Below are 1,058,453 nucleotides of genomic sequence, written 5' to 3'. Positions count from 1 at the left end.
TACAATGATTTAGGGGTTTGAAGCAGTATTTTTAAATACAAATAATCTCAAAATTAGTAATATATAAAGTATATTACTTACTGTGTTAACTAACCAAAATAGTTAAATTTATCTTTCCTCCATTTATGAGGATGCACCCATTATATAGACTCTATACAAAATTGCAAAGATCACTTTTTTCCATTTCAAAATTTACTTTAATTTTTAATAGTGAGAACCTTAGTGTTGGGTAAACTGCTGCACAATTACTGGAAATGCTGAGAGGCTTTTGGAAAAGTGTAGAAGTCTAAAGAGAATGTAAACTACATTTCTCCAATGTCAAGTCCTTTGAGCTTCTGTCTAGTTGTACCTTGAAGAGATGGAGGATTAAGTACCAACAAAGGACACAAGAGAACAGGCTGCCAACTTGAGGGCTTCCCGCTGACCACAGAGTGCCTGGCAGACGCTTGGAAATTAAATCTGGGCTTTGTCCATGGCTGGGCCCTGAGAGGAGGATTTTGCTTAAATGACCAGAGAATAGACAACCATTTTTCTTGATAATAAGTAATATTTACCATGTAAATTTCTTTATAAATCTCTGAATAAAATAAAAAAATGTAACCCGTATAGAAATCAACTCTTACTGACAAGCCCCACAGCCTTCTCTAGAGAGCTCAACAGAAAATGTCTCAGCTGACTGTGAATTGGTCTTCTCTGAAAGCCAGCCAGCCCTTCACTGATAGCCCTGGATAAGGAAGGCCAGATACAATTCTTTGAAGATGTTTAGCTGAATTCAGAACCAAAAATCCTACCTCCAGTTGGCTCCTCTGTGAGAATGGATGGCCGGCCTTATTTCACAGGCTGGGCAGTTGAGGTTTCAGATGAGCTTAATTGCTCTGTTCCCCAGGGATGGAAAAGGAGGATTGTGACATTGATTCAGGGCTGAGATTTTGCAGGTAAAGATAGGGTCATAGAGGGGAATAAAGATTTCAGCAAATTGGTTTTTTGTTCTCTACAGTGGGAGTAATTTAAGAAGCAGATAGTCTCTCACTCCAACTTCTCTTCCCTGTTCTCTATCTGTAATATCGCTGTAAAAATTCTCTCTATAAAAATTTCAGTCTTTTTTCTTTACAGTCCGTTTATTATCATCTGTACTAATTCTTTGACTTCACCACCTTCTTGGCACTACAACACTAGCCACTGTGATATTATTATAGATTCAGTTTTGCAATTTCATCCTCTTATCTCTATTTCCTCTGCCATTTCTTAGTTTTAGTTCTTATTGTATCTTATGCTTGAAAACATTTGAAGCTTACAGAGTATATCAGTTCCTTATTTTCTCAACTTTTTATTATCTAAGTGCCCTCAACTATCACTTTTTTAAAAAAGAAGTGAAATACATAACAGAACAATACACTGTAATAAATTGACCACTTATAAAATTAAGTTCAACCTGAAATCCCTCCCCACTTAACAGAGACCATCTTTTATAATTCACCATGCTTTAGTTTGGGCAGGGTCAGTTTATCAATGATTTTTGGATGTTTTAAACCACATGAGATAAATACAGTGTAAGGTAAAATTGTTAATCTTGCAGAAGTTGTAGAATTTCCTGATGGTTAGGGAAGTTGATGGCGGAGAACCTGAATCATATGAAAAGTAGTTGATTAATTAGCACCTGACAGAGTTTGTTAATTTGGTAAGGATGATGATAAGACATACATGTTGAAAAGATAACTTTGCATATCAGAGTATTGTCAGAGGCCACTGGGAAAATTCATAATGTTCTCAAATACTACAAAAAATGACCATTTTTTCATAAAAGATGTCATACATGATGGCATCATATCCTTCTGTCAGAAAATTTGTAATGAAGAAAACGAAGACTTGAGTCATTTTAATTCTAACTATTTGTTCATGCCTATTATTACGTTAAAAAATCTTTTTAGAAATAAAGTGATAAGGGATATACTTGCTTAATTTTTAATTTTTTTAGGAAAAACTTTTTCACATTTAAAAAATATATTTATTTGTATTTATTTTATGCTGAATTTATTCCAGGTCCCAAAACCTTTTTTTAAATTAATTAACACCAATCTTTTCAAACTCTTTCAAAAAGCTGAAGAGGAGAGAATACTTCTAAAGTCATCCTATGGGCTTAGCACTACCCTGATATCAAAGCTAAAGACACTAAGAGAAAACTACAGGTCAATATCTTTGATGAATAGTGATACAAAAATCCTCAATAAAATAGTAACAAACCAAATGAAGCAGCATATTAAAAGGATTATACATCATTTTTTAAAAATAATTTTATTTATTTACTTAATTTTTTACCCCAAAGCTACAGTAGATAGTTGTATGTCATAGCTGCACATCCTTCTAGTTGTTGTATGTGGGATGTGGCCTCAGCATGGCCAGAGAAGTGGTGCATTGGTGCGTGCCCGGGATCCACACCCGAGCCACCAGCAGCGGAGCGTGCGCACTTAACCACTAAGCCATGGGGCTGGCCCATTTTTAAGTGGGATTTATTCCTGGAATACAAGGATGTTTCAATATATGAAAATCAATCAATGTAATAAAGCACATTAACAGAATGAAGGAAAAAAACACATGATCATCTCAATGGATGCAGAAAAAGTGTTTGACAAAAATAAAAATGCTTTCATGTTAAAAACACTAAAAAACCCTCAGAGTAAAAGGAAGCTACTTCAACATAATAAAAGCCATATATAGAAATCCACAGAGAACATCGTACTCATGGGTGAAAGACTGAAAGCTTTTCCTCTAAGATCAGGAACAAAGCAAGAAGCCCCACTTTCACCACTTCTATTCAACATGGTATTAGAAGTTCTAGCTAAAGCAATTAGGCAAGAAAAAGAAAGAAGTAACATCCAAATTGGAAAGGAAGAAGTAATATTATATTTGTTTACACATAATATCTTATATGTTGAAACCCCTAAAAATTCCACAAAAAATTTGTTAGAACTAATAAATTCTGCAGAGTAGTGGGACACAAAATCAACATGCAAAAATTAGTTGTTCTTCTATACATTAATAATAAGTAATCTGAAAAAGAAATTTACAAACTTTACATTTTTACTTACAATAGCATCAAAAAGAGTAAAGTACTTAAGAATCAACTTACTCAAGGAGGTAAAAGTTCCAATGATGTTTTTTGCGAAAATAGAAAAATCTATCCTAAAATTCATATGGACTCTCAAGGGACCTTGAATAGCCAAAACAATCTAGAAAAAGAAGAACAAAGTTCGAGAACTCACCCTTTCTGATTCCGAAACTTACTACAAAGTAATCAAAACAGTGTGGTACTGGCATAAATAAACACAATATACTAACGAAGTAGTATAGAGATCCCAGAAATAAACCTTTGCATATATGGTCAAATGATTTTTGACAAGGGTGCAAAGACCATTCATTGGAGAAAGGATAAGTTTTTCCAAAAGTGGTGCTGAGAAAACTGGATACCCACATGCAAAAGTACGAAGTTGGACTCTTACCCTACACCATATACAAAAATTAACTCAAAATGGATCAAAGATCTAAATGTTAGAGTTTAAGCTATAAAATCCTTAGAAGAAAACACAGGGAAAAAGCTGCATGTCATTGGGTCCAAATGCCATTGCCAACAATGATTTCTTTCATATGACACCAAAGCCATAAGCAACAACAACAACAAAACAACAAATTGGACTTCATAAAAATGCAAAAGTTTTCTGTATCAAAAGACACTATCCACAGAGTAAAACGGCAACTGACAGAATGGTTGAAAATATTTGCAAATCACATATCTGATAAGGGATTAATATCTAGACTATATAAAGAACTCCTACAACCCAACAATCAAAAAGCAACCCAATTTAAAAATGCACAAAGGACTTGAATATACATTTCTCCAAAGATATAAAATGACCAGTAAACACATGAAAAGATGTTCAACCTCACTAAGTATCAGGGAAATGCGAAATAAAACCACAATGAGATAGCTCTTCACGCCCATTAGGATAGTTACTATCACAAAATCAGAAAATAACAAGGGTTGCCAAGGATGTTGAGAAATTGGATCCTTTGTGCTCTGATGGTGAGAATATAAAACTGTGGAAAACAGTATGGCAGTTCCTTCAAAAATTAAAAATAGAATTACCATATGATCTAGAAATTCCACTTATGGGTTCTGAAATAATAGAAAATATATTTATGGATCTCTGCCTCCAGTTCCTGGCACAGAACTCCTAAAACCCTTGTAATTTCCTAAATGATAAGAACACTAGGAGCATCTCTTGTTCTAATATTTGTCTTTGACCCCATCCCTGACACAGAGCTCCTAAAACCCTTGTAATTTCCTAAGTGATAAGAACACTAGGAGAATCTTTTGTTCTATTGAGGCAACTCTGGGTGGGCTCCTGGATGGCTCCTGGATGGGGGCTGGTCACCAGAAAGACCAAGCCTTGATTAGAAGCTTGGAATTTTTAGCCCTACCTCTTATCCTCCAGAGAGGGGAGAGGAGCCGGAAACTGAGTTAATAATTGATCATGCCTACGTGAGGGAGCCTCCATAAAAATCCCAAGAGAAGTTTCAGAGAGCTTCCAGGTTGGCAATGACAAGGAGTGCTTGGAGAGTGGTGCACCTGGAGATGGCATGAAAGCTTTGTGCTCCTTCTCACATACCTTTCCCTATGCACCACTTCCATCAGGCTGTTCTTGAGTTATATCCTTTTATAATAAACTGGTGATCTAGTAAATGTTTCTCTGAGTTTTGTGAGCCACTCTAGCAAATTAATCAAACCCAAGGAGGAGGTTGTGGGAACCTCTGGTTTATAGCCAGTCAGTCAGAAGTACAGGTAACAGCCTGGGCTTGTAACTGGCATCTGAAGTTGAGGTGAGGTTGGGTGGGTGTGCAGTCTTATAGGACTGAGCCCTCAACCTGTGGAATCTGATGTATCTCTGGGTTGACAGCATCAAATTGAGTTGAATTATCTGATGACCAGCTGGCATTCCAAGAATTGCTTGTTGGAGGTGTGGGGAACCCTCCCACATGTGAAAAAATGAATCTCAGAACACCATTTATGGGTATACACCCAAAAGAACTGAACACAGAGGTATAAAGACATATATGTACACCCGTGTTCTTAACAGCATTATTCAAAATAGCCAGAAGCTGGAAGCAAGCCAGGTGTCCATCAACGGATGAATTGACAAAAAAAATGTGGTGTATACACACAGTGGAATACCATTCACCCTTAAAAAGGAAGGAATTCTGACACATGCTATGACATGGATGAACCTTGAGGACTTTATGCTAAGTGAAATAAAGCCAGCCACAAAAGGAAAAATACTGTATGATTCCACTCATATAAGGTACTTAGAGTAGTCAAATTCATAGGAATAGAAAGGAGAATGGTGGTTCCCAGGGGCAAGAGGGAGGGACAACAGGGAGTTGTTGCTTAATGGGCACAGAGTTTCAGTGCAAGGTGAAAATAGTTCTGTGGATGGTTGGAGGTTATGGCTACACAATAATGTGAATGTACTGAATGTCACTGAACTGTACACTTAAAAATGGTTAAAATGGTCAATTTTATGTTATGCATATTTTATGACCATTTAAAAAAATTAATTATTTTCAACAAATGAACAAACACTAGCTACATGCAATAGCATGGATGAATATCACAACCATAATGCTGCATAAAAGAAATTATATTCAAAAGGCTATATATTTTATAATTCCATTTATATAAAATCCAAAAAAGAAACAAAACCGAGGTCTGGCTTCCAGTAATGGTGGAGTAGCTTGTTGAACTAACACTCTCACAGATAACAATGATAAAATCTGCATAAAATATTATATATATTTATATAGAATCATGTATCTATATGTAATACACATATAATAAATGTGTATATGTGTGTATGTATAAATCTCTTCCAAAAGCAAGCAGAACTGAGAGGGAGTCTTCCCTTAAATGATGGGAATTGCACCAGGAGATATTTGCAAGCTTGAGTCTTTTGCCTCAAAGCATTCCAAAATCTGTACATGGCCCAGACAGGGGAAAAACTACAGTCTTACTTGTAATGTTAGAGGATGTATTTTGGGGCTGGCAGAGTAGCTGGAAAGTTAGGGGAGAAATTCTGGAAGGGAGGGAGCCACAAAGAGGAAAATCTCAAAATATGTATGAAAGTCTCCCCCCCACACACACCAAATTGGCAGATCTTTGAACAACACACATGCAGGGTAGGCCCCAGAGGGCCTAGTGTAAAAACAGCAGTTGGAAGATGAAAGAACTGAATGAGGATTTCAGCTATGCCCACTGTAAAGGAGATAGGATTGGAGTTTCAGTCCAGCCAAGTTAACTCCCTGCTAGAAAAATAACAACACTCTTCAAAGGAATACAATAGAATCCAGAGTCTCTATAACTATCATTCATGGTTTCCAGTACACAATTTAAAAAATCATGAGATTTGAAGAAACAGGAAAATATAATCCATATATGACCAAAAGCAGGCAGTAGAAACTATCCCCAAGGTGCTGCAATTAGCAGACAAGGATAAGAAAGCAGCTATTATAAAGATGATCATGGTGGTAAAGAAAAATATTCTCATAATGAATGAACAGATTTGGAAACTCAGCAGAGAAATGGAATTTACAAAAAAGAACCAAATAGGAAGATGAAATAAAAAAATACTTTTGAATTTACCGGTAGATTAGAAACAGTAGAAGAAACATGAAGATAGAGCAATAGAAATTATCCAGTCTGAAGAAAAGAATGTAAAAATTTTGAAGAAAAATGAAGAGATATTTACGACCTGTGAGATGATTGAGGGCCCAGCAGAGAGGAGAGAGACAGAAAAATTAAATGAGGCAGAAAGGCAAATCAATAAGTAATAGCATAAAACTTCCAAAATTTGGTGGAAAATCTAAAATTTTAGATCCAAGAAAGTCAGCAAACCCACAAAATAAAATACAAAATAAAACCATACCTAGGCACATGATAGTCAAGCTGCTAAAATCCAAAGATAAAAAGAAAATCTTGAAAGCAGTCAGGGAAATACATATATACAGGGGAAGACATTACATACAGGGAGAAATAATGTGAATGATGGATGATATATTATCAAAAACAAAAGAGACAAATCAACAACAAAATGACATCTTTCAAGTGCAGAAAGAAAACCCAAAAGTCAACACAGGATTCTATATTTAGCAGAACTCACTTTCAAAAAGGAAGCAGAAGCCACAATAAGATACCGCACACCTATTAGATGGCTAAAATAAAAAATAAAATTGCAAATACCAATAAAATTGCAAATACCAAGTGCTGGTGAGGACTAGGAGCAACTAGAACTGGGAATGCAACATGATAGTTGCATTCGGAAAACAGTTTAGCAGGTTCTTATAAAGTTAAACATACACTTATTATATGACTCAGATATCCCACTCCTAGGTATTTACTGAAGCAAATTGAAAACTAATGTTTAAACAAAAATCTTTGTGTGAATCTTCATAGCCATTTTATTCATAATTGCCAAAAGCTGGAAATAAACTAAATGTCCTTCATCAGGTGAATGGAGAAAGAAACTGTGGTGCATCAGTACATTAGAATACTACTTGGCAATAAAAAGGATAAACTCTTGATTCACACAACAACATGGATGAATCTTGGATGCATTTCTCTAAGTGAAGGAAGCCAGATTCAAAAGGCTATATAGTATATGATTCCATTTATATGACTTTCTAGAAAAGGCAGAATTACAGGGATGGAAAATGATCAGTGGTTGCCAAGGGATGGAGTGGGAGAATGGGTTGACTACAAAGAGACAGTATGAGAGAATTTTGGGGGTGAAAAAAACAGCTCTGTATGGTACTGTGGAGGTGGATACATGACCATAAAGTTGTCAAAACCCATAGAACTGTACACCGCAAAGAGTGAATTTTACTCTGCAAATTTTAAAAATCAATCAGGATGCTGGGGAACTCAGATGGAATGCAGTGACAAATGAATCTCACTGTATTACAAGCATGTGACATAACCACACAGAAGGGGTGGGGATGAAAGGTCCTGACCTAAGTAACTTTGGAAGACAGTGTTTTGATGGGATACTGTAAAACTAAAGTACTGGACACAAACACTGTACTCTAGGTGGTAAATTTGTTTTTCATAAGGGTATGGATTAGCAATTCTGAAACTAGTTGACACATTAGTAAATATATTGTAGATAATTGGAGTTAAGTTTCTCACTGTTGGTGAAAGAAGTTACAAATAAACAAAAGGAGAATGCTGGAATAAACTCTGTGGTGCTGGATTGGAGTTGGAAGTATCAGTATAAATCCGTGTCTCTTTTAATATATCTATCCAGATAGATAGATAGATTGATAGATAGATTGATAGATCGATAGATAGATGTGTATACCTGAGTTTATATTCATACATACATTTCCAAGCTCTGCTGAGAGGGTCTAGAAGCAGTGACACCCTAGTATCAATGGGCACACCTAGCTCCCAGATCTTGGTTACTAAATATCATTCTCCAATAAAAAGAACCAGGTTTTCTTGGAGAAATGGCTAATTCCAGGGCTGGAGATGGAAAATACAAGATAAGCATGGATCATCTTGTAGGGCCAGAAAGTAGGAAAGTGCTTAAAGAAAAAACACAGATAATGATGAGATGTTTCAAAAGGAATCAATCTTAAAGACTTCCCAACGGCTCAAGCTGGAAAACTGGGAGCAACAAAATAAATAATGGTAGCCTTGGATTATTACCCAGAGAATAAAATAAATATCCATGAGTCTATACTGATATAAAAAGATTAAATAAGAAAGGAAGAAAAAAGGGGGGAAAAGAATGAGAGAAAGAGAGAAAGAAAGGAAGAAGGAAGGGAGAGGGAGGGGGGGAATCTTCCTCACAGAATTCCAAATAATAAATGTGGCTGGATAGCATGAAATAGAAAATCGCCACTAGAACACCACAGTAATAATTACTGTGGGCAAGACTGACTGATGAATGCAAAAACTGTGGGTGAAACTTAAAGAAGAAACAGTACATTTGCAGAGCCTCAAAGCATCTCCCTCCAAATACTTAACTTTTTTCTCTTAATTTCTTTAAAAGACCTATGACTATTTAAAGCAAAAATTATAACACTGTATTGTGGGATTTATAACATGGGTAGATGTAAAATTTATGACAACAATAGCACAAAGGACAGACAGAGGTAAATGGAACTGTTCTGTAGCAAGGCTTCCATATTTTACATTGATTAAACTGGTGCACTATTAAGTCTAGGTAGGCTGTGATATGTTAAAGATGCATATTGTAATCTGGACCAACCACTAAAAATGCAAAGGTGTGTCACTTAAATGCTAATAAAGGAATTAAACAGCATACAAAAAGCGTTTGCATAAGAATGTTCACAGGAGATGACCTGCATGTCCCCAGGAGAAAGATGAGCGCACTGCGGGGCATCCACAGAGCAGAACGCCCTCAGCTGTGTCAAGGAGCAAATGCTGACACACACATGCTGGGTGAGTCTCATCAACCTCGTGCCGAGAGAGGCAAGCTGGACAGAAAACAATACACGTGGGATGATTTCAGCCAAGATGAACCTATGGTGAAAAAACCAGAAGAGTGATTGCCTTGGGGGAAGGAAAAAATTGCCTGGTAAGGATCAGAAAGGAGTTTTCTGGGGGTGATGGAAATATTCTATTCTTAAGGAGGTGAAGGTTATGTGGGCCTGCTTATTTGACAAAACTGTACGGTTGAGAGGTGTGTCTTTCAGTGTCCATACATCTTACCCCACCACACACACAGAGGACTAAAAGAATAATAAAGTGAGGTGGGAATGGGATGGAGTGTGGATGAAACAAAAATGGCAGATGATTAGCAGTTGTTGAAGCTGGCTGACGGGCCTACTATGCTATTTTGTTTATTTTGTATATTGTTTAAGTTGTTCTGTAATAAAACACTTGTATAAGAAGACAAACTCGATATACAGTGTTCGCTGGTAAGATATGGGTTACATTTGGGGAGGAAGGAGGGAGAAAGGGATTGTCGGGGCCTGAGTGAAGCTGGTGCTAGTTCTTGGTCACACAAGTGTGTTCACTTTGTAATAATTCTTTGAGGTTTACATGGATGACTTCTGCATATATTTCTGTACGCATGTTATACATCAATAAACATTTTAAATCCTGCATATTTGCACAAAGATACTAACTCATTATCTCAGAATAACAGCAGTGTTTTGTTTTAAAGTGGAACACGTTCACTCATGACACCATCAGATGGATTTTCCTACTCCCAAGTATCTATTAATGCCCTCACCCTTGTGTGGCCCTATGGGTCTTTCCATTTTTGCCTCAGTTTGGCAAGTGGCATGGCTTTGAGTTTTTATGATGCAATCTTTTTCCAGCAAAGCCCACCCCCATGATGATACTCACCAAGGCCTCGACACCTAGCACAGTGCCGTGTTCACAGCATGCACTCAAGACCTGTGGGACTGGGTTGAATGAGGAACAAAACGAGGAGCACATGATGTTCATAACTTATGTCTAGGTGCCATATCGTGACTTAGGAAATTGATAGCGTTTTTCTATAGATTTGCTATGACTTCTAATTTTTCCTATTTAAAACAATGGGAAATAGGGTCTCAGAGTTCTTTCTCAGAGAAAGTCTGACATTTCAGGCACAGATTACTGACAATTATTAATGGCATATGACTTTCCCACCTCATCTTAGTTTTAAGTTTTTAATTCCTTACCTTGGAAATGACCTAACTTTGCTTCTTCCAAATCTTGTAGTAATACTGATGCTCCAGAAAGTCGGGCCACGGATATTCTGCTGTTGTGCATCCTCCCTGCAAAGAAGTGGAGCTGTGCATCCACCAGTCTGAGAAGCGTGTGGTGCTGTAGTATTTGGAGTCAATCAGAGAAGCTAAATGGAAAAATGACTTCAGAGAGTTATCACCATAACCTCTCACAGCAACAAATTATTTTGCTTCATTATTTTGTGATTCTCAGGGTATATTTAAAAAGCTATATTAAAACTGGTTCCCAGGAGCCAGCCCTATAGTAGAGCAGAAATTGCATATTACATTCCTAGACAAACTTGCCTAACATTGTGAGAAGGACGAACAGGAAGTTTCAGTGCTGTTGCCTGTGTTAACGAGGCCAAGAGGTCCACACTGGGATAAGGAAGTCCAGTGAACAAGCCTGTGTGCAGCGTTGGAGAAGGGGAGAGCATGTGGTCCCCTGAAGTGGCTTAGGGGTCACTTACCAGTGCACCTGAGTTTCCCGTCTGTATATGTAGGAATTGGGGCTGTCGACTGTGATGTTTTCTCCTTTTTATGACATGGCTCAGGGCAGTCCTTCTAAGATGCCTGACCAAGGTATGGGCCCTTCAGGCAGGCGGGGTCCAAAGGGATGATCTCTGCAGTGACCCTGACCACAGGGTCCAGAGGGAGGATCATGGCAGCCTGGAGGGATGGAGGGGATGGTAGGACAGGTGGCCTTGAAAAGGCAAATTCCAGGATCCCAGGCACCCGGTATTTCCATTTTATATATTGAATTTACATTTGAAATGCTGGCCAGGGTGTTTCCACGAGGGCTGCAAGCATCCTCAGCAACAGCCAGGCTGGTGAGCCCCACCCCTACCTGAGTACCGGCCTCAAGGGATGCAGCCCAACATCACTGCGCATACTCTGGGGAGTGTGCAGGGCATGGAGGGTGGGTGTGGTATAGAGAATAGGCAGGGTAGTGGGTGGGGTCAAGAAGAAGAGGACTGGGGCCCAGGGGTGGAGGGACAAGGCAGGAGTTGGGGCCCCTAGCCGTGCATGCTGGGAGCTTTTGTCTCTTAACCGCTGCCAGCCGTCAGCCTGCAGGGCTACAGTACTACAACTCCCAGGATGCTCTGGGCATGGGGGCTGTGCCTAGCCTTGGGGGGAGGAGCAGGGCGGTGTGCTCTTGGCCAAGGGCCAAACCACCCTTGGCTGCAACTCTGGTCCTGCACCTGCTCCACATGGACTGAGTCTCAGAGGGATGTGATGAGACAAGAGGGACCAGGGAGTTAGGAAGGTGTGGCGGCTGCACGAGCAGCCATTGGCCTGCAGCGTGCAACTGCTTTTGTCCAAAATTGAAGCCAGACTCGTGCCTCTTCCCCACCGCCTCCCTCCGTTGCTTGATTCCTCCTCCCAGCTGCATGCCTGTGGGTCTTTCCACAGCCTCCTACCTAGTCCAGGGCCAGGTGCTTCTCTAAACTGCTTATGGGAACTGGTTTGACATCCCAGAAACTTTCCACTTTGCCTGCTGCCCTCTGCCTTCTCCAGCCAAAGTGCCATCATTTCATCAGCTTTTGGGAGACATTCGCCCTTGTGGCCCCTCTTGCAAGCACAACTTAAGAGCTTTGCAGGGTGGTAACATTGGCTGTTGCTTGCCTTTTTCGCAGATATGGAAGTTGCATCTGTGAGGTTAATCATTGGTTTCCCCAGGATCCGCTAAGAGAAGAGGAGAACAACCCCATTCCCAGGCAAATATCTAGTAGGCCGTTTTCACCAACACATTCCAGTGCAGAGGCCTCTGAAACAGCATCCTTAAGATGAGAATAGCTTAAGCATTTTGCCCTTTAGATTGATCACCTAATCTCAGCTCAGGCCTGAGTGGCCAGTCTCTCAGGGACACAGGTGACGACTCTGATCCCTCAGGAAGAAACCGGTGGTCCAGCTTTGGGAGAGGGATGTGTAAGGTAGACAGCACTTGGGCAGCATTTGAAACCCATCAGCTTTAACATCTCTGCTTTGGATTCCGGCAACGTTCCAGGATAAACAGGCCTAGGGATAGTCAGATGTACCATATTCTTTAAAAATCGATTAGAGTAGTGAAAGGAACAGAGCATAAAATATCCTGCTTATTTGCAAAAGATGAAGTGCAGCCAAGACCTTCTTGTTAATTTTTTTCTGCTCATTCTCTTGGCTGTACTGTACCCTTGAATGCAGAAACAAAAAACTTGAATTGCCAAATTCTCTTTTCCTGAGATTGGTAAATTAATTTAAAAGTTTTATTGAAACCTGTGGAGGAATGGTTAGCAGCTTTCATGATTTATGTCCTCCCTAAAAATCTGGGTGTTGATCTACATGAAAAAAGTCCTTATTTATACTACACATCCCAATAGGTTACATTTCCCATTCCTGAATGTGGGATATTATCAAAACAACTGAAAAAGCTGGTCATGGAAACTGGACCCTGTCACTCTGTGAAGAATTTGTCTCTTTATGAATTAATGACATGAATTCTTTAACATTTTTTGTAAAAAATGGATGAGAAACTCTGTAGTGTCTCTGAATGTGGCAAGACAGAATTCCCGTTAGACCACATCCTCGGGTTTTTCTCTCGTGTCTATAAGCCCCGGTGATAGACCGTGTGGTCAGGTGCAGCGCTGCTCCCCCAGCGCCCAGTGTTCCATCCTACTCTGGCCTGTGCCTTCTTCAGGGGGTTCTGATGACACTCGTCCACAAGGGTTGGAAGGAGACATTGTAACATGAGGATAGTCATCATCTTAAAACAAGAATTAGTGGAGAGGAAAGTTTCAGGGTCTGTGTGCTCTGATGCACTGCTGTTGGGGTGTGGCTGCAGTGACCACTGTGCTCCCAGCAGTCCCCACAATGGCTTTCTCAGATGTTTGATCTCCTGGCACAATCACAGCAGCTGTTGACAGAGCTGGGCTCTCGTCGTGGTTCAATGTCTTCCATCAGATTTTGTGGCTCTGACCCTCCTCTGCTCGCCCCTTTCCCATTCCTATCTGCTGTGTTGATTGCTTTGTAGTTGTTTCCTAGGAGCCACTGTGTGTAACTGTATTTCACAGTGTCTTTAGGGAGCCACCCTCACTACACAAGTCACTGTACAACAGCCACTTATCCTGGGGTATCCTGTGTTCGTCCTCTCCAGTGGAGCTGTGAAGAACCCTGCTTAGTCGGAGCTCCTCTCATTCTCATGCTGATGGGGCTGCTTACGAAGGTGGGCATCTCGTCTTTGGTCTCGTCAACATTATTCTTTTCATCGATTATTCTGAAGTCGGATACGACTTTGTTAATAATGTGGACACTGGCTGTCACAGGCACTTTTATGTATCTTCCCCAACAGCTCTGTGAAGTAGGCCTGTGCTCCCCATTTTACAGGGGAGGGGGACACTGAGGCTCAGATAGGTCGAGTAGCTTCCTTCACTTCACAAAATTTCTCGGTACATTTTGAGTCTCCACCTGGAACTCCGCCTCTCAGATGTGTGCACTTAGTTGGTGTTCCACTTTGTGCCTCTCTGCCAGCCTCCCCAAAGGCACACGCCCCATCCTGAGTCCATTATCTGCTTGATGGCAGTCACCCTGCACAAACAGACCTCCGGCAGGGAGTGGACTAGTGGGGCTTGGTCCTCCGGCTTACCCTGGGCATGTTCTAGGTTTATTGTGAGAGCTGGAGCAGTGGAAGATACTGACCGTCACTCACCTGGAAGGTTTGTTATGTAGAAATACTCCACTGACTTTTTGCAGGTGTCATGTCTTCTTTGTCTTCATTGCTCCTCTGGGCTTTCTCCTACAGTCCATGCTGTGCAGTAACATACAGTACAGAGACTGGTGAACATAATACTGTTGCCCTGCACCAAACGGTCACATCACTCATTTTTCTAATTATGAAAGAAATACATAGTGTAAAAAAAGTCACAGTACACAGATCTGTATAAACTGAAACCCTTTCCTTTCATCCCCTTCCCTGAAAACTCACTCCCCTACCCAGAAGAAACTATTGTAACAGGGTGGGGTTTATTCTTCTGGAAATTTTCTATGAATTTATAAATACATATAAAGTTTTTTAACATAAATTACGTAACTACATCATTTTGCAACTTGCTGTTTCCCAAACCATATGTCATAGACGTCTCTCCTTATCAGTGCACATCATTCTCACCTACCATTTTAGATGTTTTAGAGGTATACCAAAGAACAGGAATATCATAATCTGTTTACTTCTTCTTTGATAGAAATGGGATTACATCCAGTTTCACTATTATACATAATGCTGCAGTAAGATCCTTGTATGGAATTTATTACACTGCTATTCAACTGCTCAGTTTGCTTTGTTTCCATTTACTCAGAGATTATGATATATTTTTAACATTTTTATGGGAATTATTTTATAGGGAAATTAATTTTATCACTGAATAAAGACATTTATGGGGAAACTGGACTTCAAGGTCATCCATCTCAGTATTCTGGAGAAAAATCATGAAACTTAGAAGGTATTATGCTTGCTCCATCACATTCTAACAAGTCATGTTAACAATTTAAAGTTGAATGTTTGAATAGCCTCTACTCTCTCTGTTCAGAAGGATGACTTTTTCTTGTCTTGAAAACTTCTGACTCCAGGGGCTCTCAGTTGGGCTTCAGAGAGGATAAGATATTGGTGTCGTATCTGTTTCTCTTCAGCTGTAGGCTGAATCTTCCAAAGATCATAGAATTGAACATGGTCCAATCGATATATATGATTTGGGTCAAAAATTCAAAGTAATGAACACAAGATAGGAATCTATGACTTTGGTTCTTAATAAAGAATTTCCTTTGAGTGCCTGCTCGGTAGCACAAGTGGTTAAGTGCGCGCGCTCCGCTGCAGCGGCACAGGGTTTGCCGGTCCGGATCCCAGGCACTCACCGACGCACTGCATACTGTGGCAGCGTCCCATATAAAGTAGAGGAGGATGGGCACGGAAGTTAGCCCAGAGCCGGTCTTCCTCAGTAAAAAAGCGGGGGATTGACATTGGATGTTAGCTCTGGGCTGGTCCTCCTCACAAAAACAAACAAAAAAAAAAACAAACAGAATTTCCTTTGATATTCTTAAGTCTCTGTGATTACTAGTAAAAACTCACCTATGGGTGAAGAGATTTGGTTCTGCTGGCAATGTCTGGCTTGAACATCCATAGTTAAGCCTGCCACATCCATAGGTAGATTAGACTTGACCTCTTGATGACCTCTGCCCTTGGTCTTTGACCTGGGAAAAATAAGAATTTTAAAAAGCTGCTGTTATTAGCACTCAATGCTAGAAATGCCCATTAAAGAGTGAGTTTGATTTGGTAAACCAAAGGGAGTATAAGCAGAACAAAGTCTGTAATATCTATAAAATTTCAAAAAATTCTAATTTTTTAAAATATAACTCTATTTTTGCCACAGTGCAAACTGTGTATATATGAATGAAATATCCCTCTGTCCATTTCTTAAGTTGTTTCCATTGACTTGATGGATTTATCCTCTAATCCGGATTCCAAGTGTGAAAGAACATCTTGGTCCTTCAAAGAAAAGCAGCCATTGAAATTTGATTTTCTTTTAGCTCGGCATCCTACAGGTTTGAGGAATAAATGATCATGTAATGATACAATGATTTTGAAATCTAATTGTTAATTAGAGGGGTGTAAGGGATGATTGAATGGTGGTTCATCCCCATGGTCAGGGGTATTGTACACATGGATGTGTAAACACGATTCAGGAAGCTGCTTCAGCCCCGTGACATCCCTGAGAACCACAGTTCAGGGAGGATCTAGGCACACAGCCATCTGCCTCGATCTCCTGGGTTACATGTAGATCCAGCTGTCTTGAGAGTGGCTTCAGAGCAGCTATCTATTTCTCCCCTTCCTTCTCTCCAGCTTATCTCAAACAGTCTTGACTATCATATTTTAAAGTAAGACCAATTATAGTTATTTACATGAGTTTCTTGTTCATTATTGCAGAGTAATAATCAGGCATACCACTAAATATCATTTAATTAACCTAATTAAATTTGTTGTACTTTATAATTGATTAGAACACTAAGTTTAGTTTAGAGTTTGATATTCGCCAAATGTGTTAATCTGCTTACAACTGCCATGTGTCTCACTTCTCTTAGAAGTGTATCTTTGGCCCATCACAAGATTTTAATGAGTCAAATCATCATAAATTAAGATAATGTACTGTCTTTTGGATGATAGGGAGGCATATGAGTCCATTTTGGAAATATGCCCATCTGTCTTTTCTCTCCATGGGAAGTTTCTGGTCACTAGGACTCCAGGTGACTTGAACAAGCCCTAGGTCTGTAATAGCTTGGTGCCTCTCCTTATACTTGGGGTAGAAATAAAAGAGGTCAGAGAGACTTATGAAAGTTTTGGTTGCATGAAGTTTTCTATGAAGATCATCCATGCATATTCTTATGGGTAGCTCTCTGTTCCTAAGACTACTAGTTACTTAAAGGGCTTGTCAGGAACTGTGAAAGGTCTGATATTTATCTTACCTGCAAGCTAATAAGTCAGCCTACCATGGTCTTATAGATGTTGGCAAAAGACATGAGACCCATGGGTCAGAGACAAAGGACTTAATGACACAGCAATAGCAGTGGCCAGAGTATCAGCATTTGCACCAGTTCACTAAATCCCACTTCCTACAGGGTGATACACAGTGGGCCAGGTGACATGCAGGGGGTTGCAAGAACACAGAGCTTAAGGAACTCAAATCTTTGATAATGAGCAGGAAGTCTGCTGACATTTGCCCCAGGGAGGGGTGTTATTTTTATTATACTGGGCAGTAAGCAAGCCTGCCCTTTGCACCAGAGGAGGCCACTATTTCTATCTTCCAAGGCTGAGAGCTCTACACACATCCTTAAAAAGATAACCTGGTTTTACTGGCTTTCAAAGATAAGCTTGAATGAGAATCGATCATCATACAGTTCTTCTGTTTCCTTTATTGAGATTGTGCAAATATGCTCTTTTCTCTGTAAAGTTCACTAACTTTATTCATACATAAGGGATGCTTTTGGTTTTATTTATTAAGTTGAAATTTTCTTATTAGAGCAAATGATGAAACTATTATGGGTTGGATCTGAAAGTATGCTTTTCCAGGAAAAATGTGAAAGAAGATCAGTGCTCACAGAACTTTGCCACAAGGAGCTGATAGCAACTTAAATGATTTTAATTTGAATACTGTTTTGTACAACTTTCTTCCATCTTACTTCATCCTCTCTGCTTCCTGTAACTCCCATATGGGAATGGGGCAGTCTCAGGGATTCACTGAACTCATTTACAATATTCAAGTGGTTTTGTCTGTTGTGTTTTTTTTATTGAGGTAAAGTTGACATACAACATTATATTAGTTTCAGCAGTACACTGTAATGATTCAATGTTTGTATATATGTTGAAATGATCACCACAATAAGTCCAGTTAACATCCGTCCCCAGACTTGGTTACAAATTTTTTTATCTTGTGATGAGGACAAGGTGTATTTCAAGATGCAGAAGAATCAATGATTATATCATACTTTTCCATATACAGCTTGATGAATTTGGACATAAGTATACACCCTTGAGACTGTCACCACCATCAAGGCCACAAACATATCCATCACCTCCCAAAGTTTTCTCTCACCTCCTTTATTACTATCATTCTGTGGTAAGAACTCTTAATATCTACTCTAGTAGCAAATGTGACATATGCAATACAATCTTGTTAGCTGTAGGCACTATGCCGTATCCTACATCTCCAGAACTTATTTATCTTGATAACTGAAACTTTGTATCCTTTGACCATCAGCTCCCCATTTCTCCATCCCCCCAGCCCCTGGCAACCACCATTCTAACCTCTGCTTGTATGAGTTTGACTATTTTAGATTCCACATATAAGTGAGTATTTGCCTTTCTCTGTCTGCCTTATTTCACTTAGCATAATGTCTTCTAGGTCCATCCATGTTGTCAAAAATGGCAGGAATTCCTTCTTTTTTCAAGGTTGACTAATATTCCATTTCTTTATCCATTCATCCATCAGTGACATTTAGATACTGTTACTTCCGTATCTTGGCTATTGTGAATTAGCTGCAATGAACATTAGAGTGCAGGTATCTCTTCGAGACCCTGATTTCAATTCCTGTGGGTAGATACCAGAAATGGGATTGCTGGATCATATGCAAGTTTTAATTTTTGAAGAAAGCTCCATACTGTTTTCCATAATGGCTGTACTAGTTTACATTCCCACAAGGGTTCCTTTTCTCCACATCCTCACCAACATTTGCCATCTTTAGTTTTTTTGATAATCGCCATCTTAACAGGTGTGAAGTGATAGCTCATTGTGGTTTTGATTTGCATTCCCTGATTAGTGATGCCGAACACATTTTCATACATCTATTGGCCACTTGTATGTCCTCATTGGAAAAAATCTATTCTGGTCCCTTGCCCATTTTTTAAATTGATTTGTCTTTTTGTTATTGAGCCGACCAAAAAAAAGAGAACAAAATTTCCAGGCATTATGGGTGCTTCCCAGTTGATGCAGATGGTTTTGTATTTACAGTGGTACCAAAAGATCATGTTTCGTGCTTTTTCTTCAGCTTGTTATAAGACCATCAGTAACTATGGCATGGCAGATAATTAGGATCCTCTTGGTTTGGAGGTTTACAACATAAATGAGTGGTAGGGAATTTTTTATTATTCCAAGGAAATTATTGAGATCATATTTCATGGAATCCAGGATTGATAGGTGTAGGAGGAAATTAAGGTGAGGATCAGTGATCTGGCATTACTTCTGAACTTGAGGGACAGGTATCTCCTGTATAAGTGTTTGAATAAAAATATTAGAGATCAGGAATTTGTGTGGGTGAATGTTTTCTGAATTATTTACTTTTAATATCACCATTTGGATTATGTGAACATCTGAGATATGGGAGTAAGTCGCTAAGAGGGGCTGGTTGATAATGTCACTATTGATTTAACTTCTAAAGGAGCTATGGACACCAAGTGGTCAATGGATTAAGCAAATGAGTAGTCAGAAAACACAGAAATGGTAAGATATTGAATTTAGTAAAAGACTGGGGACCGACTGTCCTGAGAGGGAGTGCCAGGACTTGTGCGATTGAGAGTGACAAGGACAAGAAGAGAATAGAATCACACTCAAACAAGGAGGGGGTGTTAACAGGATGGAGGGGGAGAAATGATCTGGAGTAGCCTTGAGTTTTGACCTTGAGCTTTCTGTTCTTGATGCAAATCTGCCTGATGACATCCCAGGACACAGGTCAGATCTATCCCCAGAGGATAGAGGGAGGGTGGAAGTACAAAACAGCCAGGATAATTGTCCTAAAAAGGCAGGCTTCCTTTATCATTTGACACAATTTCATGATTTATTTTTGTAGAGTAAGAGGAAAAGAAGGATGTCAGTCACGTCTTCACAGAGGAAGCAGCGTGACTGTGGGAACCAGTCCAAACCAAAGCCTGATTTAAGCATCTTCATCCCTTTAAGGATGTCCAGTGACATATTCAAGAGGCTGGTTACTAGAATTCCATCCCATCCTGGCAATGACGGGTCTCTGGGAGGACACCTTGGACCAGCCCCACCAGGTCTGCTGGCCCGAGAGACCACAAGGACTCCAGGCCTGCAGCAGTGCAGGACAACTGGTAAGTCCTTTCAATCTTGCCAAAGCGTTGCAAAAACTTGCACCTAGTCACACAGGTGAATCCCTGCCAGGTGTGCTCGCAGGTGGTCTGCACTCCAGGTCCCATGCCCACTCCTGCCGGTCTTCAGATTTGGCAGAGATGATTCCAGGAGCTGATCTGGGCATTCCACAGCTCCACTGCCAACAATTTCTGGCGACTGAGGAAGGTATCAGGAAGGAGGAAAGGGCAGTGAAGAGCACAGGAGAGAGACTGGTGGTAGCACTGATGGCGGACAGACTTGCTAGCGAGGCAGAGAAAGTGAGGGGCCAAGAAGGCCGTCTTGACAGCAGACGAAATGGAGCAGGCACCTCAGTGAGGTCTCTTGGCAGCGTCCCTAATGTTTCCTTGCTTTGAGCTCTTGAAACTTTAAAACATACAAATACTTTTCTTTTATTAAATTCTGCTGCGTGACATGGAAAATATAGACAGCTGTTTCTTTCTGAGGTGAGAGGTTGAGTTTCAGGTGAGGAGAGAAAGATCTTCCTTTTTCATGCTCTTCTCTCATTTTCTTTTACTACGTACAGAATTTATTTGTACTTTCAAGTCAGCAGCGAGTTATCAACATCACGGGATGATTCAGTTTTTCCCCTCACAGTCACAGTAAAACCTACTTAAAGTGGATTATTCTTTTTGTGTAATATTCCAATAGATTCCAAAATATTATTTCAAAAGCATTTTGATGTCTATGTTCTCAAATTAGATATTTACTTCTAAGTCTCCATTTTTATGTTCTTTGTTGCATGCTAATTCAGAGTTGCATCTAAGGAAATACCAGATTTCCCTCAGTTTTTTAGATCCATATGTGTTGGAAATTTGATTCATGAAGATGGACATGGCAGTTGGGGGATCGTGCTATTATCAAAAGAGGCCTTTTCAGCATCAGTAATCTGACAAGAACCCACTGCTTGTTGGGATTTAATTGTCTATTTGAGGGATCAAGCTTTCACTGTTGGCACTTCTCTTTCTCTTTGGAGGGAAAGTACGGCCTTCCCAGTCTTTCCATTACCAAATCACTTTCCTGGGTGGCTCTGCCATGTCAGGAAGTGCCTGGGATGCCGGGAACCAGGATTCATCCTCAGCTTCTGGCTGTCCTGAGAAGGCTTCCAGTGTGTCTGGGTGACACTTGCAGCCATCAGAAAGGAGGCGATAACTCACAAGTGCCAAGCAATTCCTCTGGCCCTTGTCTTACAGGGTGTTCTCGAGGGATGAGCTTCAAAATGCGACTTGGTAACCCTTGGAAAGCTCCTAGTCATGGGGTGGGTTCTTGGTGTGAGCTCAGAGCAGTGTCTGTTCACAACCAGATGGGAAGCATTTCAGCATTTTAATTGGTAAGGCTGTGTTCATGCACGTCCATGGATCATCAGTTCCGTGGCATTCCCTGCTGGACACCCCCACACCCCTGTCATGACTCATCTTTCAAAGCTCCAAACAGGGTTCACACCCCAGCAGGTGGTTGTAATGTAACCACAGCACAAGACTGGGGAAAAAATCACAACCACTCAGGGGCGACACACTTTAAAGTTTTGGGCCAAATTGCCCAATTTGGAGGAGTTGGTAACACCAACACTGAACGTGTAAACTGGTGGATGGTCCAAGACCATGGACCTCAGAATGACACGGGCTCAGAAGTCACCCTAGACAGCAAGGGACAGTGTGGGGTCACTCACTGGCCAGGATTATGGTCCCTTATCCTGGCAAAGTAGAGCTCACCCGGGATCCATCAGGCCAAGCCAGGGAGGAGGCTGGGGGCATTCTAGGGAATTTCTGCCCTAAAGGGAATTGCATAAGGAAGGCAGGGGTGCTGAAAATCCTAGTTCACAGGGAGCAGTCATGTTTATGGAACGAGGCCCAGCAGTAGCCTTAAAGCTGCATCACAAAACTTTCCCCTTGGATACAAAACAAGCAGGAAAAGGAATTCAGAGTCCTGGACAAGGATCCCAGCAGGATTCAAATCTAGGTCAGGGGTGAACACGGAGCCCCTAGAGGGGCCTCAGGAGGGAAAATCTTGCCTGCCTTTAGTCCATTTGCAAATGACCTTCCTTGGGCCTTGTCCTCTCCACGTGCACGTTTTGATCTTTTTACATTGTTTTCCTCACTTACAGCTGATGCAATTCCAGAGATTGAACTAGAAAACTACAAGTTCCTAAAATTTGGTCAGAAGAAACCTCAACAAGAGAAGTAGGATACATTCCCTGTTCCTCCAGAACATAGAAAGGCAGCCCCTGCCTGTGGCACGACACGGTCCTGGGTAGTGCTGTTTTAAAAACACCCACATTTCAGTGGTTGTTGCTCTGCCTGTGAAAGTACCTTCAACCTTTAAATCCCAAGAGAATGGGTGGGGGGCCGTGTCTGCTCCTGGAGGAGCTGAATGATACTGAAATGAACTTGTCCTCTGACTTAGGGGGACTTGGGAGTGTCCCGACTAGTCAGGGAAGGGGCTGGCCCTTCTCCCTTCTCCCACATACAATAAGCTGATGACCCAGAAGAGTTCTTGATTCAAGGAGAAATGTGAGATTCTGTCTCTCTCACATGCCTACAGAAAGCGACAGAACCACACCACAACTCCCAGGCTGTAAAGGGAACAGGACTTGAATATAATATTCAAATATGACATTTATTATTTACAACAAATAACTACTGTCCCTCCTCAATGGGTGAATAGGTGCTAGGGTAGAGATGTCAGGGAGCTGGGGTGGCGTCGTCCCCTCTCTCTTGTGCTCCAGGAGGCCCCAGGAATCTGCTTACAATGCTCCCCTTCCCATCATGTGGGAACAGCTGGCCCTCTGCATCGCAAGCATCCCAGCTGTGTCCCTGCTGCTGAGGATGGGGCTGTGATCGGCCACTAGTATGGGGCTTGGTGTTGGGGCCTGGGGTCTGAGTAGAAGAGTCAGGTCATCTTGGGGGGCCTCCCTCAGAATCATGGTCCCCCACCTTGTCCCCACTGCACTGGGGGCTCCAGACCCTGTGCTCAGTGCTGTCAGCCACCAGTAGCCCATTTGTCCCTGCCATGAGAGTGATCATTTAGTATCACCTATTTCGCAGAGGAGGAAATGGAGTCTCAGGAAACTGAAGCGAGTCACCCCAGTCACAGGACTGCTCAGTAGTGGAGCTGGGATCCCAGTGCCAGCTATCTGACTCCCCAAGGCTATGCTTAGCCCGAAGTCTTACTGAACCCCTAGGAGTCAGTCACCCCGGCCCAGACACTCACTCACCCCTGACCTTGATGACGGCCATTTCTTCTTGGCCTTGAGTATTCTGCTGGCCAACTAGGTCTGGGGCTCCAGCTGGCAGGACAGGCTGTAGCTCCAGGACAGAGAGGCACCTGTGAGCCTACCAGGATTCACACCTCTGATGTCCCCCCACTGACTGCCCAGCTCTGGATTAGGGATGTCCCAGAGGTTGCCATGCAATAAGGTCTAGGGTTGACTGGGGGGCCACTAGAACAGGCTCTCTGGACTGGCCAACAGGGAGAGTCCACTCCTGCCCTCACCCAACTCCTGCCCCGCCTCACCTATCATTCTCGTTGAGCAACTCCATGTCCTGGAACCAGGACCCAAATCGCTCCTCGGGCTCTGGTTGTAATTCTTTGCGGCCACCTGGAGCAGCAGGATTTCCCTCATGACTGGGTATTCTTGGGAACAGAGGGAAGGAGAGCATGCAGATAGGGCCTGAGTAGGGGATGCTGCATGGACCTTGTGGGGGGTGAGGAGTGGGGCAGGGGACCAGTCCCGGGAACCCACCTTCCCTCCAGTTCCATCCAGGCTCTACCTGTTCGCAGAATGGGAATAATCAGCCCCTCCTCCAGGAAATTTTCCTTGATGCCATCCTCCCCTCAACCCACCCGCCAATTGGATGGGTCTCCCACTTCTCTGTTATCAAACTCTTCCACTCAATGTAAGATACAGGGGGTGGAGCCAGGGACTGTTCTGCCCAGAAGGTCTCTGATTTCCACCTCCTTCCCCTCCCCTGCAGGGAGTGCCACAGCTGCTCCTCAGTCCTCTTCTCAAGGTTGATCTCATTCCCCTGGAAGGTAGACAGCCAGAGTCCATCAGACAAAGCCCTCTAGCCTGACTAGCCCCCTATGCCCACCCCTTCTCATGTTGCACTACTGCCAGGTCCCCAGAGGGGGCCGGGCATGCAGAGAAAATAGGACTTGGACCTAGGCTGGGCTCCAGAGTAGGAGGACATGGGGGTGAGACTGAGGGACCTGGCAGCACAACTCTCTCTGATGACAGACTTGGAGGCTGAGGCCTCAGGCAGAGGGGACTGCTCAGCAACTTATGTGCTGCCTGACTTGGGGGGACCCGACTTCTCTCTCCCCCATGGGCAGCATGGGATGGAGAGGCTGAGTCCAGCTCAGATAAAACCTCACGCAGCTCTGCCATCAGGCAGCTCTGAGCTTCCCCAGCCTGGGGAACCAGAATGGGTGTCTCAAGCAGAACCTCTGTTCACTCATTCCTAAGATGGGCCTGATGCACCAGCTCCCAGGGGTGGCTGGGAGGCTCTCATGACAGGAGATGTGCCAAGTGCTGAGATCTCAGAGCTCAGTGTGGGGGCTCCCGCATCCCAAGACTCAGGACCCTAGTCCCCTGCCTGGTCCTCAGGTTCACCCACCTCGAGATAATCACCCATCGCTAGACACAACATCAGCAGGTCACCGAGGAAAGTGCCAAGATAGGGGACGACACCCTGTGACACCGGGGTGCACGTGGGATGAGCCTTTGCTCTCAAGTCAGCTCCCTGCAGACCCTCCCCTGAAAAGTCCTCACCCTCAGCCTCCTGGCCCACCCCAGGGTTCCCACGGGGAGCAGCCTAGGACCCTTAGCAGCCTCCCCTCAATTCCTCCTCCCTTCACACCCCAAGAACACCACACTCCTCCTCCTCACCTCCCAGGGCCGGCTTCTGGCAAATCACAGGGTGTGCGGTCCCTGGCCCTCCCCACAACAAACCCATCCTGCACCAGCTCTTCCAGGCCCTCCTGGTCACTTCTACTGGGGGATTCAGACACTGTGGCACCAAGAGGAAGGGCCCTCCTCTCTTGATTTGAGGCCTCCAGCTGGGAGGGCAGAGCCCCTCCCCCACAGGCACACTCACCTGCTGCTGCTGCTGCTTCTCCTGCACTCTCTGGGGGATGATCTCCGGGGGGGCAAATGTGGAGGGCCCCTCCTGCCAGGGTCATAGTCCCCTTGCCCCATTTCACTCCAGCACCACTGGCCTCCGACACTGGACATCTGACTCGAGTCAACTGGTACCAATGCTACTCCGTCTTCCAAGGTGTTATGATTCTAGAACAAGCCCAGCTCCAACTCTCACTCTGGGTGTGAGCTTGGGCTTTTGGTCTGGCCTCCCCGAGCCTGTTTCCTCATCTGGAAAGTGTGAGAACTCCAGCTACCTCACAGGATCTCCGGAGGACTCAATGTCACATGACTGTCATCATTGTTCTAGCCCTCACCCCTCCAGGTGGAGCAGGCAGAAAGCTCCCACATTCCTTTCCTCCCTCTTACCTCATTACCACCCTGTGAGGCCAGCACCACACAATCACCATCCCTCCACTTCCGTGATGAGGAGGCAGAGGCCCAAACAGGGGCAGTGAGTTGCTCAGGGGCCCACAGAGGAGAGGCCGCTTGCCCCTCCCAGCCAGAGACCTTGTTCCAACATCCTCACCTAACCCCCAACCTCACCACTGACAAAAGTCCTGTCCCCTGAGCTCTCAAATCTTGGTCCTGGACTGAGCCGTGGATGGAGAGGATGGGGTGCTTTTGGAGTGAGGTTGAGTGGCTCTTGCCTGCCCCAGTCCTGTGGAGTGTCTGGCCCCCAGGCTGGGACAGAGGCCGTGCCAAAGCCTTCTCCTCCCCAAGGAACCCCTCAGGACATTCCCCTGCACTGAACTCTTTCTTTATCCACTCAGGAACTGGACCCCCAAGGTGCCACCTCTGATCAACAGGGAAGGGCGTGACAGGATGCTTTGCTCCCTCGTTTACATGAAGCTCTTAACGTCCTTTCAGCAGGATCCACTAAGAATCCATCAGTTGCCTAGACACTTCTCATAAGCCACCTGGGGCATATGTCATTGCCAACCAGGCACTCAGGTGAGACTCCTGTGGTTGACTCGATTGACTGCTCTAGGGGTCCAGTGGGGAGTCCCAGAATGCACACACATCTGTCTCTGGTGCAGCCTTTCAGACCCAAGGATGAGCAGCCTGTTTGTCCACCTGGGCCATTGGAATCCCCTGCTGTGCCCGTCCCTGGGGCAGGCAGGGTGCCCCCGCTTGGAGACGTGGTGAAGATAGAAGGAGCAGCAGTGCCCTGGGTTCCTGAGGACAGGTTTAGGCTGAGGGCTAAACCCACCCCAACCACCCAACAGCCTGGAAGAAGCTACATCCATCAAGATGGATGTGCATGGAAGCCAGAGACCTGCTGATGGCACCAGCTTGGCAACTCATCCTGGAACAGTCCAGCCAATACTACTGTGTCCCGTGACCAGGGCCTCCTGCCCAAAAACAGCACCCCCCGGCCCATGGACCAAACAGATCCCTCTGCTTGTTAACCTGGACAAGATAGACGGGAATGTTTCATAGAAAGTTCAAGTCAGAAACTATCAAAACCACAGCCTGCCCAGTCCCACTCCCCCTACTCCTCCTCTCTTTCCAGTCCCCTAGCCTCCGCTTTACCTTGGTCATCAGTTCTCTGCTCAAGGACTCGTCTTGGCTATAGTGCTCCTTAAGTTTTTCAGAGCTCTCCCTGAGGGGAGGGGAAAGAGGGAAAGATAAATTTAGGGATAATGTGAGGGGTCTGAGTGCAAATCCCTTTTCTTTGACAACCCGAGAGATTCAACCTCCCTGGAGGAGTGTTCTCACTGGGCTCCACTGAGCGCTAAGGTCTCGTGGGACTGGGCAGGGGCTCTCCTGTCGGTCACTGGGGTCTCCACTCCCCAGCTCTACAGAGCAGCTCTCTTTTGACCACTTTGAGTTTCAAGTGGGCATAGATTTCTGTTGCTATAAACACTTGAAAATCTCCAATGTGGCTCAACCCAGTACCTGACATTTAGGGAAACCGAGTCCTGAAGCAGAACTGGTGCACTAAGGACACCAGGAGGCTTAGAGACTGCCCGCCGAGGCCCAGGCCTTGTCCCCAGCATTTGCTGCCTCCCAGGAGTTCCTAGCTGACTGAGGGGCCAATGGCAGACATACAGGAGATCCCCCATCCACCCTGGTCCTCCTATGGAGAGAGGCCTACCCACCAGGAAACTTCCCCCGTGTGTTCTTCAGGTGGTTTGTGGAGGTTTTCTGCAGAGCAGAGATGACAGTGCAGGGCGAGGAGAAGTTCTTCAGGATCTTGCACTCCTGGGGAAGGGAAGAGAATGAGCTGTGAGGTGGGGCGCTGGAGTCCCGCTTGCTCTAGCTTCAGTCCCCTTCTATTTAAATCTCCCCTCCTGGATGAGACAGATGCTCAGGGAGCCCCAGAAGGGCACATTTAGGACCCAAAGAGTAACACTCACAGGGAGGAGGAGTTTAGCTCAACCCAGGGAAGGAGCCAGGTAGGAAGTGAACATCCTCCCACTGGGACCTGGAGTCAAGATCAGCGGGCCACTGGCAGGAAGGGCCGAGAGACTGTGCAGGGGCTTAGACCACACACTTCAATCCTGGGAGCTGATAAAGGTGGAGAGGCCGTTCCCAAGGCTCCAGAGAGGGGCTCCACTGGGCCTCCCACAGCACACCTGGGCCACCTGGATCCAGTGCTCCACCACCCTCGCCCTGTCCTGGGCCGTCATGCTCAGGTCCCCGAGGCAGGGGGTGATGACGAGGCTGGCCACCCTTCTGAAGTGGTCGACTGTGGCCTGTAGAGTACGTGCCAGGTGCTCATTGCCGGGCTTGTTCCTCTTGCCCCAGGTGGAGCCCAGGCACTGAGAGGGCAACACCTTCCGGAAGAGCTCCTGGGGAACAGGGGGAGTGTCACCCAGCCCTGCCACACCCCAGGTCTGTGTCCACAGCCCCCAAAGTCCCACACAGGGGTCACAGTTTAGAGCTGGAGCTCAGGAAGCTCAGGATGTGGCCTGAGCCTTGTGAGATTCCCTGGGTTTTCTTCCCTGTCCACCGAGGACACCCAGCACAGGATGACCCAGGACCCAGTACTGGCAGGGAAGGGAGAAAGGTATTTGCACCCACTCTGTCCTGGCTAACTCCAAGCTCCAGACGGTGGCTCAACTTGGCTCATACCAAGGGGGCATCTTCCACCACCCTGATACCCGCTCTGGTCCCACTCCCCATTCTGATGCACATTCCCCCATGGCAGCTACAACCATGGTCTTTGTCTGTCTCCCTTGTAGTGAAGTACACATCAGGTGTCTAATAAGTCCTGAGGCTCTTGAGCCTCCTGAGCAGACGGTTGGGCCAGCAGGGATCTGGCTGCACATAGTGAGTTGCCCTCCTTACTGACAGACCAGGCCCTGCCCAGCTTTCCATCTCTTCTACCTCATGGAGTTGGGCACAGCCACTCCTTGCAACAGGTCCTCTTAATGTCCACCTCTACGGTCTGCAGGTGGACAGGAATATCTTAGGGGTTCAGAAAGTTGCCAAGGTAGTACGCTTGGTAAGCAGTGGAGCCGGGATTTGGGCCCAGGTCATAGGAGTCTAGATCAGGTCTGGGGCACTGATGGCAGAGGGAAGGCCTGCCCCTCCGCCCTGAGAGCCCAGCTGCTCACCACATCCATCATGGTCAACTGTTCCACCACCAGCTTAGGAGGGAAGGCTGTGAGGTTAGGCTTCCTCTCACCCTCCTTAACAAGCACAGGTGGAGATGGACTTCCCACTAGAAATGATGGTCCAGGTGACTCCAGCTCAGCAGCTCCCACTCCTGCTGCAGCCGATGTTGGCCCTTGCTCCAGCTCCAACACTGCTGAGGGAGGGGGCGCCGACTCCAGCACTAGAGGGGGTGATGTCAACAGAGCTGGAGCCAGCTCTACCTCCACCACTGCCCACTGCTCTGCTTCTGCCGCTGGCTGGAGCTCTGTAGCTGGCGCTGGAGCAGGATAAAGAGAAAGATTCACCCATCTAGCTAACTTTCCATATGTCCTTCTAAACACAGAAATGATCCCACTTCCCTTCCAGGAGTACCGAGGCTGTGGTCCCCTTTACACTCTGGCTCTGCCTCAGTGGCCTCCAGAAGCTCACACTGGGCAAGGCTAAGAGGGTCATGGCAGCTCAGCTCTGAATCAGGCAAGGTTACCTGCATGTACATCCCCTTTAGCTTGAAAAAGGGACAGCCCCAGTCTGGTCCCACCCAAGTTCTGGTCCAACCCCATCATCTCAAGGTCCTGAGTGTGGAGACCCTCAGCTCCTGCTCTCACCTCAGAGCAGCACTGGATGGTGTTTGTGGCCTCATGCACCTGCCCCTTGTCTAGTGAGTTGGTGGAGCTGAAACCATTGGGCATCTCCTCGACGACCTCCTGAGAGGAGTTCTGCAAACACTGCCTGGGAGCTGGGCCAGAAGGAATCAGGGGCTGGCTGCACACTGCCACTGGGGTCAACCCCCAAGAGAAAGTCTGCTCCTCTGTTCAGGCACAGAGGGACATCCCTGCAAAGAACTGTGGTCAGGAAGGGAAGGAGACGAAACCTCTATGGCTCGGTAACACATGAGTAGAGGCGCTCACATTCTCATGCTGCCAGCCATGACCTGGGGTATGGAAATGACAGACCCACCAGGCTTCCGACACCTAACCACAAGCTCCTGCCCAGGAATGACCTGCCCCTCATGCCCTGCCTTCCCCCCTCCTCACAGACACACACAGACACACACACATGATGAGGGGCAAGGGGTGCAGGGCTGCTCAGGTGGGATCACAATTGTGTCCTGGCCGGCACTGCCTCCTGCCAGACGCCCAGAGGCGTCGGGGATGAAGGCTGAGCCAACGTCGGCAACGCCAAAAAGATTCTCTTTCTGGGCTTTTTTGAGTCCAGATTCTCCAAAAGTTGGGATACAACAACGAAACATTTTTGCCTGTTGACTGTCTCCAATCAAGTAAGCTGGATGGGGGCCTGTGGGTGCCTCGTTACCAGAGTTCTAAGATCTGTCGAGATCTATGACCAAGGAAGTAGATTATTTTTCAATATTCCTTTACCTGGGCCCCTTCCCTCAATCAGACTTGTCCAGAGCTGCCCCCTGGGCCCAGGCCGCTCAGCCTCCTCACCCTTATCATCTCCTGAACTGTACACAAGGAGCATACACAGCCATAGCCACAAGTCCCTGGAAACCTAAGTTGGGTCCTAACATTGAGGAGACAGAGATGAATGCATACCTTCTTTTTCTTACCAGTTCTGCATCCTGGGAAAGTCCTTGTGCCACGCAGGTCCTCCCCAGTCTCCAAACCTGCACCATGAGGATCAAGCCAGAATCTACTTCCTGGGGATGTAACCCGGTGTATATGACATAATATCTATTAACCCTGTGGGCTAGTGTCACATGTACCTAAACTTAGAGATGGAAGAATAATAAGAAGGGGTGATATGTAGCACAGAACACCACTCAAAACAGGCCTAGGTGCTAGCAATATGATATTGGAACAGTCACTTCCAACTTGGCCTCATTTTCAGGTCAGCATCATGAGGGGGTTGAAACTAATGGAAATTTAAATATTGCCATCCTGTGGCATAAAACCATTCAATTGTTTACTGTTTGATGGAGAATGAGACCCAAGTGCCTCATCTTGGCCTATGAGGTGGGCAGCCTCCACAGTGGTACCCAGTGAGCCCCACCCATGGTATAGCCATCCCCGTGGAACCACTAAGTAGTTAGTAACTGGCTTCTGAACATAATAACAGCCAAAGTGATGGGATATCTTGTCTAAATTTTAACTAAAAAAGTGTCTCACTTCCTCTTACTTCCTCTTTCATGTTCCATCTCTCTCTCTCTCACTCTGTCGAATCCCTGTAACTGAGGAATCAAATACCAGTGTGTGGGGCTGCCCAGTGCGGAGGCCCATCAAGGAGAGAAGCATGGGGGTGCCCAGGCCAACAGACAGACAGAAACACAGGCTCTCAGTCCAAACTGAACCCTGAAGGCTGAGAGTGAACTTGGGGGCCAGTCCTCCCCCAGTCAAGCCTCAGTTGAGGCCACAGTCCCAATCTGTTAAACTCACTGAGGCAGAGGCACCCAGCTAAAACATGCCGGATTGCTGATCCACACAAATTGTGAGATAGTCAACATTTGTAGTTTTGAAATGCAAGGTTAGGGGCAATGAAGTCAGAGAGGGAAAGGTAACTGACACAGCCCACCAGGTCCTGGCCCTACCTTCCACCCCAGCTCCTGTTCTCTCCTCCCAGCCTCCCTCCAGCTGCACTGGCCACCTTTCTAACCTCCTCTGGCCAAACTCACTTCTGCCTGTGAGACTCAGGACCAGTGTTGCCATCTCCCTGACACACTGCTCCCAGACCCTTGAAGGGCTGGCTCCCTCTTGTCATTCTGGTCCCAGCAAATGTCACCCTAGTGAGGCCTTTCAGACCCTCCTACTCAGTGACGCCCAGCCCTCCCTCACAGCCCACTGCTGTGTTTCTCTACAGCACTTTTTCTTTTCTTGCTCATGTCTTTGCTTTTGTCCATTTCCCCTCTAGACTGTGAGCTCCTGACCACTTGGTCATTTTCATCCTGCACTTCTGCCCACCAGGGCACCTGGCACAGGTTGAGTGCTCAGTGCACAGCTGCTGAGTGAGTACATGGGAAGATCTTGCACCCCTCCCCCTGCTTTTGACCAACTTTCATTGTAGAGACGAACACTAGTAATAGGAGGTACAAGTTGTTTCTGAGTCAGGGGGACAGCCAGAAAGACCTCTGGTTGACTCTTCGCTGCTCCAGGAATCAAGTAAAGTTCAGTGGACACCATGTAAATTCCAGGTTTACAACAGCAGGACTCGATGTATATATATATTATGTAATATGTATGTAATATGTAATATATATTATGTAATAACCATGTGATGGTTACCAAAATAAGTTTACTTAACATCAATCACTAAACAAAAATAAAAGGTTTTTTCATGGTGATGAGAAGTTTTAGGATCCACTCTCTTAGCAACTTTCAAATATACCACACAGCAATGTTAACTTGCAGAGTGCTGTATATCAAGTATATCTCAATACAACGGAAAAAAATAAAAACAAAAACTCACTGGCCACCCCTGACACAAGTGGCTGCTCGTCCCCTGGTGGCAAGTACTAGCACTGCAGCCCTCGCCAAAAGGCCACCAAACAGAAAAGAACCTTTCTTCAGGTGTCCTCAAGACAGAGGCTCCCCAGACTCCTAGGGGTAAAAGAGCAGGACCCGTCACCTTCGAGGGAGTGGGAGGAATCTCAGGAGCCTACCTTTTCCCCCATCTTGTTTTCCTCCACCAGGTGTCCTCTTCATTCCTGAGGCATCCAACCTCAACCAGGACAATGACCCTGCCTCCAGATGAGGACCTCTGGACCTCCAGATGAGAACAAGGACTGGTCTTCTCTCTCGTCTCTAGGCTTGGTGTCTAGTGCTCTGGCATCTTCTTCCTTATCCCAACTTCTCATCCACCCAAGCCCCCAAGCCTCCTTAGTTCTAAATGACCTCAAGTGGGTGGAAAGCATTTTCTCAGTGTTTCGGAGTACAGTAGGTCATCAACAGAGAACCTAGTCCAACAGACACGTTGCGAGTGCATGGAACCCTTGGAATCTTCTCTTCTGTTCCCAATGCCTACACAAGAGGAGGATGCGCTCATCACAGTTCTGGGTGCCCAGAGAGTTGGACTGCAGGACTCCAGTCCTGTGCTCCCCAGGCTGGGCCAGGGATGGGTCTGGAACAGGTAGAAACTTAGGAACCATAGGGATTCCTCTGCCCATCTCTGGGCCCCCGGGGCACGTATCTAGGAGAACGGATGTTACGGCCCCATGGGAGAGCTGCCTCCAACCTCTCTCCCTCCTGCCTCTTGTCACTTCCCGGGTGTCCGCTCTTTCTTGACTGCACCTCCACGGCCCCGACATGAAAAATCAGTGTGACTGGGTGTGCCTGTGCACATGCGATGATGAGGAGAGGAATATGTCCCCATATGGACAGGGGTGGGCAGCAACCCCCTAGGATTTTAATGCCTCTCATTACCAAAGGAAACCTGAGGGGAGGGGTGGAGCCTTGGCCAAGGAAGCTGGAGCTTTGTCTAGTCTTCGGGACCCTGACTACCTCCTGTGGTCTGGGCCAGTACTTGTCTTTTTCTGGGCCAGTTTCCCAACTGTACAGTGAGGGGTAAGATGTGCAACAGCACAAGCATGTGCTCGGCCAGGACAAGTCATCAGGCCCCATAGATACATTAAGTACACTTTAAGTGTATTGAATACATTAATATTGCTGTGCAATCATCATCACGATCCATCTTCAGAACTTTTCTCATCCTGCAAAACTGAAACTCTATACCCATTCATGAATAACCCCCCATTCCTCCTCCTCCCAGATCCTGGCAAACACCGTTCTACTTTCTGTCTCTCTGAATCTGGTGATTTCAGGAACCTCACAGAAGGGAAATCACACAAGGTTGTATTTTTGTGACTGGCTTATTTCATTTAGAGTAATATCCTGAAGGTTCATCCATGGTGTGCCATATCTTAGAATTTCCTTCCTTTGTTAAGGATGAATAATATGTATATTCCACATTTTGCATATGCATACATCCCTGGACAGATACCATAGCCAGGGCCAAAACCAAGCCCAAAATCAAATGGGGCCCCAACCAGATTTTTATCAACGGTCCCTTGGAGACTACTTTCTTAAGCCACGTTCCGTATGATATTTACTAAGGATCTAGTCTTGGGCCATGAGTTGTTTTTCAGAAACTCCATTTTTTCTCCTTGAGCAAGTTTCAACTGGTTTGAGCCAGTGAGACCACAAGACGGCTGGCAAGACTCAAACTGTGGCTGCACAAGTGACTGGAGGATGACCTGGGTGACCAAGAACTCCCCTGCCGATCATGTTAAGGACACTGCCTTTTGAATGTAGGATGTATTATAGACCATGAAAATCTTCTTGTGCAAAATGCCTAGGACTGCCCCCAACCTTCCCGCACCCACTCTTTTGCCCTTAAAAAGCCTTTTTCAACAGCCCATCAGGGAGAAGGATTTAATCTTTGTCTCCTGTCTCCCTGCTGTTTTCTTCTAAGAGTATTATAGTTTTAGCTCTTACATTTAGGTCTTTGATCCACTGGGAATTAAGCTTTGTATGTGGTGTTAGGTAAAGGTCCAAGTTGATTCTTTTGCATGTAGATATCCACTTTTTCCAACACAACTTGTCAAGAAGACTTTTCCTCATTGAATAATCTTGGCACCCTTATCAAACATCATTTGATCACACGGGTAAGGGTTAATTTCTGGGCTCTCAATTCTGTTTCCATTGGTCAATATGGTTGTCTTTATGCCATTTCAATGTTGTTTTGGTACTGTAGATTTGTAGTAAGTTTTCAATCAGGAAGAATCAGTCCTCCAACTTAGTATCTCCATTCAAGATTATTTTTGGTATCTGGGCTTACTTGAGATACCATAAGAATTTTAGGATGGGTTTTTTTCTATTTCAGCACAAAACGTCCTTGGGATTGTGATAAGGACTGCACTGGATTTGTTGATCTCTTTGGATAATGCTGACTTCGTCACAATAAGGAGTCTTCCAATCCATGGTAATGGGATGTCTTTCATTTCTAGTAGTGCTGAGTGGCTGTTCAGGTTGAGGGGGCGGCACTCCTTGAGGTAGTCATGCAGATAGCCACAATTCACCCTCACTGTGCCTTCACCGTTTCGTTAGAACCCATAGACAGTCAACAGAGGGCAAAATGCATGTAAAATGCACGTGGGAGGTTTTCAAGGATTGGGTGTGCATGGAGCACACATTTCTTCCACTCCTCTCCATTAGCAAAAACTACGGACTGAACCAGCAGACCCTAACACATGGAGCTTGCAGACTCAACCAGCAGACTCCAACAAATAGGGACTGTTGACTAAGCAAGGGCCAGGGACTCAGGATCCGGGTAGAATCATCTGCCAGCTCAAGCTGACCCACTAAGCCTTTGCCTGGCACTGCAGACTAGCCAAGGGCTAAGACTGATGCTCTGATAGAGCATCCTGTCAATCTAGACGGACCCATTGACCCTGGACTGGAAAGCCAGTTAGATCGGGAGCTCAACGCAAAGACAGTGGATCTCAGATCCAAGAGGAACTTACCCACGGCCCTCAAAAACACCAAAAAGAATGGAGAACTCACAGGTTTTGCGGGTACCAATGCCTGTGTTTCTCAACCCCTAAGCCATCAGATGTCTCCTTTGGATCCCACTGCTGCCACCAAACTGGTACAAAACAAAATAAAAGTGAGTAAATTTTAAACATCTTGTTGGCTTTATTCAACAGTTCATGAATCAGGCAGCATCCAGTCTAGCAGAGAGAAAGGAGCTCCAAGAAGCTGTACAAAATGAAAGACTTTTATAGGCAGAAGGGAGCAAGAAGAAGGAAGTTACACTAGACAAAAAAGATGGTTAGTTACTGCAAGGTTACCCTCCTTTAGGGGATGGCAGGGCTCTATCAGGAAGATGACCTACCTGCTGCTCATCAGGCAATTCCCCATTGACTGGTTTAAGATTCCATTCCTGGGAGGGCCAAAAGTCTAATTAAGTCTCAGCTTGTTGACATGGGGCTTAGCCTAAGCAGCTCCATTTGGGCCTGGTGTCTTGTTTTAAACACATGACTTCTGCTGGTCCCTGCTTTCCCCAGTTACTCCCCGGCTGTCCCTTCCCTGACCATTGTTGGTCACACACCCACTGCACCTGCCTCCAGTCCTTCCCTTTCAACACCGTAATCTCACACACAGCTCCTCCCGACAGTATCATGACGTCTCCCACCACACGTCCCCTATACCTTCCACACTGTCAGCAAGATGCTTCAGAAACACCACCACCATTTATGTCTAATGGGCTGAGAGGGCTGCGCGTGCACTGGGAATCAGGAGTTGCAGGGTCTGTCACTTGGCCTCCAACCACCTATTGTACCCCAGCTGAAGGGCTCACCCTGCGGAGAGACTCAGTTGTAGCCAACTCCATCGAACAACACCATCTTTGCCTCAGGCTTCCTTCAAAATGCTCTCCCCACTTTCTGCCCCAACTATTCCTTGAGGGGTCATTTTGGGGTAGCCTTCGAGGCCACCTTGGTGATTTTGTGCCCAGGCCCAAACATCTCTTGGCCCACAAACACTTTAACCATACCCCCTGAAATCATATAGCACAGGTAACCAGTGAATGGGTGCAAATTACTGATTTTACCTCCAAGACCCTTAATGAATATCTTACACTAGGAGCATCCACTTTTGGGTTTTACTGTGGGCTGATATCACAAGGCTCTCACCCAGTGAGCTTCTCTCTTCCCCAGCCCTCTGAGCAGCTTTCTCCAGACTATATTCTGCAATGCATCATTGTCTCTCTTTCAGCCTGCTTCCCTCAGGTAGCAGGTCCTCTGAGTTTCCTGCCCTGACTGGCTACCACCAACCCATAGAGACACTGTCAGTCCTATAGCACTGAGTGTTCAGTTCTACTAGGATTGACTAAGTGGACTGGGCACAGGGGCGTTGGCCCTAACTACTCAAAATCAGCAAACTGAGGCAACCAAGAAGTATCGACAACCTTAACACACCATGGACAACAACTCCGTAGGAACCTATCCTAGCCCTTGTAAAACAGTCTCATGAGTCTCTTGCCTAAATGGTTTTAGAAAATGGCCTGGCCCTAGACTGTCTATACCGGCCAAGGAAGGAGGGCTTTGTGCCTTTCCTAGAACCACTTGCTTAATGTACATCAACACACAAGTTCAAACCTACCTCCACCAGATGGCCCAAGAGGTTAAAATATTGCATAATATTACCCAAATCTTTGAACAGATACCCAAGGCCCCCGAGATCACTGACCTATTTTCAGGGCTGGTCTCTCCAAGTTGGGAACAATGGCAATGGACTGGATTTTAGACTGTTGCTTGTATAGTCATAGGATTTGTTACTGTAGCCCTCATCAGATGTTTATTCTCTTGGCTACAACCTGCCCTATCCCTAATAACTCCATTAATTACCCTTATTAAATATCCCAACCAACTTAAAATTAACCAATACTTTGATTAATTTAAAAAATTCAAAATTTTAATGGGAGAAAATCTGCTTAATGTAGACTACTCCGTTGTAAGCATTTTAAAGTATACAGTTCAGTGGCTTTTAGTACAATGATTAAGTTGTGTGGCTATCACCACTATCTAATTCCAGAACATTTTCAACACCCCCAAACAAACCCATACTCATTCACACTCTATTTTCTCCTAACCCAAGCCCATGGAAACAACTCATCTGTTTTCTCCCCCTATGGATTTGCCTATTCTGGACAGTTCATTCAAATGGCATTATGCTATCTGTGGCCTTTGTGGATGGCTTCAATGAGCACACATGTTTCAAGGTTCATCCATGGCCTAGCATGTAGCAGTACCTTATTCCTTTTCATGGCTCTATAATATCCTATATTATGAACAGGCCACATTTTGTTTATGAAGTCATAACTGGATAGAAATTTGGGTTTGTTCCACTTTTCAACCATTGTGAACAATGCCGCTTTGAATGTCCATGGGCAAGTTTGCTCTTTTGGACATATACCATGGGCCCGTCCAGGTCAATGGTTATTCTAGCTTAAAGATTTTTAAAATGCCAAGCTGTTTTCTCCAGTGGCTGCATCGTTTTACTTTCCTACCAGTAATGTATGTAGGTTTCCCTTTCTCCATATCTTTACAAATGCTTGTCATTTTCCATTATGTTGAATATAGCCTTCATTTTGAGCATGAAATAGTATCACACTGTGCTTTGAATTTGCATTTTCCTAATTATTAATGATACTGAGCATCTATCTTGCACTTATTGGCCATCTATGTATTTTTTGGACACATGTCTATCCCAGTTGGTTTTCATTGACTTGTCTTTTATAACTGAATTCTAAGAGACCTTTATAATATTCTCAATATTAGAGTCTTCTCAGTTATCTAAGTTGCAAATAGTAGGAGACTTCAATACCTCACTTTTAACAATGGATGGAATATCCAGACAGAAAATCAGGAAATAGCAGACATGAAAACATTAAATACTAAATGGACCTATCAGACATACACAGAATATTTTACTGGACAGCAACAAAATGCACACCCTTCTCAAGGGCACATGGACTATTTTAAAGAACAGATCACGTGTTAGGTCACAAAACAAGTCTTAACAAGAAAGATTAAGAAAACTGAAATAATACCAAGTATCTTTTCCAAACACAATGGCATGAAACCAGAAGTCAATACCACAAGGAAAACTGGAACATTCATATTACATGGAAGTTCAACAAGAAACTCTTAAACTTAAAAGTATATCAAAGAAGAAATCAAAAAGGAAATTAGAAAATAGCTCAAGACATACAAAAAGAAACAATAAACACACCAAAACTTATAGGATGCAGCAAAAGTAGTACTAAGAGGAAAGTTTATAGTGATAAACTTGTACACTATAAAAGAAAAAGATGTCCAAGAAACAACCTGACTTAGAACACACAGCATTAGAAAAAGAAAAAATGAAATCCAAAGTGAGCAGAAGGATGGAAGTCACCAAGAGGAGAGTGGAAAAAAATGAAAGTATGAAAGATCAATAAAAGAAAAAGTTGATTTTTTGAAACAATAAAATTGATAAAACCTTAGATAAAATATTTAGAATAAAAGAGAGATGACTCAAATAAACTAAATCAGAAATGAAAGAAGAGGCATTACAACTGACGCTTCAGAAAAAAAAAATCAGAAGAGACTATTCTGAACTAGTGTACACTCATAAATTGGATAACCTAGACAAAATAGATAAACTCCTAGAAACAACTTATGAAAGCTAAATCATGAAGAAACAGAAATCTTGAACAGACCCATAACAAATAATCACACTGAATCAGTAATCAAATACCTCCCAACAAGAAGGGACTTCTCCACTCTGCCTGACTTCACCATCGACCCCTGAGCCAGCCTGCCCCAGCCCCAGGCTGACTCCTGTGGACCTAGCTGGCTCCCTGTAGGCTTCTGCAAATCCAGGTCCCTGACAAACCCTGGAGCATGCCAGCTCAGGTGGCCCCAAGCAGCATCCTTGACACTAGGCTCCCACCAGCTCCTGGGAACCCAGGTCCCCATCTCAGCATAGGGAATGCTATCATCAGCAGCCCCATGTGGCCCCTGTGACCCCAAGTGGCATCCTTGGCACCAGGATCCTAGTGGGCTCTGGTGAATCCAGACTCTGGCTCACCCAAGTTCCTGCCTACTCCAGACAGCCACAGGCAGCACCCACAGCCACAGGCAGCTTCTGTACCAGGGCACCCAGTGGGCTCCCACAAACCCAGGACCCAAGGTCACTCCAGCACTTGCTGACTCCAGCAACCCCAGGTAGATTCCATGGCACCAGGCTCCCCAGGGGCTGCTGGGAACTCAGGCCCCTGGCTCACCACACCACCTGCCACTTCCAGCAGCCATAGACAGCTCTCATGGAACCATGCTCCAGGCAGGATCCCACAAAACCAGGCCCTCAGCTCACCCAGGTGCTTGCTGACTCAGGTGGCCACAGACATCTCCCATTGCACCAGGCATCGGCAGGTTCCCATGAACCCAGGCTTCCATCTTGACCCAGTGCCTGCTGGATCCTGCAGCCTCAGGCAGCTCTTGTGACCCCAGGCTCCCAGCAGGCTCCCAGGAATCCAGACTTCTGGCCTACCCCAGCACAAGCTGTCTCTCATGGCATCAGGCTCCTGGCAGGCTCCCGTGAACCAAGGCTCTCAGCTCATCCCAGCACTGGCCAACTCCCATGGCCCTGGATGACTCCTGTGGCTGCAGGCTCTCAATCAGGACCTGCCAAACCAGGCTCCAGTGGGGCTACTCATGAACTCAGGGTCCCAGCTGTGCCCAGGGCCAGACACAATACTGTGGACCCAAGCTTTCCACTCACCCCTGTACCAGGCTGCCCAAGGACTCCAGCAGCAAGCCTGCCCCTGGACACCACCAGATGGCCTAGCCAGGACCCCTAGATGGGCTACTGTGAAGGCTTTGGTTTGCTAAAGCCAGTCTGTAAAGAGTGGAAGAGGTGCCTACTTCCTCAAATTTGCAGACACCAATGGAAGTCCACAAGGACCATGAATAATCAAAGACCCATGACACCACCTAAGAAAAAGAATAAAACTCCAATGACTGATGGAGTTATAGGAGACAATGGAGATATAGGAACTATGTGACAAAGATTTCAGAACAATCCTCTTTGAGAAATTCATAAAACTCTAAGGAAACACAGATAGACTACTAAATGAAATAAGGAAAGAGTGCATGAACAAGTAAGAAGTTCATCATAGAAACAGAAATCATTAAGGAAAAACAAACAGAAATCCTAGAGTTAAAGAACACAATGACTGAACTGAAGAATTCAATAGAGAGCATCTAAATCGGATTCAACCATGTACAAGAAATAATTAGTGAACTAGAAGATGTGTCATTTGAAATCATCCAAAGGAGCAAAAAGAAAAAAAGGAATGGATTGGAACAGGGAAAGGCAGTGTGAATTATGGGATACCATGAAAAGAAATAGATAAGCATTTAAAGTACCAGAGGAGAAAACAGGGAGAAAGTTGACTTAAAAAAAGTTGCAGCTGACACCTTCCCAAATCTGGGGAGAGATTTAGACATCCAAGGTCCTGAAGCCGATCTATCAACCTAAAACTTCAAACTAAAACTTTCTTCTCCAGGACACATTATAGCAAAGCTACCTAAGCTCAAAAAAAGGATCAAACAACATGATCAAGTTCAACATGATGCAAATCAATGAATGTGAGAAACTGCATAGATAGAATGAAAGATAAAAATCATATATGATCTCAATCGATGCAGAAAAAGCAGTTTGACAAAATTCAACACGCCTTCATGATAAAAACCCTCAATAAAGGGTTACAAAATGAACATACCTGAATATAATAAAAGGTTTACACGACAAAACCCACAGCTAACATCATATTGAACAGTGAAAGGTTGAAAGCTTTCTTGGCAAGACAAAGAACAAGACAAGGGTGCCCAGTCTCAACACCACTCTTCAACACACTGCTGCAAGTCTTAACCAGAGACATTTGGCCAGAGAAAGAAATATAAAGCATCTAAATTGGAAATGAAGAAACAAAGTAGTCTCTGTTTGCAGATATGATTTTATGTAGAGAAATACTTAAAGACTCCTCCCCAAACTGTTAGGACTAATAAACAAATTCCCTCAAGCTGCAGGAGACAAAATCAACATATAGAAATCTCTTGCCTTTCTCTACACTCAAAATGAACTATCTAAAAAAGATATAAAGAAAAAAATCCCATTTACAAAAGCATCAAAAACAGTAAAATACTCATAAATAAATTTAACCAAGAAGGTGAAAGATCTAGACACTGACAACTATAAGACATTGATGAAAGAAATCAAAGACACAAAGAAATGAAAAGACATCTTATGTTCATGGATCAGAAGAATTAATATTGTTAAAATGTCCATGCTACCCAATGCCATCTCAAGATTCAATGCAATTCCTATCAAAATTCCCATCACATTTTTCACAGAAACAGGACAAGCAATCCTAATATTCACATGGATCCACAAAAGACCTCCAATAACCAACCAAAGCAACCCTGAGAAAGAAAAAGCTGAAGGCATCACAATTGCTGATTTCAAACTTTATTACAAATCTATAGTAATAAAAACGGTTTGATACACGTATAAAAAGAGACACATAGACCAATAGAACAGAATCGAGGGCCCAGAAATAAAACCACACACATACACTTTGCTAACGGTTGATGAGTCAGCCAAGAAAACTCCACGGGGAACGGACAGTTTCTACAATAAATGGTGTTGGGAAAACTGGATAACCACATGCAAAAAACTGAAATTGGACCCCTATTTTACACCACTCTAAAAATGATCCCAAATTGAATTAAAGACTTAAATGTAAGACACCAAATATAAAACAACTATAAGAAAATATAGAGAAAAAAGCCCCATGAAACTGGTTCTGATAACGATTTTTTTGGATATAACATCAAAAGTGCAAGCAACAAATGTAAAACTTAACAAGTGAGATGACATCAATCTAAAAAGCTTCTGCACAGCAGATGAACAATCGACAAAGTAAAGGGGTTCACATCCACAATATATAAGAAACTCTTACAACTCAACAGCAAAGAAACCAACAAAACAATATGAAAATGGTCAAAGGACCTGAATAGATACTTTTCCAAAGAAGACATAAAAATGGTCAACACGTACATGAGAAGATGCTTGTAATCACTCACCAACAGGGAAATGAAATCAAAACTACAATGAGATATCACCTCACACCTGTTAGAATGGTTATTTTCAAAGAGACAACACACAACAATTGTTGGCGAGGCTGGGTAGAAAAGAGAATCCTGTGCACTGTTGGTATGAATGTAAATTACTACAGTCACTATGGAAAAAATATGGAATTTTCTCAAAAACATAAAAATAGAAATACTATATAAATGAGCAATTCCACTTCTGGTTGTATATGCAAAGGAAATGAAGTCACTATTCTGAAGAGATATCTGCACCCCTATGTTCATTTCAGCATTAATCACAAACTGAGGACATGGACACAATCCATGTGTCCATCAATGGATAAATAGAAAAAGAAAATGTCAGACATATGTATACATACATGAAATATATAATGGAATATTATTTAGCCATGCAAGAGAATGAAATCCTGAATTTTGTAACAGCACAGATGGACCTTGAGGCATTACGCTAAGTGATATAAGTCAGACAGACAAAGACAAATACTATATATTCTCACTCATATGTGAAATCTAAAAAAGCCCAACTCAAAGGAATAGAGACTAGAATGGTGTTTGCCAGGACCTTGGGGGTGGGGGAAAGGAGAGATGTGAGTCAAAGTGCACAAATTTCTAGCTATAAAATGAATAAGTTTTGGGGATCTAATGCACAGCCTGGTAACCATAATTAACAATACTATATTATAGACTTGAAAGTTGTTAAGACAGTAGATCTTAAAAGTGATCGCTAGAAAAAACAAGTTAATTATGTGAGGGAATGGAGGTGTTAACCCACCGTATTGTGGTAATCCTTTCACAAATCATCATCTTGAACACCTAAAACTTACATACGTTATATGTCACTAATATTTTAAGAAATCTAAAAAAAAAATCTCTCAACAAAGTAAAACCCAGGACCAGATGACTGCACTGGTGAATTCTATCAACCATATAAAGAAGTTTTAAAAACAAGCCTTCTTACACTCTGTCAAATATTGAAAAAGAGGGAACACTTCCAAACACATTTTACGACACCAGCATTACCCTGATACCAACACTAGACAAGGACACTAAAAGAAAATAAAATTACAGACCATCACCCCTGATGAACATAGATGCAAAACTCCTCAACAAAACACTAGCAAACTGAATTCAACAGCGTATTAAAAGAATTATACACTATCACCAAGTGAAATTTATTCCTGATATACAAGGGTAGTTCAACATACAAAAATCGAACAATGTAATATGCAACATGCACTGCCGATGGGAATGTAAACTAGTACAGCCACTATGGAAAACAATATGGAGATTCCTCAAAAAATTAAAAATAGAACCACCATATTATCCAGCTATTCCACTACTGGGTATTTATCCAAAGAACATGAAAACATGAATGTGAAAAAATATTTGCACCCCTGTGTTCATTGCAGCATTATTCACAATAGCCAAGACTTGGAAACAACCAAAGTACGAATCAATGGACGAATGGATAAAGAAGATGTGGTATATATTACAATGGAATACTTCTCAGCCATAAAGAAAGATGAAGTCATGCCATTTGCAACAACATGGATGGACCTTGAGGGTATTACGCTAAATGAAATAAGTCAGATGGAAAAAGTCCATATGATTTAACTCATAAGTGGAAGAAAACAACAACAACAAACAAACACATAGATACAGAGATTAGATGGGTGGTTACCAGAGGGGAAGGGGGGAGGGAGGATGGTAAAAGGGGTAATAGGGCACATGTGTACAGTGATGGATGGCAACTAGAATTTTGGTGGAGAACATGACATAGTCTATACAGAAGTAGAAATATAATAACGTACACCTGAAATTTATATAATGTTATAAACCATGTGACCTCAATCAAAAAAAGGAACAACCCTTTCCTATCCACCTATGCAGGATGCCCCTAAGAAGAGGCTCTCATCACATTCACGTTCACACATTTATCCCCCACATATCCATCCACCCCACCATCTGCCTCTCCACCCTCCCTCCAATCTATCCCTCCATCCACTTGATATTTACTGAGAGCTTACAATGTTCCAGGTTCCATTTACATTTGGGGAATATATCACTGGCCAAAGCAGTCTCTGCCCCATTGGAGCTTACATTAGGACAGGTTGTGCGCGTAGCCTGTCTGTCCCTGTGCCAAGGACAAGGTACCACTTATAGTAGATGCTTGATAAATGCTGAATGAGTACACAAAATGAAAATATAAGTTGTGCAGTTTACACTGGGAAAATCCTAAACTGGCCCGTGCAGTGGCAGAGGTGATGGGAACAGAGGTGGACTCAGAATATCAAGACCCAGACTGACCACAAACCTCTGTGGATGTGGGCATGTCCCTTCCATTCTCTGTACCTCCATCTCCCTCTCTGCTAGGATGGGTCACAAGGACCAGGATGTCTCCCTGCCACCTGATGGGTCAATGGAGATAAGACAGCGTGAGTGGACAAACACCATCCCCAGGTTGGGGACACACAGGAGGGAAGCTGAGTTATTCCAGTCAACCTCCCCATGGCCATGCTCTGCCTCTCAGAGCCATAAACACTGTCCCTTCCCGGATCCTAGGCTGATACCCAGTGTGTCCAAAGCTTGGACCTCTTTAGATGTTCAGAGTGTCCGCCTTCCTTCCTGGTATAGGGGCCCACTCAGGGGAGAAGCCCATCCCTGGTCAAGGGTGAGAAGAAAGCAGGGAGCGGGGAGAGATTGGGGTTTTCTTACCCAGGTTCCCCACAGAAAGACTCTCCTATGAGTGAAGTGTGTTGGGTGGAGCACCGCGTGGGATGCTGACAACTGGGGCTCAGGCCCTGGCTCCACCACTCCCCAGCTACACCCACTGGGCAAATTACTTAACCTTCCCGAGCCCCAGTGTCTTCATGTGTAAAGTGAGTTTAATCAAGGACCAGCCTTGCAGGGTGGCTGTGTGGGGTCAGGGTGGAGTCGAGATTCACACCTGAGTTTGTCCCAAGTTTTCCCCTAGAGAACTGATTGGTAAATGGAGACCCTTCTGGGTTTAGGGGGTGGCCCCAGTGAGGTGGGCTGAGAACCACTCACTATTGAGGTAGAGGCTGTCCTTGTCCAGAGAATGGGGGCCCAGCTGGTGACACCACAGGTCTGCCAGTTCAGCTCAGGGAACACCTGCTTGGCAGGCAGGCCTGGGCCACTGGGGGGCTGCCGGTAGGTGCAGAGGACGTCCACCCGTCTTGGCGCTATTCTTCACAGACCTGGGGAGGGAGAGGATGACCTTTGGGGGAATGCAGCCCACTCAGCACCTCTCCACCTGGTCACTGCACACCTCATATCATGTGTTCCAGCCTTGTTGAACTACTCACAGACTTTCCCCCTGGCCATGCTCTCTCACGCCAGGACCTTTGCACATGCAGTGATTTCTGTATGGAAGTCTCTCCCTTCTCTCCTTATCTGGGTAATTTCCCACTCATCCTTCAGGTCTCAGCTTAGATACCTCCTCCTCCTCCAAGAACTCTCCCAGCCCGGGTCGGGGACCTCTTCTGGTTCCCACAATACCCCCTGCTTCCTCCATCACAGCCCTGTCACCTCTGTGTGAGCACGTATTGTTTGACCCTGTTCCCTTCAGACAGTGACCTCCAGGAGGTCAGAGCATGGGACAGTCTAGTTCACTATTGTCGCATCAAACCACCAGCCCTCAGCATATTGCCTGCTCCATGTAAAAACCAAAATCCTGATGAATGGATAACCAAAATGTGGTATATAAATACAATGGAATATTATTCAGCCTTCATAAGGAAAGAAACTCGGACACATGCTGCAACATGGGTGAACCTTGAGGACATTATGCTAAGTGAAATAAGCCAGTCACAAAAAGACAAATACCATATCATTTCACTTAAATGAGGTCCCCAGAGGAATCAGATTCATAGAGACAGAAAGTAGAATGGTGGTTGCCAAGATCTGGGGGTAGAGGGAACAGGGGTGTTGTTGTTTAATGAGTACAGAGTTTCGATTCTGCAAGTTCTGGAGACTGTTAGCACAACAATGTGAATATACCTACCACCACCAAACTGGGCACTTAAAAATGGTTCAGATGGCAAATTTTACCTTTTGTGTATTTTACCACAATGAAAAAAAATCAGTTTCCTCCAAGACGCTACATGGTATAGAACCTGCTGATATCTTGGCTCTCCTCTCCTCCTTCTCTCTCCCTTGCTCTCTCTCTGCTCCAGCCACACTGCCAAGCTTGTTCCTTTGCACATGCCTCAGGACCTTTGCACAGGTTTTCCCCCCCTGCCTGGAACAATTATCATGGCTGAATCCTTCTTGCCAATTGTGACACAGCTCAGAAGTCACCTTCACAGGGAGGGTACCCTGTCCCCTGGGTACAGCTGCTTTCTCATCACTCTCTATTTATTTATGCTCCTCACCACCATACCCAATTAAAATCACTTTACTTAGATATTTATTGTCCTGCTTAGTATCTGTTTTCTCCATTAGATGAGGGCAGGAGCAGTGCCCGTCTTGTCACCATAGGACCCACCATTTGCCTCAGAGGAGCTGTACCACTGGCATCAGTTGAATGAAAATACGAATGGTGAAGCACTTCGGAAATACCAACAGAACACAAACTGACCAAGAGACAGGAGAGTAATTTCCCAGTGAGTACAGAGTGTCTGCCTGAGGTGATGGAAAAGCTTTGGAACTAGATAGCAGTGATGGGTGCACAACATTGTGCCTGTCATTGATGCCACTGAATTGTACACTTAAAATGGTTAAAATGGCTAATTTTATGTCTTTTATAATAATTTTAAAAGTTAATAACATAATATAAAAAATGGGTGCAGAAAAGGACCTCCTGAGAATAGCCCTCTACAACGGGGAGTGGCTCCAGAGTCAGGAGTCCGTGTCCTTCAGTGGTGGGCCATGGGGGGTGGCAGTGTTCCCACCTTAGCAAGATGTCCTTGCAGTCTACATATTGGGGCCCCAGGCTGCTCCTCCAGAACAACAGGCTGAGCTGGAGAGCAAGGAGAGTGCAGCGGTGGTCAGAGGTGGGCAACAGCCCCTAGGATGGGTCCCAGAGGGGAGGGAGGGGACGCAGGCCTCTCACCAGGTGCTGCAGGACGGTGTCCATGATGTTGAACTTGAGGGCGCTGGGGCAGCCCATGTGTCGAGTAGAGCAGGCTGTGGATGGCGAAGTTCACTGTGAATGGCTCCTCACTGACCTCCCCAGTTCAGTGCAGAGAGAGCTGAGGCTCGCAGGGAGGTCAGGGGGACCACTGTCCACCCCAGGGTGGGGCTTCACAGGACCTGTGCCCTCCTCCTGACAAGCCTTAGGGTCACTTGTTAATGGAGACACTCCAGCAGCAAGTAAGGGCAGGCTTAATGATTCGGGGGTGGAGATGGGCATATCTACCCAGGTCCAGGAGGGCTCTGTGAAAACACTGCAGGCTTTGTCCTTTCCCAGAAGGAAAGGCTGCAACTCGCCATGCTGATGCAGAACTGGTGACCCCAGATATTTTCACCCACACACTCTGCTCCCATCTCTATCTCTTTGTTTCTGTGCCTCTGTCTCTCTCCCTTTCCTCTAGATAGATAGATAGATAGATAGATAGATAGATAGATAGATAGAGATCGATCTCGATTTCTATCCAAATCTATGTCTATATCTACATCTGCTAGGATTGTTGTCTTTTTAATCCACTGCATAGAAAATTGGTATACCTGCTGGTAAGGGCAGGAGATTGATCTATCTATCTATCGATCTATCGATCTATCTATCTACCTATCTATTATCATCATCATCATCACCGTCATCATCATCACCATCATCATCATCACCATCATCATCATCACCATCATCATCATCACCATCATCATCATCATCATCATCATCATCTATCTCCCCTGTCCTTATAACCAGCCATGCCAATCTTCTATGCATTGGATTAAAAAAGCCTAAACATTTAGCCAATGCATTGCTTATCTATTTTAGAACCAGGACATGGGGCCCCTGGGTCTCACCTGCATCACATGTTCATTTATTCTCCTGGGGTCTACACAGGTCAGCCCAACTACAAAGGTCATCCCAACAATCCTAGCAGCTATAACCAACCTCTCTGCACCTCGATTTCCTCATCTGTAAGTTAATAATGATTCCTACTTCAAAGATTGTTATGAGGTTTAAACAAGGTAATTTTTGTAAAGTGCTAAGCACAGTGCTGGACACAGAGTAAATACTACATAAGGATTTATTACATAAAATAAGTAAGCAAATGTTTTCTGATCACTTACTATGTGCAGAGCTTTTTACATGGATAAATATATGCTGGGTACTGGAATTACCCCCATGAAACAAAGGAGGAAACCAAAGTACGGAAATGGTCAGCTGCCCAGGGTCACATAGCTGGAGGGAGGGACAGTCTGGTTGGACCCAGGTTCTCTGACCACTGGGTCCTTGCTTGTGACCTTCTCTGCTATGCTCTTGTTCAGACTCATGCTTCTGGTGTAGTGCTTAATAGTTGGGGTGACCTGTGTAGACCCCAACTATTCTGTGTAGAGAATATTGTAGTTCTCTATGTATAGAACTATTCTATTCGATGTAGAGAAATAGAATAAATGGTGCAGGTGAGACCAGAGGCCCTGTGGCCTGACTCTAGAATAGACAAGTGATGGAGGGGCTAAATACTTAAGACAAAACTCAGGAAGAAAAGCTTACCTCCTGTCTTCCCTTCCTCTCTCTGTTCAGCACTCCTTCTAAGCTTCCTTCTGTCCATCATTCCTTCCACCTTTCTTTTCTTTCTCCTTCCTTCTTTCTTTCCATCCATCCATCTTTTCTTCTTCCTCCCTCCATGCCTTCCTTCTTTGATTCCACCATCTATCTATCCATTCATCCATCTATCCATCCATCCATCCACCCACCCATCATTCCTTCCTACCCCACTCCTTCCCTTCTTTCCTTCTTCCCATTCATACTTCCTTCTATGCACCCTTCTGACCATCCTTCCTTCCATCCCCTTCTTCCACCTATCCATCTCTCCTTGCATCCTCCCTCCATCCTTTCTTCTCTTCCATCCCTCCATCCATCTTTGCTTCCTCCCATCCTTCTTTTCTTCCTTCCATATATTTATATATCTTTCCTCCCTCTCACCTCTTTTTTTCTTCCACTCATCTTTCCTTCTTTCCATCTGCTCATCCATCTTCTCTCCCTCCTCCCATTCATCACTTCTTTCTTCCATCCATCCATCCATCCATCTTCCCTTCCCTCCATAGACACTGAATTTGTCCTATTATGCTCCAGGAACTATTCCAAAGACTGGATAGTGATAAGCAAGACACAGTCAATGGAGCTGACTTTAACTTATTTTTCCTCCTTTGGCCCATGAACTTGAATATAATAGGTGTACACAAAAAATCAGTATGTCTTTTGGAATAAATTAACTAATGATGAACAGCATTGAGAGCAGGACCATGAGTTTTGGAGTGATAGGAACTCCGGGTTCTATTATTTATTTGCTGTGTCACATGGTAGCCTCTCGAGTCTGAATTTCCTCATCTGTAAAATGGAGCTAAGTCATACGGTTGTAGTGAGAATTAAAGGATAGAGTGTACGTGTTTTGGGATGGATTGTGTCCCCCCCAAAAGTCATATGCTGAGGTCCTCATCCCCAGTACCTCATAATGTGAATTTCTCTGGAGATAGGGCCTTTAAAGAGATAAGTAAGTTACAATGAGCCCATGGAGTGGGCACTAATCCAATCTGACTGATGTCCTTCTGAGAAGAGGAGACTAGGACACACAGACACCAGGAATGCGTGTGCAGATGGACAACCATCTGAAGAGGCAGCAAGAGGGCGGTCATCTGCAAGCCAAGGAGAGAGGCCTCAGAGTAAATCAACCGTGCCTGCACCTTGATCCTGGACTTCCAGCCTCCAGACTTCGAGAAAATAAATTTCTGTTGTTTGAGCCACCCAGTCTATGGTATTTTGTTATGACAGCCCTAACAAACTAATACAGTATGTAACTTAGCATGGCACCTGGAAGGTAGTCAGTTTCAATAAATGTTCACTGAAAATCCAACAACTGGTGCAACGCTGATGTTGAGAGAGGGCTTGAATCCCGGCTCCACCACTAGGCAGCTATTGACTCTGGGAAAGCCCCTTCATGTCTCTGCGCCTTGATGTTTCATGGTAAAATGAGGATATTAATGGTGATGACGAAAGAGTTTAGGGAGGTGAGGTATGGGAATCATTTATCTGTCTCCTTGGATTTGCACTCCCAGGGCACATTTGGCAATGTCTGGAGATAGTTTTGGTTGTCACAGCTTTGGGGGGTTGGGGTACTGCAGGCACCTAGTGGGTACAGGCCAAGATGCTGATCAATAGAGGGCAGAGGACCACCACTCACAGCTAGATTTATCCAGCCCAGAATGTCAACAGTGACCATGTGTCGAGCACCCCAATGTCTGACAAAGACTAAGTGCTGGCTGTATGTGAGCCTTCAGAAATGTTGACATGCAGTGTGGAGTTGGAGGCATGGGAGGCTGTGGGTGTATCCTTTGTGAAGGAAATTAGTGCATACTTTCGAGTTGCTATGTTTTGTCATTTTGCTGCTAGTAAATATTGTGTGGGAGATTTGAGGCTCAGGATGATGGGAAGGTCCAGATCAGGGCCTGTGGGGACAACAGTGGTTGTTCCAGGTGGGGAGCTGGAAATGGCTGAGCTGAAAGGGAGGACCTAGCCATAGAGGACTGTGGGTAAGAAAGTCCATTATGCCTTACTGGGCCATCTTCTCTGGAGGTCTCACCTGAGCGAGGTCAGTCTGAGACAGGCCAACACTGGTGTTCCTGAACAAGGGTCTGAGCTGTTGAAGAAGGAGAGGGAGGTAAGTAGAAGGACTGAGCAGGACAGGGGGAGGGCTGGGATGAGGTGGGCAGGGTGGGCATCAGTTGGGAGGCAGGGAGAGATGAGGTGGGCAGGGGAGAGCTGGGAAGGGCTGGCATCATGGTGGTGCAGGAATGAGGTGGGTGGGGCTCTCACAAGGCACTGCAAGACCTTCTCTATTTTGTTGAACTTCTCTGAGCCCAGAGGCTGCATGTCCTCCATGTAGCGCAAGTTGTGATGGTGAAGTTAAGAGTGAAGGGACAGGGCAGGGCCAGAGACTGCAGTGAGGCTGGGAGAGAAGTCACACCCTGAGTCCCTGCCTGAGCTAGATTTAGAGATTGTGGGGGAGAGTCTGGACCCACAACCCTGTTGCTCAGTGTATTCACATCACTTGCAAGAGCTCAGAATTTCTCCTCCCAGAATGGGAAACTTGATTGTGTTATTTTATTAATAGTAATGTTAATAATCACGACAATAAAAATGGCAGCAATAATAACAGCTGATGTTGGGTAGGAGCTTACTCCATGCTTCACTCTGTGCTAAGCACTTCCCATCCAGGATCTCATGTAGTCCCCACACAACCCCTGGAGGGGAGTTCTGTTACTTACCCCCAACTGACAGAGGATGAAAATGAGTCTCAGAGAGGTTAAGTCTCTTCTCCAAGGCCACACAGCTATTTTAGGGCAGAAGCTCAGATTCTAGAGTTTGAATGACTTAGAGTTGAGTCCTGTGCTTCTACAGGCTGTGTGACCTCAGAAAATCACTGAGGCCCCCAAGAACCAGTCTATGTCTTTCTTAAAAGGAGAAATAGCAGTGTCTACCTGCAGGGGCTGAAGGTCACACGTGCAAAGCAGTGTCCCCATTATGCGGCAATCAATGAAGGCTGCTGTCATTGCTTCATCATCACTGTTGTTATTATTGTGTCTGATTTCTCTGCTGACCCCTTTATTCTCTGACCCTTGGGAATTAGTCCTGGATTTGCCCTTGACTATTTCCATTCCACTCTAGCAGAAGGTGAAGCTTTGGGAATTATTCCATAATGTACCACTGGATCTGGTCTCACTTACTGGCCCCTCTCGGTCCCCGAAGGCCAACATGATCACAATTGGTCTCTGGAAGGTCACCTGGGATAGATTGTAAAAATGGCCGCAACTTCTTCACCTCCCTGCATCTACACCCTTACAATGTGTTGTTGCAGGCCCTTTCACCAAGAGCGGGGAGTATATTTCTCCACCTCTTGACTCTGGCTTGGCCATTACTTGCTTTGGCCAAAGGGAAAAGAGAAACATGATGCAAGAAGAGGCCATAAAAGAGCTTTGCACTGGGGGTTGCCCTTTCTGGGTGCTACGAGCTCTGTGACCACCATATGAACAAGCTGAGGCTAGCTGTTGGATGATGAGAGGTCATGTGAAGGAGAACTGAGGCACCCACCCATCAGTCAGGCATCCTCCAGAAGCAGAGTCACCTAGCAACCCACAAGTGACTGCAGAAGCATAAGGAAGCCGAGACAGAGGAACTGCCCGGCTCATCTCTGTACTAGTGAGCAGTAATCAGTGATTGTTGTTTTAATCCAGTAAATTTGGGGGTTGCTTGCTATGCAGTAAAACTAACTGATACAAAACTTTAACAAAAGGCAAAGGATGTATTAAAAGGAACCACTCCTTCTTGGAGTCAGAGAGCTCTCCAAATCCAGGGATGGATCTGTACTGGTCTGTGATGAGGGCATGGTGCCAAAAATTCATCCTCCCCACACTGTCCCCTTGCCTTGATCTGTGTGTACTCTCTTGTCCTTTTCATTGCTAAGCATGGAGGCATGTAGGTGGGAAGAAAGGAGACATGGAGAAAAGGCTCTTACCTGCAGAGGTGGAGAAGGAGATTGGAGCCACTGAGGTTCTCAGAGAGGGTGTAGAAGTCACAGAGACTGATGAGGAAGCATCAGAAATGAGAACAGTGCAGGCTTATCACCTTGGAGATGCCAGAGATGGGGGTCTTGATGCCCAGCCTGAGTCACAGAAGGTAGAGGTGGCAATAGGTGGGTAACAAGGGCCCTAAGGTTTCCTTCCTCCATGAGGCCCTGGACTTCAGGAGGAGGAACCAGCTGCCTCCTCAAGACTTTGTAGGGTCATGGGGCCATCTAGGGTTTGAACACTTACCACTGGGGATGGAGGTCAAGGCCGGTCTGGTGTAATCTGTAGAGAGTGGGTAAGAGTGAGGTGGGATGTTTGAAAGGGTTAAGGAAGGGATGAAGGGGCTGGGCCATTGGTGGAAGAATAGATCGCATCACGAGGTTGTGCTCCTTCCAGACAGTGGGTGGTGCCTCCTATAACCTTTCTCTAACTTTCTATCTCTCTCTCTTTGTGTATGATGCAGCCCTTGATGGTGAAGAGGAACCTCACAGGAAGAGAAGAGTGAGGAGAGAAAACTCTAGAAGCAGACATGGATGCATACTCTGGACAGAGCTCAGAGCATCAAGAGAAGAATCCACCTGGGGTACAGGAGGAGACCCCTGTCACCACCAGATGCTCACCATAGACAGTCCCTGTCCAGGATATAGAAACAGCCAGGTGACACCATGGGTCTAGTGGCTCAGCTCCCAGTAGAGCCCCTCTGTGTCCAGCATGAGGCCCTCAGGGTCAGGACGGTGGATGCAGATGGTGTCAACTCCAGTGGCTGCTCCCCCTTTTCAGGCGTGGGGCAAGAAGGACACGTATATAGGGACAGGACAGAGGGGCATCTCTGGTAGGACATCCTTATATCAGCCCACTTGTATGTGGATGAGCTACTCAGACGAGAATGGGCATCTTCAAGCCACAAAGGACCAGAGTGGATGTTTAGAGTCAGGCAACCATTGGTTTACACCTTAGCATTGTCACTTGTTGAATAATCCACATAAGCTCCTATGACTCAGTTCTACCATCTTTGCAGCATGAACGTGTAACCACTTTGCTGGAATGTGATGGGATTCAGAAATGGTTGATATAAAATACCCAGCCTGGTGCCAGGTACATTCTAAGAGTTCATTAATTATTTAATTGCCTAATTAAACAAATGTTTACAGAGCACCCAGAGTCCTTAGTAAGACTGAACAGCAGCTCTGAACAGAGACTTATCAGCTTTCAGAAAGCTGATCCAACCCCATTTGGACTAGAGCATCTGAGAATGAGACACTGTATAGCTGAGACCCCCACCCACTGCCTCCTGCCTCTTGCATAACCAGCTCTCTGGGGCAGCAGGAGAAACTAGGCCTGAAGGGATAACCTGGGGATTCAGCAGGTTGCACTGCCAGAGAGCATTATTGGGGAGAAACAGGGTGTCCTTTGTACCTCAGCAGGATGGAAGCGACCTTGAGCTAAGCTGCTTCTAGCTCTGGTCTCCTAGAGACTTGATAAAGGTACAACATCAGTTGTGTTGCCTGGTCATGCTGCTTATGGTGAAAATGACCGCTGGTTGATGACCTGCATCTTTTCTAGGAGGACCATAAGTGGACATCAATACCCGGCAGGAAGCTATAGCTTTGGGCTCCCTTGGGTGTTTGGTGACCCTGTTAGCCGGGCAAGACTGCTACAAGAGATTGGTTTCCCTTTGGGACATGGGACATCTAATCCAGGGTAGTTCCCATTTGGGACATGGGACATCTACACAGGGTGGCTTTGGCACCTATCCATTGAGGTGTCATTTCCTGGCACATGGACAGTCACATGAAAGGCCAAAAGAATAGCCCTTGGACTGTTGAGAGGGTTCTTGCAAAAATGAAAGTCCCGGTGCCGCCCTGCTGGCACGCCATTTCCTGCCCACATCCTTCTAGGTGAACTGAAGTCACATCTGGCCTATTCAGATCTTATAAGTCTGATTGTCTGATTGGATTTAGGATAACCTAGAGAGGGCAGTGCACAGGACTGGCACCAGGGCTGGGGATAGCACGAGGCAAACAAGGACCAAGAAACAACATTTAATGAGTGCTCCCTCTCAGCGTTGTTCAAGTAGAGGGTTAGCACCTGGGGATGAACACCTCCTTCAATAAATTTTGTGCACTCAGCACTTCGAGTGCCCACCCTGGTCTGGGCCAGGCCAGCCCAACCAGCTCACACCTTACTACACCTCCTAGGGCCAGACAAAGAGGAGGTCCCACCTAGTGCAGTCGGTCTGTAGCCAGTGCAGAGGGAGTCAGGGCTGCTGGAGTGAACAAGGGCTGGAGCTGAGGAGAGGGGAGCAGGCGAACAAAAAAGAAACGTACAAGTCATCCTCATAAGTATGAACTTATTTGAACTTTCCACACCTTTTGACAAGGGCCATATCAAAAATGTTTTGCTCTGGGTGGAAAGCAGCCCTGCTGTGGGACATGGCATTTCCTGTGCTCATAAGAAAGGAAGGGATAAGGATTTTCTGCAAGAACTGGGGTAGGTTGTGGGTGGGGGTGGGAGGCAGGCAGGTAATACAGCTATTATTGGAGTGAATGTGGACACAGACAATAGATTGAGATGATGCTTTGACATTATTCATTCTATCTCCCTGATCCTAGCAGTCATTGCTCATAGAGGAGTAAAAAGCTCTAAGCTCACAGAGAAAATATTTCTCAGCCCTTAATATGTTAACATGATCATTTGTTGATGTCTAAAGTACTTATTGAACATTAGGTTATCGTGTCCTTTTAAAATATGTCCACACATACTTGGCACTCCTACCTTCAAGAGATGGAAACTTCTCCCCTTCCCTTGGGTGTGGGCTGGACTCCATGGCTGGCTTCAAGTGAATAAAGTGCAGTGGTGCTTGTGGCTTTAGAGGCTAGGTCATAAAAAGACCCTGCAACTTCTGTGTTGGTGGCTTCCTTCTTGGATCACTTGTTTTGGGAGAAGTCAGCTGTCACATCCTGAGGAGAGTCCCACATGACAAGGGACTGAGGCCTCTAGCTAGTAGCCATGTGAGGGAACCTCCTTGGAAGCAGTTCCTCCAGTCCCAGTCACGTCTTCAGATGACTGCAGGCCCAGCTGACATCTCAAATTTAACCTCAGGAGAGACCCTGAGCCAGAGCCTCCCAGCTCAACTAAGCTCCCCATTTCCTAACTGACAGAAACTGAGTTTACATTTGCAGGTAATTTTGCATCACAAAATCTCATTTATCCCTAATTATACTATTAGAAGAGCTTGTCCTTCTGGGTATATTTTATATAAAATGAACAAAGAGAGCAGAGGCAATACAAACATTTAAATTTAAATTGCTATGGGGAGATTACTGACTTGTTAGAAAGTGATGGAGCAAGCATAACGCCTACTAAGTTTCACGGTTTTTCTGCCAGAATGCTGAGATGGATGACCACGAAGTCCAGTTTTCACGAGAGTGACTCCTTCCAGTGATAAAATTAATTTCCCTATAAACAAATAATAATTCTCATTCAAGAAATCTTAAAAATATGACCCCCTGGGCCGGCTCTGTGGCTTAGCGGTTAAGTGCGCGCGCTCTGATGCTGGCGGCCTGGGTTCGGATCCCGGGCGCGCCCCAAGGCACCACTTCTCCGTCCAGCGCGAGGCCGAGTCCCACGTACAGCAACTAGAAGGATGTGAACCTATGACATACAACTATCTGCTGGGGCTTTGGGGGGAAAAAAATGAATAAATAAAATCTAAAAAAAAAAAAAAAAAAAAAATATGACCCCTGCTCTCTGGCTAAAAGAAAGCAAGGCAAACTGAGCAAATATCAGTGGAATAAATTCTGTACACAGACCTTATGGCAGCATTGTTTATAATAGTGGAACTAGAAATAGTCTCAGAGTCTACCCAAGAAGGAATAGTTAAACCATGGTATGCCCATTCTTTGGAATACTTTTAAGACATTAAAAATAGCAAGTTAGAATTATGTGCACTGATATGGCAAGACATCCATGGTCTATAATATGGGAAATAGCCAATTGCAAAACAATTGTATGATGAAATTTATGTTAAAAAAAGACTTTATGTGTATATATTAATTCATAGAAAATGTCCAGAATAATAAACCCCAACCTGTTAACAATAGTTTCTTCTAAGAAGGGGAGTGAGCCCGGAGGGAAGGACATAAAAGGGGAGACTTTCACTTTACTCTACATAGATCTGTATAACTTGACTTGTTTTTACAGTAGGTATTTCTTTTACAGTTAGAGAAAGAAGAAATAATGAGTGTTATTGCCATCTGGCAGCAGGGCACAGCATTACCTTCATCGTTATCTGTACTGTATGTTACTGCACAGCACGGATCTGTAGCAGAAAGCCCGGGAGAAATGAAGACAAAGAAGAGATGATACCTGCAAAAAGTTAGTGGAATATTTTTACCTAACAAACTTTCCAGGTGAGTAATGGTCAGTATTAGCCACTGCTCCAGCTTACTCAATAAACCTAAAACCCACCCAGAGTAAGCCAGGGGACACGGAAGGCCACGACCCACTAGTCCACTCCCCGCCCAGGGCCTATTTGTGCAGGGTGATTACCATCAAGCAGACAATGGACTCAGGACAGGGTGTGTGCCTTTGGGGATGCTGGCAGAGAGGCACAACATGGAACACTAGGTAAGTGTACACACCCGAGAGGCAGAGCTCCAGGTGGAGATTCAAAATGTACCAAGAAATCATGTGAAGCAAAGGAAGCTACTCAAACTCTCTGAGCCTCGGTTTCCTCCCCTACAAAATGGGGATCATAGTTCTACTTCACAGAGCTGTTGGATAAGATACATAAAAGTGCCTGCAACAGCCAGTGTCCATGTTATTAAGAAGGTAGTATCATACTTCCAAATCAATGAAAACAATAATGTTGATGAGACCACAGATGAGATGCCCAGCTTCGTAAGCAGCCCCAGCAGCATGAGAATGAGAGGAGCTCCAAGTACCCAGCGTTCTTCACAGCGCCACTGCAGAGGATGAACCTGGGGCTACGAGAAGATCAGGAAGAGCCTGTTGTGCAGTGACTTGTGTAGTGGGGGTGGATCCCTAAAGACACCACAAACACAGTTACACACAAATGGCTCCTAGGAAATCACGTTGATTGGAACAAAGCAATCGACCTAGCAGATAGGAACAGGAATGGGGTGAGCAGGAGAGGGTTGGGGCCACAAAATCTAACAAAAAACACAGAACCACAACAAGCACCCGGCTCTGTGAACAGCTGCTGTGGTTGCACCAGGAGACAAACCTTTTGAGATAGCCACTGTGGGGACTGCCGGGAGCACAGTGGTCACTGCCGCCACTCCCCAACAGCAATGTATGTGAACACACAGATCCTAACGCCTCCCTCTCTATCAATCCTTGTTTCAGGATGACAGATACCCTCATGTTACAACAGCCCCATCCAACACTTGTGGACTAGTATAATCCGAAACCCCCCAAAGAGGGCACAGGACAGAGGAGGATGAGAACACTGAGGGATGGGGGAGTGGAGCAGCACTTGACCACACAGACTATCACCCAGACACTATTTAACACAAGAGAAGAACCCTAGGACTGTGATGTGGTCTGACTACCTCATCTTGCCACATTCATAGATACCACACATTTTTTCCTTCCTTTATTTACAAAGGTGTGATGAATTTGCGCATAATTAGTTCATGAAGAGGGAAATTCTTCACGAAGTAATAGGGTCCAGGTTCCAAGACCAGGTTTCTCAGTCCCTTTGATAGTACACTACACTCAGGAATCAGAAATGCAACCTCTTAGAATGTGTAATATAAACTAGTCTTATTTTCATGTATATCAACACTTAGGTTTTTAAAGATAAGATAAATCACAACAGCTGCTAACTATTCCTCTACAGGTTTCAACAAGTCACTTAAAACTCTTTAGTTAACTTACCAATTTCAGGAAAAAGAAAAATTTGACAATTCAGGTTTTTTTGCTTTTGCATTCAAACGCACAGTACAGGGAAGAGAATGAGCAAAAAAATTTCACTGGGAAGGTCTTGCTTGCCTTTTATCTTTTGCAAATGAGCAGCATATCTTATGTCCTGTTCCTGTCACTATTCTAATTAATTTTTAAGGATATATGGTACAATTGACTATCCATAGATGTGTTTATCTTGGTACCACCCTGCAATCAAAGGAACTGTTCTTTGAATGAAGGAACTGTCCTTCATCCATTTCATGAATCAAAGACTGTCCTAATGAATTTAGGGACATCAATTATTAAGAAGATAAGTGGAAGCAGAAGTGCTCCTGGATATTTACATTTCCAAACAGAAAACTTCAACAGATCAGACCAGGCAAGTTAAGGTCTACACCACTGACTGCTGTCTGTGATGAGCTTTCCATTCAAAGCAGAGATGTTCAACATGACAGGTTTCAAATGCTGCCCAGGTGCTCCACACCTCGAACAAGGCTCTCCCAAAGCTCTAACACTGTTCCTGAGGCATCAGAGTCACAACTTGTGTCTCTAAGAAACTGGCCAGTCAGGCCTGAGCTGAGATCAAGCTCATCAACGTAAAGTGTAAACCATCCTAAGGTTAAGTTGTTCTCGGAGGCCTCTACACTTGAGTAAGTTGGTGAAAATGGCCCACTAGGTACTTGGCTGGGAATTGGGGTTGTTCTCCTCTGCTCTCAGCAGATCCTGGGGAAACCAATGGTTAGCCTCACCAATGCCTCAACTCCCACATCCATGAAAAAGGCGCCCCTGAATGTGACATTTTCAGGAAGCAACAGGCAATGTTACCACCCCTGTAAACTCCGTTCAGGGCCACAAGGGCGAATTTCTCCCCAAAGCTGCTGAAATAGCCCACTTTGGCTGGCAACAGCAGAGGACAGCAGGCAAAGTGGAAAGTTCTTGGGATGTCAAACCACTTCCCATAAGCAGTTTAGAGAAGCAAGTAGCTTCCCGGGCCTGGACTAGGCATGATGCTGCAGAAAGAGCCACAGGCACGCTGGTGGGAGGAGCAATCAAACCAGGGAGGTTAGCGGTCGGGTGATGGGGGAGGAGGTCGGACTTCCCACTTGATTCAGGGCAAAAGAGAATTGCACGCAGCAGGCCAGCCGCTGCACATCGCAGCCGTCACACCCCACTAACTCCCTAGTCCGGGTCCTCCCCTCACATCCCTCTCCGTAACTCAGTCCACGTGGGACAGGCGCAACACCACGGTCAGCAGCCAGAGGGCTTTGGACCTCAGCCAGGCCCCCACCGCCCTGCCCCTCCCTCCGAGGGCTGAGCCGCCACGAGCCCAGCGCATCCTGGGAGTTGTAGTCCTGGACCCCCGCAGACTGCCACAGGCAGTGGTTAAGAGACTACAGCTCCCAGCATGCGCAGTGAGGGGCCCCGCCTCCCGCCCTGTCCCTCCACTCCACACGCCGAGGGTGGTCCTAGCATGGCCAGTGGAGCATGGACCTCCCCAAACCCCCCACTCCCCCAAGAAATTGGACTTCCTGCAGACTTGCGAGTGTTGTGGCGCCTCTCGCAGCTTCCGTGAGGAGCCATGGATACAACCGGTCCTCCACGAGCTCGGCACGCCTGCTTCGCACCCCGCCCCAACGTGCCCCCACCCCTCCTCGCCTGCCCCTCCGCCACGCCCACTCTCCACCACGTGCCCCGGCAGGCATGCGCAATGCTGCCAGCCTAGCACGTTGAGGCCAGCACCTAGTTGGGCATGCGGCCAACCTCCCAGGCCGTTACAAAGGCTGCTCGGAGCCCAACAGAAGCGCTCTGGCCAGTATTTGAAACCATAAGTTCACTGGCTAAAATGGAAATACTAGGTACGTGGGAACCTGGAACTTGCCTTCATGAAGCCACCTTTCTTGGCAACCCCTCCACGCCTCTAGGCTGCCGTGATTCTCCCTCTGGACCCCTCGGTCAGGCTCACTACAGAGTGCCCCTTGGACCCTGCCCAGCTAAAGGGCCCATACCTTGGTCACGCCTGTTAGAAGGACTGCCCCAAGCCTTGTTTATAAAAAGAAGAAAACATCCCCGTGAACAGCCCCCATTCCTGCATTGTACAGACAGGGAACTCAGACGAACAGGTAAGTGACCCCCCAAGCCCCTTCTCTGACGCCCCACACGGCTGGTTCACTGGGCTTCGTTATCCCAGTGTGGGCCTCTTGGCCTAAGTAACACAGGCACCAGGACCAGAAGTCCCCAGTGGTCCCTTTCAAAATGTTGGGGAAGTTTGTGTAGGAAGGTAATATGCAATTTCAGCATTTCTGCCTTACAGTACAGCTCCTTTGGAACCACTTTTAATATCCTTTTTAAATATCCCTTTGGAACCACTTTTAATAATTTGTTGCTGTTGAGGGTTACACTGATAGTTCTCTTAAGTAATCTTCCTGTTTAGTTTCTCTGAAAATTCCAAATTCTACATTACTACCTGCTTCTCAAATGAGTATTGACAGTCCCAATTCTGTACAGGGAGGATGCAAAACAGCAGAGTATCTGTGGCACAACTTTCTGTAGCATCTGTTTTACAACAAGATTTGGAAGAAATGACGTTAAGTAATTTCCAAGGTAAGTAAATAAATTTTTAAAACTAAAACAAGACTGGGAAGTCATATGACATTAATAACTGCCTGTAATTTGTGACTGAAATGTCATACTTTCTCTGAGATAAAACTACAGAGAACCTATTTCCCATTATTTTAAATAGCAAAAATTATAAGACATAGCAAGTCCTGGAAAAACCCTAACCATTTCCTCAGTCACAATACGACACCTAGATATAAGTTTCAAATAACAGGTTAGGATGTAAAATGCTTAAAACATGGCTTCTTGGTCACCTCTCATTTAATGTGGTTGCTAACACAGTTGCTTTGTGCAGTAGCAGTTGCTTCTCTTAGACCAGCAACATCAGATATTGTCCATCTTGTCCACACTGCAAAGCTTTGCAAAGTGACTAGCATGATTGATGGTCTACCAATTGTGTTTGGAAGCAACATGAAGCTTTTCTAGCAAACCATTTAGTTTAAAATGTATTTTTTGAAAACTGAGTGTAAAGTTTATATAAATATCCCCCTGAAAAATGTATTGAGTGATGAATAGCTACTGTGCAGTTTGGGTATTAAAAACAAATGGGTTCTTCCAGGCAAATGTTAATTGGGGTTATGTTCTGTGAAGTATACCTGTTTTAGGAGATAGATGGCAAAAATCCCATTAATTTTAAAGATTAAAGTTGTCACTGAGTAAACTTGGGCTGAGAAGTCCTTTCAGGCTCCGTACCCAAGTTCTGGAGTCCTGGGTCTGAAGTGATTCCTGCCCAGCACCCACTTACAAACCTGCCCTAATGCTGTGTGTTAAACAAACAGACCCCTGTAACCCCAGATTCCTCTCCATTCTGCTGCTCTGCTCCATTCAAGCTGCCTCTCCTCATGTTTTCTCCTGAACTGATTCCATTCCAGTTTTCTCTTTACCACATTGCTGGAATGGCTTTTATCCAGGTCACCAGTGATTTCCATTTTGCTAAATTCAAGGTTAACTTTTTGTTCTTATGTCACTCAACCTTTTAATGCACTCAACCTTGCATTTGACACAGATGATAAAATTGAGCACTTCCACCATCTTGAAACACTTTCCTCTGGATTTCCAACCCCCACTTTCTGGAATCCCTCCCCCTTCACTCTATTTCCTCCTCCTGTTCCTTCTCCTCCACCAGATCTCTGGTAATCCTCACCTTCTTCTCTTTGCTGTGTGCCCTCTCTTCTCAGAGATGCCACCCAGTCTCCCAGCTTTGAATACCATCTGCTGATCACCCCCAGGTGTGGGTCCTCTTCCCTGAGGGGAACACCCAGGAGTCATCCTTGACTCTTCCCTTCTGACCCCACATGCAATCTCACAGCACGTCCTGGTGGCTCCCTCTGCAGCAGGCATCCTGATGGAAGCTTCTTCTCACTGTTTCCATTTCTACAACCAGGTTCAGCTGCCTTCCTCTCTTACTGGTCTACTGCCAAAGAAAGCCTCCTAACCACCTCCCTGCTTCCTGTCTTGCCCTCTTACAGTCCATTCTTCACTCAGCATCCAGAGTGATCTCTTGAAAATGTGAAGAACATAATATATGCCACCCACCTCCCGCATTTAAATTCTGCCATTGCTTCTCATTGCAATAGAAGAAGAGCTTGGATAACCTGGACCCTGCCTCCCCCTTCAGCCTCCTGTCCTACCTTGCGTGTTCAGACTATTGTGTGTCAGATTTTCTGGTATCTAGAACTGAAAGTAATCTTAACTCACAAACAGATATTAAATCATAGAATCTAGAGCCTAGGGCATGAAAGGAAAAGTCTAAGAGAGAATGAAGGGCCAAAAATGTTTTTTTAAAGCATGAAAATATAAATGAACTGTGTGAATGTTCCAAAAAGAATGTAGTAACTAATTTTAAAAAAAGTGAGCCAACAGACTTGCAAAGAAATAGAAATACCTTTGACCATAATCTGAAAACAAAAAGATATACTTAGTAAATATAAAAGGACAAAAATTTCACTCTTTACATTTCTGGGCCATAATGGAATAAAATTAGAAATAACAGAAATAAAGAATTTAAAGGTGTTCATGCCCTTGAAAATGTTAAAACATTGTTTTAAATAAATTCATGCCTGAGTCAGGGTTCATATACAATATGCAGTTACGATACCTATAAACACACATGCTTGCTAATATATCACATCGAGATGTGTGCAGTGGTGGTGAAAGGAGAGAGCTCTCTGACCCAGAAACTCCTGGAGTGACACGTTATGTTCTCAGAACCCTGGCACCACCCTGGAGTCATTTCACATCTCATGACAGGTGGGAGCAGCAGTGGAGGCTGTGCTGGGATCTGTAACTGCTGCAGACACTGGTAATAAACCCGAGGCACCCCTCCTGCTGAGCCTGAGCTGGACCTGAGGGTCCTTTCCAGCCCAGGGCTCTAGGCAGCCACCACGAGTGGATCTGTGCTGCCACACAGGGTCACAACTGCCCTCTGATGGCAGCAGGGTGGAAACTGGCACCAGCAGCTGACATGGAAAGAATTGATGGCCTCAGGAGACTATATGGTCCATCCTTGGGAGGGCTCGGGACCCCAGCACTTCTGGTCAGGACTCAGAGCCAGGCCGCTTCAGCTCCTCTCCCCTCAGCTGCTCTCCCTCTGGCTGCCGTGGACATCGGGGAAGCACACATCGTGAAAAATGGCAGCTGTGTAGCTGTGTCAGCACATGGAAGTGTACAAATGAAGGAAGATTTAAAAAGCAGAACACAAAACAGTTTGTGCGGTCTGATTAAAGTGCGGTCACATACGTTCATAAACAAGTTTAGGAGAGAATTTGGAAGTGGCTGAAATTTTTATAAAGTTCATTCTTTCAGTTTAAATTTAAAAACATATGTTTAGAAATAAACTTGGCATATAAAAAATTTAAATCTTAGCCATCCAGAAACTTAAGATATCTAGAATGAGGCACTTCCCAAAGGTCTGTGTAATTCAGATTTTACTGTAGCTTGAAAACTGTTAATGAATAACGCAGCTGATGAAATAATATACATTCACAGAGAAAGAAACAATTGCTATAATATATGTATATATATTATATATAGTAATACAATATATAATAATACATAGCAATTGCAATAATATATAACAATAATATATATATAAAATATTGAACACGTATAATGAGTCAGGCACTGCCATAAGCACTTTATATTCATTACCTCACAAGAATTCTTTCTGAGGTAGCTTTTACTATCTTCAATTTAGAAGCTAATTAGTAAACAATACATAGAGTTGAATAAGAAACTACTTGGAACATGCGAGGCTGTCAGAAATACAATATTGAATGAAAAATGCAAGTTACAGAGTATATATAGCACATTTATAGAAAGTTTAAAACTTAAAAAGTTGAACAATGTTTACAGACACATATCTAGTAAAACTATAATGAAAGTCAAAGGAACAATGTATTTGTTTTTAATAATCAGATGAATGATTTTCCTGGGTGAGGAGGCAGAGGGTAATATTTCATAAGGGCCATGCAGACAGCGTCAAAGGTAGAGATAAAGTTTTATTTATTAAGCAGGTGATAGGTACAGGGTGTTTATGTTTCTTCATGTCACATATATATATATATAATTTTGTATATATAAATTGTTCAGAATAATTTTCTTATTTTAAATAACTTTATTGAGATAAAATTCACATACGTTACCATTTGTTCATTTAAAGTGTACAATTCAGTAGATGTACGTTTACTCGTGTGTATGTGCAGCCACACGACAGTGAGTCTTGGAACATTATTATCACCTCGGAAAGGAACCTCGTCCCCTTTAGCTATCACCTTCCCATCACCCCCCCTCCCCCAGCCCTAAGCAACCACTAATCTACTGTCTGTCTCTATAGATTCTCCTGTACTGGACATTTTATATAAATGGAATCATATAATACATGGGCTTTTGTGATTGGCTTCTTTCACTCAGCATAGTGTCTTCAAGGTCCATCCAAGTTGTAGCATGTCAGTACTTCATTCCTTTTTATGACCATCAACAATTTAAAAAAAAATTTATCATGAATGCTGATGCTTGAGGAGAAATAGTTTAATTAGAAGGAAATGAGAAAGAAAGATTTCTCTGGAGATCCTCAAGAATCTTCAACTACTTCCAAGTTCTCTGCAGGTGGGTGGTAGGTTTCCCATTCCAGAATGTGACTGAATTTTTCCAAAGCTGGGAATACTAAACTGTGGGGTGAATTTTTGGTTCCCAAGTTAATGTGTATGAAGCAGAGAGTGGAAGAAGAGTTATTTTACTGAGGAAAAGGGACAAAAACTGGTGAAGGAAAGAGCCACAGCAGGAGAGAGGGAGGAGGTCTGCATGGAGCAGGGTTAACAGAGCTGGGAGCAGTGAAGGCAGAATAAGAAGGGCAAGCACAGCTTGGGGACAGACTCAGGGGAAGAAAGAAAAGGAAGAGGTAAGAACATCAGGTCATAAATCTCCGAATTCTCCAACCACCAGAGTAACTGGCCCCGGGGGCCTGGTTATCACCTCCCTGAAGGGAGCTGGGGCTGGGGGGGTGCAAAGGAAGGAAGTCCATGTACAGGCAGCATCTCTGTATTTGTGGAAGTCCACAGTGTGAGGTGTGGAAATTTAGGGAGAACCTATATTTGGTATTCATACCAATTTAAGCACCAATCATATGTATACATGTCTCTGTGCATTTCTCTGTAACTCAAGAGATGAAACTTTAGACAAGGGGAAGAGGAAATCAGTACCCGTGGGTTGCCCACTGTTTGCTGGGTAACTTGTAATTAGCGTGTCATTTAATCCTGGCATCCCAACAGCTGTTAGTTAGCTGTTGCTGGATAACAAGCCATCCCAAAACTTTTTTAGCTCATGATTGAGCTGGTCAGCAGTTCCGGCCGGGCTCAGCTGGGCTCCCTCATGTGTGTGGTCAGCTGCTGGCTGACGGGGGGGCTCTGCTGCTGGGATAAGCTGACCGTTCACTGGGCACCTTGGTTCTCCTCCCCAGGGTTTCTGATTCTTCAGCAGGCTCACATGGGCTTGTTCTCATGGAGATGGCAGGGTATTGAAAGAAAAAGCAGAAGCATTCAAGACCTTATGAGCCTAGGCCTGAAACTGGCACACTGTCATACCCACTGTATTCTATTGGCCAGGGCAAATAAGGCTGGCCCCGAAGCAAGGTTTGGGGAGCAGATTCTGTCTCTCAATGGGAGCAGCTGTAAAACCACATTGCAAAGAGCATGGATACAGGGAGGGATGGAGAATCACTGCCATTTTTGCGATCAGCGTCATATGCCTTTTCTTGCAGATGAGGTTTATATAATTGTTCCAAGTCAAGGAACTTGTCCAAAGCCCCACAGCTACTAAGTGGCCGGACTGGGCCACAGTGTCAACTTCACCTGACTCCAGAGCCACCCACAGCCACCAGACCCGGCTCCTCCTGCAGCTTCTCTAGTCACCCAAGGTTCTGGAGAGGAACAGTTCTGCAACAGAAGCAGGGTTCGTTTGAGATTCACATCCATCTAGTACTCTTCGCCGTTAGGAATTTTCCCCTTGAAAGAATGCTGAAGCATTTTGGAAAGATTTGGGATAATTTAGGGAAATGGCTGAGGGCTGAGTTTAGGATCTCAAAGTCCAACGTTATGTATATTTTACTTATAATCATTGGAGAAATTTGACATCACATTTGTTACACTCCAAGTATTTACAAATTCTTTTCATGCTTTTTTAGTATTTTTAGGATATTCATGATTTTCAACACAGACTAAATCAAACTACCGTGCCTGAAATAAGCTCTTACTCTGAGAGCAAGAGCCATAAAGATAGATCTGCTGAGGAGACGCGTTTCCTCCTGCTACAGTTTAGCCAGACAGCTGAGTAAGTTCTGAAGCAGTCCTTTGATTTCAACAAGGCAAAGCTGGTTTCTAAGACCGCAAACTGAGGCACTGTGATGGGGCAAGTCCCATAGCACTCACAGAAATACTTACAGCTAATGCCCCCCCAACCCTAAGTCAGTGGTCCTCGCCCCTGACTGCACATTAGAATCACCTGGAGGGCTTTTAAAGTTTCCCCAAACCCACAGTTTGGATCAATTAAGTCAGAATCCCTGGAGTGGGGCCCCAGTATCACTATTTTCAAAGCTCTCCAGGTGATACAGTGTGCCGCCAAGGCTGGAGAGCACTGCCTTAAGCCTACAAGGTTTTGGTTTGGTGAACTTGTTACAAATGGTTCCTCAAATAAATGTAAGAACATTTGTCGTTGAGCTGTAGCCTTTCAGTCTCACCTGCATTACCTACTTACTACTCTTTGCACGAACCAACCCTTGCATTTCAACCCAGTCTCACAGGTCTTGAGTGCATGCTGTGCACACAGCACTTTGCTAAGTGTCAAGGCCTTGGTGAGCATCGTCCTCGGGATGGACTTTGCTGGAAAAAGATTGCATCATAAAAACTCAAAACCATGCCACTTACCAAATTGAGGCAAAAATGGAAAGACATAGGGAGTCGCCCAAGGGTAAGGACATTAATAGATACTTTGGAATATTAAAATCCGTCTGATGATGCCGTGAGTGAATGTGTTCCACTTTAAAACAAAACACTGTTAGTCTGAAATGTTGAGCTTAGGATCTTTGTGCAAATATGTAGGATTTAAAGTTTTTATTGATATATATTTTGCATACAGAAATATATGCAGAAATCGTTTATGTAAAGCTAGATGAATTATTGGAGTGAACACTTGTGTAACCTAGAACTAGAACCAGCTTTGCTCATGCCCCCCACAATCACTTTCTCTCTGCCTCCTCCCCAAAGGTAACCAATATCTTACCAGCTAACTGTAGATCAGTTTTCTTTTTATTATAAGTGTTTTATTACAGCAGATTTTGAACATATACATAATAAACGAAATAGCACAGTAGACCTGTCACTCACCTTCAACAACTGAGTTCCATTCCCCATCACTCACGTTACTGTGCATTTAGGGTTTTTTTGTGGGATAAGATGTACATACATTGAAAGGCACAAATTTCAACCATACAGTTTTGACAAACGTTTAAATATACCATATAACCTTCACCCCTTTTAAGAATAAAATATTTCCATTATCCCAGAAAATTCCCTCATGTTTCTTCCCAGGCAATTTTTCCCTCCCCCAGAGGCAACCACTGCTCTGACTTTTTTCACCATGTGTTCATTTAGGCTGAAGTCATACAGTGTGTATTATTTTCTGTCCAGCTTGCCTCCCTCGGCATCACGTTTATGAGACTCGCCCACTGTGTGTGTGTCAGCGTTCACTCCTCGGCACAGCTGAGGGCCCTTCTGCTGTGTGAAGGCCCCACGACTCTCCTGTGGATGGACACGTGGGTTTTTCCCTTTATGAACAGTCTCGTACAAATACTTTTTTGTATTCTATTTAATTCCTTTATTAGCATTTAAGTGACACTCCTTTGCATGTTTTCACTGGTTGTTCCAGGAATTACAATATGCATTTTTAACATAGCACAATCTACTTAGAGCTAATAGTGTACTAGTTTCATCAATGTTAAAATGAAAAGCCCTGCTACAGAAAAGGTGCATTTACCTCCATCCACCCTTTGTCCTATTGTTGGCATAAATTTTACATCTACCCATGTTATAGACCCCACACTACAGTGTTCAGATTTTGCTTTAAATAGTCATAGGTCTTTTAAAGAAATTAAGAGAAAAAAGTTTTTTAATAAATACTTGGAGGGAGATACTTTGAGGTCCTGCAAATATACTGTTTCTCCTTTAAATTTCACCATTTTTGCATTCTTAAACGAATCTTGCCTAAGATGGGGCACATGACTTATTTTAAAAATGAGTATACTACAGTCATTTAAAAATATTGTACCAGGTGGTCTACTCCGAATTATAAAAGAGTTACCTTTTGTCAACCTGTTTATGAGTTGGTTGGCAGCCACACATTTTTTTTTGATGGAAACGATGTTTAGCAGAGTATCTGGAAATAGATGAGGCCACAGTGTAACTGAAACAGTACTGTTCCCCCAGAACCTGCCCACCACATAGAACAGGACCATTCTGGAAAGATAGGTTCAGACCTTGCAGCCCTGATGGCAGCACTAGGGACTTCCCCTCCCTCTAACTTCTCAGCCAGGGCACTCTTTCTGAATTTCACTATGGCTGCTCTCCACAGCAAGAGTTGGCTGGGGAAGTTTTACAAAGTCCTATCTGGGGAAACAGTAGGGAAAGAAGACCTCTTGAGAACAGAATGGGGTTCATCTGCAGGAAGTAAACTTCTCCATGATTGGTTCACGGCAGAAGGTTCTAGGCCATAGTGTTGCAGTGGAAAGATGTTCACCAGGAGAATGGTTCACAAGTCGTCATTGGTACTACAAAAAGATTCCTAATTCATTATGTGCCATAATATCTTGAAAGCCAACAGGGATAAAATAGGAGGCAACAGGAGGCCATAAGTACACTGCCATCAGTTATGGTTCAAAATTAAAGTAACTCTGATGAAAAGATGTAGACTTTAGAGTATATTTCATAGGAGTGATGGACCAGAGGGACCAACTTAGGACACTGAGGCAAAGGTTGCCCATTGTTATATGGGAGCTCTCAGAACAGAGGTCACCCAGAACCTGGGTCTCTTGGCTCTCCAGCTGTTAATCTTTCATGACATGATATTGCCAATGAAGAGGCTGATTCAAGGCCCCTACTATGTTAAAAAAAAAAAAGGAAGAAAGAAAAAAAAGCCTCCTTCCTTTATATTATTCACTTATTGTTTTATGTCCATCTTGCATCCCGCAGCATCTCGTCTGTGAAATTCAACCATAATGTGTGTGTCAGCATTTGCTCCTCAGCACAACTGAGGAGTGTTCTGCTGGGTGAATGCCCGACAACTTTCCTATAGATAGCATGTGGGTTATTTCCTTTATGAACATTGGTTCACTTTAGGCCAGAGCAATGGGATCACAGAATGCTAACATCATTGCCAAAGGTCCACTCCTGTGTGTGAGTGAGCAGGGGCGGTTCTCAAAGACAAGAGATTTGGGTTAAATAGACTTGCACTTCCTAAATACTTGTCAGTGCTTTACTCCTTATTGAGGCTCTGTTTTCTAGAGGATCTAGGCTAAGAAAATTGATACTAGAAATGGTTATATAAAACTGAACCTTGGGAGAGTATTTTGGAATTGGGTTGCTCACTTGTGTGAAAACAATTGCTTATGATAAATCAGCTGTGCCAAGAGCTGTGTATATACTGCCGCCTTAACTCATAGAGCACCCACCTCCACCTGATTCTGTTCAATCAACTTTGTCATGTAGTGTTGAGGCTTTCCAGTCTCACCAAAACACACCATGTCCATGGAGCTTACCTTGACCACATCATTGGATAAGATGTGGTCCACAAATCGTGTCACTCAGGAATGGAAGAAGATGACTAGACAGATGCTGTGTAGCCATGGGTGGTTGGTAGTCTTCACTGACTGACAGCTCAGTGCTGAGGCAGCTTCTACTGTCTCTCTGGCCCTAGAAATAAAAGGTCCATCTTTCCACTCTTCACTTAATTGACATCTATTGGGGACTGCTTCTGGCCTTGTCTCTTCTATCATGATTATCTTTTTTTCTCTTTTCTGAGAAGAGTGTAAGTATGCTGCTTATTATGAGTATACATAGAACCTGAATTCCCTTTGCAACCAGTGAGACAAAATGGCATATGAATCTTGTTTGCTAAGACATGACCTGTAATGAATATTGAAATTAAAGTTGCTTTTATGGCCATTCATCACTGAATCTTAGCAACTGAATTGACACAGATTTTATATATAAGTGAATTAAGTTCATAAGTTCATTCCTCAAAAGGTATCCCAATTCATAAAATCTAAAATCTGTCTAAAATGGTCCACATTAGGGTCAAGAATGCTGATTTGCCAGTAAAGAACTGAATCTCAATCTCAGACTGCTCATAATTAGCAAAATCTAATGGAATCCATTTCCCAGCTTTATCCTGATGGAGATTAACTTCTCTACATTCTCAAAACTGCCATCTGTAATAATAGAGAGTTAGCAAGATCCAGGAAAGCTAAACCCGGAGCATTCAAAAGACCATTTTCCAGTACTTTAAATGCACGTCAGCATCTCCTCCTGTCCATTCCCAAGTTTCAAAAAGATCTGCAGGTCTTGAATGCAGTATCTTCTTTCTTAGATGCAGCTGGGCCGCCTTTTCACAATTGTGAGGTAAGTCACTGAATCATTTAATTTTTAAATTATAATCCTCAAAGCTCCCTTAGTAGTTCACTACCCCCCAAAATGTTTGTGATTTCTGTAATTAATAGGTCAAATGCAATCAGTGATGGTGGATATTATTCAAGGTTGATGCTCAGCAAATGTTTAGATACCGTCAACCCTGTATTTCATAGAAGTGTGGAATAATCAATACTTCTCTAGAGACCTCTTAAACCTGTACACCATGAGGAAGCTAGCATCTCTAACAGCTTTGCTGTGCCTTTTTTTGTTGTTGTTGAGGAAGAGTCTCCCTGAGCTAACATCTGTTCTAGTCTTCCTCTATTTTGTTTGGAGGATGCCTCCACAGCATGGCTGATGAGTGTTGTAGGTCCGTGTCTGGGATCTAAACCCATGAACCCGGGCTGCCAAAGCAGAGCATGCCAAACTTAACCACTATGCCACAGGGCCAGCCCCTGCTGTGCCTTTTTAGTATCCTATGAAAACATCATGTTATTTAAATAAAATAATAATACTTCAAGGAAATTCATATCTCCAAATTAAAATTAAGAAGATGAGTAAATTGCCGGAGGCAGTGGTGTAGGCAGCGGTGGTCAGAGTTTTGTTTGCTTGTTGTTTGTCCTCACTAGCCATTGGGCATCTGATAAAATCACTTACATACAGCATTGGCCACTGGTTCCCAAGTAAAGAGTCCAAGGCAGCTTGCATTCAGGGTGTGATGTGTTCATTCACTTTAAAGATTTTATTTATTTATTTTTCCCCCAAAGCCCCAGTACATAGTTGTCTGTCATAGCTGCACATCCTTCTAGTTGCTGTATGTGGGATGCGGCCTCAGCATGGCTGGAGGAGTGGTGCCTCGGTGCGCACCCGGGATCCGAACCCGGGCCGCCGGCAGCGGAGAGCACGCACTCAACCGCTAAGCCACGGGGCCGGCCCCTGTTCATTCACTTTAATGCAACCTTACTGTTCCTGGTTCCTTTTCCTGAACCACCGTCAATAGGGAATATATATATATGTATATATATATATATAGCATATGTATGTAGTATGCATACATGCTATAGGATATGGAGATTCTACTGCTAAATTGCAAATTTTCAGTGTGCTTCTTCAACTTCTTGGCTTCAGATAATGCAGTATTCTTAGAGTTCTCTCAAAATTTCCAAAGTTCATTCAACCCTATCCTATATTTTCCCATGGAAAGACAAGCCATTTCTTCTGGCTTGGAGTTTTTTCTGTAGATTTTTCCTTCCACTGGGAACACATTGAGGAGGATCCCAAATCAGTTTTTAGGCTTTGATGTAGGGAATATTCTAGGTACCATCCATGATGAGAGAAAATTAGAGATAATGACTAGCTTATCTGTTCTATCTCTTTTGCATTAGTACACATAATGTGAAAAGGAAGGGCATCTAGTTATTGGATGCCTCCCTGCTGCTGAAAGTGTTAAGCCAGCACTTGAAAAATAATGTTGGAATTCATTGCAATCAGAAATGTGTATACTTCTGAACTGTTTCCAAGTCTGGGCATATAAGTGTGGCAGTATCTACCTACTGGACACTGCTCTTATTCATTAAGGAAATTCAAATTAAATGGTACCATTACCTAGATATGGATAGGTTCCAGAACCTTAGCAGAAAGAAAGAGAGAGAGAGAAGGAGAAAGAGAGAAAGAGAGGGAGAGGAGAAGAGAGAAGAGAAAAGAAGATCAAGCCAAAGTCTAAATCTGGAGATACCGCTCATGTTTTTCAAAGAACTAATCTGCTCTCTGAGGCCACAGTTTTTTCTCTGGCACCATACTGCTTCACTGCCTGGGTCCTTGATAACTGATCCAGGTGGGTGCCTCTTAAGTATCTTCCCTGGGCCACCTGAAGACACGTGACACTACTGTTGAAACTTACACCTGTTTTTATATATTCTCATTGCGGGCAGGTTTGGACCTTGACCACCGTCATTTCCCTTCTAGGGAGTATTTTTTTACCCTCTCTCAGCTTGCCTTCAGCTTCTGCCTCCTCTCCTTCCTTGATCAGCCTTAATAACTAAAAGAAGTTGTGGGGAGACGGGGAGCAATCATAGTCTAATTACACTTGGATGAAGCAATTTACTTGGAAAAGCTTGAGTCTGAAACTGATCCAAAAAACATTTGAACTCATTTCCAAATTACATAGATTTTCAGGTTGTAAAGACATTTTTCTCCCTAGAACTGCCCTCCAACTCTCTACTCACAAAATGCCATTTGAAATCATTTACACATCCTGCCACAGTCCCTAACTTGTTTGTTTTGGTTTGGCCTAGAGTGCTCAAGTACAGAGTTGTCTGACTCTGATACTTCTGTATCTAGCAAGAACTCTATAAGACAGCTGGGTCACTGACCTGATGCTGGAGTAGGGTTTTCATTATGGTTTCCAGTAAAAGGGGAAATAAGTATCCTGATGCTGAGATGCACTCATCAGGCCAACTGGAAGTATTTTCCGACTCCTCCAGGTTACCTGCCATCAGACTCACTTCTTTTTTAAAGGATGCATCAGGAATAAAAACTGATCACTTTTATTGGACCCCAGACTACTTCCCAGCAAACACTCTGTCAATAGGCTAGCACACAAAGTAGATCATCCACTGCAAAGAAACCACTCCCTTTGGTGCAGCCTTCCTAACAGGATTTTAATGAAGTTTTCCACATCCTGTAGACTCTATTCACAGCTGGTCATTATTCCTGTCACCAGAAATATGAGTATCAAGTCGATCTTTATCCCTATGCACTATTCCTCTACTAACCTGGTGCTAAAGGAGCAGGAGAGAGATATTTAATTCTAGCTTAGAGGTCCTGTTATGCCTGTGAAGTAACTCAGGTGTCACTCAGGATTTACCACATTGAAAGGTGGGCAGATATGTAAATCACTGATGGAGAAGATGGAAAAAGAGACCAAAAGAGACAGAGCTGACAGCTTTTATATGAGTAATGGCAAGGTTATATGTGTATTATGGAAAGGCCCCCAAAATTAATGGATGATGCTGACTCAGCTTCTAGAAGATTTCCCAGCCAACCCTGCAGTTAGGACAAGGCTTTCTGTTCACGTACCTTGTGCAGCTGGGTTTACTTTCTCCCACATTTTCTAAACAGCACATAAGGTAGAATTTAGTACCAAATCATCATTCCTCTGGGAGAATGGACTAGCACAAGCTCTGAGACCCCTGTGGAGTCTGCCCATGTGGATTACCCTGTACTCTGCCTCTACACTGTGGGACTCCATCCTGACAATGGGGTTCTGCAGTCCTCCCTCCCCAGTTGTTAGATGAGATTGTCTCCTACTGTACTGCCTGGTAGTTCTCATGCTTATAGCCCGCTAGCTGAGACTGACATGCTTTTGTCAGGCCCAGCTCTGCTATCAGCAAGTCCAGGGGCGAACAGTGTCACCTGGGAAAAACCTTCTCAGATGATCATGTTAGCCCACCTGGATTACAGGCACCACTGTGATGTGCAGGTGTGACAGTTAATTTTGTGTGGCAATTTGACTGGGCTAAGGGATGCCCAGATAGCCGGTAAAACATTATTTCTAGGTGTGTCTTTGAGGTGTTTCCAGAAGAGATTGTATTTGAATCGGTCATCTGAGTCAAGAGGACTACCCTCACCAATGTGGATGGGCATCATCCAATCTGTGGAGGGCCTGAATAGAACAGAAGGGAAGAGGAAGGGCAAATTGTTCTCTGCGTGAGCTGGGAACATCGTCTTCTCCTGTCCTTGGACATTGGCGCTCCTGGTTCTTGGGCCTTCGAATTTAGACTAGAATTATATCACAGGCTTTCCCGGGGACTTCACAGCCTGCATAACCACGGGAGCCAATTCCTCATAAGTTTCTTTATATTTATGTATGATATTGGTTCTGTTTCTCTGGAGAAGCCTGACTAATACAGCGTGTACATGTTTAACAATCAGCTCTGGAAGCGGGGCTAGGAGAGGGGAACATCGTGACGTGTAGTATATACCAGTTTCTGTAAATATGCCTGCTATGGCATCGTTACTGAATGCAGAGTCACAAGAGACATACGCTATTGGCTGGCGTGAGCAGGCAGAACCAGCTGCGGCACACCTGTCTAGATTAGCCATGATTCTTTTCTTCCTACTCCATTTCTTCATCTTGGAAACCTCTTTGCCAGTTATTGTACCTGAACTATAAACGTGGATAACTTGTAATTGTGGGATCCACCCCACCCACCCCCAACAGAATGTGTGTGTAAGTAAACTTCCCTGTTCAAGCAGAACATCCACATTGCCACACCTATTCTTACTATCTGCTCAACCGAACCCCCTTACCTACAGGTTTAGTGCCAGACCCTGATCCTCATTATCCCGCCAATATATCACCAAAGAACCCTGAAAAATGACAGGGCAAAAATCAAGATTGCTAGAATATGTTCAGAGTCTTTTTTTATTTTAGGCGAATTAATTTCAAATTAAGTTGATTACCTGCTACTGCTTAATTGTTTCCCATTAATAGAGTGGAAACAAATAACTTAATGCCATTAAACTATCAGAAGTACTCATATGAAAGAGGTTACAGGGTTTCAATTTTTTGGCTACCATTAGTCATTAAATAGCAGATCATTTCTGAGCTTTGCAGTGAGGAGGCTAAATGAGGCCTCAGCTGTTCTTGTGTAATTTTTCCCTGAACCTCTCTGAGTATATACTGAGTGCTGAGTTTCTTTTCTCTGATACTATCTAAATTAGAAGTAAATCAAGGGGGCCGGCCCTGTGGCTTGGTGGTTAAGTGCGCGTGCTGCAATGCTGGTGGCCCGGGTTCGGATCCCGGGTGCGCATCGAGGCACCACTTCTCCGGCCATCCTGAGGCCGAGTCCCACATACAGCAACTAGAAGGATGTGCAGCTATGACATACAACTATCTACTGGGGCTTTGGGGGGAAAAAATAAAATAAATAAAATCTTTAAAAAAAAAAAAAAAAAAAAAAAAAAAAAAAAAAAAAAGAAGTAAATCAAGGAAAGAACATGTGACTGGTTAGCTAACAGGTTTAGTGGAATTTTAAATCAACCAATAAAACAGATGGAAGCCACCTGGTAAAACAAAAATTTAGTCAAGTGGTTCAGATCTAGATTTCTTGAGTTGGAGACCCATATTTTGGTCCCCACCTTTGTGAATATCAGCTGCATGATATTGAACAAGTCTCTGAACATCTGTTGGCAGAGGCTGCTAGCTGATGGTCATAACTACTTTTACTTTTCCCAGGTTCCTGGCTAGACTGTCTCTTCCAACCTTTCTTGCAGTTAATTGTGGCCGTCTGACCCGTTCTTGCCATTGGAACATGAATAGAAAAGCAATGGATGCTAGTTTAGGGCTAAGGATTTTAAGAAGCCAATATTCATCATCCAGTCTCCTTTTTTAATACAGACGGGATTCAGATGACAACAAAGACTCTAAGGGATGATAGGGCAACAAACTGAAAGAAGCCTGGTTCCTTGAATCACCACAAGAAGAGTCTCCTGCTGACTAAGGCCATCTCTTTGATTTTACTTGTGTGCATTGTCCTGGAAGTTCAGCCAGCCTGTTACATCAGTTTAGCCTACTCTAATGAATACAACGTGGCTTTAAATGAAAGTATAATCATAACACTATAGCAGCCTTAATTAACATTCTCTTGGTTGGGAGTAGCAAATCTCCACTCAAGCTAGTCTAAGCTAAATGGAGAAATTTTCCATAATGAAGTGATGGCCCAGGAATACACCTGGGCCTCAGGAAGCAATAGAGACAACAGGAAAGCCGTCTAAAACCTAAGAAGCCGCTTTTTAAATCTCTCCCTCTCTGGCCCAATAATGTCTGGCCACTATTTTTTCTCTGTACATCCTCCTTATTTTATCTGTCTTTCCATATAAATGCCACTCCACAATTTCTGATTTTACATACTCCATGTTCAAGAAAGTAACATCTCTCAATTGCACTTCCAAATCAAGGGCATAGAATCTATTTGACCAGCCTTAGGCCGAGTGTTCACCATTGGACCTCTTTAGGCCAGAGCAATGGGCTCACAAAACACTAACATCGTTGCAAAGGCCCTTGTGTCTATGAGTGAGGAGCGGTGGTTCTCAAAGACAAGAGGTTAGGTTAGACTTCTCAGAATGGGTCAAGTACACTACCTCATGAATTATCATGAAAATTAAATGAAGTGCTCATAAAATCCTTAACAAAGTTCCTAACACACAGTAAGAATTCCATGTTACCTGTTATTCTTATGATTATTATTATTAGACATTTTATTAGTTTTCTGTTGCCGTAACAAATTATCACAATCTTAGCAGCCTAAACATTTATTATGTCACAGTTTCCATGGGTCAGAAGTCTGGGCACAGTGTGGCTGAGCTGGTTCCTCTGGTCCAGGTCTCACAAGAACCAAATCAAGATGTTGGCAGGGCTGTGTTCCTTTCTAGAGGCAGATTCTTACAGGCACTTCAGAGTTCATTTAGGTTGTTGCAGAGTTCAGTTCCTTGCGCTTGTAGGAAGAAAGTCTCTGTTTCCTTGCTGACTGCCAGCTGTGGGCTGTCTGTGTCTCCTAGAGGCCTCTCTCTGGTCCTTGTGGCTGGCCCCCTGTGTCTCAGAACCAGCAATGGGGTGTCGAATCCCTCTCGCTCAGAATCACTCTGCTTCCCCTCTGCAGCATCTTTCCTGCCTGCTCTTCCACCACCTCTCTGACTCCAGCCAGAGAAAATCACCTGCTTTTAAGGCTCATGTGATTAATTTGGACACACCCAGATAATCCAGAATAATATCCCTATTTTAAGGTTTGTAACCGTAATTACATTGGCAAACTCCCTTCTGACATGAAACATAGCGTATTAGTAGGTTCCAGTGATTAGGGCATGGACATTTTCAGGGTGTCATTCTGCCTACCTCACACAATGTTAAATATGACTACTCCAGGCTTCTCTAATTTAGAAAACATGACAAACATACATGACTTAACTATCACTTTTAATAGTTCTGAAGGAATTTTGAAGCAAGTCATGGTATAAACATGATTGTAGTGATTATACATACAATTTGTGTTTGCCTTTACATATAAATACTTTCTATACATATATTTTGAAATTTATAATTATTCTCTTTATTAATATATATCTTCTGATTTATTTATTCATTTCACAAATACTTATTATATGTCTTCGCAATTTCGGGTGCTGGAGATAGTCCTACACAGCAGAGTTGAGGGTCATACACCATAAAGGAGCCTACATACTAGTACTGGGAGACATGCAATAAGCAAATTAACACATAAAAAATCAAGGTCATTTCAGATGGTGACAAAGCAGGGTCATGTGATCGAGAGAGCCCAAATGGCTAGGTGGGCAGAAGGTCACTCTATTTTAGATTGGCTGGTCAGGGGAGGTCTCTCTAAAGAGTTAAGATTTGAGCTTTCCAGGTAGAAGGTACAGTAGAAGAATGTATCCATGGGGGTGGGAACCAGTTTGGAGTGCCGTGGCAACCAGCTTGTAAAAAAAGTGACCAATGAGAAGAAAGTTATTAGATGAGTTCAGAGAGGGAGGCAGAAGCCAGATCATTTGCCTAACACTTTTAAAGTCTAATTTTCAATATAGGTACTTAAAAATCACATTTTGATTTTAAAACTATAAAGCATACAAATGATCAGTTCAAACTGAACTTCACCAGATTGGTCTCTTGGGCACAACATTTTTCATCAAATATAAAATTGTAGTTAAATAAAAAAGAAACTTACAATGAGTAATTTCACCCAGATGTTCCCAAGTCCGCCAGTCCTATAAAATCACTCTTCTCCTTTGAGTGAAAATAGAACATGTATTCTTTTATTAAAAAATGTCCATGTCCCATCTGTGATGGGAAAACCTCGAATCCTTCCTTTTCCTCATGCTCTTTCCTGAGAATCATTGGTTTACGTTTCTTCAAGTCAGTTTGCCCTAATTTACTGCTTCTGCTAATTTTGATCTCACTTATATCTGTCCTCTGACTGCTTTTACTTTATTTCCTTCGCAATGAGGAAAAAAAGCCCCTTTCCTTAATTTTTTCAAATGCAGTCCCACCGCTGCCCAACAGGTCTGTGTAATTGTAATAGGCTGGTTATTGGTGGGAAAGAGACAGGAGGTATATTGCAGCTACTTCTAACTTATTAACGGTCATCCCTGTTCCAAACGACGTTGGCCCTGCCCGCCTGGGGGCGAGGTGTTCATGCTGTCCTCTGAGCCTTCAACAGCACTGCACGCTCTCTGACTCCTTCACTCCTCCTCTGCCACCTTAGCCCCTCTCTCAGGATCGTCGTAGGCGACGCCAAATCAGCCATCCCCATAGCTGCCATGGCACAAGAGTACCTCCAGGCTTTTCCTCAAATGCTATTTTTGTCCTGACAGGAATTCTGCTGTTGGATTAAATTTTTTTTCCTTGACTTATAAACTCTGAAGACTTTTAAAAGACATAGCTAATTTATTTTTCCTTTAGGCACTAACTCTGCATTATGTGTCACACACACGCTTTCAGAGAAAATATATTCTGTAAGTGCAAAATGACAATGATTATTAGTCATGATTTCTTGTGCTGTACTAGAATTCATCTGTGAAATGATCTGTTGCTGAGAGAGAGAATGAAAGATATTTAAAACCTTAGGAGGGGCCGGCCCCGTGGCTTGGTGGTTAAGTGCGCGCACTCCGATGCTGGTGACCCGGGTTCGGATCCCGGGCGCGCACCGAGGCACCACTTCTCCGTCCATCCTGAGGCCGAGTCCCACATACAGCAACTAGAAGGATGTGCAGCTATGACATACAACTATCTACTGGGGCTTTGGGGGGGAAAAAATAAATAAATAAAATCTTTAAAAAAAAAAAAAAAAACCTTAGCATGAAAAAAAGATCAAGTTGAAATATGTAGAAGTCTTATTTTATTCAGCAACTCAAAAATGACCTTGTTAAAAAGGCTGTATTCAAATTTTTAGTGAATAGAGATCTAAATTTAATTAATCTTTTGGCTTGAAAACTTTTGGAACCTTTTGTCATTCTAACAGAGTTCTACAATATTGTCTATAAGCAGCCCTTGACTTTTTTGTACATTAGAATCATATGTCTCTCGTTCAGACTCTCACTTTTTAACATTATATATTCTTATGCCATAAATACCTTGAAAAAACTCCCAGAGTTCTGACTCTTATAAGTCAGATGATAAACATCTCAAGTTGTTAAATGATGGTTCTGTTTGCCAATCAACATTTGAATATAAGTGCAGTGACCATTCTTCAGAGAAATGTATGTGTATTTAAATAATTGATGGAATTTCGGCATCATTTTGACAAGAGACAGTATAAGTTCAGGCCTGGCTCTGGCTGGGTGTCAATTCCAGCTTGTAACTTACTAGCGAGTTACCGCACTTTTCTGTGCTTCAGTCTCCTCATCTGTAACATGAGCAACGACTCATCCTGTTGTGTCAGAATTAACGGAATGAATACAGGTAAGGTTCTTAGATCAATACCTGGCATGTCATGAGTATTTAAAAAGGATTAGCTATGAAGATATAAGACTATATTATTAAGATATAAAGTTATTATAGTAAACAACAGAGATGGAGAAGTGAAAGTACTGCTACTCTTCAGAAAACATTAGAACCAGTGGGTTATCCAAAACTTTGTCCTCACTAATCTCAACTGAATGATCAATTTTGAAGAAAAAAAATGTACAAAATGCTGAGAAAAGTACATTCTGTCTAAATTATTTTGTGCCACTGTTAGCTCTCAGGAGACAGACTCAAACCACCACTCATTCATGTAAATTTCTTAACAATACTAAATGAAAAGAATTTGTAAGTTCTTTAATTCACTGACTTTTCTTTCCTTATGCTTATTTCATCATCAATGTATTCTCTAAAATAAAATGAAGAATTTTTTGCATGCTCAAATCCAAGTGCATTAGTAAGATACTCACGTAATTCACAATTTTTAGGCCATTTAGAGATTTTTCGCCTCCAGAGATTCCCAAGTGTCAGCGATATCTTTTTCTTTCTTCAGGTATAAAATAAATTTCATTATTTTTACTTACGGGTGAATTGGCCTGCCTTTCACAAGTTAAAATCTATAATACAACTCTGTTTTAAAGGTGTGCTACAATTTAGGAAATTCTGATGGTTGATTTTTTTTGCGACGTTATTTTAGTTTTTAAATACACTGGCCTTTTTTCTCAGATTGTCCGTGATTGTCAGTGGAGATTTAGAGAGATTAAAATTGTAAAAGGATGAAAGCCATCCAATGAGCTAAAGGGCTGTGGCCCTAGAGCTACAAGGTGAAGAGTGATGGGACCTATGCCAGTTATCTGTTCTCTCCCCACAGCCCCCGCCCCACAGCAGAGCCTGAGGCGAGAGTGAACCTCAGGGACTGTTAGAACAGGGGAGGACTTGCTCACCCCCGTGCTTTCTGCACAGGCGAGGGTCCCCTGCTGAAAGAGAAAGTGTGACTAGTTCAAGTGTGTAAGTGAGTCTCAGGCTTTTCCCATCTGGAGATCCCTTCACAAAACAGGAGATCCTTTACTGTTCTCCCTCGCCACCATAAAGAGAAAACCTATGTGAGCATCTCCTGGGCAAAGAAGTGTTGCTGAATCATGGTTTTGTTTCTCCTTTCTTCTTTCCTTCGTGCCTGCCTTTCCTCTGTGTCTGTTCACATATGTCTCACATATATGTAACTCTAAATAGACACTTGCCATGAAAAGTCACATCACTTTTAAATGCCGTGTTATCTTTTCCTCCCTTTGTTTGGCACTGGTTTTATCACTATCTGAAATTACCTTGCTCTTTTATGTGTTAAGGTGTTTAAATTTTCTCTTCTCCCTCTTCCTGTCACACAGTCTCCCTCCAAAGAGTTTACTAGCATGAGTCATTCCATGTTTTTCTCTTGTGAGAATAAGCGTACACAGCATGAACACAAAGTACAGACATGGGTGTGTGTAAGCGCATGTGATTTCTCTGTCATTTAAAGTTCAGTAAAATTCAGCGGTGAGCCTGCCTAGTCATGCTGTTGGTTGATCTTGCATCACCTTTCCATTTCTTTCCAGGTTAATTTATTCCCTGAAGTATTCTACGTCTTCTTGGTCAACTTTGGCATTTTTTACTTTGCTGGGCAATCATCCATTTCTTCTAGTTTATAAAATAGATTTGTCTATAGTAGCCTCTTCTAATTCTTTTCATCTTCTCTGTGTTTGGGGTTTATGTTTTTCTTCTCATTCTTAAGGTTTCTCATTTCTTTCATATTTGATTAATCAAATAAACAAGCAGTTTGTTTTCATCATGGGTCTTTTAAAATAATCAGATTTGCATTATTTACTATCTCGCTGTTTGTAAGATTTTTTTAAATTCATGTTGGCTTCTATCCAAGTTAGTTAAAAATAATCACTATTTTAGAAAAAAGCCACATATATATATAATAAGTTAGCCACTTCAGAATCCATTAAGAAAGCTTTAGCAGGATATGTAATGTATGATTGCATTTTACCAAAACATAGATATGTATTTGTGCAAATTATTAAGCAACAAATCTCTGAGAATAAACATGTTTGTGTCTTTTACAATTATTATTTTGTTTTATCATAAAATTATGCTTTGTCAATCATTTTAGATTAAGAGAAACATAAACTTAAAACAATTAAATCCAAATATTTCAGAAGAATTTTATATCCAAGAGAAAGTAATTTACCATATTCAAGACTTTTTCAAGATCGGTCATGCTTTAGATGGTTTTTATTTATTAGTTTTGAATTATAAGCAAGTAGGAGTCATTTTCTGTCTTTTCTACATAAGGATATGGCATAAAATGGCGTATTTAAAAAGCCGTCAGTTTTCTTTAGGATAAAATTATGGTAACTGTTGTAGTTAATAATATTGGGTTTTACATATATATCTGTTGTTTATATAAGATCTGTTGTCATTTAATCTTTATGATAATTCAAAAGAGCAAGTAAATGGCAAGACAGTTTTATATTCTCAATATATAGGAGGTCACTTGATTAAAAGATGAATAAATAAATTCAGGGAATACCAATAAACCATGAAGATAGTATAACAATTCAAAAAATAGATTAAAAATTCACTATGAAGTGAGAAATTAAACATATTCAAGACTTATCACTTACCTACAAACTCTGAGAATCACAATGAACTTTGATATGAGAGACAAAATGGAGAAAATAACCAGTAACTCTTAAAATAAGCATTGAACTTGTACAATTTTCCAAAAAATAAAACTTGGATTTTCTAAAAACCCTAAGATTACATACTTTTATTAGGTGTAAACTTGAAATACTGTTATTCTTGACTGTATTTGGATTCACCTTTATGATGCAATGACTTCCTGAACAGCTCTTAGGTTTTGAACCGTAGGCCCTTCACAAAGAGGGTAAGATGATCCACCTAGAGTTCTGTGTCTTGGTCAATAGGCCGATGATGTCACCTCTCGTGAAAGGTCTCCCATGTCAGCAATTTATGAGAGCAGTTGCAGAAGAAATGTATTTAAGAAATGCTAGGAGCGAAAGAGATTAGTTTATCTTTTAGGGAAAGAAAATTAATTCGTGACCCCCCTTTTTTTTTAACAAGAATAAACACAAGCCAATCCTGCCAGTCTTCTAAGGCAATTAATGTGTATTTTAATACTTAATTTCTTTTTTAAAAGATCTAATCTGCCTTTGTTATTAATGTGTAATTAGAAACACTTAAGTATCTGCTCATAAGCCAGTTCTGATGTCTGCTATGGGTTCTCTTCTCCATTTAAAACAGAAGGAAGGAAGGGAGGAAAGAAGGAGCAAGGAAGAGGAACAGGAAGGGACAGAGGAAGAGAATTAAAAAGGCACAAGTGACTTTGAACCTTCAATTGTGACTTAATCGTCTGTAGCAAAGGCCAAGTCATCAGGACATTAAGGTGACTCTCCTCAGAAGCAGAATTAAAGCTTCAGAAATCAGCATGGTGTGAATCATCTTGGATTGAGGAAAAGCATTCTTAAATAGAAAGATTATAAGGAATTTATAGCACTTCAGTCTCAAAAGATTGAGCAAGAAAAGATCAAAGGGTGATTTTTACTGACAGCATTTGAAACTGATACAGGCTCAAGACAAGGTTGACATGAGGGAAGCCATGTTGTAGAAAAGAAACCCTATTGTCACTTTGAATGACCTCTGACAAACTAACCCAGCTGGATGTGCACCCTCCAGGAGATCTAACTGCTATGTTGATTTTACAACCCCTGCCTGTGCATATCCCTCCCAGCTGCGATAAGATGATAACTTTGTTCTTTTGAGTTCCTTAGGAATGTGATGACCCCTGAACAGAGAGTCTATGCTGATAGCCATCATCAGTGAAAACTGAGAGATCTGCTGTGGCGCTCCCAGTCTCTAACACCAGAAGGTCAACATTCCTAACCCCCTCCCCTATAACCCGCCGGCCCATATAACTGCTGTAAGATTTCGTGCCCCCTTAAGATGGTTCTCTTGGACATTAGTTGGCCATCTTCCCTCTTGCCAGCAAGCTGTAATAAATAAGTCCTTTTTCTCCTACCACCTTGCCTCTTGACTATTGGCATGTCTTGCGGCGGGCAGATGAACCTCCTTTTTGGGCAGTAACAAAACCTCAGTTTTGGTAAATCTTTGGAGGGCAAACTGGGAACAAGAAATCTGAAGCAGCTCTTTTTAAAATTTTACTACAGCTCCTATGGAAACAATAGGACTTTTCATCAGAATGATTTCTTCTCAGAACCTAAGTCCTTATTTTTTTTATGGTAGCCACTAGCCATGTGTGACTCTGAGCACTTGAAAGGTGGCTGGTGAAACTGAGGAACTGAATTGTTAATTGTGTTTCATTTTAATTATTTCAAAGTTAAATAGTCCCATGAGTTTAGTGGCTACTGTATTGGGCCGTGCAGGTGTAGAGGGTAAGAATGCAGTCTCTGGGGTAGACCACCGGGTTCCCCCCCCACTTCCTAGCTGTAAGACCTTGGGCCAGTTACTCAACCGCTGTGGGCCTCAGCTTCCTCATCTGTGAAATAGGGATATTGTAGTACTGACTTCCTAGGGTGGCTGTGAGGATGAAATTGGTCAATCTATATAAAGTGCCCAATTTTAGAAGCACTTAAGAAACATTAGCTATTATTACTGCTCTCTTTAGCATGACTGTCTCCTATCTTGAGGGCCTCTGTCTGCTCCTGCTCTGAATTTCTTATGGGCCCCAGCCCAGGGCGGAGAAAACCAGTGTCCATTGACCAGAGAGTGAAGGAGACTCGGACCCCCTCAAGGAGGATAGGGATGGGCGATGCCCACGTTGACAGTCCAAGATGCCTCCTCGCGATGGCTTGGGCCTTTCACCCTTTTCCAGAAGGGGTGGGCTGCAAGAGGCAGGCTCATTCTCTGGTCCTGGGGCATTTGGGACATGGCAGCCTGAAAGAGGGGGTTTGGACGGGATCAGGGGCTTTCTCCATTCCAGTCTCCCAGCCAGGGATCCGTAGGAGCCATGTTGTGTCTGCTCTACCCTGTTTCCAAATGTTTCCAAACTTGGAGACGATCTGATCCACCTGCAGAACTCAGCCACGAAGCCAGAGGAGGCCAGAAGCCAGGAGGGCTCTCCCAAAAAGCGGCGGGCTCCTAAGAAATGGAAGATCTGGGTCCAGTGCCAGGGCCCTGGAGCCCGGGCTTTGGAATTCCCCCTTCTTACCCGGATGAGGAACGAAATTCCTCCATTTCAGGGAGTGACTGCAAACCTGTGTCCTTTCCTCTCGGCTTCCTCCCAGGGATGCGAGGGCCATGTGGGGATTTCCAGATCCCAGGACTTCTTGGTGCCCCTGAGGCACAGGCTCAAAGTTACCCAAAGAATTCATCAGCATCAGAATCCAAGGCTCCTCCAAGGGTCTGACCATCCATCCTTCATCCTGGCTCACTCCTCACCTGTCCTGGACTCAGTGGGAAATAGAAGGGTTCACAGGCAGGGTCCAAGTCTTCTCTGAGAGGTGGCCTGAGAGAACACCTTCTTCTCTCAGCCAGAGTCCCCTCCTCCCCCAGTGTCTGGGCCTCCTGCTTCTGCAGCCAGGAGAAACCCACCCTTCAGAGCCACAGACGAATGCCCGAGTCCCACGGTACACAGTCTCCAAAGACAGGGCATGGGGCAGGGACCATCTTTGCTCCACTTTCCCTGATTTCAGGGAAAGACGTCGGGAGGCACCAAGGTTAGACTCCAGGGAGGACTTCCTGGTGTGAGAAATACGAGATAGTGGGTTGTAGGAGCCAGTTCTATTCAACCCTCTGATCAGGCTGACGATGGAGGGCTCTGATAGAGTAGAATGATGAGAAATCTGGGATTTAAAATACACAGGATACATGGCCAATATGCTCTCTCAGTTAGCTGGATTTGGAGTCAGAAGGACTTAGGTTTAAATCCTAGCCAGGCCACTGACTAGCAGTTATGACCTTGGGTTAATTGTTTAATGATGCTTCTATTCAGTTGCCTCATCTGTAAAATGGGGATAAAAAGACTCACCACCCAGGTTGTACTGGGGAGTAAGGGAAACCTGTAAGTGAATGGCCCCAGCCCAGTGCCTGGCACATCCTGGGGAATAAAGAGGTGGCCGAGTCTGAGTAGGCTGGGGGTTTAGGGTGCCGTGGGAGGGGGGACCTGCAGTAAGGTAGGCTGCGGCTGCGGAGCTCAGTCCCCAGTGGGAAAGACCGATGATCACAGCTGGAGATGGCCTTGGAGCCCTGCTGCAGACCAAGGAATGGGCCCCCCTCCCTGGTCCCCGCCCAACTCCTACACACCAGTTCAAGGCCATTGTAGGGGGACAGCGAGAGCACTGGGACCCCCTCCCTGGAGATCTCTGCTCTTCTGGCAGGCCCCCTATTCCTCCTTGATCTGAGGACCATCATTTGCTAATCCCAGGAGCCCTTCATGGGGCCACCCAGAGATAACTGGTTTGCCCCAGACAGTCTTACTCCTTGCCTGGAAGACCTGTAGACAGCCCCGAGAAAGACCCTGGGCTGGGGGCCTGCCTGCCTGGCCTGCTTCAGACCAGTGTTGGTGAACATTGGGGCAGGGAGACCGTTGATGATTTGGGGGGCCAGCTGGTGGGCAGGTTTGTCTGAGACCCGCTTCCCACCAGACTCAAGTGCAAATTGAAAACCCCTCTGGACTTCGAGGTGGGAACAGCAAGGAAGCTGGCTTTGCTCAACTGGCACTGTGGCATCAGCTGGCCCTAGGCTGAGCAGCCTTCAGGGGCCTCCCTCCCCCACACCCTGGGCAGAGATGAGAAGGACTTTGTGGCTGCTGGGCTATAAACAGCCTCATAAAGTCAGCTCAGGCCAGACTCCGTGCTGTCAAGGAGGAAAACAGAGCAAGTGAGGGCTTGGGAAGCCCAGAGCTACATGACCCGGTGTGTTACCGAACCAAGTGGGCTCACCTCCTGGTGAGTTAAACAAGACTCTACACCAGTGGAAGTTGTCTCACAAAGTAAAGTGTATTTGCAGCAAATAGGAGACCATGAGGAATCATTTCCAAAGTCATGGCGTCTTCAAACAAAGGGAAGCAGGAACTTTTATTTTGATGGGAAATGAATATTCAAAGGGGAGAGGTGGGTATTTGCTTGCACAGGCTCATTTGGAGAACATGCTTCCACATAATGAGGCCGAAGCTCCTCCTGGAGAGATCTTAACATTAAAGGTAAGGCAAAGGTTCTGGGCATAGCTCTTGTGGTGAGGCTTGGTCAGTTTCAGGATGGCTGGTGGTTACACCTCCTTAACATACAAAAGGAAAAAACAACCTGGAAAAACAGTTAATTTCTTCCAAACCCACTCTTGAATTTCTCAAGGTGCCTAGTTGGTGACAAATCCCCCCTCTAGTTTTATCCTGCTCCTCATTCTTGAGGGGCCCAGGTCGAAGGTCCATCTTCTATAACTGCTTCCTGCTGAGCATGGGCATTGTCATAGGGACCAGTAGAGGAGCAGAATTCCCAGCTAATCTCAGACAGGTTTGTGGGTCACCAGAGGGAGGCATAGCCCCGAGTTTTTTGTAACAACCATCTGTAATTTTATAGTGTCGGGGGAAGAGGGAGAATCTCCCTCTGCCCTTTCCCTTAAGGTTCTTCTGGCTGGCCAAATAATCAACAAGACAGGTTAGCAGGAGAAAATAATACCAAGTTTAATAACATGTATACATGGGAGAAACTCAGAAATGAGCAACTCTTCCCTCTGTCTAAGCTGCTTGCTTAAGTATTGCAGCTAAAGGCGAGGGGCGTGTTGGGGGTGGGTAGTGGCCTGGGACTTCAGAGGGCAGGAGAACAATTCTTTTCGGGGTCATCTATAGATAATGTGGTCAGGGAGAGACAGAGTTTTTGATAAAAGGGGCTTGGTGCCCCTCCCATTGTAACATCTATTTTACATTATCTTTATAGCCATCATGATAGAAGATCTGTTCCAGGAAGGAGCCACCATGTCAAATTCTTTAGGCCGTTAGTGGAGGAGGTCAAATGTCCTTCAGAGAAAACAATCAAGGTAAAGGGATAGATTTCAGGGTGGCCAAATCTTGATCTCCCACAATAGCCTCAATGTGTTTAGGATCTGAGCATACTTGTCATTCCCCTTCCAATTCCATTAGCTCTTTATAGTCTAGTGAAGGGGAGAGAGACTATCCTTTACCCACTCTGGGTCCTTTCTGGCTGGGCTACAAATTAAACTGACATTAGACTAAATAGCAGGAGAAAATCAAGCAAAGCTTTATAACATGTATACGTGAGAGACCGCGGCAAAGCTGGGATACTCAACAAATGGCGGAGGTTTTCACCTTAAATAGCATATTCAGGTGGACAAAGGAGGGTGTTGGGGGTGGGGGGAGTCAGCTATGGGAGACTACCAGAAAAGCACAGTAAACAAGGGTAAAGTTATTATGCAGATTTAAGGCCTTGCCTTCCACATTGACAAGTTTCTAGAGATGAGGTCATCCACCCTCTTCTCAGTACAGATAGGGATATACCTTTGCAAATGGAGATTTCCCTTAAACCGAACTTTGATAAGAAAGGGCTTAGCAAGGACCCTCCCAGTCTACCTATTTTAGGCAGTTTGGGGAAAGGTCAAATGTCCTTCAGAGAAAATAATCAAGGTAAAGAACATATTTTGAGGTGGCCAATTCTGATCCCTCACACTAGATATTGGGTTGCCTATTTTTCTGATGTACCTAGTCTTGCTGTCCAGGAACATGCAACCTCCTTGGAAGCATACCATGCCTAAATGGTATGGGGTTGGTTAGGATCTAGAGCAGAGCCTGGTGTGGATAGCTGGTCATTACTTATCTGCATGGTGTCACCAAAACAAGAGTTTCAAGTCAGAGAGTAGTTTGCAGGAAAACTCGGAGTCATCAATTGTCTGTGATGATCTCTCTTGATGTTCAGGCGTGGGTGCCTTTTTTACCCATATGTGGCAGATCCAAGGGGTAACTCCTTCTAATTTTAGGGAAGAGTGTGTGGTTAGCAACACCAAGTGAGGTCCTACCCAAATAGGATTTAGCTGATCTTGGGATGAGCTGCTTTTCCAAGTTTTAAGATAGATGCAATCTCCTGGTTCATATGGGTGGAGTTTGACCTCCGTAGGCAAGGGAATACAGAAGTTTCCATACTTATTGAATGCATCTACCACCTGCTTCAGATGGATTATGTGTTTGATTGCCATGGAAAACTCCGGTTGTGGGTTTGTGAGCAAATCTGAGTCTTTAGGGAACAGCATCCCATGGGTCATTTCAAACAGGCTAAGATTCAGTTTGCCTTTTGGAGCTGCCCTTATCCGAGTGAGGGCTATTGGCAGTAACTTTAGCCAATTTTTTTCTGTGTCTCTTGGCACAATTTAGCCAGGGTTTTCTTTAAAGTTTGATTTGCCTGCCCAGGTTTTCCAGACGACTGTGGTCTCCATGTGGCATGTAGCCTCCATTTAATTTTTATTTTTTCTTTCTTTTTTTTTTTTCTTTTGTGAGGAAGGTCAGCCCTGAGCTAACACCCATGCCAATCCTCCTCTTTTTTGCTGAGGAAGACTGGTCCTGGACTAACACCCATGCCCATCTTCCTCCACTTTATGTGGGACGCCACCACAGCATGGCCTGGCAAGCGGTGCCTTGGTGAGCGCCCAGGATCTGAACCCGGCTGCCAGCAGCAGAGCGCATGCACTTAACTGCTACACCACGGGGCCAGCCCCCCATTTAATTTTTAAAACTCTGGCTACTTCAGAGGTTATTTTTGGTATAAAAGCTGGCCCATTGTCACTCTGAATTGATCTAGGCAACCCAAAATGGGGAATTATTTCTTTTAACAACACTTTTGTTACTTCATTCGCCCTTTCCAACCTATAAGGAAAGGCTTTAATCCATCCAGTAAATGTATCCACAAACACCAAGAGGCATTTGTACCCTCTGGGGGCCACAGGCATAACAGTAAATCAACTTGCCAGTCTTCCCCCGTAAAGTTCCCCGAATTTGAGTTGCTTTGGCCACTGGAGGTACAGGAGGTCTGGTTTGTACATTATTCTTCAGGCAATAAATGCATTGTCCAGTTATTTCTTTTCAATAAGTTATTTTACACCTGGGCTGCCTATGACCTTTGTCAGTCATAGGTGTAAGGTTTCTTTTCCATAATGGGTCTTCCCTTACTTCATCAGGGGAATACACTGGTGTAAATTCATAGACAGGTAGAGGGGGAATTAATGGCAGCCTCTTTTAGCAGCTGCATCTGCCAAGTTATTCCCTTTTATAGCCTCTGATTCCTCACTCTGGTGGCCTCTGCAATGGGCCACAGCTACTTCCTTGGGGCCCTGTACTGCTTCCAGCAGTTTAAGGATCTCTGGCCCAGGTTTATTTCTTTACTGCTGCTATTAAGGAGTCCTCTTTCTTTCCAAATGGCTCCATGAACGTGTATTACGGAGAAAGCATATTTAGAGTCTGTGTATAGTGTTATTTTGTCTTTTCCCAATTCCAAAGATCTGGTTAATGGAATTATCTCTGCCTTTTGGGCCGAGGTGCCTGGTGTCAGCCGCTTGGCCTCTATGGTTGTGTCGGGGGAGAGGGAGAATCCCCCTCTGCCCTTTTCCTTAGGGTTCTTATGGCTGGCCAAATAATTAACAAGACAGGTAAACAGGAGAAAATAATACCAAGTTTAATAACATGTATACATGGGAGAAACTCAGAAATGAGCAACGCGTCCCTCTGTCTAAGTTGCCTGCTTAAGTATTGTAGCTAAAGGCGAGGAAGGTGTAGGGGGTGGGTAGTGGCCTGGGACTTCAGAGGGCAGGAGAACAATTCTTTTCAGGGTCATCTATAGATAATGTGGTAAGGGAGAGAGAGAGTTTTTGATAAAAGGGGCTTAGTTCCTTTCCTATTGTAACCTCTATTCTACATTATCTTTATAGCCATCATGATAGAAGATCTGTTCCAGGAAGGAGCCACCATGTCAAATTCTTTAGGCAGTTAGTGGGGGAGGTCACATGTCCCTCAGAGAAAACAATCAAGGTAAAGAGATATATTTTAGGATAGCCAAATCTTGATCTCCCACAGTCCCGCCTTTGAAACTAGAAGTTTCACAGTCCTTTTGAAACTTGAAGAAGTTTCATAGTCCAGAAGCTGAGTTGGTAGATTGTGTCATCTCACTGAACACATTTCTTAGTCCTGATAATAGATCAGTTCAATTAAGGTCCTTTTGGAAGGTGGTGATGCAGGTGGGCTCTCAAGGTTACGCCTATATTGTGGAAGCAAGCAATCAAGTATTTAATAGAAGCATTTCTATGTAAACGAAAGAAAAACAAGGTTAATGGTTGGAGGAAGTTGTAAAGCAGTTTCTGAGTTAGAGGACAGCCAGTTAAGAAGATTTTTAGATGTCAGCGTCAAAGCATCTGTTGCAGTTTAAAATGTCTCTGATGATGTCATCGGGTAACCTCTTAAGTTTATATCAAGTCCATCAGCTTCGGTTTGTAAGGCTTCAGGAAAAAGGGCAGGTTCAGTTTTCAGTGATTCCAAATGAAAATGATGGAAAAAAATGAAAAACGTTAGTTTGGAGATCTGTAGCCAGATATTTTAGGAGACTAGAAGAAATCAGGATCCAGTCCAGTCAATAGATATAAAACAAAAAACCTCAAAAGACAATTAACAAAACTAGGACCTAATATCTGCAAATTTATACTATAGTTTTTACTGAAATATAATTTTTCTCTCTAAAGTCACCCTCATTTTTATTAAGATAGCCAAATTAAAACTAACTAGTTTGAAAAATAAGTCTAGTTCCAATAGAGTTGGCCCAATTATTTACATAGGTACAGCAAGAATAGCAATTGATCACATAGGCTCTTTTAAATCTGCTTTGCTGGAACTTTTTATAAGGAATCTCACATTGAACTTCAAAGGCCTCTCGAGGCCAGGAAAGCCAAGCCAAGGATTTTGTCATCAGACTTTGCCTGCAATACCTACAGATTTGGGTGAATTCCTCTCTTCCAAGGTTCCCCCCAAATATTTCGAGGTTCCTTGTACCTGCCAGATAAGTGACATTCTTTACTTATCCTGGTAAGTGCTGCTTGGAACATAAGGTACTAGGCCAATATTTCCACATGGCTTTATTCCATAAAGTCCAATCTTCATTCCTCAAAAGCTGTATGGTTATATTGCAAATATGATGTTCCAGTCACAACCTTGGTAATATAACCAGTGTTTCCAATTGTGTCCTGTTATAAGGAGAACAGGTTATTGAACTTATGCAAATAACTATATTGCCATGAAAACAACAATACTCACTAAGAGTTTCCAAATTTGAGGGATCAGATAGAGAGAAAAAGATAAATATTTCAATTTTACTTACAAAAGTATCATTTACCAAATTGTTATAAGTCATAGCTAGCTCAGGAGAAAAGAGAAAGTTTTCCTTAAATCTGAAAAAACAAAACATTAAAAATTCAGCAATACTTCAAATGAAAAATAATAAAAATTATAATCATCCTTATCAGTTCATTTAGTACTGTGTAATCCATTCAGGATCCCAATCTTTTTGTTAGCAGCTTCATGAAGTCATCAGTTTCTCCATCAGATTTCTGTAATATTTTACCAAGTTCAGTTTTATGATCAGAAAGTTTGTCAAAAACCTGTACTCCAGTGTAAATGTTAGAGTCTTTTCCATGAATTTTTTGACGTTGAAACGTATTACAAAGCATTAGAGCAAAGAAATAAGTCTGTAAACAACAAGACCTCAAAATGGCAATTGACAGAGAAATCTGGTTAATTTTGTGACATACATTTTAAAATTATAATAACCAGAATTATGACTGATAACCAGGACAGATCAGAATTTCAGTAATGTTATACAATTTTACAACACCTATGTCGATAACATTTGCCCACATAATGGCACCTAAGCAGACTTATCATCACATGTCTGACAATGCTTTTCATGTAATTTAACATACTGAATAAGCCTAACAAGTTTAGTATCTTTCTCTTTATAGGAAGAGAGCAAATTTCTTTGAGAAGTTCCAGGGCCCTTTGAAAATTCTCAAAGAAAAAAAGTGAAAGGCTTTATTTAAGATATGAATTTTGGGGAGCTTGTCAAAAATATAAAAAGTCAAAGCAAACAAAGCATTAACAGTCCAAAAAACCTTAGTAGAGAGACCTCAGTCTTTTGAACATAGGAAATTATTTTAACAGGTGTTTTTTTTTTTTTTTTAGGTAAACTTACTCAAAGGTAAAGAAAAATCTTTTATAACCTCTTTATCAAGTTTAAGCAAATTATCCTCTTAAGAGACAGAAGACCAAATTTTAATTTTGCACCAGCTTACTTCTGCTATTAAAACTCATTTACTTAATTAAATTCATTTTAATCTTAGCCAACTTGACCATGCATAAAACTCTTTTTCCAGAATTCCTCTTCCACAAACTTTCTATAACTTCCTTTTTACATTCAGAATTTTTCCGGTGTCTTTCTTTTCCCTCCCAGTACTTGAGGACAAATTTATCTTTCTTAATCAATCAAACAGAATATTTTCATTATTTGTATCTTTTTTTATATATCTTATTTTCCCTGTACAGATATATTTTTCTTAATTTTTAGTAGCTTCAATCACATATATTAATTAGAAAATTTAACCTTTAGAAACCTTAATTTGTAAGTAAAAACTAAGTAAACAATTATAAACTTTCTTTTACCTTAGTATCTTGTGGCTTGGAAAATTTATAAACACTTCATAACTTCTAGAAATATGTTACTTTATAGTACAATCTTTTAATAAAACACATGTTTATCAATAGACTCAAAACACCTTTTAGTTTTCCTGTAATAAAAAACCAAAAGTAGAGAAACGTACATTTAGCAATCAATGTCTAATATCTTATGTTATTTGGAAATGATCTAGATACTCAATTGAATTTTTATCATAAAATTTAGCAAAACTCTAAAGTTTTAAGTTACCAAAAAGAGTTTGGAAGCTGTAACCACCATAACACATAATTATTGTTTAAAGTTCATCCAACATTCATCTTTTTCACAACTATTTAGTTACTTATTGCCAATAATTATTTAGATTGCCTACAAGGCTTCATAAGACTTCAGATAAAATTAGCCATCATTTAAATTACTATTTTTGTTAACCAGTTCTGTAATAGAAATAACATCAGTTTTTTCCTACAAAATTTCATGTAAATTTCATCACCTTTTATACCTTTAAACATAGTTATCATTAAGATTTTTATCAATAGGTCTTGGTCTTCTAATTTTGGACAAGGGAAGCATTCCCAGTCAGACATTTGAACACATACTCAGGCAAAGTTGATGTAACCTCTTTATATAAAATTAGCTCAAACATTCCAACCTTTATAATCTTATCAACACTTACACTTTTACATGTTCTTCATTCAATTGTAACCTGAGTCAAGGTCTTAAGGCGAGTCAAATTTTTCCCTTCCTTTTTCTGGCCTTTTCTTAGGTACCAAATAAATAACTATGTGAGAGCACTCAAAACATTTTTTTCCCCAATTTAGAAGTTTTTCCAATTCAAAGGATCTGTTGTCTGGCCATTGACGAGTAGGATCTTCATTTGTATATTTATTCCAATAGTGACTCAATCCAATAAGCCTTTTTAAGGAAAGACCCGGAGGTAACTTTCCATGCTTAGTATAAATCTTTACCGTGGACGCAAGAGGCGTCCCTAGTGAGGGCGCAGATGATGTAGCCCCCATGATCCACAGAATTCACTCCCAGAGATATTCAGAGAAAGTAAAGACCTTCGTTGCACAGGCGGTAAGGATGGTGTAGTGAAAACGGTGTCTCCGGTCTCCCACAATAGTGTGGGACGCCTCCAGTCACAGACCCGCTAATCTGTGACACTGGGCAGGTGATACTGGAATGGGATTTTTCCAGCACTAACAAGCAACGAAGGTAAAGACGACAAAAGCCCTTATGGACTGGGCCCTTTATGACAAACTCCCCTGAGAGCTTGGCACAGCCGGACAAAGAGACGGTTCAGAACCCCAGTCTACTTGACTGGCCACCAAGGTGCACTCCGGTAAATGCACCTTCCATATGGTGGAGACCAAGGAGAATATTGTCACTGGTCACAAAGCCAAGTTTTCTCAGGACACAGAACAAGACAGAAGGAAAAACCTCATCCGGTTTTTTTTCTTATGTGCACAATGACAGCTTTAGCCACGCCTTAGGTCTCTTGGAGCCAGAATAATACCTAGCGGGGGGAGGGGCTGCGGGGTTGGGGACTGTGTGCTTTACAGAGTACCTTGTCCTTGCATGGACATTTTCTTGCAGTTGGCGGGGGACCTGTGTCATCTACCCCGTTCCGTGACCCAACTTATCCTGTCACGGGAGTCTTCTGAAAGTGGCAAGCGCCCTAACGGCTCTTAACTGCTCGACCCGTGCCCACCAAATTTGCGGCCTTTTTGGCTTCCAAGATGCCCTTGGCAATGGCCTTCACTTAATGTGCACATTAACCCACAACAAAGTTTGTCTAAATAGACGCCGGTCTGGTGAGACCTGCAAACTCACCAGTCTGTGGGGCCGGCCCGGACAGCAGGCTTATAGGGCCTATGCCTGTGTCCTAACCTATGGTATTTCCTTCTTATGATACACGACACAAAGACAGAGACAAAAGAGAAAAATGGAGACTATCTCTGGGAGGAAAAGGGATCAAGATCAAAACCAAGAGTACTCTACCAAATTTAAACCAAGAGTCACTAAAAGCACAAGAAACTAGTTTCCCAAATATTTTCTGCTGCCAATCTACATTTAGAAAGAGAAAAAATTCTCACCACTTCCTTCTGCCGGAACCCACAGATAGAGAGTCCAGGAGGCTGACATGGTAAGAAGTCTTACATTTTGCCAGCTTTCATCAGGCGTTCCCGTATCTCATCATCTGCAGTAGTCCAGGGAGAAGGCAGGTCTTCCAGCCAGAGAAGGCAACTTGCCAGCCAGTGTGGCTCCTGGTGACTACGCCAAAACTGTTGGGGAAGAGGGAGAATCCCTCTGCCCTTTCCTTAAGGTTCGTATGGCTGGCCAAATAATCAACAAGACAGGTTAGCAGGAGAAAATATTACCAAGTTTAATAACATGTATACATGGGAGAAACTCAGAAATGAGCAACTTGTCCCTCTGTCTAAGCTGCTTGCTTAAGTATTGCAGCTAAAGGCAGGGAGCGTGTTGGGGGTAGGTAGTGGCCTGGGACTTCAGAGGGCAGGAAGACAATTCTTTTCAGGGTCATCTATAGATAATGTGGTCAGGGAGAGACAGAGTTTTTGATAAAAGAGGCTTGGTGACTTTCCTATTGTAACCTCTATCCTACATTATCTTTACAGCCATCATGATAATAACTCCTTCTTGAAACAGATCTTTTGTTTTAAATTCTTTAGGCAGTTTGGGAGGGGAAACTCAAATATTCCTCCTGAGTTCTCTGAGTCCTTATTGTCTTCAGCTCGAAATAATCTGCATACCAGAGTGGTGCCTCCTGGGGTAGCTTGCCCTGAGCACCATCAGCATCAACAAGCCCATCTTATGTCTCTCTGGCCACATTCTCTGGATGGCCCTGCAAGGAGTTGCCAGACAAACATTTACATTTATAAGGGAAATCTCCATTTGTAAAGGTATCTCCCTCTCTGTTTTGGGAAGATGGGGGATGACCTCATTTCTAGAAACTTATCAATGTAGAAGGTGAGGCCTTAAATCTGCATAATAACCTTACTCTTGTTACTGTGCTTTAGTGGTAATCTCCTGTAACTGACTCCCCACCCCCAACATCCTCCTTTGTCATTGGCTGAACATGGTATTTAAGACGAGAATTTCTGCTATTGTGTTGAGAAACGCAGTGTCCCTGTTTTCTCCCATGTATACATGTTATTAAACTTGGTACTATTTTCTCCTACTAACCTGTCTTGTTAATTATTTGGCCAGCCATAAGAACCTTAAGGAAAAGGGCAGAGGGAGATTCTCCCTCTCTCCCAACATATCCTTTATTGTCTAAGAAGTTGAACATATTTAACTCAATTGTGACACAGTCTGCCTGGAGACAACATGAGATCCCACAGATTAATGATTTAGTCCCACAGGATTCTCCTTTGCCTCCCATTTTAGATGCCAATTTAAGTCCAAGTTGTCACCTCTGCTTCTGATCAACCAGCCACAGACTGGAGGTTCCCACAACCCCTGCCTTGGGTTTGATTAATTTGATAGAGTGGCTCACAGAATTCAGGAAAACATTTTACTTAATAGCCGGGTGGAAGAGATGCATAGAGAAAAATATGCAGGATTGGGACGTGGAGATCTCAGACCCTCTCTGGGGGCTCCACTCTCCCCAAATCTCAACGTGTTCACCAACCTGGAAGCCCTCCGAACCCCATCCTTTTGGGCTTTAATGGGAACTTTATTACATAGGCACAGTTGATTAGATCATTGGCTCATGGCAATTGAACTCAATCTTCAGCCTCTCTCCCCGCCCTGGAGGTATGGGGAGGGGGATAGGGTTTAAAGTTCCAACCCCCAAATCACATAATTGGTTTCCCTGACAATAAGCCCCTACCCTTAGGGGCTTTCCAAAGGTAGGACTAAAGTAATTATCATAACAAAGGATGCCCCTATGGCTCTCGTGTAGGAAATTACAAGAGTTTTAGGAGCTCCCTGCCAGAAACATAATGAAGATATCTACTATTATAACTCCAGTACTGTTTAGCATTGACAGCACTAAGTTCTTGACCAAATCTATATTCCTCTGTTCCCAGCCTTTTAATGAGTAACATGGGAGTGTTCCACGGGAATCTCCATGGCCTGATCAATCCCTGTTCTAAAAGCCCATTGATTACAGGAAAGATTCTTCTTTATGGCTTCTGGCTTCAAGGGACATTGTTTTACCTGGGCCAATGATCTATCTGCTTCAATTTTATCTTTTCTGTTGTGGCACTGGCTGCTCGCCCCATCTGCCCCTGTGTTACTGGCACCGGTCAGATCGGTGCGGTGAGGTCCCAGGTTCTTGGTCCACAGACACAGAAGAATTTGAGAGTGGACACACAGCAGAAGTTTTGACAGAGCAGGATTTATTAGCAAAGCAAAAGTACACCCCCAAGGGGAGGGGCAGGCAGGCTCAGGGTGAGCAACTGCCCTGAAGTTGTGGTTGGTGGCTTTGGAAGATGGGATCCCCCGGTGGTGGGTGAGGGTCTTGGACTGTGGACCAGTCAGGGCATTGTCTCCACCCCTCATGTCAGGAGGGGGAGATTTTTTCCTGACATAGGCATCTTGGGAACTGTCATGGTGGTGATCCCCCACAACAGAGTTCAAAACCGCAATGCAAATGAGAGTATAAGGCTTGGGGCTACTCTTGGTCAGAGTTGGGGGGAGTGCTGCAGGCCTGAAGAGCCACTGCCTGGCAATTAGGACATTGCACCTGGTGGAGTGACCTTGCTCCAAGCTCATATCTAGCTTCCTGCCTATCTCATTCCTCCCTCAAGAGGTCTCGAGACTCTGAAGTCCTTCAGGGGAAAGGGACATGGAGCCTCTTTTTTAGCTACTTCCTGCTGAAAGGGGGTGACATGTCAGGGTCTCAAGTATCCTCTTGCTTTCTGTCTGGGAGTAGGGAGGACCAAGAATTGGGTCTCCACCATAGATGGGGCTCTGTCCTGGGTATCCTCGTGAAATCTTTGAGCAGCTGCATCCAGAGGTGAATAGAGGTCACCTGGAGAGGCATGTTGTTGGAGAGAGGCGTATTTCACTGTAGGGAAAGTAGCTGGCTGAACCAGCTCATAAGTAAATGGCAAGTAATAGGATATATTGGAGCATATGAGGAAGCCATTTGGGGTAAAACTAATTTGGCCAGAGTTTGTTTTTCCAACAGGGGCTGTTGCCTTCAAACATGCATTGTGTATCTGCTTTGCTATGTCCCAAAGAGAAGAGTAAATGCTCTTAAGATAAGGATGCAACTTCCCCCACATTGGCATTTCCTCAAGGATAAGCATTTCTCCCTAGCTAGGATTTGATTGCTGCACTCATCCTGTGACCACCCAGCTCAAGACCTGACACCAGCCACGCCCATCGAGACAGCAGACCTGCTCCCCACTGTGTCCATCGATAGCTATTCTGGCAGGGTAATCTGGCAGGGCAATCTTGTGGCTATTGTAAAAGGGACATTGCAATCATATGTGATACATGATCTTTGACGGTATATGACCACTCTGTACACCCCACTTCTTTGGTATCCTTCCTTCCTTAGGAAGGCCCTGGGCTATGGTCCTCAAAAGTTGGCTCATAATAAACTTACCCTAATTTTGATTTATAGATTGATTATGGATTATTTACGTCGACAAAGCATTTGGAACTTTATGGCCTTTATGTGGGAAGAAATAAACCTAGTTAGGACATTTAAAAGACAAGGTCCAAAGATAGGCAGGTGTAGAATGTAAACTAATGGGCCTATGAGAGGGAGAAACCAGGTGAGGGAGAGAAGGGCACACTTGATTGTTGACCATATCTGATTGGGGTCTGGTCCCTGATTATAACAATGGAGCCAGGATGCTTCTTCACAGATTGCTTGGATGTTGGTTTCAACCTGTCCTGAGTTATTGATATAAGTGCAGCAGGTTTTGTTAATCACTGCACAGATGCCTCCCTGCTCAGCAAGGAGGTAATCTAACGCCTGTCTATTATCCATGACAACATTTATTAAGGAGTCTAGGGAAGCCTGGATGTTTTGTAGGGTTTGTCCTGTCTTTATAACCAGGTTTTCAAAGGCCTGTGTGAGAATTTTTATAGTTGACTCACCATATATAAACCTGCCCCAGGGAGCTGCCAAACCCAGGGCAGCTACAACTCCTGCCGGAAGTAGTCCAATTGCTCCTCTGGGTCGGGGTTTAGTATTGTTGTGGATAGTTATACCCAGTCCCTGAGGACTCAGCCGGCCCATGGTGCACTGTCCCCTGAATCAGGCATTGTCTATGCAGGCATATGCCAGTGCTTGGCCCGGGAGCTGGAAAGTAGGGGTGGGGCTGTCAGCATGGGGCAACATGTTTTGACGGGGGCCACAGAGGGACAGATATCCGGGAGGGGCACAAGCCTGGCGCAGAGTCGAGGAATCAAAGTACTCATGGAGGATGCCAAAGGAGGGGTGTCCTGACATTGGGGTGAGAGAAGTCCTCCCATGTAACCTGGGTTTAGGGCTGTGAAGGTGAAGCTGCCCATGAGGCCTTTCCCGTCACATAGTAGACTCGCCACTGATCTGGGAAGCTTCCCTGCCAGAGGGTACATCTGTCCTGGGGCGGCTTATGTTGCTTTTCATTTTTATATAGATGGGAGGCAGGACAACAATGGGTGGTATTTGGTCGGCAGGGCTTAGAGGTGTAGAAGGTTAGCGGAAAGATAGTGGGCGGGGCCCAGAAGCCATAGAGGTCAAAAGTGAGATTGTAGCAATGGCTTGACCCCTGGCAGGTACAACAAGGAGATGAAGTGTTTCGGCAGACGAGCTGAAGGGCCGCACCTTTGGATGAGTAATTGTATTGGGGGGTAAGGTCAGTACATGGGAAGTTCTGGGATGTTTCATCGAACTGCACGGCTAGTGGGGGTGGATTGGCAAGGCCAGAGGTCAGCTTATGCATTAGATTAGACCCAAAGGAGGTAAATAGGGGTCCTGGTCCACCAACCTGTGGATGTGGGTGACAGATCCAGTAGTTGGAAAGGCCATTTCCTGAGGCAATGATTTTGGAGAAGCTTACAAGCGAATTTTTTTTCCCATAACCCCAAACAATAGGAGCCAGAACCAGTAGAATTATTAGGGGCTTCATCCTGTCAGAAGTATGTTTAATTAGCCAGACTAAAGCATCCAGTTACAGAGGTGCCAGGGAAAGCGCAGGAAGAGGTTCGGTTTAGAGCGGCTCAAGTGCATTCCCCGGGAGGGACTTTGCTAAGGAGGTTTGGTCCCGGGTCACTGGCAGCACAAATGTAGAAAGAGTCCTACTGAGAGCATGAGAAGAATACCCAAGAGGAAGAGGCCCCCAATTAGTAAGTCTCCCATTGAATATTCATCTGGTAGGTGGTTTTCTGGTGAAGAGCAGTTTGAGTCCATCAGTTGGTTCATAGCAGTAGGAGGTGGAGTTGTGATCTGGTGGGTGAGAGTCCAGGGCAGTTCTCATTGGTCTTCTGGAGGGAGAGGTTTGATTCTGGACAGGTGGGCCTAGCTGGGGATTCCCTGAAGTTTAACTGCGGTGGGGGTCACCAGCAATACCTGGTATGGCCCCTTCCACCTTGGCTGGAGTTGTTCCCCAGGGGAGCCTTCCCTCCAAGTTTTGAGAAGTACCCAATCCCCGGGGAGTACCTGAGGGGTGTCTGAGGTTGGGTCAGGGCCAGGGAGCACTTGGTTGACATACTGAGTGATGGCGTTTTGTACTTCTCCTAAGCTGATGATGTGTTTGAGGGCCAACTGGATTTCCTCATCAAATCAGAGGTCTGTTCGTAAGAAAGGCCTGTCATAGAGCATCTCAAAGGGGCTCAGCCAGAGCTTTGTTTTGGGAGCCATCCAGACGTGCAGGAGGGCAATAGGGAGGAGGGAGAGCCAGGATTTTGAGGTTTCTAAGCACAGTTTGCCTAGGGTCCTTTTGAGGGTCTAGTTAGCCCTCTCGACCTTACCTGAAGGCTGAGGTCTCCAAGCCGCATGGAAATGGTATTCTATGCCTAGAGCGGCTGCTGTCTGTTGGGTAATTTGGGCAGTGAAAGAGGGGCCCTTATCACTTTGGGGCGTCCAGGGTAGGCCAAATCGGGGAATGATCTCCTTGAGGAGTACCTTGTTGACCTCTGATGTCCTCTCTGTTCGAGTGGGGAAGGCCTCAACCCAACCTGTGAAGTTATCTCTCAGTACTAGAAGGTATTTGAAGCCCCGGCAGGGAGGAAGGTGGGTAAAGTCTAGTTGCCAGTCTTCCCCTGGGTAGGTTCCCCGACGTTGTATAGGCTGAAGTCAGGGTGGTGGTTTAAGATGTCCTCTTGAGTTATACGTGTGACACACTGTACACCCCTGGGTTCCCCCTGACTGTCTGGGGTATCCCATTTCCCGTGAAAACACCTTGAGCCAAGGCAAGGAGCAAGTCCCTCACTAAATGGGAGGAATCATGTAAACCCTTGAGGAGTTTCCATCGTAGGCTCCCCGGGAGATAGAGTCTTCCCTCCTTTTCCCACCCTCCTACGGGACCGAGTGGAATCTCTCATGTTGGGCCTTTTGGGCTTCCTGGGGTGTGTACTGAGGCTTGGGGAGTAGGGTGACCCCGGCAAATAAGGCTACCTGAGTAGCCAGAATCCAGGAGGCAGCTTGTTTTGTGGTCTGATCTGCACACCGGTTGCCCCGTGTAATCTGAGTCATCTCGTTGGTGCCCGTGGCAGTGGATGGTGGCTACTTTGTTGGGTAGCTGTACTGCCTCTAAGAGCTTTAGAATCTGTGGGGCATGCTTTATCCCTGAGCCCTGGGTTGTGAGAAGGCCCCGTTCCTTCCAGATGGCGACATACGCGTGAACTACAAGGAATCTGTATAGATGTTGAGGTGCATCCCGGTCCCCAACTGGAGGGCACAAGTTAAAGCAATGAGCTCCGCTTTCTGGGCTGAGGTGCTGAGTGGAAGAGCCTCGGCTTCTCTCGTGCAGTCTAGAGTGACCACAATATATCTGGCCCTTCATGCCCCTTGCTCTACAAAACTGCTCCCATCTGTAAAGAACTTGGCATCCGAGTCCTTTAGGGGGGTGTCCTTAAGGTCCGGCCTGGTAGAGACCTGTGCGCAGACTTCTTCACAGGAGTGAGAAAGGTCCCCTCCATTGGGACTGGGCAGGAGGGTTGCCCAGTGTAAGTGTGGAACAGGTGTTAGGGGTCACCTCTGGGGTTTCTAGGAGCACAGCCTGGTAGTGGAGTCACCTGGCCCGGTCAACCGTTTGTTTCCTTGGGCTGCCGATAACTGACTGAGCCGGTGGGGGTGAGGACCTCGAGGGCACGGCCCAGAGTGAGATTTGTTGCTTCCCCCACCAGTACAGCCATGGCCAGAAGAGCCCTAAGGCACTCCTGCCAGCCCTTGGCCACCGGGTCTAACAGTTTTGACAAATTTGCCATGGGCCACTGCTCAGGCCCAGGGATTGAGTGAGGACGCCCAATGTGACCCCTGTCTCTCGGCCATGGAAAGGTGGAAAGGTTTTTCTAAGTTAGGCAATCCCAAGGCTGGTGCTGAGGTCAGCAAATTTTGTAGTTTGCTGCAGGCCTGTTGATGTAACCTAGTCCAGTCTAACGGCTCAGAGTCGGGGCCACCTTGGGCATCATATAATGGTATAGCTATGGGCCCAAAGTTGGGGATCCAGATTCTGCAGAAGCTGGCCATCCCAAGGAAAGTCTTGAGCTCCTGCTTGGTCTTAGGAGGCACCAGGCTGCAGATGGCCTGTTTCTGGGCGAAAGTCAGCCTCCATTCCCCAGGCCTAATTACGAATCCCAGATATTGGACTTCCTGTTTTGAGATTTGGGCCTTGGCGGGGGATATGCGGTACTCCTTTTGCCCCAGCTGTTTGAGGGTCTGGATGGCATTACAGTCAGAGTCCTCCTAGTTTGGGCTACAGATGAGGTCATCCACATACTATATGAAAGTTTCCCTTTCTAGGCGGAGGCCCCTAATGTCCCACTGGAGGCCTCTCCAAACAGGGCGGGACTATCCCTGAATCCCTGTGGGAGCCGGGTCCAGGTAAGTTGGGTGGTTTCCTGGGTGTGGGCATCAGTCCATTCAAAGGCAAACAAATAGTGAGACTCTGGGTCTAAGGGAATGCAAAAGAAAGTGTCCTTGAGATCCAGAATGGTGAACCATTCAGAGTTTCTGGGGATCGAACCCAGCAAGGTGTATGGGTTTGGGACAGTTGGGGACCACTCTCTCATTTATTGCTCTTAGATCCTGTACCATCTGCCACCTTCCATCAGGTTTGGGGACTCCCATCATCAGGGTGTTACAGGGGGAGTGGCATGGGATTAGAATTTTTGCTTTTAGGACTTGGTCTATGATTGGTTAGAGTCCTTCCCAGGCTCTGGCCATTGAAGGATAAGGTTGCCTATGGGGAAAACTGATAGGGTCTTTGAGGGAGATTTAGACCAGGGCGGCATTGATGGCCAACTCTGGGGTCCCAGTCTCCCAAACATCTGGATGTACCCTTTGGTAGATGGGGGAGGGCACATTACCCAGAGGAGATTCCCCTCTCGGGCACAAACTAGCCAAAAAGATCCCTTGGGTCCCTAACAGGCACACAGTTGCTCCAAGGCTATTTCGGAAGTCCTGGCCCAATAAGGGGCTCAGTGACTCAGCAATAACTAGGAAGCTGTGGCTAAGAAGGTGGTCACCCAAAGCACAAAGCAGGGTCTCGGTAAAGAATCAAGACATTCTTGTCAATCCTGAAGATGGCACAGATTTTTTTAGGCAGGGGGCCCAGCGAATGTTGCAACACCGAGTATGAGGCTCCCATATCTAGCAGAAAATCAACGACCCAGTTGGCCACTCTCATCTTGACCCGTGGCTCTGCTGTGGTGATAGGAAATGTGGCCATGGGAGCCTGATGGAGCCCCGGGCACCCTCATTGGAGTGGCATCACCATGGAGGGCCCGTCTCCCCTCCCCCTCCGAGAATGGGGACAGTCCCCCCTCCAGTGGCCCATTTCTCAATAGTTGGGGCATGGGCTTCATGGCGGTTGATCATCTTAGCTGCCCCATTGCTCAGGGCACCCGCGTGTCAAATGGCCAGGTTTACCACACCAAAAGCAGAGGCCTCTTTCCAGGTTGGGTGGTCCACCAGGGGTTATGACCGTGGAGCCTGGAGCCTGCATTGTGGTGGCCAAAAGTTTGGCCTGACATTGGGTTTTTGCCTCTTGCGCCACGTCCCTTGAGTTAAAAACCTGGAATGTTGTATCCAATAACTGATTAATGGGAGTCTGAGGCCCCAACCCCAGCTTGAGGAATTTCTCCGTATGTCTGGGGCAGCCTGGTTGAGAAAATGAGTAGCCAGGACAATGGTGCCTGCCTGGGAGCTGGGTCTAGGTTGGTGTATTCGTGGAGCGTTTCTAGAGCTGCTCCAGGTATAAGGTTGGATTTTCCTTAGGGTCCTGAGTTATTGTTCCTAACTTATTGAAATTGGCTGGCCGTTGGATGGCAGGGACCATGCTCTCTTCGAGGTAGTGTCGGGGGAAGAGGGAGAATCTCCTTCTGCCCTTTCCCTTAAGGTTCTTATGGCTGGCCAAATAATCAACGAGACAGGTTAGCAGGAGAAAATAATACCAAGTGTAATAACATGTATACATGGGAGAAAGCAGGGACACTGCGTTTCTCAACACAATAGCAGAAATTTTCGTCTTAAATATCATTTTCAGCCAATGACAAAGGAGGATTTTGGGGGTGGGGGGAGTCAGTTACAGGAGATTACCACTAAAGCACAGTAAACAAGAGTAAGGTTTATTATGTAGCTCAAGGCCTCACCTTCCACATTGATAAGTCACTAGAAATGATCTCATCCCCCTCTCTTCTCTAAACAGAGAGGGAGATACCTTTACAAATGCAGATTTTCCTTATAAATGTAAATGATTGTCTGGCAACTCTTCGCAGGGTCATCCAGAGAATGTGGCCAGAGAGACAGAACTTCTGATAAGAGGGGCTTGTTGGTGCCTTTCCTATTGTAACATTTACCCTACGTTATCTTTACAGCCATCATGATAGATCTGTTCCAGGAAGGTTCTACCATGTCAAATTCTTTAGGCAGTTAGTGGGAGAGGTCAAATGTCCCTAGAGAAAACAACCAAGGTAAAGAGATAGATTTCAGGGTGGCCAAATCTTGATCTCCCACAGTAGGCAATCATGAGTCTTATGTGGTTTGGCCCTGGCTGGCTTATTCGTTAGGTCCAGCTGGGGTTGATTAGGGGGCATGCGGCTGCTCCGAGTGGGAGAGCAGGATTTAGGGCATTTTCTTGGTCCCTGCCGGCCTGGGCTGCCCTGAAAATGATGTTTTTCTCCTCCAGCCTGGCCAAGCGGGTGAAAAGAATTGTGATGTCCCTCCAAGTCAAATCCACTGAGAAGGCTAGGTTCTGGAACCCTTCCCTAAACTGTTCAGGGTCCTCTGAGTATTTGCCCAACTTTTCTCACCAGGCACTCAGCTCGGACAGGGAGAAGGGTAAATATACCCATGTAATCCCCCCCGACATTGAGGATGTCCTGCAGGGGGTATATGGCACTTGGGTCATCAGGGGCTGTAGGAGTGGCAGAGGTAGCCTGGGGTGGTTTGTACTCCAGAGGGCCCATCAGAGGCCAGGGCGGTGTCCTGGTGGTTTGAGCGAGGATGATCTTGATGGGCTCAGGGTTGGGGTCCTCCCTCAAGGCCATAAAGGCCTGTACATAAGGGACCTTGGATCATTTACCCTCATGTCTACAGAACAAGTCTAGCTGGAGGAGGGTGTTGTAGTTTAGGCTGCCACTGAGGGACCAGAAGTCTTCATCTCCCAACGAGTACTGTGGCCTAGCCGTGTTACAGAAGAAAATGTACTTTTTTTTCTAAGGCTGTTTGTGGAAAGAGACTTCCATTTTGTCAGGAGGCAACCCAGGGGTGACCCAGCTAGGATAGAGGGTTGGTTCCCCATCGAGTGGTGGGTCCTTTACCTGTGGGAGAAGGAGGGGAGTAATCTGTTTGAATACCTCTGGAATCGGGCGTCTGAGTTTTCCCAGCTGCCCAGAGTCTAGCCTCCTAGCCTCCTTGCCTAAGGCTATTGCTCTGCCAGGCATCCGGAGTGTCTCCTAGTGCCTGTGCAGTAATCCTGAGACTCAAACCCAGGGCACATTGGTCTGACCAAGGTGTTGGGGTGCGTGGCCATTAAGAATAGCCTCCCTGGGGGGGCCGGCCCAGTGGCGTAGTGGTTAAGTTCACACGCTCTGCTTCGGCGGCCCGGGGTTCGCAGGTTCGGATCCCAGGCATGGACAGACACATCACTTGTCAAGCCATGCTGTGGCAGTGTCCCATATAAAGTAGAGGAAGATGGGCACGGATGTTAGCCCAGGGCCAATCTTCCTCAGCAAAAAGAGGAGGATTGGCAATGGATGTTAGCTCAGGGCTGATCTTCCTTGCAAAAAAAAAAAAAAAAGGATATCCTCCCCAGGACACCTGACATCTCTGGGTCCCCCTTATCTGACCCTCCACTGGACCCCAGGAAGGTGCGGAGCACTGTCCCACAGTCCAGAGCCTGTGGCCCCTGAGATACCTTGGGACCTCATTTCCTCGTGGTTTAAGTCCCAGCCCATGTGCCAGTCAGCATCCTCTGTTGCCCTTGTGAGGATCTGGCAGACACAAAGGGCAGCTAGACTTGGGGGTCCCAGGTCCTCCTCTGTCAGGGCAGATCTACGTGTCCATAAATATCATCTGACAAGAAGAGTTTTGGTAGACAGCCAACTCGGGGGAGTTACAAACGACTGGCCACTGGTGGTGTATACAACATAGCACTGGGAAAGATATCTGACTAGAATCGTCAAGAGGGTGAATTCCCCAACTGTGGGGTCTTTGACCTGCTGGAGCCAGGGGCATCCCCTGGGCCCTGTCAGATACCCTTGACACACAATGCAACCCTTGTTCCCTCAGACAAACAGGCTCTGCAAGACAAGGCACAGAGTAGATTAGGGCCCAAGAGTCCCCAGAAATAGACACCAAAGAAAGCATGATTCCAGATGTAAAACTTGGAATCAAGGGGCTGGTGACCAGACATGGTTTTTTAGCAGACAGAAGCAGAAGAGGCCTGACGATGGGCGATCTGTGCACCTACAGGGAAGTTGCTGCGGGGGTGGGGAGGTGTGATGACTTTCCTGTGTACCTATAGGTTGCAAGGACGTTTTCCTGTGGCTAACGGGGACTGATGTCTAACCTCGTTCCATGCCCAGCTCATCCTGTCACAGGTGATTTCTTTTAGGTGGCAAGCACCCTAAGTGCTGTTATGTGCTTGACCTGTGCCCACCAGAAGGATGTGGCATTGTTCTTGCCTCAAGTTAAGACGACCAACAGAGAAAGACAATATAACCACGTGGACCAACAGGACATTAGGTTTAGAAAAAGGACATCAGACTGTTGATGAGGCACAATTTCCCTCAAGGCTAAGAGGGCTGAGGGAAGACACTCACTTGACAGATGTAGAAAAGGTCACCTGTCAATGTCCACGATGTCCTGGTGTTCGTCAAGTCCTCTGTCTCCTGGTTGGCTCACCAAGAAAGTATGTCACTGACACAAGTCTGATCGGTGCAGTGAGGTCCCAGGTTCTTGGTCTACAGACACAAAAGAGTTTGAAAGTGGACACACAGCAGAAGTTTTGACAGAGGAGGATTTATTAGCAAAGCAAAAGTACACCCCCAAGGGAGGGGCGGGCAGGCTCAGAGTAAGCAACTGCCCTGAAGTTGTTGTGGTCGGCGGCTTTGGAAGATCGGATCCCCGGGGGCGGGTGAGGGTCTTGGAATGTGGACCAGTCAGGGCATTGTCTCCACCTGCATGTCGGGAGGGGGAGATTTTTTCCTGACATAGGCATCTCCAGAACTGTCATGGCTGTGATCCCCCACAACGGGGGGTCAAAACTGCAATATAATGAGGCTTGGGGCTACTCTCGGTCAGCATAGGGGGGAGTGTTGCAGGCCCAAAGAGCCGCTGCCTGGCAATTAGGACATTGCACCTGGTAGAGTGACCTTGCTCCCAGCTCATATACAGTTTCCTGCCTATCTCTGTTGTGCCCATACTTCCAAGTTAGTTTGGCTTAAAACATTTAGGGGAATCGCTTCCTTCTCAGATGCTGGTGCATTCAGGTAATAGGGTAATAAGGTAATAGGGCCATAAGCTCAACTCCCTGACTTTTGGGAACTTGGATCTCTATTTTATCTTGTTCCCAGCTTATGGAGGGCCCTAACTTTAGATAGCATGTCCCTCCCTAGAAGGGGAACAGGGCATTGTGGTACATACAGAAAAGAACGCTCCAGCATATTTTTATCCTATTTGACAAGTCAGGGGCTCCAGAAACCTTTTGGTCTCTCCTTTTCCTGATACCACTTTTATCTCACACTTTCTTGCTGAAAGGTTTCCATTTTGGGCATTCAACACTGAGAATATAGCTCCAGTATTGAGCAAGAATTTTTATTATGTTCTCTTCCTACTGCCAAGGTCACTCAGGACTCCTAGAGTTCACTGGGAGCCCCATGGCCCCATCACATCTCATCTGTAGTCAAGGGAAGTTGCCACGGCTCGGTCGTGTTCAATCCCTTCCCTCTATGGGGACGGTTTGGACAATCCTGCCGCCAATGCCCTTCCTGTTTGTAGTACATGCACCGATTAGCCCCCAACTCTGTTGGAGGCTTTTTAGTCTCACAGTGGGGCCGGGGTCACTCACCCATGTGTCTTCCTTCTCTCCCTCGGGTCACCTTGAGTGGACTGGAGGGCCACAGCTAACGGGGCGGCTTGCCTTTCATCTTCTTGTCTTCCTTCTCATCCTCGGCTTCATCCCGGTGATTGACCACCCTAGATGCAGCCTGTGCTAGTTGTGCAGGGTTAGTATCAGGACCTATGGCCGACTTCTGGAGTTTTCTACGGATGTCTGGAGCACTTTGAGATGTGAAACAGGTGTTAAGAACCACTGTACTGCCCTGGGCCTCTGGGTTCCAATTTGTATATGGCCTGAGGCAGTCCCGCAGCCTCTGAGAAATGGGCGGAGGGGTTTTCCTTGGGGTCTTGTTGGACCTCTCTCAGTTTACACCAGTTAATGGGTGGCTGGCTTACTACTTTCAAGGCTTTCAAGAGCAAACCCCAAAATATCCTAGCTTTCCTTGATCATCAGGATCATTGGGATTCCACCCAGGGTCAGTCCCTGGTACAGCCTGTTCACTAGGCTTGTGAATGTCTGATCGTGGGTCATATTCATTATCTGCTTGTTCCAGAGCTTTTAACAGAACAGATGACTTTTATTCAGCTGTGAGTAGTGTAGCTAACAGGTTTTGAATACCGGCAGAGGTTGGATTATGAGTGGAGGATTCCCTTTGTCAGGTTTATGAGTTCCTCTGGGTCAGCCCTCAATCCTTTAGTGTGTGCCTTTCTAATTATACAGATCAGAGGTGGACAAGGGGACATAACACATTAATAAATAGCTCCCCTCAACATCCGGCACCTGTCTTAGGGGATATATCCCAGGTTTGTAACTGGTTTCTAACCTAGTTGTACTATCTGGAAGAGGAGGGTGAAGGGTCTTTGGCTGTTGGAGAGGCCAATTCCCTGTAGGGGGATTGCTCGGTGGGAACAGTAAAGGGTTTGGCCCGGTTGCAGCCTCCAGAGTCTCTCGGGGCTCACCAGCTGGTCCGAAGCTGGAGTATCTGAGTGAGGTGGACTCTGTGGTGGGCTTCCCTCAGTCCCGTGGTTCCTCATTTGGAGAAGCAAGTCCTCCTCGTCAGAGACATAGTGTCGTGAAGCGCTGGACATAAGGGATTTCTTCCCGTTTAACATTTAGGGTCCCCTTTTCTGGCCATTTGTCCCCACCTTGCAGTGAATATTGCAGCCAGGCTGTCATCTGTTCTCGGGTCAATGGCAAATACCCGAAGACCTTCCAATTCTGGAGGATGCAGCCCAGTGGGCTCTCCTCCAGGATGGAGCCTGTTCCCCCATATTCCAGCACCTTCTCTTATGGTCTGTTTCCAACCTCCTGGGAGCAACCTGTAATGGTTAGTGGTGATGCAGATGCCGCAAGGCTGTGCCCAGAGGTTTAGCACCCTTATAGCCTGACACTAGACCCAGGCCGCGTAACTAAATCCTTAAGAAAAAAAGAAAACAGGTGGACGCTGGGTTTCACCACTGATAGGGATGGCAAGGAAAAAAAGCCTAGGAGTACGGAAAAGCCAGGCTGTGGAAAATGCTGAGCGTTGTTGACAAAAATGCTATGTCGAGCGTCCTCGACAAACACACACACACACACAAACAAACAAAGAAAAACCAGTTCAGCAACTCCAGTAGGGTTTAAGGGCATCCAAGGGGACCCCCTCCTCAGATTCCAGGCACAACACAAAGACAGACTGAGTGACCTCAGGGGGCCTCCAACCCCCACCTCATCACTCCAGATGAGATTCAACCTCCAGAGGGGATCTGACCCCTAGACAGCCTCAGTGCACTCCAGGTGAGACTCACTCTCCAGCTGGGGTCTGACCCCTGACTAGTCACCAGGGATGGCTCCCGTTTCACCAGAACCGAGCACCAGCCCTCCCGGAGTGGCCGGGTCATGCAGTCCTTCCCGATAGAGAGGACTCTTACTGCCCTGAGCCAGGCTACCTCCGGGTGGGGACTCAAACCCCGAAGCCAGGCCCCAACAGACAGGCTTTGTGAGACAACTTAAGAAAATAATTCTTATAGCCGTGCCGTGGGGTTGGCGCCACTCACCTCCACTGAGAGATCCTCTGAGCAAAGTGCTCAGTGCCGCTGCTGGGTCTCCCGATGGGGATTGAAGTCAAGCCGGCGGCACAGGCACCACCAAGGGGTTTGTCCCATCTGGGACGCCAATTCTATTAATGAACCAAGTGTGTTCACCTCCTGGTGAGTTAAATAAGACTCTACACCAGTGGAAGGTGTTAAGGCAATGGTGATGGGCGTAGCTCTTGTGGTGAGGCTTGGTCAGTTTCAGCATGGCTGGTGTCTGCATCTCCTTAACACACAAAAGGAAAGAACAACTTGGAGAAACAGTTAATTGCTTCCAAACCCAGCCTAGGGTTTCTTGAGGTGCCTATTCCGTGACAAGTGGGTACGTTTAATTCAATGTTAATCTTCTTGGATGCAAAGGAACAAAGCTCTTGTCATAAGTGAAGACACAGCCCCACTCCCTTAGACTGGGGGTTCGCTGTAGCAGGGCTGTGTTCCCCCATCAGAGTGGCCTGGGAGGTAGGGGTAGAGGATGTCCTCAATCAACTTTGACTTACTCCCACCATCTGAATAAGACCACAGTGTCTCCAGAAGGGAGAAATCTCTAACTTCTTGTGTCTAGAATCTGACAGTGATTCATTACCAATGAGGCTAACATAGGGGGTACATTTTTAATTTTCCTGAAAAGCCGTGGACACCTGTAAGGCTCTCTTGGTCATCCCCCATATCTCTTTCTTCCCTTTAGCTCTGCCAGTCCTTCCAGGGACGAGAGGTAGGGGCTGCAGTGGCCCCAGAGTAGGGCCAGGGATATGGCTGAGGTGTACTGAGCTGCCTCACTCTAGGCCCCTCCTGTTCCCTCTCCCTGCTGCCTCTCACCAAACTCTGGCCTCTCTATAGCCTTGCCTTGCCCAGAGCAACCCCAGCTGGGCACCCCACTCCCTCCCTCCTTTGCCCACAGAGTTGGGCACCCAACTGCCTAGTGCCAGGTACAGAGGATAAAAATATCCAGTGGAAAAACACGTGGCTCCAGGTCAAATATTAACATGCAGGACCTGGCATGCCAGCCACAGTGTCCCTTCCCAGGCTACCGGGCCCACCGACATGCAGCTGGTGACGGTGTCCTCTCCCTCTGACCATTACTGTAATTCTCAGACATTTACTCACATGCTTCCAGCAGAAAGCACCCACCTGAGAACCCCAAAGGTGCACGTCGGGCCAGCCTGTCCAGACTGGTGGCTGCAGTGATGAGCCTCCCTCCACTCAGCCTGGGGTCTTCCCTGGAGCAATCTGGGGTCCCAGGGCAGCCCAGCTCCCTGGTAAGAACAGTGCCTCTGACCCACTAGGGGATGATCTCCTGGGTTCCTCAGCTTTCTCCATCAGTCTGCTGCAAAGTCAACTCACTTAGAATCTGGAAGGAAACAGGACAGGAAAGGGAAAGGAGTGGGGATGTCACCGACTAGGTGCCTTCAGAAACTCAACCTCCAGAAACTCAACAGTGAGTTTGGAAGCAATTAACTGTTTTTCCAAGTTGTTTCTTTTCCTTTTGTGTGTTAAGGAGATGTAACCACCAGCCATCCTGAAACTGACCAAGTGAGAAACTCAAGGGAGATGTAACCAGCAGCCATCCTGAAACTGACCAAGCCTCACCACATGAGCTATGCCCATGGCCTTTGCCTTATCTTTAATGCAAAGATCTCTCCAGGAGGAGTTTAGGCCTCATTATGTGGAAGCATGTTCTCCAACTGAGCCTGTGCAAGCTGTTACCCGCCTCTCCCTTTTGAATGTTCATTCCCCAACCAAATAAAAGTTCCTGCCTGCCTTTGTTTGGGGACGCCATGACTTTGGAAATGAGTCCTCATGGCCTCGTATTTGTTGCAAATACACTTTACTTTGTGAGACAACTTCCATTGGTGTAGAGTCTTGTTTAACTCACCAGAAGGTGAGCCCACTTGGTTCGGTATCAGGGAAAGGAGAGAGTCCAGCCAGTGCTGGCATTCACCCCTCAGCATGCTGGGAGGCCACCTGGAGGAGGTGTTGGGAGAGACAGGCAGGTGAGAACTTCCAGCCCCATGCCTTGCGTGTCCAGCTCTGGTGTTGTCTGGGGCTGGGGAGACCACAGGGACAAGTGTGCCTCCCGTGGGCCCAGATGACTGCCAATGCACCTCAGGCCCACCCCAGGGTTACCAGGCAGGTCCTAGTTGGCACAGCCCCACAGCTACCTGAGGCTCAGTGAGGCAACAACCTGACCCCTGGCTCTCGTTCCTCACACCTCTGAGGTCCCATGCCCAGTGGTTCTGGGAAATGCCTGCATGGCAGACTGGGCCGAACATCCCATTTTCTGTCAAGGACGCTTGACTGTGCACAAGGAAACAGAGGAAAGTCCAACCACGGACCCATCATCCTGGCCGGCTGGAGTCTGACAGGCCCCACTTGGAGCCCAAAAGGGATTTAGGGGACCCTGGGACCAGGGAAGCCCTCCAGGCAACTTTGATGTGTCCAGCTGCATTGCAGTGGCACAGGGAGAGTGTGTAAATATTAACTTTTAAGGGGAAGCAGAGGGTTTGAGTGGAGATCAGCAAGGGCCCTAAGGAACAGTCAGACTCCCCAAGGCACAGGAATTCCTACCCAGGACTGTCCCCCAGGATCCTGGAGATGTTTCCCACCAGGGTGGCTGTCACAGTGCCAGATTAGGGCCCTGGAGACAGTGCCTGAAGGCCTGGCCCTGCTGCTGACACAGCCAGGCCACAGAGGAGGCCCCAGGCACTTTGGAAGCCTTTGGTTTAGAGGCAAGTTCTGCCACTGCAGGAGCCACATGGCCTTGTAAGAGTTAGTAAGCCTCTCTGAGCCTCAGGTGCCTCATCAATTATAGCCAGCTCTCAAGGTGTCCCAAAGATTAAGATGCCTGATCTCTCTGTAGCGCCTGGCACAGAGAAGTTATTCTCTAGATGGTTGCTCTGGTTTTTCTCTCCATTCTGGGCCTCAGTTTTCTCATCTGTGAAATGGGAACACTCATGCCCAGCTCACAGGACTATATGAGCTGATCTTTATATTGTTGCTGCACATGAACATTGGTCCATAACTGTCAGCACGATTGTTATCTGTCCCCCTCTGCACCTCAGTTTTCTCATCTGGACTTGGTCATCTTTAAGGACTGTGGTGCTCACCACCTGCTCCCTGAACACAAGCACGCACCCGACTCTTGCCCCTCCTGCCGGGGCCAGAACTGCATCACATCGCCCTCCTTTTTGTGCTGACCCTTGCTTGGCTCACAGAGCAATTACCTGTGAAATTGAACAAAGGCCAAGGGGAGAGGCAGATAATGGGACAGCCACAGGCCCTGGCTCTGGAGAGAGAAGCAGGCAAAGGTGTTAGTCCATGCCCTGACCTCAGGCCACTCAAAGCCAGTGATGCGATGCGGGGAGGTAGGTGTGAGGTGGGGGTCAGGATTACTTTCCCCCAGTGAGGAGCCAGAGCTGGGGGAAGGAGGGACGTTTGCATTTGGATGCCATCTGGACGAGGGCAAACACCAAGGGGCCACTTGAGAGAATGCCTGAGCAGCAAACCACATCCTGCAAAGAAATTGTGAGCCCTTGAACTGAAGGTCTGAGAAAGAGAAATGGGTCTGGGGAGTGCAGGTGGTGGTGGGCAGAGAAGGCTGGGGAAGGAGGCCAAGGGGGAGAGGAAGGGACCAAGCCTGGGAGTCTCTGGGGGGGGTGGCCTCCCTGGGCTAGTGGCCACCAGCAGACACTGAGCCTGGACCCCTGGTCTGGGGGTGATGAAGGCAGGGTCCCCAGACATACAGAAGATCAACATTGCCTCAGAATTCTGGGTCCCTTGTCAGACCCCAGGCCCTAAAATGCTGCTATCCTTCAGATCAATGACCTTGTCTACTCCACATTTATCGATATAGCACCTACTGTGTGCATAGCCCCAGGGATGCAAAGCCTAGACTCTCAGAGGTGTGGATCATGGTGTGGGGTTCTGATAGACTCAAGCTCAAATCCCCTCTCCCTTAAACTGGCTTTCACAAAATTTAACTCTCTTGGCCAAGCCTCCATTTTCTCATTTGTAAAAGAGCATTGCAGCTTCCTGGGCCTCCCTAGGAGTGTGGCCAGTGCTAACCCTAGGTGGTAACCCAGAGCAAGGCAGGAGGGCTGGGGACTGTATGCTCCCTTGGCCACCCCACTGATGTAACAAGGCAGGTGCTGCTGCTGCCGTGTCCAAGGGAGATGCACCAAATGCAACCCCAAAGGGGAGGTCAGGAAACACCCTCCCCAGAAGTCAGCTGACGGCTGCAGGACCCGGACACATTGGCCTTCTCCCATTGCTCCTCCTCTAAACCAGGCCAGGCAGACACACATGAGTATGTGTCCATGCATGCACGTGTGTGCATTTGTGCATGCACGTAAGTGTGGACGTGTTGGTTCAAGTTTTTGCATCTGTGGATGTGCACATATACTTGTATATGTTTGCACATATATGTTTTGTGTGTGTTTGTTTTGTGTGTTATATGTTTTAACGTGAAAAATATGTGCACGTTTGTGTGACTCTGTGAGCATGTGTTATGCAAATGTGGGCTGTATGTTTATGTGTGTGTGCATATATGTACATATTTATGTGTGTGTTTTTGTCTGTACAATATGTGTATATGCTGTGTGTGTCTATGTCTGTGTGAATATAGAAGGTAGATGGGTTTGTGTTTTTAAATAAGGTATGTATGTGTTTGTATAATATGTTTCCGTGTTAATACGTTTGTGGATATGATGCACGTGTGTATAATTAGCATGCCTGTGTATTCTGTGTGTGCCTGTGTGTATGGGTGTGTATATGAAATGCAACTGTGTATGCATGTGTATATAACACACTCATGTGGAAATGTGTTTGCATAATTAGCATATGTGAAGGTGTATGTATTTGCATGTTTGTTTGTGTAATGTGTGGTATGTATGTGCCTGTGCCTGTCCGAGGCAGCCTCGCAGGTTAGGAACAGTCCTGGACTTGCAACCAGAGGAGGGGTTCAAACCACAGCCCCCAACCATGAGGCCTTGAGGCCCTTATTTGGCCTTTCTGAGCTCTGTAGGCCTGGCTGTGACCAAACCATGTGTTCTTCCTGCCCTGCCTCCTACCTGCAGGGCTGGGGGTGGAGGATCATGTGGACAAGCAGGCAGCCCAGGGCAGGACCGTCCTGGCAAGCACCAGAAGGTCTGAGGGGCCAGCCTGGCTTCCAGGATTGCAGAGGAGCAGGACACTGCTTGCCCTCACTCAGCTTACAGTCCGGCTGTGGAGACAGAAAACAGCGAGAGGACAAGGAAGGGCCTGGAGGAGATTGGCATGCAGATGGGCTCCCAGGGGCCAGCAGGGGTCAGGTGGGCGCAGACACTGCAGCAGTAAGAGCCTGGGTTCAAATCCTGCCTCTGCCACTTACTTGCTCTGGGACTGTGGGCAAGTCACTTAACCTCTCTGTTCCTCAATTTCTTCATCTGTAAAATGAGATCATAGTAGTGTACACTGCAGAGAGCTGTTGTGAGGACTAAGTGAGTTACTACACGGAAAGTACTTAGAGTGCCCGGAACCTAGAAAAGTGCTCAACAGGTGTTAGCTGTTATTGTTATTATAAAGTGAGCAGCCACTGACTTAGTTCTAAGTACGTAGAAAATTAAGTGAACAACAAGGACCATCGTCAATTCCTGGAAGAATAAAATGTTGTGCAAAGGGAAAAAAAATCACAATTTACTAAATGGCTCAACCCTGGATGTCAGTACTTTTGTAAGGTCACGTTCCCTTCCCATCTAACCAGAATGACATGCGGATCACGGTAGGGAGGGCCAGAAGGCTGTGCAGATGAGTTGTGGCCAGAGGCAACAGAAGACTCTATCACAGCAGATGAACGTGGTCACCTCTGCTGAGTGGACTGCTGTTTGTAAGGAACGTTAAAGAGCTGAGTGGCTCCTATGTGCATGAACAACTTTGATAAAGATTTTTAAAAATCCACTTAAATACATCAGGTAGAATCCTGTGCCTGAACTCCAAGTGTTGACTGGGGCGATGAGAGAGCACCAGCACAGGGTCTCCAGGAGCCAGGGTGTGGGGAGGGGGCCTCTCCCACCCCTGCCCCAACCAAGGTTACTTTAAGGGAGAGCAAAGGGGGTGCCAGGCAGCTCAGCTCTGGTTTTTCAATGAAGCTGACTATGGACCATTATCACTTAGATGCCCTGTGACCCCCGCCCCCTCTCTGTACTAGCTGTTTAGTCATCAATCTAAATGCATGGGTAGGAATAAATATAATATTCACAAAAATTTATATGCTCTGAGATGTACCACTATTCTAAGCATTTTACATGTTTTAACTCATTGAATCCTCACACCCATCCTTACAACAATCTGTTTAGATTTCTGTTTTAAAGATGAGGAAATGAGGTACAGAGAGGTTAAGTAGCATGCCCAAGGCCACACAGCAGAGCCAGGATTGGAACTCAGGCAGTCTGACCCTGGAGTCCATGTTCTCAACCACTAATTATTCAAGAAGGCCTGAAGAAGCAGGGTGGGGAAAGAGACGGAACACTCGGCCCAGCACCTTGGGAGCAGCTGGCAGCCAGGCCACACTGGGTGACCTTGATGGTGTCGGGGGAAGAAGGAGAATCTCCCTCTGTCTTTTCTCTTAATGTTTTTATGGCTGGCCAAATAATTAATAAGACAGGTTAGCAGGAGAAAATAATATTAAGTTTAATAACATGTATACATGGGAGAAAGCAGGGACACTGCGTTTCTCAACACAATAGCAGAAATTTTCGTCTTAAATACCATGTTTAGCCAATGACAAAGGAGGATTTTGGGGGTGGGGGGAGTCAGTTACAGGAGATTACCACTAAAGCACAGTAAACAAGAGTAAGGTTATTATGTAGCTTTAAGGCCTCAACTTTTATATTGATAAGCCTCTAGAAATGAGGCCATCCCCCTCTCTTCTCATAACAGAGAGGGAGATACCTTTATAAATGGAGTTTTTTTTATAAATGTAAATGATTGTTTGGCAACTCCTCGCAGGGCCATCCAGAGAATGTGGCCAGAGAGACAGAACTTTTGATAAGAGGGGCTTGTTTGTGTCTTTCTTATTGTAACCTCTATCTTACATTATCTTTATAGCCATCATGATAGATCTGTTTCAGGAAGGAGCCACCATGTCAAATTTTTTAGGCAGTTAGTGGGGGAGGTCAAATGTCCCTCAGAGAAAACAACCAAGGTAAAGAGATAGATTTCAGGGTGGCCAAATCTTGATCTCCCACAGTCCTGCCTTTGAAACTACAAGTTTTATAGTCTTTTTGAAACTTAAAGAAGTTTCATAGTACAGAAGTTGAGTTGGTAGATTGTTTTATCTCACTGAACACATTTTTTTAGTCTTGATAATAGATCAGTTCAATTAAGTTCATTTTGGAAGGTGGTAATGCACGTGGGCTCTCAAGGTTACCCCTATATTATGGAAGCAAGCAATCAAGTATTTAATGGAAGCATTTTTATGTAAACAAAAAGAAAAACAAGGTTAATGGTTGGAGCAAATTAGAAACGAGTTTGAGATAAGAGGACAGCCAGTTAAGAAGATTTTAGATGTCAGTGGCAAAGTATCTTTTGTAGTTTAAAATGTCTCTGATGGTGTCGTCAGGTCATTTTTTAAGTTTATATCAAGTCCATCAGCTTCAGTTTGTAAGGCTTTAGGGAAAAAGAGCAGGTTCAGTTTTTAGTGATTTTAAATGAAAATGATGGAAAAAATCAAAAACGTTAGTTTGGACATCTGTAGCCAGATATTTCAGGAGACTAGAAGAAATCAGGATCCAGTCCAGTCAACAGATATAAAACAAAAACCTTAAAAGACAATTAACAAAACTAGGATCTAATATCTGCAAATTTATACTATAGTTTTTATTGAAATATAATTTTTTTCTCTAAAATCACTCTCATGTTTATCAAAGATAGCCAAATTAAAACTAACTAGTTTGCAAAATAAGTCTAGTTCCAATAGAGTTGGCCCAATTACTTATATAAGTACAGCAAGAATAGCAATTGATCACATAGGCTCTTTTAAATCTGCTTTGCTGGAACTTTTTATAAGGAATCTCAGATTTAACTTTAAAGGCCTCTCTAGGCCAGGAAAGGCAAGCCAAGGATTTTGTCATCAGACTTCGCCTGTAATACCTATAGATTTGGGTGAATTTTTTTCTTCTGAGGTTCTCCCAAATATTTTGAGGTTCTTTGTACCTGCCAGATAAGTGACATTTTTTATTTATTTTGGTAAGTGTTGCTTGGAACATAAGGTACTAGGCCAATATTTTTACGTGGCTTTATTCCATACAGTCCAATCTTCATTCTTTAAAAGCTGTATGGTTATATTGCAAATATGGTGTTCCAGTCACAACCTTGGTAATATAACCAGTGTTTTTAATTGTGTCTTGTTATAAGGAGAACAGATTTTTATTGAACTTATGTAAATAACTATATTGCCATGAAAACAACAATATTTACTTACCAAGAGTTTTCAAATACTGGAGGGATCAGGTAGAGAGAAAAAGATAAATATTTTTATTTTATTTACAAAAGTATCATTTACCAAATTGTTATAAGTCATAGCTATCTCGGGAGAAAAGAGAAAAAGTTTTCTTTAAATCTGAAAAAACAAAACATTAAAAATTCAGCAATACTTTAAATGAAAAATCATAAAAATTATAATCAACCTTATCAGTTTATTTAGTCTTGTGTAATCTATTCTTGATCTCAATCTTTTTGTTAGCAGCTTCATGAAGTTATCAGTCTCTCTATCAGATTTTTGTAATTTTTTACCCAGTTCAGTTTTATGATCAGAAAGTTTATCAGAAGTCTGTACTTCAGTGTAAATGTCAGAGTCTTTTCTATGAATTTTTTTGAAGTTGAAACATTTTGTAAAAGCATTAGAGCAAAGAAATAAGTCTGTAAACAACAAGACCTCAAAATGGCAATTGACAAAGAAATTTGGTTAATTTTGTGACATACAATATTTTAAAATAATGATAACCAGAATTATGACTGATAACCAGGACAGATCAGAATTTTAGTAATGTTATACAATTTTAAAACACCTATATCAATAACATTTGCCCACATAATACCACCTAAGAAGGTTTATCATCACTTGTCTGACAATGTTTTCCATGTAGTTTAACATATTGAATAAGCCTAATAAGTTTAGTATCTTTTTTTTATAGGCAGAGAGCAAATTTTTTTGAGAAGTTTTAGGGCCCTTTGAAAATTTTCAAAGAAAAAAAGTAAAAAAAAACACTTTATTTAAGATATGAATTTTGGGGAGCTTGTCAAAAATATAAAAAGTCAAAGTAAACAGAGCGTTAACAGTCTAAAAAGCCTTAATAGAGAGACCTCAGTCTTTTGAACACAGGAAATTATTTTAACAAAACATAGATTTTCTGTCTTTTAGGTAGATTTACTCAAAGGTAAAGAAAAATCTTTTATAACCTCTTTATCAAGTTTAAGAAAATTATCCTTTTAAGAGACAGAAGACCAAATTTTAATTTTGCACCAACTTATTTCTGCTATTAAAACTCATTTACTTAATTTAATTTATTTTAATCTTAGCCAACTTGACCATACAAAAACTCCTTTTCTAGAATTTTTTTTCTACAAACCTATAACTTTCTTTTTACATTTAGAATTTGTCCCATGTCTTTCTTTTCCCTCCTAGTGCTTGAGGACAAATTTATCTTTTTTAAATCAAACAAAATATTTTTATTTTTTGTATCTTTTTTATACATCTTACTTTCCCTGTACACAGACATATTTTTTTTAATTTTTAGTAGCTTCAATCACATATATTAATTAGAAATTTTAACTCTTAGAAACCTTAATTTCTAAGTAAAAACTAAGTAAACAATTATAAACTTTTTTTACATTAGTATCTTGTGGCTTGGAAAATTTATAAACACTTCATAACTTCTGGAAACACGTTACTTTATAGTACAATCTTTTAATAAAACACATGTTTACCAATAGACCCAAAACACCTTTTAGTTTTCCTGTAATGAAAAGCTAAAAGTAGACAAACGTATATTTAGCAATCAATGTCTAATATCTTATCTTATTTGGGAACGATCTAGATACTCAATTGAATTTTTATTATAAAATTTAGCAAAAGTCTAAAGTTTTAAGTCACTAAAAAGAGTTTGGAAGCTCTAATCACCATAACACATAGTTATTGTTTAAAGTTCACCCAACATTTATCTTTTTCACCACTATTTAGTTACTTATTTCTAATAACTATTTAGATTGTCTATAAGACTTTATAAGACATTAGATAAAATTAGCCATCATTTAAATTACTATTTTTGTTAACCCGTTCTGTAATAGAAATAACATCAGTTTTTTTCTACAAAATTTCATGTAAATTTCATCACCTCTTATACCTTTAGACATAGTTATCATTAAGATTTTTACCAATAGGTCTTGGTCTTTTAATTTTGGACAAGGGAAGCATTCCCAGTCAGACATTTTAAAACATACTCAGGCAAAGTTGATGTAACCTTTTTATATAAAATTAGTTCAAACATTCTAACCTTTATAATCTTATCAACACTTATACTTTTACATGTTCTCAATTCAATTGTAACCTGAGTCAAGGTCTTAAGGCTAGTCAAGTTTTTCTCTTCCTTTTTCTGGCCTTTTCTTAGGTACCAAATAAACAATTATGTGAGAGCTCTCAAAACATTTTTTTCCCCCAATTTAGAAGTTTTCCCAATTTAAAGGATCCGTCGTCTGACCATTGACGAGTAGGATCTTCATTTGTATATTTATTCTAATAGTTACTCGAACCAATAAGCCTTTTTAAGGAAAGACCCAGAGGTAACTTTCCACACTTAGAATAAATCTACCACGGACGCAAGAGGCGTCCCTGGTGAGGGAGCAGATGATGTAGCCCCCGTGATCCACAGAATTCACTCCCAAAGATATTCAGAGAAAGTAAAGACCTTCGTTGCACAGGCGGTAAGGATGGTGTAGTGAAAACGGTGTCTCCGGTCTCCCACAATAGTGTGGGACGCCTCCAGTCACAGACCCGCTAATCTGTGACACCAGGCAGGCGATACTGGAATGGGATTTTTCCAGCACTAACAAGCAACGAAGGTAAAGACGACAAAAGCCCTTATGGACTGGGCCTTTTATGACAAACTCCCCTGAGAGCTTGGCACAGCCAGACAAAGAGACAGTTCGGAACCCCAGTCTACTCGACTGGCCACCAAGGTGCACTCCAGTAAATACACCTTCCGTATGGTGGAGACCAAGGAGAATATTCTCACTGGTCACAAAGCCAAGTTCTCAGGACACAGAACAAGACAGAAGGAAAAACCTCATCCGGTTTTTTTTTTCTTTCTTATGTGCACAATGACAGCTCTAGCAAAGCCTTAGGTCTCTTGGAGCCAGAATAATACCTAGTGGGGGAGGTGCCACGGGGTTGGGGACTGTGCACTTTACAGAGTACCTCGTCGTTGTACGGACATTTTCTTGCAGTTGGCGGGGGACATGTGTCATCTACCCCGTTCCGTGACCCAACTTATCCTGTCACGGGAGTCTTCTGAAAGTGGCGAGCACCCTAATGGCTCTTAACTGCTCGACCCGCGCCCACCAAATTTGTGGCCTTTTTGGCTTCCAAGATGCCCTTGGCAATGACCTTCACTTCATGTGTATATTAACCCACAGCAAAGTTTGTAGACGCCGGTCTGGTGAGACCGGCAAACTCACCAGTCTGTGGGGCTGGCCTGGACAGCAGGCTTATAGAGCCTATGCCTGTGTCCTACCCTATGGTATTTCCTTCTTATGACAAAAGACACAGACAAAAGAGAAAAACAGAGACTATCTCTGGGAGGAAAAGGGATCAAGATCAAAACCAAGAGTACTCTACCAAATTTAAACCAAGAGTCACTAAAAGCACAAGAAACTAGTTTCCCAAATATTTTCTGCTGCCAATCTAAATTTAGAAAGAGAAAAAATTTTCACCATTTCCTTCCGCCGGACTCTGCAGATAGAGATTCAGGGAGGCTGACGTGGTAAGAAGTCTTACCTTTTGCCGGCTTTCGTCAGGGTTCCCGTATCTCACCATCTGCAGTAGTCCAGGGAGAAGGCAGGTCTTCCAGCCAGAGAAGGCAACTTACCAGCCAGTGTGGCTCCTGGCGACTACGCCAAAACTGTCGGGGGAAGAGGGAGAATCTCCCTCTGTCCTTTCCCTTAAGGTTCTTAAAGCTGGCCAAATAATTAACAAGACAGGTTAGCAGGAGAAAATAATACCAAGTTTAATAACATGTATACGTGGGAGAAAGCAGGGACACTGCGTTTCTCAACACAATAGCAGAAATTCTCGTCTTAAATACCATGTTTAGCCAATGACAAAGGAGGATGTTGGGGGTGGGGGGAGTCAGTTACAGGAGATTACCACTAAAGCACAGTAAACAAGAGTAAGGTTATTATGCAGATTTAAGGCCTCAACTTTTATATTGATAAGCCTCTAGAAATGAGGCCATGCCCCCCTCTTCTCAAAACAGAGAGGGAGATACCTTTACAAATGGAGATTTCTCTTATAAATGTAAATGTTTGTCTGGCAACTCCTCGCAGGGCCATCCAGAGAATGTGGCCAGAGAGACAGAACTTCCAATAAGAGGGGCTTGTTGGTGCCTTTCCTATTGTAACCTCCAACTTACATTATCTTATAGCCATCATGATAGATCTGTTCCAGGAAGGAGCCACCATGTCAAATTCTTTAGGCAGTTAGTGGGGGAGGTCAAATGTCCCTAGAGAAAACAACCAAGGTAAAGAGATAGATTTCAGGGTGGCCAAATCTTGATCTCCCACAATGGACATGGCAGGGAGAGGTCGGGTTCCCAAGGGGAGCAGGGATGATCAGGCAAGGTAGCCTTGCCAGGGCCCTAGCAATGGAGTCCTGTTTGGGTGGCCTGTCCGGGGTCAGGTGGGTGGTAGGACAAGGAGGAGTCAGAGCTGAGAGGCCTTCAGATGCCAAGCTGCTGACTTCAGCCCCAAATCAGTCCAGAAACCCAGGCCTGGTCCCCTTGGCCCTCCCCCACGGTGTGCCTACATGTCCACATGTTGGACACCCAGTTACTCCACAAACGCCCCCCAAGTGCTCATGGTGTGGTTGAAAGCAAGTTCAGGATGGAGGACGCTGGGGTTTGAATCCTGTCACCTCCTAGTTGTGTGACCTTGGACAAGTCACTCAAGTGCTCTGTGCCTCAGTTTCCTCTCTATATATGAAGATCGTAATAGCATTGATCTCAGAGTTGTCATGAGGATTAAATGACTTAATACCCGTGAAGTGCTTAGCGTGGTTCCTAGCCCATAACATGTACTCAATTTATCTAGCTACTGTTTTGTCCCTTGACCTTTGGGGATATTAATAACAACAGCATTACACTTGAGCTTCACTTAATCTTTAGGAATGATAATAAGACAAGCAAGAGTTTGCCTCTTGGCCTCATGGGATTTTCAGTCTATTAAGGGGAGCTTGGACAGATAAATAACTACTACACTAAGGCGTAATGGAGTTAGCTGTGCCTGGAAGCAGGCACCTAACAATCTCTGGGAAGTCCTGGAAAACTAGCCCGTGGGCAATGGGCTCGGGGCTCAGAGACCTTGTTCCTCCTCCTCTAGCCTTAGTCAGCAGAGCAAAGCAGATGGGCCACAGAGGGGCTGCAGCCTCAGAAGGGGGCTCAGCTGGCCATGGCAGGAGGCACCCTGGAGGCGTGGGTGGCAGCTCCTCCAAGGTCAGCGAGCAGGGCTGGGAGGAGCCCAGGCCCACAGGGACAACCACACAGGCTATACTTTTGCTTCTTCTGTTCTCTTTTAGGCTAAGTCCAGATGTTCTCAAATCCAGTTGCTCGGAGAGCCCTCGCCCACCACATGGCCAACGAACCTTTCAGGACCCCGAGGTGAGGTTTTCTCCTGGATGTGAATGATGTGGCTTCTGACTGTGGTTGGCTTCCTGTGGTCCAGCTTCTCGGCAGGAGGGGTGTGCCGATGGCGCGGCAGGTGCACACCTGGTTTGGCACATCCATTTCTCACCCCTAATGAATACTTGGCAGTCTAGGGTCTCCCTCAGGCTGTGATCACCCTGGGCCCTGTGGAGGAGGAGGGCCAGGACCAGCCAGTCCCCCTGGCCCCCCGCCAGATGTACCAACAGACCGTCCCAGCAGCCCAAGGCTCAAGTGGAGGCCTCACTCCCCTGCCCATCTGGCTTCCTTCTGCCCCACTTTCACTCCGTTGTTCGGCCTATGAATGCTTGTTTGGCATCTGCTTGGTACCAGACACCATCCTTGACCTTCAAATGAGGCTTTGAGAGGTTAGTAAGAGAGCTCGCAAGATGCAGAGCAGGGGGCCGGCTCCGTGGCTTAGCGGTTAAGTGCGCGCGCTCTGATGCTGGCGGCCCGGGTTCGGATCCCGGGCGCGCCCCGAGGCACCACTTCTCCATCCAATGCGAGGCCGAGTCCCACGTACAGCAACTAGAAGGATGTGAACCTATGACATGCAACTATCTACTGGGGCTTTGGGGGGAAAAAAATGAATAAATAAAATCTTTAAAAAAAAAAAAAAAAAAAAAGATGCAGAGCAGGGATTGGATGCCAAGCTGTCTAACTCCAGAGCCCAGACATGAAATACCACCCCATATTCATCTTCCCTCTAGATTCAAATGATAGGAATGGTCACAAGAGCATTCGTTGTGCACTTCCTATGTCCAGGCATTACCTTGAGAGCACTACACGTCTCAACTCCTTCCGTCCTCACAGCACAGAGCAGAAGAACTTGCTCCAGGTCACACAGCTAGTGTGGAAGAGCTGGGCTTTGAACTCAGGACATCTCACTCCAGAGTTGCTCATGCTCCCACCACTCTCGGACAGATGCCAACACCTCGACACAGGGAAATGCTATGTGGCTCTCCGTGCCCTGCTGTGGAATGCCAACAGACCTCCCAGAGAGATTATGAAGGGAAAAAGCCAAGTAGCAGAACAGTGGGGTTAGGAGGCCACCGTTTATAGGAGGGAAACAAAATAACATAGATCTGGCTGACCTTGCAGGCTGAGGGCTCTGGGGCTGGAGGTGGCAGGCCTAGGTGTGTGTGGTGGCAAGACTTGAGAGTGGGTGTGACCTTTGGCCTTTAGCAGGGCCACAGGACACAGGGGCTATGTCCTCAGGTGGCACTGGCTTATTGGCAGGTCTGGGGTTCATTACATCTGGCTGGAAAAGACATCTGGGGAGACATTGAGGAGAGGACTCCCAGACAGCTAAGGCAGCCTTCAGTCCTGCACTGGCTGCCTGGAGCCCTGGACTCAGGATCAGGGGAAGAGGGGACATGCCGGGCAAGACGAGGCTACTTCAGGCCTCTAGGAGGCTAGGATCAGACGGCTCCAGGGCCCGCCTAAGATGCTTGTTAAACTACAGCTTCCCAAGACCCAACCCTGGGGACCCTGTTTTATAGGAGGTCTGGCAATGAGAGCCTGGAATCTATAGTTTTGTTTGACTTAAAAATTATTTTCATACATTTTTGTAAAGGTGAAAAGAACAGAGAAAGGAAGGAGGGTGGGAGGGAGAAAGGGAGGGAAAAAGGATCAACCAGTGCTGAAGAGAAGACAGTGACAAGGAAGTCTCTGTCCCATGCTCCTTCCTGGGGACCGTCCCCAGAGCCAGTGATGGCTAGCCACTTGCCTTCTTTCTGGAGGTGTTCTAGGCACACACAGCACCACATTGATGCTAGGCATCTGCCTCATTCTTTTTCATGGCTTTGTTTTAAAGATGTACTTTTAAAAACCTTTTCAGGGCCTGCCCCTTGGCTTAGCGGTTAAGTGCGCGTGCTTTGCTACTGGCGGCCCAGGTTCGGATCCCGGGCACACACCGACACACCACTTCTCCGGCCATGCTGAGGCCGCGTCCCACATACAGCAACTAGAAGGATGTGCAACTATGACATACAACTATCTACCCGGGCTTTGGGGCGGAGGGAAAGGAGGAGGATTGGCAATAGATGTTAGCTCAGAGCCAGTCTTCCTCAGCAAAAAGAGGAGGATTAGCACGGATGTTAGCTCAGGGCCGATCTTCCTCACAAAAAAAATAAAATAAAATAAACATAAAAACCTTTTCAGCAAGTTTTGATAAGTGGCTCACTTGGTGAACAGCTAGCTCAGAGGACTTCTTTGGAGTTGATAGCTCTAAATTCAAATCTGGGTTTTGACCTTTAGAGTTTAAGTGACCTTGGGCAGGATCCGTGACCTCTCCAAGCTCAAAGCCTTAGCTTCCCTACACACTGAAAAGGGGTAATAATGGTGGTGGAGCTTTAGTGAAGATGAGGATAATTTATGGCCCGTGCCTGGTGTGTACAAGGACATAATTAAAATGGGGGCTGAGACTTCTGTACACAGACACAGGAATGGGAACAATCACAAAGAAAGTTTCAGCAAATACAGATGGTTCCGAGATGGGCATCCTTCAGGATGAGTCCTTCCAGCTCAGCCGGAGCAAGAATCCGGGGAAGAACCAGGTGGAAGAGTGAGCCCTCCATCCCCACCAGCAGTCCACTAGCAGCACGGGGGCCAGGAGGGGACAGCCCCATGAGTTGCCTTTCCAGCTCTGGCCAGTGACTGAACGCTGAGGCCACATTCCGGGAAGAACAGGCAAGTCTGGCACGTGTTCTGCTTTGGAGGGTACTCCGTCGGTCTGGATGGCAGGGCTCACTAAGTCAGGGCTGGCAGGGCCAGAGTTTGCTGGGAACCGCAGCCACAGGGAGACTGGGTCAACTGTCACAAGAGCGTCCATCAGGTCCAGTGCTCTGCTGTCTCTTGGCCTGGTGGCTCTATGGACTGGGAATTTTTGGGCACCCTGTCCAGCCTTGGGAACACACGGGAGCTAAACAAATCTTTGTGGAACTACCTTTTGGAGCACAAAACTAATTGGAAAAAAAAAATTCCATAGAATTCAGAAGAAAAGCTGGGGGAAGGGTTGAATCAGGAGTAGATTCAAATCTCAGCTCTGCAATTTCCTAGACGTGTACATTTAGGTGCACTGTGTAATTTTCCCAAGCCTCAGTTTCCTTGTTTGTAAAACAGGGCCTTCCTTCAAAGATTAGGTGATATAATGTTTGTAAAGCAACTAGCATAGGGCTTGCTACACAACAATAATAATCTAAATTCATCATTTTTCCCTTTCAGAACAGCCAGTTGTTGGAATTCAATTGATTATGTTTGCAAATGACTTTGATATTCACTGCTGTGGAGTGGTTGTCACTGAAGTTGGGAAAGCTTTATCAAGGAGATTTTTTGGTAGGAGGTGAATTCTGAATAAGTGTGGAAAAGGAAAATGGACTCTAATTAATAAACAATTTTTTATCAAGCACATATCATGTGCCAGGAATAGTCTTAGGCCATGGGGATGAAACAGTGTACAAGGCAGACCAAAACCCCTGCCCTCATGGAGCGCACATTCTAGTGAATCGTCCTAGGACTAAACCTCTCAGCCTGGGAAGGGGATTTTTCCAGACCCAACAATCCCCTTTCCTAGTCTTTCTCTACTGAGAGGGTCAGGCAAGGCTGCTTCTCCACCCAGGACAAAGTGACCTGGCTAGTACCATAGGGACATTTGCTGACTCTTGTAGGTAACCACTCTGGGTATGACCTGTAAGACTCACAAGGAGTGAGGGGCTGGCAAGTGGCCTAGCAAGTGGCTCTAGGCAATAGCAGCCCCACCCCATTCTGGTCTCTGTCCAGGCCCAGAATGGCTCCCTCCAGATGGCTATCCCAGGAGCCCTTGGCCTTCTCTGGGTACGTAATGAGGTGGATGTGGAAGGACAGACACTGCTTCCCACTGACCCTGCCTGTTTGGTGGCCCTGACTCTTGAGTCTCTGGGCTATATCTTCTCCTTCCTCCCATTGGGGATCGCTGAGGACAGGGCTGTGTTTCCCCCCTGAGACTGGGGCTCCCTGAGGACAGGGCTGTGTCTCCCACCTCAGACTGGTCTCCCTGAGGACAGGACTGTGTCTCCCCCTCAGACTGGGGACTCTTCCCCTCTCCTCCTTTTCCAGACTCTAGCTTCTGGGGAGAAGGGATGCCCCTCCCAATTTCTGAGGTGATGCCCCACAAATTAAGGACTGAGCTGACTCAAACCCAGTTCTCCTGATGCCAAGCCGGGACTCTGTCCCCTACACAGGACATCCTCAAACTCCCAATCTGCCCCACAGTCATTTCTGCCCCGTCTGTAACAAAGCCGTCAGGAGACCAGGCCACCAGGCCAGCTGCTCTCCAACTTCAGGAAAAGGGCAGTCCATGGCCTGATACTCTATATCTTGCCCCGTCCTGGGAGCTATTAGGCAAGTGAGGTGTGTACTTTTCTGAAGCTCTCACTGTTCAGCTACGGGATTAGTTCTACTCTATTTACTCGCCAAGTCCGCTGGCCAAGCGCTGCGACCAGGAAGGCACATCTTCCTTGCGTAATAAATGGTTGATAACGATGGTCGGGATTGACCAGAAAATGCCCCTGCTGGCAGGGCTGGCACCACCCTGGCTCCAGGGAGCAATTACAGTTCAGCTCCATTGCCCCCACCTACGTACTCCGCCTGCCTCCAGGCTCTGGGAGCACCAGGCAGCCTTCCTATCTGCCTCCCTCAGCCACCTGCCCACCCTGTGACAGCAGGGCAAGCAGAGGGAAGCCCTCCCCAGCTGTTCCAAGGTCCTCTGCTGGGTTTTTGTATGGGTCTTGCCTCCTTCTTCAGCCTGGGGGCTTCCTCAGGCAGGGGCTCCCCCTCAGACTGAGCTCCCTGAGAGCAGGGTTGTCTCCCCCCTCAGACTAGGGCTCCCCCAGGGCAGGGCTGTGTCTCTCCCTCAGCCTGGGGCTCCCCAAGGGCAAGGCTTTCTCCCCCCTCATACTGGGGCTCCTGAGGGCAGGGATTTGTCTTCCCCTCAGACTGGGGCTCCCTGTGTCACCGACTAGGTGCCTCGAGAAACTCAAAGGTGGGTTTGGAAGCAATTAACTGTTTCTCCAAGTTGTTTTTTCCTTTTGCAAGTTAAGGAGATGTAACCACCAGCCATCCTGAAATAGACCAAGCCTCACCACAAGAGCTATGCCCAGGACCTTTGCTTTATTTTTAATGCAAAGATCTCTCCAGGAGTTTAGGCCTCACTATGTGGAAGCATGTTCTCCCAATGAGCCTGTGCAAGCGAATACCCGCCTCTCCCTTTTGAATGTTCATTCCCCACCAAAATAAAAGTTCCTGCTTCCCTTTGTTCGGGGATGCCATGACTTTGAAAATGAATCCTCATGGCCTCCTATTTGCTGCAAATGCACTTTACTTTGTGAGACAACTTCCACTGGTGTAGAGTCTTATTTAACTCACCAGGAGGTGAACACACTTGGTTCATTAATAGAATTGGCGTCCCAGATGGGACAAACCCCTTGGTGGTGCCTGTGCCGCCGGCTTGACTTCAATCCCCATCGGGAGACCCAGCGGCGGCACTGAGCGCTTTGCTCAGAGGATCTCTCAGTGGAGGTGAGTGGCGCCAACCCCACGGCACGGCTATAAGAATTATTTTCTTAAGTTGTCTCACAAAGCCTGTCTGTTGGGGCCTGGCTTCGGGGTTTGAGTCCCCACCCGGAGGTAGCCTGGCTCAGGGCAGTAAGAGTCCTCTCTATCGGGAAGGACTGCATGACCCGGCCACTCCGGGAGGGCTGGTGCTCGGTTCTGGTGAAACGGGAGCCATCCCTGGTGACTAGTCAGGGGTCAGACCCCAGCTGGAGAGTGAGTCTCACCTGGAGTGCACTGAGGCTGTCTAGGGGTCAGATCCCCTCTGGAGGTTGAATCTCATCTGGAGTGATGAGGTGGGGGTTGGAGGCCCCCTGAGGTCACTCAGTCTGTCTTTGTGTTGTGCCTGGAATCTGAGGAGGGGGTCCCCTTGGATGCCCTTAAACCCTACTGGAGTTGCTGAACTGGTTTTTCTTTGTTTGTTTGTGTGTGTGTGTGTGTTTGTCGAGGACGCTCGACATAGCATTTTTGTCAACAACGCTCAGCATTTTCCACAGCCTGGCTTTTCCGTACTCCTAGGCTTTTTTTCCTTGCCATCCCTATCAGTGGTGAAACCCAGCGTCCACCTGTTTTCTTTTTTTCTTAAGGATTTAGTTACGCGGCCTGGGTCTAGTGTCAGGCTATAAGGGTGTTAAACCTCTGGGCACAGCCTTGCGGCATCTGCATCACCACTAACCATTACAGGTTGCTCCCAGGAGGTTGGAAACAGACCATAAGAGAAGGTGCTGGAATATGGGGGAACAGGCTCCATCCTGGAGGAGAGCCCACTGGGCTGCATCCTCCAGAATTGGAAGGTCTTCGGGTATTTGCCATTGACCCGAGAACAGATGACAGCCTGGCTGCAATATTCACTGGAAGGTGGGGACAAATGGCCAGAAAAGGGGACCCTAAATGTTAAACGGGAAGAAATCCCTTATGTCCAGCGCTTCACGACACTATGTCTCTGACGAGGAGGACTTGCTTCTCCAAATGAGGAACCACGGGACTGAGGGAAGCCCACCACAGAGTCCACCTCACTCAGATACTCCAGCTTCGGACCAGCTGGTGAGCCCCGAGAGACTCTGGAGGCTGCAACCGGGCCAAACCCTTTACTGTTCCCACCGAGCAATCCCCCTACAGGGAATTGGCCTCTCCAACAGCCAAAGACCCTTCACCCTCCTCTTCCAGATAGTACAACTAGGTTAGAAACCAGTTACAAACCTGGGATATATCCCCTAAGACAGGTGCCGGATGTTGAGGGGAGCTATTTATTAATGTGTTATGTCCCCTTGTCCACCTCTGATCTGTATAATTAGAAAGGCACACACTAAAGGATTGAGGGCTGACCCAGAGGAACTCATAAACCTGACAAAGGGAATCCTCCACTCATAATCCAACCTCTGCCGGTATTCAAAACCTGTTAGCTACACTACTCACAGCTGAATAAAAGTCATCTGTTCTGTTAAAAGCTCTGGAACAAGCAGATAATGAATATGACCCACGATCAGACATTCACAAGCCTAGTGAACAGGCTGTACCAGGGACTGACCCTGGGTGGAATCCCAATGATCCTGATGATCAAGGAAAGCTAGGATATTTTGGGGGTTTGCTCTTGAAAGCCTTGAAAGTAGTAAGCCAGCCACCCATTAACTGGTGTAAACTGAGAGAGGTCCAACAAGACCCCAAGGAAAACCCCTCCGCCCATTTCTCAGAGGCTGCGGGACTGCCTCAGGCCATATACAAATTGGAACCCAGAGGCCCAGGGCAGTACAGTGGTTCTTAACACCTGTTTCACATCTCAAAGTGCTCCAGACATCCGTAGAAAACTCCAGAAGTCGGCCATAGGTCCTGATACTAACCCTGCACAACTAGCACAGGCTGCATCTAGGGTGGTCAATCACCGGGATGAAGCCGAGGATGAGAAGGAAGACAAGAAGATGAAAGGCAAGCCGCCCCGTTAGCTGTGGCCCTCCAGTCCACTCAAGGTGACCCGAGGGAGAGAAGGAAGACACATGGGTGAGTGACCCCGGCCCCACTGTGAGACTAAAAAGCCTCCAACAGAGTTGGGGGCTAATCGGTGCATGTACTACAAACAGGAAGGGCATTGGCGGCAGGATTGTCCAAACCGTCCCCATAGAGGGAAGGGATTGAACACGACCGAGCCGTGGCAACTTCCCTTGACTACAGATGAGATGTGATGGGGCCATGGGGCTCCCCAGTGAACTCTAGGAGTCCTGAGTGACCTTGGCAGTAGGAAGAGAACATAATAAAAATTCTTGCTCAATACTGGAGCTATATTCTCAGTGTTGAATGCCCAAAATGGAAACCTTTCAGCAAGAAAGTGTGAGATAAAAGTGGTATCAGGAAAAGGAGAGACCAAAAGGTTTCTGGAGCCCCTGACTTGTCAAATAGGATAAAAATATGCTGGAGCGTTCTTTTCTGTATGTACCACAATGCCCTGTTCCCCTTCTAGGGAGGGACATGCTATCTAAAGTTAGGGCCCTCCATAAGCTGGGAACAAGATAAAATAGAGATCCAAGTTCCCAAAAGTCAGGGAGTTGAGCTTATGGCCCTATTACCTTATTACCCTATTACCTGAATGCACCAGCATCTGAGAAGGAAGCGATTCCCCTAAATGTTTTAAGCCAAACTAACTTGAAACTATGGGCACAAGGATAGGTGGGGCGAGCAGCTGGTGCCATACCAGTAAAGGTAACATTGAAGGAGATGGATCACTGGCTCTGGGTAAAACAGTACCCCTTGAAACCAAAAGCTGTAAAGAGAAATCTTTCCCGTAATCAATGGGCTTTTAGAACAGGGGAATATAAATTTTGTTCAAGAACTTACTGATGTCAATGCTGTACAGTTCTGGGTTTATGACAGTAGATATCTTCATTTTGTTTCTAACACAGAGCTCCTAAAACCCTTGTAATTTCCCACATAAGAGCCATAGGGGCATCCTTTGTTATGATAAGTACTTTAGTCCTACCTTTGGAAATCCCCTAACGGTGGAGGCTGAATTGTCAGGGAAACAAATTGTGTGACTTGGAGGTTGGAACTTTAAGCCCTATCCCCCTCCCCATACCCCCAAGGTGGGGAGAGGAGCTAAAGATTAAATTCAATTACCAAAGTCAATGATCTAATTAACTATGCCTGTGTAATGAAGTTCCCATTAAAGCCCAAAAGGATGAAGTTGGGAGGGCTTCTGGGTTGATGAGCACATGGAAATTCAGGGAGAGTGGTGCTCCCGGAGAAGGTCTGGGAGCTTCACATCCCTTTTCTACATGCTTTGCTCTATGCATCACTTCTGTCAGTCTATTAAGTAAAATGTTTTTCTGAATTCTGTGAGCCGCTCTATCAAATGAATCAAACCCAAGGAGGGGATTATGAAACCTGGTCTGTGGCTGGTTGGTCAGAAGCACAGGTAACAATCTGGACTTCCAATTAGCATCTAAAATGGGAGGGAAAGGGTAATCCTGTGGTACTGAATCCTTACTTGTGGGATCTGATGCTGTCTCCAGGTAGACTGTGTCACAATTGAGTTAAATATGTTAAACTTCTTAGTCAGTAAGAGATATAAAGTGTCTAAGGGAAAGGAACTGTGGGAGATCAAGATTTGGCCACCCTGAAATATATCTCTTTATCTTGATTGTTTTCTCTGAGGGACATTTGACCTCCCCCACTAACTGCCTAAAGAATTTGACATGGTGGCACCTTCCTGGAACAGATCTTCTATCATGATGGCTGTAAAGATAATGTAGGATAAATGTTACAATAGGAAAGTCACCAACAAGCCCATCTTATCCGAAGTTCTGTCTTTCTGGCCACATTCTCTGGATGGCCCTGCAAGGAGTTGCCAGACAGACATTTACATTTATAAGGGAAATCTCCATTTGTAAAGGTATCTCCCTCTCTGTTTTGGGAAGAAGGGGGGATGGCCTCATTTCTAGAAGATTATCAATGTGGAAAGTGAGGCCTTAAATCTGCATAATAACCTTACTCTTGTTTACTGTGCTTTAGTGGTAATCTCCTGTAACTGACTCCCCCCACCCCCAACATCCTCCTTTGTCATTGGCTGAACATGGTATTTAAGATGAGAATTTCTGTTATTGTGTTGAGAAACGCAGTGTCCCTGCTTTCTCCCATGTATACATGTTATTAAACTTGGTATTATTTTCTCCTGCTAACCTGTCTTGTTGATTATTTGGCCAGCCATAAGAACCTTAAGGAAAAGGGCAGAGGGAGATTCTCCCTCTTCCCCAACAGTTTTGGCGTAGTCGGCAGGATCCACACTGGCTGGCAAGTTGCCTTCTCTGGCTGGAAGACCTGCCTTCTCCCTGGACTACTGCAGATGATGAGATACGGGAACCCTGACGAAAGCCGGCAAAAAGGTAAGACTTCTTACCACGTCAGCCTCCTGGAATCTCTATCTGCGGAGTCCGGTGGAAGGAAATGGTGAGAATTTTTTCTCTTTCTAAATTTAGATTGGCAGGAGAAAATATTTGGGAAACTAGTTTCTTGTGCTTTTAGTGACTCTTGGTTTAAATTTGGTAGAGAACTCTTGGTTTTGATCTTGATCACTTTTCCTCCCAGAGTAGTCTCTGTCTTGTTCTGTGTCCTGAGAAAACTTGGCTTTGTGACCAGTGAGAATATTCTCCTTGGTCTCCACCATACAGAAGGTGCATTTACCGGGGTGCACCTTGGTGGCCAGTCGAGTAGACTGGGGTTCCGAACTGTCTCTTTGTCTGGCTGTGCCAAGCTCTCAGGGGAGTTTGTCGTAAAGGGCCCAGTCCATAAGGGCTTTTGTCGTCTTAACCTTCGTTGCTTGTTAGTGCTGGAAAAATCCCATTCCAGTATCGCCTGCCCGGTGTCACAGATTAGCGGGTCTGTGACTGGAGGTGTCCCACACTATTGTGGGAGACCGGAGACACCGTTTTCACTACACCATCCTTACCGCCTGTGCAACGAAGGTCTTTACTTTCTCTGAATATCTCTGGGAGTGAATTCTGTGGATCATGGGGGCTACGTCATCTGCGCCCTCACCAGGGACGCCTCTTGCGTCCATGGTAAAGATTTATTCTAAGCGTGGAAAGTTACCTCTGGGTCTTTCCTTAAAAAGGCTTATTGGATTGAGTCACTATTGGAATAAATATACAAATGAAGATCCTACTCGTCAGTGGCCAGACGATGGATCCTTTGAATTGGAAAAACTTCTACATTGGGGAAAAAAAAAATGTTTTTGAGAGCTCTCACATAATTGCTTAATTGGTACCTAAGAATTAAGGCCAGAAAAAGGAAGGGAAAAATTTGACTAGCCTTAAGACCTTGACTCAGGTTACCAGGTTACAATTGAATTGAGAACATGTAAAAGTGTAAGTGTTGATAAGGTTATAAAGGTTGAAATGTTTGAGCTAATTTTATATAAAGAGGTTACATCAACTTTGCCTGAGTATGTTTTAAAATGTCTGACTGGGAATGCTTCCCTTGTCCAAAATTAGAAGACCAAGACCTATTGATAAAAGTCTTAATGAAAACTATGTCTAAAGGTATAAGAGGTAATGAAATTTACATGAAATTTTGTAGAAAAAAACTGATGTTATTTGTATTACAGAACTAGTTAAAAAAAATAGTAACTTAAATGACGACTAATTTTATCTAATGTCTTAAGAAGTCTTATAGGCAATGTAAATAATTATTGGGAACAAGTAAATAATTGTGAAAAAGATGAATGTTGGATGCACTTTAAACAATAATTATATGTTATGGTGGTTACAGCTTCCAAACTCTTTTTGGTGACTTAAAACTTTAGAGTTTTGCTAAATTTTATGATAAAAATTCTCTGAGTATCATCATTTCCAAATAAGATAAGGTATTATACATTGATTGCTAAATGTACGTTTGTCTACTTTTGGCTTTTCATTACAGGAAAACTAAAAGGTGTTTTGGGTCTATTGGTAAACCTGTGTTTTATTAAAGGATTGTACTATAAAGTAACATATTTCTAGAAGTTATGAAGTGTTTATAAATTTTCCAAGCCACAAGATACTAATGTAAAAGAAAGTTTATATTTGTTTACTTAGTTTTTACTTACAAATTAAGGTTTCTAAAGGTTTAAATTTCTAATTAGTATATGTGATTGAAGCTACTAAATATTAAGAAAAATATGTCTGTGTACAAGGAAAGTAAGATGTATAAAGAAGGAACAAAGAATGGAAATATTTTGTTTGATTGATTAAGAAAGATAAATTTGTCCTCAAGTACTAGGAGGGAAAAAAATGACATGGGACAAATTCTGAATGTAAAAAGAAAGTTATACAAGGTTTGTGGAAGGAATTCTGGAAAAGGAGTTTTATGCATGGTCAACTTGGCTAAGATTGAAATGAATTTAATTAAGTAAATGAGTTTTTAATAGCAGAAGTAAGCTGGTGCAAAATTAAAATTTGGTCTTCTGTCTCTTAAAAGGATAATTTGCTTAAACTTGATAAAGAGGTTATAAAAGATTTTTCTTTACCTTTGGGTAAGTCTACCTAAAAGACAGAAAAAAAAAAACTGTTAAAATAATTTCCTGTGTTCAAAAGACTGAGGTCTCTCTATTAAGGCTTTTTAGACTGTTAATGATCTGTTTGCTTTGACTTTTTATATTTTTGACAAGCTCCCCAAAATTCATATCTTAAATAAAGTCTTTTTTTTTACTTTTTTTCTTTGAGAATTTTCAAAGGGCCCTGAAACTTCTCAAAGAAATTGGCTCTCCTATAAGGAGAAAGATACTTAACTTATTAGGCTTATTCAGTCTGTTAAATTACATGGAAAGCATTGTCAGACAAGTGATGATAAGTCCGCTTAGGTGCTGTTATGTGGGCAAATGTTATCGACATAGGTGTTGTAAAATTGTATAACATCACTGAAATTCTGATCTGTCCTGGTTATCAGTCATAATTCTGGTTATTATTATTTTAAAGTGTTGTATGTCACAAAATTAACCAAATTTCTCTGTCAATTGACATTTTGAGGTCTTGTTGTTTACAGACATTTCTTTGTTCTAATGCTTTTGCAAAATGTTTCAACTTCAGAAAAATTCATGGAAAGGACTCTGACATTTACACTGGAGTACAGGTTTTTGGCAAACTTTCTGATCATAAAACTGAACTGGGTAAGAAATTATAGAAATCTGATGGAGAGACTGATAACTTCATGAAGCTGCTAACAAAAAGATTGGGATCAAGAATAGATTACACAGGACTGAATGAACTGATAAGGATAATTATAATTTTTATGACTTTTCATTAGAAGTATTGCTGAATTTTTAATGTTTTGTTTTTTCAGATTTAAGGAAAACTTTTTCTCTTTTCTCCCGAGATAGCTATGACTTATAGCAATTTGGTAAATGATACTTTTGTAAGTAAAATTGAAATATTTATCTTTTTCTCTCTATCTGATCCCTCGAATTTGGAAACTCTTAGTGAGTGAGTATTGTTGTTTTCATGGCAATATAGTTATCTGCATAAGTTCAATAAGAATCTGTTCTCCTTATAACAGGACACAATTAGAAACACTGGTTAAATTCCAAGGTTGTGACTGGAACATCATATTTGCGATATAACCATACAGCTTTTGAAGAATGAAGATTGGACTTTATGGAATAAAGCCGCATGGAAATATTGGCCTGGTACCTTATTTTCCAAGCAGCACTTACCAGGATAAGTAAAGAATGTCACTTATCTGGCAGGTACAAGGAACCTCGAAATATTTTGGGGGAACCTTGGAAGAGAGGAATTCACCCAAATCTGTAGGTATTGCAGGAAAAGTCTGATGACAAAATCCTTGGCTTGGCTTTCCTGGCCTCGAGAGGCCTTTGAAGTTCAATGTGAGATTCCTTATAAAAAGTTCCAGCAAAGCAGATTTAAAAGAGTTTATATGATCAATTGCTATTCTTGCTGTACTTATGTAAATAATTGGGCCAACTTTATTGGAACTAGACTTATTTTACAAACTAGTTAGTTTTAATTTGGCTATCTTAATAAAAATGAGGGTGATTTTAGAGAGAAAAATTATATTTCAGTAAAAACTATAGTATAAATTTGCAGATATTAGATCCTAGTTTTGTTAATTGTCTTTTGAGGTTTTTGTTTTATATCTGTTGACTGGACTGGATCCTGATTTCTTCTAGTCTCCTGAAATATCTGGCTACAGATGTCCAAACTAACGTTTTTGATTTTTTCCATCATTTTCATTTCGAATCACTGAAAACTGAACCTGCCCTTTTCCCTGAAGCCTTACAAACTGAAGCTTATGGACTTGATATAAACTTAAGAGATTACCCAATGACATCATCAGAGACATTTTAAACTGCAAAAGCTGCTTTGACGCTGACATCTAAAAATCTTATCTGGCTGTCCTCTAAACTCAGAAACTGCTTTACAACTTGCTCCAACCAGTAACCTTGTTTTTCTTTTGTTTACATAGAAATGCTTCTATTAAATACTTGATTGCTTGCTTCCACAATATAGGCGTAACCTTGAGAGCCCACCTGCATCACCACCTTCCAAAAGGAACTTAATTGAACTGATCTATTATCAGGACTAAGAAATGTGTTCAGTGAGATGACACAATCTACCAACTCAGCTTCTGGACTATGAAACTTCTTTAAGTTTCAAAAGGACTGTGAAGTTTTTCATTTCAAAGGCGGGTCTGTGGGAGATCAAGATTTGGCCACCCTGAAACATATCTCTTTACCTTGATTGTTTTCTCTGAGGGACATGTGACCTCCCCCACTAACTGCCTAAAGAATTTGACATGGTGGCTCCTTCCTGGAACAGATCTTCTATCATGATGGCTGTAAAGATAAATGTTACAATAGGAAATGCACCAACAAGCCCATCTTATGGGAAGTTCTGTCTCTCTGGCCACATTCTCTGGATGGCCCTGCAAGGAGTTGCCAGACAAACATTTACATTTATAAGGGAAATCTCCATTTGTAAAGGTATCTCCCTCTCTGTTTTGGGAAGAGGGGGGGATGGCCTCATTTATAGAGGCTTATCAATGTGGAAGGTGAGGCCTTAAATCTGCATAATAACCTTACTCTTATTTATTGTGCTTTAGCGGTAATCTCCTGTAACTGACTCCCCCCCACCCCCAACATCCTCCTTTGTTGTTGGTTGAACATGGTATTTAAGACGAGAATTTCTGCTATTGTGTTGAGAAACGCAGTGTCCCTGCTTTCTCCCATGTATATGTGTTATTAAACTTGGTATTATTTTCTCCTGCTAACCTGTCTTGTTGATTATTTGGCCAGCCATAAGAACCTTAAGGAAAAGGGCAGAGGGAGATTCTCCCTCTTCCCCAACAGCACAAATATCTAAAAATAGACTGTAAAGTCTTTGGGGTTCATGAAAGACAGGGAATAACTAAAGAGTACTAACTCAAATGTTGGGACCCCTAAAAAGAGTGGTAGCCCATTTCTCAAAGCAGCTAGACACCAGGGCGAAAGGATGGCCCCCATGCTTGAGAGCTGTAGCTGCCACCTGCCTCTTAATCAAGAAAGCAAAAAACTGACTATGGGCCAACCTATGACAATGTGGACCCCCCATCAAGTCTCTAGCCAGCTAGAGACTAAAGGACATCTATGGCTATCCCAGAATAGAATCAGATTTCCCTAAAGCCCTGTCATACCTTAAACCTAGCTACCCTACTCCCTCTTTCCAATGGGCCTATTACCCATGCTTGCCCAGAGGTGATTGATCAGGTTTTCTCTAGCTGCAGAGATCTCCAGAGTGAACCACTGCCTAATGCAGAGGAAATATGGTTTGTAGATGGGAGCAGATTCATGATTAATGGACAAAGAAGAGCAGGTCATACAGCAGTGTCTCTGCATGCAACCATAGAGGCCAAGAGGCTGACAACAGGCACCGTGGCCCAAAAGGCAGAGATAATTGCATTAACCAGATCTTTGGAATTGGGAAAAGAAAAAATAACACTATACACAGACTCTAAATATGCTTTCTCCGTAATACACGTTCATGGAGTCATTTGGAAAGAAAGAGGACTCCTTAATAGCAGCAGTAAAGAAATAAACCTGGGCCAGAGATCCTTAAACTGCTGGAAGCAGTACAGGGCCCCAAGGAAGTAGCTGTGGCCCATTGCAGAGGCCACCAGAGTGAGGAATCAGAGGCTATAAAACTACAGATGGTTGTTGCAAACAACTTGGGACTATGCTTCTGGTGACCCACAAACCTATTGGAGATTAGCTGGAAATTCTGGTCCTTTACTAGTCCCTATGATGATGCCCATGCTCAGCAGGAAGCAGTTACAGAAGATGGATCTTTGACCTGTGCCCCTCAAGAATGAGGAGCAGGATAAAACCAGAGGGGGGATTTGTCACAGACTAGGTGCCTCAAGAAACTCAAAGGTGGGTTTGGAAGCAATTAACTGTTTTTCCAAGTTGTTTCTTTTCCTTTTGTGTGTTAAGGAGATGTAACCACCAGCCATCCTGAAACTGACCAAGTGAGAAACTCAAGGGAGATGTAACCAGCAGCCATTCTGAAACTGACCAAGCCTCACCACATGAGCTATGCCCAGGACCTTTGCCTGATTGTTAATGCAAAGATCTCTCCAGGAGGAGCTTAGGCCTCATTATGTGGAAGCATGTTCTCCAACTGAGCCTGTGCAAGCTATTACCCGCCTCTCCCTTTTGAATGTTCATTCCCCAACCAAATAAAAGTTCCTGCCTTCCTTTGTTCGGGGACGCCATGACTTCGGAAATGAATCCTCATGGCCTCGTATTTGTTGCAAATACACTTTACTTTGTGAGACAACTTCCATTGGTGTAGAGTCTTGTTTAACTCACCAGAAGGTGAGCCCACTTGGTTCGGTATCACCTGAGCACAGGGCTGTGTCTCCTCTCAAGACTGAGGCTCCCCGAGGGCAGGGCTGTGTCTCCCCCTCAGACTGGGCCTCCCTGATGGCAGGGCTGTCTCCCCTCTCAGACTGAGCTTCCTGAGGGCAGGGCTGTGTCTCCTCCCCACCTCCAATACCATCCAAGCCTGGAATCTCCCTTCCTTATGTCTTCCCATGCAGCACAGCACAGAGCTCCTTCCACCTGAGACTGCCATGTGCCCAAGTTCCAGGCTCGTTTGCAAACAAAGACCAGATCTGTGTTAGCACTGGCAGATGTTCAACACAACCCCTCTCAGCCCTTTAGGAATTAATCTAAAGTATACAATTGTATTTCAGGAGGCTCAAGGGTGTTTCTGAATTCTTGGGGCCCAAGACAGTTATAACATGTGTCCATTTTAGACTTTGGAAAATAGGACGCTATAATTGGAAAAGTCAGTGAAAGGCTAAGTACAGGGAGCTGGTCTCTTTACATCTCAAATACCGGGTATTTAGGTGGCTTTCTTGGAACCTGGCATTAGGGACATGTGTGAATGGGCCAGGCTCCTTTCTGAGAAGTGAGTGGGAGCAGCCAGTGGGGGTGCCTGGGCAGGATGGGAAGCGCCATCTCTGGGCCCCAATGCTAGTGCCTGGCACATGGACCCCAGACTCACCTCCCTTCTCCTTCCTCTTCTCTTCTGACCTGGGCGGTCCGAGGTCCCCAGGAGCACTTGGTAGACTCTGGGTGCTTGTGCCCTAGAGCATGCCAAGTCCTGGCCTTTTCTCCAGGCTGGAATATGGGGCTCCTGTTGTTTGTCAGAACGTGGTGGCTGTGCCCTTGGGTGCTGGCGCCAGACTGAGTTCAAGTCCTCCCATCCCCACTCAGGCAAGTTACCTAACTTCTCTGGGCCTCAATTTCCTCATCTATAAAATGGGGTGAAAGTTATACTACTTACCTCCCAGGGTTGTTGAGATGATTAATGCAATACCTTACATAAGGTGTTTCGCACAGTGCCTGGCACATGGTAAGAACTCAATGATGTTAACTACTATAATTATATTTTAAAAGGGTTAAAAATATTTCCAAAGGAAGCTTTCATTAGACCTGGACTCTACTGACCCTGTCCTCCCTGTAGAGCCCTCTATACCTCTCTCAGCTTGACCTCCTGTTCTGATCCAGATGAGTTACTTTTTGTTCACAATTCATTCATTCATTCAATCATTTGTTCCTCCAACACTTACTCATGTGGGCACTGGGGAGTGCATTGTTGACACAGGTAGCCCTTGCCTGCCTAATATAGCCCCCAAATTCTTATCTAAGAGACATGGCACTCCAGCAGCTTTATGAGAAAGCAAGGGTCGTCCATGGAACCCATCCCCATTCCCAGAGCTACAAATCCAAGCATGAAGCCAAGCAGTAACCACGTGGCAGGGGCTGAGGGAAGGGCATGGTGCTCTGGAGGGAAGGGTAGCCACCCCGATGTGTTTCCAGAGCATCAGCAACTTCCTGTGTTGTGTTCTAGTTTCAAAGTGTGAGGAAGACACATTTGGCATTTTGGTGTAGAAGGAGGCACAGGGGATGTAGAGGTTTTCAGATAGTACAAAGGGCCCTGGACCATCCCCATGTGTTTCAGTTACCTAGTGCTGCATAATAAGCTATCCCAAAAGTCAATGGCTTAAGATAGCAATTATTTGTTTGATCTCTATTCTGTAGTTTCGACAGGGTGTGGCAGGGACAGCTCATCTCTGTTCCATGCCTCAGACTGCAGGATCCACTTCTAGGATGGCTTCACTCACATGCTGGTGACTTGGTGTAAAGTTGGCTGGGGCTGAGGGCAGGGCCTCAGTTCTCCATCACATGGTCTCTGCTTATGGCTGTGTTGGGCTTCTCGAGATTGGCAGCTGGGTTTGGAGAAGGAGCATCCCAAGAGCCATTGCCCAAGAGGACAAGCCCCACGGTGCAAGTGCTTACCAAGTCTCTGCCTGCATCACACTTGCTAATGTCCCATTAGCCAAAGAAAGTCACATGGCGGAGTCTAGAGTCATTGTGAGTGGAGACCACAGAAGGGTGTGAATACTGGGAGGGATGATCTATTGGGGACCACCAAAGTAATAGTCTACCAAAACATGGGGTCCCCAGCCTCATCAGTGACCAGACACATCCATGTAGGCCCAGATGTGGTCGTTCCACTGAGAGACAACAATAATGAGTATAGGTTCAGCTATGGGGACAAATAAACCGCAAAATACAGAGGCTTAAACAGGATAGAAGTTGATCTCTCTCATTCATACACATCCAAGTGGGTAATCCACAGAGGATGTGGTGGCTTAATGGTGTCAGGTATCCAGCTTTCTTCAATTATTCAGTCTTGTTGCTCTGCCTTCCTCAATGTGCAGCTTTCATTGTGTGGTCCAAAATGACTGCTCCAACTCCTGCCACTGCATTTGCATTCCAGCCAGTGGGAAAGGGAAGATGAAAGGTAGTGCTCCTTCCTTGCCATCCCATTGGCCAGAACATAGTCATAAGCTGCATCTAACTGCAAGGGAAGCAAGAAAATGTAGTCCTTGGTGGAGAGCTTTGTACCCAACTAAAACTTCTATTATCATAGAAGAGGAGAACAGATATAAAAGAACAATTTGTGGTCTCAGCCACAGGAAACAAATGACCAGCCCCAGGACATTCTGTCTGCCAATCTTGTGAGTTAGGAGGGATCATATTCCTGACATCAGGAGCAGAGATTTTAAAACAACCCTGAACTGTGGCTCATGACATAAGAAGAAGGGTCACCCATGGGTGATAGTCATCCTGGTCTTTGCACGATCAGGATCTAGCTGACTTCCTAGGGAGCCAGCAGAGAGGAGCACCATTTCCTACCAGTTCTATCAACTTCACTGCCCATGGGCAGCTCCTGAGCATCTCTAAGGCGTGGCAGAGGAGAGTCTGCTGAGAGACCCCCACATTCCAAAGAGTAGGCTATGAAGCATCCACTGCAGCCCAAAGCACTGGGCGTGTGCTGGCTCCCAGGGGTTGGGATGGAACTCTGAACTGCAGAGGCCAAGGTCACAGGCGCGATCCCATGGGTAAACCTGAATCCCTGGCTTCAGAGAGCACCTCTTGTGTCACACCCCTCTCCAGGTATTCCACAGCTGGTAACAGAGTGGGTACCTCAGCACAAAGCCCTCTGGCTGCTGATTAAAGGCTGACCTGATGGTTGTTTTCTCTCCCTGCCCACAGGGGCTTCTCCTGCCTCAACACCACTGTGCCTTAGACATGTGTTTGTCACGGGGCCTGGGGCCCTTCACTGTCTGTGTCAGCAGCATAGTCTACTTTGTAGTATGCCACCTCCCAGGCCTTACCCCCCTTGATGGAAGGCTCTGTGCCTCACAGCTACAGCAGTGAGCACTTTGTCATCCACAGGGTCTGGGGACGGAGGGCGGGAGAGGGCCCTCAGCTTCTTAGAAGAATTATGGCACATTTCCACAAAGACAGGTGCAGATACAGGAGCTCCCTCCCTAGGGGCATGGAAGCAAAAGTGTGCACAGTCAGCCCAGAATCGGAACAAGATAAATAGCCAGATAAGAGCAGACACGGGATGCAACTCGAGGATGAGTCCCACAGTATGAGCAGCAAATTGAGGCCCCTGAAAACTCCAAGAGGAAGGGGCCAAACAGGAGAAGGCAAACGCAGAGATCCTCCTGGCTGGAGAGGTCCCCGTTAAAGTTTGTGTCGTCTAGGTAAACATGCCATGTTGGGAGGCAGAATGTGGTTTCTCAGAAACAGAGATTAAGAAGCCAATCAAAACCCCAGGCCTGCAGGACAAAGGAGAAGCCCTTTGGTGAGAAATCACCCTGGCTCCACCTGCAGCCCCTCTCAGCACATCGATGTTCAGGGTGGCATTCATATCTGTAAGATACAAAGCATGACCAAGGTAGACAGAGAAGGAAAGGAACATAGGGAAATGTGTTCAGCCTCACAAACAAGCAAAGAAGGGCAAATGCAAACGAGTTAGCATTTACACCAATTATACTACTTTAAAATTTTTTTTTTAAAGATTTTATTTATTTATTTTCCCCCCCTCCTAAAGCCCCAGTAGATAGTTGTATGCCATAGTTGCACATCCTTCTAGTTGCTGTATGTGGGACGTGGCCTCAGCATGGCCAGAGAAGCTGTGCGCTGGTGCGCGCCCGGGATCCAAACCCGGGCCACCAGCAGCAGAGCACGCACACTTAACCGCTAAGCCACGGGGCCGGCCCCCTTAAATATTTTTTAGCAAAGTCCAATGCTGGGACATAGGGATGGTCTGTGCACCTGCCGTCATGGCCCCGCCTCCTCCTGCCTCACCCCACCCCCATCACAGATGATTGGATCTGACTTATAGGGTTCTAGTCCATAGGCTGACCTGAGCCAATCGGAGTCTCTCTCTTCAGAATTTGAATTTAGAGACACAGAAATGATAGGTCATTGGTGGTGGACTGGGGGCCTCTGTCTTCTCAGGGAGACTGGTATAGTGGCCTTGAGTACATGTTTGAAGTGAAGTAGGCCAGTGAGGTGGGACTGGGTCCCACCAGTTGCTGACTGCATCTTTGAACAAGTTACTTCATCTTTCCATGCCTCAGTTTCTTCATCTGTAAAATGCAAATAATTATAATTCCTACCCCAGAGGGTGGTTGTAAAAATGAAGATAACCAATTCAGGCAATTGGTCAGTGCCTGGGACCAAGCAAGTCCTCAGAACATGTGAGCAATTAGTTATAAGATGATATGTGCTCAGAGCTGATAGCTCTGCTGGGTCAAAAAAAAAAAAAAATCCAAGGGAAGAGAGAGAGATGGAGCAGGGAAAGCAGAGAGGCTGCAACAAGGCGGCCCCTGGGAGCTGGAGGCAGCTGTCAGAGCTCCTGTTGGCTCCCGGCCCCAATTACCCTGAAGCCTGACTGTACTGGGCTTCCAGTGTGGGGTGTATCCTTACATTAAACTGCCTTCATTTAGTTTTGGAAAGCAGTTTGGCAGGCCACATCAAATGGCACAAAAACAGCCTTGCCCACTGACCTGGGCACTTATCTTACAGAAATAATTAATGAGAAGGAAAAAGCCACATGCACAGAGATGTCCAAGGCAGCTTTATTTATAATAATGGGAAACCGGAAGTCATCAAATGCCCAACGACCAGGGAATAGAAAAGTCCCTGGGATGGAATATTATGCAGACATTAATAATGACAAATATGAGGACCACATAGCAACATAAAATTGTTTATGAATGCACAAGTGAAAAAGAGCAGTATATGAAATCGTAGCAGACTGATTACACTGGGTTTAAAACAGAAGGTATATATGTGTGGACAGGACTGACTGGGATTGCCGAAAATGACAAAAGCAAGCTTATTCTTGGGCTTTCTAGAGGGAAGGGCTCTCTGAAGGGAGGGGTCTCCTTCCCAGTCTCCCCCAACGCACCGCAGCCCCGGGAAGAAAGATGGATGCCCTTCAAACTCCTGGTCCCCACATCCCACTCCTTGCCAGCCCTCGCCCTGCCTTTCTGGGGAAAGGATGCTCAGGGCTTGGGCTGCTGGTATTTTTAGCCACACCTCTTGCAGTCCAGTGTTCTAGGGTAAAAATAGCTGGGGTGTAGGAGACAGCACTAATTTTGCTGCTTTCTGCCCCCCTCCCCAGGACCAGGCGCCTCCTGGTCTTGGAGCCATGGCTTTCCACTGCTTCACTCTGGCTCCTTCCCATATCTTGAGGTCTCAGTGGCCAGGAAGGAATGTTGTGGCCTGGTACATCTTGGGGCCTTGGAGCTCATGAAGGACAAATAGTTCCATTTTATAGATAAGGAGAAGGAACACACCAGGAAGTAGTTGGCCAAAGTTTCCCCATCCTCACCCACACCCTTCCTTTTCTGCCTTGACCCCATCACTGCTCTCACTTACAGGAGGGGAGAAGATCCACGCAGTAGCCGCAGTAGCTTCAGCATGGGATGGTGGAGGGCCCTGGACTGGGAATCGTGAGATATGCATTCGACTCCCGGCTCTATGGTTTGTCAGCTGTGGGATTGGGGTAGGTCACTTTCTACACTGGAATGCAATATCTACGTCTATAGAATGAAGAAATTGGAAAAGACCAGCTCCAACGGCTTTTTGAATCCATGAGCTGCATCTTCCATCCCAGGCTGGAGGCCAGACCAGCCAGCTTTTTCCTCCTTTATCTACCATCTTCCCAGGACCCACTGGGTGCTGTGAATTCTCAGTTACCCAGGTGGATGGCACACCTCAGGGATTATCTGTGGCTGTCACTGCCTCTCAGGGGAGCTTCCCCAGCTCCAGGCACATAGTTGAGCCGCCTCCATCTGTTGTATGCCTTCTGAAGAACAGCACACTAATTGTAACACCAGCTGAAGCCAAATCTATCTGCCAGCAAAAATAACTCCTCCAAGTGCAGTTTAAGGCAAAATACACGAGACATGAAGATAGTCAACTGCTAGAAGCTCAGTATTTGCTGCCACTCCTACAGAGCATGAAGAGTTTATCCTGGCAAGAAAGTACCCAAATGTACCCACCACACCAGAGACCATCCCAATGTGCGGTGCCTTCCCGGCGGCCCCCAATTCTGCTTCCCTCCTGGACCTCGCCCCTGCCCAAAGCACATGCACTGCCTGGACCTGCGGTTTTGGTCCCCAGGTCTTATCTCCCGACAAGATCGTACGTCCCTGTGCATCACCCAGCTCGCACCTCACATGGGAAGGGCTTCAAGTGAACAGCCCCAAGTGAGAAGCCACAAGGCCTGGGGCCAGGAGACAAGCTGAGCCAAGCAAGCAAGTCATGTCACCCCAGGCCCAGCCTGCTGGTTCTTCTGGGGCATGTGTGTTAATGTGTGTGCGTGTGCGCGTGCACGTGCATGCCTGTGTGTGTGTGTGCCATAGGAGAGTCCCATGACTACTCTAAGTGTCCCCAGCGTGGGGGCCCAAACCCTCAGGAGTCTGTGATGAGGTAAGGTTGGCCCCTGAACTCTTTCCACTATTTCACACATTTACCTGGAAATCCTACAGGTTCTCTTGTCTGGTTGCAGCCTCTAACTCAAATGTCACATCTCTGCCCTTAGCTGGCACTTTATCGGGGCAGTCACACTGGAAACCCTGATTACCTCAGGAACAGGCGTCCCTCGTTAATAAAATGGGGAAATGGATCAGGGCTTAGTAAATGCAGGGTATTCAGTAGACAAAACACGGAACCCAAGCGGGGACATGAATTCTGAAGTCCTGGGGCTGAGGAGGTAGATCCCCAGATCAAAGAGTCTGGAGAATTCTGAGTCAGAACTCGAAGGTCTTGAGAGCTGAGGTGGCTGGAGAGAGCTCTGCACGTTGCAGTGAGTCCTCAGACCACACGTGAGATAGTCTTCGTTGTCTATAAGGTGAGTGGAGTCGGGCCCAGGGGGCCTGTGGGAAGCCCCTGTGGGACCAGCCCACTGTGCTTGTTGCCCTCGATCTGGCATGCAAAAGAGGGAGAGAAATGGAGAGGGGTGTCTCATCAGTCCGTCTGTCTGCCTCCTGTCTCCTGTGGGCAAGGCCATGAGGGTACATCTGGGACCCCACAGCACTGAGGTCTAGCCCAGCAAGTCACTTGTCAGGCCCCCATGGCATAGTCGGGGGACTTCTGAGCCCTCTCTGAAAGCCAGGTGTCCTCCAAATATGTGTGTTCTATGTGGAGGTCAGGAGGGCGGTTCAGTCGTTATGGTTTGGAAGAAAGAGCCTGGAGCTCAGGTTTTAATCTGGACCCTGCCGTTATTAAGCTCTGTTTCCAGTGTTCTTTGCCTCGGTTTCCCTCTCTGTAAAATGTGAATTGCAGACAGGCTCTGGGTTTCTTACTAGTCCCACTTGCCAACTGACCTTGAGCAAGTTACTTGACCTCTTTGAACCTCAATTTCTTTGCCTGTAAAATGGGGACGCTAATCCATGCCCTGCCTTCCTCACTAGGCTGGGTGAGGATCAATGCTAGAGCGTCTGCCAGAGTACTTTGACAATCAGAAGCTTCTCACAAGCATGGAGGAGCACTATAATGACCAAGGACATCTGGTGCCCCCCCGGGCCAGGCCCTGGAGCCACAAGGGCAAGGGAAGACATGGCCCTGCTTTTAGCTCCCCTCAGATTTGCTGGGGAGATGGAAATGACCAGCACCCATCCTGACATGGAGGGTGAGCAAGGTCCCTAAGAGCTGAAGGGGTTCACTGGCCAGCAGGGACCGAAAGGGCTAATCTTGGAGGCTTCCCGGAGAAGCTGAGTCACCTCGAGGAAATGAAGGCTTTTAAAGTAAGCCCTGGGAGTCACAGAGAGGGCATGGCTCTGCTCCCGGCTCACACCAAACCCCTTGAAGCCCCTTTACTGGGTTTTTTAGTTACAATACATCATCTTATTTGATCCTGAAAACAGCCCAGTTAGTCAGCTATTAAATATGCCCACTGACAGAGAGGTCCCACAGCCAAAAAGGCACAGAAGTGGGCTCAAATGCGGGGCTCAAGAGGCCAAGCACGGCCCCTCTCCGCATCCCCCAGAAGTCTGCTGCCCTACCCCTTTCTCTCCTGTCCCTCCCCCTCCACTACCTGTAGGAAACACAAATGCAGATGGCTCCTTTTATGTCTACAGGGATCAAAGGGTTGGCTTTGGAAGAGAGACGTGCTTCTTGAAAGCCAACCAGAGCCCGGTCTGCACAAAGGCCTTTCCTGCTTCCCTGCCACAGCTCAGGCGTGGAGCCCCCCTGGGCTGGCAGCGAGCGCCCACACCTGACCGGCTCCGGGCCTCCCCTACCCCGCCCAACAACTCACACAGTGGAGCCACGCGCCTAACGGTCCCTGGAAGCACGTTCTCTTCGCCTTTGTTGGGTAATTTGTATGTGGAGCGTGTTGTCCCTGCTGGGCCGGGCACTGTCACGTCTCAGAATAATGGGAGAGAGAGAACGACAAAGAGAAACATAGAACGACAGAGAGACAGACGGTGCGCGGGGTGGGGAAGCACTCAGAGACAGGAGGAAGAGAGACAGGTGGGCAGAGCGAGAGAGGAAAGGCAGACAGCAAAAATGTAACAGACACGCCGAGGAGAGGCAGATGGGACAGAATAGAGAGGCAGGAGGAGGAGAAAGAAGCAGGGAGAGGGGTAGGGCAAAGCCAAGGGGGCGAGGGAGAGACTGACGAGGCGGAAAAGAGATGGATGTTTACACAGGCCAGAAGTGAAGAGGGAAGAGCCAAGCGGAAAAGAGAGAGAAACAACCGTAGAGCCATAGAAGCGGGCCAGCAGGGCGGAGGAGGGCGTCCCCAGCTGGGGGCGGGGCCCTTGGACAGTGCCTGGAGCACCCCCACCCCGTCACTGACCAGGATTCCATCATACCTGACCCCCACTCTGCGGTCCTCACCCTCCACCCCAAGGGGTTGTCTCCTGCCCTCAGGCTCCCACGATCCAGCCCCAGTGAGACTCCCGGCAGCTTCTGGGACAAGGTGGCTGGAGGGGCAGAGACGAGGGTCTGGAAGCTGGCAGATCTGGAGTGGGGAGGGGTGGGGGGCACCTCCGTCAGGAATCCCTGCACCCCCTCTCCACCATGGAATCAAGTCACCACCCCCATCCCAGTGCCGAGAGCCCCCAGGGTTGGAAGCCAGAGGGGAGGTGGCACAGGAAAGCACCTTCTGACCTGCCTGGAGACGTCAGGACTAGTCTCTGCTGACCCTGACCTACGCTTCGCCTGGCCCTTCATTCCGTCTGGAGTGGAACGACCTAGATTTTCTGAAGCGAGGACCTCTGGGTCCTCAATTCTCACCCTGTCACCGACTGGCTGGGTAACCTTGAACCTGTCACTTCTTCCCTCAGAGCCTCATTTATCTTATCTGTGAAATGGGAAATAATCACAGTGCCTGCCTCACAGAACGGCTGTGAGGATTAGATAAAACGAAGATGACCGTGTGCTCAGCACAGCGCCTGGCACCGAGCTGTGCATGGTCGAGGGGTCCCCATCGTGGCTGCTGCCAGTAGCAGTAGCCGTGGTGATGCTGATGGGATGGGACAGGAATTCTGACAGGAATCCCCTGCCTGACTCACGGGGACTTTATGAGACTTCTGAGAGACAAAGGATGGGAAAGGCTTCCCAGCCTGCGATGGCCAGGCTCCGTGCTCTCTCCCTTGCCCAGGCCCAGCCAAGGTCCTGGCTGGCAAGGCTGGATTATCCTCTAGGCGCAGTGGGCACAGTGCAAGCCCATGAGACATTTAGCGGCCTATGACAATGTTTTGATTTGTTTTAAAATCAGAAGGAAAAAATGATCTTCTAAGTCAAAGAAAATGTTTCCATATATATGAATATATTTGTCTTTATTCCAATGCAGTCATAAAATGTAACTACTGGTGTTTGTTTATGGAGGAAGGGGCCCACAAAGGTGAAGGTGCCTATGGCACACAGAGGTCCTAATGCGGTCCTGCCGGCCGGTGCCACCAGTCACTGAGGAGCAGGACAAACGCACTCTTGATGGCCCCAACGGACACCCTAACCAGAGGGAGTACAGTGGGGCGAAAGTCCTCTTGGGAATGTGGGCCCTGGTGAATGGCAGGAAGAGGAGAGATGGGAGAAAGGAGCAGAGACCCCATATAGGAGATCCTCAGCCTCTGCCATTGGGGAGGCCACGGGCGAAGGGGCAATAGCCCCATTAGGCCCCAAATCTGAGGGAAAAGCACATTCTCTGCCCTGAGGGAGCCCCAGTCTGAGGGGGGAGACACAGCTCTGTCTTGAAAGAGCCCACAATCTCTAAGAAAACATAAAATACAAAAATTTAAAACAGAGCAAGTAACTAGGGGGAAAAATCCTCCAGTGCCACCCCATAATTAGCCGTATGGCCATCAGAGAAGCCTGGAGAGAGCTCCCAGATGGCTGGAGGAGGGGCAAAGGAGCAGCGCCGTGGAGGATGGGTGGTAGAGAAGGGAGAGGCTGGCACTGCTCACAGGGGAAGATGCTGACTGGAGAGGGGAGGACTGTGGGTCTGGGTACAGAGGGGTCTCTGTCCAACCAGGTCTCTCCAAGCTGTGCCCGTACCTGGGGCCTCCACAGACCATGGCTGTCCCTGCAGCATCTGTGTCCAGAGCTGCACAGGGACACAGGAGTCACTCCTGGTGCGGTCAGGTAACCACACGCCCCAGGTCCCCCGCCCCCAGCCAGGTGCCAGGTTCCCTGCAGAATTAAATTACCATATTGGAACTAGCAAAGTAAACACCAATAGGTAAAGTTCAAATTGAAGCTGTTCCTCTCAGATACCTTATTTATAGACCTCAGTTCAGTGGCTGCGCCCTCCTGGGCAGGAGCCGCAGGAGCAGAGCAGGACACCTGACGGTGCCAGCCTGTTCCCAGGACACTGGGCTTCTTTCTGGCAGGGGAGGGGGCAGGGACCTGCGTGAGGCCTGGCCATCCCCAGCACCTGGGCTCCTGGGGGGGTGAGGTGGGGGCCATCCATGTGACCTGGGCTTCAACAGCACAAAGGCCTTGGGGCCAGTGAAGGCTTGGCTTGATATGAGGGAAGGTGCCAGTAAGGAGTGGGGATGGGGGGATGCAGGGCTAGAGATGAGGGGTACAGGGTCCATGGAACAGGTGTTGGGGATTGAGATAGTACGATGATAACAAGAGCTAACACTAGCACAGCAGGTACTGTTCTAAGTGCTTCCTTCAGGCCTTAGCTCACCTGATCCTCACGAGAGGCCTGTGATCATCCCCATTTTACAGATGGGGACGTGAGACACAGAATGGTTATAGAACTACACTGCCACTAAGTGTCCTGTCAGGGATTTGAACCCCACAGTCTGTTCTCTTAACCACCACTCTATGCTGCCTCTCCAGAGGCCAACTCAGCAGCTGTGTGCCCACCTGCCTGGCACTTTCTCCATCTCCAGTGTTTTCCTACTGGCACATGTGCCAGCCTTTGCGTAGGAGAGCACCTGGCCCCATGCCTTGCCCAGCAGCTGGCAGGTGGGTCAGTTCAGTTAGGTCCTCTCAGGGGCTGGGGGCACAGAGACGCCCACACTCTCACTGGCTCACAGCCCTCCCCAGGCGCCACGCACCAGTCCTGGCTGCATAGGCGAGGGCTGCAGGCTGAGGCATTGCGACAGAGCGCACCTGCCTGTGATGCCGCCCGGCTGGGGCAGAGCCTGACCTTGGCCTCGTTGGTGTGGTGTTCTAACCACGGAGCATGAGGCCACGGATGGTTAGCCACAGGTTTATTAGTGGAGGGAAGATGCCGGGCCAGGGCCAGGAAACCACACTTTGCCCAATTTGCTCATCCCACTAGACCTGGGAAGGCTGTCACCCTCTTGGCGGCGTGGAGCCAGCAACAGAAGCTGTGGGTTTGGCAGGAGGGCGGACGAGAAGGAGAAACAGCCACATTTTGTAAAGAGGGGGAAAGGCTCGCCAAAGCCTCATGCTGTCAGCCAATCGACTGCACATCCAAGACCTGTTTCCATTTGGAAGCCAAGGGACACCATGAGACTGACCCTTCGCAAATATCCCCTGCTGCTGGGCAAACACCACACACTAAAAGTAGCTCCCATCCTGAGTGGGCTGGCTGGAGGCACCGGCCAAGGGGCAGGCAGGCCCAGGGGACGCCTCAGCCTGGCTCCTGCTAGATATACACCGGTCAGGGTCCCCACCTTCTCTTGCTTGGATTGGCCAGCAGAGCTCCTTTTCTTTTTTTTTTTTTTTTAAATTTATTTATTTTATTTCCCCCCAAAGCCCCAGTACATAATTGTATGTCATAGCTGCACATCCTTTTAGTTGCTGCATGTGGGACGCGGCCCCAGCATGACGGGAGAAGCGGTGCATCAGTGCGCGCCCGGGATCCGAACCCGGGCTGCCAGCAGCGGAGCGCGCGCACTTAACCGCTAAGCCACGGGGCCGGCCCAGAGCTCCTTTTCTATTTGGTGAGAGGTAGGGAGAGGACTCTAGCAGTTGAAGATCGAGAGGGAGCATGTGTGTTGGGAGGAGCCCCAAGAGGGCCTGGGTTCTGCCTTGCCCCCGTGCAAGCTTGGAGAGGTCACTTCCCCCCGGGGGGGCTCAGCTTCTCCATCTGCACAGAGGGCACAGTGATCCTGCATAGTCAGAGAATAAGAGCCAGGTGAAGAAGGCCAGGGCTGCCATCCCGCCCCAGACCCTGCAGGGATAAGAACACCGACTTCCTATGTGCCCAGCTAAGTGCTAAGCCCTTTCCCTGTATCAATTCCTTTAACCGGCATGATGACACTGTGAGGCAGGCACTAGCACCAGTTCCATCTTACAGGTGAGGAAACGGAGGCACAAAGGGGTTCAGGCACTAGCCCCAGGTCATACCTAACGAGGTCCCAACGTGGGACTTGAGCTCAGGCAGTCTGGCTCCAGAGCCCGTGTCTTAACCACACTAGGCACCACGCGAGGCATGTGTCATTTCAAGGGTGGAAATGGAAAGGGGTGTGTGTGTATCATGTCCAGTGTCCCCAAGAACCCATCTCTCCTCAAAGAGACCTTCTAGAAGCCAGAGGCCAGGATGAAGAGGTAGGCGACCCATCAAGTCCCCTCCATCTCTTCTCCCCGGGGGGCCAGACATAGCTGAGAAAGCCATTGCCAAGCCAGCAGGGTAACCAGCGTGTGAAACGTTTTCTGGTCAGAGTGCCTGGGTCGGGTGGGGGTAGTGGGCTGCCAGCCATGTGGTCCCCAGTCCACGCACTGTCCGGCCAGGTAGGATGGGGGACCCATAAATAGCAGGCCTTTCACTGGTGTTGGGAATAGAAACTCAATCCAAACAGTGTGGTGAGTCGGGGCTTTCCAGAATGGCCACAACACCCGGGGCCTGGAGGCAGCTGTGAGGGCCACCTTTTCCTCTTGAGTATCCTAAAAGATCAGGTCATTTTGGGGAGGAAGCTTAGCTGGCCCCAACCCCAGAATCCTTCATAGCTTGGGAAGGAACACCAGGAGGTGAGAGAAATACAGCAGGTGACATTTACTGAGCACCTACCGAGTGCCGGGCACTGTTCTAAGTGCTGTACATGGATTATCCCAGTGAATTTCATGACAAGCCTGTGAAATAGGCCACTATTCTCCCCATTTTACAGAGGAGGCAACTGAGGCACAGAGGGGCAAAGTCAGGTGACTGAAGTCACACAGCTAGAAAGTGGTGGAGGTAAGATTTGAACTCAGGCCACTGGCTGCTGAGTGTGCCTCCTGCTCCTGGGCCTGAGGGCACAGACCAGTCACACTGGGTCCTGCCCTTGAGGTCATCTTGGTCTGAGGGGCCCCAACATTCAAGAAGAAGACAGTAATGGTTCAAGGTGTGTGCACTGAAGGCTACCTGGCAGGGCTTCTGAAGTTCTTGGGCCAGTCCGCCATGTGGAACTTGAACGCATCCTCCCACAGAGCCGAGCCTGAGGAGCAGGGAGTCCCCAGCAGGGCTGACCTGCTGAATGCCAGCTCAGCCTCGAAGGTGAGACCGCCGGTCCTAGGCCCACTCGGTTCTGCAGGGAGAGAAGAGGAGGTGTGGGGGGATCCCCAAGGCCATTGAGAAGGGTACATGGAACCCCAAGGAGATGAGTCCTGAGGGTCCCACCCTACTGCCAGCCACTCAGGGGCCCTTCTAGGATTCTGAGGCCCAGAGAGGAAGTTCACTGTCAGCTGTTGATGTCAGGCGCAGATCCCACCTCCTGCCATATGGACCCACCAGACTTGGGACTGTTTGTGTGTTTGCCTGTTCCTAGTAAGGCCCTTCCCTCAGGGTCTCTCCTCATGACACTCCTGACACTGATTTGCTGGCCTGGGGAAGGCTTCATTTCTCTTCTCCTTCTAGGATGCATTGCTAGCAGCCAGTGAAGACATGGCAGAAGCTGGGCAGAAGCCTGAAGTCGCTGAGTTCTTAGAATGGGGAGCCTGTGTACACGTGGGCCAGCTGCAGGTGGCAGCTAGTGGCGTGGATTCTGAGAGCACAGGTAAAGGTCACCCACCTCTTGCCTGGGGGCACACAGGTATGTTGGGGGGAACCAGACCCCTGCTGTGGCCCCTGGGCGTTCCCAGAGGAGGGCCCCTGTGCAGGCAGGGGCATTTCCGGGGCAGCAGGTCAGCAGCTGGGGGGTGGACAGGAGAGGGAAGGCTTTCTCAGAACTGGTTCAAGGAAGAGGACAGGACACAGGCTGGAGGCCCCCCTCAAACCGAGCGCCTGGCTTGCTCTTCCTCCTCCAAAAGGCGGGCTCTCCACCCTGCTGCCCCAAGAAATTGCCTCTCTCCCCCAACGGAGTAGGGTGGAAGATGCTGCCTCTTGGGGCTCCCTCTCTTGCTCCCAAATTCTCAACAGGAGTGTGGGGTGAAGAGAGGGGAGGTCTGCGCCCTGCCTCAGCATCCCGAGGCCCTCCTGCCTCAGCTGCCCATAATATGGCCTCCTGGGCCAGGTTGGGCCAGCAGTGGCACACAGAGCTAGAAATTAGGTCCCTCTCTCCATCCTCTGTGTGCCTGGCATGTAGAAGATGCTCGGGAAGTATCATTTTGAGTGAATCAGTGTTCAGAGTATCTAGGAGGCCTTGTGCAGGAAACTCTAGACGTGGAGTTCAGAGTCTGCTGAGTTACTCTGGACTTGAAGCTCAAGGAGAATCCAAGGCTGAGAGAGAAAGAGCAGCCTCAGACTCAAGAGGAAGGGAGACAGGGAGAGCCGGCCAAGGAGAGGAGGGAGCCACCCAGAGAAGGAGGCTGCTTGTGGTCACACTGAACTGAACCTGCACGGGAGGGGGTGCCTGGGGCCAAACTCTCCTAAAGATCACTGGCCTTCTCTGTTCCCTCCCTCTGTTTCCCCTGTGAGGAAAAGAAAGCAAGTTCAGAGCCACAGACCCCAGGGCTCAGCAGCCGTCCTCTGCCCACCCCAGGATGCCTGATGGTTAGGGCTTTTGAGTTCAAGTGTTGGCACCCCTCAATCATTCACATGTGTTTATCCAGCACTGACTACGTAACACTGATCGAGGACCTGATCCAGCAGAGAACCAAAGGCAAAATTGCTGCCATCGTGGGCTTACAGTTTAGTGAAGGGAGACAGGCAATACACAGATCAATAGATAAGAGCTACTACAAAGTAATAATCATAAAGCGGAGTAAAGGGAATAGAGAACACCGGGGGTTCAGGAGGTGACACTGGAGCAGAGACCTGAAGCAAGAGACGGGGAGCCACACGGTGGCTGGGGAAGAGCCTGCCAGGCAGAGGGAGCAGCCAGTGCAAGGGACCTGAGGCAAGAGCTAGTGGGTCCAATTGTAGAACATCAAAGAGGCAGCTGGGGAGCTGGAGTGGGGCTAGTGAGGGGAGGACAGTAGGAGGAAAGGTTGGGGGCACTGGGAAGCCAGATCAGGCAAAGGCATGGAGGCCGATGTGAGGCCTTGGGCCTTTACCCTGAGTGACCAGGAGCCACTGCAGGGTCCAGAGGGAGGATAGCCGTGGGCCGTGTCCACAAGTCTGAAACTCCACATCTCCAAGCTTTAGTCCTCCCCTGTAGAAAGAGGACCCAGCAGCACTGACATCTCAGAGGTGTGCGAGTTTCAAACAAAATGGTTCCTATAAAGGGATCCACCTGAACCACAGTGAGGACTCAACACACAGCAGGCGATACCAGGTTATTCTTGTTATCCTTAGCGTGGAGTCCCCTCTAGAATCACCCCAGCAGGTGGCCTTCCTGCCTCTGCTTGAATCCCCCTGGCCATGGGAGCTTTTCAGGAGGGTCTGGGCTTTTCCCAAAGCCAGTTGTACAGGGCCTGCAGTGTTCTCTAATATTCCCTCTGATACCCAGGCAGGCGTCTCCCAGGGGAACGCTATAGGGCTGTGACTTTGGCAGCTGCTGCCAGGCCCTGGTCAGAGCTGACCTGGGCTGTGGGGCCCAGGGCCACCTGGGGCAGGACTACCCTCATGAGAAGGATGGACAGCAGAGCCGGGCAGGGGGCAGGGGAGAGGTGGCAGGTGCAGACTGTCTAGGAGAGGTCAGGGGAGTGCACGTGGTCACATTGTCACGGCTTCTCCCTTCTTCCCAGCACCAGCATCCTGGGGCAGATCCAGGCAAGCCCGTGCTGCCTGTCAGGCTGCCCATCTACCACTGTGCTCAGGCAGCCCGGGGAGGCAGGCTCTTCTCACTGATTCCTTGGTCATGGATGGAGTCACTGTCCTACACAAATATATGAGGTTCTGGACCTGCCTGTGACCTCTCAGACCCCAGGGTAACCCTGGCCTTGGACCAGAAGCTGCCTGTGGCTGGTGAGGTGGAAAGACTGGGGCTCCCATTGACCAAGCACCTGCCATGGACAGGCCCTCCTCATTTGTTCCTCATAGTAGCTCTCAGTGAAGGAGATGTTGGTCTACCCTCAGATCCGCCAGGCTCCCCCAGATCTCTTTATCAGGCCTGGACATCACCCTGCCTTCTATGGCTCTCCCCTTTGCTCACTCTTCCTCTGCCCCAGGCTATAGGAGCTGCTTTGCCTGCAGAGCTGGAAGTACCTGGAATTTTACATCCCCCTAAAGTGGCCCTTAGCCAATGACTAGGGTGTAGGAGAGCAAGGTCCCAGCTCTCTTACCACCAACGGGGACAACTCTGAGGTGCAACTTACACTCTAGAGTCCCTGTGGGACAGGAGGAAGCGATCTTCTGTACCTTGGTTGGCTTCCTCCTCTCCCATCTGCTTCTCCCAGTCCCCTTCATGTCCCCTGGGAGCACTTAGCTGGGAATCCCCATCTCAAGATCTGCTTCTGGGGAACTGGACCTAAGACCACTTCTGAGGCAATAACAGTAGTAGGAACAGCTAACATTTATTGAGTGCCTACTCTGTGCAGAATATTGTCCTAAGTGTTTTACCGTATTAACCTCACAACCCAGTGAAGTAGTTGCTCCCATTATCCTCATTTCACAGATGGGGACCCCAAGGTGTGGGGAGGATAAGTCAGTTGCCATGGAGATACTATTGTTCTCCTCCTATGAGTGAGTTGCACAGTCAGGATTCTTACTTGATACCCCTTCTGGTAAGGCAGGAGTACACAATGTGCACACACAGACAGGCACACACAGACACACAGACATGCACACACAGACAGACATGCACGCACACACAGACATGCACGCACACACAGACATGCACGCACACACAGACAGACATGCACGCACAGATGTGAACACACACACAGACATGCACATATTTTGATGATGTGGCCTGCAGGGCTCATGGGCCAAGTCACAGCAGATGCTGTGCCTGGCACTGGGTAGGCATTTGGAGAATGTCCCATGACAGGACATGGCTGCAGGCCCAGGCAGGCCACCCCACCAAGCCATGATTTGCTTGTCTTTATGGGTTTGTGAAAGAGCAACCTCAGGATGTATCTCGTCCAACCCGTCACGTTCAAGGGGACTGGGCACGGCTGGCCCATCAAGTGAGGGTCTCCAGAGGCCTGGCCACTGCTGGTCACATCCCATGCTCATAGAAAGTCTGCTGAGTAAATCCCCAAATGACTTCAGGCCTAAAGGTGGGGCCACAAGCCAGTCAGGCTACACGAAGCCAGATTCTTGGCAGAGAAAACCAAATGCACACACACACACATGCCGTTAAATTGAATCAACAGAAATACTGTTCCCAATAATTTCTGAGCAAACAAAATCATAATCAAATCCAGAACCGTGAGCACTGGGCCCCCACCAGAGGCTGCTCACTGTGTCAGAAGCTTTGGGGCCCCAGACATGCAGGGTGGAGGCCCTGACCTCTCGAAATGCACAGTCTGCCTGAGCTGGGGTCTCGAGGAGGCCTGGGGAGTGTCCTGACATCAGGATCCCAGGAGAAGGGAGTGTCCAGCAAAGGGCCGCTGTGCTTTACGTTCTTCACTAAGCAGCCACGTGCCCCGTGTGAGCCAGCTCTGCTCCACCCCCTCCCTGGCCCCCACCCCAGCTCAGCTGGTCACTTGGGGCCCCAGATGCAGCCATCTCATACACCCCAGGGCAGAGCCCTTTCAGGCTCAGAATCAGACAGAGGGAGGAAAACACAGCTACACCCACCAGGCGGGTGCAGTGTGAGCGTCGCTCCCTGTCTGCATCCATATTGCTGCTCCTACCATCTCCTAAAGCGGCTTCCCCTGTGCCTGCTTACGGGTGACCCTCTTTGTCTGGGGGAGGATGTCAATATACCCCTTGTCACAAGCCCCTTTCAGAAGCGAAGCTATTCAGATGGGGCAGCAAACGTGGGGACAATTCATTACCAGGCGAGGCAGCCGCTGGCTGGCTGACTCCTTCCTCTCCCTGTCTCCACTCTTCCCCTGGGGTGTAGGTGGCATGTGGGAAGCCAGCATGGGTGGGAACCTCCTCCCAGAGTGTCTTGCAGGGGCAAGACCCAAGCAGGGCAAGACTGACAGGGCCTCATGGCTTCTACTGGCCTCCCTGCTGTGCAGTGTCCTCTGAGAAGTGTGCCAGCCAAGGCACCAGGCAGAGAGGACAAGTGGACACCCGCTGTCCAGATACGGGCAGATCCGTGTCCTCAGGGCTGCAGACAGCTGCCAGAGCCCTGCTCCCCATCACTCTGATCCCCTTCCTAGGGCGGCCGGCACAGAAGATGGGCCCTGTGCCCAGCACAGTGCCAGGCCCAAAATGAGCTATCAAAAAGTGCTACTGAATAATGGGCAGGTGGCCTCTACCCACTTATGACACGGGCCCCCCAGGAGAGTGACTTGGACCACAGCCTCCGGGATGGGAGAACCCACTTGTGCTCCTGGCCCCAGCCCCTCCCCCCTCCTGGCACGCCCTCACTGAGCCATCCACCACCCCACACCCCGCCCCTGGCCTGTGATGCCTGTGATTGCTCTTCTTTTCTCTATCGCCACCCCTTCCTGTTCTCTTCTCCTCATTTTTCTTCCTCGTTCCCCATTCCTTCTGTCTCGTCTCCCTTGTGTCCACTCAACAGACATGGACATTCTCTGCACTCATACACTGTGCTGGGCCCTGGGGGAACAGAACGAACAAGCCATGGTCCCTGCCCCCAGGCAAGCAAGTGGCAGGCAGTCACCATATACTGAAGTTGAAGTGCCACGCAGAGGTGTCTGCCAGGGGCTCCAGAGGCCCTGGCCCACCAGTGAAAGGGAGAAGGCTTCCTAGAGGAGGGGCCGTGGAGATAAGTCTTGAAAAACATATGGGGGTTTATGAAATGGAGAAGGTGAGGGGTGGGAGGAGGGTATTGCTGCTGGAAGGAACAGCATGTGCAAAGGTCTAGAGACAAGACAGAGCACGGCATGGCGGGGAGGGGCTCCGGGAGCCAGCGTGGCTGAAGCGGAGTCACACCGGGGTCCTCTTCACCTCCTGCAGCCCGTGACCCACCCGCCCTCCCTTTGCCCTGACCTGTAGCAGAACAGCTCTCAGGTCAGTGTCAGGAGGACGGCGTGGGAGGGGGTGTCTGGAGTCAGTGCCTGGCTCCTCCACCTGTAGGGGGTGCTGCCAGTCTCTCTGCCCAGCCTTTTCAGCCCTTCTCTGGCACCACCTGGTGGGAGCACCCCATTCCCCCACTACTTCTAGTTCTGGCACAACTGCCAAGCCCTGTCCCCATGTTCCCGGCCACAGGGAGTGCCTGGGATCAGAGATGGCCAATCCCAGAATCCCATTCCCTCGGCCAAAATGATTGGTCCCAAGATGGGATTGTGATCCAAGACCTTCCTTGGATTTTACACACAGCCACTAGGGATGAGAGACGCTCTGTAGCCTCTGTGAGGGCAGTAAGAGGGTTGTGGTGAAGATTAAGTGAGACAATAATACATGAGATGTAAAGTGTTTCATTCAATGTCTCCCTGAGTGCTCAGTTAATGTTACCTTTCTTTTCTATTTTCTTCTTCCTCGCCGACCACACACCCTAGAGAGCCCAGGCTTGTCCAGACCCCTCGTGGTACACAGGGGACACAGGCCTGGAGAGAGGCCGTGACTCATTCCCTCCCTACGTATCCTGACTCCTGACCTGCTTCCCACCCCACTGTGCTGCTCCACAGTGAGAGGTGGCTTCCACATAGTGAGGGGTTGTGGGACTTTCCTGTGCAAACTGCAGCTCGGAAGACCCCTAAACCCTTTGCATATGCTTGCTTTGTTGTGGCCAAGCAGAGAGGCAGTAATGCCTCAGCCGCCTGGTGCTCTGCCTGCGTCGACAGCAACTGAGTCAAGACCCTGAGGTGCCTCCCAGCTCGCAGTCCTCCCCTGCAGGTCTCCTCCTGTTCCTGCTGCTCAGGCCCTGGCTTCTGCAGGATCATTCTGTGTTCCTGACCTGCCACAGCCTGGCACAAGAGCCACTACAGGCCATGCCAGGCCTCTGGGGTCACCCTGCCCAAACCACCACATGTCTCAGAGTGACCTCTGCTGTGCCCGTGGGAGTGGGACAACCAGGAAAAGGCCTCGAAAATCAATCTGGAAGATTTTTCAAATAAAAGAGTGTGATTTCCATCAGGGGTGGGAAGGAAAGGGGAAAAAATAACCTCCTCATCTGCTTCAAGCGCCTCAGTCACTGTCTTCAGTGCATTTAGTGGTTTAGCAACTGTGGGCATATTTTAAAACCTGCTGTCCAGGCAGAGAGACAAAGGAGGCTGGTGTGGGGCCAAGGGCGACCTCAGAGGACAGGGGTATTCATCTTGTTAAAAATAGCCCACCCGTTGCTATTTCTATTGAGCTCAGCAAACAGAGCCCTATGATTTTTCCCTTTTTTCAGCCAGGCTTTGCTTGGACCATCTGATAAAAATAGTAGATAAGTTCAAAAAAAGCTGGGATAGTTTTACACCTAAGCCCCACTTGGAATGGGCCCAAAGTGGGGTGGCCGGGGAGCAGGGGGGTGGACAAGGGGAGAAGCCTGGGTGGTTGGGCGGGGGTGGACCACAGAGGATGGGGGACGGGAGAGCTCAGCCCAGGGAGGAGACACGGGCAGCAATGTGATGCCTTCTCCTGTGTCCACAGCGCAGGGTCAACAAACAGAAGCTGGGCCCTCCTGACTGGCCATGGACTTTGCCGCTTTCCAGGCCCTGCTGGCCCCAGCCCCGACCTTCAGCACTGTGCCCAACATCCTCCCCAGGGGCCAGAGACTTGGCTGGACATGAAGCGGATGCTGGGCACATCTCCGGGCTGGGTTACAACACCAGTGCTGACAGAGGGAGAACAGCCTTCTGCAGGGACACCTGAGGGCCGAGGCTGCAGGCAGGCAGGTGCTGAGATGGAGGAGTTAGGATCAGGCTGCCCAGGCAGGACAACTGGCCCACTCAGGTGGTGTCAGTCAGTGCATGGTTTCACGCGGCTGGATACAGAACTCTGAGTGTGGTGACAACATGGAGACTTGAGAGAGCCCCAGCATGTTTGTGTGAGCAGTGGCCAAGCACACGGCTGTCTATGGTGCACTTCCCAAGGGCAGTGGCCTCGAGTGAGTCACCACTGGCTCCCACCATGCCCTCTACCCTGTCTACAGAATTGGTGTCCAGGGACCAGGACCTGACAGAGCTGCATGGGGACCAGAGGTGTGCAGATATAGGCAGGGGCCGCTGACACTGTGGGAGGCTCCAGGGCAGAGGAGGCTTGTTGCCAGCAGGGAGGGGCTGGGAGAACCATGTGGGTCAGCCAGAGGCAGAGGCCTCCTTCTCTTCTGAACTAGAGATTAGGGCAGCGGCCAGCTCACACACCAACTTCTGGAGCACTCGTGCCTGCAGGACCACTGGAGAAACTCTTCCTGACTTGAGCCCTTGGGCTGATGTCTGGGGACTCCTCACAGGCAGAATTGTGTTTCCCCAGCAGACCCTCCCGGGCAGAGTGGGTCTCCCCACAGCCCCATATCCACAGCCATACACCTGTGGGAAGTGACAAGCGTACTGGCTGACAAGCAGGAGGCCCAGCACAGAAACGGGGGAATCTGGCACTCTCCTGCCTGCCCTCACCCCCACTTTCACCACCGCGTGACCTCACGCTGCCCCAGTCCCCATGGCAGGGCGTTTAGAAAAGCACAGCGATCTTGACAGGTTGGCAGGGCAGCCAATTCCCATTTAAAAGATGGTGAAACTGACCCAGGGAGATGACCCTGAGTGGGCCGAAGCCACACAGCATGCCAGAGGCACCTCCTCCCCGCTGGTCCAGGGCTCCCCGCAGCCTGGCCAGCCTGGAGCCCTGTCCAGCTCCTCCTCCAGCTCCTGCAGCCTGAATCGGACACAGCCTGGGTCTGCTCCCAGGGAACCAGGCACCTGGATGCACTAAGGAGGGAGCTCTCGGGCACTGGCACAGGCTGAAGAGGTGGCCAGAGCAGCCAGGGCACTTGTTGGTCAGAGCACTGGACGGGGAGTCAAGAGTCCTGAGCAGGCTTTGCAGCAACTCAGTGTGTGACCTTGCGAAAGTCACTCCCTCTCTCTGGCTCTCATTTTCTCTAAGAAATGCTCCTTGTGGGCGGAACATTTCTAACCCCAGGTCGTGGCACACTTCTTTAGACCCCAGAGCCCAGCAAAAGACCAAGTACTTGTCGAGTACTCAGATGCGTTTATGGAATGAATGAATGAACGAACAAATGAAGGAATTAAGGAATGAGGCAAGGAGAAACAAAGGAGGTGTTGGGAGAGAGGGAGAATCTCTCTCTGCCCCTTCACTTAAGGTTCTTATGGCTGGCCAAATAATTAACAAGACAGGTTAGCAGGAGAAAATAATACCAAGTTTAATAACATGTATACATGGGAGAAAGCAGGGACACTGCGTTTCTCAACACAATAGCAGAAATTCTCGTCTTAAATACCATGTTCAGCCAACGACAAAGGAGGATGCTGGGGGTGGGGGGAGTCAGTTACAGGAGATTACCACTAAAGCACAGTAAACAAGAGTAAGGTTATTATGCAGATTTAAGGCCTCACCTTCCACATTGATAAGCCTCTAGAAATGAGGTCATCCCCACTTTTCCCAATACAGAGAGGGAGATACCTTTACAAATGGAGATTTCCCTTATAAATGTAAATGTTTGTCTGGCAACTCCTTGGAGGGCCATCCAGAGAATGTGGCCAGAGAGACATAAGATGGGCTTGTTGATGCCTTTTCTATTGTAACATCTATTTTACATTATATTACAGCCATCAGATAGAAGATCTGTTCCAGGAAGGAGTTACTATGTCAAATTCTTTAGGCAGGTAGTGGGGGAGGTCAAATGTCCTCAGAGAAAACAATCAAGGTAAAGAGAGAGATTTATCTATTTATCAAGGGTGGCCAAATCTTGATCTCCCACAGAGGCAAATGCTGAGGGAGGGAGGGACTGAATCAGTAAGTGAATCCTCGCCTGGATTCCCTGTATTGCTCTGGAAGGAAACCGCCAGTGGGAGGTGGACCCCTCACTGCAGGGGCCCGTGGGGGAGGGTAGGAGGGAGCTCTGTTTTCCTGCACACTCCTCACCCCCTGGGGCCCACTCCTCCACACCTGGCCCCTCTCTGAGGAGGCCCCTCTCTGCATCACCGGAACAGGCTAAGGGCCCCTTTTCCCCAGGTGCTTACCCTCAGGCCTGGAAGGGTTGGGGGAGGGCTGGGACAGAGGCCTGAGAGGAGCTGTTGAGGTGTTTTTGGCCTCTTCTTTGCCATGACCTCGGAGGGCCAGCAGGAGCCTGTCACACAGTAGGTGCTTGGTAGATGGCTAGGAATGGAAGGAGGCTCAGCCCAGCTTTCAGCCCCACTGGGCCCTGAGGGGCCCCAAGCACCAGGCCCATGGAGGAGCTCCTCTCTGTGCCCCATCACGGTCTGCCAGCTGCTCTGCCTCTAGAAGTCCCGGTCAGCATGGGCTTTTCCCAGGCCCTGAGCCCACGCCCATAAACGTCCTCCTGGGGGTCACTCCCCCCAGTCCTGGAAGCTCTGGTTCTCCCAGCAAGGGCGCCAAGGAGATAATGACCAGTGGGGTAGGGGGCAGAGGCCAGAGCCTCTGCATGTGGCTTGCATTCTGTGGGGTGCCAGCTGACGGGGGCACCACCCTCTTCCCCACACAGAGCTGGCAGGACAGCTGGTTCATCCTTGTTCAGCCACAGCTTGCAGAAAGCATGATCCTATCAGAGCTGTGGGCCACTGGCCACTCCACAGGGGACATCCCTCAGAGAAGGGAGGGGCGGGAGTGTCACGGACTAGGCACCTCGAGAAACCCAAGGGTGGATTTGGAAGCAATTAACTGTTTCTCCAAGGTGTTTTTCCCTTTTGTATGTTAAGGAGATGTAAACACCAACTGCCTTGAAACTGACCAAGCCTCACCACAAGAGCTATGCGCATGACCTTTGCCTTACCTTTAATGCTAAGATCTCTCCAGGTGGAGTTTAGGCCTCATTACCATACCCTGCTGTGTGTGTGGAAGCATGTTTTCCAACTGAGCCTGCATAAGCAAATACTCGCCTCTCCCTTTTGAATATTCATTCCCCATCAAAATTAAAGTGCCTGCTTCCCTTTGTTCAGGGACGCCATGACTTTGGATATGATTACTCATGGCCTCCTATTTGCTGCAAATACACTTTACTTTCTGAGACAACTTCCACTGATGTGGAGTCTTATTTAACTCACCAGGAAGCGAGCCCACTTGGTTCAGTAACAGGAGGGGCAGGGCGGGCACGTTGGCTGGCGCACTGTGGCCAGCCACCCTGCTCCGCTGACTGGCGGTTTTCATGTCTGGCGCCCTGTGGCCCAGACAGCCCCAACATGTCACTGGGGTGTGAGCAAGCTCCTGCCCAAACTAGAACTCACAGCTCGAGCTCCCAGAGGCTCCGAGCCAGGGCCCGAAGAGGAGGGACGGGGAAGAGAACAGAGGGCTCCTGTGTATGGCTCACAGTCGGGGTGGAGGGAGAAGGCACTAGACATGCTGGTGCTGAGCCAGAGTACAGTAATACCGAGAGGGGCATATCAATCTGGAGGACTCCTGGAGGAGGTGGGCGGAAATGGGAGGAGAAGCTGAGGGAGAGAGAGGGAAAGACTACACAGGGCAAAGGCCAGGAAACCGGGTGGCTGCAAGACCACTGCCCGCTCTTCCACTTATCTGCTGACCATCCCCATCACCATCAGGATCCCCAGAGAGGCCCAGCACTCCAGCCTCCACGCCTTTGCTTATGCCGTTCCCCAGCAGAAGGGCACTTCCCAACCCCTCCTCATGACTCCACCCTTCAAGGCCAGCTCCCAAGTTAGTCTTCTGTCGTCTTCCCTGGTTCTCCCTAGCTGGAAGCAATGCCTCCTGAAGTCTCAGAGCACAGCCACTGTATCAGGTGCTAAAGGGGATACTGAGCAGAGTTAGACTTGGCTCCTGCTTTCAAGGAGATGGTGACAATTGAGGAGAGAGAAACATAAGTAAACAACACTTCCACAGGAGCAAAAATGCTAGAATTGAGTTCAACAAGGATTTAAAAGAGCACCAACTTTGCCCTGGGCAGGAGGTATGCACATTTGAAACAGAGACCTGACCCTCGGGGTGAGTGAAGAGACCAGGACAATGAGGAGAGATAGCAGCCTGAGAGAGGTGAGCCTAGGGGTCCTTGTGGGCACAGAAATCACTTGAGGGGGGCCAGCCCCGTGGCTTAGCGGTTAAGTGTGCGCGCTCCGCTGCTGGTGGCCCGGGTTTGGATCCCGGGCGCACACCGATGCACCACTTCTCCGGCCATGCTGAGGCCATGTCCCACATACAGCAACTAGAAGGCTGTGCAGCTATGACGTACAACTATCTACTGGAGCTTTGGGGAAAAAAATAAATCAATAAAATTAAAAAAAAAAACATTTCTAAAGAAGAAAAAATAAAATAAAAAAAAGAAATCAGTTGAGGGGGCCTTGTGGGCACAGAAATCACTTCGTACAGAGAAACTCTTCCTTCTGGCTCTTAAGAATCAGCTTCCTAAAGCACTGTTGGAACATAGCAGTACAGGGACATCAGAAAGCCTCTTACTCACATCCCTTAAAGAACACTCTTTCTGAACCCAGCCTGTAATTAGATGTTTAGGAATATCTTTGACATGACTTCCAAACTTTTCAATACACCTGAGCTAGACTATCTATAACACCCATTCCAGGTAATAACTTTGTGCACACTCTTGCAACTAGCTCTAAAGGATCATTATCCTACAGCACTTTTGGAAGATTGCAGCACAGGGCCATCAAAAGGCCTCTCACTCACATTCCTAGAAAAACCCCGTATCTGAACACAACTTGTAAGCAGCTGTTTAGGAAGATCTTTGTAGATGAGTTCCCAGCATTACACTACAGGTAAGCTAGAATATCTGTAATACCCATTCCAGGAAATAACTTTGTACACAAACACTCTTGCTTCCAGCTCATAAGGATCAGCTTCCTAAAGCACTTTTGGAAGATTGCAGTATAGAACCTTCAGAAAACACATCACTCACACTCCTTAAGAATGCACTTTCTGAACCTGGTTTTCTGAAGGCCCTGTAGTGAAATGTTCAGAAGTGCTTTAGTAAGGTGATCCTTAGGAGCGAATGGCAAGAGCTTTTGGGTACAAAGTTATCTTCTAGAATGGGTGTTATAAATAGATTAGATCAGCTGTGGGGAAAACCTTGAAACATATTTCCAAAGATGTTCCAAAACAGCTACTTATAAGACAGGTTCAAAGAAAGTATTCTTTAAGGTGCGTGAGTGAGAGACTTTCCCAAGGCCCTGTACTGCAATGTTCCAAAAGTACTTTAGGAAGATGATCCTTAAGAGCTAGAGGCAAGAGTGTTTGGATATGAAGTTATCTCCTGGAAAGGGCATTTTAGATAGTTTAGCTCAGCTGTAGGGAAAAGTTTGGAATACATATCCAAGATATTCCTAAACAGTTACTTATAAACCGGGTTCACAGAAAGCAATTTTTTTTTGTGTGTGTGAGGAAGATCAGCCCTGAGCTAACATCCGTGCTAATCCTCCTCTTTTTGCTGAGGAAGACCGGCCCTGAGCTAACATCTATTGCCAATCCTCCTCCTTTTTTTTTCCCCAAAGCCCCAGTAGATGATTGTATAAGAAAGCATTCTTTAAGGCATGTGAGTGAGAGGATATCCAAGGGCAGTGTACTGCAATGTTCAAGTTCTTTAGGAAGATAAACATTAAGAGCTAGAGGCAAGAGTGTTTAGGTACAAAGTTGTGACCAAGAATGGGTGTTATAGATAGGTTAGCTCAGCTGTAGTGAAAAGCTTGCTACACATATCCCAAGATGTACATAAACAGTTACTTACATGCCTGGTTCAGGAAGAGCATCCATTAAGTCATGTGAGTGAGAGGCTTTCTGAGGGATATGGACTGCAGTGTTCAAAAAGTGCTTTATGAATAGGATCTTTAAGAGCTAAAAGCAAGAGTGTTTGGGTAGGAAGTTATATCCTGGAATGGGTTTTACAGATAGTTTGGTTCAGCAGTAGTAAAAAGCTTAGAACACATATTCAAAGAGGTCCTAGAATGCTAAGTACAAGCCATGTTCACAGAGAGCACTCTTTGAAGCCTGTGAGTCAGAGGCTTTCTGAAGGCACTGAAGTGCAAAGTTCCAAAGTGCTTTGAAAGAAGATCCTTAAGAACTAGAGGCAAGAGTGAGCACAACATATCTCCTGGAATGGGTGTGACGGATAGTTTAGCTCAGCTGTAGTGAACAGCATGGAACACATATCCAAAGAGGTTCCTTGAATGCTACATACAAGCTGGTTTCAGAGAAAGCGTTCTGTGAGGCGTGTGAGTGAGAGGCTTTCTGAAGGGCCTGTACTGCAGTGTTCAAAAATGCTTTAGGAAGAACATTCTTAAGAGCTAGAGACAAGAATGATTTGGTAGGAAGTTATCTCCTGCAATGGGTGTTTCAGATAGTTCAGCTCAGCTATAGTCAACAGCTTGGAACACATAGTCAAAGAGGTTCCCAGAATGCTATGTACAAGCTGGGTTCTGAGAGAGCATTCTTTGAGGCATGTGAGTGAGAGGCCTTAGAAAGGCCCTGTACTGCAATGCTCCAAAGTGCTTTAGGAAGAAGATCCTTAGAGCTAGAAGCAAAAGTTTTTTGGTATGAAGATATTTCCTGGAATGGGTATTACACATAGTCTAGCTCAGCTGTAGTGAACAGCTAGGAACACGTATTCCAAGAGGTTCCTAGAATACCACATACAAGCCGAGTTCAGAGAAAGCGTTCTGTGATTCATGTGAGTGAGAGGATTTAGCATGGCCTGTACTGCAATGTTTAAAAGTGCTTTAGGAAGAAGATCCTTGAGATTTAGGGGCAAGAGTGTTTATTTACAAAGTTATTTCATGGAATGGGTGCTACAGATAGATTAGCTCTGCTGTAGTGAACAGATGCAACATATGTTCAAGCAGGTTCCTAGAATGCTACGTACAAGCGAGGTTCAGAGAGAGCGTTCTGTGAGGCATGTGAGTAAGAGGCTTTCTGAAGGGTCTGTACCGCAACGTTCCAAAATGCTTTAGGAAGAACATTCTTAAAGGATAGAGGCAAGAGTGTTTGGGGACAAAGTTATCTCCTGGAATGGTTGTCACAGGTAGTTTAGCTCAGCTGTAATGAACAGCTTGGAACACATATTCAAAGAGTTTCTTAGAATGCAACGCACAAGCCAGGTTCTTTGAGGCATGTGAGTGAGAGTCTTTCTCAGGCCCTGTACTGCAATGTTCCCAAGTTCTTTATGCAGAAGATCCTTAGAGCTAGAGGCAAGAGTGTTTTGGGACGAAGTTATCTCCCAGAAGGGGTGTCACAGATAGTTTAGCTCAGCTGTAGTGAATAGCTTGCAACACATATCCACAGAGGTTCCTAGAATGCTACATTCTCTAGTTTCAGAGAGAACCTTCTGTGAGACATGTGAGTGAGAGGCTTTATGAAGGGCTTGTAATGCAATGTTCCAAAATGCTTGAGGAAGAAGATACTTAACGGCTAGAGACAAGAGTGTTTCCAGACGAAGTTATCTCTTGGAATGGGTGTTACAGATAGTTTAGCTCAGCTGTAGTGAAGAGCTTGGAACACATATTCAAAGAGGTTCCTAGAAGGCTACGTACCAGACAGGTTCAGAGAGAGTGTTCTTTGAGGCATGTGAGTGAGAGGCTCGCAGAAGGCTGTGTACTCCAATGTTCTCAAAAGGTTTAGGCAGATCATCCTTAAGAGCCACAGGCAAGAGTGTTTTGGTAAGAAGTTATCTCCTGGAAGGGTTGTTACAGATAGTTTAGCTCAGCTATAGTTAACAGCTTAGAACTCATATCCAAAGAGGTTCCTAGAATGCTAAGTACAAGCCAAGTTCATAGCAAGCATTCTGTGAGGTATGAGAGTGAGTGGCTCTCTGAAGGGCCTTTAATGCAATATTCCACTGTGCTTTAGAAATCACTTCCATAAGACCTAGAGGCAAGAGTGTTTTGGTACAAAATTATCTCCTGGAATGGGTGTTCCAGATAGTTTAGCTCAGCTGTAGTGAATAGCTTGGAACACATATCCAAAGAGATTCCTTGAATGCTACGTACAAGCTGGTTTCAGAGAGAGCATTCTTTGAGGCATGTGAGGGAGAGGCTTTCTGAAGGGCCCGTACTGCAATGTTCAAAAGTGCTTTAGGAGGAACATTCTTTAGAGCTAGAGAGAAGAGTGATTGGGTAGGAAGTTATCTCCTGCAATGGGTGTTTCAGATAGTTTAGCTCAGCTGTAAACAGCTTGGAACACATATTCAAAGTGGCTCCTATAATGCTCTGTACAAGACTGGGTTAGAGAGAGCATTCTTTGAGGCTTGTGAATGAGAGTCTTTCTGAGGCCCCCTACTGCAATGTTCCAAAGTGCTTTAGGAAGAAGATCCTTAGAGCTAGAGGCAAGAGTGTTTCCAGGCGAAGTTCTCTCCCAAAATGGGTGTTGTAGATAGTTGAGCTCAGCTGTAATAATGATTGCCAGGCAGATACAAACATGTTCCTAGACATCCACTTACAATCCTGGATCAGAAAGCGCCTTCTCTAAGGCATGTGAGTTTGATTATGTCTCAAGGCATGAAACGTCAATGTGTTCCAAACCTGCTTTAGGAAGATGGTCCTTACAAGCTGGAAGGAAGAGAGGTTGGCCAAGAAGTTATTTCCAGGAATGGGTGTTATACATAGTTTAGCTTAGCTCTAGTAGTGATTGCCACTCAGATACAAAGATGTTCCTAGACATCTACTTACAAGCCAGGATCAGAAAGTGTGTTCTATAAGGAATGTCAGTGAGATTCTTTCTCAAGGCCTGAAATAGCCATGTTCCAAACCTGCTTTAGGAAGGTGATCCTTTTGAGCTGGAAGGAAGAACGATTGGGCATGAAGTTATTTCCAGGAATGGGTGTTATACATAGTTTTGCTCAGCTGTAGTCATGATTGCAACTCATATTCTAAGATGTTCCTCAACAGCTACTTACAAGCCAGGTTCAGAAAGAGTGTTCTCTATGGGATGTTAGTGAGAAACTTTCTGAAGGTGCTGAACTGCAATGTTTCAACACTGCTTTAGGAAGATGATCCTTAACACCTACAAGCAATAGTGATGGTGCCCAAAGTTATTTCCAGGAATGGGTGTTATAATACTTTAGCTCAGCTGCAGTAATGGTTGCAACTTATATAAAAAATGTTAGTAAACGTCTACTTACAAGCCAGATCACACAGTGCTTTCTCTAAGGAATGTGAGTGAAATTCTTTCTGACGGCCCTGAACTGCAATGTTTCAAAACTGCTTTAGGAAGATGATCCTGAAGAGCTAGAAGAAAGAGTGATTGTGCATGAAGACATTTCCAGGAATGGGTGTTGTACATAGTTTAGCTCAGCTGTATTTAATATTGGAACTCATATACAAAGTTGTTGCTAAACATCTACTTACAAGCTGGGTTCAGAAAGTGCCTTCTCTAAGGTATGTGTGTAAGATTCTTTGTGAAGGCCCTAAACTGCAATGTTTCAAAACTTTGGTTCACTTAGCTGGGCTCTGTCCAGTGCTGTTTTTTGTTTTATTGATGTCTTAATAGTTTATAACATTGTGAAATTTTGGTTGTACATTATTGTTTGCCAATCACCATATACATGTCTCCCTTCACCCCTTGTGCCCACCCACCAACCCTCTTGCCCCTGGTGACCACAATACAGTTTTCTCTGTCTGTGTGTTCGTTTATATACCACATATGAGTGAGATCATGCGGTGTTTGTCTTCATCTCTCTGGCTTATTTCACTTAACATAATAGCCTCAAGGTCCATCCATGTTGTTGCAAATGGGACGATTTTGTCTTTTTTATGGCTGAGTAGTATTCCATTGTATATACATATACTACATCTTCTTTATCTAATCATCAGTTGAGGGTCGTTTGGGTTGCTTCCACATCTTGGCTATGGTGAATAATGCTGCAATGAACATAGGGATGCATAAGCCTCTTTGGATTGTTGATTTCAGGTTCGCTGGATAGATTTCTAGTAGTGGAATAGCTGGATCATAAGGTATTTCTATTTTTAATTTTTTGAGGCATCTCCATATTGTTTTCCACAGGTGCTGCACCAATTTGCATTCCCACCAGCAGTGGATTAGGGTTCCCATTTCTCCATATCCTCTCCAAGATTTGTTGTTTTTTGTCTTGGTGATTATAGCCATTCTAACAGGTGTGAGGTGATATCTTAGTGTTGTTTTGATTTGCATTTCTCTGATGATTAGTGATGTTGAACATCTTTTCATATGCCTATGGCCATCTGTATATCTTCTTTGGAGAAGTGTCTGTTGATTTCCTCTGCCCATTTTTTAATCAGGTTGTTTGTTTTTTGGTTGTTAAGTTATGTGTGTTCTTTATATATTATGGAGATTAATCCCTACTCAGATATATGTTTTTGCAAATATTTTCTCCCAGCTGGTAGGTTGTCTATTAATTTTGATCCTGGTTTCATTTGTCTTGTAGAAGCTCTTTAGTCTGATGAAGTCCCACTTGCTTATTTTTTCTTTAGTTTCCCTAGTCCAAGCAGACATGGCATCTGAAAAGATTCCTTTATGATCAATGTTAAATAGTGTATTGCCTATATTTTCTTCTAGGAGTATTATAGATTCAGGTCTCACCTTCAGGTCTTTGATCCATTTTGAGTTAATTTTTGTGAATGGCGATAGCAGATGGTTTACTTTCATTCTTGCTTGTGGCTGTCCAGTTTTCCCAGCACCTTTTATTGAAGAGACTTTCCTTTCTCCACTGTATGTTCTTAGCTCCTTTGTCTAAGATTAGTTGTCCATAGATGTGTGGTTTTATTTCTGGGCTTTCAATTCTGTTCCATTGATCTGTGTGTCTGTTTTTGCACCAGTACCATGCTGTTTTGATTACTGTAGCTTTCTAGTATATTTTGAAGTCAGGGATTGTGATGTCTCCAGCTTTGTTCCTTTTTCTCAGGATTGCTTTAGCTATTTGGGGTCTTTTGTTGCCCCATATGAATTTTAGCATTCTTTGTTCTATTTCCGTGAGGAATGTCATTGGGATTCTGATTAGGACTGCATTGAATCTGTAGGTTGCTTTAGGTAGTATGGACATTTTAACTATTTTATTCTTCTGATCCATGTACATGGGATACCTTTCCATTTCTTTATGTCATCATTGATTTATTTCAATAATGTCTTTTGGTTTTCATTGTATAGGTCTTTCACCTCCTTGGTAAGATTTATTCCTAGATATTTTATTCTTTTTCTTGCAGTTGTAAATGGTATTATATTTTTGAGCTCTCTTTCTGTTAGTTCATTATTAGCATACAGAAATGCAACTGATTTTTGTAGGTTGATTTTGTACCCTGTAATATTGATTATTTCTACCAGTTTTGCAATGGATTCGTTAGGGTTTCCTATATATAAAATCATTTCATCTGCAAATAGTGAGAGTTTCACTTCTTAATTGCCTATTTTGAGTCCTTGTATTCTTTTTTCTTGCCTAATTGCTCTGGCCAAAACCTCCAGTACTATGTTAAATAAGAGTGGTGAGAGTGGGCACCCTTGTCTTGTTCCTGTTCTCAGAGGAATGGCTTTCAGACTTTCCACCTTGAGTATGATGCTGGCTGTGTGTTTGTCATAAATGGCCTTTATTATGTTGAGGTACTTTCCTTCTATACCCATTTTGTTGAGATTTTTTTATCATAAATTGATGTTGGATGTTGTCAAATGCCTTCTCTGCATCTATTGAGATGATCGTGTGGTTTTTATTCCTCATTTTGTTAATGTGGTGTATCACATTGATTGATTTGCAGATGTTGAACCATCCCTGTGTCCCTGGTATAAATCCTACTTGGTCATGGTGTATGATCTTTTTAATATATTGCTGTATTCAGTTTGCCGATGTTTTGTTGAGGAGTTTTGCATCTATGTTCATCTGCGATACTGGCCTATAGTTTTCCTTCTTTGTATTGTCCTTGTCTGGCTTTGGTATCGGGGTGATGTTGGCCTCTGAGAATGTGTTAGGAAGTGTTCTATCTTCCTCTATTTTTTGGAATAGTTTGAGAAGGATTGGTATGAAATCTTTGAATGTTTGGTAAAATTCACCAGAGAAGCCATCTGGTCCTGGACTTTTATTTTTTGGGAGGTTTTTGATTACTATTTCAATCTCTTTAGTTGTGATTGGACTATTCAGATTCTCTATTTCTTCTTGGTTCAGTTTTGGGAGGTTGTATGAGTCTAAGAATTTATCCATGTCTTCTAGATTATCCAATTTGTTGGCATATAGTTTTTCATAATATTCTCTTATAATCCTTTGTATTTCCAGGATATCTGTTGTAATTTCTCCACTTTCATTTCTAATTTTATTTATCTGAGCCTTTTCTCTTTTTTTTCTTAGTGTGTCTGGTTAAGTGTTTGTCAATTTTGTTTATCTTCTCAAAGAACCAGCTCTTTGTTTCATTAATCCTTTCTACTATTTTTTTTTTTGGTCTCAATTTTATTTATTTCTGCTCTAATTTTTATTATTTCTCTCCTTCTGCTCACCTTGGGCTTTGTTTGTTCTTCTTTTTCGAGTTCTGTTAGGTGTAATTTAAGGTTGCTTATTTGGCGTTTTCCTTGTTTGTTAAGGTGGGCCTGTATTGCTATGAGTTCCCCTCTCAGGACTGCTTTTGCTGCATCCCATATGAGTTGGTATGGTGTATTTTCATTTTCATGTGTCTCCAGATATTTTTTGATTTCCCCTTTAATTTCATCAATGATCCATTGGTTGTTCAGTAGCATGTTGTTTAATCTCTACATCTTTGTCACTTGCCCAGTTATTTTCTTGTAGTTGATTTCTAGTTTCATAGCATTATGGTGTGAAAAGATGCTTGTTATGATTTCAATCTTCTTAAATTTATTGAGGCTTGCCTTGTTTCCCAACATATGGTGTATCCTTGAGAATGTTCCATGCGCACTTGAGAAGAATGTGTAGTCAGTTTTTTCTGGGTGGAGTGCTCTGTGTATGTCTATTAAGTCCATCTCACCTAGTTTTTCATTTAAGTCCCTTGTTTCCTTATTGACTTTCTGTCTGGATGATCTATCCATTGATGTAAGTGGGGTATTAAGATCCCCTACTATTATTGTGTTGTTGGTAATATCTCCTTTTAGGTTTGTTCATAGTTGCTTTATGTACTTTGGTGCTCCTGTGTTGGGTGCATATATGTTTATAAGTGATATGTCTTCTTGGTGGAGTGTCCTTTTTATCATTATCTATTGCCTCTCTTTGTCTCTCATTACCTGTTTTATCTTGAAGTCTACTTTGTCTGATATAAGTATGGCAACACCTGCTTTCTTTTGTTTGCCATTAGCTTGGAGTGTTGTCTTCCATCCTTTCACTCTGAGCCTGTGCTTGTCTTTAGAGCTGAGATGTGTTTCCTGGAGGCAGCATATTGTTGGGTCTTGCTTTTTAATCCATCCTGACACTCTGTGTCTTTTGACTGGGGAGTTCAATCCATTTACATTTAGAGTGATTATTGATATATGAGGGCTTAATGTTACTGTTTTATCGCTTATTTTCTGGTTCTTTTGCATTTCCTTTGTTTCTCATCTCATGTGTTTCAGACTATCAATTCACTTTGGTAGTTCTCTTATGACTCTTTTAGTTTTCTCTTTATTTATCATATGTGATTCTGTTCTTATTATATGTTTAGTGGTTACCTTGGAGTTTGTATAAAAAATCTTATAGGTGAGATAGTCCATTATCTGATGTCCTCTTATTTCCTTAGACTAAGTCAATTCGATCTCTTTCTTCTTCCCCTTCTAAGTTATTATTGTCACAACTTATTCCATCTTCTGTTTAAAGTGATGAGGTTATATTTATTTTTGGTGTTTTCCTTACTTTCATCTTTGATTTTGGTATTTAAGTGGTTGCTAACCTATTCTGGTAAAGATCTACTATTTTTCTGGTTTTGTGTACCTATTTTTCTCCTTGCTCCAAGATTTGGGTTCCCTTTCTCTTCTTTTTTTCAGGCATGAAGGCCTTTTTGAGCATTTCTTGTAGTGGGGGTCTTGTGGCCATAAACTCCCTTAGCTTTTGTTTGTCTTGGAAGTTATTATTTCTCCATCATATTTGAAGGATATTTTCGCTGGATAGAGTATTCGTGGATGAAAATTTTTGTCTTTCAGGATGTTGAATATATAATTCCAGTCTCTCCTAGCCTGTAAAGTTTCTGTTGAGAAATCCGCTGAGAGCCTGATGGGAGTTCCTTTGTACATTATTTTTTGTTTTTGTCTAGCTGCCCTTAATACTGTTTCTTTGTCATTGACTTTTGCCAGCTTCACTACTATATCCCTTGGAGGGGACCTTTTCCCATCGATATATTTAGGAGACCTATTGGCTTCACATACTGGTATTTCCTGTTCCTTCCCCAGATTTGGGAAGTTCTCAGCTATTATTTCCTTGAATAGGCTCTCTGTTCCTTTTTCCCCCTCTTCTCCCTCAGGAATACCTATAATTCTTATGTTACATTTCCTAATAGAGTCAAATATTTCTTGGAGACTTTCTTCATTTCTTTTTAGTCTTAGTTCTCTCTCCTCTTCCATCTGGAGCATATCTGTATTCCTATCCTCTATAATGCTAATTCGTTCCTCCATATTGTCAGCTCTGTTCTTTAAAGATTCCAGATTCTTCTTTATCTCCTCCATTGTGTTCTTCATCTCCATCAGCACTGATTGGTTTTTCTTTATGATTTCAATCTCTTTTGTGAAGAAACTCCTTATCTTGTTGAATTGTTTATCTGTGTTTTCTTGTAAATCGTTGAGCTTTATTATGATAGCTATTTTGAATTCTCTGTCGTTTAGGTTATGAATTTCTGTGCCTTCAGGGTTGACTTCTGGGTGCTTGTCATTTTCCTTCTGGTCTGGCGATTTAATGTACTTTTGCATTGTGCTTGCTGTATTTTCTTTGTTTTTCCTCATCCTGGAAATATCTGGTTGCAGTTTCCACCTGCCACCACTGGGTGGGGGTCAAGGGCTGTGTAATCAGAGCTCCCTGCAATCCAAGACTGCTCCGCTACTGCTCTGACTGATGGCTGACCTGCAGTGCTGGGTGTGTGGTGAGTGGGGGAGGGGTCTCCCTTTTGCCTGCCCAATCCTGGGGCGTTTCTGGCTCTTCCCTCACTGTCTGCTCTCCTGGGGTGCTCAGAAGTTGACGGCACCCCTGCAGCAGTTCTGACTCCTCCGTGTGGGAAATTCTCACAGGCTGAGAGAACTTGGAGAGCTACGGTTTTCCCCTGAGGGCTGCCCCTCCCCTCTCTCTGGGAGCTGCGCAGACCCGAGTCACTGATCCAATGGGGAGGGGGAGGATTTCTCATTACCTCTCCCCACTTCCTCTGGGGCCAAGCATGTCCACTCTCAGATGTGTGGCTGTGTGGGTCTCTCCAATGTCCTTTTGTGCTGTGTGAGTGTCCTTTGTTGGTATGTGAATGTCCTTTTTGTTGTATCTTATTGGGGGAGTTTACGAGAAAGCTCACTCCACCATGATGCTGATGTCACTCTGTGCAGTGCTGTTTTTATTTGTTTTGTTTTTGTGTGAGGAAGATCAACACTGAGCTAACATCCATGCCAATCCATGTCTTTTTGCTGAGGAAGACTGGCCCTGAGCTAACATCCCTGCCAATCTTCCTCCACTTTATGTGGGACGCCGCCACAGCATGGCCTGACAAGCAGTGCATCAGTGCATGCCTGGGATCCAAACCTGGGCCACCAGCAACAGACTGCACACGCTTAACCACTACGCCACGGGGCTGGCCCCAGTGCTATTTTTAAAGGGGACATCCATGTCATTTAGCTGGCACTGCCCAGTGCGGTGTGAAAGGGTGACATCAGGTGTCTTTGCTTAGCGGTATCCAGGGGAGTGTGAAAAATTGACATCCTGATCATTTAGCTGGGCGCTGACCAGTGCATTGTGAAAAGGCAACCTCCATGTCATTACCCTGGGCACTCTCCAGTGTGGTGTAAAAAGGTGACGTTGGATCATTTAGCTGTACTGTCCAGCGCATTGTGAAAGTTTATGTCTTGGTCATTTAGCTGGGAACCCACTTTTGTGGTGTAAAATGTGAAGTCTGGGTCATTTAGTTCAACACTGTTAAGTTCAGTGTGAAAATGTGACATAGAGTAATTTAACTGGGCACTATCCATTGTGGTGTGAAAAGGTGACATCTGGGTCATTTAGCTGGGCACTGTCCAGTGTGGTGTAAAAAGGTGATGTCAGGGTTATTTAGCTGGGCACTCTCCATTGTGGTGTGAATAGATGATGTCCAAGTTACTTAGCTGGGCACTGTCAGGTGTGGTGTGAACAGGTGACATCTGAGTCATTTAGCTGGGCACTGTCCAGTGTATTGTGAAAAGGTGACATCAGGTCCTTTAGCTGGGTGCTATCCAGTGCAGTGTGAAAAGGTGATCTCAGGGTCATTTAGCTGGACACTGCCCAGTGCTATCTGAAAAGGTGACATGGGATAACTTAGCCAGGCACTATCCCATGTGGTGTCACCTTTTCACACCACCCTGTGATGTGCCCAGCTAAATGACCCCATGTCACCTTTCACACTGCACTTGACAGTGCCCAGGTAAATGACCCAGACCTCACCTTTTCACAATGAACTGGACAGTGTCCAGCTAAATGACCCAGATGTCACCTTTTCCCACTCCCTTGGACACCACTGAGCAAAGTGACATGATGCCACCTTTTCACACTGCACTGGACAGTGCCAGCTAAATGACATGGATGTCCCCGTTTCACACTACACTGGGTAGTGCCCAGTTAAATGACCCGAGGTCATCTTTTCACATTGCATTGTAGAGTGCCCAGGTAAATGATCCAGACACCACCTTTTCACGCCACACTGGACAGTGCCCAGCTAAATGATGTGGACATCACCTTTTCACACTGCTCTGGACAGTGCCTGGCTAAGTGACCCGATGTCACCTTTTTACACGGAAGTGGACTTTTCCAAGCCAGGAACACTGGACATCTTGGTTAAACATGAGGTGCCAGCCTTGCCAGAAACTCTTTACACACCTTGCAGTCTTATCTCAGGCTTGGCCGTGGCACGTCTAGGCTGTGCTGTCTGTGTCTGACTCTTCGTGTTCTCTCCAAAGCGCAGAATCCTTTCTAACAGAGGCCCATTCCCCTGTAGGATCTCTGTGCAGGCTGGGGAAGGTGGGCCTTGGGTGTGGCATTCAACTGGCTGATGTTTGTGCTCATGCAAAGGTAATGCATTTATCTTACAGCTTGACCAGGAAATGAATGATCATTTCGACATCGCAGGCCTGAGGGCCTCTTCCAAGTCAGGATGCACTTCCAATGTCCCCTACGGCCAGGGGAAACCAGAAGTGCCGGAGAGCAAGGCAGGAGGCCCCAGCCCGCTGCCTCTGCCTCCCCAGACCTGCTCCTGGGTCTCCTGTGCCCCCAGATGCAGAGCTTCCTTAGCCAAGGTATTGGCTCCAAGGCCTGCAGGAAGTCCTCAGGAAAAACCCAGCACATCTGGGGCCCCAACCCCGGGTGGCGACCGTGCTTCTAAGAAGCACGGAGCTGGAGCACCCTTCAGCATAGCTGCTTCTTGCCTTGTTTGTAGGGGCTAATCCTGGGGTTTCCCTGGAGAGGGAAGCCGGGGGGTGGGTGTCTGCAATGCAGCAGGTAGATGTGAGAAGCAAAGAAGGCAGAGGATGGCCTATGACCCACGCTTCATTAACTCCTTCCTCTACTTTAAGGAGGGGAGACTGAGGCTTAGTATAAAAGACTTGTCCAAGGTCATCCAGTCTGCAGCAGAGCCAGGATTGTTACCCAAGACATTAAGCTTCCCATGGAGGGGGTCAGGACCCCTGGAAGGGCCCCTAACCATGGACAGCTCCCTGTGAACTGTTCTTCCAGAAGACTCTTTTGGTCTCAGATGGGCCCATTATAGAGAAGAAATAATCAGTCTGCCCTGAGGTAGTATGTGCTCTAGAGAAAGCAGAGGCTTTGGAGTCAGATGGACCTGATTTATACTGTGTGATATTGGGCAAGTCACTTAACCTCTCTGAGCCTTTCCTTCATTGTAGCTGGGTACCAATACCAACCTTACAGGGTTAGTTTGTAGCAGAGGAGCTTTCTTTATGAAAGAGAAATGGAAATCATATAATAAATCATTAAAAGTCTTCCTTGTATTCTCCTACCAGGCCTATGGGGTCCACTTTATTAGTGAGGAAGCTGAGGCTAAGAGAGTGGAAATGACTTACCCAATATCACCAGGTACTAAGTAGCAAAGCTTGGATGTGAACTGAGTCCTGTTAGCTCCAGGGTCTCTGAGGGCCACAGCCTCTGCAAGAGAGAGAAGACAAGAACGGGAGCTGGCCCGGCTCTGCCCCTGACCTCGGGCTTCCAAGAGCCCTCACTTGCTGGGTCACAGTTTACCTTACCTGCGGCAGTAATGGGGCCTTGTGAGGTGGAGCACTGGACTTGGCCCGGGGAGGGGTCACCCAGTGTTAATCCTGGGACAGGCAGCGCCTGGCTCCACCAGGCTGTGGGCAGCAGGAAGTGCCCCCTGCCTGAGTTTGGAGGGTAGGACAAGTGTGTCTTCTTCCCTGAAGCCTCTGTGCCTGACACAGAGCCTGCCATGAGACAAATACTTGAAAAATGCTTGATAAGTTGAGCAAACGAAGTGAACCCAGCAAGTGGCTGAGGTCCTAGCCCATCCCTGGTGCTTTGCCTGGCTCTCTGGCCCTGCAGCCCTTCTCCTCCTGCACTGGAAGCCCCCTCCTGCTCTGAAGGCTCAGTGCTGGCCTCAGCTGGGTACCTACCCTAACCTGTGTGGGAAGATAAAGGCCCCTGGGTCAGTGGCTTAGGGGGACGTGGACATCCACCAAGCTGGCCCCGATGTCTGAACACGTCCTTTGTTCCTAAGGAAAGACTCTGTCCATTTCTCAAGCACTTCCTGTGCACCAGGTGCCGTGCCTCGCCTGCATCCTCCTTTTTATGCTTCACGACAACCCCGCGGGCGAAGTGTTCTGAGCATCTTCATTTCATAGAGGTGGAATCTGAAGGTCAGAGGGGAAAAGACTTGCCCAAGGTCACATGGAGAGCAGCAATCAGGATTCCAACTCAAGCCTGTCCTCGGGGATTCTGAAGCCTGTGCTTTACGGCTTCGTGACACCATACTGGGTCCTTCGTGCCAGGGTCGCGCCTCCACAGCCGGGTCTGATGGGCAAGGCCCTTTTCTTTTCTTCCCTGCTCCAGGGTCATGTTCCAGCCTTGGGAACCTCCAGACCCCTCTCAGGGTGGGCAGGCTCCCTGCAAGCCACCTGGCTGGATCTCTGCTGTGCCAGTGCCCGCTGCTGGCCAGGACCACTTCTGCTTTGTCCCTGCCCCCTAGCCCCAATGTGGTCCTCCAAGCCCTGCCTTCTCCCTGCCATCCTTTGGGGTCTGCCATCCTTCAGGGCAGTAGCTGCCTCTGAACAGCAGGATTTTCCCACCACACCCCCAAATCCAAGGATTCACAGGAAGGGGTTGGCCTTCTCCCGGGCTTGGCTTCTCCAGGCTGGGGCCAGCACTCACCCTTCCATGGACCACAGGGTTCCTGTCTCCTGCCTACCTGATGCAGGCCGCTTTGCCCAGGTCTCTTCTGAGGAAAAGGACTAGAGGATCCAGCACTGGCTGGACTGTCCCTAATGAGGCCTGACAGAAGAACTGAGAAGACAGCCCTGATGGGGTGGGAGGTCTCTGTTAGCCTCCTTCCTTTCACAGCATGGGCACAGGAGGCTGCCCTGGGCTCTGGGGGGCAGGCCAGAGATGAAGAGATGCCAATGTGGATGCTCAGGAGGCCACAAAGGCTCTCAGAAGCTTCCTAGGTGACCCACCTCCCCTCCTTTCTCACCCTCCCCTGGGGCCCACTGAGGAGGCGATGGGAGATAGATAGAAGGGAAGAGGGCCCCACTGAAGAAGATGGAGGATAGAAGGAGGGGCCCACTGAGGGGGTGATGGGGGATAGAAGGAGGGGCCCACTGAGGGGGTGATGGCGGATAGAAGGAGGGGCCCACTGAGGGGGTGATGGGGGATACAAGGAGGGGCCCACTGAGGGGGTGATGGGGGATACAAGGAGGGATTGGGTGGCCCTTGAGCCCAGGGCTTCTCCCTGGCTGCCTCCACCAGCTGCTCACTGAAGAGGGTGAGCTAGAATTCTGGAGCCAGACATTCCCGGGTCCTTTCTGTGCTCTGCCACTAACTGACCTTGTGACCGTCCTCTCTCTGGGCCTCTTTTTCCTCAACTGTAAAATGGGGCAGTAGTACCCCTGCTTGCGTGTGAAGGGCCTAGCAGAGGGCTTAGCACAAAGTTGGTGTCATACCTATCTGTGCAATGCACAGAAGGGCCATGAGGTTGGCAGCCTTGACTGGGAGGGGCAGGGCCCCTGCTCACCTCCAAGCTGTCTTCCATGTCCTTTTCTCCTCTGCAGGGGTAACTCTGCGGGGAACACTTCCCATCCACTGCCCATCAGATGCTAACAAGCTTTCTGCAGCCCCACGTGCATATGAGGGGGGGCCCTGCTTTCTCCTCTGGGCCAGGCTCTAGCTATGGAGGCCTCCTGGGGGCAGCCTGAAGTGGGAAAAACCCAGGGAGGGCAGATCTGGTTCCAATCTTGGTTCTGTCATTCCCTCATTGTGGAACTCTGGGCAAACTGTTTTTCTAGTCTGAGCCTCAGTTTCCTCTTCTGGAAAACGGGAGCAGTGACGCCTGCCACGTTAAGGAGACGCAGAGCAGGACAGCTCACAGCAGGTGCCTCATGCCTACAGTCCCACACAGTCAGGGTTGCGCCTCACAACCGCTCGTTTCGGTCTCTAGCTCCTCCGAGCGGCAGTATCTCACAAACGTCTCAAGCTCAGCCCCCTGGCCACCCTGCTGACACAGAGTACCCGCGTCTCAGTGGCTGCCCAGCCCCCTCCTCGCACAAACCAGAAACCTGGAGGGGCTTCCTTCACTCTTTCCTCTCCCTTGACCCCTTTCCCAGCCTGTCCCCACCATCCTGGCCCTGCCCAGGAGACTCCACCCTCACACGTCCCTTTCTCGACACTCCTCCCTTGACTGCCCACTGGCACTACGCTGGTCCATGCCACCATCACCTGGACTGGTACAGGAGCCTCCTGGCAGTTCCCACATTCACCTGGCTCCCTTCCAACCCTTTCCTCACACTGCAGCCAGTGACATGTGCCAGCCACACATGCTGTTCCCTTGATGAAAATCTTGCAGAGCCTCCCTAGTGCTTTTAGGATACAGATCAGATGGCTCAGCTGGGCGTCCTGCAGCGTCTGGGCCCTGTGACCTCCCTGCAGGATCTCAGGCCACCTTCCCCTCACTCTGAGCTCCAGCCATGCTGGAATTCCTCTGCTGGCCTTTGCACATGCCATTCCGCACTCTAGGATGCTCTTCCCCACCCCACCTCATCACCTAGTTGCTGCCTTTCTGCTCTCCAGATCACAGCCCAGGCACAGCATCTTGAGAGAAGCCTGTCCTGGGCCCCAGGCCATGTTAAATGCCTTTGCCACAGGCTCCCGCCAGCCTGAGGCCTCTTCTTTGGGCCCTTTTCTTGGTTTGTCATTGGACGTACCTCTGGGTGATCCTGTGGAGTGTCCTCTGCCCTAATAGACTGCCAGTTCTCTGAGGGCAGGGCCGTGTCTGTGTCTGCTTGCCACAGCATCCTGGCACAGAATCCTGAATGCGGTAGATGCTGGGTCAGTACTATTGTGGATCTTTGAACCCTCAGTGGCCCTCAGACTGTGTACTGGGTTTTGCATACGATGATGAGCAGGCTGATTGTGGGTTAATGAGCTCATGATGTGATGGAAAGAACCTAGTCTGAGATTCAGGAGTCTCAAGTTCTAGTCCCGGTTCTGCTGCATGACCCTTGGCAATGTTGCCCTCTCTGAATCTGTTTCCTCACCATAACAGGGAGGGGCTGTGTCAGAGCAGTTCTTCCCACAGGACTGGTCCAGGAAGACTTCTTGGAGGAGGTAGGACTTGTGCAGGGTCTGATGGAAGGGCAGGACTGAGTGAAATGGAGTGAGTGAAAAGGCATTCCAGGAGCAAAAACAGGAACAAGCAGAGCGCGTGAATCCCATGTGGGACGTCCTAGACAGCGGGTGGAGGATGGCACCCGGGGGAGACAGGAGCATAGAGAGAAGGAAAGGTGGGGAGCAGGGACTGATTCCCCCTCCCAAAGTCGATCTGAGTAGGATCTTTGGTCCTTTTCCCAAGAACACTGTCACAGCTTGAAGGCGCCTTCATTTCAGGGTCCCTTCCCTCCCCACCGCCCAGCACCGCCTGCCTCTGGCCCGGTGGTTAATTTCTCGCTCCCCGGAGCTGTCCTGTCAATAGGCCGGCCCTCCTGTAACTGACAGCCCTCGTCAGACAGCAGCGAGGGTGAGTCCTCTGGGGAGTCAGGGGCTCCTGCCTGCTGCCCTCCGTTGCCAGGAAGACGGTATCACCATCCAGGAACGTGGAGCCCAGACCCCTCCCCATTCCTGCCAGCTCTAGCTAGTCTGGGATCTTGTGTCTGGCTCTGCCATCTCCTGCCCTGTGCCACTCCCTTCCAACCCCAGCCCCACACACTATTCCCCAGAGCTGGCTCCTCGGATGGTTTGAGTCTAAAGGGCTGTCAGGCTTGGTGACTGGAGCCCCTCTGGGCCATGGCTTGAACTCTGGCTCCTGGGTTGAGGTTGGGTGGGCGCTGGGACCTTGGCTGAGGGATGGGCTGAGAGGCTGGGGTGCATGTGCGGGACGCAGCAGGCGGAGTTTGCAGAGCTAAGACTGAGTTGGGCTGGAACTTGTTGCCAGAAACAACCAGCATCACTAAAGCAGTGGGGACCAGGGAGCTGGGAGTAAGGGTCTTACCTTGAACACTCAGCCTGCCCAGGAGGCCCAGTGTCCAAGCAGAGGGGAGAGAATGGGGTAGGTGAGACCAGCTGAGTACGGGGTGTTCTCCCCCTTCCTCCATACACTTCAGCCACATTGGCCTCCTTTTGGTTTCTCCATAATTCCAAGTTCATTCCTGCCTCAGGGCCTTTGCACTTGCTGTTCCTTCTACCTGGAACCCTCTTCACACTGTTCTTTGCATGACTGGATTCTTTGCTTCTTTCAGATCTCAGCTCACACATCATTTCCTCAGAGAGGCTTTCCCTGACCACCCACCCTCGGTCATTCTCCGCTGTCTCATCAGTTTCATTTTTTTATAGCATGTGTCTGAAGTGATCGTCCTCACTTATTTGTTTATCTCTCTCTTATCTGTCTCCCCCACTAGATTACAAATTCCATGAGAGCAGAGAATGTGTGTGTCTCATTTGCAGTGTCTCCCTGGGTGCTAGCCCGGTGCCTGGCACCTAGTCTGCGTTCAGTAAATGTTGGGGCCCCACGTTCTGGCCTTAAAAGTCAAGACAATTTGTCTTTTTTCAGATATGTAGGGTGTTCCTGTCTCTATGCCTTTGTGTATGCCATTTCTTCTGCCTGGAATGCCCTCCCCTCAGCTTTTACCTGGGAAAATGGCTTCAACACCCAGCTCAAATGGATAGGGCAGAAGGTTCCCCTAAGAGTCCTCCCATAAGTGCAGTTGTATTATAAAGACAAACCTCTTGTCCAGTCTGTGCATATTTCTGCTGTCAAGACGTGTATTACCTATTGAGTTACCTGATCCCTTACTAGACAACTGCCATAAGAAAGCTCTTTCTTCTTTTGTGAATGGTGGCATGCTTCCTGACTGCCAGCTCTGCAGAGCCACAGCCTCTCAAGAGAGGGGAAGATGGAAGAGGTGAGGGGTGGGGATCAGAGACACAAGAGCTGAGTGGACTCCAGTTGATACAGGAAGTTGGTAACAGAGGAGGCCAGCCCATCAGGGAATGAGCTCCCTGTCAGTAGAGGTATGCTTCCTCAATGGTCTCACTTCCCCTACCTAGGCTCTGCCTTCTCTCTAGGAAGAAGGAAAAGATGTCTCCTCCCTAGGTCCCTCCCCTACAGGTTTTAGTAAATAACACTGTAGGGATGTTTCTGTTTGGGTCTAACTTTAACGCATCTTTCTGCAGGTTTAGCTCATTTCTTCAGACTCTGTCCTCAAATAGACAAAAGACATAGATCGGCTTTATAGTTTTGAGAGCAGTCATTCACCCATTCACTGCCTAAGCGCCTGCGGTGTGCTGGACCTTGGGTTGGGGCCTGAGGTTCTACACGAGAAGGCACAGCTCCAGCCTTGGAGGAGCTGGAGGTGGGGACAGGGCAGGCAACTCGCAGACAGCTGCAGTGCAGTTGGCCAGTCCTGAGACTGCTGCACTGGGGGCAGTGGGGGCCCAAAAGGGACACTGGGTGGCTTTCCCTGAGTTGAGTCCAGAAGGAGGAGAGGACATTGAACACACAAGTGGGGCAGAGAGAAAGGGAAAGAGTATCTCAGGCAGAGGCAGACAGAGAGAGGAGAATGCCATATACATTGCACTAAAGGATAGTTCAGCTTGTCTGAATATTTGTAACTCAGGGGCTCCAGTAACAAGAATGACAGTTAACAGTCGTAGTTAATATTTCCTGAGTGTACACTATACACACAGTGCTTTACGTGTCTTATTTAATCCCCAACAGTCTTAACTGTCCAGGTGGGGAAACTGAGGCCCAGAGAGGGTCCGCCCTGGGTCACAAGCCCATTAGGGCCCCTGCCTGCCCCAGCTCTACACAGGCTGGGCCTTCCCGTGTGGCTGTCGGATGTGAGGCTGGGGTCCAACCCCAGGCCTTGCTATCTGTGTCCTTGCACACCAGCATCCACGAGAGCCTCCTGTTTGTAGGATGCCCACTGGTGACATCTAAGAGACCCCGAGTGTCTGTCCTGGGAGGGACCTCATGGTCACTGGCCACACCCTCCCTGCCCAGAGAAGAGAGGACAGAGCTGGGGCTGGAACCCAGCCTCCTAGCTGCCCACCATGCCGGCTCCATGCTGGCCCAGGGCTGGTCCCTCACACACTCTCCCCTCGCAGTCTCACCACAGCCTTGCAGAGACAGCAGCACCCTATGTACAGTTGCAGACCCCAAGGCCCAAGCCGAGCTCACTCAGGTAGACCCTGGAGTACTAAGACAGTGAGACTGAATTGAGCTCTGTCTGGCTCCAAAGCAGCAGCACTTACAAGTGCACAGCCCTTGACAGTTTACAAAGCCATTCCTAACCCCTTAGCTTATTCATTCTTTCGTTCAACAAATATTTGTTGGGCCCATAGTACATTTCATGCACTTTTCTAAGTATTAGAGAAACAGCCCTGAGCAGGTAGATGAAGTCCTTGACCTCACAGAGCTTACGGTCTACTGGAGGAACAGATGTTATTGGTATAATTCACAAATAAATGTCTCACTACACATCGAGCTAAGTCCTATCCACAAAAGAAAGGGTGCTAAGGGAGCACAACACTTCAGTGAGGCTGGAAGAATGGCTATTGTCCCCATTTTGCAGATGACAAAACTGAGACCCACCCAGAGAAGTTCAGTGATTTGCTCAAGGTCACACAGCTGGATCCCGTCACATGGTGGAGCTGGGACCCCAGCTTGGGGCAGGTCACCTCTGATTTGTGCTGGTTCCACTACCCCACAACACCCATAAGAGAGAGCAGCTCACCAGACTTCCCCTGCTTCCTACCTGCACACACACACATGCAGGTGTGACTCCGTGACACAAAGAGCGACCTGAGGTGCAGGGTCAGCGAGGACCACTGCTGCGTAACAGGGCGGCTGGTGGTGACGGCACCAGAGCAGCTCCTGGGTCTGCAGTTCCTGCGGCAGGTGCTCCTCTCTCTCTCCCCGTTTCTGTCTGGTCCTCCTGCTTCCACACAGAGTCCGTGAACTCCCTGATGCCTGTCTGAGACAACTATTTTCAGCATAAATCAACCAGAGTTTCTTTCTCTTGTTTGCAGACAGGAACCCTGATTAGTACAGATACTGGTGCCATAACTGGGGTGCAGGCAGAGACCCCAAGGGAATCATGGGAATCTGGGATTGGTTACTGCCCTGGTAGGGCTGAAGGCAGAGAAACAGCAGCGAGTGTAAGGGGTGGGCCCCAGAAGCTCATGGTACCTAGTGCAGAAACAGCTAATTAAAGTGTCCCTTGTGGTCATCTAAAATGAAGGACCCATTGAAAGCAAGACGTTCGAGGCCTGAACGAGTGGTGCCATAGGGCAGGAGGAATTCAAGGACTGTGGGATGGAATGTCTGTTTTATGGCACTGGATAGCTTAAAGAAAGAAAATAATGACCCCAAATCCCTAAAGCTTTAGCTCAAGGCATGGACCAAAATTCAGGAACTTTCTATGACGGGGAACAAGAACCTCATCTTTTGTCAAGACAGGGCTAAAACAACCAAAAACCAGACGCCTGGCTTGTTGTGGTAGATTGCTAAATTATATTAGTTGAATTCTCAACCTTTGCAGGGTTCTTACAATCCAGAAAGGGTGAGAATTGAGAATCAAAATGGGGGTACACATTAGGATGATAGACTCAGCAATCCAGACTCCCAAACCCAATCGAGTCTGCCCTGTTGGCCAAACTGGCCCTGCTTCCCTGTTACACGAGGCTGTCCTCCCTTAAAGCCTCTGGCCTGAGGGTATTATGTTGCAAAGGGAAATCAGCGTTCCTCATTGTCCTTCAGGCTTATGACAGGATCAGATTCCAGCATGTTCCTGGGGACCAATTATAAAGTCAAACCTTGGAGGAGAACGTTTACTCACTGACAGAATTACAAGACTTTGCTAATTTACCTTGGCAAAATTCTAGGGAATCCATGTGGGGACGAATTCTCAGAAGGAATATCGTTTTAAATCTGGATGAACGTCCTCATGTTGAGGAGCCTGCCCAAGCTCTGGACTCAATGCTCTCATTGGAGGAGCTGAAAGAAATTTCTTGATGTAAGAAATTCAGAAGAAAGAAGTGCCCCCTCACCTCAAACTCTGAGCCCTAAGAGAGTCCAGAAGAGACTCTCCTCACCAAGACCTTGGAAAAAAAGTCACTGATGAGGGAAGTGCCAACCTCTTTGAAAAACCCCTCCAATGGCTGCTTTCTGTGGGCCAGGCATTCTGCTGGAAGGTGCCGTAGTTGAATGGGCCCCTGATTTCCATGGAAATGGGAGCAGCCTGGTGCGACAGAGGCCGTGTGGTAACACTTAAAGGTCAGAGGTTGGGAGCATGTGCTGACCGTTATGGGGAGCAGAACCTCACAGTAATCAGAACGGTCCAAACTACAGGATATTTTTTGCGGGGGGGCATGGTTAATGATCATGGATATAAGGCCAAAAGAGACGAGGAGCCCACTAAGGTCCTACATTGACTCGTGATAAAACAGACATGCGTCTCATGACTAGAAAATGACTTGAGCCATTATAATAAAAACTTTTCAGAACCTCATCCAGTCAATGTGCAGAACCAAAGTCTGTTGAATGCAGGAGCGGGCCCCCTTGAAGAAACACTGGACTATTAATAAATTAGAGAGTTAATTCCTTAAAGCTCCCCTTATCCTTCCCCAAAGGGATCCATGGCCATATTTCAGGGTCACAGAGTACTTGCAAAGATCCTAGATCGTCTGAGAATTATTAGACACTAGCTGTGAACTAATGCTAATTCCTAAAGACCCAGATTACTCCTGAGATTTACCAGTTAGAGTGGGGGGTTATAGGGATCAGATGATACGTGGAGTGTTGATCTGAGTCTGCTCTGTGGCAGATAGCAATACTATCTGCGGTTAGTTAAACTACCCAGGTTCTAAGTGTATTATTAGACTAGACACTCTCAGGATTGGCAGATTTACTACACTGGCTCCCTGATCCATGGAGCATGGACTGGCCACGAAAGCCACCATAGGTTCCCACACCACATCAAAATAGTAAGTCAGAGCAACAACACTTCTTCAGTGGAACCATAAAGATTAAAGCTACCGTCAAAGAAAGATGCAGGGGTGGTGATTCCATTTAACTTTATGGTTTGGCTAGTGCATAAGATGGATCTTAAAAAACGAAAATGGTGATTATTATAATCAATCAGGTGGTGATTCCAATCACAGATCCACTATGTTCCAAATGTGATCTCATGACTTGAACAAATTAATATATATATCTGGCACCCAGAGAATATTTTCCCCCCTCCATCCTAATAATCAGAGAACATCAGATGTGCTTAGGTGTTGCCTGGCAGGGACAGCAGTCCACCTTCCATCCTTCCTCCGTGCTGTGTCAACTCTCCAACCGTGCATCTCCCTCTCTAGCAGGTTAGCTCACGGGGACCTTGATCATTTCATCCTTCCACAGGAGATCACCCTAGTCTCGTACATTGGTGACGCCATGCTGATAGGACCTAGAGATCAGAAAATGGCAAGTATCTTGAAATACAATTGTATTTTGGGAGGTGGGGAGGCAGGGGGCAGAATAGCCTGAGAAAATACAGGGAACCCAGTTAAACTTCCAGGAAAACAGTAACCTGAGAAATTCATAATATCTCCTTCAAATTGATGAGCAGGTTGTTAAACTTTTGTCCCTGATCGCTAAGAAAGGGGCATATCACTTGGTGGGCTGCTTTGGATGTTAGAGGCAACGTACGCCACATTTGTGGATGCGACTTCAGAACATTTACTGGGTGATCGAAAAAGCTGCTGGCTATCAATGGGATCAGAGCCGGTGAAGATTCCAAGCCAAGTTCTCATGATACACTAGATTCAACGCTGCTGGAAGTGTCTGCTGCAGATTGCGTGACGTGTGGAGTCTTCGGCAAGACCAGATAGGAGAATCACAGAGACCCTTTGTTTTTGGAACAAGGCCATGCCTTCTCTGGCAAATAACTATTCACTCTTTGAGAAACAGTTCTTTGCTTGCCCCTTGGCAAGCTAAACACCTGACCACAGACTATGAGGTAACTATTTAGTCCAAGATACCTGCCATGTTATCTGGTCCACATAGCCATTAAATTGAGCATGCCCAACAATACTCCTTCATCTGACGGAGATACTATAAATGTGTCTGGACTCAGGCATGCCCTGAAAGCACAAGGATGTTGCATAAGCAGGTGGCTCACTATATCTTTCTCAGCCTACACTTATGCTCTTGTAGGAATTCCCTATAGCCAACTTATTGAGGAGAAAACATTCTGAGCCTGGTTAACAAATGGCTCTGCATAGTATGCTGGCATCAGCATCTAAGTGGGATGCTGTGATATTACAGCCCCACTTAGAGGTATCCCTGAAAGACAGAATAGATACATCCTCCCAGTGAGCAGCATTTTGATGTATCTCACTTGGTCTGGAAGAACAGAAGGCCTAAGTTTTACAATGATTCCTAGTAAGTGGCTAATGATTTGGCCAGGTGGACAGGGACTTGGAAGAGACAAGATTGCAGGATTGGTGAAAGGGGAGCTTAGGGAAGAGGCTTGTGATCAGGCTCTCAGAATGGACCCAGCATCATACGGATACTATGTTTTATGGGAGCACTCGCCAAAAGTTCCTGAAGACCCTGGGAGGGATGGCCTTAGTAAACAGGTGGACTGGATGGCCTCCTTGTGGATGCCGATTACTCTCTTTCCCTGGCCAACCCCAGTGCCTGCTCCATGGGCTCAGTGACAAAGCAGCCATGGATGTCACCTGGTGGTAGATGGATGACATTCGATTCCTTCCTTCATGGAAGGGAATAGCAAATTTTCCTCATTGGTATAGCCATTTATTCTGGATTTGGATTTGCTATCCCTGCCTGCCATAATTCAGCAGGACCACCTGCAGACTCACTGAACACCATCATGGTATCCAATATGGCATTGCTGTAGACCAAATAATTCATTGTACAGAGAGAGGAGTAAGCCAATGGACTGAAACTGATTGGATCTATTGGTCATCCCAGGTAGCCCATTGCCCAGAAGCAGATAGACCTATAGAATTATGGAGTGACCTAATGAAGAACTTAGTTCTACAGCCAAATGGAATTAAAAAACACTATGATGCCAGGGGACCATCCTATAGGATGGCATATACACTCTTAACCAGCTAGCTATACATGGTGCTATTTCTCCCAAAGCTAGAATGCGTGGCTAGGGGAAGGGGCAGAAGCAGGGGTGGCACCGCTCATGATTCCATGCCGTGACCCTCTCCCCACACTTGGGGTTTAGAAGTGTTAGTATCCAAGGAAGGAATGCTTCCACCAAAGGATGTCAGAATATTTGCATTCAAGTGGAATTTGAGAATGCCAGCTGGCCATTGAAAACTCCTTACATCACTGGGCAAACAAGCAGGAAAGGGGTTACAATTTGACTGGGGCTAGAGATTCTGACTATCAGGAGGAAATCAGCTTTCTGATTCTCAGGGGAGCAGGGAGTAATAGGGATGGAAATTGTCTTAGGCTAAAACTTAACTGAAGACCACCATAGCCCTAGATAGGCAGGACCTTCAAGGTCTCAGACCCATAGGAATGACTGTTTGGGTGACCTTAGTGGGTAAAGAATCTGCCCAGGGAAGGAGGAAATTGATAAACACCAACTATTATCTCAAGGAGAGTAGCAGAAGAAGATCTGTAGCATTTACCTATATTTCCTTTTTTTCTCCACATCATGTATACGTTAATATATTTTAACCAGTGAAATATATTTTAACCAGTGATTCTTAACCTCTAATGTGCCTATAAATCACCTGGAGAACCTTGTTAAAAGGCAGATTCTGAATTAGGTCTGGGCTGAGGCCTGAGAATGAACATTTCTAAGAGGTCCTTCCTGTCCTCTTTATATAGAAGTAATCCTTCCCAAGTCACTCTCTTTCTCATTACTCTGCTTCTTTTCCTTTGTAGCAGTGATCACTATCCGAGATTATTTATTCACTAATTTAGTGCCTGTCTCTTACACTACATGTAAATTGCACTAGGAAAGAGACCTTGAATTTCCTACTCATCTCTGTATTCCCAGCACCTAGGACAACACGTGACATGTAGTAGGCACTCTATAAATATTCGTGGAATGAATGAATGTGTGTAACTCGTGCAATCGCCTGCACTCCCATGTATACCTAGAAACACACACACAGATGTAAGGGCACGCGCATGTCTAGGCAAATATGAGATGGCATTAGTTAGAAACATACACACACCAGCGAGTGTAGAGATTCACATGCACAAACACACAAATGGGTGATCCACATAAATATATACACACAGATACACAAGAGCATAACAGATGCATATAAATGCACACTTCCTCCAGGAAACCCAGGTATCAAAGTCCCAGCTGCCACTGGCCAGTCACGCAGCACCTCAGGCTTGGCCCTTCTGGATGCCTTCCGATCCCGTCTAGGTGGTCAGAGTTTCCCCAACCATGGAAGAGAAAGAGCTCAGAGCTTGGACCCCTCCACCTTCTTCCCGAAGCACCTGCTGATCTCTGGCTACCACCCTGACCCCTGCCCAGGTCTGAGCTAGTATGTGTCAGTCAGTGCCACTGGACACAGAGCATGTCCTCACTCCTGGCTCCGTGTCGATGGCTCCCTCTCCCCTGTGCTGGCCGGGCACAGTGTGGATGCCCAGCGGGTTCAGTCTGCAGATGAGAAGCCTGAGGCCAGAGGGAGGTGAGGCCTTGCCTGCCATCACACAGAAAGATTCCAAGACCCAAATCTTAGCTGTCTCAATGTGACTGCCTCCCTCTATGACTCAGGGCCCTGGTGTCTGCTCTTGCATGCCCCATCCCAGGCCCCTCTTTATAGACAGGGGTTGTAGCTGCTGCCCTGACACCGGTCTATTTTGTTTTCAATTATCTGGCCAGGAAGTTGGGAAGCTGCTATGAGCAAGTTTTGGCAGACAGACCCATGTCTCTGCCTAAAGATTCCTGCTCCTGATAATCTCCCGGGGAAACCCTGCAACCTCACCTCCTCCTTGGAGCCCCCTCAGCTGCTTTGCTTTGAGTCCTCGAGCAGCCACGACCCAGGCCTGACAGGCCTCCTCCACCCATAACTAGAGTCTTCTCTGAACATGCCCAGGTAGGGGCAGGGAGTGGTAGTCAGGGCCTGCTTGTACCCACAGGGGCAGGGAGCTCACCACCTCCAAGGAGCCCAGTTCCCCAACCACGGAGAGTCCTGCTTCTAAGTGACTCCAAGTTTGGGCCTCCCGTGCCACCTGCACCTGTGGCTCCAGGACGGCCCATTAGAATTTGGAGACAGGGCCTGTGTCTTCCCTGAATCTTCTCGTCTCCTTGTGACCATCTCTAGACTGTTCCCCCCATTCAAAGAAGACATGCTTCAAGTTCTCATTACTCATTTATTCAATCATTCATTCAACAAATATTTATTGGGTTCCCACTATGTGTTCAGCACTGCGCTGAGCCCTGGGCCTTAGTGGTGGGCCTTACACACAGTGTGGTGCTCATGGGGCCTCTGTTCTCCTCAGAGACCATAGGGAATTTTAAAAATATGAATAAAAATGATGTTACGATCATGATGATATTCTAAGAAAGAAAGAAATATTGTCCTGATGTATAGAAAATAATGGGGTGAAACCCACTCTGGGTTCTGTGGCTCAGAGGCCTCTTTGAGGAAGGGGTGTTTAAGTTGTGACCTGAAGGATAAGAAAGAGCTGCTAGGAGAAGAGCTGACCCTTGCGTGGCCTCAGGTTACTGCTCTTACCTCGTGGAGCACTGAAAAGAGATAATCCCAATCCCAGGTCCAACACTTACCAGCTGTGTGAACTTGCACACGTTTTTGACTTCTTGGATCCTCAATTTCTTCATATGTTTAACGTGCATAATTATGCCTACTGGAAGAGCTGTTAGAAGGAGCAGTGACGTAGGCAATTTCTATGTTGTAACGGGAATCACTCACCTCACTCGAGTGGGAGTATTGGTCACAAGTCTCTTCATTTTCCAGGTAACTGCTCAACACCCACCTGTTCAACTTCATGGGAGTCCAGTATCTCCTGATTGGAGCCACTGCCTGACCTTGTCCAAATGGACCCAGGAGGTTTCTCTGCCCAGAGGGAGAATCCTGCTTCCAACGCTAGGAAGAGAGAAACTAGTTCTCCTCAAGCCATCAGTGTTACTGCTTCTGCTGTTACCAGATGGGGGAACTGTTGAAGACATGTTCTGCACAGCCTCATGGACCCTTGTCCTCCCTGGTGATGGAGCCTGTACTCCCGTGATCTCCATGGGTTGGCTCCAAGGTTATAGCTTTCTTAAGACTCGCATTCACGTGCGTGGCCATTGGCCCCAAAGCAAACCACCATGCCAGACCGAGAAGGGCTTCTAGCCATAGCCACACAGGAAACCAGAGCCAGCTCTCCTACCAGTATCTCAGGCACTGTGCTAAGCCAGGTCATCATTTCAGGCCCTCCCTTCACTCATGGAGAGTGGGGCAGTACTTGGTGTCTTTCCTGGGCGATGGGTTATCCCAACCTTTAAGACATAGCACTGAGCATGAAAGATTCTTGGTCCCTTGCAGATTTGCCTACCAACATCTCAGAGACCAGCTCTGCAAGCCAAGTGGAGTGACAGAAGCCTTTGTCAGGCCACAGTGAGTCCTGTCACACCCTTCCCCAAGACCACAGGGCCTCCTGGCTTTGTGTTTGGAGAGCTGAGAAGGACATGCTTCCTCCACCCTTGCCAAGTGACGCTCACCTGAACAAGGAAGGGCTGTTGAAGGGGCACCTCTGTTTGTACTTCAGCAGAGAACTAACGGGCAGCTTCTCTCACCCCTAACCCTAATGTAAACTCCTCCTTCCCAGGCACTCCGGTACAATGCGTCTCCCCATTTCATCCTCACAAACCACCCAGTAAAGAAGGAGCTGTTGCAAGCTTGACTGGAATAATGTATGATTTGGACCAAGAAGAGAGTGGCTGCTTAACGAATGACAGGTGTTACCATTGCTGTTATTCTCTGAATGCAATTTGGGTTCCCTTTCAGCACTGAAAACACATCTTAGGCCTCTCGCTTAAAGACTGCTTGGGATCTGTTTTTTGACTCAATGCAGCCCCTCCCCAGTGTGAGAAAAGATCAGCCTTTAAGGTTTCCCTGAGCTGTGGTTGAGAGGCCCTGCACCTGCCCCCTGCCCTGTGATTCCCTGGAACATCCACATGGACCATCCAGGTCTTTCTCAGCATCAGGGAGAGGGAAGGGCAGCAGGGAAGATGCATCTGGGGCCAGTAGAAGCAGCCATTCCATCTGGCAGGCAGGTGGGCGGGCGGAGCCCCTGGGCTAGGCTAAAGAGAGGCCAGATTGCTGAGCCCAGCTGGAGACGGGGAGCAGGCAGTGCCTTGCCTACTTGGCACCAAGGTCCTCATCCCTGCAGGATCCAGGCTGTGTCCACAGTGAACCCAGCCACAGTCCCTGCCTCCCGGGATAGACGACAAGCAGAGGCTATGATCCGCCCTGTGGCCATGGCATCACCAGCGGGCAGTGCCACCCCCAACTGAGGAGGCCCACTCATGAACAAATGGCCTCCTGATAATAAGTCTGATGTTGGCATGGACACCCCTGCACATTCCCTTTCAAGATCCCCAAATCTGAGCTCTTCTAATCAAGGTGGATGACCTTCTCTGAGCCCAGGGTTAAGTGAGCAAACACCTTTTGGTTCTCTGAAAGATGTCATGAGAAGGGGTAGAGAGAAAAGCATCAATTTGCAGTATGTCCTAGCCAAGTCAGGCCACCTCTGCAGGCTGCAGTGGCCTCTCCTCCCAAATGACCTTTGAGGTTCCTTCTGGATCTGATATTCAGTGGTATAAGAATAATAAAAACAATAACAGCCAACCTTTGGAGCAGTCATCTAATTGAATCTCCTGAGCGAGTACTAACATTATCCCCACTTTACAGACAAGGAAACTGAGCTCAGAAACGATAAGTAAATTGCCCAAGGTCACCCAGTGGGTTAGGGACAAAGCCTGGATTCAAACCCAAGACTTTCTGAGTGCAGAGTCCAACATGCTTAACTCTTCTACTATGCCACCTGGGTCTGCCTTTTGGACCCTGTTGAGATGATCTAGCCAATACTAGGCCATTGCTGGTCTTTTGCTGATGAGAAGTGATCCATCCTTATTTTGGTTTTGTGCTCTGTGACTTTAAGAAAACTTTTCCTCTCTTTCTGCTGTAGTTTCCGAAGAAACTGGCCAAGCTGGCCTGGAACCACCAGCCAAAAGAACTTCATGTGAGTAAGTCAAGCAGGCTCTTGCCTAAGAAAGCAGATGTGTGTGTGGAGGCGAGGGCCCAGGGAGTAATTAGGGCTATATCTCACAGGGGGAAACTTGACTCCTTGGAGGAAGATGGCAGCCCATCTGTCAACAAGGCCTCCTTGACTGCCTTCTCCAGGCTGGGCACCGTGGGGGGTAGAGGGATGTCAGGAGCTCAGAGATCCCTCCCAGGTCTGAGTGATCTGACGTGAAGATGCCCAGCTCTCTTCCTCCTGCAACACCTCCCCCACACCCCAGAGCTCAAATCCTGTTAGGAGAGATAAGATTTATACACACAAAAGTGAAGGAACAATAAGACGGTTTGTGCCAAGTGTGTGGTCTCTCTACTCATTAATATGCACCTATTGATTCTTCTTGGGACAAGGCACTGGACTAGGCAAGGGGAACACTGAGACGAAAGGGACCCAGCCCCCTCTCTTAAGACAGGAACAGTAAGAAGGACAGGCTCCTTAACCAATCAGGGCCACGGTGGAGGACAGAAGCTCGGAGGCCTGTGGTAGCACACAATCATGCCAAGCAGGGGGCTGAATACTTCTTGTGGATTTCCTTATTTAATCTCTACGAAATTCAATGAGGTGGGACTGTCACTGCTCCCATTTTACATGTGAGGGAATTGAGGCGTAGCAAAGGTTCTAGCTCGCCCTAGATCCTGAAGTTTGTTAGAGATAGAGGCAGGACACTGATCCGGGAAACACAGCTTTAAAAGGCCAAGTCCTCTCGTGCCAGAGTCCAGGGTGTTTGGTGTGGCTGGTGGGGAGCTGAGGGTGTAGGCTGGGGCTGGATTGTGAAGCACCCCAAGGGCCTTGCGATTTCATCCTGGAGCTCATGAGGGATGCTGGAAACGGTGGCCAGTAGGTGTCCCATCAATCCAGAGGAAGATGTGGTCCTGGAACAGAAGCACCATTCAGGACGGGGGGGCTTGAGCTGGCTATTGTTGGATGAATTGCATTAGAGAAAGAGAGAGGAAGGGGAGATGGTGGGAGCCAAGAGGAGGATGGAGGAGGCTCCCCAGTGTGGATGGGGGAAAGCTATGTGGAGGGTTAAGTACAGGGAGCATTGGAAAGGTAAGTCCCTGAATTCCAGGCCAGAATTTGTCCTTGGGGCAGTCAGCGCAGGCTGTGTGGACAGGGCGATGGCCCAGGCAGGTGGGGCTCTGGGATGCTATGTGCCAGGCGCAGTGTGGCTGCAGGATGAGCTAGACCGACATGGCCCCTGGCCCTCATGGAATTTACAGTCCAGGAGCCGAGACAGACATGAATCAAGCAACCACAGGCACCCATGGGTAAGTGCAAACAACCTGGCAGCTGATGAAAGCCCAGGGGCCCTGGGGGAAACGCGGGCTGGTGGGAAATGTGGGAAGCAATGCTTGGCTTGATTTCTTGGGGATGGGTCGCAGGGAGAAGGAAAAGCGTTCCAGGCAGAGAACACAGCAAGAGCAAAGCCTTGAAGGCAGGAAGAAATACGGTGAATTGAAAGAAAACCTGAAAGGTCAGGTGGCTGGTGCTCAGAGAGCTAGGGGGAGGGTGGCACAAGACCCCAAACATTTGGGGGTTTTACCAGAGAACAATTGGAAGATGGTGATGAGCTTTAGGCAGGGAAATGACGTAAAAAGATCTGTGTTCTAGAAAGATCTGGCTGCTGTAAGGAGAATGGAATGCAGGGTAAGTGTGGCTCTGAGAGACCAGTTAGGAGCCAGGGGAGGGTGGCAAGTCCTGGACTGAGGTCATGGTTCTGGAATCAGGAAGCTTGGATGGATTGTTCAGGCATTTGGAGGGTAGACTCAACAGGACTTGATGATCGACTGGGTGTGGGGATGAGAAAGAGGAAGGGCCAGAGGCTCCCAGGTCTTTCACTTGAATGACAAAGTGGGTGGTGGGGCTATTTACAGAGATGGGGACTCTGGAGGGGAAGTGGGTTTTGAGAGATAGAATCATGAGATGGTTCTAGACATGTTCAGTTTGAGTCTCTTCGTGACACTCAGTGGAGGCAGTTGGATGCCTAGGCCCGGGGCTCAGGAGGCAGGTCTGGGCTAGAGATGTGGGTCTAGGAATCATTGGCTAGAGATGGAAATTCAACCCACGGGAATGCCAAGGGAAAGAGCATGGGAAGAGGAAAGGGCCCAAGACAGAAGGTCAATGCTTGGTTAAAGGAGGAGCTGACAAAGGAGGCTGAGACGTTGCTGGCAGAATAGTGGGGGGAAAAGAAGAGGGGTATCAGAAAGTCCCTAGGAAAGAGTAGTCCACAGGGGAACTGATGCAGAAAGATCAGGCAGGTTGAAGGCTACTCAGTGCCTGTTAGATTTAAGGAGATGGAGTCACCAGTGCCTTGAGCAGAAGCGGTTTGAGTGGGAGGTGGAGAGGGAGCAGAGGCACCCCGTGGGTGGGGGAGTAGGAGGTGAAGCCGAGGAGATGACAGGACCTGGAGACAACAGGTCACCGCCGAGAACTGGGGCTGAAGGAGAAGAAATGGGGCTAGGTTGAAGAAGAGGGTAGAATGTTTGTATTGTCTGCTTGGTGGTTGGTTTTTAGGGTGGTAGGATCTAGGAATGTTTTAGGCCTGGAGAGAGGGAGGTTCTGGTTTTCTTTCACAGAGAAGACCCTTGAGGCTAAGAACAGCAACAACAAAAGTCCAGGAGGGCCCTGGGAGAAAAGGAATCTGACTTTTCAGCTGAGTAGCAAAAAGGTAAGCCAGCAATTGCCCTTTGGCTCCCCCAGGGAAGGTCAGAGAAAGGCCACCCCAGGGATGGAGAGGGAAAGGAAGTGAGGGGGAGAGGGTGAGCTCCTGGGAGGACAAGAGAGAAGCATTCTCTACAGGCATATAGCGGTATTAAAGGGGGGAACGTGAAAAGTGAGAACAAATAATAAAAATTCTTATGTGCAGCTAAGGTTTTCTCCCCATATACTTTGAGGATATCCTATTTAAAGTTTGGTGTTTGAACTTTACTCTTAGCCATGACAGCTTGTAGAGGAAGAGTTCTGGCTTGGAAAAGAGGAGATCTGGCTCCTGGTCTAGCTGGTCCATTAACTGGCTTTGTGGCCCTGGGCCTCAGTTTCCCATATTCAAGTTGGTTGGAGATGAGTGTTTCTAATATTTTCATGTGAAGTAGTTTGATAACCTTGCTACCTGCAGGTGGCTTGATATGTTTGCCGCATGGGACTGCACGAAGTAATGATAGCACTGATCGTGATAACAACAGGTAAAGTGGATTGAGGGCCATCTCTGCGATCTGCACTGTGCCAAGAGCTTTGAAACTAAGGCTCACTTCCCCAAAGTTAGACTTCCAGGAAGTGGCAGTGTTGGGATTCCCCTATGCTATGGCTCCTGTGACTGGGACGGACACATGGACCACCTGTTCTTCAGAGGAAGGCATGCCCACTAGCTGGGATCCCTCTTTTGACCACAAGGCTGTGCATGGCTATGGGCCAAACTAGACCTGACAGGCCAAATCCAGGGTGGGGTGAGCAGGCCAGATGGGGAGAACATCCCAAGATGGAGAGTTATTGCTGGGGCCGAGGGGCAGCAGTGGGGCTTGAGGTCAGAGACCAGATCATGGAGATGTTGAATGCCGAGTCACGGGCTCTGAACTGGACTCTGTAGACAAGGGGAGCTGCGGAAGAATCGGGAGGAAGACCCAGCAGAACTGATGGCAGGATCCACATCCAACAGGTGGGGATGAGCATGGAGTCCAGCAAGGAAGAGGCAAGCAATAAACCAAGGAGGGATTGGTTGATGAGTTTGGATGAGGAAGGGCAGAAGGACTGGTCTGAGGGAGGCACTGACCTCTCCAGGACCAAGGCTAGGCTGCCCGTTTCCTTGGAAGGGGCGGGGAATCTGAGCAGGCCAGCTCCAGCTCTGAGCCCGTCAGAGAGATAAGCTCGGCCATGTCTGAGGGTGTTTGTGGGATTTTGTTGTCTGTTTACAAACTGATCTCCTGCCTTTGGCTGCAGCTGAGAGCTTGCAAAAGTCCTTACCTGCAGCTGGCTCGGCCTCATGTGTCTCCCGGTCTCACTCCCTCTGGGGCACCTTGGTGGGCCACCTGGCCTCCCCTCCATCTGTGGCTGAGCCTCAGCTCCAGGGCCACTCCCTGCCTCCCTGGACCCACCCTCCAGGGCCTGGGGCTGCTCGGACCCCAGTGGAGGCTTGTCCTGGGCTCAGGACCCCCAGACTCCTCTCCCCCGAGGCCACATCAGTGTGCTCCCTGCCACCACCCTCACCTACTCCGGAGTCAAAGCTGTGCACCACTGAGGACCCCCTCACCGCACGTCTACACTGCTTTTCTTTCCAAGCGCTTTCGCACTGTTATTACCCTACTTAATCCTCCTCCAACCTGGGCATGTCAGGAGCTGGGCCATAGGCCCCGACCCAGCTCTCGTGGCTGGTTGCCAAGCCGGAACCAGAGGTTCCTCCTGCTGCTGCTCAGGGCTGGGGGGCCCTGCAGTGCTGAGCTGGAAACAAGCCTGAGACATAGGAACGCGGGTTCCAGTTCTGGCTCTGATGTCCCTCACTGTGTGACCCTGAGCAAGTCCTTCCTCCCCTCAGGAGGGATGAGGAGATGGCAGACTAGGTGCTCTTTACATTCTTGTCAACTCTGAGAGCCCGTGGAAGACTGAGCCAAGTCCTTTATTCAGCAAAAGCCCTTGGCCCTCTGTGTGGCCGGCTGTGCTGGGGGCTCGGGCCTCTATGGCAGACGTCCTTAGGGCCAGTGTGACTTGTATAAAAGGCCTGGCCCACAGGGTCCAGTCACTGGACACAAACAGCCAGCATCTAAAAGGCCACTAGGGTTAATAAGGGGATTGCACCTGTCAGCCTGGCCTCTGAAAAATGTCACAGAGACCTCAAGGCCCCTCTCATGGCCTCTGTTCCTTTCTCCTCAATTCTCACCTGTCCCAAGTCCCTCTTTCACCCCCTCTCCCCTCCCTCTGCACCCTCACCTCACCCCCTCCCTTCACCCTTGCGTGGCCTGGCGTCTTCTTTCACTCACCCCTGGCCCTTCTAGCTGTCGTTGTGCACGTCGCTCAGTCACAGTCCTTGCCCTTCCAGGCTTTCTTTCTTTGCCTTCTTCTGCTTCCTTTTCACTGAGGCTCGGGATCTCCTCAGAGGGCCGGTGGGGAGGGGAGAGAGCGAGGCCAAAGGCAGAGGCACACCCCGTCCACTGCGGGTGTGAATGGCCCCAGAGCAGACACTGTCTCTGAGGTGACCCTCAGCCGGGAGCCAGGCGCTGTGTGGGGGTGTATCAGGTAGGTGCCTTCTTCTTTCATCCTCGTGCCCCTGTGTCCCCCCTCAGCGCATGTCTCCAAGTGTCCTTAGGCCCAGACCCACCGCATCCCCCCACACCAGCTGTGATGAGGGCCCGGCAGGCAGAGCCCAAGGCTGCCTCCTGCATGGGGACAACCTGTGACAACAGGGTCCCCTGCCTCAGAGACTGTCAGAGCAGGAAGCGTCCCCGAGTCTGCGCTTCTCCCATTTTATAGATGAGGAAACTGAGGCCCAGAGAGGGGAAGGTGTATCTGAGCTGAGACTTGAAGCCAGTCCTTCTAACTCCAGGCAAGGCTTCCCTTTACAGCATGGTGCTGTCTCATAGGTATCAACAAATATTACTATTATCGTTACTATTACTGGTATTGCCACTATTATTATTGCTCTCACTGCTCATGTGGTGACACGACTTTTGGCCGGATCTCATGTAATCCTCCCTACAACCACCATATGCAACAAACATTCTTATTCCTGTTTTACAGACGAGGAACTGAGGAGGCTTGCAGAGGCTAAATGACTCCCCTGCAGGCTCCTGGTCGAGAGGTGGCAGTGTGGGGAAAGGGTCCCAGAGCCTGGAGTACCTGAGCTCAAGCTCCAGGTCTCTGCTCATCAGCTGTGTGGCATTGGGGGGGTCGCTTGCCCTCTCTGAGTCTTAGGTTTCTTCCATAGAACAGAGCTGCCCATTCCCACCTTGGGAGTGGCTGTGAACAGCTCTCGCAGCAGCACCAGTGCCCATGCTGTCCCTAGCTGTGTGCCCTCAGCAAATCCCTCACCCTCTCTGAACTTCGAGGCCTTGTCTAGGAATGGGGACAGCAACACCCACTTCACAGGGTTGGTGCGGGCATTACAGGAGAGAGTGTACTGGCAGGGAGCTGGTGCCCAACAAACCACAAGTTACCTGAAGCTGCCTAATTTCTACAGTGAGCAGGGCCCCTGGTTGGCACGCAGGCTGCTTCCAGTTACCCACCGCATTGTAACTAGCGCTGAGGGGATACCCTTTTCGCTCTCTTGGCTCACGTCCTACAGGTAGAGTCCGGGGCCTGACGGTTTCCCGGCCAAAGTGCGCAGACGCCGATGTACACTAGAAGCTCCTTGTTGGGGGCAGGCCTCTGCAGTCGGGCGGACTGTGCGTGAGTCCCCGTGGGGCCATCTCCTCCTGTGTGGCCTTGGGCAAGTGGCTTCCCCTCTGTCCGCCTCACATCTCTTGTCTGTCCACCAGGGACAGTAGTGTCACCTGTGTCCACGGGTCGCTGCTGACAGGAGGAAAGTGCTCAGAGACCTGCCTTTTATTGTGCTGCTGACATGCTCTGATGCCCTGCCTCAGTCTGTTGATAGGAAGACCCAGCTGGGCAAGGGCAGGAGCTGCCTGACCACGGTCACACGGTCTGGGTACAGTTGGTGGCCCAGATATATTTGGGGCCTGTTTCCGCCCCTCCTCTGGGAGACTCTCCTGGATGCCCGCCCGGGTGGGAATTGAGAAGGGGTGGAAGCCATGGTGGCCTCAGACCTCACGCAGCCAGCAGGGCTTGGGGATACGGGAAGAGAGGGCACCACTGGACGAAAGTTCCAGATGGCTCCCCTCGTCTTAAATGAGGCCTGCTGACCCCTCGCCATTTCCTTTCCACCTCCACACTTCTGCTCTGCGGTTTACTCCACCCAGAATGCTCTCCCCCGCCCACCTGCCTTGAGTCACGTGGCCTTCTCTCCCACTGGATGGTGATGGTGCCGAGCCTCCCTCACCTGTGTCTCCCAGGACACAGCACTCCTCCACGAATGTTGATGGAATAGAGTGAAGCTGGGCATTTCAGAGCTGGTCTGGACCAATTCGTATTTTTTAAGGGAGAAACGGAAGCCCCAGAGGGAGATGAACTTTGTCCATGGCCACACAGTCTGTCCATTAATCCATTTCTACACAGTGCTTAGCACGGGCTGCATGCCTGGCCAGGAAGGGTCAAGGTGGCAGAGGGAACACAAGTTTGGGGATCAAAAGACTCGGGCTCCAGCCCCCTCTCTATCACTCCTTTGCTGGGACCTTGGGCTTCTTCTGGCCCCTCCCTGGGCCTTGTTCCCCACTTGTAAAGTTGAGGTGATAAGCCCACCTACTTCTTGAGGCTGGTGTGAAGAAGGATTGCAGACACTGCACCAGTGTTACCCACGAGTGTGACGGTGGTGATGGGCCCAGCAGGAGGGGCTTCCAGGAGACGGTGGCCAGGTCAGGTCTGGAGTCAGGCAGGCCTGGGCCAAGTCCCAGCTCCTCCATGTAGCAGCTGTGTGACCTTGGACAAGTCACCTCTCGTCTCTGAGACTCAGTTCCTCCCCTGTGAATTGTCATCTCCTCAAAGAGGCATTCCCTGACCACTTTAAGCAAAGTGGCCCTCCCCAGCCTCCCTACCATCTGCCCCTTCGTTTCTTCCGTAGCACTGGTCACAAATTGCAGTTACTTTGTTCCTGTTCTGTTGTCTGTCTCCCCCTTCCAGGATGTGTGCTCCATGAGAGCAGGGATTTATCTCCAGGCCCCAGCCCAGTGCTGGCACACAGTAGGCACTCAGCAAATAATTATTGAATGAATGAAGAGCTGAATAAGTGGATGCAATGGAGTTAATAATTCCAGTCCCCAAGGGTGTTTAGAGATGCAAGGAGACAAGATGTGTAATATGCCCAGCCCAGCACGTAGTAGGTTCACGCAGTGCAGAGGGAGCTGCCATTGTCATCCTGAAGACAAACGCTGCAGCCACCCCCAGGAAGCTGGGCCTGTGGCGGGCAGAGGGCAGGCCAGCTCAGCAGCTCCCACTGTGTGGCTTCCATATCCTGGCTTGAACTTGGCCTTCTAATTGCTCCCTTCTATTTGGCAGCCTCAGCAGCTGTCTAATGAGTTTGCACCTGACTGGCCTCCGGGCCAGGCCGCACGGCCCAGGCCTGCCAACCCATCCACAGGCGGACAAAGACCCTCTGTCCCTGGAGTCTGCTTCCTGCCTGCCCAATGCATCCCTGACAAACTGAGGTCCCGGCTGCCAAGCTCAGTTCTTCAGTGGAGGAGCCCAAGACCCCCGTAGGGACCAGGCACACAGAGCGGAGTGGAAGGAGAATTTGTCCTGGAGAGTGGGGTCCCAGGTCCAAATCCCAGCCCTGCTCCCACTCCTGGGTGTTGTGGGAAGCCAGGAGATGTCATGACCCAGAGCAGGGCCCCTGGAGCCAGACTGCCTGGGCTGGGGTCCTGCCTCTACCACCCACAAGCCTGTGACCATGGGCAAATCCCACACCTCCTTAATCCTCAGTTTCCTCATCCTTAAATCAGGACTAGACTACACGAGCGAATGGGGGTGATGCTCAGCACAACTCCGGACACATGTGAAGAGCTCCTGTAATTGAGGCAGACCCCCTTTTGATCATGATGCTCAGTCCTCTATCATCTGTTCAAGTGGATTGCTTACCTTCGGCACCATTGACACTTTGGGCTGCCTAATTCTTTGTGGAGGGCCATCCTGTGCATTGCAGAATGTTCAGCAGCTTCCCTGGCCACCACTGACCCAATTTTGAGATTTCCTGTCAAACTCCGAAATTCCCTGATTTGCTTCAGGAACCCCTGAGGCTCCGCCATGATCTGAATCATTGTAAAACAACCCTGACTTATAAACACCCACTTATAAGTGTCCCTCCCCCGCCAAAATAACCTCCCCAGTCTGGGGGCCCCAAATACCTCAGGATGCCGGTGGTGAGGGTTAGGGCTGGAAGGATGATGGCAACTTCATGGAGAGAAACCAGAAGCTAAATTATGCAAAAGCTACAGCAGGACCAGCCCTGAGCACCATGGAAACTCCTTAGACTATTCCCTGCAGCATTTCCCTGGAGCCTACCATCTTCCTCCTGGAACACACAGGGCTGCCAGCCCATAACCCTGCTCTACATCCTGCTGTGTCCGCATCCCAGGCTTGGCCAAGCCCAGCTCCTCAGCCCAGGCCCAGCATTCACCAAGGTCATCTCCCACTGTGCCCTCTCCTGCACTTCCTGAGCGAACGAGGGCTCTGCATCCTCAAGCCTCTGTCCCTCTGCTGGCCCTGTCCCTCCTGCCGTGAGTGCCCTTTCCCGGCCCTCCCCTCCTCCCAGGCCCAGCTCTGAAGTCCCTCCTCCTGAGGCTCTCCCAGATCCCTCCATCAGGCTCTGCCCTGCCCCAGGCTCCAGAGCCAGCCCTGAGCTCACCGCTCTGCGAGAACACATGCCTGCCTAGCATGGCATCGAGTTTACTTATATGAGGCTGCCTGTCTGCCCCCGGTCCCTGGAGCCCCAGGGCAGGGCCCTGTCTGATTCATGGCCAGGTGCAGGGTCTGGCCAGCATCAGGGAGCGTGTACAGAGCAGCCCTGACCTGAGCTGGCTCTGGGAGGAGGCATCGTGAGGTCTGGGTGGGACAGAGCACAGGCCCAGGGTTGGCGGGGACTTACTGATGCCAGGGCCACTGGAGGAGAGTGGGAGCCCTTCTTGGCTCTCCTTCCTTCACAGGCTTACTCACCATTCCTTCCTTTCCGCCTTCTCCCTCAGTCCCGGATTCATTCAATCGGTAACTCCTCTCTCTCCTTCCTGCACCTGCTGCTCCTTCACATACCCGTTCACTGACAGGGGAGCTCATTCATTCGTTTCTTTACTCACTCCTTTATTCATCCAACAAACGATTCCTGAGCCCTGATATTACACCCAGTCCTGCCTTCTGTAGAAGCCCCGGACATGCAGAGAGAAACTGGCCTCAGCCAAGCTCCGAAGACCTTCTATTCAGGAGTGGTGGCAGCTGGGGTGATGGGGTGGGGGACACTGACATACAAACAAATGACTGCTATAATCAAGTAATTTGCAATGTGACTGTGGAGGAATCTGGGCTGGCTTCACAGAGGAGGTGACATTTGAACTGAGCCTTGGCAATTAAGAAATACCAAGTAAGGGCTGGAGGATGGGCCTGGAGCTTGGGGAGGGGGAGGAGGAAAGATGACAGAGCAGGGGAAGTGACACTTTCTATAGGATGGTGGTGCTGCTTGGCTAGATGGCTGGTGAGGGAGAAGGAGGGACAAGAATTGGGTTCAACCCCCATCCTTCACCCTCAATCCACAAATACATAGTCAGTGCCTGCTGTGCGCCAGACAGTGTCCCATGGGCTGGGGATGCAAGGACAACACAGACACCCTGCCCTCAAAGAGCTTACCTTCCAGTGTGTGGAGACAGATAACCAAAAACACAAATCAAACATGTAAAGCTAGATGGCGATCTGTGCTGTAAAGACCTGTGGAGCGGGGTGCTCATTAGACAGCGCGTGCAGGGAGGACCTCTCTGAGAAGGCCACGCTGCAAGCCACGCCGCACCCGGTGAGGGCGTCCATGCTGAGCCCTGCCGGGAACTCGACCTACTGGTCGAGGGCCGGGGCTGGCATGGATTCACTGTCACAGCCCGGCCAGCACTGGGCTGAGCAGCTGTGCAGCCTGTGGCAGCCCCTGTGGATGCTCTCATCTGGGCATCCCTCCACCCACGGCACCAGGCTGCCCTGCACAGGGATGGGGCCCTCATCTCTGTACCCGGTGCCCAGCACAAGGCCTGAAACACGTGGCTCCCTGGGGACCAGGAAGCCACACAGGAGTCAGAACGGGCAGCAGACTCTGGGGCAGCTGCTGCCCAACCAGGCAGGCTCAGCGGGGAGGAGGAGGCTCAAGGGCTCCAGAGTGTCTGGGTACCCATGGGGGGTGGGGTGTCTTTCAGTGGGAGCTTAGCCCCTCATGGGAGAGGTGAGCATGTGGGATGTCCAGACTCACCCCCACTTCTAGGCAGGAGTGGCAGGGGCGTGTTGAGGTCCCAAACACAAGCCTTTCTGAGAGTGCAGATTCTAGAAGTGGGCCCATGTGGTGCCACAATGTCCACACTGAGGCTCTTTCTGATCCTGGAGCCAGAGGCTCTGGAGAGGGACAGAGTGCAGGGACCAAGCGTAGGGATGAGGTCCAGGGAGGAAAGGGCGGTGGGCAGGGGTGAGCAAGTCCTGGGGAACTTGTCTCTTCTTCAGCTCTTCATCTTTCTTCCTCCTTCCCCAAGCTCTGAGCCTGGAGCACAGCCTCTCCAGCCTTACTGGTGGGTATGGGGTCAGCCTTGGGATTTCTCCTGGCCCAAGCAAAGGCTCCTTGCATGCACTCTGGGGCTTCTGGCTTCACCAGCCTGGAGGAATGTCAGAGACAGGCCTGCTGGGCTTGAACACTGCATGAGGACTAAGCTAGGAGGAGAACACTGAAGCCAGGGCTCTAGGGAGTTACAGGGACCCTGGGGCAAAGCAGGGTACACCAAGGGCTCTGGGGTCTGGGCGGTGGCTTCTGGTCCCCGGAGCCTGGAGATTCCTCTGGAGATGCTGAGGAGGACACGGCATCACCCCTGCAGAAGGAGTGTGAGCCGAAGCTGGAAGTCCGCAAGGAGGACACACAGACTTCAGATGGGTGTGGGCACCTTCTGCCCTGAGGCTCCGGAGTGGGGGGCGGGGGGGGCCAGGCCTTCAACGATAGAGCCACAGACCCACTCTCTACCCCCAGGAGATGCCAAAGTTCTGGAAATCACCATCTGCAAAGCTTTGGCTGAGGTCTTCCTGTGGCAGGGAACATTTGCTCAGCTAGGATCAGGGCATTGCAAGTTGTCAAAAATCTAACTCTGAATTTTAAAGAAATGTTGTTACTACCCTCTTGAGTCATTGCTCTGTCCAGCAGACACAATTCTTGCATAATTGACAGTTGAGCCACAACAGGCATCCAAGGGAATGCTGGATGTCTTCATTACTATTTAATCCTCAGGATTTTAAATACAAATGTAATTTATGCTTACTCTAAAAGTCCAAACATCACAGTAATACCAACCTAGAAAGGGAGATCCATTTCCCCAAAATTCTCTTCCCCAGAGGCGATTACTTTGAACAGTTCAGAAGTTCTTCCCCTAGATTTTTGTGTGAATGTTAGTGTAATGTGGATGATGTCTTTGAAATATAGTAATGTGTATTTTTTCTCATACCTCCTCTGCGAGATTTTCCTCCTACTTAGCCAGAGGCATCCATTTGCCTCAGGGAGGATTAAAATAATTAGAACAGTAATATAAAGAGGAATAAAGAACAATGCTTAGTTACCTTTTGACTCCTAAAGTAGGATCTCAAAGCCCAAAACAAGACAATAGTCTTAAAAACTGGCTTTGGTGAGTGACACATTGGTTAGGATGCTTTGGGCTGCAGGTAACAGAAAGTCCAAGACAAACTGGCTTCAACAATGAGATGTGTGGGCTCAGGTAAACAGACTCAGAGATAGAGTGGGCTTCAGGGCTGTTTTAATCCAGCAACTCCAGCCCATTGCTCTGCAGTCCCTTGGCTGTTCCCTCCTCTGTCTGATGGCTTCATCCAGGGGCTGGCTTCCCTCAACAAGCTGAACGGCTGGCTGCACACTGGCCACACAATGCTCAGAGGCAGGGAGAGTGTGTCTCTTCCCGCGAGTCCTTCTTAAGACCGAGGAAACACCTTTCCCAGAGGCTCCCAGCAAGTCTCCTCTTGTATCTCAGCTGGTTCCTGTGGCCAGAGGTGTGCCCTGCACTGGCACGTAAGCCAGGGTTTCTGGACTATCACCTCTGCAAGTGGGACGGCATTCCATGACACCAGTCAGAACTGCCCCTGGAGCTGAAGTCGGGCTCATCTCCCCTGAAGCACGTGAGTGAAGGGAGAGCAAGGGAGATTCCAGAATGGAAATTTCCAGAATGAAAATTTTCAAGAAGAGGAGCAGACAAATAGAAGATGGGTAGAGAGTCGACACTGTCTACGATGAGAGAGAAAGCAGACTTCTCTGTGCCCAGAACTTTCCTGCAGGTATCAAGAGCAAATCTTGGCAGACTGAGCATGGAGTTTTCCTCTAAGGCACAGGTAGAGAGAATTTACGGAGTGATGTAAGGGAAACTCCTGCCCAGCTTGGGAGGAAGTGGGCAGTGCTTCCATTTCTCAGCAGATCCACTGGAGAGCTGGAAAAACAGATTTGGAGGAGAGGCAAGAGTGAAGAGGCTGCCGGAGCCACCCAGGGCCCCACCTTCCTCCCTGAACCCCAGTCTGGAGATGGGTTATAGAAAAGGTAGAAACCCCAGATGGGGGTTTATGCCCACTTCTAGAACTCTGTAGGATGCTGTCTTGAAGGATGTTTGGGCCATGCCCACAGTGGAACAGAAAGGGCAACAGGTGTTTATTAGTTTCTTGGGCTACTGTAACAAATTACCACAAACTTGGTGGTTTAAAACAACAGAAATTTATTTTTTGGCAGTTCTGGAGGCCAGAAGTCTGAAATCATGGTGTTGGCAGAGCTGTGCCCCCTCTGCAGGTTCTAAGAGACAATCTGTTCCCTGCCTCTTCCAGCTTCTGGTGGCTGTCAGCATTCATGTGGTGGCATCACTCCAGTCTCTGCCTCTGTCTTCACATGGCCTTCTCCTCTCTTTCTGAATCACCTCCTCTTCTGGATCAAATCTCCTTCTGATTGTCTCTTATAAGAAAACTTGTCATTGGCTTCAGGGCCCACCTAGATATCCAGGATGATCTCACCCTGAGACCCTTAACTTATGGCTGCAAACACCCTTTTGCCAAATCACATTCACAAGTTCTGGGGGTTAGAATATGGGCCTCTCTTTTGGGAGCCAGTGTTCAACCCACTACAAGGTGTTCAGGCAGAGAGAAGACCAGGGAGAGCGCCCCTGGTCACACTTGTTTCCTGTGTGGTGTGGACGAGATGGCCCAATTTCCCAGCGCCCTGGCAATGGGAGGACACAGAAGGCCACTGAGAGCTCTGGTGGGTCACTTGCCAGTTAGGGCCCTGGGCAGGGACACAACGACTCTGAAGTCCCAGCCAGACCCCCGGGAATTCACCCTTATGGATCCTGGTCAGTCCAGCTCCTCTGGAGCTTGCACCAGTCTTTGCCCGAGTTAGAACAGACCCTGGTTCCATCTGCTGCACGGGTAGTGGCAGCTGGGACAGAAACCAGGGCTTGGAACCATTAGGAGGAGATCTTCCAACTAGAAGGTGACATGAGGCCAGGGAGGGGCCATTCGCTGATGCCGTGAGGACACCCAAGCTTCCAGCTCTTAGACCCCATCTTGGGAGGGAGACCTCCTTGTGAGGGGGAGACAGCTCTGATAGGGAACTGAAGTTTGCATCAACTGAATCCCCCAAAGGGAATGAGTTACCTTTAATTGCCAACAGTTTATTTTACTTTCTTCCCCACATCTGAGTGTATAAATGATAAGCCTCCTGCAAATGACAGGACCGCCAGGTTTAATTTTTTTTTAATGGGCATATACTCTACCTATTATTCTGTAGACTGATTTTTTTTAAATGCCACTTTATTGAGGTATGATTGTGCAAATTTCTTTTAACACTTCACACATTACAGACATATTTCTACGACAGCATATTTTAGAGCTACCTTACTGCTTTTAAAATCCACATACTATAATTTATTTCACCAGATCCCAATGGATGGACATTCAGGTGGTTTGTTGAACTTAGTTGAATGAACAAATGAATCAGTTGAGCGCAACAACGCCCATTCGTGCTGGGTTGCAAAGATGCAATGTTCTCTCTCCGTTCTCCTCAATCTATGTAGCTCTGACCCCGCTTCTCAGCAGATGAAAATGTAATTACATGGCCCCAGGACTGTTGGTCAGAATCAGGCACCACAGTCACCCTCCATTGCCACCTTCCAGAGCACTCTGGGAAGTCACGTGGAGGGCAGCCTGCCAAGAAACATTCTGATTTCTTGAACATAAACTGCTGGCAGCATTGGCTCTGCTTCATGTTAGTCAATTGTCACTTCTCAAAGAAGGGCATGGATCTTTGCCTCATTGAACATCCCAGCTGCTGTGGCCATTTTAAAAGAAACTCCCTGCATATCTGTGTATCCCTGGGATATGAAGGTGCAGAGAGGGCTTGGCTGTGTTCTCACCTAGTGCTTTAATCAGAACCCTTTAGACTGCATGTGACAGAAACCCTGATGAAATGTAAGCAGAGCAGGAAATATATTGTCCCATGTAAATGAGAAGTTCGAGGAGCTTCAGACAAGCTGCATCCAGGTGCTTAGTTGACGCCATAAAGACTCTTTCTCTTTCCATTGCTCAGCTGGGCCTGCCTGTCTTTGATTTTTTTTTTTCCTCTGGGCAGATTGTCTCCATGTGATGCAAGATGTCCACCAGCTGCTACAATCTCATATTTATAGCTCACAATCTCAGAAGAGAGAGTTTCCGGAGAGCTCTAGCAAAAGTCACAGGGAAGACTCCTATTGGCCCGGCTTGGGTCATGTTTTTATCCTGGAGCTAATCATAGTGCCTGGGGGGTGGGTGCTCTGGTTGGCCAAGGATGGTTCATGAATCCCCCTGCCTGGGTGTGTGGGAGGCTGCCCCCCTGAGCCACACAGACAGAGCAGGATTAATGGGGGACATGTGGCTAGCTAAAGAAAGGCTGGACTGAGACTAAGTGTCCACAATACCTGGCCTGCATCAGGGTTATGCCTCTGTCTGCAGAGAAGATGCTTGTTATTTGGATACAGAATTAAATATGACTGGACTCCAAGCTGACAGCTATGCAGAACAGTCAGACCCTGCTCAGGCCTGTCTCAGCTCCTCACTTCCCAGTACCCCTCAGGCCAAAATGGTGCAGGGCGAGGTGCCCATCCAAACCCACACCCTTGGGCCCAGGCTTTCCTTGACTCTCATGTGGGCTCTGCACACAGTGCAAACACACACAGCTTTTCTGACTCACGAGAAAACCCCAGAGGAGCAGCACAGTCTGAATTCAGGTGGCGTGAGGTTAAATACTAAGTGGACCCCTCTTGGTGTTTCAGGACACCCTCTACCTTACTTAGCTCAAGGCCTTTTGTTCAGGGCCAACCTGGATGTCAGACATTGAGGCCTCTGATTCCCACGTAGTGGCCAGGGCCTCTGCCACCCTGAAGCCTGGCCCCATCATCCGCACTCTCTAACCAGGGCCCAGGCCTGGCTTGCAGCCTCTCTGCTGGGAGTGGTATCTGTGTTTCCCAGCTAGGGGAGGCATTCTTGGATTTGGGTGTACTTGCTGTGCCAGGGGGCTGGACTGGGCACAGTCAGACGACTGGTGGCCACTGGAAAACAGCATTCTGAGATGGTCTTAGGAACATAGGCCAGCTTGGGTTTCTGAGCAGATAGGCATACAGATGGGGTACCTGCCTTTCCCAGAGCCTCCAAGGGGCAACCCTCCTATTTGACCTTTGTGGTAGGGTCTTTGCTGGCCTCCCCCTCAGTCTCATATCCCTCCCCTTCCCTACAAAGCCCCAGGCAGGACAATATGGTTCCTCCCTCTAGGCCTTTGTCCATGCTGTTCCCCCTACTAGAATGCCCTCTCCTGCCCTGTCAATCAATACGTATCCTTCAAAATCCAGCTTGCTCAAGTAGCCACTTGACTCAAGTGGGAATTTGGCAGTTACCAGCATATGAAGACGTACTGTATGTGTGCCCCTTCCATGGGCCAGTGCCTACAGCTCTGAGCCTTGGGGCTTCTGTGGAGCCTGGGAAGCCTGTGCTGCGACAAGAGCCAAGGAGCTCACACCCTCCCGCACCTTGAAATTGCCCAGCCAATGACTGACAGGAGCCGGTGTATAAAAATCCAGCTCCCTTGCTCCTGAGTGGGATAACTCAGAGGTGTGTGGTTTATACAGTTTCCTGGAGTCTCCCTGTGGGATTAAACTCCAGATGCCCAAGGTGGTCACTTGCTTGTCAACACACACTTCAGTAGCCTCCCCTCTCCTCTCACTGCTTCACTCCTTTATGAGTTTTCCTAGGATCACCTGCTGTTAAGGACTGAATTGTGTCCCCCTAACCTTCAATGTGACTGTATTTGGAGATGGGGCCTTTAGGGAAGTGATTAAGGTTAAATGAGGTCATAAGGGCGAGGCCCTAATGTGATGGAAGTGATGTCCTTATAGGAAGAGGAAGAGACACCAGAGGTCTCTCTCTCCACGCACACACAGAGAAGAGGCCGTGTGCAGACACAGCAAGAAGGCAGCTGTCTACAAGGCAGGAGGAGAGGCCTCGCCAGAAACGAACCCTCATGGCACCTTGATCTTGGACTTCCAGCCTCCAGAACTGTCAGAAAACACATGTCTGTTGTTTTGTCCACCCAGTCTGTGGTATCGATGCCCCTTCATGAGGCATCAGGGAAATGCAAATTAAAACCACAATGTGATATCATTTCACACCCACTGGAATGACTCAAAGGAAAAAGTCTGACCACCCTGGTGCCCGTGAGGATGTGAGGCTGTCATATACAGCTAATGTGAGTGTGAATTGGTAAACTGTTTTGGAAAACTGTTTGTCAGTGTTTAATAAAGCTGAAATATCTCGATGTTGTGACCCAGCAACCCCGTCATCAGTCATACATGCAGCAGAAATACATGTACACGTTCGCCAAAAGTGAGGTGTGAAAACTGTCAAAACAGCGCTATTTGTAATAGCTTCCAAACTGGAGACAGCCCAACTTGCATTCATCAACAGTAGAATGGATAAACAAATGGTGGTCTGTTCATGCCATGGAATACTATACAGCAATAAAAAAGAAGAAATTACTGTTACATGTAACAATATGGATGAATGTCAAAAACATAATGTTGTACAAAAGAGGCCAGACACAGAGTGCAAACCATAAGATTCAACTTAACATAAAGTTCAAGAGCATAATATTCATACAGAAAAGTACACAAATCATAAATGTACAACATGACACATTTTCACAAACTGAGGACACCCATGAAGCCTGCAGCTAGATCAAGAAATGGAACATGACTGCTATCCCAGAAGCCCCCCTTCTGTTCCCTTTCAGTCACTTCCCTCCACCCAGGGAAACCACCCTGCTGACTTCTAGCACCATTAAATCTGTAGATAAATGGAATCTGACAAGATGTACTCTTTTGTGCATTTTGTTTATGAGATTGTCCATATTGTTTTGTGCATTGTAGTTCAATATATGTATTCATCCTACTATTGCTGGATTTTTGGGTGGTCTCCAGCCTGGGACTATCATAAATAGTGCTGTATGAACATTCTAGGACACACCTCTTGGTGACCATATCCAGGCATTCCTTTGGGGTATATACCTAGAAGTGGAATTGTGGGTCCATTGCTTGTTTTGATTTCGTTTTTCATCTTCTACTGTCTAGATTCCTGCTTAGGATAATCAAGGAGGCCTCTGGTTTCCCCTCCTGGTTGGAGTTGGCAGACCTCAGCTTTCCCTGTGGCTGGGGCATGCTTGCCTACCCCAGTGCTGGGAGGGTCTAAGATCTTCTTGAAAGAGTAGATCAGGTCATGGAGCCTTTGACCTCCTGGCCCAGCTCCCAGCATTCCTGAGGCCAAAGGTATCCCAGAGGAGGGCAGATACCACAGGCCCAGTCCCAGCTACGTCACCGGCCAGGTGCGGGAATCGGGTAGTGGGTGAGTCTCGGGTCAGGGCCGAGCCAGGCCAGACAAGGGAAGGCTAGAATGGACAGGGCACAGCCCAGGCCTAGGGCGGCAGGCAGGTCCTGGACCACTCTGTGCCCACTTGAGCAGAGACTGGCCTCCTTAGCACCTGCCTGCTCTTCTCTGGGCCTCTATTACCTCTTTTGTCAACGAGGGATCAGAGTTGCTTTCTCACCGAGTCACTAGGTTGAGGATTAAAGGAGATTGAAGATGCTTACCCGGGGCCAGTGGGGCATTGTCAGCCCATCTCACAGCCCAGGCAGCTGAAGCTCAGAGAGGTTAAGAGGCTTCTCTGAGTGACACAGGACTTCATCCCAAGTATGTCTGGTTCTAAAACCTGTGCTCTTTTGATTTTATGGGGCTGCCTGCCTGGGGGCTGACATGGTGTGATTTGAGGGGTGTAAGGGAGGCCAACCCCCAAAACCAAGCTATGTCTCTTCCAATGCTTGAGTTTCCACCATTAGAACTTTATTCCTCTGGGTCAAGAGGTCACACCCTCTTCTAAGAGCATGTCGGGACAAGGGGCAAGATACGTCACATCTAATGTTTTGTGTGCAAATGATTGCCTGGCAGAACTAGAGAACAGGAGCCCTCGAAGGGGTGCTAAGAGCGCTTCATTCACTTCCGCACCTCCACCCTGGCCCTGGACCATTTGATGAGGCCCAGAGCAGGACACTGAGTTGCTCAGACTCACTTCTAGGGCCCTACCCCAGGCAGCCTCCCTGCTCTGCGGGAAGGGCCTAGAGGAGGCTGAGCAGGAGAGGGCAGCCGGGGTCTGCCTTGGGGCCTGCAGGGCACAGGTGACTGAGGCCCACTTCTGCAGAAGGGAGGGAAGCGTGGGTGCAGTCTGGAGCCCTGAGATAAGCTGCACCTCCTGTCTACTGCCGTGCTCTCACCCTTGCCCTCCCCTCAATTCCGCGTGCAAGCAGCGCCGCCCCCCCCCACCGCCCCCCGCCTTGGCCTGACGCTGTGCACAGCCCTGGGGCTGCAGCGGGGCTGGCCTCCTACCTGCCCGGGCTCCTCCAGTTGTCCCGGACCTCCTCTGTGTACTTCTGACCCTACACAAGTCTCAGGGCCTCTCAGACAGGCCCCTGTGGAGCCAGGTTCTCTTGGCTGCCCAGGCACTCAGGGCCCCCACAGCTGCTGCCCCTCTGTCTTGGGTTGGGGCCTCCAGAATCAGACCTGAACTAGGATTCAAGGGCATGGAGTTTACGTGGGAGGAGATTCCAGGAAGCCATAAAGGATGTGGGAAGTGAAACAAGGAGGGAAGCCAATGCAGACAAGTTAAGGAGCGGCAGGTGGGTGATTTGGGCTCAGCGCTCTGGGATCTCCCAGTGTTGGTGGAGAACCAGCCTCAGAGTAGTCCTACCCAAAATGCGAGGCAGCTGGGGCATCTGTCCACCAACCCTGTTCTTCAGGATCAAGGGCTGCTCCTGAGGGCTTGAGCAGTGGGCACCTTCCACAGCCTCTGGGACAGAGGCACAGACACCTGCTAAGTGCCCAGGGACCGTGGGCGTGGCTTGTAAAGGAGAGAAGGAACCTGCAGGGAGAGAGCCTGGAGAAGGCCTTGGAGTCAGGAGGGCTTGAGTCCCATCTCTGCTGCTGACTCATCTTCTCCAAGGGTGAGTTTCTGCGTCTGTCAAATGGGAATGAAGATACTGCTTACCTTGGAGGTGTGAGGTAGGGTGGAAAGCCGTAAGGCTTGTGAACGGCGGGGGTGGTGCCGGCACCGCGGCGGCTGATAACTGGTGCTTTCCTGTCCCGCCTGGGCAAGGGTCAGGCTGACTTGCTGTCTGGGGTGCCGAGTGCCCTGCTGTCCGTACCAGATGGTGCTGCTCCCAGAGCCCCTCCCCACCTTCCCCGTCCCTCTTTATCTTCAGTTTCTAAAATCAAATAGTGACTGACATCTACACCACGCCAGGTCAAGGTGGGCTCTGGGGACCCAGTACTGCCCGGGCCTGTCCCTGCCCTGGGAGCTCACAGTCCACTTGGGAAGACCAACAAACGTGTGGCCAGGTGGAGACATGGGTGTGGGCTTTGACAGGTGAGTAGAACTTTCTGGGTCTGGCCTGGGGCAAGGAGGAGGTGCAGGCAGAGGGAGGAGGTGGGGGAGCTGGAAGGGAGTGAAGAAGGGGATAGACATTCTTATGGGTGCAGGAGCGAGGAGATCGAAGACAGCGGGGCAGGTAGTGGAGCTGGTATTTTGAGGTTCCTTGCAATGGAAGTCCAAGGGATGATTATCGCCGGGTTACAGATGACGAAATGGAGGCTGAGAGGGGATGTGCGTTGCCCAGTTGCTGTCAGAGCAGGCTCTGGCCAGTGCTCTGTCTGATTACCCCCTGCCCCGCCCCCACATAAGCCAGTTCTGGGGGCCCCTGGGTCCAGGACGATAATCTCCCAGGGTGTGGGGTAGGGATGGAGCTCAGGGGTGGACAGCCTTGGAAACTGAGGCAGGGGATCTCTTCTCTGGCTCCTCCCCCGCCTTCCCTTCCTGAGCCCTGTATGCACCTATCCGACACTGACCCCTAACAGGGGATGGAGGTTGGGGGTGGGAGATCCTCCACTTTCATGCTTTTTGTTCAAAATTCATATGAATTTTGTACCGATTATATATCCATGTTTGTTCTTAAAATCAATAAGGTTTATAATGACCTATTAACTACTAAAATAATTAATTTGCCTGTAAATGAAACAAGATGTTCAGAGTTCATAAAATGTGCCTTTGTTTGTTCCTCAGTGTGAGTAGGGGTGAGAGGTCCAGGCAAGGTGTAGGTGGGCCCCAGAGGAGAGGTCACGATTCACAGACCCGAAGTGGCACCTCTGGGGGTGCAAGTGCACACTTCAGAGTCATAGGACAATATTTCCATGCATAGCTCTGCCCGCAGGCACCCTGAAGCACCTCTAGATCCACGCGTGTGCAGTGCACACCAACGCATACACTCAGTCTACACTTCTATATGCTTCCTGCACGTGTTCTTACACACACTCAGACACAAATACACACATGTGTGCTCATGTCACTCGTGCAGCCACTCACCCATAATCCATAATCACGGATACAGGCACACTGGCATCCTCATACATGCACACATATGGAGGCACATGTATGCACACACATCTATGCACCCACAACCAGGCAAAGACTTATACACTCAGGGGCACTCACAGTCACACATGCTTGTACATGTCAACGTGCACAGGAATGTGCACACATGTGGATTGTGCATGAATGCCCGACACACAAAGCACTAACCTGAATGCCATTAGACATGCAGAAGTATCCCTGGTTGCACATACAAGAATATATTTTACACGTAGGTGTACCCTTGGGTGCATGTGTGCTCACACGGTCTCATATCAATCAGGTGGGACTCCAGTGTACCAAGTTCACTATGCTGCATCAAATTCATGGGGAGGGAGCCTCAGAGGCCTGGCCTGGAGTAGGCGTGGCTATGCTCCCCTCCTCTGCCATCCCTGTCCCTTCCTTGCCCCCAGTCTGCCACCTCCCAGGAGGAGCCCTCCTTCCACCTTGGGAGTAATTAATGAGCACGGCAAGTGTGCAGGCTCTGGAGAGAGCAGATTCTTCACCTACTCTGTGGGAAGGATCTCCCCAGCCTGGCATCTGGGATCCTGGAGCCCAGCAGCCTGCCTGGGTCTACGGAGTGAGGCCTGGGCAGAGGGAAGACCAGGGTCCAGTTTTCTCCAAAAGGCAAGTTTGAATCACAGGCTGAGAGGGAACAAGGACGCTCCAGGCTCCCTCTCTTCAAGAAAACCTGCAGGTTTAGGTACCTAAAGTCTCCCATTGCACATGCTTTTCAATGAAGATGCTGTCCCAGAAGGGCCCTACTCAAAGGCACAGTTATTAGGGGACTGTGGGGTCAGCTGAGGAGGAAGATTTGACAGCCCCTCCTCCATCCCCGAGCTCCCTGCGGGACCAAGTGAGAGGCTGGGGGCTAATGCCAGCCACAGAGGGACAGGCCTGCAGCTGACTAGGACCCTAGATCCCAGCACTGGAAGACTGGGAGGGACCCTCTGTACCAGCTGCAGAGGGGCGGGACATTGGGGCGTCTCCAGGCCCTTACCCTACTCAACCCAGGCCTCATCAGTTGTATCTCTTGTGCACATCAGATTCCTTATGAAGAAACAGTTTTTCCATCAGAGCAGCCAGTGCTGGAAGGTATGTGAAGGAAAGGGCACTCACACCCAGCAGGGGCAGGAATGCAAATTGGAACCTCATTTTTGGCAGAATATTTAAAATATTCACGTCCTTTGGCCTAGAAATTACGTGTCTAAAAATCTGTTCTTTGAGGACAAAGATGTATAAACAAGATATTTACTGCAGTGCGTTTATGAAAACAATAAATGGAGGCCGTCCAAAAGGAGTCAGCAGGCAAACGGTTAAATAAGCAACATTCTGTCCACACCAGGGAGCACAGTGGAGCTGTTACAGTTAAGACTGGGGTGGGTCCATGGCGCTGGTCTGGAAAGATGCCCAGGGAGTGAGGAAAGCAGGTTGCAGAATAGGGAGACTTATGTCTCCATTTCTTATTTTAAATACTCCTAAAAAGTTAGACATAAAACATATATCTGAATCCGTAGAAAAAGGCTACATCCCCCTCTTGGAGTGGTTACCCTGGGGTGGGAGGCAGGGAGCAGACTGACTCTTTATTCTAGATGCTCCTATATTCTTCTCAATTTTTGTTTGTTTGGGTTTCTTTAGCCACAAGCTTCTGTGTATAGATTGTCTTACCTTTGTAACTAAAAAAAGGAAGAGTTAAGATTTCTGGTCCCATTGTTTAATAGATGGAGGCCCCAAAGAGGCAGAGACCCACCCAAGGTCACACGTGGCCTTGACTGCAGCTCTGACTTTGACCCCACCCAAGGATCCTTCCTCTGCTGCCCAGCGGCAGGGCCCTGGGGGCAGGGCCCTGGGGCAAGGAGAGGAGTCGTGGCTTCCCAGGTGGAGATGGATGGAGAAATGGGCTCTGGGTTGCAGGCCAATAATGCTCAGCAGAGGAAGCAGGCCCAGAGGATGTGGGGAGATGTCCCTGTTCCGGGAGGAATCACCGTTGTGCTGATATAGTGATTCTTTATCATTGGGTGTCCTGACTTGGGCCCTACCTGGCAGATCCTGGCTCTACCGCCTTCAGAAATGCTGGTGAGAAATGCCACTGCTTGCTAAGGGCCCATTGGGTGCCACCTCGGGTGCAGTTTGCTGTGGGTGCTGGCCTACGCTATCTTACTTTGACTGGGGAGGCAGTATGGTCCAATGGTTAAGGCCATCATCTCCACAACCAAACTCCTGGGGCAAAGTCCCCATTGCCCCTCGCTAGCTAAGTGACCTGAAGTGAGCTATTTACCTTCTCTGGACTTCAGTCTCTTTGTCTATATGGTGATATAACAGCACATCCCCATGGGGCTGTTGAGGGCTAAAATGAAGTGCTTCAGTCAAAAAGTGGAAACAACCCAAATGTCCATCAGTGGATGAACGGATAAACAAAATGTGGCCTATCCCTACAGGGAATGTTATTCAGTCATGGGAGAGAATGGAGTACTGACACGCGCTCCAGCGTGGATGAACCTCGAAAACATTACGCTAAGTGAAAGGAGCCAGACACAAAAGGCCACATACTGTATGATTCCATTTATATGAAATGTACAGGATAGGTAAATCCACAGAGACAGAAAGTAGATTAGTAATTTGCAGGGCCTGGGGGGAGCAGGATATGGCGAGGGACTGCTAGAGGGTACAGTATTTCTTTTTGGGGTGATGAAATTGTTCTGGGATTAGATAGTGATGATGGTTGTGTAACTTTGTGAATATACTAAAAACCACTGAACTGTACACTTTAAAAGAGTGAATTTTATGATGTGTGAATTATGTCTCAATAAAAAATTATGTAGCAAAAAATAATTAGGAATGAATATAAAATTTATGCACAAACGTAGCACACAGTGTTATTTTATCAGTGGGAAACTGGACAAATTTAAATATACACCTATAGGGTAACAAATGCATTAAGATACAGCCTTATGATGATATATTATGTAGCCGTGTATAAAATCTTTGTTTTGGAAAATTTTTAAAAATTAAATAAAGTGCTTAGGATGGTGCCTGAGACGCTCAGTACCATTAGCTTGGGCTGATGTTAATGAACTGCAGGACAACCCTATGAGCTCAGCCTCTCATCCTCATGGCAGATGAGGAAACTGAGGCCCAGAGAGGGGATGTGACGTGGCTGCTCTGCCCTCCTCTGTCTGTTCTCAGGAAGGGCAGAGTCTTCTTCAGGCCAGTCTGGGTGCCCGTCCTGGCTCTGCCACTTTCTAGCTGTAAGGCCCTGGTGCAGCCCCTCCCTGCACCACCCTGAGCCTCCCTTGACCTCCGTGTCCCCTTGTGGAGGGGGTATAGGGTCGCAGGGAGGAGTCTCTGAGAGTATGCAGCCCCGCTGGCCGTGCTGTCATGGGACCTCTGGGACAGAGCCCAGGTGGCAGAACACAGACCAAGTGGGTGGAGACCCCAGGGAGTCAGGATCGCCTCCTCCAGCCCCAACTGCTTGGAGCAGTGAGCCACGCGTCCCTGAGGGTGACCTGCAGGCCAGGGGACGGAGAGCCCCATGGGAACCTTGGGAGGGGGATATTTAGGCAGATGCCAGGGGCGTGGCCTGTGCCGCTGTGGACCTTACTCCGTTCAGTCTCCAGGGGACCCTTTGCAGTCGACTGTCCTTGGGAAAGGCAGCCTGCCTCCCCGCTGAGCCGTCCCAGCCTGGTGGTTATGACAACGTGGTCCCGGGGCCCAGGCTGCCTGGGTCCAAACCCCGGCTTCCCTGCCTGTGCTTTCCAATTGCACAATCCTGGGCAGGCCAGTTCCCCTCTCCAAGCCGCAGCTTCCTCATCTGCAAATGGGGACAGTGACAGTCCCCGTCTCCTTGGTCCTCACAGTGACTGGATGAGGAGTGAGTACAGCAGGCCTAGCCCAGAGTCGGGCACACTGTGCGCCCTCCAGGCCTGTTAGCTGGTACTATTACCATTACTGTTTTATTAGCTGTGAAGCGCCGGGACACGGGTGTGCCTGGAGGCAAGGGGCTGGCCCCCTAAGTCCCTGTCTCCCAGCTCCCAGTCTGCTGTCCCCCACACTCTCTACAACACCGAGTGATCGACAGGCTGGGCTGGTGGCGTCCTGGCAGGCCTATCCTGGCAGCTGCTCCCACAAGGTGAGGCCCTCTGAGCTTCAGAGAATTAATTAGACCACATTCCTCTTCCAGGGCCCCCTGTGGGCCCACACACGGCCCCCTTCCGAGCTCCTGAGGGCTCTTGGCGCAGGTCCCTGGCAGGCCGAGGCAAGGCCCACACTCTGCTCTCCCCTGACAGGGCCTGGGAGGGCCTTGGTGAGCTGGAAGCACTGGCTGGCTGGGGAGGGGCCAACAATAAGCCAGTAGCCCAAAGCCAGCTCTCGTCCTGGCTCTCCCCTGCCTAGCCACCATCGCTGGCTCCCCATCACTCAAGTTCCAATTCCTGGTGTTGGATGCCCTTCCCGGCCTGGCCCCTGCTGATCAGGCCCACTGCCTCTCTCCAGATTCTTCCATGCTCCGGCCAGACATGCCTCACGCTGTCCCCCAGCTGTGATGCCCTTTCCCCCATCCCAGCATGTGCACACTCTACCCATTCTCCAAACTTCCCTCCCTGCCCGTCCACCAGCTGGAAGGGCAGCCCATAACATATCCTACCTCCTGTCCCCTCACTTTGCCCTTGTCTGTCTTCCCTGCCAGCCTGTGAGGGCCTCGAGGGCAGTAAGTGTGGTTTGGTCCTAAGGCATGAAGCAGGAGTGGAGGGCGTTTCCGTCATGGTAACGTTCTCCTGGGAGACACTGTCTGAGGCCCCGGTGGAAGGGTGACCGCTGCTGTGGATCTCCCTGCTTGGAGCCCCTTTCCCCTTGCCAGGTGCTCAGGAGGGCACTGCCCGCTCCCGCCTGCCCCCTCCAGCCTTCCCCAGGCCCCCTCCTTAGTTTGCCCCCAGAAAGGGGCTGAGACTAGTTCCCTCCCCACAGAGCCTTCACCTTTGCTGTTCCCTCTACCTGGAGCACTCTTCTCCACCTTCCTGCTCCGCCTCACTGATTCCCATGAGCTTGGCCTGGATGTCATGTCCTCCAGGAAGCCACCCTGGGTTCTCCTACCTCAGAGGCGCCATCACAGTGTGGATGTCCCCTATCAGAGAGGCAGGACAGCATAGACGCTTAGAGCCTAACGATTAAATCCCAGCTCAGCCACATACTAGCTGTGTGACTTTGAGCAAGTTACTTAACCTCTCAGTTACCTCTGCTATGAAATGGGAACAATCACGGGAACCTGCTGTGTAAGGCTGCTGTGAGGAGCCAGGGGCTTCACACACGGACAGCACCGAGGGAGCGCTAGGTAACGTTCGCTCTTGTTTTCATCCCCACAGGTCACAGTGTTTCCTTGACGCGCTCTCCTCTGGGCCTAGGAGGGCGGGGCTGTGTCTGTCCTGCTCAGAGTCTCCCGGGAGGTGAGTGTTCATATATGTTGAATGAATGGATGGCCACATTCCAACAATTTATTGTCCTGTTAGGCAAATGACTTTTCTGAACTAAAAACCCAGCAACCTGGTCTCTATTTTTAACCAGAGAGAAAAAGACTAATTCCTGGGAGTTCTTTCCTGAGTGGGGTGGCTGAGGGGAGAGGCGGCCTGGGGAGAGAAAGGGCCCGTCAGCTGCCTGGATGTGTATCAGACCGCAGAGCCCCGGACACAAGACCCCACTCTCCCCACCTCAGCTTCCGCCTGTGCCCGGACCCCGAATAAATCTGGGTCACCCTGTGCCCCCTTCTGGCCTGTCTCTGCCTGGTGTTCCAGTCAACAGGAACACAAATCTGACTCAAAAACCCTTGACAAAACCTAAGTATTTATGGAAAAGGCAGAAAAAGGCAGGGAAAGGGGGGATTGTGTCCCACAAAATCCAGACAAACTTCCTAAAATGTTGACACCTTTCTCCCCAGGGTTCTCATTGACTTGGCAGCTACTCCTCAGAAGTTTTCCTCTGCTTCTTTCCAACCTCTACCCCACCTTCCCCCGTACTTCTGGGGCCCCGGTCACCTGGAATGTGGTCTGGAAGTAGGCACAGACTCTGGGGACACGTGACCCCTTGGCCCTACAAACTTCTTGTCCCGTAGAGAGCGATAACTGGAGGAGGGCAGGAGCAGGACCCTCCGAAGTGCAAGGCCCAAGCCAGAGGTCCCCATTTCCCAGGAATAAAGATCTTCTTGTGGCGTCACCTTGCTTTTCCCTGCCTCCTGGCCTCCTCTCCACCCTTTAATCATCTTTGTTACTTAATCATTTGGGTGGCTGGTCTCTGAACTCTGGCCAGGGTCACTGGGGCCTGCGCCAAGGGCAGTGAATGCCTGCCTCCTCGGGGCCTCTGCCACACCCTCAACTAGCATCTCATCACCCTCCTGCCAGGCCTCCATGGCACCCGCCCTCCTGGGGTTGTCCTACCTGGCTGCCCGGCCTGGCCTTTGACTGTTGCTTTTGGGTTTCCAAGGGGGTAGGGTCCTTTAGAATGGGACGCTGGGCCACCAGGGAGTGAGATTACACTGACCTCAGGCTCAGCCAAGGTTTGAGAGGTGGCTCTGGCCCCGGGCTGCGGTAGGAGGTAAGTGACTGGACTGGCCCCATGACACCACCCCTCACCTCCGGGTTGCAGGGTGGACCCCTACGGACAGGTGGTGATTGGCTTCTTTGCCTCCAGTCCCTCCTTCACTCTCACCCCGTGCAGCCCTCCAATGGCATATCTCCCAAGGCCAGTTCTGACCAGCCCCTCTGCTGCTCACAGAACTTGCGTGGCCCCGTGGCCCGGGAGAGAAAGGCTGGGCTCCTTACTTGGGCCTCGAGGCCCCTCTGGCTTGTCTCCTGCTCTTCTCCTTTATCACACCCCAGCCGCACGGGGGCCCCTGTGGGAACCTCCTTTGTCACTCCCACCGCCATACCCTCACCCTCCCTGCTCCCTCTGTCTGGAGTTCCCTCCCAATGTTCTTTCTGTTTATTTGAGTCTTATTCATCTTCTGAGGCTACAGGAGGAGCACCTCCGTCAGGAGTCTTTCTCCGACCACCTCTCTCCACCACAGACGGCCCCAAGCTCTCCGTCCCCTCAGGTCCTTGCGTTGCGCCTGTCCCACTCATTACAGAACCACTACCGACAGCCTGACAAGCAGCCTCCACCTCTTGTCAGGCCCAGGGCTGAGCCCAGCACCACAACTGACCCATTCAGTGTTCACACCAGCCCTAGGAGGTAGGGGCTATTGTTTCCCATTTTAAAGATAAAAAACTGAGGCTCCAAAAGAGAAAGAGATTTGCTTAAGGTCACACTGCAGTGGTGAGCTGTGAATTCAATCAACAAATGTTTCTTAAATACATATTTTAAATAAGTACGTATGTACTATAGACTCTGGGTTCAAATCCTGATGCCACCACTTACTCACTGTGTGACCTTAGGCAAGTCAATTGCCTTCTCTGTGCATCAGTTTCTTCATCTTTAAAAAGGGGATAATAAAGTACCTACGTCATAGGGTTGTTGTGAGGATGAAACGAGTTAATTTGGGTAAAGTGCCAGTATATAGTAGGAGTTCAATGTGTCCACATGTTATTCCCCCATGAGGGGTCAGGGCTCGCTTCACAGACAGGGCAGGACGGGAGCAGTGTGTAGATAATGACTCTGCAATAGCTAGCTCAGACCACAACCTGCCACTCCCAGCACAGGCTGGCTGGGGGGAAAGGGAACAGGTTGCTCGTAAGGGGATTTGGCGGCAATGGAGGCTGGGGGTCCAGGCGGCTGCCGGGAGGGGTGGTCCTGGCTGCTGGCTGCCCCTGGGGCTCAGCTGGGCTGCTTCTTGGGCCTTGGCAAGATTGGCCAACACAGTCTGCAGCCCCGGGCTTCTTCAGTCAGAGATGGTGAAGCCCCTCTAGCAGGGCCCTGCCCAAGGCCCCAGATGAGGGACAAGGCCAGGGCCAGGCTGTGGCTCCACCACAGCACCCATCACCAGCCCCTGGGGCTGCACACAGCACTGGAATCCATCCGGCCCAGCCCTCACTGCACAGATCTGCTCTGCGCCTTGAGGCAGCCCCTGGCAACACAGGGCAGCTGGAGTGGAAGTGGGCCTTGGCATCCTTACCGTCTTGGCTCCTTCCAAACCTGCTCTTGGGAAAGGCCTTGGCTATCAGTGACTGGCCTGATGGGAACGTGGGTCCTGAAATCCTGGACGTCAAAGCTACAAATGGCTGTCCAGGCACATGATGGGCAGAAGCCCGGGGAGGGTGGGCGAGCAGCCGGAGATGCCTAGCAAAGGCGCAGGGAGCGGGACTCAGGGCTCCAGCAACCTGCCCAGGCCCTTTCCTCCCCCTTCCTGTGTTGCCCTAACTTCCAAGCAGCCCCTTCCTGAGAGGTGCCTCCCACCCCTGCTTCAGCCAAGACAAAATCCCAGAGTGTCATTTCCTTATTTATTACAAACACAAGTTTGCAGGTAAATAATTGAGAGTCTAAAAAAATACACAAAAATAAATAACTGGAATTCTCCAAGTTCTCAGAGCAAATAAGTTATATACAGACAGGTGAAACAGAGCAGGCCCTTTTCACCGGGAGTGTCCCAAGGGTATGAGGGGACAAGGATTCTGGGGAGGGAGAACCGGAGGGCACAGACGGGGACCGGCCAGGACACCAGCCCTTGGGCAGCCCCGTCTGGCCTCCAGGGCTGGGTTAGGCGTGAGCATCCGCTACTGCACATCACTCCTGGTTTGCAGCCGACAGGACTCCTCTCGGGACGCGGCCCCCAGGCGAGCGCACTCCGCCCCTGGTCCCTTTCAGCAGGGCTGTGGGGCCTGAGCCAGTGTGGGAGGCCGCTCCGCAACCTGGGGCTGAGGGCTTTCCCAGGCAGTGCCAGGGCATGAAGCTGCCTCGAGGGCGGCCCCCTTGCCAGGACCGGGGGGCCAGGGCTTGTGCCAATCCCAGCAGATGGGTCTCCTGGCCTAGAAAACAGGTGGAGGGTCCCCCAGGCCTGGGCCGCCCCTCGCCTCCTGTCTCCACACACGCTTCCTTCGCAATGTTCCCCCAGCTCCTGGTGCTATCTCTTCCCCTGCCTGGAGTGTGCAGGCCTGGGCACTCTCGTGGCCTCCTGCTGTCGCCTAGCAAAGCGGATCTTGGCTGCAGAAATGTCCCTGGAATGGAGAAGGGTCAATTTAGCATCTCAGGAGACGTGCACCACGCAAGAGTTCCCTGTGGGAGGCAGCAGTCATAGGGACTGGACCCTTCATCGTGGCTGCCCTGGGGTCAGAGGGTGGCCACAGCTGACCCTGAAAACAATGTCTGCACCTCAAGGACAGGCCAGACCAGGCCCGGAAGCTTCTCTGCCCACAGGGGCTTTGACAACGCTGATGTTTAGCATCAGATGTCACCAGAATGACCTGACGGCCAAGAACCGCCCAGTGTATCTCCCGTGACCTGCTTCCCACGTCCACGTATTCGCTCACGCCATTTCTTCCAGGCCGTTTACCTTCCCCTCACTCAAACTCCACCTACGAAAATCCCCACTCTTCAAGCTCCAGCTCAAGGTGGTCCAACGCAGACAAACATGGGTTCTAGCTGCCCTTTGAACCTGGCTGAGACCTTGGCGGGGACGCTGGCATCATCTGGGTGGCCTTGTCCTGGCTCAAAGCATTCTGGCCTGGGAATTAGGAGGCCGGCTTCAGTTCCCAGCTATTGGAACTTGGGCAAGTGTCTCCACCTCTCTGAGCCCCTTTCTTGATCTGTCAAATGAAAACAGGCCTGACCTGGCGTGAGGAGAAGCACAGGTCAGCACAGCAAGCCCTCTGCCCACCATGCAGTGCCATGCATGCGCAGCCTTATTTTGATTTTTATCCCAAGACAGGTTCTGAGTACACACTGGGTCCTGCCCATCCCACTGCCCTGTCTTCTCCTGTGTTTCTGCCTCCTCACAAAGATGGGAACCCCTCAGGGGCCATGCTGGGCCCCGGCACTGGCCGGTCCCAAGAAGCCAGCAGGGACAGAGGTAGGAATGTCTGACCCCCCAGAGCTCCCGCGGGGCCAGGCCCCGCCTGAGGTGCTTCACGTCTGTCAACTCATGTAACCTCACGACAGCCCCAGAAGACAGACAGCACTGTTGTCCCTGCTTCAAAAATAGGAACTTGAAGCACAGAGAAGTTAAATGACAAGCCCAAGGTCACAAAGCTTGTTTGTGGCAGGCAGTCCTGGCTCAAAAGCTACCCCTTTAGCCTCTCGGCTGCACGGCCAGGTGTGGGGTTTCTGTTCTCAAGTCGGTTTGGTTAGACAGACATTCATGGGAACCTCCTGTGTGCCAAGCCCTGAGCTGAGCCATGCAGAGGCCGCCAGGCAGCAGTCTGGTCTGGGGCACAGGGGTGGGGGCAGGCTGGGGAGTCAGCCCCCCGGACCCCAGCGTGTGGCAGATGCTCGATTCAGACACAACCCGAATGAACACCTGTAGTCCTTCCATAGTCACAAGCCATCAAAGCCTCTAAAGAAGTCCACTTCCAGCCCGGTGGGAACAAAGAGTGTAGTGGTTAAGACCAGAGGTTCTGGAGTCAGCCAAATGCCACCGACTGCTGTGTGACCTTGGGCAAGTGCCTTCACCACTCTGAGCCTCTTGGCTACCCAGTGGGGATCCAGTCCTGTCTTGCATGGAGAACAAGCGGAATGTGCCCAGCCTCTAGGAGGCGCTCGGTCAGGGCAGGCGCCCTCACCTCAGCTGCTGGAGGAGATCTCCTGCAATGGTCCATGTCTCACCAGCCTGGAGCACCTCTGTAGGGACCTCACTGTGTGGGACTGCCACGGCTTCAGCCCTGAATGAACAGCATTGGGGTCCAAGTGAGGCGCTGTTCAGGGACCAAGGACACCTGGCAGCAGGCCCGGCCCAGCCCCCACCCATCTGCCCTCAGGAGCAGATCCATTTCCAGCCCTGTGCACCTGGCATCTTTCCTTTCCCAGGCAGGGTGGGGACCGAGGAAAACTGAGCTACCGGGAATGTGTTCTTAGCCTCAGAAAGAGGCAGCTGGGTGGCCGGCCCTCCCAGAATCCGGCCACCTGCAGCTGAGCACAGCCCTTTGCAGGAGAAACTGAGGCAGGAGTGGAGCCACAGCCTGAGGCTCAGAGGAGGAGTTTCTCCTAGACCATCATGGGAACAGGAGGCTTGGAATTGAGAAGCCAGTTTCTGCTTTCCCTAGATGCTCCAAGTCGGGGAGAGAAGGAACAAAGTCTCCCACCCCTTTTACAGATGGGAAAACTGAGGCCAGAGAGTTAAGAGACTTGGCAAAGGCCCCCAAGCAACTCTGTGACAACCTTGGGATGGTGCCATGGCCTCCCAACTCCAGAGGCTACTTTGCCGCCAAGAAATCTCCAAAGTTCTCTGAGCCTTAGGTCTGAATCCAAAGCCCAGTGGACTTGGTCAGGCAGACCACGGATGAAGGCCCAGTTCTCCCTCTGACTAGCTGTGTGGCCTGACAGGACAAGTCCTGTCCCCTCTCTGGGCCTGAGTGGCCTCAGCTGTCACCTGGGAGAATCCCTCCTGCCCAGGAGTGGGGACGTGATGCTTTCAGAAGCCCCCAGAGCTGGGTAGTGGGAGGGGCTCAGGAGTGACTGGCTCCTCACAGGAAGGGACGCTGCCCACAGACCCAGGACAGCCTCTGGGCCCCTAGGACCCTGCTCCCCGCTGTTAGCCACTCTGCTCCTCTGCTGGTCTCCCATACACCCTGCGTTCCAGGGCAGGTCCAAGCTAGCAGCCACCCCTGGCCCCTGCAGGCTGGGTGCCCACTTACCAGGGCCTTCGATGGCAGAAGGTGGCACAGGTGGGGTCCCTGGCACTGGAGCATTCACAGCGCCTTGGCAGGGAGCGGCGCCGACGTCTTGGCGGGTTTCCCAGGCCGTAAGGAGCTGTCTGTCTGTGGGCGGGCAGCCAGCAAGGTAGTGGTGTAGGGTGGAGAGAGAGAGAGAGGGAGAGGGAGAGGAAGAGAGAATTAAATAAACCACGACCACCATTGTCCATACTGCACACTGAGATGGCCACCCATGCCACCAGGGTGGCAGCGAAAGGTGACCAGCCCCTGACCTCAAGAAATCCCACCGCGGGCTCCTCCCTAGGTTCCAGGTAGCCCTGGACAAGACCCCTTCCCTCTCCCCTCTCTCCTCACCCACACTTCCCTGGCCCTGCTCAGTAAGACCTCCAGCATGGGAAGGAGGGGGTGGAAACTGTGCTCCCTCCCTAAGTCCAGAAACGAAGAGTCCTCCCAGTGCCCCTGCCCTCCAGTCCCAGACAGGAACTCGAGCTGATGGAGCCAGGCTGGTCCCCCTATTCTCAGCTTGCCCTGGAGGAGGGGAGGAAGCGCGTCTCAGAGAAGTAAACACACAGGCTCACAGCTAAGCTGTCCCCACGTGGTCACCACTCACCTGGAGGGGTGACAAATGTGTCTTAGAGCTCTGACTTACAAATGAAGGGTGTGCGTGTGTGTGCATGCATGTGTGTGCACGCACATGTGTGTGAGATCAGAGAGGACTGACTTCGGATCCAGAGTCTGGCCACGGCAGGCCAGGGGCAGGGCAGAGGCCCTGTGGCCGGCTGGACCAGCAGCTCTGGGTGCCAGAGCTAATTTTAGACTATGTGGTTGGAGCTACACTGACTGCAGGTAGAGCGGCACGCAGGGGCTGGCAGGGTCCCGCCCTGAGCGAGGGTTTGGACGCGGATTAGCTCCACACACGCTACGTGCTGGGCTTCTCTTGCCTTTTGCAATTTGGGAAAGGGAAAAAAAACGCACAAACACACAGAGAAACTTCAACTTGAAGTACGCAGTGGCCCGGAGGCAGTGCGGGTGCAGATAGAACAGACAGCACAGGGCCCCCACCCCCGGCTCTGCCGGTGACGCAGGTCAGGGTTCTCCTCTGTCACTTGGGGACAACGGCAGTACCTGCCTCATGGGGAGGACGGGGTGCACAAGATGATAATGCACGAGCAGCGCCTGGCACAGGGCCTGGCACAGTCGAGATATGGGCACTGTCATTCGTCGTGTTATTCTTGGCAGGTCGCACGGAGACAGCATGGCAGAGCGAGTGTGAGCACTGGCGTCCAGGGACCTAGGATGGAGCCTCCATCTACCACTTACTCCTTCCTGTGCGATCTTGGGGAAGGCACCTAACCTCTCTGAGCCTCAGTAGCCCATTCTGGAAAATGGAGCCAACACTTTCTTACCGGGCTGTAGTGAGAATTCTCTTGAGACAGCCCTCTATATTGCTCAGGCAGCCCCCACGTGAGAGTTGAACCAATAACTGGTAACTATTGCCATTAGCCCAATGCTCCCATCTGGAGACCCAGAGAGAGCTGTACTGTGCCAGAGGTTCACAGCATGTCAGTAGCCCCCAACTCCCGCTTCCCGCCCAGGCTCCTAGCAGCCCTCCTGGATCCCAGGGTAGCTCACCCGGGAGTGTTCACCCAGATGATGTCCAGGTGGCAGAAGTAGACGCACTCCTTGTCGAGCCAGGAGCTGCAGGAGCAACGCCGAGATCGCAGGTGGGAGCCTCGGGCACGCGGCGAAGGCGCCGGCTGCTCTGGGGTAGCAGTGGCCTGGCCCTTGCCTGCATGCACAGGAGGGAAGAGAGAGGTGGAGAGGTGGGTCAGGGCGGCTGGCACAGCTGGGATAGGGGGACCTGCTGGGCTCCTCCTCTTGCATAATTGAGGAAGTTGGCACTCTCACTGCTCAGGAGCTCCGGGCCAGCCCAGGAAAGCCCCAGCAGCCCCCGTGGGAAGGGCCAGGGCTGCCCCGTGCCTGCGGCGCCTCTGTCCTTGCAGAGCCCCTGCAGCTGCCGCTGCCGCCGGGCTCCCACCCCTGTAGTCCCCCAGTGGCCCTGGAGGGAGACACCCATGAGCAGACCCGGGAGCTGCTGCAGCAGGCAAGGCCAGGGCAGCTCACCTTCATGCAAGGCCACGAGCAGGGCTAGAGCAACGGAGCACCAGGCGGTGGGCATGGCGACCACAGCGGCGGCAGAGCACACGGAGCGCACAGAGCGCAGGGGCTGGACTGGAACAGGGAGCGCGCCTGTTGCCAGCGTCCTGCTGCCAATCCGAGCCAATAGCTCATTGCCTCGGTGCCCTGGCTGCCTCTTATAATACCAGGCACCGCCCCGCCCCTGGGCGTCCAGCCCTGCCCCACACCGGCGGGCCTGGAGCCAGGGACACCGCCTCCTCCCGGGGCGCCTGGCCCGCCCCAGCCTCCGCAGTGGAGGGGATAGGGGGAGGGCAGAGGAGGGAAGGAAGGGCCCACTTCTCCCTCCCCGCCTGGAGCACCTCCCTGAGTCCTGAGGCTCCCCTGCAGTCCCCAGGGACCCCTCCCAGTCCTGCTGGACTGCCTCAGGTCATCCCAGAAGTGCCCTGAGCCCCTCCTGCACTCTCCGAGACTGTTCCACAGGTTTGCCCAGAGCTCAGAGTTTGGAGGGGGAGTTCCCATGAGCAAAACCCTCCCTCTCCTTGGAGGAGACCCCACCGTCCTGCTTGCCTACTGTAACCAGGCTGAGGATGCCCCTTCTACTGTGAGGGAGGTGAAAGGCCTGTTTAAGGCTATGTGGCATCCAGCAAGTCAGCTCCCTCTCTGGGCCTGCTTCCCTCAGTGAAGGACACAGTTCACCCCTGACCTCTGACCAGCCTGGAGCTGCCTCATCTCTACCTTACCCAGGAAGTTGCTCTCTTCCCTCCCTCCCCGCTTCCCCCTTGGAGGCCTGGGGATAGGAATTCTGGTTTCTTCTAGAACCTATTCAGCTGTGCAGCCCTGGCCAAGGATATCCCTTCTGGGCCTCAGTTTCCTTGTTTGCGAAACAAAGCCAAAATGGGAGGTTCTTAATCTGTTTGGCTCACAGGCTCCCTTGACACTAAGAAGGGAGCTTCATAGCCCTGTCCAGAAAGATGCCCCTGTGGGCACACATACAAAGCACGCCTTGGAAGGTCTCCCATGTTGGACATGACAGGATGTCTCGGCTCACCTTAGTGGCTACTTTCTGCAAACAAGGCAAGGTGTTTGGGGGTCCTCCCTGGGGGCTAGCAATCTGCTCCTGCCCCTCTGCTGGCTCAGAAACCGGGCCTTCCTGGAGATAAGAATAAGGATGCTCTGGTGCTGAGCCGAGCAGCTCCTGGAACTGGCAGTGGCCCTCTGTTCCTACCCAGGCCTGGCTCAGAGTCCACCTCCTGGGTCGTCTTCTCAGAGACCCTGTCTCCAGGCAGGACAGGAAAGGCCCTCTCATTTCTCAGAACTCCCAGCCTGCCTGACTCATGACCTTGGGCTTATCTCCCCAGTAATCTTGAGGTCCAGAACTCCAGAGAAGGCAGGGCCTGGAGCCTGCCTGGCGCACAGTAGGAGCCCTCTGAGTGAGTGCTCTCTGAGGGAGGGGGGAATGAATGAATATAGATGCCTGGCTTTAGACTGTGGAAATTAGGTGCTCAGGAACCCAGGCTGCCCAATTTTTGGTTCTTGTGTTCAGCAGTTCTTTTGTCATTAGACATTTATGAAGGGGGAAAGAGATGACCACAAAGAAACAGGCAATTTTGCTTCTTCCTAGGGCACGTCCAGAGCATGCATGTGTGTGTGGATGTGTGTGCGATCCTGGGAAAACAAGGCAGAACCAAAGGAGGGAGATGCCTGTCACTGTTCTCTTCCTTCTCCCAGGCTGGGTCATGCGGCAGTGGAAGCAGGAACAAACATTTCTGAGCACCTACTGTGTGCTCAGAGCACTTTCAGCTCCTCTCTATCACAGCCCCGGGAGACAGGTGGTAGCATCTGGGTATCTGCCCTACTACTGCCCAGGAGAAAGTTGAAACTCAGAGAGGAGCCCAGCCTGGCCAAGGTCACACAGCTGGTCATGCGGAGCTGGCTTTGGAACCCAGATCTTGGTTTCTCCAGCAAAGCACAGTGACTCCCTGTGCAGTGCTCCCTGCCCCCTGCACGGCACCTCTCTAAGAATTTAAAAGAGTATTTCTGGAATGAGGTGAGCGATACTCCCAGTCATTTCTGTTAACCTCCAAGAGAATATAAATACGGAATTAAGCAGGGCCAAGGTGGAGGTAGGGGTGGAGAGAGAATTCAAGCTACTGAAGCGTGAAGAGAAGAAAGAAGAAAAAGCAGGTCAGCGGGAGGAGGAGGGGCTCAGGGAGGAGAGGCAAACAAACAGCGAGGCAGATAGCCACAGGCAGGGAGAGACGGAGCACGGAGCACAAGGAAGCAGAGTGTAGTGAGAAAGAGAGAACTCGCGCTTGAGAAAGTCGAAGAGAAAGACCACGGGGAGCAAGAACGAAGGAGCTAACGTGTCTAATCTTTACACAAATGCAAGGTGCCCGCTCGGGACAATAGGGAACCAGAGGCTCCGAGTCTGGAAACATGATAGGAGAATTAAATGGACCAGGAGACAGGATCCCTCCGTGGCGTGAAAGGAGGATGTCGACAGGGCAGGGCCACCACCCGGCCCCGCAGGGTCAGCGCAAGGAACTGTGCCCACTCCGGTTTCCCTCCTTCCCTGCCCTCGGCTCGAGCTGGGCAAACAGGGCTCCTGTGAAATGGAGAGGCCTGGCTGGGGAACCTGAGCGAGCCCAGGTCTTAGGGGGTGAAAGCATTCCGGGAACAGCGCTACCCCACTGGCAAGAGTTGGGTTCCAGGTAGAGAAAATTACGCCGAGCTAAAAATAGCCAGCCCCAGACCCCTAGGGCTCTTAGCCTGGGCCCTGACAGTCACCTCTGCCCCTCCTGGCTGGCCTGGCTGCGTGGCCCCCCAACCCCACTGCTCTGGCCCCCACCAACTGCCCCAGCCAGCTGCCCTGCTGCACTGCCTCAGCCTGACTCGGCCCTGCTACCTGCCTGGGCTGGTAAAGGCTGCAGGTAGAGGGGCAGGAATTCATTGAAGGTCACCCTGTCGGGATTTGGAAGGAATTATTTTGCACACAAATGCTTGGCACCAAGCCCAATCCAAGAAGGAGAGATTTGTGGGGAGGGCAGGCTGGCAGAAGAGGGCAGTTGAGGTGTATTTCTGGGTGAGATGCTGTGCTAAAAACTACCTCTAGAAATCGTCTCCAGTCTCCACTCCTGTCCGCTGGATGTGATAACTGAGGTCCAAGAGGAGGGGCAACTTGCTCAAGACAGTGACGGGGCCAGACATGTTCTCTTGGTTACTAATTCAGTTCCACCCTTTCCTGTACACCAGTGAAGCTCCCAGGGGTCCAAGCTGAGCCCAAGCCTCTGGGTCTGTTTGGCAAGGGCTGCCAGGAAGGATCCCACTGGCAGGAAGGCCAGGGCACTGGGACAAGGCTAGGTCATCTTCCTGTGCACCCCAAAGCTCCCTCTATATCTCCTGCACTAAGTAAATATGGTCCCATCGAGCAGCTGTTCAGCAGCCATGGATACTGTGTGGGATGAAGGATGCACAGGAGTGAGGATGAAATGCCCTGGGGATGTTGTCTGGTAGGGCAGGCATGGGCTGCAACAGGTGCCTGGTGTTGTTGCAGGAGCAATGAGCTTTGGTCCCAGCTCTGCTATTCCTACTGTGTGGCCTTGGACAAGTCCTGTCCCTTCTGGCTTCCCTGGAAAGCTTTTCTGCCTTCCTGCTGACCGCGAAGGGTGCTCTCAGTTCCCCAAATGTAACCTCTGCAGACTCTGACTGCATCGCTCTTGCTCCCAGCTTGGGACCCTCTGCTCTGCCACCTCTGCAAAACCAGTCACTTCCCCCTTGCCACCTGGCCCCACCAGGTTTCAGGAAGTTCTGTTTGCAGCCCCAATGGAAAGGACGCAGTGTCTTGATTGCCAGCACACACCATGCAGGCGACTTAGCAGAGCGAGCAGCTGGGAAGATGGGGCTGGCCAGGGGGAGATGTCTGGAGCCCCAGGGAATGGGGGCTGGGGAGGGTTTGGCCCTGAAGCCGCCTGGGTTGAGGATCTAGGGACTCAGGGGGTTCAGACATTCCCATCACCGTTTGTCCCCAAGTGATGTCTCCGAGGCTGCAGCTCAGGGCTGCCGCTACTCGGGCCTGGGGCCACTCGGCCTCAGGGCCTCTTTCTGGTGGGTGGTCTGGGCCTCCTGCCATGGGCCACAGCTCACCCTGAGCCAGCAGGGCCTGCCACCGCCCACGCCACTGTCTACATGCTGAGTCTCCACGAGGGCAGCCTCAGCCTATGGGACCAGCTCCTCTGGTCTCCACGGCTTCCCTCAGAGGACACCCTTTGTTAGGTCTCCTCCCTCCAGCTCGGCCCATTGGGGAAGATTTATATCTCCCACGTCAGCTGTACTTGTAAAGGAATAACTCATGTGCCCTGTTTGTTTTTAATCTAAGGATAATCAGAACAGGGTCAGCAAGGCCCACAGAACTGCTGGAATTTCAGCCGAAAGCAGATATTGTTCAGTCAAGGCGCCCTTGTCAAGAGGCCACGTGAGTCCTGCTGGCCAGGGACCCAGCATCCAGGATGGAAATCTCTGGACTCAAAGTTTTTGAGTTACCTCCAAAGTGCTAAGGGCCCAGTTCCCCACTTAGCCTCTTAAGGGTGTGGGGTAAACATGCATTTAGTGAGGATTTAATATATCCCAAGTGCTGTGCTAAGGGATTTACATACATTACCTCCACTAACTGTCACAACATACCTAAGGGGTGGGTACTGTAATTAGTCTCTATCTTATAAACGAGGAAACTGAGGCTCATGACTTGCCCAATGTCAGACAGCTAGAAAGTGGCAGAGCCAAGATTGGAAAGCAGATCTGTGTAACCTCAAAGCACTAATCCTGAGCCCTGAGTACCCTCAATGTGCTTTTCCAGCTCCCCAGCCTTTGGGGAGCCCTCCTGCAGCAACTCCTTTCCAGGGGTCACCTCTCTGCTCTTACCACGCAGAGAGCCCTATACAGGTGGGGCAAGTGGGGAGCCCAGGAGCAGAGGTAGCCTCCGGCCTTCACCCATGGGGTGGGTGAGGGGGGCTCACTCCCACAGCAAGAACACAGCATGTAGCCCATGCCTACAAGGCCAGTGGCTAGGGCTGGTCACAGCCATTAGGTAGCCATGGGCAGTCCATTCCTAATTCACAGGATCCCACAATGGATCTGGGAGGCAGGCTGGGCTCCTGATTCTCACTTTAAAGATGAGGTCTTTCCAGATAAGATTCTCATTTTACATAAGGAAGTGACTTACTCAGGGTCACACAATGAACAAGAGGCAGGGCTGGAACTTTTCCCCTTCTATTCATCTGCTATGGGACCAACAGCCTATGTCACATTTATCCCATGATCCTCCCATCTATCCACCTACCTACCTGTCTATCCATCTGTCCATCGTCCATCCATCCATCCATCCATCCATCCAACCATCCATCCAGCAATTCAACCTCCTGTGTTCACATCCATCTATCCATCCACCCATCTATCCATCCATCCTTCCTTCTATCTATCTATCCATCTATTCATCCATTATCTAACCTTTTATCCATCCTTCCATCCATACGTCTACATAACCAGTCTCCCATGCATCCATCCTCCTTCACGACAGATATGTTAGAGAGATTAGAAGAGTCAAAGCTTGAAGAGCTTTGAATGGCATATTACACTTGTCCTGGAAACATCTGGTTATTTCCTGGGGAGAAGTGTGTCTCGCCACTGAGAGGGATGAACACATTGAGCCACGGTCTTCTCTGAAATCCCTACCCTAGGGCCTAGCACAGGCCGGAGCACATGGTCTGTGCCCAATGCTGGAGTGAAATGGATTGCACAAGATGGCTTTGTCTCATCAGACATAGCCTGTCTTTGCATAGATAGCCCTCCTGATGAGGGAGGTTTAGGCCCCTTTTCTTGCCTGATACCATCTTTAAAATGCTCTAATCATGAAGACTTGACATAATCATTAAGAAAAAAATCACATAGGTAGCCAGAGAGGGAAGGACCCTCGGCCTCTACCTAGATGAGGAAACCAAAGTCCAGGAAGGAGGAAGAGCCCACCACAGGTCACCCTGCCTGGCCTGGATCCTAGAAACCCAGAATGCCTGGACGCTTTCCTCTCTGAGGCCCCTACACTTGGAGAGGCTGGAACCCCAGCATTCTCCTCCATCCCACCACCACCACCAGCCAAGACACGCAGCTGGTCATTTTTCAGAGTCACACCCACTGTGTTGCCCAGAACCCATGTTTTCCAAGGCGCACCCAGCTCCCCACCAGGAGGCCGTCTTTCCCCTCTGGGAAGAGGTGAGCCACCAGGAGGCCGGGCCATGCAGAAGTACAGTACTTCATTCTAGAATTAAACGTCAGCTAAAAATAAGTGCCTGGTGCCTATATCATCAGGGTAACTTGGTGCCCAGCAGGCAGGCAAAGCCGGGGTTCCCGCTGTGGTTCCAGGCCGACATTCCTGAGCAGAGACATGCCTGGGAAACCTCCTGGCCTAAAAGCCTTGGCCTTCCCGCCCAGCGCCTGGGAATCCTGAGCCGTGAATGACCCAGGAGGGGCACAGCTGGGCTCTGGCAGGCAGGAGGGTGGTCAGGAGCTGAAGCTGCTGCCCGAGGCTGGCTGGGGGTGTGGGGGTGAGTCAGGGGCCAGCCCACTCTGGAACCTTTGACGGATCTGGCCGCCAGCTTCAAAGCCCTGTGACTCAGGCTCACATCCCCTCATCCCCCATGGACAAGTGCCCAGCACTGTGTCAGACCAGAGGTGGTGCAGGGCAGGGCTTGGCCAGTCTAGGGAATGGTTCTGTTGCTCAGGAGCCATGTGACCAAGGGCACACGACAATTTAACCCTTCTGAGTGTCAGAGGCCACATCCATCAAAGGCGTCTAAAAAGAAAAATCCCAACTCACAGCTGCTGGAAGGTTTTGTGGCAGAGCCAATGGAAGGCTTGGCCCATCGCCTGGCATAGGAGAGCTCTGTTGGCTAGCCTTTGTCTTCGCTTACTCACCCTGGGCTGCGGGGTGGGTATGGGCCTCTCCATGTGGACATGCTCCTGGAAAGGAGTGGTATATGTGTATGTGTGGGGGGGGTGGTACTAGAAATTCTGCCACCTGCATGCCATGTGCCAGGTCCCCCATGTGTGGCCCCTCCACTGCTCTGGGTACCGTAGCCTTTCCAGGGCACACGGCCACCCTGGCTTGCCCCTCTCACCCACATTTGCTTTGGCACAACACGCAATGCCACACCAGACAAAAAGTATGTGGAGATTTGGGCCAAAGCTGCCTTCCTATGACAACCAGGCTTCAGCTGGAAGTCTGCAGCCGGGACCCGGCCCGGCCTCGGGGTGTAGCGTCTGGCCAAGCCCAAATACGCTCCCTGACATTGGGCCTGCTTGGGGTCTGACCCTGAGCTATCTCTCCTTCCTTAAGCCACCAGTGCTGATCTAAATGCCCAAGGCTTTGGCCCACCAGACCACACGGCTTGCCATTCCCTGGATACACTGCAGACTTTGCCTCCATGCCTCTGTGCAAGCTGGGGCCTCCTAGCCTCCTTCCATTCTTACTTGATTTATTCTGCCCATCCTTCAAGGCCCATCACAAATGGTACCTCCCCCAGGAAGCCTTCCTAACTCCATCTAAAACATGAGATCTAACCCTCCTCTGAACATCCAGATGGTTCTCATTTACAGCCACCTCTGGCTAGGCCTGATCTTGTGTCTCCGAGGGCAGGCAGGTGGCTAAGGGCTCTGATTCTGGTGGCAGGCTGAGCCAGGTTTGTATCCGAGGCCCACTTCTCATTACATGTGCCCCCTCCTCCTTCTTTGAGCCCATTTCCTCATCTATAAAATGGGCATAATCATGGTAACATGGCTGTGGTTAGGATTAAACGAGAAAGAGCACTGTCAGTGGTAGCCACTACTATTACTTATGACAGATAATTACAGACCCCCACCACATTATTGCTCTCACTTAAGCCTTACAGCATAAGCCTTCAAGGTATGTCTGTGCATCCATTTTCAGATGAGCCTTCAGACTCTGAGAGGTTGGATGTCTTGACCTGTAATGGTCGAGGTTCAAACCCAGGTCTGTCATACCCCAGGGTCAGTGCTATTTCTACTCCAGCTGCCCTTCTTTCCCCATGTGACCTCCCCTAGCCTCTGTCCCCTCGTCCAGATCATATGCTCAGCAAATACCTGTTGACTTGGAAATGGTGAAGTCAGAGTTTTTTCTTGGGTCCGCTCTTCCTCTACTGGCCCAGCCCAGCCTCACGGGGTCCCTGCAGCCCAGGGAGCTGCCTCTGGAGCATCGTGGGGTGAGATAAAGACAACACGGGCTGAGGCAGCACAGCCTGGCGGTTCCTGTGGTACGCTCCGAGGAAAACACTGGCAGCAGGTGGGACTCTGTTGCCAAATGAGTTTGGGAAACTGGGTTTCCAGTGGGGCTTCTAAGAGCCTCCAGTGAGCAGAAGAGCTTGGTGAGTCTCCCAGAGGGCCATCTCTGAGACTGGGAGGTGAGGGGGTCCTGATTCCAGGGAGGCAGCTCCCAGGCCGGGAAGAGGGGGACATGGAGTTACAGGCTTGGGTTCAGCTGCCAGCTGGGTGGCTGCAGGCAAGTGCCTTCTGCTGCCTGAGCATCAGTTTTGTCCTCCGTGAAACGAGGCGGCTCTGTGGCGCCTGGGAGACCAGGAAATGTGAGGCTGTCTGCACCCAGACAGACCTCTTCCCAGAGCCTTCTGGACCCACCTAGGGAAGTTTAGTGCCCAGCCTGCAGAAGGTACCCTGGAGCTTCAGTCCCCAGGGAGCCCTTCACTGATGCTACTCCATCATCAAAAGAAGAGCCAGACCATCTCCTCTCCATCTCCCCTTCATTTCTTGAAACCATCCTGGGCTTACTATGTGCCTGGCACTCTAAGAATTAATCATAGCCACCATTTAGCCATGTAAACATTTACCCACGTCTGGTGCCAGCTGCCAGACTCTGCACAAACACTTGACATCTGTTGTCACATATAATCACCACAGCAGGAGGGCATTCTGCTTACTATTCTCACTTTAAAATCTAGGGGCCTGAGGCTGAGAGATGTGAAGTGGCTTGTGCAAGGTCACACAGCCATTTGAATCCAGATCTGCCTGCCTCATAGCCTGCGTTCTTAAGCACGATCCTGGCATATGTGATCTCAGATAGAATCCTTACGGATGCAGCTTATGATTACCCTCCTTTTTCAGATGAGGAACCTGAGGTATTTTGTCTGAGGTCACCCATGCAGCCAGCAAGGAGCTGGGATTTGAACCCAGGTCAGGCTGAACACTTGGCCTGAGCTCTCAACCACCTCAATTCTGGACTTTCCTGTCAGGGCCAAGAGTCCCCAAAAGCAGGTCATGGGTCTGAGTCTGAGGGCAGCAGGAAAGGTCCCCCATCGCTCAGCCTGGCTCCCAGACTGTGAGCCACAGAAACTCTGGGCGCTCAAGGAGAGGAGGAAGCTGTTTACGTAGTGAGCAGTGTGCGGGGTGAGGTGAGCCGTGACTCAGGGTGGGGGCAGCCCCGGCCAGGCCATCACCGGGGTCCCCGGGAGGAGGAGGTTGGGCAAAGCCCGGCTGAGTCACAGCAGCGAGATGGGACAGGGAGCTAGGAGGACCCAGTGACCTCACGCTTTCCTCTGAGCCTCAGGCCCAGGCGGGCCTGGGGGGCCTACCCTGTCAGGTTAGGCACACCCCTTCTTTGGCCATCCATAGTCAGGGGGTGTCTGTGACACCAGAGGGTCTCCCTGCAGGTTCCCTGAGGCCTGGTGTTGTTAGAACCCTGACGCCCTGCCAGCTGGTATAGGGCACAGAACAGGGGCATAGGGGACAGAATCTTGCTCTACCTCTGATACTTTGTGACCTAGGCCAAGCAATTGCAGCTCTCTGACCTTTGACTTCCTCCTCTGTCCTACGGATTCATGTGAGGATCTCATTAGCTGGTGACTCTTGTCCAAGCCCTGACATAGCTGATGTCCTGGGGGCGGGGAGGGAGGGAGGCAGCCATCACCAGCCAGGAGCCCCCAAGAGAACAGAGGGCTATAGCAGACAGGCCCTAACTACCATGGTTGCGGATCCACATTCCAGTGTCCTGGCTCTTGGCTGTGTGGCCTGGGGTGAGGGCCTTCTGGTCTTTGGGACTCAGTTTCCCCATGTGTCAAATAAAAATAATAACCGCAAACTCTCAGGAGGATGATGTCATGGGGTTCCTGAGAACACCCACCACCACCTTGGGCCAGATTTTGGGGAGGAAAAGACTAGGACCCATTCCTCCAGGGCCCAGAAGCAGTGGAAGAGTCCCCCCAAATTCCTGCCCAGAAGACACGCCTGGGACCCTTGTGAGGCCACTGCCTACTCCCCACCCAGCACTCCCCAAGGCTGGTCCAGAGAGGGTGAGGGTTGCCAAGGTCATACAGCAGCCAGCCTAATGGATCCGCCACCCAAGGGGAAGGGGCCTTATCTCCCCAGATAAGGCTCCTGAATGGGCCTGGAAGGCCTTGTGGCCTCCGATTTTGGTGAATCCTGGGGGTGGCTGGGGAGGGCCAGAGCTGGGCTGGCTCAGGCTGACCACAGAGCAACCACTTCTCCCAGCGCCTCCTCAGCCTGAGTCAGCCAGGGGCTGCGGCTGCTTCTGAGTTCATCGCCTGCCTGCCCGCCTGCCACCCAGCCTTGGAACCCAGGCCTCAGGCACAAGGTGGGTCTATAATACTGACCTGGTGCTAATGACAGCTGTGTGGGGACCTGTGCCCATGTGCCAAGTATTCTCTCTGCCTTCATTCATTTGTTCCTCCAAACAGGCCTGGGAAGCAGGCAGGGCAGCCCCTGGGAGTGAGTTTCAGAGAGCCTGCATAAGCTGCCCAAGGACACACAGCCAGGAGCAAAAGAGAAGGGTCTTCAGGCCCCAAGGTCATGTCCTCTGCCATCATGCAGCAAACATGCTATGCCTGCTCTGTGTCAGACCTGTGGCTGGGTCTGTGGATCTGTGGGCCAGCTAGGATTTGGGGAAAGGGGCCCCAAAGGCACTGGTATTTGCCTGGGATAGGGACCTGGGAGTGTGAAGGGCCTGTGATGAAGGCTCTGGACCTAAGGACCAATGTGTGCTCTGTGTTGGCTGAGAGGGAAGGATAGACAAGTTGCTGTAGGACCCCAGAGGAGTGAGTGCCCATTTCTGCCTGGAGTGTCAGGAGGGCTTTCCAGCAGAACAGACATCTGAGGGAAGTCGTGCAGGTGGAGAAAGGCAGAGGGAACAGCTTAGGTAGAGGCTGGTAGGGCTGAAAGAGCATGCACATCCTAGGACCTGAGTGAACAGGGTGAGGGACTCACTGATGAGGGAGGAGCTTGGAGGCTAGACCACAGGCCCCATGACCAGCTGGGCACTGACCTTTCCCTGAGGTCCAAGTGGAGTCAGCTGGCATCTGTGCTGTGGAGGCCCAGGCCGGGTTAGTGGGGGGGACTTCCTTCCAGGGCCTTCTCTGGGCTCTCAGACAAGTCCCAGGTTGGTGACACCACAGCCTGGGGAAGAGATGCCCAGTCTGTCTCGGCACCTGAGAGGAAGGCCACCTACTGGCCACTTCCTGCAAACTCAGGGCAGACCTCTGACCTCCACACCCCACGGCTCCAAAGAGCTCCACCTTTTCTGAGACCAGGTTGCAATGGGGAAAGAGGCCAGGTTGGCAGAGGGATCATGGCGGGGACCCTCCCTCTGCCTCATTTTCCCAAGGAGGGCAGGCAGCTCAAAGCTCCCCAGCCTCCTGGCTGCCCTAAGGAGGCCCATCCCAGCGTGGCCCAGCCTGGCTGGTGATCCTGGCTGAGCTCGACTGCGCTCTGTACTTTAGTGTTGGCCGAGATGACCACGTGGCGCGGAGGGGAAGGAAGGTTTGTTGAACCACATCTGCCTTTTCCTCTTCCTTCCACCAGTCATACTTGGAATCTCACTTGTAATTTCCCCGGCAACCCCCGGAGGGCGCCCTGCCACGGTCGGCCATTGCATAGGTGAGGGAATGGAGACGGAGAGAGGTGAAGCAGGGACCGGTCTCGACCACCGAGGGGCCGCGGAGCTGGGAGGACGCCACTGTGCGCCAGACGCTGCCTTGTGCGCTTGGGCACATAGGGGACGCGTGCAGATTCTGGAACCTTACAACCGGGGTCACAGCCCAGCTCTGCAGCTCGCCAGTGTGTGACCTCAAACAGACCAGTGTCCGTGTCTCAGGTTCCCTATCTGTAAAATGGTGACAATAATAGGACCTTCCTCATAGGGCTGGTGTAAGAATTAGGTGAGATAACTCAGACCAAGTGCTTACAACTGTGCCTGGCACATCCCCACTTGGCAGATGGGGAAACTGAGGCTCAGAGACAAGCAGTGCCCACGAGCAGGGATTCACGCCCCCGCCCACCACCTGCGTCCTGCTCACCCTCCCACCCCACGCGGTGGCCCCGCGGCCTGACACTCCCGGCCCTCGCGGGGCCGGCGGGGGCCACCACTGTCTCTCCTTCTCATGCCTGTTTTGGGCAATCCTTTGGCTGGGGGCCGAGCGCGAAGCAGCCGCGGCGAGCATGCGGCGGGTGAGCGAGCGGAGGCCCGGCTGGCGGCCGTACTTGGCCCGCCCTCGCCTCCCGACCAATTTTGGGCAAAGCGGTGGCGCGCTACGTGCCGGCCGTGAGTCAGCGCGCAGGAATGCGCAGGACGCTTTGTTCCCCGCGCCGCGGATGAACGTGCTGGGACCGGGGCGCGGCTGGCCTGACATCAGTGCTGCGGCAGCGCGGCCACGTGCGCCCCCGCGGCGGGCCCGGGACCCAGGTCTCAGGTCCCCCTCTGGGGACTCCAGGAGACCTCGGGAGGCCCGGCCCCCTCCCCAGGCCTCAGCGGCTCTGCCCCTAAATGGCTCTAGCAGCCCAAGACCCCTGCGCGGGTCACAGGGGAACAACGGCTGCCCAGGAGGAGCAAGGCAGCTGCTCTGGAAGGGCCGGGAGGTGGAACCCAGAGGTCGCACAGCCATAGCAAGACCCTGGGGCTGCCGTGGGGTTGCTGTTTGGGGCCCTGGGGCCCCGCCTCCACATCGAGGCTGGCGTGGGAGAAAGAGGCAGGGCCTGAGTCCTTCAAGCACTGCCACCAGCTTGCTGTGTGTGTCCCCCAAGTCAATCCCCCTCTCTGGGCTTGGGTCTGTCCAGCTGACAAGTGGGGTGACACTGGCTGTCTTGCTCTTCCCCAGAGTCCTGTGCTGGGTAATGAGGTCTCAAGCATGGCAGTGCCTTGGAAAGGAGTGCAGGAGCCTTGAGAAGTCTTTGGAAATGGCAGATGGCCAAGGCGAGGTCTTTTGTGTGCCAGGCTATGCTATGCCATCTAATGGTCAGAACAACCCTGGGGAGGGGGGTGGGCATTGCTGCTTGTGGAAACTGAGGCTCAGAGAGGTGAAGTCCTCCACCCCAGGCCACACTCTAGTACCAGCAGAGTGGGTGGGAACCCAGGGCAGTGTGACTGGGCCCCCCTTTTTCCTGAAGGGTGTGGTTCCTCCTCCTGGGCTGGAGGGGCAGGCTGGGCACCCCCAGCTGCGGGGTGCTGCTGACGTGGCCAGCCCTGGCCAGCCCTGGCCAGCCCTGAGGCTTCACTTCAGGCTGTCCTCAGAAGGAGCAGCGGTGGCTGGAGTCAGAATCCCTCCTACCGTGGGTGGCCTTGGGCAGATCACTTGCCCCCTGGGTCCTCCCATGACTGCACTGTCATGTTCCCACTCTAGCTTCCCCAGGGACTAAACGGCCAAGTCTGTGCATAGAACCTGCAGGGGGCACGCAGGGTGGCCAAAGGGTCTCAGGACACTCCTCTGGATGGGAATTTTTTCCTGTGCTCTCTCCCTGCCCTCTTCCCTCATCCACAAGGTCCCAGACACCAGGCCACAGTGCCCCTCAGTCCCACTCAGCACACAGACGGGGCTGGAGCACGGGGGTCCCAGTTGGTCTGGGACCTTTCATAGGAGACCACCAGCATCAGCCCTGGCCTCAGGAACTCTGCAGTTGGGCAGATCCTCATTGGGGTCCTTGCTAGCCCTCCCCCTGCTCAGTCTATTCTGGAACTCTGGCTTCTGTCCCTCCGAGACTGTAAGTAAGTTCTATCCCACGATGACCTCCCCCCACCCCAGGGCTGACCTTGCGGAGGCCATATTCCCACTTTGGTGCCTGTCCTCTCTTGGCACCCCGACATGGCCCCCACCCAGCCTCGGCTGGTCCCCAGTGATGAGTGCTGGCAGAAGAGGCCGAAACCCCCAGATGGCTCTCAGCCTGGCCCCTCCCTGTGTGGTGGTCTTACCCGGAGGTCGCACAGCTGCAACCTGGGGAAGGTGGATGCCGCAGGGGCCCAGGAAGCCCTGTCTGCCACCTGGGGCCAGAGATCCTGCATTTGGGACAGTGCCTTTCATGCTGCCAGCTGTGCTTAGGCCCCACCTGTAAACTGCTCACCAGGGGGTGAGATGTGGCCACTGGCAGAGGCCACACACACAGCGGTGAGATGCTCTGGAGTCAGCCAGCTCTGGGGCCTGGGCAGGTCACCCCACTCTGCAGCGCAGATTCCATCTGTGAATGGGAGCAGGGTCCCTTTTGTGAGCATTCAGGGAGTTGGTAGACACAAGCGACTCAGCACACAGTGCCTGTTGCGTCAGCTTGAGCCCCATCTGAAGAGTTCTGGTGACTTCCACATCGTCTCCATCGTCTTCATTGACTTGAGCCAATGACGACACTCCTCCTCCTGTAGATCTCTGTGGTCATAGGTTCCCCTGGTTCCCCAATGAGGAAGACCACCTGGTATGGCCCCTCACAGCTCAGACCAGGCCACTGCAGCCCAGAGAGAGACAGGGCCCTGCCACACAGCAAGGCTGGCAGGTAGAACCTGTTGCTGCCTCGGGTGGAGGATGATGGTCTGTGAGACCCTTTGGCCTCCAAGTCTCAGAGGCTCTGAGGACACGGGGTGATGGGACAGACTGGAGTGAGCAAGTGTCTGCACATGCCCCACCCCGCCGGCACAATTCCTGGCACCCGAGGGCCCCGCCTCAGCCTGGCACGCCTGCCTGGATTCCTGCCCGTGTGGTTTCCCCTGGGCCTCTCCCTCACGTCCGCTGGCAGAGCATCCCCAGCTGTCTGCATTCCTCTGCCATGAAGACGGCCACCTTAGGGCCGGACCTGGCTAGGACATCCCTGAATGTGGGAGTGTGCGTGCTGGTGAGGATGTGCAGGGACACACCTGCGGGCACCTGTCTCTCTGTCCCCTTGCATGGGTGTGCATACAGGTGCATGGCTGTGCCCTGTGTGTCCATGTGTGCATGGATGTGTATGTGTGTGCAGGTGGGCACTGGGCACGGGCACCTGTGTGCACATGCATGAGTGCATGAGAGATGCAGGGGGGCTATTGTGCAGGAGGGAACTTATGGATCCCTAGGGGTCCCACGGGCCTGTGGGCAGGGAGGGACCTCCGCTCAGGCACAGTGTGGGGGGTGGTGCATGTTTCCCATAGCCGAGAGCCCTTGCATGTGTGAGGGTCATGTACCTAGGCATGGCCCCTATCTCGGGCCGAGCTCACAGCCACTGGAGGAAGCTGGAGGAGGGAAGAGAAGGGGGTCAGGACGAGGACAAGTGTGGAGAGCCCAGCTGCCTGGCTGAGCTGGATGTTTCCCATGTGTTCCCGATTTCACCCTCATACCGGTCCCAGGAGGGATAACAGTGGACCTGACACTTGGAGAGGGCCGGCCACTTGCCCCAGGCCACACAGCCTGTGAGTGGTGGAGCCAGCGCTCACATCCTTATCTGCCTGACTCTAGGGGCTGCCAGGCAGACAGGGAGGGCAGGGGGCTGCTGCAGGGACCCAGCACAGCAGAGACCTGTGCACTATCCAGCCGGGGCCAGGCCGTTCCCTGGGAGGATGGGAGCCTCAGAGCCGCCCACCAGACCCCTTGTACCCGGCCCCCACCTGCCTCAGCTGGATAATCATAATAAACATGCGTAGAGCCATTGCCTGGCCCTGGTGTAACTGCTTTGCGTGGAATAACTATCTAATGCTCCCTAACCCTCTAGGAGGCCAGTGCCATTACTAGGCTATTATTATTATACTCTATGTATATATGTTATACTATGTCTAATATTTATATCATATAATAATAATTACTATTATTATTCGCATTTTAGAAATGAGGAAACTGAGGCACAAATATGTTAACTAACTTGCCCAAAGTCCCACAGCTGAAAAACGGCCCAGCCAGAACTTAAGCCCACGCATCTGGCTCCGGAGTCCGGGTGCCCAAGCCAAACACATGTGGCTGTGGCCAGTATTTCCTCATGCTCGAGACCCCAGCCTCGCCCCCTTTCTGCTGGCTGGTCTCCAACTTCATCGGACATGCAGGCCCAAGGAAATTGAGGGCTAGGTGCACCAGGCCCCCAGCTCACAGAAGGGGAAACTGAGTCTGGACTGATGTAGTGCCTGGGCCTGAAAAGACAGTTCCTAATGCCAGGTGCAGCCCTAGCTTTGCCTGCTCCTAACTTGCTGTGGGACTTGAAGCAAGCGCCCTGCTCTCTCTGGGCAGGGCCTTGGTTTATGCCCCGCCCTCAGAGAACAGGTGAGAAGGGCTATCCTGAAGTTTCCAGATGGGCAGTCCTGGGAGGAGGCGGAGCAGCCTGGCAGCAGGCGTGGAGTGGGCCGGCAGGTGAAGGTGAGACTGGGCCAGGGCTGAAGTCGAGGCTCGGAGCCGGTTTTCCCAGGTGTGTCTGAGTAATCCTGTGTCTATATTTATCTCCTCCTTTCTTGGGTGAGCAAACAGAGTCCAGTGCCAGCCCAGCCTGCCACCTCCCGTGCCGGCATGTTTCCCTCACCTGCCGGGTGGCCCTGGAGGGTGCCGCAGTCTTGGCCCCAAACTCAGCTTGGCCCACGTAGGACACACAAGGCTGCTCGAACCCAGTGGCTTCCATGATGAATCTAATTGTGGGTGGTGGCTAGGGAAGCTCCACGTGGGCCACTGCACATGTGGGCAGCCGTGGCCATGGCCTGAGCAATGATGGCACCTCAAGGGCCTGGGAAAGACCTCCCCCACTCAGGGACAAAGGGTCCTCTTATCTCAGACAGTGACTTTCGTTCCTCCGTTCACACTTTCGTCTAAATGGCAGCCCTCTGTCTCCCAGGGATCTGAAATTCCCAGAGGAGGAAGTTGGCATGGGACAGTGGTCTAGAGTCAGACTGCCCTGGGGTTGAATCCTGGCACCCTGGCCTTGGTCAAATAGCCTCTCTCTGACTCGGTTTCCTTGCTTGTCAAATGGGGCCAATACTTCCTGCTTTCCAGGGATCTTGTGAGCATTAAGTTAGAGGTACTATGAGCTGACAGATGGAGGGGCTCTGCTGGGGAGGGGCTGCCTGTCCCCACCTGCTTCCACCACCCGGGACTCAGATGCACAGCAGTGACAATGGGCACACACAAGGCCCACAAGGGTCACATATGTGCACGACTCTCACAACATGCACACACTAATGGGCACCCCTAATTGTGAGAGGTGCATGCAAGCCTTAGACCCAGGATGGATTAGATGAGTTGGGGCTTAGACCATGAGAAGACTCTAGAACCGATAGGGACCAAGCACTAACTTTGCTGAGACCCTTCCCAGTGGTGGGAAATGCAGGACAGGTGGCCAGTCAGGCCAAAGTGGTGATGGGAACAGCAGGGCATCTTGTTGAGAGATGGCTCAGCCAGGACCAAACTAGGCTCCAGTGCCCCAGATCCCCATTGCTGGCTAGGCCGCTGCCCTGATTCTGGCCTCTGCCCTGCGGTGCCACCTTCCTGACCTTGGGGAGCCCTGGGCCTGGTGCACGTGCACTGCAGCCCTGCCTGCTCCCAGGCTGGATTAGGCAGAGTCCGAGGACGTGCCAGGCTGGCAGGCTCACGGGCAGGGCGGGTGCCAGTGCTGGGGCTGCCCTATGCCGGCTCTGGACTGGGCTGCAGCAAGGCCTTGTATGGCTCTGGCAGGCTGGCTCGGCTGGCGGCACCCATTGGCTGGGCTGGCACTCCCAGCTGGGGCTGCCCAGGCCCCAAACCACGGTAACCAGAGCCGCTGCGAGCCAGTGGATTAGCATGGCCACCTGCCCGCCCGCCTGCCTGCCACTGAGGCTGCTCTTTTCCTTTCCTAAAAAGGCAGAGCTGGGCAGGGGAGATGGGAAGGGAATTCAGGTAGAGGAGAGGTGGGCGGGGTGGTGCAGGGGGCTCTGCTGAGGGTTCAGGAATCCTAGCCCTGGCCTTGGGCCAAGCTCTTCCCAGCTCTGGACATCAGTTTTCTCGTCTAGAAAAGGGGGCAGTTGGCAGCTGGGTCTCCCTGAAGTGGCTGAGGCTTTGACGGGATTGGAGATATGTATGTTGGGGTCCCCCAACTCCAACCTAGGTTGGAAGTCTGCTCGGTAGCAAAGAGGCCCAGACTCTCTTCCCCTGGGAAGTCAACCACTTCCCGAATATGGGGCCCGGTTTTAAATCCTAGCCCTGCCACCTACCACTATGGCCTTGGGAAGCAGCGTCACCTGTTGAGCCCCAGTCTTCCTCCTCTGTGAAGGTGATGAGACGATACCCTCCCTCCTCATGAGCCCACGGGGAGCCCTGTGCCGTGCAGCCCCAGGATGCTCCCTCCTCAGCCCTCTGTCCTCCCCGACTCTTCCTTCTTTCTGCTTCTCTCCACTCATGCCCATCTCAGGCTGGCCTGCCTTCTGAGGCTGTCCTGCCTGCAGTGGCCTGGCCCAGGGAGTCTCTAGGACAAAGCATGGTCTCCAGGTCCTGAGCCCAGAGAGGGTCCAGGCCTAGGGGTGAGGCCAGAATTGCGAGTCCTGCAGGGCCCGCCCAATCCTGGATTGGGAGCCAGGCAAAGCTCGGCTAAGGCTTCAGTGGCCACAGACACTCCTGAGGCCCTCCTGAGGCTCTGGGTCAGGTGGCGCTGGAGTGAGTGGCCCTGCCACTTGCCAGAGTGTGATCTTGGGGTCTATCCTTCGACTGTAAAATGGGGATGTGCGTCCTATCCTGCCTTACTCCAAAAGGGAAAATGCATCATGACCTCTAGAGAGCAGCCGTGGGAGACCTGGTGGCAGTGATGTATGAATGCCTGGGGACCTTGGGCCCCGCGGCAGGTGGGAGAGGACAGGTAGCTGGACCTTCAGAGAATTCACGTGAACGTTTGAACGTTTGTGCTCTCAAGTACGGGAACTTAAGCCCTGGAGTCTGCTAGTCAGTCCCTGCGCGTGCAGGCTCAGGCACGGGGCCCCCGTGTGGCTGCCAGATGGCACTGCTGAGAAGCCAGGCAGTCGCTGGGGAGAAGCCCCAGCCTGGCCTTCCTTGTCCCACTGGTCCTGGGCAGAAGGAGGCAAGTAGTCTGGGACTCAGGGCTCCCCTGGGGCCAGAATGTAGGGCAAAGAGGAGAAGGGAGGAACTCAGGGTTCCCTGAGGAGCCGCAGCGGAGTCCGACTAGGGTCAGTCCTCACACTGTCTCTGACTAGCTGTGTGCCTTTGGCTGCTGGGGGCCCTTTGGGATTTCTGTTTCCTCCTCTAAAAATAGGGACAGTAACTCTCATCTTCCTGGGTTGTTGTAAGGACTACAACAACTACGCTTCCTGGACTCTTCATCTCCAGTGGCGTTCTTTTTCACTTCACCTCAGGTTTGTAAAATGCTGGCCATGAGGCCTGGCACATACTATGCTCTTCTTCTTCTGGGGCTGTTTGGGCCACTTTCTGATGGGGCTAGACTGGCCTGGGCCCTCCTCAAGGACTTGCTCCGGGGCAGCTGCCCCTTTGGTGGCTCCTCATCCTTCCAAAGCCCGTGATTCTAGTGCTAGCTGCCATCGTTGCTCTCTGGGTCCTCTTCCAGACCATATTTTTTTTCCTGCCTGTAAAAACCCAGCACCTTTGAGGCTGACAGCATCAGGCCCTCCCCCATGGTTGACATCTCTTGGACACTTCTGACTCTGAAAGGTCCTAGCTTTGTGTAATTGTCGTTAGGGCTGTTTACAAATATCCCAGTCTCTTCTTAGGCCTGGCCACATGACTTGCATTGGCTGATGAAATGTGAATAGAGGGATGTTTGTGGTTTCCAGGTAGAAGCATTTAGTTGTCAGTGCAAGGTACCACAGCTCTCTCTTTTCATCTGCCTCTGAGGTCATGGGAGCAGAGATGCGGCCTCCGTCAGTCTGGGTCTCCAAGGGACATGGATGAGTGGAATCCCGCTGCTGACCTACATTGAACATATGGCCAGGGAAAAAATAAACTTATGTTGCATTCAGCCCCTGATTTCCTAGGTTGGGTGTTTCTGTGCCTTGACGGCACCTATCCTGACTGGTGCCCCTTGGCTCACAGGCTGGATCTCTACCCCAGCCCTGCAGTCATCAGAGAGGACTTCACTTGTCATCTGCACAACCCCCCAAGCACCCTGGACACTCGCTTCCTGGACTCTTCATCTCCAGTGGCATTCTTTTTCACATCATCTCAGCACCCATACCTGTGGTTGACACCGTCTTCATCCACAACTCTCTCGCTTCTGGAATAATGAGCTAAGACAACTCACAACTGTTTCTTCTCTGTTTTCATCCAAATCCCCTGTCACTTGACCACTGGCCTTTCTCTGTGTCAGTCACCCCTGTTTGCTTCCTTCCCAGCCCGTGGAGCCACTGGTCCGTAACCTCACTTCTTCACTGCCGATACTCACCTCTCATGCCCCACTGTCCTTCCGCCCCGTGGCTGGGCACAACCCCCATCCTGGATGACTCTACTGGCCACCTTCTCCGTGCCCACGGCATGGCTGCTGGAGAAGCCACACAGTGGAGCAGAAGTGGCACCCAGACACCAGTCCCACCAGGAGCCCCCTCACGTCATGACACCTTCTCGAATCTCCAACCTTTCCACCTGCCACTCCCTCCTCCCCCTCAGCAGGTGGCCTCACTCCCTCCCACAGGGAAAACTCCTCTGCAGGAATGCCCTCGACCTCCTGTCACCAGGCACACACACTGACCTCCTGCACCTCTTCCCTCGGGTCACAGTGGGAGGGGCATCTGCGTCTCCTCCTAACCAAGCCGCTGGACTCTCACCATCTCCTTCTCATCAGTCCCCCAACACACTCAAGTTGTTCTTCCCTGGACCCCATGCCCCCCTCAGCTGCTGCCCCAGCAACCCCCTGCCCTCCACCCCAGGCCTCTGGGAAGGTGTCCGGATCTGCTGTCCCCACTTCCCCACCTTCTCCCCACTCCCCAACCACCACCATCTGCCTCCACCATTTATTCAACACCCAGCAGTATCTACGAAGGGCCTACTGTGCGCCAGGCACTGTGCGAGGTCGGCTTCTTCCTAAGTCAGCAAAGATCCCCTCGTTGCTGTAATGAACACACCCTCTTGGGTTCTTAGTGCTAAACTTCCAGGGAGCATTTACCATGAGGACCCCCTGGACTGTGCCTCTGCCTCTTTGGCTGCTCTGTCTCAGGGCTCCCTCTTCCTCCGCACCCAGACCCTGGGAGAGTGTTCCAGGAGAGGTCTCCAGGATAACTCAGACTCACTCTGGACTAAAGCTTCTGTGCTCTCCGCCACAGCAATTATGGCCACTGCCGTTGAGTAATGAATGACATCGTTATTTGCTTAGGGACGGCCTCTCCTGTTAGACGGAAGCTCTTCATTCAAGGGTGGGAGTGTCTGTTTTGCTCACGAACGCTCAGCAAATTGTTGCTGGATGCAAAAGGTGGGGACCCAAGCCCGTCTTTTTCACCCTTCTAACCCCAGCACCCCATCACTGTCTGCTCAGAGGATATTTGTTGAAGGCTTACTATGTTCAAGGCTCCATCAGCCACCCTGTGTACCCGTCTCATTTAATCCTCACAACAACCTCTACTTTACAGATTAGGAAACGGAGGCCCAGAGAGGTTGTGTAACTCGTCCAAGGTCACACAGGCAGTAAGTGGCTGTATCATGATCTGATGACAGGTCTTACTCTGCAGTGCACTGAATGGTGGCCTTCCAAAATTAAGTCCATGTCCTGATCTCCAGAACCTGTGAGTGGGACCTTAATTTGGAAAAAGGATCTTGGCAGATGTAATTAAGTTAAGGATCTCGAGATGAGAGCATCCTGGATTAGGGTGGGCCCCAAACCAAGGACACGTGTCCTTAGAAGAGAGGAGAAGAGGCACACAGAGAGGGGCCCCATGAGGGCAGAGGCGGATACACCCCTAAGGCGGCCGAGGATCGCCCACAGCCACCAGACGCCAGGAGAGAGGACTAGAGCAGACTCTTCCTCAGAGCCTCCAGAAGGAACCAACCCTGCCAACACCTCCGTTTCAGACTTCCGGCCTCTAGAACTCTGAGAGAATAAATTTCTGTGGTTTCAAGCCACCTAGCTTGTGGTAATTTGTTACGGCAGCCCTAGGAAACAAATACAGACCCCAAACCACATGGCGATGTATCCGGTGCCTCCTCACTAGGCCTAGAAACGAGGGACCACAAGAGTCCCAGGCTGTGTGACTGCGGCCTGGTCACTTGCCTTCTCTGGGCCTGACTTCTCTGTAGTAAAACAAGTCCTTGGGACACCAAGTGTCCCTCCAACTCTGACATTCTACAACTTTCAAGCAAAACCATGAGCCAGGCAAGCAGAGCTGTGTTGGGATTTTCAAATTTATTCCAACGTACTGTTTTTTTTAAAAAATACCCTCAGGCTGAACACTCAGCCAGAGCTGTAATAAAGGCAATTCTTATACTTGTAAAAACTCCTCATTCACAGTACAGATGTAATTTACAGCAAGTCACACATATCAATACTGAGCACTTTTTCCTTTTGTACGTCAGACTCTGTGCTTTAGACCTCCATGGATTTTTTGTTGAGTTTTTTTCTTTTGCACTGATATATACCATACTGACATTGCAAGGTGCAAGTGTAGAAACTGGAATTTAAATAAAATTACAGGCAAAACTACCCCATCCAGTGTGGCGGCTGTACATATCTACAGTATGACTTTTGGAATGTATTGCCATGTAAAACATAGAACTCTCTACAGACAATTTCACGTATGGCATACATACACCTTTTAGAAAAAAGGCCAATAGTTATCTTACAGACAGCGTGTATCTTACATTTGCCTACACGTTTCTTTTTTCCGTTTCTTTTCTCTTCTTGCTTGAACACTGGGTTTAGTAAAGTGATCGTAAGTGGCGAAGTGGGTCGCCCATGGAAAGCGGACGGGGTTCACGACAGAGAAGCAGCATTTGTGGAACAGGCCTTCGGGGACCTTCTCACCTTGGTCGATGCTGCAGATCTGTCTCCAAGGATGGCTGCCCCGGCAGGACTTTGCTCTAAGAAGGATTTGTCTGGAGAAAGGACTAGAGAGCAATTCAGCTCAGCTATATTGCTTGTTCCTGTTCAGAAGGGCCAGGTGAGAATGGAGCCGGGGCTAGAAGGATCTGGAAGCGAATTCTTTGAGACCTGTTCCTGCAGAGGAGGCAGAAAGACTTCTGGGTCTGGAAGTTGGAAGTGGTGGAGGTGGGGGAGTGGGCCCTTCACTGCTGTCAGCCTCCTGAAGCGCCTCAGTGGTGGGGTCAGACTGTAAGCCCCGGGTGTCAGGTCGGGGTGGGGGGACAGGCCTGGGGAAAGGAGCCTCAGAAAGGAACAGGGTTAGTACCCAAAATGACTCTGAGCTTGCTGAGGGTGCGGGGCATCCTGGAGGGTAGGCCTGGGGGCCAAGTGGCTTGGAATCCCCAACAGAAGGCAAGGGGTGGCTCTGAAACCTCGTCAAGTTGCTTCCCCGCCACTGACAACCCCCAAGGACCAGAGCAGACCTGGACCAAGGAATGGCCATCCCGCACATTTCAACAGAGCATGTGACAGGCGTCCCTGCCAAGTCAGCTCTACTTTCTCCACCATGTCCCTTAACGGGGACAATAACATCATAGGTGAACTGGAAATGCGGAAGTAGCTGGGAACAGGGCAGGGGCCCCCAGGGAGAGCACGGAGTAAGAGTCTTTCCAAATTATGAAGGTGTGCATGTGGGCTGGGGCTCTGTGCTTGGGGGAGTGGGTATAAAGTCTGGCAGAGGGGGTTAGGACTGTGCCCAGTGACATATGACCCAGGCCGGTGGCATTGATTCCATCCCTCTGGGCACCTGTGTGTGGGGCGGTCTTTGGGCCAGATTCTGTTTGCGCATCATGTCCCTGTCATTGAGAAATGGGTCCCCTCTGCCTGTGCCTGTGGGCCCGAGTGGCCCCGAGGACTCTCCCTGCTGGCCACACCATCCATGACTAGGTCTCTCTGGGAGGAAACCTTGGTGGGTGGGCTGTCCGAGTACAGGGGGAAGGATGCACAGGAGAGCTGGGGGGACAGCGCGGGTGGAAGGGCGTGGCCACTTCCAGGGCAGGAGCTAGTCTGGCAGAGCCTCAGGCTGCTTCCTAGGTCTGGGGCTGGAAGATCTCCCCCGGAAAGATTTCAAACCTGGGTTGAAGCAATGCCCTTCATCCAGCTCCCAGGCCTCAGTGCTTAAAGTCTCCAGTCATTGGGCAGCCCGAGGGGTTAGGGCTGAAAAGTGAGGGGGAGGAAAGCCCTGGCCTCCGACCTGGGCTGTGACGGGGGCCTGGGCTCCTTCCCACTTCCTGCCAGGCCAAATCAGTGCTTGCCGGCCTTCTCCCAGAGTGGGCGAGACCCCCAGACTCTGGGTCAGACAGCTGGCAACCACTTGATAACCCCACCCCCAGCACTCGGGAGACCAGTGGACCCCCAGGGAGGCCTTTCCCTATTGTCCTCCTTTTGTCTTAGCTCTGAGAGAGGCCAAAGGGAAATGAACAAGTTGGTCTGGCTGGAGGCTGGACCTGTGTCTGGTTTGTCCACCCAGCAGGGGCCAAGCAGGGACAGCCCTGAACTGGTGGAAGAGGGAACTATGGTGGAGCGTGGGGCACTCGCGGAAGGGCCTCGACCCTCCCCACTTACCGTGTCCTGTCTAAGCAGCCTCAACAGCTCAGGAGCCCCTACAGGCACGGGACTCGTGCTGTCTGCTGAGGACCAGGGACAGGCCCGGGGCCCCTGCCCCATCAGCACCAGCCTGGGTGGGCCATGACCGTGGTCCCCTTCCTTTCTCCCCCTTGTAGAAACTGAAGGAACTATTTCTGGAGGGTGGGGAAACCTACCTCTCCCAGGGCAGCGAAAACACGCTGGAGTCAAGTGCATATTTCAACTGGGATTTTAATTTCTGGTCACATTATTGTTCTTACAAAGCAGCTTTGTGTCCCAGGAAATGCAGGGCAGCTTCTTGAAGAAGGAAATGGGGACGAGGAAGGAGACACTGGCTAGTACTGATTGCTTTGGGGAAGAATTCAAATGACTTAGGACAACTGAAAAATCTTCTAAGTCAAGAGAATCTGAGGAGGCTGGAAAAAGTATCAAACACAAGCCTGTCTTTCTAGATTTACATATATATATATTTTTTTTTAATTTAATTTTTTAAAAGAGATTTAAGTCAACAAACAGGCCTGGGCAGTTTCCACCAGTCACGGTTTTGGGTCCTTCCCGGGGGGAGTGGAGGCCTGACAGCGTGGGGTGGGGACGAGGGAACCGGTCCTGCTGTGAAAAGGTCCAGAAACGGGTCTCTGCGAACGTCCAGTGCAGAGCGCCGGAGGAGCCCAGCCCAAGAGGAAATAGGGCCCTTCGTACCCCAGGGACCATATGTGGCACGAAACCCAAGCCCTGGCCTCAGGAACGGCAAGGCTACACACCTTGGATCTTGACCCCTAAGGGCCAGGCCTTTCAGCCTTGTAGGTAGTTTCTAGAGCAAGGAAGGCAGCCTGTGGCCGGGGCCCTGAGAGCAACACCTAGGTGGGGGTGCTCAGGAGCTAGGAGATGGATGGTCAGGGCTCCTTTCCCAGCCCAGGGGCTAGCGGTGGGGACGTAGAGGAGAGATGCTGGGGGCCAGGAGGGCAAGGGGGATTTCCACGGGTCAGAGGCCAGGATGGGCCCATGACTCAGACCACCTGGGCATCTGGGAGCCCCGGGGGAACCAACCAGCTCCTACCTTCTACCTCCTCCTATTATTTTGTGTTGAAATCCTAGGAAAAGTAACATTTTCTTTTTCTTGGGGAAAAGAAAGTTGGAGTTTTCTGGGCCTGCCCGTGGAGGCTGAGTGGGGTCTCCCTGCCTGTGTCTATGTCCCTCTGCCTTGGGCTGCTGGCCCTTCTGCTGGCAGAGAGGGGTGGCCACTAGCTGGGGTGGAATAAGCAGCAATAAATAGGAACCATAAACATCTATACGTAGGAGTGCTTGCTTTTACATTTAATTATATGTCTTTTAAAAGTTTCTCGGTTTTTCTTCTCCCTCAGTGCATCCCCTTTCCCTCAGCAAATAGCCACCTCTTGCCAGCCTTGGGGTTTGGCTGCCGACTGCAGTGGCCCAGGGTAAGGCCTCACCTACACCCTTTCTCAAAAAAGCACAAAATATTCACAGCCTCAAACTCCTCGTGAGTTTGTATTTTTTTACGTGTGTGTTGTGTTTGTTTCTTTTCAAGCAACAAAAGATACATAAGAAGGCACAGGTAACTGCATATGTGGGAAGATATAACAGATGGGGGCTGGGCAGGAGCTGCTTAGACAGATGGACAGACGGAAAAGGGAGCTCATGACAGCAAGATGATTCGAGGAAGTTGGCCGGAAACGTCTGTTGCCGAACACTGGAAGCCAGATGCAGAAGCGGTTGGAGAGAGGCTAAGTGCTCGGGGGGGCCCTGTCCTTGGGCTGGTGTGGAGGTGCCCCAGGCCCCCCACTTCCTGAGGGCTCGGGGGAGCCCTGACTGGTCCTGGGTTCCCCAGAGAGGTTCCTCCTCCGGGCTGGGAAGCAAGCGGAGGCCTCCGCCAGGCAGCCCACAGAACTGCTGCGGTCCAGTGGCGGGGGGGTGGAGGCCGCGGGGTCGACCAACGTGCGCGGGGACTCTGCCCGGTGGCCCTGGGGTGGCTGGGGTGAGGCCTCGGGTGGGGTCCGGGGACTGTGCGTGGGCACAGGCTCTGGGGGCACCTTAGCCACACAGGGCTCCCAGTCGGGAGGTCTGCCCAGGCCCCCGCTCGTCCTCTCCCTCTCCTTGGGGTAGCCCCTGCCCTCCAGCTCCGAGGAGAGTGTGAACTTGCAGACCTTCGCCACAGGGGACACGGAGGCTGATGAGCTCTCAGTGGGACTCCAGCGGCCTTGCTCCTGGGCCTCCCGGGCCCCTGTCAGGTCGCTGCCACCCCCCAAGAAGCCGCTGACCCAGGGCGCCGTGGGCCCTGGCAGCAGGGCAGGGTGGGGCCCCGGCCGGGCCTGCACCATCTGGATCCCACCAATGGGAATCAGGGGGCACGGGGCACGGGTCAAGTGCTGGGAGTGCAGAGGGAGGTGGCTGAAGATGTTCTCCTCTGTCCGGGCCGGGATGTGGCCGTGGAAGTCATGGGAGGCAGAGAAGGGTCGGGAGAAGAGAGGATGAGCAGGGCCAGGTGAGCAGGAGGGACTTCGGGACTCGGCCTTCTGCTGGGGTCAGAAAACAAGACAGGGTAAGGCAAGGGTTTCGTGCTGGGCGCAGGGAGACCTCGAGGCCTAGAGGAGAGGAGGGGGACCACCTGAGATCACAGAGCAAGTCCCAGCTGAGCCAGAACCGAGTTCCAACTCCCTGCCCATGGTGACACCCTGTGCTGGTGCCCTCTCTGGAATGGGCCATCCCTAGCCCTATAGTGACCATGAGCACTCTCAGGCCCCCTGGTCTCCAGGCCTCTGGCCAGCATGCCTGTCTGCGGAGGACCGGGGTGGTCTGGTGAGGTGGGGCCCTCCTAGCCCCCACGCACCTGGCTCTCTATCTTGGTTCTGCTGCCTCTCCTGTTCCTAAAATGGTCTTGACCCAACTTCACCCTTGGACATGAGTTCCCACTCAATGCTCTTGGCCTTCTCCCGCCACCAGGAATTTTAACGTGATCCCAAAATTTAGAATCAAGGAAAGATTCTTAGATCATGCTCCTCCAGGAGCTTGAGTCTCTGGTGGCGATGCTGTTGGTGGTGAACGGTGGTGTTGGGTCATGACAATATGGTGACAGAAAAGGTGTTGGAAGGTGAAGGTAAGTTGTTGATGACGGCGATGTCAGTGCTGGGGGTCACGACGGTGGTGACAGGGAGGGTGTTGGATGTGATGGCGGTGACAGGGAGGGTGGTGACAATAGTGATGGTGACTGTGCTGATGATGTGACAACACTGATCAAGCTGACAGGGTGGCGGTAATGGTGTGCTGGAGTGTGGTGATGCAGAGATAGCATCGGCGCTGGCGACAGTGACGGTGCTGATGGTTTGGCAGGCATGGTGTTGGCTATGGTGTCTCTGAGGGCTCTGGTGACAGTAGTGTTGGAGATGTGATCATTTTGGTTAAGCTCTGCCATCTGCACAAAGAACACATGAGGATGGGGCGGGAGGAAATGGCAGACGTATTTACATGCACATCCAAGGCCACACCACTGGTGAGTGGTAGGACCTGGACTTAGTCCTGGGTAGTCCAGCTCCAGAGTCCATGCCCTGCTGCTTTTGAGGCTAAGTTAGCTGGTTTCGGGCACCCGTCATGCTGCCTGGCATAGAGGTGTCCAGTAAACGTCTGCTAAGTTAGCAGTGGCCCCTGAGCCGGCAGGGCTGTTAGCTCCAGGAGTGATGCCTCGGGGAGGAGGGGACTTGTAGCCCCCCACCCACCAGGGAGAAGTGGCCCAGCCACTTGGGGCAGGAACTCACCCACGTGGAGGCGCAGGTCTCGGGACTTCTGCCGAGAAGCATGTGAGGTAGAGGCACGGGTGGATGGAGAGCCCGTGGGGCCAGCCCCGAGCCTGGGCCATGCTTGCCCGTCGTGGGGCTGCCCGGCCCAGCCAAGGCCCACTTCCCGGGCAGCGCTGACCATGGTGGTGACTCGGCCTGGCCTGGAGACCATCTCCGGGTGGGCGAGTGTCTGCGGGAGCCTGGGTCTGCGGCACCCTCGCGTTCAGGGGGCAGATGTGCTTGAGGGGGCAGTTCCCGTCCGAGGGGGTGGGAGGTGAGAGGAGACAGCTCGAGTCTTCGAGACCCGCAAGGGAGAGGGCCCTTTGGGGGGCTGGGCGGGCTCAGGGCTGAGGCCTGTGGCTCTCGGGCCGGTGACCGTCGCTGGGGAGACGAGTCGCTTTTGGTCAGTGAGTGTTTGTGGGCGAGTGGCGGGTGGCTTCCCGCTTCTTTGCTCGGGGACCACAGCCTTCTTGGGGACATGGCCTTGGAGCTCAGGGCTGAGCCTGTGTCCTTCTCCATCGGGCCAGAAGGGGCTAGTCCCAGCCGGGGGAGGCACAGGATGCTTTGGCTGGATGTGGAGCAACCTCCGGCTGTCAAGTGCTCGGCTTCCGAGACTGAGCTGCCCCACGTGGCCTGGTTGCCAGAGGTGGCATCTGGGGGTGGAGGGCCCTGAACGGGCGAGGAGTCTGCCGGCAGTGTGGCCGGTGGGCCGGGTGGGGGTGCCTCTGAGGACGGTCCTGATGGCTCGTCCTGGCTCTCCTCCTCGTCCTCATCCTCATCTTCATCCAGGTCCGAGTCTGAGTCTGAGTCCTCCAGGTCTGAAAACTGGTGCTCTGCCACGGCCTCTGAGCCCTCTCGCCCTTCCGAGTCCTGGAACAGGTCGTCACTGGTTCCTGAGGGGCGAACACAGGAGAGCCAGGGTCACAGCCAGCCCCACGGCACTTCCTCTCTAAGCCCCAGTGTCCTCGTCTGCAAGCTGGGCCTGAGAGCCATGGCATCGGCACAAGATTGTCGAGAGGATGAGGGACGTGACAGACATGGGGACACTTTGTAAATAACCGCAGTGAACAATAATTACCTTGTCTCTACCATCACCAGGTTCAGTTCTAAGAGCTTCATGCGCATTAATTCATTCAGTCCTCAAACAATCTTGTGAGGTCAGCACTATTGTTACGGTCGTGTTCCAGAGGAGGACACTGAGGTGAGAGAGATTCAGTGACTTGCCCAAGTAAGGTAAGTGTAGGGCTGGGATTGAACCACAGCAAATAAGACAGGCCTTGTTGGTTTTTTTCACCAGTATTTCAGTGCTGGCCTAACTATGAGTAAGGTAAGGCACCTTGCTGTGCCTCAGTCTCCCCCTTTGTCAAATGAATGTGACCGTCTCACCTCATAAGGTTTGCAAAGAGGAGTAAATGCATGCCTGGCACAAAGCAAAGGCTCAAATAATTATGGTCACTCTTAACATATTCCTGAAGAAATCTATTATTCCAGGACCCAGGGGCCATGCTGGCTGGTCCAGCAGCACTGAGCTGTGGTCAGTCTAAACACACACCTGCCACTATGGCCAGGCTGCTGCAGACTGGTATGGCACCTGGCAGGCCCTGGCCTCCGTGGGGTTTGGCTAAGTGGCCTTGGCCGAGCAGGCCCCATCCCAGCCACTCTTGTCCAGAGGAGCTGCTGCCCTTTGCAGAACCCATGGGGGGTGGAGCTCTGAAATACCAGCCTCCTGGTCTGGCTTCTGGTGGGGCAGCCCCAACCAGCTGGGCCACCTCTATCATGATGTGGGTCTTGCCTGGCCGTCTCTGAAATGGGCAGCAATCGGGACTCTGGGGTGAGCTCTGCTAACATCTGGCCCACCTTCCAGACTCCTGAGGGTTTGGGGCCTACTGGCCCATTGCCAGGTTCATTGCCAGCCCCACCACCTCACTTGGACACACCAGTACTCACTCCACTACTGACCAAGAGGGCTAGACACACAAGCTGACTCAGGCCACTAGCACAACCAGGCGTCCGAACCCCACCATGCCGAGCTGCCCTGGGGCCAGAAAGCACCGCATTCGTGCTTCTAAATAGCTCAGCATGCGGCAGGAAGATGCACGAAATGGACAACAGTGGGCAATCAGGAGGATGCAGGTCCAAAACCATGGGGCGGAGCTGGGGCTGGCAGGTGAGGGGAGGGCCTGGTGCCAAGGGCGGGGTCTGCCGGCTGCTGGGAGAAGAGTGATGAGAAAGGAGAGGGACCAGGGCTTGGAAAGGGGTGGGATATGAATGTGGGGTGCAAAGCAGCCCCAGGCATTTACTTCATTGCCTATGACTCAAGGGGGGGCCGCTTCAGCCCCAGGAGTTCACTGCCTCACCCTTCATTTCCATATGGGGAAATCCAGGCCCAGAGGGGGCAAGTGCTGCCCCGAGATAATTCGGGGAGTAGTGGCTGAGTCAGGACTAAGGCCTACAACTCCCGCATTCTTACACTGCCAGTTTACAAATGATTTTACGCATGGAGAAGCAGGAAACGGCCTGGGCTTGAACCCCAGCTCCATCCCTTCCTTGCTCTATGATGTTGGATAACTTACTTTCTCTCTTCTGTGTTCAGTTTCCTCGGCTGTAAAACGGGGGTGAGAGTAATAAAAGCCACCACGTGAAGCTGTTGGGAGGACTATGAGGGTCTGACACAGTATTTACCCAATAAACCTTAGCTATTATCATCTCAAGTACCCCACAACCTCAGCCGACAGAAAGCATGGGGAGCATTTCACAGTTGAAGGTCAGAAGGTAGTGATACTAGCAGGGAGAGTCAGGCCCAGCGTCTCCTAATATCCAGCAGGGAAGGCTCCTAGAGACCCTCTGGGCCCTTTGAGGCCCAGAGAAGGGCAGTGGCCCGCCCAAGGCACCCAGGGCAGGAATGATGGAAGCTGTGGGTCCCCTGCCCAGCACAGGGGTTGCCAGGCCCCCACATCTGGGCTCCTGCAGGGCTCTATGAGATGCCCCTGCCCGGGTGGCCCATTCCCAACGCCCTCCTGGAGTTGCTGGCTACTGCCAGGATCACCGCCAAGGCTCCACCAAGCCCCGCCTGCCCCGGGTCTGGGACCGCGGAGGAGACGGAATGAGGGCGCCGAGGGGGTCTGGCCACACGGTGGCACTGGTGCCCAACCTCCTCACCGTCAGGGGCGAGGCTGCGGTGCTGGCCTGGCCACCAGGAGGCAGTCGCCCCTACTAGGCTGCGCTCCTGATGGCCACTTCATGTCTAACAGACATGCTCCTCCCGGAATCTGTATCATTGCGGGAAGTGGCGACTCCATCCTTCCAGTTTCTTAGGCTATAAACCTCGGAGTCACCCTTGGCTCCTTTTCTCTCATGCCTCGCCCCCCGCCCCCTCATGTGTCAGCAAAACCTGTCAGCTCTCCCTCTGGAATGTCCCCAGAATCCCAGCACTACTCCACCTCCTCTCAGCCCACCCGGCCCAGGCCAAGGTGCGCTCAGCCTGGATCTCTGCCTCCAGCCGCGCCCCTATGGGCCGTCCTCTGCACACAGCCAGATCCTGGAAAGGCAGACACGCCACTCCGTTCCTTGACCTCCAGGTCCCCAGGTCTCCCTGACCTCCTCTCTCTGACTCTGGCGCCCAGCGGCTCCGCTCTTCCTTCTTCGGGAGAGCCCCTCCCCAGCCCCCAGCTGATTTCCTGACCCCTGGCTTCACCCCCTCTGCTCACACACCCGAACAGAGAGGTCCCTCCCCACGCTTCCCAGCCCTCACACTCGCCCCTGCCCTCTTCCACATTGTGCACTGCCCCAATTCCCTCTAGAATGTGGGCTCCCTGACCACAGTTTTATTTGCTGCGGAATCTCCAGCACCTAGAACAGCCCGGAACAGGGCTGGTGCTCAGAAATTATTTCTGGAATGAATGCATTGATTTTATCCTCAAATAAGGTGGGGACGCTCATCCTTTTTTGCCTCATTGGGAAAATGAGGCTGGGAGAGGGGCAGGGACCAGCCTCGGGTCCCTCAGAGGACCTTGGTTGCTGCCAGTCACCACCTCCTGACGCCCACCCAGGGAGGGCTCAGCCTGCCCTGTCCAGCTCCCCAGGCATTGGGGTGGCATAGAGCCTGCATTTCTGTGTGATCTTGAGCACGTGCCTTTACCTGTCTGAGCTTTGCTTTCCTCGACTTAAAATGTTGTGACACAAGTTTCTATCACCAGCTATGAGGACTCAGGGAGACATCTGTAAATGGTCTGATGTACATTCTTGATAAGCATGGTAACCCCACATCCTCATTTTGGGGGGAATAGCCCCAAGTTTATTGTGTTCTGTTCAACAAAGGTGATTTATTTCGCCTAAAAGGAAATATGATCTAACTCTTTTGCAAGACTGCAAATACATCCCCAAATCAGAAAAACAAAAGCAGAACAAGATACACACACGTGCACGCGCGCACACACACACACCCTTCTTTGTCACACTCTAAGTCCTGATTCTGATTAGGGAGTCTTGTCAAAGGTGTGCCTGCTACAGGAGTTATGCCAGTCTGTCCACTTGCCAAAGCCCCTCCGGCCTCCTCCCTGCATGCTGAGGCTGGGTGGTACCCAGCTAGACCCACCTCCCCCTCTGCCTGTCTTCTCAGAAACTGGTTCTAATGTGCCTCCTGATGATGGAGGACTCCGGCCGAGGTGCAGTGCTGGGATGTGGAATGGGGCTGGCAGGTGACAAGGGGCTGTCAGGTCTTGGCTTTGGCTCTCTCGAAAGCCTCTAGCTCTAAAACGCCCAGATGTCAGGCCCATGCCCAGAGTGTGCAGGTGTGAGTGTGGGTGTGGACCCTCACAGTGTCATTGTGAGGAGTTGCCGAGATAATTCACGGCATGCGTTTAGAACATGCCTCACACACAGTGGTGCTCAGTCAGTGGTGACTGTAATTACTCATGTACTAATTTATTCAACATACATTCATTGAGCACCCATGGGGTGCCAGGAGCTCCACCTGCATAGTGGAGAGTGATGCACAACAGCTACGGCCGCACAGCATGTACTGTAAGTGTACGGAAAGTGGGGTGATCGTTCTGTGAATTTAACCTTTGTCTCCTAGCAGTTGGGAAAACTGGAGGAGAAGGCATGGCCAAGGGAGGGGAGGCAGGGGAGGAGGGAAGCAGGGGAGAGGAGGAGAGAAAGGAAGGGGAGGGCAAGGGGGAGGAGGAGGTGGAGGAGTGGGTGAAGGAGCAGGGGCCTGGGGAGGAGGGAGAAGGGGGAGGAGGGCGTTGGCAGCTCGGTACCTTCTTCTGCTCCCAGCTCCTCCAGCAACCCCGTCTCTTGGCACTTTTTGCTGTGGGCCTTCGACTTCATGTGCTTAGTCAGATTCCCTGGAAAGGAATGAGAACAGACTCAGGCTCGGCTAATGGCAAGGCCAGGGCCGGCCCGGGACTCACAGAGGCAGGGCCTAGCCGCTTTCTCAGACCAGTTGAGGCCCTGCAAGTGCTGGGCAGGGCCCAGACATCCCTCTGCCCAGGTGCTCAGGCTGGGATGTGCAGCTGCAGCTGCCGCTCGAGGCGGTACCAGGAGCTGGGTAGAGTGGGTGTGGGGCTGTGAGGGCACAGAGGGTATAATGAGGAAGTGAGATGCTGGTTAAAAAAACAAACAAAAAGGAAATTAAAAGACAACTCATGTGCAATAGATTTTTCCTGCTTTTGATTTAACTCTGGGCCCAGGAGCCGGTGACACTGATCAAACAGGATTATTGGTCATCTCAAATGCTGGGATGACAGCAGGGATCCCATTAACCAACATGGTGGGTGGGTACTGAGGATGCCCTTCTGGCTGAGGACACTTCTAGGGCAGACCACAGGGAAGAATCTTAGGGTTTGGGAAGAGAAACCAGGACAAAGTTGCTGCTAGAAATGGAGAGGACAGAAAGTGTAGGGAAGTCTGCTGGACAGGCACCTGCGAGCCACAAGCTGGGGCCCAAGCCTTGACTTCCTTAGAGAAGTCATGTCCTGGGCCTCAGTTTCCCCCAGTCACTGTGCATGCAGACACAGGTGGGGTGTGTGCAGGGAAGGCCAGGCAAAGGCCCTGCCCAGCAACATGCCTACAAAGCCCTCGGGGGGGTGGCTGGCTCTGCCCCAAGTGGTCAGTCCAGCCCCACAGGCTGAGGAGCAGGGGCAGGAGCTCTGTGGAATCAGGGGAAAGGCACCAACACCTTCAGTTCTCCCCAACATGTGCACAGTACTTCACAGGCACAAAGCTCTGAGGCAGGAGTACTCTGGGAGGGAGAGGCAGAGTATGCCCAGCCTGCCCCAGAGGACACAGCACAGATGTCTCAGGATGTTCCTCTGGGTCCAGGGGCCACCTCAAACTGTGACATGCTCACTGTTGCTCTGCAGATTGCTATATTTCCATATGGTCGTTCATATAATAAATCATAAGTTCCATGAATCGGGTACTCTGTCTCACTAATCTTAATTGGCAAGTTTGAATGGATGGATAAAAGAAAGAAGAATGGATTCCTACAACAGTCACATACAAAGATTGGTGGGTGGATGGATGGACGGATGGATGGATCAGTGGGTACGAGGAAATATGGAGTGAAGAAAGAACAGGAAGAAGATGGACAGGTGGATTGGACACTGGATGATTAGATAAGCAGATGGATAGACAGATGGGGGACAGATGATTAGATGGAAAAAAAATGGAAGGAGAGATGGTCAATAAACACATGGGAGGATGCAGCACTGGATGGGAGGAGACATGGATGAATGAGAGAATGGCTGGTTGGTTGGATGAATGGATGCATGCACATATATACGCCCGGAAGGGCAGACAGACAGGAAGATAAGAGAATGGGAAGGTAGATGGAAGGATGGATTGGTGGGAGGACAAATGGGAGGAACACAGAGATGAAAATAAATGGGAAGATAAATGGACAGGAAGACAAACTATTAGATGAAGGGATGGTAAAAATAGATAAATGGGAGGATGGATGGATGGAGGGATGGATGGATGGGTAGGTGAATAGGGAGAGAGCCCATGGATGAACCAAAGGGTGCTTCTTACTCATTCTGAGAATTGTAAGGAAACTTTAGGGTTTTGCTGAGAGGGTAATGGGAAACTTAAGCTGGGATTCCTTGAGGTATGTAGGTCAAGGGCGGCAGGGATGGAAGAGGAGACGTTTCTTTTCCTTGCCTTAGTCCTGGTCCATGCCTGTATCCTTCCCACCTCAAATTTTTCTCCTATAACTGGACAGAAATCTGGATCTTCACCTTCTGGCCAAAGGGGGAGCAGAGTCATAACTTCTAGAGTCATCCTGGGGCCAGAGGGTCCCCAGAGGTCCCAACCCAACATCATGGGCCTCCGCCACCACTGTCGTGAGCAGGCAAAGCCTGAGTAGGATGTCAAGGGGTGGTAAAGACAGCTGGGGTCTTCCACAGGCCAGAGATGCTAACTGTCCCCTGAGGTACTGGAACCAGCCCACTGTCCCTTGACTACCTCAGACATGGAGGACATGAATACTGTCCATTCTGGCCACGACATCATTGTTGCACATGGTCTGCCTGGAAGGTCTGGGTCTCTATTCAACCAAGTCAGGTGCGTAATAACCCCTGTGGGAAATGCTCTTCTCATCACAGAAGCAAAGTGTTGGAAGGAACCTCGCAGCCCATGAACCCAACACCCACCAGGCCCAGGGTTTTCCTGCTCTGCTCTAACTCTGGGCCCAGGTGCCACTGGACAAGAGGACTGGCTGTCCGAGGTGCTAGGATGCATGGGAGGGCTCCTGTTGACCAACATGGTGACCCAGCCGGCCAAGGCCACACTGCTCCTTAGCACAGAGCCCTGTGTGGAACCAGGTCTCAGGACTCCAACGGCCTTGCTCACTCCATACTAGCAGAATGGAACCAGGACGAGCTAGGAGCTTGAGGGTCGTGGGTGTGAACTTGGGCTCTACCACTTGCTAGCTTGCTCTTGGGCAAGTTTCCTAACTTTCTGAGCCCTACTTTCTGCGACTGTAAAGAAATACCTACCTCTCAGGGACACTGGGAGGAGGTGATGAGAAGACACATGTAAAATGGCAGCGGAGAGTGACGCCCACCACGTGGAATCTCCTTCCTTCCCACACCTGTGCAGCACCCCTCCCAAGACAGTCACTCGATGTCGAGCCCTGGGGAACTCTGCCACCTGCTGTGCTGTGTGTGGAGGAGAGGGGTGCTGAGATGATGCTTGTGATGCAGATGGCTTGACCATTCAGTCTTGGCTCAGGCTCCCAGGAGAAGGCACCAGGCAGCTCCCAACGCCTGCTTCGCCTCTGCCCCTGCCCCTGGAGGCTGCAGGGAGGAGCTGGGAGTCTGAGACAGCTTTGCCTGGACAGGCTGTGTGGGTCACAGGAGCTGGACGAGCAGCCCTGAGTGTTGCCCAGTGCCCTGCCGGACTTCCCCTCCCTGGGCCTGTCTCCTCTGTGAATTGAGGGAGTGTACCAAATGGCTGCAGGTGTCATTGTTGGCCTGGGCACTGTTTCCCTGTCAAGGGGCAGAGCCCCAGCTTGCCAAGCAGAGCCCATAGCTTCTCACAGTCATCCCAGGACCCCACCAAAAACCCCAAGAGTCTTGGAATGAAGGGGGAAAGGCAAGCGGATAGAAAATGACAGACGTCTGGAAGAGAGGCGGAACCTCCTCTGAGAACTTCAGCCAATGACCCTGTCTGCCTCGTTTGGCTTTGACCAACCGAACTCCCTCTGTCCCTGAGGCCTGATGGACGTGAGGCCTGCCCAAAACTGCCATCTGTGTCCCCTGAGGCGATCAGCACAAGGGCCTGAATATGGCACAGCCACCTCACTGGCCTCTAGGAACCATCTGAGAAGAGAAGCCCCAGATCTCCACAGGGACATCCTGGCGGGCCTTTCCCGGCCCCAACCGCTGAGACGCCCCTCAGCTAGTGTCCAGGGGCCCAAGTTGCCAGCACAACGTCTAACATGGAGACGGAGACACAGACAGGCAGACAGAGACGGACAGGAAGGACTCCTCGGGCCCAGGCGCAGCCAGGGGGTGGTGACGGAGAGCCCTGAGGACCACCAGGCTCAGCCTTAGCCCTCACACAGCCTGGCTGGGCCAGAGCCCAAGGGTTGGAGGGTTGGGAGGAGATGGAGGCAGCCTGATGGGGGCCAGGAGCCACGAGAGGAGGGGCCTGTGGTATGACTGATGGCTGACGGGCCCATTACTCCAGAAAGACACGTGGCCCACGGCCTGGAAGGTGCAAGAACCTCACTGTCCTGAGTGCAGAGAGAGCCAAGAGCCAGCTTTCTCTGCTTCAACTGCCGGCCCTCCCCCCACCCCACTGGCCCCTCTCTGCAGTCACAGAGTGTGAGATTCCAGTCTTTCAGATTCGCTCACTGCTTTGGCTCTGGAAGGTGTTGTCTTCCGGAAGCCTCTGTGAGCATCTGAGGAGAGCTCAGCACACCCCATGATGGCTGGTGGAGAGCAAGGCCTCCGGCTGGCCCAGGGCTCCATGCCCCAGGGCATGCGGAGGGTCTGCAGCCCCTCTACTCAGGTTAGGCACTCTGTCCTGGCTCAGAGGGACCCGGGAAGGGACTGCAGAGAGGCCTGGCATGGCTTCCAACGCAGGCATCTCCTGGAAAGGGGGTGTTCCTGCCAGGGACCCAGGCCTCTCTCAGACCCTGCAAAAAAGGACCAGGGCTTTTCTCTTCACAAAGGCAGAGGAACTTGAATAGAGACCTGCTGGGCTCTGACTGGGAACTCAGCCAGATGGGACGTGGCAGGGTGACGGCTCCCCGGGGCGCTGGGCAGCTCTGCACAGCCCTGGGCTGGGAGGCACTCTCAGGGCTGGGCTCCTCGTGCTGAGAGTGGCACCGTGTGGTCCCCTGGAACAGAGGCAGCATTCAGGATCCACTCTGGGAGCCTCCTGTTTGGCCACCTGATTTTACCACTCCTTCCAGAAAAGAGGGACACTGCTCACAGAGCAAGATGACAGGGGTGATGCCATGTGGCAGGGGTCTTGGGTTCTAGTTACAGCTCTAGCTTTAACAGTCAATTCCGTTTTTGGGGACCCACTTTCTTCGCCTTCAAGTGGGGCTTAGACAAGAGGTTTCTGGCGTTCAGAGTCAAAGACTCTGTTATTTAAACTGTCAGTCAATTATTCCCATCTCTCTCCTCCATAAAGTCACAACTGGCCACCTAAGGCCGAGGGAAGCGGGACTGTAGGGGACGTGTGGGAGACAGAGCCCACACCAGGACTGAGGCATGCTGGGCAAGCTGCCCCGGATATGGCAGGGCTCTGGGCCTATCTGCCCTCTCCAGGAGCCTCTGGGACACTGTTTATGAGACACCAAGAGAGAAGAGGGTCACAGCAAGAAAGTGGGAGGGTGGGCGCCTCCATTCAACCCAAAATCTTGGCGGGAAAGTTTGAGTTCCACTTGAGAATGATGGCGAGAGGACAGAGGAGGACAGGGGGTCAGTTAACCGGGTGAGGAGACCAGAGACGGGCACCCGTCTCTGAGGGTGGCCATGAGCCAGGGGATGTGATAAACTGCCCCCTGACCTAGCACAGACAGAACAGAAGGGGCCGGCAAGAGGAGGAGGAAGTGAGGAAGGCCACGACTCTGCGGGCCTCCTCAAAGCTGCTGCCCAACCCCTCTGGCTGGAAGCAGCTTTACCAACAGAAGGAAGGTCAACGCGTGGCAACGCTGAAGCTGCTGTCCAGGCCACGCACTGAAAACCACACGGCTCTAGTGGGGGCTGGCGTGGAGGCCCCCAACTTGCTCAAGGAGAAGGCAGGACCCTTATGCCCAAACCCCGGCCCCCAAATCTGCAGAAAACAAGAGGCTGAAGCCACCAGGGGCGTCGGGGGCCCCAGGCCTCCCTCTGAGGCACCTCGGTCTGCTCAGCTACCAGGAAGTAACGAGCACGCGGCAATGTCTTCCTTGCCTGTCCTGCTCCAACAGAATGAGCAGAAAAGAGCTTGGTCCAGGTCTCAGAGACTCAGCCCCATGCGTCCACACAAGGGCCCAGGGGGCTGCAAGCAGGCCAGGCCACCCCATCTCCCTTCACAGCTCTCGGGATGCACACCTCAACATCAGGCCTCCTTCCTTTCCCAGGTGACCACCAGAGCCTGAGCTGACCGTGCTGTGGAGTGTGGGTGGGGCAGGAAGGACAGGGCTGCCAGGCCGGGTCAGGGAGAGCCGGGCCCTGTGCTGAGCTGCAGAGAAGCTGGGCAGAGCGGGAACATGGTCTGAGTGGTGAGGCGGGTGGAGGCAGGGGCGAACCCTGGCACGAGAGGCAACCATGCAAGTGTGTTAAGTGGCTTGGAGTGGAATGGAATTCCAAACGCAAGAGTCGCGGTGACAAGCTTGGATGCTGGAGCTCATCAGATCCGTGGATAGAGGGCTAAGGAGACATGCACAAGGAAGGGGGGATGCGATCAAATTAAAACTGGGGACTGTGCGCAAGAGTGCCGCCTAGTGTCAACGTGGGGCAGTGCAGGCACAGCGGCTGGGTGCGATCTGAGATGGGCCAGGGCAGCCAGGGTGCCACTACCTGGTCTGGAGCCAGCTGCTCTGCCAGTGGGGAACCCAGGAAGTGGGGATACCCCAGGCCCCAGGCAGAGAGTTCTGGGCCCCTGGGCTCTGTGCTGGGGCTCCAGAGGGGAGCTCCCTGCCGTGGGCAGGGGCCGTGCCCCAGCTGACTGTCTCTTACCTTTGGTTTTAAAAGCAAAGTGACAGTGCTTGCACACATAGGGCCGGACGTCAGTGTGGGTGCGGATGTGTTTCTTCAGCATGCTGGGCTTCTTGCAGCGAATTCCACACTCCTCACAAACATATTTCCCTCGGCCGCGGCCTCGCACATAAACATACTCTTCGTTTGATTTGTACCTATGAGCAACAGGCGTCATGGTAAAGGACAAACAAAAGGAGGAGAAGAGGCAGGTTCCCACCTCAGGAGGTGCACGTGCTCCTAGCTGCATCCGGCCCGGTACAGACACTGGGAGAGGAGGACGCGGAACCAGAGCACGCCTCGGGTGGGGGTGCCAGTCGCCCTGGGGATCCACCATGGACCCCTGCACCTGCCCTGCCCCTCCTTTCCCTCCAGAGGCAGCAGACCCTGCGCTTCCTGCCAGGGAAGTGAAGCCACAGGTTTGCAGAGGGCCTTGGTTCCCGAGCCAGCCTCGGCACCAGCTTCTGCCCACAAAGAACAGCCACTCCGGGCCACCAGAGTCATAAAGAGAGAGAATAGATGACAACCACAGCTCTAGCAGCGGCCATTTACCAAGTGCTCACCGTGCGCTGGGCATTTCACCTGCTTTAAGTCATGGTCACCAGCAAGAGCCCTTGAGAGCCGAGGCTCCCACAGCCGGAAAGGGGGCAGAACAAGGATCTGAACCTGCCTGTCCGCCTCCCACAGGGGGCACCAAGTGTGCGGGGAGGTATGAGGGCCGGCCATCGTTTCCCCGTCCTCAGAGTCTGGAAACCAGGAGCCTTGCGCTCTCTCCCCTACCCCATCTCCAGCCGAGCTGGAAGCTCTCAGGACCCAGATTCCAGCTACCTCGCCTCTCCTGCGGCCCCCAGGGATCACTTTGGGTCATAGCAGGAAGTGCCAACAGTTTTCAGGAGCCTCCTGGGGTGGCCGGCCCACCTGCTGGGCCTCAGGGCCACTGACGCTCCTGGACCTGAATCAGAATGCTCTTATTTCCATTTAGAAGGAAACCCACGAGTCCCACAAGGCTTACTGGGTACAAACCTCATCAGAATGCCTTCTTGGTCTAATGCTATAGCTGTGCAAGTCTCCTGATGGGGGCAGGGAAGGCTGCCAAGGGCAATGGGCCCGGGGAAGGGATCCTGGCATAACTCCAGAAGAGCCTTCTGATTCATGAAGCCTGGAGGTCCAATGAGAGGGGTGCCTTGGGGGAGGTATGGCCTCTTGGCCTGCTGAGCATGCCTCCAACGCCCAGCAAGAAGCCTGCCTGTGCCCCACAACATGCCCCGCACAACACGCCCCTGCCCAGGGGGTCCACACTCAAACTCTGGGGGGCGGTGCAGAGGGGCAGGGAGATGGTTGGGAGTAGGTGAGGAAGAGACAGTAGCTGAGACTCAATCCTGCTCCGCCAGGGACAGCAGCTTACAGCTGAGAGGATGTCACAAGGATGGGCTTGAAAGAGGGGACTCTAAGGGAGGGGGCTGGCAGGCAGCAGCAGAGTGATCACCATCACACATACACACTCCACACACTCACACACACACACCACCTCCCCACTCTCATACTGAAATACACATTCTCTCACATGCACTCACACACTCACACTCACATACTGACACATTCACACACACACTCACCCAACCCCCACCCACACAGGAACACACCCACTCACATACTCTCTCTCTCACACACGCACTCACATACAGACTGCTGTCCACGAGTACAGGTGGAGCCTGGGTTGTTTTGTTCCCTCAGCTTTGGCCAACTGAGACCTCTCAGGTTGTCTAAAACCGCCCTTTCTTCCCTTTGCAGGCCCTGACCCGCCAGGTTTCGGGGCCCAGTCCTCAGGCAGAGAGGGCCAACTTCTCCCTTGATCTAGGGCAAAGCGCCATCTCGTGTTTGAGGGGAGGAACTTAAGGCCGTGGGGAGGGTGGGAGAAATGACTCATTTTGCTCTTATGAAGAACATCCTATGGACAAACACAGGGTGTCTGCCTCTCAGTGACAGCGGATCACCCCCATGCAGCAAGCTTCCTGGACCCGAACAAGCTACCCACACCTGGATTTTAATTCTTGTGCCCTCGGTTCCCCTGGGGCCCAGTCTGAGATGGGAAGCCCTTTTCCCAGCTGGAGAAGAAAGAGGTGAGAATGGCTGGGTCTCCTCTTTGCACTGGAGGCTCTGCCACCACCTGGACACCAACCTCCACTCGGCCCTGCTCAGCAGGTCCACGACATCCCCTCCTCTCCAACTTCCAACCACGATGGTGTCCTTCAGCGTGCCCCTCCCTGCACCCTCCTGCTGTGGGGGGCACTGTGTGGTCTCTCTCACATAGGCCCACAGCCACTCTGACTTCTACCATATTTGGGCTTTGCTCTATGCTCAAGGCAACTCAGAAGCAGGCACTAGAGTCCATCTACCGCAGCTGCTCTCAGACCCCTCATTTCTCCCTCCATAGCAGGCTTAAACTACATGTGGTCTTCCCAAAGGGAGACACACACACACACACACACAGAGGACTGTCTGAGCCTTCAAGCGTGGTGCCTTGACTTGGGGGCGGGGGGTTGGGGAGGCATATACGCAACTCTGTACAACACTTTGTCACACACCGGGGAAGGTGTGTACAACTTGCTGGGGAGCACAAGGCGGGTGCCTGGCTTGGGAGGGGCCAGGGAGGATGGTGAGCGGTGGAGGCAGGAGAGGAGGACAGCAGGAGCAAAGGCAGGAGTGTTCAAGGCCTGGAATGTTTGGTGGGTGAGAGCAGATGAGGCCAGACAGGCAGGAGAGGCTGGATCACCACTACCCTTGAATGCCACGCTAAGACGTCTAGACTTGATCACAGTTGTCTTAAAGACAAACATAAAGTCTCAAAGAGAAGATACTGCCCTGGTTCTGTGGGGAATAGTCTGGAAGAGGGAGGACTCAGAGTCTGAGCACGAAGCGCGTGCTCTAGGACAGGGATTCGAGAGGCCTTCTGGGCATAGAATCCACAGGCCTTGGCAGCTGTCTGGATGAGGCAGGGGTCACCGTGAGGGAAAAACAAAGATCCAAAGTTTTCAACTTGGCTAGCTCAAGCAGTACCATCCACAGGCTGGGAGGGAAGCAATGCAGGACCCTCATCCTTAACTGCTGAGTGTGAGATGCCCAAGAGAAAGACTTGAAGAAATGTCCAGCACACAGCTGGAAGTCTGTGGGCCTTAGATGGGATGCAGGTTTGTGAGGAGGAAGACGACCACTCAAGAGTCTGAGAACAAGAAGAGGACAGCGCGAGGGCCTGGGAGGCACCTAAATGTCAGGGTGGGCAGAAAGATGGCACCAAACCCACCCTCAGGCAGAGATCTCTTGGTTGAGAACCAGGAGAGAATGTGATGAGGAGGAGGCGGCAGCCAGCAGAGTCAATGTCATGGAGATCTGGAGGACGATGGCCACTGAGGGGTCCTAGAATTTGATGAGGGCAGTCCTGGTTGAAGGGCCTAGAGCCTGTGACTTCTCTGCTCCTTGAAGGCTGGTGCTCGGGTCTCTATAGCTTTGGGCCCAGTCCAGGGACAGACATGGGCAGTGGTCAGTGTGGGCTGGACCCTCCTCCCTCCTGAGGCCAACCCCCACCAGCTCAGGACCAGCCCCTCTCCCTGTGCTGAGGCCCCACTCAATAAGGCCCCACCTCTTCCCCAGCAGCTTCAAGGCCTCCCTCTTCTGGCGCACTCCACCACCTTGACGCAGCTCAGTTCTCTCTCTCATCACCAACCAACCAGCCCCAAAGCCTCCCCAGACCCCAACCCACTCCCTCTGCTGCCCTTCTCAGCCCAAGTCCCGAAAGAGCTGTTCCCGCCTCCTCACCACTCCCACTCCTGGGTCCACTGCAGCCCAGCTCTGCCAAGGTCACAAGTCGCTAAATCCAAAGGACAGCTGTGTCACCCTGCCTGCCCTCTTGCCTGCCTCTGGAGGCGCCTGCTTGGTCGGCTTGGCGACCCCACTCTCTCCTGCCCGGTCTCCTCTGCAGGCTCCTTCCTCACCCCCCTTTCCCATGCCAGCGCTCCCAGGCTCCGACCCGCACTCTTCTCCCTCACACTTCCCCCAGGGGTGATCCCCCTAACACGGCCTCACTTTCCACCTGGACATTGATGGCTCTCCCATCTCTCTCTCCAGCTCTGACCTCTCTGCTGTACATCAACTGCCCCCTCAGCATCTCCCCTGGTGGTCTTCAGGCACCTCACCCACCACGTGCCCAGAACCATGTGTCCGTGTCCCCCCTACCTATACCCCCTCCTCCTGGGTCCCCATCTCAGTAAACGGCACACACACTCCCAAGACTGGCCAGGCCAGCAACCTGGGCTCCATAACTCGGTGCCTCCATTTCCGTTCCCCTTCATATTCAATCCATCACCTCAACCCGTCAATGCTACAGCCAACGTGCGCTCCAAGGAGGTCTACCTCCCTCTCCCCACTAGCCCTGGCCGCCATCCTCCCTCCTACACCGCTGCACCCTTTCTTCACAAAACAGCCAGAGGGAGCCTTCCCAAGATACGTCTGGTCCTGCGGCTCCTCCCAGCCTAGGACCCCATTCAGAGCTCCTCTCCCTGCTCTCAGCACAAAGCCCTGCCCCTTCACTCAGAGGGCACAGGAGGCCCAGGGCACCTCTTGGCCCAGGCCCCCCTCCAGCTTGTGTCTCATCACTTCTCTCTGATCCCAGGCTCCCTGCCGCACTTCCTCACAACCGCACCAAAGGTCATCCGGTGCCTATGAGTCCCTTTCCTCCGGCCTTCTGCCTGCCCCAGCACCCGCCCCTTTCAGCTGACCAGCTCCTCTGCTCCTTTGCCAAACCACCCCCTCCTTCGGAGCCCTCTTCCACATCCCTGGGCCTGGACGTCCCACCCACTTCTCCTGCACTGCACTTGTCAAGCTGTGTGTACTGTACTGGCCTCTTCACAAGTCTCCCCGTTACCCCCATGAGGGAGGGACTGCGTCTACCTCATTTGCTGGTATATCCCCAGAACCTAACACAGCGCCTGCTCAGTAAATACTCATCAGACTCACATAAGAAAGCCAAGCCACGGCCTTCTTTCCTCCCGTCTGCTGTAATCAGACTCTTGGTCTTGACGTTCCCACTGTGAGTCCCTGAGCACAAAAGTTCACTAGTTCAGCCTGATGCTGTGGTCTCCCCAAGGATGCCGCACATAGCCAGGCCCTCCAAACCCTGATGGACTGACTGAACACTGCCCACTTTCTTTAGGAACGACTTTGCCTGTAGGGTAGAGGTATGCAGGAGACCTGCGTCTGAGTTCTGGATCCTGCTGGGTGACCTTGGGCAAGTCACTTCCCCTCCCTTGGAAAGGGTCCATCTTCATTGCCCTCAGATACACCAAAGCACCGTCACATGCCCGACCTTATTCAGTCCTCCCATCGCCCCTACCACTGTACCCATTTTACAGAAAAGGGAACCAAGGCCCAGACCGTTCGAGTCATGTGGCCAAGATCACCCAGTGAGCAATCTTTCCACTTAGCTCCCTGTCCCTGCACAGACTTGCTGCATAAATACTTTCAGACAATGCCGACCAAGGTTTCCTGAGCACCTTTCTTCTCCCGGATTCCCAGAGGCCTGTAACACAGCAGCAAACACGAACAGCATCGTTCTCCACCCAGCCCTTCCTGAAAAGCCGCCAGCCCTGGGTGGGACCCACAGGTGTTGACAGCTGCAGAAAAATGCCCTGCAAAGAGGCAGGGCAGGAAACCAGAAAACCATGGTGGGGTCCCTAGGGGCATGGTCTTGCCTCCAAGTTCTGCTGGCCCCTCTCCTCTCCGCAAAGCCTGCCCCTTACCCAGGGGCAGCAGTGACCGACCCCCTGCTTGTTCCGAGGCTGCAAGACAGTCCACCACTGACAGGCTTGGGTGCAGCTAATCCACGGCTCCCAGGACAGGGAGCTGTTTCTCTGAGCCCCACCACCTGCCTGTCTTCTGTTGCCCTGACAAGCCAGGAGTGTCGGCCAATCTGGAAAATGTTTAGTTTTGTTCTTAAAGAAAAAGAGCTATTTCTGTGGATTCCAGAATGTCTTAGTCAGAGGGACCTCAAGACCAGACAGCTTGACTGTCTGAGGCCCAGCGCTGTGACCACCTGAGGCCACACAGTAAGGGGACTCTGCAGAGCAGGGCTGGAGTTTGGGTCTTCTGACCATGGCTGCAGCACCAGGGGTCGCGGACCCCCACCTGGAAGCCCCTTTCTGTTCCGCTGCCTCGGGTCAAGAGACGAGCAAGGCTGCGAAGAGGGGTGTGGAGCTGCCGGGATCTTCTGGGTGTCTTCACTCTTATGCCGCAGCTCAAAGATGCATGGACAAAGGAAAAGAAAAAGGATCTCAAACAACCCCTTGATCAGGAGGGTCTGATGATCTTCATCTAATAGAGAAGGAAATAGCAACAGAGAGGTATGTAGTGTTTCGCCCAAACTTACAATTCAGCCAGAAAGTGGCAAAGCAGGGACTGGAACCCAAATCTGCCCCCGGTGGTCTCAGGCGTGACACAGCAGGACCTCCTCCCGTGGGCAGCCTCTCCTCCAGTCTCACACCTGCCTGACTCCTGCGTGAACATCCAGCACAGACACCGGGGGTCGTGGCTCCACACTCCTTGGAGGCATTTCTGAAACCTGCAGCTTCCACCAAGCACATGGGAGCCCAGTGCACAGCTCCCAAAGGAGAGACACGTCCCTCTCCTCCAGGATCAGAAGACAGGGTGCGGCGGAAAGTAAATGGCATGTCAAGCAAGGTCATGGGTGAGCTGATGTTCTTGGACTCTGCGTATGACAGAGACTCAGCAATGAAGCTGCTCTGTGAGAAGTGAGCTCCCTGTCACTGGTGCTGTTCACCCAGAGGCCAGATGAACAGGCTGGGAGAGCCTGGAGCAGGAGGGCATTTATGGCTCCTGCATGCCCAGGACACATCCAGCACAGTGACGGAAGGGGCTTTAGGTGGGTTAGCTTGTTTACTCCCATAACAATGCTGTAAAATGGATATATTTATCCATTAAATATTCCATATTTATCCCAATAAATATAAACAGATTATTCATTCCTGTCCAAATAGAGACTCAGGGCACTAGATGGTGATGGGCTGGCAACATGACTGAGCAAAGCAGAGTAGGCATAAAGAGGGGACATGGTGGGGACCAAAGTAAGCTGGAAGGCAGGGCACAGCCCCTCTCTAAAGGGACAGTGGCTACACCTTTCCAGCCAAGTGTTGCATGAGGTTGTCAGATCTTCCAGGTTTTCAACAAAACCACAAATCCAGATTTTTCTAAAACTAATAATGTTAGCATACCCTTATAGAGCTCTTACTGGGTGCCAAGCACTATTTTCAACGCTTTACATGTATTACCTCATCTAAACCTCATAGCAGCCCTATGAGACAGGGGCTCAAATCATCCCCATTTACACATGAGAAAACAGAGTCACAGAGAGGTTAAGTAACCTGGCCAAGGTCACACAGCCAGTAAGTTAACAAAGTCAGAATTTGAATCCAGGTTGCCTGTTACAAAGTTCAGATGCTTAATTGCTATGCAATTCTAAGGCTTGAAATTGCCTGTTTTAAAACATAGTTTAAGGCAAATAAAATATAAGGAGAGGCAGATCCAGCCCAGAGCTAAACTTCTGGCTCAAAGTAATTTCCCCACGGTCATGCAGCTAGTAGGGGCATGTCCGATCTTGAAGCCCATGACTTTTCTTTTCACCAAGCTGCATTTTTCTCTTGAACGAGGGGCCTCCAGGTTACGTTCCTCAGCTGAGATTCTATGAGGCTATTCTGCATGTACGGTATTGACTTTTCCATATATTATTGATATTTTATCATAAAACTCACCACTCCTCCAAATCCGGATATTTTAAAGGTTTGCCAAATTTCTAATTTTATTATGATCTTGTTGCCAAATATGCTTTTCCCCCGGGCATACAACTTGGGTATAATCATGCAAAGCAAGAGGAAGGTGTGATTATAAATGCACACGCTGTCGCTCTGAGGCCCACTGTCGCGGGCAGCCTGTGTCCTGTGAAGTGGGGCTCAGGGTCAGGTCCCAGCAGTCACTGTGCCCTGGGAGGTCTGGCCACAGCAAGCTGGCTGGCTTGCCTGCAGTGACTGCTGCTCTCCCAGTAAAGCTCACAAAGGAAGGGACGTCTGTGGGAAGAGGAGTAAGGGCCAGGTGGCACAGCCCACCGAGCGGTGTAGCTACTAAAAATATTCAGTTGCCAAGAGGTAGGAAACACACCCCTTGGTGAGAAATGAACTGGGGAGGCTGAGCTGTGGGTCATGAGGGAAGTACACGCTGGGTTCTGAGCAGTCCCAGATTCCCCTTGTGTCAGGGTTCTGCGGAAATCACATCACCTCCCAGTGTCCGGGGTGGGGCAGTTAACATGCCGTCCAGGCGCAGGCCTGCTGTGCCCGGAATCCCACCGCATGCATGTGCCACAGGCCCAGGCGCAGAGCTCACTGGGGAGAGTCTATTTTAAGCAGGATTCTGTACATTTACTCAACAACACTCACTAAGGCCTGGTCTGAGCCTGGGGCTGGGCCAGGGCCAGAAATACAAAGCGAAATAAGACTCTGACCTTGGTCTCAAGTGTGAATAACAGGTACTTAAAAGATCATAAAACAGAGATAGAAAGGGTAACACAGACAATGTGCAAGTGCTATGGATGATCAGAAGACCAGTGGGGTGGGTTTTGGGTGGCTTTTGCAGAAGAAATGCCTTTCATCTGGTCTCTGGGGGTGAGTCGGGTCTGACCCATGAGAGCCCTGTTTTGTGAGCCCCCTCTGGTGCAGGCAGAGGACAGTGCGGGCCAGGAGGCCTGGCAGCCGCGAGAGGTGCTATAACTGTATGGACCCCAAGCTGGGCAGAGGCGAGGTCAGGAGGAAACAGGACACAGAGTCAAGAGGTCGGGCGGCCCAACAGAGGCAGGAAGGGAGAGCAGGTTGAGGAGCCTGCTCTGACACCTTCCAGAAGGACACCCACCACCCAGGCCAGCCCGCATCCATTTTGCAGGCTTGCATTGGCGCCATCTGGCCTCTTCCTCAGTTTGACTGCTGTGCTTTTCATTCTAGGCAAACACCAGCACACAGCACCAGCTGCCTGGAAGACAGCAGCGGCTCAGGCCTCTGACGCCCAGCACAGCTCTGACAATAGAGGTGCCTTTTCTTCTCAAGAAATTGGTACCATAAGTCGAGATGCCAGGGAGTGAATGACCAAGTGCAGATGCCTAAGAACCACTACGCAGGCACCAAGCCTGGGCTGAAGCTGGCTCCGGGCCTGAAGAATGCAGCCAAGGCCCTGTTTCCGACCAGACAGCCAGATTAGAGAGGGAAGCAGGAAGCCGGAAGCTGGGCCTCTCCGGCTGGGAGAACTGGAACTGCCCGAGAGGAAGGGACTCTGAAATGCGCACATTCCTGGAGGTGCTCAGCCTTCAGCAGGCCCTGACCCCCAGGGATCCAGAACAATGGCTTCTACACTGTGCTCAGGATTCATGCAGGAGAGGCTGAGCAGCAGGGTCCTGGACCCCCTCTACTCCCACCACATCGAGCCGTTTTTCAGAGCAGGAATCTATGTAAAACGAACTTTATAAAAAGAGTTCTGTGAACTTAAAAATAATTTGAAAATTACTGTTAAAGAACATCCATGCTTAGAAGGAGCTCAAAACCTCCAGCTTCCGGGGTGGGAGGGACCTCGTGTGCATCCTCTGATGTGGTCATTTTCAGGCAGATCCCATCCACACCCTCCCACAGGTGTGTGCACCTCTGGCACCTGGGGTCTCACGGGTTCCCGCCAGTACCTTCCACTTCCTGGCACGTCTCCCTCTATTAAGCGCAAGTGGTCGACCTGTGCTCCCAGCACTGACTGAGCTCTGGCTGGGGCACGTCCTCTTCCACAGCACAGCCTCCGAAGGATGCCACTCTGCTCAAGACTCCTTTCCTCCAGGCCTAACATTTCCATACTCTCAAACAGTGCCACTCAGGATGGACTCCAGATTCCTCCCCAGACTGTCCCAGACCCCTCCAGGTCGTCCTTCTGAAGATGGAATGGCCCATAGCACACAGAGACCCTCAGGTGGGGTTGGATCCAGCCCAGCCTGAAGCAGGACTATGGTCTCCTAGTTGTTCCAACTTCACTTCCTTTTCCCAGGCGGGAAACAGGCCCAGAAGGGGAAGTGACCAGCTCCTGGAGACTGAACGCATATCTTGTTCTTTCTAAAAAGCAATCAAAAGAAAGCCAGCCAGGGTCAGAGGTGTAGCCTTTTATCACAGAAAAGGAACAGCTGTCACTGTCCAGCACTCACTCTGTGATCTGCATCTTCCGCAGGAACTGTCTCGTGGGAGCCTTAGCATAATTCAACACGGCAATTCTACATGACAAGCAGCAGGGACTGAGGCTGGAAGGTCATGTCGAGACTGGCTTAGAAAAGCCTCTGGTAGCCTTTGTCTTGCGGGCAGTGGGGGTGGAGGAGGTGTTCAGGAAGAGTGTGTTCTGGAAGCCCCCGTGGGCTGTGTGCAGCAGCAGCTGGAGAGGCACTGACCAACGCTGTCTAGACGGCAGCTGACGAGCTATGTGTATACACGGGGCACCTGAACAATGCCCACGGGCCAATGGTATGGGCCACTGTGCCGCCCTGACCCCTGAAGCCTCAGTGCCTCCCGCAGCACGGAGACGCACATAAGATGAGAAGAGGCTGTGAACCGTATCAAGATCCCACAACGAGCGCCAGCATCACTGCTGTGCCGGGAAACAGCTGTGATTTAGTGACTGTGCAAGGCTTTCCCACACATCTGGCGGCCCAGGGTGACCACTGCACGCAGACCAGGCTCTTTCTCACAATGGGGCTGGCTGGAATCACTTGCAGCTCAAACCTGAAGCACACACCAGGGGGCTGTGTGTTCAGGCCCCAGACATACAGACTCAAGTCGTAAATGGAGAAGGAGGGAGGGGCCGTTCTAACTGCCTCGCAATGGCAGGCACCTTCTTGGCCCACGCCCTGAGCAGATCTGCTCCCCACCAGCTGGGAGTAGAGGAAAAACCTGGTCCATGGAAAACCTCATGGATACCTCAGGTCACAGATGCCACCACTGCCAGCCTCCTGGGAGGTAGCTCAGTCCACAGCAGAACGAGGACATGGAGGAAGACCTGGGCTCCTTTACAAACAGGATTTTCCAATCCTAGAGCTACAAACTTGGAGAAAAGCAAGCCTGAGTGGTAGTGAGCTCCCCACCATGGACAATGTTTAAGCACAGGCTAAATGACCTTTCAGGTTTGGGGCAAAACAGATTCCTATGCTGGGAGAGAGGCTGGAGTCGAGGTCCAGGGGGTGCAGTTGGCATCTGAATGGACACAGCACCCACCCCGGTGCTCTGGCCACAGACAGCCTGCAGGTGAGAGGGTGAGAAAACAGGAAGGAAGGAAGGTGTGGTCATGGCTCAGAGGGGGAGAGGACCTGTCTGAGGAAACACAGCTACTGTGTGGTGACATTGGGACCCACCTGGTCTCACTGGGCCGCTGCAGAGTGCAGTAGCTAGGAAAGGGGGTGGGGGTGATGGGGTCAGACTGCCCAGGTTCAAATCCTGCCTCCTTCCTACCAGCTGTGTGACTCTGGGCACGCACCAGCCCCACGGTGGGGGTGCTGATGACTACCCGGAGCAGCTCGCTGGCGGCTGCAGCTGCAGCATGGTTTCATTATTACACCTCTGGCTATTACTCCCGGGCTGAGCCACCCCTTCCCATGAAAGCCCTATTCCTCTAAGCCTTTCGATGGCAGTGTGATTTTCCCACCTCAAAGCAGGTTTTCAGTGTGGCATGCTAGTTATGGATGTCTGTTGTGAGCTCTTTTGTGGGAGGAAGAATCCTTTTGAGAGCCCAGTGGCTGCCCCTCAAGTGACCGGGGAGACTGTCCCCAGCAGGTGTTTGCCCACATCTCTTCTCTCCTGAACCCCTCAGAGTGGCTGGATATTCTTTGATCAAGTCTGATGCTTTTCCAGGGCTCAGATCCAATCCCAGGTCCCCCAAAGCTTTCCCTGATCCTGAGATGAGTCATGTCGCCTAGTTATACCTTTCCTAGGGGCAGCAGAGTGCAGCAATAAAGAGAATTATGCTTAGGAGCCAGAATTCCCAAGGCTGAAACTGGGTTCTGTCCGTTATTAGCTGTGTGACCTTGGGCAGGTTACTTAACCTCTCTGTGCCTCAGTTTCTTCATCTGTAAAATGGACATAATGTCCTACTTCTTGACTTGTGGATAACTGAGCATAGTTACAAGGGTGTATTCATTCTGTAATAGCTCATGGACTGTCTATTGATGACTTGGATTGTTTTTCGTATGTATGGAACATTTCAATTTAAAAATTACTGAAAAATAATAGTATTACTCACAGGGTTATTGTGAGGTTAACTTCATTAATATAGGTGATGTGCCTAGCACAGAGCCTAGCCGCAGCAGGGGCTCAATGTTCACTCTCTAGTACTTGGCCCTCACAGCATGCGTCACAGTTAGATTTATTCTTTGACAATGTAAGGAAAACCAAGTGCCACAGTTTTTGAGAGACTGAGAAGCCTAGAGATATCCCCCTCGCCCAGTTCAAAAGAGAAGTCAATGGTTTGGTGCTAAATTGCTAGTAGAACTGTCCATCCCTGGCCGTACACAGGCCAGCCGATAGAATAACGAGTCATGATGGAGACGCCACCATTTCCTCCTCCTCCCCAGCCATGGCAGGTTTGCAAAGGAATCCAAAACGTGCTGATGGTGAGGCTGCCACCCTCAGAAGCCCTCCAAGACCACAGCCAAGGGGACAATAGCGAGGAACAAACCCAGTGATGAACACGGAATTGTGGCTCGGAACGTGAAGCGTTCCAGCGTCCAAACGTGGATGCTGAACACGTGGGTGCAGGCGGCGTGAGCTCCTGCGACGACGTGCGACCTGCAGGACGGGAAGCTGCACGGTCCTGTGCTTCAGCGGCCCACGCGAGGCGACTTGTGAAACGGACACCAGTAAGATGCAGGTCAGGGTCCAGATACAGAAAGTGCAGAGCCAATACAAGCCTCGGCGAGGTTAACCAAACCGTTAGGTTTACACTGAAACGGGAGCGGTGTGGGGAAAAGCTGGAGAAGAAATGCCAAGTTTAAGAATAAAAGGATTTGGTTATCTGCATTTGAAAACACAAGACAGGACTCCTCTGGTGGGCTGGTAGACTGGACCATACAAGCCTTAAATTTACAAGCAGCCTTTCACGGACCTATCCCCTTAAATGTCTGATCACTCAAAGCTGCGGCCTCCCAGCGCCCTCACTAGTGGAGATGGGTGGCGGGGTCGTGGCACAGCTGCCAGAGGGAGAGGCCACGGCCACGTGGCTCTGGCTGCTGCCACGCCTCCTCTTCCCTTCAGTTAAAGGCTCTGAAGGCTCGGGACAGTTCTTAGCGTGACACAAGGAATGGACCCTTGGCACAGAGGGTGAGAGATGTGACTATCGGAAGCTTCTAGAACTCAGACCCCCGTGGCGTGGCTAACCTCCAGAAACGCCATTTCTATGAAATCTTGTCAGAGACTAAAAGGCGCACTGACCGGTCAGCAGAGAACACTGCATCTGTTCCCACGGTCACTCGACCGTGAGCAGGTGCTGGGAGAGAGCCAAACCCAGAACACGAAGCGAGGTGGCGGCCGCTGTGGACAGAGCCCTCCTGGGATCCTCAGATGCGGGTGGAGGGGAGGTGGTGGCTGATGTGGACACGGCCCTCCTGGGATCCTCAGATGCAGGTGGAGGGGAGGTGGTGGCTGATGTGGACACGGCCCTCCTGGGATCCTCAGATGCGGGAGGAGGGGGAGGGGAAGCTTCGTAATCTTGAAGAAATGTTTCATCAACTGGGAACTGCGACTCATGCAGCGGTCCGTCTGCGGCCCAGCCTCTTCTGCTCCATTCTCCTCGGACACCTCACAGCCTTGATCTCTGGGAGATGGTTACTTTGCTGCTGTTAATTCCAGTGCTCACCCTGGGGCGGCAAGCCTCAAAAGATGACGGCTGCTGACACAGCCTCACAGGGTCGTCTTTATTTTCTGCAGAAGTATGAAGCAACACCTTTGCTGATCAGAGCTCCTGTCACCTCTGTGGTCAGGCTGCAGAGGGAGGTCTCCAGTCTGACAGAGTCGCCAATGACGCCTTTGCCTGTGGCTACTGGACTCAACACAACTGTTCAGCCATTTTCTACACTAGACAGGCAACAGCAGCAATAATAACACAAACCAAACACATGTGATCCTTTAGGACTTATGAGACATCTTCCTAACTAAGGGAGCTCATTTATCCCTTACTAGAGATCAGTAAGGTGGGTAATGTCATTCCTCTTCTTCAGAGGAGGAAATGGAGGCTCAGAGAGGTAAGGTAACTTTCCCAAGGTCACACAGCCAGTGAGCAGCAGAGGAAGGGCACCAATCCCCCAGTGCTCCTCTCTGGATTACACATCCTTCTGGCTGTGTAAGGTGCTGCTGATAGGAGGAATGTTCTCCAGAGCATGGAAAGATAGTGGGAAAGGGGAAAGGATGCCTCCCCACTGCAAACTCCATCCCTTACCAGGGCCCTAGGGAAGCACCATCATCATCAGCATCTCTATCCACAAGCATTCGGTGGGGTCCACTCGGGGCGTGGACACGTGGAGGGCAGGAACAGTTCTCACCAGGAGCTTGCCATGCAGGTGGCTAAGAGTCAGAGGATGCAGAAAGCAGGGCGCCCGTTATCGGCAGTGGGCTGGGAAGGAAAGAACACGCCATCTGAAGCTGAATGGGCTGGGTTTGAATCCCAGCTCTGCTTCTCATCACCTGAGCAACCACAGACAAGCTCCTCCACCGCTCTGAGCCTCACCCCTGGTCTGTAGGTTGGCTATGTGTGGGTGCATGGTTGTACACACACATGTATACAAGTATGCATGTATCAGCAGGTGGGGATGAGGATTAGAAATTACAGCTGTGAAGTGCTTCCAGCTTACTTCTGCACCCGAGGCCCAGCAGGCCCTCCATACACAATGGCGGCTGTTACTGCAGACGGGGGTGGAGGGTGGGCAGCAGGGCCAGGCGACTGCCAGATGGAACAGGGCTCAGTCCAGGGGCCCTGCACCGCCCCTCAATCAGTGTCACCAGAAGTTCAGTTGCCTGAGGTCCCTCCTGAGTGAGCAGAGCGACAGCTGCCGGGGAGAAGGCGGGCGGCTGAAGCCCCCCTCAAACCAGGGTGAGCGTGGAGCCACCTCCCTCCACTTTCTGTGCGAGAACAAAGCTCCCTCCGGGCCTGAAAGTGGCAAATCAGGGCACAGAAAAGCAAGCACGCAGAGAGCCGAGGGAGAAGTGTGGCTGAGCCAGAACAGGTCTGGCTACCTTCTCAGGACAGACCCACCAGAGAGGCGGTGAGTAAGGAGACCCCCGGTGTTGCAGGACCTGTGCTCGCCCTCTGAAGCCCCGAGGCCTTGCAGGGCCAACAAGGTGGCTGAAGCCCAGAGAGGCCAAGAGCCTTACTCAAGGTCACACAGACACCGACAGCACAGCCGGGGCTATGGCCCAAGACTCCTGCCTCCGTGAGTGGGCTGACACGACTGGCGTGACCTGGTAACAGATGACTACCTCCTCCCCACACACTTCCCTGCATGGCCCGGTGCCCGGCAGAGAACTGAGGCAGCGCACGGTGTCCCCGGAGGGCCCGTGGCAGCCCTCCAGCAGCAGGGGCCCCGCCTGGATGGAGCGCCACTGGCAGCTGCTGCTGACGGCGTGTGTAGCGCCTTTCAGAGCAACTGGCAGCAAGAAGGCAACCCTACAGCTGGAAGTAAGTCCAGATGGGATGCGGCATCGGCCTAAATGGCCAAAAGAGAACAGACCCTGCTAACGCGTCTTGCAGATCTACACGGGGTTTGCTGAGAGTGGTGGCAGACGCCACAGCGTCCTGCAGCCTCCCGACTTCACAGCAGCCTGTGAGGAGACACAGTCACGTCTGCTCCAGAGATGAGAAACTGAGCCCCAAGAGGCACAGTGACCTGCCCTCAGCCACACAGCCAGTAAGTGGCACCGTATCACGCCAAAGATCATTCTGATCGGGCCAACTGGCTACATTTTTTAACTTATATGTTTTTAGTCATACATGGATTTTATTAAATGGCTTTCCCCTGCCTGTGGGCTCTAAGGCTGACCATCAGGGGAAGCATCCATTTGCCCAAACCAAAGAGAAAACAGTAAACGTCAATGGGCCAGCGTGATGGTGCAGTGGTTAAGTTCGCACGCTCTGCTTCTGTGCCCTGGGGTTCACAGGTTTGGATCCCGGGCGCAGACCTATGCACCACTCATCAAGCCACGCTGTGGCAGCGCCCCATATAAAGTAGAGGAAGATGGGCACGGATGTTAGCCCAGGGCCAATCTTCCTCAGCAAAAAGAGGACGACTGGCAATGGATGTTAGCTCAGGGCTAATGTTCCTCACCAAAAAAAAAAAAAAAAAAAAAAAGTCAAGATAAGGTAAGATAGGTCCTGGGGGTTCAGAAGGAGAGATGAGGTCAAGCAGGCAGTGTCAGGTGGGGAAGTCACGGAGGCTCGGGGGCATCTGCCCTGGGCTCTGAAGGGCAGGTCGACTGTGGGATTTGGAGATGAAGAGGAGGCAAGGGCCCTCCAGGTGGAGGGAACAGCACGGGCAAAGGCACGGGGGCAGGAAAGCATGGGACTGACAGAGAGGACAGTTCTGATGGAGCAGAGAGGAGCCTGAGGAGGTGGTCTGGGCCTGATCAACCATGGGGTGCTCTGGAGGGAACTGGGGAGCCAGCAAAGGCTCTTTCTGAGCCAGGCTTTAGGGCCACCTATGTGGTAGAGTTATAGGAATCCCAGACTTTGGGGATTTAAACACAGCCTAAGTGCATGGACTGTTTACCACGTACAGTGATCTTGATTCGTTCACTCCCACGCTCCCCTCACGAAAATGGGATGAAAGCTGTGGCCCCTGCCACTGGGTGGAGAAGGGACAGATGTCCTTCCCCACCCACAACCGACTCCTGTGACACGGCCACCGCCCCCGGCCCACCCGCCTCTCTCCGTCCTCAGAGGCTCCCCACCCACGGCCCCTGCCTCCCGCGGCATCCTCTCCAGCACCCTGCTGCTCCAGCCTCAGGCTTGGCCTTCGCCAGGTGATCCATCTAGAACAATCCTCCCCCACTCCCCTCCCCATGCCTTTGCTAACTGCCCCTCATCCTCAGACTCAGCTCACACGCGCTGTCCTCAGAGGTGCTCTCTGAGCACTGCCTGGTGTCCTGTTCAGTGGTTGCATGTGCAAAGCCATTCGGGAGGTGCTGGAAGTGGAGCTGTGGGACACACATGAGCTAACGTGTGTGGTACATACGTGGGTAGCAGGTGTGTGCTGAGCACAGTGCCTGCAGCGGCTCATTCATCCTCAGTGGCCCCTCCCCAGGGTCACTACACTCTCCCTACTTTGTGGAAGAGAAAGGGAGGCACAGAGGGGTCAAGTAACCCGCCCAAGGTCACACCCAGCAGGTGATGGGGCAAGGACTCAGACCCAGGTGGGCCAGCCCCAGAGGCCACGCTCTTGGCCCCCATCCCTCTGCCTCCATCCTGCCTGCCGGCTTCCTCCCAGGCGCTCTATGACTCCATCCCCGGCTACATGCAAGTTCCACGCTGCTGGGGCTGCGCACTCAAGGCTGTCTCATTTCACCGTCACTTCAACCCTGGGAGGCAGCATTGCTCTGTCACCCTCCAGATGAGGAGCGCCTGGCACAGATGGGCTAACAGCTTGCCCTAAATCACACAGCCCTTCAGGGCAGAGACAAGGCCACTCCCAGGTCTCAGACTCCAAAGGCAGTGAACTTCCCTGAGACCACAGAAGACGATCCGGGTCAGAGTGCCCAGTCTCCAGTCACTCGGTGCCTCCCTCTGATCAATGCCACACCCTGCCCGACCCACCAGAAGCAATTTTCCCAGGAACTGCACAAAGGCCCTCCGTGGCGCTCCTGGGAGCCGTGTTTCAGAATCCACAGCAGGGACGCACATCTCGGGCTCACCGGCGTCTGAGCTCAGAGACAGGCCTGCCTGAGCATGTGCCTGTGGTGCCCACCTCACCGCAGCCTCATCCTAAGGACTCACAGTCACGAAATCACGGGTTTCAGGTGTTGGTAACAGTTTTCTCACACATATTAAAATAAAATGTGACAAATGAAATAACGAGCATTTGTCCAGGTGCCGCCTAAAATCACCGGGCAGTTTGCATCACAGCCTGTGGGGGCTCTCACCCAGACAGCCGCAGACACGAAGAATCTGCTCTGAAGCAGGCCGAGGTGGGTGGAAGCCCAGCGCCCAGGAGTCTAGGGAGGGAACGAGACATGTGAGGGATTTCCGGAAGGCCAGGAGCAATATTCTGAGCATGGAGCGTGCACACGCAGCATGATCCCACGAGAGGAGAGGGACAGTGTCCTCAGGCCCAGCTGGCAGGTGGGGTGTTGAGAGCGTGCCCGGGCCCCACCTTGGACAACCAGGCCTGTCCATAGAGCCTGCTGGGACCCCAACTGCCTCCTCACTCCTTCCTGCAGAGACCCAGCACTGGACTCCGTCCAGGCGTCTCACTGTTGTACTAGAGAGAAAAGTGAGCGGCCCGGCTCCTCCTGCCAGTGCCCGCTGGAGGCCAGGGAGCCTGGGCAAGCCGGCCTGTTCCTGCAGTGTGTTGTCCCCAGCAGGAGGGCCCTTCCTGACGTGCTGGGTAGAGGAGGCCCAGGGAAGGGTGGGGAAGGGCACCTCCCTTTGGTGAGGCCTTGAGCCAGCCCTGTCATTACTGAAGCCCCAGTATGTCTGCAGCAGCCTCTCCCCAACCTCAGGTAAGGGCTGACCTTCAGAGGTCCATCAGGAGGTGGAGCAGACTGAAGGCACACTGGCCTCTAGAAGAGGAAGGAAGAGAGCCTGGATCAGCAGGGGGGCAACCAGTGGTCACTGCTCTGCTTTTTCCTGCAGCAAGCAGATCCCACGGTCACTCTGCTGGGCTTTCAGTGGGAGACGCCCTCCTGTCCGGTCGGGGCCGCAGCTGGCCCAGGTCCACGCCACTGCTGCCCCCTTCTAGCCCCAGTGGGAGCATCTAGTCACTGCACAGCCTGTGCTGGTGCCCCAGGGGAGACTTTGTTCCCCTGGTCCAGACCCGTTTGAGCCCCCACCTCCCACCCTGCCCCATGGGGCTCCTTCCTGCCCACTGCTGACCACAGAGGAGGAGGCAAGTACCCAGCTGGCCTCGCCACCGCAAGGGTTTCCCCACTCACTGCGCTGGTGAAAAACCAGAGTCAACAGAATGCCTCCACCAGGAGGTGACAAACCTCAGGAAAATCACAGTTCTCAGAGTCTGGTCCTGAGCTCACAAGTTAAGCAGTCCCAGAAACTTCCGAGAGACGGATTTGAGGCAGCCCAGCTGCTAGATTTGCTGATGTTTTGAGTCTGCGGGGAACTGGTCTCCTCCTCTTTGCCAAGGGATGGCTCCCCTCCTTCTGAATCAGCCTGTGCCAATCTGGCTCACTGGGTGAAGGCACTCTCCTCCCCGGCCTCTAGAGGCCCTGCCCCAGACTGAACAGCACAGCCCACGGACAAGCCTCCTTTGCCCTCCAGGCCCCTGCCAGCTGCCTCCACTCCTTTCCACCTTCTCTGGGGAGGTGCCCTGTCTGCTCCTGGCTCCAGTCCCTGGAAGCCCTGACTGGCCTCTGGCTGGCCGCCTTCTGGCCCCAGTCTGCCAGCCACACTCGCCAGCGGGTCATAAGGCCTCGCTCACAGCCTGGCTTCTCCCTGGCTGCCCTGGGCTCGTTTGGTGCTTGTGTCCGTCCCTGCGTGCTGTCACCATGTTCTTGGGAGCCTGCCTGCTCAGCATACCCTCCCCCTGCTGCCCTGCTCCCAGCCCAATCTGTCTTCTGCTGGCTGCTATGGCCCAGGACACACCTCCCTCAACTCTCCCGCCAGCTAGGCCCCTCCCTATTTGGTCTGCAAGCCACCATGGTGACAGATGACAGCCATCCACAGCACAGATCCAGAATCCTGCTTGGAGTTCAGCCCTACTCCTCCTCTGGTCTGAGGCCTTTAGCTCTCTCTCTTGGCTCTGCTGACTCCACTGGTCCAGGAATCTACCCAGTGGCCCCTGACAGCCTCTGTCCCTTTTAAACTCTTTCCTCGATTCCTGGCTTCCTTGGTCTCCTTTCTTCTGAGCCAAACTGGTTTTCTCTCTTTTTTATTTTAAGTTTTTATTTTGAAGCAATCACAAACATACAGAAAAGATGAAAGGATAGTGAAAAAAATTTCTTTTTTCCTGAACTATTTAAGAGCAAGTTGCCAACCCCATGCCCCATTGCCTCTGAATTCCTCAGTGTGTGCTTCTCCCATCCAAGGATACGCCAGGCCTCTGCCTGGTCAGCTCTGACCCCCCATGCATGGTCCACCCCTGTGGGGGTGCCCTCCTCAGCCTGCTTGGGGTGTGGCCCCCCAACCAGGCCACCCTATGTTACCTCTTGAACCAGAGGAATCCTCTGGGTTGAACATCTCTCTTCACGGGAACTGAAGGCTCCATTTTAGGTTTCCAATCTGATCTTACCACCATACATCTCCCTGCCATCAACACAGCCACAGCAAGATGGCGCATGTCCTTGAACACTCATACACACTTTCCTACCTCCCCTCCTGTGGGCATGTTGTGAGTGGGGTCAAGAGGCTGGCTGCTGTCATTAACATGCTGTGTTCACGCCTCTCTGGGCCATGGTCTCCTCACTGGCAAAGTGAGGAATTTGGATGAAATGATTTCCAGGGACCCTTTCATGATAATAACCAGGGACTTTGATCAAGCACTTATTATGGGCCAAGCACCATAAGCTCTTTACACATAGCATCTTAGTTAATCCTCACACAAACCCTTCGAGATGGAATCACCGTTATCATCTCCATCTCACAGATGAGGAAATTGAGGCACAGAGCACTTACGTAACTTATTTAAGATCAGATGGTCACTCTGACAGATCCAGGATTCCCACGTGGGCGGTTGGCTTCAGAGTTGACACTCTACCACAAAGTGCTTGTAGAAATGGGGGAGATAGCAGGGATCTACCCTTTACTTGGAGAGGCAATCATATAACTAAATATTGAAAATTCATGGCCGAATAAGAGGTCAACTTACTATATGCCAGGCACTGTGTCAGGTACATTACATACAAATATCATTTCCTTTAATTCTCAACAACTTTGATGAATAGGTACTATTATTATTCTCATCTTCCAGGTGAGAAGACTGAGCCATAGGGAGGTTAAGTGACTTTCTAATCAGTGGCAGAGCCAGGATTTGAACCCAGCCTGGCTGATGCCAAAGCTGTATTCTTGTCACCACGCTCTACTACTAAACTGAGATTAGGAGTCTGCTCGGAGGGCAGGGAGTGAAGGATGCCACTCATTCTCTCTGACTGGCAACAGAGTGGGATGGAGCGTGCCAGCTCTGGGCAAGTGTTTCACGTGTCTGATTCTACTCAACATTCACAAGAGCCCCGAGAGGCACCTCCATCTCCAGAGCATGAGTGATGGGGCCGAGGCAGGCATGTGCAGGGAGGCAGGACACGGCCAACTGGAGGCTGTCATGGTCTCTTGGGGCTGGCCCTTTACCCTGAGGATGGCAAGGAGCCCTGATGCTTGGGGGAACAGACCACAGCTGAGACCCTTCCTCCAGGAGATTCCAGACCACGGAGAGAGAGCAACTTTTGTCTCACTTTTCTAAGCTGTGGGGCAGGGAACCCTCTAGAGACTCAGCCTCTCTTCTGCCTCCTCATCCCCTCCCCTGTGTGTGTTCAGGCAAGCCAACACTCAAGACTCAGCTCTGACTCTGAAAGGAAATTCTTCCCAACAGATGTCTCATCTCAGGCTGGGGCACGCTGCCAAGGCTCCTGCCCAAGAAGGATGAGATTCTCTGACCTTTAGAGAAGGCCAGCTTCTTCTTGGGGAGAGACAAGGGCTTGCAGCAGCCTGCACAGCCCCTTGCCCAGGCCTCTCCTTGCAGACTGGCTCTGAGCAACACCCCTCTCAGGATTGAGTGCAGAGCTGAGACAGCTCATTGGCCAATAAGAGCTGGAAAGATCCTACATGTCACATCGTGATAGCCAGAGATGGTTCACCCAAACCACATGGAAGCATTCATTCTTCAGATGAGAATGAGTGATGGCACTGCCCAAGATCTCAGCGCTAATAACGGCAGAGTCAGGACTCAGACTCCAAACCTGGACTCCAAGACCCACGCCCTTTCCTACATCCTCCAATTACAGACGAGGAAACTGAGCCCCAGAAAGGAAATGCAACTTGCCCCAGTCTCTGGCTCCAGGGCCCACACCACGTGACCTCCCTCCTGGGAGGAGGCCTCAGTTCACACAATGCCCAAAGATGGAAAAGGTCAAAGTTTCCTGTGATTTGCAGTTAATAAAATTCAGGTGGACCCATGCTCAACCCCAGTGTCAGACACTCCACCTGCTCAACAACCCATGTGCCATCAAAGTCACAGCCTGGCTTACCGCCTTCAGCAGCTCTCTCCTGCTTGGGCAGAAGATCAGAATCATACTGGTGGAGGAAGGTGGGAAGGAAGAAAGGAAGATGGAAGGAAGGAAAGAACACTGAAGGAGGCAGGAAGCAAGGAAGGAAGCAGCATCTTTGTTGAGCAATTCCTGTATGCCAGGCCTGGGATAAGCAGCCTATGTTATCTTATTATTCAGCTCTCACAAGGAACCTGTAAAGTAGATACCATCATCCCTATTCTTAGGGACTGGCCAGTAATTGCTGGAGGCAGGGTTAGAAACTGACTCTGCTCAGTCCAAAACCAAAGACTTTCTAGACTTTCTGGAACACTGGCACTTTCCCCTGTGCTCCTCTGAGTCCTAAAAGTTCAGGGAGGTGCCACAGAGGCCCCCGGGGCCTATGGGGGACGATGAGAGGGTGAGCCTCCTTGAAGAGTTCTTTGGAAGAATGAGTTCCATGGCTAAAACATATTTAAAAACCACCCTACTAGTAGTCTGTTATTAAAGATGGTGGGGGGCTGGCCCAGTGGTGTAGTGGCTAAGTTCGCATGCTCCATTTCCGTGGCCCGGGGTTCGCGGGTTCAGATGCTGGGTGTGGACCTACACACCACTCATCAAGCCACGCTGTGATGGTGTCCCATATACAAAATAGAGGAAGATTGGCATAGATGTTAACTAAGCAACAATCTTCTTCAAGCAAAAAGAGGAAGATTGGCAACAGATGTTCGCTTAGGGCCAATCTTCCTCACCAAAAAAAGAAAGATGGTGGGGAAGACATTCTTTCTTTTCTTTCCCTTCTTTTCTTCCTTCCTTCCTTTTCGTCCCTTCCTTTCTTCTTTCTTTCTCTCTCTCTTTCTTTCTTTCCTTCTTTTTCTATTTTTTCTTTTTTGGCATAATAAACCCACAAAGAAGAGAAGAGTAGGAGAGGAGACTGACAATAAAATTTTGGAAGCTGGAAAGAGACAGGTAAGTGAAAAAGACTTTTCAGACTCTAGAATATGGAATCCTAAGTTGACAGTAGGGAAAACTGAGGACCAACCCGACCTGCACCACAGGATCCCTCAAGGATTCTGGAGGTGGGGATGGGGGAACCAAGATAAGGGCGGTTGGTCAGAAGTCTTGTTAGAAGCAGTCAGACTCTTGTCTCTTCATCATTTCCCGCAGCCAGGAGACCACTCCCCACCCCCAGAGAAGGCCCGGAGGTCTAGTCTCTGCAGAGGGTGAAATGAAAGGCCTCTGACAGTGATGTCAGGCAAGCTGAGGGCAGGGCAGGGGTACCAAAGAGAAATGAGGGATGAAGTGAACGCATGACTGGATGCTAGACTCCTCCCCACAACCCCTCCCACCTTCTTCCCTTCTGGGGCTCCCAGAATATGGGAAATGAACTTGCACCCTCCAGGGGGGAGACTGGAGCTCCACAGGGATTCCACCCAAGAAGAAAGACCTAACAACACTGCCATTGCAGCTTCCCTGAGGAAACAGCCCCAGTGGGCAGCTACAGGAAGCTCACTGCCAGCGAGCCTCACTCTCACACCTAGAGCTCCCGTCATCTTCCGGCCTCCCTCCCGGAAACATTGGAAGACACCAGAGGTTATCAGACCCCTGAGAAAAGAGACCAAAACAAACACATGGATAAAAGGGAACCTGAGGGGAACAGAAACCATGCAGAAAAAGAAAACTAAAACCAAAAACAACTAACATTAATACGCTCCAAGAGATGAGAGAAGATATTAGAATCTATCAAATAAGAACAGGATACTATTATAAGAACATTCTGGGGGAAAAAAAGAGCTCTTGAAAATTAAAAATGTGATAACAGAAATGAAAAACTCGATAAAATGGTTGGATGACAAAATGGAGAGAAATACCCAAAAGGTAGAGCAAAAATATGAAGAGATGGAAAATCTGACAGAGAGGTAAGAAAATTAGAGAAACAAGCGAGGAGGTCCAACTCCTGAAAAACAGGAGTTCAAAAGAGAGAGGAGATAGAAAAACGGAGGAGAGGAAACCATCACAAAACAATTCAAGAAAGTTCCCCAAAGCAGAAGTCTCTTAGGGACTGGCCAGTAATTGCTGGAGACATGGCTAGAACCTGACTGTCTCAGTCCAAAACTCAAAGACTTTCTAGACTTTTTGGAACACTAGCACTTTCTAGACTTTTTGGAACACTAGTTGCCAGATCAGAAGAGCCCCAGAGTGATGGAAACTGCCCCACACCAAGATCCATGCCTGTGAAATGTCACAGCTCTCAGGATGCAGAGATGCTCCTAAGACAGTCGCAGAGAACAGAACAGGAATCAGAATGGATTAGGAACTCTCGAGAGCAACCTGGAAGCTCGCAAACAAGAGAGCAACGCCTTCAAAACTCAAGGGAAATGATTTCCCACCTGGAATTCTACACTTCAATCAACTAAGAAACAGAATAAAGACATTCCCAACATTTTCGGTCATGTGAAGAGTCAAGAAACTGACCTCTCATGGACTGTTTCTCAAGAAGACCATATGGAAGGATGGACTCTCTGAAAATGAGAAAGTAAACTGAGGAGAAGGAAGACATACATTTCCAGAAAGAGCAGATCCTATAGAGGACGCAGGAGAACCTGCAGGTGGGGGTGAAGGGAGACCCCGGGCTGGCAGCTGTGCCCCAGGCAGATGGAGCAGGTTGGATGACTCAGGGAGGGACCTTGGAATGTCTTGAGAGGAGATTTGGTGAGGGGAGAATCTGGGGGTTGAACTAGTCATAAATATATAGAAAACTAAGTGAAGTTAGCGCACACACACACACAGGCACACACAATTTTTATCCACAGAGAAAATAGAAAAGTTGTACAAGAAAGAAAAAGTAACCCCACTTCATGATATGATTTAGTTGTGAATTATATATGGTACAACCCTAATGAAAGGCTGGGGCAACAGGGGACACATATATGGAGTGTGGAAAGGCTCTTGAGTCACTAGTTGTAATGCCTAAAGTTGAAAAATCCAGTAGCAGCAACCCAGGCCCATTATTTAGAGATATGGAGGTAAACCAAGATAATGAGCAAAGAGATGAAAGTTATTGCTTCTGAGGGTGTGTCCGGGGGAGAAAACGTAGGGGCTCAAGGAAGGGTATTGCTGCTTTCCATAACAAAATTTAGGGAACTATTTGGCTCTTTAAACTGTGCACGTGTAACTTTGATGAAAATAAAAACTGCAAGACAGAGAGCGAGAGAGAGAAAGCATGTACCACCGTTCCCTAAGAGGCTGCTCCTCCCACAGCAGAGACAGGGAGAAGCTTCCTCCTGGGAAGAAGGGAGGCAAGGCCTGAGCCCCTAGGACAGGACAGAGGCCGGGGCTCAGGCAGACGCTGTGCAGGCCCAGAGGATGCTGAGTCCTGGCTGCGCCTGCAGCTCACAGAGCCACCACCAGGTGCCGGGGTGAGGACTCTGCCTCCAGCACCCCTCCCCCTCAGGCTGAGCCGCTGCTGCCTCAGACCCCTACTGGACCAGAGGTAGCCTGCTTGAGAAATAGAGTCTCTTTTAAACTTCAGTAGGATGCATTCAGGTCTTCCCTGACAGTCCTCAGGGCTCTGGGGGGCTCTGGGGGGCTCTGGCCCCAGCACACTCAGACACTCAGTCTGCCCCACAATCAATATGTCTTTTTTCTTTTCCATTTCGCTTTTCACATCTTTTTTCACTGTCCGTGACTTGGGTTTTGTAGTGACATAATGAGTTTTCTCTAATGCCTGGAGGGAGTGTTCCATGGGAAGTCCTTTGAGTACTCAGGAGAAAGATGCTAGGCCAGTACAGAGAGTCGACCTAACTAGCCTATGTAACAGCTGATATTTTTATTCGGGGGCTAATCTTTACAAAGGAATAACTTTTCCAAGAATCTAAATGCTTTCCTGGGGTCAGAAATTTCCCAGTCTTGTTTTCAAAATAGCCATTCACAAATCTATTGTTGGTGAAGACCTTGAGCCCATAGGTGGCCTGGAACCATGAAAAGAGGCCTGGATTGGGGCTCAGAGAACCCTCCCCATTTCCCACCCCCAAACCATCAATTCTGCTTACATGGCAACCAGCATCTTTCTCTCCTCCTACTACTACAGGAGAAGTGCTCCCTTCTCATCACTGCTCTGGCCCCACCCCTGGCACCTTCTCTAGGACCCTGCCCTGCACTCTGCCCCTCCTCTCCCGTATCATCATCTGCCCCTGGCTGTAAGTCATTCCTAGCAGCATTTGCACACACACGAGGATCTCTCAGTTGAAACACCCACCTGCTCGACCTCATGGTCCCTCCAGGTCTCACCCCTCACTCCCTATCTTACCTGCTTCCCTCCACAGCCAGCCTCTTAGGACAGAGGTTCACACACACATCTCGTTTCCACGCATGGCCTTGGGATTCCATCTCCACCCAAACAGCTCCCGTCAAGGTGACCAGTGAGCCCCTCTGGCCACATCCCATGGACACTTGCCTGTGCTCACCTTCCTGGGCCTCTGAGCAGCACTCAGCACAGGTGACCATTCCCTCCTTCTAGAACACCCTCTGCTCTTGGCTCCTGGGACTCTCACTCTGCTGGCCCTCCTAGTCCTCGGGCTGTTCTTCCTCAACTCTTCCGCGGCTTCGTCTCTACCTGCCCTCTAACTGCAGGCGTATCCCGGGCTCAGTCCTGGATGCCCTTTTCTTTTCTCTCTTCTCCATCTCCTCAAGTGACCCCACCCAGTCCCATCCCATTAAATAGCATCTCTGCACTGACACATGCATATTCCAAATGTGTATTTCCACCCAGGCCTGGGCTCTGAATGCCAGGCTCATATCCCCAGTTGCCAAATGCCTCCCTGAGCATTTGGATGTATGAATGGCACCTCAAAATTATCATGTCCACCAAGTTTTGATCTCCCCTTTCCCAAACCTCTATCTTACTCTCCTCTCTCGTCCCTGTCCATCTCAGTAAATGGCACCACCATCCATCCAGCTGTGACTCGAGCCAGGAACATGGTAGTCATTCTTGATTCCCAGCTTCTCTTTCTCAGCCTCCATATTCAGTCCACCAGCAGTCCCACAGCTCCATGCCCCACCTTCCCTGCCCTCCCCTTCATCTAAGCCACTAGATGACTCAGCTGGACTCTGTCATACCTCGCCCTTCCACTGCCCCCACAACCACCACCCCGTTCCCTAAGTCCCAGTCGTATTCCCCAGAGAAGATGGAGCACCAGGATTTGGGGGATAAATAAAGAGGACAAAACCCAGTGTGGGCGCACGTGATGGGGGTTGGACAATTCACTCCCCAGCCACCAGGGCCACAGTCAGAGCTGCACGTCTACACTCCTGGGGAGCAGTCTGAGAGTCAGAGAGAGATCAAGGCATTGGGTCTTTCTCAGGAAGAAGACAGCACTCCAGCAGCCTGGACTCACCCAGGAAGAAGAGCAGCCCCCATCCAGAGCTGGGCACCCGGGACCACTTCCCTCTGGGCCCTAGAACACAAGGGCTCTGCTCAGAGCAGGCACTGGCCTGGGAGTTGGCAGCCCATGAGCCAGCCTTTTCTGGCATCTCATGTTTCATTTTTACCTTTAACACTCGCAGGGCAGGTCAGCAAGCAAACGACCTTGGTTCCCAACCCCAGACTGAGGCCATGTGACTTCACCGTCCCCGGACCAAGCCTGACTGCAGGCTGGTGGGTTGGTCCTGCCCAGCCTGGGAAGGACCAACCCACCAGCCTGCTCAGCCCTGACTCTGTCCTTGCTCCTTCCTGAGACCCAGAGCTTCGATCCTGCTCACAGATTCCAAGAGCTGCTGAGTTCAGGGACCTGCCCCATCACCTGAGGTCTCAGTTAATCCTGACCATTTAGGGGGAGATTCTTTCAGTTAATAAACATTCTCCAGCACTGCCCATGTGCCAGGCACTATTCCTAGCACTGGGGATACAGCAGTGAACAAGAAACAATTCCTGCCCTCTCACAGCACTTATGTTCTGGTGGAGGGAACAGAAACAAACTAGTAAATGTATGGAGAAAAATAAAGCAGGGAAGAGGAGGGGGACCAGAAATGCCAGAGGAGGGGACAGCCAGGGGTGGTCTGGGAAGGCTTCACTGAAGGAAGTGAGGGAGCCATGGCACTCTCTGGAAGAAGTGTTCCAGCAGAGGGCACAGCAAGTGCAAAGGCCCTGAGGCAGAAGCATATCTGACAAAGAGCAAGGAGACCACTGGCTGGAGTGCAGGGAGTGAGGAGTAGAATGGCAGGTAGAGGGCAGGAAGGAGCAGGAACCAGCACATGCAGGACACTCGAGGGCTTTGGAGGGTGCAGAGCAGGAGTGACACGTCTGCTGACATTTAACAGGATCACTCTGGTTGCTGGGTTGAGACTACACTGTACTGGGAAAGGGCAGAAGCCAGAGATTACAGGAGAACACTGTGAAAATCCAGATGAGAGATGGCAGTGGCTTGACCCAGGAGGTGGGAAAAAATGGGCAGATTCTGGATACAGCTTCAAAGGTTGAGATGGCAGGATTTGCTAATGGAAGTGAGACAGGGCGGTTTTAGGTCTGAATATTTGGAAAAATGAGCTGCTGGTACAGAATTTGAACAAGTGATTTTGCTTTTTTCCTTCAAAAGACACTACAAGACTTTCAGAGACAGCGAGTGTGTGGAGGCGAACACAGTTTCTCTGCCTATGTAATACATTTCATAACCTTCCATGACCAACCTTCAGTAGTCTTCACTTTTTGTTCCAGTTTGGATTTTTATAGTGGTTTTGCTGAGGAGTTTATTCTTTATACCTACACCAAAAGCTCCAATTAATCACTACTTATTTAATTCATAATTTAATCAATTTGTTCCCCAAGAAGCATACAGAGGTAATGAAGCCACCAAAGGCATCACTCAACATCCTCCTTAATCTGGAGCTCATAGTAGGATGGGGCTTGACAGAGTGGAAATTCAGAAATTTAGGATGAAAAATATGCTACACCTCTAGGTTTTAAAGTCCAAGAAGAAATGGGTTTGTGAAACACTATTAGAAAAGAAAATAACCTTTAAATTAAAAAAATTAAAACTATTCTCTCCACGCTACTATTTCATGAATACACACATGCACACATACCCACACACATACACGCTTTTAAAAATATAGGTACACCATAAACCGCATGTGTTGGGTATACTTCATAAACTCTTAGACATGAATAAAAAGAAATTTAGTTATTAGAAATAAAAATACATGAGAAAGAAAAGCACACCTGTTAAAAATATAACTCCTTCAAGGGGAACAATACTGAATTAGGTAAACTGTTAAAATATTTCCTTTAACAAATGTACCAAGATCCCTGTGAGTCACAGCGGTTCTTCAGCATCTGTTGTGCTGGGTTCTAAGGGTGAGTTCACTGGATGTCCAGGTGGACCATCACACAGATGGCTGGAGACCTGGCACGGAGCTCTGGGGAGAAGTCCAGCTGGAGATACGAGTCCAGGAGTCATCAGCCTACAGATGGTACATAGAGTCACCATGGGAGAGAGTTTAGACAGAGAAAAGGCGAGGCCCAGGTGCTGAGCCCTGGGGGCCCTAATGTTTAAAGACCAGGAGATGATGGAAATCACCAAAGACAACAAGAAAGTGCCACTCCAAACGAACATGGAGATCAAGAAAGACAGTGCCCTGGAAGCCAGTGGACAAAGTGCTCAAGGAGGCAGGAGGGTTGACTGTGTCAAATGCTGCTGCTGGCTCAGGAAAGAACAGAAGAGAGAACTGACCATGGAATTCTGCACGGTGGAGGTCACTGTTGACCTTGATGAGAGCAGCTTCTGAGGTGTGATGAGTCCAAAGGCCCAAGTGGAATGGGTCTGAGAGAGGATGGGAGGAAAGACATGGACGTGTGCAAGTATAGTCAACTCCTTTTGAAGTTTTTCCCTAAAGGGAAGCAGAAAAATATGGTGATATAGACCCTTCAGTCAAAGGAGTGTTTTTAAGGTGGGAAACTTGAAGTCTGGATATGCTGAATTGGATAGGCCAGGAGAGAGGCAATAGCTGGAGTCATATATCAGGGTGTATCGGGGTAGGTGAGAAGAGACAGGATCCAGCGCCCTCGGACAGGAGCACAGATGGTCTTCCCTCAGCTCAGCAGCTAAGTCCCACCGTTGGCAGGGTCTGGCATGGACTCCTTCTGCTCAAGGCCTGAAGGGCTAGGGCCAGCCCTGTGCAACCCCATGCCTGTGAGTCACCCGACCCCACCCTCATTGGCCTAGCACACGGCTGGGCTTCTGTTCCCCTGCCCTGTATTCCAGAGACAAGTCGAGGATGGGCTGCCCTTCTAAATTCAACCCACCTCCTGCCCCCTGCCCATGGCCACCTTTCTGAGTACCCCCTACCCCAGCTGGGCCTGGCCTCCCTGGCTCTCACCATCTGAGCTCATCATCCCCTTGAGACCTAAGCAGTGACCCCCTGCCTTCCCAACTGGGCTTGGATAACCACTTTCAGCAGACGAGCAGCTCCTATCAATTCCAGTCTCTTCCTTTTCCACACCAGCCCTCTGGACTGAGCTCCTAGCTTTCCCTGCAACAAGCGAACTTGAGTTAGGACAATGTCGGCATTACCCTCAGTGAACAATGTAACTTTGTATGTGTGAAAACAACATTCTTTAACAAAGCAGCCCTTCTAAAACCACCCACGGAAAACGCATAGGTGCTGAGTGAGAGAGCCAACGCATTCCTGATGGGCACTCCCAGACTGGAAAATGCAGGCTTTGTTCAGTGTGGAGGTGATGGGGAATGCAGAGAGGGGACCACGTGCCAGGAAGTTAACACAATACATAGGGATTGATGCATCGTGTGTGCAAAGCCTGGCCCTAGGGCCCAAGTCAGGAAGGGACCTGGGGGTAGACATGAATGGACTGCAAAACCAGTGCTATTCCAGAAGCAACACAAAGAACTAGGGAGTATGGAGGCATCCGAGAGGTTATCTAGAGTAGAGGGTTGAGTACTGCCCTTTAAAGGTTGGTTGGACTTGGCAATGGGCAAAGCCCAGCAGGTACTGAAGGCAAAGCCCAGCAGGGGCAGGTCAGGCTGTGGGTGGGGCCAAGAAGATCCAGAATTTTAACTGGATCCGGTAGGTAAGGCAGCCACGCAAGGCTCTGGAGCAGAGGTGTGACACAGGCAGAACCATAATCAAGGACACTCAATGGCACCAGTGGGGGCCTAGAGAGAGCGAGACCAGAGCCGTGGCACAGGGAATGAAGAAAGGCCACACCTCAGTCACGGACCACTTTGTGTGGACACCAGCATTTGGGGACTAATTGAAAAGGGAAGGACCAGAGCAGAAGAAGGCGTCCAAGATGACACTTAGGTTTTGAGTGTGATGAGCTGGGTGCACCATCTGAGATCTGGGTGTGGAAGGAGACACTGTTGGTGGCAATTGGAGGGACTGGCTGGCATGTGCTTAGTTTGAGGAGCCCTGGGTCTCCCAGGCAAAGGTGCCCAGGAGGCATCAGAAGCAAGGGCCTAGAGTTCACAAGTAAGTTCCCAGCTGGAGACCCAGATTTAGTGTCCTTGGCACAGTGACAAGATTTGAAGCCAAGGAGATGGATGAAGTCGACAAGGGAGAACATTCGAGGCCATAAGAAATCAGTCTGACTGACCAGGTACATGAGATGCCATTACACCCTGACTGCTGACCAACCTACCTTTCCTCCCCACGTGTCCCAGTCTCATCCAGCCTTCCAGGCCTAGCCTCACCTCCTCCAGGAAGCCCTTCTGGCTACTCCAGCCCCAGGGGTCCCTGCCTGCTGTGAGCATCTCCACATTGGCAGTCCACACCTCAGCACTGGGCCTTGTGCTGCCACCTGAACCAGTCCCCAAGTGCTGTGAGGACAGAACCACAGTCTATCCCCTTGGCTTATGGTATCTTCTGGTACAGAGCACCTACAAGGCACTGAATACATAGTCCTCCTTGATGGATTGATTAATTGATCGACTGCTAGGTTGGAAGTCAAGAAGGAGAGTAAGGACACTAAGAGAGTAGCGTGACTAGTGATAAAAGGATGCACGAAGGGTAGACTCACACAGTATCTACTCTCTGTGACTTGCTCATTGACTCATTGTTGTGAATTAGATGTACATGGATCAACACGGACACACCACAAAAACATTGTTGAGTAAAAAATAACAAGTTGCAGGTGTATGTTAGACCCACTGGAGTAGTCAGTACTGTCCACCAAATATCCCTGGTTCTCCCATGCACATGGTAGGATTGCACTTCCCCACTCTCTCGGAGGTAGGTGAGGCCATGTGGCTTGTTCTGGGTAACGAAATGGAAGCAGAAGGTTCTGGGTGGAAGCTTTAAGAGCCAGTGCATAATTCACCATTTTTCCCTTCTTTCTCTCTCGGTCTCTGTCGGCCTAGATCTCTTAGCGTCTCCTAGGAACAGAACCCCATCGCAGACCCTTGTCAAACACACACTGGAGTGAAATATAAAGGCTTGCTGTGTTAAAAAAAAAAAAAAGAAAAAGAGAGGAGTGACATCAGCAACATGGCAGAGTGAGCTGTTCCCTGTGTCCCTCTCCCTTAGAACCACAACTAAAAGGACATTCATCTATTGGCGAAGGATACTCACACAGCACACCAGGATGCCTGAGAGACCCGAGCAGCTGTATCTCTGAAGGTGGATGGACTACCCCCACCCTGAGGAGGTGGCAGAGATAGGTGAGCACCCTCTGGACCCCAGGCAGCCCAGTGCACGTGTGTGACTACTTTCCCGGCTGGAGCGATCACAGCATCACTGTGGTCCCCAGGGTGGGAGCGTGCCTCAGTACAACTGTGGAAACAGGTGGCGGCAGCCCTGAGCCTTCCATGTGATCACTTCCCCATCTAGTGGGGGAGCCCTCAGGGCCACGCAGCCCACAGAGAGCAGCACAGACTTGGGCCCAGTGGGAAAGCCCCTCCTGCCAAGCACAAAGGCTGGTGCTACCTAGGAGTAGAGGGTGGCTGAGCTGCCGCTCAGGCGAGCAAGCTGCCAGCTGCTGTGAACACCCATGGTACCGCTGCGGTGCCTAAGAGGGGAAGCATGTCTCAGCGGGACTGTGAGAGCGGGCAGCAGTGGCCTTGAGCCCCCCTGTGACCACTCTTTCATCTAGTGGGAGAAACCACAACCCCACCACAGTCCCAGGGAGTGGCTTTGGCTTGGTCCCAGAGGGGAAGTCCCGCCCACCAAGCACAATGGCTGCTGCGACCTAGGAGCAGAGGGCGGCTGAGATCCCAGTCCAGGTGAACAAGCTCCTGGCTGCTGTGAACACCCATAGTACTGCTGCGGCCCCAAAGAGGGGAAGTGTGTCTCGGTGGGACTGTGAGAGCAGGTGGCAGTGGCCCCAAGTCCCCGTGTGACCACACTCTCGTCTGGTGGGAGAATCCACAATCCCACTCAGTCCCAGGGAGTGGCTTTGGCTAGATCCTGGAGGGGAAGTCCCGCCCACCAAGCACAACAGCTGGTGCGACCTAGGAGCAGAGGGCGGCTGAGATCCCAGTCCAGGCAAACAAGCTCCTGGCTGCTGTGAACACCCATAGTACCGCCACGGCCCAGAAGCAGGGAACAACCCCCGGAGTCTGTGGGAGCAGGTGGCAGTGGCCCTGAGCCCCCCACGTGACTACTTTCCCATTCGGTGGGAGACCCCACGGGGCCACTGCAATCCCAAGAAGTGACCCAGGCTTGGACAGGCACAGCTGACTGGGATCGCAGCAGTGGGCTCAGATTACACAGCTCCTGCCCCTCCCCGAAGCAGCAGCAGGCAGAACCTGCATCCAGAAACCATCACCAGGCGCTGGCACAGAACCACACCAGCAAATGGCATAAAGAAATGTATTAATACTCCAGACCAGAAGGAAAGAGACAAACACCCAGAAACCAATGCTGAAGGCATGGAAATCTACCATCTAAATGACAAAGAATTCAAGACAGCCATCATAAGAAAACTCAATGAGCTACAAGAGAATTCTGAAAGACAGTTCAAAGAAATCAGGAATCAAATTACTGAACAGAGGGAATTCTTCACAAAAGAGATCAAAACTATAAAGAAAAACAAACAGAATTGTTAGAGATGAAAAACACAATGGATGAGATAAAGAAAAATCTGGAGTCCTTAAACAACAGGGCTGATAACATGGAGGACAGAATTAGCAATCTGGAGGATAGGAACACAGAAGTGCTTTAGATGGAGGAGAGAGAACTTAGACTAAAAAGAAATGAAGAAATTCTCCGAGAAATATCTGACTCAATTAGGAAATGCAACATAGGTATAGGTATTCCAGAGGGAGAAGAGAGGGAAAAAGGAGCAGAGAGCTTGTTCAAAGAAATAATAACTGAGAATTTCCCAAACCTGGAGATGGAGCTGGAATTACATGTAAAAGAAGCCAACAGAACTCCTAATTACATCAACGTAAAAAGACCTTCTCCAAGGCATATATTAGTAAAGCTTGCAAAAGTCAACGATAAAGAAAAAATATTAAGGGCAGCAAGGCAGAAGAGAATAACCTATAAAGGAACCCCTATCAGGCTTTGAGTGTATTTTTCAGCAGAAACCTTACAGGCTAGGAGAGAGTGGAATGATATATTCAAAAATTTGAAAGACAAAAACTTTCAGCCAAGAATACTATATCCAGTGAAAATATCCTTCAGATATGATGGAGAAATAAAAACTTTCCCAGATAAACAAAAGCTGAGGGATTTCATTGCCACAAGACCCTCCCACCTACAAGATTTGATCAAGAAAGCCCTCATACCTGAAAAAAAAAGAAAGAAAGGATTTACAAAGCCTTGAGCAAGCAGATAAATAGGCAGACAAAATCAGAAATTGCAACTCTCTATCAGAACAGATTAGCAAACACTTAATTATAAGTCTAAAGATAAATCTAAAGATAAAGGAAAACATCAAAAATAAATATTATCACTTCATTTTAACCACAAATTCACAACACATAACGGAATAAGTTGTGACAACAACTTAGAAGAGGAAGAGGAAAGGGATGAAACCTGCTTAGACTAAGGGAAGAAGAGGCTATCAGGGAATGGACTATCTCATCTATGAGATCTTTTATACAAACCGCACGGTAACCACTAAACAAAAAATCAGAACAAAGACACAAATGAAAAATAAAGAGAAAACTGAGAAAACCATGATAGAGAGCCACCAAACTGAATTAGCAGTCCAAAATACATGGGACAAGAAACAAGGGAAATACATAACAACTGAAAAACAAGAGATAAAATGGCAGCATTAAGCCCTCATATATCAATAATCACTCTAAATGTAAATGGATTGAATTCCCCAATCAAAAGACACAGAGTGGCTGGATGGATTAAAAAACAAGACCCAACAATTTGCTGCCTCCAGGAAACACATCTCAGCTCTAAAGACAAACACAGGCTCAGAGTGAAGGGACGGAAGACGATACTCCAAGCTAATGGCAAACAAAAGAAAGCAGGTGTCACCACCATGCTTATATCAGACAAAGCAGACTTCAAGATAAAACAGGTAATGAGAGACAAAGAGGAGCAATATAGAATGATAAAAGGGACACCCCACCAAGAAGACATAACATTTATAAATATATACGCACCCAACACAGGAGCACCAAAGTACATAAAGCAAGTATTAACAAACCTAAAAGGAGATATCAACAGCAACACAATAATAGGAGAGGACCTTAACACCCCACTTACATCAATGGATAGATCATCTAGACAGAAAGTCCATAAGGAAATAGTGGACTTAAATGAAAAACTAGACCAGATGGACTTAATAGATATATATAGAGCACTCAATCCAAAAAGAACAGATTACACATTCTTCTCAAGTGCGCATGGAACATTCTCAAGGATAGACCATACACTGGGAAACAAGGCAAACCTCTATAAATTTAAGAAGATTGAAATCATAACAAGCATCTTTTCAGACCATAATGCTATGAAACTAGAAATCAACTACAAGAAAAAAACTGGGAAAGTGACAAAGATGTGGAGACTAAACAACATGCTACTGAACAACCAACGGATCATTGAAGAAATTAAAGGAGAAATCAAAGAATATCTGGCAACAAATGAAAATGAAAATACACCATACCAACTCATATGGGATGCAGCAAAAGCAGTCCTGAGAGGGAAATTTATAGCAATACAGGCCCACCTTAACAAACAAGAAAAATCCCAAATAAGCAATCTTAAACTACACCTAACAGAATTAGAAAAAGAAGAACAAACAAAGCCCAAAGGCAGCAGAAGGAGGGAAATAATAAAAATTAGAGCAGAAATAAATGAAATTAAAACCAAAAAAACACTAGAAAGGATCAATGAAACAAAAAGCTGGTTCTTTGAGAAGATAAACAAAATTGATAAACCTTTTAGCCACACTCACCAAGAAAAAAAGAGAGAAGGCTCAAATAAATAAAATTAGAACTGAAAGAGGAGAAATTACAACAGATACCACAGAAATACAAGGGATTATAAGAGAATACTATGAAAAACTATATTCCAACAAATTGGACAATCTAGAAGAAATGGATAAATTCTTAGACTCATACAACCTCGCAAAACTGAATCAAGAAGAAATAGAGAACCTGAATAGACCAATCACAAGTAAAGATATTGAAACAGTAATCAAAAACTCCCCAAAAATAAAAGTCCAGGACCAGATGGCTTCTCTGGTGAATTTTACCAAACATTCAAAGAATATTTAATATCCATCCTTCTCACACTATTCCAAAAAATATAGGAAGATGGAACACTTCTTAAAACATTCTATGAGGCCAACATCATCCTGATACCAAAGCCAGACAAGGACAATACAAAGAAGGAAAATTACAGGCCAATATTGTTGATGAATATAGATGCAAACATCCTCAACTAAATATTGGCAAACTGAATACTGCAATATATTAGAAAGATCATACACCACGATCAAGTGGGATTTATACCAAGGACACAGGGGTGGTTCAACATCCACAAATGAATCAATGTGATACACCACATTTACAAAACGAGGAATAAAAGCCACATGATGATCTCAATAGATGCAGAGAAAGAATTTGATAAGATCCAACATCCATTTATGATAAGAACTCACAACAAAATGGGTATAGAAGGAAAGTACCTCAACATGAAAAAGGCCATATATGACAAACCCACAGCCAACATCATACCCGACGGGGAAAAACTGAAAGCCATTCCTCTGAGAACAGGAACAAGACAAGGGTGGCCACTCTCGCCACTGTTATTCAACATAGCGTTGGAAGCTCTGGCCAGAGTAATTAGGCATGAAAAAGGAATAAAAGGAATCCACATAGGCAATGAAGAAGTGAAACTCTCGCTGTTTGCAGCGACATGATGTTATATATAGAAAACCCTAAAGAATCCATTAGAAAACTATTAGAAATAATCAACAACTACAGCAAAGTTGCAGGATACAAAATCAACTTACAAAAATCAGTTGCATTTCTATACTCTTAACGATGAACTAACAGAAAGAGGACTCAAGGATACAATCCCATTTACAATCGCAACAAAAAGAATAAAATATCTAGGAATAAATTTAACCAAGGAGGTGAAAGACCTATATAATGAAAACTATAAGACATTATTGAAAGAAATAAATGATGACATAAAGAAATGGAAAGATATCCCACGTACATGGATTGGAAGAATAAACATAATTAAAATGTCCATACTACCTAAAGCAACCTACAGATTCAATGCAGTCCCAATCAGAATCCCAATGACATTCTTCTCAGAAACAGAACAAAGAATCCTAAAATTCATATGGGGCAACAAAAGATCCTGAATAGCCAAAGCAATCCTGAGAAAAAAGAACAAAGCTGGAGGTATCCCTGACTTCAAAACATACTACAAAGCGATAGTAATCAAAACAGCATGGTACTGGTACAAAAACAGACACACAGATCAATGGAACAGAATTGAAACCCTAGAAATAAAACCTCACATCTACGGGCAGCTAATCTTCGACAAAAGAGCAAAGAACGTACAATGGAGAAAGGAAAGTCTCTTCAATAAATGGTGCTGGGAAAACTGGACAGCCACTTGCAAAAGAATCAAAATAGACCATCTGCTTTTGCCATACACAAAAATTAACTCAAAATGGATCAAAGACCTGAAGGTGAGACCTGAAACTATAAAACTCCTGGAAGAAAATGTAGGCAGTACACTATTTGTCATTGGTCATAAAGGAATCTTCTCGAATTCCAGGTCTACTTGGACAAGGGAAACAAAAGAAAAAATAAACAAGTGGGACTTCATCAGACTAAAGAGCTTCTGCAAGGCAAAGGAAACCAGGATCAAAATGAAAAGACAATCCACCAGCTGGGAGAAAATATTTGCAAACCATATATCCAACAAGGGGTTAATCTCCATAATATATAAAGAACTCACACATCTGAACAACAAAAAAACAAATCACCCAATCAAAAAATGGGCAGAGGATATGAACAGACATCTTTCCAAGGAAGATATACAGATGGCCAATAGGCACATGAAAAGATGTTCAGCGTCACTAATCATCAGGGAAATGCAAATCAAAACAACACTAAGATATCACCTTACACCTGTGAGAATGGCTATAATCACCAAGACAAATAATAACAAATGTTGGAGAGGATGTGGAGAAAAGGGAACCCTCATTCACTGCTGGTGGGAATGCAAACTGGCACAGCCTCTATGGAAAACAGTACAGAGATTCCTCAAAAAATTAAAAATAGAAATACCTTATGATCCAGCTATCCTACTACTGGGAATCTATCCAAAGAACCTGAAATCAACAATCCAAAGAGGCTTACACACCCCTATGTTCATTGCAGCATTATTCACTATAGCCAAGACGTGGAAGCAACCCAAGTGTCCATCAACAGATGATTGGATAAAGAAGATGTGGTATATGTATGCAATGGAATACTACTCAGCTATAAAAAAGACAAAATCGTCCCATTTCCAACAACATGGATGGACCTGGAGGGTATTATGTTAAGTGAAATAAGCCAGAGAGAGAAAGACAAACACTGTATGACCTCTCTCATATGTGGAATATAAACCAACACACGGACAGAGAGAACAGTTTGATGGTTACCAGGGGTAAGGGAGTTGGGGGGTGGGCACAGGTGTGAAGGGGTGCATTTATATGGTGACTGACAAATAATAATGTACAACTGGAATCTCACAATGTTATAAACTATTATGAAACCAAAAAAAAAAAAAATAGAAAGAAAAAAGGAAGAAATGAGTCTCAGGCAAAACCTTGGTGACCTCAGATGGGTGTGCCTGAAGGATATATTCAGTGTCTCTGGTGGGGGCACCCTTGGCTTTTTTGGGTGGGACTAGTGGTTCTGTGGTTGGTCATATGGACGGTTACATCCCTGGCCCCATCCATGAAACGCCAGAGGTGCCCCCAGGTATGTGACAACCAAAAACACACTCACTCCCACATTTCCCAACACTCCTGGGGGATGACACCAGCCCCAAGAGAACCATGAATGTAGAGGGGTGCCCAGAAGTGGAGGTGGGAGGCACAGCGGGGTCCCAGATGGGACAGCTGGGCTGTGGGAGAAGAGGATCTGATCGGTGACACTACACGACCCCCCAAAGTGCTCAAATTGGACGTGACAGAGTGAGTGAGGGTGGTATTTTTCAGAGCCAACAGAACAGGGTGAGATTACCCTGGAGGGAGATAAAAGAGATGGCTACAGTAGTGATAAGGTACTCCAATGCCCATTGGTCACTACCATGAACTTTGGGCCTTACAAACGGGGCTGCACAGGATCCTCTGACAATCCACAAAGTACGTAATCATTCCCTTTTACGGACGAGGAAACAGAGCTGGGGTGGTGAAGTGGTGGTCTCAGTGGAACAGAGGTAAAGGGGACAGCGGCTCTGGGGCAAGGATGAGGGACCTTGAAAGAGGGCTATTCTGAAACAAGAGCAGGTAGGACGAAGTAACAGTCCGGATGGGAGGGTGGGGTGGGGGAGGAGTGGGAACTGATGACCGAGCTGTTGGAAGAGGAGGAGGGGACTCAGGTGTGCCCTTTCCCTTTCAGCCGAGGGCAGACCAAGTGGCAGAGACTCCAGCAGGCAGCTGGAGCTACGAACCGACTGGGATGGAGACAGGCTCCCGGCAGCTGCCCTTCCGGAGCTCATGCTCCCCAGGGGCACGAGAACAGCAAGGAGCCTCCTCGGGGAGCCAGATCTCCATTCTGGAGGCGGATGCCTCTTGGACATCCGAAGCAAACCTCTTCATGCACAGCAGCGAAGACTCAGCAGCTCCCTAGGGCCCCACAGACAGTCCTTGAAGCAAGAGGCAAGAAGGCAAGTCACTGTGACCAGATGCGCAATCCTTGGATGAAGTCTTATGTGGCCTTTAAAGGACTCAATGATATGAGAACAGAGACACACGAGGGCGCTCTAACCAAATAGCAGGCGAGGAAACTGGTCAGTCTCACAAATGGCAAGAGGGTCAGTATTTTGGAAAACCTTTGGTTTAGTGTTTCTCAGGGGAGTCACCACTGGAACTCTGGGCAGGATGCTTCTCCTCTGGGGAGAGGTGTCCCCACCATGGCAGGATGTTTGCCATCCCTGACCCCTCCCCATCACTGTGACAACCCAACTCCCCAAGTTTTGTTTCCAAACAGCCCCTCTCCTGAGAGCCCCTGCTGGTCAGTGCCACCCACCAGTGGCCTTGGGGAGCTCGGCAGTCTCTGTTCTCCCCAGCTTCACAGAGGAATCCGGCACCTCCCACTTTGACCCTGGGAGCCAGGCACCTGCAGGGGCTGGAGAATCGCAGGCCCCCAGTGACATCCCGGGGTGGCTGGAGCTCGTGGGGATTGTCCTCTGTGGCAGGTAGGTTTTCCTCCATGCTATCATCCTTCAGGACTGGGTAGGACAAGGGCTGCATGGATAAAACTGGGGACACAGACACAGGACCCTGGGACAGACATCACGGGACCTGCTTACAGACACCACATCCCAGGGAGCAAACAAGTGGTCACATAGAACACAGCTCGCATGCAACTTCCACAGAGCAAGTCTGAAACCAGGCCCCCTTCTGGAGCCCAAAGGGCCCCACCGTCGTGAGTTCTGAGATGCTCAGATCATCAGGTTTCCAAAGACAAGCACCAAAGGTAGAAAACCAGGGGTGATATTCTAAATATTTACCAACCAATGAGTCCTGGACCCCGGACAGTCAGAATGGAGACCAGTGTAGACAGCTGGTGCAAGCAGTGCGCCATCAGCCCTGCAAACAGCCCAGTCAGCCGAGCCCGGGTCCCCCGTGGGACGCCAGGCATGCCAAGGTGGCTGCTTAGGCAGGACGGAGGTGGCTTTTTGCAAACATACACCAAGGTAAATGGCAGGCCGGACAGGACTTGGGAGACTCGCTATCAACCCAATGCAGGGACTAGAAACCCAGCCAGCATCTGAGGAAAGATGGGCTGGAGAAAGACCCAGATGGCTCCAGTCCTCAGCACATACCCAGCGTCCCACGTCCCCCACCAAGGAGCCAGGCATTCTTAAACAGAGGTGGCCTGGAGTCCCACAAAGGTGTCGCCTGCTGGAAGCCCAGGGCACCTGTGGACATGGCCCTGCGGTTGAGACTTCACTGCCTCTGAACACAGACGGCACCATCCCCAGCCTGCTGGCAGGGCGCAAGAAGCAAACATGGCCAACCCAACGTGATTCTTACCCTCCTTCAAAGATCTTGATCCTCGCCGGCTCCCCTCTCTTGGAGGCAGGAGCGTCCTCCTCCGGCTTCCCTCGCTTCTCTTCTTCCTTCTCCACTCTAGCTATGTCTTTCTGGCCTTCCGGGGAAACCAGCGAAGGGAGGTGAACCTGGCCCACCGCAGAATGACAAAATCATTGCCGGTTAAATGGTAATAAGGGAATGCTGCCCTCGATGGCATTGCACACGTATACTTAATCATGGCTCACTTAATCTTCACTGTACCCCGTGAAGAGGTGCTATTAGCCCCATTTCACAGAAAGAAGGAAACTGATCCCCAGAGAGATGAAGTCTCTTATTCAAGGCCACGAAGTCATAGGGTGTCAAACTGGGACTCTGACCAGGTCTTTCTCACTGGAAGACCAGGCCCTCATACGAGAGCTGTGTCTGCTGCTTCTTTCACACTAGTCTAGGAGCTTCTGGGGACAGGTCCTTATCTGGGTATCCTCGGTCACACCAGCACCCAAAACAGGGCCTGCCTCAGAGAGGGCACCTAAGGAATGCTGAACAAATAAATGAGGACTCCACCTTTGGAGATGAACTTGTCCAATTCTCTGTTACAGATCAGGGAGTCAAGGTCCTCCAGCAGGTCAAGAAGGGCATTGCTGGGAGCAGAGGGCAGGTCTCCTGAGGTCCTGACCTAGAGTCCCCCAGAGCTAGGCACAGAGAGGCTGTGCCAGCCCACTGATGCGCATGCCCCTGCGGGGTGGGTGCAGGCTCTAAGGGAACCATTCTGTTCACAGAGCGATGGGCTTCCGTGGTGCGCTCTGGCTCAATGAGGAGAACATGTCCTCTACACCCCCTGAGGGCAGCAGGGGGTGAGCACACCCTTGAACAGGGAGCAGCTGGGGGCCAGGGCCAGCAGTGTTGGGAATGAGATTCTCATCCTACTTCATGTCAGTGTCATTACGGTCATGAGAAACTGCACTGTTTACTGCCAGCAGGACAAACAACTGTGTCTCCTGGTGCTGGGACAATCTAAGAACTGAGTCCCCTGTGCAAGCCACCACACCTGCCTGCTACCAGAACAGATTGGGGCTGAGCAGAAAGGTAGCCAGTTGGGAATCAAGGAATCTGAGTTCTAGCAACACATAGGCCACTGCATACTGAGCCACGCTTTGGCGGATTACTTCACCTCTCTGGTCCTCAGAGTCTGAGAGGATTTAGACCATCTTGAAGATTCTTTCCAGGACCAACTTCTATGGCTTAGTGACCTCCAAACGATCTCTTCAGAATTGGAGATGCGGAGTGAAAACCAAGTGTGGGTATGGACCACTGCTTTGCAGAAGGCAGCTGATTTTGAGCAATACGCATGGATTTCCAGAGCATGCTGTTTTCACTCCCATCTTGGCCTGCCATCTGGGCCATCTGTGGAGTGACCACGGGGCCTCGCCCAGGCTGATGCATGACTTCTCTGTCACAACCAGCTGTGACGTCTGGGCCAAGCTGGAGGAGGCTGGTTTTGGTGGCAATGAGCCACTCCACCAGGAAACACTGCTGGAACTGAGCAGGCGGACCAGGGATCCACTTTGACTTTTAATGACAATAGTATGAATAACTATAGGTAAAAACAGTCATTGAGTGCCAATGTGCCAAGCACTGTTCTAAACACACTTTGATACTGTAACTCATTTACGCATCTCCACAGTCCTATGAGCTAAGTGTTATTATTATTTCTATTTTACAAATGAGGAAACCAAAGCACAAAGAGGTTAAGTTACTGGCCCAAGGTCACACAGCTAGTGATGTAGAGGGATTCAAATCTGGACCCCCTGGCACTGGAGTCCTCATTCTTAATCTCTCTGCAATAGTGCATGTGGTTGTCAAAATGATCCACCAGGAGAAAAAAGGAAGGAGAAACCCAGGGAACAGAACGTGGCTGCAAAGTGAATTCCTGTATAGCTTGGGTTTCTCCATGGCTTACGCATGGCAAAAAATATCTGTGACCAAACTCAAACCTGATGGGGTGGCCTAGACTTGCATGAAGATGGTTAGGAAGAGCTTTAAAGAGAATGAAAGCTATAGGATGACAAATGTCAGCACAGTATAAAAAAGAATTTTCTTAAAGCTCTGTCCAAACATGGGTTGGGCTGTACCAAGAGGTGGTGAGCTCTCCATCACTGGAGATATGCAGAGACCAGAGACAGATGTAATTGTAGCAAGGCATCAAGCAGTGGACCATGCAGCTACATTAATGCACCAGACTGGTGCACTTCTGGTAGAAAACATGCCAGTGAATCAAATGGAATATTCCAAGAAAAAGTTTGCAGATTTCAGCTCATTTTAGGAAAACAGCATTTTAAACAAATAATTGCTAAACCCAATTAAGCCAAATTAACTCTTCCTTTTTCCTAAATGACCTTTTAGTGTTCAGTATTAAAAGAGGAAGGCAGTCCACATCATCCAAATGGGCTCTGAGTGAGAAGCAGTTTTGAATCCAGGCTCTGCCATTTACTGTGCAGCCTTGGGCAAGTTACCTAACTTCTCTGTGCTTTGGTCTCTTCATCCATAAAACAGCAATATAGTACCCTGTATTTCAAGGTGGTTGTGAGGATAAAAGTAAAGTTTAGCACAGTACCTGGCACACAGTAGGTGCACAAGGAGTTATAAGGATGAAGGTAATTACGACAGCATCTTGGGAGTAGCCATGGCCAGTAAGAGACACTGGAGAGCAAATCAGTCATGATGTTTATGGCCAAAGTGGAAATCTCGTTTAGGAATGTCTGCAGACGGATGAGGACATTTAAAGAATAAATTTGGGAAACAGTTCTGTGAAGAATATCCAGCTGAGCTAAGGACGAATTCAATGCACAAGATTCACTCAGTGATTAAAGAGGAGGATATGAGTATAGGAGAAGTTACAGAACACACTTCTGTTCATTCTTCTACAATATGAATTTAGTTTAGGGGATTTATGCTTGATTTGGTCAAAGGAGCAGGTCTGAAGACACACTAATGAATATCTTTAAATTTGCCATCAACTTTTAAGGTTTCTTTTCCTCAAATAATTGAAAAAAGAAACAGACTCTCTGGAGTCAGATAGGTCTGCGTTCAAACTCTCAGTTGGCCAAATATTTGCCAAATGGCCTTGACCTCTCTCACCCTCTGACCCTCAGTTCCCTCTTCTATACAATGGAGATGGTACTGCCGCCTCCCAGGTAGAGAGGAGCATTGACTGGACTCGAGGACCCAGCACAGTGCCTGGTACAGTGAGGCTGCTCCATCAACAAGAGAACTGCTATTCGACAAATGCCATGTCAGCAGACCACATCACGGCCTGGACCCTTAGGCTGGCCTGGTCAGGGTATGGAGGTGTCATTTGTCTGAAGCAAACTTGGAATTATCAAATTTCAAACTCCCTGAACTTGCAGGGATCAGTTCATTTTATGGCTCCTGAAGCAGCCTCAGGTCAGAGGCAATGGAGGGTAAATAGGAGTCCTTCTTCAGGGCCGGGTGCTACTCCACAGCACAGAAGGGTCGAGCTGTGAGTGATACTGTCACCTACTGGCAAAGAGGGTTACTGCAGCCAGGCTCTGTTTGCTACGCTACTGACAGAAAAGAAGGAAGGAATATTTCAGGAGTAGTTTGTGTTAAATTCTAGAATCTCTGGAAATGTAAGATTTCAAGTGGTACCAGAGAACGGAAACAGCAGATGTAGAGAATAATAAAAGCAAGAAAAGACTAACAGGACAAGGGAGAAACATATGATGCAGTGGCATAAAGTTCTAAAATTGCTGCAGGCTTTCCCATCAGCCAAGTTTCCCAAGTCAGTCTTTTGGGAAATTGGTTTTTTCCTGGTTGAGACTGTGTCTTTGATCTTACAATAGAAGCTAATGGGAAAGCAGCCTCACTTTCAAGTTCACTTTATTGAAATGTATCTAGTCCAATGACGTGTGGACACACTGACAAGAAACCCATTCAACGTGCTTCTCAGTAAGGTGACCAGTCACAGCCGACAGAGAGGAAATCTTCCCACTCATCTGCTCTAGTTTTGCACATAGAACCTGAGGAAAGTGCGGCTTTAAAAGCTCAGCAAAGGTTTTTAAAATCAGCAGGGAGAAGAAAAACAAGGCTGAACTTACCTCTGTCATGCGGGGCTTGCGGGAGCTGGATGGCACAAGCCTTCCTGTCTCAGGATGCAGAGCTGTGGCCATGGTGTATGTCTCTTTGCTCACCTTCTGCTTAGACCTCAGGAGGGACAAAGCAGCTTTAGTGGAAACCCCTGGAAGGTTGGGGTTGTACAAACTTATGCACCAACCAGCGTAAACAGAGGACCTCCTATCTGCATGCTGGATGTGATTTGGCTTAATGTAGTTTAAATAGCACCAACTGACATTAGTGGTCGTGTGGAGGCTGGGGAACTGCAGTACCTTCTTTGAGTCCGTACCTTCTTGCGACTGGGCTGGTCTGGGAGACACTTCTGACAGAGGCAGCGAGCTGGGAGGGGCCAGTGGAGGAAGGTCGGGTTGTTCCTTGGAATTTTCTTTCTTTACACTCAGTGCAGGCAACCCTCTTCGGTGAGGTTTACCAGACGGCTGGGCATACTCCTTCAAAGCCTCTGAGCCTGGGGCTGTCACATGGGGTAACGAGGGGCGAGGAAGGGGAGGAATTTCCTTGGGGTCAGAGGGATCTGAGGACACGCTGGACAGCGTTTCTAGTTCCCTCCTGCCCTGGCCCTGGCTGCCCAAGTGGGCCTTTTCCGGCCTGTTGCTGTCCTCGGTGCTGGTGAGCACCATGCTGCACGGTTTTACCAGCTCTAGTTTTTCATCTGCCTTGGAAGCCTCCTCTTCCTTCACCCTTTTTTGCTGCTGGGTTTCCATGGTAAGTTCAAGGCTGCCAGCTGGTGAAAGGACACGTTTGCTTCCCCCTACTGTTGATGAACTCCCCTCCAGGCTCAAGACACTCTCTGATAACAGGGAAGTTCCTTTTCTTCCGGGTAATGCCACAGGCACTCTCAGATGCAGAGTCTGGAAACCTCTGCTCTGCTCTCCACTTACCGCAGCTGTGCTGGGCCTGACCTCAGGCACGCCTGCCCCACACACAGTCGTCTCTTTGCATGTGGGGTCCTCAAGCTCGGGAAGAGCTACAGTTGCTGAGCTGCCTTGGGACTGAGTGACCAGGCTCTGGGAGAGGGTGGTGTACATGGCGCTCCCGTAGGATGGCATATTAGTCTGAATGCGGACGGGCACAACCAGGGACACCATGGTGTCTGGACAGGCAGGCAGAGCCAGCGGAGGGGCTGACACAGGTGCCGAGGAGCTGGCCAGGGGAGCCACAGGGGGCAGCTGGATGTCACTGCTGTTCTCTGTGCTGGGGGAGAGGCCAGTGGTTCCTGTTGCCAGCGGGGCCAGGCTGGTTTTGATCTGGGGCAGATGGCTTTCCACATTGCCAGGGAGCTGAAGGGTGAACTGGGATTGCAGAGGCAGGAAAAACCCAGAAGAGAGTGCTGAGGTGGCCGGGTATGGCATGGGGAGAAATGCAGGGGCCTGGCGGAAGGGAATGTCAGCTGGGTGCGGCAGGAGCTGGGGGAGGTGGAGTTGGCCTGGGTGCAAAACAGCAGGTTGGAGAGGAAGTGGCGGGGCTTGAAATAAGGCAGGAGGAAGCGGGGGCATGGAGTACGGTGGAGAGAGGAGGCTGGACATGGCCTGGGTGGAGAAGAATTCTGAAGACTGTCCTGGCTCACGCTGCAGGAGGTGCTGGAAGGAGAAAAGGGAGACTGGTGGGGGCAGGTATGGTTTCTCATGCAGGGCAAGCTGGGCAGTGGGGTGGTGGAACACCTGCAGTGCTTCTGTATAGGGTGGAGTGGACCCCAGTGGAGGTCTGTCCTGCACCTGGCTCTTGTCTCCTGGGTGCCGGCTGGGCGAGGTGGCCGCTGAGGAAATCTGGGGCAATGAGCTTTTGGCCGGAGGTTTGCAGGATGAAGGCTTTGGGTCCTCGTTCTCCTGTCTTCCCTTGGGGGTGGCCTCTGGCTCCGTTTCTGGAGGCCTGCTCAAAGAGACCTGTCTCACCAAAAAGCATTTTCTTCTCTCTGGCGGGGCTGCTGGGGCCGCTGGGGCCGGCACAGAAGGGCCTGTCAAGGACAAGCTGCCGTAGTCGAACGATTTGCTGCGTGTCTCGGTCATATGTGCAGAATGGGAAACGTTAGGGCTCTGTTCCGAGGCTGACCTGCGCATCTCTCGGGCATGTGGGTGGTGGCTGGGGACAGTCAGCATGTGGGTGCCCAAGGGTTTGGAGCGCATGTCGGATGAGGGCCCTGGGGCCTCAGCTTTGCCATGGTCATCCCTCTCGAAGGAGGCGGAGCGGCTGGACCCGCTCAGAGAGACACTGCTCTCCTGGCTTGGGCTGCGAGACAGCGGCAGGGAGGACTCGAAGCTGGACTCCCCCGATGACTGTGCCATCTCCGCCAGGCGCAGTCTCTTCTTCTTGGGTGGCAGCTTCTCTGCCGGGAGCTGGGCGAGCGTCTGGCTGCGCTGGGGCCACTGGAACTCCTCCGTCTTCTCCGGGTCCTTAGGGGTCGGCTCAGGCTCTGTATCCAGCCGGTCGGGCTCCTCAGTCACCAGGATCTCGGGGACCTGAATGTTGGGCTGGCGGACCAACCGGGGCTGCAGGGAGTGCGCTGGGCGTCCATGAGGGGCGGGTGGGGGCGATGGGAATGGCACAGGAGACTTGTCTTCCCCTTCCAAGCCGCTGGGCTGCTCCAGGGGGTCGGACTTCTCGAAGGAGCTGGTGTGCTGGATGACAGAAATTTCTTTGGACGTTGTTCTCCTCTCCTTCCCTGACTCTGAACTGGACCCTGGCTTGGGAGTCCTCGGCTGGAAGCCCATGGGTCCCTCCAGGGAGGGCGCTGACTTACTTGGTTCTGCTGGTGACTTGGTGGACTCCAGGGGAAGGTTCCAAGCAGCATCTGATGGCCCAGGGCTGCCAAACTGACTTTTTGTTGACTCCAAGGCAGGTGGCTCCTCCTCGTCCCCGAGGCTCTTCTCTTTCCTCCTCTTCCTCAGTGGAGTGAGCTCCAGCGTGGCTCCCAGCTTGTAATGCATCACGTGGGACCAGGGCTCATGCTCAGCCTGGCTCTTCTCAGCTCCTGGAGGCGCGTGGGCGCCCGCAGAGACGGGCTTTGCGATCTGAAGCTCTGAGCAGTAGTACTTTTTATGGGCTTCATAGTTGTCCCTTTTCTTGTACCGAGCACCACATATGTTACATTCATAGATCGCCCCTTTCGTTTTCAAACCCTTCTTGGTCTTTTTGGTGAGTTCACTTTCCTTGGGTTCCGGTTCATCTGCGGGTTTGGCGGCTGTGTCTTTGCTACTCGGCCCCGCCTCCTCGGCGCTATACTCCCCTCCCAAGGGAAGTTCGATGGCCGGCTGGCGCTTGAGCATCCGGGGGTGGGAGGTAAACACTTGACTGCTGCGGCTCAGGGCTTCAGGGTCAGCGATGTGGTCGTCAAAGGAGTAGCTGCCTCGGAAGGGGTGGTGGGGCGTGCCGAGGCTGCAGGCGGCCGAAGGCATTGAGTGGCTTCTCAGCAGAGGCACAGGCGGGGCGGAGCTGGGCGGGTGCTGGAGGCTCAGCAGTGACGGTTCAGGCTTCGTTTTCTCACCGTGGAACGCCAGAGGCTCCCGGTAGAGGCTGGACTTGGGGGACTCCACACTGCTGCGCCGCGTCAGCGAGCTCCTCCTGGGCTTCACGCTGTCTATCTCACTGGTGTCCACCACTGCCTCGTTGATGGTGATGAGCTTGGTGATGTGCTCAATCACCTGCGTCCGGGGCACAGACAAGGGCACCAGGCTGGGCTTGTCTTCGGTTGACAGGGGCAGGAGGGGCTGGGTGGAGGGGGCCGTCAGCATGGTGGTCCGCTGCCCAATCCTCCCGCACTTGCCGAAGATGATCTCAGCATAGGATCTGGCGTTGGTGTTGGGGGGACTGGCCTGCTGCTCGGCGCTCTCGGAGCGGGAGAAATACCCAGATTCCGTGCTCCCTTTGCTGCCTGGGCTCAGAAACGCCTGCTCGTCGATGACCTTTTTCCTCTCGCTTAAGCGAAGAGCCAGCTTCTGCTTTATCGTGTGGGTGTCTTCGTGTTTATGGCTCAGGGGGAGTTCAGATGTGGGCTCCGCGAATTGAGTGGGGTCCTCGAGTGACTGGGCTGAGCTGGACTGGGACAAGGAACAGCGCTCGTGGCTGGAACCCTGGCTCCCAGAGCTGTACAAACTGCTGGACAGGAGGGGCTGCTTAGGTCTAGGGGAGAGCTCTGCAGGGTGAGTGGATGTGGTGCCTGTCTCCTCTTCTGAATCTGTGCTCTCTCCCTCAGTGTGCTCCTCAAACTCCTCCCCTGGGATCCTCTCCATCTCCAGCCCCGGGGAGTACGTCTCGCTGCCCATTCCCGAGGCCAGGCCAGCTTTGATGCGGTGGGCATGGGACTTCCTGTGCTTGTAGAGGTTACTCTTGGTCTTGAAGGAGAAGCCACAAGGGCCGCAGGGGTAAGGCCTCTCACCCGTGTGCGAGCGGATGTGCTTCTGGAGCACGCTGGGCTTGGCACAGGGCCGGCTGCAGTACTGGCAGATGTATTTGCCCGGCTTTTGCGGCTTCCTCTCCTTCCTGTGTGCCTCTTCTGCAGGCTTCAAGGACACCTGGGAGGGATGGGGCACGTAGACTTTGGGAATGCCAGGCAGGTCCTCGGGGGGAACGATGGAAGCGTGGGAAGGGAGGAGCTGGCTCTGAGGATGGAGCCCAGGGGTCACGAAGGAGCCTGAGGGTCCGGGTCTCATGGAGTCAACCAGCTGCCACGTGGAGCCCTCCAGGAGATGCTCAGGTTTGCCAGGTGACATGAATGCTGGCGTCAGAGGGCGCTGTGGGAGCTGCGCAATGTGGACAGAGGCTTCCATGGAGGACCTCTTGGGGGGCTTCTGCAGCTGGCCCGTTTTCTCCTGAGAGCCTTCCCTAAGAACTGATGAGGGGCCCAGGAAGGGCTGCGGGGCGAGGAGCTCTTGGAGGGGGCCCTCTTGGGTGGTGGCTGTGCTGCTGCCTGGGTACGAGGCGCTGGATGAAACACTGGTCTGGACGGCCTCTCCTTTGGTCAGCCGCTTCCGGGGACTTCCCTCAGCCTTCTTGGTGCTCTTGACACTTTGTTCAGGATCCATGACCTCCAGGGAGACTTCAGATGCTATTCAGGGAGGGTCAGGGCAGGCTGCATTTACGAAGAATCCAAGTGTCCCAAGGAGGCATCTGGTTTTGGCCACATTGGTCAAGAGCTGAGGAAGCCCAACCAAGGACGGCTTTGGGAGTTTTTTTGCAAGTGTTGCTGGCTGTGAGTGGACTCGGAGCAGGTCATCAGGGCCCAAACCATTCACGTCGGTGAGGCATGGCCCTCTACTTGGCAGACAGAAAACGCGCCAGCACTTTCTGCCTGAATGTCTGTTGCAGAAATGTCATGAAGGACGTCAAGGTTGCCATCGTATTGTTTCAGTTGGCAGTGGCAAGTGGCCCCCTACGAGTCTCCTTTGTGCTCTGTGAACTGCTGAAGGCTGGAGACGTCTGGGTGCATGGCCCGGTCATCCCTGGTCCCGGCAAGAGAGAAGCCACGCTGGACGCCACAGACGGCTCTGTTGGCCTCTTCTGCCCTTTAGCCCCGTGCTGGAGACTGACGGCCGTGGAGGGGAATTCACGCTCTTCTACTTGACAAAGCACACACACAGAAATACACACACAAAAGAGAAGAGAGAGTTACTGTGACTTGTCCACAGCCTGAGCAGTCAGACAGTGAGACTGAGGAGACCTCTAAAAGGGTAACCGTGGGGACTCAGCCGGGACCCACAGACCCCGCTCCGTGCTCCCGAGTGCTGCCCAGCCCGCCCTCACTCGCACTCAACAGTGCTGCGGGTGACTCGAATGCCAGCCGTGCTTCTGAGGACTGCGGCTGTGTGGGGCATTGGGAGCAGAGAGCAGGGCAGTTAGGGAGAGGGGGCCTGTGCAGGAGACTCCGAGCGGGTTTCAGCTCCCTGAAGCTCAGCTGCCTAATCTATAAAATGTGATAACAGCAATTCCTGCCTCAACCGCGCCTCAGGGCTGCAGTGGGGTCCAACACGACAACGGACGCGGATGCCGCTGGACGAAGGCTGACCAGTGCTGAGGCTGGTGCAGGAGGAGGTGCTGGTGGGTTATTCAGGGATGAGCTTTCCAAGGGGTGGACTATTGTCAGGTTAGTATCACTTCCTCTGGCCCGGGGTTCTGAAGGTCCGTGAGGGGCATCATTCACGGCTTTCACTCCCTTGCTAACCCACCTCCCGAGCCCATGTTTCACGGTGAAGCTAAAGCCACTGCAGCAGCCTGTGGGAGCTCAAGGCTGACACAGCCGTGGCTCGGAGGATCATTTTGGCAGGTGTTTCCAGCTTTGTAGCCTCTCCTTGTCCAGTCAGTGCCCCAGAGATACCCTGGAAGTGGTTCAGAATGGGGCTCCTGTCAAGCTGAGAGGCAAAGTGGGTCTGAGTGGAGCCCCGAGTGTGCGCGTCCTCTAAGGGCCAGCCGAAAGTGGGGCCGTCTAGGCTTCCTGGGCTCCGAGGGCATCTCAGGGCCACTCTCCCCAGGAGCACAGTCAGAATTTCAAAGCTGGAAGTCACTGTGGACTTCCTCTCAGCCAGCCACCCTACCTTCCAGTGGAAGACACAGGCCCACGGAGGGAAGGTGGCCTGCTAGGGCCCCATGTTGCTGGGTGGCAGGGCCAGCACCTGACCCCAGGCTCCCTGTGGCCGGAGCTCATTCCCCGGCCGCTTCGCAGGTGTCCATCCCCCGGGTGAGAGCATGGGCGAGTGACCCCTGTCTCCGTGGCCTTCCTGCCTCTCCTTTAAGCCTGCCCTGCCGCTGGCACCCTGACCTCAGGTCCCCTGCACGCCCTCGCTCTCACTCTGCTCTCACCAGGTGCTCACTGATGCAGACGTGAAGAGGGCGCTCCTTCCACTGTCATAGGGTGCTCAGAAAGCTAGCAAGTCTGAACTCATAATTTGTCTCAAATGGCAGGACCTTGGACATAGTGACGTGCCATGGAGGGGGCTAAAAATTACATCCTATAAGTTCACTACTTTTGTGTTTCCTTTCCATGTCAGTTCTACAAAGAATTTGAGGTAACCATAAGAAAATTTTATAAATATTTATAAAAGAATGACAAACTATAAATAAATATAAGAAAACTAAATAAGAACAACAAATCAGAACAAAGGAAAATGTAAATAAGGCAGGAAGTCAGGATTGGTGGGATGGAAAGAACACGAGTATAAGGGCTTACAGTATTTCTATAGTTCAGCTATACACATATATCTGAGCTTCCTGGCAGCCAAGGAGAAAAAAGAGAGAGCAAGAGAGAGAGAGATGTTCCATTATAGAGTCTTATAGCCAGAGAGGAAGAAATATCTAAGTTCCTTACAGGAAGCAAAGAGTTGCTTGAAAAGAACTTTTTCATGTGGTACTTCAGACAGGGGCAGCGAATGATACATGAGATCACCTATATCTTCAGATGACATCCCTTCAGCAAATGCAGTGGTGGATTTTTGTCAATGGAAGGCCACAACTCAGAAAAGGTTATTCTTTGAGCAGTTAAAGGCTTCCTTTGACTTAGGCAGAGAAGGCACCCCGCCAAAGCAGTGTGAATGTGAGGAAGGCAGGAGACTCTCATTTCATCATATTACCGTCAACAGGGTGACCATGTAAGATATCATCCAAATTGCGGCACTTTTGAGAGTGAGAGAGGCACTACCGATAATTACAGAGGAGCAACAGGAAGAAACCAGGGCTGTCCCAGGCAAATTGGGACAAGTGGCTTCCCTTACAACCAATATACACCTTGTGACCCAAACCTGGCACAGGTGCTGTCTCTGGGTGTCTGGCATAAACTTTTGATTTTCGCTATGAGGACTGAAACTACACCATGGTCTCCTAATGGATTCTTAGAGATTGGTTGTCTAGTCCAGTCCTCTCACTTGATGAATGAGGAGACTGAGGCCTAGAAGGATGATATGATTTCCCTAAAATTACACAGTGATGGTGGCAGAGCTAGACTGTTCTGTGCCTCCCGACCCCTGGTCAGGGCTCACCCCCACCGCGATGGATCAATGCCCTCTGTGACTTCTGTGGCAGAGTGGGCATTGCAGGCTATGCTCCCTGCCCTGTGGACACCCTGGCTTGGCCCAGGGACACGGCTATACCTCCAGGGAGGGGCATCAGTGGGTGTCTAGAGGCTTAACAGCAAAGGCGGCCTTTCAACTAATGTCCTGACCTCTCTGCGGCTGCCGGCCAGGAGAAAGGGGAAGCCTGGCTAAGGCTAGGGAGTCCGTCCTGGTGGCACTACCCCAGGCCTCACTTATCCAAGCTGAGGTGGGCAGAAGTGAGAGTCACTGAAAAGTCACACAAGGCAGACGCCACCTGCAGTGGAGACAGAGACTTGTTCCCCAGCTGGTCTGGGCCTCCTGGGCTGGGCTGCATCTGTGGGCAGAGGCCCTGTGGTAATAAAGCATGGACTAAGGGCTGACTGTACTTACTATTTCCCCTGACCCTGTCCTGCAAGGATCTCAAAGCAACACCAAAGTACTGGCTAGTGGTAAGCCGTTCTTCTTCCAACGGATGGATGGGACCCTGCGGCACGACGGGGTGGTGAATTGTCAGTCTGAGTGGGGGTCAGCTGGCCAAGGAGGACTCTACATTGTCAAGTCCTGCGGTTCTCCCTTGACTGAGCCACAGGTTGCCCAGGGGCAGGTGGGGAAGCCCCCAGCGGCTGGGGTTGGGTAGCCCCCAGGCTGGGCGGGAGGGCGTCGGCTTCCTTTTGCGTCACCAGGGACTCACTGGGCCAGCACCCCCTACACCTGTGAGCTGGCCGGGTGCCCATTGGGGAGGGCCCTCCTCCCTGCATCCCCTGAGGGAGAAGCAGCCAGGACACGTCAGCGCCATCGGCTGCCCGGATCATGGAGTCAGTGAGGCCTGGGGCCGGAAGCCCACCCTCCGTTCTGCACCAACAGCACCTGAGCCACGGCAGACCGTGGCTAGCCCAGGGCCACACTGCTCTCTGCTGCCCTGCTCCACACCTCACCGCAGGTCTGAGGTCCTCACTACAAGGGGCGGTGTGCGGGGGCAGCCGGGACCGTGGGTGCAGACATGGGGTTAACCTACGAGAAGAAGGCCTCCACCTTGAAGTGAATTACAATTCAGAGCAGTGTAAACACTTCTTCACTTAACTCTTTAACTCCTTCAGAAGGACCATTTCTAATCACCGTGACCAAGTGATACTAAGAAAATGGCCCTTTTCTATCTTCTGTGCTTCTGAGAGTATGTGTAAAATTTTAATATAAACGTGAAGTAACAGAGAAAAAAGCTGCTTTTCCAGAGAATTGGTGAGGGCACCTGTAAAAGTCACCAGTGACATGAGGTCAGAGGTAGAGGGTTTCCCTGACAGGGCCCAGGAGCTGGGCCAACACGGTCCCGAGCCTCAGGCCAGAGGGAAGATGGATGTCCTCTGCTGATGGTGGCAGAATGGCCATGGGTCCATGTTGTCTGCCACTGAGGCCACAGCCCTCAGAGGTCTCTGGCTTAGAAACCAGCTTAGAACCACAAGGAGAGCCTGAGCTTCAACAGCCAGTTAGTTAACATATCAGACAACTCAGCTCCTACTTCTGGAAGCTTCCATTGGTCTAGCTGTTAGGACAGCCCAACAGGGAAGAAAGCAGTGTGCCGGGGCTGGAGCCATGAAGGCTCAGGGGAGTGAGAAGTGATGGAGGAGACAACAGGACCAAGGCAAGGTGGCCCGAAGCCCCAAAACCAAACTGGAAAGCACCTTCTATACGCAAGGCATTGGGACAACATGGCCGTAGCCCAGAGTGGACAACCCAGAGGGCTTTACCAGAGGGAGATGGGAGGTGGGCTCCATCAGGTGGACAATTCCACCAGTCTTGGCAGGAAGCCAGCTTGATTCTGCCTTGGGCTCTAGACTAGGGAGCTTGGGTCACCAGCTGAGTTGATAAGACTGAGCAAGATAGGGACAAGGGCCTGGTGCCCAGGGGTATATTAGATCAATCTGACCCCGGACTAGTGAGGCTTGATAAAGTTCTTTGCTTCTAATTTAGTTTCACACACGTGCATGCATGGACCCCAATATGCTAAAATCTGGTCAAAATTTTTCTGATAGTAATAAAACATACTGATCTTAAAAACACCAGGAGAGTAAGCCTTCTTCCTCACTTCAAAAGCTGAAACCCAGCACAGAAGGCCCCAGGCTGGACAGGAGGCTAGCAATAAGTATTTTCATTTAACAACCCAACAGCCAACCAGTGCCCCTTCTAAGAATCTTTGAGTGTGACACTGTGTGTGTGTGTGTGTGTGTGTGTGTGTGTGCGCAAGATGGGGCAGAATTCTTCACCTGCAAAGAAAAGTAAAATTGGCTGTGGGCTCAGATGGTGGTGAGAGGCTAGAGGTGAGGATGTGGGTCTGGAGACTAATGGGGAGAGGTCGTGAGAGAGCCACAGAAGGAAGTCTGGACAAAGAGAGCAGCCAAGGCCAAGCGTGGGGCTCTGGCTGGGAACAGCGAATGAAGCCAAGACCGAAAATGTCTCCCACCAGCCGCTCCCCCTTCTTTTAGCAATAGAAGCCCCTGAGCTTCAGCAGGCTCTATGGTCACCCAGCTACACTGTATTTACCAGCCTCCTTTGCAGCTAGTTCTGGCCAACATAATGAATGCAGGTTGCAGGTCAGAGCCCGAAAGAAAAGCGCCTGCCCAGCACATCCGCATGTCTCAGGAAGGAACCCAGAGGCAATGGTGGTGGTGAGCCAACTCTGACCACATGACCCCAGAGATGGTAGGACGAGAAGACTGGACGGCGGTATAAAGCAAAGCCACCTGCTCCCAAGAGAGAAATACACCTTCTACCCTGTCTTCAGCCACAGCTACTTGGTCCCTTTGGAGAGTCAAACACACTAAGTCACACAGGCAATTGTGTGCAATGTCGACCCCAGGGAGTCTAAAAAGAGCTTGACAGAGCCCAGGCCTGGCGATCCTGGGGTACAAGGGGAGGCAGCAACACAGACTGGGGTTTAGGCCCGAAGGACAAGATGAGCACCTGCCATGTGGCAAGTGCCCCGTCACCAATCCCACACTCGCAGCAACACAGCACAGCGATTCCCAAGGCAGCTTCGGGACTCAAGACAGCTTGTGTTTGAATTCCGGCTCCTCCACCTCCTAACTGGAAATTCTTGGAAACTCACCAAGCCCCAGTCTCTGAACCTGTAAAATGGGGACAATGAAAGTACCAAGTGTGGTTTAAACTGAGTGAATTCATATAAAGTGCTTAGCATGGTACCTGGCATATAGTACGCATTCAAGAAATAATGGCCGTCATTGTGATTGGGGAAAGTCTTTCTGTTTGAGGGGCTGCCATGGCCTTGTAGAAACAGCCCCGGCCTGGATTCCAATCCTGGCTCTGCTGCTTTTAGGCTGCAGAAGGTTGTGAGTACTGCCTGTGGTTGTCACGTGTGGAAAGTACCCGGAACACAACAGGTGCTCAAGAAATGAGAGCAGACGTTGAATCTGGAAGTCAAAGCAGGGCCTCCCAAGAAGGCAGCAGGAGGCCGAACCACCCAGCTCTTGGTATAGGTTTTCTTAATTCCCCCAGACAAGGGCTGCCTTGGTTCCCAAACTGGGCAGAGCCACGTAGTCCCAGCAGTGGGGACAGGATCAGCTGGGGACAGGTCTGATGGATCTGCCTTTCTGGGACACTTTTCAGATTGCATGCTTCATACCAACCCAGGGCTCAAGCTAGAACTAAAGACACTCATGAATTAACACCATTGCAATCTCGGCACTTGGCTCTCCCAGGTCAGCTGGTCCTGCCCCCTGCCTCCACGGAAGCCACACTAGATGGTTCTCCTACTGAGGCTGGAGATTTTGGAGCCTCACTGTGCTTCTTGGTTGCTGGGTTCCTGTGAAATAATGACAGGTCAGTGAGGCCCAAGGCAGAGCTGCCCTTGGCAGGGTCCTGAACTCTGGCCTCCATCAGGGCTGAATGGATGAGACGTACAGGCACAACCCTGTCCTCAAACTCACAGCACTTTGTACCCATCACCCTCACTCGCTTCTGGGCGAAACTGAGGCCAGAGGCGTGACCTGCCCAGCTAGGAGGGGTTCAAACCAAACTGAAGAAAATTCCTGAGTCCTTCGACGCTCTGTTTGGGGCCATTTCTCATGAATGGTACTGCTTGACCCTGACTCAGCCCCTCTGGGAGCTCCCGGGTGACAGACCCAGGCTACAGGGAGGATGGTGAGTAGGGCACCTCATGAGAGCAAGGGGGCCGAGCACCTGGGCTCCTCATCCAGACCGTGCTGCCTCTCAGGACCCTCCCACCTTTCTCAGGGCCTGGGAGTTTCCTCCAGCAAGGGCAAAGGAAGAGTCTGGAGTCACTTGGGTTGCTCTGGGGCCCAATCCCCTATAGCAGGAAACCCTTAACATGGCTCTGCTGTGTGACCCTTGGTAAGGCACTTCCCCCCCTGGGCCTGGGTTTTCCCTTCTGTAACATGAGGAGGCTGGGCTAAATGACCTCAAGGGTCACTTCCATTATGACAATTCTGGAGTTAGGGTTCTAAGGCCAGGTGGAAGTGTGGCCAACTGTGAGAAATGCTGGCCAAGTTTCCTAGTTCGCTCAGGCTGGCTGTAATATTGACCTAGAGCCAGGAAAGAATTCTACAGGGCAAATGAAACCTCAAACCCCCATCAGACCTTGGTCAGGGTGAGTGTGTAGCCAGGGATACATGCTGATCTTTGTAGAAGGCAACCCTCCCAGTGGGACTGGTGGAGAGGGGGACTGGCAAGGTCAGGCCTGCCCAGCCCCCACCAACAGTCCTGTTGGCTACTCTGGGGGAGGGCTGGGGAAGGATACCATGCCATTTGCAGCCATGGTTGCTGACACCCACCCACACGGCAGAGGTCAGCCAAAGTCATGCCTGTCCCTCAGCCAGATGCTGGACTCACCTGTAGGATTCAGACTGCACTCAAGTCAGGGTCTCCCACAGCCGCTGACCTCCAGCAACCAGGGGCTTCAAGGCAGAGCAAACGGCCCCTGCTTGGGGATCAGCATGCATCCCTGCTCTCCAGAGCTGCCACTTGTTGCCCAGGCCTCCTAGACACTGGCCCCCACTGTCCAGATGCTGGCCTGGTCCTGACCTGCTGACCCCCACCCCGACTTTAACCCCTCGCCCCAACCACGCCATCATATCCAAGTCTGGCTGGTTCTGCTTCCTACATCTCTCTGTGCTCATCCATGGGCTTCGGTCCACACCAGTAGTTTGGTCCAGACCAGAAGTTCCAAAGACTGGCTACAGTACAGAAATGCTAGGGAGCTGTTTCCTTCTTTAAAATTAAAAAAAAAAAAATTAAGACATACTTGAAGATGTTTAAACCCTTGTATAATTGTACTGTCTGCTGCATCCCACTGTCCCCACATCTCTGCCTCAGAGCAGCTGAGGTAATTTAATATGTTCTTCTTGACGCCCTAAGGCATTTATATAAAGATGTGTGTGTGTATACCAGATTTTTTTATATAAATGAGGAAAACGTATCACACATCCTAATCTGTGACTTGCTTTTTTTAAAAACCTATGCATGTATATCTAGGTTCACCTCACTCTTTCTGGGGGCAGCAGAGTATTCCATTTGGGGCTGTACTCAAATCCAGCCAGTCCTTTATTGATGAATATGAAGGTTGTTTCCAGCTTCTTGTATTCCAAGAAATGCTACAAAGAACATCCTCTGCATAATTATGTGAGTATATTTCCAGGATAACTTCCTAGAAGGGGAAATATTTGGCCAAAGGGAATGTACATTGAAGCTTTTGATGGGTACTGACAAATAGATCTCCAAAAAGCACAAATTTAAACTCCCACCAATTGTGTGTGAGGATCGTTTCTCTAAGCTCCTTCCTACCCGGTACATAACGAATCTCTTTAATATTTACTAATATGAAAGGCAAAATGGCTGTATTAGTTTCCTATTGCCGCTGTAACAAATTACCACAAACTCAGTGGTTTAAAACAAAACAATTTGTTACTTACAGCTCTAGAGGCCAGAAGTCTGAAATGGGTCTCACTGAGCTAACATTAAGATAGGAATATTTTTCTTTCTGGAGGCTCTAGGGGAGAATCCATTTTCTTGCCTTTTCCAACTTCTAGAGGCTGCCTGCACTCCTTGGCTCACGGCTCCTTCCATCTTCAAAGCCAGCAATGGCCAGCTGCATCTTTCTCACACTGAATCACTCCAACACTGATGCCCTGCCACCCTCTCTCGCTTCTAAGGACTCTTGTGATTATGTTGGGCCCACCTGGATAATCCAGGATCATCTCCCCACCTCCATATCCTTAATTTAATCTGCACAGGTCACTTTGCCATGAAAGGTGACATGTTCACAGGTTCCAGGGATTAGGATGTGGACATCTTGGGGGATCATGATTCTGCCCACCACAATGGTATCTTATTTTTTTAAATTTGTATTTCTTGATCTCTAGTGAGTCTTAGAACTTTGCATAAGCTTATTAACCAATTATTTCATTCAGGGAATTATTTTTCACATCCTTTATTTATGTTTCTAATGAATTATACTTTTCTTATTGGTTTAAATAAACTCTGATATTGGGGATATTAATCCTCCAAATATGACCTGCAAATATTTCTCCCTATTTATCATTATTAGTCTTTACCTTTGCTGAACAGAAACACTTAGTCTCTATGTGGTCAAACGCATCATCAGTCTTTCCCATTACGACTTTGAGGTTTCATGTCCAAGATTTGTTTTTTAAGAATGTCACCAAATTTTCTTCTAGTTCTTTTATGATTTTTTTTCCTTCCCTCCCTCTGTGCCTCTATTCCTCACTCCCTCCATCCTTCCCTTCCTCCCTCTCCATTGCCATCTTGGCTCCCTCTGGCATTTATTTTTGTGTCAGGAGTGAGGTAGAGAGAAAAGCTTAATTTCTTTCCAATATAGCCAGCCAGTCGTCCTAACACCATTATTGAATAGTCCACCCCCAGCCCACCGAAATGTCCTGGGGCGTCTTCTAAAAGCACGGATTCTAGCCCTATTCCAGATCCATTGAAACAGAATCTCTGAGAAAAGTGCCCCAAATCTATATTTTCACAAACTTCTCCACGTAAATCTGACATACACTTGTCTTTTCTACAGCCTGGCATTTGGGGAAACTGCTCAAACTCCTCTAACTGCCTCCTGTAACTAATCACCCTGCCTCCAGGTTGCCAACCTTCCTCGACCCCACCCCACCACTCACGTGGGAAGTGAGATCTCTTCAACTGCCAGCTTTACCAGGCCTCTCGCTTTGTCATGGACTCTCACTAACTCCCCTCTGCAGGGAGACTCAGCCACTGGCATCTCAGCCCATCGTAATCAGGCCCCAGCTGGCCCTCCCAGCCCTGCTCTGCACCCTGCACTTTCACTGTGCATCAACTTGAGTCAACAGGCTCTTGACCTCTCTGCATTGACACAGTGCTGTCCCCAGGGGAACAGGGGACAAAAGAGTCTGGAGGCTGTTTGCTCAGAGGAGTCAGGGAATACTGCCCAGAAGATGTGGCTGAGCTGAGCCTTGAAAGACAGGATAAATGTTGATGATGTGGCTGGCCCCGTGGCCTAGTGGTTAAGTTCGGCGCACTCTGCTTCGGCGGCCCGGGTTCGCAGGTTCAGATCCCGGGCATGGACCTACACCACTCATCAGCCATGCTGTGGCGGCATCCCACATATAAAGTAGGGGAAGACTGGCACAGATGTTAGCTCAGGGCTCATCTTCCTCAAGCAAAAAAAGAGGAAGACTGGCAACAGATGTTAGCTCAGGGCTAATCTTCCTCAGCAAAAAAAAAAAAAAAAGTTGATGATTGTTAGATCTGGAAGAAAGGGATTCTAGTCTAGATGTGAGGTACAACATATGCAGAGCACAGGAGGCTGGAACACAACCACAGGGAATGTTAAGTTTGCTGCCTCTGCCCCAGCCAGGGCTTTGGGACTCCCAAGCCCAGAGTTTCTGGGCAGGGGTCCCACACTGTGCTGGGCTGGGTTCAGGGAATGGGCAGGAGTTTCCACACATTCCCTCCTAGGCTCTAGAATGACAAGAAAAAGCCTCAAACTGTGACGGCTCAGCTGTCCAAATAGATCTTCTAACAGAGCTGGGGTCAGTACTGACCCTCAGAAAGCAGGTGGGAGTCCCAATCCATCCCACAGGGTGTCCACGGGCATGTTCCTGGGCTGGACCAGGCTTCGGGGGTGACCAGCCCCTCACGGCCTCCAGCCTGGATTCACTATGGAAAACAGGACTACCTGCGGTGTGACGGATGCCCATGTTGGGAAGAAGTTTTCCACTAATCCAACAGGTCAAATAGTGCTGCTTCCCTGAGAAGCCTGAGGTCTGCCTTGGCTCAGGTCTGTGGCTTAACCAGTTCCTCAGCATCTTCCTGGCACACCTGTCTCCCCCTGGACCAGGCAGAGACCGGGCCTTATTCATCTTTGTATTTCCAGTGCCTGGCACTGGACCCAGCACTGAGTAAAATATAGAAAATATTTTAAGAATACTTAAATACCACCATGTGCCCAAACTATACTAAACATTACCGTATTGATCCTCACACATGTCCCCTTTTTACAGATGAGAAGACTGAGGCTCAAAGAGGTGAAGCTAATGACTTCAGATGATAGAAAAAAAGGCAGAGGTGGGATCTGAACCCCGAGTTCAGGCCACTGCCTGGAAAACCCCCAAGAGTGCTGACCTTGGTCAGAGGGACCCAGATGGATTCTGCCTTCCTTCCCAGCACCCCAGCTCCTCCAGGAAGTCTTCCTGGTTGACTACAGCCATCTCTACTTGTACCCAAGTCTCCTCCCCCATGCAAATCACCCTGCAGGACTCTGTTAACCTCAGGGCTGAGTTTCCTGATAAAGGCTTTTTCCCCAACAATGAGTGGGGGATTATTCAGTGCCTGGGAGGCTCCCAAATGGCTCCCTTGGATGATTGTGGTCTCTGCATTCCTACTTTTCCTTCTTTTCCTCCCTCCCAACCCCAAGACCCCAACAGGGCTTGGAATGTCTACACACTGGTTGAAAAGCAAATTCTATTCATAGCAAAGAGAAACCTAGGCAATCCTGGTGAGTCACAGCTGGCTGGTGTTTGTCTTGCTGTCAGCCCAGGGACCAAGGTGGAACTGACGTCACTGGGGAGGATGAAGTCTCCAGCAACATCCCCGAGGAAAGCAGGAACACGTGTCATAGTCCAGACCAAGCAATCAAGCAGCCAGAACTCCACTCTGCCAGGCCAGCGGAAGCCCAGACTTAGCCCCGATCACGTGTGGTTGTGATAACTCAGGTGAAGATGGTCCTGCCCAATGCCCTGTGTCCAGACCACAACTGAACTCAGTATGTGTCAGGGCTGTTCTCAGTGCTTTACACAATCACGCTATCAGGTAGGGACTATTACCATCCTCATTCTACAGCTGAGGAAACTGAGCCACAAAATCACAAAGCTGGTAATGGTAGACCTGGAACCTGGACCTGGGCCATTAGGTGACCCCTGCACTGGAGACCCTCAAGGCAGCTGGGGCCACGCCAGCCTCACCGACAGGACTCAGATTTTAATCACAGTCCTAACACTTTGAGTAACCAAACACTGTTCCTAGCAGCCTTCCTTCCCATCACATGGGCTGGCCTTGTTAACAGCTTTTTTTCCCCCCTTTCACCTAGAAAAGTATTGCAGTGTTTAAATCTTGTTTCCATTGAGACTGAAAATGAACTGAGATCAGGGACTGTAGTCTCGACTCAACAAGTGCCTGGTGAAACCCAGAGGCTTGTAGTGTATTAATCTACTAAGTTATCTATTGTATAAATCTAGTTACGTATCTATCCAACTATCTATTTTGTCATTTATTTATATTCGCCTTGTTGTTCTAGCAAAGATGAAAAGAGGCTTCTGGACACTGTGAGAACTTGGTGAGCATCTGAACTCAACTCAACCTGCTTATCTTAAATGTCCAGGAAGTACTTGTGGATGAAAGAACTTAAGGAAGAATAAAGCCTGAAGTGAGAGTCGGGCAGGGTCGGCGGACTTGTCTTCTGGCCATGTGAATTCTGCCAGTCTCTCATCAACACCGCCTAAGAAAGACCTGCACTCCACGTTTGTGGCAGTGGCTTGCGCTCTCATCAGTTTCCAGCAGGTCTTTATCTGTTCCTTTGTTGACATTTTGTTTCTACACAAATGCCCATGGTATAAAAGGCACACCTGCCTACAAGCTGCCTACAAGTTAAGGTTCTTCAGTCTACTATGAAGGGCAACACATAGAACCGACTATAACGCACACACACGCATTACAGAATAAACTATATAAGGATAAATGACCAGGGAGACTAGGTGACAGATATAATGTATTCTAAAAGTGGACAGTGACAAAAGTAGAAATTACCTGTGGTCTCCACCCTTCTTGCCCACATAACAAGAGGGATGCAACTGTACTGGTAATGATACAGCAGTTACAGTGACTGCTTTGCAACTCATTTCTTCATTTATTCACTCAGTCTGCAAGCATTACATGGACTTTTTCAATGCCAGGCCAGTAATATGAAAACAGACATAAATTATAGACTTTACTATAAAGCTGACAGTGTGGTATCAAGGCTGTGCTATCAACACAAGGAGAGAAAAAAAAAAAAATCAATGGAAACAATAGAGTAAGGAAACAGACTCCTATATATACAGTCATCTGATTTATAACTAAGGTGCTATTGCATTTGGTGGGAGAAATGACAATCTTTTCAATAAATAGTGCTGAAGCAATTGGATATCCATATGGAAAAAAATGAACCTGGCCCCTACCTCACACCATACCATACACAAATATTAATATGAAATCGATGATTGGCCTGAATACAAAAGATTAAACAATAAAGCTTGCAGAAGAAAACACAAGAACATATCTTCATGAACTTGGGGCCACCAAAGATTTCTTACACAGTTAACAAAAAGCATAATCACATAATCATAAAGAAAGGATTGATAAATTGGTCTTGATTAAAATGAAAAAATCCTGCTCATCAGAAGATACCAATAATAGAGGAAAAAGACAAACCACAGATTGGGAGAAGATATTTGTGATATATATTTGACAAAGGAGTCATCCAGAATATAAAAGATTTCTAAAAATAAATTTTAAAAAAGCAGACAACTCAATTACCTTTTGGCCAAACTCAAAATGGATCAAAGACCTAAACATATGAACTAAAACTATAAAACTCTTCGAAGAAAACCTATGGGGAAAGCTTCATGATATTGGATTCAGCAATGATTTCTTGAATATGACACTAAAAGCACAGGCAAGCCAAGTAAAAATAGATAAACTGGATGTCATCAAAATTTAAAACTTCTGTGCACCAAAGGACAAAATCAACAGAGTAAAAAGGCAACTACAGAATGGGAGAAAATATTTGCAAATCCTATATGTAAAAAGAGGTTAATATCCAGAGTATATAAAGAACTCCTACAACTCAAGAACAAAACCCGAACAACTAGATTAAAAAATGAGCAAAGCACTTAATTTCCAGACATTTCTCCAAAGAAGATATACAAATGGCCAACAAGCACATGAAAAGCTGCTCAACATCACTAATCATTAGAGAAATGCAAATCAAAATCACAAGATACCACTTCACACGCATTAGCATGGCTATTACCAAAAACAAAAAACAGGAAATAACAAGCGTTTGTGAAGATGTGGAGAAATTGGAATCATTGTATACTACTGGAGGGAATGCAAAATGGTGTAGTCTCTATGGAAAACAGTATGGTGGCTCCTCAAAAAAATTAAAAATAGAATTATCATATCATCCAGCAATTCTGCTACTGGGTATATTCTCCAAAGAATTGAAAGCAGAGTCTCAAAGAGATATTTGCACACCCATGTTCATAGTAGCATTATTCACAACAGCCAAAAGGTGGAAGGACCCAAGAGTTCACCGACAGATGAATGGATAAACAAAATGTGGTATACTCATGCAACGGCATATTACCCAGCCTTAAAAAGGAAGGAAATTCTGACACATTCTACAACATGGATGAACCCTGAGGACATTATACTAAGTGAAATTCATGAGTCACATAAAGACAAACACTGTACAATCCCACTTACATGAGATACCTAGAATAGTCAAATTCATCGAGACAGAAACAATAGTGGTTGCCAGGGGCTGGGGTGTGGGGAGGGAAATGGGGAGTTGTTAGTTAACGACTATAGAGTTTCAGTTTTGCAAGATGTAAAGAGTTCTGCAGATTCATTCACACTGCACAACAGTGTGAAATACTTAACGCTACTGAACTTAAAAATGGTTAAGATGGTCAATTTTATGCGTATTTTACCACAATTTTTAAAAATGCAAAAGATTTGAATATGCACTTTAAAAAGAGGTTATCTAAATGGTCAATAAGCATATGAAAAGGTGCTCGACACCATTACTCATTAGGGAAATATAAATTAAATCCACCACACATTCACCAGAATGGCTAACATGAAACAAACAACATGATACCAAATGTTTGCAAGGACGTGGAGACACTGGAACTCTTCTTGTACATTGTTGGTGCAAAGGTAAATAGATGCAACATTTGGACAACTGATTGGCAAAATCTTCAAAGACAAACACACACCTACTGTATGACCCAAAAATTCCACTCCTAAGACTATATCCTACAGAAATGCATATATATATCCGCCAAAAAACACAAACAAGAGTGTTCACAGTAGCTTTATTCATAACAGCAAAAAACAAGAAACAACCCAAATGTCAACAGCAAATGGAATGGATAAATAAATTGTGATATTTTCACACAAGAATTATTACATGGTAATAAAAAAGAATAAAGTATTGCTACAGACAAAAATATAGATGGATCTCACAGATATAGTAATAAGCAAATGAATTCAGACACAATAAACTGTATACTGTATGGTTCCATTTAATTGACGTTTAAGAACAGGTAAAACTAATTTTATGGTATTAGAAATCAGAATAGTGTTTAGCTCTGGTGGGACAGGTGGATATTGAGTAGGAAGGGGCAGGCAGGAGCCTTCTGGGGTGATAGAAATGTTCTACAATTTGATCTGGTTACGTGTATATTTCATGGGTGTATGTATGGAAAGACTATTTGAGTAGTACACTTATGTGTACATAATTGTATTTGTGTTATGCCTCAATTTAAAAAAAGACATGGACTTTGCATTCGAAAAATTACAAAGCCTATAAGGAGAAAGACACAAACAGAAAAAGGTAATAAGGTAACAAGGTATGGTAGGTGCTATGATGGAAACAGGTTCCCAGTATAGATTGGGGTGGGGAGGGAGGGCTCACGAGGGTAGGCTTTAGAGAAGGCACACTGGGCTCTGAGGGACACACCAAGCAGAATAGGGGATCAGTATGGGCAAAGGCAGAATGGTGCTGGGGGAAACCCTGAGTGTGTGAGGAGGTGGGTAGCGCAGTGTGGTTAGAGGTCGGGCGTGCAGAGCACAGTGGGTGGAGGGGAGGCTGCGGACAGGAATCACATCAGGCTTCAGATTTGTTTATTTAAATAAGATCCCCATAAACATTTGTTGAGTAAATGAATAAGCCTTCCATAGTCATGACACATCTAGAGTCGAAGGACAGGGTGTTTGCATGGGAGCAAGTACTGACGAAATAAGGTCCTGGAGTCCATTTCTTCTAAAACTGCTGATTTTCCCAAAGTCTGATGTCTTCCAGGCCCCAGAATTTGAAAGCTTCTTCACTCGGTTACAGTACTGACTCGCTGCTATGAAAGCTGGTGAATTTTTTGTATTTGCCCTCTCCTCCAACTTCCTTCTGCTCCATTTCACCATTTTTTTTTTCAAGACATAGTTTGTTTTGTTTTTTTGAGGAAGATTGGCCCTGAGCTAACATCTGTTGCCAATCTTCCACCTTTTTCCCCTTTTTGCTCCAAAGCCCCAGTAGATGGTTGTATGTCATAGTTGTACACCCTTCTAGTTGCTCTATGTGGGACGCCACCTCAGCACGGCCGGACAAGTGGTGCGTAGGTCTGTGCCCGGGATCCGAACTGGCGAACCCCAGGCCGCCGAAGCGGAGCACGCGCACTTAACCGCTACACCACTGGGCCGGCCCCTGACCATTTCTGATAGTTATATATTTTTGGTTGTTCTGGCAGTTGCCTTTAACATCGTCAAATAATATACTTAAATTGCTGTGCCCTGGTCTGTTCACTTCCTCCTTATGAACGAACAGTGAAGAAATGTGTGCACATTGCTGTCTTCCCGCCCCCTTTCCTCCGTCTACCACCGAATATTTGTTCATCATATATTATTACCCTTAAACAGTCAAGTTTCATAACATTTACATTCTCTTCTGTCTTATAATTAAGTCTAGTCTATAGGTTAATTCCAAAAATTGAAGGTAATAAACAATATGATTGTGACGATACCATTTTCTGGGGAACCTCTTAGTATAAATGGACCCAAGAGAAAGAGACACAATCAATCAGAGAAAAGAACCAATCAATCTTCCTACAGAATATTTATGGCTTCCTTCACTTCTTGAATCCCATGTCATCATCTTTTTGGATTCCTTTTTTGATTCACAGAAATAAATCTAGGAGGTTTTTTTTTTTTTTTTCCCTCCAGAAAATACAGATGACTGAGTGACAAACTTTCTGAACTTCTACACATAAACAAGTCTTTATTTTGCTTTTGAAGTTTGAGGAAATAGAATTCTTAGTTCAAAATCATCATCCTCTAGAATTTTGAAAGCACTGCTCCACTATCCTTGAGCATCTTGTTGTTACTAATGAGAAATTCTGATTAAGTTTTGATTCTCCTGGAAGCCTTTTGGCTTTTATCCTTGATTTTCTGAAATTTCAACAAGATGGATCTATATGTTCCTTTTCACTAATTCCTGTCCAGAATTCAGTGTGCTCTTTCAATTTTAAAATCTGTTCATGTTTCTTTAACCCAGGGAAAATTGCTTGTTACATCTGTGACTATTTCTACCCCTCCCTCTGCCTCTGCCATTGTCTGTCTATCTGCTTCTAGATCTCCCATCTGGTGGATACTGAGCCTCCTGGGTCGATCCTCCCTAGGTCTAAATTTTTTCTCCTTGATGTTTTGCTCTACATTCTGGGATATTTTCTTAGTTTTATCTTCTAGATCACCAATCTGGTCTTCCTCCATATCCACTGTGTCATTCAGTTCATCCACTGAATTTTTTTTCAGGAGTCATATTTTTAATTTTCAATAATTATTTCCTTTTTTCTGATTGCTCCATCTTTGTAGCAACTGGTTCCTTTACATTAAATGAAATAATCTCTCAATTACTGCTGATGTTAATTGTAGGGCCGTAGCCTACATGCCCTATTACAACCATGTATCCTCCTGACCCTCTTCTGGGCAGGACACCAACCCTCTGGGATTTGTGATGATGCAGGGCCTGGCCAATCCGGATCTTAACTTATCTCACTCAAAGAACATCACATCTTGAAGAAACACAGAGCCCTTCCACATGATCTGCTGCTCCTGGGAATGCTGGGCGAACCAAGGACAGTCCCTCTTGGCAAGCACATGGTCTTTAGTCCCCTCCCTATATAAGAAACCCCCTCTCTGCCTGTGGTAACAGGTGCACAACTCCGTACAGCCAGCCACTCCTGGACACTGCCTGTAAGTAAGACCCAATAAACCCTTATGTCTTGTATGCCGTCTCTGGGTCTTTTCTTCGGTCTCCAACCTGTCTCGCCCTGCTTGCACAAATGGGCACGCGGCCAGACACTAATGATAACTTATTTTAGAGTTCTCTTATATTTGAACTATCTGTTTCCTTTGGAGTGAGCTCTTCTTTTTTCTTTTTTCCATTTTCAGCCTTTTCTTCCTGCTATTGGTTTCTTCTAATGCTTGGTGATCCTGGTTGTCCATACGTATTTGTGAGTGAAGGAGCCTATTGTTAAGCTATTACACGTGTTAGGATACAAGTTCTAGCTCCTGTAACAAGGACCCAACTGTAAGGGTGCCTAGATAAGACAGAAGTCTATTTCTGTCTTGTGTAACAGTCTGTGTGTAAGTGGCTGTGGGGTATTTTTGATCTTGCTCTTCTGTCATCCACAGCATTTGCCTTCTATCTCCCTCCATCATGTCCACATCCTAGTCAGTGGGAAAGTAAAGCAGGGGCAAGACCGGGAGTTGTACATATGATTTTGGTTCACCCCAGCCACAGGGCCACAGGGTTGCCAGAAAGCCTAGGCAATGTAGTCTTTAGCTGGGTGGCCATGTGCCCTGCTAAAATTTCCATCACTACAGAAGAAGAGAAAAAGGATATTGGTGAGACAATGAACTGGATAGGGCTTCTTGTGAGGTCTGTGGTCTATTTTTCTGACAGGTTTGCCCTTGAACGTGATGGTGGAATCACGAGTCCATATGGGTCAGTTCTATGCAAGAGGTGACACATCACGATGGCCGTCTCTCTGTAAGCACTGTGAGGAGGAAGCCAGCCAGGGGAGTCCCGCACTTGACAAAACAGGGCTTTGCTCCGTGGAGGGCACAGTGGTGTACTTCACCCCGACACAGAACTGCCACACTTCCCTGCCGCCCCCGGCCCCCACACCGAGTTGGCTGGGGAGGTCTGGAACTCCCTCAGCGTGGCTGCTCTCTCAGACCCTGGCCCTGTTACTTTCCTTAGAGAGCATTTCTTGGGCTTCGGCCTGCCACTGGCTGCCTGCCTCTACATGCAGAAAGTGAGAGGGTTAAACTATACTTGTTCTTCTGAAAAGTTCTTTAAGGGACTCTGTCACCCTGGCAGCCCATTCCTGCTCTTTGTTTTGTTGGCTCTTGGCTTGAACTATGCTTGGCTTTTCTGGGATAAAAATCACTCAGGCCTCTGGGGTCTTGGCTGCAGTGTCTTCTGCTCTGATTCCTCTGTTTGTGCAATCTCGTGCACTTCCGATCTTCCTAAGGCTAATCAACATTTTTGGTTCATGGATGGCATCCTATCTTGTTTTCCAATATTATGACGTCATCCTTTTAAAAATGGCTTTCTCTGTCATCTAACAATTCCTAGGGAAGACGTGGAGGCGGACGCTTGTGCTCTGGAAGTTAGGAAATCACTGTGTGGTAACTCACTGGCAGAGAAGCCAATGGCCTTTCCAGGATACGAACACACCAGGAGGGAAGACAGGCCCTTCCAGCTGAGGGCCATCATCTTAGAGCCCCAGAGTGTCCACCCTTATGGAGAGTGCACTCGATGCTCCTGACTCCAGCCCTGTGCTGAGGTGGCAAAGCCACCCAGCTCCATGAACAGCAGGAATAGCTGGTTCTGCCTGCCTGGGCAGCCTGGTGGTCCACCAAGGCAGTAGTCAATGACCGGACTGCTCGAGCTGCCGGCAAGCCACTGTGTGGGCACCTGGCTGCTTTTGCCCTCTCTTCGCTTCTGGGGAGAGCCTTTGAAGGTAGCTGATGAACCAATCCTCTGAACCCTACCACCCACACTCACACAGGAGCCGAGAGTCATGGAGCTGTCTACACCAAGTGTGCCGGGAGAAACAGACCCCATCTCACCCCCCGGCAGCCGCCCAGAGGCTGTTTCTAGCCCATCATTACTCCCCTTCCTGAGACCCTTCTGGCTCCCCATACAGTTCAGGCTCTGTGTGTGGCTCCAAAGGTCTCGTCAGTGCGCTCCCACCTGCATCTCCAGCCTCATCTCTCCCTTCTCCCTCCAGTCGGTGTGTGCTAGCCACAGGGAGCTGAAGAATTCTCAAAACACATGCCATTCCCATCACCCCAAATGCCCTGTCCCTCCTAGACATGTGGCAAACTCCTCAATGTCCTTCAAACCCACCTGTGATGATTAATTTTGTGTGCCAACTTGGCTGGGCCATGCTACCTAGACATTTGGCCAAACATTATTCTAGATGTTTCTGTGTAGGTATTTTTCAGATAAGATGAACATTTAAAGCAGTAGACTTTGAGTAAAGCAGATTACCCTCCATAATGTGGGTAGGCCTCATCCAATCAGCTGAAGGCCTTAACAGAACAAAGACTGACCTCCCCTGGGCAAGAAGGAGTTCTGCCAGCAGACGGCCTTTGGACTAGAACTGCAGCTCTCCTGGGTCTGCAGCCTACTAGCCTACCCTGCAGATTTTGGACTTGCCAAGCCTCCACAATCATGTGAGCCAATTCCTTAAAATCAATCTCTCTCTCTTTATATACATACATATATATATATATATATTTTAAATCCTACTGGTTCTGTCTCTCTGGAGAGCCCTGACTAATACACCACCCCACACACGAAATTCTCCAGCAAGCTTTCCACGACCCTCTTACATTCAGTCAAATACTTCTGTATGTCTCACACTGTGTTGTAATTGATTTGTTTACAGGCTTTTCTCCGCCTAGGAGATAGACTTCTTTTAGGCCAAGGAGCGTCTCCGATTCATCATTATATCCCTAGCACCTGGCACAGCGGCAGGCACACAAGTAAAGGGTGTTTAATAATGAAGGTTTGCCGAAGGGTGGGTGACTTACTGACACCACGAGAGGATCAGGCAGGCGGCCTCACGGAGTCTTACTGGGTGGAAGGAGTCAGATAAAACTCTTGAAAGGGACCCTGGAGGATGGGCCAGAGAGGGACAAGATAACTAGTTGCCAAAACCCAGCCTCACAGCACCCCTCCTAAACACAGGTCACTGAGGGGCCTCTGATATTTCAGGTGAGGTCAGAACCCCATGGGCCAGTGTACAACCAGTCCAGCTGCTCCAGCCCCGCCCAGCGAGCTCGGTTTTATTCAATATTTACTGAATTCTGACCACAGTTTCTCATCAAGAATTCTCACTTTGGGTCCTGATCTGGGTCTTCCCTTTATTTTTGTTTTTTTTTTTTTGATGAGGAAGATTAGCTCTCAGCTAACATCTGTCCCCATCTTTCTCCATTTTGTATGTGGGACGCCGCCACAGCATCATTGATGAGTGGTGCATTGGTCCACGCCCAGGATCCGATCCTGCAAACCCCGGGCTGCCAAAGCACAGCACAGGAACTTAACCACTATGCCATCGGGTCAGCCCCCGGATCTTCCCTTTTGGATGACACCTGAGCTCTAGAAGCACTTGGGGACGCACCGCTGTGTCCTCGAGGGTAGCAGTTCTCAGCCTTCTGCACTCAGGCCATCCCCCCTCTGCTCTCTTGCGCCGTCCTCACCAAGCAAGGAGATGTTGTCAAGTATGATTTTCTGAAGCTGCATTACAAAAAAAACAGGCTCTGGCAATCCACACATTTTTTTTCTCCATCCCAACCAGGTGATTTTGAAAATTCCACCCAGGCAGAGGGCCATGGGCTGGGGGTGTGGGGCAGGAGGAGGACCCTTTGGGAATCACTGCTCCGTGTTTCCCAAAGCTCCAAACACAGGTCGCTGGTTGCCCAGTGCATTACGAACAAACAAATGAGTGAACGAACAGAATAGACGAATGCTAAACTGAATGGATTATAGCGTGCTCAAAGTTCCTCCTTATAGAACAAGCTCAGGCCAACTGTGTTGAATTCAGGGATAAAGAAAAGAGCCAGAAGAAAAGATAAGCTATAGATTGACAAAGGGACTGGTGGTTTAAGAAAGATGAGTTGCATCTTGTGACGAAGAGACAAACTGAGAATCAACCGGGATAACGACAACGACACTGACATTACTGGGTGCTGACTATATACCAGGCACTCTGCTAAGCACTTGTAACACATTGAGTCCTCGATCCCGGGAGGTAGGTAATGTCTTTAGGTCCATTTTACAGAGGAGGCAAGTAGGGCACAGAAGGTCACGTGACTTTCCCAGGGGCACACATTCAATAAATGTGGGGCTGGGAGTCAGGGCAGGCATGTGGCTCCAGAGTACGTGCTCCTAACCCTCCTAACCACCTCCCGTGTAACCTCCCCGGGCAGCACCCTCACATTTAATCAAGGCAACAAGGAAAACTTTTGCTCCAGGTGTAGCGGGTGGACCCAGGCCTGGGGATCCGGAGACTCGGCTTTGCTGCCCCTCACTGGGCTACCTGGGCAAGTCGTCCCCCATCTGAGCTGCCTGTTTCCATATTTGAAAAAGAGGATGTTGACCACAGTTGGGCTCTGGAGACCTTACCCACCCTGATATTCAAGACACTTCTGCTCCCCAGTCTGGGTCCACCAGCTTCCCCAAGGCCCGCTCACCCCAGAAGGCCTAATGCTGGCCCTCACGGAGCCTTCTGACTTGGTGCACGTGGATATGGACACCCCCTTCTTGACAGTCCAGGCTTCTTCTCCAGGACCTGACATCACCTCACCCTCCTGCCTGGCTGTGATCGTCCACCCTGTGCCCTCCCAACCTCTCCAGCCTCCCAACCTCCCTCTCCCACTCCCTTCCACCTGCGCCCTGACTCCTCCTCACCCTTTCTGCCTCCTGGCCATGATTCAAGCCCCTCCCTTGGCCCTGCGACCTGGCCCCCCTTCTTCCCTTCTTTTTTCTTTCTTTTTTTTTTTTCTGTGTGTGTGACGAAGATCAGCCCTGTGCTAACATCTGCCAATCCTCCTCTTTTTGCTGAGGAAGACTGGCCCTGGGCTAACATCCGTGCCCATCTTCCGCCACTTTATATGGGATGCCACCACAGCATGGCCTGCCAAGCGGTGCGTCGGTGCGCGCCCGGGATCCGAACCAGCGAACCTCGGGCCGCCGCAGCCGAGCGCACGCACTTAACCGCTTGCGCCACCAGGCCGGCCCCAGCCCTTCTTCCCTTCTTTGTCCAGCTACATCCCACTTGTCACCACTGCCAACTTCTCCCTGGGCCTCCAGTGTCCCAGACAGAATCAATTCCCCCTTCCTCTGGGATATGCTTACACCTCTATTTCAGATAATAATAATACCAATAATACCACCTTGTATGGATGCCGAAATTACAGCTCACCAAAGGCTTTCACAGCCACCATCTCATCTAATTTTACCAGGTTCTTTCCTGCAGAGACAACCTACGTTTACACTCCATCTCCTCCCTTAGATTGTAAACACAATGTCTGAACATCGCTTCACGATGAAAAAGTTCCTCAAGACAGCCCCCTAGGAAGGGCCTTCTCACTTTATTTTGCAGATGAGGAGGCAGAGGTCCAGTGAGGTTCTGAGACTCGCCCGATCACCAGGCTGGAGAGTGGCTGGGCTGGATCCACAGCCCAGGCCTCTCATTCTCAGTCCCGTACTTCTCCAGGATACCTGGCTCCCTGAGTCTGAACCCACGATCTGATTCACTTTTGTATTCTCGCCCCATCCTTAGCTCCGACAAATACAGTGGCCCGAACCCAGGGAACCAGGAGGGGTTTGTTGACGTGAAAAAGAAATTCACCAAGGCCTAGAATCATCCTCCTAAGGGTGATGCTCTCACCAGAGCACTATGATGGCAGCCCCCACTCCTATCCTTCCTCTTTGCACTTGAGAAGATGGGCAAAGGTGGGACCCTCAGAGCCTAAAATCCTGGCATCTTTTTCCTTCACACAGAACCTCAGAAGACCCAATGCAATGGCGTTTCTTCTTTGTCTTGCAGAAATGGGCAGCCTTTGCTACTTGTTGTCTCTGCCATTCCAGCAGGGTTAATACAGCACCTCCTCCCAGGATGCAGCCCTGGGAGACTCTGGGGCACCTAGAAGGGGGAACCACGGGGATGCCCTGGAGAGGAAATGTGGAGGGCAGCCAGAGTGCTGAGCGCTGAGTCATCTCCCTGGATGCCAGACAAGGCAAAGCCCTGCTCACTCACCTGCAGGGACTCCCCACTCCCTCCCCAAGAATGCCAAACCCTTCTAACATGCTATAGTCTTCTCCACACAGGTTTCCCAAGAGGTTTGGGCCCAAGTGAGTGATTTCTCTTTCCCAACCAGGATCACACCCCTGCCTTCCTGTGTAGGTCACTCATAGCTCCCCTCTCTTGTGGCAATGACAGCTGCCAGTTCTTGATTGCTTACCACATGCACAGGGCTGGGCTCAAGACACTGCACTAATAGCTTCACACGTCCCATCTCCAGCTACAGATTTTAGAGAGCAGAGGCTGTGTTTTCATTGCCTTTATGTTCTCTGTGTCTACACCACTGTAGGCACTCATGGGTGTCTGTGAGTGAATGAATGAATGAATGAATGAAGTTATAATTGTGTAAACCCTTAGTCAATGGATAGTTGGCAGAAGTCACCTTAATTCCTTTCTGGAAAAACGGGGTATATTAATTTCCAAAACTAGAGAATATATTTATCTGTTAATGAATAGAATTTTCTAAATTTTGAGCATCTCTCTCATAATTTTTGGAACCTGCTATATTAGACGGTGTCTAGTATAATTCACATACTATAAAATTCACCCTTTAAAATGTACAATTAAGTGGTTTTTAGTATATTCACAAGGTTGTGCAACCATCATCATCTAATTCCAGACAGTTTTTATTACTCCAAAAAGAAACTCGTACCCAGTGGCTCCACATCCCCCCCACCCCCAATCCAATGACAACCGCTAATTTATCTACTTTTGGTCTCTATGAATTTTCCTCTTCTGGACATTTCATAGAAATGGAATCATACAATATGTGGTATTTTGTGTCTGGCTTCTTTCACTTAGCATAACGTTTTTAGTCATTTGCTTTAAAAATATCAGTATTTCATGGTGTTTCTCAGAGCACCTTAGCCCCACGGGATCTGAAGCCACAATGCCTGTGAGACCACGTAGATCAGAGCCAGATGCTATGAGCCATCAGGACAGCATGGGGGTCTGGCAGCAGATGTACGGGAGCAGGCAGCACGGGAGTCAGACGGGAGATCGTAGTCACAGCATGGTCAGTCTGGGTTGGCAGCAGAACCAGAGGTTAGGAACCAACTGCACATGGGGACTGCATTGGGAATGCTCCTTGGGAGCAGGGGGAGCCCAAGGGAACAGCTGCCTGCAGACCCGATTCTCTGGTCTCAAGGCCACCAGCCCTGGGACTGCCACTCTGAGTCTGAAAGGAGAGTCCCATTTCTGAGGTGGCTTCAAAGCTCAACAGGAGGTATGGGTCCCCAGCTGGTTCAGATTTGGGAGTGCAGAGCAGGCAATGGCCACCCCGGCTGCTCTGCCACCCTCTCTGTCTCACCCAGGCATCCTTGTAGCTGGGAAGCAGCTCCAGGCAAGAAAACCCAACTGGCTGAGCAGAGCCAAGAATGCGATGGTCTTAGGCAGTTTGTGCATGAGTTGATTAATTCATTAATCAGTTAATTCCCTTTCTGTTTTTTTGAAATTTTAACTTGCTTTATTCCACAGAGGATCTGAGGTGGTTTACAAAAACAAAAGAAGAGCATAAATTAAAAATGACAAATCAACCCAGGGGACATGGAAGACATAAGTTCTAGACCAGAAGAGATAGAAGAACACAAATACGCAGTTTAGAAAGCCCCACATGCTGGTGCTATTTGGGCCCTGGGATCAGGGCACAGCTTCCTGGCAGTCCACGGAGGAAGGGTAACACGGTTCGTCTCACATTCTCAGCATCCTCATGATAAACACTCCAGTTCCTCAGAAGAAGCAAAGCTCTTCTTGGCACTAAGATCTGAAGGGAATTTCTCTCCTGCTGTTCTAAATAGGGATCCATTCATTAAGTCTCCCCTCCAGCACTTCTTGGGCCCCGACTGCCAGCACTGGGCTCAGTGTTCGGCTCTGCCAGCGTCTAAGGATGCCAGGTGGGCCCCATCATTTCGATCATTAGTTCCTGTTTGGGAAACACTGTGCCATTTGGTGACCACCATTCCAAGTTTTGCCCGAAACACACAGCATCTGTACTGTTATTTACGTAATATTTTAACTTACATTGACTTGAATTTGACTTCTGAAAACACAGCCTCGTCCTAAGCGGTAGGGACCACAGGTGTAACTGCCAACTCTAGGTTTTACTGAATTAGATAAATAACTGTTAAAGAATTTCACCCATGTTCCTCTAAAATCACCTCATGTTCTACTAATGGTTTACTTTCTGCACTTGGGAAATAAGCCCCCATCCCTCAGCCCCGGATGCACTGGGGCACACCCCTCTTCACGGATGGCAAAGCCCTCCCTCACCTCCTGCACCTGACGGAGTGATGGGGACAGTCCCTGGGAGCCCTGGCTTAGGCTTCCCCATCACACTCCATAATCACAGGGCTCGAGGCATCTGAGCAGCATCCAGTTTAAACCCCACATGTGGCAGACAAAGACGCTGGGGCCCAGGGAGCAGAAGGGACTTGCCCCAAATCAGAAGGCTAGTGACAGGGCACGTGTCAGGACTTCCCAGCCTTGCCTTTGTCATGCCCCAGAAGGACAGGTGAACATTTGTATGACCAAAGACTGGAACTCACTGAAGCAGAGTAATAGGAAAAAAGCAGTTTCAGCGAGTAGCCAGGCTCTCGTTCGACTCCACGGCAAACCCCATGAGGGCAGGAACCGTGTCTGTTTCATTCACCAGGCTGAGTCCAGCGCCTAGCACTCTGCCTGGCCCAGGGTAGGCACTCAGAAAACAACTGTGGGATGTTGAGACCGAGTTCAGGACAAACGTCACCTCTGGGAGGGAGGGAGGACTATGTGGGGGCTTTTAAGCAGGGTGGTGGGTTTACTGCTGTTTGTTATATTTTTGTCTATTTTGTTGTTGTTTGATTGAAATATTTTTAAAAATTTAAATATATTTGTTAAATACATGAATGAATCTAGTATCCCTTTAACAAGTGTGTTTTCTCTTTGCTAATGTAGCACTCTGTGCCCCATCTCAAGTGGCTCTAACTCAAGTGGAAGAAATGGCTCTGACTTCCCATGGTGCGTACACTCCAGCGGGAGGTCTTCTCAGCTTGTCACCATTCCCTCCACTCCCAAAGCCTATGGCACTTGGGGGGTAAATCTGAGCCTGACTGAGGACAAGAGAGGCAGAGTCCATCTCAAGTGGGCCGTGGCATCATCGGCGTGGCTCCACAACCCGACCGAACCAGGTCTGGGGAGACACAGAGAATCCCAGCTGAATCCACGTGGGCTCCACTGATGAGCACCACATCGGGGCAATGAGCCTTTCTGTAAAACCAAGCTACCCACCACCGTCTTTGTTCTCCATCTGCAAAAGTAACAAGTCTTGGCATAAACATTTTGTAAACAACAGACTATTCTGTTGCGTCAAATGCCAAGCTAGAATGTACATTGAGATTGCCAAGGTGGGTCCACAGAGTCTCAGATTCTCAAGGCTGGAAGGGACCTTCAAGGTCACTGGTGCAAGCTCCCATACATGACTCAAGCTTCCCCTGGAAACTACTCTCAGGAGGCCACTCACAACCTGGGGCAGCAGCAATCACTCTTCTTTTTTTGGAAGGGAGGGGGCAGGGCTTTTTTTTTTTTTATAAAAATGGAATCACCCTATGTACATTTCTCTGCACCTTGCTTTTCTCATGGATCATCTTTCTAGGTCAAAGGCCAACAGTGTCTGAGCAGTTAGCATACACCAGGCACAGTTGTAAGCACCTCACATGTATCAAGCCTATAGGGCAGGCGCTATGATAATCCCTACTTTGCCAAAGAGGAGACTGATGGTCAGAGAGGTCATGTAACACAGTTTGTGGGATCTGGATCTGAACCCTGACAGTCTGTCTCCAGACCCTGTGTTCCTAACCACTGCACTTTACTGCTCTCCTAAATGGAGACTAGATCTGTCTCATTCTTTCTAATAGCTGAATGATGAGCCACAGTTTGAATTTAAAACCTTCAAACTTTCCCTACTGCTGAGTTTTCATATTTTTTCTAATTTTTTTGCCACTAGAATTTTGCAATAAACACCACTGTACACATATGTCTACAGACTGGCACTATTGTTCCATAGGCCGGATTCTCAGAAGTGGGGCCATGGGTCAAAGGGTATGTGTGTTTTGGGCTGGAATAGCTATGGGGCCTCTTGTGTGAGGCATCTTCCCAAGGTTGAGCCATGAAATTTTCACTCACTGGTTTTGATTCTGTCCCGAGAACCACACAGAACACATCTGACCCCTCTTCTCCAGGACTACCCCTGGGATGGCTGAGGACAGTCTGCTCTTTCCCAGTTTCTTCAAATGTTCCTCTGACAACATGGCTGGGTGTCCCCTATGGCTGGTCCAGACACCTCTTAAAGTGCTGCCCGCTCTGGGGTGACCTCCTACCCACTGGAAGACACAAACAGAGGGACAGTATCTCTTCTGATGTGCACGGTGTAGGAGAGACCCAAGTCGGTAGGATTCAGAGTCCTTATCTTCTGCACTCCCCAAATCACTCACATGACTTCCTGAGAAAGAGGCCCCTTGTGACATATGAAAGACCAACCAAATGCTACCCCCAACACAACAAGAAAATAGAGCTCACTCTTCATGTAGGCAAGATGCCAATGATTTTGGAGCCAGAGAGACCTTCACGCATCCTCTAGCTCAATGCCTCATTTTACAGGAGTCCTGGAGGGCAGCGACCAACCCAGGTTCACGTGCTGGGTGGCCGGCAGCATTGACCCAAGCTGGGAGCACAGGGTCGCCGGGGCACTTTTCCCCGCTCTCTCCGCCTGCTGACTCCTAGGAGCTGTCTTACTAGAAAGGCATAGTGTAAATATTTTGCTAAGCAGCCAAGAGAGGAAACGTACCCAGGCTGAGCTGCCCTGTGCTGGGCGCTGGCCGTGGACACAATGCTCAATGAGGGCCATTATCCAGGAGGGACGGCTGTTTGTTCCGCTGCGGGACGGTGCCAGAGCCTGGAGTCACCAGGCTGGCCACTCCGGCTGCCACACAGAAGAGGCTCCTTGCGCTCAGCAGACTCTGTGGTTATGAAAGGCTGGGCCAGGAGGTTAACTCTCCCCGGACAGGAGCCAAACCTTGTTCCTTCCTGCCTGAGCATGTCCATCTGAAAATGCTCAAAATTGAGGGCCTCAGCGTTTGCAAAAATGCTCGGGCCCTGAACCTGCTGGTCTCAGTGTGCCCACCCCATGTAGCTCCTGGCACCCTCCTACCGAGGCCCTGGGCCGCAGCCCCAGTGTCTGCCTGCTGCTCTCCAGGCATCGCTCATGGGCCTCACAACGCTGCCTCCCAGACTGTGCTCCTGCCCCTCCCTCTCCTGCTTCTTTCTCTGTCAGTTGCGTCTAGTCTAAGACCCCCTTTTTTTTTTGCTGAGGAAGATTGGCCCTGAGCCAACATCTGTGCCATTTTGTATGTGGGTCGGCGCCACAGCATGGCTGACAAGTGGTGTAAGTCTGTGCCCGGGATCCGAACCCATGAACCCAGGCTGCCAAAGCGGAGCGCGCAGAACTTAACCACTAGGCCACGGGGCCGGCCCTAAGGCCCCCTTTCTGAAGCACAAGTTCCACCCTACATCCTCAAAGCCTTCCCTGACCACCCCAGTCCCCAGGGACCTGAGCCAAAGTAGTGAGTTTTCATGCCAAAAGAGATCTTGGAAGTTATCTATCCAACTGCCCCATTTTCCAGATAAGGAAACTGAGGCTCACAGAGGTTGACTAGCCTGAGAGTAAAATGAGTAAATGTGAGTATCAGCAGGGCTCTCCTTTCCAAACTCTTTGTCTTACACCTCACACCCCATCTGTCAGCGGATCACGTCGGCTCTGTCTTCAGACCGCACCCAGAATCCGACCACTTCCTGCAATCTCCAGGCCGCCACCCTGGTCTGTAACACTACCCCTTCCTGATGACAGCACCGGCCTCCCAGCCTGCCTCAGGGCTGCGCTGGCCTCCTGCAGTGCGGGAGCCACACATAGCCAGGTGGGCCTTGCAGAACACTCGCAGACAGGCCATGCCTCTGCTGGGACAGCCAATGGCCTCTCGGTTGTCTGCAGGTCTCGCACCTGTCGCCTCTCCAGCCGCCTCTTCTGCTGCGCCCCCACACCCACCCTCCAGCCACAATGGCCTCCTTGCTGTTCTCGCCTGGCGTGACCCCCTCTGCCCAGAACACTCTTCCCCAGAGAGCCCAGCACTCACTCCCTCACCCCTCAGGCCTTAGCTCAAACATCACCTTCAATCAGGCCTCTCCTGGTCGCCTGATTCCTTTCCTTTCCCAATTGTCACTTCATTACACACTATACATTTTAGTTAAGTAAAGATAATATCTTTATATTTATTTTATCGATAATATAGTCATATCTTTAATATCTCACAAAATATACAGTATGTGGTAAGGTGACAATACGTTTGTCTATCTTCCCCTCTTAGAATGTAACTCCAAGAGCAGGAATTTTTGTGTTCCGTCACCTAGAACGGTGTGTGGGGCCTTCTGTCTAGTCAGTGCTCACTTTAAGGATGATCTACCTCTCTGAGGATGGACGATGGTGATGGTGGCCCTGGTGTCAGTGTGACATAGTGTGTATGTTAGGAGTTGGGGGAGGGGACGAGTTTGGTGGTGCACGCAGCATAATGGAAGGAGAGACTCTGAAGGCTCCAGAATGGCCAGCTGAGGCTGCCCAGATGCTACATTTTCAGGGTTTATGGGGGAAACACCCAGACACCCGAGCCTCGGTTCCCCCTGGGCCCCGACTCCCTGGCCCAGGCAGAACAGCACCTCCACAGAGGCGCCCAGAGTGGTTGCAGAGATGGGGCTGCTGTGAGGACCCAGGGATGGCTGGCCCCTCCCTGCTTTTAGGCACCTTGAATCGACAAGTCCAGAAGTCTCTCTCTATGTATACATTTTATAGCTCCCCAAGGGGTGCCTCATAGGGCCCACTGGGTTTGGGGACCTCAGCTGAGTTCCTTTGCAAAGAGCTTTATTCCTAATACCAACTATCTGTTGAATGAATAAAGAGAGAGGGACGAAGAAGAAGAAAGGCACAGCAGAGGAAGACGAAGCCTTCGAACAACAGAACGATCCCCAGGAAGCATGCCAACAGACCCGGAGCAGAGACAAAATGGCAGGGCCTGTCCCACAGGCGGGACCAGGTGGGACGGGCACCTCCAGCTTTCCCTCGCTCTCCCACACCTGCAGCTACGCTGGCCCGGAGCATAGGTCTCAAGCAAACAGAAACTCGTGATTTCAGCTTTACTTGGATTGACATTTTTATTTACCCATGGCACAATTTCTTTGAGGTTGGCTGGTTTTATTCTAAAGAGGGGCCAAAACTGAGTTACCTGGGTGACTGGCTGTTCAGCTGTCTTTCCTTGGTCTGCCCGGTCCACCCTGACTCGGTTCTCACCTCTCCGAGCACTTCTCTGACTCTCTCACCCTAGCCTTTCTTCCCAGATGCATGTGCTCATTCTTCAGGCTTTCGTCCTTAATCCCCTACATGTCTCTCTTTGCATTTCTCACCTCGTCTTATTAGCAGCTTCCACAGCTGCACACATCATCTGCTCTGCCCTGGAACTCCCCAGTCCTGCATTTCCAGCTGCCGACTTCTTGGCTTGGCCATCATGCTGGCCTGTCAAACTCAATATGCATAGCACCAAATTCATCCGTTTTCCTCCTCTGCCTCTGGTATCACCATTCTCTTAAACCTCCAGGCTTGCAACATCAGAACTAGCTTGGAATCCCACTCTCCTTTGCCCCCATATCATCCATCCATCCATCCATCCCCCCCAGCCATTCCCTCATTTGTTCAACACTTACTGACGAAGCACCGCCATGCACAAGGCTGTCCTGGGCACTGGGGACTTCACCATGCACGGCCCTCCTCCCTCTGCGGAACCTCCAGGACCACCCAGGCCCTGAGATTGGGAGAGGAAGCCTGTCCCAGAACTAGTGATCCCACAACTGCAAGTAATTCGCAGTGTGACCTTGGGCAAGTCACTGGCCATGTCTGAGCTTGGGTGTCCTTGTCTTTGGACAGGAGTATCCATTCCTGCCTCACCCCTCCCCAGCCCTGTGACAGACATAGGATACTTGTGATCATCACCCCTACCGGTGCTGCAGCCTTCTTCCTCCTGCAGACCATGGCCTTCACCCCCTGCAGCCTTCTAGCCTCCAGCCTGAGTCAGAGCCCCAGAATCTGCATTTTAAAGAAACACCCCAGGCAATTCTGTTGGGGCAGAGGGAGTGGTGGACCACATTTGGAGAAATTCTGGCTCACTGGATAGAGTCCAAATTCCCTCACCATGCCTGTGTCCCTGACCAGACCTGGCCCTGCTTTCTAGACATAGGTCCCATCAGTCTCCTGAAGCAGGCTCAGCGGTAGCCAGGCTGGTCTGTCCACTCACCACCCTGAACCCAGAATGGAGTTTGCTCTTCTGCCATTTTCCCAACACAGAAAGCTTCCTGACCTTCCTCTCTCTGAAAGTCTCCTTCCCGCCCTGTAAGGTCCAACTTGAAAACCTTTTCCTTCCTCCCTAAGGGTCAGAAATACCAATTGTCCTCGGTATCCCAACAAACACACGCACCGTTGGCTCCCACCTGGGCTGCTGGCTGGCTTTTCCCCGGCTCACATCCTAGCTTCCTAACCAGAAGCTGCCTGAGGGCACCATCTGTCTTGCAGATCTCTGTGTTCAACAACAACTGCTTATTGAGCAGCTATAACAACCCTAACATGCACTCCAGTAGTACACGAAGGACAAGGCAGAATTCTTGCCTGAGACGTGCTCTCCCTATTGCCAAGACAGAGGGCACTTGCACACTTGATCAGAGTAGAAATCAACACCCAGAGGATCCCAGAGCAAGGGTTCCTAATGCCGCAGGGGAGGGGCATACAGGGGGCAGAGAAGGAAAATGCAGAAAGAAGGAACTTTGCGCAAAGTATTGAAGGAGGAGTGAGGCATTGCGGGTGGGAGAGGAGAGAGAGGGATGGAGGTGATGGGAAGGGCTGGGCTGGGAATGCTGAGCTCAGGAGCTGGACGCGTCCTGCAGGTCAGGGGTTGGCAAATCCAGCGCGCTGCCTGTTTTTGCACCGACAGTTTTACTGGAGCGCAGACACCCCCTCTCTTACACATTGCCCGTGGCTGCTTCCAGGCAACAACAGCAGAGGTAAGTAGCTGCAAGAGAGGCTGTAGGGCTGGCAAAGCTTAAAATATTTATGATCTGGCCATTTTGAGAAAAAGTTTTGCCGATCCTTGCCACAGGCACTGGAAGCTACGGGTGCATTTTAAGCAGAGGACGGCATGGTCAGATTTGTGTTATATCTTTCTGTCACTCTGGGACAAGGTACGGATGGACCGGAGCAGACAAGCCGGCAGGAAAGAAGGTGCTTTGAGAGGCTGGTGTAACTGTCCAGGAGGGGGATGGAGATTGACAATATTGCTGTTGTTTATTAAGAGATTTATTAACAATTGCCATGTGCCGCACTGGGCTAAGCCCCTTACACACATTCCCTCATTCAGTCTGCACAGCAATTGCAGGTGCTGTTGTTCTCCCCATCTCACAGACGAGGCACAGAGAGGAAAGGAGCTTGCCCAAGGTCACACAGCTGGTGCGCAGCAGAGCCAGGACGCAAACCCCGTGCCGAGCGCAAGGGTCCCTCAGTGCCAAGCTTGACGTCTCTGGGGTTGACCACGTTTGCTTTTCCACAGATCCCTTCGAGATTCCCCGAGAACTCACAGAACATAGTCTTCTCCAAGAGAAAATCTACCCCGAGTCGAGTCGGGCAGGAAGTGGGAGGCAGGAGTGTGGCTATTTTGGAAAAGCGACACGAAAAACCACGAAACTTCCTACCTGTCCCGTTTTGCTCCCATCTGTCCTCAGAAAGAAGGCCACCCCTCTCTTAGATAAAAAGGTGTTTCTCCCCACACAGTGGCTCTGCCACTGGTGGTGGGAGAGAGCACTAAGCTTAGCACACATTCGCTATTTTTAAAGGACTATATAAACAAACAGGGCTATGTAAATATAAAAAAAAAAAAATGAGGTCATCCTTTTAAAATCTAAAAATGTTCTCTTTCTATGGGGTGAGCAGCAAAACCTCAGAAAGAACTGGTGCTTTTTTATCCCAGAGAGGCCTCCTCCAGCCCACAGCCTCCCGAAGCCGCCAGGCCTGCCCCTCCCTTCCTTGCACCCGCGGAGGGAAGGCAGGCGGCCTGGGAGCCGGGACCCCTGGGTTTTACTCCTGGCTCTGTGGGCTTTGCCTCGATGCCCAAAGCCACTGCCCAACCCCAGCCACTAGCTCCGTGGGGCCCTGACATCCGACCCCATCCAGGTCACTCACAAGCACTGCCCATGCTCTCGTGCCCTCCTCCCGCACAAACCTGGCTTGGCGTGCTGACCCAGCTGCCCCCTCTCCTCTGCCTCCCCCTTACCTTGATCTGCTGAGTGGCCTCAAAGGCCCTTTGCATGCTGATTAGAACTAACCTGTATGCTCCCTCCACACCCCCCACCCCCACTTCTCTGTGCATATTTTAATTTCTCCCTATGTTCTTCTGGACCTCTTCTTCCAAGCTGATGGCTGGAAGTCATTACAGCAGCCTTGGAGAGCTGTGTTTAGGTCACCAACAGTCCTTAGGAGACACCTCAAGCTTCTGCAGGAGCTCACGAGGCTTCTCTGAGTTTCTGACGTACCTTCTCCACTACCGACCCCCCCCTCACCTGTGACACCCTCCACCGTCAACAGCATCACCTCACTTCTCTCCTCCACCATCTTTCACTCCTTCTTCCTCTGCCTCCCAATCCCAACTCGCAGCATCCTTGGCTCCTCCGTTATCCTTCAGCACAGAAAGGAGAACTACCAATATTTGCCGAAGGAGCAGTTTTCAAATTGTGTTCTATGGAGGTGTTTCAGAGGTTCTTCAAATGTCAAGTGAGAATTTTATTCTAAAAATATCATTTGAGTCCTATTAAAACTGTTATAGGAAATGGACCAGCACATTCAAACATGTTCTACAGCACATTGTAACACACTGAGTACAGCCAATGGGTGTATCCAGCTTAACTTGGTTCGTGCAGACCCTAGACTAAGGCCTGGGTAGATCCTGAACTTCAGTATTGAAATGTGTCTTCAACTAGAAAGACGTAGCTCTTTACTGGGCATCTTTACGTTGTTTAAATTCAGGACTATACACATTTACTCAAGACCACACAAACAAGTAGACTCTACAGCTGTCAGTGATATGAGAATGCACGATGTGGATTATCATGAAAATGTCATAAATGATGTGTACTTCCTGTCTGAGTGTTGTAATAAGGAGTTTAAGCAGTTGTTTGACACTGTCAGGATGCAAACCAGAATTCCCTCCTACTCCTTCCCAAATGCCTACATCACATCCACCTGAAGACCATCCTGGGTGGCAAGGTAAGCTGTTAGAAATCTGTTACCATTCACATCCTCTTGTTAATATGATTTAGAATTTTCTTAATACTGTGCAACCAAGCCAAACAAAACAAAACAAAAAAGCAATATTGGATGTTCCTGCTGATATAGCAAATACAGAGATCATCTAGAACAGAGGCCAGCAAACTTCTCCTATAAAGGGCCAAATGGTAAATATTTTGGGCTTTGTGGGACAGATGGTCTCTGTCACAACCACTCAGCTCTGCCACTAGAGTGGGAAAGCAACCATAGATAACGTGGAAATGAATGGCATGGCTGTGTTCCAATAAAGTTTTGTTTACAAACATCAGGCAGCAGCCTGGGTGACAGGCTGTATAGTTTGCCGACCCGAATACAGATCCTGAGATTTCAATGTTTTTAAACATCTAAGCAGAGTCATTGCTTTGAGAGTCACTGCTGGACTTTTATAATGAACTTACAAAATAAATGTGTATTAATAAACCGCCACTTCAACCTGCTGTATATACTGACATTCAAAGTCAAGCAAGAATGGACTTTCAAAAATGGCTTCTAAGACGATAAAAGTTTGAAAACTACCAACAGAGAGCTTTGCTGCTAAGAAAATGCTTTCATATCCTTTTCAAATTAGGTTCACCCCACGGTCACGTTCAGAGATCACTTTTATTCTGGAGAAAGTCCCAGTCCAGGTCCCTACTAAAGGGGGGCCATGACTCCTACTCTCTCTGCCCTCAAATAATTCCAAACAGAGCTGTTCCCAGGCCTCAGATGGTGGTAATGGGACTCTCCAGCACAGGGGCTCTGCAATGCCGCCAAAGGCTGGCTCGTGGCTGGCACGCGTGCCGGCCTGGGCCTGAGCCCTCCACCTTGTTCACATCCCAGCCTCCTCCCTGGTGGCTGGGGGAAGCAATGCCAGCAGTGGGCCATGAGTGCCTGGACACTCCAGAAGCACTGAGTCAGCACCGCACTAATCACAGATGCTTTTATTCCCCAGGGAGAGCACGGGAAGGGGCGGGGACCAGAATTCTTGCTCCAGCTGACAGCTCACTTCCCTCTGGGCCAGTCCCATCCTCTGCAGATTCTTCCGTGCAGCTGGCAGAGCCCACATGGACAAAAAGAGAGTTTGGGAGTGAAGGAGGGGAGGGCAAATGCCAGGTCTGGGGTGGATTCCCCATCGGCACTCCCCATGGCAGTTCCCCCGTAGCTCTGCTTGCAGCCCTCAGAGGTTTCTACTTCCAGCCTGGTTCAAGTATCTACAGCACACCTGGATAAATCCAGACCCTGCTCTGAGACTGCCAGTGGAAGAGACCCAGAAACGGCCATCTGTGACATGTGCAGAAGGAAACAAATGCTAAATCGAGGCACCAGGTGTCCCAGGAGGCCAAGGAAGGGGGGCCCATTCATTACAGTGCTGTTGATTCCTATTAAAAAGGGTAAGGCTCACTCTTGAAGCTGCTACTGCCTTTCTTCAGGAAGTATCTTGGGGGGGGGGGTGCATCTTGCTGGGTCTTTTGTAACCAGAAGCTCTGTTCCTTACTAGCTGTGTGACTGTCTTTAAATTACTGAACCTCCCTGTGCTGCTTGCTTATCTTTACAAAGGGGGCACTAAAACCAGCCCCACTGGGGTTTCTGCAGGACTCAGTCTTGCCTGTAAAGTCCCAGGCCCCACGTGCAGTGTCCGTCCCCTCACTTCACCCTGACCCTTAGGAACTCACATGCTGGGACCCGATGGCAGAGCACAGCAGACACATCACATTGCTGTGCTGCCACTGGGAGGGCAGAGTGGCAGCCAACGGCCTGCCTGAGTTGGAAGGGCTGCTCACGGTTGGTGAGCCCTTGCTCTGTGCCCAGCAACACTCGAGGGGCCTTACCTGTATCTTCACAGCAGCCCTGGTAGGTAGGACCACTACTTCCCATCTTACAAATGAGAAAGAAAAGGCAGAGAGACTGAGCAACTTGCCTCCTAAGCCAGTAAATGCCTCACAAAACCAGTAAATGCTGGACCTGGGATTTGACCTTGGGAAGTGCCAGAGCCTCCACTACGAAGCACCACGTCAAACATCCCCCTCAAAATGAGGCCCAAATGCTCAGTCCTTCTTCCTCGGAGTCCAGGGGATGATTCCTCTACCTCCACTGGAGAGCCCTGGCCGTGGTCTGGGTCCAGTGGGCCCACGTAGTGCGGCCGCACTGTGGGCAGAGGCCTGGGCCCAGCCACCACAGCTCAGGCAGCTATAGTGATACCACCTCTGAGGGCTGCCTGAGGCGCGGTCCTCCTCCCTGTGTGTGAGAAAACGTCTGCGGGGAAGGAAGGGAACGAGGCACCACTAGCGGCACAGGCACACCAGGGTGGGAAGTGCCCCCTGGGACACACAGCTGAGCCCCCAGACGCAAACACAGGACAAGCATCACCAGAGCCCCAAGAAAGAGGCCCTGAGCCCCTAGACCCTGGCCGTATCAGAATCAGAACACAGATTCCTGTGTCCCCCTCCCCAAAGTCTGATTCAGAGAGCAGGGCCGGGCGGCAGGAATCTGCTTTTTTTTAACCAGGCACCCCCCCCCCCACGACTCCCCAAGAGATTCTGATGCACTCCACAGCCAGACAAAACATGCAAAGACACACTCCCCACCAAAGAGCTGCTCACAACACACACCTAGCCTGTACCACAACCTGAGCTTCTGACCTGCACCACAACGCACACCTGAAGGGCAACAGAAGACCCTATATATACAGTATACAGATATACACACATACATCAATGCCGGGGCCCCTCCCCAGGCCAATTCAGTCAGTATCTCTGGAAGTGGGGCCCTGCTATTGGAATTTTTAAAACCTTTCCAGGTGAGTCTAACATGCAGCCCAGTCTGAGAACCCCAAGTCCTTTCACTTCTTCACAACAGGTAGGGCCCTGGAGAGATGCCGGCCAGGCTCCTCTGACTAGCGGATGGATGGGCAGGGGCTCTTTAGGAAAGAGCCTCCAAGGGGGGAGGGCAGAGAAGAGGGTGGAGCTCTGGAAAGCAGTAGGGCACAGTGGGGCTGGCGGGTGGGGAGGCTGTGGTCCCTTGAGAGGAGTTACTGCCAGGGACAGAATGGAAACAGGAATTGGGGAGATAAGACTGCATTTCAGGGCAGACAGCGTGAGGGCAGAGTCTGGCACTCAAGGTCTCTACTCCTGGCCAAGGATGTCCCGAGGACTTCCAGCTCGGGACAGCTGGAAGTCCTCAAGGAAGGCAATAATGAGAATACATTTAAAGAGGAACAACACTAGCAAGCTCAGGCAAGAAAGACTAAACTGGCACCCCCAGCAAGCATATTCAATGACATCCCATTTCTTACCTGTGCTGAAGGCACCACTTTCGATGACCGAAACTAAAACGTTGTTCTCTTTGAAAACCAGTGTTCATGTCCACCCCTGCTGCAGCGCCCTTGTCTCACGCTCTGCTCTTTCCTCTGGAAGGGAGAGCTTGCCTGGCCAGTATCTCTCGAGGCTCCTCCATGAACTAGGTTGAGGCTGCTGGGTTTGTGCCTTGAACCCTGCAGGGGATGGTTGAAAAACACAGTCACAGGGTTTGCTTGGTCAACCTTTTTTAGACACAGAATAATCTCTGCCTGGTCCCAGGGGGCCCAGGCCCCGAACTCTTCCCAAGCTGCTTGTCGTGGTGAGGAGCCAGATCTCCATTCCTCTGGGAAGTCAGTGTGGCCTGGTGGCCCTGGCACCCACCATGTTCTACCTTGCACCTAGCATCTCACTTCTCTGAGGTTCTATTTCTTCACCAGGAAGAAGGCAGAATTCTAAGACAACTTTCAAGGTTTCCTGCCCCTCTGGCTTACACATCCTGCATAATGCCCAAGACCGCGGATATGAAGGATTTTAGGCACGTGATTAGGTTACGGTATAGGACACAGTTGACCTTAAAATAGGGAGGTTATTCTGTGGGCTTGACCTAATCCACAAAGCCCTTTAAAAGCAGAGTTTTTGCTGGCTGGTCACAGAAGAGGAAGTGCTGGAGACTAGAAACAGGAGAAACGTTTGACGTGTGCTTGCTGCCTTGAAGATGGAGAGGCTGTGTGAAAGGACCTGAGGGCAGCCTTGAGGAGCTGAGAACCCTGCTGACAACCAGCAAGAAACTAGGACCACAGTCCTACAACCACAGGACCTAGATTCTATTAACAACCTGAATGAACCTGGAAAGCAGAATTTTCCCCAGAGCCTCCAGACGAGAACTCAGCCTACGGATACCTCGATTTTAGCCCTGAGCAGAGAATCCAGCCACTCCGTACCAGACTTCTAACCCATAGAACTGGGAGCTAACAAATGAGTGTCGTTTTAAGCCACTAAGATCGAGGTAATTTGTTACACAGCAAGAGAAAACTAATACAACCTGCAAGAGTGACTCATATTTGGGCAGGAGTGAGAATTAAATATAGTAATAGACATAAGAGTGCATAGCATCCCCAAATCACTAAACAAAACAGAACATTCAGGGCCAAAAGAGGCGCGGCTCAGGCCAGGAGCTCAACAACGATCACCGATGATGGACGTTAAGTGAGCATCCATTTTTAACAATCAACTTGCCAGGCTGTTGTAAGGGTCCATGAGAAGATGGAGAGAAAACGGCTTTATGATCTAGAAAGCCCGGTCGTGCTAGTTGAGCACGGCGTGGTACGCCACATCCATGCTGCTCTCTTGGGACGGTACTCAGGTTTGTCTGCTAGAGGCAGTCTGGTGTGATGGCTGAGACGTGGCTCCTAGGGCCGGGACGCCTAGGTTCCAGGCCCGGCCTTCTATTCGTTACCTCGAAGGCTTTGGAAAGTTGCTTAGCCTTGCTGTGCCTGAAAAGCGTGCTAAGAATGGCAAGTACCTCCCAAGGTTAATGATCTGGTATATGTAAAGGGCCTCAACCAGTGCCTGGCATGAGGTATGGCCCATGTAATCACTATGGACATTATCACAGGGTGGACCCAGTAATCTAGGTCTGCAGTAACCTGCACACAGGCCTGAGGCATTGTCATCTTCCTTCTCTTGGGCGCCATGCTTTTTATTGACATAGCCTTGGAATAGTTAGCGTTTTGGCAACTACATCCCACCGCTGATTCCTACAGAACATACAGGCAAGCTGAGCCCCTCAACTGTCCCCTCCCCGCCACACTTGCTGCTATTAAATCCAGTCAGCCCTGTCCCACGCCCCAGGGCAGCGTCGCACCACCACAAAGTGGTGTGATTGAACTTGCTCAGTGCCTCCCATCTATCATTTCCTGATTCTGTTGTCCAAACCATCCAAACTTCACCACTCTGAGGTTTTCCATCATCCCCAGATCTGACCTCACATCCTCCAGTAGATCTCAATTATTAATAAAAACGGCCATGCTCACTGTGCACACAGACTCCAGGAGTCTTGAAGTCCGTGTAGACTGTACGTACTTTGGACGGGGTCAGTCTGACTCATTCCCCCACCCCTAAAGCTTGGTGTGGCGTCTCACACACAGTCAGTGTAGAACAATTCTCTGTGGAACCTAATTCAGTTGTCACTCATTTAACAGATGCATCTTCAGTACTTATTTTGGTTCAGGCCTGCTAGGACAAAAGATGGCAAAGATTCAGCCCCTACCTTCTAAGGGATCACAGATGGGGGCTGGAAGAGGGGCAAAGAATCAGAGGAGTGCATGGCAGTGTTGCTGGTTCTGAGCTACTCCATAGAGACAGCATAAAGAACAAAGTAGTCAATTCTGATGGTGTTTGAATGTGTGAGAAAGAGAGATGGGATATTTCAAACAAAGGGAGCAGTGTAAGTAGACAGGAGACCCCAAACTGGCCAAATGTTAAATAAATTGCATGCTGTCCATATGGTTGCACGTGAGGGGCAGTGATAGCTCATGAGGGAAGAGTTGGCCAGGGAAAGAGCTTGATATATGGAATAGCCTGGACTCGATCCTGCAGTGGAGTGAGGTCACCTAATCATTTTAATCAGTGAGGTAATGCAGTCAGGACGAGGGGTGTGGCTCAAGGAGATGATGAGGTCAGGTGGAAGGAGGGAGTCGATGCCCTCGCACCCCTCAGGGAGGCCAACATCATCTGAGTGCCACTCCCAGCCTCCAGCAGCAGGTGGGAGGGTGGGAGGACACGCCTGCATCCCGGTGACAGGAAAATGTTACACACACCTCAAGTTCCACATAGCAACCTGAGACCTCGTGTTGACCTCTCCCCCAAACACCACGGAAATAAAGAGAAATGTACAAATGAGAACAGATCCAGAGTACCACCAGCTGGCCGGCCAGTCTGAGGAAAAGCAGACAAGTGGGACGACAGAGAATCTAATCAGAGCTAAGCCAGCCTCACCCAACCGGGGTGAGGAAAGGCCCACCTGCCAAACCCCTGAGAACTCCCTCAGAGGCTGTGGAGGTGGGGCAGGGCAGGCTGGGTGGAATTCCTGAAATCCAAGAATAATGAGCGAGTCCTTCAGGTTTCCAAAGAGACCAAAGTAGGGGGACAGGAGAACGGACACCATCTACCCTGACACCTTACTGTCTTTATTAGCATGACTTTCTTCTTCCAGGAGACTCCAGCCCTGGCAAACGGCTTGACTGTTCATTACAGAAATGTCCTGAGGGACCACAATCTCTTCAATCAACAGTTTGTTCCCTAAGATTCTTTGAATCTCCTGCCTTGCCTCAAAATTCTTCCTGTTTCCACCAGTCCCAGACAGTCTTGTTTCTTACACAATCCTAACCAAGCCCAAGCTGACACCCATCTTAATGGAAACGTCCAATCCTCCGTGAACCCTGACCTTGCCTCCCTGCTCCAGACACGCCAAGGCTCCGAGGAGGTGATGGTTCCCCTTACCCAGGTGAGCAATAAACTCAGCTTATCTCTGAGAGTCTGTGTAAAAATTTTGAGAATCAAATTGACCTTGGACTTGACATCACATCATTAACTACTAGAGGGCAACAGAGCAAAGACCACAGAGCTCTGAGGAAAAAGGGTTACAACCCTGAGATCTGTTACTCATCTGAGTCTCAAAGCCAAAGAGAGAAGCACTAAAAATAGCAGGCCACCCACTTATCTTTTCTTAAAACAGTTACTCAAGGAATTACTCCAACAAAATAAAAACTGTCTCAGAATAAGTAATTCAAGAAAGGGCAAGACAGGAGACACAGGAAATAGTGACGGACAGCAAAAGTAGAAAAAGGTACAGTCAAATCTAACCAGATGTTGATAATAATGGTCTCCTCTGGTTGGGAATTAAATACCATTTAGTTCTTGACATTAGTGGAGAAGTATGGGCTTTCATTTTTCATTTAAGGGTAACCATTTCTCGGAGAAAAATAAGATACAGATCTTTAAACCACTGTGTGTGGAGGAGAGAAGAGCAAAGAAAATTCAATTAATTCAGCAAGAGTTAGGAAAGGGAAACTAAACAGGAAAGAAAAAGTATCACAAACAAAAGATGTAAAATAAGAAGACAAGAGTAAGACCAAACAAATCAATAAATACAAGAATGTGAACAAATTCAGTTACCCTATTTTAAGACAAGCGATTAGGTTGGGGGAAAAAAAACAACCCAGCCAGATGCTGTTTGGAAGTGACACACTTACAACAAATTAACAAAAAGAAAAGTTGAAATCAGAGAAATGGTAAAAAGCTATAACAGCAAAATGGTAACCAAAAGAATGCAGGAAAGTCAATAATAATATCAGACAAAAAGCAAAAATGCTAAATAGAATAAAATGGGGCATTTTTACTGCTAAACAGGTCTATTTCTCCAAGAAGACACAAAAATCATGAATCTTTACCTTCACTCTGAACAACAGAACCATAAAGTACATGAAATAATACATTCTTAGAACCACAAGGAGAAGGCAAAAAAATAGAGCAGTAAATATCTCGAGTACATTCCTCAAAATCTGACGGTACAAGCACCCTCCAAAGAAAACTACGGAGGATTTGAAGACAGTAAGCATCACTTCATACATACTCAAAAAACAGAAAAAACACCTTTTTCTTAAATGCCCTTGCACTAGACCACAAGAAAATCTCAAATTCCAACAAGCACACCACAGTCTCAGTTCTCAATGCAATAGAATTAGAAATTAACAAGTATCAAAAAATAAAAAAGTAAACTATGCACATGACAATTTAAAAATGCTTTTCTAAATAACCTTTGAGTCAAAGGGGACAGAAAAACTGAAATTGTAGGGTATTTCTAAATGTACAACATTGAGAACTGTACTTTTAAAAATCTGTGGAATGTAACCAAAGCTGCATGTAGAGGAAAATTTTAATCTTACATGCTTTTATGATAAAATAAGAAAGATTAAAACTAAATGAATTAACTGTCTAGCCCGAGAAGCTGAAAAAGAATAAAATGAACCCAAATAATCTAGAAAGAAGAAATGAATAAAATTTAAAACAAAAAACAAACGACTGAGAAAAGTACAGCAGTGACAATAAAAAAATATAAACCCTCAAACGGGTTCTCTGAGACCAACAAAATGCTGGCTAATCTGACCAGCAGGAAAGAGCAAGACCACAAATAAGGGATCAGAAAGGCAGTGTAAACACATATAAGAACATTTTTTTAAAATTTAAGAGACTTTGATACATAACTTGATGTCAATGAATTTGAAAATTGATGATTTTCTAGAAAATTATAAATTGTAAAACTGAAAAAGAGAGGGAAAACCTGTATAGACCAATAACAATAGAAGACACAGAAAAGACTGTCACAGATGGAATTCCAAATTAGTGGAGAAAGAATGGATTATTTACATAAGAGAGCTATGACAACTGGCTGGCTGTCTATTCATTCAACAAATATTTATTAAGTGCCTACGATGTGTCGGCACTGTTGTGGGCACTGGAGATTCAGCCCTGAGCAAAACAGACCAGGCCCCTGCCTCTGTGGAGCTGAGGGTCTAGCAGGGGAGATGAACAGTAAAACAACAAACAGGTAAAATAAACGATACGGCAACAAAAGGGACACGGAGTGAGGGAGAGTGGAGAATTCTATTTTAAATAGAGCGCCTGCACCACACTCACACAGAAATTTATTTGGATCAAAGCTATAAACAAAACACATATGCAAATCCATGAAAATACCAGCACTATTAAATATTTGTATAATTTAGTGTTGGAAAATAACTCTCAAAGTCTGAACTGGACCTCAGTGTTCCTAAAAGAAAAGATTAATAAATCTGACTACAGAAAATATTAAGCACTACATATAACAAAAGGCCCCATCAATGGTTAGAAAACAAATGACAAATTAGATAAAAATATTTGGAACATATATAAAAAAGGGTAGATATCTGTAATATGTAATAAGCACCCAAAAAACAATAAGAAAAGACACATAGCTAATGAAATGAAGACAGGAAAGTAACAGATCATTATTCAAGAAATGAAGATGTCTAATGAAGATGTGCAAAGATGCCTGGTCTCATTAATAATTAAAGGGTATATGCTAAAAGTCAATATCACCTTTCCTCCATTTGATTGGCAAAGAGGAAAATGATTGCTACTATCCAGTGCTGGAGAGAAGGAGTGGCCGAAATTTACACTGACTTAGCAGCTTCACAAGTGCACACGCACGTCACTTTACACAAACACACACACAGATGCACGTGTACATAGGATCATGGCAGCACCATTTTAAACAGTGAACACGGAAACAACCTTAATATCCATCAGCAGGGAACTGGTTTAAGAAGTAAATGATGATAAATCCACCCAATGGAATAGTAATGAGACAGTAACTTTTCTTGATTAAAAATAAATATATACTGCTACCAATAACAGAGATTCATTGTGACTTTATACATCGAACGGGAGTTCCACACTTCTCGGGGGTGATCTCCCCTACTCCTCACAGCCTGCAGGATGGAAGGCACCCCTGCTGACCCGATTTTCCACACGTGACTTAGTGAGGCCAGGAGACCTGACAGGTGGTGAATTTTGGTCTGTCTGACCCCGGAGCCTGTACACTTAGCTGTTATGCACACTTCCTCTCAAGAGGATGGTGTGAACAAGGGGAAAAGCAACGTCACAGACACACACGTATCTGGGCGGCTGTGATTGCTACAGAGGACCTGGAGGAGACACGCCCAGCTGTCAGCCTGTCCTAGGGGTGGACTACAGAGTGGCTGGGGTTTGGAGCATGTGCATTTTCTTCTTTCTATATATCTATACTGTTCATTTTTTTTTTTACAATAAGTATGTATCACTTTTATAATTTAAAAATTGTAATTTAAAAGTTCTATAAAAATGTCTTCTCTTTAGAAAACAGCTGAACAGGGAAGGCCGACTAGGGCAAGAGGGGCCCAACTGCAAGGTGGAGCCCAAAGGGGCAGGAAGGACCAGGGCCAGCTCCTCTGCAGGCCCCACCCAAAGCCACAGGAGGGAGGCCCATCCTCCCCCTCCCCACCCACCCCGTGGAACCAAAGCCTCACAGCAAGGCCTCTGCCGGCAGGTGGAGGGCGCCCCACATCCGGCCTGGGCACTGGGGGCTGGCACTGCTGCAGGGGAAGTTCAGCTGATGAAGAGTTAAAGGAAAACCCCAGATGCCCGCAGGGCCCAGCCTTGCTGGGTCACAGCACAGCTGCTTTCCGAGGGCAGGCAAGGAAGCCAGGGGGCTTTGGGCTGCAGCGTTTTGCCTCACACTTGGATGCCAGAGAAGGGGGATAAGGCTGGCTCTGAGGCCCCAGCCGCCCTCCTGATGCGCTGCTTGTCCTTCCGCCGTGAACAGGACATCTGCAGATAGCACCAGCACACGGACAGGCTGAGTCTGACCTGCTTGGGGCAGGGAATTGTGGGACAAATCTTTCTATCTTTATTGTTATTTCTGCTATTGTGGTCTGTGAATCAATAAGAAAACACAAAAATCCAAGACACTGGGACACACACATGGCAGAATCATATGGAATAATCTCGGTGGATCATGTTGGGCTACTCAGCAATTGGGAGGGGAAATGAGGAGAATTCCTGTCATGCCTCCTTTACCCAACACCGGGGAAGCAGTGTGGGACAGCACACAGAGTCAGCCCTGGCCTCAGAAGAACTTGGGTTCAGACCCTCGTTTCACCCATTAATAGCTGTGTGACCTCAGCTGAATTACTTCACTTCTCTGAGCCTCACTTTCCTCATGAGTTAAAAGTGAAGAACATCTCCCTTCCCTGGGTTTGCTGTGCAGATCAGATGAGACAACATGTGTGAGAGATCTAGCATGGAGCCAGCATACAGGAGGCACTCAATAAATGCATGTGTCTTCTTTAGTTATGGTGGGAGACCTTCCAACTCACCCTTTCTCTGTCAGTCTCTCCTCTTTCTGGCTCCTGTTTCAGTATTGGCTCTGTGAGGTTTCCTGCCTCCTTCCCTGTGGTCAGCCTTTGGGGTCTCCCTTTCCTGGGGTGCTCACCTTTGCTTCAAATGCCTGCACTTCAGGCTGAGAACACTGCCGCATGCATCGGGCAGCCCAGAGGCTGCTTCTGGACCCCTCCTGGTGCCTGGCAGTGTTCTCCAGACAAGAGGCTACTCCCTCCCAGACCAGGAGGGTGAGCAGAGAGAAAGGCAGCGGGCTCAGAGCCTTGGATATGGACAAGACATGCTTTGGGACTACCTGGGAAATGTTTCCCAGTACAGGCAGGGTTTTTAAAAATAGAGGATGGTGATACATTTCCAGCTGCATTGAGGATAGAAACAGAACTTCAAGGCGGGGTAATGGATTCCGTTTAGCGCCAGGCGGGAATATCCAGTCCCATAGACTCTACACTGGGATCAGGCAGAAGAAATGTTCCTGGTTTTCAGGCCCTGCAGGGAAGGCGGGGAGGTGCCGGGTGGCACATGGAGGTACCCAGCCCGGGAGTCCAGCAGAAAAGAGCAGCAGGGAGAGGAGGTGCAGGCGAAGCCCCAGGGCTGCAGGTGAGGCCCGGGCGCTGAGAGCTGCCAGGGCTCAGACAAGGGGCAGAGGAGCCGTTTCCTGCACACCAGGCCACACCTCGCGGCGGCCCTCTCTCCTCCGAAGTCTCTCCTCTCTGGGTACAACAGAAAGCCCACCAGGCTGGCCCACACTTGAGGTCCAGCTGCATCCAGCCGAGTGATCTTCAACAAGACACTCCCTGTCACTGGGCTAGACCCCAGGCTGCAAAGGTGAAGGAGACCTGGCCCCTGCCTTCGGGTGTTGCAGATCTCGTGGGGAGGAAGGGCCAGAAAATCGGTGATTACAGCTCTCTCTCCCAAGGACCCCCGAACTCGGGCTGCTTCCTCCCAAGAAAGCTCATAACATCTCCCCAGTTTGTGGAGACAGAAGGGAGGAAAGCAATATTTGCTGAGTGCCTACCACGTGCCAATGCTGTCCCTATATTATCTCACTGTCACACCAACGCTACAGGCTGGCTCCATCCGACAGCTGAGAAAACAGAGGCTTAGAAAGCAGAGAGACGCAGACAGCCTTACACAGCAGCAGGAGAGCCCCAGGCATTAGATAAAACCAGCACCACTAGTCTCTGCTGCTGTGTGGCCTCAGGCAAGTCATTTAACATTTCAAGTCTCAGTTTCTTCATCTCTAAAATGGGAGCAACTATGCAAGCCCTGGGTTGGTGTAAGAATTAAATAATACAGAGTTGACTTTCCAAAAAATGGCCTTCTCTCTCTTCGGCTTTGGGTTATTTCTGATCATTTAGCTTTACTTATACTTACAATGATATTGTCTTCTAAAATAAGAAGATTCCAGATCCCATAACAAGACCGCTGCAACTTATTCACAGGGAGGACATGGAAAAAGAAAAGCAGGTTGAGACCCCGGGAGACCCCAGGCACTGCAGGACTCTCCCACTGGCCCACAGTGGGGAAGGGTAGTAACGCCTACTGAGAAGATCGCGAAGTGGGGTGTGTGTTTGGAAGGAGAATTGCTTTCTTCCCTCAAAACGGTTGCCTCCTTAGCCAAGAGGGGAAGCCTGGTCACCAGGGCCCTCCAGGGGACCCAGCCAAGCTTCTGGTCTAGACTGCAACCTACCCCCACTCCTGCCCAGTGCTGCCCCCCATCCCTCCCCCACCAGTCTGGAGCCTCAACTGGGCAGAAAAGGCTGTGCCAAAGGAAATGGTTTGCTTCAGAGCCCTCTGGGTCTGCTCTGCTGTTCTTCCTTTTTTTGGACTTTGTGGCTGTTTGAGTGGGTACCTTTTTCCATAGAAAGTTTCCATTGCATCAGCTATTTACATTGTCACCACCTATACGTAGGCTGTTTCGAATCGGTGAACCGAATCAGGCCCTGAGGGGCCCTTCAAGACTTACAGAGGGTGAGAACAGAGCCAGACAGCCCCACCATTCTGGGCTGTCTGACAGTGGAGGCACGGCCCAGCCAGGGCAGGGCCACCTTTCGTCTGCTCAGTCCCTTTGGGAAGCCATTTTTAGAGTGGGATTTAAGAGCACAGGCTCCTGGGTTTGAATCCTGCCTCCTCCACTTCCTAGCTGTGTGGCCAGGGGCAGGTTATTTACCTAACATCCCTGGGCCTCAGTGAACTAACTGGCAAGACGGGAATCACAGTAGCGCCTACCTGGCTGGATTTAGGGGAGACTCAGTCAGTTCACCACACACAGCACTTTTCCCTCACCAATGCTAAGACTCCAATGCCCACCCCTCCTCTGGACCAACACTCGACAGCGTCTGACAGCCTCCCGGGCTCGCCCGCTCCGGAGGGCCAGATCAAGCGTCCTGACACCCAGCTCTCACCAGGCCCCTCTCTGCACCAAACCCTTCAGTGGCTCCTCCTGAAGAGTACGGTCCACACTTGGGGTCTCTTTCACAAATACTCCAGGCTGCCTCCAACATCAATGCTCCCCTGCAAAACCCCTGCTCTTGCCAAACCACCATGCTCAGAGTTTTCCCGCCTTCCTGCGGTTCTATCTGGGATGCTTTTCTCCATTTCACTGTGGCCAAATCCAACCACATCTACCCACGTGAGCCCAGCTCATATGCCACCTCCTCCACGAAGCCCTCCATGCCCTACCCTCTCTGGCCAGAAATGATCTCTCATTGACAGCATTTGGTCTCTTTATTGTGGCATTTACCTTTTCTACCCTACACGTGGAATATAACATCTACAAATGCTTGTTGGCATCACAGACAAACCGCACGATCTTTGAGGACAGGATTGGGATGTGTGTGATTCATCTCTGTATCACTCAGAGAGCCTTAAACATAACTGGTGACAATAAATGAGTGAAGAAACACTGAGTCCTCTCAATTTACTACCCCTTGGTGATAGGGGAAAATATCTGTAAGTGTGTTGGTGAAGATGAATCAACATCCTGACAGCATCCACACAGTCTTCTTGGTTCCTCTTGAGGGAATGGCAGACCAGGGTGTCAGCCAGGGACTGGGAGCTCAAGAGGCTCACAGCCCCACTCCAGCCCAGGCTCCACTGCTGAGTCCCAGGGGAGCAGCCCACAGCCCAGAGTCAGACTCGGAATCTCAGCATGGGGGTCCTGAAAGTCGTCCGAGGCATCCTGCTGACCTCTCCCTCTCCCTCATTCCTCACAATGCCATATGTCACCAGGTTCTCAGTGAATTGCTCTGTAAGTGTCTCTCAAGCCTATTAGCTCCTCTGCACCCCACTGCTACTGTCCACTCTCCCTGCTGCACAGAGTGGTGCTTCTGCATCAAAACAGCACGCACACGCCACGGCGCTCCTCGACCACTTCCTGTGCCTGCTGACCACCATCGCGCATCCAGATGCCTTAGCCTCTTCCCCAGACGGCCACGGTGACCTTCCAGCCTCACCCATCTCCTGACACTCTCCTTCACCCCTTGCCCTTCAACTACCTGGTAACACTGGACACACTGCCCTCTTCCCAGGCTCTAAACCCTTGTTCACACGGTCCCCACTCTCAGGAAGGTCCTCCCTCTCCTTCTCTGCCAGGTGACCTCCCGCCCACCCTTTGAAAGCTCAGCTCCGGCAATCTCTCTTTCTGCCCCAGCCCCACTGCTGCTGCAGGGACCCGGCTGGAACTCCCTTCTCTCGTGCCGCTGCCCCTCCTGACCATCCAGAGCTCTGCCGCGACACCGACCACACCACACTGTGGTCCTCCTCCTGCCCATGCGTCTTCCCCACAGACAGCGGGCGCCCTCAGGGCAAGAACAGCGTGTGCGGCCTGTGGACCTCCAGCGCTCAGCACAGTGCTGGCATGCGGAGTGAAGGAGTGCTGAGTAACAATGAATAAACGCCACCACCGGCCCGCCTTCCCGGGTGTGGCCCCTGGCGTCACCACATCAGGAACTCCCTTTCCAGGACAAGAAACAGGTGATTGTGCCAAACTGGCAGGTCCATGGTCCAGCTAGACCAAAGCGTTTTCCCAGGGAACCTGCCACCTCTCTGTGCGGTAGCCCCAGAACCCCAAACGGCCCGATGCTTGCCTCTGTGGCAGCTGCGTGGCCGGGGGACCCGGAGATCGGCTGATGCTTTGGGGGGCTCCAGGAGGAGGGGAATCGGAAGAGCATTCTACCTCTGGCCTCTTGGAACCAAGACCTTCCATGCTGCTGCCTTCCTCCTGCCCACCCTGCTCACCCCTGCCCAGACTGTGCCCACCCTCCTTATCCTCTTACTCCTCACTGGGGCCACCCTCCTATTTCTCTACGAGGCTACACTCCCAGAACTATGGGGCAGGATGGGGGGTGGTGGGAGGGGGGCAGGACCAGGGGCATGACCCCAGCTCTGCCATTATCCAGTCATGTGACCAAGAACAAATCATGTTCCTCTCTGGGCCTCAGTTTCCCCTTCTGTCAAACCAAAGAGCAAACAAGCTCATCTCTAATGACCCCTTCTGTTCTGTCCTTGTCGAGGAGGTGATTTATTTCCCAGCCAGAATAATTCTTTCCAATTTGAGGAAAACAAACAGAGAGAACCACGTGTCTTTCTCTGCTCCTCCTAAAAGCCAGTATGGGTCCCTAACTCTGGAACTATGTTAGATGCCCTTTTGATCCTTGAAGGAATGCCCTCATTGGGTGGCAATTGCTAGGTCCTTATAAGCCAGGAATTGAAACACCCTGGTATATCTGTTCTTTTCTTCTATTTTAATGACCTGGTGAAGCAGGTCTTTCTCACTCTCATTTGACAGAGGAAGCGAGGCTCAGAGAGGTGAGCGGCTTGTTCAAGGCCCCAGCCAGGGTTTGGGAGACATCACACCAGAGCCGCCTGGGCTTCAGCCCAGGAACTGGCCTCACCCGACACACAGGCAGGACACACATCTCTCTGTGCTTCTCCATGAGCTTTCTTCATGCATACAGAAACACCCAGGGAGGTTTAAGGGCACAAAGCCATACAGTCAGCTGGTGGGGGGGAGAGGCCTAATTCCTAGAAGCCAGGCTCTTTCCAGGCCCAACATTCCAGAGAATAGGCAACACCAACAGCTGGACTTTGCCCATGCAGAGAAGCCTTTATTTCTGAAGATTCCAGCCCCTTCTGCCATCACAGGCCTCCCAGCCTTTGAACCCAGTCCAGGACAACAGAAGTTCTGCCCCCAAGGCAGGGCAATGCCTCATTCTTCCTGGTCCTCCAGCCCTTCTGGCTCCTCCTCTGAGACTCCCAGTGAGGGCTGACTGCATGGGATCTGACCACCAGACGGGAGGGAGAGAAGGTGAGGGCCCAGAGTCCTAGAAGAGAAGGAGCTAGGGCTGCAATTCTGGGCCCTTCTTCCAGCCTGGCTCTCCCAGTTGTCACCCATGGTCTTGTACTGTTATTTTAAGGATATACTGGTCCTGTCTTCCAAATTATACTGTAAACTTTTTACTGGAGGCCCCACAGTTGGACCACATACACTGTGCAGTGCATTCACAGCCCACGAGCCCTGCCCCCCCCCCACAGCGTTCATCACCACTGTAATTAAGAACTCATGCACAATTACTTATTCTCTTCTTACAGAACAGAAATGCTCAGGGGAGCACCAGGCCCTGTCTGTCTTATTCCCAAGCTGTAGCTCAGCCCCTAGCACAGTATTAACATAGAATAGGCACTCAACAAATATGCGCTGGAGTAATGAACTCATCTAGCCACTCACTCATGCAGTTAATCAGAAGAAGAGTGGCCTCACCCTAGAGTTGAAGGTGAGAGACCTGTGTTCTGGTCCCAGCCCTCCCATTAGCTCCCATGTGCCCTTGAGCAAGGTATTTCCACTCTCTAGGCCTCAGTTTCCCCATCTGTGAAATGGAGTGTGGGGTTAGACATTCTGTGCCACATTTCCATGTAGCCGATGGCGTGTACCTCCTTAAATTTTGCACACCAGGCACCTCACTTGCCTCACTCACGTCCCTGCCTGGCTTCTCCGCATTTTCTCCAGGCATCACCCCGGTTGAGGCATAGGGAAGTGTCCAGGAAAGCAAGAGGAGAAGGCTCCCAGGAGGGTGGTGACGTACGTCACGGCCGGGAGAAGAGCTATTACTCCCGGACTGCATCTCTGGGAGAGAAAAGTGATGCTGACAGGGACGCCTGCCGTGGACAGCAGTGTTATCAGAGGCCTTCACACCAACCCCGTTTATCTCCCGCCTGTACCCCAGGAAGGAGACAAGAGATCTGCCCCAGGTCAGAGTTACCAGGCGCCACAGCCAGGACCCAGCCTTGGGCACCCTGGGTTCAAGTCCAGGCCCTGTTAGCACATGGCACAGAGTGTGGCTCCTGCAATTCACCCAGGTCCTGGCAGTTCCCTGGTGTGTGGCCCTGTCCCTCTTCTCATGGGGCTGGTAGGTGGGTGGGCATGGGGAGAGGGGCAGCAGCAAGCTGGTACTTAAAACACAGACGATGCAATGTTCGCAGAGCGACAGACACCCCAGGAGTGACACAAAGTGTCAGAAGAAGGAGGATTCACCTAGAGAGGATGAGATAGGGTGCCTTGAAGAACTGGAGGGCTCACAGAGGGAGACAGGGGTGGCAGTCCCGGCTGCGGAGACGGCATCTGCACAGCGTGCCTGCAGAAGAGCCTGTTCAGGGCTCTAAAGAGCTGGGGTTTCCTGAGGGCAAGGTCACTTTCCCACGTGGACAGCGAGGTCGCCAACAGCAACGATCAGACCTCAGGAAAGCAAAAGAACACGTCTGCAACCTGCCTCTCTGAGAGCCGCTCCCCGTCCTGCTCTCAGCCTCCCCGGTGTGCTGCCTCCTGCTGTCATGGCACACGACACCAAACTCAGGGCGTAAGCAGCACAGACATACTCTCAGAGGCCTGGAGGTCAGGAGTCTGAAATGGGTCTCATGGGCTATGATTACGGTGCCCACATGGCTCGATTCTTCTGGAAGCTAGAGTGAGAATCCATTTCCTCACCTTTTCCAGCTTCTAGAGGCTGCCTGCATTCCTTGGTACTCGGCCCCTTCCTCTATCTTCCAAGCCAGCAATGGCGGTGCAGCTTTCCTCACATGGCACTGCTGACAGCGACTCTCCTGCTTCCCCTTCCACATGTAAGGGCCCTGGGACTGCACTGGGCTCAAGAGCATAATCCAGGATAATCTCCCTATTTTAAAGTCAGCTGTTTAGCAACTATAATTCCATCTGCAACCTTAATTCCCCTTTGCCGGGTAAAGTAAAGTGTTCACAGGTTCTAGGAATGAGAATGTGGACATCTTTTAGAGGCCATTATTTGGCCTACCATGCTGCATGGAACACATCTCCCTCAGTACAGCTTCAGGAGAAAGGCACCCCAGGCAGAGAGACAGAAGAGGCAGGGGCGGTGGGGGCCGTGGGGAGAGGGGCGGGCCGACACACACCCCACCCCAGTGGCAGCGGTGGCGGCAGCTTCCTGGCTGCCTGCTCAGCGTGCGTGGTCCTTGACAAACTCGTCATGTTTCCACACTGAAATAGCACGTGCAGTTTCCACAGTGACTGCAGGAGCAGGAGCAGAGCCAGAAATACCCCTGCTGCAACGGAAAACATCCCTTCCTCGCCGCTCCACTCGCTCTCGCACAGTCACTCTCCCCATCACCGTGGCGCTGTGGGCACAGGAGTTTCCGGCGGGTTCTAAGTTGGAGGCCCTTCCAGGGCTTGGTGGTGACTGGGGGCGTGTGCCTCCTGCAGCCTGCCTCCAATGGGGGTACACAGGTGTGTGGATCTGCCCCCAGGGATCTGAGTGTGGGGCGGGGCTGGGCACCCTGGCCTCTATACCACTCGTGGTGAGCTGAGGTCTCCTCTCCCCTCAGCCTCACTGCCCCTGAGCTGCAGGTCCCTAGGCATCTCAATCTTTCCTTCTCTGACCTCTTGCCACCAAACACTGGTATCTGCTGGGCACCCCCTTTGGCCTGAAGCCCATGATGATCTGATCTTGCCCTCTCCTCGGGGGCCCCCAGAATGTGACTAGGCCCTGCCCTGTGACAGCCAGCTGGCCCACAGAGGGAAGCAGCCAGCAGCCACTCTCACAAGCCCAGCTGTTCCCCGCCCTGCCTTCCCTCTAGGCCAGCCCTGCCGGCCTGCTCTTCGTTCTGGTCCTGCACGTCCCATCGGGGAAGCTCAGTCTAAACCCTGCCTCCTCCCAGAGCCCCCTCACCCCTCAGGGAGTTTTCCTCTTAGAACAAGATCTCACTCCCTGTAGGAGCTAAAAAATTGGCTGAAATGTATAGACCAACAGATGGCCAGGCCTCACCATCCACACCACTTACTCATGTGACATGGTGTCTCTAGGCCCTGGGAAATCTCCGCTCTGACTGTTCAATTTGTCATGTTTTACGCCGTATTCTAGCAAAGCCAAACCAGAGTTAACACATCGACGTGCTAAGCACTAAGTATTTTGCATGCGCTAGTTCCTTCAATCCTCACCTCAACTCAACGATTACCATCCCCATTTTACACAGAAGAAACTGAGACTCGGGGAAGGGAAAGAGCATGCCCAAGGTGACACAGCAGCAACCGGTGGAGCCCAGATGAACCGCAGTATGCCCAACTCCGAAGCTGAGGCTGTGGCCGCCACGCTGCTCAGGGGGTGGAGGGAGGAGGCACAGACGACCCTGCTAAACGCTAAGGGAGATGTTTCCAGTTTGCCCTGAGCCTCTCCAGTTTTGTCTCTTTGTACATATTAGGATGCAGTGTAAGATTTTATTTGGGCCGAAAAGAAAAGTGAGGAGTGGGGGAGGATCCATTATCAGAAAAGTTTGGAAATCACTGGCTGTAGCCAACCCCATCCTTGTACTGATGACAAGCCCAAGGCTCAGAAACCACAGTGACTTTCTCAAGGCGAGGCCGCCGGTGCTGAAGCCAGAGAGCTCCACTTGCTTCTCCTGCTCCTTGAAGGAACGTGCGCGTTTCTCCACTCAGCCTTTTGCGCCACTTGGTGCAGAATTTAGAATGAGATGTGGCGTGGGTCCTGCCTCCTGCTTTCACAGTGCTGCATACTTGACAGCCTGGGAGTGAAAACACCGGAGTCTCCACTTCCTCGACTGTAAAGCAGGCCTGAGAAGATGAACGAGAGCAGGCTGAGTATCGGTCATGAGCAGTACATCGTGATCACGGACAACAGTGCTGGGCCCTGAGCCACTGCGACAGGAGATGGAAAGAGCCTATATTTAGATCCAAAAGCCTCAGCTTTGAAGCTCACCACCACGTGCCTTGAGCCACCCACTTGACTTCTTTGAGTTTTACTCCTGGAGATAAAAATGTCTCTGTCAGGAGTTGGTATGAGTTTGAAACGAGTAACACGTGGAAATGCTGGAGACATCAGCATCCCCTGGGTGGTGGAATCCCGGGCCCCACCCTGTCCCACTGTCTGATTCTATAGCTGTGGGGCAAGACCCAGGAATCTGCATTTTCCCCAACCCCCAGCCCCCACCATCATTCCATTGCAGGTAGACAACAGACTACACTCTGAGAAATCATTCTAGAAAGCGTTCAGTATGTGTTTGTCAGACGAATCCTTGAACATCTGTTGAGCTGCACGTGGCTGCTGGAAGACATGGGCCGGAGGAAGTAAGTAATTTTCTCCAAATACATTTCCTGTGAAGTCCAAATGATGGGAACTGGGTTGGGGCTTCTAGGACTGGGAGGATGATGCAATAACAGCTCCCTTCCCTGAGGAGCAGAGCACGAGCTCTTCCCATCAGATGGGGAGAGACCTGGCTGGAGGGTCATGCCCAGTGGCTCAGGGTCAAACCTAGGGAGGGACGTTCCAGGGAGCCCCCTGGGGACTAGCTCCAGACCCTGTTCTCTTCAGCATCTTCATGCAGACAAGAAAGAAAGAACTGAAAATATGCTCATTAAATCTGCATCTGGCACCCAGTTTGGCAGGGTTGCCAACATTCTGTAAGACTAGAATTAAATTAGCAAATTGGAAGTAAAATGATTTTAAGCAGACATGATGGAATTCATCAGGGCCAGGTGGAAGCTAGTGGGGGGAAGGGACCCAGGAAAACCCACACGCCCCGGGGTAGGAAAGCCTCGCAGTGGAAACAGAAGAGAAACAAATCGATGAGCAGACCTGACCCCAATGAGAAGACTCACCCTTGGAATGTGCTGGTGACAAAGACAGAGGGCCCCACACTGCGAGGTAGTGAGCTTCCTTCTGGGAGGCAAGAGGCGTGGCCGACAACAACCAGTGAAGGATGGCAGCCGGCAGCCGTTTAAAAGGGACCAAGAGGAAAGGCCCCGGGGAACTGCTGGGAAATGAGACAGGGCAGGCACTTGGGTGGTGTACCAGCGCCCAGGGAGGCTGACAGGCTGTAACCACACTGCATGTTCCCTGAGCTTGCAGTCCGGGCGAATCACTGGGATGGACACAGAGGGGCAGGGAGTAGCACTTCCAGTGTTCTACAGAGGGAGGAAGAAGCATTAATCGGGCACTTACTAAGCATCAGGACTGTATTAGATGCTTGTGAAGTATTATCTCATTTAATCTCAGCAATCCTGTACTGCAGAGATTATTATTCCTTGCTCTTCATTTTCTTGGGCTTTCCTTTTTTTTTTTTTTGTTTAAAAATAATCTTTTTTAAAAATACAGAAGTATTTAAAGTAAAATGTGGACAAGCCTCCTTCGCCCTACCAAAATTCTGCTCCCCAGATGAATTGACCATGCACAGCTCCCTGGGATGTTCCCGTGAGCACAGACACACAGCTACCTGTGTACACACATATAGAATTGCTTAACTTTTTCTGTATAAAAATGAGATCAGTTTAAACATATCACACAGAAAGCTTTTTCCAGTTAAGAATATGTTACAAATGTCCTCCCATGTCAGGACCTGTAAATTCACTTCTTTCTTTCTAAATGGCCACAAAGTATTCCACAGCACAAATGCACCTTATTTGTTTATTTATTTATTTTTTTGCTGAGGAAGATTTGCCCTGAGCTAACAACCGTGCCTCTATTTTTTAGTATGTGGGCCACCAGCACAGCATGGCTGCTAACAGAGCTGTATAGGTCCACGCCCTGGAACCAAACCCGGGCCACCAAAGCGGAGCATGCTGAACTTAACCATCAGGCCACCGGGGCTGTCCCCACCTTATTTTTTTTAAGCATTGCCACTGCTGGACATTGAGGTCATTTCCAATTTCTCTCTACTGCAAACAATGCTGCAAGGGAGCGCCCTTGTATTTACATATCTTTGTGTAGATGTGTTTTTCTAAAGCTGAGGAACCGCTGGATCAAAGCAGGCACGTGCATTTATAATTTTCACTGATACCAATTTAGACTTGCAAGTCCCCTTGACCCTGGCCAGCACTAGATCGTCTCTATTTTTTTACATTTTTGCCATCTATAAGCATTTTAATTTATAATCCTTTGTTTTTTAGTAGCTAGAGCATTAGGCATATGTTAATGGGCCATTTTATTTCTGTGAACTACCTGTTTATATCTTTTGCACATTTTTTTAAACTTGGCTTTTTTTTCAGTTAGTTGATGGAATTCTCATAAATAATAATAACTAATACATAGCTTTCTATGCACCAGACACTGTTGTAGGCTCCCCACAAGCTTCACAGCACTGAATCAAAACCCTAAGAGGGAGGTGGTAGCATCAGCCCAGGTTCACGGCCGAGGAAAGAGAGGCTCGAAGACCTCAAATGATGGCTGAGGTCACACACGCCAGAGTCTGAGGGAAGAGCTGAACCAACCAATTCATCCGCAAATGAGATGGTTGCAAAGCTTCCCCCCTCCTCCCATCTAACCCACAGAGAAAGAAAATTTCCTCCTTAAATTTTCCCTTTCTGTTATTTATCCTCTACTTTATCTGTGGAGTCTTTAAGAGCGTATTGTTCTCATATGCCAGGTAAGGAAACTGAAGTTCAGTTTCTGATGAGGCAACCACACAATGGAATTGGACTCTGTACTTTAGGGGGGACATCCACCGCTTGGGGTCCTGCCCGAGGGAGCAAGGAGCAGGATTTGGTGGGGGCGGGATGTATGCGTGGGGCAGTCAGGGAATGTGGAGGCTGAGCAGGGGTGAGGCTGTGAGGGGCTCTCAGGGCAGGCAGGCGGTTTACAGAACTCTCCCCTGGGGCAACATGGCAGGGACCAGGGAGTGGGGTGAAGACTGGCAGAGCTAGAAATCCTCATCAATCAAAGGGTGTTCTTACCTAACCGGGCATGTCCACCGACTGGGCGTCCGAATCCATAACGGTTCGCCTTTCCGGTGACAAACATACCTGTGTATATGGGAGTGCTGGGAGACCCCCTGTGCGAAAGCCACACTCGATAAAGGCAGGATTTTGGCCTTTAGTGGTATTTTTTAATGAGGTTCTCTTTTAGCTCCAAAACACCAATGTCACATGGAGGTTTCGGGTTAGGGACACCCCCACGGAGTTGTCACATGGCTACCTTCATTCAACACACGCACACAATACCTCTGTCTCCTGTGAACACACCACACGGGGAGGGGAGGATTATTTGCATGCCATTTGCCATTTTCTTCCGAAAAAAAAGAAATTAAGTTAACAAAAAAAGAAAAATGTGGGAAACTGACACGCTGAAACTAACATTCAGAAACAAATTTTAGTCACAATTTAGCATTCATTTTGTGGTTTTCAGCTTTGACCTCAGATAACTTGAATGTTTCCCAGAATGCTTTGCTATGGAACTCCAGTCAGCTCTTCCTTATACATACATACACATATATATTCCTTATGCATATAGTCCACATATATATATACATCTTACTCCTTATATGTACATATACATGAGTTCTCTGATCAACCAAGCTTGGAGAGCTGCGCACGATATCCACCTCTACACACACACACACACACACACACACTTTTTTGGATATTTCCAGTGCACTTTTGCATATTAAAGACCCAGAAGCCCTGCAGTGTAAGGACCTTATGTACTTGGCTATAGCACTGTTATTTTCTCCCTGTAACACATCTCTCCATCCAGCAGCACGTGTGTTCTACAGAACACACCATGGGAAATTCTAGACTTCTTTATTTCACAAGATCAGAGCCCACTTAAAACAAAGAGCCTATCTTGGAGTGGCTCTCCTACTCTTTTAAACATTAAATGCTTTCTAATAGACCCATGATGATGACGGGTTCCTGTCCATCTGAGCATCTTTCACCTGTCCTGTACTGCAGGGCGATGCCAAATGCCCACATGCCAAGGCGACATGTGGAGTGGCCACAAGCCCTGTGGAAACGGTTAGGGGACCCAGTCTCCCAGACAGGCTAAGCTGTGTCACTCGGCAGTCGCACGGTGAGCCTGGACCAGTCACTTGCTCTGGGCTCAGTGGTTTTCAGCTGGAGGGTCCCCAGAGACTCACCTAAGCCAGCCTACCAGTTTTGTGAATGGGGAATCATGGCCAGAAGGGACCAAACCTCAGAATCCCTTGACCCAGGTCTCTTTCCTTCATCCTAGGAGACACCCCTCCTTGGCCCTAAATGTTTTCTACCATAAAAGAAAACCAGATTACCAATAACGCCTTGCCAGTTCTCTGATTCTGTTCTCACAACCTCGCACCCCTCCTTCACAGCCGTTAGTCACTACGGTTCATATGGTCACAGGATACAGGTCTACAAACAAAACTAGGTTTCCATCTGTCTGCCATGGCATAAAGTGAAAATGAGTCGGTGAACTTTTATCACACCTAAAGGGCATACTTGGCATAGCCTAAAATATAGGTCTTATGGGGTATACTAGAAATTCACTTGGGGGAGACACCTCCCAGAGAACATTCTTCCTCCAGCATGGTTACAGCACTGGTTTACGATCTTGCTCCTTCGCACACGGGCAACCCTAGCAGCACGCTCGGGGTGACTAGAAGCAGCAGGGACTCAGTTACTTAATTGCCACTGTGGCTTTCCTAAGCAACCTTGAGGAGGCCAAGTAGTCAGAGTGTATGTGGATTGATTCATTTATGTTTAAATAAACTTTTCACTTTGGAATAATCTTATATCTACAGAGAAGTCTAAAGATAGAACAGAGTTCCCATATACCCTTCACCCAGCATCCTTTAATGTTAATATCTGACATAACCAACGTGTATTTGTCAAAACTATGAAACTGACATTGGTACATTACTATTAACTAAACTACAGACTTTATTTGTATTTCACCAGTTTTTCCACTAACGTCCATTTTCTGTTCCAGTATCCAATCCAGGATCCCTTATTGCATTTAGTCAGCATGCCTTCTTAGTCTATGGATTTATTTTTGTTTTCAAGAAATAGACACCGTCCTTTATTGCACACGAAGTGGCGTGCTGGGTGCCCAGCTGCCCTGTGAGGAAAACAGAGCATCTGATGAGCAGCTGAGTCTGGGCGTGAGCGTCCACTCTGCCCCTCACATGGGATAGGGTCCTGGGTTTGTCACTCCATACACAGAGTTCTCAGATTCCACATCTGCAACACGGAGATGAGCCCTCCTCAGTTAAAGGGCTGAACGAGACAGTCTACGTGGACAGGCGTTTTGAAGGCTTTAAGCCCAATTCACATAGAGCCCCATCCAGCTCACTGTTATTATTATTAACGTTGGTGTAATGATGATCATGAATTAGACTCAGTATCCTGTATGTAAAGCAGGACAGCCCAGAATCTGAGCTGCCTGGCTGCGCTGACCATTTCGGCTTCATATGACATCTTTCCATAGACCCCCCGCCCCCGCCATGTACCCCATAGAGAAAGAAAACTCTGCTTAAATTAGCCTGTTCAGTTCTATACTCCCTTCATGGCTCTGCTCAGATGTCAGCTTATCAGTGATGACTTCCCGACCACCTGAATACCAGAGCCCCCACGTCCCTCATCTGGTACGCCTCCCTGGCAGTCCATCAGCTCCTGGAGAGCACTGGCTGGTGTCTGTTTGGGTTGCTGCTGGATCACTGTGCCTAGAGCAGTGCCTGACCCGTGGTAAGTGTTCAACAGACGTTCGGTAAGTGAATGACTAGAGGCTCAGTTTTACTCTGCAATCTCTTGCCTCCATCCTGATAATGTGAAAACAAACTCTTCCCATCCAAACATACAGTTGAATTCAAACAAGAGAAAAGCTATTCGGGAAGCAGGTGGCTTTGAGCCTTCTGGGTCTTTCTTTAAGGGAAAAAAAAGGGAGGTAATGTCCTTCTTTGCATTTACTTTAATTCCATTAACGTCCCTTCACCTGCCTCCTCTCCCATGAGCAGCCATGCCAATTAGAAACCACAGTCTCTTCCTTGTCCAGAGTCTGTCTGCTGGCCTCTCTGCACAATCAATTTCAGCAGAGCCCAGGCTAGTAAAAGCCGGTGAAATACCCACACCCAGCCTGCCCACTCCATTATTGTGGCCACTCAGCACTTGTGCATCAAAGGCCCGCAGGCTTCTCAGAGCAGGAAGAAAGCCAGGGGATCCTGCAGACTGGCCTCAGTGAGGATATTGAGGTCCAGAGAGGAGACGGACCTGGCAAATGACACACAGTGCCCTAGTGGCAGGTCCAGGACAGAACCCAGGACTCCCGGCTCTGCACCCTGGTCCTGATTCCTCTTGGGCTGAAACCACTTCCCCATGCCCACCTTTCACCAGGCGACATGTGTTTATTTCCTTGAGCGCCAATCCAGCTGACTGCCCATCCCTGCCCATCCCTGGGTACTTGAGAGCTTGGGCGGCGATGGCTGGAGGTGACTCTCCAAAAGCAGCAACGCACAGGACAGTAGAGCTGAGAGCCAGACAGAAAGGAAATGGGGGTCACGTTTGTTGAAAGCCAGGTACTCTTTATCATCATCTCACCGAACACTCAGAGTGCCTGGCAACGAAGGTGTCATAACCGCATTATATGAGTGAGGAAAAGGAAACAGAGAGAAGTTAAAAAATGCAGCAAATCACAGAGCAAGTAGGTGGCAGAGCCAGCAGCAGAGTGGTTCTCCTGGTTCCAAAGCCCTTCCTCTCTGCTGGACCACTCTAGTAAAGACCCTAAAACCTAGACAGCACTTCAGAGAGGGGTGAGTCCTTAAAACAACAAAATATTCCTCTGGTGAAGTAGCCAGAATAATCCTGTTCTAGAGATGAGGAAACTGAGATCTGGAGAGGAAATGCAACTCGTCCACAGCCACGTGGCTGCTGAGTGGCTGGGTCACTAGACTCCAAGCTTCTTGAGGATGCAGGTGCTCTTCTAGTGCTTAGCCCAGAGCTGAGCCCACGGAAGGACTCAATCCCCTGTTGATGAATAAAGGAATGAATGACAGAGTAGGTTACAAGCACAACCTCCTGCAACTCTCACAAGCCAGGTATTTCCCCTGCAAATGCCCTACACATTAGCCTCAGGAACGGGAGACCAGGGTGCCATAGGTGAGCACATGCCTGAACTCCAAACCTCATGTCCCCCTCTCTGAGCCCACGGATCTGTCAGAGACACAGAAAGTGATGCTGGCCCTGGTCCCCATTCAGCCCTCAGCTCTCCACCAGAGCCGGAGCTAGGCAAGGAAGAGGTGTGGGAAGATGGGGGAGGTGGTAATTCTTTGGCCCAAGGACTGGTGTTTACAACATGGAGTGTACCCTCTTCTCAAAAGTCTGGTGTTTGGAGTAAACTGGTCCATTTTTATTGAACCCTTTAGTAGCAGCCAATTCACAAATCCTGCAGTTGTTTTTATTATCATGCATTTTTCATAATAACAACTGAAACTGTTATTTACTGCTCACCTACTACTTGCCAGGCACAGATATCTCCTAAGGTATCTGACACAGAGGGTCTCCTGTAACCCCTATAGCCACCCTGCAGGTAAGCAAGTGTGTGCATCCCACTAGAGACAAGGGAGCTGAGGCTTAGGAGAGGTACAGGAAGTAAAGGAACTTGGCCGAGGTCCATTCTAGAAAGCAGGAGATACAAACTCAGGTCTGTGGGCCTGCATAGCTCATGCACCTACCATGTGGCTGGTGTGGGCCCCAGACAAGGGGTGAGAGCCACCGCTAAGTATGCCTGGAAACTCGAGGCAGATGGAGGGCCTGCCAGACTTCCCAGGAATCCAGCTGGCTGGGCTTCTCAGCCCCAGGCTGAACTTCAAGCACCAAGGCACTTCTCCACGTGCCCAGATGCCATCCCCAGAGGCTCTGAACCAGACAGCTGGGGTGGAACTTGGAACTCTTCTGTAAAAGCTCTCAGATGACAGCAATGGACATCCCTGGTTAAAAACCACTGCTCTCAATTCTCAGAAGCTCATTTTCTCACACCTATACCCTCTTCCAGAAGGCTCCAAAATGTTTCTTAAGAGATTCATTTCCTGATTTATACAGAACACCATGCCTCAGAACCCAAGACTTTACCATTCTAGGATTCTCAACAAAGCAACAGTAATTCTGATCAGCCCCAAATGGGGTGTGAAGGTCTATCTTTATTAACCATTGTAATTATTCCCAAACAGTGTGATGTTTATGAAAAGGACTTTGGAGCCCAAAGTCCTGGGTTCAAGTCCTAGCTCTGCCCTTTACCAGCTGTGCAACCTTAGGCAAATCAATTCAAGCAAATAGTTATTCAAACCCTACTATGTACCCACAAGCCCTGGGCTGGAAAGACTGAAGACACAGGAGTGGACCAGAAAAGCTGCACTCTCTCTTAGTTCTGAGTTCCTCATCTGTAATATGGGAACAACAGCTACTAAGTGCCTATGACAACACGCTAGGCCCCTGACAGGCAAGTCCTCGCCTCACATGGCCTCGCCTCGCCCGCCTCGGGAGGCGGGTGCTACTGTGTCCTGCTTTGCAGCTGAGGAAGCAGGGGTTTGAGGGGTGAGGTGGCTGAGGTGAGCCTGCAGCGGTTCATGGCAGTGTCTGAGCTCTCCACCTCTACTGTCCTCCCTTCTTCTGCCCTCCCCCACTTGGCAGATTAGCCCACAGAGGAACGGGATAATAGGAGAGAGTGCTCCGCTGCCGATCAGGAGCCGCACAGACGTATGACATCATGTTATTAATAATGGAAGCAGCACGACTAATTCACGGTCCCTCCAGATGGACCACCTGAATCGTTGTGAACCTCGTGGTTCACAACAAACAGAGCATCAGTCTCTTATGGTAGAGCTGGGAGGGGCCTTCAGAGTCCAATCCTTTCCTCATTTATAGGTGTGGGGTGGGACAAGACGGGAGGGCAGCTCTCTTAGATAGCAGGGACAGCCCCGCCCCCCAAAGCCCCAGGATGCACCACGTTTGGCTTTAGTGATTGAACCACAAAGATAATTAAGTCCCGGGTCAGACACCAGCAGCTGCCCCCTCCAAAGGGTGCTGGTAAGGGAATCAGCAGTGAACTGCCAGTGTGGCCTCTCCACGGACACACAGCCCAGTTCCTTCACGCTGCAGCGCCTCTGTACCTGCTGTTCTTCTTCTTGGGTACCCTTTTCCCAAATCTTTGCACGGCCATCACGTTTTCCTTATTCAGGTCTCAGGACAAATGTTGGCTCCTCAGAGAAGACTCCCCAAACCCCATCCTTAGCTTCCCCAACTCCTCCCTAATACTCACACTGCCTTTTTTGAGTTTCTGCATAATGTCTATCACTATTTAGCAGTATCTTGTCCATTACTATTCATTCTCTCTCTTCCCACTGGAATGCAAGCTCCATGAACAGAGGATTACAGAGATTTCATTGCTGTAATCCCCAGAAAGGTGCCTAGGACCCAGCAGGCACTCAGCAAACATGCCCAGCGAGTACCCCTGGGTGTCGGCCTGGGTCAGAGCCATCCCAGCAGCCAGCAGCCACTCACTCATTCACCCATTCAATGATGCTTATGGAACCTCTCCTCCATGCCAGGCGTTCCGCTAGGGGCTGGGATTCCAATCAGACGGATGACACAAAGTCCTTGCCCGAACAGAGCTGATGGTTGATGGAGACAAACACCACAGGAGAAGCCAGAGCTGCTTCAGTCACATCAGATGTGACCAAACAATAGCTCACCAAAAAAAGGTGGGGGGATGAGTACAGAAAATGGTAGAAATGGGAAAAAACGAGGAAATGCAAACCTCAGACTGGCCCTGCAAGGACTTCTCACACGCTCAATACTCATCTTGGGGAGCTAGTCCCAGGCACCCCACCCAGCTCCGGAGACGTGGGGACACAGGGATCTGCCCACTGCCACCAGTGCCTCCTGGCTGCAGCCTGGAGCACAACAGGATGGATGTGTGTGAGAGAATGTGTACAGGAGCCGATGCGTGCGTGTACAGAAGCGAGTGAGTGAGTGTGTATGTGGATGTAGGAGCGTGTATGTGAATGAGCACACAGGACCGCGTGTGCGAGCATGGGTGAGAGTGTAGGGAGAGGGCATTTGTGCATGGAAGTGCTGTGTGAGTGTGCAGGAGTGCACGCGTGTATGTCTGCAATGACTCTGGCACCATTAGTCTGCACCACAGGTTCCACATCTGGTTGAACTTTATGTGCTAAAGTCCCCAAAACAAATGACACATAGTAGGTAGCTGGTCATCGTTTAATGCATTCAACAGTAAATCATGTAAATCCTTATGTGTGTCAAATAAGGACTGTCCACAAAAAAAAGGCAGCAAGCCTGGTTCCAGAAGAGAACTGTCAACTTCTGAATGTAATTGAATGGAGGCTGGGTTCTGCTCCCTGTTTTACTGCTAACTCCTGGGTAATTTGGGGCCACTGTTTAGCTGTGTGATCTCAGATGAGCCACTCAACTTTTCTGGGCTTCTGCTTACTCTTCACTCAATAAGACAATTAGAACTTAGCTCTCAAAGTTCGGTGGCAACTCTACCACACCACATCATCTCTACTGGTAGCCCTAGAAACACTGTTTCCTTGGAGAGCAAGCTTGTGTAACTTGAAAAGGGCTACATGGTCAACTAGGGAAAAGCTGGGTTTGACAAAGTTCAACTGGTTCTTTTGTTGCAGTACTTCTCAGAGCCTTTGATTTGCCAATATGGATTGTGATTGGCCAGAAGGGTGATAGAGAGCCTGCAGAATTTGCCAGACTCGCCAGAACAGAGAAATCTTAACTTGTGGCACAGCTTTCAGAACTAATGTTCTACAGGACACACTTTGGGGAACCTGGTAGCAGGCACACAGGACACTTATTAATGCCCCCTTTCTTGAGGATGAATGAACAGAAATGGAGTTCAGTCTCCCTAAATCACAGAGCAGAGCCATGGCAAATCCCAGCCCAGAATCATCCACACCACAGTGACTGGCACGTGCACAGGGCTTTGTATGATCTCAACTCTCCTTGACAACATTTCTCTGAAGACTCTCATCCCCATTTTTCAGATGACAAAATGCAGCCTGAAAGAGATTAAGGAATCTGCCCAGAGCCACTAAGCGATGATCCGTAACCTGGCTTTATCAGTTTCCCCTACGTCCTTGATCAAGCCATCAATGCAGTCTATATTTTATAGAAAAGCAATTGCAGCCACTGTGCGGAGCCCTCCGCAAGATGCCAGGGCTGACACCTGGCACCTGCTCTGCAGCCACCACCCCTCCTGTCTGGAACCCAGGCACACTGCTTGGGCTGAGGAGAGAGTAGGGAGGGTGCTCAGAGAAATGCCCATGGAGTAGGAGCTGCTCTGGAAACACCCAGGCTGTGAGGCTGGGGGTAGCTCCCTGCCAGTCCCCACACCCTCCTGACACGGCAGGTACAGACCCCCTAGGCTGTACCTCCAGTGCCAGGTGCCAATCCGCAAGGAGGGCGGGAAGAGCCAGAGCAATGCTCCTTCCCTCACTCCCAATAAGCCCGAGAAGCCCGAGGCTAGTCGGCTGTGACAGTCTGAAACCGCCACTGCCTCCAGGGGGAAGCGCCGCCAGGACTGCCAAAGCCATTCAGCAGTTCCCCGCTGTGTGCTGCGTCCCACCGTGCAGGGGAGCGGAGGCTTGAGAGGCGTGGCCGGTGAGGGTCTGCTCTAGGCACAGGGGGCTGTGCCAGGCGCGAGTGTGCGAGAGAAGTGTGAACGCGGGAACGGTTGTGTCACCCCAGGGCTGTGACAGAAGTAGTATCTGGGAAACGCAGGCGGAGAGCGCGTGCACCAGGCAACCCCAGGCTACGGAGGAGTCCCAGAGGTCGGGAGTTGGCACCGACGCGCTCCTGCACACGCGCCGGCGCCCGGCCCTCTCCCACCGCAGCGACTCCCGCCAGTCCCGCCGCTGCCGGCCGGGCCGGGGCTGCTCGCCCGCTCGGCGATGCCGGGCTCCCGGGGCTGCCAGGCCGCGGCGGGGGCGCGGCGCGCGGGGCGCTCCCTGCTTACCTGCCGGGCGGCTGCGGCTCCGCGGCTCCGGGCTGGCTGCGCCGGGCTGGACTGGGCTGCGCTCGGCAGCGCCCGCTCGCTGGGCTCCGCCCGGCGGTGCCCCGGGCGCTCGCTGGCGGCCCACGCGGCGCGGGGTGGGCGCGGGGCGGGCTGGCGGGCGGGCGCCGGCGGCGGGCGCGGCTCTGGGCCGCCCCGCGGCCGCTTGGAAGCTCCTTATTTGGGCAGTGATGTCAGGGGAAGTCGCAGGGGCCGGACCACCCACTTCTTTCCATTCACTCCCCAGAGTTTCCTGTCGCCGCGCCCGGGGGACCCCGGCGCCCGCCTGGGGAGCCTCTCCGGCCCGCTCGGCCTCGGCGTGCCCGGCCTCGCGGCCAGCGGCTCTGGGCTCCCCGCGGGCCGGGGTCCCGGGGGCCGGCGGGCGGCTGTCCTCCGAGGGTCTGCGTGTGGGGAATCCCCAGCTCCGGGCGGCCGCGGGAGGGTCTGCGCGGCGGCCTCCTCGGTGACAGGCCGTGTCACTCCGGGCGCCGCCCCGGCTCCCGCGCTGTCATTTCCTCCTGGGCGCTCCGGGGAGGGCAGTCAGGGAAGCCCCGGTCGCCGCCGCCGGGGCCCTGCCCCTCGGCCGCACCCGGCCCGGCGGGCGTCCATCGTCGTCCCCCAAGCGCGCGCTCCCCGCCTTGCTCCCCGGTGCCAGCCCCGCTCCGGGAAGCCTGCGCCTCCCCAGGCGGGAAGAAGCCTTAACGAGCGCGGGGCGGGGCGGGGCAGGGCGGGCTGGGCCTCCCTGGGCTCCAGGCTGCGGCTGGGGGTGAGGGGCACCCCGGGGCTTCCCAATCGCCTGACTTTACCAGAAGCTGCCGGTCCCAGGACTTGGGACCTGAGTCACAGGGGTTTACGCTTGGGCCAGCCCCCAGGGGCCTGCTTCCCCAGGGAGCAGAGGGGCCAAGCCCTGGAGACCTCACCAGGATCTATACTTGACAGAAGCGCACACTGAGGCTCAGATGTGTCAGGTGATTTGCCCAAAGTCAGCTCTGCAGAACCAGGGCTGACCCTGGGTTTGGCTGACTCCAGACTGGCCTCCCTGGCTCAGAATAGCCTCAGGAGGTTATGAAGACTGAGGCCAAAGTCAGGACTGGAGTGAGGCAAGCAAAGTGCCCAGGGTGCTAACTGAAGGAGGCACTCCCTCTGTGGGTCATGAAAGTTCCAGACCCCACAGGCTGACTGACCACTGCACTGACCAGGCCATCCAAGAAGGCTTCTTGGAGGCCCCAGGCCTCCTCTGGCTCCAAAGTGATGGCCTCAAATTCATGGCCTGCCCGTCACATGGAGCCGGTTCCCTCTGACCAGAGGCCATCTGGGCCCAGAGGGCAAGGCTAGTGGCCCTGGGCATTTCTGTGCCTTCTCCATACAACAGCTTCCAGCAGAGCCTCACCCTCCAAAGCCAGGTCAGAGCACACAAACCCCTCCCAGACCACCAGCTTTAATGGAGAGAACCCCGACTTCCAAAGGGGCACCATACTCCTATGTGCCTGAAGGAGGAAGCCATAGCTCCAGGACTTGCAGGAAGCAAAGGGAGGTGTGACTGCAGCTGGACACGGCCAGCACACTCACATACACAATTGCACACCTGCTGGCCAGTTGCCAAGCCTCCCAGCTGTTTTGTTGATCACCACCACCCCAGTCTCCCACATCTTCCATCAGCTCCCAGAGCCCAATCCCAGCTCTAAGTGGGTCATCCCCTTCCTGACAAAGCCACAAAGGGAAGGACTACACTCCCTGATCTGGCGTGCAAGGCCCTGTGACGAACGGCATCTCCTGCAGCTCAGCCTTCTGTGCCCTTTGCCCAGGCCCCCCTCAAACCTGCACCAGCCTTCAGTCCTTGGGGTCTTTGTGTAGACTCTTCCTCTGTCTGAAAAGCCCTCTCTACTCCTCCTGCTGTCCTTCACACCCTGAGTCAAGCCTGCCCTTGATACAGGGCCTTCCCTTCATTAAGGCAACCCGGACAGGGTGCCCTCTGGGACAGGTCCCTGCCCCTCACGCTATCCCTGCCCTGCCCTCACTGCCCTGCTTACTGTTCCTGGCTGGGAGCAGCTCCAGGGAGAAGGTGGGTGTCTTGACATAATTCATACGCCCCGAGGGGTGACCTTTTGTCATTTGCACAAAGGCTCAGATGACAGCCTTGTTCCTGCCCCAGGATGAGTGCCCTCCCCCAGCTCTGAGGGGTGGCCCTGCCCCACTGGATTGGTCACCTTCCTGTGCTGCTCAGTGGTTCCTGCCTCTAGAGATGCACTCATCACCCCAAACTGCAGTCAGATGGAGGAGACCTCCCCTCTCTCCACATCGGGAGCTGCAAGGAACTTTCCATTTTGGTTCTTCTCTCCTGCCAGGACTGATAAGTTTACAAATGTTTGTTAAGTTAATGAATGATCGGGGGCGGGGGGGAGGTGATAAATTGAAAGACAAACTAATCATAGGAGGGGCAGAGTGATTGGGTCAGAGCTGTGGCTGAGGTTCCGGAAGCCCCGGCTAGGGGCTGGGATGGAAGGCGGGGTCCTCAGCTAGACGGGATTGGATGCTCAAGAAGCTGAACCAAGGTGCCACCCCGGGAGTGGCTGCCCTGCCCAGGCTCTTTCCTTGGACTGCTCCTCTGTTCCAACTTTCTGTAGCTTGGGATTTGCCCCTTCCTTTCTCTCGGCAAACTCCTGTGCAGCCCCATCCAGGCAGCCTGGGACATCCCCATCCCAACCCCCAAACACACACAGTCCTGAACTGGCCATAGCAAGGTGGAAGGGAAGGGATGAAAGAAAGTACAATTTATCGAGCACCTTCATGTGCCAGACAGTCACACCGGATTCCCCTGAACCCTCCAAAGATCCTTCTTTACCCCTCAAGTCACACAGGGCCCATCCAGCTGTGGCCATCCTCCAGGTCACTAGTGTCAGCCCAAGAGCCATCACCCAGCTCCTCCTACAACCAAAGCTACCTGTCTTCACCTTGAGACTTAGCCCCTACCCTAATTCTGGTGCCAATTCTCAGCAGAGGTCAGAAGGTCTTCAGAACTCCAGCCTCAGAGCTCAGGGACACAGGATGGGGAGAGGCAGCCCTGCTTCAAGGCTAGCAGGCTGAGCCCAACTCTGCTCCATGAGCCATCACCCCCACCCTGGGGCCCACGACACCTCCCCCCCCCCCCCCCCGGTAGCTGATGGGCCCCAGGTGAGGAGGCAGGTGGTACCAGGTGCCAGTTCCTTTCTATCAGCCTATCCCCCTGCATATAACCGGGCCAGATCTTGAGAAATTCCCAGAGCTTGGCCCTGGGGGCCTTCCCACATTCCTTCATTCCTCAAACGTGAATCAGGCCCCTTCCTTGTTCTGGGAAGATGTAACACACAAACCTGTGTTCTAGGAGCTCCATCCAAGGATGCAGCTGGCAAGTAAATAGATCATCCCAGTGCAAGTTGCTAAATGCTACACTGCTGTTTGCCAAGGCTGGGGTGGGGCAGGGGGCACACAAGGTGGGAGATATTCATTCTACTTCTGGGGCTACAATTCAGGGAGATCGTGGTCCAGGTGTCCCAGGCTAGATTGCTGAACGCTTGTTTCCATGGAAATGCTACACACATACACACACACATGCACACACACACACTGAGCTTGGTTCCGCTGTAAAGCCAACGTCACGCTGTAGAGACTTCACAGGCTAGAAGAGATGGGAGCAGAGGGCAGGGCTGGCATCTGATCTGTCATCTAGGAGGCTGTCTCTCTGTGAAATTTTGTTTCCAGCTCCTAACAACCAAATTACAGATACAGTTTTGGAACACACTGTCGTTCCTAAGGAGCCAGGGACTGCCACGGCGTTCTTGGGAGAGCTTTCAGGATGGGGCTGAGCACCCCGCCCTGCAGCCCCTCCAGGTTATCTCTGTTCAGGTCTTGTATTTACTTACCAACCATCTCCCCTCCACCCCCCGTCCCCCATGGCTACGATTTCCTGGCCTCAGAGGCTTTATGTTATTTTACCATTTGTGTGTGTGTGTGTGTGTGTGTGTGTGCGCGCGCGCGCGCTTGGTGGGTGCCGTCCCAATAAATCTGTTATACACCGGAAACGGCGGTGCTTACTTCTCACAGAGACAGCCACCGCCTCCTGGGTCACAGACCTGGGAACTCCTACAGTTTATGGAAATCACCTCCTGGGGTTCCTGGGGCCTCAGCCCCACACTCTCGCCCCAGCCTTAGGTTTCCAGTGTGTTTCTGTGCCTGACTGAGTCAGGAACCCACTTCATCCTTAACCTGACGCTATAGGTGGGTAACAGCATGGGCCTTGGAGCCAGACAGACCTGGGTTCAGATCCCAGCCCCACACTTACTGTATGCCCCTGGGCATGTTACATGATGTCGCTGATCTTGACTTCCTCATCTCAGTGGGCTGCTGTGCAGATCTGACAAGATACTGCAGTAGAGCCCTTGATAGAGAACCTGCACTCAGTAAACGGTAGCAATTGTTACTCTGTTCCCATGTTGTGACCCAGAATCCTGCTCCTCCCATACTGTTTATCTTTATAATGGGGGCACCCATCACCCCAAGCCTGAAGCCAGAATGCCTTCTCCAACCCTGTTGCCCCCGTCTAGGCCACCATCACCTCCCAGTTACAACAGCCTTCTCCCTGGTCCCCCTGCCCACCTCCCCCTGCAATCCATTCTCCACATAGGTGGAACTCTCTAAGACAAATTCAAGTGGGTCGCTGCCCAGTTAAACTACCCTGTTTCCTAGTGCCTTTTATAACTGGGGCTCAGTTTACCTGTCCAAGCCTCCCTCTCTCCACACCATCCCTATCCTGGTCTGTGCTCCCACCGTACAGAATAGCTCAGTGTTTCTGAACCTGCCAACGGCATTTTGCACATGCAGTTGCCTGTGCTGTTCCCTCATTCATAGCTGCTTGGCTGGCTCCCGTTCAGCCTTGCAGGTGAGCTCAGAGGCCACTTCCCTTGTGAAGCTTCCCTGGTCCCCCAGGTGGCACTGGCTGTTTCCTTCTCCGTGAAACTCCAGCACTTGGGACAGACTGTCCTGGCTCGTGCCCACTGTGTGTGGTCACTGTCTTCACGTATCGTGTATCTTTAGATTCTGCAGCTCTGCACAACCACGTCTTACTCAGTGCTAGGAACGTCACAGGTATTCAGAGCATGCTCAGGACAGACTTCTGCCCCTCTGGCCACCCTGTTACAACTACAAGAGGCCAGTGGGTCAAGCCCACTGGCTCGTTTTCCCCAAATAACAAAAGCATTCTCTTTTCCTACACTTCAGACTGAGGCTTTGGCCCAGTCTGAGACCTGTGTCTGCCTCATTGTGGCTTTTCACCAGTGTTTCTGGGGACTCCCGCAGGGCCCAGGGGGCCCCAGGTGGGGAGGGCGGGGCCTTTGGTTCCAGGAAATCAGAAGATTAGTCAAGCTACACACTCCCCTGGCAGCTGTGAGAACAGGTTTTCCCCAAGCCAAGGGACCAACTTGCAAGATCATCAATAACAACAAATATTGACACTGTACATGGCTCCATGCTTGCCCAGGGGCGGTACAGTAGTACAGCATCAACTGCCATGGCCTGGGCTAAGACAGCCTGGGTGCATTTCCTGGCTGTGACACTTAACTAGCTGCTTAACTCCCTGAGCCTCAGTTTTCACAGCTGTAAAATGGGGAGGATAACACCTCTCAGTGAAGGATTGCAAAGATTAAACCAGAGCTGATGAAATGAAAGGAGAAAATGCATTTTAAGTACCAAGAACAGAAGCTGGCATGTAGTAGATGCTCAATAAAGGAAGCCCCCCACTTCCATTCAAGCTCTTTGGGGGATATTCTGATGCATAAGACTTAGTCTTTGACAATAGCTCATGAAGTGAGGGAGGAGGGGATGAGAATTTAATCATACTCCATAAACATTAAGACAAGGTAAACAGTAACAGGTACTACAAGAAAAAGAGTTCCAAGAGCAGCAAGAGAGAAAGGGAAATTCTGGATGGCTTTCAAACCTTCTCCCCTTCTGTGACTTTTATCAAGAGTGATTGCCACTGCCCATGTGGCCAGTCCAGGGCAAGGGGCTGGGGCTGGGCAGAGGCGGGTCAGGAGGGAGTCCCAAGGCGGGACCAATGAGGCTTGATGGAGCCTGTGCATCTGACAGTCTGGTTCCTGAGAAGCATGCACACGTGGAAAACAACCGTGATGACAGAGAATAAAAACAACACACGATGCAGGAGATCCTATGGGAAGGCATGGGGCCGGTTTGAAGGCCACTTTTTGGATCCTCCATCAAACAACAACAAAGAAATCTAGAAATGGTCTTGCTCCACCCCTGCTCAGGCTCGCTCCCACTGCGGCCTTTCTGACCTCTCGGGGTAGGAGGTGAGAGCTCCAACCCTCTGTCCTTCGGCCTTGGGAGTCTTCCGGCTAGGAGGACCTGGCCTGGGCAGGATCCCTCACTAGCTCCCTAAACACAGTGGGAATTTGCATATTCCATGCCTTTGCTGATTGCTGTTCCTTCTACCTGAATGGCCTTCCTTTCCTCCTCTCCTCCCATCCACCCTTCCCTTCAGCTCTCCCGTTAACTGGCCTTGATTATTTAGTGAACTCATCCTATAAGGTCTCCTTCAAATATCCCATTTCTCTTATTTTTTCCTGACCAACCTCCACCCTTAGTAGAATTAAAAGCCCCCTTCTCACTGTTCCTCTAAGTTGCTTTGCATACATTTTCAGAGTATTCATCACATTTATAGTAAAGGATTGGTGTCTGAGGCCCCACTGGGTTGGGAGAGCTCTGAGGCTCTATGCCTGGCACCTAGTAGGTGGTCAACAAACAGAGCACCTGGAAGGCTTTCTTCCACGCTTGCCACAGCTGTGGAATGCGGCAGTCCCTGTCACTCAGCCTGGGAGTGCAGGCGAAGCCCCGGGTGATCCCTGAGGAGCTCCAGGCACTCAACACAGTCAGCCATGCTCCTTCCAGCCTGAAACCAGCGCCCTGAGGGCTGTCTTCCCCAGGCCTTCCTGCCGATTTCCTGCAACCTGCCCCTCTACCCCACCCTGAATCTGACTGGATGAGAACCCCAGCAAGCATGCTGGGGCACCGAGTGGGTACCACTTGGCATCATAGGCAACGTCCCCAAGGGTGGCAGGCTGGAAGGGCCAGGACCTGGGGAGGGAAAGGTGAGCACGTGGATTTGGCGGCTGGGTCTGAGCTCAGAGGTAAAGGATCAACAGCAGTTTGGGAGTGAGGAGGGTGTGAGGGTTAATTTTATGTGTCAGATTGACTAGGCCATGGGGTGCCCAGGTATGTGGCCAAACATTATTCTGGGTGTGTCTGTGAGGATATTTCTGGATGAGATTAACATTCAAATCGGCAGACTGAGTAAAGCAGATTGCCCTCATGGTGGGCAATCATCCAGTCTGTGGTGGTGGGCCTCATCCAATCTGTTGAAGACCTGAACAGAACAAAAAGGCTGAGTAAGTACAGGGCAACTCTTCAGCCTGACTGATCAAGCTGGGACATTAGCTTTTTCCAGCCTTTGGACTCAGACTGAAACATCAACTCTTCTTGAGTCTCAAGCCTCCTGGCTTTCAGAGTGGAAATACACCAGCGGCTCTCCTGGTCCTCAGGCCCTTAGACTCAGACTGGAATTACACCAGCGGCTCTCCTGGGTCTCCAGCTTATCAGCTGCAGACCTGGGCCTTCTCAGCCTCCATAATCACATGAGCCAATTTCTTATAATCAGTCTATCAGTCTTTCTCTCTCTCTCGCACACGCATGTGCATGTGTGCACACGATATATATATATCTATCCTACTGGTTCTGTTTCTCTAGAGGACTAATACAGAAGGCTAGGGTGTGAATTCCCCAGATCTCAGGAGGGGCCCAGATTCCTTAGTTGGAGTCCCATTTGTCCAGTGACTCTCCAAAATGAGTGGGCATTTCCCTTTCCCTCACATCTGGCATTGGCCCCACTCAACTGAGAGAGCCTCTTTGCAGATGGGCACAAGCTGTCACTCCTCTGTGGACCCCGAACACTCAGTATGGGGCCTAGCACCCAGCAGGTGCTCAATGATGCAGACTGAAGGAATAGATACCTCACACTTATTTGGGTAGCCCTTTATAGTTTTGAGTACAATCACACCCATACCCTCAGGTCATTTCCACTACCCCTAGGTACCAGATGAGCAAACGGAGGCCTGAAGAGGACCTGGAGGCAGTCCTAACAGCAGGGACCTTCCTCTAGAGGGGCCAGGGAAGGACGCTGCCCTGGGTCCAGGCACCTGAATCCATGCATTCTGTGACAGCTGTTCAGTGCACACCTACTACAGGCAAGTCCCTATTCTGGGGACTCAAAGTAAGTACATCAGTGAACAAAATGGACAAAAATCCCTGCTCTCATGGAGCTTACATTCTCGAGGGAAGAAACAGACAATCAACAAGAAACAGAATAAATAAGTGAATTACATAACACATTAGCAGGAAGTATATACTGTGGAAATTATAAAGTAGAACAAAGTAAGGGAAATGCAGGGGTGGGAGGTGGGTCACATATTCAAATAGGCTAAGCCCCATTGAGAAGGTGGTATCTGAGCAATGACTTGAAGCAGGTGAAGAACTGAGTCACGTAGCTATTAGGGGAAGAACTTACAGGCAAAGAGAACAGCCAGTACAAAGGCCCTGAGGTGAGAGTGTGTCAGGCATATTACTTGGGGCCTGTAGGCCATTGTGAGAACTGCAGCTTTAGGGGAAATAAATGAAGGCCACGGCTGTGAGCTTGGCCCCCACAGCAGGCCTCCAATGGATACCACTCTTCCCAGAGAGCAGGGCCCAGCATGGGCAGGCAATGAGAGAGTCAGAGGATGCCTGAATGGAGGAGGGAACAGCAGATAAAGAAGAGGTGGAAAGAGATTTACCTTGATTACCATCCTCCTCAGCTTCAGCCAGATACCTACATCATTCCTATGGGCCTGTCTTCCGCTATCTGAATTTGGAGTTGGGCTCCAGACCTGCTTGGACCCTCACTGGTGGATGATTCTGGACAGGTTATTTAATCTCCTAAGGGAAGCCTTCAATGCCAAAGTCAGATAGACCCAGCTCCTGAGGGCTGGGTGGAGGAGGGGGTCTCTAAGGGATATGCTCCCTCTCAGGGGATTTATGAGGAGTCAGCCAGGTAAAGAGCAGGAAAGCACTACAGGTGGACTGGAGAGTGTTGGACCCCTGGCTGTCTGTCATGTCGCCACTCAGCCTCCACAGGGAGGCAGGGGCTCCGCTTTGCCTCCACCACACAATGACAGGTGTAAGAAGCAGCTCACTTCCCGCAGCCTAGATGCAGTCGCAGTCAGCAGCCTAATTTTAGATTGAGCATCTGCTCTTCCGTCCCAGAGACTCGCTCTGTCTGGGATTTGCTCCGTCTGGAATTGCCAGGGAAACAAACCCTGTTCTATGGTACAACCACTGGTGGTGTCCAGATCAGAGCTGGCCAATGGGCCCCTGCCATGGGAGGCCCCCAGGAGCTGTCACACCAGGACATCTGTGTCCTCCTTACTGGTCTCTCATCTCACACCCAACAGCCATGGATTCCTATGGGTGCCGTCTTTGATTTCCATTCTGCCTTCCCAGAAAGCTGACAGGTCAAATGTGGATCTGCCTCAGCCAGAACAGGAGGACCTTCTGAACAGGGATGACTCTAGCCATTCCCACACCCCAGCTCCCAAGAGCGGTTCTGAAGAGTTTATCCCAGATAAGGATAGCCCAGTGGACCAGCACTAGGCAAGCCCAGAGGCAGGGTCCACTGTTTGCAAATCTTCCCAGACGGGCTTCTCAGAGGAGGTGACTTTGAAGAGTGGGTAGGTGTTTGTTAGTGGAAAAGGCCACCAGGGCAGGGAAACAGGAGCAGAAACAAAAGCTTGAAAGGGCACTGAACGTTTGGGCATGGCCGCAGGGAGGGAGGGAGGAGGAGGCGGGGATTCTGTGTGTATGCTGGGGTCACTGGGCCCCAACTCCAGGCTAAGGGGTTGGGCTCGCGCCTGCAGGTGGGAAAGCCCACGGAGGGGCCTTTGGGGCGAGTGCGCTGACAGATGAGTGGCTGTCCTCCAGGTGGGAAACCCAGGCACCCTGAATCTGGGAGAGCTGCCTTCCTTGTCTTGTCCCCTGCCTCCGTGGCCTATCTGGGCCTGTAGGGTCCTCCTCACCTCCCTGGCACAGGAGGGGTGGGCACCAAATGCAGGGCGTGCTGGGGGTGCCCACAGCCTTCCCAGACTCCTACCTGCGCACTGGGCCATGCATCTCCACACATCAGGACATTCACCTCCCGCCCTCCTGGCCACTACGGTCACTGCTCTGTCCTTGCCCCAATCCCAAAGTCCCATGGGCAGGATCCCCTTTCGCTCTCCAGACTCAGTTTCTCCCCCTGGTGCTGCCGTCTGGAGATTCCTCAAGAAGGACCTTGCAGTCCGACACGGCCCCTTCCTGCCTCAGCCCTGCTCTGCAGCCCACAGGAAGGCTCTGTTTGTGGAAGGCAAACCGTGTTGCCTGGGCTACAGGCTTTCTACATTACCTTGTTTAATTCCTCGAACAACCCTTTAAGATGTTTGTTGTTTATCCCTTTTTACAGATGAGGTGAAAAGGGTTTGATGAGGTGAGCTGGAGGTTGACCACACAGCCGGGAAGTGCTGGGGCTGGGGTGCGGACCCCACTGTTGCCCTTCCTCCTCCACCGGGCTCCCCACAGCCCTGAGGGCAGCACCTGAGCAGCTGGTGCCCGGGCCAGAGGTGGCCAAGACCTCCCGTCAGTTGGGTGGGGAGGAGGGACCTGGAAGAAGAGAAGGAGGCCTTACCCCAGGACCCTTGATGTCCTTGAGAAAGAAGGAGTTAAAAGCTTATGTAAAGAGATTTGCAAATAGATTCTCCAAAACAACATTTGGATGATTTAAGTGTTAAGGAATCAGAACCATATGGATTAAATGTCCCTGATGTTACGTATGGTTTTAAAAATTAGAAGGAAATGTACTGGGAACACACACACATACGAAATATGTAAGGCCAGGCTACATTTTTAGCTTTGTGGACATGGAGTTATTTGAAAAACACGATGCAGCATTCACCCAGCTTCTCCGTGGCTGGCCCTCCCCCGCCCATCCCTGCCCAGCCCCTGTCTTCTCCCCACCAAATGGGGCTCAGCTCCCCACTAGGGACCCCGCCCGAGAAAGAGACTTCCCAGAACAGCAGGCATCATGCTCTAACCACAGGACAGTCAGAGCCAAACAGCTGGGTCAGGAACGGCTGGGGTCTCCAGAGGCCAGAAGGGCGGCTGCAGGTAGAAGGAGACAGTGGGATGCCAGCTTCCCAGGAGGGCCCGGAAGTACTAGAAGAGGAGATGTTGAGTAGCTTCAAGGAGGCAGACACTTTGAGGCACCACACTTTCCGTCCATCATTGCTTCTATACACACTCAATTCTCTCAGCAACCTTGGGAGGAAAGAGTTATTAAGCTGACTTCACAAGAGGGGAAACTGAGGCTCAGAAGGGCTGGGTGCTCTGGATTTCCTTGTTACACACCCAGGGCTGCTGCCACTCTGCCTCACTGCTTGAAGGAAACCAAAAACCTGACCCTGTGCCCAGTTTCACTCTGAGTTAAAAAAAAATGGATTGTATTAGCTCCTCAAAGTCAAAGGTTTATCTGGCAGGGTGTTTGGAGGACTCCCTAAATACAATAAATCAGGTTTGGCTCTGCCTCTACATTGCACTGGCGTTGAGCTGGGGGAGAGGGTATATAATGCTCAGTTTGGGGGCAATTAGACCATCACAAATTGCCTGGTCAAGTCCTGGTGGGGAAGAGAGAGGATGAGAATGGAAGCCACCGTGTGCAAGCTGTCATGCGGTTGCCAGGGGCGTGGTATCTCCTGGAACCCTCACCCCAGCCCACGCAGAGGGGCGAGTTGCCTCTCCTCTACAGAGAAGGAAGCACAGGCGCAGAGAGTCTAGGTCACATTTCCGAGAGCACCCAGCTACATTCCTAACCCAGGCCTCTGACACCGGCCAGTGCACTTCCCCTAAGCCCAGCTGGCCAGGCTCAACGCCCCCCAAGGGGGCTGAGGCTGAGCTAGAAGCAAGCTTGTCAGGAGAATTAAATGCCACATGGAAATATGCCCAGCCCAGCATTAGGATGGCGGGCACTGAGTCTGCCTCCTGTATGGCCAGGTCCCCCGTGTCCGGTCCAGTGCCTGACATCTGGTAAATGATCACTAAACAAATCAAAGGCTGGGGAGGAAGGGGGCATTCCCTCCCCTTCTCTTTCCTCCATTCCTCACTGGTGCCATGGTCTTGTGGAGACGAGTGGAGGCCTTCACACTGATGTATTTATCCTGTGACACTGTCCTGTTCCGTGGGAGGCCTGCTTACAACCTGTCCAGAGCACTCAGGGTGCTGATTTTGAGCCTAGAATACTCCGAGGACATGGCATTCTCGGGGCAGGAACCAGGGAGAAGAGGAAACAGGACACAGGACTAGGGTGAGATTCCCAGCTCTGGACCTTCAGCCCTGTCCTGTACCGGGCACCTCTCCTCTGCAGCAGATCTGACCGCTGATGGGCTTCTTGTAATGGCCTATTACCAGGCATCCTTATGTCTAGTCTCATCCCAGGATGACCTGCCCACAGGCCACCAGGATAGTGTCCTCCTATTGGGACAGATCCAGTCACTTTTCAAGTGAGCAGGGTGTCTCAATCCAGTCACCTCTTAGAAGTGCCTTGGCCTACAGACTTTCTCATGGTCAAATATGTTGGGAAAACGCTGATTATTACACAGACCTCTGGGAGATTCCCAATGGACACCCGCAGAGGAAAAGCCCTGAGGGGCTGGTAAAGAAAACAGCTCATCTTTCACCCACATTTACTAGAACAGCACAAAGACTCCCCTCCCCCACCTGTGGTCCCATCCTCTGCACCCAATTTTCAGACACACAGAATTCTTGCAATTCTGGGCACGAGGAGCCTAGAAGGTCCCTCTTGAGGCCTTCTGCTGGCTTCTCACTTACAGAACCCACCCTCCCATGGGCATTGCTTTTCCCCCATGAACACCCCAAATGATCTTGACTCTAGGCTTTAACCCATACCCCCATGGGCCCCAGGCCTGTCCTGCTTAAATCTTCTCAATGGCTTCCTTCTGCTCCTGAGAACAAGACCAATTTCCTTCGCATGGTCTCCAAGGCTTTCTTCAGGGGTCCCGCCTGCTTCTCCGGCCTCATCTCCCCCTCACTCCACCTGAGGCACAGGGCTATTCTTGCAGTCTCTTTTGCCTCAGGGCCTTTACATATGCTGTGTCCTTTGCCTGGAATGCTCTCCCTGTTCATTCCTTTCTTACCCATTAACTCCTCTCCCAACTTTCGATGTCACCTTGCATATCACCTCCTCAAGGAAGCTCTCCCTGACCCCCATTAATCCTGTATACACTCTCTCTGTATACTCTCTGTATACGTGTGTACTCTCATTCCCTGTATACACTCTCTCAGTACCACAGACTTCACCTTTAGAACCCAACAGGTATCAGCATTTGTTACTTCTTTTTGTAATTTTTTTTGTTTGATGACCAACTCCCTGGCTGAAATACAAGCTCCACAATTAGGGTGATGTGTATGTTTTGCTCAACACTGAACCCCAGAACCTGCGACAGTGCTGCTGGCCCACAGGTTTCCCAGCAGCCCCTGTGAGGCCTGCAGTGAGGTAGAAGATGGCAGGGAGGTCTCTGTGACCTCGATTTCCTCCCTGAGCAGGGTGAGGTAGAAGAAAGGGGACTCAGACTCCAGCTTTGGGTGTCTCAGAAATTCATTGTGAGAGCATGAAAAGTGACATAGTGCTTCTGAGCCAGAGTTTCCTGGCCTGTAAGATTGAAAGGACGTATCAACGAGAAGGACTTATGTTTCCGTACGACACGACCGACTCAGCTCCTCCTTCCCGTCCCGGGGTAATGGGCAATGCCCTCTCTTCCCTCTCTTCTGGTCAGAGTTCCTCAGGGAGCTGTCCTCCCCAACTCCAGTCATGGTTCTCGCGAGGCTTCCCTCACAGGACCCCACTACCCTGTCCATGGCAGCGGGCAGGCTGCCTGTTTGGCCAAACACTACAGTCCACTGGGCCAGGAGTCATCAGTGACCCAGATTGGGCCCATCAGAGCACCTACCTGGGATTCTTCTCACTGTAACAACTGAGAAGAAAGGCTACTTTTCTCTCTGGGGTCCTAACTGGGATGGTGGAGGCCAGGAGCCACCAGGGGCCCAGGCCCTTCTCCACTCCCTACAGCCACTGTGTCACGCTGTGTGGAAGAAGAAGCCCAAAGGCAGCAGATGAGACTGAGGTGAACACAAAAAAGAGTAAAGATGAGAGTGTAGGGAAAATAAAAGTCTGATGACCTGATGACATTGTATCACTCCCTGGATCTAGCCACGCCTGAGGTCCACCCCGCATCCATCCCAGTAAAATGAGACCATGACACAAAACTTAATCTCTCTCCTCCCCTCCCCCACTCTCTTTTTTCTTAAGCCAGGTGGATATCAGTTTCTGTCCCTCGCATCTGAAAGAATGCTGCCTAATACACCCAGGTCCAAAGTCATCCCACAGTACTAAATAAACAATCTCTGGAAGGAAAGTAGTAATGAAAATGAGCATGCAGTGAGAGCCCCGCCCCACTCCAACAGGCCTCACATGTGTCATCCTGTCTAATCCTCACGACAAGCCTACCCAACAACAGAGAGATACAATGGTGTGAGGGAAGATAAGAAACACTGCAATAGGGTGTTAAAGAGCTGAGTCTAATTTTGGCTCTGCTGCACACTAGCTGTTTGATGTTGAGCTGGTTTCTTAACTTCTCTGGGCTTAGCTTTCCTCCTCTATAAAACGGAGTAGTGATGCCTACCTCAAAGGCTGCCATGGGGAATGGTGAGACAAAACAAAAGAAAGAGCTTAGCCATGTTCCTGGCTAGGAGAGCCTTAATAAACATTGGCTGAGCCTGTCAAATGTAGAAGTCCTTTCTAGAAAGATAGTTCTATATGTCTTGTTTCTAAGAATTAGTGGTGGCCATGGGTAAAGGCAGAGAGGAACGTGTGAGAACCTCCCAGCTAGAGCTCATATCCGGTTAACGTCCGACATTGGCCGTTGGCTGCGGACTCTGCAGTGACATGGGGTTGGCTGATGGGTCTGCAGCCCCCCGTGCTGGGCAGACAGGTGTGTCCACAGGGATGGCAGCTCCAGCTGAGCAGTGATGGGTCACCAAGGCAGGGAGCCTAGTCATGGTTTCCAGACGGACCTAAGCTGCTTGCAGTCTCCCTGGACAGTGTTGAATGGATGGGTCAGGACTTTGCAAAGGCTGACCTCGACCCTGAGTCCCCACCTAATGTGTTGTTGGCTTTACTGGGGCGAGCGCAGGCTGTGCCCTTCTGGGCTGGGCTGTCTGGGAAGTCGGACAGCCTGTGCCGCCTTCCAAAGAACAGTTCTGAAAACTGCTGCTCAGGATAAGTATTTTGGCTGCATTTTGCGATGTAGCTGTGAGGGAGATTTCCACTGAGTGTGGTTTGCAAGACAATTCGTCTCTGCTGTTTATTCCCTGCGATCCCCACAGCCGCTTCCTGGCAGGCATCTGTGTCTGCTGCACTCCTGGGCCACTGGGACCTGGACATTCTGCTCCAGAGAGAGGCTGAGCCTGCCGGTCCTTCACGGGGGCCAGATTGCGACAATGCATTAGGCAGCTGGCCACCAGACTCTCCCCACTCCCCAGCTCAACCCTGTCCTCCTTAGCCAGTCCTAGCCCAGGCTGGCACTCTCTTAGGAGCCTCATTCCCACCAACTAGGCGAAACTGTAATTAGCTGAGCTGCTCTAGGCCAAGGGCTTGGAATTCCTGCAGGCCTAGAGATGTGGCCTTGTCCATTTCCTCTTCCCAGGGTGGCCTTCTGCTCTCGCTCCTCTCCACCTGCTCACCTCTTCCCTGGAGCCACAACCACATGGCAGGCACTATGCAGTCTGAGCAAGACCACTGTCTCCCACCCATCTCCTACCCATGCGGGCACCCTCTTGCGACAAACCCCATTCCCACGGGGCCCGAGCATACCAGGCCTCTTGGGTACGGTGACTGTGACTACTGCCCTACCCCCTTGAGGCCAGGTTCCTAGGGCTGCCAAGGCTCTGCAGTGACTCTGCCATGCATGCCCAGTGTCCGTGCCTGCTCAGATCGTGACAGCCCTCCAGCCAAGAGGCCATCCCTAATCTCAAAGAGGAGGTACGTAGAGGAGGAAGCATCAAGCACGCTTCTGAACCAGCTCATCCTAGAGTCTGCTGCCTACTCCCTACTGCCATGGCCGGGTTTCCAGGGAGAGATGGATTCGTGGGATCAGGGTCTGGCAACCAAGACAGAGAAACAACTGGGCGTGGAGTTAGGTGTTTGCTGTATGGAACCCACGTCCCAGGGAGAAGATGCTCCACTAGGGATGGACCACAAGGATCCTGGTCAGGGGAGCTCACACCATGACTAGGCACCCCTTGTCATGGAGGCACCCTTGAGAATAGGTGAATAGTGTTCTTTCTCCCATTGTTTTTTCACCTCCCCAAAGCCACTCCCCACTTCCTTTGACATGCATCTGATTCTGGTGGGTCCTAGAGTTACCAAATGTGGGCCTTCTGGAACTCCATGCCATTTTGTAGGTCAGGGAGCTGAAGCTTCCAGAGGCCAAGGTCCATGCCCATGGTCACAGAGCAGGGTGGGGAAGAACCTGAATTTGGACTCATTTGTCACAACCCAAGTCCAGGACTCATTCCCCGGCACCATGGCTGCTGTTGAACACAGAAAGAATAGAGCCTGTCTCCCCATCTGGGTGCCTGGGTACTCTTTTTCGCCTGTACCTGCAGTGCAAGCTGCTGGTCTCTCCCCACCCTCTTCTTGTCCAGAGACCAGCTGCACGCATTTGGGAAGGGGGCTGTGGCAGGGCTAGGAGGACAGTCTGCACCTCTGGGATGGAAGGCAGCTGATTAGCCCACAAGGCACTGACATCCCGCTGTGGCTCCACCGGCACCACGTGGACCAGGAGCGGCCTTCCCCCCAGCTCCACTCGGTCCCAGGCTCTGGGCTCAGCATCCCCGAAGGCTGAGCCCCCCCCACCGCTGAGTTCATTCCACCTAGGACTGGGAGGATGCGGGAACCTAGCTCCATCCTGGGCTAGAATTAATTTTCTCACCATAAGCCACATGCCCTGTGGGTGCCCTGGGCTTGCTTCTGCTCACCTGCCATGTCTTATTCTAGTGCCCTCAGAGGACAGGGTGTCTCTCTGGGGGTCTGACCTGAGGCTGGTCCTGCTGCCCTCATTGGAACTTCAGGTCCAGCTCACTTCACTGAGAGGCTGGCACATGACTGGCCTCACAGCTGCTCCTGCAGGGGGCTGGCCTGTGCCTCCTACTCATGGCACCATGTCCAGACTCTGACATGAAGGGAGATGGGCCAGACTGCTGAGCTCCCTTCTCAGAGACACTGGTTGTCACACAAAGGCCCAGACAGCCGTGGCTGTGACCATGCCGTTTCTCTGCGGGTCAGCTTGTGAGCATGCCTGAGACTGGGCCTCTCCTTTCAGGCCAAGCTGCTGAGATCCAGCCCCAGGTCCCCCCAGTGTTGAACATGTCCACAGTGACAAAGGGGTCACTCTGGTTTGGCCTCACATGCTGATCCCCTTCCTACAAACTCCCAACTCGGCAGGCGTCGCTCAGAGCGCCAACATGGCGGGAAGGATTTGGGGCACTAAGCCACACTCAGGCAAGGGATTTACAGGCTCTCGGCCTCGTCACAGAGCCCAGCTTGGCCTGGCTCAGCCGACAGACCTGAGGCCACATTCCACCCTGCTTCTCCCTGAGCTGACTGCCAGCTGCCTCACGTCCCAGCCTGGGGAGAAGGGTCGTCTTTCTGCTGGTGCTGGAGGTACAACTCGTCCTTCTGCTCAGAAACTGCTCTCGGCCACCCGACTCTCATGCTGGTTACTTAGCTCCCGAAGGGCACCTCAAATCTCTTAAAATGGTATGTGGAGTATAAGTCAAAAAGAACGAACCCCTTGTGGAAGTTCGCCTTTTATGGAAATTATCATGGCTACCAATTGTTTAGCACTAATTATGTGCCAAGCTCCGGGCTAAATATTTCACGTGTGTTTAATCCTCACCATAATAATCCTAGGAGGTAGTCCTAATATTATTCCCACTTTACAGATGAGGAAAATGAGGCTCAAAGTCTGTCTGACTCTAAAACCCTTCTCATCCCCAGAAGCTGAGAACTAATCTGTGTGTCTCATCAACGGGTTTCAAGACCTGCCTCTTGGAGGCGCGGGGGCGACTCACAGTGGAACTAAAACGTGACGTGTTGTCTCCGCAGCAGGCAGCACAGGTGGTCAGCTGGAGCTCACACGGCTTCAGGCCTCCTACTTGCCTGACCTTGGGTCAGTTTAGGAGCCACGGGAGACAGGGCGCCCGCACTGCTTTTCATTCACATCCTCCGGGCCAGCGCGGTGTAGAGCTGGCCTGTCCCCACCTGCCCATCCCCAGAGACCACGCTAACGGGATGGGCAGATGCTCCAGCTGGCTGGCAGGACCTGAGGGAGGGAGGAGCTGGGAGAGAGACCTTGTGTCTGGCTGCATGTGAATCCCATTGCCACAGCCTTCCCACTGATGTGTCCGCTCCGCCTAACACGGACTGGCTGCCTCGGCTGGAATGTCCTGTCTGACTATCTGCGAATCCAGTTCATTTACAAATCTGCTCCCATCTCACCTCTGGGAATGGTGGAGCCCTGCTCAGACGCATCCGTCCTCCCTCTAATGCTCTCCCAGACGACAATTCCCCAGCTATTACATAATCAAGGGAGCCCAGCCCCCACCAGCCAGGCCTTTAATTGGAAAGCTCTTTCTCAAGGGCTCTGGGGATATAACTCATGCCAGCTCAGGCCCTCCCACCTCTCAACCCCCTCTGTGGTCTCTCTCTCTCTTACACACACACAGACACTCCCAGGCACACATATTTACACACCCCAGCACACTGGAGCAGCTGAGGTCATATCTTCTGTCTGCGCCTTTTGCCACGCCCAGTGTCTGACATGCTTTGTGCTTACTGTGAAGTATGCTGCCTTGGGTCGTTCAGGCCCATCCCCACAAGGAAGTCCTCTGTGACTGCCACCACAGGCCGGCTTAGGGCTGGTCTCCTCCTGGCTCCCACAGCACTGTGTGCTCACTGTGTTGCTGTGGATGTGCTGTCTCCCGAACCAGGCTGTGACCTCTCAGGGGAAGGGGCCATGTCCGATTCCTCCCTTGCCCCCAGCACCTGCACCGGCCTGGCCCTGAGTGGAGTGGGCAATGGGAGGGCTGGCGAAATGGGCCGGTGAATTAAAGGAAGGATCCTACCGAACGCCTTACGGTTGGTGACTCGGGGAGCTCTGCAAAAGCAGCCTCAGACTTCCCAGAAACACCACAAAATGCCGGCTCTAGAAAGTCCTGAGAAATTACTCCATTTTTCCGAGGGGAAACTGAAGCCCAGTTGGGGACAGGTGGCACTTAAGGATGCATGATCTGTTAGTGGCAGGGCCAGGGACTCCACCGAGCTCCCCCAGGCCTCTTCTCATGATCATGCTGCCTCTGAACCTTGGTAACAGGCTCTGGGGTATTCATTTCTTCAGAGATAAATCCACCACCTTCCAGGCCCTGGGCACAGCCTGGGACACAAACATCACCAGGACTCTGTCCTGGTGCTCAAGGATCTGTGCCAACACATACCCAAAAAGCTGTAAACTGGAGCGAAAAGGAAAGAACAGAAACGAGCACAGAAGTGCCACCCAGGGAGACGGAGAGGTTGGGGGAGACCCCTTGGAAGAAGTGACATCTAAACTGAGTCTTGAGTGCGAGTTTACGTGGAAGACTAAGCTGGAGACGGGAGGGGAGAGGAGGGGAAGTGGTGGTCTGTGAAAGAGAACTGTACGAAGACACAGAAACATGAGATGATACAGCCAGATGGGGAACTGCACCAGCCACGCGGTGAGGCTGATCCTCAGCACAGGAGGCAATCTGCAGTGGCGCGGGGGCCAGGCCACATCAGGAGGGGCTTGAATGCCACACTAATCCAACTGGACTCCAGCTTGTAGGCAAAGGACCTCGTGTTTGAAGGCCCTATCCCTTACAACCCCTCCCTTTGTACTCCCCACATCTCCAGAGTGTAGGAAGCACAGAGAGATGTCATAACCCCACTCTATCATTTACCCAGACAATCCCCCAGGCCCTGGAACAAACTCTTCTCAACTCACTCTTAGCCTCCTCTTAGCCTCAGCTATCCTCGAATCTTAGAGCTGGAGCTGTGATGTGCTAGGAGTTGATACTTGCAGAAATGAGTTCACGTTGACTTCAGAAGACGGTGTCCTTCGGGATAAGTTTTATGAACAGGTTTGGAACTTGGTATAGACAAAGCAGCTTCCCTTGGGTCTGAGTGAATGAAGAGGTTGTTGCACAGCCCAGGGCTCAAAGTGGACACTGCTGGGAGCCGAGAGAAGGCCTACGTTGGCTGTGCGTTGTCCCGCAAGATTGCACCTGCACTGAGAGTCCTGGAGCATCTACTCAGACCCTCACTGGGGCCCAGGACTCAGTGAAAATTCACAAACATGAATCACAAGAGGCTGGCAGAGCACGGAGCTAAGTTAGAAGAGGCTCAAGAGCTGGGGGCAGGCCCTGAGTGGCTGCTGCCCCTTGCAGCCATGGCCATCCCAGTGCTTGGAGGCTCTGCCCTCCTGGTTGCACCAGCTGATGGTGACCCTAGGGCCCATGGAAGAGTCCAGCAAGTCATGCGGGAGCACAGGGGTGTTTCTATGGGAACACCAGCTGAGCGGTCCTTTGTCCTAACTGTCTTCTCGGAGGCACTGCCCTCTGACAAAGCCTTCTGCCTGACTTCAGAGATCTAGTCGGGCCCCTTGTGTGACACATGTGGAAACTGAGCCTCGGCAAGGGGAAGTGGTTGACCAAGGGTCACGCGGTGAGGCGACGGCAAGGGTGAGGGAGGGCTACAGCTCCTCACTCTCCACCTCGCCGCCCCAACTTCCTGGAGGTGACTCAGCGGGACAGTCAGCACAGGAAGGAAGTGGGAAAGGGAAGCCCAGCCCGCTGGATTCCAGGTCACCACTTTGTTAGTCCAAAGCCAGCAGCCACCTTGGCCATGCAGCTCTGCCTGGTGCCCATGACCTTCCAGCCCTTTCTTCCCAAGGCCACAGCTGCTGACCATTTCCTCCAAGGTCAGGCTCCCTTGGCCTCTCCAGAGTCTCCAGGGACTTCCTGCTGCCTAGTCCCATGGTGCTTCCCTCCTGCCGGGTCAGGGGGTCACTCCCATAGACTTGGCGAGGGGCCAAGCCCACACAGGCCAAAGGTTCATATGTGAAATGAGACGAGGCGTAACTATAGCCTCATGTTTAGCTGGCTCTGCAGCCAGCATTCAGTTTTCATCATCTGCTAGCTATGGTGCTTTGGTTAACTCAGTTGCTTTGTAAATCTGTAAAAGGAGATGATGGTATCTACTTTGTAGGTTGCTTTGAGGATGAGACGAGATGATACATGTAAAGCCTGCCACACAATAAGCTTTACATGATGGCTCTTGTCATGGCTTCCTTTGCAAGGTAGACGTACATGCCCCATCTCATTTAATTCTCACAACAAGCCTGCAAAGTAGATACGATTATTCTCGTTGAACTGATGAGACACCCAAAGCTCAGGGAGGTGAGGGCACACAGCTTACGGCTGGTGGAGGCTGGATTCGAACCTGGTTCTATCTGGTTCCAGAGCCCGAGCATGCTCCCATCAGTTCCAGCTTCTTCTCTTGCTGTTAGATGGCCCTCTGCCCGTGTTGTGTTTGCCCAACAGCTGCATCTTGTGTGGGCAGGGCCTCTGTCCCCTCCCCCTGGAGTCCAGTCCTGGCTCTGCCAGTTCCTGGGAGTGAGACCTGAGCCTCTGTGGTCCCATCCATACACTGGGAAATGGGCTTCTTCACAGAGGAACAAATGAGATGATGGATGCAGTGGAGCTCTGCATGCTGTACCGTGCTGTCTGGCTGCGAGGTCTTACTCCTGTGGCTGAAACGACCAGTGGGACTGGGATCAGCGCAGCCTGAAGTGGGGATTCAGGAGGACCACGCCTGTAGGAGGGTCTGCCTCAGGCACCCCAGGAAAAGCCACAGGCCCCTTTAGCCTGGGGCTTTCCATAGCTGAGAACAGGCCTCTGAGAGTGAGGAGGGAGGGGCTGTAGAGACATCACAAGTCTTTGCTTCACTGGACTAGAAGTTCCTCCAGGGGCAGGACCAGCTCACAACACACACCTTGGATGGATGGTCATCTGCCCCACAGTCCAGCCACACGGGTCTCCTGCTGGGCCATCAAGTGAACCAGGCTGCTTTCCCCGTGCCCAGCTCAGCACCACCACCACTGAGACCCCCTGACTTCCCGGGGAGAAGAGACCATCCTCTCCTTCGTGAGCCCACGTCCCCACCTCAATGGCAGCATGTTACTATATTTCCAATTTCTACCTTGAATCCTTGTTAGAACAAGGTGAGGGTTTGAACAAATAAATACACTTAATTGTTTTCCATCTGTTTCTCTTGCTGGATTGTAAGTTCCCTAAAGGCATGTTCTGTGTCCTCTTCATCTTTGTGATTCTCAGTAACCAGCATAGGGCACCCGTGGGGAGTCTGTGACGTGGTTCTCTCTCCATCTGTGCAGCCTGCGTCCTGTCCCACCGTCTTCCCAGACCCCCCACTCCCACAGGCTGGGCGTGTGTTAGAATTGTGTGTAACAGTGAAGAAAATGGGCACCAACAGATTCTACTGCAAGCAAATGCACTGGCTCGTGTATAGGAAAGTTGTCTCACATCATGGCTATCTTGATGCATTCTGGGGTTACTTTTGGTTTCTGGGCTATAACTTCAAAGAACAAAGTCTTCTTTTAAGTAATCTCTTTCAGAAAAGTGAGCTGAGGGTTAAGATACATTATGGGGTGGCAATGAGCAGTAGGAATCCATCCAAAGCCTCAGAAAGTTGTCTTCTTTTCTCCTTACTTTGCTTCTGATGAATGCCTGTGACTGGCCACTTCAGGACATATCAAATCCCGTCTGACCTGGATGCAGCCAGACCATGAAAGTTGGCTGTGGACCTATCACTACTGACTGTACCCGTGTACAAGCCCAGCCTCTCGTCTGGCTCAAGGGGCCCTGGGGAAGGCGGTATGAAAGCCTTCCAGGAGTGAGGGTGGGAACAAACAGATAGCAGGAATTTCTGAGACCCCAGAACCCAGGAAGTGGTTCCAGCAGCTACGAGTCTCTGGTTCTCATCTGTGAAAGGGAGAATAAAACTGGCCCTGCAGAGTTACTGCAGGATCAGTATGAGATCACAGTATGTTAAGACAGCTAGCCCAGAACACCGTAAGAATTGATTCATTCATTCCACGAATATTAATTTAGCATCTACTATGGGCCAGGCACTGTTTCAGGCACTGGGAATAATATGTAGACAATGGCATGTTAGGTAGTGGTGAGGGCTATCAAGAAAAGCAGGGAATGTGGTAGTGGCAGTAGGATGTTTTGGCCCCACTTTAAATAGGGGCCAGAAAAGGTTTCATCGAGAAGGGGATATTTTAAGTAAAGACCTGAAGGAAGTGAGAGAGTGAACCATGTGCATATTTTTCCCAGCAGAGGATACAGCTAGTGCAAAGGCCCTGAGGCCAGAGTTTGACGAACAGTACGGAGGCCAGGGCATATGGAGTGTGAGAAGTCATTAGCAGCCACATCATTGGGGCTGTGAAGGCATTTGTAAGACCTCTGGCTTTTACTCAGAGACAGGAAGCCACTAGATGCTTTCCAGATGACAGTTGACACAATCTGACTTTTACAACGATCTCAATAAACTTCAGCTGCCCCCCCTTTCCAAGCCTTGTTCAATACAGAGACCTCTGCAGTGCCAGCTCATATGCTTTCTCCTTTCTCAGGTTTCTTCCAGCTTCCTAAATCTACCTAAACCAGGAGGGCCTTCTCACTTTCTGCCAAGCACAGGCTGGAAAGGGGCCTTGTAGAGAGACTACGGTTGGGGAGAGAGAGAAACAGAAGAGTCTTAGGTTGGGGGCCTTGCCCTCCCCTAATGCTTGAAAGGCCTCTGGGCTGGCTCAGCTGTGGCGTGTGCACACAGTAGATGCACAGTGATGCTAGGGACACTGGCAGAGTCCCTGGCGCTGCTCCACCATCTGAGACAGGTCAGTGCAGAACTGGGAACTTCACTCGGCACTCCCTCATCCTGCTTGTCTACCAAAAGGTGCAATAACCTGTTTTAAAAAACAATTCCCATCTCTATCAGTGGTTCTTAACATTTTTTGGGTCACCTGCCCCTTTGAGAATCTGCTGAAAGCTGTGTGCTATCTCCCCAGCAAATGAACACAGGATATGCACTCATTCTCTTGTAATTTCAGGGATTTCACAGATGCCTGAAAATTCAGTGAAGAAACCATTATCAATGCCAACGATTTCCCAGTCTGCAGCTCCAAATGAATGAATGAATGAATGAACAAGCAAAGAATAAAGATGCTGCATGCAGATGGAGGAATGACAGGGCATGAACAGGACAGACAGATGCAGCCACCTCAGGGCACCAGAATTCTTGCTGGCGGTTCCTGAAGCCTTCTAAGAAGCCAACTGAAAAGTAACGTGTGGTCAGGGCTTGCTTGACGGGTGTCCCCCAGAAAGCTGAAGGTTCCCTCCTTAAGCTGCATCAACTGCATTACTGTCATCAACTCCTCGAAGTGACCATCTTTCTAAAAGGTATCACACGCTTTCCTGCCTTTCTCAGAGTGCCCTGAACAAAACAAAGCAGAACCTTTTCTGGGTGACTATGGGCAACAGTGTGGATGTAAATTCAGACAGGTAAAAGTAAGCCACCTCTTCCTCTCGACATACAGCTGAGCCGGCTGAGGGCCAAGGCTCCATGTCAGTCCCTCCCCATCACAGCCCTCCTGCTGGGAACCAGGCTTCCAGCCTCCCTGTTATTTTATTTTTCTGACCCATCTCCTGAAAAGCTGGAATGAACTTGAACTCATTCTTACAGTCATACCTCTCACTGTGAAGCTTTTAACATCATCTCTTTTTCTTCCAATCACTGTTCTGCGTTATGACACAGGGAGACCTTCCAGAAGTGACCGGGGCCGGCAGAGATCTCTACCCAAATGCACAACGGCCCTGGAGAGTTCTCCCGAGAGACCAGAGCCTCAAGGCCCCAGAGACATGGCTCCCCGGCGTCTCCTGCCTCTTCTCTGGTCACTCTCCCATCTCCTTGGTGCCAGGCTCTAGCCACCCTGAGCCAGGAGTTTCCCCAACAAACCTGCCGTTTCCCACCCCTGTTCCTTTGCACGTGCTGTGCCTGGAACAGAGGTCACCCCCTGCTCATCTTCAGCAAAGCTCTTTTCTCTCTGCCCAAGCCTCACCTTCCCAACCTCCTCAGAGAGACCTGTTTCCTTCCCCTGTGAATCCTGTGCCCTCACCTCAACCACAGCCCTTAGGACATTGTATTCCCAACATCAGCGCTTAGTATATCGTTAACATCGTTAACTAACACTTAGTACTTTTTCAAATCTTTTTTGGGGGAACAAAGTAGAGCTTGGATAAATACACTTACAATTGTTTATTTACATATTCACTGCATGACCTGCGTCTTATTTATCTTTTCTTCTGTAGCAAACAGCACAGGATACATATTGACATTTCAGTACATATTGGTCAATAAATGTTTCCTTTGTAGAGTCTGGACTGTCTGTTTTAACCTCCACCCCCTGCTAGCAGGGTCCCACCTCTCACAGCCCTCCCAGGGCATCCACTTCCAATCTGCCAGGAACCTGTTAGACTTGCGTGTACATCATGAGGAAAGGGGCATGGAGCGACTTTCAGGAGTAAACTGACTGACTACATTGTGGACTTTCGTTATTGTGCCTCAAGTCATGGCTGCCCTGGTGCACTTGTGCTTTCTGAGATCCGGGAGGGTGAGGTCACTGGATGGGAAAACTACTCCAGTGAGTTGTCATAGTAACCATGACTTTCAATTTCATGTAAGAGAGTCCCTGAGAGGAACACACCAAGGGGGAAGGGGTGGTGGGAAGCCATCAAAAGCCTCCCGACATTGTGCTCCAGCACCGTTTTCTCTGCTTCTCACTGGTTTACATGCTCAAGGTAGATGCCATTATGTGTGGGCATCTGAGTAGAAGCTGCTTAAAATAGCCACCCAACTATTTCAGGGAGCGGTTGAATATGCATGAAGCTATTTTAGAAAAGATGTCCCTGGCCCAGCCAATCCAAACCCCATCCTTTCCCTTGGAAATGCCAAGAGAAGCTGAATGGGACCTTTCTTAGTCTTTCCCACTGGGTTGGGGGTTTTTCAAAAGCCACAGAAACAACACCCTGACTAATGTTGGTCTTGCAGCCCTGTCAGCTCTGCCTCCTGATCCTGTGGTCACAGAGGCTCCTGGCCAGACAGCTCAGCCCTCCAGAGTGTTGGCAGCCTTCAACAACAACTGTGCTACAATCCAGCTTGCCTAGATCTTTGGGGGTCCCAGAATCTTAGGTATTTCCGTTTGTTTGTGCGTTTATTCATTCCACACACTTTTATTGATAGACAAAACGTGTGAGGAAGGTGTTGGGTGCTGGGGATTCAAAGATTTTGGAGACAAGTTCATTAGAGGGGAGTAGATGGAGAGGTGAGTACAGAGATAGTGGCTATGCAGTTCAAAAATAGAGGGGGGATCAGGAGAAGGAGCCCTCGCTTCTTCCTGATGGCTTGAGAAAGAAGATGACTTTTGAGCTGAGCCTTGGGGGATGAGCAGAAGGCCCCTAAGTATGAGAAGCATGGCAGGCTTAAGGAGAGGGGGGTGGTTGGGTGTGGCTGGAGGTGGGATGCCCTGGTGGGAAGGAGGGTGTGTCTGTGAGGAGGGGAGAAGGGAAAGGGAGCCAGACTGTGGGGGCCTGCAGTTCTGGGTTAATGCCACCTTCTCTGAGCCCTCAGGTTGGGCTGGGAAGGCCTCCCGCTCCACAAACCTGCAATGCCTGGTACACCCCATCACTGCCCCCAATCTAGACTGGAAGCACCTTGGGGTGAGGGTCTGGTCCAATTCCCCTGGGCATCTCTGCAAACCAGTGCCAGCCTAGGCACCGAGCAGGCACTCGCAGAATTTTGGTTGAAAGCCTTGATTCTGGAGCCAGATGGCCTGGGTTCAAGTCTGGACTCTGCCTCTCACTAGCTGGACCTTGGGCAAGTTATCTGACCTTGCTTTGTCTCAGTTTTCTCACCTGTAAGAGGAGAAGAATAATAGGACCCATCTGTTTTGGTGAGAGGTACATGAATTAATATACATGAAGGGTTTAGAAGTCTGTGCGGCCCATAGTAAGCACTATATAAAAGTATTAGCTGTTTTTATTATTCTAATGAGTGTGGTTCTTATCTTCACAAGAGAATGCCGTTAGGGATAAGTTTTTCTTTCCAAAATAAAAATAACTTTATTGCTGCGACTGATTGCTTACACACGGTTACTTACACACTCTGACTACTAACTCATGTCTACTATAAAAAGTTAAAGCATTATAAGTACAAGAAAGAGAGGGGAAAAAATTACCTTATATGCTGACCCTCAGATAACTATCATTAACATGACCATCTTTTTTAGATACAGTCGATTGTCATTATTCATGGATTCTGTATCTGCAAATTCACCTGTGCGCTGAAATTTACTTGTAACCCCAAAATCAATACTCAGGGGGTTTTGGCGGTAATTTGCAGACATGCACAGAGGGGGAAAAATTTGAGCCTCCCAATGCGCATATTCCCAGCTGAGGTCGAAAAGGCGATGACGCTGCCTTCTTTTTTCAGCTCTCAGATGTAAACAAGTGTCCTTTTTATAGTCTATTCAGTGCCATGTTTTTTGCATTTTTGTGCTTTTTGTTGCTGATTTCACTGCGACGTGCCTTACAGAGAAATTACGTGTGTTAGGTAAGCCTTCAGGCACAATTTACAGGGCTGTGAGTCATGAGTTCAATGTTAGTAAGTCAACAATATATATGAAGTAAGGTGTTTTTGACAGAGCACACATAAATCAAGGTTATGTATCAATTGGTGGACAACTATGCTGTAACCAGAGGCTCACAGGAACCTAATGCTGTATTTCCCATAGGAGCCAGTGTTCAGTCCTCACTAATCAGGGTTTCTGGGGACTTGATAGAGCTTAGCTACTGTGAATAACAAGAAGCAACTATATGTTTCTAGATACACAGATGTATACTTTTATGCCATTCGGAACACACCTTCCATACTCTTTTGACAACTTGTTTTTTAAAATCATATATTGTGACGTCAAAAGCATCCTTCCACGTCCATAAAGACAGATCTCCAAATGGCTGCATCTCTGTGAGCATTTTTAACATTATTAACCAGTAGTTCCCTACTGATGGACAATTCAGTTGTCTCCTATTATTGACTATTATAAACAATACTATGATGAATGTCTTTATTGGTAATAATAAAATAGCTAACATTTATTCAGTACTTACTATGAGCCCAGCCCTCTGCTAAAAGTTTTATAAGTATTATCTTATTTAAGCCTCATACTAAGCCTATGAAAGTGGCATTATTATGCCCACTTTACAGATGAAGACTCTGAGGCTTAGAGATGCTAAGTAACTTTTTCAGGGTCACACAGCTTAAAACCAGGTCTCTATGACCTCTGATGCCATACTCTTAACCAGTGTGCTCTGCTGCCTTCTTACCCACACAATTCCGGGCACTTTTTGATTGCTTATTTAGGATACCTTTTTAGAAATGGACTACTGAGTTGAAGGGTACATGCATTTGAAAATGTTCGTTCATACTGTTAAATCTCCCCTGCAGAAAACGGGTATCAACTCACAGCTCACTAACAGTGCTTGAGGGTCCTTGTTTTCTATTCCTCATCCACTCAAGTATTCCCTTTCTTTGAAATAGGCCAAAAAAAGTACATCTTGATTCTTTAATATGTATCCTTTGACTACTGTTGACCACTCTTCATAGCTCACTATGCTCTGTATTTCATCTATTGCAAATTGCTTGTTCAAATCCTCTGCCCATTTTTCTACTGACAATTTGTCTTTATTTCATTTATGAGTTTTCTAGATCAGTGCTATTAACCCTTTACCCACTATACATATGTTGAAATATTTTTCTTAGTTTGTTGTCATCTTTTAACCTTGATTATTGCGTTTTTCGCCCGTGAGGTTTTTAATCATTTTCTTTCATGATTTCTGAACTTGGTTTTATACTTAAGGAAGCATTCTCCATCCCAATATGATACAAATATTCCCTCATTGTTTTTCTTCTATACCTTTATGGTTTCATGCTTTTTCATCACCTAGAAATTTATTTTGGTGCCAGGACTGAGGTGTGAATCCAGTTTTATTCTTTTTCTTCTTCTACAAATAGCTAGCTGGTTGTCTTTATGACACGTTAGGAGTCACCAGCCCTTTTGTCTAATTCTAAACACCACATCTTCACGTGCTAAGCCCCTGTGCTCACTTACGTCTCCTTCTGGGCATTCTGTTACAGCTCATTGAGCCACAGGCCTATTCCTTTACCAACACTGAATTTTTCTAGGGCTATTCATGTTTATTTTTCAAGAGGTACTTTATAATAATTTTATGAAAAATTTTGTTGGGATTTTAATTGAGATTTCAATTAATTTATAGGTCAATTCACAATACATTCGTAAGTTTATTCTTGGATATTTTATACTTCTATTTCTTTGGAAACTGAGGTCTTTTCCCTCTATGCTTTCTAACTGCCTCATTTTGATGCCACCTTCTTCATGGAAGCTTTCCCAACAGCCCTGCAGGAAATGATCACTCCCTCCTCCAAAACCACACCTTTCCCACGTCACTCCTTATGTTTTCACCCTGAATTACCATCATTGGTTAGACAGTGGGCTCTGTGAAGGCAGGGTCCCTGCATGGCCTCTTTGTGCATCTCTTCCCACATCTGGCAGGTGGTTGAGGCCACGGAGATAGTTGTAGGATGAATGAATGAATGAAAGATGTCTTCCCAGAAAGCCGAAAGTGAAGTGAAGTCACTCTATTATAAAAATCTACTTTTCCACGGGCTTTCATTAAAAAACTAGAGGTCTGTCTTTGGTTAAACTCCAGAGAAAGGGAAGTGGTCTCTGCTAGACTGGCGTGCCCTGTGCAACATGCCCCAACACCTCTCCCCAGACACCACCACCCTCACCAAGCAGCCAGGCACATCTCAGCAATGCTCTTGAGGCCTTGAGAGTCCTCTAGAAGGAGGAACACAGGTGTTCACTGTGCGCCTGCTGCTCTGCTAGACTTTCTGAAAAGCACTTTCCCATAAGATACAGCAACCCTGAAAGGTTGGTAGCACTAGTCTCATTTTGCAGGTGAGGAAACTGAGGCTCAGAGACATGGAGCCCCTAGCTAGTAGGTGGCAGGACCAGTGGGAGCTGAGGCTATGGGACTCTAAAGGCCTTGCCTCTCCCATAATGACATCCAGAGCACCAGAGTCTGGGAGGCTGAGGGTCCGCGGCCCAGAGAGGAGTCCCACATGGAGTGGGAGAGTGAGGGTCCTGCCCTCACTGAGCTAATAGTCCCTCGAGAATGTTTCCTCCCTCAGATCAGCATGTGATGCCTATGGATTATTCCTGAAGAACATCAGACTTGGGTCAAAGCCACTGTCAGGGCTGGGGACATATTACACAGGCCATATTGTCACCATGAGACTGGGGAGGGGAGGGAGGTGGGGGAGGTGGAAGATTTGCCACAGGGGGAGGGGGTTGGTCTCCAGCACACATCTGGGGACGCCCTTCCGTTTTCCTCCTCCCAGCCTGCCCGGGGTCGGAGTTTCTTGACTTGGCCCTGCTGGCCCCTCCTGGGAGTCTACCCAAGCAGCCACTTCCTTATTGGGCTGACAGCTGCTGGCAGGCCTTGGCTTATTTCTACGTATATATTTCTAATTTCTTATTGCTGGATTAAAGCTCTGGTTTCTCATGAAGGACCGTGGGTTGGGGGCCAATACATTTACTGGTCTTGACTCTGTATCTCTCCCCATGCAGGCCCCGGAGACACGGAGATGAATAGCCCACGTGTCTCCCACCTTGTGGAGCTCCATTCTGCTCAAGAGGCAGATCATAAGGAAAGGTTCCCAACCCTACGCAGGTGCCATGAGAGAGATCCGAGTGCTGGGGAGCCTGGAGCAGGGGCGAGGGGTCAGTAGGTAGCAGTTGTGGAAACTGGATGAGAGGTTGAGGCATGTGGGCTTCATCCTATGGGCAGAAGGGGACTCCCTGCATTTTGAAGCAAGTCTCCCAGGACCAGATTTGTGCTCTAGAAACAGACGAACTAGGTATATTTATTTTCAATAAACATGTATGATTTTCTTTTTTTGAAGAGGAAGATTGGCCCTGAGCTAACATCCATGCCATCTTCCTCTACTTTATATGGGACGCCGCCACAGCATGGCTTGATGAGTGGCGCGTAGGTCCACGCCTGGTATCCGAACCCGCGAAACCTGGGGCCGCCAAAGCAGAGCGTGCAATCCCAACCACTACACCACCCGGCCAGCCCCAATAAACACGTACGATTTTTAAGATGAAAATTAAAGTATTCATTTTGGAAAAACAATACCAAACATAAAGAAACAAAGCAGATGGATACGAACCTGGTTGAATGGCTCATCTATACGGTGCCAGTAAAAGGAAAGAGCCCTGGATGTGGCGTGAGAGACCCACGTTCATGTTCAAGTCCCTGCCACTGACTTGCTGGGTGACCTTGAGCAGATTACTTCACCCCTTGCCTGTAAAATGGGAGTACTGTCCCCCAGTACACAGGGCTGTCATCAGGACAAAAGGGGATGTAAAGGACGTGGTCCGCTTATACACACTTGACAGAGGCGAAGCCTTATGTGAGGCTCCAGAAGGCTCTACACTCACCCAGGACGGTTCAGACTCTAGCTGCCCTGCTGCAAACGCACCACCCAGCAACTTCTTGGGAAGTCTCTTTCAGCTGTTCCAGCTCAAGTCACTGCCTGTCCTGTACAAACTTGGCCCCGTCCAGGGAAGCAATTGCCCATGTGTTTGGTGGGCCACCTGCCTGCCAGGTCCAGCCTGCTGGGCCATGAATGTCAACAACGGCCCCTTCCTGGTACAAGAAGGAACAGGGAGCCGGCTTGTTCTCCGAGAGCAGAAGACTGGCTGGCCATGAGGAACATTTTTAAGGTACGCTTCTTCTAGCACCGCTGGCAGCTGTCTACATAGGGTGTCCATTATGTGCGGGCCCCCAGGCCAGCAGGCTGGAGAAGCTAAGCTAAAATTAGTGTAAAACGTGCACCCGCCAGAGATACAGAACATCCAAAGGTCAGATGCCTCCAGCCAGCTGCCTGGGCAGGAGTGGGGGGCGCGCACAGGACAGCTGTGGCGGCAGCTGACCCTGCTTCTTCTCCGGCACAGGGACCACGGCCTGCCCAGAGACCTGGTTCAATAGCTCCGCTTGAGTTAAAAAATAGAATGCAGAGTATAACCCCAAACATGTTTTTAAGAAATCTGTGTACGTGCATAGAAAAAAGGTAGAGAGGAATTCACTACATATCTAAGAGGCTAGCTCAGTCTGAAATGTGGAATAGTGGGTGAATTTGTTTCTTTTCCTGTACCTTCCAAAATGTTCTCAATAATACCTATTACTTTTGTGATCAGAAGAAAACATAATAAAAGATGCTGTCAATTGTATATTTATATTAAATATAATTTAATATACATTCTAAATTTATAAAAATGATTAAACTGTATACACTTACAGGCATATAGCATATATATATGTGTAAAGATCTCTGTGTATCTAGTCCGTCAGTGTTGGCAGCTTCGAATTCTAGAATGTCAAGGCTGGCTGGCCTTGACATTTCATGAGGAAACTGAGGCCCCAGAAGCAAGGCAGAAAGCTGAGAAACTACTTTTCACTGAGCCTGACTCTGTACAAGAGTTTCCCCAAACTCTGGTCCCTTTGATTCTGTAGTTGTTGTTAAGCCTACTTTACAGAGGTGGAAAGTGAAGTACAGAGAAGTGAACGGCTCCCTAAGGGCGCCCAGCTAGGAAGCCACAGAGCTGAGCCGCATCCGTAGTTTTCCTCCACAGCCCATTGAGCTTGAAGAATGGAAGGGTCTTTGAAAACCACCTGCTCCCTGAAGTCTCAAACATTCGGAAAGCCACTCCTTACCGGAGCAAGCTTTGAGTTGTCTTTCCTGAGCCCCTCTTGGGGTGCATCCCTTCCCTGCCACTGGGGGCTCATGGTCCCGTTGCCAGATCAGCCCCTGGGAGCCTTTGAGGGAAGGGGTGACAAAGTAGTGGTGTGGGGACACAAGGGCATGGTGCACTCCCTTGCCCGCTGTGGGCCAGGGCGGGCGGGGAAGGCTTGCAGGGGAAGGCAGGCAGGTGCCAGGTCTTCAGGACAGGGGGGGTTGGCTGGAGAGGTGCCAGTCAAACTGTCCCTTGTCTGGTCCCCTCCAGCCTTCCATGCTCAGGACCTGGCAGGGCCTCAAGGCAGCCCCAGGCGCTCGGACCCCAGGGCTTTTCTCCGGCCGCTCTCTCTATCTGCAGTGCCTGTCCCCATCCCCACTTTCTGCCCCAACTCTTTCAGGGCCCAATTCATTCATGCATTTGTGCATTCTTTTAGTGAACACGTTTTTACTGAGTGCCTGCTACGTGCTAGAGCAAGACAGACAGTCTCCACCCTGCCGGTGCCTCCAGCTCTTAGAGAAGGCTTAGTGCTTAGGTGACCCTGGGTCACCCGAGTGTGGACTCAGGCCAGACTGCCTGGGTTCAACCTGGCTAAGCCACTTCTCAGCTGTGTGTGCTTGGGCCAGTTACTCAGTCTCTCTGTGCATCAGTTCTCCTCACCTGTAAAGGAGGATAATCGAGTTGTTGTGTAAGTGGACTGTAAATCCATATAAAGCTCTTAGGACACTGCCTGGTGGGTAGCAAGTGCTCAATAATCATTAGTTATTATAATTGTTCATATTATTACCATCAGGCTCAGATTCCTTCCTTATGATGGCTCCTCCTGCCTTGTGGTTGCCCCCTCCTCTGTGGTCCCAAAGCACTTTGAATGCCCCCATTAAAGCACCAATAGCTATGTAGCATGGGCATCTGAGGGCTGTCCACCTCCCTCCCTGTGCTCGAGGCGGGGCCCGGTTTCATTCACCACTACGCCAGCCCCCAGCACAGATGCAGCAACGGCGTCTCCAGGACCACTTCAATCTGTGGGTAAGTTGTGTCCCCGGCTCCAACCTAAGGAAAAGCCTTAGAAGCTCCCTGCTGCCTGGGCACTAGAGGTGGCACGTCTGGCCTCATCACAGAGCTCACCAATGTTCCTCTTCAGCCTGGTCCTGGATGCGACCCTCCCGAGCTGACAGGGGGCAGGGACCCAGGCTTCCTTGAATGCTTCTCTGTGACGGGGAGCTCTGCGGGGCAGGGCATCATGAACACCAACACTGATGCCCCACCACACCAGGATGCTGCCCACGGCTATGCCTTTGCAAGCGCCGGGCCCTCCGCCTGGCACGCCCTCATTCCTTTCCCGCCGTCCCGATCTCACAAACTCCTATGACCCCTCCAGCGCCAGCTCACACGCCCGCCCCCACAGTGCTTTTCGTGGTCACAGTCCCTGCAGAATCCAGGGCCCCTCCTCTCCTCCACTTCTCTTCTTGTGTCTTCATGTGCTGCTGGTGCTACTCACTCTCACAGCGCACTGCTGGTCGTTTGCACGTCCCTTCTGGAGAAGGGCCCATCTGACTCCCGTCTGGCCCCCAGCGTCCACCAGGGCCCGGGGGTGTCAGGAAAGTACTACTGAATGCACTTTCCAAAGAAAAATCAAGTCACTTGGCCTCTCCCTCCTGTTAAGGCACAGATGCTAACTGCTCATGCCACCTTTTGAACCAAAAAGCTCACAGGCCTTTCTGGGCCGCCACTGCCCATCAGTAGGCACCTGCCCCATCAGGGACGAGGACCGGCAGAGGAGCACGGCGTGTAAGTGCTGACAGTGTGACGGCACCGAGCCCTCCCTTCACACGAGCTCCTGCCTTTGATTCTGGAACCACCCAAGGAGGTAGGTATTTTAAGATGAAGACCCTGAGGAGGTTACACAGCTCCCCAAGGGAGCGACAGGGCCGCGCTGCAGTCCAGTGCTCTCGGGCCCCGGAACCTAGTCTTTCTGCTCCCCCATGAGACGACAGGTGTGAGAGCGTTTTGAGTTCTGCCAAGAGGGGAAACTGTAAAACTACAAAATTGCGAAGTATTACCCACCAGGCAGAAAATGACTCTAGGGCAGGAGCTGCCTTGTCATGATTTGGTGGAGAACAGGGGGCTGAAAAGGGCCCTAATAACAGCACTGAATCCTCACAGGAGTGCTGCCCTGGGGGCTGGCCTATTGTTCTTCAGGGACATGGGAGGAGGAAAGGCTGGGGGGCCAGAAGAGGGGTGCTGATGCCAAGCCCAGCAGCCCTCTACGGGAGGGCCCAGCACAGGATGGGGCCCCAGAGTGCCTGCGGATGCTCCGCACCGGGAGGCCTGAAGGGCCGCAGTGGGGCCACAGACACTTCAGTGAGGGGCGTTCTGCCCCGGGCCTCCTGTGGTTTAGTTCAGTAGCTTCCAGCATGCACATGGAGCTCTACCATGAGCACCTCCTCTTAGTGCTCAGCCTCTCCCCTGGGGCCAGAGGACACTCTTGGCACCACGGAGCTGACTATTTCCCTTCCTTGATCATACAGAGCCCAACTCGAGCTCCTTGGCATGGCAATCAAAGGCCTATCTGCTTCCCCCAGCCTCACTTCCCCCCACTCCTCCCCTGTGCCTACATTCTTGACCCTCCATCTTTGCACATGCTGTCTCCTCAGCCTAGAATGCCCTTCTTCCATTTTTTACCTGGCAAACTTCTATTCATCCTTCAAAGCCCAGTGCAGGTGTCACCTTCAAATGGTCTTCCCTGAACCACCCTCACAACCAAACCCAGACAGAATGGACCTCTCTTGCCTTCACAGGTTTCCTGTGGCTATCTGCACAACATCTCCTCCTTTGGATGGGAAGCTTCTTGAGGGCAATGATGCACTTTATTCCTCTCTGGGTCTCAGGGCCCTCTAGGTCTTGTCTCCTAGGCAGCTTCCCGGCCTGCCTTGCAGATCTGCCCGTGAGCTTTGGTCCTGTACTCACTGCCACTCAGAGGGCCTCACGTTGGGTTAACCTGGTCTCCCACCCTGTTTTGTCTCTCACCTAACTTGGTCTTCACACCCACATTCTGCTGCGGGCCTGCCCGTGCTCTCGGTGCAAGGGCAGCCTTTGCCCTTCCCGTCTGGGCACCGCAGCCCAGTGACTGTGGTGTGCAGCCCAGTCACGAGAGGGCAGGTGTGGGGCTGATGACTGTCCTGTCTGAGTTTGACTTCAAGCAGAGTGTGCGAGAGGGGACGCAGGTCCTGCCCCCACGTGCATACACACAGCACACACACGGCCCAGCCCAGGCCCCTGTGGATGTGCAGTCCACGGAGCACTTAAACAGGAGGTGAGTCCTAGGGAGTGGCAGACAGCTGCAGTGGTGTCCCCAGTGCCCCTGCCCCAATCCCATGGCCTTGGCCGGAGCTCAGAATAGCTGGCTCGTGGCCCGCCCAGTTCACTGAGTCCCATTCCCTTACTTTTCAGACAGGGAAACAGAGATCCAGAAAGGGAGGTTCTTGCTTGAGATTTTCCTGAGCAGTACAGGTAGATCTGGGGTCAGAACTGGTTCCCTGGCTTCCATCCCAAGACGCGTTCCCATCGCCATATGCTGCCATTTGCAGAAATGCCAGCTGCAGGACTCTGGACATTTGGTAGCTTTTTCCTTAAGTCTCGGTGGAGTGCGGGGCTCCATTATCCTGCCAAGGCTGAAGTCATTCCCACCTACCTTCTGGCCACAAACATGGCCCAGTGGCCTTCAGGCTGTGCTGAAATTGCTCGGTGTCCTGTGGTGCGGCATCCTAAGACAGGAGGAACTTACCTGCAAAAAGCCAGCCGTGGTCTCACGGTCAAGATGTGTCAGAGATTTCTAACAGGACTTAGAGCTTGGAGGACTGTGTTGGAGGGAGGCCTGTGGGAGGCAGAGAAAGTGAAAATATTATACCACCGCCATCTGTCAACTTTCACTTGAGTCTGAAAAATGCATCCAAAAACGGTGAGCACAGCCTTGCTGAGAGTGGCCTCACAGCCAAGCTCCAGCCACCACCACCTCTCCAACATGGTCATCACAGGGTCAAGACCAGGCTCCCCAGGGGATGCAACCACAGCTTCATAACCCCACTCACAGAGCCGAAAGTCCGAAGTCACCAGTCCCTGCTAAACCCCTGCATTCTATTTCTGCTCTCGGGCTGAGAAACTCTCACTTTCAAGCACTCCTTGGGGAAAACCTCCCTTCATGGGCTCCCTGAACATCGCTCATCGTAACTCACTCATTCTTTCTTTCACTGTTCATTCATTCATGCAAGCTTTCAACAGCCATTTGGGAAAGCTATTAGATGTCAGGTTGTATGGAGACAAAAATCACTGACAGTGACAGCTCAGGTCTAGTAATAAAGTCACTTATAGACCCAGGGCAAATGCCACGGGCTCCCAAAGCCTGGTCTGGTGGGTCTCTTCCTTCCTCCGAGTGACTCTCTGTGCCAGACACCGGGCAAAGCACTTCACATACGCCAATGAGGATGGCACGATGCTTCCCACCATTTTCAGCACAAGGACTCTTTTTTGTGTGAAAACATTTCTCAAAACTCCCCCGATGGTAACCGTACACTCAGTATCTTTCATTGGGAAAATATACAACAATATAAAAGTGACAATGAACATAATGCTTTACAATTAACTTGTATTTTAGTAATCATAGCACCAGCACATATATTTAAATAATGGTGTAACCATATTTTATTTTATCTCGAACATACTCATTCGAGACATGTTCTTTATGTCTTCTGGGCTTCAGGCTTTGACCCTTTGGGGATCCATTCATTCAATATTTGTTCAGTGGATGTTTCTGGAGCATCTCTGAGCTGCCTGGCTCCACGGCCCACAGGTTAGGAACCCTGGTACAGGAAAGAGTGCTGGCTCTGCAGGGAGGATGCTTAAGCTCAAGCCCATCAGACTAGATATGTGCCCTGGGCAGACCACTTAGCCTTTCCCCAGCTCAGACTTCTCATGAGTAAAACAGAGATGATGATCCTAACATCGGAGAGTTGTTATGAGGGTGAGATGAGACAGTGGAAAGCACCCAGGTCAGGGCCTAGCATAACGCAGAAGCTCAACAAATGGGCACCAGAAGATTATCATCATTGTCACCATCATCCTCATCACCATAATTCCCATCATCACAACAACCATCATCATAAATATCATCATTGTGGAGAGAAGTCAAGATGGTGGCGCAGGCAGACACTGAACACACCTCCCACAGACACAGCAGACTTACAACTACTCTTGGAACAATTATCCCTGAGAGAGAACTGAAAATGAGATGAAAGGAACCCCTGCAACAAACGACACTCCTGACTAAGGTGGAAGAGGCAGAAATTCCCTTCTGGAGAGAAAAAATGCCACCTTCACAAGGCACAGAACCTCAGAGCCACCCAGGAGCAACCCAAAGGTACATAGCCTTCCCTAGAGGAGTGGGGGACCTGAGCTGGGGACCGTTGCCACTAAAGCGTTTTTTGGACCCAGCACCACTGAGACGAGAATCATAATATCTGGCCTTGCTGGCTACTAACAACAGTGGGGAATACCCCCAGAAAAGCTATCAGACATAAGAAAAAAAAAAGCCATCTCTTAAAGGGCCCATGCACAAATTCACCCATTTCGGAAAGCAACCTAAAATCCCCAGAAAGAAAGGTGAACAGCCCTTTGGTGAAAAGAGACTCACTTGATAGGCCCTGGGTGCATCTCGGTGAGAGGTGAGACCTCTCCAGGGACTGAGACATTGGCGGCAGCCACTGTTTTTTTTGTGTGTGTGTAAGGAAGATCAGCCCTGGGCTAACATCCTCCTCTTTTTGCCGAGGAAGACTGGCCCTGGGCTAACATCTGTGCCTATCTTCCTCTACTTTATATGGGATGCCACCACAGCATGGCTTGACAAGCAGTGCTTCGGTGTGCACCCAGGATCCGAACCCTGGGCCAGCAAAGCAGAGCATGTGCACTTAACGGCTACGCCATGGGGCCGGCCGCTGGCAGCAGCCATTGTTGTGACTGGGTGCAGGCATGCTGACACGGTCACTGGCAGACACCATTGGAGTTCTCCCTGTGGCCTGCTAGCCCAGGGTGTGCCCCACCCACTACAGCACTGATTTAATCCAGTTCAGCCAGGGCAAACAGCCCGCCTTAGGGACTGGCCCCACCCAACAACAAGCCCTTGAGCAACTTGTGGGCCTGCATAGGCTAGGTGACTGGATTCTCTGCAGCCCCGGTAAGTGGGTCCACCTCTGCGGGGCAGGGCGTGCGCAAGGAGCTGATAGAGTGACTGGGGCATTGGTGGAGTGTGTGGGACCTCTGCAGTGGTGTGACTGGGTCCGCTTAAGGGGGCTGGGGCACACGCACAGGGCAGAACTGGGTTGATGGGGTGTGTGGCCCTGTGGGCGGTGGGGCTTGTCAGCTGCAGAAGACCTGTGCTTCTCAAACAGCCACATAAGGGACTGGCCCACATTCCAAAGCCTGAAGCAAGTGGGTGCTCCTGTGCCTGGGGCCAGCCCTGCCCAGCTGCAATCCAGAGAGTGGTGACAAGAGCCTTGTAGGACAGAGGCCTACAGCAATTGTAAGCTCCTGAGCCTAACAACCAGCCATGCTGGGGCCTACTCATTTAAGAGAAAAACTGCAACAGGAACGTGCTATTAGACCTTGCAGCCAACTGTGCTGGGGCTCCCCACACCCGAGAAAGAGACTGAAGGGTCCATAGCAGCCACACCCAGCTGAGCATTACAACCAGCCAGCCAGGTGGACAGCTCAGCCTCCCTGGGCACCTACAGCAAGAGCAACCCTGCCACAACAGAAGGACATGTAGCCCACATGGGGGTCACTCCTGGAACATCTGGAACTGGTAACGAGAGGGAAGCACATGGCTGGGCCTCATAAGGCATCACTTACATAAGGTCATCTCTCCAAGATCAGGAGATGTAGCTGACCTGCCTAATACATAGATACAAGCACAGAGAAAGAGGCAAAATGAGGAGGCAAAGGAATACATTCTCAGTAAGGGAACGGGACAAAACACCAGAAAAAGAAATAAACAAAACAGAACTGAGCAATCTACCTGACAGAGAGTTTAAACAGAGTCACAAGGATGCTCACTGATCTTAGGAGGGGAATGGATGAACTCAGTGAGAACATCAACAAAAAAATGGAAAATATAAAAAAGAACCAATCAGAAATGAAGAATACAATACTGGAAGTGAAAAATTCCCTAGAGGGACTCAAAAGCAGAGCAAATGATACAGAAGAATGGATTAGCGAGCTGGATGAAAAACTAGAGGAAATCACCCAAGCTGAATGGTTAAAAGAAAAAAGAATTAAAAAGAGTGAGGACAGGAGGACAGTCTACGAGACCTCTGGGACAACATCATGCACACTAACCTAACAACATTCATGTTATAGTTGTTCCAGAGGGAGAAGAGAGAGTAAAGGGGCATAGAATCTATTTGAAGAAATAATAGCTAAAAACTTTCCTAACCTAAGGAAAGAAACAGACATTCAGCTACAGGAAGCATAGAGAGCACCAAAAAATATAAACCCAAAGAGGCTGACATCAAGACACATCATAATTAAAATGTCCGGAATTAAAGATAAAGACAGAATCCTAAAAGCTGCAAGAGAAAGGCAGCAAGTTACATACAATGTCAGCTATCAGCTGACCTCTCAGCAGAAACCTTACAGGCTAGAAGAGAGTGGCACAATATATTTAAAGTGCTAAAAAGAAAAAACGTACAGCCAAGAATACTCTACCTGGTTAGGTTATCATTCAGAATGGAAGGAGAGAGAAAGAGGTTCCCAGAAAAGCAAAAATTAAAGGAGTTTATCACCGAGAAACCAGTCCTAAAGGAAATGCTAAAGGTACTTATTTAAGGGGGAAAGAGAAGACCACTAATAGAAAAAAATTATCTATTTCCATGATAAAAGGGTAACGGATACAAATGCACAAAAAAGAGGTTAGATATGATATCAAAAACATAAAATGTGGGAAGAGGGGAGTAAAAGAGTAGATCCTATAGAAAGAGGCAAAACTAAAGAGACCATCAACTTAATATAGATTGCTGTATACATAGGTTATTATATATGAACCTCATGGTAATCACAAACCTGAAACCTATAATAAATACACAAAAAACTAAGAGAAAGGAAGCCAAACATAATACTAAAGAAAGCCAACAAACCACAAGGGAAGAGAGCAAGAGAAGAAGAAAGCAACAGAGAAGAACTACTAAACCACCCAGAAAAAAAGTTTAAAAATGGCAGTAAGTACATACTTATCAGTAGCTTCTTTAAATGTCAAAGGACTAAATGCTCCAATCAAAAGGCATAGGGGTGGCTGATTGGATAAAAATAACAAGACCCACACATATGCTGCATACAAGAGACACACTTCAGACCTAAAGACACTCACAAACTGAAAGTGAAGGGATGGAAAAAGATACTCCATGCAAATGGCAATGAAAAGAAAGCTAGGGTAGCAATACTTATAGGAGACAAAATAGCCTTTAAAACAAAAACTGTACCAAGAGACAAAGAAGGGCACTACATAATGATCAAGGGAACTATCCAACAAGAGGATATTACACTTGTAAACTATGCAGCCAACATAGGAGCACCTAAATATATAAAGCAATTATTAACATACATAAAATGAGAAATTGACAGTAACATAAGAATAGTAGGGGCCTCTAATACTCCACTTACACCAATGGATAGATCATCCAAACAGAAGATAAATAAGGAAACATTGGCCTTAAATGACATACTAGACCAGATGGACTTAGTAGATATATACAGAACATTCCACCCAAAAACTGAAGAACACATATTCTTAACAAATGTACATGGAACATTCTCCAGGATTGATCACACATTAGGCCACAAAACAAGTCTCCATAAATTTAAGAAGACTGAAATAATACCAAGCATCTTTTCTGACCACAACGGTATGAAACTAGAAATCAACTATAAGAAGAAAATCAGAAAAGCCACAAATATGTGGAGATTAAACAAAATTGTACTGGACAATGATTGGGTCAATGAAGAAATCAAAGGAGAAACCAAAAAATACCTGAAGACAAGTGAAAATGAAAATATGACATGCCATAATTTATGGGATACAGCAAAAGTGGTTCTAAAAGGGAAGTTTATAGCAAGACAGGCCTACCTCAACAAACGAAAAATCTCAAATAAACAATCTAACAGTGCACCTAAAAGAACTGTAAAAAGAAGAACAAGCAAAGCTCCAAATCAGTAGAAGGAGGAAAATAATAAAAATCAGAGCAGAAATAAATGAAATAGAGACTAAAAAAACCATAGAAAAAATCAATGAAACCAAGAGCTGGTTCTTGGAAAAAACAAACAAAATTGACAAACCTTTAGCTAGACTCACCAAGAGAAAAAGAGAGAAGGCTCAAATAAAAAAAATCGAAATGAAAGAGGAAAAATTACAATGGACACTTCAGAAATACAAAAGATTATAAGAGAATACTATGAAAAGCTATATGCCAACAAATTGGATAATCTAGAAGAAATGGATAAATTCTTAGAATCACACAAGCTTCCAAAACTGAATCAAGAATCAATAGAAAATTTGAATAGACCAATCACCAGTAAGGAGATCGAAACAGTAATCAAAAACCTCCCCAAAAATAAAAGTCCAGGACCAGACAGCTTCCCTGGTGAATTCTACCAAACATTCAAAGAAGACTTAATACCTATCCTTCTCAAACTCTTCCAAAAAATTGAAGAGGAGGGGAAGCTTCCTAACTCATTCTACAAAGCCAACATTACCCTGATACCAAAAGCAGACAAAGACAATAAAGAAAATATAAAATTACAGGCCAATATCACTGATGAACATTGATGCAAAAATCCTCAACAAAATACTTGCAAATCGAATACAAAAACACATTAAAAAGACCATACATCATGATCAAGTGGGATTTGTTCCAGGGATGCAGGGATGGTTCAAAATCCATAAATCAATCAACGTGATACACCACATTAAGAAAATGAAGAATAAAAACCACATGATCATCTCACTAGATGCAGAGAAAATGTTTGACAAGATACAGCATCCGTTTATGATAAAAACTCTGAATAAAATGGGTATAGAAGGAAAATACCTCACGATAATAAAGGCCACATATGACAAACCCACAGCTAATATCATTCTCAATGGTGAAAAACTGAAAGCTATCCCTCTAAGAACAGGAACCAGACAAGGATGCCCACTTTCATCACTCCTATTTAACATAGTATTGGAAGTCCTAGCCAGAGCAATCAGGCAAGAAAAAGAAAAGAAATAAAAGGGATCCAAATTGGAAAGGAAGTAATGAAACTGTCACTATTTGCAGTTGACATCATTTTATATATAGAAAACCCTAAAGAATCCACGAAAAAAACTGTTAGAAATAATAAGTGAATACAGTAAAGTTGCAGGATACAAAATCAACATACAAAAATCAGTTGCGTTTCTATACACTAACAATGAAGTAGCAGAAAGAGAAATTAAGAATACAATCCCATTTACAATTGCAACAAAAAGAATAAAATACCTAGGAATAAACTCAACCAAAGAGGTGAAAGATCTGTACACTGAAAACTATAAAACATTGTTGAAAGAAATTGAAGAAGACACAAAGAAATGGAAAGACATTCTGTGCTCTTGGATTGGAAGAATTAACATAGTTAAAATGTCCATACTTCCTAAAGCAATCTACAGATTCAATGCAATCCCTATCAAAGTTCCAACAACACTTTTCACAGAAATAGAACAAAAAATCCTAACATTTATACGGAACAACAAAAGACCCCAAATAGCCAAAGGAATCCTGAGAAAAGAGAACAAAGTTGGAGGTTATCACACTCCCTGATTTCAAAATATACTACAAAGATATAGTAATCAAAACAGCATGGTACTGGCACAAAAAACAGACACACAGATCAATGGAACAGAATCAAAAGCCCAGAAATAAACCCACACATCTATGGACAGCTAATTTTTGACAAGGGAGCCAAGAACACACAACGGAGAAAGGAAAGTCTCTTCTATAAATGGTGTTGGGAAAACTGGACAGCCACATGCAAAAGAATGAAAGTAGACCATTATCTTACACTATCCACAAAAATTAACTCAAAATGGATTAAAGACTTGAATGTAAGACCTGAAACCATGAAAATTCTAGAAGAAAACATAGGCAGTATGCTCTTCGACATCGGTCTTAGCAACATATTTTCAAGTACCATGTCTGACCAGGCAAGGGAAACAATAGAAAAAATAAACAAACAGGACTACATCAAACTAAAAAGCTTCTGCACAGCAAAGGAAACCATCAACAAAATGAAAAGACAACCTAACAATCGGGAGAAGATATTGGCAAACTATATATCTGATAAGGAGTTAATCTCCAAAATATATAAAGAACTCATACATCTCAACACAGAAAAACTAACAACCCAACTGAAAAATGGGCAAAAGATCTCAACAGACATTTCTCCAAAGAAGATATATAGATGGCCAACAGGCACATTGAAAAGATGTTCAACATCATTAACTATCAGGGAAATGCAAATCAAAACTACAATGAGATATCACCTCACTCTCGTCAGAATGGCTGTAATTAACAACACAGGAAACAAGTGTTGGAGAGGATGTGGAGAGAAGGGAACTCTCATACACTGCTGGTGGGAGTGCAAACTGGTGCAGCCACTGTGGAAAACAGTATGGAGACACCTCAAAAAATTAAGAATAGAATAGATCCAGCTATTCCACTGCTGGGTGTTTATAAAAAGAACATGAAAACATGAATGCATAAAGATGCATGCACCCCTGTGTTCACTGCAGCATTAGTCACAATAGCCAAGACTTAGAAGCAACATAAGTGCCCATCAAGGGATGGATGGATAAGAAGATGTGGTATATATACACAATGGAATACTACTCAGCCGTAAGAAACTATGAAATCCAGCCATTTGTGACAACATGGATGGACATTGAGGGTAATACGCTAAGCAAAATAAGTCAGAGGGAGAAGGTCAAATACCGTATGATCTCACTCATAAGTAGCAGATAAAAACAACAACAAGCAAACACATAGAGACAGAGATTGGATTGGTGGTTACCAGAGGGGAAGGGGGGAGGGAGGAGGGTGAAAGGGATGATTAGGCGCATGTGCGTGGTGATGGATTGTAATTAGTCTTTGGGTGGTGGACATGATGTAATCTATGCATAAACAGAAGTATAATGATGTACACCTGAAATTTATACAATGTTATAAACCAATGTTACCACAATAAAAAAAAAGGTAAAAAAAAATATATTATCATTGTTACCATGAAGAGCAGCACCATCACCATCACCATCATCACCACCACCACCACCACCATCATCCTGCTTCCTTTCACTTTCTGAACCCTAAAAGGCCTGTCCTTGCCCCTCTAGTAGGATATATAGTAGTTTCCACCTTATAATAGAGTTATTTGCATTCACATTTTCTTGGGTTCATGCCCAGCTCTATAACTTTAGAGTTGTGTGAACTTGGGTAAGTTACTTAACCTGTCTGAATCTGTTTCCTCATATGTAAAATGGGACAGTAGCTTTAATAATTCATGGAATTGTAATGATTAAACAAAATAATGCATATAAAATCTCTGGCATGTGGTAAACGTTCAATATTTGCTGGTCGGTGGTGTTGGTGGTGGTATTATTATTATTATCATCATCACCATCATCGTTCTCCTCCTAGCCTATGAGCCTGAGCCCTGAGGGCAGACACTCTTCCAAATTCATTTCCATCTCCCCACAGAGTCTGGCACAAGGCCTGTCTCCCAATAGACATTAATAAGTGTTTGCTAAAATAGTCTTGGAAGTTCACATGAAATTAGATGCAAGGAGAGAGCCCTGATGGGATCCTGAAAACTCCAACAGATCTCCCGAAGGGAGCCATTTGTTACCCAGGGAGCCAATCTGCAGGCCTGCTAGGACCATTTGTTCATTCATTCATTCATCAAACTGACAAAGTTTTCACTTTGGTCCAATAACAAACCCTTGCCCAGTGCTTTTTTTTTCTATTTTGAAATCTCATTTCCATCTGCCACATCATTTAGTCTTAACAAAAATGCTTGGAGGCAGGTAGAGTAGGTACTGACAATCCATTTTGTAAATAAAGAAACGGAGGCTCAGAGAGCTGAATAGACTTGCCGAAGGGCACACAGCAGTCAAGGCTGCAGCGGAAAGCGGACCAAGGTCTCACTCAAGGCCTTGACTCCTTCCCACTGGCCCCATGATGTCATGCACTTTATCAATCTAGGGTCATTCATTCTCACTGCCCAGTGTGCTTCTCAGCAAACAAAACTGAACCCAATGACTTTGGTGCTATTTTAACATTCTTGCTGGAAAAGAAAGACTAAAAGTTCCATGAGGGCAGGGACTATGAGAGCCACAATGCTGTGGGGACAGTCAGATGCTGACCCTAGACTGCCTGGGTTCAAATCCTGGCTCTGACACTCATTAGGTGTGGGACTTTGGAAAAATTACTTCACCTCTCTGTGTCTTGATGTCTTCATCTATAAAGAAAGGATAATAATAGCTGTCATGGGGTTGTTGTGAGGATTAAATGAGCTAACCCACATACAGTGTCTAGAATAGTACCTGGTGCAGAGTAAGGGCTAGTTGTAATTACCGTTACTCGTGATGCATCCCCTGCACCTAGGACAAGGCCTGGACATGGAAGACTCCTAATAAACATTTCTTGGATGGTCGAAGGGATGAAACACTCCCTGGAATGAGATCAATAGTTATGCTTCAAGTGTGATGAGGAAGTCAAAAGAGTAGCTGGAGCTCTGGCCACAAGGAATCTGGGGTCCCCCAGGACCTGGGTCACAGCCAAACCCAGGAGGAAGGAGACTGGTCATTCCAGGACTCAGAGCCCTTCCTGTTCTGCCAAGAGGTTTTATGTCCAGTGAAGGGCAGTAAATACAACTGACTAATGGTTCAGAACATGGGCTCCAGAGTCAGAAACTTAAATTCAAGTTCTCACTCTGTCACTGTCACTCCTAGTTGTGTACTGACCTCCCTGTACCTGTCTCGGTTTCCTTACATGTAAAATGTGGACACTCACATCTACTTTGAAGGATGTACAGTGGGTTAAATGTCAGATGGAGGAGGTAAGGCCCCCGTACCTGGCCCCGCCTGTGGCAACAGTGAGAACGATCCTAACAAGGCCAATAGCAGCTCGCAGCGATGGTGCTCCTCCAGGGGCCAGCTCATCCTGGGCTGAGTGCTGCCTCCACCCTCCCTCACGTGGGCTCTGGATCCCTCCACCACAGACACAGCTTGTTAGAGTAGCCTGGGCTCTGCTCTTCGCCAAAAGGCTGCTGCGAAAGGCAAATTCTCTATCTGGCCCCGGCGCAGACTGAGCTCTGTGGAGGTGAGACAGCTGCTTCAGAAGCAACCCCTGGGAAGGGCAGTCCCAGAGACCCCACTTGGAACGCTCCTGCCCAGTGCCAGTGCCAGCGCCAGCAGCTCACAGCCAGCGGAGCGGCTGCTTCCAGGGCAGTCCCAGTCCCTGTGGTGGCTGCGGACCCCCATGCTCAGTTTCCCTGGCCAAGACCCCGAGGCTGGCACACTGTTCTGCTTATGGAAAGGAATGAACATTCATCGAGTCAGAAACTTTGCATTCCTTGTCTCATTTCATCCTTACAACAAGCCTGCGGGGGGTGCCCTGACCTCTCCGTGTAACAGCTGGGAGACCTGAACAAGCTGTTCAGCCACCGGTGCCTCAGTTTCCTCATCTGTGAACTCTAGGTAAATATCCTCATCCATTAAACCCATGTTGAAGAGAAGGAAGCTGAGGCCTAGGGAGGAAAGTGCATTATCCAGGGTCACAAACGAACGGGTGACAAGGCTGCAGCTGGTGGCTTCAAAGTCCCACTTGTTCCTTCATCCACCAATTATTTGATTTTTTCCTTCTCCCCAAAACCCCCCACTATATGGTTGTACATCCTCGTTGTAAGTCCTTCTAGTTCTCTATGTGAGCTGCCACCACAGCATGGCAACTGACAGATGGGTGGTGTGATTCCACGATTGGGAAACGAACTGCGCCGTGGGGTGAGAGCACGGAACTTGAACCACTAGACCACCAGGACTGGCTCCATCAACTATTGTTTGAAGGCCCACCATGTGGTGCACACTGGATTCATTCTCTCTCTCTTTTAAAAAATGTTCATATGATCTATTTCCCATCACCCCTAAGACCCTAACCTTCAAGTCAATTCAACTTAAAAACACGTTAAGAAAGTCCTTTCTACAATGCCAGGCACAGTGTGAGGTTCTAATATTAAGGATCCTATTGAATCCTGTGCAGTTGATTGTTTTGTCCCCTTTACAGATGACAATTCAGAGAGCTGGAAGAACTTGCCCAAGCTCTCACACATGGAACCTGATGGAAGCCTGTGTCCTCCAAGCCCTGAACCCCTTTCTACCTTTCCCATCATGTTGCTCTTTCTCTCCATGAAGCTCCCGTCCCTCCAGCCCTGCCTGGCCCACAATGATGTAGGATCTGGAGGTCCCAGTCAGTGGCCACCCCTTGAAGTCCCTCACCCAGCAGAAAAGGACAGCTGTCAGCACTGCTGGGCAGTGCCACCCGCACAGGATCTTCAGGACTCTGCCTCCCTGGCTCCCCAAGCCCCTGACCTTGACCCCTGTTGGCTTACATCTTGCCTACTTCCAAAAAGGACACGAGGAAGATTAAAGAAACCAGTGCCAACTAAGGCTGGAAGCCTCAGACAAAAGCAGAGTCCAGACACAAAGGAGGAGGGGAGGCTGGCAGTAAGAACAGTTACGTGACACTTAACGATGGGACACGTTCTGAGCAATGTGTGGTTAGACGATTTTGTCACTGTGCCACCACCACAGAGTGCACTTACACGAACCTTGATGGTATAGCCTGCCACACACCTAGGCTGTATGGTACTAATCTCATGGGGCCACTGTAGTATACGCGGTCTGTTGTTGACCAAAACGTCGTTACGTGGAGCAGGACTGCGTCATACTTGAAGGACAACGTCCAGTGTGCACATGGTTTGGGGAAATGGGCGCTTGCACATCGCTGCTGGTAGTGGAAGTTGGCAGAGTGCTTTTGGAAAGCAATTTCACAGCATTCACCAAGAGCTTTGCCTTACAAATATCCATACTTTGGGGCACAATCATCCCAATTTCCAGCAATATAGTCTAAGGAAAAAGTTCTAAGCAAATTTCATGCAGCCTTATCTATAATACTAAAGCACTGGGTACTGCTAGCAAATCTAAGTTGCTGACACACGGAAACGGCTAGCAGGCCTACGGAAACTGTGTCAGGGTTGGCAAATTACAGCCTGCAGGCCATAGCCCACCACAGCCTGTTTTTGTAAATAAAGCTTTATTGGAACACAACCAGGCCCACTCATCTCCATACTGTCTTTGCTCTTTTGTGCTACAGCGGCAGCATGGACGAGTTGAGACAGAAACAACATGACCCCAAAAGCCTAAAATATTTACTATCTGGCCTTTTACAGAACAAGCTTGCCGACCTCTGATCTACTTGACGGAATACTACACATCCTTTAAGAATGTGATAACTTTAGACATCAGGTTGAGAAAAGCAAGCTACGAAGTTTTACATACAGTATGATATCACTTATGTAAAAAGAAAAACATTTTACAAACCAAACCATGAAAACTGTACATAAACAAAAAACCAGAGAGACATAGATGAAAACATTAACAGTTTTTGGGGAGTAGAAACACAATGAATAGTTTTTTCTTTCTTTCTTGTACTTGTCTTTATTTTGTAATTCTTAAGAAATACACAAGTATTATATAATGGAAAAATATACATGTTTTAAAAAGAGAGACGCCTGGTGAATAGCTTAGCCCTGCGCATCCTAGTAGCCAAGGCAAAGAGCAAAATAAGATGGGTTCTATTGTCACTAGTAGGAAGGAACCAGAGAATATCAAACTCTGCTGACCCAGATTTCTGAGCAGACTGGGTTGCCAGGGTCTTTGTTTCAAGGGTATTAAGCAACACAGTGGACGACTTTCTCTATTTTTTCCCAATGTGCTGAGGTGTTCCCACATACATGGCTATTCCTGGTGGCCCTCGAATGATATCAAAGAGAGAACATTAAGGTATGGTTCTATACAGGCAATTCTCCCAGGGGCCAGGGTCATAGAGGAGTTTTAGTTCAAGGAAAACCTCATGGAATCTTATGGGAAAAGCATCAATGCATCCAAAACATCCATGACTTTTCACCAGAGACTCTTTTCTTAGAAAACAGAACTTACATTGAGGATCAATGTGTAAAACAGATAAAGATGGGCTGCTCTGGTAGAAGCTGAGTGGTGCTACCCTTGAAGGGGCTCTGTGGAGCCTCTGGGGCTTCCTGGAGCCCAGCTGGCAGTTGACTCCATCAGACCATCCCTCTGGGGACCTGTAGAGTCTCTGGTCTTTTGCCAGGTTGAGGGCACGGGCGGGAGCAGCAGAAAGGCCGCTCCGCTCCCACAGAAGGCAGAGCTGTCTCCTCCAGAAGCCGCAACTATGAGGGCAAAGACAAGGTTTCATTGTGAAAACTAAAAAGCGGAACTCATGATCGTGCTTTCACGGAGGCCTCCGGTCGGGTAAGAAAGGATTTGACGTCTCTGAGATGGCAGTTCTGGAGCACAGGTTCTTACATGTGGTAGGCTAAAGCCCAGCGTGAGGAGGGCCTCTGGTGTGTGGATAAGCCTAGAGAACAAATGTGTGAACTAAGGTCACGTCCCATTCCTGTTCGAAGCAGGAAGAATAAGAGGCCTATGAGCAGTGGTGTGTGGGACAGTACAGTGAAGTGACTGAGACGGGGACTCTGGATCAGATTTGCATCCTGCTCTGCTACTTATTGGCTGTGCCCACTGGCAAGTCATTGGCTCTTTCCAAACCTCAGTTTCCTTATCTGTAGAAAAGGAAAACAATAGCCATATGATAGGGTTGTTGGGAGGATTAAATGAAATGCCGCACGCCAGGCACCTAGCACCTTACTTGCCCCACCGTAAGTGCTCAATAACGGTTAGCTATTTGCATAAATAGATCTGGCCAACCCTGAAACCCGCCCTTCCAGGGGCAGGGTGAGCCTGGGAACTGATCTTCAATTCACCAAGTCTTGAAGAAAGACTCAGGAATGTTCTGAGGCTGTTACCAGTTTCCTGTAATTGGTGAACAGAAGATATGCTAATAGAATTTCTAGAGCTGCTGGGAGAAGCCAGGAGGGGCCTCCCCAGGTAACAGGCTCAAGGAGCCTCTAGAAGGACTTGACAGAATCCTCTGCCTAACAGGGTGACATCAGAGGGGGAGCGCCTTTGTGGGGACCTGACAGAGTGCTCACATGTCTCCTGCTCTGAGAGGCTGTCCCCATGCATTAAGGTCGTGCATCTCTTAGCCCCGTGTGAGGGATGTGTATCGTGCCACCTCTGTTCTGTCTTCAGGTCAGGCATCGTGCATCACCATCGTGGGCATTTGCTGGGTTTTAGGCCCTCAGCACCCCTTCTCCCTTCTTCTGCAATAGCACCCTAATTTCATTTTGGGGAATTAGCTCTCCTGCTCTTGGCAGACAGTAAGTAAAGGCTTTCCTGCAGCCAAGGGGAGGACATGAGGCTGAGCTAGGCATATTGGATGCTCTCTTCCAAGCCCCAGATGCTTCCATGTCTGCAGCCTTGACAAGACTGCCACTGATAAAAGTTCCTGCTTTCTGTTCCCCTGAGGGGCCCTGGATCCTTTCCTGAGCCTGCTTCTCCAGCCTTCCTGTCAATTCTGTGAGATTCTCATTATCCTTCCAATGTAATCCCTTTTTGCTTAAGGTGTCTAAAGTCAGCTTCTATTGCTTACATCATAGAGCCCTAATGGGTGCAGGGAGGAAGAAGTCAAAATGGCTTCTTTTGGCACAAAGGGCTGCAACCAGGTGCTCTGGCACCAAACGCAAACATGAAAAGTTCAAGTTAAACACTAGGGGCTACCCAATAGCTATTCCCCCTGTTTCTTCTCTGCTGATGGAGGGCTGCTTTTACTGGGGCCAGCCCTTCCCCAGACACAGGGGTTAAACCGAGATTAGCCCAATCTGGTGAAGGTGGTTTCATTCCATTGTTCAGTGACTGCTTCAGGCAAGGGCATGGGACTCAGTTCTGGTTAATGGACCTATTACTCCCATTTTACAGCTAAGGGAAGTCTTTCTGAGGGTTTCTGGGAAAGGGCTTCCTTGATAATAAAAAGAGATTTTGGGGAAGATATTCCTCTTCTACACCACCCACCATCATGTCTGCAAATGGCCCCTGGGACCTTCTTATGACCTTGGCCGAGATGATGCTGACTCGGTGGTGAGGTTGGCAAAGGAGGGAAAGCTGGAAAGTGCCTGGATCCTTGACATCATTGGGCTGCTGGGTTATCAGGTGTGGAACTGCCCCCACCCCCAGGCTTCTGAAACTAATAAACCCCTATTGTTTAAGCCACTTATACTTTCTGTTACCTGCAGCCCAAAGCATCCTAATACCCAGCCAGAGCTTCAGACCTGGGAATGTGCACCCCAACAGCAGGCTGGGACTGCAGCAGCCAGGCCCAGTGACAGGAAGAAGCCTGGAGAAGGGAGCGTCCAGAGGCAAGCTTGTGATGGGTCTAAGCAGGGCCACTCACGGGTGGGACACAGGCAGCCTCTAGCACTGGCAATCTCTGAAGCTAAAAGAATGGCAGTGCCATTTCCTGGCAGTCTTCCTTGCTTAGGGCAAGAACCCAGCCAGCAGCTTGAGGGCATGGAGAACAGAATCTAGCCCAAAGTGGGGATTAGGTGGAATGGTAATAGCTGGTCCAGGTCTCAGGGTCTGGGGTTCATGTGCGCCTCTGACCCTTGCAGGGAACTGGAGTCTAAGGCAGGGAAACAGGCAGAAGGAGGCAAACCCTGTTCTGTAGAGTCGCCAACACAGCAGGGTCTGGGGATGCCGCAGCTCAGCAGGCACCCCCCCTCCACTGCTACCAGCCACAGGAATGCCAGATGCAGGGCTCCAGGCAACCAGGCCAGTTCCAGCCCTGCTGTGCCCTAGGCACAGATGAGATGCTGACCGCTGTGGCTCAGGTGCTGGACAGGCATGTTGAAGGGACCGCGCCTAGAGTGGAGCAGGGAAGTCAGGGACCCACAGAGGCTTAGGTGAGGAAGCCATTTCCATCAGGAGCTGGGGCAGCCCTGGTGAGATGTCCAGCTTATGCCAGTCTGAGTCCAACGGTGTGCAAGTGACCCCAGAGCCTCAGGGAGACAGCCCTGTTCCAGTCCAAAGGGACAGCAGCTGGAGCAGCCTCCTCCCCCCACCCTGCTCTTCACGCATCGGCCCGGGGATCAGGCGCTTCCTCCTGCTGTGTTCTCATCTCCACGCCTCTGCAGAGCTCCCACCCCGTCTTCCCAACACTGAAAACAACCCAGAAATAGTCCCTAGGGATCATTTTCAGGGCTGGAAAGATCCTAAAAGGTTATCTAATGTACCGCTCTCATGTGACCAAAGGGGAAACTGAGGCATAGAGACAAGCAGGGGTGTGCTCCTAACCTGCTGTGTGACCCTGGGCAGTCAACATTATCTCTAACGTCACACCAGCTCTGACATTCCGTGTTTCTGCTTCAAAAGCAAGAACATATATGAAATGGTAAATTAATTCTTCAGAGCCACGTGGAGTGGCTCTAACCTTAAGCCCCAAGTGAGGGTCTGACTTTCCTCTCCCTTACCTGTCCTCTTCCAACAGTGGGGTCCCCTGCACTCGCCTGCAAGCTCAGTCCTACCCCTTGTTCTCAAACAAGTCTTCCCTCTTACTGTCATTATACGCATCAAAAGAACACCTGGCTCAAACTTTCCTGCTCTAATATTGTGCCTGTTTCTGGAAACTGTGTCGCTGTCTCGTTCCCAAGGCCCAGAACCTGCCTTATTCCTCAGTCCTGGTCCAGTGCCCAGCTGCAGCCCCACAGCCGAGCTGGAGTCCCCACTGCTGGGGCTGGGCAGCAGGGTGGTGAGATGGTGGCGGCCAATAGTGGCTTACGCAGGTGCTCCCTGCTGGGTGCTCATCTGAGGATTTTACGGATTCCTTTATCAAATCCCCAAACAGGCAGTGACCACCATTACTCCACTTTACAGATAAGGGAGCTGAAGGCCAGCTTGCCAAAGGTCATTTGGCTGGTAAGTGGCAGTGCCCGGATGTCCCCCTGACAGCCCCACATCAGCCCTGCTCTGCTGTGGGCCTGGACTTGATTCCTCCCACGGCCAGCCCTGGGCTGGCCTTGAGCGCTCACCCCGTCCCATGGGCATGGTTGGTCTCCAGTCTCTGGCCTCTCTCTCTGTAGCTCTTCAGGCTTCTGTCATGTCCTTCAGAGGACCCAGAAGCAGAGGCAGAGGGTGTTCGGGGAGGGGGCAAGAAGAGGCCAGAAATCGAGCCTGGTTATTTGCAAACATAGACCCCATGACAGCATCCACGAGGTGGTTCCCTCTCTCACTGGCTCACGGGCAGTCGCTGGGCCACATGACTTCAGGGGCTGATGGCAGCCAACCATCTCCCACCATCTAGGGGAAGCTGTGTGGCACCATGAGAAAGCTGGAGAGTCCCATGTTCAGATCCCAGCCCTGCCCCTTAGCAACTCTGTGAGCTTGAGGCAGTTCCACAGGAAGAGTGGCCTCTTTCAGCCTCCACTCCCTCAGCTGTGAAATGGGGCCAATGGACCAATCTTGAGTGGCCTCCTGAGGAACGTGAAATACCTTTGTCGAGTGCCTCGCTCTCGGTGAAGGCTGATTCCCTCTGCACCTTTTCCTCATCAGCTCCCACTCCCCTTGGCGCTGGCTGTCTCTTGATGCCAGAGACGGCCTCTCAGGGCTGAGAAGCCTGAGCAGTCCTCGCCATGCTCACCCTGTGGCTGGCAGGGACCCAAGCACACCTGGCACACTGGAGATAAATTCAGGGTCCAGGCACTTGACTCCAGACAATCAGCTATTCCAGGATTTAATTGCTTATCAAGGGGAAGGCAGCTCTGGGCATGAGCATCCCTGGAGGCTCAGGACAAGCGTCGGGCAGCAAACACGCCAGATGCGGGGGCAGAAACGCCAGCCACAGGTTACAAATCCCAGACTGTCATCAGGGGGAAGGTGCTCACAAAGCCTCTGGGGTGAGCACCCTCACAGTATTGGGGAAACTGAGGCCCAGGGGGAGAGTGCTTTGATTCACTGCTTCAACAAACGTTCATCAGGCACTCTTCCAGCTAGGCTCCGGGCTCAGCCTCAGCGATCTCACGGTGTGTGGGGACAGATGGCACACATGCAATCGCAGGGTCTTGTGACAAGTGCCAGGACGAGGCACAGGCGGGGCTGCAGGAGCACGAAGGAGCCATACCACCCTCATCACATGGTGGGCTCGGCTAGGGCTCGGGGCTTGTAGATGCCAGGCACTCTTTAGGAGCTGGAGACACAGGCCTGAACAGAGGCCGGTCCGGCCTCTGAGGGGCTGACGGTCTCACGGCACAGAAATGACGTGCGTACGTTAGAACGTCAGGGTGGTGACACTGTCAAGAGAAACAGCAGCCAAGGGCACAGTGGCGCCTGCTGCTAGTGGTTGTTGTAGGTGGATGTCAGGTTGATGCTAACGATGACAAATGAACTTAGCACATGAGGTAGGCAGGGCCACGGATGTGCTGCCCTTCCGAGTGAAGAGAGGAACCAAGGCCTGAGATGGCCTGCCCCAGGGGTCACAGAGAGCCAGCAACACAAGTCAGGACCTGCTCCAGGTCTCTTGTCTCACAAGCCAGAGCTGGTCCCTTGCACAGCATGGCAGCTCCTTTGTCCCCAGAGCCACCGGCCCTCCCTCCATCTTCCCCAGAGGTGGGATTGAAGCATCAGGCAGCTCTGCTGGGTGGGGGCGAGAGCCAGGCCACTTTAGCCACCATCTCCTGGCTTGCCAGTCACCACACTGACCTCAAACAATGGAAACTGACAGCCACAGACCCTCGGCCATCTAGACACGGCAAGTTGGTCCCTCCCCTCTGCCACCTCCCACCCAAGTCAGTGCTGCCTTACTGTCAGACACACGTGGTCCCTCCACTTCTGAGCTTTGTGGCTTTGACAAGTTCTGCAGAGCACCTGTCAGAACTGGATGTTGTGTCACTCTCACAGAGCAGCGGGAGGATTAAACAAAGAAGGGCAGAAGAAAGAGAAAGACAAACACTGTATGATCTCACTCATATGTGGAATATAAACCAACACATGGACAGAGAAAACTGGACTGCGGTTACCAGGGGCGGTGGGGGGTGGGCACAAGGGTGAAGGGAGTCATATATATGGTGATGGACAAACAAAAATGTACAACCCAAAAATTTCACAATGTTAGAAACCATTAAAACATCAATAAAAAAAACAAAAAACAAAAAAAAAAGAAGGGCAGAAAGTGCCCGCTGGAGTCTGTGGCCCACGGTGGGCCTCAGAGGCACGCATCTTCCCTTCCTGCGTCCGCTCCCCTCACCTACACCTGGCCCACAGCCCAGAGCATCCCACCTCAGAGCACTCATGTTCTCTTCTTGTGTCTGCCGTTGGGCCCTGAACAAGATCGCTAGCTCCGGGGGAGCAGCATCTGACTCCTGCATGTCTCTGAGCCCCCAGCCTGGGGCTCACACAAAGTCGTACTCAGTCGCTGCTCCCTAAACATCCCCCGTATGCAGCTTCCGGCCAGGAAAACTGAACTTGACGAATAATGGGGAAGGTAAAACCACCGATTCAGAGTCAGCTTCTTTACCAGCCTAATGATCCTGCAAGCTAACTTTCTTTTTTTTTTTGTAATGGAAGATAATAATCAATACCTAAGGTTCTGCAAAATTATACAGTGATTTTAATGTTATTGTTTCTATTACACAATCATAGGTGGAGACCAGAGTTTATTCAATTTGTAATCTAGTACTACAATCCTTTCCATAATGTCCTGCCCCCTGGATGCCCTTCTCTAGTTAAACTCTCTGACGACACAGAACTCACTACCTCCTGGGGAGCCCAGGCCATGCTTTGACTGCTTCTGAGCATTAGAAAGTTTGCTGCTTGTTTTAAGACATGCCATGCTGAGCTCTGGAATGTAGAGACAGAGTAGGTGGTGAGCAAGCCTGGGGGAGGGTCTGGGGAGAGGCTCAGCATGATGGTGGGAGGGTGTTGGGAGCTGAGAGCCCCTGGAAATGACACCTCCAGTCACTGAGCCAGGGAGGGCTCCCTGATGGAGCCCCTCCACAGGTGGTCAGCTCCCCTGCCCAGGTAAGCCCCCACTCCCGTGCCTACCCTGCTCAAGGCTTCAGAGCCAGCCCAGCCCTTCCAGAAGACACCTGCCGGGGCTGTCTCCTGCTGGGCTGCTCAGCACTGGACCCCAGGGGCCTAGAGGCTCAAGCCCTGATGTGTGATTAATGGCTCTGATGAGCTCACCAGCCCACGGAGGGAGGGCGATCTGAGGGGAGGCCAGAGGAAGGCTGGTTATGGATTTTAACCCTCTGATGTTACTGGCTGGGAATTTAACATCAATAATTCAAGGCAGTGGGGAGGAGGGAGTGAGAAAGATGTGAAAGAGACGGAGGTAAGGACAGAACGGGAGAAAGGATGGGAGGAGGGGAGGAGACGAAGGAAGGGAAAGAGGCGCAGCGCACGCACCTTGTGTTCCTCGCGGACAGTCTCCGCCTCCCTCAGCCTCAGCGAAGTCTGTGAGGCAGACACGTCACCCCCCTTAACCAGATAAACTGAAGCTCGGAGAGGAAGAGCAAGGGTGTCAGAGGCTGGGGGGAAATGGACCCGGTCTGCGGATTCCAGAACCCAGGTTCTCTCTACCGCCCCTTGACTCTGGAGTGCAGCAGGTCAGGGAACACACAGGGTCCCTCGCAGCTCACGCTGTGGGGCTGACATGTGGTGAGATGAATTTGGAGGGCTTTGCCCCCGGGAGAGAATCCAGCCGCTGGCCTTCTGGACAGCACCAGAACTTTGCTGCTGGAGCTGAAAAAATTAACTGCTATATTTAAAAGCATTGTTCGGTTGCTATGGCAACAGAGGGGCTAAGAATAATATAAAAAGATGATGATATGCCAGGTTGTCACTGGCAACTCAATTTTAAGGGTGTGTGTATCTGTTTTTAAAGGAGTGGGGGGAGGTGGTGAGGTTCAGAATGTCTTCCCCGCTCCCTCTGGCACCATCTGCCCCAGCGACATGTCCAGGACGCAGCCAAGGCCTGGGATTTCACCCCTCTGCCCGAGTCAGGGGACAGCCGGGGTGGCCTTGCCCTGAGCCTAAAGATAAAGGTGGTTCTCCTTCCCTAATTGCTGTCCCCTCCTGGCAGCCCCCCACTGCCTGGGCAGCCTCCCTCAGCTGTGGAACCCCAGCCAGAGGCGCCTCTCAAACAGATGGCCCCAAAATAGCCTCTTTTCTCCGACCTGGGAGATTTCAGCCAGCCTGGCAGACTCCCTGGGGACCACCAGGGAAACAGATGGTTGGGAGAGAAGAGCAGGAGACGGATTTATTGATTTGCAGGCTGGATGTCAGGGCTGGGAGCCGCCTTGGGGCAGACGTGAGCGCGGGGTGGCCCTGGCTCCCGGGGGAGTCCTGGAGAGAAAGCACCAGGTCTAACCCGGTCTGGACCCTGGGCCCAGGTGACCTGCAGGGCACCCACAGCAGGCCTGAGGAGGGACAGGAAGGCAGCTGGGGACCAGCCAGCTGCTTGTCAGGGCTGAGACGGAAGCACCCGTGGGAGACATGGGGAGAACTGGGACAGCAAAGAGACAGACAAAATCCCCAGGGCAGTTTATTCACAGCCGTGGTTTGGAAAGAGATCTGTTATCTCTACCTCTGTCACAGTCATGCCTTTGGAGGAAAGCTGTGCAATCAGCCTGACCAGGGTCCACATGCCGGCTGTGTGACCTCGAGCAGGGCCCTTTTCATTTCTGGGCCTCAGTCCCCCTATAGGGAAAAAGACAACTCTCAGGACTGTGATTGGGCCTCAATAAACTGAAGTTTATAAAGTGCCAGGCTTGGCACAGGGAATATCCTCACTAGACAGCACCATCCACCAGGAGAAACCTTTACCTAAGCCCTCTCCACGTGAAGCCAATCCCAATGACCACAGAGGGCTCTGTGCAAACACATGAGGCAGGAGACAGGTGGGGAGGTGCCATGGCACAGAGATGAACAGCGAGGGCCCCTGGAGTGCTGGGTGTGCCTGGGGGGTGAAGGAATTCTGAAGGAAGGGGAAGGTCTAATAGAAGGAGGATAGGGATGGGCAAAGACACTCACGGCAGAGGAACGACTTGAGCCACAGCCGGGAGGTGGGAAAGCACAAGAGGGTCTGAGAGCAGGGGCAGGCCACCGGCTGGCACCTCCCCACAAGGAGGGGTCATGGAGAAGAGAAATGAGCACATCCGTGTTTCAGAAAGAGCCCTGTGGGGCTCAGCAGGGAAGCTAGATGGAGGCAGGAAGGCCCACAGGGATGCTGGTGCAGGATTCCAGGCCAGAGACAAAGGGGCCTGGGCTAACGCAAGACAGAGCTTTGTAGTTTACAAGGCGCATCCATGTCCACTGTCTCATTTGATCATCACAGGATGGACAGAGGGGACTGCCACACCCAACCTCTTTCCCATCCCCACCCACAGGGCTTCCCACAGGCTGGGGGTGCCACCATGTAGAGTAGCTATGTGTCAACTCCCAAACATCCCTAGAAGTGGGAGAGACGAGGAGAGCTGGAGAGGCCCAGACAAGGGAGAGGTCTCGCGTGGGTGTGGTCAGGAAGGGCTTCCTGGAGGAGGGGCAGTGGAGGCCATTGTGGGCAGACAGCGTGGCACAGGTAAAGCTTGGAGAGGCAACTGGTCATAGCGTTCTGGGGAGATAGTCCCTGGACCCTGCTGCTGCCGACCCCTCCTGTGGAGAGCTGGGAGAAAGCAGGTGGGAGATGTGGGCAGGGCAGGTCACGGAGAGCCATGAGTTCAGGCTGAGGGGCCGCCTTCTCCAGTGAGCAGTGCAGACCTGTGGGGAGCCGAGAGGGGCGGGGGCAGGCTGGGGAGACGGGGCAGAGCAGTTTTAGGAAGCCAAACCGGGTCAGACACACAAGGCCTCACTCCTCCTCCCTCCCCAGCTGTCTGAGTGCCAGCAACAGACACCAGCCCTCGGGCAGCACGGCGTGGAAAATGGGTATGTTTACTCAATCAATGCCCTTACTTGAACAGAACATAGCCAGTTCCCCACAAGCCTTGGCCTTGCTGCGTCCCTTTTTGGGGAGAGTTAGTTGCCTTACATCCTGCCCTCTTAGGGCACATAATTCTGGTCTGCATTTCCCATGGCGGAGGCACCCCGGGTTGTGTCTGGGAGAGTGTCTGGGCCTCAAGAGAGTTCAGGAGGAGTCATCCCCAGGGCAGAGAGCTGTCCCAAGTTGCTTAGCATCTGGGGATCAGAACTTGGGTGGAGTTTTCTGGGCCAGAGTGGCCCCTGAATCTTGGCCTTTGCCTTTTCTGCTTCCCTTTCTCTATCTTTCCACAAATATTATTGAGTGCCTACTATGTGTCAGGCACTGTTCTAGGCACTGAATCAGACAAACAAAACCCCTGTCCTCTTGGAGCTTAAAATTCTAATTGGGGAAACAGACAACAGTCAACAAATAAGGGGGAAGAGTATTTCAGGCAGAAGGAACAGAACATGCAAAGGTCCTGAGGCAGGAACAAGCTTGATGTGTTTCTTTCACTCCTCATCTAGTGCTCTTGGAGAAGAGAGAGGCTCAGAGAGGTTAGATGACTTGCCTGGAGTTATGCTGCTGATTAGCAGCCAAGCAGGGCCAGAGAGCAAGTCTGCTGCCTGTGGTCAGGGTTTGTCCAACACTGTGCATGGGCAACTGGCCACATTTCTGGGCATGGGCTCCAGCCACAATGTGGGCGCTGACTGCTGACTGTAGGGGAGGCAGATCTGGTGGGAGTGAGTTATTTGGTCAACGAATACTGACTAACTCATGCCAAGTGCTGGCTGTGCTGGGCCCCGGCATATAGCAGGGCACACATGGACAGAAGCGTATGTCCTCATGAAGCCTACACTCTAGCAAAGATTGGAGAATATGGGGATCGTAGGACCCCAGGACCCTACAGTCTGTAGTCAGAATCTGGGAATCCCGGAATGAAAATGATTGCATCTTAGCATCAGAGAATTCAGAATCACCCAAGCACAGCTTCTCCGCGTAGGACAGTCGGCAGAGCCCTTCAGCAGCATCTGGTCCATTTTAAAGAGGGAGGAACCAAGGCCTGGTATCCCACAGACGGCAGCCAGTGGCAGAGCCAGGACCTTACACCCAGGAATCCTAAGCCAGTGGGATGTTTGCGGGCCACGGAGATAAACATGGGCTTGGGGGCCAGGCAGACTGGCTGCGGATCTGTACTTTGTGCTTGCTTTGGCATGGAATCTTTGTGAACCTTAATTTCCTCATCTGAAAAATAGGACCAATGTGGCATCTACCTCAAATAGTTCCTGCGAAAATTAAGATAACATATGTAAAGAGCTTAGCATGGTAAATACCCCAAATACTTGCAGTTGTTGTTATAATTATCAGTGAAACTTCAAGGACACTGGTAGCTCTCTTTGTAGGTGACAGAGATTGGCCCCTGCCGGGATCTGAGCGGCTGACCTGCCCCAGCCAGCAGGCTTAGTATCCCAGAGGGTCTGCCGGCACGTGAGCTGATGGAGAATAAGGCTTGTTTCACTCACACCTCGAAACAGAAACATGGTATGTGTGGCCTGACCTGAGCCCTCTCCCTCCTCCCCTCTCCCTCCCCTCCCCCCACCCCTTCCTCTGTCTCTGCCTCTGTCTCTGTCTCTCTCTCTGTCTCTGTCTCTGCCTCTGTCTCTCTCTCTGTCTCTGTCTCTGCCTCTGTCTCTCTCTCTGTCTCTGTCTCTGTCTCTGTCTCTCTCTCACACACAGACACACACACATAGAGGCTTGTGCTGCAATTATAGCCATAAGACCTTGACCCACCCCAGGGTCTTTGGCCAAGACCAAAGAGAAGCAGAGAAGTTTCCAGTGGATTCTAGCTGGGGGTCTAGGCGCATGTTTTAACTCTCCCTCTTGGCTGGGCTGAAACTAGCCTTGATGGGACTAGGGCCTACCAGAAGGTCAGAAGGGCAAGAGCCCATGGCCAAGTAGGACTGATAAGAAACACCCCCTCGATATGGTGCGAGACCAAGGCCAGACAGCTGGAATGGAGGGCTCCGGGTGTGCTGGAGCAGCCATGGACAGTAGCTATACAAAGGGCACCCAGGCACCCCAGAGGACTTCCTGGAGGAGGGGGTGGGAATTTCATTTGAGCTTTGAAGGATGGGGAGGATTTGGCCCATTTTGTTGTTCAGTATGGGAATAGTATTATGAGCAGAAAGTAAAGCAAAGTAAAACAAAAGTACAAAGGCCCAGAGGTTGGAACTTTTAGGGTGCAGAATAGCAGTGAGCTTCCTTTGACGATTTAGGCTTTTTCTAAGTTTCATATCTAAGTAAGATATGAGTGGGGAGGAGGAAAAAGAGGCTCTTTTGGCCTCCAATTTTCACGTTTAACTTGAGCAAACAGTAATTCTTTCATTCATATGAATAACTTACCTACCTAAAAAAAGTTGAGGTAGCCTAGGCAAGTCATTTTTCCTTCCTGTGCCTCAATTTTTCCATCTCCTAAATGGGTGTGTCCCTGACGTAGGAGGAGACTGCCCCAGAGCAGATGTTCCTGACCACAGGACAGTCATCAGCTGCTCCATGCTGCCCATGGAGGCCTGTGTGCAATTCCCCTGTCTCTACCCAGAAGTCTTAGGCTCATCTGCAAGTCTTGGGGTTCCCGGGCCATCCCTCTCTCTGGGGTGAAAGTCACAATATCAGAGAAGGATGACGCAGTGACCAGGCTCAGGAGACAGACACAGAGCCCTTCCTCAGCCTCACGGCAGCCCAGGTAGAACAATGACTCACATCTGCACCACACTGGGGAACCAACCTTGAAGAGGTGCAGTGTCTTGCCTGACTCCTACAGCTGGTTAAGTAGAAGAGCCAGGATTTGAACTCAGGGCTGTGTGACTCCCAGCCCCCAAGTCCTTTCCGTCAGGCCAGGATGTCTCTTGCCCTAAGTCGCAGAGGCTGAGGGCACCCGCCACATACAGAGTAGTGACATATCGATCCCCAAGGTAAGATGGGAAGAGGCTAAGAATAGAGGCTAAGATGGGAAGCAGTTTATTCCCAGTCACACTAGGACTCCGACTTTGGAGGGTGGCTGGGCTTAGTCATACTTACTACCCTAGAAGGCCAGCCTCTGTGAGAGAGCTGACTCTGGCTCTGGTTTCAGCCAAGTCCCTTCCAAGCCACCTTGGCCCTTTCTGTGCCATCCCTGCCCGCCCTCAGACATCCTCCCAGGCACCATCTATGTCCCAGATGCTGAAGGGCTCCATAGCAGCCAGGGAATTCCATAACAAGCATGTTGAGCCTGATGCTGTTGCAACACCACCTCTGAGTAGGGTCCCAGGACTGCTTCCAGGTCCCCGACAGCAACTCTTGAAGGAACTAAGAAGATGCTATGGTTTTCTCCACTGGGACATCCCACAAATAGGATGGGTCATTCATGGTTGATTCTGTTCAGACATACTTGGAACAGCTTTGGGTACATCTAGAAAGAAATATGTTCATCCAGTCCTGGCTCACCTAATTCAAGCACTGAACATCCACATTATTATTCCTTCTCAAAGTCTATTAGATGCAATTCCCATGCAAGGTGTTGAGGGAGCTACAGGTGGATCCAGAGCCAGGCTCTGATGTCAAGAAGCTCATAAACGGAGCAATTAGAACCCTTGTGCGCTGTTGGTGGGAATGTAAAATGGTGTAGCCAGTATGGAAAATAGTATGGTGGTTCATCAAAAAATTAAAAATAGAACTACCGTATGATCCAGTAATTCCACTGCTGGGTATTTATCCCAAAGAATTGAAATTAGAATCTTGAAGAGACAGCTGCACTCCTATGCTCACTGCATCATTATTTACAATAGCCAATATGTGGAAACAACCTAAATGTCCATTGATGGATGAATAGATAAAGAAAATGTGGTATGTATACAATGGAATACCATTCAGCCTTAAAAAAGAAAGAAATTCTACAGTATGCAACATGGATGAACCTGTAGGACATTACGCTAAGTGAAATAAGCCAGTCACAGAAGGACAAATACTGTATGATTCCACTTATACAAGGTACTAAAATAGTCAAACTCATAGAAACAGAAAGTAGAACGGTGGTTGCCAGGTGCTGGGGGAGGAGGAAACGGGGAGTTGCTATTCAACAGGTCTGACATTTCCGTTAATCCAGAGGAATAAGTTGTAGAGATCTGCTGGACAACATCAAGCACAGAGTTAACAATACTGTACCGTACACCCAAAAATCTGTTAGAAGGGTAGATCTCATGTTAAATGTTCTTACTACAATAAAAAAAAAAGCTCATAAGCTAGAACAAGAGATGTAGATATGTGCCCAGGTTAATTAATAATGGACATAGAAAATATTTATATAATCCATATTCTGTGCCAGTCACAGTTCTGAGTTTTCACCTATATTAACTCATTCAACACTGAGTCGAAGGAGGTACCATTATCATCTCTACTCTATAGATGAGGAAGCGGAGGCACAGAGCTTGAGTAAGTCGCCCACGATCACGATCATTCTGCTCACAGGCACAGAGGTGGGATAGAAACCCAGGCAGCTGGCTCCAGAGTCTGTGCTCCCGGCCCTGCACTCTGCTGTGCCTTGGTATATGAAGCGTATTCTCTACGAGCAGTGTGCATCAGGCAGGACAGAGGCAGGCGTGGTTGACTCCAACAGACAGGGGAGGCGTGGATGTTTCCCAAAGGAAGTGATGCTTGCACTGGACTCTCAACGATGATAAACCCCCATCACCTCTGAAGGCTAATGAAGCCAGCAGTGAACACGCCACCGGAGGAACCCCTGCCCCCGGGAATCCCTACCTTCCCCGCCCTGACCCAGCTGGGTCCACTCCCCCTCTGCTGCCAGCTCCCGGGACTCTTGGTGTGTGTCTCCTGTGCAGTGTGGGCCGGTCTGCTTTGCACCAGCTGCAGGCTTGTCTCACCTCCCTCCAGGGCAAAGCCCAGTCCCACCCCCTTCTGACCTCTCCAGCTCTTAGCACAGGCCTGGGATGTAGCTGGTGCTTGTGGAATATTTGTTGAATTGACATGAATTTCCCACAGATGCCAGGGCTGGCCCTGACTGGACTGTGAGATTGGCAAAACAAGTCTGGCCTCCTCTTTCCTTTTTCCTTCCTTCCTTCCCCTTCTACCAGATATTTATTGAGTATCCACTACATGCAGCAGCTGGGACACAGAAGGACGGTCCCTGTTGTCCAGGTACTCACAGTCCAGTGGGGGAGACAGACTAGCAAAAAGTCAATTGTGGTGTGACAAGTCCTGGCAAGGGGTGAGTCCAGGGGCAGGGGAGCACATTGGATGGACAGCCTTGGGTGTTGGGGGGCAGTCAAGGAAGGCTTCCCAGAAGTGGTATCTAACCTGAGACCTGATTATTGTGTAGGAGTTAGTCACTGTGTGTGTGTGTGTGTGTGTGCACGTACACACGCATGCATGTGCCCACCAGCTAGGGGAAGGGAGGTTAAGCCCAGAGCTTTCTAGGAAGAGGGAACCACATTTGCAAAGGCCCAGAGGAACAGAACTGCACCCCACGCCAGAGAGGCTGTGGCACAGAGGAGGAGAGGGACACGGGAAAGAACGGGGATGAGATCCCGAGGGCCCTGCAAGCCACTCTAAAGAAATGTGGCATTTCACCCTGGAGGCCACAGGGAGCTATTAAAGGATTTTATGCAGGGACGATGTGACCAGATTTGTGTTTCTGAAAGATCCCCCTGGCGCACTGCAGAGAACAGACTGGAGGGCGCCGTGGTGACAGAGAGAAGCAGCTCCAGAAATCCAGGTAGGACAAGCTTGTTAGCAGTGGGGGAGGCAGGAGGGGGCCACACCTGACAGATCTTGCATCAACAGGACTTCTTGCCTTGGATGGGCTTGGGGGTGTGCCAGAGACGAAGCCCGAGCTTGGGGCATCCCATCCCTCCCTGGGCCCCCTCTTCTCTTCCCTACCACCTCCATCCTCAGCCCATTGCTGTAACCGGAAGTCATGGAATTCTTGGGGGGCACTCCATGAAATATTAAACTTCTGGCTCCATCACATGAGCTGGGAACGATTTTCCTAGCAAAAATGAGCCCACACCATAAAATCATAACCCACACATGCATATCTACCATAAAAAATATGCTGTGAAACTCAGCAGAATTGGCTGATTCTGATAATTCTCATTAATATTTGTTTGCTACTTGTACATTTCATTTTATTGCCTGTGAGCGCTCATTAGCAGTCAAACAGTAGCAGACGCCAGGAGCTTAAGAAAAGCCAATGGTGCAAAACGTAAAGTTGAGATCATTCTAAGCAATAATTTTGTCCTTTACTACCAGTTGGGAAGAGACAGACATCAGTTTAGTTTAGCAGGGGACCGTCTCAGTGCAGCTCTCAGAAGAGGGGGAAGCACTCTCCCAGGTTTCTCCGGTCGAGGTTGGAGGGTAATCTGATTAAGTGGTTCATGCTAAGGAATGAATGACCCACAGAGTCCCTGCCCCACCCTGGAGGCACAGCAGCTTGGCCTTAGAGATGGAGAGTAAGTAGCTTTTCCTGCTTCCTTCGAATGTCATCATCTGCCTGTACACCAGCCAATACAGCCTTCAGTGTCTCCTGGGATCACACCAGCCTCAGGGCAGCCTAAGCATGATGCATCCTCTGCAGCTTTGCAGGGGAGCATCAAGTCGCGTCTCGGCTTTCACACCTGCTTCCACCACCTTCTACTGTCACCTTCCAAAGCCACTCCAAACAAGCAAACTGTCTTAGTCCATTAGGACTCCTACAACAGACATCCATAGACAAGGTGGCTTATAAACAACAGAAATTCATTTCTCAGACTTCTGGAGGCTGAGAAGTCCAAGATCAAGGAGCTGGCAGATTCAGTGACCGGTGAGGACCCACTTCCTGCTTCACAGACGGCTGTCTTCTCGCTGTGTCCTCACACGGTGGAAGGGGCAAGGTTGTTCTCTGGGGTGTCTTTTATAAGAGCACTAATCCCGTTTGTGAGGGCTCCACTCTCATAGCCTGATCACCTCCCGAAGGTCCCACCTCCTAACACCATCACATTTATTAGGTTTCAGCATGTGAATCTGGGTGGACACATTCAGTCTATAGCACAAACATAAAATCCAGGCAAAACATGTGCTTACTCTGCAAATGCAGCTTCAAGATAAGTTTTCTCTGCGCTCTCACCCCTAGCAGAATGCTGCCCCGTGATCCTCCTCTGAGAACAGCTGGTGAGGCTGGTTCCCCCAGGAGAAGGGGCTGCCTTCACATACGACACCTAGGTCTCAATGAACAATAGGATGTGCCATTCTTCACGAGGTACTATTGCTGCCAACTACAGTGAATAGAAGTGCTCATGAGCGCAGACCATTCTGCAGATGAGAAAGCTGAGGAACAGCACACAGAGTCTTGCCCCAGATCATATACTCAGGAGGTTCCTGGACATCTGGCCCATCTACCCTCCCTGGCCTTTGAGACACACGACGGAGCCTGGAGGCTTCCTGCTCTGAGCTGATGTCACGGTCTGGGCACAGGTGGTGGGCGAGGGGAGCAGAGCCTGGGCATGAGAGGTGAGGCAGTAAGGCATCTGGTGCCGTGTAAAGAGTGAGGGCTCTGAGCCCCAGCCCCAGCTCTCACACACACACCTGCACCTGCACCACCCTGGGCAAGTCACTCACCCTTTCTGGGTTCAGCTGGCAAATCTAGATTGGTGACAAAGGCTGGGTTACATGGGACCGCCTCAAAGGCCTTCCCTGGTTTAACAAATCCCTGTCTTTGATTTTGGGCACGTCCAGTGGGTGATGAGAGAACAGGAGAAATGACTACTTTTATCTGCTCTGCGAAATGTATTTTTTTTCCTGGTGATTATTCAATTTTGTTTTATTCTACTTTTAAAAACACAGTCTCTGGGGAGACAAGGAGGAAGCTGTCCGATTTATGAGTGGTAAATAGAGGTGCTGACACCTGGTCTGCACTGAGGCCACCAGCTGGGTCTTGTTGGAGGCCACGAGCTCCATCCAGGTGGGACAGCTCTGTCCCTTGATGGCAGCAGCTCCCAGGCCTGGGCCAGGCTGGGGTGGGAGTCAGGCTGGGGCCAGCAGAAACCAGTGAAAGACTCTAGGTAGGCCCTCACGCCAAGACCAAGAAGAGGACGGGCATCTCTCCACCACAGCTTCACAATGACGGCCTACCGAGCTTTTTCCACCCATAATCCCACATCAACCCAGGGAAGGAGTGGACCAGCTATTTGCTTCCCCAGTTTACAGAGAAGGAAACTGAGGTTCAGAGTGGTCGAGTGACTTGTCCAAAGTCCCACAGCAAGTGGAGAAGAAAGGCAGAACTGAAACCCAGGACTCAACCTTTTCCACCCTCTTTGTATGAAATAGCCCAGCATCCCTGGACCAACAACGTTTCAGGAGGTGCAGAAATGCAGCCAGGCCTCTAACCCAGCACCACCTATCCAGCTGGCATTTCCCCGCCTCTACCAGGAGCCTCTCCCAGTTACAAAGACAAAGGGATGATGGCTTCTTACAAAGAAACGCTGTTGAGAAGTGAGAGAGCAGAGGCATCTCTTTCCGCTAAATTCCGCCACAGCCAGGGAGGGGCATCCGACCTTCAAGGGCTTGCGTGGAACTGCTTGATGCCGCAGCAAAGGGATAACTGAGAGCTTCCTAGAACCATCAAAAGCCTAAACCACTATCTGCAGTGATGGTGCTGTTGCCTTCTAAGGAGGACGGATGGCACCTGGAGGAAAGGTCCAGATTCACAGGACCGGTAAATAAAACTACCAAGCAGTGTCTGTATGGAAACTGCATGGGAAGCCAGGGCCACCAGTCCTCTGTCCCTTCCCCCAACGGTCCCCAAAGACAGGCAGGCACCCCCAGAGATCCGGGCTAGGCTCAACAAGCCTGGGAGGCAGGTGAATTGCCCCCATCACGCAGGTGAAGAGCTAGTGACGCAGAGACAAAGCGACCTGTCCCAGGGCCATTTTAAGACCAGGTGCTGTTACTTTTGGAGGCCTCTCCCACATTATATAAAACACATGCCACTCTGAATGTATTCTTTGGTTGAAAAAACTGAATTTTTAAAATAATTCTGCTGTAGAAGTTCTTTGCAGTGAGTAACACCTAAGGTTAACGATCAGCTCTGACTTCTCAGCAATCGTGGTCTGTAATCAGGAATCTTGGCACGACGAAGCGCTGCAGCCCCCAACGGGAGCACCGTTTCTGTATACACCAAACCAAACAATTAATCATGTTTGAATATGTTAACTAAACAATTATTTTGATCACCGTTTTCATATTTTGGAACCCAAACTTTTTCTTTTCATGTCTCAACATTTTTGTAATCCCTCGAGAAGCATGTGGCCCTCGGTGCTGCCTGAGAAAATCAGGCCCTGTGTGGAGCTGGGATGTCAACACAGGTCTCATTCCAAAACCAGGGCTCTCTCCGCAGTGAGGGCCGCCTCCATGACTCAGGGCACCTTCTCCAAGTTGTAAGAGGAAAACTGCCAGGTAGAGCCCAGCAGACAACACAGCTTGGAAAGGGTCTGGGAATGCTGTCCTCTGAGCAGCTGTTCAGAATTGTGGGGGTGGGCGAAATGAGTGAAGGGGGTCAAAAGGTACAAACTTCCATAAGTCCTGGGATGTCATGTACAGCATGCTGACTATAGTTAATAATACTGTACTGTATATTTGAAAGTTGCTAAGAGAGTTGATCTTAACAGTCCTTGTCATAAGAAAAAAAAATTTGTAACTGTGTGGTGACGGATGTTAACTAGACTTATTTTGCAATATATACAAAATCAAATCATTATATTATACCTGAAATTCATATAATGTTATATGTCAATTATACCTCAATTAAAAAAAAAGAATCATGGATGTTTGGTCTTGAACAAGAATGAGGACGTGGTGAAGCTGATCAGGTGCCTGCAGTATGTAGCACGTTACACACCTGCCCCTGTGAGTCAGTCCCACAGTTGGCCTTTTCTGGGCACAGAGTGTACAACATCACACAGGCAGCAAGGGGCCACGCCAGGACTTGAATTGGGGCAGTTGGGCTCTGAGTCCAAGATCTTAAGCACTCTGCTATGCTGCCTCTCAGGCTGTGCGGAGGAACTGGAGCCAGTCTGGAGGGGCCAAGTGCAGCAGTCACACCTCTGGAACCCCGGGGGAGAGGGTGGTCCCTCTGGGGATGGCCGGAGGGGGAGGGTGGAAGCGAAGGCGGGCGGGCAGGCCTCAGCTCACTGGGAGGAAGGACTCCCGACAGGCAGAGCTGTCCGGCAGTACCCAGCTTCCTGCCTTTGGCAGCCTGCGAGGACAGTGGCCTGTGTGCTGGGCCTGCTGGAGGCCCCGCTCTGGGGAGACGGCCCCGCTGGCTTGGAGCATAACTGATGAGGCTCTCTTCCCTTCTCAGACCTGTCTCCACGCAGGCCTTGGTGGCTCAGTACAGGAGGCACAGATGGCAATTTCTGCCTCTGGCCAGATGTGTGGCCCAGTGAAGACATGCTGGGGGAGACAATGACAGATGTAGGAGATGAACTCAGAAGCAGATCCCGGAGACACAGAATTAGTGTTTATTGAGCTTCTCTAAAAACTAGTTATTTGAACTTTACACGTGTCATCTCGTTTTCTCCTCACATCCTCTGAGGTTGATATTCTTACTTTCATTTCACAGATGAGGAGCCTGAGGCCCAGAGCGGGTAAGCAGAGAGCCTGGGGGACCTGTAAGCCCTGCCTAGCCTCTCAGGGCAATGGGAGAGCTGCCTCAGCTTCCCACTGTGGGGACAGGCAGGGTGACGGCCCCTTCCCGTCCCTGACCTGACGCCCACCCGCGCCGGGAACCGAGGCTGGGCAGGCCGGGGCACGGGGGATCCCAAGGCGGTGGGAGGGGAACAGTGGTGCCGAGCAGAAAGGGTGGGTGGGGGCGGGGTGGGGGAGACACTGACAGACGGAAATGAAAGTGGCCTTGAAAAAAAGGAACGAGGGAAGAAAAGCAGAAACTAAAACAAGTGACAAAGAAAACGAGAGTGTCCAGAGGAAGTGGCCGCGGGGCGCGTTGCCGCCAGAGGAATCCCCCCCAGCCTGGTGTTTCCTCTCTTCTCAGAGACGGGGGGTGGGGGGCCAGCCAACCAACTGCAGCGTCACGGCATCACCTCGTCACCTCGGCCGGAGGCAGCCCGGCGGCTTGGGCAGGGAAGGCCTCCTCTCGCCAGTGGGGGAGGGAGCACCGACCAGAGCCCAGACGCCAGGCTGGAGGCTGGGTCAGCTCCTTCCTGCTGGGCGCCTCTGGGACATTGATTATACCTCACTGGGCCTCAGCTTCCTCTCTGTCAAATGGGTATAACCCCCCTGAGCCCACAGCACTGCAAGGCAGACTTCCCGAGCCAAAACCCCGTGCAGGGCGAATGGCCCCCGGGGAAGCCTCACCTGGGGGAGCAGGTGGAGGCGCAGGAGGGGCTGTGCCCAGAGCTGCACGATGCACACCGGGCACTCCTGGGGACCGCACAAGGGGGAGCATCCACTGTCTTATTCCTTGAACAAACATTTATCTGATGCCTACGGGCCCTTAATCACTCTATGCTCTGTTGGCCCTGGGAATAAAAGGCTGAAGAAGGGTAGTCTCATTCCCAATTCCAGGCTCTGCAGACAGACTCCCAGCTCCTCATTCCAACTCTCCTCTTGGTAGCTGTGTCACCTCGGGCAAGTGACTTGACCTCTCTGAGCACCCTTCTTCATCTGTAAAGCAAGAACAAGAAGCATACCTCCCTTCCAGGTTGTGAGGATTCAGTGAGACTGTGTGCGGAATGCCCTCGATCCAGAGACAAGCACAAATCCATTAGCCTTCGCGCGGGCAGCGCCCAGCCCCCCAGGGGACTGGACGCTCTACGAGGGCACGAGCAGCATTGTAAGGACAGGTGACACCAAGGGCAGAGGCACTCAGTGCTGGGCGAGATGTGAGGCTGGCTCTGTCAAAGTGTCAGAACAGGTGGAGAGGGGAGGGGTAAGGGTAATCCAAAGGGAACAGCAGGAGCAAAGGCATGGAGGTTGGGCAGAGGGTGAAGTGTTTGGGCGGTGGTGACGGACGAGGCCGGACTTGTCCTTACTGAATGAGGCGGCCTCTAGTCCAAAGCCCCACTGACAGTGCCCAGAGGGCCCCGGACGTGGGCAGGCCCCTGGGGATGCATCTGTCGGCCCAACTGCGGAGCTGCCTTCTTCAGTCAGACTTGTGCTCTGGCTGTGACGGCCTCCAGATGGACTCGGGGAATTCCCCCAGGGAGTGGACATGGCTCCTGTGAACTGGTCTGGCCTGGGACTCAAGGCCTAGAGTGACGGCAGCTGCTGTGTGAAGCTGTCACAAGACACAGACTGGGGTCACAGGGAGGGGGAAGGAGGGGGTTTCTCTGCTGTGCATTTGCTCCGGGTGCTGAAGGCCTCGTTTGCATAGCGGGCAGCTGCTGCTCCGAGGCTGCGTCACCGGCCCCTGGGTAGCTGCAGTCGTGCTCTCAGTCACAGCCCCCCACACTCACTGGGGGTTACTCAGGCTGCCGTGGCCATGTGCCCCCACAGCCATCCAGGAACAACCAGAAATCAGGCCACTAGCTCCATCACCCTCTGGTAATTTGCCCAAGTGTCAGCATCTCCCTCTGTAAAATGAAGAAGATGACCCTGCCCGCCTCCCAGGAGGGCTATGGGAAAGAAGTGAGATCCCGGAGGGAACACACTCTGCAGAGAACCCACAGAGGTGATCAGTCACTGGAGCCTGTCCTTTCCTTGCCCATCTCCTCCCTACGTTACATTTGAGAGTTTGGGCAGACCTGGGCCCATTTCTTCCCTCACCCTGGCTCTGCCACTTGAGGCAACTCACTCCACTCTCTACACATCAGCTTACTCATCTGCCAAATGAAGAAGAAACTGAGCAAGCACTGGCCCTCAGGAAAAAAGAGGCATTTGGCAAAGCTCATCCTCATGCCCTCATCCCCGTCTCTACCTCCAGGTACTGTGTGCCCTCAGGACTCTAACCCCCTTCCCAAACTTGCTATTAGAAAAGGACCTGATATTAGTCATTTACCTTTTAGTCTAAATGAGCCCCCAATGACTTCAGAGCTGGAATAATCCTAGAGGAATTCTAATCTCCTCCTCCCAACTCCCTCCCCATTTTAAAGAAGGAGGAAGTGAGGAGAAGAGAGGGAGAAGAAGGGCCCTGACCAAGGTCACCAGCTTGTAAGCAGCAGGGCTGGGCTTGAGACCAGGGCCTCCTGAATGCTGTGGGCCTTGGGACCCACAGCCACTGTCCCCGTTCCTCTTGTTACTCTAATTTAACTATAGGTCAACCAGTCCAAAATCTGATCCTGCACTGCAAGATGCAGGGCGCTGGAGACCAGGAAAGAGGTGTGTTCTTGCTTTCGACATGTCATCACACGTCACGCGAGTTTCCAGGTTCTCTCTCATCCACTGATGCTGTTGAGCCTCACGTCAGCCTGGGGAGGGAGGCAGGGAATATTGTCACTACTATCCAGAAGAAGACACTAAGGCCAAGAAAGGGAAAGTGACCAGGCCAAGGTCCTCCAGCCAGCAGGGCTGAGTGTTTTAACCTTAGGAAATGCAACTGCAGAGCAGGGGGCTTTCATCTCACCTTCTCGCAGGGCCCCTCCAGAGACTAGGAAGGCCCCTCCTGCCCAGAATTTCCCTCTGTCCACTTGGGGAGGCCTGTCTAAGGCCTCAGAAGCCAACAAGGCTCAGATCGAGGAGGACTCAGTGTCGGGGGGGTACCAGGATCCAGGGTCTCTGCTCGACCTCACTGTGACCTTGAACAGGCTGCTTCCCCTCTCGAGCCTCAGCCCCCTCCCTGCAGAGGTGAGGAGTAGACCAGCTGATCCTTCCACAAGCTCCCTCCTCGACCTGGACATGCCAGGCCTGCCCAGTCTGGTGTCCACGGTGTCAATGCTGCCACGCCCCACCCGCTGCTACAGGTGCCCAGTACCCAGAGAGCCAGCTCCCCCATCAGCACTCACTCCTGGGGCAGATCTTGGGGGTGCATCATTGGGCCACCAGAGGGATGCTACAAATGCTGCAGACTAATGCACGGAGACACAGCGTCATACACCTAAGCGGTGCTCTCGTGCTCTCTGCACATCAATAATGCAGAGGCAGATGGTGCGGGCCCATCAGAGGCCTGAGGTCAGGTGGCATTAGGAGGCCTCTAATGGTCCTGATCATCTGGGGAAGGCTCCCAAGTAGGATGTGGGCAGCATGGTTGGGAAGCCAGGATTCCAAGCACTCAGACCCTACAGGTGGGAGAATGGGAGGTGGGCGGCAAGACGACAGCTTCCATAGACCAGAGCCCCATTCAGGGGATCAAGTGGGGTGAGCTGAGGATTCCTGCAGGGGGCTGGGCATATTTGTGAAGAGGATCAAGGGCCCAACTCCTGCAGACAGGTCACAAAGAAAGTGGGGAGTCAGAAACTCAGCGCTGAGAGAAGCCCTGTCAGAATCTCCTCTTGACACCTCTGCCCAGTGGCTGTGCAGCCAACGCCTGCACACCTCTAGGGCCAGGACACTCAGTACCTTCTAGAATGACACACAGCCTGTCTTTAAACAGGTCTGACCGTGGAGAACAGGTGTAGCTGTATCGGCAGTCCAGAGAGCAAGGGCCATTGCTGGGTGAATAAGCAAGGAAGCTGGATGAAGGGGCTGACATGAGAGCTGGAGGTCATGGGTCCTGATGCTGAGGGTCCTCTTTGTCTTCAAGCAGCTCTAGGCCACCAACCTGGCCAGTCTTCCAGCCTACCCGAGTGACAAAACCCCTGTCAGAAGCCCTGAGCCCCCTCAGGGCGCCATGAGCCCCTGTGAACCTGTGAGCTTTGCAGCCCCGCGCCAGGCACTCAGGGTGCGCAGTACAGAAGAATCAGCCATCATGTGGCAGGTGCTGGCGGTAGCAGAACTCCAAGACGCCTCCCTGTGATCCTCACCTCAGCATTCACACGCTGGACTGTTCTCTCCCCGAACAGAGCTGAGCTGTGTAACTAATAATCTGTCGTGGAAATGGCGTGATTTCCGAGGCTCAGTTGTAAACAGACACATGCTTCCACCTTCTCCCTCCCAGATCACCCTCTCGGGGGCCGGCTGCCAAACCATGAGGACGTTTGAGCAGCCCTGGAGATGTCCATGTCCAGGCCTACAGCCAGCACTGGCATGCCAGGCACGTGAGGAGCCAGCTCAGAAGCGGGTCCTCCGACCCCAGGCAAGCCTTCAGATGACCACAGCCCTGGCCACCACCTTGACTGCTGCCTCATGAGAGACCCTGAGCCAGAACTGCCCAGCTAAGCCCACTCCTCAATTCCTGACCCACAGAAATGTTCACTGTTTAAAGCACTAAGTTTTGGGGTAGTTTATCACAATAGACAGATAACAAAACCATTCCCAACAAACACCGGTCAGACAAGTGAATGATTTCACTGGCCAAGAGTGTCTTTCTGCAGAAGAGCTCCGCACTGAACCAGGCACTCTGGGCCTCCATGGCGGAAAGAGGAGAAACTCAAAGTGTGGTCCTGGGCCTGGTCCCGGGAGGTCTGAAGCGTGTGGCAGAGATGACACCATAAGCAGCAGGGGCCAGACCATGTGGGGGGACAAGGAAGGAAGTCAGAGAAAGCGAATCAAAGAAAGCCAGGGCAGGGCTCACACCGGGTCCCTGAAAACAGAGGATGTGGAGAAGAGGCACTCTTCCCGGATCCCGGGCAGCACTCTCAGAGAGAGGAGCTACTCTCTCCCCTGTCCTGCGGGCACAGAAATGGAGGTGAAGCAACTTGCCCAGGTCACAATGCCGGGAAATGAAGGATCCAGGGTTTGAACCAAGGAATCCAGCGAGCGGAAAGCTAGCAGAGGGCAGCACGACCGCGGCCTGAGGAAAAGCCCCCAGCTGAGGGAGTGAGAGGCAGAGGCACCAGGGAAGGCAGCCAAGGAAAGGCTGCCAGGGCTGGCGCTGACAGGGCGCAGACAAGCAGGGAGAAGCAGCCTTGGGCGGGGGAGTGAGGAAGGCCATGCCAGGAGTGGAGGACCGTGTGGCTGTGTCCCCAAGCGCACCCTCACCCCTGCCTGAGCCCCACCTCTCCGCAGCATGCCCACCATTTGCTCCTGCTGGGCTTTTCGCCTGAGCTGAATAATTTCCTTCTACAGCTCACACACTCCCCATTGTACGGCACCTGGCCCGGGAAGCACCGTCCTCCAGGACCAGGCCTAACCTCAGGACTGCCTGCCCCTCAGCAGAAGCGCCAAGCCCAGCAAGTCACATCGTCCAGAGGGCCATCTTCACAAGAGAGCCCTTGCCAGGGTTAGACTGGGCCTAGGCTGGGCAGGAGGGCTCGGGGCATCCACGTTTCAGCCCCCACAGAAGGCAGGAGCACCCCCAGCCTGCCTAGTCCCCAGGGTCACCTGGACCCAGCCCCAGGCCTGGTGCAGAGCAGGCGCCCATGCTTCGTCACAGACTAAATGATGTGGCGGAAGCAGAGCTCTTCCCTGCAAACACAAAGCAGTTCAGAGCATTCTGGGAAATCACATGGTGGAAATGTCGTGGCCGTGAATTTTCACATTGGTCCCTGATAGTTCAAGTCTTTTCTGTCATTGCCCCAGGGACTGCTGGCATCTTCCTGGCTGCACTGGGCAACAGGCCATACAGGGCTGTGCTGAGACCAAGCCATGGGGGCGGGAGTGGGAGGATGAGGACACAGGCCGAGGGAGAGCCAAGGGATGGGTGTCCTTGGATTCTGAAACCCCAGTGCTAACAGCCAGCCGCCCAACGCCCAGCTACTGAGTGGAAATTACTGTAGAAAGCAAAGAGCTTGCAGGGGAGGGTGGAGATTCTCCCCAAGGCCTTACCTTGTGTTCCCCTCCGCTGCTCTCACATCACAAGCCTTGGTCCTTGTGGGAAGGCCCCTCAGTGGCCATGCAGCACTCCCTGCACCCAAGACGAAACAGAGGCCCAGCCAGGGACGAGGCTCTCCCAGGTCACCTGAGAGGTGATGGTGGAGTCAGAACTGGAAGCTGGAGCTCCTGTCTCCTATCCATTGCTCAGCAGCCACGGACAGTGCCAGGAACCCCACAGGGACCCGTGACGACTCGGCCTCAGCCCTGCGCTGGGGGCGAGCCTGAGCCCAGAGAGTCCAGACACTGGGGGATAAGTGACTCAGAGGGACTGGTTGTGCCTGCGGAGAGGGGTCGGGAAGGCTTCACGGAAGGTGAGCTTGTGCTGCCAGTGAAAGGAGCAGCAGACAGTGCCAGGCCGGGAAGTGGCAGCAAAGGGGTTCTCACGGAGGACACAGAGGTGACAAAGGGTGGAAGCAGCCTCCTCCCCAGCTCCTCACTCTATTTGTCCCTCTACTGTCCTCTCAACATCCTACATCCGCCACTAGTGCCCCTCGTAGGCCACTCCTCAGCCCCCCAGGTCTCACCCCTACCCCCACCTCCTCTGGTTGCCCTGCTCCATCCTGACTCTGGCCCCTCTCCATCACCTCACACAGGGCATCTGGCTCTCGGTGGCTGCAGAATCCACCCCATCTAGCTCGTGCTCTCCACCCCTGGCCCACGCCCCTCCCTGCCTTGAAGGGAGGCCAAGCTACTGGTTTTGCCCCCGCCACTCCCAGCTCCGTTCTCTATGCTCGATCCTGCTGCGGCTACCACACCACCTCTCATTCCCTTTCCAGACGGGGAGCAGAGGTTGCACCTGCCAGGCCCACTGGGTCTCTCTGTGGCTCACGCACCTCGCGTGCAGCGGCGAATGGATGGTGCCTTTGGCCTGAGAGACCATGGCATCAGAACGGAGGCTCCAGGCCGGCCCGGTGGCGCAAGCAGTTAAGTGCGCGCGCTCCGCTGCAGCGGCCTGGGGTTCGCCGGTTCAGATCCTGGGTGCCCACGGATGCACCGCTTGTCAGGCCATGCTGTGGCGGCGTCCCACACAAAGTAGAGGAAGATGGGCATGGATGTTAGCCCAGGGCCAATCTTCCTCACAAAAAAAAGAGGAGGATTGGCAGATGTTAGCTCAGAGCCGATCTTCCTCACAAAAAAAAAAGAATGGAGGCTCCACCATGTACACTATCCCTGAGGCCTTGGCCAGCCAATGAACCTCTCTAGCCTTTAGTTTCTCACCTGAAAAATGGAGCAATGACAGCTCCCTCCCAGGTAGGATTAACGAGCTGGCTATCATGTGCGTGACACAGCATTTGGCCCTGAAAAGGCAAATGATAAACCTTCATTCAGTGAATGTACAAAGAGAGGGGTCTTGGCAAATGTTTCCAGCCATCCCCTCCTATGTTTAGGGCCCAGGCTGGTGTTGGACGCAGCCGATGGCCACTAAGCATTTCAAAGACTGATCACTCGTTTTCACTGAAAGGTGTTCAGCAGGGGACTTATGGGCCATATCTGTGACTCAGACAGACCCCTTGAGCTACCAAGGTGGAGGGTAGTCTGGCAGGGAGGAAGCAAACCAAGAGACTAGGGAGGAGGCAGCTGCAATGCTCCAAGGGAGAGGAGGGGAGGCCTGACGGAGGCTGGACAGGTGAGGTGGGCTGCAGGGAGCCCAACTAGAGACACTGGGTGAGATGTGGAATGTTCAGGAAAAGCAAATTTAGGGTTATGAGCAGTAAAAAGGATGAAATGATGCATTTAGTTTTGGTGTTAAGAGAGTGCTTATAGGGCATTCAGGGCGAGTTCTTGTCTGTGGGGACAACGTTTGTGACACCAAATGCATCCCTTCTCCAGTATCAAGATTCTGCCCCCACAACAGGCCCCACTAACACTAGTAAACAGTCCCCTAGCACCATGACCTCTGTCAAGCACTTTATGTGCTTCAACATATTTAAACCTCCATCAACCATTTGCAGAAAGCACTGTTATTATCTCCATTTGACAGATGTGAAACCTGAGGCCCAAAGAGGTGACATCATCTTGCTCAACAAGTTATCAACAAAGCAGAAACTGGAGTCGGTTGCAAATAATCTCTATTGAGAGCCTACTGTATGGGAGATCTTTTCACATTTATAAGCATTTTAACAGTGTCTGGCACACAGTAGGTAATATATAAATGCTTGCTGTGTTGGTGATGATGATGATGATAGTGATGACAGCGAGGAGGATGACAGTGCTGTTGGGGGTGGGGCTGAAGATTCACTTCTCTAGCTTGATCTAATCCATTCGGCAGTGTGAGGAAGAAGGGGTGCCGGTCCCCTGACTATGAGGAAACTGAGCGGCAGTGGAGTGGGAGTTTGTGTTATCATGAGGAGCTGAGCCAGGCTCACAACAGCCCAGCATCACCCAGGAGCACCACTTGAAGATAGGAGTACCCAGGTCCTACTCACACTCCCCCTCAACCAGCAACCTGCTGCCCCTCTGCCCTTCTCCACAAAGGACTGGCATGCTGGGGCTCAGTTTCCAGCTCCATAATTCAGGACCCCGGCATTGCCAGAGGGTCAAACTCATCTCTCCTTCTCCACCAACACAAGGCAAGCTCCGTGACCAGCGGATGAAGGAAGTCTGCGTGCTCCCCGCCACCCACATGCTATCTAAATTCACTGCCAGACAAAGCCTTCTCTTTGTTTGGGCGCCTCCCTCCCTCCCTGCCATTCATGCTCTGAGAGATTTCGTTTCCAGTAAGTGGAGGCTGGAGAGAGAAGAAAGCAAGCAGGAGAGGGAAAAAAAACATAGACGGGGCGGTGGTTGCGGGGAGGCAACAACATTGAATCAGGGCCAAGACTTAGTCCCATTGTCCAAGCGACAACTCATTAAACAATGATTTGTAGGCTGTTCAGGGGAGACGCTGCCTCTGACGAGCACCTTCCCTGTTCAGTGAGGCAGCGCCTCAGCCAGGGCCCGCCCAGCGTGTCTGGGAGCCCAGGTTATCACCAGAGCCCTCCATGCTCCCACACAGGAGGCAGTCTGAGGGCTCCAAAATCCTGATCCCACCCTGCTGAGGAACAGGGAGTGCCCAGGCTTAATGCCTCCACAGCGGCTGTTCCGGGGAAACAGACGAGAGTCCACTATCCAGTTCTCAGCTGGTCCCCCATGGTGCTCCCAGAGCCGCTCCCTCCTGCAGAACCTCAGAAAGTGCACCTCCTGTGGATGAGATAACAGGCCAAGCTCCCTCAGCAAAAGCCAAAAGCTCAGCTCCCCCTGGAAGGGGTGGATGGGCCAAGAAAGGGTGGGGTCCTGGAGATGGCAAGGCACCCTGGCTTCAAGAAGAGGGAGGTAGGCCCACTGCTCACTCAGCTCCTTCCCCCCCAGGGAAACAGGGAGACCCAGGGAACACTGTAATCTGAACAGGGGTCTTGAGAAAATTCATCTCTCTGGACCCAGGCATTCTGTGAAATGAGAGAGCTGAGCTACATGCCGCCCTTCCAGGCCCCAAATACCTCGTGAGCATTTACTACGGGCAGAGGCAGTCCTGGAAACAGGGCACACGTTTCCGGCTTCCTGCAGCCAACATTTGTGACTCCAAAATGCCCAGGGGTAAGACAAGGACAAGACCATATGTGTGTCCTTGAGTGGCTCAGAGTCTAAAGGAAGAAACAGACTGACAGCAGTGGTCCCACGCATGATCAGGGTTACAGCAGCCCATCAGAAGGGTGAGGCCTTGAGGGAAGTATTCAAAGACCAGGAGCAGTTCTGGCTCGTTCTCTACACAGAGAGGCTGACGTGGCTGGCTGAGGCCCTCCGTCCCCGCAGGGGTGACTCCTCCAGGCTCCAGCCACCTTCCCCTTCTCAGATCCTGGTGCCCACCTCCACCACCCTCCGGGCCCAACCACACAGTGCGGCCTTCTCCATCCTTTCCTTTATCCACTGAGAAACATGGTCCCATGTTCCCAGCTCATCCGTGGGGGTGCCCACTTATGAGCATAGACTCTGGAATCTGATTGGCCTGGGTTTAAAGCACAGCTGAGCCACTTGCAAGCTAGGTGGCCTCAGGCAAGCTGCCTAATGTATCTCAGCCTGGTTTCCTCATCTGCAAAGTGGGGTGGACAGTGACTACCGAGGGGTTGTCTGGGGTGTTAAGATCCTGTCTATGTGGCGAGGAGCTTTAACGTGGGGCCTGGGCCTACACTTCTCCATTCCCACTGCCTGCAGGGCCCCCCACAGCCCCATTTTTCTTGGTTGACTCCTGCCATCCTTCATATCTCAGATAAGACCCCTATCTCTGCCGTGAAAGGTCTCTCTGACTCTGGGTTGGTACATCCTTGTGTCCCCAAAGGGCCCATGACATACTCCTGTCATTGAACTTAGTGTCTTGGGCTATAAAAGCCCATTGACTCCCCTGTTGTCCCACTAACGTCTGAGCGCCTTAAAAAGAGTCTTGTTTCCAGCAGCTCATTTGCTTCAGCATCCTCAGTTCACAGATGAAGCAACAGAGGTTAAGAAGAGAGAAATGACTTGCCAAGATCACATGGCTAATTAAACAGAAGGTGGGGTGTGGAGCTGAGCCCCAGCATTTCTGAATAGCAACTGTATTATAATAAGGGCCGTCCGTGCTCTGACCCAAGGCCTTGGTGACCATGAAGACCTTAGGCTTGTGACAAAACTGGGGAGAAAGTTATTTTTGGAAAAGGGGCTTTTTATGGGGAAATGGCCTACAGATTTGTGAGGCTCTGTGGTCCTAAAATATAGCAGGTCATTAACCCATGCTGGGACCTTTCCTACCCCTGCTCTCTTCCGTGTCACTGTGATCCTGTGAAGAAGGATCCGGATCCATGAGCATGTCTACAGAGGACCAGGAAGCCCAGGTGTGTGACTTGCCCAAGGCCACAGCTGGCAACACGGACACTCAGACTTGGTGTCGGCCACCTCTCAGAGGGCAGGGTCCTCTTCCATCCTGCTCCGGCCCAGGCCTGAGTTGTGTGCTGCCAATGGAAGGGATGCTCCATTTGGAGCAGGCCTGCCCCAGGCCTTCCACCTGGGAAGGAGGAGCTGGTCAACCCAGGTTGGGGTCCTCGGCATTGTGCCAGGGGAACATGGCACATCTTCTCAGACCATCAAGTCTACTTGGAGATTTAGGGGAGAAAAAAATGTTTTTAAACAAACCCTGATAAAATCATGGAGAAGAATGCAAAATGTTAGGAGAATGTTTAAGGGGAAAAAATAAAACTCTCAAGAAATTCATTTAACCTTCTCTGTAGAAAGGTTTGAGAAATACTGAGCTAGTCCAACACTCTCACAAAACAGAGAGAGGAACTGGAGCCCTGAAGCATCAGGTGACGGGCTCAAGGTCACACAGCCCCTGAGCTCCCAGCCCTGGATGAGGACCTACGAGAGAAGCGCCAACGAGCCCAGGCCAAGACCAGTGGCTTTGTGGCCAGACAGCCCTGGATTCCACTTAAGGTTCTGCTGCTGCTGAACTGTGCTGCCTGTGGTTCATCTAGTCTCCTCCCTGTGCCTCAGCTGTTTCTTCAGGAAAATGGGGCACCGGTCTCGGCAGGATGGGAGTTAATGCTGTGAGGATTCACAGGCACGCTGCAAACAGCCAGCCTCCCTGCCTCCTCTGTCTCCACAGACAGCATAGAGAAACTGTGAGAAGAAATGTCCCACATCAGCACTCAGTTGCCCAAGAGGGTGGATTCCAGCCTCTTTGCTCGTTTGTAATGGACTGCAGCACCATTAAACCACATTTCACACAGCTCCCCAAATATAGCACCCACAGCTGTGCTTGGAATAATCTCACAGCCATCGGAAGCCCGAATTCCCTCAGCCGCCCACTTTTCCGTGGACAGGAAACAGGAACGTCTGAAAACAGAAGGCGAGTGATGCCCGTGTGGCAACATTCAAGGAGCCCTTACTGCCCTGCCCTGCCTGGCCTCAGCCCGCTGGGGGTTTCCAGCCAGCCTGGAGCAGGATTTCGACATCTCGAGCTGGAGATGATGTCGCAGAGCAGCAATGGTGACCAGGGAACTCCAGGAAGCCAGGCTGTTTCACAGAGGTGCTTGGAGCTGGGTGAGTGCTCCAGGAGGAGCCCAGTGAGGTCAGAGGGCTCTGTCGTCCTGGGGTAGTGGTGGCCCGGAGAGGGAGGCGCAGGCTCCCTCCTTCCAGTAGTGAGGCAACCACATGACAGGCTGTCCTAGTGACTGTCCTCTGAGCGTTGGGCACATGGAACTCTCTCCAGATGAGAACACCAAGGCTCAGGGAGCATGCATAATGGGCCCTCAGTAGTTACTCAGCTCTTAAGAGAAAGAGTCAGCATTCCGCCACCCATCTGCCTCTCTTGGAAGGAAGTCTGGGCTTCTTCAGACCCTTGCCCCAACTGCACCCAAATTCACCCAATATTTACAAAGTACTTCGCAACCACAGACTCCCAATATTATCTCCTATGCCTACAGATGACCCCGGAGAGGCAGACAGGCTAATCATGCCCACAATACAGATGAGAAAAACTGAGGGTCCCGGAGAATGTGTGACTGGCTTAAGGCCATGACAAGTCTAGGCTCTCTAGTCCAGCTCCCCAGGCTGCTTCAGAAGAGACAGCACGTTCCCACATGACCACCACTCTAATGTTGCCCAAGTGTTTTCACAGCCACCCACATCCAGTCACAGGCAGCCCTTTCCCACCCACAACTGCCGTGTAAGCGGGAAGTTGTCTATTCTCATTTTAAAGTTGACAAAAGGGGATCAGAGAGTTAAAGTAACTTGCCTAAGGTCACTCAGCTAAAAAGTGGCAGATCCAGGACTCAAACCTCCATCTTCCAATTCCTCCATACTCTGTCCACCCCACCATACTGCTGGCCAGTGGATGGGATGAAGACATGGGCACTGGCGATGGTGTGGCCCCTGTCCCCCTTGCTCCCGGGGCCCCATGGCTCTAAGCCTCTACCTCCAGGACCACCCAGAAGCAGCTATTGCAAGATCTGCTGGGGTGGGCAGCCAGCGGGCAGACAAGGATATGCTGGTGGGGCAGGACCACCAAGGACACTCCCTGCCTGCAGCTCCGCCATTGCCTGCACACAGCTATTCCTGGAGAAACCGGAGTGGTCAGGACAGGAGGGAATAGACCTCGGGAAGCTCACAAGGTTTTGGGATGACACCACCTGCTTCTCTCTCCAGTCCTGGCAGGGTAAGCCCACCCATTTTCGGGTGCAAAGAGTGGGCAAGGAGAAAACTAACATGCACAGAGAGGTTTGCTCCAAGCAAGGTGTCATTTTTATTTGTTTATTCTACCAATATTCATAAACACCCCCCCTCGCACAGGCCTGGGCTAGGAGCTCTCACGTTTCTCCTTCATCAATTCCTACAGCCTACCCTCGGGAAGTCCCCACTCTGTGCCTAACACCACACAGATGCTGAGGTAGCAGAGGCAGGAGAAACCAGTAAGTGAGCACTGCACGAGGAGTCTGCACTCCTGAGGGCCAGCCCTGGCTCTGCCGTTCGTTCCCAGCTGTGTGACCCAGGTAAACTTCCTGCCCTCACAGGGCCTTGGTCTCCTCATCTCTGAGACTTCTGAGGGTCCACCCTCAGTGTCCATGAAGCAGCCCCCTCTCAGGTGCCACTTGTCATGACTTGTGGTCCCTGCCATTGGGTGGGCAGAAGCATCTTGGTGAGGGTAGCCAGGCCCAAAGAAAGGCAGGAAGGAGCAGGGACAGCTAGCTGGGAGCGAGGGCTCAGTCCCCTGGTGCTTGGCCAGAGGCTGGCGCTTTTCTCTCTTCCCATCAGACTCAGCCAGGGAGGATAGGGGAAGAAGAGAGCAGCCAATCCCTGGGCAACTACAATGTGCCAGCCCTGGCCAAGCATTTTCACATGTGGTATCTTGTCTAATTTCTAAGACAACCCAGAGAAGCAAAAACCGAGGCTCAGAGAGGGAAAGTGACTTGCCCCAGATCACACAGCTAGGACAGGGAGGAGCTGTGGTAGGAACCCAGATCTGTTTGCCTTCAAAGAAAGAAGGCAAGCCACCTCTTCTCTTTCCTTACTCCTTGTCCCCCAGCATCTCCCCACACCCTGCTTCCTCCCCACGGCTAAAATGTGTTAGACAGAACTGGAGGAGCAGGGGAGCAATCAGAGACGGGAGGAGGGGAGCGCACATATTCCCCACCCCTGCATTCTCGCAGCAGAGTCTGGGTCCCGAGCTGCCTTTGCGTGGTGGAATTTGCTCATTCCCACAGCCTCTGACCCATGCCCACGCTCCCATCCACCCTCGCCTTAGTGACTAATGGGCCCTGCTGCTGACGAAGCTGCCCTCTCTGGGCTCCACAGTGGAAACAAACCCAGGCTCCTTCCTCTTTATTCCTCACCCCCGGCTCGTTGACCTGGGGTCTCTCACCAAGCCCCATGTCACACTGTGAGATAAGCCACGATACAGGTGCGTCACACTGAGGCTGCAGCCACATGGATCTGCTGCCTCAAGACACATTGCCCAATTTGTCTGCTTTCCCGTGTGAGCCGGGGGAGGAGATGGGGTGCAGAAACGGACAACGCTGGTTTTGATTTCCAGCTCAACCACTGATGGTGTGACCTTGTACCCACTGCTTCGCCTATCGGAGCAGCCTAAACTTCCCAATTTGTCAAATGCAGGGCTGTTTTGGAAACTAAAAGACATAATGTCTGTTGAATGCCAGACACATTATAGGTTCTCAACAAATCATCGCTCTCCCCTTCAACTGTCTAAGATGTACTGAGAGGACTGAGGACCAGGGCATTCGTTTACATTGATCAGCCAAGAAAAATGATAGAAAATGCTCTCCGTAGTCTTGATTTGATTTGAGGAAAGATAAACAAATGTTTTTTGAATTGATCTCGACTGGTAATTTAGCCTTTAATTCTATACCATCTTGAAATGGTCCCTGAATATATCTGGCTTCTGCAACTAGAAGTTCCATGTGGGGCTGGCACAGAATCTTATCTGTCCATCTGTCCATCCATCAGTCCATCTACCTACCCATTCATCCAGTCACCTTCCAGCCAGCCAGCCAGCCAGCCATCCACCCATCCACCCATCCATCCACCCATCTATCCATCCATCCATCCATCCAATCATCCATTCTTCCATCCCTCGCTCCCTCCCTGCCTCCCTCCATCCAATCATCCATTCTTCCATCCCTCGCTCCCTCCCTGCCTCCCTCCATCCAATCATCCATTCTTCCATCCATCCACCTATCCATCCTTCTATTCTTCCATCTATGTATCCAACCATCCATCCATCCATCCAACATTTGAATACCTACTGTATGCCAGCCGCAGTGGGGACTTTAAACAGAAAGGAACTTCCAACCCTTCCCTCACTACTGTTAGCTCAGACCCACACGACAGCCAGTCAATAATTACTTTTCCACTGGTTGGATATGGAGAGAGAAAGAGGGCTGCCTCCCTTCTCAGAGTCTGGTTTGCTCACATTGCCTTTCCTCTGTTCCACATGTGAGTCTCCTGGTGAGTGACTTTCTCATGAATAATTATTCCTCAATGAGCAGGGCATTCCTATAAGGGCAGAGGGTTCCACTGAAGTACATATCACTTACATGCACACACATACACCCATACGCCTCCCTCCCAGTTTTAATGGTGTGTCCAGAGTGCCCGTGTGCAGAGCACTGTGAGAGGCCCGTGGTTGATTCACATTACTCTCTCTTTTCTCCCTAATGGGTCAGTATGATGCCTTACCCACGGGAAATGCTTCCTGCCTCTATCACATCATCCTCATTTATTTTCAGCATAGCATCCTTCCCTGCCTAGAATTTCCAGTTCTGTGCTTGTTTGAGAGCCTGTATGATAGAAAAGTGAAGAGTGCAGTTCCTGCAGCCAGGCTCCTGGGGTTCAAACCCATTACTCCGACTATGTGACCTTGAGGAAGTTGCTGAACATCTCTGTGCCTCAGTTTTACTTTCTGTAAAATGGGGATCAGTACCAATTTGATGGGGTTCTTGTGAGGATTAAATGAGATCATGCCGTGTTTCTAATGGGGGGCAGTACCACATTCTGATGGGGCATTTTTAACTGTGAGTGGGTATTTAGGGGTGTTCCAGTGACTGAGGTGGGGCATGGGGAAAGGTGCCACTGACAACAGGGTGCAGGCACCAGAGATACTAAATCCAGCAACATGCCATACATCCTGCTCAACAAAGAACTGCCCCTCAAAATGCCAACTGCCCCCTCACTGAGGAACTCTGTATAAAAAGTGCTTCTGTGGGGCCTGGCACATGGTAGACGTCCACCAAGTGTGAGCAGTGACTTCTTTACTGCCCCCTGCCATGTAAGCTCCATAAGAGCAGGAAGGATTGTGTCTGTCTTGTTCAGTGCGGCCAGATCTCCAGCACCAAGGACAGGGCCCAACATATGGCAGGCACTGGATGAATGAATGAACGAATGAATGAATGGTATGTGTTCAGTCAATGATTGGTGAGTGGCCGTTTGGTGAAACATGTCAATTCCAACCACAACTAATATTTGCTGAGCAGCTCCAAACCACAGGCTAAGGGGAGAGGGTGGAGGAACAGCTGCCCCTGTCTGCTTGTCCTGTCCCACCCTTCCACCCTTCCTTCAAGGCCTGAGCATGCTGGGAATGATCCAGCGGTCTCACAGCTGTCTTTCACTGGCGAATACATCTACTCATAAAGGCTTCTCTCTTCTCCCCCATGGGAACATAGAGTAGGGTCCTCCTTACTTCCCTCTCTGTTCCTGGGCACAGGGGACCTGGCCCTAAGTAGCGTTAGCAGATATCTCACTGGTTGCATTTTTCTCCCCTTCCTTGCATGTATGCAATCAGGCACCTTCGCATTAATGTGGACACACCTGACCAAGCAGACTGCTTCAGAAATGGAAGGGGAAGGGAGGAGGAGAGGAACTTCCTGAATGTTCTGAGCAGGAGTAGATTAACCAGAAAACTACTTCAACCCTTGTCAAATGTTTTCCCATCCTTTGTCCCCTCCCCTCCTTGGTGACATACAGAATCCTTCCCTACCATGCAGAGTTCCAAGGCCAGCCAGCCTTTTGAAATTCATGTCACTGAACCTTTGCTGAGCACCTACTGCATGCAGGGAAAGAGCCAGGTCCCTGAAACTGGAGGCTCTTAGTCTTTGGGGAGACAGCCATGTACCAAGTAAGGCCACAATCCGGGTGTGCTGGCCAATGGGCAGGATGTAGAAGCTTTAGGAGATTATGTCAAACGGGGCTGAGTTCTTGACACTCATCGGAAGCTATGTTTTAGGGGTTAAATGTCTAATAGGAGCTTATGTTCTTGAATTTAGCAGTGTTTTCTTGCTTGTTTTGGTTCCGCTTTTCTGAAAATTCCATTCAATAGATGGTGTTAGTAAGATTGTGGCTAAGCATGGTGTTACAGGGTGTGTTCACTCAAGGGGAGAATAAGAAGACGGTCCATCTCTCGCGGAGCTCGCATCCCGACACAGACAGAGCTGACCTGTCAGGCGCTGCCAAGTGCTGGGAAGCAGGCCAAGCCCTGCTTGAGGAGGACGAGCTGGAAGGCGGCGTAGAGGGGAAAGGGTGGCCAGGGAAGCTCGCTGAGCAGGTGCCATACAAGCAGAGGCCTGCAGGAAGCAAAGGAGCCAGCAGCATAGACCTCAGCAGAGCTTCCACATCAGCCAGTGTCTCAGGAATCCTGGTTCTGGAAGGTGCTGGGCTCTGCTCAAAAGCTGGGGGCTCCAGCACCACCAAAGGAGGGAGATGGTTTCTTTTCCTAGTTTTGTCCTCTCTGTGGACTTTCAGCCCAAAAGACCCAGAGACAGAGATTCCTTCAATTCTCTCACAACCCTCATGGTCAGAAAATTCTTCCTTAAGTCTAACTTAAGTCTAGCATGTGCCAATTCAGCCTTCTTTTCACACTCACCCCACTGAGGAGGTGAAGCACAGGGTGTCACCATCACCTGGATATCACCGTGGTGAAGTTCTCAAACTTTTCCACCAAAGTAACCCTAAGCGGGGAGGACACTGAAAGGTTTCCCTCAGGGAGGTCCATGGACATTGCCCAAAGCAGGCCCCACAAGCCAAAATGCCTTTAGTCTTAAGTTTCATCTTTAAAATCCATGCACGTATAAAATTCTACTCCACAATCTATGCACGTATCTATCTGTGTGATAAAATATACATGTATTCAATTCTCCAACTGAAAGATGAGCCAAGTCTATGCTATGATTCCCTAGGCCTCTGGCACTCTGCATGGACTCCTGGGGACATGGTTCCCCACAAATGAGAAGCACAAAGCAGAGGAAACCCCTGGCCTGGGGTTCTAACCATAACTTGCTAGGGACACACCATGTGTCTCTCCTTGAATAAAAGGAGGAGCCATTGTGGCTCTTGGTCCCACCTTTCCAGGCAGCTCATGTCTCTGAAGACCCCAGTGGAGGGCAGCATGATGGGGATGACTGCACTAGATTAGGGTGTGAGTGTGGGGGTTATGGGAAGAACCTTTTGGCCAGAGGCTCTCCCTCCTCCCCTAGAGGGAATATAACGAACCCCCTGAGAAGAATGGTATGGCAACAGGGTCACAGGCCTCCTGGCCGAGCCTTCGACAACTGCCAGCAGCTTCCAGGAGACCTGGTACTCAGCATGGTGCTGGGCACACAATAACCCTCAACCGATATTCGTTGAATGAATAAATGAACGATGAATGAGTGAATGAATGGCTAAGTCACAAAGAATAGCGAATGTCCCCAGCCTAGATGATTCTAAGGTCCTTTCTGGCCCTAAATAGCATATTTGAGGTGGCTACACCATCTCTTCTGTTCCCCTTGTAAATAAATAACTTGATGTACTGCCTGCTGGCCCCATGGTTTCTCTGTGGCTAATGTAGTAAAAAGAGCCATAGATTATAAACCACTAATTGTATTTGGAAAAAAATTATCTTCCACAAAAACAACAGTAATAATGGGTACCAAAAGCCTGGGACTCCACTAAGCAGCTCCCATCCGTTATCCATTTACTTCTCACACCAACTTTCCATCAACTCCATTTTCAGGTTAGAAACCAGGGACTTTGCAAGGTGACATATTTGCTGAGAAAACAGGGCCTGGGACTGTAGCTCTGAAGTCCTCACTCTTTGTTCTCCGTTTGGCTGTGGGAGGCAGGGTAATGGGACTTGCCCCCCTTCCCATTCCAGCCTCCCAGTCACACTCCCCCAGTAAGAAGAGTCTAAGGGACTTAGTGCTATTTATGCCCAGGAACATGCAGCACAAGAGCTTCTGTCCAGAGAAGCTATGCGTGGAGGTGGCAGGTCTCAGTGCGGCTGTGCTGGCTCCTGACTCAGGGCACTGGTCCCTAGGTTTCTATAACCCCAGTGATCTGGTGTCGGGAGTCACATGGGAGTGATGACACTTAGCTCAGCCAACCCAGCCAGGTCTGTAGCAGATGCTGTCAGTGCTCTGCCTATCCCACCTGGCCCCACGTCATCCCTTGCAAGCCAGCCTGACCTCCACAGCCAGCACTGTGCCTCAGCCACTGGAACTCACTTTCCTTGCCGGCACAGATGGCTGGAAGTGCCTGGGAATGGTGTGCCCCCAACCTAGGGCCAGCTCTTAACTATGGGCTGATGGATGCAGGGTATAAATACCCCAGCTCCCTCAAAGACACTCAGACCAGGTCATGAGAAAGTCAGGCAGGGCCAGCATGCGACCTGGTGCCACAGCTAACTTCTGGGCCAGGGGAGCCATGGCCAGGGAGTGTGCTGCACCAATCACCCCTTGACCCTGCAAAGTGGACACTATGACTTCCATTTTGCAGATGAGGAAACTGAGGACGGCAACAGGATGGGAGCTCAGGTCTGATTTAAAGGTCCAACACTTGCCATGGAAGAAGGGATGGGACGAGGGTAAGACAAATAGCTTAACTGTGCTGTGCAGAGGGCAGGGTTAGGAAGAGGGGAGGGGAGGAGGTGGGGAGGAGACGCAATGATGAGGAAGCTGCTCTATAGCTCCTGAGCTGCCAATCCCGCTCATGAGAACCAGGGCCAAAGAAGGGGAGGGGACTGGGGCCAGCAAGACATTAGATCCTGAGAACACCCTCAGCCAGCCAGGACCTAGAGTGTCCTGCTGCAGGGCACCCCCACTCCTGGACCTGCTCCCTCAGCTTTGCCATGCATCCATGCTGGCACCAGTTACCCAGGACGCAGTCTGACAGCTGCCCACCTCCAAGGCTACTGGCAACTCCCACCCATATTTCTGGCAGGGGGATGAGGCAAGGGGAGAATCGTTTTTTTTTCTGACTATAAAAATAGTACACATTGTGACTATTTCAGAAAATGTAAAAAGAAAATAGAAATGACTTCTAATTCCACCCCAGAGGTCTCCACTGTTTGCACTTGGTGTGCTTCCTGGTAGACCCTTTTCTATGCACATAGGAGTTTGGTTTTATTTCTTTTTTCTTTTTTTGCTGAGGAAGATCGGCTCTGAGCTAACATCTGTGCCTATCTTCCTCTATTTTGTATGTGGGATGCTGCCGCAGCATGGCTTGACAAGCGGTGCGTTGGTCCGTGTCCGGGATCCAAACCTGTGAACCCCGGGCCACCGAAGTGGGGCGTGTGCACTTGACCACTACACCATTGTGCCAGCCCCTGGTTTTATTTTTTATGTCTATTAGATATACTACGTTTTTCATTTATTGATAAATTATTATTGATAAATTTCATTTATTGATAAATATCAATTGGAAAACACCTTTTCAAGTCGTTGAATGTCCACTTATGTCACCATCTTTAATAGCTGCATGGTATTGTGTTGTGTAGATTGATCACATTTTATGTAAGTCATCCCTGACCGATGGACTGTTGCTGGGTATACAGTAAACAATGCTGAAATGAACATCTTTAAGATGGTGTCTTTCTTAAGAACATGGATCAAAAGACTTAAAATGTACCATTTCCTTTGACCCAGTGATTCCACCCAAAAGCATTTGCTTATCTTAAGGAAGTAATCAGATGAAAGAAGGCCACTGGCATGGAGAACCCAGAGAAAACTGGAGAACCGGGCATGTTATCAACACAGGAACAAAGGCAGCAATGGAAGGACATTTCCTTCTTGAGGTTGGGGCCAGGTCAGAAACATAGTTTCTATGTAAATATTATCTGTCTTTTGGTCCCGAGTGTTTGGGATAGAGTTGGCACTTAACAAATGTGGAATGAAGGCTGAGATTGGTCTCAAATGCACGGTGGGAACCTAGTTAGAAGTCAGAGTCTTTGCAAAGGCTGGCTCGATGCTAAGATCCCAAGATCCAGGCCTTAAGTTCCTCTGGGTGAGACCAAGGGGCCCTTGGTTTCAGGGAGAGCAAGTGAAGGGGCCAGGGGCCAGGCAGGTGACCAGAGCCCCGGCTTTATGGAAAAATGACACACCAAAACCAGATGCATCCTCGCCTTGTCCCTGATCCCAGAGAAGTCATTTTCCCTCCCTGTCCCACTTCCTTCAACTGTTGAATGGGAAACTGTGGTCCACGCACTTACAAAACGCAATCAAGGAGGTAACGTGAATACAGACTTTAAAGTAACACCATCATCATCATCATCATCATCATCATCACAGCACCAATAATAAAGGCAGTTAACATTTATGGAACATCTGTTACCTGCCAGCACTGTTCCAAGTGCTCCCATTATGTTAATCTTCATGTTAACTCTATGGCATTGATGCCGTCACAATCACATTGTATAATGGAGACATGGAGCTAAGAGGTCACCCCACAGCTGGCCCCGTGGTTGGCCCACTACATTGTTAGGGTCTGAAGCCAGTAGCCTCCTTCTGGTCCAGGGCTACTAATCTAAATGCCACACGCCCTCTGTCACGCACCAGCTGGGTCCTTTGGGCTGCTTATTCAGCCTCTTTGAGACTTGAGTTTCCTTATCTGTAAAATGGGAACTCTGTTGACGAAGCTCCGTGACCGACGCACTCAGAAGCATCTGGCGCGCTGCTTAGCCCTCAATCCAGCTCAGATTGTGGTGATTCTTCTCTCAGCAGAGAACCCAAGAGAGGAGCAATACATGAGGGCTATCTGCTTTTAGCAAAACCTGATGTTCCCGCAAAGGTGAAGGCCCCCCGTCAACACAGGCTCGCCCTTCTCTTCTCCACTCAGGTCAGAGACAGAAGGAGGAGTCTCTATTTTCGGTCACCACAGGCACTCCTTCCAACCTTCCAACAAGTTCTAGATAGTGAATGTCACCAGCTGGAAGGTGTGGGTGTAAAGAGATTTGTTTGAAATGGGTGACTTCTGCTGGGCACTTCTGGTCAGGGCGGTCACCCTCTGGCATCCACGGCTGGCCATTTACCCAACCCCTCTCTAGCCCCTCTCACTTCCCCCTTAGCGGGCATCAGCAAAGCCAAAAAACTCAGATAAGGATTCCTGACCTAAACGGTTTCGGGTTTCTGGGCTTTATGGGTTCTCTGAACTCTCTGAAAGCTTATGACATATTGTATGTGTGTGTGTGTGTGTGTGTGTGTGTGTGTGTGTGTTCTTTAATTCCTAAGAAAATTTAGAAACGCTATGATAAAGTGATTTTCCCATGGAATGCCATTACAGAAGTTAGTCACATGCTCTCTGGGATGGAATAGAGCTCACTTTTGCCCCACACAGCCCTAACTCACTTGGTCTTCATTAGCTACGTGATCTTGGACAAGGCATCTCGTCTCTCTGGCTCCTGTTCCCCCATCTGCAAAATGAAGAAGTTGGCCTTGTGAGTGGCTTTCAGCCCGTGCTCTACGGAGCTCCAAGGACACAGGGAAGAGTGGTGCCTGGGGGAGGGGAGGGAGGACTTGGGGGCCACCTCCATCCAACCAGAGCAGCTCTGGCTCTTACAGAGCCTGCATGAAGTGTTACTCAAATAAATGGCTCTGTAGCTTAAAGCCAAAGTTAAAACAAAGCCCCAGCCCAGCTGATCACTCAGGTCCTTTCTATCTTGGAGTCTGGACTCTGGTCCGGGCCAAGCTGGTTCTTTAATCCTTAGAGGTGGTCAAGCCTCCCGTTAAGAGCCAGATGCCCGGGTGGGTACTGACTCTGCCACCTAGTAAGCACCGTGACCTCAAGTGTCATCTAAAGTCTCCTGCTTCCCAATCTGTAAACCGGCCATACCTACCTCACAGGGTCATTTTGATGATTAAACTAACTAATACAAGAAATAAGTGTTGGAGAGGATATGGAGAAAAGGGAACGCTTGTGCCCTATTGGTGGGAATGTAAATTGGTGCAGCCACTGTGGAAAACAGTGTGGATGTTTTTCAAAAAATTAAAAATAGAACTACCATATGATCCAGCAGTCCCACTTCTGGGTATTGATTCAAAGGAAATGAAAACACTAACTCGAAAAGTTATCTGCACCCCCATGTTCATAGCAGCATTATTCTCAATAGCCAAGACATGGAAGCAACATAAGTGTCCATCAACAAATAAATTACAATGGAATATTATTCAGCCATAAAAAAGAAGGAAATTTTGCTATTTTTGACAACCTGGATGGACCTTGAGGATATTATGCTGAATGAAATAAGTCAGAGAAAGACAAATACCATATGTGTCACTTCCATGTGGAACCTAAAAAACAAAACAAAAACAAAAACTGAACTCATAAATACAGAGAACAGATCAGCAGTTGTCAGACGAGGTGGGGGGGTGAAATGAGCGAAGGGGGTCAAAAGGTATAAACTTCCAATTATAAGATAAATAAGTCCTGGGAATGTAATGTACAGCATGGTGACTAGAGTTAATGATACTGTACTATATACTTGAAAGTTGCTAAGAGAGTAGATCTTAAAAGTCCTCATCACAAGAAAAAAGAAGTTTGTAACCACGTGTGGTGATGAACGTTGTGGTGATCATTTTGCAATGTATACAAATATGGAACATAATGATGGTTACACCTGGACCTAATATAATGTTACGTGTCAATTATAGCTCAATTAAAAGCAACAAACTAATAAATCTAAAACATCTCACCAGACACACAGCAGGTGCTCATGTGTAAGCAGCTATTTTCTGTCTCAGACTCTAGCACAAGGCCTCAAACATGGAAGTTAATCAATAAATGGCAGTTAAATCAATGAGGAGGTGAAGGAACAAATTTCCAGAGTCTAAAATTCCACAAACTGACTCTCTAAGTGAGCCCCACTCAAGGACTAGGCCGGTGCTTCCTAAGCTTGAATATGGACACGGATCACCTGGGAACCTTATTAAACTACAGGATCTGATTCAGCCGGTCTGGGGTGGGGCTGGCCTCATCATTTCTGAGTTCCCAGGTGAGGCCAATCCTGCTGGGCCGCGGACCACACCTTGAGTAGCAAAGGAGGCCATCACCAGTCATACTCCTTAGTGTGCAAACTTTCCCCTGCAGCTGGCAAACCGCTCCGGACCCTGGGAAACATCCACAGACTAGGTGCCATTTATCAGCCCCTGGGCAACCAAGCCCAGAGCGCTCATGGGCTTGGTTCTCAGGAACCCACAGGGCCGTCAGTGTGAAACCTGAGCTCATGTTTGGGCTCTACCCCGCAGTGATGCTGGGCAAGTCCCTCAACCTCTCTGGGGCTCATTTGTAAAGTGAGGTCAGCAACACCCTCCATGCCCAGTTCTCAGAACTGCTGTGAGGGTAAAAAGTGATAACAGATGGGCCATCCAGGGGCCACCATTACCCGGCAGCTTCATTTCCAAGTTCTCCTCTTGACCCCTTGAAGTCTTCCTCAGAGGGAAACTGACAAGCACTGTTGTTTGCATAATGGCTGTAAGGGGACCGGGGAGGAAGTCAGGCTGCTAAATTTAGCAGGCTCTTACGCCCCCTCACCCAAGGCTCAGCCCACGCATTTCACCATGAGTAGGTGCCTTTCTATATTTAACTTCTGCCTGCACCTTCCACTTGAGCTCTGACACTGAAAACCCCAGGAGGATGTGGTGAGGAGGGAAAGGAAGTTCACAAAATGTGCTGGGGGCTGACATCACATGAGGCACCATCTGCACCTTCGGGTGTGTGTTCTTCCTGGAAGAAACCAGAAGGTTCTTCAGCTTCTCCCCCTTTCCTCATCCTGGAGCATAAGACTCACCTGGCCAAAGCACAGCCAGACACCACACTGCCCTTTAGAACAACAGCACTGAGTAGGGGGTATGGGGCCACTGGGAAGTCCAGCAGAAGTCACACGAGGTAGGAAAATCTCAGATGCCCTCCATGTGCCAGGCACGGTGTGAGGCCTATTGATACAGGTGACCTAGTTTAACCCACACAAAAGCATCGCTCGGCTGGTGTCATACTCAGGCTACAGGTGAGCAAGCAGAGGCCCAAAGGGATGAAGGGGGGTGTTCAAAGCCTGTGATGGGTGGAAAACATAGGCCAGTTTCCAAGTCTATGCTCTGAGTCCATCCACACTCATCTTCTCACTCGACCTCCTCTAGAGGAGTCTGTTGGGGAGGCCAGGGGTTCAAGTTTCACCCAAGTCATCACTCAGGGGTGTGACCTTGAGTTGGTCACTCCCTTCTTGGGGCCTCAATTTCCTCGCCTATAAAACAAGCCCACTAAGCTGCTTTTCTGTTTCATTTCTGAATGTTCTTCTTGATGACATCAGAATCTGATGGTCAGAGGAAGTAAGAATGAATCCTGGGATCATTCTCCAACTTTCAAACCACAGGTCGACCTCTACCCTTTGCTTATCTGCTGGTCAGCACACACGATTCTGCTGCAGCCACCAGTGGAGGTCACTCAGCCACTCCTCATTCTTCTGGGAAATTTTCATTGAAGACCTCTGTGCTGAGCAGGTGAACAGGCACTGGAGGGACTGAGATAAAGTGTGGTCCCCATACCAGGATTCATCTCCAAATAGTGGGGAAAGACCCAGGAAAAGATTGCATAGCCCTATGATGTGGTCAGTGCAGTAATGGAGCTCCCATGGGGCCCAGAGGCTGGTGCCTAACCCAACCTAGAGGGGTGGGGGAAAAGAAGCAGTGGGAAAAAGACAGAATAAACATCAATACTCTAGGCCAGCAGTTCTCAAAGTGTGGTTCCCAGACTTGCAGCATCAGCATCATCCGGAATTAAAAATGCACATTCTTGGGCCCCATCCAGACCTACTGAATCAGCAGTCTGTTGTCCCAAAGGCTGTGGGTGATCCTGAGGCTCTCTCAGTGTGAGAACCGTGGACTTAGGGCAGGCCTTTGGAGGACCTTGAACTGTGGGCTATCTAGGTCCTATTCAGAGCATGGCTGGGAAAAGTAACGATTCAGGAAAGTGGTCTAAAAAAGATGCCCTCCCTTCTCTCCACTGGACAACCCAAGTGCCCCCTATGTGTTAGACGCCTGGAAAAGTCCACGTTGGGACAGCTTGCCACCCTCCACCGGTTATATCCCTGGGCTCTGCCCTTGGCTGTTATTGAGGATAGTCACAAGAAACCATCTGTAAAATGGTTGTTTTTGATCAAGTTACACAAAGTTCCTCCTATAAAACTCACATGGAGAATCCGGTGGTAAGTAACAACTTGGCAAAGACTTTCCAAAAATGACAACACTCAGTGTTGGTGAGTGTGTGGGGGAAGACAGACACACACATGTCTGGAAAGCACGGAAACTGACACTGCCTCCTAGAGAAACAACTGCCAAAAGCTGTTTACAGTGTACATGCCTTGACCCGGAAATTCAGTGTTAGAAATTAACCCTCAGGAAGTTGTCATGACTGTACATGAACATTTCACTTCAAGGATATTCATGTTAGCATTTTTGTTATAAAAATCAGAAACAACCTAAATGTTTAAAATAAGGGGCTGACCGCTAGGGGGCTATTCATTCACTCATCAGATATTTACTGAGTAGTCACTATGTGCCAGGTAATGTGTTAGATGCTAGTGACACAGCACTAGGTAAACAGATGAACAAAATCTCTGTCCTTCGGGAAGGGAAGACCACCAGTTAACCAACAAGCCAGTACAACATACCGAGTGAGTCAGTGGGGGTGATGGGTGTTATGAGTGAACAGAGCAGCAAAGAGAGTGCTGGAGAGGGGGTGACCGTTTGGATCAGGGAGAAGGTGAGACAGCGGGCTATGTGGATATCTGGGGAGACACTGTAGGCAGAGGGAACTGTCTTTCAGACAGATGGAAATAGCAAAAGAAACCAAAGAATGTGCCACATTCTGGGTGTGTTTGAGGAAGAGCAGAGACACTGCGGTGACTGAGCCGGGAGTGTGGGGTCATGGGTACAATGACCTTGCTGGCTGGCCAGTCAGCAACGTTGGCTTTTACTCTGGGTGAGAAGGGAGGGTCCTGAGCAGAAGAGAGACTCTGACTTGTGTTTTAGACACAACCCTCTGGCTCCTGGCTTGAGAACAGATCCTAGGGGACAGGTGTAGAAGTCAGGACATTGCTATGAGGCTATTGCAATAATCCATCCCTGCTAGAGATGGCAGCATGTGAACCAGGGCGGCGACAATGGAGATGAGACGTGGTCAACTTTGAATGTGTTCTGAAGGTACAGTTGGTCTTTTCTGCAGAGGGATGCCTGCCTGGGGGTGAGCATGTGTGGCTGCCTAAATAGAAGACTGCATCTCTAGAAGTTGAGAAGGATGAAAACAAGCAAGACGGGGGTGTGCAACGCCTTGAGAGGAGAAAAAGGAGTCATCAACGGATGCCCACAAACCCATCTGTTTTCTTGGTTGGACATTTCTGAAACCTTAAAGGGGAAGCTTCATATCATGAGGGTACCAAGCTTTTATACTTGAGATCTGGGAGCACTGGCTGCCTGCTTAGATTCAAAAGCAACCAGAGAAATGCAATTTAAAATAAGGATGTGATATAATTTTTCAGTTATCAGATAGGCAATGATTTAAAAAGAATGATAACAGCTATAATGTGGGTGTACGGAAACAGCACACTCCTACACTGCTAGTGGAAGTTTAAATTAGTACCCACCTTTTGGGGTCACTTGGTAATATGTTATCAAAGCCCTTTCAAAAATACACGCAAAAGAAACTAGAAAAGCTAAAACATTTTGAAAAAGAAAAATAAGGTGAGGGCCGGCCCCATGGCTTAGCGGTTAAGTGCGTGCGCTCCGCTACTGGTGGCCCGGGTTCGGATCCCGGGTGCGCACCGATGCATCGTTTCTCTGGCCATGCTGAGGCTGTGTCCCACATACAGCAACTAGAAGGATGTGCAACTATGACATACAACTATCTACTGGGGCTTTGGGGAAAGAAAAAAAAAAAAGGAGGAGGATTGGCAATAGATGTTAGCTCAGGGCTGATCTTCCTCACAAAAAATAAATAAATAAATAAGGTGAGAGGAATCACTTGACCTGATTTTAAGGCGTATTAAATAATTAGAGCAATCAAGACTGTGTGGTATCGGCAGAAGAACAGATACACAGATCGCTGGAACAGAATAGGGAACCCAGAAATAGTTTCACAAAAGAGCAGATCCTTGACAAAGGTGCAAAAGCAATTCAATGAAGGAAGGATAGTCTTTTCAACAAGTGGTACAAAAACAATTGGCTGTCCATAGGCAAAAACAATGGAACTCAACAAAACCATACACTTTATACAAAATTTAACTCATAATGGGTCATAGATTTAAACACAAAAATGTAAAACTATAAAACTTTTAGAAATAACATGGGAGAAAATTTTCAAGACCTAGAGCTCAGTGAAGAGTTCTTAGATATGACACCAAAAGCACAATCCATAAGAGAAAAAATCAATAAATTGGGCCTCATCAAAACGAAAAACTTTTGCTCTGCAAAAGAACCTCTTAAGGTTGAAAAGACAAGCTACAGATGGGGAGAAAATATTTGCAAACCACATACTGGACAAGGGACTAGTATCTAGAACATATAAAGAATTCTCAAAAGTCAACAGTAAAAAACAATCCAATTAGAAAAGGGTCAAAAGACAGGAACAAACATTTCACCAAAAAGAATATACAGAAGGAAAATAAGCACATGAAAAGATATTAAATATCATTAGCCATTAGCCAAATTTAAATTAAAACCACAATGAAATATAGTCATGCATCGCTTAATGACAGGGATACATTCTGAGAAATGCGTTGTTAGGTCAATGGTTGTGCAACCATCATAGAGTGTACTTACACAAACCTAGATGGTATAGCCTACTACACACCTAGGCAATATGGTACTAATCTTACAGGACCACCATTGTATATGCAGTCCATCATTGACCAAAACGTCGTTATGCATGGCATGACTGTATCACTACACATCTGTTAAAACAGCTAAAACAAAAAATAGTGACAATACCAAATGCTGGTGAGGATGTGGAGAAGGTCTCTCATACATTGCTGGTGGGAATGTAAAATGGTACAGCCACTCTGAAAAACAGTTTGGCAGTTTCTTAAAAAACTAAACGTACACTTGGCATAGTATCCAACAATAGTACTCCTGGGCATTTATCTCAGAGAAATGAAAACTTTTGCCCACATAACCTTTACACAAATATTCGTAGCAGTCTTATTTGTAAAAGCCAACAACTTCCTTTCAATAGATGAATAGTTAAACTGTGGTACATCCATACCATGGAATACTACTCAGCAATAAAAAGGAACAGACTATTGATACACACAACAACTTGGATAGATCTCAAGGGCAATGTACCGAGTAAATAAAAAAACATTCTCAAAAGGTCATATAATGTATGATTCAATTTACATAACATTCTCGAAATGACTGAATGATAGAGATGGAGAACAAATTGGTGGTTGCCAGCAGTTGGGAATGGTTGGGGGAGAGGGGTGGGTATGTGTATACAGGGTTGGCATGAGGGAGATGTTTTGGGTGATGGAATAGTTCTGTCTCTTGATTTGGGTGGTGGTTCTATGAATCTACACATGTGATAAAATGACAGAACTATATGCACACACTGTAACAACGTCAATTCCTGGTTTTGACCTTGTACTATAGTTAGACAAGATGTAACCACTGGGGAAAATTGAGTGAAGGGAATGTGGGACCTCTCTGTACTATCTTTGCAACTTCCTGTGAATCTGTAATTATATTTCAAAATGAAAAGGCTTAAAAACAAAGAACTATCCTGAAAACAGAAAAAGAAGCACATGCACCTTGACCTCAAAATTCCACTTTCTGAATTTATCTTAAAGTAATATCAAACAGGCATCAAAGATCACTAGATAAAGATGGTCATCTCAAACTTGTTTTAGAACAGTGAAAAAATTAGACCAAACCACTTTGTGCCATAATTGGTTAAATGGATTATTATCAATATACCCAATGGAATAGTATACAATCATTAAAATGATAATGCAGACCTACATTCATTGATATGGAAAGACATTCACAATATACCATTAAGGGGACAAGACTGGTGAAAAGCAGCATGCAGATTTTTTTTTTAAGTTTATACCAAAGTGTGAACTGCAAACTCCATAAGGGCAGGGATTTTTGCCTATATCATTTACTCTAGTATTCATGGCTCCCAGTACAGTGTCTGACACAGAGCGGGCAACACACACACACATATTTGCATAGGGAAAAGTCTAGAGAGTTATACAACAAAATATTAACAATGGTTATCTCAGAGTAGAAGGATTTGGTTAACTACATTCCCTTCAGTTTATTTGTATTTTCTACTCTTTAATAACAATTATGCGTTGTTCGTGGAAGATATTTTTAAAAAGTAAACAAACCAAACCAAGAGTAGAATGTTCTGTGGAGCCCTCTAGTCTGAGCTGGACAAATCTGGGGTTGACACAATTGGGCCACACCCAACCAAGGCTGCCTGTCCCAGGATGGACAGGTTTTGTGAGGCCCTGGGACCATTCCCAAGGGCTCAGTTTCCAGGACTTTGGTCTGAGGGACACTGTGTTTAAAATGAGAACCCTCATGAGAGATCTGGACAAAAGTGAGGACCCCTAAGAGCCAGAGAGTTGATGGGATGACGTATGAGAGCTGGACTCAGGGTCCACAGGGAACGGGTGGGAACGTGTCAACCTGGGTGTCAATCTGCTCTAGAGACAGGCTGAGGGTGGACGCAGGATGGAAATCTGCAAACACATCTGTCCACCAGGGTCTTCCTTACACATGGCCTTCGACACTTCAGCGTGCCAGGGCGGTGTTTCCCTGAAGACAGCTGCCTCACGATTCCCAGGAAGCTTCATAAAACGTAGGTTCCTGACCTCGGCTGCTGAGCCAGGGTCTCTGGGGATGAGGCCCAGGGATCTCACTGACAAAAGTTTCTGAGCAATTGTGATGTGCAGTGGAGTCTGGGAAATGCCACACTGGGGCAGAAATCTCAAACAACATCCTGTTGGACAGACAAATTGGGAGTTGTTGCTGTTTGCGATAAAGTGACATGAGACCTAATGATTACTGGTTTGTAAGAAGCCTTTTCTCTAAAGAGTTCAGGGAATTTTAAGGACATTCCTAGAATCTTAGACACCTCCCTTTCAAGAGAACCAGGGGTACTGTCCCCATTGCTACCCTTTAGAGTACCGTGACCCTCTGCTGTCTCAGAAAGGAGTCCCTGGTGAGCCCCCAAGGACCCTCTCACTCCCTCTTTATTTATTGTGGTAAAATACACATAACATAAAAATTTCAACCATTTTAAAGGGTACAATTCAGTGGCATTAAGTACATTCAGTGTTGTCCAACCATCACCACTATCTGGTCCCAGAACTTTTTCATCACCCCAAATGAAAACCCTGTAATCATTAGCAGTCACTCCCTAGTCCCCTTCCCCCAGCCCCTGGCAACCACCCATCTGCTTTCTGTCTCTATGGATTTACCTATTCTGGATATTTCATATAAATGGAATCATACAATTTGTGACCTTTGTGTGTCTGGCTTCTTGCACTTAGCATAACGTTTTCAAGGTTAATCCATGTTGTAGCATGTGTCAGAATTTCATCCCTCTTTATGGCTTAATAATACTCCATTGTATCAATATGCCACATTTGGTTTATCCACTCATCTGTTGACAGATGTTGGCCTGTTTCCACCTTTTGGCTATGGTGAATAGTGCTGCTATGAACATCAATGTACAAGTTTTTGTTTGAACACCTGTTTTCCAATCTTTGGGGGATATACCTAGGAAAGAAGTTGCTAGATCACATGGTAACTCCATGTGTAACATATTCAGGAACCTCCAAACTGTTTCCCACCCTCACGCACTCTTACGAGGCACCCAGCATTCTAGCCTGTGCCCTGGCATCTCGGGAGACTGTGGCAGAGTTAACAGACCTGAGGGGTCAAGAGACCTGGGTGCAGGTCAGTCTGTGACCCTAAGAGCTGTGAGACCACACACTGGCCATTCACTTCTCTGTACCTTGGTCCCCACGGAATCTCACAGGGTGTTCTGAATATCGAGTCAGATATTAAGTGAGATTAAGGACGAGAGGAGAGGTGCTGTGTTAAGAGTAGTGGAGGTGAGGGCTCTACCTGGCCCTAACGCTGGGTGATTGTAAATCCTTGGGAAGTTAATTAGCCTCTCTGAGCCTCGGTCTCATCACCTATAAAATGGGGTGAATAGAAGCACCTGCCTCATAGGACTGTTGTATTAAATTAGGCAGTTCCTGTAAAGCAGTAACTGCAAAGCCTATTTAGCTACTGTGATAACATGCTGCCACCGCTTAGCAATACTGGTGGGGAGGGACATGGCTCACCTTCTCAGCTTGTGCCCTGTTCATGCCCTCCCCTCCTCACTTTCTCTTCTTTGCCCTCTAGGCTTCTCTGCTGGGACCCTTCTCTCTCGCATGGACAGGTGGATGTACAAATGACCCCTAGATTAATCCTTCCTCGATGTTCCATGCCCTTTTGTGCAAGCTTTGCTACGTTCGACTCGAGTACAGACTCTGGCTTGTTCTTTCTGTGTGTTTTCTCTAGGGTCTATTATATAGTAAGTACTCAAAAAATGCTTGATGATTGAATAAATGAGAGAATGAATTTCCTTTACATTGGGACATTGGCCCCTGGGGTTGATCATGGCATGGGGACCTGGGGCATGGGGGTCCTCTCCCACAGCTGCACCAGAAACGTGCCGGAATCCTCCCACAATGCCTCTCCCCAGTCCCGCAGTCTGGCAAACATCATAGTCAGAGGTCACATCAGGCTCCAGGACAGAGCAGAGCAGTGACAAGCCCAGCCACCTGGTCCCCCCAACCTTCCTCAGCTCTCTTGTGGCTCAGAAGGCGGGGAGGGGCAGGCATCAGCCCTCCCGCCCCAGCCCTCAACCCTGCCCCATCTGTCTCTTCACTTCACCTCCCCTCTCAAACATAGGTCACGCTCTGTGTTGAAAATAAAATATCCTCTGAGAGGAATCGTACGTGGCCAGAGGCCTGAGGCCTGCCACTCTGGGGGGGGAGGTGACAGGGCAGGGAGGTTACAGGGACTCTTGGAAAGAACACTGCTGCTGAAGGGGACCTAACAGAGAGAGGTCCTGCTTGATGTGTGTGTGTGTGTGTGTGTGTGTGTGTACATGTGTGTATAGGCATGTGTGCATGTGTGTATTCACGGGTGTCTGTGCATGTGTATGTGCATCATGCACGTGTGCATGCGTGTTTTGGGGGCTGGGGCATTAGTGGAAGTTCTCTCTCCTTCTCGGAGCCCAACCAGCTCAGTTCCTCAGGGGCAGCCAGGTCTGGGCAGCCAGGTTTGCAGGAATGCAGGATGGTGACAGGGTGCCTGCGAGTGTGAACACTAACACAAAAACTAGAGGCCAAGAATGAGGAGAGTTCACACATCAATAGTGCCACAGTCACCTTGGGCACCTTCCCTCGAGCTTTAGTTTCCTATCCATCAAATACCATGGCAGTCAAGGGCCCTCTCTTTCACATTGCATTAGCATCTCTGCTATGAGCTGCCACTGCTGGTTGAGAGGCACACTCAAGGGGACACACCGTTGACAGCCTACCCCATACCCCTGAGGCTTCTGTTCCCTGAGGACATGGCCTGGCGTTGGAAGAGAGGCTGGAATCCCAGGGCAGCCACCCTGCCCAGCTGCTGTTCCCCTCCTGCCCAGGGGTCCCTTGAATCTTCCCTCAACCGCCACGCTTGGTGTGGTTTCTTGTGCCCTTTCCTGGATCCAGTGGGCAGGAGCACCATCCAGGGAGTGCTCCTCCTCTCCCAGACCTGCTTGGCCCACCCGCCAGCTTCCATTCCCAGCTGGACAGCCCCAGCCCCACGAACAGCCCTGACTTCAGGCCTCTACAGCCTGAGCACCCTTCACTCATTAGACCAGTGGTCTCCAAAGCACAGTACACACGACGGTTCTTTGGGCATAGGAAGAAAATACCAGGGCTTCTATTTCTATGTTTATCACATCCTCCTGTAAATTCCTATTTTTTGTGTGTTTTAGTATGCATAAAATATATTAGTACAGTAGTTCAATTTATATGTAAGTAAAGTATATACATGTTACAGTGTGTTCTCAAAAATACATTTTTTTTTTTTTTGCTGAGGAAGATTCTCCTTGAGCTAACATCTGTGCCAGTCTTCCTCTGTTTTGTATGTGGGACGCCGCCACAGCATGGCCACCGAGGAGTGGTGTAGGTCCACACCCGGGAACTGAACCCAGGCCACCAGAGTGGAGTGCGCTGAACTTAACCACTAGGCCATGAGGCCAGCCCCCTCAAAAATACTTTTGCTAGAGGAGAATGCAATCAATAAATTTTGGAGACCACTTTAGGGGAGGTAAGATACACACAATGATGACTATAATTTGGTGTTTAGTGACAAATTCCACAATAGGGGTGAAGGTTAAGTGTTGTAGATGTTCAGGAGGGCAGTGATCACTAGCAACAGAAGGTGGAGGAGAATAAGGGAAGACTTCCAGGAAGGGGTGGCTTTGGGGCAGAGTGTTGAGAGACATGATGAGGCCTGTGGCCATGGAGGGATGGGGTCAACCAGTGGAGGACACCGTAGGAGCAAAGGCACAGAGGCTGGAAAGCTTAGAGCAGGCGCTGGGCCTGGGACCCCAGTGTCTGGGGTGCGCACAGGAAAAGCAGCAGGAGAGGAAATGGGAACTGGCATGTGTAAGGTGCTTTGGAGACCACTGGTCTAATGCGTGAAGGGTGCTCAGGCTGTAGGGCGTGAAGTCGGGGTTGTCCGTGGGGCTGGGGGTGTCCAGCTGGGAAGAGAAGCAGGAGAGTGGGCCAAGCAGGTCTGGGATGATGGAGAAGGAGCTCTGAACACATGAGGGATGTGTGGAGAAAGTGCACAAAATGGGGGAAAAAGAGGAACTTCCAAGGGGGGAAGAGATGCGCCCACCAGGCTTTGGGATTTCGATGGGAATGGAGGAGGCAAGTGCAAGACTGCTTGGGGGAGGCTAGATAAGCAGTTGGAAGATGGAAGGTGATCGTCATAGCCAGCCCAGAGGGCCTGAACTAAACCAGAAGAAGGGAGACAGAAAGAAGGAGGCAGGTGTAGGAAATACTAGGGAAGCTGACTCAGCTGACCGCTATAACAGATAAGACAAGGTGGGGGTGAAGGGAGGATAGGAGGGGCAAGAGAGATTCAACCGTCAGTGCTGAGTGATCAGAGAGATGACGGCAGGCAGGTCCTTGGGAAGGACCTTCAGGCGGAGAAGGATTGCCTCTGTTGTCTAGAATGAGGATTTGAGGGTCAGAGGGCCTGCGTTACTGGGTTGGTGGTTTGTATACAAAAGATGAATTCTCCAAGGGCTAAAGCTTTTGGTCTGAACCTTTTTGATGGAAATAGGTCTCCATCTTCATTCTAGAAATGCTTTTGCATCCCTCCTATGGGAAAGACATTGTGCCAGGCCCTGGAGACGTAGAGAGCAACCAGAAACTCTGTCCCTGTCCTCAGGGGTCCCCAGTCCAGTGGGGAGACAACCACATGGAGAGGTTTTTGACAATCTGCCAGCTGAAGGCTCTAACAGGAAGCCAGAAGAGGCTGCACAGAAGTGACATTTTATGCTTGTCCCTGACTCAGTAGACAGACCCACGTCCTCAGGGCAATCCCAACCTTTCCCCATGACTCAGAGTCATCATCATAATCAGTTTTTAGGCCATCAGCACAGGCATGGGTGGCATGGGACAGTGGCTGAATCAGCATGGGTGCCCAGTGCCGTGACCTCCCATTTCCAGAGAAACCATGATGTCAACTGTGTCACCCTCTGCCAAGCAGGCCAACCTCAGAGTGTGTATCACCATGACTTTAGGATTCTGCAACCTCCTCTACTCTTGCCTCTCAGGCTTCTTGGATTTCCTTTTGTTTATTTCTGGGTTTAGGGAGCTCCCTGAAATTTGGGAGGAGGAGGGTTCCAGGCTTTTGAGTGCTGGAAAAACATGACCAGGCAGTTTGGTTTATTTCAATGAATTAATTTTTCCCTCCCAGGTGCCACCAGCCTTGCTCCTTTTTCTGCCTTCCTCATCCTTCAACTATTTATAACACTTTTTCCCTTAGGCCATAACTTTGTTCCTTTCTCACTCTTAAGTTCTCCTGCTGTAAGTTCTCCCCAGAGAGGGAGGTCCCCATCATCCAACCCTGGGCTCATCTCACATTGCTTAACCCTGATGTGTCCTGAAACCGAGCCCCGTGGGAATGGCACAAGCTTCTGAGTCAGCCAGATGGTGGTCAACACCTGGCCCCTCCACCTGTTGGCTGCGTATCTTTGGGCAGGTCTCTGAGCCTCACGCCCTTAAGAACAATATGGTTCACCACCATGTTCTTTGTTTGGGATTTAACATTTAGTGTTGATGCATTTTGTAATTCGAGTCTTAAATACTCTGTTGGTAAATGTAAGGCAAGAAGCAAACTGAAATTGGACTTTTAGCTCTTGAACTCAGCAAGGCCCTTGCTGACCACCCTACATACAATCACAACCCCACACTCTCCCAGTCCCCTTGCCCCATCTTCCCCATGGTGCTTCCACGGATGACAGGCTGCACATCAGACTTATTTTCTTCTGTGTGTTATCTGTCTCTCCCCCAGAATGTAAGCTCCATGAAGGCAGGGAGTGGTGTCTGTGTTTCTCCCTGCTGTATCCTCAGCACCTTGGACAGTTCCTTATGTATAACAGTCAGTAAACATTTATTGGTAACTGAATAAGAGAGCAAGTGTCATGGGGCTGTTTGAAAAGTCAAAGACATAACGCTCGTAGAGTGACTGGTACAATGGCTGGCATACAGTGGGTGCTCAAGAACACCAACTCCCTCCCTCTTTCCCCTCCTGTCACCTTTCCCCACCTGTTTGGCTGTAGGACTTCATGTTAAGGCATCTCCTTTGGGGGGGCGCCCTTACCTGGGCAGTGTCTGCTCCTTTTTTGTTCCTAAGTGTCCCTCTGAGTCCTCCCTGAGCTGTGCTGGCTGAGATATGCCTCCTGGACTGATGACAGTTTGCTCCTGCCCGCATCCCTAGCTCCTGCCTTGGAAGCCTCTGCCTCACCTCCCCCTAGCAGCAGGTCTGGCTGGACCCAGGCCCTGAGCAATCCTGACCAAGGCAGGCATGGTCTGTACTTGCCGGCTGCAGCCCCACCAGGAAAACCCTCATTATCTGAAGACCAGCACCTGGCGGACCTGCAGTTCATGCAGTGGTTCTCAATTTTGTGTGTGTGTGGTGGGGGAGCGCAGGGCGGGGGTGGCGCACAATTCTGCCCCAACCACTCACTCACCAGGGGACATTTGGTAATGTCTGGAGACATTTTTGGTTTTCATAACTGGGGGTTATCTAGTAGGTAGAGACCAGGGATGCTGCTCAACATCCTACAGTGCACAGGGCAGCCCTCACACCAAAGAATTATCCTGCCAAAATGTCAGCAGTGCAAGGCTGAGAAACCTTGGGCAGTGTAATTAACAATAACAATTCCTGCCATTTCTTGAGCCCTTGCTGTGTGTCAGGGGCTGTGCTGAGCACTTTACATGCACTTCCTCATTGAATCTCATCACCACTATGTGAGACGGGCAGTGTTGTTTCCTCTTGCACAGATGAGGAAATAGAGACACGAAAGTGCAGTCACTTGCACAATGATGCACAGCTAGTAAATGGTATAGCCTGGATTGAAACTTGGTTCATGCTCTTAAGTGCCACCCTGGGCACACCTGGCGCATTTGCATCATAGTGCTCCCCACTCCCTCTCCACCGTGTGGGCTCTGTCTAGGGGGCAGGGCATTTTCTTTGATTTGCCTGCCCAGTACCCCATTCTCTGCTAGGTTTGGAGTCCTGCCAGATCTGCTTAATGGACCCTGAGAAACTTCCACACACCCTCAGCCTACTGGGGCCATATCAAGTATGAACAGTCTCTCGGAACTGTTATGGAGCTCCCCATCTACCTGACTTTGGATTGGATCATCTCTGGTTTCCTTCCTGCTGCCAAGCTGTGCACCAAACAAACCCCCAAAATATGAAAAACTCCCCCAAATTGTTCTGCCCAATAGACACTCTGCACCAACCCACTCATTAGCCTTAACTGTGGCTGCAGCTTTGGCAGCTGGCTGAGAGCCCAGCCTCGGTCCCGCTCAGCCGCAGATGCCATCTCCTCCACACCAGCTTTGTCCTCTGTGGTCCGCGATGGCTCTCATTCAGGCCCCTGGACCTCTGGCCTTTCTGTTTGACTCCCACAGCTCACCAAGTGCTGCATCTAGGCATCCTCATGCACCCTGATTCCATCTCCTATTTGTGCTTCTTCCTGCAGACCCAATTTCCTTCAAGATTTTATGCTCTGTTCCACAAAGTTCTACTGAGCTTTCACTAGGAAGGAAACTCCGTGCAGGGTGTTGAAGAGGACACAGAAACAAAGCAGACATAACTCTCCCTCCCCAAGAAGCTCCAGTTTCATGGAGGGAGTGAATTTTCAGCAAAGGGATTATAGTAAACCCTTCACTGCCCTCCTCGAGGGACAGACACAGACAGCAGTGGGATGTGGGTGAGCCTGTGCACAGGAGAGGCTTCCCAGAAGAGAGGACACTTTACATCTGCCCCAACCTGTGAAGGGTTAGGGGTGTGGGCCCTACCAGCTCGGACATTCCAGAATTCCATGGAATGGCTCTTTGTCTCCCTGCCTTGCATCCTGTTGGCCCGGCTTTCCCCAGACTCTGCCTCAGGACCTATGGACTCTTAGCCTGCATTTCTACTGGGCTTCCCAGCTGAAGGAATCTCCCGTCCAAACACCCTGGACCAAGCACTGGGCATGACCTTCACTGTCCGACCAGCTCCTCCTTCAGCTCCTTCATTCAGTTGACATATCTTCATTCAGCGATCTCTGTGTGTCAGGAATCCAAGAACAGCCAGGATCATGGATTGTCTGAGCTGGCAGGACTTTTGATCATCCGGCCCCAACTTTTCCACCCTTGGTGAAGTCTCTTTCCACTTGATTACATTTGTCAGGAGATGAGCAGGAAGCTTCAGGCTGAGTTTGCTCAGGATTCATTATTACCTCATTCCTCTTAGCTCAGTGTGTGTTCCTTGTAGAATCTTTCATCTTCATGATGGTATTTGAAGTAGAAAATAAACATCATTCATTCTCACTTGACAGATGGAGAAACTGAAGTCAAAAGACTAAAAAAATCCTTCTCCCAGGCCTTGCTCTGACCTACGTTGCTCTCTCTCCCCTCAGGCTAACTCCATTTCATGTAAACTTCCCATGGAGACCAGTTGGGCACTTCTACCAATCTGTGAATTAGCAAAATTATAAAACATCGGTGCTGGAATTGATCTTAGCAACCAAAGCATCCAGCTCCTTGGATGCACAGACCCTTGTTAACCAGCTTCCCTTTTTGCAAAGTGAAAGCCCCCTTCTTGGGGATGAGAGGAATTCCTCTTGGGGGCCAGGAGGAAACCCACCAGTCCAGAAGAAGGAACTGTCTTTGTCTCATCTAAGCTGAAGAGACTGAGCTGCTGCTTCTGAGAGTCAGCAGAGAGGAAGCTGTGGGTTTTTTGCCTATGCTGTTCCAAATGTAACTTAAACAGTTCACTGGAAGTCTAAAACCTGCCCCGTCGGTTTGCTGGGCCCGACTGGAAAGACTCCAGTGAAATCTGATCTCTGAGCTCAGGGTTCTTCCTCAGGGCCTCGGGCCAGCAGCATGGTCAGGCATCTAGCAGGTCTCCCTGCAAGACTCCTCACTGCAGCCATTACAGGAAAAAGCAGCCCTCTAATGTTAGGAAGTCCCGTTGACCTCATGTCCATTCTGCTGCAGAAGCACTTGGCCAGCGTGTTGCAATGCAAGCCCTTTCTAATCAGTATCTCTCAGCATCATGGCCCCAAGAGGCTGAAAATCACACCCCAATGCTTCCCTTTCATAGCAAGAATCATCTCCTCCACTCCTTGACTTGCAGGGACCTTGGGCTCTGAAATAACAGAGTACCCAAAGCTGGCCACAGGAATCAGCCTTTGCACTGGAAAGGGTGTCCCCTTTCCAAAGCATGTCACGTCCCTCAGCCCATCTGCTCAACCCTATGAGGGGCAGCGACTCAGGGTGACTGTCAAACTGAGCAAGGGACCACGTAGCGTACAATCAAAAAACAACTTCATTCTTATCTCCCCCCGTCCCATTAAAGCTTTCCTGAGGAGCTGGTCATCCTCTGCCCTTTGGAGGAATCTAGGGCATATCCCATGACTTTTCTGGTCACTCTTGGGTAATTAAAAGTTTCTAGGAACCAAGGCTCCTTGGAGAAATGACTGATTCTGAGGCTTAGGCACAGGAAATACAAGTTGAGCCTGGAGCATCGTGTAGCGCCAGAAAGTAGGAAAGTGCTGGAAAAAAAAGGAAAGAAAGGAAGAAAGAAGGAAGGAAGGAAAAAAGGACAGACAGAGGCATGTCAGAAGGACACAGGAGCCAGCCTGGAAAAGCTTCCAATGACCAAAGGAGGGGCAATTTGGGGAACAAAATAAATCACAATAGTATTATATTATAACTCAAAGAATAAAATAAATATCCATGCATCCATACTAACATAAATAACTTACTGAACAAAAAATAAATGGGAAGAAGGGATAACTCTTCCGTACAGAAGAATTCCAAATAATAAATGAGCAAATAAGTAAAGCAGAAAATCACCATTGGACACCACAGTACTAAGTGTTGCGGGCAACATCCACTGATGAACGCTACAATTGGTGGGGAAAATTTAAAGGAGAAACAGGATATTTGTATAGCCTCAAAGTACCTCCCTCCAATTTTTTTTTAATTACTGTGGTGATTCTAACAGATGTCCACAATTCTTTGATAGTCCTCCCTCCAGGAGGTGGGGCTTGGTTCCCTCCCCTTGAGTGTGGGCTGGATGTACTGACTTGCTTGTAATACACTGAGTATGGAAAGGGGAAATTAGTAACTTCACATGGAGAAAGCTGGCAGACACCCTGGAAGTGGTAATGAAGATTAACATAACAAGGAATAAGTCCTGATGAGTCATGCACCCCTGATGTGATGCAATGAGAAGGGGACATCATCTCTATGACATTTTCCCTACAATTCACAACCTCAGTCTACTCACAAGAAGACTTAGATAAACCCAAGTGGAGGAACCTTCTACAATATACCAGACCAGTATGCTTCAAAAGTCTCAGGGTCATGAAAGACCAAAAGAGCCTGAGAAACTGTCACAGAATGGAGACTGAGGAGACACGACGACCAACTGCAATGTGGGACCCTGGACTGGATATTGGGACAGAACAAGGACATTGGAAAAACTGGAGGAATCAAAATAGAGTCTGTAGCTTAGCTCATGGTATTGGGCCAATGTTAATTTCTTAGGTTTGACAAACATACCGGTTACGTAGGACGTTAACATCAGGGGAAGCAGGCTGAAGAGGGTATTGGAACTCTCTAGAGCGCGTATTCTCAATGGAGGCATTGCCTGCAAGGGGCCAAAGCCGCTGTTGGTCATAAAAAAAAATCTTAGTGATTACAATGGTTTGTGGCCCTTTAGAGAGCCACAGTACCTAAAAAGATATATAGCGTATCTGTGGTATTAAAATTCCATGGGGGAGGGGTTATAGAAATGAACATCTGAAAAGGCTCCTGGGGTGGGGGTGGGGCAGGAATGAAAAAAGAGGGGAGAAATGCTGCTCTATAGGCATTGTCTTTGCAACTCTTCTGTAAATATAAGAGTATTTAAAAAAATTTCTTTTAAAAAATAATGTTCCTAATAGTTGGTCTGTGAAGGCCTAAATAAATAATCAATCAATCAATCAATTAATCCTCTGGTCACTTATACTCATAAAACAGTTTCCAATTACGTAACTAATAAAGCCAACCTGGAGTAACAATAGGAAAAAAAAAAGCTAAGCTTTAACCAAATTAGAGCATCTCCTCTCCACAGCTCAGGCCTACTTCGAGCTGGCACGCGCCAGGGGGAAGCAGTTTAGTGGTCATCCTCTCTCCGCCCTGTCCAGTGTGTCTAGCCCTCCTTGCTGGGCTGCTTGTGGCTCCTTCTTGGTTTGGGTGGAGGCGGTTGAACGAAATAAGGGGCAGGGAAGGTTGTATTGGACCGATGCTCTTAGGAGATGATGGTGCCTTTCTCTGGTGTCTAAGCTGACTCTTCTCTCTGGGACTGGACTGGGTTCTTCAGAGACTCCCACCTGTCACTAGGGCCTCTTCCTGCAGTCCCCTGCCAAGAGTGATGCCATCTCAGGCAGGCCCTGTGTCACTTCCCAGTTCTCAGCGCTCACTCCTCTAGACCAAACTCTTGGGGGAAGTCACTAAAATGACTCAGGCTTGTGCATTCTCTCTCTGACAATATCTATCTACACCTGGGCATGAACAAGGAAACATTTAGCCCCAGTTGCTTAATGGCATCTCCTTCTTCTAAATACAAGGGGAATCCTGCTGACAGGAGGGGAGAGATGGGAAGAAACAGTGTCTTATGGCTGGTTGGGTCATGAAGCTCCTCTACTTCCTTCTGTGTGATGGTGTACATTTCTACATTGGCTAAGCCAGCTCAAGGGGATTTTTTGCTACTTGCAGCCAAATGCATCGCAGATCTCAATGCCAATCCCATGAAGTACAGGAGAGGTGGAAGGGAAAGGAACAAATGAAGAACAACAGAAGATAAAAGAATAAAGACAGGGGAAGAAGATGGCAGCCATCAGAGGCGAAATACATCAGAAATGACAGTGAAGGGAGGGTAGACGTAGCGATGAGGATGCTTTCAGCAAACCAACACAAAGATCAGTGATGATAGAGGATAAAGATAAGATTTACCTGTGTACTAACTATATACCAGATATTGTTCTGAACACTTTGTACGCATCACTTATTTGCCCAAACATCGACCTATTTTATGGAGTTTACAAGCAACACAGGCTCACGGAATTAGTGTAGGGCAGAATCAGGACCCAAGCTCAGGTCACAGTAGGATCAGGGTCAGATGCAGATTCAGGAAATACCTATTGGTGAGCCAGACGCTGTGATGAGCACTTGACTCACATGATCCCATTCCATCTTTCTGCCAGCTTCCTAAGGCAGAGACTGTTCCTGCATTCCACAGATAGAGAAACTGGGCACATAAGGGTTAAGAAACTTGCCAAGTGACTGGTAGAACTAAGCCTAGAACTCATGTCTTGTGATTCCTAGTTTAACACTCTTTCCGCTTGGCAACGCTGCCTTTCCTCATCTGCAGGAATGTAATAAAAACATCACACGGGGCTGACATGCAGCTGGGACTCACTGAAATGACTGGACCGGTTGCTAAAACGCTGAAATACCTCTGTGCCAGTTGGTACCCAGCCACTGCTCTGAGCATCCTCAAATGCTGCCCTGCCTCCTCCTGCCCAGACACCCCACACAATCCAGCAGCTAAAGAGTGAACAGGGTGGGGCGGGACCGGCCCCGTGGCATAGTGGTTAAGTTCGGCACGCTCTGCTTCAGCAGCCCGGGTCTGGTTCCCAGGCGGAGACCTACACTACTCATCAATGGCCATGCTGTGGTGGCAATCCACATACAAAATAGAGGAAGATTGGCACAGATGTTAGCTCAGGGTGAATCCTCCTCAAGCAAAAAGAGGAAGATTGGCAACAGATGTTAGCTCAGGGCCAATCTTCCTCAGCCAAAAAATAAAATAAAATAAAAAATAAAAAGGGCTTTTAAAAAAGAGTGAACTGGGGCCTCCAGGATGCTGCTCTGGTGCCGTGGCCTGCATCAGCCTTGGCCAATCATTAAACACTTTGAATGCAGTCTCTAACAACTATGTATTTCTCTCCTGCTTCCTTCTTCCCTGAATACTCCCACGCTCACTACTCTGATGCGCACAGATAAGGAGCTGAGGCTCAAAGAAGGCTGTGTGGCTAGTCAAGAGTTGAGCTGGGCCTAAGCCTAGGTTCTTGGACTTCCAGTCAAGTTCTTTCTGCATTATATGGCCGTTAATCACTCAAAGAGAACATTTTACACTATGTAGCATTAAAAATTTTTAAGTAGATTACACCAGAAAATATCCCAGATTAGAGATGAAAGAGACTTGCTAGTTAAAGACAAACTCAGTGCTATTGGCAAAGGTTCAGTAGGTGTGGGATTTCACCAAAAGACAAGAACTTATTACACTAACAGGTGGGTGTGGTGGATTGAATTAATATGCTTCACTATTTACTCCCTGCTTGCAGTTGGGTTCTACTTCCCTGCCCATTGTCCTGTGAGCTGCCTGAGTGTCCCGGGAACATGTTTCTGCCTCGTCGGCTCCGGTTTGGCCCTGTGCCGTGATTTCTCCAGGAGATGACTGGGGATGCGATTTTGCCAAGTCTGAGCAGCTTTCTGAATAATCGTGACGTTCAGCTTGGCCTCTCTTGAGCCTACCCTCTGCAGAAGAAAACAGGGCATCTCAGGTTCTGCCGCTGTTTCAGCTGAGGGGCCAGGATAGCAAGACAGGTGCAGGCCTTTAGAGCCCAGACATGCCACAGTCCTCCTGTAAAACGAGTGAGAATACAGGTTTATTTCCATAAGTCATTAATATATAGGGCTGTTTGTCGTTGCATGAGCTCACATACACTGGGAAAAAAGAATGCTTTGACAATTTTAAGAATAAAAATGAATTGAGCTTTAGATTTTAAAGTTCTATTATTTCTAATTAAACATTATTTTTTCTGAGACAATTCAAGCACATAATGGTCATGTACTTAGTAGCTGTTTGGATTTCCCAAAAAAATTTTTACATAAACTTTTCAAAAAGGCTTATAGTCAGTAAGCCATGGACTGTACGTATTATGGAACTCCCAGGGTTTCTGGGTAGATTTTTCAGAGAAAAAAAAAAAATCACATCTTGCCCAACAAAAGAAATCACTCAATTCAGAGAATGATTAAATAATACGTTTTAGAATAAGATGGGGTCTTAGGAGCACTGCATCCAACTCAGATCATGTGTGAATTTTCACAACTACTATTTTTGGTAAATAGAATAACCAAGATCACATTCTGCTTCGGGTGTTGAAGCATGAAAATTTTGAAACAAACTCATTCACTCACTCCTTCCACCTCTCTCCATCCATCCATCCATCCATCCACCCACTCACCCACCCATCCATCCATCATGTTCTTGATACAAGACAAACATCAGAAGCCTCTCCTTTCCATAGTCACTGTGGAAGAAGAAATTTCAGTGGAGAATATAAACTTGAATCAAAACAGCTTCCATTACGAGGAGCTTCAGACATTACATTGTTCTTTCTGGCAGAGTTGCTGGTTTCAGAATCTAAATGAAAGCCTCAAGTTGCCAAAAACAGTTTGGTATTCTTTCAGATCACCTCAAGATACTGAGAGGATGGAAGGAGTGGCACTGACACTTGAGGTCCCCACGTGGAGACCCCCTGACTTTAGGACTCCACTATGTGGCAGCGTAAGTCACACTGCTCCTGACCTCACACCACCAGAGGGGTCAGCAGTTACTCTGCAGACAACGTGACAGCCCAGGGCTCTGCCTGCTCAGCTATGGAGAGCTCCTGGAACTGTCCTAGGAGTTACATGGGGACATAGTTATATGCCCCCGCACCCATTTCTATGTGTTCACTGTCAGCAATGAACAGATAATACAAGATCCAGTGCAAGGGGAAATCTACAGATGTTTGGGCTTCCTGCACTTGAAATAATAATAACGATAAAGGGATGAGTCCCTTGACATTTAAACAAAGCCCTCAGTCAGAAAGTGGAGGAAAGGAAAGACGTTGCCCAGCTAGGCCCTGCCCATGCAGTCCACAAAAGGAAATCCAATGGGCTCCAGGGTTACAAAGGCGAGAAACCTGTTGTTGTCATTGATGCTGGGAGTCCAGAACTTAAACACCTGCCACACGTCCATGGAGAAAAATGAGAGAGCCTCCTCTTGAGAGAGGCTGTGAGTTCAGCTGCATGGACATTTCCTGAGCCCGCCCTCTGTGCCAGGCACCACTGGGTTGTGTCCACACTCGAGCCAGTGTTTAGGCATAGTGTGCAGGAGTGGGGGTAAGCACAGGGTCAGGCGGACTCGGCACCCAGGGGGTCTCCTTCCACTTCTGGCCCTGGAGGACCTGGGCCTATCTTTGGGTCGTCTGCCTGTCTGTTTAGAGAAGTGGCCCTGTCCTTAAGCAGGTAAAGAAGATGACCCTGCAGATGAGTCTGTGACAGCCAGTAGGGTTGGTGCTGGCTTTCAGGCGCCCCCTGCACTTTACCCAGATTTCACTGTTCCACAGCAGTCTTCAGGGATGGGGCATGAAATGGTGGCTGTTGTCTGCTTTCAATAAAGAAGGTGTTTCCCTCTGCACTTCTGACTCTTGTTCATTTGAAGAGCTCCAGAGAAGGGAGTTCTGAAACAGGCACTCACTCTGCCATCTTTCTGGAAACCCCTTCAGCTGCTTTAAATACGTAGGGAACACCTGCTATTCTCCCCCCTTCTTTCTTCCACCAGATCTTTATTGTGTGCGGCACACAGACTAGGTGGCGGACATGGAACTAAGTCTTCCTCCGAGCTCCATGGAGGACACCGAGGGGCAGGAGGAGGTGATCTGACCAAGGTCATGCAGTCATTGAGCAGCAGCACTGGGTCTCCAGCCCAAGACTCGGACTCCCGGTTCAGGTTGTCTTTCCCTGGGCCACTCCCTGAGCAGGCAGGAGGGCTGTGGCAGCAAAGAGGTCCTGGCTCAGCCGGGCAGCCCTGGGTGCTGGCCAGCTGCCAGCCTCAGCGCAGAGGCTCATCTGGGCTCTCCCGGCAGCTCCCCTCGGCTGGCAAGCAGGAAGCTCCGAATCCTGGGCTGCGGCCCAGAGGGACAGGAAAGGGCCTTCTCTATGCTCTGATTGTCCCCATGATGGTCCAGGAACAAAGTGGGGCCTCCCACTGCCTCCTGCCACCAGCCTCCACCCAGCTGTTCTGGCCACGCAGCCCCATCTCATCAGCCTGTCTGCGGGAACACTGGGTGTTTGTCAGCTTTCAGAAACACAGCTGTGCGCCCAGGGCTCTCTCGGCCCCCAGCTCCAGGCTGAATGGGGCAGGCCAATAGAGCCAGAAGCCCTCCGGCAAATCCCCGACCCATCACCCAGTGAAGCCACATCCCTGGTCCGGCATATTTAACTACTATGTAGCTTAAGGCCCCACTGGGGAGGTTCATAGTCTTCCCCTGTTTGATCAAGTAAGTTTAATGAAAGCTAACATTCAAATGTGTGCACTTTCTGGGTGTGCAGAGGAAAGAGCTTCCTGCTCAAGGTCTAAGCAGGTCATCTGCGAGACCTCACCAAGGGTCAGTGTCACCATCTGCCGAACGGGAGCAGCAGCTCAGCACAGGAGCTACCGCCTGCTGGGCCTCTCTGTGTCAGGCACTGTCCTATCCACCACATGCGTCCCTCATGCCATCCTCTGACGGCCCACCCGGCCCCACCCCCTGCCCTCGTGAAGACACCAGGAGACAATGGGCGTGGAATTGCCAGAGAGAGTATAACCAGGCCCTAAACAGCCGTGGGCACCGGTGATACTGAGCGCTTCACGCAGGGCCACGTCACACATTCAACAAGCCCATTCATCTAACGTGGTTCTGGAGCAGCCACTGTGTGCCAGTCACTGTGCACAACCAACAAAATCCCTGTGGTCCCGGAGCTTACGTTCCAGTACATTCAGCAAAGGCTCCAAGGGCCGGCCCCGTGGCTTAGCGGTTAAGTGCGCGCGTTCCGCTGCTGGCGGCCCGGGTTCGGATCCCGGGTGCGCACCAACGCACCGCTTCTCCGGCCATGCTGAGGCCGCGTCCCACATACAGCAACTAGAAGGATGTGCAGCTATGACGTACAACTATCTACTGGGGCTTTGGGGGAAAAAAAATAAATAAAATCTTTAAAAAAAAAAGAAAAAGGCTCCAAGACAGCAGACGATGCTGTTAGTCAAGCACTTTTCCCTCATCTTCAGTAACTGGTGCAGGGTAGAGGAGACAAGCCAAGGCGGGTGCCTGTCATTTCCTGGAGTTTGAGTGCATTGGGTCTGCTTTGCCCCTCAATGACCGGGGCACCTCCTGAGTGGCCTTCCTCAGCCCTGTAAGAGAGAGAAGCTTACTTCTCTATCACAGTGGTCCAGATATTCAGTGTGGTCAGGAGACCCTGCAGGCCCCAGGAGCAGAGTCCCAGACACCACCACCCAGCCCCATGAGCCCACCCTGGGCTGGCACACCACAGGCCTCTCGCCACCGAGGGTCCCTGATGAGAGTACCTGAACTGACAGTGAATCTCTGAAAGTAGAGCTGGGCCCCTCTGGTCCCAGCTACAGGCTTAGCCTTGCCCCCAGCTCAGGCATCCAATCACAGTGCTGGGGGCGGGGCAGTCGGCCTGACAGCTGCTGCTGTATCATTGGATCTCAGTTCTAGGGAGCCGGCTCTTGCCTCATTCATTCATTCATTCACTCGTACAAGAAATGTTGATTGAGCAGGAGCAGGACCACAAGCCAGTCACTGTCCTAGGGGCTGGGTATCCCCCAGGGAGTAAAACAGGACAAGTCCTTGTCCTTATAGAGCTTATATTATAGTGAGGGAGACAAATTAATAAATCATATGTCAAGTGGTGCTAAGTGGTAAGAAAAAAATACAACAGGGCAAGGGGATGGAACGTGACGGGGGTGCTATGTTAAAATAGCGTGGTAAGGAAGATCTCTGGGAAAAGGAGACATCTGAGCAGACATAGGAAGGGTGAGAGAGCAAGCCAGGTGTACATCTGGGGGAAGAGCATCACAGGCAGAGGGAACAGCATATGCATATGGCCCTGAGGCAGGAGTATGCTTTGCATATTTGGGGAATGGTGAGGAAGCCAGTGTGGCTGGAGCAGCTAGCCTTGCATCTCTAATCCCTGGGCCTCTGCTCCCTGCTTCAGGCTCTGCAACCCCAGATGATGCCCACCTGGATCACTCTGGTCGCAGCCCAGACCCCACTACCTCATTTGCCTTCCTCCCACCCCCCACTTACAGGGTCCTTCCCGCAGGGCATGGGCTGCCCAGGTGCATGTGTCTGTTGGCCCTGTCCCCATGCTCTCATAGTGCCAGTGAGAGGTGGCTGCAGCGTAGCGGATGGAGTGCCAGCTTTGGAGTCAGACTGCCCGGATTTGAATCTCAGTTCTGCCATTTCCTACCTGGGGAAGCCTGAGCAAACTGCCCTTTGTGACTCAGTTTCTTCAACTGGAAAATGGGGATACAGGAGCTGTTGTGAAAGCAAATGAGCTACACGTGCAAAGTGCAAACAGAATAAGGCTCAATAAAAATTAGTGTAAAAATATTAGGGTAACAGAAGTCCTTTCTCCTACCCTTCTCACTAGGTAAAGGCAGCCAGTATTGGGTGCTTGCTGCATGGGGAGACAGTGAAAAGGCCAGGCTTTGGGGTCAGAGAGGTGTAGATTTGAGCCCCAGCTGGGTGCTCTTAGGCAAATGACCTAACCTCTCTACACCTCATTTTCCTCACCTTAATATGGACATAGTGGTCTGTTGCTCACAGGGTTTGGAAAAGAGCAAATGAAATGACATAACAGGTCCAGAGATTGGCTCAGGACAAGTAGTTTCACTGATGGGTGGAATCAGCCTCACTATGGAGCTGCTGATGAGGTTTCAGATGGATGACCAGGACCGAGAGAACCAGACTGGAGAGACAAACCCAAAGCAGAGACCCCAAGTCTCCAAGGAGAGGCCCAGGGAGGGGCAACCAGCTCCCACTGTGCAGGGGGAACGCTGCGCCACAGAGAGAGCAGGGGCCATCACAGGACATGGAGTGGCGCGTGAGTGGATGGGGCCGGGCCAGGTCACTGCTGCCAAGTGAAGGCATGTGCCAAAGGGAGTACCAGGCACCGAAGGCCAGTGCCGAGGGGGAGCAGTGGCCACTGGAAACGCCAGGAAGGAGAGTCAGGGTACCCATGGGGGAATCCAGACAAGCCAGACCTGAGCCAAGTGAGGGCTGAGCCAGGTGAGGGGCGGGGGGGCAGGGACAGTCCTGAGACTGACCCTGGGGCTGTTCTGTATCTGTCTTACAGTGGCCGTGGTCAGGGGCCACTTCCTAATCCTTCAGATCAGGGTAGGTCCCTTTGACAGCCCTGCAGGAAGCTCTGGGGGAAGGACAGGGAGAGACCTTCCTCCTGCCCAGAGCTCAGACTGGGGCAGGGAGTAGAAGCAAATGTAGAAACGGGCTGGAGGTGCCACGTGACCCCAGGGAAGTTGACCTGGTTCTGTCTGGGGCTCAGGAGTCTGAGCAGTCCAGCCCAGATCAGCAACCAGTTCCCCAAACACGCGTCTAAGGACTCCTCATGGGCAAGAGGGAGCTTTGTGTTAAGCCAGGCAAGGAAGGCAGCGTGGGGCTGATTCCTGAGACAGGACCAGGAGCGCTCTCCCCAGAGACCCCCAAACAAGTATCTAAGAAAGAAAAGTATGTTGGCTGTTAGCCCCATAAACATTTGCATGAAGGGCAAGAATAACAAAAACTGAGAATTTTAATTATAAGTTCTTGCTTCCCCGTTGTTCATAATTTTGTTAACGTCTCTGGATCTGCCAGTGGTAACTGAAAATGAAAATCTCTTAAAACAGACGGGTTATGTAGTGGGTGGAGAAACTTCATTTGGCTTTATAGCCAACCTGAGGAGGGTGAAGAACTGGCTGTGTGCATTTGGGTAGATCAGGCATGTCTCTGAGCTTCTCTTCCCTTTTCTGTAAAATCGGAACCAGACCAGCGACCACCGGACCAGACCACGCCTAAGGGCCCTGATACGTGTGGAGTCCAGGCAACCATACAGGGAAGGTTATCATCACGATGATGTACGAAGCTGTCGGAGTTAGAGACCTCAGGGCCACTCCCGAATCCTCCCTCCTGCTCATCCACACTAGACCCTAAACGCCGTTTCTTCATGACCTCCTTACCCAGCTCAGGAAATGGCTGCTGAAGTGAAATGAACCCACCAAATCCAAACGGCTCCTGGGTTCTGTCTATTCTATCTCTAAAGGGATCTGGAAGCTACTGCATCTTTTCCACCCAACTGTCTCAGTTCAACACTCTTGTTTCTCACTAGACTATGGCAGCAATTTCCTCTCCATCTCCAAGGTCTTGCCTCCAGCTTGCCGATGTCTTTCTCACTCTAAGACCATCCTCCACACAGCCACAAGGCGAGCTTTTCCACTTGTAAGGACTCCTTAAAACCCATCAGTTTTTTTCAGGGTCAATGGACTAGAGAACGGTGTGCTAGCCCTAATGATGGGCCCCTGATTCCACCCACCTCCCCAGTATCCACTGCTCCCCAACACGCCTCCTTGCCTGAAGCTAGGCCCTGCTACTTGCAGGTTTGGAAGGAACCAAGATTTTCTTGCCTCTGAGCATTTGCACATACTGTTCCTTTTGCTGCAGTGTCCTTCTGTTGAAGTCTGGTATCTGAGGGGTACTGTAGATATTAAACCAATTTGCTATCTTTCCTGTTTAACTTGAGGGGTGACTCAGAGGTCTCGAGGATTTGTAAGCCTGTTTTGCAGGACAAAGAGAATGCTTTTGGGGAGGCTGCGATCACCAGATGGCCAGATGGCCGGATGGCTGATCACCAGACGGATGACCGGTCCTCAGCAGTTGTTGAAGCCCAGAAGTTAGATTGCCCAGAGGCTTATCGGGAATGACCCCTTTGTTTCCCTGAAGCCCCTCCTGCCAAGCCCCTTAGCTCTATAAAACCCCCCTGCTCTCTGTTCTAGGGAAGGTGAGTTTGAGAGAACCCAGGCTCCCACCTACTCGTTTTGGCCAATTCGAATAAACCTTTCTCATCTCCAAGCACCAATGTCTCAGTGTTTGGCTTGCTGGGCATCAGGCATACGAACTTGAGATTAAGAGATTCAGTATCACTGTCACTTGTCACCTTCACGTCTCAGTCCTCCTGTGACTTTCGGCTGTTGTCAGCCTTCCTGCTCTGACATCTCAGGGTAGAGCTCCTCTGGCCCCATGGGGACCTCTGCTGCAGCACTCTTTCTGTGCTGTCAGAAGCCAGTCTTCCTCCCCTAGACCGGAGGCCCTCAAGGGCAGAGAAAGGCTGTGCATCTGTACACACCCAGTGTCAAGAACAGCGTGACACAACCACCAAAATGTGAAAGCAAGCCGAGTGACCATCGACAGATGAATGGATAAACAAAACGTGGTCCATCCGTACAGTAGAATGTTATTCAGCCTTAAAACAGAAGGAAATTCTGACGCGCTACAACGTGGATGAGCTTTGAGGACATCATGCTAAGTGAAATCAGCCAGTCACAAAAGGAAAAATACTGTATGATTCCACTTCTGGGAGATACTTAAAGTGGTCAAATTCAGAGGCAGCAAGTAGAATGACGGTTGCCTGGGGCTTGGGGGAGAGGGGAGGGAGAGTTCTTGTTTAATTGGTACAGAGCTTCAGTTTTGGAAGACAAAAAAATGTTCTGGAGATGGATGGTGGTGTGGCTGCATAACAACGTGAATATAGTTAATGCCACTGAACTGGACACTTAAAAATGGTTAAAATGGTAAATTTTAGGTTGTGTACATTTTACCACAGACAAAAGACAGTGTGAGCACAGAGAAGAGTTTAATGATCATATATTGAGTGAATGAATGAATGAATGAGTAGGTAAGCAAGGGAAATTGTTGGAGCCTCTGGACGGAATTGAAAAGATTGTGTAAGCAGGTCAGACCTGAAAAGCCTGGAGCATGAGGTGGGACAAGCGTGGCCTCCCTCTCCCTCGCTGTCACTCCCAGCAGGAGGTCTTCACAAGGTGCCCGGGACATAGTCTTCAAACCCAGACCTCCCAGCACAACGGAATCTTTGGGGCTACAGCTGAATCTGAACCAGTGGTTGTCCTCAGGGGCCCTGCCACGTTCTCCCGGGAAGCTGGTGTAGAACAACTCCCTGCACAGAATCACGGAGGGAAAGTTAGGCCTTCAGCTGAGGCTGCCACGGGCTAGGTTTTTTTTGGACGTGGATGTTGGGGTCAGTCAGTGACCATGGCCAGAATCACGGAAGGAAGCTCTTCCCAAAAGAGACACAGAGTAGGGCAAGCAGCCCATTATCTGGGGAAGGACATAGAATCGGATCCTTTGGGCTTCCAAGGCTTAAAATTGAAAAGCTGCCTGGCTTTGCAGGGACCATGCAGAAGAGGAAGGGTTGGGATTCTGAGTCCGCAGAGGGGCAGAGAGACGCGCGATGGAATCAGGCAGAGCTGCTCCAGCCCGTGGAGGCAGCCGTGCTTGCAGCCAGCATCCCTTCCCGGAGGAGCCCAGGCCCACCTCCCCTGTCTCCCCGCCCCCTTGAGCTGCTAACGGGGAAGGTGGGCTCCAGGCTCTAGGGCTGTGCTGCCCAAGATGGAAGCTGCCAGCCACCTGTCGCTATGGAAATGTGGCTAGTCCACCTTGAGATCTGCTGTAAAGGGGAAATACACACTGGATTGTAAAGACATAAAATGAAAGAAAAAAGAATATCAAATACACTATTAATTTTTTTATATTAATTACATGTTGAAATGATAATATTTTGGATATGTTGTGTTAAAGAAAATGTATTAAAATTTATTTCTACTTTTTCTTTTTACTTTTTTTAATGTGGCAACCAGAAAATTTTAAAGATCCATGAGATTCACATTTGAGGCTCGCGTCACACTTCTATCGGACGTGCCGCCTGGGGACTCCTCGGACGCAGAGCAGGGAGAGCGACTGCTCCTGACTTCCTGCTCTTATGCCTGGGGGTGGGGGCTTCCACTTATGCACTTTGGGGGGCTCGGGTACAGCAGCAACACCCCACACTGAGAGGGCTAGATCAGGCCAGCTGGTTACATAAGTAAGGGGACAGAGACCTGAGTGTCTCCGTGACTTGCTCAAGCAAACGAATAAGATCTTGGCTTAGGATCAAGCCTCACAAATTCTAGTGTATTCTGCTTACCATCATATCCCCGGTTACATAGAAAATGCTCTTGTGAAATTATTAGTCATTTTAATGAGGGTGCCACAAAACAGGACGTAAGTTTTTATAATTTTTTTTCTGGCCGGTAACTTAATAATCTCTATCAAATCCCTGTAGCCCCCAAAAAACTGGACCTTAATGCTTGTCTCAGCATGGTGATATATCCGATAGAAACACAAATCAAGTTCCCCCAAGTTTTGAGAAATACTATTAATCCTTGACTGAGGTCTCCCAAGAAGGTAGAAAAGGGAAATTACACAGCACAGGTCACAGCCAGGCCTAAGCATCCTCAGCCATCATTCTCTCTTCTACAAGTAGCACTCCTTGGGGCAGTTGCTCAGAGCTCTCTCTTCCCCCTTCTTGGACCTGCCCTAACTTCCTTCTTCCATCCCCTTCTCCTCTCCAGCCAAGCTCTTCTCAGCCGTCTTCTCTCTAGGATCTTTCTTCAGGCCCCTCTGCATAAGGATCAGTTCAGCTTCCTTCACTTTCATTCCTTCTCCCTGCCCATCATATGATCAGCCCAAGAGGCCCTAAAACTGACTGAGTGGTGGGCAAGGAATGGGGGGAAAGAGGTCCACATTCAGGATTTGACATACTTGGGGCAAGTAATTCCACTCCTAGGAATCTAGAATAGATCAGTAGAGTAACACATCAAAAATGTACATACAAAAATGTTATAAAATCATTGTATTGTTTATAACAGCAAAACATTGGCAACAACCTAACATCCAACAAGAATTAGTGGTTAAATAAATTATAACAACTCTATAAAATGGAATCTTGGGAAGACACTAAAACTTTTGTTCTTGAAAATATTTATTGGTGTGTGAAATTGCCCACAATAACATTAAATGAGACAAACAAAAAACAAACAGAATATGAAGCTGTATACAAACTACGATACCAATTTTGCTTCAATTTATATACATACGCTGAAAAACACTTCTCTGGAGTCTCCTGTTCCAGGCTTTTTGCAGCCTCTGTGGATCCACAAGAGCCCAGGAGAAGGCAACAGACAAGCAGAAAGTTCAGTGCCTTTTTCAAGTGGGATATCAAAATGCTACCTCCTTTTCTTCACTCTGTGATGAGAAGAGGAGGTGACATGGAGGCCACGTGCCCAGCCCAGCCCACAACTCCCCAGGGGCTCCCACTGGCACCCAGGAGGAGCAGGGAGAGCACCTGGCCCCACACCAAAAGACATCCCCTCTGCCACATGGGCCAGGGGTTCAACGCCCAGAGCAGGGGGCATCAAGATCTGGCTTCGCAAACAAGAGCATTCCTTGCAAGGAGACACACAGCAGAAGGAGATCTTGCTTGGAAGGCAGGTGACCTAGGATCGAGGGCAGGCTCAGGTACTAGATGGGGGCTCAGGAAAGCGCCTGCCCCCACTAAGCGCCAGGTGTTCATCCATGAAATGAGGTTACTAACACCTCCCTCATAAGAGTGCGGGAGACGCAGTGCGAAAAAGAGACAGCAGGTGAAAGCTGCAGAGCGTGCCAGCTCTGGGCCAGGCTGCCGGGCATGAATCCTAGCTCCTCATCTAGAAAACAGGGGTAGTTATGGCACTTGCATCTAGTCTACAGGTTTGTTGAGAGGGTTAAAGTTGTCGATACAAGTAAACTATGTGACAAGTGCCTGGCATACACTAGGCCCTGAGGCCTTGGGAGCCTCCTCTCTCCGTTATCTTTCTGGAGGAGCCTTCTCGTCTTACTCTGTCCCCCGCTCAGGGCCTGCCCTAGCCTTGAGGCTGCTCATTTAATCCTCGTCAGTTCCTATTTGACCTTTCACAGTCCACTTCCAGTTGCCTCCTGTTACTCTAGACCAGGAGTCTACAAACAAAGGCAAATCCAACCTGCCAGCTGTTTTTATAAATAAAGTTTTATTGGCACACAGCTCCACTCACTCAGTGCTGTACTGTTTATGGCTGCTTCAGCATTACAGTGGCCGAGCTGAGGAGCTGAGACAGAGACCATACAATCCCACGAAACCTAAATGATTTACTGTCTGGCCTCTTACAGGAAAACCTCGCCAACTGCTGCTCTAGACCAACATTGTCCAATAAAAATATAACATGAGTGATATTTGTAGCTTTCTAGTAGCCACGTTAAAAAAGGAAAAAGAAACAAGGTAAAATTAATTTTAGTAATGTTTCATTTAATATATTTCATTCGATATGTCCAAAATACTATCACCTCATTGAGTAATAAATATAAAATTTATTGACGAGGCGCCGGACACAGTGCCGGCATCTGGCGCACCACAGCACTGCGGGAGCATCCCACGGGGCGCAGAGGACAGCTGAACCGCAGCACTTCCGGAACAGCAAAGTGTGTTTATGGAAAATGTTCTACACTGCTTTCCTTTTTAAATTTACATTTAAATGAAAATTAAAAATCCAGTTCCTCAGTTGTATCAATTACATTTCAAGGGAGTCCCATACCAGACAGCGCAGACCTGGAGAACAACCCCCTCCCTGCATATATGTATGCCCCTTCCACACACACGCACAGCAGGCCACTTCGTATGTGGCTCCACTCACGTGCAAAGTGATTTTCAAGCTGGGAGAGGAGACTCTTCGGTGAGGAGCTGGGCAGAGGGAGTGAGAGAAATAAGTAAGGACGGCGGGTGTCCTTAGGTCCCCTGGCCGGTTCTGAGCCCGTGCGGAGAGAGAGGTCAGAGACAGAAGCTGAAGGAACTACTCAAAAGGGGCTTCATGTGACTTTGGGCCCAAGTAAAACTGCTTTGGGGCTTAGGTGACAAAATGCCACCCTATCTCTACCCCGCCTCCCATCTCCGTCCAGAGTCCAGGCTGCCCTGTGCCTGAGGGCTAGAGGCCTTGGGACCATGCAGAGAGCTCTCTGGCAAGGTGTGGCCTCCACCTATCAGGTGGAGGCAGGAACAAAGCTTCTCCAAGCAGCTTCAAGGGCAGCAGATGTGCATAAGTGGGAGCCAGAGCAGGAAGCGAGGGAGTGAACAGATGGCGGGGTGACCACAGCTGATGCGCAGGGTGGTGGCTATACGGGAGACCCCTTGGAGGACTCCTCAAAATTACTAGGAGACAGTCTGGGCTGCATCCAGATGAGCACAGACCCAAAGAGGCAAAGTGGCCACCCAAGGCCACCCAGCCAGTAACCCCTAGCAGAAGGTCCGGAGCCGAGGGCCCACTGGGGAGGAGGGGGAGAGGCGTGAGCAGGAGGAAGTGGCTGGACTGTGGCCCTCCTGCTGGGAACAAAGCACGGTGGATCCTGCTGCTGTGATGCACTCTGGGGCCCGGCCAAGGCCATCTGTCACAGGGAAGCACAGGCAAGTCACCAGGCACTCCCCTAGCAACAGTGTTCCAGGATGTGGTTCAGGCGACTAGTGCCCTGGACACAAGGGTTTCTCAATATTGTTTCTCACCCAGGGCAGTAAAATTTGAAGAAAGCTGACAATGGTGTAAATCATTCTGCTAGAAATAAATGCCTAATGGAATAAGGAAAACTCCAAATAAGTGACTATAAACTTGCCCACAGGAAAGGAGGGCATGTCAGCCAGTTGCTCCTTTCTCCTCCATCTCAACTTGCTGGGCAGCTGAGGCCGGCCTTCTTCCCACCGAAGCAGAATCCCACATCCCCTGCCTCTCCCCAGGTCTTTTCCTGTCAGGGGTCCCTCCCAACTCCCAGCCCCCCACCCCTCATGGTACCCAGTGAGGCAGAACCACCCTTACGCTCCTCGCCTGCTCCGAGTGGCCCCTGCAGCTGCCCTCCTTGGGCACCACCACCCTCCTTGGACTGCCACTCCTCCAGCAGCGAAATCAACCTAGAATTGTGACATCTCAGACAGAGCTAGGACTTGTCTTGTACTTCCCAAAGTGGGGAGCAGGTACTGCTGGTGGATTATAAGATTCTTTCAGATGGATCTCATTGTGTGATCTTGGGCATGTTACATAACTGCTCTGTGCCTCAGTTTCCTCAACTGTAAAATGGGGATAATAAATTACCTGCCTCATAAAGTTATCACAAAGAAGAAATGAGTTCCTACATGTACAATGCTTAGGAAAGTGCTCAATGCAATATTTATTAGCTATTATTATTGTTGTTATGAAGACAAACTTTAGCATTTTATTTATAGTTAATAAGTTTATTTTAATGTGACTTAGAGAAAATCGAATAAAATCAAACCCATGATTTTCCAGACCTTATTGTTTAGGTCGAAGCTGAGTTAAAAAAAAACAAAATCAATCAATGTAAATATATTCAAAGAAGAATTTAAATAAATAATAGTATAGGGGACAGGCTAAAGTGGCACAAATTGTGAAGGTGGGACACACAGACTATTTGGGAAATATTGATCTAGTCAGAACTCTCTAGTTCACTGAGGACAAAACTCCAAACAGGAAGTAAGAGGCTGGGACCTTGGCCACCAGTGTGGTCACCTGCTGGTCTGGGACCAGATCACTGGTCTCCTAGCCTAGTCCTCCTGTCATGTTCCCTCAGTAAGAGACATATTAGGGCTTAATTTGAATAAGTACATGTAAAAGAAGCTTAATACGTGGCTTGTCACCAGGCAGGATCACACATGACACTGGGGTCAAATCCCATCAATTCCACGTAAAACAAAATAATCCCGGGGTGTAAAGGCAACCAGTCTATCAAACAGCACTCAGGTCAGGTATTGTTTTCCGACTCCAGGGTCAGAGATGACTGGTGGAACTGGCCTCTCTGGATCTGCCACTTCTAGCTGTGTGACTGTGGACATGTTGCTTAACCTCTCTGTGCTTCCATTTTCAGATCTGCAAAATGAGACAAGAGGCAGTGAGCCCAGCACATAGAAGGTGCTCGGTAAAAGTGAGTTTCCTTTTCTCCTTCCTCCAAAAGCAAGAGCAAGCACCCCTGCAGAAGATCGCTCCCACTGGCCGTGGGAGAAGCCGTAGTTAGGAAACCCAACAACAAAGCCTCCAGTGGCTCCCTGATCCTTACCACAGCAAGTCCCCAGGCCTCGACAACCTTCCTGCCAAGCCAGCTTCCCTTCCCCAACCCCAACACCCATCCTAGTATGTCTCACGCCTCCTCAATGCCCCGTGAACGAGATGCATCCATTCTGACACCAGCACCCCCGCCCCCGCATTCTGTCCCGACATCGGTGTTTGAGGGATCTTCCCAAACCCATATCTGATTAACTCACCCTCTGGAAGTCTCTACAAGATTCACCACTTCCTGCAGAATAAGGTCCAACTGCCTCCGCGGCATTCACGGTCCCTCATAGTCCAGCCCCATCCTCCCTCTCAGAACTCATCCTAACCCTTTCCCCAACACATGGGCATATATATATGTATGTGCACACACACACAGCCTGCACTCAAGCCAGTCAGTTCCACTCACTGCTCCTCCAACAGCCTTCACACCTGCACAGCTTTGCCCCTGCTGCTGCTTTTCCCAGAACACCCTATCTTCTTTCTTTGATGGCAAATTCCTTCTGAACTTTTAACATCTTGCTGCAGTGAGACATTTTGTTTTGCCAACTCCCACCATCCCTCATTTCCTGCAGCTGGGTGACTGAGCCCTGGCCAATAAGCTGTAGGTGCAAATCATTGGGTGGAACTACCAAGAAGGCTCTTTGAAAGGAGCACAAATGGCTACAGGGCCCTTCTGCCTTTCTCTTGTTCCTTTATATAAAATGGATGTGATGGCTGGCACTCTAGTAGCCATCTTGGCACAGGAGGTGACCTTCAGGATGGAAGCCATGCTCTGTGGATGGAGAGACTGAAAGGGAGAAGGAGCTTGGGATATTGCTTATATTGTGGCATCGCCATATACCGAGCCTAGGCTGCCAACCTTTGGTTCTTTTGTGAGAAGAGAAAATAAACCTTGATGTGTTTAAGCCACTGTTATTTTAGTTTGTTGTTGTCGTCGCTATATGCAGAAAATTGAATCCTATCCAATACGATAGACATATAAGCCTGAGTTGGCTCCTACTCGTCTCTCCAGACATACATTTCCCCTCCCCGCTCCCAAACCCCAGACTCCAAATATACTCAGTGATTTTTAGTCTCCTCAAGTATCTTGTTTTTCTCAGGCAACACACCCTCTGCCCTCTCCTCAGACTACTGGGGAACTCCTCCTGTTTTCCAGGGACACCTCCATGAAGCCTTTCCAGACACGCCCTCCACACCCTCACCAGGCAGAAGTGACCACTCCTCCTGTCCTGTATGCCCCAAACATCTGCCATGGCACCACTACCATGTCATCATCTGCTTGTCCATCTGCACCTCCCAGGTCCTGGGTTGCTGGAGAAGGGCCACGTCATTCATCTTTGTCTCTGGCATCTAGCCCAGGACCTGGCAACACTGGGCATAAAGGAAGTTGCTCAGGGAACACTCCCCTGAGACAGGGCTTCTTCGTCTTCTTTGGCCTGGGAGTCTGGCCCAGGGGTAGGGCGGTGTCCTTGGGGGAGGACAGGGGCTCCCGCAGGGCGTGCTCTCGGGCACACTGTACCCTCGAGGGGCCCAGGAAGTGTCTGTTGAGGGGACGAATGAATGTGTAACTCAACCTCCCTTCCAGCTTCCCTGGTGCTCACTGAGCCTTCTCTAGGGCTCTGACTTCTGCCTGCTGTGGCCCTGTCTGCTGGCATCTGCCCCTGCCCAGGTCCCTCGTCCTGCCATACTGAGCAAACACTCATGCCCCAAGGCAGGAGGCTCAAGAAGTGAAAGGGAAAAGAAAACACACAGATGCCACCCTGAAACCTGCCCTCCTGGCAGCCACCAACTGCCAAGGAGCATGAGACCAGCTGCTGCAAAGGAGCCTAGCAAGCAGGAGATGCGGCCTCATGGAAGCCGTCCTGGCTAGGGCCTTCCCTCCCGCGTGACTCTGCCTTAGAGAAAGGACACCTTCCATGCGATTCAAATCGCCACCATGGCAGTTCCCCTCAAGCTTCATCACATACACTGAAGATCTCCAAGCAGAAAACAGAGAAAAGTGGGACACCTACCAGGACCGCACCAGGAAATGCAAAGTAACGTAAAGGAGCTGTGTCTGAATGCATTTCTGGCCTCCCCCAGAGCCCCTCAGGGACAGCAGTTGTGCCCTTGAAGGACAGGGAGATGAACGGCCAGGAGAGGAGAAGGTTCAGGGAAGCTGGATCCTGTTCTTTCAGGCGTGGATGGCCACCATATGGCAGGATGGTGGACCAGTCCCCCAGAAGGCTAATGATCAATGGGGACTATGGGGAGGAGGATTTCAGTTCAACCTAAGGAAGAACTTCCCAATCATCAGCACTGGCCCACACAGGAGTGGGCTGCCCTGGGGGGCTTCTGCCCTCTGTGCTGTGAAGCCAGCAGACATACCCAGAATCACACACCACCAGAGACCTCGGGTTCTGGGAACTTGGGGCCTGACACCCTCTGGGGCTTCCCAGGACATCTGTGCAGTCTGCTCCCAGGAATGCCAGCTGCTCCTGGCCCCTTGGCCAGCTCTCTGGACTCCTCGGCCTCCTCAGAGAGGCGCCTGTCTGCAGAGCAGCCCCACCAGTGGCTCAAGCCTGGTGCTCTGACTGCTCTACAGGTCTTTCTCCTAACCGGGCCACTCCTCTGGTTCTTCGCCTCTCTGCCCACCGCTTGGGGTTCAGTATCCCATGACTGGTTCCTGTGGGCTACGCACAGAGGGGAAGAGGAGCTGCCCTGCTAGAGAGGCCAGTATAGCAGGTGGGAAGTCAGTGTGCTGTGGAGGGAGGGCCAGGACCATGCATTGCCTACCCCATCATAAGCATTCATTCATTCATTCATTCACTCACTCACAAAATACATATTGAACACATACTATGTGCTGGGAATAAAGCAATGAAAAAAATAATGTGATCAAATAAATCAAGGAAAAACTGAGTTTACAAGTAGACAGGTTTCTGTCCTGCAGGACTCAGAACCTTCACTGTGTCAACAGGCACCGTGATGTCCCCAGAGGGGCTTAGCAGATAGGCCCTTTGAGCAAGAAACAACGGTGTAGAAAATTCTGAAAATATAGAAAAGCACAAAGAAGAAAATAAAAATCACTGGTAATCTCACCACTCAGAAATTACTCTCAAAAACATTTTGGTGTTTGTCCTTTAAATGTTTTCATATACATGAATATGCTTTTTCGCTCAATTTGTATCATTCTGTGTATGCCTTCTCTTCTCATCCATTATATCATAAATATCTTTCCATTTGTTAAACAGTGTTCTAGGATATCATTTTTTTTGCTACATGGTATGTCACTGTGTATGCATGTACCAGAACTTGCAGAACCAATTCCCACATTCTTGTATCTTTGGATTGTTTCCAATCTTTCACTATTGCAAACAATGGTGTGAAGAGCATCCTTGTAGGTCATGCTTATCTGCACCAGTGATTATTTTTTTAGTATAAATTACTGAAAGGGGAACTTATGGGTGAAAATGCATAACAATTTAATCTATACTGCCATACTGCCCTCAGGATATCTGTAGCAATTTGTACTCTTTTTTTTAAATTGAGGTATAATTGACATAACATTATTAGTTTCAGGTGTATAACGTAATGCTTCAATATTTGTATATATTGCAAAATGATCACCACAAAAGTCCAGTGAACACCCTCACCATATCTAGTTACAAAATTTTTTTGTGTGATGAGAACTTTCAAGATCCATTCTCCTAGTTACTTTCAAATATGCAATACAGTATTATTAACTATAGTCACCATGCTGTACATTACATTCCCATGACTTATTCGTTTTATAACTGGAAATTTGTATCTTTTGACTCCCTTCACCCATTTTACCCACCCCCAGCCTCCCGTCTGAGGCAACCACCAATCAGTTCTCTATATTAATGAGCTCGCTTTTTTTGTTTGCTTTGTTTTTTGTTTTCTAAGATTCCACATATAAGTGAGATCATACGGTATTTATCTTTTCTTGTCTGACATTTCACTTAGCATAATGACCTCAAAGTCCATCCATGTTGTCACAAATAGCAAGATTTCGTTCTTTTTTATGGCTGAATATCATTCCATTGTGTGTGTGTGTGTGTGTGTGTGTATACATTTGTGTATATATATATGCCACATTTTCTTTATCCATTCATACCTTGATGGACATTTAGGTTGTTTCCATGTCTTGGCTACTGTAAATAATGCTGCAATGAACATAGGGGTGCACATATCTTTTCAAATTAGTATTTTCATTCTCTTTGGATAAATACCCAGAAGTGGAATTACTGGATCATATGGTGGTTCTATTTTTAATTTTTTGAGGAACCTCCATACTGTTTTCTACCGTGGCTGCACCAATTTACAATCCCACCAACAGTGCACAAAGGTTCCCTTTTCTCTACACCCTTGCCAACACTTGTTATTTCTTGTCTTTTTGATGATAGCCATCCTAACAGGTGTGAGGTATCTCTTTTTTGTGGCTTTGATTTGCGTTTCCCTGATGATTAGTGATGCTGAGCATCTTTTCATGTGCCTGTTGGCCACCTGTATGTCTTCTTTGGAAAAATGTCTATTCAGGTCCTCTGCCCATTTTTTAATCGGATTGTTTGGTTTTTTGCTATTGAGTTGTATGAGTTCTTTATATATTGTGCATATTAACCCCTTATCGGATATATGATTTGCAAATATTTTCTCCCATTCAGTAGGTTGCCTTTTCGTTTTGTTGATAGTTTCCTTTGCTGTGCAGAAGCTGTTTAGGTTGATGTAGTCCCATTTGTTTATTTTTGCTTGTGTTGCCTTTGCTTTTGGTGTCAAATGCAAAAAGTCACTGCCAAGACCGATGTCAGGGAGCTTACCATCTACATTTTCTTCTAGGAGTTTTAAGGTTTCAGGTCTTACAGTCAAGTCCTTAATCTATTTTGACTTAATTTTTGTGTATGGTATAAGATAGTGGTCGAGTTTCATTCTTTTGCATGTGGCTGTCCAGTTTTCCCAACACCATTTATTGAACAGACTTTCCTTTCTCCATTGTATGTTCTTGGTTTCTTTGTTGTAAATTAATTGACCATACGTGCGTGGGTTTATTTCTGGGCTCTCTATTCTGTTCCATTGAGCTATGTGTCCGTTTTTATGCCAATACCATAATGTTTGATTACTGTAGCTTTGTAATACAATTTGAAATCAGGAAGCATGATGTCTCAAGCTTTGTTCTTCTTTCTCAAGAGTGCTTTGGGCCAGCCCAGTGGCATAGCGGTTAAGTGTGTGCACTCCACTTTGGCGGCCCGAGGTTCGCAGGTTCGGATCCCGGGCACACACCGATGCACTGCTTGTCAGGCCATGCTGTGGCAGCGTCCCATATAAAGTGGAGGAAGATGGGCACGGATGTTAGCCCAGGGCCAGTCTTCCTCAGCAAAAAGAGGAGGATTGACATCGGACGTTAGCTCAGGGCTGATCTTCCTCACAAAAAAAAAAAAAATTGCTTTGGCTATTTGGGTTCTTTTGTAGTTCCATACAAATTTTAGGATTATTTGTTCTATTTCTGTGAAAAATGTCATTGGAATTTTGAGAGGGATTGCATTGAATCTGTAGATTGCTTTGGGTAGTATAGACATTTTAACAACATTTAATCTTCTAATCCACGAGCATGGAACATCTTTCCATTTATTTGTGTCTTCAATTTCTTTCATTAATGTCTTATAGTTTTCAGTGTACAGCTCTTTCACCTCCTTGGTTAAGTTTATTTGTAGGTATTTTTTCTTTTTGATGCAATTGTAAATGGGATTGTTTTCTCAATTTCTTTTTCCAATAGTTCATTATTAGTGTATAGAAACACAACAGATTTTTGCATATTGATTTTGTATCCTGCAACTTTAGTGAATTTATTTATTACTTCTAATAGTTTTTTTGTGGAGTCTTTAGAGTTTTCTATATATAATATCACGTCATCTGTGAATAGTGACAGTTTTACTTCTTCGTTTCCAATTTGGATCCCTTTTCTTTCTTTTTCTTGCCTAATTGCTCTGGCTAGGATTTGCAGTACTATTTTGAATGAAAGTGGCAAGAGTGGGCATCCTTGTCTTGCTCCTGATCTTGGAGGAAAAGCTTTCAGCCTTTCATCATTGAGTGTGATGTTGGCTGTGTGACAATTTGTACCCATATACATGGTCATTTAGTGTGCCCAGGTCCCCACACTCTACACAACACTATGAGGGTTAGGATTTATAACAGAAAGTTTGCCAATTTGATGGGCAAAAATAGTACCGCATTATTGTGACTTGCTTTTTTATTATTAGGCAAACAGAACTTTTTCCCTGTTTACAGGGCTTTTGTATTGCTTTTGTGCATTGCCTATTTAAGAAGGGAAGAATTTTCAAAAACTTCTTTTGAAATAATCTTAGATTTACAGGAAAATTGCAAAGACAGTACAGAGAGTTCCCATACACCCCTCATCCAGCTCCCATGAACGTTAACATCTTCCATAACTACAGTGTCTGTCAAAACTGAAAAACTAACACTGGCACAATACAAGGAACTCAACTGGATTTCACCAGTTTCTACCAACCTCCTTCTTCTGTTCTCGTATCTAATCTAGGATCCTACATTGTATTTAGTTATCATGTCTCCTTACTCATCTCTGATCTGTGACAGTTTTTCAGTCTTTCCTTGTTTTTCATGACCAAAGTGTTTTTGAAGAGTCCAAAATACTTGTCCAGTATTTTGTAGAATGTCCCTCAATTTCGGTTTGCCTAATGCTTTCTCATGATTGGACTTGGGTTATAAGTTTTGGGGAAGAATACCACAGAGGTGAAGTGCCCTTCTCCTCACATCATTTCTGAGGTCCCATGATATCAACATGACTTAGAACTGGTAATGCTAACCTTGATCACTTGGTTAAGGTGGTGTCAGCCAGGCTTATCAACTGTGAAGTTACTGTTTTCCCCTCTCCATACTCCATTCTTTGGAAGTGAGGCACTAAGTCTAGCCCACCCTCAAGGGGAGAGGAATTAAGCTCCATCTGCCAGAAAGGGAGTAGCATATGTTCGCTGGAATTCTTCTGTAAAGATTTGTGCCTTCTTCTACTTATCAGTTAGTTATTTGTAATAAACGTTCCCACAGATTGTGCGGGTTACAATTTAATACTATCATATTCACTGTTTCGCTCCAATGGCTCCAGCCTGGGCTGTTGAGAACTCTTTCTAGTGGGCCTTTGTGTCCTTTAGGCCTACCCTCATATTTGTTTTATTTTGTTTTTGTTTTTAAGCACGGCCTTACTTTCTGGAACTATAAGATGTTTCAGGCTCATTTTGTATTTTCCCTGGCCAGCCCCCAAATCAGCCACTTCTCCAGGGAGCTCTGGGTTCCTTTTATTGGAGAATGGTGTTCGGAAACTAAGACCTGGCACCAGGTGTGCTCATTTCTAGTGGAGTATCATTGCTAGCGGGCAGAGCTACGAAATATGTGTGTATCCTGACCCATGCATAAACACACATCTGTATTTATTTCTGTACCTATTGATCTGTACATATAGTAGAAATACATCCCAGGCCTGCCATTAACTTTGCTTCCTGACAGTTTATTTTCCTAGAAAATTAAATTAGATGATGTATTCTACGATACACAGAAAGCATTCAACCAATGTTGGTTGAGTGAATGTGTGATGAGTGAAGAGGGAAGATCAGCACGTGCTGTAGCTCCTCTCTAGTTCAAATCCACACTCCATAACTTACTAGCTTGGGCAGGTGACTTGCCCTTACTAGGTCTCAGCATTCTTTATTTTCTCCTTGTTACTCTTCTGTATATTCAAAATTTTCTAAAATAAACATGTTATTTTATAATTAATAAAAGAAAACAATTAGTTTAAAAAACAGTATATACGATACTCTTCCCTAAAATTAATAAGTACTTCATAGGCTTACACTGAGGACCATTGTGCTCATGTGGATGAAAACACTTGCAAGCTACAAGTTCCTGGCATAAAGTAGTTGGCTTCCATCCTCTCTCTTTTCTCTCTCCGATCCTTCCAGAAGCTATGCTGTGAAACTGACAAAAAATAAGTTTTTCTCTTCCTTTTTCTCCTGGTGTGAGAATGAATGGCCACAGCAAAAAAAGTCACTGTCAAATGAGCCCCTTCCTTTGTCACCCAGAGTCCTGCCTACCTACAGTCCCCCATGGTGGAGGGCTTTTTGTAGGAATATTCTTGAGGTACATGGAGTGCCCACTACAAAGTCCCCAACTGGGCAAGTGGCTCCCAGCCCGGAATGAGGCCCGAGCTAAGGCTCCAGGCTCCTCCGCTCATTTGTAACCAGGGCCTGGCTGCAGTCACTCCCCTGAACCTTCATGAGCTGCATGGAAGCCCACAGTCACGGGTTTGCAGCTTCATGGCGAGCAGAGCAAGGCACACAGTCTCCGGGCTGTAAGTCTCCATCTCAGCAGCCCTGGCTTCCATGCCGTCATTCTATCCAAGACGAATTCCTCCACGAAACTTTTCCTGTCCCTTCTTCCAGGAGGAGGGAGGAAAGAGGATTTTTAAATTATATACTTCTTTTCATTTAAAAAAAATTAAAGAGAGCCGTAAGGAGGAGGGGAAATATTTTGCACTTTTAGAATCAAGCATGCAGAGATGTTTGATCACGGCAGCAGAAGTCACAAGTCTGGGAAAGCTTATTATTTTCAGCAAAAGCGAAAGGGAGCTGAAGGCCTGTCATGAAAACAAATCTAGAAATACTGAGTTTATTTTTTTAAAAAAATTAACATTTTTGTCAGAGAGCTCACTTGCCACATGAGCTAAATTCCTCTCTAGTGGATTTCCGCCCCAGGCCCCTCTTCTGCCCACGTCCTTTTCAAAAGAATTGAAGTCCTTTACTCTTGTTACATCCTGTAGGGCTGGGTTATCTCTGCTCTGGGGTTGGTATGGGGAAATTCCTCCCTTTCCAGTCCACAGTCAGAGCACTTAGCATCTCTCACCTGAAGAAGGCCTTCCAACAGGTCTCCTCCCTTCTTTTCTTTACTGCCAGACATCTCAGAGCCTTTAATATCCTGATGATCTTCCAAAATGGAAATATATAATAATATATATATTTTTTCCAAATTTATGTGGTCTTAGAATCCTTTATTCAAGGGACATCTCTCAAGTTCTAGGAACCCAGTTTGGAAAACCATCCTCAGTTTGAAAAACAACTTCTCAGATGCATTCAAGGCCTTCCATTGTCTAGTGCCTGCCTCCCTTTCCAGGCTCGTTTTCTGCCCGCCTCCTATACTTCTCCTGCCACTCACACTTGAACTACCCGTGGGTGCCTAAACAAGTTTGCCTTATGTCAAGTTTCAGTGCCTTTGCATACTGTTCCATCAGTCTGGAATATTTTTCCCTACTCGTCCTCCCAGGTCAACACGGCCAGCTCTGTGAAACGTCCCCAGCTCTCTCAAGCTGACGCAGACACACCAGCCTCGATGCTCCTGCAGCATGCGGCCCACACTCTCTTAGCACTTGCCCAGACTTAAATGTGTGTTTCTAGCTATCTGCTCTTTGTTTTGGTTCTTGCTCTCTCCTGGCCTAATTCTTTAGCTTCCCAGCAATTCCATGAGACCCCACTCCCTTTAACACATTTCTTCTTTTTTTAAAAGTTAGCAAGGATTAGTTTCTGTTGCTTGTGATCAAAAAACCCTAACTTCAACACCCAGGAAAAAGACTAAAACATCTTTAGTCCAAAAAACACATTGAAAATGAAAAAAACACATTCAGGTCTGTTTTCATAGGAGAATTAATGCCCAGAGGACTCCAGGAAGAAATCTGAATGATCTGAGTGGTACTGAGGAACTGCACACCATCGAGACTCAGATCCTGAGAAAGCCCTTTGTGCAGCCAGGGGCTATGTGCCCGTAAGATGTTGCTTATGTCAATCAAAAAGCTGGGTGCCCACATTCCTTAGAAGCAGCCATCAGCTCCACTCTGCAAACAGCCTCTTCCAGAGCTTTGGGGCAGCCAGGGATCAGAGCATCAATTCCTGCACTTCTTGACTGTGCCATGTTCAGAATGCTTCTTTAGAAGCCATTTCACAAAGGTTTCCAAAAGGAGGATTTTGTCTTTCAAAGCAAATAAAGGAGGATGCAGTAGATCATTCTAAATAGTCCCAGACCCCTTGCAATATGACTTCGCCACTCGTTTCATCAGTAGGGGGTCTACTTCCCCTCCCTTTGAATCCAGCTGGTCTTGATTTTTGCTTTAGCTCAATGTGGCAGAAGCGATGCGGGGCCAGTTCCAGCCTAGGCCTTAAGAGACCTAGCAGCTTTGCTTCCATACTCGTGGAACCCTGAGACCACCATGCTGCTGGAGGACAAGAGGCCCCGTGGAGAAGAACGCCAGCACCAGGAGCCCAGCGTGGGGTGAGGCTCTTGGACCTCCCTGCCCAGCCCACCCAGCAGAGAGCAGCCAGCCAGAAGTGGGAGATACAGTAAACCATTGCTTAACTACCAAGTTTGGGGGTAGTTTTTTCTGCAGCACTAGACAGCAAACACAGACAGGGAGGCTCAGAACCAAGGAGGGAGCTCAAATATAGTCAGCTCTGCGGGGAAGATGCAAAAGCAAGGCAGGAGCCCCTTTCACAAAATCCGCCAAGTATCGAGGTATCAGGAACCCAGTGACAGGATGCCTCCTCTACAGAGAGATGACAGGCCCAGGAGGAGAGGATGGGCTTGAGCTGAGGCGTGCCCTTCCCCACTTCTCCCATAATGTTCCAGCCAGGTCCTACCCTGAGATGAAGGAGGGAATCAGCTATCTACCCAAACTCCCTTCTTCCTTTCTTCTACATTATTGGGCCCTGAACCACGATGTGGCTGGGACAAACTATAATTAATGCGATCTTCACACTCAAGGAGCTACAATTACCAAGTGGAGTTAAATAAAGTCATAAAGAACTTGAAAACAGGTAAGGTGAAGGCAGGTCAGAAGAGAGACAGTATAACCGAAGGCTACGGGAATGGAGCAAGGAGAAGGTGCAAGGCTTCTTGGCAGAGGGCCATCTGTTCTAAGCCTTGAAGGAAGGGAGATCCTCAGCCAGAAGAGACGCGGAGAGGATATTATCCACGGTGGAGGGAACGGCAAGGAGATAGCCAACACAGACACTGTCAGACAGCAAAGCCCACCCTCCCTCCCCCACCAGCTCGTCTTCCCTCCAGCTGGTCTCTCTCCTCTCTCTCCAAGGTCCCTCAAGGTGACGCCATCTAGGCTGACAGGTTTTCTTACCCCTCCACCCCACCCTGTGCCCACCCCTGGGCTGGGCTGATCTGGAAAACTAATCGTTTGAGAAGAGCTACTGAGACCTGAGAAGGCCCCCATGTAGTGGTCCCAGCCTTGGGAAGGTAAGGACTCCTGCAAGAAATTAGTGATAACTTTTAGCACCTGTTGATTGAGAACATACACTTGTGAAAATAGATGTCAGTTCTCTTTACAACAATGCCCCCTGGGGTCCAGGAGCAGGACCAATGAAGGGGAATAACCAGACAATAAACCAGACCTGCACTTTTAGAAGGAACTTTATTGTTCTAACCCTAAAAGACAGAGAGGGCGTTGCAGGGTCTGGAATGGCGTGTGAAGGAGTGAGGGGAAGGGGTGGGGAGAGGCACAGCCCTACGACCAGCAGTCCAGCCGGGACATAACCCTCCAGCTGCTCTGAGAGAGGCAACATCTGCAGTGGAAACCCCACAGCTGGCTGCACTGGCTTTGGCTGGCTTGGAGTTCCAAGTCTGTCCCAGGCCCCACTGGCATCATTGCCCTGCCAGTTTAGAAAGCATCTAAGGCAATTTGGAAAACCAGTAGACTAGAAACCCTGAATTAACTAACTCTCTGATTCTGCTACCAACTAGCTGTGTGAGTTTCTGCAAGCGTTTTTGCCTCTTTAAATTTTGATAAGAAGGTAGTTGGGGGTGGAGATGGAAAGGAATGTTGAACTTGCTCTCCAAGGCATCGTCAAAGTGCCAACTCCTGAGTAAATGACTCTAGTCGACTGAATGTTTCTGAGTCTCAGGCTCCTTATCTTTAAAATGGGAATAATACATAAGGATTAAATGAGATAGGGGTTGTGAAAATGACAGCCTGTAGCAAGTACCAATTAACGTTCATTTTTCTCTGTTCTTCCTTTATCCTTCCAATGATAGATGGCTCTTTCTTCTAAGTCCTGCCCTCATGCTCTTACTGAGTCTCTAATTTGACCCTTGAGTATGAAGTGTCCCCTGTTTGTGACATGGAGCTCGTCTTCCCAGAGCAGGGCCCTGCAGAACTGAGTGTAGTGACTTCCCACCCACGTGTCCTGGGACACAGTTGGCAGGGTGCCCCTGCTCCTCGCCCCCGCCATCCTGGGCTCCTCTTTGGCCCCAGCACAGAAGGGAACTGGCTCAAGGCAGAACAACTGGCCTCTGCGGGTGAGGCCACCTCCCTGCAGGCCAGGCACAGACAGCGACAACCACCCATTTTGCAACAAACAGGAAACCAGTTTACCAGCCTCAAAAATAGAACAGACAAAAACCCCAAAATAGGAGACTCTGACAGTGGGGCAGCTCGAGTTTCTCACCTCGCTTCCTGACAGGCTGCAGAGTGTGTGTTTTGTTTTGTTTTGGTTTTTCATACGAGAAAACGTCTGGCAATGTCTTTATAAAGGTGACCAGCTGCTGGGGGCGAAGGCCAGGAGGCAGCCCAGCCAGTCAGGCTTCCAGCCTCCCGAGGACCCGCCTTCTCAGTCTCCAGCCCAGCTACACATGGTCCAACCACATGGGCCACAGAAGCCCTGACCCCTGTCTCGTCCCAACTCTACACAGGTCCCCCATCTCATGCAATGCCATTCTTCCCCAGACTGCTTCCACAGGTACCCAGAGGCCCCAATGGGTCACCCCATCTAAGAACCATCCTGATAATAGGCCTGCAGACATTCCCTGCGTGGAACCCCTGATAAAGACTTGGAGCTGGGCTCTTGCTGTTCCCTCTGCCAGGAACACTGTTCCCTGCCTGGCACACTCCCCCTCAGAAGCATTCACATTGGAATGACATGGTTATTGCAGTGATGTCACTAAGGACTACATCACAAAGAGTCCCCTTGTTCGGGGTCATGGGGAAAATATGTCTCAGCTCTTGGCCTGGGGTAAGCTATGCACATCCTGGGCACCTGATTTGTTTCATCCTGTGGACGTGAGAACTAAGAACTGCCAACCTGATCGTGTCCCTTTCTGTTTTCATTGCTAAGAAGCTTAGTGCCAAATATGTTAATCACCTCTGGCGGTTTTATGTCGTAACCTGCCCCATGGCTTTATTTTCCTTTCCTCCCCTTATTTTCCTTGTGCCTTATTTCCTCTCTTAGTTTATTTTACCTTCATGTAGAATGCCTGTAAAACCATTTCAAATCTTTATTTGGAAGAAGGTAGGGTATACCTAAATAATTGAGCAAACAGCTCCTACTTACTCTATAAAACCCACTCTACATGTCCCAACCTCTGATTTCTCCCTAACCACTCCGTGAAGGCGGGGCTTCCCTCCCCGGTGGTCCCACAGCCCCTGTGTAGCCCTTACTGGATTAGCACTCACCCCCAGTTGTGTATTCTGTCTGTCTTCACGGCTCTCTCCACCATCAGAGGAGAAGGTTCTTGGGCAACACCTAAGAGCCCGCCCTCAGCCCAGATTTGTGCCCAGTGCTTCACGTGCATCAGCTTATTTAATCCTCACGACAAACCTGCCAGGTAAGGATGACTGTGCCCATTTTACAGCTAAAGAAACTGGGGCTCAGCAACATTAGATGCTTATACAAGGGCACACACTCGTGAGTGGGCTCATTTCTCTAAGGCGACCCAAGATATGAAAAAGAACTTTTATGTGAAAGAAAATAAGAGAGAGAAAAGAAGAAAGAGGGAAAGAAATTAGATTTCCTTAGATTATTAAATAATTTACTATGGATGTCAAACTCGTCAGACCACCATTTAAAATATGGCTTCATTTATAAAAATCTATTCTCTACAACTGTCTAGAAAAATTTACATACATTTAATTGTAGTTCCCTCATGCTTACCCTCTAATAGACTGCTTAGAGCAGATAGATTAAGAACTTAACTAACCACACGCTTAACTGTTTTAGAGCACCCCCATTCTCCCGGCCCCCCTCACACACACACACATTTTTAAATTCTGTCAAGTGGTTACAGCATAAAATGCAACCAGAAGACAAGAGCTAATTCTGCAAGAAGCTCCCAGAAGAAAGCGAGGCCACCTTTCCTGGTGAGCAAGTGCACATGAACCATGAGGCCATTCATTCCCCAGCCCTAGAGTGTCCAGACAATTAAACTACATGAAAGGATTTTAAATATTCAGTGTTCCAATTGGGAGCCTAATTGGTCTGATGCCTTTAAATTAAGATGCCCACTGGATATACACCAGGGCACTTCTATTCAATGAGAGAGGCAAAAGGACAGAGGGCTGTCTGGGTCTGGGTCCAAACGACCTTAGGCAAGCCCAGGACCCTCCCTCTAAACCTCAGTTTACCCTTGTGTAACTGGGGGATGATAATAGTACCACCTCCTAGGGTTCTAGTGAGGACAGGCTGGCCCAGAGAGATATGCAAGCAAGAGCTGGGATCCCCTTTCCAGACCTCGTGTTCCCTTGTTTTCAAATGAGAGCAAGGGTGGGCGAGATCAGGGAACAGGGCATAAGCCGTGAGGAGATGGTAAGGAAAAGGGTTTCTGAGCCACCTCATCCACAAGAGCCTCTCCCGGGTTCCAATGAGAGCACCTGTTCAGGGGGTCTGGTTGTTTCTCCCGTAGGCTACTCTATACCTCGTGTTCTGGGTGCACGTGTGTGTGCGTGGCTCTCAGAGCTGTGAGCTCAGTGTACCCAGGTGCCCCCACGTCTGCCCCGCGCATGGCACGTGGTTGAGAGCAGTGTTTACTGAGTGATAAATGGGAGCAACAGCAGCTATCTCAGAGCAGGGAAAACGACAAGCCTGGCAGAGTCCAAAGGCTCTGGCCCCTCGTGGCTGTGAGGAGGCTTTGAGGTTGGAGAGGCCCAGTGTGGAATTCCAGCTCAGCTGCCCCTCAGCCACACGACCCGGGGTAACGTCCTGATTCTCTCTGCGCCTCCATTTTCTCATCTTAAGTTTGAGCACAGACATCTGCCTGGCAGGGAAAAGCACCCAGCCTAGTGTCTGGTGCAAAGCAGGCCCTTGACAAGTCTGGCCTATGTCCCCTTGTCCCTGCCTCCACCTACAGGACCCTGGGCCACACTGCTTCACCTTTTCTCTGGTCACCACCCAGGAGGGAGAGTCAAGGGTGGCTGGTGCCCCATTCGAGATTCCCAGATTCGACGTGGCAGGCTGGGCTTAAGGGATAGCTGTTAGCTGAACTCCCCGCCTCTCAGCCTCATGGCGAGATGTCCCAGCCTCCCTACCAGCCCCACACCCGCCTCGTCCATCTTCCATGCTGGCTGCAGAGTCACTTCTCTGAAGACCAATCTAAGTATTTATCTAAGTCACGCCTTGGCTTCACCCTCCAGTGGTCCAGGAGCCACTGGATGAACCCATGGCACTTCCCAACTGCACCCTGCTTACCCCTCCAGCTGCTCCTTCCACAGGCCCAGCCCATCTGTCTCCCACCCCCTTGCCTTTGCCTATGGTATCAACCCCACTCCCTGGCCCACTTCTCGATGCTGCCTCCCTCAGGCTGCCTGGGGAACAGCTGCTCACCATTCAAGAGTCAGCTCAAGCAGGCATCCTTCTGTACCCATCCCCCACATCCTTCTGACCCACATCCACTCCCTCCTCTGCATCTTACTCACAGCTGTCTACAGCAGCACACGTCTGTCTCTGGGAGCATGTACTGCGTTATGCAGCTGATATGGATCTGCTCCCCTGCCTCCCCAACTCCACTGAGCTTCCTCCAGGCAGAAAGTCAGCCTCATTCTGATCTGGTTCCCCAGCTCCTAGCACAAGCTTGGCACACAGCAGGGATCTCCAAGATGTCAGTTCTCTCTGTCCTCCCCGCCAGATGAGGCCTCTGGAGCCTGCTCTCCGCCTCCCTTCCTGAAGGTTCCGGGGCCTCTGGCTGCTCCCCTCTGCTCTCTGGGCCAAGACCTTCACTGTCGCAATGAGGCTCCTCCCGGCCTAGACCAGCTGCCAGCCCCCAGAGCTGATCCCTTCATGTGCCCCTCTTCTTGTCGACAGCCTTGGGTGCCATAACTTCAGGAAACCCAGCCAGGGTGACCAACCCGCCCACACAGTGGGGGACAGATGATCCAGAGATCTCCTTGGCATTGTCCTTTGCACGCTCCCTTCATCCCGTCATTCACTGAGAGAATGTCATGGTGGGGACCACTTTGGAGGCCCACAGACCTGGGGAATGATCCGCTATGCCACTCACATTCTTTCAGACAAATAACTTCTCCTCCATGAGCTCCGTTTCCTTATGTGTTAAATGGCCAAGAGTGGCACCGGCCTCTGAGGGCTGTGGTGAGAATGTGAAGTCCTATCCCACATCTGGCACATAGCCAGGGGCCAGTGAGGGTGGCTTCTGTCACAGCACCGTTACGAATAACAGCTGAGCAGGGAAGGACACCTCAGCGCTTTCCTTTCCTGAAGTTCCTTCTTTAGAACCTCGGGGGGTGGGGGCTCAGCAGGGACAGAGCAGAGCCAGAAGGACCACTTGGGACTGTCTCAGACTCCTGAGGGCAGAGGCATCTCAGGAGGACTCCAGTGGGGCGGGGGGCTCCCAGCTCAACGCCCTCCCTGCTTTTCCTAAGAAAGGTCAACCCGACAGGACTCAGACCGTGAAGTGCTCACCACTCCCACCCTCACCCCACTCCCATGCCCACACACCCTGCACCCCTGAGGAGGATGGGATGAATCATCCCCAGGTCACTTGGTCACTGAACTTAATTTCCTCTCTTCCTCCCAATTTATCCCCCCCAGGTCCCCTCCCACTCTCGACCCCTGCCACTTTCCTGTGCTCTGATGTGGGAGGGATAGTGCTTGTTGACATGTTTCGAAATTAAAAGTCAAGCACATTTGGTTCTCCTGTGGTAGAGCAGGGCCAAGTCAAGCAGAGGGCACGGGCCCGGCCCCCAGAACCTTTTCCCACGCTGCTTTGGGCCCAATTCACTCCCACTCCTCATCCTCATACCGAGGGCCCCTCCCCAGTATGTGACAGCCCTGTGCTGGAGAATGAAGGTATGAAATGAGGAGGCAGAGGGAGGGAAACGCAAACATACATTGACTCTCATCATGGGTCAGGTCTCGTGGTAGAGCCCAGCAAGCCAGAGGACAGGAGAGGGAGGGCACTCAAGACTGGCATGTTTGACCTCGCTGAGAGCCAGACTCACGCTGGGTCAGGGAGGCAGAGGGGAGGAGAGAGGGAGGGAGGGAAGAGCGTGACCTTCATAGGGACTCAACAGTGGGCCGGACACAATCTCTACACAACCCTGCCAGGCTGTGTGCCCAGTTGTAAAGACAGAGGGGACGGGAGGTGATTTCCCCAGCATCTCACCTCTAGCAAGTTGGGAGCCAGAATGCACACCCCAGTGCACATGCCTATCTCCAGCTTGGCAGATGACAGAGACACACAAGAAACCAAACACTGGAGCAGTGTGGAAAGAGCTAAGATGGCCAGGTGAAGGACACTCTGGGAAGTCCAGAGAAGGGCGATTGGCCCTGTGCGAGGGAGGCCGAGGACCAGGAAGGATGTCATTATGGTCGCAGCGTGTGGCCTGGGTCTTGAACAATGCATGCGTGTGACTAGATCAGGACGTCAAGCAGGCAAAGAGCAGGAGCAAAGACACAGAGGTGGCCAGCAGAGGGAAGGAGTCAGGAGGCTGCAGCCAAGACTGGGATAGTGGAAGAGGCACCCAATGGTCTCTGCTGTCATCTTGATAACTCAGACCCCAGAAGTCATTCCACTTCCAGATAATTAGAGTCACAACCAATAATAATCTCAAACACACTCTGTGCTAGACCCCGTCCTAAGCACTTTATAACATTTCCCCATTTAATCTTCACAGCACCTCTAGGAGGTAGGTGCTATGATTATCCCCACTTTATAGATAAAGAGACTGGACCCCAAGAGGTTAAGTGACGTGTCCCAGGCACACCCACTGTTAAGCGGTGGGGCTGGACATGAACCTGGGTGGGCAGGCTCCTGCAGGTGTGCTCTGCTGACCACTTTGCTCTGCTGCCTCCACAGACCACACACTGCCTTCCCTCCCTAACAAGCCCATCTCTGCTGGTGTCACCCACCAGACTGCAGGCACCTCTCCAGCAGGGGCTGTGTCTTACCCTCCTCCCTGATGTCCCTCCTGCACCTGGCCTTTGTAAAGGAACTTGACTGGCACGTCAAGACCTGAAGATTCCAGTGGCAGAAAGCCCTTCTCGCCGTCCAGTTTGGGCTGGGAATCAACAATTTGTTGACTAAATCAGGCCGATGCAGAAAGGTGCAGTCACGGTGGCAAGGTTTCTATTCCAGGCGGCCAGGCCGTAATTAAATGTCCTGACCTGTACACCTCCAATTACCGCACAAGAGCTGGCTTCCCAGGCCTGTTAACTAGCAATTATAGAACCTTCTACTGAAATTCCAAATCACTTAGTAAAGGTCACTTCCTTTATTTATTTTTCAGATTTGGGAGTAGCAGTGGCATGGAATTATTACCCAAAGTACAAGTGACATTCATTATTTAAACAGGTTTACTCAAATAGCCAATCTGGAGCAAGCAATGCGTCCTTGGTCCGTATAAGTTGTTGTCATAATGGCTCCTGTTTATGGAGCACCTTCTATGCGCCAGGCACCAACACAGGTGCTTTAAATGTGTTATATGACTTAATTCTTATAATAACCTGAGAGGTAGGTATTATTATTTCAATTTTGTAGGCAAATAAACTAAGGACCAGAAAAGTTAAGTAACCTTCCCACAGTCACACAGTGCACCTGGAGCATTTAGGATTTACAGCCAGTTTTGCCTGCCTCAAAACACCAGGGTCTCCTCATTAAACTAAGTGGGCTCAAGCTAAGAAACCCAGCCTGGGGTTCAGAATGGGCTGACTATGTGCTGTGCAAGGGGTGCTGAGAAGTCCCAAGATAGTCCCTTTTCCTAGCCTGTCTCTGAAGGCTCAGCTGAGGCGTGGGGCTCTTCCAGCCTCTGGGACGGTTACCACATTAGAATAACAATCTTTCACCACTGATGACTGAGGCAGCTTTTTATATTGACAGCAGAGACTTGGAGCAGCTTGAGGACAGTAGGATCTTGGAACAGAAACGGCTGGTGCCAAAGACAGTCCGCACACCACCACTGGCCATACGATGCTCATGGCAGACATCACTAATCAATCATAACCCTCCTTCCCACTGAACACAGTGCAGCCTCAGGCTCCTTCTCCACACAGATGATTCCTCCAATAGGTTGAGCTGGCCCAGGAGAGGAAAATTATCTTCTTTCTCTGTCCTCAACATACGATGATCATATTTCCTACAGGCAAAATTCAGACATGTGGTTTGACTGAATATTATTTTCCTAGTTTATGAATTTATTTCTGTTTTACAAAAGCATAGAATCAAATCACATTCAGTTATACATTTAACAAATCACTTTTTATGAACAGAATGAAAGTACCTATAATCAGAATTGGCCCTAGAATCTAGGGCATAGGAGTGCTACAGTTGACCGTGGGTGCATACCCCAGGCCTGCATAGAAAAGACACTCAATCAACACATGGGGAACAAGTGAATGGGAGCAGAACTGAGACAGAAGAAAAAGGGGAAGTGGAGGAGCTCTGAAGATAAAATCTGCTGACATCACCATCTCACCAGAGTCCACACCTGGCTGGGGACTTTCCTGAACATATAAATGATTTTTTTAAAATGCTTTGTTCCAGAAGAGAAATATCCAAACCATACGCCCATCTGCTGGGAAAGAACAGCATATGCGCACACACCAGATGCATGTGGGGGCATCTCCCCAAACTGCAGTCAGTCAGGGTATATACCAAACTTAATCAGGCTCCACTGTTCAGGGCCAAAAGCCAACCACAAACATTTCAAGTCCCGTCTCAGCCTGTGTCTCACAGACAGTCCCCCGGCCCCACAAGAGCTGGCGGAGCTGGGTAACTGGAGAAATTCACACATCCATGAGGCCAAAACAGCAGAACTGTTGCTGAGCCTGTCCCAGTGCTTCGGTTCTGCCTTCAGGCAGCAAAAACCCTTCAAATTTCTTATCTCAAATAATTAAGTCCCCCAAAGACTAATTACAATCCATCACCACACACATGCGCCTAATCATCCCTTTTGCCCTCCTCCCTCCCCCCTTCCCCTCTGGTAACCACCAATCCAATCTCTGTCTCTATGTGTTTGTTTGTTGTTGTTTTTATCTTCTACTTAATGCGTGAGATCATATGGTATTTGACCTTCTCCCTCTGACTTATTTCACTTTGCATAATACCCTCAATGTCCATCCATGTTGTCACAAATGGCTGAATTTCGTCGTTTCTTATGGCTGAGTAGTATTCCATTGTGTGTGTATATATACACCACATCTTCTTTATCCATTCATCCCTTGATGTGCACTTAGGTTGCTTCCAAGTCTTGGCTATTGTGATAATGCTGCAATGAACACAGGGGTGCATGTATCTTTACGCATTGCTGTTTTCAAGTTCTTTGGATAAATACCCAGCAGTGGAATAGCTGGATCGTATGGTAGTTCTATCCTTAATTTTTTGAGGAATCTCCATACTGTTTTCCATAGTGGCTGCACCAGTTTGCACTCCCACCAGCAGTGTATGAGAGTCCCCTTCTCTCCACCGGTCCTCTCCAACACATGTTGTTTCCTGTCTTGTTAATTATAGCCACTCTGACAGGAGTGAGCTGATATTTCATTGTAGTTTTGATCTGCATTTCCCTGATAGTTAATGATGTTGAACATCTTTTCATGTGCCTGTGGCCATCTGTAATTAGTCTTTGGGTGGTGAACTCATGCAATCTATGCAGAAATAGAAGTATAATGATGTACACCTGAAATTTATATAATGTTATAAACCAATGTTACCACCAAAAATAATAATAATAATAAAGAATTCAGACACATCCAGGTACTAAACTTCAGGAGTAGCTGCATGTTCTGAGACCCAAGTCACACATGGAAATTAGATGGAAAATGACATTGGAGAGGCTTGAGACTATGAGGGATGGAAATTTTACTAGGAGGAACTTCTGGCTCTGTTCTGGAGGGGAAAGAGTTGGAACTCCCAACAGCTTCAACAGAGGATTACTGAGGACTTGTGATGTTGCATGAATTAGAGAAATAAAAACAGAAGAACTGGAGACTGGGATTGCATGAAGTACCAGGAAGTGGAACTTGCTGGAGAGTTGCCTGTTACAAGGGTGAAGTAATGACCATGCTGGAAGGCAATCTGGTAGCGCTACAATTGAGCCAGTAATTCCTCTTCCAGGAAATTATACGAAGAAAATAATCAGACCACTGTGCAAAAATATATGCTTTATAATGACATATGTTTATGTAGACATATATTTATGATAGTAAAATACTGGAAACAAATTGCATGCTAAGAAATAATAAGTTAAATGATGATTCATCTATACAATATTATGTAGCTATGAAAAAGTAGGCATTCATATATCCATATACAAAGATTCAATATTATATAAAGATCTCAACAAAATATTAAGCGAAGAGTAGGTCACAAGACAACATGGATACTCTAATCTTATTTTTCATTTAAAAAGTTCATGTTTCAATGAGTGTATTTGTTTATGCAGCAGAACAAATTGTAAATGATAAACACCAAAACTGTGATTTAAAAAAAAAAGAATAAACAGTTACTATATTACACAATTTCTGAGGTTCAGGAATCTGGGATCAACTTAGCTGGGTGTTCTGGCTTAAGATCTCTCATGAGGTTGCAGTCAAAGTTTTGGCGAATGCTGTAGTCATCTGAAGACTTGACTATTAGGACTCATCCAATACAGCTGTTGGCCAGAGGCCTCAGTTTGTCATGACATGGAGCCCTTCACAGAGCTGTTCACAACACGGCAGCTGACTTCCGGGACCACACAAAGGTGTAAACACCAGGAGGTAGGGATTGATCACAGAGGCCATCTTGGAGGCTGGCTGCCACAGCTCACTTAATTCTCTTTGAAGTGGGTGCTATTACCATCCTCCCCTCTTTATAATGAGAAATATTGTGTCATGAGAAGTTTAAGTTGCCCAAAGTCTCAAAGCTAACATGTAGCAGAATTAATATTCAAACACAGGTAGTTGGGCCCAAAAGTCTATGTACCTGAGAACCACATGTTAAAAATTACATAATTGAACGTGGCTAGTGATGATGTCATACACAGAATTCCCAGTACTTGTGGAAAATGCAAACAGTTCTTACATTACCTATAGCCAGTGCAGCTTTAAAGGCCATCTCTTGTGGATAACCTATCTTCAAGATAAAACATGTCATCCATCATTACAGGACTTCTTGTTAAATGCTACTATTAGTCAAATACCATATAAACTATACAATATAAGGAGAATATTCAAAATGTAGCATATAAAATCAAGATATGTACCTTTGTGGCTTACAGACTATTGCTTTAACTAAATTTAACTATTTCAGGATATTATTGAATTACAGAAGCAGAAATTTTCTCTGATTGCCTGGGATTGTTGATACCAATTCAAAGATTTTGAACTTCTAGTTAAATATGTCTGAAAACTATCAGATTCATTGACTCTCATAGTAGTTGCTATACAGATTGGTGGTTACCAAAGGGAAAGGGAGTGGGAGGAGGGTGAAAGGGGTAAAGGGGCACATATGTACAGTGATGGATGGAAACTAGACTTCTGGTAGTGAACATGACGCAATCTATAAAGAAGCCGAAATATAATGATGTACACCTGAAGTTTACATAATGTTATTAAGCAATGTGACCACAATAAAATTTAAAAAATAAAAAAATTTAAATAAATAAATAAGTTACCTCTGCTAGAAGAGAAATGCTACCAACCACCTTTAAGACAGCAAACCTCCACAAACACCCTAGTGACAGAGCCTACTTGTTGACTCCAGGATGGGTGCAATGATCTCTCCTGGGTACCAGGAAGACCGCACCCAGGGAGATGGCAGATACCCAATCTCCATCCTGGGCCCTTGCTCCCCATCTGCCATCATGCCTCCATGGAGCCTCCACCAAAGAGAAGCACCAGCCTTCACAGTCGATGCCCACAGCAGATGGGGGCTGGCACCTCGCTAGTCGCCACAGCAGGCTTCTGCCTCATGCTGCACTAGTTGCCTGCCTCAGCTATTTGGAACCCCCTTGGAGCTCTCCAAGGTACTGACCCTCATTCTTGGCTGGGCCCCTAAAAACACTGCCATGGTGAACAGTGGTTATTCAGAGTTTACCATTACATTCTGTAAAAAATGAGTCAATTCAAAATAAATTTAGCTTCATTGTTGTACTATTTGTGTCTCCTAGAAAAAATATATATATTCTTATCATTTTGAGAAGTATCTTTCTAACTTCTTATCTCCCGTTTATGGTGTGGGTCTTTTTGAGAAGCCAGGAGGCCTATGTGGCATGCAGGCCATGGGTTTGCCTCAGTGGCCCTGAAACTTTGATTTCCCCAAGTTCTCACTCCCTTGGCTCTCACCTGTTCTATATCTTGGCCTTAGGTACCTCCCAACCCCTCCCTGGCAACTCCAGACTTCTAGCACGCCCCTTTCCAGTCCTTAAAGGGCACTATGACTGTTTATTGACCTGTTTATCTTTCCCACGGGTCTTAGTCCTCCAAGGACTGGATCCTTTCTTATACCTGCTGCAGGGTGTGGCCCATGGGCTCCTTAGTTAGTGTTTATTTCCTAGTGGACAGAAATGAATAATCTCTTGGCTGTGACCCCATCTCTAAAACACTTGGCTTGACCTGCTCTCCATGGCCCATTCTGCCAGCCAGCCAGCCGGGCTCTCCTCCTGACAGAGGGGACAGTGGCCTGTGCTGGTCTCCTACTCAGAACAGACATCACTGGAAACTTTGGGATCCACGTCTTCTGTTTATTTTCTTGCTTGTTGTTGTATTTCCTAGAAGAAAAGAATCTGGTGGTGACTCTGGGTTATCCTTGCCTCCTCACCTCATAAAAACACAACAATAACAACAAATGTTTCTTTTGAACACTATTTTGCACTATTCTAAGTACTTGACATGCATTAGTCTATAAGGCAGGTGCTAGCATTATCTCCTTTTTTACAGATAATGGAGCAGACACCGAAAGGTTACGTGACTCACCCAAGGTCACTCAGCTGGTTGGTCACTGATGGTCCCAGACCACACACTCAGGCTGGGCCCTCCAGAGACACCACCCTTAACCACTGTGCTATGCTGCTTCCTGCTGGACTCAGAGCATCTTCGGGTTAGGGAAGCGGGAATAGCAAAACATCAGGAGAAGGTGAGAAATAGGAAGGTGAGGCATAAAGTTAAGAAAAGGACAAGTTCCTTTTTTTAAGGTCACAATAAATTCCAAAATGATGGGCAATACCCACAAAAATAGCGGCTCTTGTAGTTGTAAAGACAGGTCCTATGTAACTCCCAAAGAGTCATGTAATCTAGAGCTAGAAGAATTGCCTTACTTTAAAGATGAGCAAGCAGAGGCCCAGAGAAGTCCCCAAGTGCCAAGTGACAAAGAAGAATGGCCAAGAAGAGGCACCTGACTAAGAAGAAGGACAGGGCTCAATCAAACCCTTTTTACAATGGTATAAAGAACCCCCAGGATGATATTTTAATAAACAAAACCACCCATGTCATTAAATATCTGCTGCCTTAAGACAGACATGGTAGTCCACGGCCGGAGTGTGCGAGACTGCCCAATCACAGCGAGCTGTCCTCAAGGGGGAGCCAGAGTCAGCCCTTAGCTCTAACTCGAGCTTTCTTCACACAAACTTACACACACAAGAAACACACACGTAAAACTCCATCTCGGCCTGAAATGGGCAGATGTCTAACAGGATGTCATGGACTTGGCATAAACAGAGGATAAGGCCAGCCGGGGAAATGTCTGAATTCCAGACACTGCTCAGCAGCTTTCAAACATCCCCTCTGTAATAGCCGGGTCACATCTGTATTGTGTTCTCATCTGGACACCTCATTTTAAGAGTGACAGTGACAAGGTTGTCCACAGAAGGAAAATTAGCAAATAGCAAGACTGCTGGGAGGACCTGCAGCTCCTTGGGCCAGAGAAGGTGAACCACAGGACTGAGAGTGCACTACTCAAGCAGTTGTTCCATCTGTGAAATGAGAAGCGTCCCCTTTCTGGGACAGATGAGACAGAACAGGGCAGGTTCTCTGCCCTACAGATGCAGCCTGTTAGGATGGGGCAGGGGCCCAGTCCTCCTTGCTGTGTGTGGGGCACAGCAGCTTTTAGACGTGGGTAAACCCAGCCGTGCCCCATGAGCCTGTGCTGTGTGGGACCTCAGAGCCTTTTAGAGCGAGCACAAGCCTTAGCTGTCTCCAGGTCCTGGTCCAACGCCTTCATTTTAGAGATGAGGACTCTGAGGTACCAGAGCCCACAGTGGCTAAGCAATAGAAGTAGGATTCGAATCCAGTCATTCAGACCCCATCTAGGACTCTTTAACAGTTGGCCTGCAGCCTCCACCAGCAGGGGACGCCACTATGTGTTGAACACATCTCACCTTTCTGGTGACCTGGAAGCAGTACTGGCGTGGCAGCCTAAAAACAGTAACTCACACATTTGCCGGCAATCATAACCAGCTTGTCCTCTTCCCAAACACACCGGCAAGACTCAGTGACATAAATGGAGCCCGAGAGACTGAGCCCACATGCTCTCCTCCAGCTGTCTCTCTCTAGCCATTAACAGAGCTGCTATTTCTCTCCCCAGGACCATGGTGAACAGAAATTGCTGTGGAAACCTCCTCTCTGCTGCTGGCCATAGGGAATACATCTTCTAGGCCAAAAGAAGAAGCATTAGTCACAGAGGCATCAAATAGGAAGGGCCATCAGAAGTCACCAAGTGCCCTCCGACTCTATGTATAATGCCCAGTAAGTAATTCTAACACATGAGAGACCATTAAAATGGGAAAGCTGACACCATGCCACGTAACATCTCCCCTTTAATTCCAGGTCAGAGCAGCAGGGTCTGAACACTGGGTCTTTCTTAGCCAGCCTCCTTTCCGCAAAAAGAGGCGCATATAGAAAGGACCATGACAGTATCCATCTCACAGACTCAGCACAACATCTCATGGTGGAGGCGGTAAGTTCTCCCCCAACCATTCAGCATGGTGGCCTGGGCTTCTCCGCTTAAGGGATTTCTGGGGCTCCAGTGCCTTCCTGCAGCTACCCACTGCAGCCCTCTCCTGACTCCCACACAGCCCATCCTCTAATGGCAGGGGCTTCATTTCTGGACATTCTTGACCTTCAGTGCTATTAGTTCTGCTGAGGGAAATCCTTAGAAGATGCTGAATAGTGAGAGCCAAGAAGACAAGACTTTATTTTTGGCCATGGATAAAATTCAAGCTCCAATACGTCACATCTGTGAGGCATGTGCAAAGCTGGTGTCTGACCACAGAGGTTGGAGAAGAGTGAGCGTCAGCCAGCACTCAGCAGACATTGATCTCACATGACCTCTGAGTCACACTGCCGGGGCTGGAGCTGCCCAGAAAGCAGGATCACGTGATGATGATCCCTGCTCCCTCCCCATCCTGCACCAAGCCAATGTGTCACGTGCACTATATCCATCGCCTCAGTCTTCATAACCACTATGGTAGTTAGTATGCTCTCATTTCACAGAGGAGGAAACGAGGACCCAAAAAAGTTAAGAGAAACGCTCAAAGTCATACAGCTGAGAAGATGCAGAACCAGAACTTGCACTCAGGCCTTGCTTCTCCAAAGCCAGTGCCCCCACCACATTCCAGCCATGGGGCTTACATAACCTGGATGAAACACTTTCTCAAACTCTATTTCAGAGTCAAGAGTTGGCCTAAAATACGCTAGGCTCCATCCCCAGTGCCTCCCACAGCATGCTAATCTTGTAATTATTACTCATTTATGATCACTCTCCATGGCGCTCTCAACCAAAAGCCTTATTATGCATTAATATGTTTCAGTCCCACAAATATTTATGCTTCAGTCCCACAGGTATTTACAGGTACCAAAGAAGCCAGCATCCCTATTTCTAAATGGAGAGTTGCTTCTTCTTTCAGTAAATCCATTCACTCAACTGTCCACTGATCCAGGAGCGTTTACTGAGTGTATAGTGTCCACACAGCACTGTTCTGGTTCTGCGGACGCAACAGCAATCAGGATAGATAAGGTCCCTGACAAGACAGAACTTAATGTCTAGCAGAGGAGAAAGACAGTAAATGAGTAAGTCAATAAATAAAACAATTTCAGGTCATAGGTGCTATGAAGAAAATAAAACAGGCGACTAGGGGGCAACAAGAGGTGCCATTCGAGCTGATACCTGATAACTGAGAAGAAGCCAGTCATGTAAAAATCAGGTGGAAGAAAGTTCTAGGCAGAAGGAACAGCAAGCACAAAGTCCCTGAGGTGGCAATGATCCTGACCAGTGTTAACGGGACTTAGCGAGCTCAGAGAAATCAGTGGAAGATGAGGCGGGCCAACTCACACAAGGCTTCTTAGGCCAAGGGAAGAAGTCTGGATTTTATTTGAGTTACACATAGAACGTGCCCCCAGAATTTAGGAATAAAATTGCCTTCAGAATTAAACTACTAAAATGCACACACTCTTAATGTAACTAGGCACCTGTTGGTTCCTGGAATGAGTACCCAAAGAATTGCAAAGCACCCTAAACTAACTAATCAAGATGACCTTGGAGGCAGGGCCAGAATTAGTAAGTAGAAAGTGACAGATGTAGCATTTAAACCCAAGTCAGCCTGACTCCACAACCCTGAGTCTTTCTCCACTCCAGCCTCTCAGGAGCCCCCATGTAAAGCCTAGACAGAGCACACACAAAGATAAGAAGGAGGAACAATGAATCCCAACATTTAAAAGAAAGCATAGTCTTATGCTGCGCTTTCCTTGTGCACATTGGGGTGGGTACATGAAAAGCGGCCACAGGAGTGGGCCACCCAAACCTAGTGAGACAAGAAGCCCAGCATTTCTCTTACTTCTGATCAAACCCAAAAGGCAAATTTTAAATCAACAACTAATAGCCTCCATCTCTACAGCACTTGTTGGCGATGCCATATGTGTTTTCACGCATGGTTCTCGGGGTGAGAAGGATGGGACAGAAACCTGCATTCCTAATGATGCCCACTTGCTTCATCTTGCCATTACCTTTGCCCTCCACTAGCACTGCCCACCTGGAATCTTCACCCCAACCTTCCACATTTGGTTCAAGTATCAGCTCCTCTAAAAAAGTCTTCCCTGACCATCTCCATCCCCTTGTAGGCCAAATTAATCACTTCTTCTAAGCACATCTCTTTTATCACACTCATCACACTGGATGCATCTGATGGCTTATATGTCTGCCCTTGCTAAACTGTGAGCAAACTGAGGGCAGGGATTCTATCATTTGCAGTCAAACTGCTGGTGCCCATCATAGCACTCAACAGAGTAGACATTTATTGAATGCTTGTTGATGAATCTACCAAGGCTAGGAAAGGTTTTCTTGCCAGTGCTGATGAATGGCAAGCCTGAGACCCATGTTCAGGCCTCAGATCACATTTTCAGCCAGGAGGAATAGCCATGTAATAGCTAGGTCAGGACAAAAGGAATGGAGACATGAGAGGGACAATGGAGGAAAGTGATGCTGGAGAGAGGAGGCTGCAAAGAAGAGAAACACAGCAAGAAGCTCAACACAGCAGGTAGAAAAGGATGGGGCAGGGATGGGGCAGGATTTGGCAGAAAACAGGGTGGAAGTGAGTCAGAGGTGGATTACCTGAGGTTCCTTATGTGAGATGCTAGGGAAATAAGAACACTGCCTGCTGGGACGTCAAGGCTGAGCAAGGGATGTGGGGAGACTGGCAAAGCTTCGCATATGCAGCTTGGCTTGTCAGTGGGATTCCAGGTCACCAAGAGGACCTCTGGTTCAATGCTCCATTTAGAAGTATGCTTAGTGCCTGATAACTACAACCAGGAAGGTGATGGTCACCCATGCGAAGGGAGGCAAAAGGAAATGAGAGCTGCCAGCAGCTCCAGAAAAGGCCTTTTAAAAATCACGAAACCTGGGGCCAGGCCCATGCATAGTGGTTAAGTTCACATGCTCCGCTTCGGCCTGGGGTTCGCAGGTTGGGATCCCAGGTGTGGACCTACAGACCGCTCACCAAGCCATGCTGTGGTGACGTCCCACATACAAAATAGAGGAAGATGGGCACGGATGTTAGCTCAGGGACAATCTTCCTCAGCAAAAAGAGGAGGATTGGCAATAGATGTTAGCTCAGGGCCACTCTTCCTCACCAAAAAAAAAAATCACGAAACCTCATCTTTTAAACACCAATATGGCTTCTGCAGCATTGGTGGGATTCTTCTTCACGTAATTTCTGAGGATGCACTACTACCTTCCTTTCTGAATGTCCAAGTGCTGCAGGGAATTGCCCTCTCTGGAGAAAGCAAAGGGAGGGGTGCACTGTGGAAAGAGCAAGGACTTTGGAGGGAAAAGGACCTGGGTTCTGATCCTGACTCTGCCCTCTGGAGCTGAGTGACCATAGGCCAGCTCTATTGTCTGAAAAAGGACACCAGAGCAAAGTTACAGACACAGGAAGACTGGGAGAAGATATCTGTGATGTCTAAACACCACAGATGGTCAATTTCTAGAACATACAAGGAGCTCCTGAGAACCAATCAGAAAAGGACAGGGAACTCAACAGAAAAATGGCAAAGCATATGAGAGCAAAGGGAAATACACAGAAGGGAAAGTCAAATGGATAATGTATATTAAGAGACTTCCAAATTTACTAGTAATTAGAAAAATATCAACACAATGAGATACTATTAGATTCCCATGTTGTAAATACTGATAATACTGGTATGGGTGAGTATGTAGGGAAACCGGATCTTCACGCCCTGTGGGTAGGAGTGCAAACGGGTGCAGCTATTCCGGAAAACAACCCGGCGGAACTTAGTTTAAATAAGTGTTTATCTTCCTTGTGACCCAGAAAGTTCACCCCAGCTATAAATCCCAGAGAAATGTTCACAGGTTTCTGTAAAGGGTCATCTCTGATGAAATTTATCAGTATTACTTCTTGTGGCCAGGAATTGAAAGCAACCTAAGTGCACGAGACGAGGGGAAAGGGTAAGGAGAGGTTATGGCCCGGTTTCGCACACTATTGAACACAATGCAGTCATTAGAAGCTATGAACTGGATGTACTGCACCATGGAGATATCTTGACATGTAATACGGAAGGAAAATGAACAGTCAGTGGTAGATAACATGCTTATTACCTTTCACAGGAGGAAACAGGCGATCCCATTTAGTGCACTAGCTGAGGCACTGGGGGTAATTAATAAACATTGGTTCTTTTCCTTGTACCTTCCCAGCTCTGCCGCTCCTTCTACACCCTCCCCTGACAATCCCTTCGCTTCCTCACAGGTGGAGTCTAGAGCCCCAAGACAGCTTCCCACGATCTCCAGAGTAGTTTAAATATCCCTACTTATGTGTTAAGTGATTCTGGGGCAAGCTTAAGTCTAGGGAAAAATTTTTAAAAATCAGAATCAATGAGACCTTGGCCTGAAATCCCAGTGCCTTGTGAAGGAGAGAGCGTGGAGCTGACGGGCCAGATGCTATTATTATCTCCATTTTACAGACAGGGAACAGAAGCACAGAGAGAATTTAAGTAACGTGCCCCAAGGCACTAACTAATAAATTGTAGAACCAGTCTTAAAGCTTAGGCAGTTTGAATCCACAGCCCACACTCTTTTTTTGTTTGCACATTTTATTTGTGTGCGTGCACGTGTGATGACATCTTTCAAACATACAGAAATGTACAGACTGATAAAAAGAACACATTGTGCCAACCACCCAGCTCTGTCCAGTCTGTTGTCATTTAACCACAAAGGAGTTTCATTCTCAATAGTGTTTATTTGTTCCTCTTGTCTTTTTCTCTTGGTCTGTCTTGCTAAAGGATTCTTTATCTCTTGTTTTCTGATTTAGTTTATCTTTTCTATTGGTTCTTTATTTTCTATTTCATTAATTCGGTCTTTAACATTTCCTTTCTTTTACTTTCTTTGAGTGTACTCTTTTGTTCTTTTTCCTACTTTTCGACTCAGATTTTTCTTTTCAAATATACATATTTACAGCTTTACATTTTCCTCTCAGAATTGTTTTACCCATTTCCCACTAGTTTTGAAATGTAGCATTTTTATTATCATTCAATTCAAATGTATAATTTCCATTAAGATTTCTTCTTTGATTCATTAATAACTTAGAAGATTTTTTAAAATTTTAATGTATGGGAGGACTGGTTATCTTTCAATTACTGATTTCTGATTGAATTGCTTTGTGGTCAGATATATATACGATACTGGTTTTTTTCTGTGGTTAGAGATACAAATGATATTTGTTATTTTTTATTAGTCAATATTTGCTACATTATCAGTTTTTACAAATGTTCACATGTGCTTGAAAACAATATGTACTCTTCAATTGTTAGAGGCACGGTTTTCTATAAATGTTTTAGATCAGGGATCAACAAATGTCCCATAAAGGGCCAGATAGTAAATATTTTCAGCTTTGCAGATCTGGTCTGTCAAGCTATTCAACACTGACATTGTAGCACAAAAGCAGCCATCGCCAATACTAAATAAATGAATATGGCTATGTTCCAATAAAACCTTATTTACTGAAATAGGCAATGGGTTGGAATCGGCCCACAGGCCATAATTTGCTGATCTCTGTTTTAGATGAAGCCTGTCAATTGTGCTGTTAAAATATTCTATATCCCTAGTAATTTTTTTGTCTGTTTACCATATCAGTTGTACAGAGAGTTATGTTTAAATCTCTCTTTATAATAATGGATCTGTCCATTTCTCCTTGTCATCCTGCCAATTTTTGCTTTATGTATTTTGAAGTTATGTTATTAGGTATGAACAAGTTTGGAATTGTTATAGCTTCATGAATCCTTTTTTAAAATCTTTAACAACGTTCTTCATTAACAGGCTGTTCTCTGATTATAATATAGTTATACCAGTTTTTTTTTTTTTTATAGTATTTGTCCAATAAATAGCCATGCATTTTACAGACAATCCTGTGGTCACTTTAAGTTACAACATAAAATGTCAACTTTAAAATGTCTAGTCCTAGATATTAATTCATTAAAATGACAGCTCCATGAAGGAAGGTATATTTACGTGTTTTGTTCATTGTGAAATCCCCAGCGTGGAGCAATGCCTGGCACAGAATAGGCATTCAATACATCTTTATTACAAGAATGAACACTTGAATCTCATTTCAAGGTAGGACATCTCCTGTCCCCGAATAGGCAGGTTGCAGATGGCTCTCCCTAACTAGGGCCTGTGACAGGTGAGAACCTGGCATTAGGGAAGGGAGGTATGATGAGCCTCTTTTTCCTTTCTCCCTCTTGCCTCCAGTTCACGCTTCAGGCCCCTGAGGGGCTGGAGCACAGAGAAGAGGAGAAGCAGGGGAAGCAAAGTTCTTACTTGGCTTCTGGCTGACCCTACAGGCTTTGTACTCTGGGCCACTCAGAAGTTACAGCCGACTCCAGCCAACTCCAGCCAGAGTTCCTCTGGCTGCAAGTCCCCAGAGGTGGAGGCTGCATCCGATCCCTCTGGCTGCCCCATCCCTCAGCCCCTGGTGCTGGTCCTGCAGAAGTCCAAATCACAGGATCTCATCCCATCTTCTGGGGCAGGTCTTAAATATTAAGGATCCCATCTGACTCTCTCTGCATGACCTACATCTTGTCCATGGAAACCAGTCATGTATCCTTTGCCCCGCTGAAGTGGGAATGTAGGTACTTCCCAAACGCAATCCTCTACTGACTCTTCCCTGCCAAAGGCCACTTTAGCTTCACAGTCCTATGTCAAACATCAGAGCAGATGTGTTCCAACTGCAGGAGACAAAATCAGGCTCTCTGAGTAGTCCAGTTGAAACATGTCCCCATCCCGTCCCGCACCAAACATACTTAGGTTGAATTGAGAGGTTGCGCACCCTCACTTCTCTATCCTTAGGGGACTGGACTTCAGTTGCTCTCCAAAAATCCTCCTTACAAGACTCTCTTCAAAATCCTCACTCAGATCCCTTTTTACACACTAGATCTTGTTGATGGGTCTCCGAGTCATGGAACTGGGGGTCAAATACTTCCTTTGGAAATTCTGCGTTTTAATCTAGCACCTCATTTTGAAAGTAGTGTATAATTACATCTTGGTGCCTCCGTTAAAACTTCCATTTAACGTCCTGTTTGAGTTGTACATCCTAATGCTTCTCTTTATAGTGTAACCTTAAATTTAAGTACATGCAAAGTCTGAAGTTAGCTCTATTCTTCTGCTGAATAGTACAGAACTTTAGAATGTTTAAAGCCTCCCCCAAATTTTTCACCTTAAAATTATTACTGTTCAATATTTTAGTTCTAGCTTGTTTTCATACCCTCAAATTTGTGATTATTGTTGTTTTAAAAAGCAAATACTTATTTATATTTTCTTTGCCCAATGTTATTCTCTCTTATTCCCTGCTGGGTTCAACTTCCTTCTTCCTGAAGTTTATTGTTAGCATGTCTTATTTTATCCTTATTCTTGAAAGATAGGCTAGCAAGGTATAATACTCTGTATTAGTTATTTTCTCTCAGAAATTGAAGTATAATTCCATGGGAATGGTGGGGTTGGGGTGTCCATTGTTGTTGTAGTATCTGTAAATCTAATCATTTTTCTTTTGTGGATGTTTTGTTTCTCTCCAGTTATTTTGAGATCTCTTTTTCCCTTGGTATTCTGCAGTTTCACCACAGTATGCAGAGTATACTTTAAGTTTCATTTATCCTGCTTGGGGATCACTGTGATTCCTTTATCTATAGATTAACATCTTCATTTACTAAAAGTTCTCAGCCATTATTTATTTGTTTATTGCTTCCTTTCCATTCTCTCAAATCTCTCCTTTTGGAATTCTTCTTAGACATATTCTGGGCTCTCCCCTTTATTTCATATTTTCATCCCTTTGTGCTACATTTTTGGTAATTTGGTAATTTCCTCAGTTCTACCTTCCAGTTTACGAATACATTCTTCCTCTGTGTCTTACCAGACGCTTAACCCATCTATTGACTTTTTAAATCAATAACTATACCCAGATGTAAAAGCACTGACTGAGCTTCTGGTATAGCTAAGGAAGTTCCTACTGGACTGACCCTCCTTCAGATAACAACTATACATTCAAAACAACACCACCAATAACAAATAACGACCTAAAAGCACTGCAGAGTGAAAACCCAGAGTAGCAGATTATGGAGGAGTGGTGACACTTGGAAAAAGGAAGCTGCATGGGGTGAGTTTCTATTCTCATTTTTGCAGCTTTCATACTAATGGCAGGCCACAGCACCTTAGGGGTGGCTAAAACTTCAATAGTGGCAATAACAGGCAGTGAGGGGAAATCTCAGAAAAGAGAGATCCAGATACAAAGCCCCAAATTTTGTGTAAAATTTCCACCCAATTCTCTGAATCTATGACCTACCCATGCACAGATCAGAATCCAAGAAGCCTTGCTAAGGCCAAAGAAATACACAGCTATTTAAACTGCTACCTAAGAGACTGAGTTTTCAGCTTGGATCCAACCAAGTTAACTGCCAGCTAAAACAAACAAACAAAATTAACTCTTTGGAAGAATATAAAAGAATCCAGATTCTCCACCACAAAATTTTAACAATGTTCAGGATTCTTGACATACTTGTACAAAATTACTTGATATATGAAGAAAGGAAAAATGTGATCCATTTTTTTTTTTTTTCATCAGATTTGTGGTTTTTTTTTTTTTTTTTTTAAAGATTTTATTTATTTAATTTTTCCCCCCAAAGCCCCAGTAGATAGTTGTATGTCATAGCTGCACATCCTTCTAGTTGCTGTATGTGGGACTCAGCCTCAGGATGGACGGAGAAGTGGTGCCTCGATGCGCACCCGGGATCCGAACCCGGGCCACCAGCATTGCAGCGCGCGCACTTAACCACCAAGCCACAGGACCAGCCCAATCCATTTTCAAGATAAAAGACAATCAACAGAGACCAACACCAAGATAACCCAGATACTGGAATTAACGGACAAGAATTTGAAAGAACCTCTTATAACTACATTGAATGATGTAAAAGAGAATACACTCACAATGAATGAGAAGATAGGAAACATCACCAGAGAAACATGTACTATAAAAGAAGGACCAAGTGGAAATTTTAAAACTGTAAAACACAATACCTGCAATAAAAATTCACTGGATAAGCTGTACAGCATAATGGAAATGACAGAAGAAAGAGACAGTGAACTCAAAGATAGATCAATAGAAATCATTCAATATCAAGAACAGAGAGAAAACAGATTTTTAAAAATGAACAGAGTGAACTAATAAACAAATTCAGTAAAGATGCAGGATACAAAATCAATATAAAAAATCAGTTGTGTTTCTATACACTAATAACAAACTATCAGAAAGAGAAATTAAGAAAACAATCTCATTTACAACTGCATCAACAAGAATAAAGCACTTAGGAATAAGTTTAATCAAGGAAGTGACAGACTTGTACACTGAACACTATAAGACATTGATGAAAGAAATTGAAGAAGACACAAATAAATGGAAAGATATTCTGTGCTCATGGACTGGAAGAATTAATACTGTTAAAATGTCATACTACTCAAAGAAATCTATAGATTCAATGCAATCTCTATCAAAATTCCAATGGCATTTTTCATAGAAATAGAACAAACAATCCTAAAATTTGTATGGAACCACAAAAGACCCTGAATAGCCAAAGCAACCTTGAGAAACAAGAACAAAGCTAGAGGCATCACACTTCCTGATTTCAAACTATATTACACAGCTATAGTAATCAAAGCAGTATGGTATTGACATAAAAACACACACGGATCAATGGAATAGAATAGAGATCCCCAAAATAAATCCACACATATATGGTCAATTAATTTATGACAAAGGAGCCAAGAACATACAATGGAGAAAGGACAGTCTTTTCAATTAAATGGTGTTGGGAAAACTAGGAAGCCACACGCAAAAGAATGAAATTGGACCACTATCTTACACTATACACAAAAATCAATTTGAAATGGATTGAAGACTTGAATGTAAGATCTGAAATCATAAAACTCCTAAAAGAAAACATAGGGGGTAAACTCCTTGACATTGGTCTTGGCAATGATTTTTTGGATTTGATAGCAAAAGCAAAGGCAACAAAAGCAAGAACGAACAAGTGGGACTACATCAAACTAGAAAGCTTCTGCACAGCAAGGGAAACCATCAACAAGACGAAAAGGCAACCCACTGAATGGGAGAAAATATTTGCAAATCATATATATGATAAAAAAAACTCATACAACTCAATAGAAAAAACACAAAATCTGATTTTAAAAAAGGGCAGAGGATCTGAATAGACATTTTTCCAAAGAAGACATAGAGATGGCCACCAGGTACATGAAAAGGTGCTCAACATCACTAATCATCAGAGAAATGCAAATCAAAACCACAAAGAGATATCACCTCCCACCTGTTAAAATGGCCATTACTGAAAAGACAAGAAAGAACAAGTATTGGTGAGGATGTGGAGAAAAGGGAACCCTTCTGCACTATTGGAAGGAATGTAAATTGGTGCAGCCACTATGGAAAACAGCATGGAGGTTCCTCAAAAAATTAAAAATAGAACTACCATATGATCCAGCAACTCCACTTCTGGGTATTGATCCAAAGGAAACGAAATCACTATCTTGAAAAGATATCTGCACCCCTATGTTCATTGCAGCGTTATTTACAATAGCCAAGATATGGAAACAACCCAAGTGTTCACAAACAAATGAATGGATAAAAAGAAGGAAATCTTGCCATTTGTGACAACATGGATGGACCTTGACAACATTATGCTAAGTGAAATGTCAGACAGGGAAAGACAAATATCATACAATCTCACTTATATGCAGAATCTAAAAAAAAAGGACAACTGAACTTATAGATACAGAGAACAGATTGGTGTTTGCCAGAGGGCTTGGGGGGAGGGGTGGAGGTGAATTTGGTGAAGGGGGTCAAAAGGCACAAATTTCCAATTATAAGATGAATAAGTCCTGGGAGGTAATGTACAGCATGGTGACTATAGTTAACAATGCTGTATTGTATATTTGCAAGTTGTTAAGAGAGTAGATCTTAAGAGTCTTCATCACAAGAAAAAAAAAATTGTAACTGTGTGGTGATGGGGTGTTAACTAAACTTACTGTGGTGATCATTTCACAATATATACATATATCAAATCATTATGTTGTACACCTAAAACTAATACAATATGTCAACTATATCTTAATTTTTAAAAATCTACCCATAGTTAACCAAAAAATTAAATTTTTTAAAAAAATAAATGCAAATTAAAGAAAAGAAGAAGAACAGAAGCCTCAGAGACAAGAGGGACAATATCAAAAGATTTAGCATACATGCATCTGGAGTCTAGGAAAGATAGAAGAGAGAGAATGACGAAATATTGGCTGAAATTTTCCCAAATTTTGTAAACAACATAAATTATAGATTTGGGAATCTCAGTGAGCTTCAGGCAGGTAAAATATGAAGAAAACCATGCCTAGTTATATCATGGAACAACTGCTGAAAGATAGAAAACTGTTAAGCAGCCTGAGAAATGACACGTCTCATATAGAGGATCAAATTTCAAGTAACTGTTCACCATGAAAAATGGAACAACAGCCAGAGGACACTGGAATAACATCCCTAAATGCTTTAAAGAAAAAAAACATTAACTTTATATAGAGTGAAAATATCCTTCAAGAACGAAGATGACCCCAAAACATTAGGCTAAGTAAAAGAAGCCAGACATGAAACCACATATTATATCAGCCTGTTGAAATGAAGTATACAAAAAAGGCAAATTATAGACAGAAAGTGGGTGCCTGTGGCTGGGGGTAGGAACAGAGATTAACTGCAAATGGACGAGAGGGATGCTATTTGGAGGTGATGGGGATGAAATGTCCCCTGACCTGCAGACTTGGCTAGCTGCCCCCCAATCTCTCTTCACAACGTGTTCCCAGAGCACGCTGTCCATTTCCATAATGATACTCAGTGGTTACTGTAATTATGTGTTTAACATCAGCCTTCCTCAGTAACTGTGAACTTCATGAGGACAGGCTCGATTCCCAAACTGTTTTGCTTGGTATCCCCAGTCCCTAGCACAGTGCCTGGATACAAAGTTAGGGCTCAATAAACACTTGTTGAACAGAATCGTGCTTCTCCTTCCCTGTCAGTGAGCCCTTTCCGCAAACTGTGGGCCCCTAGGTTCTCCACTACATGGCCTCTCTCTCTTCACCTGGTCTCTTGTCCTCCTGGGCCTCTCTCTCCAGCAAGAGAGCCTGGATTTCTTTATATTGCAGTTGGGTTCTGAGACAACAAAAGTGGAAGCTGCCATGTCTCTAGAGGTCTAGGCCTGGAACTGGCCCAGAGTCACTTCTACCACATCCCGTTGGGCAAAGCAAGTCACAAGGCCAGCCCAGATTCAAGGGACCCACTTCTGGATGAGAGGAACAGCAGGCGCATAGAGAGACGGGAGCAATTGCTGACAGCCATCTAGAAGAACTACTGCTGTCCTTCTTCCTTCTACTCACATTCCTTGCTAATTCCTATTTCCTTCCTTTTCATGGCGATAAAGAAAGGTTAATGGTGTGGGTAGGGGTCCATCTGACCTAGGCCTTAGGATGCTAGTACTTACCAGGTGGGCAGGAAGGAGCTCCAAGAAGGCTGCTCTGCATTTTTCCCAGTTCAGCTATACCAATAGAGTCCCTGAATTGGGGGGTAACAGTGTGGTTTCTCAAAATTTCCTACACTTTCTTTTCATCACACAAAACTTCTTTATCTGGAAAAAGGAGCTCTATCAACTCCAAGCGTCTTTCTGCCACGTGGTCTACATTGCTCTGAACCTGGAAGAGGCCTGTTAATGTTGGCAGAATGCACCTGGGACTTGTCCCTAGTCTAAGGATTCATGTCCTAGTCTTTGCTACTGCTACTTCCTTTTGATGATTTTGTCCAGTTCCACTTACCCTGATGCTAAGGACTGAATTGTGTCCCCCCAAATTCATATGTTGAAACTCTACTCCCAACGTGACTGTATCAGGAGATAGGTCTCTAGGAGGTAATTAAGGTTAAATGAGGTCATAAGAGTGGGGCCCTGATCTGATAGGGTGGGTGGCTTTATCAGAAGAAGAAGAGAAAGAACTCTCTCTCCCCACCACGTGAGGACACCTCAAAAGGCGGCGGTCTACAAGCCAGGAAGAGAGCTCTCACCAGAATCCCACCCTGCCAGCACCCTGATCTTGGACTTTCAGCTTCCAGAACTGTGAGAAATAAATGTCTGTTGTTTAAGCCGCCCAGTCCGTGGTATTTTGTTATGGGGACCTGCGGTGACTACTGCATTGAAGACTGCGTCAACTACTTGAATCTCCTCGCAAGAACTCAAGACGCAGGAATCTCAGTCCCCATCCCACAGGTGAAGAAAACGAGACCCAGTCTTGGTTAGAATAACTTGACCAAGGTCACACAGTGAGTGACAGACCCGAACCCAGCTCCCCGGGCTCCAAGGCCCATGCTCCGCCCTTCAGGCCACACTCCTGTCAGTGCAGGTGGGAAAGGAGGTGTAGTCCCCTACTCCTTCCCTCTGGTGGCTGGTTGCACCTGGCTCCGCCCCCTACCTCATTCCACACTCTCCTTAGGCACAGCCCACCCCAGAGTGGTGACCTTGGGAGGACGGAGAGAAGAGGAATTCCGCCTTGGCTGCACATTCCTCCCCAGCCTTTAGGGAGGGCAACAAAGAAAGCCAATCAGCCCCGGGTGTGTGGGTGGAGGGGAGACAGCGGCTTTTGTCTTCCCTCTGGAGTCTCGGGGAGTACACACAGCTCTGCTTCTAGGCCCTGGTCATTCCAAGAGGGCGCAGGACACCAGCAAACCCAACAGGGACTCAAAGCACTGAAACCAAACATTTAAAAAATCCATTTCCTTCCCTCATGGCACAAAAAAGTCTGGTTACTTGCTATTTCAAAGTTGGCAGCAGAAGCCAAGAAGCTGGTTTGTGGACTCTAGTAACAGATTTCATCGTGAGCAAAACCCACCACTACACAGGACTTTTCAGTGTTCAGAGCACGTTTATTCCAATCTAGCTTTAGCTTCACGTCAGGCATCAGTAGGGTATGTGACTATCACTATCCCCTTTCTTAGGCAAGGAAATGAAGATACACAGAATGTAAGAAACTAGCCCAAGGGAACACCAAGACTCCACCCCAGGGCTGCTGCTTCTGACCGCCACACTCCTTCCCTCTTGGAAGGCTCCAGCACACTGGGGATGGTATTGCCTGTGTCCTAACTGCTTCAAATATAAATTTCCATCATTTACTTTTCACTCATCATTTTCTTGCTTTATCAAAACTACTATCTACCATTTTGTAACTTCATAATAACCTGGTATAGTAGGAAAGGGAATAACCCTTTTCATTCGAGGACAGGATCACACAACCAGTGTCACCAGTGGCCTAGACCCTCGTCCTGGCATTTTTCTTTGCAACCCACACAACCCACCTGCCAATCAATAACCCCAATACCCCCAATCCACATTTAAAAACCCTCTAATACCTAAGCAACTAGAGAAGATATATTTTGTGTCGGGTCTATGTTGTTTTTGACAAGCTAGTCTTTCCCATGAACTTCAGGAACATTAACTCATAAGAATCAGAGTTAACACTTATGAGTGATCACCAGATACCAGGCCCTGTTCTGAATGCTCTTTACATGCAATAACTCATTAATCCTCACTACTTTTGACCTGACCTCCAGAGACCCCTTGATCCCATAAGCAGCTCCACCTCCCTGAAGCCCTGAGAGAGTGATGGCTATCATGTGAACAATGTACCCAAAGTTGTGCAGTGCACGACCTGTATAATTGGACATGGCTGCCCTGCTGGGCTCTGCCACTGTTGCCACCTGCTCTGGAATAAGACTTACTTGAGGCCTTCTCTCACATAAGTGAGGCTGCCCCCTTCTTTTCCAAAATCTGTCAACTATCTGCATATTTTATCACTCATGAATCAACATTTTGTAAAAGGCTAATTTCTCTTTCCCACAGTTGCTTTCCAAGGTCACTGTCATAGAGGTGAGGGGCTAAGAACTGTCCTGCCCCTGGGAGAGGCTGAGCGAGGAATTCAGGGACTACAGGAAATGGGAGATTGTAAACACAGTGCACAGTCCTGGATTGGTAGCGTTATTTATTCGGCAGTCTAAGCAAGCGAGCAAGGGTGTGAGGTGTCCTGGGCTTTTCACGAACATGTAGTTACGGTGTGGTTGAGCTCATTCAACAATCGTGCTGAGCAACAGGGAAGACAAAAGGAGAAGGGCACAGGGCACTAGGCCAGGACTGTGCTCGTCACTACACAACCCATCCAGCACTGAGGAAAACTGTGCAGTCCATAGTACCATCTACATTCTACAGAGGAGGAGATGTAACCTCAGAAACTGCTCACCCTTCAAAACAGGGCTGTAAACTGATACAGCCTGTTCGTTTGGCAATAAACATATATTCCCTTTGACCTAGTACTGCACTCCTAGGAATTTATTCCAGTGAAATAATCAGAGATGGGTCTAAGAATATTTAGAGGGATGTTTGTTGCAACATCGATAATTGATATTATTATTAATTAGAATTAGAATTAAAAAAATAAGGAACCACACAGGAAATGGCTAAGTAAATTATGGTGGATCCAAATAACAGAATATCATGCAGCGATTACTAAGTATGTTTTCAAAATAATTGTAAGTGACATGGGAAAATGTTCATGATATGGTAAGAGAAAAATAAAAGAATCCATATATTGAATATGTCCATATATTGGATATAATTTTATTTATATATATATGGATCCATGTATACACACAGAAAAAAGACTGGAAGGAAATACAACAAAACAATGACAGTAGTTGTCACTAGGTAGTGGGATAATGGGTGATTTTTTTTCTTTTTTATACATGTGAATCTTTTCCAAATATTCCATAATGAACACGTATTACTTTAATAGTCAGGGAGGAATGTCACTGACTTCAAAACCTGCTCAGGCAACAGCAAGCCAGACTAACAGGGCCTGATGCCTCCCTGCACTCGGCACCTAGCGGCCACACTAACTCATTTATCCTCCAGTGGGGAACTTACTACTTCTACTTTACAGATGAAGAAAGTGAAGCTCCAAGAGGTGTGGTCTCTTCCTCAGGTCACCCAGAACTCACACCCATCTGTTTGACTCCCAAGTCCCAGCTCTTCCCTCCACCTGAAGCGCTTTCCTACCTCTGCTGCATGTGGGCAGGAGGCACAGCCACCCAGAGAAGGTGCTAACCAGGATGCCCAAAGCTCAGGGCGCTGCTGGCAGCCTGGATCAGAGAGTTCTTCCTGAAACAGGTAAGAGCTGTGAGCCCGGCTGGATGGAGAGGTGTTTCTTGTCACACCACACATGCACGTGACAGCACCTTTTCCACCAGTCACAGGAGTGCTGTACTGCACGTTCTCACTGGCAACACCCAAAACCTAAAAACAACCTGATGCTTTTTTCTGAATCAGCTCCCATTCCTCTGTCGGCTGGCTTTGTGACACGTCTTCCCTGCTGCTATTGTCAACTCACTGTCACCTGCACACAGACGCCCCTCTGCCTCACTCGAGATGCGCTGATCTTCAGATTATTTCGGAGTACCATAGAGGTTCCATGTAGGACGCCTGAGGTGCTGCTGGGGAGGCGTGGGCTGGGGACAGTGAGGACGGGCCAGGCCAGGCCTTCTCCCCTCCTCGTCCCAATCGGAGCAGATCTTCCCACCCTTGGGTGAACGCTGGCCTTTGAAGAAGGGGCCCAAGAGTGATTGGAGGCTACAGATCTAGATCATCAATAAATACCTTAAATACTCTAGTAATTAAATTATTCCTGTAAAACCAAATCACAGTACAGAATATGAGGAAGGTTCTTTTCAAGGCTGCACTTACATCTCATCAATTCTAATTCACTGGGCAATTTGAGCAGGGCCTGCCTTTTCTAAAGGCTTACTGGGCAAAGAGTGTGTGTGTGTGCGTGGGGGTGGGGCAGTACAGGGAGAGAGAGGCGGTAGGGGGGAAAGAGGACAGGAGGGAGAGAGGAGCGGAAATGAGGGAGGGGACAGGCAGGGCAGACACACGCCTTGGGACTCCTAGGACAGCTCTTTGGCTTCCTCAACACTGACATCGAAGAACATCTTTGAGAAGCTTCCATTATTTTATTTATAGTTTCCTGACAAGACATTATTCTGGCCTCCCTGCCTTTATAAGTGCTATTTCCTCTGCCTGGAAAGCCCTTCCTGTGCTGGTTCAGCTAGCCAACTGCTTACACCTCAGCTGGGACCCGCCTCCCGCTCCGGGAGCCACAGGCAGCACTCCTGGGATGACGCCCAGCTCCCTGTGCAAACCCCAGGAAGTGACCACAGTCCCAAGGTAGCTGAACACCCCACTCCTTTGTCCTTTTCCACACCAGTCTGAACTCTCCTTGAGGACATGAGTCCTCCTTGTGACCTCTCACCCCAGTCCCAGCTCTGGGCCTGACACCCAGCCATAAGTCTTTCTCATGCAGTCAGGCAGCCCTGAGTTTGAGTCTGGGCTCAGTCATTCGCGGGCTGCAAGACCCTGGAAAGTTACTTAAGCTGCCAGAGCCTCAGTTCCTGTAAAATGGGTATAACACCACCCACCAGAGGGTGCTTGGGGGGACTGACTATCCTCCTTACCTTTGTCTCCATAGCCCCTCATCACCATCTGACAAATTCTATAGTAACTTGTTTCTTTATTGCCTGTCTTCCCTCACAAGAATGTAAGCTCCCTGAAGGCAGGAATGTCACAGAATAGGGACTGGCACCTGGTAGATGCTCCATGAATGAACTGACTGAATAGATACACGGACAGCCCCTCGAGCAGTGCCTGACCCAGCGGCTTCACTCACAGAGGAGAGAGAGTTCTATTCGATGACCCTGTGGCTCCCAGCTCCCCCAGTACAGGCAGATTGTCATCAGAAGACTGAGGAGGAAGTCAGTGGAGCAATTAGAAGTGACCCATGTGAAAGTGGAACTCTTGCACACTGCCGGTGGGAATGCAAAACGGTGCAGCTGCTATGGAAAACAGTATGGAGTTTCCACAAAAAATTAAAAATAGAACTACCATGTGATCCAGTAGTCCCACTTCTGGGTATATATCCAAAAGAATTGAAAACAGGACCTTGAAAAGATATTAGCACTCCATGTTCATTGCAGTATTATTCACAATAGCCAAGATGTAAAAACAACTTAAATGTCCACTGATAGATATTGATAAAATGTGGTATATACATACACTGGAATATTATTCAGCCTTTAAAAAAAGGAAATCCTGCCATATGAGACAACACAGATGAACCTTAAGGACATTCTGCTAAGGGAAGTAAGCCAGTCACGGAGGACAAATCCTGTATGATTCCACTTCTGTGAGGTATGTAAAGTAGTCAAACTCATAGAATCACAGTGGAATGGTGGTTGCCAGAGGCTGGGGGAAGGGAGTTGCTGATCCATGGGCATAAAGTGTCAGTTAAGCAAGATGAATAAGCCCTAGAGATCTGCTGTAAAACATTGTACCTATAATCAACAATACTGTATTGTACACTGAAAAATTTGTTAAAAGGATAGATCTCATGTTAAGTGTTCTGACCAAAATAAAATAAAATTAAAAAAAAAAAAAAAGGAGGTGACCCTCATGACTAGCATTTTCCAGACACAATTTCTTCAACCACCATTACCTGGCCAATTCCTGTGTCTTGGAAACACTATGGGGCTATCTACGTCCTCTCGGCAGTTGTGTTGACTGAAGGGGCAGAGGGAAGGTGGACAGTCCCATCCAGACAACAGTCTGAAAAGCGAGTCCTCACCAACAGCTAGATTTGGCACATCCCAACCATCTGGCAGGACTGCTTAGACCTGGGAGAGACGGAGGCCCAGGGCTGTAAAGCTGGCTAGCTATTGGAGGGGGCAAGCCCAACCAAAAAGTCACGCTTTCCACACAATGCACTCCTTGCGATCACAGACTCCCTTTTCTGAAGTTCTTTCCACATCACAAAATTTGTCTACATCCGGACCTCACATCCAGCTGCGCATTACAGGAAATAGTGATTTTAATTCTTTCAAGTAGACTCTGGACTCTGGTAAAGGCAACTGGTGTGTTCTGGAGCTCAGAGGGTCCTCTGCAGGTCACGACTCCGGGTGGCCATTGGCAGCGCCCTCATTGGACTGTGGTACCCCCTGATGCCCCTGACTGTTATCATCATGCCTGCCATCCACGGATGCTCACAACAGTCATTGGAAGGAACTGCCTTCATCAGAGCCAATTCCTAACCACACCAGGCATTTACTCTCCTTATTTAGAAGAGATCCTAACTCACGTTTTGAAACAACCCAAATGGCATTATCGATTTGATCTGATGGACTTTTGCCTTTCAACTATTTCCAAAAGGTGACCCCTCCTTAAAGGATAAAGAATGGCCTTCCCTGGGGAATTCTCAGAATGGATCACAGGCTCTGAAGGCATTTCTGAAAGATACTTTAAGGTAGTGGTTCTCAACCTTGGCCATCATTGGAACCAACTGGGAAGACTGATAACAAAATACAGATCCCAAATCTCACTCTCAGAGACTCTGGTGTAAGAAGTCTGAGGGGCAGCCTGGTGGGAACGTTTTTGCTTCCCAGGTGATTCTAATGTACAGCCAAGGTGGCGAACCACTGCTAAACAAACACTGGCGGAATTGCTGGGACCATAAACGCACGTACTGGGGACCCCGCTCCATGGTGCTAGATGCCTACCTGCACATAATAAATTTTGTCAATTTGTAAAACCTTTATTGTATAGATGGAGAGCCTGAAGCTGATCAAGAATATGTAGCTTGCCAAGATCTTAGAGCTGAAAGTACCAACTCAAGCTCCTTCCATATTTGTCAGACACCCGCATCCCGGTCACTCTCCAAATGCCCCATCCAGAATCCCACCCACTGCACCAGAGCTTGCCTCTCGTGCAGCCCTTCAGTCTAGTCTGTGGATATGTTTTATTGGGCATACATAGTCTTTTATAAAAGTATGAATTACTTGGCTAAGAACCAGATTTTACATTAAGAATCTGGATTTCTGGCCACCACTGTGCAACACTCCCACAAGGCAGAGTTCACCCGGAGCTGGCTCCATGGTGCCTCCCTAGGACCCCAAGGCTCTCTTGGGCTCACCCCTTCCCCATCCTGCATGGCCCATTGACTTGACCTGTCTGGCCATGTCACACCCACTTTTGTGACCCCTGCATTACACCATGAATAGAGGTGAAGCTTCACAAAATGGGAACAACACACACTTAGATATGTCATACTTAGTGAAAAAATCAGTCTTTGCTTCTATCTGAAGAACTGGAATCAGACCTGATACACAGTTACAGAAATCCAGATGATAATGATAGAACAAAAATATCACACAGGCATAGTGCTTTATCATTCTCGAATTGCTTTCATGCACCTTGACTCATTTGAGTTAGCAATCCAGGGGCCTCCCTTCTCTGTCTCCACTCTAACGCTGCTGCTTGTCCCAGGTCCTGGAAATGGCCTGGATATAAATCCAGATCAGTGGCCACGAGACAGTCAAAACAGAAACCTCTGAACACAGGAAGCCACCGTTCCTATTGCTTTTCAGAATGATCCTTGGAGACGCACAACTGGGGGGAAATGTGATCCCAACATATGATAAAACTATCAAGGGACAGAATGCAATGTAGCACATATAAATTGATAGAAACTATGAAATATATTCATATTCACTCAACAAAGATAAGGAAATTGGAGAGGTCCACATAATTTTAGATTTGCTAATTAGCCTCTTTTTAAAATGTTGCCTTTGTGTTCTTAATCTTTAAAAAATGACTCAAGAATCCCTAAATTTCTTGCAATTTCCTTATCTGTAAAATGGAATAACAACAGTACCTGTCTTGCAGAGACACTGGGAGGACTGGAAGAGTTAATTCGTATGTAGTGCTCAGAATAGGACCTGGCACAGAGTAAAGGATTCAACAAATATTTGCTATATTTATTATTATTCAGGCATACAAGGCAATTTATCTCTCCCTTCCTGCCTTCCTTTTCCCAAAAGAAGCTAATCCAATGGGTTTATGAAATCCCCATGACTCCTGTCCACTAAATAAGGGTGTACTTATTCAGATGTGACACACTTTATGTAAAGCTCCCATTGACCCCACGGATTTAAATGTTTACGTGACTACAGTGTCTATTACAGAAGAAGCATTTTTGTACAGTTCACTCGCTGGAAGAATTACATGGAGATATTTGCTTAACTGTCTGTCTGTCGACTTTTCTCTCTTCCCCAAAAGGCCTGTAAACTCTGGGATGGGAGATGTGCCTAATTCATTTCTGCCCTTTCAGTGCCCAGCCCACTAGTTGGAAGTCAGTAAATATCAACAATTATGTGATAAATAAATGAATATTCAGACAAGGCAAAAACAAATCAAGATAAAGATGTCCTTATCTCCTTCAGTAGGATAGTCCTGCCAGCAATCTGTCTTTGGTGCCCTAGCGGCAGGCTGGGGTAGATGCCGTGGGGCTGCCCAGATCCCCCCTCAGGATGAGGCACGCATCTCCCAGTAGCCAGGAATGTTCCTGGCCAAAGGCTCACAGTTGAGTCCCTCTCCAGGAACTGCCTTCACCATACGGAGCAGAATTACCCAAACTGCCTCACCAAAGGGAGCCACACACCCTCCCCAGGGGCAGTCTGTATCCAGTGACTGGTCAGTTGCATGGGGACAAAGGCCTGGCCCCTTGGCCTCCATGTGGGACAGCTCTGAAGAGCCATCTCAGCTCCAGAACTCTATAGAATTGAGCCTTGTTGCAACTGCATCACAGCCCAACTTTTCCCTCTGCCCAATCCTGCTTCCCTCACTCCACAGTAAGCCACTTGCACACAGATGTCCATCTCCGAGTCCATTTCCTGGGGAACCTGACCTGTGACATTTGGTACCAGGATTAAGAGCAGGGAGGTAGGAGCAGGCTGCCTCTTCCTGGAAGTTTCTTTCTTCTGAATTCCCATACCTGCATGACTCACTCCCTCACTGTATTCATGGCTCATCTCAAACGCACCATCTCAGAGAGGACTTCTCTGACAGTCCTGTCTAACGCTTCCCTGCCCAAATCAATTGCTAGCATGTTACCCCACTTTATCTCCTTCTAAGCAGTCATCAATATCTGCAATTGTCTTGTTCTTTGCTTTCCTACTTGTTCGTGGTCCTTTTCCCTGCTCTCCCACCAGGATGGAAGCTCCAGAAGACAGACACCTTGCTATGCTGCTCACCACTATATGCCCAGCTTCTAAGCAGCACCCAGCACAACACAAGCCCTTAAGAAATATTTGTTGAATGAATGAAGGAGAAGATGCACACACATTCATAGTGGAAAGCACTGGGCTGAGAGTGAGGAGCCCTCATCTCTAGCTCCGTTTCTGCCATTAACCACCCGTGTAACCTTAGGCAAATACCTTGACCTCTCTAAGCCTCAGCGTTCTCCTCTGCAGAATGAGGTAGCCAAATGTGGTGATCACTAGGGGTTCTGACAGCTCTAGCATGCTGTAATTTTACATAGCTATGCAGCTCAAAATTACTCTGTCTATAAACTACATGGGAATCATACCATTTTTGAGCTGGAAAGAAGCTCCCCGGAGCATTTCGCAATATCTGATGAGTATAGGCTTTCAGATGCCAATTTCATGACTATATAAATGCTAGAAAACCTTTCATGTGAGACCCTGCATTTAAGGATATGTTTAACGTGGGGGTCATCAAAGCTTTGGAGCACAATGAAATAACCATTCTCCTCTTTCCGTAAATACCATGAAAAGTGTTAAGTCTCCTTCTCAAGTCCTATGAGGTAATGATAAAAACAAACACTGGTTGAGCCTGTCTAGTGCCAGGCACGAGCCTATGTTCCTGTGAAGCACTGGGAGCGGGGCTGACGCAGAGCCAGCCCTCAGGGACTGTTGGCTCTGAACAGCTCCCTCTTTCAATGCAAATCACAGTCATACTGAGGGGGTACTCTCGTTACCCACCATGGAGTTACGGAGACTAGAGCATGGAGAGATCGCAGAATGCACCATATATGTCATACAGCTGATAAGACGAGGAGCCAGGGTTTGAACCTAGACAGGCCAGGTCCAGAGCTTTCTGCCACCCAACAGAGTTACCCTCTCTTTTTTAAAGATGGGAATCCTGGCTTGGGGACAAGTCACCATGTGACCCTCAACTAGAGGCGATGCATCTGCTCTAGAGCCAGGTTTCTCAAACTTTAACGTGCACACGAATCATCTGAGCAATCTTCTTATAATGCATGTTCTGATCCAGGAGATCCAAGCTGGGCCTGAGATCTGCATTTCTATTTCCAGGTGCTGCTGATATTGCTGGTCTGTGGGATCAGACTTTGAGTGGCAAAGGCATAGAAGAAGGAACTCCTGCTAAAAGTCAGAGGCTAGCCTCTGGTCCAGCCCTGGCAGACCTGGCAATGAGACCATGGCCAGGTTCCTTCTCACCTCCCTGGAACTCAGCGTCCTCATCCACATCATGGAGATGACCCCACCTTTGTACCTACTGCCCAGGATGGTCATGGGGATCAAATCCCAGGGTGCGTGTGAAAGCACCTCATAGACCAGAAGACACCTAAGCAAGGGGGCGGGAATTTGCTTGTCCACCAATCTACGCCCTCTAGGCTATGGCTACAAGTCTTTGAGGGGTCTCCAGCACAGTGCCTGGCACATAGTAGGTCATTAGTGAAGTGTTCAATCAAAGCGCCAAGCGCTTTAAATGTTATTTAATTGAATCTTCACAACAATCTCTGATTCCCATTTTACAGATAAGGAAACTGAGACATCCCCTACCATACCCCAAACTACCCAAGCAGTGAATGCCAGGGCCTGGATTCAAACTGAGATCTGTCTGGTTCCAAAACCAAGGCTGTTCGTACCCTCTCTTCCTAGTATTCCTCCAGCTGAGAGGCCTGGCCGAGCTCTACACATGGATCCAGATTTTGCTTCTGCACCTGTCACATGGGTACTGAGAATCCAACCCCCTCTTAGAACAAATGAGGACCCTGAACTGTGGGCTCTGGTCTGCAGACAGATCTTACAAATACAAGTTGATGCTCTTCATTTTAGGCGTGAGAGAAGACACAGGAACAATAATCCAGCTAAAATAAGCTCTTTAAGTATTCTGCAACGAGAAACAAAGCCAAGGGTTTCCTATTATCAGGGCCCCCAAAGCCAGCATCCAGACTGTGTGGGTGCAAGAAGTTAAAAGGAGAAAATGCTTGGAACAGCAGCTCTCAAAGTGGGGTCCACAGGGTCTCCAGACGGCCACGCTGACCACAACATTTTGTTCTTGACACTCATTTACGGCTCTGGCCCTGGCAGGAAACTTAGAGGTCACTGAGCCCACTCCCCACACAATGCAATGCCGCCTGGTAAGGCTTGTTTTTGAGACCTTTCATCCACTGACCAACTACATTTGAGGTCCGGTGGCTTAGAGAAGGGAAGAAGGAAGGAAGAAAGTAAAGTGAGAGGATGACAGTATCCCTATCTTAGAGGCAAGGAAAAGATGCTCAGAAAGGCTGAGGAGTTTAATTAAAAGCACAAAGGTATGAAGAGTAGAGGCGAGACTTGAACTCGGGGCCACCTGACTCCAGAGACTGTGCCCTTTCCTCTGCCTCCCCGTATTTGTAATTACCATTAACAAGAAGAACAGCAGGACCCTGGGGCCCAGGGAAGAGCTAGGCCAGGCTGCAGGGACTTCTCTGAGCACCACTGGCTTCCAGCATCACGGAGGACACCAGTGCCTCACTGGAGGCCACAGAGGAAAGGTGCGCACAGTAGCTTCCCCTTTCACAAGTCCTTCTGCTGGTGGCGCCCAGCTCATCTGGACGATGACTAAACACAAGCTGGCTAGGGAGGGAAATCCGAGACCTGATGAACTCTCAAAGAAACTGCCTCAGAGATGCTGCCTAGTCCGCTCAGCATGGAAGCCTCCAACTTGTGAAACAGGGGGGCCACAAGCCCCAGATGGGGAACAACAGTTGGAGAGGGAAGGGGGCACTGCCACCCCAGAAAGAACCTCATTCCTGGGGGTCTGTTTTCCTATCAGTCAGAGGTATGGCCAGAAGCCCAGGCACAGTCACAGAACAAGAAACGTCAAGAGGATGGAAGGGCCGCATGAGACGAGCTGGCCCTGAACCCTCTAGGCCTGTGGCTGGACCCTCAAAACATGGCCTCATGTGATCCTCCTCACAAATGGGATGGAGAAGTAGGAAGCCACGGAGGACAGGCTGGTGCTGGCCGTCTGGGAGCCCCACCACCTTTTTAGATAATATCAGAAGCTCTCTTGTTCCATCTAGAGCCAATTTCTCTGTGCTCATTTCTCTGCAGAGACAGCGGGCCTCTTCAGTGATACGCCCATTGTCCTGCTCTGAGTAGACAGCTCTCGGCAGTGGGGGTGGGCAGGGGGGAGCTATGCACAAGCCCTTCCCCAGAGGACCTTGTCACAGCCACTCTTGGTGGGTTTTGTCTGGCTGCCCCTTATCCTGTAAAATACAGGGACCAAAATGCAGTTTTCACCAACATCTCGTGCATTCTCTGGCACATCAAGTGCAGCTGTTGGCTGCAGCTGATAATGATAGTGTGACGGGTCTGACTCAGGCAGAACACTGAGGAAGAAACAGCTCTCCAGTCCCAACAGCACAAGACAGCAACGTGGGGCTTCTTCACAAAGGCAGGCTAGAATTCTAGTGGTGAGGTTCACAGATTCATTCATTCAGTATTTATGGAGTATCAACATGTGCCAGGCACTAGGTGGGAATCCGACAACCTACAAAACAGACACCAGTCTCTGCCTTCATGGAGCTTACATTCTAGTGGAAGAGACAGACAAAGACATAATATAGTGTCAGGTAGTGATAAATGCTCTGAAAAAAAATAATAAAGAAAAGTAAGAGAATAAAGAGTTTTAGGGAATGCTATTTGAGATGTGATGGCCAGAGAAACCATTCCAGGCTGAGAGAACAGCAAGTGCAAAGGCCCTGAGGTGGGAATGTGCTTGGAGCCGAAAGTAGTGACAAAAGATGAAGGGTTGGGAGATGAAGCTGGAGCAGCAGGCAGGATTACACTGGTCATGGTGAGGACTCTGGATTGTATTCTAAGCGCCATGGGAAGTAATTGGAGGATTCCAAGCACAGCAGTGACACCATCTGATGTACATCCTTTGGGGACCAGAATAACCGATCTCCAGCATGTGAGCTCCAAGGAAATCTAGAGACATTAAAGAAACCTTAAGTACACAGAAAGCAACTTGTTTTGAAAATACTATTATCATAGTCTGCTTTGGTTATCATAACAAAATACCACAGACTGGGTGGCTTAAACAACAGAAATTTATTTCTCATACTTCTGGAGGTTGCAAAGTCTAAGAGCAAGGTGCCAGCCAATTCCATCTCTGGTGAGGCCTCTCTTCCTGGCTTGCAGATGGCTGCCTTCTCACAGCGTCCTCACGTGGCCCTTCCTCAGTGCACGCACTGGGGAAAGAGAGACAGCAACCTCTCTGGTGTCTCTTCTTATAAGAACACCAATCCTACCAGATCAGGGCCCCACCCGTATGACTTCATTTAACTTTAATTACCTCCTGAGGGTCTTATTTCCAAATACAGTCGCACTGGGGGTCAGGGCTTCAAACTATGAATTTTGAGGGGCACACACTTCAGTCCATAGCAACTATACTCCTCTAGAATTACGGGAAGAAATTTCATTCCTGCTCCTCCATGGTTAACCTCAGAGGAACGGATGGAGAAAATCAATGGTAAAGTCAGAGTCAGCCAATGTGTAGAGAAAGGAAGCAGATGACCCCACTATCCCCAGGGCAGTGGTTCTTTGCCCCAGTGGGATTCTGAGTCCAAGTGTGGGTGGGACCCAGGAGAGCACACAGGAACAAGCATCCCCGATGGACTGTGGATGTTGGATGAACACAATGCTCCCTGGGCCACACTAAGAAGCAGCACCAAAGATACAGTTCATTCCAAGTCTCTATAGATAGACTATGATGCACATGAAAGATGACTTTGTGTTCCTCATGGGTTCACCAAACGATGCTCTTCACCTAACCTGCCATGTTAGCTCCTCCTTGTCCACCTGACGCTTGTCTTTCTAGATGACACAACTTTTGTACGCAGGATAGCCCACGAACCAGTGAGCCCACAGACCCCGGCACCTGCCGTGTTCTTGGGGGCCACAGCCAGCCCTCGGCACCTGAGCTGCCACGTTTTGCATCCCACAATCCTCTACCCACAACTAGGTCAAGAATATGTGAACAAGCCAAGACAATGACCTTCAAGAGTGACATCAAGGACTCCAGCTGCCTGAGCCTGGGCCTGGCCTGAGCCCTCTGCCCTGCGGAGAACCAGCCAATCCAGGCAGAGCCTCCCTGTTGGCCGCTGAGAATGTGAGACCCGAAGAGTGAAGAATGAGGTGGTCTGGCTGCAGCAAAACAAGGACAGCAGGCTCAGGACCACAGAGAAACAGCCAGTGTCCAGAGATGCCTGTCTTGAGGGCTGCCGGGGGCCCCAGGCGATGAGGAACACACTACTGTTCTCCTTGGGGCTTCAGGGGCAGCTGCCAGGATGGTTTCTAGAACTTCCTCACCTCCCTGATATCCTTACAATTAACCCATCAGCAAGACAACCTGAGCATGTTCTCTGTTCCCAGCAGCAAGAACGGGCCTATAAACCTGGATCAATGAAACTGGTGTAGATTCCCACACCACCCCAAATTTACTGAGTCTCAGCTGACCTTCATTTACTTCTAGTGTTGTCCCCTGAAGGAAATTCACAAGGGTCCAAAAGACTATAACCAGTCCCCTGGAGTTAGCTGTGGTAGGATGTGACTGGCAAACCTAGGGATCATCCTGGCTTGCTTTCTTTCCACCCACTTACGTTCGGACTCCCTGTAAATCCCTAATGGCTCTACTTCCAAGTGTCCCCAAACCCAGCCCCTCTTTCCATTTCCACGGCCAAAGCCCTAGTCATGCCACTGCCATCTTGCCTGGACTATTACAGTGGCATAGCATGTTCTCCTTTCTTCAACTCTTGCCCCTCTAAAATCCACCCTCCCACCCCGCAGATCATAAACCTTCCAGGGGTTTCCCAGTACCCACTCCTTAGCAAAGCCTACAAGAATCTAGAGGATCTGGCCCTCATCCATCTCTTCAGCCTCATCTCCCTCCACCACTCCCTCATCACCCCACACACGTACACACTATGGCCACTTTTCCCCCAAGCAAAAGCTTATTCTGTCTCAAGGATTTTTGCACCTGCTCTTCCTACATGACTGCCTCCTTCTCGTCATTCAGGTCATCCCCCAAATGTCCCCTCCTCAGAGAAACCTTGACCGCTCCAGCAAAAGCAGCGGCACAGTCACCCAGTCACACTGTGCTCTTCTGTCTTCTTCACAGCCCCTGTCAGCACCACACATGCCCTATGCACTGCCTTGGTCTGTGCTGATCGCCTGTCTCCCATTCCACAACACGATAATTACAGACAAGCCCGCTGGTATTCTTACTCCTGAGTCCCTAGCCCCAGAACAGTGCCTGGTACCTAAGAGATGCTCAATGAGTGCTTGTCACCTGCCTGCCTGAGCAGTATCTACCCAACATCTCACCACCTCTAAGGATTCTGACCAGCCTCTGTCACTCTCTGTCTTGTCTGCTGCCTTCTACCATAGCAGCTCCCAGTGAGGGGTGGCCCTCTCAGCCCTGCAGGGCCCAGGCTCAGCTTAAATGCCTTTGGTGCAGACATGTGAATACATCTTTGCTGCGGAAGACAATGTTCAAGCTCTCCGTTCAGTGCATGAAAGGAACCGGAATTCTGCCCCTTTGACACCGATGGCCCCATGAACTCTTGGCTTTCTTTTTTCTTTTCAGGGTTTATATACATTCTTAATTAAACTTGTTGAGATCATTGTAGACTCACATGCAATTGTAAGAAATAATACAAAGAGATCTCACGTGCCCTTCACCCAGTTTCCCAGTGATAACATCCTGAAAACTATAGTACAATATCAAACCCAGGTATTGTCATTGCCACAAACAAGACACAGGCTCTCCATCACCACAGGAGCCCGCACGACGCCTTTTAATGGCCACCCCCACTGCCCTCTCCCAACTGACAACCGCTAAGCTATTCTCCTTTTCTATAATTTTGCCATTTCACTCTTTGCTTTCTTACTGCCCTTTCAGATCCCAAACCATTCCTGCTGGATGCTGGGCTGCCTCACATCTGCTTGTGGTCAGCCTCAGGTCTGGCCTCCCCTTCCCTCCTGAGTCACCTTGTCCAATCTTTGCCCTTAAATGGCACTCTGATTTTTTCAAAACCTTCTTTGTAGTTCATCCAGGGTACTTCACATTTATCTCCATCTTCCTAGGGGGCAGCAGATCTCTGTGCAAAGGACAGGAGCTTTGAATCCTGTCTCCACTCCTTTGAGCCTCAGTTTCTTCGTCTGTACAATGGGGTCAGGAATACCAGCTTCACTGACCCAGAGAGATTACGTGACGCGACAAGGTGACTGTGCCCGGCCCCTGGCAGGTAGCAGGCATTTGAGGCCTAGTAGCTGGAAGGGGTAACCGTGCCTAACTTAGGACCACCTACAAATAGCCCGTCTGTAAAACAAAAATAGCAACTAAACAAAATGCCATTTCCTGATGGGATTAAAGTCAGAAAGGGCATCTGATCCTAGAGCAGAAATCCCACAATTTGCCCACAGCAGCTGACAGCTGGACTAAGTTATCTTCTCTCAAAAAGGGTGTCAAGGATTTTGGGAGAGCCCAGGAACGCATTATCAGAAATCTTCCGATCAACAAAATTCATCACACAACTTGCTGTGTGCCCTTGTCAAGTTTCTCTACCTCTCTGGACCTCCATTTCTTGGTCTGCCACAGGGGAAGCCAGCCTCAACCTGTGGTTTCCTCACCCTGTGCTGCAGGGTCCATAGAGGAGGGCAAGGTGGGGCCCTATAGATGTCTCTGGCCTCCCCCTCCCCTCACCCACCAACCCAAAGCAGCCCCCTATTACTGGTGCTACATGTTAAGAGTCCAAATGAGTTTTCCTTTGAAGAAGCTCTGGTGGTTTAAGAACTTTTGAGACCACATCCCAATAACTGCTGAGGCTCCCCTGCTCTAATAGCCTGTGATCCTGAGTGCTCCCTCTGCGGTACCAACACAGGGCTCTCTGCAGCACAAATAGGTCTCAGCTGAAGCACCAAGTCCTCCAGGCAGCCTTCGCTGACCCTGGAGACGAAAGCAGGGCCACCTGTGGGCCCTTACACGGCACCTCCTTGCTAACTTGCCCAGAGGAGCATTCTCGAGGATGCGACTAGAGGACCTTGGGGTCCAGAGCAGGAGCACGCCAGCAGCAGGGCGACAAGAACACTCTGCGTGTGTGAACTCCCATGAGGGAGGGTGTTGCCTCAGCCTGGCGAACGGGCACCCTGGGCTGGGACCCCCAGTGCACTGTAGCATGGCTAACTCTGCGACACACAGTCCCAGCACAGCATCACACATGACATCCTTCTCCATCCTTCTAATCAAGGAGGGGAAAGGAGCAACAGTGTGCCTTGCTCAGCTTTGTAAACAGCTGGTAACCACCCTGGATGCAAATGATTCTGCCTAAACCTTAAAAACATTTGCACCCTCCTTCCCTTATTTCAATTTCAGGAGGGTCTAGAGCTGCACTGTCCAATGTAGCACTTGTCACATGTGACTACTTAAATTAAATACAATTTAAAATCCAGTACCCCAGTCGCACTAGCCACATTTCAAGTGTGGCTACTGTAGTGGACAGCACAGCTACAGAACATTCCCATTATCGCAGGAAGTTCAACTGGACGGAGCCGCCTGGAATTGTTTGGGAAACCCGAGCTCAGCCCTCTCCACTCCTCCTTCTATGAGTTCACCACGGTCCCCACATCTTTTTCACTTGTTACTAAAGGGCCTGGACTGGGTGAATGGTGCCCCCACTTAAATTCATGTCCACCCAGATGTCAGACTACAACCTTATTTGGAAATAGGGTCTTTGCAGATGTAATTAGTTAGGATGAGTTCATACTGGATTAGAGCGGGCCCCAATCCAATATGGCTGGTATCCTTATAAGAACAGGGGAAGATGTAGAGACTCACACAGGGAGGATGCCATGTGAAGACGGAGGCAGAGGTGGAGGGACACGTCTACAAGCCAAGGCATGCCGAGCATCACTCACAACCACCAGAAGCTAGGAAGAGGCAAGGAAGGATTCTTCCCTAGAGCCTTCAGCGGGAGCACGGCCTTACCGACACCTCCGATTTTCAGCCTCCAGAACTGTGAGAGAATCAATTTGTTGTTTTAAGCCACCCAGTTTGTGGTAATTAGTTACAGCAGCCCTAGGAGACTAATATAGGGTCCCACCTGGAGACTCCACATTCTCATACAGCTCCCTCCCTTCCAGACATCTCAGACTGTGGGATCCTTCAGATATTAACCTCTAGGCATGACACCCACAGAACCCATCTGATGGCTCCTTTTCAATTCTAAAACAATATCAGAAGGATCCCAGACAGCAACAAGCCCCAGGCGACCCAGTCAGTGGTTCAACAGTGGAAACTGATAGTTGACTTGATTAACTGCTAAATCAAAGGGCTGTTATAGTCTCTGTCCGGTAATAAAACGCAGGAAGGAGCTGAATCATCCACCTATTAGCGTGGTCTTGGCGCAGTTAATGGACGTGGCCCGGCTGGGCCCAGCGTGGACCACAACAAAGCCAGCTGGCAATTCCACCTACAAACCCTGCCACCTCCTCCGCCCGTCCCGGCGCTGCACAGCGCACCTGTCCACATCCACCTGCCCATGGATGAAGGCTGCTTCACAATCTGTCTGTGGTGGCTTCCTTCTTAAATACACGCAGAATTACCCCTGTCAAATACACTCCCACCCAACTCCTCCAGGATCGCGCCACAACCCTAAACAAAAACAAAGAAACCAAACATCCAGAAAGCCAAGGTTTATTCAACCAGTTCTTTAAGGAAGCAGCCAGCACTGAGTTTTCACAGTGTATCAGAAACAGTGCAAAGCCCCAGAGCAAAGCGCCGTGCGGCACTGACAGGCCCAACCCCAACCCAGCATCATCCTCTGACCACACAGAGCCAGGAAACACCCCATCTGTGCCCTTCACCCCAAGCCTTGGGGCACTTTCTCCTGCTGCTTTAACATGAAAAAGAAGGGCACCACTGTAGAAAGACTGTGCAAAGACAGGCCTAAAACCACTCCTTTCCTTCGTGTAGCTTTCCAACGGGGCCACTTTGAACAGGTTATCTAATGCTCTGAGCCTCAGTTTCTTCACATGTAAATGATGACTCCAATGGGAGCTTTCTTCTAGAGCTAGGAAGGTAAGTATCCAAAGAGCTTAAGAGTTTGGTATATTATAAATGTTCTAGTAATGTTATTTGTTAATGATTTTGTGAATAATGTGCCTAGCATATAGTAAATACTCAATAAATAACAATTACTGTCATTATTTCTAAAGTAACATCTAGCAAAACCAGGCTCCAAGTGCAATAAAACTCATTAGAAAAAAGCTCATTATAACAGACAACTCTACAACCACCCAAATTACATCCCTCAGAACATTCCAAGGATACCAAAAAAAGCCTGAGCCTGAATCCCCCACTAATGTTAAAAGCAGGATCCATAAAGATCCACAGAGTCACATGGAGCCAGGCGTGGCAGACTGTTCCCTGCTGTCCCATTACTGGCCCCTCATAAAGGCCACTTGATTGACTGCTGCAATAGGACGGAACTCTTCGACCAGGAGGTCTGCTCCATTACGCTCCATCACTCTCGGCCTCATTTGCAGGCAGCCTCTGGGGCTTCACCCACTGCCATCAGGAAGTCTTGATGGGAAGAGTTCCGCATGCCTCTGTGATAATGTAATCCTAAACTCCCAAGCTCGGATCCACTGAGATTCCTGAAGAAGGAACCCAGCATGAGTTCATTCTCCTTCCCAAAAGAAGAGAGCAGAAAGAAAGAAAAGGGAGGGGCATTCTTTCTTGTCCTCTCCTGAGATGGTGAAGTTCCCTTTCATTTGCTTCTGAGGTCTGCCAGTTGGCCGGTGATTTTAGCCCCACGCTTCTTGCCAGAGTGTCAGGAAGGCACTAAGGCCAGCAGCCTCTTCTTCACCTGTGATTAGATCTATGGCTGGGATCTGTCCACCTGATGCTGACCTGGGGTCTGATCTCAGATCTGGGACCTCAGATCTGATCTCTGTAACTTTCCAGAATGGGGCTTCTGTGTGCAGAAAGGTTTTTGTTTCATGTTAAGGCTTTTCTAACACTCAGAAGTAATTCACCCTGGAAATTGTTGCTATGAGGACGGAAATGAAGGATGCACACACTCAGCTACAAAGTCAGCCCTCCATCCTCCTTTACAGAGCCCTCGACTTCCTCCCAGAGCAAAGTCTGATGAAACACCAAGAGTGGGCACACACCGTACACAGCAAATCCCAAATTTCCTGGCATATGTGCCTTTCCAGATGACTGCATGAATACACTCCATAACACATTGTTAAAGTGATAATTAGCGATAGACTTGTTATGAATATTCCAAATAAAATTTCTCTCCACAACAGTTGATGGAGACAAAGGGCATCACATGAAATGTAAGAAGTAACAGAGGGATTTTTGTATATACATTAAAAAAAAGCATTGGGAAAACAGCATAAATCAGAAGTTGATTTCAACAAATTAAACATCTCAGAATCCATTTTCCACGAAAGGTGCAGGATTCTACATATTTCTTCCACAATGCTGAAGGAACACAATGCCCCCGTTCAAAAAAAAAAAAAGTCTGGTAAGGGAAGAGAAACTCAGTTCTGGAAGCCACTCTTCTGTTGCCCTGTTTAACAGCAGCTAAGGATGCTAAAGATGGGTAGTTTAAGAAAAAACAGCGAGGGACTGGCTGGGTGGCATAGCGGTTAAGCGTGCGCGCTCTGCTGTGGCGGCCCAGGGTTCGCCGGTTCGGATCCCGGGTGCGCACTGACGCACTGCTTGTCAGGCCATGCTGTGGCGGCGTCCCATATAAAGTGGAGGAAGATGGCATGGATGTTAGCCTAGGGCCAGTCTTCCTCAGCAAAAAAAAGAGGAGGATCGGCATGGATGTTAACTCAGGGCTGATCTTCCTTACAAAAAAAAAAAAAACAGCCAATACGCTGAGGAATAAGCAAGAAAGTAACTACAACCAAGGTGATTCACACCTTCAGAGTGAAAGAGAAAAGGCCTCTATTCATGTTTAACATTTTTCCCCCAAATGACACTGCTGCTGGCTCCAGCTCTGCTCCACAGCCTCTCATGCACCTCCCGACTTTTAACTTCACAGGGATCCCGCTCCACATGCAGCACCAGTGACGCCAATGACACACTCCCTCTCCTCCCCACTGCCTAACTCGCCAGGGCGGATAAGAGGCATCCAAGCTGATGACAGTGAGGAGGGGAGGGAACCTCTGAAGACAAAACAACAGAAGAAGGAGCCCCAGACCCCACCGTGGCCACGTCCATGCAGGCTGGGAACGAGTGCAGCTCAGGGCATGGAGAAAACCAGCCCTTCGAGGGCTTAAAGGGAACAAGGAGAGGAATGCAATTAGCATTGTCGCCGTGTCTCCTCTGTCATCATCAGGGATTCTCGGCTGACTCAGATAGAATATTCTGTTTTGAGGGTGAAGCTGTGCTCTTCTAGTCCAAGAGGGAACACTGCGTGGCAGCACGTCAGCAGATGCACAGAGTCCTCTGCAGGCAGAAGCCCCTCTGCCTCCCCTGCAGTCTCACTAGACAGCACCCCACACCACTTCCTATCTTAACTGCTCACATAGTGACAGAGGCCGAGAGCAGCCCTAAAGCTGTCTAAGCACACCCCCTTCCATTTCTAAGTGAGGAAACTGAGGACCAGAGAGGAGGAATAATGTACCTGATACAAAAGGCTTGAAAACGAGTGCAGGATGGGTTTCCTCGAGGAGCCTGGGTCTCAGTCTTGCTTTTCCTATTATAATGATGCTACTACCCCTCTTTCCTTATTTGGACTAAATGAACATCCAAACCACAGAATTATCTTCGAAGGAGTAAAATCAAACATTAGGATCAAGATTTAGAGAAAGGAAAAACTAATCTCTAGTATAGAATAATCTCAGCATTGTAGACAGAACCCACCAGCTGGACCCTGTCTTCCTCAGGACCTGAGAGAAGCCAGCCTCAGTGCAGAGGTGACCAGGAGCAGCTTCTGGGGGTGCAGGGGGAGCTGCTGCTGGCAGCCTCCAGGTCTCCCACTTGCGCTGCAGGGTCTCTGCACTGCCCCTTCCCTCTGTGGGTGCTCCTTCCCAGAGATCCACAGGGCTCTCTCTCTCACCTCCTTCAAGTCTGGACTCATATGTCCCCTTCTCAACGAAGCCCATCCTGACCACTCACTTTAAAACTATTCCCTGATACTCCTCATCTCCTGCACCTTACTTCATTTTTTCCATAGCACTTATCACACTCTAATGGACTATATAATTTACTTATTTATTAGGTTTATTGTCTTCCACCTTCCATTTTTAAAGAATATCCATGTGGATGAGGAATTTTGTCTTTTGGTCCACTCCTGATTCTCTTGAGTCTAGAACAGTATCTGGCACGTAACAGATGCTCAATCAATACTGGTTGGGTAAATGAATGAATGAATGGTTGCTCCTTCCTTTTGCTTCTTATCCCTTCACTCTCTCCCTCAGCAACAACCACCTACTCCTCTCCTACACACACACACACACACACACACACACACACACACAGACACTTTTCTGCCCTTTCTCTCTTCTTCTCCACCTGTACCCCAGGCCTGCACTAAGATCAACAAGCACAGTTTGGGCTAAACTTAGAACATTTAGTAGTAATAGTGCCAAGCCCTCCATTAAAAACTCATATGTTATACACATATATGGTTTATATGCACGAAAACACTCCAGAAGGACACAGAAGACACTGACACCACTGGTGTCTCCAGGGGACCAGATGCTGGGACGTCTAGACTTGTACTCTCTGTGCTGCTGTATTATTTGAATTTTTAACTATGTGAATATACCTAACTATTAAACATGTTTAATTAAAAATAAAAATTGGAAAAAACTCACAAAACTCACATATTGCTCCAATACCATCTTAATACAAATTCTTCTGGGTAAAGATCACTAAAATGCTACCAGCTCTGGATTAGGATGGTGAGACAGGGTGACAATTCTCCTTTCTTCTAGTTCCCATATTTTCTTAAATGAGATTGTTATATTTATAGTGAAATATTTGAAAAAGTTTCTATCAAGCAGAAGGATATGAATTAATGCAAATTTCCCTACATACATAAAACATTGAGACATTGTTTCAAATCATGAATCCCTTTACCTTTAATTTTGTTTCCTTCCATTTGGATTTCACATTTAACAGATTTCAGAATAAGCTGTATAAGACGGCGTCAGGGTCTCTGGAGGTGTAAATGAAGGACACAGGCAGTGCATTCAAGGAGGCTGTATCCAGTGAGGATGACCACAAGCAAGCAAGTCTCACTGTCTGATGGACACACTGGAAAACGAGAGCTATGATGAACAGGCTGGGCCTGTGGGTTATGTATGATTTTCTTATTTTTCCTTTGGGACTTTCAGATTGTTCCAAATTTTCTGCCCTGAGATATATAACGGAACTTACATTTTTCCTCTTACTATACTATGGAGTAATTGTGTGTCAGTAGTCATCGGCCTTCTCTAGGCTGTGATATTCCTGAGGATGGAGTCCCTGTTTAATTCACCTTTGTCTTCTCAGCCTCCAGGCTGGCACCTTGCGACAGAGGCTGCTCCATAAATGGGTAAGGAATGAATGAATGACTATTTCCCAGCATCTAATGAGGAATTGCAAGATAGACGGAAAAACAACCCCAGAGACACCACCAGTCCCTCATTCACCGTCTGTTTAACTCAGCCGTCATTCATGGGTATGCTCTGTTCTGAGCAAGGGAAAGGAAGCCAGAGCTACCCAATCATGGACAGATAAAGTCATGTAAGAAAGGGCATGTGTGACCTTCCCAGTGGCCCTGCCTCTAATGCATTTGGGCACCGAGTAGTTACTGCTGGCTCCATCCCTGCAGGTCTCCATTACCGTCATTAATTGTCCTTTGACCACCTTCTGGGCATTTATCATAAGGAAATAATTGTATGAAGATTAAACTAGAACCATGTTCATTAGTGCTGCTTAAAAGCAGAGAAAAGCTGGAAACAATCTAAATATCAAACCATATGAAATTAGGTAGATAAATGACGGTATATATCTGTAATTGAGTACTCACATTACAATTGCTGTCGACTCATGTAACTCGTGGCAAAAACAAAAATGGGGATGTGCGTTCTTTGAGCTGCATCCACTTGGCTTTATTACCTCGTACTAAATCACTTAGCACCCTCATTTCTTGCAAATTACGTTTCATTTTCAGTCTCAGTTTTCTCTTCTGTAATTAAACGCATTACTCAATCATCAAAAAAAAAACTTATTGGTATAGAAAGCTGTTCATGATAAGACATTAAATGACAATGAGTGTTATCAAAGAATATACATGGAATTGTGACATTTCAGTTACATTATATATATATTGTGTGTGTGTGTGTGTGTGTGTGTGTATCTATATCTATATCTATATATGAATGATACGATATGCCCAGAAAGGGATCTGGAAGGCTCTCCAGCAGTCTCAATGCTTGTCTTTGGGGTAAACAGGATTTGGGTTTGTTTTTCCTTCTTTTATTTGTCTATATTTCTTCTGTTTTTGTAATAATCATGAGCTGCTTTGCAAAAATGAAAAATAACAACCAAAGTTACTTTTAATTGAAAAAAGAAAAGAATAGCTACCCTAGATTAGGACAGACACTAAACAGATGAGAGTGAGAGTTGTGAGGGTGGAACCAGGCCGAACACTGCAGGGAGGGCTGGCCTCCTCTAAAGCTGCCTTCCCCAGGAAAGCCACGCTCCAGTTGCCTCCAATTCACAAAGATGCTGGTTCCACCAGGCCACACTTCCTCTCATACATCCAGCCAAAGCACATCCACCACATCTGCGGTCCTCATCAGAGGAGGCACGGCCACTGCTGCGTGAGCCTCACCAAAGCGCAGACTGGGAGCCACGCTGACCAGGCCAGGCAGCTTCCGTCAGAAGTGGAGCCCTGTTCACAAATGAAACAAGTGTGACATGAACTTGGCGACTTCTGAGAAACAGGAATGTCTAGAGGTGCTTCTAGCCTAAACTGACCCAGGTTCAGGTAAGACAGTTTGATCCAGAACTCGGAGGGAGAACAAGTTAACATTGTCTCATAGAGAAGGCTAACCAGAACTCGTAGAGCTGAAACAGGAAAAGCATGCTGAAAGGTGGATATGAAATCTTCAAAGTCCAAGAGGAATGGTGTCCAGGGCTGATGGGACCCAATGGGCGAGGGAAGGTCTCTCACCAGACCCACGGGCAGAAGTGGCCGTAATCCAGCAGACAGTTTTCTCAGGGTTGCTCTGAAAGCTTTTGGCCTTGTGCTGCATCTTTGGCTTTCCTGGCCGTTGTTTCAGGTTGCAGAGTTGCAGCTGCAAAGTGAGAGAGACCCGCTGTGTGCCCTCCATTCGGTGGGTCCTTGTCAGACTGCTCAGGGAGCGCTGTGGGTGGCCTTGGTCCTTCCTGGTATCTGTGAACAGGGAGAGTGCTTATCACGATTGGACTCTACCATTCTTCTGCTTTCATCATGTCCATCATGGACAGAAACGAGACAAGGAGGATGGAGTGGGCAGTGGGCTGGATACAACAGAGCTTGGGGAGGGAAGCTGTGCAAGAGGTTAACAGGGGTGGCAGGGCCGACAGATGGCAGGAGGAAGGAAGGACCCAGGGATGGAACATCATCAGAGATGAGAGAGTTCAGAAAGAGGGGCAGAAGGCATGAGCAGAGAAGCAAGGCCAGCTTGGGCTAAAGCACTCATATTCCTCGCCATGCCCTTGTCACCTCCTGCTTTGCCCATCTGCCTCCCATTCTTTGCCTTCTGGCCCAGTAGGGACCTTCCCAGCCCCACCTCCCAATCCCCACCTAGTACTGACCCTTCTCTAAGCCCTACCAGGGAAATAAACTTACTTTCTCCCTTCCTGGGCCTGCATGCCTCCAGCTCCAGGTGTCCTCAGGGTTCCTGTTGGTGTAGGAGCAATCCCTCCAGGCATCGGTCTCCTTGGCCTCTAGCATGATACTGAAATCTGTGCTTCCAGAATCTCCTTTCTTCCCATTCTTCAGGAAGGTGTCAGGACGTTTTTGTCCCTCAACTGGACAATTCCAACAGAAGTGGGCAACGCAGGGCCAAATCCGAGACACCAGACTGAGAGGGACAGGAAGGGGAAACATGGGACAGTCCTGGGTGATCTGGGCCGTCTGGTCACCTCATTCTAGTTTTATGAGTGGACACTTAGACAAGAAGACCAAACTGGATCAGAATTCTAAATTCAGTGTACAGAAGGGTCACCAGATTACTTTTTATTGGGGACCCGAGACCTTTCATCACCACTGATCTTCACAACACAGGTGTAAGCAGGTCTATCTCCCAAAGACTTACAAACCCAGAACCGTTTCATACTTTTAAAATGTGTGAACACTAACCATAACCAACCACCTGCTCTAATTATACCAGCCTTCACGGAAGCACATCCAGCAGCGCTCTCCATCCAGCATTCCTCCAGGAAGAGTGCACGCCCTCATTAAGACTCTCCTCTAAGCAAGTACTCGCCTGGAGCAGTGGACGGGACACGATGCCAACCAGAAGAGCCTGGACCCAATCCCAGCATGGGCCAGGAGCTCTCCTCCTGCCTCAGAGCCACAGGACCAATCACCAAGCCAAGCTGGAGAAACATCTTACAAACTTAGCCATTTCCTGTGGCCACAAGACTGACTGAAATATAAGAATCCATCATCGGTAGCTCCAAATCTTAAAGCATATACTTTACACCAGTGGTTCTCAAACTTTAGCATGCATCAGAACCATCTGGAAGCCTTGTTAAAACACAGATTTTTGGGTTACATCCTCAGGGTCTCTGGGGTGGAGGCTGAGAACGGGCATTTCTAACAAGTTCCCAGGTGCTGCTTCTATCGCTGGTCCGGGGACCACACTTTGGGAACCACTGGTCTACCCCAAGAGAGGTCAACAGTAGCACTGTCTTATCTTAAGGAGCCACTACCATTATGAATGACTCACTTTCACTTAGCACTCTACCCTCACCCAAAGCAGAGGCACAGAAAAGGTTACAACACAAAACAAACTGCTGATAAATGCATTCTTTTTAAGGCATTAAAAAAAAGAATAAGTGCCCTAGAGTTCATCCCATCTAACTCTCTTACTTAATATACTATTACTAAATTTAGAGAGGTTAGGTGACTTGTTCAAAGAAACAATGAAACACAGATAATCAATGGCAGAACTCAAACTAGAAACCCCAGAAGCAGTATTGAAAATCATAAATATGGAGTCTTAGGAAACCTCCTGACTTTGGCGATTACCGGGGTCACAAGGGTCAAGAGTTTCCGCAATCGGCAAGTTTAGGCTTTTCTTCCTGTCCTCCACGTCGCAGCACTCATTCCATGCCATGATCATTTCTTAGTAAACCTATGATGGAAGCAGTTCTGGGTTCTCCAAGTTCAACTGTGAGTCTACTGCCTAGAACTCAGAGCTGGTTTTCTCACAGAAATCCCAGGACACGTGTGTAGGGTCCCGGGTGAACTCCTCCCACTAGGTACAATGTGGCCGAACCAGTGATGACAGCACACAGAATCTAACCACCATGAAGCATAGTATTTCCTTGGGGCCAGCCAGGTGGCATAGCGTTAAGTTCGCTTGCTCTGCTTTGGTGGCCTGGGGTTCGCAGCTTCAGATCCTGGGTGCACACTGATGTACCGCTTGTCAAACCATGCTCTGGCGGTGTCCCACATAAAGTAGAGGAAGATGGGCACGGATGTGAGCCCGGGGCCAATCGTCCTCAGCAAACAGAGGAGGACTGGCAACAGATGTTAGCTCAGGGCTAATCTTCCTCACACAAAGAATAGTGTGAATGCCCTCACACAAAAAAAGAATAGTATTTCCTTAAAATCTCCTTCTGAGTTTCCACTTGGACCTTTGCCCTTCCTGGTCCCTCTTCCTGGAAAACTGCTTCTCCGGTTTTATCATGTTAGGCTCCTTCTGTCACCTAAGTCTTAGCTTGTGTGCTTCCTCCTCAAGAGTCTCTCCTGAGCACCGGATCCAAGCAGATCTCACTTCCACCTCCTGCCAGCTACTCACTACCCCATCACCCTTCTCTAGTTTCTTTATAGCCCCTAGCACTGTCTGAAACATTGTGTTCATCATGTATTTGCTTATTACCACATGACACTAGGGTGGGATCTCCAAGAGGGCAGGACTTTGACTGTCTCATTCACCACCATAACCCCAACATCTAGAACAGTGCCTGGTGCATAGCAGGTGCTCTATACCTATCTGTTGAATGTTGAATGAACAAATGAATGTACAGAAGAATTAAAGAACCTAAGACACCAGGAGCATCTTCTTCCAATATGGTTCCCAAAGTCAGAACTTGAGACTTTCCCTCCAGTTTCTCTTCCTTTCAATAGTAGGAGTTGGACTCCTTGTGCTTCAACAGGATGTGGAAGGAGAAAATGTACTTAGGCTGGCATTTGCAATGACTGGACAGAGAAGACAGGAAGTTCCAGGGATTGTGGGTGGTGCTGAATCACTTCCCATCTCTGGTGCCCTCTCACATAGAAAGGATGCTGGTGAGTCAGTTCTACCTGGATATGGGATTTGGGAGGCAACAAGGTGTGGTGGAATGATGACATGTTTTAGAGTCAAGAGATTTGGGTTCAAACCCTAGGCAAGTCATTTAAATCTCTCTGAGCCTCAGTTTCCTCATCTATAAAATAGGAATGGTGAAAATACCCAAGGCACAGGGTACTTGTTAAAATCAAGGAAGTTAGCATATATGGAAATTCTCTGTAAACAGTAAAGGACTATAACTTGCTATTAAATGATTAATAATAAGACCATGTGACCTCTGGAGGGATCCGAATTGCTGAAATTTCTCAGGGTGCGCAACTCCACCCAGTCCTGCTCTACCACCTCTCTTGCTTCTACCTGGTGCCCCAAGACCCCAGGCTGCTGCGTGGAAGCACCCAGCCCAGTGGCAGCAGCCCTGGGGTGCTGGCACTGGCCACTCAGCCCAGTGGAGCTGCCAGCAGCATCGCTGTCAGTGGCAACAGCCACAGATGGTGCAGCCAGAAGGAAGCCCAAGAGAAGTCGCTGTGGGAAGCCACAGAGGAGCATGGGGAAACCATCAGTGGGACTGAATCAGGCAAGTGGCGGAAAACAGGCTGAGATCCCTTGACTTCTGGCCAAAATTCTCTGGATAACCCTGAGACCCAGAGATGGGGACTTCAGAGTAGCCAAGGCTCCCTCTTATCAGCAGGACCTGGCTTCTTGATATCCTTGCGGAGGAAGGGGGTCTACACTCCTTCCCTTCTCCCACGTCTCCTTTACCAGCCCTGCATTAACCAGTGGGCTGCATTAGCCAGTTTCCCATTAACCAAATTTTAATGCTGCAGGTAAAGAGGCTCTTGGCCGTAAGCTACCCTCATGTTACAGAGTCACATCCTCTGACCCAGTTACTCCCAAACTGTTTCCATTCTTCCTTAAGTGATAACTTTAATGACAAATCTGCATGCAAAGAGTATCTTCTCATTCCCTTCTACCAAGAGTTCAATTCACTCAGGCAACTGGCTACTAACCACATACAGCTGGGCACAGTCTTCATGCAGCAGTGCATGGCCTCAGAATTCATCTCGACCAGTGTGAACTGCTAAGTTCACTGCCAGAAAAGCAACACAGGGTGGACCATGTTGGGAATAAGGTGAGGGGCTGCACTGGGTCATCTTCAGTAGCTGAGTTATTTTCTGGGTCTGAAATGCTGTATTGATTGGGGTATCTGGATCATGGGCAAGTTCTTAGATTTCTGGCAATGTTAGGATGTGATTGGTGCTGGTCATTGGTTTAATCAAAAAAGCTTTGGGAGAAGCTGTGGTATATATACACAATGGAATACTACTCAGTCATAAGAAACGACGAAATCCAGCCATTTGTGACAACATGGACATTGAGGGTATAATGCAAAGTGAAATAAGTCAGAGGGAGAAGGCCAAATACCGTATGATTTCCTTCATTAAGTAGTAGATAATAACAACAATAAACAAACACATAGGGACAGAGATTGGATTGGTGGTTACCAGAGGGGAAGGGGGGAGGGAGGAGGGTGAAAGGGATAATTCGGTACATGTGTGTGGTGATGGGTTGTAATTAGTATTTTGGTGGTGAACATGATGTAGTCCATGCAGAAATAGAAGTACAATGATGTACACCTGAAATTTTTGCAATGTTATAAACCAATGTTTCTGCAATAAACAAGGAAAGAATTATAAAAAAAAAAAAAAAGAATGAATCACATCAAAAACAAAAGCACCCTGATTTGATTTAATAAAATTACTCACATTCATCTTAAAAAAAAAAAAAAAAAAAAAAAAAAGCTTTGGGGATGCATCACGCATCAAGAGGCTTAAAGAATGGAAGGATTTCAACAGGTAGAAAGGGTGAGAAAGAGAGTTCTAGGCTGAGGGAAGTGAGTGAGGCAAAGGGTGAAGCGTGTGCCCAGGGCAAAGCCAGGACGTGGGGTGTGGAAGGGATGAAAGTTGGTAGGGTTTGAGGCACCTGTGAACTCTCCAAGGTGAATCGTCCCCACCCGCCACCCCTCAGCTCTGGGTTGACAATGCCAGCTGGGGGACACCAGCCTATAAATGAGAATGAACGTGTGAGCGTGCCCAGGGAAAGGACCAGGGGAATTCACGTGCTGAGGGTTGCTGGCTTTCAACGGATGAGGAGAGAAAGATGTCAGAGAGGTAGGGGGACCATGGAGCCTTATTCAGCCTGTTCACTCACTGGGCCTATGCCCAGGGCCACCTGTTGCCCTCTGAGGGTGGAGACAGACCTGCCTTGCCCTTTCTTGCTTCCTCTCCCTCTGCCTCCCCTGCCTCCCTGGGTTCTAGGCTGAGGTGGGGAGGAACAGGACTCTGTTACTGCAGGCAAATCTTGGCAGACAGGTCGGGACCTGCTCACAGGGCCACCCAGCTGTCTGGGGCAGGAGCTGGAGGAGAGATGTCCACTAGCGAGAAGCGGGTATGAAGGGCCCCGTGGTCTCTGGTTTCGGGTTGGGCAGGGTTGGCCACGGAGCATCCCACTAAAGAGAGAATGGCCTCCCTCCCAGCTCTGCTCAGGTTCGCCTCACCCCTGTCCCACTGGACTTCTCTGCTCGTTCACCCCTCTGAGCTTCTGGAGAGATCCATCTCTTTGTCTGGAGTGCCCCCCACAGCTTCATCTTGACATATTCTCATTGCATTTTCAAAACCTGCTTCCAAACTCACCTTTTCCACGAAGTCCCTGACGCCTTTCATCAACATCAATCTTTTCTTTCCACATGTTCCCAAAGTACACTCTTCTCACAGCACTTTTCACGTACTAAAATTACCTATGACTCTGTCTCCCCCACTGGACAAAAAAACCCCTCAGATTAGGGTCAGCATCAGGGGTCACAGACTCAAATGCACACAGGGCCAGGCAGGTCATACAAATGGGTAAAGCGGCTTGTCTATGGGACCTGGATGGGAGTTGCCTTGATCTTGGCCGGACAACTGGAGCCTCAGGATCTGTGATGAATCAGAGGAACTGGCTTTGCCTAAAAGCGTCAGCCGCCCTTGTGGAAAATGATACCGCACGGGAATGTGGGCCAGCATCAGAAGAACTTCAGCTTTGGGGGGAGCAGCCAGGGAGCAGCGTTCTCCTGTGAAATCACCCTGTCTTTGTGAGTCAGTAGCAAATTCAAATTTAAGACACTATGTTGTGGGCCAAATAAAATGCATCTGCAGGCCAGACCAGTTCAAGTGCCAACAGTTTTCTAGGTTTATTTCTGCATTACCAGTGCCTGGCGCATCACAGACACTCAATAAATGCTTGTTGATTGAATAGCAAATGAACGAACGAATGAATGAATAGAAAAGAAGGAGCAGATGGGTAGGAGAGGGGAAATGGGATGGACGCCCAAGTGTGGAGATGCCATGTGGTGGGTGGGGCAGCTCAAGGTGACCCCTCTGCCAAGCTGTCAGTGTGAACATCATGGAGGTCTTGCTTGCTGGCTACGGGGGGATGAAATACCAGGGGCCTGTGAACTCAGAGTCAGCAACCAGCTTCTCAGAAGGCACTATACTGAGAAGTTCTTGCTGCAGCCAAAACAGACGCTGAAAACAAGCTGGTGTACACACACTCATGTGAACGAGGCGTGCGAACGCTGGAGGCTCAGCGTGCCACAGATTCCACACTCCCGATGAGGTCCACCCTCCGCTGCGTGTTACAGACATGTGGAGGGAGGGAAGAAGGGACAATTTTGCAGTTCGGGGGGTGTAGGAGGAAAAGAAAGAAGTCATCCAGCCAGAACTCTCTATCTCTAGCCAGAAACTCCCTCTGTGCTGCCTTGTTGACCACTCTGAAGCTCTGGGGAGGGCATGAGCGAGCACGGCATGGAACCTCAGCCTCCAGGATCCCTAAGAGGAGTGAGTGGTGTCCAAGCAGCCCGTGTGGAATGCCTGGGGTTGCAAAAGAAAAGTTATTTCAGGTTCAACTGAGTTATAATTTATTTTTTCTAACTGATCATTGCTGCTGCCGGCTCTATAAATAACCGCCTAGGGAGTCTGCTTTTCTGTTCCCAGATCCTCAAAAAGCGTTGCCAGGTTTTCTGTGGTTTCTGGCCTGCCAAGCACACCGCACATTTCTTTTCTGTGCAGCCCTTCAGGGAATCCTTCTGCAGTGCATGCCAAGGAATCTGCTGAGTTCTGCCCAACTCAGTCCTCCCCTTCCTGATCCAATGCCTCTCCTCCAAATAGGCCACCTAGCCCTCCTCCCCCACTCCACGAGAGGCCTCGCTCCCTGCACGCAGGTGGTTCCCAGGCCAAGGTCCTGGCTTCTCTGTTTACTCTGCCTCAACCCGACTGCAAGCCTCCATGCTCAGAGGACAAGAGTCATTTGTACAGAAATCCAGCTGCAGCATCATTCCAGCCTGAGCCCGTGGAGGAAAAGAGGGTTAGCCTGATCACCAGCAAAATGTCAAAATATCAAGGGTCAATACAGCCCCAGGAAGGATGGCTGTGGTTCATGTGAAATCAACTTAAACCATTTAAAGAAGAATATATTCAAGCATGACTCGGTTTAATCAAGTACAAAAGGAAAAAATACGTTCTCGATGGTGTTCTGAAGGATGTATGTTTAAATCCTTCCTAAATGCATGGGGTTTTCTCTTTAAATTTTATTTATTTATTTATTTATTTTTCCCCTCAAAGCCCCAGTAGATAGTTGTATGTCATAGTTGCACAGCCTTCTAGTTGCTGTATGTGGGACGTGGCCCCAGCATGGCCGGAGAAGTGGTGCGTTGGTGCGCGCCCGGGATCCGATCCTGGGCCGCCAGCAGCGGAGCATGCGCACTTAACCGTGAAGCCACGGGGCCGGCCTGGGGGTTTTCTCTTTAGATAGAGGAACCAGGAAGGAATCGATATTCAGGAAGACCCACCAATGTGCCACGCACAGTGCTGGGTCCTTCATGCTCACTGTTCTGGTGCATCTTCACAACGTGATGCCCCTGAGGCCGGCATTCATATGCTCATTTTGTAGACGAGGGATCCGAGAAAAGGGACTTGCTCAAAGTCATACAGAAAGAAAGAGGAAAAAGTGAGATTCAAGTCCAAGTTCATCAGACTCCAAAGCTCAGTTTCGTCCACTGTGATTCCCCACTGCCTCTCTAGCCAGAAGAACGGAGTCTGAAGACATGCTTATTTTTCTATTTTTCAGATTAATTTTTGCAGCTCAGAAAGCAAGGACAACCTGGATGTTTAACCACAGGTCATTGACAGCCATATTTTAACTCTCTGGAAATTAACCTCTGTAACCAGTCAACTGTGAAATCTTAAGTGCCCTCTCTTTTACCCTTTATTAGGAAAATGACGGTAAGGGCTATGGGCATTTACGTTGCTTTAACGGTCAAAATATAAAAGCTTGCGTATGTTTGGATAGTTTCAAAAACAATAATTACTAATATTAACAAAACAATTTAAAAAATGTAAGTTTTCACAATTATTCAACCCTCCAAGGCAGGTTAGGTGACCCCATATATGCTTCCATAGCACTCTGCTCACTCTATCGGGAGCGCTTGTAACACCACAGAGGAACGGCCTGTTTATTGTCTGTCTCTCTGTTTAGGCCAATGATCCCCAAGGTTTCTGGTAATGTAGCCCAGCAGTAAACATTTGAGTATACCCACATATGTGCATGTTTGTTTATTTATAAATGATACTCGTATTATACCATTCACAAAAACAGAAAGGATGATATATGTATGTGTGCCTACGTACCTACGTATCAATCTATTATCTCATTTCCTTCCTGCCCCACAGTGGCTCATCTCACCTTCCATGGCCTCCAACACAGATGTCTCCCTTTGGAGACCACTGCTCTAGGCTATGTGTTCATCATCCTTCATTTATTCATTTTCCCCCATCTCCTATAGCACCTACTACATGCAGGGACTGTGCTAGGCACTGGGGATATCATGGTGAACAAGAGGATAAGGATCATGTTTTCCAGGGAACTTATAATCCAGTGGGTGAAACAATGTCAGATAATGTCAGAGAGTGATAATTGCCACAAAGAAAGTAAAGCAAGGTGATGTGATAGAAAGTGATGGAGAATGACTGTGGAGGTGAGAGGGAAAGCCGCATTGGACCAGGACGTCAGCGAAGGTCTCTGTGAGCTGCACGATGAATAAGCTGCTATGCAAAGGGCTTACGGGAAAGTGAGTGTTCCGGGCAGAGAGAAGGTTAAGTGCAAAGGTTCTGCGGCAAGAAAGAAGGCCAATGTGGCTGGACTGTGACGAGTTAGTAGCAGGGGGAGCTGGAGAGGCTGAAGCTCAGGCGGGGGAGTCCCCGCCAGAGGTGACTCCTAGCCCCACTACCTACTGACTAGGTGCCCTTGGGGACTAGTGCCACATGCTGCCCAAGGTTATAAAAGGAGTTATGTAAAGGACTAAAAGAGGAAATATAGGAAACATCAACCTCAGTTAGAGGAATGCCCAGCACACAGTTGCCATCAATAAATGGCAGCTGTTGGTGTCTGTTTACTTGTTTAACATTGGTCTCCCCCATGCCACGGCAGTTCTGTACCAGGTGGGCAGGGCCAGTCTTCTGGATCAGTAGGGGCCTGATCCAGAGCAGCTGTCACTGTGGCAGGCCTATTGGAAGAGCTCAGTGAAAACTTGGTGAATGAATGAGTTTAAAAATAGGTAAGGCTACAGAAAAATCAGAGTTCAGCTGAATATAAAAGATAGATTTTTTAACCAATTTTTTTCTAATTATAAAAGTAATGTCATGTATATTCTGGCAGTCTTTAATATTTTAAACAACAATGAGATCATATTCTACATATCACGTAGTACATATTTTCCATTTCACATGTCTGTTATGAGAGGCAGTAGAGCACATGGGTTAAGAATGTGGGCTCTGGAGAGACCACCTGGGTGTGCATCCCACCTCCATCATTGGCTACCTATATCATCTCGCTGAAGATACCTGCCCTCTTCATGGCTCAGTTACTTTGTCTGTAAAACTGTCAAAATAACAGGCCTACATCATAGTAGTATTATGAGGATTAACTGAGTTAATTCATATAAAATTCCTAAGAAATGCTTAGGATGTGGCATCACTGACTTAACCAATCACCTATTGTTAGAGACTTGGCTACTTCTCAGGTTTTATTATAAGCATCACCACTGGGAATATCCTTATAGCTAAACCCTTGCCACACAAACAGGATTATTTCCTTAAGAGAAAGCACTAGAAATGGCATTGCCAAATCAAAGGATATATGGATTTTAAGCCTTTTAACACATATTGCAAAACAGTCCTCGAAAAACAAGTGTGGGCCCCATTTCCTCAAATCTCTGACTACACTGAGTACTAACCTTTGAGAAAATCTTTGTCAATTTGTTAGGGGAAAGAATGGCATCTCATCGTTTTAGTTTGCCTTTCTTTAATTACCAGGGATGTCAAACAGTTGTTCATTTGTATTGCTTCTCTTGTGATAGCCTGTTCATGTTTAAAAAGGAAGTCCATTTTAGTAATTAGAGGCAGCAGAATAAATAAACACCTTACCACTGGGAAGGGTCAGGCAGGGCCAGTGGTCACACATCATGGAATTGGGCATCTCCTTACCTTGTGGAGAGTTGAGCCAGATGAGTTCACGGTCCTCGCTAACACTGGGATTATTTAACTCTTGTTCAGACCTATGAAGGCAGTGAGCAAATCTTATAGAAAAGAAGCCATGCAAATAAATAGCTGGACTCTGAGGACCCTCTGATATCAGTGGCCCCCATGTCTTCCCAAGATGGATTGATGCCTAAACGTCTTTCAGGAGCCTCTGCACAAGGATGCCCGAGTTATATCAGAAAGAAAAGTGTCAACCTGACAGGCTATGACTCTAGTAGATGAGAACACGGCACAGTGGGGAATTCCTTAAATCTGCCCCTTGACAAGATGGAAAACGTTTGAGGGCCATAGACCCAATCCTGTTACAACAAACACCTTCCAAGTCAACACAGCACAAAGACATCCACCGTGTGGCTAGTGGCCTGCTGACCTCAAGCCATATTTGTACAACTTTCTTCCTTGCTTTGCACTTGGCTTTGGTACAATAATTTGACACAGAACACCCTCCTTATCCCACTCTCCCACAAGTATTTACACAGCAATTTTCTCCTGAGCTGGACAAAAGCCTGCTAGGACTTGGAGAATTCCACCATGCTTGCAGTAAGCAGACACCTGGATCCAGATTTGCTAGTTGTCTGCTCTTAGAGAATAAACTGTTCTTGGATTAGAAATGAGTCTGAATGTATCTGATTCCTGTAGCCAGATCTGCAGTGTTTTCAGAGGACCTTCTACATTTTCACTAAGGGAATTTCCCCCCCTAAAATCTCCCCCATTTCGGCTGTCACAGTTGGAGTTTCTTGCTGGGTTTGGTCCCACAGGCCTAACGGCTGTTGGAAACATAATGCTCACATCTCTTAAATTACTACTCTGAGGAAGAAGTCACATGTGGGGTGAGAATCCTGGTGACTTTTCCTGCGGGCACACCTTAAGTACACAAACCTGAAAGCAGCAGAGCAGTAAAACTGGCAGCCAAAATAAAGAAAAAGAAGAACATCTTCCAGGAGGGAGGTGGAATCAGATTGAGGCAAAGCCAAGACTAGGTTCTCGGCAACATGAGTGAAATCCCGAACTAAGAGGGAGGAGAGTGGTGACTGCCAGCCCCTTAGCATACCCCTTCAATGGGGCACAGGGTGGGGAGAGCCACAGGCTCTGCATGTGACCCTCAGTTATGGGCAGACTGGCTAATGACCCCAAACAAAACCCATGCTCCATCCTCAGTCTAGGGACCACACTACAAGTGAATATACAAAGTCACTTTGTAGCTTGCCTGAGCAGCGCACTTTAATCACTCCAAAAGAATTTGTGGAGGCCTGTGAGCAGGCTGCACTGGGCCAAGCACTGGAGTTGATAAGAAAGAAATGCAAGGCTGAGTTGCTTGCTCTAAGGGCTTATGACTGAACTGGGGAGATGATACTCACAATAGCAGCTGACAATACAGCAAATCAGGACTAAAAAAGAGATGGCAGCAGTGAGTGCCACTAGAGGCCCAAGAGGGCAGCCGGCACACTCAGAAGGCAAGACAGCCTTTATGGGAAAATGGGCTGTGTTGAACCTTGGAGATAGGGAAAGTTTAAGCAAGTGGATTAGAAGTGAGCTGGCATCTGGGGTAGACCTGGAGTTGGCGCGTGCTGCCTGCACTTCTGGCCCCAGGAGGAAGGTTTGTGTAAGGGAGGCAGAGACGAGGAGAATTTACTAGGGAGGAAGGAGGCCAGATTTCAGCAAGGTCAGAAAGAGAAGTCTGGGCTTTATCCAAAAAGCAGTCGGGAGAAGTTGGAGACTTGCAAACAGCAGATTAACATAATCAAAGGAGAATCAGCTTTTTGTGGGGATACAGAATAGGCTGGGGCTGATGAGAACACTAGAAAGCTTTTACACAGGCCCAGGCTGGCAGTGACCAGGGTTGGACCATGGTGCTGGAAATGGGAGAGAATGAAAAAGATCTGGAAGATACCACAAAGCACACAGCTAAGGGGCTTGGAGAAGAATTCGGTAAGGGGGCTTACAGATGAGTCCGAGGCAATTCTGAAATTTGCACCGTGGGGGCTGTGAGGTGGAGGTGGCGTTGTAAATGGTCAAGAAACACGCTGGAGCCGAGGCGGGAAGGAGTGATGAGGTCAGATTTCGATAGGGCAGTTTTACAAAAAGAACTTAAAGAGGCCAAAACATTCAAAAGGCAGGCATCGAGCGGAAGCAGGAGGCCGCAGAGGACGCTTTGTCATTTCTGTTAAAAGGAATTACAAACATGGTGGAAGTTTTATCCAGCCTCAGTGAAACAGCATCTATCCACACAAACACCCACAGTGCGGGTTCTGCGCGCCCTTCTGCCTCTCCCACTCCTGACTCCTCTAACAGTGTGTTGGACCGTAGGTTGAGATCAGCCACAGAGAACAGGAACACTCAGAAATCCAGATTTCTAATCCTCTCTTCTGCTGAAGTAGGACTTCATTGTTTTCACACTTATGCACATGCTTACAGCTCACTGTGTTAAGTAATGAGTCATTTCTTTCTTTCCCCTTCCCCTCTCTCCTCCCTCAGTCCCTCCCACCAGCACCACCACCTCCTCCTGCTCCACCCCCAAACCACTGCTAACATCCTGGCATGCATTTTTCTCCATCACGTTACTGTGTGACCCTCCACATTTTCCATTCCCTCCGAGCTGGTCTCCTAGTTCTTTAGAAATGCTGGGAGTCTAGGAAATGAACTACAGGTTCAACAGGACAGAGGAACACAGACTGCAACAAAGAGAGGCAGCTAGTTGTGAAAGGAGCATTGAAGGCAAGTCAGGAGACTTGGGTTTTGGAGTCAAGCAAGGGAACCAGATAAAAATCCTTCAAGACAAGGGGTCTCATGATTACCCAGCTTTGCTGACGTAGAGACAAGTTTTCTCGCTCCACAGACACAAACGGAAGATAAGCAGGTCTCTTTCAGAGAGGTGACCCCAAGCCCAGCACTCACCGCTGCGGTGACTCTGAATGACAGTGGGAGGGAAGGAAACAATGAATGCAAAAAAAAGCAATGCTTAAGGCGGAATGGCCACAAACAGTCTGAAATGCACACCTCCTCCAGTTCCTGGAAAACAAAGATGAGTCAAACAGAAGCTTGATTTCACAGGCGTTCCTCCTCCGCCTGTCACACACATTCCCAGACACAGGATCACCCGTCCCCATGTCACCCAGCATCTATAGCTTCCAGCCACCTCCTCCTTGTGAGGTAAGCTGAAGGGTCAGATTGGCTTCAGCTGGAGAGCTGAAAGCAGACTGGGCCACGTGGGGATGATTCCAGCGACCTCAGGGCAGGTGACGTAGCAGAAAAAGTAGAGAAGGCCAGTATGACGCGGCTCTGAAGAAGGAGCCAACGATCACTGGATCTGGACAGCCTGGAGTCTGCCATTATTTCTAGTTTCCTAGACAACCCTGCCTAAACCAGGTGAAAATCTGAAGTCCATCTCAAAGAACAATGCCAGGTCCCGAGAATGGGACAAAAGAGAAAGGCAAAGGGGTGATGGCATGTGCTGCTTCAGGAAATGAGGACAAACAGACGGATGGAGGTCTTCCTAAATGGAAGCTGGAATCTCATTAGGCTTTTAGTAATTTTGCATTTGCGGCCAAGAGAATGATTCTAATTCCGTTCACTGATAGGGGTGTGGGTTACACACGTGCATGAATCTGTCAAAACTGATCTGTGCATTTCACTGCATATAAGTTAGACCCCAGTAATTCTGGCTCTCCCAATTAATTGAAGGTGTGACCTTGGACAAGTCATTTAATCTTTTGTAGTCCAGGGCTCCCCATCTTTCAAGATGAAACTAAGAAGCCAGCCTCTAAGTGTCTACTTGGCTCTAAAATTTACAATTGTAAGAGCTGACTGTGGCAGGAAATGGGCAGCACATCCAGATTAAGAAGGGCCATGATCTTTGATAGAGGCTAGGAAGAATTTCTCAGTGGGAACAGCCACGCAGAAAATTACCCCCAAACCATCCATCCTGGAACCAAATTTGGAGAGAGGTGAAGATACCATTCCCCACATCAAAAGAAGTGGCCAACAATCACTCGCTTTGCAGTGTCACCTGCCCCCACAGCTTCTCTAAGCTCCTCCACTAGAGATCCCCCAGTGGCCTCCAGACTGGGGCATACAGTTTTCTTCTCTTCATTCCAAACTCCCTGTGGGTTTGTGGCACCCTGGGTAGGCAGCAGGAGCAGAGTACTTCCTGGAGGGGAGGAGAGGGGAGAAATGGCTCACACTTGGGTGCATGCAGCATGCACAGAGCTGGATGGTTGCAAAGACTTAGAGGATACAAGAGTCAGTCAGTCATTGCCCCCCTCCCACTTCTTGTGGATAAGAAAACAAAGATCTAGAAAAGTGGTGTGACTTCTTACTGTTTCTCTCTGCCTCACTGCTTCTCTTCTCAGAGGGGCTTTGAGACATGGGGAGAACCACTGGATATACAGAGTGGAGCAACTGCTTCTGTCAGGATGGAAAGGGAGTCACAGGCAATGTCTTGATAGCAGCTACCCAGTGACACAGCTGACTGGTACCTGGCCCACGGAAAAACTCTGGATAAGAAAGACTATCAAAGGAGCATCAGACCCAGATGGCAAATTGCTTTAGCAGCTAAAAGAGGCGTAAAGACAGAGCAACTCACTCTAATCCAAGGGGTTTATGCTGCAGCACTGGCCGCCTTCTGATGATCACCCTTCACCTAGCCCATTCATCAGTATTTTGATAAGCAGATTCTCTTCACAAAGCTACTTAATCTGGGTTCCCAGAGAAGTCTTGCAGAGATTAATGAGAGCACTGTGCTTCCTGCCAGTTTTTGAGGCAGAAACAGTTAAATAGTGAAAGGGAAGGGAACTGTCATAAGGTGCACAAACTTTCCCATCACTGGACTTGCCCCCACTAGGGGTTAACTCAAGCATCTTTTCAATTTAGATACTGGGATCCATTTTTTTAATCCACTCTCTCCTTGGTACCCAGGGAAATTAAAACCCTGGCTCATATCCTCCTTGATGCCAGCTTTTAGTCAGAACTATAACAGCATCTGGGGCTAAATGAAGATTAGGGGCAAAGAGGAGAGGAATTACGGGGACAGAGAGGAGACTGGGCACTACCAAGGGGCACCACCAGTGAGGCAGACCCACCTTGCAACACTCCTGTCAAAAGCCCTCCGCCTACAACCCCTCAGGCGGCAGCAGCAGGAGCTGTGCTGGAACCCCAAGTCCCGAGGCCTCAGAGTGCAGCCAGCACCTGTCAGCTGGCCCCTGCCCCCAGAGCATGCTCTGGGGGGTTGTCAGATCCCAACTGTCCCCTCCCATTGTCTTTAAACAAGGGCAATTCTGGGTGCTATGGCCCCTGTTGATGTGATTTCGGGAAATTGTCTGGATTGTACTCTGTAGAGATGGGAATTATTTTAAAGCAAAGTAAGAAATGACCAGGGAACTCTAGGCTTGGAGTCAGTTTGTGAATTGTTAGGTAGGAGTAAAATCAGGTTTAACTAGTTGGCAGGACATTACATTTGCTATGTTATAAGAAAAAGTCTTCAAGACTAGAATTTAGAGCTACGGCAAGAAGGAGGAGGGGCAGCAGGAGCTTTCACTGGGGCTAGTTCCAAGGTTAGCACCACTCGTCCGCTGCAGGTAGCTTCAGGACTGGGCAAAAAACAAAACACAACACGAAGCTTTGAGCTCACAAACGGGCCCAAAGGAGTTGACAATTCAACTAACACGGCTTTTATGGTAGGAAAGAGCATCAAAATCTGAGCCCCTTTGTGCCTTTCCTCCCCCTACTGTCACCGCAGCTGGTGTCTCATCCTGCTGTCCATGAACAAATGGAGAGAGGGATAACTATCCAGCTGAGTCGAAGTTCACCACCCGGAGCGGATCCAAGGCCGACTTTCTAGGAATCTTCAGTCTCGATTACACGGGCAGTTCTCAAAGTGTGGGATGCAGATGCCTCGGTCTGCAGGCTGTGGACTGGGAGGGAGGGGGTTGGACATGTCTGTAGGATGGGGGCCAGGCCCTAGCTTCCCTGCCCAGGCCACAGCTCCTCAGAAGCTGGTTCTTCCCCCAAGCCCCTGGAATGGGGATCGTGGTGAAAACCGCTGCTACCACTGTGTCAGCAACAGTAGGAGCAGAAGACCCTCCCTTCTTCAGCCAGAACTGGAAGCCAAAGAGGCCAGGCCGACCTGCAGCTCAGGGTCAACCCCAGGCTGGCTGCTGCCTGGCCTGCCTCCCGGCCTCTACATGTAGGGCAAACTGCTCTCGATAGCAGGCTGCTTGCCAAGGATTCACGGTGAACCTGGCTGCTCCCTATGGGATGTGCTGTGGCTGGACCAAGAACCAGCCTGCCTTGCCTGGAGTAGAAGGTCAAGTAGGCTCAACAAGGTAACCCCCGTCCCCTAACTCTTCCTTTCTTTCCTCCTCCCCTCTACCCTCTCTTCTCCAAATCAGCCTTCTCTTGGATGGGTGTCTCTGTGACCTTGGCTGACCTCTGGTGTGCCGGGTATTTTTCCAAGGAACACAGCTGGCCCATCAGGCACTCAGAGGAGCATGAGGCTGGTCTCCTCTGGTCTCTTTCCTCCACAAACCACCCCCATACAGTCAGCAGCACCAGAGCACAGAGGCCCTGATGTGCTAAAGGTCGTTCACAGATCATTCAAAGAGCTGGACAAGACTCTACGTGTCCCGACGCACCACACGTGTCCTGCCTTACACCCAGGCTCGGTCTCAAGAGTGCTCAACGTCAGGATAGTCATGACAGAAAGAGCACCCCTGAGTATGTGAGACACAACAGGCAAAAGCGCCATCTTCAGAGTTTACAAAACATACTACTCTATCATCCCCAGGCTCCTCACGCCACCATGATGGAGAGCCAGGGCAGGTCTTTCCAATCGGTCAGTCTTTAAATGGCTACTGAGAACTTCCTCTCTCCGGGTGGCACGCTCAGCAGGCTCCAGGGAGAGCCCTGCTCTGCACCAGGCATTCCTGGACCAGGTGCCTGCCCAGCGTCCTAGGGCACAATCTTCGGGGAGCGGCACAAGGTAGGACTAATGGGCCCACCTTATCTCGGCCCCAGTTTCTCCCAAGCCATTATCTGCCTAGAGCAAGCTTTTTTTGTAAAGTGCCAGATAGGAAATTTTAGGCTTTGCAGGATCACATGCAATCTCTGTTGCGTATTCTGTTCTTCTCTGATTATTTGTACAACCCTTTGAAAATGTAAGAACCATTCTTAGCTTTAGAGGCTGGTCAAAAACAGGTAGCAGGTGGATTTGGCTCACAGGCTGGCTGCAGTCTGCAGACCCCTGGCCTACAGGAAGAAGCTGCAATGATTGTTATCGGCCCCCACCAAGCAGCCCTCGCCACCTTCCCTCCCTGCTTGATTCCTCCAGAGCCCCCCACGCACTGAAGGACTGCCCCTGACACTGCTCCAGCTGCACCCGGCACCCATGCTCAGGCCCCAGGATGGCTCCCTATAGCACACATTTCATTGAGAAAGCACGTCGTGTGGGTCGTGAGCTATTTTGTCTCCCTTGTGCTTAACCTTGAGATGTGCAAGGCCCAGCCAGCCCCACCCCAAACCTTGAGGTCTTACCTGACCACACAGCCTTGTCCACCCGTCTCCCTGCCATGGGCGCCAACTGGGGAGCGACACCCCACGGGTTCCTCCTACTCTGCCTCCTGTGCAGTAGGGGGCAGGCGGACAAGGGCACAGCAGACCCATCAGGTCCACCTCGAAGTATAGCCAGAACCCATTCACTTCCCACCCCTCCACTGCTGCCACCCAGACCGTGCCACCTCTTGCTGGACCACTGCCACAGCCTCCTATCTGGGCCCCTGTTTCCATCGTGGCCCTTCTCCCTCTCCCTTGCTCAAAGCCCCCAGAGGCTTCCCATCTCACTCAGAGTAAACCAGTGTCTCTGAACAGGGAAAACAAACCTGTCATCAAGGTCCTTCCACGGGTCCACTAAGTCCCCCAGGTCTGCACTGGCCACCTGCTTGGCCTCACCTCCCACCACCTTCTGCTGGCTAATGCTAACTCTGGCCACACTGGCCTTCTTCCTCACCCAGCCTTCTTTCTCTTCTTAGCACTGATCACCACCAACAGTTTATGTAATTTGTCATTCTGTCTTGTATAGGTCTTGTGTTTTGTTTTTCTCTCTAGAATATAAGCTCCAACAGATAAAGGTTTAACTTCTTGAATGTTGTACCCCAGCACAGTGCCCAGTGCAGAGCAGATGCTCCACACACACAAATATCTGTAGCACGCACGGGGACAGGCTCCCTGCTGACTGGGGAGACGCCACGTATCGATTTGCACTTGGAAACCTTCATGGAAACAAACATCTTGCTCTTAAGCCCCTCGGTAGCCAGATGAACTAACAAAACACCAAAAGAGATACACTCCTGGAGCCAGCTTCTCAAATTGTTTATACTCAATCCTAAAGCAGCAACAACCAACTCCGATTCCAGCGGATCTAACCCACTAGCCACGGGGAAAAACTATTGCTTTACAGTTTAGAACACACGTGCATACGGCTCTCTAGCGCTCACAACCACCTGCAGGAACAGCGGGAGGAGGGGGATGCCTACGCTTTGACGGTCCATCTGGTTTCAAATCCCAGCGCTGCTTTTATAGGTGGCCTGATTCTGGACATGGTACCAAGCACAATAGGCCTCAGCCTTCTCAGCTGTTAAATGGAAATACTAATACTTATTTTATAAGGTTGTTGTAAAGCTTAAGTGAATAATAAAAACATAATAGCTCTCAGCATAATGATGATGTACAATAATTACTCAATAAACAATAATTCCTCCCCTTTTGTAAATGGGGAAGCTAAAATTCAGAATGTCAAACGACTTGCCTGAGGTCAGAGGGCTTTCTCCACAGCAAAGATGAGATTCAAACCAATGGCTTTTGTCAGTGCATGTTTTTCCTAGCATCTAGCCCCACTCCTGTTCATGCCCCACACATTGCGCTGCTTATGTCCGTAGAATAAAAGCCAAGTATGGCCTCTTCCATCGACCTGCTTGTTGCGGACTTTGGGACAGGGCCTTCTGGACTAATCAGTAAGATGACACTCTTAAGGGGGTCACCCCATGACCTTGGGAAATCTGAGAGTCAAAAACAAGGGATCTAAAAGCTAAGAGAATTCACCTGCCCTGGTTGCTAATTGTCCCGAAGATATGCAGATGAAGGTGACTACCTTGCTTTCACACAGAGAGAAACAGAAACCTTCTTCAGCTTGAGGAGAGCTAACCATGGAGGCCAAAACCACACCCACCGGGCCCACAGCAGAACCTGATGCAGCCACACCTGAGATGTGACACCAAAGTACAAAAGCCACATTCAACCCGAAAGCATCTACAGAAGGGACTGTTCTTTCCATACACAAGTATTTTTCTTTATGGAGCTCATGTATTCAATAATACTATCTATAAAGTAAATTTCTGTACAGTGGAAGTGCTTCTTCCATTAGCTTTCACCATGAAGTTGAAAACCTGTTCCTCCTGGAGAAAAAAAAATTGGCCTCAGACATTATGAAAATGTGAATTATTAAGGAACAAACTTTTTAGGTAACACATGTAAAGGACAAACAATAAGGAGATAGCCTAAACAACATTTAAAGAGATTTGAAAAGAAGCTGTACATGAGTGTGCATGGCTGCAAGAGGAGAAAGCTTCTTGCAGCATATGAGTCCTGAGTCAAGGACCCGTGGTGGTTGACGTCCCAAACTCAGCGTCCCTGCTGCTCCAAGAAGGGAGGGTGCTGCCGTCCTGACAACCACGCCCACCCCACTATCCTTACCTGGCTGACTCCTCCTCATGCCTCAGCCTTTAGCCAAGTGTCCCTTCTTCAAAGAAGCCTCCCCACCCTAGGTTGAGTCATTCATTCATTCATTCAGTGACTCATTCAGTCAACAAATGATTATCCTCCTATGGGTCAGAGTCTCCTTATTACTCTCTATTTTCAGCTTTATAATTAAATAATTACATGCACAATACTCTGTTTTATTTTCTGTCTCCCTCACTGGACCGTCAGTTTCATAAGGAGAGGCACTGTCTCATTTGTCACTTCATCCCCAGCACCTGACACAGCGCCTAGAACAAATATTTGTTGAATGAATGTATAAATGAACAAATCAAAGCATTCAAATGCTCCACTCATATACCCAAATTCCAAAATGCATCCTGCTATCTACCTTACACAGCTACAAATTGATGTCACAATCAATAGGACTTTTAACTTTAATAAAGAAGATTTATTAATTTATTTATACATTTATTAACAAAGGAAAACAATAACATGTAAAGCAGTAGAGAAAAAGTCACTTTCCCCTGAGGGGCAGCCTCGTGGTATAGACTAGAGGACAGACCTGCACGTGTTATCCTGTGATCAGCAGTGGTTAAGGGGAAGGTGGATGGAGCCATACTGTCCAGGTTAGAGTCTTGAACCCACCACTGACTACTGTGTGACTCTGGGCAAGCTACTTAACCTCTGTGTCCTCCAGTTTCCAAATCTGTAAATTGAGAATAATAGGAATGTTAACGTCAGCTGCTTGCATTAATAATTAAATGAGCTAATACATGTGAACTGCTTAGAACAGTGCCTTGCACATGCTAGTACTCACTACGTGTTATTTTTATTTTCTGCAAGAATGAGAACAAAGATAGATTAAAACCAAGGAGTTCAATATGGTTTCACTAAGTCACAACCCACTCAGACCAAATCTCCAAGATTTTCTATTATTGAAATTAAGTAACGCAAGGGCAAGTGAATGGTTCATCTACCTCAACTTTCCAGCCTCAGCTGCTGCCTTAGTCAGCTTGGGCTGTGTTGGGGAAGAGGGAGAATCCCGCCCACCCCACCCTCCACTTTCCCTTAAGGTTCTTATGGCTGGCCAAATAATTAAAAAGGCAGGTTAGCAGGAGAAAATCAAACAAAGTTTAATAACATGTATAGACGAGAGAGACCGGGAAAAACGGGATAACACAACAAAATGGCAGAGGTTCTCTTCTTAAATAGCATATTCAGGTAGACAAAGGAGGATCTTGGGGGTGGGGGAAGTCAGCTACAGGAGATTACCAGAAAAGCACAGTAAACAAGAGATTAATATGCAGATTTAAGTCTTTGCCTTCCACACTGATAAGAGTTTCTAGAGATAAGGTCATCCCCCCTTCTTCCTGGTACAGAGAGGGAGATACTTTACAAATGGAGATTTCTCTTATAAATGTAAATGTCTCTTACAAAGGATAACTTCTACTTTTACTTGGTTTTCAGAGCTTTGAAAAGAATGGGCTTAGCAAGGACCCTCCCAGTCTATCCATACCCAGAGTTATCTATGGTGACTGCCTGTCCTGGGGACAGGCCTTCTATCTTAGATTTTTCTAGGCAGTTAGTGAGAGGGGGGAAAGGGTCAAAATTTCTTTTAGAGAAAATAATCAAGGTAAAGAGACATATTTTGAGGTAGCCAATTCTGATCCTCCGCAGCTGCCATAACAAAATACCACAGACTGGGTGGCTTATACAACAGACCTTTATTTTCTCAAAGTTCTGGAGGCTGGAAGTCCAAGATCAGGGTGCTGGTAGGGTTGGTTTCTCCTGAGTCCCCTCATTTGGTGGAAGGCACATGGAGGGGACATTCCCCCTTTCTCTCCCTTGAGAAGGCCCAGGCAAAGCTCACAGTGGGGACTCCTGTACTCTCCTCTCTCCTTGGCTTGCAGGCAGCCACCTTCTCTCTGTGTCCTCACATGGCCTTTCTTCTGTGCACTGCACCCCTGCTGTCACCTCCTCTTCTTATAAAGACACCAGTCCTACTGGATTAGGGCCCCACCTCTATGACCTCACTTAACCCGAAATAGCTCTTTCAAGGCCCTATCTCCAAATACAGTCACACTGGGTCAGGGCTTCAACATATGAATGGAGGGCGGGGGGACACACAATTTGGTCCATATAGTTGCTTTACCTACGAAATGGTGATAATGCCTTACCCACCTGAAATTAAGAGCTGGACCAAATGACCCCTCCTCAAGGTTTTTCCAGGCTTAGAATCTAAGATCTGATTTTGTACACCCCACAGCGCCCAGCACAAAGACAAGCAAGCCTTTACAGCTTAGAAAATGCTCACTGGATTAGTTTATAATGAATACTATTTAAGGCTGAGAAAACTATGCACATTCCCAAGTATACACATCTTATTGTCTAGTATATATGAACTCATTCCCAGGAGAATAAAATGCAGGAGTGAGGAGGAGCTGCCTGATGACACTGGAATCAACTGTGCACAGTCATCTCTGAGATCTCCACACGAGAAGTGCACAATGGAAAAGATGATGCAGAACCTTCTCAATAATGAATCAGATGATGAGTACACTTCCACAGAGGCCAGGATGAGGCTGATCTGCTGAAATAACCAGCGAGTGGGATGATTTCACTCTCTCGGTGAAACACTGTTCTGGAATATGTGCATTATTTGACAACTAAATCAATAAAATAATATTCTTATCAATGACTTCATAGAAAGCCTTCCATGAGTCGACATGAGGAGCTACTGGTCACAGACAGGAGGGGGTACTGCAAGAAGCCCAAGATCCTCAACTGCTAATAAGGCAAAACTCTGGCAAATTGATGAGCCCAGACTGTCAACAAGCAAATCCATATATAGTGAGTAATTTTTTAAAGAAAACTTTTATATTACATTTATTAGGTTCTTTCATAAAGATCAACTTTACTGAGGTATAACTTATATAATAATAAAATGCATACATTTCAAGTGAACGGTTGGATCTTTTTTGGCAAATGTATACAGCCAGGTAACCATTACCCCCAATCAAGATATAGAAATTTCCATAATCCCAGAAAGTTCCCTTGTACCTCTTCTTGGTGAACTCCTAGTCCTACCTCTCCCCACCCCACTCCAAGGCAACCACTGTTCCAATTTTTCCTCCCATAGATTAGTTTTGACTATTCTAGGATTTCATATAAGTGGAATTATACAATATACACTCTTTTATAACTGGCTTTTTTCAGCATAATACTTAGAAAACTCATGCCTGTCACTGCATGTATAACAGTTTGATCCTTGTTATTACTGAATTGTATTCCAGGATATGAATGTACTTACTGCACGTTACTCCTACATCCCCTACGTGATGGGTATTTGGGTTTGCACTACTTCCAGTTTTGGACTATTATGAATAAAGCTGTTGTGAACATCCATATATCAGTCCTTCTGCCAACATAAACGTACATTTCTCTTGGGTAAACACCTAGGAGTAAAATTGCTGGGTCATATGCTATATATGTTCAACTTTATATGAAAATGCCAAACTTACCCGAAGTAATAGAAATCATCAATAGGTTCACTCTTAAAGTACTCATTAGGCAGATTTTAAAAATAAAAGAGGAAACCAGAGTAGGGAAGGACATGAAGTGTGTCCAAAAGCACGTCGGGGCTGCTCTGCTGGAGGAGCTGGCAGGCTCCCCAGCTCATTGTCCTCTCAGGACAGCTCCAGCTGGCCACCTCCCCTGTGCCCACCTCAACCACAGGAAACGGATGCCTCTGTCCACCTTCGGTGGACATGTGTCCCCATCACTGGTCCTCTCCCTGCTCTGGCTGTCAGGGGCAGTGCTGAACAGCCTGTCACCAGAAGCCTCTTCTAGAAGAGTCAGGACTTGGAGGGACATCAGAGCCAGGGCACATGTACCCAGCCTGCCCAGGAAGTCTTACCAGGCTCCACTGCTGTGGAAGCAGCAGGCCATGGAGTCCCCTCATTTGGTGGAAGGCACATGGAGGGGACATTCCCCTTTTCTCCCCCTTGAGAAGGACCAGGCAAAGCTCACAGTGGGGACTCCCACACTCCCTTCTACCTGATGGGGACTGGTGTGGGCCACCTGTCAGCCAGGCCTGCCATCAGAACATGGGGGATCCTAGCATCCCCTGTCCTCAGCTAAGGCCAGGAAACATCTCATTTAATGTCATGTTACATAAATACTATCAAAACTACAAAAACTTCTATATTTACAAGCACATACCTACATTATTTCACAGGTGTTCATTATTTTATACAAGATAACTTCCCAAAACACTAAATTGGAATTTGATAAATTTTGATTTTCCGTATTCTCATTGACCTAGATTTTTCACACAGGCTTTCTCTTGTTTTCTGAGAGATAATCAACTCCCCTTAAAATCCTTCCAGAACTCCCCATCACCTTCAGAAAGGAAGAAGGAAGGAGAAAACAACAAAGAGAAGGAGGGGGATTATAACTCCTCAAAGGCAGGGAATCTCAGAGCTTTGAAACTTTAAAAGAAGTTTGAAGTCAAATACAGAGAGATGAAAGAGCTCACACTGCACCTGAGGGAAACCAGGGACCCTCGGGCGTGAAGAAGCTTCTCAGAGCTCCCATGCCCCCTGCCCCCAGGCCTCCGATTGGCCTCACTGGGGGTCAGGAACCTCCTTCCCATGCTCCCTTCCCCTCCACCCCATCCCCAACTCTGCTCCAGAAAAGGCTGTCACAAGATGACCCCAGAAGGCACCATCTGCCGCCCCCGAGCTTGTGACAACTCTCCTGTAGAGCAGACTTCCCTTGGCTTCACTGAAAGCGTTCTTTCTTGCCTTAGAAAATGATTAAAAACATAGTTAAGGTGCCTTAAAGTTCCCTTATCACTGAAATGAGCAGATCACAGAAGTGCCTATTTGCACGTTTTATTCTTATTCCCTGGGTTTTTAAAGGGGAGCCAAGAGAGGGAAGAGGGAACACATTTACCTGCTGGGGCTTCATTTGGGATGTTCATCTGGAAGGCAAAATAAAGGCCTGAAGATTGCCCACTGATTTCATCTCACTTGGAGAATTCTGTCTGACTTAGGCTTGGCTGGCAGCACATAAATCGCTAGAGAAAAAGTCCTTCTCTTCCTCGGCCTGCTGTAGTTCCCCCAGGGCCTCAGAGACCTTTTCTAGGAGCGGGACTGCCACGCTCCGTGATACAGACTCGAGATGAGGCCTTTCCGCCCAGGCAGCCCCCAAATGCTTTCCTGCTCCTGCAGAAGCCAGAACAAGACTCACCATCGCTACCCTCGCCACAGCCTTTCCGTGTCAGGGTCTGGGCAGGGGGCGATGGGGACTGGATTCTAGAAGACTTGGAGAGATTCCATGCGAGAAACACTCAGGAAGCCTTCCATAGGATCATCTAGGAAAACAGCTGGAAGGAACTGCCACGGTCATGTAGTCCAGCTGCTGATTTTACAGCTGAAAACTCAGAGCATCCGAGGGGTTCAGTCAGCAGTTCCCAAAATGCCAGTCCTATGCCTCCCCAGCTGCCTTTTCCTCTCCCAGTCTTTCCACCTCAGGAAAAGGGCCTCCCTCCACCTGGCTGCTCAAACACGAATTTGGGAACCATCTTGGTGCAGCTAGGTCCTGTTTACCACCAGATCTGCCCTCCGCCCTCCGCTCTCTGCTCTCTGCCCAGGGGCTGACCTGGAAGGACCACATCAGTGGGCAATCTCTGCCTGTGGTTCGCAGCTAATGGGGCAGTGAATTCATTCCCTGCTCCCTGCCTGCAAGGGAGAGAGCTGCAATCCTGGCCTGGCTTTGACATTCCACTGAAGGTCCTGCTCCCTTCAAGGCAGCCCTCTCCTTCAGAGTTCCAGTAACTTCTCCCTCCCCTTAGCCCTGCAGGCCTCCTCTTAACAGCTCCACTGCTCTCAGCTCCAGCCCCACCCCTGTGGTTCCCCGACAGCTGCCTAGACTGGGATAAGCACTGACTCCTGCTCCTGCCCCCTGCTCATCCCGTCTACCCTGTCCTGGCCCGGCCTCTCCCGCCTGAGCGGCTGCAAAGGCCTCCTGACTAGGCTCCTGCCTTTCCTTCTGGCCCCTCTTCATCTGCTCTCCCAGCAGCATACCCAGTTATCCCATGAAATGTAAATCAAATCATGTCACACCCCTGCTTAAAACCTCCCAGTGGTTTCCACTGCACTCCCAGTAAAATCAAAGCTTCTCACCCAGCTTCTGAGAGGGCACCAGACACTGCGGCTCGCTCTCGGTAGCCTACTCCTCGAGCCCTGAGCCAGCCCAGCAGCCACATGCCGCCTCTCCCTTCCTCATGCCCAGCCGTGCGGCCATGTGCTGGTCCCTCCGCCTGGCATTTGCCGCCCCCCACATGCTGTCTCCTCAGCTCTTTTCTTTCATGAAATGATTCTAAGAGTAAATGATAGTTGTCAAAATTTTTAAGTGGCAACCCTACGCAGTTTTCCAAAATATTTTTGAAATTTGATGAGTCTATGATATCCTGGACTCCTAGACATTAAGCAATGTTTCAAGGGTCACAGTGTTGGCCCTAGACAGGAGAAATGAGTGACAGAGAAGAGGTGGACTCTGCAGTCAGACTCAGGGCCTGGGTTCAAGTCCCTGGCCTGTTGCTTGGTAGCTGTAAAACTCTGAGCAAGTCACTTAAACCCTCTGTGCCTCAGTTTCCTTATCTGGAAAATAAGAATAATAAAAGGATCTACTTCAGAGGATTTTTGTGAGAATTAAATGAATTAATACTTGAGAAGTTTGTAGAACAGTGCCTGGCATATATATAATGCTCAACAAATGTTAGTGCTATTATCATTATTTTATTATTATTATCATTACTATTGAACCCAGGTCTTCTAAGTCCCCAACCAGGACTCTTTTCTCTTCAAAATGTTGTCTTCCAACATTATCTCTTTAAATGTTATCTGACCACCTCTAAATGTCTGGCCAAAATTCAGCACTTAGAAAACTATCCTACACTAGCCAACTGGGTTTTCTGGGTGGCTAAGTACCAACTCTGACAACATGTGTTTCTAAAATATGTTATGTTCTTTCCTCTTTCTTAACCAATTTGGATGCGATGAGTATCGTCGTGGAAAGGCACAGTGCTGTGGACCCCAGAAACACCACCTGGAAAGCTCCGCAGGTCTGAGGCTCTGCAAGACCTGGGCTGGAGCCTCTGCTCTGTCCTCCCAGGACTGAGCACCCCTGACCTACACTCTCCTTAGCTGCAAAGCGGGAAGGTCAGAGGCACTGAGAGGTTATTGTGGTCCTAATGAGTCAAGTGCACACCCACTGCAAGCTCCTAAAACACTTCTTTTCTTTCTTTCTTGGTTAATAATATTATAATTCACCCAGGAAAACCCTTAATTTAAGTCTCCAGGCAGAATTCTTCCTTCCTCAAGCTCTGTCCAACACCCAAGCCCCTGACCAGAAGAGAAGGGGTAAACACCTCAGAGGGACAGACCACTTAGACTCCCTACAAGACAAGTCACCCTCAGGCTGCTCCTGAGGCAGGACAGGCTTTTGAAGCTGTGATATTTCTGAGTCTGAGTTTGGACAAAGACACCATTCTTCCTCACAGCCGTTCACACCCTGATTCAAGTAATTTTAACCGAATTCTATTCCCTTTCAACAGAAGGCTATTTGAAGATGCAAAAACCATATTTGTGAATGAATTCTAGCATTTTATTTAGTCAATTCCACTGAATTCTGTGCTCTAACCCAGGTGTATTTCAACTTTCTAAGGCTTAGATTCATTCTCCACACACTCAACAATTTCACACACCCACATCCCAAATATGCAAATGTATATGGGTTCTATAGCCAACGGTTCATGTTAAAGGGGACCCATATTAAATAATATTATTAAGTAAATATTAATAAAGCTAAGAATAAAAGATGGGGAAATGGAAGAGACTCTTTTTATCTTTCTAATGTTGTTCATTATGTAGAACCTGGAAACCAAATCAATGTATTTTCTGACTACAGAGTCAACAAAATGATCTGATGTCTAAACTAGTCCTGGAGCACACTTACAAATAAATAGCACGGCTATCGAGAAAGGACAAAAGCATAAATTAAAGACAGGAAGCAAAACTGGATTCAGAAATATTATTCTTGCATTTGAGATTTAAAGAAATATACATACATATATATAATTTTACAACTCCCACCAAGCCTAATTTCATTTGTAAAATACACCAGGGAATCCTAGCAAGTTTCCGTGGAACCATGCAAGTAAGAATGTTTTGCAATTAATTGCGCATCTAGCGATCCACAAATACGAATGAAGCACCACAAGCTAGTTGGCCCTGTGGAAGATTTAGGTCTCTGCCCCCACAAAGCAAGCAATTTGCAAAACTTTGCTCTATGACACATGAAAACCATGGCCCCAGCTACCAATTTTAAGGACTACTATATTCTGCAGAGTTTTATCTTCATCCTCTCCAAAAGCATATCAGGGTCCTGCTGGGTTTCAGCGGAATCAAACCCCTAAGGCTCAGAAAGAAATAATGTCACAGGAAAAAAAGGGTGAGATTATTTCTGAGCAATCACTTCGTTAGCATAAGTCTGAATGTGTGATATTTGGTCATTTTGTTTTAGTTTACAACCACCTTTGCAAGCGATAAAATTTAAATTGATTGATGGGGAGAGGGTGGGAAAGGAAAACACACACACACGCACACGCATCACAGGATCCAAATTCAACAAGGAGAGGTGATAGCAGAACTAGCCTAAGATGAATGTACGCACAAAAAACTCCCTCCCTCCCTCCCTCCTTCCCTTCCTTCCTTCCTTCCTTCTTCTACTATTTCTGTTCAATCAACAAGGTCAGGTGACAGTAGGAACACCTCATAATCACCTTGCTCCAAAGAACAACGGGCAGACTGTGAGAAAACACAAGTGGCGTGACCCTTCCAAGGTTGGGGATGTCTCTACCAGCACTTACCCCATTTTTAAGTTTTACTTCCTAGGTCATCCCAGATTTGTCATCCGTGCATAAGACAGGCACCTAAGCATTTCTTGAGCCCTTCCTGGAAACCCAGAGATGAAAAAGGCCCAGCCCGTGTCTGTCCTCAAATCCTCAAGGAATGGGCAGCCTAGTGGGAGAGAGAGTGCCCTGAGGTTAATGCGGGGTGGCGGTTTACTTGCACAACCTGTTCCAGGGTCTGAAGTCGTCCGGAGGAGGTCTCCCTCTCTGCACAGCTGCTGCCTCCATGCAGGGCTCCCTGTCCTAACTGGATGGGAGGTGTGAGCCACCACAGGGATCCTCGGCAGCCCTTCTCATCGGAGCAGAGCTCAAGGAATATCCTCAAGTCCTCAAGGCTTGGTTTCCCCTCAGTGATCACACAACGCAGATCCCGATTTTCCACTGCGTATGTCGCCTTGGGGCTGTTTGTTCCACGCACCTTCTCTTCCCTGCTCCCTGACAGTACCGCATGTTTCTTCACTGAAGTGAATTACAACCAAGTCTGCTTTCACGTATTCTGGAGCACTGCCCAGCAGGCCTTCAGTCAAGCAGGAATGCCCTGGTCTCGGGGTCACCACAGCCTCTCAGGCAAACACCCCTTCGTTCCCCAGACTCCAGAGAACAGTCCCCTGCTCAGTCTCCCCAGCCCAGCTCCATCTGTTCCAACTCCGGTTCCCTGACCTGGAAAAGCACATCTGACAGATTTTACACACTTCAGACCAAGGGGTAACACGCTGTGAAACCTCTGCTTCTATTTCCTTTCTACAGCTTATATTTGAAGAATATCTGGACTTCTTATTCATTTTTTAGAAAAATTAGGGAAGTTCGTGGACCAAGGAGTTACTTGGTAAAGCTTAAAGGAAAAGCTAACTACAATAGCAAACTCGCATGTTGCCTTGATTATGTGCCTGGTACGGATCCAAGTGCTTCTCATACACCGACGACTAGACCCCACCACAGCCCTATGATGCAGGCATTATTATTACCCTCATTTCACAGATAATGCATGTGAGACCCAAAGAGGTTAATTCACTTGCCCAGGGTCATCCAGTTAATACGTGGTGGAGCTGGGATTTGAATCTCGGTCGTCTGACTGACTCAGTGGTGCTGCTCACCAGGAAGGGGATGCTGTTAGCAGACAACAAAGGCCCTTCTGTGCCCCCTTAAATGCAGCACTAATGCCATGGACATGCAGCAAGCCCTGTAGATAAACTACACGTGTACACATTGATCAAGTCCACATCTACATGTCACCTTCAGGAAGGCAGGGTTTGCTGGGGTAAGGAGAAAGAAGAAGACTTCTGCCCTTGAGAGATTCTATTTTAATTTAAAAAAAAAAAAGCACTAGAGAGACCAGATCCTGGATTTAAAGATCAGTTTTCAAGGTCTCCAGACACGAGGCAGTCACCTGAAGAGGGACGCGTGACGGAGGCTGGCCTCTCTGTGGCCTTCCTGCTCTTGCTGCGCTGCTTCCAGAGTGGACGGCAAACAGGAACGCAGAGGAGACCTGCATCCCAGGAGCCAAAATCTCCGGAATCTCAGATCAGGTATCAAGACCAACAGGCTTTGGAAGGTTGTGAAGGGAGATGTCACATTCTCTAGTGCTAACACAGTGGCATTAATCTAAATTTATTGATACCCAAAGTAAGGCATAAAAGCCAATTAACTATTTCTGGAAGTTCTAATATACAATTCAGGAACTTGTCTTGCTATCCTAGCCTAACTTCCTAGAAGTACTGAATCACAAATCCCACAATGCAAGTTCCTCAAACTCAAGCCCCTTTGGAGAAAGGAGTTGCTTGCAGCAAAGACCCTGACAGGCAGAGGATAATCATTCAGATGGTGATGGAGAAGATGATGGCAGCAATGACCATGAGAGCAAGCATTTGTGCAATATCTCATAGGGCTCAGGGATTGTGCTGAGTACTCTTCATGCATCATCTTATGTAATCTTCACAATAACTGTGACAGGTAGGTGCCATCACAACACCCATTTTACAGATGAGGAATCAGAGGAGAGAGGCCAAAGACCTGGGTCAAGGTGTCATGGTTGGGATCACAATATGAACCTAGGACAATCTGACTCCACATTATCACATTCTTATTCAATTCTCAACTCTCTCTTCCCATAAGAAAAGCTTACTACAGAAAGTTCTGGAAACAGGGTATGTGATTACTCAAATTTTCTAGTAAATACATATTCAATTAGTTCCAAATACTCTTTTGAAAAATTTTCCAAAATGTTGAATCCTCTTTGCTGTCTTAGTAAGTACAGTATACTAAATATAAACCTACTTCTGTTTTATTGACAGATACATTCGGAACGATCTCCTAGCTATTTTCCATAACAATTAGGTCTGATTGTAGAGTATTTCAGGTACAGGTACAGGAATTGAGGATGACCATATTAGTAAATAGCCCGGTGTGTGCGTGCGTGTGTGTGTGTGTGTGTGTGTGTGTGTAATATATACTAACACATATCTTACTTTTTATATATTTACATAATATATAAACATATTTTATATATTATATTATATATATCAACATATTTTATATATTATATTATATACACCTTATTTTTGTAATTTATATGATTTTTTTAATATCCTACTTTTAGAACATGCTTTGGGCTTATTTTATTATTTGCTTCTTTCTTATAAAACTTCAGTTAAATTATTTTGGTTGATAAGTAGAAGTTTCACCATAGGGAACTGTACCAACAACTGCCCACCGACAATGTGTTTAGAGCATAAGAGACATGCTGAGAAACAAGAAGAGGAGCAAACGAAAACTTAGAAACAATAAAACCCAGCATACAAACTAAAATGACCAGCCCCCTAATCCTAAGGAAAGTCCAGTTTCTCAGAAGAGGGAGTTAATGTATTTTTATCTTGTGGCTTAATCTTTTTGCAGACACATTAAATCATAAAAATCCAAGAAACCATATCTCACCCCCAAACCACACAATATATTTTAAGGAATGTGTCCCTTTTCTAAGAAACTGCTTGATTTGCAGGAAGTGGCCAAATGGCAGGCATGTTCCCATGATCAGCCAAAGAAACCAATAAACGTTCCACTGAGCAGACCTGTTTCTCTCAGATAAACAGCTGCCTGCCGCATTAAGGAGGGAAAAGGAACTGAAGGACTGTCCCTGTGTTTGGCTGGCACTTCTTTTTTCTGTTTACATTGAAAAGGAAGATGGCAGCCCACATCCATGCAGACACTACTCAGCAGCCAGGCCAATCCCAGGCCCTGCATGGGCTGGGGATTTCAAAACCCAGCTCTGGACAGAGACCTCGGCAGGTCTGTCCTCTAAGATAGGCCTGGAAAAGGAGGGCTAAACTACGAGTTGCAGAAGCATATTTCACAAGAGAGATCATTATGCAATTAGCCGTATTATGCAACAGCTAGCCTGGGGATGGGGGGTAAGCACGTCTGTCTTCACTTGCTCCCAATGCCCATACCTTCCCTCACACCACTCAGCACACTGTAAAGAGTCACCTGCCTGTCTGTATGCCCAATAGACTGTGAGCTCCTGGAAGTCAGGGACTAACCACCCTGGGCACATAATGATAATTATTGTTGCTATAGTGTGTTCTCAAGAAAAATCTGTTGAGTGAATGGAATAGATGGAGGAATGAAAGAATATGACTTTCCATTTGGAAAGTCTCTTGCCAAATGCTTGGTGTTGGAGTTCAGTAGCTGGAACAGGATTCACTATACTGCAGCTTTGGTTTGTTGTGTTGTAAGCAGAGTTAAATAAAAGCAAATTTTAAAAAATACCAAGAAGGAGAAGAGCTGAATTGGCTTACTGGAAGTTCTAGATTAAAATAAGGAACCGTCAAGAAGAAGGGAGCCAGCTGGCTGCTCAGGGAACAGGGAGGTTAAAGCAAAGTCCTAATGGAAAGGGTCTGAGGGATACCATCCAAGGGGGCCCCCAGCCACACAGAAAATAGCAGGGGCAGTGTTCAGACTACCCAGGAGCTCTGAAGACTCACAGCGACAGGCTGGCTACGAGGTGGCCAGAAGGGAGCTGCTGGGTCAGGCTGGGCCAGCTTCTCGGTGGTCCTGCCAGTAAGTATCCTCTAGGAAAACAGTGCCTTACAGTGTTGTGAAAATGACCTAAGCAGGCAATCAGACTGCAGCGCTATAAGCAGGGCTGTCCTTCCCCCTTGGCTAAGGGGCACTCATGCTGCCCTTCTCCCAAGCAGCCAAGGAGTAAGAATGAGTTGGCAACTAATGTTCATGACCTCCTGCTATGGACCACTTCATTCTCCCATGAAATGCCTATGAGGTTGGTGACATCATTTACATGACACAAAACTGTGGCTGAAAACTGTAACTCACCTACAATCACCCAACCGGTAAGTAATAGAACCAGAACTTTTATTTGGGGCCAACTGTTCCAGGGCCAAAAGAGAAGCTCTGGCCCCATGGGACCCAGCCTGCCCTCCCATGCCTGTCAGAGGTGGCCTGGTGGGACAGAGAATTTAACAGTAAGTTGCTGTTGGAATAGCCTGCTCTCCTTAGAGCTTTGCAGGTTCTTTCCCACAACTCATTGCCTGCTGCCTTTGCCCTGCCTGCCCCGACCTCTGTCCCAGAGCCACTCCATCTGCAGACACAATCCTGTCGGAGCGCAGCTTGACCTGCTGGATATTCAGCTCACTTGCCTGCTTCACGCTAGATCTCTCCTGACACTTCCATTCAGCCAGCTCCGAACAGAGATAGAGTCCCCAGGCCCATGTTCCCCAAAGGGTGGTCCCTGGGAGGTTCGCTGTTTTTAGTAAGCAGCAGATTCCAGGCCCCACCCCAGACCCACAGAGCCAGGATCTCTGGGAGTGGAGCCCAGGAACCTGCAGTCGTAACAAGTTTCCTGCATGATCCTGGTGCCAGCTAATGTGGGAAGACCTCTGCCCTAGGGTCTCCCAGGGAGACAAGGGCTCCCACACCCCTCCCTCTGAACACACTTCCCACTCATCCCCCAACTCAAAAATTGCAATAGTACATACTTAAGAGAGAAAATTTGGGGGAAAAAACTGAAAAGAATTAAGAAAAAAAATGAAGTGACCTATTATTTTATCATATAAAGAGAAGCACTGTTAATCTTTTGTATTAATTCCTTCCAAGTATTTTTTTTTTTTTGCACATAGACACAGATATGGTTTTCTGTTGTAAAAAACAGCATCACACCAGACTGTTTAGAAGCCTTTTCCTTCACTCAGCTGAACACGAACACACGGCCCCGGCCCCCTGGAAGGCTGCACGGGCGTTTCTGCAGCGCCATCGACACACAGTGCTCCGTGGCTGCTCCCAACTACCACACGATTGCAGGCAAGTGGAGCTGATGCAGAAGGAGGGTGGGGGATTGGAATCAGGACACCAAGGGTTTAAAAACTTGTGTTTCTGCTGACACTGCCCATCTCCCCAGCCTCAGAAGGTTCCCCCTGGACGTGGGTCAATTCCAACATACTGGAATTTTTTAAATCCTAAAAGGTTAGCAATGGAAGAAATTTTAGAGGTTATCAGGACCAATCTCCTTACTTGTAAATGAAGAAACCAGAGTCAAGACAGATTTAGTCTCTGCTGGAGTCTCACGGTGTCTACTTGCCAAGTCCAGTGTACTCTGGGCCTGCTGTCTGTGCTAAACTCTGCTCACCAGCCCCCGGCCCCCAACAGCCTTCCATGCTTGACAGAGGGCAACAGCCTCAGAGGGCAGGCCCAGGTGGGAAGCAGGGTCTCAGCACATGCCTTTCAAATTTCAAGGATCTCTCACTACCATCTCTTGGCCCAATAACCAATTTTCAGATCCAAAGGTATCTAAGTCTGGCTGTGGAATTTTGTTGGGCAGTGTCCTGGTCACAGCTGTTGAATTCCAAGGCATCAGATCTCCATACTCTCTGCAGAGCAGTCCCTTACATGGAGGAGGCGCTGAACCAGCTGAGAACCATATTCTAGTCTCATGCTGCTTAAGAATCTTCTCTGGCCTTAACATGGTAATTCAGACACAGTCTCCCAGAATCATAGCATGTGGGAGAGTCATGAGCAGAAAGACTTGGTTGAAGAAAAATTACCAAGTTCTGCCCACTCAAAAATTCCCTTGAGTGTTCTCACTCATGTGAGCTGGGTTTCAGTTTCTGGCTCCCATCCCCGTTTCTGGTTTGGGGGAGGGCTTCCCTAAGACTGTTCAACAGTCTGGGGGACACTATGAATTCAAAGCAGGCCACTGGACTTGAAGCACACAGCTAGCAAACATGAATTCTGTCATTCATTCATTCATTCTTCAACCTTCTGAGCTTCTCTTCCTTGGGCACAATGGTAATGGATTTTCAAATACAGTTCATTTAACACCCATGATGACTCTATGAAATGGGCCTTATTCTTCCCATTTTAAAGATGAAGACCCTGAAACTCAGAGCGACGGACAGATGCAGATTGAGTATGAAGCTAACGAAGAAAGTTTCAAGGCCTCTCTTGCCTGGCTCCCTTTCAAGGCCCTAGCAATGTATCTGCAGAATCGTGTATATATACATATACATATATATATTTTTGTGTGTGTCTGTGTGTGAGGAGGACTAGCCCTGAGCTAACATCCGATGCCAATCCTCCCCTTTTTTCTTGAGGAAGACTGGCCCTGGGCTAACATCTGTGCCCATCTTCCTCCACTTTATACGGGACGCCGCCACAGCATGGCTTAACAAGCAGCGTGTCGGTGCGCGCCCGGGATCCGAACCCGCGAAACCCAGGCCGCTGCAGTGGAGCGCGCGCACTTAACCGCTGCGCCACCGGGCCAGCCCTATATATATATTTTTTTAATTTACAAAATTAAGGTATCTTAGCTGCAATTGGTTAAGAGCACTGTCTCTTTTCACTCTGATGTCTCCTCGTGTTACATTTTCCTTCATATCAAGTGCTGTTAGGGTGGCTGGAGGCATTTTGGGATCCAGCTAAGGGGAAGAAGTTGATTTGGGGATAAATTTAGTTTGGGTGTAGTGGGCTTTATGTCTGTGGTTCACAGTCACCTTAATGCACAGTCAAGTTTATTGCTAGCTGCCCTCATAGCTGTCCCCATGGCTTCCCACCCACGGGGCCAACTCACTGCCATCGAGACTCAAAGGTGTGACACCCGACACCCGAGGTCTGCGGGTAGTGGAGGAGAACAAGGATTACAGAGCCAGAAGCTCATCTGTGACGTTTCTTCCAGGCATCATCAGATATGTAGACTTGTAAGAGGAGAGTTTAGTTCTCACTGATGTCTACTCAAAAAGGGACGTTTTCTTCTGTCAGAAATATACCCGATAATACGTTGAACACATTTGTAAGTATACCAGACACTTTTTTCCTTTTTGATGGGAATTATGCAAAATAGATTTTATCAAAATTCCTGCATTGTAGGACCCAAACCTTAGCCATAAAACAAAGAGTGGATGTGTGCGTGTGAAATCACGCTTTAAGCATTGTGACTATCAAAAATAACAAACAAACTTTGTCAACCACATTAGAAGAAAACCAAATGATCTTTTCAGCCTCCCTTTAGAAAAATTACAAAATCATTATCACATGAAGAGGTGATCAAAGAGTATTCAGCCAAAAGATGTTAAGGAAAAAAAGTATTATAGAGGCTTGATAGGCAAGTAATTCATAAAAATATGTTATTTTTCTGGATTTTGTAAAGTTTGTGATACATGTCAGGTTTTTAAAACTTATGTTGGATGTGATTTCTTTTCTCGTTCTAAGTAAATTTTCACGATCAAATCTAATTATCTATTTGTAATTTTATATTCTTTTTCTTAAAGAGGTCCTCCAAATTGCATAAGCTTTAAGCTCTACAAAGTCTCAATCCATTCCTAGAGGTGAAATAACTTCCCTAGACAGGAAGTGGCAGAGCCCAGACTGGAAGACTTGGTGCCCTGAGTTTGGAATTCCTTGCACCTTACTCTGCGTGCACCTGGTCATCGGGCAGCCTGGGCTACAAGAGGCAGGATGCTAGTGGAGAAGGAGGGGTAAGAGTGATAAATTAGCCAACTGGCCCCATCATCGTACCCAATACAGTAGGCTTCCACCTCACCTGGGTAGGCAGACAAGAGGCTTCTGGAGGACTTCAGTATGCAATCTGACACAACTTGACTCTGTTAGAACCAAGGGCCCAGATTAAGGATAAATAAGCCCAAGTCCTCACACAACACAACTGAACCTGATTTGATTTTTCCAGATGCCATATTCCCTAGACTTGCACTGTCCAAAATGGTAGCCACATGTGGCCGTTTAAATTTAATTGAAATGAAACGGAATTAAAATTCCACTCCCTCAGTTGTACTAGCCACATTTCAAGTACTCAGTAGCCTCATGTGGCTACTGGCCTGGACAGTGCAGATAGAGAATGTTTCCATCATCCCCAAAAGTTCTCCTGTTCAGCTCAACTGATTTAAATATTCATTACTAAGACCCATCTAAGCTCTTCTTCTCAAGCAGAGGGTGTTTTTAGTGAGTGTGGCAAAAATGTGAGCAGAAGGGAAGAAGTGGGAGAAAGGAAGGCCTGTCCAGAAAGAAAAGCAAAGTGCAGCAGCCTGGCTGCAGAGAAGGGCCGAGGGAGAGCCAGAGAGAAAAGAGAACCCAGGCCAGCTGAGGTGTGGAGCCTTACAGAGAATAAGGGCGTCGCCAAACACACGAGCCAAGAGAAAAATTCAAATCACACCCGAGAAACAGTAAGGAGTGGAAATGTTAGCTCCAGAATCAAGGTCATGTGTCTCTGTGCACACATACACTCATACACACACTCACAGACACACACACACACTCTTCACTCATACACTTTAAAGTGCACTTTGCACTCCAAGTCTTTGCTGGGGAATCTTAGTTAGAGCTTTGCATGACTGGAATGTCTACAGGCCAGAACTGCACAGTTACTGGCAGCAACATCATCCACTTCCTCAGGCCTCCCCCTCCACTCCCCAAAGAGCTACTGCCAATCCCAGGCCTCTGCAGAGATCTGAACGCAGATCCTTTCTTCCTCCTGGGGCTGAAGGGACACCTTGCTTCCACTCTCCTGTTGGGCCTGACTCAGGGAATAAATCCTGCACCAACCTCCTGTGCTCCAAGAGTAGAGGGCAGCTCGGGGGCCTCTGGCTCCTTTCGTGGGCTGCCAAGGGCACATGTTCAGTGAATTCTAGACCAAGAAGCCCTGGCAGGGGGACCCACATTTCTGCTACATTTCATGTGTGGAGATGGAGAAGATGGGAAGCCTGTGGAGAATGTTGCAGCAAACCGTGCACCCCAGAGCAGCTACAGAACGGAGCTCCCAGTGGGAAAGAGGGACCCATGGCCACGGTGACACTGCCAAAGCGATGGGTCCCCACACCCGGGACAGGACCCGAGAGTTTACTTTATATTCACTACTCCATCTCATCCTCCCAAGGGCCCATCTCTACTCACTAACAAAGAAAAGGCCCAGAAAAGATCAGCGACTGGCCAGAAGGAAGAGCTAATAACAATTCAACCATAACAACATTGCTCCAGCCACTCACCACCCAACGAACAACTCTTAAGAGACAGCTTGCAGAGTGAGTAAGAGCACAGATTCTGAAGCAGATGTCCTGGGTTCAAATCCTAGCTCTGCCAATTACCAGCTGTGTGCCATTGCACATGTTACTCAATCACCCTGTGCCTCAGTCTCCTTGTCTGTAAGTGGGGATAATAATAGTAGTACCTACTTCCTGGGTTGTTGTGTAGATTAAATAAATTGATACACGTAGAGTACTAAGAACAGAGCCTGGAATGTGGCAAGCACTCCGGAAGCTGCCGTGTTACAGGCACCGGACATATAAAGACAACTAAACACGGTCCCTGCCCTCAAGGAACTTACGGCCTAATGGAAGAAAGAGAAAAGTGAGCAAGTGCTAGAGGAGAGGTGCTCAGGGCACAAAAGAGGGACCCTGAAGCCAGAAAGGGCCTGATTCCTGGGCAAAGTGACAACTAGGTTCAGTTCTGAAGAACCATGGGACAGGTACTGTTACCGGCCCTTTATTTTTTTGTGAGGAAGATCAGCCCTGAGCTAACATCCAACGCCAATCCTCCTCTTTTTGCTGAGGGAAGATTGGCCCTGGGCTAACATCCATGCCCGTCTTCCTCTACTTTATATGGGATGCTGCCACAGCATGGCTTGACAAAGCGGTGCATCGGTACGCACCGGGGATCCGAACCTGCGAACCCTGGGCCGCCCAAGTGGAGCGCGCACACTTAACCGCTACGCCACCAGGCTGGGCCACGGCCCTTTTTATATAGTTTCTCATTTCATCCTTGGCCCATGTAACAAGTAGGGAGCCTGAGGCTCAGAGAAGTTAAGGAACTTCCCCACTGTCATCCAGCTGATCAGTGGTGGAGCCAGGATCCAAGCCCCTGTGAATCTGATCCCAGAATCCTGACTCCAAGCCTGAGCAGGGTGTGGGCGGCCAGCCAGCTGCGGAGCACAGCTCTCCACGGAGCTCTACAGCAATGTGAGGGAACGAGACACGAGGGGCCGGCTAATTCACGGCCCTGCAAGGTTCCTCACATGATCTGCACAATGTCCACAGGTCCCACCTGGCCCAGGAAGACAGCGCCCTCGCCTGGGACCACCCTTCCACTCAGGCACCCCTCCTGTGCCTCCCTACAGAATTCTCGGATAATCAGCAAGGAAGAGGTTTGAGTCATTAGCCTGCCTGGGAGGCCTACCTATTTCCCCACGGGCTGCTCTCACCAAGTGCAAGCCCTGAGATGAGCAGGCAAGCGTGGACTGCCGCAGACACTGTCTTCACCTGGAGGCTCTAGGCTCCCCAGACCGCCACTGCTGTCAGATCTCACAGCAGCACTTAGCCGGAAGGGCTGCCTCTGCTTTAGACCCAACCTGGTCCTTTTCTAGGAAAATTCTCTGGTCTATGATTTATGTGTTCAAACTTGTCGGCCTTCCCCTTCAACCCTGGGCTAACAGGGACAAGAATTCCAGTAACGGCCCAGGATCACAGGGAAAACCAAGGAAACGGTAGGCAGGCCATACACTAAAAGCCCCAAACATATCACCCAACCCCGGGGTTCACGTTTACTTCTACTCACAGAAGAGAGTTTGCATCCAAGTGGAGGGAATCAGAGTTTTAATTCAACTTTGTCAAAACACAAAACTCATTTCTCCTTAACTGTGCTTCCCAATCATACAATGGCAGTGTGTGTTACCATGCCAAGGGCCAAGCTCTGCCATGGGGTTGCCCTCTCCTGCTCTGGGTACCAACTCTACTTAGGTCCACTGGACCAGGAGCTCCTGCAGGCTGTCATCAGTGTGTCCCCAGCACAGCACCTGGCTGGGATCAGCAATATTAGTGGAGTGATGAGGCTCTCCCTAGTTAGGGAGGGAAACTCCCACTCAAAGAACTCTCCAGAAGTCCTCAGTAATTCACTTTCTCTCTGTTCTGAGCATCCATTTGGGCGGGTTTAGAGCACACGCTCACTCAGAGGAGCCCTCCAGAGAGGATCGGGGTGAATTGTGTTTACTGACGAGCGGTCTTCCACAAGACACCCTACCATCACGTCCTCCTGCGTCCTGATTTTATAGCTTTTAAAAAGCGACAGCCCTCCAATGGGAAAAAGGAAGAAGTCAACTTGGAAAAAGGAAGTGTCTGTGAGGGATTTTAATGTGAATGGCACCTCCAGACCTGTCAGCACTGGAGAACCACCTGTTTCCCAACCGTAATTCAACACAAGGGCAAATATCACCTTTCCATTGAACATGAATAGAGCGTGTTGGGAAAACAGCTTGCACCAAAACAAGAGAAAAGCAAGGTCTGGACCAGAACTAAAAATTTTGGACGCTCAGGCTATAACTACTGATTTAAAGCCGTTAACCTACAAAAACAAACATTTGAACAGGATCCAGCAGAGCTCTCTTTAAGTGGGTCCAAATACTAGAGTTTTACCTTAAAAAAATTCTTTTTTGCCCACTCCCCACCCGCCAAGAGCAACACATGCTGCTAACTTGGAGAGTGTTCTAAGAGCCTGGTCGGAGACACTGAGTGGCTGGCCACCATATTTCTTGCAAACGGAGCTTCAGGAGCAGGATTAGTAGCTGGGTGCCAAGAACACAGTGGCTCTGCTCACATCCCACATCTGCCCCGACACTCGGAACCACAGCCCATCACTGCCACAAGTTAAAGTTTGTGAAGCTGAAAGAGAGCCCAGAAAAGGGTAGAAGGTGAAGAAAAAACCTAGACATAAGCAAATGAAAATAGGTATTTAGTGAGGTGGCATCATGGTACAGCAACGATAAATATTAGTTCTCCTCCTGTCTGCTGACCCTTTCTGCCCTGGGACCCTTCACACTGGGACTCCAATTAAAGCCACCAGCAGTGCCTTAGAGGAAAGCCTGCCTGGGTCCATCTGGCTGCACAGACACTGCCACTGACAGCATGGAGAGAAACTCAAACCAGCCACGTGGCTTGACCTACCTTATCATCTAGGGAAAACATGCCTAACAAAAGGAAGCAAAGAAAACACCTCAAAACATGGCTGAGAAACCGCTGGCCTGGGCCCGGACGCAGAGGCTTCTCAGCTGCAGTGTGCGCAGACACCAGCCACCAGGGTCCTGGCCTTCTCTGACCACTGGTCTCTAAAGAAAAAAGGTGATAACTGGGAATTGGGCTTTTAACCCTGGAACTGAGAAATCAGACTGCTGCTACAGCCTCCAGAGTGTTAAACCCTCTCGCCCAGAGGTTCTCAACTGGAAGATTTTGCCCCCCAGGGGCCATTTGGCAACACCTGGAGACATTCTGGGTTATCACAACTGAGGATGGGCTGTTGCTCCTGGCATCGAGTGGACAGAGGCCAGAGACGCTGCTGTGCATCCTACAATGCACAGGACAGCTCCCACAACAAAGAATCATCCAGCCCAAAAGGGCGATAGTGCCAAGGTTGAGAAACCATGCTCTAGAGCCAGAGAGCCCTAGGTTCATGCCCAAGTCCACTACTTACCAGCTCAGGGGCCTTGCACAAGCTACTTCACCTCTCAGAGCCCAGGTACCTTTTATATATTTAACAAAACTGATGTAGCAGTTGCTAAGTGCCAGGCACTATTCAGAGTACTTTGCACATAGTAACTCATTTAATCTTCCCAACCACCCTCTGCCATAGTACTATCCTTATCCCCATTTTACATATGAGGAAACTGAGGTGCAGAGAGGTTAAGTAAACTGCCCGAGATTACCCAGCTAGTAAGCAGAGGAACCAGGATTCACACCTGGCAATCTGCCACAGCCCGCATATTACCTCCTTCTTAGGGTTGTCTTATAGGTTAAAGCTCACATTTATTATCTAACTTAGTCTCTGACATAAAGTGTGCAGCAAATGTGGCTTCTCGTCTCTCACCTGGCATTAACCCTGTATCGTTTAAGTTAATCTTGAACACTGAGACCAACGACCACTCCACTTGCTTTTTCTCTTTCCCTTCCAACACACAGAGAATGGCAAACATTCCAACACTCCCACTCCCAAAACATGCAGCAACACACAACGTTTATTCAGAAATTCAAAACGAGCTCTAGTGAGGCTGGCATTCATACGCTCTAGCACGACGTGTCCAAACGCCGTGGCTCGACAAGGTTGACCACTGCCTGGTTACTGAGAGCAACGTCCCAGACCTACACTGCTCCCTGCTCCTCTGCATGTTCACTTTGGAAGGTCCCCAGGGTGTCTATTTGGAAATAAATTGTAAAATGTTGTGTATACTTAACAGATAAGCAGGCCTTCCTGCGCAATCTGAAAAACACGCTCTTGGAAGCACACTGTGAGAGCGCCCTGGCTGGCCACTTTGCAGAAGCAGGAACTGACGTTGCACCGGCAAAGTCAGGACAAAAAGAAAAATCCACAACAAGTTGCAGTGTGGTTGGGTCTGGAAGCACAGTAAGTAAGTAACTAGCCAAGCCAAACACTAGAAAACGTGCTACCTTTATGAAAAGACAGACAGTTTCGACTAATTCATGTGAAAAGAAGCTCAAGAGCTGACAGGGTGCGACCAGCCACTGAAGCACAGGGATCCCCCCCCACAGACCCCTCCCACCGGGCTCTTCTGTTGCCACCTTTAAGCCAAGGGAAGGACGCTCATGGGACTCTATCCCTTTCTCCTCTGCACCCCGGTTTCCTCCCATACTTGGCCCTTCTTGGTCTCCCCACATATAACCCTCACCTCCCCACACACATCCCATGTAGTCTGGTCCAAACCTTTGTTCCACCCCCTTTTATAAGAATGTCCCCACACTGGGCTATTCAGATCTGTAGAGTCCAATGGTTATATTGAATATTTCAAATGGCACAACATTTACCAGCGACAAAGATGCTCAGTTGAACCAAAGAGCAGGGCTGGATTTTGGGCCACCCCGGTACGCAAATGCAGGCCGGCTCAGGCCGATCAGAAGTGCTGACTGTCAGAAAGGCACATTTCTGATTAAATAAAGATAAATTTTTAAATTACTTAAAGATTGCCGTTGGTTTAGAGGTGTAACTGGACGAGAATCTTTCAATCCGGGGTACAGAAATGGAGAGAATGACAAAGCAGTCCTTGGTGGTTTACAAACAGGGCCGGGGGCTCCTGCCCTTTCCTACTGAGCAGTCACTGTGTCCTGGGATGCGGGAGGGGCCAGCCAGCTTGAGGGTGGGAGCTGATTTTCCCCCAGGCCCCTGGAGGGAGGCCCCAGGAACAGCAAGTGGCCCCAAGGAAGGCGGATCTGGCTAATAAGTAAGGAGGGAGTGGAAGGCAAGGCTGAGGAAGCCCTCGGGGCGGGGTAGGAAGTAGATGGCAGGACTACAGCATGGCTGCGGCCATCCTCTAGTAACACTGCAGGTGACCGATAAACATTTATTTGCTTTATATTAGGAGAATGAGAACCCGGTGCCTAGAAAAATGGAAATGCTGGGAGCAAAGAAGGAGCTTAAAGATAGACTGTGTTTGGGCAAAGTGAGAAAGACAGACAAGAAAGGTAAATTGGAACCTTTCTCACTATAGCAGAGCCTTAGAAAAGTGCCCCCAACTCTGGAATGATTTTTCCAGAAGTCAAGGAGAGCAGCAAGCAAAATTCCAAAAGAAAGACTATTCATTGGTCAAAAGGTACCCTCAATCATTAAAATAATACATTAAAATAATAATAAGCATACCTTGTTTTATTGCGCTTCACTTTATTGTGCTTTGCAGATAATGTGTTTTTTACAAATTGAAGGTTTGTGGCAACCTTGTATCAAGCAAGTCTATTGGCACCATTTTTCCAACAGAATTTGCTCCCTTCATGTCTCTGTGTCACATTTTGGTACTTCTTGCAATATTCAGACTTCTTCATTATTATTATATATGTTATGGTGATCAGCGATCTTTGATGTCACTATTGTCATTGTTTTGGGGTGCCACGAACTGTGCCCATAAAAGACAGCGCACTTAATTGATAAATGTGTGTGTTCTGACTGCTCCACCAACCAACCACTCCCCGATCTCTCTTCCTCTCTTCGGGCCTCCCTACTCCCTGAGACACAATATTGAAATTAGGCCAGTTAATAACCCTACGATGGCCTCCAAGTGTTCAAGTGAAAGGAAGATTCACACATCTCTCACTTTAAATCAGCAGCTAGACATGATTGAGTTTAGTGAGGAAGGCGTGTCAGAAGCCGAAACAGGGTGAAACCTGGGCCTCTTGTGCCACACAGTCAGCCAAGCTGTGATGCGGAGGAAAGTTCCTGAAGGAAACTAAAGTGCTACTCCAGTGAGCACACAAATGATAAGAAAGTAAAACAGCCTTATTGCTGATACAGAGAAAGTTTTAGCAGTCTAGACAGAAGATCAAACCAGCCACAACATTCCCTGAAGCCAAAGCCTAATCCAGAGCGAGGCCCTAACTTTCTTCACTCTGTGAAGGCTGAGAGAGGTGAGGAAGCTGCAGAAGAGAAGTTTGAAGCTGGCGGAGGGTGGTCGCGAGGTGACATCTCCATCACATAAAAGTGCAAGCTGAAGCACAGGTGCTGCTGTAGAAGCTGCAGCAAGTTCCCCAGAAGCCCCAGCTGGCATCTTTAGTGAGGGTGGCTATACCAAACAGCAGGTCTGCAATGCAGACAGACAGTCCTCTCTCGGAAGAAGATGCCATTTAGGACTTTCACGGCTACAGAGGAGAAGTCAATGCCAGGCTTCAAAGCTTCAAAGGACAGGCTGACTCTCTTGTTAGGGGCTAATGCGGCTGGTGACTTGGAAGTTGAAGCCTATGCTCATTTACCATTCCAAAAATCCTAGGGCCCTTAAGAATGATGCTAAATCTACTCTGCCTGCGCTCTAGAAATGGGACAATAAAGCCTGGATGACAGCACATCTGTTTACATCATGGTTTACTGAATATTTTAAGCCCACTGTTGAGACCTACCGCTCAAAAAAAAGATTCCTTTCAAAATACGACTGTTCATTGTCAACGCACTTGGTCACCCAGGAGCTCTCATGGAGATGTACAATGAGATTAATGTTGTTTTTGTGCCCGCTAACACAAAATCCATTCTGCAGCCCATGGATCAAGGAGTGATTTTGACTTTCAAGTCTTATTATTTAAGAAATACATTTTGTAAGGCCATAGCTGCCACAGATGAGGATTCTTCTGATGGATCTGGGCAAAGTAACTTGGAAACCTTCTGGAAAGTATTCACCATTCTAGATGGCATTAAGAACATTTGTGATTCATGGGAAGAGGTCAAAATATCAACATTAACAGGCGTTTGGAAGAAGTTGATTCCAATCCTCATGGGTGACTTTGAGGGGTTCAAGGCTTCAGTGCAGGAAGTAACTGCAGATGTGATGGAAATAGCAAGAGAACTAGAATTAGAAGTGGAGCCTGCAATCTCATAATAAAACTTTAATGGATGAGGAGTTGCTTCTTATGGATGAGCAAAGCAAGTAGTTTCTTGCGGTCTAATCCCTCTACTCCTGGTGAAGCTGCTGTGAAGACTGTTGAAACGACAACAAAGGATTTAGAATACGACATAAACTTAGTTGATAAAACAGTGGCAGGGTTTGAGAGGATTGACTCCAATTTTGAAAGAAGTTCTACTGTGGGTAAAATGCTACCAAACAGCATCTCATGCTACAGAGAAATTGTTCATGAAAGGAAGAGTCAATCAATGAGGCAAACTTCATTGTCGTCTTATTTTAAGAAATTGTCACAGCCACCCTGACCTTCAGCAGCCACCACCCTGATCAGTCAGCAGCCAGCAACATCAAGGCAAGACCCTCTGCCAGCAAAAAGATTACAACTTGCTAAAGGCTCAGATGATGGTTAGCATTTTTTAGCAATAAAGTATGTTTTAATTAAGATATGTACATTGTTTTTTAGACATAATGCTATTGCACTCATTAGACTACAGTATAATGTAAACATAACTTTTATATGCACTGGGAAACCAAAAAATTCATGTGACTCGCTTTATTGTGATATTGGCTTTATTGCGGTAGTCTGGAATTGAAACCACAATATCTCCAAGGTGTGCCTGTACAACACACCACTAATCATAGCACTGCCACAATCAACAACTGACTACTATACAAGATATTATATAGTGAAGGAGCAATAGTCGCTCCCATGCATATTCATATATTTTAACATATTTGACAACAGGGTGTGGTGGGTGTGGGGCTGGCTCTGGAGCCCGGCTTCCTGGGTGCACATTCCAGCTCTGCCACATCCTGGCTGCGTCACATTTGGCAAGTCACTCAACCTCCTACGCAGCACTTTTCCCTTCTGTAAAATGGGGATAAAAACCATGCCTATCTCAAAGTGAACTCTCAATAAATGTTAGCCTTTATTTTTAAAAAGACTCAAGATTAAAATGGATGAGTGAGACCTGGGGTGTCAACCAGTTCACGGACATTCCTTTTCTTCAGAAGTTAGTCCTCAATTATCTTGTTCTTCCTTAACCATCGTAAGCTTCGGTTACATCCAGGGACAGAGCTTTCCCTTCTGTCTACATGTGGAGGCAGTGGCGCCAGTTGGTTGGCTCCCTGTTTCTCTGATCTCTACTCTGCCAGAGCTGAAACCTCACTCAATTCTGTGAGGCCCATCTCATTTCCAAGTCCCCTGATCCCCTCCTCAAAAAGTCAGGCCTTTTAATTAAGTCCTACTCTCCTGTCCAAGGGGTCCCTCACATGGCCTTCAGGAAGAGGCGGTCCCCGCCATAACGGAGGATCCTGACAGCACTTGTGGAGGCCTGTTGAAGACAAAATCATTCCATGACACTTGTTAAAGCACTGTAAGGCAGCCTTCATTCAGGGGACCATCCCAATAGGTGTGTGGGGGGGGGTGTGGTTTGCAGTGGAGGAGAGAGGGCGGACTCAACTCCTAAAACAATAAGGAAAAGGGGGGATTTATAGCCAAGGAGCAGGGTGGGGGTCAGCAGATGGGAAATTACTAAGAAGAAACATCGGGGTACAGTGAGTTCTGGCTAAATCGACCTAACAGGATTCTTGCCAAAGACAGGCCAGGGTATTTATCAGACATCACCTGGGGGATGGTGGAGGATGAGGAACTGATCAGATATTGAGGGTGATCAGATATGGAGGATGGGCGATTCTGGCTAAACCAACTTAGCAGGATTCTTGCTAAAACTGGACAATTCAGAAACGAACACAGAAGCTCAAAAGTTGAGACCTAATTGAAAAAGAGCTCAGAAGAGCCTGACGAGGGTGTGGTCATGGAGAAAGTCTTTGTCAGGACAGCATGCTTGTGGGTGAGGCCCATACTCTTAAGGGGAAGTGACTCTTTGAATGACCTACTTCTTCTGTGCTGGGAGGACACAGAGGCCAGGAGAGGGTAGAGAGAGAGGGATGTGCAGGGAGAGGAGAGAGTGTAAGTGCTTCCATCAGCAGCGACACTATTTTGCTGTCATGTGGCCTCTGCACTCTGTATGATAACACACTCATTTAGACCCCAGCATCCTGGGGACAGGAAACATGAGTTTCTCCTGTTTTTTGTTTGTTTCATTCTTGGTGCACCTTGGAATCCAAATTCTCACTGTAAAGACACAAAACCAATTCAAGTTCTTTCTAGCCAACATAAAAAAGAAACACATGGCTTCCAGTAAGCAACTTTTTTTTTTTTTTTTTTTTTGCTGACGAAGATTTGCCCTGAACTAACATCTGTGCCAATCCTCCTCTATTTTGTATGTGGGACGCCGCCACAGCATGGCCACCGATGAGTGGTATAGATCTGTACCCGGGAACTGAACCCAGGCTGCCAAAGTGGAGCACATCAAACTTTACTACTAGGCCACGGGGCCAGCCCCTAGTAAGCAAGCTTTGATGGACACAAAGCCAGCAGGGCAGGAGGAAAGGCTGCTCCTTCCCCAGCAGTCTTGCTCCAAGGTGGGATCGGGTAAGGGAGATGAAAGAAGTGATCTGGAGCCCAACCCCAGAAGAAGAACTGACAGCACGTCAAGAAAAAGCACCGTCCTGCCCCCGCCTCAGCTTGGTGCTGTCCCACAGACCTAGAGTAAAGGCTCAGAAGTGCTGTCCACAAGGTTCTGCCTACACCTCTGTCCTGGCTCAGATGAAGCCCCTCAGTGCCTCAGGACAGCCTGCCCACATGTAATCAGGCCACACATGCACGCGTGCATGCACACACACACACACACACTCTCTCACACCCCTGCACATGAGAGATACGCAGGAGACAGAACAATGCCTCTAAGAAGTGACAGAGGCACCTGACCGCCCTCGGCAGGGGTGCACCGAGCCATACCTACCTCTGACTTTCTGAAAGTAACAGCGTCTCCACAGATAGGAAGAGACAAAGGAGTTTCCTTCCAGCTAAAGCAAATGGTGGCTTTGTTTTCTCACTGGAGTATTGTAAGAATTGATTGTTTGGGGGAAATGACATAAAATCTAAGAGCTCTGGTTCCCAGGCTAGAAGACAGACCAGATCTATTCATTCAGTAAGCATTAAAAACCCACTGCTTAATTAATACCGGAACCACTCCACTCTCTTTGCAAAGAGGAGGTGCAGTGTAGTCCTACAGGCTGGCATCCTTGCCACAGAGGCCGGCACAAGGTGTTGAAGGCGAACACACAGCTGCTGCCATTCTGGATGTTTCCTCTAATTCATTGAGGCAATAAAAACTGTTAAAAATCGAACCTCTGCCATGAGGTCTTGAATTACATGAGTAAGTTCCTCTTTAACAAGCCGTCATGTTCAGGGAACATATCCATTTACTGACTGTTCCTTAAAAAAGGCTCTCTCTCCATCAGGAAACTGCTTCCACCAGAAATTTGGTTTCCCATTTGAAGTGGTTTGCACACGGTCAGGCGTTTTTATTGTCCTCGTCTGTTTCATGGACCCCACTGAAGAGTGGGGTGTCTCCCTAAAAATATTAATGTTTACCCTCCCCCTGATGACCTTCGTGTGGAAGGAAACATTTGCCACATAGCTATTACACATCATTTACTCTGCCACGAGCTTAACATACATCAGAGAGTTTAATACTTACGGAGCACAACGACAGAAGCTTCACATGCGTTGACTCATTTAGCTTTCCCAATAGTTCTATGAAGTTCTATTATTAACCCCATTTTACAGATGAGGAAACTGAGGCTCTGAGAATAATCTTCCCAAGGTCCCATAAGTGGTAGATCTAGGAATCAAATCCAGCCCAACCTTTCTCCTCATCTATGTTCTTGTCCCTGCACCAAAATGCTTGCTTCCAGGCCATGGTCTTCTCCCTGTCAGCAGGACCTTGGCATTCTGGCAAGGCCAGACCTTGCAGGAGTGTTTCTAGGTTAGTTTTGAATTCCAAAGCCCTCCTCTAAAGCAGATTTCTTGGAAGCACAAGGCTTGTGAGGGCCATGAGGAAAAACAGAACCAGATCAGACAGCCTGCTTTGCACTAGGCCAAACACAGCCACCCGCTTCAGGATCAGTTGCCCATGCTCGGGGCTCCTCTGCCGGCAGTTCAAGATGCACCTATGCCGACTTTGCCTCTTTGGTCTTGGTTTACTCACCTTTAAAATGGGTACAATAACACCTGTCCTATAGGGCTGCTCTGAGGAGGTAATATGATAAGAATCCTAAAGCATCTAACCAGGTGCCTGGCACAGGGTGGTCAGTGAGCAATGGTCACTGCTGCTCTTTCTTGGTGGAGTCCCAGGAGCTGCTCCTGGGTCCAGTGGAGGGAAGAGAAGAGCAGTCCTTGCCTGTGGGGAAGAGTACTTTATCATCAACACTGTTTTAGAATTCCTGGTGTACTGTGACAGTAAAAAGCAAACAGACTTTTAATTGGTTTTATTATTGCTTTTAAATTCTCTGCAGATGATGTACCCCTTACTGCCTGCACCCTTAATAGACTTCTCCCACTCCCTTCTTCCCTACTCCATGCCCTTCTCCATCCGACACATGCCACAGCCTAGATCTCTTCCGAATTTCCCACTGGAGAGCGAATAGAGAGGCAGTGGGGGTCTTGACCACTCCTCGGCCCCATCGCGATCACAACACTTCAGGGAAAAAGAACACAGCTCCTTCACAACAATACGGGCCTGACCACAGAGGGACTCCCCGAAACGCCCCCAGTGAGAAGGAGATGCACCTGCAAAGCTCACAACTGGGAAAGAACATGCTGTTTAGCTAAGAAGGCTGGAGGAGAGGGGTGAGGAGAAGGGCTGAGAGGAGGCTGGGAAAGTGGGCATCTTCTAGGGCCACGCAGGCCATGTTAAGGATTTTCGGCTTTCTTTCACTCAGCAAGAAGCACTCACATGATAAGGGCAAAGAACAGCCTGGAAGGGTGAGGCAGGGTGTGGGAGACTAGTTAGGAAGCTTTTGTAGCAGCAAAGGCTGGACAAGGGGAGTGGAAGTCAGCGTGAACAAGTGGATGGATTTAAACCCACACGCTCAGGAAGAGAAATTAATGAGACTTGGTGATAGGTTGACAGGAGATAGAGAGCACAAGATGACGTCTGGTTTCTGGTTCAGGTAGATGGCAGGGCAGGTTGAGACAGGGGACGTCTGAAGAGGACAGACTCAAAGGCTGAGGGCGGGGGGGGGGGGCGGGGGGGTGTGGGTGTGAACAGATATTGAACCGAGCGGTGCACACAGCGAGTCACTCAAGTGGAGATGAGAAGATGCTCGTATTTCAGTCAGGTGTTCCAAGGAGCGGTCCAGACGGGATGCATGGAACCTGAAACCAAGGAGGTGAAGCGTTCCCCAGGGGAGAGAGCCCACAGGAGGAGAAGAGTTCTGGAGCACCCCAACCCTAATGGCCAAGCAGAGGGCGTGGAGGAAGCGGCAGAGGAGCCCAGGCGGGAGTAGCCAGAAAAGCAGGAAGGAAACCAGCAGAGGTGGTGCCTCAGAAGCCAAGGGAAGAAAAGAAGATTTAGAGTTTTAATTAAACTTAATAAAATGCTGCTCAGAGGGCAAGAAAGACGAAGTCTGAACAGCGTCATCAGCATTGCTGGAGATGCAGGTCAGAGGTCTTCTCATCAGGAGCAGGTGTGGTTGGGAACCGGCGCACAAGGCCCGAAGCGTGAGCGGGAGGGGAGACGTGCGCTTACGTCTCAGGCAGCCCCCAAGCTTGTCACATCACTTGGCACGTGTCCTTCACACCCTTTATCTTATGTATGATTATCCTGCTTACTTATTGTTTACTTGTTTATTGTCTTCTTCCCTCCCAGAAATGTAAGGTTAGGGCAAGAACGTTGTCTGTTTTATATACAGCTGTACCCTGCAGACCTAGCAGAATGCTTGGCACAGAATAGGGACTCAGGAAATAGCTGTTGAATATGGAACGAATGAAACAGACAGAGAGGAGAGATAAGTTTGGTTAACAAGTAGGGAGACAGGGAGTTGGAAAGCAGGAGGGCTGCAAGCAGCAGCGACTGATGAGAATGAGCCCGGGGTGAGAAGAGGAGAGATGGAGTGGTGCCCTGAGAAGGCGGGGGGTCCCAGGCTTAGGTGGAGGGTTATGGCAGCATGCAGGACACTGACACGAAAGCGTAAAAGAGAGACTCAGAGGTATTTTCTGGTCTAAATAACATCCAACCCACATGTCCTGGCCTTAGGGTATATTCCCCCAAAGCAAACCCTGAGACAAGGATTCCTGGGCAGGTGAGTTATGGAAGAAATGCTCCAAGGGAAGTTACCAAGGAAGTGGGGGAGTGGGGGGGAGCAGGACAGAGAAGGGGAGAAGCCAGGCCACAGTCTGACCTCAGATGAAGTCCCAGCCTCAGCCAGAGCCCAGGGAGACTTCTGGAGCGTCAACTGCACCTCCTCCAGAGTCTGTCCCCTCCTCCCCAGGGCCTGCATCTTCCCACACCAGCTAATATTGGCTACCAATACTCTAGCTCTCTTGGCAGGATGGCAGTCCTTTGAAAAAGGTGACAGGGGCAAGCCTTTAGAAGCAAAGGCCACAGAAACCGTGGGGTGGGCGCACAGAACTGTGAAAGGGATCCAAGGGCGTCTGGGCAGAGGGCCAACAATGTCCACCACTAAATCCCGACAGAACTATGTGTGGATGACCCTGGGAGACCCACCAAGAAACGACTTCATTCCCAGGGGCTGGAGGGTGCAGGGATGGTTACCTTTCAGAATCATTTTTGTTCTGGAAAATAATCCTTCAAAGGAAGATATTATGGCTCCTGAAGTGCACAGAAGTGCTCCTCTTGGAAAACTGTAAGAGTGTGAATTTAGTTAAAGCTACTAATACTGAATGTGATATGCAACTATTGCAAAAGTCCTTCGAGTATTCAGAAATACTCAAAAGTCAAGAAATAGAAAACTGAGCAACCTGTATCACATTCACGGGACATGCTTATTATCATCACAGTATTGTGATATTGTAGAATCCTCAGAAACAAAAATCAATCGAAATAAAATAAAATAAATCAACCAACTACTATTTACTGAACACCTGCTATGAATCCAGCTTTGTGCCAGAAATGGCGGAATGGAGAAATGTCTCCGTACTAGAAGTTTATCACCAGGCTGGGGACCAGATGATATTCCTGAAACGATTAAAGAAGGCAAAATAGGACCCCTGGGAGGTAGTGTAGTTTGATTTCTAAGACGAGCCCCAGAGTCAGACTACTCGGGATTACTCTCACTACTTCCATTGGACTCTCTGCGCCTCAGTTTCCCTATCTGAAAAATGGAGTAACAATGGTACTTACTTCTCAGGATTCTTGGGAGGATAAAATGAGGTAATTTGCGTAGGGTCCTTAGAGCAGTGCCTGATGTATACAGTAAGCACTTAGTCCTGGGGAGTCCATGGCTACAGATATTACCGGAGGAGAGGAATGGAAAAGAACGCTACTTGCCTGGCTTGTCTCCTATCCTGCTCTGCTCAGAAGGATCAAGACATTTATGCTTGGCTAGAAAAAAACCTCAAGAAACACCCACCCTTGTTTACTTGGACCCAGATGCAACGAAGCTAAGTATGGACCAAGAGTTGAAGGGCGGATGGCGTGCTCCTCTACTGAACTGGCCAGGAGCCGAGGCCAGCGGCTTTATGTCTTGGGAGCCTTTCAGACTCGGAGCCTGCATATGCTCAGACTCTAAAGAGTGCTGGGTCAGCAAGGAAGCACTGGGAAAGCCATCAGTATCTTTGTCTCCCCACTGACTGTTTCCTGCCCAGCACCCAGGAGGCAGTCCCGCCACTTCTCTGACCAGCACACAGAAGGGGGTGCCCGGGCTCAAGCGATGCAGTCACACAGGCCTGCACTCCTATCCTGCCTCTCCACGCACAGCTGTGTGACCTTGGGTCAGTGACTTTGACCTCTGAGGACTCAATTCCCTCGTCTGTAAAAGAGTTCTCGGCCTTGGCTGTACAGTAAAATCACTGGGGCGGTATTTAAAAATTGAAATGCCCAGGACTCACCCCAGACCAGTAAAATCAGAATCCCCTAGGATGGGAACCACTGCCACAAGGACAGACGGTCATCTTCTACTCATCAGAGATTACCCACGGAAAACACTGAACACCGGGCTTTACACAGAGTGCCCCGTAAAAGCTGGATACCACATTGTACCATCACTCAGAGTTCCTAGACTCTAGAAACACTCCCCACAGACCCACAAGGCCTGTACTTTGGAAGATTTATTCTGTCCATGGGAAACTTCCGTTCAGGCACCTCCCTTTGGCTAATGTTGAAGATCAATCCCTCATTTTGATTTCCGTAGTTCCTTTGATCACCCTGAATCATCTTATTCTTGGAAAGATAAGAAGGTCAGACTCAGAAAGCATTTCTCTGGACGTAGGGCTTTGGGCCTAATCCTGGTTTCCAGTTATGCACTCAGTGGGCCTCATCCCCCATCCTAATAAGAGAGTCATCATGCAAAGGGAGCCTCAGTCTTTGCTTGCACAGGTGACAGGGCCAAGGATGGGCATCCAGAACCCTGGCTGCTATCAAGGCCTGAACAGTTACATCCTGGATAGAACTGTAGGAAAAATATTTCTGGGCCTGTGGCCCCCTTGCCAGATCTCCAACGAATATAGGGCTTCAAGCCCTGTGTTACATGAAAATTCATGCAAACCAGGGTATGAGGATTTTAGAGTGTGGGAGGGGCCTTTCCAGGCCTTGCTTCCTACATAGTTGATGTGTCTGGACCCAGAACTGAGAGAAGGAACTGGAACAAAGCAAACAAGTGGGATCCCTTGCAACCTGTAGTTATGTTTTTCAAAGCAGAATATACACACAGCAGAACAGAAACAGAACATCAATTTAAGGAGTAAAAGGAGGCAGCTAGCATCCCAGCTAGAAGAAGAGCTGGTAGGTGACAAGGGGGGAAAAGTGCTGTCCACCCAGTGTAGAGGCAACGCATGGTGTCCAGTGGGAGCGTGGATGCCAGGGTGCCGGATAACAGAGCAGGTGACGGAGACTGCTCTAGTCCCATCATGAGCTGCTAAAAGGAGATCTGACCATGTGCATTCCAGACCCTGATATTCCTTTTTGCCACGTCATTCAACAACACAGTATTTGTTACGGGCCAAGCATATCTATCTATCTATTGATATTTCACAGCCCCATTTGGAGGGCACTCTTATTATCCCCATTTTGCAGATGAGGAAACTGAGGCACACAGAGGTTAAGTAACTCGTCCGAGGTGTCACAGTTAGCATGTGACAGAGTTGGAATATGAACCCTGTGCTCTCAATTCCTATGTCATATTGTTTCTAGTCTAGTAAGGGTGTCATACAGGTTGACAGACAGTTAGAATACAGTGTCTAAGGGATACCCTAGGGCCTAGCCCAAGTGATGTGTCCAAAATCCCTTTATTATTTGATGCTCACTCATAAGAAAAGAAATAGAAGGGTCACTTGGTGACAGGCTGATACGCACAGAGACAGATAAAATGGGCATTCCAATTGAGAGACTTGACTAGGTATCTACCCAAGAGAAATGAAAAGATATGTACATACAAAGACTTGTACGTGAAATGTGCATGACAGCTTTATTTACAACAGGCAAAACTGGAAACAACCCAAATTTCTATCAACAGGTAAGTGGACAAATTGCGGTACATCCATACAATGGAATACTCCTTGGCAATACAAAGATTGAACTGCCAATGCACACAATATGAAGGAATCTCAAAAGCATTGTGCTGAGTGAAAGAAGTCAGGAGCAAAAAAAAGTACTTATTTTAGGATTCCATCTATATGGAGTTCCAGAAAAGGTAAAACTCCAGTTTCAGAAAACAGATCGGTGGTTGCCAGGTGAAGGGGGTGGGAAGGGGGAACTGAACGCAAAGGGGCACAAGGGCACTTGTAGGGGCTGATGGAAACGTTCTACATCTGCATCATGGTGTCGGAGATCAAGATGTGGCCACCCTGAAACATATCTCTTTACCTTGACTGTTTTCTCTGAGGGACATTTGACCTCCCCCACTAACTGCCTAAAGAATTTGACATGGTGGCTCCTTCCTGGAACAGATCTTCTATCATGATGGCTGTAAAGATAATGTAGGATAGAGGTTACAATAGGAAAGGCACCAAGCCCCTTTTATCAAAAACTCTGTCTCTCCCTGACCACATTATCTATAGATGACCCTGAAAAGAATTGTCTTCCTGCCCTCTGAAGTCCCAGGCCACTACCCACCCCCAACACGTTCCTCGCCTTTAGCTGCAATACTTAAGCAAGCAGCTTAGACAGAGGGACGAGTTGCTCATTTCTGAGTTTCTCATGTATACATGTTATTAAACTTGGTATTATTTTCTCCTGCTAACCTGTCTTGTTAATTATTTGGCCAGCCATAAGAACCTTAAGGAAAAGGGCAGAGGGGGATTCTTCCTCTTCCCCCGACAATGGTGTGGCTACATGGGTGTAGACATCTGTCAGAACCCATTGAATTGTACACTTAAAAGGGTGAATTGTATTTTCCGTACATTATACTCTCGACATCACGCAGTCCCACCTGAGCAGTGCTGGGCTCTCAAACTAGGAGCGAGAGTTGGACATGCTCTGCTTCCTTTTGCTTCTTCCTTTCTTTTTTTTTTTTTTCTTTCTTTCCCTCTTTCTTTCCTCCCTTCTCTCCTTCCTCTCTTCCCTCCTTCCTTCTTACCTTCCGTCATCCCTCCTTGTCTCCCTTCCGCCCTTCCCTCCCTCCCTCTCCCCTCCTTCATCCTTCCTTCCTTCCTCTCTCTCCCCGTCCGGGCCAAGCCTACTGGCAGGCCCCTGAGCTCCAGGCGTTTCCAGCACTGCCATTACGAATTAGTGGAAATGATCAGAGACCCAGGCAGACTGACTCCCAGCCTACTTCAGAGGGGCAGATGTTTTGCAAAACCGGCCAGTGACCCACAGAGAAGGCTGGCAAGCCCACAAGGCTCTCATTGGGCCCCTCTGTGGCTTCTGCCTCCCAGGTAGAAAGCATGCATATATTAGATGACAAAGAGGAAGCACCTGTCCAAGAATTACTCGGCCTTGGCAGGGAGGGAGGTCATCTGTCTCTGTCCAAGAACAATGTTCATTCACCCTTGAATTGTTCTCTCCAAAATATTTTGGGATGGGGTAAGGGTGAGGGGCTGTAGCAGGGGAGAAAGGAAGGTGGAAAGAACAGGGGAAGCAAATGCCACACTGCTCTGAGGTGGCAGCAAGACGATCTCTACCATCTTAAGCCCTGGGAAGGATGGAGGGAGAGAAGGAACGCTTCACTCAACCAGCTCTCACCTGGCTGCCTAAGTAAGAAAACACTCTGTCAGGGGCACCCCTGCCCGGGCTAGAAGAGACATGAAGAGAGAAGTTATCAGGGCAGGAGGCAGCAGGGTTGGGAACAGAACATGAGACTGGCACAGTTCCTCCCCTGAGCCTACAGGAGGCCCATGACAGCTGGAACGTCCATCTGCTACGCCCCACCAATAATGGCTCACAGGAAGGGAAGACGACAAGGACAACCCAAAGGCCCCTTGCTGGGAAGTTACACCAGGAAGTGAGCAGCAGGGCCTGCCTGCCCAGGAGGAAACCACATCAGAGTCATCAGTCAGGGCTCTCCTGGACAAACCCCTCACGGCAACAGAGAGTTATAAAGGCCCTCGGCCAAAAGGCATGGAAGTTGAGGTCAGCCAAGTGCAACCCAGCCACAAGGGCAGTGGGAGGGGGCTGGGGATGCCAGCTGCCATCCAAATCCTGTTTGCTGAAAGCTGAGCAAGTCACTAGGCTTGGCTTGGAAAGCAAAAGAGTAAGCTTTCAGGGGAGAGAGGGGAAAGAAGGAAGGATCTTAGAGAACTGGATGCTTGCACTTTTTTTTCCCAAAAGAGTTGGTCCCCAGGTGGTAAGGCATATTATTCAATAACAAAGTAAGAATGAAGAGATAAGGGTAGCATGAAGGTAGAACTCTGCCCCAAGACAGGAAAAAACAGGCATCCACAAGAGAAAAGATGAGTAACACTGCGCATCTAGTTCTTAGAAAGTGGAAGAGGAAAGAGACAATCTCTAATCCTAATTCACTCTGTTCCAGGTTTGGAAAAAAGCTGCATCCAAGAGAAATGTTCTGTCAAAGCAGCTTTGTGTGGAATGGAAAATCAGCCAAAAATCCATCAGCTCTCCCAAGTTACCAAGAAAGAAGAATTAACTCCCTAGCAGCTGATGTTTAAAGGCTAAACTGTCTGTAATCTACTCAATATCACTCATTTTTATTCTGGTATACTCTTCTTGGCAGGTTTAAAACATCAATACCCCATCCTAGCACCAATTAGTCTTCTATCTTAGCCTGGGAGGAACCTGTATGAGTGACATTACTAGGAACATATCATCACACCTATTGAATGAATCATGGAATAGACTGACCATTATAATAAATGCATGTGAATATATATATCCTTTCAATAGACTCAGCATAGTCTTTCATAGTTAACAAGTGTTGAGGCTAATTGTGGTATTAAAGAAAACCCTTAGACTTTTACTTCCAGTACTATGGTGGTCTGGGTATGTAGGCAACTCTACTGAAAACAACTAAGAAAACTGGATACTATAGAAAACCATATTTTGTTTAATGACTAATGAGCTGTGAAGTTGGTAAGAAATATTCAGTGGGCGAAAACTCAGTAAAAGCTGGAGCCAAGAATGGGAGCCAAGCCCTGAAGACACCTGCCAAACAAAGTGACCTTGAGGGTCATCTTTTGTGGCCTCACAGGATGAGCGGACAGGACAAGAATTTCCCATAATTGATAAAAGATACCATCACACGGATCCAGGAGGTCCAATGAATACCAAATATGAGAAACAAAAAGAAACATAGATTTATATGCATCTTTGTGAAACTGTAGAACACCAAAGACAAACACCAAACATTGAAATGCAGTCAGAGAAAAGAAAAAAAAGATTATTCTCAAAGGAAAGACAAGACTGATAGTAGATTTCAGAGGTAATAATGGAAAAAATGATATATTTGAATAATTGTCTTCATTGTATTGGAGAGAAAATAATTGTCAATCTAGAATTCTACCCAGAAAAAAAATCTCTCCCGAAAACAAGGGGAAAATTAGTGCATTTTCAAGCAAACAAAAACAGAGAAGTTGTCAACAGCAGATCTTCACTAAAGAAAACTCTAAAAACTGTACTATAGGCTTTCTCAGAAAATACTAAACAAAACTATATTAATATCAGTCAGACTAGACTTTAAAAGAATTACTAGAGAAACAAGTGCCACTTCATTATGAAAGATTTCATTCACTAGAAAGACATAGCAATTCCAAACTTATAGGTACATATTAACAAAGTCTCAAAATATATTAAAAAAAAAAACTGACAGAACCGTAAGAAGAAATAGAAAATCCACAGTCACAGTGGGAAATTTTAATGTGCTTCTTTCAGTAACTGATTGATCAAGCAGACAAAAAATCAGTAAAGATATAAAGGTATTGAACAACACAGTTAAGATGCTTGATGTAATGGATTATATAGAACACTGCATCTAACAATGACAGAATCCATAGAACTTTGTGAAAATTGACCACATAAGAAGCCTGCAATAAGCCTTACAAATTTAAAAGGTTGGGTTAACACACAAACAACATTTGCCAACCATGACGCAATTAACTTAGAAACCAATAACAAAAATGTAATAACAAGAAAAACAAACGAAAAACCAGAAGTTTGGAAATTAAGAAACACAGCTACATTTATAAGTCAAAGAATAAATCACAGTGGAAATTACAAAATACTTAGAACCAAATGATATAAAAATATTACATATCAAAAAATGTGTGTGTGGAGGCCAGCCCAGTGGTGTAGTGGTTAAGTTCGCGGGCTCAGCTTCAGCGGCCCAGGGTTCGCAGGCTCAAATCCCAGGCACAGACCTATGCGCCACTCATCAAGCCATGTGTGGCGGCGTCCCATATACAAAATAGAGGAAGATGAGCACAGATGTTAGCTCAGGGTTAATCTTTCTCAGCAAAAAAAGAGGAAGATTGGCAACAGATGTTAGCTCAGAGCCAATCTTCCTTACCAAAAAAAAAAAAAAAATGTGTGATGAAGTTAGAGTGGAAATATATAACCCATAATGCTCATAATAAGAAAACAAAAAGCCAAACATTCAACTTAAGAAGTTAAGAAAGAACAATAGATCAAACCTAAATAAGTTAGAAGGAAAAAATAGTGTAGAAATTAATGAACTAGAAGAAAAAAATAAAGAGAGAGAGGATCACAAAGTCAACAATTGGTTCTTTAAAGGATTAATAACATGGACAAAATTCTGAAAATACTATTCAACAAAAGAATATAGAAGGCCAGCCTGATGGCCTCGTGGTTGAAGTTCAGCGTGCTCCGCTTCGGCGGCCTGGGTTTGGTTCCCGGGCACGGAACCACACTACTTGTCTGTCAATAGCCATGCTGTGGCAGCAGCTCACACAGAAGAACTAGAAGGACTTACAACTAGGATGTACCACTATGTACTGGGGCTTTGAAGAGGGGGAAAAAAAAAGAGAGAGGAAGATTGGCCAGAGATGTTAGCTCAGGGCGAATCTTTCCCAGGAAAAAAAAAAAAATATATATATATATATATACACACACACACACATATATATATAGAAGTCACAATAGTATTAAAAGTGAAAAGGGGACATAACCACAGATGCTACAGAGTTTAAAAAGATAAAAGCATATTATAAATAACTTCACGGTAAAAATTTTGAAAATTCAGATAAAACGGACAAATTCCTAGAAAACTCTAACTTACCAAAATTAATTCTAGAAAAAAATTAAAACCTGAATAATCCAATAACTATTGAAGAAACTGAACCAGAGGTTAAAAATCTCCAGGGAAGAAAGAATGCCAATCTTACATAACTCTTTTTGAGAATATATAAAGAGGAAACATTCTACAACTCACTTTACAAGTCTAGCATAATCTGGATACAAAAGCCTGACAAGGATAAAATGATAAATGAAAATTACAGTCCAATACACTCATGAATGAACATAGATACAAAACTTCTAAGCAAAATATTAGCAAAACAAATCTAGCAATGTATAAAAAAAGAATCCATCATGACCAAGTCAGGTTTATTCCAAGAAAACAAGATTAATTTAACATTGGAAAATAGTTCACCAGATATTAACAAATTAAACAAAGAAAAAAATTACATAAATCCTCTCAATAAATGCAGAGAAAGTATTTCATAAAGTTCCATTTATTATTAAAAAAAAAAACTCTTTGCAAACTACAAAAGAAGGGTAGTTTCTTGTCCTGATAAAGAATATGAAATGCATAGAGAATATCATTCTCAATGGAAAATGTTGAAGACGAAAGGCAGAACTCTATAACTTTTAAAAGGTGATACAAGAGACTATTTTATGACCTTCCATTAGGAAGGATGACCTTAAAAAGACACAAAAAGTTCAATGATAAAGGAAAGACTGACAAATTTTCTTATATTAAAATCTAGAATTTCAGCCACTCTAAAAATACTAAAAATGATGAAGAAAAATCCCACAAATTAGGAAAAGGTATTTTCAACACTAAGAAATAGTCTCCAAGAAACATAAGTAACTTCTACAAATAAATAAGAAAAATACAAACTACCCAATTTTTAAATAAATCGTCAAAAGACTTGAAAAGGCTCTTTACACACAAAAAAAGAAAAATGAAAAGGCCAACAAGCATATGACAAGATGCTGAGCCTCTTAGTAATAAAATATACACAAATTGAAACCAAATAAGATACTATTGTACACCCACAAGATTGGCAAAATTTCTGATAATATCCCACAAAATATAAAGTATTAGCAAGGATACGGAGCAATGGGAACAATTATACACCACAGTTGGGTATAGAAATTGGTTAAACACAATGGAAATTAATTATTTTTGAGGTGAAATTCACATAACATAATGGAAATTAATTGAACTGTTCCAGTAGCATTGAAGATGCCCATAGTCAGTGACCAGTAGTTCTACTCCTACGTATATTCCCTAAGTAAATTTAGATACATGCTCACCAGGGGACCTGAAAAAGAATGTTCACAGCAGGACTATTTACAATAGCAAAAAACTGGAAATAACTTTTTTTGTTTTTGTTAGTGCCGTGGAGTCATTCCGACTCCTAGTGACCCTGTGTACAGCAGAGCAGAACTCTGCCTGGTCTTTATGCGCCATCCTCTCACCTTCCCACAATACATCAGACAGTGCTCTGCTGCTATTCATAAAGTTTTCACAGCCAATTTTTTCGTGGGCCATGTCCTTCTTCCTAGTCTGTCTTAGCCTGGAAGCTCCACTAAAACCTGTCGACCATGGGTGACTCTGCTGGTATTTGGAATGGTGGCACAGCTTCCAGCATCACAGCAACATGCAGCCACCACAGTAGGACAACCAACAGACAGGTGGTATGGGTCCCTGACCGGGAAACGAACCCAGGCCGTGGTGGTGAGAGCACAAGTCTGAACCACTAGACCACCAGGGCTGGTGGAAAGAACTTAAGTGTTCATTAATAATAGAATAGATATATAAACCACAGCATATTCATTCAGTGGAATTACAGTTCAGCAAAATGAAAAAATTTCAGCTACACTCATCAACGTGAAGCAATCCACGAGTGAAACATTTAACAATGAGTTGGCATAGGGGCTGTCCAGTCAAAGCGATCCCAGCCACAGTGCTGGAGCTGGGTCCCAAGATCCCCTGCTGTGCCAGATGTAATCCCTTCAGGAAGGTGAAGGGACTTGAGGAGGTCTCACAGGAGCACTGGAGGGAGCCAGGCAGGCAGCAATTTACCACCAACTGACATGGAAGCATTTCAGTCGTTTGTCCAGCAGGGCAGCCTTACTGCTACACATGGGCTAACTCTGAGCATGAGAACACAAGAATACAAACAGTATGATTCCATTTATATGAAGTTCACACGCATGCACAATTAAACAAGATATTGTTTAGGTATGCAAACATAAGAGGGTAAGACAATAAAAGCATAGAGAAAAGAGACAGAAACGTCCCGGAAACAGTTAGCCCTGAAAAGGGAGGGGATGGGATGGGATGCGGAGGGGTACCACTCTCCAAAGGTAAGAGTAACATTCTTTTTCTTAAACTGACAGGTGAGTACATGAGTGTTGGTTATATTATAATTCTTTATTCCTTTATATACAGTACATGAGTTCTTTTGTATCTAGTGGCTATCTCATTAAAATTACTTTAAAAGAATATTTTAATAAGAAAATTTTAATTAAAAATTTATTAATTAAAAAATTAATATTTTAAAAGAAAAATGTAATAAGAAACTCTCATACCAAATTGCTGTGATTCCTGCTATATCTTGTCTAGTTGCTTGGCAAAGACGATCTCCTCAATTGTAATTGGTGGAGCTCTTAAACCCACTTAAAATTCTAAGAGCTTCTACCCAAATCACTCCAGTGCATTCTTGCACGATTCTCTCCAGTGAGGAGCAGCAGGGCCCAACCTCCAGAGTACATTCTTTTCTGGATCTCTTATTTAATATAATCATAAGCACAGTGGTTTTATTTTATTATTTTTTTAATCTCCGGGAATCTTCTCAAATTTTGAAATCTTTAAAATGAGGGCATGGAGTAAATAACTATATTCTGTTTCTCTTGCCTAGATTTTAATGGTGATATCCTCATTTTAAGTCCTTTACCATACACTTCAGCTGTGTGATGCCCCAGTTCTCTTCATGGAGATTTGCTGACAGGGGAAGTTGCTAAGAGTGTATTAAGTGGATACTAAGGGCTAGGGATTCGAGGGAGTTTCAGAGGTGGCACACACGTGCAATTTTTAGCAACTCCAGTAGATGCTCAGCATTCGTAGATTCAACATTCACTTGTCTGTTATTGGTGAACATCCCTAATAGCGATACCACATGGCAATTATCCTTCTCCTAAAGCACAAGTGTGAACCGTGTGTTGCAAAGCTGCAGCACAAGGGCAGGCACTAAGCTAGAGAGGGAGCCTTGTCAAAGCTCCCCATCCCAAGACACCACCAGGGAAACAGAAACTCTAGAAGTGACAGAAACTTTATTTCCTTGAGTGTAAGTTGAAAAGGCAAATAATTGATGGCTTGTGAATAATCATGGGAACCTCTCCTCCCTGGACAGAAACCTGATGCAGAAGGAAGTCAAGAGCCTATGCAAATATTTTTCTGTATTTGCAAATTTGGGGATTTGCCAAGGGTTTGAGATGTATCCATACAGAATGTCAAGGGTCTACTGTATTGAATCTTGATTGAGGAGGTTTTCAGAATTCTTCTTCTATTAAAACTAAATCAGTTCATTTTTATCAGGGCTCCTCTCATCTTAAGATAGATTCAGCATCCAACCCGAGCCTGAAAGTCCAGTGAATGACTGAACAGACTAACTTTGGGGACAGAGGCTCAACAGAGCATGTCATGTATTTATAACATTACCTTTATTTTTTTCATCTCTTTCTTTTGTTTGTTTATCAGCTTTTCTTTGGATCCCAGTCATGCACACATTACTCATTTTTTTAAAGTTGGCCCTAAACCCCAGTTCAAGGACCCATGGACATCCAGAGAGTTCCCAAGATCCCTGAGACTAACTCCCCTGTGCTGTCCCCTGGCCTCACTCCCAAATCCGAGGGGCATTCTCACTCTATCTCTACTGCACATCTAGACCCACCCTTCTCCTTTTGTCACAAGAATGCCAGCCACACCTGGTATTCTGTACACTTAGTAACAAGGAGAGGAATCACAACACTCATGCACTCATGGCTTTCATCAATGGGCCAAATCTACAGCCTAAGCACATATTCCCAAATGTGACCCTTCCAAAAGGGCAGCTCTCTGGAGAATGTGGTTCAGTCACCTGCCACCAACAATCCCTACCTCCTCTGCCTTCCAAGCCCCCTGGGATTTCAGAGAAACTCTTTTCTCCATCTTATTCCTTTGCTTATATACGTAGAAACTTTAGACAGTTCTGAGCATTTCTGATCATATTCAATGACCTGTTATTGACAGTTTCTTTTAGCAAGTTCAAAAATTTCTTCAAATAATGTACCAAAACGATGAATCTATGTGCATCTCGAAACCAAGCAATACTCTTCTGCTACTTTCAGTTAGGGTCTTCACATCGTCAACGTATGCACTGAATTTAAAAATACTCTTTAGAAAGTGTCAGCATTCATTTTCCCCTACTTTTGTTTTTCCTTGTGCCTTCGTTTTGGAGTAAACTGTAACTAAGCAAATCAGCAGAGGGTCAGGCAAAGCTTAGTACTGCTCGCGTAACTCAGACATCCTTCCAATTTTGAGCACAATGTCTGAACTGAGTAAACACCATAGCTTAGCATGAGGGTGTTGCCATGACATCTTGGACTTGTTTTCCTGACAAGTGTTTTAACAGCACACTGCTAGTGGGGAGTCCACATTCCCTACACTGACGGGCATGCCACTAGGGTTGACCTCTCCTGGTTCATCTTTTCTATAATCCGATCTCTTCCAACTGCAGCCTTAGAGTCGCCAAGTTGGAAAGCTTGAAGTATGTCTCCCGGTCACAACAAGACAGGTCGAGATTTGCAGGTTTCCTTCTTAGAATATTCTGTAGCATTAAATATTAGAACATAAGCACTACAAATACCGGCATAACAGTTCCCTGCTAAATTTCAGCAAAAGATCATGAAGTTCTCAATTGATTCAACAGGAGGGCTTTTCAGTTATCATATAATTTTGATCAGTAAGCTCTTGGCTGTCCAGAAACCTCAGAGGTTCTGTTATCCTGCATAAATGCAGTTTTTTGTTTAAGCATCATGCTAAAAAAAATCTTTCAGGGTATACTTCAAATTCTCATGCCTTTTTAAATTGGACACACAAGATGTCATTTAAAGTGCTCTTGAAGCATCTGGGTCATTGCGAGCATCAGTTATTCTGCTACAAAACAGAGTCCTGAAGACCCATCAAAATATATAAAATTTCACTGACCTGTTTACGTTAAATACTTATATTGAATAGTCTTAAAATTCCATGCTTTGAATCCCTATGCCTTTTAAATTTTACTTTAATTTTTTTTTTTTTTTTTTTAGTTTTTCTGTTTCTTACATTACTAGTACTTCTTACTGACATGTGACAGGAGAACTTTAACAACTCCTGTGCAGTGCTTAATCAATCTCTTCCAATTTGCTAGTGTATTTGGCAAACTAATAGCCAAGCCTCTTAGAACTTTATGTAAATGAAGAGTCCTGGCAGAGGGTATGGAATTTTCTGCAATGATCAAAATTCAAGAACTGTAGCTCACGATTTGATTTACCACTTAGGTCTCAACTGAACAAGTGAAATTGTGTAAATATGAGTTCCAGATTGCTGGATTGTTATCCTAATACCCATCGGCTACAGAGCACGTGTTACTTCTTAGCCTAGCTCATTTTCCTCTCAAGATAGTTGGTGGGCTTGGTAAGGCTATGACGATTACACCCACTTTACAGATGAAGAACAACATTGGTCAGGGGCTTTGGCCAAGTCTGGCCCGAAACACCAGTGCTGCCTGCTCATGTAGCCAGTGTTTCCCGCTCTGTCTGCCCAGGGCATCTGAAGATTTGTAAATATGCCTTGATTCCACCAGAATCGAATGGAGACCAGCATGCCAGGGGCTCCTTGACCGGCAGCGTGGCAAGCAGAAAAGAACCTGAGAGCCATCAGGGAACTCACAGAGCAGAAAGTGAGAGACAGGTTAAAAGCTATCCAGTTGTCACACAGCTTTCTTAACGTTATCTTCCATCAAGTCAGGGCCTGGAATCTGCCAGGACTTCAGACTAAATGCATCTTCTTGCTCGAACCTTTCACACGCTAAATGCTTCAATGGCTCACTTGGCAAGGACCCAAAGGCAGCACACACTTCTCCACTCCAAACAGAGTGGCTGCCACTGAAACACAATGGGCAGAGACAGTTCAACAACAGTGCCAGTTGAGCACATCTTGATCCACTGCCACAACGGACACCTTAGTAGTCGGCCCTTAAAATAGACCCACTGGGGTGCTGAGGGCAAAAAAACAATCTCAGCCTGAAGGTGCCAGAATTCCCCACCAAATTAACAAGTCCACACAGCAGCCCTTGGCTGGGGCACTAGGGGGTGTGATAAAGGGGCCCCATGTGACAACTCTGTGTCCTGTGGGTGCCTTAGCTAAACAGACAGAACTGGGAGGAAGGAGAGAGAGCTAAGTGTCACACCCACTCTCCCCTCCTGCCTGCAGATATCTTGGTGGGACAGCTGGTCTCCTACCTTGAAAAAAAATCCCACGATATTTTAATGCAAGAATGTACAGGGCCTCCAGCCTCTGCAAGTCATCGTAGCTTTAAAGCACATATGTCAAGCAGCTCAGCCAGAATCTGAGGTCTACTCTTCAGCCCCACAGCGAAGTCCAACCCCACAACTAACCGAAACTCTAGCCGGGCAGACACTCTTCCCCTTGGTGGGAAGCATCAAAAACAGCTGGGACCTATAACCAGTGAGCCTGGGCAGTCAACCTGGATTCAGAATTCATGCCCTGGGTTGAGTTAGGAACCTAGAGGCCCTGCAGGGGTGATTCCAACCTTCTCCAGTGCTCATAAAGGGTGACATGACCAAAGGAAAGTTCACACAAGCAATCACTGGCTGAAAGGGATGTGGGAGGGTCTTCAGATCAACACCAAACCAAAGCCACCACGCTGTCCCCAATGGATGCATGATCTTTGCCCCGTGTTCTTCACATAAGTTGTTCAAATTATTCCTCCTCTTCCTCACACCCTCCCTGCCCCCAGCATACACCTAATCACATAAAAGCATCTTAAACGTGGGACCCAACTTCTTCAGTCCGGGTAGGACTGATCATCAGTTGAGGTTACATAATTACACAGAGACCCGAGAATGTTCGGTGGAGATCAGTCCAGCGCACACTTCATCTCCTGCCAGCCCCCATCACCCAGAAAGCAAGCCATTTTTAACACAACCGAAATACACGATGTAGTTGGAGGGGGGCGGGGGACCTGGCTGCTACGGTTACAATGCCAAGGGCTGCCAGAAACTTGAGGGTGCGCAGCAGGAAGGTGGATTGGCGGCGACCAGACGCCGCAGACCCTCCTGCCTGTAACCACTGCCCGCAAAGTTCAAGGGAGGGCGGAGCCACAGAAGTAGTCCCGACCTGCAACCTGCAACGTAAACCAAAGCAGCCGCGTTCAACGAAACCAACACCTGGCCGCCGAATTCCTCTACCCACGTCTCCTGTCCAGGTCTACGCGGGTCAGGTTGTCCTCCCCGCTCAGGAGTCCTCAGGCAGCCCACACAATCTCAGCAGGGGCCAATCAGCACCATCAGTGTTTCTAATTTTAAAAGATGGCAAAATGTGGGGCATAACTTGGAGAAGGGGCACCCGCTTTGCTAGCGGAAAGGCAAGAATCCCCAACGGAGTAGGAGTTTGGTTTTTGTTTTGTTTTGTTTGGAGGGGAGGGAGGTTGTGATTTTGCTTTAGGTACATTTTTAGGGGGCTGGGATTAAGGGGAGAAGGGAAAGAGCTCCTTTCTGCCTTGGTCCCCAGCATCCTCCGAATCTCATTCTCAGCCAAGCCGGCAACAGAAACCGCTTGGGTCGGCCTCAACAATCCCGGAGCAGCAGCCAGGGCAGCAGGAGAAAAGCAGGTGCTGCCGCAGGCGAGGCATTTGCCCGCCAGCTGAGGCTCCTTCGAGAGCCCGCTCGCCAGTGCGCCGGAGCCGAGCGGCTGCCAGCTAGAGAGCAGGAGCGCGCGGCGCGCACAGGGTTACAGGCGCCGCCGCCGGGGATGGACGCGCGGGGGTCACTTGAGGCTCGCGCCGCTCCCCCAGCACCAGGCCGAGCAGCCAGCTCAGCCCACCGAGGGCACCGCAGGCCGCGCGGCCACCCACCCGGCCGGCCCCTGCACCTCTGCAACCGGACACCTTGCCCAAGAAAGGCAACGACAAAATGGAATCGCAGCTCGCCATCCCACTTCCCCGTAGCGGCCACAGGCAAAAACACAATAAATAAAATAAAGCGCAAGGAATCCATCGCCGAATAAAAATCCAGAGTCCCCTACCTTCTGCCTTGGGATGGCAAACTGGTCCTGTGTTCTCCGACCCAGGGATCCAGCCCCTTCTTCATGAATTATTCCGGTCAGTCAGGATTTTGTGCATTTTTTCATGAACACCTGTTTCAAGTAAGGGTAAAGACCTTATTGAAAGAATTGTCCTTAAAAAATAACCTGTGCACACATATGTCCATCCAGGCATGCATGCGTGTTTGTATACATACGTATGCACACGGAATATACATGTACATTGGAGCACCAAACTAGGCAGCTGGATAATGGGAGAGTCGGCTGGTTGTGAGCATGCTCGCACCAGGAACAGATCCCCCCTCTGTTATTCCTCTGAATAAACATAAATCACGATCAGAAACCCAAACAGTAGCATCCCTCTTGAATTCCTGCTGCTGAAAAACACAGAATAAATTCAGCCTGCAGACACGGAATCTAATCAGCAGCTGTTTTCTGAACCCAGAGCCAACCCATGCCTCGCTTGTCTTTTCCACTGTGAGTCCAGACCTTTTTTGAAAGGGGTTTTAACCTTTTAAAGATACAGTACACCAATTATCACTTCTGAATAGCTATCACTCCCAGCACAGGAAGCCAGTCCCATGCCTAAAGCCACAGGGCAGGCTTGTACACAGTGATAATGATTTCATTTATCGGTGCCTTTAAAAATATGTATATATAGAGAGAGATAGAGAGAGAATGCAAATGCAAGGCACAAAACTAGAGACACATTTATTGCAGTGATGAGTTCCTCAGCGACTAATCAGCATATTATGTAAACACTGTGATCCCTCACTTCTCAACACGCTTGTTCATCAGGTCAGCCAATGCAGAGGATGCTTGTCAGCACGAGTGTCACCCCTCACGAGCCCCTAACTGCCAATGAAGGACCAGGAAGCCTGCCAAGGCGGCTGAAGGAAGTGGGGACCTCTGCCACCTCGGAGTTAACCACAGGGCACTCCTCGCCCCCTCCTCCCCTACAGCCTCAGGTGCCACGTCGTCAAACGAGAGGAGAGGATCGTTCTGGCACTGCTTCTAAACTATAATGTAATCTAGGACCAGATCTTGTTCCAAGATACATTTGTTTTTTCAACCAGAATTTGGAATCAAAACTACCACCTGAATCTTTAGAGACTCAAAGATTCAGACTTAGGCCCTTCCTCGAGATTTTGTTAACAAGATGGTTTTGTTTGTTTATTTTTATTTTTCAGGGCTAGGTAGAGCATGAAGTTAGAAAAATAGGGAGGGGATAAACATCCCCCAGCCCAAATGTTTTTTACAAATTATTCATTAAGTACTTCAGCCACCCAGGTGGTATTTATTCCAGTTTTCTTTTTGCTTTTAAAGAGGTAGCACTGAGACGAAACCAAAACTCCTAGCCTCACTTATGTTTGGAAGGAAGGAAGACGACTTTTACGGCTTCTTTTTCACCCCAGAAGCCCCAGAGCTTCAGAATGGCGCCAGCTGCTTCTCCGCTGGTTCCTACCCAGCCGCAGCAGCAAAGCGTGCCTGAAGAGCAACTCTGAGGCTCCTACACCGCTCCGGGGCCTCTCCCTCTAGGCCTAGCCGCAGAGCCCATGCCTTCCCTTGGCAAGCCACTGAAGCCAGTGCACTGTCACCCTCCCACCTCATCGCAGGTGCTGCCTGCGCTGCCTCTCCCAGCCACACACACAGACACATCTCTCTCTCCTCTCCCCCCTTCCAGGGCTCTTTAGCAGCAAATTATCATATTTCATGTGTCATCGCCCTAGCTAGCTGGGCCTGTCACTGATTGGCTGGGCTTTAGCAGCTGGAAATGTCACCAGCCACACAGCTTGGAACTGGCTCTCCCGCAGCCACCACAGACCTGAGCCCAGGAGGCTCTGGGATAAGGCAGAGATCTTCCACAGGGAGCCTGTCACTCCTCTCCCTGGTCCGGCCCCATGCCCTCTCCCTACTTCTCTCACTGCACAGCCTGGGGGACGGGACCACCAGGGGATGTAGAGGGAGTCCCCAGAGACACTGGGAGCTAGAGCTGCCTCCAACTGCAGGAAGAGAGGAAGATGCTGAAATTCCTCTTCTTCCCAGCATGTTGGGGAAGAAACTAAAGATGTCTCCGTTTAGTTTCAAAGATTGGGAGAAAGTGCTCCTGGCAAAAACAGTCTCTCCTCACATTAAAAAAAATTAATCAGTAAGGTTGAATGAAAACCAGATTGTTCTACTTTTTTTTTTTTTTTTGGTGAGGAAGATTGGCCCTGAGCTAACATCTGTTGCCAATCTTCCTCTATTTTGTACGTGGGACACTGCCACAGCATGGCTTGATGAGCAGTGTGTAGGTCCATGCCCAGGATCTGAGCCTGTGAACTCCAGGCCACCAAAGCAGAGCACGCGAACTCAACCACCATGCCACCAGGCCGGCCCCCGAAACCAGACTTTTTACCCTCGAGAGTTTATCTGCTGCTGCTCTTTATTCCCTATCTAAGATCACATGTACCGTGGTATAATCAGAATATCCCAATGCTTTTGGGAAATCTGGAAGGTGGTTCAGTCCATCCTCTTCCCTTAAACAGAACAGCTCTTAACCCTCCAGAAAACTCATCAGTGAAGGAGGCTTCTTCACTTGGCTTTGCAGTGCTTTGGGATGCCACACAAGTTAAGAGTTAAATGGTCTTTGTAGTGACCAACATGAATCCCTTTGGCTGTAATTTAAGCTGAGTCCCTCCTGCTGTATCTTCAGCAGGTTTTATGTGACTCACCATTTAAGTTTCACCCATTCTGTTCTCCTGACTAAATTAAACACTATCTCCTGGACCTTTTTGTACAAGTTGTTTCTCAAACCGTTAATTATGCTGCTTTATTCTTCAGACTTTAGAGAAAAGCCTCCCAGAAGGAGATGAGGCTGAAAGGTCATTTGGTCCAGCCATCCATATAATACTCCATTGCCCTCTCCTGTCTCCCCTCTGGGGCTTCTGCATTCAGGGATGGTAAATTGGGCTCATACGTCTACTCCCTCCCACCCCTCCAAAACAACAACTACAACAACATTTATATGACCAAAACATGCAGTGCTGGGAACCAGAGAAAGATGCCATCAATGAAGCTAACATTTTGAGGACTATGGGAAAGATATAAAGTAGACAGGACATGGGTGAGGGAAAGCTGATTCATAATGATAAGCTCACGATTCTACATAGACCCCCTAAGAAGAAACTGCACAGGTTTCCAGAAGAGGGTCCTGGAAACTCCCAAGCTCAGAGGACCAGAGACTGGGTGAGAGTCCTGAGCATCAGTTCAGAAGCAGATTAAAGGATACCAGGGGGCCGGCCCCGTGGCTTAGCAGTTAAGTGCGCGCACTCCACTACTGGCAGCCCGGGTTCGGATCCCGGGCGCGCACCAACGCACCGCTTCTCCAGCCATGCTGAGGCCACGTCCCACATACAGCAACTAGAAGGATGTGCAACTATGACATACAACTATCTACTGGGGCTTTGGGGAAAAAAAAGGAGGAAGATTGGCAGTAGATGTTATCTCAGAGCCGGTCTTCCTCAGCAAAAAGAGGAGGATTAGCACAGATGTTAGCTCAGGGCTGATCTTCCTCACAAAAAAAAAAAAGAAAAGGATACCAGGAACCAGGCTGCTTCTCTCAACAGAGGATGGCAGTTATGCCACAGCGTCTTTGGAAAGTGGACAGTTTATCCCTAACATCAGTAGAAGTAAAAGGTTGAATAGGGGCAGGACTCCAGATCATTTCGGGATGCCACAAAAAACAAGCAAACAAACAAAAACAGAAAAGGAAAAAGAGATTTAAATAATCTAATGAGACACAAGATATACCAAGAGATCCAAAAGATCCCATATTAGTCTAACAGGAGTTCCAGAAGGAGACAACATCGTCAATGAAGAAGAAATGCAATAATCAAGGAAGAAATAGAAAAGCATTTCCTGGAGCTGAAGAAAGACTTTAGGCCCCTGATCACATGGGTCTACTGAGTGCTGGGCAGCAGAATTACTCAAAGAATACACAATTCTAGGTGTAGTCTGATGCTCCAAGAACACAGAGAAACGACCACAAGCTTCCTGATGGGGGAAACTCAGGCTGATATCACGCTCATCTGCAGCACGGTGCTAACAGACAAGAGCACAGTGTTGATAGACTCCTGAGAGGATATTATTGTAACTCAAGAATTTTACCAGCTGCCAGACTATAATTTCTCTCATGTGTGATGACAAAAGAAAGGCATGTTCAAAGATGCATAAATTATATCACCCAAATACCCTTTATTAAATAACAATGAAAAAAGATTACTTGAAAATCTATTCTAGCCAAGGGAAAAAATAAGCCAAAGTAATGAACTCAAGAAAGGAGAAGATATGTTATACAAGAAAATGTAATGTGAAAGAAAGCCAATAAAACGTATGGTTAGGTATAAAAATAATGTATAATGAGGTTGTAAAGTTTAATTTACTTGTTAGAAAGAAGTTTTGAAATATAAGATATACATCTAGAATTAAACTTCCATATGATTTCAACAAAAAGTTTGGAAAATCTCAGTGGAGATAGGTAAGTAAAATGACTAGAATAAAAAATAAGGAGGAAGGATCATTATGGAATGCAAACAATTACAATTCCATCTCTCTCCTCTTTTCTCAAGACCACATTAAAATGACAATAAGAAATTTTTTTAAGTTGAAATACACAATGACAAAGAAAACAGTAGAGAGGCATTAGCCAAGAAAACTGAAGAAGAATAGAGGGGGACTAAATTTATCAATTTATCAATAAATATGTACTTTAATGCTACAATAAATAAAACAGTATAGCACAATAGCAGAAACTTACAAAATGGATTGATGGGACTGAATGAAATTAAGAAACAGATTCAAGCATAGTGTTTGCTATGTGAAAGGCAAGTGATAAAAACTGAACTTTAGATCAATAGGGGAAAGAATGTATTATTCAATAAATAGTGTCAGAATGTGACTATTTGAAAAAAATTATTACTTCGAACTCATACCTTATACAAAATATATTCTATTTTCACATACAAAAAAATCCACGAGGAAAATAGATGTTATGATTGACCAATAAATCACAGAATTTACAAAAATTTTTTTTTCTAATTGTAGAAAGAAAAAAACGTGGTTATCCCGTCTATGCTTAAATACCATTGTGATAGGCTAAATAACGGCCCCCAAAGATATCTACTTCCTAATCTCTGGAAACTGCGAACATTACCTTATATGGCAAAAGGTGTGATTAATTTAAGGATCTTGAAATGGGTAGATTATCCTGAATTATCTGGGAGGGTCCTAAATGTAATTACAAGTATCCTTATAAGAGAGTGGCAGAGAGCAGAAAAGGAGATTGGCCAGCCCTGGTGGCCTAATGGTTAAGTTCAGCACGCTCCGCTTCAGTGGTCCAGGTTCGGTTGCCAGGGCACGGACCTACACCTACACCATGTCAGTGGCCATGCTGTGGCGGTAGCTCACATACAAAAAGAGGAAGATTGGCAACAGATATTAGCTCAGGGCGAATCTTCCTCAGAAAAAAGAAGAGGAGAAGGCAATGTGACCACAGAGGCTGAGACTGGCACGATGTGACCACAAGCCAAGGAAACCCAGCAGCTGCCAGAAGCTGGAAGAGGCAAGCAACAGGTTTCCCCCTAGAGCCTCTGGAGAGAGCAAATCCCTGCTGACAACTTGATCTCAGCCCAACGAAACTGATTTCAGATTTCTGGAATCTCCAAGCAAATAAATATATTGTTTTAAGCAACAAAGTTTGTGGTCATTTGTTACAGTAGCCACAGGAAACTAATACAACTACCATGATGAGAAACATAGTACTTCCTAGGGATTATAATGATTATCACCAGCAAGAATACTTACTATGTGCCTGACTGCTAAATTATTTACATCTCTAATCTGATTTAATTTGCATACAAGTAGTCAGTAGAGAATTGTAGTTATTATGGCTCCACTACTTAGTAGCATGTAACCCTGGGCAAGTTGTTTAACTTTCTAATGCTGCTTTGTCTCAACTGTAAAGTAGAGCTAAGAACGGTACTTACCTGATGGGGTTGTTGAGGATAAAGTGAGACCATCTATGTCAAGTGCTTAGAACAGTGCCTGGCAATAAGGGCTCCATAAATGATAACTAATAATGAGCAAGTCCTTCCTTATGCTGGGCTGTGGTCTGTCTCCCAGAGCATCCTCTCACTGATTCTAGTTCTTCCCTTTGGATGCATACAGAACAAGAGTCTCTCCTAACCACCCGACTGTCCTTCAAATATCTGAAGACAATGATCATAACATCAAGAGTCTTAGCTGCTCCAGAATAAAAGTAACCAATGCCTTCAATCATTGCTCTTGCGAATTCATCCGGAGTCCCGTTCCCATCCTGATCACCTTCCCTGAACACGTTCTTGTACACCATAAGGTGTGATCCCAGACTCATCACCATCCTTGTTCTAGAATAGGGGTTGGCAAACTATAGCCTATTTTTTTATAGTCTGTGAGCTAACAATGGTTTTTACATTTTTAAAGGATTATAAAAAACAAAAGCAGAAAAGAATTTTCAACAGAGGCCATATATGACCTGCAAAGTCTAAAATACTTGGCCTTTTTCAGAAAAAGTTTGCAAATTCCTTTTCTAGAAAATACTTATACTTCTACCAATGCACTATAATATCGCCCACGACTGTTCTGCAAACAGATTGCACTATTGTATCATAATGACTTAACTACAAGGCTGCTAATTGTTCAATTAATATCCATTTTCCCTTCCCCTTCTTACCTAGTAATAAAATTCTTAGCTAGGAATATGGCTAACAGTTAAAGACCACATTTCCCAGCCTCCCTTGTAGGAAGGTGGGGCCAGGAGGCTAGGTTCTAGCCAATAGGATGTAAGCAGATAAAATGTATAATTTCCTAGCCCTGCTCTTAAACGGAAGGATCATGCCCTCCCCTTCCCTTTTTCTTTCCCATTGGCTGGAAAGTGAACCCAATAGCCATGTGGATGAAGGGTGGCAGAGCAACAAGATAGAAGGATCCTGGGTTTCTGGTGCTGCCATTTCACCCTGTACTGCTTATTCTCAGTCTGTGAGAGGAAAATAAACTTTTAGTTTACTTAAGCATTGTTATTTCAGGTCTTTGGGACAGCAACTGAATCTGTGCCCTAACCAATACAACTATCAATTTCAACTCCCAAGTATCTTTCATATTTGTGGCTGCTAAGCCACACATCTCCCCGATTCTGCACTCATACAGTTAATCTTCTGGACTCCATCACAAGACCTTACATTTAGCCCCATTATATTTCATATTGTAAGACTCAGTTCATCATTTTAACCTGACACCTGGGACCCAATTCTATCACCCAAAGTAGCTTCTATCCTTTCTAATTTCATACTACTCTTCAAAATGCACTTTAATTGTAGCACTCAAACTAAACACAGTGCTCATCAAAACCCCTGATCAATATTAAGTAAAATGGAATAGAGAGGATTGTGACCTCAGTTTGTGGGGGAAGGAAACAACAGACTAAACCGAAGTCAAATGAAGGAGAAGGTGGAGAGGATGGAGACAAGCAGTTATGGAGAGATTTCTATCTTCCAGGCACTCTGCGAGGAACTTCCCCAGTGTTATGTCATTTATTAAATATTTCATTCATTCATTCATTCGTTTTCAAAGTAGTAATTTTAATTTCTTGAAACAGTAACTACAAATACCTCCTGTTGGGGCAGAAAACCATTATCCATAAACACTGATGAAAACACAGCCCATGAAAATCGCTCTTTGCCCATGTGCATCCACCCTCTCTTTGGACACCTGAAGGGTGTGTTGCCAGCATTCCTTGCAAGGCTTAGAACCAAAGATGAAAATACTCCAAGCACCTAACTCAAGAATTGTCCAGTGTAGGACAACAGACAATATTTTCAGAAACTTCTACACTAGGCCATCTTGAGACAGATGAGAAATAAGTACATGTTGGGCCTCTGCAGAGCTGTATGGCAGAAGGACTGAATGGGCAGGTTCTGAGTAGTGTCAGACTATCTGGGTTGAAACCCTGTGGGACCTTGAGTCAATTGCTTAATCCTTCCCTGCCTCAGTTTCCTTATCTGTAAAATAGGGGTATGTTATCCTTACCACAATCATCTAAGGCAGATTTCCCCCTATCTTGCAGATAATGAACACGAGGCTTATGTTTCTTGTTCAAGGGCAAACCATCCAGTAAACATCAGCATGAGGATTAAACCCTAGGTCCATCTGATTCCCATCTCATGCTCTTTCCTCTTCCAAAGATAAAGAAGGAAAATGTCTTGATGAACGTAGAAAATAAGTTACCAAATCATGCCAAAAAGGATGGCCTGCCCACCAGAGGGAAGGTCAGATGACTCTTAAAGAGATGCTCAAGATGAGAGCCAATGAGGTTAATGGTTGTTTTCTTCCAACTTCCTAAGAGAAGCTTTCATCTGTTAGCGTGGAACAACACCCTCGGATGGTGTTTAAGAAGGAAATTTCCGGATCGAGTCCTGCTCCCTTTTACAATCACTCAGCCAGTTTGTGGGCCCTGGCAGGGTGGTTTTTAATGAAGAAAAACATTGGCCAAGGCCAATGTGCACCCTCTTTTTGCTTCTAGTTACCTAAAAGTAAATAATGTGGAATCTAAAGTCTCACACACACACACAAAACCTTAGAGCACTGGTTCTTAACCTTTCTCCTACGCCCTTATACCTAAGATATGAGGAGGCCCACTGGAGACCTCAGCAACCCATGGCAGATGGTGAATGTCACCAGGAGGCACACAGACTCTCCAGCAGGAGTGCCTTTATGATTGGAAAAATCCCTGACCCTGTTTAGAATCAGTGCCCTAAGTGGAATAGTCATAAATTTATGAACAATAAAAAAAGGCACATTAAGATAAAATAAGAAAATTTGTAAGCGAAAGTCCCCAGCAGCCTGACAATTCTATCTGAGATTGTATATCAAAATCCCTGTGGAGCTTTGGAAAAATACAGGTGCTTCCAAGTTTCTACAGGAGGATCTTGGCATATGTACATCTTTAAAGCTCTGCAGGTAATTCTAACAATCCTGGTGAAGAACTACTGCTGGTTTCAGCTGTAGAAAGCTAAGGTCCTATAAAATTTGCCAGGTCTGGATACCAACCAAACAAATGTGATACAGAGCTATTCTAACAGATGAAGGAGTCTAAAAGTCACATCCATAGATTCAGACTATTAACTCAGAACAAGAAAAGGAGTCGAAGGGTTACAGGGACAGGTGCTTTCCAGTGCGTTGGAAAGTTGGAGGCAGAGGTTCTGCTGAGCTACCAACTCCCAGAGTCCGACTCTGCTCTTTCTCTCAGAGGAGGATGTGGCCTTGTCAGGCCAAGTTTGGGTTTAAGAACCAGGAGAGTCTGATGTCGGTAAGAATTCCCTTCTAAGGAAGCATTAAGCCAAATGATTGGAGAAGTTCCTCCCACGTTGGAAGCTTCTAGTGCAAAAGGATTGTGGTATAGCACAAAATGAGCTCCTCAGATCTGGCAAGACCCTACTTTGGGCAGCCAGTGACATGGCAGTCACGTGCCCCAAACAGGTACTCCGGGCGCAGACCAGTCTTGCACTGGGACAGGCCATGTGGCTCCCATTTCGTGTGACCACCTGGCTTCCGGGCAGTTTGCACATCCTGGCTAAATAAACTCTGTGTGTGCGTATGGGGTGGAGGGAGGGGGGAGGCTCTCTTCTGGCAATCCACAGCTCCCTCGCAAATGCTGCGAGGACAAATAAGGGAAAGTCATAAAAAGCAAATGTGAGGCCACAACTCCAAAGAGGAGTTGAAAGAACTGTAGCAGCAGGATGAGAACTTTCAGTCCAAGTGGAAAAGAGCTCTGATTAGCAAAGATCATGAACCAACACCACAAACTCCATGTCATTCATTACATTCACCAGGGGTCAAAAACTCACACGCCTTCAGGGGCCCAGCAAATAACATAAGTGTGTGCAACAGCGTGGTGTGAGCCAAAGAGAACTGCAGCCATCAGGCTTCCTTGCAAATCCAGCCTTACAATAAATAAATAAAAGCTGTGTTTGGGCCGGCCCTGTGGCTTGGTGGTTAAGTGCACGCGCTGCGATGCTGGTGGCCCGGGTTCGGATCCCGGGTGTGCATCGAGGCACCACTTCTCCGTCCATCCTGAGGCCGAGTCCCACATACAGCAACTAGAAGGATGTGCAGCTATGACATACAACTATCTACTGGGGCTTTGGGGGGAAAAAATAAAATAAATAAAATCTTTAAAAAAAAAAAAAAAAAAAAAGCTGTGTTGGCTAGAAGCAGTTGGAATCAGAAGAGGGATGGCCAGTTTACACCACCTCCCGCCATGATCACAGTCAGTAAAAGAAGAGAGGAGGGAAAAAAATCCATCCTTCTCTTAGAAGGATAAAGAAAATCAGCTTTTAGGATTTTAAGGTCATCATCGCTTCCAAGACCTAGTTGAGACAGAATAAAAAGCCAAAGTAAGATATGGAATGTGTTTTAAAACACCCCTAAAAATGGGATGTCTTCAAATGAGTTGGTCAGATGGCCCCATCAGTAATTCTCAGCCTGGAGTCCCAGGGGCGAAGTGAATCACAGGGGGCCCAGGTAGCATCCCAGATGTTTCTCCACAAGTCTCATCCACAGTCTCAAGGTGTCCATACTATTTCCTTATAGCACAAAGGATCCTTTACTTCTTTCCTTCAGGGCTGCTTCATCAAAAGCTCTGCTGACTTTTTTTTCTTTTTATTCTGGAATAATTTTAGACTTACAGAAGAGTTGTAAAGACTGTACAAAGCACTCTCATATACCCTTCACCCAGCTTCCCCAGATATTAACATCTTACGTAACCATAGTACATTATCAAAACCAGAAAAGGGATATTGCTATAATCCTATTAACTAGAGATTTTTCTCTCATTTTACCAGTTTTTCCACTCATGTCCTTTTGCTGTTCCAGCATTCAATCTAGGATCTCACATTACATTTAGTTGTCATTTCTCCTTAGTATCCTCTGATCTGCGACTGTTCCTCAGTCTTTTCTTGTCTTTCACGGCCTCGACACCTTTGAAGAGCACTGATCAGGTATTTTGTAGACTGTCCCTGAATTTGGGTATGTCTGATGTTTTCTCATGATTACACTGGGGTTATGGGTTTTTGGCAAGACTACCACAGAAGTGTGTGCCTTCTCAGCACATCAAATTGGGGGAAGAGGGCATGATGTTACTATGTCTTATCACTGGTGATGTTAACCTGACCCCTGGGTAAGGTAGTATCGGTTTCTCCACTGTAAAGTTACTATTTCTCCCTTTGTAGTTGATCAATATTGGGGGAGGATACCAAGAGACTATGGAAATGTCTTGTTTCTCCTTAACCTTTCACCTCCTAATTTTAGGATTCATCAGGTGATTTGTCTGTAGCAATTATGGCTGTGGTGTTCTAATGGTGATTTTCTATTTCCCTCATTCCTCTATATTTATTAATTGGAATTCTTCTGTAAGGAAGAGTTGCCCTTTCTCCCCATGAAATAACCAGCTTATTCAACTTTTATTTTTATCAGTATGGACTCATGGATAGTTATTTTATTCTTTGAGTTAAAACCTAATATATTCTTATTTATTTACTTATTTTTAGCAAAAATTGTTCTGGCTTTCGCCATTGGGAACTCTTTCATATTGGCTCCTGTATTTGACATAATCCCATTGTGGTGGTTGTTGATTAGCACTTCCTTATTTTGTGGCACCACAAGATGCTCCAGGATCATCTTGTATTTTCCCTGCCCAGTCTTGGAGTTTACTTTTCCAAGGAGTCCTGGTTCCTTGTATTGGATAATGGCATTTAGAAACCAAGACCTAGACACTGGGTATGCTCATGGCTACTGGGATGCACTGTTTCTAGGCCATCTCAGTGGGTGTTCAGTCTGGCTAGAGGCTTATTAATTTCAATGATCTTTTCCAAGAACCAGCTTTTGGTTTAATTGATATTTCTGAATTGTTTTTGTTTCCAATTCATTGATTTTTGCTCTTTTCTTTATTATTTCCTTCCTTCTGTTTGCTTTAGTTTTAATTTGTTCTTCTTTCTCTAGTTTGTTTTAAGGTGGATGCATTCAGAGCATCTGAACGATTGCAAACCTTTCTTCTTCTCTAATATAAATAGTTTAACACTATAATTTTCCCCCAAGCACTGCTTTAGCTGCATCTCACAAATTTGACATGTTATATTTCCTTTTCATTCAGTTCAAAATACTTTTTAATTCTTCCTCTTTGACATATACGTTGTTTAGACATATGTTGCCTATTTGCCATATATTTAGGGATTTTCCAGATATATTTCTATTACTAATTTCTGGTTTAATTCCATTATGGTTCATGAACATACTTTTTATAATTTCTATTCTTTTAAAATTGTTAAGGTTTGTTTTATGGCCCAAAATATAGTATCTTGTGGTAAATGTTCCATGTGCACCACAGAAGGACGTTGTTGGGTGGAGTGTTCTATAAATGTCAAGTAGGTCACATTGGTTGATAATGTTGTTCAGGTCATTATATTCTTATTGATAGTCTTCCTACTCCTTCAATCATTTACTGAGAAAGGAGCACTGATTGAAGTTTTCAACTATAACTGTGAAGTTGTCTATTTCGTTTTTCAATTCTATCAGCTTTTGCATTATGTATTTCAGAACTTTGTTGTTAAGTACAAACATATTTAGGATTATCACTTCTTCTTGGAGAATTGAGCCCTTTTATGTTTATTTAATGTCCCTCTTTATCCCTGAGAATAGTCCTTGTTCTAAAGTCTATTTTGTCTGATATTAATATAACAAGTTCAGCTTAATTTTGGTTAGTGTTTGCATAGCATATCTTTTTCTATCTTCTTACTTTTAACCTATCTTTTATTTAAAGCAGGTTTCTCATAGACAGTGTATAGTTTGGTCTTGCTTTTTTTATCCAATATGACAATCTCTATCTTTTAACTGGTGTGTTTAGACCATTCACATTCAATGTGATTATTGATATGGTTGAATTAAAATCAACTAATCTTGCTAGCTGTTTTTTATTTGTTCCATCTGTTCTTTCTTTCTTTCTTTTTTTTTTTTCTTTCTTTCTCTACCTTCTTTTGTTACCCTGGTTTGGGGGTGGAGGGAGGGAGGAAATGTTCTCGGTTGTTCTGATTAAGCCTCAGTCTTAGACAAGCACTGCATCACTGAGTCAGGTGGGATTCTCAGTGATCCCACCCCTCCTCTGGGTTATTTCTGAATCCAGTATGAATACCTGCCCTTTCCCCAGAGGTCAAGCATTTTTTCCTGTTCCCTTGCTCCAAAAACAATGGGATATCATCAGTACCCTAAGGGTAATAGTGTTCATCACCTTCTGCATACACACCACACAAATTAAGGCTTTTGTTCATAGGAGAGAAGGGTCCAGGTGGAGTTTCTTGCCCCTCCCACAGCATGTTCTGTTCCTCTCTTTCAGCAGTACCATAAGGGTGCTGTGGACACTCCCAACCATTTTGTGAGCTCATGTTGTGGCTCATGGGAAAATGCCTGGAAGAGGGCATGGACCTCCCCCTTTATTTGTGGCCCCTGGCTTCACCCTCCTTTGCCTGTGTGCACTCAGTCAGACTCCACCTATTCAACAACCCCCTTGGCCGAATTCTTATAGGTATCTGGCAGCTACTTGCCCAGGTAAATCAGTGCTCATGTCTCATCTCTCCCTGCAGATACCTGGCTCTTCCTAGATTCTGGGCCTGCTGGTGTCCCAGCAACCTCAGTACCCCAATGGGCTCAAAAAAAGTTGTGAACTTGCTGTTTCTCAATTTTTTTTCATTCTAAGTTTGGGAGTAATTCTCTTTCTAGCTCTCTACATCTTCGAGTAGAAACCAGATCCCTACTTCTTTTAATAAAGTACTTGTGCATCTTTTGCAACAGCAAGCAGGAGATGGTATGGCAGGTGGTCAGGATAATCATTGTCCTATTGGAAACTTCCCTAAGGGGCTTTAGGAATGACAGATGTCCCTGACACACCTCCATCTGTTGTTTTTTGAGAAGTAAGGTATAGGAAAAAATCCCATTGGAGTTAAGTAAAATATAAATGATATACTGATTTTTCATAAAGTGGAAGGAAGAACCTGTATGAACTATAGATCAGTCAACTGTAATCCAGGACAATTGCTGGCTAAAAGCACCTATCAGTCTGCAATTATCTGGCAAAGAATATGATGCTACACAGTAAACATCATGGATAGCTAAGAATGAAATAACTCTAGAGGATTTCTAGCCCATTTAAGTCAACTTCAGAATTTTTCATACACGTCACTATTCGGTGAGAAATATGACAGGTAACTAATTACTCAAAAGTAGCCCAATGATAAAAATATCATGTTTATGTTTTATTATTTATTATATTTTTCCCAAAGGTAAGTCTTGCCATTAACCATGAACTACTTCATATATTATTATTAATAATGACAATGGAACAATACCATTTAGTGATCACTTACTACAAGCCAGAGACATTACAAACACTTTCTCATTTCATCATCACAAAAACTCAATGAGAAAACTGGGGCTCAGAGGGATTAAGAAACTTGTCCAAAGCACAGAGCTAGTATATGCTAGAAGTGGAATTCAATCCCAGGTCAAACTCCAAAGATCTTGCTTTTAACTTCTGAGCTAGACTGCCCCAGAATGATGTTAATTAAGATTTTGTGTGGCCCATTGAGTATTTCCCTCTGTCATTTACAATGTTGGAAGAGGTCCACCCTTGCACAAGAACACAAAAGCATCAGAAATGTCTTATTTGCTAACACCAGTGGTCCAACCAGAAGGACATTCGGTTTCAGAATGGTAACAAGGGACCATTTGTTGAGAGAGCATGACAACTGACCTTTATGAGGTTGGTTTGAAAAGAGGGTACAACTGTCCCCCATGTTTTCTGGATTGCTCTCTCTTTTTCTGTATACACATATGTTTGTGTGTGTGTGTGTGTGTGTGTGTACACCAAATATTCTTTTCTTCCATATAACACTGCACTATGATGCTATGATCTGGTAATTTATTTACAGCATTCTTGAAACTATAACTATATGTTTTAACCACAAATAACTCTTAAGAATAAAGAGCTCATACAAATAAAATATATTAAAAATTTTTAACTAAAAAGTAATAATTTAAAAATAAAGAATAAGGAGTTCTGTAAGATATCCACCATCTCTAATGGGGAGGCATAACATGACACTCTAAGGTTGTCTTGGAAATATGGAGTATAGCAACAGCACAGAAAGGAATTAAAAAGACAATAATGCAAACAGCCACTACTAAATTTTCAGGTGGAAGAGGCAAGCTACACTCAAGCATAGTTCACCTCCCTAAACAAGCTTGTGTAAAATAAGATAGCAAATGAAAGAGAAAAGACAATAGGAAGCAATGACAATCGCTAGCAAAGTCAAGAGGAAGAGGGCCTCCAAGAGCACAGAGCAATAGTCGTCTGGGAAACTCAGTTCCAGGGTCAATGTAAAGCACACTCCACAGCCCCAGGATGGAGGACCATCCCAGGCGGTCCTGCCAGGATCTCTGAATTATAACACGAAGCAATAACCCGTGCTTCCTGACCTTTCACAAGTCAAGATGTGTGTAGACAGTGACTCGATCACGCACTGGGGAAAACAGCCAGAGGCGACTGATCCAGGGGCCTCTGCCACCCCAAGCCCCACCTGGCTTCCCCAAGAGGTGGAGATGAGGCATTGTACCTCCACACACCTGTAATCCATTCACAACACACAGTGGGCGGCTGCCCCCAGGTGGAAAGCTCTGCCATAACTTGTGTCAACAAGGAGTTCAATTATGTTTGATTGACTCTACTTAAGAAGTTAGCACAATATATAATACATCGGAGCAATATTTTCATCAAAAGTGGTTAATGTTAAAACACTGTGATACTTGGGGCCAGCCCGGTGGTGCAGCGGTTAAGTTCACGTGCACTGCTTCAGAGGCCCAGGCTTCACCGGTTCAGATCCCGGGCGCAGACTTACGCACCGCTCGTCAAGCCATGCTGTGGCAGCGTCCCGTATAAAGTAGAGGAAGATGGGCACGGATGTTACCCCAGGGCCAATCTTCCTCTGCAAAAAGAAGAGAATTGGCATCAGATATTAGCTCAGGGCCAATCTTCCTCACACACACACAAAAAAAAACGTTGTGATATTTAAAGGGCAAGCTTCAGTTATTGGAAAAAAATAACTCTTGGAATGCCTGGCTCCCCAAGGATGCAGAAATACAAAATGTGAATACCCTGCCTTTTATTGGGCTTCAAGGTATTTCTATCAAATTGTTCTATTATCTCAAGACATTGTTTTAAAGTCTGAATTAACCTTATCAATACCCATCATGGATTTAAAGTATTAGATTGGATGACCATATGCTCCAATGCTGGGACACTTTGGAGGTGAAGGGAGTTCTAGTAAAAATTACACTGTAGGGGCGGGCCCCATGGCTTAGCGGTTAAGTGCGCGTGCTCCGCTACTGGCAGCCCAGGTTTGGATCCCAGGCACGCACCGACGCACCGCTTCTCCGGCCATGCTGAGGCCACGTCCCACATACAGCAACTAGAAGGATGTGCAACTACGACATACAACTATCTACCGGGGCTTAGGGGGAAAAAAAAAAGGAGGATTGGCAATAGATGTTAGCTCAGAGCTGGTCTTCCTCAGCAAAAAGAGGAGGATTAGCACGGATGTTAGCTAAGGGCTGATCTTCCTCATACATAAAAAAAATAACACTGTAGTAACAGGAATAAGCCGGGGCCATCCTAGGCAAACCAAGACATTTGGTCACCCTCCTATTAGACCATTCCCCAACTTGGTCTTCACCGTTTTAAAACAAGGAAACCTAAGTTTACCCAGCCTCTTCTTTAAAAGCAAAAACAAAAATAAAACAGTAGATGTTAGTAGCAAGAAATTAAAAAGTGAAATATATAAAACAGAAGGTAAGAGTGGCACCTTACAGCCCCTGGAATCTCACTTCCTAGAGATAACTTCCGCTGACAGTCTACCTTCCAGTCCTCCCCCACATGGGCAGCACAGAGTCCCCAAACACGAGTACTACCCGAGGCCAGAGAAATGGATACAAGTGGCCAAACAATAACAAGTGTCTATCCGGTGTGTGGAGTGTAGGTGGGCCCACCCTCTCCTGCACTTCTAGGGTAACAGCACATGATTTGGGCCTGAACCACTGGGTGCATCACTTTCTTCCTGGTGACACCACTGGTTCAACGTAGTCACAGGACTCTTTTGGAGCCAATGAGATGCAAAAAAAAGTTTGCTGAGACTTCTAGGAAGACAATCTAGCTCATGTACGGAAATTGAGAGGATCTAAGACCTTGACCTGCACTGTCCAAGGTGGTAGTCACTAGTTACATACAGCTATTGAGCACTTGAAATGCGACTAGGACAAATTGAGACATGATGAAAGTGTAAAAGACACACTGAATTTCAAAGTACGAAAAAGGAATGTAAAATATCTCACTAATAATTTTTATATTGATTACATGTTGAAGTCATGATACATGTAGCTCACATTATATCTCTATTGGACAGTGCTTGTCTAGAACATTTGAACCCCTGATAAAGCCAGGCCTGATGGCAGCCCTACCCATGGACTTTTCAGATATGTGAACTAATATATCTATTTTGCTTAAGCAAGTTCTGATTGGGCTTTCCAGGACTTGCAACTGAGAATCCTAACTGATACAATGTATAGCCATCTGTAGAATGATACTATACATTCTGTACAAAGTATTCCATATATATGTGGAAAAAACTGTCTTTTTTCTGTTAAGATCACTTTATATGCCCAGTGTCTGGCACCAGCTTTCTTTCAGGTCCTCCAGTGCCAACACTCTTTCTTGTCTCAGGCCTTTGCACATCTTTACTTTTTACGTGGAACACTCTTTCTTCTCTTTTCACTTGCCTGCTCCCTCGGGTTGCAATTTAAGTACCACCTCCTCAAAGCTGAGTACCCCGACCTCTCAATTTACAGTAAGTCGCGCTGTTATTGCCTCTCAGAGCACTCATCTTCTCTCTATGTGGGGACCAAAATACATATTAATTTCCTTAGATGTCTGTCTGATGTCTACCTTCCCCCTCCCCACTATCTCATAACCTGTATTAGTGCAGGCCATGGCTACGTGGTTCATCCTTTTCTGCCCAGCACCTGGAACAGAGCCTGACACATAGTAGGTGCTCAATAAACATCTGGTGCATTCCAGGAATGAATGTTAAAGGGGCAGAAGAAAGCGGAAGGCCAGGGGAAGGTGAGATAATGACGTAAGGGAACCCGGATAAACCAGAGTAACCAAGCCACAGAAGAGGGTTGGTTATTGCTATCTAGAAGAACCATAAAGAAAGTAAGGATGAGAACTGACAAATGAACAGCAGGTCTGGAAGGATATGAACAGTTAGGGACTCCCTGGACCTTCCCCCAGCCATAAAAGTAAATGATCAGAGATGCAAAGGGTGAAGCCTGAAGTTCAAAGCATTCCTAAGGTTCACACAATAAAAATTCTGCCTAAGGTTTTGTTTTCTGTTAGTGACAACTTAGTTCTTAGGCTCATTCTTATAACCTGAATGCAAAAATATGGGAGGACCTGGGGTCCTCTCTGGGAGTTCTCATCTGAATCTGCTCTAAAGACAATTTCACACTCTTGACCTCTGTTTTGTGGAACTTCTCACAAGCCTGGTTGAAATGCTGGTCATATCCCAGCCAGCCTTTCTCCATAAAAGTGGAGAATATCTGCTATTTTCCTGTTCACATGCTTGTTCTCATGTGGGATCTACCTTGCTGGCTTTACTTATCTTACTTTTGCATTTCAGGGGGAAGAGGAAGGTTTTGTTTGTTTGTTTGTTATTTTTTTTTAAATTGTGGAGGGTTTTTGTTTTGTTTTTTTTTGAGGAAGACTGGCCCTGAGCTAACATCTGTTACCAATCTTCCTCTTTTTCTTTTTTCTCCCCAAAGCCCCAGTACATAGTTGTATATCCTAGTTGTAGGTCCTTCTAGTTCTTCTACGTGGAACACGGCCTCAGCATGGCTTGATGAGCGGTTGTAGGTCCGTACCCAGGATCCAAACTGGTGAACCCCGAGCCGCCAAAGCGGAACATGCGCACTTAACCACTACGCCACCAGGCCGGCCCCAGGAGGAAGGTTTGTTACTGAACGTCTTTAGGATTGATATATAATAGTCTCTTAATTATTCCTCTGAATGTGAAGCCTCTCTCTAAATGAGAATGTCTCTTCATTTTGTTTTAATTTGATACATATTTTTAATTCATTAATCTTATCATGTAAAAGTTGATAGATACAAAAGAATTCATATAATGCACGTTATGATGTAAAACAAGAGAAAAATGACATCCTTGAACCAAGCACCCAATTTAAAATCCAAAATGTTATCTTTGAAACCCTGTGTGTGGGGCTTCCTGGTTTCATTTTGTTTTTTAAAGAACGCAAACCACTTTATTAGTGAACTCTTGGATCCTGGGCTTAGAGGGGTGAGAACTTTAGCAGAGATGTGGTGCTGTCCACCAGGCAGGTGCTGACGAGCCTTGAGGAAGGTGGGAGAGCCACCACCTCTCAGAGGAAGGAGGAAGTATTTCTCTTCTTTTTCTCTTTGATCTCTCTTCCTCCTTTTTTAAAAAAAAAAAAAAAATCACTGCACTTCCTTTCTCTACTGGAAGGACCGGGGAAGCCTACTGATAGAGGAACCAGGTAGAGAGCCCTACAATTTTCTCCTTCCTTTTCTAACTGAAGGTTTCCATTAGGGTTTACTAGGTATTTTTTCTTAACAGAATCAGGAAGGCACTGAAAAAGCAAACATCAGGATCACAGAACTGGCATCAATGATTTATTACAGAAATACAGAAATCTGATAGCTGGAAAATACCTTAGAGATAATTAAATCCAATCTTCCTGTTTCAGAGCTGGGAAAACCATGGCATAGGACTTGCCCAAGGTCATTCAGCTAAATACACACCTTCAGCCTCCAAACCATTATTTTTATTCCCAGTATTCAATTCCCATCATTGGTAGATTTTCATTATTAAAAATTTGATCACATTATTGATCACTTTAGATTAGTCTGATGCATCTGGCCTGACCTAGAGTATCAGTAGTTTCATTTAGCAATATTAATAGAATGATTTTTGAGTCATACATAAAAAGGGAATATACACTCATCTCAATGCAAAACATTTATTTTATTCATAATAGCATTTCTGCTTTCAATCAAAAATTATTAAATATTCTATCACACTTTTCTGATATCCTGACATTCTTTGCCTCTTATTTCTACTTCTAATAAAATATGTAATTGAGCTGAATCTTTAAAAATATAGCTATTTCAGCATACTTTTAAATGGTGGCAACAATAATCATTAAGCTCTTTGTCATATCAGGAACCTATAGATTACTACTATTCAATTAGTTAACCAAAAACCTTGAATGCCCATGAGGTGCCCAACACTGTTCCAAACATGCATCTTCTTCTAGATAAAAATGTCTTCAATTTTAGATTTTCAAGAATTCTTTGTATTTGTTTATTTATTTGCTTGTTTGTTTACTTCATTCAATAAATTTTATTTCTATTATTCTCAAGGCACTTTGCTAGGCACTACTGGGAATAAAGCAGATGCAGAACCAACTCTTAGAGATTATACAATCAAGAAACAGAGGAAAATGTTTACATAAATAACTACAACATATTACCTAAGAGAGTGATCACAACTCAAATGCCCACAGAAGCTAGGCAGACAATGTAAATGCATGAGACAAGCTGAGTGTAAGGCAACAGAGGATGGGAGAACTAAAGGGACCTGTAAAATGAATGTTCCCTCTAAAAGAAGTTTATTCTTTGTTTTAATGGAAAGAATGGAGAAAGAAAGGATAGAAGATGTGAGAAGAAGGGGAAGAGAAAAGTGTGTGAGAAAGAGAGAAGAAGGGAGGAGAGCATGAAGAGAGAGGAGAAAGAGAGAGGGGATACAGATAGAGTAGAGAGAAAGAGGGAATAGGCGGGACTGATGGAGAGAGGAGAGAGAGGAGGAGGAGAAATGAAGATAAAAGAGAAGGTTGGAGAGAGAGGAGAAAGGGGAAAGAGGAGAGAGAGAAGGAAGATGGGGGGAGGGGAGAGAGGGAGAAAGGAGAGAGAGGAGGGAAGAAGGGAGTTGAGGGAGGGGAGGATAAAAAGGGAGGAGAAAGGAAGAAGGGAAAGAGGGGAGGGGAGGGGAAGAAGGGAAGGAGAGGAGCAAGGGAAGGGAAGGGACCAGGACTTTAACCAAAACTCTGGACTTTAACACTGAGAGGTCAGAGGAGGAGGTAGGTAGAGTGAGACCAGTGTGATAGGAGAAACACCAGAAGAGCATGGTGTCCCAAAAGCCACAGGGAGTGAATGTTTCAAGACAGAGAAGGTGGTCACCTGTGTCAAATGTTGCTGCAAGTGTCTGCTGCATTTGACAACACTAGGTCCCTGGTACCCTGGACAGACCAGGTTCAGCGGTGCAGTGGAGCTGGAGGCCAGTTGAAGTGTACTGAAAAGTGGATGGAAGGTAGAGAAATAGAGACAGAGCATGAAGGCAACTCTTTCAAGCAGTTTTACTCTTAAGGGAGCAAAGAAATTGGAGAGTGGTTACATGGGACGAGCAGGCAAGGAAGAGGTGGATTTTTAAAAGACAGTTGATATCAACAAATGCCAATAAGCACATGAAAAGATGCTCAACATCACTAATCATTAGGGAAATGCAAATAAAAACTACATTGAGATACCACCTCATACCCTTTAGGAAGGCTACTATCAAAAAAAAAAAAACAGAAAATAAAAAATGTTGACAAGGATGTAGAGAAATTGAAACTCTCAGGTACTGTTGGTGGGAATATAAACTGGTGCAGCCACTGTGGGAAACAGTGTAGTGGTTCCTCAAAAAACTAAAAATAGAATTACCATATGATCCAGCAATTCCTCTTCTGGGTAAAGACCCAAAAGAATTGAAAGCAGGGATTCAAAGAAATACACCCACATTCATAGCAGCATTATTCACAATACTAAAACATGGAAGCAACCCAAGTGTCCATCTGTGGATGAACAGATAAGCAAAATGTGGTATATACATGCAATGGAACATTATTCAGCCTTAAAAAGGAAGGAAATACTGAAATATGCTACAATATGGATGAACCTTGAGAACATTATGCTGAGTGAAATAAGCCAGTCACAAAAAGACAAATACTGTATGATTCCATTTATATGTGATACTTAGAGTAGTCAAAATCATGGAGACAGAAAGTGGAATGGTAGTTGCCAGGGGCAGGGAGGAGGTACAGAGTTTCAATTTTACAAGATGAAATGAGTTGTGGAGGTGGATGGTGGTGATGGCTGCACAACATTATAAACAAATCGAATACCACCAAACTGTACACTTAAAATAGTTAACATGGTAAATTTTATGTTATGTATATTTTACCACAATAAAAATAATTGAAAAAAAAAGACGGTTGATATCAGATCACGTTTGTCTGCTGATGAGAATGATCCAGGAAAGATGGAGCCATTGATGGTGTTAGAGGGAAATGGTCAAAGGAGCCAAATCCTAGAGAATCCAGGCACACATGGAAAGAAAAAGTGGTCTTTGATCTAAGGAGGGACATTTCTTCTACCACACTAAAGAGATAAGGAAAGGATGGGTGTAGAGGCCAGCAGGGTGATAAATTTGGTGGCGGAAGAATGAGGGAGTTCCCATCTGATGGCTTCTATTTTCTACACAATATACGGGAGGATACTATTTGAGAATAAGCAGGGAGGTATGAAGGTATGAAATAAACCCCTTGGGAGTGTGAAAGCAATCCCACTAGAGAAACATGGCAGGAAGTGTAGAGCATCCAATTACGATTTGGGATCACAAATTTAAAGCATGACCAGTCAACTCTGTTTTTGTTTTTGTTTTTTTGTTTTTTTTTTTTAAAGGTATTCTTTTTGTAGGGAAGATCAGCCCTGAGCTAACATCCATGCCAATCCTCCTCTTTTTGCTGAGGAAGACTGGCCCTGAGCTAACATCCATGCCCATCTTCCTCTGCTTTATACGGGATGCCGCCACAGCATGGCCTGACAAGCGGAGTGCCCGTGCGCTCCAGAGATCCAAACCCAGGCCGCCAGCAGCAGAGCTCGCACACTTAACCGCTATGCCACGGGGCCGGCCCCTCAACTCTGTTTTTTAGTTTTCTCCAGCCAAGTTCAGCTGCTCAAAAAGGCATAGAGAAGCCGTGAATCACCTGTGTATCATGAGATTCTGAGTCACAGATCTAAGGTGGAGCCTGCACTTCTGCATTTCTAACAAGCTTACAGGTGATGCTCATGCTATCAGATCACTGGGCCACAATTTGAGTGGCAAGGGGCTAGAGCCCTTTGCCTCTGTCATTCTCTCTTCAAGTACTTCAGTAGGACAGACGGTAGGTCTGTCACCTCGAAGTCTGAAAATAATGATAATATTAATAATAAAAATGAAAACCTTGATAATAATTAAAAGGGGAAGGGCATGGAGAAGGTAGACCTAGTCTATCCAATTGTGGCTGTATTGGAAATACATTTTCTTGCCTCTCTACTCATCCACATTTCTGGCCTTGGCAACACCATACAATCTCAGAGCTTCAGTCACCACCTTTATCTGGATATCATGACCCCTTTCTTGGCTCCAAGACCTAATAGACACATCCATACGGGAGTTCCACGAGCAACTCAAACTATAAATTGCCCCCTATATTTGCTTCTCCTTGGTCTTTCAATCCTTTGACTCTTCTCACTCTCTGATTGGCTTCCACATTTAATAAATCATTAAGACCCACTGATTTATCCCAAAAATATTAGTAATTTCTGTCTAATTAATGCAAATTAGAACTACATCAAGAGGCCGGCTCCGTGGCTCGGCGGTTAAGTGCGCGCGCTCTGATGCTGGCGGCCCGGGTTCGGATCCCAGGCACGCCCCAAGGCACCACTTCTCCGTCCAACCCGAGGCCGAGTCCCACGTACAGCAACTAGCAGGATGTGAACCTATGACATACAACTATCTACTGGGCCTTTGGGGGGAAAAAAATGAATAAATAAAATCTAAAAAAAAAAAAGAACTACATCAAGATACCATTTCCCCTTATCAGATACGCAAGAAACCAAGTTTGACAATATACTCTGCCTGCATGACTCTAAAAACAGAGACTCGCATGTGTTGCTAGTGAGAATGCAAGATGGTACCACCCCTGTGGAGTGGTTTTTTTGCAACTTATAGCAAAATTACCTGTGCCTTGACCCTTTGACCTCGGAATCTATAACAAAGACATACTGGCAACATATAAAATGATATGTAAACATTCCTATTCACTGAAGCACAATGTATAAGACCAAATGACTGAAAACAACCACCAAATATCCTTCAATAGAGGACTGTTGAATAAATTATGATACATTCATATAATGGAGCATTATACAAACAGAAAGGAATGAGGAAAATCTCTATATACTGATATGAAGGAATTTAAGTGAAAATGCAAAATGCAGAAGAATATACATAGTATTCTACGTTTTTAATAAAAAAGAGGAAGAAGATTAATACATATACATATTTGCTTACATTTTCAAAAAGAAGAATTGGAAGGATAAACCAAAATCTACCAAAAATGGGTTAGCTATGGGAGAAAAGAAAGAGCAGTGGGGTAGGGGATGGGCATGGAAACTAGATCTCTCTGAATGTACCGTACTTTATAGTTTTAACTTTGAAAGCATGTAAATGTTTTACATAATTAAAAAATAAAATTAAATAGAAAAGAAACAAAGTAACCCATAAATATCAAAAACAATCTGCTATTGTCAGTGGCTGCCCCCTACCTAGCCAGTGAGTCCAAACTCCTCAGCCTGGTTTCAGTGCTCTCTTAAGTCCATCCCAGACAGAACACTCCCATCTCACTTCCTGATGCCCCTCACATCTACTCTACTCACATACAAACTATTAACATCATTGAAGTACTCAGTTTATTTCCCCAGCTAGACCAGACACCTCTTGAAAATGAAATCCACCTCTGATCCATTTTGGAAAACCTGCAATGCTTACTCTCTAGAGTTACTATAACATAAATTGGTGACAATTCTGGCATCTGAAAACTATTGACTAGAATTTTGATATTTATTTTGAAGAATTCAAGAATTCCTTGATAATAAATCAAATATCTGGCTAAAGAGTAACTTTCCAGTAATGAAACAAAGACAATAATGGAAGTAACCCAAGTGTCCTACCAAGGAATGGATAAACAAAATGTGGTATACCTGTACAATGGATTATTATTTAGCCTTAAAAGGGAAAGAATTCTGACACATGCTACAGCATAGATGAACCTTGAAGACATTATGTTAAGTGACATAAGTCAGTCTCAAAAGGACAAATACTGTATGATTCCAAATATATGAGGTTCCTAGAGTAGTCAAATTCATAGAGACAGAAAGTAGAATGGTAGTTGCCAGGGGCTGGGGGTAGTGGAGAGTGGGGAGTTATTGTTTAATGCGTACAGAGTTTCAATATTGCAAGATGGAAAAAGTTCTGGAGATGGATGGTGGTGATGGTTGCATAACAATGTGCAAGTACTTAATGCCACTGAATTGTACACTTAGAAATGGTTAAAATGGTAAATTTTATGGTATGTATATTTTACTACAATTTAAGAAAATGTTTTTATAGCAAAGAAAATGAACCATGGGAATATCTTTCAATGGTGACCTTTCAATACCTTTTATTAATATAAGTACAGTTTTAATCAAAGCTATCCTCTTCAGGGCCATTAAAGATCACCTAAGGAAGAGAGAGTTGACACTTTGCTTAAAACATGGTACCATTCTCTCCCCCTAAGAGTATTTCCAACAGAAACATTCTACCCTGGGACAATTTGCCCCCTGGGCTTCGTATCACCAGGAGTTACACATAGCTAATTAATTTACAAGGCGTTCCTAAGATTCTGACAGTTGTTCCTAACTGAAGCTTTGTAATTGGCATTGATCCATAATATTTGCTTTTATGCTTCTGAGTAGAATGCTCTATCCTTCCACTGCATTCCCACAGGAAAAATCACTGCACTGTGAGTTACTGCAGAGGTTGAAAAACTCCTTGGGAAGACTTGACCTTCCCAAGGTAAAACTCTGCATCTTGTACCACACTAAGATAAGATGTAAATAATAGGGGAGACTATGTACAGGGGGAGAGGGGGTATGTGGAAATTTTCTGTACTTTCCAATCAATTTTTTGTAAACCTAAAACTGCTCTAAAGAATAAAGTCTATTAATGAAAACATAAAACCCTGTATCTTAAATTCTTTGACTTGTTGGTATAGTAAATAGTCTTATTGGTCCATGTAAGTAAAAATGATGATTTCTTAATAAGGAAATATATTCTTGTTTAAATATGCAATATATCTGGTGGCCAGAAATTGAAGGATATTTTGCTAGCCAGTCATCATTCTAACCATATTTGAACATTTGTTGTTATGTTAGTGCCATGGAGTCAATTCCAACTTCTAGCGACCCTGCATACAGCAGAGCGGAGCCCTGCCTGCTCTTCTAACACCATCCTCTCACCTTTCAGCACTATATCAGACAATGCTCCACTGCTATTCACAGGGTTTCCGTGGCCAATTTTTTCGGAAGTGGGTGGCCAGGTCCTTCTTCCTAGTCTATCTTAGTTTGGAAGCTCTGCCGAAACCTGTCCACCATGGGTGACTCTGCTGGTATTTGAAACACCAGTGGTGTAGCTTTCAGCATCACAGCAACACGCAGCCATCATAGTATGACAACTGACAGGCCAGTAGTGCGGTTCCCTGACCAGGAAATGAACCCGGGCTGCAGCGGTAAGAGCACCGAATCTTAACCACTAGACCACCAGGGCTGGCTATTTGAACATCAGGAGAAGAAAAAAGTAAAAATCATTAAAATGCAGTCCCCAAGTTATAACCCCCTAGTTTTTGCTCCTGATTGCAGTGGAAACCCCACATTTCTAACACAGGGCTTTGCTTTTCTCTCTTGCCGCTTAGAGAGTATAGATACACACGTTGAAGTCCTTGGCCGTGGAAGCAATTAAATACTGGAAGAAGGAGGAGGTTATTAAAAGGCTCTTCTAAGAATTATTTGAAATGTAAATAACAAGCTTATACTCCCAGCTATGATAGAGTAGCTGGTATCAGACCAATCCTCCTGCTATAAACGCTGTATCTATAAAAGCTAGGCAAAATACCACATAAACACACACACACACACACACACACACATGCACCAGCTGCTTGAAGATACAGGAGAAAAACCAAAACAGCCAACACTTGAGGGAACAAGACCCCAAGGAATATAACGCTCACTGAAGTGAGCCCTCTGGCAGGGCCACATTTTTCCTCAGGGCATTTAATAATACATGATGCAGAGCACAGAGGCCAAATAGACATCAGCAGCCTAGAGACTGTGGCAGACTCAGTGGGCTGGAAAGACAAAAACTGGGATTCAGAGACCACCGAGGAGGAAGAGCTTATTAAACACCAGGCTTTCAATTGAGACACCAGAAGAGCCATGACCTATGATTAAGAACAAACTAGAAATAGACCAGCCTCAACTGGATCAAGGTGATCTTCCCACAATCTATCTGGGAAAACTAAATCCTCTCTAAGGAAGATATCATCCAGAGGCTCTACAATTGTTCATACATAATGTCCAGCATTCAATGAAAAATACCAAACATTCCAGAAAACAGAACCAAATGATTGGAAACCAAGAGAAAAATAGACAATAGAAACAGATCCACAGGTATCCATATATTAGAGTTATCAGACATGGACTTTCAACTAACTGACAAAATACTTAAACCAACACTTCACAAGAAAAAGAGAATACCTAAATAACCAATAAGTATATGAAAAGAAACTCAATATCATTAGTCACCAGGCAATGCAAATTAAAGCCACAATCAGATAATACTACAAATCTTCCAGAACAGTTTAAAAAAGTAAAAATATTAAATGTTGGTGAGGACACAGAGTGAATTTGTACTGCATAATCTACTGGTATAATTGTAAATTGGTGCAAACGCTTCGGAAAATTGTTATGAAGAAATTACAGGGCCGGCCCTGAGGCTTAGCGGTTAAGTGTGCGCGCTCCGCTACTGGTGGCCCGGGTTCAGATTCTGGGCGTGGACCGACGCACTGCTTGTCTGGCCATGCTGAGGCCACGTCCCACATACAGCAACTAGAATGTGCAACTATGATATACAACTATCTACTGGGGCTTTGGGGAAGAAAAAAAAAAAAAAAAGGAGGAGGATTGGCAATAGATGTTAGCTCAGAGCCGGTCTTCCTCAGCAAAAAGAGGAGGATTAGCATGGATGTTAGCTCAGGGCTATCTCCTCACAAAAAAAAAAAAAGAAATTACAAAAGATAAACATACATATGCCCTATGACTCAGTAATTGCACTCTGGGGTATATACACAACAAAAAATGAGTGTTTATGTCAACCAAAAGACAATATCCAAGAATATTCATAAAAGTCTTTATTTATAATAGCAAGTAGTCCAGTGTCCACCAACAGTAGAATGGAATATTCCACTGTAGCATATTCATCCAATGCAAAAAGACGAGACAACAAAAAAGAACAATTTTCATCTATGCAACTCATGATGATGAAGCTCATAAACCTAACATTGAGAAAAAAGCTCAATAAAAAGAGAATGTATGACTCCACTTACGTAAAGAATAAAACTAGGTAAAATTAGCCTGTGGCGATGTAAGCCAGAAGAGTGATTATATTTGATAGGGGCAGATAATGACGGAGAGAAGGCAAGAGTAAGACTTCCGATGTGCTGGTAATAGAGATTAGAGAAACGTTCTGGGTGGAGATTAGAGAAGTGTATTCAGTTTCTGAAAATTCTACAACCTGTACATTTAAGATTTGTGTACTTTGGTGTGCATATGATACACTTAAATAAAAAGGAACCAAAACATGTAGTTAGAAATAAATTATTGGGACAACTAAACATTCCTAATAACGGGGGCAGCAGGAATCTAGACTGGAAGGTTCCAAAGACAAGTTTCAACTGTGCTTCACTCGCCTGTGCACAGAGCAGCAGCACTCCTTCGTGGCTGTCTCCCCACTCTTTCTCTAGTCTCTGTCTTCCACATCCAATTTAGATTCTGTAGCAAGTGGTAACATTTGTTTTATCAATTTAACCCTAAAGTCAACATGTTCAAGACCAAACTCTTCATCATCTCTTGCTTCTCCCTTCATGCATTTCTTCCCATACTCTCTACCACAGATAAGAGGATAATCAACTTCCTGCTGCTTAAGGCAGAAATCTCACCCCACTACATCATTCTGTGGTTCCTGAGGTTCTCTCTCAGAAATCTACATCAAGTCCATGCCCTCTTCTCCAGGCACTTTGCTTTCATTTTTCCTCTTTTGTTCCTTCACTCACTCATGCATTCATTGACCTAAGGTGTATTTGTGAAACATGTAGTGCCTGCAAGGCCCCTGAGAGGGGCTGAGGATAGTGGAGGCAAGTCAGATACAGCCTCTGCCAACGAGAGCCCTTGACTTTCCCCTGGACTCTCCCAGTTGCTTTCCCCGTAGTCTCACCAACAAGTCCGCCCCCACTTCACTCTTCCCTCTGCACTGTCACCAACTCACAGCTCTTTTCTCCAACATACATACCCTTTATTTGTGTGTGCACATGTACACACGCACACACATGTAAAGTAATACACATTATTTAAGCAAGACAAGCTCATTAAAGAAAATTTGGAAAATATATAAAAGAATAAAAAGGAAAAAGATTCTCTCATTCATATTCCTAACACTGAAAGATTTTTAATAATGTGACTATTTTCTTTATTCGGTTTTTAATGATGGCTGTCTTTTTAGTATACAGGTCTGATCATTTCCCTCTCTTCTTTGAAGGTATCAAGTTATTCCACCGCCTATGGGACAGTGGTCACGGGCTATGGACCCACGACTGAGCCGCCTTGTCTCTGCTCACACCATTCCTATGCCTAGAACGTTCTTCCCTCACCATTCCAGCCTCAAAAGCCTCCACTCACCTTTCAAGGCCAGGTTCAAATTTCACTTCTGTTAGACCTTACTTATGCGACACCTGTCACAACGTGCTGTCATTATGCGGGAGGCAGCAGAGCTGTTAATAATGCTGACACGGGAGTGAGGCTGCCTGGGTTCAAGTCAGATCTGTGTGACCCTGGGCCAATTATTTAATCTGTCTTTGCCTCAGTCCAATGTATAAAAGGATAAAACACTAGAATTCCCCTCAGAGTATTTCTATGAGGACTAAATGAGATGATCCAGATATAGGGTAACTTAGCACAATGCCAGGCACATGATAAGTTCTCGGAAAATGTTTCTTACAATTATCAGACGTCTGTCTCTTCCCTCAAGACCATGCACATCCCACAGGAGGGATTTCTTTTTTATCTTTGTACCCCCTACCCCATGCTCAGTTTAAAGCATTTTATAAATGTTTGAGCAATGAATGAATGATCTGCCAAATCTTCTTGACATATTCTTTTGCTATACATACTTTCATAGTAAAAAAAAAAAAAAAAAAAAAAGGGAGGGGAAAGATGGGGAGAAAGAGAGGAAATAGAAATGAGATGAAAGAGGAGAAGAAGAAGGAAGGAGGAAGAGGAGGAAGAAGAGAAGAGCAATGAATTGCCACTACTAATAATGGTGTTTGACCCTTGGTGCACAGAAACAGGCACGGACCACAGTGCCCCAGCCCACAGCAGCCTCACTTGCCGCTAACTCTTTGGAACCCAGGAATATGTGGGCCCTTAAACTTGGTGCTAAGCTCAGCGTTACATTCTGGCCCCTGGCACAACTGAGTTGTGTAACTGGGACTCTGCCCAGGGAGGGACACTCAGATGGAGGATAACCCAGGAGACAAGTCTACAGGACTGCACAGGGCCACCCAGGAAGCTCCAGGTCACCCGTGCTGGGAGAATGCACACTGGGCATCCTGTACAGGGAATCGTCTCATCCTCAAATTCCCCAGGACAGATGGAGCACTGGAATATTTAAAAGTTCCCTTGCAGCCGAAGTATCTTGGCAAAACCTGTTTTTACTGATTTCAGATTTACTGGCTTCTCCTTCTATTCTAGAGTCGGTGATAAATCCCCAAGAACTCATTAGTGGTTTCCAACGCACAGAAAAGTACAGAAAGCCTTTGTTTTGCTGATTAGGGAGGCTACATAAATTTCTAACTGATTATTAAGAAATAAATGCCAACCTTTGCAGAAAAATACATTTTTCTCTGTCTCCAACTGAATACCGAGGAGGCCTTCAGGGCCTTCACCTCGGCATAGGTCTGGTGGTCCCAGCCCAGGCGTGGGGGCCGGCTCCACCCTGGCAGCTGTTTTCAAGGGCAGTCACCAGAAGCCCCAAGTCTCTGAGCAGGGGGTCATGGCCCACATGAGTCAAACCCACACAGAGAACACACGCTTTGCTGGTGGCTGGCAGCACCAGCGCCTGCCGATTTTTGCAAAGCCATTAAACTGTGGACTTGGAAGTCAGTCAAGCCTGAGTTTGAATTCCAGCTCCACCAGTTACCAGCTCTGTGGCCTAGAGCAAGTCATTTCATCTCTCCAAGGCTGAGTTTCTTCATTTGTGAAATGAGGATAATAATAGCATCCACCCCTCAGGGCTGTGGTAAGGATTAAACAGATAACGCACAAAAAGGATTCTGGATACACTTGGTACACAGGTCATGCTCAGGAAATGGTAGCTATTGTTACTATTAGTTAGCAATCTTTTTCTCAGCTTCTAGATTTCTTTCTCTAGTGTTTCCACTGAGAGAGAACATCGAAATTGAGGCTAAGGACACTGAATTGAAAATTCTCATAATACCTAAACCTTTAGGAGCATTTACAACGTTCCAGGCTATACAGATGGTATTCACATATTGTATCTTAGTTAATCCTCACAACAACATATCAGCCAGGTACTACCATGAACCCCATTCTAAAGAGGGGTGTACAAGGCCCAAAGAAGTAAAATAACTTACTATGGGGAGAGGGTGAGGAAGGAAAGAAATGGCTTGGTGGTCTGGGTGGTGGGAGGGGGAGCAGTTTTGAAAAAATTGTGCAGGAAAGGAAAGAGAATATTAAGAAGCGTGTTTGTGGGTTATGAATTGGTTCCCTCCAACATTCTTTGAGAGACAAAAGTTGGAATTCCTTTTTAATTAGTAGCTCCATCGTTGTTTTGAGACCACCTAAGTTCAGAGGGCACACTTAAGTCAGAGGGAAGCATTTTGACCAGGATTGTAAGCTGGTGTCACCTACAGCAGCAAAGACTCATATTAAAACCCACCACGACAAACGACACCACAATAAGTATGGCGACCTGTGACGCAGTCGAGGAGGAGAGCTACTGGAGGCCTCCGGAGATTCAGCTGCACTTAACCACAGTGATCCACCCCCAAGTTTCTCCCAGGGCACAGCTCCTTTTTGTTCTTTCATTTTTTTCCCCTCTCTTTAATAATGAACGTGTGACTCAGAGGTTTAATGAGTTACCAGGAGAAGTTAACCAGAAGGGAAGCCCTTTGAGTAAACGCATAATTAAAATTGCAAATGAACAGAGGAATACAATCATTGTGGGAGATGGGGAGCACACAGGAATGACTCAGGGATTAGGCTGGTTAGAAAAGGGGCTCTGGGACTTAAATTATTTTAGGGGACAATCTGGAAGTTGAAGGAAAATTCTGGAACCCTTCCACAGTCAAAAGAGATAGGCCACCTGGGACCTCTCCTTTCCCTCCCCAAATGATCTAGAGTGGTAGCCAGGAGTCACTTTCAGCAGAAGTTGAACAACAGCAGAGGCTGAATTCGCCAAGGGAGTCATTACCCCTTTGGCGCTAACGCCACAGGCTCTAACGTCAATTACTTCCCTGGTGGAGATAAGTTTCCTGTGGGAAACCATAACATTATGTTAGGAGAAGGTGAAAAGTAAAGGCAGCCTCACACTGGATTTTCTCTCTTTAGCCCAAACCTAGAAATACGTTGCATCTCTGGAGGCCTGGCTGGGGAGACAGACTAAGGAAGATGAGCATGCACTGCCTCTAGGGGAGGGAGGCTGCGCTGGTGTGGTGCAGCCAATTACCTATTCTTGCATGGTCAGGATTAGAAATGAAGTAGTCCAAGGGGCTATGAGTTCTTAGGGGAAATGCAGGCTGTTCCTAAACAAGAAATATAACGCTCCCTGTGTCAGGATCTCTGTAAACCAACGGCAACAGAAAACACGTTCTGCCTATGAATCCATCCCGGGAGTTTCCTAACTATAGCCATTCCAGGTCAGCCATGCTAATGGGCCGGCAGCACAAATTCACGCCAAATATCAAATGGTCTAAACATGATGGCTTATTTGTCTTACTCCCATACAAGTGTGCTCAACGTCTAAAGAGGGCCAAGGCTATCCCATCTTTCCTCCTAGAATACAGAAGCAATTGCTTTGGCAATGTGGAGAGGCATGTACAACTCCAAAGTATTTCCACTAATGGAAATAAAAAGAGCTGTGGGCCCAAAAATTATGTATGGCGTTTGAAATTCTTTTTTTTGTTTTTGGTGAGGAAGATTGTCCCTGAGCTAACATCTGTGCCAACCTTCCTCTATTTTGTATGTGGGATGCCTCCACAGCACGGCTTGATGAGCAGTGTGTAGCTCCGCGCCTGGGATCCGAACCCACGAACTCCAGGCCATTGAAGCAGAGCGCACGGACTTAGCCACTACACCACCGGGCCGGCCCCTGAAATTCATTTTTAATTTTTGTTTGAATATAAGCTTATACAGTTTTTGAACAGCACTAGAAACACTTTGTTGATGCTATAATATGAACCGTGACAGAGAGGGAACTGGAAGGTGCTCCTGCTTTGGGGTCTTGTTCATTGACATAAATTCCCCAAACTCCTTTCTCTGTGCTCAGGCTGATGAGGAGCAAACCACTTGGTGGTCTGAGAAGCCTTACAAGGGGTGAGGAAGGGGCCTCAAATTTTCTTTTAGTCAAAATTGTATGTTTGTTTTATAAAAGAAATACACACACACACAATTTAGATGGGAAATTAATAGATGAAATTAATTATATCAGCATGAAAGGATTTAGTGATTTACTTTTCAACTTTACACAATAAGGGGAATTATTTACGTTTTTACCATACTTTCTAAAAATCTACCTCCCACTAATCTATAAGCCACTATAAACAAAAGTTAAAAGAACTGTCCTGTGTCCCAAGAAAAAAAGTTTTGCCAGAATAATCTTTATGCAAATAAGCAGAAGTTCATTTTGTCAAATAATGGGGAATAAAATAAAAAATTGTTACTATATTAATCCTGATCCAATCCCCAACAGTTGTGAATTCCCTAAGACACTGCTGAGCATGTAGGTGTCAGTGTCTCATCAATAGTTGTCAATAAATGTAAACACATTTAGCACAGCCTTAGTCTGACACGTGGAACAGAGTGAGGGCTCTGGAGCCAAGCCACCTGGGGTCAAGTCCTGGCTCCCACATAAACAGCTTAGGCAAGTGAATGAACTTCTCTGAGCCAACCACACCCTTAATGTTTCAGTCAACACCAAAGCACCCAGGAGAACTCCATCATCCAAGGACAAACCCGGCAGAAGAGAGAAAAAGAAAAGCTCAAAATGCAGCGATCCCTATCGTCTCGACTGGACACAGAAGGAAAACTCAGAACTCTAGCAGAGAAGGCTGATGTCAGAAGGCTTTCTTCACAGTCCAGATCTATTCTTAGCTAAGGGATAAGATGCATACCTAAAAGGTTATATATAATACAATGCAAAAATCCTCCCGACGCAGCCAGCTCTCAGTCTGAGTCACTCCTGAGTGAGGGTAGGACACAGAACCAGCTCCTGTCCTCGAACAGTACACTTACCTGACTCAGAGCCTATTTTAAAAAGCTAAAACTGATCTACAACTGGCATTTCAAGGGCGAGCCAATTTACCCACACGCGATCCACCACAGGTGACTTTTTCTTCTATTCATAGAAATCCTGGAAATAGGTCTGAAAGCACAGAAGAGGCCACACAGTACAGTGGAAATGGCACAAGTAAACCCCCGAACCACCACTCATCGGCTCTGAGACCTTGAAAAATTGTTTAACCCCTCTGGACTTAACATTTCTCATTTGTAGAATGGGTGGCATAGAAGACTGCCAGTTTTGAGAGGGGCCCAGAGCAAGAACGTGCTGCCGCAGGTCCATGAATGGAGCAGCCATGATGGCAGGGAGACAGGCTACACATGGGCCCAGCACCATGGGCTCCCACTCTCCAAGGCTTCTCTAGCTACTGCTGCTGCTGACTGTTCAAGCTGCCAGCCACAAAGGCCAATACTGAGTCCCCAGTACAGTGCCATCCTTAGAGGAGAGCAACCGGCTAGTTGGCGACGAGTTAATTCCCTTCCACCCAGTAAAGGGCAATATGTCACCCCGATCAGGACTGACAAATCTTCCACATATGATTTATCTTTCCTGCCTGTAGGCCTCAGCTGCCACCACCATCCAAGGACTCACAGTGTACCCCACCGACTGCTGCTGCTGCTGAAACTCTGACCCTGCACTGAGTCACTCGGGACAAAGAAATTCACTCTGCAGCAAAGAAGGTGCACGTGGGCACACACCCGTGTGATCTGCTGGTCCTGCCACTTAGCACACCATTCAGAAGCTGCTGGCTTGACGGGACATTAGGACACCCTCTTGAAAGCACAGCTATGGTGGAAGCTTGGATGTCACACCCTGTACAGGTGAGACACTGTCCTCTGGGCAGCGGCATCTACTTACAATCAAGAGCAGTTACATGGGGCTGGCTCCCAATGAATAGAACACAGGGTCTGGAAACCAAGGTGCAGGGGGAGGGAGTAGCCCCATCCCTATTACTCCAATATCACTTGGGAGATTTGTGTTTCCTATACTTAATACCTCAGGCTCTGTGGGTCTACAGATGTTTCCACCATGGGACACAGTTTTTGCTAAAATTAAAGCCGTAGGTATTGTCTGTCTGGTTACTCCAGGCTCCTCGTTCCAATAACAGGCAAAGAAACAGAGTTGTCTTATTGGCCAGGGGCGTTGACTGTGGTCATCATGAGGAAGTAGGGATGCGGCTACATCAGGGGACAGGGAGGGATACGGATGACACGTGATAGATATGACAGGTGACCTGTGGGATGTGTCTTGATACTTTAGTGCCCAGTTTTAACTGTGAATTGGCAAGTACGACAACCACAGTCCATTAAGGCCATGGTAACCCGGGCTCAGATCCCTCAGGGATGAAAGTCTGGCTCACTCCACCAGACAAGCCACCTTGATCCGTAGAAGTGCTAGCCAAGGGAGGAGATTCTAGAAAGGGTAGCAGACTAGGGAGATGGTGAGTATCAGTTATGGCCTCAGGACCAACTGCAACAATGGGGACTGTAGTTTGTCCCACTAACCCAAAAATTCTGACCAATAAGAATGCTGGAGAAGTTCTAAGAAGATGGAGTAAGCTTAAGTGAGAAATAAGTGGATTGAGTAGTACAAGGGGTGGACTGTAGCAGATGACCTTGGTGACCCACTCAGATCCCCATTTGCCAGGCAGGTGTACCCATCCTCCTGCTGCTGCAGGTCCTGCCTGCTTATGGCTCACACCTGCACCCCTCTCTGGAGGATTTAGCTTAGCTGATGGGAAGTGCCTTTCTAGAGATGCCTCTCTCTCCTCCCCCAAGAGATACTTGTGACTGACTGATGCAGGAGAATAAAAGTTCAACCCCCTTGCCTCAAGGCAGTAATCCTTTGTGGTACAATTCACACTCTAGAGCTCCTTCTGGGATTAGGCTAGTCCATTAGGGCTGCTATAACAAAGTACCATAGACTGGGTAGCTTATAAACAACAGCAATTCATTTCTCATAGCTCTGGAAGTCCGAGATCAGGGTGCCCCCATGGTCAAGTTCTGACGAGGGCTCTCTTGTGAGTTACAGACTGCTATCTTTTAGTTGTATCCTTCATAGTGGAATAGGGATAGCGAACCCTCTGCAATCTTTTTTATAAGGGCATTCCTATTCACGAGGATGATGACTTAATTACTTCCCAGAGGCCCCATCTCCTAATATCATCCCACTAGGGGTTAGGATTTCAACATATGAATTTGGGATGGACACAAACATTCAGTCCATACTACAGGCTGAGGCCAGACTTCTCCTAAAACCACCTTTTTGCCTAGTTTCTCCCTGTCCTATACTGCTTCTCTCACTCTGTTAGGGTTTTTTCACAAGATCCATCCCTCAATAAATATCTTGCACATGTTCCCATTGAGGCCATGTTTCCAGGCACCCAACCTAATACAGCTATCCAGTATATATTTTCGTGCATCCCCTGTGCCTATGGCCCCATATAAACGGCTAAAGGCGTATGATAGTTTGTGTTTGTGTTTAGCAAATATCTACTCTCCTCCCACTCCACTCTGGGCAGAGAATCCTTCCCTGCCCCACGGCGGCAGATTGTATTTTCCAAAAATGGCTGCAACACTATCTCCCATCCCTCATGTGACTCTTACAATGTGACCTTAACACCCCTCCCCTCGAGAGTTGGAATCCGTGTCTCTTCCCTCTGAAAGTGAGTAGGCTTTTGTGACTGTTCCAACCAAAAGAGATGGCAGGAGTGATACTATGAGACTTCCAAGACTAGTCATAAAAGACGACGCAGCCTCCACTTGGTTCTCTGGAACAACTGTGCTGGAGTTCTAAACTGCCTTGTAAGCAGGCCAACAACCCTGCAGCCACCACGCTGAGTGAAAGCCCAAACTAACTCACGCAGAGAGCCCACGTGGAGAAGCTGAGAATACTGGTCTACCCCCTGCTACGCCAGCTCCAGTCCTCACCTCACTGCAACTGTACGAGGGACCCTGAGTCAGACCACCCAGCGGAGCCCTTTCTGAATTCTTGACCCAGAGAAACCATGAGAGACAATGAAATGATTGGTATTGTTTTAAGCCACTAAGTTTCAGGGACATTTTTTCCATAGCAATAGTAACCAGGACACCTACTGATGGTGAGCCTGGTCACGTCACGTGTTTGGCCATTGGGATCTGCATCTTGTACTTCTGCCATCGCCATGAGAAGAGCACATCTTAGGTACAAGTATGACACTGATACAAGAAAAGTGAGAGACGTGTGTACCAGACCTGAGCAAAACCTGCAACCTGGGGCCAGCCCAGCCCATATCAGGCAAACCCTAGCCAAACTGACTTGCAGATGCACGAATGAGAAATAAATGCTTATAATGGAATGCCACTGAGATTCTGTGGGCTTTTTCTTTTTTTTTTTTTGGTTTATGTAGCATTACGGCAACAACTGATCCAAGAGGAAAGATAAAAGCATTCCCCATTCCCAAGGATAGGGTACCACATAATTTATAATTAAGGGGGCTTTACGATTATTATCAATAAAAGTAACGAAAATATCAGCATCTTCCAACAACATCTTTATCCTGAAATTTCAATATTCCTCTTCTTTCTTTCCCATTAAGCCCAATTAGTGACACAGGTCCCTTTTCTAAGGCCCTAAAGACATATGACAGATGACCTGATGGGCTTTCATTAATCAGCCTCTATAGAATGAAATGTTGTCAAGTGCCTTGCCTCAAAAAGAAGACAATGGATGGATATAAAATCTTCCCAACAACCATTAGCTAGAATGAGAGGCACCAGAAGCCAAGACTTAATTTACAAGTCCCTTGACACCAGGAATCCCACCGAAAAGGGGATAGAGAGTGATCCATCCAAGCAGTATATTAGGGTAATGAGTAAAAAAGCATCAAGAAATTCATTTAAGCCAAGAATATAGAAAATAAACTTCAATCCAAAAGGGAAAGAACAATAGATATTTACCCATGGATGCTCAGAACCAAATTGAGGAGCTGTGCAAAACAGAGAAGGAGCCAGGGCCCAGCTGTCCAGATCAAACCAAACCTCAAACCCAGGGCTTATTCAGGGTCAGTCTTGGCCAAAAGAGCTTGGCTCTCTTGGGTCCAGTGATCCAAATGAATGTTTGAAACAATTCATAGTCTCCAAAGAATAATTATCACCTAGTACCTTACTTAAATGGAATATACGTTGATTAGGGAAAGGAAATTTCATGTCAAATTACTCAACAACTCATATTTTTATTTTAATGTTAATTTCACAAGCCACGTCATTTGTGAAAACTGTTCTTATTAGGTATCCTCTCAGGCTTCACTGGACAGTGAGTATATGCAAGTTATTATGCATCTTTCTCTGGTCCATAAAGCTGGACCAGTGGGATACTGCAACTCTTACTCACCTTCAAAAGGCTTTGGGGAAACTGACTGAAGTCTACATTCAAACTCACTTCATCACACTGATCAGAGTGGCAAAAGTATTAAGAACACCAAAGTCTCTTAGAAAGACAATCTTGAAAAATTTCTAAAGGTGGACTAGGGTCTGGCCTAACTCAAACCAAGCATTTTATTACTACCACCCTAGATGTTGAGGTACACAAAACTCCTTGTTGCAGGATTTCTCAACAATAGCACAATTGACATTTAGAAGCAGACAACTCTTCATTGTAGGGACCTGTCCTGTGTGTTGCAGGATGTTTACTTACTAGCATCCCTGGCATCTACCAACTAGACGCCAGTAGCACCCTCTCCCCACCCACTATCCTGGCTGTCACAGCCAAAAATGTCTCCAAACATTGCCAAATGTCTCCTGTGGGGCAAAATCACTCCAGTTGATAACCAATGCATTAGAGTGGCCTAGTCTTAACGGGTCAGCTTCCTAAGGATGAAAGAGGAGCAAAAAGTCTTTGCAATTTACGGGGATAACCAATGAGACAAGGTTATATTCTAGCAGTGGTTCTCAAACTTCTCCTTCCACCTAACAGACTCAAGTTTACAAGCATGGCACTCCCACGGACATATTCAGATTCTGATATAATATGACTACAGGTTAAATGCACAAATCCACCAGTTTATTCTAACCCAAGAAAGCATATTAAAATGCAAGTGAGTGGAAATGATGTTGTTATAGATTGAATGGTGTCTCTCAAAAAAGAGATGTTGAAGTCCTAAACTCCACTACCTCATATTGGGACCTTATTTGGAAATAGGATCTTTGCAGTTGTAGGCAAGTTAAGATAAAGTCATCAGGGTGGACCCTAATCCAATATGACTAATGTCTTTATAAAAAGGGGGAAATTGGACACAGACACAGACATGCACATGTGTAAAGATTGGCGTTATGCTCTAATAGGCATATTAGAATAGGCAAGGAAGGATCCTTCCTCTACAGATTTCAGAGGAAGCATGGCCCTCTCGACACCTTTATTTTGGACTGTTAGCCTCCAGAAATGTAAAACAATAAATTTCCTTTGTTCTAAGCTACTCAGTTTGTGGTACTTCATTACAGCAGCCCTAAGAATCTAATACACATTTGATCTAGGAAAAATTATAAACTGATTGAATTTTTAAAAATTAATGAGTTCCACACGAAAGTCTGTACACAGATGTTTACAGCAGCTTTATTTATAATTGCCAAAACTTGGAAGCAACCAAGATGGCCTTCAGTAAGTGAATGGACAAGCTGTGGTACATCTAGACAATGGAGTGTTACTCGGTGCTAAAAAGAAACGAGCTATTCAGTCATGAAAAGACACGGAGGAGCCTTAAATGCACGTGACTAAGTAAAAGAAGCCAATCTGAGAAGGCTACAGACTGTATGCTTCCAATGATATGGCATCTGGAAAAGGCAAACCGTGGGGGCAGTAAAAGATCAGTGGGGGCCAGGGGTGGGGGAAGAGAGATGAACAGGCAGAGCATAGACGATTCTTAGGGCAGTGAAAACACTCTGTATGATACTACAATGATGGACATATGTCACCAGACATTTGTCCAAACCCACAGAATGTACAACAAGAGTGAGCCCTAATGTAAACTATGGACTTCGGTGATACGATGTGTCAGTGTAGGCTCATCCTTGGTAACAAATGCACCTCTCTGGTGAGTGATGTTGATAACAGGGAGTGTATGGGAAATCTCTGTATCTGCCCCTCAATCTTACTGTCAGCCTGAAACTGCTCTAAAAAACTAAAGTCTTTAAAAAAATTAGTGAGTAATCTGAAAACATCAATGTTTTACTAGTTGTGGTAAATTACTTGTAACGCAATCATAACTGATGCATTGCACCAAGGTGTCACAACACAACAGTGAAAACTGCCACAGCACGGGATGCTCTGTGTTGTGCCTCTGAGAAATGTGAGGTAGAACTTATAAAATTTATTCATGTGGACGACATTAGTTTAGAATCTATAAAAATGTATGCAAAGTCTCTTAATAATCTTAACAGGATTGAGGAAGGGACTGGAGAACAGATGGTCCTACTACTAATGGCTCACCACTTCCTAAAGGGCAAAATCCACACTCCTTAGCAGAGCACGGAAGCCCTTTACAATCTAGTCAAGCACTTTTTCCAGATTCCTCTTTGCCAAATCCCATCACACCTGCCTTGTTCCATAGAGAGCCAATTCAGGGCCTCCCAAACTTTTTCATAACAAGTCACACACAGAAAATGATAATGTTTGAAGGTATACTGGGGTGAACAGACAAAGATCAACAAATTGGCAAACTGCGCCTATTCAAAGCACCCCAGGATACCACAGCACACCACTGGGAAGTTCCATTCTACCCCACCACCAGACTTCTTGCCTTTGTTTTCATGGGGGCAAACCCCACCTCTCACCGAGAGGTGGGTCCCTGGAGCCCACAGTCCAGTGGGGATGATGGACATTAAACCATCATTCACACAAATAATTATTTAAGCACAATGGTGGAGCATGTTTCAAAAGAGAAGTACAGGCATCAATGAATGCACATAAGTGCACCTGATCCATTTTGAGTCAGGGAAAGCTGCCTTGAGGGGTGGCACTTAGATGAGCTCCAACAGATAAATAGGAATCAATTAGGTCAAGGGTTGAATGTGTGTGAAAGAAGCATTCCATGTTTCAAACCAAGTGTTCTGGTTCCTGACATCTTCACATCCACAGTACCTGGCCCAGTTAGATTCTAAATAAATATTTAGAGCCCTGGAAGGCGGGGTAGGTCATCAGGTTTTCCTCTTATTCCTGACTCCTCAGTCAGCTACCAGCTGTTACGTACCCATCCCATGAGCGCTGGTTTCTCTTCCCTTCCCTTCCTTTCCAATCCCTTCCCTTCTCATCCTAACACTCCCTCTAGGCCAGCTTGTCCACTTGATGGTTTCAGGGTGCTGTTGTACCTGGCCTCAGCTCACCTCTCCAGCCATAACCCCACCTCACCCCCACACATCCTCTGGCCATTCTGATCCTTATTCATTCTTCAAACAAGTGATGCCTTCCCTCTCGGCCCCTAGGATGTCCTGCGTGCTGTGCTCTCTGATTGGAATACTCCTTTCACACCCCTCTTAACATGACCAGCCTCTTAGTCTTCAGATCTCAGCTTAGATGTGACTTCCTCCGGGAAGCCTTCCTGGCTCCCTCATCATGTAATCCCACAGGACAGTAAACCCTGCACTGTAATTGCCTATTTACTCATTGACCTTCTCCAGGACAGAAAGCTCTGTGAGAACAAAGGCCATGCCCATGTTATTCATCTAGCCTTAATACCTAGTACAATGGTTGGTTCAGCACAAATTTTGGGGGTGGATTTATTTAGTGGATGCTCTGGCGCATTGCCATTATCTCCATGCAGCCTCCCCCTCAGGACCGAAGCCCACATTCCTCCCACTGCTGATGGCACTCAGCTGAGTCCATTTCTGGGCATTGCCCTGGACTGAAAACAGCTGCTTCCCCCAAGGCATGGCCCCTCTTGAGGGCAGTCATGTGCCCAACGACTGCTGGATACAGGGATACATGGCCTGGTCCTCTTGTCTCAATTTGGGACAATGCTGAGGGGCCATCCCAGCTCCCGAGCCTCCCACGGGATCAGCTGAGGTCTTCATCGTGACTACATTACAGCTCAACTTCCCCCTCTACCCAATCCTGCTTCCCTCATTCCCCCACCAATGCTGATCCAGAGAACATTCCTCAATAAACCTCCTGCCTGCAAATCTCCATCACAGAGTCGGTTTCCCAGGGAACCTGACCTGAGACAGGTGGATAAATGGAAATGATTTTTGTCCAGAACACTCCCCAACACAAGAATGCCTACTACAATATATCTAGATCAGTGCCTATGGTAGCACATATTGGGCCTTCAGTAGATATTGAGTGATTGAATCAATCTGGTCATTTGGTCCTTGAATTCTTATGGTGACTCTCACCACACACTTGGTGAGTGATTCAAATTACTATACTTCTTTGAAAGTAAGAAAAATCAATTTATAAAAATTTTACAGTTCCTTCAGTGACAACGCATCTATCCAAGCACAGTATAGGTGAATTCTGCTGCTAGCTATTGCTAGAACAGAAAGCATAATGCCAATGCTATTCTCAGAGGACATTTCTTTAAACCAAGGGAGTCAACACTGAAGGCAGAGGTTCTCCAAGCAGCGATAACGGGGACCAGGAGCCTGGTGCTGCTCATCTTGCTAGGGAGCACGTCAAGAGATTCTGTAACGGCAAACGTCTGTTGAGAGGCGTGCCTCTGAGGAACAGATCCACAGGAAGCTGATGAACCAGAAAGGTGGTATTCAGAAATCAAGGGCCCTACTGTGAGCTTACAAAGTGGCAAAGGGCACACAGAACAGTTCAGGAGTGGAAGTACACCCGGTCAGCACTCATGGGAGGGCGAACAGTCCTCATGCCAGAATCTCAACATGTACCAAACTCAGAAATTTATTTCAAGACCAGTGAATTCATCCACCTGATTCATTTTCTCTTTGATCTGCCTTCTGGGTCGCCCATGCTCACCTCCATATCAACAATGCTCACCTCTACACCTGTGACTGCCGCTGTGACCCACGGAGCTAAACAGAAAAGAAACAGGAAGGTCATTTTTTGTGTCTATCCCAAGTGGTAATTGAAGGTTCACCTCTACTATCGTAGCGCCTTTCACCTGAGGATCTCCTAACATGTTCACAGCATAATTCATTCATTCCTATCATTCCTCTCTAAGACAGTACTACTCTCCTCCCGAGATGGAGTAATCTAAGGCTCACAGAGGAGGAGCGATTGGCTCAGGCCAAGGCATTCAATGCCGGAAACCCAACTCAGAGCTCCCAATTCTTAGCCTGACTTGCTGGGCTTGCTTGTACCAGAAGGCTACCCAAAACAGGGCACTCAAGGTTCACTAAACCTCCAGCCTGTTCTAATTCTGCCTCCAAGAATTCACACCTGCAAATGTTACTGCCCCTTTCTTTGCTTCCTAATTTATATAAGACGTAATTTCCATCTCTTGCTATCTTAAAAGTTAAGCATGTTATAAAAATCTATGGTACAGTATTTATTTACAAGCTTATTCCTAGAAACTCCAATTCAAACTATATCTAAAGCTATTTCTCACAGTAAGTCAAAACTACTGTTATGAACATAGGGTCATTGAGGATGTAATTCATTAAATTAAAATGAGATTACACTGGAGTAGAGTGGGTCTCTAATTCAATATGACTGGCGTCCTTATAAAAAGGGGAAATTTGAACACAGACACACACACAGGAAGAAAGCCATGTGAAGACTGGAGTTATGCTGCCACCAGGCAAGGAATTACCAGAAGTAGGAGAGAGGCCTAGAACAGATCCTTCCCTCTTCTCTAGAGCCTTCAAAGGGAGCATGGCCCTGCCAGCACCTTGATTTCGGACTTCTGGCCTCCAGAACTGAGAGACAATACATTTTTGATGTTCTAAGCTAAACCATCCAGTTTGTGGTACTTTGTTACAGCAGCCCTAGCAAATTAATAAAGACCACAGTACTGAACCTATCTCCAAGTTTACAACTTTCAAATTCTTATAGTGCTCATAGCCTACCTGTTTAGAATCAAAGGAGAAAGGGAGTAGGTGAGCTGAGCAAGAAGAAAAAGGAATTGGGCATATAGAGTGTGTTAAACTAGGGTGAGTGGACCAAGGTGGAAAGAGAGAGAGAGAGACAGGGCAAAACCAAAAATCAGACAGGGAGTTCCCAGCAGGACTTGGTAGGGACAGCATGAAGGGACAGGAAGAAGCATGATTACTTTCCATGGCTCCTCCAGCTCCACCATCCAGGGGTTCCAGCCCATTGTTCCCTGGTGTGAGCTGCCACTTGCTGCTACCGCAGAATGTGGTATGGAGAGGGATGTACCCCCCAGTTCCCCCACCTCCCAGCTGCCTTCCTTCCTTCCTCTTCTAGCCTCAGCAGGTCCCAGCCTGCCAGCAGCAGGAGGAAGCAGGTGCAGGCACGGAGGTACACAGCTCTCTCCTGCAGCTCCCAGACAGGCTGACGCTCCCCGCCACAGCAAGAGAGGGGAAGGGACATCAGGCAGTCACACCAGGGAATTCAAACGCATTAATCACTATATTTGCAAATAAAGGAGAGGTCTCAGGTGTAATGGATTTGATGAGAACCTGCAATGTACAAAGACCATGCCGTGGGGGAGTAGATGCTGTGAGACTAAAGCGTAAGTGACTAATTCCCTATTTCCTCCCGCCACCAAAAGACAGAATGCGAGGCTCCCTGCTGCATCTGTCCCATGGCCTAGTTCCCCTAACCATCCTGCTTTCCCTGACCCCATCAGGGCAGCACCCGTCCTGTGGATGCTTCAGCTCTGGAGTCAAATTTCAGAAGTGTGGGAAGATTTGGGGGTATGAATAGCATGGAGCTGAGGAATAATTTCACAGTTACATGGTGCAGAGTCAAGAAAAAAATTCATCATACCGCCAACAGGCAACGGCCCTGGAATAAAAGGAATGAATAGTTCCTCCTCAAAACTGTGTCTGTCAGCACTTTTATTCCTTTTTTTCCCATGAAGACCCAAGTCTATGTCTTTACTCAGCCTTTCAGTAAGGCACAGAGAAATCTGCTAGACTGGGGGTTCTCAACCTCCATGGAGCCCCAAGCTGAGAATTGTTTTTAGGCCCTTGACCACACAGCAATCAGATCCCACCTGGCCCAATGGGACTCAGCTCACCTTTCCAGGGCTCAGCAACGTCTACATTCAGAAAGTAACACTTTCTGATTTCTACACGCTCAGAATGCCCATTACAATTTAACACCAATACCTCCTTCCTAGTGCAAGGTGTATTCCTCAGCTCACTATATACACTTGGGGAAAATGAGATACTCTTCCCTTATTTATAGCAGAAAAAGTACCTACCAGAAAGAAAAAAAACTAAAAAAGAAATCCACTACTACTAGTTAGGGGAGCAAGAACAGGAATGTTGTGAAATTAAATTTTCTATAGTCATTTTAGAGTTGCATTTGGGGAACAGAAATGCCTGAATGAATGGATCTGCAGTCTAGTGAAGGTGCAATGCCTAGAAAAGGGGCAGGCAGAGTGGCAGGGCTGACAGAATGTGTCCGCTCAAAGCCACCCTTTAAAAAACAGGGCACGTGGAGGGCCGGCCCCGTGGCTTAGCGGTTAAGTGCGCACGCTCCGCTACTGTCGGCACGGGTTCGGATCCCGGGTGTGCACCGATGCACTGCTTCTCCGGCCATGCTGAGGCCACGTCCCACATAAAGCAACTAGAAGGATGTGCAACTATGACATACAACTATCTACTGGGACTTTCGGGAGGAAAAAGAAAAAGAAGGAGGATTGGCAATAGATGTTAGCTCAGAGCCGGCCTTCCTCAGCAAAAAGAGGAGGATTAGCATGGATGTTAGCTCAGGGCTGATCTTCCTCACAAAAAAAATAAATAAATAAAGCAAAGCAAACATAAATAAATAAATAAATAAATAAATATAAAATAAAAATAAAAGACAGGGCATGTGGAGAAACAGGAACCCTCCCACACCTCTGATAGTAATGTAAAATGGTGCAACCACTTGGGAAAACAATTGGGCAGTTTCCTAAAAAGTTAAACATATACTCATATGGCCCAGAAATTCTCCCTCCTAAGTATCTACTCAAGAGAAATGAAAACATTTGTCCACATAAAGACCTGGATGTGAATGTTCACAGCAGCATTTTTTTCATAATAGCCAAAAGGTGGACACAACCCAAATGTCCATCAGCTGGTGAATGGATAATAAAATGGGGGATACCCATACACCGGAATACTATTCAGCAATAAAAAGAAACTAACTTCTGATAGATGCTACAACATGGATGAATTTCAAAAACATTACACTAAGCGAAAGAAGCCAGATGGAAAAGACAACATATTGTACTGTTCCGTTTATATGAAATGTCCAGAAAAAGTAGACTGTAGAGAGAAAGTAGATTAGTGATTGCATGGGGCTGGGGGTGGGACGGGTTAACTGAAATTGGGCACAACAGATCTTTTTGGGGTGATAGAAATATTCTAAAACTGGTTGTGGTGATAGTTGCATGACTCTGAAATCATCATATTGTACATTTAAAATTAGTGAATTTTATGGTATGCAAATTATACCTCAATAAAGCTGCTTTGAAAAGGGGGAGTACGAGTGGAACCCCTTGAGATCCACAGGTATGAGCTGTTTGATTTGGTACAACTAAGGCTTATCAACCCTAATACACAGGTAAGCCACAGGAAGGAGAGCGAATGCTCACGTCGTTTTCTTCTTGGATAAACACCTTTTAAAAGGCAACCCGGGGACCACTCCACTGGAGCAGAAGTTCCACTGCTGAGCATACACTCCCTGAGGAACACAAGGCAGGGATGGGTGTTCCCTTCCGCTGGTGTCCCAGCCAGGGGCAAAGAACAGGAGATCAGACCAGGGCAGGATGGGCCCACAGGGCTCAGGTGGGAATTGCTGCACGGCTGAGGGAGTCTGAGAGACGCCTGGGTCAGAAGCACACTCGGGGATCCACTGCCCCACAGGAGGAGAGGCCCGAGTGATTTACAAGGTGCGGGTGGGCTCTGGCCAGCTGTGCCCAGGAGCAAGGAGAGAAGGGGAGCCCTTCCCTCACAGGAACAGCCATGAGGATGGAAAGCAAAGAATGGGTGACAGGAAGCGTTTTGCCCTGAAGGCAGCAAGCTCTTACAGGTAGCTCCGCAGTGCCTCAGCATCCACATCAGCTGAGTACCACGTCCAAAGAACACCACCCGAGAAAAGCCTCATAGGATCCTCATCAGAAAAGAAAGTCCAAGATTCCAGGAGGACTCCGCCTTCACCCCCGCTGAGCTGGGGCGCAAAGGGCAGACTGCAAACCCCAGTTACAGGCTCACGTGCGTAGGAGACTGGACAAGGAAGATGGGGCTGGACTCAGAAGGCCCCACATCAACTCCTGCTCTACACCTCACTAGTTCTGTGACCTCCCACAACTCACATGACCACTGGGGCCCACCTCCACCTTATCCTCAAATGTAAAATGGAGATTTTATCTGCTACCAGAAGCTGTGTGAGGATTAATGAGAGAATGTAAGGCACTAAAGGAAAAGGAAACTGTATTTTGTTGCATATGTAAATCATTTGCCACTGCTCTACCCCTGGAGTTATCACTCTGGAACTCCCTTTCTTCCACATACTCTCCAAGGTGAGGGAAGAGAAAGGAAAACATGAAAGCAAATATTCCATTTCACATTATACCAACCTTATAACGAACAAGTGTCCAGGAACTATTAGAAAAGTAAGCACGGCCACAGACAGCTAGGTGGTACAATGAAGTTCTTGTGATACTTTAAGATAAGACTCAATTTCTCTAGGGAAAAAACTGCACTCTACCAGGATTTCATTCTTATGCCAACACTCCAGTTAGGGTGAAGCCCACTGAACGTGGCTACAAAGCAGGCTGCACATTTGGTATTTCTTGTTCAGAGAGTACAACTATCCCAATTGGCTTAGCACAGGCCCTGCTATATAACTCATTCCCTGTTGGAATGATATTTTAAAAACTTAAACACCTTAATTTTGGCAGAGTCTACAAACGTGCATCTACTGTAACCCATGCCTCTAATTCTGCACTGGGAATGCAAAGAGGACCAAGATCTACTAAGAGTTTCCTCCCACCTTTAGGGCCTGAGCTCCTTCTAGCAATTAGCACTCTGAGGGGATAAGACAGAGGTGCACCTTAAAAGCATCTTACAGCCTCCACTGAATGATCAAGTACTTCAATCACTCGACAAGTTCTCTGAAGGCACTCAAAGGGAACGGCTGCTGAATCACGAGGGGGCGGGGGCTGCCCCAAAAGAACTGCTGAAGGGGTTCTGTTACCCAAAATTTAAAAGGAGAGAGGGGTAGGTATTTCTGAGGTGAGTCATGAAAAGTAAAGAAAAGCTTACTTCTTGAAAATGAGGAGATGAGGGGACGGGAGTATATTTACTCCGCTTGTAAGTACCCCCATATGTACTTTGAAGTATATACTTCCAAAATGGATTTCTTTATGGTGGTATTTTATAAGCTTTCCTCGTTTGCTTGTTTTTAACTAACAGCAAACATACAGCATTGAAACCGGGGCCATATCTGTCATTCACGTCAAAGGGGCTGGAAAGGTCAGAATCTCCTTGAATGACAGCTATCACTACAGTTTTAGGAATGGAAATTCAAGAAGAAATTCAAAGATAACAAAATCCTTCTCCTTAAACTTTGCTTTTCTTCTTCCTTACAAGCCAAAGCAGTTAAAGGCATTCACGGAACTAAGTCCCTCGCCTACAGTAGGGCTCCAAACCTCTGGAAAACATGAAAGCCAGCCCTAGCTTGTTTTAATAAACAGCTACAGCCAGGGTAAAAATCAACATGATTTTGAGAATAAATCTGATGATTCTTGTCCTTTAAGGAGAGGAATTTATTTAATGCTGTAGCTTTTATCTTCTATGACCTACCGGTCATGAAACTGGGAAACTATAATTTATGTATCCAGTGAATGCAAAATTGATTAACAGGTCAGTGTGAATGTCAGCTTGGAGGGACTGAACAAACGTAGTTCCACAAGGGTCAGTTCTTGCCCGGTACTATTTAACATTTTCATTAATTACTAGCTGACAGAATAGCTGATAGAGTTGGAGGTGTATCATTAAACCTGCCAATTTAGGAAAAAATAGTTAAAATACAAATAGATCTTGATAAGTTGGAACACAGAGAGGGACCACTTGGTAGTCTCAGGGTTCTGCTTGGTACCAACAGGTGCCCAAGAAATGTGTTTGAACCAAATAAATGCCAATAGAACAAAAAATCAGCAAAAGTGATTCCCTGAAGAAGGAAAAGGTATTTATTAACAAGTTTTCATTAATACCTACTATGCATTTAAAACCCAATCTAAAATTTCTTATTACAATGTAACCATGACCCACCAAAAGCAAAGATATCAGTAATGTACATATAGCAAATTTAACTGATAAGAGCAAATGTTATAAAGTAGGGAACACACTCAGTAGTTCCAAACATGGTGTACACTTTGGTATCCTTTTCCTTAAGTACAAACACACAGATAATTTAGTTAGATGATAGGTAGGTAGGTAGGTAGATAGATAGATAGACAGACAGACAGGTAGATAATTTTTTCTCCCTGGAATGTGAATGAGAAGGAAGGAAAGGGATGGGAGAATAACCACCAAAGATAAACTGTCTCAGCAGAAAACAGCAACAGTAAATGAAGGTGCAGCTGGGAGGCGGAAAAAAGACAGCCACACATAAGCCAACAAGTGGAGCCACAAATCCTGTACTCCTGTGTGGCTGGCTCACCCCCAAGCAGGACGAGACAGGGCACCAAAGCTAGGAAGATTCACTGGGGTACCAGATCCACCTCCCTCTGAGCAGAGCAGCTGAGCGGCTCCTGCAGGTTTTGTTTTTAATTAGAAAGAGACAGAAAACAAGAAACCAAGTTTCCTGATGATGACTACCCTCCTGAAAGGCTCAGCCAGAGGCCCACCTTCCAAGGGCACTGGAAGGATCTATCAAAAAATGCAGACTCTCATGTGCAAAGGGAGGATTCGCGCAGAGCCAGGTAAAGAAGTGGAGGAATCAAGAGAAAAGTTTTCAAACTATTTTTTGACCAAATAATAGGCCTAGCTAGAACTTTCCTCATAAAAATAAGCAAGCAGACAACAAATAAGGGCTCTTCAACAACAAGCAAAAATATGGGGAAGAACTGAAAAAATGTTTTGTTCTCTTAAGGAAAGTTAGAAGGAATATCACCTGTATGGAAAAGAAAAGCAGAGATCAAAGCTGTCAGATCAAAGTCAACATGGTAGAGCTAAGGGAGATATGAGGAGAAAAACAGTACCAACTCAGAACCTGAAAATGCATGAGAAATATCCAAGGGCAGAATTAACATTCCGAAAATAACATATATAGTGAGGAGCCCTGACTTAGGAGGAAAAAAAATCTGCCAGAAGACAGCGGAAAAAGATAAAGAGTTTAAAGAGCAACCATGGAGGACAGACAGCAGAGTTTTGCTTATTGTGGAAAAGCACACTCACCTCTAACAGAAAGATCCAATTTTGCTAATGAATGGATATAAGGGGGAAAGTCCACTACAAGCCACAGGATGGAGTTTAGAGGTAATGAACTGAGAGTCATTTCATTATATATTCATTCATTCAACAGATTCAAGAGATACTGAATGCCTTCTATATGCAAGGCACCCTGTGGGCCCAGTGAACAAACAAATAAGCTTCCTGCCCTCTTGAGGCATACTATCTAGTAAAGGAGCAGAGAATAAACAGATAAATAACTAAAGCGATTACAAACAGTCACAGGTGCTATGTAAGAAATAAACAAGGTGCTGAGACGGAGAACAAGAGAACCCACTTCAGACAGAGTGGCAGGGGAGGCCCTTGCGAGGAGCAGACTCTAAGCTGAGATATGAAGGATGGAAAGGAGCCAGCCACGGAAAGAATGGATAGCTAGCTCCAGGTGGAGGGAACACGAACTATGAAAAACGTGGTAAATTCGAGGAGAGGATGGATTATAGTAAAATGACAATAGCATAAGATGATATCCAAGAAGTAGGCAGGGGCCAGATCACATGGAATCTTGCAGGCCCTAGTACAGAACTTGAATGGTCTACTAAATAGTTCTCCTAAGTCTGAGGAATGCTGAGTTCCTCCTGCTTGTCATATGGGGAGTGGGAGTGGGGGCGGGGAGTGTGCAGCAATAGCTAGAAGAGGGAATGGCAGTGCCATCCCACTTAGCCTCAAAGGACAGTGGCTCAAAGGAGACCGTGTCAGATGTCTGCTCGTGTCCAGTCAGCTGTGGGGTAAATTTGCCTCCTAACACATTAGCAAACCTTTCAGCATAGGGCTAAGGTACCAACTCTCTTCTGTGAATACAAAAGTCTGTTTAAAAGTGATCCATTCATGCTAAACTTGTCACAGATTTAGTCTCTCTAGTTCAAAGTTAAGATCTTTACAGACTAGGAGACAGCCACAGAGGATAGGAATTTGGCTGAGCCGAGACCTGGATCCCTTATCCAATTCTGTTACGTGACCTAGTTCAAGTCATACTATCTGTGTTTCAGTTTCCTCATCTGCAAAGCCAAGAGGACAGAACAACCTGCTGTCTAAGACCCTTCAGAATTTAACATGTAGGAAATCTCTGAGAGGAGAGCACGCTTATATAAATAGCTAGTAGTTGAATGTTCAAAAGTGGAGGACAACTTTTATGCCAAACTGACACAATCTGCTCAGGTTTTCCTTGCACAAGACACAGAATATTATTTTAACAGAAACATTATCACATTCATTTCCATAACAGCAAGGCTTCCATAGATAATACTGAAGTTCTATAAGTATTTGTTTAACAAGTGACACAGCTTTGCTGACACGGATACAATTTTTTAGGTTGAATAGGGAAATTTTAGCACAAATTAATCACTGCTCATTTAACAAACTATTTATTAAGATACTGCCTTTCTGGCAGAGTACTAAATGAATACTATTTATCAAATATATTTAAAACGTGATGTTTTTAAAAATGAGTTAATGTTGGAGAGAGACGAGTTTTATTTTTTAATTAAGCAGACCTCTAAAGGGCAATAGATTATTCTAGATGCTACTTTGTACTTCCAATATCTCTGATCAACAAAAATCTGTCTGCTGTACTCTACTGAATCATGTCTAAAGGATTTGAGTATCTGAGACAATATTCATCAATTCATACATTCAACAAATTGTTTTCTGAGTGTCTACAATGTGCTGGGCATCATTCTAGGCACCAGGGAACAGCAACGAATGAAACAAAGTCTTCACCCTCTTGACGCGTACAAGATAGTGAGAGGAGAGACTCAATAAACAAATAAACAAGTAATTACAGAGCATTCTAGATGGTAAAAGGTACTATGAACAAAATAAGGTAGGATGGGAAGTAGTGCTACACACAGTATTTTATAATCTCGTGGTCAGGGAAGCCTCCACGATAAGGTAATATTTGAGCAGAGACTCTCAGAGAATTAAGGAATGAATAAGAAGGATAACTAGAGAAAGAGAAAAGGCAACCTGGCAACAATTTGCTGCCCAAATTTATTTCACCTGTGTAGGCAAAAAAATCAAGGCCTAAATTTATTTTAAAATGATCTTAGAGCAGAAATGATCCTAGGCACCTGGCAGAAGCAAAAAGAATCCTCTCTAGAGAAGGGCAGCTTCATCTTAGGCCTCAAAGAATCCCCACAAATTATTTCCAATGTACTAAGAGAAAACAATTGCCAATCTAGAATTATATTCTCAGTGAAGATATCTTTTTTTTTTAAATGAGAGCAAAATAAAAACATTTTCAAACAAAAGCTGAGAATTTGCTACCAGGAGACACTCACTAAAAGAAATTCTAAAAGATGTTCTTCAGGAAGAAGAAAGGTAATCCCAGATGAAAGATCTGAGATACAAGAAGGAAGAAGAGCAGAGAACGTAACAAAGATGTAGATAAATCTAAATTAACACTATTTGCATAAAACAGCAAAAATGTCTTGTGAGTTTTAAAAACGAGGAACAAAATGCATGACAACAATAACATAATCAGGAGGGGCTCATGGAATTAAGTGTTCTGAGGTCATCCTGTCACCCAGGAGGGGGTAAAGACATTTATTAATTAATTGTAGACTTTGAGGAGTGAAATATGCACATTGTAACTTCCAGGGTAACCACTAAAAGAATATAAATAGAGTGCAGAAGTTCAGAACCAGAAAAGGGAAAAAATGGAATGATATGAAATAACCAAAAGGAAGGCAAGAAAGGAACGAAAACAAAACATAGAACTAGCCGAACAAATAGCGAGACCAAATAAGAGATGTAAACCCAAACAGATCAGAGGTAACATTAAATATGAGTGAACTAAATATTCCAGCTGAAAGTCAGATTGTCAGACTGGGGCCGGCCCCGTGGCTTAGCGGTTAGGTGCGCGCGCTCAGCTACTGGCGGCCCGGGTTCGGATCCCGGGCACGCACAGACGCACCGCTTCTCTGGCCATGCTGAGGCCGCGTCCCACATACAGCAACTAGAAGAATATGCAACTATGACATACAACTATCTACTGGGGCTTTGGGGGAAAAAAAAGGAGGAGGACTGGCAATAGATGTTAGCTCAGAGCCAGTCTTCCTCAGCAAAAAGAGGAGGATTAGGGGCCGGCCCGTGGCCTGGCAGTTAAGTGCCCGAGCTCCACTACTGGTGGCCCGGGTTCGGATCCCGGGCGCACACCAACGCACTGCTTCTCCGGCCATGCTGAGACTGCGTCCCACATACAGCAACTAGAAGGATGTGCAACTATGACATAGAACTATCTACTGGGGCTTTGGGGAAAAAGAGGAGGAGGATTGGCAATAGATGTTAGCTCAGAGCCGGTCTTCCTCAGCAAAAAGAGGAGGATTAGTACGGGTGTTAGCTCAGGGCTGACCTTCCTTACAAAAAAAAACAAAAACAAAAAACAGATTGTCAGATTGAATAGAAAAAAAATCCAGCTGTATGTGTGCCATTTGCAAGAGGCCCACATAAAATATAAAGATATAGAAAGTTGGAAAAGACATATAATACAAATACCAAAAGAAAATTGATACAGACATCAGATATGTCTGTGGGTATACATATATATCATAAATATATATCTCTCTCTCTACATATACATATATCATACAAAATATTTTCATTAAGGCACCAAAAGCATTATACTGAGCAAACGGGAGGATGGAGGCAGGCTTAAGGAAGGATGAAGAGAGATTCGGATGGGAGAGATTACTGCATGTTTGTATGTTGGAAAGAATAATCCAGTAGTCAAGGAAAAACTGATGGTGCAAGAGGGAAAGGATATAGCTGCTGGCACAAGGTTCTTGAGCGGGCCAGAGGAGCTGGGGTCTAGTGCACAAGTAGGGGGACTGGCCTCCCACAAGAACACGGCCAGGTCATGCAGTCAGGAGGGAAGGCAGGGGTAGGGTATAGGCACAGACGCTGGAAGGTGTGGTGGTGAGCACGTTCTCTTCTGATTGCTTCTGTGCTCTCAGAAAACAGGAAACAAGGTCATCATCTGAGTGTGAGGGCAACAAAGGATGTGTTAAAAATGTGTGGAAAAAGAAAATGCGAACTAGTCACCTGGCATACACAGGAGCTGGATCTGCGTTTGCAAGTCAATGAATGAATGGAAAGCACATGGACTAGTAAACAGTGTAGAAATGTCAGGCTGTATAAGGGTCCGCCTGAGGCTAGTAGTCATACATTTAGAGTGGCTACATGCATTTGTGACAACATGGATGGACCTTGAGGGTATTATGTTAAGCAAAATAAGTCATAGGGAAAAAGTCAAATACCATAAGATCTCACTCATAAGTAGGAGATAAAAACAACAACAAACAATCACAGAGAGACAGAGACTGGATTGGTGGTTACCAGAGGGGAAGGGGGGAGGGAGGAGGGCGAAAGGGGTGATTAAGCACATGTGTGTGGAGATGGACTGTAATTAGTCTTTGGGTGGTGGACATGATGTAATCTATGCAGAAATAGAAGTATAATGATGTACACCTGGAATTTGCACAGTGTTATAAACCAGTGTGACTGCAATAAACATAAACAAACAACAATAAAGTAGCTGCACATTTTTCTCCAACCACGTCCCTTGGGCTTATCCCCATGAGGAGACAAGCCTGCAGAGAAACCAAGGTGCTAAACCCGCCCTTTCTTGGCTTCCTCTCCCTCTTGGCTTCTTGTCCGTGAACAACAGACATCTTTATATTATCAGCCACTGGTATCCAGGGTGTCTGCTGCTTGCTCCTAGGATCATCCTAACTGATGCAGTGTGACAAAGTATCCCAACCCCTAGGGTCTCAATAGAAAGAAAGGCCTCATATCAATTTGGTGTCTCCAGGACAAGCCACCTGAGGATTCAGATTTCTTGGGTCCATCTCTTTTTCCTTCAGCCCCATCAAAGCATCAGTCTAAACCATCTAGTAACATTAACCTATGACCAGAAGCCAACACACACTGTCCTCTGGGCAATCAGATATTTTGTCCTGGGTCACATAGCCTCATCTCCTCCTTTGCCCCAACAAATTATCCCAAACTTACTGATATAAATAATAGCCATTTTATTAAATTCACGGATTCTGTGGGTCAGGAATTTGGGAGAGGACAACAGAGACAGCTCATCTCTGTGCTACAACATCTGGGATCTTAGCTAGGAAGACAAACACCTGAGGGTAACTCGATTGGCTGGGGGCTGGGAGCATATAGAGATTTCTTCACTTACATATCTGACACCTGGGCTGGGATGGCTCAAGGGCTGGGCTCCTACGGAGCTGCCAACCAGAGCTCCTGCACATGGCTTCTTCACGTGGCTTGGGTTTCTCATAGCATGGCCCCAAGAGGCAGTGTCCCGAGAGGCAGGGAGTATCTGGAGAAAGAACAAACGTTCCAAGACAACCAGGCCTTCTTAGCCTTGTGTATTAGTTTCCCTTTGCTGCTGCAACAAGTTACCACAAACTTAGTGCTTTCAAACAATACAAAGTTATTACCCTACAGTTTTGGAGGTCCCAAATGGGTTTCACTGGGCTAAAATGGAGGTGCTGGCAGGGCCCATTTCTTCTGGAGACTCTAGGGGAGAATCCATTTCTTTACTTTTTCCAACTTCTAGAGGCCCACTTGAATTCCCTGGCTCATGGTCCCTTCTACTATCTTCAAATGCAGCAGTATAACATCTTCAAATCTCTCGCTGCCTCTAACACTCTTGCCTCCCTCTTAATGAGGACTCTTGTAACTACATTGGGCACACCCAGGTAATCTTCCCATCTCAAGATCCTGAACTTAATCACATCTGCAAAGCCCATTTTGCCACATAAGGTAACATATTCACAGATTCCGGGGATTAGGATGCAGGCATCTACCAGGAGGGGGGACATTATTCCGCCTACTACACCTTGAACGTCACATAGCGTCACTTCTACCACACACCATTGGTCACAGCAATCACAGCTAGTCCTAAAGCAAGAGGAAGGGGCACAGACCAATCTCTCAATGGAAGGAGTGCCAGTGACTTTGTGGTATGTTTTAAAACTGTCCCCCCACCATTCCTGTTGCGGCTGCTCCATGACTACGACTGAGGGAGGAGCTCCAGTCCCACTCTCAACTCAGCAGCACGAACACACAGAGAGGTGGACAGCCTAATGATTCCACACATGGAGAGAGAAGAGGCAAAAGACACACAGTGCACTCACATTTTATGCCAATTTTAAATAGTCATACAAAACAATTAACACATCCTCTCTTTATGCACAGTTTTGTCAAGTGAATCCTACTTTATATTTATTCCTCAGTGAAAATTATACTCAAATTGTACAAGTTTTGAATTATGTGTTTTAGGAATGCATCCCTTGCATAAGCTGCGAACACTCCGTACTTGTTTTAATTCTGTAAGGATCCCACACACAATAGAACATGAAGAAAGAAAACAGAGATGCGAAAATTATATCCAACTTTTATAATAAGGATTAAAGAATCACCAAATGATTAACTTCCCTCAAAATACGAGTTTCCCATGCTGTTTGAATTGAAGGAATGTTTTTTCTGTTGAAATCAAGCATTATTAGTAAACAGCAGTTGCGAGAATTCGAAGGGGCTAAATTGTAGGCTTTGTTGGAAACAGGCCTGAATAGAACATATTAGCATAAATTGTATTTTTTATGGTTAAGCTGCAGTGTTAAACATCTAACTGTGCTAAATGATTGCTCTCCACACAGTGGATAAATGGAACTACCTGTTATATCTGTTCAGCAAATTGGCAAAACTGGAGAAGTCAGCAATTTCAACGGCTGTGTTCATAAAACACCCTGAGGTCCTCTGGCTTAACATCAATGCACAAAACACCCCTAGAGTGTTAGAAGCCTGTCTGTTAAAAACAAGGATTAGGAAGGGGGTAAATATAAGATTAACTTTAAAAAGGAAAGCCAATATACTATAAGAACGAACACAATATGTTCAGTTCACATTCCATATCAAAAAAAAGCTTGTATTTGGGGCCGGCCCAGTGGCGTAGCAGTTGAGTGTGTGCGCTCCGCTTCGGCAGCCTGGGGTTGGCAGGTTCGGATCCCGGACGCGCACCGACGCACCGCTTGTCAAGCCATGCTGTGGCAGCGTCCCATATAAAGTAAAGGATGATGGGCACGGACGTTAGCCCAGGGCCAATCTTCCTCAACAAAAAGAGGAGGATTGGCAACAGATGTTAGCTCAGGGCTAATCTTCCTCACACACACACACACAAAAAAGTTTGTATTCTGTCTGAATTTTCTCTAAATTAGGTATTATATTTAATAATTTTTGTCTTACTATTGTACATTCAGGAGACTGGACATTGAATTTTGCCCAGTTAGACTGACCATCACTAATTGCTTCCTTCCACCTTTGATCCTGGACATTTGGCACATTTTATTAAATGGGGGGTGAGGGGATTAAGCAAATGTATATCCTCATGACTTCAGGACTTCTGCTCAATTTCATATATTCTTTGAGAATACTGAGCATTTCAGACAAGGCTCTACCTTCTATCTTAAATGGACGTTTGTACACCACCCAGCAGATATTCAATATCCTGAGAGTAAGGAGTTTGTGTGTGTGGCTTAGTTGTGTCAAATGTAAAATTAAGCATATACATCAAATAGTGTTGGACACCAAAACTAATTGTTGAAAATCAGATCATAAACCCTTATTTGAGGTCTGACCATTTAAAACTGACCATTTGAAATAATCAAGCATTAGTTAATAAACAGTCTGGTTACATCTTCTCTGGTACAAGAAGACCGTTGGAAGACAGAATAAGCTGCTGTTAGCACTTCCCTCCTGCTGCTTCGCCACTCTTATTTTGATCGTACCTATATAACTGGGAATAATTTTTATTGTTTTTAATACTTTTTTCTAAGTACAAAAGGAACACATGATCATTGTAGAAAATTTAGAAAATATAAACCAACTAAATAAAAAAGTAAAAATCCTTCATAATAATTTATTTTAAACACTTTGAATTGGATCCCCATTCTCACTCCTTAAATCAAAAGAAATGAGAAGTGGATCAAAGACGTGAATACAAAAATTAACCCATAAAAGTGCTAGAGGGAGACGTAGGTGAATTTCTTATAAGCACTTCCCAACAGTCCTGTCCCCAGGATGTAATCAGGAGACAGCCAGGTTTGCACCTCATGTTAACAGACATTCAAACCAGTGCCATCAGATCTCAAAGCCAGGATAACTCCAGAGGACAGACGGGTCACGTGGACAATTAATATAACACCGTGCAAGCTGAGATAAATAGAGAAAAAGCAAAGTGCTGTGGGAAGCCAGAGAAGGAAGAGAAGGGATCTAACCAGCAGGATCAGAGACGGCTTCAGAAGAGAAACAGTTGAGTGGAACTCTGAGTGATGAATACGCTATCAAGAATCTCAGAAGTCAAAGAGAAAAAAAAAGAAAAACAAAAAATAAATAAAAAAGAAGTCAAAGAGAACAGCATTCCCAAGAGAGGGAACACAAAGGAAGGCAGAGTCAGTTGTGAAGTCCAGTAAGGATAGTGATCAGGTCACAGAAGGAGTGCCTTGGTGACCCACTCTTAAATCATCAAGAGAGTCAAGCTAGACAGCAAATTGTTCCAGTCTTTTTTTCAGCTTTTTCTTATGAGGCCATATCAGGGCATTTTAGAAAATCTACTATCATAGAACATTTCCGGATTCTACTAGTCAGGATTGTTTTAACTGCAATTGACAGAAACCCAATGCCAACTAGCAAAAAATGGAAATTTATTAACTCATATAATTGGGAAACTTAGTGTGTAGACTGGCTCAGGTAAAGCTGGATCTAGGTGCTCAGATGATATGCTCGTGTTTCTATCTCTGTCTGCTTCTCTTTCTCTACTCTGCTCGTATCTGCTTCTCTTTGAATGTTAGCTTCATTCTTTCCTGCTGTAGACAGACTCTTTTCACATCACAGGAAGAGAGCTTCTGGCCGCCCTAGGCCAACATCCTTAAAACTTGCTAACATAAATGAAGACAGCAGTCTTCCCCACCAGATCTAGTAGAAGAGCCTCAGGGAGGCATCGTTTTGGCCTAGATGGGGCAAATGCCCATCCCTAAACCAACCACTGTGACTGGAGGGATGTAGTACTAGAGTTGAGCCAGCATAGGTCACACGCCCATGTGAGGGCAGGAGGAAGGACAAGTCACAGCCCCCCAGGGCCACAGGAAGTAGGAAGCAGCTTCCCGGAGGAAAAAGAGGAGGGTGGGAGAGTATGCTTAGCACATAACAGCTGTAACTATCACAGTCTATCTCCCAGATATTTGGGGGGATTTCTTCCATCTCAACAATGAAGATACATCACCACAGTCCTCCAGACAGTCACCTGCACGGACTGCAAGGAGACGACAGCTCTCCTACAACAGCCACTGAGAAGAAGTATACTAAAAACACACTCAAGCCAGCACCTAAAAGTCCCTCCTGACAGTCAAAGATTTTCACCAAATGTTCAAATGAATTCCAAAATAGAAAACCAGAGGATTCCAGTCACTCCCCAACCACGCCCGCAAGTCTAAGAGCCACCTGGTTCAGCTCTTGCATCTTATGTTAGCACGTCTGAAATCTGGTCATTCAAATCAGATCACGAATGGAGCGAGCACTCATAGGTACTCGGAATGTGCCAGGCACTGTTCTACGTGTGTTACATACAGTAATCCTCGCAGCAGCCCCGTGAGGCAGGACCTATTATTATCTCCATTACAGATGAGGAAGGCAACGTGCGGACAGGCCACACCCACACACAGCTGACCCTGAACCCAGGCGGTCCAGCTCCAGAGTCCATGCTCTTAACGCCAAGGTTAGTCTCAGTGCCTCCACTCAAGACAGATCATAAAGTAAAAACAGTGAGCAAGGGCACAGAAAAACAGCGACAGTGATGAACACCACATTGACACAAAGTAATGTGCAAGAGAACAAATAAGCAGATGTGACAACATGATCCAGACACCAAACTGCCAGTTCAGAGGCACGGACCCGTCAGCACAGACCCACCTGGCTAGGATACCAGGACATATTGTCTAGGGAGGCTGGGAGAGATCTGGTTTAACTAATCCGGGTTCAGGACTCCTCCCACACTGGTGGAATGAAAACATCCTCTCCCTCCGCAGATGCTGTGCCCACGAAGGCAGCCTGGTGTCTGGAAACAGCCTTTCTACACAGGACCCTGTGCAGTGTTGGCACATCATCACGCTCAGTAGCGTTTCTTTAATTTTGAGGCATCTGTGGCTTCCTGATCTTAGGAGAGTCACAAGGGCTAAATGACTAGGTTCTGTGATCAAGCACTGATTGAGCACCTACTGTGTACCAAGCCCCGGGCTAGGCTCTGAGGACACACACAACCATGACCAGACAGACAATGCCATGCCCTCCCAGTATTTTCCGTCTATCCCTGGTTTGTCCTACGAACTAGCTGAGGGTAACCAGAATTTTTAGCATCTTTACAAGCAGACCTGGTATCTGGACAGTATGCACCCCTACAGGCATACTGCTTGGTAAAACACAGAAATTTTTTTTTTACTGTTTGGTAAATAGCCACTGCCTAAGTCTCTTGAGTATCCCACCACTGGCCACCCTGACCCTGGCCCCTCTCCCAGAACCTCCAGCACATTCCCACAGTCCATCAACGGGAGGGATAACCCAGGCCCGGCAGGGCGCCTCCAGGGCCCAGCCCCAGCACATGGCCTGCGTCTGTTCTCACTGGCGGGTACCCCTGCCCCTGCTCATAGTAAAAGTAGCCAAATTGCAAAAAGTGTCTTCCCTCTTTAAATAAGCTTTCAACTCACACTTTTCTGGTTGATTGCCAGTTCTCTTTAGAAAAAGTAGGTCTTTATTTTTTAAAAAAGGAAAAGCATCAGACACACAATGTGACAATCAGCAACTATCTGAGCACAGCCTGTTGATGCAGAGGACATCTTGCCAAGACGGGACCAAACTACATCCTCCTCCCCTGCCACCCACCGCAGCGCCTATCAACAGACACCTTCAGAACAGAAGCCTCAGCGAGACAGACCCCAATGGCCCAGCAGCCAGGTAACTAGAGGGGCCTTGTCACTCCCCCTCTCACAGGCCCAGACTCCTGCCGGCCTGTCAGTCAGGAAGGAGCAGCAAATGACACCAGTCAGGGAGTCTCAGCCACCTGATCCCTGGACAGCCTCGCTCGCTGGGAAATCCCTCTACCCGCCCAGGTGCTAGGAAAGATTAAGACTGGCCCTGCGAGAGATCTGCAAAAGCAGATGCAGAGGCAGTCGGGTTCCCTGTTAACGCTGTGTTCTCAACCCCTGCTGCCCCTTAGAATCAGCCAGGGGAGTGCTTTTAAATATGGACGCCAGGCCCCAGCCAATCTGATCAGCCTTTCTGGGGGTGGAGCCCAGCACCACCAGTGTTGACCACCGATCCACTGGGGTCTGCCGTGGTGCTGGGGGCTCCAGATCTGTGAATTGCCTCCATGGGCCAGACAGACAGACTCAGAGGGTTCCACTCTCCTACAGCCAAGTCTGCAGCCCGAAGGAGAATGTCCAGATGTCACTCCAGCTCCAAGTTCCCCCATCCATCCTGCCCCTGTGCTCACACAGCAGACTGAGCCATGAGAGGTGTCCCCCTTCTGCCTGGGGCGAGGTCTGGAGGATAACGGTTCTGGCATTTTGCCCACACATGGTGGCTGGACGGTGAGGACAAGAAAGACATTTATCCAGATCCTATTATGAGACTGCAAATTTTAAAAGTATCATTCATTACTGCCTTCCAGGGATTTCTGCAGTTTTTTCCTAACTGCTAGCTAATTTTTTTAATATTAGTGACCTATCTAGAACTTAAAGTTTAAAAGCTGGCTTCTCAAAGATAATATCATACAAAAGAAAAAACACAATATAAATGAATCCTTGTCTTCTGAGTTCCTCTGCAAAGAACTCTGTCCTTAATTCAGCCAAGGGGTCCTTGTCCACACACACTAATGCCAATGGGGCCAGAGGGAGGGCAGTGGTGACGGAAGATAAATCGCTTTGGGAAGTAAGTCCTTCAGACACTTCTTCCTGGCGCAGATCCTGAAATCTTGCCCCTTCCAGGAGGCTGCCCAGACTGGCAGGAGACCAAGCCATCAAGCCCAGAACCTCCAAAGGTCTCCTTTCTAAAGAAGGAGCACGTTTCCTGCTTTGCTGACAAGGAAACTAAGGTGCAGGGAGGTAAAAGGACCAATTTAATGGATAAATGTCTTTTTAGGGCAAAAATGTCACTCTCATCATCTCAAGAGTGCAGTAAAGAGAAAAACCTCTGACATGTCGTTGGGGAGACACAAACTTGAGATTTCAGTTAAATTAAGCTGCTGTTAAATGTGTCGTTTTCTGTCTCACAAATCTTGCCACCAGAAAAGGAACAAATCAATGCAAATGTCCCACGTTTGGTACTAAATCCAGGTGGTGTGACGAGGCATCTCATGTTGTAGGTGCCCCTCCACACTACCACTGCCGAGGAGGCAAGCTGGACACAGCCTTGCTGTCTCTCACAGCAAGCCCCTTCACAGAGAGAACGCAAACCAGGGGAGGGAGCAGGCCCTGGACATAACGGAGGAGGAGAGAGGAGAGGAAGGCAAACCAAGGAAACAAATCAGAGGGCTAAGGACGAAATCAGAAGCACAGGAATTCAAAACAAGCAGAGTCCAACACGCACTCCAGGCCTAAAAATGTGACAAAGATATAGCGGGGGCTTGCGGTTTCTGATTTTCTCAGTTGAAACCAAAATGTGCCCCCTCTAATTAGAAGGCAAGATTTAAGCAGGTTTGCACAACCAGTGGTTCTAAAAGTGAGGAAGAGAGAGGAGATTTATTTTCATGACTTTTGCATATCAGCATCTTTTTGAAAACTTAACTGCGTGATATGGGCAAGCCGGAACCTCTCTGGGTCTCAACCGCCTCATTAGCAAAAATAGGGCCAAAATGACTGCCCGAAAGGCAAAGCGTTGGAATGGATGACCGCCTGAGCTTTACAATGTATGATCCCATCCCACACAGGACTTGGCTCCAATGTCACCTGCTCAATGAGGCGTCCCCTGCACCTCTGATTCCCCTTACCCTGCTCTACTTTTCCCAAAGTTCTTATATCCTTCTAAAGAACATAGAATTTACTTAATATATAAGGTTTTCTGTATGTCTCCCTCCAGTAGGAAGTAAGCTGTGTGACAGCAGTGTGTTGCATCCATTAAGAGAGCCTGGAATAGCACCTGGCACATCCTAGGCACTCATATGTATTTGCTGAATGAATAAATGAGTCAGGCAAACCTCAGCATGAATATTTGAGGATGCACAGCCTTCCTCTATTTCGTAAAGACTCAAGTGAGGGGGCGACCTTTGTGAACGCGAGAGAAGTTCCCATCTCCCATGGAAGGCTGGAGGATGTTGCTCTAGCACCCTGCCTAAGGTCCCAGTGTTGGTGCCACAGTGTTCAGCCATCCTTCTGAAGATATCCCAATGGCTGATAACCTTGTCTTGCACTCAACATTCCGGAAACAGTGAGTCACTAGAACCACACTATGAACAGTTGTGAAGGTACTGGGTGTAGAAATCTCAGCCATCAATTGGACGCACCACTCATCTGACAATACTTTCTCTCCAACAAAGCCTTCTCCAGTGTTTAAAAGTTAAGACTATTAATTAAATTGCACAACCATCAGAGTTAACTAAAATTTAATACTTTTGCTTCTAGCTTAAAGTGGGAAACGTGAAATTGTCCCAAACGCTTATAATCTTTTCTTGGCTGGTTCAACAGGAGTGATTTGGCAGTACAGTATCCAGTCTTTCATAACTAGTTTCTTTTTTATGATTTTCCTGGGAATTTCCAGTTCTAGATATTTTTCTGTAAAAGGGTTCTACACAGATAGCTTTAAGGTCACAACAGGGTAAAATGAATGCTCACCACTAGAAAAGATCACCGGATCATTGCCAGATGTTTCCATGCAGTCTCCCCATTCCCCATTTCCTCCAAACGATCAAATCATATTGAAGCAAATTTTCCAAAATGTATTTTAGTTTGGAAACTGAGATCTAGTGGAAGGCCAAGCTAAAAACTGCAGGTTTGTCTTTCAGGGGGTGGGGGGGAAAACCATGAAAAATGTGTAGGAAAGTACCCTGCTAACTGCAAAGCACTAGACCAGCAATTCTGAAACTCTTTGGTCTCGGCACAGCTTTATACTCTTCAAAATCATAAACAATAAATATAGTACAATACATTAAGTGTTAACCCATGCTATCAGTCACATGCCATGGAGCACAAATAGAGAGCTTGAGCATCTCATGCTAGCAGGTTAGGGAGATAACACCGGAGGAAAAAACTACTGAGGACCCCAAAGAACTTTTATCTCTGTGGGTTATGTCTATTGTTATTTGCTATATTAGAAATTAAAGCAAAAATTATTAAAATATTTATTATTTCATTAAAATAACATTAACCCCATTACTTGTTAACATAAGTAATCTATCTTATAAAAAGTAACATATTCACCAAAACAAAAAATATTTCGTGAGAAGAGTGGTGTTTCACACCTTTGCAAGTCTCTTTAATGTCTGGCTTCATAGAAGACAACTGGATTCTAAAACCTGCTTTTGCATCAAATCCGTTGCAATATCATACGTCCCGTGGCCCATGGAAAACTCCACTGTGCGTTCATGAGAGAATTAAAGGGAAAAAGGCAAGTCACATCTAGTATTATTATGAAAGTAGTTTTGACCTCACAGACCTCCCAAAAGGTTCTCAAAGACCCCTAGGGGCCCCCAGATCACACTTGGAGGATGACAGCACTAGTCAAATATTATCAATCTATCCCCTATTTGGAGATAGGGAAACTGAGAATCAGGGAGGGAAAGTTATGTGACTTACCACAAACGACACAGAAAGTGAAAAGGAAAGAGGCAGAACTTAAACTTCAGTTTTTTAACTTCTAAGCTCTTAGCATTAGATGTATGTGTTTCCATGTGTACAGTAGTTTCTGTCTAATCTGACTTTTTCTGAGTAATAAGCACAATTATGAAATACAGCGGAGTTGAGCCAGTCAAGTATCCAACTTACACGGACGGAGGTCTAGGCACCCTCCCCCTCCTCATCCCCGTCACTACAGAGAGAGAGTTAAAGCCTGAGCAACTGCATGTGCCATTTCTCCAAAAGCACAAGTCCTTGAGGGGTCAGGAGGTAGGGGAGTGAATCCCTGTTCCCTCTCCCGACTTAGTTACAGCAATTCTCTTCAAGCATAAGCATTTCGTCACATTGAGTGGGATTCTGGAGATTAAGATACTTTTGTTTTGGTTTGGTTTCTTGGTAGAATGTGGCTTGTAAACGCAAGTCAAATGTTTCACCGAGTGCCTAGTCAAAGAACAGCCATGAGTGTGGGGAACACCAACTTTACTGGGCTTATTGAGAGAGAACACAGTGTCCACCACGGCAGGGAAATGCACTATTCGATGGGCAATTTGAATACTTTCAGGGGTGATGTGAACCTTTCACCATCTCTGAAACTTCACCGTCACAGAGTGGCAAGTCTCGTTCCAGAGGAGAGCTTAGTTCAGGAAGCACATCTGGGTGAGCGGGATGCTTCTGATGAGAGCAGAGGTCCAGGAGGTGACAGGGGAACAGACAGTAATGCAGCAGCCGGGGGGCACTGCTCACCAGACACTACACAGCACTTCCACACCTTTCAAGGTTCTCAACTCTTCCTGGGCCAATGCCTACCAGAAAGCGTTCTATTCTATAATATGCCAATATTTGTACTAAAGCTTTTATCATAAAAGCAACAACACATGCACCTGCTTTAAAAAAAAAAAAAAAAAAAAGAGTACAGAAGAGTACAAAATGCAAAGCAGAAAAGTTACTCCCATCCCAGCCACCATTACGGCCCCACGCTCTAGAAGTGACACATCTGTTTCTCTTTTTAGTTCTTCTAGTGGTTTCCTTCATAACGCTGATACACGTACACCCCTCTTTCTTGATTTCTCCATTTTAAACAATATTAACTCCCACTAGGGAAGACTCAGCTGTATTTCTCTTCGCTTTGCTTCCTTGATTCCAAACATGGCCCAAGTTGATAAATTTACTTTCTCTTCTGTAATTCTATTTTCCATGCTTTGTCTTTAAATTCATTCTAAAAAATAAAAACTAGTAAACAGCATTGAAAATATGATTGAAAGTGCTGAACCAAGAATTGTGAATTGGGCCCCCAAGAAGGGAATGTGACTCTCTTGTCATGAAATCTGCGCCACTTGAAGAATGTTTCAACTGTGAAGAGCAAGTGGACTTTCTGTTCCTTCTCTCCATCAACTGCTGAGAACCAAGACACAGTCTTGTTTCCTTCACATTTGGACTACGATTTTATACTTTTCCCAGAGTTTCTAAGAAGAAAAGAAAAGGCAATATGCCAGCATCAGCCCTTAAAAGTTCTTAACTAGGGGCCGGCCCCATGGCAGAGTGGTTCAAGTTGGGCGCACTCGGCTTCAGCAGCCCGGGTTCGCAGGTTCAGATCCTGGGCGTGGACCTACACCACTTGTCAGCCATGCTGTGGCAGCAATCCACATACAAAAAATAGAGGAAGATTGGCACAGATGTTATCTCAGGGCCAATCTTCCTCAAGCAAAAAAAAAAAAAAGAGGAAGATTTAGCAACCGTTGTTAGCTCAGGGCCAGTCTTCCTCAACAACAACAACAAAAAATTCTTAACTATACAGTTTGTGTAATGGAATCCATTTTCTTCTTGAAGACACTCTTGACTTCTTCTGATTGTTACCAGTTGCTCTCTAGATCTGCTCCTAGATGTTATACTAGGATTTCTTTTCATTGCCCTACTGGGTTACTACCATGGTTTCTTGGGTCCAATATTTTCATCATTTCTTGATCATTTACTGTTTGGCTGGAAAATATGCTCCAGTAATTGTTCTTTTCTGGAAAGGCTATGTGGGAAGCAAATTTCCTGAGTCCCTGCATGTCTGAAAATGTTTATTTTACTCTCACATCTAATTATTCATATGGCTGGTAGAGCAGACACTACTGCACGTCACAGCATTCATCTACTCCCCACCCCCATTCTTCTCATAATAGAATCTTTTTTTGTACAGGTATTCTCCCTCTCCATGTGTCCAGAGCAGGTAATTCCTCACTGGTCTAGGTCAATCATGATTGTCTTATTATCCTTCCAATGATTGGCTTAGGAAACAAGCATGTGACAAAATTTTGGTCAACAAAACATGAAGTCTATCAGAGTTTCTGAATAAGAGACATTCTCGTCTTCCCTTGGAGACTGTTGTTTCTGGATGTGGTCCCTGGAACTACTGTGAACATCTTGTCACCAGAGAGCAACTAGCCTGAGTACAAAGCCAACAAACTGAGGATGACACAGCAGAGTGACAGAAGAATCAGGAACCTTGATTGTTATTTGTCATTATTGAGCTGATGAATTTACCACCCTGGTGATGCTCTACCTCTGAATTTCATATAATGTAAGATAATACATTTCCTTCTTGCTTTTACCACTTGAGGTTGACTTTCTGTTCCTTGCAATCAAAAGCACCCTAATTAATACAGCTGGGTATAAAATTCTTGGTTTACTTTCCTTTAGAACTTTGAAAACATTATTCCGTTGTCTACTAGCATCTACCATTGTTGATTACTGAAGTGATATGTGAATCTGTTTCCCATTACTTTGTGAATAATCTGATTCTTCCTCTTGCTGAGAGCTTTTATACTATTTGCCTTCATTCCCAGAGTAGTGGAATTTCATTAGAGTGTGTCTTGGTTTTGATCTTTTCTCCTTTATCCTGCTTCACATTCAGTGGGCCCCTTTTAATTGAAGAATTTGATTCTTTTAGCTCAGAGCAGGTTTATTCTAGTATTTCTTTGATTATGTCCTTTGTATCTGTTATACAGATATTGGACTTTCTCCAACTGTATCTACTATCTTTTTACATAGCTCTTATACTTGCCATCTTTTTGCACTAGGTTCAGGAAGATTTTCTCAACTTTATCTTCCTGTCTACTGATTTGGAATTTATCAGTGTCCTTTCTGTTATTCAGATATTTTACTGCATTTTTTAAATTTCAACAGTCATATTTTTAATTTCTGAGAGTTCTGTCTCATCTTCTAATTACATCTTTTTCACAGCAGTGTGACATTGTTTTGTCTATGTGAAAATCTCTGAATTCTTTTAGTCTCTCCATGTCCTCTCAGGGGGCTTCTTTTTTAGCCCGGTCCTTGTCTTTACGATACCAATGTCCCTGAGATGTCTGGTGATCCTCAGTTGACCACTTATATTTACTGATGAAGCAGAAGTAGCTCATGTGCTTTCCCCTTGCAGGGAAGAAGGTCTGTGTGCTCTGAACGTGAGGGCAGACTGTAGCCTCTGTGTGGAGGGATCCTCTCCTTGGTACATCTGGGTACAGAGCAGGCAGGTGGACATGGAACCCCAACAACTGTCACAGAAAGTAGAGCACTCAAACGTATTTCCCTCCTAGTCTGAGATGATTTCCTTTTTACCTTCCGGCTCTACCCCAGGATTTCCATTTTATCCTCTGGGTCTACTTCAAATATTATTCTACCTTGCTCCCTTGATCCAACTTCATACCTTGGGCTGTCCTTTAGCAAATCTTCCATAAGTTCATAAAACAATTCTTAGAATTCAAACTGCTCTATACACATCTAAGAAAGGAAAGAGTTACTTATCCAAAATGTCCTGAGGACATCTTTCCAGTTAACCACCCAGACTGCTGCCTCAGAGCTCAGTCTTATTCTTTATATGTACCAATTCCAAGCTTGGAGCCTGTCAGAAGAAAGTCTCCCACCTCCAATACAATCCCCCATTTGAGTTCTAGGCTGTGGTTTCCTGTTATATAATGAACTCCTGAAATAACAGAATGCAAGCTCATCTAATTTCCATCTTCCAGATTTGACGAAATCTCTTGTCTACCCATAGCACTCCTTCCTGTTCAGAGCTGTCATGGATTCCATTTTATTACATATCTTTAACTGTCATTTCAGTGGGTTCTAGGAAGGCAGAGGAAGCAAATGAATGCACTCAAGTCTGTTATCCTGAACCAGAATTCTTGATAAATTTCTATTAACACAAATCAACTTTTTTATTTTCACTTTTTGACAGTGTGAGGGTTTCAGAGTATCTGGGAAGTCCCTGAAATTGTATGCCAAATTTGATATGTATGTGCATATGTGCATTTTTCTAAGGAAAACACTCATAGTCTTCATCAGATTCTCAAGTGGTCTGTAACCCAAAGCAGGTTAGGAAACCAAGGGGAAATCGATAAGACAAACAATTGACTGTTTTTGGTGCAAGTGAAATCCATATAATGTGGGGGGCAATGGGTTAGAAGTAAAAATTGGTGTACTGCGTAAAAAATTTAGACTCAAGTATATAAAATCAAATATATTTTTCTCAAATTAATTTTAACCAGAATTAATTTCTGTCTTGACACCGGCCCATTCCCTCCTAAGTCAGAAATGTAATCTAGGTTATTTCCCAGTAAACCCAGTCACTTCTGGGCAACATAATCATTTCAAGCTTAAACTTGATCAATGCAACATATTAAACAACTATCATCCATCTTACCAGCGTTCTATCAAACATGGCTCAGGCATTGGGGCACCTGGTGCCTGCCCTGGCCTCCATCACACTGCCTTCCTCCCACCCGATCTCTGGTCATTGGTCTCTATCCCCACCAAATCCTTCACTGATGTCCTTGGTCCTCAAGTTGGCCTCCAAGCATCGGGTCCAGAAGGATCATTTGCATCCTTTTAACCTCAACCGCAAGCTCCTTTGGGTTCACTGGCTCACTTGCTCTCACTCTTCCTCCAACTCCCTCGTTGCTACTTCAAAACTACCTTGAAGACCAGGAGATGTGGCCGCTGTCCTGCGTTACTCTCTAATCTCAAACTTAGACATGTCACCCAGCCCCTTTGTACTTCTGCTGGTGCTGTGCCACAATAACACAAAGAACTTCTCCACAGGACTTCACCCTGGGCAACAGCAGGAATGGGAAGTGAAGGAGTCAAGGCCCTGCTCTTGGGTTCCCCACACCTATCTTCAAGGCTCAGCCCACGGCATGAAGACAGGACACTGGCTCTCCTTCCATGAACCCACGGCAATAGAAGCTCCAGCACGGCTCCTCTGCTGCTTCCCCGTCCCCAGTTGAGGCCATGTTTAGCTAGTTTACAGAACAAGGGGCTTTTGTTCTTCATCCACACTGCCATATTTTATTGATTCTAAGATACATATTTCTTTATGTGTAGGCATGTCTCAAATTGGTATGTACAACTAATGACATCTTAGGTTTAATGAAACATGATATTTCCGATCTGTTACTATGGCATAACTTTTGTGCCTTGTATATAGTTTGCCTGGGGCTGCCATAAACTAGGTGGCTTAACAACAGAAATCTATTGTCTACAGTTCTAGAGGCTAAAGTTCAAAATCAAGATATTGGCGAAGTTGGTTTCTTCTGAGGGCTTAGGAAAGGATCTATTCCAAGCCTCTCTCCTCGGCTTGTAGATGGCTGTCTCCTCCCTGTGTCTCTTCACATCATCTTCCCTCTGTGCGTGTCTCTGTGTCCAAATTTCCCCTATTATAAGGACCCCAGGATTATCAAATTAGAATCCATCCCAAAGACCTCACTTTAATGTAATTACCCCATAAAGACCCTATTTCCAAATAAGGTCACATTCTCAGGTACTGGGGGTTCAACACATGAATTTTGGGGGAACACAATTCAACCCATAACACCTTGATTCCTTCAAAGATGTGCTTTTGATGTTCAAACCCCAACTCTTACCAATCAAAAGTCTTGCTTGTCTCCGCTATGAATTTAAAAATATACACACATACTTAAAATCTTGAGAGGAGCCCTGCTTCTCTATCTTTACATTCCTGCTATAACAATCCAAATGCTCCCCAGGCGATGAATTAATAACAGAATAAAGGGGAGCAAAGGGAAACTTTAAGGGATGCGGAGGAAAGAAACCTCTATTAGTATTTCAAAATTTTTCCCAACTTCATTAAATCAGCCCAAGGTGCCAAATTCACTGGGCAAACCTGTAGCCATCTGCCACTTCCAGGGAATGCTTTATGTGCTGCTCAAAATTCTCCACGGAAGGATGTCTTAACAGCAGAGGAGTGGAAAGACACTCCAAGAATTTTGAAGACATAATACCAGAAGCATGACGTTTTTACATCTCTTGCTTAATCTTTAAATGCCAGGTGAATTTTACGTTGCCTTCCATAATATTCCTCAACCCATATGTGGCAATAGTTTTCATGAGGAAGAAAAATTCAAAACAATTTTCCCCCAAAGTTTCAAGTAACATCCAGGAAGATATGCCCGTTTTATCCTATGATTTCACGTGCCCCTGGCATAATGCCCCAGGTTTGAGAAGCACAGCTTTCAGTGGAGGAAACAGGAAGTTCCACAGATAAAGAGTTTTGTTTGTTTCCAGCAGAGAATGATCTTCATTCTAGCACAGCCAGGAAGCCGGTCCTTTTCCACCCAAAGGACAGCATTTCCTGAAGAGCAGATCCATGTTCCTTCCCTGCCGGTGGGGAGTCTTCAAGGTGGTGAGGAAAAGGCATGCCATGAAATTAACAATAGGGCTGCACTTGAGCAAGGATGAGCACATCACAAGGAAAGAAAGGGGCCAGGGCAAACACGGGGAGAGTTCAGGGAGGAGAAGAAAAACCAAAGCCCCAGCACAGAGCAAAGAAGTTAGCAGAGTGTGCAAAGCATAAGCAGGAGGGCAGAAAGGAAAAGGCAGAGAAAGGGGAGAAATGAGTAAATCAGGATTTGTGACAAAGGTCAGCCAAGTCTGAAATGATGGTGGGACAACAGGGCACAAACAAAGCTGGGCCAACCAAACCATTCCAAGCTTCCAGCTTCCTGGAGTCCCTAGAACTGCTACAAAGAAACGACCTCCTCCAGCGTGCCCGGGGACACCACTCCATCCTCTCATCTCCGTTAGCTTGTTGTCTTGTGACATCTGCTTAGGTGAAGTTTCTGGGCACTGACGAAGCTGAAGTTGCCAGGTGGTTTCCAAAATTGACTAACTTCTATGAATCAATGATAAACGTAGGTCTGAAAATTACTTAACCAATCCTCAAATTAATGCAAGTCAGTGACGAGCATTTTTCCTCAAATTTAATAAGTTAAAAAATGGCTCCTGGTTGGTTTTCATTTGCCTCTCCTGCATTATTCAGCATCGGCTTTGAGTACAGTCCAGGCTGGGTTCCTGTACAATCTTGTCCAGAAAGGTCCCATTCTGCTGATTTCATCTTTCCCTACTCTGCTCACATACAGATGTGACAGCAAACACATCTGTGACTGCCAGTCCTGCACTGGCTTCCAAAGGTCCACAGCAGCCGCGCAAGGCAGCAAAGCCGGGGAGAAAATCAGATAGCTTCCCCAGATCATACTTAAGGCAAGCCCTGGAGCTCCTGGCCATCACATCAAAGCCCAACAGCACCCACACCAAAGCAAAGAGACAAAACCAAATCTCTTCTCTTGTCCCTGTAACGGGGCCAATTCTCAGTTCTCAAACTCAGGGATGTAAGGAATGAGACTTTACTGTTCTCTAATAATCTAATTTATACCGAAATCCTCCCTTTGGTAATTCCATGCAATTCAAAGTCTCTCCCCCAGCCCCAGAGTCCCGTCTAAATTCCAGGGCCTTAGTCAGTGAGTGCCAAGGTGCCAGAGGCAGAGCGGCACCCGGTCCTCCGAGTTATCCCCAGCCCCAGCCTCTGCCCACACCCCCTCTTTCCTCTCCAGGCGTGGGTCACGAGTGCACTCAGAGGGCCACAGAGAGCTCCTCTCCCAACAACAAGGCCTCCTCAGCACTCTCTCAACCAACCTCCAAGCCTTCTCAGAAGCACTTTTCCTGCTAGAGAGCACAGCACAGCTGTGCAAGGGCTCAGGGAAATGCTGGGGGGTGGGGGGCTGCTCTGCCTCCACAGGGCTCAAACCCATTTCTACCTGAATGCTCCAGGGCCATATCGGCAATGGGAACCGAAGTCATACCACCCCCTGGACTTTGCCTAAATACAGGGGCACAGGCTTCCTCTGCTCTCCAGTTCCCCAGACTTGTGAGGGGTTTGCATAGTCACCGCCCTTCAGGATTCAGCCCAGACACAGGGCACAGCCTGCCTTCTCAGGAGCCATGAACATCTGCCTCTCTTCCTTCCCTCTACACCCTTCCTCCCCTCACCAAGGGCAACATTACCCCCTGCGGGAGAGGGGGGCAGGGGGGAAGAGGTGCTTCTAAATCTGTCATCTACGCACTGAGTCCTTGGGTGCCCCCATGAGGACCAGGCTTTGGAAAATCAAACGCCAAGCACTAATTTCTGAATTCCTCTATGTCACTTGTCCCCTGAGGCAATGAACATGGAATGCCCTAGCTGCCTAGGCAGGGGGATGTGCCATAACTAAAAGGAAGCAGAGGGACAAAAACCTCAGTGAATAACTAGAAATAGTATCCTGCCACATTCCCCATTGTCCTCCAGCTGCCTGCACAGCTATGGCTATGCCTGCTTTCCTTTCATGACTCGCCCCTTTTGAACTTCTCCCATCCAAAGTCCTTAGTAAAAACATCAAATAATTAGATGTGTAATTGCTGGTCGCACGGGGACAGGAGGAGAGAGCAAAAGGGGCTTTTGGCTAGTCACATAGGCATGAAACCACATGAACAGTTCAAGGAACAGCAAGTAACAGAATGCCGTTAAGAAGTAAGAGGCCAAGTATCCCATTTATATTTTTTGAGAAGATAAACAAAATCGACAAACCCTCAGCCAGGCTTACTAAGAAAAAAAGAGAAAAGGCTCAAGTAAATAAAATTAGAAATGAAAGAGGAGAAATTACAACGAATACCACGGAAATACAGAGGATTATAAGAGAATACTATGAGAAATTATATGCCAACAAATTGGACAATCTAGAAGAAATGGATAAATTCTTAGACTCCTACAACCTCCCAAAACTGAACCAAGAAGAAATGGAGAATCTGAATAGACCAATCACAAGTAAAGAGATTGAAACAGTAATCAAAAACCTCCCCAAAAATAAAAGTCGGACCAGATGGCTTCTCCAGTGAATTTTACCAAACATTCAAAGAAGATTTAATACCCATCCTTCTCCAACTATTCCAAAAAGCAGAGGAAGATGGAACACTTCCTAAATCATTCTATGAGGCCAACATCACCCTGATACCAAAGCCAGACAAAGACAATACAAAGAAAGAAAATTACAGGCCAATATCGCTGATGAACATTGATGCAAAAATCCTCAACAAAATATTGGCAAACCGAATACAACAACACATTAAAAAGATCATACACCATGATCAAGTGGGATTTATACCAGGGACGCAGAGATGGTTCAACATCCGCACATCAATCAACGTGATACATCACATCAACAAAACAAAGAAGAAAAACCACATGATCATCTCAATAGACACAGAGAAGGCATTTGACAAGATACAACATCCATTTATGATAAAAACTCTCAACAAAATGGGAATAGAAGGAAAGTACCTCAACATAATAAAGGCTATTTATGACAAACCCAAGCCAACATCATACTCAACGGGGAAAGACTGAAAGCCATTCCTCTGAGAACAGGAACGAGGCAGGGCTGCCCACTCTCACCACTCCTGTTCAACATAGTACTGGAGGTTTTGGCCAGAGCAATTAGGCAAGAAAAAGGAATAAAAGGAATCCAAATAGGTAATGAAGAGGTGAAACTCTCACTATTTGCAGATGACATGATTGTATATATAGAAAACCCTAAAGAATCTGTTGGAAAACTATTAGAAACAATCAACAACTACAGCAAAGTTGCAGGGTACAAAATCAATCTACAAAAATCAGTTGCATTTCTGTATGCTAATAATGAACTAACAGAAAGAGAGCTCAAAAAGATAATACCATTTACAATTGCATCAAAAAGAATAAAATACCTAGGAATAAATCTTACCAAGGAGGTGAAGGACCTATATAATGAGAACTACAAGACATTACTGAAAGAAATCGATGATGACATAAAGAAATGGAAAGATATCCCACGCACATGGATTGGAAGAATAAACATAGTTAAAATGTCTATATTACCTAAGCAATCTACAGATTCAATGCAATCCCAATCAGAATCCCAATGACATTCTTCACAGAAATAGAAACAAGAATACTAAAATTTATATGGGGCAACAAAAGACCCCAAATAGCTAAAGAAATCCTAAGAAAAAATAACAAAGCAGGAGGCATCACAATCCCTGACTTCAAAACATACTACAAAGCAATAGTAATCAAAACAGCATGGTACTGGTACAAAAACAGACATACAGATCAATGGAACAGAATTGAAAGCCCAGAAATAAAACCCCACATATACGGACAGCTGATTTTCGACAAAGGTGCTAAGAACATACAATGGAGAAAGGAAAGTCTCTTCAATAAATGGTGTTGGGAAACTGGACAGCCACATGCAAAAGAATGAAAGTGGACCATCTGCTATCGCCATTCACAAAAATTAACTCAAAATGGATCAAAGACCTGAAGGTGAGACCTGAAACTATAAAACTCATAGAAGAAAATATAGGCAACACACTATTTGACATTGGTTATAAAGGAATCTTTTCGGATGACATGCCTACCCAGACTAGGGAAACCAAAGAAAAAATAAACAAGTGGGACTTTATCAGCTTAAAGAGCTTCTATAAGACAAACGAAACCAGAATCAAGATGAACAGACAACCCACCAGCTGGGAGAGAATATTTGCAAAACAGACATCTGACAAGGGGTTGATCTCCATAATATATAAAGAACTCACACAACTGAACAACAAAAAAACAAACAACCCGATCAAAAAATGGGCAGAGGAAATGAACAGACACTTCTCCAAAGAAGATAAACAGATGGCCAATAGGCACATGAAAAGATGTTCAACATCACTAATCATCAGGGAAATGCAAATCAAAACAACACTAAGATACCACCTCATGCCCGTTAGAATGGCTATAATCACCAAGACAAAAAACAACAAGTGTTAGAGAGGATGTGGAGAAACAGGAACCCTCATACACAGCTGGTGGGAATGCAAACTGGTGCAGCCTCTATGGAAAACGGTATGGAGATTCCTCAAAGAATTAAAAATAGAGATGCCCTATGATCCAGCTATCCCACTACTGGGAATCTATCCAACGAACCTGAAATCAACAATCCAAAGAGGCTTATGCACCCCTATGTTCATTGCAGCATTATTCACCATAGCCAAGAAGTGGAAGCAACCTAAGTGTCCCTCGACTGACGATTGGATTAAGAAAATGTGGTATATATATACAATGGAATACTACTCAGCCATAAAAAAAGACAAAATCTTCCCATTTGCAACAACATGGATGGGCCTGGAACGTATTATGTTACGTGAAATAAGCCAGAAAGAGAAAGACAAACACTGTATGATCTCACTCATATGTGGAATATAAACCAACACATGGACAGAGAAAACTGTACTGTGGTTACCAGGGGCAGTGGGGGTGGCGGGTGGGCACAACGGGTGAAGGGAGTCATATATATAGTGATGGACAAACAAAAATGCACAACCCAAAATTTCACAATGTTAAAAACCATTAAAACATCAATAAAAAATACATAAATAAATAAATAAAGTATTGATTTTAATGTAATCAGTTTTCTCAAGCCTTTCTTATGTTAACATTAATGATTTTTGCACCTTATTTAAGAACTCCTTTCCATGCAAGGATCATGAAGATATTCTCTTATATTACCAAAATCTTTATAGCTTTTCCTTTCATGTTTAAGTTTTTAAATCCTCTTGAAATTGACTTTTATGGATTGTGCATAGTGACAGTCAAATTACATTTTTTCTATATGCATATCCATGGGTCCCAGTACCATTTATTGGAAAGCTCGATGTAAATCTGTAACGCATCCTTTGCAATATATCAAGAGTCCGTAAATGCAAATGTTTCTGAGCTATTTTGTTCTGTTGGATTGTTTGTTTATCCTTGAATCAATACCACTCTGTTGTCATTACTATAGCTTTATAATAAGATTTGGTTCCATAGAGCAAATCCTCTGACCTAGTTCTTCTTTAAAATGTCTTAGCTATTCTCATTTAAAATGTGTTATCTATGATTGTGGATATTTTTATTTCTCCTTGAAGTTCTGTCATTTCTTCATTATATATTATGCTATGTTATTTGATGCATAAAAATTTCAAACTGTGATATTTTCCTGGTGAAAAGAACTTTCTATCCCTAGTGATGTTTTTAACCCTAATGCCTGCTTTATCTGACATTGTGCTTATTATTTGACAGTATACATTTTTCCATCCTTTTACTTGCCTCCTTTTTGTAGTTTTATGTTATAGGTGAGCCTTTCTCAACTAGCTGGGATGTTATACACCTGCTTCTATTCTTTCCATGGTTATTCTAGAAAATACAATATACATTGTTAACTTATTAGTCTAAAAATAATAATTAATCTTTCTTCTCCTCCTAGGTAAAACCAGGACCTTAGAATCCTTTCCTAACTTGTATGCTATTGTTGTCTTATTTTCAATTCTTTATAGTTTAACCCATAAGATATTAAAATTTTTTAATACTTCATTATTCATCTACATTTACATTTACCCACATATTTACCTCTTTTTAAAATCCCTCATTCTCTACTGTGTGTCAGCTTTTTCCACCTGGAGTCACCTTCCTTCTGCCTAAAGTATATCAGTTAAGATTTCCTTTACTAGGCAAACTCACTAAAATGGTGGCAAACTCTACATTCTTCTTTATACGAAAACATCTTTATGTTGTCATTTTCTTGAAAGACATTTTCTCTGTGCATAGAATTCTAGGTTGTCAGCTATTTCATCACAGATACCATTCCACTGCCTCCTGGCCTCCACTGTTGGTATCAAGAAGTGTGTAAGTCGCTCTTTTCAATGTAATTTGTCTTTTTTTTTCTGGTTCCTTTAGGATTTCCTCTTTGTCTTTGGTGCTCTGTTTATGAATTTTTGGCTTTATATATTTGATCAATTCTGGAAAAATCTCAGTCATTATGTCATTAAATAGTTGCTTCTGACCCATTCTCTCTTTCCTCTCCTTTTTGAACTCCAATTAAATACATGTTACAACTTCTCACTCTATCTTGCACGTCTTTTAACCTCTCTTCCATACTTTCTGACTTTTTGTCTCCCTGTGCAACATCCTGGATAATATCTTGTAATCTATCATCCAATTCACTAATCTCTCTTTGATTTTGTCTAATATGCTATCCGATGGTATACCATTAAGTTTTTACATTTCAGTTATTCCTAGAAATTCTATTTGGTCTTTTTCAAATCTGCCAAGCCACTTTAATTGTTACCCATTCCCTGAAGATATTTACAAGCTTGCCTTTATTTCTATGAACATAATAAAAAGAGTTATTTACTTGTCTCTGATAATTAAATACATAAAGAATTTGTGCTCTCATTTTCTTTCTTTCTATCAGTTGCTTCTGCTGGTTCTCTCATCATGTTGTTTCCTTGTATGCTTTGTTCTTTCTGACTGTACTGCTCATTGGCCCTGGAAAATTAGGAAGATGCCTTCCTCCAGAGAAGATTCATCTTTGATTCTGCTAGGTGTCTGGGGACAGGGATGGGGAGGAGGAGGTTGCACTAGCAACCTGCAACTACCTTAACACAAATTCATGGCTTGAGGTTCTCTGAATCAAGGTGATATAAAACCATCCTCAAAATCTGTACAAAGGCTGGCCAGAGAAAACAACTTACCTTTTCTTTTTCTTCTTGCTCTGCTCAGGACCGGGCAAGCTTCCCTGCTGTGCCTTAGGGATAGGGAGACATGGTTTTACTTCTGGTTCAGCTTTACCCTGAGCAGCCCGAGCTTTGTACGAGGTAGTCTCCAATGAGACTCTCCACCTTGAGCAAGCCATGAACTTTGACTTCTAATCTCCTTGTCCCGCAAAGCTGCTAAAACCAAAGCCCCTATTTTTTAGGATCAACAAATGTTCTTAGGGCAAAAGCAACTTAAGTGTTCCAGTCATCTGCACATCTCTCTAGGTTCCCGCTTGACTATAGATTTTGGCCTGATAGTTCCTTTTTCTCTTCTCAGCTCCTTAGTACCTTCAATGACATTTAAAATTTTTTAAATTTAAAAAATATATCCAACATTTCAACATCTTTCACTGGGAACTCTGGTCCAAATAATCTTGCCTACCATTTTCAGAAATAGAAGCCTACCCTTTCCTTCCTTCATTATCATTGAATGAGTTAGTTTTTGGGGGGTTTTGGGGGGGGTTGTGAGGAATATTGGCCCTGAGCTAACATCTGTTGCCAATCTTCCTCTTTTTGCTGAGGAAGATTAGCCCTGAGCTAACATCCATGCCATCTTCCTCTATTTTGTATGTGGGACGTCTGCCACAGCACGGCTTGATGAGCTGCGCATAAGTCCGCACCCGGGATCCGAACCTGCAAACCCTGGGCTGCTGAAGCAGAGCACATGAACTTTAACCACTATGCCACCGGGATGGCCCTGAATGAGTTAGTTTTCCCTGACAGCTACAGTATTTGCATGAGGTCCCTCTTGGTAGGGGAGGCGAGGATGGCCAGGATACTCTCAGATGAGCTGTTTTCACAACCCAAAGGCTCCCTTCCTCCCTTCTGCTACAAAGATGAGAATACTTCCTACAAATATGCAGCCTTGCCTATGTGATTCCTTATATAACCCCTCTTATTTTGCTTCTTTGAACCAAACTACATCCAGGAGGGTTTCCTCCACCAGCTGTACATCCAGTTCCCACAACAATTGCTGCAAGCAAGGAATATAGCTTTTTCACATCTGGGTGCAGATTTTCACCTTAAAGAATCTGACTTTTCTAGTACTTTCTAAGATCTGCTGCTGTTGGGCTCTCACCATCTCTGTGCTGCTTCTCTTCATTTCCTCCCACCTGACTTCCACCTGATCTCATCTATTTGGGACAGTCTTTACAAATATATTGACGTCTATGGATTAAATTTCTCTCCTAATTTTTCTGGAAATGAGTTTGCAAGGTTTTTATTTTTATTTTTTTACCTTCCTTGTTGCTTTTGAATGGTTTCCAAGAAGAGAAGGAGAAATGCCAACTAATGCAGCAACGTTTATACTCAAAGGCTGGAACCATCTTGACTCCTCTCTTTCCCTCACATCCAATATCAAATACATCATCAACTCCTCTCAACTCCTCTTCAAAACTTGTCCACTACTCATCACCTCCACCTCTATCCTAGTCCAAGCCAGCACTGTATCTTATCTTCACTACTGCATAGCCCCTAATTAGTAGTCCCGCATTCACCTTAGCTGCTGTACAGTCTAGTCTCCATACAGCATTTACATTTTTTAAGACATACAGCAGATCAGGCCACCTGTGCTCAAAATCTTCCAATGGCTTCCTATCTCACTAGAATAAAATCCAAAGTCTTTAACATAGCTGTGAGGTCCTACATTCTCTCCACCACCCCCTCTCCCATTATTCATTGCCTTCCAGCCACAATATCCTCTTTGCTGTTCTTCAAACAGGTCAAGCATACTCCTGCCTCAGGGCCTTTGCACTTGCTAAACCCTCTGTAGGGAATGCTCCACCCCCAAGTTTCCTAATGGCTCACTCCGTCTCACTTTATACACATCTCTGCTCAAATATCACTTTATCAAGAGGCCTTCCTTGAACAACCTCTCTCACATAACTTCACTCCCCCACACACCCACTCTGTGTCTCCTTACTCAGTTTATATTTCTTCCTTGCACTTATCACCACCTTAAATATTTTATATTTATTTGCTTTCTTGTTTGGAGTTGTGTGTTTTCCCTCACCAAAATATGAGCTCTATGAGAGCAGGACCTTTGTCTGTTTTCATTCACTGTTATGTCACAAGCATCTAGAACAGCGCCTGGCATTATAGTAAGCACTCGATAAATATCACTGAAGGAATGCTGTGGCTACAGAGGAACCCAGCTGCAGGAAGCATAGTGGAAGCAGAGATCAGGCAGCTCCTCCCTCCCTGCTGCCATGTGATTTCTCACCCACCTGCCATCCAGCTCCTTAGCTCACTCAGCCACCTTTCCAACATCACCATTTTTAGCCTGAGTCTACAAGTCCTTCCTGCCTGAAGTTCCTCAGCCCACTGATTTGGTGTCCAAATCCCAAATACCTGATTGGTCCACCTTAGTCCAAAAGCCCATCCTAAGTCCAATTAGGCATTGCTGGGAGCACAAGGGAGGAATGTGGATGCGTCTGTTCGTAAGCCAAGTATAGTCACCTCTCCAGGCTCTCTACAAAGGGAAAAGATGCTGGAGATCTCTAATTCAAATACAGAACAAGCCCCCACTAATACAGCCCTGACACTGGCAGAGAGAATATGCATAACCTCTAGAAGGGTGCCTCTAACTCAAATGCCTTCAGGGTCCTGGCAAGTAATATAAATGAGTGAAGGGAGCAGGCTGGTAAAGACAGCAAACTAGGAAGTCTGCGCTCCATGCAGAGAAGGCAGCCACTATAACCACTGCCGAGGAGGAATGCGGGCCTGGTGCTGCCAGATCTTCTGACGGCTCAAGAGAAGCCAAGAAATTTGGAAATTTTAGTGTGAAATTTCCCACTTTTTAAAAGACAACTAATTCAATTTTTCAAAAATAAAACACTGTGCAGACTAAATAAAACACATCTGCTGACCAAATTTGGCTCAGGGCTACCAGTGTGATCCTGTTTTATACAGTCAGCTCAAAAATAGGACACAGGTAATTTATCACACTCTAAAGCAATGTGTCCCAGGGGATTCAACGTGAAGATTTCATTAGCTGGAATAACCAGAACTCTCAGTCCCCTTTCCCAGCACCTGCCCCCATCTTCTCTACCAATCCTGGTACAAACTCCCACCAACTTTTAACCATGAGAAACAAGGCTTAGTGGAAAACATGTAGACTTTGAAATCAAACAAATCTGGGTTAAAAACCAATGCTACATCTTCCCATTCCTTAACCTCTCTAAACCTCAGTTTCCTCATCTGCAAAATGGGAATACTTAAGGAACAGAGTTAATGTGAGTAAAGTGCCTGGCACATATAGAGGCACAGAGTAGGTAACTGTCATTAACAGACCAGGAGTTAGCCTCCCCAGAGAAAGGCATGACACCTGAAAAACTACGGTTGTGATACAGAATGTTCAAAATAAGCTAATGCCGTCTAAACTTCTTTGTGGAATAAGGAGAGGGTAAAAATGCATTTAATAAGTAAATACAGATGGGAACACAGACATTCAGGGGCCTAGGTCTTCATATTAACGCAGTTGCTTGTGAACTTAGTCCAGAATGTCTACGTTTGTAGAAATCAGCACTAATTAAAATCCATAGACATCAATTATCTGATTATTTACGAACTCTCTCAACTTTTGAAGCCATTTTTTGTATGCATATTACAACACAACACTGAGTCAAGTAAATGCATGCCAATTCTCCAATGGCCTAAAAAATTAATCCTGTAGCTCCAGGAGACACAACTAGGGAAAGTGAGGCCCATCTGCAAAGGGTACACTGTCATGCTTGTCTCCGTCTGGGGAGGACTGCTGGTGGCTGCAAGAGAACAGCCCTACATCCACTAAAAAATGCAGGGCAGTGACTGCAGCAGAAGAGAATCCAGAACCACTAAAAATAATGCCTCTCTCTCCCATCCCTACCCTGCCCTGTGCTTTCCAGGAAGAAGTCAGTGAAGACCCATCTGCCCGAACCAGAGGGCCACAGAGAACACATGGCTCCCCACCACACAGCACACCCAGAGGGTCAGGAAACAGGAAAGGGGTCATCTTAAAAGGAAACATGCAAACCATCCCCCCAACACACACCCAGAAACTGAGAGGACCCTTGACTACGGAAACCAAAAACACATTTCTACCAGCAGAGAACACTAAGTAGGCTTCTCCACTCATGAAGCTTAAAAAGAAAGAAACTTGTCTCTGATCACCTGTACTTTCCCACCAAGAAGTGTTGACTCCCCCATCACGGATTTCCCTGGGCCTATTCCTATTTCTCAGGCTCTCATGGCTGTTACAATCATGCATGCCCGTTATCAGTTTGCCTCCAGGGAGACCCAAGCACCCTAAAATCACTTATCTCCTTCACTGCTGAACCTCTCCCAGTAGGCAGACCATCAGTAATTGTTTAAGCTATTTTCTAAAAAGGGGTGGGGAGGTCTAAAATGAGTGGGATATAGATTAAGATCAGCCAAGAGCTGACAATCATGGAAGCTGGGCATTGGGTGAATAGGGTTCATTATACTCTTTTCTCAATTTTTATACATGTTTAACATTTTCCATAATAGAAAAGCTTTTAAAGAAGGGTTGGGGGAGGACACAGATACAACCTGAAAACAACACCAAGTGCTCTTCACTCTCCACTCTGTGTCTAGACACAGAAAACACTGGGAAGTGCTCAGATCCACAGCCGAGAGGGTTCGTGCAGCCCCGGAGCAGAGACAGTGTCTTCTAAGCACTACACTCAGTGTCCTCAACAAAATCACCTTTAAGAAATTCCCTGGAACTTTTCAAAATTATCCTGGCAGGACCCAGCTTCCCTTCTTGGCCTATAAACCTTTCTGCCTCCACAAATTACCCCTACAGCCTCGTCCCATGACAAGGGCCTCTACTTCCTGTTCCAAACTACTGTGTTGAGCAATCCAGTTATTGAAATAGCTCCTGGGTGGCAGACAAACGCCTGTTCCGGCAGCTTGTCGGGTTGGTTCTCCCTCCTGGCTGTCAGATGTGAGGGTACTGTTATCACTTTCAATGAGTCAAGGAACACTTTATACTTCTTTCTTCTTCCTCTTCCCTTTAACCTCAATTTGCTCCTAATAAGAAATTGTTTTATCATCTAAAGTAGAGTTTTTCAACCTCAGCACTATTAACATTTTGGACTGAACAATTCCTTGCTGCCCTGTGCACTGTAGGATGTTCAGGAGCATCCCTGCCCTCAACCCACTAGATGCCAGGAGCACATGCCCCATCGCCAGCTGTGACAACCAAAACTGTCCAGACATTGCCAGATGTTCCCTAGGGGCCAAATCACCCCTGATTGAGAACTACTGGTCTAAAAGATATTGAAAAACCAAGACCAATACTGTCCTAGCAAAAAACTGAGATTATACAGTTTATTTCCACACACGCTATTGGACAACATATTTCAACTTACAAATTTGTAAATATGAATATTTAAGAAATGCTGCATCCTGAGACAGAAACACATAAATAACAAGAGAAAATGAGCTTATAACCCTCGCAACTATTTTTTCTGTCTTTGTGGTTTCCTGTGTAAATCTTATTTGTTTCCTCAAATTATCCTGTTTTCCTGACAATGTGGACATCATTTCACTCCAAGCCCTCTTTGAAGTGCCACACAATCTGAATTGGAAGGAAAAACTTCTAATGACTCTCTGAGCACTCCTCAGGAAGCATGCTGGCTCTCCAGCACACACTTAACAGATGTCACTCAAAACAGAATACCCCAGAGAAAATTTCCCAACGAAATTAGAAAATGCATCACCGACACGTCCTCCTGGTACTTCAAATAACATCAGATTCCCAACGTGACCAAGAAACACAATGCAAGGCTGAACAAGCCAGTGTAAGAGGTTGCAACACCCAAAGGGAAATACTGTTTTATTTCTTTATTAGGCAGAGGGAGTTTCCCACTATATTTAAATGGTACACTCCCTTCTTAAGAAGAAAGAAAATCTGTTTTCCGGTCTGCAGAGGCCTTACATTAGCCACAGTCTATTATTCGGCTTCGGGGGATATCCATACATAACCGTGTCTCCTCCTCACCCCACCAGACTTTCCAGCTCCACTCACTGTTTCTCCCAACACCCACCTCACCCCAGGGAGATGCTGACTTGTCCCTCCTCTCCGATGCTTGTGGTCAGGCAGGCACTGGGTGCAGGAGATTCTGTCTTCTGGGGTCCATTCCTTCCTCAGCAATCCCATGCCACTGCCTGTCTCAGTCTGGATCACCTCCATCCTAGATTCTGGCCAAGACCACCTAATCTCTAATCCAGGTTTCACAACAATGATGATCTTTCAAGAGCAAAAGCCAGAAGGGCCCAGAATCCTTCTGCGGTTTCCCATTCCATATCCCCAGACACAATCCCAGCTTCTTTGATGCAGGGATTTGTGAAGCCCAGGAGGTATCCCGGCAGAAGCAGGATGCGCACCAATCGGGACAGGTGCACTCGCGTGGGGATTTATCCACTGGAAGGATGGTGGAGGGAGAAAGGAGAAGAGGATGTTAAACTCAATGACCTTCAAGTTTCCTTTCAACCCTGACTTGCCATGATTCTGGGAACTCCTGGGTCTGCCATTCAGGTCCTGCCATCATCTGACCCCGAGCCTCCTGCAAAGTGATGCCAAACAGTCCCCTAGAAGTGCTCCTCACGTGGTCCTGCCCATGGTTACCCGACTCGTATAGGATGACTTCTTTTCTGGTTGTCTTTTGTTTTTTTTAATTACAAAAGGAATAATGCTGGTGGCAACAGGATAAAACAATACTGAAGTGTTTAAGATGAAGTCTCTCAACCATTGTCCTCCCATGGTAGCCAATGGCAGCTTGAGCACACGCCCTCCCGTCCTTCTCTATGACACACACCGCGTGTGGGCACACACGCACACACACCTCACTCATTTGACACTTGATCTTATACTGTGCCTTAGGGAGGAGGACATCTAATTCTTACATGCATTGACTCATCTCTCCAGCTCCCCAGGACGTTAAGGCTAGTTAGTTCATTTGCTTCAATGGCTGTTATTCCACCAAGGAGTAAATGGAAGGCAGGGAGATCACGTATCTCGCTCAAAATCACAGATTAGCTGGTGGCAGAGTGAAGACCAGAATAGGAACTCCTAACGCAGTGTTTGTTATTACACTGTAAAGTGCTCTTCTCCTCCCCACAGTGCAGAATACAATGCTGTACAGACAGCAGGTAGAAATAAATACCTGTTGAAGGGATAATCTACAGAGGCAGGATAGCACAATGGTTAAGGATTTGGACTCGGAACTGAGGCTGCCTAGGCTAGAATCTGGTTATCATTTACTTACCTGTGTGACCTGGGTCAAGCAACTGGGCCTCAATTTCGTCGTCTGAAACATGGGGTAATAACAGTACCTTCCTTATAGGGTTGTTGGGAAAATTAGATAACTTAATATCTGTAAAGCACCCAAAACAGTGTCTGGTACATTTGCTAATAAAATCATCATAGTTCTAATACAACCCCCAAAATACAATAAATATTGTCCTTCTTAAAATTGAGGCTGGCAACTCAAAATTAAATCTTGTTAGCTCTGAATCTTGTCCAAAAAGAAATCAGCATGGGGGAAAAACTCATACAATATTAGACCAAAAAATATTTAAGTGACACAGTGACTGAAACCATCACTACAGGGAGGAATGACCTCATAATGACCTCGTAGATCAAAAGCATTGTAACACCTACTGCACCAAAGAATAAAAAACCTTAACAGCCTCTAGCAGTAATTATCTAAGTGGGCTGCAAATCTGTTGGAGAATTATTTTTGCCATGATAATATTTCTAGTAAATTGCAGCTTCTATACTAAAAGTACTGGTGTTGCAGAACGGGCATACTAATAGAAAGATTATTATAGAAACACTATTAAAATGAATTAGATATTATTAAAGATTCAACACTACAACAGCACCTGATTGCAAGAGAGTTCAAGCGGTATTGCTTAATGGGCAGATAAAAGTGCTAATTAAGCCCACTCTTAAAGGATGTCTCGAGGCAGGTCTGTAAACCACAGGTAGCAAGAGGTCTATGAACTAAATGAGGAACCAGTAATGCCAACCCAATTGGATACAGTCCTACTGGGAAGATGGGGAGAGAACAGGAAGAGGCAAGGTTTTCTGCACGGGAGGGGTAACCTGGTAAAGCAGACAAGTATCCAAAGTTATTTGAACCTCAGTTTTCTTCCTTAACTGCTTCATCAGCAACACTTCTAAATCCTCCTTTGCTTAAGTGAAGAAAAGCAAACAATCTACCATAGACTGACGACCCTCAATAAACAGCGTAAGCAGGAAGAGAAAACCTTGCCATTGTTACCAAACCCTTCTCAGGCAAACAGAAGACACTAAATAGTAGCTCTCCCCGCAGCACCTCAGCCAAACGCGTCTCTCGCAGCAAACAGCCTAAAGCCCCCAGTGGCTCTTCACGAGCTGCCAGACTCAAGGCATTAGCCGTGCGTTTCAGGTTCTATTTTGTTTTCCTACCTTGTTAATTAGCTAATCAGGGACGGCAAAGCACCTCACAAATATAAAGTGTCAGGGAAATGCTAAGTAAATTCGCCTACCTGGTCTAAATGTCAACGCTAAATTAGGAACGGGGGGAAGCGCGGCAGGCTGAGCTGCCCCCAGATTGCTGCAGTCCAGGAGCCAGGGCGCGCTAACGTAGAAGCGGCGAGACCCGTGTGCCCTGCAGCAGCCTCCGGCCCCGGAGCAGGGCTTTCGGCAGGACTTCTGGAACGGAAACCTGGACCAGGGCCACCCCGGGGCAGAGGGGACGCTGCTCGGAGGCGCATCCTCGCTGCTCAGCCTCCATCTCCCGCATCTCGCGGATGTCAACAAGCCCCGACCACAAAGTGAAACTTTCCGGGCCCCGGCTGTCGCGCTGGGTCTCTGCCGTCTGCCCGGGAGCGCGCCGCGGGGACAGGTGTGGGGCCGGGGCTCCGGAAGGGACCCCCGCCCCCAGCCCCAGCGATTGTGTAATCGGCCCGGGAGGGGGGGCTCGGGACCAGCCCCACGCCAGGAAGCAGAGGCGCGGCCGGGGACCCCGGCAGCAGGCGCGGCGCCCGGAGGTGCGGGGGGGATGGGGAGGACTGTCGTCCCGCCCCTCGGGACCGCCCCCGGGCGGCGAGGGCAGCCGCGGCGCTGACACAGCCCGGAGGGGGCGCCCGCGCGGCGGACCGATGCCGAGCAGGGGGCGCGATGGCTCGGCAGCGCGGCCGGCCTTACCTGCGCGCCGGGCCGCGAGGAGGGAGGCGGCTCGGGATGCCGGGTCGGCGGCGGGCGACGGGCGGCAGCGCTGGCGGCCCCCGGGGCCACCGCATGTGAGGACCCGCGGCGGCGGCGGCAGCGGCGGCGGGCGCGGGACTGACAGCCCCAGGCCCCGCCTCCAGGCCCGGGCCCCGCCCCCTCCGCGGCCGCACGGCTGGCCCCGCCTCCGCCGCCCACCGCCGGGGTCAAGCTCAGTCCACCGGCCCGAAGGGCGGGGGTGCTCGCTCCCGATTGGCCCGGGAGATGCCCGCCCCGCCCACTCCCCGCCCCCTCCGTGGTCGGGGAGCTGCGCGTGCGCGACGGCTGCGGGGAGCAGCGCGCAACGCTGAGCGCCAGCCTTTTTGGTCCCGGACCGGCGGTAGCCGGCGTCGTTGATTGAACAAGGGGAGCCTTGGATGACCTGAGGAGCCGGGAGTCAGACTCAAACTCCACGGTGAATCGTCCCTTTTCTCCTGTGCACGAATCTACAGGAAAAACCAAACTGGAGTGGGCCAGGCTCTAACCAGAGGAGACCCGAGACTGAACTGCAGCAGAGAAGGAGCCACCGGCCGGCCGCGCCTGCGGCGGTTTTAGGGGTGCTTTATCCGCGCGCTCGTGTCGCTCCCTGGCCAGCAAGTGTGATGTGTGTGCAGAGAGGCTAGTAGTTGGGAAGCGAGGTGGGCCGTTAGGATTGTGCCGACAGAGAAAGAGAGTAATGCTGAAGAGCGTGGCCCCTCTCCGCCGGCGCGGGCCTACCTCCTCCCCACCCGCTCGCTGGATCCCCCGCCGCTCGTTCTGCGCCGGTTCCGGTACCCTCAGCCTGGAGCAGATCAAGTCTCTCCCAGCAAGAATCAACTGAGACCCAGCAATTCCGCTCCTAAGTATATACTCAAGGGAATTGGAAGCAAAAATCTACACAAAAACTTGTACACAAGTGTTCACAGCGTGTTCATAATGGCCAAGTGGAAACAATTGCAATGTCCATGGTTTGATGAGCGCCTAAACAAATTATGGTTTATCCATACAATGGAATATTATTGGACCATAAAAAGGAATGAAGTACTGATACATGCTATAATACGATGCATGTTGAAAACTAAGTGACAGATGGGCCGGCCCCCTGGCTTGGCGGTTAGGTGCGCGTGCTCCGCTGCTGGCGGCCCTGGTCCAGATCCCCGGCGCACACCGTCACACCGCTTCTGCGGCCATGCCGAGGCCGTGTCCCACATACAGCAGCTGAAAGGATGTGCAGCTGCGACGTACAACTATCTACTGGGGGGCTTTGGGGAAAAAAAAAGGAGGATTGGCAATGGATGTTAGCTCAGAGCCGGTCTTCCTCAGCAAAGGGAGGAGGATTGGCATGGATGTTGGCTCAGGGCTGATCTTCCTCACAAAAAAAAAAAAAAAAAAACTAAGTGAAAGAAGCCAGACACGAAAGACCACAGAGCATACGAGTCCGTTTCTGTCAAATGTCCACAATAGGCTAATCCATAGAGATAGAAAGTAGATCAGTGGTTGCCAGGAGCTGGGAGGAAGGGAAGATGGGAAGTGACTGCTAATGGGCATGAGGTTTCTGTTTTGGGGGGTGATGAAAATGTTCTGGAATTAGATAAGAGTGACTTTGTGACTATACTAAAAACCACTGAATAGTATACACTTTAAAAGAGTGAATGTTGTGGTATGTGAATTATATCTCGATTTTTAAAAAAATCAAACTACTGAAAAAAACCTAATTCCCTTGACACTGAACCCCTTCCAGCTGCTGTGCAGTTTCCCATCCCTTCTCATCCAAGGTTCCTAAAAGGGTGGCCTCCACATTCTACCCCCACTTCCTCATCTCCCATTTACGTATTAGTTCCCTAGAATGTGGCTTCTGCCCACACCAGAGCTCAAATCCACTCTCTTCTTGAATCCTGCCGCTTTCTATGACCCTGAACATTCCTGGTTCTCCTCCTCCTCTCCATTCTTTCTGGGTTTTGACCTTCTTTTCCTTGGCAAGCCTATTTTAAATATTGGTGTTTTTTATGGCTCCTTTCAAAATCCTTCCTGGGTTATATCGGCCATGTCCATGAGTCCAGTTACTGTGCTTCAAATTCTAGCATTCACTGATGTTCCATAGGTTTCTCAAACTTGGTGTGTCCTAAGCAATTTGTCATCTCCCTCCCCTTCCTCTACCTTCTTTCCGAGAGTGATATCTCTCACTGCATGCTGGGTCCTGGGAGTCATCCTTGATTCTTCCCTCTTCCATCTTCTAGAGTCGACCACCAGTTTTTATCCCATAAATGTTCTTAAATCCCACTGCTTTTTTCTATTCCTATTACGACAGTCCTAGTCCACACCTCCATCATCTTTTGCCTTCTAATTCCCTTCATCTTTTATGCCCTTCAAAGCTAGCTTTCAAACAGCTGTTGAAGTGGACATCCACTTCAACAAGCTAACATAGCTGCCATTCTTCTTTCTTACAGTAGCAACACCCTGACTTTGCTTTAGGAACCCACCCTACCCCCTGAGGTATATACCTGGCTTGGTGAGACCGCCAATCAAAATGCCAACTTTACCTGAACCAGGCTGGGTATGCCCTCAAGCTGGGGCAATACAACATCCTTCACCTTGAATTTGAATTCTGGGCAGAGCAACATAAAACTGAAGTTGGTTGGACCTGATTCTTCCTGACCAAGAAGACTGCCAGTTGACTCCTGCTGTTTCTGTCCTGGGAGCTCCTTTCAGAGCCTGGGTACTGTAGTTTTCCTTCAGTTTTCTGAATGATCCCATATCTCTCTATGTATTCCTTTTCTGGAAGTTAACCAGAATTGCCTGCAACCATAGACCTAACTGATACAGAAATATGTTTAAGACACAAACCGTGTCTTTACCTACTTAAAATTCTTTAGAGGCATCTATGGCCCACAGGATAGACTCCAAGCTCTGTGACCCAGCCCCCGCCTGCCTCTCCTGCATCGTCTCTCCCCGCTCCCTGCCTTGCCCTCACATGTCTGCCTTTCTGAATTACTTGGAGTTTCACGTAAACTCACTGTAAAATTTCATGCTCTGGTGTGCATGAGTCCCCTCTATGTAGAATATCCTTTCTGTTTTCCCCCAGCTAACTTCACCTGTCCTTTAAGGAGCTCTTCAGAAAGCCTCCCCTGGCTCTTCCCTGCTCCAACCTTCTGCCCACACTCTATCCTTCCACCTGTCATCGCACGCACTGTCACGGCATTGTACTTGTCCATTTAATTATCTGCCTCTCCCAATAAACTTGGAGTTCCTTGAGGCCTGTAACTTTGTATTCTATATCCTTAGTGCTTAGCATACTCCTAAGCACATGGCAGGTGCTGAGTACCCTTCCTTTCTTCTTTTCCTCTAATCCTGAAGAAGAGAAAAGGTTCTCATGGAGGGACATTAACAAGCATTAACTCTTTTTCCCAGAGAGATGGAAAGCAAAAATTCAGGCCTAAGGCATCTCATACAAGTTGTTTAAAAACTGTATTCCAATTCCAAAAAATGTTCCAGAAGACTGCTAAAACCTCAGTAAGACTAAAGAGCACTTATTTAAATAATACAGCTCTCATCTCAAAAATCTACTCAATTTCTCCTGAAAGCCTTCATGGCCTAATGAGACGCACAGTTAAGTAACTCAGACAATTGTACTCATTATTGTGATTAAATGGCAAGGTAAGTTTTTATACACATTTGCAATTGTAGCTGAAGTATAAACTAAACATAACAAGCAAATCCGTAGTTCCCTTTGGATGTCTATTGCAAAACATGTACTGCCTTAAATGGAATTATCTAACTAACCATCCATATGCAGATGCTGAGTGAAGAGAGCTGAACTCTAGTCCCAGCCCAGCCATGACCAACTACTTGACCTTGGGTAAGTCACTGCCCTTGGACACTTGCAGTCAACCTCCCCAGTGTCTATTCCTCCACTGTGCCACCATAATAACCCCAAAATTTCTTTGGAACACCATTTTTTCTCCATTCTAACCCACATGATCTTGCTTAACCTAACCCAAAACTCCAGGAGTTGGGCTTGATTGGCTTAAAGCAATCATGCTATCCCATCTCTTTGGTTACAGAAATTAGCTCAAAGGCAGAAATGAAACCCAGTCAAGGCAATAAGATTTGAGATGTTTTCAAGAGCTTCTGACAAAAAGAAGATTCTCTCCCTGCTGTAGCTCCTATCAATGATGTAAGGTCTAGAATTTATGCAGCTACGTGTGACAACAAGAATAGAGACTAGACTGCCAAGCAGTGAATGAATCCTGAGGAAGGCAGAATGGGAAAATGGAAAAAAAACAGAACCTCTGTTACATTGTTGAATAGTGAACAGCTGGATCAAGCCATACCTGAAACTGATTACCCTATACCTTCCAGTTATATGAGCCAATAAATTTCCTTTGTAATTGGAGTTTAGTTTTCTGTCTATAACATAAATAGTCCTAGCAATGACACTTAACAATCTGTCTTGGCCTCCATTTTCTCATAAATAAAATAAGGGTAGTATGAATAATCTCTAAGAATTCTGCCAGCTCACATCTTGTGAGTCTCTGAAGGGTAAATGTATTCACAAAAACATAAGTGCATTATCATTTGCTAGTAAGCACTAAGGACAATAATACTCTGTAACCCAACAAAAGATAGCTGAGAATAGAAATACAAACAGAAATCCTTAATCTTTGGCCTGTACCAGGAGTTACCCTGATCTCCATCCTCTCCCCCTATACTTCAGCCACTTGTTCCTACACTCTGAGGATAGTTAGTGGGGGAGGGGCAGTCTAGGATGTAAGCATATAAGGTGGCCGTGCTTTAGAAGACTTCGGATTCTTGTTGGTAGTGCGCTTCGCCTTAGACCCCTTATCCAGATTCTGACCTCTTCTATCCAAACTCCTTGACCTGAGTGCTCCCCTCTACCTTCTCTCTCTCCCCAGATCTCCCTCTGAATCCTATATTTCACTTGCCAGCATCCCCTCTTGTCTGCATTCCCAACACTGACTACCTTCAATCAACTGGAAGTGATGAGAGACTAGCCAGCAACTCCAGAGCACAGATTCGTTTATCTGTAGCAGCAGGGCCTAGAGGAAGGAGACAAGCATGGTTATTTGGGGGAGAAGAGTCACTTAATAAAAGAAATTAAGCACCTTAGAAGCCTGAAGAGTTGAGCAAATTGTTTGATAAACTGCACTAGCAATTATGTGTGAAAGGCTTCACATACGGATATAGAGCCCACTTAAAATTATGCATTTGGACATGCAGTTGTAATCAGCATCCTAATTTGAAAAAGCACTGCCTGGGCCCCTGTCAGGTATTGCACTGGGACACGGGGGCCACACCTGGAGGCACTGGAACCTCAGGAAGAGACAATGTGGAAAGAATCTGAGTTGCTTTCCTGGAAATAGAAATTAAGAGGATGCTGCCGATTAAATTTGCTCTTTGCTCTGGCTTTACAAGATTCGTAGAAAAAGACAGATCTTCAGCACAGTTTTGATTCATTCATTTAACATTTTATGACCAGATAACCTTTGCATACAGAGATGACTAAGACAATGTTGCTATTCTTCAGGAGCTGGGGGAGGAAATGGACACTAGAGCAGTCAGGTCACAGCAGGAAACAGCCCGCGGCTCAAGTGAAGAGACTTCAGTGAAAGGACGACTTGCACAGGTGTGGGAAAGGGTTGTCAGGCACCCCGTTACCAACAACAGCGGGAAACCACGACCACCCCAAAGAATGAAGAGGCAAGCAGAGGAAACAGGAGAGCAGGAACTGTGGAGGAGGGGCTGCCTGGCGGGAGCTGTAGGCAGGCAGAGATTCTGCCAGAGGAAAGGCTTCGAAGCAGGGGCAGCGAGGGGAAGCACCTTGGCCTCTCTTGCCTCCCTCTCGTTCTCCAGTCCCCTGCAGGTGCCTATCACTGACTGACCGAACAGAAACCCCACCAGCAAGGTAGTCCAGATGATGCAGTCCACAGGGATCAGCATTCCCCAGGAAAGAATAAAGCAGAGAAGGGTGGAGAATGGATATGGCAGCATGAACAAAGAATAATCAGCCCACTCCCCCCCATTTGCTATCCAACTACCATTTTTGCCCTTCGTTTGAGTGATGAAAATCTCATGCCAAACACAAGGAGACACAAGTGTCATCAGCCACAGTATTATTACTGGTGATGTCATTTCAAGTGTACTCTCACCTGGAATCTAAATTTTGAGGTCAGCTACCACCAATACTCTTCATAAAGTAGTAGGGGAAAGGGAGAGGGCAAAATCAATTAGCATAAAATAAGTAAGGCGGCTATAGTCTCCCCTTCCGTAACCCAGAATGAGGCCAGAGCTGATCTTCATCGCTTCCTTCTTTCATTATCCAATCCATGTTCACCTTACTCTCTACCAGCACCTCAGCTATTGGGGAGACCCAAACGTTCATCTCAACATAACTGAGACTTTACTAGTCCTCTCCATACTGGGCTGCCAGTTTTCCACTGAACTTGATTATTGGAATGGAAGCTCTAAGCTTCCCATGTGGCCCATGAATCCCCTGGGTTCCAAACACAGTCTTCTCAGCTCTATTGCATAACAGCAACCCAGCTTGCCCTTGGTAGCCAGGGCAGTGACCCCCTTTTCTTCCTGTTGATTCAATGGCATAAGGAGTCCCAAAGTGGCCAGGGACAAGCTTGGCTTTCAATTCATCAGAACTATGGCTGTGTTCCTTGGTGAGAACAGTCCTCTCTTAGGAATCAGCACCCCAAACCTGTCAAGCCCAAGGTCATGGAGATGGAAAGCACAACTTCTATCAAGTGGAGTATTCGGTGTACTAGTTAGAAGGGCCACTCCCAACTCTTCCCTTTGGTTCCTAGCCCGCATGCTCTCACTATGGAGACAACACCAGATGTGACTGCTGGTTTGAAGCATATCCTGCATTCTGCAGGTGAGCTCAAGCCTTGCATGTCATCATATCCCAGCTGGCCTACAGAACCTTCACTATAGACACCTTGGAAGCCCTGTGTTAAGATGACAGAGAGCTGTCAGTCTTTACCCCTGGATGATGATATGGAGCAGAGCTGCCCACAGATTTTGGAATTGTGATGTATGAGAGAAATGTATGCCTGTATTCTTTAAGCCATTCTCTTTTAGGGTCTCTTTGTTACGTCATTTTAACATAACCCTAACTAAGAATAGCAATCGTGACTGTTAGCAAAGTCCTAACTTGTGCTCTCTCTGGCTAGGTTGTGGGGAGGGGGTTGGGGTGCAGAGTGGAGAGAAAGGAGAGCCTCTGGCACTGTAAGTTGGGCTCAACTATACCTATTTGCTGCACCTTTCTCTCAGGCAACCCTGTGCCTCAGAAAACTACCCTGTAGTTCAATTCCAGGCACTGCTCTTTCTCAGCTGTTCTCTTTCTATTGTGGAGGGGATAGTGTGGGAAAAAGGGGATACCAAGAGTCCAGTAGGACTGTTTGAACCTGTTTTGAGTTGCTCCATGCTCCATCCAGTTCATTGCTGCCCTAATATAAGTTGTCGTCCCCAGCCAGCGCTACTGTGGCCCTGCTGTTTCTCTGCCTTGAAGAGATGAAGGGGTGGGCAGCGATCTGCCCAGAGAGAGAGAGAGAATTCAACTCAACTAAAAAGCCTTCCCCTAGCCCACCCCCAGCCTCCTACCCAGCCATCTTCTGTTCTGGTTGTTAATCCTACAGAGACACCCAACTACTGTCTGTCTCCCCAGGGGATTCTCATCATCTTTCTGCTGGTTTCTCAGGTCTATTGACCTCCCTCTCCCTTCTGTGGCTTCATCAGGGAAGGACTGAGTGACCAGGGCTGGTTCCCTGTCCTGTGCTGGGATGATGTTTCAGGGGTACAAAGGAGACAGGTCATGGAAAACCTGTAGCAGGAGGAGGAGGAGAGTTAATACTAAGGTGGTTACATAGCGTATGACTCCGTTTATATGAAATTCCAGAATAGGCCAATCCACAGAGACAGAACACAGATTAATGCTTTCCAGGGGCTCAGGGGAGGCAAGATGGGGAGTGACTGCTTAATGGGTAAGGGGTTTCCTTTTGGAGTAATGAAGATGTTCTGAAACTAGATGGTGGTGATGGTTGCACACACATGTGAGCATACTAAATGCCATGGAATTGGATACTTTAAAAATGGCTAAAATGGTCAATTTTATGTTATATGAATTTTTTCATGATAAAAGAAATAGTCAAGGGGCCGGCCTGGTGGCGCAAGCGGTTAAGTGCGTGCGCTCCACTGTGGCGGCCCGGGGCTCGCTGGTTCGGATCCTGGGTGCGCAGCGATGCACTGCTTGTCGGGCCATGCTGTTGCAGCATCCCATATCAAGTGGAGGAAGATGGGCATGGATGTTAGCCCAGGGCCAGTCTTCCTCACAGAAAAAAATAAAAATAAAATAAATTAAAAAAAAAAAAGAAATAGTCAAGCAGTTGGATTTTATTCTAACTGGAGAGAGAAGATGCTCAAGTATTGCAGGGTGAATCTGGCAGTGACTGAAGTAAACAGAGCTGTAAGAGAATCATATGACCTTGTAGTCCTTCTTGGAGCATCTGTTCCCTCCAGCGTGGGGAAGTGATGGGGATGGAGGAGAACAGGGGAGAGAGCAGGCCAAGTCGAGGATGCTGAATCCAGAAAGAGAGGAGCAGGCAGCTGGGCTGGACACTTTTCCTGAATTTTCCTGATGTCATGGATTTTCTATTGCTTTCATTCATTTATTCAGCCTTCTATCACCTTCTTGTCTGGGAAGACTCTAAAGGCGGAGTGGGGGAAATCGCCTCTGTAAATCTTGGTTATTGGTAGGGATCTTCTTCCCAATCTGCTGTCTGAGAAGACCAGAGACTTTCTTTCTGTGCCCCGCACCCCACCTGCCAACCACGCTGGATCTCAGACCCAGCTCAGAAAAGGAATACTCCTTCTCAGACTTCAGATCACGGAGTGTGATGCAAAGACGCAGAGGCAGGTGAGAGACCACCCGTGCAGCCGAGCCCAAGCATGAGAGTCCCCGGCAGCAGCATCCAGCACAGTGTGGGACTTTGGCATTGAGTGTCCAGGGGCAGCTGCGCCTGGCAGCATCTTCATCACACTGACCCTGAGGGGTGACCTTGGCTGTGATAGCCACTGCCTGGCCTCTTGTTCTGGTTATCTTCCAAGCCTGGTTTGCCAGCCTCTCTGCAATTCTCAAGCTACCTGATATCCTTCCAATAAATTCCTTGACTGCTCAAGTTAGCCAGAGCTTGTTTCTGTGACTTGTCACTAGGAACCCTGGTATGTTGACATAGCCTGACTGCCTCCCTTCAAAATGGAAAAGATAGTGCATTCCAATTAAATGCCAGCGACTCCTTGCAAAACTGAAGTGCTGTGTGTACCTTGATTCTTGTGTGTGTGTGTGTGTATTTCACTTTAAACATTACTGATGTGAAACCAAAATGCATTTCCATGCCCTGAGTTATTGGAACTATGGTGATGGGACGAAAGAGCACTGCTCTAGCAGTTAGAAGACCAGACCACGCTAGTTGTGCAACCTTGGGCAAGTCAGGTTCTTCTCTATTCAGGCTGAGACAAACTGTGGGCCTTGCTCCAATACTTAAGATTCTGTGATTTAGGAAATGCAAAGGAAATAATTTGTATTAGCACCATACCCAGGAAAACACACTATTCTTTCTCACAAAGAGGCTCCATCCGATTCAGCGTCATACAACTAGGACAACTTCAGTTGTCAGTCTTTACTTCATCTGTTAAATAATGCAAAGCCTTGCAGACAAGCAGCCAAAGTTAACAGCAGCCTCATCTCCCTGAGGGGTGTGCCATCTGCAGTCATAACACTAATGAGCGCTCCCACTCAGCACTTAGTGTAGCCCAGACACTGTTCTAAGAGCGTTACGTATAGAGCTCATTTAATCCTTACAACAACCCCATGAAGTAAATGCTATTATTATCCCCATTTTATAGATGAAGAAACAGAGGCACAGAGAGGTTAAATAATTTGCCCAAGGTCACACAGTTAGTGCCTGACAGAGGCAGTATTCAAATTCAAACTATCTGATTCCAGAATCCAACTGCCTTACGTGTGTGTGTGTGTGCACGTGTGTGTGTGTGTTGTAAAATTCACATAACATATAATTCACCATTTTAGCCATTTAAAGTATACAACTCAGTGGCATTTAGTACACTCACAGAATCCATGCTTTTAATGATACACTATATCATTTAATGATACGCTATATATTGTATATTTTTGTATATTTTCTATATTTAATGATACACTATAATGATTGCTTTTAATGACATACTATATTGCTAAAACTATATATATCATCAAATAAATAAACCCAACTTACCATCAGTTTTACAGACTGAGAGATGGTGAGATGGAGCAGCAATGTCTTTCATCTACTGCCCCGCATTCGATGGTAGCAACGTTAATTTCCCAGTGAAGATTGTAGAGTTGTGGTGTGATTCATGGTATTGGATAGCTTCTAGTTCTAGTTCACTCTTTGCCTCCACAAAGTCTGCGTCTATTCTTAATCAACCTAGAAAAATGAGTGTCCATCACCTTTGAACTCTTCAGTGGAGGATCCAGCAAGGGAATCCCACACCACTTCCCCCGAGGGCTGGTCCGGCTGTTTACTACAGCCAGCTCCAGAAAGTCCTGGCCAACAGCATGTCTCACTGGTGGAAACTTTCACCTTTAACCTTGACTTTAGGGGCAGAGGGGACGGTGTAGAAAAAAGATCATTAATATTTTCTCTGTGATGATCCTTCATGTTGAGGATCACCAAGATCCGACTGTGTGGGGCCTTGGGAAATTATTGCTGCTTCTGGGTTGTCTTCCCTGTGACATTCACTCACTCGACACCTGTTGGTGGCGCCTGTTTTGTGGCAGGCGCTGAGCTGAGCCCCAGGGGCAGGGAGGGTTGGAAGGGTAGCTGGGTGGGTGGGTGTTGGGCCAGGTTCTCAGCCTGTTTGGACAGGAGTTCACCTCATGGAGATTTTCAATTACAGTATTCACTCCCGCCAGATCCTGATATCCATGTGGAGGCTGGAGTGGCCAGTGGATTTGGGGGACATGTGTTTCAAAACATCTTTCCCAGATATCTCATCTTCCTTATCCTCCTCGCCAACGACCACTGCCCCACCCCTCACTCCAGGTGCACTTATTCTTTCAGAACCATTGAAATCGGTGATTTCTGAGGCAATTTTGTCTAAAATTTTGTAGTTCGCTCATTAATATATTTCTCAATGCAACATTTATTGAATGCCTACTCTGTACCAAGCTTTGGAGATACAGAGTAATAAGACCTAGGTAGATGCAGTCCCTGCCCCCTGAAAACTCTCGACCTGATTGGAGCAGACAGACAAGGCAACCAACAGCATCCTTATAACATGAGGAGCCTGGGGTGCAGGCTTTTTATGACCTGGATGCCTCTCAGGGGACAGTTCAACTTTCTCTTCTCCGGAATACGTGATTGCTTTGCCTTCTTTTCAAAGCTCCTGTTTCCTGATGGTCAAACACAGCAAAATAACAAACATGACAAGTTCTAAACCTAATGGATCTACCTTCTTTCTGGTTTCAGACGCAAAGCGCATTCTCCAGGGCACCGAGCACCAGCAGCAAACCCGGCATGCTAACACTTTTCTACCGAAAGGCCATTTTAATAAGAAACTCAGCTCAGGCTTCAGCTATTGAACATTAATATTCATGGTTAGTATTTGTAAAAAGCTTCATTTCAATCTTTTGTTTCTGTTGAGGAGGAGTCTTAAAATGGCCAAAAATTCCCAATTCCTGTTTATTCTACCTAGTCTTCTGTTTTCAGAGTATTTTCCTTTTGGCTTCCATTATTTCATCAGGGTGGGCAAGGAAAGTTAGTTCTGCTCCTGTCCAAGTGTTAAATGGATACTCATGTGTCTCTTTGCCACATTGGTATAATTAATTTTGCTGCAAATAGGATTTTTCTTTTTTCCCCTCTGCATGCAAATGTGGTACCCTTTCAGTGTTTGCATAATAGCAATAATTCTTTCATTTGTACAAAAGGACATGCATTATTTTGGCAGATAGATGGAGCTTTGATGGAGAGATTATTACATTTCCAAAAGCAAAGAGAATAAATCAGAATTTAGCCAGACGCTGACTAAACACGCTTTTCCCCCAACTGCACTGATCAAGGGCCAAGTGTGTAACACACCACAGTTCCCTCCCAGAGGATAACCCTTGCAGAACAGTAGGACTTGGCTGGCTAGTCTCCATTCTCTGCCCTTCTCTGCCCTGCTTTGTGGACAGTCTCATCTGGACTCCCTTGCCCTCTGGCTTCTGGTTGGGTTTGGCCAATGGGGGCACGAGCATGAGAATGGAGGGTGGGAGTGGAGAGACGCTGGAGTGTTTACTGCCCCTCTTCTCTCCCTGCTTGCCATGGGTCAGGCAGTGGCTGTGCTCCTCCTAGGCCACAATGCCTGTCCCATAGCCCCTCTTCCACAAGGCCAGCTCTCACTGGACTCTGGTAATCTCCTGCCTTCTCCTGGCTGCTCCAGGCTAGACCCTGGGAGCCTCGCTACTCCATGTTGGTTAACCTTGCCCACATCTATGTAAACAGTCTTTATGTTCCACCCTTTTGAGTGTCCATCTCTTTCCTTCCAGGACACTGAGAGAACCACCACATTCCTAAGACTTCACTTAGCTCACTAGGACCGCCCATAAAAAAAAAAAAATCCATAGCACTGGGAAAAGAAGAAGAAAGCCCCACACCGCTGAGGCATAGAGGCATCTGTATGTCTCCACAGAGTTTTTAGAAATTCCGCAGAGCAGAAGAGGAGTTTTTCTTAGTCTGGCTTCACTGCAGTCACATAGATGACTGACATCTGTGGAGGTTCTGTTGCCTGCCTGTCATTCAGTCACCTTCTTCTGGTCACAGCCCCCTGATTTTCCTTGAGGAGCTATCTCTTCCCTTCTCTTGGTACATGTGGTTTGGGTAAGGCTATTCTCACCCTTGGCTCAGAGGAAACATGAGACCTCAGCTGGCCGGCCACTCACGGCATCACCTCCCCAGGCCGCAGTGTTGGTTCAGGGATGCACGTGTGGACTAAGCCAGGTCAATGAAAACCAACTGGATGAAATTCTGGGACTTTGGCTGGAGTAACTAGGGAAAAGCTGCTCTCCTTCCTCTGAATTTGCTGAGGACATAAACTGAAGCTTTGGCAGCTGTCTGCCATGAGGGGCAGAGCCTGCCTAACTGAACAATCACAGAGGAAGCAGAGCTAAGAAATGAAGAGAGAAAAACTGGGTTCCAATCACATCATTCGAGCTCTGGATCAAGACTTGCTTTGCCATTGCAGTTACATGAGCAAGATGTTCTGTTTTTTTAATTTACTTAAGCTGGGTTTCTGTCACTTGCAACTTGAGGAATCCTAACTAGTTCATTGAAGATGGAAGCTCTCTATAAACTAAGAACCATGATAGACTGGGTAACGGGGAGACAGAAAACAAAACAGAATTTACTATTTCTGAAACTTCTATTGTGTGCTCTAGAATAGAGCACATATAAATGTAGGTTAATTTATTTAATTCTCAAAATAACTTTGCTCAGCTATGCTGAGGAAGTTGCCAAGTGCTACACAGTTAGCAAACAGCAGGGTTAAGTTCAAACTAAGGACAGTCTGCTTGCAAAGTTATATTTGCTCCCCTCTGATATGCTGCCATCATCATCATGATCTTCTTCCTCGTCATCCTCACCATCATCATCATCATCACTATCACCATCCTCATCTTCAGGAAGCTCACTGAGGATCCGGACCACAAAGCAGGAAGCTGAGTTTCCTGGCCACCAGAAAACACAGACCCTGAAACATACATATCAGTGTGCAAATAACTATAACATGAAGGAGAGTGAACAGTACCAATAAAGACAGCAGACTTGTTGAGAAGAATTAGTTCCATTTGAGATGCTGGAATAATCCAGATCTTTAGAGATGGTGGGAGACAATCCAAAGATGAGGAAAAAGTCTGAGCAAAGACATCAAGGTTAGGAATGCCAGATCATAGAAAGATTCAGTTTGCACATTTACAAACTTATGTAGTTCTCCTAGTTCTCGCCTTAGGAGCCTCTTGGCTCCTTTCTCTATTTTCTCTTTTTTATTTTATTTTATTGTGGTAAGAACATTTAACCGAAAATCTACCATCTTAAATTTTCAAGCGCATAATACAGTATTCTTCACCACAGGCACGATGTTGTACAGCAGATCTCTGGAATTTATTCATCTTGCTTAACTGAAACTTTATGTCCATTGATTAATAACTCTCCATTTCCCCCTCCCCCTAGGCCTTGGCAATCACCATTCCATTCTTTGATTCTATAAATTTGACTATTTTAGATACCTCAGATAAGTGGAATCATGTAGTGTCTGTCTTTCAGTGGCTAGCTTATTTCACCTAGCATTATGTCCTCAAGTTTCATCCATGTTGCTATATACTGAAAAATTTCCTTCTTTTTAAAGCTAAACAGTATTTCACTTTCTTTATCTATTCATCTGTCAATGGACATTTATGTTGTTTCCACATCTTGGCTATTGTGAATAGTGCTGCAATTAACATGGGGAGCAGACATCTCTTCAAGATCCTGATTTTACTTCTTTTGGATAAATACCTAGAAGTGGGATTGCTGGATTATATCGTAGTGCTATTTTTAATTTTTTGAGAAACTTCCATACTATTTTCCATAGCAGCCATACCGTTTTCAATTCCCACTAGTAGTGTACAAGGGTTCCAATTTCTCCACATTCCTTGCCAACATGTGTTGTCTTTTTTTTGGGGGGGGGGGAAGATTAGCCCTAAGCTAACATCTGTTGCCAATTCTCCTCTTTTTGCTGAGGAAGATCAGCCCTCGGCCAACATCCATGCCCATCTTCCTCTACTTTATATGCGGGATGCTGCCACACCATAGCTTGACAAGCGGTGCATAGGTCCACACCCAGGATCCGAACCTGCAAACCCCTGGCTGCCAAAGCAGAGAGTGCGAACTTAACCGCTATGCCACTCGGCTAGCTCTTTTCGCTTTTTTGATAATAGCCATCTTGATGTGTGTGAGGTGATATCTCATTGGGGTTTTGATTCGCATTTGCCTGATGATTACTGAGGTTGAGCATTTTTTCCATAAAGGAAACAATCAACGGAGTGAAAAGGCAACCCATGGAATGAGAGAAAATATTTGAAAACCATATATCTGATAAGGGGTTAATCTCCAAAATATATAAGGAACTCTTACAACTCAATTGCAAAAAAATGAATAACTCAATTTTAAAAATGGGCTAAGGACTTGAATAGACATTTCTAAAAAGAAGACATACAAATGGCCAACAAGTATATGAAAAAATACTCAACGTCTCTATTTTCTCTTGATATTCTTTCTTGGCAATAAGACCAGAAAGCTGACGACTCCAGTCTCCTACTTACCACGGTGCTTAGCACAGTCCCTCTAAACTTCAGGGCAGAGAGGGGAGAGCTGTTCAGCTTCCAACATAGATATACCTACCCTTCAATGGCATTCACCTTGAAGACACAGTAATAGTGAACAGGTAACCATGCTGGCTGGTGTTACTGGTGAACCAACAAGCCTCTGAACGTGTCCTTAAAGTCCCAGTGTGTCAAGGTTCCAATCCAGCTCCCAAATAAAGAGGTGTCATGTGTTCAAACATTGGCGCTTGTTCCAAATATGGTGCGAATTCAGCCCTACAGACACAACCCTTTTTCTGTCTTCAGCAGAAACCCTGCCCTTGACCTCTCCTTTCCCCTACAGTTGTCTCATTACTCTGCGAACAAGTGACAAGCTTTCACACATGCGTCAATGCCTCATGTTAGCACACCTCCTTCCCACATCCATTCATGAAAGGTGTTGCACTGATGCTAAACCAGGCAGACAGACCAACCCCCCAGTCAGTGCAGCTACCAAATAAAACACACGAAAATACCGTGCACTGTTTTTAAAAGGAAGTTTTAAAAGGTGCCTTTAGAGTTGAGTCTCCTGGGATTGTATTGAGTCCCTAGGTTCTTGGTTTTGTGAGCCTTAGGGACCAACCAAGTTAGCTTTAACTGTTTAACTAGGCCACTTAAGCCACTGAGCCCTTGTCTAATAGGACAATATTTATAGGCATTGCATCATTGCATAGTTGAATTGTTCTTCTTAAACTGAGATCATCCTTTAGTTTGTTGGGATTTTTTTTAACTCGGGAGGGAAGAAATGAACTGTCTCTTTACTAATAGAAACTACTGATAAAAACAGAAGAGTGGAAAAATGTTGAAATCTAACTTTTTAGTGGTATGAAAGGCAGATTCTCTCTTGGCAGGGTTTTGATTCATAGCTATAGAAAATATGAAGGTGATATTTTCACCACTGGAGGCTGGGGCAAATTTAATTAAAATTACTAGTAAGAAAACTCAATTTCGTCAAATTTTCTTCATAAAACACATTACCATGATTTGATATAACTTTATTATTCGTGTGGTGGAGACTGATGTGGTTTTCATCGTTTGAACTACACATGATACCTTGTAAAATAGTGAGTTTATTTTGCTGGGTTTTTTTGATGAACTTTCTAGCTATGTCCTAACCTCATGTTTTGGTTGTTTTATTTATTAAAACTAATTGACATGTGTACTCATGATTTAATCATAATGGCAACAATGGTTGACTATTTATTGGGTACTTACTGTGTGCCAGGTGCTGTGTATAAACACATCAGATGTGTAATGTCATTTACTCTCAAATAATCCTATTGGTTTCTATTATTATCAACACATTGAAGATAAGGAAAATGAGGCTTAAAAGGTTGTGCAACCTGTCCAAAGTCACACAACTAGGAATCAGAGGCTCTGGGACTTAAAGCCTAGACTGAGTGATTCTCGGGGACTCCCAAGCCTCTTAACCACTATACTAGGCTGACTTCCATCAACAAATGGATTGTGCACATTCTCCACCCAGTTCTGCAGTTGAATCACAGAGTTTTTTAGATGGTTTTGCCGGAGGAGGTGTTATGCTATCTGCAAGCACAGAAATCCCCATCAAAAACAACAGACTTTTAAGTTGCTTTATTTTCACTTAAACAATAAAAATGCTTATAGATTTTGGAAAATTTTTCTATAATAAATACAAGTAGAACCATTTGGTTAAAAATATTTTTTAAGTATGTAGTTATATAGCTATCACATGTAGCTTTCAGAAACTAAAATTAAATGGATTTTCAAACAAAATGAAAAGCCTTACAGTGTAAATTGGACTTCCAGTCAAGAGGACACATCAAAGATGAATGCTTTGATCCACCACCTCTGCTCCAAACACACTGCAATGGTTGATAAAATATAAGAAGAGAGGCAAAAAGATAGACATCTCCATTGACCAGAGCTGGCAATGAATTACAAGGTGGTGAGTGGGTTTGAAGCCACAGGTCTGTTATGTTCCAAGTCTGCAAACACATAATGGCAGTTCAAATATTAGCTCCTACCATATAGTGGGAACTAAAAGTGCTTCATACACAATAGTGGATCAGAACCAGGCTCATTGCTAGAAGCCAGAGGTTAGGATGGGTCTCCTCCCTCTACAGAAAGAAGTCTATTAAGAAAAAACAATTATCAACTCATTTACTGAGACTACAGTTTTACAGGATTCTTGGCTTAGGAAAGCAAGCTGTAGATACAACGTCCTGGCCAGGAACTGAACCAGCCACCTGCTGCCCTGGATCTGTGATAGCCCCAACATCACTGCAGAGTAAATTCCACCTGGTGCTGTATCAGGGACATGGAGGAGGGTGAGATGGAGGCAAATTCAAATCCCCAAAACTGCTAGACAAACAGGATGAGAGAAACGTGCATACACACACACACACTTGCATTCAAAATGTGGCTGCCATAACAAATGAAGAAATCCAATACTAAAGAAGATAGCCTATAAAACCATCAAAATCATTAATTGAAACATGAAATGCCCAGAGATAAAATTAATTTTATGGAACAGTCTTGCAAAGACTTTAAAATAAGTATGTCTAGAATGTTCAAAGGCATAAGCCAAGGTATCATGTCTATTAATAATGAGTAAGAAATTCTGAAACACAAAAGGGATACAAAATGAAACAAAACCAAGTGGGTATTAAAAAAACTCAAATATGTATTAGAACTAAAAAAATGTGGTTACCAAAATAAAAAACTCAAAAGACAAGATAAACTCCAGATTAGATCCAGAGAGTAGTGAATTGGGAAACTGTGAGACATACACACAGAACTTAGACCTGAGTGACAACAAGATGAATTTTAATATAGTAGTTCACAGATGTGTAAGATATCTCGAGAGGCTCCAACCTACGTCAGGTAGATATTCCAAAAGAAGAGGATGGAGGGAATGATGGATAAGTAATATTTGAAGAGATTAGAGCTGAGAATTTTCATAATTGCAAAAGACGTGTGTCCTCTGATGGAAAGGACACCGTGAACAGGGCATGATACATCACAGTGAAAGTGAAGATCATCAGTGATAAGAAGAAACTCTTAAAAAGTACCAGAGAGAAAAGACAAAAAATACCCGGAAGGAACCATTAGGCTGACAGGGACTTATTTTCAGCAATAACTGTGGCCAGAAGACAATGTAGTAACATCATTAACATGCTGAAGGAAAATAGCTGTCAACCTAGAATTTTATACCCAGCTAAATTATTATTTAAGAGTGAGGGCAAAAAAAGACATTTTCAAAAGCACCAAGACTAAACGAGTCCTCCCACATACAGATCCACATTTACACACTTAGTAAAGTAGATATTTCAGTAAAAAGAAATGTGAAACTACAGCAGAGGTAAGAAATAGAAGAAACAATGAAATGATGAGAAAAAAATTGAGTATTTTTTTAGGCTTAATTAAATATTGACTGCATGTATGCTGTGTTTAGAAGAATAGAAATGCTAAAGAACAATATATTTGTTAGAATATTTTTAATTCAAATAGGACACATTAAAATTTTAGGAAAATCACTAAGAGAATAGATTAAAAACCAACAGAGGAAAAAATAAAAGAAGTATTAAAAAAATAATTTGCCAATCTAATAAAAAAGCAAACAGGACTGTGGTGGGGGTGAGGAGAAACACAAGGAAAATGCCAGTAAACAGAAAACACAAAATAAGTTAAAGTATATCAGTAATCACAATAAATGCAATTGTACCAAATGCATTTATTACAAAACAGAGATTAACATATTGAATTGAATGAATTGAAAGTAAAGAGATGGAAAAGTTATATATATACATCCCAATAAAGCTAGTGAGATGACGTTAATTTCTTGCAAAAAATTAATAGAAATTAAGAGGAACATCACATAACAATAACAGAAACAATCTGCTAGGAAGATATAAAAATCATGAATTTATAAGCATCTAAAAACATAGCTTCAAATATATAAAGCAAAATAGACATAATTATAGGGAAATGTACAAATCCATAATCAGAGTCCAAAATTTTTCAAACACTTTTATCAGACACAGATAGATCAAGCAGGCAAAAAATTAGTAAGGCTATAGTAAATTTGAAGAACAAAATTTTAAACCATGACATAGTACAGAATTTTCCAAATTTTTTTTAATGTGTCCCTTTTAAGAAATACATTTTTTATCCAAACCTAGTGCACAAATGTACTCGCGTGCACACAGACATGCATAGATAGACAATTTTACAAACAATATTCACCTTTAATACAAGTGATGTATTCTGATACCATTTGTTTCATTCCATTCTATTTCCTTTTTTTAAAAATGTGAGTTTCCACCAGCTAAATTGATTCCACAATCCAAGAATGGATTATGACCCACAGTTTACAAAACATTGATCCTATAAATATATAAAGCTGTGCATCCAACAAGTAACACTTTACACATTCTTTTCAATTTGAAGTATATGCAATAGTGAAACCACACAAGCATAAAAGTTGGGAACAAGCAAGGATGTTTGATACAAACACTTCTACTCCACATTGTCCTGGAGGTCAAAGTCAGCACACAACGGGGAGAGGAGTCAGAGGTATATGAGTTTGAAAGCTCAAATATGACAAACTGCAGCTGATTTATTATCTGCATAAAAAATCTAAGAGAATCTACAGACAAACCTTTAGTAGTAATGAGAGAGGTCAAGAAGGTTCTAAACACATGAACAACAAAGATTAATAATTTTCCTAAATACCAGTAATGATCAATTAGAAAATGTAATAGAACAAAGTTATTCATGGTAGCGACAAAAACATAAAGCACCTACGAATAAATCTAGCAAAAGATGTGCCTGGTCTTTATGGAGAATATTACAAAAGATGTGGAAGATGTAAAGGAAGACCAGAATAAACGGAGAGGCACAACGTGTTCAAGGGTGATGAAGACTTGATATGGTGAAGGTGGCAATTCTTTCTAAAATGCTCTGATATTGAATACAATTCCAATCAAAATCCCAGCAGAAAAAGATGATCCTGAAATTCATTTGGAAGAGCAGAGAGACCTGAGTAGCTGAGATAATTTTGAAAATGAGGAAGATTGGGGGACTTGCCTACTGGAAAGCTAGATTTACCTGAAGTCATAATAACTAAGACTATGTGGAATAACTTAGGAATGGACAAATACATGAGTGGAGCAGGACAGAGAGTGCAGAAACAGGCTACCATATGCATGGAAACAACATATGGTGGGAGCAGCATTATAGTCAATGTAGAAAGGATGGATTGTTTAATAATTTATGTTGTGACATATCCAAAAGGAAAACTTAAAATTTAATCCTTAACTCACATTATATAAAATAAATTCCAGGTAAAGACTTAATATTAATATTAAAATTAAAACTTTAAAATTTCAAAAGAAAATACAGAATATCTTTAAGGTTGGGAGAAAAAAGGATTTTTTTTTTAAGTATATAAGATTTCTTAAATAAGAAGCAAAAAGTGCTCAGCATAATGTAAAAGATTGATATATATTGGTCGTTAAAATTAACTTGTGTCCAACAAAAGTTGTCATGAGCAAAGTTAAAGACGATGCAAACCGAGAGGCAATATTTAAGATGCATATAATTGATAAAAGATTAGTGTTCAAAATTCATATAGAATATCTACAGTTTGATAACAGAATTACAAACAATACAAAGAAAAAGTGAGGAAAGGACCTAAACAGACAATTCATGGAAGAAGAGCAAACTTGAACGGACCATAAATCAATAGAAAAAATATTTGAGCACACCGGGAATCCGAAAGTTGCACGCTATACAATATTTCACAATGTCTGATTGTCAAAACTAAAAATTTTGATAACAGCAAATTTTGGGGACTACTTATAGCTACAAGAACTCCCACATACTGTTTATGGAATTATAAATTAGTGCAACCACTTTGGAGAATAATTTGACCTTATCTTGTAAAGATAAGCTACGCTGCAATCCGGCAATTCTACTCCCAGGTGTGTACTGCAGAGAAACTCTCATCCATGCGTGTAAGCAGACAAGAATGTTCATTGCAGCATTGTAATGAGTGTATAAAATGGAAACAACCTAAATATCCATAAATAGAAGAAAAGATAGATTAATTGTGGTATGTTCCTTCAGTAGACTACTCTATAACAGGTAAATCGATAAACTAAAGCTACTCGCGTCCATGTGGAGGAGTCTTAAGACATGATGCTGACTGCAAAACAAGTTGCATAATGATGGACTCAGGGTGATAATATTGGCAATAAGTTTGAAAACCTGAAAATTAGGCTATCTATAATTTATGGATACACACAAATGTAGTAATAATATAAAAATATGCGTGGGAATTATAAAACCAAAATTATTGATTATCCCTGGGCAAGGAAAATGGGAAATGGGATAAGGAAGAGGTTCTCTGGGACTTCAATTCAATCTTTAATTTTTTTATCATAAGCAAAAAAGGGAAATACTAGGTTTTGATAGAGCCGGGTTCAGGGTACACAAGTGTCTGCTGTTACTCCCCATATTTTTCCGTATTCCATCATAATTTCATCACCACAGGTAACTCTGTCCTCTTCCTAGTTCTGTGAATTTTTAGATTGTGATATTGTTAGGTTGAATTCATTCTGAATTAATAAATTGAAAAAACTAAACAAACAAAATCTTCTTTGTATTGTCTGTTCTCAAATATTCTTTGTTGTCAAAAGATGCTGTTGCTATGAAAACCTGCAGTGTCACCTCATTTATCTCACTTCATTCCAAATAATCCCCACTGGTTTGTGAGGGTGAATTTGTAATCTCATCAGAAATTTAGTTTCTTAATTAGTTCTCTCTTTTTAAAAGGTATAGAAGTAATATGACGCAATTATAGAAAATTTTGGAAATAGAATTTTTTAATCCCTCAAAAATCTTCTATCCTCAAAATTCCATACAGTCAACTATTAGGATTTAAGTATTTTTCTCACTAGCCTTTTATGCTTGTGTATATTTTAACGCAGTTGTAACCAGTTTGTACACATAACTTTGTAGCCTGCGGTATTCTCTGAAGCCAATGTTTCCACGTAGTCTTCCCACTCTTCCTAACCTTCTTTTACAATTTCTACGTAGCAGTCCATCAAATCTTTCTATGATTATTTAACTTTCTTCTATTTTGGGACTTTTAGGTTTCTTTCAGTTTTGTTTTTATATAAATAAAAAGCCATGACAAAAATTTTTGTGAAAATATATTTTATGTATTTTGAATTATTTTAGAACTGGGATTTCCAGGTTACAGAGCATGAACCTTTGACGATTTCCTTCCCCAAAGTGACTTTGCTGTTTCCATTGCCCCGTGGTGGTGTTTGATAGCACCAAGGGGCTTGTTGTGGCCCTGGACTCAGGTTGGAATTCCGTAACAATAACCACCAGGACCCGCTCATTACTCTTTTCCTAAAAGGTTAGCCTTAGTTACAAGCTTTGTGACTATTGCAAGAAGACAAGCTGACAAACACCTGTTTTGACCTATTTATAAAAGTTCTAATAGATGATCTGAGACAATGGTATCTCAAACACCGTATGTATGATTAAAAATAACTCTTACTTCATGCTCGTACCCTTGAATTTACACATCTTAAATTAAAACTATGTTCAAAATTTGTGGGGCAAGGGAAAACATTTTATTTTTTTAATCTAAATTATTATAAATAACTTCTTGAAAGTTGAGTTTTTAATGACACTGTGCTGGAGGCTCCTGTATCTTTCCTTAAGTATGAGAGGAACATACTGAGAAATACCAAAATAAGAGAAATTAAATATAAATAAAGAAAAGGAAAGCTCAATCTGTTCTCAGCATGATTAATTAAATAAAATTTTGTTTAAAAAATCATAGCACATTTTGTTTTTTCTACCAAAGTAAGTTAATTGGGGCATATTTTGGAAGTAATTAAGTGGTGGTAAAACTTGCAGGGACATATGTACAAGGATGTTCTTTGTAGCACTGTAGAGGCAAAAAACCCTCAAAACAGCAAAAGGCTGTCCTTGGGGATTGGTGGAGTAAGTGTTGTCACATGCATGCTATGGAATGCAATGCAGCAAATAAAGAACAAGCTTCATCTCTGCCCACCGAGTTGGAGAGATTTCCATGGGGGACTTCTAAGTGGGGAAAGCAAGATGTAGAAATTCTATAACGAAAACAATAAAGACAAAAATAGCATGTGTGTATATCTTACTGTGTATTAACATATCATAACATGGGTTATCTGTGGATAGGAGGGAGGAGGAGGAGAGATGGAAGAAGGGGCAAGAAAAGAAAAGAAGACCATTCTTCCAGACAATTTGGGTAAGTGTTTAAGTAAAACTCTATGAATGGGTAATAAAAGAAGCAAAGAGATATGCCACTGAAACACAGTGGGAGGAGCTCAGCTCAAAACTTCCCCCAGAATGGCTCCCTGAGTCTCATCACTTAAAGGTCACCAGTAATCAGAGTCCACTTTCTCTCCTTTATATTTAGTTGTATATAAGATAGTATAGTAGATAGCACAGAGCTCTCCTTTAAAATAAATAAATAAAAATAAAACATTATAGAATGAAAGTAGACACACTGTACTAGTCAGGGTTCTCTAGAGATACAAAACCAATCAGATAGATATAGATACATACAGACATACATATAAAGAGAGAGCGAGATTTTAAGGAATTGGCTCACCTGATTATGGAGGCTGGCAAGTGGCAAGTCCAAAATCTGCAGGGTAGGCCAACAGGCTGGAGGCCCAGGGAAGAGTTGATGTTGCAGCTTGAATTTGAAAGCTATCTAAGACAGAATTCCCTCTTCCTCGGGAGCCTCAGTCTTTTTCTCTGAAAGCCTTCAGCTGATCGGATGAGGCCCACCCACATTATGGAGGGTAATCTGCTTCACTCAAAATCTACTGCTCTAAATGTTCATCTCAGCTAAAAAATACCTTCACAGCAACATGCAGACTGTATTTGACCAAATATCTGGATATTGTGGCCTAGCCAAGTTGACACATAAAATTAATCGTCACACTGACCAAACAATATGATTTCAAAAATATCAAACCCACTTTACTTACCATTTTAAAATGGACTGGATGAGAGGACCACATTTTCTCTTAAGTTACATTAGAAAACATAATCAGAACACTCACAGCATTCAAGATTCTTGAAGTTCTGGCCTTGATCCCAATTTCCTTCACTGACGTGGCTGAGTAAGTATCAGTGGGCATATATATAAGAACTTGACAGTGTGTATCTCAGCGAATTTCCTGAGTATATGGCATGACTTTACCTCTATGAAAAGCCATATGCATGTGCCTTTCTATGGGATTAGTCACATTTCTCCTACTTACTCCTCCAGCCATTCTTATTTCTCTCCTCACTGGCTCAGAAAGCCCTTGTGGCCTTCAAGACTCAGCTTAGACATTTTTGCTTCCCAGAAACTGCCCCATAACCGCTACCCTCTCCCCTCTCTCCGAGTCATGCCCCACCCCAAGTCTGACAAGGTGCTCCTCTTTGGTGCTGGCATTGTTTCCCCCTCCCTCTCCCCCACGTACACACTTCCATCCTAGTACCTGCCACACTGTATTTTAATTTCCTGTTTATGCATCTGTTTTACCCCCAATAGAATGTGAGTTCCTTGACGGCAGGGATGACATCTTATCTGTTATTGTATTCCCAATGTCTCAGCAGTATTTATCAGAAGAGTTAATAACTAAATTCTGCATTCCGTATGAGGTTTTTCAAAGAATCTTACCCATCCCCTCCAGTCCACTGTTGCTGAGGGCACTTTCACCTTGCACTTTGAGGGCTCAGGACCAGCTCCTTTAAAGGGTGTCCAGGCATCTTAAAGCATAGCTACCACTGATGCTATTCACACACTGTGTATGTTTAGAAAGCGGTCTAAGGACTGGGTGGTCTTCTGAGGAAGGAGCCTGCTGCACTATTTTGATTAAAGTGAAGATTGATGTCCCCAAGGCAGCCCTTAATGAGGCCTTCGATGCTCTTATAAAATTTCCACCTAAAATAAACACTTTGGGAGTGATTGGCCCAGCTCCTAATTCCCTCTTCCCTTTCTCTTAGAACTAATTCTGATCCCCAGGGCAGGCTGCTGGCAGCCACATTTGTACCATGTGACAGTATATTGGACAGAGGTGGCACCTGTCCCTGCAGCAATCAGATTCTGACTGGCGCAGAGAAACCCAGCAAATTAGTCTCTGCCTGTAGCTGAAAGTCCAGTGCCACATTCTATCCCGGGAACGGAAGAAATAGAGACAGTTTGTCTCCAGTGATAAAGACTAAGCAGAGACGAAGGATGGAGTAGAAGAACGCCCAGACTCTTTCCAGCTCCTGGTTCAGTTCTTTCTGAGGTGGCCATGTCCCCACTCTGGAGTTCCATGAGACACTCCTATATTTTTTTTAATAAAGTTCCTCCTTCCCGGTCATGCTTATTCAGCTTTATTTCTGTTCCTCACAACCAAAAGAGTGCTACTGAATTTTCCAGCCCGTGAAGAGCAAGAGCCAAAGGTCTCCAGGCGTCCTCACTGAACTGGGCAAAGGAGCTGGTTACACAACCATCCTCACGCTTTCTCCCCTGAGCAAATGAACAGGGAAGGAAGAAGAAGGAATGACCTGTGGGAGCCTCCTTGATATCTTAGCTTCACTGCATGAACCTGACGTACAGCCCTGTAACCTCATCATGCTTCAGTTTTTCCCACCTGTGCAACAAAGACAGTGTTGCCGAACCTACTCCACGAAAGTGATATGAGGCTTAGGTAACAAACGTTTGCTCTGCATGTTGAATTTCTCAAACTAAAAAAAAAATGGCAAATGACAGTCAGTATTACTTAGAAATTTACCATTCAGGGAAATATATTTTCCAGGGACACCTTCTCTGAGCACTTGGAATGCTCAGCTACATATTTTACCTAAATATAAACTAAACATCTGGGCCTATCTGTGTGACCCCTTGACCTGCAATTTCCCCACTTGCAAAGTCAAGATTTGACACTTTCAATAAATTCTGAATCACCCACAATAATATCAAAGAGGAGAAAAATGAATTAGTACAATTTACATATTGCTCCAGAGCTCTCGTTTCAGACAGAACCACTGACCTCCTCTCTAGCAAGTGCTAGTTTCAGTTTCCCTTCTTCTCTCAGGGAAAGCAGGAAAGGAATAAAAGCCTCTGCTTTAAGAGTTTGAAGCAGCTTGGGATATCAGTAGCTCACAAGCAAAATAAGCCTACAAGAACTTATTGAGTAATCGCCGTCCTGTAATTTCACCACTTAGGGGTCTGAAAATTTACCAAGAGAAAGCTTGAAAAGACTCGCAATGAGAAAAACGATCAGCAAAAGAAGAGTTACCACGCAGCTAATGAATTAGACTTACACTTCAGGGCCCCTCCCCTGGGTAAATCCCTGTGTGAGCTGGGAGGTGTTGGGAGAGGGTTGCAGAAGGCCAGGGGAAGCCAGGTGGTAATCAGAAACAATTTAAAGATATTTCTGGTCAATTACTCGCAGAAGAAAGGGCCCTAGAGCTCCTGGACCCAGAAATTTGTTGTGGTTTCTTTTTTTCCTTCTAAGAAAATACTTTAGTACTTAATTTTGTATTTGTAACTCATTTTTCCTAAAGAGGGCACCCTAAATTGTATAAACTCGGGCCTCACAAATTCTAGATGTGCACTGGTGATTAGGGCTTGCCGTCAACAAAATTGTAAAGTCCTTCTTCCACCCCCCCCACCTGCCCCTTTCCACCCCTTTTCCACTGCACATCTCTACAGTCATAGCTCACAGTCTCTCCACTTCTCCTCATCAACACCAACCTGTCCTGTCCAGTTCTCTTAGGACCACGCTGCCCCACTCACATGTTTCCAAGGTGACAATCAGTTATCTAACAGACTGGAGCTCTACCGAGGCGTTAGAGCCTGGAAAATGAGCTGGGATAACAGGTCATGCCGAAGATACAGAGTCTTAACCCAAGTGAATGAACTTCAGGGGAATTAAATTAAAAATACTTTTATTGTTTATTTCTTTATTACAAAAGTGACAGTTAATTAAAGAAGTTGAGAAAATACAGAGAAGCTCCAAGAAGATTATAAAAATCACTTTGTAAGGGAAAAAACCACACCAGTCATTCCATCACCCCTTGCTACTCCCCATTAACATGTTCTCCTGAACTGTTTGTTCCTAAGCTTATACAGATATATAATATATGATTTCTGCAAAAACGGAATCCGAATGTAATTATATTTTGAAACCTACTTTTTTCACTTAACAATCTACCGTGAAGATTTTTCCCTAACATCAAATACTTGTTTACAGGATCATTTTAAATGGCTGCCTAACACTCCATTACAGAAAAGATCAGCTAAGTTTTGGGATAACCTAGATGAAATGGACAAATTCCTAGAAAGACACAAACTACCAAAATTGACTCAAGAAGAAACAGAAGATCTGAATAAACCTATAACAAGTAAAGACATTAAATTAATAATAATAATTTTTTTAAGACAACTTCCCACAAAGAAAAGCACAGGCCCAACTGACTTTACTGGCTATATCTACCAAATGTTTAAAGAAGAATTAATACCAATCCTTCTCAAACTTTTCCAAAAAGTTGAAGAGGAGAGAACACTTCCTAACTCATTCTATGAGGCCAGCATTACCCTCATACCAAGGCCATATAAAGACATCACAAAATAAGAAAATTATGACCAATGCTGCTAACGACTGTAGATGCAAAATCCTCAGCAGAAATTATCAAATACAATTCAACAGCCTATTAAAAGGATTATCACCATGGCCAAGTGGGATTTATCCCAGGAACACAAGGGTGGTTCAACATAAGAAAATTAATCAATATAATCCATCAGATTAATAGAACAAGGGGAAAAAAAGCACACAATCATCTCAATTGACACAGAAAAGGCATTTGACAAAAATCCAACACCCTTTTATGATAAAGAGTCTCAGAAAACTAGAAATAGAGGGAAAATTCCTCCACATGATAAAGGGTATTTATGAAAAATTCACAGCTAACATTATGCTCAATGGTGAAAGACTGAAAGTTTTCCTCTAAGATCAGGAACAAGACAAGGATGCCCACTCTCACCACTGCCATTCAACATGGTACTGGAAGTTCTAGCCAGAGCCGCTAGACAAGAAAAATAAAGAAAAGGCATCCAAATTGGAAAGAAAGAGGTAAAACTATCTCTATTCACACATGACATGATCCCATATATAGGAAATCACAAAGAAAACACGAGAAAATTATTAGAGATAATAAACAAATTCAGCAAAGTTGCAGGGTATGACATCAACACAAAAAAATTAGCTTTGTTTCTACATACCAACAATGAACACTCAAAATAGGAACTTGAGAAGGCAATTCCATTTACAGCAGCATCTAAAAGAACTCAATTAAATTAGATCTAAAAGCATCTTAGGAATAAATCTAACAAGAAGGTGAAAGACTTGTATGCTGGAAACTATAGAACATTGCTGAAAGAAATTAAAGAAGACATAAATAAAGAGAAAGATAGCCCATATTCATGGCTAGGAAGACTTAACATTGTTAAGATGCCAATACTATCCAAAGCAATCATGCAGGTTCAACACAATATCAAAATTCCAACAACCTTTTTCACAGAAATGGAAAAACCAATCCTCAAATTCATATGGAATTGCAAGGGCGCCCAAATAGCCAAAACAATCTTGAAAAAGAAGAATAAAGTTGGAGGACTCACACTTCCTGACTTCGAAACTTACTACAAAGCTACAATAGCTAAAACAATATGGTACTGGCATAAGGACAGACATAAATCTATACTAACGGAATAGAATAGAGAATCCGGAAATAAAATCTCATGTATGTGGTCAATGGATTTTTGACAATGGTGCTAAGATCATTCAGTGAGGAAAGAACAATCTTTCAACAAATAGTACCGGGAAAATTGAGTATCCACGTGCAAAAGAGTGAAAGTGGACCCTTACCTTACACTGTACACAAAAACTAACTAAAATAAATCAAAGACTTCAATGTAAAAACTAAAACAAAAAAACTGTTAGAAGAAAACATTGGAGAAAATCTTCATGACATTGGATTTGGCAATGATTTTATGAATATGACATCAAAAGCACAGGCAACAAAAGTAAAGGGGCCGGCCTGGTGGTGCAAGCAGTTAAGTGCGTGTGCTCCGCTATGGTGGCCCAGGGTTCGCTGTTTTGGATCCCGGGCATGCACCAAGGCGCCACTTGTCAGGCCATGCTGTGGCGGCATCCCATATAAAGCGGAGGAAGATGGGCACGGAGGTTAGCTCAGGGCCAGTCTTCCTCAGCAAAAAAAGAGGAGGATTGGCAGATGTTAGCACAGGGCTGATTTTCTTCACAAAAAAAAAAAAAAAAAACACAGGCAACAAAAGTAAAATTAGATAAATTGGACTTTATCAAAATGAAGAACTTTTGTGCATCAAAGGATACTATAAAGAAAGCAAAAAGACAACCTATAGAATGAAAGAAAATATTTCCAAATCATGTATATGATAAGAGACTAATATCCAGAATATATAAAGAACTCCTAAAACTAACAACAAAAAAACTCAAACAACTCAATTTAAAAATGGGCAAAGGACTTAAATAGACATTTCTCCTAAGAAGATATACAAATGCTTAATAAACACATGAAAAGATGCTCAACATCATTAGTCATTAGGTAAATGCAAATCAAAACCATGAGGATATACCACTTCTTCACACTTACTAGCATGGCTATAACCAAAAAAAGAGGTAAGCATTGGTGAAAACGTGGAGAAATTTGGACCCTCATGCATTGCTGGAGGGAATGTAAAATGGTGTGGCCACCGTGGAAAACAATCCTGCAGTTTCTCAAAAGGTTAAACTTAAAGATACTATATGACCCAGAAATTCTACTCCTAGGCATATATGCAAAAGAACCGAAAGCAAGGACTTGAACAGATATTTGTACACCAATATTTATAGCAGCATTATTCACAACAGCCAAAGTGTGAAAACAACCCAAGAGTCCATCAACAGATTAATGGATAAACAAAATGTGGCATGTATATACAATGGAATATTTACTCAGCCATTAAAAGAAATGAAATTTTTATATATGCTTTAACATGGGTAGTTATTAAAAACATTTTGCTTAGTGAAATAAGCCAGATGCATAAGGACAAATACTGTAGGATTCCACTTATATGTAGTACCTAGAATAAGCAAAATCATAGAGACAGAAAATAGAATAGAGGTTACCAGGGGCTGAGGGAACAGGGAAGGGGGAGTCACTGTTGAATGAGTACAAATTTTTTGTTAGGGATAATGAAAAAGTTTTCGGTATAGATAGTAGTGATGGTTACAGAATGTTGCAAATGTATTTAATGACACTGAATTATACACTTACAAATGGTTAAAATGATTTGCATATTTTACCAAAATAAAAAATTTACTTCTGTAAATTAGTAATTTTCACTCCTCAAAAGATGTCATTAAGAGAATGAAAAGATAAGCCACAGAGTAGGAGAAGATATTTACAGAACGTAGAACTGACAAAGAGCTCATATCCATAATGTCTTAAGAACTCTTACAAATCAGTAAGGAAAAAGACAGACAACTTAAGAAAAAGATGGGCAACAGGCTTGAATAGGCACTTCACAAGAAGACGACCAGAGGGCCCCCAATCAACCTTTGAAGAGATGTTCAACTGCTTTAGTCATCTGACAAATGCAAAGTAAAATCTCGATGAGGTGCCTCTACACTCTCTTCAGTGTAGCTAAAACTGAAAGGATTATTACCAAGTACTGGCAGAGATGAGAAGAAACTGGAATGCTCGTACACTGGTGGGCAGGTGTGTAAACTGGCACAACCACTTTAGAAAACTGTTTAGCAGCATCTAAGAAAGTTGTACAGATGCACATGGCAGGATCCAGTAATTCCATTCCTAGGTATACACACGAGAAACGTGTACACATGTGCACCAAAAGACACGCACAAGAATGTCTACAGCATCGTTATTTGTTATGGCCCCAAAATGGGGAAAAAAACAAATGTCTGCTAATGAAATGAGAAAATAAACTGTGGTGAAGTCCTTCAATGGAATAATATACAGCAATGAAAATGAGAAAACTATATGCAACAGCATAGATGAATCTCACAGATATAATGCTGAACAAAAGAAGCCAGGCAGACAAAAAATACATATTGTGTGATTCCATTTATTTGAATTTCAAAACAAAGCAAAGCTATCTACATGGCGTTAGAAAGCAGAATAGTGGTTGCCTTTGCAGCGAGGGATTAGCAACTACCAGGAGAGACAGGGATAGGGGCTTTTGGAGCGCTCATTATGTTCTGTTTCTTGACCTGCGTGGTAGCCACACAGGAGCATTCACTTTGAGATAAGTCACTGAACTGTGCACTTATGACTTGTGCTTTCATGTGACATGTTACAGTTCAATTAAAAAGCTTGACAAATAAAAGTTAATACATTTGACTATAATGGCATCTTCATCCTAAGTCCATCCCAGTGGTGTGGTCCTGGTATCCACTGACGTGCATTCTCAAGTCTAGAGAAACTCATTGACCAGCTCCTCAAAACCCACAGAGAACCAAACACATACTCTGGACTTGGCTCATAGTCCCCAGTCTACAGCCACCCAGCATGCCCAGTGCTTCCCTGCAAAGGTGGATAAGGGGCTTGATATTTGAGCTCTGCCACACCTTTCCTTTCCTTGGCCCCAAAGCACTCTGAATGTATGGCCTCTTGCTCCATGAAACCTGCCTCCTCCAATCCTAAAACCACATGTGATTTTTCCCTAACCGTCTAAACTTTTGGCCCACATGCCTGAAGAAGCTTCCCACCTCAATAATGAGGAGAGATTATCAGAGAACCCACACGCCACCTCCTAAAAAGAATCATGCTGTATTTGAATCCCCTCTTGGCAATGTACTAGCTGGGCTAGTGGCCTTGGGTAAATCACTTAACCTCTCTGAGGTTAAGGATTAAAAATAGTATCTGTTTTTCAGATTTGTTCCAAGGATAAGAGATAATATGTGTAAATACTGAGCCCAGAGATTTGCACTTTGCTCGATAATTTCATTTTTGCTAAAAAGCAACGCAGAAACAAAAAGCACATCCTTTCTAAACCTGGGCTTATCCTGGGCTTGAGTGTGAACTCCTTTTTGGCAAGGTAGGAAAGCCAGGCAAGAGCTTAGAGCCATGGAAGTGGGCGCAGGATGGAGATGTAGGCACCATCTGGCCAGCTTGCAAGATCCTTCTGCAAGTCCAACCCAGGGACCACCTGCTTCCCTTCTTCCCATCACAAGAAATTTATCCCTTCACAATGCAGTCTGCTCAGCTTTATTAATATTCATTAATTCATTGAGCAAATATTTATGGAATATGTGGCACAAGCCAGACACTGGACCAAGTGTTGAAGATGCAATGACGAGCAAAACAGATGCCAACCCTGCACTCTTAACACTTAAGACCCAGTGGGGTAGAGAGTTCACACTTTTAGGAAGTTCCTTATGTAACAGTGTGTTGAACAAGCAGGACTTGTGGTCCAGAGCAACTGGACATTTGTTTCCACTGATCCTTCAGGTTCTGGTCACTCTTGGGTGATACAAGGTCCCTCATTTGGTCATTAGGGTGTCCAGTCTCACGTAGTTATCAACTCTCCCAAATCCATTCATCATGACAGCTACTCACTCCCCCTCTGCCGAACTCCGAACAGTTGCAGGTGGAAAGCCCCAGCCAGGCTTCTTTCCTCTTTCTCCCTCCTCCACTTGCTAGCTGCTAACATTGACTCCTCTTCCCCCTTGGGTCTGAAGAATGTGAGAATGGAGGAGAGTGAGAAGAGATGATAGGAAAGTTCTTATTTGGTGGGCACTGTGTATGCCAACACTGGGCTCTCTGGGCCTGGCACAGGTTTCAAGTTGACCCTTCCTTTCATGAGTGTTTCTGTGGTTTCTTCAGAGAGGGCCCCCCACCCATCACGGAGGGACACTTACCTCCCATTCTCTTGGTCAAGCATCCCTGATGTGTTTGTTCCTCCAGCAGACCTCTCAGATGAGACCTATCGTGACTCCCCCGAGGCTGCTTGTGCGCATGGCCCAAAGCTGGTCTAGGCAAAACACTCAGACATCCTTTGCCCTGACCGTAGGGAGAGCAGGGCTCTCCCAGTGCACCCGCCTCTCTCCACTCATCCATCCGCAGTTGACCAGCCTACCCTTCCTCCTTCCCAGTAGATTTCTCAGAGGGCAATCAGACCCCAGTCCTCTGCTCCTCCCCAAAGTTCAGGGGCATAAATTAAGTTTCTGAATAGCCTTTCTCTCTTGATTTAAGGAAAATGGAGACTCGCCCCCAACAGCAGCATACTAAGTTGGAGGGGTGGTGGGAGCATTCCATGGCACTCGTGTCAATAAGGAGGTGCAGTGATTGGAGAGAATTTGAAAATCACAATAAAACCAACTAAATGTTGGCCTAATTTTTATTACCAACATGTTCTGACAATGCTAAACAATATCTGTGATCAACACTTCTCCTCGCCGGGGCAGACCGTTCCCGATACACCTCTTGACACACCACTACCCCCACCCCCTCCCCCTGGTGTTGGGGCCACTTACAGCACTCCTACAGCTCTCTCTAAAAGTCCTCCCCACCAGTGGTTTCACAGTCTGGCCTTTTAGTACCCTCGATGCAGGTGACGGCATCAAGAGTCATCCAGCCAGTTCTATTATAGCATCTTTGAAAGTGAATGTCTTGCGGGCCGGCCCTGTGGCTTAGTGGTTAAGTGCACGTGCTCCGCTACTGGCAGCCTGGGTTCGGATCCCGGGCGTGCACTGACGCACTGCTTCTCCGGCCATGCTGAGGCTGCGTCCCACATACAGCAACTAGAAGGATGTGCAACTACGACATACAACTATCTACTGGGGCTCTGGAGAAAAAGGAATAAATAAATAAAATTATTAAAAAGAAAGTGAACGTCTTGGACTGGCCCCTCACTATGAAATGTATCTGGTGCATCACTTTAAACTTCCAGTTTAATAGGCTGTTGCCCTCACATCAAGCTGGGATATGCCTTCCTGTAACTCCTACCCCCATTCTGGAGATAATAATATCTCTTGGGGGCAGAAACATTCTGGGGATTCAGTGAGTTAAGAGGCAAAGCACCTGCATCAGGGTTTGGCACACAGCAGGTGTTCCCATCGCCCCCTCCCTCTGCCTCTAGGGTCTTGGGGGAATGATAGAGAGGTAGTATCTTTCTCACCTGTGCTTGGGTCTCCCTCGGAGTCTCACCAGTCCACCCACCTTCCTGCCCCACCCAAGGAAGGTCCTTTTATTCTTTCCCACCTTTATAAACGTCACCTATACTTTTTTTTTTTTTTTGGTGAGGAAGATTGGCCCTGAGTTAACATCTGTTGCCAATCTTCCTCTTTTTGCTGAGGAAGATTAGCCGTGAGCTAACATCTGTGCCCATCTTCCTCTATTTTGTATGTGGGACGCTGCCACAGCATGGCTTGCTGAGCGGTGGGTAGATCCGTGCCCAGGATCCGAACCTACAAACCCTGGGCCACCAAAGTGGAGCGCACCTAACTTAACCACTATGCCACTGGGCCAGCCCCTCACCTATACTTTGATTTTTGATTTTTTTGCTAAAAAAAATCATAAAACCAAGAGTGCTCTGTAGAACACTTGGAAAATACTGATAAATCTAAAGAAGTAAAATTAAAGCACATGTCTCAGCAAGATAAACACTGTTAATAGTATTGGGGTGTGACTTTCTTGTGTATTTCTCTGTATCTATCTATACAGACAGAGATGATACAGATATATGCCCACACACACCTCTCATTAGAAGCAAATTGTGTGTAGAGTCTTGTACTCTGTTCTTTCCGTGTAACCTCTGCTGCTTCACCCAGCCTCCCCATGTTGCCCCAGTGCTGATTGCTCTCCGCCCCCCGCTCCTGTAGCATTTTGACTATCCCAAACTGTTACACTTACTTAGTCATATTTCCTGCAATGACATTTAACTGTTTAATGCTTCATCTGTTTTAGATCAGTTTTCCCCTAAATCTGTACACTTCATTACAAAAGTGATGCTCACTTATAAGGAAGCCAAACATTACAGATATGTATGAAGTGAAAAGTAAAAACTGTTCCCCACCTTCTGCCACTTCCATGTCCTGGAATTGCCTCAGGTAACAGCGTGGAGGGCATCCTTTCACATTTTCTATGTATCTACAAACAGATATGAAAATATATGCAAGCATACACATATTTATGTTTCACGAAAATGGGACTTTTCTGTGTATAACTCTTCTCAAACTTGCTTTTTTACTTAAGAATAAGGCTTGAACATATGCCACATCAGTACATATTGATCTTCTGTATTCTTTTCAACAGCTACATAATACTCCACTATCTAGACGCACCACCATTTTTTAAACTTGCTCCCTCTTGATGGGTATTTAGAGAGCCCCAGCCCTTGGCTGTCACTGACACTGTGTCTGTGAGGATCATCACAGACAAATATTTAAGCACGCTGTACGATGCTTCTGTGGGTTAAGTTTCTAGGAGTGAGACTGCTGGGTCATACAGTATGCACATCTTAAAGAATGATAGATGCTGCCGATTGCCCTCTAAGAAGCTTTGATCAATTGACACTCCTGTCAACAATATGTGAGGGGCCGGTTGCCCCACACACTCACCAATATTGCATGAAACCGCTCTTTAATTTTAACCACTCTAATTGGTGGTTTTAGGGCCGGCCCCATGGCTTAGCGGTTAAGTGTGCGCACTCCGCTGCTGGCGGCCCGGGTTCGGATCCTGGGCGCACACTGACGCACCGCTTCTCCAGCCATGCTGAGGCCGCGTCCCACATACAGCAACTAGAAGGATGTCCAGCTATGACATACAACTATCTACTGGGGCTTTGGGGGGAAAATAAATAAATAAACAAATTCTTTAAAAAATAATAATAATAATTGGTGGTTTTGCTCTAAGTTTTGTTTACTTTTTCTTTTTTGCTGAGGAAGATTGGCTCTGAGCTAACACCCGTTCCCATCTTCCTCTACTTTGTATATGGCATGCCACCTCAGCATGGCTTGATGGGCAGTGTGTAGGTTTGCACCCAGGATCCCAACCGGTGAACCCTGGGCCACTGAAGCAAGCGCTCGAACTTAACCGCTATGCCACTGGGCCGGCCCCTAATTTTTGTTGTTGTTGTTAAGTTCAGTCACAGGAAAGAGACCGCCAGTTCTCCTCCTTAATCCAATCCCCCCTTCTTCCATACCAGTACAATTTCTGGATGGGCATTTGTTCGCCTATCTAAAGGGATAGTCCTCCTTGTCTCTTGAAGCTGGGTGCTTAGCCATGTGACCAAGATCTGGCCATATATGTGGCCATATGTAAGTGTAAGAGAGGCATGTGATTTCCACATTGTGCTCTTAAAGGAAAGAAGCATTCCCTCTCCTTCCCCTTTTGCTCGACTGTTGGATGCTGCAGACTCTGTACCACCTGACTATGAATACAGTGGCAGATACTGAAGCAGCCGTCTTGGACCATGAGATGGAATCTGAATGTTGAGGATGGCAGAGAAACAAGATATCTGATATCTCAGATCCTCAACACTCCAGAATCACCCTCCTGGCTCTGGACAATCGACCCATATTTTCACATGAGAAAGGAAAAAAGTCTTCCTTGTTTAAGCCACTGTATTTTGAGGTCTTTTTAGTACAGCCTCCAGACTTGACTAATACAGGTGGAAATTTGGGAAGACATTTTGTTTATTGAGGTTACACTGCTTTATAACATGTAAATTTCAGGTGTATATCATTATATTTCAACTTCTGTATAGACTACATCATGTTCACCACCACAAGTCTAGTTGACATCTGTCACCACACAAATGTGCCCTTTTACCCCTTTCACCCTCCCACTTCCCCTCTGATAACCACCAATCTATTCTCTGTATCTATGTGTGTGTTTGTTGTTGTTGTTTTATCTTCCATGTGAGTGAAATTTTATGGTATTTGGCTTTCTCCATTTGACTTGTTTCACTTAGCATAACACCCTCAAGATCCATCCATGTCATCACAAATGGCAAGACTGCATCTTTTCTATGGCTGAGTAGTGTTTCATTGAATATATATACCACATCTTTTTTTTTTTTTGATGAGGAAGATTGGCCCTGAGCTAAGATCTGTGCCAATCTTCCTCTATTTTGTATGTGGCATGCCGCCACAGCATGGCTTGATGATTGGTGTGTAAGTCCGTGCCTGGGATCCAAAACCACAAACCCTTGGCCATCGAAGTGGAGCGTGCGAACTAACCACTATGCCCCTGGGCCGGCCCCTATATCACATCTTCTTTATCCATTTATCTGTCGATGGGTACTTAGGTTGTTTCCATGTCTTGGCTATTGTAAATAACGCTGCACTGAGCATAAGGGTGCATGTATCTTTCTGAATTAGTGTTTTCGTGTTCTTTGGATAAATACCCAGAAGTGGAATAGCTGGATCATACGGTAGTTCTGTCTAATTTTTTGAGGAATCTCCATACTGTTTTCCATAGTGGCTGCACCAGTTTACATTCGCACCAATATGCTCTTTGACAGTTTTAGCAGTATCCTTTTGAATATGTCTCCTCAGGCAAGTGAAACAAAAGAAAAAATAGATAAATGGGACGACATCAAACTTCTGCACAGCAAAGGAAACCATCAACAAAACAAAAGGCAACCTACCAATTGGGAGAAGATATTGGCAAATCATATATCCAACAAGGGGTAAATATCCAAAATGTATAAAGAACTCATACAACTCAACAAGAAAAAAACAAACAACCTGATTTAAAAATGTGCAGAGGATCTGCATAGACATTTTTCCAAAGAAGATATACAGATGGCCAACAGGCACATGAAAAGATGTTCAACATCACTAATTATTAGGTAAATGCAAATCAAGACCACCGTGAGCTATCACCCCATGCCCACCAGCATGAGAAGACTTTCCCACCAGCTTCTTTCCCCAACTATGTTTAAGTTCTTGAGAGCAGGACCCTATCATCTCACTAGAGGTTTAACAGTTGATTAGGAGTGTCCTGTCGGTTTTCTGGCCACTCCTCGTGAGGACAGTCCACCTTAGGTCACTTCCAGTGCTCCCAGGGATGACCTAGTTCCCAGCACCAGGCAACACTGCACCAAGACCGAGGAGAAACAGAAGACTATACCTGAAATTTGTAGCACAGCATTGTGCTTTATGTAGTTTAAAATTTTTTGTAGAATTTATATGAGTGTGATTTTTCAGAGCTGTATATTTTTTTAAATTGGAGATTCAATAGACCGTGAGCATCAATACAACAAATCTCCTATTATCTACCTTTTGGACATTCATATGGTTCCTAAGCAAAGCAGTGGGGAGGGTTGGGGGAGACTATGACAATAACAACCACATATATTGACGCCTAAGTCATCCCTGAGATGATTCTTCCTAGTCTTAGGTCTGCTCAGCCGCCAGACACAACAGCTGTGATAGAAGAGTCCATGGAATCTGGGAAAAGTACCTTGGAGTCTTCTGAAGCCCAAATAATTCTAAGTCACAGCTCTTGTTGGTAAACACTAGGAAATATTTGAGCTGAAATAAGGGTTCAGGGTGAGCTGGAGAAAAAAGGTATTTTACTAAAGCCTAAGAGGAAAATCAGGGCTGGGTGAGTGAGAGTGGTTACAAAGTTGGTGCACATTGTTAGGAGGTGGATTTCAGCTTGCTCTGATATTTTCGGATAATTTGTGGGCTACCCTTGTAATGTGGTGAGTTTGCTGGAAGAATTTAAGGAGGAATTGGCTGATCACTGTCAAGAAGACTGGAAAGGGGCTCACCGCACTGCTGGGTGATCAGACCATGTGACGTCCACAGCCCCTTGTAATTGTTCAAGTCCACATCTTTACGCATTACCCGAAGAACACTTACTTTTGACAAAGGCATTATGCAGGTCATGAGAAAGGCCTTTGTGTGTCATTTGTGTTCTTTTCTTAAATGTCTCTAAGCCTCCCAGGGCTCACATGAGCTAACACCATCATCCAGAGGTGCTCTGCTGTCTGACATAAAGTCTTTCACAGATCGCATGTATTTAAACAATGGATGAATGATTTAGAACCATGTCGACGATGCTGCTTAGATCTCTCTTCCCTAAGCAACTTAGAATCTTCTCCCCTAAATTTATCCAGCTAAATACTTTATCAGCATTAAAAATTCTGCCATGATCCACAAAAGGCAGAGTTGTGTGCTGCGTTGCTTCAAGGCTAATAATAGCTTTAACTGGGGTCAGTGCATCCCACACACACTCTAACATAAAGGCAGATTCAGGAAGAAGTCCATGGTTGTGGCAGCGACCACGTGTGGCGGGGAATCATGATCTTTGTACAATGAGCGTGTCTCTTCAAGAGCTAACTGTAGTTAAGTTTTTGGTCTGGAATCTCCATCCCTCTACCTTCATGCCCCAAGATCCTTTTCTCAGTCATCACTACATCTTAACTTAGACTTTGATTTCACTAAAATACCAGTAAGTCATAAAAAGTAAACACACACACCTCAGATGGACCCCTGCTCTCAAGGGACAAATGCGCTTCCTAGTGATGGACAGCTGATGAAAACAGAAATTCACAAACAGCTCCACCAATATGAGGTCTGAGAGCCCAGATCCATCAGGTTTCCCCTCTACCTGGGGCTGCAAGGTCAACCTCACCCACACCCTCTTCAGTAAAGCCTGCAATTGAATCATTAACTCCACCCTGTCATGTTTCATGCTAGGAAAGAGAACCAGAGAGGCCAGGTGATTTTCCAGAGCTGCACAGCCCTTTCATGGTGGAATGAAGCATGGCGTTGAGATCTCCTGCCTCTCTGTTCACTGCCTCCCTCGTGTCATCATGCTGCCACTGAATAAGTGCATCCTCTCTGGGGCATCTGTAGTTTCTCAGTAAAGGAAACTAAAGACTGCTCCTGCTCTGTGCTCCCTGAAAGTCTAGCACACTTTGGTGAAATGATCTGCAGCCAAGTCCTTAGGTTCTCTGATGACAGTCATTTAAATATCATACATTTCAATTCCTATTGATGTTATATTATGTGCCTACATAGAATAAAGAATGCATGCCAATTAGAAGAAAATTTGGCAAAGAACTGACCATGGATGTATTAAGATTACATAACACCGCATCAAACTATGGAAGTGGGTATATAGAGGTAAAGGAGAAAAACTCTCAGAAATCAGATTATGTGGTGGTGAGCCGGTAAATGTTTTAATGACAGATGGCAGGGTGGGGCTGGGGAGGAGAGCAGAGGAGGTCTGGCTTGTAGCATTTGCTTATTTCTGTGGTGTAAACACTACCACTGTGGCTGATTTAAAGCTATGGTGATATCCATCAATGCAGAGTTGGGGAAAGGTGTTCACAGCTGGCTCCACCAGTAGGTAAGAGGCAGCTCCAGCCCCGCCAGGCACAGCACAGTTAAGGTTTGTGCTGCCTTATTGTTCACTTATTCTTTCTTACTTATATCAAGTGCCTACTATAAACCAGGCATCGTGCTAGATACTGGCGATAAATAGGAAGGAAAAGGAAACTTGGTCCTCTCCTCTCACAGCTCACAGTCTAGTGGTGACATAGACATTTAATCACAAAAGTATAAAAAATATGTAAAATTGTAACTGTGATAAAGGTTAAGGAGGGAGAGTAGACCGTGCCAAGAGGTCATGGAACTGGAGGATGGGCAGGGTCCACTTGCCTGAGGGAGCAATCACTGGGCTGAGATCTGAAGGAAGCTTTGGAGCATCACCATGCAGAGGAGAAAGAGAAGTGATTGAGCCAGAGGTCAGAGCATGGGCAAAGGTCCTGTGGTGAGAGGGAAGTTGCCTATCACATGACAAGATTTAGACATAATCACCTGCATCCTTTTCTTTTCCATATTTCCTTACCTGTAAAGGTTTCAAAAAAATCAGTCAGGTAGGGAGTCAAGATGGCGGCGTAGGCAGACTCTGAACTCACCTCCTCCCGTGGACAGAGCCAATTTACAACTACTAGTGGAAAAATTACCCCTGAGACAGAACTGAAAACTGGATAAGAGGAACTCCTGCAACAAGGGACAATCCTAACTGAGATGGAAGAGGCAGAGACTCCCTTCTGGAGAGGAAAAACGCCGCCTTCACAACCGCCAGATTCGCAGCCGCCCGAGAGCAGCTCACAGGTGCACAGCCTCCCTGGAGGCGCACGGGGCCCTGAGCCGGGGAGCGCCCCCGCTGTGGGTATTTTGTGGACCCAGCACAATCGAGACCAGCAGCATAATATCTGACTTTGCCTGCTACTAAAACATTGGGGAGTACCCCCAAAAAACCCGGTTCACAAAGAAACTAAAACCGGCTCTTAAAGGGCCCGCATGCAAACTCACCCGTTTCAGAAAGCATCCTAAAATCACCAGAAAGAAAGGTGCACAGTGCTTTGGTGAAAAGAGACTCACCTGATAGGCCCTGAGTGCATCTCGGTGAGGGGTGAGACCTCTCCAGGGACTGGGACATTGGCGGCGGCCATTGTTGTGGGCTGGTGTGGGCATGCTGACACAGACACCATTGGAGTTCTCCCTGGGGCCTGCTAGCCCAGGTCTGCCCCACCCACTAAAGCACCGATTTAATCCAGCTCAGCCAGGGCGGGCAGCCCACCCTAGAGACTGGCCCCACCCAGCAACTAGCCCTCAGGCAACTTGTGGGCCTGCATAGATTGGTGACTGGATTCTCTGCAGCCTGGCAACTGAGCCAACTTCAGTGGGGCAGGGTGTGCACAAGGAGCCGGTGGAGAGTGTGGGACAGTGGTGGAGTGTGTGGGGCTCCCGCAGTGGAGAGACTGGGTCCACGTCGGGAGGTTGGGGCACACACACGGGGCAGGACTGTGTTGACTGTGTGTGTGGACCTGTGGGCGGCAGGGCTTGTCAGCTGCAGAAGACTTGTGCTTCTCAAAGACCCACATAGGAGGTTTGCCCCACCTTCCCAAGTCTGAAACAATTGGGTGGTCCCCGTGCCTGAGGCCAGCCCCACCCAGCTACAATCCTCAGAGAGCTGACAAGAAACCTAAAGGCTGGAGGCTTATAGCAATTGTAAGGCCCTGAGCCTAACAACCTGCCACGCTGGGGGCCTACTCAAAAGAAATACTGCAACACAAATGTGGTATTAGAACTTGCAGCCAACTGTGCTGGGGCTCCCCACACCCGATACAGAGACTGAAGGGCCCACAACAACTACAAACAGCTGAGCATTACAACAGCTGGCCAGGAGCATAACTCGGCCTCCCTGGGCACATACAGGGAGAGCAAACAGGCCACAACAGAAGGACACACGTAGCCCACACAGGGGTCACCCCTGGAACATTGAGAACTGAGGGAAGCACACTGCAGGACTCCTAAGGCATCACTTGTATAAGGTGACCTATCCAAGAGCAGGAGAGGTAGCTGACCTACCTAATACGTAGACACAAGCACAGGGAAAGAGGCAAAATGAGGAGGCAAAGGAATACATTCCAAGTAAGGGAACAGGACAAAACTCCAGAAAAGGAACTAACTGAAACAGAAATGAGCAACCTACTCGACAGAGAGTTCAAACTAAGAGTGTTAAGGATGCTCACTGATGTGGGGAGAAGAATAGATGAACTCAGTGAGAATGTCAACAAAGAAATGGAAGATATAAAAAAGAACCAATCAGAAATGAAGAATACAATACTGGAAATGAAAAATTCGCTAGAGGGACTCAAAAGTAGAGTAGAGGATACAGAAGAACGGATCTGCAAGCTGGACGAAAGACTAGAAGAAATTACCCAAGCTGAACAGGTAAAAGAGAAAAGAATTAAAAAGAGTGAGGACAGTCTAAGGGACCTCTGGGACAACATCAAGCACACTAACATCCGTGTTATAGGTGTCCTGGAAGGAGAAGAACAAGACAAAGGGGCAGAGAATCTATTTCAAGAAATAATAGATGAAAACTTCCCTAACCTAAGGAAGGAAACAGACATCCAGGTACAGGAAGCACAGAGAGCCCCAAACAAGATAAACCCAAAGAGGCCCACACCAAGACACATCATAATCAAAATGTCTAGAATTAAAGATAAAGAGAGAACCCTAAAAGTGGCTAGAGAAAGACAAGTTACATACAAAGGAAACCCCATAAGGCTATCAGCTGACTTCTCAGCAGAAACCTTACAGGCTAGAAGAGAGTGGCACAATATATTTAAAGTGCTAAAAGCAAAAACTTACAGCCAAGAATACTCTACACAGCAAGATTATCATTCAAAATGGAAGGAGAGATCAAAAATTAACAAGCAAAAATTAAAGGAGTTTGTCACCAAGAAACCAGTGCTACAAGAAATGTTAAAGGGACTGATTTAAGGGGAAAAGAGAAGACCACAAATAGGAAAAATTATCTATTTCCATGATAAGACAGCAATGGATACAAATGCACAAAAAATAGGTTAGATATGATATCAAAAACATAAAAGGAGGGAGGAGGGGAGTTAAAGAGTAGAGCTTTCAGACAGAGGTCAAACTAAAGAGACCATCAATTCTGTATAGAAGGAGAAAGGAACAGAGAAGGACTACTAAAACACTGAGAAAAAAAGTTAAAAAATGGCAGTAAGTACATACTTATCAATAGCTACTTTAAACATCAATGGACTAAATGCCCCAATTAAAAGGCATAGGGTGGCTGATTGGATAAAACACCAAGACCCATATATATGCTGCATACAAGAGACACACTTCAGACCTAAAGATACTCACAAACTGAAAGTGAAGGGATGGAAAAAGATACTCCACACAAACCGCAATGAAAAGAAAGCTGGGGTAGCAGTACTTATATCAGACAAAATAGACTTTAAAACAAAAACTGTAAAAAGAGACAAGGGCATTACGTAATGATCAAGGGAACAATCCAACAGGAGGATATAACACTTGTAAATATCTACGCACCCAATGTAGGTGCACCTAAATATATAAAGCAATTATTAATAGACATAAAAAGAGAAATAGACAGTAACACAATAATAGTAGGGGACTTTAACACTCCACTTACACCAATGGATAATTCATCCAAACAGAAGATCAATAAGGAAACATTGGCCTTAAATGACACACTAGAACAGATGGACCTAGTAGATATATACAGAGCATTCCATCCAAAAACCGAAGAATACACGTTCTTTTCAAATGCACATGGAACACTCTCCAGGACTGATCACATATTAGGCCATAAAACGAGTCTCCATAAATTTGAGAAGAGTGAAATAATACCAAGCATCTTTTCTGACCACAACGGTATGAAACTGGAAATCAACTATAGGAAGAAAATCAGAAAGGCCACAAATACATGGATATTAAACAAAATGCTACTGAACAACGACTGGGTCAATGAAGAAATCAAAGAAGAAATCAAAAAATACCTGGAGACAAATGAAAATGAAAATACGACATGCCAGAATTTATGGGATACAGCAAAAGCAGTTCTAAGAGGGAAGTTTATAGCAATACAGGCCTATCTCAACAAACAAGAAAAATCTCAAATAAACAATCTAACGATGCACCTAAAGAAACTGGAAAAAGAAGACAGACAAAGCCCAAAATCAGTAGAAGAAGGGAAATAATAAAAATCAGAGCAGAAATAAATGAAATAGAGACTAAAAAAACAATAGAAAAAGTTAATAAAACCAAGAGCTGGTTCTTTGAAAAGATCAACAAAATTGACAAACCTTTAGCTAGACTCACCAAGAAAAAAAGAGAGAAGGCACAAATAAGTAAAATCAGAAATGAAAGAGGAGAAATTACAACAGACACCTCAGAAATACACAAGATTATAAGAGAATACTATGAAAAGCTATATGCCAACCAATTCGACAATCTGGAAGAAATGGATAAATTCTTAGAATCACACAACCTTCCAAAAGTGGATCAAGAAGAAGTAGAGAATTTGAATAGACCAATCACCAGTAAGGAGATCAAAACAGTAATCAAAAACCTCCCCAAAAATAAAAGTCCGGGACCAGACAGCTTCCCTGGTGAATTCTACCAAACATTCAAAGAAGACTTAATACCTATCCTTCTCAAACTCTTCCAAAAAATTGAGGAGGGGGGGAAGCTCCCTAATTCATTCTATGAAGCTGACATTACCCTGATACCAAAACCAGACAAGGACAACACAAAAAAAGAAAATTACAGGCCAATATCACTGATGAACATCAATGCAAAAATCCTCAAGAAAATACTAGCAAATCGCATACAACAATATGTTAAAAAGATTATACACCATGATCAAGTGGGATTTATTCCAGGTATGCAGGGATGGTTCCACATTCTCAAATCAATCAACATAATACACCACATTAATAAAATGAGGAATAAAAATCACATGATCATCTCAATAGATGCAGAGAAAGCATTTGACAAGATACAGCATCCATTTATGATAAAAACTCTGAATAAAATGGGTATAGAAGGAAAGTACCTCAACATAATAAAGACCATATATGACAAACCCACAGCTAATATCATCCTCAATGGTGAAAAACTGAAAGCTATCCCTCTAAGAACAGGAACCAGACAAGGATGCCCACTGTCACCACTCCTATTTAACACAGTACTGGAAGTCCTAGCCATAGCAATCAGGCAAGAAAAAGAAATAAAAGTGATCCAAATTGGAAAGGAAGAAGTGAAACTGTCACTATTTGCAGATGACTTGATTTTATATATAGAAAACCCTAAAGAATCCACCAGAAAACTTTTAGAAGTAATAAACAAATACAGTAAAGTTGCAGGATACAAAATCAACATACAAAAATCAGTTGCATTTCTATACACTAACAACGAAGTAGCAGAAAGAGAAATTAAGAATACAATCCCATTTACAATTGCAACAAAAAGAATAAAATATCTAGGAATAAACTTAACCAAAGAGGTGAAAGATCTGTACACCGAAAACTACAAAACATTGCTGAAAGAAATTGAAGAAGACACAAAGAAATGGAAAGATATTCCATGCTCTTGGATTGGAAGAATTAACATAGTTAAGATGTCCATACTTCCTAAAGCCATCTATAGATTCAATGCAATCCCTATCAAAGTTCCAACAACATTTTTCACAGAAATAGAACAAAGAATCCTAAAATTTATATGGAACAACAAAAGACCCTGAATAGCTAAAGGAATCCTGAGAAAAAAGAACAAAGCTGGAGGTACCACACTCCCTGATTTCAAAATAGACTACAAAGCTATAGTAACCAAAACAGCATGCTACTGGCACAAAAACAGACACACAGATCAATGGAATAGAATCAAAAGCCCAGAAATAAACCCACACATCTATGGACAGCTAATCTTTGACAAAGGAGCCAAGAACATACAGTGGAGAAAAGAAAGTCTCTTCAACAAATGGTGTTGGGAAAACTGGATAGCCATATGCAAAAAAATGAAAGTAGACCCTTACCTTACACCATACACAAAAATTAACTCCAAATGGATTAAAGACTTGAATGTAAGACCTGAAACTATGAAACTTCTAGAAGAAAACCTAGGCAGTACATTCTTCAACATCGGTCTTAGCAACATATTTTCAAGCACCATGTCTGACCGGGCAAGAGAAACAATAGAAAAAATAAACAAATGGGACTACATCAAACTAAAAAGCTTCTGCACAGCAAAGGAAACCATTAAGAAAACGAAAAGACAACCTAACAATTGGGAGATATATGCAAACCATACATCTGATAAGGGGTTAATCTCCAAAATATATAAAGAACTCATGCATCTCAACAACAAAAAAACTAACAACCCAATTAAAAAATGGGCAAAAGACCTGAACAGACATTTCTCCAAAGAAGATATACAGATGGCCAACAGACACATGAAAAGATGTTCAAAATCATTAACTATCAGGGAAATGCAAATCAAAACTACAATGAGATGTCACTTCACGCCCGTCAGAATGGCTATAATTAACAAGACAGGAAAAAACAAGTGTTGGAGAGGATGTGGAGAGAAGGGAACTCTCATACACTGCTGGTGGGAGTGCAAACTGGTACAGCCACTATGGAAAACAGTATGGAGATTCCTCAAAAAATCAAGGATAGAACTACCATATGATCCAGCTATTCCACTGCTGGGTATTTATCCAAAGAACTTGAAAACACCAATGCGTAAAGATACATGCATCCCTGTGTTCACTGCAGCATTATTCACAATAGCCAAGACTTGGAAGCAACCTAAGTGCCCATCAAGGGACGAATGGATAAAGAAGATGTGGTATATGGACACAATGGAATACTACTCAGCCATAAGAAATGATGAAATCCAGCCATTTGTGACAACATGGATGGACATTGAGGGTATTAGGCAAAGTGAAATAAGTCAGAGGGAGAAGGTCAAATACCGTATGATTTCCTTCATTAAGTGGTAGATAATAACAACAATAAACAAACACATAGAAACAGAGATTGGATTGATGGTTACCAGAGGGGAAGGGGGGAGGGAGGAGGGTGAAAGGGATAATTTGGCACATGTGTGTGGTGATGGGTTGTAATTAGTATTTGGGTGGTGAACATGATGTAATCTATGCAGAAATAGAAGTATAATGATGTACACCTGAAATTTATACAATGTTATAAACCAATGTTACTGCAATAAACAACAACAAAAAATCAGTCAGAAGCATCCTGCTTGCTGCAAAGACAATTAGGACTTTTATATCAGGAAAGCAAGACAAATATTTAATGCTCTATTTTTCAACTTCTTTTTTTTTTTTAATAATTTTATTTATTTATTTTTCCCCCAAAGCCCCAGTAGATAGTTGTATGTCATAGCTGCACATCCTTCTAGTTGCTGTATGTGGGACTCGGCCTCAGCATGGCCGGAGAAGCAGTGCGTCGGTGCACGTCCGGGATCCGAACCCGGGCTGCCAGCAGCAGAGCATGTGCACTTAACTGCTAAGCCACGAGGCCGGCCCCTATTTTTCAGCGTCTTAAAATAGGCTTCTGTGTTGAACCCTGTGTCAGAAACAATAGTTTTGAAAGCCAGAGTTTTGGATTTTCAAGAATTAGGTTCTATTGGGAGGGGAAAAAAAGGTATCTCTTGAAACTCCAAAGAGAGAAAATGTAGAATCTCGATCTTTGCTGTGAAATGAGGGAGGACAGAAGAGAGCACCACACCCTGCCCTGGGCACTGGATGGAGGAGAGGAGTTGGGTGAGGAGTGATCCTCCATGAAGAAAACTAGTGGGTCCTGGCCAAGGGGAACAGCCAGCCCCTCTGCCCGAGGAGACGCGATGAGGAGCACCACCTCTCTCCAGCACCAGGGGGCAGTGTGGAAGCCAAGCCAGTGCTCACAGACCACCATCAAGTGAGCCCTGGGTGATTTCCCGGTTGATGGGCCACATAAGCAATGCCATCACCACTCTCCGGAGGGTACCTTTCACTGACAGATCCTGCAGGTCACCCATGATGAACCAGAAAAGCGACACTCTCCTGGACCTCAAAGTTGTGCTGAATGTCATTGGAGCTGCCCCTTGGTCAACAACCCAGGACACTCATGAGCTCTCAAACGTAGGATGGTGTTCCTAACTCACAGAGGGGCTGGGGCAGGAATGGAAGACAGGGCCCTTAATGGCACTGGGGTGGGACTGGGAAATGGTCAAACCTGCCCCAGTTCACTTTTGAGAAACAGAAATGTGGACCGTGTGGCTGGAATATGATGCAAGTTAAGGATGGAGGAGTAAAGGCCACACCAGAGGGCCTTGTAGACCCTGCTAAGGAATGTGTCTTTAGACAAAGCAACAGGCCACTGGAGGGTTTTAAGCAGGGGAGAGCCATGAGTGGCTGTACGAGAAGAATCTAGAACTGGAGTACTTTCTGCTAGGGCCAGGCGGTGGGCCATATTGGTGGCACATCCATTGTCCTCACACTGTCTCTTTCAAATGCTCTGCTCACCGTGTTCCAGCACTCCTGCTGAGTCTTGTAAGCCTTCCGACTCTCCTGACCCCAGGCTGAGACTGGGTAGTGATTCTCTTCCTACTGGAAAGAAAAAACGTTAATGCACATTAGCGGTAAGAGTAAGAGAAGATGGACTCTGTCTACACGTTGGTGAAAATAAAAATTGGTACCATATTTTAGAGGGCAATTTATAGAAATTTATCCTAAAGAAATAATGTAAATGTCCATTAGTAGGGATTTAGTTAAATAGAGTATAGTAAACGATACATCTGTATATGGAATATTATGCAATTAGAATGAGGCTGTACCATTTACTGACATGAGAAGATTCCCAAAAGAGACCATGAAGTGCAAATAGCAGGTTATGAAACCGTACATGTAGTATGATGTATAGGTGTGTGTGTGTGTGTGTGTGTTCCTAGAGCCACAAAATAAATATGGAGGATTATTTCAAGGTGATGACGGTGGCTTTCCGTAGAAGGAAAATCATGGGGAAATTTCACTTTTTATGGAATGCATTTCTGTAATATTTAAATGATAATGTATTATTGCATTTGAAGACATGAAAAACAAGAAAAACTTAAGGCCATTTTGAAAGTTGGATGAAAGGGAAGCTCTGACAAATGGCTGAGAGGCTGCTGAGGAGGGTGACCACAGGACGCGACTGCTGGGTTCACTATTTCCTCTGACCCTGGACAACTTTTTCTTCCTCTCTGGGCCTCAGTTTCTTTGTCTGTAAAAGGCTGAGGCAGGAATGATTCTCCTGGGAAGAGCTCAGACCTGCATTCAAATCCTGATTCTTCCATTTACTAGAGGAACGACTATGGGAGTGAACCTCAGTTCTCCCATATGTGAAAAGGAACCACCCCCCGCCCCCAAGGGTGGTCATGAAGACGAGCAGAGGCCTTACCCCATCTTGGAGCAGGGTGGGCACATATGCAGACTTGGTTTCCTCATCCCTGGTGATCTTTACAGCTTCTCCACCTCTGAGGCTCAGTGATTCCACACCACTGAAAGCATGGCCTCAGCCAAACCCTTCCCCTGCTGTGAGAGGGCTTGACCTTGTCACGTTGTACTCAAGCTACAAAAATTTTTTCTGCTACTACGTGCCCAGCTTCAGGAATTTGAATGAAACATTAATTTCATGATTCTCCCCTTAAAACAATTTGCAGTCCAATACAGCCCTTGCAGAAGGGAGGAGGAACTCATTTCATCAACTTAAAGTTTAAAAAGTGTTTCTTTTCATCCTTTTTTCTCTCACAGAAATGTGATCCTTTTCTATTATACAAAGTCTTGTCAGAAAGGAACATTAATTATATCAAACACTAAAAACACCTTTTAGAACTCTGACTTTTAACAAACTAATTGAAAATAATAATATTTCAAAGAATTCTTACATTTCACGAAAGCCAATCAAGCCCAGTTAGTGTCATTCATTCGTTCATTTATTCAATAAGTACTTTGATTTTGAGCGTTTACAGCGTGTGTTGGGGTTAGAGACCATTATTTTGAAAACATACAGAGATTTTAAAAGTCTTACTGTGGTGGCACTCACCTTCTATCAGGGAGGGTGGTTGAGAGAAATGGAAAATAAACAAATAATGCAGTAAAGGAAAACAGAAAGTATCAGGAGAGGAGCGTTCTGATTTTAAATACGGGGGTCAGGTAAAGCCTCACTGAGACCAAAGACCTGGAGATGTACAGGAGCAAGTCGTGTGGGAATTACAAGTACAAAGGCCCTAGGATGAGGGTGAGCCCAGCACAGTGAAGAAAGAGCCAAGAAGGAAGCCAGTGCAGATGGAGCAGAGGCGCGAGGAAGAGAGCTGGAGAGACAGGCAGAGAAGCGAGCCCCCAGCTGGAGCGTCCCCGGTGAGGTCAAAGAACAGCAGGGAGGATCAGAGGCAGCACGGGGTCTTTTCCCCAAAGCAGCCCTACCAAGAAAGATGGCCGGCAGCCAACCCCCAGAGCTTTCTCCCGGGAAGCAGAAGGAAAGAGGGGCAACCCACATCTACCGTTATCCCAGAGGGAAGTTGGAGCTGCTCTTGTGCGTGGACATAGGGAACAGTCAGAGCACAGATCATCCCTTGGTCTCAGAGGCATCTATCAAGTGCCCGAGTGCTCTAGAGACATCCCAGCCTGCTGAGAACATCTCTAAGGACCTCACATAGAAGTCTATCCAGGGACCTATTGTGTCACTGTGGATTCAAATGACTCAACCAAGAAGACTCACGTGGTAGCAGCTGATCCAGGATGAAGCGTGGACTTGGTCTTCCCCATACGATGTTGACAATCACAGCCATCATATCACCTATTTTTAAGTAGCAAGAAGAATAAAGCCATCATATGATTCTCTTTAAAAAAAAAAAAAAAACAGAGTGGGAGGGGGCAAGCATCAGATGAGGTTGGAGAGTAAGGGAGACCAGCCTGAGCAGGGCTGCACGGGCCGCTGTAAGGAGTTTGGCTTCCACTCTGCGTGAGACAGGAGCGCCAGTTTTGAAGAGAGGAATGATAAGATCTGAGCTAGGTTTCTGTGCTACAGAGCAAGGATGGAAAGGCGGAGACCACGTAAGAGGCTCGTGCAAGAATACCCCCCAGAGACAGGGAGGTGAGATCAGAGTGGGAGCTGGGGAGGTTGTGAGAAGTGGGCATGTTTTGAAGGTAGAGACAACAGGATTTCCTAAAGGAGTGGATGTGGGGTGTGAGAGAAAGTGAGGCAACAAGGGTGACTCCCACGGGTTTGCCCGAGCGATCAAAAGGATGGAGTAAGCATCCACTGAGAGGAGAAAGCGCAGGTTTTAGGGGAAAGATCAAAAGTTCACTTGGTTCATTTTACATTTGAGATGTTTCATAGACACTCAAGTGGAAACGTCTAGTAGGACGCTGGACCTGTAAGGCTGGAGTGGAGGAGGGAGGTCTGAGTGAGAGGTAAGACTTGAGAGTTAGTGTGTAAACGGCATTTAAAAGTCAACTGGATGAGACCACCAAGCAAGTGAGTGAAGAAAGGAGAAAAGCTCCAAGGTCGGAGCCCTGGAACACAGCAGCATTTAGAGCCTAGGGAGATGCAGAGGCACCAGTGAAGGAGACTGAGAATGAGGCTAGTGGGTATAAGGAGACCGTGGTGTCCTGAAAGGCAAGGGGAAAGAAAGTGTTTCAGGAGAAGGGAGCGATCTACTGTGTCAAATCCTGCTAAATGGTCAAGTATGGCAAGGACTGAGAATTGACCTTTGGCTATGGCAATGTGGAGGTCACTGATGACATTGGTGAGAGCAGTGTTCTACAGGGCAAAAGCCTGATTGGAGAGGGTTCAAGAGCTCAGGAGAGAAGAGAAAGTGGAGACAGTATCCTACACATCTCTTTAAGGAGTTGTGTTATAACGGGGAGCAGAGAAGGGAGAAATTTCAGCAAGTTTGCTCAATGATGGGAATGATGGAGTAGGAACAATTGGTGACGGATGCAGGAGAGAGGGGAGATAAGCAAAAGAGCCAGAAGTATTTGAGTGGGTGGGGAGGCTGGTCTCCATTGCACCCTTGGAATGTGTTGGCCATAGATAGGAACACAAACGCTTCATCCACAGTAAGGGGACGATGGTAGAGGCCAGGGGTACAGACCCTGGAAGGTGCTGGTAGTGGTGTGGGAAGCTCGCAGAAATTCTCTTCTGACAGCTTCTGTTTCCTCTGAGCGTGAACTCACAGATAGAGGTTTGAGGACAGAGGAAGAGGCAGGAAAGAAAGAGCGGAGAAGGAATGGACTAGAGAATAATCTCATCAACTGAAACAGGGAACAGTAGGCTTAGTAAACATTCCAATAAAGTGATTTGCAAAAAGAATGGCAGAGTTGGAAGGGCCAAGGGATGCTCTTGGTCAGAGCAAAAACTGGTATATCGTATTGGGTAAGTCAGACAATAAGAGCCATAGTATGATCCTTGTGGGTGGAGGTGGGATTTGAGCTGATTTGCAGAGTACATAGAATTTGGGTATTTACTGAGAAATCAATAATAATGCCAAGTGCTTTACATTAACTAGGTCATTTAATCCTAACAAAACCCACTAAGAAACAGCTATTTTTATCATCATCACAAGTGCAGAATCATTTGCCTTAGGTCACCCAGGTTTAAGTGGTAGAGCTGGGATTCAACCCTACTTCTCTCTGGTGCCTGAGTGCCCACTCCTGAGCTCTCCTCTAACCTGCTATTGGAAGCTGCATGCAAAGCATGTCTTGATCCCAGCAACTGAATATTCAGCAGAACTTACTGGTAGGATGAGCTCCACGTGGACAAAGCTGGGTGATCCTCTGGGGCACACTTACGAAAGCTAAGTGGAGAGAACAAAAGGATACTGTCTGCTTAAAAACATTGGACCTTCCTGAAGAAATTCACAATCCATGAATATAACTGTTCTGGGTGGTAAGTGCACATAGCCCCGTACTGAATTTTCTTAAAGCAAAGCACATCTATATTTAGAAACATAAACTGTAAAGAGTCAGTATAGGAAAATCCAAAGCAGAAACTTGTCCAGGGAGCTTTCAAAAGGAAGACTCACTGCTCCCTGAACTTCGTTTAATGTCCAGGTTATTGATCTTCTAATTCTACTAAGCGCTTGGCATCTTTTTAAATAGTAAAACCATGAGCATTCCTTCCAGTCACGCCTGACTTACACAAAATACAAATCACGACTGATGGATTTACCAAATTAGGTTTCCACAAACTCGAAAAAACTGATTACTAACTTATTTAATCACTCTTCTGAGTGTTTCAGATCGTCGTTCTCCTATCAAATTTTCTTAAATACCTTAAACACCCCAAAAATATATCAATGCTTACAATCTGATTATTACTGTTATATTAAAACCCATTTAAAAAATACTAATACCACTGATTTAAATTTAAATAAATTCCCCCTTTTCTGGGGTTACCTCCTAAGATTGTGGTAATTTTACCAGATATGATATCAATACCTGCTTTGTCCAGTATAGTATCTCGTGGCCACATATGGCTATTTAGAGTAACTACATTTAATTTAAAATTCAGTTCCCACCAGCCACATTTCAAGGGCTCAACAGCTACCTGTAGCTGGCGGCCACTTTATGGGCAGCATAGATATAGAATATTTCCACCAACAGATGTTTCTTTTGGATAGAGCTGGTCTATACCTTCTTTGCGTTGTAGTCATCTCATTAGACTCAAAAGGAGAAACAAATGCTGCCCCAGAGAAGCTAAATTTGCAAGATCTGGGATGTCAACCTGTTAGCTCCTGGTTGAGACGCAGGACCTGACTGTAAGGCCAAGAAGATTCAAACCTGAGCCCCCAATCATTAGCCTGAGCTTCTTTTAGAATAAAATTTCACTCGTTACGTCCATGGGACTTATTTCATGTAAAACTCAGATTTTCGACATTTCATCTCTTTCCCAGATATGATGCACTCTTTAAGTTTCACAAGCTCAGAATTACCTCCTTAATTGATTATCATTGTGATCTATTGATCTATTGATCTATTATTGTAATTTTAAGTGAGTTTTGTCAGAATCTCATTATAATTAGCAAGAACATCTAAATGAGCGAGTCTGTGCCATCATTTCTCCTCTTTGGGAGACTTAGATAATTGATCATCTCAGAACTCACTTTGGGCCTCCATAGACGACCACTGGTGCAAAACAACTGCTGACCTCTCTCAGCCCAGCTCTCTGGACTGACCATGGTTTCAAAGAGCACTTCCTGCTCTTGGCGCCATTCTGATTTCTTCTAGGAGTCTTGGCTCATCGGCATATTTGTTCTTTCTTGCTTACATAGATTAAAACACTAAATGTATTTCTTTAATAACCCAACATTTGCTTAAAAAGCACCAAAACCTCTAAATATTAAGATTCTTCTGCTTCGTCATGAAAATTAGGCATGCCCAATTACATCCATCCCTTCTTTTGTATTATAACTACTTTTTGTACATTTTAAATTAATTTTTCTCTTTTGAGTATCATTAGGAATTTAGGGGCTTCCATGTGCTTAATTTATTCCAAATAATTACAACCATAATAATCACTTGCATTCTTTAGGCTCAGGTTGTCACAACTTGATGTATAGGAGCCTCTTTAAATCCTTTCAGCCCAAATGTGTTTAAAATGTGTTCCTTGCTCCTGGAAAACAATAGAATTTTCCAGAATCATTCTGATTTTTCCTACTTTTTTAAGTGGAAAATGATACTAGAGACCAAAATCTGGGTACTAGATTGAAATTTCTTGATGGTTAAAAGTGTTTCTGCTACTGTTGGGCCATTTTTATTAACTAGAGCTTGGAATATATTTCTTTTTAAGGTCATAAATTCACATTGAGTTTTTTTTTCAACTGAGCATTCATCTGCTGTGCTCTACTCTCCTAGTAATAGGATGTTTCATTTACCACCAAGACTTACTTACATCACTGAACAAAACAAATTTAAATTGTCTCTCAGAGGGTTATTCTCCCCATAAAGGCCATTTGATATAATTTCTAGATGAAAATAAAATTCTTTCATCCAATAGTTCTGTTTCCATTATAGCAAGCTAGGTTATTTGGAATATCCTTCTTGCTGTAAACAGCCAAAAGCAATGAGTAAAATATTTCTAAAAACTTCTTAAAAGTATTGTAGAGCCACCAAAAAAAAAGTAAAGAACTTGGAGGCCAAAACTAAAAGAAATACAGGAACCCAGGGAAGTAAGCGAAACACTGAACTACTGTTGCCTGGAGGCATTTTAAACTGCTGGCAAACTTGAACTTTGGTTTTGACAGCTTTGAGAGCAAGAACTCAGAAGCTGAAGCAACTAAGGGGGGATATCTGATGGGAGACCCTCCACAGATCAGGCAGGACTCTCAAGGTCTACTTCCTCGAGGTAGGGTGAACCAAAAGTAAACTGCCCTCAGGTGCTGGAAGCCCTAATTCACATCACTCAAGGGGCCCAATAAAAAAATAAGCAATAAAAAAAACAGACAAACAGATCAATAGAACAGAATTGAGAGCCCAGAAATAAACCCACACATCTATGGACCGCTAATTTTCAACAAAGGAGCCAAGAACATACAATGGAGAAAGGAAAGTCTCCTCAATTAATGGTGTTAGGAACACTGGACAGCTACACGCAAAAGAATGAAAGTAGACCGTTATCTTACACCATACACAAAAAGTAACTGAAAATGGATTAAAGACTTGTGTATAACAACTGAAACCATAAAACTCCTAGAAGAAAACATAGGCAGCATGCTCTTTGACATCGCTCTTAGCAATATCTTTTTGGATATGTCTCCACAGGCAAAGGAAACAAAAGAAAAAATAAACAAATGGGACTACATCAAACTAAAAAGCCCCTGCACAGCCAAGGAAACCTTCAACAAAACGAAAAGACAATCTACCAACCGAGAGAAGATATTTGCAAATCATTTATAAGTCCAATAAGGGGTTAATATCCAAAGTATATAAAGATCTCATACAACTCAATAGCAAAAAAACAAACAACTGGATTAAAAAATGGGCAGAGGGGCCAGCCCAGTGGTGTAGTGGTTAAGTTCGTACACTCTGCTTTGACGGCCCAGGGTTCACAGGTTTGGATCCCAGGCACGGACCTACACACCAATAATCAAGCCATGCTGTGGCAGCGTCCCACATATAAAGTAGAGGAAGATGGGTACAGGTGTTAGCCCAGGGCCAATCTTCCTCAGCAAAAAGAGGAGGATTGGCAACAGATGTTAGCTCAGGGCTGATCTTCCTCACCAAAAAAGGGAGGAAAAAAAAAACGGGCAGAGTATCTGAATTGACACTTTTCCAAAGAAGGTATACAGATGGCCAACAGGTACATGAAAAGACGTTCAACATCACTAATTATTAAGGAAATGCAAATCAACACCACAATGAGATATCACCTTACACCCATCAGGATGACTATTATTAAAAAGACTAGAAATAGCAAGTATTGGAGAGGATATGGAGAAAAGAGAACCCACATACACTGCTGATGGGAATGTAAATTGATGCAGCCACTACAGAAAACAGTATGGAGATTTCCCCCAAAATTAAAAATAGAACTACCATTTGATCTAGCAATTCCACTTCTGGATATTTATCCAAAGACTACAAAAACGCTAATCCGAAAAGATATATGCACTCCTATGTCCATTGCAGCATGATTCACAATAGCCAAGACTTGGAAACAACCTAAGTGCCCAGCAATAAATGAATGGATAAAGAAGATGTGGTATATATACACAACAAAATACTACTAAGCAATAAAAAAAATGAAATCTTGGGGGGGGGCGGCCCAGTGGTGTAGTGGTTAAGTTCACGCACCCCACTTCAGCAGCCTGGGGTTCGTGGGTTCGGATCCCAGGCATGGACCAACGCATGCTCATGAAGCCACACTGTGGCAGCATCCCATATACAAAACAGTAGAAGATGGGCACAGATGTTAGCTCATGGCTAATCTTCCTCAGCCAAAAAAGAGGAAGGTTGACAGAGGTTAGTTCAGAGCCAATCTTCCTCACACACAAAAAAAAGATGAAATCTTGCCATTTGCAACAACATGGATGGACCTTGAGTGTACTATGCTAAACGAAATAAGTCAGACAAAGAAAGGCAAATACTGTATGATCACACTCATATGTGGAATTAAAAAAAAAAACAAAACCACAAAGTAAAGAAGACAAAATTGGTGGTTATCAGAAAGGAAGAAGGGTGGAGGGAGGGAGAAATGGGTAAAGGGGGTCAATTGTATGATGATGGATGGAAACTAGACTTTTGGTAGTGAGCATACTGCGGTATATACAGAATTGAATTATGATGTTGTACCCCTGAACCTTATATAATGTTATAAACTAATGTTACCTCAATAAAAAAATGTTTTTTTGGGGGGGGCCAGCCCCGTGGCTTAGCGGTTAAGTGCACGCACTCCACTACTGGTGGCCCGGGTTCGGATCCCGGGTGCGCACCGACGCACCGCTTGTCCGGCCATGCTGAGGCCATGTCCCACATACAGCAACTAGAAGGATGTGCAACTATGACATACAGCTATCTACTGGGGCTTTGGGGGAAAAAAAAGGAGGAGGATTGCCAATAGACATTAGCTCAGAGCCGGTCTTCCTCAGCAAAAAGAGGAGGATTAGCACGGATGTTAGCTCAGGGCTAATCTTCCTCACAAAAAAATATATATATATTTTTAGGGGAGATATCTTGAATTATGTTCACCAAAATGTACTGGATTTCCCATGAGTTGTGAGATTTTTAGGTGATGTTTTTACTTAACCTCTTAATATTTTTCTGTAGCGCCTATGTTTCTAAAAAAATATTTGCATAAGTAAAACAGGAGAAAAGCCATAAATTTAATTAAAATAGTCCCAGACTGATAATGCCCCTAGACACTTGAAAGAAACACAAAACTCTTTGGAGAAAGACATCCTAGGCCAAAGGTTAGCAAATTATAGCCCACAGGCCAAATCCAGGCCACAGCCTGATTTTGTAAGACCCACAAGCTAAAAATAGTTTTCAGATGTTTAAAGGGTTGCTAGAAGAAGAAAGAGAAGAAGTGACAAAGCTGTATGTGGCCTGCAAAACCTAAAATATTCATTATATGAACTTTTACAGAAAAGTTTCCCCATCTGTGTCCAAGCCTTCACCTTAGGACACTGAGCAGCACGTGACCACAGACAAAGAAGAGCATGAAGAATCCGTACGCCATGAGTAAAGTCAGCAGACACCACAGACAACAGAACAAGGACCACAAATACTTCTGGAATTGTAATTATCAGAAAACTCTAAGAAAATTATGCATGATATTTTTTGAAAATAAAAGGCTAGGTTTATAAGATATAGGTGGGGAAGAGGAAAATATAAAGTGATTTAGAAGATATGAAAAAGAACCAAATAGAACTTTTGAGAAATAAAACATAAAATAACTAAAATTAATATTCCAACAAATGAGTTTAGACATATTAGGATTTGACATGTTGAAATGAGAATTAAGTGAAGTAGAAGATAAGGCAGAAGGAATTATCCACAGTGCAGTATGCAGAGACAAAGTGTAGAAGACATATAAAATAGATTAAGAGGTGTGGAGTGTAAAGTGAGATGGTCTATTATCTGTTTACTGTTTCCTGTTCCAGAAAGAGAGGAAGAGAGAAAACGGGTCAGAGAAATATTTCAAGAGGAAATGGTTGATAATTTTCCAGAAGTGATAAACAATATCAATCCACATGTTCAAGAAGCTGAACAGATTCCAAGCAGGATAAATAAAAATAAATACACAACTAGACACATCATAACGAAACTGCCAAACACCAAAGACAAAGAAAAAAATCTTAAAAGCAACCAGAGAAAAAAGGCTTATTTCTTTAAAAATATCCCCAGATAGACTGAAAGCTGACTTCTAAATGGCAATAACAAAAACGAAAAGACAATAAAATCATATCATTAATGGCCTGAAAAAGAAGTGCCAAACCAGAATTATATAGCCAATGACAATGTCTTTTAAAAATTAGGACAAAATAAAAACGTTTCCAAATAAAAAAAAAAAAACCAGAGAATTTCCCACACTCAGGGAAATTCTGGAGGTTGTACTTGAAGCAGAAGGAAGGTGATGCTAGATAATAATCTGAGATTCAAGGAAGAAGGACGACATTGACAGTGTCAAGTGCTGACAAGGGTGGGGAACAGCTGGGACTCTCGGGCGTTGCTAGCAGGACTATAAAATCACACGACTACTTTGGAAAACAGTTTGTTACTTTACTGCAAAGTTAAATGTATACTTACCATACAACCCACTAATTCTGTTCCTCAATATTTCCCCAAGATTTATTATGGAACCAAATGTTATAGCAGCTTTATTCATAACAGCCAGAAACTGGAAACATCCCAATCCAACTCAAATGTCCATCACTTGGAGAATGGATAAACAAACCGTGGCGTATCCATATGATGGAGTACTAGTCAGCAATAAAAAGTAATGGATTACATGCAACAAGACAAATGAATCTCAAAAACATCGTATAGCATAAAAGAACACAGACATGAAAGGAAATATCCTGTAGTATCCCATTTGTATGAAATTCCAAAAGGCAAAACTCATCTATAGAAATAGAAAGCAGATTAGTGACTGCCTGAGGCCAAGGGTAGAAGGGGATTGACTGCAAATGGCATGAGGGACCCTTGGGGTGGTGGAAATGTTCTTCATCTTAACTGTGGTGGTGGTTACATGGGTATAAACGTTTGTCAAAACCCATCAAACAGTACACTTAAAATGGGTGCATTTCACTGCACGTGTATTACACTATAATAAAGTTGTTGGAAAAAGAAAAAGATAACACAATAGCATCAAGAAACATCAGATACCTAGAAATAAATCTAACAAACATGTGCAAGACATCTATACTGAAAACTATGATTGAGAAAAATTAAAGACTTTTATTTAAAAGGATGAAGTGGGATATTAAATATTCTACAAATTCTTTACACCTTTGGCCCCTTGGTGTGCTCCCCTAAGACTGCCATGTTAAATAAAACTGTGCTGGCCTACTACAGGGTGAGAGGCCATGTGGGGGAGAAGCAAGGCACTCCCGCTTGTGCCTACACCAACTGCCAGATCACGAGCGAGCCACCCCGGACCTCTCAGCCCAGCCAACTCACAGCATCATGAACAATAATAGACTATTGCTGTTTTAAGCCACTAAGTTTTAGGGTGGTTTGTTGCAGGAAAATAGATAATTGATAGAAGGGATATACTATGTGCATAGATTGAAGAGTAGGTATTTTAAAGATGTTAATTATCACCAAATTGACCTGTAGATTCAATACAATTCCAACAAAAATACCAATGGGTCAATTTTGTGGCAAGCTAGTTCTAAAAATTATTTGGAAATGTCAGGGGCCAAAAATGTCTATGTCACTGGTAGTGAAGGACAAGGTGTGAGAACTCACTCTCCGAGATATCAGGATTCACTATAACCCTTCAGTAATGAAGAGAGTGTGGCATCAGTACAAGATCAGATAAACCAACAGATGGAAAAGATCGGAGAGTCCAGAAATACACACACACACACACACACACACACACACACAAATGATTGGTGACTATTGCAGAGACAATTAATGACATTGAAGAGAACTGGAGAAAGAACAGATTTTTAAATAAATGGTACTGAGTTAATTGGCTATTAATATAGAAAAAATCAAATTGTACACAAACATGAGGTGGATTGAAGACCTAAACGCAAAAGGCAATAATAGCACTTTCAGAATATAATATGGGGGTCTTCCCAGTATCAGGGTGGAGAAAACTCCACACACAGGACATAAAAAGTACTAACAATAAAGAACAGATCTATAATTTGACTACATTAATTCAAGAGTATCTCCTCCTCAGAAGACACCATTAAGATAGTGAAAAAGGCAAACCACAAGATAGGAGAAAATATTTGCAACAGTATAACTGACAAAGGGCTTATATCCAGAACATCTACAAATCAATAAGAAAAAGACTGTGGAATAGGAAATGGGGAAAAAAAAATTTGAACAGGCACATGACAAAAGAGGGGAAAAGCTGGGCAATAGCATGTAAAACAGTGCTCAGCTTCATTCAAATTCAAATTACAATGAGATTTCACCACATGGTCTACGCCCCAACAAGTCTACTCCTCCTGGATATACACCAACAGAAGTGTATACGGGTGCACAAGTGTTCCCGACAGCTCTGCCTGTAGTGACCAAAACCGGAAACAACCTAAATGTCCATAAACAATAGAATGCATAAACACGCTGGGGTATATTCAATCAATGAAGTATAACACAGTAATGACAACTGAAAAATTACAGCTTCATACCAGATAGATAATCTCATAAACATAATGTTGAGTGAAGGAAGCTACGCCCAAAAGAAACCATCCTTCTCTTCCACACATTTAAGTTTTAAAAGCAGGCAGAACTAAACTACAGGATCGGGCCAGCCCCGTGGCTTAGCGGTTAAGTGCACGCGCTCTGCTACTGGCGGCCCAGGTTCAGATCCCGGGCGCGCACCAACGCACCGCTTCTCCGGCCATGCTGAGGCCGCGTCCCACATACAGCAACTAGAAGGATGTGCAACTATGACATACAACTATCTACTGGGGCTTTGGGGGAAAAAAAGGAGGAGGATTGGCATGGATGTTAGCTCAGGGCTGATCTTCCTCACGAAAAAAAAAAAAAACTACAGGATTTAGGGATATGAGCTTAAGTGGTAAAATTATAAAGAAAAGCAAAGACGTGATAACCATAAAAGTCAAGATAATTGTTACATTTGGGGAGGGAAGGAGTAGTAACTGAGAGGAGGTTCAGGGGGGGTTTGAGGTTTGAGGGGGGGTTGAGGGTTGAGTGGGGGTTTGAGGTTTGAGTGGGGGGTTTGAGGGTGGGGAGGCGCCAGCAATGGTTTATTTTCTTGACAAAGCCAGTAGTTACACAAGTGTTTGATTTGTGATAAATCACTGAGTTCTATACTTTTATGTATTTTCTGCATGTGCATTATATTCCATAATAAACAATGTTAAATAAAATAAAACTAATGGCACCAGACTTTCCACCAACAAGTCGGGATGGTAGAGCAATGTTTCAAAATTCTAAGAGAGAATTATTTTCAACATAGTTTGTTACACTATTACAACCAGACAAGTTATTTATCAAATGTTTGGGTAGTATAAAAATATTTTCAGACATATATGAACAAAAAGAATTTTCACTTCCATAGCCCTTTCTGAGGAAGTTTCTTGAAGATATGCTTCAGCAAGACAGGGGTAAACCAAGAAAGAAAAAACATTGGTTTCTAGAAAGAGTTATGCAACCCATGAGCACACTGAAGAGAAGATCCAGAATGAATCAGAACAACCAGTCTAGATTAGAGAAGGGGACTGAGGTCCCAGGAGGGAATTCTCCAGGGAAACATTTTCTCAATAGAATGTCTGATATTATAAATAGTTTAGAAAAATAAAGTGAAAGAACGAGAACGGCAATTTTTAATTTTCTCACGGTCAGGTGGGAAAATTAAAATCATAGTGAATCACTTGGCTGGGCAGGGAACAAGGTTCTTGTCATAATAATATAAAGTCTTGATAATGTAAACAGTTTGTTGATCTTTAATTTCTAGAATCAACCTAGAGCTAAAGCATGAATATTATAGTTATAGAACTTAGCATAAACGTCATTGACCTTGACAATATAAAAGCTAAAGTAAATCAAGGACAGAATTTGGGGTATGAAAGAGGGAAAGGGAGTGAAAGGGACAGTACAGACACAAACATACTCATCTTACAAAGAGGAGAAGCAAAAGACGCAGCCTCTATTTCACAGAACAAGAAATAAACGCACGGCCCTCCAGTGAGGGCCTCACTGTCTCTGCTCAAGCATGAGTCACTGACAACTGGAGTGCTCTGTCCTCTTTTTACTCATTTAACAATCTCCATCCTCCAGATCGCACTTCAAACATCACTTCTTTACTTTCTAGACTAGATCAGGGTCTCCTGTTAAATACTCCTAGTATTTCTTTTTTGTTGTTCACAGTTATTCATGTGAGTCAGTCATCTTTGCCACAATAATGCTGCATAACAACCATTACCAAACATACGTAAGTGGTATGCAACAATAAATATTTGTTCTCAAAAGTCTGTGGGTCTTTTGGGCAGTTCAGCTAATGGGAGCTGGGCTTGGTGGGACTCACTCATGTGTATGTGATCAGGTGCAGGTCAGGGAGGCAGGTTTGCTGATCTTGGCTGGCCTCTTTCTCAAGTCTGGGGCCTTGGCTGGGACAGTCTTTCTCCAACAGGATAGCACAGAATCGTTCTTAGTGCCAGCATTTCAAGAGAAGGAGCGATAGGCACAAGGCCTCTGGAGATCTGGGCTCAGAACTGGCACACCATCACTAGGCTCGCTCAGATTTGAGGAGCAGAAAATAGATTTCCCCTGTTGTTGGGAGGGCTGCAAAGTCACATTACAAAGGGTGTGGATACAGGGAAGGGTGGGAACATGGCCTATTTTCTTTTTTTTTGTTGTGTTAAAATACCATTTACCATTTTAACTTTTTTTAAGCGTACAGTTCAGTGGTATTAAATACACTGATACTGTTGTGTAGTCATCACCACCATCCTTCCCCATAACTCTTTTCATCTTGTAAAACTGAAACTCTATACCTATTAAATAATAACTCCCCATTCCTCCTTCCCCCAGCCCCTGGCAACCACCTTTCTATTTTCTGTCTTTATGAATTTGACCACTCTAAGTACTCCAGATAAGTGAATCATACAGTGTTTCTCTTTTTGTGACTGGCTTATTTTACTTAGCACAATGTCCTCAAGGTTTATCCATGTTGTAGCATAGTGCAGAATTTCCTTCCTTTTTAAGACTGGATAATGTTCCATTGCATGTATATAGCACATTTCGCTTATTCATTCATCCCTTGATGTACACTGGGTTGCTTCCACATTGTAGCTGTTGTGAATAATGTTGCTGTGAACATGAGTGTGCAAATCTCTCTTTGAGACTCTGCTTACAATTCTTTTGAGTATATACCCAGAGGTGGAATTGCTGGGTCATATGGTATTTCTGTTTTTAAATTTTTGAGGAACCTCCATACTGTTTTCCACAGAGGCTGCACCATTTTATGTTCGGAAATGGGCCCATTTTTGCAACGAGTCTACCCCAGGGTGATTTCTTTGATTGACGTCTGTCTCCCTAGGAAACCATAAAGCACCATGAGGGCGGGAATTATGTTTCATGTGTTCACCATTCTATCCTCAATGCCTCACACAAGTGCTGACATATAGTAGTGACTCAAGAACTATTTTGAATCTGTGTCTGATAATTTTAATGTCTGAGCTTCTGTGTTGCCATTGTCTGTTTCTTCTGATGGGTGTCATCATCTTGTCATGTTGACGCATATGCCTGGTTTACTTTGATTTAGTGTCAGATCTTGCATTAGGAGAATTGTTTATAGGCGTAACTTGAGGTCTCAGATGATCTTCCGCTAGAGAAGATTCATGTTTGCTCTTGCCTGGTGCCTGGGGGGGCCACTAGTAATCCAGGACCATCTTCACCCAGTGGCTAGAATTGAGATTTTCCAGGCCACGGAGATGACTCGAAGCTGGACTGCAGCCTGGGCAAGAAGGGATCGAACTCTCGGATAGAACCGATTATTTTTTTAAATGTCCATCTTTTCTCATTGTCTTTAGTAAAGGGATTGACCCCCTATTACTAGAGGTGGAAATTCTTCCTCAATAAATATTTGTTCAATGACACACTAGATAAATTTAATGGTCTCCATTCTTGGCCCTTTTGCAATATTTAATACCATGGGAGGAATGAAAACGTTGCAATTTTCAAAGATGCTAGTAGCTGTTTCTGCAATCTAGGGGTGGCAGCAAAATTCATCTTTGGGAGAAGACTGTTCTTTTGGTTTGGGAAAATGTTTTAATGAGCCTCTTGAGCATGCAAAGGTGAGGCTGAGAAATTAGTCTAGAAGGAGAGGTCGAGACAATGAAGAGAGGACTGTATTGCCAGAAAATGTTAAATGTTCCTGAGATACAGAAGTTGCAACAACGCAAACTAAATTTTTGCTTTCTTGGGTGGGAGTAAGTGGGGATTTGGGTCCCCAGGACTTGAGAGAAAGAGGATTCTGGGTTTAGCAGACTCTGCAGTAGAAAGAGGTACAGACAGACCTCCTGTAAGAGGGCACAGCCAGTCCTGCGCTGTAACTCCTCTGTGTTACATTTCATTCTCTGCTTCTTTGTTGTTTCTGCAGCCCAGTGTCTGCGGTACTGAAATGAACTGACTAGTCCACACCTGGGACAGCCTGGGGGGAGGCAGCCTCTCGGTAGAGGAATGGAGACCCCACATTCCAGCAGCCCAGAGTGTTAGTCCAGAGCTGGCAGCTGCTAAGGGCGCCCAGGCTGCAAGCATCAGTCATTGACAGCTCCTGTCACCCCCTCATACCCAACTGCTCCCCAATCCTGGTCATTTTACTCCTTAAATAGCTCTTAAATTTTTGCCCTCCTTTGCAGCCCACAGCTCCTGCCCCTCAGGCCTCACTAGGTCTGACTGGACAATTGCAGTAGCTTTAAGCCAACCTCCAGATTCTTCTACTCTAGTTCACGTCACAGCTGCCATGGTGATTTTTCCAAAGCGCAAATCTGATTGCAAGCTCTCCTCTGCAGAACCTTCTCTGCTACAGGATAAAGTCTCAGCTCTGGCAGGTGACAGACAAAGCTCCCCACCATCCACCCCTAAGGTAATCGCAGATCCTATCTACACAGCTTCCCTCCACCCCAATGTCGCGTGCTTGGGCACATGGTGACGGAGTGTGGTGGTGAAGAGCATAAACTCCACAGCCAGCCTGCCAGGGTTTGAATCCCACTCTGCCCCTAATGAACACTGTGATCATGGGTAAGTGACCCAATGTCATCTGTCCACAAGGTTGTTATGAGGATTAAGTGAGTCAGTATACCCACAGTCTAAGAACAGTCTGATGATGCTGCTACATAAGTGTTTGCTAGTATTATTATCATCATTATGATTATTCCCAAAAATCCCTACTTACTATTAATCAATGCTTTTCCCTCCCTGCCACGCCTACCCCAATGTCCTTCCCATCTCATGTGCCTGATAAATTCCTATTCATCTTTCAAGGCTTCTGTCACCTCCTCCGTGAAGCTATTTCTTTCCTCCTCTTTTTTACTGAGGAAGATTGGCCCTGGGATAACATCTGTGCCCATCTTCCTCTACTTTATTTGGGATGCCGCCACAGCATGGCTTGACAAGCGGTGCATTGGTCTGTGCCCGGGATCCGAACCTGCGAACCCTGGGCTGCTGAAGCAGAGCGCGCGCACTTGACCGCTGTGCCACCCGGCCGGCCCCCATGAAGCTATTTCTGATCCTTCATGCCCCTCTGCATTCTCCCAAGAGCACTTGTCATTCACTTCTCATTTGGTATCACAGTTCTCCGTACACGCGGCTGTCTCCCCATCAAGTTATGGGCTACAAGCGAACAGGGTCCCCCATCTTATTATCTCTGTTTCCCTAGTGCCTGGCACATAGTTACATGTGCAATCAGTATTTCTCAAATTAATGTCCACCTCCATCCTAAATTGTAGGATACTGGAAATGGGACCGTGTCTCAGTCATCTTTATGTTTCTCAGTTCATAACTCAGCACATTGAATTTCATGCTCCATCCAATGCCAACACTCTTCAGCCAACCCTGTGAGAGCCCCAAGTCTCCGGGCAGTCTCTGAATAATTCTGATCTAGACTTTGGTTCTTGCCTGGTGAATGCTGGAATAGGTCAGTGTTTGACATGTCATCCTCTCTTGCTGTGTGCCAACCCTCATCCTCCTTTGCCAACTGCTTGCAGCCATAGGCAGAGAATTCAGAGAGTGTTTGGAGGACTGACACAAGAAGAAAAGGGGCGGCTTTTTTTGTGACCCCCATTCCCACAGAAAGCCACTCTGCATATGATTTATTCAAATAAGGTCTGGGTTAGCAAGAGTCTGGAGAGTTTGATGGGGCATGGAGACAGAGCCAAATGCTCTTTGGCAACAGAAAGCTTTGTTGCAAAGGAAAACATCCACTTAAATAAAAGATACAACAAAATAGCATGCCAACTTTATGACCTTGGATATTTCTTATTTCATTATACACCGGAGTTAAAACACCATGTATGATCCCAAAAGGAGGGTCAAGGATATCCATTACTAACATATACTCTTGGTCCTATTGGAACTGAGGGAAGAGAGAAGTTCAGCAGACATTAAAAATAATAATTGCTTTGTCCTGCCAAATGGCCTGACTCTAACACTAAATCAACCCCCGTCAGCAAGATCATGGAATGCATGCTAGCCCACCCACCCTCAGAAGAGGGCTTATTGCTGGTGATCAGAACCAGTCTGTTTTCTATCACCTACGATCCCCAGGACTGATTACCCTGGCTGTTCTTAAAACCAATTGCTCAATATTTCAAATGTCTCTGACCTGCCTAGGAACTAGATAGGAGGGAACTGGGGTGTTTTGAAAAGTCATTTGTTAAATAGAAACAGGCACCAAGAGAGAGGAGAACTGGCTGCTCACAGGGGCTGAGAGGACATAGTGCATTAGAGTGATCACTCCATCCCCTAATGGGGACACTCTTGTGTGAGCACCAGCTCCAAGGTGTGCTTTCAGTAAACCAAATCCCAAGCCCCAGAACACGACCCAGAATGCCAATCTATTGGTTTCCTGTGGGCACTATGCTTTCCTCTGATCTTGGCTACTCAGAGGCTGTGGAATGCAGGCTTAATGGAACAGAAGGTGACATGTAAAGGTGGCTTCAGTCTGAATTGGGGAAATATTTTAGGATCCCCTTGCCCTTTAGCAGCACAGTCTTAGGAGCCTTGGGGTAAGCCCATCCATCTTTCTTTACCTATTAAGCAGGACCACCCACTGATGTCTCCACTCCCTTTGTCTTAGGATGTTCTCCACTGGCATACACAAAGAACAAGGAACTCCAGGACAGGGTGGGAGGGGCACCTTTCTATCGTAAACTTTTTTTTAACTTCTTGAACTTTTTGCCATGTGAATATATAACATATTCAAAGAACAAATAAAATTAGAAAAAGAATACCCATGCTTTAGGCATTGTAGCAGTTCTGGGAAATGTGCCCCAATCAGTGCTGTCCCAGTGTTTGTCGAAGCCCAGGAGAGAGGTACGCAGACCCTCTCAGGATGGCCAGTCATGGGGGCTGTGCAAGCCTGGGGCTGCCGCAGAGAGTTCCTGCTGGAGAAAGAAGCTAGCACCTCGGAAAATAGAAGACCGAGGGGCTTCGTCTTGACCACGTCAGAGCACCTCAATCTCAATGGACCCTTCCTCGCACTTTTCCATTACACCAACATTTTCTGCGTTAAAAACAAATAAATGAAAAGAATCTGTCCTATGGTGTACTGAAGAGCTCCTGAGCTGGTATAGGGGGTTGTCTGCACAACCTTTTGGGGGAATCAATGTGAAAAAAGCAACGTAGTGGAGTGGATAGCAGTTTTGGAGTCAGAGACATCTGGAACTGAATCCTGGCCTGATCAATTACCAGACACAGAATTCGGGCAAATTACTGGACTTTTCAGATCCTCAGTCTTTTAAATTACACGTTGGGGCTAATAGTGGTAGCTATCCCCTGGAATGTAAGCTCCGTGAGGGCAGGCACACATCCCTCGTGTTCACTGCTGTGTCTCAGGGCCTGGCAATGCCCGGTGCAGATAGGTGCTCGTCGTATTGTATTTCAGTGAATAAAGAAGGATGGATATCTCACAGGGTTGTCATCAGGATTAAAACAAGAAAATGCGTGTCGAGTGCTTAGCAGAGCATCTGGCCCTTGTTGAACACAAAACAAACGTTGCTTTTTGTTGTTATTATCGATTTGGGTAACAACTCGCCAAGATTATTTTCTTGTCCTTTCTCGTTTTTTAACTTGTTATGGAAGTACAGTAGACATACATAAAAGCACAAAATTACTTGAGTCATTTAGCCACACTCCCACCCCATTTCTCTTTGTCCAAGGGTACTTCTGCCAGAGGCTCCCTCTGCAACACATTGTTGCTGCCCGTCCATGCAGTGGCCACAACTCGAGCTAAGTGGTTCAGTTAAATGGTGGCCTCGTTGCCTTCACTTTTCCAACTTAGAAACGAATGTGGGAAAATCTGTTCCCTGCAGATACCAGCAACAGCCTGTCGCAGAGTCTGGTCATGGGTATATGTCAGTGCAGACAGTTAAACATCAAGAACGCATCTTGGCTCCAGGGCCTCTGTGGTTCCTGAGTGCTGCCTGCATGCGCAGCCACAATGTTAATGGCTTTCTCGTCTCTCTTAAATAGGGTTCCTGCCTTCCATAAAAGTTGTGCCAAGAGCTACTAGACAATAAAATACCAAACAGGGATAAACCAGGGAGTGGTCTTTGGGGATACTCATTCATTCTTTCATTCATTACACACCCACTTCACTCAGTGTTACCACTGAGTTATATGATAAGGACAAAACCATAAACAAGTTATGGTCCCTGCCTGGAGAATTAATGGTCTGGGAGACTAAATAGACATTGAATGAATAATTACAGATATAATGAATGTTATGAAAGGAGAAGTCTGGGGTTCTTTGTAAGTATGTAAAGTAGGGAGCTCACTTTGTGGAATGAGAATGGGGGATTGGGCAAGGCCTTGCTGAAGTGTCAAAGTTGTCCAAGCAGAGACTAGAGTGTGTGGAACCAGGTGAGGCTGCTCTTGGGCCCACCTTTTCAAGGAGTTTCCCACATCCACTGCTACTCTGCTGTCACTGAGCCACACGGGAGCTGCACAGGAAAGTGCGAGCCTTTTCTGGGTGGCTTAAGTTCCTCTAGCTATGCCTGTGGGCCGCTGGGAGTTTTCACTTTGAAGGGGAAGCCAGAACATTCACACCTGAAGCCCACCCTGCCCTGTCTGCAGCAGCACTATGGGAACGTTCCCCAATCTTCTGTAGCCAAAGCTTCCCTCGTGATAGATCCTTGTCCTTCCTACTCTTTGGTAAGTCTTCCAAGCTTTGGATCTCGATATGAAAAATTCAGCTTCAGATGTCCCCAGAAAATGTCTCCTCTCTCTGAAGTCTGCCCTTCTAGACTAGGGTTGACAAACTTTTTTCTACGAAGGGCCGGATGGTAAATATTCTAGGTTTTCTGGGCCATATAGTCTTGATCACAACTCTTCAGTCATGCTATTGTAGCGCAAAAGCAGCCGTAGACAATTTGTACACGAATGAGCACGCCTCTGCTCCAATAAAACTTCATTCACTACAACAGCCGCCAGACGTGGCCCGCATGCCATAGTTTGCTGACTCCTGTTCTACACTGTTGCTTTCTTTAGATATGGAAAGTCTACTTTGAAACTTAGGGCTAGCAATGAGTTCTCTGTTCTAGGTAGTAGCCTCCCTCCTCTTCCCTAGGTAGTGAGCTTGATCTCTTGGCTCTGCTTTAAAGACTGAGGGGGGAGCAAAAAGTAAATTGCTAAGAAGGGAAAATATATCAGGAGGTTTTTCAAAGCATTGTCCTGCAACATATTAAAACTCTTTTAAAAAAGTATTTACAGAAGATAGAATGAAATCCTATCTGAACTTTATTCATTGTTATAAAAGTGTGGACGGCTTGGAACTAATCTCCCCAACTCTATTCTTGACTCCTGTCAACCCATTCTCCACTCTCTTGCCAGAATGTCTTTTAAAAACACACATCACTGACGTACTTAAAGCCCCACAGTGGGGGACAGTAGAATTCTTACCCATTAGCCCTTCCCCACTTCTTCCTTGCCACCAAAGCCCGGTGTGCCTGGGCCCAGGGGATGAATCACGGCAGGCCCATGCCAATCATAGCAATCCTACACCAGTGATTGGTCTGGGAGTGGGCTCTGGCAATAGTTCTGACCAATAATACACAAGAAGAGGTCCACTAGGGACTTTGGGGAAAGTTCGTCTCTGATAAGAGAGAGCATGTAAAAGAAAACTGTTTTCCTCTACTCTCAGAACATTTCTGACACCAGATGTGTGGGTTTTTCCACACCAAGCAATTCTCCAATTCTCAGTGGGCACTGGTTGGGTGCCCTACAATTTAACTCAACCCTGACACTAACTGCCTGGAGTTAATGCAGATCCCACAGTTTAAGGTCTCAGTCCCACAAGACTGCCCCCCACTTCAGACTCAATCTCAAGTCCCAGGTTGTCACCTGTACTTCTGACAGACCAGCTATAAATCAGGAGTTCTCACAACCTCCTCAGGTTCGATAATTTGCTAGAACAGCTCAGAGAACTCAGGGAAACATTTACTTATGTTTACTGGTTTATTATAAAGGATATTACAAAGGATAAAGATGAACAGCCAGATAAAGAGGTACATAGGACAAGATACAGGGATGAGGCATGGAGCTCCCAGTACCTCCATGTGTTCACTGATCTGGAAGTTCTCCAAACTCCACAGTTTAGGGATTTTTATGGAGGCGTCATCAAGTAGGCATAATCAATTACTAATTCAATTTCCAGCCCTTCTCCCCTACCCAGAGGTTGGGAGGTAGGGCTGAAAGTTCCAAGCACCTAATCATGGCTTGATCTTTCTGGTGACTCTTGAAGCTATCTGGGGGCCCCCAGCCATCAGGCATCTCATTAGCATACAAAAAGACACTTCTGTCACTCTGGAGATTCCAAGGGTATTAGAAGCTCTTGAATCAAGAACCAGGGTCAAAGACCAAATATTAGAATAAAAGATGTTCCTAACACCCCTATCACTCAGGAAATTACAAGGTTTTAGGAACTCTGTGCCAGGAACGAGAGACAAAACAAATACATGTCTTATTATAATAAGCAGCATGCATGGAGAAAGCTTCTTTATAGCTGCTTCCTTTGTGTTTGGCAAACGGTCACAGGGGGCTGAGATGCCTCGAGCTGCAGCAGCCTGCTAGATAGTAGTACCCTCAGGCTGCACCGTGGAGAGAACTAAACGGACCCAGAGTCCCTTGGGAGCCCTGAAGGATCAAAACCACAAAATCTATCCCAGGGTGAGCAAAGTTTCTAAGCAAGCCTGGACCAAATTCGGTTCTTGATTGCGTAGGGAGCAGGAGGATGAGTGGACAAGTCCAGGTCTCCTCAAGGCCCGGCTGACAGGAGCCTCTCTTCTCTGCCACTGGTGCACATGGCATGAACATTATCTTCCCAGGGGATAAACTCAATGTATAGTCACCCAAAGCTGTCCACCCATGGCCAGTCGGGCTCATGGCTAAGCACTGTTAGGAAACTTCTGGTTGATTTAACATGCAGAGCTGCAGAAGTACTTGGTTTTGTTCACCCAGCTCAGTACCAGATGGATGTTCAAGATTTTGAGCTCTTACGTATATGTCTCACGCTGCTAAAGTTACTGTAAACTCTCGGGCAATTAGCAACATATCCTAGACCAGTCTGTGCTCTCAGGGGTCACCCTCCAAGGAGGCACTGCTGGGTTCTTGGAATGTGGTCAAAGAACTTAACAATCAAGGACTTTTCCAAATATGAGCATACAGTTGTGAAAGCTGTGCCTTCTCCCCACCTTGGCCCTGCAGCCTGGGGCGCTCCGATGGGCAAGAGCCAAGGGAAGCTCCTTTCTCTTTTCCTTCCTGCTGGGATAGTACCTCTTTATTCAGACTGGCTTTAAAAGGAAGAAACTTGGGGAGACACTGTAAGGAATCCCACTGCTGGGGAGAAGCTGGAGTCGTGGCCTTCGTGGGGTTCTCTGTGTGTCCCTCATCTGCTCCTCCTCTCCTTCCTTGAACATTCTCCACACACACAGGTCATTTTAGATTTCCCAGCAGCCACATTTAAAAAAGGAAAAAGGAACTGATGAAATTAACTTTAATAATGTATTTTATTTAGCTTAATATACCCAAAATATTATTATTTTTTCAAACCCCCATGGAACAGAAGGCAAAAATCCTAACCAGGCTGGGATTTCCTCCTGAGAGGAAAAGGTCTGATAGAAAGGAGAAATGCATAAAAATATGACGCACATTTGTATGTACACCCAGAATGAGGAAAGCCAAGATTTCTAAGATCGAGTCTTCTTCCTCAGGAAGTTAATATTGAATAACACTGAGCATTACTGTGCCCACCCCTGTTCTATGTGTTCTTCACGTAATACCTCGTGTAATCATAACAACAACCCTACGGAGTAAATGCTATTATTATCCTCATGCCCATTTTACAGTTGTGGAAACTGAGGCACTGAGAGTTTAAGGTACTTGCCTGAGATTACGGAGTTTGTAAGTGACAAAGCGCTGCTTTGGACCCAGCGGTCCCATTCCAGAGCCCTCTTTGACCTCCTAGGAGGGGAGATAAAACAGCAAAGACAGACTGAGCTTTTTAAAATGCAAATCAGATCATGTCACCCCACTGCTTAAAATCCCTTCGATGGCTTCCCACCGCTTTAGGATGGAGAGCAGCTCTTCATCCAAGCCCACAGAGCCCTGTGTGGTCCAGCCGCCATATGCCACCACGCTGGCCTGCTGGCTGTCTCAGACGTGCCACGCTCCCTCCACCAGAGCTTGGGTGTTAGCTGTTTCTCTGCGCGAAATGCTCTTCCTGGGGGGGCCGGCCCCGTGGCTTAGCGGTTAAGTGCGCGCGCTCCACTACTGAAGGCCCGAGTTCGGATCCCGGGCGCGCACCGACGCACCGCTTCTCCGGCCATGCTGAGGCGGCGTCCCACATACAGCAACTAGAAGGATGTGCAGCTATGACATACAGCTATCTTCTGGGGCTTTGGGGGAAAAAAAAGGAGCAGGATTGGCAATAGACGTTAGCTCAGAGCCGGTCTTCTTCAGCAAAAAAAAGAGGAGGATTAGCATGGATGTTAGCTCAGGGCTGATCTTCCTCACAAAAAAAAAAAAAAAAAGAGGAACTGCTCTTCCTCCCCCTCCTCCTCCTCCTCTGCCTCCTTGCTTCCTCCTCGGGTGAGCCTTCCCTGAGCCCTGGCCCTTGAGCATCCTGTGCTCTCATCTGCCACTTTCCTTGTCAGTGCATTGTCATGCTGACTGGGTGATTCTGTGATTAACGTTTGTCCCTTCTCTATGCCAACATCATCTAATAGAAATATGGTGTGAGGCACCTAGGTCATTTTAGATTTCTTAGTAGCCAGCCACATTTAAAAAAGTAAAAAGGAACTAGTGAAATTAATTTTAATAATGTATTTTATTTAGCCTAATATATCCAAAAATATTATCATTTCAACATGTAAGCAATATGAAAATTAACGGGATAGTTTACATTATTTTTCTCATACTAAGTTGTCAAAACCCAGTCTGTGTTTTACACACACAGCACATCTCAGTTCACACTAGCCACATCAAGTGTTCGGTGGCCACACGTGACTCGTGGCTACTAGACAGTGAAGGACTAGTCCAATCTCCTGCCCTCAGGGACGTCAAGTGGGGCCATGCACAGGCGATGCAACTGAGATGCGAAGTGGCTAGTCCGGTGGCTCTCAGCGGGCTGATTTCTCCCCTGGGGCACATCTGGCAACATCTGGAGATGAGACAGTTTTGATTGACGTGACTCTGGGGTAGGGGCGTGTGACTGGCGTCTGCTGCGTGGAGGCCAGGGAGGCTGCTGAAAATCCCACAACACGCGGAACAGCCCCTCACAACCAAGAGTTACCCGGCCAAAGGCGTCGGCAGCGCCCAGGGTGAGCTGAAGGACTCTGGGTCTCTCGCCTGCACGCACTGCGCCCGCTCCCTCATTCCCTCCCGCTCCCCGGGCCAGTTCCATCTGTTGTCTACACGGTCAGCTGTGCCAGTCTGAGACTCACAACCTCGGTTCCTGCTGAGCTGCCTTTATCCATCTGGCCAGCGGGTCCTTCTCTATAGACTGCCGAGCCAAGAGAGGAGGGACTTCCACATCTGCCTCCTGGAAGGGGTAGGGAGCCAAGTGACATTTGCTTTGGGTTTGTATCCTCTCCGGCCTCCAGGCAAACACAAACACCAAGGAGCTGGAGAGTGGGATCTAGTGGTTGATCTCCATTGCAAACCATTTCTGAGCATCACTAAAAACCTTCACTTGCATTGGTGAGAGGAGGGCCAGAGCACCAGACCGTGAAGAGACGCGTTGTCTCAGCCTAGCCCTGTCTGCCTGCCCAGCTTGCCTCCACAGGAGACAAGCTGGAATATGCATGAGACAGCCCCACGTCCCCAGGGGAGCTTGAAAATGATGAACATGCAGCCGGGAGCAGAGAAAACACCAGGCCCTGCCCCCGAGACTCCCTTTCCCTCGCAGCACTCTGAGCCAGGGAGGCTGGTGCTGCCGACGGATGGCATCACATTGACCCTTCAACTCCCTGCCATCCTGTTAGAAGGAGGTTTCAGGGGCACAGCGCCACAGAGCTCACTTTCCAAAAGAGTCAGGGCAACACATTCAGAAAGCAGAAAACTGGGTTGAGATTTGAAGGGATTTCCTCAAGCCCTCCCCCCTTGTGCCCCCATCTCGTGTTGGGGGACACCTGCTTGTTTAGGCTCTACCCAGGTCCTGAGAAAACAAAGGGAAAGTGCCTAGTACAGGGCCCGGCCTCTGTTGGAGAGTTAATTTTAAAAAATAACTTTTTAATAGGCAGCAACCTAGAGGGAGCCTGAGCTGAACCACTCAGGGCCTCTGATGGCTCCCAACCCCCCTCACTCTTCACACTTGAATTTCGTTTTCTACTGTTTTATTGAGGTATAATCGACATATAAAAAGGGAAGATTTCTAAAGCCTACAATTTGGTAAGTTTTGACAAATGTATACACCTGTGAGAGCATTGCCACACTCCAGGTGGTAAAAATATCCCTTTCTCCTGAAGTCTCCTCAGGCCCCTTTGGAATCTGCACCCCCACCCCAAGCCCGTCTCTGCTCATCCCCAGGCAACCACTGATCTGCTTCCTGTCAGTAGGGATTCGTTTGCATTTCCTATAATTTTTTTTTTTCTGAGGAAGACTGGCCCGGAGCTAACATCTATTGCCAATCCTCTTCCTTTTTTTTTCCCCCTTTTTCTAACCAAAGCCCCAGTAGATAGTTGTACGTCGTAGTTGCACATCCTGCTAGTTGCTGTATGTGGGACGTGGCCTCAGCATGGCCGGAGAAGCGGTGCGTCGGGGCGCGCCCGGGATCCGAACCCCGGGCCGCCAGCAGCAGAGCACGTGCACTTAACTGCTAAGCCACGGGGCCAGCCCCTTCCTATAATTTTATGTACCAAAAGTTCTTTATCCGTTTACTTGATGGGCTGTTACAGATAAAGCTGCTATGAACGTTCATGTACAAGTCTTCCATGGACATGTGCTTCCATTTCTCTTGGATAAACTCCTAGGAGTATTTACCTAGCAATGGTTGGATCATAAGATAGATAGAAATTTAACTTTTTAAGAAATCGCCAAACTGTTTTCCAAAGTGGCTGCACTGATTTATGTTCCAACCAGCAGTGTATGAGAGTTCCAGTTGCTCCACATCCTTGCCAACACTTGGTGTAGTCAGTCTTTTTAATTTTAGCTCTTCTAGTAAGTATAAACTGGTATCTCAGTGTGGTTTTAATTTGCATTAAAACCATGACAATTGACATCAAGCATTTTTTTATGTGCTTATTTGCCATCCATGTATCTTCTTTGTTGATGTGTCTAGTCAAATCTTCTGTTCATTTTTTAAAATTGAGTTGTTTTCTTATTATTGCCTTTGAGAGTTGTTTATATGATATGGATTTAAATCTTTTATAGATATGTGATTTACAAATGTTTTCTCCCAGTCTGTTGCTTCTCTTTCATTGTCTTAACAGTGTCTTTTGAAGGACAAGACTTCTCAATTTTTAATTTAATAACGTACTCCCATGGGGCCGGCCCAGTGGCACAAGAGCTTAAGTGCATGCACTCCGCTGTGGCGGCCCGGAGTTTGCCGGTTTGGATCCCAGGTGTGCACCGATGCACTGCTTGGCAAGCCATGCTGTGGTGGTGTCCCATATAAAGTGGAGGAAGATGGGCGCAGATGTTAGCCCAGGGCCAGTCTTCCTCAGCAAAAAGAGGAGGATTGGCGGATGTTAGCACAGGGTTGATCTCCTCACACACACAAAAAAAGTACTCCCATTACTGTGAGGTAGTCTCCCAGACGTTGGGGGATCCATTAGGACTGCTTTGCTAGATGTTTAGAATGGATTCGCTCATCTCAAACACAAACCACCCCTTTGCTGAGCAGCCTGCAGCCCTATGGAACCTCCTGAGAGATTTCCAGGAAAGACCTCTCCGTGCCTTGGTTTTCTCATCTGTAAAATGAAGATAATAGTAATACCCACTTCATAAGGTTGATGTAGGGATTAAATTAGTTAATCCATGTAAAGCTCTTACAACAGTCTAGCACTTAGTAAGTGCTATATAAATGTTATCTAGTATTATTACTCACACTAAGGATTTCCATGCAGGCCAAATACACCACCTTGGGACAAAATATCTGGACAATTCTGGTTGTTTTGATAAACATTTGTTTATCTGTATGCCAGTCCTGAGCTAAGTGCTTTGTTCACTTACCCCTTGAAACAACCCAAAAAAGGAGGTACAATTATTATCCTCATTTTACATATGACGAAACTGAGACCCAGTGTGGTTAGGGAGTGGCTGAGCTAGAATTCAAATTTAGGTGTGTTTAGCCCAAAACCTTCGCTATTCATAGAAAGCCTCCTTGCCGACAAGTGGAATGGGCCATTCCTAAAGTCATGTACATCTTCTGCCTCTGACTTTGCTTGTCCACTTGTCCTGGTGAGGGACTGCAGATTTGCTACAGGACCTTGTTTCAAGTGGGGGAACCCCCCCTTGTGGATGCCGCTCTCTAGACGTTGCTCTTCTCTAGAGCAGAAATGGCACAACTTCAAGGGCCACTTGGATACAAGTCAGACATAGACCCATAGGCTCCTAAGAATGGGAAGGAACTTTTAGGGTCACCCAGTTCAGCTTTTTACTAACACAAAACTGCCCCCGACCACCCTTGGCCCTGCTCAGGGAGAGGGGGCTCTCCCTGCCTCACCGGGCAGCCTTCTGCTTCTCCAGCTCCAGCTGTTAGACATCCGTCCTTCCTGCCTCCCTGCAGCTTCCTGACATAGTGCAGGCACTCAGCAAGTGTTTCTGGAATAACAGGCTGTCGTGGTGGAGGTTTTCTAGGGCACATTTGCCAAGCCTTTTCAATATGACAGTATGACCCCTGTGGCCCACCAGGAGGTACCATACCTGTCCCTACTGTGCTCTAGAGTCAGGGGTCCTTGCTTTACCAGTTCCTAGCCACATTGGTCATATAATGTCTCAGAGCCTCCATATGCTCATCTCTGAAGTGGGGATTACCCAGCTTACAGAAATATTGTGAGGGTTAAGTGAGCGAGTCCATGGAAAACACTGACACCTGCCTGCACAGAGGAAGTGCGCAGTCACTGCTGAGCGTTGATAAGATGGTGACAATTTCCAGAAAGATCACAACATCCTGACTTGCTGCCAAGTCTTTTTCCAAATCACGATAGAAAGAAGAGCTGGGACAATTGAGGATGCATGTGTCAGTACCACGATGGATTTTTAAATAAACAGGTCAGAACATACATCAATGAATGCTGCCCCTTCAAATGTACTACCTTGGGGTATTCAATGATTCTTGAAAATTTTCCGAGTCGCTGTTGGTTCCTGTACCATTTCTTCAGGAGCCCCAGGAGTGGCAAATCTTCAAGGGAGGGAAGTCAAGGACCAAGCTGGGGTGCCATTTGGGGTTCAAATAAAGTGCAAAAGAAACACCATGAAAATAGTTTTCTCTGATTACTGTTTCCAACCCAGATTTGAGCAATGGAAACATTGTGGCATCTGTGGAATAGGTCACTACTTTAGAGTTGAATAGCTATTTCAATATATACACTCTGATCTTTTTTTCTCATATTATTTCCATGACTTTTTTCGATTCACTCACTCAAAAGCATTTATTGCCTTTCCATCAGAAAAACATCTTCCAGTAATTCACCAAAATGATAAATACAAAGAGAAGAGGAGAGACATCTGCTATTTGTTCTCTGGGCCTTTTAGAAAATGTGGTGTTGTTCCCTGCATGCAATTGTTACACGTAGATCTACAAGGAAGCTGATGTTCTAGACATCAACGGAGTGGGCACTGTTCAAAAAGGAACGCCCCATAAATGCCACCACAGCAAAACTGGAAGGGTCCACGTTACTCATCATACTGCTGGCATTGTTGTAAACAAACAAGTTAAGGGCAAGATTCTTGCCAAGAGAATTAACGTACATATTGAGTGTATTAAGCACGCTAAGAGCCAAGATGGATTCCTGAAATGCATGAAAGAAAATGACCAGCAAAAGAAGGGTTCAGTGGAAGCGCCAGCCTCCTCCCCAGAGAGAAGCACACCTGTACGCACCAATGGAAAGGAGCCTGAGCTGCTGGAACCCATTTCCTATCAATTCATGGCATAAGAGGTATAAAAACAAGAGGGGCAGTGAAGGTACTCTGTGTGACATTGTAATGATGGCCGTACGTCATTATACGTTTGTCCAAACTCATAGAATATTCAACACCAAAAGTGAACCCTAAGCTAAACTATGGACTTTGGTGATTATGACGTGTCAATGTAGGTTCGTCCTTGGTAAAAAAAAAAAAATGCCATTCTGGTGAGCCATGTGGATAACGGGGAAGGCAATGCGTGTGTGGGAGCAGGGGTATACAGGAAAGCTCTGTACCTTCCTCCCAATTTTGTTGTAAACCTAAGACTGCTCTAAAAAAAATAAAATCTTTTTTTAAAAAAAGACCTCTGGAATGTTTTTTTAAAAATCATTTATGGAGCGCGTTCTTTTGCCAGCATTGGGTTAGGCATTTGAGAGATACAAAAACAAATAAACAATAAACAAATAAAATATAGTCTCTGACCTTGAATAAGCATAACTTGTGCTTCCATAGCTTTCACCATATGTGAGGCTCTGTGAACGTGCCCTCAGAACAGCCCTACGAGATGGGTCCTCTCAGAATCCCCATTTTGGGGCCGGCCCGGTGGAGTAGTGGTTGAGTTCATGCACTCCGCTTGGCGGGCGGCCTGGGGTTCTCAGGTTCGGATCCCGGGTGGAGACCTACGTACCGCTTATCAAGCCATGCTGAGGCGACGTCCCATGTACAAAATAGAGGAAGATTAGCACAGATGTTAGCTCAGGGCCAATCTTCCTCACTGAAAAAAAAAAAAGAATCCCCATTTTACAGATGAGCAAACTCAGGCATGGAGGAATTAAGAACCTTGTCAGAGGTGTCACAGTCAGTCAGGAGTAGAGCCAGGATTCGGATCCAGGCAGACTGGCTGCAGAGTCCATCTGCCCCACTGAATGGCCACTTGAGAGCTTGAGCTGGGGGGGAAGGTTGAGAGAGAAATGAACATCAACTGGACAATGTATGTGGCAGAGAAGCGGGCCCCTCACAATCTCAGAGGTGTTCTGTTAAAAAAACCTTAGTAAATCTAGTCTAGAAAATGTCCCGTCCACCAAGTCCATTGACTGAAGAAATACTCACTGAGCACGTACAATGTGCCAGGTGTGTGACCAGTGGGAGGGTTCCTGTCTCACGATGGAGAAGACCTACCGGGGCTGGGAGTCTCGAAGGCACCGAGTGCCATGAGGAAGTGCAGAGGGATTTGGGACCATCTTAAAGCAAACTAACCTCCCCTGAGGTAAGCTTGCTGGAAGGAGGCACATGTTAGCTGAGAGTTAGCTATGCCATGTGGGGAGGACGGGGTTCTAAGCACAGGGAAAATCATAAGATAAAGTCACAATGTTGGAGACTGCCTGGAGCGTTTGAGGCCCTGAGAGAAAACCAGTACAACTCGTGTATAGAAAGAGAGGGGATAGACATGCTGGATGGAGTGGAGAGGTATTCAGGGCCAGATTTTTCTGGACCTTTCATCCTGAAGCATTGGGGGACCATAGAATCAGTGGAGCATATTAATTAGGGTAAGTTAAACTGTTATTACAAATGAACTCCAAAACATACAATAGAAATTTGTCTCTCCCATCACAGTCCAAGGCATAGATTCATTCCTGGTTGGTAGACTGCTGTATCAGTTCTCTATTGTCCCAACGCTACGTAACAAACAACCACAAAACTTCAGTGGCACACAACAGTAAGTGTTTATTGCACAGGCATCTGGAGTCAGATGGGGCTCAGCTAGATAGCTCTGCTGATCTCGCTGGGCTCATTCACACGTTGAAGGTTGGTCTAGGCTGGCCTTGGCTGCACAACTGGGGGACTTGGCTCACTCCGTGTGTCCTTTCTCCTCCAGCAGACCAGTCAGGAATGTTCATATAGAGACGGCAGAGATGCACACAAAGCAGAAACACAGAGGATTTCTTAAGACATAGGCTTAGAACTCGCACACCATCACTTCTGTCTCACTTTATTGGCCAAGGCAATGGAATATATACTCCATTGATTTGATCAATATACTCCGCCTTTATGGGAAGAACTCTGAGTTCACATGACAGTAAGACACAGATGCAGGCAGGGACAAGAAATGGGACCATTCAACGCACTCTATCTACCATGGACTCTATCCTGAATGTGTGGAATCAGGGACCCTGGATCCTTCCATCTTGTAACTCTGCCATCCTATGGAGCCTTGTCATCATCTGAAACCAGTTAGGAACATAAAGATGGAGGAGGCGTACTGCCACTCAAGAGCCTTGAACTACAAGTGGCCCACATCACTCCCTCTCACATTCTCCTGATAAAAACTAGTTATGTGACCAAGCCTAAATGCACATCCCTGGCCAGACAGCTGCTTCCCAGCCATGACTGCATAGTATGGGAGGGGAGAGGGAACTTTGACAGACAACCAGCCGTCTCTGACACTGGGCGTGACTCACCATTGTGCAACCCTAAATTCCTAAAGGAATGAGAATGAGAGTAAAAACTTCCTGCATCATAGCACTGCCCCAGGCAGAAGTGATGGCAAACTTTCTATGATAACATGAATCACCCAGCCAGATGTTTCAAAGGGGCACCAGAGAATAACATATGGACTCAGTCATCAGTCTACAGGGTTGCTAAGAAGATGCTAGTCTTTGCAGATCCTAATGCAGCAGATAGAGAGATAGAGACCGGACACATTACACCATCCCTGGGCTCCACCTACCCTCCTGAAGCCACACCCAATCTCCCGGTGGGGCTTATGTGAGGGGATCCCCCTCCCTTGCTGCAGACTGCCCTCTCTGATGAAGCACTTGGGATGCCCAGCCAACATCAAGCTCAAGGGGCTCGGCCCCAGGGCCAGGAGGAACCCCAGCACCTTTCGCCTGCTCCCTCTCAGAATGAGACCCCAGGAGCATGTGCTCTGGAAAGCAGCGGGTTGGCTTGTCAAGCCTCTCTCCCAAAAGCCGAGACATGATATGAATGCCAATGATCCCCACACCGTGAGGAGGGGGACACAATTACAGCAAATTCTGCTTACAGTTCAGATTCAATATTTGGAAGGGATAATCCTGAAATAAGAGATTGTCTGATTTCTCTTCCAAGCCTGTGAATGGTTCATTAGCTCCTATTTGACATTTGATGGTTGAGTCTGATTGGCTTTATTGTGGAGTTGGACTTTAAGAAGTCCCCAAGACAGAGCAATCAAGTTTCACAATGATCCCCAACTGCAAATTTTAAAACATAAATGGCAGCTGCGCCTTGGACATCCATCCCATGAATGCCGCGGGGAATTTGTGTTGCATCCCCACTTCATGAAACTCAATCCTGCTTGGCAGCGCTGGCCCCTGACTCAGCAGTTAGGATTTCCAGCAGTTCAGCCCGGGCGCTGCAGACAAAGAACCCCCAGACTCGAGCGTCAGTCAAGAGGAGTGTGTCCAGGTCTTGCGTGAGGCCACCTAGGGACTGGGGTCTCCAAGAAACGTGAGATTGAGGCTGCGCCCTAGAGGGGATTGCAGTCTAACTGTGGAGGCGGGTCCCTTGCACCAAAAACAGAAACGATAAAGGTGACAGATGCTCAGTTCCATGGTGGGGGCACAAGGGCTACAGGAGGTCCCAAGAAGAGAGAGAATAGGAAGAGCCAAGATATGGGCTGGCTTCCTGGAAGGATGCTTGAGCAAGATGTAGGGGAGGACAGGGGGAGGCATCTCTGGCGTGAGATGTGAGCGAAGGGCTGCAGGAGCCCCACAGCACCCCCACTTCCTCGCTGGAGGCAGGTGGTGCCTCCTCAGGGTTCCTGCCGCCACCTGGGCTTCCCCACTCCCCGTGTCGGCCACACGGCATTGACCTCATCTGTCCTCATCGACCATAGGCCCTTTGAGGGCAGGGACTGCCTTATCCATTTCTGAGCCCTGGTGCCCAACAAGGAGTCCCAGCCCAATAAATGTTTGTTGGTCGAATGAAGATTTGCACCTAACTGTGTTGCATGCTCTCAATGTGTTGTTGTTATTAGTACGTTGCTGGTGGTCTAGTCACAGGAGCCAACATCTGTGTCATTCCTTTGAGAGATCAGGATCCCAGGAATCCAGGAACTTCTGTAGTGTTCTTGGGGGAGGTGAAGAGGACTCACTCTCTCCCTCAATTGTTCCCTTTAACCCCCGGAAGGGACACTTAGAGGGAAGAGGGGTCTATGATGAGCCCAGGACTGTGAGGGGTGCTTTATAGCCACTTCCTACTCACACAGGCCAGGTGTAGAGTGCTCATGACACCAGCACAGGAGTTCTGCCACGGACACGGTGTTCTGGGACAAGTTAGTAAACCTCTCTGTGCTCCAGTGGTCTCTGCGGGAGGAGAGCGTTTTCTCCTGCCTCGACTGTCTCCTCCCTCATAGGCAGCACCTCCCTCTGAGCTCCCAGGGAGCAATTGCTGGCATTACTGTGCTCTCATTCTGTCCTCCTGAGCCCTGTTTGGCAGCCAAGGCGTGTTACTTCCATCTCATAATTGAGAGGACGGACACTCAGAAAAGTGCACCATTTGCCCAAAATCCCACAATAGTGGGACCTCGGCTCTGCCAGACTTCAAAGCCACAGCATCGGCAGGGCTGCTGGGCAAGATGAGGGAGTTGAAGACGGGAGAATGTTCCGACCTGGCTGCCATGGGCTGGACGATTTCCCGGTCCTCTGCGAATTCTCCAGCTTCAAGGCAGCTGCACTAAGGCTTGCCTCCCGCAGCTCCCAGCCTCCATCTCTGCTCACACACACATGCTCACATGCACATGCCTGCACACATTTACTCATACACATTCATATACACACACACCCACACACTCACACGTACAGATACACACACAGATACAACCCACATACACATACTCCCACATACCCACACACCATTCTTGCACATGCATGCATAGGTACGCACAAACACACTCACCTATACACACGTGAGCACACACATATACATGCTCATATTCACACGCACTCTCACATAGAGACACGGGCACAAAAAGCACACATACATGCACTTGTTGCCATACACACGCTCACAAGCATGTAGGCACGTACACACATGCTCACACACAGATACAGCCCTCACACACGCGCGCGCACACACACACACACACCCTTGCCACACCTTCCTTTGACCACAGGCGGAAGAAGGCAGAAATGCCGGCAGAAGCAGGGCCAGAGCCACACACTGTCTCCTTTGCAGGCAGCACCAGCCTCTGGAGGCCCATGTGTCTCATCCTCGCTGTAGTCCTCCTGCTGCCTCAGGCTGCCCCTTGGCTGCCCTCAAGACCCGATTTCAGTGCCAGGTCCCACCCGTGGTGTGAACTTTTTCCTCCCTCCCCTCCCCATTTCAGCGCTATTGTTCACTTCAGCATCCGCTAACTGGATACCACAGGACTCGGGCGTCTGTCAGCAGGCAGGGACTTATCCATAATGACCTCACGCATTTCCCCTTCTAGCACCTCCGAGGGGCTTGACTAACAGTGACCATCATGATCACCTTTGTAGGACCCCCCAGGAGTAGACATGGGGTCAGAGGCTTTCCATTGCCCCTCAAATCAGAGGGCATAAATGTCTACTCACCCCATTAATTCTCAAGTGGTACCTCAGAGAGAGATGGATTCCTTAAGGAAAGAGAGCAATTCGTCTTTCTCTGCCTGCGGTGTTCCCTACCCATCACCAGAGGGCAGCCCTGATTCACTTATTTGTGTTTAAACACTCATTACCCAGCCCCCAGGCCATAAAGGCATTGAGGCCAGAGAGCATATAAGCAAAGCTGAAAGGGCTGTCTGTGTGTGAAGCAAGATCAGTACCGTGGGGTAGACTGGGAAAATGAGCCACAGGGGAGACATAGATTGAATGGGATTCAGTGTAGCTACTAGTATTGGGGTACAAGTTTGGTTCTGAGTTTCCTGTTGGCCATAGCAAAAATAGAACCTTTCACTAGGTCACCCACTTCTCCAGGGAAAGGCCAAAATTTCATTTGGGAGGCTGCTGGGAAATCCACCACACCTTGGTTTATACAACTCCCCACACAGGGTCTTCCAGATCGACTCGGCTCATGGGTTGGACCCAATATGCTGATCCTTCTTTAAATTTGTCAGCTCTCCATTTCACCCTTTAATTTAAAGTGATAGTCAAGAGCTCTAGAGCCAGACCTCCATTCTCACTGGGTCCACTTTCTCTCCTCTCTCCATCCCACTCCAATCAGGTTTTCACCCACTACTTTCCTGAAATTGATCTTGTCAAGATCACCTGCCACTTCCATGTTGCCAAATCCAGGGGCAGCTCTCAGTCTTCGTCTCACCAGTGCTAACTGCGGCATTTGACCCAGGCCAGCATGCTCTTGTTCCTGAACACTGTTTTCCTTTGGCTTTGAGGACACAGCTCTCTTTTTGGTCTCCATCTACTGCTCCTTCTCCATCTGCTTTGCTGGTTCCTCCCTCTCTACCTTACCTCCAAATGTTGCCCTGTTACACCTCGGTCCTCGTCTTCCATCCCGTCACTCTCCCAATCCAGTTTCAGGACTCTAAATATCAGACACTCCCTGATGACCAAAACATGTATGACTGTGGCCCCTACCTCTACTCAGATGTCAGACAGGCATCTCAGACTTATCATGTCCAAACCAAACTCCTGAAACCCTCACCTCACCTGCTCATTCCTCTTTCCCATCTCTGCAAATGGCAGCACCATTTGACTTGGGACAACCTTAGAGTTGTCCTTGATGCCTCTCTCCATTCACCCTTTACATTCAAGGGACCAGAAAATAATCCTGTGGGCTCTGACCTCCACGAATCTCTAGACTCCAACTTCTTCTCACCATCTCTATTCTGACTCCCTGTCCAAGCCACCAGCACTGCTCTGTGGGCAGTGGCTTTGTGTCTTTGTCTGTGGCTCTATCCCTTGTATCTGGATTGGTGCTTGGCACATAGTGGGCAGTCAGTAAATATTTGTGGATTAAGTTATGGAATGCCTTAGAGTTTGCTATGCATGTAAGACACAAAAAGAATTCTGTTTCTCGATAAACAAATGATTCCACAACTATGAAAATAATAATAACCAACATCTTTTGAACACTCACCATATGCCAGGCTTCTTACATGTGGCAGGAAGATGCTAGATGAGATGAACACGTTTCAGAGAAGTAGGAAATTGTCCGAGGCCAACATCTAGGAGTTGATGGAGTAGATATTTGAAACATATTCATTTATTCAACTCATCAAATATTTGTTGAGCACCAATTATGTGCCAGAGATTGTTTTGGGAGAACAAAATAGACAAATTCCTTACTCTAATAGAACTTACATTCTGGTATGGAGACAAATGCAAGAAATGAAATGTATTTATGTGACAGGTGCTACAAGAAAGCCAGTTAAGGAAACGAGGAGTGAAGAGGGATGCTCTCTCAGGTAGGATGATTAGGAAAGATCTCTTTGGGGGAAGTGGCATTTGAGCAGAGATCTGGATGAAGTGATGGGGTGAGCCATATAAATATGTGGATGAAGAGCAAAGACTCTGAGGTGAGCAACCTCTGGCACGTTTGCATGACAGCAAGGAAGCTAGTGTAGCTGGAACCCTGCAAGTGAAGGGCAGGATTTTGGAGATAAGCTCAAAGATATGGAGGGGATCAAAGGGACCAAAGGCCAGCGGAAGCCTTTGGATTTTCCCCTGAGTAAAGTGGGAAGCCATCACTAGGCTTGAGCAGAGGAGAGACATGATCTGACTTAGGATCACTCTGGCTGCTGCACAGAGAAAGTGGGGCAAGAGTGGATACAGAGAGATCCATTTGGAGATTTCTCTTGGCCAGCCTATGGTGCCCAGTGGCTTGGTCAAACATCAATCTAGATGTTGCCATGAAGATATTTTTTTAGAAGTGATTAACGTTTACAATCAGTAGACTTTAAGTCAATAACGTGGGCGGGCTTCATCCAATCAGTTGAAGGCCTTAAGAGCAAAGACTGAGGTTTCCCGAAGAAGGAAGAATTCCGCCTCAAGACTGCAACATAGAAACCCTGCCCAAGTTTCCCACCTGCTGGCCTGCCCTACAGATTTCAGACTCAAGACTGCCACATCGACTCTTATCTGAATCTCCAGCCTGCTGACCTGCCCTACAGATTTCAGACTTGCCAGCCTCAATAATCAGATGAGCCAATTCCTTAAAATAAATCTAAATAGATAGACAGAGATAGATCGGTAGAGAGATAGATAGGAAAGATAGGGTATATACAAATATATAATAGGATAGGAGTTATATATCTCTCTCCTATATTGCTGCTGTTTCTCTGGAGAATCCTGACTAATACAAGGCTGTTGCAATAATCTATGAGACCAATGATCAATGATGATGGCTTGGACCTTGGTGGTAGCAATAGAGACGGTGAGACACAGCTAGAGTCTAGAAATATTGAAGGTAGACCCCACTGGATTTGCTTATGAATTGAATTTGGCAAATGAAAGAAAGAGAGGCATCAAGAGTGACTCCCAGATTTTTGGCCTAAGCAACTGGGTGAGCAGTAGTACCATCAGCTGCCGGGGGAGATGTTGAGGAGAGAAATAACTGAGTCTGGCGCTGAGGGGGAGTCAAGCTAGGGAGTGAACAGGGTATCGAAGGCATTAAAGTCCTTGGGATGGGATAAGGTCACCAAAGGGCTGCCTATAGACAGAAGAAAGTGGTCCAAGGACTGAGCCCTGGAGCCCCTGGGGCATCCTAAGGTCCAGAGGTCAAGAAGAGAAGGAAAAACCAACAAAGGAAACTGAGATGAGCCAACGAGATTGGCAGAAAATCTGGACAGTGTATGTCCCAGAAGCCAAGTGGAGAAAGTGCTTTATTCCAAGAAAGACAGAGTGGTCAGCTGTGACAAACACTGTGGGGAAATGGTCACGTTGGTGGCAGGCAGAGTCACCCGCTCTGGGGTACCGCAGCAGTGGGCACTGGGCGGGGAGTCCAGCATGGAGAGAGTAGCAGCCCAAACACACACACAGGAAAACTGTCCTTCTCTCTGCCGTTGTGTCTGAGGCTTCCCCACAGACACTGGAGTCCAGGCTGGCATGACAGTGACTTCCTATGTCCCTAAAGAAGGAAGTGCCCTGAGAAATGTCGACGTACGCTGGCCGGACAGGAGCACCAGGCAAGGGTTTCGTCTGTGGCGGGGTTGGTGTTGATGGATAGCGGGTCATCATGAAGAGACTGGGAGGAGCTGGGTTGGAATATAAATTTGAGTCATGTTAGGCAGATGGGGAAGTCACACCGCGTTCCCAGGGAAAGAGTGACACGTGATGGGCCGTGGCTGGAGGAGCTGGAAGGCAGAGAAGGGAAGGAAACCATGCCACAGGGGCTGCCAAACCCTACAGGTTTGTTCTGTATCCCTTGGCTTGGGGCCAATGGGGCTGAGCTTGCTCTGGTGGAAAGAGCAAGGATTGGAGAGTCAGATCTGAACTGTTCCACCTCTGGGTTCAGAGATGGTGCTTGTCAGGGAGGGCTCCAGGGAGAAGGAGAGGCAGGGAGACCAGCAGTCACTGCATGGCCCCCACAGGCCAGGTGCATGCTGGGGACATGGTCAGCTTGGGGACAGGGAGAGTGACAGGCTCCTTTAGGATACAGTTGTTCGGTTTCTCCTCACAACAGCCACTGTGAGGTTGTTCATTCTTTCCGTCACTTACTGATGAAGAGACCGAGGCTTGGAGAAGCTAAGTCACACACCCAAGGTCACGCAGTTGAGAAGTGCTGGAGTCTGGGTTTGAATCTGGATCTCCTGGCCTCCAGGGCCTGTGTTCCTTTTCCTATAACACCATAAGCTGAGCAGAGGCGAGAACTCCAGAGATGAAGCTTGCTCTCCCCTCTTCCTGGCGTGGCGCCTGACCTTGCTGGGCCTCTGGGTACTCACCTGTAAGAAGGAGATGACTATCACACCTATCCTACAGGATCAAATGAGATTCTGCCATAAAACAGCATTGCACCTAGCACACCGTACGTGTTCAAGGAATGCAAGCTATTGTTACTGATGATGATTTTCGATTTACAGATGAGAAAGCACGTGAGTCCACTAATTTCTTCATACTCTAAAGAGTATAGGCTGAAGTCTGGATTCAAAACAAGACATAGGAAATACCAAAGGTCACTCAAGCAATTTTCCATTTCACCCCAACATAAGAAAGAGAAAGATGGGCATTTCAGGCAGGTGGAACGCTTCGGCGAAAGCATGAGATAAGATCAGGCATGTGCGAGTACAGTTGATCTTAGAGAGTGCAATGACATCAGATTTTAGCCACAGGTGGGAGGGTGGACCTTAAATACCTGGCTGGGGGCTCCGGGCTTCAATTCAATGTCTTGCATGGAATGCCTACACACGTCAGTCTCCGTGCCCGGCGAACTGAGCCCTGGCACTGGCACTGTTTACAGCTGTCTAGGCTGGCAGTGGTGATAACGCCCTCGTGGACTTTGCCCTGACCCAACCTTCAGCCACGGAGGTGGTGGGTCATGCATTGCCTAGAAGGCAGCTGTGAGATTAAGGGAGCTGCTGTGACATATACTACCCATGAGACCAGGGTGCACTCCGGTGGGCCCGGCCCCACCATTCTCACAGCAACCTCACATGGGGGGTTCTATAATTATGCCCATTTGATGGAAACTAAGGCTTGGTCAGAGTTGATATGACTTGCCGAGATCACACAGCTGCAGCAGGACCAGGATTTGAACCCAGGTCAATTTGTCTCCAAGTCTGCTGCTCTTTTCTCCATGCTGGGTTAGGCTGTTGGCTTCTGAAAGACACGGACAGGTGAGAGGGGTCAAACATGGCCTGAGGGTACCCAGGCACCCGTGGGAGACGGCAGGCAGAGCAGGTTGAGGGTCCAGGCAGAGACTGATCAGAAGGATGGTCCTTAAACTGAACTGGGGTGGGGGCGAGATATGCGGCTCTGAGGGAACAAAGAGCCCTGAGATCCTCACTGTACCTGCCCACCTTGCCCTGGACCAGCCTGTCGGTCTGCATCCTACGCCCAGAGAAAGGACCGTGGGCTGACCTGGGCCAAAGACACCTGAGTCCCTGCTCTGCCATTGACTAGCTCCATGACCTGGGGCAGTCGCTTTACCTCTTGAGCCTCACTTTCCCTGTCTGTAAAATGGTCTTTCCATCCTTCCACTCACACAAGTATCTTGAGGAGCGAAGGAAAGTGGTGTGGTCCAGGGTCCTCCCACAGAGCCCCGCACACAGCAGGCGCCTGACACACAGTGTCAGCTTCCCATGTGTCCGGGCCTCCCTGCCCTCATTACTCCCAACCCCCTTCCTGGGAACAGGCTCTGGGCTTGTCAGAGAGCCAGCAAGCTGTCAACCCCACCCCAGCTGGCCAGTTAATGAGTGACCAGGGCGCTGGAGCCTGGCCTATAAAGAGCTGCTAGCCAAGGCAGCAGGTGGGAGCCAGGCAGACAGCAGCAGTGGGGTACAGAGGAGCAAGATGGATGGCAGGATGGTGTCATGGCTCCTGTCCGGGGTAGCTGTGGTCCTCCTGGTGCTGCTGCAGGGCACACAGTCAGTCTACATCCAGGTGAGTCCCTCCAGCTAGTCTGTCCTTTGCCTGAAGGTCCCCACGGTGGGAGGCTGGGATGGAGAAGGGACGCTGGGAAATTCATGGGGCTACAGGGGAGCACAGGGCCCGGGGCTCAGCCCAACACACAATCACAGCCCAGGGCCCAAGACAGCTGGTGGGTGGGGGCAGCTGGAATGCTGATGGCGATGATGATGGTGATGATAACAATAAACTGCTGCTATTCAGCATTGCTCTCCTCAAAGGCCAGTCCTGGTCAGAGGTCAGAGTGTGGAATAAGACGTGGTCCCTGCCCTTGAGGAGCCCAGAAGGGGAGGGAAACCCTTACCCAAGCTCCCACAGCTCTCTATACTCACCCGTGTCTGGGCAGAGGGGGAATAATCACCAGAAAACATGTCCCCGGCAGGTAACTCTAGAGCTGACATTGCAGGATGAGCAGGAGGTAGCCAGGCACAGTGGACGCGGACACAGGCAGAGGGCACAGCACACGCAAAGGCTGCGTCTCCTTCCAGGGCGCCGTGAGACTGGCGCAGTGGAAGCGGGGCCTGCCTACCATGTGGCAGGATGCAGCTGGGCTGGCGGGGGAGTCTGCAGCCCTGGGTGTCACACTCCTGACTCTGGGCAGGGCCCCCTTGGGAAGGAACAGAGTGGGTCTTGGGGAGCGGAGGGAGAGGCAGCTGCCCCTGCAGCCCTGGCCGTGGAGCCCAGCGGCTTGCGGTTGCCATCATTTTGCCATATGGGTTCAGGGGAGATGACCCAGTTATCGAGTGTGCCCTGGGTACCAGGCCCCCACAGAGGAGTGGAGCATGATTGTCTCCTTTTGTCGGCTGAGGCTCAGAATGGGGAAGAGACAGGCAGCCAGTCGGGAAGAGCTGGGATTTGAACCGGGGGTCCGCTGATCTCCAGAGCCCACCTTGGACCATTGTATGCACAGCCTTGCTGTGACCTCACCTACCAGTCACTGGGGGCCTGTGGCACAGGAGAGCCCAGCATCAGACACCACCTCCCACCTCCCAGGCTGTCTTTAAAGTGTGGCCTGGACTTGCCATGAGAACAGGGAAGGCTCTGTGGGGTCTGAGGAACCCGGTCTCCCGGCCCGGGTTTTGATACCCTCCCCTCTCCTTTTCCTCCTCCCCCCAGTACCAAGGCTTCCAGGTCCAGCTGGAATCTGTGAAGAAGCTGAGTGACCTGGATGGGCAGCGGGTGCCCAGCCCCCGCCTGAGGGCCCAGAGCCCCCTGCCCTCCTTGTGCCTCCACCCGGCCCTGCCAAGGGACCTGCAGCCTGTCTGCACCTCTGAGGAAGCTGCCAGCATCTTTGAGGCCTTGAGTGAGTGCCCCACCCCAGCCTCTGGTTCTCCCTCCTCCCCACATCCCAGCTTCTCCCCCTCGTGTTGTTTCTACTAAGCACCCAGCGGCTGAGGACAGGGAGATTCAAGAAACTCTGCCCCCTGCCTCTGGGTTTGGGCGCTGAAAGTCAGGCTGCCAGGAACCCCTCGGTCTCCAACAGTGCAGCTGCTTGGTCATCCTCTCTCCAAGATGCCCCAGAGCCAGGAGGGACCCAGAAAAACAACAGCAATGCAGTGGGGTGATGGGGGAGGCACAGCGGGCACACAGGAGAGATGGCTGACATCTGGGGTGGATCTGAAAGGCTTCCAAGAGGAGGTGACATCTAAGCTGAAATGTGAGGGCTGAAGCAGAGCTGACCACGAGAACGTGGTGACTAGCTAGCATTTATTGAGCACATGCTAAGTGCCAGGCCCTGTGTCAGCCCCTCTGCCTGCCTCCTCTCCTCACAACGACCCTGTCAGGCTGATGCCGTCCGTTTAGCAGACAGGAACACTCAGGCGAAGAGTGTAAGTGACTCGCCCAGGCACCGCCAGGAAGGAGAGGACCTGGGACTGGTGCCCAAGCCGCTCACTCTGCTTCTAAAGTTTCATGCTCCTGATCTGTAAGATGCCGGCCCCTCTCTCAGGCCCTCTCCTGAGCAGGCCTTCTCGGGGCCCCTGGGCAGCAGCTTCCTGGACCACAGATATTTCAGGTTCAGGTTCAGCTGACCGGTTTTCTCCCCTGCCCAGGGACCATTGCTAACGACGACTGTGAGCTGTGTGTGAATGTCGCCTGTACCGGCTGCCTCTGAGATGATCCCTGGGCACACCCTGGACACCTTGCCCCCCCAGCCCACTGCCTTCACAGGCCCCATCCCATCCAAGCCCTGGGGGGCCCCTGGCCACCGGGTCACTGCCACCCTCCCAGGGCCTGAGCAGCTGGATCTCGCACAAAGCAATTGGACTCATGTTGGAGGAGAGTTTGACCCCTGAGGCAGCCCTGCTACTGAATAAAGCTTCTCTACCCACACAGAGGTGTCCATGTGTTCATCCCCAGGAGCCAGGGGCCGAGCTTCTTGGGAAGCCGGGTGGATAGAGGAGAAAGGTTGGACTCGTGAGTCAGCAATTTCCCTGGTTTCCAGCACCTGAGGAGGTGGTTCTGGAAGCCCTGTTTCGTCTAGGAGGGAGCGAGGCTCGGGGCGGGAATGAGTCACCAAGGTCACAGAGCACCCAGACCCATCAACCCCAAAGCAGAGCTCAAGGCCTGGCCCAGCTTCCACGCTCCTGACCCACGAGGGACCCCCTCCAGGAGGGGCACTGCAGGAGTGGGTGGAGGGGAGAATCACCATGCCCCCTCCTCAGGCCCATGGTTAGCGCTGACTCTGCCCCAGGGCCGCCTGAGAAGATGGGCCATCTGCCTCTCCCTTACCCTCCCCAGCTTCCTCCCACACTTTCCCAGCTGCCTGGGACCATCTGGCCTGCTCCAGATGGGAGACCTCTCCTCCCTCTCTCCATCCTGGTGGCCCTGAGGAGTACTAATAACAGCCCAGGTTTATGGAGCGTTCGCTATACCCTCGGCACTACTCTAAATCCTCTGCACGTAGTAACTCACGGAGTCCTCTTGCAGGCTAATGAAGCAGGTACTGCTATTAGCACCATCTCCACTTTACGAATAAGGAGACCCAGGACACAGATAACCAAGTAGTCCAGGATCATAGGCTCAGCAAAATGGCAAAGCAGGCGTCTTCCCAGGAAGTCTGGGCCAGAGTCACGCACTGAATCGCCCTGTTACTGCCTCCCCATGACGCCAGGCTGTGGCTGATGACCTAACGCAGGGCCCCAGCAGCCACCACATTCTCACAGCGGCCTCAGTGCCTTCACTCAAGCAGGGGCCGTGCTGAGAATTCCCCAAGAAGGGCCTTTCTGCAAGTTGGCTCCTCCCCAGCGTCTGTCCTGGGCAGTCAGAGAGGAGGAAAGCCAGGTACAAAGGGGCCGTACCCTCTGAACTCAGCTCACCCAGGGCCAAGGCCAAGGTGAATTCCCCAAGACCAGCTGCCCCTCCTGGCTGGCCCAGTTCTGTTCACGAGTCCTGAGGTCTCCTAATCTGCCAGGCCAGAAACCCCAGACCTCCAGCTCCTTCCTTTCCCTCACCCCACAGCCAAGACTGGCTGGGGGCCTTTGCAACGCCTCCTGGGTCTCAATCATCTATCATCACTCAAGGTGGGCCCTAATCACACTACCCCAGCCAGGCCAGGGGTCCCTTCCTGCCCTGCATCCTGCAGGCTTTCCACACCCACCATGCCAGGGAAACATTGCAGTGCTGCTCTGATGGTGCTCCCTACCCTTCTGTGGCTCCCCAGTGCCACCTCTCAAGTCTATACTGAGCCCATGTGCCATCTGGCTTCATCTCCTACACTGCCTTCAGCTGTGCTGGGTTCCCACTCACCTGGGGAGGAGGCAGTGAAGGGAATTGTCACCGACCGAGCACTGACTCTGTATCAGGCACGGGCTGAGCCATCTACACAGAAATAATCATTCTAGCAGTATCAGCAAAGCGCTCACCAGGGCCTGGTGGAGCTCTAAGAGCTTTTTCTGTACTACCTCATTTAATCTTCACTTAACCCTATGAAGTAGGGATTCTTGTCATCCCCATTGTGCAGATGAAGAAACTGAGGAGACAACAGGCTAAGTAACCTGCCCCAAGTCATACAGCTGGTAACAGGCAGAGCCAGGATGCCCATTCAGAGAGGAAGCATTAAATGATTCTACCCCACCACACGTCTCATCAAACCCCCGCAACCCCAGGAGGCAGGATCTGTTATCATCCTATTTTCAGATGAGGAAGCCGAGTCTCAGAGAGGAGGACACAGCTTGTCAATGACACAATCAGGCTCAAACCCAATGCTATGTGCCTCCCAGGCTCCAACCAGTCCAGGCTAAACCAGTCCAGTGCCCTGGACATGCCCCCAACCCCACCCTCTGGAATCCCCTCTGCCTCCCCACCTCCACGCTGGTTTCAAAATTCCATCCATCCCAAGGGGTAATCATATGCCCGCCTCCCCTCCCCCTTCACAAAGCCTTCCCTGACCTTGACCCTGAAGACACCTCACCCTCTGCATCGCACAGCACAGCCCAGGGAATCCCCCCTGAACCAGCCTGTGGGAAGTGTCCCCTCCACCCTCCACTCCAAGAAGGACGGTGGTTGCCTCCTTCTCCTCACTCCTCTGCCTGTGCCGACAGGCCTCCCTCCACACCTCCCTCCTGTCTGAATCACTCTCAGCTGGACCCTGGTTCCCCTTTCTTTGGTTTGTTTCTACTGTTTATTGAATTTGCTCATGTTTGTATATGGTCTGAACTTTACACGCATTACACACATTTATGCATTATTTCGCCCAGCCTGGAAGGCAGGTACTGTTACTCTCCTAGTTTTACAGAGGAGGAGACTGAGACACAGAGAGGGAATGTGACTTTGCTAACCTCACACAGTATGTGGAAGACCTGGGGCTGGCATGCAGGGCTGAAACAGTGTGGCTCTCGCTCTCCCTGTCCTGCGTTACGTTCTCATGCAGTCATCCCTGTGGGGCCTCCCTCTCTTGGGCTCAGAGAGCCTTCCCCAGGCACAGAAGCCATTCTCCCACAGAGGGCCAGAGCTGGGCAAGGGGCGTGGGTTATAAAGTGCCTGGGAGCACCAGGCAGAGGGGTCACGAAGACTCCTCCCGGGGGGCGGAAGTCTTCCGAGGAGGGGCCCTGGGAGTGAAGCCTTGGCGCCTGAGCAGGAGTTTCGCCAGCCAGGAGTGTGAGAAGAGGAGCAGTGCAGAGGAAACGTAAGAGCCGTGCTCAGGGAGTGGGCCTGGGGGCGGGCAGGAGGCAACACTACAGCGGTCCGTGGGGGCCACAGCCTGAGGCACGGTGAAGACTCTGGAGCTCTGGGAGGATCTCATAACTGGTCAAGTGTCTGTGTCGGACATCTAAGCCAGCAGAGACTCGTGTGCTCACATGTGGCTTGGTGACTTTGGTGACCCCAGGAGATACGAAAGAAAAGCAGAGGTTCCACCTCCCCCATTGGTGGTCCAGAGATTCAGGCCCCTCGGTGCCTGCGTGTGGTGGCAGCCCCAGGAGCTTAGCAGGGACACTGGAGTCCTTGCACTTAGCACACTGACCCCTCAGCTGGCCAGGGCAGGGTAGGCATCGATGAAGCTGGATGATGAGTGGACCGACGGATGCAGGAAGGAACGAAGGCCACACCAGGAGCACTCTGGAATCTGGTTTATTAGGTGAGGGTTGGAGTGGCTCTTGGGAAGCACCTAGCAGCTCGGATGGGGTCAGGGGCTGGGCCTCCCCAGGCTGCTCGCTCCTGGTTCGGGGGCAGGTAGGTTGAGCTGCGGGAAGAGGGAGCATCCTGCAGGGGAGGGGCAGAAGGCAGCGAGCACCAGCGGTCCCAGCATCCGGCGCAGGCAGCGTAGGCACAGATTTCACACATGCTCGGGTCCTGGGCGATGGTCTCTGGACAGGAGAGGGGGCTCCGTGAGAGCCAACCAAAGCTCGCCGTCTCCCTTGAGTCAGAGCTTGGACATCCGCCACTCAGATCCCAGGAGAAACCCAGGGCTGTCCTCGCTGACCGGCTGGGCTTTCGATACCAGCCAATCAGAGCGGAGATTCTACCCAGAAAGGAGCTACAGCTAAGGCCAGACGAACCGAACGCAGTGCTACCAACGCATCAGTCAGAGTGAGGATGTTCCTAAAGTTAGCCCGGCCAATTACAATTTAGAACACTCATTAGAGAGGGCTTACAGACCCACCAATCAGAGCAGAGCCCCCGCTCCAAACCCCACCATTCAGAGCACACGTCTCCCTCAAGCGCACCAATCAGGGAAGTCCCAAGCCCCGCCAATCAGAGAGGAGGCTCTCACCCGGCCTCTGGAGGATCTGCTGGGCGCCGGGCTGCTGGCAGATAGGCTTGAGTTCTTCGGGAGAGTTGGGGTACCTACAGAGGATGGGAGCCAGGCATCCATCAGCCTTCCGGCGGTTCCTGATGCTGGGCGCCTGGAGCTCCCGCAGGTCCTTGAGCTTCTTCACTGACTCCAAAGAAAAGGAGGACTCTCCCTCCTGAGGAGACACAGCCTGCAGCCCGCTCCCCGGCCCTTTCCCCAGGGCCGGCCCCTCTCCACCCCCGTGCAATGGCGCTCAAGCAGTGTTTGTGGCATATGGGAACCAGACGCTTCGCTGCGGGGCAATACAAGCTGGTTAGAGCTCAAGCCTCACAGCTGGACACTGGGCTTGAATCCTGTGACCATGGACAGGTCATTACACTCCGGGGGCCTTGGAGTCTGCGTGTTAGCTGAGGAATGGAGAAATGGATGTGAAGTGTCAGGGACACCATAGGCACCTATTAGTGGGAGCCATTGTGCTGTCTTCACCCCTGCCTGAGAGCCGTGCCAGCTGATCACTGCCTGGCTGACATTTGAGGAGGAATAAAACGCCCTCCTGGGGCCTGTTGTGATAGAGAGCGGGGCCCCTGCTGGTGCCAGACTGGCCTGCCGCTGGCATCCACGCCGCTGGGCACACCCTTCCGTCAGGACCTCTGGGATGTCACGCCGGTGCCCTGGCTGAGTACAGGACTGAGGAGTAAGTCTGGAATTGAATCTAGCTCCTTCACTTCTCAGCCATATGCCCATGGCTAGTTACAGAACCTCTCTGAGCCTCCGTTTTCCTCCTCTGAAAAGCGGGACTAATAATCCCTTCTTCCCAGGGTGCTCATGGGGCCACAGTGAGCTACTAGAGGAGCCTGGCCTGTGGCAAGCACTCAGTAAATTGGCTAATGACCTGCCTTTCCCAAATGGTTATTTCTCTTCTCTCTACCTGGTGTCTGAAGGGGAAGGGGTCAGAGGCAGGAGTGAGAAGGGGGTCCCTGAGGAAGAGCCAATCCTTAGACATACCCCCACTCCAGCCCCAGAGAGGGAGTGCTCTCTCAGGGGACAGGCCCTGTGCACTGGGGGCAGAGAGCTGGCTGGCCTGGATAGGGACAGAGGACTTACCTGCACAGTGACTCCCCCTGCCAGGGCGGCCCAGGCCCAGAGGAGACACAGTGCAGAGAGCAGGAAGGTGTTCATGGCAGCAGTGCCCAAGAAAGGAGTGGCTAGTTCTGGATGCCGGGGGAGCAGTGGGGCTTTTAAAGAGGGCGGGTTACTGAGTAACCCAGGAGCCTTTGTCAATGTCCCATCTGCTTGCTTGTCAACACAGGCCTAATCAGATAAGGCTCCAGACAGCTCTGGCAGGTAAGAGATCAGCCCCAGGAGCCTGGCAGAGCCCCAGCCCCTCCCTGGGCTCCCACTTTAACCCACAGCCCAGCTGGGTCCTGCATTCATTCACCAAGCACACACACTCACTGACACCTGCTCTGGGCCGGGCCCTGTGCTGGGGTAGGGCTGCAGACCCAGCCCAGCCCTTAAGGATGGAGGCCCAGACAAGGCAGGGTGGTTAGGTGGCAATGCAGGGTGAGGAGGGGCCACCTCACCCAGCCCAAGGGCAGGGCAGTTCAGGAAGTTTTCCCAAAGGAGGTCGTGCCAGCGCTGAGTTCTGGAGAATGAGTGGAACTTTTCTTAGAGAAGGGGCTGGGGGTAAAAGGCCATTTCTTGCAGAGATGCCACATGTGGAGCATCCAGGAGGTGAGATAGTCCTGGAATATTCAGGGAAATGTGAGCAATTCAGCCTAGGGGGAGGAGGGGACTGCAAGGGGGCTTCAGATGATGAGAAATGAGGTTGCAGACCAAGGCAACTATAGTCGTGTGTGGCTTAACAACAGGGATACATTCTGAGAAATGCATCATTAGGTGATTTTGTCATGATGTGAACATCGTAGAGTGTACTGAAGGGGAGCAAAATTAGCCACCCCAAAATGTGTCTCTAGCATAACATGAGCTAGGCGGTAGACAGGGAGGAACCTAGGGAAGCCTGCTTGGGCTCCCCTCTGTGTTCTTCTGTTTCTGTGTGGCCACACAAACACCTGTTTTCCAAACTTTGCTCCTTTTCACCTCCCTGTGAATTGCCTTCTTTCCCTTTGAGCACCTGACTTACCACCCCAGCATCTTCTTTTGTCTGTAGCTGAGGATGGTATTTAAGGTGAGGACTTTGGCCATTTTGGTGAGTTTTCCTGGTTTTCTCCCATGTATATTTTGGGGGAAAGGGGAGAGTTCCTCCCCCCTTTTCCTTAAGGTTCTTATGGCTGGTCAAATAATTTCAAAGGCAGGTTAGCAGGAGAAAATCAAACAAAGTTTAATAACATGTATACACAGGAGAAGCTCAGGAAAAACCGAGCAACTCGGCTCTCTGGCTGAAGCTGCTCGCTTAAGTGCTTCAGCTAAAGACAAGGAGGGTCTTGGGCCGGCCCTGTGGCTTAGCAGTTAAGTGCGCACCCTCTGCTGCTGGCGGCCCAGGTTCGGATCCCGGGCGCGCACCGACGCACCGCTTCTCCGGCCATGCTGAGGCCGCGTCCCACATACAGTGACTAGAAGGATGTGCAGCTATGACGTACAGCTATGTACTGGGGCTTTGGGGGAAAAATAAATAAATAAAATTATTTAAATAAAGACAAGGAGGGTCTTGTGGGTAGTGGTTTGGGATTTCGGAGGGGAGCAAGGCACTTTACGTGGAGATGGAAATGCAAATGTTTGTTAAACAGGTTTTGCTAGGCCCAAAATGCATTTGTTGGTGCCTTTCTAGCACACCTATTTTACATTATACTACAACTATCTTATGGTATCAGCTCCTTCCTGGAACAGGCCTTCTGTGTTTAATTCTTTGAGGTAGTTTGAGGTAGTTTGAGTGTGTATCTCTGCCCCTTCAGACTCCGACCCCCGTGAGGACTGTGTCCTGTCATGGTGTTGGTCTGTGTCCATTGGGTTCTGTTGTGAGCAGAGCCCCCAGGACATGGAGGAAAGGAAGCCCTGGGAGCTCCCTTATTCATTGTTCTAATCTACAAACAGCCCTGGCTCAGCTCCAAGGAAGAGGGTGGGGGGAATCCCTGGGTGGGGAGAGTCAGTACTGAGGAAGGCATTGGAGGGAGCAGAGCCCAACAAGGTGGGCACTACAAAGGAAACCCTTGGTCTACCTGCCCTCCCGGCTGTCTCAGAGCTAGACGGGGGCTCCTCCCCTTTCTGAGGGGTGAGTGTGTGTGCCGAGGAGTGTGTGTGTGTGTATGCTGAGGGGTGTGTGTGTACGCCGAGGTCTACATGTGCAGTCAAGCCACGTGGTGGCCTCTGCTAGCTGAGAGCTGGGAGGGAGTGAGTCCCAGGGGACGGGAAGGATGGGATAGGGTACGTTAGGGTTATTGATGAAGTTTGGGTAAAAAGTGAGGCTTGAGACAAGCGTGAGGTAGAATTTATTGAGATTGGATGGGGGCGAGCACCAAGTACAGACGGGAATGCAGCTGAGGTTGCTGCTGGGGTTGGAGCTGGGGTCGCTGCTGGGCTTGGAGCTGGGGTCGCTGCTGGGCTTGGAGCTGGGGTCGCTGCTGGGCTTGGAGCTGGGGTCGCTGCTGGGCTTGGAGCTGGGGTCGCTGCTGGGCTTGGAGCTGGGGTCGCTGCTGGGCTTGGAGCTGGGGTTGCTGCTGGGGTTGGAGCTGAGGTTGCTGCTGGGGTTGGAGCTGAGGTCGCTGCTGGGGTTGGAGCTGGGGTTGCTGCTGGGCTTGGAGCTGGGGAGGAGTGGAGCTGAGGTTGCTGCTGGGCTTGGAGCTGGGGTTGCTGCTGGGCTTGGAGCTGGGGTTGCTGCTGGGCTTGGAGCTGGGGTGGCTGCTGGGGTTGGAGCTGGGGTTGCTGCTGGGCTTGGAGCTGGGGTTGCTGCTGGGCTTGGAGCTGGGGTTGCTGCTGGGCTTGGAGCTGGGGTGGCTGCTGGGCTTGGAGCTGGGGTTGCTGCTGGGCTTGGAGCTGGGGTCGCTGCTGGGCTTGGAGCTGGGGAGGAGTGGAGCTGAGGCAGATTAGGGTGAAAGCTGGGCTAAGATCAGCCTTAGGTTACTGGTTGGGATTGGGGTTAAGTTAGGGTGGAATGAAGTAGAAGTTAGTGACAGGAGTTCAAGTTCAGATTGGAATTGGGGTTCGGGTTAAGGTCAGGGTTAGAGTGGAGCTGAGGCTGGGGGTGGGGCAAGTGTTGGGGTTAGGTTTGGGATCAGGGTGCAGCTACAGTTGCCACACCGGGTTGATGTGGGCACTGTAAGTGGCGTGGAGGTTGGCTGGAGTTAGATTAGGGCTCCTTTGTGGGGTGGAGGTTGGAGCTGAGTCTGCAGCTGAAGCGGGGGGTGTGGTTGGGGTGGCTGTATGACTGGGGTTGGGTCTGGGACTCAGTGTGGGCCTTACGTGGAGCTGGGGTTTGGTGTAGTATGAAGGATGGGGCATGGGTGGGGCTGCCTTGGGCTGCAGGAGCCCTGTTTCTGGCTCACTGTAGTTTCTCAGTTTTCCCCTCCTGAGGTGCAGCGGGATTGGGGTACAGGCAGGGGCTTTGGTTCCTGAAGCCTCTTTGTCCCTTAGCACCCTGGCCAAGACTCACCTGGTGCAAGGCAGGGGTGGGGAGGGTGGGAGGGGCGGGAGTGACGTGGCTCCACACTGTGGGAAAGAGGAAACGGCTCCTAGGCCTCAGCCCTACCCAACCCCTCCTCTGACGTCTGCCCTGGGAAATGGGAACAACTCCTCTTCCCTTGCCCCCCAGTTCCCTGGCCCAGCCTGGGCCCAGGTGTAAGTTCAGGCCCCCTCCCTCCCCTCTGCATCGAAGCTGCTGGGCGCTGGACCTCAGGTCCTCCCGGTACCGCAGGCCCGCCCCTGAGTCCTGCAGCCTTGTCCCCAGCCCTCACACCCTCCTCGTTCCTTATGGGCAGCAGGTGTCTCTGGGATTGTTTGGGCTTCCCACATCCTCTTGCTCCCCCTTCCAGGCTATGCCACCTCTACTACCTGCCTCCCCACCTGAAGACCCATCAGCGGCTGCCCAAAACCTTCAGGAGAAAGCCCAGACTCCCTGGCCTGGCATTCAAGGCCCTTCATGATCAGGCCCCCACTCACCCTTCAACGTGGATCCCAAAAGACCCCCCAGGAGTGGACCCGGAAGAAGGGGCCAGGCCTGGGGTGCTGCAGGTGAAAGCATGGGACTTTTGAGCCAGGCAGGGCTGTGTTGGAGTTTCAGCTCCATCAGTGAACAGCTTTGTGACCTTTCTGAGCCTGAGAAATGGACACAGTGACGGCTACATAGCGAATTTCGGATTGCCTAGAAAACTCTCCTCAGGACCCAGCCCCAGCGAGCCTGGGTTAAGACCATCTCCGCCTCCTCTGGGCTCCACCAGCCCCCGTGATTCCCCATCGCAGAACCTCCCCAACCCTGTCTTGCCCACTCGCCCACGAGCTCCTGGAAGCAGAGCCCGTGTCTAGCTCTTGGTGTCGTACGAGGCCTGGCGCTGTGTGGTGCCTCTGAGCCCTTAGAGAGTCAGAGGAGTTGTGGTATTTGTAATAAGTGTAACGTGAACAACTGCAGTGAATGTTTATCAAGCTCTCGCTCGGGGCTGAGTCCTCTACAGGTGTGGAAACTAGACCCAGCCAGCAGCCCTGCCTCCCTTCACCCTCCGACCGCCGGCTGCAGAGGCCGCCCTCCGCTCTCTGCGAGGATGCTGGTGCTATTCCTTCTGGCTCAGAGGTTGTTTAACTCTTAGGTTGGGGTGACCTCGACATGGTTCCAGTGTGCAGGTTAAAGTTGGGTCCACTAAGGCCCTGTCCTCCCGGTCCTGGCTCTGCTTCCCTGCGGGCTGGAGGCCTCAGCTGGCCCCAGTGGGAAAGGCCTGGAACAGAGCCAGCTGGGAGTCTGAAGACTCCCATACTGATCTGTTTGACCTTGAAGAGGGTGTGGCTCACATTTCACAGCCTCTCCATCCCGCTTATAAACAAGTCCTGGAGGGTGTAACAATCTCTAGTTCCTTTAAGAGCCCAGAACTGCCTGAGGAAGACATTACAATGTTTGTGAACCTCCTAACAGCTCTGGGAATATGTAAGAAATAACGTAGAACCCCATTTTATAGATGGGTAAATTGAAGCTCAGAGGCCCAGAGAGGTTAAGAAACTAGGACTTTCCCAGGAGTACGTACAGAGGTGCCTTGTGCAGTTGTATTGGTAGTGCCCTGCACAAGGGCACCCAGCCAACAGAGAGTGTAGCAGTGGACACAAGCGTGGGGCTACCTCAGCCTAGAGGAAGGCACAACCTTTCAGACTCATCTCACCGTCAGGTGGACTTGGTGGGGGCTGCAGTAACAAAGCTGTAAATTCCAGAACAGAAACCAGTCCTCACAAATGCCAAAGAAAAGTTTATAATTCTACTCAGTCCATACCTTCTGCACTGTCTTCCTGGACCAACTCCCATCTTTAGGGAAGGGGAAGAAGAAAGGAGTAGCCACTGAGTCAGACCCCATGAAGTAGGACAATGATGCACATTTTACAGAAGAGGAAACTCAGGGTCTCAGAAGAGAGTACCCAATGTCACACAGAACATGGATGGCTGAGTTGGAATTTGAAGCTTGTTGGCTTGAGTCCAAGTCCAGGCTGGGGTGGCGGGCTCCCTCTCCTCCACCAGGCCCAGGATGGGCAGGCTCTTTCCCTTGCTGCTCCAAGGGAGCAGCTAGGCCGTGGACAGAGGTATGTCTGGTTGTTTGCTCAGCAGTGCCGTCTCACATCCCTGTGGCCTGGCCGGGCCGGGGCCGTGGGAGAGCTCATTCACCATCTGCTCCCCACAGGGCGGGACAGAGGCTGCCGCCTCCACCTCCACCCCCAGCCTGTTCTGGGCATTGGCCCCCCAGACAACCTACCACGCCTGAAGGCTGTCGGGGGAGGAAAGAGACCCAGCTGGCGCTCCTGCCATGTGCCCCAGAGCCCACGGGCTAGAGGGAGGATAGGACATGAGCTCAGAATCCACGGGCCTCCTGGGGAGCATCCTGAGAGCCATGAGAGAGGGTCCCCCGAGGCCAGATCCAACCATGCTTGCTGGATGAGATGGAAGTGGTATTTGAACTGGGCCTTGATGGATGGGGAGATGTGGACCCACAGACCCAGGGGCTGTAGGGCAACGGCAGCAGGAAGCACAGAGGGAAGGGAGGGAGGACGGGGCGGAAGCCGAGTGTGGCACTGTGGCGGGCAGCCAGAGAAGAAGGCCTCACTACCCTTAACCCGGCGACCTGGGAAGCCATGGGAGGTCTCAGAGCAGGGGACGACCACGAGAGGAGTTGTGATTTAGGAAGACCACCCCAGCACTCGGTGCTGAGAGCAGACTGTCTCGACGTGGCTGCTGCGCTAGTCCAGGAGGGAAGGGGTGCGTTCCTCCCGTGGCAGTGCTCCAGGAAGGCAAGCGGTGATGGAAGGATGGCGTGGCGGGAGAATCATCTGGTCTTGGCAACGCGGCAACAGACTGCATGTGGAAAAGAAGAGAGGGAGGGAGGGACAGGGACCTACGGTGTGTGCCAGGGCCCATGCTGGCTGCTTTCCATGTGACTTCTCACGGGTGGTCTTATCGACACTTTGAGGCAAGGCATTTCATCCCCGTTTTACGGATGAGGAAACTGAGGCTGAGAGAGGGCAATGTCTTGCCCAGCTGGAATTCTGGGTTCTCCTAACGCCTGAATCTGTGTTCTTGCCATTGCCTCACGTAATGTTCTGGCCTTTGGGGTCTGCAGGGATCATGCTCAGTCCCAGGCCAGCAGCTCACAATGGACCAGCTTCTGGCTTCTGGCCTGGCCAGGAAGCCGTGGGTGGGGCGGCTAAGGGGTTCCTGGGGGCAGGAGCAGTACAGATAGACCCGGGATCCTGCTCGAAGAACTCCAGTAGGGAGGAGCAGCGACAAGGGCAAGGCCAGGGATGTGATGAGAAAAGGAGGAATTTGTGTGGAACTTGTGGGGCCTGAGCCTGACGGGGCCTGGAAACCCAGATCCATCCCAGGCAAGTGTCTCCCGGGACACAGGCCCTTGGGGGAGAGGCAAGCGGCTAATAAGGCGGAGGATGGAAGAGGGAGCCAGAATCTGAGGAGCCATCTCCCTCCCTCCCAGCAGCTCTCTCTCCTGCCTGCAGCTGATGAGCACAGATACATCAAGGCACACAGTCACAATCACACAGGTTACACAACCACACACCCAGCCACAGACACATGATCACATAAACATAGTCCCACAAGCACACACATACAAGGACTGGCTCACATATACTCACACACAGGGCTACATGGGCACAGTCAGAGTCACACGACCATCTGCAGTTACCCTGACTTACAGTCGTCCAGGTACAGGACTTACAAATACACACACACAGACTCACACAACCTGTGCACTCACACACTCTCACGCGGAACCAGAGGACTGTTCCCGGGAAGGCCACAGCCTCTGTGCATCAGTCAGGCATGGTGGGGGTGAAGTGTCCTCAGATGCCTTTATTGCCTCTGTCTGGGACAGGAAGCTGCCTCTCTGACCTTTTGGGAGCTGTGGTGTGAGGCGCATCCTTCACACCGCAGTGACGTCAGTCAGCTCAGGCCCCATGCTGGGGTAGGGTGGGGTGGGAGGGGGTGTGGTGACTGGCCCCGAGGGAGGTCAAGGGCAGTGGGGAGTGTTGTGGAAGCGCAGTTTGCCTCAGTGGGAAGAGCAGACCGGAATGAGGCAGATCAGTTCCCATCCTCTCGCCAACCTCTCACTGGCTGTGACCTTGGACAAATGACTTCACCTCCCTCCTCCCCAAGTGGCAATGTCCAGCAGTAAAAGGAAGATAAGACACCAACCTCACAAGGCAGTTAGGAGTGCTAGCTCAGATAATGGCTGTCAAGTACTGGGCAGAGGGCCTGGCAAATGGTGGCAATAACCATAATGGTTGTGATGGCCACAGGAGTCGGCTGTGAGCATGTGAGGACACCAAGGCCCGCTCAGGCTGATGCAGGGCTGGGAGGGCTCCCAGTGGAAAGTGTGGGCGGGCCCAGCCACAGCCCTCTCCACACCTGCCTAACAATGCCAGTCCTCAGCATCAAATGGTCCCAGAAAAGCAGAGCCTCCGGAGACTTAGAGCTCAGGGTTTCCGGTGGAGTGACCTTCCCCACCCTAACCCTGGAGCAGGGGGGCAGCGGGCATCAGGAGGGCCGGGCAGGGGCAGCAGGCTCAGAGGCAGCTCTGCAGTGGGCCCCACCAGTGTGTTTATTGCTAAGAACTGGAGGGGCTCCTCCGGCTCTCTCCAGCTAGCTCTGATGCAGGGGAAGATTCTGAGGGCTAGTCACTGGGGTCCCTACGTGTCTAGGAGCACCCAGCTCTGGGGGCTGCGGAGAAAGGGAGCATAGCCCCAGTGATGAAGGAAACATTCCAAAAGAGAAAAGGCACACAGCTGGCAGCCCTCCGCCCCCCGGTGGCCTCCAGTGCTCACTGCAGCCTCACTGCTTTGTTCTAGGGCCCTGTGCTCTGGCAAGTCGCTCAGGGAAGAGTGCTGAGGAGCTGACAGCACAGTGGGGTGGGGTGCAGACACTGGGGCTGGACGGCCTGGGTTTGAAATCCTGGCTCTACTGCTGCTGCTATGATTATTATTACCTCTCCCACTGACGAGCCAGATGACCCTAGGAAGTGACAATCTCTTTCTGGCTCAGATTCTTCATTTGCAATATGAGGTTGATAATAATAGTATCTACCACACATCTGAAGAGTAAATATGATGATCTACATCAAGTGCTTGTAATAAGTAATATTAAGTAACAAGTGACAAATGGCAGCTGTCCTATTCTGCACTTCTGGGGTCAGCATTGCCTAGGTGCACTGTTGGAGAGTTGGGAATTACAGACAAGCCTGACCTGGAGTTGAATTCTGGCTCTGGTGCAGCCACTTACCAAGTCTGCTTCACACATGCTGACTAGTTACGTATTGTCTGGATGGAGAGACACGGGGAGGTAAGGGCAAAATTACTCTTGGAAATCCTTTAGGAAGGCACCATGTTGGGGATAAACACACCATCTCAATACGCCCAACATGGCCAGTTTTTCTAATTCTTGGTAATAGTCTGTCTTTGAAGTAGCTAGCTTGCATCCAAGGGCAATGTTGTACAGATCATGTGTATCTTTATCCACTGGAATCACACTCAGTGGTGAGATGCTCATGCAGAGAGGTATGTGGAAGATCAGTCACGGTCTCAGGTTTGAATCTTCCATCTCACACTCATTGAGGGGCATGTGTTCATCACAGCTGGATACTAACTACCACATTAGGTAAGATTTCCAGTCTCTCTCTGGCCAAGTGTGTATAATTGAATTTGAGTGCTTTGATCGAATGCATTCAGGATGCAGTTACATTGTGCCTGACCTCTCTGAAGCAGTTTCCTCTTCTGTAAAATGCGGCAATAACAGTACTACAGCATCAGGTTCTTGCATAGATCAAATAAGATGATGTGTGTAAGAATTTTAAATTCCTACCAGGTAAATGACATTCTCCATTCCTCCCCTTCCCCAAATTTTCCCCTAATTAGATGTGTGACTTTAAGCAGTCACTTTCCCTCTCTCAATGATCTCAACAGCAAAATGTGGGGGTTGTATTAGATGATTTCAAAGGCCCCTTCTAGCTTGAAGCTTTCAAGATAGTTTTGTGACTTTACGGCATTTAGACACAGTCCACCCTTCTACAAATGCTAACTGATGCTTACATGGTTTTTCCAGGACTGCTTTATCCAACTGGTAAGGGCACATCTATAAACAGCAGCCCTTTGCACACTGTAATATGTTAAAGCCTTGAGAATTACACATGCATCTTAATGATCTTATTTACTTTCTTCATTTGATCAGCACAAAGGTGCACTTCGGTTACGACTGAATCAGCACCAAGTGATCAGATTTAACCATGTGCCCTACTACAGTCCTTCAGAGGCACTGCTGCTGACCAAAATTTACCTATGATGGGAGAAAAGCAGAGCTCCTCCCTCCAAGCGACACACACACCCACTGGGTGCATGGGCACTATCCCTGGCTTTGGGCAAATTCCTTTTTGAAAAGCAGTGGGGTAAAGGGGAATGAGCTTTGGAGTCAAACCCAGACTGAATTATCCCAGATCCTCTACTAGCTGTGAGAACTCAGGCAAGTTAACCTTTCTGAGCCTGTTTCCCCATCTGTAAAACTGCAATCAATAGATCATATGAGTTAAGTTAGGAGTAGCAGGAGGCCGTGGGCAGGATCATGGGATTGGTAAGAAGCTCTCCCCTCCTTGCGAGACAGACTGCAGCTTCAAGTCCATTTCCACCAGTGTTGGTCTGCCCGTGGCTTAGCCTCTGAGCATGTTTCCACATCAATCAAGTCGGGACACCACCACTTACCTCAGGGGATTGCTGTGTTTGGTTCTTTACTAGCAACCCACCATTTCTCCAGCTTCAGTCCCCACCCCACCCCCCATGCTAATCTAGCTTCCACACCTGGCTCAGAGCAGCGGTATAAATGGAAACACCTTCTCCCATCTGTCTAGGACCCTTGGAAGATTCAACTTTAAATAGCCCATGCACACCCTGAAGCTTTCCTAAACCACTGCCCCAGCCCTCAGCATGACCTAACTCCTCACCACCAGAATCTTGCCGAGTAGCCTCCCTGGGCAGTTTCCCTGGGCTAGCATTTGCTACCTGTCCTGAGTAAGTTTTCCCTTCCTCAAGGCAAGGAACTGTGGCTTTCTTATCTCTGGATTTCTCATGGGAAGGCTGACACGGTGTGTGCTCAGCTAATGTCAAGAAGGTGTCACTTTCACCTTTTGGAAACAGCTCTCTGGGAAGGCAGTGCTAGGGTCAAGACTGGGGTTAAGGGTAGTGGTAGGGATAGGGGAGTTCCCTTGGGAGTAAGAGAGGATGGTGTAAAAGAACATGACATTGGAGTCAAATGACCTGGATTCAAACCTCAGCTCTGCCATTTGCCAACAAAGCATCTGGGTAAGCCATTATACCTCTATCTGAGTTGTTCCCATACTGTAAGATGAGCATAACAACATCTACTTAGCACAGCACCTGGCACACACTGAGGCCTTGTTTATGTTCCAGGTACTGTTCTAAATGTTCTAAACGGATTAATTACTTTAATCCCACTACAACTCTAGGAGGTTAAGTAGTAGTATCCTCACTTTATAAGCACTATAAATGAGGAAAATGAAGCTCAGAGAAATTAAATAACTTCCTCAAGTCCACAGAGCTAGTGAGATGTTTAATAAATGGCAGCAATGACTGTTCTAAGGCAGCAACACATGGGACACCATCTCTAAGACCTGAAGGACTGACTGCAGGGTCTGGACTAGCTCCAAACTTGTTCCCTCAATTGCAGCAAATGACACAGGCTAATCAGTGTTGTAAATAGAGTTAACATAATATATTTATTTTAAGTGCCATTCATGCATATCAGTTCTGGCAGCAACAATCCCAATGACAATGGGAATATTTCTTTACAGCACTAAACAGTTACAAAGAATGGGTGCCGTTCATCATAGAGATCATAGAGGCAAAATATGAAATCGTGCAATAGCAAAACTGTAGAAACATTAAAACACTGTCCAACAGCAGTACAGAGAGCAGATTGTTTGCACAAAAAGCCAATGCATTTTCATCACATATATACAATATAGATATGTACATATCACCCTCTGAATGAACAATATCAAAATACTCTATTCCATTTGAAATAATCCCCGGATTGATTCCCTCCCACTTCAAAGGACATCTGAGAGACATGTATTTACAAGAACACACATGAATACATTTACATTTCAAAAACTGCCACAAATGCCAGTCGGATTATTCTCCTGGACAGAGTACCCCTTTTGATTATATGCATTTATTATTCTTTTCCCCAAAAGTCTTCAGTCAATTTAAGCCCACGACAGAACTTGCTCTGCATTAACAACTACCAACTGAAATGGCCACTAGAGGGATCCTCTGCCATCACCATGTAGCCCTGTCTGGCGGGAGCCCACTGAGAAGGCCTGTCCTGGGCTCCCAGGCCACCAGAATCACAAGAGCAAGATGGGTCTGGGTAGAGGCTCATCCTCCATGGCCATTCTTGGTAAGTTTAAATTCTCATAAAAATACTGATCACTGCAAATCAGGAAGTGATTGCCAAATGGGAAAACTGCTTCACACAATTTGTAAAATCTTCGTTAGTGATTTCTACCCTAATCACTCAATATAAGAGACTGCATTCTAATACCCAAATTGTTTAAAGTGCACATTGCTACCCAAGCAATTTAAAGTTTCAAAACAGCTATTTTGGTGTCTAGAAAACAGTGACTTGAGCAGACTATTGAAAATCACCCCCAACCCCCCTTTTTAAGCTTTTACTCTGCAGGCTGCTATTTCATCTTGCCTCTGATCAATCTAAGAGAGGTCTGTTAGCTGCCTTTCCAGAATCATCTGATTTTCACCAATCCAAGGGGCTAGAACTGAGCCTCCTTTTTCACGCCAAGCAGAGTCCAAACAACAGGAACATAAAGCCCTCCTTTCTCCCCAACCTCACAAACCTTTACCATGGCTGGCTTCCCAGTGATTCATTCAAGGCAACACTCCATTAAAAGTAACACCCACACACATTCACAAACACTCTCACATACATACACACAGAAACAAAGATGTTTGTTTCATTCAAGTAGAGGTTACTAAACCACAGAATCACTAAGGCTAATTAAAGGATTTATGCATAGCTGAGAGAGATCCGAGAAGCTAAAAAGAAACCCTAGCAGTTACTACCACTTGATTTGATAGAACATATCATTTCCCCATAAGAACTGAAAGAAATTCTGCTTTTTTTTTGGTCTAAAGAACCAATTCAAAATCTAGTCATTCAGGGCCGGCCTGGTGGCACAGCAGTTACATGCGCACACTCCGCTTCTGTGGCCCGAGGTTCGCAGGTTTGGATCCCGGGCGCACACCGACACACCACTTGTCAAGCCATGCTGTGGCGGTGTCCCATGTAAAGTGGAGGAAGATGGACATGGATGTTAGCCCAGGGCCAGTCTTCCTCAGCAAAAAGAGGAGGATTGGCATCGGATGTTAGCTCAGGACTAATCTTTCTCACAAAAAAAAAAAAAAACACTATTCATTTAAAAAAAATCTAATTTCTTTTAGTTTTATTATAAAACTAAGACAATCAATCCACGCAAAGTAACTGTGATACAACGTGAAACAGAACAGAAAACTAATAAAAACCCCTAAGAGGCAGGCTGCATTTCAAAGAAAGTAACCAAATGTCATGCATACACAGACACACAGGACAACAGAAACAGCAGGCTACTTCACAATAATTGCACCAAAGACTGTGGCATATAAAATCTGTGTGTGGCTCCATCCTTCTTTCAGCATCTCCTAAATGGAAAGATAATGAGTGTGGAAACTTGCTTTATAAACACTGTCCTGCTGTTCTGTTGCCCAAATGAACTCTGATGCAAATTCCAGAAAAATCCTATTTAGCTAGTAAGTCTCAATCAACAAGAATGCTAAGATAGAGAAACATACTCACATGGTAAAAGGAGTGATGATAAAGAGAATGACACAATCTCTCTCTGATTGTCTTATCTGTAAACTCTTATCAAGAAAAATAATTCTATGCTTTCAGACACCACATTTCTCCTTAATGAACCCAACAAGAGCTGAGCATTCACAGAAGGTGGCAATAAATATTAAAATAACACTTTTGAATAATAAATACATAAGTGAATACGGAGGCATTGATTTGTTTAAAGAGCCATGCAATGCCCAGCTTCTAATTGATCAAATAAATCTTAGAACTGTTATAATGCAGATTTAGGAAAACACATATTGACAAGGTACAACATAAACTCTATAATCCCCTAAGCATCAAAACAAATTTGGTCAGTTCTTTATGCTGCTCAGGAACAACATGCCCCTTCGGACTGTTTGGAGGGCATCAAACTCTGGGTTCTTTGACTTACTGAGTAGAACTCAATAACCACATTTCTGAAAAAGATTAAATAAGGGGAACTGGGCTTTGAAAAAATCTATTTCCTTTCAGTTGCCTACATCAGTTTAAAAGCATTCTGCAGAAAACAGCCTAATAAGGAATAAAAACTCACAGTAACTTTCTTTTCAAGACGTATAATCCAATTAGAAAAAAATCGAAGCCTTTCAGTAATTTTTGTACATATATTTACACATATGTATCTATAAACTGCTTGCAGCAAAATAGGCTCTGTCTGAAAAATCAGTCTGGCACTTGTGGTCAACATCAAACTGACACAAATATGCAAAAGCCGTCCAAATCACACAACAGTTAGGAGCTACAGAGGGCAGCTGGCAGCGAGACAAACGTAGTACTTATTTGGGTCAGATAAAAGCAGTAAGTTATTCAGCTAAAATCTTTCTGATTGTCTTCAAAAGAAATGTTGATAACATTGGTAAAGTGATTAGCAACTTTGTTTTCTCAACTGGATTCTCTTAAACCTTTCCCTTCACTGCACACACAGGTGACACTGGGGCCGTGCCTTGCAGAGACAAGCTCTACACAATGGAATCCCAATCAAAGTCATCCTGGATGTCATCTGGAGGCAGAGAGCGCCGTATCTGGAAGGCTTGGGAAGGCATCATGTGCTGCTGGCTCATGGCTCCGTGATGGCCTGCAAGGAAGGAGGCAATGTCAGTAGTGACTTGGGTAGAGAAGAAAGGAAGAAATAAATGAACATCTATCCAGCACTTCCTATTTGCCAGGCACTCAGCACTCATTATCTCACTAATCCACTCTGAAGCCTTCAACAAGACTGCTCTTATGATCCTCATTTTATAGATAAGGGGGCTTAGATTTAAGAGGATGAGCAAGTTACCCAAAGTCATACAACTAGTGAGGAGAAGAGACAGGAATTGAACTCAGTTCACTTGACTCCAAAACCCACTTTTTCCGTTAAGCCAGGCTGCAGCAGGGAGGGCATAAAAAGAGTGCCTGAGTTAGCCCAGGTGCTGACGCCACATTTCTCTCACAGTCTGCTCTGCTTCAGTACATGTTTCAGTGACATGAACTGGCTCACATAAGATGGTAAATAGGAGAATGATGTCAGTGTACCAGTGAAGTCATATTGGGTAATAGTGAATTTTTTCCAGCAAGTTAATTTTTGTGCCACCAAGTAACAGCAGGTAAACACAGAGAACATTGACACGGCTGAGTGCAGTAAGCCACAGAGGAACACAGCTGATTGCATGACGCTGTCTCTCTCCAGGCTCCTCTTCTTGAATCAGTGTGCTCCCAAATTTAGTGCATTCTTCCCTTGTCTCCACAGCTTTGACAAACCCTGTTCCAAACCAGATCTGTTTTTTTTTTTAAAGTAATGATCTATATTTAGTTGTAGAATTCATTCTTTTATTAGGAATTAAACATATCCTTTTAATTGTTGTGGAATTTTTACTGGATTATTATAGTTTCTGTTAGTACTCTCATTACAAAGTTTCAAGTAGTAGTCTGCTGCTAATCTTTTTCTCATAAGCCCTGTAATTTTTAACGTACAGTTTTACAATATGCTAAAGTTTTCAGTATATTACAGCATAGCAGAAATGCCTGTATTTATTTTTTAAAAACTTATAAATTCCCTACTGTGTGCCAGGCACTAATTTAAGTGATTTACATATAATCCTCATTTAATTCTCTTAACAACTACGAGTTAGGTAGTGTTATTAGCCCCCTTTTACAGACAGGGAAGCTGAGACAGGAGGGTTAGGCAGCTATCAAGTGGCAAAGCACCAGGATTCAAACCCTGGCAATCTGGCTCCAGAGACTTAACTACCATATCTTGCCACCTACAAGTTACTGGTGAGTGCTGAGGACAGATAACATTTATTCTTTCCCCTTCACCAAAGGACACGTCACTTGGTCTTAACTCCTCCTTCATTACTGCCTGGCACAGTTCTTTGGGGGTTTTAAATCCACTCCTCCACATTACCTTTTGTCTTTTTCTCAAATACCCTAAGTAAAGGGTGGTGTGGTATACAAAAACAATGAACTCTGAATGCAGACATCAAGGTTTGAGTCTTGGTTTGGCCACTTACCAAACTGGTGGCTCTGGGCAAGCTGTCTCCCCTTCTGAGCCTCCGTTTCCTCATCTAGATAATTCCTAAGATCCCTTCCACCTCTAATAATGTGCCTCTACTGCCCTGCTAAATGTAACTTATCCTACATTCAGGAGCCTAGGGGAAAAAAGTTTATGAATTAGTAACTCCTGAAACTTACCTTCTCTGTAAGGTACATCCCTGGAAACTATAGCTGGGGGAACTTCATCAGAATGAATGGAGCAGAATATTCAGGAGCTAATCAAAGTAGGTTCTTGAAGCCTGCTGAAGTCCTGTCAAAGTCAAACAGCCTCAAAGATACCTAAGAACCCAAGGACAAGCTCTATGCCCCTAGACCTCTTAGAAAGACAGGACAAAAAAGAAGGCTAAAAGAGACTCTGGCCCATATTGTCCAAACAGCAACTGACACTTGAATCCCTTCACCAGCACTGGAGCCAAGCAAGTAGCTATCTAGACTTTGCACCCCACCCCCGATAACAGGGAGTTCACTTCCTCCTGAGGCAGCCTTGTTCACTGTTGGGGCATCTAAAGCTTTTCAATATTAGACTCTGAGTACCAACTGCAACACACCACACCCCAAATTACCTGCGATCGTTGTTCCTGGAGTGCTGAGTGCCTGTGGAATATGAGGATAACCAGGGGGCGGCATCACTGAAGGAGGGAGATTTTGCCTGGAGTCTATGTACAAATTTCCTAATCAGATTGAAAAGCAGAAAGAAGGGAAACAAACATATTACCATAAGTAAAACAAATCAAGCATTAAAATCTTAAAAGAATTGTTTTTATTGTTAGTGCTGTCGAGTCGATTCCAACTCCTAGCGATCCTATGTACAGCAGAGTGGAACCCTGCCGGGGCTTTTTTTGTGCCATCCTCTCATTTTCCGGCGATGTATCAGACAATGCTCCGCTGCTGTTCACAGGGTTTTCATGACCAATTTTTCAGGAGTAGGTGGCCAGGTCCTACTTCCTAGTCTGGAAGCTCCACTGAAACCTGTTCACCAGGGGAAACTCTGATGGTATTTGAAAATACAGGTGGCATAGCTTCCAGCATCACAGCAACAAGCAGCCACCACAGTGTGACAACCAACGGACGAGTGAGGGAAATGAACCCAGGCCACAGTGGTGAGAGCGCCAGATCTTTTTTTTTTTTTTTTTGAGAGGAAGACTAGCCCTGAGCTAACATCTGTTGCCAATCCTCCTCTTTGTGCTGAGGAAGATTGGCCCTGGGCTAATATCCGTGCCCATCTTCCTCTACTTTATATGTGGGACACCTGCCACAGCATGGCTTGACAAGCGGTGCGTATGTCTGCACCCCAGATCCGAACCTGCGAACCCCTGGGCCGCCGAAGCGAGCGTGTGAACTTAACCGCTACGTCACCAGGCCGGCCCCTAGAGAGTGCCAGATCCTAACCACCAGACCACCAAATAGAATTGTTACCTAAAACTAAATTAAGTAGGTAAGGTGAGGAAAACAAAGGGAAGGAAAAAAATTACTCCTTTGTGATGCTAAAACTCTGCCAAATGGTGGTGCTGGCTTTTTGACAATGGTGCCAGGCTGGGTATGAATACACAGGTGCTAATTCTGGCACTGCTTCTGGAAGCTTGTAGGCAAGTTATGTCTGTTTTTGTTGTTGTTGTTACATACCTCACTACAGTTCAAAAGCGTTTTCCTATCCATGACTGCATCTGAGCCTCCCACTAAGCCCACAATGAAGGCAAGACGGGGATTATACCCATTTTATGGATGAGGCAATTGAGGTTCAGAAAGGCTAAGCTAACTTGCTCCAAGACACATCAGCTTGACAGGGCTAGGGCTAGAATCCAGTTCTCCTAACTCATGGGCTCTTTCTACTAACGGTTGTCCTATTGCCCTGATTTTCTCACCCTCAAAGCAGACCTATGTGTGCCCTAGCTGATGAACAAAGTGACTAAAGGCACAAAGTGACAGGAAAGATTTGCACAAGGTAAACGAGCTATAGCAAGCAAAGGTGATTAAAAATGCATTATTCACAAGTGTGGATATGGGAAACGTAGATCTCATTTAAATGGCATTTCAGAAGGTTCTTAAATTAATATATTTTTGTTGACAGGAGCCATCAAGTGTAATAGTTCCAAAATGTCAATTACATTGCATCATAATGCAAAATAGAAAGGCAGAGGAGCAAATAGCTCCTCTATCCTGCCAATAACTCCTGCAGAAGAACCATGACACTGGCTCACATTGTAAGGAACACCCGGAATTCCAGAGAGGCTATTTCCCTAAGGTATTCTAGTGTTTCACACAAATTATACTTGCAGTCTAGCAATGCTGTAAGCAAACTAGAAAACAGCAACCATTTTTCTAGAGGAAACTAAAGTGAAGAAAAATCTTCGTTTTGTATTCAAGGTAGGGCACACTATATTTGGCTGCTCACAAGTTTTCACTTGCCACTGGAAAGTCAGACTGTCCAAGCTTGAGACAGCCTCAAAGATAATCTAATCCAGCCCTACCTCTGTTCATGTAGATGAAGAAATGAGACCAGAGAGAAAATGAGATAGAACCAGGAACAGAACCCGAGACTTCTGACTACTGGCCAATGCCTCCCAAGATGACATGCCTTTTTATAGTGAAGTTTACAGTCAGAACTGAACTCTTTGATCAATTTACCATACTGAAGATTTAGGAAGAAAAGAGAGGAAAAAGTGATACTAAGAAAAGTTATAAGCTACAAGCTCTGCAGCTACAGCTCTAGTATATTCTTGTGGGAAAAAAACCACATGTGTGAATGGTGCACCTTCTAAAGGCTGCACCAGGCTAAGGGGGCTACATCACTCTGGTAACATGGTCACTCATTTACCAACGACCTCCCAGCCTCTGTCCTTACAAAACCTTAGCTCTCTTTCTACTTATCCTTAAGAGCTCAAGTCACAATCAAAAGACAAAAACTGATTTTTATTGGAGATTAATCAGTTTTTATATTTCTTTTTTCTTTCCTCTTTTTTGGCTTAGTATTTCTTACCTTAAAGTAGGAGAGGAGTGACAATTAGAGAAGAATTATGGGACTAAACAAGGATTGTGAGAATAAATAGACACTGATATTAAACAACTAGCCTTAACTTTTTAAAATTCTGTCACATTCCTAACACTTCTATTTTCATATAGCAATTCTCATTACTCCTCATTTTTTGCCATGTTCTCATTATAGTCTGAACAATGAGAGTCTACCCAGACTTTCTAAGCAAGAAATTAACTTCCAATGTAGTTTCCAAAGATTTTTGAGATCCTGTAACAATTAGAATGTAGTTATAAGAATTTAAAGATTTAAAGTATAAAGAATTTAAAATCTACAGAATTTAAAAATCTAATTACTCTAATTACACAATATATTTACTGAAAGCAGACTCCTGTCAAATGACCATTCATTCATTTAAGAAGTAGTTATGCACCAGGCACTGCTCTAGGCACTAGGCACACAGAAATGAAAACACAAACTCCCTGTCTTTTTGGAGCTTATTCTCAGGGGTCAGGGGGAGAGGGGAGGCAAACAAAGTTTGCCTTTGCCATAGCACGTTACACATGCTATGGAGAAAAATAAAGCAGGGAGAGGGGACAAGGAGCACTGGGCAGTAGGTGCCATTTAAATAGGATGGTCAAGGAAGGCATCACTTGAGTTCAAAGGTGCTTTTTGAGAAAAAACCTAAACAAGATGAAGACATGAGTCATGTGTCCATCTGGGAGAAGATCACTCCAGACAGAGGAAAGAGCAAGTTATAAACGCCCTGAGATAAGTGAAGTGTGTCTGGTATGTTCAAAGAACAGCAGGGAGGCCAGTGGTGCAGGAGGAGGGGGATGAGAGGAGGAGAAAACGCAACAAAGTCAGAGAGTAATGGGGTACCAGATTGTGTAGGGCCATACAGGCCACAGTAAGGACGTTAGTTTTTACTGAGAAAAATGGGCACCAATGGAGGGTTTTGAGCAGAGAAGAGAAGTGATCAGACTTGTAAAATCTCATTTATCCTGCAAAGTCCTGCTTCAATGTGTCCTCTTCTATGAAGCTTTTCTATCTCCCCAATACAGTTAAGCCCCTTTCTCTTATTCCCACTGCCCTGTGGTAGAACTGTACTTCTCATTATGTTGTATTTCTTGACAGACTTGCCTCACCTATCAGGGTATGAGTTCCTTGAGATTAGGGGCTATTTTGGAGTCACCACTTTACTCCTAGTGCCCATGCCACAGTCAGGCATAGAGAAGGCATAAATAAATGTTTGCTGAATGAATGCATGCCTACCCTTATTTAATGACCTTTAAACAGAGCATCAAAGTAAGAACAGCACAGCTAGAGGACTTAACCATTACTGGGCAAGACAAACTGTAAACACAGTTAAAATGATTTAGGAAGACGAGGGATACACTGTGTACTGTAACATCCTTTTCTCCTTCCCCCTTCCACTCCAACACATTACAATACTAATTTCTGGCATCTCTAAGGAGCCCAAAGAGGTATTTACCAAAAGGGGAGTCTTGAAGACAGAAGCAGAAAGGAAAGTTTGAGGGATATAGAGAGGCTATACTCTAGATGACAAGACCTGTATCCAAATGAACTTCGTAATATTAGGCTAGTCACTTTCTGTCTCTGGATCACAGCTTCCTTATCCGTTAAATAAAAGGATAAAATTAACAGTTCTCTGAAGTCTCCTCTTGTACGACACTTCTAAGAAAATGTGGCAAAGAATTATTGGGGTATAGAGATGAAGGAAGTGAGATATCTGAATGGAAGTGATATAGAGGGACGCAAGAATAAAAAAATGACAGAAAGAGGCTAGGGCTTAAAACAAAAGAAAGCAGGCTGGGCATGTAAAAAACCTGAATGTTTGTGACTAGACATCAGTGGGCTTGAGGTGATGGATACTTAGAGCCCCAGAGCTGATCAGAGAAAGTACTGACAGAGGCCAACATGGCTTGGCAGGCCAGGGCTGGCTAAAGTTCTTTTCATTCAGAAGGAAAAGACGAAATGGGAAGGGGAGTTGTCAGAGGAATAAGCACTGAGACAAAAAAAAGTTCTTTGGCCTTTGAAAGGCTGTGAATGGAGTAGCAGTGAGAAGCAAGAAGGAGGTGTGGAGACCCTAGAGAGAAGGAATGTATGAGCAATAAAAACAAAAAGCTGGCAGAAAAAATAAGATAATCACAGAATACCAGAACCAAATAATCAAGGTCAAGGACCAAGAAAAGATGACCACAGATGTCTAGTGACACAGGGCTTTAGGAAAATAACACAGGATCTCAGTCTAGAGAGAATCCAGAAAGGGTACTTGGCCACTCTGACAGAGGACAACAGCAGATGGACAATACTTTTTCCATGACCAAGAGTACCAAGTTCTAAAACCAAAAGGTACACTTGGACCTTTCTTAGAGATTTAGGTCACAAAACTGAAGAAAGTCTTGTTCTACCACATAGCTTTGAAATTTCAGAAAGGGAGAGCTACTGGCTAATGTGTACAATGGCCTTTTGAAATGGCCTTCTCTTAAGATTGACCCACATCTTCTTCTACTGGTCTTCCTAGAACTCCCTGAACTGCTGAAGGCAACAATCTGTGAGCAACACAGGTACCCATCTCCAAATACACATGTGTACTGATGTATGTATAAGCTACCCAAATTCACTTAGCACTCTTAAGGCTGACTAAAATGGTTTGAGATGATTTGGCAAAGAGAACACGGCAGCACTTAGAAGGGACAATTTTGGTTGAACAGGGAAAGAAAAGAGGAAAGGAGAACAAAAGGACAAAGGACAAAAAGGATGGTACTCCTGGTCTAGGACTTAAAGCAAGTTGGAAAAGTGAAAGTGATGTATCCTGAAAGGGACAAACAATGGGCTTAGAACCTATCAGAGGATCAAAGAACATATGCTGTCCATGTAGAAGAAGAGATAAAAAGATGAAACAGACAAAGGCAAATAAGTGAAAATACATGCTGAGTTATACAGATCTTGATTCTTAAAAATGAATGGAGGGAGGATTCTGGGAAGATGGTGGAGTGAAGCACCAGGAATCTGTCTCCCAACCTAAATAAAATTACACTGGTAGTATCTGTTTAATATAACTACTGTGGAACTCTGGAGTCTATTCAAAGTTTGCAACTTTTAGAGGAAGGCTTGGATGGTAAATTGCAGGTAATTTTGGTCAATTTCAGTTCTTAGCAGAGCAGCAGCTACCTACCACCCACCCCTACCTCTACAGTACACGTGTTCCTGGAACAGCTTACAGGAGCCAGGGTGGGCAAAAAGTACACTGTTCTCCAAATACTGGGGATCTGTGCTCTGATCACTGATTGTTGCTTCTGACCAAAGAGATACAGACAAAAAGCAGGGTGGCCACTGTTGTTGCACCTACCCCCAAAGCCGCAAGGTCCTCCCCTCCTTGCTGAACTGATTTCCAGGGAATTTAAAGGGCTGGTGCCCCCTTTCCCCCTTTTTCATTTTTATCTTTTCCCCCTTTCGAGAGCTAGACATTAAAGACTAGGAGATGGGCCGGCCCCGTGGCTTAGCGGTTAAGTGCACGCGCTCTGCTGCTGGCAGCCTGGGTTCAGATCCCGGGCGCGCACCGACGCACCACTTCTCCGGCCATGCTGAGGCCGCATCCCACATACAGCAACTAGAAGGATGTGCAGCTATGACACAACTATCTACTGGGGCTTTGGGGGAAAAAAATAAATAAATAAAATTAAAGACTAGGACAACAATCAAAACAATAAACATAATAAACAAAAGCAATAACAAAATCCAGCAAACCCTGGGGAAGGTGGAGAATCTAACTTCCACAGGTACCACATTATTAGATTCAAATGTCTAGTTTTCAAGAAAAAAAGAATCACAAAGCATACAAATAAGCAGGAAAGTATGGCCCACTCAAACCAAAAGCAAATCAACAGAAACTGTCCTTGAAAAGGACCTGATGGTAGATCTACTGCACAAAGACTTTAAAACAGCTATCCTAAAGATGCTCAATGACTAAAGGAAGATATGGAGAAAGTCAAGAAAACAGTGTATGAACAAAATGGAAATACCAATAAAGAGACAAAAAACCTAAAATGAAATTCTGGAAATGAAAAGTATAATAACAAAAATGAAAAGTTAAAGAAGGACATTATATATCAATAAAAGATTCAATACAGCAAGAAAATATAACAATTATAAACACTTATGCACCTAATAACATACCACAATATATGAAGCAAAAACTGACAGAATTCAAAGAGGAAATAAACAGCTCTATATATATAGTTGGAGACTTAAATACCCCATTCTCAATAATGGAGAGAACAACCGGACAGAAAATAAGTAAAGAAATAGAAGACAACACAACAAACCAACTAGAATAAATAAACTAGATCTAAGAGACATATACAGAACATCCTACCCAACAACAGTATACACATTCCTCTCAAGTGCACATGGGACATTTTCCAGGATAGACCCTATGTTAGGTTACTAATTGAGTCTCAACAGATTTTAAAGGATATCATACAAAGCATCTTCTCTGACCACAACAGGATGAAGTTAGAAATCAGTAACACGGGCCGGTCCTGTGGCTTGGTGGTTAAGTGCGCGCGCTGCAATGCTGGTGGCCCGGGTTCGGATCCCGGGTGCGCATCGAGGCACCACTTCTCCGTCCATCCTGAGGCTGAGTCCCACATACAGCAACTAGAAGGATGTGCAGCTATGACATACAACTATCTACTGGGGCTTTGGGGGGAAAAATTAAATAAATAAAATCTTAAAAAAAAAAGAAATCAGTAACAGAAGTAAAACTAGAAAATTCTCAAATTTGTGGAAATTAAACAACATACTCTTAAAAAAACAATGGATCAAAGAAGAAATCAAAAGGAAAATTAGAAAATATTTAGTGCTGAATGAAAACAAAACCACATCATACTAAAACTTATGGAAAACAGTAAAGCAGTGTTAAGGAGAAAATTTATAGCTATAAAAAACAAGAAAAATCTCAAATCAACAACCTAACTTTACAACTTACAGACCTACAAAAAGAACAAACTAAACCCAAAGCTAGCAGAAAGAAGGAAATAATAAAGATTAGCAAAGAGTTAAATGAAAGACAATAGAAAAACATTAGAGAAAAATTAATGAAACCAAAAGTTGGTTCTTTGAAAAGATCAACAAAGTTGACAACTTTGACTAAATGGACAAAGAAAAAAAGAGAGGACTCAAATTACTAACATCAGAAATGAACGTGGGGACATTACTATCAATTCTACAGAGAAAAGGATTATAAGAGAGTAAATATGAACAACTGTACACCAACAAATTGGATAACCTATACAAAATGGACAAATTCCTAGAAACACAAAACCTACCAAAAGCAAACCACAAAGAAATAGAAAATCTGAATAGACCTATAACTAGGTAAGATGATTGAATCAGTAATCAAAAATCTGCAGACAAAGAAAGCCCTGGACCTGATGGCTTCACTGGTGAATTCTAACTAATGTTTAAAGAAAAACCAACACCAAACCTTCTCAAACTTTTCCAGAAAATTGAAAGAGAGGAAATACTTCCTAACTCATCCTATGAGGTCAGAATTACTCTGATACCAAAGCGAGACAAAGATACTACAAGATAAGAAAACTACAGACCAATATACCCTATGAACACTGATGCAAAAATCCTCAACAAAATACTATCAAAATGAATTCAATACCATATTAGAAGGATTATACACCATGACCACATGAGATTTATTCCTGGAATACAAGGATGGTTCAACATACAAAAACTGATCAATGTAATATACCACATTAACAGAATTAAGGGGAAAAACTCCACATGATCATCTCAATTGATGTAGAAAATGTATTTGACAAAAGTCAACACCCTTTCATGATAAAAATACTCAACAAATCCCACAGCGAATATCATACTCAATGGTGAAAGACTGAAAGCTTTTCCTCTAAGATCAGGAACAAAGCAAGGATGTTCATTTTCAACACTTTTATTCAACATAGTATTGAAAGTCCTAGGCAAAGTGGGCAAAAAAGAGAAATAAAAGGCATTCGAAATTGGAAAGGAAGAAACAAATTTATCTCTGTTATATATCATATCTATCATATAAGATCCGATCTTATATGTAGAAACCCCTAAAGATTCCACAAAAAAACCTGTTAGAATAAAAGAATTCAGCAAAGTAGCAGGACACAAAGTCAACACACAAAAATCAGTTGCATTTCTATATACAAACAATGAACAATCTGAAAAGGAAATTACAAAAACAATTCCATTTACAATGATATCAAAAAGAATAAAATATTTAGGAATTAACTTAATTGCAGAGGTGAAAGACTTGTAAAATAAAAACTATAAAACATTGCTGAAACAAATTAAAGACATAAATAAATGGAAACACATCTCATGTTCATGGACTGGAAGACTTAATGTGGTTAAGGTGTCAATACTACCCAAAGCAATCTACAGATTCAATGTAATTCATATCAAAAATCCCAATGACTTTTTTTTTACAGAAATGGAAAATCCCATCCTAAAATTCATACGGAATCTCCAGGGATCCTGAATAGCCAAAACTATCTTGAAAAAGAACAACAAAGCTGGAGGACTCACACTTCCTGATATCAAAACTTACTACAAAGTTACAGCAGTCAAAACAGTGTGGTACCAGCATAAAGACAAGCACAAAGACCAACGGAATAGAATAAAGAACTCAGAAATAAACTCTCACATATATAGTCGAAACATTTTTGACAACGGTGTCAAGCCTTCAACGGGGAAAGAACAGTCTTTTCAACAAATGGTGCTGGGAAAACTGGACATCCACATGCAAAAGAATGAAATTGGACCCTTACCTAACACCGTATACAAAAATTAACACTGCGTGGGTCAAAGACTTACATGTAAAACCTAAAACTATAAAAGTCTTAGAAGAAAACAAGAGGCAAGAGCTTCATGACGTTGGATTGAGCAATGATTTCTTGGATATGACACCAAAGGCATACGCAACAAAAGAAAAAATAGATTATTTTGGACTTCAGGAAAATTTAAAAATTTGTGCATCAAAAGACACTATCAACCCAAGTTAAAAAAAAAAAGGGAGAAAATATTTGCAAATCATACATCTGATAAGGAGTTAATATCCAGAAATATAGAGAACTCCTAAAACTCAGCAACAAAAAAAAAACCTGATTTAAAAATGGGCAAACGACATGAAGAGACATTTCTCCAAAGAAGACATACAAACGGCCAATAAGCAGATGAAAAGATGCTCAACATCATTAACCATCAAAGAATGCACACCAAAACTACAATGCGATACCACCTCACACCCACTGGGAAAGCTACTACGGAAAAAAAAAAAAAAAAAACAGAAAATAACAAATGTCAGCAAGGATGTAGAGAAACTGGAAGCCCTTGTGCACTGTTGCTGGGAATGTAAAATGGTACAGCTGCTGTGAAAAATAGTAGGGCAGTTCCTCAAAAAATGAAACAGAGAATTACCATGTAATCCAGCAATTTCACTTCTGGGTAGAGACCCAAAATAATTGAAAGCAGGGTCTTGAAAAGATATTTTGTACACTCATGTTCATAACAACATTATTCACCATACCTAAAACATAGAAGCAACCCAAGTGTTCATTGACAGATAAATGGATAAGCAAAATGTGGTATATACATACAATGGAATATTATTGAGCCTTAAAAAGGAAGGAAATTCTAACATATGCCACAACATGGATGAACCTTGAAGACACTATGGTAAGTGAAATAAGCCAGTCACACAAAGACAAATACTGTATGATTCCACTTACAGGAAGTACTTAGAGTAGTCAAAAATCAGAGACAGAAAGTAAAATGGTGGTCGCCAGGGGCTTGGGGGTAGCGGTAGAATGGGGGGGTGAGTTATTGTTTAATGAGTAGAGAGCATCCACTTTACAAGAAGAAAAGAGTTATGGAGACGGACGGTGGTGATGGCTGCACAACATTATGAATATATTTAATACCACTGAACTGTACACACTTAAGGATGATTGGGATTTTATGTCTATTTACCATAATAAAAAAAATTTTTTTTAGAGCGTATTTATCAGGAAGACACCAAAAGAGAAGTGACAAAAAGACAGAGAGAGAGAAATGAGCTAAAGAGTTATCAAAAAATAAAGTTTAGTGTCTGGCACATAGAGGGCACTCAAATTCAGCTGGTACTAAGTACCTCCTATATGCCAGGCACTGAATGAGGCCCTTGTACAGATCTAATTTATGAAATGAATAAGTCAGCAAAATCAAATAGCCACTGAGGGTTTCAATTTAGGTAAGCTATCCAAATGGAAGAAGCAAGATGATGAAAGATTTCTAGTGTATCAAAAGACAGAAATAAAGACTTCATGAAAAGAAAGATTGCAGCCTGACTGGGTACCTTGAGAGCATGGGAAGCTCAAATACGTGAAATAAGCTAGGATAACGACTGAAGGAAGCCACTCAGGATAGGAGAGAGAGGACTTCTTAGCATCAAACATAAAACCAAGATAACATACAGAAAAGAAGTCAACTTGGAGATAAAAGGCAGCAAGAAATTAAAATGAGGAGAGAAAGAACTTGGATATTAAACACCTGTAGAATGGAAACCTGAGAGAAGTAAACTGTAGGCACTCCAATCAGAGTAAAAGAGATGGGCATAAGGGTAAAGAGTAAAGGAAGAAAGTGAGATGAAAGAGAGAGCACAAATTTTGAGTCAGAGTACAACATAACGACTTACCACTGTCTACTCAAGTAAACTTTGAACTTCAATTCTGTTTAACATTCTTAGAAGATATATAAAATAAGAAATGTTGATTTTCATTGCAAGTCTATACAAATTTAAATTGATGTAACTTCATAACTATGTTCCTATAAGTATCAGGGCCAGCCCCGTGGCCTGGTGATTGCGTTTGGCACACTCCACTTCAGCGGCCCAGGTTCACGAGTTCAGATCCCAGGCGCGGACCTACACCACTTGTCAGCCATGCTGTGGTGGCATCCCACACACAAAATAGAGGAAGACAGGCACAGATGTTAGCTCAGGGCTAATCTTCCTCAAGCCAAAAAAAGAAAAAAAAAGGAAAGATTGGCAACAGATATGTTAGCTCAGGGCGAATCTTCCTGGGGGTGTGTGTGGGGGGGGGAGCATCTTTAAGATATTTAATTCTTGTTTGATAACTTAAAAGGTTAAAGATCACAAACGAAAGTCAATTGAAACAATAAAATGATATAAATCATGACAAAAAAACACAGTCTCCTTATCCCAGTTTTCCTAAAATATACCTTAAATATATAAATTATTTGATTTCATTCATTTCTTAGAAATAAAAAGATGTGAAAGGGTCAACTGTCACCATTAACAACATACCAAGTTGCCTCAGATGGTTACTGAATGACTGAATTTCACATGAATGAGAAAAAGAGAAGATCAAGAACATAATTAAACTCATACCTGCCCCAATGTGTTGGGAAGGTTTTGTTGGATGCATGGCACCGTGACAGACACTCTGCTGAACGTTACTCTGTGAGTGGATAAGGCCAGTTTGTGTAAAGAATTGATTAAGAGAAGAACAGAGATCAGCAAATTGAACCTGATCTAAAGACCAGTTCTTGAGATCTGCCTGTCTCATACTCTCCATCAAACCTATGAGGAAAGCATTAGAAATACAGTTAGCATAGTTCTGCAAACAATGCAGGAAAATAGCAAGACACAATTTTTTTTCAGCCTCAAAATTTCCACTGGTAGTGATTTGCACATGCAATAAAGAAGGACATTTTAAAATCATTCAAAGCCTGATTCTTTTAAATGTGGCCAAATTTCTTTCCAAACTCTTGTCTGTGACCCTCTGTTACATCAACTGGCCAAAATACTTAATTACGAATTTTGCAAAGTGTTGTTTTTAAGAACACTACCAACTGCAAAAGAAACACTATATAAGGAGATGTTTACTTCTACTAAAAAGAAACTTATCTATCAGAGAAAACAGGATCATGTGTATTTGGTTATAAGTCAGCCAATACTCACCTTGGAACTGTGAAAGGTCTACATCTGACCAATTAACACTGCTGGCAATTCGACAGCTTTCTTTTAGCATATCAAGTGTTGCATACCAATCATTTGAAACACCTATAAAAATAATATTGACAATACTATAAATCTTGGATGTGGAAGTTTAAAGTATATGGTAAGAGAAGACAATGAGCTGGCCTTAGTCCTGACATTGGCATATCTCTATCTAGTTTTACAAACAGATTTGCACCCATTACATTATATCATGTGTTGGGGCAATTTGCTGTGTGAGACAGGCAGGAAGGGTATTACTTCTCTCCATTTTACAAATAAAAGAAACTGAACGCATAACTTAGAAAGGTCACTATGATGAATCTAGGACTTGAACCCAGGACTTCTAAGCTCTAGTCTGGGAGCTTGCAAATTGCCATATCACCTTATAATGTCAAACTTGATAACTGCTCTTTACATTTGTACAGTACAAATAAATGACTGGGCAAGACAAGTCATGTAAATCAGTATTTTCTCTCTATACAAAGTTCATTTTCCTGTCTTGTTATGACCTCAGGAGATATGTTCTTTATAACTTAGAGGCAGATTCACATTTAGAAGCAATGCACAGTGTGACTTCAAGCACTGACATAAGGGAGGTAAATTAGATTGTATAGTAAGAGGAGATCTTTCTTACAAGGCAACCTTAGGAGAAATGCCTTAACATAGTCCTCCTGCCAGGTAGTGAGGGAGACGGCTGAGACTTCTGTAAGAAATGCTGATGCATCCAAACCAGGGCATTTCTAGTCAGGAAGAGTTATCCTCTGATGTGACATCATCAGGAAAGCTAAGACTCCACAGTCTGTATGTCAGCAAAGTGGTCACCACCCAGGGGCATGGGGCAAGAGCTGCACTCAGTGACAATTAGATAGTGCTGAATAAAGGAAGAAAATCCTCCGTTCAGTGACTGCTGCCCAAATTACTCTGTTTTCAGGATCACCCCTGGATGGATGAAGGTAAGAACTAATAAAGAAGATTTTTTGCTACATCACAGATAATTCTGTATCAACCACTGGCTACTTGATTTAAAAAATTCTGCCAATTATGGATTTTTTAAATAAACAATGAACCAGAGACAACATGACCCTGTCCTCAAGCAACCCATAATTTAGGGAAAAATTTGTTGGTGAAAAAAATTAAATTAATGTCCCAAGTGAGCCACAAACATTCAAGTCTTTCAGAGCCTATAATAAGTGCTGACTTGGCAACAATACAAAATAAAGCAATCTCTGCAGAGAGAGTGACTGAGCAAACCCTACCCACTCAGTAAATGTTTGCTGATTTTAGTCCTTTCAGAATAACTGGTGTTACAGGCTTTGAAGTATGCCAGGCCAGGGTATAAATTCCAGTTCTACCACTTGGCAGCATGATCTCAAGCAAACTGCTTAACCTCTTTGAGTTACACTTTTCCTATTTATTAAATGTGGTAATTTATACTTGATTTGGGAGAATAATAAGAGATAATGGGGCCGACCCCGTGGCTTAGTGGTTAAGTGCGTGCGCTCTGCTACTGGCGGTCCGGGTTCAGATCCCAGGCGCACACCGACGCGCTGCTTCTCCGGCCATGCTGAGGCCGCGTCCCACACACAGCAACTAGAAGGATGTGCAGCTATGACATACAACTATCTACTGCGGCTTTGGGGAAAAAATAAATAAATAAATAAGAGATAATGTATCTAAATTGCCTAGCACACAATGGACACTCAAACAATTGTTAGTTCCCTCCATTCCTTCCCTGTTAAAGACAATCTACTTATGGTGCCGGCCTGGTGGCGCAAGCGGTTAAGCGCACGTGCTCCGTTTCGGCGGCCCAGGGTTCGCAGGTTCGGATCCCGTGCGCGCACCGACGCACCGCTTGTCAAGCCATGCTGTGGCGGCATCCCATATAAAGTAGAGGAAGATGGGCACAGATGTTAGCCCAGGGCCAATCTTCCTCAGCAAAAAGAGGAGGATTGGCATTGGATGTTAGCTCAGGGCTGATCTTCCTCACAAAAAAAAAAAAAAAAAAAAGACAATCTACTTAGTCCCATCTTATAAATGAGAAATTTATAATTCAAAGAGATTAATTATTATCACAGTCACAATGATCATTCCCAACTCCCCAAGGTGAAAGTCTATTTTCCTTCTCTGGCAAGCTACCACTGATATAACAGGCCACTAAGGGCACATCATGGATTGTTTTCAGCTGTAACAGTACTTTTTTCTCCCCTGGCAATCATTAGACTTAACGAAGAGAAAGGTATGACAAGAGATTCACAGAATTCTACTGATACCCAATCTCTATAATCATTAGTCAACCCTCAAAATCATATTAAGAACAAGCTTAAACTTCTGAAGAATACATTGACATTAAAAGGCAGGTAAATAGTGACTGACACTAAGAGTTACAAAAGGGGGCTATATTATATACCTTTTCCTTTAGGCATAGATCTAGAAATAATTTCAAGATGTTTTAGGAAACATTCCATCAACACAGGAACTATGCCCAATTTTCAATTTTATTCTAGAACCTACTTAGAATTAGTAACTGGGAAAACAAAACAAATTGTTAAAAGGAGCTTACTAAATTCCAAGTACCCTGGCTATGCATTTTTGTACTGTATCTCATTTAATTCTCCCAAAAACTTATATTATTTTTTCCATTCTGTAAACAAGGAAACTTTTGGAAAAATTTAAGATTTATAACAAAGTCAGAATATTAGAGACAGTATGCACTATCCAAAGCTCATTGCCCGGACAACAGTTTAATTGCCTGAAACAATCGTCCATTTTTAATTGATGAATAAGAACTAGCACTGTCTAGCATTTAGAAATTGTCCCTCCAGGATAAAAATCTCATCAGTGACATAGCTGGTAAGTGCACAAGCCAGGCAAGCTGAGGGAAGAAACTGTACTTTGCACAACTCCAAGGGGCCCCATTCACCTTGGGGTCTATGTCCTTGGAGTTCTGCAATGCAAAGATGGCCTTGTCTGTGAACAATGTCAGTTCAGCATCTCACCAGAAACCAACTAGACCTACCTTAAGACAATAGATTTTTTAAAAATCAGGATATGAAGAAGGTTTTCTTCCTTTGCAATCTATCATTCTAAAATGAGATACTTGGCAGGAATAAGCAAAGAAAGGAAGAGTGGGAACATTCACTGAATACTTAAATGCAAGGTACTAGACGAGGCATTTCATATTTGTATTTGCAATATGATTCTATTAACAACACTATATAGGGTATGTTAGTTCCATTTTTTATAGATGAGAAAATAAGACTAAAAGAAGTAATGTACCAAAGGTCATAAAGAGCCATAATGAGGATTCATATACAGTCTTTCTGACGTACATCTATACTCTTTCTTCTATACCACAATGAATCACAATCAACTGCAGACAGACTGCATCCCACTCTTCTTTCAAAGACTCACAAAAACACTAGTTCTCCCGAAGGACAAAACAAGAGTTAAAACCAAAACCTGCAAGGGTTGCTGAGTTTGCCTATGATGCCACAATAAATTTTAATCAAGAAAATCTTCAGGTCAATCTACGGACTGAATGAGTTACAACTACAGGATGACAGCAAGGAAACACAAAAGGAGACAGATGAGAAGGGTTTTGGTAGTAAATATATATAAGCCTCAGATAAAGGACAGATCCTAATTCACAATTAGCCAAACACAAGTCAGGAGACAAACTTACCAGAATTACAGGATACCTGTTGTGGGGGTGGGGGCGCCTGATGTGTTAACGTCTGATGCTGATGGTTTGGATGGTGCTGTATGTGTTGATGTGGAGAGGGGTGCTGGGGGTGAGGGGATTGGAGCTGGCTGTGTTGCTGTGGGTGCGGTGCTGGGTGCTGAGGACGCTGTGGTAAACCATGAGGTCGATGGGGCGGATGTGGAGACGGCTGTGTGTGCATCTGGGGATGGGACAGCGAGACTTGCGCAACCGAATTACTGCCCGTGGTGTTGAGGCCACTGCCATGACTGTTGGACAGGCTGCTTTGGTTGCTGTGTGGGTGAGAGCTCACTGTACTGCTAGGAGACTGCTGATAAGAACACGAAGTGTGGGACTGCTGGGAAGATTCAGAAGGGATGTTCATCAAACCTAAAAATAGTCAGAGAAAGCAAGATCATTTATGGTCAGATTTCAGTTATATTTTATCACAAACATTTGCAAAATAATTCACAGAGCAAAGGTATATATTGTTAGGAGGCAATTCTGGTTTAGTTTAACAAGTGTTGATGGAACATCCACCATACACATGGGCTCCGGGGTTACTGACAAGAGTAAGAAACATCACTCCCTGCCCTCAAGCAGCTTATGATCTAGTGGAACAGACAGTCACTTAAGGAGATTATGTCCAACAATATAAGTACTAAGGCAAAAGTCTACAGAAGGGATACGAGAGCTTTGCGTCCTGCCTATTCCAGCTAGGCAGGGGCTAGCACTATAGAGAAGCCTTCCTTGAAAAGGCAGTATCTGAGTTGAGTCTTGAAAAATAAGTAAATGTTAAGGGAAAAGTAGGAAAGGTGTTGGGTCTCTGTAGGCCTGAAGACCAAGGCTTTGACAGAAGAGGAGGGGAGAAATAAAGCCCAATTATTTCTGATGCCTTTCTTTGACTACTCCAAAAACTTTAAGTCCAAGGTGGCTAGAACCCTTAAGACTAAGCAAAACAAAAGAGCCATCTCTACTGTTCTTTTTCATTAATCTTATGGAACATTCTTGAGACACATACAGTTTAGGGGTTAAGACTGTGTACTTTATAGCACCAGAAAGTAGGGAAGGATTAAAGTCTCTGCACTGCCATTTACACACTTGGTAACTTAGAAAGTTATTAACCTCTTCAAGCCACAATTACCTCAACTATAAATGGGTATGATAATAGTACCTACTTCATAGAATTGTGGGGATGAAAGGCCATGATGCAAATACAGGCTGTAGGATGAGCTCAGTAAATGTTAGCTGCTATGATGATTAGGCCAGAAGTGTATAATGTTAAAAACAACGTCTGTTTGGTTTGCAGGTAAACACTCATTTTAATAAATTTTATTGCAACATTTGGTTCTATATAACTAGGCTATTTTCACATCCCAAAGGATGGCTCATACAATGTTTTGCTGAACTAAACACAAAAAATTTTATTAAATAAAAATAAAATCCCACAGCAGTGTCAGTCAATAAAAGAATAAAACTTTTCAAACAAAAAAAAAACAGTTATTCTCATACTTGTCATTAACAGTACAATTGTATCAGAGTACACTGTAAGAATATTTTTAAACCTAGTAAGTTAAGGTTTTATAGGTAACAGAGTTAATAAAAGTTCTTGCCTTGGCCCTGGAAAACTGTCATTTACAGGAAATCTATAGGATTATTACAGTAAGATGAAAGAAAGCAGTTATTTCATTATCTATTTCCAATAAAGTCCTAGTATTTTAACCCAGCACTGGAACCCAGACATGATCTATACCAACATTTTCAACCCCAAATTGTTTTTTAAAACAAAACAAAACATCTTTCAGAAGCTCAATATGTAAAACTGATAAACGTTAAGTTGCTTTTTTTGAAGCCAGGTAAGGAAGCCTGCTAGGTCTTTCTCTTCATCTGTACACTTCTCCTTCCTGAGACCTTCATAAAAGCCAAAGGCTCCAAAGAGAACAATTTGAAAACCACTAAACTAGTCTAATCTTCATTGTACAAATGGGGACGCTGAAGTCTAGTGAGGTGAAGTTAACTCAGCTGACTTTATGATAGAACCTGGACTAAAACCCAGAATTCCTATCAACGCTCTTTTTTTTTTTTTATTAGTGTGATGAAATAGCACTGTAGGCTTCAGAAATTGTCACTATTGTTATTTCAAAGCCAGTATTTTTCTATTATGATCACCAAGATTGGATCTGCTTAGCAAAGTCTTTTATTAGTTCTTTTTGTACTTTTATAGATAGAAAATTTAGGATAAAATTTGAGAAAATACATGAATCTTACTTTAACCAGAAAAACCAACTTCCTGTACAAGCTATTGATATTCATCAATACAACACTTGTATACAACATTAACTTTCATAATATCTGACAATGATAAGTAGAGTCATGTGCTGCATAACGACATTTCGGTCAACGACAGACTACATACACTATGGCAGTTCCATAAGATTAGTACCATACAGCCTAGGTGTACAGTAGGCTATACCATCCAGGTTTGTGCAAGTACACTCCATGATGTTCGCACAACGATGAAATCGCCTAACAACGCGTTTCTCAGAGTGTATCCCTGTTGTTAAGTGACACGTGCCTGTATTAAAATGTAAACTCTATAAAGACAGGGCTTTTTGTCTATTTTGTTCACTGCTATGAAAAGATAAACTCTGTGAGTTTGGGTATAAATAATTAATCTGCCAAACAAAGCAACGAGGAAATGGTTCAGTAGCAGAGTTCCCAACAATTTCTGACTAGTGTTCTACGGAGGAAAGACAATGCAACATCTAAATTCTATCACATGACTCTAACTAAAATTAAACCAGCAGCTAATGGGATAGTTAACACATAATAGCAACAATCTAGCATTTGGTTGAGATGTAATACTGCATTTCCACCAAAATCACTTTTAGTGTTAACATCTAATTTAAGAAGTTGTATAAAAACAATGACTCAGAGGGGCCGCCCGGTGGTGCAGGTTAAGTGCACGTGCTCCGCTGCGGCGGCCCAGGGTTCACAGGTTGGGATCCCGGGCATGCACCAACGCACCGCTTATTAGGCCATGCTGTGGCGGTGTCCCACATAAAGTAGAGGAAGATGGGCACGGATGTTAGCCCAGGGCCAGTCTTCCTCAAGAAAAAAGGGGAGGATTGGCATCCAATGTTAGCTCAGGGCTAGTCCTCCTCACACACATAAAAAAAAATGACTCAGAGCTTACCACTAATCAATGTGTTCACTTGTAAGTGCCATAAATGAAACTGAAAATTTGGTGCTACCATATACCAAGAGTTATCTCTTAGCTAACACCAGTGAGAACAGAAAGGCAAGGCACATATATTCTTGTGGTGCAACATTTACCACTCAACTACTTCACACGCCAGACATTACTAATTAACCTTGGCAGTCTTTCCCACATGGCACAGATGCAGTGTCAGAACTCTTCAACATAGTGCTTCAGGACACCACTAGTAATCAAGAGAAGTAGGCATGCAAGATGAAATTTATCTGCTATTCTTGTGCTATGATATAAATATATACAGAGCATAGTAAAGGCACAAAGAGCATTCATTCAATCCTGATCATGATGATAATGTTGTAAGATTAAAGAAATATGATAGCTATGTGAAAATAACTCTTAAAAGAAAATTTTTCAATAAAAATTCACTTTACAAAAAAAAGTATTAAAAAAAACTCACCTTGTTGACTAAGTGACTGCTCAAAAACTGACTTATAAAGGCTCCGAAATGAGGCACTGAGATCTTCAAAATTATATTCTGAGAAAAGAAGTTGTTTGTCTCGTTCTGGAAGGTTGTACTGTGGCTGCTGTTGAGGAGTTAATGACTGAGAGACTGGTTCTGGATGGTTTGTCACCTAACATTAGAAGAAAATACTACTAATTTAGTAGCTCTATATCAGAATTGGTTTGTTACATAAAATATATAACTGAAAATATTAGAATAGTTTCTAGAATCCAAAGGAAGTAACTTCCCTGTCTTTGGCTTTCCCGTCCTCTGTTGAGTTGGGTACACATAAAGGACAGACACAAAATTGTTAACTTGGATCTTGAAGAACCAGAGAAATCTAATCCAACCTCCACATTTCACAAAAGAGGGAAAAGAGTTCAAAGAAGTTAAATAACCTTTCCAAGATTATACAAATAAGTGATGAGCTAGGCCTGGAACCCTTCCAATTTCTGTAGAATCTTCATCTTGATTTCTACAGAAGCAATTTCATCTCAAACTATACTATGAAACTACTCAACATTTCTCATTCACTTGTTCAATTAATCTTTAAGTATTTAAACTCAAATACTGTGAGTATTGTGAGTCTGGTTGTGTGGGACTGCCCAAAGCAGCAAGGAACTACAATACACCTAACTCTTCATTTCTAGAGGAATTTTTTTTTTTTTTTAAATGAAACTAAGGGGAAATGAGAAATGATGGGTAAAAGACAAAAGAGATTCTGAGAAAAATAGAATAGGTCAGGGCCTTGAGCTATGCAGGGGGGAAAAAAAGCACCTAAAAAATAAGAATTATCTTTGAAGGCAGCACAACTAGAAATAAAATTCATAAAAAATGTCAGCTGTATCTCTTAAAGATTATATCAAGGGGTGCTAAGCTACCATTCGTTTAGTGTTTTGAAAAATTAAGATATGAACACTCACTGTAAATTTATGCATTCAAAATGATGCTCACAAGGAGTCTAGTCTGCAATAACATGGAAAAATATGAATTTTGTGTTGGGGAATGGCTCCACCACTGGCACTCTGGTGACCTCACGTCTCCACACAGGCCATGTAGGCAAGTCTCAACGGCACGATGACCTAAGCCTTGGTGGAACACCCTGTGATTATCTTGGCACATGGCATGGTGAGTGGTCTTATGAGCAGCAAATTCTCATCCACCTTCCTATCTTGTGGAAGGCAGCCACAGGGCAGTTTCTCATCCACCTCTCTATCTTGCAGGAAGTTGCCAAGAGACAGTTTCTCATCTGCCTCCCTGCTTCCAGTGAGGCAGGGGACTTTCTACCTTACTTTCTTAGAGTAGAGCTGCAAGTTATACAACTGCTTAGCTGCAGTATGGAATTTGTTCCTCTACTACAGTGACCTACCACTTGTGTAGTCTTGTCATCTGGCTCCTCTGGTTTGGTGTCAGCCTGTGGGACGTGGGGAACTGACACCATACTGATCCGGCTTATACTGTCTTCATAAATAATAAAACTGTCTCAGTGCATTTGGGCTGTGTCCTCAAAGGCTCAATCTATGGATATATGACAAGCCCAACCAGCAGCTGACGCCATATTGTTGCTTAAGGAGTGCTTGATGACCACTTGATATCTTGTTGTTAAATGAAAAAAGGCAGTCTACGATGTCTAGCTTTTATAGGGGAGTTTAACCCTATTACATGTACTGGCGTAACAGACATGTTTGTTCTTATTACTTCTCCTCGTTCTATAAATGCTTTTTTAATTTTTCCTGCTATTATATTTTGTGATAGTAGACTATGTTCTTTGAGTTCATTTGGTTTCAAGATTTTCTACATTCAAATTATTTTAAAAGCCACTTAAAATCATTAAACCTTTGTTTAGTTTGCTTTAATGCTCCAACTAGTCCTTTTATATCATGACTTCATCATAACTGAGTGCTTTAATTTAATTCACCTCTTGATCAACTAAGTAGTTTTTTTCAGGAAGGACAGATGAAAACAAGGGTAGGATGCTTTCTAAGCTCGGTATATCAAAGAATCTCTTTCTCTTGACTTCACATGAGTGAGCATAAGATTCATAATTCCAAATCTGTTCCCTCAAAACTCTGCATAAAACGTTTCATTATCTTCTGGCATTTAGTATTATGGAAGAGAAGTATGATTTGTGTTTCTTTGAATGTATCTTATTTCTTCTGCCAGAGTATTTATACGGATGATTACTTCTAAAATTCTAAAATTTGTCACGATATGTCTAGATATAAACTTTTTTCCCATTTACTTTTCCTAGAACTCAGTAACTCTTTTAACTTCTATTTCTTCCGGAACTTGCTTCTGGACCAACTATTCTAGTTGCTTCTTCAGGGACACCCATAATTCTCAATTTTCCATATCTACTGTCTTTTACATAATTATTATTCCTTTATCTGTTTCTACTGCATTCTGCGAGAATATTTTATTTTTTCCCCCCAGAGCACTGATAACAGTCTTGCAGAGTCACCTTTTCTTTTTTCCTACATTCAATGTGAACTTTAATTTTGCTCTCTGGGTTTCTGTTTCCCTTGTGTTATTTTATTTCAGGTTTCCCCCTTTTATGTTTTTTGTCCTGTGTAAATTTTTGCCTATTCACTCATGCTGGAACAGGAAGTGATCTGGTGAGATCAAATTTCTACCAATGAACAGTGTGGTGTATGACTCTTGGGCTCCGTTCTGTCTACTGGGGAGGACAGTTGCCAGATGATTTAAAAAGAAGTATCAGATAACCCAAGGGTCATGTTCTTATAATAGGTAACAAAATCAGCACAGAAGCAAGAATACTCACATACAGTTCCCTGTATAGCATAGCTTTTTTTTCCAGACCAAAATTGAAAATACAAGACTGGTTAACAATTGGGTACCAGGTGATCCTAACCTTTGGGATTTGTAGAATTCCCTTCTCAGATCTACAGCTGGAAAAGAATGTGATATACACATCCTCTAAGTTTTTTTTACCAAAAACTGTAAAATATCATCCAATATACCTTTGCTAGACTGAGTACAAACTTTTTCCCTAGTCCAATTGCTTTTTACTTGGACAGATGGAGTAGATCAAAGCAGACCAAAACATCTAACATAGTACAACCATATATTTGTATCTAACTTGGTAAAATACAAGTACCCAATTAAAACACTATCAAGGTAGAAATCTGCTCTACTTATCTAAGCTAATGAATTGACTAATGAGAAATACACAACTTCACTTTTTATTTGCATTTCAATCATATGTGGTGTTGTTTTAAGCACTAAACAAATACTCAACAAAGAAGTTAACTTCACCAAGACTTACTGGTGTATAACTATGCACACTTCCAACACTGTTCAAATTAACAGATGCCAAACTCTGGTCTGAGAGACTGTTGTTAAGGCTACTGCGTGGGCTATCACTACCATCCTGATCAGTGTTGTACAACGTTACCTAGAATGAAAAGAAAAGCAATATTTGAATAAGTAGTTCCCACTATAAAGAGTGCTTTTTAAACAACTACAAAAAATACAACTAAGCTGGTAGATGGCAGGAAGACAAAATGTTAGTGGTCTTCCCTTTGGTGCTTACCTACTCCAATTCCATCCTCTTCATCACTAACTCCATGTTCACCATAAAATAATTTACTCTCAAACTAAAGGACATACCCTATCCAGAGGTACATAAATTCAATTTTCTGTCAGGTATAACTAGTTCATTTAATAAGAGAGGATTACAGTAGATTTTTCCTGTTAAATATTTCTACAATGCATAAATTTATTTTTACTCAAGCTTTAAGCAAAACCAATGTTCTCTTCTAACAAAATCTTAGGCATCAAAAAAAGAACACAAAAAATAGCATGTTACAAAAGAAATCAGGGGCCGGCCCGGTGGTGCAAGCGGTTAAGTGCGCGCGCTCCACTGCGGCGGCCCGGGGTTCGCCAGTTTGGATCCCGGGCGCGCACCGACACACCGCTTATCAAGCGATGCTGTGGTGGCGTCTCATATAAAGTAGAGGAAGATGGGAATGGATGTTAGCCCAGGGCCAGTCTCCCTCAGCAAAAACAGAGGAAGATTGGCAGGTGTTAGCTCAGGGCTGATCTTCCTCACAAAAAAAAAAAGAAGAAGAAGAAGAAATCATAGGCATCAGTGTTTATAATATTGAAAATTGGAAACTCAATTGTCCAACACATTTGCAAAATCATAGATACGTGATTTAATTTTTAAATATAACAACAATAATATGCTATTACCTGCATTAGATGTGAAGGATGATAGATATCAAACCGTTAACAACGGTCAACTGGCAGGGGGCTGGGAGCTAGGTATTCCTGAAGACTTCTGTCACTAACAGTGTATATTTTTACAATGCTGGAGTTTGTTTATAATAAGCATTATAATTTTTAATTAGAAACAAAAAATTATATATATTTTTAAAACAGAAAACTAGCCTAACTATCCGTCAAAGTTCTATTCAGATGCCACTACTAACCTTCTTTTCTATGCTCCTATTTCCTTGGGAACAATTATTATATCTGACTTTATGGTCTAACTAATTTTTATCAAATTTTTATCCACTACTAGACTGTTAGCTCCTTAAGTCCCCAATAAGTAATCATAACATAGTGCTTTCTGCTCAGTACACAATTAACAAATATTTACTGAATTTAATAACCAACTGAGCTATCATCACCATTCTGTCTGTGCTGAAAATGGAGTCATGCTCAACGCTCACAAATATTTGCCAAAAAGGCCCAATATGTGGAAAAATAGGCATAAATGCCTCTATGCATTAAGGCAAAACAAACTGGCCTACATTCACATCAGCTAGAAACAATTATGTGTCTAGGAACTAATAAGGGAAGAGTACAAGAAAAAATGTGAGGGGATAAAGAAAACTCTGGCAAAGATTTTTTTGGTAAATACTTCCAGTGTAAATTTCATTTAAAAAAACAACCACCACCACCTTATGGGCTCCTGGGAATAATCAAAAAGCTGTAAAACAATACAATATCAACAAATTACAAGCATCCTATGGTCATTTTCTTGGCTGCTCCTTCTCTCCTGTCCATGCTCAGTTACCTATTACTCAAGTCAGAAATACTCTCCATCATCTTGGACAAATCCTCATAGCTTATTTCATTTGGAAGAAGGATAAACATTTTTGTTAAAATGTAACATATAGAGAGAGTAAAGTGTACAGATTACTAGTTTATTTATTACAAATGGGCATACTCATGTAATCACCACCCAGGTCAAAGTATAAACCAGCAGTTTTTAAACTTTGATCTTAGAACCTTTTCACAGTCTTAAAAATTGAGGAGTCAAGGAGCTTTTGGTGATGTTGATATACCTATCAATAAATGGCATATTAGAAATTAAAACAAAAATTTTTTAAATTTATTAACCAATTTAAAAATAAGAATTACTACCCCAACTATATGTTAACAAAACATATTTTCTCCCAATAAATAAACGAGTGCGACTGTTTTACATCTTTGTAAATCTCAATGCCTGGCTTAATAGCAAACAGCTAGATTCTCACATCTGCTTCTGCATTCCATCTGTTACAATAAGTTGTTTACGTGGAAGTACAGAAAGAAAACCCAGCATCACACATATATATTTGGAAAAGGGAAGAATATTTTAATAGACTTTTCAGATAACTGTGGTTAGTCTTTTTTGATACTACACCAAAACATGACATGTGACACTTTTTAAAGATGAGTTGTAATGTGGAATCTGAAACCATATCAATCAATTTTTTTGTACTCTGTTACATTAAAATCTACTGTTCTACCTTGTACCTTTGAATGGATCATTTATCCATGCATAATTTTGTAACATTATGCATTGGTCATTTGGAAAATACTGGTTCACTAAGTTAGGCAGACATTGACACATTTTACTTCCAAATATTCACACGTTTCATTATACAACATCAAAACATCACTTGTTAATATCACCAATCATCTCATTAGAAAAGTCTTTAACGACTGGGAAGCTATCAGACTCGTTGTGGTGGATGTAAGTCTTCCATACTTCTACTTTTTGCTTAAAAGCTCCAATTTTATCATTGGCAAGAGATATTGTCAATTGTTTTCCTTGATGTGACAGGCTCACTTTGTTCATTTTCAAGAAAACATCTGCCAACAACCCAATTCTGAATAATCAGTGTCAGCTGTTCTTCCAAGTAAAAAAAATGACCCATGAACAAAAGCAGCTAGTTCAACATCCAACTCAATCAATCATACAAATGCTCTTCCTTGAAGCAACAACTATACTTCGGTATGCAGTATAAGGTTTTATGCATACTTCCCATTTCATTTCACAAAACGTTAAAAAGACAAGTACTTGGGGCTGGCCCCATGGCGTAGCGGTTAAGTGCATGCGCTCCGCTGCTGGCGGCCCGGGTTCGGATCCCGAGCGCGCACAGAGGCACCGCTTGTCAGGCCATGCTGTGGCGGCGTCCCATATAAAGTGGGGGAAGATCGGCACGGATGTTAGCTCAGGGCCAGTCTTGCTCAGCAAAAAGAGGAGGATCAGCATGGATGTTAGCTGAGGGCTGATCTTCCTCACAAAAAAAAAAAAAAGACAAGTACTCAAAGGTCACAACTTAATAAAACTTTTTCCTGCTTCACCAAGGATATTCTTAAGTAAAACCAGTATTTTTTTTTTTTTATCTGAAGGATGTGGGGCAGTGAAGAATACAAGGACTACTAGTATAGTTAGGTGTCACTGCCTTGATTTATGCTAAGGCTTACTTACTATTGCTTTTGCTGCATCAGTGAAAATACAAAATAAAGGAAAAGACAAATAATATTTAATACTACCGTAAAAAATAGTTTTGACCTCATGGAATCCCTGAAAGGGTCCTGGTTGCCCAGGTGTCCACAGACCACAGAACCGCTGGTATAGAACATTACCAGCTCTCCAGAAGGCCCACTCATGCACTCTCCCCATCATCACTCACCAGCCAGTCTTTCGCCATTCCCATCTCCTGTGCTAGGTAACCACTATACCGACTTCTACCACTATTGACTGGTTTTTGTATTTCTGAACTAAGTATAAATGGAACCATACAATGTATATCCTTTTCTATCCTTTTGCAGTAAATTTAGCTAAAGGATTACACAAAGCTTTGTTTTCTATTGCATTAATGTCTGCTCTTAATCTTTATTACTTCTCTCGTTCCATTTTTTAAAATTCATTTTATTGTTTTTCATCAAATTAAGAACTTTACTATTGTATCATTTATATTTATGTCTCAGATCCATCTGGAATTGATTTTTGTGAGTGGAAAATCTCGTCTTTCCATTGATCCTGCACCATTTGTTGAAAGACATCAGTGAATTCTGTTCCATAAGTTTGTCTGTCTATTCCTATGCCAATACCATACTTGCAACTATTGTAAGTTTATTCTTGATATTTGGAAATATAAATCCTCTAACTTTTATCTTTTTCTTCAACAACTATTTGCCATTTGAAATCCCATTTGTATTTTAAGATCAGCTGGTCATTTTCTGTTCCCTTCCCTCTGCCAAAAAAAAAAAACATCATGGAATTTTGATTGGGAGCATATTAAATTTGTAGATCAATTTAGGAAAAACTGACTTCTTTACAATAATCTTCTCTATGAAAATTATATACCCATTTATTTATATCTCCTTTGTTTTTTCTCAGTAATTTTTTACAGTTTTCTGTATAGACTTCATCATTCATGTAATACTAGGTATTGGATGTTTCTGAATGCTAATATAAGTGTTATTAATTGTGTCTTCTACTTGTCTATGGCTAGTATACAGAAATACAACTGATTTCTAAAATCAAACATTGATCTCATATTGAGACCTTGCTAAATTCACTTATTAATTCTAAGAGTTCATCTGTAGACTCTTTTGAATTTTCTACATAAACAATCATGTCATCTGTGAAGAATGATAGCTTTATTTCTGCCTTCTCAAACTTGATGCCTTTTATTTCTCTCTCATAACACTTCCACCTCTCCTCTCTCTGCCTGAACACTAGTGTTGTCATATATTTTACTTCTACATGTTATAAACCTACATTTTTTATTTTTTTGCTTTCAATAGTTTATTTATCTTTTAAAGAGATTTAAATTTTTTTAAAAAAGCTTTGTATTTACCCACGTAGTTACCATTTCTGGTGTCCTTAATTCCTTTGTGTAAATCCAGATTTCCATCAGGAACTTCAATTACATATATATTAGATTGTTTAAAGTTGCCCCCACAGCTCCCTAATGTTCTATTTACTTTTTTACAGTCTTTTCTCTGTGTATTTCATTTTGGCTAACTTTTATTGCTATATCTTCAAGTTCACTAATCTCTTTCTACAATGTTTAATCTGCTATTAATCTCATCCAATGTACTTTTCAACTCAGACATTATAATTTTTATCTCTAAGGAGTTTGATGGGTTTTTAAAATACCTTCCACCTGTCTACACACATATTCAACCGGTCCTTTAGCTTCTCCAGGGTATACAGTTATAATACAGTTTTTATTCCAGCTTTAAGATATAACTGACATAACACTGTGTAAGTGTTAAGGTATACAATGTGTTCATTTCAGACACATATATTGCAAAATGATTACCACCACAGCATTAGCTAACACCTCTAATCACCTCGTATAATTAACATTTTCTTTTTGTGGTGAGTATATTTAAGATCTATTCTCCTAGCAACTTCCATGTATCTAATACAGTATTGTTACCTATAATCACCATGCTATATATTAGATCCCCAAAACTTAATCATCTTACAGCTGAAAGTTTGTACCTTTGACCAACATCTCCCGTTTCTCCCACTCCCCGGCCCCCGGTAACCACCACTTTACTCTCTGTTTCTGTGAGTTCAGCCTTTCAAGATTCCACATACAAGTGATACCATACAGTATTTGTCTTGCTCTGCCTGACTTATTTCACTTAGTATAATGCCCTCAAGGTTCACCCATGTTGTCACAAATGGCAGGATTCCCTTCTTTCTCATGGCTTAATAATATTCCATTGTATACATATACCACAACTTCTTTATCCATTCGCCTGTTGATGTATACTTAAAAGTTGTTTCCATATCTTGGCTTATGATAACTGTTTCAATGTCTTTTTCTACTAATTCCATCATCTGTGTCATTTCTCGGTCAGTTCTGATTGACTGATTTTTCTCCTCATTAAGCATTGTTTTTTACTACATCTTTGCCTGCCTGACAATTTTTTACTGGACGCCAGACCATTGTGAATGTTACATTAAGTGTTGGATATTTCTATATTCCTATGAACGTTCTTGAGCTTTATTCTGAGACACATTTAAATTATTTGAAAACAGGAATGAAGTACTGATACATACTATAACATGGATAAACCCTGAAAACATGTTTAGTGAAAGAAGTCATACATAAAAGGTCACATAGTAGATGATTCCATTTATATGAAATGTCCAGAATAGGCAAATCCATAGAGTTAGAAAGTAAATTAATGGTTACGAGGAGATGGAGGGAATGGGAAATGAATGCTAATCAGTACAGAGTTTTCTTTTTGGGGTGATGAAAATATTCTGGAATTAGATGGTAGTTAATGGTTGCACAACCTTGTGAATATACCAAAAACCACTGAATTGTAAACTTCAAAAGGGTGAATTTTATGGTCTCTGAATTACATCTGAAAAAAGTTAAAACTAAATTTAAAAAAAATCTAATCACTTGAAAACAGTTTGATCCTCTTTGGTTTTGCTTTTTAAGGTGTGTAGGTAGGACCAGAGCAGCATTTCAGTCTAGGGCTAATTTTGTTCCACTATTGAAGCGAAAGCCTGAGTACTTTACTTAATGGCTTGTGAATTATGAAGTACCTCACTCTGGCAGGAACAGCAACTATACCTGGCCCTATATGAGTCTCAATGATTGTCCACACTAATCCTTTCAGGTGGTTCTTTCCCTAGCCTCAGATAGCTTCCTTATTCATGCACTGATAAGTATCCAGTTGAAGACTCAAAGGGCATCCTCTATATATCTCTGGAATTCTCTCTCTGTGCAGCTCTCTCCTCTCTGGTATACTGCCCTGTGAACTCTAGCCACCTCGGATTCCATGATCTCTCAGCTCCACCTCCTCAACTAAGGAAGACCTCTGTGACCTGGAAACCTTCTCCAGGAAGTAAGCTAGGACAATCATAGGGCTCCCCTTGTTTGTTCATCATTTCTCAGGGATCATTGTGCTTAAAGGCCCAATCTCTTGAAAACCATTGTTTCATTTATTTTGTCTATTTTTGCAGCTGCTTCAGGAGCAGAGTAAATCTAAACCCTGTTATTCCACCTTGGCTGGAAACAGAAAGTCCCTCATCAACTTAATTAATCTTTATAAAGAACCAACTTCTTGTTTGTTGACTTTCGATACCATATATGTGCTTTTTATTTTGTTGAGTTCTCTTATTTTTATTACCTTCATATTATTATTTATTTTGCTATTCTTTTTCTAGACGTTTAAATAGTTAACATTCAATCTTTATTCTACTCTAGTACATGTATTTAAGGCTAATACTTTAACGGCATTCCACAGGGCTATTCCACAGGGCTTTGATATCTCATATTTCTGTTTTTCATCAAAGTATTTTCTAATTTCTATTATGATTCTTCCCTGACCCCTAGGTTATTTATAACTATATTGCTTAATCTGCAAACTTTGGGGGACCTTCTGATTATCTACTTGCTATCATTTCTACTTTAATTCCACTGTGTTGGAAATTATAGACTGTATACAGTTGGTCTTCTGAAATTTACTGAGATTTCCTTTACGGTCTAGCATAAATCAGTAATACATGATCAATTTTGGTAAATATTCCATGTGCACTTAAAAAAATGTATATTCTGCAACTGTTGGGTGCAACATTCTATATATATCAATTAGGTCAAATTTCCTAATTTTGTGGTTCAAATCTTCTATATCTTTAATGTGATTTGTTTGATTTGTTATATTTTGATTTTGATCTGCTTCTTTTATGAGTTACAGAGAGATGTGTTAAAATCTACCTCTCTGGTCAAGGATTTATCCATTTCTCCTTTTAGTTCTGTCCACTTTTGAGGCTGTTATTAGGCTTATACAAATTTAGTATCATTATAGTTTCTTATTGAAATGATCCTTTTTCATAATAAAATATCTTTGTTTTTAGTAATGTGGCCTGTCTTTTGATTTAAGATATATCTCTTTTAAGCAGCACATAGTTGGATTTTTGTTTTTTCATATAGTCTAACAATCTTTGGCTTTTAAATTGAATGTGTATTTACATTTAATGTATTTCCTAATGTTATTAGATTTAAATACTATTTGTTTTTCCGTATTCCTATCTCTTCTTTGTTCATTTTCTTTTCTTTTCTTGCCTACCTTTGGGTTACCCAAGGATTTATTATTCTTCCTTACTTGTATATTTTTTCACTATCCTTGTAGCACCCTAGAGCAGTGGTTCATAAGGTACAGAACTCAGACCAATAACATGGCCAGTATCTGAGAACTTGCTAGAAATGCAAATTTTCAGACCCTAATCCAGTCCTATTGAATCAGAAATTATCAGAGTGCAGCCCAGCAGTTTGGATCTCAACAAGCCCTCCTAGTTATTCTGATGTATATTGATGTATTAAGAACCACTGCCCTAGATATTACAACATGCCCTTGACTTAGTACTTTTACCACCTCCCATGCAATGCAAAGATATGAACTGCATATATTTCCTCCTGCCCTACATTAGTATTGTCGTATTTCAATTTCTACAGTATTTTAGACTCCAAGGCATCATGTTACATAACACCACTGCTATTGTTTTAAATACTCAATACATATTTAGATTTACTGACATACATACTCTTTTCGTGTTCTTCATTCTTTCCCGCACAGGATAATTTTCCTTTCATCTAAAAAATTAATTGCCTTTAATTTTTTAATACTGGTATACCAGTAACAAATTCTCTCAGATTTTGTTTCTGTAAAAACTTAGGGGCTGGCCTCATGGCCTACTGGCTAAGTTCGGCGTGCTCCACTTCAGTGGCCTGGGTTCGGTTCCTGGGCGCAGATCTACACCACTTGTTGGTGGCCATGCTGTGGTGGCAACCCATATAAAACATAGAGGAAGACTGGCAACAGATATTAGCTCAGGGCAAATCTTCCTCAGCAAAAAAAAAAGGAAAAGAAAAAAAAAACAACTTATGTAACCTTCAGTTTTCACAGAAATTTTCATTCTAGAATTTTGGATTGGTAGATATTTCCTTCCAGCACTATAAAAATTTCATTCTGGTGTCTGATTTTTATCCTTTCTATTCAGAAGTCAGTGTCTAGCTTATTGTTTTCCTTTGAAGCTACCTGTTTTCCTTCTCTGATTTTAAGATTTTTTTTCTTTATCTTTGTTTTTTAGCAGTTTCATTTTTATTTGCCTGATAAGGTTTTCTTTTCATTAACCCTTCTTGGGGTTCTCAGAACTTTCTGAATCTGTACTGTGTTATCTTTCGTCAGTTTTAGAAAATTAAAGTATTGCTTCTTCTCTATTCTTTTTTCGTTCTCCTCTGGAACTCTAATAACAAGTTTGTTAGATCTTTTCCCCATATCCCACTTACCTCTTAAGCTTTTCTGAATTTTCCATCATTTTTTGTGTTTCAATCTGCATATTTTCTATTAACCTATCTTCCAGTCCACTAATTCTCTCCCCTGATGAGTCTAATCTGCTGTTAAACCCCATCTATTGAATTCCTAATTTCAGTTATTATATTTTTCAGTTCTACAGTTTCCTCTTGGTCCTTCCACAGAGATTTCAATTCTCTGATAAATTCTCTATAATTCATCAATTTTCTTGAATATATTAGTCATAGTTATCTTAAAATCAATATCTAGGTCACTTGTGGATACACTTATATTGCCTTTTTTTGCTCCTCTCTTGGTATTTATTTGGTCCTGTGTCCTGGAATGTCTAAAAGTTTTGACTGAAGGTGAGACCTTACTTATAAAAACTTGTAAAAGCTTGGGATAATGTTATCTTCTTCCAGAAAGGATTTAGATTTCTTTTGGCAAGTAGAAGAATATTAGCATACCACCCTAATAACAATTTGGGGCTGCTCTATTCTGGTTTGCTCTTACTCATAGAACATAACCCTTCTGAGGTATCACCTTGAAAGCCTGGGGTGTTTACCATGGCTCCCTCCTCCTTGAAGATCACAAACTACAATTTTTGCCCCTCCTTCTCTGTGACTGCTGAATTCCGGCTAGTGAAAAATCTACCTGATTTGTCTGTGTCTGAGCCCAAGCACACACAGGTTAGGAGTTAGCAAATGCCTTAAGTGGATATTGTTTGCAAAAAGTTGAGCTCACTTCTGAGATTCCGCAGGAGCTTAGTCCTCAAGCCCTGGCTGTTTGGTAGCCCCAAACTCCAGTTTTTATCTCCCTAGCTCAATGACTGTTCTAGGCTGCTGTTTTCTGTTCAGCCTCTACACCATGCACTAAGAATTGAGAAATGTCCAAAGCAAAAATTTGCAGGGCTTATCTCAATGTGTTTCCCTTTTTTCTGGGATCTTCAGCCCTGAAGTCCTGGCTATCTTGTTCTCCAATGTTTCCTGCTCCTTTTTTATTGGAGGGTTGGTATTTTACATAGATAGGGAAAAGAGTTAATCTGATATTAGCTAGTCTATCATATCTGGAAGCAAAATTCTGCAGCTCCTTTGACTCTCATATTATTTAGTCATGAAGTCTCAGCATTACTATTTCCTAATTGCTTCCTAATAGCCACGAATGCCTATGTTCAGGCCTTGGTACCTTCTACTTGGACTATCGCAAAGAGCAGTATTGGCTATTTCTGATTCTAACCCATCTGCTTCACCAGAAACTCTGAAGTCTAGTTGGGCACTATTAAGGATGATCTTTAAAAGTACAGTCTCTGGGCTTATCAAACAAGGATGAAGTAACTGATTTGGTAGGCCTGCAATAGAATCTGGGACTCACTACCACCACCAAATACACACACATCCCTCCCCTAAGTGATTCTGATGGAATCATTACATGGATTAATAATTTGGGAAAAACCATTACTCTACACCTCAGCTGCCAGTTTCTTTTCTAAATTAGAAATCTGATTGGTCATTCTTATTATAATCTTTCTTCTATCTGTTTATTCATTATCTTTCTACAAATAAAAATATCCTATGTATACTATCTTAGTGTTTGTGTGTGTGTGTGTGTGTGTGCACGCGCGCGCGTACGAGAAAGTGGAAGAGCAAAAGACAGAGACACAGCAAGAGCAAGTGACAGCACGGGAGAGAGAGAGAGAGTGAAAGCAAGATGAAAGAGAGTGTGAGCATGCATGTGAGAAATGTGTGCCTTCCAGGTGCTCACAGTTTAGTAAGGGAGGAAACAAATGCATACAACTCCATTACTTCATGAATCTCCCAGACCCTTTTTAGAGTTTTGAGACATGAGACTAAGTACCTTATAAAGAAGAGACATTTGTATCCCACTAAGCATCAGTGAGTTGGCACAAAGCTTTGATCCTCACTTCAAAAAAATAATGCAACAGATTACCACATACTATTTCTGGGTATGTACCTAGACTTGAATATCATGGAACAGGTTGACTACCATTCCAATGAACTCTATGAGTTTGTCCAAATTATTTATTTTACTGGATTCTGTTGACTGCCCGAGAATTTGACAATCTTTTCTTCAATCATATATTCAGAGAGGTAATTAATGATTTTGAAACAAACTGATTCAATAAAATGCTGACTCAAAAATTCCACCAATGGGAACTGGCAGTGTCAAGAATTTAAAGTAACAGAGAGCTTCCCAATAAGCATCTTCCAATTTCTCCAGAGAAATACTTTCTTCTAATTTGGGTATACCTCAAAACATTGTGGATTCAGCTTTCAAGCTGCCATGTATGGGTTAGCCAAATTTATATCATCTTTAAACTCAACCATATAGAACTCTATTGTTATTATAAAGGCAAATTAAATGTATTACTCAATGACACTTCAAAAATGTTTAAAAAAACGGAATTACTTTGTTAGTCACAGTGTTGATTGCCAGAGTTGGAGAAGCACTTCCCGAAATAATACACTCCATTCCCAAAGAATCTGAATCTATGCTATATGGAGTTGAGGCCTAAAATACAAGAACAAAATAAATAATTATTAGCTCATATATCCAGCAACTTTAACATAATTTGAAGATATTTCATCAAATTCTCCTACATCCAGTTTTGTGCTTTGTTTCTGAAAATGAACTTAAATCACTACTGAAATCTCTTCTACTATATTTTAATATTCTACTGACATGACATCACAAAGTCCATTGGTATGGCTACTCCTTACCAACTCTTTTAATTGACTGTGGGATAGGTTAGTAAAAATTAGAAATGTCTGTAGGGGAGACTGCTAGTGGTCCCCTAAAACCCATTCTCCCCTCTTCTCCCTTTTAGTAATAGAACTCTATAGTTCTCGACTCATGGCTGCCCAGCTAAAGACTAGCTCTTCCAGCCTCATTTGCAGCTAGCTGTAGCCATGTACTTAAGGTGTTGCAAACGGGATGTGAGCAAGAGTGATGTGTACAACTTCTGGGTCACGTCTTTGAAAGGAACTTGTGTGCCCTCCATTCCTTCTTTCCCCCTTATTGCAGCCTGGGACACAGATAACATGGTGGTGATCTTACTTAACCATAAAGCTGAAGGTTATACCCTGGGGAACAGTGGAAAGACAAGATTAGAAGAAACATAAACATTTGAATGACCTTGCAAAATAGAGCTGGTTATCCGTCTGATCCACCTATCAGTTTGGACTTTTACCTGAGAGAGAGAGAAATCTCTCTGGCCTAAGGCTCTCAGTTGTTGCTTTATTTTTCTTCCTTTGTCTGTTAGTACACCTGAACAATATCCTGAATAGCACAACTTCATATGCACTGTTTATAGAGCTAACATGGGTGGCAAAAACCAATATAGAAGGTTTTCTACATTTAGAATTTTGGATATAGATTATGACAACTCCTCTCTCTCCCATAAGAAATGGCTTGTATTACCTTAGTGAGCTGAGCCCTCAAGAGATTTCAACAATTTGTGACTATCATGCTAGTTCCATGTATTTTCCTCTCCGGCAAAAAACATTTGTTCTATACATGATCCCAATTGAACATGCATTTTTAAAAGATCATACTGGATAAGAAAGAGAGCAATTTCACTGAGATACATTTCTAAGATGAATCTATTTATCATTTAATCGCTCACATGAATTTCTCTCATCAGATAACCTACAAGGGTGGGGAAGAGGCATCTTGATTGAAATCAAAAAAAGAAAAGACAAGAGTCACCCCTAGGAGGTAGAATCTAGCACTTAGCTTCTGGGTACATATTGAGAGTGAGGTGAAAATGGAAAAGGGCTTCAGAAACACACGTGAAAGACCTACAAAGACAACTTTGTCTATGCCTCAGTTTTGGTGCCAGCCAACTTAGCTTCACCTAAATTAACAAAAAAGATTACTTTAGAAAGCTGCAAATCTCATGTTCTTGTAACTCAACTCAGTCATCTCAGTCCACAGGATTGGTTCACCACTTAATTCTCACTCCTCCCCATTGGTAAGAAGAGGCAAGCCTGTGTTGTGTGATTTCATGCAAATTACTCAACCTTTAGGCTCTTTTCCTTATCTATAAAAAGAGAATTATGCTACTTCCTTTAGAGGTTTGTTAAGAGCATTAATGAAATAATTTATGTAAAGCACTTAGCACAGAATCTGAAACCCACAATAAGTGCTAGCTACTATGATGACCACTGGAACATACCTACCGCTGATGCCAAGGATCTGCTGATAACAGAGGAATATTCAATGGTGATTAATGAGAAAGGAGACGGCTTTGGTATGAAGCACTATACTCCCACAAAGCCAGATTCATAGCTTCAGCTATTATACATCAGACAGTATTTTAAAAATCTTTTAATTAGATATTCTCCATGGATACTTCAGTCTGGTTCAATCGAGAGAATACAGGACACTCTCTTTACATACTTTGACATGCTCAATAGTATGGTACATATTTTTAGTTATAGGTGTACTGATTCTACGCTATTAACAAACAACAAGTAGTCTGATTAGTAAAGCCAGTGGACCTAGGTATCCCAAAATGTATTTGGATAACCGTTACTAGTGCAGCCAAAACCCAAATTCTGGATAAAGAAAATATCAGTGCATCTAATCTAGGTGGCACCAGTCAGCTTGTGAAAGGTCCTTTCTGGAGTTTCCTCTTAACCCCTGTCAAAATCCTACCCATTCAAGTTCCAGTTGCTGTTTGGTAGCATGACATCCCCACATACTAACCTTCTGCTGACAACAAACACAAATGGGGGGGGGGAGACACGGGGACGGGATACAAGATGACAACCAGCTGCAGATTCTGAAGAGTATATAAAACATGCAGATTGTGGAAAGAAGTAAAAACCGGGAGAGACCAGCACATTGGTGAATTTTCTGTTTTGTTGCAGCTTTGCCCCAAGGCCAGGCAGTGATGTGGAGTAAACAGCTCAAGTTGTCTTTCTGTCAGGAGGAACCAGGACAAAAGAGCCCAGGTAAACACAGCCAGCTATCAGAGAAAGAAGGGAATCCCACAGGGAAGAAAGTCAAAAGGGATCCCTTAACGTTGTGTATGAAACACTACAAAAGTCTCAGGCTGACCTCTGAACTATGCATACGCAGATTAGAATAAAGCAGACGCTGGAAGGAGCAAATTGAAATTGGAACCACTGTCCACAGAAGGTAAGAGAGAACTTAACAGTTTGAGTCTAACATGGTTAACTGTCAGCTAAAACAAAAATATCAATATTCTACAGAAGATTATAACAGAACCCAGAGTCTATATAATGTAACATTCATAATGTCCCCGATAGAATCCAAATTCACCTGACATAAAGTAACAGGAAAATGTAACCCATTCTCAAGAAAAAAGACAATCTATAGAAGTCCACCATAAGAAGACTGAGACGTTGGAATTATGAGACAAGGATTTTAAAGGAGCTATTATAATTATGCTCAATGATATGAAGTTTTAAGAAAAAACACAAATATCTGAACAAAAACTATTATAATAAAGGAAATCTCAGTGGAGAAATAAAAACATATAAAAAGGAACAAAATTTAGGGCTGGCTCCATGGTGTAGTGGTTAAAAAGTCAATAGATGGGCTTAATATTAGAATGAAGATGAAAGAGAAAAGAATCAGTGAACTCAAAAGCAGATCAAGAGAAATTATCCAATCTAAAGAACAACAAGAAAAAAGATTGATTTAAAAGAAAAAGAAGCGGGGCCGGCCTGGTGGTGTAACGGTTAAGTTTGCACGCTCCACTTTGGTGGCCCAGGGTTTGCAGGTTCCAATCCCAGGCACAGACCTACACACTGCTCATCAAGCCATGCTGTGGCAGTATATCACATACAAAAGAGAGGAAGGCTGGCACAGATGTTAGCTCAGGGACAATCTTCCTCAAGTAAAAAGAGGAAGATTGGCCCAGGGCCAACCAAAAAAAAAAAGGAACAAGAACAGAGCCTCAGAAAGCTATGGGATAATCGCAAAAGGTCTAAAATGGGTAATTAGAGTTCCAGAAGGAGAGGAAAAAGAGAAAAGGGCAGAAAAAATATGGAAGAAATGACTCTGGAAATTTATAGATTCAAGAACCTCGGTGAGCCCCAATCAGGATGAATTCAAAGAAAAATCACACTTAGATACATCATAATTAAACTGTTGAAAAATAAAGATAGAAAGCAGCCAGAGAAAAATGACATATCACATACAGAACACCACCAATTGAAAAATGACTGGATTTCTCAAAAAAAATGACAGAGGTCATTAGGCAGTGAACATCTTTAAAGTACTGAAAGAACAAAAAATTTTCAATCTAGACTGTATATCTAATGAAAATATTCTCTAGGAATGAAGGCAAAAGAAACATTTCCAGAGAAAGGAAAACTAAGCGAATTTGCTGCCAGGAGACCTGCAATATAAGAATAAGTTCTTTAGGTTGAAGGGAAATTATAGCAGAGGGAAACTTGGACCTTGAGGAATGAATTAAAGCACCAGAAATGGTAAATATCTGGGTAAATATACCAGACTACTCTTTTCCTCTTGGGTTTTAAAAATTACATATGATTGGGGCCAGCCTGGTGGCATAGCGGTTAAGTTGGCGCACTCCACTTCGGCGGCCAGGGGTCCGTAGGTGTGGATCCCAGGCGCCAACCTATGCACCGCTCATCAAGCCATCCTGTAGCAGCATCCCATAAACAAAATAGAGGAAGATGGGCACAGATGTTAGCTCAGGGCTAATCTTCCTCAGCAAAAAGAGGATGACTGGCAAAATGGATGTTAGCTCAGGGTTGACCTTCCTCACACACACACACACAAAAAAAAAATTACATATGATGACTTAAGGCAAAACATACAGTACTGTCTTGCAAGATTTTCAATATATGCAGATGTAATATATATTACAACTATGGGGAATGGTGAGGAAAGGGGCAAAGGGGACCCATATGGTTGGAAGAATTCTACAATTTATATGCACTGGTGCAATATTAACTCTGAGTAGACTGTACAAAGTTAGAAATGTATACTGAAATCCCAATATATAAATACATAAAGTGGTATAGCTAAAAAGCCAATAGATAAAATAGAATACTAAAATATCCAAATAATCTAAAAGAAGGCAGGAAAGGGGGGAAAGAAACTAAAAACACAGACGTCAAAAAGAAAACAAATATAGACCTAAATCTAAAATATCTATAATTACATTAATGTTAATGGTCTAACACTCCAATAAAAAGACAGATTATCAGAGATGCTAAAAAAGCAAGATTCAGCTAAATGTGGCCTACAAAAGTCATAACTTCAATATATAGACACAGACAAGCTCAAAGTAATACATGGAAAAATATATACCATGCAAACAGTATGTCTAAGGGTGAAGTGGCTATATTAATATCAAATAAAACAGTAAAAGAGTATACCAGAGATTTTGAAACACTTCATAAAGAAATAATAAATGAAGACATAATAACTACAAATGTGAATGTGACTAATAATAGAGCTTCAAAATACATGAAGCAAAACGGACAGTTAAAAATCAGTAAAGAAAAAAACATTAGAATACATTAGCAAATGCCTTGATCTAATTGATATTAGAGAACACTATACCAAACAACTGTAGAATACAAATTCTTTTCAAGTGCACACAGACATTCATTAAGATACAGCACAAGCTGAGCCACAAAACAAGTCTCAATAAATATGTAAAGACTGAAATGAAAAGAAATTGTATTATAAATCAATAAGATATCTAGGAAAACCCATTATTTGAAATATTTGGAAATTAACACATTTATAAGTAATTCATGGGTCAGAAAAGACTCACAGGAGAATTTTTAGAATATTTTGAACTACGTGATAATGAAAATGCAACTTATCAAAATCTGTGAGATGCAGTTAAAGCAGTACTTAGAGGTAAACCTATAGCTTTCGATTCTTATATCACTAAAGAGGAAAGGTCTCAAATCAATTAGCTAAGCTGCAACCTTAAGAACCTAGAAATATTAGTAAGTAGAAAAATAAGTAAGCAAAAAGGATAATAAAGTAGAAATAAAATAGAAGGGCCGGCCCTGTGGCTTAGCAGTTAAGTGCGTGTACTCCGATGCTGGCGGCCCGGGTTCGGATCCCGGGCGCGCACCGACGCACCGCTTCTCCGGCTATGCTGAGGCCGCGTCCCACATACAGCAACTAGAAGAATGTGCAACTATGACGTACAACTATCTACTGGGGCTTTGGGGGAAAAATAAATAAATAAAAATTATAAAAAAAGAAATAAAATAGAAAACAGAAAACAAAAAAATTAACAAAGACAAAATCTGGTTCTTTGAAAAGACTAACAAAACTGACAAACCCTTAGCTATACTGAAAAAAAGAACACAAACCAACAATATCAAGAATGAATGAGGGGCCGGCCCCATGGCTTAGCAGTTAAGTGTGCAGGCTCCGCTACTGGCAGCCCAGGTTCGGATCCCGGGCACGAACCGATGCACCGCTTCTCCAGTCATGCTGAGGCCGCGTCCCACATGCAGCAACTAGAAGGATGTGCAACTATGACATACAGCTATCTACTGGGGCTTTGGGGGGAAACAAAAGGAGGAGGATTGGCAATAGACGTTAGCTCAGAGCCGGTCTTCCTCAGCAAAAAGAGGAGAATTAGCATGGATGTTAGCTCAGGGCTGATCTTCCTCACAAAAAAAAAAAGAATGAATGAGGAGTTATTACTACAGATTTTATGAATATTAAAAGATAAGAGAATATTATGAATCCACTTTATACCAACGAATTCAGTAACTTAGATGAAAGGGACAAATTCCTTTAAGAATATAATTTACCGAAACAGGCATAAAGAGAAAATTTGAATAGTCCCATATCAAATAAACTAAGTATCAAAAACCTCCCCACACAAAAAACTGCAGGCCCAGATGGTTTCACTGATGAATTTTCTCAAGCATTCAAGGAAGATATATGCCAATCTACAGAAGCTTGTTCAGAGGGGCTGGACCTGTGTCATAGCAGTTAAGTGTGTGCGCTCCGCTGCTGGGGGCCCGGGTTTGGATCCCAGGCGTGCACCGAGGCACCGCTTGTCTGGCCATGCAGTGGCAGTGTCCCATATAAAGTGGAGGAAGACAGGCACAGATGTTAGCCCAGGATCAGTCTTCCTCAGCAAAAAGAAGAGGACTGGCATGGATTTTAGCTCAGGGCTGATCTTCCTCACAAAAAAAAAGAGAAAGAAACTTGTTCACAAAACAGAGAAAGGAATACTGCCCGAATGGTTTTATGAGGCCAGTATAACCCTAATACCAAAACCTGACAGACATTACAAAGAAAGATTATAAATCCATATTCCTCATGAATATACACGCAAAAATCCTTAACAAAATATTAGCAAACTGAATCCAACGATATATTAATTGTGACTTAGTATTTATCCAAGGAATGCAAGATTTAACATTCAAAATGCAACCAATGTAATTTAACATGCAAATAGAATAAAGAAAAGTCATATGATTACTTCAACAGGTAGAGAAAAGCACTTGATGAAATTCTATACCCATTCACAACAAAAACTCTCAGCAAAAACTGGGCTTACTAGAGAACTTCCTCAATCTGATAAAGGGCATCTACAACAGCCCTACAGCTTACAGTCATACTTAGGGGTAAAATCTGAAAACGCTGTCCCCCTAAGAATGGAAATAAGGCAAGGATGCCCATTTCCACCACTTCTATTCAACACTATACTGGAGAGTCTAGTCGCTGCAATATGGTGGGAAGGGACAGGGAAGGAAGAGGGGGAGGGACAAGAAAACTGTCTTTTTGCAGATGATATAATTGTTCATACAGAAAATCCCAAGGCATCTTCAAAACAATTACTAGAACTAACATGATTAAAGGATACAAGGTTAATATACAAAAATTAATTACATTTTTATATACTAGCAGCAAGCAATTGGAAAATGGATTTTAAAATATACAGTCATGTGCCAAAAACATGTCAGTCAACAGACCATATATACAACAGTAGTTCCATAAGATTAGCACCATACATCCTAGGTGTGTAATAGGCTATATCATCTAGGTTTGTGTAAGTACATTCTGTGATGTTCGCCAAAAAGAAACATCACCTAAGGTCATATTTCTCAGAAAGTATCCCTTTCATTAAGCAACACATGACTGTACAGCATCCAAAAACAAAGTATTCAGGATTAAATCTAACTGGAAACATCCAAGTCCTCTACACTGAAAACTAAGAAAACATTCCTAAGAGAAATTAAAGATCTAATGAATGAACAGATAAAACATTTTTATAGCTTGGAATAATCAATATCATTAAGACGTCAATTCTCCTCAGATCAGGGTTGTCTTGGGATAAGAATGGAGGGAGGCATGAATTACAAAGGGACAGGAGGAAACTTGAGGATGATGGAAATGTTCATTTGACACTCGTGATAATTTCACATGTCAAAACTCCTCAAATTGCAAAATCTAAATATTTAATTAATTGTACATAAACGATCTCAGTAGTATTATAAAAAGCAAAAAACTAAATTCTACCCATTCATCAATATGATGAAACACTTCCTAGTCTACCTCTCTAACTGGATAGGATTTCTTCTGCTTTAAAACTCACAGGAAATTCTATTTACACATATGTCTTGGAAGCAACATGTAGCGCCTCCCACATAATGTATATTCAGTATGTTTGCCCAATTGAAATAATGTTTTTTTCAGTTCTAAGAGTAAAAATGTAGATTGCATTCCTTCCTCTGCTCACTTACACCTTTAACTAAATGCTCCCTTCCTTTAACTAAATGCTCCCTTCCTTTAACTAAATGCTCCCTTACTCAGACTCAGCCTCAGAGAAGGGAGGCACACTGTGGGCGATCACAATCAAAAAACTACTCTGTATAACAATGGAAGAAACTGAGTCACAAATAACAACGCAAATGACAACAATCTCAGATATGGAGCAAAGTGCAGAGTATCCTGCCTAGAAGAATGTCCTCTTTTCTATTTATCCATCCATCCTCCAGCTATCTTTCTGTTTAAACTTGTAATCAATCACTTTTGAACTAGAACACACAATTAAGCTCTTAACTTCAAGAAAAAGTAATGTGTATTCCTCCATCTTTGTTCCAATAAAAGCTGCATAATTGCAGATTATGCGTTTTTTGCAGAGACCAATGTGTGTAGGACAGTGAGTTTATATACCGCTATCTGGCCTTTACTCCCTCAAATAATTTCCACACCGCATTACAAGATTTAAGCAAAACTATTCACAGCAATTTCCTCCTGATCACCCTGCTTCTACCCTTGTTCTCTTATAGCTTATTCTCCAGACATCAGCTAGAATGATCCTGTTAAAATGTAAGTCATCTTATGTCACAAGTTTGCTTACATCCCTCCAACGGCTTTCCACCTTCCTCAGAATAAAACCCAACTCTTTACAAAGGCATACAAGCCCCTACAGAATATCTTCCTCTTGCTCCCACAATTTACTTCTCTGATGTCAAGTCCTACTACTCTTCCCTCCTCACACACACCAGTCCAGCCACAGTGGCCTCCTTGCTGTTTCTCACCATGCCAAGCATGTTTCTACCTCAGAGCCTTTGCACTTGTGGAATTTTATTTTATTTTTTTGTGTGTGGAAGATCTAGCCCTGAGCTAACATCCAAGGCCAATCCCCCTCTTTTTGCCAAGGAAGACTGGCCCTGGGCTAAGTTCTGTGCCCATCTTCCTCTACTTTATATGGGATGCCGACAAGCGCTGCGTCGGTGCACGCCCGGGATCTGAACCCCAGGCAGCCGAAGCAGAGCACACAAACTTAACCACTACACCACCGGGCCGGCTCCGACACTTGTGGAATTTTAGAAGGGAGATTCTCTCCCAGGGCTATACAGCTGACAATCCACTTATATTTATATATAAAGAAACTATGGCCAGAAAAATTAAACATCTAACTTATAATATACAACTTTAAAATTAGGTCTCCTAACTTCCAGGCTAGTACTATTGCCCCTAAATTTTGTTCTTAATAAAAGTGACACCTCATGGCTTTGTAACATGACTTCGTTTTGCTCATAATTCTACTAATGTCTTAAGGAACTTAACATCATTAAATGCTGCTAAAATATAACACAATCTAAAGGGTTTTTCTTTTTGGAATTTCCATTTCCTACCACCGGCAGCACCCCATCCTTACTCCCAGCTTTAAAATGTTCAGAAATTTTACTTTTCTAACAGGGGCATTATTTCCTACTTATAATTCTTTCAAAGCACCTTACCTGTGCTAAGCATACAACAGAAACACAGTAAATATGTGGCCTTACTACCCACAAGCAACAGTTACATACAGCCATTTCAAACTTTTTTTTTTTTTTTTTGGTGAGGAAGATCAGCCCTGAGCTAACATCCATGCCAACCCTCCTCTGTTGTTGTTTTTTTTTTTTTTAATTTTAATTTATTTATTTATTTTCCTCCAAAGCCCCAGTAGATAGTTGTATGTCATAGCTGCACATCCTTCTAGTTGCTGTATGTGGGATGTGGACTCAGCATGGCCGGAGAAGCGGTGCGTCGGTGCGCACCCGGGATGCAAACCCGGGCCACCAGTAGCCGAGCGCCCGCACTTAACCACTAAGCCACGGGGCCAGACCCTCAAACTTCTTTAACAGTACTAAATGTGTCCACTTATGTTTTAAAACTCTGAATGATGCACTTAGGCAAACACTAAGCCATGATCAGGAAGAGACTCTTTCAATTACAAGAAACAATGTACTCCAAAAGACACACCTTCAGTCTACTAATTTAACAGGAACAGTTGTACCCATACACATCTTAAACAGACAAAAGGTGTTGTTTTAAGGATTTCCTGGGTTGGGATCCAATTTAAGAAATAAGTCAAAGGCTATGAAAATGCAGGAGGCTGGGGAAAAAAAAAAACACAAGGGTACACACAGGTCTGAAAACACACATATACACTCCACTAACAGAAAAGAAGGAAAGACATGTGACAAAATCTGTCAGAACCCAACCATGTTCCCTCTACATTCATCTCTACATCTGAAGGCTGCTCACTACAAACACCTGTAACTCTGCCTGAGAGGTTTTATTTGGTTGGGGAGCATGCTTTGGCTTCGTGCAGGGCAGGCCAAAGGTGCAGAAAAGCTAATGTCCCTAGTAGCATCACTCACTCAATGAGGAGAAAAGTTGAAGGATAAATAAATATCCCAGCTTGTTGCCCCACAGTTCTAAACCGCCTCTCAGAGCTCTCCACTGAAACTGAGCTCTAAGTGCTCACAGTGGGAACTGACTTGAAAATTGCCCCACTTTCCTAGGATCACCCCTCAAACTACCTGTGCTCAATTCCTTGTCTACTTCGGGGGTAACTCAAATCATGACAGGTATATTTTTTCTTTTCTCAAAAGGAATGTCTTCTGGGATAGACAAGAAATCTTCCTTTAGCACAACAGTTCTAAAGCTTTTTGATCTCAGGACTCCTTCATAATATTAAAAAGAAGCTGTGGTATATATACACAATGGAATACTACTCAGCCATAAGAAACGACGAAATCCAGCCATTTGTGACAACATGGATGGACATTGAGGGTATAATGCAAAGTGAAATAAGTCAGAGGGAGAAGGCCAAATACCGTATGATTTCCTTCATTAAGTAGTAGATAATAACAACAATAAACAAACACATAGGGACAGAGATTGGATTGGTGGTTACCAGAGGGGAAGGGGGGAGGGTGGAGGGTGAAAGGGATAATTCGGTACATGTGTGTGGTGATGGGTTGTAATTAGTATTTTGGTGGTGAACATGATGTAGTCCATGCAGAAATAGAAGTACAATGATGTACACCTGAAATTTTTGCAATGTTATAAACCAATGTTACTGCAATAAAAAAAAATAATAAAAAAAAAAAAAAAAAAAAAAAGTTCTTGAGGGAGCCGGCCCGGTGACGTAGTGGTTAAACTTCACGTGCTCTGCTTCAGCGGCCCAGGGTTTGCAGGTTCAGATCCTGGGCGTGGACCTACACACCTCATCAAGCCATGCTGTGGCAGCAACTCATACAGAAAATAGAGGAGGATTAGTACAGACGTTAGCTCAGGGCCGATCTTCCTCACAAAAAAAAAAAAGGTATTGAGGATCCCAAAGAGCTTTTATTTATGCAAGTTATATCTATTGATATTTACCTATTAGAAATTAAAACTAAGACAAAATTCTATTAATTGATTTAAAACCAACAATAACAAACACATTGCATGGTAACATGACTATTGTTTTGTATGAAAAATATTGTTTTCAAAACAAAACTTAGTGGGCTGGCTCAGTGGCGCAAACGGTTAAGTGCGCGCCCTCCGCTGCGGCGGCCTGGGGGTTCACCGGTTCGGATCCCGGGTGCGTACCGACGCACTGCTTGGCAAGCCATGCTGTGGTGGTGTCCCATATAAAGTGGAGGAAGATGGGCACAGATGTTAGCCCAGGGCCAGTCTTCCTCAGCAAAAAAAGAGGAGGATTGGCAGATGTTAGCACAGGGCTGATCTCCTCACAAAAAATACAAAAATAAAAACAAAACTGAGTGAGAAGAATGGCATTATTTTACTTGTTTTTTTAAATTGTTCTAATGCTTGGCTTAATAGAAGACCACTGGATTCTCAGATCTGCCTCTGCAGTCAATCTATGGCAAAATCACAGGTCATTCAACCTCTGAAAAATTTATGAGCAAAAGGGCAAAGAACATCTTAGTATTGGGCTGGCCCCATGGCTTAGCGGTTAAGTGCACGTGCTCTGCTACTGGCGGCCCAGGTTCGGATCCCAGGCGCACACCGACACACCACTTGTCCGGCCATGCTGAGGCAGCATCCCACATACTGCAACTAGAAGGATGTGCAACTATGACATACAACCATCTACTGGGGCCTTGGGGAGAAAAAGCGAAAAAAAAAGGAGAAGGATTGGCAATAGATGTTAGCTCAGGGCCAGCATTCCTCAGCAAAGGGAAAAAAAGAAAAAACCAACATCTTAGTATTACTGTGAACATAGTTTTGACCTCATGGACCCCCTGAAAGGATCTCACACACTGAGAACCACTGCTTTAGCATAACAGGTTCCTATAAGCAAAGAGTAACATTACAAAACAACAAAGACCCATGATTTAAGTTTAAAAACAAATTGAGGGGTGGGAGAGAAGTCAAGATGGCGGCGTACACAAACTCTGAACTCACCTCCTCCCACGGACACAGCCAATTTACAACTACTCGTGGAAAAATTACCCCTGAGAGAGAAGTGAAAACTGGATAAGAGGAACTCCTGCAACAAACGACAATCCTAATTGAGGGGGAAGAGGCAGAAATCCCCTTCTGGAGAGAAAAACACCACCTTCACAAGCCACAAATGCTTCACGGCCGCCTGGGGAGCAGCCCAAACGTACGCAGCCCTCCCTGGAGGAGCGGGGCCCTGAGCCAGGGAGCACTCCCGCTGTAGGCATTTTTTGGACCAAGCACAACTGAGATGAGTGGCATAATATCTGACTTTGCTTGCTACTAAAACATTGGGGAGTACCCCCAGAAAAGCTGGTGCACAAAGAAATTAAAGCTGGCTCTTAAAGGGCCCACGCACAAACTCACCCATTTCGGAAAGCAACCTAAAATCACCAGAAGGAAAGGTGCACAGTGCTTTGGTGAAAAGAGACTCACCTGATAGGCTGTGAGTGCATCTCGGTGAAAGGTGAGACCTCTCCAGGGACTGGGACATTGGCGGCGGCCATTGCAGTGGGCTGGTGTGGGCGTGCTGACAGAGATGCTGGCAGACACCACTGGAGTTCTCCCTGGGGCCTGCTAGCCCAGGGTCTGCCCCACCCGCTGAGCACTGATTTAATCCAGCTCAGCCAGGGCAGGCAGCCCACGCTAGTGACTGGCCCCACCCAACAACAAGCCCTTGGGCAACTTGTGGGCCTGCTAAGTGAACTGCCTGGATTCTCTGCAGCCTGGGGCGGGGGGTCCACCTCTGTGAGGCAGGACGTGGACAAGGAGCAGGTGGAGAGTGTGGGGCGGTAGTGGAGTGTGTGGGGCTCCCGCCTTAGAGAGACTGGATCCATTTCAGGAGGTCAGGGTGCGCACACGTGGCAAGACTGTGTTGACTGTGCATGTGGACCTGTGGGCGATGGGGCTTGTCAGCTGCAGAAGACTTGTGCCCACAAAGGGGGTTTGCCCCACCTCCCAAAGCCTGAAACAATGGGTGCTCCCATGCCTGAGGCCAGCCCCGCCCATCTGCAACCCTCAGAGAGCTGACAAGAGACCTAAAGGTTGGAGGCTTATAGCAATTGTAAGCCCCCAGCCTAACAACCTGCCACCAGGGGGCCTACTCACTTAATAGGAATACTGTAACACGAATGTGCTATTAGAACTTGCAGCCAGGGGCCGGCCCCGTGGCTTAGTGGTTAAGTGCGCAGGCTCCACTACTGGCGGCCTGGGTTCAGATCCCGAGCGCGCACCGCTTGTCCGGCCATGCTGAGGCCGCATCCCACATACAGCAACTAGAAAGGATGTGCAACTATGACACAGAACTATCTACTGGGGCCTTGGGGAGGAAAAGGGAAAAAAAAAAGAACTTGCAGCCAACTGTGCTGGGGCTCCCCATACCCGATAAAGAGACTGAAGGGCCCACAACAACTACAAGCAGCTGAGCATTACAATAGCTGGCCAGGGGCCTAGCTCAGCCTCCCTGGGCACCTACAGGAAGAGCAACCACGCCACAACAGAAGGACACATGTAGCCCACATAGGGATCACCCCTGGAACATTGAGAACTGAGGGAAGCACACTGCTGTGCCTCATAAGGCATCACTTATAAGGTCACCTCTCCAAGAGCAGGAGACATAGCTGACCTACATAATACATAGATACAAGCACATGGAAAGAGGTAAAATGAGGAGGCAAAGGAATACATTCCAAGTAAGGGAACAGGACAAAACCCCAGAAAAGGAACTAAGTGAAACAGAAATGAGCAACCTACCCGACAGAGAGTTCAAACAAAGAGTGTTAAAGATGCTCACTGATCCTGGGAGAAGAATGGATGAACTCAGTGAGAACGTCAACAAAGAAAGGGAAGAAATAAAAAAGAACCAATCAGAAACGAAGAATACAATACTGGAAATGAAAAATTCACTAGAGGGACTCAAAAGCAGAGTAGAGGTTACAGAAAAACGGATCTGCGAGCTGGACGAAAGACTAGAAGAAATCACCCAAGCTGAACAGGTAAAAGAAAAAAGAATTAAAAAGAGTGAGGACAGTCTAAGCGACCTCTGGGACAACATCAAGCACACTAACATCCGTGTTATAGGTGTCCCGGAAACAGAAGAGGGAGACAAAGGGGCAGAGAATCTATTTGAAGAAATAACAGCTGAAAACTTCCCTAACCTAAGGAAGGAAACAGACATCCAGGTACAGAGAGCACCAAAGAAGATAAACCCAGAGGCCCACACCAAGACACATCATAATTAAAATGTCCAGAATTAAAGACAGAGAATCCTAAAAGCCACAAGAGAAAGATAAGTTACATACAAAGGACACCCCATAAGGCTATCAGCTGACTTCTCAGCAGAAACCTTACAGGCTAGAAGAGAGTGGCACAATATATTTAAAGTGCTAAAAGGAAAAAAACCTACAGCCAAGAATACTCTACCCAGCAAAGTTATCATTCAAAATGGAAGGAGAGAGAAAAAGTTTTTTCCAGGCAAGCAAAAATTAAAGGAGTTTGTCACCAAGAAACCAGTACTACAAGAAATGCTAAAGGGACTTATTTAAGGGGAAAAGAGAAGACCACAAATAGGAAAAATTATCTATTTCCATGATAAGAGCATAATGGATACAAATGCACAAAAAAGAGGTTAGATATGATATCAAAAACATAAAATGTGGGAGGAGAGGAGTTAAAGAGTAGAACTTTCAGACAGAGGTCAAACTAAAGAGACCATCAACTTAATATAGATTGCTATATACATGGGTTACTGTATATGAATCCCACGGTAATCACAAACCAGAAACCTATAATAAATATACAAAAAACTAAGAGAAAGGAACCCAAACATAAGACTAAAGAAAGCCATCAAACCACAAGGGAAGAGAGCAAGAGAAGAAGAAAGGAACAGAGAAGAACTACTAAAACACCGAGGAAAAAAAAGTTAAACATCAAGGGACGAATGGATAAAGAAGATGTGATATATATACACAAGGGAATACTACTCAGCCATAACAAATGATGAAATGCAGCCATTTGTGACAACATGGATGGACATTGAGGGTATCATGCTAAGTGAAATAAGTCAGAGGGAGAAGGTCAAATACCGTATGATCTCACTCATTAAGTAGTAGATAATAACAACAACAAACAAACACATAGAGACAGAGATTGGATTGGTGGTTACCAGAGGGAAAGGGGAGGGAGGAGAGCGAAAGGGGAGGGAGGAGAGCGAAAGGGATAATTAGGCACATGTGTGTGGTGATGGATTGTAATTAGTATTTGGGTGGTGAACATAAGAACATGATGTAATCCATGCAGAAACATAAGTATAATGATGTACACTTGAAATTTATACAATGTTATAAACCAGTGTTACCACAATAAACAAAAAATAAAAAATAAAAATTGAGGGGCAATCAAAGAATGAACAGAGAAAAATGTTTCTGTGATAATTAACATGATAAAAGAGAGAAACTGCACTAATCTGGAGCATTCATTCTTCTCAAAGCATTTCTTTAACAAAGTTCCTTCTTCTATTCCTTGACATCAGATCTCTTGGAATAGTGTAAGTGCTTGCCAGTCTTCAAAAAAACCCCACAGGCAATATCTAGCTAATTTTGCTTTTTTCTACCCTAAACAGCTTCCGGTGGGCAGGGCAGTTTTCATTAATAAATAAGCAATATATCCTTTGGTTGAACTGAACAAGCAAAGCCAAATTAAAATGCAAAGAGAATATTTATTTGTTAATTAACATATGTTAAAAAGAAACAACAGGCCCAAAACAGAGTCACTTATGCTAAGCCCCACCAAAACTCAATACGTAACCTAACTGCAGTTTCAGCTCTCCCAGGAACAGAATTTTAAAACAGTCAGTCTGGAATTTCCTGATCAACACCAGTGAGGTAATCTGCCTGGTAAAACCACCTGCCTTCCCTTAAGGGAAGGTACATTTGCCTGAAAGAATCCACTTTTTTAACTTCTTTGTTCCACCTTCTTTCTGCCTATAAAAACCTTCCATTTTGTATAACTCCTCAGAGCTTCTATCTATTTGCTGGATAAAATGTTGCCTGGTTCATGAATCGCTGAATAAAGCCAATTAGATCTTTAAATTTACTCCTGTTGAACTTTTATTCTTTAACATACAAAAATAGAAACTAAAAGGATACAAAAAGTGAAAATAAGAAATTACTGCCCTTCTGGGACTCTATGCTCCTCCAGTCATACTAACCCTTCAGTCTCTGAAATTTTGGGCATTCTTTTTAACCATCAGGTGTTTCACAAGTAAGTTCCCCTCACTCTTTCACACTGCCAATCACCCTCATCTGTTCATTTAACAGGTATGCACTGAAGCATCAGTTCTTCAAGAAAACATTTCCTGACTCCCAGACTAAATTAGGCCTCTCCGCAATATGGCCTCACAGTTCTCAAGACTCTTATTTTTAGGGTGACCTAAATTTATCATCCATCAAAATATCAAATGCTATTTTGAGAATGAATGGGGAACTGTTAATTATGTTGAGACAATGAGCAACAATATGAATGTGCTGTCATCCTACCTTATCAGTTTATCATTCCTGCTTAAGGAAAGGTTTATAAGGAGAGAATATGGGTCTGTCTTTGTTTACCACTACTCCCCCAACACTTAGCTCCATGCTTACAATGTAAAAGGTGTGCTCTCTCTCTCTATGAATGGCATGAGTAATGCAAATTAACTTGAAAGAGGAAAAAGTCATCCAGGCAAAATGTACTATGTTCTCTCCCGAATCCTGAGACTTTTCCACCTATATATCTTAATTTTGACCACGACCTCTTATCTCATGCCTCCCTACCTGACCACTCTCCATCAGAATATAAACTTCATGAGAGCAGAGAATGTGTTTTGCTGATTGCTGTTTCCCCAGCACCCAGAACATGCCTGCTCATGGCAGGCACTCAGCATTCAATAAATATGTACTCAATGAATGCTATTCTCTCTACCTTGCCCTGACCATCTCTATCTCTACTAAAAGCCAAGCCACATAACCCACGAAGCCTTCCCAGATAGTCCCAGTAAAACACAATCTCTACTTCCTCTGCACACAATATTTTATATCTTTTTTATAATATTTTCTGCACATACTTTGCCCTTGTGCTAGAATTATGTGTCTTATCATGTCTCATTCTTCTTGGTATACTCCACAACATCCTAGCACAATGCCTGACACACAGTATCTACAGAACAAAGATCTGTAAAATTAAACTAGTAAAATGACCATATTACACACAATTATGGGTATATATTTAGAAATATGATACGATGCTAATTTTCTAGAGAATTTTCTCATTCATGTATATATCCCTAGCCCAGGCCACTACAATTTCACAAATTAGACTACTGCAACTCCATCTACTCACCACTGAGGGGTTCAGACCAAGCCACCCTAGAATGTGGCACTTTGGCATGAGGATTATTCTGAGCTGAAGGCAACCAAGACCCAGCAAGCTCAGGAAGAGCTTTTTACCTCCTCCTTAACTGCCTCAAAGAAATTAGAAAGAGGACCTGTACCAGGAAGAGAATTATTTTTTATATCTGAGAGATTTATCTACATGGCAGAGCACACACTTATTTTACTAAACATTTGCAATTCTCCCCTTCCTGTGAATTGCCTTCCTTGCCTTTGAAGCCCTAGACCCCTATCCCTTTCCTGAACTCAGGATAGTATATAAGCCTCAGTTACCTGGCTGCCTTTGAGTCTCTTATCTTTGTGGGGCTCCTGTATGTACATAATTAAATTTGGTTTTCTCCTAGTAATCTGTCTTTTTATTACAGAGAGTTTCAGCCAAGAACCTAGAAGGGTAGAGGGAAAATTATTTTTCCTCCCCTACAGCATCTTCCTCTTGCAATGAGTATTTTGTGAATACCAAGTATCTTTCTTAACTACTGTTTTGACTCCTTTCTCAACACTACAGGCTATCAAATCAACGTAACTTCCTTGATCCCATGCCTTTAGGCTTTCTACCCAAATCTTTCTACTCCTTATCTAAATGTTCTCGCCCTCGTCTAAGCGCTTCACTATAGTTAAAAGGGTTCTCAATTATGCCCACCTGCACTTCTTATTTACCAGTCAATCGTGCATGCTGTATTCTCCAAGTGGAACGTCCTTTACTATTTTCTAAGCAAAAAAGTTACACTTCTGCATCAAAATTCTAAGTCTCACTCCTCCTCCTAGAGGCCTTCCCAGGGTAGCATTGTCTGTTTTGAGTCACTTTAGTTATTGCTTGGTCTAACAGATTACATGTTACTTGCCTGTCATTTATAATCATATTTATGTCACTTAATTACATATATATATATTTAGGGTAAAGGTGGGGATTCTCTTAAAACTAAGGACCATTAGCTCACAACAAAATATGCAAAAAGAAATTTGATTCAGTGTTGTGGTCTTTGGCATAGCAAATACTACCGGCAGTATAGTGCTTTTAGCATAGACTCTAAAGGCAGAGCACCTGGGTTCATAATCCTGGCCTTGGTACTTATTGTCCTTAGTATCCTTGGACAATTACTTAAATCCATGCCTATCAGTTTCATCATTTGGAGTTACTAGAAAAATTACGTGAGTTAATATAAATAAAATTCTTTAAAAAACATCTGGCACATAAACTCAACATAATCATCTATTATTACTATCACGCTGTTGTCTTAATCAGCTCAGGTTGCTTTAACAAAATACCATAAACTGGGCGGCTTTGCAACAACAGAAATTTATTTCTCACAGTTCTGGAGGCTGGAAGTCCAAGATCATGGTGCCAATATGGTCAAGTTCTGGTGAGAGCCCTCTTCTAGGTATCCTCATTGATATTCTCACATGATGGAAAGAGAGCTAGCTAGCTCTCTGGCCTATTCTTATAAGGACACTAATTCCATTCATGAGGGCTTCACCTCCTGACCTAATTACCTCCCAAAGGCCCCACCTCCAAATACCATCACAGTGGCATTAGGGTTTCAATATATGAATTTGGGGGACACACAAACATTCAATCCACATCAACTATTAAGACTTCTATCCTTTTAGTCTATGGTTGAGAATATTGAAGCTCAAAAAATCTACCAGCTTGCCAAAAGTCACAAGAACAACTGTAAAGCTAGAAGAGAAACACAAGACTCCTAGTCAAGGAGCCACTCATCTCACCATGGTAAACTTCATTCAATAATTATTTTAGGTCTTCAAGTCCATTTTATGATAAAGAAAAAATGGTAAGATGATGAATGAAATCAGAAAAAGGAAAATGAGAGACATTTACATACTTGAGGATTAGAAAAGAAGAAAGGAATATTGTAATGATCAAGAGATACGTTCATGCAAATGGAGGGGAGAAGGAGGTGGTTCAGAGAAGTGAGTTAGGAATACTAGGCTGGAGATAACTATCAGGGTTTATTTTTCATTCAGGATATGAAGATATTGCTACTCGCATTTTTGAAAATCACTTCTCTTTAGCAGTTTAGAAAGACTTTTCTGTTCCATTAAAAGCTCATCACTCTTCAAAAATGTGTAAAATATTTTGATTTTTCACATAGAATTTTGGTTTACACATGGACAAAGGAATAATAAATTTCAGAAATTTAATAAGCAAGTTTTAGGGATGTTAACATATTTACCACCTACATTTTAAAATCCTTTAAAAGTTTCAACTTATGCATCATGTTTAGTTTTTTTTTTAAATATGTGTTTTTTATTTATTCATATATTTATGTACACCCCAGTAACTTTTTTTTTTTTGGTGAGGAAGATCAGCCCTGAGCTAACATCCATGCTAATCCTCCTCTTTTTGCTGAGGAAGACCGGCTCTGAGCTAACATCTATTGCCAATCCTCCTCCTTTCCCCCTCCCCGCAAAGCCCCAGTAGATAGTTGTACATCATAGTTGCACATCCTTCTAGTTGCTGTATGTGGGACGTGGCCTCAGCATGGCCGGAGAAGCAGTGCATCGGTGCACGCCCGGGATCCGAACCCAGGCCGCCAGGCACACTTAACTGCTAAGCCACGGGGCTGGCCCTGCGTCATGTTTAGTTTTTGAGCAAACTGTAAATGTATAAAGATCATATTCAGAACCATCACTATTTGACCGTCTTAGGTTATTTCCTTGGATAAAAAACCCAATGGTTACCTAAAATACAAACTCTATCCTAATAAAAATACTACCTTCTCCCCACAACAAACCTCTAAATGAAAAATATAGACACATCAGTTTGTCAGGGCAGGAAATGATGTTTTGTAAGAATAATATCTTCCAGAGTATTTGTTAAACAATATGTCTCCCTTATTAACATACTCTGCTTACAGCTTTCTATAGGTTCCTCTCCTACAGCAGCATCCAATACATAGCTCAGGCCAAAATAAATACCAATATTACTAACTGAAAGGCTCTGGTACTGGATATTTTATGGACCTATACTACAAAGGTAAATTGTTGAAGCTTTTACATGCTTTTAACTTAAAATGAAGATAAAAAGATAAACAGTAATAGAAAATATGTCCAAAAAGTATTTTCATAAATACATGCTTTGTATGTAAAACATACTTCTGTAATCTGAATTTTATATATCTAGAGACGTCCATTATAAAATTGACAATATGGTCTTCAGAAAAAAAGGAGAACTCGCAGAAAACAAGAAAGATTGCTCTAAGAACTATTAAACAAGGTAACAGAATAAAATGCAGGCTTAATATCCAAAAAGAATGCACAGTTGTCAACCAGACTACCAATTCAAATTTCCAAAAATAATTCAAGTTCTAAGAACTTCAGAAGAAGAGAGAAAATGATAGAAAACACCACAACTCCTCATCCCTTCAAGATACACATCCTTGCTGATGCTCTGGGTTTAACAATGTGGATTTTTCTCCCTTTCCTTCAAATTCTGGCAATAGATGCTAAATGTTTTGTACTCTACATTTTCACACAATTAAAGCGTGAAAGCCTAAGTGTTAAGTCTGCTAAGCACAAGTGCCACATCTGTTTTAAAAGGCAGAAGCTAGAGGGCAGAAACTGAGGTTCATTCCCTCTCAAACCATTACATACATAGCTCACTGACCATGTCAGTCTTAAAACTCTGTTACCAGAAGACTATGCCACCAATACAAAACTTTAATATCTTAAACCTAGGTTTGTATAAAACTGGAAAGTGTTCTGGCCTAAGAGTTCACCTTTAATTCTACATGGTTTGGTAACTGGAATATTGAATTCCCTCTGCTGGCTCCATAAATCTGCCGGGATAAACCCCATTGCTGCTATACCTCATGGGCTCACCTGATCCCAACTTAAACCCAGCTTAAGCTCCTTGTGTTTGAGGTTGGGAAGTTTTATCTCTCTACCAAGAATGGTCACAGAACAAATTTATTTGACCAAATGTTTACTCAGTTTCCTTCATCTTATCTTATTCCCTTTGCCCTGATTTATTCTGCAAATATTTACTGATACCTATTATAAGTTGTGAAAAATACTAACACTGGAGATACAAACATATTTTCTCCGCTCTTAGGGGATCACGGTTCAGCAAAGGAGACAGATATGGAAACAAATAATTTCTACAAAACTCTATACAAGAATTTTGTAAATATTCTTACACACGAAGAAGTAAGGAAAGACTTCACAACGTGAAATGGGTCTTGAACAGTAGGGTAGGATGGGGTGTGTGTGTGTGTGTGTGTGTGGTGTGTGTGTGTGTGTGTGTGTGTGTGTTAGCTGAGATGCTGGAAACGCAGAGCTTGAGAAAAGCTGAAAGGTAAAGTTAATGTCTGATGACAGCCAAAGTGTTGACTAAAAATATGTTACAATAAACAACTTAAGATATCAACTACAGCTCCTTTTCTCTTTCATTCTTACAAATTAATTTTAACCATGAATTTACAAGAATTACCTTACAAACAACACCCACACACTTAAGAGATTTTGTGTACAAAATAATTATTACATGGTTGAAAGCTGGAAAAAGCATTTTCAGGACAATCAGGAAAATTCAATGTAATCAGACTATATGCAGTGAAAAGGAATAGTTTTGTTATATAAAACCAGTCCTCAATGTTGTAGATGCAGAGGAAAGAATACCAAATTAAATCTCAAGAGACCTGGATTCAAGTCTCAGTTAGACCAGAATTGTGCCCTAATTACAAAAAAAACCCTTTTCCTTAATTCCTAAACTGCCCACCTCACTCAGAGTTAAGATCAAATAAAATAATGAGTTTGAAAGTGCTTTGAAAACCTAGAAAATGCTATACAAATAAACTATTACTTTCATTATGGTTATACTTGCTGTACTGAAAATAACTTTTAAAATCTGTATTTCTGACATAATAACCCCATCATACTAATTTGTAACAAAGAGCTTTTACCCGTTCTACAGATCGTGCTCTCTTCTTTGGCCGAGTAGGCAGCGCATCTTCCTTCGGATTGGTGTCTATTGCCCAATAGGACCCCTACAGGTAAAGAAATAAAGTAATTAACAATATGTTACAGCAACTCTTTAACATTAAAATGGATTTTACAATCCTCTGCTCCAAAAGCAAACATTTTGCAGATACAATGGTGGAAAAGCGGCATGAGAAGAAGTACTAGTTTTGAACCGAGACAAGTAAAGTTTATATGAGAAAAAAAGGCCATTTATAACCACATTATTAAAGAAAAAAAATCACAATCTGAAGAAGCCAAGTTCAAGAACTTCTGCCACAGCCAAATTAAAAAGAGAAATGACCAACTGAACATATTTTTTAATATATAGTAATCCTTTTTTGTGTGTGTGAGGAAGATCAGCCCTGAGCTAACATCCATGCCAATCCTCCTCTTTTTTTTTTGGCTGAGGAAGACCGGCCCTGAGCTAACATCTGTGCCCACCTTCCTCTACTTTATGTGGGATGCCGCCACAGCATGGCCTGACGAGCGGTGCATCGGTGCGCGCCTGGGATCCGAACCCGGGCCGCCAGCAGTGGAGCGCACTTAACCGCTATGCCACGGGGCCGGCCCCTATCCTCTCTTACTTTTTGATACAAGTAAGAGAAAATACATTCAAAAATACATTCGAAATACTCATTCGAAAATACACGGGGCCGGCCCCGTGGCGTAGCAGTTAAGTGCACCCGCTCCACTGCTGGCAGCCCGGGTTCGGATCCCAGGCGCGCACCGATGCACCGCTTGTCAGGCCATACTGTGGCGGCGTCCCACATAAAGTAGAGGAAGGTGGGCACGGATGTTAGCGCAGGGCCGGTCTTCCTCAGCAAAAAAAAAAAAAAAAGAGGAGAATTGGCATGGATGTCAGCTCAGGGCTGATCTTCCTCACACACACAAAAAGAAAGAAAGAAAGAAAATACATATTGAGCACCTACTGTGTTCCAGGCAACTCAGAAATTAAGACTCCCTCAAAAAACATTTTGAAAAGCATAAATCATATAGTTTGCACATATTATACAGATGAGGAGATCAAAGCTCAAAAAGCTAAAAGTGGTTTGCTCAACCAAGGATGTAAGAGCCAGGACCAGAATCAAGGTCTTGATTCTTAGTTCCTTTCTCCCTCAACTATCCTCTCTACACAGACACACACACATACACACTCTTGAGGGAAGAGGCAGAGAGTAAGAAAGGGAAATATGAAAGAAAGGGAGATATGCATTTCAGAAACAGAAATATAATGCATGCCCTAGTTTTACAATTAATCCTAGTGATAGTATTAAAGCTTAGTCTTTGCCTCTATTATTTTATTAATCTTCCTAGGCTGCTTTTCAGGCACTATTTGATAATGAGGGAAAACATAGCTCTCATCTATTAACCCTCACACTTTGTGCCCAATATGAATTATCTGTTTATACTTTCACGCAACTGTGCCTGCCCTACATGCTGATCTCATTGCCTATAACATCCACACTACCATTGACAAACTCATATACCACCTTCAAAATTTAGCTCAGATGTTATCTAAAGGAATCCACCTCTGATCCTCCTACCACACTCAAGAATTCAACATTCTGTCCCTCTTCAATATCTCTATACTTTTTATACCTTTAGACCACTGATTGCACTTAACATTACAATTTTATTCACAGGTCTGTATCCCTTCTAGGCTATGAGTTACTTTTTTTTTTTTTAATTTTATTTTTATTTATTTTTTTCCCCCCAAAGCCCCAGTAGATAGTTGTATGTCATAGCTGCACATCCTTCTAGTTGCTGTACGTGGGATGCGGCCTCAGCATGGCCAGAGAAGCGGTGCATCGGTGCGCGCCCGGGATCCGAACCCGGGCCGCCAGCAGGGGAGCGCGCGCACTTAACCACTAGGACACGGGGCCGGCCCCCTAGGCTATGAGTTACTTAAGGGTAAGAACTCATCTCTATATCCACAGTGCCAGGCACAATGTCAGACACAGAGCAAGTACTCAATAAACATTTGTTGAGGGGCCGGCCCCGTGGCTTAGTGGTTAAGTGCATGTGCTCTGCTACTGGCGGCCCAAGTTCGGATCCCGGGCACGCACCGACGCACCGCTTGTCCAGCCATGCTGAGGCAGCGTCCCACACACAGTAACTAAGAAGGATGTGCCACTATGACATACAACTATCTATTGGGGCTTTGGGGAGAAAAAGGGAAAAAAAGGAGGAGGATTGGCAATAGATGTTAGCTCTGGGCCAGTCTCCCTCAGTAAAAAGAAGAGGATTGGCTGATCTTCCCCCCCCAAAAAAAAACAAACAAAACTATATTAAGAGCTGACCCCCCAAAAAAAAAAAATTTTTGTTGAAATGGGAAGAAAAAAAGTTGTTGAACAAACTGTGCCAAGAATGTCAGAGTACACGATATGATGCCAGGCATTCCCAGATCCTAGTCTATGCAGGCATCTGAACTTAGCACTCATTCCATCACCCAGCCACTAGTGGGGCATTCTTCCATGTTATCTTTTCAAAGTGGTCACTGGATTTCAGCTGGTGAGTCTGCCAGATCTGATGTAAACTTGCCAAGAACCATGTAAAATGTAGATGCTAAAGAAATTAAGCACTAAAAATGAAAACAATGATTTCATGAGTATGTTCACCTAACAATATTCAAAATAAAGTAGGAAAAAGTTTTACATTCAGTTGTTATAAAAATTGAAAATAAAGCAGGAAGAAAAACACCAAAACTCGTTGGACAACAGTTTAAAAACCACTGTTCATGGAAATGATAAATTCCAGTGTTTAGTTTTGTTTTGTGTCGGTGTGTGTAAGTGTATTAATCTGGGGAAACCATTCACTGTCCAAACTTTAGACTGATTTATTATTAAACATTTTAATAAAACTACAAAATCGTATTTGTTCTTCCACAGAAAATATGACTGGCTGTGGCTTGTCACAAATAGATAACAGAGACAAAAATTGTTCATAAGCCTAACGTTATCCATTATGTACTCACAAAACTGTGAATGCCCAAATGCAAACACTAACAGTTGAAATGATTTGCAAAAGAAGTTGTAAAATCTTCCACTTAGTGGCTTTTGCTAACTTATTATCTGGGTTTCATCTGTGAAATCACAAGTTTGGATTAAATGACCTTAAAATTGCTCTTCGAAAATAAAAACCACAAGATACCACTACACACCAATTAGGATGTCTATTATAAAAAAAAACAGAAAATAACAAGTGTTGACAAGAATGTGGAGAAACCAGAACCCTTGTGCATCACTAGGGGGAATGTAAAGTAGCGCAACCACCGTCAAGAACAGTATGGCAGTTCCTCAAAACCTTAAACATAGAATTACCATATGATCCACTAATTTCATTTCTAGGTATATACCCAAAAGAATCAAAAGCAGGAACTTGAACAGATATTTGTACACTCATGTTCATAGCAGCATTATCCACAATAGCTAAAACATGAAAGCAACCCAAGTGTCCATCCATAGCAGATAAATAAAATGTGGCATACGATGGAATATTATTCAGTCTTAAAAAGGAAGTAAATTCGAACGTATTTTGCTTCAATATGGGTGAACCTTGAAGACATCATGCTAAGTGAAATAAGTCAGTCACAAAAAGACACATACTGTGTGATTCCACTTAAATGAGGTACCTAGAGTAGTCAAAATCAAAGACACAGAAAGTAGAATGGTGGTTGCCAGGAGCAGGGGAAAGGAAGGATGTGGAATTATTGTGTAATGGGTGCAGAGGTTCTGTTTGGGAAGATGAAAAAGTTCTGGAGATGCATGGCGATGATGGTTGCACAAGAATGTTAATGTACTTAATGCCACTGAACTCTACACTTAAAAAATAGTTAAAATGGTAAATACTGTTATGTATCTTTTACCACAAAAAAAGTCCCTTTCAGCTACCTTTAATAGGCAGTTACCTTTGCTCTCCTTACTAAACAATTATGTCTCACAAAAACTGAACTGCCTAAATATGACCAATCAACAAACACATGTTCCATCCAATTTCTTCCCAGACTAAGGCTTACTCCTCTAGGCTCATGTGGATCAAGCAGGAAACAACAGTTTTTTTCGTTTTGTTTTGTTTTTTGTGAGGAAGATCAGCCCTATGCTAACATCCAAGCCAATCCTCCTCTTTTTGCTGAGGAAGACCAGCTCTGAGCTAACATCTATTGCCAATCCTCCTCCTTTTTTCTCCCCAAAGCCCCAGTAGATAGTTGTACACATAGCTGCACATCCCTCTAGTTGCTATATGTGGGAGGCCACCTTAGCATGGCCTGACAAGCAGTGCGTCGGTGCGCGCCCAGGATCCAAATCCAGGTCGCCAGTAGCGGAGCACACGCACTTAACTGCTAAGCCACGGGGCCAGCCTCAAAACAAGAGTTTTTTGTTAGCTGATTTTATTTTTAAAACTCAACTTTATTGAAGTATGTCTAAAAAAAAAAAAAAGTGCACCAATTTTGAGTATACAGTTCAAGGAGTTTTGACAAATGTATACATTCATGCAGCTAACACCAAAAGCAAGATATAGAACATTTCCATCACCCTAAAAAGCTCCTTTGTGTGGCTCAGCAAGCAATCCCTGTTCCTTTGCCCCCACCTCCATTCCAAACATCGATCTGCTTCGTATCATTATACATTAGTTTTGCCTTTTCTAAAATTCCATATAAATGGACTCAAACGGTCAAACTGTTTTCTACTCCCACTAGCAATGTATGAGTTCAGCTGTTCCATGTCCTTGCCACTAGTTGTTATTTTAAGTCTTGTCAATTACAAACCATTCTAGTGGATGTGTAGTTGTACCTCAGTGATTTTCATGTGCATTTCTCTAGAATAATGATGGTGAGCATCTCTGCATGTTCTTATCTGCCATCCGTATATCATCTTTTGTGAAGTGTCTATTCATCAATTTTGCCTATGTTTTATTTGTGTTATAAGACTTTTGGTTAATATGAGAAGATGGATGTTAGTCGAACCTATCGTGGTGACCATTTCACAATATATGTAAACCAAAATACAGTGATATATATCAATTATCTCTCAACAAAAGTGGGGGGGGGGAAGACTTTTGGTTATTTGTGTTATAAGAATTTTTTATATTTTTTGAATAATAAGTCCTTTGTCAGATACACACACACACACACACACACACACACACACACACACAGAGTGAATATTTTCTCCCAGTCTGTAGTTGTCTGTTTTCATAACAGTATCTTCTCAGGAGCAAAAATATTAAGTTTAATAAAGTCCAATTTATCAATCTTCATTTTGTGGTCTGTGCTGTTTGTCTCCTACTCCAACATGGGAAGCATTTTTTCCCATGTTTTCTTCTAGAAGTTTTATAGTCTTAACTTTTATGTTTAGATCTCTGATATACTTAGAGTTAACTTTCTGTGTAAGTGTGAGATAAAAATCAATATAAATTTTCCTTTCACCCAGATATATAGCACCATTCCTTGAAAAGACTATGTCCTTTTCCCATGAATTACATCAGCACGTCTATCAAAAATCAACTGAATATATATGTGGGTCTATTCTGAACTGCATTCTGTTCCATTCATCTTTTTGTCTATCCTCATGCCAATACCATTTTGTCTTGATTGTTGTAGCTGTATAGAAAGTCTTGAAATCAGGCAGGATTCAGTCCTACAACTTTGTTTTTTAGGTCCTATGCATTTCCACCAGCTCGTCAATTTCTTTAAAAAAGAAAAAAAGAAGTCTGCTAGGATTTTTATCAGGATTGCATTAACTCTATAAATCAATCTGGGGAAGACTGACATCTAATCAATAAGTCCTCTATTCCACAAACATGCTATATATCTCCATTTATTTGGGTCTTCCTTTATTTCTCTTGGTAATGTTTTATACTTTTCAGTAAACAGTTCTGCAGAGAGTTTGTTAAAATGTATCCCTAAAGTATTTCATTACTTTGGGTGCTATTGTAAATGGAATTGCTTTTGTTAACTTCACTTTCCAATTGTTCCTTAGTAGTATAAAAAAAAAATTATGTTAACCTTGTATCTTGTGACTTTGTTAAACTCACTTACTAGTTCTAGTAGCTTTTCCACAGATTCTTTAGGATTTTCTACATATGCAATAATGTTGTTTGCAAATAAAGACAGTTTTATTTATTCTTTTTTCCATCTACATGTCTTTTATTTCTTTTTCTTCCCCTACTCCATTGGCTTTCACCTCTAACAGAATGTTGAATGACTATGAATATTAGAATATCCTTGTATTGTTTTCAATCTCAGAGGGAAAGCATTAAGTGTCTCATCATTAAATATGATATAAATTCTAGGTTTTTCATAGATGCCTTTAATCAAATTAAGAAAATTCCCTCTTAGTCTGCTGAATGAGTGTCAAATTTTGTCATTTTTTTTTCTACACTTGAGATGATATGATTTTTCATTTTCTTCTACTCACATGGTGAGTTACCAATTGGTTTTCTAATTTTAACCTGCACTGCATTCCTGCGACAAGTCCCACTTGGTCATGATGTATTCTCCTTTTTATATATCAATGAAAGTAATTTGCTAATATTTTGTTAAAGATTTTTGGGTCTATGTTCACGAAGGATATTGGCCTGCAGTTTTCTTTTCTTGTTATTTCTTTGCCTGACTTTGGTATCATGGTGATGCTGACTTCATGAAATGAGTTAGAAACTGTTCCTTCATCCACTTTTTTTTTTTGGTACGAGTTTGTGTAAGATTGGCATTGCTTTTTCCTTAAATGTTTCAGCTTCTGGTTTCATTGCTTTTTGTTTGTTCTTTTTCTATTTTATTGATTTCCACTCTTACCTTTATTATTTCCTTCCGTCTACTTTGGATTTAATTTGCTCTTATTTTTCTAACATCTTAAGGTACATGCTTAGGTAACTGACTTCAGATCCTTCTGATTTTTCTAATAAAAGTATTTAAACCTATAAGCTTCTTTCTAAACACTGCTTTAGGGGCCGGCCCCATGGCATAGTGGTTAAGTATGTGCGCTCCGCTGCTGGTGGCCCAGGTTCAGATTCTGGGCACACGCCAATGCACCACTTGGCCACGCTGTGGCGGCATCCCATATAAAGTGGAGGAAGATGGGCACGGATGTCAGCCCAGGGCCACTCTTCCTCAGCAAAAAAAGAGGAGGATAGGCATGGATGTTAGCTCAGGGCTGATCTTTCTCACAAAAAAAAAAAAAAAAAAACTAGGCATAAACACTGCTTTAGTTGTATGTCACAAATTTCCATATATTCTATTGTTATCATTTAGCTCAAAACATTTTCTAACATCCCTTATGATTTCTTCTTTGACCCAGAGGTACTTGAGAAATATATTACTTAATTTCTAAACATTTGGGGTTTTCGAAATATCTTTTTGTTACCTAATTTACTTCTGCTAGTCAGAAAACATACCCTGCAAGATTTCACCCTCTAGAAATCTACTAAACTTGCTTTCTGGCGCAGTATATGTTTTATATTGGTGACTATTCCCTGTGCCTCTGGAAAGTAACGTATATTTGATGGGTACAGTGTTCAGATCCTTGATTACTTTTTTGTCTGGTTGTGTTCTATTATTTTCTGAGAGAGGTGTGTTAAAATCTCCTGCTATGATTGTGGATTTGTCTATTTCTCTTTTTAGTTCTGAGAGTTTTTGTTCAATTTTTTTGAAGATCTGTTTTGGGGCACATACATTTATAATTCTTGTATGTTCCAAATCAACTGATCTTTTCTTCCGCTTCCAATATGCTGTTAGGGATATTCAGTGAATTATTCATTTAGTTATTGTACTTTTCAGCTTTACCATTTTCATTTGGTTCTTTTTATAGTTTCTATCTCTGTATTGAAATTTCCTATCTGTTCATTCATTAACTATTTGAATATATTTTATTTTAATTCTTTCAACATATTTATAATAGCTGTTTTGAAATTTGTGTTTGCTAAATCTGCTATCTGGGCCACTTGTTCTACCTGTTTCAGGAGCTGAGATAGCTCCAACTTTTGCCTGAGCCTTACTGACATCTCTCTCTTTCACTTCCTACCCTTCTAGGCAAGCTCCCCATAAAGTTATCCCTGAGTAATGCACCATGCTGAATTCCAACAAAAGTACTACCATATTTAAAAAATCATATGGTATCCTGAAGAGAACATCTATTAACCCACAGACCTGGATTCAAATCCCAGATCTGATTCAGCAATCTTGGACAAGTTACCAAACCTTTGATCTACATTCCTCATATCTATTTCATAGAGTTATGATGACAATTAGCCCTAAGTATATACCAGGAAAACTAGTCATTACTATTTATCATCTGGTCCAATGGAGACTTCTTGTTTATAGTTAGGTCATTCTACAAATAATTTACAGAATAATACAAGGACAGTGGGAAACAATCTTATGAAATATTTTAATAAGAATTTAAATATAGCAAACCCAAATTTTCTATATTTTATATACAAAACATATTATAATATACAGGCATACCTCAAAGATACTGCAGGTTTGGCTCCAGACCACCGCAATAAAGCAAATATTGCAATAAAGAGAATCATACAAATTTTCTGGTTTCCCGGTGCATAAAAAAGTTATGTTTACACTGTAGTGAAGTCTATTAAGTGTGCAATAGCATTATGTCTAAAAAAACAATGTACATACCTTAATTAAAAAATACTTTATTGCTAAAAAATGCTAACCATCATCTGAGCCTTCAGCAAGTCATAATCTTTTTGCTGGTAGAAGATCTTGTTATAAAAACACATTATCTGCAAAGTGCAATAAAGAGAAGCGCAATAGAATAAGGTATGCCTGTATTCAAATTCTCCTGGTTTTTAAGTATATATACCAAAAGGGTCAATATCTTTTGAATGCAACTAACTGCTCATCAATTGTCATGCATGAAACTAAAACAAACATCTATCTCATAAATATTGATTCTGGACTTTCAATCTCTAAAATGTTCTACTTTGTTATTACTTCTGGTTCTTCTTCTTATACTTTACCGTCAAAAGGCAATAATAATTCCAGATTCAAATATATATTTAATAGACTCTAGCATATTGTTTACTTCTGGTTCTTCTTGTACTTAAAATGTAATACTTTGGAAATTTTTGAGGCTTCAGAATTTTGTTGAAGGATGGCCATCTCCATTCCATAATTGCAAAAAATATTTTCATATTTGGTTTATAAACACCAAAGAGAATGATGAATCCAATTAACTTTTTCACTTCTACATCATCTATTTCCTTGCAAGCACTTTTGTATACACATCAGACTTCAGGATTTGTCTACTTACAAACTTCGATATGGTGCACAAACATCATACATGATGAAAACTACTGTCACATGACTTTCTAGAAAAAATGGGATGATTCAAACTCTAGTCACAAAATACTGCATGATGAAGACCTTCTTGTTTAATGACTAAATGGATGAAAATATCACATACCTTATTGTCCTTAGAAATATATCATTAACTCAATATTTCTTGGGTTTGGGAAAATTAATCTAGGATACCATCAACTCAATTTCACCATCACAATTATAGTTTAGAGTGTTGCTTCTGTCTTTGTATTCATCTTCCAATTCTATTGAAATAGTTAACCATACTCTTCCGCCAATTTTCATCTCATTGTCATTAGGGGCAGAAAAAAAATCTAAACTCTCAACTATGCTCAACGAAAGCTAAAAGAAAAAAAAAAAGACTTAAGATGGCATCTATAGACTTTTATTATGCCTCTTTGAAAGATGTAACACTTTGGGCAACACAATAAGAAAACTGAAGGATAACAGTGATGATTTCATTACTGCATCATCCTTCTAGGTCATTCAATCATTCTTCCGTATTCTTGTTATTTTAGTGTTTGGGCATGAGGGAGAAAAACTGATGGGCAATGATGAAATCATTTCAAGATTTAGGAAAAATAAGATCACTAAGATCCCATAATACACGTTACATTTATAAAAGAATCGCATATGACAACTGCAAAACAGAGTAAGTTTTATTCTGTTTTTTTAAAAAATACATAAATTTCCTATTTGTTCTTTGGAAGACTTCTAAGAAAGAATAAGTCATAAAATAATCATCTTTACAAATTAGAACTGCTCAAAACAGATACTCAAAAACTAAACTGGGTGCTGACAGTATACTGAAGACTAAATAAAATATACATGAAATATTCCCTCCTCCAGGATTTGACCACATATTGTTTACATTAATCTTCTAATATTCTTTCTCATCTCCTACAATTTCTATTAAAGAGCAAACACATAAATATTTGGCAAATCTCAAATTTTAAGAGCTGAAAAGGACCTTTAAAATAATCTATTACAATTTTAATTACTGAATAGTTATGCCTACAAAAGTTAAATAATTTGGCTAACTCTGAAGATTTATCCTTTCATTTAACATTTGCTAAATTCCTGCTGTGTGCAAGAAAAGGCAAATAAAAGATAAATAACAAAAGCCAAAATATTTTTAGTGAAGTTCATTAACAAAAAGAAAATGCAAGAACAAGAAACTATACCCGGACATAACCTGAATATTACCTAACCCATCACTGGGAAAATAACACACTGAATCACCCCAACTGGCTAAACTTCTCCAATTTTGGGTAGATACCAGAAAGGTAAATAACACTTCTCTTAATGAGAGTTCATCAAGGGTTGACCATGTGCTAGTCACAATGCTAGCACTAGGAATACAAATAAAAAGGAAGTCTCAATCCTCACGAGTGGTAAAGGAGAAAGAAAAGGTATCTGCATGGTTAACTCTCACCACCTTCATGTCCTTGCTCAAAAGTCACTTTCTCAATGAGCTTACTGTGCTCACTTTTTTGAAAACTGCAATTCACATCCCAATCCACTTTATCCTACTCTACATTTTTCTACAGCACTTATAATTGTCTAACATTCATTATAATTTACGTATTTATTTTCTTTATTGTCATTTTCCCATAAGGCTATAAGTTCCTTGAGAGCATAGATTTTTGTCTGTTCTGTTTGCTCATATATTCCAAATGCCTAGAATAGTGATTAGCACATAAAAGGCAAGTCAATAATCATCACATAGTGCTAAGACAAGTGAGCCGAAGCTTTGAGAATGATCATGTTCAGATGTGGTGGAAGGAAGAAGGGAATAAAAACAATTTTAGGCAGAGGAGATAGCTCATATTCAACAACCATTTTTAACCTGGTGTTCATGGACTCTCAGGGGGTCTATAGACAGTACTCGGGAACTCCATAAACTCAGCATTTCTTTCCATTATGAATGGAACAAACCATAGTATTAGCAATACCTAAAAATAGGTTTTGGGGCCAGCCCAGTGGCGTAGTGGTTAAGTTCACACGCTCTGCTTCGCCAGCCCAGGGTTCGCAGGTTTGAATCCCGGGCGCGGACATACACACCACTCGTCAAGTCATGCTGTGGCGGCATCCCACATACAAAATAGAGGAAGAGTGGCACAGATGTCAGCTCAGGGCCAATCTTCCTCACCAAAAAGGAAAAATAAAAATTAGTTCATTTCCTATCATCTTAATAGTTTTTGTCTCAAAATGTCACTCATTACTACTCATTACTCATTTCTACTTTTGTTATTTAATGTTATCATATTAAATTTTGTTATATAATGTTACCAAGGAAGCATATAGATTATTGTATTATAAATGTTACAATATTTTATAACTAGTGTGATATAACTGTTTATCTTTTAAATCCTGTATATTCTGGTTTATGCCTTTAAAAATATTATTCTGAGAGGAGGTTCAGAGGCTTTAAAAGAACTGCCAAATGGAGCCACGGCATAAACAAGCATAAAGAATTCTAGTGCTAGAGTCATAGAAATATGAGAGAGAATAAGACATTCAGGAAACTGTTCCTTTGACTCGGTAAAAAAAAAAAAAAAAAGGGAGGCCGGGCCAGTGGCAGTGGTTAAGTTTGCGTGCTCCGCCTGGGCGGCCCGGGGTTCACCGATTCGGATCCCGGGCGTGCACCGACGCACCACTTGTCAAGCCATGCTGTGGCGGCATCTCATATAAAGTAGAGGAAGATGGGCACAGATGTTAGCCCAGGGCCAATCTTCCTCAGCAAAAAGAGGAGGATTGGCAACAGATGTGTTAGCTCAGGGCTAGTCTTCCTCACCAAAAAAAAAAAAAAAAAAGGACATTGTAAAAGATGAGTTCAGAGGGCTAAAGAGAATTTTAAAATTCTTCTTCCTTTTGTTTTGCTTTACGTGAATGCTATTTATCTCCAGTATTTTAGGTGGCAGGCTGATTCTAAGTTTGCTTGTAACTATTAATTCATAAGTCTTGAAAATTCATTAAAAATATATTACTGATATGATACAATCCAAAGTTCAAAGTTAAGAGCCTTTACAGCACTTATTTTTTTAACTTCTCTAGAAGCTATCACAATCAGGCAACACTGAAAGGAGTTGTGCTAATACACAATTTATAATCATTTTTTCATGCAGTAGAAGCTTTATATAACAAAGAATGGGCCAACAACTTTCAAGAAATCTTGATCTCTGAACCTAATATACCACATGAAATTTTCTGTTTATAAGTGATTTCCTCACTAGACCAGAAGTTTTAATGGCAGTGACATCTTACTCATCCACGTATCTCCAGAGCCAAGCTCAGTACCTAGCATAAAGTTATAACTTTAAAAATGTTTTCTTAAAACTCCAGTCTTATTTGAAGACACACTAAAATTATTATTAGAATAACTAAAAATAGTAAAATAATCAGAACATCTAGAGCTACATGGGCCTATAGATATCTCAGCTCTACTTCTTTTTATATATACCCAGCATTTTATTCCTTAATTTTAAAAGGAATAAAGGATGGAAAGGCATCCGATGTTCACAGATTGACGATTTAATACTCTTAAGATAGCAACATGCCCCCAAAATGATCTACAGATTTTAACATAATTCCTATCAAAATCCTAGTCAGTTTATCTGCAGAAATTGACAAGTTGACCCTAAAATATATATTTTTTTTACACAGACTAGTCAAAACAATCTTGAAAAAGAACCAAGTTGGACAATTCACACTTCCTAATTTTAAAACTTACTACAAAGTTACAGTAATTTAAATTAAGAGTCTAGAAATAAACCTGTATATTTATGGTCAATTGATTTTCCACAGGCTACCAAGATAACACAACGGGGAAAGAGTAGTCTTTTCAGTAAACGGTGCTGAGAAAACTGGATAACCACAGGCAAAAGAACGAAATTGGGCCCCCTCACACCATATATAAAAAGTAATCCAAAACGGATCAAAGACCTAAATGTAAAGGCTAAAACTATAAAACTCTTAAAAGAAGAGTAAATCTTCGTGACCCTAGATTAGGCAATGGTTTCTTAGACATGACTCCAAAAGCACAAGCAACCAAAAGAAAACTGGTAAATTCATCAGAATTTAGAACTTTTCTTTTGTCAATAGACACCATCAAGAAAGTGAAAACACAACCCACACAATGGAAGTAAAATTTGCAAATCACTTATGTGATAAGAGACTTGTATCTATATATATATAAGGGACACTTACAACTCACTAGTAAAAAGATAACCTTATTAAAAAATAGACAAAGGATCTGAATAGGCATTTCTCCAATGGAGATATATGAAAATGGCCAATAAGCTAATGAAAAAATGATCATTAACGTTTGCCAGCAGAGCAACGCAAATCAAAACCAAAATACAATGAGATACCACTTCACACCCACTACGATGGCTATCATTGAAAAGACATACAATAAAAAGTGCTGGCAAGGATGTGAAAAAACTATAAGCCTCATAATTGTGACAATGTAAAATGGTGCAGCTGCTTTGAAAAACAGTCTAGCAATTCCTCAGAAGTTAAACATATGACCCAGCATTCTACTCCTAGAGAAATTAAAACATACCCAAGAGAAATGAAAACATTTCTGTATGTATTGTATGAAAATGTCCATACAAAAGCTTGTACACAAATAATCATAGCAGCATTTTTCATAATAGCCAAAAGTGGAAACAACCCAAATGTCCATCAACTGATGAACATATAAACAATTGTGATATATCTATACAATGGAATATCATTCAGTCATAAAAAAGAAATGAAATACTGCTACATGCTACAACATAAATAAACTTAAAAATCTTATGCTAAATGAAAGCAGCCAAACACAAAAGACCACATAATGTATGATTATATTTATATAAAAATGTCCAAAATAGGCAAATCTATAGAGATGGAAAGTAAATTAGTGGTTGCCAGAACCTTGGCAGGGAGTGGGGGGGAGTCACTGTGAATGAGTATAGGATTTCTTTTTGAGGTGATAAAATGAATATGTCCTGGAATTAGACAGTGGTGATGCTGCAGAACTTTGCAAACAGACTGAATTATACACTTCTAAAGGGTAAATTTTATGGTATGTGAATTATATCTCAATAAAAAGATATTTTTTAATAAAGAAAAAACAGGTATCAAGGAGCTCTAATCTAATACAGTGGTATGCCCAACAGAGTCGAAAGTCACTTGTCACAAAGCAAAGTCAGTCGTGTGGGCTAGAAAGAACTCAAGTCTCTTGATTTCTAGCTGTTTCCTCACTTTCCTTTGGATCATGTCAGTCCAAAGTTCTAAAAGTTCTAAGTGTCATCAATGTCAGAGAAAGTCAAGCAATTCACCTACTTGAAGAGTAAGAACTCCAAAAATTCTCTCAGATTCAAAGTGTATATGAGTTAATGTTAAGAAGTGAAATAAACTGTCTTGATCCCCACCTTACTAATCAAGAGAAAAGCTCTGAGTAGAAAGAAGCAAACTGACAATTTCTAGAACATCTAAAGACCAGACAATTTAAAATAGCAAGAGAATTAATGTACACTTAGAAAAGCTGCTTTATAAAGAATACAACAGCGACTTCTTAGTTAACTAGGAAAAGACAAACATCATTCTTCAGATAAACATTTATGAAGCATCTACTATATCAGACACTATGGTAGATGCTTTGAGGGTATGCAAGTGTTCAAGACCCAATGTTTGGCAACAAAAAACTCACAACTGAGTGGAAGAGACCAAAATACAGACAGCTACATTATTCAGCAGCTATAACAGTGGTATGCTCAAGGAGCTGTGGCAATAAAAAGAAGACAGGTGAAAATAGGGAGAAAGAAAGAAGAAAAGGTGAATAGGGAGAAAAAGGAAGGTTAACTCCTTTCAGAGTAATGCTGACATTTGAGCTGGGGATAAGAGGATGAGTAAAATGGAAAGAAAGACTATTTTAGATACAAGGAAGACTATAAGCAAAAATATGAAGATACAAAACCACATCATAATTGCAAGAAAACGCAGTATAGCTTGAATATAAAGTTTACAGGCATGAAGCTAGGGGCTAGAGCTGAAAATGTGGCAATATAGGTAGGTTTATGTTTTTATTTGTGTGCCATACCTTAAGGCAGCAATGGAGAAGATGGAGCAAAGGTAAGCAGAGATTAGAGGAAGGAGACCAGTTGGAGGTGACATAGTAATCCCAGTTATTTATCATTAAAATAACTTTATTTTTTTTAAATCTCATTTCTTCTAATTACTTTGTTTTCATACAAAAACCTAGGATCTCAAAACATGAATGATGATGTAAGGAATCAGAGGAAAGGCTGAAATTAGATTCACGGGGTTCCTAAACCCTATGCAAATTAGGACAATACTATATACCTTCTTCTTATAAAAATCCACAGTGAAGCAGAGGGTCCTGGACATGTCTCACATCCAGGAACTGGCTGAGGACAACACGGAAGCCCTAATGTTCCAGCATAAAAGCAACTGGTTGAACCTATTTCACCAATTACCTCTTAACATATACAAAAAAGACCTAATGGAAATTCTAGAAACAAAAAGTCCAATAATTGGAATAAAAAGCTCACCAGATATGCTTAACAACAGATAGGATAGAGTCAAAGAATCAGAGATCTTGAAGACAGATCAGTAAAAATTATCCATTCTGAGGAAGAAAAAGAAAAAGAACAAGGGAAGATGAATAAAGAAAGCCTCAATGACTTGTGAAACAATGTCAAATAGTCTATCATATTTTAATTGGATGCTTTAGCTTCTTTCTTCTTTTTAGGAAAGAAGAGAAAATGGGGCCACAATTTTTTTTTTAAAAGGAATGACCAAAAATATCCCAAAATTGGATGAAAACTTCTTTTTATTGACCCTAGAAGATTAGCAAATCCCAACAGGAATAACTACCAAGAAAACTACACTGAGCTACACCATAGTCAAACTGTTTAAACCTAAAGATAAAGAAAACATCTTGAAAGCCACCAAAAAGGGAGTGTGGGGCACATTACACACAGAGGAATAAAAATACGAATGACAGCTCACTTTTCACTATGGAAGCCAAGGACAATGGAGCATCTTCAAAGTTCTGAAAGGTAGGGAAAACCCTGCAAACTCAAGATTCCACATCCAGGAAAAGTATTCTGAGAATGAAATAAAGACCTTTTCTGATAAACAAAAGCCTACAAAATGTGTTGCCTGCAGACCTGCACTATAAGAAGTGCCAAAAGATATCGTTAGGCTAAAGGGGAAAGATACCATTGATTAAAACTTGAATTTACAGAAAAGAACATCAGAAAAGGTAAATAATTAGGAAAATATTTTCTTCAACATAATTTCCTTAAAACCCAACTAAGTGTTTAAAGCAAATAAAACAAATCTGAAGGTGGAATTTATGATGTAAGTAAAGTACAAGAAATGCTAATAGCACAAAGAAAGGGATGAGTATATAAATAGAATTATACTGTTGTAAGTATTACATGTGTGAAATGGATGGGAAGAGGTTTAAGTGGTACAAAGTGTGAGGCATGAAGTGAAAGGTGGTGTAATATTACCTTCTAAATGGACTTTGATAAGTTAATGGTACATACCGTTAAGCTCTAGAATGACTACTAAAAAATTAATAAAAGGAGCATAGCTAAGAAGTCACTAGAGGAAATAAAATAGAATTCTATAAACTATTTGATTAACCCCCAAGGTTGCAGAAATGAAGCAACAGAGGAACAAAAGAAAACCCAACATCTACCATACCAATACTCATATTAAATACAGACTAAGCACTCCAATTAGAAGGCAGAGATTGCCAGACTGAATTTAAAAAGGAAGAGCCAATGGCTACATGCTGTTTATAAGAGACACAATTTAAATACAAAGACATTTCTAGACTAAAAGCAAAATAGTAGAAAAAAAAAATACCATAAAGTTACATAAGAAAGCTGTAGCAGCTATATTAATAACAGACAAAGTAAGCCTCAAGACAAAGAGTATTTTAAGAAATTAAGAATAACATTTCATAAACATAAAATAGCAATTCAATAGGAAGATTAAACACACCATACACAAATATTAATTTGAAATGGATCATAGACCTAAATGAAAAATCTAAAACTATAAAGCCTATAGAAGAAAACAGAGGAGACAATCTTTATGACTTTGTTTGATTTCGTGGACAGGACACTAAAGTCACCAATCATTAAATTAAAAATTGATAAATTAGACTTCATCAAAATCCAAAACTTCTACTCTTTTTAAGACACTGTTATAAAAACAAAAAGGCAAACTACAGTCTGAAAAATACTTACACAATATAAATCCAAGACTTACATCCAGAATATATAAAAAACTCTTACAACTCAGTAATAATGACAACCAAATTAAAAAAAGAAAAACAAGGGAAAAGACTTGAAAAGAAACTTCAGAAGAGAAGATATACAAATGACCAGCAAGCACATGGAAAGATGCTCAACATCAACGGTCATCAAGAAAATTCAAAATAAAACCACAATGAGATACCACTTCGTACTCACTAAAATGGCTAAAATTCAAAAGGTAATACCAACTGTTGGCCAGAATACGGAGCAACTGGAATTCTCATGCATTGCTCTTGGGAATGTAAAATACACAACCACTTTGGAAAAAGGTTTGGCAGTTTCCTATAAAGTTAATCTTCCACCTACCCTTTTTTTTTTTTTTTAAAGATTTTATTTATTTATTTTCCCCCCCAAAAGCCCCAGGAGATAGTTGTATGTCATAGCTGCACATCCTTCTAGCTGCTGTATGTGGGACGTGGCCTCAGTCAGCATGGCCGGAGAAGCGGTGCGTCGGTGCGCGCCTGGGATCCGAACCCGGGCCGCCAGCAGTGGAGCGCGCGCACTTAACCACTAAGCCACGGGGCCAGCCCTTCCACCTACCCTTTGACACAGCAATTCTTCTACTATTCAAGAGAAATGAAAGCATATGTCCATAGAAAACTTGTACTAGAACTTCCTAGTAGCTTGTTGCTAATAGCCCAAAACTAAAAACAACCCAAATGTTCACCAACAGATAAATAGATAAAAAATTTGTGGTATATTCATATAATGGAATACTACTTAGCAATAATATGAGACAAACTGACACATGCACTAGCATCCCAGACACTATGCTGAGTGAAAGAAGCCAGACATTAAGTATATACTAAATGATTCTATTTACATGAAGTTCCATTATTTGAGGTTTATGTGAACTAATTTACTATGGAGAAATCTACTACGGACTTAACGATCACTATCTAAAACTGGGGCCTGATGACAGGCTTGTTTTAAGAATCAAAATAACACATGTAAAACAGCTCCCTAATCTGTAAAGCAACATACAAATGTAGACATTATTATTAATTCATATCAACAATTCTGGTACAGCAAATTAATGTCCTCCTGAGGGAGAAGACTACAATGCCTTAGCCTGCAAAATCCCAAAGAAAGATCAGAAACTAGAATTGTACAGCTTTGAACACATCTTCCGAAAACAAATCAACTGCCAACTTCAAGATATCCTAAAACAAAGATTAATTCTATAGGGGGAAAAAGTGGCACTCAATTGAGAACCAGGCAGCATTTTTAAACAGAAGTGATCAAACAAATAATACAGATAATTCATAAACTTCAGGAAAATTAAGGTAATCAAAATACAGAAAAACGCATCAAAATCGGGCTGGCCCCATGGCTTAGCGGTTAAGTGCGCGCGCTCCGCTGCTGGCGGCCCGGGTTCGGATCCCGGGCACGCACCGACACACCGCTTCTCCGGCCATGCTGAGGCCACGTCCCACATGCATCAACTAGAAGGATGTGCAGCTATGGCATACAGCTATCTACTGGGGCTTTGGGGGGAAAATAAATAAATAAATAAAACCTTTAAAAAATAAATAAATAAATAAATAAAAATTAAAAAAAGAAATAAAGGTGTGTCCAAGACCAACAATGCACTTTTTTTTTTTTTTTTTGTTAAGGAAGATCAGCCCTGAGCTAACATCCGATGCCAATCCCCCTCTTTTTGCCAAGGAAGACTAGCCCTGGGCTAATATCCATGCCCATCTTCCTCTACTTTATATAGGACGCCGCCACCACACAGCTTGACAAGCGGTGCATCAGTGCATGCCCGGGATCCGCACCTGCAAACGCTCGGGTCGCCAAAGCGGAGCGCGCACACTTAACCGCTGTGCCATCGGGCCTGCCCCCAACAATGGACTTGAATGCCTTGATTTTCATCATTACAAAATATTTATCACTTCAAATAAAGTACATTTTAATTACCCCAATAATTTATTTCTGATTGAAATTTTATGTCAATACAAAGTACCCTGCTCTATCACACACTAATGTGACCTTTCTTTAACAGCCCTCAGATTAAAACTACAGTAGTCCCCCTTTGCCTGCGGGGGATATGTTCCAAGACCCCCAGCAGATGCCTGAAACCGCGCATAGTACCAGACCATATATACTATGTTTTTTTGTATACATACATACCTTTGATGACGTTTAATTTATAAATTAGGCACAGTAAGGGATTAACAATAATAAAATAGAACAATTATAACAATATACTGTAATAAAGGTTACCGTAGATCTTAGCAACCTCAGCATATGATTTTTTTTCTTTCCTTATTAAGTTGAGAACTTGCACCTTTTCATTTAAAGGAAGCACTTTACCGCTTCTCTTTGGCGTATGCGCACTGCCAGCATCACTACTCTTGTGCTTTGGGGCCACTGTTAAGTAAAATAAGGGTTATTTGAGCACAAGCACTGTGATGCCGCAACAGTCGATCTGATAACCAAGACAGCTACCCAATGACTAACAGGTGGGTAGCATATACAGCGTGGATACACTGGACAAAGGGATGATTCACATCATGGGCAGAACAGAGCAGGACAGCACAAGGTTTCATCACACTACTCAGAACAGCACACAATTTAAAACTTATGAACTGTTTATTTCTGGAATTTTCCATTTAATATTTTCTGACAAAGGTTGACCAAAAAAGCCATACCACGGATAAGGGGGGACTACTGTAGCCGAATAAAAATGCCATTATCTGAATAAATATAAATAAAGCCAAGAAGCTAATATTAACTTCATATTCCTGGGGAAAGCAGTCCCTATCATAAATAGCTAACCATCCCAAATGGCTAAATCTGTAAATTTTATGTTTCATCTAACCCTATCGCCAAGTACATGCAATCATGCGCCGCATAACCACGTTTCAGTCAACAACGGACTGCATATATGGCAGCACTCCTGTGAGATTAGTACCATATAGCCTAGGTGTGTAGCAGGCTATACCATCTAGGTTTGTGTAAGTATACTCTACGATGTTTGCACAATGACAAAATTGTCTAACGACCTATTTCTCAGAGCATATCCCTGTCATTAAGTGACACATGACTGACTGTATGCTCACTGGTAAAGTGAATCATCATAGACAATTCTCTGCTCTTCCCTGGCTTTCAATGCACACCATTTCAGGAGCCTCAGACAGTAATGGATCCCTTTTGTCTCTGACTTCTTTGGCTTCATACCATGTCTCAATGTTGCTTTTTTTTCCTCTCCCAGGTTAAATTTAGCAGTCTAGTTTAAAAGGGTTCTTTTACCCTTCAACATCTTAGGATGCTTCTCTGGTAACTGCCCATGGCTTTAAGGCACAGCATTTGCATGCACCATAGACAGAGTGAACATACTTCCCAGTACAGTCTTGGTTTATACCTGTTGCCTTAGTATAGTTAAGAATGCCCCCTTTCATTGTCAGAAGTTTCTAGTTTGGACAACAGGATAACTATTCACTCTACTCCGAACACAAAAATAGGCTATGAACAATCAAACACACAGGAGGCACTCAAAGGAAGGCAGCTTGGCTGGTTAGCAGGCTAAATGAATGTATGAACAAAAACTATTCCAATGCCAGCTCAGGTCCCTGGAACATTCTTGTTGAACAAATGCAGGTTTTTTATTACTTTTAAATATATTTATAATCAAATTAAGTGTTGCCCAAGAGAGATTAAGAGATTTACTTTTAAGCAATGGATTAAAAACATGTAATTAGGATACTGACTGTAGTATAGTAAATGGTTCCTCTGAACAGTAAAGATACTTTAAAACAGTATGTTCTATTAGTGATTAATAGTTGGCCATATCTTGTTTTTAAATCAGTGCCTTAACCTAATCTTTTTAGAAATTATTTAAGTTGGAGATAAATAAGGTTTTCCTATATCACAATTAGTTTCCAAGAGACAGAAAGCTCACCTATATTTAACATAACTCACAAAACAGTTTAGTAAGATTATTATATGTTATTAGTTGAGGTTAATTCAACATTGTCTTGTACCTCAGTATTTGTCAAATTATTGGATTAAGCCTAAAAGAAAAGAACCTGAGCCAGCCCTGATGGCCTACTCGTTCAAGTTCGGCACACTCCGCTTTGGCGGCCCAGGTTCGGTTCCTGCGTGCAGAACCACACCACTCATTTGTCAGTAGCCATGCTGTGGTGGTAGCTCACACCGAAGAACTAGAAGGACGGACAACTAGAATATACAACTATGTACTGGGGCTTTGGGGAGGGGGAAAAAAAGAGGAAGACTTGCAACAGATGTTAGCTCAGGGCAAATCTCTCCTAGCAAAGAAAGAAAGAAAAGAACCTGATGGTCAAGTAAACTTATAACTAGCCCATATGTTCTTCAAATGGTGATTAAACTGTGGTACATGCATATGATAGAATATACGAAATAAAACGGAAGTGCTGATACAACAACATGGATGGATCTCAAATGCATTATGCTAAGTGAAAGAAGCCAGACTCAAAAGGCCACCTACTGTATTGAGTCTCACTTACATGAATTTCTAGAAAGGCAAAATTATAGCGACAGAAAACAGATGAGTAGTTGCCAGGGCCTGGGGATGTAGGGAGGGGCTGACTACTAAGGTACAATACTGTTCTATATTTTGAGCATGGTGTCAAAACTACTAGAATTATACACCAAAGTGTGAATTTTACTGTATATAATTTTTTGAAAATTAATTTGGGGGCAAAATATTTTTTGTTTAAGTAGTTTAGATCTGGAAAAGGAAAAAAGAGGCCAACAACAAAATGTTATCTCCCACCCCTAAGACGAGAACAGAGAATACTGCATGTGCAAATAAAAAGGAGCTCTAACTAAACTGCTTTGACTAACAGGGTATTGTCAGGGCTCTACGCCAGCACTTCTTTCTGTTTCTGCAGCATTCTCTCTTTGAATCAGACTCTCGTCTCTTATCTAACTCAATCTTTCAAACCCTCTCTGAATGCCTATGCTTACTCTGGGCTTCCTAACCTTGGTTTGTCTAACGGACTATCTCACATCCATAACCCACCTTTGCCTTAACATGCACTCAGGCACTGATCCATCAGGTCAGTACTTATGTTAATTCCCAACGTTGTTCTGACTGGTCCCTGACTCTGACTGGTCCCTCAACTAAATTTGATCATGTCTTCTTTTCATCCTTCACTGGGGTTCTTCTTACCTACTGTGAGTTAAAACTATGAAGCTTAGGAATTTCATCTACCCCTGAAGTGCTTCAGAATTGGCAAACTCTAAAGCCTCCCTTGGGAACACTAACGATGTTTTTTTCACTCCAATAAATATGATGTTGTTATTTTTGTCCAACCAAACTCTTACTTATCTTTAAATTCTATTTCCTGCTTGGTTTTATACAGACACAGATAAGAGGGCAATTTCTTCCTCACAAAAATCATGCACCTACTTTAAGACTAGTATTAAAATTACACTCATCTTCCTTCTTCAGGGTACATACCTATGATTCCCATAACACTGTTTATCATTTAATGTTCTATCTTATGTTCTCTCAAACCTGTCCAGTTTTTACACATCTTTTTACAAATAAAGTGACCAAAACAGGATACCAACAAATAATAGACAACTTACAAATAAATACAACACAATACTAACGTGGCCAAAAAAGAATACCCTTTGAAAAAAAGAGATTAATCAACTATGTTATGGTCCCTTAAACAGTGACAGAGGACAGGAATAGAAGAAAATCACAATCTCAGAACTTCCAAAAGTTAATTCTCTTGCAGTGAGTTTGTTGTTTCCTCACACACCAGGAGACCCCAATCTTCGTAGCCATTGAGTCTTTACAACCTCCCCATCTCCAGGCAAGAAAAGCTTTTAAAAAAAAAAAAAAAAAAAAAAAGGCTCTTTCCTAATCTTTTATTTCCTTTAAAGTCAAAGCCTCATTTTTCTGAGCTGGAGAAGCAGGAAGAAGGTTGAGCAAAGATAAAGCTGGAAAGCAAAGAAAGAGAACTCTATATTTTTCAAAACTAAATTTAGCTGATAGAACTTGTTTTTCCATAATGTGAGCAAAATATTTACCTTCCTTTAAGATAATTAAGTGGCACGTGAATTGCAAAATTAGACGACTTTTACCAAAAAAATGAGATCAAAAAACCAGACAAAAATACAGAAAATAAAGCTAATGAGAAGAGAGGAGATAGAAGACAGGAATTAAAAAATGAAGATAGACTGCAGGGTGCAGAAACAGAGTTGTATATCAAGGGAAAAGAAAATAGAAATCTGTCCCCAAAAAATTAGCAGAGTGATGGATGCAAAATATAATTTCATTTTGTTTGTGTTTCATTTTAAAGAAAGCAATAATGTAGCTGTTTGAAATTAGTTTCAGGGAACAGAGGAAAATGGATTTCAGACTATCAACAATACATGGAAGGGTACCAAATATTAAGGGCTTTTATGACAAAGTCTTCTAGAAAATGAAGGACTGAGTCAGGAATAAATAGCCATATAAAAACATCTGTAATTCAACAATACTCTTCAAGTTTAAGCCTGCCTTTATATCTCTCTGGTAATACACTGAACAGGAAGCTACACCATGAAAATATGAGAAGATGCTGCTGTATGAGCTACTTCTACCTCCACCTCTTGGACCTGTCTGGGTCATGGCAGCAACTAGCAAAATCCTAAGGAGTTAAAGTCCACCCCATACCCAAGACCAAAAACTACTCCCACCCCACCTTGGCTCAATGGTTTTCTCCCACTGTGGTGAGGGTGGTTTTGGAAAAGCTCCTCAAATGCCAGGAAACACTGTAATACAAAAAGAAAAAACAATTCATAAGTACCAAAACTTAACTAACATTTTGGCCTCCCTCTCAAGGAAGATAGGTATAGTAGAAAAAGCACTAGTCTAGGAACCAGAAAACCAAATGTATTCTGCTTGTTCAGCATTCATTCTAAGATGTTTGCTCTATTCCAGGTGACTTGTGGGGGAGGAGAACAAACACTCTCTTTCTGCTAAGCGTTGTTAAACTAGTAGAATATAAGCTAGAAGCTGCTGATGGCCATCTTTGCCACTAATTGGGCTGAAAATGGAGCCATCAGAGAAGCTAGCAGAACTAAGGGATGTCAAGAGACATTCCTGGTGACACAATTTAAGAACCAGGATCCAGCTTTTCCTGCAGATAGTTTCTCCCTAAAGTTGGTCTGTAATGGGTTTCTGTGACTTGCAAGTAAGTCTAGCCAATACACTTGGGTTCTAATTCCACACCAGACCTGGGCAAGTCATTCGTCATTTATCAGTCTTAGCTTCCCCTTCTATAAAATAGGCTAGATCCAAGGTTTTCAAAATCTTTTTTAAGCAATGGAACTTTATTTTTAAACAAAAATCTTATTTTGATACAAAAATTTTTAAAAATGACTTTATTCATATAAATGTATTTTATAAGATCAGATTTACATTTACTTCTGACCAAAATCAGTAACAATGGGTATTTAAATCTCACCTTAAGACTGAAAATAAAAATGACTATTAATATAAAAGTACTTTATCAGATCAAATGTATAATATGTACTATTATGGCCAAAATCAATGAGAAAAATGATGTGTTTTGATAAAAACAAAATGTTAAAATTGGACACTAATGGTAAAAATTGAAAGCTTTTATCAACTTCTCAGGAATCAATTTATTTCTATATTTTGTTTTGGGTACACATTAGTAAGACAATCCTAATTCAAAAAGAATAGTTGCAAAGAGTAACATATGTTTTCCACATGTGCCTTACCCCATGATACTATTTATTTAAAGGTGAAGAAAAGGTTTAAGTTCTGCACAAAAGAAAACTTGACAGCACAAGGTTTTTTAAATAGGTCTCCAACTGGTTAAAAGTTAGTACATAATAGTTCAGCACTGATGTGTGGGGTTTTTTAAATGATTTAAACCTCATTAAAAAGTTAAATCTGAACCAAATTACAGATTCCAATTAGTACCTTCACAGAACTCTAACAAAACAGATAATCTCTAAACTCTTCTAAGAACATTTTCAGTCAGATTCTTAGACACTCACTGCCCATAGGAAATTATATACCGACTGCCCATAGGATTTTGACTAATATCAAAAGTTATAATTCCTTTTTTTATAAGCCTGCTGTAAAGAAAAGAAAAATTTCACCAATTCCTATTCACGACCTTGGAGAATTATGAACATAGACAAATGATAAATTGGGTCAAATAAGAAGACTACTATAACAATCTATTCAATCTTATTGAGAACCAACTTGATGACGCAGATCATAGAAGGTGCTATAAAACATTCATTATTTAAGAGTGCCTGCTTTACAACAGAAATGAGTAAGTCTCCATCGCTAACCTCAAGAAGTTAACCACAGAGCATACAATACATTCATTCAGTAAGAGTGTCTCCTCAGTGCCACCAGCCACTGTGCAAGCAAGTGGGGCTAAAAAGTGAACAATATATACATGATCCCTACCCTCATAAGTTTAGACTTTAACCTAAGGGCAGTAGATAACCAATGAATATTTTAAACAAACAGAACATATAATCAGGTTAACATTTTTGAAAGATGGCTGGCTACTACGTGAAAGTTACTAGAAATTGGAGGTAGTACACCCAAGGATACAGAGACCAGTTAGGAGGTACTACAGTGATGACAAAGTAACAGGAACTCAAAAGAGGGAACAACAAACTCAGCTGAAGTATGTGGAAACAAAAAAGCTTCAGAGAAGTAATGCTGCAACTCAATCTTAAAAGACAAGGAGTAGGCCAGACAAGTAAAGGAAAGGAGTTTGTGCAATAAGAGAAGACCATATCAAAGGCATGTTTGGGAAATTTCAAGTAGTTCCTCACAGTGGGTCTTGAATGAGATGAATCATAGCTAGAAAGGCAGACGAAGGAAAAGATAGTAAAGCATATTTTATAACAAAGAAATATCTCCAGGACACTAGGGAGTACTTTTATAAGCAGGGTGACCGGCTTTATGACCAGGCTTACATTTTAGAAAGATTTTTCCAGGGACAGTTAGCGTAAAGAAGACAACAAGAAGCCTAACCATCCAAATAAGAACACATGCTTGGGGGCCGGCCCGTGGCTTAGCGGTTAAGTGCACGCGCTCCGCTGCTGGCGGCCTGGGTTCGGATCCCAGGTGTGCACCGATGCACTGCTTCTCCGGCCATGCTGAGGCCGTGTCCCACATACAGCAACTAGAAGGATGTGCAACTACGACATACAACTATCTACTGGGGCTTTGGGGAAAAAGAAAGAAAGAAATAAAATTATAAAAAAAAGAACACATGCTTGCCAACAGATACACTGTCTCAAAGTCCTAATCTAATGATTTATTCTGACAACCAAATATGGTCCAAGCAAGTACTCTGAGCTTTAGAAACTAAGCAACTAATATCAAGTTCAGGCCACACTGCTGTTGACATGGCTATTAAAATGAAAACAGGGAAGTCTCTGTAGATAAAATACTAAAAATGTAATGGCGGCAGAAGATAAATGAAATGAAGAGGAAAAAACAGCAACTAAGAAAACAGGGAAATAGAAAAAATTTTATTTTAGGGTAAGAATTACCTCCATTTGTTGTCAATAGCGCACAGCTCCACCTCTTATATGTAATAATAAACAAATTGTGGTTCTTGACATGCAGTTCAAAAGCCAAATTTAATTTAATATACAACATGTAAGAAAATAACCAAACAAAAACCAGATTAGAAACAGCCAACTATAACAGAAGACCAGCTCTACACTAACTAGCTTCTCACTGCTTAAAAAGAAAGCTCTCCCTGTCTAGCTGGTCCTTGAAGTATACCAACTAAAATGGGGGTGGGGTGGAATGGGGGGGTAGGGTAGATGGGGTGAAGGAGGACTTATTATTTCAAAAAGGTTCCTATCAATGAACTAGACAAGTTCCTAAATGTTCTCATTCCAATTCTTTTTCTTTATATAAAAGATATAACTCAGATTCAAACATGACAACAGATATAATGAAGAATCCAATTATTTTATCTTAAGAAAATGAATCCTACCTTTCCAGGGTCATCCTTGGATCGAGGCACTTTAAGGAAACATTTGTTCAGTGACAGATTATGTCGTATGGAATTCTGAAATTAAAAAAGTAAGAAAAGCCATCGAGTCATTGGAATCCAAAAAACAAAACCCTCCTTTAAAAACAGAATCAGAAAACTAAATATCTCTATGCACTGGAATACAATTATAAATGGAATGAATAAGCTTTTAAAATGAGCTTCAAATTTAAACCTTTCTGATTTTCAAATTATGAATGCTGCAAAGGGAAGCAGTTATTAGAAAAGATAGTTTCTAGGAGAAGTTACAAAACTCCAAATAATGGAATATATGTCCCATTTTAAATGTTCATTAAGACCTTTTTCCTGGCTGAGGAAGATTTGCCCTGAGCTAACATCTGTTGCCAACCTTCTTTGTTTTTTCGCTTGAGGGAGATTCACCCTGAGCAAACATCTGTGCCAATCTTCCTCTATTTTGTTTGTGGGTCATCGCCTCAGCATGGCCGAGGAGTGGTGTACATCCATGCCTTGGAACTGAACCTGGGCTGTTGAAGCAGAGTGCACGGAACCTAATGACTAAGCCACGGGGCTGGCCCCTATTAAAATCTTTTCATGACGTAGGAAGATGCCTATAGTTAATGTTAAATATTAGATGTCAAATATAGAATTGTATACATATTATGACTTTAATTGTGATATGTATTTACTAACTAATTTATTTATTCTTGGAGAAAAGCCAGAATGCAAAATGCTAAGAGTTGTTCTACATGGAATTATAGGTGATGGTTATTTTCCTCTTCGCTTTTCCTCAATGTTCAAATGATCTACAAGGCTCATGTATTATCACTTTTTAATGAGTTAAAATAATTTTTAAACAAAAAAAACTCCACTGCTCCGTTCCAAGAGCATACAGAAATCAATCAGCTTCTCACTACAATCTGTAAGAAAGAAAACTACATGGGAAGACACTGGATACAGAGGGCTGGAAAGAACATTCAGGTTCCTTGATGTAGCCCAAAAGAATAACCAACTTGGATGGCAAAAAAATATACTTGGAGAATCTGTGAAACAGGAAATCTTTTCATGAATAAGTAGGACTTTGGCACAATTTTTACAGAAAATATCCAAAGGCCATTTCTCCTTAATGGAATGCTCCAAAATCCATCCCATAATTTTGTTTGTTTCAAAATGGCCAGGTATTTGGTGGAGAGAGGCTCCAGTTGCATTTAGCCACTACTTAGAATTTGGGGGGGGGGGTCATTTTTGGGCATAATGTCTATTTTACGTTTTAATATAAAATTCAGAACTCTAACAACAATGCTTACAGTGCAACTTCCCTCTCGTGGGGCAATACTGGGATTAAAGAAGTTTTTTAAAAAAGACCACAGAATATAAATCTAAGCCTATCTTGTTAGAAAACATCAATTTAAAACTTATGAATGGGAGTCCACCTCTGCCTGGGATGTAAATGGCTACAAAGAAGATGATCCCTCCCAAACAATGAGAAAACAATGGGTAAGCCAAAACAAAAATCATCCTTATTTTTGACCTCCATCAGAAAGCAGAGGTTGCAAGGCAGACCAAGAAACGAAATTCCTAAGCCCATTCAAGCAGAAAGGGGACAAACTGTCTCACCTTTTGGCAGAGTATGGGAGAAAGAGGTGACCACCATCCATGCATCCCAGAAGTTATCTAAAATTTGAAAGGCCAAGCATGGGCTAATGCATCAGTTTAGAGTAAAAAGTGCCCCAGACACGAGAAGTTCCCACTCACTCTCAAGCTCTTCTCCATGGGCCTTCACCATATGCTCACAAGAAAGACTGGAGGTACAAAAGGAGACCAAGGAAAGTCTCCTTTGTGGCAGAGGCAAGAAGGAGGTAATTGACAGCTGCAGCGGGAGACAAAGCCCCATCACCTTCTACAGATCTTACAAAGCAAAAACTTAAGTGTAAAGTAGGGGCAGCAAAAGCTCTCACCCATAGGGCTCCGGCAAAGATTGCTTCTGAGGGAAGAATGGAAGCAAAGTCCTTCTACCTCTAGGGAAGGATAGGAAACCATTTCCCAGGACACAGGCAAAGATCTACTGCTGATGGAGTAACAGTACAAGCAAAATCCTTTCACCTCTGGGACAAGTGGAAACTACCATGGGCCCAGGATCCTATGCCAAGATACCATGCCCAAGGTCAAGGTCAGCTACAACTAAGGGAAGGGCAAGAAACTCCCACTCAAAAGCAACTACAGATACAAGGCCAGTCTGGCTGAGGGAAATAAACACTTAAGAAGCCCCACCACCCAAGTCCAAGGGCCTTAGTAAGACACAGGCTAGATTAAGACAACACTGAAAACCCCCAGCCCCTAACACAAGAACAGCATTGAACAATAAGCATTAACAGCCTACTGAGAAAGGAGGGACAGGAGCATGGAGAGAGACCCCCATCTGTAGCAAAGTGGCCAGAGACAACTAAAATCTAAACGGAAAGCTGGAAAACTGAGAAAACCATACAGCACCCAAGCCTCCCACTCCAAACACAAGGTAAAAGGAGCCTAATACTAGTGGAATGTAAAGTCTATGGTATACTGAAGGTAAAGATACCCAAGCCTCCCACTCCAAGCACAAGGTAAAAGGAGCCTACTGCTAGTGGAATGTAAAGTCTGTGGTATACTGAAGGTAAAGATACCAACAACAAAACCCAAATCCAGCTCAACCACTGACAGACTGATTCAACTCCTCACACAAATGGCCTGGGAAAAAAGATGCTTGTCCATTTACAGATATAAATACTATTTACCTCAATCTCTACCATTCTTCTACACATGTATCTGGCACTCAGTCAAAAATTGCAAGACATATATAAAATCCAGGAAAAAAACCCACCTTCAAGAGAGAAAGTAATCAACAAAACCCAACTGAGAGATGACTCAGGTGTCAGAACTATCAGGCAAGAACTTTAAAATAACTATGACTAATAAGTTCAAGGAACAAGTAGAAAAAAGGGGACGACTTGCATAAAGACATGGGAAATTTGGGCCAGCCCTGTGGCTTGGCGGTTAAGTGTGCGCGCTCCGCTGCTGGCGGCCCGGGTTCGGATCCCGGGTGCTCACTGACGCACCACTTCTCCGGCCATGCTGAGGCCACGTCCCACATACAGCAATTAGAAGGATGTGCAACTATGACATACAACTATCTACTGGGGCTTTGGGGGAAAATAAATAAATAAATAAAATAAAATAAAAAAAAGAGATGAGAAATTTCAACAGAGATGTGGAAACCATAAGAGTCAAATGTAAATGACAGAAATAAAAAACACGATCAAAGATAAAAATTTCCCAGATGGGCTCATCAGTAGACTGGACACAACTAGGGAAAAGCTCAGATATATTGAGGATAGATCAAAAGAAATTATCCAAACTGACACACAAACAAATGCACACACGTGCACAAATACTAAATACTAAAAAAAAAAAACCAGATCATCGAAGAACTGTGGAACAATACATGTGATCCAAGTCGCAGAAGGAGAAGAGAAAAAGAATGGGGTGGAAGAAAAATTTGAAGAAGTAACAGCCAAGAATCTTTCAAAATTAATGCAAGGCATCAAATCACATATGCAAGAATTTCAGAGAACACCAAGCAGAACAAATTAAAAATCTACACACCTATAATTCATTATAATCAAAATGCTGAAAATCAAAATGAAGAGAACATCTTGAAGATACCAAGAGAAAAAAAGAAAGATTATGTACACAGGAATAAAGATAAGAATCATAGCAGACGTCTCAGAAACAATGCAAGTTAGAACACAACAAGAGCGACATCTTTAAAACACTAAAAGAAAAAAAAACTGTCAATTCTATATGCAGTGAAAATATCTCTCAAAAATGAAGGCAAGGAGTGACATCAGCCATCATGGCAGAGTGAGCTTTGCCCCGTAGAGTCTCCCCACTAAGACACAAGAAAAAGGACATTCATATACCAACAGAGGACATTCACACAAAACACACCATGTCTGAGAGACCCACACAGCCATAGGTCCAAAGGTGGAGATGCTGGAACCCCTAGAGGAAGTGGAAGGAGATAAGGAGAACTCTTCTGCCTCCCAAACGACAGCGACCCTGGGACCAGGTCCTCGCAGCTCTCCAAGCGGGTGGGGACGGGCAGCCCTCTGCAGGAAAACCATCCCTCTCCAAGTTCTCTCACAGCCTGTAGGAAAGTCTCATATGGAGGGGACTGAACTGTTGCAGGGGTGCCTTCATCAAGCTAGCACCCCAGAAGAGTACATAGCGAGGAAAGCACGAGAAGCACCAGGGATGCGGCAGGGAAAACAAAGAGCCCCTCCCCTCCGAGACCAAATGGCTCTGAGAGAGAGAGGGGGAAGAGGCGGTCCCCTGAGGGAAAACCATCGCTCTCCAAGCTCTCACAGAGCCTGTGGGAAATTCCCATACAGAGGGGACTGAACTGTTGCAGGGGTGCCTTCAACAAGCTAGCACCCCAGGAGAGCAGTCAGTGAGGGAAGCACAAGAAGCCCCCAAGATCAGGCAGGCAAAAAAAGAGCACCTCCTCATCGCCTGGTGCCCCAGCACAAATGGTCAGCCAGAGCACCCACAGATCACAGTGGGCTCAGAATGCACAGCTCTTGAAACCCACCTAGTGGCAGCAGGTAGAAGATGCGACCAGATAGTTTCAGAATGAGGAAAAATAAGCCCACACCCTCAAGTGGTATGCAAAGATATATTAAATCTCCAAACCAGAAGAAAAATGACAGGCACCCAGAAATCAATCCTGAAGGCATAGAAATTTATAACCTAAACAAAAGAGAATTCAAAATAGCCATCATAAAAAAGCTTAATGAATTATAAGAAAACACAGACAACTCAATGAAATCAGGAACTTCTTCACAAAAGAGATTCACACTATAAAGAAAAACCAATCAGAAATGTCAGAGATGAAAAACGCAATGGAGGAGATAAAGAAAAATCTGGACTCTTTAAAGAACAGAGCTGACAATATGGAGGAAAGAATTAGCATTACTGAAGACAGGAATGCAGAAAGGCTCCACATGGAGGAGGAGAGAAAACTAAGACTAAAAAGAAACGAAGAAATTCTCTGAGAAATATCTGACTCAATTAGGAAATACAACATAAGGATTATAGGTATTCAGGAGGGAGAAGAGAGGGAAAAAGGAGCAGAGAGCTTGTTCAAAGAGATAAGAGTTGAGAGGCCAGACCCGTGGCTTAGCGGTTAAGTACACATGCTCTGCTACTAGCGGCCCAGGTTCAGATCCCAGGCGTGAACTGACATATCGCTTCTCTGGCCGTGCTGAGGCAATGTCCCACATACAGCAACTAGAAAGATGTGCAAGTATGACATACAACTATCTAGTGGGGCTTTGGGGGAAAAAAAGGAAGAGGATTGGCAATAGATGTTAGCTCAGAGCCAGTCTTCCTCAGCAAAAAGAGGAGTATTGGCATGAATGTTAGCTCAGGGCTGATCTTCCTCACAAAAAAAAAAAAAAAAAGAACAGAAATAATAGTTGAGAACTTCCCAAACCTGGGGAAGGAGCTGGAAATACAAATGAATGAAGTCAACAGATCTCCTAATTATATCAACATAAAAAGACCCTCTCCAAGGCATATAGTAGTAAAGCTGGCAAAAGCCAATGACAACGAGAGGATATTGAGGGCAGCAAGACAAAAAAAAAACAACATACAAAGGAATACCAATCAGGTTTTCAGCCAATTTCTTGGGAGAAACTCTACAGGCTAGAATAGAGTGGAATGATATATTCAAAATTCTGAAAGACAAAAACATTCAGCCAAGAATATTCTATGCAGGGAAAATATCCTTCAGATATTATGGAGAAATAATAACTATCCCAGATAAATAAAAGCTAAGGGAGTTCATCGCCACAAGACCCCCACCATAAGAAATGCTCAAGAAGGCCCTCCAGCCTGAAAAAAAAAAAAAGAGAAAGGGGATACAAAGCTTTGAGCAAGGAGAAAAATAGGTAGACAAAATCATAAAAATTGCAGCTCTCTATCAGAATAGGTTAACAAACACTTAACTATAAAATCAAAGATTAAGGGAAGGAAAACACCAAAAATAAACATAACCTAATGACTTTAAATACAAACTCACAACACAAGATGGAATAAATTGTGACAATAATAACTTAGAAGGGCAAGAGGAAAGGGATGGAATCAACTTAAGTCTAAGGAAATAAGAGGTCATCAGAAAATGGACTATCTCATCTATGAGACTTTTTATACAAACCTCATAGTAACCAAATAAACAGAACAAATAAAGAGAACAGAGGTATAAACAGAACATGATAAACAAATAAACAGAACAGAGACACATCCGATAAATAAAGAGAAATCTAAGAAAACCATCATACAGAACTACCAAACTGAACTGGTAGTCCAAAACACACGGGACAAGTAACAGAGCAAATGCAAAGAAGTGGAAAATGAGCAATAAAATAGCAACATTAAGCCCTCATATATCAACAATCACTCTAAATGTAAATGGATTAAACTCTCCAATCATAAGACACAGAGTGGCGGGGATGGATTAAAAAACAAGATCCAAAAACATGCTGCCTCCGGGAAACATCTCAGCTCTAAGGCAAACAGAGGCTCAGAAAGAAAGGATGGAAGACAATATTCCAAGCTAATGACAAACAAAAGAAAGCAGGTGTTGCCATACATACATCAGACAAAGGAGACTTCAAGATAAAACAGGTAATGAGAGACAAAGAGGGGCAATATATAATGATAAAAGGGACACTCCACCAAGAAGACATATCACTTATAAATATATATGCACCCAACACAGGAGCACCAAAGTACATAAAGCAACTATTAACAAACCTAAAAGAAGATATTAACAACAACACAATAATAGTAGGGGATCTCAACACCCCACTTACATCAATGGATAGATCATCCAGACAGAAAGTCAATAAGGAAATAGTGGACATAAACAAAAAACGAGACAAGATGGACTTAATAGATATATACAGAGCATTCCATCCAAACACAGTAGATTACACATTCTTCTCAAGCGCACATGGAACATTTTCAAGGATAGACCATATGCTGGGAAACAAGACAACCCTCTATAAATTTAAGAAGACTGAAATCATAACAAGCATCTTTTCCGACCATAATGCTGTGAAACTGGAAATCAACCATGAAAAAAAAAAACCAGGAAAGTGACAAAGATCTGGAGACCAAATAACATGCTACTGAACAACCAATGGATCACTGAAGAAATTAAAGGAGAAATCAAAAAAATCTGGCAACAAAATGAAAATGAAAATACACCATACCAACTGATATGGGATGCAGCAAAAGTGGTCCTGAGAAGGAAACTCATAGCCATACAGGCCCACCTTAACAAACAAGAAAAAGCCCAAATAACCAACCTTAAACTACACCTAACAGATTGAGAAAAAGAAGAACAAAGCCCAGAGTCAGTAGAAGGAGGGAAATAATAAAAATTAGAGCAGAAATACATGAAATTGAAACAAAAAAAAAAAATAGTAGAAAGGATCAATGAAACTAAGAGCTGGTTCTTTGAGAAGATAAACAAAATTTACAAACCCTTAGCCAGACTCACTAAGAAAAAAAAAACAGAAGTCTCAAATAAATAAAATTAGAAATGAAAGAGGAGAAATTACAATGGACACCACAGAAATACAAAGGAATATAAGGGAATACTATGAAAAACTATACACCAACAAATTGGACAATCTAGAAGAAATGGATAAATTCTTAGACTCATACAACCTCCCAAAACTGAATCAAGAAGAAATAGAGAATCTGAATAGACCAATCACAAATACAGAGATTGAAACAGTAATCAAAAACCTACCAAAAAATAAAAGTCCAAGACCAGATGGCTTCTTTGCAGAATTTTACCAAACATTTAAAGAAGATTTAATACCTATCCTTCTCAAACTATTCCAAAAATAGAGGAAGACAGAACTCTCCCTAACACATTCTACAAGGCAAACAACACCCTGATACCAAAGCCAGACAAGGACAATACAAAGAAGGAAAACTACAGGCCAATATCACTGATGAACACAGATGCAAAAATCCTCAACAAAATACTGACAAACCAAATACAGCAACACATCACAAAGACCATACACCAGATCAAGCGGGATTTATATCAGGGAGACAGGGATGGTTGAACATCTGCAAATCAACCAATGTGATACACCACATTAAGAAAATGAGGAATAAAAATCACATGATCATCTCAACAGATGCAGAGAAGGCATTTGACAAGATACAACATCCATTCATGATAAAAACTCTCAACATTTTTCAACATAATAAAAGGCCATATATGACAAACCCACAGCCAACATGATACACAACAGGGAAAAACTGAAAGCCATTCCTCTGAGAACAGGAATAAGACAAGGGTGCCCACTCTCACCACTCTTATTGAACATAGTACTCAAGGTTTTAGCCAGAGCAATTAGGCAAGAAAAAGGAATAAAAGGAATCCAAATAGGCAATGAAGAAGTGAAACTCGCGCTGTTTGCAGACGACATGATTTTATATATACACAACCCTAAAGAATCCACTGGAAAACTATTAGAAATAATCAACAACTACAGCAAAGTTGGAGGGTACAAAATCAACTTTCAAAAATCAGTTGCATTTCTATACTCTAATAACAAACTAACAGAAAGCAAACTCAAGAAGACAATCCCATTTACAATTACAACAAAAAGAATAAAATATCTAGTAACATATTTAACCAAGGAGGTGAAAGACCTATACAATGAAAACTATAAGACATTATTGAAAGAAACTGATGATGACATAAAGAAATGGAGAGATACTCCATGCACATGGATCGGAAGAATAAACATAGTTAAAACGTCCATACTACCGAAAGCAATCTATAGATTCGACGCAGTCCCAATCAGAATCCCAACAAATTCTTCACAGAAATAGAACAAAGAATACTAAAATTCATATGGGGCAACAAAAGACCCCGAATAGCTAAAGCAATACTAAGAAAAAAGAACAAAGTTGGAGGCATCACAATACCTGTCTTCAAAATACACTACAAAGCTATAATAATTAAAACAGCATGGTACTGGTACAAAAACAGACACACAGATCCATGGAACAAGAACTGAAAGCCCAGAAATAAAACCACACATCTACAGACAGCTCATCTCCAACAAAGGAGGTAAGAACATAACAATGGAGAAAGGAAAGTCTCTTAAATAAATGGTGCTGGGAAAACTGGACAGGCACATGCAAAAGAATGAAAGTAGACCATCTGCTTTCGCCATACACAAAAATCAACTGGAAATGGATGAAAGACTTGAGAAAGTAAGACCTTAAACTATAAAACTCCTGGAAAAAAATAAAGGCAGTACACTCTTCAACACTGGTCATAGAGGGATCTTTTCAAGTTCCATGTCTACACGGACAAAGGAAACAAAAGAAAAAATAAACAAGTGGGGCTTCATTAGACTAAAGAGCTTTTGCAAGGCAAATGAAACCAGAATCAAAATGAAAAGATAACCCACCAGCTGGGAGAAAGTATTTGCAAAGCATATATCTGACAAGGGGTTAATCTCCATAATATATAAAGAACTCACACAACTGAACAACAAAAAAAACAAACAACCTGATCAAAAAATGGGCAGAGGAAATGAACACACACTTCTCCAAAGAAGATATACAGATGGCCAATAGGCAGATGAAAAGATGTTCAACATTACTAATCACCAGGGAAATGCAAATGAAAACAACATGAAGATATCACCTTACACCCTTGAGAATGGCTATAATCACCAAGACAAAAAATAACAAACGTTGGAGAGGTTGTGGAGAAAAGGGAACTCTCATTCACTGCTGGTGGGAATGCAAAATGGTGCAGCCTCTACGGAAAACAGTATGGAGATTCCTCAAAAAATTAAAAATAGAAATACTTTATGATCCAGCTATCCCACGACTAGGTATCTATCCAAAGAACCTGAAATCAACAACCCAAAGAGGCTTATGCACCCCTATGTAAATTGCAGCATTATTCACTATAGCCAAGAAGTGGAAGCAACCTAAGTGTTCCTTGACTGATGATTGGATAAAGAAGATGTGGTATATATATACAACGGAATACTAGTCAGCCATAAAAAAAGACAAAATTGTTCCATTTACAACAACATGGATGGACCAGGAGGGTATTATGTTAAGCGAAATAAGCCAGAGGGAGAAAGACAAACACCACATGATTTCAAACTCATATGTGGAAGATAAGCTAACACATGGACAGAGAGAACAGTTTGGTGGTTACCAGGGGGAAGCGGGTTGGGGGGTAGGCACAAGGGGTGAAGGGACGCATTTACATGGTGACTGACAAACAATAATGTACAACTAAAAGTTCACAATGTTATAAACTGTTATGACATCAATAAAAAAATAAAAAATAAAGAATGAAGGCACAATAAAGACTTCCAGACAAAAGCTGAAAGCATTCATTTCTTCTAAAGCCAGTTGGCTGGAAATTTCATAAAGAAGTTCTTCAGGCAGAAGTTGGATACTAAATGAAAACTTGGATCTACAAAAAGAAATGAAGAGTTTCAGAAATTGTAAAAATGAAAGTAAATTTAAGAAGACACTTTTTCTTATTTATAATGCCTTTAAAAGATAACTGACTAAAGCAAATTCAACAATTTACTATGAGGTTTATAACATGTAAAAGTAAAATGTCACAAAGGATGGGTCAGAGGAATTAGAAGCATATAGTATACGGTTTACAAAGTTCTTATATTATGTGAATGGTAAACCCTAGAGCAATCACTAAAACAAAATTTAGGAAGAAGTATAACCAATAAAATAATAGTGGAGATAAAATGGAATCATAAAAAACGCTCAGTCCAAAGCTAAAAGAAGACAAGAAAAAGAAAGAACCAACCAGACAAACTGGAGTTCATCCACCTATCTTAAAAGTGTAAGATGGGAAAAACACAAAATCAAGATGGTCATATTTTCTAAATGGCTTCAGGGAAAGAATACATCTCTACTTGGGTCTTCCTCCTCTACAAAAAGCTTAAAAGTTGGAAATCTTCAAGGTTCAGCCTTATGTCCTTTTTTTATTTCTACATTTGCTGCCTAGGCAATCTGACCTACTGCCATGGCTTCAGTGACTATCTATGACACTGAAATCTATCTAGATCTCTAAACTAGACCTTTCTCCTGAGTTCCTCACATATATTTTCATCAATCTACTAGACATCTCCAGAAACACCTCAAACTCAACATATTTAAAACTAAACTTTATCTCTGTGATTCTCTTCCAGTTTTCCCTCCTCAATTTAAAGACAGTTATTCACATAACCGTTCCAATCAGAAACCTGTAAGACATCCTTAACTTGTCTCTCCTCTTCACCATCTAAAACAAATCTGTCACCAAATCTCATTAAGCCTACCTTTGATCTACTTGCTTTATTCCATCTCTTCTGTCACTATCTCAGTCTAGGACACCAGTCTCACCAAAACTAGTAGAATAGCTTCCTAACTGGTGTCCACCCTCCACCTTCCTCTCTTTGTCCCTCTTCCACCATTCTCCACTCTGCAGGCAATTATCTCTTCACAAGGCAAATTTGATGTTACTCCTTCACTTAAAACCTTTCAATGACTTCCTATTGCACTTAGGATAAAATCCAAAATCCTTAAGCAAGCCTCCAAGGGCTCTTCATGATCCGACCCTACTGACCTTGCTGTCTATATTCGTCCCCTGCAATGTTTTTTCTCACCTCTAGGCTTCCATTTGTTGCTCCCTCTGCAAAGGTAACTGCCCCCAGTCTTTCTCCATCCCCTTCACCTGAGTCTACTCAACTTTCAATTCATTCTTGGTTTAAACGTCAGTTCTTTAGGGAAGTCCTTTCTGACTTTCATAGATTAGGTTAGGTCTCACTGTAATAAACTCCCTCATCACATCTGCAATTATTCATTTAAGGGTCTTTCACCTCCATACTGTATTCTTTTTTTTTCTTTTTTTTTTTTTTAAGAACAAACTTCTTTTTTTATAATTATTTATTTTTTTATTTTTTCACCCAGAGCCCCAGTAGATAGTTGTATGTCATAGCTGCACATCCTTCTAGTTGCTGTATGTGGGACGTGGCCTCAGCATGGCCGGAGAGGCGGTGCATCGGTGCGCGCCCGGGATCCGAACCCGGGCCGCCAGCAGCAGAGCGCACACACTTAACCGCTAAGCCACGGGGCCAGCCCCATACTGTATTCTATACCAAAATTTAAGTAAGCTCCAAGAGGGCAGAGACTATGTCTATCAACTGAGAACCTAGATACAATGCTTTTCATATGGTAATCTCAAATCTGTTTTAAAAAATACCAACAGCATATTTAGAAAGTAAAAACAGCCACAGAGAAACAAGAGCCAGGACATGCCCCGTGGCACAGCGGTTAAGTGCGCACGCCCCACGGCTGGCGGCCTGGGTTCAGATCCTGGGCGCGCACCGACGCACCACTTGTCAGGCCATGCTGTGGCGGCGTCCCATATGAAGAAGATGGGTACGGATGTTAGCTCAGGGCCAGTCTTCCTCAGCAAAAAGAGGAGGACTGGCATGGATGTTAGCTCAGGGCTTATCTTCCTCACAAAAAAAAAAGAAAGAAGAAAAAGAAAAGAGATTACTTCAGAACTCACAACTTAGGCAGACCCTACCTCTAATAACCTCAAGAAAAGACAGTAGAGAGGTAGAGATAATTAGGGTAGGTCCAGGTTAACCTGGAGAAAAATGACCCAGGTTAAATAACTGATCAAAGCATACTGCTTGGCCTTGAAAACTCCAGCCCCAAAGTAGTTTCTCAAAAGTACAGTCTACTTCCACTAGAATCACGTGAGGTGAATTTTAATGTAGATTCCTAGGCTCCACCAAAGATGACTAAAATTCAAAATCTCTGGAGTTGTGACCCAGGAATCTAAATTTTAAAAGCAGTCTAAGTGATTTTTATTTTAAACTTAAGTTTAAACTGGCACCTCTGAGGGCCGGCCCCGTGGCTTAGCAGTCGGGTGCGTGCACTCTGCTACTGGAGACCCAGGTTCAGATCCCAGGCGCGCACTGACACGCCACTTCTACGGCCATGCTGAGGCCGCGTCCCACGTACAGCAACTGGAAGGATGTGCAGCTATGACATACAACTATCTACTGGGGCTTTGGGGGAAAAAATAAATAAATAAAATTTAAATAAATAAATAAATAAATAAATAAATAAATAAATATTTAAAAAAATAAACTGGCACCTCTGAATCAAATCAACCACCACGTTTCTACCTGTATCTCTCTTCTCCAACTGTGAGAGCCCTGGTTCCCCAAAACCATCAATGTATGTACTCATTTGTTCTATCCTACCATGCACATAAAATAGTTTCAGAATAGCTCCCATCTCCTTTTCTAGGGTTTACTGGAGGTAGAGACTGCCTCTAGCAAAATACCACTACCAAAGACAAATCTACTAACTAAAGTTCATGATTTCTTTGCAATTCTTTTCGACCTTAGTATGTATCCCATGAAGGTATACAGTCAGAATGCTCTTTTCAAAAGTTTCTTGCATTGTTTTTTCGGTATGATTATGTTATCCATTTGATATTATGTAAGGCTCATTTGTTTCTGCTTACATTCAGTTTTAAGGTTTCCTTTTTCCATCGTTTTTTATTTTCTATTTATTTATTTATTTTTGAATGTTTGAAACACTTACATGGTTCAAAACTATATAAAAAAAGGTATACTCAAAAGTCTATTCTCTCCTATATCCCTTCCACCTCAGTTCCATCCATCCCTTATTGCTAACTATTTATTACATTTCTAGTTAATTATTCCTAAATTTCTTTTTACAACCATAAGTAAATACATAATATATTATTTCTTTTTTTCCCCCACATAAATAGTAGCATAATACACCCCCACATACACATACCACTCTCTTGTATTTTTCTTTTTATTACCCTAAACTCCAGTAACTTTATAGGTTTTTTCTTTAGTAAGGTGAATAGCACAAATTTTAAATTCCTTTTCCTCTAGTTCAGATTACAAAATCATCCAATTACAGAAAATTCAAAGGTGTTTTTTAAACCTTATGGAATATTCAAAGAGTTATTTTTAATACGTAATATCCCTTCAATGCCCTGGCACAAAAAGAAAGGGAGTTTTACCTAAATATTAAAATTCTATTTGAATGCTTTTAAGTGACCATGGCAATATTTTCTCTTCTGGGTGACTTTAGTTGGTTCTACATTTCTGGAAAGCTGGTTGACAATTGCTTTAGGATCTTTCTTCCACCCTCTCTTCAACCAATAAAAGCTAACTTCACAAGTTCTAAATGACCTCCCAGGGGGGTGGCCGGTGGCGCAAGCAGTTAAGTGCGCGCGCTCCACTGCAGCGGCGCGGGGTTCGCAGGTTCAGATCCCGGGCACGCACCGATGCACCGCTTGGCAAGCCATGCTGCGGTGGCATCCCATACAAAGTGGAGGAAGATGGGCATGGATGTTAGCCCAGGGCCAGTCTTCCTCAGCAAAAAGAGGAGGATTGGCAGATGTTAGCTCAGGGCTGATCTTCCTCACAGAAAAAATTTTAAAAAAATAATAAATAAATAAATAAATAAATAAATGACCTCCTATGTTCCCCTAACCCATCTCCTCCAAACCTGAAGAAGAAATAGTGAGCAGCTGATTGTAGAAGTGTGTTAAAACAAACCTAAGGACAGTGAATGGGAAGTAAAACATGAAAACAGAGACAGGACCTGAGTAAAGGAGAAGACAAACCAGCTTCTATTTGTCTCCATTTGAAATGCTCAAAATATTTTTATGTTTACAAAATAAAATTAAAAGTGATCATGGCAAGTTCTAGGCATCTAATACTGGGTGCAAGAAACTTTTTAAAAGAATAATTATGAAACAGCAATCCCTGGAAACATTAAAGGTCTGCCTAAAGCAATAGATTGGACCAGATAATCTCTCTGGTGTATCTTTTAGTTCTAAATTCTAAGACCAACATCATCCTTCTCCATCTATTCCCATCTCTCCCTTTCCACCTCTCTTTCTTCTTTATATCTAAATCGTGTATCTTCCTGTTGACACTGTATCACTACTTCTAAACCAGTTTCGACTATGACACGCTGGTCAGCAGCAAGAAATTCAGCAGACTGGATTTGGCACTTTCAGGTGAACTTACACTTCAGCAGAAGCTGAGGTCAGACAGGCAAATGAGGTACATAATCGAACTTTATATACTATTCCCTATCAAATTTGGACCACACTCCTCAGCTTGGCATTCCTATATTCATGGGATCTCTACATTCTGACTCTATCCCAACTTTCACTGCTCTCTACTAAGAAACACTATAACCAACTGTTTCCTAAGAGCTATTAAAACCACCTCTCCAAAGCTTATTCTTCAAAATACAGCTCAATTCCATCTCCTCAATAGTTTCCTAATGATTCTCCCTTCCTTGTACTCTCACAGCACTTAGTCTTTGTGCTACTCACTTTAGAACCTCATCACAATTCCCATAAGCTCCTCTAAACTCTCACAGCACTTATTAATTGCACCCTTTATTTAACCCTTTTTAATAGGCCACATATACATTGGATATTTTTATAGCTGAGACATAGCAGGTATGCCCAATTAGTCAACTCTTCTTAGCACAGCACTCTATACTTCTCTATTACACAGCTTTTTACATAGCATCATAATCATTTGTTTATATGTATCCCCCTCATCCAATAAAGAATATAAGCCTCCCTAGGGGGCCCTGTGTTAAGTTTCTTAGTACTGCCAAAGGCTAACATACTGCTCACAAGAGTATATAGTAAATAAATCCTTTTCAAATTAGTGAATGAAAGACTAAATTAGCTGAAAACAAGAGAACATGATCTAGACCAGAGACTGAAAATTAGTCATCCATAGGCTGATCTAGCCAACAGACTTAACTTTGGCCTGCACAATATTTAAGAAAATTGGAATTAGTTAACAACATTTAGAAATTGGGAAATTGCACACAAAATCCAGATTTCTGACTTTTCTTAGGGGGAAAAAATTGTTAAGATCTGCCATATGCCCTAAAAGGCAAAAAGTGACTAGAGCACAGTTGCTTCCTTTACATTCGACATGCACTCTTCAGTTAGGCACCTTCTTTGCTTTACTTGTTTATGTCACCTCTCTGGCCCTTGCAGGTATGTAGGTTTACAATCAATGATATAGACCCATGAATTTCTGGCAGACTTTCTAAGCCACTTATTCAAATTTGGGGCATTTCTAATCCCTAGCCACCATGTTTCTCCAATGCTAAACAGGTTTATTAAAATCTCCTAGCCTTCTCTCATTCCAAATCTTGACAAAAGGAGTCTACTGAACAGTAGTGCCCAGTGGTAAAGCCAGAAAACACAGTTTAGATGGATCACTAGTACTTGATTAGAATGATGGTTTTTGGTTCATAGCTCAAATTTTATTATGTATTTCTTCCAGTGAAATATTCTATTAGAGTGGACTCTTATTCAAAGTATACTGTTAACAATCACTTCTCATACTAAGTCAGCCAGTTAAGAGAGAGTTTATCTTGGCAAATTAAATTCAATAAATATTTATGCAGTACTTGCAAAATTACAGGCTCTGTGGAATGGTTAAGACACGAGCTTTGAAATCTCCAAATCTACCAAGTCTGGTACCAAATCTGGGCTCCATTCTTTAGCTAAAAAACTCTTGAAAGTTACTTCTTTAAGCCTCCGTTTTCTTACTTTTAAAATCTGGACAATAACAGTACTTATTTCACAAGACTGTAGCATGGCTTAAGGAGACAATGATATAAGGCACTTTAGTATATAGTACCTAGCACATAGAAAATAATAAAAGCAGCTATCATTTGAGTATTTGAGTACAGAAACAAAAACTACAAACTTCCTAGCTACCAAAAGGATCAGAGACAAATAAAAGTATTACTTTATAGTAATGCAAAAAAAACAAAAAACAAAAACTAACAAAACAAGATCTCTGAGCAAAAGTCTTTAAGTTCTATAACAGTGTTATTAATAAAGCATATGGAAACACAAAAGAGAGTAATCCTATAGGGGGTAGAGAGGTAACATATGAGCTGAAATAATAAACAGGATAATGCCAACAGGAAAAAGGGCAAAACAGACAAAGTCCAAAGACAAGTAAGAGAAAAACAAAAGCAATAAAGAAATTGAAGTGTTTCTTCCCAGGGACAGTTAGTAGGCTGGAATAGGCAGAAGAAGAAAAAGTACATGAGAGGGAACTAGCAAAAACAAAAGCTAGGAAAGAAGGCTGGGATCAGGATTCAGGCTTTCAAATCGCATTATTGAGGCTTACTAAATGGAAGCACCATGCTAGGGCATGGAATAGAGGAAAAGATACAAAAAAAATCCCTTCCCTAAGAAACTTGATTATCTGGCATGGTGCACATCATTGGTGCACAATAAATCAGTAAATGTCCTTAATAAATCTAGTCAAACGGAAAAGAGAAAGGTGTTGCAACAGGAAGGTTTAAGAGAAATAAGAGTTGACCACCACCTGATGGCAGACCTAAAACTCTATAAACCCTCTTCCTCCACGTGCACTCACACATACACACATCCCTCATAGCACACAACTGGCTAATTCCTAAACAAGAATACGAACGTAACATGTGCAGACACAAATAAGTTCAATTATTTGTTGTATAACATAAACTAGGGAGGTAACTAATTTGATGGCACATCACTTAGATAAGGAACTAGGGCTTCTTATTTCTTATTTTTTTTGGTGAGGAAGATTGGCCCTGAGCTAACATCTGTTGCCAGTCTTCTTCCGTTTTTGCTTGAGGAAGACTGTTGCTGAGCTAACATCTGTACCAAACTTCCTCTATTTTGTACGTGGATTGCCACCACAGCATGGCTGATGAGCAGTTTGTAGGTCCATGCCCGGGATCCAAACCCATGAACCCCAGGCCACCGAAGCGGAGCGTGCAAACTTAACTACTATGCCACCAGGCCAGGCCCAATTTTTGTTTTTTGGTGTTTTTTTTGTTTTTTGTGTGTTTTTTTTGGTGAGGAAGATTGGCCCTGAGCTAACATCTGTGCCAATCTTCCTCCACTTTGTATGTACAATGCCACCACAGCATGGCTTGATGAGCAGAGCATAGGTCCACACCTGGGATCCAAATCAGCAAACTACAGGCCGCTGAGGCAGAGCATGTGAACTTAACCACTATGCAACTGGGCCGGCCCCACTAGGCGTTCTTAAAAAAGTGGCTGATTCTAGGGCTGGGGCAGGGAAGGTACAAAATGAGCCTGGACCATCTTGTGGTGCCAGAAAGTTAAAAAGTGCTAAACAAACAAAAGAACGGGGCCACATCAAAAGGGTACAGGAGCAAACTGCAAGAGCTCCCAATGGCCAAAGCTTCAATAATTTGAGTGACAAATAACAACAGCACAAAGAATAAAATAAATATCCAGGAGTGCATACTATTACAAATAAATGATTGAATAAATGATTAAATAAATAAATAAATAAAAGAAGAAGGGATAAGTCTTCCTTACAAAAAAATCCCAATTAATAAATACAGAAGGAATGAAGAAAAAGAGAAAATCACCACTAGAAAACAATAAACCCTGCTACAGTTATGCTCTACCAATGAATGCTAAAATTAATAAGCAAAAGTTTAAGAAGAAACAGGGTACTTGTATGCCCTCAAAGTATCTCCCCAAAACATTTTATAATTTACAAAGCAATACATAGTACTTTATAGTGGAGAAACCTGGCAAATATCACCTTAACCAAAGAACCAAGGTTAATATTACCAACAATAAGACATACTGACATCAAGTACCCCTGATATGATATACAGAGAAGGGCACATCACCTCTGCATTATTCTTCCCCAAAATGCACTACCTCAACCTAATCATGAAAAAACATTAGACATATCCAAAGTAAGGAACATTCTACAAAATACCTGACAAGTCCTCTTCAAAAGTGTCAAGGTCATAAAAGACAAGAAAAGATTGAGGAACTGTTACAGACTGGAGGAGACTAAGGAGACATGACAATTAAATGCAATGTGGGATCCTAGATTGGATCCTGAATTGGATTCTGGAACATAAAAAGAAAAACTGATGAAATCCGAATTAAGTCTATAATTTACTTAGTAGTTAACAGTACTGTTTAGTCAAAAGTATTGCACCAACATTAATTTCTTAGTTTTCATAATTGTGTTATGGTTATATAACATGTTAACATAGAGGAAGTGATTGAAGGACATATGGGAACCCTTTGTACTATTTATGTGACTCTTCTATAAATCTAAAATTCTTTCAAATTAGAGTTAAAAAAAATCTTTGATGATAAAAACAGTACTACTTGCAATACTATGCTGTTTTTTAACCTTAGACTCACTATCAATTTACCTGAACTGTGGGTATTGTTTTCCAGTGAATGCTACGTTATCTCTGCTCTTACTTTATGTTATGTTAGTCTTATAATATAATAAAGCTCTAGCAAACTAATATTCTACCAAAAATATTCACCTAATTAAAAATACTTATTTCCTTTTCTGACATCCTAAAAAACTACTAGTAATCAGAATTTCATCTTTAATTATATAAGCCTCCACAAAGCTTTATCTTCAATAGAAGCCAACATTGTTATTGCTTACAGCATAAAAATAATAATTTAAATAAAATCCTTACCTTCCAACCACTGCCAGCCTCTCTATAATATGGGAAGTTATCACAAATCCACTGGTAAATCTCACTTAGAGTCATTTTCTTTTTGGGTGAGCTATTAATTGCAAATGTAATGAGGCTGGCATAACTGTATGGAGGTTTCCCATCTTTGTGCTGTTGGACTTCTTCCTGGTCCAGGGTTGTATTTGGGTCAAGGAGTGCACTCTTCTTGGAAATTCCTGTTCCATGTGCATTTTGAGTAGCATCAGATTTTTGGATGGCTGCTCTCATCGTGAGCTGTGGTAACCAGTCCATAGATGTTAAGCTGCTCTCCAGTTCAGACGTCATCCTGAAGGTAAATAGACTCCTTAGTCAATATCAAGGAAAGAACCCCTGCTTCTGAAAATATCCAATATTCACAAATCTAGGAGTTCCAAAGTGAGGGAAAGCCTGAGTTAAATCTGGAGGAAAAAGATTGAGTATGTTAATGATCAAACCAAATATTTAAGGGATCAACATTTCCAATCTTTTTTCTTAATTTTTTCCTCTCCAAAACACAACAAATTCGGTTTTAAAATGTTTAAAACACAGAACAATACATACACACAAAGTGATTCTGACGCCAATCTTACTAAAAAAGACCGTCTGTCACTTTAAATAGGGCAACAGGATCACTGTATCCTTTACTCCCCAACACCACAGGCCCTTTAAAAACTTAAGACTGTACATCTGGCCTTTCTTTTACAAAAATTTTAGGGGAGAATACAAACAAAAGAATCCCAAAAGTAAAGTGGAAGCAAGAGGTCAGAGAAGTAACTGAAAAACAGGCACAGGAATTTGCATGGAGGAAAGAAGGTAGAGTTGAGCAGGTGGGAGGTAGGAAGAGTAAAGCAGGGTAGACAAGAATAGCAAGGAGACAAGCTAGCTGGGGGAATTGACCGAAAAGAGGAATGCAAACTCAAGGACACTGATGAACAACAGAAAAGGAGGATAGGCAGTACCAGGCAGTTAAAAAAAAAAAAAAAAAAAGTCAAGGAACAAGTTTAAGAAAACTAAAGATCTGGGAGTGTAGGATACAAGAGATTCAATCACATAAATGGACAGCAAGAAAAGCATTAAAAGCTTGAGGACAGGCTTACACAAACATCCAGTGATATGGATTCTGTAATGTATTTCTCTCCAAGGCTGAAAAATTCAGACCATTACCACCCAAAGAAAAAAAGAAAAACAAAATCTGCCAGGTTAACACGTATTCTGAAGAAGGGAGGAAGCTTCTCTAAGAATTGAAGATAAAAATATAAAAATAAAGCTTGACTCTTCATACTGGAATTGCTAGCTTTCAGCAGAGGGTACAAACCTTTCTATCCTGGGATCAAAGAAGCCTGACAATAAAGTAGAGAAGAATGAAAGACTTCTAAATGATATCAAAATAAAGCAAGAAAAAGAAAACAAAATAAGAAATTTAAAGTACCTCAGTCGAAAGAAAAAATTTGTGGTTAAGAAAATCCTATATAGGCCCCTCATCCCAAATGACTGCAGGCAAAAAGTAACCTGCAGTATGTGCTCAGGATCTGAATTTCTGGGAGGCAATAAAGAAATGACAAAGAAAACAGGCTCTTGAGACAGGCAGACCAGAGTTCAAGTACTGATTCTACCAGTTACTAGTTATGGGACTATGAAAATGTTAATTAATCTCTCTAACCTTCAGCTTTCTCATCTGTACAATGAAACAACAGTAGTACCTACACTTAAAATATTATTTTGGAATGAAATGTGATAACATACACACAGAAGAAACATTCAATAGTGTTAGTTAATAACATTACTCTAGGAGTATCTCGGGAGGGTACCAATGTACTATCAAGTAAACCAGATTAAGCAATAGCAATTATAAATCATGAGAGAGCCATGAGGATTCTGTCTGTATTGCCAGTGGAATCCTATTATCTTGTTTTTCATATATTTTAATCCACAGTTTTACCTTTCTCATTTTCTCAAATTCCATCCATCTCTATTGTATGCATTCCTCTGAAACCTGACCTTTAAATTCCTCTATACAGCACCTTCAGAGATCTAAAAAAACCTTACCATCCTGCTCTACAATCTCAGCCAGAAATGCTTGTTCCCAGCACAAAATAAATTATAGGAACTTGTGGAATAAGGAGACAAGATAATTTAGAGATCACAGAATATCAAAAGAGCGGGCAAAGTACCCTAGAGATTAGAGACCAATCTCTTCAATCTAAAGATGAAAATTCAGGTCTACTGAAGTTAAAGACCTGCCCAAATTCACATAGGTAGTTAACAGCAGAAATAAAATCAGAGCCCAGATCTCCTCATGCCCAACCCAGTAGTTTTTCTCCCATACCTCATCTGTAAAATGAGCATCATAATAGTACCTACCTCACTGATGTAAAGTATTTAAAACAGTGACCGGCAAATAGTAACTATTCAATAAATGTTAGCCGTTGGTGGTGGTGGTGATAATAATAGTAGCTGCTGTTATTACTATTCACATTTCATTCTATAAACATTGGCTATTATTATACCATATTGTCATCCTATTTGCCTCAACTAAGTCTCCACTGAGTAGCTTTATTTTGTTCAAATTCCCAAAGCAGCCAGTCACACATTTTCAAACTTAATATAAAAGCATGTTCCAAATTGGAATATAATTGATATTGCAGATGCCCCCTATTGAGAACCATCTTTAACTTCTGTTTTCCTTCCACCGGTGCCACTAATTAAGACTTTATGAGAGTCTCAGTAATATAAACATACAATAAGTAGGTACTTAATACGCATTATAGCATTTAGCAAGAATTTATAATTACACGTGTACATGGCTATGCTAGAGTGAGATGTTACACACACACACACACACACACACACACACACACAGAGGAAGTATAATAAAATTCCTGTCCTCCAGGAACCTGTAGTTCAATTAGAAAAGTGAAACACAAGAAAAAGCTGAAAAAGAGTGCAAGGCTGAGTTCTGGGTGCTCTAATGGTTCAGAAAAGAAAAGAAAGAACATGGACTGCAGCCTTGAGAGGTAGAGAAGAACAAACTTCAGCTAAGACTTGAAGAAAGTCAAGATCTAAACGGACTGGAAAGAAAATGGTCCCTAGTCATCAAAGGTATCATGAGTGAGAATTATTCCATTGTGTGCTTATTTTCATCAGTTCTGCTAGAGCAGATTTAAAGTACACCATAAAATATCTCTCAAGTTTAAGCTCTAAAAAAGTGGGGCTTCTCTTTTGTTTGCAATTTATTAAATTTTATATATTCTTAGTCATTGCAGTGGTTCTCCATTAAGCACTAAGAACAGAAAAAAACGGGGCCAGTGGTTAAGTGCGCACGCTCCGCTACTGGCGGCCCGGGTTCGGATCCCAGGCGCGCACCGACACATCGCTTCTCCAGCCACGCTGAGGCCACGTCCCACATACAGCAACTAGAAGGATGTGCAACTCTGACATACAACTATCTACTGGGGCTTTGGGGAAAAAAAAGGAAGAGGATTGGCAATAGATGTTAGCTCAGAGCCGGTCTTCCTCAGCAAAAAGAGGAGGATTAGCAGGGATGTTAGCTCAGGGCTGAACTTTTTCACAAAAAAAAAAAAGAACAGAAAAAAACGACCATTAGATGCAACTAGATTATCAGTAACTTGAGAAAGAAATCTCTTAGTGAAATGGTGATGACAGAAGTCTACTTGTATAAGAGAACAGATGGTGGTCAATTTAAAAACAGCATGGGAGGCTCTGAGGAATCTGGTTATGGAAATCCAGTTAAGAAATGTCAGGCCCTCATTACCTCACCTCATACCAAAAGCTTCTTAGCTGGCCTTCTAGACTCTGATTTCTCACCACTCCTCCCTGCTAACCACCTCCAGAGTCCACACAGACTCCAAGAGAAGTCTGTCAGCATTGTTTTCATGTCATTGTGCCCCAAAACTTTCAATGGTTCCCTTTCTCCTAAATACTAAATCTAAACTTCTCATTTTCAACTACTTTAGCTTTTATTTTTTATTAATCTTTCTCTAAATTCCTAGAGCAATTATAACCTCAGTTTGGCATTTACCATGCTGTTTTATATGAATAATTAACTGCATCATATGTCTAAGCTTTCCTCCTCCCTCTGCCCTCACCTCCTCACTGAGGATAGTGACCATATACTAGTACTTCAGATGCTACCTAACACCATGCCAGGTACACATTATCTGAAAAATAACATAGTATTTGGATAAGAAATAAGTCTTCCTTTCTAGAATGTCTTTTCCTTCTTACTCTGCCTAGCTAACTTCTACTTTTTCTTCAAGACTCAGACCAAACATCTCCCCCTCCAGAAAGCCTGGGCAATCCACTCCTCCCATCTTCCAAATCCTAAACTGAACTGGATCCTGCTCCCAGACTAGAATATAAATACCTCTATCACAGGACTTGTACAGAATTAACTAACTTTATCTATCTCTCTCCCATGAGACCATGAGCTCCTTGGAAGAAAGAACTTGCTTATTCTTTTCTGTCTCCCCAGTGCCTAGGAATATAGTAGGTAAAGGGTCAATAAATGGTGGTTAAATGATTGAAATAGTGACTATCCAATGAAGGTGTGGGTATGCTCCTCCACAAACAAGTGAGACCACACAAGTTTAAAAGCTAAAAGGAGGAGGTGAAAGAAAAGAAGCTTCAATACCATGAGGTAAAGATAATCACAGGATTGAAGTCCTTTATGAATTAGAAAAAAGTATGACTTAAAGAAGAGATTGACAAGCAGCACTACACAGGAACAGAGACAGTTCTACTGAAATAGCAAAGCAAAATGCGAAGATGGAAGCAAACATAAAAAGATAATGTTATTTGTGGGAGAAAGCAAGGCATGGAGAACTTATGTCTGAAGTTCTTAAATCTATGATGGTTATATGTCGCTTAAAAGAAGTCTCATGAGGAATTCTTCCTGCATAAAATGAAAAGGTAAAGAGCATCAAGATATAACAACTCAATACTAAGTCACAAGACGGCAGGAGGAGAGGGAGGTTCTTATCCTACTTTATAAAACACTGCTACTGATATGATCTCAAATATGCTTTTGCACATTGCTTGGCCTGCCTCTACAACTTCCCTAACTCCCATGGAGTAGCCAAAGCTTACTCAGAAAGTTTTCAAGTTTTCAACGGTATCAAAAAGGGAGGAAATGGGTAGAGATATTGTAGGCTCCCTAAATGGAGGTAAGAGGAAGACATCAAGGAAAATAAAATGACTAAGAATAATGAGGGTAATGATGTTGTGACCTAGATATTCCTGAATCCTCCCACTCCACTCCTGGCACTTGGCATTTCATCTTAAGACTTGGCAGCATGTGAAAAATTGAGCAACTGAGAACTCAAAAGAAATTCTTGTAATTACCACAGCAGTATTTCTGATCACATGCATCTCAGGGGGTCTATAGACATCCATTTTTTTAATACATATATATTTTATATAACATATAACTCCTATTACAGCATCTCAGCACCCAAGGCAACCAGAAGCAAGGTCTATGCCAAAGACCACTAAATGCCACCTAATATGTTTTTACCTTCCTCCTTAGGAATACAACCCCAATTTTGTTCTGGATGGCACTGCGCCTTTTGCCCTTCCTGTGTCTGGAATGTGAACACAATAGCTGTTGCTCCAGGCATTATCTTGGATCATAAGGTGATCTCTGAGAATGGAAGCCACACACTGAGGATATGGGAGCAGAGAGAAGGAATCTGGATCCCTGATTTTTTGTGAAGCAATTGTGAAACTGCCATCCTAGCCCTGAACTGCCTATCTTCCAGACTTTCTATGTGTTTAACTACTATAAGATCTCTACCAGCAGGTGAATGCAATTCCTAACAAACATGGAATCTGGGACATGGAAGTGGGGTGATAAAATAGAACCTAAAATGAGACACTCTTTTTGTTTGTTTGTTTGTTGCTGGGAAAGATTTGCCCTGAGCTAACATCTCTTGCCAATCTCCCTCTTTTTTTTTTCCTCCCCAAAGCCCCAGTACATAGTGGTACATCCTAGTTGTAAGTCCTTCCAGTTCTTCTATGTGAGCTGCTGCCACAGCATGGCTATTGACAGACAAGTGGTGTGGTTCCGTGCTCCAGAACCGAACCTGGGACGCCGAAGTGGAGCACGCCAAACTTAAACCACTAGGCCATCAGGGCTGGCTCAAGACACTTTCTTAAAGAAGGAGTTGATAAGGCAAACATTAAGAACTCTGATACTGCAGGTTGGAAAGCTGGACACTTATTAAAGAGTGACAAAGGATTTGATAAAACCATCATCTGTAGACGTTGGAAAGCAAACCATATGCCAACTGAGGTTACAGCAAGGAAAGAAATATAGAAAAAAATCAGAATGTTGGCATGTGTTGGCTCCTTCTTGCCACTTAAAGTCCTAAGAGAGAAATAAACTACCATTAGAGTTGCAAGCAGAGATGGAGAAAATGCAGATATGCTACGGGAGGTACTCCCTGCCTATGGTCTGCAATTCAAGCTAAGAGTCATATGATTTAAGCCTTGCGAGGCTGGAAAAACACCAACTGCTTCTGAAGTAGCAAACTGAAGTAAATGAGTAGTAGCCGCAAAACTGCAGCCTTAGCAGGAGAGAAGACGGATGCCTTGCCAGACAAAAGCAATGTTGTAAGGGTGTTGTCCTTCCACCCAAGGCTACTGTTTTAAATGGCCTCACCAGAGCCATCATTCCCTCAGGAGCCAAAACAGGTCAATAAACTTGGATGGGGGAAAATATATTCTTTATTTTCACTAACTTATAACTGAAATTGAGCATTTTCTTTAATTCTAAAAGTAGACAACAAATCATAGTAGCTTTAACAATACCTGCAACTTTGCCACCAACAAAAATCACAAATATATTCATATCATGTGACAAATGCTGCAGAATCTCAAATTTTTATTCAAACTCCTCAACCATTCAAAGTTATGATAGTGTCTTAGACTTGCCACTAGATCTTTTATTTAATGTGTTAATTTAAAGGCACACATATTACTAGGTTACAAAGCTAATATTTTGCTAACCGTATTTCAATATAATTAATTGACTTTCTTTGTAATCCTAAGTATTTTATGAATTTTGAGACATTATTCTGAGAAGAGTCCACAGGTTTCATCAGACTGTTGAAGGGATTCCATGGCACCAAACAAGGTTAGAAATCTCTGGGGAAGGCAGAGCACAAAGGTGAGAGTTTTCACATTTAAACATTCTGTCTGGGCAGGTTCTTTAGCTCAAAGCAATAAAAAGTCTAGAAACTAGGGGCTGGCCCGGTGGCGCAGTGGTTAAGTGCTCGCGCTCCACTTCAGCGGCCCGGGGTTCACAGGTTCAGATCCCAGGCGCGCCCGGATGCACCACTTGTCAAGACTGTGGCGACGTCCCACATAAAGTGGAGGAAGATGGGCATGGATGTTAGCCCAAGGCCAATCTTCCTCAGCAAAAAAGAGGAGGACTGGCCTTAGCCAGATCCTAGCTCAGGGCTGATCTTCCTCACAAAAAAAAAAAAAAAAAAAGTCTAGAAACTAAGTTTCTTGGTCTTTTGTTTTTGTTTTTGTTTTTTTTTTTTTGCTGAGGAAGATTTGCCCTGAGCTAACATCTGTGCCAGTCTTCCTCTATTTTGTATGTGGGTCGCTGCCACAGCATGGTCACCAACAACTGGTGTAGGTTTGCACCTGGGAACCGAACCCGGACCGCCGAAGCAGAGCACGCCAAACTTAACCACTAGGCCACAGGGCCAGCCCCAAAACTAAGTTTTTTAAGATAACTGTATGTGGGGGTAGGAAACAGAAAGAGTCTAGATTGCAAAAGTCTCTTAAGCTTTCAAAATAATACTCAAGCTCATTAATAAGAAGTGAGCTGTAAAAGCTGTGCATTTCCCAGAAAGGGCACCTTCACCAATATCCATCTCAGATGCGGCCATGGAGGATACTGGACAAGGTAAGACCTCTCAGAGGGCATAGGGGACAATGGAGACCCCACTAAAGAGCAGAACCAAGAACGTTATTACACTGCCAGGGAGTCTCTGCCACTCCTACCCAGGAAGACATTATACTCAATATGGACTAGTGACTACTGAGTGTGTCCCATTATCCCCTTTTCTGAATAACAGCTTGTATTGCTATTATCCTATTCCTTCTCCACTCCTATATACTAGGTATGTAGAGTACAGATTACTCATCTTTGGTTTACAGGTCTTTGAACCACAAGAAGCCACTCTGGAATCTGATGAAACGGACTGTACCCAGAGAGCTTGGATTTTCAGCTAGATATAATAACTGGATGAAACTCTGGGTTGTCTCCCTTGGGAAAAGGATGAGCGAGTTCCATATATAAGAAAAAGAGTAGATGTGGATATTTGAGTACCCAAAGGAGCAGAGCAAGGCAGAAACCTAAAAAGAAATAAAATCTACTACAGATTGACTTTACATTTTATAACTATGTAACATATTTTTAAATTTATAAATGAATAATTTAAGCTATTTCCAAGCAAAAGTAGCTGGTGTTTTTTTTTTCAAAATTAGTTATCATATACCAGCAAAATCAAAGTTTCTATTTTTAGTTCAATTTCAGCAAAATAACACAGTCAATGTCCTACATTTAAAAAGATATGGCTTGGTGATTAGGAACACAGGCTCTGGACTAAGACTGCCTGGATTGGAATCCAAGCTCTTCCACTTTTAGCTATGTGACCTTAAACAAGTAAATTAACCTCTTTATGCCTCAGTTTCCTCATTTGTAAGATGAGGATAAAAACAGTACCCATCTCAAAGAATTGTTGTGAGGATTAAATGAGTTAATACATACAAAGCACTAAGAATAGTTTCTAATACATAGTAAATAAGCACTCAATAAATGTTAGCTATTAATATTTTTATCAAAGTCACACTCTTCAGAATTTTCTAAATTTTAAGTGATTGTCATTCTTACTCAGTGGTTTTAGACTTACATGCCCTAAATCACACAATAATCATTTAGCAAACTCAATGGAAATAAGCCCCTCATGAGTTCAATTATTTATTCTAAAGAAGTGACTCAGAAGGGATTGTTTTAAAATTTTGTTGTAGATTGCATATGAGAATTGAGAACATTTTTTCCCATAGAAATAAGACCATATGATGATGATTCCTGAAACAGCCAACAAAATGCTATTTATTCTGTAAAGGAGTTCTAAGTCCACAGTTGTAAGAATGTAAAAGCCCCAGGTGGATATCTTGTAGCAGAGAGACAAAGGTGTAACAAGGAAAAGAAAGAAATAACATTTTTCCATTTTCCTGGTGCAGGACTAGCTTGCTCCTGACAAAACTTCAATATAGTTTGTATCTACCATACTTCTCACTACCTTCTATACCTTGGATCTCCCATCTCACATTGCCCTAAACCCCCAATGTTGGAGTTATAAACTCCAAAATTAATTACTTGCTCTTCTCCTCCCATAAAAACGCCCATTTTTTCAAAGTACTTGATGTCTGCTCCACTTAAGGGGAAAGCGTACAGCATCAACCTAATCTCCACTAAGGTATGAACAACTGAGCCTTTTTGTGTGTGTGAGGAAGATTAGACCTGAGCTAACATCTGCCAATCCTCCTCTTTTTGCTCAGGAAAATTGGCCCTGGACTAACATCCATGCCCATCTTCCTCTACTTTACATGAGACGCCGCCACAGCATGGCTTGACAAGCAGTGCACGTGGGCGCACCTGGAATCTGAACCTGCAAACCCCGGGCCACTGAAGCGGAGTGTGAGCACTTAACCACTGTGCCACCGGGCCGGCCCCTAACTGAGCCTTTAAACTTCCTACGAGCAATGACCTTTTTTAAAAGATAAACTGAAAAAATCCTCACTGGTTTCAAGTGAAAATACAGGTGGAGGAACCACAATTTAGGATATAGAATCTAATACACAAATAGTAGAAGGTAATTCTTCAAAACTCGAGGCAACTTTTCTTTCACCCCTAAAATTCCAAGTATATTCACAATACCGCTTATGCAAAAATTTGGAGGATTTAGTGAGACAACTGCCATTTGTACACACAGTTGTGATTGCAGAGCTATTTACCATAAAATCAGAGATGAAAAAGAACCTAATTAGGTCATTTCTAAAAGTCCTAGTATTACTTATTTTGCAGACCAACAATATTCTTTAAGATCTCCAAGTCAAGAAAAGTTCACAACTTATTTCATCTGTTCTAAGGTATGTAATTCATTGTGGTTTTTAAAAAAAGTTTAACAGGCTAATCTCTATCTCCCTTGCTATAGAAGAAAATTTTTTTAAATTCTATCTTGGAAAATGAGAAATGGTCAGTTCTCTTCATAACGACACTTCATATATTTTATAATATTAACACCATTTGGGTTCCTTTTTTTTTTTTTTGGTGAGGAGATCAGCCCTGTTCTAACATCCGCCAATCCTCCTCCTCCGTTGTTTTTTTTTTTTTTTTTTTTTTTTGCTGAGGAAGACTGGCCCTGAGCTAACATCCGTGCCCATCTTCCTCCACTCTACATGGGACGCTGCCACAGCATGGCTTGCCAAGCAGTGCGTCGGTGCACGCCCAGGATCCAAACCGGCGAACCCTGGGCCGCCACAGCAGAGCGCACGCACTTAACCGCTTATGCCACCGGGCCCGCCCCTGGGTTTCTTCCTTAAGTTTAAAGTTCAGAACTTCTCCAACAGGATCTGATTTAAGAACCATTATAGGGCTGGCCCCGTGGCTTGGCGGTTAGGTGCGCGCTCCGCTACTGGCAGCCCGGGTTCGGATCCTGGGTGCGCACCTATGCACTGCTTCTCCAGCCATGCTGAGACTGCGTCCCACATACAGCAACTAGAAGGATGTGCAACTATGACATACAACTATTTACTGGGGCTTTGGGGAAAAAGAGGAGGAGGACTGGCAATAGATGTTAGCTCAGAGCCAGTCTTCCTCAGCAAAAAGAAGAGGATTAGCATGGATGTTAGCTCAGGGCTGATCTTCCTCACTAAAAAAAAAAAAGAACCATTATATAGTCATTGCTCTTCTCTAGATTCTCTCCAAATTACTCCACAAATATATAATCTTAGATTCATAAAACCATATTCTAAATTCATACAAGCCAACTCACAGTTAGAACTCCATTTGGGGTACAAACTTACAGATCATATGGTCAAAAGCTATTTTTATGCTATATGTGTAACTCTAATCTTAATATTTTACACTACAATTTAGAGAGTAAAAATAAATATTTTTGGACATTAACCACTGACCTACATTCTGTCATTAAGTAAATACTGTATTTTGCAATTAAATCTCACTCTACCTACTGGAATCTCTGCCTCTGAGTAGCTGGAAAGACTGATGAATACTAGTCTCTTTGACACAAGAAGACTTAAAGCCATCTTTGCAGCTGTTATTTAAAAACCCAGACAGAATCTGCTATTAATACTTTTTATACTTTGTTTAAAAAAAATTATATATATAAGTATAATAAAATTCTTCTGAGTAACATGTGTCCACTGGTTCATTTGTCTCATTAAAGTGTTTATCCTGACCCGTTTACAACCATACTGCTTCAACTCACCACACAACATTTACTGGATATCCTACATCAGTTTTATCTCCACACATTCTGCCTCCCTGGCATTACACCAATAATATGGCTCAGTACCAGCAGAGAGCTAACACTGTGAAAGGTGATCCTGTCTTATCTTTTAGTGTTAATATGATGTGCAGAAAATGCTAGAGAAACAGCTTAAGCTGCTACATATGATGTCTATGGTTCACTGGTCCTCAAAGTGTGGTCAAGAGAGCCTTTCAGGGGATCCGAAGGGTCAAAACAATTTTCATAGTAAGATGTTATCTGACTTTTTCACTCTCATCCTCTCATAAGTGTATAGTGGAGCTTTTCGGATGCTATGTGATGAATGATATCACAACAGACTGAATGCAGAGTCAGAGATGAGAATCCAAATGTCTTCTATTAAGCCGGATATTTTAAAAATTTGCAAAAATGGAAGGCAATGCCAATCTTCTCACTCATTTTTTTTGTTTTGGAAAATAGTTATTTTTCATAAAACATGTTATCTATGTTAACATATAGTGGGTTTATTGTTATTTCTATGTAAATTAATAAATATTTTAATTTTTTCTTAGTTTTAATTCCTAATACAATAAATTTTGATAGATATAGTTCACATGAATGCTCTTTGAATACTAAATAATTTTTGAGACTAAAAAGTTTAAGAACCATGTAATAATAAGTCAATCATCTCAAAGACTGAAGATCACCACTGTTTCTAACATAATATATAATGTAACAGAAATACTAAGGGCTTTGAAGTCACTCAAAAGGGCTTGAATTCTTACTCTTCCACTGCATCCTTGGACAAGTCAAACAAACTTCTAAGCCTCACAGAACTACTCTGAGGAATAAATGACAAAATATATATGGAACACCCTAGTACACGGTTAATGCTTGGCACATAGTAGGCATTCAACAAATGACAACTATTAGAAACACTTTAAAAAAAAAAAGACATGCTTGCTTATTTTCTGCTTTGCCGATATAGTCTCCATAGTGTACAGCATACAACAAATATAGTTGAATTCAGTTCTACATTGTGGATCTTAAAAAATATTTGGCATCATATAAGTTTCCCTGGCCATGACAAGTAGTTAACATCAGGCTTTTCATGAATAGAACCTGAAAAGGCCAAAAATCAATCTCTAAATTACTTGTAAGTCTTCTTAGATAGGCAATCTGACATACAGCTTTTTAACTATACAGAATATAGAGGCTGGCCTGGTGGCATAGTGGTTAAGTTCGCATGCTCCGCTGCGGCTGTCTGGAGTTCACAGGTTTGGATCCCGGGCATGGACCGATGCACCACTTGTCAAGCCAGGCTGTGGCAGCGTCCCATATAAAGTAGAGGTAGATGGGCACGGGTGTTGGCCCAGGGCCAACCTCCCTCAGAAAAAAGAGGAGGATTGGCCTCAGATCTTAGCTCAGGGCTGATCCTCCTCACCACAAAAAAAAAAAAAAACCAATATGCAATATCTACAATATGTATAGATTACTTGAGTTGGAGCTGTTCCCAGATTATCACAAATGCATTCTAATATCTACTTTTAGATTCCTAGCAACTAGACATCCTTCTAGTTGCTGTATGTGGGATGCAGCCTCAGCATGGCCAGACAAGCGGTGCGTCGGTGCGCGCCCGGGATCCGAACCCCGAGCCGCCAGCAGCGGAGCGCGCTCACTTAACTGCTAAGCCACGGGGCCGGCCCTCAAATGATTTTCGATAAAGATGCCAAGACAAGTTAGTGGGGAAGGGAAAGGAAAAACTTTTCAAAAAACGATGCTGAAACAACTGGCTATCAGTCTGGGGAAAAAGTTAACAATGACCCTTACTTCACGTCATAAACAAAAACTTGAAAAATGAATCACAGAACTGAACATAAAAGCCAAAATTATAAAACTTCTAGAAGAAATCATAAAAGAAAATCTTTGTAACATTTGGTTAGGCAAATATTTCTTAGATATGACATCAAAAATCCCAATTTTTAAAAATGGGCAAAAGATTTGAACAGATACTTCAACAAAGAAGATATGTGATGGGGGACCAGCCCGGCGGCGTAGTGGTTAAGTCCACACGCTCTGCTTCGGCAGCCCAGGGCTCGCACGTTCAGATCCCAGGCGCAGACCTACACACCGCTTATCAAGCCATCTGTGGCAGGGGTTCCACATATAAAGTGGAGGAAGATGGGCACGGATGTTAGCTCAGAGCCAATCTTCCTCAGCAAAAACAGGAGGACTGTCATCGGATGTTAGCTCAGGGCTGATCTTCCTCACCAAAAAAAAAAAAAAGAAGATATGTGATGGCAAAGAAGCACATCAAAAGATGCTCAACGTCATTAGTCATTACGGAACTGCAAATTAAAACTACACTGAGGTGTCACCATACACCTACAAGAAGGGCTAAAATTAAAAAGACTGACCATACCAAGTGTTGACAAAGATATGGAGCAACTGGAACTCGCATACAAGGCTAGTGGGAATGTAAAATGGTACTACCACTTTCGAAAACAGTTTGACAGCTTCTTAAAAAATTAAATATACACCTAGCATATGATCTTGTCATTTCACTCTTAGGTATTTATCCAAAATAAACCATATGTCCACACAAAGACATATACACAAATGTTCATAGCATTTTTATTTTTAATAGCCAAAACTAAAAACAATCCAAACATCCATCAACAGGTAAATGAATACACAAATTGTTGTACATATACCCAATGGAACAAAAAGGAATGAACTATTGATGCATGCAGTGACAGAGATAAATCTCAAAATAATTATGCAGAATGAAAGAAGCCAGACACGAAAAAAGAATAAAGACTGGATGAGTCCATTTCTACAAAACTCTAGAAAATGCAAACAAAAGTACAGGGACAGAAAAGCAGATCAATTGATACCTTGCAGAGAGAGGGACAAGAGGGAAGAATCACACAGCGACACTAGGAAACTTTTGTGAGCGATGGATATGTTGTGATAATGAGTTTATGGGTGTATATATGTGTCAAACTTACAGAATTGTACTACGTCAATTATATCTCAATAGATGTTTTTAAAAAAAGAAAAAAATATGTGTGATTTGGAGTAGGTAAGGATTTCTCAGCTAAGAAATAAAAAGAAAAAACCATAAAAGAAAAAATTGGTAAACTGGATGTTATCAAAGTTTAAAATTTTTGCTCTAACAAAAAATTTGCATCCAGAATATTTAACGAACCCTTACAATGCAATAACAAGAAGACAAACTACCCAGTTTAAAAATGTGCAAAAGATCTGAACGAAGATAAAGTGGCCAATAAGCATATGAAAAGATGTTCAACATCATTAGTCATCAGGTAAACGCAAATTAAAATCACAATGAGACAGGGGCCAGCCCCATGGCCTAGTGGTTAAGCACTCCACTTCAGCGGCCTGGGTTTGGTTTCCAGGCATGGACCTATACCACTCTCAGTGGCCATGCTGTGGCGGGGACCCACATACAAAATAGAGGAAAACTGGCACAGATGTTAGCTCAGGGTGAATCGTCTTCAAGCAAAAAAAAGAGGAAGACTGGCAACAGATGTTAGCTTAGGGCGAATCTTCCTCAGGCGGAAAAAAAAAAATCACAATGAGATACCACTCCATACCCACTGGAAGGTCTAAAATCAATTTGAAAAGCAGTAATAATCTACCTTCATGATTTTAGTTTAAGCCCCATTGGTTTCTTCTTGATATCAATAACAAAAATAAATATATTTGTGCTGTAAGGTAAAGCATGAATGATTATTCCCATTTTATGGCTTCCAATTCAGTGCTCCTTCTCATTATACTACATGGGCTTCTCTTCTTGGTTTTCTATTTCTTGAATTATCTATAGACCTACCTGCAATATATTAAGAAACACTATCTTTTTCTCAGCCTCTATTTACTTAAGTAGTTTCATTTTTCCATAACCTCCATGAATTGTACTTTTTTACATAGCTAATATATCACTTTGTGAGTTCTAAAAATACGTGGGAGGTGAGGAGGAAGCGTGTTAATTGTGAGGAAAGTGTTCCTTTGCTTTTAATCTCCACTCAGTACCATAACCTTCGACGAAGACCTGTCCATAGCACCTGTTCCTCAGGCTCTCAAGTAAGTACTAGTATGGGGCAGAATAATCGTTTATTTTCCTTTTATTTTGTTGCTTCTATGAGAATCTTGAACGCCACGTAAGCACATAACAGGTATTCAATATGTATCTGTCAAACTGAATAGAACTGAAGCAGGAGTCCAATTTCAAATCTACAATTCTAAGGATACCCTGTTCTGATACGAAGGTGCAACTTAAGTCTCCTATTCACTACCCACGTCACTATAAGGAAAGGGTTTTGTTTTTGTTTTGTGAGGAAGATCAGCCCTGAGCTAACATCCATGCTAATCCTCCTCTTTTTTTTTTGCTGAGGAAGACCGGCTCTGAGCTAACATCGATTGCCGATCCTCCTCCTTTTTTCCCCCAAAACCCCAGTAGACAGTTGTATGTCATAGTTGCACATCCTTCTAATTGCTGTACGTGGGACGCGGCCTCAGCATGGCCGGAGAAGCAGTGCGTCGGTGCGCACCCGGGATCCGAACCCGGGCCGCCAGTAGCGGAGCGCGTGCACTTAACCCCTAAGCCACTGGGCCGGCCCAAGGAAAGGGTTTGAATCCTGAAAGTATCCTCTCTTGAAATCCTAATCCTTCTCACCCAACACTGGACACATGCTGCTTTTAATCAGACACTTTCTATACTGTTTTGCCTAGTTCACCATGCCCTTTCTCAGAGTTGTCTCCATCCCTAGGGCCCTGAAAGTCATATCTATACCATGTCTGTATCAGTATTACAACAACCAATTAAAGGATGTGAACCAGGATGTGATACCTGACCTACACTGTTCACCTGAATTTTCTTCCTTAGGAATTTAGAATTAGGCCTGAAACAGTTTGCGCTGGGCTCCTAAATGAAGAAGCTATGAACTTGAGAGGTATGGGATGGCCATGTGCCAGAAAGGTAAAGAGAGTTGGTTTGTAGAAATGAAGAAATAAACTACAGGGGCCGGCACTGTGGCCTAGTGGTTAAGTTCGGCACGCTCCGCTTCAGCAGCCCAGGTTCAGTTCCTGGGCACAGGCCCGCACCACTTGTCGGTGCCCATGCTGTGGCAGCGACCCACATACAAAAAAGAGGAAGACTGGCACAGGTGTTAGCTCAGGGCAAATCTTCCTCAAGCAAAAAAAAGGAAGACTCGCAACAGATGTTAGCTCAGGGCGAATCTTCCTCAGAAAAAAAAAAAAAGAAACAAATTACATTCAGAGAAAAGCAACGAGAAGACAGTATACTGCCTATGTTCCTAAGAACCTAAGTTCTATTTCTGCAGGAGATCCAGCTATCTCTGGGTTCTGTGAAATCCTCCAATAATTCTGCAAATAAATTCCTTTTCTTTTTTTTCTGATATATCCAGTGCTGGTTTCCTTTACCTGCAACCAAGCAAAGCTTGACTAAAATAAGCTTACTTGGGCCAGCCCCGTGGCTTAGTGGTTAAGTGTGCACGCTCCGCTGCTGGCAACCCAGGTTCGGATCCCGGGCGCGCACCAACGCACCGCTTCTCTGGCCATGCTGAGGCCGCGTCCCACATACAGCAACTAGAAGGATGTGCAGCTATGACATACAACTATCTACTGGGGCTTTGGGGGAAAAATAAATAAAATAAAATTATAAAAAAAAAATAAAATAAGCTTACTATACTAAATCAAATCATATAATATCTTTTTTTTTTTGTGAGGAAGATCAGCCCTGAGGTAACATCCGTGCTAATTCTCCTCTTTGTGCTGAGGAAGACCGGCTCTGAGCTAACATCTATTGCCAATACTCCTCCTTTTTTTTTTTTCCCCAAAGCCGCAGTAGATAGTTGTATGTCATAGTTGCACATCCTTCTAGTCGCTGTATGTGGGACACGGCCTCAGCATGGCCGAAAAAGCAGTGCGTTGGTGTGTGCCCAGGATCCGAACCTGGGCCCCCAGTAGCGGAGCACGCGCACTTAACCGCTACGCCACAGGGCCGGCCCCTAATATCTTATGTTTTTATTTTTCAGTACTATTATTTTATACTATGTGCACTGTTGGTAGGCACAGATTTTACATTTAACTCCTCTTTTACTTTGCCAGGATATTCAGTGATTATTTTTATTCCCTATTACCTCTAATATTATTTCCCCCTACATATATGAATTCAGGACAACTCAAATTTCTCCACCACCTCCCCATAAAAAAACTGCTGCTGGGGCTGGCCAGGTAGCATAGCGGTTAAGTTCATGTGCTCTGCTTTGGTGGCCCGGGGTTCGCGGGCTCAGATCCTGGGTGCAGACCTACGGACCGCTCATCAAGCCATGCTGTGGCGGTATCCCACAAACAAAAAAACAGAGGAAAACTGGGACAGATGTTAGCTCAGAGCCAAGCTTCCTTAGCAAAAAGAGGAGGATTGGCAACAGATGTTACCTCAGGGCCAATCTTCCTCACAAAAAACAAAACAAAACAAAAAACAAAACTGCTGCCTTTCATAACAAGTTTTTTTTTCTTTCAATTGCACACAATGTATTTCAAAATCAGATAACTAGTTTTCTATCACTTTCTTCCAGTCTCCAGCATTGATATCTCCCTCATGCACTTATTTTTTTTATAGTATCCTCAATTAAGTGGAATATTTCTTGGCATCCTTCATTTAAGAAAAAAGCCTCAAACTATAATAAATACTGACAGAAAGAGGCAAAATTTAGTGATTAAGAGCAAGGGCACTGGAGCAAGACCTATGTATGAATCCCAGCTCTGTCCCTTACTCCCCTCATGTCCTTGAATTGCTTAACTTTATCTCAGTTTCCTCATTTGTGAAATGAGGATAATAATGGTACCAACCTCATAAAGTTGTTGAGGAAACTTAACTAACACACTTTAAAAATGCTTAAATAATGTCTGGTCTAGTAGTAAGAACACCATAAATGCTAACTATCAAAGTCAATATTTAATCACAAAAGTAACTTATACAATATGTCCTTAAGTTAATAAATAGGCAATGATACTCTTCAATACCTGATGTTCAAAAACGGAAGCCCTAGGGCATTAGGTCATCTTAGATCAAAGATTAAACTACATTTAGGATGATCTAGACCAGCAGTGTCCAACAGAACTTTCTGCAACAATGGAAATGTTTGAGTGCTATCCAATATGACAGCCCCCAGCCATCAGTAGCCATGGCTACTGAGCACTTAAAATGTGACTAGTGTGACTGAAGAACTAATTTTTTTTATTTTACTTATTTTTAATTAATTTAAATAGCCACATGAGGCTAGTGCTACCATAACAGACAGTAAAGCTTTAGAACAAGACAGAAAAGTTCAAAATACATCTTAGAAAAAGTTTCTGTAATGGTCAAAATTAAGAGGGTTTCTCATTACTCTTCATTTAATTGGAACATGCCATATCTAAACATGCAAATTAACAGATTTTATCAATTCCAAAAAAAGCCTGATAAAGATGAAAATAACGATAAGCTATGGTACGATAAAGCAAAGGCTATTTCTGCCACTGTGTGGGACAGACCTAAAAGCATAAAATTATATTAATTATAATAAACATATAATATTAAATGTCAGCAACATCCTTAGCCTGAAGACCAGTTGCAAACCTGAACACTACTGGTAGATACTCCAGAATCTAAGAATCTAAGGTAAAGGGGAAAAAGAAAGAAGAAAGAGAAATCCTCTTCTACCTCATGTTCTTGAGCTGACAGCAAAGGATACAAATCTGTCCTCTTTTGTCATAAAAATGATGATCCCTTTTGCTTCCTACTATTGGAAAAGAGAAAAGAGGAAAAAGTATACCAGATGCTTTATATGTATATTTCATCCCATAAATTCTACAAGATCAGTGAGGTAAGCAATAACAGCCCTATTACAGTAAAATTAGGAAAAGTGAAGTAACTTACCCAAGGTCACATGGGGTAACACATGGCAGAGATTTGAACCTTGTGTCTATCTGATTATAAGACTATATACCAGAGCTGCCTTATCAATACCAAGCCTGCTACTAGAAACACGGCAGCAAGAAGCCTTCAAATAAATCTAGCCTTCTCTGGTCATTCTAAATAGCAGGGTCATCGGGCCGGCCCCGTGGCTTAGCAGTTAAGTGCGCGCGCTCTGCTGCTGGCGGCCCGGGTTCAGATCCCGGGTGCGCACCGACGCACCGCTTCTCCGGCCATGCTGAGGCCGTGTCCCACATAGAGCAACTAGAAGGATGTGCAGCTATGACATACAACTATCTACTGGGGCTTTGGGGGGGAAAAAAATAAATAAATAAAATCTGTAAAAAAAATAAATAGCAGGGTCATCAATATCAAGAAGAGGGAATGAGGAAACAGATGAACATGAAATTCATCTGAGAAACTAACACATGAGCTTCTCTGGTGCTAAAATATCCCAATGTGTTCCCTAGCACATCCTAAACAGACAAACTGGATCAATGATAAAAGGCATCTTTAAGGGAGAAGACTAACAAAAAGGAAAAAACGAGTGCGAAAAAGGAGTGAAAATAGAAAACTTCTTAGGTAGAAACTAATGAATATTACCAGAAACTACTTACAGTGCTACTGATAACCCAGTGTCCCAGGCTGCATACATGTGTGAACAATAAAATTAATCCTCTAACAGGGCCGGCCCCGTGGCTTAGCGGTTAAGTGCGTGCGCTTCGCTGCCGGCGGCCCGGGTTCGGATCCCGGGTGCGCACTGAGGCAACACTCCTCCAGCCATGCTGAGGCCGCGTCCCACATACAGCAACTAGAAGGATGTGCAGCTATGACAGACAACTATGTACTGGGGCTTTGGGGGAAAAATAAATAAATAAAATCTTTAATCCTCTAACAAATGTTAGACAATTCAGAAATGTAGGAAGGGCCCCATTTAACAAGTCCAAAGAAATACTAAATTTTACTGTGCTTTGATCAAACTAAATTATAAAAATAGTCTACTGCTACAATATGTGAAAGAAGTATATGTGTTTACCTGTCTACATAAAGCAAATGTTCAAACAAAGTTTTTCCCTTTTCAGTAAGCTTTTGCTATTACTGAATCTGTACTTGGAAATAAAACACAGGTACACCTCAGGATTCAAATCCATCTTATGCAAACTCAGGAACCAAATAGATTCTGCTAAATTCTGAGGATTCTATTGTTTGACAGAAACTATATACATCGTTATCTGAGCTCTCACTCTTGCTATCCAAAACTGAGGATGCGAACAAATGTAGATGACCCAGTATTCACTATCCAGACTCTTACTATCCAAACTCAGGTCATGACTGCAGTAGATACAGACTGCAAGGAATACCTGTGAATCTTATAAAATTTTAAATATAATTTGACATGATTTACAAAATTAGGATTTTTTTTAGCAACATGCAAGTAGCCTACTAAAATCACATAAACACTGGCTGCAAAACAAATCTGAGAAAACATCTTTTTATGCCATATTTCTTAGTAGTTTGCTGGAACAAATTATTAAGTTATTGCTCCTCAGCTCCACACCCCCATCCCTTCTTCCCAATCTGCTTTAATGATGTTGGAACTGGGACTCTGCACACCACATTTCTGCTTTGCCTGCTGGTTTCCCATAAGGCTCTGCCAAGAGGGGGCACTAAAGATAGACTGTAAGCCTGGAGAAGGAAAAAGATACCTCAGCCTTCTTGTCTATTCTTTGGGCTTCATAAGAGAGTTACCCCAGCAAAGGCTTCTTCATCCCTACAGCAGCAGATCCCCCCCATAGTAATAAGTGAATCCAGTTTGCAGTGCTTTCAGCACTTGTGGAACTAGCTTCATCATACCCAACTCAAAGACACCAGCACCAACCAGCACCCTTTCCTCAGAGGTCTGGGTCTCAAACCATGAGACTTCTCTTCTGAGCTCAGACACTAGCAACAGCTATGTAGTGCCTTCTCTTTAGAGGTCCAAGTTTTGGTTCTACAGGGCCGTTCCTCTAAGTCTCTAGGTTTTCCCTTTGGTCCCAGCCTGAGCCCTTACGGCTGGTAGCTGTTTCCAGAAGTGTCTATCTCCATGAAACCTTAGAATTTTATTTTATCCTTTCCGTTACCTACTCAACAACTTCATATCTAGTTAATGATCCTATTAAAGTATCTCTGTTCAAATAACTGATGTGGTTTCTGCTTCCTGACAGAACCCTGACTGATAAGAATAAAACAATCTCATTATATAGAATATGATGTTGTTATAGTGACTTTTGTTAAAATGCAATTCTACCCCTACTAGCAAGTAAAGAAGAACAAAGTGTCAGTTAAGACCAATTTGGTTAAAATTAAAGAGTATACTTAGCTATTGCTACAAAATCTTTTCCAATCATTCTTTTAAAGAAAATCTGGGGGGCCTTTTTCCAATTCACACATAGTATCTACTGGTGTAAAATTACATGATATGAATATATTAACAATAGTTATCTCTGTCTTTCCAAATTTTCTACATAGTAAGCGTAATTTTAAAAATAATCCTAAAACATTCAGATTAAATAAGGATCCAATACCATCTATAAAAAACAATACTTAACTTGTTTACCCTAACTATTTAAAGGAAGAGGAGAAAGAGTTTTAATCCATTTACTAACTACCCTCTCCTACCCAACAAACTTTTAAAATATGTCACATACTTTCATTCTACCCCTCTACCTTTACTTACACATAACTGTCCACTCCCGCTCTTATCTATGCCAACAAACTCCTACCTGCCTACCAACTTTCTCATTCCCAGCCACATGCCAGTTCTTCTCCACCAACTCATATGCTTCCTGTCTTGAGGCTAGCCATTTTCTAGATCTACAGGTAGTATATACAAGACATAATGGTAGTAATGTATATAACAAGAGAGGTATGGCAAACAAGCAGTGTCAGTGGGTATGAGTTGCTTTACGAGTTCTGGCTCTATTCCTACTTGGATAGCGCAGTTGGGGAGCCTGTTTCTGGTTTGGGGAAGACTCTACGGGAAAGCAGACTAAAATTTATTGTGGGTTTTTTTGGTTGGTTTTTTTTTTTTTTTTTTTTTTGGTGAGGAAGACTGACCCTGAGCTAACATCTGTTGCCAATCCTCCTCTTTTTGCTTGAGGAAGATTGTCGCTGAGCTAACATCTGTGCCAGTCTTCTTCTACTTTATATATGGAACACCGCCATAGCATGGCTTGATGAGTGGTGCGTAGGTGCATGCCCGGGACCCAAACCTGCGAACCCCAGGCTACCAAAGCGAAGCGTTCCAACTCAACCACTACACCACCAGGCCGGCACCTATTGTGGTTTTAAGTAATCCAGTTTCTCTCTCTCTCACCAAAAAATAGTCGTTCTTTCCCTCTCCTCCTTATATCAACCCAATGCTGGCTTCCAATTAGAAAAATCAATGACAATGATCTTCTATCCATAAATCTGAGAATGAGAATTGTCTGCTTCACAGATGAACCATACAGAATATTACAGAAATGAAAGATACATATAAGGATACTAAATATCTCAACTCATGCCATAGAGTTTCTCAGTTTATTAATTAATGCTAAATTTATAGCTATATCCAAAAAAATTTTGATTCCAGAATACTGTGCACAGAATTATAACAGAGTGAGTAAATTATAAAATAACTCATGGTATCTCTTCTCTTTCATCATCCCTTCCAATTCTATAATTCTATCAGCAAAAAGTTAAGTATCTATTATTCCTAACCCAATGTCATATACAAGCTTAACCTAAACATAAATATTCAAATAAAGAGATTTAAAAGCTCAGTCAATGACTTTAAAATATGATTGTTTCAGCATATCCCACAACTAAAATACCTTTAAGGAAGTGGAATATCAAAGTATGCAAAATGTCCTAACATGACCATATCCAAAGTTTTAAATATTCAGAAAAGAGTAAAATGACTCCTCCCTCCCTTCATAGTAAGCAGAAATCACTGTTAAGTAAAATTAGTTCTATAACAGCTTTGGAGATTAAAGACGACAGTCTTTTTTAAAAAGTTCTTTTCAGGGCCGGCCCCGTGGCTTAGCGGTTAAGTGCGCGCGCTCCGCTGCTGGCGGCCCGGGTTCGGATCCCGGGCGCGCACCGACGCACTGCTTCTCTGGCCATGCTGAGGCTGCGTCCCACATACAGCAACTAGAAGGATGTGCAACTGTGACATACAACTATCTACTGGGGCTTTGGGGGAAAAATAAATAAATAAATAAAATTATATTTAAAAAAAAATGTTAAAAAGTCTCTTTTCAGAGCTATAGAGATGTCCCTTGTTTGGTGGGGCAAGGGGAGAAAGGACACATGGACTCCAGCAAAGTAGAAAAACACTCTCTCCATCTATATCCATCTCTTCCAGGTGCATTCTCAGGAAAAGAAATGCCATAATGGCACAGAGTAAAGCTTTTCTACTGAGGAAAAAGAACAGCCAGCCTCGGCCTGCTGAAAATTCAAGTATATAAAAACTAAAAACGCAACTTCATTTTTCTTTTGTGGCATTCTAAACAACCAGAATTTCTTGCAAGCCTAAGGATTCCTTAACTTCACATTCATGGCTCTCAACTATTTTGTATCCCTCCTTTCTCTCCTTCTGCCCTCCAAAGCTGGGCAATTCCAACTCTCTTCATCACTTACTCTGTTCCGGCCACACTGATCATGTCATTGTTGCTCCAACATACAAGGCAAGTCTCCTGTCTTGGCACTTCCTGGAGTCCCTCTACCTGGAATGCTCACCTTCCACATACCCAACATATAGCTCATTCCATCACTCTTTCAGGTCTTCACTCAAATGTCACCTTTTCAGTAAAGCTTTCCCTGGCTACTCTATCTAAAATAGCACACAGTCCTATATTTCCTATTCCCCTTCTCTATTTTATTTTTCACCGTAGCCCTTATCACTGTCACTGTCAGTATCTAACAGATACTTCTCACTTATCTTGTTTATTAATTGTTCCTTCACCAGAATGTAAGCTCCATGATTATAGGATTTTTATCTGTTATGTACAACACTGTAGCCCCAGCATTTAGAATAGTGTCTGACAACACATTAGGTGCTCAATATGCTGCATGAATAAATGATACAGCTAGCTGCAACACCACATGTAACTGAGCAGGCGCTACCATCAACACTTCATATTCTAGTCTGAAAGACTTCAATTAACAGATTAGATTTAGGTTATTTTTTTCAAACTGTGCTCTAGGAACTGCAGCAATCCCTTAGGGGCAACTGTGGAGTAGAACATAGAAGCCTAAGCAAGCAGAAAAGTCCCACATTTATGTGTTTTATTCATTGGCTTTCACATAAGATTTAATTTGTAGAAAAGATTTAGTAACATCAAAAAAATCTAAAATCACTGGGTTATATATAACAACTTAGTTCCTACGTTTTACATTTTACTTATTCACTGGAAATGAGGATAATCTAGGTATCATGTTTACATCATCCTTCAGAAAGAGGTTAAAATTAGCACCTAGTCTTATTTAATAATCTGCTACAGAGGCAATCAAAATTTACTATGTATTTTCTAATTAAAACAAGTAGAGAGCAAATTAGTTTGAAAAAAGGGAATGACAAAAAAGCGTACAATTATGTTATTTCATGTACAAGAATATATAAGTTCACTAAGTGGAGATTAAGAAAAGAGCCAAATCCCATTACCACAACATCTCTGTAAGCAAAACTATCTCCCAACCCCACCAAATAGCACTCTTTGACAAAACAAACTACAATACAGTCATGCGCTGCATAATGACATTCTGGTCAACGGATCGCATATACAATGGCAGTCCCAAAACACTAGTGCCATACAGCCTAGGTGTGTAGTAGGCTATACCATCTAGGTTTGTGTAAGTACACTCTACGATGTTCGTACAACAATGAAATCACCTAATGATGCATTTCTCAGGACGTAGCCCCATCATTAAGCAACACATGACTGTATTTCATTCTGAACCTCACCTTGAAATACATTCTAATATGACTTGACCAGCACAATTTTTAAAATGTTACATGTTCCAAAAAAGAAAAAGAATAGCACTCACCTTAATGAAGTTACAGATGGACAAGCCTGTCCATACAAACCCATCTGGCCACAAAGAGAATCTGAAAAGTAAAAAAAGTTAGTTATCAGATGCTTCAAAGTAAATCTAACTATGAATCACGCTACAATTCTAATTAAAACACTTTGAAAACAGAAATAAAAGGCTAAAAGAGTCATCATTATCTGAACACAGACCCACATGAATCAAAACACTACTGAGTAATAACAATAATTACAGAGGAAGGCAGACATACCAAGAAGTATAAGACAAACACGCAAACTATAACCGTAACATCCAAAGGAGCTGAAAACTCATAAAATTTAACAAATTGTTATGTTTATGTCATAGAGAGAGTGTGTCCAAATTGTTTAGTAGAATCCTAGGGATTCCAGGGAGGTGCCTAAAGGGTACCAAAAAGCTGAGCATGCAGGTTCCCATCCCCACATAATTGTCCCCCACCCCATCTACTCTTCAACCAAAGCAGTGCTATCTTCATTGGTTTTATACACTGGACTTCATTAAGACTTCATCTGAAGAACAGTTCCATTGCTTTAAAACAAAAAAAAAAAGCTAAGAATAGCACTAGAACAGAAGGAGCTTTCAATAAAACGTTCTAGGTTCAAATTATAGCTGTGACAATGAGACACTAAAGAATTTATATAACTTCACTGAACCTCAGTTTCTTCATCTGTAACTTGGGGATAATACCACCTATATAACTTTATTCATCACGGATACATCTGGAGGATTGCTGTTGGAATAAAATAGTCATGTGCCACATAATGGCATTTCAGTCAACAACGAACCGCATATACAACAGTGGTCCCATAAGATTAGAATCATGTAGCCCAGGTGTGTAGCATGCTATACCATCTAGGTTTGCATAAATACACTCTATGATGTTTGCACAATGATGAAATTGCCTAATGATGCATTTCTCAGAACTTATCCCCATTATTAAGCAATGCATGACTGTAAATCAATTTACGAATGTGAAATTGTCTATTAGCACTACCTGGCACGAGGATGATCCACAAATGTCTGTCATACAGGCAACACGAATGAGAGAAGTTGGAATGGGCATAAGTGTATACATATGCATACATTGTAGGAGTGGTGGAGATGGTGAGCAACTAAAGAAAACATGTTCACTTGGAAGGGATCAGCTGCTATTCTCAGTTCTAGCCAATTGCTGCTAAGCAAGAGTGCAAGCCCAGTATTGTAAGAACTTCTAATTTTTCAAGAGAAGATATCCAAAATTTTATTTGAAATCTCCTGATTCTTATTTTCTAAATACTACATGGGCCAAACAAAACATTGGATTTTGTCCCAAATTTATAACCTTTGATTTAGAGGATGACTGAATTCTCTGCATCTAATTGTCCCTGCATGCACTGAAGAGAGACAGACACTTCTATTTCTGCCAGAATGACAGAACAGATAGCTTGATCAACATGGCTACTGAAAATAACAAACAGGAAAAAATATTTTTAAATCTTCATAAATTAATCAATAACCCTAAAGAAAATAAGGTATGATCGAGACCAACAACAGTGAAAGAGGAAAACTAGAGAAGTATGCAGAGTACTGAAACCAGCGTTCATTCACTGTCAGGGCATTTTGCCAAACCCTATGAATTTCAGCTTGCAATTTCAAGGCCTATTGCAGCCCAAGGTACAAGAGGCAAAGTCCAGGTGTTACCCAAGAGAAGTGCAAAGAAAACCGCTCTTAACCTTGGCATTGAACACTGGTGAGGAGATGAGAGGCTATGATAGCAGTGCAATAGTACCTCCCCTGATATTCACAACCATAAGCTGACCTTCACCTAGATTACAGCTTAAAAAGCTTCATACCTAGAATTTTATTTAGGGTAGTCCTAGAATTACCATTCTAGGTGTCCTACACCCAACCTTTACAGAAGCAAATGCAAATCCTCTGAATCTATCTTTGATCTAGGCATGGAAGAATTCCCACAGATAAGGTTCCAAAATAAATAAATTCACAATCAAAAATCACAAAATTCAGAAGGAAACAAGCCACTCGGAATTAAGATAACAGCTGAAATATCAGTTGGCAGAATCAAAACCTCAAAGACTTCAGATATGGGAATTACTAGACACTTTACTATTTTACTTCATGGGTGATTTACCTACTCCTATATTTCAACTGTTCGTATGCAGATGAATCTCAAATCTACATCTCTAGCAGGGATCAATCTCCTGATCTCCAAACATAAATATCTAACGTTCCCTCCTAGAAATCCCAAATTTATTGTGTCCAAAACTGAATTCAGGGGCCAGCCTGGTGGCGCAAGCGGTTAAGTGCGTGCGCTCCGCTGCAGCGGCCCAGGGTTCGCCGGTTCAGATCCTGGGCGCGCACCGACGCACTGCTTGTCAAGCCACGCTGTGACAGCGTCCCATATAAAGTGGAGAAAGATGGGCATGGATGTTAGCCCAGGGCCAGTCTTCCTCAGCAAAAAAAAAAAAAAAAAACAAGAGGAAGATTGGCGGATGTTAGCTCAGGGCAGATCTTGCTCACAAACAAAACTGAATTCATCATCTTTCTTTAATGTATTTCCTATCTTGATAAAAATGGCACAGTCCTTTTATCTAAGAATGGCTTTCAGGCTTCCAGTCTAACTCCTTTCTTTTCCTTTGTTAGAGCAAAACACTTCTTTCCAACTCTTTATTTCTATGAGGAATGACTTCTCTAAACACTCCTGGGCTCTTAGCCCACTCTTCATCAAAGAGGTAAGTAATCTGGTTAGTGGGCAGAGCTAACTCCAGGACTCTACAAGGCAGTGATATGGGTGTGCCTGCTCTGTTGACCCTAACAATCTAGACATGAGGTGGGCTGTCCCCTGGTCTAGACTGGGTTCTGTTGGGTGGGGACAAGAGAATGTGGAGAGAGAGCCAGCCCATTGGGCTCTTAAACCTAAGGCACATTCTACAATATTCTACAATCAGCAGTTTTATCAAAAACAAAGGTAATTCCTCCAAAAGTTACCAGCATTTTACTCCTAGGCATGTGTGTACCAACGCACTGCTTGGCAAGCCGTGCTGGGGTGGCGTCCACATAAGGTGGAGGAAGATGGGCATGGATCTTAGGCCAGCCTTCCTCAGCAAAAAGAGGAGGATTGGCAAATGTTAGCTCAGGGCAGATCTTCCTCACAAAAAAAAAAAGAAAAAAAGACTAGTTTTAAAAACATAATATTGCATTTTTTGATCTGCTGACTCTTGTTTTGTTACTTCAGAATTCAAGAAAGGGAAAAGGCTCTTATATTTTGAATCCCCCAAACATCAACACCCTTAGGACCCCCAATTACTTACCTTTCACTACCAACTCTAGCTCCTAGACATCTTTCTAATCTGCTTTAGCCTCAATGCCTTAGTTTCAGTTTTCTCCATTTTAATCTAGATTATTGCTCCTAAATGGTGTCCTGAACCCCAGGCTGGTCAAGTGAAAGAACAAACATATACCAATCTTTTTCTCCCTATCCAGGCAAATGACCAGCAACATGGAAATCTCACAAAAGAATGCTAAGGTTCACAGCAAGTCAGGAAAATCTCAGTGTCTTCTAAATTACAAACTCACACCCCTGGAGCAAACTAAAGTTGAACAATTATATTAACTCATTCAATTACATCCATAATTTATACAGTTAAGTTGGTGCCAACAGCACCTAGCAGCACATTCTCCAAATCCTTTGAAAACCAATATGCAAGAAAGTTTGCATAGAATGCCACAACCAGAATATGGGTAGTAAAAACCTGTAATTCACTGATGGGTACTCCAATAGAAGCTAGAGTATTATAACCCATCATCAACAGAAGAACATGGAATTCCTTTTAATATAAGCAGTCTTCAAGTTTATATTAAACTGAGTTATAAACTATTCAAATTTAGGAAGCAGATGTTTAACAAACAGTTGTATAATAACGCTTTATCTGGGAGCAGGAGGTGAAATGGGACTAAGTATTTTGAAAAAGCTCCCAAATAATTCTTAGGAGCCCTTCACTCCTCTCTCCCACCCACACAGAGATATAATGCTTTATAGTTTACAAAGAACTTAGAACATTCAAGACTGAGTCAAGACCTAGACTGGAGGGCCGGCCCTGTGGCTTAGCAGTTAAGTGCGCGTGCTCCGCTACTGGCGGCTCGGGTTCAGACCCTGGGCGCGCACCAACACACCGCTTCTCCGGCCATGCTGAGGCTGCGTCCCACATACAGCAACTAGAAGGATGTACAACTATGACGTACAACTATCTACTGGGGCTTTGGGGAAAAAAAAGAAGGAGGACTGGCAATAGATGTTAGCTCAGAGCTGGTCTTCCTCAGCAAAAAGAGGAGGATTAGCACGGATGTTAGCTCAGGGCCGATCTTCCTCACACACACACAAAAAAAGACCTAGACTGGAATCCCAATTATGACCTTGGGTATATTGTTAACTTCTCTAAGGCTTAATTTCCTCCTCTACACAAGTGAAAATTCATGCCTCAGTTATTGTGACAGTAGCTCAAATGAAAGCACCAGCATAATACCAGACAAAAACAAGAATTAAAAGTTTGTTGAAAATAAATGCTACAGCACTGGAGGTCCAGAGATTATCCCTTCTTTTTTATCTCCTAACTCAGCCCTATCTTCCAAAAGACTTGAAAGTATAAGATTCACTAGCACCCAGGAAGGCATAAACTCTTTGATTCAGGTTGACTAAGCACTGCGAATTGTTATACCATTATTCACAGGTAACCATTAAAGCAGTCATGGAAATAACCTCTGTCATAATCAGCCTAAACAGGAGAAATCTGCCAGAGGAAGGCGTAAAGGGAAAAGAATCCTGCTGAGTGAGTAGCAATCAGCTGTTCATCTCAGCTCCACCGACTAAACCTGAAGGCAGTGGTGCAGCTTGAGCTACGAACTGAGATCTTGGAGTCATGTGCTCTCAGAAAGCAACTAAAATTAAATGAGAGGAGCCAGCCCGGTGGCGTGGTCATTAAGTTTGTGTGCTCTGCTTCAGCAGCCCAGGGTTCGCAGGTTCAGTGCCCAGGTGCAGACCTACACACCACTTATCAAGCCATGCTGTGGCAGGCGTCCCACATATAAAGTAGAGGAAAATGGGCACAGATGTTAGCCCAGGGCCAATCTTCCTCAGGAAAAAAAGAGGAGGATTGGCAAGGGATGTTAGCTCAGGGCTAATCTTCCTCACCAAAAAAAAAAAAAAAAAAAAAAAAATCATGTGAGAATGATCAATTCACCACAGGAGTATTTGAGGGAAAAGAGAGGCCAAAACTTAACTCTGGAGAACTCTAATAGATAATTTTTAATTATCTAGTTAACTAGTTTGTTTATCTAGTTAATTAGGAACTAGTTAAAAAAAAAACAGGAAAATTGTACTGGAGATAGCAAGTGATTTAATGCGGAGAAAGGCAGTAACATTACACATAGATCAAAATGAATATAAACTGAGACGAGAGGGCCAGCCCCGTGGCTTAGCGGTTAAGTGTGTGCGCTCCACTACTGGCGGCCCGGGGTTCGGATCCCGGGCACGCACCGACACACTGCTTCTCCGGCCACGCTGAGGCTGCGTCCCACATACAGCAACTAGAAGGATATGCAACTATGACATACAACTATCTACTGAGACTTTGGAGAAAAAAAAAAGGGAGGAGGATTGGCAATAGATGTTAGCTCAGAGCCGGTCTTCCTCAGCAAAAGAGGAGGATTAGCACGGATGTTAGCTCAGGGCTGATCTTCCTCACAAAAAAAAAAAAAAAAAAAAAAAAAGCAGGGCCGGCCCCGGCGCTTAGCGGTTAAGTGCGCGCGCTCCGCTGCTGGTGACCCGGGTTCAGATCCTGAGCGCGTACCAACGCACCGCTTCTCCGGCCACGCTGAGGCTGCATCCCACATACAGCAACTAGAAGGATGTGCAGCTATGACATACAACTATCTACTGGGGCTTTGGGGGAAAAAATAAATAAATAAAATTAAAAAAAAAAAAACAATAAACTGAGATGAGAATATTAGCTTTTAACAGATCATTAATATCATAGAGGGTAGGGCCGGCCCCGTGGCTTAGCGGTTAAGTGCGTGTGCTCCGCTGCTGGCGACCCGGGTTCGGATGCCGGGCGAGCACCGAGGCACCGCTTCTCTGGCCATGCTGAGGCCACGTCCTGCATACAGCAACTAGAAGGATGTGCAGCTATGACATACAACTATCTACTGGGGCTTTGGGGGAAAAATAAATAAATAAATAAAATCTTTAAAAAAAAATTATAGAGGGTTGCTTTTGTGGACTAGTGAGAGCAAAAACTAGACTGCAAGGAGGTTTAGAAGAGGAAAACAAAATTTAGCTACAAATTGTACAAAATGAAAATAAATGGTAAGTGCAATAAGGTCAAGCAGTCAGGGCAGAGAGGAATAGCTTAAGAAATCAGGAAAGGTGAAGAATATGCTAGAACGTTCATCACACTGTATCCCCATTACTCTGTTTTATTCTTCATAGCTCTCATCACCATCTGATATGACTTTTGTTTACTGTCTGTTTCTCCCCCAGTAGAATGCAAGCTCCACAAGAGCAGGAACTTTTATCTGTTTCATTCTGTCATATCCCCAAAACCTGGTATATAGTCAGCAGTCATATCTGTTCAATGAATGAATAAACCAGGTTCCTCAAGAGTTGGAAAAAGAGAGTAAACTTAAAATAAGAAAAACAAGATCTGATTGAAAACTCAACAGATCTTTTTAATATAGTCTTTGTATCCATCACTTCTCTCTGCCTCCACACAAGTAATTTAGGACGAATCCAGTTAGAAGAGCAAGTTAGGTATCCAGAATATAGAAAGAACTCTTACAACTCAATAATAAAACGACAACCCAATTAAAAAATGGGCAAAGACTCAAAGATATATGTCAGGGCCAGAGTATTGGACTGCAAAAAAGAAAAAGGGCAAAGATTTGAATAGAGATTTCTTTTTTTTTTTTTTTTGTGAGGAAGATGAGCCCTGAGCTAACATCCATGCTAATCCTCCTCTTTTTGCTGAGGAAGACCAGCTCTGAGCTAACATCTATTGCCAATCTTCCTCGTTTTTTTCCCCCCCAAAGCCCCAGTAGATAGTTGTATGTCATAGTTGCACATCCTTCTAGTTGCTGTATGTGGGACACGGCCTCGGCATGGCCGGAGAAGCGGTGCGTCGGTGCACGCCTGGGGTCCGAACTCGGGCCACCAGTAGCTGAGCGCACGCGCTTAACCACTAAGCCATGGGGCCGGCCCTGAATAGAGATTTCTACAAAGAAGATATATAAATGTCCAATAAGTACATGAAAAGATGTTCAATAACATTAGTCATTGAAGAAATACAAATCAAAACCATAATGAGATACCACTTCACACCCACTAGGAGGGCTGTAATCAAAAAGATAACAAGTGTTGCAAAGATGTGGAGAAATTGAAACTAGCATACATTGCTGGTGAAAATGAAAAATAGTACAGCCTCTTTGGAAAACAGTTTGGCAGTTCGTCAAAAAGTTAAACATAGACTTACCATATGACACAGCCATTCTACTCCTAGGGTATATACCCAAGAAATGAAACATACATCCACAGAAAAATCTGTAGGCAAATGTTCACAGCAGCATTAAATCATAATAGAAAAAAAGTGGAAACAATCCAAATGCCCATTAATTGATGAACGGATAAATAAGATGTTATATCCATAAAAGTGGAATATTATTTGGCAATAAAAAGGAATGATACATGCTACAACATGTATGACCCTTGAAAACATGCTAGGTGAAAGACACCAATCACAAGACTACATATTATATGATTCCATTTATATCAAATGTCCAAAACAGGCAAATTTATATTAGTAGTCTAATTGTTGGTTAGTACTTAGATTAGTAGTTTCTTAGAGCTTGGGAAGGGGGAAGAGGTAAAGGAGATTAACTGCTAATGGGTATGGGGTTTCTTTTAGAGGGAGAAAAATGTTCCAAAATTAGATTGCAGTGATGGTTATACAACCCTATGAAAAAACTAAAAAACACTGAAACCTATTTATAAAAATTTTACACTTTTGGGCCGGCCCCATGGCTTAGCTATCAAGTGCGCACGCTCCGCTGCTGGCGGCCTGGGTTCGGATCCCAGGCAGGCACCGACGCACTGCTTCTCTGGCCATGCTGAGGCCGCGTCCCACATAGAGCAATTAGAAGAATGTGCAGCTATGACATACAACTATCTACCGGGAATTTGGGGGCAAAAAAATAAATAAATAAATTTTACACTTTTTTTTTTTTTGTAAGGAAGATCAGCCCTGAGCTAACATCCATGCTAATCCTCCTCTTTTTTTGCTGAAGAAGACTGGCTCTGAGCTAACATCTATTGCCAATCCTCCTCCTTTTTTCCCCCAAAGCCCCAGTAGATAGTTGTATGTCATGGTTGCACATCCTTCCAGTTGCTCTATGTGGGACGTGGCCTCAGCATGGCCCGAGAAGTGGTGTGTCCGTGCGCGCCCAGGATCCGAACCTGGGCCGCCAGTAGCAGAGCGCGCACTTAACCGCTAAGCCATGGGGCCGGCCCCTAAATTTTACACTTTAAATAGATGAACTGTATGGTATGTGAAATTGTATCTCAACGAGGCTGGGGTTTTTTTTAAAAGCAAGTTGAGAACCATCACACACAAATGTTCTTGTTCTGTTAAGTTCCTGCTTCTTCCCTCACTAGTGCCACAGGAGCCACCCCCATCCCCGAAACTGGAACAGAAAGAGGAGAGTAAAAGTAATGACTTCACCAGAAAGCAACTCTATTACAGCAATTATTTTCAAATCTATAACCCTTTAAACTATTAGTGGTTCAGGAAAGTTTGTTTTCTGGTGGGCTCCACTATTTCCAAACCACACTGTTTATTAATTATGTTTAATGAAAATACACTTATGGTTCACAAAAAAGTTTTACACACCCTGAAAATATTCTACAGGAAACCACTCTACTACTACCTACAAATCAACTACTTAGGCTATACCTCTCTCCTAAAACAAAACCAGGGCCAGGTCTTATTATTCTCTAATAACCCATACTGAAAAAAAGCATACCAACCAACAATCAGCTTCAGCTTTTTAAGAGTAGGAGATGTAATTCTGAACTAACTGTCTCTTTACACTCCATAGGATAGGACCGGTGTCAACAACACAGGCGGTAAACGTGGGGGAGGGGAGCTTCTTGGCCAAACATCACAGAGCTATAACTTCTTCCAAACCCCAAACCTTACTTCCTGCAATTTATGTAAACAGATCACAGGCCACCCTCTTCAAACTAAATCATAACCCTAGCAAATAACACAGGATTCTATTTCTGGGTCTGTCATTAACTCACTGGATAATCCTGAAGCTTCAGTCGCTCTACTTTGCTCAATAACTTAACCACAACTTCTGGTTCCAATATCAAATCATGTAGACTAATAAAGAACTTTTTCCCAATTCATAGATTTATTTTTATAGAAAACCTAACAAAAGTATATGAAACTAAATCGCATTATATGTTTAAATTGCCTCTATTGAATATACATGAAATATGAAAAGTTCAAAAGATTATTCACTCCAAAGTGTTGAACCCTTCCATTTTAAACTTTTAAAGGTATTCACTAAACAGAGAGAGAATAAGCGTCCAGAGGGCTGAAAGATTTTGAGGCTTTAAATTTAAGCTCAGTTATATTTAGAAAACCAAGATGCCACCTCTCTGGATCCTGTATCTTTATCTCGGGCATTTGATTCATGTGCTTTGCCTGGTGTAATTCAAAGCAAGAGATCCTACCATATCCCTGAAAAGTAAACTTAACATATCAGAACATACTAATTGTCACAGGAATGACATGCCACTGTACTGCAACTGAGAAGATAGGAAGCTACACTCTCCACTACTAGAGCTCTCTAACAATATAAAAATTACATGGCTGGTCCCCAAAGCCAGTCTACAAACCACTGCCAACTTTATAAGAATCATTTCTAGGTGCCAGCCCAGTGGCACAGTGGTTAAGTGCGTACGCTCCGCTTCGGCAGCCCAGGGTTCACAGGTTCGGATCCCATAAGCACACCAACGCACCACTTGTCAAGCCATGCTATGGTGGCATCCCATATAAAGTAGAGGAAGATGGGCACCAATGTTAGCCCAGGGCCAATCTTCCTCAGCAAAAAAAAAAAAAAGAGAGATTGGCATCGAATCTTAGCTCAAGGCTAATCCTCTTTACGAAAAAAAAAAGAAGAATCATTTCTATTCCACTCCTGGGAATCCTGACTCAAGAGCCTAGGGTGAAACCTAGGGAATCTAATAATTAAAAGTATCTCAGGTGAGATGCCCTATGATCCAGCCATCCCACTACTGGGAATCTATCCAACGCACCTGAAATCACCAATCCAAAGAGGCTTACGCACCCCTATGTTCACTGCAGCATTATTCACCATAGCCAAGAAGTGGAAGCAACCTAAATGTCCCTCGACTGACGACTGGATTAAGAAAATGTGGTATATATATACAATGGAATACTACTCAGCCATAAAAAAAGACAAAATCGTCCCATTTGCAACAACATGGATGGGCCTGGAGCGTATTATGTTAAGTGAAATAAGCCAGAAAGAGAAAGACAAACACTGTATGATCTCACTCATATGTGGACTATAAACCAACACATGGACAGAGAAAACTGGACTGTGGTTACCAGGGGCAGTGAGGGTGGGGGGTGGGCACAAGGGGTGAAGGGAGTCATATATATGGTGATGGACAAACAAAAATGTACACCCCAAAATTTCACAATGTTAGAAACCATTAAAACATCAATTAAAAAAAAAAGTATCTCAGGTGATTTGGATTTACAGCTTAATTCAGGAACTACTGGTTTAGGACAAGGATAGCAGAAAGGTTTCCTATCATTTACCAATTATGCTCAATAGGTAGTAGCGGCCTAAAGTGCTAAACTGAGAAGGTCATGTCTAAACATAACCAGTAATTAGCAGTTTACCACGGACATGGTGATGGGGGAGTACAACATGCAAACCATGTTTTTGTCATCTGTGATTTAGACCACTGAATGAGCTTTTTTTAACGAGGTTTGTGGGGTAAGAGAAGAGAGCCAGATTTGGATTATTTACTTTTAACTGGCAGAAGCTCTGGCTGACTCTGGGAGGGTAGTAGGTAGCAAGAACAGGCCCACTGGCATATGTACCAAGATCTCCACAGTACTTATTAAGTTTCTCAGTATTATACAGAAAAAGAAGATAAGATTTCTACTCTGAAAATGTTTATAATTTTGTTTAAGAAATGAAATTCTAGGGGCTGGCCTGGTGGCGCAAGCAGTTAAGTATGCTCTCTCCACTGCGGCGGCCCGGGGTTCGCCGGTTCCGGTCCCGGGCGCGCACCGACGCACCACTTGTCAAGCCATGCTGTGGCGGCGTCCCATATAAAGTGGAGGAAGATGGGCATGGATGTTAGCCCAGGGCCAGTCTTCCTCAGCAAAAAGAGGAGGACTGGCAGATGTTAGCTCAGTGCCTATCTTCCTCACAAGAAAAAAAAAGAAGAAATGAAATTCTACACAATAATATAAATTTGGTTTGAAAAAAAGGATGTTTGTGCCTTGAGGGGTTCCACTTGAGTTTATAAGGTGGGAACTAGCAGGGACATTGAGTGCCAGGCAAAAAACAGTAGAGTTTGGATTGATTCAAGAGGAAATCAACTGTGGGTTCCTGATCAGGACATGATTAAAATAATGCATAGAGAGGATTCCACTGGCAGTATTTTCCAGGAAAAAAAAAAACGGAGGCTACATAATCAAGGCATGACCCACAGGAAGGCAAATAATCTGCTTCATATTGTTTCTGTATGTATTTGTCCCTACCATTGGATGGCTGGCTCCTAGTAGGCCAGGTGCATGTCAAACTAACCTTTCTATCTCCCACAATGCCTAGCACATGTTTTGTACATAATAAATACTCCAGAATGTTTGCTGAATTGCTGTAAAGAAAGAAAAAGTCTTATAGATATTTTCAAAAGGAACAGTAACAGAACTTGGTACAGAGACATCAAGGGTCAATGGAGTGGATGGAGTAAAATTATGCCAAAAAGGAGGGACTCTATTAGGTAAAAAGAGACAAGAAACATAACAACCAAATGTAATGTGCAGACCTTGGCTGGATCTTGATCAATTAAAAATCTACTATAGGGCCGGCTCTGTGGCTTGGCGGTTAAGTGCGCGCGCTCTGATGCTGGCGGCCCGGGTTCGGATCCCGGGAGCGCCCGGAGGCACCACTTCTCCGTCCAACGCGAGGCCGAGTCCCGCGTACAGCAACTAGAAGGATGTGAACCTATGACATACAACTGTCTACTGGGGCTTTGGGGAGAAAAAGCTGAATAAATAAAATCTTTAAAAAAAAAAAAAAAAATCTACTATAAAAAGACATCTTTAAACAACTGAGGACATTTTATTATGAATTGGATATTTATTAGATGACACCTAAGAAATACCGTCAATTTTGTTCAATATAATGATGGTACATGGTTATGTAAGAAAATGTCTACATGTTTTAGAGATGCATAGCAAAGTTTGTAGGGGTGAAAAGACAATGTCTATGATTTTCTTTAAAATACTTAGGCAAAAAAGAAAAAGAAAAAAAGACAGTTGAGATATATGTGGCAAATAGCTTAATGGTTGAATTTGTGATGGGTATATGGATTCATTATATTCTATCTACTTTTAAGTATACTCAGCAGTGCAATTGGACTTTCATGTTACTTGGTAATTCCAGCATTGTACAATTAATTCTTTTGCTTTTCTTTCTCAGATTTCGGGAAACTTAAGAATGACTAGTACTTCTGAGAAAACAGCCTAGACTCAATCAGAAGAAAACGAGCATTCATTTGTTAGCTCTACTAATAGGAAATCTCTCTCAATCTACTCAAAGAACTTCTTGGAAATTAATATGAGAACTGAATATGAGCCAAGAGAGTGACTCAGCTGCTAAAAAGAAACAAAATACAATCTTAGGCTTCATTAGAAGAATAGTATCCAGATCAAGGAGTGTAACAGTCCCATGCACTCTTCACTAGTTAGTTCACAACTGGAGTATTGTGTTCTGTTTTGAGCACCATATTTTAAGAACACTTACAAGCTAGAATGCTTGCAGGGAGGGGATATCAGACTAGTGAGGAGTTTAGAAGCCAAATGTCAAGAGAAGAATGACTGAAGAAACTGGGTGTGTTTAGCTTGGAGAAGAGAACACTTGCCAGCTTTCCATGTCATCTCTACCATAGAGACCCCAGTGTAATATTTTCCAAAGGATTTCAAGAGTTGTTAATATGCATTGCATAGTCAAATAAGTTTGAGATAAGCACTTTTTTTTCTCTAAAGGACTTACCAAAACGTTCAATATCCTAAAGTACTTTGTGACTCTTCAAGAAGAGGATGTTCAGTATTTCCTAAATGTGACCATTTATTATTCATTCAACAAATATTTACTGAGGATTCAACAATGAACATTTTTAATATCCTGGAGGACAGTCTGTGAAACAGCAGACCTGGGCCTCTTGCTACTCCTAACTTGCATTGTGCTTCCACATCTCTAGGTTTTTGATTATCCTCTCAGCCTAGAATGCACCATCACTAATCTCAACTCAAACATTATCTCCTCCATGAAGCGTTCCCAATCATCATAAGCAAAAACTCTCTCTTCAACAAACCCACGGCTCTTTCTCTGTATCAGTTCTTGGTGAATAGACTATGCCTCTTACTTAGCTTTTGTTTGCTCACAATGCCCAGGACAGTGTCTGGCATGCATAGGTGCTCAAGAAATATTTGCTGAATGAATAATCACGTTCAAATACTTGAATATTCTTGTTAAAGAAGGCAAACTAGGTCTCTACTGTTACTCACAGAAAGACTAGGAAAAACAGATGAAGTTAGAAGCAAATTTTGCCCCAGAGCTAACAACAAACAGACTACCTTATAGCTATCAGTGACTACAGATGTACTAAGAGTAACCAAAAGACTATATATCAAGTGTTTTAGTGGGATATCTCACTGGCCTGAACAACTCTTAAGATTCTAGGAACTGTTTTATATCTCATTATATTAGACAAAAGATAATTTTTTTTTTTTTAAAGATTTTATTTATTTATTTTTCCCCTCAAAGCCCCAGTAGATAGTTGTATGTCATAGCTGCACATCCTTCTAGTTGCTGTATGTGGGACTCGGCCTCAGGATGGACGGAGAAGTGGTGCCTCGGTGCGCGCCCGGGATCCGAACCCGGGCCACCAGCATCGGAGCGCGCGCACTTAACCACCAAGCCACGGGGCCGGCCCAAAAGATAATTTTTGATACAATATATTTGCATCAATATTAAAATTTTTTAAATTAAGCTTAAACACGAAATATCCTTTCATTTACTAGTATATTGAATACGTAATGATGCCTACTACGTGTCATGTACAGTGCTAAGTACAGAGGATAAAAGACAAAAAAAGACACTGCCTCTATTCTAGAAAAGTCAATACAAGGTTTCTTACTATGCTCCCAAAGCAAATCTGATACAAATCTGAATGCCTAGGTCATCTACCTCAATAAGAAATGCTCCTTAGATGAGGAAATTCTTTAGATCAATGATTTTCAATATTTTGCAGAGAAATAGCTACGAAGCCATCGGCTCCTCTTAAAGTCATACAAGCCACACTACTAAATGCATTAAGATCTTCAAACAAACAACCTAGTTATTCTGCCCTTCTCTGCTAAAAATTAGAAACAGAAGAAACCCCAGGATACCTCCATATGCCAAAGATACCTCTGTGATGTCTCTCCCAAACTAAAAGCGGTAGTCTTTGCTAGCAGAGACCCTTTTACTTGTGTACTCAGCATTTAGTACAGTGCCCAGGACACAGCAGATGGTGAATAAATGAGCAAACGAGTGAGAGAAATTAATGAGTCCAATATTTCTGGATGAAAACAGTACCTTAAAGAAGCACCAACAATTTGGTTTTTCTTATTAGAAACCTGCCAAAGAAATGGAAGCACATGAGTCGAGCCTTAAGTTCATCTTCATTATAAGTCACAGTGTGATTTTTAGGCCATTTACTGATAAGCACTTATTGTAAGTAAATCGAAGGTCTTGGTTGCTTCTGGGGGACTAATAAATTAACTTATTGATCAGCAGAGCTAATAACCAAATCCTAACTCAAAGAAAAAACTGAAACACTTAATACATCCACAACTTGAACCATAAGATTTATAACCAAATAATTTATCAAACCAATTTACTAACATAACTACCTAGAAAGCAAAATACTTTGATAGCACCAAGTGTTTAAACTGTTCTTCAAAAGTGCTGATTCAGGGCTGGCCCTGTGGCTTGGTGGTTAAGTGCGCGCGCTGCGATGCTGGTGGCCCGGGTTCGGATCCCGGGTGCGCATCGAGGCACCACTTCTCCGTTCATCCTGAGGCTGAGTCCCACATACAGCAACTAGAAGGATGTGCAGCTACGACATACAACTATCCACTGGGGCTTTGGGGGGAAAAAATAAAATAAATAAAATCTTTAAAAAAAAAAAAAAAAAGTGCTGATTCATGTTCTTCCAAATTCTCATTTGAACCATAAAAATCAGACATATGTTTATTATAGAGAACTTAGAAAATATAAACAGGTTCAAAGGAGAAAATAAAGACTACCCACTGTGATGCTTTCTTTCCCAGTCTTTTGTTCCACAGTTATAACTTCTTCATAAACTGTCACTCTTCCTATCCACTTTGCAAGAGACAAGAGATTCACACTACAGCAATAACCCACACACCCTCAGCAGAATCATGTTCCAGGTATAATTTCTCGATGTCTAAATTTTATAGATGTGTACCTCCACAAAATAAGACCAAATCTGCTATGTAGTAATCCTTAAAAGTTTCCCTTCTGATTCTACCTCCTCTTTACCTCCAGAATTCTACAAGGAATGCAGGCTCAAGTAAAAATATATCCAATGACTGGAAATGAACCCAAATTTAACAAAAAAAAAATAATTTGTTCCCAATAGTTTTATGTCCCCTTGTCTGACATTTATCTCAAGACAAATTTCTGCTCCAAGTAGCCCCAGTCCTTTGGGGTCCATAACCTTTAATTTCTAGCTCAAAAATCCAAAGTATGTTCTTCATAAAAACTGTCAGTTTTCTACTAAAGAGTACAAGACTAGGGGCCAGCCCAGTGGCACAAGTCGTTAAGTGTGGGCGCTCCGCTGCGATGGCCCGGGGTTCACCGGTTCGGATCCCGGGCGCACACCGACGCACCGCTTGTCGAGCCATGCTGTGGTGGCGTCCCATATAAAGCAGAGGAGGATGGGCATGGATGTCAGCCCAGGGCCAGTCTTCATCAGCAAAAAAAAAAAAAGAGGAGAGGATTGGCAGATGTTAGCTCAGGGCCAATCTTCCTCACCAAAAAAAAAAAAAAAAAGAGTACAGGACTAGAAACAGAATGCAGGATTTGAATTCCTGTCTCTGTTCTACTACTAAATAACTGAGTGACGCTAAGTCAGTCTTAGCTTGTGTCTCATTTTCGCTATTTGTCAATAGGAATATTACTTGCCCTACCTATATTACAGGGCTGTTGTGAGGCTCCAAAAATCCAATAGATCAGAGAAAATGCTTCTCAAAAAGCATAATTCAAATGTAAGGTGGAAATCCTTCCAAAACACATATGCCCTATAATAAACAATATAAACCATGACTTCCTCTGATATGCAAAAGATGCCATTTCTGATGGTGATTAGGGTCTACGTATATACATGGTGGGACAATACCATCAATAGCTCCTTACACAAGGTAGACAGGTAAAGCATGTCATAGATTCACAGACCCAACCACACTACCTCCTGCCATTGACAGTCTGGTCCATCTTCATTCAGAAGAGTCAACCTGTTCCTGACTGCAGGAACTGTTGTGTCTGTAATTAATTTCTCAAAGCTCCACAGACAAGCCACAAAAACTTTTTATTTTTAATAAGCACCCATGCACCCACTAGCCAAAACCTAAGACCTTACCAATAACTTATTTCCACCATATTGCACTTCTCTCCCAATCCCACATTTCTATAAGCACAGAGAATTTGAAACTTTTATTAGTGAGTTCTAGCAGTCTTCCCCCTTCATCCATTCCTCTCACAAATCTTTCAATACACAGTAAAGTCAGGTCTCAACCTTAGGAAAAAGGTGATTACAATTTCCAAGATCTTTAATAAGGTCACATCAGCAACATACTCTACCAATTAGAAGACCAATCGTATTTTCTTGATACCCCTATATCACTGGGCATGACTGTGTCTAGGTAGGAGAATTCAGTTACAACTTTTAGCTTTGTACTCTAGATGAAAACTGTAGCTAAAAGTCAGTTTACTGGGTAAAGTCTCCTTCAAACACAGGGTCATCCAGGAATAATCAGCCAACTCTTCAATGAAATCCATGACCCTCTCTACATGACTCAAAGATAATGAAAAAACAACCAATGCTTTGGTTTGAAATGTTTCTGTTCCCCCACAATTCATGTTGAGATCCTAACTCCCAAAGATGATGGTATTAGGAGGTGGGGTCTTTGAGCTCAAAGCGCTCCAGAGGGATCCCTTGCCCCTTCCACCACATGAGGACACAGCAAGATGGTGCTGGCTATGAACTAGAAAGGAGGCCCTCATCAGAAGGCGATCATGCTGGTAAGCTCATCTTAGACTTTCCAGCCTCCAGAACTGTGAACAATAAATTTCTGTTATTTTTAAGCTACCCAGTCTGTGGTATTTTGTTATAGCAGCTCAAAAGGACTAAGACAGCCAACATGCAGGGTTTCTAGAGACTCGCGCTAAAAGTTCCCACCCAAGGAGCTTCCCCACCCCCAAACTGTTAGCGTTCAACTCAGAAGAGAGTTCTCTAAGACTATGTTCTAACAACAGTTCCTCTTACTGCATTCCATAAGTTTGAGTCCATTACAGACTACTTCATCCATTGATGATGCGAAATGAGTCAGGCCACTGTTAATGTAGGTCTGATTATACTAAAATGAAATCACTTTAGATTTGTGGTAAAATTCTTAGAGTAACCAGAGTGGATTAGTAATTATTAGCAACTAGGCTTAGGGCCGGCCCCGTGGCTTAGTGGTTAAGTGCGTGCGCTCCCCTGGTGGCAGCCCAGGTTCGGATCCCGGGCGCGCACCAACGCACGGCTTCTCCGGCCATGCTGAGGCCGCGTCCCACATACAGCAACTAGAAGGATGTGCAGCTATGACATACAACTATCTACTGGGGCTTTGGGGGAAAAAATAAAAAAAATAAAAAAACAGAAACTAGGCTTATTAACGGTGTCAAAGTAAGAGTTCTTATTGAATATGGTCCTAATGATCTTATATCAGATTCATATTTATTCTATACTTTATCTTGTTACAGTTTTAAAGTTTGACACCACATATAAGTCTCACTTGCTTTGTTCCAGTTTTCTCTCAATTCCATAGAAAACAGAATTTTTTTTTTTTTTTTGGTGAGGAAGATCAGCCCTGAGCTAACACCCGTGCTAATCCTCCTCTTTTTGCTGAGGAAGACCGGCTCTGAGCTAATATCTATTGCCAATCCTCCTCCCTTTTTTCCCCCAAAGCCCCAGTAGATAGTTGTATGTCATAGTTGCACATCCATCTAGTTGCTGTATGTGGGACGCGGCCTCAGCATGGCCAGAGAAGCGGTGCGTCAGTGCAAGCCCGGGGTTCCGAACCTGGGCCGCCAGTAGCGGAGCGCGTGCACTTAACCGCTAAGCCACAGGGCCGCCCGAAAACAGAATTATTTTCTATAGAAAATATAGAAGCTATAGAAAAGTATAGAAAGCTATAGAAAAGTAATAGCTATAGAAAAGTAAAGCTAGGGCCAGCCCTGTGGCTTAGCGGTTAAGTGCGTGCGTTCCGATGCAGGCGGCCCGGGTTCGGATCCCGGGCGCGCATGGACGCACTGCTTCTCCAGCCATGCTGAGGCCGCGTCCCACATACAGCAACTAGAAGAATGTGCAACTATGACTTACAACTATCGCCTGGGGCTTTAGGGGAAAAATAAATAAATAAATAAATAAATAAATAAATAAATAAATAAATAAGCTACAGAAAAGTAATAACCACTCTGAAAGACATTGCATTCTCAGGCTATCAGCTGATATGTCAAGTAGAATAGAGGCCAAAGGTACCTAACTCCAAAAGGTTACTTAAAATAAGCAGAATGCCATTGTTATAAATATAAATACAACATCTGATTCCATATAACAAAGCTATTTCCATATCCCAACAGATGGCCCATAGTAATAACGCTTTGCTGATCTGGTTATAACAAATTCTATTAAATCCAAAATCCTGTATAGCAGATGCCTTTTCCAGTTTCAGTATAAGTCTCTATCTTTAACCAAAACACTGTGCTGTGGTTCTTGTTATTTGTGCACTAAAATCCATTTATGCCAATTAAGACAGTCAAATTCTTTGAAAGTTGTCATAGGGCCGGCCCCGTGGCTTAGCGGTTAAGTGCGCGCACTCCATTACTGGTGGCCCGGGGTTCGGATCCCGGGCCCGTACCGACGCACCGATTCTCCGGCCATGCTGGGGCCACGTCCCACATACAGCAACTAGAAGGATGTACAACTGTGACATACAACTATCCACTGGGGCTTTGGGGAAAAAAAAGGAGGAGGATTGGCAATAGATGTTAGCTCAGAGCCGGTCTTCTTCAGCAAAAAGAGGAGGATTAGCATGGATGTTAGCTCAGGGCTGATCTTCCTCACAATAAAAAAAAAAAAAAAAGCCTCAGAAAATGTTAGCTATTAATAACATCACTACCAATATCACCATCAGCACATTAATCCCCACTAAAGTTCTGAAAGAAAAGGGAGAAATATGAAATGACTTACCTAAATCACAGAGCAAACAAGTCACAGAATCTGGTAAGAAAAATCTCTTCATTTTAAGTCCTAAAGATTAAACACTAAAAATTACTGATTCCCTAATTAAGGGGATTTCTCAGCCCCTCTAATTTTCCAGGAATTCACATGGGGATCCTTTAAGTTAGAATAACGGCATAGAGTAGTGGAAATAGCAATGGACCTAGACTAAGAAGATCTAATTCTCCATCACTGACTTAAGTGTGCAATATTGGGCAAGTCACCTAATCTAAACTTCAAATTGCTCATCTTAAAAAATGCTTTGCTGGGCTGGCCCCGTGGCTTGGCGGTTGAGTGCGTGCGCTCTGCTACTGGCGGCCCGGGTTCGGGTCCCGGGCGCGCACCGACGCACCGCTTCTCCAGCCATGCTGGGGCCGCGCCCCACATGCAGCAACTAGAGGGATGTGCAGCTATGACACACAACTATCTACTGGGGCTTTGGGGGAAAAAATAAATAAATAAAATTATTAAAAAAAAAAATGCTTTGCTGAGGCCGGCCCAGTGGCGTAGCAGTTAAGTTTGCGCACTCTGCTTTGGCGGGCCTGGGTTTGCAGGTTCAGATCCCGGGCGCGCACTGACGCACCGCTTGTCAAGCCATGCTGTGGCAGCGTCCCATATAAAGTAGAGGAAGATGGGCACGGATGTTAGCCCAAGGCCAATCTTCTTAAGCAAAAAAGAGGAGGATTGGCAACGGATGTTAGCTCAGGGCTAACCTTCCTCACAAAAAAAAAAAAAAAAAAAAAAAATGCTTTGCCTACATCACAGGGTTGTCGTGAGCTCAAATGAGATAACGTATAAGAAAACGTTCGTAAACCATAAACACACTACAGTCACACACCACATAATGACATTTCTGTCAATGACGGACCACATATATGACGGCGGTCCCATAACATTAGTACCATATAGCCTAGGCGTGTAGGCTATACCATCTAGGTTTGTGTAAGTACACTCTATGATGTTCCCACAACAATAGAAATCAGCTAACGACGCCTTTTCTCAGAATGTATCCCCATCGTTAAACAGCACATGACTGTATATGAATGTTCAAGGGCCATGTCTTACTCATCTTTATATCCTCGATGCCTAGCAGAATGCACAGCAGAGGTTATAATCTAAAAGAAAAGCCATGGGAGGGGTAGAGTTGGCAGGGTGAGGATTAAGGTGAAGACAGGGAAGGGTTTTTAAAAAAGCAAGAAATCCAACTGTCCATCAACTGATGAATGGACACATAAAAGGTGGTACAGCCATACAGTGGAATATTATTCAGCAATAAAAAGAAGTGAGATACTGATATACTTTACAACACGGATGACCCTTGAAACATCATGCTAAGTGAAAGAAGCCAGGCACAGAAGACCATATGTTGTACGAGTCCATTTATATGAAATGTCCAGAATAGGCAAATCCACAGAAATGGTAAGGACATTAGTGGTCGCCTAAGACTGGGAGGGAGGGGAAAATAGCAAGTGACTGCTAATGGGTACAGACTTTCTTTGGGGGGGATTATGAAATGTCTAAAGATGACTGTGGTGATGGCTGCACAACTTGGTAAACATACTAAAAACCACTGAATTGTATACTTTAAATGGGTGAACTGTATAGTATGTGAATTATATGCTGATAAAACTGTTTAAAAAAAGAGTGAGAAGAAAAGTTTGTGAGAGCCGTAAAGTATAAAATCGCTGGCTTTAGAACACAAGTTTCGGGCCAGCCCCGTGGCTTAGCGGTTAAGTGCTTGCGCTCCGCTGCTGGCAGCCCGGGTTCGGATCCCGGGCGCGCACCGACGCACCGCTTCTCTGGCCACGCTGAGGCCACGTCCCACGTGCAGCGACTGGAGAGATGTGCAACTATGACATACAACAATCTGCTGGGGCTTTGGGGGGAAAAAATAAATAAATAAAATCTTTAAAAAAAAAAAAAAAGAACACAAGTTTCTTTCCTTTTTAAAGAAAAAAAGTGAGTTTTCTGATATTTGAGTAGCTCTGACATGTGGACCAGAATGAGACCAGAGGAAGCATTTGGAGAAGATACTAAGAATTACCACACCAGACCATAATGTCTCTACAAATCCTTCTGTGAAAAACAAATCTGGCATCTATTCTTATCCTTCCTTTCAAAATGCTCTCTAAGGTTACAAATTACATCCCAGTCCTAGTTCAATAGTCTTTTCATCATGATCATTGTTTTTGAACTTCAAGACTACATTAGATACTGTCAACCACACTATCTTTCCTATCCTTGGCTTCTGTGGCACTGATACACTTCCTGGTTCTTCTCAGAATGCTTTACCTACTAGCCTATAACGTCCAAAGTCCCAAACCTCAAAGCTCTTTCTCCATCATACTACTAACCTCCCTCACGTGTTTTTTTTACTACCATTTATAGCCCTAACGCACAATCTACATTTCATCTCTACTCATCATACAGCGATGTTATACAGACACTTCAGTATTATTCTCGTCAATTCTTGATTATCTTCACTAAGGCTAGGAAGCAGTGGTGTGGCTCAACCAAAATAAATAATTCCTAAGCTATTTCTACGTGGCTTTGCAATGTGGTATACAATTTTTTCCTTCTGAATAGATGTTTTTCTAACTGTTTTGCTTAGATTAATACTAAACTAGTCTGCATTTCCAGAGCTAAACCAGCAAGGAGAGAAGGCTATCAGGAGTGGCAGACTAGCCTGCTATTGAAAAACTGATTGTACACAATCTGGTGTTGCCCATAACCAATCTCAGCTCATTTTCCTTCACAGTGATACTCTCCTGATTTCCTCACTATTATCAGCCATCTTCCCAGGATTCTAGGCTTTAATCTTTTAATGTTTTATTTGCTCTCTTCCCTTTGCCCACATTCAGTCATCACTAAGTTCACATTAATTCTTACTCACACATACATCTTATATATTCTATACACTCTTTCTTAGGACAGTATAATTTAATGATTAAATGTGTAAGCTCAAAGGCCAGATTGCCTGGGTTCAAATCCCAGCTCTGCTGCTTACTCTCTAGGGGATTTGGGGCAAGTTACCCCACCTCTCTGTAACTCAGTTTCTTCGTAGGAATAAGAAGATCTTATTATGAAGATTTTATGAGTTAAATACATGTAAAGAGCTTAGAACAATGCCTGGCACACAGTAAGTACTCAATAAACATTAGCTATTATTTTATTCCCATAATCACTATCTTACGTCAGACCCTCATCATCTTATTCCTAAAATTATCCAAGAGCATTCCAGTCAGTCTCCCCACTCCAGGACACTCAGCTAATACAAAAACCTTCCTCAGGAACAATATGCATCATCTTACTCCCATTCTTGAGAACCCACTGTGGTACCCCATCAAACTAAACCATATATCCTTGATAGGTCCTCCACCAATACCCATTCACCAATCCTCAACTCATTTATTATTATTCACCAATACAGATTCCCTGTGCCAATCAAGCTGCTTAATATCTTTTGTACATTGTCACTTCTCTGTCTTTGCAAGTACCCTTTCACTCTCCTAGAATACATCTCTTCCCCTTTGAAATTCCTATCTTTATCAAATCTCACTTATACCTTTCACTTTGGTTACACTGTTATCCCAACCAGGAGTTTGATGTTGCTTGGTAATTATGAACGATGTATGTTACCTGCTGTTTCCCCAACTGAAGTTGAAGCCTTTGAAAAGACCACATATTTTATTTCTTGCGTCTCTTCATACAGACTACTTCACACATAGCACTGTTATTTTGCAGAAGGACACAAATGCTGACTGACTTACTAAAAAAACATGCCTCAGAATGTATCAGAACAACATTCTCTATTTTCCACTGCCCCACCCACACTTAGCATGATGAAAGCAGATAGAATCTGTATTTAAATATTTTTATTTTACATGGAGGGAAAATGTACTAACAACTGTACCAGATAAAAGGAAAAAAACATACTCAAAGAGAATGCACAATGCAAAAAGCAAATCAAGAAAAAGTGAGCATGCTGGCCATTCTGGAATCTAAAAAGTGGCTTCAAAACATTACGATTTTTTTATTTCACCCAAACTAACGAACCAAAAAGAGCCAAAATAAATGTGTCGTGACCCCATCCAAAAAATATCTAATAAAAGCATGAGAAAGTCCCCAGTCTCCTGAACAGCACAAAACCAAGACCAAGATTCACCTCAACTCCAAGAGACACAAAAAAGAAAACAGAAATCCTCAAGTTTATCTAAAAAACTTCAATCACATCTATATATGCTACCCAAATAGAAAAATGAAGAGGCGTTACTACTTTTCTACAAATATTTGCTAAAGTCTAGGAAGAATAAAAGGCTTCTCTCACTGCTACTGTGCCTGCTCCCTATTAAGGGAGCAATGTGTGGGCACAAAAGAGCAAAACACAGGAAGATGGAAACCTTAATTTGGAAGAGACATTAAGGAAAGAAACTCCTCAAAACACGTTTCAAAAAACAGAGCGCAACAATACTCAACAGAAAGAGAGGGAAAGTGTAATAAAAGAGCTCCCACGAAATAAGTGACTCAGTGAAACTACTGAGTGCTGCCTCGCAAGTGAAGAGCTATGCATGGAACACTTCTGCGACATGCACCGTTTCACTGGGAAACAACACAGAAGGAAAAAAATTAACGTCAGGAAAAGACAAAAAAGATGCCCACCAATCTCTGACGACCTGGCCAGCCCAACTCACCTCATTCGGGAGTCCAACCAGGAACAACAGAGACGTGGACTGCACAACACAGAAAAGAACAACTTTCGCCGACTACACACACAAAAAGCAGAACGGAGAAGTGAAAACCATACCCCTCGACGCTGCAGCAGCTAGAGCTTATTCTCTCCGTAGGACTACGCAGAAGAGAACAGCAGAAGAGCAGCTCCAGAGGAGAAAAGGCGTCAGTGAAGAAGCCCTGTTATGTCTCCTACTGGCCTCGATTGCAGAGAGCACAACTCCTGCTTCCTCCAGCTAACCACCGCCGGCCTCAGCAAGGCAAACTGACCCCGACGCCTTCCACGCCACCCGGAGGAAATCACAGAGGAAAACCACCCGCGGACCTCCCTCCTCACCAACTGCAAAAATGGAGGGGGTGGGGGAGAGACACCCTACCACGTGGGCAGGATGCAACACACACAGCACAGCAACACGTCCGCATGGAACGGCTGCCTCTGCCCTAACGCCGGCAGAGAACACGGCGACAGGATGGGTGGGAACGCAGGCCCCTCGCGCGGGCCTCCTCACCCCGCAGGGCATACCCGAGGCGCGAGGTCCGGCCCGCCTCACCGGCCGAAAACCACCCCCGCGCTCGGAGAGAAGAAGCTGCATCGGGCCGGCCAGGGGGCTAGCCCAGGCCGGGGGACAGGTCCCGGGAGGCGGCGGCGGCCGCGGTCGTCCGACGCAGCGCCCCAGGAACCCCGCTGGGGGAGGGGCGGGAGGCGCGAGCCGCCGCTTCCCGGCTGAGGGGCAGCGGCAGCTGAGGCGACGCCGCGGGGGAGGGGGGACGCAGCCCTCGCCGCCCGCCAGGCCCCGGCCGGGCCCGGGCCCCCGCCCCGCCCGCCCGCGCCGCAGCGCGGCCACGGCTGAGAGGAGGTAGAGGGCGTCTCGCGGAGAGCAGCGCCTGCCTCCGTCCCGGGAAATGCCTCGGCCCCGCCTCCTCGCCCGCCGCCCCGGCCCGGCCTTCCCGGCGGCGGGCGCTCACCTCAGGCTGTGCAGGCCGGGACGGCCCGGCCGAGCCCCCGGCCGCGGCGCGCGTCTCCCCGCCCCGGGAAAGGTCCCAACGGCGCCTGGTGCGAGCGGCCGAGGCCCGGGCAGCGCCGAGAGCGGCGGCAGCAGCAAGAGCAGCCAACATCCGGGGCCTCGCACCCGGAACTACTTCCCGATGCGCTCTCCCTCCCGCCCCTGCCGCCGCCGCCGCTGCCACCCCCGCCTCCCGCGACGTCGCTGCGCTACCGGCCCGGCGTCGGCGGCGTCACGGCGCCTCCGCGATCACGGCAGCGGCGGCGCGCGCGGAATCCCTCCGCTGGGACAAGTAGTGCCCCGGGACTCCGGGGGTTCTGCCTTGGCGTAGCCCGTGTCATCCAGCAGCCGGCAGCTCCGAGCGACTTAGGGGTCTCTGCGCCTCAGAGTAGCGACTGGGAAGTGGGGGCGGCGCGGCCGGCTCTGTAGTTGAGGACAGCAGGGACCTGCGGCCTTGGACCCTGCCCGCAGATTCCAGGAGCCTCATGCTCCCGGGGGAATGGCTCCTCGTGACCCTGCCCCCCCGCCAACGCCCGCCGCCTCACCGTAGCGACAGGCACCTTAGCCGCTCCGGGAAACCGGACGCCTTCTCCAGCTTGGCACACTGCGGATTCTACAGGCCCCAGCAAAGGCACCTTGGGCTTTCAGGCCAGCCTTCTTTCAGCAGTTCACAAGTGCCGGGTTCAGACCCATCTCTGCCGGGGCCTAGCCTGAGCTTCCTTCTCACAACAAAGGAGCTGGGACTCGAAAGGCCCTTCTGATTGAAGTAGCTCCCCAGGTTATGGTCCTTGCTATCAACAGGTGGAGCATTTAGAAGAGTAGTTCGGGCGACTTGTGAACTTTGGAATTTACTTCTACGTCAGTCTTCACTGGCTCTTCCTCTAAACTGTCGGCACTGCCAGTCTGCCCTGTAATTTCACACTTAATTACGTGCAGACGTATTATTTGCTATTGCGTCATTCGCGTTAGTCACCTATGTAGCACCAAGCATGCTTTTGAATTCACAGTAGGTGCTCAGTATTTGGTACTGAGATACGTGTTAGATGAATACTAGGCTGAGTGGATGAGAGGGAAGGAAGAGGCCTGAGTGAATTGGCCCTAGAAACCTTTTTGGGCGTAGTCTTCCAGGGGTCAGATAAAGACCTCTGGTGTTTAAAGAGCTGAGTACCCAATTGCTTCAGCGAACATTCAACTCCTACCATTTTCCAAGCATTTCTAGGCATTGAGGATTCAAAGCACTCCTATATTCCTTTTCTATATGACTCTAGCAAGATTCTGAAAATACAAAGATTCATTCACTTCTTCATCCGACAAATATTTGCCAATCACTACTAAGGCTGTCAGACACTGTTTTTGTGCTTGGGATGCGTCAGTGAACAGGAGAGAGAGGGGGAAAAAAATACCCTCCCCTCTTGGAGGTATCATTGTACAAGGAGAAAGATGATAAACATAAGAAAATTATTGGGTATGATAGGTGTTTAGTGGTATGGGAAAAAATAAACCAGGGTAAAGGGTATGAGGAAAACTGGAGGAGAGGGGGTTGGGATTTTTTTTTAACATCAATATTTATTCATTGATGATATGTTCATTTGCTCAACAAATACTTTAGCCGAACCATGTTTTAGGTGCTGACGCTTCAGCAGAGAGTAAGCCAGACAAAGTTGTGACCCGGTGGACTCCACCGCTAGTGAGGACCACATGCCAGCTGCTTTCACATGTCTTCTCATTCAATGCTTTCACCAAGTCCCTGAGACAGGACTCCTATGCTTATCTTCCCAGCTGATGAAATTGAGGCTCAGGAGAGTTAAAAACTTGAGCCAGAATTCAAACCCAAGGTCTTCTGAGTCCAAATTCCTTTCCAGCTTCACCTCAGCTGAGATCTCATATTTTTCTCTTTCATTATGCCTCACCTTTCATCACGTAAACTCATGCATTAATCTATTTTTTTTTTTTTTTTTGTGAGATCAGCCCTGTGCTAACATCCGCCAATCCTCCTCTTTTTTTGAGGAGGAAGACTGGCCCTGGGCTAGCATCCATGCCCATCTTCCTCCACTTTATACAGGACGCTGCCACAGTATGGCTTGCCAAGCAGTGCATCGGTGCGCGCCCGGGATCCAAACCAGCGAACCCCGGGCCGCCGCAGCAGAGTGCACACACTTAACCGCTTGCGCCACCAGGCAGGCCCCTCATGCATTAATCTAGGTGAATGGCCTTAAGCCTGCATTGGGGCAAAAGGGAGGGAGAAAGGAAAATATTTAGAGGAGGAGAGAGGGGACTTATCAAAAAATCTAGACATGTGGAGCAAAGTAATAGGCGTAGCAAAGAGGATTTTGTGGAAGAGAAATGAAAGTGGATTAACATCTTATTCCAATTACAGAATGGGATATTAAATAGAGCCATGGAGGAGAGCCCAATTCATAAGGTGACTTGAATGAGAAACCTGTAAGAGGTGAGGGAGTGAGCCATGCTGTTGTCTGGGAAAGAGTCAGAAGAAACAGCTAGTGGAAAGGCCCGGGGCGAAAGCATTCCTGGAAGTGTTAGCAATGGTGAGGAGGCCAGGACAGTTCCAGCAGGGTGAGCAAATGAGAGAGGAATGAGGAGATAAGTTCAGAGAATGGGATCCTGTAGGCCACTGTAAGGATCTTGGCAAAAATGGAGCCATCACATGGCTTTGAACAGAGGGGTGATATGATCTGTTTTGTGCTTTCAAGCCAGATCACTCTGGCTACTGTGCCAAGAGTAGACGGTGAGAGGAGAATGGTGGAAGTCAGAGGCTCCATCATCTAGGTGCAGGATGGCGGCTTGGACCAGACTGGTAGCAGTAAGGTAATAAGATACAGGCTCTATACTTGAAGAACTCACAGTCTAGTGGGAATCAAATAGATTAGATAATTACAATACACTGTGGTCAGGGAAATAGTGTCCTGAAGGAGAGGCCGCCCTTGCCAGCTTTCCTGAGAGAGGATAGAAGTTCCCTCTTCTACCAAGTTGCCAAGGGAATTGGAAGTTTCTGGTTCTTTGTTGGGCCGTTGGGTGGATCCTTGATAACACAGCTAACACTCCTCTTCTTCCCAGCCCTTTAGGTCTCAGCTGAGTGGGGCTATAGGCAGAAGAGTACTAAAGAACAGTCTAGGTCATGGGTTTAAGGAGATGGGCAAAACTGAGATTATTCCTATTTGTCAGAGGAAGAAACTGAGGGCAATAGTCACCAGGTTTCAACCTGAGGCTGGGATCAAGGTCATCAAAGTCCCAAACTAGGAATCTTTCTGAGCCACTTGAGTGGAGTCAGCCAGATAATGGAGTAAAGAAGTAGAAAGACTTGCTTCTGGATAGCTGCCAGAAATGAGTTTGGGGGGCGTGGGGATCAGCAGCCTTTGAGAAGGAAAGCACAGCCGCAGAATATCAAAGAATGAAGTAGGACACCTCCCCTACCCCCACAAAAAAAGTTGTAATGGCCATAGCAGCAGGGGGAGATTTGGGGGATGATGGGGAAGGGAGGGGTTGCTTAAAGCTCAGATTGGGAAAGCAGACCTAGGTTCAATCTCATGTTCCATAACTTGCTTCCTATGTGCCTACGTCAAGTTATTTAGTTCCCCTTAGTGTCTATTTCCTTGCCTATTAAATGGAAACAGTCATCACAGCTACCTAGCAAGAGATAATGCACATGCTGCCATAAAATAAAGGCCCCCAAAGACAATATAATTATGTACAAGGTCGAGTGTCAGCACAGAAAAGAGTAGTTCACAGTCATGGGAGATGAGAGCTGGCTGGCAGGGAAGGTGTGGGGCAGGAGAGCCCTTGAAGAGGAGATGGTATCCAACTCAGGGGACAGAGCCTTAAGAGAAAGAGATTGCTCACAGCAATGAGATAGAGGTGTTATTGTTTTGTGTTGTTTGCAATCTTTTCCCAGCCTCATTTGGATTACAAATTCCTTGAAAGAAACACAGCCCCGAGCTAGGCGGCAATATCCTGACAAAAACCTTGACTCTGCGGCATCAACAGAGTCAACAGCATTCAAGGTTTCACGTGACCCACAGCCACTTAGACAAATGAGGCTTTACCTGATCCTTTTCTCCCTCTATTGTAAGAGAAAGCAGAAAATGAGAAATGAATGTAAAATGAGCCAAGATCTGTAAGAGAAAGAGAGAAAAACATGAGACAGCCTCTCATCATTCCCAGCCCATTCCCAGCCTTCCAGATTCGCTGGATATCTTTATATAATACTTTATATTTCATGTATTAGATGGAAAAAAGTCTATACAAAGGCCACTGGGAGGCTCTCAGCACCACCAACTGCTACTTAATGACAACACTTGGTGTTGGGTGTTGGTCACTATGCATACTTAAACAGCAATCAATAATCGTTTATCGAGCACCTACCCTGTACCAGGCACTGGGCTAAATACCGGGCAGTCAAAAGGGAATCCATAGGGGCCGCCCCGTGGCGTAGCGGTTAAGTGCACGCGCTCCACTGCTGGCGGCCCGGGGTTCGGATCCCTGGCGCGCACCGATGCACTGCTTCTCCGGCCATGCTGTGGTGGTGTCCCATATAAAGTGGAGGAAGATGGGCACAGATGTTAGCCCAGGGCCAGTCTTCCTCAGCAAAAAAGAGGAGGATTGGCATGGATGTGAGCTCAGGGCTGATCCTCCTCACAAAAAACAAAAGGGAAGGGGAATCCATAGATTCTCTACCTTCAGTGTGCTCCTAGGCTTCTGGAGAAGCAGACACGTAAACAACCCCAAATTAGTAGAGATTTGTACTTGTTTCATGGCAACAGAGAAGAAGCAAGGCTTAACTCTGTCAGATTGGATGGGGATGGGTGCACCAAAGAAAGCTCCACCCTTAAAGGTGTAAGGTTCAGGCTAAGTCTGAATAAATGAGTAGGAGTTTGCCATGCAGAGACAGAAGCAAGGCTGCAAGTGGAGAAAGAAAATTTGAGGTAGAAGAGGACAGCTTGAACAAAGTCAAAGAGGTTGAGGAGATACGAGAAAAGTAGAGGCTACGGAGATTACAGTCTTATAAGTGGTCATCAAACACTAGTGGCTGATGGGAATGACTAACTCATGAAGCTGGACCGTGTCGCTCGATTTAAACCATCCACAAATTGTGTTCTTGCCCCCGGGAGCTTGGTGTGAACTTCAGCTTATATCAGCAAGGCAAACTGTTGTCCTTCCCAAACACTCTACTGCTTCATCATTCTCAGAAGAGAGGAGCAGCTTAGAGTATTCCTCCCAGTAGAAGGCAGTAGCCTATTTTTTTTTTCCTAGTTCTGGCAATGCATTTGCACTAGTGCACTCATACCACCTACCTCCTCCACCTGCCACCCCATCCATCTGCCTTGTGACCGCCTGGCTCAAACCTTGGCTTACCTCCACTCTCAGAATCAACTGAGGTAATTTAAAGCATAATGAATGACATGAGGGCACCAAGACAGCTGAACAAACGTTAACAAATGTGTAGATTAAATAAAGTATTTACATTATGTGCAAGCAATGGTGTCAATGAAACTTGGGTGGTGCTGGGAAGAGTGAGTCAGAAGATGTTCAAATAGAGTGGGATCAGAGGAAATCTCTCTTTCAGTTAGCAGTATCTTTTGGAATGATAGAATGAAAGGAACCTGGATAGCAGGAAAAAGCAGCCAAGGTTTGCAGCCCAAAGGAGCCTGAAACTCTGGGTACAAACATGGTGGTTAAGAAACAATTGTTTGGGCCGGCCCAGTGGCTTAGCGGTTAAGTGCGTGCGCTCCGCTACTGGCGGCCCGGGTTCAGGATCCCGGGCGTGCACCAACGCACCGCTTCTCCGGCCACGCTGAGGCTACATCCCACATACAGCAACTAGAAGGATGTGCAACTATGACATACAACTATCTACTGGGGCTTTGGGGAAAAAAACGAGGAGGATTGGCAATAGATGTTAGCTCAGAGCCAGTCTTCCTCAGCAAAAAGAGGAGGCTTAGCATGGATGTTAGCTCAGGGCTGATCTTCCTCAGAAAAAAATAAAAAATTAAAAAAATTAAAAATCACAGAAATCCTTGCAACTGAAATATTTAAGATGAACTGACGTAATGTCTGGGATTTGCTTTGAAATACTCCTGAAAAAAATCGGGGGGAGATCTATGAAACAAGACTGGTCAAATGTTGATGTCTATAGAAGTTCAGAGGAGGAAACAGTGGCTTCTGTGAGCGACAGGGAGTGGAAAAAGGAAATAATATTTTACCTTACTAAATCCCCATAATTATCCTAAAACTTGGAGATCATTGTCCCCATTTTACAGGCAAAGAAAACTGAGGTCACATTGCTAGTGAATGACAATGTAAAGACTTGAGCCTCAATCCTATGACTTCGAAATCGTTCTTTTTGCTACAACCCCACACTGATTATCTAAATATGTTTTCTCAGATTCTGATGTTTTAATGGAAATGGAGAAGAGTTACTTTTCTATATAATGGAAACTTATTTGTAATTCCTATATCTTCTACCTTTCCTTATAGATTCTCATCCACTTTTGGGCAGCTATTTTGAATACTTCATTCTTCATGAAGTTGTTTTAATTTCATTTAATCTGAATTCATGATCCACCTGTGGCTTGCTCCCGCTATTCAGCATAGTAGAATGAATGTGGGTTTGTTTGGTTTTTTGCAATGATTCTCAAAGCAAGAGATGCCAGAAGGCCTGCGTGCATGCAGTCACACATATAAACCCAAAGCTTATGTTTAAGTATCTAAGTACAGTTTTTCCTTTTTAGCCATTTAGCAGTTAATTTATGGCCTTCTATGCCCACTGCCCCCATCCAATCTCTTTTTCCACTATGTTAAATATAGCCAAGCTTAACCCTTCTAGTGGAGTTTCTTGTTCTTTGATACCACAAAATATGTCATCCTTGTGCCTATAAATTGCATCTGGATTTGATCTGTTTCTAAAATGGAATTTGCTAGAAATGCTGATGAGGTGGCTATCCATTCATTCAGTAAACATTTATTAAATGCTAACTCTAGGCTGGGTACTGTGCTCAGGGCTTGGAGCCCAAAGATAAAAGCAGTAGCTAGAGGGCAGTACAGCATAATAGTGACTAAGTAAGTCTGTGATAGTGATAAGTGAGGGAGAGTGACGTGAGTGAGGATGGGCCCCCTGGCTGGGGTTAAATCCCAGCCCTGCCACTCACTAGCTCAATGACTTTAGTTGGGCAAATGGCTTAATCTCTCTGAGACTCGATTTCCTCATCTGTAAATGGGGGTAATAATAGTATTTATTGCATAGGGGTGTTGTGAGTTAACTGAAACAACGTGCATGTAGAGTGCTTACCTAGTACTTAGCACGTGAGAAGTATTATAAATGAGAGCTCCTCCTATTCCCCTGTATGGTTCACAGAGAAAGAAGAGTGCAGGAAGGAATTTGATCTCACTGGAGATGGATGTTTCAAGGAAAAGTTCACAGACACAGAAACATTTGAGCTCAGCCTGGAAGGATGAGTTCAAGTTTGTTGGGGCAAGGTAGGCAGGAGGGTAATTCCAAGTATAAAGGCCTGGCCCCACTGCTCAAGGCGGGACAGATTTGAAGGGCCCTTCCATCTGCTGAGCTCCCTAGGGTTAGGGGCTGGATCACATGAGATCTGTTTGGCCACCGTATCACAGTTCAACTCCTTCCTCTGCCCATTCCTCTTTACTTCACTCCTCCACCAGGACTGATCACAAAAGCACACCTCTCCACCCCGCTAGAAAACTTCTTGCCCACAAACTCCCTCTCAGAGTCTGTTTTTTTTTCAAGGAATATAACCTGCGACATCATGAATGATACCAATTGTAATTTGAAATAGAGAAATACTATTGATGTGTACAATGTAGAAACCTCACTGTGGAGGACTAGCTAGGTGAAATATACATTAATTTGTTCATTAAACCATCACAATGCATTTGTCCAACACGGTGCTAAGGAATATTCTGTATTTCCTTACATCTAAGCATCTTTATTGTTTTTCTTTTTTTTTTTTTTAAAGATTTTATTTATTTATTTTTTCCCCCCAAAGCCCCAGTAGATAGTTGTGTGTCACAGCTGCACATCCTTCTAGTTGCTGTATGTGGGACGCGGCCTCAGCATGGCCAGAGAAGCAGCGCGTCGGTGCGCGCCCGGGATCCGAACCAGGGTCGCCAGCAGTGGAGCGCGCTCACTTAACCACCAAGCCACGGGGCCGGCCCAGCATCTTTATTGTTCATACAATCTTAGATAAATGCTTACGTGCATTTGTTTTAAATATGATTCCTTAATCTTTTTCACTTATTTTCTGTGAAAAACTTCAGATATGCAAATAGACAAATACTACAATGAATCCTGTATAGCCATCATCCAGCTTCCACAATTATCAAGTGGTAGCCAATCTTATTTCTTCTGGATCCCCACACTCACACTCACATTGCCCCTTCTGTTATTTTGAAGGAAATTCCAGACATCATACGTCATCAACACAGACCTATTTTAAAACCATATTTTCAAAAGATAAAAACTCTTATTTGAACAAAACATACCATTATCTTATCTAAAAGTTAATGAGAATTTCTGAAGTCATTGGTACTAAGATACATCTTTGATCTATCCTGTCAGTGTTTAAATTTCCAAACACATTGTGAATTTTAAAATTTTTGTTTGTTTGAATCAAGGCTCAAATAATGCGTGGAAATGGATGATATGTTCCTTAAACCTTTTTTAATTTATAAGTCCCTTCTCTGCTCTTTATTTCTTGCAGTGTATTTGTTGAAGAAACTACACTATTTTTCCTGTGGTATTTCCCACGATATGGATCTTGCTGATTGCTTCTCTGTGGTAGTTTTTTTTGTTTTGTTTTTTTGATGAGGAAGATTAGCCCTGAGCTAACATCTGTTGCCAATCCTCCTCTTTTTGCTGAGGAAAATTGGCCCTGAGCTGACATCCGTGCCCATCCTCTTCTACATTGTATGTGGGATACCTGCCACAGCGTGGTTTGATAAGCGGTGCATAGGTCTGCACCAGGGATCTGAACCTGCGAACCCCAGGCCACAAAGGCGGAGTGAGTGAACTTAACCATTACGCCACCAGGCCGGCGCCCCTGAGGTGGTCTTTAACATGTGCTTTGCCCTCTGTGTTTCTTATAAATCAGTAGTTGGGTCTAGAGGCTGAATCAGATTCACGTGTGATTTGATGCACAAAATACCTGGTTATTTCTCCTCTCATTTTTCCCAATTAAATACTTTAAAATTTTTCCTCCCAAGAAGTTACAATCAGTGTAACTTGGATTGCAAGTTAAGAATTGCAGCTGCTGGGGCTGGCCCGGTGGCATAGTGGTTAAGTGTGCGCGCTCTGCTGCTGGTGGCCCAGGTTCGGATCCAGGCACGCACCAAAAAACAAAATAATACACCATAGGACAACTGATCTTTAAGCACACCAAAGAGTAATAGTCCCACTGTTATCCTGTAATCTGTCATCATTTTCTTATTATTCGTACAGTATTACTAAGTGCTAATCATGGCATCCAGGACTGGGCTGGGCACCATGTTGTAATAGTTGGGTCCCTACTGTAGGCCAGCTACTTTATTTAAGTTATCTGTAATCCTCACAATAACCTCACAGTGCAAGTTTTATTATCCTCGTTTTACAGAAGAAAACTAAATCGCAAGAAGATAAAATGACTTTCCTAGGGCCACACAATTGGCAAGTGGCAGAGGCAGAGGTATGTAAACGCAGATCTGTCTGGCTCCCAAGGGTCTGCTTTTTTCCACTAACCTTCAGTCCTTTGAAATCACAACTGAATTATAAGAATGATCCCTGCCTTCAACAGGATTATATCTGTGAAGGAGAAAGAGATAAATTACTAAAACAATTAAAGACTACCAGATAAGAAAACACTATGTAGAATATGAGCAATGAAAATGTGTGCATTTTGCAAGCAGTGATTGCTATAAATGAACAGGAGAAAGTAGGGGGGACATCAATGTTGACTGAAATTCCTGGGGGAGGTTTCATCAAGCAATGCAGAAATTATTGCAAATATAAAAGCTTTGCCAATGAGCAAAGGGTCCTTTGCACAAGCATCCTCTCCCTTGGGATCTATGTCATACTGACACAAAGATTTCATCACCATGGCAACTGGTCATTGGACCAATGAAATAATCAGTTGTCATGGTAACATGATCTCCATCTTACTCCCACCAGGCACCTGTTCCAAATCATCACATCCTCCAACAACCTCATACCACCTCAATGCTCCTTTCTTCTTTCCCCTAGTCACCCTGTTATCCCCAGCCCCCTAGATCTGGGCTTCTAAATTTATGGCTCAAGGTATATATAAGACTATTAAAGCCAGAGCAAAAAAAGTGACTCCGTAGTGTAGAGCTTCACTACAGACAGGGGGAAGACCTCTAAAATGTAGGAGCTGAAGGAGCCAGAGCACTGAAGAAAGAGAGCATGTGATGCTTCCCTCCCTGTGTTTCCCTGAGTAAAATTTCTTTGGATTTTGAAACATGCATCATCCTGAATCTCCTCCTACCTTTCTCTATTCCTTCACTGGCTTCTTTTCCTCGGAGTCCTGTGTCCTAAATGCTGATGTCTCTTAAGGCTCCACCCTTTGTATCTGCTCTTTCTCTAAACTACACAGTCCGGTACAGTAGCCACCAGCCACATGATGGTTATAGAGCCCTTGAAAGTATTTATAGATGTGCTGAACTGAGCATAAAATGCACACCAGATTTGAAAGACTTCATACCAAAAAAAAGTAAAATATCTCATTAATAATTTGTATAGTGATTACATGTTGAAATGATAATAATTTGGATATGTTCAGTACAATAAAATATATTATTAGAATTTAACTCCGTCTTTTTCTTTTTTAATGTTTTTAATGTGGTTACTGAAGAATGTAATTGCAAATGTGGCTCACATTCATGGCTTATGTTATATTCTATGGGACAGCACTGCTCTAAACTTTCTGCCTAAGCCACCTCACCCTTACTCTAGGTGTCAAGTGTCTTCTCTATGAAATGATTCTAGAATCCCAAATCCCAACCTCTTTTCTGAGATCCAAACCCACATTTCCAGTGGCCTTCTCGCCCTTTCACAGATAACCACCAGCTCCTCAGCTCAGCACAAGCAAAGCCATGAGCTTTCCCTCAAAACCTGTTTTTTCTTCTGATCGGCTTCATTAACCTTTTGTGTTACTTTCTTATTGCTGCTGTAACAAATTATCACAAACTTAGTGGTTTAAAACAACACATTTATTGTCTTACAGTTCTGGAGATCAGAGGTCTGAAATGGATCCCACTGGGCTAAAATCAAGGTGTTGCAGGGCTGCATTCCTCTGAAGGCTCCAGAAGAGAGTCCATTTCCTTACCATTTCCAGCATCTAGAGGCTGCCAGCATTCTTTGGCTCATCACCCCCTTCTATCTTCAAAGCCAGCAATGACTGTTCAAGTCTTTCTCATGCTGCATCACTCTGGCACGGACTCTCCTACTTCCCTCTTGCACTTCTAATGACCCTTGTGATTACACTGGGCCCATGAGGATAATCCAGGATAATCTCCCCATTTTAAATTAAAGTTGCAGATTAGCAACTTTATTTCCATCTTCAATTTTAATTCTCCCTTGCCTGGTAACATAACATATTCACAGGTTCCAGGGATTGGGGTGTGGACATCTCATCTGAAAGGGCTAAGCAAAGAGGGAGAATCTGTGTGCAAGGCCAAGAAGAAAAGAAATGGTAATCGGAGAAGATCAGAGTATAGCTTTCATTGCTTTCAAGGCAACTGCTGACAGATAGGGAGCCGTTAAACGGATTGGCAGGTACGGACATCAATGGTCTAACACCTTTCATAGTTCACTGCAGAGTCCGCCTGTCCTAAGACTCCTTTCCTGATCACTCCTTTCCCCCATCCTCCCTCCATGATAGCTTGTGTGCCTCCTTAGACATCTGTCTTACTCTTTTTGTGTCATGATTACGTATGTAAGCACTTGGTCTTGACCTCTTTACTAGGTTGGAAAATGTTTTGTGAACAGGAACTATTGGCTTCACCTTCGTGTTTAACCATGATGCCTAACATGGTACTTAATGTATAGTAGCTTCTCAATAACTATTTCTTAAATTTAGTTGAATGGAGACAACTCACGTTGACTTATAGAGTGTGTGCTTTGTCACCACAGCTACTGATTTCCTTAAACAGTGAACACTTTCTTAATTGACTTCCACTTAACTGATAATCTCCATTCTATCTTAAAAGAACCATCAGTGTAATCCTTGTAGGTAATGGACTACTGTGCACTTGAGTTTTATGTTCATCCGGGGTCAGATGTATTTTATTTCATAACCTGTTGATGCCAGGTGTACTTGATATTATAATTATATAATTTAATTTAAAGTTATGTTAAGCAATGTAATATGAATGTCAAAAGAATGAGAACTGTCCAGTTTTTGTTATATTAGCTAGAGCTTTCAACTTTCATATATATATACAGGGAGACGTATGAAGGAATGATCACTGCAGTGTTGTTTGTAATAGAAAAAAATGGAAATACAGTGGTCCCCCCTTTTCCACAGGGGATACATTCCAAGACCCCCAGTGGATGCCCAAAACTGCGGATAGTACCAAACCCTATATATACTATGTTTTTTCCTATACATACACACCTATGATAAAGTTTAATTTACAAATTAGGCAAAGGAAGAGATTAACAACAATAACTAATAATAAAATAGAACAATTATAACAATATACAGTAATGAAAGTTACCATAGATCTTAACAATTTTAGCATACAATTTTTTTTCTTATCAAGTTGAGAACTTGCAACTTTTCACTTAAAGGAAGTGCTTTACAGCTTCTCTTTGGCATATCCGAATTGCCAGCATCACTACTCTTGCGCTTTGGGGCTGTTATTAAGTAAAATAAGCATTACTTGAGCGCAAGCACTGTGATACCGCAACAGTTGATCTGATAACCTAGATGGCTACTAATGACTAACGGGCAGGTAGCGTATACAGCATGGATACACTGGACAAAGGTTCACGTCCCAGGGTGGGACAGAGCTGGACGGCGCGAGATTTCACCACGCTACTCAGAATGCTGTGCAATTTAAAACTTATGAATTATTTCTGGAATTTTCCATTTAATATTTTCAGACCATGGTTGAGGGCAAGTAACTGAAACCACAGAAAGGAAAACCGAGGATAAGGGGGGACTACTGTAATTCAAATGTTCGACAAGAGAAAAAATAAAATAAATAAGTTTTAGAATATTTACAAAATACTATGCATCAGTTCAAATGAATTAACTAGAGCTACACATATCAACAAAGATAAATCTCAAGCACATAAAGATGAAAGAAACAATCGAGTTGAAGAGTAATACATACAGAATGATACCATTTACACGCAGATTCAAAACATGTAAAACAAAGCCATATATTTATTGGCACCCATGTGTAATAAGTGTAAAAACACATACGGTAAAGCTAAACATGGACTTCAGGATGGTTGTTATGGATGGAGAGGTGGGTGGGATAGAAACGAGATCAGCACGGAGAGTGCCAGAGCTTTCAACTCTATCTGTAGCGTTTAGAAAAATCTGAAGTATGGCAAAATGTTAGCACTCATACAGCTGAGTGTGGGAACAGGTGTCCATTCTGTTTTTCTCCTTGTGTGTTTGAAACATTTCATTAAATTGTTTTTTAAGCAAAGTGGAATGCTTTGAGAAGACTCAATAAGGACTGAGTTACTGAAAAACAAAAACAAAAAGTACTTTTGAAATAAGAGTGTGCAAGACAATTGTAAAAAGTTGGGTAAATAATTCTAATTTAAAGTCCTGACATAGATTTCTTTCCCAGGTTTTTTGTTTGTTTGTTTGTTTTTTGTGAGGAGGACTAGCCCTGAGCTAACATCTGTTGCCAATCCGCCCCCCTTTTTTTTTCTTGAGGAAGACTGGCCCTGGGCTAACATCCGTGCCCATCTTCCTCTACTTTATATGCGACACTGCCACAGCATAGGCCAGCAAGCGGCGCGTCGGTGCGCGCCCGGGATCCAAACCGGCGAACCGGTCCACCACAGCGGAGCGCGCACACTTAACCGCTGCGCCGCCGGGCTGGCCTCCCAGGTGTGTTTAAGTTCTTGATCCACTTTAAAGAAAAACAAACTGGAAATCATAAAAATGCGTATTGTGAGTGAGGTTTGTTCGAGAAAGACAATGCAGAGCTCCAATCGGTGGGCTCATTCTCAGCCTTGCTTTACATCAAAACACTGGTGAATGAATATATATAAATATGTTTCAAGTTCATATAAAATATTTAAAGTAAGTATAGATCACATTTTGCGATTTCCTATTTTAACTGAATTATTCCATTTCTGGTCCTGATCCTGCTTGATAAGAAGGCTTCTACTGTAATCATTCCAAGATCTGTTAACACACATTAAAGGCCTCCATGCTATGCACCGAAGTAGGTGCAGATGGTTGCCTAAAGGACTGAGTGAACGAAAGATGTGGGGGTGCAAGCATCCTGGGCAGAGGGTAAAGTGGCAGCAAATTCAGCAAAAGAAATAGACAGGAAATAGAGCATGGGTTTCTTCTACTGAAGGGTGTAGAAGGAGGGAGAGAGATAAGGTTGGGAAGATAGGTTATGGTAAGACTAAAGAAACAGGTACTTGGATTTTGTCTTAATCTCAATTTTAACATACTGTAGTTTCTAAATTGAAAGCATTTAGAGGCTGGCCCTGTGGCTTGGCTGTTAAGTGTGCGCGCTCCGCTGCTGGTGGCCCGAGTTCGACCCTGGGCGCGCCGACACACCGCTTCTCCGGCCACGCTGAGGCCGCGTCCCACGTGCAGCAACTAGAGGGATGTGCAGCTGTGGCGTGCAACTATCTACTGGGGCTTTGGGGGGAAAAAAATAAATAAATTATAAATTGAAAGCATTTATTCATCATATTTTAAGTTTTCACGTCAGAAAGTAGTCATCTGCAGTTTCCAAAGCACTCTGAAGAAGTTTATGATGATGTCATTTCTAAGAGTAACAAATTAAATGAGATCAGAGCTCTCTTTAACCTTCCATAATAAGAGGTAAATTGTCATATTTCTTTTCTAAATAAATTTTTATTGACACAAAAATTCACACACCTTTAAAAAAATAAAGATATTACAAATTGGGCCATGGTTGCCTTTGACCACCAACCCAATCCCAGTCTCCCCTCCCCGCATGTAACCAAAGTGAAGACCCATTGCTCTGGAGTTACACTGTGCAAGTTCAAATCTTTAAAGATTTTTTATTTATTTATTTTTTCCCCCAAAGCCCCAGTAGATAGCTGTGTGTCACAGCTGCACATCCCTCCAGTTGCTGTATGTGGGACGCGGCCTCAGCATGGCCGGAGAAGCAGCGCGTCGGTGCGAGCCCGGGATCCGAACCCGGGTCGCCAGCAATGGAGCGCGCTCACTTAACCACCAAGCCACGGGGCCGGCCCGCAAGTTCAAATCTTGATTCTACAACTTACTCATGACTTTGGACAAGTTATTCAACCTCGCTCAACTTCAGATCATCATCACAGGGATATTAGTACACATCTTACAGGGTTGTTGTAAGGCTTGAATGAGTTAAATCTTACAAGGGCTTAGAGCAATTTCTTTTACTAGAAAGCACTCAACATCATGTTAACTGCTATCATTAGCTATTATTTTCAGTCCAGCAGTATCTCAAAACTTTCTCTGATGTTTTAAATATACACATACCTGCAGACAACATTGTTTTGTGTGAGGCAGTTTTTACTAATGGTATCATACCAAACATGTTGTTCTGCAACTTTGTTTTGTCATCCAATGATAAATCCTGGAGGTTTAGAAATAGAAATCAACATGTTCTTTTAAATTTCGCATAGCCAGTCCACTTCTGATAGACCTTAGCCCTTTAAATTGTTCCCAATGTGTCCTGAGTGATGAGAAATGCTGCAATGAACATCGTTGTACAAGCGTTTCTTGCACATGGGGAGGTGTTTCACTACGGTGGATGCCTAGGTGGGGAATTTCTAGGTCATACTACACACACAGTTTAAATTTCAGTCTATGCTGCCAATTTGCCCTCCAAAGTGGCTGTACCAATTTATACTCCTCCCAGCAGCCTATGTAAAAATTACCCATTTCAACTTTGTGAAAGTTTTCAATATCCTTTCTATCACAATACAACAGTCTCTTAAATTCTTAACAATCTGATGATGGGTGAAATTTTTTATTTTAAATTAAATTTTCCTGATTCCTAGGAGAGTTGGTCAGATGTGTATTTTAATATATATATTGCCTATTATTTGTGTTTTCCCATTTGTAAATTGTCTGTTGGTATCCTATTTTCTTTTCTTTTTTTAATTACTTATAAGAGTTTACACATTATGAATCTTAAGTGTCTGATACATATATTTAAAATATTTTCTCTCAGTCTGTTACCTGCCTTTAGCTTTCTTTATGGTTTATATCTACTGTTTTACAGAAGTGGGGTTTTTTTTATTATTGTTATTTTTTTAGTGAGGAAGATTGGCCCTGAGCTAACATCTATTGCCAATCTTCTTCTTTTTTCTTTCTTTTTTTTTTTTTGCTGAGGAAGGTTGGCCCTAAGCTAACATCTGTGCCTGTCCCCCTTTATTTTGTACGTGGGATGCCACCACAGCATGGCTTGCTGAGCAGTGCGTAGGTCTGCGCCTGGGATCCAAACCTGTGAACCCCGGGCCACCGAAGCAGAGTATGTGAACCCAACCTCTATGCCACTGGGCCAGGCCCCAGAAGTTTGTTTTTTTTTTTAAATAATTTTATTTATTTATTTATTTTTTCCCCCAAAGCCCCAGTAGATACTTGTATATCATAGCTGCACATCCTTCTAGTTGCTATATGTGGGACGTGGCCTCAGCATGGCTGGAGAAGCGGTGCGTCAGTGCGCACCCGGGATCTGAACCCGGGCCACCAACAGCGTAGCGCGTGCACCTAACCACTAAGCCCCGGGGCCAGCCCCCCAGAAGTTTTTAATACGGATATAATCAAATGTATCACTTTTCTTTTAAACTTTTTTTTTTTGTGTATGAGGAAGATCAGCCCTGAGCTCACATCCATGCCAATCCTCCTCTTTTTGCTGAGGAAGACTGGCCCTGGGCTAACATCTGTGCCCATCTTCCTCCACTTTATATGGGACGCCGCCACAGCATGGCCTGACAAGCGGTGCATCGGTGCACGCCTGGGATCCAAACCCAGGCCACCAGCGGCGGAGCGCGCACACTTAACCGCTACACCATGGGGCTGGCCTCTCTTTTAAACTTTTTTTCTGTTTGAATCTTCTTCAACAAGATTTTACTTACTCCTAAGGCCATAAACATTTTTGTATAATTTTTTCTAATACTTTCAAAGCATTTCTTCATATTTAGATTTTTTTTTTTTGTAAGGAGATCAGCCCTGTGCTAACATCTGCCAATGCTCCTCTTTTTTGGCTGAGGAAGACTGGCCCTGGGCTAACATCCGTGCTCATCTTCCTCCACTTTATATGGGACGCCGCCACAGCATGGCTTGCCAAGCAGTGCGTCGGTGCGCGCCCGGGATCCGAACCTGTGAACCCGGGGACACCGCAGCAAAGCGTGGGCACTTAACTGCTTGCGCCACCGGGCCAGCCCCCATATTTAGGTTTTTAATTCACCAGAAATATGTATTTTTAATGGTATTGGTAAGAATCCAACTTGACTCTTTTCCCCAAAAGGATTTCCAGTTGTCTCCAACTACATTTTTTGGGTATCAGCTTTATTGAGAGAGAATTCACAGACCATACAATCCACCCATTTAAAATGTACAATTCAATGGTTTTAAGTACATTCACAGAGTAGTACAGTCATCACCACAGTCAATTCTGAAACATTTTCATCACCCTAAAAAGAAACCTCGTACCCTTTTTATACCAAACCTTTCCCCAGCCCTAGACAACCATTAATCTACTTACTGTCTCCACAGATTTGCCTTTTCTGGACATTTCATATAAATGGAGTCATACAACATGTGGTCTTCTGTGCCTGGCTTCTTTCACTTAGCATAATGTTTCAAGGGTCATCCATGTTGTAATGTGTATCAGTATCTCATTTCTTTTTATTACCAAATAATATTCGATTGTATGGATATACCACATTTTATTTATTCATGCCTCAGTTGATGGACATTTGAGTTGTTTCCATTTTTTGGCTATTATAATAATGCTGGATGAGCATCGTGGCCCCAGGCAATCACTGATCTGGTCCCTGTCAAAGTATTCCCTTTTCTAGAATTTATTATAAATGAAATCGTATAGTATGGATTCTTTTGTGTCTGGCTTTTTTCACTCAGCATATCGTTTTTACGATTCATCCATGTTATTGTACATATCAGTAGTTCATACCTCTTTATGGCTGAATAGCATTCCATTGTGTAGATATATACACTGAAATTTTGAAATTTTGATGAAATCCAGTTTACCAATTTTTTGAAATTTCATGCTTTTTGGATCTTATTCACAACTGTGCCTTTAAAATTTATTCATTGGGGAAGCTTTCCTCTCTGCTCCTGATGAATCTCAGGCATTCACATGACTCTGAGATAATAAAAGGTCCCCTGGTCACAATAAATGACAGTCTCAGTTCAGGCATTAGAATGCCCAATTCTACATCATAATCAAAATGTCAAACTTCATTTAGAGTGAAAAGTCCTCTCCTCCACTCACTTGGACCGTCTGTGTGAACACTTAGCGGTAGGAGCGAAGAGGAGGTGGGGCCGTGGCTGCACTCTCTTTCTCCACCTACAGTATCTCCTCCTCTTCCAGCTGGCTCTCTCAGGTTCGAGAGTCAAATAAGAAGTTTCTCTTAGGTTTGGAAGAGAAACACTCTTGTTAAATAGTTTCAATCTCTCTGGGATTGGCAAATATTCAAACCTGACTATTTCTCTCTTGAGGTATGTTTGCGGGTTCTGCAGACGCCCCCAGTAGGAACATTGTATTGTACACAACGCAGGTGACACCATTTCCCTTCCATTGGCTGCCCCTATCCTAGCTTTTGTTTTTTAGTGGTCCACTCTACATGGGGTCTTTCTGTTGGAGTCCCATGGCTCTTCAGGCAGTTCTCTTGGGCAAGATTTAAAAGAGTTTGATCCAGCTCTCCTTCCAAAAAATCTTCCACCTTGACTAACTCTTGGATTGCAGGCCACTTGACATAATCATTTCCCCTTCACCTCTGTGGTTGGAGCAGCTAGCCAGCCCATCTCTGCCTTTCACGTGTTCCAGGCATCAGTCAGACACTGGTCTACTACCTGGAAGAGTTATACATCAAGGTCTCCAGGTGGCCCCATTGAAACGGCACCCTCTTGACTTGTGGAAAATGGGAAAGTATCTTCTACCCCTGCTCATTGAGAGAGGGGAGAAGAGACATTCAGCATAGCTTTCTCCAGAAAAGTCCTCTTTACATAGTCCTGCACTAACAACCTTTACGCCCCTGAGGGTGAGAGGGTTGAGAATTTTGAAGCTAGTTTTTGGCTATCTACTTTGAAACTCCCACAAGATGGTCTGCTGACAACTTTATCTAATATATACTGCCTCAGGGTTTCTGGCTGAAACTTCCAATTTAAAATCCTATTACACTTGCGTTTGTGGGCTAAACACTACTTGGATGTGACGTATTATTCTTTTACTATCCTAATAGATTGAAATTGCAAATGTTTCATTTAAGATTATGGGATCTATGTTCAAAATGAAATTCACCTATGCTCGTGTTTTTTTTGTACTGACCTTGTAAGCGTCATGTAGCAGGATAGAAATTTGCATACTATGACTCAGATGTGCAAAAGAATATAATGTTCATTATTTTCTACAACTAATCCTGTCTTAGACTCAAGCCTCTACCTCCTGCTAATAGCAGGGGAAAAAAATTTTACTTGTGTTTATGTATCTGTCAGTTTAAATTGCATTTGGTCAATTCAGAATTCACATTCCCTCCCTGCTGGCTGTTTTTCCTCCTCATAACAGCAGGGGAGGAACCCCACACTATCCTGTGGCCTTCCCCAGCCCACTGTTGAAGCCACTGAGGGAAGGCTGGTCCACCTTACCTTTTGCAGGGTCATTCTGATGTCTACTACTGAAATTCAGCATCCTGCATTCTGTCCTTCCCTCCTGCCAACTTCAGGCAGGGAAATAATCCAAATTATAAGAAAATGCATCAGAAGGTATTTTCTAAATATTTTAACTAGTTATTTACATTTAAATCCAAGACATTTATTGTTCATATGCTTTTTTTGCCAATTCAAGGATCCAATCACACGTAATCTTCCACATACTGGTGGGGAAGCATGCTGCCTATTTCCCAGAATCCTCTCAGGAAACCTGTGCTAATAACTGTTACATACAATGGCTGTGGCCCAGGTGCTTGACTTACATTATTTCTAATTCTTGCAATAACCCAGTGGAGTACATAATTCCATTGCCATTTTACAGAAAAATAAATTGAGGCAAAGGAAGTTGGCTGCATTAGTTAGGATACAGGCTAACTTGTTGTAGCAAAGGGATACCAAAATACAGTGGCTTGAAGAAGGTGGAGGTTTATGTCTCTCTCACAAAACACAATAGAGGCAAGCAGAAAGTCCAGGGCGGCAGGTGGTTCTGCCTCTCGCAGTTATCCAGGGTCCCAGCACCTTCTGTCTCATTACTCCACCGTCATCCAGGGTGTTGCCCTCATCCATATGGTAAAAGCTGGCTCACCATTACACATGCACGTCCCAGCCTGCAGGAAGGAGGAAGAGAGAGGATGAAGGATAGGCAGTTCCCTTTTTAAGGAAATTGCACACAAACACTTCAGCTCACACCCCATTGTCCAGAAATATCACAGTCATATGGCCACAACTAACTACAAGGGAGGATGAAAAATGTAACCTCTACTCAATCGCCACATGCTAAGTTACAACTGGTGGTGGATGGGTATGGTGCTCTGGAACACTTGTACTGGGACATAAGACTTAGTACATAAACTGGGACTATCTCTTGGAAATGGTGGCATTCAGAAAGATTTCCTAAGCATTTCATATGTCTTGTCTGCAATCTCTGGGGATGTGATGTATATTGCCCAGACCTAGACTGAGCCTTTTCTCCTATAAGCTAGGGACCTCTCTCCTATTAGACAACCAAGGGGACATCTGGAACCTAAGCTGTTTCATCAACAAAGTACAGATCATATCTTATGAACATGAACAATACCATAGATCAAGCAAGGCCAGGAGGCAGCCAGTAACCTTTGGGCCACATTTTGGTACATCCAGAATGGCTACAACAACATAATTCTTTTTTTTTTTTTTTGGTGAGGATGATTGACCCTGAGCCCATCTGTGCCCATCCTCCTCTATTTTGTATACAGGATGCTGCCACAGCATGGCTCGATGAGCGGTGTGTAGGTCTGCACTTGGGATCCAAACCTGCGAACCCTGGGCTGCTGAAGTGGAGCGTGTGAACCTAACGACTATACCATTGGGCAGGCCCCACAACATAATTCTTTTTTTTTTTTTTTAATAATTTTACTTATTTATTTATTCCCCCCCCAAAGCCCCAGTAGATAGTTGCATGTCATAGCTGCACATCCCCCTAGTTGCTGTACGTGGGACGCGGCCTCAGCATGGCCGGAGAAGCGGTGCGTCGGTGCACGCCCGGGATCCGAACCCGGGCCGCCAGCAACGGAGCGCGTGCACCTAACTGCTAAGCCACGGGGCCGGCCCCCCACAACATAATTCTTTACTCTAGTGTTTCCACTGGTCTGTTTTGTTGTGCACAGCCTCTATAGGTACCACAAAGAACTTTACCATGTGAGTAAGTCTTTTTGAATGTATTTCCCTAGAGATATAACAGACCAAAAATAAAGCAAGTCATGAGGAACATTTAGATGTATCTCAAATCTCGCACATAGATTAAAAGTAGCATTTAGTGGACCCATGACTAAATGATTTTCCTGGTACTATCTGTCACTGCCCCTGCACCCCGCCATCACATGCTTTCTGGAAAACGAGTGCAGACTCTTCTGCTGCACCTCTGGTCTTCATCAGCTTGGGCATGTTTCCTCTTGGTAGTTGGCTCAGTTCGGCTAATTTGCTCTTGGCTCCTGGTGTTTGTCTATGAGTTTCTTGAACACCTAGTGACACTTCCAATGAGACTATGAAATTATCGTATTTTAGAGCAGGCCTTAGATGTTATTTTATTTAAACAATAGGTTATCTAATTTAAAATCCTTCATTTTACAGATAAGGCTAGTGAGGTTTAAACGACTTTCCTAATATCACATTGCTGGCTAGTTAGCAGTGCTAGCTTGACAGGACAAGAACTTGGGTCTGGAGTTCAGTGTTTTTTTCCTACTACCCATGCTGCCTCCTATATATTCCACCTACTCTCTGCTGTATAATACAGTACACTCTCTTCTACTGAACATGACTAAATTATCTGATGCTGTCAAATAACAACCATGCCTAGGAGCCTTTAGCTGGCTTCAGGATTAAAAAATAAACAAAATCTGAAGGTTTTAGCAAGGCATGACAAAATAACTACCAAACACTGATAGTATGTTGCCAGTTTCCCAGACAAGAAGGGACAGAACCAATTACTACTCATTTTTCCAAGTAAGGGGTGTGACTCATCTAACCTTTGCGTTTCACCAAGGATTTAGTTCAGTAGGTGCAGGACTGACTCTCAGTTGGCAGATCTATTGGAAAGTCGATTATTCAAAATTGTTTCGCTCCCATTGTTGAAATGATCTTTTCTTCACAATTTTCTATTTCCTTTAATCTGAGCAGTCAAATAGATCTAAACTCCTGTGACTAGGGCCGTCTACTTCACAGTTCTATGTCTAGATTAGGTTTTTCTAATCTTCTTTGATGTATTCAGTAACCACCTCAGGACACCTCCCTTCCACACCTCCCTCTTAACCTTGTCCTATCCTTGGCTAGAACCCCATCCAATCTAGTTTTATTGAGGATAACAAAAAGGAGAACCAGAGAATATCTCTGAGTGGCAGATTATGAAACACTCTACTTCTTCAATTTCATGCCCTTCTGCAGAAAAATAAAGTCAGAGGGCAGCAGTATCAGAGACACAGATTGAGAAACGTACACATATATTCGGTCAGCTTTGATCTTACTGAGGACACACGAGATGGCAACAGTGGTCGTATTCTCTTCTGCTCCTATTGGACGAAGTCCCCACTGGGATGAAACTGGGATTAGGATAATGCTGGAGTAAGGTGAGATGACACCTCTTCCAGTTCTCTACTGCACTCTGTCTTGCCTGCCTCTTGAGGAGCCTTTAGGAAAAGAACTCAAACCATATCCACGTATGGATATACTCACATATAGGTATGTCTGAGGAGCTAGGGGAAAGCAAGCAAGGGGAGGGTTGACAGGGGTAAATCACAGGCAGGGCTCCAGATTCCTATGAGAGCATTCATCACAAAGGAAAGGGTGAGGTGTGACCAGACACACCCAGCAGCAGAGGGGAGGACTGCTTAGCATGGTAGTTCTGGGACCAACATAGTGGTATCACCTAAATTTATCCAAACCGAGCTACTCCCCATCGGTGTCTTGCCTACAGTCTAGGAGGAGGGGGAGGGGCAAGTTTAGGATGCACGTAATACTAAAATACCTGCCTTTGATACGTCTGAGAGCCACCACAATCCAACCATGTGAATAAACGTGAACATGGGTTATTTGGGTATGGTAATGGTTGATATCTCCATGAGATGCTTCTTTTTTTTTTTTTTTTTTTTTTTTTTTTTTTTTTTTTAAAGATTTTATTTATTCAGTTTTTTCCCCCCAAAGCCCCAGCAGATAGTTGTATGTCACAGGTTCACATCCTTCTAGTTGCTGTACGTGGGACTCGGCCTCACGTTGGACGGAGAAGTGGTGCCTCGGGGCGCTCCCGGGATCCGAACCCGGGCCGCCAGCATCAGAGCGCGCGCACTTAACCGCTAAGCCACGGAGCCGGCCCACCATGAGATGCTTCTGATAGTTTTCTTAGCTTTTATTTTCTATCTTGATGAAAAATTCAGCAATTTCAGAAAACATAGAACCCAACAGGCTTTACAATGTACACAGCTGATTTCTGTATGCTTTGGACAGCTCTGCCACATTCATAACGGTTTTTGATTATTTTTTGCCCTGGCAGGTTTGGAGGGCATATGAAGACGTTCAAGATGGATGGGGAGTGAGGGGGAGCTGTGACCCCTGCTGCTCTCCCAGCATTATGTTTACAGTAGTGGCATCCCTCTGACACAATGGCAAACAGAGGAGAGGGAGGTTCCTATCCTTTTCAGAGGAAACAGCAAGAGCCACACTGCTGCTGCCCTTAGGGAACCTTCAGCTGATTAGAAAAAGTGGTCTCCTGGGGGCAGTCACAGCTCCTGGGGGCATGGCTTGGTACCCTTGTACAAATAGAAAAAGTGCTTCTTCCTTCTGGAGAACACATGTGGGCGGGTGTATAACTTAAGCTTAGTGAGTTGCATTTCATGCTAGACTTTAGTCCCCATGTGTCCCCTTGTGCACCAAACAACCTACACAACTGTGCATAACTGCACAACTGTATGCACTAGTCCCTGTCAGAGCATCTGAGAAGCACATGGGCACATCTCCAAATAGAGCACTGAGAGGAGGTCCAGGAATGAAACACGGCACAAGCGTTGGCCTGAGCAGCAGGGTGGCCAACAGTGGTCCAGCTAAGTGGTATCAGTGTTAAGTGGCAGTCCAAGGGAACCATGGAGCAAGGGTCCACACAGAAGGCAAGCAGTGGTCAGTATGGAACATTAAGAGGGGAAACAAGTAAAAGTATGAAATGAAGCCTGGGCTATTCGGTGGCAACACTTGAGATATCTCCTGGGGACTCTCAGGCATTAGAAAGGAGAGAGTGGTGGATATTTCCTGTTTTGTCTGCCCAAATTCACACAAACTGTGCGAGTGTGGTGAAGCTGCTAATTACAGCACTCCAAATCCCAGCCATAGGGCCCAGCCAACCAAGGTACCAGCCTTGGCCAGAATGATTGGTCCAGGGGTAGGCCAATCAAAGTTCTTCCTGGGGACTTTTTTCATTTAGAGGTAGAAGAAAAGCACTTGGCCTTCCAGATAAGGAGTGTTAAGAAATGTGAATGGGAGCCATCTTCCCTGCCATGTGGAGGAAGGGATCTCCTGTAGAAGAGAACAGGATCAACACAAAGAAAGCAGAGCAAGAGGGAGAGGGAGAGAGAACAAGAGAGACTGAGGGAGAAAGGAGGGGAGAGAGATCGAAAAAGTGAGAAAGACCAATCTGGAAAATATATTTTAGTCCCCAGAGCTAGTTGTGCCAGAAGTCCACTCCCAGACTTCCAAAGATTGTGAGCCAAAACATCCCCTTTTTGCTTAGTTTAAACTGGATTTCTGTCATTTATAAATGAATGACTTCTGCCTAATACAGGCAGGGAAACTTGGAAGGGTTCTGAGCACCTGAGCTACCCAGGAGGGACCTATCTCCAACTGTCAAGTGACCTTGTAGAGTTGGGAACCTTCAATTCTTTACAAGTTGACAATATATCTTCAGCTCATCAAGAATGGTGGAGTGGGGCCGGCCCCGTGGCTTAGCGGTTAAGTGCACGTACTCCGCTGCTGGCGGCCCGGGTTCGGATCCCGGGCGCACACCGACACACTGCTTCTCCGGCCATGCTGAGGCCGCATCCCACATACAGCAACTGGAAGGATGTGCAGCTATGACACACAACTATCTACTGGGGCTTTGGGGGGAAAATAAATAAGTAAATAAAATCTTAAAAAAAAAAAAAAAGAACGGTGGAGTTACTTGCCTCTCAGTTCCTTGGATACTGCCAAGGTCTTTGGACGATCTGACTAAATTCCTGACTTTTTAAGGTTAAATCTCCTTGCTTCTGACCCATGGTTTTGATATATAACAGGATAGATTATGTGGCTGACCAAATCATCCATCTGACCTGGGAATTCTGCCTCACTGAACAATTACTAAAGTTATACCAAAAGAGAAATTAACTCTTAAGATTTTACTGGTAAATCCTTTTGTAAAATAAAGAATATTTGCAATATGAGTAACCCTCTCAATATACTGGTTTTACATGCTCAAATATTCTTTTTTTCTTTTGCTGAGGAAGATTCACCCCGAGCTAACATCTGTTGCTAATCTTCCTCTTTTTCCATGAGGAAGATCACCCTGAGCTAACATCTGTGCCAGTCTTCCTCTATTTTGTACGTGGGTCGCTGCCACAGCATGCATGCCAATGAATGGTATAGGTCCGCGCCCAGGTCACCAAAGTGGAGTGCACCAAACTTAACCACTAGGCCATGGGACTGACCCCCTCAAATATTCATATTTTTAAGGTATATATATATATATATATATATATATATATTCATCCAAAAAAAGTCTATACAAATTGCATTTTGTGCTGGTGATGTGCCACAAAGCTAAGAATCCATTCCCATCTTGGACCAGTTAGCTTCAAACAGAAGGTACCAGTACTATTTATTAATCCAAAAATGGGCAAAGTCATTCACAAGTCAGGCATGATAGAGCCTTAGCATGATGAACCAGTGATGTGGGGAAAATGGCCAGAGCCCACTAGGAGCAGAATTGGGGGAAAGTGACCTAGCTAAAGGGTCATTTGTCAATGTCCTAAGACGAGGAGGAAGCCAGGACTGAGTTCCAGCTGGTCTCAGTATTCGGGAGATGCATAGCAGGTGAAGCCTTGCAACAGGAGGGTCCAAGATCAATGGCAGTAAATGGCAGTCATGCCCTCGTTCTGTGTTAGCAGCCAGCCCCTAGTGGGTAACAAAAACAGGTCTTGGGCTCCCCGGAGGCAGGAATTCACAAGAGTCAGCAAGAGAATCAGGATCCTAGATCAGAAAGGGTTTCAGGCTAGCGCTTCCATCCAAACAGGTAGAAGAATGCCCACTTACACAGCCTGGCCATTATGGATGAAAGCTACAACTCAGTGAGCAGGCAGGGGTTCAGACGATGATGCAACTTATTTCACCAGTTGGTGAGCAAAAGGAATTCATCTCAGTTTAGGTACTAAGGATACAAAGAGGACTAAGACATAGCATACTTGCTCTCAAGTTGCTCACAATCTAGATGGAGACAGAGCCATAACGAGATGATTTCAAATCTGTGCAGATAGTGGGGGAATTTGACAAGTGCCAAAGGAGAGGAAGGCATCATGTGCTATGAGAACACAAAGAAGGGTCACTTACCCCAAACTAAGGTTTAGGAAGACTTCTTGGAGAAGATGCTACTTGAGCTGATTTTAGCAGGCAAACAAAGATGAGAAAGATTTACCATGAACATCATGGAGGTGAGCCACAGAAAAGCACATTCAGGGCATTTCAAATAATTGGCTATTACTAGAGTGGAAAGGGGTCTCTACGCCATTAAGAGGTTTATCCCACAGGCTATAGGGAGGTATGGTGGAAACTGTTCATCATCCTTGGTTTTTCCTCTTCCTTTTAGTAATAGAAGCCTTTCTCTCCCCCACTAAGTTTTACCTGGGCATATACTTGTCCAATTAAGGAGTATACACATTCTCCAGCTTCCCTTGCAGTAGATGTGACCATGCGACCAAGTTCTTGGGATGTGATTGGAAGCTAGGAGTATAATGTTCATTATTAAAAGGAAGCCACTTGCCCTCACTTTCTCTTTCCTCTCTCTCCTTACAGAGGTCTGAAACACAGATATGGCCAAGAGATCCAGCCTCAAACATGCCAAAAATGACCACACTCTGGCGTAGGTGGCTCTCTAAGATGAAAGAAACCTGGGTCCCAGGATGAACAAGTGGAGCCGAGCTGCCTCTTCATCCTGGACATCCACCTCACTGGACTATTAAGTGAGAGAGAAATCAATTTCTTGTGAAGTCACAGTCTTTTGGGGTCTCTTTGTTATAGCAGCATAGCCTGTAACCTACATGGAAGGAAAGGATAGTGTTGAGGCTTCTAATATAATTCCTGACTGGGTCAGAATTGGCTAAGGAGTTAGGAAAGTCTGAGACAACAAACATCCACCTTTAATGATTCTAGCTAAGTGAGGCTAGGGCTGGCAGATAGTAAGATGAGATGAGAAATGATGCAGCCTTGTCTCAAGAGGGATAGGGAAAGCACCTTGAAAACTATAAACTTCTACCTGGTTCTGGGAGCCTAGTTCATCCAGAGCAGGACAGCAGCCAGCAACCACCTGAATGTCTTTCTTGCACTCTGCCCTGCAAAACTACATCCACTGTCATCTTCAAAAGCTGACTCCAACATGCTTCCGATGAAGACCTCATTGACTAATCCCACTTATCATTTTGTGTTAATCATGTTTGCAAAAGGGAAAAATTATTTCTAATCCCCCTCTATTTCCTGAAGAGGATGAATTCTCTAACTGGAAAACCTTTCGTTTTGCTAAACACAGTAATTCGTCAGGGATGCAAGTTTGGAAGTAGAAACTGGGATAAAATGCATTCCTCTAGTAGTGAAGGGTTGAGGAATCTGCATTGGGCTCTGAATGGGGAAGTAAAGAGCAGCAAGGCTGGAGGCTGAGGGGGCGGGATTGGGTGGGGGTGTTGAAAAACATCCCTAGTGGCAAAAGCAGAGATAGAGTACTCTGGAAAAAGAGGTGTGTTGTAGGGGGATTTTCAAGTGAATTGCTGCAGTCTACATGATGTAAATCCTGTCTCCCCTTCAGTAAATTCTGTCTTGTTCACTAAGACCCTAGTATGAGAGGTGTTAGGGGTGTGAGCTTGAATAAGAGGATGAGGGAAAAGCTGACATCTGAATACATACAGCATCTGTAGATAGAAGAAACTAGACCAAGGAAAGTGAGAGTCAGTGCCAGTGATTCACAATTCTAGAACTTCAGACACCTTCCTTTAGTTATTAATTCTATAATTTTGAAATTATGAGTACTGGATTGTCATAATTTGAGAGTTACTATTCACCCAATAATTAGAGTGCCCATTACTGAAATAATAGTTGTTAGCAGTTATTAATTGCTTAGAGAATTCAGAAATGGAGAGCTTTCTTCTAGCTGAGGGTAGGGTGAATTTTAGAGAAGGCAACGTGAAGGGGTTGTATTTGAGCTGGGTCTTGAAGAATGGATAGGAATTGGTCAGGCAAGGCTTTTCAGAGGAAGGGAACAGCATGGACGATCTGACCAAAGCCAAAGTCACACATTTATTTTCAATAAATATTTATCAATATCCGCTGTGTGTCAGGCACTTGCTAGGTCACAGGGATATGAAGATGAATTTGGCTTCATAGGCTTGTGTTAACATATCATGAAACTTTTCTATTCATTCTGTTATTGGTTTGCCACGTCTATCAGATCTTCCTTGGACATATTTCTGCACGGCCAGTTTTTCTTTCTTGAATCTATGTGTGTGATGCTTCTTTTGCTCATTAGATGTACTACTTTCCATTTATTCTAGTGCATTTTAACCTGCTGTTGATGACCATTTCTCTAATTTATTAAGGTCAATTGAATTTTGATCTTCTATATACTTGGCACACCCATCTGCTTGGGGTCATATGTAATATTTATAAAGACTTTCACTTTCTTTCCACTGTCCGGACCCACATCTCCATACCCTTTTGTGCCAATATATAGTGAAGTTTGGAAGTAAGGCAAGAAATGTGGCCCCAGAATCCCAGTATATCTGTAATTGACCACAGTTTGTCAACTGAAATTGCAACAATGTCTCTTAAATGACAGTCATAATTGTTACCAACAGGTACCTGAGTACCACTTGTAGCAACAGTGATGCACAACGCCTTGACCCCTTTTCTTAAAAGGCTTACAGACTTAGCTGAGTAAAGCTGGTCTGCTTTGCAGGTCTGATCATCTCCTCCTCTCTTTCTGTAGGCATGCCTATGCATGCTGGTCCCCAAATTTAAAGGGTGGAGGGAGAGCAGGGAATTGGGAAGCTTCACTTCAGCCTTAAACCTAAGCCATGTGAGTCAACTCAGACTTTTGGCAGAGTTCTGTTCTAGAGGTTATTGGGTGCTAGCTCAGCTATGAATAAAACGATCCTTTGGTTTCTATTGCAATATCTTTCTTGTGTATAGTTCCCTTGGGAACTCTAGGGAGAGGAGAAATGATCAGCAGAGCAGGGTTTAGCTATTTCTCATCCTTGAGCATGGCAGACTATATTGTTGGCCACAGTTTTCCAGAAACTTTTGCTGCCCTTCCCAGGGAAGTATTGTTAGCGCTGCTTAAATAGCTATGATAGATATGTAGTCACAGGTTAGCATAAGTTAGCATAAGGGAAGCCATCTTGTAGAAGGGAACCATGTTGGAGCTATAAATAACCCTGATCCACAAGGCACACCTTTGTTTAGTCTGCAATGCTTTACTTTGCAGGTAGCCTGGATAAGTCCTGGATATTGCTTGTGAGCAATATGCATGCTCTGCTACTTTCTCAGCGTTAGCTTATACATAGACCTCCCTATTGTGATAAGACAGTAACTTTTTGTTCTTTAAGTTTTCCCAGGAATGTAACGACCTTCAGAAAGGAGCCCTATACTGGTATCCATCGCCGGTGACAAGGAAAAGGGATGATGCGGCGCCTCAAGGACTGCACCACTGTAGGATCCCAAAAAGGAAACCCCAACTCCAGTCTCGGGAAGGCGCGGACCCACAGACACAGAAGACCGAGCTTGATGCAAATGCAAGAGGTTTTATTAAGCGGAGCTCCGGGTCGACACGTATCTCTCGCAGGAGACAGAGGAGTCGACCCCGGACCTTAAAGGGCAAACTCTTATATAGGGTTTGGAAGCACAAAGCGGGAAAAGGTTGGCGCGGTCTTATATGATTGGCTAATTTAAAACATTTAAACAGTTACATTTTATGGCGCGAATTGCTATGGCGCGAAGCGATTATCAGGTTACACACACGCGTCCCCATCTGGACCCCCTCCACCCCGTCCCTCCCAAACTTATCCCTCTGGAGCACTCTCTTGTTCTCAATTTTCCCCGAACAGTTTAGGGTGGGTCTTTTATGAATAGAGTCAGTCAGGATCGATAAACATTCCCTCCTATACCAGGAATCTTTAGGGCGTGGAGGTGCCTGTCTCTAAGGTAGTAACTTTTTAATTTTTAATATAATTTACTTCCTTCACCACCAGACGGTCACGTTCCGAACCGCCCCCCGCCTTTCAGCCCATTTGCCCTATATAACTGCTTCAAAAGTTTGTAGTTTTAAGATGGTTCTTTATAGACACTAGTCTGCCATCTTCCCCTTGCTAGCAAGCTATAATAATAAAAGACCCTTTCTCTCCTACCACCTTGCCTCTGGACTGTTGGCTTGTCTTTGCGGCAAGTAGAGGACCCCTATTTGGCGGTGACAGTATTATACTTCCCTACCCAATGACATCAGACTTGGCAAAGTGAACTTGTTCTAACCAAGAATATGTGAGCCGATCTAACATGTATAAGTTCCAGGCAGAAGCATTAAGAGCCAGTGTGTGATTCACTGTGATTGCTTTTCTCCTTCCCCGAGACAAAACATTGTTCCAGATAGAGTTTGCTCTATCAGCTTGGGTCTCAGTATAAAGACAACCTAGAATACAGCCAAGCTGACCTGCCATGAACACGTATGGTATTTCGAAGAACAAAACTTTGTTGTTGTAAACCACTTTGAAATCACTCGTTACGGCAGCCTAACCTAGTTTATCCTGACTGATGCATTTACCTTATTACCATCTGTATCAAACACCACTGTTTGTCCTCCCAACGTCTATTCTCCCTTCATTCCTCCTAACAGAACCCCAATTTTGCTCAGGTATTCACCTAACTCTCCATGTGTCTGGGGATGGGGATTCCATTTCCCAGCCACAGGGGGTGAATCATAATTTAAGCCATTCATGATGGTTTCTTACTCCTTGCTGATGACTGATTTAGATGTGGGAGAGTGTGGAAAGTCTGCTTGAGGGCTTCTGAGACAGGTTTTCCTTGTCAATAAAAAGAGACACATGGGAAAAACAATCTCTCTACTTCTGCTGGACATTGTGTGTATGTACCCATGTGTCAGCTGGAATTGTGGCAGCCATTTTGTAACTAGGAAGGGTACTGGCCTAAGGATGTTAGAGTGAAAAGATGGAAAGAATCTGAGTCCTTGATAATGTTACTGAGCTGCTAAATGAACTAACCCCAGAGCTGACCTATCCCTAGATTTCTTGTTACATAAGATAATACATTCTCCTTATTGTTTAAGACAGATGAATCTGGAATGGAGGGGAAAAGAATGAGTTTAGCTTTAGGGACACTGAGGTGATGGCAGGACAGCATCCTTTTATACTGCTGAAGCTCAGAAGATGTCAGGGTTAAAACTGAATTTGGGAGTCATCTATAGAGAAATATTACATAAAGTAATACATTTTAGAAAATAATCCTGTACCTGGGATAGTACCTCTGCACTCGAGAAATTTCGATAATATAACAAAACATTACACCTATATAAGTGTAGCCATCTCCTACCTGGATATGCCACTGTCCCACCTCCTCATTTATCACCCAATCTAGAAAAGAGAGATCACAGAGGTGGTAGCAACCTCCTAGTGAGAGGAGGCAAAGACAGTGAGGAAGTGATTACAACAGCTGGATCCTCAGGCCCTGCTCCCCTCAAACCTGGGTTTTGCGGATCTTGGTAGCCATTTGCGTTTGACTTAAACATTCTAGCGTTGTGTAGATAACTATGAAAATGGGTTAAAAGCAATTTCTAAATTTATTGACTCATATACAAATTCCTGTTCCAGGAAACTATGGTTCTGATCATCTCATTGACATCCTATGTATGATACTGCAGAAGCCCAGTAGGAAGCATCAGAGTCAACAAAATATACACATGGCACATCAAGGAAATGGGCACCGTAGAAGATAGAGTCTCTGTCACAGACTTGGTGCCTTCAGAAACTCAAAGGTGGGTTTGGAAGCAATTAACTGTTTTTCCAAGTTGTTCTTTTCCTTTTGTGTGTTAAGGAGATATAACCACCAGTCATCCTGAAACTGACCAAGCCTCACCACAAGAGCTATGCCCATGACATCTGCCTTATTTTTAATGCAAAGATCTCTCCAGGAGGAGCTTAGGCCTCATTATGTGGAAGCATGTTCTCCAACTGAGCCTGTGCAAGCTATTACCCGCCTCTCCCTTTTGAATATTCATTCCCCAACCAAATAAAAGTTCCTGCTTTCCTTTGTTCTGTGACACCATGACTTTAGAAATGATTCCTCATGGCTTCCTATTTGCTGCAAATACACTTTACTTTGTGAGACAACTTCCACTAGTGTAGAGTCTTATTTAACTCACTAGGAAGTGAGCCCACTTGGTTCGGTATCATCTCCAGTGTCCAAGCTGATCTGTGGTTAGAATACAGTTTTGAAAGTTACTAATCCATAGGGCACTCGGTTACTGTTACTTCAAGAAAATACATTTGGTGGTGGTGGGGGGCGTATTTTACAAC

The 1,058,453-nt window shown here is 46.3% G+C and overlaps 5 protein-coding genes, 2 long non-coding RNA genes and 1 pseudogene across 18 annotated transcripts; 2 read left to right on the top strand and 6 right to left on the bottom strand.

Moving 5' to 3' along the window:
* Window positions 1-231,467: 231,467 nt before the first annotated feature.
* EDN2 (endothelin 2) lies at window positions 231,468-237,067 on the bottom strand. 2 transcript variants are annotated; one of them, XM_004443124.3, is made up of 5 exons: window positions 236,969-237,067; window positions 236,477-236,633; window positions 234,827-234,949; window positions 233,756-233,854; window positions 231,468-232,195 (listed from the first exon to the last, which is right to left on the bottom strand). In XM_004443124.3, the coding sequence occupies exons 1-5, from the start codon at window positions 237,021-237,023 to the stop codon at window positions 232,102-232,104; spliced, it is 528 nt and encodes a 175-aa protein (XP_004443181.1). In that variant the 5' UTR covers window positions 237,024-237,067; the 3' UTR covers window positions 231,468-232,101. The 2 variants fall into 2 exon arrangements, with proteins under 2 accessions (XP_004443181.1, XP_087301922.1); XM_087445796.1 differs by lacking the exon at window positions 233,756-233,854.
* A 22,520-nt stretch (window positions 237,068-259,587) lies between these two features.
* HIVEP3 (HIVEP zinc finger 3) lies at window positions 259,588-752,277 on the bottom strand. 2 transcript variants are annotated; one of them, XM_014797371.2, is made up of 10 exons: window positions 751,535-751,950; window positions 662,537-662,647; window positions 434,529-434,618; window positions 368,193-368,390; window positions 323,720-329,302; window positions 319,602-319,747; window positions 277,383-277,558; window positions 270,963-271,049; window positions 265,681-266,594; window positions 259,588-264,447 (listed from the first exon to the last, which is right to left on the bottom strand). In XM_014797371.2, the coding sequence occupies exons 5-10, from the start codon at window positions 328,769-328,771 to the stop codon at window positions 263,656-263,658; spliced, it is 7,167 nt and encodes a 2,388-aa protein (XP_014652857.2). In that variant the 5' UTR covers window positions 328,772-329,302; window positions 368,193-368,390; window positions 434,529-434,618; window positions 662,537-662,647; window positions 751,535-751,950; the 3' UTR covers window positions 259,588-263,655. The 2 variants fall into 2 exon arrangements, 1 of the variants encoding a protein (XP_014652857.2); XR_015555770.1 differs by lacking the exons at window positions 259,588-264,447; window positions 265,681-266,594; window positions 270,963-271,049; ... (4 more) ...; window positions 434,529-434,618; window positions 751,535-751,950 and adding exons at window positions 590,224-593,117; window positions 593,556-593,790; window positions 752,196-752,277.
* Window positions 752,278-783,885: 31,608 nt separating this feature from the next.
* Window positions 783,886-794,280, bottom strand: LOC147914077 (uncharacterized). The gene is made up of 3 exons (XR_015555712.1): window positions 794,181-794,280; window positions 787,847-787,920; window positions 783,886-785,504 (listed from the first exon to the last, which is right to left on the bottom strand). It is a non-coding gene; the product is annotated as an uncharacterized LOC147914077 (long non-coding RNA).
* Window positions 794,281-800,688: 6,408 nt separating this feature from the next.
* Window positions 800,689-805,967, bottom strand: LOC147914076 (uncharacterized). The gene is made up of 4 exons (XR_015555711.1): window positions 805,923-805,967; window positions 803,903-803,980; window positions 801,670-801,753; window positions 800,689-800,731 (listed from the first exon to the last, which is right to left on the bottom strand). It is a non-coding gene; the product is annotated as an uncharacterized LOC147914076 (long non-coding RNA).
* A 26,220-nt stretch (window positions 805,968-832,187) lies between these two features.
* On the top strand, window positions 832,188-832,872 carry LOC101407134 (large ribosomal subunit protein eL21 pseudogene; annotated as a pseudogene).
* Window positions 832,873-844,065: 11,193 nt separating this feature from the next.
* Window positions 844,066-846,527, top strand: GUCA2B (guanylate cyclase activator 2B). Its single transcript, XM_004443127.3, has 3 exons — window positions 844,066-844,172; window positions 845,313-845,499; window positions 846,248-846,527. The coding sequence occupies exons 1-3, from the start codon at window positions 844,083-844,085 to the stop codon at window positions 846,307-846,309; spliced, it is 339 nt and encodes a 112-aa protein (XP_004443184.1). The 5' UTR covers window positions 844,066-844,082; the 3' UTR covers window positions 846,310-846,527.
* Window positions 846,528-848,938: 2,411 nt separating this feature from the next.
* Window positions 848,939-851,662, bottom strand: GUCA2A (guanylate cyclase activator 2A). Its single transcript, XM_004443144.3, has 3 exons — window positions 851,533-851,662; window positions 850,408-850,603; window positions 848,939-850,000 (listed from the first exon to the last, which is right to left on the bottom strand). The coding sequence occupies exons 1-3, from the start codon at window positions 851,605-851,607 to the stop codon at window positions 849,768-849,770; spliced, it is 504 nt and encodes a 167-aa protein (XP_004443201.1). The 5' UTR covers window positions 851,608-851,662; the 3' UTR covers window positions 848,939-849,767.
* An 11,175-nt stretch (window positions 851,663-862,837) lies between these two features.
* Window positions 862,838-1,025,830, bottom strand: FOXJ3 (forkhead box J3). 10 transcript variants are annotated; one of them, XR_015555769.1, is made up of 14 exons: window positions 1,000,305-1,001,623; window positions 999,290-999,350; window positions 973,652-973,976; window positions 953,918-953,992; window positions 926,204-926,287; window positions 903,046-903,147; window positions 891,329-891,457; window positions 887,998-888,172; window positions 884,306-884,713; window positions 880,585-880,686; window positions 880,012-880,203; window positions 868,129-868,236; window positions 867,704-867,815; window positions 866,028-866,105 (listed from the first exon to the last, which is right to left on the bottom strand). XR_015555769.1 is itself a non-coding variant. In XM_004443128.3 (13 exons), the coding sequence occupies exons 2-13, from the start codon at window positions 999,331-999,333 to the stop codon at window positions 865,990-865,992; spliced, it is 1,860 nt and encodes a 619-aa protein (XP_004443185.1). In that variant the 5' UTR covers window positions 999,334-999,350; window positions 1,025,521-1,025,830; the 3' UTR covers window positions 862,838-865,989. The 10 variants fall into 10 exon arrangements, 9 of the variants coding, with proteins under 9 accessions (XP_004443185.1, XP_087302278.1, XP_087302276.1 ...); XM_004443128.3 differs by lacking the exons at window positions 867,704-867,815; window positions 1,000,305-1,001,623 and adding an exon at window positions 1,025,521-1,025,830 and having other exon boundaries at window positions 862,838-866,105; XM_087446152.1 differs by lacking the exons at window positions 867,704-867,815; window positions 1,000,305-1,001,623 and adding an exon at window positions 1,024,938-1,025,098 and having other exon boundaries at window positions 862,838-866,105.
* Window positions 1,025,831-1,058,453: the final 32,623 nt, after the last annotated feature.

Source organism: Ceratotherium simum, chromosome 22, assembly GCF_057802395.1.
Source record: "Ceratotherium simum simum isolate JZ-2026a chromosome 22, ASM5780239v1, whole genome shotgun sequence".
Lineage (NCBI taxonomy): Eukaryota > Metazoa > Chordata > Mammalia > Perissodactyla > Rhinocerotidae > Ceratotherium > Ceratotherium simum.
This window is presented reverse-complemented; position numbering and strand designations above follow the sequence as displayed.

Excerpts from the sequence above, each read along its gene's own strand:
- EDN2 (XM_004443124.3), bottom strand. The coding sequence starts at position 237,023 with ATGCCCACCGCCTGGTGCTCCGTTGCTCTAGCCCTGCTCGTGGCCTTG. Across the intron at positions 236,634-236,968 it reads GCTCGTGGCCTTGCATGAAG|GCAAGGGCCAGGCCACTGCT; the intron begins GTGAGCTGCCCT and ends CTGTGCATGCAG. Across the intron at positions 232,196-233,755 it reads GATCTCCTCCAGCAGCTGAG|GGACATTTCTGCAGCCAAGA; the intron begins GTGAGGGCGCCT and ends TCTCCATTCCAG.
- HIVEP3 (XM_014797371.2), bottom strand. The coding sequence starts at position 328,771 with ATGGATCCTGAACAAAGTGTCAAGAGCACCAAGAAGGCTGAGGGAAGT. Across the intron at positions 277,559-319,601 it reads ATCAAGATCTTTGAAGGAGG|GTACAAATCAAACGAAGAGT; the intron begins GTAAGAATCACG and ends TGTTGCTCATAG. Across the intron at positions 264,448-265,680 it reads AGACCTGCGCCTCCACGTGG|CAGAAGGCCGAGTCCCGAAG; the intron begins GTGAGTTCCTGC and ends TTCTGACCCCAG.
- GUCA2A (XM_004443144.3), bottom strand. The coding sequence starts at position 851,607 with ATGAACACCTTCCTGCTCTCTGCACTGTGTCTCCTCTGGGCCTGGGCC. Across the intron at positions 850,604-851,532 it reads CAGGGGGAGTCACTGTGCAG|GAGGGAGAGTCCTCCTTTTC; the intron begins GTAAGTCCTCTG and ends GTGTCTCCTCAG. Across the intron at positions 850,001-850,407 it reads GCAGATCCTCCAGAGGCCGG|AGACCATCGCCCAGGACCCG; the intron begins GTGAGAGCCTCC and ends TCTCCTGTCCAG.
- FOXJ3 (XM_087446149.1), bottom strand. The coding sequence starts at position 1,000,395 with ATGTATGCATATGTATACACTTATGCCCATTCCAACTTCTCTCATTCG. Across the intron at positions 953,993-973,651 it reads AGGCTGGCAGTGGTTGGAAG|AATTCCATACGACATAATCT; the intron begins GTAAGGATTTTA and ends TTTTAATTTCAG. Across the intron at positions 880,687-884,305 it reads ACAGGTATCCTGTAATTCTG|GTGTTTCAAATGATTGGTAT; the intron begins GTAAGTTTGTCT and ends TTATTTTTATAG.
- GUCA2B (XM_004443127.3), top strand. The coding sequence starts at position 844,083 with ATGGATGGCAGGATGGTGTCATGGCTCCTGTCCGGGGTAGCTGTGGTC. Across the intron at positions 844,173-845,312 it reads CACAGTCAGTCTACATCCAG|TACCAAGGCTTCCAGGTCCA; the intron begins GTGAGTCCCTCC and ends TCCTCCCCCCAG. Across the intron at positions 845,500-846,247 it reads CAGCATCTTTGAGGCCTTGA|GGACCATTGCTAACGACGAC; the intron begins GTGAGTGCCCCA and ends TCCCCTGCCCAG.